Source organism: Pseudophryne corroboree, chromosome 3 (genome assembly GCF_028390025.1).
Source record: "Pseudophryne corroboree isolate aPseCor3 chromosome 3, aPseCor3.hap2, whole genome shotgun sequence".
In the NCBI taxonomy this organism is placed as follows: domain Eukaryota; kingdom Metazoa; phylum Chordata; class Amphibia; order Anura; family Myobatrachidae; genus Pseudophryne; species Pseudophryne corroboree.
This window is the reverse complement of record NC_086446.1, coordinates 611,370,261-612,396,533: the sequence shown is the minus strand read 5'-3', so window position 1 is coordinate 612,396,533 and position 1,026,273 is coordinate 611,370,261. Positions and strand designations below refer to the sequence as shown.

General features: G+C 46.4%; 3 protein-coding genes and 1 non-coding gene across 10 annotated transcripts in view; 1 reads left to right on the top strand and 3 right to left on the bottom strand.

Annotated features, from left to right (window-relative positions):
• The window catches only part of HERC4 (HECT and RLD domain containing E3 ubiquitin protein ligase 4), a 222,644-nt gene extending 24,923 nt beyond the window's left edge, over nt 1-197,721 (bottom strand). Inside the window, exons 1-23 of one of the 2 annotated variants that reach the window (XM_063961615.1) lie at nt 197,434-197,720; nt 149,758-150,061; nt 134,233-134,392; nt 110,597-110,673; nt 110,281-110,502; nt 108,478-108,569; nt 100,764-100,894; nt 85,641-85,801; nt 85,477-85,553; nt 83,868-83,992; nt 82,239-82,298; nt 66,239-66,350; nt 63,687-63,876; nt 62,099-62,271; nt 61,106-61,225; nt 51,901-51,924; nt 51,242-51,340; nt 50,548-50,715; nt 50,305-50,448; nt 46,574-46,740; nt 38,959-39,025; nt 28,681-28,763; nt 10,186-10,369 (exon numbers count right to left, since the gene is read on the bottom strand). In XM_063961615.1, the coding sequence (XP_063817685.1) occupies nt 10,186-10,369; nt 28,681-28,763; nt 38,959-39,025; nt 46,574-46,740; nt 50,305-50,448; nt 50,548-50,715; nt 51,242-51,340; nt 51,901-51,924; nt 61,106-61,225; nt 62,099-62,271; nt 63,687-63,876; nt 66,239-66,350; nt 82,239-82,298; nt 83,868-83,992; nt 85,477-85,553; nt 85,641-85,801; nt 100,764-100,894; nt 108,478-108,569; nt 110,281-110,502; nt 110,597-110,673; nt 134,233-134,392; nt 149,758-149,983 (2,862 nt within the window). In that variant the 5' untranslated portion in view covers nt 149,984-150,061; nt 197,434-197,720. Of the gene's footprint in view, nt 1-10,083; nt 10,370-28,680; nt 28,764-38,958; nt 39,026-46,573; nt 46,741-50,304; nt 50,449-50,547; nt 50,716-51,241; nt 51,341-51,900; nt 51,925-61,105; nt 61,226-62,098; nt 62,272-63,686; nt 63,877-66,238; nt 66,351-82,238; nt 82,299-83,867; nt 83,993-85,476; nt 85,554-85,640; nt 85,802-100,763; nt 100,895-108,477; nt 108,570-110,280; nt 110,503-110,596; nt 110,674-134,232; nt 134,393-149,757; nt 150,062-197,433 lie in introns of those variants that run through there. The other variant, XM_063961614.1, reaches the window with a different exon arrangement.
• Nucleotides 43,249-43,368, bottom strand: LOC134899920 (U5 spliceosomal RNA). Its single transcript, XR_010173463.1, has one exon. It is a non-coding gene; the product is annotated as a U5 spliceosomal RNA (small nuclear RNA).
• A 108,663-nt stretch (nt 197,722-306,384) lies between the features above and the next one.
• On the top strand, nt 306,385-826,250 carry MYPN (myopalladin). Of its 6 annotated transcripts, XM_063961611.1 has the most exons (23): nt 306,385-306,491; nt 423,045-423,154; nt 589,106-589,175; nt 666,702-667,640; nt 697,901-698,076; nt 713,259-713,310; nt 725,669-725,786; nt 731,678-731,743; nt 734,443-734,584; nt 735,777-735,800; nt 735,909-736,025; nt 738,522-738,879; nt 741,604-742,062; nt 751,865-752,015; nt 753,855-754,076; nt 755,090-755,239; nt 770,491-770,573; nt 780,587-780,631; nt 784,794-784,917; nt 786,437-786,644; nt 798,558-798,723; nt 815,154-815,287; nt 825,521-826,250. In XM_063961611.1, exons 4-23 carry the CDS (start codon nt 666,703-666,705, stop codon nt 825,691-825,693), a joined length of 3,906 nt encoding a protein of 1,301 aa, XP_063817681.1. In that variant the 5' UTR covers nt 306,385-306,491; nt 423,045-423,154; nt 589,106-589,175; nt 666,702; the 3' UTR covers nt 825,694-826,250. The 6 variants fall into 6 exon arrangements, with proteins under 6 accessions (XP_063817681.1, XP_063817680.1, XP_063817683.1 ...); XM_063961610.1 differs by lacking the exon at nt 589,106-589,175; XM_063961613.1 differs by lacking the exons at nt 306,385-306,491; nt 423,045-423,154; nt 666,702-667,640 and adding an exon at nt 425,852-425,870.
• A 40,768-nt stretch (nt 826,251-867,018) lies between these two features.
• Nucleotides 867,019-867,345, bottom strand: ATOH7 (atonal bHLH transcription factor 7). Its single transcript, XM_063963242.1, has one exon. The coding sequence runs from the start codon at nt 867,343-867,345 to the stop codon at nt 867,019-867,021; it is 327 nt and encodes a 108-aa protein (XP_063819312.1).
• Between the last annotated feature and the right edge of the window lie 158,928 nt (nt 867,346-1,026,273).

Sequence of the window (1,026,273 nt, the reverse complement as noted above, 5' to 3'; positions counted from 1 at the left end):
GCTGCTGCGTCTGCCTAACAGGCCGGGCACAAAGCATTGCTGTGAATAAACTGAAAATAAACTACAGCTCCCAGCAGCCCTTGCTGCGGGAGCTGTAGTTTACTTTCACTTTCTTCTATGCACTCGCACGTTGTGCCCGCCCCGGCAGAGCTGGATAAAGAGGGGGCACAGGGAACAAGCTAACTCCCCAGCTGCCTTTAATCGTCACAGCAGTGCTGAGCTGAAGAAGAAGATTTAGCCGAAAGGGGGCGGGGCTACATGGCACTGTACACAGCGGCAGTCCAGCCAGCAACATGGGAGACAGAAGCTCACTGTGTAGCAGCAGAAGACCCTAAACAGTGAGTGTGACAAAGGGAAGGGGCACTGTATGTGTGTGTGACTACTATATATGTGTGTCTGTATGAATCTGAGCATGTGTGTGACTGTACATGAATATGTGTGTGTGTACATATATGTGTGCATGTATGTATACATGTGTGACTGTGTATACAGGTGCGTGACTATATGTGAGTGAATGTATGCTTGCGTGTATGTGTTTAGGTATGGGACAGCATGTATGTGTACAGGTGTGTGATTTTACGTATATTTATCAATGTACGGGCTATCTTCTCTTTTTTTCTTTATCCGTAGCCCCACAAAATGTCTACCTACATTCCCCCCCTCACATAAGAAGCCCTTTACCCTTGTGGAGGTTATATATATATATATATATATATATATATATATATATATATATATATTTATTACACACATATATACACTGCTCAAAAAAATAAAGGGAACACTAAAATAACACATCCTAGATCTGAATGAATTAAATATTCTTATTAAATACTTTGTTCTTTACATAGTTGAATGTGCCGACAACAAAATCACACAAAAATTATCAATGGAAATCAAATTTATTAACCCATGGAGGTCTGCATTTGGAGTCACCCTCAAAATTAAAGTGGAAACACACACTACATGCTGATCTAACTTTGATGTAATGTCCTAAAAACAAGTCAAAATGAGGCTCAGTAGTGTGTGTGGAGTGTGTGTGGAGTCTTCTGCCGCCGATTTTGACGTCTTCTTGCTTCAACCCGCCGGCTTCTGTCTTCTGGCTCTGCGAGGGGGACGGCGGCGCGGCTCCGGGAACGGACGACCAAGGTTAAGTTCCTGTGTTCGATCCCTCTGGAGCTAATGGTGTCCAGTAGCCTAAGAAGCGCAACCTAGCCGCAGTTAGTAGGTTTGCTTCTCTCCCCTCAGTCCCACGTAGCAGAGAGTCTGTTGCCAGCAGAAGCTCTCTGAAAATAAAAAACCTAACTAAAATACTTTCTTAATAGCAAGCTCAGGAGAGCTCACTAGAATGCACCCAGCTCCTTCCGGGCACAGATTCTAACTGAGGTCTGGAGGAGGGGCATAGAGGGAGGAGCCAGTGCACACCAGTAGTACTAAATCTTTCTTAGAGTGCCCAGTCTCCTGCGGAGCCCGTCTATTCTCCATGGTCCTTACGGAGTCCCCAGCATCCACTAGTACGTTAGAGAAACAAAGGTTTCACTATCTCAGTCTCACTCAAAAAAGTCTGTATTTCGGGGGGGGGGGGGGGGGGGGGCGGGCGTGGCCTGACGGGATATGGAGTAGGACGTGTTCTCCTAGCTCCCCAGCCGACTACGTCCTGAATATATCCTGCACCCCCTGAGTGACTGCACAAGTGGCCCTGTACGGATACCTCATCATCTGCTGCCCGTTCTGGACCTCGTTTTGGGAGGATACAGTGCCCGGTGTCCCTGCTGAGACCGTTGGAAGGGCTGAGCTGTTCCAGATCTGCATGCAGCCGGCGCCATCTTGAATAGTGCTGCAGGGGAACTTCACCATACGCCTCCCACCCGGCTTGCCTGACATACCCCGCGGCCGGTGAGCGGCTAGCGCGGGGGCCCCGCCACCCGAACAGCGCCTCAGTCTGCTCCTCTTCCCCGCCAGATGACCAGGGCGCTTGTCGCGGCCGTGCTGTAACGAAAAGCCACCGGGCGCCATCTTGCGGTTGGCGGGCGCGCACACGGAGCTCCGCTGCCCGCTCCTGACAGCTCTGGACGTAACTTGGAAAGGCCTGAGCACTGACTGGAGGGCACCTCCCGCTGCCTAATACAGGAGCCCTTGCACCCCTAAGGGTATACTACCAGCTGTGCTGACTGTGGGGTATCCCGGGCGCCATCTTGGGGTTGGCAGCAGGCTCAGTTCTGTTCCTATCCACACCCCCCCTGCTGGAAGTGCCTGGAGACTGGTGCCTGTTACAGTGAAAACCTGCATTGCTTTGCCTCAGGAAAGTGCTGGCTGTTAAGGTGGGAAAGTGCCTGACTCCCTGATCCTGATTACAGCTCCCGAACCCATAGTGCCGACACGCAGCAACACAATCAACAACACTGGTCCTTTTATATATATATATATATATAATTGTCCCGTGCCTCTTGGCCCTCACACGGCGCGCTAGTGCCTGCGTCTCCTCTCTCGGTCTGCATTGCTTTGATACATAATTGGACGTATACGGTGGCATTGTGTTGTCCAAGATGGTGAAAGGCCGCCAACAAAACGCGGCGGCGGGCGCAATGGAGAAGTTTGTCCGTAACCCCAGTCCCCAACAATAGAGGAGGGAAACTACGCAAGCTGAGTCTTCGCCCCCCTCTCCTGCATACAGCTCTGCCTCATCTGAACTGCCTGATGCTGCGTTACAAAGAGTGTTGGATGCCGTGACAGCTAGTGAGGCCCGCTTGGCTGACAAAATTGGGCAGGTGCAGTCTGATCTCTCCATTAACCATCAGGACCTACAACGGGTGAGAGAGAGGGTGGGTGAGGCCGAAACCCGTATCTCCAATGTCGAGGATACTATCACTCCACTGGGACGGCGTACTGATACTTTGGAGTCTCAGATGACTGATGTGCACAAAAAACTGACGGATATGGAGGGACGCTTACGTCGCAATAATGTCCGTTTCATTGGTTTGCCCGAGAAGGAGGAAGGCTCATCTCCTGAGGAATTTCTAGAAACATGGCTTCGGAAGGCATTTGGTCCCGATGAATTCTCGCCTCATTTCACCATAGAACGAGCTCATAGGGTTCCGATGCGCCCATTGCCTCCGGGGGCTCCACCTCGTACCTTCATCGCTAAGTTCCTGCACTTCCGCGACCGGGATACTGTTCTGAAACTTGCTCGTACGAAAGGCCCCCTAAAATGGAACGGGTCGCCAATATCGGTCTTCCCAGACTTTGCGGTGGAGGTGCAGAAAGATAGAGCTCAATTTCTGCCTGTTAAGAGGAGACTCCGGGAACTTGATTTGCCGTACGCCATGCTCTTTCCATCACGATTACGAGTGGTAGCTGATGGCGAGACTAAATTTTTTGCGACTCCTCGAGAGGCGATGGTATGGCTGGATAGACGCTTCCCGGCGAGACGGGCTCTTGCTGATCCGTGATTAATTCCTGTGACTATGGGTGCAAGAGAGTTTATGTACAGGATAAGATTATCTGCATATATACTGTGGGGATGCAGGATGTGAAAAATGTTTAAATATCTCAGTGCTGCTCCCTGAGGGCGTGAGGGTGGTAGGGGGGATAATTGCCTGCCCTATTTTCTATCCTGTTACTCTTCTCACGCAGGCCAATCATTATATGCATATTGCTGGGATGCTGGGGAGGGGAGAGCTGGGGGGAGAGGAGGAATATATTAGTGGCCCGAATATACCCAATCATATTTTGTTCTTAAGTCCCGGGGGGTGACTTTGTATGTTTTGCCCCCTTTTTCTATTGTATGGGGGCAATTTCGTCTAATGGCTGGGGATATTTTGTTTGTGTTTTGTTCTCTCTATCTTAGGGCCATTATATAATTGGCTCCACCCAGAGTATAACTGGTTGTGTGCTCTGGGTCTGAGCCGGTGTTAGGTTAAGGGATCCAAGTATGCTGCAGGTTGGGAGTAGTGTACAGGGTGGGGGGAGGGGGGAAGTTAATAGCTACGGTTGTCTATGGTATGGATACTTAGAATTTGAGTGTGTGTGGCTTACGAATCTATTAATTGAGCGGTGGTGCCCTTTACTTATATTCAAAGAGGGTGGATCTGGCTGGCTGTGGGCTGCAGCCTCTATTATTACCAAAACGACCACTCATGGCTGGGCTTAGGATGTTGTCATGGAATGTACGGGGACTCAATGATAAGATTAAGAGATCTCTGGTGCTTCGACAAATTAAGCAATATGCCGCTGATGTGATATGTCTTATGGAGACTCACCTGGTGGGCAGCAAGACCCTAGCCATTAAAAGGCATTGGGTAGGGTGGGCATTCCATTCTACACACACTTCTGCCTCTCGGGGGGTCTCTATTCTTGTAAAAAGGACTGTTCCCTTTGTACTGGAGTCAGTACAAACGGACCCATGGGGGAGATATGTTTTTTTAAAGTGTAAGATCCACTGTACCCCTTTGCTTTTGCTGTCCGTGTATGTGCCTCCCCCGTACTCCTCCGATGTCCTGAAAAAGGTTGCAGGGTTTACGGCCTTGTCACCGGGAACACCCGTGGTTTGTGTGGGAGATTTTAACAATGTGTTGGATAAAGCGATGGATAGATTCTCAGCTAATCCCTCCGGTCCACACTCCGGTAGAAATGATTTTGCTGATGTCGTGTCGGGGCTGGGCCTGGTTGATCCCTGGAGACTGAGACATCCATCTGTTAAACAATATTCATGTTTCTCACACTCCCACTCCTCGTTCTCTAGGATTGACCTGGCCCTTCTCTCGAGCGATCTGATTCCTAGGGTCCGGGATAGCAAATATGAGACATGGGGTATATCGGATCACTCCCCTTTAACATTGATCCTGGACTTTAATTGCTCTAGAGGCCAGACAGTGTGGAAGTTCAATCCGTTCTGGCTAGTACATATGGGAGATGGCTCCGATCTGGTGGCCGCGTGGCGGGAATTTTTCGAGATAAACAAGGTTGGGCAGCCTATCTCTAATTTATGGGATGCGTTCAAGGCCTTTTTGCGGGGAACCCTAATTAAACGAGTGGCTAATTTAAAAACATTTTTCAGGCACCGGGAGTCCGAACTAGAGACCATAAGTGTTGCTGCAGAGGCACAATATTTACAGGATTGCTTGGATAGTTCCAAATCTGCATGGTTGTCAGCTCAGGGGGAATGGAGGGAATATCTAATGGAAAAGACTCAGCATAGACTTCTCTTCTCCTCTCACGCCTCCGGGGATAGGCCAGGTTCATATTTGGCCTCCCTGGCACGGAGTAAGAGGTCCGCTAATACCGTGGTTGAAATAGAGGCCTCAGACGGTACCACTTTACTGCAGACCCCACAGATTGCGTCGGAATTCGTGTCGTACGATAGGAGGTTATATAGTTCTAAATTAGACTGTACCCCGATGCAATTGGAAGAATATTTACAGACTATACAGCTCCCCTTGCTGACTTGTGAGGCACGTGACTTCCTAGAGGCACCTATTTCACCGGAGGAGATTGCGACTGCGATCAACGCTGCCCCCAATGGGAAGGCTTCGGGGCTCGACGGCATACCGTCTGAGTTATATAAACGCCATTTAGATTTTTTTGTCCCCCAATTACTTGAGTTATATAATCAGATATTTACACAGGAATCCCTCCCATTATCTATGGCGGAGGCATTGATTATTGTCCTTCCGAAGCCCGATAAGGACCATAGGAAAGTTGAGTCTTACAGACCTATCTCCCTTCTTCCGACCGACATTAAAATTCTGGCCAAAATCCTAGCATGTAGATTAAATCAGGTCATTACGCAGCTCATACACCCAGATCAGACGGGATTTATGCCCAATAAATCAACATCCATTAATCTCAGACGATTATTTACCCATCTCCAGGTCTCCCGTGAGGCAACCTCATCCATAGTAGTTTCATTGGACGCCGCTAAGGCCTTTGATTCCGTGGAATGGGAATATTTGTGGAGTATCATGCGCAAGTTTGGTATAGGCCCCAGTTTTATCAAATTTGTCCGTTTGATGTACTCCTCTCCACTGGCTAGGGTGGCGGTTAATGGCTTTGTGTCGCACTCCTTTCCATTAGCTAGAGGTACTCGTCAGGGATGCCCATTGTCCCCTACCCTGTTTGCGATGGCCATTGAACCCCTTGCTTGTCTTCTGCGAGCGAACCCTGAGATTGCTGGCTATACAGTGGGCACCAGAGAGGAGAAAATAGCCTTATATGCCGATGACATCCTGCTATTTGTGGATCGCTATGCTGAGTCTATGCCTAAGATTTTAGATATTATTAATAAGTTCGGAGGTTACTCCGGGCTCCTGATAAATTGGGAGAAATCCTCCATTATACCGCTACAGGGCGAGGTCCCGGCCTCCCCAATGGTTGCTCTTCCTCTAAGGTGGGTGAATTTCTTTAAATATCTGGGCATTTGGGTATCCAATGACCCTCATAAATTTACTTCTCTTAATATTACACCGCAAATATCTTATCTCCGCAATAAAGTGAAAGTCTGGGGGAAACTGCCCCTGACAGTTACAGGGAGGGTTAACTTGGTGAAAATGGTTTTTCAGCCCAAACTCCTGTACATACTACAAGAATCCCCAATATATATCCCCCAGAAAACTTTCAAACAGATAGATGTTTTGATGTCCTCTTTGGTCTGGGCTAGTAAACGGGCACGGTTGAAACTTACTACTCTGACCAGGCCCAAAACGTCAGGGGGGCTGGCTCTTCCCAACTTTCGTTTTTATTACTTTGCAGCACAATTAGCACATCTATGGGAATGGGTTAATGATTCTGACACCTCAAGTCTGCACTCGCAGACGGTGCTGCAGGAGTATCCCGGTGGCTCCCCACTGAGACTACTTCTCTGTGGAGGCGTCAAGGGGTCGGCACTACCACTTATTAAACAATATATCACTATTTGGAGACAGGCACACCGGATATTGCAGGGCAGGGCATTGACCCTGACACTCCGCTGGACAATAAATACGGATTGCCGGAGTTGTGTCAGCTTCAAGTCAGGGAGGTGTGGGAACCGTGGGGAATAACTTCACTGGGACAATTATACACTGGCGGGTTTTTTAAATCCTTTCAGCAGATTCAACAGGAATTCAATGTCCCTTCAGCGTATTTTTTTCGATTCCTTCAATTACGACATGCTATGACTGCCCAATTCCCCGATGGCCCGCCGGCACTCACTGATTCCCCGGTCAAATTGCTGTTGCAGACGGTGGGATCCAGTCATTTAGTCTCCAAAATATATGGCTGTTTACTCCAAATGCACCATATAGACCCCCTTGGCGCCCTCAGGACCAAGTGGGAAACTGATCTAGGTCCAGTATCGGATGATATGTGGGAGGGTGCTTTGGGATCGAGCCGGCTTTCAACATCGTCTGTTAGATATCAACAAATTCAGTTGTTCGTGCTCCACAGAGTATACATGTCACCTCTGAGATTGTCACATATAGGGGGATCCCATAGTTCAAAATGTCCCAAGTGTGGCAGTCTGGGAGCAGACTTTTGGCACATGATATGGGTATGCCCCTTGGTGTCAATCTTTTGGGAGGCGGTTATACGTGCCATAGCGGCTACGGGTATCCCCTCTACCGTACTTACACCTATATCTTGTATATTGGCAACTATAGATGAGGAGGCTCTAGATCCACCCAGTCGACGCTATGTTGTAAACCTCTGTGCTCTGGCCAAGGTTTGCATAGCCAGACTGTGGATGGCTAATGAAGCCCCAGCACCACAATCCTGGATTGCTCTGGTTAATGCCTCTGTTATACATGAAAAATGTGTATATCTGGCCAGGAATGCGGAAAAAAAGTTTATTGCTATATGGGGAAAGTGGTTGAGCTCTCGCTATTTCGCTTCACGGATGAATAATGCTGATCCCTAGATTTATTTAACTAACCGATATGGGTGTTCTCTGTGCAGGATCCCTGGGGTGGGTGGCCCATGGCCAGCCGGATTCAAAGATTCTAAGGCACGATACTGACATGACAAAAGATAATAAGATGTGTGTATAATATTTAGAAAATCCGGGTCATCACTGCTCTGTTGCTATTTATGACTTCGAATGAGGTACATAACACCACGTCACACTATGCTATTGATGAAATACCGTAAGCATGTTGTTTTATTACTTTCTATTTGTATAAGTGTTTAAGTCTAGTGAGCTATGTTTGTTATAGCTGCCCTAGGCATTGTTTAAATGTTAAAGCATTGTAAAAACCAATAAAAACTTATTGAATTTAAAAAAAAAAAAGTCTGTATTTCGGAATATTTGGATATGGGATACTCAACCTGTACCAGTATTCTTATCCATTAGGTTTCATTAATATTTATAGATTTCTAATTTAAAGTTAATATCCACATGAATATTCTAAATATATTTAATAATTTCATTACAGACAACAGAATTACCTTTAGGTGCAGGGAGTGCAGCTGCTATGGGGTCCAGAATGGAGAAGTGTCCACCTTCCCTTTTAAACTTACATGTGTTATATTTAGGTTTACACCACTGGATAGTCGATAGGGGCCCTTACAAACTTTTGCTTGGGTGCCTGCAATATATGTGGGTATGCCACTGGACCTGCTCATTGTAATGTGATTTAAAATGAACTGGAGGATATTATAATGTTACATAATATTAACTGGGGACACTAAATGTAATTTTGTCACATATTATGTGAATTGGGGGTTCGGTGTTGCATAATGTGTACTGGCAGCCATACAATTATTATTATTATTATCCTTTATTTACATGGCGCCACAAGGGTTCCGCAGCACCCAATTACAGAGTACACATGCACATAATCAAAACAGGAAAACAATGACTTACAGTTGAAGACAATATCGGACAAGTAGAGGGTAACTAAGCATAACTACATCAGTAAACGACACTGAGATAAGTATCATGGTGGCCGAGAACTACAGGATTTGGGCAGTTGAGGATTATTAAAGTAAGAAAAGGATAATCACATGAGGGAAGAGGGCCCTACTCGTGAGAGCTTACAATCTAAAGAATGTGACATAACGTGAATTAGGGCACTACTATGGTGCATAAAATAAACTATGGCACTACAATGGTTGAGCAAATAAACTAGGGCACTACTATGGGGCATTACATTAACTAAGGCACTACACTGGTTCAGAAAATAAACTAGGGCACTATTATTGGGCATAACGTTAACTAAGGCACTACTCTCCTGCAGAAAGGTATCTCTATAGAAGCACTGGGACAGGGGCCACATCAATATGTTGTTATGGCGCACACAAAGTTCTGATTACGCCCCTGCCTCAAGATGTCTGCAGTGCCTGATAATAATGTCATCAAAATCATTCAGATCATTATCGGACATGTTATTAAATGTTATCAGATGGCAACTGCTATTAGTCTTGGTTTGAGGCAATTTTCAATCTCATTAATAGGCTTGAGTGATCGAGAAAGTAATCTGGCCACTCACCGGTACGTGTATGAGCAAGTTGGACACTGAATCTTCCATGCAGTTTTGGCCAATGCATGGGCAGTCTAACCAGATTATAATTATTAATGGGCATTACTGATCAGCTATATAAAGAGCTGCTTAAGTGGTCCCATATGAGCCATCGAAAAAGAACACATTGGGGCAGATGTATTAACCTGGAGAAGGCATAAGGAAGTGATAAACCAGTGATAAATGCAAGGTGATAAACGCACCAGGCAATCAACTCCTAACTCTGCATTTACATATTGGAGCTGATTGGCTGGTGCGTTTATCACCTTGCATTTATCACTGGTTTATAACATTCTTATGCCTTCTCCAGGTTAATACATCTGCCCCATTGTGTGAAATGCATCTGCTATGCATGAAAACATGGTGGAATCCAATTGTCACCTCTAGTTAAAGTTTATGATCTTGTGAGTCTGTGATTCACTGCTATTTAATATTTTGTACTGTACAGTAGGTTAGGCATTATTTTAAAGCAGTAAAGCGCTACACAACACGTATAATTCCGGTTTCTCTTCTCCTTCAACTATTATAAGAATATTTGTAACACTAAATTTTTGCTTATTTACAAAAGAACCACATCCATAATACAAATCATAATGTCACACACTCCTCACTCCCTATTGGCCGAAATATGGTGTTCAGTGTCTGGAATCTCCAAAATTACCACGGAACAATGAAAGTATTTGGGTTTGCTCACCTTTTCTAGCTCCTTCCAGTCATAGTTGGTGTTGCCAATAACCATGGCCTGTAGTTCATTTGGCTGGAAGAGCTCTAGAACATTGCCTCCACACACTTTATGGAAGCCTGCATGAAACGCATTAAATAAGGAAGCCACCGAGCGATTGAAGATGTAGTCCACATAGGCATCGACAAACTCATGCCTGAGAATTACAACAGAAATATTTGTAAATAAAGATGCATTTTCCACAACCGAAATCATGAGTAGTCCTGAGCTAGCAAGTATTCTGCACTTTGGATGTTCCCAGGGGTTGGGTATGGGTGACCGTCGTTTTGAATCCCGCCGGTCACCATACCAATGCGGGATCGGTGGCGAGCTGCAATCGTGTGATCTTCAAGCGATGCCCCCACCGCGTCACCAACCTGGCAATAGGACGTTACCAACCTGGCAATATTTACAAAAGAACCACATCCTAAATAAAAATGATAATGTCACACACTCCTCACTCCCTATTGGTGTTACCCCGGGTCACAGCCGGGCAGCACCCATGTCAGGCTCCCAGCTGCGTCCCGGGAATTTTAGTATAAAAGCGGTATTAGTCGGCATGCTGACTGTCTGGATTTTGAAGGGTCGGGATGCAGGCGTCGGTAATGCTGGGAATGGGATGTAGTTATGTGACCGGCGGCATAATTACATCCGTTCTCAGCATTCTCTATATGTCCCTTTATTAAGAATACGCATTTTGTGCTTCTACTAGTTTTATCATATTATATATATATGTATATATATATATATATATATATATATATATATATATATATATATTATAGTACAGTTTATTTAGTCACTTTAGATGCAGCCTGTCAGCGAAAAACAGAAGGGTGAGTAAGACCGACATCAGGCAGTTATCTCATTATTATATGTAACAAAGATGTGAGGAAGCTTTTTCTTTCAGCATTTAGGCTTTTAATGTCATAAGACAATATATTAAAATACTGATCCAACCATAGCTTACTCTGTATCTCACATCATTCACACCTTTTTTTAAACACTAAAGGGGGGTACTCACGGAGCGATATTCTAAGCAATCTGACTAGATTGCTTAGAATATCGGCAGGATCGCTCCGTGTGTAGCCCCCTCGGCGATAGCGATGCGCGGCCCCGCACATCGCTATCGCCGCTGCTAGATTGGCCTGCATGCAGGCCAATCTAGCGGGTCGCTCACTTCACCCGCTGGGTGAAGTGAGCGGCCCCCCCGTCTCCCCCCGCACGCTCAGCACAGATCGCGCTGTGCTGAGCGGCAGGAGAGATGTGTGCTGAGCGGTTCGCTCAGCACGCATCTCTCCTTGATCGGCCCGTGAGTACTGGGCTTAATATGTAGAGATTTAGGCTAATACACAGTCTAGTCTGTCTTTTTAAACTGATTAAAACATTCTTTGTATGAAGATTATGACAGTCAAATCACTTACTGTAAAATAGCAGTCAGCGCCCAATTGATGCAGAATTCGCTTTGTCTAATTTAAAGCATCTGCTCTCAGAGTTCTGTCTAATTTCTCACTACTTAACAGGACAGACAATGGGGCGCCATAAAGTAAGTTTATTATGCTACAACCCCTCTCTAACAAACAACTACGCATTTAAATATAGCTAGTAAAGAAGAGATGTTTGCAGAGATGTTGAATGACTTGGGTATTAATAAATATCAGCTGCAATGGCCCTAACTTTCAGTTGTGTCGGCTGGGTCACTGCCAGCGGTCTGGGAAAAGGGCACAACAGCATGGGCTAAATTCTAGCCCTGCAGGCATTATTCATGTTAAAACACATATTACATACTAACCATTAACCATTAACATAGATAAAACATTCTGAGTAAAAATAACTTCGTAATCTAAGATGAATTGCTGCAGAAAGAAAAGTAGAACGAAAAACCTCTGCATCTCTCCACTGAGAAGTCCTTCAGTTTGGAATCTACTGTACTCTGCATTGGACATCCCAGACAGGGTACAGTGGACTACAACCTCTCTTTGGCTCCATCCATACCCTCACTTAGACATCATTCACCTCTGTTCTCTGAGCAACAAATAACTCTGACTTCTTAATCAACTAATATACAGCATATTCAGGCTCTGAATTACTGAAGGGTCACTGTTCATTTCAGATTGCAGGAGCCATTGCACAGGACACCCCCACAAGAAATCTACTTCAAAGGCCTCTCACACTGAGATCTTTCACACCTAGACAATAGGAATTGGATTCAAACACCTTTCCATGAGCCTGCTTTGTCCTGGAATAACTGACCAAATCAGCAACAGAAAAAGCAAAGTTATTTTATTCATCACTTGTTTCAAATATACCCATTGGATTAAAAAGCAGCAATAGGTTATAGCAACAACGATTATAGCGATTACAATCCAAGATGGCGCTGCAGATGGCTGCCTCGGAGCTACGCAGCTCAGCCAAAATACCTGTTTCCCCTTGTTTTCCCCTGCCTTTGTCTACCCCACCGGTGGCCAAATACAGTAGGGAAGCCCTCCTAAGTTGGAGCGCTCCCGCGGTAGTTACCCCACGTTCAAGCCCGTCAGCGGGTGGAGCAGCGGCCCTTGCAGCCCTCGCTGCCCTGTGTGGCAGGGATGCAGACGTTGTGGACGCCAAAGCGGATGACCGAGCGGCCGCGCCTCCCTCAGCCCGATCGGTGACTGGCAGGTGGATTGCCGGCACCGGAAAGAGAATGACGGAGGCCCTCACGTCGGCCCTAGTAGAAGGACCTGGGCTCAGAGCAGAGGCTGTCACTCAGGCGCCCTAGTGAGGTGGCAGCGGCAAGGGCACCGGTCTGCACTTTCCGCGATCCTGTTTTCAAATGTGCGCTCACTGGCAAACAAGTTCGACGAACTGTCCCTCCTTCTGGATAGCGCAGGGTCAGGCATTACAGGGTCGTCCGTCCTCTGCTTTACAGAGACGTGGCTGGACGACCATATTGCGGACAACCAGATGTCTCTGCCGGGCTTCAGTCTCTTCAGGGCTGATCGCTCCAAGGTTCTCTCAGGAAAAACGAAGGGTGGTGGCATCTGCTTCTACATCAATGACAGATGGTGCACCAATGTCACGATCCTAGGCAAATCAGGTAGCCCTCACCTGGAGATGCTAATTATTAACTATAACCCCTTCTAGTCCCGACGGGAAGTTTGCCTCAATTGTCCTTGTGGGAGTGTACACCCCCCCCCCCCCCTCGCCTGCGCGAACGAAGCCCTGCACCACCTGGCCGTATGCATATCTGACATAGAACAAAAACACCCAGACTCTCTGCTTATAGTGCTGGGTGACTTCAACAGAACTAACCTGGAGCAAGGAGCTACCCAAGTACAAACAACAAGTCACGTGTCCCACTAGGGAAGGGCGCACCCTTGGTCACTGCTACACTACCCTCAAGTCTGCCTTCCGGTCTATCCTGCGTGCTGCACTCGGCCTATCTGAATACTGCCTCGTCCACCTGCTCCCTAGCTATACACAGAAGCTGAGAGCAGTTAATCCCATCATCAAGACTGTTAAAAAATGGACCAACGAGGCTAAGATGAAGCTCCAGGCCTGCTTCGACTGCACGGAATGGGGGGTCTTCGAAGCCTCGGTAACCGACCTGACAGACACTCTCACATCCTACATCAGCTACTGTGAGGACATGTGTGTTCCTACCAAGACTTACCGCATTTACAACAAGCCCTGGTTCAACGCCCAGCTCAGGCAACTTCGTCGGGCCAAAGAGGAGGCCTATAGCAGCGGTGACAGAGCACTATACAACCGAACTCAGAACTCTCTGACTAAAGAAATCAGGATAGCAAAAATAAGAATTTACTTACCGATAATTCTATTTCTCGTAGTCCGTAGTGGATGCTGGGAACTCCGTAAGGACCATGGGGAATAGCGGTTCCGCAGGAGTCTGGGCACAAAAGTAAAGCTTTAGGACTACCTGGTGTGCACTGGCTCCTCCCCCTATGACCCTCCTCCAAGCCTCAGTTAGGATACTGTGCCCGGACGAGCGTACACAATAAGGAAGGATTTTGAATCCCGGGTAAGACTCATACCAGCCACACCAATCACACCGTACAACTTGTGATCTGAACCCAGTTAACAGCATGATAACAGAGGAGCCTCTGAAAAGATGGCTCACAACAACAATAACCCGATTTAGTTAACAATAACTATGTACAAGTATTGCAGACAATCCGCACTTGGGATGGGCGCCCAGCATCCACTACGGACTACGAGAAATAGAATTATCGGTAAGTAAATTCTTATTTTCTCTGACGTCCTAGTGGATGCTGGGAACTCCATAAGGACCATGGGGATTATACCAAAGCTCCCAAACGGGCGGGAGAGTGCGGATGACTCTGCAGCACCGAATGAGAGAACTCCAGGTCCTCCTCAGCCAGGGTATCAAATTTGTAGAATTTAGCAAACGTGTTTGCCCCTGACCAAGTAGCTGCTCGGCAAAGTTGTAAAGCCGAGACCCCTCGGGCAGTCGCCCAAGATGAGCCCACCTTCCTTGTGGAATGGGCTTTTACAGATTTTGGCTGTGGCAGGCCTGCCACAGAATGTGCAAGCTGAATTGTACTACAAATCCAACGAGCAATAGTCTGCTTAGAAGCAGGAGCACCCAGCTTGTTGGGTGCATACAGGATAAACAGCGAGTCAGATTTTCTGACTCCAGCCGTCCTGGAAACATATATTTTCAGGGCCCTGACAACGTCCAGCAACTTGGAGTCTTCCAAGTCCCTAGTAGCCGCAGGCACCACAATAGGCTGGTTCAGGTGAAACGCTGACACCACCTTAGGGAGAAACTGAGGACGAGTCCTCAATTCCGCCCTGTCCGAATGGAAAATCAGATAAGGGCTTTTACAGGATAAAGCCGCCAATTCTGACACGCGCCTGGCCGAAGCCAGGGCCAACAGCATGACCACTTTCCATGTGAGATATTTTAAATCCACAGATTTAAGTGGTTCAAACCAATGTGATTTGAGGAACCCCAAAACTACATTGAGATCCCAAGGTGCCACTGGAGGCACAAAAGGAGGCTGTATATGCAGCACCCCCTTGACAAACGTCTGAACTTCAGGAACTGAAGCCAGTTCTTTCTGGAAGAAACTCGACAGGGCCGAAATTTGAACCTTAATGGACCCCAATTTTAGGCCCATAGACACTCCTGTTTGCAGGAAATGCAGGAATCGCCCCAGTTGAAATTCCTCCGTTGGGGCCTTCCTGGCCTCGCACCACGCAACATATTTCCGCCAAATGCGGTGATAATGCTTTGCGGTCACATCCTTCCTGGCCTTGATCAGGGTAGGGATGACTTCCTCCGGAATGCCTTTTTCCTTCAGGATCCGGCGTTCAACCGCCATGCCGTCAAACGCAGCCGCGGTAAGTCTTGGAACTGACAGGGTCCTTGCTGGAGCAGGTCCCTTCTTAGAGGTAGAGGCCACGGGTCCTCTGGGAGCATCTCTTGAAGTTCCGGGTACCAAGTCCTTCTTGGCCAATCCGGAGCCACGAGTATAGTTCTTACTCCTCTCCGTCTTATAATTCTCAGTACCTTGGGTATGAGAGGCAGAGGAGGGAACACATACACTGACTAGTACACCCACGGTGTTACCAGAGCGTCCACAGCTATTGCCTGAGGGTCCCTTGACCTGGCACAATACCTGTCCAATTTTTTGTTGAGGCGGGACGCCATCATGTCCACCTTTGGTTTTTCCCAACGGATTACAATCATGTGGAAGACTTCTGGGTGAAGTCCCCACTCTCCCGGGTGGAGGTCGTGCCTGCTGAGGAAGTCTGCTTCCCAGTTGTCCACCCCCGGAATGAACACTGCTGACAGTGCTATCACATGATTTTCCGCCCAGCGAAGAATCCTTGCAGCTTCTGCCATTGCCCTCCTGCTTCTTGTGCCGCCCTGTCTGTGTACGTGGGCGACTGCCGTGATGTTGTCTGACTGGATTAGCACCGGCTGACCTTGAAGCAGAGGTCTTGCTAGGCTTAGAGCATTGTAAATGGCCCTTAGCTCCAGGATATTTATGTGAAGTGATGTCTCCAGGCTTGACCACAAGCCCTGGAAATTTCTTCCCTGTGTGACTGCTCCCCAGCCTCGCAGGCTGGCATCCGTGGTCACCAGGACCCAGTCCTGAATGCCGAATCTGCGGCCCTCTAGAAGAAGAGCACTCTGCAACCCACAGGAGAGACACCCTTGTCTTTGGTGACAGGGTTATCCGCTGATGCATCTGAAGATGCGATCCGGACCATTTGTCCAGCAGGTCCCACTGGAAAGTTCTTGCGTGGAATCTGCCGAATGGGATTGCTTCGTAGGAAGCCACCATTTTTCCCAGGACCCTTGTGCATTGATGCACTGACACTTGGCCTGGTTTTAGGAGGTTTCTGACTAGCTCGGATAACTCCCTGGCTTTCTCCTCCGGGAGAAACACCTTTTTCTGGACTGTGTCCAGGATCATCCCTAGGAATAGAAGACGTGTCGTCGGGATCAGCTGCGATTTTGGAATATTGAGAATCCAACCGTGCTGCCGCAACACTACTTGAGATAGTGCTACCCCGACTACCAACTGTTCCCTGGATCTTGCCCTTATCAGAAGATCGTCCAAGTAAGGGATAATTAAAACTCCCTTCCTTCGAAGGAGTATCATCATTTCGGCCATTACTTTGGTAAAGACCCGGGGTGCCGTGGACAATCCAAACGGCAGCGTCTGAAACTGATAGTGACAGTTCTGTACCACAAACCTGAGGTACCCTTGGCGCAATCACCGCTCTGAGTGACTCCATCTTGAATCTGAACCTCTGTATGTAAGTGTTCAAGGATTTCAGATTTAAAATAGGTCTCACCGAGCCGTCCGGCTTCGGTACCACAAACAGCGTGGAATAATACCCCTTTCCCTGTTGCAGGAGGGGTACCTTGATTATCACCTGCTGGGAATACAGCTTGTGAATGGTTTCCAATACCGCCTCCCTGTCGGAGGGAGACGTCGGTAAAGCAGACTTTAGGAAACGGCGAGGGGGAGACGTCTCGAATTCCAATTTGTACCCCTGAGATACCACCTGAAGGATCCAGGGGTCCACTTGTGAGTGAGCCCACTGCGCGCTGAAATTCTTGAGACGGGCCCCCACCGTGCCTGAGTCCGCTTGTAAAGCCCCAGCGTCATGCTGAGGACTTGGCAGAAGCGGGAGAGGGCTTCTGTTCCTGGGAACTGGCTGTTTGCTGTAGCCTTTTTCCTCTCCCTCTGCCACGGGGCAGAAATGAGGAGCCTTTTGCCCGCTTGCCCTTCTGGGGCCGAAAGGACTGCGCCTGATAATACGGCGTCTTCTTATGTTGAGAGGCTACCTGGGGTAAAAATGTGGATTTCCCAGCAGTTGCCGTGGCCACCAGGTCTGATAGACCTACCCCAAATAACTCCTTCCCTTTATAAGGCAATACTTCCATATGCCTTTTGGAGTCCGCATCACCTGACCACTGCCGCGTCCATAACCCTCTTCTGGCAGAGATGGACAGCGCACTTACTCTTGATGCCAGTCGGCAAATATCCCTCTGTGCATCACGCATATATAAAAATGCATCTTTTAAATGCTCTATAGTCAGTAATATACTGTCCCTATCTAGGGTATCAATATTCTCAGTCAGGGAATCTGACCAAGCCATCCCAGCACTGCACATCCAGGCTGAGGCGATTGCTGGTCGCAGTATAACACCCGTGTGAGTGTATATACATTTTAGGATATTCTCCTGCTTTCTGTCAGCAGGTTCCTTAAGGGCGGCCGTATCAGGAGACGGTAGTGCCACCTGTTTTGACAAGCGTGTGAGCGCTTTATCCACCTTAGGGGGTGTTTCCCAACGTGCCCTATCCTCTGGCGGGAAGGGGTATGATGCCAATAACCTTTTAGGAATTATCAGTTTTTTATCGGGGGAAACCCACGCTTCATCACACACTTCATTTAATTCCTCAGATGCAGGAAAAACTACAGGCAGTTTTTTCTCACCAAACATAATACCCTTTTTAGTGGTACTTGTATTATCAGAAATATGTAAAACATTTTTCATTGCCTCAATCATGTAACGTGTGGCCCTACTGGAAGTCACATTCGTCTCTTCATCGTCGACACTGGAGTCAGTATCCGTGTCGGCATCTGTATCTGCCATCTGAGGTAACGGGCGTTTTAGAGCCCCTGATGGCCTTTGAGACGCCTGGACAGGCCTAAGCTGAGTAGCCGGCTGTCTCATGTCATCAACCGTCTTTTGTAAAGAGCTGACACTGTCACGTAATTCCTTCCATAAAGCCCATCCACTCAGGTGTCGACTCCCTAGGGGGTGACATCTCTATTACAGGCAATTGCTCCGCCTCCACATCATTTTCCTCCTCATACATGTCGACACAATCGTACCGACACACTGCACACACACAGGGAATGCTCTGATAGAGGACAGGACCCCACTAGCCCTTTGGGGAGACAGAGGGAGAGTATGCCAGCACACACCAGAGCGCTATATATATACTGGGATAACCCTATAAAGAGTGTTTTTCCCTTATAGCTGCGCCAAATTAGTGCCCCCCCCCCCTCTTGTTTTACCCTTTTCTGTAGTGCAGGACTGCAGGGGAGAGTCAGGGAGACGTCCTTCCAGCGGAGCTGTGAGGGAAAATGGCGCCCGTGTGCTGAGGAGATAGGCTCCGCCCCCTTCTCGGCTGACTTTTCTCCCGCGTTTTGCTGTATTCTGGCAGGGGTTAAAATACATCCATATAGCCCTGGGGGTTATATGTGGTGTATTTTCGCCAGCCAAGGTGTTTTTATTGCTGCTCAGGGCGCCCCCCCCTAGCGCCCTGCACCCTCAGTGACCGGAGTGTGAAGTGTGCCTGAGGAGCAATGGCGCACAGCTGCAGTGCTGTGCGCTACCTTGTTGAAGACTGATGTCTTCTGCCGCCGATTTTCCGGACCTCTTCTTGCTTCTGGCTCTGTAAGGGGGCCGGCGGCGCGGCTCTGGGACCGGACTCCGAGGCTGGGCCTGTGTTCGGTCCCTCTGGAGCTAATGGTGTCCAGTAGCCTAAGAAGCCCAAGCTGGCTGCAAGCAGGCAGGTTCGCTTCTTCTCCCCTTAGTCCCTCGATGCAGTGAGCCTGTTGCCAGCAGGTCTCACTGAAAATAAGAAACCTAAAACTAACTTTTTCTAAGAAGCTCAGGAGAGCCCCCTAGATTGCACCCTGCTCGGTCGGGCACAAAAATCTAACTGAGGCTTGGAAGAGGGTCATAGGGGGAGGAGCCAGTGCACACCAGGTAGTCCTAAAGCTTTACTTTTGTGCCCAGACTCCTGCGGAGCCGCTATTCCCCATGGTCCTTACGGAGTTCCCAGCATCCACTAGGACGTCAGAGAAAAAGCGGTTCTCGGACAAGCTGACAAATGATCTCTCCACCAATGACCCCGTAACTGTATGGAAAGGAATGCAATCCATAACAAACTACAAGAAAACATCGAAGTCCACCACCATGCACCAAGACTTAGCAGACGAGCTGAACCACTTTTATTGCAGGTACGCAAAAGAAGTCCCCTGCGACCCAAACAATCACCTCTACGATGCCCCGAACACCGACGGCCAACTCCAGGCACTGCAAGTCGCCCAAGAAGAGGTGGAGGCATTGTTCAAAAGGGCCAAACCCAGGAAAGCTCCGGGTCCTGACGGAGTGTAACCATCTGCCCTGAGAACATGTGCGGGTTGCTCGCCCTCATGTTCCCCAAGATCTTCAACAAATCGCTGGAGCTACAGAAAGTCCCTTCCTGCCTCAAAAGGTCTACTATCGTCCCGGTCCCCAAGAAACCCTCTATCACGAACATGAACGACTACAGGCCGATAGCACTCACGTTTGTGGACATGAAAACGTTCGAGCGTCTGGTTTTGAATCACCTGAAAACTGTGACTGGCCCCCAACAGTTCGCCTATCGAGGATGCAGTCAACCTGGGCCTGCACTACATTCTACAGCACCAAGACATTCCTGGCACCTACGCGAGGGTCCTGTTTGTCGATATCAGCTCGGCCTTCAATACAATCGTCCCCAGCATCCTCCACCCCAAATTACTTTGCCTAGGGGTCCCAGAAGCTACCTGTTCCTGGATAGTAGACTTCCTGACAGATAGGACACAGGTGGTGAAAGCGGGGGAATTCACCTCTCAAGCGCGGTCCATAAGTACAGGGGCCCCTCAGGGCTGTGTCCTCTCATCCCTGCTCTTCTCCCTGTACACAAATGACTGCACCTCAGAGGCGTAATCAGTAAAGATCATCAAATTCGCCGATGACACCACCGTCATCGGCCTCATCAAGGACGGGGACGAATCGGCCTATAGACAGGAAGTAGACCGGTTGGCCCAGCGGTGCAGCCACAACCACCTTGAGCTTAACCCCCTCAAAACTGTCGAGATGATAATGGACTTCAGGAAGAAGTCAGCTGGTGCACCTCCGCTAACGATTGCTGACAGTGTGGTATCGCTAATGGACTCCTTGAAGTTTCTAGGGACCACAATCTCCCGGGACCATAAATAGGGGTCCAAGTCACAAAAGTTTCTTTCCCCAAGCGGTCCACCTGCTGAACTCCTGTACATTGACTGACTAGACGTACTTGTAACTCACTTGTGTCCCTACGGTATTCCTATCTGTATGATTTACTTGCACACCCCCTCCACCGCCTGCTTATCTGTTGCCTACTTGGCTGTTGTATAGCAAACCGAAGACAAATTCCTAGTATACGCAAGTATACCTGGCCAATAAAGCGGATTCTGAATATAAAAACTCTCTACAGTGTATTTAGCTACACGTAATAACTCAAGTGTCCATTAGGTGGAGCCATACCAAACAGATTTTATAACATGAACATATACTCATTACTACTCATTGTTTATCATTTCTGTCCGTCTAGCTAATTGTTTCGCTGATTTATTAAGCAGTAGGTATGTAATGTCAATCGGTCTCTTCTTCTTAAGGCCCTGCCTAAAAATTCAATTTTCAGCACTCCGACGTGCTAATTAACAAACAAAGGTTACTTGTTCACACTGTTATTTTTAGGTCTGTCATCAGTTCTTTGCATTATGGACCTGAAGAGTTTGCCTGGCTGCCTGAATCTATTTATACCCAGCAGTCATGAGTGGTTAGCATCGCTGGAATATCTGCACGCTGTGACCTCTGTACACTTGACAAGCACCTTCATTTTGTAAGGGTGACTCACTGGTTAGTTTGAGGTCTCTTAGTACAGAGAGACACTGGGATCACACAGCTTTCCTTTCACCACCTACAATTTAAGGGCTTTATAAAAATAAAATAGACCTTCACAGAAGAAGACCTCCCCGATGTTCACATGAATGGAGCACATGAGCTTGTAGCTTAGCAGCAATCTGCTATATACAGGCAAATGAACGACAAACACAAAAACCAAGCTATATGTGTTCTATAACAGACATCACGCATTCCAGACTACATGTGATCTGTAACAGACATACTGTATACCAGGCTACATGTGATCTGTAACAGACATCACGGAGACCAGGCTACATGTGAACTGTAACAGACATCATGGAGATCAGGCTACATGTAATCTGTAACAGACATCACGCATACCAGGCTACATGTGATCTGTAACAGACATCACGGAGACCAGGCTACATGTGATCTGTAACAGACATCACGGAGACCAGGCTACATGTGATCTGTAACAGACATCACGGAGACCAGGCTACATGTGATCTGTAACAGACATCACGCATACCAGGCTACATGTGATATGTAACAGACATCATACATAGCAGGCTACACATGAACTGTGCACACATCCATGTTCTGACCTTTGGACCAATGCATGCATTCCTAATGTCCTTTACACAACTACACAATCTACCATACGTAAGTTTTGGCAATACGTTTGACATGCATCAGCAGGGCAATAAGGATCATATTATTAAGAAATATGGTATTCATGTGTAAGTTTGTGCAAGGAATATGTATAATTATGTATAATTACCAATCTTCCCTCTCTATCTATATATATCTATATATATATATATATATATATATATATATATATATCTCCTATATATTTGCCTTAATCTGTGACTCTGTGCTCGTAACGCTGGGCGGAGTCAACTGCATCTGCTGCAGGGAGCTACTCCGTAACCCAGCGCCAGCAGCAGTCAGGTGCAAGACCCTACCTTACAGTATAGGAGGTGAGGATGGCCACTAGCTGCCGGCTGCTGTGCCTGTCCTCCCCCCCCCAATCACCTGTGACAGCGGGCTGTGTGCTGTGCAGCGCGGGTCCCGAAAAGGGGGCGGAGCTACGGCGTCACGAGGGGGCGGGGCTACACGGAATAGAGGGGCGGAGCTACACGGGACCAGACAGCTGATCAGTGGTGGAATCAGCATTGCAGTGACGGCCAGCCAGACTTGGTAAGTGGAGGGTGAGAGAGAAATGTGTGTGCGTGTGTGTATATAGTGGGTGTGTGTGTGTGTATAGTGTGTGTGTGTGTGTATATAGTGGGGGTGTGTGTGTGTGTGTATATATATGGTGGGGTGTGTGTGTTTGTATATATGTGTGAATTGTGTGTGTGTGAGGTATGTCTGTGTGTGCGCACTTTATGGACGCCACTGCTGGGGGGGCCATTACATGCAAGGACGCTACTAATATAGGGGGGGCATTACGTATAAGGACGCTACTACTATAGGGGGGGCATTACGTATAAGGACGCTACTACTATAGGGGGGGCATTACGTATAAGGACGCTACTACTATAGGGGGGCATTACGTATAAGGATGCTACTACTATAGGGGGGGGCATTACGTATAAGGACGCTACTACTATAGGGGGGGCATTACGTATAAGGACGCTACTACTATAGGGGGGGCATTACGTATAAGGACGCTACTACTATAGGGGGGCATTACGTATAAGGACGCTACTACTATAGGGGGGGCATTACGTATAAGGACGCTACTACTATAGGGGGGCATTACGTATAAGGACGCTACTACTATAGGGGGGGCATTACGTATAAGGACGCTACTACTATGGGGGGGCATTACGTATAAGGACGCTACTACTATAGGGGGGGCATTACGTATAAGGACGCTACTACTATGGGGGGGCATTACGTATAAGGACGCTACTACTATAGGGGGGCATTACGTATAAGGAGGCTACTAATACTGGGGGGCATTACATATAAGGACGCTACTACTGGGGGGGCATTATGTATAAGGACTCTATTACTTCTGGGGGGCATTATGTATAAGGACGGTGCTACTACTACTGGGAGGGCATTACATGTAAGGATGCTACTACTACTGGGGGGGTATTATGTATAAGGACGCTACTACTGGGAGGGCATTACATGTAAGGATGCTACTACTACTGGGGGGGGCATTATGTATAAGGACGGTACTACTACTGGGGGCACATTATGTATAAGGATGCTACTACTACAGGGGTGGCATTACGTATTAGGACGCTACTATTACTGTTGGGGGGCATTACATATAACTGCTACTACTACTGGGGGGCATTACGTGTAAGGACGCTACTACTACGGGTGGGGCATTACGTATAAGGATGCTACTATTACTGTTGTGGTGCATTACATATAACTGCTACTACTACTGGGGGGGCATTATGTATAAGGACACTACTACTATTGGGGGGGCATTATGTATAAGGACGCTGCTACTACTACTGGGGGGGCATTATGTATAAGGATGCTACTACTACTGGGGGGGCATTATGTATAAGGATGCTACTACTACTGGGGGGGCATTATGTATAAGGACGCTACTATTACTGTTGGGGAGCATTACATATAACTGCTACTACTACTGGGGGGGCATTATGTATAAGGACACTACTACTATTGGGGGGGGCATTACGTATATGGACGCTACTACTACGGGTGGGGCATTACGTATAAGGACGCTACTACTACGGGTGGGGCACGCTAGCTCAGGCACCGCTAGATCAGCATCTGCAGCATACACACAAGGGCTGCCATGCTCAGCGGCAAGCGGTGCGGAGCATGTGCAGCGGGACAGCGCCAGGACGGGACACGCACTAATCAACATTGCTGCTGGGCCGGAGCTCCCTCCGTCTGCTGCCTAAGGACGCGCGCCGCACCTCTCCAGGGAAACACCATGCCTGCCCGCCCACAGGGCTCCGGACGCTTACCTATGCTCCGCAATCACAGCAGCTGACGCTGCCAGGCAGGATGGAGGAATGACGCCCGTCAGACGGGGCGGACAGTGTGCGGCGGAACGGGGCCAGGAAGGAATGCTGACCACGACCCATTGCTGCTGGGTCTGAGCTCCCTCCCTCTGCAGTCACCATCTCACAGCACCAGCCTGGAGGTTAGTGGCCACCACGACCCGCACATCCTTACCTCACACATACCTCACATATACCTCACACGAGAGCAAAGGTACACACACTGTGACATCACACCTGTAGCCCACCCCTATATCTGCTAAGTACTCCCCGTCACTATGCCCTGTCACCCTCATCCTGCTCTCTAACTGCCTGTCTGTGTACTGGCCTTCACCCCTCTCACACCATCACCAACCCTCACTAACTACCACAGAGACTATGTGCACTGATATCTGCCCCTCAACCACCTGCAGCGCCCCTGGACCCCTTCCCATCCCCCGCAAACCCCCGCACCTGCCCCTCCACCACCCGTGGCACCCCCACCCACTGCGCCTTCGGACCCCCTACCCCACCCGCAGTGTCTTCCAAACCCCTCCCCCATCTGCAGCAGCCCCTCCCCCACTCCCCCATCCGCTGCACCCCCAAATCCATCCCCTGCACCCCCACCCCTCCAGCAACAGCAACACTTTCGGTCCCACTACCCCACCCGCAGCACTCACCCCACCACCAACCACTCCACCTGCGGACCCCCTACACCACCTGCTCCTCCACCACCTACAGCCCCTCCCGATCCACCGCACCCTCACCCCCCTCCCTCCCTCCCCCACCCGCAGCGCCTCCAGGCCCCCTACCTCACCCGCAACACCTGCACCCTTCTCCACCAGCAGCGCCTCCGGAACCCCTCCCCCATCCGCAACAGCCCCTCCCCCGCCTCCCCCACCCACAGCACCCCCACCCCTCCCGCATCCCCATACCCCCTCCCCATCCGCTGAACCCCCGCATTCACCCCTCCCCCATCCGCTGCACCCACTGAACCATCCCCTACACCCCCACCTCTCCAGCAACCGCAACACCTTCGGACCCACTACCCCACCCTCAGCACCCACCCCTCCACCACCCACTGCACCTCCGGACCTCCTACACCACCCGCTCCTCCACCACCTGCAGCCCCTCCCCATCCACCGCACCCCCACCCGCAGCGCCTCCAGGCCCCCTACCTCACCCGCAACACCTGCACCCTTCCACCCTGCAGCGCCTCCGGAACCCCTCCCTCATCCGCAATAGCCCCTCACCCGCCTCTCCCCCACCCACAGCACCTCACCTCTCCCACACTCCCGGACCACCTCCACCATCCGCTGCACCCCCGCACCCACCCGCGCACACACCCCTCCACCACCTGCAGCACCTCCAGACCCCCTCCCCCATCCACCGCAAATCCACACACCTGTCCCTCCACCACCCGTGGCACCCCCACCCACAGCACCTACGGACCCCACACCTCAACACACACGGACCCTCCCTCCTCCGGACCCCTAACCCCATTCACTGCACCCCCCCCCTCTCCCACCCGCAACGCCTCCACACCTCCTACCCACCCGCCACACCCTTTCCCACCCGCAGGACCTCTGGAACCCCTCCCCCATCCAGCCCAGCATCTGCCCCTCCCCCACCTGCCCCTCCCCCACACACAACGCCCCCCCGGCCCCCTCCCCCGGTACCCACCCGCGGCGCCTCCAGACCCCCTATGCCACCCGCCCCTCCACCACCTACATCACCTCCGGACCCTCTCCCCCATCCGCCACACCCCGCATCTGGCTCTCCCCCGCCCGCTGCACCTTTGGATTCCCTACCCCACCCACGCAGCAGGCCCTTCCCAATCCGCATCGCCTACACCATTCGCAACAGCACCGCACCCGCCACTCCCCCACCCACGTTACCCCCGCATCCACCCCTCCCCCACCCACCGCGCCCCCTGGACACCTCCCCCATCCACTGCACACCCGCACCCACCCCTTCCCCATCTGCAGCGCCTTCGGAACCCCTCCTCCATCCGAAACAGCCCTGCAGCTGCCATCCCCCACCTGCGACACCCCTGCTCCTACCCCACCCACAGCGCCTTCATACCCCCTCCCCCATCCGCGGTCCCCACTCCCCAAACCCCTTACTGTTGCAAGGGACTACGCCCCCTTCATCATCGGACGCCCTTTCATTGTGCAATATTCAAACACTAACAAAACTAGGAATGCAGGTAATACTCCATATATTGAACCCCAGAAAGGCGTGCAGGGGTTAAGGGGGCGTAGCCCCTTCCGACGGTGTGAAGAGCGCCCGTAGGGCGCGATGAAGCACCTAGTATATATATATAAACACACACACAAATTATGTACATGCTTTACCCCATATAGGTTAATAAATATCTAAGCACAAACAGATTTTGCATGCATCAACCCATCTTCAATCTGTTCGAGCACAAACCTGAAAGTGATTCCGATGGGCGATACTACCTTGTTGCATTTGCATTCTGATTTCCCTTCACATAATGTTAACATTAAGGTATTCACCAAAGCTCAAAGAATAATAAAATTGTGAGAGATAAAATACCAGGCAATCAGCTCCTGCCTAACATGTTACAGGCTATGTTTGAAAATGGCAGTTAGGAGCCTGTCTATTAAGGGCCTGATCACGCATATTCAGCTCAAACAGACCACAAAACAAACACTTATGTGTTCAAAGGGTATAAATAAGTGTTCAACATCTGGTGTAAAATAAGCACTGCTGATGATGACCAGTAGACTCTTCTGATTGGCTGAATAAGACTTTATCCCTCCAGACTAAACACACTATGTAATTGGTAACTGATAATTGCACTTAGGCTGTGGCAGGAAAGAAGATTTCCATTTGATTTTGAAACGTGATGTATTTAATTTAACGTAATTAGTATTTTTATTTTGAATTAGCTCCTGTATTTTATTGTGTTTTAGATGGTAAATATGACTATTTATTAATAACGCTCTCCAGGCACAGTATTGGCTTATGTATATACTTCATTAAAGTACAGTATTGTCTACAAATTGGGTACTGTAACTTTAACATTTACTACAGTACCAATGGTTTTAAGCAACATCTCTTAGCGTCAACCTGCAACATGTTTTCCTGGAACTGCTGTTTTCTCCTGGCATAAGACTGGTACGCATGCAACCTTTGCAGTGCTAGACATATCTTGGGAAACATTGACACAACATACTAAACAATATACTTTTTGGGGGAGGGAAGGGGGCACATTTCGCACCTGCGTTTTTAGTGCAAAATACTTCCACCTCCCCCACTGTCTTTTATACTACAGGTTAAGTAGCATATTTGTATGTATATACTGTTAGGTAACATATTTATGTGTATATACTATGTGTTAAGTAGTATATTTATATGTACAGTATATCTGTGTGGTATATATGTGTGTGCATAAGAGTATATAATATCCAGTAAATCCAAAATAGGACAAAGCAGCTCTCAAAACATAGAAAATCAGGAAATCGTTTTATACCCAGATACTTAAGCGCTGATTATATCACCTTCCTTGCATTACCAGGTATGAGGTGCGGTTAATGCTCTGCAACCAAACTAGGGGAGGAATGCAATTCAGTGTGTTGGACACGATGTGCCATTCCACAACAGTACATCTCGTTGGTGCCCCATAGAGGTGCGAGGCAAAACCTGCGATGCAGGCCCTCCTGTATATGGCCGATGTGGCGCAGTTGACACATCGTGTTCAATTGAATTCTCCCCTTTGAGAATTTATCAGCCCGGTTATGATGAAACCATCTGCTTATACTACAAGTTGAAAGTTGCAGCCTACTCCTGAGTACTGTATGTGCTTCCACCCAGTGTTGCCGTTTGCTGGTAAAGTTCTGCTTTTACCTTGTCATCCATGTGGACATCTCCCTAACTGCAGTTCCTTGGTGAAACATAAGCAAGTTGAGCTTTCTTGGTCAGTGAGGTCCCAGCTTGCTACCATAATTCTATGCAACCAGACTTGTTCCAGCATTTTTATACATGAGTTTGACCATAATGAGGTAATTTGCTTTCAATATGCCTGGTGTCTCTTACTCACTTAGATGTTTTCATTATAAAATAACAAATCATTAAGAAATAGGATAGGTAACCCTGAAGTATAATATGCTATTTATGTCGTAACTATTCCATTTCTTTGTACAGTAACATTTATATTACAAGACGACAAGAAATATTAAATGTATATTCTTAATACAGTATCTAGCAGTGATTATACTTTAGAATAAATTGCTATGAACCTACTTGTTTTTCTGGTTCACCAGTGTCTCTTCACCATTTGGAACTAGAGTTCTCACTTCTGTTGTCCCAAAGTTATCCACTGTAATCTGTGAGGACGAACAAAGGCAGTTTTCAAGGTGTTATATGTGCAAAATATAACATTGGATGGGATGACACACTACAATGTGATCAGGTCCATTTATCATCTCTATTTTTTGGAAGGAGAAGGGTTACTGTAATAAGCCTGGTTCCCCTACACTGTGTCAACTAGTCAACATTAGTGGTTTGAGCAGAGTAGACTAAAATGCAATTCGCACACCTTGGTTTATAGTTAATGCAAGGTTTAGGGCACCTTGGCAGGAAACGCTTAGGTAAAGTTAATTGCTAGAGGCACTCTGCTAGCATGCAAACAATTATACAGATGTGTCCTCATACACCAAGCCTCAATGCTCCATATAACACAAGACATCCAGCGCAAGTGACCTACGTTAAGCAGTATAAGGCAGTGCCTTTTTCATTAAATGTGCGTCTTATGCGCACTGCAGACGAAGCAAAATACTACTCAATCTGTACCAGAGACAACAGACTGCGACCAAACAGGAATTACGGTAATTTGAAATATGTACAAAGTCACAGATGAAGCTCAGTGGAACTTGGCGTGAAAAAAGTATTGCATATTAATTTAATCAGTGCAATCTATTTAAGTGGTTTTGTTGCTACTACGAAGCATAGTTGATGGATAAAGATACACCAATAGTATATGAGAACACATCTGTACATAGAATAGGGGTTAAATATAAGTGAATATTGCATTCTTCTATGGCTGGACAAGCAAGAAAAGTGATGTACAGATGTGTCCTCTTACAACTTTGCTCCATGAGCTACAATCCGCGTTACACATAACGCATGAGTGCTATGTGACTCGGTAGCACCAAGCGTCTTTTTTTGCGAAAACGCGCAATGTAGCGCAATAGAACACAGGAGCAGCTTCTGCTGATTAAAAGGATATGCAGCATGACTATATTCTGTGTGTAATAGTGGCTCTACCTGCATCCGAAATGAAACGGTACAGTGTTTTCCAGGAAAACAATGTAGTATAGCATTTTGTATGCAAATACAGTTGCAGTCACACACAGAATATAGGCATGCTGCATATCATTGTAATCAGCTGCTTGTGCGTCCTATTGTATTACATTGCGTCTAAGATGCACTTCCGAGCAAAAGACGCAAAAAAAGACGCTCAGCACTACCAAGTCCGGCTGTTTAGCCTGACTGCAGCAAGAGGACACATCTGTAACTGAGGTCAGGGTTCTGCCACACATTGCTTAACACAGTATATCATTTTTAATAGGATTTTATGTAAGAGTGTGATATCAAAGCTGTGAGTTGGAGTGAGCCTAATAAACTAATGTAGCACCGTGGATGACTGCGGAGGAGTATTGCTCTGCAATGAATAACGCTAGCACCCGGCTGTGATACAGAGCTGCTCTCAGGAACAGCGGCTGCCAACATCATCGTCCCCCCCGACTCAAAGACAACTAACTTATTTCCTCTATACAATCAAACTATTTTATACAGAACAGTGACCATATTGGTATTATTACTCCAATAATATCTATGTGAAAGTATATTTTATTCTAGATTATAATTTTACTAAGTGACATGTATGCATATTTTTGTCTTGTAGAGACTATATGGGAACTGGATAATACATAGTTGACTTCAGCTGCAAGTTATATATTTTTTAGTACTGGTAATTATAAAGAATACATTGCTAAATATATGGTTTATATGTATTTATTAAATAAATGGAATACATTATGGGGCCTATTCGACAAGCAAATAACTCCACTGGAGTTGCACTCATTCCGCATGCAGAGAACTAAATGCGGATATTCTGCCTCTTACAGAACTGCATGCGTCTGTGCAAGCACTACTCCCCTATCAGTACGCTTGTGGAAGCGGCTATCATTATAATCAGCACACAGCTGTACCAGCCCTACACCGGGTGCAAGAGATCAGTCACAACACTGCTAAAGCTATGTACTAACTCGCCTACAAGTGAAGATGTGACTGAGTTGTGTATGGTTTAGTGAATTGTTTCACACACTGTACATGAAGTAGAAAATGTTGTTTCCATATTCTGTGCATTTGAGCTATGGGCTAATGAGTAATTTGCCTGCTAAGAAGAAGACCATTATTCGTTAATTATGTAGAAGGAATGATATCCAAAACATTTGTGTGACATCACTGTTCTTTAATTTTTATGTCTAAAAAAAAGGGTGGCTGGGTGATATGATGCTTTTAGGTGCATTGTTTAGAAGTCAAGAACTGCCCGTTACTACAACCTGGCTCCGTTTGACAATGAGATTCAAACTGAATTAGGGGGGTCATTCTGACCCGATCGCACGCTGCAGTTTATCGCAGCGGTGCGATCGGGTCAGAACTGCGCATGCCAGACGGCCGAAGGCCGTCGGGCCGCTACGTTCGCCTCTGCCTGCCCTCTCGGCGGCCGCTGGGCGGGGGGGCGCGGTACGGCGGTATTTGGCTGCCGTGGGGGCGGCCCGCAGCGGCTGCGTGACATCACATGCAGCCGCTGCAAGCCGGGGCGCGATGAGTAGCTCCCGGCCAGCGCGCTAAAGCTGCGCTGGTCGGGAGCTACTCTTGAAGTGCAAAGGCATTGCCGCTGTGCGATGCCTTTGCACTTCTGCGCGGGGGGGGGGGGGGGCGGCACTGACATAGGGGCGGGATAGCCCTGTGCTGGGCGTCCCCCCGCATGTCAGTGTTAATTGATCGTAGCTGTGCTAAATTTAGCACAGCTACGATCATCTCAGAATGACTCCCCAAATACATTACAGACCTACATTATAGACTACATTCCAAGCAACAGAAGTGCCTTGAAATGCCCAAGATGGAGAAGTAGGCTGACCTGTACACATGAAGCAGCACTGCAGTTCAAAACTGACCCTTACTAAAGGCAAAACCCACTTTGATACAGGAAACAGGACTGATCCTTTGATACTCTTTATGAACTTAGAGTTTCATATTGAGTGTACCGGGGTCGCTTGGCAATCTGTTTCTGATCCGCTATTCAGAAATCAGAGGAAAAGCATCAATCAAAACAGTCCAAAATAGAATACACGAGATCACTACCTGAAGCCTGTAAAACAGTAGTGGCTATTCCTGACTAAAGTCACTCATGTATTCCACCTGTAAATAAACTATTCCTGGATCATTCTTGTAGATGATTATTCTACATATTTATTTATTGCAATAATTTAGCCATACACTACATGGCCAAAAGTATGTGGATGCTAAAACACCACATTGTCATGTTACTATTGAGTTGGTCCCTCCATTGCTGCTAAAACAGCCTCTAGGAAGCCTTTCTACTAGATTTTGGAACATGGCAGAAGGAGCACCCATTCTGCAATATGAGTACAGGTTGAGTATCCCATATCCAAATATTCCGAAATACGGAATATTCCGAAATACGGACTTTTTTGAGTGAGAGTGAGATAGTGAAACCTTTGTTTTTTGATGGCTCAATGTACACACACTTTGTTTAATACACAAAGTTATTAAAAATATTGTATTAAATGACCCCCAGGCTGTGTGTATAAGGTGTATATGAAACATAAATGAATTGTGTGAATATACACACGCTTTGTTTAATGCACAATGTTATAAAAAATATTGGCTAAAATGACCTTCAGGCTGTGTGTATAAGATGTATATGAAACATAAATGAATTCTGTGCTTAGATTTAGGTCCCATCACCATGATATCTCCTTATGGTATGCAATTATTCCAAAATACGGAAAAATCCGATATCCAAAATACCTCTGGTCCCAAGCATTTTGGATAAGGGATACTGAACCTGTATTAGTAAAGTCGGCAGGAAGTCTTGGCTTGTACTTGGAATTCCTGCTTATCCAAAAGGTGCTCGATAGAACTGAAGTCAGGGCTCTGGGCCAGATTCAGACAAGAACGCAAAGCCGATGTTCCATGGAACTTAGCGATTATAGACAGACTGTGCATATGTTGTGTACGCACTGTGCATGCATTAAGGTGCCGCCGTGAAGCCGCACTCATTGATGTTTTCTTTGCAAAGTGATTGACAGGAAGTGACTGTTTGGGAGTGCTAACATGGTGTTAGCGAGGAATGGTTGTTAAAATGCAGCCAATTTGGGAAGGTGAGGGTTGTGTATCGGGACGTCAGCTGCGAGCCCTAACGTACAAAAACATGGTGTCTGCATGACTACTACTGTGTCCACTCTGCGCAGCCACAGGTATACCCTTCAATGCGATGTTCCTTGTTCTTGCAGATAGGCTACGTATGTGTACCATACTTACTGACAATCTGGCTCGGAGCAGCGGGGGGGCCGTGATGCAGCAGCGGGCATTACTAGGCAGGGGGTGGGACCGGGATGACGCAAATCGCGCCATCTGACACCCCGGACTGCCAGTTTTGACAGCGGTGTGGGGGGGTTGCCAGAGGAATGTGGGGGGTTGCGGCCGACTGGTGTTCAACTGTGAGACTTGCCCACTCACCCAGGGGGCCAGGAGCACCACCCGATATTCGGGAGCCTCCCAGCCAAAGTATATTTCAAAGAAAGGGAAAAGAATTGGTCTTTTAGTGGCGTACTATCACGAATAATGATACACTTAAAATATAACTTTTAATTCCAGATAGTTAAAAAGCCGGTAATTGTGAAATATTAAAACTAATAAAGGACAAGTGTAAGACAAAGTGTGACATATAATTATTAAAACCACACACTCCACCTAATGTGCTGTGCAGTGTCTATAGGATCAGTTATCTTATTGTAGGTACTATGACATTAATTGAAATTATCTGTGTTGTCAGAATATATATGGTCCCAAATGAATAAACATCAATTCTGTCTTATCAAACTCATATGATTTGGGCTCCTTGAGTGCGATGTTCTATGGTGTAATTCCAATAACTGTACAATTGTGAGATAACCTTTTTGGTCTTAACATAAATTTAACAGTTTTTGCTTTGTTAAGAATATAAATACACTGCTGGCTAGTGTTCCCCTTTTACTTGCTCCCACTAGATTCACTGTACACCTACTATCATTGGTGCTAGTTGTTCTCTTAATATTAGGGCAAATTGGATGTTCCCATATGTTGATTCCAGTAACAGACACAATGCATATATATAATAATTAAGGCGTATGAATACAATGTTGGCTGCGTTCTCAGTCTCTGCTGTCAACGCTGCCCCATGTGATACACTGTTCTATAGTAAACACAGTATCTACATTTGAATTCTTAATTTATTGCTGTTGGCGATTTGCCTATTCATACAGCATAATTAGGAGTATAATAGATTGTACTGAAGTTCTTTACTTCCTTAGTGGTTAGTTATAAATATCTTTACGTGGATAGTTGTGATTTATATGATCACTGTGGGTTAACAGAATGGGGGGAACACTGCACTATCGATGCAGTCTATATCGAATTCAAGAACTGACTAAAGGCCCATACACACTGGGCGATTTTGAGCTGAAAGAAGCTCACTTTGGGTGTGTTGAGCTGCTTTCAGCTCAAAGCCGCACAGTGTGTATGCCCCAGCGATGAGCGCTGATGTATCACCAGCAGATGAACGGCGGGGTTAACAGCTTTCCATAGCGTGCTGCTATGGAAAGCCATTCACTCCCGCTGACATCGCTGGGCAGGGGGGGAAATAGCTCGATGTGTATGCACTGAGCGATTTTCAGCCCAGTGATGTCAGCGATCATCACTGTGTATACACACCCAGTGTGTATGCACCTTTAGACGTTCAATACTCAGGAGATTAATATAGTGTGACCAGTTTATGATGGTCTAATAAACTTTATATATTGAATAATCCTCCTGTGTTTCTAAATATTAATGGTCATGATGATTCATAGACTCTAGCAGGCATGTATCCACAATGTCTAGTATTAGGATTGATACATTCACTCAGTCTCTGACTGTATCTATAAACAATGTTGCAATCTTAAATGGTTACATTACAATTCACATTCTATTGTGTGTGGCTGCATGCACAGTGTACTGAGAATCCATGTTGCTGCCTTCTGACTCAATATACCGTAATTACAAGTGCAGTGCTTGTCTCATACTATTTGTAGCTGGGTAGCTTGTAATTGCAGCCCACGTGTAGGAAAGCATGATGTGTAAGTAATAGTGAATGAGTTGCAGTCTGTGGGTGTCTCTTTTAATTTTGGGGAGGCAGCTTTATTTGCCGATATCTGCAGTTGTATTGTGTAGAAAATTGCAATTGCAGCTGCATTAGTGCACTTCTCTGAATCAGGCCCTCTGTACGAACCAGTGGAGTTTTTAAACACTGTGCCATGTAAAGAGCCTTCCTTAAACTGTTCCTACAAAGAAGGAGCATATAATTCTTTCGAATATCACTGTACTATGTAGCATTTCCCCTTCACTTATGGGGTCTGGACCAAACCATGAAAGCCACTAGAGATCATCATTTCTCCTCTACCTAACTTTACAGTTGACAGGAAGCATTCTCCTCACAACTGACAAAACTAAACTCATCTATCAGACTGCATGATTCTTCATTTTAGAGAACTGCTCCAGTCCAAAGGTTACATCCTTGACAGTACACCAACTGACGTTTGGCATTGCACATGGTGATCTGAGGCTTGTGTATGGCTGCTTGGGCAATAGAAGAACAATCCGTCAAGCTCCTGACAAACCATTTTTGTGTGCATGTCACCTCCAGAAGCAGTTTGGAACTCAGTAATGATGTGAAACAGAGGGTTTGAGTTTGCCTGCACTGCTATGGTTGATTTCTTTAAATCATGTTGAGCCAACAGTATCAGAATATCATAATTTTTAATATAGTACAACAGAAGATTTCTATATGTGTTGGCGGTGCGACCCCAGAGGTATTAAACATTTATAGAAGCAAAAAAATGGTCCTTCCAAAGAGATGGGGAACCAAGGAGAAAAAGCCTCTTTGTGGGTGCACTCTTTCAAAAACAATTTATGTATTGTTTGTAAATATTTATTGTATAAAAATATAAATTTTATTTCGACAATTAAAAATGATATGTATAGAAAAAAGGGGCAAAAATACCTTTTGGTATACCCTACAGAATAGATAAATAAGGTACGAGGTGATTATATTTCATATACTGTGCTCCTCCAAAATAGCAAATATCTCAAAAGATTCTTTATAGTAGTTTGTAGCACCCCCTGTAAACAGTGGTGTGTTTTAGAGTGAATGAAATAATTCCAAAACTCTTGACACTGGATGCGATTTGATAAAATCTGTAGTGGAGGAGGATTGATTAATTACATGCTAGGCGAAAATTTGTATGCTGATAATTATAGTAGTGTAGGCAAAGAGAATTACATAACAACAACTCTATATGTTACTGTCTATATAGAATATTGCTCACTGATATGCAGATGTTAACTTAATAAATATCAGAGACAACACATCTTACAGTAGGTAGCCGTAACTGATGGTCATTATGCGAATGCTGTATGAGTATCAATATATCTTGCAAATGCGTGCGGCAATTGAAAAGTATTCCACAGTGATAATCAATTGTTACTCAGTAGGAGTCAGAAATAACACATCCCGCAATTGGAAACTGTAACTCATAATAATTAAATTGGATACTCTATTTGTATCAAAAAATCTTGCTGATGTATAAAGCAATTTCTGTCTGCTGTGTCAGCTTATGACAGATGGTAGTTTTCACTGCAGAAAAAAGTAATAGAGGTAATGGAGGTAATAAAGTAAATCTTGGAAAGTACCCGTTCCGTTATTCCACTCACTTCTGCTGCCTTCCCATATGTGAAATAGTTGTCACAGTGAATGGGAGGTGAGAGAGTCAGCGGCCGGAGCGGGTATGAAGAAAGATAGTGGCGTTACTTGCTTTTGCCGGGAGACGGTGAGGGGTTATCCTCAAGGTGAACAAGCCCGGCTAGGGTGAAACGTACGTCCGCTTCGCTTCACAGACACTCTGACGTCATCCTGACGTCTTTCCGGGATTCCCGTGTGACAATCACGGACCCGGACTCGTAGGCAAAACCCCACACACGCTTCTCAAGCAAGGATATCCACGGGGGCTACAACAACAGGATCTTCTCGTATCTGAGGTATTTCGGCGCGCACTCATTGCGGGTCGGGAGTGGGTTTTTCCTGCAATGACAATTGTTATCAGGATAACCCCTCACCGTCTCCCGGCAAAAGCAAGTAACGCCACTATCTTTCTTCATACCCGCTCCGGCCGCTGACTCTCTCACCTCCCATTCACTGTGACAACTATTTCACATATGGGAAGGCAGCAGAAGTGAGTGGAATAACGGAACGGGTACTTTCCAAGATTTACTTTATTACCTCCATTACCTCTATTACTTTTTTCTGCAGTGAAAACTACCATCTGTCATAAGCTGACACAGCAGACAGAAATTGCTTTATACAGCAGTAAGATTTTTTGATACAAATAGAGTATCCAATTTAATTATTATGAGTTACAGTTTCCAATTGCGGGATGTGTTATTTCTGACTCCTACTGAGTAACAATTGATTATCACTGTGGAATACTTTTCAATTGCCGCACGCATTTGCAAGATATATTGATACTCATACAGCATTCGCATAATGACCATCAGTTACGGCTACCTACTGTAAGATGTGTTGTCTCTGATATTTATTAAGTTAACATCTGCATATCAGTGAGCAATATTCTATATAGACAGTAACCTATAGAGTTGTTGTTATGTAATTCTCTTTGCCTACACTACTATAATTATCAGCATACAAATTTTCGCCTAGCATGTAATTAATCAATCCTCCTCCACTACAGATTTTATCAAATCGCATCCAGTGTCAAGAGTTTTGGAATTATTTCCTTCACTCTAAAACACACCACTGTTTACAGGGGGTGCTACAAACTACTATAAAGAATCTTTTGAGATATTTGCTATTTTGGAGGAGCACAGTATATGAAATATAATCACCTCGTACCTTATTTATCTATTCTGTAGGGTATACCAAAAGGTATTTTTGCCCCTTTTTTCTATACATATCATTTTTAATTGTCGAAATAAAATTTATATTTTTATACAATAAATATTTACAAACAATACATAAATTGTTTTTGAAAGAGTGCACCCACAAAGAGGCTTTTTCTCCTTGGTTCCCCATCTCTTTGGAAGGACCATTTTTTTGCTTCTATAAACTCAGTAATGATTGCTGCAACTAAGGACAGACTATTTGTATGTGGAAAGCGCTTCTGCACTTGGTGGTGCCATTCTGTGAGTTTATGCAGCCTATTGCTTTGCAGCTGAGCTGTTAATATTCCTACATGTTTCCTCTTCCCAGTAAAAGCACATACAGCTGAATGGGGCAACTCTAGTAGGGCAGACATTGGACAAACTGGCTGCTAGTAAAAAAAATCCATCTTTTCAGTATTACCCATTCCTCTGCTAATAATGGACTACAGAGTTTGCATCGCTGCATGCTTCATTTTATGAACCTGTTAAGAGATGTGTGTGGGTGAAAAGGTCAAACACTAATTAGAACGGGTGTCAGCATATGTTTGGTCATTTAGTGTATTTTTGTTATCAGTGTATCTGCCAATGTCTACACTGCCAAGGTGTTATATAATTTACCAAATGGTTACACGCCAGGAAAGGTGATATACTCCAACAATTGTTACACTGCTAGTAAAGTGATATAGTGTATACCAGGGTTTCCCAACATGGTCCTCAAGGCAAGCCAGCAGTCCAGGTTTTCTGTATAGCCATACTTGAACATAGGTGACTGAATACCGCAGTTACTTTGATTTAGCCATCCGAGCGCAATCATGGATATTACTAAGACCTGGGCTGTTAATGTGCCCTGCAGACTGAGCTACCAATGGTACCTGAGTATAGCTATCCTATCTACTGTATATCTATTTTCCCACAACCTGTTCTGCAACTGTGTATTTTGTGCCTGATTTTATAATATGATGCAGAAAGCAATGCCAGCAGCAAATCAGATAGCCACAATTAGCAGTGAGAGTGGCTGGTTGTTACAGAAAATATTATACTTGCAATTTTATACTGAATAAGCCATTTTGAGTGTGAAGCTTAAGTATTCCCATATAACTATGTTTAAGGAATGTAAGACAATTGTAACAGGAGAAACCTGAAACTCAGAACAGAGCAATAAGATCCTTTCGTAGTGAGTAGGTCCCTGGCTCCAGTAAGACTTGGAGGCAGCTAAATATGTTGTCAATGACATTTCTGAGAGTAGACACGTACTGTAAAATTGAGACAGAACGTATCTTCAATGTTATCTTCGTCGTAGTCCAACAGCTGCTGCATGCTCCTGAAACACACATACAGAGTTAACAACACATCACTTATTTTTAAATATATGCACTTTTTTCAAATATGTTTATTTCCAGTGATGCCAAATCCTGTCAGTGAGAAACAAAAGCACAAGGTATGAAATAACTTGAGTAGTTTTATAGAAGATATTGCACTTCATCCATCATATGCTGTTAGACAGGAGAGAGCTTATACACTGGGAGATATGGATGCTACGGCAGAGCAGCCGAATGTTAGGCAATTGGACAAATCGGATGTGAATTGGGATCGTAAATTGTTGTGTGTCCACACAGTGGCATAACTAGAACTTTGTGGACCCCATAACAAAATCTTGAAAGGGACCCATCCAATGAAAAAAAAATAGGATTTTGGTACTTACCAGGTAAATCCTTTTCTTTGAATCCATAGGGGGCACTGGAGTACTCTTGGGATATGGACGGGCGCAGCCGAACAAAGGCACTGAATATTTAAATTTAGGACTCTCCACCCCTCCATATCCCCGAGTACCTCAGTGTACGACCTCAGTGTTTTTTACTGAGCGAACAGGAACTATATAGAGAGGTTGACAATGGAGAATTCCTATAACATAACGGACAACAACAAAGTTGACCCATAACTTTACTGTCAACTAAACAGTTGACACCATAACCAACAGAACTTTATCATTTGAACCAATCGGTGAAAATGTGTTACCATAAGCTCCTCTGAGCTTAATACCAACTAGGTAAAACGTGTTACCCTAAGCTCCTTTGAGCTTAAAACAACCCAGGTAAAACTGCTCTGGGTGGGCGTCCAGTGCCCCCTATGGATTCAAAGAAAAGGATTTACCTGGTAAGTACCAAAATCCTATTTTCTTTTTCATCCACTAGGGGTCACTGGAGTACTCTTGGGACGTACCAAAGCTTCCCTCGTGGGCGGGAGAGCTGTTTGATACTTGCAACAGTAGGCAGCCAAAGCTAGATGCTGATGCCGCCACCATTCATAACGTGTAAACGTGCACAAACGTGGTGCACTGAAGGCTATGTAGCCGCGTCGTAGACGCTCCACGACCCGCTGGGTCTGACATTCCCACAGAACCTGTGGGATGAGCTATTACTGACGTAGGCGATTGTAACTTAGCCTTAAAGTAAGCCTGACTTGTAGTCATTATTATCCAACTGGATAATGTCTGCTGAGAAACTGGCTAACTCCAGTTGGCAGCATCATCGAGAACAAACAACGTATCCGTATCACGTACTGTAGACGTTCGGGACATATATAAACGCGTAATGCGTGTACCACATTCAGAATTCTAGAATGTGCTGTCCACACAGGAACCACTATTGGTATATTGATGTGAAGAATACGAAAGCGGAATTCGTCCGAAGATCTGCTTTGTCATGAGAAAACTCAAATACGGTGGCTTGGAATACAAGGCACCCAAATATGAAAACAAAACCCTTGCCGAAGCCAAGGCTAGAAGAAAAATGTTTTCCAAAGTGAGAAACTTAATCCCCATTTGTTGTAAGGGTTCAAAATATGAAAACTGTAAGAAATCTGAACCCAACCTCAAGTCACCTGGCGCTGTAGGTGGGATAAATTGAGTCTGAACCTTGATGACACCTTGTAGAAAGGTGTGTACAGACGCAATAGAGTCAAACGTCTTTGAAATAAGTTTACCACACAGATACCTGCACCCTCAGTGCAGATAAACGCAGTTTTCCATCCCACCCCGTTTAACAGAATACGGGTAACTTGAAGGATGATGTCGGAAACTTCCGAGCTTTACCACCTATGTAAGCACACGAAATTTTGTAATAATGAGCTGCCTTAAGCGGCTTACTAGCTCGTAACATGGTTGGTATAACCAATACTGTAATGCCCTATTTCTTAAGAGGGAGGTCTGAACCCTCACCCCGTCAATCGCAGCTGCGGTACATAGGTAATAGGTACATAGGTAACTATGGGTAACAGAACGTTCCCTGTTGTAACAGGTTGGACGTATTATGAGCGGGCCAAGATCGTGTGCAAGTATTCCTTGGAGATTCGAGAAGCAAGCTCTCCGAAACCCATGAGATATCACTAGTATGACTGTGACAACTGTCTTATGATCCGTTTTGGCAACGGAGAGAGCAGCGGAAAAATGGTGGAGCCAGATACACGATGCTGAATGACCACATGAATGTGAGAGACTCCACCGCCACTGCCCTTGTTACACATACTGAGCTTTTGTAATTGTGGCGAGATGCCATCATGTATACATGAGGGTAACCCCCTTCTGTGGACTCACATATGAAACACCTGTGGATTTAATGTCCAGTTTTCAGGATCTAAATCCTGACGGGTGAGATCATCTGTGTAACAGATGTCCACTCACGGAATGAACCTCGTTGACATTTCCACATAATGGTGTTCTGAGCAATTGAGGATTCGAGTTACCTGCCGCATTGTCATGCGGCTTTTTGGTTCTCCCTGGTTGTTGTGTATGCAACTGCCGTTGCGTTGTCTGACTGCCCCTGGTCAGACTGAAAGCGAAGCATGTAGTGCATTGTAAAATGCACGGAGTTCCAGGACATTTATCGACAGCAATCTGTCGTAATCCGTTTTAGAACCTTTGTCGCTGATCTTTTTTAACTACAACTCCTGAACCTCTGCGACTCTCGTCCAGAGTATATACACCCTCGCCCCTCTGTGGGAAACGCGAGTGAAGGGCGTTGAACTAAATCGCTTTGAAACACATCATTATTCTTAACAGGTGAATACACCAATGTACCGCTAGTGTGCGTGTTTTGCACTAATTACTAGATGTACATTTGTTCTTACTGGTGTAGTAGGTAAATGTCTTTGATTTACCGAATTTATAATCTTACCTAGGAATTGACATCGTTTAAACGGAATTAGATGCGATTGTTTTTGAACTTGATCTGCCACCGCAGTATACATTAGTAGCGCAAGTTAGAGGAACTTTGTTGAGACAGAGTTCTTATGAGCAGATCATCTAAGATAAAGAAACTCTGTTGAGACAGAGTTCTTATGTGAGATGAGCTATCATCACCAACATCACTTTGGTAAATACCCGAGGCGATAAGAAACGGTAGACCTGAAATGGTTAATGGTTGTGGCGATTTGCAAACGCTAGAACCTGTGATGAACAAACCGGAATGGGTAAATACGCATTGTGAAGATCAAGTGCAATTATGCCATTTTGTGGCTCCAATAAGCAAATACTAACATGAGAAAATCCATTTTCCCACTGCAGTAAATGACTTGCTGATTGAGATTGCGACGGAGCTGTCTGGTTTTTTCAAACAGAGAGGAATAAGTAACCCTGACTCTGTTGGTGTACTACTGCCTGGATTATAAAGACAGCTGAAAACCAGCAGAGACTAAATGGCAACCTGCCAAACCGTTCGACAGAGGCAGTCTTGTCTTTTAATCTGTAAATAGCTGAGACATCCATGAGTTGAAGTCTGGAAACCCCGCAAATGTAACATGTAAAGACGCGCTTCCACAATTGGAAAAGAGGTCATCAAACCACTGGCTTGCTGACTGTAGCGTCCTGTCGTTACAAGGCGTGACTGTTTTGTACCACCGTTTTGAAAAAAAAACTGAAGTCTAAAGGGATTAAACGCCGGTACAAGTATTTGCGTTTTGATACTGGATGCGGTAATGGCTGAATATCAAATTTAGGAGCAAACAAGCTCTGGCCTTGTCGCGCTTAAACTAGCGACGATGAAAGTAACCGGCGTTAGCAGAAGCTTTACAGATATACTCTGCAGCTTCTTTTAACAGTGATCGTCATTGTTTCATACATAGAGTCTAGTGACCCAAATGTATCCTGGGTTTTTATAATGTTTGACAGAGACGCATTTACCAATGGCGGATCGCGTCATTTTGGAAACGATTATGTATGGTTGTCAAAAACCCCGCACTATCTGAGCGCTGGACTAATGTACCCTTCTCACTCGTTCGGTGTGAGATTTGACATAGAATCGTGCATTAAATTATAAGACCAGTCAAATAAACACTCTGGTACCCAAAGGGAAATTGGCCCTTTGGAAAGACTGTCTTTTGTTAGAGCTGGCGGAGTAACTTCCGAGACTCCGATGTTACCGCTCCTTTAATTTGAATTGCCAATGTTTAAAATTATTTTTAGTCTGCGCTAGAGCCTTACTCGCTATGTAGACAGACACCACAATAGGCAACAGACAGACACTTGCACGACCTATTGAAGTTATTATGTGTCATATATATATCTTATTGCTGAACAGCATATTGATATGAAACTCATGGTTGTTTCTATCTACGGAAATCTTTAGTAAAAGCGAAAGATTTCTTCGATGTGAAGAGAAACCAGAGTATTCTTTATGTGAAAAGCAGTTCACATGGGCATGTGAAACCCGAACCAAATTCCCACTAACACCCCTGCGCCTCTGGTGGCTTAGAGATGTAGGGCAGGAATGTTCCAGAATTATGTCGAAATACAGTTTACATGGCTAACTTATGTGAAACCTGAACCAAAATTCCCACTAACACCCCTGCGCCTCCTTGTGGAGTAGAGGTGTATGGCCGGAATGTTCTGGAATTATAAACTGGAAGAAACAGTAATGATTAAAATGGCCCCCATGCCATGCTTACACTGAAAATCACAGGACAGGTTACAATACCTGCTGCAGTGTTAATATAGGCTTAATAGCCTATTATACAGTGATAATCACAGGTCTAGTATACAGTAAAATACATGCAGTTTACAATATATGCCTTTAGTTAGCCTTCCAGTTAATATAAACACTGCCTGCAGTGAATTTTGTATTAACATTATATGGCAGCCTTAACAGAAAAACCAGGAAACATGGTTAAAAATGGCTGCCATGCTTACAGTTAGAAACATAGTTTAGGTTATGACACTGATAGCCTATAACTAACTGTCTGTTTAAAAAGCTGAACAGCCTATGACTTCTTACCCCATGCAGCCTTGCTATATGGTGCTGCTGCTATGGGCATTTACTCCCCCTCACCCCCCCTGCAGCTGCGCTGCTTGTGAGGTAGCTTCTCCCCCATGTTACCTGCAGCGGACGGGAGCGGGTGCAGGGAGCCTAGCGGAAGCAGGGGAGCGCTGTGTATAGCGCCGGGGAGCTGCGTCCGGAAGAGCGGGCGGCGCCTCTCCTACAGCAGTGGCCGGGTAATCAGCGGCGGGCTGCGGTGGCCGGGTAATCAGCGCTGGAAGAGCGGCCGGCGTCTCTGAGTGACGTGCGGCCGCTCCGAGCTGTTTCCCCTAGATAGCGACAGCGTAGAGTGGCTGGCTCGGGCGGCCTCGCACAGCGGTGGCTGGATAATCAGCGGCGGCACCTGTAAGCAGCGGCGGGAGTATGCATCAGCGGCGGCCATCGGTAAAGGAGCACTTTCCCCACACAGCAGGGCGGCAGCGTGAGCTGACCGCCCTGACACCCCACCATACCTTGCTCGTCGTGCCGCATGTAGTGAGGGCTATGACAGGGCTTCTTCCTGTAAGCTCCGTCCAGCTTGTTCCTGGCTGTGACGGGGCTTTCTTCCTGGCTGTGACGGGGCTTCTTTCTGTAAGCTCCGTCCAGCTTGTTCCTGGCTGTGACGGGGCTTTTTCTGTAAGCTCCGTCCAGCTCTTTGCAGGAGACAGTGGGCTGCCTGTGGCTGTGAGGGTGCTCTTTGTGAGGACCGACACGCCATGCGCTGCCTTGCAGCGGCACCATCCCGGACCCATGTTTTTCTAGAAACTGGGAAGGGAAGTGTAAAAATAAAAAGTAAAAATGAAAAATTTAATAAAATCTTCCACCAAATGTGGGAATCTTCCCACAAGCCGATGTTAGTGCTGTGAGCACCGAAAAAACACTGGGGTCGTACACTGAGGTACTCGGGGATATGGAGGGGTGGAGAGTCCTAAATTTAAATATTCAGTGCCTTTGTTCGGCTGCGCCCGTCCATATCCCAAGAGTACTCCAGTGACCCCTAGTGGATGAAAAAGAAACATTGCCACCCACAAAAACGCTTTGGCCCAAAGTGTCTCTTGTTCCCGACCATGATTCTATGCACAACATTCATAAGATGAGGAAGACAAGCTATAAGAGGGAAGTAGTGGAAGATGATGTGGGGAAAGATGGGATAATATGACTTGAGGAAGAAAGTGACAGGGTGCAGAGGCATACAGTACATGTGGTGTGGAGGAGGGGCAGAGACACATGGGAAGTAAAGGAAGGGCAGAGACACACATGGTGTGTAGAGTGGGATTAGGAGGCACATATACCAACTACATAGTGTAGCGACAAAGACAGGGGGAGACAGGGGGAAGCATGCAGGGTGGTAGGGAGGAGATATAAAGATGCAGTACAGTAGGATGGCAATATAGAGATCCAGGGCAGTAGGGAGAGGATAGAGACACACAGGGTAGTAGGGAGGGGATAGAGAGACATAGGGCAGTATGGAGGGTATATAGAGATGCAGGGCAGTAGGGAGGGGATAGAGAGATGCATGGCGATAGTTGGGTATAAAGAGATGGAGAGCAGTGGGGAGGGGATAGAGAGACGTAGGGAGGGGAGAGGGAAGACACAAAGCAGTAGGGAGGGTATATACAGATGTAGGGTGGTAGGGAGAGGATGGAGAGAAGCAGGATGGTAGGGAGAAGATATAGAGTTGTAGACACAGGGGCTGAGATCCCTGTACTACTTACTGTGGCGGCAGTATTTTTCTTAGGCTGTGTGACAGACAAAAGTCCCCAGTGAGGAAGCCGAGGGAGGAGGAGAGGAGGGAAAGTAGTGGAGGGAGTGGGCTCCGGGGAGCAGAGACATAGTGAACAATAAAGTACTGTAGAGGCAGTGCGCTGAGCCTGCTCCTAGTCCCTCAGGAACCCTTAAACTAGGAGGGAGGAGAGGGCGGCTGGTGGAAGTGGTGACACCTCATGCACATCACCTGGGTAGGGAGGGGGTCACTGTGTGTGCGCACAACAAGGCCATCTCCTGGCCCCCGGGTCTGAGTGGCAGAGTGGACTTTCCTGTGTTCATCTATTGTAGTTTTGCAGCTGCCATGGTGTACTTGGCACAGTGTCTGACAGGGATCCTGCAGCACCGCAATGATCCTGACAGCATGCTACGCCGTATGCTGCTTTAATATGCATATAATGAGCAATTTATTAAGTATCAATAATTCACTGTTCAGCAAGAAGGAGATGGTCTATACCACCTTACCATTTCACAAAGACTAGGGGGCGAGGAGGTCTATCCAGAGCTGTATTACAATGCAGACCCTCTGTCCTATTCCCTCTCTACAACAGATTTAGAATTGTTATATTGGCAGAAAGTCTAGATTTGTGCTCTTCCCAATATTAAATAATGATGTTTTACTTGGAAGTATGAGGGTTAGACATCACCACCCTATAAAATAACAGTTTCCCGAGATCAACTTTGACCATTGACACACATAGGATGAAACATCTCAACCTATTTCTTCACTTTGCTTGGTAACATAGCTGGACCTCATCGGGAACTACATACAAGCTGGGGAAAAACACTTACACAATGTCACAGCTGCCCTCACTTACCTTCCAACATCTGGTATCAGTTCTTTTAAATCATCCAAGGTCGGCTTCTTTTTCAGAAGCTTCTTGTATAAAACCAAAGGGAAGTGAAGATCGACAATAGTAAAGTTGTAAATTGCTAAACCACAAATAACACCGATGAGGTGGAACAAGTCACTGTCCTCGAAAGTCTAAACAGAAAACAAATAGATGAAAGGTACATATAATGTACAGCAGTACTAGTCCTGATGATGTAGCTTTCAAATAATGAAACACTGCAAAATTCTATTCTACAATTACTGAGAATATGCTGTTTAATAATCATATACAAAGCTTTAACACAGGCATGTCCAAACTGCGGCCCTCCAGCTGTTGAGAAACTACATATCCCAGCATGCCCTGACACAGCTTTAGCATTCTCTGACAGCAAAACTGTGTCAGGTCATGCTGGGATATGTAGTTTCACAACAGCTGGAGTGCCGCAGTTTGGACATGCCTGCTTTAACACATTGATGCTTGTCTGCTTTAGGCTGGGTACACACTTGGCCAACAATCGGCCGTCCGACATGCCAACTGATCTAACGATTGGTAAGGTTTATGCACAAACAATCTTGTGTGCATATACACTTACCAAACGCCTGCCCAGTATGTCTGGCCAGCAGACGCATTTGAATATACACGCCCATTTGTGCTGTTACATTCAACGTGTTCAATGGATCATTCGGTCGGTGGGTCACTCGTACACACAGGCAGATGTACGGCTATATCTGCATTATATATCAGCATCGGCCATGCTCTAGGGTCAACCTCATATGTCTGTGAACTAAACTGTTCACAGACATATTAGCTGTACACACAAACCGATGGGTCACCCAATATATTGTTCGTTGGCTGTAACAAACATCATATCAGCAAGTGTGTACCCAACCTTAAATTTAAAGCTGGCGGAACTGACAGGGATATACCATATTGCTTACCAGCGTGAGCCCCCTGGAGAGGTAGGTACAAGCCTGGGCTCACCAACATGCCATGGATTTCACTATAGTATGAGAACCCAGTGGCGTATCTATAATGGGTACAGTGTGTGTGGTGAACATGGGTCCCTGGGTCCAGAGGGGCCCACACTGCACTCACTTTTTCAATCCTTCCCTTTCTGGAGTCCTGCGGCAACAGCAGTGAATGAGCACTAGGTGGTGCACAGGTCTCAGGGAAAATTGTCAAAATAATAGCCCCTATGCCATTTTCCCGGAGACCTGTACACCACCTAGTGCTCAGAATTACTGTTTGCTAGAGAGGAGGGAGCCCGGATGGAGACTGCGCACGGGCTCCCTTCTCTCTTAATATGCGCTGTGTGAACCCTAGGTGTGTTACTAGAAGTAGAAGACAGCCCAGGGAGTTAGGAAGGGCATTCTGTCCATTTTTCACATTTATTTATTTTTGTTACCGAGATTCCTTATTGGTCACTGAAACGGCATGCAAAGGCACTATAGACTGAGCGTTAGCAGGTACTTTCACGAAACCAAAACACACTGGGTACACCCAGTCCAACATAAGGGCCGTCCAGGCGAAGCCGATGGCTGATATAGCTGCAGATATATCAGGCTATCAGTCTGTGTATGGGCGGTCTGCTGACTGTGGGGGGCTGACATCACAGCTGGACAGGCAAATTCAAATACCCGCCCAGCTGGGTATTCTGACCGACATGTTGAGCGGCCAATCAGTAAGTGTGTACACTTACCTTGATCGGCCGTTCAGTCAGCACGACAGTGGGTCCGCCAACATGTATGTACCCAGCTTAAGACATTACAGAGGTACACTGCCACCCATCAGATGTGTTATGTATTGCAGCTTATCAGATGGGTGACAGCATATTATCGCAATGTTTTATTATTTCTCTCGCACAATGGAGAAGTCTCTATTGAAATTTGAGGATGGATAAAGGGCATATGTTACACATTAGGCGATGTGCTCTATGAGCGACGTCGCCTAGTGTTTCCCCTCCTGGGCCGGTCGTCGGCAGGGTACACACTAAGCGATATGACGACCATATCGCTCAGTGACATCATACTGCGGCCAGGCCGTGCAGGCAGTTCTTGGACGATAGACCAAATTGAGCTGCCTGCACGTCCGACAGCGAGGTTCGTTAAAGACCCGTGGGGCTGTGCATCGCTGGTCGGCATACACACCTGCCGAGAATGTGAGCGATGTCGCTCAGGAAGGGTGAAAATGAGCAACATTATGGTGACTAGTCATTAAGGCCCTATAAATATAATGTGAACAGGACGATTCTCCGTGATGCACGGGAAAGCTACAGAAATTCAAACAACATTCTTCTCCAAAATATCAAGATTTTAGTGGGTCTTAAGTCATAGGGAAAGCCATTGCTACTAAGCAATTAAGTTTTCATATAACAATTTGTTAACCGACCACTTTAAAAGGGAATGACACATGGCTTTAAGATCACTTTCTGGAGTATCATGCAACACAGTTTCGCCTATTGATAAACCCTTGTTGGAGGCTTTGTATTTGGGCAAACCCAGCCTTTACACAAGCCCTTGGTTTAGCACGGATACCTGCTTAGACCAGAAGTTACTATATATCCCCACCCCTAACTACCCACCATATAGCATTCAGGGTTAAGCGCCTGCAGAAATAGGTGTTAAAATGGTTCACTTTTATAAAGAGTTTATGTCTCAGACTGGGAGTGCACTCTGCCAGTCACACTATAAAGATATGATAACAAGCACATGAATAATTCTATTTGACCCTGTACATATCTGCTATAAATAATGCACAGCATAAATACATAAACATTTGATCTTATGGACAGCAATTACACCAGGCATCTTAGAAACACATGCTGTCTTGCTGAATGTGACTGCTGAACTATTGCTGCTGTTTGTGCACAGATTTAGCTGTGCGGTTTATTCTACAATCATACATTTATACAAGATGTCATTTGTCACCTCTTACAAAGAGCTAAACATATGTATATTTCTTTCAGCCTACATCCCAATTTTATCCTAGTCTGGATTTCTACCCCCAGAGCATGTAATGAGCCAATAAATATGGTCTTTTTTTAGCTGAATGTCTTTTGCTCTGTCTTTCACACCCACTTGGCGGCAAGAGAGCAGCACATGTACGAATATGCTTATTAATAAGAGTGTGGCTCATTAGATTGTTGATCCTACTTTAAAAGATCTAAGAATAGACAATAAAATTATCCAATTACATGTCTATAAATACTAATACCTTATACCCATTAATGATGCAGGATTTCCCAGCATTTCATTGTCCCACATATCAAAGGGCATCTTTTAAAAGGAATTCACAACTTCTTATGTGAAATATGAGGCCCCTACCTGTGACTCCCCTGTTGGCATTCCTAATGGAAGCAGGCCTCCACAAACAAAGCCCTGGTTTTTAAATAAGCCAAAGTGCAATAACTATTGGTGTTGGGATATTGACCAGCCTGAAGAGTTAAAGGTAATTTGGCAAAGGCCCTATAGCTACTTCTTTGTAGATTTAATTGGAGATACCCAAATACAAAGAGAAAAGAGGTCCAGTATAGAAAGCTCCAACAATTCAGACCAGGGGACAGGAGGAATGACATTTTTAAAAGGCACCATATTTCTCTCAGTTACAGCAGTAAGTAAAATCATGCTGAACTTCTACGTTATAAGCTCAGCCTTATCACATATGGTCTAGTCAGGTCCAGACAATGCCAATAGTACAACTGCAATAATATTCTGTACCTGATCAGAAAACCAGATGAGTCTTGAATCTTCATAAAAACGAAACATCCCATACTTTGGATCTAATAGTTCTCTCATAATCAGCAGGAAGAACTCCTTACGTACTCCGCCTGCATCAACGGCTTCTTCCCCAACAAAAATGACCTGTAGTGGTCACCAACAGATTCAGTATTTTTAGTGAAAGTTCTAGAACCAAATGTTACTAGAAAAATCATATATATGTTATTATAATATCTACTTTACCTTCAGTGGCTTCTTGTAGTCAATATTTTTTGTTTTCCTTAAAACTTCCATAGCATCTCCCACGATATTGTCTCTGCGCACTATTAAGATGAGACAAGGATCCACTGACTCAACCACTGGGAGAAACATGGATGAAAAATTCTGTCTGTGCGCTTGGTCAACCGCCATCTAACAAAACATGAACTTAGTTAGGCGCTGCCATGTTACATTCAACCCTCAACTTAACAAGACAAACTCAATTGTAAAAGAATAAAAACAAATGAATGTGCACCACGGTGCAGAAATCACCCTCAGCTGCTCCTGAAGATCCATACTGTTCTACGGCTCAAACTCTGGCGTATAAATATCAACAGTTTCAGATACGTATAGGCTGTCTACTAGCTTAGATTTAACCTGGAACATAGGGGACATCACCAGCTGGAACCAGATTTGTCTGCTACAGCGTTGTATCCTTAAATCACTGTTCAATAAGCTCATAATCAATTAAAAATTGCTACATCGAAAAAAAGTGGCTTCTTAGAGTGCTGACAGTTCCCTCTTATTATTTTTATAATAGAACTGTTTGAGAATTACTTAATATTTACAATCACTTCTACATTTGGTAGTGCTAGAATTTAGCATACTAAGTTATAGATTGTTAAGAGGGTGATTTCTATTTCCCATACTACCGGTATATTGTAGCTGTAAGGTGTACCTGCATCTGTATGAAGGCATCCATCTGCAACAGAGTTGTTTTTGCTTGGGCATCAAAGACAAAGGGATAGGTGCAAATCGTGAGAGATCCATCTGCCCCCTGTAACACAGAAGCGAAAGCACAGTGTAGTTTTGCTGTATAAAATCATTGTAGAGAGAGGGTAGAAGAAGAATTGATGTTTTATTGGTTTATTGCTGCTCGGTAATGTCTGAGAAACGCTTCCTTCTAGGCATGCCATGCAAACACGTGCCCATTGTCAGAATATTTAAGCTTCGCTATTCTAATGTTAACAAGGGGGAAGTAGCTGCCTTTATTCCGACAGATCAATATATAAGGTTTTCTTAACAGTGATTAACTAAGAACAACTCATTATTTATACGATACAGATATTCAGAAAAATAAGGGCGACATACATAGTGATCATTGCCTTTAAAGACTATATAAGACCAAAGGGCACAAATAGATTTCCCTTCCCCTACCCATCAAATGATGATGTATCGTAGATGGATCAATGCTGTAAATGTAATGTAATATGTTGGTTATAGCTTTATCAAAATTAGGATGCAATGTGAACTTGGTAGAAGGATGTTGGGAATGTGGCATTTAGGCTGCATGGGTATGGCAGGGAGGAAGAGGACGACACAAAATCCTAGTCTTACCTCGGGCAATCCTTGGTTTATGTCCTGAGAAGAGGCAGTAGGAGGAAAGTGCTTGTTAGTTCCTCAGTTCCCAACACAAGTTACATACAGGTTCAATGGAAGAAAAAATGCTACAGACCTGCTAAAACCAACTTTATGTTTACTTGTTATATTGAAATGATAGCTAGTCCCTAGTACCAGGATCCTGATAATTCCTCTATACCCTTGTGAAATGAAACAGATATATGTGCTGGTCTAGATATGAAGCATTAGAGAATGCTTGCCCTCTGACAACTGTGAGAAATGTAACAAGGGATGTACTGGGCCATGTACGGCCTGTTCGGGCAGACACAGAACAGTCTAAAGAGCTTGTTTGTACGTCTTGCTCATGTTTAAGTGGCACAATCTATTATGCCAGATCTAGATTAGCCAATTTCATGGTCACAAGTGGCTGTAATGTGACAGCACTTCTTTTACCACTTGGGGGGAAGAAAAATAAATCTAGCAATAAAAAAGATTTTATTTTCTTTAATAAACAAATCAATCATTTCAAAAGACAAACATGTTTACAACAGATAACGTATCCGCACATTAATGCAGGTGTATTCACTGGTACCCTTAAGCAACTCAGTAATCCACTGCAAAAGCAGGTTTGTTTGAGATACATTTGACAGACTGTCACTATAATTTATACTTTGTGAACAGCTTTTCCATGGCTCAAACCAGTGTGTAACCAAACTTGCATTCTATAGGTAGGGGTCTATTCATGAAGCAGCCAAAAGAGTGGATAAGTGAGCCAGAGGAGAAGTTGTCTATGGTAACCAATCCGCTGCTCTGTATAATTTTATAGTATGCAAATTGTAAATGTTACTTCAAGGCTGACTGGTTGCCATGGGCAACTTCTCCACTAGCTCACTTCTCCACACTTTTCACTGCTTCAATAGAATAAAATAAACAAATAACCGTTTAGATGAATTGCAGCCAATTGGTCCAAAAGAAAAACACACATGGACCGATTCAATTCCTGTGACCGGTCATTGGCAGCACGCCTTGCACATTTCTCTGCCAATTGTGAGCAGAATTTGCCTTCTAAAGTTAATGCATGGAAGACACTGGGATCCGTTCTGGCAGCCTCCGCGCCTAATTCAATTAGTACCATAATCTCAACTCAGCACAGTCCAATTTGTCTTAAGAGAGGAATAGGATATTGGCAAGAAGACTATCCCCCAGATTAAGACACAATCACGTATGACAAATAATACAAGAAACTAGTTTCTTTTTGCAATTATAGCATCCAATCTTTGCAACGTCTGCTAGAATGCCAGTCACTAAGGAGCACTTTCATAGCAACACTTCTCTTACAGTAAAGCATAAAAGACTTGAATTCAGTTGGGTTTTCCCTCACCAGTTCTAGATCCAAAATTAAACCACATTTTCATAACTCCCTTTTAAATACAAGACAATATTCTACTGGATCCAGATGCCACATCTACCATTGCTTAGCTTGTGATTTATTAAACATTATCCCATTTCTGCTTCTCTGATACAGCCAAGAGAGATGGCGGACAGCTTGGTGGACTTACTTTGCTGTGATGCACTGGGTGCACTGACTGATTCACACACAGACTGAAGTTATGGTGGAGGTGTAAGAATAGACGTTAAGTGCCAAATGCGCCATAGCCAGCGCTGTGTGACACCTACACTGAATGTATGAAAGCAGATAACTTAAAGAAAAATCACTTTTCTCTACATTATCTGCAAACCTCTAATGATTTCGGATGTAATTAAAAAAAGATAAGCACACCTTTAAGGCTCACCATTTCACATATCGTCCGGATTACCTGCCGGTATGTGAGCTAACCTGCGATTGCCGGGTGGCTTCTGCAAGTTTCTCAGGCTGTGTACAAGGGGGTCAGTCCGAGTTGATCGCTCGCTAGCAGTTTTTAGCAGTCGTGTAAACGCTAAGCCGCTGCCCTCTGGGAGTGTATTTTAGCTTAGCAGAAGTACGAATTAAAGGATCGCAGAGCGGCTACAAAAAAAAAAATTGTGCAGTTTCAGAGTAGCTCCAGACCTACTCAGCGCTTGCAATCACTTCAGACTGTTCAGTTCCTGTTTTGACGTCACAAACATGCCCTGCGTTCGGCCAGCCACGCCTGCGTTTTTCCTGGCACGCCTGCATTTTCTCTGGCTGGGTCCACAGGATAACATTGGGATATGGATGAGCGACAGCGGAAATGGCACCAACACGGTCACAAGCTTTCTGGCCTCCCAGGAGGCATCGGGGCCTCACCATATAGTCCCGCCCACTGACTCAGTCAAATCAGTTTTTTGCTTGGTGCGGCAGGAAGCTGCATGGTCACAGGGCTGCTGTGAATAGAGCAGCCTGAAGCTTTTATTTTTATAGACCTACTATGTTTTTTGAGCAACTTTTCTTAACAGTGTCTTAAATGCATACTGGAAAGAGTCGCTCCAACAACTCCCCACCGGGTCGCAACAACGCTTACCTTCGTGGTACAGTGCTGTCTCGACGGGCGTCTGTGTCAGATGTTCTAGCAGGTCCAGCAGACGTAACCAGGCTGTGGCTGGACCATTGGGGGGAAGGTAAGTGTATGGATTTCCTCTTACTAGAGGGGTCCGGACACAGCTATACTGTGTCGGTGGAGACTACGAACAGTGTGTTGATGCGCCGAACATCTCGAGTGCGACAGCGCTACGCTCTAGGGATCATAGGTGCCAGGACTAGGTAGAGGCCGCGATCCTTGGAGTTTAAGTCAACGGGGGGATTCAGACGCTCTCCTGGCCGCCCCTCCTCCGAGTTCATGACCAGTTTCCGCGCGTCTCCCGTCCATGAACTAAATGACCTCACTTCCGTCTCAGACACTACCACGAGGGTACTCGGTCGCAGCTTAGACGTTGCGGTTGTGTACACTGGAGATCCCGCCTAGACCGAGTCGCAGGCCTTAGCGTCTGCATACACGTGGAAGTCGCTAAGCGTCCGTGTCCGTCAGTGAGCGACTGTGTCCGTTATCAGTTATCAGGAGCGGTAGTGTACATCAGTAGCGTCTGAATCCACTAAGCGTCTTACGAGCGCATTTGCTTGGATATGGAAGTGTGGTGAGTTTCCCTGTATCCCGCTCTACAGAGGAAGGGTATACAGTACTAAAAATTCTCTCTACTTGTTAGTATGAATTGTTAATTTTTAGTACATATTGCATATGAAATCTGTATATTACTGTGTTTTCTGCATGTTATGTTGAAAAAGAACCAGTTGAAACATAAGTACAATTTTCCTACTTACTTGTAAGTTGTTATGGGGGTTGTATTCTCATATGACAATGTCTAATGCAGTGGTTCCCAAACTTTTTTGAATCACGGCGCCCTAGAGTATCAGAATTTTTATCACGGCACCCCTAGTCCAAAAGTTTCTAATTGGGAAATTTATAAAAAATATGAAATTAAGTAAATTATGTTTATATGTCATACTTAGGTTCAGTTATGTGGTGAGGGACAAGATTTGCTTCTGTTTGTACACATATTTTATGACTGGCAGCCACAAGTACTAGTTTTTCCTATTACATGGATAATAAATATTTTGAATTGGTTCTGGACCACCAACCCGAGGCACCCCTGCAAGTGTCCCGCGGCACCCCAGGGTGCCACGGCACACAGTTTGGGAACCACTGGTCTAATGCCTTAACATGTGACTGACTGCTAGTATGTGTGCTGACTTTTCTATGTTGTCAGTCCTATTCTGACCCTCAATTCAGGTGCACGGCTGTGGTCAGATTGATCTCACTTCTATATACTCATATATAGGTGATTTTCAGTCACAAATTGTGTAGTCATAAACAGATTATTACCATGTCTGTGAGCGGCAAAAGTGACGAGGAGAATTTATCAAGCACTCCTACATCCCTAGCATGCTTATCTTGTAAGACAGGGTTAATTGGTATGGACCAATTAGTCACTTATGAGGGGTTGTGTGCGAACTGTTTTGCTTTTCAGCAAAGTAAAAGACAGGAGTTGGTTCAACCACCAACAGAGCCACCATGGAATATGTTCGCAAAGACTTTATCCTCAATAGCGGACAGGTTAACTCCGGTAGCACCACCTCAAGGGTTAGGTTACACTATTAACACATACATGCAGCTCCCTTCCTACGGCTTGGTTCCAGTAGCCTCTACGAGCAGCCAAGGGACAGGTAAGACTAAGACAGATGCATCTATATGGCAGACTACACAAGATGATACAACAGATGATGATACAGTATATTCAAATACTCCGTATGATGATCAGTCGCAGAGTTTTAGTTCAGAGGATGTAGCTGAACTTATTGATGCTGTGAAGGCTGTTCTCTCTTTGCAAAAGCCAGCCAAGGCAGTGTTAAAATCTAAAGCACCTGTGTTTAAACGAACAAAACCAGTTAAAACTGAATTCCCAGCGTCAGATGAGCTGACGGAAATGATGGATGAGTCTTGGGCGACGCCCAGTAAGAAATATAAGATTCCGAAAAGATGGAATTCTTATTATCCATTTCCAGCTGCGGATTGTTCGAAAAGAGAAGTTCCTCCAAAAGTAGATGCACATGTACTGCGACTTGTGCATAAATCTGCTTTACCACCGTCATCTACCTCACTAAATGATGTCACAGACAGAAGGGTAGATAGCTTCCTGAAAAATGTATTTTCTCTAGTAGGAGCAGTGGTAAGACCTGCTATGGCTTCTGCCTGGGTAGCAAAGGCAATGGGCGAATGGATAGAGGAACTAGAGAATGACATCTCTTCTCCTAATAGGGAGCAAGAGTATAATGTAAGCCGTTTAAGACAATCTGCCCAATACTTAGAAGAAGCAGCAATTGATATGGGTACAGTTGCTTCTAAAGCTTCAGCCTTGACAGTAGCCGCTCGCAGAGCAGTTTGGCTACGTACCTGGAAAGCAGATGCGGAGTCTAAGAAAGAATTGGAAGCATTGCCTTTCATTGGTAATATGTTGTTTGGGAAACCATTATCTGATATCCTAGAATCAGGGGCTGAATCAAAGAAGGTCAGATTTCCGGCTACTTATAACCCTAAGTCTAAGGGTTCAAAGTTTCGCTCATTTCGTTGGCAAAGCAAAGCGAAAGCTAAAGAGGAGTCTAAGCAACCCCAGTTCAAAATCGGGGTAGGAAGCCGTGTGCTAGCAAAATGCTAGCTTCCAAGCCTGAACAGAAACCATTAGCCTGAAGAGACGGGCCTCCGCCTGGAGGATTCCAGGGTTGGGGGCCGACTCCTTCATTTTGCACACATATGGCAACAGCCAACAACAGATGCTTGGGAACAGAAGGTGGTATCTCAGGGGTATGGGTTCCCATTCAGGAGGCAGCCTCCTCAAAGATTTTTTTGCACCAGCCCGTCTCGTATAGAGTCGAAGGCCAATGCCCTGCAAGAGGCAGTCCAAAAATTACTGCAGTCAGATGTGATTGTCCCAGTACCGCTATCACAGAGGGGACAGGGGTTTTACTCCAATCTATTTCTGATCCAGAAGCCAAATGCGTAATTTCGACCAATTCTCAATCTGAAAACGTTGAACAAACACATTTGGATTCCAAGGTTCCACATGGAGACGTTACGCTCCATAATGTTGGCTATGGAACCGGGAGATTACATGGTATCTCTGGATGTACGGGATGCTTACCTACATGTGCCTATAGCACTGTCTCATCAGTGTTAACTCAGGTTTGCCATCCTCCAGGAACATTTTCAGTTCCAAGCTTTGCCCTTCGGGCTAGCAACAGCACCCAGGGTGTTTACCAAGATCATGGTGGTTATGGCAGCTTGTCTGTGCAAACAGGGGATAAGAATATTCCCATACCTCGAAGACCTGTTAATCTTAGCACATTTGCAAGATTTACTTTTGAGCCATCTTCAACAGACAATAGTTTGTTTACAGAGACACGGGTGGCTCATAAATTGGGAGAAGTCGTCTCTGAATCCGTCACAGCGGATGGTTCATTTGGGGGCCATATTGGATTCAGATCTACAGAAAGTCCTCTTACCAGAGAAAAAGATAGTCAAGGTGCAGGTCATGGCTCAGGAAGCGTTGCATGCCCAGACAATGTCAGTCCATGCAGCAATGCGACTGTTGGGTCTAATGGTTTCAACCTTCGACATGGTGGAATATGCGCAATTCCACTCCAGACCATTGCAGCACCTTATTCTGACCAAATGGAACGTAAATCATCAGACGATAAAAAAGCAGATGATAAAGTTTCCAGTAAATATAAAAAGGTCTCTAGCGTGGTGGCTACAGACAGACCATTTAAACAAGGGGAGTCCCTTTTGGATAAAAGAATGGCAAGTCCTGACAACAGATGCTAGTCTGCAAGGCTGGGGGGCGGTACTCGGAAGCCTTTGGTTCCAGGGAAAATGGACCGTAAGGGAAAGTCGCCTGCCAATAAATCTGTTGGAGATAAGGGCCATTTATATGGCTCTAGTTCAGGCAAAGGACAGTCTGCAAGGAAGACCGGTCCAGATTCGCTCAGACAATGCCACAGCAGTAGCGTACCTCAATCATCAAGGAGGAACTCACAGCAAAAGATTGATGGAGGAAGTAACTCCCATACTAAGATGGGCAGAACTTCATCTCCCAGCATTGTCGGCAGTGTTTGTCCCAGGTGTTCTGAACTGGGAAGCGGATTTTCTCAGTCAACACACCATTCAGGAAACCGAATGGGCATTACACCCAGAAGTGTTTCAGACACTAGTGAACAGATGGGGTCTACCAGAGATAGACCTTATGGCGTCTCGTTTAAACAACAAAGTTCCGAAGTACGGATCGAGAACAAGGGATCCAGGAGCGGTCCTTGTAGACGCACTGTCAGTAGAATGGAAATTTCATCTGGCGTATCTGTTCCCTCCGATATCTCTGTTACCCAGGGTGGTGAGAAAAATAAAGCAAGCAAAGGGAGCGATAATTCTAATAGCTCCAGCTTGGCCAAGAAGGCACTAGTACACAGATCTGCTGAGAATGTCCGTGGAAGCACCAATACTGCTCCCTCAACGTCCAGATCTGCTAATGCAGGGCCCTTGTTGCCACAGTCATCTGGATCGTCTGTCTTTGACGGCGTGGCTGTTGAAACCTCTATCTTAGAAGCTATTGGATTTTCAAAACAAGTAATCCAAACTATGCTTAGAGCAAGAAAGCCTACTTCAGCTCGTGTGTATCATAGAATATGGCAAGCGTATATTAATTGGTGTACTGGAAAAAGTTTGAATCCAAGATCTTTTAAAGTATCCAGGATTTTGGATTTCCTTTAAGCAGGATTGGATAAAGGTTTGAAAGTTGCTTCCTTGAGAGTTCAAGTATCAGCATTAACTGTATGGTTTCAGCGAAAGATTGCTGATTTACAGGATGTACGTACTTTCTTTCAGGGAGTTGTACATTTTCAACCTCCATTTGCTCCTCCTGCAGCTCCCTGGAATTTGAATTTAGTTCTTAAATTCCTCCAGGGTCCTCCGTTTGAACCGCTTAAGAGAGTAGATCTTAAATGGTTAACAACTAAAGTTCTTTTTCTACTGGCAATGGCGTCAGCCAGAAGAGTGTCAGATTTAGGAGCGTTATCGTGTAAGTCTCCTTTCCTAAGTTTTTTTTCCAGACAGAGCAGTTCTCAGAGCGAGATCTGGTTATCTTCCAAAGGTGGTTTCAAAGTTTCACCTGAATGAAGAGATTGTAGTCCCAGCTTTCAGGTATCGTGACTATCTGCGGGAGAAGCGTCGCTGGACATAGTCCGAGCTTTAAGAATCTACATAGATCGTACTAGTGCCATCAGAAAAACAGATTCTCTCTTCATCCTCTAGGATTTCATAGAAGAGGATGGCCTGCTAGTAAACAGACGCTGGCGAGATGGCTCCGAATGGTAATATCAGAAGCTTATTCTCATGCAGATCTCCCTACCCCGGCTAATGTCTCTGCTCATTCTACACGTAAGGTAGGTCCTTCATGGGCAGCACAACAGGGTGCTTCAGCAGAACAGATTTGTAAGGCAGCCACATGGTCTTCCATAAATACATTCATTAGACATTATATGCCTTGGATACTTTTGCCTCTCATGACGCAGACTTCGGGCGAAAGGTCCTCTTGTGTAATCTGGAGCGTCCCCACCACTAAAATTGGCTTTGGGAATCCCAATGTTATCCTGTGGATAATCCTGTGGACCCAGCCAGAGAAATAGATGTTATGGTAAGAACTTACCGTTGATAACGTGATTTCTCTTATGTCCACAGGTATCCACAGGGATCCCACCCTGACGCACCTGATTTGAGGATCTTGACAATCACTAAACCTCTTCCCTCTTGTATGGAAGGGTGTGCATGTGTGTTCTTATCGCCTAAATAGGTTTCTACCTGATGCTCCTGCCTAAATCGCTGTGGAAAGAACTGATTTGAGTCAGTGGGCGGGACTATATGGTGAGGCCCTGATGCATCCTGAGAGGCCAGAAAGCTCGTGACCGTGTTGGTGCCATGTCCGCTGTCGCTCAACCATATCCCAATGTTATCCTGTGGATACCTGTGGACATAAGAGAAATCACGTTATCAACGGTAAGTTCTTACCATAACGTCTATTTTTCGAACACTCCCTGAAAAACGGTCAGTTGACACCCAGACACGCCCACTTCATGTCAATCACTCTGCGACAAGCAGTGCGACTGAAAAGCTTCGCTAGACCTTGTGTAAAACTGCATCGGCCATTGTGAAAGTACGTCGCGCGTGCGCATTGCGCCGCATACGCATGCACAGAAGTGCCTTTTTTTTGCATCATCGCTGCGCTGCGAACATTTTCAGCTAGCGATCAACTCGGAATGACCCCCAAGGTCTTGTGATGTTTGCAAGATCTTGCGCAGTGGAACCAGCCATGAGGTAAGACACAGCGCATCAGGCTGATGCGATGTGACTCTGGCGCAGATCACTGGAGGGGGGAGTTTGCTCTCCTCTACTCTGGCGGGATATATGTTAATATATCTTACCGGTATTGCTTTCTGATGTGCCCCAATAAAAGACGAAGCAGTAAGTGGTATAGCGGCACAATGGGTGCCGCTATAGTACATCTCCCCCCTATGTCACAGTACCCAAAGTGTCATTATCAGAAAATTACATTCACTTACAAATGGAAAACTTGAGACACTGGGGTCTCCAATGTGAAAGACTCGCTTTGCCTATTCTACTCAGATAACAAGTCATACCAAACGTACCATACATAGCGGCCGTTGTTGAATCCAATTCACATAATCATTCCGGATATCTACAAAGTCTTGTATTTCATGGATGTAGAATTTATCATAAGGGATAATCTGTCCAGATTGTTCATTTACCTGTTAAAAGCAATTATATGATGGATTCCAGCCTGCAATATCTGACCTTTCATATATAATGTAGATAAGTGAATATACATTGAATCATACACAGGTATGAGAAGCATTATCTCTATAAATTAAAGTTTACAAATCATACTGTACACATAAAAATAAATCATATGTCCTCTAACTACCTCATTTCACAGTCACTGTGATGAGCACTGTCAAACAAATTATGAAGTGTTGAGGCAGATGGGTAATTTTCAAATGTAGTTCAATACATTCTGGTATGGTACCCCAAATTATAGAAAGACCTATTCTTTGAAGAAGCACCGAGAAGGGTGGTAATATGGCTTGTTTCCTAGATGATAATCTCATGTGACAGAGCTCTGGGTGTTTTAATATGGTGCTAATATGGAAGAGAGAGGATGGTGCCTTATGATGTTGGTACATTCTCAGGTTATAATACGATGTTCTTAAAATAACAAGAGACCAGTACAGTTACACGTTCACGGTGGCATTACTAATGGCAACAAGTTACCCATCATTCGCATCCCATTGTAAAGCTTTACAGATTTTTGGTAGCTGTTATATAGCATTCAGTCAATACACTGACTGAGACCATACTTCTAACATAAACTACATTTTATATTGCTCTGTCAGTGGATGAGAAAACAGAGAAATATTGCATATTTTTATTTAAAAAAAACTAAGCACTGTTAAAAGAACCCAAAAAAAACATTTAATTGGATTTTTACTACTTTACCTCCCAACACATCATTAATATGTAGAGAGGTGAATGTGTTTAATGAGCATTTAAACAGTATAACAATAGCATTACTAATCATCTGAGCATATGCTTCACTGCATATACACAAACTATACACTTACCCTGTGTACGATTTCCAAAACCTTTAGGGCTGTATTAAGGAGGGTGTTGAAAATTCTTCTTTCCGTGAAAGGAATCCCAATTTTTGTGAGTTTCAAGAGATGTAACACAATGTCTTTAAAAAGCTGCACAAGCCGCATGAACTCTGGATGTTCAAGCAGAGACCACCACTTTTCTGTAGGAGGGATGGGGAAATAAAATAAACATTCTAAGACATATACATACAGTGTATGTATATATATATATATATATATATATATAGCACAATATATAGCACAATAAACAGATGGTACTCAAGGAGGGAACAACAGCATGGATAAATATAGGTGGCACAGCCTATCAAGACATGAGTTGGGGCGAATGCCGGACTGATACTGGATGTTTTATTAAAGTTTTACTTTTGACGGTGTGCGAGTCCTGTAGTTATTCTAATATTTATTTTGTTGTGAAACTACAGGTACCAGCGGGCCCTTTAATGCTCTGCATGCTGGCACATGTGGTTCTCCATGTACGAGCATGCAGGGGAGGCTTTTAAATTACACGTAATGGCAATCAGCCCGCCACCCACCACCCAGGGGTGCCGGGGAAAGCCTCGGGCTTCATGCCTGTCCCTTGGGTGCCTGGAGGGGGGGCTTTATTAGGAGGCTCCGCACACCCCCAGGGAACCCCAGCCAGAAATGACTATTTATTATTTATTTATTAGTAGTTTCTTATATAGCGCGGCATATTTCGTTGCGCTTTACAATTACAACAACAGTAATACAACAAAACTGGGTGAAAGCAGACAGACATAGAGGTAGGAAGGCCCTGCTCGCAAGCTTACAATCTATAGGGAAATAGGCATTGATACACAAGGATAGATGCTACCTATTGCATAATGGTCCACCAGATTGCTAGGTTCTTAATGGGTTGTACGATATGATCACCCAGCAATGTTGGCCAAGGGTCAGGAGGGTATGAGAGTAAAGAAAGACAAGATATGTGATGTTATGTGTAGTGTACAGAGAGGATGTAATTAGATAGGGAAGCACTGAAGGTTATGTGGGTGGATCTGGAATTTGATAGGCTTGACTAGTTGAGTTGGTAATGCCACGGCCACAGGGACCTATATAAATGGATCTCACTGATCCGTGCATGATTCTCTGTGGGGGATGTTAGGCGGGCAGAGGGTCCGTGTCATAAATGACTGGGTCACTTTATGTGCCCAAAGGTAGGCTGGCAACAATAGCCTGAGCCCCTGTTGAGTGGCTTGGCATTAGGCCCAGTCCACTGTTTAGTATCAGATAGGTAAGGGGAGCCCTACTGTGTGGCATAATGAGTATAAGGGGCACTACTGTGTTGTGGTATGTAAGGAACCATACTGTATGGGTATAATACGCAACAAGTGGCCATACTGTGTGGGCATATTGTGAATTAGTACTAGTGTGTGACCATGCCCCTTTCTTGTGAGGTCACACCCATTTTTATTTACAAGAAGACTCCCACATGGCTACTCCTTGATGCCACTCGGCTGGCTATATTTTCACATGTACACTTAAAACAGGTAGAGCATCTGCTTTTGACCTCGCTCAGTAGCAATCTCAGACTTACCTAGGACTTTTAGGGGAGCCTTATCAAGCTTAATAATTGCACTTCCAAAAGGGATTGCCAGAGAGGAGAAGTTATTTGGATCGGTCATGAGAGGACACTCTGGTAGCGTCAGGTACAGTCTCAAAGCTTCAATGTCAGGCGGAGAGCTTGGTAGTTTTGGTATAAGATTTTTTTCCAAACTAGCAGCCACCTAGGTGCAACAACATAGAAAGCAAACTGAAAATAATAAAGACATTCTTCTAAAACGGATTTGTAAATTTGCAGGACAGTAAATGGCACATATGATGCAGTGGGAGAAGAAACAAAACAACCCAAAATCCTAGTAATGTTTCAAATCACCTAAAGAGAAAATACTGACTCAAAGTACTGTTTTTAATAATAACACAGCTTGTATGATCTAGCAGAACTCTACAGTACCGGGAAGAGACACAGGGCAAACTTGATTCTACATCACCCTCAGTTTGTTGGTGAGGGGTTTGTACTTGTCCACAGTTCTATCACATAAATTCTGTGTGAATTGGGATATCCTTCCTAGTTAATCCTACATAAGGGGCGGTATTCAATTAAATTCTTTCCACCCCCTTCCACACCCGTTCTGTTTCTGCTGATGGGCATGGTATAATCACTTCAGCTCGCTACTCTCTGAGTAGCGAGGGCGCCCAACCCTTTAGGCATCTAACTCTGATTACTATGGGCGCAATATGCGCGATTGCCGGGATCACTTTAGAAAAGGAGATTAGAAGGGAGATTGGGCATGATATATAATTTGAATACAGCCCAAAGAGTCTTTACAAGTTTGGTGCCAAGCACATTACTCCACTCTGGTAAGTAATGTTTTCGTTACAGGAGGACCACGCCTTTTCCGCATTCTGCTTAATATGGCGCTTTTCACTGTGCACTATGTTAATTTTTTGGTGCATGTTTCGTTCATTCTGTGGTTTTTGTGTGGTTTTTGTGTCCCAATGGAAGGAGGTCAGAGAAGGGTACCACTAGTGTAAAGAACTGTACTGAGTTGTAATGGTACCTAGTAGCAATAAAAGTGACGAGAGAAAAAAGACGCAAGCCACTACTCATGAATTCTAAGGGGTAGATTTACTAAAGCTTCTAAAACATACAAGTGGTGGTGTTGGCCATAGTAACCAATCAGATTCTAGTTATCACTTCTCTATTGCATTCCAGAAAATGATAGACCAAACCTGAATGGTTGCCATGGGCAATTCCAGCACTTGCCAGTTTTAGAAGCTCTAGTAAATCTACCCTTAAGTGTCATTATGTTCTCTGTGTTTACAATTGAAAACTGCCAGGGGAGTGGCAATAAGAACCTAAAGTACCGGATGATGAGGACCCTCCTGTGCTTATGTTGTGGAAAAAGAGATGATCAATTGTGTGTCAATCCAATCGATTGCTTATATTCAATTTTCTGTGATGTTTTTACATTGTGCCAAAAATATTTGTTTAATATGGCCTTATGTTCCACCCTGTCAGGCACTGGGCACATGCTTATATAATACTGACATGGCCTAGTTAGGAATGACTTACAAGCCAGCCCCTGTATAAAGGTTTCCCTCTTTATCTGGGAGATGAGCACATACAGTATAACTGCAATGGAATTATGGGGGTCATTCCGAGTTGTTCGTTCGTTATATTTTTCTCGCAACGGAGCGATTAGTCGCTAATGCGCATGCGCAATGTCCGCAGTGCGACTGCGCCAAGTAAATTTGCTATGCAGTTAGGTATTTTACTCACGGCATTACGAGGTTTTTTCTTCGTTCTGGTGATCGTAATGTGATTGACAGGAAGTGGGTGTTTCTGGGCGGAAACTGGCCGTTTTATGGGTGTGTGCGAAAAAACGCTACCGTTTCTGGGAAAAACGCGGGAGTGGCTGGAGAAACGGAGGAGTGTCTGGGCGAACGCTGGGTGTGTTTGTGACGTCAAACCAGGAACGAAACTGACTGAACTGATCGCAGATGCCGAGTAAGTGTGGAGCTACTCAGAAACTGCTTAGAAGTGTCTATTCGCAATTTTGCTAATCTTTCGTTCGCAATTTTGATAAGCTAAGATTCACTCCCAGTAGGCGGCGGCTTAGCGTGTGCAAAGCTGCTAAAAGCAGCTTGCAAGCAAACAACTCGGAATGAGGGCCTATGTGCTGGGCATTTATGCTAATATAGGGACTTGCATAGAATTGGGGTCCCTTGACGATGGGCTGCAAGTTTAAATGTTTTGATCAAAATATGAAAAAAATCCCACTGGTTTCATTTGCTACATACACAAAGATTTTCAGTATATTATTGTGAGAGCCAATAGCAAAAGTCTTTCTGTGTTGTATAATACTGAAATCCCCTTGGTTTCATTTGCTACATGCACACAGATTTGCAGTATTATATTGTGAGCACCAATAGCAAAAGTCTTTCTGTTTTGTATAATATTTACATGAACAGCAGTGAAGACATTTTATGGGTGCAACCAATATTCCTAATTCACCAGCGACTAGTGAAATAATTGTGTCATGTGTGTACTGTGCACACAATTTTTGACACCTATTGAAAACTAACCAGTTGAACAATTTGTGGCTGTGCAGAATTCAGTAGCTTGTGGAAGTAGAGTCTGGCAACGCTCATGTCTATCCCCGAGAACTTGCTACTCGTCCTGTAGTGATCGTTATTGCTAGGGAAAAATAAACACAATGCATTTTAATGCAACACAGCTAATAATAAGAATTTACTTACCGATAATTCTATTTCTCGGAGTCCGTAGTGGATGCTGGGGTTCCTGAAAGGACCATGGGGAATAGCGGCTCCGCAGGAGACAGGGCACAAAAAAGTAAAGCTTTTACCAGATCAGGTGGTGTGCACTGGCTCCTCCCCCTATGACCCTCCTCCAGACTCCAGTTAGGTACTGTGCCCGGACGAGCGTACACAATAAGGGAGGCAATTTGAATCCCGGGTAAGACTCATACCAGCCACACCAATCACACCGTACAACTTGTGATCTAAACCCAGTTAACAGTATGATAACAGAAAGAGCCTCTTAAAGATGGCTCCTTAACAATATAACCCGAATTTGTTAACAATAACTATGTACAGTATTGCAGATAATCCGCACTTGGGATGGGCGCCCAGCATCCACTACGGACTCCGAGAAATAGAATTATCGGTAAGTAAATTCTTATTTTCTCTATCGTCCTAAGTGGATGCTGGGGTTCCTGAAAGGACCATGGGGATTATACCAAAGCTCCCAAACGGGCGGGAGAGTGCGGATGACTCTGCAGCACCGAATGAGAGAATTCCAAGTCCTCTTTTGCCAGGGTATCAAATTTGTAGAATTTTACAAACGTGTTTTCCCCCGACCACGTAGCTGCTCGGCAGAATTGTAATGCCGAGACCCCTCGGGCAGCCGCCCAAGATGAGCCCACCTTCCTTGTGGAATGGGCCTTAACAGATTTAGGCTGTGGCAGGCCTGCCACAGAATGAGCAAGTTGAATTGTGTTACAAATCCAACGAGCAATCGTCTGCTTAGAAGCAGGGGCACCCAACTTGTTGTGTGCATATAGTATCAACAGCGAGTCAGATTTTCTGACTTCAGCCGTCCTTGAAATGTATATTTTTAAGGCTCTGACAACGTCCAACAACTTGGAGTCCTCCAAGTCGCCAGTGGCCGCAGGCACCACAATAGGTTGGTTCAGGTGAAACGCTGATACCACCTTAGGGAGAAAATGCGGACGAGTCCTCAGTTCTGCCCTATCCGAATGGAAGATTAGATAAGGGCTTTTATAAGATAAAGCCGCCAATTCAGATACTTTCCTGGCGGAAGCCAGGGCCAGTAACATAGTCACTTTCCATGTGAGATATTTAAAATCCACCTTTTTCAATGGTTCAAACCAATGGGATTTGAGGAAATCTAAAACTACATTTAGATCCCACGGTGCCACCGGAGGCACCACAGGAGGCTGTATATGCAGTACTCCTTTAACAAAAGTCTGTACCTCAGGAACTGAGGCCAATTCTTTTTGGAAGAATATTGACAGGGCCGAAATTTGAACCTTAATAGATCTCAATTTGAGACCCATAGACAATCCTGATTGTAGGAAATGTAGGAAACGACCCAGTTGAAATTCCTCCGTCGGAACACTCCGATCCTCGCACCACGCGACATATTTTCGCCAAATGCGGTGATAATGTTTCGCGGTGACTTCCTTCCTTGCCTTAATCAAGGTAGGAATGACTTCTTCTGGAATGCCTTTCCCTTTTAGGATCTGGCGTTCAACCGCCATGCCGTCAAACGCAGCCGCGGTAAGTCTTGAAAGAGACAGGGACCCTGTTGTAGCAGGTCCCTTCTCAGAAGTAGAGGGCACGGGTCGTCCGTGACCAACTCTTGAAGTTCCGGGTACCAAGTCCTTCTTGGCCAATCCGGAGCCACTAGTATTGTTCTTACTCCTCTTCACCGTATAATCTTCAATACCTTTGGTATGAGAGGCAGAGGAGGAAACACATATACTGATTTGTACACCCAAGGTGTTACCAGTGCGTCCACAGCTATTGCCTGTGGATCTCTTGACCTGGCGCAATACTTGTCCAGTTTCTTGTTGAGGCGAGACGCCATCATGTCTACCATTGGTCTTTCCCAACAGTTTATTAGCATGTGGAAGACTTCTGGATGAAGACCCCCCTCTCCCGGGTGAATATCGTGTCTGCTGAGGAAGTCTGCTTCCCAGTTGTCCACGCCCGGGAAGAACACTGCTGACAGTGCTATTACGTGATTCTCCGCCCAGCGAAGAATCTTGGCAGCTTCTGCCATTGCACTCCTGCTTCTTGTGCCGCCCTGTCTGTTTACATGGGCGACCGCCGTGATGTTGTCCGACTGAATCAACACCGGTTTTCCTTGCAGGAGTGGTTCCGCCTGGCTTAGAGCATTTTAGATTGCTCTTAGTACCAGAATGTTTATGTGAAGAGACTTTTCCAGGTTCGTCCATACCCCCTGGAAGTTTCTTCCTTGTGTGACTGCTCCCCAACCTCTCAGGCTGGCGTCCGTGGTCACCAGGATCAAATCCTGTATGCCGAATCTGCGGCCCTCCAATAGATGAGCCTTTTGCAACCACCACAGAAGATATACCCTTGTCCTTGGCGACAGGGTTATTCGCAGGTGCATCTGAGGATGCGACCCTGACCATTTGTCCAACAGATCCCTTTGGAAAATTGTTGCATGGAATCTGCCGAATGGAATTGCTTCGTAAAAAGCCACCATTTTTCCCAGGACTCTTGTGCATTGATGTACAGACACCTTTCCTGGTTTTAGGAGGTTCCTGACAGGTCGGATAACTCCTTGGCTTTTTCCTCGGGAAGAAAAACCTTTTTCTGAACCGTGTCCAGAGTCATCCCTAGGAACAGCAGACGTATCGTCGGAAAACAGCTGCGATTCTTGGAATATTTAGAATCCAGTCGTGCCGTCGAAGAACTACTTTAGATAGTGCTCTTCCGACCTCCAACTGTTCTCTGGAACTTGCCCTTTTTAGGTCGTGCAAGTAAGGGATAATTTAGATGCCTTTTTTCTTTGAAGAAACATCTTTTCGGCCATTACCTTGGTAAAAAGGCCCGGGGTGCCGTGGATAATTCAAACGGCATCGTCTGAAACTGATATTGACAGTTCTGTACCACGAACCAGAGGTACCCTTGATGAGAAGGACAAAATTTGGACATGGAGGTAATCCTTGATGTCCAGGGACACCATATAGTCCCCTTTTTTCCGGTTCGCTATCACTGCTCTGAGTGACTTTATCTCGATTTGAACCTTTTATGTAAGTGTTCAAAACATATTAGATTTAGACTATGTGTCACCAAGCCGTCTGGCTTCAGTACCACAATATAGTGTGGAAAAATAATACCCTTTTCCTTGTCGTAGGAGGGGTACTTTGATTATCACCTGCTGGATATACAGCTTGTGAATTGTTTCCAATGCTGCCTCCCTGTCGGAGGGAGCCGTTGGTAAAGCAGACTTCAGGAACCTGCGAGGAGAAGATGTCTCGACTCTCCAATCTTTACCCCTGGGATAATACTCGTACGATCTAGGGGTCAACTTGCGAGTGATCCCACTGCGCCCTGAGACTCTTGAGACTACCCCCCCACCTTGAGTCCGCTTGCACGGCCCCAGCGTCATGCTGAGGACTTGGCAGACGCGGTGGAGGGCTTCTTTTCCTGGGAAAGGGCTGCCTGCTGCAGTCTACTTCCCTTACCTCTATGTCTGGGCAGATATGACTGGCCTTTTGCCTGCATGCCCTCATGGGAAAGGAAAGATTGAGGCTGAAAAGATGGTGTCTTTTTTAGCTGAGATGTAACTTGGGGTAAAAAAGGTTGGATTTCCCAGCTGTTGCTGTGGTCCCCAGGTCCGATGGACCGACCCCCAAATAACTCCTTCCCTTTATACAGCAATACTTCCATCTGCCGTATGGGATCTGTATCACCTGACCACTGTCGTGTCCCTGACATCTTCTGGGAGATATGGACAACGCACTTATCTTGATGCCAGAGAGCAAATATCCCTCTGTGCATCTCACATACATATATATAGAATGCATCCTATTAAATGCTCTACATGAATAAAATATTTTCAGTCAGGGAAACCGACCAAGCCAACCCAGCACTGCATCTCCAGGCTGATGGCGATCGCTGGTCGCAGTATAACCACCGTATGTGTGTATATACTTTTTAGGATATTTTTCCAGCTTCCTATCAGCTGGCTCCTTGAGGGCGGCCGTATCTGGAGACGGTAACGCCACTTGATAAGCGTGTGAGCGCCTTATCACCCTAAGGGGTGTTTCCCAACGTACCCTAATTTCTGGCGGGAAAGGGTATAACGCCAATATTTGCTATCGGGGTAACCCTACGCATCATCACACACTTCATTTTATTTTATCTGATTCAGGAAAAACTACAGGTAGTTTTTTCACTCCCACATAATACCCTTTCTTGTGGTACTTGTAGTATCAGAAACACGTAACACCTCCTTCATTGCCCTTAACGTGTGGCCCTAATGAGAAATACGTTTGTTTATTCACCGTCGACACTGTATTCAGTGTCCGTGTCTGTGTCTGTGTCGACCGACTGAGGTAAATGGGCGTTTTTAAAACCCCTGACGGTGTTTCTGAGACGCCTGGACCGGTCCTAATAGATTGTCGGCCGTCTCATGTCGTCAACCGACCTTGCAGCGTGTTGACATTCTCACGTAATTCTCTAAATAAGCCATCCATTCCGGTGTCGACTCCCTAGAGAGTGACATCACCATTACAGGCAATTTCTCCGCCTCCTCACCAACATCGTCCTCATACATGTCGACACACACGTACCGACACACAGCACACACACCGGGAATGCTCTGACAGAGGACAGGACCCACTAGCCCTTTGGGGAGACAGAGGGAGAGTCTGCCAGCACACACCAAAAACGCTATAATTATATAGGGACAACCTTATATAAGTGTTTCTCCCTTATAGCATCTTTTATATATATACAATATCGCCAAAATCAGTGCCCCCCCTCTCTGTTTTAACCCTGTATCTGTAGTGCAGTGCAGGGGAGAGCCTGGGAGCCTTCTCTCCAGCTTTTCTGTGAGAGAAAATGGCGCTGTGTGCTGAGGAGATAGGCCCCGCCCCTTTTACGGCGGGCTCGTCTCCCGCTATTTTTGAAGTTAGGCAGGGGTTAAATATCTCCATATAGCCTCTGTGGGCTATATGTGAGGTATTTTTTGCCTCTAATAAGGTTTTTATTTGCCTCTCAGAGCGCCCCCCCCAGCGCTCTGCACCCTCAGTGACTGTTGTGTGAAGTGTGCTGAGAGGAAAATGGCGCACAGCTGCAGTGCTGTGCGCTACCTTTATGAAGACTCAGGAGTCTTCAGCCGCCGATTTTGGACCTCTTCTCTCTTCAGCGTCTGCAAGGGGGCCGGCGGCGCGGCTCCGGTGACCATCCAGGCTGTACCTGTGATCGTCCCTCTGGAGCTAGTGTCCAGTAGCCAAGCAGCAAATCCACTCTGCACGCAGGTGAGTTCACTACTTCTCCCCTAAGTCCCTCGTTGCAGTGATCCTGTTGCCAGCAGGACTCACTGTAAAGTAAAAAACCTAAGCTAAACTTTCTCTAAGCAGCTCCTTAGGAGAGCCACCTAGATTGCACCCTTCTCGTTCGGGCACAAAATCTAACTGGAGTCTGGAGGAGGGTCATAGGGGGAGGAGCCAGTGCACACCACCTGATCTGGTAAAAGCTTTACTTTTTTGTGCCCTGTCTCCTGCGGAGCCGCTATTCCCCATGGTCCTTTCAGGAACCCCAGCATCCACTTAGGACGATAGAGAAAAAAGACAAACCGCAAAATCCATATATTACCCAGCGCACATGCCTCTATCCTGCACATGACGCCATGAACAACCACTGGTCTACCAGTTAAACTGGTGAGTAGCTATTTAGAGGTTAATAAACAGCCATAAGCGAGTAAATGCATCACAATCTAATTCAGTGTTTAAAGCTTGTCTTCACAGAACAGTAAAGCTGGCCCCACTCCTTAAGAATATCTGTCCAACCATCCAACTAGTTGGCGGACTGGAATAAAATCTGGCAATTGACAGTCGACCATTTGCTGCCAAATACTGGAAAACGGACAAAAATGGTAATTCGGACATATTGGTTAAATCTGTTTGGGTTAAACAATTTGCATGAATAAAAAATAAGAATTTACTTACCGATAATTCTATTTCTCGTAGTCCGTAGTGGATGCTGGGGACTCCGTCAGGACCATGGGGAATAGCGGCTCCGCAGGAGACAGGGCACAAAAAGTAAGCTTTTAGGATCACATGGTGTGTACTGGCTCCTCCCCCTATGACCCTCCTCCAAGCTTCAGTTAGGTACTGTGCCCGGACGAGCGTACACAATAAGGAAGGATATTGAACCCCGGGTAAGACTCATACCAGCCACACCAATCACACCGTATAACTTGTGATCTGAACCCAGTTAACAGTATGACAAACGTAGGAGCCTCTGAACAGACGGCTCACAACAAATAACAACCCGATTTTTTTGTAACAATAACTATGTACAAGTATTGCAGACAATCCGCACTTGGGATGGGCGCCCAGCATCCACTACGGACTACGAGAAATAGAATTATCGGTAAGTAAATTCTTATTTTCTCTGACGTCCTAAGTGGATGCTGGGGACTCCGTCAGGACCATGGGGATTATACCAAAGCTCCCAAACGGGCGGGAGAGTGCGGATGACTCTGCAGCACCGAATGAGAGAACTCAAGGTCCTCCTCAGCCAGGGTATCAAATTTGTAGAATTTTGCAAACGTGTTTGCCCCTGACCAAGTAGCAGCTCGGCAGAGTTGTAATGCCGAGACTCCCCGGGCAGCCGCCCAGGATGAGCCCACTTTCCTTGTGGAATGGGCCTTGACAGATTTAGGTTGTGGCAAGCCTGCCACAGAATGTGCAAGTTGAATTGTGCTACAAATCCAACGAGCAATCGTCTGCTTAGAAGCAGGAGCACCCATCTTGTTGGGTGCATACAATATAAGCAGTGAGTCAGACTTTCTGACTCCAGCCGTTCTTGAAATATATATTTTCAATGCCCGGACCACGTCCAACAACTTGGAATCCTCCAACTCGTTAGTAGCCGCAGGCACCACAATAGGCTGGTTCAGGTGAAACGCTGACACCACCTTAGGCAGAAAATGAGGACGCGTCCGCAGTTCTGCCCTGTCCGTATGGAAAATCAGATATGGGCTCTTATATGATAAAGCCGCCAATTCTGATACTCTCCTGGCTGAAGCCAGGGCCAGTAGCATGGTTACTTTCCATGTAAGATACTTCATCTCCACCGATTTGAGCGGCTCAAACCAATGGGATTTTAGAAAATCAAAGACTACGTTAAGATCCCACGGTGCCACTGGGGGCACAACCGGGGGCTGTATATGTAGTACTCCTTTTACAAAAGTCTGGACTTCAGGAACTGAAGCCAATTCTTTCTGGAAGAAAATCGACAGGGCCGAAATTTGAACCTTAATGGACCCCAATTTGAGGCCCATAGACAATCCTGTTTGCAGGAAATGTAGGAATCGACCCAGTTGAAATTCCTCCGTGGGGGCCTTCCTGGCCTCACACCACGCAACATATTTCCTCCAAATGCGGTGATAATGTTGTGCAGTCACCTCCTTCCTGGCCTTTACCAGTGTAGGAATGACCTCTTCCGGAATGCCTTTTTCCTTTAGAATTCGGCGTTCAACCGCCATGCCGTCAAACGCAGCCGCGGTAAGTCTTGGAATAGACACGGTCCCTGCTGAAGCAGGTCCCGTCTTAGAGGTAGAGGCCACGGATCCTCCGTGAGCATCTCTTGAAGTTCCGGGTACCAAGTTCTTCTTGGCCAATCCGGAGCCACTAGTATCGTTCTTACTCCCTTTTGCCGTATAATTCTCAGTACTTTTGGTATGAGAGGCAGAGGAGGGAACACATACACTGACTGGAACACCCACGGTGTTACCAGAGCGTCCACAGCTATTGCCTGAGGATCTCTTGACCTGGCGCAATACCTGTCCAGTTTTTTGTTGAGGCGGGACGCCATCATATCCACCATTGGTTTTTCCCAACGGTTCACAATCATGTGGAAGACTTCTGGATGAAGTCCCCACTCTCCTGGGTGTAGATCGTGTCTGCTGAGGAAGTCTGCTTCCCAGTTGTCCACTCCCGGAATGAATACTGCTGACAGTGCTATCACATGATCTTCCGCCCAGCGAAGAATCCTTGCAGCTTCTGCCATTGCTGTCCTGCTTCTTGTGCCGCCCTGTCTGTTTACGTGGGCGACTGCCGTGATGTTGTCCGACTGGATCAACACCGGCTGACCCTGAAGCAGGGGTTTTGCCAGACTTAGAGCATTGTAAATCGCTCTTAGCTCCAGTATATTTATGTGAAGAGACATCTCCAGGCTTGACCATACTCCCTGGAAGTTTCTTCCTTGTGTGACCGCTCCCCAGCCTCTCAGACTGGCATCCGTGGTCACCAGGACCCAGTCCTGTATGCCGAATCTGCGGCCCTCTAACAGATGAGCACTCTGCAACCACCACAGAAGAGACACCCTTGTCCGTGGCGATAAGGTTATCCGCTGATGCATCTGCAGATGCGATCCGGACCATTTGTCCAGCAGATCCCACTGAAAAGTTCGTGCGTGGAATCTGCCGAATGGAATCGCTTCGTAAGAAGCCACCATCTTTCCCAGGACTCTTGTGCATTGATGCACAGACACTGTCCCTGGTTTTAGGAGGTTCCTGACAAGTTCGGATAGCTCCCTGGCTTTCTCCTCCGGAAGAAACACCTTTTTCTGAACCGTGTCCAGAATCATTCCCAGGAACAGCAGACGTGTCGTCGGGGTCAACTGAGATTTTGGAAAATTCAGAATCCACCCGTGTTGTTGCAGCACTAGTTGGGTTAGTGCTACTCCGTCTTCCAGCTGTTCTCTGGATCTTGCCCTTATCAGGAGATCGTCCAAGTAAGGGATAATTAATACGCCTCTTCTTCGTAGAAGGATCATCATTTCGGCCATTACCTTGGTAAAGACCCGAGGTGCCGTGGACAATCCAAACGGCAGCGTCTGAAACTGATAATGACAGTTTTGCACCACGAACCTGAGGTACCCTTGATGTGAAGGGCAAATTGGGACATGCAGGTAAGCGTCCTTTATGTCCAGGGACACCATAAAGTCCCCTTCTTCCAGATTCGCTATCACTGCTCTGAGTGACTCCATCTTGAACTTGAATTTTTGTATGTACAGGTTCAAAGATTTGAGATTTAGAATAGGTCTTACCGAGCCGTCCGGCTTCGGTACCACAAATAGCGTGGAGTAATACCCCTTTCCCTGTTGTAGGAGGGGTACCTTGACTATCACCTGCTGAGCAAACAGCTTGTGAATGGCTTCCAATACCGTCGCCCTGTCTGAGGGAGACGTTGGCAAAGCAGACTTTAGGAACCGGCGAGGGGGAGACTTCTCGAATTCCAACCTGTAACCCTGAGATACTACCTGTAGAATCCAGGGGTCCACCTGTGAGCAAGCCCACTGTGCGCTGAAATTCTTGAGTCGACCCCCCACCGTTCCTGAGTCCGCTTGTAAGGCCCCAGCGTCATGCTGAGGGCTTTGCAGAACCCTGGGAGGGCTTCTGTTCCTGGGCAGGGGCTGCTTGCTGCCCTCTCTTACCCCTTCCTCTGCCCCGAGGCAGATATGACTGTCCTTTTGTCCGCTTGTTCTTATAGGAACGAAAGGACTGCGGCTGAAAAGACGGTGTCTTTTTCTGTTGGGAGGGGGTCTGAGGTAAAAAAGTGGATTTTCCGGCAGTTGCCGTAGCCACCAGATCCGATAGACCGACGCCAAATAATTCCTCCCCTTTATACGGCAATACTTCCATATGTCGTTTGGAATCCGCATCACCTGACCACTGTCGCGTCCATAAACTCCTTCTGGCAGATATGGACATCGCATTTACTCTCGATGCCAGAGTGCAAATATCTCTCTGCGCATCTCGCATATAAAGGAAAGCATCCTTTAATTGCTCTATAGTCAATAAAATACTGTCCCTATCCAGGGTATCAATATTTTCAGTCAGGGAATCCAACCAGACGACCCCAGCACTGCACATCCAGGCTGAAGCGATGGCTGGTCGCAGTATAACACCAGTATGAGTCAAAAAAAAAAAAAAAATGTGTAACAGTAACTTGCGCCCTAGCTGCAGCTCGGCAAACCACCAAATAAGGAGCACCACTCCTTTCTAGTCACAATATAACATAAAGAGGCGATCTCCCAGCGCTGCTATACACAATTTCCGGTCCGTATAGTTTCTTTTTCCTCAAAGAGAAAACAAATTAGTGAGTCCCCTTATTTTCAATCGATCCTTTCAGTCCCAATTTTTAGGAGACTGACCTTTATGATGGGCCCTATGTGCGTTGAAAGGTATCTTTGGGTCCTTGCTTCTATTCTGGACCTCCCCCAATGCTTGTTATATGGATAACTTCTCAATACACCATATCACATCAACTTTATAATAGGTCGCCCATCTGCACCAGGCTTACCTTTATATCAAGCCCTATGTGCGTTGAAAGGTATCTTTTTGGTCCAGACTTCTGTCCTCGACCTCCGATACCCCCACACTATTGGCTCCCGGGCGATCAATAAAATGGAAAATCCCGCCAGAAAAATGATGATTTTTTTATTACTAAAAAACTTTTTAGAACAATAAAATAGATAAAAATGGAAATAGTCCACAAGACAAAAATCAAAACAACACAGGAGATTCCCTATATGAGAAAAGGTGAGGCCACTTCCACTGGTACCCTTCAGATGGAACAAGGAAAAATAATTTTTAGGTTGCAACAATCCTTGCCAAAAAAATATTAGTACCAACATACGTGGTGTGGTTCAGCCTAGGGTCCTCCTGTGTAATTCACCAACGCGTTTCGGATAACAAATCCTTCCTCAGGGTGCATGGTGGAAGTGACCCCCCTGGTCTCTTTATATCCCTCTGGCTATGTTTCATATCCTCCTCCGCCAATCAGGTTCCACCATCAAAATTAATACATATACAATCCAAATACAACCTAAAAACCTATATTTATATATAGTACACATACACATCAGTTAAATGCAATGTCCATATATTACGTTATTCTAAAATGTATCCATAAAATTACATTCTGTATCTAAATTGGTTACATGCAAAAAAAGGAATGGATCCATAAGGTCAACATTATACATGAGGTTTGCCTCCCATCCTGGGTATTAGCATCCATGATTTACACTTGAGTGTATATACTTTTCAGGGTAGTTTCCAGCCTCCTATCAGCTGGATCCTTGAGGGCGGCCGTATCAGGAGACGGTAACGCCACTTGTTTTGATAAGCGTGTGAGCGCCTTATCCACCCTAGGGGGTGTTTCCCAGCGCGCCCTAACCTCTGGCGGGAAAGGGTATAATGCTAATAACTTTTTTGAAATTAGCATTTTTCTATCTGGGTTAACCCACGCTTCATCACATACATCATTTAATTCCTCTGATTCAGGAAAAACTACAGGTAGTTTTTTCACCCCCCACATAATACCCCTTTTTGTGGTACTTGTAGTATCAGAGATATGCAAAGCCTCCTTCATTGCCGTGATCATATAACGTGTGGCCCTACTTGAAAATACGTTTGTTTCATCACCGTCGACACTAGATTCAGTGTCTGTGTCTGGGTCTGTGTCGACCGACTGAGGTAAAGGGCGCTTTACAGCCCCTGACGGTGTATGAGACGCCTGGGCAGGTACTAACTGGTTTGCCGGCCGTCTCATGTCGTCAACTGATTTTTGTAATGTGCTGACATTATCACGTAATTCCATAAACAAAGCCATCCATTCCGGTGTCGACTCCCTGGGGGGTGACATCACCATTATCGGCAATTGCTCTGCCTCCACGCCAACATCGTCCTCATACATGTCGACACACACGTACCGACACACAGCAGACACACAGGGAATGCTCTTATCGAAGACAGGACCCCACTAGCCCTTTGGGGAGACAGAGGGAGAGTTTGCCAGCACACACCCAAGCGCTATAATATATATGGGAACAACCCTATATAAGTGTTGTTCCTTATAGCCGCTTAAATATATAAAAATATCGCCAAAATATGCCCCCCCTCTCTGTTTTACCCTGTTTCTGTAGTGCAGTGCAGGGGAGAGTCCTGGGAGCCTTCCTCACAGCGGAGCTGAGCAGGAAAATGGCGCTGTGTGCTGAGGAGAATAAGCCCCGCCCCCTATTCCGGCGGGCTTTTCTCCCGGAGTTTTAGACATTTGGCATGGGTTAAATACATACATATAGCCTTAATGGCTATATGTGATGTATTCTTTTGCCATAAAAGGTATTATATATTGCTGCCCAGGGCGCCCCCAGCAGCGCCCTGCACCCTCCGTGACCGTCTGGTGTGAAGTGTGTGACAACAATGGCGCACAGCTGCAGTGCTGTGCGCTACCTTCATGAAGACTGAAGAGCCTTCTGCCGCCTGTTTCCGGACCTTCAATCTTCAGCATCTGTAAGGGATGTCGGCGGCGCGGCTCCGGGACGAACCCCAGGGTGAGACCTGTGTTCCGACTCCCTCTGGAGCTAATGGTGTCCAGTAGCCTAAGAATCCAATCCATCCTGCACGCAGGTGAGTTGAAATTCTCTCCCCTAAGTCCCTCGATGCAGTGAGCCTGTTGCCAGCAGGACTCACTGAAAATAAAAAACCTAAAAAACTTTTTCTAAGCAGCTCTTTAGGAGAGCCACCTAGATTGCACCCTGCTCGGACGGGCACAAAAACCTAACTGAGGCTTGGAGGAGGGTCATAGGGGGAGGAGCCAGTACACACCATGTGATCCTAAAAGCTTACTTTTTGTGCCCTGTCTCCTGCGGAGCCGCTATTCCCCATGGTCCTGACGGAGTCCCCAGCATCCACTTAGGACGTTAGAGAAACAGGCATTACCCCTTGCACTCTGGAAAAATCTAAGCATTCAGGGATGGTGGATTCCATTCCCAAAATCACATGCAAGGATGTGCTTCAAAGGGGGCTCAGTTGTACAATTGCATATGTGAATTTATGACCCTGTAGACTGGCCTATATGTCAATATTACGATTATGTTCAAAATTGTTCTTAGGCCAAAATTTTATGACCACTCCTTGAAGTATGTTGCAAACCTCTTCTCCCCTCCACAAAAAACCCTGTTAATTAAGCAAACTGACTAAAGATGTGTGTGGACAGACCTAATTAGCATTTTCACTGGGGAGGTGGGGCCTAAGAGCACCTTGGATAGGGATAAATGACCGACAGACCTGTATGACAATATTCAATTCATAGGGCATATCATGCTGAATTGATTCAGTGTAACTTCTTGTGACCATCTACATGCAAATTTCAGTTTACCGTCGGTGTAAGGGACATTGTGGTTTTATTATTTTCACCCAATATTTTCATAGAAATTTATTTGCACAAATAATAATCTGTATGTCTAATTGTTTAAATATTTTTGTACTGTAAGCATAGGATTTTTTTTAAATTGAATCTCCTTTAATTTAGCCTGGTCTTTGCAGTTCTTACACAGACTCATAGCCTGGGATCCGTAAGGTACACTCTACATACATGTGTGACATTATTGTTGAATATAACTATATGCAGGTAGAATGCAAGTGCTACTTAACCCTTAATGGTGGCAGCTAAGTGTAAATTAATCGCAAGTGAGCGAGCTGACAGGTCCCGTGCAACTCCGTTAGCTTCGGGCATTATTTTTGCCAAAAACACGTCTTGTTCGCATCGCTATGCTAATAGGACGCACAAGCAGACTGTTTTTAAAAAAAATTAAATGCGGCATGCTTATATTCTCAGTGCGTCTGCAGCTGCAACTGCTCTGAAAAACAGCCATGGCACGCCTGCACAAGCAGATTATGCTGATTAAAATGATATGCAGCATGCCTATATTTTGTGTGCAATCGTGGCTCTGACTGCATATGAAATGCTTTACAGTGTTTTCTTGGAAAACACTAACGTACCATTTCATATGCAGCCATGAATGCACACAAAATATAGGCATGCTGCATATCATTGTAATCAGCATAATCTGCTTGTGCAGGCGTGTCATGGCTGTGTTCAGAGCGTGTATCTGCTGGCGGCTGCAAGCTCTAATGTGCAAAAACATGGCGGCTACGGCTGTGTTCAGTTTGCGTAGGCATAGACCAACGCTTAGTCCCAATGTTACTAATTTTTGCATATAGGTCGCAAATATGAATGCAACAGCAAATGAGTCGGCATCTCTTTTTGTTTCAGGGAGGCAGCTCACTTGCTAATATTAGCAATTCCGTAGCCTAGAAAATTGCATTTGCATAAAAACATGAATTAGACCCACTGTGCTATATCTCCCCCAGAAACATTGAGGCAACCTGCCTTCACAGAGGAGGGTCTCCTCTTTCAAACTGTGTGTCCCCTTAGTAGTTATTCTTTGGTGATCACTAGAAAATAGCACTCTGCAATGCTGTGGAAAACAAGTAACTTTAAGCAATGTGGTGGGGAACTGCAGAGATTTATTGACATAAGGCCTAATTCAGACCTGATCGCTGCTGTGCATTTTCGCACGGCGGACGATCTGGTCTGAACTGCGCATGCGCTGCTGCCACAGTGCACCAGCGCATGCCAGAGATGCAATCGGAATCTCTGCCCAGCGATCGCCTCTGCCTAATTGACAGGCAGAGGCGTTCACTGGGCGGGAGGGGGTGGGCTGGCGGCGTTGGGCCGCCGTTTTCGTGGCGCAGTACGGGCAATGCAGGCGTGCCTGGACCACGCGGGGGGTGGGCCGCAGCGGCTGCATGATGTTACACGCAGCCGCTGCAACCCGGAGAGCGACAGGTAGCTCCCTGCCAGCGTGCAGTAGCTGCGCTGGTAGGGAGCTACTCTTCAGGTACAAAAGCATTGCCGCCGTGCGATGCTTTTGCGGGGGGAGGGCCAGACAAGCGGGGTGGACTAGCCCTGTGCTGGGCATCCCCCCGCTTGTCAGGGGTACGATCAGGTCTGAATTAGTCCCATAGATTAGAACTTTCATTGGATATCGATAAGTATTGCACATACATACATATACACACACAGGGAAAATAAACCACTGTACAAATAAACAAAGAAGAGAGACAGAGACTGAGCAGAAAGGAGGCACATCGGGATAGGACGGACAGAATCTAAGAGTTTTTCCTTCCCCACTGGATGGATCTACTATGTTATGCCAGCGCCGAGATCCCGACCGCCGGCATGCAGGCAGCAGGGTGAGCACAAAAGAGCCCTTTTGCTCGCCATGCTGTGGGCACGGTGGCGGCTGTCGGGATCCCGGCACCGGTATGTTGAGCACCGGGATCCTGACAGCTGGAATATCAAATGCCTCAACCACTGGGCTATACATATCACAGTGGTCCAGCCAGGAACCATGAGTAACAGTTCTCAGTCGCATCACTGGAGTTATCACTGTCTGTTGAGTTACAAGACCTAACAATTGTTTTTGAGTTGTAAAGCCTTGGAATACAAAGGATACATCAGATCACAATATGGATACTGGACAGTTTGTATTCTGTAGCTTGGACATACTGTACCAAGTGCTGGGTATAAATGTGAAATAGGTATTAAAGCTAGGTTTGACTCATCAGCAGGGAAGCAGAGAGGGAACAGCAGTTACTAATTGCCTGGCCATGTCTGAGGGGCCCCGGGCAAGATGTGGGGGATGAGGCTGTAGCTTGCATTTATATTTTGAAATTGATTTTCAGAGCAGGTGTGGTCACACCTCCCATATTTGGCCATGCCCCTCAATCATCCAGGGACACCGTAAGTATGGGTTAATGTTAAACACTTTGATAAAGGAAAAGTTTAAAGACCTTGAAGGACCCACTACTGTAATCTTCACAAAAATCCTAAACAGCTTAGATCGTAGAGATCAGACTTTACCATACTATACAATATTATAAAATAATGGCATAAAGAATAATGAGATGAGCATGAACACGTACCTAGTTGATAGAAAACTTCCATTTAGACAAGCAGCTGATGAGAACACTTTGTCAATTTCACTGTTAAAATAAATAATAAACAGTCTTTGCTTAGAAATAAATTATAGAAGGGAACATGCATGCTTGATCTGTGTTATATTTGTGTTACGTATATGCATTATTCCTCATTTTTTCTCAGAACTCTTTAGCTGTGCAATCTTGGCATGTAGTTTCCTTTAGTGCAACACACTTCAGGAATGCCTTTTATTTATTTTTGAAACACATTGTCACAAATGCATTGTTGCATCCTTTGAAATTAAGTTTGTCCACTTTGGTCAACTACCGTAACATGTCCTGCCCCACCTCATGCAGCAATTACAGTAGGTGTGGCTCTCTCTCCTAGGGGGATATTCAATAGCCGCCGATGAAGCTTCGGGTGATATTTCCCGATGCTTCATCAATGTTTTTTCACCCAAAAACACGCAGGTTCAGCGAAACCTGTGTTTTCGGTAGAAACAGCCCCGTTTTCGGGTGAAAACGGGTCTGTTTTCGGGGATTTTGCTTTGCCTGTCGGAGGCAGGTGAAGCAAATCCCTGTAAAGTCACGGCACGAGCTGGCTTATCAGGGCTAATTAGATAGCCCCTCCAGTCATACTTTTACACTCGCAGTAGGTGCGGGTAATTGAATATCCATTTTTTATTGCAAAGCGGCTGCGGCAGCTTACAGAGCAGGAGCTTTCCATCTGCCTTGTAATGTCTCACAGTTAGGACAGAATGTAAGCACTGCATTAGACCTTAGACCATAGGTCTTTAAATTCGACCCTCCAGCTGCTGTGGAACCACACATCCCAACATGCCCTGCTTCAGTTTTAGCATGCCTTAATAGCAAAACTGTGGCAGGGCATGCTGGGATGTGTAGTTCCACAGCAGCTGGAGGACCACGGTTGACGACCGATGCCTTAGACCCAATCAGCATATCAACTGCTGAATTACTTTCCTCATTCTGTCTCGGCTAAATGAATTGTCACAGATGGCTGGATTCCTGCTCAGAAATCAGCAGTGCCTGGTAACATGCAATGGTCCTGCTCCTGGTTTCAAGTAAAGGCGGCATTTACAGGGGACCTGTCACTACTTACAATCTCAACAAACCAACATGTAGGTAACAGTGAATTCAGTGTTCCTGTATAATTGCGGGATGGGTCTAAGGCCCTCTTTCAGCTTCAGTTGATTAGCAAAACTGCAACTGCCATCACTAGTTTGCTGTGGGCCACCCAGCATGCTAATGGCTGCTAGCGATGCAATCACAATTTAATTGCAATCGCATCGCAGAGTAAGGACAGTCCCCCTGCCTCCGCAGCATGGCTACGAAGGCAGACGGGCTGCTGCCATTTTCCGCATCACAGCAGCCGCATGTGACGTCACACGGTCGTCCCGAAAACGTCCCGGGCCCACCCCCGCAACGCCGCCCCGCGAACGCCTCTGCCTAACTGCCGACCTGCGCATGTGCAGATCGGGCACTGCGCGTGCGCACTCGTTACAAAATCAAGGCCCGAAGTCCTTTATTAAAATACAAGTAAAAAACTTGCTGTTTTGCTGAACTAAGCAGTTGTTCACTTTTGACACTTAAATAAGAATTTAACAAAAATCTTACTTTACTATATCCAATGAAAGTCTGCCTGTTGAGAAAGTCAGCCATCTTTGAATAAGTTCCTCGTTTATGGTCCATATTTGACGGGTATGGTTATGCTTTCTGAAGTCATCTGGAGGGAGGCAGTTCTAGAAATGAAAAACTTTGCAATTTAAAAAATAAAATAAAATGCACAAAATCAAAAAGGTGAATCATGCAATCCTTGAATGGAGGCATCAGATATTTAACACTCTCCGTTATCTTAAAATCTAAAGCTTCCTATGAAAAACAGCTCAGGTAAATAGCTTTATGAGGGCATTTTTTCCCCTGCAGGATGGAATCAATGCAGACTGAAAATTTCAAGTACGACATTTATCAGCATCCACTGAGTTACATGCGTGGTAGTTGCAGTACACATGAACAGGTGCGTCAAGAAGGGGGGGGGGGGAGTTACAAATTACCCTGGTCTCTGTAGGGGCCAGGGAGTAAATGGGAGTGTAATAACACCCCCCATGATGCTGCAACCTTTTAATGGCCACGCCCAGTAGAGTAGCTAAACCCGTCCAAAGTCTTTAGCCATCCTGCACACAAGACCTTGGTGAATCACTGGTCAAGCACTGGTTCTGCCTTCCAAAATTGCGCACAGCTTTTTTTTTTGCAGTGGTCAGTGCCAAAAATATACATGTGTAACCCCATGCTGGCAAGACCCATTCATTATACAGGTTGAGTATCCCTTATCCAAAATGCTTGGGACGAGAGGTATTTTGGATATGGGATTTTTCCGTATTTTGGAATAAGTGCATACCATAGTGAGATATCATGGTGATGGGACCTAAATCTAAGCACATAATGCATTTATGTTACATATACACCTTATACACACAGCCTGAAGGTCATTTTAGCCAATATTTTTTATAACTTTGTGCATTAAACAAAGTGTGTCTACATTCACACAATTCATTTATGTTTCATATACACCTTATACACACAGCCTGAAGGTCATTTAATACAATATTTTTAATAATTTTGTGTATTAAACAAAGTTTCTATACATTGAGCCATCAAAAAACAAAGGTTTCACTATCTCACTCTCACTCCAAAAAGTCCGTATTTCGGAATATTCCGTATTTCGGAATATTTGGATATGGGATACTCAACCTGTATTGTATATACATATAAATTGCACCAGTAGTTCTTGCATTACATTGCCCTAAGGCCCATGTTAAATCCCCTTTATTATTTATGTGCATTTAGGGTTATCCCCACCAAATCAACACAGGTTTCAGAATGACCGTTTAAGATTGTGATGAAATTTGGTATAATAAATGCTGCCATAGATTGTAAAGAAAAACCCCAATTCTTAGGGTGATATGAGCAATGGTTTAATTTTTGCTAATTCATCAAAATTGTATTTAAAAATCGGCATCATTTTTTTTTTTTATTGCACTTGCAGCTCACCTAACTGAGCTAGAGTAGGGCAAGGTCTCATTTGAAACCTCTTTTCATGTGCTACAATATTTTTCCATATTCTTTCTGAAACCTGGGTTGATTTGGTGTGGAATAACCCTTTAGTTGTTGTTGTGCTGTAAACACACTGAAAAGCTGAGGAACTATATGGGATGTTTTATTATACCTGTACATGAAAATAATGGGCAAAGCTTTGGTCTCCACCGGAGAAAATTTTCTTCACGCAGTAATACCCCTCTGTATCTGGTATATGAAACAAAACAATATGTTAGAGCGTTCTGATAAAGCAAAAAACAAAAAGTGAGGAAAGAAAACAAAAAGCACACTTACTGCTGGGAAGCTTGGCGTAATCACTGAAGGATATCCAGTTTCCTCTGACAGTAAAGGGACTCTTTCTATTGCACGTTGACCCAGTTCCTAACTGTCCATTGCCGCCAAGGCCAAATGAGTAGATTCGCCCAGATGAAGGAACAAATGCTAAAGTATGCTGTCTAAGCGATAAAATAAATAATAGTACTTTAGCCAACTGGTCTACTGTTCCACAGACACTGTGTGCCAGTGCATGAAATGGTAGATATAACAGATTTTGTATATACTGTGTGCATATTGTGATAAACTCGTAAAATTCCAACTTTTCAAAGTTATTAGGCAGAATAGAATTTATTGCCTCGGCTGCCACTGTGACATTGGATGTGACAGAAATATTACTGCTAAATGACCCATGGCAGGATTACAGGAATGGGTTGAGACAGTAAACACCTTCAGAAGGTACACTACATGGCCAACAGTTTGTGGCCACCTAAACATTACATTCACCTATATGTGCTTTCTAAAACTTATCATTCCAAATCCATGGGAATTAGTATGAAATCCATCAGTATATTTCCCCTCTTTATTGCTGCTACAACAGCCTGACTGTACTGGGAAAGCTTTCCTCTACATTTCGGAACATTACTGTGGGGATTCGTAACCATTCAGCAAACAACAGTATTTGTGAGGTTGCGGCAATTCATCCCAATGGTTCTCAGTGAACTTGAGGTCGGGGCACTGTGCAGGCCAATCCAGTTCTCCAAAATCATCCAAACCCTTTTTTTGATAGCTTTCACTTTGTGTCACGCTGAAACAGGAAAGGGCCTTATCCAAATCACTGACACAAAGTTGGAAGAACATGGGGGCAGATGTATTAACCTGGAGATGGCATAAGGAAGTGATACACCAGTGATATGTGCAAGGTGTTAAACCCACCAGCCAATCAGCTCCTAACTGTTGATTTACATATTGGAGCTGATTGGCTAGTGTGTTTATCACCTTGCACATATCACTGGTTTATCATTTCCTTATGCCTTCTCCAGGTTTTCAAAGTTATACATCTACATACATACACATACATCTACATACATATACATCAAAGTAATACATCTGCCCCATGAGTCTCTAGAATGTCAATTGATGCATATATGCATGTTGTGGTATTAAGATTAGGAGCCCAGGCTAAACTATGAAAAACAGCCCCAGACCATTAAATCCTACTTTACAGTTGGCAGTAAACATTTGGGCAGGTAGCGTTCTTTTGGCATGTCAAAGCAAGATTTGTGCATATAACCGCCAGATGAAGAAAAATTATTTCTCACTCAACAGAATGTGTTTCCACTGCTTAAGCATCCAATGCATTACTGCATTACATTAGGGATGGCATTGCACATTGTGATCTGAGGCTGCTCAGCCATGGAAACCTAACCCATGAAGCGCCTGCCTCACAGTTTTTGTGCAGCAACTGCATCTAGAAGAGTTTGGAAATTGGTAATGAGTGTTGACACCGAAGACAGATATTATCGCGCTATGTGTTTCAGCACTGGGGCTGTCCCATTTGAGTTGTGCAACGTACTATTTTAAGGCAAAGATGTTGTTGCTCCTAGATTTTCCCACTTCACAATAACAGCCCTTACAGTTGACAGTGGCAGCTCCAGCAGGGCACAAGGTTGACAAACTGACTTGTTGGAAAGATGGCATCCTAGGACCATGCCAAATTGAAAGCTATTGATCTATTCAGTAAGACCCAGTTTACTACTAATGTTTGACTATGAAATCTGCATGGCTGTAAGCTTAGTTCTGTGCACCTGTTAGAAATAGGTATGGTTTAAATGGCCACACACACACACACACACACACACACACTGGGGTAAATATATTAAAGGTTCTAAATATGAAAAGTGGTGATGTTGCCCATAGCAACCAATCAGATTCTATAATTTTTTTGAATGCAGTCAGAATACAGTCCGCGGCATCCTGATGGAGAGAATCCTTACAGGGGCACGGTAAGTATACTTACCCTCCCCACTAACACCCCCCAACCTTAACTCTCCCTTCCCACAGCCTGAACCTAACCCGACCCCTCCCCAGCAGCCTAACCATAACCCACCCGGTGGTGCCTAAACCTAACTCCCCCCCCCCCCCCCTCCCAGCAGCCTAACCCTCCCTTCCCCCCATCCTAACCATTGCCATCCCGGGGGGGGGGGGGGTACCTAAACCTGGCAGAAAACATCCCCAAAACAAATGGAGACTCTGTTTGGTGTGGTGCCTAAATCTGTTGAAAGGGCACAAAATGAATCACAAAAATATTTCCTCTTGGTAATCAGTGGAAGTCAATTGTGTTTCCTTTTGCTGATGATGTAGCAAACCAAGTGATCTCTGCATAGTCTCTAAAACCGCTGCCCACCAGAAACATTGAAGGTTGAGCAGTGAGAGTCATTGAGGGGTCTATGGCCCTAGCCTACCTACCTTGCCTCCGAAGGAATTTATGGGTTATTTAGGAAAACTGGTACCATTCTATTGAGATTACTCTCCTTGGTCGACAGCTACAGGCTTCCCTGAAGTGCTGAAGAGATGAGGAAAGGAAATGTCTTATTCTCTGGTCTTGTGGCAAGTCTTGGGGTTTACCCCCTTTTCTCTTACGTCCTAGAGGATGCTGGAGTCCACATTAGTACCATGGGGATGTACCAAAGCTCCCAGAACGGGAGGGAGAGCGCGGAGGCTCCTGCAGAACTGATTGACTGAACTTCAGATCATCAGAGGCCAAAGTATCGAACTTGTAAAACTTTGCAAACATGTTCGACCCAGACCAAGTTGCAGCTCTGCAAAGCTGCACTGCAGAGACACCCCGGGCAGCCGCCCAGGAAGACCCCACCTTACGAGTAGAGTGGGCCTTAACAGACACGGCAATCCTGCCGTAGAATAAGTGTGCTGGATAGTGAACCTAATCCAGCGAGAAAAAGTCTGCTTGGAAGCAAGACACCCAATTTTCTTGGGATCATATACAGTAGGACAAACAGAGAGTCCGACTTTCTGTGACGAGAAGTTTTCTTCACATATATCTTCAGAGCTCTTACAACATCCAAGGACTTTGATGTAACTGAGGAGTCAGTAGCCACTGGCACCACAATCGGTTGGTTTACATGAAATGCCGACACAACCTTCAGAAGAAACTGCTGACGTGTCCGGAGCTCAGCTCTATCTTCATGGAAGATAAAGTAGGGCTTTTACAGGATAAAGCCCCCAATTCGGACACGTGTCTAGCAGAAGCTAAGGCCAACAACGTGACCGCCTTCCATGTAAGAAATTTAACCTCAACCTCCTGTAGAGGCTCAAACCAATCCGACTGGAGGAACAGCAACACCACGTTAAGCCCCAAGGCGCCGTAGGCGGTACAAAGGGAGGTTGGATGTGCAGAACTCCCTTCAAAAAAGTCTGAACCACAGGGAGGGCAGCCAATTGCTTCTGAAAGAAAATGGATATTGCCTAAATCTGGACCTTCATAGATCCTAACCTCAGGCCCGTATCCACACCTGCTTGCAGGAAGAGGAGAAAACGTCCGAGTTGAAACTCCACCGTAGGAAACTTCTTGGATTCATTAAGAGAATTATTCCTTCCAAATACGATGGTAATGTTTAGACGTTACCCCTTTCCTAGCCTGTATCAGGGCAGGAAGGACCTTCTTCAGAATGCCCTTCCGAGTAAGTATCAGGCACTCAACTTCCATGCCGTCAAACATAGCCGCAGTAATTCTTGATAGGCGAACGGCCCCTGCTGCAGCAGGTCCTCATGAAGGGGAAGAGGCCTCGGTTCTTCTTGCAGTAGATTCAGAAGCTCCACGTACCAAGCCCTTCTTGGCCAGTCTGGGGGCAATGAGGATTGCTTGAACCCTTGTTCTCCTTATGAGCTTTAGGATTCTTGGGATGAGTGGGAGTGGTGTAAACACGTACACTGACTGGAACACACATGGAGACACCAGCGCGTCCACTGCCACTGCCTGTGGGTCCCTCGACCTGGAACAATAACGCCGAAGCTTCTTGATGAGACAAGAGGCCATCATGTCTATTTGGGGTAATCCCCAAACGTCTGTTATTTCCTTGAACACCCCCGGATGGAGACCCCACTCCCCTGGATGGAGATCGTGTCTGCTGAGGAAGTCTGCTTCCCAGTTATCTACTCCTGGAATGAAGATGGCTGACAGCGCCAACGCATGCTTTTCTGTCCAGAGGAGTATTCTTGTCACCTCTGACATTGCCGCTCTGCTCTTCGTTCCACCTTGTCGGTTTATGTAAGCCACTGTTGTTACGTTGTCCGACTGCACTTGAATGGCCCGATTTCTTAGAAGAGGGGCCGCCTGAAGAAGACCGTTGTAGATGGCTCTTAATTCCAGGATGTTGATGGGCAGGCCGGCTTCCAGGCTTGACCACCGTCCTTGGAAGGTTACTCCTTGAGTGACTGCTCCCCAGCCCCGAAGGCTCGCATCCGTGGTTAGAAGGACCCAGTCCTGAATCCCAAACCTGCGACCCTCCAGAAGGTGAGGCAATTTGAGCCACCAGAGGAGTGAAATCCTGGCCTTTGGCGACAGACGAATTCTCTGGTGCATGTGGAGATGAGATCCCGACCACTTGTCCAGGAGATCCAGTTGGAAGATCCGAGCGTGGAACCTCCCGTACTGGAGAGCCTCGTAAGAGGCCACCATCTTTCCCAATAGACGAATGCATTGATGAACAGACACCCGGGCTGGCTCCAGGACATCCCAGACCATAGCTTGTATCACTAACACCTTTTCCTGCGGAAGAAACACCTTTTGCACTTCCGTATCCAGGATCATTCCCAGAAAGGACAACCTCTGGGTTGGTTCCAAATGTGACTTTGGAAGGTTCAGAATCCAACCATGACTCTTGAGGAGGCGTCTTGTGAGAACAATGGACTGCAGCAGCTTCTCCTTGGACGATGCCTTTATCAGCAGATCGTCCAGATATGGAATGATGTTCACATCCTGTTTGCGGAGGTGAACCATCATTTCTGCCAACACCTTGGTAAACACCCTTGGTGCTGTGGAGAGGCCGAATGGCAGGGCCTGGAACTGGAAATGACAGTCCAGCAATGCGAAACGGAGAAAAACCTGATGCGGTAGCCAGCTCTGAATGTGGAGGTACGCATCCTTGATATCAGGAATTCCCCCTCTTCCAGACCTGATATCACCTCCCTGAGAGACTCCATCTTGAACTCCCTTAGAAAGGGGTTCAATGATTTCAGGTTCAGAATGGGCCTGACCGAACCATCCTGTTTCAGTACCACGAAAAGGTTCGAATAGTAACCTTTGTCTGCATGTGAGTTGGTACTGGCAGAATGACCTGTGCCTCCACCAGTTTTTGGACAGCGTCTTGTGGTACAGTGCTGTCTGCCAACAGAGTTGGTAAGCCTGATTTGAAAAAGCGATTAGGAGGGAGACTTTGAAATTCCAGCCTGTATTCCTGGGGCACAATATCTATCACCCAGGGATCCAGGCCGGACGATACCCAGACGTGACTGAAGTGTCTGAGTCTCGCTCCCACTGGCCCCACCTCCAGGCCGCGCAGTCCACCGTCATGCAGAGGACTTTGGCGTACCCGAAGCAGGCTTTTGTTCCTGGGAACCTGCAGCTGCAGGTTTCTTGGACTTAACTCAACCTCCCCTAAAGAAGGTATTGGACGTTCTGGCCTTTCTAGGCTTGTTAGGCCGAAAGGACTGCGTTGCAGATGAAGACAGTGATCGCGCTGAGCAAAAAAAAAAGTGGGTCCCAGGGACCCCATACTTTTAAAAATTGGGGTCCTACCTGTCCTTTTCTGGGTCCCATCGGAATGAATATTCTTATTAATTATTCAAATATAAAAACAAGGACTTGATGTGGACACTACTAAAGTGTTGGAAAGGGGTGACTATGTTGCTGGGCTGTGTAGTATACATGACACTTCCACCAAAAGCTGTAACTAGACATTTTGGTGCCCCGCTACCACACACAAAGAATAGACGGCACGCGCCGAATTTAGGGGTGTGGCCACATAATAGTACCAATTCGCAGTACATCACTCACACTGCGCCAGGTAGAGCACTTATACACAGTGATCGTGGGTGTCAGCGAGGGAAGGGGGTGCCCACAGTCATTGCGTATGTCAGTGGGGGTGCCAAGGGGAGGAGTGACAACGACTGACGTAGTCAGAGCCGCATTAAGGCTAGTGGGGGTTCCAGGCAACAAAGGTGTGGGGGCCCCCACCAATAAAACTGACTGTGAACACTGTTGCTATCATTAGAGAGGGAGAGGGCGAGCGATTAAGACAGTGTCAGAGAGAGAAAGACAGAGAGGTACAAGCGAGTGAGGGAGAGAGATAAAGGGTGTCAGAGAGGGAGAGAGACTGAGATAGAGAAGGGGGAGCAAGAGAGAGGGAGAGAGTCAGGAAGATAGAAATAGGGAGGGGGGGGAACAAGCGAGGAAAAGAAGATGTCAAAGTGGGAGAGAGCCTGGAAGACAGAGGGGGGGGGGGGGGGGGACACACACACACCAAGCGAGAGACAGAGGGTGTCAGTGAGGTAGAGAGAGAGAGAGAGTCAGGGAGAGTCAGGAAGACAGGGGGAGGGGATCCAAGTGGGGGAGGAGTGGGAGAGAGAGTGTCAGTGAGGGGAGAGAGATGAATAAATAAGATTTTACTCACCGGTAAATCTATTTCTCGTAGTCCGTAGTGGATGCTGGGAACTCCGTAAGGACCATGGGGAATAGCGGCTCCGCAGGAGACTGGGCACAACTAAAGAAAGCTTTAGGACTACCTGGTGTGCACTGGCTCCTCCCTCTATGACCCTCCTCCAGACCTCAGTTAGGATACTGTGCCCGGAAGAGCTGACACAATAAGGAAAGGATTTGGAATCCCGGGTAAGACTCATACCAGCCACACCAATCACACCGTATAACTCGTGATACTATACCCAGTTAACAGTATGAAATATAACTGAGCCTCTCAACAGATGGCTCAAAAATAACCCTTTAGTTAACCAATAACTATATACAAGTATTGCAGACAATCCGCACTTGGGACGGGCGCCCAGCATCCACTACGGACTACGTGAAATAGAATTACCGGTGAGTAAAATCTTATTTTCTCTAACGTCCTAAGTGGATGCTGGGAACTCCGTAAGGACCATGGGGATTATACCAAAGCTCCCAAACGGGCGGGAGAGTGCGGATGACTCTGCAGCACCGAATGAGCGAACTCTAGGTCCTCCTCAGCCAGGGTATCAAACTTGTAGAATTTAGCAAATGTGTTTGACCCCGACCAAGTAGCTGCTCGGCAAAGTTGTAAAGCCGAGACCCCTCGGGCAGCCGTCCAAGAAGAGCCCACCTTCCTTGTGGAATGGGCTTTTACAGATTTAGGATGCGGCAGTCCAGCCGCAGAATGTGCAAGTTGAATCGTGCTACAGATCCAGCGAGCAATAGTCTGCTTTGAAGCAGGCGCACCCAACTTGTTGGGTGCATGCAGGATAAATAGCGAGTCAGTCTTTCTGACTCCAGCTGTCCTGGAAACATAGATTTTTTAGGGCCCGGACTACGTCCAGCAACTTGGAATCCTCCAAGTCACGAGTAGCCGCAGGCACCACAATAGGCAGGTTCAAATGAAAAGCTAAAATCACCTTTGGGAGAAATTGGGGACGAGTCCTCAATTCCGCCCTATCCATATGGAAAATCAGATAAGGGCTTTTACATGATAAAGCCGCCAATTCTGACACACGCCTGGCCGAAGCCAAGGCCAACAGCATGACCACTTTCCACGTGAGATAATTTTAAATCCACGGTTTTAAGTGGTTCAAACCAATGTGACTTTAGGAAATTCAACATCACGTTGAGATCCCAAGGTGCAACTGGGGGCACAAAAGGGGGCTGAATATGCAGCACTCCCTTAACAAATGTCTGAACTTCAGGTAGTGAAGCTAGTTCTTTCTGGAAGAAAATCGATAGAGCCGAAATCTGGACCTTAATGGAACCCAATTTTAGGCCCATAGTCACCCCTGACTGTAGGAAGTGCAGAAAACGGCCCAGCTGAAATTCCTCCGTTGGGGCCTTCCTGGCCTCACACCATGCAACATATTTTCGCCATATGCGGTGATAATGGTTTGCGGTCACTTCTTTCCTAGCTTTAATCAGCGTAGGGATGACTTCCTCAGGAATGCCCTTTTCCTTCAGGATCCGGCGTTCAACCGCCATGCCGTCAAACGCAGCCGCGGTAAGTCTTGGAACAGACAGGGCCCCTCTGAGCGGCAGAGGCCATGGGTCCTCTGAGATCATTTCTTGAAGTTCTGGGTACCAAGCTCTTCTTGGCCAATCCGGAACAATGAGTATAGTTCTTACTCCTTTTCGTCTTATTATCCTCAGTACCTTGGGTATGAGAGGAAGAGGAGGGAACACATAAACCGACTGGTACACCCACGGTGTCACTAGAGCGTCCACAGCTATTGCCTGAGGGTCTTTTGACCTGGTGCAATATCTTTCTAGCTTTTTGTTGAGGTGGGACGCCATCATGTCCACCTGTGGCCGTTCGCAGCGATTTACAATCAGCTGAAAGACTTCTGGATGAAGTCCCCACTCTCCCGGGTGGAGGTCGTGCATGGTGAGGAAGTCTGCTTCCCAGTTGTTCACTCCCGGAATGAACACTGCTGACAGTGCTAACACGTGATTTTCCGCCCATCGGAGAATCCTTGTGGCTTCTGCCATCGCCGTCCTGCTTCTCGTGCCTCCCTGTCGGTTTACATGGGCGACCGCCGTGATGTTGTCTGACTGGATCAGTACCGGCTGGTTTTGAAGCAGGGGTCTTGCCTGACTTAGGGCATTGTAGATGGCCCTTAGTTCCAGAATATTTATGTGTAGGGAAATCTCCTGGCTTGACCATAGCCCTTGGAAGTTTCTTCCCTGTGTGACTGCCCCCCATCCTCGAAGGCTGGCATCCGTGGTCACCAGTACCCAGTCCTGTATGCCGAATCTGCGGCCCTCTAGAAGATGAGCACTCTGCAGCCACCACAGCAGAGACAACCCTGTCTCCAAGGACCAGGGTATCAGCCGATGCATCTGAAGAGGGGATCCGGACCACTTGTCCAACAGATCCCACTGAAAGATTCTTGCATGGAACCTGCCGAATGGAATTGCTTCATAGGAAGCTACCATTTTTCCCAGGACTCGCGTGCAGTGATGCACCGAGACCTGTTTTGGTTTCAGGAGATCTCCGACTAGAGACGACAACTCCTTGGCTTTCTCCTCCGAGAGAAACACCCTTTTCTGGTCTGTGTCCAGAACCATCCCCAGAAACAGTAGACGTGTCGTAGGAACCAGCTGTGACTTTGGAATATTCAGAATCCAACCGTGCTGTTGTAGCACCTCCCGAGATAGTGCTACAACTGCTCCCTGGACCTCGCCTTTATAAGGAGATCGTCCAAGTATGGGATAATTAAAACTCCCTTTTTTCGAAGGAGTATCATCATTTCGGCCATTACCTTGGTAAATACCCTCGGTGCCGTGGACAGACCAAACGGCAACGTCTGGAATTGGTAATGACAGTCCTGTACCACAAATCTGAGGTACTCTTGGTGAGGAAGGTAAATGGGGACATGCAGGTAAGCATCCTTGATGTCCAGTGATACCATGCAATCCCCTTCCTCCAGGCTTGAAATAACCGCCCTGAGCAATTCCATCTTGAACTTGAACCTTTTTATATAGGTGTTCAAGGATTTCAAATTTAAAATGGGTCTCACCGAACCGTCCGGTTTCGGTACCACAAACATTGTGGAATAGTAACCCCTTCCTTGTTGAAGGAGGGGTACCTTGACTATCACCTGCTGCGAATACAGCTTGTGAATTGCATCCAGCACTGCCTCCCTGTCCGGGGGAGCTGTTGGCAAGGCAGATTTGAGGAAACGGCGAGGGGGAGACGTCTCGAATTCCAGCTTGTACCCCTGAGATACTACTTGTAGAATCCAGGGATCCACCCGTGAGCGAGCCCACTGGTCGCTGAAGTTCTTGAGACGGGCCCCCACCGTACCTGGCTCCGCCTGTGGAGCCCCAGCGTCATGCGGTGGACTTAGAGGAAGCGGGGGAGGGCTTTTGTTCCTGGGAACTGGCTGTATGCTGCAGCTTTTTTCCTCTACCTCTGCCTCTGGGTAGAAAGGAAGCGCCTTTAACCCGCTTGCCTTTCTGGGGCCGAAAGGACTGTACCTGATAATACGGTGCTTTCTTTGGCTGTGAGGGAACATGGGGTAAAAATGCTGACTTCCCAGCTGTCGCTGTGGAAACGAGGTCCGAGAGACCATCCCCAAACAACTCCTCACCCTTGTAAGGCAAAACTTCCATGTGCCTGTAAGAATCTGCATCCCCTGTCCACTGCCGAGTCCATAAACCCCTCCTGGCAGAAATGGACATTGCACTTATTTTAGATGCCAGCCGGCAAATATCCCTCTGTGCATCTCTCATGTATAAGACTGCGTCTTTAATATGCTCTATGGTTAGCAATATAGTGTCCCTGTCTAAGGTATCAATATTTTCTGACAGGGAGTCTGACCACGCAGATGCAGCACTGCACATCCATGCTGAAGCAATAGCTGGTCTCAGTATAATACCTGAGTGTGTATAAACAGACTTCAGGATAGCCTCCTGCTTCCTATCAGCAGGCTCCTTTAGGGCGGCCTTGTCCGGAGACGGTAGTGCCACCTTCTTTGACAGGCGTGTGAGCGCTTTATCTACCCTAGGGGATGTCTCCCAACGTGACCTATCCTCTGGCGGGAAAGGGTACGCCATTAGTAACTTTTTAGAAATTACTAGTTTCTTATCGGGGGAAGCCCACGCTTCTTCACACACTTCATTTAATTCATCAGAAGGGGGAAAAACCACTGGTAGTTTTTTTCTCCCCAAACATAATACCCTTTTTTTTTGTGGTACCTGGGGTAATATCAGAAATGTGCAACACATTTTTAATTGCCGTAATCATGTAACGTGTGGCTCTATTGGAATGTACACTAGTCTCATCATCGTCGACACTGGAGTCAGAATCTGTGTCTGCCATCTGAGGTAGCGGGCGTTTTAGAGCCCCTGATGGCTTTTGAGACGTCTGGGCAGGCACGGGCTGAGAAGCCGGCTGTCCCACATCTGATATGTCGTCAAACCTTTTATGTAAGGAGTTGACACTGTCGCGTAATTCCTTCCACATATCCATCCACTCAGGTGTCGACCCCGCAGGGGGTGACATCACATTTATCGGCACCTGCTCCGCCTCCACATAAGCCTCCTCATCAAATATGTCGACACAGCCGTACCGACACACCGCACACACACAGGGAATGCTCTGACTGAGGACAGGACCCCACAAAGCCCTTTGGGGAGACAGAGAGAGAGTATGCTAGCACACACCAGAGCGCTATATAAAACAGGGATACACACTACACAGTGATTTTACCCCTTATAGCTGCTTATATATCACAGATTGCGCCTAAATTTAGTGCCCCCCCTCTCTTTTTTACCCTATGTAGTCTGGAACTGCAGGGGAGAGCCTGGGGAGCGATCCTTCCAGCGGAGCGGTGAGGGAAAATGGCGCCAGTGTGCTGAGGGAGATAGCCCCGCCCCTTTTCCGGCGGGCTTCTCCCACTTTTTTTATACAGTTATGGCAGGGGATTTTACACATATATAGTCTTAAAGGCTATATTATGTGTTAATTTGCCAAGTAAGGTACTTATATTGCAGCCCAGGGCGCCCCCCCCCCCCCCAGCACCCTGCACCAATCAGTGACCGGAGTATGTGGTGTGCCTGGGGAGCAATGGCGCACAGCTGCAGTGCTGTGCGCTACCTTAATGAAGACCGAAGTCTTCTGCCGCCGATTTCCAGGAACGTCTTCTTGCTTCTGGCTCTGCTAGGGGGACGGCGGCGCGGCTCCGGGACCGGACGACCGAGGCTGGGCCTGTGTTCGATCCCTCTGGAGCTAATGGTGTCCAGTAGCCTAGAAGCCCAAGCTAGCTGCAAGCAGGTAGGTTCGCTTCTCTCCCCTAGGTCCCTCGTAGCAGTGAGTCTGTTGCCAGCAGATCTCACTGAAAATAAAAAACCTAAATATTACTTTCTTTCTAAGAGCTCAGGAGAGCCCCTAGTGTGCATCCAGCTCGGCCAGGCACAAAATTCTAACGGAGGTCTGGAGGAGGGTCATGGAGGGAGGAGCCAGTGCACACCAGGTAGTCCTAAAGCTTTCTTTAGTTGTGCCCAGTCTCCTGCGGAGCCGCTATTCCCCATGGTCCTTACGGAGTTCCCAGCATCCACTTAGGACGTTAGAGAAAAGCTGGATAAACAATACCTGTTGGGCTACAGCAACAGCAGGTCACTAATATGTGTAAGGCACTTCATGATGTTAGGCTCCGCCCCCTTCCCCATGCACCCGCAAATTGCGGCATTATATCCACGAGGGGGCGGGGCTTACTGTAGAGACGGAGGCAGTCTCCATCTCCGAGACAAAGTCCCTCCTGTGCTGCTGGGACTCATAGCCGGCCAGGGTACAGGGGGGGCCGGACCGGGGTCAGTCCGTCTGAGCCCAGTGTGACACATGTAGGTGGCTGCTCACTTCTAATAACCCCCCACCCCCGCAGCATATACACAGCACCCAGCTCACACCTGTCCCCCCGCACCGCGCACACACAGTCACCGACACTCATCTCCCCCCATCCCCGCGGCACATACCCAGCAACCAGCTCTCACCTCTCCCCCCGCACACACAGTCACCGGCACTCATCTCCCCGCATCCCCGCGGCACATACCCAGCAACCAGCTCTCACCTCTCCCCCCGCACTCACAGTCACCGACACTCACCTCCCCCCATCCCCGCAGCACATACACAGCAACCACATACAGTCACCGGCGCTCACACACGCACCTGCCAGCCGCTGGATCCCCCTGAAATACGGCCATAGCAGAGACACACCGTCTTCGTGACACTGTTCCAGGGAGCCGCGCCATCATGCCGGGACCATGTGAAGGCACTGCACGCAACCAGGAGAGGAGCGGTAAGGCTTCACCTCCTCTATTTAAAAGCACAGGCTCACTGATTTGCTGCTGCGCAGCGCGTCCCCAGGAACCCTCCCATTTTAGATAAGTGAGTCCCCGGACAGCAGAAGCGGGTAAAATACGCGCTATAGCGCGTTTTTGCGATCACTGTGAAGAGAAGGATTTCTTCGGAGAAGGTGCTGCTGAGGGAAGAAACGGAGACTTACCCGCTGTAGCCGTGGATATCCACGCGTCTAGAGCTTCCCCAAAGAGAGACTGACCTGTATAGGGTAGGGACTCCACACTTTTTCTGGATTCCGCATCGGCCGACCACTGGCGCAGCCACAGTCCTCGACGAGCTGAAATAGACATGGAAGATATTCCCGCAGCCATGGAACCCAGGTCTTTCATGGATTCTACCATAAAACCTGCTGAATCGTGAATGTTACGTAAATATAATCCAACGTCATCCCTATCCATCATATCCAAATCCACAAGTAAGGTAGCCGACCACTTTACTATTGCCTTTGCAATCCATGCAGTAGCAATAGTGGGACGTAATATGGCCCCTGAAGCAGTATACATTGATTTAAGCGTGTTATAAATTTTTCTATCAGTCGGCTCCTTTAAGGCGGTAGATCCTGAAACAGGCAAAGCCACCTTCTTTGAGAGTCTGGACACAGATGCGTCAACAATCGCCGGGTTTTCCCATTTTTTCCTATCCTCCTCAGGGAAAGGAAACGCCACCTGGACCCTTTTAGGGACCTGGATTTTTTTCTCAGGGTTTTCCCATGCTTTTTCAAATATAGCATTCAATTCCTTTGATGCAGGGAAGGTTAGCGGTGCTTTTTTATTTTCAGTGATAAAGGCCTCCTCAACCTGCTCAGGTGTGGTATCATTAACATTCAACTCATCCCTGATAGCCTCTATCAACAATTGCACCCCCTTTGCAAGAGATGCGGACCCCAGCAACACATCCCCATCACAGTCTGTGGTGTCAGAAACGGTATCAGTGTCATCTTGTGTGACCTGCACAAGCGCACGTTTGTGGGGGTATATAGCGGAGCGTCCTGAGGTACCAGAAACCGGCCACACTGCCATAGAGCTCTGTAATACTTGGGTTGCAGATTCATTACTTGCAACCCTGTCAGAAATCTGAGAAATCCAAGATTTGATAGAGCACAACAACTCAGGTTCCCTTGCTGGTATCTTTGCTAAACCAGTGCTATCCTGTTTACATGGAATGGGATCATCCTGGGAGGATAAATCCTCTGCAGCATATGACTGTACAGATAGCTGGAGTTGCTGTGGAGGGACCTGTTCTTCCTCTCAGCGCTGTGCAGGCAGGAAACTGGCCTGAGGATTTAGTGCTGGCTGAGATCCGAGGCCCCCGACAGGCTTCTGGACCAGTGGGTAAGCGCTGGCCCAGGGCGCCCCACCATGTACCGCTGAGCCTTCACAGGAGCGCAGTTAATACTGCGCTCCCTCCCTGCTGCCGCCATCTTCACACCGGCCCCCCGCTTGCTAGGGGGGTCGGTGTCTCACTCACCACTTCTTCAGCTCTGTAAGAGGTTGGCGGCATGCTGCTGGGCGAGCGGTCACCTGTGGCGGAGAACGATCAGTGTCCAGTCAGCGGAGACAGAGGCTCAGACCCCGCAGGGCGGACACTGCTCCCCCCCTTAGTCCCTCGCTGCAGGGAGGCTGTTGCCAGCAGCCTCCCTGTAAAATAAAAAAACCCTAAGTTAAATTTTTCTAGAAATGCTCTGTAGAGCTCCCCTAGCTGTGACCGGCTCCTCCGGGCACATTTTATAAACTGAGTCTGGTAGGAGGGGCATAGAGGGAGGAGCCAACCCACACTCTCTAACTCTTAAAGTGCCAATGGCTCCTGGTGGACCCGTCTATACCCCATGGTACTAATGTGGACCCCCAGCATCCTCTAGGACGTAAGATAAATTATAATCTCTATTACCTTAATTTGGAAGACTCGGGTTACATAACTCATTTGCACACAATGCACGTTTGGAGTAGGCTAGAATACAATACCACGCTATTACACAATAATTCAAGTACTGTGTCAGAACAAAACTGGGATATAAATATTTTGGTGCCTTTACCTCCCACAAGCGATTTGTGTGACAATGCTTCCCATGAGCTCAAACACTTTCCTGGGGTTGATTTCATTGTTTGTAGAGTTGTGACCAAGTTGTCCATATCCTCCGGCTCCAAAAGTAAAAACACCACCCTCCTAAATAGGACAGATATAATAATTACAGCCAACTAAGCTGGAAACGTGGCACTGCACATGAGAACTCAAAGAACAACGAAGACAACTAGATGCTTCAGAAGTGAATGCTCCTCAAATATTCAGTCATTTTACTGACTAATAATGGTATTTACTGAATATAAGTTGAATAATACTGTAATCTACTTAAAATTCACACGGTGTAGGATCTAGCTCACAATGTGTGTATGTATGTATGTATATGTATATATATATATATATATATATATATATATATATATATATACACCGTATATACTCGAGTATAAGCAGACTTTTTAAGCACCTTTTTTTGTGCTGAAAAAGCCACTTCGGCTTATACTCGAGTCAGTTGTAGGAGGGACACGGAGGGCACAGCGCGCGGCTCTCTTGTGTCCCTCCTGCGTCTCCGGCGGCAGCGGCGTGTATGTGTTAAAGGAAGTGCACGAACCGACACTTCCTTTAACACACACACGCCGCTGCCGCCGGAGACGCAGGAGGGACACAGGAGAGCCGCGAGCTGTGCCCTCCGCGTCCCTCCTTCAGAAGACAGCGCGGGAGCAACGGGACAGCGCGGGAGCGACGGAGGGTAAGTAACAAACTGGAACTGTGGGGCATATCTGGCAGCATGAGGGCACATCTGGCACTGTGGGGCACATCTGGCAGCATGAGGGCATATCTGGCAGCATGAGGGCATATCTGGCACTGTGGGGCATATCTGGCAGCATGAGGGCATATCTGGCAGCATGAGGGCATATCTGGCACTGTGGGACATATCTGGCAGCATGGGGGCATATCTGGCACTGAGGGCTGTGTACGTCTAGAGCTGCATTTCCCACCCTAGGCTTATGCTCGAGTCAATAATTTTTCCCAGGTTTTTGTGGTAAAATTAGGTGCCTCAGCTTATATTCGGGTCGACTTATACTCGAATATATATATATATATATATATATATATATATATATATATACACACACACAGATAGAGAAAACGCACCAGAGTGCACGGTTTGTTTTTGAGCCGAACCTTGGAACTTTCATGGTGTACTTAGTGCAGTTAGCACAGACACAGTAATGTACTGGCTGAATTTTCTGATAGTTCAAAATACATATTATAGGCATGAGCAGCTGTTGATCAGAAAAAGTGGTCTTTATGGGCCCTTATACAATTTCATTTGCAATCAATTAGATATTAAGGGGGATATTCAAATGTTTGAAAAGTCAGTTGGATGTCTCTTTTTTCTATCTAATAGACAGGAAAAAACAGACACCCAAACGACTTTTCAAAAACATTTGAATTCCACCCTAAATGTTGCAATTGCCCATCAATGCATGTGGGCTTCTTCATACAGGAAGCAACACCAAATTCACTTACAAAGAAAATAGGATTTTAATTACCTACCTGTAAATCCTTTTCTCGTAGTCCGTAGAGGATGCTGGGGTCCACATTAGTACCATGGGGTATAGACGGGTCCACTAGGAGCCACGGGCACTTTAAGAGTTTAATAGTGTGGGCTGGCTCCTCCCTCTTTGCCCCTCCCACCAGACTCAGTCTAGAAACTGCCCGAGGAGACAAACGTCTTCAAGAGAAGGATTTTACACAGATAGTGGCGAGATTCTCCCCAGCTCACACAAACAAGGCAAACTAAGCTAACTAGCTTGAAAACTCAGCAACAGCTGAACAACATTACTGAACCAAGTAATAACGCAGTACTTAAAGAACAACGCAGTACTGAAGTAACCACTGCAGGATAACGAAGCGCTGGGCGGGCACCCAGCATCCTCTACGGACTACGAGAAAAGGATTTACCGGTAGGTAATTAAAATTCTATTATCGCTTACGTCCTAGAGGATGCTGAGGTCCACATTAGTACCATGGGGATGTACCAAAGCTCCCAGATCGGGAGGGAGAGCGCGGAGACTCCTGCAGAACTGATTGACCAAATTTTAGGTCCCCAGAGGCCAAAGTATCGAACTTGTAGAACTTAGCAAACGTGTTCGACCCAGAGCAAGTATCCACTCGGCAAAGCTATAAAGCCGAGGCACCCCAGGCAGCCGCCCAGGAAGAACCCACTTTACGAGTAGAGTGGGCCTAAACAGATTTTGGACACTGCAATCCTGCCGTAGAATATGCATGCTGGATAGTGAACCTGATCCAGCGAGAGATCGCCTGCTTAGAAGCAGGACACCCAATTTTCTTGGGATCATACAGGATAAACAGAGAGTCCGATTTTCTGTGACGAGCAGTCCTATTCACATAAATTTTTAGAGCCTTTACAACATCCAAGGACTTTGATGGAATTGAGGAGTCAGTAGCAACTGGCACCACAATAGGTTGATTGATATGAAAAGCCGACACAACCTTTGGAAGGAACTGCTGACGTGTCCGGAGCTCAGCTCCATCTTCATGGAAGATCAAGTAGGGACTTTTACAAGACAAACCCCCCAAAACCGACACACGTCTAGCAGAAGCTAAGGCCAACAAAGTGACAACCTTCCACGTGAGAAACTTGACCTCAACCTCCTATAGAGGCTCGAACCAATCCGATTGGAGGAACTGCAACACCATGTTAAGATCCCAGGGCGCCATATGCGGCACAAAGGGAGGCTGGATGTGCAGAACCCCTTTCAAGAAAGTCTGAACCTCCGGGAGGGAAGCCAGCTGTTTCTGGAAAAAAATGGATAAGGCCAAAAATCTGGACCTTTACGGATCCCAACCTTAGGCCCATATCCACACCTGCTTGTAGGAAGAGGAGAAACTCCACTGTAGGAAACTTCTTGGATTCACACCAAGATACATATCGTTTCCAAATGCGATGGTAATGTTTAGACGTTACTTCTTTCCTAACCTGTATCAGTGTAGGAATAACCTTGTTCAGAATGCCGTTACGAGCTAGTATCTGGCGTTCAACCTCCATGCCGTCAAACATAGCCGCGGTAAGTCTTGACAGGCGAACGGCCCCTGTTGCAGCAGGTCCTCCTGAAGAGGGAGGCCTTGGGTCTTTCAGCAGTAGACCCAGAAGGTCCGCGTACCAAGCCCTTCCTGGCCAATCCAGAAGAGCGATGAGGATTGCCTGAACTCTTGTTCTCCTTCTGAGCTTTAGGATCCTTGTAATGAGTGGAAGTGGAGGGAACACGCACACCGACTGGAACACCCATGGAGTCACCAGGGCGTCCACAGCCACTGCTTGCGGGTCTCTTGACCTGGAACAATACCTCCGAAGCTTCTTGTTGAGACGGGAGGCCATCATGTCTATTTGAGGCACACCCCAAAGATTTGTCTCCTCTGTGAACACCTCCGGATAGAGGCCCCACTCTCCTGGATGGAGATCGTGTCTGCTGAGGAAGTCTGCTTCCCAGCTGTCCACTCCCAGAATGAAAATTGCTGACAGCGCCAACGCATGTTTTTCTGCCCAGAGGATGATTCTTGTTACCTCCGACCGTCGTTACATTGTCAGACTGCACTTGAATGGCCCGATCTCGCAGAAGATGTGCCACTTGGAGAAGACCATTGTACACGGCTCTTAGCTCCAGAATGTTTATTGGAAGACTGGATTCCAGGCTTGACGACCTTCCTTGGAATGTTTCCCCTTGAGTGACTGCACCCCAGCCCCTGAGACTTGCATCCGTGGTTATAAGGATCCAGTCCTGAATCCCAAACCTGCGGCCCTCGAGAAGGTGAGGCATTTGCAGCCACCAGAGGAGTGAAATCCTTGCTTTTGGTGACAAACGTATCCTCTGGTGCATATGTAGATGAGAACCCGACCACTTGTCTAGGAGATTTAGTTGGAAGAATCGAGCATGAAATCTGCCACACTGTAGAGCCTCGTAGGAGGCAACCATCTTTCCCAGAAGGCGAATGCACTGATGAACCGATACCCGGGTAGGCTTCAAGACATCCCGGAACATCGATTGTATCACCAACGCTTTCTCCACCGGTAGAAACACCCTCTGCACTTCTATGTCGAGGATCATCCCCAGGAAAGACAATCTCCTCGTCGGTTCCAAATGTGACTACGGAAGGTTCAGGATTCAACCATGTTCCCTAAGCAGACAAGTCGTGAGAGCAATGGACTGCAACAACCTCTCCCTGGATGACACCTTTATCAGCAGATCGTCCAGATATGAAATTATGTTCACTCCCTATCTGCAGAGGAGAACCATCATCTCTGCCATCACCTTGGTGAACACCCTTGTGCTGTGGAGAGGCCGAATGGCAGTGTCTGAAACGGATAGTGACTGTTTAACAGTGCAAATCTGAGATAAGCCTGATGCAGCGGCCAAATCGGGATGTGGAGGTACGCATCCTTGATATCCAGGGATACCAGAAACTCTCCCTCCTCCAGACCTGAGATCACCGCTCTCAGAGACTCTATTTTGAATTTGAACTCCCTCAAATAAGGGTTTAATGATTTCAAGTTCAAAGTCGGTCTGACCGAACCATTCGGTTTCAGTACGACGAAAAGGTTTGACTAGTAACCTATGTGGAAATGTAACAATGAAACGCCGACGTGCATGTTTCGCTGTATAGCTTTAACGAGGCCTCGTTAAAGCTATACAGCGAAACGTGCAAGTTGGCGTTTCAGCAGCTTGCCACACTCCTTAATTTATATACAATGGTGTATAATTTACCTAGATAGATAAGTGAATAGACCCTTGCTGACACCTTCCTATATTGACGTTATTAAAATAAAGTTTTAGTGTCAGGGGTGGTCATCATGGAGTAACACAGAGTGATAAGAAAATACATGTGACCCACTCAGACAGGGCTCTTTGAATGATTGATGTCATTAACCAATATGTATGGTGTTGTCACTAGTAACAGCATTGCGCGGCCACTTTGAACTTCATAAGTAAATGCGCTGTACACATGACATTGCTCGGTAATAGAACATTCTATATGTTACATTGACCCAGTATTGTTAGTAGTTGACCAGCGGCAGCTGCAAATGAATGCTGCACTCTGTCTAGTAACTTAATAGATACAAATCCGCAATCCCACATATACTTTTCAGTTTTCAAGTATACGCCAGTGATACATAAGTGAGGTGAACTGTGCAATAGAATATTGATACATTGTATGAATACAAGCACAGGTGTAGCTAGAAGGAGAATATTAATGTAGCAACATTATCTCCATAACTTACTACTGCAAGAACAGGCTGCCACAATTTTTAAGCAGTCCTGTATGAAAAGTCAGCAGTATAGTACTACTGTAAATTAAATATTGGCAACCTCACATGAATTATTGATTTATCATACATGCAATACAAAGGCTGCAAGATAACCATGTGATATATCCCTCCATTACTATTTATCCTTATTGAGTGGGTATTAACTCATGGTTTTTCCAACTAAAATCAATGACATATAATGTGAGGTGAATGTGTAGAATTCAATAAAAGAATAAAAGCTTGTATTATGTATGAATAAAAACACACACTGTATTTACAGGAGCAATTTATTGTGATAAATGATCTCTCATATTATATCTTTATAACATCGGGTTGCCATATATATCTCAATCTTGAAACGATTTCCAAATATAATGCAGGCATAACATTTGAACTGATTCCACTGGCTTTTTGTACATAAGAGCCTAACAAAACCAAGGGAGGTTGGAGGTGGGAGTTATTAGTGGAAGCATCGCTTTTTAAATCTATTCACACCTATATCTAATTCGTTTCACCTGTCTGTATGTGTTCAAGTTTTTAACCTCTGTTTTGCTGTGTAATCCCCAGATAAATGGGGCGTTTTAGAAGGTATAAGCATTAAAAGCTAAGTTTTATATAGTCAATTTGGTTCAAATTATATTTTGTGCGCCCAACTAAGCAACCACTTTTTGGTTCTCCCCTTATTCTCTTTTGAATTAGAGTTGCAACTGGGCTGCACCCCCACACAGTTAGATCTATCAGCAGATTTACAACAATTTTATTGGGGTTCTAATGCAAGATAAAATCCAATCAGTCTATAGATCCTATAAGTGTGCAGATACAATCCTCTTTCCTATCCTTATTGTCTGTGAAGTAAGCCTCCTCATCCTGCTCAGGTGGTGTGCCAGTAATGTTTATTACATCTCTAATGGCCTCAATCATGAACTGCACCCCCTTTGTAAGGGATGCTGCCCCCCTCAGCACATCCCCATCACGTATGCCGTGTCAGAGGCATGTCAGCTTGCATAATCTGGGCAAGCGCCGTTTCTTTGTGAATATGCTAGGGGCTTTAGACGGAATAGGAACAGAACCTGACCAAACTGCCGTAGAATTCTTTAAAACCTGAGTTTCAGACTCAGTATGAGCCACCCCAGTAGCAATCTGAGAGATCATTCCCTTAATTGAAGTCAGCCATTCTGGCTCAGAGATAGAAGCCTGAGACAAGACATTACATTACAAACTTCCTCTGCAGCATAAGACACAGAGTCCCTGGACATTGCTATGTGAGAGAGCATACACCCACACACACACAGGGAAAGTCAGGCACAGTTTTCCCCCTCAAGAACCTTCAGAGAAACACAGAGCTTGGAGCCAGCACACACACATCGCTTTATTAGGCAGTTGTAAACAAAATACCTGGCGCTGACTGTGTACCCTTAATAGACTACACAGTAATTTACAGCCTCCCCCCTTCTACAACCCCCTGGAACCACACAGGATAGTTGGAGTCGTGTGGAGGGACAGCACTACCAGTCAGCGTTTCTGTAGCTGTATCTGTAGGGAGAAAATGGCGCTGGAAGCCGCTGGGTCTGCTCTGAGAAGCTCCGCCCCTTGAAATTGGCGCGTCTTCCCGCACTTTCAATTCTTTATACTGGCCTGAGGTATGGCTGGCAGCGTTACCGGGGTCCCTGACAGCCTTGAGTGAACAGTGTAGGGTGTCTGCGCTGGCTCAGGGCTCCCCTCATAGTGCCGCACTGTGTACCGCTGGGCTCTCTGGAGCGCAATTGTCGGGTTGCCGGTGACTCACTCGCCACCGGAATCTTCTGGCTCTGTTAAGGGGTGGAGGCATGCTGCGGGAGTGAGCGGTCGCCTCGGGCGGCTAACAATCATCACCCTCAGGAGCTCAGTGTCCTGTCAGCGGAGATAGTGGCCATTAACCTCTCAGGGTTGGACACTACTCCCCCCCTAAGTCCCACGAAGCAGGGAGGCTGTTGCCAGCAGCCTCCCTGTGCCTAACTCTAAGAAAAATAATAAAACTAGAAAAACTCCTATGAAGCTCCCCTAGCTGTGACCGGCTCCTCCGGGCACATTTTCTAAACTGAGTCTGGTAGGAGGGGCATAGAGGGAGGAGCCAGCGCGCACTATTAAACTCTTAAAGTGCCAGTGGCTCCTAGTGGACCCGTCTATAGCCCATGGTACTAATGTGGACCCCAGCATCCTCTAGTATGTAAGAGAAACAGAAGATGCTTTAGCTTCTACAGAATGAGCTTCAAAATGAGAAAATTATTGAAATACACACAGAACAATAAAAGAATAATAGAAAAACATAACAAAATGAAAGAAGAAAACTAGAATGTACAGTATAAACTTCCAAAATACATTCGGTATTCTGTATGTCAGTAGTAGTAGACTGTACCTTTGTAAGTGTGGCAGTGTGATCTTCACCACAGCATATATGCACAATTCTCTGAGAACGTAATGACTTGAGAAGACATGGAACGGATCTGTCTGCAGGAAAGAAAGTAAATATTAGAAAATGGTGAACTGACAGAGAACAGACCAAGGTTAGAGAGAAATCACGGGGGTTCAAAATATTTCTAGCTTAAGGAAAAACCATAATTGCTATATTAGTACATGGGCATCTATGGCACATGGTAGGGGGATTGTATCATGTAAATGTGGGTACCATGATCCTGCAGGTTGGAGAAACCATGGCAGTTACCTGCAAAACATCCAGCTATAAAAATATGAAATATAATCTGGATAAGTCAATTTCTGCGTCCCTTATGCAGTATTACTGCAAACTGTAGAACTAAGGAAACCAGCCTGAAATTAGAGTAATGCATTTACTGCATAAAGCAGAATTATGTGTTAACCCAGATTTGAGATGCCCGTCTTTTCTGACTCATGAGTCCAGCATTAGATGAAGCTTCAGGAGGCACGGACTATCAGGGCTGGCCTGAGTCTAACTGTTTTGGTAAGCGAATATAGATTTTGGTGCCCCTCAGTGAAATAAACAATATTAACCACAAATAATGTTAAAGCACTATCTGGCCTATATATAAAGGTGGTTTTTCAGAAAAATATTCAGAAACAATTTCTGCATCATTTTATGTACTAACGCTATGTATGTACTAACAGCCTAATGCAGGAGATTTCTGTGCAATCTCCTGTAAAAAGCTAACTATCGGTGCAGATCAGAGTCCTCATTATTGTCAGTGGGAACTACGATCTGACCCCTATATACTAAACTCTGGAACCAACGGTCACACTTTTTTTACATTCAATGCGTAGTCCTAATACCGGTATACAAAATCAGACACTAGAGGCGTATCCTCTAGTGAGGTAATATTCGGCTCAGATAGTTATAATGTCCACGGTCTGAATAAATTGCCCAACACTGACCCTTGGAGTATGGCGCCAATTCTAAAAAAAGAATGACATGCAAGGACAGTTTTACTCACCCTTATTATCCCCAGTGTGTGGCTGGTGTAAATGGGCACACTGGTGTGAGACCTGTTGGTGGTCTAAACTTCTAATACTCACAGTATCTGTGTTCTATTTACTGCAGTAAGTGTATATCCCTCTACAGGGGCAGGTTAGGAGACTGCCATAGAATTTGTCTCACTGGGATATCTTGTATGATGTCTTCACTGATGATCATGCGTGTGCTGTACCTGTCGTGCTTCCCAAGTCTTCTGGGTTCTCCACACAAGGATAACTGCAGTAAGCTGGGGGTCTGACACGACCGCTAGAAGTAATGGATCTTCTGGGCTCAATTACCTCCGTTAATCCAACTAGCGGACCGGCAGCCAGCAGCCATTGGAGAGACAGTGGCAGCATTTTGAATGTGGTGTCGGCTGAGAGCCAATCACAGCCAGTGGACCAGCAGCCAATCAGGAGCGGCAGTGCGGTCTCTCCATTGATAGTCTGTGAGCTGCACCTCACAACCTGGCGACAAATCCTTACCCCTGACACTGCTGCTCCTCAGTCTAGTGCCGTGACCCATCTCTACAGCAGCGTCATCCTCACTGTGGTGTCTACTTAGCTGCGTACCTGACATAATGGTTTGGGCCAACCCTGCTGACTATGAACAAGTCAGAAAGTGTGGAACCTTCTCACACAATCAGCAGATCATTGCTGGCCAATAAAGTTCATTATTAACAATTTTTACTGTGCAGAACAAAAAGACAAAATTAAATTATTTTTTATTATTTACCATTTTCATCATTAAGACCAAGCTGACCAAATTTGTTCCTTCCCCAACCAAAAATGGCTCCTGAAAGTGTTAATGCAAAACTGTGAGCTCCCCCAGCAGCAATCTGGTAAAAGGGGATCCCCGATAACGACTTAAGGTGTTTGGGTGCTGCCTCTTTCTTCAATTCATATCCCAATCCAAGTTGGCCATATCGGTTATCTCCCCAGACGTAGATGTCACTTTCTGTATTATAAAACAGGAATAAGCAACTGAAATAAATTTCTAAAACACACCACAAAAAAGTGGGACGGAAGAAAAATTCTGTTTAACTCATTACCTTTAGAGAGTGCTAGTGAATGATGATGACCACAGGACACCTGCACAATATGTATATCAGACAAACTCTTTATATTTCTAGGGGAAAAAAAACATGCATTTAGAATAAGGAATGTAACAGGCTTCATATAAAGAGGCTTCATTTGTTGGTGTCATGGTGTTACAGAAACAAGGTACTTACTGTGTATAGGTTTATGTGTGCAGAATTTCAAATACTTAGACAATCAAACAATTACAATGTCCCTTCACCCACAGCATGGCCCTTATGGTCATCCATACACTGTGTGTGTTACTGACATTACTGGTGCAGACACCCCATCTTTCATACAACTAGCAGTCACTCTCGCAGGCGGACGGCACTTAAGACAAGCTAGTTAGCAATCAGAAGCTTGTAAAGGACATTGCCGTTCAGCATGTACTGCCACCATTTGTCCATCCAGTGCCGTTAATGCTCTATATTACTCTTAAAAAAAAATGCACCAGTTTTGAACAGCATGCTTCTTTCTGAGCGGGCTACTAGACGGGAGCTTTCTATGCACTGAGAATGCTGATTTATATACAGGAATGAAAAGCTATACCTTATACACACTTGAAATACACTTTACCATGGAGCCGCTGCGGCCGCTAAACTTAATACACACTCTACGCACCTTTTACGCTGTTATCGTACAAAGTCCCATACCGTGTACGGACTTTGCATACAAACGCCGCGCTGACGGTACAACGTACACACAGCGCGTACACACCCAATGAATACACTTTAAACCTTATGCAGCAATGCAGTGCGATGCTATTACACTTTAAACCTTAGCAGGGAAAGAAAGACACGACACCAGTCTGTAGTTAAACCACTGGGTTCCGACACCACAGCGTATTATTGCTGAAAGGGGGTTACAATATAAACAATACAATACAACAGAATGGCTACATTCAATGGTACATACGTGATTGGATTCGCCGCGCTACCCGGTCCGGTCCTCGGTCATCTAATAGATAACTTTGTGACTCTCGTGTCTGACCAGGCCTGCTGCAGGCTCTCTTTATACAATTCATCCAAAACATAACACAATGGATACTGTAATCTCTTTGTCCATTGGACACAGGGATGGTCATTTACAGTACAGGAGAGGTCATAGGTCGGTTTGAATAGGTAGGCGATGTCTATTCCAACTGCTCTTGTGGGTGGCCTCCTCTGGATTCCCGCCGCATACATAATGTACAGTAAATACAGTTTATATCTATATTCTGCTCCTGCACATAACTATCCGCAGGAACATGCGATCTTTCTCAAACCAAACCGGAATGTTACCCTTCAGCTGGATACCAAACACCACCTTATAACCTTGTTCTGTCCCCTCCTATCCTGTAAAGGTGAATCCCTTTGTTCTGAAACCATTTAAACTGCTGTTACTTTCTGATGTGGTGCAGGGAGACTATGTGTACATTGTGCACTATTTGGATTAAATATGTAATGTGTTTTGATGGCTTTTCCATGCATTCACAAACTGTACCATAAATACTCATACCATGCGCTAATACGCAGGTCCGCGGGAGCGACCATACGCAAATTGCGAATATGCGCACGTACGGCAGAGCAAGTACGTGCACGGAGGCCATCTGTGTGTAGTTTGTACGTAATGTATGTACTGCAATATTTTTCGACTTTGACAGTCCACCCTTTGGCAGTCACCAATAACTGCCACTATCTAATCACTAAACAGAAAAAATATCTATACAATATCTACAGAAGTTTTGGATGGTCGGGGGAGAGTTGTAGGTGGGAAATGTATGACCTAGTGGGATAGTAGAAAGCATGTATGTATGAATCCATGTCTGAGGGGCATGTATCATCGTGCCGTATATGTTCTAAATAAGCTTCGAGGTATTGCGAAGTATACATTAAATCCTTCTCATCCCGTATTAAGGGTCTGTAAATGGGCCAACAAATACTACCAAGCTCTTTTTCGGCTTCTTGTTAAAACAAATGGGGTGCACATTTAATTGATGATACATGGAGGGGGAAACATATGTGAGTGCTAGTATATGTGGATATCACCTGTCGACTATGTGTGCTGTTAACTGGAGGTTGCAGAGATGAAGATAAGACACATATCTAAAATACATACACATAAACATTTTGGGTAGGGCTGATGTCTTTTCCGGATGGATGTATCTGGGCAGAGGGGGAAACAAAAGAAAAACGGGTGAAAGAAACAGGCAATGAAATTAATTTGCAATCCTTATCATAACACTGTCTCTATGGATGGGTCATAAATTAAATCTGCTGCTATAACAGCGCCCTCGCTCCTTAGACTCATCAACTTTGTGCCGTGCTTGCGCCGCGTCAGAATTCGAACACACCTAAATATCGAACCAATAATTATGACGACTCCCAGGATACAAAGGAGAAGCTTCCCTACACTCATAATAACATTTTGAGCCCATTCTCCTAAACCTGAGAACCATTTTCGTGGGTTCAACCATGAGACCCAGCTGGTCAGTTCATTACTCACAGTCGCTAAGGTAAGGTTGTGCTTCCTCCTGAACTCCCACTTCAACTGCAAGATATCGTCCATCTTTTGATCGATGATCTCCGTGGGGTCGTCGTCAGTACTGTTTGTAATATACGTACAGCACTTCACACCATATTGAGTTTCCAGAGTAACACAGTACCCACCTGTCACGGCTGTGATATAATTAAGGACCATCCTGTGCTGAATCAGTTCCTGCTTGTAAGCTTGTAACTCCCTTCCCGTATACCTGAAAGTGTCGTCATACATCTCAGTGATATTATCTATCAAGTTCGCTAGCGCATGGATATACCTATAATTTATAATTCCTCTACAGTACGGGTGATGTCTAATGCAAGAAGGAATTGAATCCCGGTGGATTCGTGGATCAAATGCTCTGTCCCATCTATGAGGTGTCTCTTGATGATGTGTTCATAGTGAGTATGAGTATAAGGAGCCTGAGCACTGTGGTGAACATCTTTCATCTTATCATGGGTTATGGTCATGACCTCTGGCAGTACTCTCCCAATATAACACAATCCCTCTGAGCTCGGGGCAAGCCACTTGTACGCCTTCCTCCCACATATGAAATAGGCATCATCTGGGAGAACATAGGGGACAAAATATAACATCACCATATTACAAACTTTCCAAGTGAAGAAACCAATCCCTAGTTCTCCCATCTGCTCAGTACAAGTATCGGGCTGGATGATATGAGCACAATACCCTGGCGATACTTTTCCAACCCACATGGTCTTGCTTCCACGAGCATACCTATACCGAAAATACCTCCCACGGTTGGCTATTTGGCGTACAAGTTCAGAGTCTATGGGTATCCTATCAGCTCTGTATGAAAAGGTCATTGTCTGGTTATTCCACGTCACTTCCCAATTTCCCGGTTTTCGGTAATTGGAAATATTAAAACACAATAAGGACCTGTCTACATGATACTGGTGGAGCTTCAAACTAGGGGGCCTAGAAATATTGAATTTCTTGTCCACCGGTCTCCCACCCCATAATTCGAGTAACTCATCTATTGCTAAAGGGTACGGTTCTAATCCTGACTTGCTCTGACCTTGAGGTACCTGTGAGCACACCCAGCATTCTGTCTGGTTTAAGACCTTACCCACTAGTGAGTAGTAATCACTCAACGGATGACGGTCCATGTCGATATTAAGGTTGGACTGACATCTCTGGATGCACCCATCCTCAACTATATTCTCACAATTCCTACAAATACAATATTCATCAGACAATAACCCCTCAAAGTGCCTCCGAGCTCCCTGACTACCACAGCGCTTACTGATGCCAGCCTTTACTAAAGTGATGCGCTGATCCGGAGATCCTACAAATTCATACTTTCCATCAGAACCCATTCCAGATCCCTGCTCGACCTCTCTGGGACCCTCACCAAAACATACTGTCCTTATCAAAACCAGAATTACTAACAGAACCCGAAACGCAGTCTCTTGTGATCGATCCATTTCGTTAGGGGAAAGGAGGAAAATAAGAAGGAGAAAAGAAAGGAAAAATGCAGGGGGAGGTGAAAAAAGAAAGTGGTACGACAACCGTTCTAGCTCTTGTTACTCTCTGTGCTCAGATGCCTTTCAACAGTCCTGCCTCTCAACTTTCCCGGAACAGACACTCCAGTGATACGAGATTCTCTACACTCTGCTCTTTGTCACGAGTTCTCTCCGGGTCAGCGACCTTCTTGCAGTGGGACGAGTGGATCCAAGTCTCTCTTTCGGCGACCTTCAATGCTGTTGTGCTGGTTAACAAGACTTGACATGGTCCTTCCCACCTATCTATGAGGCAACCTGAGCGTAAGAAATTTCGAATCATCACATAATCCCCAGGTTCAATGTCATGACAATTACTGTTCGGTAGGTCAGGAATTACCAGCTTTAAATGTCTTTGTTGATTTCTCATCTGCTGGCTCATCCCAACCAAATATTTCACAGTCACTTCATTATTGCATTTCAAATCATCCTGGGGGTCTATCATTACATGAGGATGTCGACCAAAAAGAATTTCAAAGGGTGATAGGTTAAGGGGAGACCTGGGAGTGGTTCTGATGCTGTACAATACTAGTGGCAAAGCTTCTGGCCACGACAATCCAGTTTCAGTGATTAATTTGCTCAGCTTGTTCTTAATAGTGCTATTCACTCTCTCCACCTTTGCACTCGCCTGTGGACGGTACGGAGTATGCAGTTTGCTATTAATTCCCATCAGTTTGCACATGACCTGAAAGACTTCAACTGTAAAATGGGTACCCCTATCACTTTCAATTATTCTAGGGATACCATATCTACACACAAATTCCTGCACAATTTTGTTTGCAGTGAACGTAGCAGTATTAGTGGCAGCAGGGAACACTTCTACCCAGTTGGAAAATACATCAATACAAACTAACACATTTTAAATTCCTACAGGGTGGTAACTGTATGAAATCGATTTGTATTACTTGAAAAGGTCCGTCTGTCGAATGGGATATGGGATGGCTCTGTTGGTATTGACTTTCCAATATTCTTCCTCAAGCAAGTAAAACATGTCATTGCTCTCTTACCTGCATGAGAAGAGAATCCTGGCGCACACCAGTAGGCTATCACCAGCTTACACATACCCTCTTTACCCAGATGAGTCAGACCGTGTGCCGCCTCAGCTAAGCTTGGAAGATATGCTCTGGGGGCCACTGGCTTACCCTGTCCAGAGTCCTGAGGACTCCTGGCCATACCCCTTTGACCTCCAGACCGCCCTTTCCTGTGGAGAACACAAATTTTGCATTTCAATTAATTTTTGTGTGTTGATCGTGTTGAATGTCATCAGTGATGTGATGTTCGTTTGTATGGGGGTGCTGGCTGCTGATTTAGCAGCTTCGTCTGCCCGGCTGTTACCAAGTGAAATTGGGTCTTGGTTGTAAGTATGTGCTTTGCACTTGATAACAGCCACTCTGTCTGGTTCCTGTATCGCTGTTAGAAGCCTTTTTATGTGGAACGCATGCGCTACAGGTGTGCCAGCTGCTGTCATGAAATTTCGGAGGCGCCATAGGGCCTCGAAATCATGCACCACTCCAAAGGCATACCTAGAATCTGTGTATATATTAGCTGACTTACCCTTGGCCAATTCACACGCTCTGGTTAGGGCGACCAACTCAGCAACTTGTGCTGAGTGTGGTGGGCCCAGGGGTTCAGCTTCTATGATACCTCTGTCGTCTACAACTGCATATCCAGTACACAGGTATCCTGAGTCCGTCTGTCTGTGGCAACTACCGTCAGTGTAGAACAGGCTTTTTCAACCAGTGTGCCGTGGCACACTAGTGTGCCGCGACCAGTTGCAAGGTGTGCCGCGGAGCCAGAGCAGCTTCCTGCACCTTCAGAGTGAACTGTTGGACCGGGATCTTCTTAGAGGTTCAGTCGTGCTCCGGCCGTGACGTATGCCTTGAAGACGCGGCGGTGTGATGTCATAGGTCTCACCACCGAGCCAGCTCACCCGCCTGCATACACATCTTCCAGTTCCTGCCTGCATACACAGCTTTCCTTGCCCACCCACTTCCACATCTGCCCGACCACCCGCTTCTCGGTATTCGCAGCACTCCACTATGAATAACCCCCGCCACTGAGGGACAGGGAGGAGTACAGCTGATCGGTAGGGGCTAATATTTCTTATTTTAGTTCTCCTGTGGGAACAATAGAATTAATGTGGGGAGAATAAGGATTTATGGATTTATGGAAGGAACAATGTGAATAATTCATGTGGGAAGCATAAGGATTTATGTGGGGAGCAATGTGATTGTTTTTCCTGTGTAGGCCAATGTATGTGTGGATTTTTTTTTTATTTTACTATGAGGGCCAATGTGTGTTTTTTGTTTTTTTTCTGTGGGGAACGAATGGTGCGCCTTGGCAATTTTAAAATATTGTTCGGTGTGCCGCGAGTTAAAAAAGGTTGAAAATCACTGGTGTAGAAGGTAAAGTCTACTCCTTCCAGTGGGTTGTCACTGATGTCAGGCCTCGCAGTGAAAGTCTGATTCAGGTATTTCATACAATCATGCTTATCAGTGTCTGCACTAAATCCTCCTTCACCATCATTCTCATCCTCCACCCTTGTGCCTGTCCAGGCACACTTGGCAAGTAAGTTGCAGGATTTAGTGAGCTGCATCTCTTAATGGTGATGTTTACAGGGGCCATCAGTGATAATTCCCACTTTGTAAACCGAGCAGATGAGACATGTCTGGTTTGGGCGGAGTTCAGTAAGGCTGATACTGCATGAGGTGTATGGGTGGTCAGGTTGTGTCCTAACACTACGTCCTCGCTTTTACTTACTAGCAAAGCTATCGCTGCAACACTTCGCAAGCATGTGGGGAGAGACCGCGCTACGGTGTCCAACTGTGCACTGTAGTAAGCTACCGGCCTGCTGGCATCACCATGTCTCTGGGTTAAAACTCCTGCCGCGCACCCTGCACTTTCTGTACCGTATAATTCAAAGGGCTTCTCATTATCTGGCATACCTAATGCAGGTGCCTGTGATAGGCACTGTTTGAGTCTCTCAAATGCCAGTTCGGACTCATCTGTGTGCGAGACCCGTTCTGGTTTGTTCGAAGAGACCATTTCTTGCAAAGGTAAAGCCAGTATAGAGAACCCTGGAATCCAGTTTCGACTGTACCCACACATTCCAAGGAAAGTGCGGATCTGTTGCTGCGTTTGTGGCAGAGTCATGTCGCGAATTGCCTGTATTCTATCAGCGGTGAGGTGTCTAAGTCCTTGAGTCAAGCAATGTCCCAAATATTTTACCCTGGTCTAGCACAACTGCAACTTATCCTTTGAAACCTTGTGTCCCATTTGGTAAAGATGAAACAGAAGCTGTTTCGTGTCTTTCAAGGACGATTCGAGTGAGTCAGAACACAACAATAAGTCATCGACATACTGTATTAGCACTGATCCACTCTCAGGTTGAAAGGATTGTAAACAGTCATGCAAGGCCTGGGAGAAAATACTCAGGCTGTCAATGAAACCTTGGGGGAGACGAGTCCAGGTGTACTGTACTCCCCTGTATGTAAAAGCAAAAAGATATTGGCTGTCAGGGTGCAGAGGGACAGAAAAGAAGGCAGAACAGAGGTCGATGACAGTGAAGAATTTTGCAGTAGAGGGAATTTGCATGAGGATGACAGCTGGATTGGGCACTACGGGGAATTGGCTCTCAACTATCTTGTTTATCCCCCTTAGATCCTGCACTAGCCTGTAACCCCTCCCCCCACTCTTTTTCACAGGGAAGATGGGACTATTGGCAGTGCTGGACGTCCTGACTAGGATGCCATGTTGTAGAAACCGCTCTATGACGGGGAACACTCCTAATTCTACCTCTGGCTTCAGAGGATACTGAGGGATTTTTGGAGCTATTCTACCATCTTTTACTTGTACTACTACTGGAGCTACATTCGCCATCAATCCAGTGTCTTGTCCATCTTTGGTCCAAAGGGAACCCGGTATTTGTGAGATCATTTCCTCTACCTTTGATGGACACTTGTCTATAACAGTAGAATGCGACATTAGCCTTTGAGGGGTGTCTAATATATCTTGTACTTCTTGAGCGTGGTCCCCAGGTATATCCAAGAAGACACCCTCAGGAGTACAGTAAATGACACACCGCATTTTACACAATAAATCTCTCCCGAGTAGATTAGTCGGAGCCGATGCAGCCAACAGGAAAAAATGTTTGGTTTGCAAGGGCCCTATCGTAATCTCTGCAGGTCTACTCAAAGTGTATTGTTGCATAGTTCCTGTTACTCCCATTGCCGAAAATGTTTTACCCGTGGTTTTTATGCCTACTGTCGAATTTAACACTGACCTGGCCGCCCCTGTATCTACAAGAAAAGGTAATGGTACACCAGCTACATCACCCGTGACCTCAGGTTCACTACCAAGGCTAGCAATCAACTTCACTGGCTGCAGACTACAGGTGTGGCCCAACCCCTATTGTGTGGTGAGACCCTCCCGCAGCGCATTGGCAGCTACAATATGTGAGGAGGGTAGATGAGAATTTTCGGAGGCCTGCCAGTTTCTCCTTGGTGGGTACCTCCTTGTTTCCCCTGTATGTGGCTCATAATTTCTCCTAGGTGGTCCCTGATCCCAATTATGTGCATTGTAGTGTGGTTCATATCCTGGTCTAGGGGGTCGGTATACATTATGTGTACCTTTATTCCTACAGTCCCTTGCAAAATGTCCTACCTTGTGACAAGTATAGCATGTTACTACACGTGACTTACCATCAGGGTTCTGGGGTTTCGGCTGATATGGCTTTTTTGTAAGTGCGTCTATACTTACTGTCATCAGCCTTTCCCCCTGTAACTCCCTGTGCTTAATGATGTTCCTATCATGCTCGACAGCGGACTCTTTCAATGCAGCCACCGAAATACCTCTCCAGTTTGGTAGAGAGGTCTGTACCCTTGTTCTTAATGCCTCCTTTAACCCGTCCATTAATACAGTAACAGCTACCTCCCTGTGATGCATATTATCTTTTATGTCCTCGATCCCAGTGTATCTAGACATTTCCTGCAGTGCTCAATGGAAATATTCGGATGCCGTTTCACCTTCCTTTTGTCTCATGGAAAAGATTTCATTCCATTTGACAACAGTAGGGAAATATACTCCTAATTGCAGATTGATTTGCTGTACATTCTCCTGATTGTATTCATCAGTGAGAGGTACTTCTGCGTCTAACTTACAATCGGTTATGAATTTTGCGGGGTCAATATTTGAGGGTAAACATACCCGTAGCACTATTCGCCAATCTTTGTTCGTGGGTTCGTTGGCATTACCTAACTCTTTAATGAACCTCTGGCATGCGACTAGATCTTTTCTGGGATCGGGAAATTCTGACATAATTGACCTTAACTCTGCCCGGGACCAAGGACAATGCATGGCAATGTTCCTGATGGGAATGACTCCCTGAGCGTCAGTCTTCCCATTGGGGACTGCAATCACCCTGACAGGATTTAATTCAATTACATCATTCTGGTTTGATTCTACAATGTGAGGTGCTATTGTTTCTGCATAATGTACGGTACCGTACTTACCTGTGGACACGACCTCACTTATCCCTCCGCTAGGGGGCCTGACTACTGCTCTTGTTGGTTGGGCCGTGCCCACCTGAGTGTCCTGTATGGTGGCTGCTAGAGAGAGTGCCGATATCGTGCTGGGCTCATCTTCCTGCTCGCAGTCCTGGGGAAAACTTAAAATGGGATACAACTGGCAAGGGTTAGCATTAGTACATTTATCAATTACTCTCCTATCCTGTACCAATGTACCATTGTCTGTAGCCACTTTCTCCCCACAATATATGGTGGTGGTGGTGCGGTCGCCATTGTTTTCCCGCTAGGTTTGGAACCTGCTGCGCGAGCTAATTCCCTTTGCATACCCCCTCCTGTTGCCATAAATTTAAACAATCTGTATGCCTGATCCTTTGTTTCTTGGATTTTATCAGACATATCCTTATCCTTAAGTTCTGTAATACCTCTGGTTCAAAGCTGCTTGTTAGTCATACATACCCATTCATTGCAAAAAGCCTCCGTGTGTGAACCATACTTTTCACACATAATAAACCTTGCTGACCCTCTCGGTCGCAAATCTGACCTTTTCGGTCCCACTTCTTCAGCCTGAACCCTGGCTACTGAACGCCCACTGCTTGTGCAAATGGATCCCATTGCGGAATTTTTGCCAATAAACGCAATCCCCAATGCACACCGCAGATAAACGGATTAAGACACCTAGCGCTTTCACTCGCTCACGCCCACGTTGGCCAGTACTACCATACACTGTCGATAGCGAAGGCAATGTACCCAACCTAGGGCCCTATCTGGTTTCTATTTACTGGAAGTGTTTAGGAGTGACTTACCTATTCCAGTAAATATACACCGCTGGAGATTTTCCTGAGAGAGACCAGCGAAAACTCCCTATAACCTTATACACAAATCACACTTGCGTATGCTCTATACAGCGCTAATGGTACCGTGTTTTTACGCAAAAGCTCGTAAAGGGGTATCCAGTTGCGCTATATATATTGCACCCACAAATGCGCGGTCCAATCGCACAGCGTATAGGTACTTGTTACCTATCTGCCGTACAGCCACGGGTCGATGTACAAACTGCGACCCTCAGCCCGGAGTGTAATACAAAAAAAACCTTTTTACTTCAATACTTCGCAAGACTTATGCACTATCAAGCTCCTTTGCAAATCACCTCACGATTTGCGTATTTCAATCTATATTAACGTGAGTCAGCCACTTCACGCCACCAAGCCTCCTCTTACTTGATGTACCACGGGACCCGACTTCCGGAGTTCAATACGTTCACTCTTACATTCGCTCACTCAAATATACTTTGTTTTTCTGTACAGAAAATTTGGATTCATTCAGGTTGGCAGCTTTACCCCAAGAGGCAATTTAAATAAAAATTATTTATACAAAATTTTGTTTTTATACTAAATTTTTTAGAAAACGGGTAGTTTTGTGCTATTGTAGCGTGGCTACTGTCCCACCTTTAAACTAAACGGACTATTGTGTAATTTGTACTTAGCGCCTGTACTCTTACGCAATCTGCGTAAACACGCGACCGTGCATGTCTCTTACGCCGCGTGTGCAGTTCCGTACTTTGTCCGAGACACGTGTACAAAACCGTACGTTCGCAATAGCACAAATCATACAATTCTATAAATGTGAGTAATAAAACTACTATTGCCCATTAAACACAGCACAGTTTCTTTCTGTATAAACCTTTACAACTAGGCCAGACTGTGTTTGTGCTTTACGCTTACTTCCTTAAATATTTATTTTAGTTCTAACTATATAGCAACAAATATCTCCGGTTTCACACAGATCTAAATGAATGGTTTCACACAGATCTAAATGAATCTAGCAATCTGAATGTTATGGCAACAATGTGAGGGTATACAAAGAGTATGGGTGCTGTGTACGCTTTTGGCGCCCAAAAAAATTTTCACAGATTTTTAAATAGCTTTTTTTCTGTTTATTTTACGGGTTCTACCAGCATCTCTACAAACCATACAGAGCAGATGCCATCTAATCAGCAAATAAGTAGGGTTTTCAGTGTATCCATCGACCAGGAAAAGGATACGTAGGATACTTTCTGTCCACCCTTTTGCTGATAGATTAAGTCTGCTGTGACCTGTTAGGCTGTGAGTATGTGGAAAACCGGACGGAGCCCCCAATTGAGAATGCTGATTCATATACAGGAATGAAAAGCTATACCTTATACACACTTGAAATACACTTTACCATGGAGCCGCTGCGGCCGCTAAACTTAATACACACTCTACGCACCTTTTACGCTGTTAGCGTACAGAGTCCCATACCGTGTACGGACTTTGCGTACAAACGCCGCTCTGACGGTACAAAGTACACACAGCGCATACACACCCAATGAATACACTTTAAACCTTATGCAGCAATGCAGTGCGATGCTATTACACTTTAAACCTTAGCAGGGACAGAAAGACACAACACCAGTCTGTAGTTAAACCACTGGGTTCCGACACCACAGCATATTATTGCTGAAAGGGGGTTACAATATAAACAATACAATACAACAGAATAATGGCTACATTCAATGGTACATACGTGATTGGATTCGCCGCGCTACCCGGTCCGGTCCTCGGTCATCTAATAGATAACTTTGTGAGTCTTGTGTCTGACCAGGCCTGCTGCAGGCTCTCTTTATACAATTCATCCAAAACATAACACAATGGATACTGTAATCTCTTTGTCCATTGGACACAGGGATGGTCATTTACAGTACAGGAGAGGTCATAGGTCGGTTTGAATAGGTAGGCGATGTCTATTCCAACTGCTCTTGTGGGTGGTCTCCTCTGGATTCCCGCTGCATACATAATGTACAGTAAATACAGTTTATATCTATATTCTGCTCCTGCACATAACTATCCGCAGGAACATGCGATCTTTCTCAAACCAACACCGGAATGTTACTCTTAAAATACCCTTCAGCTGGATACCAAACACCACCTTATAACCTTGTTCTGTCCCCTCCTATCCTGTAAAGGTGAATCCCTTTGTTTTTAAACCATTTTAACTGCTGTTACTTTCTGATGTGGTGCAGGGAGACTATGTGTACATTGTGCACTATTTGGATTAAATATGTAATGTGTTTTGATGGCTTTTCCATGCGTACACAAACTCTACCGTAAATACTCATACCACGCGCTAATACGCAGGTCCGCGGGAGCGACCATACGCAAATTGCGAATATGCGCACGTACGGCAGAGCAAGTACGCGCACGGAGGCCATCTGTGTGTAGTTTGTACGTAATGTATGTACTGCAATATTTTTCGACTTTGACAGCACTATTCCTTTTTAAGTAAGCAGAAGAACCATGAGGAGGTCTGCCCGGGTGTGAGTAGGTCGGTACAGACCATTCTGTCTTTAATACATGAGGCTTTGCTAAAAACTCCAACTTTCCAGGAAATTGGTTCCTGCGATTCAATTTCTTGATCATTTTCCATAATGTATATTTTCCCCTCATCGCCAGTTTATGGCAGGAATGTGCTCTTCGGCCTCTTGTCCTTGCTGTCAATCCCTTGTGGCAGACCTGTATCATTATTTTTGGAATTGCCCTCTCATTCGGGTATTCTGGTTGCGGGTTGGGAAATACACCCTAAAACACTTAGTGAATTTTGTACCACTCACTGATGTTTGGGCGATATTTGGAAGCCTGTTGCAAGGTCAGCATGTGTAGAAAGGTTGCAAGAGGCTTCTGTTAATCAAGTACTGTGGCCCATAAGGCTATATTACAGACATGGATTGATGCAATGGGTGGCACTCATGTGACTGGCGGTCGGAAGACCGATGGTCACATGACCTCCACCAACATTCCGACCCCTCACCGACGGTCGGCATGCCGACCAACGGGGACTATTTCCACTCGTGGGTGTCCACGACACCCATAGAGTGGGAATAGAACCCGGTCGCCACCGAGCCCACAAGGGCCTTGCTGCACTCCCCCCTCCCCGCTGGGATCCCGGCGTCGGTATGCTGCCCAACGGTCTCCTGACCGCCGGTCAGCCATACCACATCCGATGCAACACCCCCCACGCTGCAGTTATTTCACAACAAGCTTTTTCATGTATTTAACATAGGTTGTATTGAAGCCATGCTGGAGAATGAAGCACGTGTTTCTACGTTTTTTAAACCTGGGAGAGTTATATTACATCCTTGACTCCTGATTTCTAGCATAAGAATCTATGGGGCAGATTAATTTGTTTTCTGCGCCTCTTGCTAGGCATCTTTAGCAATGGGTGTCTATAGGGCTATTCAGTTGTTGCTCTAATCAGACACCCATTACTGGTTAAGGAGCCTGTCAGCTTCCGGTTTAGCCACGCTAATCCCATCTAAAATGCTTGGATGTGACTGCGACGGCGCGTCTGATCAGAGCTACAACTGAATAGCACTGATAGAGCCCATTTCTTCAGACGGACAGCAGGTGGTGCACGCCACAATTGAATCAGCCCCTATGAGTCTACGAAGCATACTCAGTGTTACAGTATTTGTGAGATATCGGGTGATACAGTCTGTTTTGATGCTTGTTTTACTTTTACAATTCCCTTTTTTGGTTCCATTGCTGGCTTCCTGGTTCCACCACCTCACTCTCATCTCATTGTCAATGGTAGTGATGACTGGAGGGTAATCATAGTCCTTTCAAAGGCTGAATGGTCTTTGTCAACCTATGGCTGCTGTCAGTGTTTTTCTACATGCAAGAGAAATTGTATCTTCATCTGATAATGTGCCGTTTGTGACTAATACTTGTGATCATTATCTGTGACCAATATTTAAAAATTCACAGTCTTACTATAGGCCATTTTATCTGCCAAAAAAAGACCCGCAATTGTGGGAAAACACATGGGATCCGGAATAAATTCCCGATCCCATGTGTTATCGCGGCTCCAATGGCTGCATATCACAGAGTATGTTTATGAACCATAATCCCTGATAGAGCTGCATATCGGGGCTAACTGGATAGCCCTAGTCGAGTTCACTAGCTGCGATAAATTACCACAGCTAACTGTATACCAGCCTATGTGTAACACTTAAGGGCCCTACACATTAGGCTATATGCCGCCGAGGTGCCCGACAGCGGATACGGACAACGGCGAACCGGCGGCGGCAGTGAAGTTTCTTCACTCCCCCGTCACCCGGCTCCATAGCAGTGCATGCTAATATGGAGGAGATTGTCCATATTGGCCTGCATGTATAAGCGACCTGGCACCAACGATGAACGAGCGCGGGGTCACGCATCGTTCATCGTTGGTGCCCACACACTGAATGATATGAAAGAGTTCATATCGTTCAGTGAAATCGCCTAATGTGTAGAACCTATAATTCTGAAATGGCTTTTGAATTGAAAATAAAGATGAACATTGTGAAATTTGATTTTCTTATGGTGTTTCAATAAATAATTTCTTGAAAAAAATGCACTGAAAAGTAACATATTTCTGCCTATATGCAGAGCCTGAGATACTTTCCGACGACAGTCGGTGCGTTCATTTCTATGAAAAAAATGCCAGTACTCACCCATAGGGGTATATTCAATTGGTGTTGAAACTGCCGTCTTGTCGAAAAGACGGCAGTTTTCAACTTTTTCACCTATCGGAAGGGGTTCCGACCGATTCAGTCTCTGGATTTTTTATCCGACAAGTCAGGGAATTCGACTTGTCGGAAAGCACAGGGATCGGTGAAATAGCTGCTGTGCCGATCCGCGAGCTTCTGTCGGAAACGGGGCCAAATCCAACAGGTTTTGGCCCTGTTTCCGACCATCTCAATCTGACTTTAAAAAAAGTCAGATTGAGATGAGGGTGCTGTGGGAGTGAGCAGTGGGGAGATGGGAGTGAGCAGCAGCTACAGCAGCTTAGCCGGAGGATGGGGCACTGCCGACAGACCTCACGGCAGCGTCCTCTCGGCTCCAGCAAGAGAGGTCCCACTTGCTGGAGCCGGGTGGACGCTGCGGTGAGGTCTGGCGGCAGTGCCCCATCCTCCGGCTAAGCTGCTGATGCTTGTTACATTACTTTCTGAAATTATTTCACAGGTTGCTTACTGTTTCTGTAACTAGTAATAAAAATAAAAAATTAGGCCAAAATGAATGTGCTGGTACAGCGTAGCCCTGTGATTACCATCACACAACAGGCACTGACAGCAGAAGCATATGCATCTGCTTTATGTCACACACATGTCCTGCAAGCATGTTGCCAACTATGGGGCAGATGTATTAAGCCTGGAGAAAGGATAATGCAGTGATAAGTGGAAAGTGATAACGCACCAGTCAATCATTACAGTTTGAAAAATGACAGTTAGGAGCTGATTGGCTGCTGTTATCACCTTCCACTTATCACTGCTTTTATCACTTCTCCAGGCTTAATACATCTGCCCCCAATGTTTTATAAGCAACACACACATTCACTATCAGCCATCAAACTGCAAAAAGCCTCTAATAGTAGTAGAAGCAGCTCCCTGCAAAGTGTTTGTAAGAAACATAACTGCCTAAACAGACTCACAAAAGCATCATCTGTAACTGAGCAAAATAAGAAAGAAGAGTGATTGGCAATCATCATCCACTATATAAACCTGTTCCTGATAACCCACAAATAATACATCTTTCCCTGGCATATATAGGATCTATTTCCCGGCCTGCAACGTTGACCCTACAGTACTCGGCTCACATCAGAACGCCCCTGTCGTGCCCATCCAGCCGCAGGCTTGTGTAAATGGCAGAATCATGAAATCTGCATGGGCGCAGTTCTCTGCAAAAGCAGAGCAAACTCACACAAGCTACGCCATGCCATTTCAAGTAGTACTACTCACTCTATATGGAGACAGAATAGCGACTTGGGTGCTACACTGTTTCTATGGTTAAATACAGTGAACTGGCTAGTACACCATGGAAGAAGAGATGTGGATGGTAACTGGATACCAGGGTGCAGATCATTTGTATTACAGTAAGCCCTATACAGGGTATATTGTTGTTGGTATGTGCTTCACACAGTTCTTTTGAAATCTTTGACTCTTTACATTTAATGGAATTTGCCCTGAATTGACTTAGATATTGCCATCATTTATGATAAGTGCACAACGCAGGTGGTACACAGGGTTTCAAAAACATTGAAAGGCAAACTTCTTTATTTGTACATGTTTTAACAAAGTTCAGTTGTCGTCTGTACACCACCTATACCTTAAGCATCGATTTGGGAGCAGTGCCATAGATCTTTTTCTGTTAGCTGGGTTTTTTTTTTTATTGAAAATGTGTTGAAATACAAGAATGATGCAATAATAACATCAATATTACCAAAATGTCATAAGTGCAACAAGAACAAAGATAAAATCGACAACATTATAAAAAGGACTTTTCAATAAACATGATATGTCAATAAACATATTGCACAACAGGTACAAAATACGAGGATTAAGAGAACATGGGAGAACCGTAGAGATAGGAAAGGCAATTAGGTGCAGGGAATGGGAGAATGAGATTAAAGCCAATGGTGCATTAGGCAGTGCCATAGATCTTAATGTGCTTTGTACCAACCTAGTATATAATCCAAACTATACTGAGGAGTACAAATTCTCAAACACTGTGCAGTGGTCGCTTCTCTGAATCTACCTCCTCTTCTCTACCTCTTTCAGTTGGAGTACCGCAAGGGTCAGTCTTAGGTCCTCTGCTTTTCTCAATCTATACCTCATCTCTTGGTAAATTAAAAAGCTCTTTTGGATTTCAGTATCACCTGTACGCAGATGATACTCAAATCTTCCTATCCTCCCCAGATTTGTCTCTATCTGTACTGGTCCCTGTCACTGAATGCCTTTCTGCCATTTCATCTTGGATGACATCTCTCCACCTCAAACTTAATATTTCAAAAAGAGAGTTAATTATATTTCCACCGGCCAATAGTAGGTACCAACTTGATATCTCTATCACTGTTGAAAACTCGACCATCAACCCTACCCCAAAATATCGCTGCCTAGGTGTCATCCTTGACTCTGATCTGTCCTTTGTTCCCCACATTCAATCTGTCTCAAAATCAATGTACATATACGTCTAAGAAACATATCCAAAATACTAACATACCTTACACAAGATACTGCTGAAACTAACCCATGCTCTCATTATCTCCCGCATTGATTATTGCAATAGTCTCCTAACTGGTATTCCCAAAACGAGAATCTCACCACTACAATCCATTCTAAATGCAGCTGCAAGGCTAATCTTCCTCGCTAGACGTTCATCGTCTGCAGATCCACTCTGTCAGTCCCTCCATTGGTTACCTGTATTCTACCGTATTCAATATAAAATACTTTTACTCACACACAAGGCCATTAACCAAACTACACCAACGTACATCACTTCGCTTATCTCAAAATATCTCCCAACCCGACCTCTTCGCTCTTCACAAGATCTGCGTCTCTCATCCACACTCATAATTCGCTCCCACTCACGATTGCAGGACTTTCTTTGTGCTGCACAGACTCTGTGGAATGCCCTACCACACACAATAAGACTCTCCTCTAGCCTCCAAACCTTCAAGCGTTCCCTGAAAACTCACCTCTTCAGGCAAGCGTATCAAATTCCATAACCGACCACATAACTTTCATAAACTTTCCTATCAAATTGCATCCACTCTGCACAGTCCACACATATCCTCACATGTCTTCTCATTCTTCACTTTCCCTTCCTCCCGACCTCGGTTCATCATGGCTGTGTGACTATATCATACAGCCCACCAAGAACCTTTGCAATCTGGTGGATAACTATGCAATAGATAGCACCTGTCTATTTCCCTATAGATTATAAGCTTGCGAGCAGGGCCTTCCTACCTCTATGACTGTTTGTTATTACCCAGTTTTGTTATATCATTGTTATTTCCAAATGTAAAGTGCAACAGAATTTGCTGCGCTATATAAGAAACTGTTAATAATAATGTGCGTATTTTGACTACGGGGCTGATTCAATTGTTTTGGGCGTCTAAAAATCCAGTCTAAACAGGACTTTTTTAGACACCTAAACAATTGTCACAATTCAATTGTGTTTGGTGCCCATGCACATTACATTTGTCGAGCCCAAGCAGACCGGGTTTAGCCGCCTAAAACAGCTAAACCCGTCTAAACTCCCTGCTTTGGGCATCCAAACTCCCACTTGGATACCCAAAGTGCTGAGTCTGAACACATTTTTATTGCACCTCAGGAGGCTGCGAGAAAAAACAGCCCCATGGCAACTGGGCGTTTAAATGGAGCAACAATTGAATTGCTCTGTTTTGTGCTCCCTGGCTGTAGCCGCAAGGTAAAACAATTTAATTGCCCCCTATGGGCGATATTCAATTGTTTTATCGGTGGCAGCCACTACATGGCGCCCAATGGAGCTATGCAATTGTTCCTTCGTTCGGGCACTTTACGCGGCTAAACCTGACCTCTATGGGCACTATGGGGCTGATTCAGAGATGGGCGCAGCCATGCGTCCATACTCCACAGTCACGGTCATATGGTCTGTGCATGCGCACTGGCCACAGTGCGCAACCCTTCTAGACGGGAGATTGGGTGCGACATACAAATTAAATATCGCCCTATAATTGTTGTTGAAGAAACAATTGTATGTTATGTGCACTAATATTTATGCTGTCCGTACCATAATGTTTCAGTCTAAAGGGCCAATTCAGTATTGAGCGGACATTTCAGAACACATCACCATGAAAAGCGCAAGTTCTGCCTTGTACCCTAACAGAAATGCACACTGAAAACTTGTGAACTTGATCCTTCCATAATTAACAAATACGTGTGCAGTCTGTAATGTGTTGATTTGTGTCACATTGCACAAAACTTAATCTGCCCCTAGTGAATACGTGTACAACTGAAACAAAGGAGTATACTCTTCAGTTACTATACTGCATATAGATTTGCATGTACTGTAATAACCCATTAACATGGAATATACATGTCTCTATTAAAAATTGCTGGCACTTTGGCAGTCAAGAGCTTTAACAGCTTCAAGAGTTGAGAATGGCCACCTTCCTGCTGCTAGTCGACACCAGAATACACTAAATTCCTGTGATGCAAAAATAGCCCCATAGACTGTGGAATCTGTTGCTGGAAGCAGGCACTTCATGATACAGTATGAACTCTGCAGCTAAGTGTCTGCTGAAAAATACCTAACACTATAAAGGATGGATGTTCCATGCTGCAACATTGCATTGAAGTGGTATTTTGTTGAATCAAAAACCCTGGTTTGATACTGTAATATGGTGAACTACATCTCTGATTTCCAAATGGTCAGGTAAAAATATATAGCCACAAGATTTCGACTGGGTACACACCTAAACAATGGATCGGCAGGCTGCCTGCCCGTTGACCTGACCAATCCAACGATTTGGTAAGTGTTCTGCACAAACAAAATTGTGCATACACACTTACCAATCCACCGCACGTCATGACTGGTTACAGAAGTGATAATGAGGTCATTGTAGGCAGTTCTTGCGGCTAGCATGACGCTCATACATACAGATACAGGCAGATGTACCGATATATCTATATCTGCCAATATATGCTATATCGGCTGTACACACGAACCAATGTACTTAGCAATATATCATTCCTCAGCTGTATGAATGATATACTGCATAGTGTTTACCTAGACAAATGGCCCGCATACATCTATAAGGTGACTCCCCTACCCTGCCAGAAATGCAGATCGGTAGCCATCGAAGAACGTGATCAATCTGGGAATCGGGGAAATGAACCATATTAAGGGGATATCCTACTAGCAGCAGTACTTTATCACTGCTAAAAGGTCAGGTTAACTGGTGGCTATACTGATGGCCCTGATTCTGGCGTCCTTACCCCCCCCCCCCCCCCTCCCTACCGGCACTTATCGGGTATTATGCTTCGTGTGCCTCAGGCACGTGAAGCATAATCCCAAATAAGCAGCCACTGGAGCCGCAATAATACATGAGATCGGGAACTTATCCCAGGTTTAGGCTGCAGGCAGGAAAGGTAAGGGTTAGGCTGCAGAGAGGGGGGTTTAGGCTGAGGGTAGGCTGGGAGGGAGGGAATGTTAGGTGTCGGCTGCGGGTAGCAAAGTTTAAGGTTACGCACCACTGGGGAGGGTTAGGGTTAGGCTAGGGTCAGACAGCGAAAAAAGGCGGGTTAGAGAGTTAAGGGATCAGAGATACCTTACTTAATACTACACGTTGGGATCTTAAGCTCTGGGATGCTGCTCTCGGTATTTTGACAGCCAGCCTTCCAAGCACCGGGATCCCGTATCCAACCCATTCTGTGCTTATGTACGGTACTACTCTATGGAGTGCAAGGAAAAAGAAGCAATATAGGGGGTAATTCAGACCTGATCGCTTGCTAGCGTTTTTTGCAGCGCTGCGATCAGGTCAGAACTGCGCATGCGTATGCACCGCAATGCGCAGGCGCGTCGCACGGGTACAAAGCAGATCGTTGCTGTGCGATGGGTTTTACGAAGAATCCATTCACTCAGGCGATCGCAAGGAGATTGACAGGAAGAAGGCGTTTCTGGGTGTCAACTGACCGTTTTCAGGGAGTGGTTGGAAAAATGCAGGAGTGTCAAGCGTTTGCAGGGCGGGTGTCTGATGTAAATTCCGGTCCCGGACAGGCTGAAGTGATCGCAGTGGCCGAGTAAGTCCTGGGCTACTCAGAAACTGCACAAGATCTTTTTGTACCGCTCGGCTGCACATGCGATCGCACACTTGCACAGCTAAAATACACTCCCCTATGGACAGCGACTATGCGAACGCAGGACTGCAAAAAACAGCTAGCGAGCGATCAGGTCTGAATTTCCCCCATAGATGGGACAGCACGCCAAACCTAATTGAATCGCCCCCTTAATGTCATAGTCTTAAACTAGTTAAACACCTGACACATTACAGCAGTGTTTCCCAGCTCCAGTCCCCAGGGAGCCTCAAAGATGGGTACACATTTGATGATATTGTGAGCAATATTGTCTAGTGTTTTCACTTGACTCCCAGACAGCCGATACAGGGGGTAATTCAGATCTGATCGCTGCTGTGCGTTTTCGCACAGTGGGCGATCAGATCTGAACTGCGCATGCGTCAGAGCCACACTGCGCCGGAGTGTTGCACACCAGCAACAGGCATCGGTGCCTAGTGACGGGACTGTGCGAAAAACCTGAACGCTTGGGCGTTCGCAAGGAGACTGACAGGAAGAGGCCGTTTGTGGGTGGCAACTGACCGTTTTCCAGGAGTGTCCGGAAAAACCCAGGTGGGACCAAGCGTCTGAAGCGAGGGTGTCTGACATCCGCTCTGGCTCCGACCAGCAGGATTCCATCGCAGTGGCTGAGGAAGTCCTGGGCTGCGCTGAGACTGCACAAACTGATTTTTGTACAGCTCTGCTACAGAAGCAAACGCACACTTGCGCAGCGATTTAACCCTCCCCCTGTCGGCGGCGACTATCTGATCGCAGGGCAGCAAAAAACGCAGACCAGCATTCAGATCTGAATTACCCCCATAGTGCGTACTCACTGGATGATATCACTGATGATATTGTTCAGCGACGTCACGCCGGGGCCTGCCCGTACATGCAGTTTTGGACGATACGTCCAAATTGAGCTGCATGTACAGACGACAGAGGGAGTCGATAACGACCCACGGGAGCGCGCATCGTCCATCACTCACAAGGCTAAAAATAAGCAATGTCATCTAAAATATCACTTAGTGTCTATGCACCTTAACAGTGCATGTTTTCCAGATCTCCTAGTTGGTGCACAGGTGTAGTCATTACTGGCTGACAAGGGGCCTGATTCAAATCTGATCGCTGGACCAAATTTTTTAGCTACTGGGCAAAACCATGTGCACTGCAGGTGGGGCAGATATAACATTTGCAGAGAGAGTTAGATTTATTCTGACACTGCTATTTAGATTTCAGTTTCAACACACCCCACCCAAATCTAACTCTCTCTGCACGTTATATCTGCCCCTTCCCCCCCTCAAGTGCACATTGTGGGGGGGGGGGGGCACAGTTATAACATGTGCAGAGAGAGTTAGAGTGGGGTGTGTTGAAACTGAAATCTAAATTGCAGTGTAAGAATAAAGCAGCCAGTACTTACCCTGCACAGAAACAATATAACCCATCCAAATCTAACTCTCTGCAAATGTTATATCTGCCCCACCTGCAGTGCACATGGTTTTGCCCATTAGCTAACAAATTTGCTGCTGCGATCAGATCTGAATTAGGCCCAATGTAAAAGATCCACAGGTGGTGCAAATTATTTTACTAGCGATACTGCGGAAATCTGTAAAACATGCACTGTTTGGGGCTCCTGAATACTGGAAACTATGAATTACTGTTGAGATACAATTCATTATTTATATTATTATTTTTCTTTTGTGAGGGGTAGAGGAGAGCTGAACCATTCCTATGAACATCCGATTTCCACTGTAAACAATACTCAATTTACGTTCCAATCTGTACGATAAATGTGCCTTAAGATCGGCTCATCAGGACTGACAAGTGTTGTGCAGCAGTCCAGATGTCGGGAACAGATCCATCTGCTTCTGGACAACAGTCAGCCACGGTGCTCTGTACACAAGTGCAATAGCGGATTGGGCAACCAAGAATTGGCCCGATTACTGCATAGTGTACACCACACTTCATGGCGCTTGTCACAAATCAGAATCTTTTTCATTGCAATACTCCATGAGTCAAATCCACCAAAATATCATTGAGCAATGAGGTAGTCAGATACTATTTTTACATAATTTGTAGTTGTTATTCATTCATTTCTATATCATCACTTTATAGTTTTGCCCTAAGCAGAATTACTATTTTTATATGCATACAATAGCTAGAAACTGTCTATAGAACATTCCTTTTCATATTATACAAATTAATGGGCAACATTTCATAGTTACAGGTACAGAGCTATCACATTCATATGTAGAAATACTATTTGTTTCAAAGAGCATGAAAATTAAATGCAGATCACGGACAGCACAGAAACCCGTCAAATCTTTATACTATACCAATATTTTAGCAAATTCAAACAGACATTTATAGCAATGTAATAATTAAGGTTAGCGCATTACCTTGGTACTCGGACACATTCTTCTATCACATGAATACCTATCTGTCCGTCCTTAGTTAGACCCCAAGAGAACACCTGACCTTTGTCATTTAGTGCCAACGTGTGTGCTTCTCCACAAGAGACAGCGACAATATTCTGAGCATCAAGGGCACCGACTTGCTCTAGAAAAGGTAAAAGTAAAACAATTATTCTAAGTACAGGGAAAAATATGACTTTATATGCAGCTTACTTCACAATTACAACGTAGAAGAGGTAATGGAGAGTAGTTACATCATTGAGCATCCAAATTTAGTTCTGTGCTGTTGGATGAAGGTGCTTGTCCCCCCCACCCCCCCTCAGATTATAACACATGTAGATACAGTATAATATAGCCCATATCATACACAGAGGCAGATGTTTTAAGCCTGGAGAAGTGATAAGTGGAAGGTTATAACGCGGCAGCCAATCAGCTCCAATATGTGAATTTACAGTTAGGAGCTAATTGGCTGTTGCGTTATCACCTTGCACTTATCATTGCTTTATCACTTCTCCGGGCTTAATATATTTGCCCCACAGTCCTGTCCTCACAAACATAACCACAGATCAGACAGGTCGTCCACAAGATCAGCACACACGCCTCTTGAAAAAATGATGCTGCTGCGAGCATCCTGATGGTTACCATAGCTACAGGATATTCCGCCCGTGCACATTTCCCAACAGGGGACACATGTAGGGTTACCACCTCATCCATTTAATTCTGGACACATTAATTACACAGGTTCTGTGGCCGATTAAAACCAGGTGAAACAGAGTCTCGACGTCAGCCAGCCACAGAACCTGTGTAATTAATGTGTCCAGAATTAAATGGATGAGATGGTAAACCTAGACACATGTACAGAAAGGAGATAAAGTTAACAAAATGTAACTCAAATACACTCCAATCAAATACACCTGAAAAGGACAAACTATATACAGGTTGAGTATCCCTTATCCAAAATGCTTGGGACATCGGATTTTTCCGTATTTTGGAATAATTGCATACCATAATGAGATATCATGGTGATGGGACCTAAATCTAAGCACAGAATGCATTTATGTTTTCTATGCACCTTATACACACACCCTGAAGGTAATTTTAGCCAATTTTTTTTATAACTTTGTGCATTAAACAAAGTGTGTACATTCACACAATTCATCTATGTTTCATATACACCTTATATACACAGTCTGAAGGTCATTTAATACAATATTTTTAATAACTGTGTGTATTAAACAAAGTTTGTGTACATTGAGCCATCAGAAAACAAAAGTTTCACTATCTCACTCTCGCTTAAAAAAGTCCGTATTTCGGAATATTCCGTATTTCGGATATTTGGATATGGGATACTCAACCTGTATTATTTTTCTCACTGTAGTAATAAAACCTAAACATTAATGGAAGACTTTATAAATGTATTTGATTTAGAATTTTACTTCAATCCTATGATGGTGCTAACAAATCTGCTCACAGAGCCCAACATATACAACAGATCCATGGTTTACTTTCTATTCCCTGAATCCCTTTATATACTTGCAGAGCAGAGATCGCCTGTGAATTCATGTGTTATTTAATAGGATTTTAATACCTACCGGTAAATCCTTTTCTCCTAGTCCGCAGAGCAGGGGTGGGGAACCTCCGGCCCGTGGGCCGTATAAGGCCCGCAAAGCCGTTTGCTCCGGCCCACCCGCTTCTCTCAGTGAGACACGCCGCCGCTCAGTCCGGCGGCAGCGTGTCTCAGCTGTCAGAACGGGGAGGAGAGCGCGGCTGTCGGGTGGGTGCGGCGGCGTGTAGGACTTGAAACCAGGTGCCGGTTCGTGAGCCAATCAGAGTTCGCGGACCGGCAGCCAATCAGGAGCCGCGGCTGCCGGTCCGCGAGCTCTGATTGGCTCTCGAACCGGCGGCTAGTTTCAAGTCCTACACACCGCCGCCCAACATAGCCGCGCTCTCCTCCATGTCCCGCCGAAAGGAGCGGTAAGCAGCACGGGGGGGGGGCGGCATCTGTATACCTGGCACTGTGGGGACATCTGTATACTTGGCACTGTGGGGACATCTGTATACCTGGCACTGTGAGGGGCATTTGTATACCTGGCACTGTGAGGGGCATCTGTATACCTGGCACTGTGAGGGGCATCTGTATACCTGGCACTGTGGGGGCATCTGTATACCTGGCACTGTGGGGGCATCTGTATACCTGGCACTGTGAGGGGCATTTGTATACCTGGCACTGTGAGGGGCATTTGTATACCTGGCACTGTGGGGACATCTGTATACCTGGCACTGTGAGGACATCTGTATACCTGGCACTGTGATGGGCATTTGTATACCTGGCACTGTGGGGGCATCTGTATACCTGGCACTCTGGGGGCATCTGTATACCTGGCACTGTGGGGACATCTGTATACCTGGCACTGTGAGGGGCATTTATATACCTGGCACTGTGGGGACATCTGTATACCTGGCACTGTGGGGGCATTTGTATACCTGGCACTGTGGGGGCAATTGTGGATCTGGCACTGCACTATTGGGGGCATATGTGTATCACGTCCCATTTTAACTGGCCACACCCATTTTTCTAAGGGGCAGGCCTACTGGGGGGCAGGGTAATTTTTTAAGTTCAGAAATTTGTATGGCCCCCGAAGGATTTTATAAATATCCAAATGGCCCTCGGTAGAAAAAAAGTTACCCACCCCTGCCGTAGAGGATGCTGGGGACTCCAAAAGGACTATGGGGGTATAGACGGGATCCGCAGGAGCTTGGGCACACTAAAAAGACTTTGACTGGGTGTGAACTGGCTCCTCCCTCTATGCCCCTCCCCCAGACCTCAGTTATAGGAACTGTGCCCAGGAGAGACGGACATTTCGAGGAAAGGATTTTTGTTAACTAAGGGCGATAAACATATCAGCCCACACCACAAACAACTGGTACAACTGGAGTAGCATGAAACCAGACAACAGTATGAACTAACAACAGCAACAAGCTTAACATAACTGATACACAAACCACGTGTAACCATAAGTAACCAGTATCAATACAACTGCAAGGAACAGTCCGCACTGGGATGGGCGCCCAGCATCCTCTACGGACTAGGAGAAAAGGATTTACCGGTAGGTATTAAAATCCTATTTTCTCTTACGTCCTAGAGGATGCTGGGGACTCCAAAAGGACCATGGGGTCTATACCAAAGCTCCAGAACGGGTGGGAGAGTGCGGACGACTCTGCAACACCAATTGAGCAAACATCAGCCAGGGTATCAAACTTGCAGAACTTAGCAAAAGTGTTTGAACCCGACCATGTAGCTGCACGGCAAAGTTGAAGTGCCGAGACCCCTCGGGCAGCCGCCCAAGATGAGCCCACCTTCCTGGAAGAATGGGCCTTTACTGACTTCGGCAACGGTAGCCCAGCCGAAGAATGAGCTTGCTGAATCGTATTACAAATCCAGCGTGCAATAGTTTGCTTAGAAGCAGGATTTCCAATCTTGTTGGAAGCATACAGGACAAACAGAGCCACCGTTTTTCTAGTAAGAGCCGTTCTGGCGACATAAATTTTCAAAGCTCTTACAACATCAAGAGATCTTGGGACCGCCACAGCATCCGTAGCCACAGGCACCACAATAGGTTGGTTTATGTGAAACGAAGAAACCACCTTCGGCAGAAATTGTTGACGAGTCCTCAATTCCGCTCTATCCGAATGAAAGATCAAATATGGGCTCTTGTGAGACAAGGCCGCCAACTCGGACACTCGTCTGGCAGACGCCAGAGCCAAAAGCATGACCACTTTCCAAGTGAGAAACTTCAACTCAACCTTACACAAAGGCTCAAACCAGTGAGACATAAGAAACTGCAACACCACTTCAAGATCCCACGGCGCCACGGGTGGCACAAATGGAGGATGGATATGCAGCACTCCCTTCACGAAAGTCTGAACCTCAGGAAGGACGGCCAATTCCTTTTGAAAGAAAATAGATAAAGCCGAAATCTGCACTATGATGGAACCCAATTTCAGGCCCGCATCCACGCCTGCCTGCAAAAAATGGAGGAAACGACCCAAGTGAAACTCCTTCGCAGGAGCTACTTTGGTTTCACACCACGACACATTTTCTCCAAATACGGTGATAATGTTTCGCCGTGACCTCCTTCCTAGCCTTAAGGAGAGTGGGGATGACTTCCCCGGGAATACCCTTCTGAGCTAAAATCTGGCGTTCAACTTCCACGCCGTCAAATGCAGCCGCGGTAAGTCCGGAAACAGGCAGGGCCCCTGCAGTAATAGATCCTCTCTTAGAGGAAGCGGCCAGGGATCTTCCACTAGTAATTCCTGAAGATCCGGATACCAGGCCCTCCGCGGCCAATCTGGAACGACGAGTATTGCCTGAACCCTTGTTCGTCTTATGATCCTCAACACCTTTGGAATGAGAGGAAGCGGAGGGAACACATACACTGACTGAAACACCCACAGAGTTACCAGGGCGTCCACTGCACAGGCTTGGGGGTCCCTTGACCTGGAACAATACCTCGGAAGCTTCTTGTTGAGGCGAGACGCCATCATGTCTATCTGAGGAATTCCCCAACGCCTTGTCACTTCTGCAAATACCTCTTGATGAAGAGCCCACTCTCGTGGATGGAGATCGTGTCTGCTGAGGAAGTCTGCTTCCCAGTTGTCCACGCCCGGGAGGAAGACTGCTGACAGAGCACTCACATGCTGTTCCGCCCAGCGGAGAATTCTTGTGGCTTCCGCCATTGCCGCCCTGCTCCTTGTTCCGCCTTGGCGGTTTACGTACGCCACCGCTGTGACGTTGTCCGACTGGATCAGGACAGGGAGACCCTGAAGAAGATTCTTCGCTTGCAGGAGGCCGTTGTAAATGGCTCTTAACTCGAGAACATTTATGTGGAGAGAAGATTCCTGGCTTGACCATTTCCCCTGGAAACTTCTTCCCTGCGCGATTGCGCTCAAGCCTCGGAGACTTGCATCTGTGGTCAGCAGGACCCAGTCCTGGATTCCGAAACGGCGTCCCTCTAGAAGGTGAGAGCTTTGCAGCCACCACAGGAGAGAGATCCTGGCCCTGGAAGATAGACTTATTTTCCGGTGCATGTGTAGGCGAGACCCGGACCCTTTGTCCAGCAGGTCCCACTGAAACACCCTAGCATGAAACCTGCCAAATGGAATGGCCTCGTAAGCCGCCACCATCTTTCCTAGCACCCGAGTGCATTGATGAATCGACACTCTTGTCGGTCTCAAAAGCTCCTTGACCATGGTCTGTATTTCTAGAGCTTTGTCCTCCGGAAGAAACACTCTCTGAAGCTTCGTGTCTAGGATCATGCCCAGGAAGGGCAGCCGAGTCGTCAGAATTAACTGAGCTTTGGCAAATTTAAAATCCAACCGTGATGTTGCAGAACTGTCAGGGAGAGTTCCACATTCTTTAACAATTGTTCCTTTGACCTAGCCTTTATCAGGAGATCGTCCAAGTACGGGATAATTGTGACCCCTCGCTTGCGAAGGAGTACCATCATTTCTGCCATAACCTTGGTGAAAACCCTCGGGGCCGTGGAAAGCCCAAACGGCAACGTCTGAAATTGGTAATGACAATCCTGCACCGCAAATCTCAGGAAGGCCTGATGCGGAGGATAAATCGGGACGTGTAAGTAGGCATCCTTTATGTCGACTGACGCCATAAAATCCCCCCCCTTCTAGGCTGGAGATTACAGCTTGAAGAGATTCCATCTTGAACTTGAAAGTTTGGATTGAGGGATTTTAGGTTCAGAATCGGTCTGACCGAACCGTCCGGCTTCGGTACGACAAAGAGGCTCGAATAGAACCCTTCCGCCCGTTGGGACGGGGGAACGGGAACAATGACCCTCTGTTTACACAACTTTTGTATCGCAGCATTTACTACTTCTCTTTCTGGAAGAGAAACTGGCAAGGCCGAAATGAAAAAGCGGCGGGGGGGCATCTCCTGAAACACCAGCTTGTACCCTTGGGACACTATGTCTAAGACCCAAGGATCCAGGGCTGATTGAACCCAGACCTGACTGAAGATCCGGAGACAGCCCCCCCACCGGCACGGACTCCCGCAGGGGAGCCCCAGCATCATGCGGTGGACTTTGTAGAGGCGGGGGAGGACTTTTGGTCCTGGGTGCCTGATCCTGCAGGCGACTTCTTTCCCCTTCCTCTACCCTTTGAAGCGAGGAAGGACGAGCCTTTACCTCGTTTGTATTTATTAGGTCGAAAGGACTGCATCTGTTAATGGGGTGCCTTTTTTTGTTGTGTGGGAACATAAGGAAGAAAAGATGACTTACCCGCAGTAGCGGTAGACACCAGGTCAGCCAGGCCGTCACCAAACAAGACACTACCTTTGAAGGGGAGAGCTTCCATTTTTTCTTGGAGTCGGCATCAGCATTTCATTGATGGATCCACAACGCTCTCCTAGCCGAGACCGCCATGGCATTGGCTCTTGATCCCAAGAGGCAAACATCCCTCGCCGCATCCTTTAGGTAATCTGCAGCGTCCTTGATATAACCAAAAGTCAAAAGAATATTATCTTTATCAAGGGTATCCATATCAGAAGCTAAATTATCAGCCCATTTAGCAATAGCACTACTCACCCATACCGACGTCACTGCAGGTCTGAGCAACGCACCCGTATTAACGAAAATGGCCTTCAAAGACGTCTCCAGCTTGCGATCCGCCGGGTCCTTGAGAGCAGCTGTGTCAGGGGACGGCAGCGCCACCTTCTTGGACAAACGGGATAGAGCCTTGTCGACATTCGGAGACGACTCCCATTTTTCCCTGTCATCAGAGGGTAAAGGATACGCCATAAAAATTCTCTTGGGAATCTGCCACCTCTTGTCCGGTGACTCCCAAGCTTTTTCACAAAGAGCATTCATTTCATGAGAAGGGGGAAACTTCACCTCAGGTTTTTTCCCTTTAAATAGGCAAATCCTTGTTTCCTGAACCGCAGGTTCATCAGAAATATGTAAAACCTCTTTAATAGCCACAATCATGTACTGAATACTTTTAACTACCCTTGGGTGTAAAGTAGCTTCATTAAAATCGACATTGGAATCCGAGTCCGTGTCGGCATCTGTATCTACCATGTGGGTAAATGAACGTTTTTGTGACCCTGAGGGAGTCTGCACCTGAGCCAAAGCATCCTCCATGGATTTTCTCCATGTCTGTGTCTGAGAATCAGATTTATCCAACCTCTTAGAAAACAAAGCAACATTAGCATTAAGTGTACTCAACATAGCAACCCAATCAGTATTCGACTGTGTCGACAGAGCCAATTCCAGCTCCTTTTCTGCGCCCCCAGTAACTTCCTCTGGGGAGGAACACTCAGCCTCAGACATGCCGACACGAAGTACCGACACCCAAAACACACACTGGCCAATAAAGGGGATAGCCTACAGGGAAGCCCAGAGAGAGAAACACAGAGGAAGAATGCCAGCTCACACCCCAGCAATATATGTCCAGCGCTGTACTAATAATAATAAAAGCACCAAAACATTTGTGCCCCACCCCCCCCGTTTTGCTCCCCTTTACGTATGAGGAGCTTGGAGGTCCGGGCCAGCGTTCTCTTCAGCGTCTGTGGAGAGAAGAAAATGGCGCTGGTGAGCTGTGTGGCTAAGCCCCGCCCCTTCCCGGTGCGCTTCAGTCCCGCCTGAATTTGAATTTTTTTATACTGGCGGGGGTCCGATATACGGTGCCCGGGCACCGAATAAGTCATTTACCAGTTCAAAATACCTCAGTAACTGCTGCCCAGGGCGCCCCCCCCCAGCGCCCTGCACCCTGTGAGTGCCGTTAGTGGTGTGTGTGGGAGCATGGAGCGCAGCGCTACCGCTGCGCTGTACCTCCGTTACTGAAGTCTTCTGTCGTCTGAAGTCTTCGGTTCTTCTAATACTCACCCGGCTTCTGTCTTCTGTGAGGGGGGTGACGGCGCGGCTCCGGGAACAAGCAGCTAGGCGAACCAAGTGATCTAACCCTCTGGAGCTAATGGTGTCCAGTAGCCTAAGAAGCAGAGCCCTTAACTAAGCAGAAGTAGGTCTGACTTCTCTCCCCTCAGTCCCTCGATGCAGGGAGCCTGTAGCCAGCAGGTCTCCCTGAAAATAAAAAACCTAACAAAAGTCTTTTTCCAGAGAAACTCAGTAGAGCTCCTCTAGTCTGTGTCCAGTCACTCCTGGGCACAAAGTCTAACTGAGGTCTGGGGGAAGGGCAGAGGGAGGAGCCAGTTCACACCCAGTCAAAGTCTTTTTAGTGTGCCCAAGCTCCTGCGGATCCCGTCTATACCCCCATGGTCCTTTTGGAGTCCCCAGAATCCTCTAGGACGTAAGAGAAATTATATTAATAATAATCCAGTGCAGGATCTTCTCCCTCGCTTGACCGCATTTTTACTTTTGTGATGTATATTAAAGTAAGACTAAGCCATGCATAGACCAGTAAAATATATAACTTCTAAAACCGTGTCCCCCACAAGACCCCTGTGGGTGGCAGAAACTTTTATCCCTCAGAGCCCGGCCATAAGACCAGAGCGGAAAGTTTCAAGAACATTAATTATGTTATGAGACGCACTGTAGCCCGCTGTATTATTTGCCACGCGTAGTCCCTATGGCAAGGAATCTCCAATCACTACATGAGATCAAGGCTACAGCTCGTTGCAGTGCATGTTCTTTCAATTATCTAGAATCAGCACATAGATGGATATAGGAACACGACCCGAGCTGGCAGGAACACCACCTGGGCCGGCAGGAATATCTCCCGGCCACTACCACCATTAAACTCTTATAAAATAAACGCTTTGCCAATTATACATTGTTTGTGCTGTTAGTGGTTTCAGGTTATTATATTTCACAGTCAAATTTAATTTTATCTTTATGTACTGTATTCCTGTTATGTAATGTGATCCTTAGCTGGGTACACAGACGATGTGTACCCAGCACCACACTGATGCTGGCAGCGACGGCTGGGAGTAATAGGGGCCATGCTGGTCTGACGGTGAATGCTGCCGACTACATGCGGGAGCGCGCATCATCAGCGACATAGTGCGTACACACTGGACAATTTTTATGATGTGTCGTACCGATCCATCAGAATTGGCCACATCATTAAAACAAATGTCTAGTGTGTACCCAGCGAGAGGTAGTTACGTGACCGGCGGTCACGACACCGACGCCGGAATCCCGCCCCCTTACAGTCGGCACACTGACTAACAGGGCCTATTCCCACTTGTTCCGCTTGCCGGCCATCTAAGAGCCGGGAACCCGGCGTCAAGACCGCCGGTCACGCATACCCAACCCATACCCAGAATTAGACCTCATAATAAAAGTAGGGCAGGATCCTGCAGTAGACTCAAAAAAGGTCAGCTAGGTAAATGTATAGGTAACCAACAATTTTATAAGTAGTAAAGGAAAACGTATATGCATATTTTCCAAAAGTGGGCTGTGCTGGTGGTGCTCCCCAGGTTAACTAGAACTTAATCAGAGCAGGGAGTTTCTGCAAAATATAAGACATTTTAAATCTAACTTTCCAGTTTAACTACTTAACTGCCAAATTTATTTTCCAAAACCCGCTCAGAAATTTAGTTTTTTTTTGTGAATTAGGTGAAGAACATGTATTTAACCTTGTCCAAAATTATTTTATTTCATAAAAAAAACGATATATTTTTTTAATATAAATTTTTTTTTTTTTTAAAGTTTTCTTCAAACATTGGAACACCAGATGGCACTATCGGAACATTAAAAACTTTGTGACCATCGCGACTGATTTTAATAGCCCGGGCAGCCACCAGGTACATGGGGGGGCTTGTGGGGTGTTTGTTAATTTACACTTCCCCAGTGGCTGCTATTATTTGCTGCCGCCAGGTGGGGGGGTCCTGCCGTGCTGACCAATCAGCAGTGATTGGGAGCAGGGAGGAAGAGAGCTGCGGGAAGTTTCTATTTCTTGCATTTGAACACGCTGTCTTATCTGCTGGTCGTATCCTGTGCGACAAGGTCAAATAAAGCAGCTGCTGGTGTGGTCGCATCTGATGCGACCATGCCAGACAAGTGGTTAAAAAGGTCAAGTATACATACACTGGGAGAGAAAAGAGAAGAAACGGATTTCTACTAAAGTGACCTTAACGGTCTCCTCCTAGAACATATAAAACATAAGTAAAAACTGATTAAATGATGGACAATTAGTCCAGTGTGAAAATATTCAGCTGTACACTAATGCTGAATGACTGTGTACAAAGAACAAATATAGTGCAAAATTGCTTCTAAACAAAGCAAGAGTGTAATATATTAATTGAAATAAATATTAAATTCAGTCACTACTGCTACTGGGGGTGATTCAGAGTTGATCGTTGCTGTGCTAAATTTAGCACAGCTATGATCAGGCACACTGATATGCGGGGGGGACGCCTAGCACCGGGCTAGCCTGCCCCACGTCAGTCCCTGCCCCGTCGCAGAAGTACAAAAGCATCGCACAGCGGTGAGGCTTTTGTACTTCAGGAGTAGCTACCGGCCAGCGCAGCTCCTGTGACATCACGCAGCCGTCGCGGCCCACCTGCGTTGGCCGGACTACGCTTCTTAAATGGCGGCCAAACGGCGCCGTCCCGCACCCTCCCACCTTGCTGCCGCCTCTGCCCGTCAATCAGGCAGAGGCGATTGCTAGCTAAAGACAGCCTTCGGCTGTCTTGCATGCGCCGGCACACTGCAGCGCTGGCGCATGCGCAGTTCAGGCCTGATCGCTGCTGAGCGAACATGCACAGCACCAATCAGGTCTGAATTAGCCCCATTGTTCCATATGAAAAACCACACATGAACAATACTGCTATTAATTTGGTCAGGTCAGTAGCAGATATAAAAACTATATATAGAACACTATACTATAGATGTTTTTTTTTCCTTTCTTTTTTACTCATTTAGGGGACAATGCCTTAAAAAGCAAATAGACAGGATGATTGGTCTCAAATTACCTCTTACAAAAGCTTACATTAATTTTATGAGACTACTGGTCTCAACTGTATTTCCATATTACACCTCTATTGTCACTCTCCGAAACCACTCAGGATATACCACAATTGACATAGTAAGTGGCAAATTCAGCGGGCCTAATCAGAATAGTATTTGTACAATTGTTTATGCATGTCGCCATTTAGCAGTATCTCAGTATAAGAACACCTCCTATGCAACTGACTCAGCCGCCCCTCTGGTCAAGGAGGAAAGCCTGCTCCTACAAAGGAACTTTGCGAACCTTTCGACAAGAGCAAGACTGAAAATCTTTGCACTTGCAGGCCGCAATGTCAAACAATTTGCGTGCATTTGCCTTAAAGTCATCAGCATGTTTTTGAAGAGCTGGACTTCTATGCACAATGCACAATTACCTTTTTACTGTCCTGTATTTATTGTGGTACTTTGCAAAAATGTTTACAATGTGTGTGAAAGAGACAGAAGGAATAGAGGCTTTTTCGTAACTTCTAATCACTTTCTTTGCTACGCTGTCAGCAATCACCGAAAACTTTGGTTCCATGTTTATACCACTCTCAATATCCAGACTTCACCTTTCATGGAAACAACATCTAAGGACGTCCTCATAAATGGGAAACTGTTAGCACAATAAGGGCCTAATTCAGCATGGATCAATATTCTGAGAAACTGCAGATGTCTGCGAGTAGAAAGGCGCCACCCTGATAGAAAGAAAAAACTCCCCATGTACTTGTAGCATCGCAGATTGCTATCCATTTGCAGATGCATACGCAAATACCAAAACATCAAAGAGTTTCTGCTGTCTGAGCAAATGTGAGTAAAGGCCCATATAGACGGGCCGATGCACGAGTGATGTGTGCTGAGCGAATCGCTCAGCACACATCTCTCCCGGCGCTCAGCACAGCGCAATCTGTGCTGAGCGTGCGGGGGGAAACGGGGGGCCGCTCATTTCACCCAGCGGGTGAAATGAGCGACCCGCTAGATTGGCCTGCATGCAGGCCAATTTAGCAGCAGCGATAGCGATGTGCGGGGCCGCGCATCGCTATCGCTAAGGGGGCTACACACGGAGCGATCAGTCTAGTCAGATTGCTTAGAATATCGCTCCGTGAGTACCCCCCTTAAGTCTGTGGCTGCCACTGATTTGCGACTGAGACGGCCTGGAAGTGGTCTGTGCTGATGTCAGAGAATTTCCCCAAAAAAGCCACAGTCATTCGATAATCGATCCATTTGCGAATTCTCTAATTAGCAATCCATGCGGAATTAGGCCCTAAATCTTTTGAAGGCAATCAAACATCTGACGTAATGAAAATTTGGACAGATCCATAGTTACTTGCAATTATCACATAAGTACGCAGTAAGCAGTAGTGAGCAGGACAAAACCTCTATAGCTCAAGAACACCTGACTGTTACTGCCACAGCATCGTCAAGCATGAGTCCACAACAGAGAATGACAAAGAGGCTGATGTGTGCTGGCAGTCGCAAGTACAGGTCCCAACATTTCTCTAGCCCGGCCTGAATTTCATCAGCGTCCCCGCAATTGCAATTTTTGTGGGGGGTTTTATGAAAACTATCAAAATTCAGTCCTCGGATTCTGACAGAAGATATTAACCAATCAAGCGTATTGGCCCAAAGAGAAAACTTTTCTGCCCTATTCGGATATTTCCGTATTTTGGAATAATTGCATACCATAATGAGATATCATGGTGATGGGACCTAAATCTAAGCACAGAATGCATTTATGTTTCATATACATCTTATATACACAACCTGAAGGTCATTTTAGCCAATATTTTTATAACTTTGTGCCTTAAACAAAGTGTGTGTACATTCACACAATTCATTTATGTTTCATATACACACAGCCTGAAGGTCATTTAATACAATATTTTAAATAACTTTGTGTATTAAACAAAGTTTGTGTACATTGAGCCATCAGAAAACAAAGGTTTCACTATCTCACTCAAAAAAGTCTGTATTTCGGAATATTCCGTATTTCGGAATATTTGGATATGGGATACCCAACCTGTGTGCAAAAGTTGAGTCTCCCATGCCCAAATTGCTTGGAACCAGAAATATTTCTGATATTTTCGTATATCAGAATACTTGCATACCATTATGAGCTATCTTGGGGATGGGATCCAAGTATAAACATGAAATTCATTTATGTTTCAAATATACATAGCCTGAAGGCAATTTTATACAATATTTATAATCATTTTGTCATGAAATAGTTTGCATACATTGGGCTTGATTCATGTTTATAAGTAAAATATCGAATGGAGAAAAAGACTCTTTTTTGGGGTCACTCTTAAATGTATTATAAAGATCCAGGATCTTCAGTGCCCGAAATTTTCAAACATTATTATTTAACATTTATTTGATATATATAAAAAGTAGCATCGGGGGCTACGATATTGGGGGGAAAAGACAGACACACATATAACTAAAAAGCAGTGAAAATGTGCCCTGATTGTTGGTTAAACTTATGATCAAAGTGTTAATGATCAAAATTGTTAATGTTTATCAGTTTATTGAGGAACTTTAGGACCCAGAATTTTATATGGATAAATCTTCTAATTGCTCCTCAATGTTCAAGGGGTATGTACTGTATGTGTCCATATATATAGATCTATATATATACACCTATGTTTTTTTATCTCATTTGCGATAGTAATATTCAGATATAAATAAGTGCTGGCATATATTGGTCAGTATTTATGATGAGTAACACAAAATCAAAATAAAAAATAAAGTACAAATCATCGGAACCTTAAACACATACATTCTCTGTTTAGGCTGTAGGCTTCTAAATCAAGTTATTAGGCACTCCCTGTGAATAACAAGTGCCCAAGACTGAAATACAAGGGCACAGTGTAGAACAGGGCTAGCCAAACCGGTCCTCGAGATCTACCAACAGTTCATGTTTTCCAGACCTCCTGGAGATCTGTAGAATTGTCAGTTAGGAATGAATGCAGCACATCTTAATTAGTAATGACTACACCTGTGCACTAGCTAGGTGGTCTGGAAAATGTGAACTGTTGGTAGATCTTGAGGACTGGTTTGGCCAGCCCTGTTCTACACTGTGCCCTTGTATTTCAGTCTTGGGCACTTGTTATTCACAGGGAGTGCCTAATAACTTGATTTAGAAGCCTACAGCCTAAACAGAGAATGCATGTGTTTAAGGTTCCGATGATTTGTACTTTATTTTTTATTTTGATTTTGTGTTACTCATCATAAATACTGACCAATATATGCCAGCACTTATTTATATCTGAATATTACTATCGCTTGATACACTTATACACTTATTTATACACTTAATTATACACTTGAGGCCAGCTCTGGTGTAGAGAATATGTATCAAATAGAAATTGCAACATCACTGTGTGTCCAGATAACAGCATACAGAATCGCAATGTATCAATGTAATTTTAATTGTTGTAGCATGTGACTCAGATAGTCAGAATCCTTATTAATACAAGAGATTTTTGATTACCTATTCAACAGCCAAGTGAATCCAATACATTACATGTGTGGCAGTTTGTGTCTCCTTATATCTCCAACTATTATGACAATGCTCATATCATGAACCAGTTATGTAACCTCAAATTGCAAAGCACACATATGCAGATACTGCCAAAATGTAAATGAGTTTAAGAAGTTCATGAAGAGTAGGCCAGCATATCAGGATTCCTGTTACTTCTATTTTCTCACCATCATGATATCTTGGTCGCTGAAAGTGAATCAGCGGACGGCAGATGAGAGTGTGGCCAGGGATGTGTTGGTATAAGAAGAGGATAGATAGCCTTTCTGCTGTCCCAATTAGAGCATACAGTATATGGCACCTTGATATCGGACCAACACTGCAAGGTGTCACTTTGCAATTCAGTAATGAGAACTGGCTGGATAGAAGAATTTTACCTGCATCCACAAACAGCGGTAGGAGAGGCAGGGCAGGACAGGAAAGCAGGGAGACTGACATGAGCGCGATGCTTGCCACCGGACCCACAGTGTGGCAAGCGCAGTGAGCCCACAAGGGGACTCGCTGTCAGTATTCCAGCAGACGAGGTGCCGCTGTCGGTATACTGACAGTCGGTATCGCGTCTTCCGGACCACTCACGTTGTATATAATAATGATGGCAAAGGGCCAACAGCCACTTGTATAGCAGTCTGCCTGTACATAGTATATGTTACTATGCATTCTCTGTACATCAAAACCATTGGACACACAACAGAATTTCACTTTCCTTAGTGTTGATGCTGCCTTTGGATACTAAAGAATCACATAGGAACAATGAAAACGCACAGTTAGTAGTAACTTTGGAGAAATAAATGATACAATCCTGTCTGCTTAGAGAATGTGCCTCTATGACAAGCTGTCTGGCAAAGGGGAGCGAATATATTTAGTATCCACAAAGATCAGCATGTGACCTGTGCTTTGTGGAAAGTTGCCAGTCAGTGAAAGAAGCCATGTCACCATGAATAAACATTTTCTTATCCAATAGAGTACTCTTAGTTACTTTATAATTGGATTCAAGAGAAATGTTCTTACCTGGCTTTTTCCTGCCTCTCTCGTGCCCCAATTGTCCTAGATCATTACATCCACAAGTATAAACTGTCCCATCGTCCAATACAAACACAGTATGTCGGCTTCCGCATCCTACATCACAGACTTTTTTGTTTAGGAAGAAATCACAGCTTCTGGGTTCTAGAACAATCTCTTCATCGATCCCCCCTAGTCCCAGCTGTCCAAATGAAGCGTTTCCCCAACACAACATGATTGGTGGGTTCCAGGTATAAACAATAGTCCAGTTTTGCAGATTGGTGGGGCGCTCTCAGTGATCAGGACTGGAGTGCTGCAATGAGATCAAATATCAAAAATATAAAACTATATAATATTAGTATTTATTCTGGGTTAATTCATTAGAGCAATGAGGAGAGTTGGGAAATCTTAAAAGCTACACTCAGTAGGAACAAATAATCCACCTCAAAAGGAAAACCTTCACATGACAGCTCTCAGGCAATGCCTCATCAAGCCAGTTTTTAGAACATGATAAATGCTTGATCCCACTGATATTATCAGCATCTCAGTCAGGGTTGGGAAAACACAGGTTTAAATAAAAAAAATAAAAAAAGCCCCAAATACACTGGTTTAAAACAATTTTTTTTCATTAATGTTTTAAGAAATAATGAATTGAATCATGTATTAGAAACCTTGATCAGCTATGTTTTAATGCTTTTTTAACATTAATAATGTTATTAGGCTTTATTTTGATTTATTTTACGTTTCAAAAAAAACATTGTTTACAGCTTATTATTCCTATTACATTTGAATATATGTAAAATACTTTGTTTTTTATTTGTTTTACATTCTGTCTCCATTTGTACTTTGCAATCCATTCCGTCTGCCACTCAGGGTGACTGCTTATCATGTGCTGTTCCTGCTCTTACTTATGGGCCCTACACACTCGGCGACCCGCCGCCGAGCTGCCTGGCGGCGGTAGCGGACGGAGGTGACGGGAGGAGTGAAGTTTCTTCACTCCCCCCGTCACCCGGATCCATAGCACTGCATGCTAATATGGACGAGATTGTCCATATTGGCCTGCAGGTATGAACGAGCCGGCACCAACGAAGAACGAGCGTGGGGCCGCGCATCGTTAACCGGTGGTGTCTACACACTGAACGATATGAACGAGTTCTCATTCATTAATGAACGAGATTGTTCATATCATTCAGAAAAATCTTTAAGTGTGTAGGGCCTATAAGACTCTTATACACCATACAATGGCGGTGGGCACCTAGTCCTGGGTTTCACCCACCCTGATGCTTATATCAGTGTCATGTCCATTGATGCAGACATGTTTACATACATTGTACTTGTCCTATATTGGCTTGTACTGTAAGTCACTGTTTTCTTGTTTTGTATATTTGTTTATGTATTTTGTTAGGTGCTGCAGAATTCTTGTGGCTCCATATAAAGGATGATGATCCTTCAGAATGTAAGCTTTCACGAGCAAGCCCTTCTTCCCTCATGTGCTTTTACGTCTCTTACTTAACCTATCTTCTTTTCAATACTCCCTTCGATGGCACCAAATCCCTTTTCTGCCACCCTGATACTTATTTTGGTGCAGTCTGCTGATGCAGCTATGTTTATATACCCTGTACTTGTCCTATATTGTACTGAATTGTAAGTCACTGTCTTCATATTTTGCTTATTTGTTTGCTCTGCAATTGAGCGCTGCGGATCCCATGTGGCACCATATAAATAAAGGATAATAATAATAATACGGGGCAGTGCTGATGGTGTAATGGTTAGCAAGAATCAGATCTCGGCTGTCGTAATACAGACGGCGGGATCCAGCTGCAGAAAAGACCAACAGGGGTGAGTAAGGGGTGTTCTCCCCTCTCCGCTAACCCTCCCTTCCAACAGCCTGACCCTAACCCCACCCCACCGCGGAGGTTCCTAATCCTAACCCCTGTTCCCGCTGCCTAAACCTAACCCTCCCTGCCCCGTAGCCTAACCTTAACCCCCTCGGGGGGTGCTTAACCCTAACCCATCTTCTCCGCAGCATTTACCCTAACCCGCCCTCCCCCGGCCCTAAACCTGTAATGGTCTGGATTCCGTCTGTCAGGATGGGGGCATCGGTCTCCTGGGCTTTTCGATGTTCCGACGGCGGGATTGTGAATGGTTTTAGGATCCCGGCGTCTGTATTTCGATTGCCAGGATCCTAACAGGTGGAATCTTAGCCACATCCTGGTTAGCATTACTGCCTCACAGCACAGAGGTCATGGGTTTGATACCCACCATGTCCCGAACTGTGTGGAGTTTGTATATTCTTTCCATGTTTGAGTGGGTTTCCTCCGGGTATTCCGGTTTCCTCCTACAATCTAAAAACATACTGGTAGGTTAACTGGCTCCCAATAAAATTAATCCTAGCGTGAATGTGTGTGCGTGTACATGTAGTAGGCAATATAGATTGGAAGCTCTATTGGGCCAGGGGCTGATGTGAATGGCCATATGTTCTCTGTAAAGCGCTGCGGAATATGTGTACGCTATATAAATAACTAATAATAATACGTACGTACAAAAATAAAAAATGGAAAACGAAAAAGCACTTTTCAGAGTTAGCACTGGGCATGCCATTGGCATTGAACATTTTGAATAAAAACACTTTTTTTGTATAATAAGCTTTTTTTTTTTTTTTTTTTTTTAAGAAGTCATGGCCACATGCCAGTAGTCACAGCATAATAAAACTAAAAAACAAACAGTGTGGTTTCTTAATTTAAAAAAAAAAAACACACACATTTGGTTTAAACTAGCCAACCTTGATCTCAATACACAGCAGAATAATGTATGCTGTCTCATCCAGACATCTATTCTCTTGGAGAGACTTATAGGCGTTATTTGAGGAACACTGGTGAACATGATAACACATAGCCAGCATACGTGAGCCATGAAGTTGTGTTCACGCTAGGCTGTTTCGCGCTCTGCCCAATCTTTAAAGGGCAAAATGCTGCGTGCACAGCATCTTTTCATGTTCAAGGGAGAGCTTGGGGGAAGCCAGCAGGCACATCCCCACGAGTGACGCGACGGGCTGGGCACTCTATAACTACCGGTAGTGACGTGGAAGAGGGCCCCCAATAAAGACGCCTGGGGGGGGGGGGGGGGGGGCACTAATAAAGCAGCCTCTTGACCTCTCACTGAGGTTTTGCTGTAGGCCTGCATTAATGCTCCATTCTTCATTAGTTCAAAGGTTAATGGCATACCAGTGACCGCAAAAGCGCGCTGTAGCGCGTATTTTACCCCACAATGAGTACTGGGGACTCACTTATTAAGAATGGGCGGGTCCCCGGGGACGCGCTCTGTTGGGATTGGCTGCCTGTTAAATGTATTACGTCTGGTGCAAATGGATGAGGATCATATGGGCGAGTACCACTACTGCTGGAAGTGAGGGTGTGTTGCAGCCAGGGTAGAGTGATGGGCTCGGGGCAGCGCCAGGTTATAGCTCACTGGAGTCCCCAGTACCCGGCGAGATCACCCGTGCAGTGCGGCCGTGCACGTGCCCTCTATGCGGGACCTGGGGAAATCACTTTCAGCCCTCCCCATAGCAGCTATGATCGATCAGCCCAGCTCCGCCTCCTGCATTTTGATTTGTGGGCTGGGCTCGTTCTGGAGTGTGTCACCCGCTCCCTTGCTGAATTAGTCCATGGGAGCGGTGGGGGGTCCGCGGAGCAAGGAGTCAGAAGACACGGGAAGTGTCGGAGCTGTCCGGTGGAGTGATGGAGAGAGCCGGAACCGCCACCGGAGGACAGATCCCCACACAGAGCAGGCACTGCAGGGGTGATCGAGCTGGGGATGGGGAACACCAGAGGATGCTGGTACAATGCAGGGACACTGGGGAAGGGCTACTGAGTGTGCGGGGCCAGACAAACTGAACAGCAACAGGCCAGAACTTCCTTCACAATGTCTACCCGTTCCCCAGCCCAGTGTACCCCAACAGTTTCTTCCATCCTGCCAGCCCAGTGTTTCCCCTTCCCACTCCAACCAGCCCAATGTGCCCATCTCACTGCCCTCCCATCTAGAACCCCACAGTCAGTCCAGACACACTGATACCCCCTCATACCCCTATCTCATGACCGGGTAATACCCCCTTCCCATCCTGCCCAGTGCCTCCCTATTCAGAGTGCCCCCCTCCACCATCTCACTAACTTCCTCGTCCCAGTGTTTACGAACCTGCCTGCCCATTGTCTTCTCTCCCCCTATCCAGCCCCCTGCCCCATTCTCCATGCCCGAGCAAGAACCCATACCCCATCCAGTCCAGTCACAGTACCCCCTCATTCAGTCCAGTGTACCCCGTTCTACAGCCTACTGTTCCCCCCTCCCACCGCCATCTCTCTGCCCCCTTCCCAACCAGAGCAGTGCCCCATATATATATCCCACTGCCTATCCCCGTCACCCTCTCCCTGTCACCCACTGCCTTTCTATCTCACACTATTTCTCTCCCCGTCACTTCTCTCTCCTGTCAGCATCTCCCTGTCACGCACTTTCTCTCCCCGTCATCCTGTGTATCACCCATAACCTCCCCCTGTCACCCATTCCCTGTCATCACCCACTGCCTCATGGATATAGCATTCTCTTTGAGGCCACACCCACTTTTCTGGAGCACGCGCGCTCTGAAGTACACCTCCTCATTTCCGCAGTCATGGTGCCCCATATTACTTTGTTCTGGATCTGCCCCTGGATGCAGCTATCTGGGGTGGTGAAGGGTCTGCACTGAAAGATACTGCTGGGAGCAGGCCTCATTAGAGGAGAGTCCCAGTCACCTATCTGCGTTAGTTCTAGTGAGCGTCAGGGTGTCCGTGCTCATCACTACTTTGAGAAAATTGGTGTCAATTGACTGTAATCTACAATGTTATTCATAAACAGTCAGCACCTTACCCCCTCCCTACCCCCAGCACTGCCTGCCCTTACCCCGACTACCCCAACTGCTGCTTGCACTTAACCCCTCTACCCCATGTGTATGTAGAACATATGGGGGGGGTGGGGGGTAGGCAGGTCTGATTCTTTATAGGGAGCTCAAAAGCATAATATGTGATGGAACCCAAAAACAGAGGAGTAGGACCACAATTTTGTAAAGTGAGGGGTCCCTGGGAACCACAATTTTTTTCGCTGAGCACGATCACTGCATACTGCATTACAGGTGGAACTACACTGCCCATGTACACATAGGGGGAAATAGAATTAGCTGTGCACAGCTGCCAGCGCTATTAAATGTGGCTATATGCTGCACTTATGGTACCGCTGAGCTCAGAGATCGAGGAAATCAGAGATCAGAGCTCAAGGAAAAATATTCAAGTCCAGCACTAGTATGGTATGCAAGGGGGCTGTTTAAGTGCCATCACAATGGCAACTTGCACCCCCTACAAGCTGTTCGCTGCTAATAGGGCTCCCTCACCCATAATCTTCAGAGATGATAAAGCACAATTAACACTTGCTTGTTTTATTAGATTTTAACCTGGAAAAAAAATCACTTTGAAATATTAAGTCTGTTACAAGGAATGTGGAGGACAGCACATATGTTTCTTTATGGTTCTTTAGCCTCCATACATTATTCATAGCAAGGAACCTGACATGTGTGAGAGCCAGGACCCGTGTGACTCTGGTTGCGCCAAGAGTCTTTTTTTACCGGAATTGGCATCTTAGGGCCTAATTCAGACCTGATCACTGGGCTGCTAAAATTGTTGTCCTGAAATCAGATAGTCGCCACCCAAGAGGAGTGTATATTCGCCGTGCAAGGGTGTGATCACGTGTATGACGAGCTGCTAAAAAATCCCTCAGTCAGTGGACAGCTGAAAATCCGTTAACACCTCACTCACCAGCGAATGGTTTTTACCAGTGTGTGCAGCACAGGACTTACTCCTACAGTGTGATCAGAAAGGGCTGATCGGGGCCGAAGCCGACGTCACACACACTCCCTGAAAACACTTGCGGTTTTCCTGACACTCCCAGAAAACGGTCAGTTACCACCCACAAATGGCTGTGCAAATACAATTTTCACACCAGCCTGTCGCTGTTCGGCGATGTCTGTTGTTTGCCGTCGCGCGTGGGCATTGCGGTGCATACACATGTGCAGTTAATCGCTGATCGCCCGCTGTGCACAGTAGCGATCAGGTTTGAATCACCCCCTTAGTCGCAATGTGATGAGACAAAACCACTTCACAAGACTGCATTCATTAATTTGATATGCAACACTTATATATCTATGTCATGGTCTACCAATAACATTATAGACTTATTCCACCCAAAACTTTACAACCCTGGGGCTAGTTCGAACAAAGCAAGAGAGAACGCTGTGCACTAGAGACTATTACATACATGGGAAGGGATCGGTGAGCGGGATCCTGGCCACCCATAGCGGGAGGAAAGCCTGTGGCGGCGGGATTCCGGCCACCCATAGCGGGAGGAAAGCCTGTGGCGGCGGGATTCCGGCATCGGCATTTCACCATCAGCACTGCGACATCCGGGATCTCGACTAGTGGTATGGTGACTGCTTCCCCATTGGAAGACTCAAATTACTAAATCACTGGACAGTATATAGTAGCCCAAAGGAAAATTGCAAAAAGACATTATGAGCCATTTCACTCAAGCCAGGTTTCACAAGCCAGCAAAAAGCCGGCCTTCGTTTTGCCGCGCAGTGTGTTCAGTTATATATGAATACACACTGCTTCTTTCACACAGCACGGACACGGCCCAGTCGTCGCGTTGCAGCTATAAATATCCACGTGCGTCCCTGAAGACGCTGACGTATGTGTGTGTGAATGGGCTCTTTCCCACACAACGTTGTTCTTTTTGCTGCTGCTGCGCATAGCATTAAATGCGGCTCAAAGTTGTTGTGTGTGAAAAAGCAGTGACGGCCAGCAAAAAACTGGATGGGTTTTTCTGGCTTTTTGCCGGCCGGTGAAAACCGGGTAGTGTGATATAGCCCTAAGAAGTTTTGCTATCTCATAACCAGAGGTGATAAAATACATTTACTTGTGTTTTTAACACTATGACAATGAGAGCAAATGTATCTAATAATGACACCTATTCAATGTCCACATACCCACTCACATTTTTACTTGCAGCAGTTTTCAGAAACGTTTTGCTCCATTCACTAACTTGCTTTAGGTCAACAGTGTGTCCTCCAATAACCTCATGACGCTCTTAAGCAACCGCGTGTCAGACGTGTTTGACATACATTTTACAGGTTGAGTATCCCTTATCCAAAATGCTTGGGACCAGAGGTATTTTGGATATGGGATTTTTCCGTAGTTTGGAATAATTGCATACCATAATGAGATATCATGGTGATGTTACCTAAATCTAAGCACAGAATGCATTTATGTTTCATATACACCTGATACACACAGCCTGAAGGTAGTTTTAGACAATATTTTTTATAACTTTGTGCATTAAACAAAGTGTGTGTACATTCACACAATTCATTTATGTTTCACATACACCTTATACACACAGCCTGAAGGTCATTTAATACAATATTTTTAATAACTTTGTGTATTAAACAAAGTTTGTGTACATTGAGCCATCAAAAAACAAAGGTTTCACTATATCACTCTCACTCAAAAAAGTCTGTATTTCGGAATATTCCGTATTTCGGAATATTTGGATATGGGATACTCAACCTGTATTTGCATTTTAAACATAAATAGAACACAAGAGGTTAAAAGGCTTTTACACTAAGCTCCCGGAGTTCATAGGAATCTGGAACAGGTGACATCACTAAAGCACAGATTACATGGGGATTATAACATTTTTTTATTTAAATAAAGAAAGAAATGATATCAACAATCATGTTACATAAAAAGGCTCCAATTTTTAATTTAAAACATGGCAGGTATGCAACCTTACACATGCAGTAATCATAACACACACAGCAAGACCTGGGAGACAGACACACTGGTTGACATTTCACACGAGAGGTTGTTCAAAGTACACCCTGAGAAAAGGGATTTCACAAGCATGCTGTAAACAGGACAGAAATAGTTTTCTAGCATGTTTAGGAATAAACTGTACACAGAGCGGAACGAGGGGCTGCTTGGTAAACGCAGAGGAACGAGGGGCTGCTTGGTAAACGCAGAGGAGCGAGGGGCTGCTTGGTAAACGCAGAGGAGCGAGGGGCTGCTTGGTAAACGCAGAGGAGCGAGGGGCTGCTTGGTAAACGCAGAGGAGCGAGGGGCTGCTTGGTAAACGCAGAGGAGCGAGGGGCTGCTTGGGGTGAGGGTTAGCTTGGTATTACGGATAGGAATGTGGGGGCCCTTGTTACTACAGACAGGAATGTGGGGGCCCTTGTTACCACGGATAGGAATGAGGGGGACCTTGTTACCACGGATAGGAATGAGGGGGCCCTTGGGCACAGGGAGAGGAATGAGGGGGCCCTTGGGCACAGGGAGAGGAATGAGGAGGCCCTTGGGCACAGGGAGAGGAATGAGGAGGCCCTTGGGCACAGGGAGAGGAATGAGGAGGCCCTTGGGCACAGGGAGAGGAATGAGGGGGCCCTTGTTACCACGGATAGGAATGAGGGGGCCCTTGGGCACAGGGAGAGGAATGAGGAGGCCCTTGGGCACAGGGAGAGGAATGAGGGGGCCCTTGGGCACAGGGAGAGGAATGAGGGGGCCCTTGGGCACAGGGAGAGGAATGAGGGGGCCCTTGGGCACAGGGAGAGGAATGAGGGGGCCCTTGGGCACAGGGAGAGGAATGAGGGGGCCCTTGGGCACAGGGAGAGGAATGAGGGGGCCCTTGGGCACAGGGAGCGGAATGAGGGGGCCCTTGGGCACAGGGAGAGGAATGAGGGGGCCCTTGGGCACAGGGAGAGGAATGAAGAGGCCCTTCGCCACAGGGAGAGGAATGAGGGGGCCCTTCGCCACAGGGAGAGGAAAGAGGGGGCCCTTGGGCACAGGGAGAGGAAAGAGGGGGCCCTTGGGCACAGGGAGAGGAAAGAGGGGGCCCTTGGGCACAGGGAGAGGAAAAAGGGGGCCCTTGGGCACAGGGAGAGGAAAGAGGGGGCCCTTGGGCACAGGGAGAGGATTGAGGGGGCCCTTGGGCACAGGGAGAGGAAAGAGGGGGCCCTAGGGCACAGGGAGAGGATTGAGGGGGCCCTTGGTGACAGGGAGAGGATTGAGGGGGCCCTTGGTGACAGGGAGAGGATTGAGGGGGCCCTTGGTGACAGGGAGAGGATTGAGGGGGCCCTTGGGCACAGGGAGAGGAATGAGGGGGCCCTTGGGCACAGGGAGAGGAATGAGGGGGCCCTTGGGCACAGGGAGAGGAATGAGGGGGCCCTTGGGCACAGGGAGAGGAATGAGGGGGCCCTTGGGCACAGGGAGAGGAATGAGGGGGCCCTTGGGCACAGGGAGAGGAATGAGGGGGCCCTTGGGCACAGGGAGAGGAATGAGGGGGCCCTTGGGCACAGGGAGAGGAATGAGAGGGCCCTTGGGCACAAGGAGAGGAATGAGGGGGCCCTTGGGCACAAGGAGAGGAATGAGGGGGCCCTTGGGCACAGAGAAAGGAATGAGGGGGCGCTTGGAAACACGGATAAAAATGCGGGGGGCCTTGGTGACAGGGATAGGAATGAGGGGGCACTTGGAAACAGGGATAGGAATGAGGGGGCACTTGGAAACACGGACAAGAATGAGGGGGCCTTGGTAACAGGAACAGGAATGAGAGGGCACTTGGAAACACGGATAAGACTATGGGGGGCCTTGGGCACAGGGAGAGGAATGAGGGGGCCCATGGTAACAGGGATAGGAATGAGGGGGCGCTTGGAAACACGGATAAGAATGAGGGCACTTGGAAACATGGATAAGAATGAGGGGGCACTTGGAAACAAGGATAAGAATGAGGGGGTGCTTGGTAACAGGGATAGGAATGAGGGGGTGCTTGGTAACGGATAGGAATGAGGGGTCACTTGGTAACAGGGATAAGAATGAGGGGGTGCTTGGTAACAGGGATAGGAATGAGGGAGCGCTTGAAAACAGGGATAGGAATGAGGGAGCGCTTGGAAACAGGGATAGGAATGAGAAGGCGCTTGGAAACAGGGATAGGAATGAGGGGGCGCTTGGAAACATGGATAAGAATGAGGGGGCGCTTGGAAACATGGATAAGAATGAGGGGGTGCTTGGAAACATGTATAAGAATGAGGGGGCGCTTGGTAACAGGGATAGGAATGAGGGGGCGCTTGGTAACAGGGATAGGAATGAGGGGTCACCTGGAAACATGGATAAGAAATGAGGGGGCGCTTGGAAACAGGGATAGGAATGAGTGGGCGCTTGGAAACAGGGATAGGAATGAGGGGGCGCTTGGAAATAGGGATAGGAATGAGGGGGCGCTTGGAAACAGGGATAGGAAAGAAGGGGCGCTTGGAAACTGGTATAGGAATGAGGGGGCGCCTGGAAACAGGGATAGGAATGAGGGGGCGCTTGGTAACAGGGATAGGAATGAGGGGGGCTTTGGTAATAGGAATGAGGGGGCACTTGGAAACATGGAAAAGAATGAGGGGGCGCTTGGTGACAGGGATAGGAATGAGGGGGCGCTTGGTAATAGGGATAGGAATGAGGTGGGCTTGGGCACAGGGAGAGGAATGAGAGGGCCCATGGTAACAGGGATAGGAAAGAGGGGGCGCTTGGAATCAGGGATAGGAATGAGGGGGCGCTTGGGAACTGGGATAGGAAAGAAGGGGCGCTTGGAAACTGGTATAGGAATGAGGGGGCGCTTGGAAACAGGGATAGGAATGAGGGGGCGCTTGGAAACAGGGATAGGAATGAGGGGGCGCTTGGTAACAGGGATAGGAATGAGGGGGGCTTTGGTAATAGGAATGAGGGGGCACTTTGAAACATGGAAAAGAATGAGGGGCGCTTGGTGACAGGGATAGGAAAGAGGGGGCGCTTGGTAATAGGGATAGGAATGAGGGGGCGCTTGGAAACAGGGATAGGAATGAGGGGGCGCATGGAAACAGGGATAGGAAAGATGGGGCGCTTGGAATCAGGGATAGGAATGAGGGGGCGCTTGGGAACTGGGATAGGAAAGAAGGGGCGCTTGGGAACTGGTATAGGAATGAGGGGGCGCTTGGAAACAGGGATAGGAATGAGGGGGCGCTTGGTAACAGGGATAGGAATGAGGGGGGCTTTGGTAATAGGAATGAGGGGGCACTTGGAAACATGGAAAAGAATGAGGGGGCGCTTGGTGACAGGGATAGGAATGAGGGGGCGCTTGGTAATGGGGATAGGAATGAGGGGGCGCTTGGAAACAGGGATAGGAATGAGGGGGCGCATGGAAACAGGGATAGGAAAGAGGGGGCGCTTAGAATCAGGGATAGGAATGAGGGAGCGCTTGGGAACTGGGATAGGAAAGAAGGGGCGCTTGGAAACTGGTATAGGAATGAGGGGGCGCTTGGAAACAGGGATAGGAATGAGGGGGCGCTTGGGAACTGGGATAGGAAAGAAGGGGCGCTTGGAAACTGGTATAGGAATGAGGGGGCGCTTGGAAACAGGGATAGGAATGAGGGGGGCTTTGGTAATAGGAATGAGGGGGCACTTGGAAACATGGAAAAGAATGAGGGGGCGCTTGGTGACAGGGATAGGAATGAGGGGGCGCTTGGTAATAGGGATAGGAATGATAGTGCAATTGGTAACAGGGATAGGAATGAGGGGGGCTTGGTAACAGGGATAGGAATGAGGGGGGCTTGGTAACCGGGATAGGAATGAAGGGGCGTTTGGTAACAGGGATAGGAATGAGGGGGCCCTTGGTGACAGGAAAAGGAATGAGGGGGCGCTTGGTAACAGGGATAGGAATGAGGGGGCATTTGGTAACAGGGATAGGAATGAGGGGGCGTTTGGTAACAGGGATAGGAATGAGGGGGCATTTGGTAACAGGGATAGGAATGAGGGGGGGCGTTTGGTAACAGGGATAGGAATGAGGGGGTGCTTGGAAATATGGATAGGAATGAGGGGGGCGCTTGGAAACAGGGAGAGGAATGAGGGGGCCCTTGGGCACAGGGAGAGGAATTAGGGGGCCCTTGGGCACAGGGAGAGGAATGAGGGGGCCCTTGGGCACAGGGAGAGGAATGAGGGGGCCCTTGGGCACAGGGAGAGGAATGAGGGGGCCCTTGGGCACAGGGAGAGGAATGAGGGGGCCCTTGGGCACAGGGAGAGGAATGAGGGGGCGCTTGGAAACACGGATAAGAATGCGGGGGGCCTTGGTGACAGGGATAGGAATGAGGGGGCACTTGGAAACAGGGATAGGAATGAGGGGGCACTTGGAAATAGGGATAGGAATGAGGGGGCACTTGGAAACACGAACAAGAATGAGGGGGCCTTGGTGCCAGGGATAGGAATGAGGGGGCGCTTGGTGACAGGGATAGGAATGAGGGGGCGCTTGGTGACAGGGATAGGAATGAGGGGGCACTTGGAAACATGGATAAGAATGAGGGTGCACTTGGAAACATGGATAAGAATGAGGGGGTGCTTGGTAACATGGATAGGAATGAGGGGGTGCTTGGTAACAGGGATAGGAATGAGAGGGCACTTGGAAACACGGATAAGACTGTGGGGGGCCTTGGGCACAGGGAGAGGAATGAGGGGGCCCATGGTAACAGGGATTGGAATGAGGGGGCGCTTGGTAACAGGGATAGGAATGAGGGAGCGCTTGGAAACAAGGACAGGAATGAGAAGGCGCTTGGAAACAGGGATAGGAATGAGGGGGCGCTTGGAAACACGGATAAGAATGAGGGGGCACTTGGAAACATGGATAAGAATGAGGGGGTGCTTGGTAACAGGGATAGGAATGAGGGGGTGCTTGGTAACAGGAATAGGAATGAGAGGGCACTTGGAAACACAGATAAGACTGTGGGGGGCCTTGGGCACAGGGAGAGGAATGAGGGGGCCCATGGTAACAGGGATAGGAATGAGGGGGCGCTTGGTAACAGGGATAGGAATGAGGGAGCGCTTGGAAACAAGGATAGGAATGAGAAGGCGCTTGGAAACAGGGATAGGAATGAGGGGGCGCTTGGAAACACGGATAAGAATGAGGGGGCACTTGGAAACATGGATAAGAATGAGGGGGTGCTTGGTAACAGGGATAGGAATGAGGGGGTGCTTGGTAACAGGGATAGGAATGAGGGGTCGCTTGGTAACAGGGATAAGAATGAGGGGGTGCTTGGTAACAGGTATAGGAATGAGGGAGCGCTTGGAAACAGGGATAGGAATGAGAAGGCGCTTGGAAACAGGGATAGGAATGAGGGGACGCTTGGAAACATGGATAAGAATGAGGGGGCGCTTGGAAACATGGATAAGAATGAGGGGGCGCTTGGAAACATGGATAAGAATGAGGGGGCGCTTGGAAACATGGATAAGAATGAGGGGGCGCTTGGAAACATGGATAAGAAAGAGGGGGCGCTTGGTAACAGGGATAGGAATGAGGGGGCGCTTGGAAACAGGGATAGGAATGAGGGGGCGCTTGGAAACAGGGATAGGAATGAGGGGGCGCTTGGAAACAGGGATAGGAATGAGGGGGCGCTTGGAAACAGGGATAGGAATGAGGGGGCGCTTGGAAACAGGGATAGGAATGAGGGGGCGCTTGGAAACAGGGATAGGAATGAGGGGGCGCTTGGAAACAGGGATAGGAATGAGGGGGCGCTTGGAAACAGGGATAGGAAAGAGGGGGCGCTTGGAAACAGGGATAGGAAAGAGGGGGCGCTTGGGAACTGGGATAGGAAAGAAGGGGCGCTTGGAAACTGGTATAGGAATGAGGGGGCGCTTGGGAACTGGGATAGGAAAGAAGGGGCGCTTGGAAACTGGTATAGGAATGAGGGGGCGCTTGGAAACAGGGATAGGAATGAGGGGGCGCTTGGTAACAGGGATAGGAATGAGGGGGGCTTTGGTAATAGGAATGAGGGGGCACTTGGAAACATGGAAAAGAATGAGGGGGCGCTTGGTGACAGGGATAGGAATGAGGTGCGCTTGGGCACAGGGAGAGGAATGAGGGGGCCCATGGTAACAGGGATAGGAATGAGGGGGCGCTTGGAAACACGGATAAGAATGAGGGGGGCCTTGGTGCCAGGGATAGGAATGAGGGGGCGCTTGGTGACAGGGATAAGAATGAGGGGGTGCTTGGTAACAGGGATAGGAATGAGGGGTCACTTGGTAACAGGGATAAGAATGAGGGGGTGCTTGGTAACAGGGATAGGAATGAGGGGGCGCTTGGAAACAGGGATAGGAATGAGGGGGCGCTTGGAAACAGGGATAAGAATGAGGGGGCGCTTGGAAACATGGATAAGAATGAGGGGGCGCTTGGAAACATGGATAAGAATGAGGGGGCGCTTGGAAACATGGATAAGAATGAGGGGGCGCTTGGAAACATGGATAAGAATGAGGGGGCGCTTGGAAACATGGATAAGAATGAGGGGGCGCTTGGTAACAGGGATAGGAATGAGGGGGCGCTTGGTAACAGGGATAGGAATGAGGGGGCGCTTGGTAACAGGGATAGGAATGAGGGGGCGCTTGGTAACAGGGATAGGAATGAGGGGGCGCTTGGTAACAGGGATAGGAATGAGGGGGCGCTTGGTAACAGGGATAGGAATGAGGGGGCGCTTGGTAACAGGGATAGGAATGAGGGGGCGCTTGGTAACAGGGATAGGAATGAGGGGGTGCTTGGAAACAGGGATAGGAATGAGGGGGCGCTTGGAAACAGGGATAGGAATGAGGGGGCGCTTGGAAACAGGGATAGGAAAGAGGGGGCGCTTGGAAATAGGGATAGGAAAGAGGGGGCGCTTGGGAACTGGGATAGGAAAGAAGGGGCGCTTGGGAACTGGTATAGGAATGAGGGGGCGCTTGGGAACAGGGATAGGAAAGAAGGGGCGCTTGGAAACTGGTATAGGAATGAGGGGGCGCTTGGAAACATGGATAAGAATGAGGGGGCGCTTGGAAACATGGATAAGAATGAGGGGGCGCTTGGAAACATGGTTAAGAATGAGGGGGTGCTTGGAAACATAGATAAGAATGAGGGGGCGCTTGGTAACAGGGATAGGAATGAGGGGTCACTTGGTAACAGGGATAAGAATGAGGGGGTGCTTGGTAACAGGGATAGGAATGAGGGAGCGCTTGGAAACAGGGATAGGAATGAGGGGGCGCTTGGAAACAGGGATAGGAATGAGGGGGCGCTTGGAAACATGGATAAGAATGAGGGGGCGCTTGGAAACATGGATAAGAATGAGGGGGCGCTTGGAAACATGGATAAGAATGAGGGGGTGCTTGGAAACATGGATAAGAATGAGGGGGCGCTTGGTAATAGGAATGAGGGGGTACTTGGTAACAGGGATAGGAATGAGGGGTCGCTTGGTAACAGGGATAAGAATGAGGGGGTGCTTGGTAACAGGGATAGGAATGAGGGAGCGCTTGGAAAATAAGATTTTACTCACCGGTAAATCTATTTCTCGTAGTCCGTAGTGGATGCTGGGAACTCCGTAAGGACCATGGGGAATAGACGGGCTCCGCAGGAGACTGGGCACTCTAAAAGAAAGATTAGGTACTATCTGGTGTGCACTGGCTCCTCCCACTATGACCCTCCTCCAGACCTCAGTTAGGATACTGTGCCCGGAAGAGCTGACACAATAAGGAAGGATTTTGAATCCCGGGTAAGACTCATACCAGCCACACCAATCACACCGTATAACTCGTGATACTACACCCAGTTAATAGTATGAAATATAACTGAGCCTCTCAACAGATGGCTCAACAATAACCCTTAGTTAGGCAATAACTACATACAAATATTGCAGACAATCCGCACTTGGGATGGGCGCCCAGCATCCACTACGGACTACGAGAAATAGATTTACCGGTGAGTAAAATCTTATTTTCTCTGACGTCCTAGTGGATGCTGGGAACTCCGTAAGGACCATGGGGATTATACCAAAGCTCCCAAACGGGCGGGAGAGTGCGGATGACTCTGCAGCACCGAATGAGAGAACTCAAGGTCCTCCTCAGCCAGGGTATCAATTTTGTAGAATTTAGCAAACGTGTTTGCCCCTGACCAAGTAGCAGCTCGGCAAAATTGTAAAGCCGAGACCCCTCGGGCAGCCGCCCAAGATGAGCCCACTTTCCTCGTGGAATGGGCTTTTACTGATTTAGGATGCGGCAATCCAGCCGCAGAATGCTCCAGCTGAATTGTGCTACAAATTCAGCGAGCAATATTCTGCTTAGAAGCAGGAGCACCTATTTTGTTGGGTGCCTACAGGATAAAAAGCGAGTCAGTTTTCCTGACTCCAGCCGTCCTGGAAATATAAATTTTTAAGGCCCTGACTACGTCCAGTAACTTGGAATCTTCCAAGTCCCTAGTAGCCGCAGGCACTACAATAGGTTGGTTCAAGTGAAAAGCGGATACCACCTTAGGGAGAAACTGGGGACGAGTCCTCAATTCTGCCCTATCCATATGGAAAATCAGATAAGGGCTTTTACATGACAAAGCCGCCAATTCTGACACACGCCTGGCCGAAGCCAAGGCCAATAACATGACCACTTTCCACGTGAGATATTTCAAATCCACAGTTTTAAGTGGCTCAAACCAATGTGATTTTAAGAAACTCAACACCACGTTGAGATCCCAAGGTGCCACAGGAGGCACAAAAGGGGGCTGAATATGTAGCACTCCCTTTACAAATGTCTGAACTCCAGGCAGTGAAGCCAGTTCTTTCTGGAAGAAAATCGAGAGAGCCGAAATCTGGACCTTAATGGAACCCAATTTTAGGCCCATAGTCACCCCTGACTGTAGGAAGTGCAGAAAACGACCCAGCTGAAATTCCTCTGTTGGGGCCTTCCTGGCCTCACACCACGCAACATATTTTCGCCAAATACGGTGATAATGGTTTGCGGTTACTTCTTTCCTGGCTTTTATCAGCGTAGGAATGACTTCTTCCGGAATGCCCTTTTCCTATAGGATCCGGAATTCAACCGCCATGCAGTCAAACGCAGCCACGGTAAGTCTTGGAACAGACAGGGCCCCTGCTGTAGCAGTTCCTGTCTGAGCGGTAGAGGCCATGGGTCCTCTGATATCATTTCTTGAAGTTCTGGGTACCAAGCTCTTCTTGGCCCATCCGGAACCACGAGTATCGTTCTTACTCCTCGTTTTCTTATTATTCTCAGTACCTTTGGTATGAGAGGCAGAGGAGGGAATACATAAACCGACTGGTACACCCACGGTGTCACTAGAGCGTCCACAGCTATTGCCTGAGGGTCCCTTGACCTGGCGCAATATCTAGTTTTTTGTTTAGGCGGGACGCCATCATGTCCACCTGTGGCCTTTCCCAACGGTTTACCAACAGTTGGAAGACTTCTGGATGAAGTCCCCACTCTCCCGGGTGTAGGTCGTGTCTGCTGAGGAAGTCTGCTTCCCAGTTGTCCACTCCCGGAATGAACACTGCTGACAGTGCTAAGACGTGATTTTCCGCCCATCGGAGAATACTTGTGGCTTCTGCCATCGCCATCCTGCTTCTTGTGCCGCCCTGTCGGTTTACATGGGCGACTGCCGTGATGTTGTCTGATTGGATCAGTACCGGCTGGTTTTGAAGCAGAGGCCTTGCCAGACTTAGGGCATTGTAAATGGCCCTCAGTTCCAGAATATTTATGTGTAGGGACGACTCCTGACTTGACCAAAGTCCTTGGAAATTTCTTCCCTGTGTGACTGCCCCCCAGCCTCGAAGGCTGGCATCCGTGGTTACCAGGACCCAGTCCTGTATGCCGAATCTGCGGCCCTCTTGAAGATGAGCACTCTGCAGCCACCACAGTAGAGATACCCTGGTCCTAGGAGACAGGGTTATCAGCCGATGCATCTGAAGATGCAATCCCGACCACTTGTCCAAGAGGTCCCACTGAAAGGTTCTTGCATGGAACCTGCCGAATGGAATTTTGCTTCGTAAGAAGCTACCATTTTTCCCAGGACTCGTGTGCAGTGATGCACCGATACCTGTTTTGGTTTCAGGAGGTCTCTGACTAGAGATGACAGCTCCTTGGCTTTCTCCTGCGGGAGAAACACTTTTTTCTGTTCTGTGTCCAGAACCATCCCCAGGAACAGTAGGCGTGTGGTAGGAACCAGCTGTGACTTTGGAATGTATAGAATCCATCCGTGCTGTTGTAGCACTTCCCGAGATAGTGCTACTCCGAACAACAACTGCTCCTTGGACCTCGCCTTTATAAGGAGATCGTCCAAGTACGGGATAATTAAAACTCCCTTTTTTCGAAGGAGTATCATCATTTCTGCCATTACCTTGGTAAAGACCCTCGGTGCCGTGGACAGTCCAAACGGCAGTGTTTGGAATTGGTAATGGCAATCCTGTACCACAAATCTGAGGTACTCCTGGTGAGGATGGTAAATGGGGACATATAGGTAAGCATCCTTGATGTCCAGGGATACCATGTAATCCCCCTCCTCCAGGCTTGCAATAACCGCCCTGAGCGATTCCATCTTGAACTTGAATTTTTTTATGTATGTGTTCAAGGATTTCAAATTTAAAATGGGTCTCACCGAACCGTCCGGTTTCGGTACCACAAACAGTGTGGAATAGTAACCCTGTCCTTGTTGAAGTAGGTGCACCTTGACTATCACCTGCTGGGAATACAGCTTGTGAATTGCCTCTAGCACAGCCTCCCTGCCTGAGGGAGTTGTCGGCAAGGCAGATTTGAGGAAACGGCGGGGGGGGGAGACGCCTCGAATTCCAGCTTGTACCCCTGAGATACTACTTGAAGGATCCAGGGATCCACCTGTGAGCGAGCCCACTGATCGCTGAAATTTTTGAGGCGGCCCCCCACCGTACCTGGCTACGCCTGTGGAGCCCCCGCGTCATGCGGTGGACTCAGAGGAAGCGGGGGAAGAATTTGATTCTGGGAACTGGCTGACTGGTGCAGCTTTTTCCCTCTTCCCTCGTCTCTGTGCAGAAAGGAAGCGCCTTTGACCCGCTTGCTTTTCTGAAGCCGAAAGGACTGTACCTGATAATACAGTGCTTTCTTAGGCTGTGAGGAAACCTGAGGTAAAATGTTTTTTTTTTTCTCCAGCTGTTGCTGTGGATACGAGGTCCCAGAGACCATCCCCAAACAATTCCTCACCCTTATAAGGCTCTATGTGCCTTTTAAAGTCAGCATCACCTGTCCAGTGTCGGGTCTCTAATACCCTCCTGACAGAATGGACATTGCATTAATTCTGGATGCCAGCCGGCAAAATATCCCTCTGTGCATCCCTCATATATAAGACGACGTCTTATGTTCGCAAAATAGTATCCCTGTTTGACAGGGTTACAGACCACGCTGCAGCAGCACTATCTGCAGGTCTCAGTCTAGTACCTGAGTGTGTAAATACAGACTTCAGGATAGCCTCCTGCTTTTTATCAGCAGGTACCTTCAAAGTGGCCGTATCCTAAGACGGCAGTGCCACCTTTTTGACAAACGTGTGAGCGCCTCATCCACCCTAGGGGATATCTCCCAGCGTAACTTATCCTCTGGCGGGAAAGGGTACGCCATCAGTAATTTTTTAGAAATTACCAGTTTCTTATCGGGGGAACCCACGCTTTTTCACACTTCATTCACTCATTTGATGGGGGAACAAAACACTGCCTGCCTTTTCTCCCCAAACATAAAACCCTTTTTTAGTGGTACTTGGGTTAATCTCAGAAATGTGTAACACATTTTTTATTGCCGGGATCATGTAACGGATGTTCCTAGTGGATTGTGTATATGTCTCAACCTCGTCGACACTGGAGTCAGACTCCGTGTCGACATCTGTGTCTGCCATCTGAGGGAGCGGGCGTTTTTGAGCCCCTGATGGCCTTTGAGACGTCTGGGCAGGCGCGGGCTGAGAAGCCGGCTGTCCCATAGCTGTTACGTCATCCAGCCTTTTATGTAAGGAGTTGACACTGTCGGTTTATACCTTCCACCTATCCATCCACTCTGGTGTCGGCCCCACAGGGGGCGACATCACATTTATCGGCATGAGGAGGCATAAGCCTCCTCATCAAACGTGTCGACACAGCCGTACCGACACACCGCACACACACCACAGGGAATGCTCTGACTGAGGACAGGACCCAACACAGCCCTTTGGGGAGACAGAGAGAGAGTATGCCAGCACACACCAGAGCGCTATATAATTTTGGGATTAACACTATATTGAGTGAATTTTTCCCAATAGCTGCTTGTATATACAATATTGCGCCTAAATTTTGTGCCCCCCCCCCTCTCTTTTTAACCCTTTGAGCCTGAAAACTACAGGGGAGAGCCTGGGGAGCTGTCTTCCAGCTGCACTGTGAAGAGAAAATGGCTCCAGTGTGCTGAGGGAGAAGCCCCGCCCCTTTTTCAACTGACTTTCTCCCGCTTTTTCTGGAATACTGGCAGGGGTAATTTTACATCTATATAGCCTCTAGGACTATATATGATGTAGATTTGCCAGCCAAGGTGTCATATATTGCCCTCAGGGCGCCCCCCCCAGCGCCCTGCAACCTCAGTGACTGGAGTGTGAAGTGTGCATGAGGAGCAATGGCGCACAGCTGCAGTGCTGTGCGCTACCTTGGTGAAGACCGAAGTCTTCTGCCGCCGATTTTCCGGACCTCTTCTTGCTTCTTGCTCTGTAAGGGGGACGGCGGCGCGGCTCCGGGAACGAACACCAAGGCCAGTTCCATGCGGTCGATCCCTCTGGAGCTAATGGTGTCCAGTAGCCTAAGAAGCCCAAGCTAGCTGCAAGCAGGTAGGTTCGCTTCTTCTCCCCTTAGTCCCTCGATGCAGTGAGCCTGTTGCCAGCAGGTCTCACTGTAAAATAAAAAACCTAAAATAAACTTTCTTTCTAGGAGCTCAGGAGAGCCCCTAGTGTGCATCCAGCTCGGCCGGGCACAGAAATCCAACTGAGGTCTGGAGGAGGGTCATAGTGGGAGGAGCCAGTGCACACCAGATAGTACCTAATCTTTCTTTTAGAGTGCCCAGTCTCCTACGGAGCCCGTCTATTCCCCATGGTCCTTACGGAGTTCCCAGCATCCACTAGGACGTCAGAGAAATAGGGATAAGAATGAGAAGGCGCTTGGAAACAGGGATAGGAATGAGGGGGCGCTTGGAAACATGGATAAGAATGAGGGGGCGCTTGGAAACATGGATAAGAATGAGGGGGCGCTTGGAAACATGGATAAGAATGAGGGGGCGCTTGGAAACATGGATAAGAATGAGGGGGCGCTTGGAAACATGGATAAGAATGAGGGGGCGCTTGGAAACATGGATAAGAATGAGGGGGTGCTTGGAAACATGGATAAGAATGAGGGGGTGCTTGGAAACATGGATAAGAATGAGGGGGTGCTTGGAAACATGGATAGGAATGAGGGGGCGCTTGGTAACAGGGATAGGAATGAGGGGTCACTTGGAAACATGGATAAGAAATAAGGGGGCGCTTGGAAACAGGGATAGGAATGAGGGGGAGCTTGGGAACTGGGATAGGAAAGAAGGGGCGCTTGGAAACTGGTATAGGAATGAGGGGGCGCTTGGAAACTGGTATAGGAATGAGGGGGCGCTTGGTAACAGGGATAGGAATGAGGGGGGCTTTGGTAATAGGAATGAGGGGGCACTTGGAAACATGGAAAAGAATGAGGGGGCGCTTGGTGACAGGGATAGGAATGAGGGGGCGCTTGGAAACAGGGATAGGAATGAGGGGGCGCTTGGAAACAGGGATAGGAATGAGGGGGCGCTTGGAAACATGGATAAGAATGAGGGGGCGCTTGGAAACATGGATAAGAATGAGGGGGCGCTTGGAAACAGGGATAGGAATGAGGGGGCAATTGGTAACAGGGATAGGAATGAAGGGGTGCTTGGAAACATGGATAAGAATGAGGGGGCGCTTGGAAACATGGATAAGAATGAGGGGGCGCTTGGAAACATGGATAAGAATGAGGGGGTGCTTGGAAACATGGATAAGAATGAGGGGGCGCTTGGTAACAGGGATAGGAATGAGGGGGTGCTTGGTAACAGGGATAGGAATGAGGGGTCACTTGGTAACAGGGATAAGAATGAGGGGGTGCTTGGTAACAGGGATAGGAATGAGGGGGCGCTTGGAAACAGGGATAGGAATGAGGGGGCGCTTGGAAACAGGGATAGGAATGAGGGGGCGCTTGGAAACATGGATAAGAATGAGGGGGCGCTTGGAAACATGGATAAGAATGAGGGGGCGCTTGGTAACAGGGATAGGAATGAGGGGGTGCTTGGTAACAGGGATAGGAATGAGGGGGTGCTTGGTAACAGGGATAGGAATGAGGGGTCACGTGGTAACAGGGATAAGAATGAGGGGGTGCTTGGTAACAGGGATAGGAATGAGGGGGCGCTTGGAAACAGGGATAGGAATGAGGGGGCGCTTGGAAACATGGATAAGAATGAGGGGGCGCTTGGAAACATGGATAAGACTGAGGGGGTGCTTGGAAACATGGATAAGAATGAGGGGGCGCTTGGTAACAGGGATAGGAATGAGGGGGTGCTTGGTAACAGGGAAAGGAATGAGGGGTCACTTGGTAACAGGGATAAGAATGAGGGGGTGCTTGGTAACAGGGATAGGAATGAGGGGGCGCTTGGAAACAGGGATAGGAATGAGGGGGCGCTTGGAAACATGGATAAGAATGAGGGGGCGCTTGGAAACATGGATAAGAATGAGGGGGTGCTTGGAAACATGGATAAGAATGAGGGGGCGCTTGGTAACAGGGATAGGAATGAGGGGGTGCTTGGTAACAGGGATAGGAATGAGGGGTCACTTGGTAACAGGGATAAGAATGAGGGGGTGCTTGGTAACAGGGATAAGAATGAGGGGGCGCTTGGAAACAGGGATAGGAATGAGGGGGCGCTTGGAAACATGGATAAGAATGAGGGGGCGCTTGGAAACATGGATAAGAATGAGGGGGCGCTTGGAAACATGGATAAGAATGAGGGGGCGCTTGGAAACATGGATAAGAATGAGGGGGCGCTTGGAAACATGGATTAGAATGAGGGGGTGCTTGGAAACATGGATTAGAATGAGGGGGTGCTTGGAAACATGGATAAGAATGAGGGGGCGCTTGGTAACAGGGATAGGAATGAGGGGGTGCTTGGTAACAGGGATAGGAATGAGGGGTCGCTTGGTAACAGGGATAGGAATGATGGCGTGCTTGGAAACAGGGATAGGAATGAGAAGGCGCTTGGAAACAGGGATAGGAATGAGGGGGCGCTTGGAAACATGGATAAGAATGAGGGGGCGCTTGGAAACATGGATAAGAATGAGGGGGCGCTTGGAAACATGGATAAGAATGAGGGGGTGCTTGGAAACATGGATAAGAATGAGGGGGCGCTTGGTAACAGAGATAGGAATGAGGGGGCGCTTGGTAACAGGGATAGGAATGAGGGGGCGCTTGGAAACAGGGATAGGAATGAGGGGGCGCTTGGAAACTGGTATAGGAATGAGGGGGAGCTTGGAAACATGGATAAGAATGAGGGGGCGCTTGGTAACAGGGATAGGAATGAGGGGGTGCTTGGTAACAGGGATAGGAATGAGGGGTCGCTTGGTAACAGGGATAGGAATGAGGGAGCGCTTGGAAACAGGGATAGGAATGAGAAGGCGCTTGGAAACAGGGATAAGAATGAGGGGGCGCTTGGAAACATGGATAAGAATGAGGGGGTGCTTGGTAACAGGGATAGGAATGAGGGGGCGCTTGGTAACAGGGATAGGAATGAGGGGGCGCTTGGTAACAGGGATAGGAATGAGGGGTCACTTGGAAACATGGATAAGAAATGAGGGGGTGCTTGGAAACAGGGATAGGAATGAGGGGGCGCTTGGAAACAGGGATAGGAAAGAGGGGGCGCTTGGAAACTGGTATAGGAATGAGGGGGAGCTTGGGAACTGCGATAGGAAAGAAGGGGCGCTTGGAAACTGGTATAGGAATGAGGGGGCGCTTGGAAACAGGGATAGGAATGAGGGGGCGCTTGGTAACAGGGATAGGAATGAGGGGGGCTTTGGTAATAGGAATGAGGGGGCACTTGGAAACATGGAAAAGAATGAGGGGGCGCTTGGTGACAGGGATAGGAATGAGGGGGCGCTTGGTAATAGGGATAGGAATGAGGTGGGCTTTGGTAACAGGGATAGGAATGAGGTGGGCTTTGGTAACAGGGATAGGAATGAGGGGGCAATTGGTAACAGGGATAGGAATGAGGGGGTGCTTGGTAACAGGGATAGGAATGAGGGGGTGCTTGGTAACAGGGATAAGAATGAGGGGGTGCTTGGTAACAGGGATAGGAATGAGGGAGCGCTTGGAAACAGGGATAGGAATGAGGGGGCGCTTGGAAACAGGGATAGGAATGAGGGGGCGCTTGGAAACATGGATAAGAATGAGGGGGCGCTTGGAAACATGGATAAGAATGAGGGGGCGCTTGGAAACATGGATAAGAATGAGGGGGCGCTTGGTAACAGGGATAGGAATGAGGGGGGCGCTTGGTAACAGGGATAGGAATGAGGGGTCACTTGGAAACAGGGATAGGAATGATGGGGTGCTTGGAAACAGGGATAGGAATGAGGGGTCACTTGGAAACATAGATAAGAAATGATGGGGTGCTTGGAAACAGGGATAGGAATGAGGGGGCGCATGGAAACAGGGATAGGAAAGAGGGGGCGCTTGGAAACTGGTATAGGAATGAGGGGGCGCTTGGAAACTGGGATAGGAAAGAAGGGGCGCTTGGAAACTGGTATAGGAATGAGGGGGCGCTTGGAAACAGGGATAGGAATGAGGGGGGCTTTGGTAATAGGAATGAGGGGGCACTTGGAAACATGGAAAAGAATGAGGGGGCGCTTGGTGACAGGGATAGGAATGAGGGGGCGCTTGGTAATAGGGATAGGAATGAGGTGGGCTTTGGTAACAGGGATAGGAATGAGGGGGCAATTGGTAACAGGGATAGGAATGAGGGGGGCTTGGTAACAGGGATAGGAATGAGGGGGGCTTGGTAACCGGGATAGGAATGAAGGGGCGTTTGGTAACAGGGATAGGAATGAGGGGGCGCTTGGTAACAGGGATAGGAATGAGGGGGGCGTTTGGTAACAGGGATAGGAATGAGGGGGTGCTTGGAAACAGGGATAGGAATGAGGGGGGCGCTTGTAAACAGGGATAGGAATGAGGGGGGCGCTTGGAAACAGGGATAGGAATGAGGGGGCGCTTGGAAACATGGATAAGAATGAGGGGGCGCTTGGAAACATGGATAAGAATGAGGGGGCGCTTGGAAACATGGATAAGAATGAGGGGGCGCTTGGTAACACGGATAGGAATGAGGGGGCGCTTGGTAACAGGGATAGGAATGAGGGGTCACTTGGAAACATGGATAAGAATTAGGGGGCGCTTGGTAACAGGGATAGGAATGAGGGGGCGCTTGGAAACAGGGATAGGAATGAGGGGGCGCAGGGGGCGCTTGGTAATAGGGATAGGAATGAGGGGGGCTTTGGTAATAGGAATGAGGGGACACTTGGAAACACGGATAAGAATGAGGGGGCGCTTGGTGACAGGGATAGGAATGAGGGGGCGCTTGGTAATAGGGATAGGAATGACGGGCGCTTTGTTAACAGGGATAGGAATGAGGGGGCGCTTGGAAACAGGGATAGGAATGAGGGGGCGCTTGGAAACAGGGATAGGAATAAGGGGGCGCTTGGAAACTGGGATAGGAAAGAGGGGTCACTTGGAAACTGGGATAGGAAAGAGGGGGCGCTTGGTAACAGGGATAGGAATGAGGGGGCGTTTGGTAACAGGGATTGGAATGAGGGGGCGTTTGGTAACAGGGATAGGAATGAGGGGGCGTTTGGTAACAGGGATAGGAATGAGGGGGGCTTTGGTAATAGGAATGAGGGGGCACTTGGAAACATGGAAAAGAATGAGGGGGCGCTTGGTGACAGGGATAGGAATGAGGGGGCGCTTGGTAATAGGGATAGGAATGAGGTGGGCTTTGGTAACAGGGATAGGAATGAGGTGGGCTTTGGTAACAGGGATAGGAATGAGGGGGCAATTGGTAACAGGGATAGGAATGAGGGGGTGCTTGGTAACAGGGATAGGAATGAGGGGTCACTTGGTAACAGGGATAAGAATGAGGGGGTGCTTGGTAACAGGGATAGGAATGAGGGGGCGTTTGGTAACAGGGATAGGAATGAGGGGGCGCTTGGAAACAGGGATAGGAATGAGGGGGCGCTTGGAAACAGGGATAGGAATGAGGGGGCGCTTGGAAACAGGGATAGGAATGAGGGGGCGCTTGGAAACTGGGATAGGAAAGAGGGGGCGCTCGGAAACTGGGATAGGAAAGAGGGGGCGCTTGGAAACAGGGATCGGAATGAGGGGGCGCTTGGAAACAGGGATCGGAATAAGGGGGCGCTTGGTAACAGGGATAGGAATGAGGGGGCGCTTGGAAACAGGGATAGGAATGAGGGGGCGCTTGGAAACAGGGATAGAAATGAGGGGGCGCTTGGTAATAGGGATAGGAATGAGGGGGGCTTTGGTAATAGGAATGAGGGGGCACTTGGAAACACGGATAAGAATGAGGGGGCGCTTGGTGACAGGGATAGGAATGAGGGGGAGCTTGGTAATAGGGATAGGAATGAGGGGGCAATTGGTAACAGGGATAGGAATGAGGGGGCGCTTGGTAACAGGGATAGGAATGAGGGGTCACTTGGAAACATGGATAAGAATGAGGGGGCGCTTGGAAACAGGGATAGGAATGAGGGGGCGCTTGGAAACATGGATAAGAATGAGGGGGCGCTTGGTAACACGGATAGGAATGAGGGGGCGCTTGGTAACAGGGATAGGAATGAGGGGTCACTTGGAAACATGGATAAGAATTAGGGGGCGCTTGGTATCAGGGATAGGAATGAGGGGGCGTTTGGTAACAGGGATAGGAATGAGGGGGCGCTTGGAAACAGGGATAGGAATGAGGGGGCGCAGGGGGCGCTTGGTAATAGGGATAGGAATGAGGGGGGCTTTGGTAATAGGAATGAGGGGACACTTGGAAACACGGATAAGAATGAGGGGGCGCTTGGTGACAGGGATAGGAATGAGGGGGCGCTTGGTAATAGGGATAGGAATGACGGGCGCTTTGTTAACAGGGATAGGAATGAGGGGGCGCTTGGTAACAGGGATAGGAATGAGGGAGCGCTTGGAAACAGGGATAGGAATGAGAAGGCGCTTGGAAACAGGGATAAGAATGAGGGGGCGCTTGGAAACATGGATAAGAATGAGGGGGTGCTTGGTAACAGGGATAGGAATGAGGGGGCGCTTGGTAACAGGGATAGGAATGAGGGGGCGCTTGGTAACAGGGATAGGAATGAGGGGTCACTTGGAAACATGGATAAGAAATGAGGGGGTGCTTGGAAACAGGGATAGGAATGAGGGGGCGCTTGGTAACAGGGATAGGAATGAGGGAGCGCTTGGAAACAGGGATAGGAATGAGGGGGCGCTTGGAAACAGGGATAGGATTGAGGGGGCGCTTGGAAACAGGGATAAGAATGAGGGGGCGCTTGGAAACATGGATAAGAATGAGGGGGCGCTTGGAAACATGGATAAGAATGAGGGGGTGCTTGGAAACATGGATAAGAATGAGGGGGCGCTTGGTAACGGATAGGAATGAGGGGGCGCTTGGTAACGGATAGGAATGAGGGGTCACTTGGAAACATGGATAAGAAATGAGGGGGTGCTTGGAAACAGGGATAGGAATGAGGGGGCGCTTGGAAACAGGGATAGGAATGAGGGGGCGCATGGAAACAGGGATAGGAAAGAGGGGGCGCTTGGAAACTGGTATAGGAATGAGGGGGAGCTTGGGAACTGCGATAGGAAAGAAGGGGCGCTTGGAAACAGGGATAGGAATGAGGGGGCGCTTGGAAACAGGGATAGGAATGAGGGGGCGCTTGGTGACAGGGATAGGAATGAGGGGGCGCTTGGTAATAGGGATAGGAATGAGGTGGGCTTTGGTAACAGGGATAGGAATGAGGTGGGCTTTGGTAACAGGGATAGGAATGAGGGGGCAATTGGTAACAGGGATAGGAATGAGGGGGTGCTTGGTAACAGGGATAGGAATGAGGGGTCACTTGGTAACAGGGATAAGAATGAGGGGGTGCTTGGTAACAGGGATAGGAATGAGGAGGCGTTTGGTAACAGGGATAGGAATGAGGGGGCATTTGGTAACAGGGATAGGAATGAGGGGGCGTTTGGTAACAGGGATAGGAATGAGGGGGGCGTTTGGTAACAGGGATAGGAATGAGGGGGTGCTTGGAAACATGGATAGGAATGAGGGGGGCGCTTGTAAACAGGGATAGGAATGAGGGGGGCACTTGGAAACAGGGATAGGAATGAGGGGGCGCTTGGAAACATGGATAAGAATGAGGGGGCGCTTGGAAACATGGATAAGAATGAAGGGGCGCTTGGAAACATGGATAAGAATGAGGGGGCGCTTGGTAACACGGATAGGAATGAGGGGGCGCTTGGTAACAGGGATAGGAATGAGGGGTCACTTGGAAACATGGATAAGAATTAGGGGGCGCTTGGTAACAGGGATAGGAATGAGGGGGCGTTTGGTAACAGGGATAGGAATGAGGGGGCGCTTGGTAACAGGGATAGGAATGAGGGGGCGCTTGGTAATAGGGAAGGGAATGAGGGGGGCTTTGGTAATAGGAATGAGCGGACACTTGGAAACACGGATAAGAATGAGGGGGCGCTTGGTGACAGGGATAGGAATGAGGGGGCGCTTGGTAATAGGGATAGGAATGACGGGCGCTTTGTTAACAGGGATAGGAATGAGGGGGTGCTTGGAAACAGGGATAGGAATGAGGGGGCGCTTGGAAACAGGGATAGGAATGAGGGGGCGCTTGGAAACAGGGATAGGAATGAGGGGGCGCTTGGAAACAGGGATAGGAATGAGGGGGCGCTTGGAAACAGGGATAGGAATGAGGGGGCGCTTGGAAACAGGGATAGGAATGAGGGGGCGCTTGGAAACAGGGATAGGAATGAGGGGGCGCTTGGAAACTGGGATAGGAAAGAGGGGTCACTTGAAAACTGGGATAGGAAAGAGGGGGCGCTTGGTAACAGGGATAGGAATGAGGGGGCGCTTGGTAACAGGGATAGGAATGAGGGGGCGCTTGGTAACAGGGATAGGAATGAGGGGGCGCTTGGAAACAGGGATAGGAATGAGGGGGCGCTTGGAAACAGGGATAGGAATGAGGGGGCGCTTGGAAACAGGGATAGAAATGAGGGGGCGCTTGGAAACAGGGATAGAAATGAGGGGGCGCTTGGTAATAGGGATAGGAATGAGGGGGGCTTTGGTAATAGGAATGAGGGGGCACTTGGAAACACGGATAAGAATGAGGGGGCGCTTGGTGACAGGGATAGGAATGAGGGGGAGCTTGGTAATAGGGATAGGAATGAGGGGGTGCTTGGTAACAGGGATAGGAATGAGGGGGCGCTTGGTAACAGGGATAGGAATGAGGGGGCGCTTGGTAACAGGGATAGGAATGAGGGGGCGCTTGGTAACAGGGATAGGAATGAGGGGGCGCTTGGTAACAGGGATAGGAATGAGGGGCGCTTGGTAACAGGGATAGGAATGAGGGGGCGCTTAGTAACAGGGATAGGAATGAGGGGGCACTTGGTAACAGGGATAGGAATGAGGGGGCGCGTGGTGACGGATAGGAATGAGGGGGCGCGTGGTGACAGGGATAGGAATGAGGGGGCGCGTGGTGACAGGGATAGGAATGAGGGGGCGCGTGGTGACAGGGATAGGAATGAGGGGGCGCTTGGTAACAGGGATAGGAATGAGGGGGGGTTTGGTAACAGGGATAGGAATGAGGGGGCATTTGGTAACAGGGATCGGAATGAGGGGGCGTTTGGTAACAGGGATAGGAATGAGGGGGCGCTTGGAAACAGGGATAGGAATGAGGGGGCGCTTGGAAACAGGGATAGGAATGAGGGGGCGCTTGGAAACATGGATAAGAATGAGGGGGCGCTTGGAAACATGGATAAGAATGAGGGGGTGCTTGGAAACATGGATAAGAATGAGGGGGCGCTTGGTAATAGGAATGAGGGGGTACTTGGTAACAGGGATAGGAATGAGGGGTCGCTTGGTAACAGGGATAAGAATGAGGGGGTGCTTGGTAACAGGGATAGGAATGAGGGAGCGCTTGGAAAATAAGATTTTACTCACCGGTAAATCTATTTCTCGTAGTCCGTAGTGGATGCTGGGAACTCCGTAAGGACCATGGGGAATAGACGGGCTCCGCAGGAGACTGGGCACTCTAAAAGAAAGATTAGGTACTATCTGGTGTGCACTGGCTCCTCCCACTATGACCCTCCTCCAGACCTCAGTTAGGATACTGTGCCCGGAAGAGCTGACACAATAAGGAAGGATTTTGAATCCCGGGTAAGACTCATACCAGCCACACCAATCACACCGTATAACTCGTGATACTACACCCAGTTAATAGTATGAAATATAACTGAGCCTCTCAACAGATGGCTCAACAATAACCCTTAGTTAGGCAATAACTACATACAAGTATTGCAGACAATCCGCACTTGGGATGGGCGCCCAGCATCCACTACGGACTACGAGAAATAGATTTACCGGTGAGTAAAATCTTATTTTCTCTGACGTCCTAGTGGATGCTGGGAACTCCGTAAGGACCATGGGGATTATACCAAAGCTCCCAAACGGGCGGGAGTGCGCGGATGACTCTGCAGCACCGAATGAGAGAACTCAAGGTCCTCCTCAGCCAGGGTATCAATTTTGTAGAATTTAGCAAACGTGTTTGCCCCTGACCAAGTAGCAGCTCGGCAAAATTGTAAAGCCGAGACCCCTCGGGCAACCGCCCAAGATGAGCCCACTTTCCTCGTGGAATGGGCTTTTACTGATTTAGGATGCGGCAATCCAGCCGCAGAATGCTCCAGCTGAATTGTGCTACAAATTCAGCAAGCAATATTCTGCTTAGAAGCAGGAGCACCTATTTTGTTGGGTGCCTACAGGATAAAAAGCGAGTCAGTTTTCCTGACTCCAGCCGTCCTGGAAATATAAATTTTTAAGGCCCTGACTACGTCCAGTAACTTGGAATCTTCCAAGTCCCTAGTAGCCGCAGGCACTACAATAGGTTGGTTCAAGTGAAAAGCTGATACCACCTTAGGGAGAAACTGGGGACGAGTCCTCAATTCTGCCCTATCCATATGGAAAATCAGATAAGGGCTTTTACATGACAAAGCCGCCAATTCTGACACACGCCTGGCCGAAGCCAAGGCCAATAACATGACCACTTTCCACGTGAGATATTTCAAATCCACAGTTTTAAGTGGCTCAAACCAATGTGATTTTAAGAAACTCAACACCACGTTGAGATCCCAAGGTGCCACAGGAGGCACAAAAGGGGGCTGAATATGTAGCACTCCCTTTACAAATGTCTGAACTCCAGGCAGTGAAGCCAGTTCTTTCTGGAAGAAAATCGAGAGAGCCGAAATCTGGACCTTAATGGAACCCAATTTTAGGCCCATAGTCACCCCTGACTGTAGGAAGTGCAGAAAACGACCCAGCTGAAATTCCTCTGTTGGGGCCTTCCTGGCCTCACACCACGCAACATATTTTCGCCAAATACGGTGATAATGGTTTGCGGTTACTTCTTTCCTGGCTTTTATCAGCGTAGGAATGACTTCTTCCGGAATGCCCTTTTCCTATAGGATCCGGAATTCAACCGCCATGCAGTCAAACGCAGCCACGGTAAGTCTTGGAACAGACAGGGCCCCTGCTGTAGCAGTTCCTGTCTGAGCGGTAGAGGCCATGGGTCCTCTGATATCATTTCTTGAAGTTCTGGGTACCAAGCTCTTCTTGGCCCATCCGGAACCACGAGTATCGTTCTTACTCCTCGTTTTCTTATTATTCTCAGTACCTTTGGTATGAGAGGCAGAGGAGGGAATACATAAACCGACTGGTACACCCACGGTGTCACTAGAGCGTCCACAGCTATTGCCTGAGGGTCCCTTGACCTGGCGCAATATCTAGTTTTTTGTTTAGGCGGGACGCCATCATGTCCACCTGTGGCCTTTCCCAACGGTTTACCAACAGTTGGAAGACTTCTGGATGAAGTCCCCACTCTCCCGGGTGTAGGTCGTGTCTGCTGAGGAAGTCTGCTTCCCAGTTGTCCACTCCCGGAATGAACACTGCTGACAGTGCTAAGACGTGATTTTCCGCCCATCGGAGAATACTTGTGGCTTCTGCCATCGCCATCCTGCTTCTTGTGCCGCCCTGTCGGTTTACATGGGCGACTGCCGTGATGTTGTCTGATTGGATCAGTACCGGCTGGTTTTGAAGCAGAGGCCTTGCCAGACTTAGGGCATTGTAAATGGCCCTCAGTTCCAGAATATTTATGTGTAGGGACGACTCCTGACTTGACCAAAGTCCTTGGAAATTTCTTCCCTGTGTGACTGCCCCCCAGCCTCGAAGGCTGGCATCCGTGGTTACCAGGACCCAGTCCTGTATACCGAATCTGCGGCCCTCTTGAAGATGAGCACTCTGCAGCCACCACAGTAGAGATACCCTGGTCCTAGGAGACAGGGTTATCAGCCGATGCATCTGAAGATGCAATCCCGACCACTTGTCCAAGAGGTCCCACTGAAAGGTTCTTGCATGGAACCTGCCGAATGGAATTTTGCTTCGTAAGAAGCTACCATTTTTCCCAGGACTCGTGTGCAGTGATGCACCGATACCTGTTTTGGTTTCAGGAGGTCTCTGACTAGAGATGACAGCTCCTTGGCTTTCTCCTGCGGGAGAAACACTTTTTTCTGTTCTGTGTCCAGAACCATCCCCAGGAACAGTAGGCGTGTGGTAGGAACCAGCTGTGACTTTGGAATGTATAGAATCCATCCGTGCTGTTGTAGCACTTCCCGAGATAGTGCTACTCCGAACAACAACTGCTCCTTGGACCTCGCCTTTATAAGGAGATCGTCCAAGTACGGGATAATTAAAACTCCCTTTTTTCGAAGGAGTATCATCATTTCTGCCATTACCTTGGTAAAGACCCTCGGTGCCGTGGACAGTCCAAACGGCAGTGTTTGGAATTGGTAATGGCAATCCTGTACCACAAATCTGAGGTACTCCTGGTGAGGATGGTAAATGGGGACATATAGGTAAGCATCCTTGATGTCCAGGGATACCATGTAATCCCCCTCCTCCAGGCTTGCAATAACCGCCCTGAGCGATTCCATCTTGAACTTGAATTTTTTATGTATGTGTTCAAGGATTTCAAATTTAAAATGGGTCTCACCGAACCGTCCGGTTTCGGTACCACAAACAGTGTGGAATAGTAACCCTGTCCTTGTTGAAGTAGGTGCACCTTGACTATCACCTGCTGGGAATACAGCTTGTGAATTGCCTCTAGCACAGCCTCCCTGCCTGAGGGAGTTGTCGGCAAGGCAGATTTGAGGAAACGGCGGGGGGGAGACGCCTCGAATTCCAGCTTGTACCCCTGAGATACTACTTGAAGGATCCAGGGATCCACCTGTGAGCGAGCCCACTGATCGCTGAAATTTTTGAGGCGGCCCCCCACCGTACCTGGCTACGCCTGTGGAGCCCCCGCGTCATGCGGTGGACTCAGAGGAAGCGGGGGAAGAATTTGATTCTGGGAACTGGCTGACTGGTGCAGCTTTTTCCCTCTTCCCTCGTCTCTGTGCAGAAAGGAAGCGCCTTTGACCCGCTTGCTTTTCTGAAGCCGAAAGGACTGTACCTGATAATACAGTGCTTTCTTAGGCTGTGAGGAAACCTGAGGTAAAATGTTTTTTTTTTTTTTTTTTCTCCAGCTGTTGCTGTGGATACGAGGTCCCAGAGACCATCCCCAAACAATTCCTCACCCTTATAAGGCTCTATGTGCCTTTTAAAGTCAGCATCACCTGTCCAGTGTCGGGTCTCTAATACCCTCCTGACAGAATGGACATTGCATTAATTCTGGATGCCAGCCGGCAAAATATCCCTCTGTGCATCCCTCATATATAAGACGACGTCTTATGTTCGCAAAATAGTATCCCTGTTTGACAGGGTTACAGACCACGCTGCAGCAGCACTATCTGCAGGTCTCAGTCTAGTACCTGAGTGTGTAAATACAGACTTCAGGATAGCCTCCTGCTTTTTATCAGCAGGTACCTTCAAAGTGGCCGTATCCTAAGACGGCAGTGGCACCTTTTTGACAAACGTGTGAGCGCCTCATCCACCCTAGGGGATATCTCCCAGCGTAACTTATCCTCTGGCGGGAAAGGGTACGCCATCAGTAACTTTTTAGAAATTACCAGTTTCTTATCGGGGGAACCCACGCTTTTTCACACTTCATTCACTCATTTGATGGGGGAACAAAACACTGCCTGCCTTTTCTCCCCAAACATAAAACCCTTTTTTAGTGGTACTTGGGTTAATCTCAGAAATGTGTAACACATTTTTTATTGCCGGGATCATGTAACGGATGTTCCTAGTGGATTGTGTATATGTCTCAACCTCGTCGACACTGGAGTCAGACTCCGTGTCGACATCTGTGTCTGCCATCTGAGGGAGCGGGCGTTTTTGAGCCCCTGATGGCCTTTGAGACGTCTGGGCAGGCGCGGGCTGAGAAGCCGGCTGTCCCATAGCTGTTACGTCATCCAGCCTTTTATGTAAGGAGTTGACACTGTCGGTTTATACCTTCCACCTATCCATCCACTCTGGTGTCGGCCCCACAGGGGGCGACATCACATTTATCGGCATCTGCTCTGCCATCACATAAGCCTCCTCATCAAACGTGTCGACACAGCCGTACCGACACACCGCACACACACCACAGGGAATGCTCTGACTGAGGACAGGACCCAACACAGCCCTTTGGGGAGACAGAGAGAGAGTATGCCAGCACACACCAGAGCGCTATATAATTTTGGGATTAACACTATATTGAGTGAATTTTTCCCAATAGCTGCTTGTATATACAATATTGCGCCTAAATTTTGTGCGCCCCCCCCCCTCTCTTTTTAACCCTTTGAGCCTGAAAACTACAGGGGAGAGCCTGGGGAGCTGTCTTCCAGCTGCACTGTGAAGAGAAAATGGCTCCAGTGTGCTGAGGGAGAAGCCCCGCCCCTTTTTCAACTGACTTTCTCCCGCTTTTTCTGGAATACTGGCAGGGGTAATTTTACATCTATATAGCCTCTAGGACTATATATGATGTAGATTTGCCAGCCAAGGTGTCATATATTGCCCTCAGGGCGCCCCCCCCAGCGCCCTGCAACCTCAGTGACTGGAGTGTGAAGTGTGCATGAGGAGCAATGGCGCACAGCTGCAGTGCTGTGCGCTACCTTGGTGAAGACCGAAGTCTTCTGCCGCCGATTTTCCGGACCTCTTCTTGCTTCTTGCTCTGTAAGGGGGACGGCGGCGCGGCTCCGGGAATGAACACCAAGGCCAGTTCCATGCGGTCGATCCCTCTGGAGCTAATGGTGTCCAGTAGCCTAAGAAGCCCAAGCTAGCTGCAAGCAGGTAGGTTCGCTTCTTCTCCCCTTAGTCCCTCGATGCAGTGAGCCTGTTGCCAGCAGGTCTCACTGTAAAATAAAAAACCTAAAATAAACTTTCTTTCTAGGAGCTCAGGAGAGCCCCTAGTGTGCATCCAGCTCGGCCGGGCACAGAAATCCAACTGAGGTCTGGAGGAGGGTCATAGTGGGAGGAGCCAGTGCACACCAGATAGTACCTAATCTTTCTTTTAGAGTGCCCAGTCTCCTGCGGAGCCCGTCTATTCCCCATGGTCCTTACGGAGTTCCCAGCATCCACTAGGACGTCAGAGAAATAGGGATAAGAATGAGAAGGCGCTTGGAAACAGGGATAGGAATGAGGGGGCGCTTGGAAACATGGATAAGAATGAGGGGGCGCTTGGAAACATGGATAAGAATGAGGGGGCGCTTGGAAACATGGATAAGAATGAGGGGGCGCTTGGAAACATGGATAAGAATGAGGGGGCGCTTGGAAAATAAGAATTTACTTACCGATAATTCTATTTCTCGGAGTCCGTAGTGGATGCTGGGGTTCCTGAAAGGACCATGGGGAATAGCGGCTCCGCAGGAGACAGGGCACAAAAAGTAAAGCTTTAGGATCAGGTGGTGTGCACTGGCTCCTCCCCCTATGACCCTCCTCCAAGCCAGTTAGGTACTGTGCCCGGACGAGCGTACACAATAAGGGAGGAATTTTGAATCCCGGGTAAGACTCATACCAGCCACACCAATCACACCGTACAACTTGTGATCTAAACCCAGTTAACAGTATGATAACAGCGGAGCCTCTGAAAAGATGGCTCACAACAATAATAACCCGATTTTTGTAACTATGTACAAGTATTGCAGATAATCCGCACTTGGGATGGGCGCCCAGCATCCACTACGGACTCCGAGAAATAGAATTATCGGTAAGTAAATTCTTATTTTCTCTATCGTCCTAGTGGATGCTGGGGTTCCTGAAAGGACCATGGGGATTATACCAAAGCTCCCAAACGGGCGGGAGAGTGCGGATGACTCTGCAGCACCGAATGAGAGAACTCCAGGTCCTCTTTTGCCAGGATATCAAATTTGTAGAATTTTACAAACGTGTTCTCCCCTGACCACGTAGCTGCTCGGCAGAGTTGTAATGCCGAGACCTCTCGGGCAGCCGCCCAAGATGAGCCCACCTTCCTTGTGGAATGGGCCTTAACCGATTTAGACTGTGGCAGGCCTGCCTCAGAATGTGCAAGTTGAATTGTGTTACAAATCCAACGAGCAATCGACTGCTTAGAAGCAGGCGCACCCAACTTGTTGGGTGCATACAGTATAAACAGCGAGTCAGATTTTCTGACTCCAGCTGTCCTGGAATATATTTTCAGGGCCCTGACAACTTCTAGCAACTTGGAGTCCTCCAAGTCCCTAGTAGGTGCAAGGCACCACAATAAGCTGGTTCAGGTGAAACACTGACACCACCTTAGGGAGAGAACTGGGGACGAGTCCGCAGCTCTGCCCTGTCCGAATGGACAAACAGATATGGGCTTTTTTGAGAAAAAACCACCAATTTGACACTCGCCTGGTCCAGGCCAGGGCCAAGAGCATGGTCATTTTTTATGTGAGATGCTGCAAATCCACATATTTGACTGGTTTTAAACCAATGTGATTTGAGAAATCCCAGAACTACGTTGAGATCCCACAGTGCCACTGGAGGCACAAAAAAGGGGTTTGTATATGCAATACTCCCTTGACAAACTTCTGGACTTCAGGAACTGAAGCCAATTCTTTCTGGAAGAAAATTTACAGGGCCGAATTTGAACCTTAATGGACCCCAATTTGAGGCCCATAGACACTCCTGTTTGCAGGAAATGCAGGAAACGACCGAGTTGAAATTTCTTTGTGGGGCCTTCCTGGCCTCACACCACGCAACAAATTTTCGCCACACGTGGTGATAATGTTGTGCGGTCACCTCCTTTCTGGCTTTGACCAGGGTAGGAATGACCTCTTCCGGAATGCCTTTTTTCCCTTAGGATCCGGCTTTCCATCGCCATGCCGACAAACGCAGCTGCGGTAAGTCTTGGAACAGACATGGTACTTGCTGAAGCAAGTCCCTTCTTAGCGGCAGAGGCCATAAGACCTCTGTAAGCATCTCTTGAAGTTCCGGGTACCAAGTCCTTCTTGGCCAATCCGGAGCCATGAGTATAGTTCTTACTCCTCTATGTCTTATAATTCTCAGCACCTTAGGTATGAGAAGCAGAGGAGGGAACACATACACCGACTGGTACACCCACGGTGTTACCAGAACGTCCACATCTATTGCCTGAGGGTCCCTTGACCTGGCGCAATACCTGTCCCGTTTTTTGTTCAGACGGGACGCCATCATGTCCACCTTTGGTATTTCCCAACGGTTTACAATCCTGTGGAAAAAACTTCTCAATGAAGTTTCCACTCTCCCGGGTGGAGGTCGTGCTGAGGAAGTCTGCTTCCCAGTTTCCATTCCCGGGATGAAAAACTGCTGACAGTGTTATCACATGATTTTCCGCCCAGCGAAAAGTCCTTGCAGTTTCTGCCATTGCCCTCCTGCTTCTTGTGTCGCCCTGTCTGTTTACGTGGGCGACTGCCGTGATGTTTTTCCCACTGGATCAATACCGGCTGACCTTGAAGCAGAGGTCTTGCTAAGCTTAGAGCATTATAAATTTACCCTTAGCTCCAGTATATTTATGTGGAGAAAAGTCTCCATACTTGATCACACTCCCTGGAAATTTTTCCCTTGTGTGACTGCTCCCCAGCCTCTCAGGCTGGGCTCCGTGGTTACCAGCATCCAATCCTGAATGCCGAATCTGCGGCCCTCTAGAAGATGAGCACTCTATAACCACCACAGGAGAGACACCCTTGTCCTTGGATATTGGGTTATCCGCTGATGCATCTGAAGATGCGATCCGGACCATTTGTCCAGCAGATCCCACTGAAAAGTTCTTACGTGAAATCTGCCGAATGGAATTGCTTCGTAGGAAGCCACCATTTTTACCAGGACCCTTGTGCAATGATGCACTGTTTTTAGGAGGTTCCTGACTTGCTCGGATAACTCCCTGGCTTTCTCTTCCGGGAGAAACACCTTTTTCTGGACTGTGTCCAGAATCATCCCTAGGCACAGCAGACGTGTCGTCGGGATCAGCTGCGATTTTGGAATATTTAGAATCCACCCGTGCTGATTGTAGCAGTATCCGAGATAGTGCTACTCCGACCTCCAACTGTTCCCTGGACTATGCCCCTATCATGAGATCGTCCAAGTAAGGGATAATTAAGACGCCTTTTCTTCGAAGAAGAATCATCAATTCGGCCATTACCTTGGTAAAGACCCCGGGGTGCCGTGGACAATCCAAACGGCAGCGTCTGAAACTGATAGTGACAGTTCTGCACCACGAACCTGAGGTACCCTTAGTGAGAAGGGCAAATTTGGGACATAGAGGTAAGCATCCCTGATGTCCCGGGACACTATATAGTCCCCTTTTTCCTGGTTCGTTATCACTGCTCTGAGTGACTTCATCTTAATTTGAACCTTTGTAAGTGTTCAAAAAAAAATTTTTTTTTTTTTTTTTTTAGAATAAGTCTCACCTAGCCTTCTGGCTTCAGTACCACAATATAGTGTGGAATAATACCCCTTTTCTGTAGTAGGAGGGGTAATTTAATTGTCACCTGCTGGGAACACAGCTTGTGAATTTTTTCCCATACTACCTCCTTGTCGGAGGGAGACTTGGTAAAGCAGACTTCAGGAGCCTGCGAAGGGGAAACGTCTCGACATTCCCATCTGTACCCCCGGGATACTACTTGTAGGATCCAGGGGTCCTGTACGGTCTCAGCGCCATGCTGAGAACTTGTCAGACGCGGTGGAACACTTCTGTTCCTGGGAATAGGCTGCCTGTTGCAGTCTTCTTCCCTTTCCTCTATCCCTGGGCAGATATGATCTTATAGGGACGAGAGGACTGAGGCTGAAAAGACGGTGTCTTTTTCTGCAGAGATGTGACTTAGGGTAAAAAACGGTGGATTTTCCAGCAGTTGCCGTGACCACCAGGTCCGATGGACCGACCCCAAACAAGTCCTCTTCCTTTATACGGCCATACTGTGCCGTTTGGAATCTGCATCACCTGACCACTGTCGTGTCCATAACATCTTCTGGCAGTTATGGACATCGCGTTTATTCATGATGCCAGAGTGCAAATATCCCTCTGTGCATCTCGCATATATAGAAATGCTCTATAGTCAATAAAATACTGTCCCTGTCAAGGGTATCAATATTTTTAGTCAGGGAATCCGACCAAGCCACCCTAGCTCTGCACATCCAGGCTGAGGCGATCGCTGGCCGCAGTATAACACCAGTATGTGTGTATATACTTTTTATTATATTTTCCAGCCTTGTCAGCTGGTCCTTGAGGACGGCCCTATCTATAGACGGTACCGCCACTTGTTTTGATAAGCGTGTGAGCGCCTTATCCACCTTAAGGGGTGTTTCCCAACGCGCCCTAACTTCTGGCGGGAAAGGGTATACCGCCCATAATTTTCTATCGGGGGGAACCCACGCATCATCACACACTTTATTTAATTTATCTGATTCAGGAAAAACTATGGTAGTTTTTTCACATCCCACATAATACCCTCTTTTGTGGTACTTGTAGTATCAGAAATACGTAACACCTCCTTCATTGCCTTTAACGTGTGGCCCTAATAAGGAATACGTTTGTTTATTCACCGTCGACACTGGATTCAGTGTCCCTGTCTGTGTCTGTGTCGACCGACTAAAGTAAACGGGCGTTTTAAAACCCTTGACGGTGTTTTTGAGACGTCTGGACCGTACTAATTGTTTGTCGGCCGTCTCATGTCGTCAACCGACCTTGCAGCGTGTTGACATTATCACGTAATTTCCTAAATAAGCCATCCATTCCGGTGTCGACTCCCTAGAGAGTGACATCACCATTACAGGCAATTGCTCCGCCTCCTCACCAACATCGTCCTCCTACCTGTCGACACACACGTACCGACACACAGCACACACACAGGGAATGCTCTGATAGAGGACAGGACCCACTAGCCCTTTGGAGAGACAGAGGGAGAGTTTGCCAGCACACACCAAAAAACGCTATAATTATATAGGGACAACCTTATATAAGTGTTTTCCCTTATAGCATCTTAATATATATATAAGCATATCGCCAAATTAGTGCCCCCCCTCTCTGTTTTAACCCTGTTTCTGTAGTGCAGTGCAGGGGAGAGCCTGGGAGCCTTCCCTCCAGCCTTTCTGTGAGGGAAAATGGCGCTGTGTGCTGAGGAGATAGGCCCCGCCCCTTTTTCGGCGGCCTCGTCTCCCGCTCTTAACGGATTCTGGCAGGGGTTAAATATCTCCATATAGCCTCCGGAGGCTATATGTGAGGTATTTTTAGCCAAAATAGGTATTCATTTGCCTCCCAGGGCGCCCCCCTCCCAGCGCCCTGCACCCTCAGTGACTGCCGTGTGAAGTGTGCTGAGAGGAAAATGGCGCACAGCTGCAGTGCTGTGCGCTACCTTTAGAAGACTGAGGAGTCTTCTGCCGCCGATTCTGGACCTCTTCTTACTTCAGCATCTGCAAGGGGGCCGGCGGCAAGGCTCCGGTGACCATCCAGGCTGTACCTGTGATCGTCCCTCTGGAGCTGATGTCCAGTAGCCAAGAAGCCAATCCATCCTGCACGCAGGTGAGTTCACTTCTTCTCCCCTAAGTCCCTCGTTGCAGTGATCCTGTTGCCAGCAGGACTCACTGTAAAATTAAAAACCTAAGCTAAACTTTCCTAAGCAGCTCTTTAGGAGAGCCACCTAGATTGCACCCTTCTCGGCCGGGCACAAAATCTAACTGGCTTGGAGGAGGGTCATAGGGGGAGGAGCCAGTGCACACCACCTGATCCTAAAGCTTTACTTTTTGTGCCCTGTCTCCTGCGGAGCCGCTATTCCCCATGGTCCTTTCAGGAACCCCAGCATCCACTAGGACGATAGAGAAACATGGATAAGAATGAGGGGGCGCTTGGAAACATGGATAAGAATGAGGGGGTGCTTGGAAACATGGATAAGAATGAGGGGGTGCTTGGAAACATGGATAAGAATGAGGGGGTGCTTGGTAACAGGGATAGGAATGAGGGGTCACTTGGAAACATGGATAAGAAATGAGGGGGCGCTTGGAAACAGGGATAGGAATGAAGGGGAGCTTGGGAACTGGGATAGGAAAGAAGGGGCGCTTGGAAACTGGTATAGGAATGAGGGGGCGCTTGGAAACTGGTATAGGAATGAGGGGGCGCTTGGTAACAGGGATAGGAATGAGGGGGGCTTTGGTAATAGGAATGAGGGGGCACTTGGAAACATGGAAAAGAATGAGGGGGCGCTTGGTGACAGGGATAGGAATGAGGGGGTGCTTGGTAACAGGGATAGGAATGAGGGGTCACGTGGTAACAGGGATAAGAATGAGGGGGCGCTTGGAAACAGGGATAGGAATGAGGGGGCGCTTGGAAACAGGGATAGGAATGAGGGGGCGCTTGGAAACTGGGATAGGAAAGAGGGGTCACTTGAAAACTGGGATAGGAAAGAGGGGGCGCTTGGTAACAGGGATAGGAATGAGGGGGCGCTTGGTAACAGGGATAGGAATGAGGGGGCGCTTGGTAACAGGGATAGGAATGAGGGGGCGCTTGGTAACAGGGATAGGAATGAGGGGGCGCTTGGAAACAGGGATAGGAATGAGGGGGCGCTTGGAAACAGGGATAAGAATGAGGGGGCGCTTGGAAACAGGGATAAGAATGAGGGGGCGCTTGGAAACATGGATAAAAATGAGGGGGCGCTTGGAAACAGGGATAGGAATGAGGGGGCAATTGGTAACAGGGATAGGAATGAAGGGGTGCTTGGTAACATGGATAAGAATGAGGGGGCGCTTGGAAACATGGATAAGAATGAGGGGGCGCTTGGAAACATGGATAAGAATGAGGGGGTGCTTGGAAACATGGATAAGAATGAGGGGGCGCTTGGTAACAGGGATAGGAATGAGGGGGTGCTTGGTAACAGGGATAGGAATGAGGGGTCACTTGGTAACAGGGATAAGAATGAGGGGGTGCTTGGTAACAGGGATAGGAATGAGGGGGCGCTTGGAAACAGGGATAGGAATGAGGGGGCGCTTGGAAACAGGGATAGGAATGAGGGGGCGCTTGGAAACATGGATAAGAATGAGGGGGCGCTTGGAAACATGGATAAGAATGAGGGGGCGCTTGGTAACAGGGATAGGAATGAGGGGGTGCTTGGTAACAGGGATAGGAATGAGGGGTCACGTGGTAACAGGGATAAGAATGAGGGGGTGCTTGGTAACAGGGATAGGAATGAGGGGGCGCTTGGAAACAGGGATAGGAATGAGGGGGCGCTTGGAAACATGGATAAGAATGAGGGGGCGCTTGGAAACATGGATAAGAATGAGGGGGTGCTTGGAAACATGGATAAGAATGAGGGGGCGCTTGGTAACAGGGATAGGAATGAGGGGGTGCTTGGTAACAGGGAAAGGAATGAGGGGTCACTTGGTAACAGGGATAAGAATGAGGGGGTGCTTGGTAACAGGGATAGGAATGAGGGGGCGCTTGGAAACAGGGATAGGAATGAGGGGGCGCTTGGAAACATGGATAAGAATGAGGGGGCGCTTGGAAACATGGATAAGAATGAGAGGGTGCTTGGAAACATGGATAAGAATGAGGGGGCGCTTGGTAACAGGGATAGGAATGAGGGGGTGCTTGGTAACAGGGATAGGAATGAGGGGTCACTTGGTAACAGGGATAAGAATGAGGGGGTGCTTGGTAACAGGGATAAGAATGAGGGGGCGCTTGGAAACAGGGATAGGAATGAGGGGGCGCTTGGAAACATGGATAAGAATGAGGGGGCGCTTGGAAACATGGATAAGAATGAGGGGGCGCTTGGAGACATGGATAAGAATGAGGGGGCGCTTGGAAACATGGATAAGAATGAGGGGGCGCTTGGAAACATGGATAAGAATGAGGGTGTGCTTGGAAACATGGATAAGAATGAGGGGGCGCTTGGTAACAGGGATAGGAATGAGGGGGTGCTTGGTAACAGGGATAGGAATGAGGGGTCGCTTGGTAACAGGGATAGGAATGATGGCGTGCTTGGAAACAGGGATAGGAATGAGAAGGCGCTTGGAAACAGGGATAGGAATGAGGGGGCGCTTGGAAACATGGATAAGAATGAGGGGGCGCTTGGAAACATGGATAAGAATGAGGGGGCGCTTGGAAACATGGATAAGAATGAGGGGGTGCTTGGAAACATGGATAAGAATGAGGGGGCGCTTGGTAACAGAGATAGGAATGAGGGGGCGCTTGGTAACAGGGATAGGAATGAGGGGTCACTTGGAAACATGGATAAGAAATGAGGGGGCGCTTGGAAACAGGGATAGGAATGAGGGGGCGCTTGGAAACTGGTATAGGAATGAGGGGGAGCTTGGAAACATGGATAAGAATGAGGGGGCGCTTGGTAACAGGGATAGGAATGAGGGGGTGCTTGGTAACAGGGATAGGAATGAGGGGTCGCTTGGTAACAGGGATAGGAATGAGGGAGCGCTTGGAAACAGGGATAGGAATGAGAAGGCGCTTGGAAACAGGGATAAGAATGAGGGGGCGCTTGGAAACATGGATAAGAATGAGGGGGTGCTTGGTAACAGGGATAGGAATGAGGGGGCGCTTGGTAACAGGGATAGGAATGAGGGGGCGCTTGGTAACAGGGATAGGAATGAGGGGGCGCTTGGTAACAGGGATAGGAATGAGGGGTCACTTGGAAACATGGATAAGAAATGAGGGGGTGCTTGGAAACAGGGATAGGAATGAGGGGGCGCTTGGAAACAGGGATAGGAAAGAGGGGGCGCTTGGAAACTGGTATAGGAATGAGGGGGAGCTTGGGAACTGCGATAGGAAAGAAGGGGCGCTTGGAAACTGGTATAGGAATGAGGGGGCGCTTGGAAACAGGGATAGGAATGAGGGGGCGCTTGGTAACAGGGATAGGAATGAGGGGGGCTTTGGTAATAGGAATGAGGGGGCACTTGGAAACATGGAAAAGAATGAGGGGGCGCTTGGTGACAGGGATAGGAATGAGGGGGCGCTTGGTAATAGGGATAGGAATGAGGTGGGCTTTGGTAACAGGGATAGGAATGAGGTGGGCTTTGGTAACAGGGATAGGAATGAGGGGGCAATTGGTAACAGGGATAGGAATGAGGGGGTGCTTGGTAACAGGGATAGGAATGAGGGGGTGCTTGGTAACAGGGATAAGAATGAGGGGGTGCTTGGTAACAGGGATAGGAATGAGGGAGCGCTTGGAAACAGGGATAGGAATGAGGGGGCGCTTGGAAACAGGGATAGGAATGAGGGGGCGCTTGGAAACAGGGATAGGAATGAGGGGGCGCTTGGAAACATGGATAAGAATGAGGGGGCGCTTGGAAACATGGATAAGAATGAGGGGGCGCTTGGAAACATGGATAAGAATGAGGGGGCGCTTGGTAACAGGGATAGGAATGAGGGGGGCGCTTGGTAACAGGGATAGGAATGAGGGGTCACTTGGAAACAGGGATAGGAATGATGGGGTGCTTGGAAACAGGGATAGGAATGAGGGGTCACTTGGAAACATAGATAAGAAATGATGGGGTGCTTGGAAACAGGGATAGGAATGAGGGGGCGCATGGAAACAGGGATAGGAAAGAGGGGGCGCTTGGAAACTGGTATAGGAATGAGGGGGCGCTTGGAAACTGGGATAGGAAAGAAGGGGCGCTTGGAAACTGGTATAGGAATGAGGGGGCGCTTGGAAACAGGGATAGGAATGAGGGGGGCTTTGGTAATAGGAATGAGGGGGCACTTGGAAACATGGAAAAGAATGAGGGGGCGCTTGGTGACAGGGATAGGAATGAGGGGGCGCTTGGTAATAGGGATAGGAATGAGGTGGGCTTTGGTAACAGGGATAGGAATGAGGGGGCAATTGGTAACAGGGATAGGAATGAGGGGGGCTTGGTAACAGGGATAGGAATGAGGGGGGCTTGGTAACCGGGATAGGAATGAAGGGGCGTTTGGTAACAGGGATAGGAATGAGGGGGGCGTTTGGTAACAGGGATAGGAATGAGGGGGTGCTTGGAAACATGGATAGGAATGAGGGGGGCGCTTGTAAACAGGGATAGGAATGAGGGGGGCGCTTGGAAACAGGGATAGGAATGAGGGGGCGCTTGGAAACATGGATAAGAATGAGGGGGCGCTTGGAAACATGGATAAGAATGAGGGGGCGCTTGGAAACATGGATAAGAATGAGGGGGCGCTTGGTAACACGGATAGGAATGAGGGGGCGCTTGGTAACAGGGATAGGAATGAGGGGTCACTTGGAAACATGGATAAGAATTAGGGGGCGCTTGGTAACAGGGATAGGAATGAGGGGGCGTTTGGTAACAGGGATAGGAATGAGGGGGCGCTTGGTAACAGGGATAGGAATGAGGGGGCGCTTGGTAATAGGGAAGGGAATGAGGGGGGCTTTGGTAATAGGAATGAGCGGACACTTGGAAACACGGATAAGAATGAGGGGGCGCTTGGTGACAGGGATAGGAATGAGGGGGCGCTTGGTAATAGGGATAGGAATGACGGGCGCTTTGTTAACAGGGATAGGAATGAGGGGGTGCTTGGAAACAGGGATAGGAATGAGGGGGCGCTTGGAAACAGGGATAGGAATGAGGGGGCGCTTGGAAACAGGGATAGGAATGAGGGGGCGCTTGGAAACAGGGATAGGAATGAGGGGGCGCTTGGAAACAGGGATAGGAATGAGGGGGCGCTTGGAAACAGGGATAGGAATGAGGGGGCGCTTGGAAACAGGGATAGGAATGAGGGGGCGCTTGGAAACTGGGATAGGAAAGAGGGGTCACTTGAAAACTGGGATAGGAAAGAGGGGGCGCTTGGTAACAGGGATAGGAATGAGGGGGCGCTTGGTAACAGGGATAGGAATGAGGGGGCGCTTGGTAACAGGGATAGGAATGAGGGGGCGCTTGGAAACAGGGATAGGAATGAGGGGGCGCTTGGAAACAGGGATAGGAATGAGGGGGCGCTTGGAAACAGGGATAGAAATGAGGGGGCGCTTGGAAACAGGGATAGAAATGAGGGGGCGCTTGGTAATAGGGATAGGAATGAGGGGGGCTTTGGTAATAGGAATGAGGGGGCACTTGGAAACACGGATAAGAATGAGGGGGCGCTTGGTGACAGGGATAGGAAGAGGGGGAGCTTGGTAATAGGGATAGGAATGAGGGGGTGCTTGGTAACAGGGATAGGAATGAGGGGGCGCTTGGTAACAGGGATAGGAATGAGGGGGCGCTTGGTAACAGGGATAGGAATGAGGGGGCGCTTGGTAACAGGGATAGGAATGAGGGGGCGCTTGGTAACAGGGATAGGAATGAGGGGCGCTTGGTAACAGGGATAGGAATGAGGGGGCGCTTGGTAACAGGGATAGGAATGAGGGGGCACTTGGTAACAGGGATAGGAATGAGGGGGCGCGTGGTGACAGGGATAGGAATGAGGGGGCGCGTGGTGACAGGGATAGGAATGAGGGGGCGCGTGGTGACAGGGATAGGAATGAGGGGGCGCTTGGTAACAGGGATGGGAATGAGGGGGGGTTTGGTAACAGGGATAGGAATGAGGGGGCATTTGGTAACAGGGATCGGAATGAGGGGGCGTTTGGTAACAGGGATAGGAATGAGGGGGCGTTTGGTAACAGGGATAGGAATGAGGGGGCGTTTGGTAACAGGGATAGGAATGAGGGGGCGTTTAGTAACAATAGCACGGAAGCAATATCTGTAAGAACAGCGTGTTACGGTAATAAGACCTTATGTTCTGTACAGATGTGACAGTACTCATAGTGGGAGTGACCAGTGTGACAGCCACACCACACGGACAGTGTGCTGCTGTTATTATACTGGTATATATGATGTAAGCCAGTGGAGCAGTATAACCCATGCTGCAGACAGGCATTGCACACACGCAGGCTGTACACAGGCCAGCAGCGCGCACACACAATCCCTGGGATAACACCGCGCCGTCAGTCACCCAGCTGTCATCTCTTCCATGCACAGCACAGGCCGCTGCACACACACTGACAGGTCCCGCACTACTCACCCGCAACCTCCGACTCCAAGCGCAGCCACAGCAGCTGAGAGCGCAGCGGCGGCGCCGTGACGTGATCCGTGTGCGCGGCGGTGCCCGGGGGAGGGGGTGGAAGATTCCAGGGAGTTCTAGTTACCGGGAGGGGGAGCCTAGCCACCGAGTCCCTGCATCCGTGAGATGATGTCATCTTCCGGTAGATTGTGCTGGAAAGTGCCCGACTCGTGCTGTCCTCCGCCCTGCATGTATGCGGGAGTCACGCAGGAGGCCGGAGAGGGTACTGCTGGGCAGATATTTCCGTGTCATACTCAGTCCCAGCTCTGTGTACCACAGAGAGAAAGAGCCACAAGGTGCGAGACACAGAGAGCACGTTATAACCAGATTTTACTGCGAACTATTGGAAAGAAAATGTACCCTATATACTGCATATTATTTTACATAGTCTTACCAGGCTGTCCATTTAAACCGGGACACTTATGAATTATACAGGTTCTATGGCTGATTAAAACCAGGGGAAATACAGGCTTGAAGTCAGCCAGTCACGGAACATGTGCAATTCATGTGTGTCCAGGTTTAAAGGAATACTCTGATAAGCCTATAGAATAAGTAATTGTCCATTTGCTGTACAGCTGTATTCTCACTCACTGGTGTTCTTTTGTCATGTGGTGGGAGATACTTGGACCTCTACCAGGTCACAAGTGTGGATCATTAGGTTGACCCCCATATGGTCAAAATGTCACAGTGTCATTAAATAGACAATGGAAAAGGTCAACAAGTACAAAAGGCCGACATGGATAATGGTCGACACAACCTTTTTTGTGCATGTCATTTTCACTGTCAAAGTGCAGGAACCCCCAGTTAGTGTACTGTGTCTCCTGGCAACAGATTACTATTCCCATTTATAGTCCACGTGGATGGTAAAGTTTGGAAAGAATGCAAAAAAACCTTAAAAAGTTGTGTCGGGAGGACTTCCGGTGGGCGGACCCTATATCGGCCGCATTTTAAAAGAGCTCTCCGTTCCCTGCCGCCCAAGTAACACTCTACGGGCGAAATACAGAGATCTGAGCCCCATAATTACACCAGGGGCCAGCGGAGATAGTGGTGGGCAAGAAGGGAAAGTATCCCCGGCTCTCCACCGCCTCTCTCCCCGGAGTTCAAGCGCCAGCTGTGACGCACGCTGCCAGTGGCCGCCATATTGGATGCGGCCGGGCGTCCTTACCTCACCGGCCTGGCTCTCTACTCCCTGCTCCCCGCCCGAGACGGACGCCGTTACTGGGCAATCCTGGCCCCCTGCACCTACAAGAGCCGTGACGGCTAACAGCGGAGAAAACAGCGTCGCGAGTGCCCGTCGGAACTGGAGACACGGCCTAGAGACGGGTGAGTGAGCCACACCAGGCCCCCCGCACTGCCACCATTACCAGAGGCCCGCACGCATCAAACATAAACCCCTGCGGCTTGCAACCAGAGGGCACTTGTCAGCAGAGATACTGCACAGACCTCACACAGCCGTCCCGCTCCGCGCCACAGTAGCCATATAAACAACGGGCTACCTGACCCACAAACTAAGTGCACCAGGCTCCAGAGACCCCACAACAGCAGGGGTAGAGGACTGCAGATTAGACAACACTCTGCAGCACAGCAAGCCAGGTTCCACACCACCATTCTGTCCCCTACCCCCCCTGCCAAGAGCCTCACACACAGGCTACATTAAACAGCTCCAGCAGTACTATCTGGACACAGACCACAGTGATCTAACACACCACTCACAGTGGTTACGCACTCACACTTCCTCCCTGCAGGGCAGGTTTTCTGAAACCACATTATTTTTTTGCATCGTGCTACCACCACGCTCTTATAGATAAATACGTAGCCAAACCCCAAAGAGGAGGACGGGGCTCTGCACCGGCAAAAACCAAAGACACTAGAGCATCCGCCTCGGTCTCTATTAACTCACCACCCTCATCCCCTAACACCAACGTCTTGGATGGCATACCAGACCCCGCTAGATACAACACAGACGCAGTAGCCAGGGCACAGGAAATCTCTGACATACTTTCACCGCTACTAGACAAGAAGCTTGCAGGACTGAAAGATTCTATCGATTCCACCATGACGCAGTTAAAAGAACATAGCTCACGACTGGATGAAGTCGAGCAGCGGGTCTCAAACCTGGAAGACGATCTGACTGCCACTCGTTCCGTCATTGACTCACAAACGTCTACCATATCCGCGATACAAGAAAAGCTAGAAGATTTGGAAAATCGCAATCGTCGAAACAATCTTCGTATGATTGGCTTACCGGAATCAGTCAGACCTAAAGAATTGATGGCTTTGGTATCTTCCTGGCTGCCCCTTGAATTGGGCTGCCTGGCGGATGGGGAGTCCTTAGCGATTGAGCGGGCACACCGAATTGGTCCTGACCTTCAGACAGACCGCCGGAGACATAGACCGGTAATATTCAAGTTCCTCAACTATCCGGATAAAGTAAAAGTGATGGACGCATACCGCAAAGCCCGAGAGCTTTCCTTTCATGGAGAAAAGCTGCTTTTGTTTCAAGACTTCTCTTATAACGTGGCCATGAAGAGGAGGGAATTCTCCACCACCTGCAAGATCCTGTTCGACGAGGGCATTCGATTCGCCCTACTCTACCCGGCGAAGCTCCGCGTTCAACATACCGGCAAGACATACCTATTTGATACATCATCAGAAGCAAAGAACTTTGGGGAATCCTTACGACACCACTCCTCGCCTGCCGCCAAAGACAGAGGCTGATATCGAACTTCACCATAGATTTAATATATATACCAACTCCCTTATGGAGATCGTGTTCGGTAATGTATGGCTAACTAATGTTGGGGGTAATTCCAAGTTGATCGCAGCAGGATATTTTTTAGCAGTTGGGCAAAACCATGTGCACTGCAGGGGAGGCAGATATAACATGTGCAGAGAGAGTTAGATTTGGGCGGGTTATTTCATTTCTGTGCAGGGTAAATACTGGCTGCTTTATTTTTACACTGCAATTTAGATTGCAGATTGAACTCACCACACCCAAATCTATCTCTCTCTGCACATGTTATATCTGCCTCCCCTGCTGAGCACATGGTTTTGCCCAACTGCTAAAAATTTCCTGCTGCGATCAACTTGGAATTACCCCCGTTATTCTCTATGTCTTGCTACTCACAGTAATATGTGTTCGAGGCATTGACAAATGTGGGGTCCTTTCGCCCCTTCTCCCCTTTCCCGTATTGTTTATCTTTCTACCCCTACCCCTCCCACTCATCCATCCCCCCCCTTCCCTCTCCCCCTCCCTCTCCCCCCTCATCTAATCGAAATGTTATTACTAGGTTTTACCGGGTCGTTTAGACCACTGTTATGGGTTCAAAAAAAATTGGAAAATGGACTTACTGTATCAAACTGGTTACAGCTATTCTTAAAGTTGTTGTTGTGGCACATTGTTAACACCCCTATTGATGATCAGGTTTCCCCACTGGCTGGGACATGGGGAGCCCTACGGTATATCATATTACTACTTCATATGCCTGACAGGATAGGTATAGGCTAGAACTAGTCTCCCTATGGCGGCCTCTTTAGTAACTAAGACGAAGTTAAAATTCCTTACATGGAACGTGGAGGGTCTCAACACTCCAATTAAACGAAAAAAGATATTACAACACCTTAAACGTTTAAGACCTGATGTAGCAATGTTACAAGAAACTCATTGGAAATCGGGGGACCCCAATGTGCTTAGAGATAATTGGATCCAGAGTTTTCATGCAGCATCCTTTTACCTCTAAGAAAAGAGGAGTAGTAATTATATTCCACAAATCCCTTAGCTATAACATATTAGACAACCTGGAAGATGAAGAGGGTCGATTCTTATTTCTCAAAGTGCGGATAGAAGGGGAATGCTACACCCTAGCGAACATATATGCACCAAACTCAGATCACAACGCCTTCTTCTCAAACATTTATGTCCGACTACAAGAATGGGCCGAGGGTAGTTTGATCATTGGGGGCGATTTTAATTCCACACTACAACCATCCCTGGACAGATCAGGTATTCCTAGTAGACAGAACTACATGATACCAGCCTCTCTGCAATTCTTAATTTCATCCCTACACCTCATAGACCCATGGCGACACCAACACCCGGTTAGTCGGGAATACACATTCTACTCGCATCCACATGCCACATCGACCAGGATAGATTATTGGCTACTCCCGGCGGGATTGTTATCCAGGATATGCGATTCTAAAGTAGAAAATATTGCCATTTCCGATCACGCACCCACATGGTTTACACTTAAACTAGAAGCCCCTAAGCAGACCTCCTTTAACTGGAGATTCCATTCACATTTATATACCTCCCCGACTTTAAATTATATCTGGAAGCTAACTTCCTTAACTATGCCAATGATAATGCACAACACATCGATGACATTAACCTCTTCTGGTCTGCATCCAAGCCGGTGATACGGGGTTACATCATTGCATATATGGCCGCAAAGCGCAAACGACTAAACCAACGGTTCCGTGATCTCGGTCTGGCATTGACAAATTCATATGCGGCGTTATTGACCTCACCGACAGAGGACAATCGCAGAATTTATACTGAAACAAAACATTCTTATGACAACCTCTGTACGGAGAGGGCACAATATGCTATGGACTTTCAAAAACACAAATACTTCAGATGGGGAAATAAAGCAGGCAAGCTCTTAGCAAATGTAGTTCGCAGCCAGCGCCCTACCTCGCACATTCTAACCCTCCAATCTGAAAATCGAATGTCCTCTAACCCAACAACCATTGCTGATTCCTTCCTGAATTATTACAAGGAACTATATACGGCCCCACCAGACGACCCCGTCAACGGCATGAATTTCTTGCGGTCGGCAGGGTCTCCCACACTGTCAGATGAGGACCGGGACTCTCTTATGACCCCTATTACTGAATTAGAATTAATAACGGTCATCAAACAATTGACTAATGGTAAATCCCCAGGCCCAGACGGACTGAGCGCAGAGTATTACAAACTGCTACTACCCCATATCACGCCACACCTCCTTTAACTTAATTCCATTTTGGCTGGAAAGGAGCCCCCCCCCCACTTTCAACCATGCCCGTGTAATAGTATTACCAAAACCCGGGAAAGACCCTACCCTAGTTCAATCATACGTCCAATATCTCTCCTAAATCAAGATTTTAAAATCTTAACAACACTCATGGCACATAGGTTGCAAACAGTATTACCCTTGATTTTGCATCCATCTCAGACAGGTTTTGTGAAGGGGAGAACGTCAGTACACAATATAAGACAAGTAGTCGCGGCCCTGACTATAGCGGCCCAGAAACCAGGTGGAACATCCTTGCTAGTGAGCTGTGACGCTGATAAAGCGTTTGATCGCGTATCATGGTCTCACCTGCTGAGGATACTACACTGGCAACGATTTGGTACCGACTTTATCAAATTCTTTCGTACCATATACGACACACCCTCAGCATTCCTCACAGTAAATGGGCTGAACACAGATACATTTACATTACACAGAGGCACAAGGCAGGGGTGTCCCATGTCCCCACTTCTTTTTGACTTAGCATTAGACCCATTCCTTAGACATTGTCACCTAAGACCAGAATGGCGGGGAATAGGAATAGGTGATAGAGATCTTAAGGTCACAGCTTACGCAGATGACTTATTATTATATTTTTCAAACCCCCAAGATGCGTTTCCAGGTCTGCTGTCAATGTTGACAACTTTTGAGTCGATCTCGGGGTTTAAAATTAACAGATCCAAGACAGAAGCTTTGGCGCTACACCCAAATGCTAAGCACGGCTGGAACTTTCAATTCCCGTTCCGCTGGGCGCACCAAACAATCACATACTTGGGGCTCCAGATACCTGTTCACCCATCTGACCTGTACAGAAGTAATATCCCACGAGTAATCGCACGTACTTTAACCGATTTCCAGGCATGGAAACATCTACCACTTTCATACTTAGGACGCTGCCAGCTGATCAAAATGATATCCTTCCCGAGGTTGCTATACCCCATCCAAATGTTGCCTTTATTGATATCAGACACAGATATAAAAACCATAAATAAAGCTTTTAGTGAATTTATATGGGCACATAAAAAACCCAGGATCTCATTATTTAAACTGAGCCAGTCACAGAAATTGGGGGGCGTTAATCTACCTTGCATTAGGAGCTATATGCTGGCTGCGAACTACCGCTATGCTGTCGATTGGATTCACGAGACTGAGATCTTTGCCAACACCGGCCTGGAACAGGCCTTCTCCCCTGAGCATTCTTTGGTCAGCTTACTGCATACACGTCCGTCGGCTATCCCCCAACTGGTTCAAAACAACATACTATTGACCTCGACTTGCGCGGCTTGGAGGCAGTCACGTTCTAGAATGGGTATCTCCAGCTATATCACGCCTTTTCTACCTTTGACCCATAACCCAGATCTTCAGGGAACTGCTGCACATACCACCTTGACCGCCCTGTCGAACCAAGGTACCAGAATGCTTTATCAGCTGATATGTAAAGATACCCATCAGACCTACACATACTCTAATCTTTGCGAAATTCTACCAAATATCAAAATACCATTTTCTCTAACGTCCTAAGTGGATGCTGGGGACTCCGTCAGGACCATGGGGAATAGCGGCTCCGCAGGAGACAGGGCACAAAAATAAAGCTTTAGGATCAGGTGGTGTGTACTGGCTCCTCCCCCTATGACCCTCCTCCAAGCCTCAGTTAGGTTTTTGTGCCCGTCCGAGCAGGGTGCAATCTAGGTGGCTCTCTTAAAGAGCTGCTTAGAAAAAAATTTTTTGGTTTTTTATTTTCAGTGAGTCCTGCTGGCAACAGGCTCACTGCATCGAGGGACTTAGGGGAGAGAATTTCAACTCACCTGCGTGCAGGATGGATTGGATTCTTAGGCTACTGGACACCATTAGCTCCAGAGGGAGTCGGAACACAGGTCTCGCCCTGGGGTTCGTCCCGGAGCCGCGCCGCCGACCCCCCTTACAGATGCTGAAGATTGAAGGTCCGGAAACAGGCGGCAGAAGGCTTTTCAGTCTTCATGAAGGTAGCGCACAGCACTGCAGCTGTGCGCCATTGTTGTCACACACTTCACACCAAGCGGTCACGGAGGGTGCAGGGCGCTGCTGGGGGCGCCCTGGGCAGCAATATTTTATTACCTTAAGGCAAAAGAATACATCACATATAGCCATTAAGGCTATATGTATGTATTTAACCCATGCCACTTATCTAAATCCACGGGAGGAAAGCCCGCCGAAATAGGGGGCGGGGCTTATTCTCCTCAGCACACAGCGCCATTTTCCTGCTCAGCTCCGCTGTGAGGAAGGCTCCCAGGACTCTCCCCTGCACTGCACTACAGAAACAGGGTAAAACAGAGAGGGGGGGCATTTTTTGGCGATATACTGGATATATTTAAGCTGCTATAAGGAACAACACTTATATAAGGTTGTTCCCATATATATTATAGCGCTTGGGTGTGTGCTGGCAAACTCTCCCTCTGTCTCCCCAAAGGGCTAGTGGGGTCCTGTCTTCGATAAGAGCATTCCCTGTGTGTCTGCTGTGTGTCGGTACGTGTGTGTCAACATGTATGAGGACGATGTTGGCGTGGAGGCAGAGCAATTGCCGATAATGGTGATGTCACCCCCCAGGGAGTCGACACCGGAATGGATGGCTTTGTTTATGGAATTACGTGATAATGTCAGCACATTACAAAAATCAGTTGACGACATGAGACGGCCGGCAAACCAGTTAGTACCTGCCCAGGCGTCTCAGACACCGTCAGGGGCTGTAAAGCGCCCTTTACCTCAGTCGGTCGACACAGACCCAGACACAGACACTGAATCTAGTGTCGACGGTGATGAAACAAACGTATTTTCAAGTAGGGCCACACGTTATATGATCACGGCAATGAAGGAGGCTTTGCATATCTCTGATGCTGCAAGTACCACAAAAAGGGGTATTATGTGGGGGGTGAAAAAACTACCTGTAGTTTTTCCTGAATCAGAGGAATTAAATGATGTATGTGATGAAGCGTGGTTTAACCCAGATAGAAAAATGCTAATTTCAAAAAAGTTATTAGCATTATACCCTTTCCCGCCAGAGGTTAGGGCGCGCTGGGAAACACCCCCTAGGGTGGATAAGGCGCTCACACGCTTATCAAAACAAGTGGCGTTACCGTCTCCGGATACGGCCGCCCTCAAGGATCCAGCAGATAGGAGACTGGAAACTACCCTAAAAAGTATATACACACATACTGGTGTTATACTGCGACCGGCCATCGCCTCAGCCTGGATGTGCAGTGCTGGGGTCGTCTGGTTGGATTCCCTGACTGAAGATATTGATACCCTGGATAGGGACAGTATTTTATTGACTATAGAGCAATTAAAGGATGCTTTCCTTTATATGCGAGATGCGCAGAGAGATATTTGCACTCTGGCATCGAGAGTAAATGCGATGTCCATATCTGCCAGAAGGAGTTTATGGACGCGACAGTGGTCAGGTGATGCGGATTCCAAACGACATATGGAAGTATTGCCGTATAAAGGGGAGGAATTATTTGGCGTCGGTCTACCGGATCTGGTGGCCACGGCAACTGCCGGAAAATCCACCTTTTTACCTCAGACCCCCTCCCAACAGAAAAAGACACCGTCTTTTCAGCCGCAGTCCTTTCGGTCCTATAAGAACAAGCGGACAAAAGGACAGTCATATCTGCCTCGGGGCAGAGGAAGGGGTAAGAGAGGGCAGCAAGCAGCCCCTGCCCAGGAACAGAAGCCCTCCCAGGGTTCTGCAAAGCCCTCAGCATGACGCTGGGGCCTTACAAGCGGACTCAGGAACGGTGGGGGGTCGACTCAAGAATTTCAGCGCACAGTGGGCTTGCTCACAGGTGGACCCCTGGATTCTGCAGGTAGTATCTCAGGGTTACAGGTTGGAATTCGAGAAGTCTCCCCCTCGCCGGTTCCTAAAGTCTGCTTTGCCAACGTCTCCCTCAGACAGGGAGACGGTATTGGAAGCCATTCACAAGCTGTTTGCTCAGCAGGTGATAGTCAAGGTACCCCTCCTACAACAGGGAAAGGGGTATTACTCCACGCTATTTGTGGTACCGAAGCCGGACGGCTCGGTAAGACCTATTCTAAATCTGAAATCTTTGAACCTGTACATACAAAAATTCAAGTTCAAGATGGAGTCACTCAGAGCAGTGATAGCGAATCTGGAAGAAGGGGACTTTATGGTGTCCCTGGACATAAAGGATGCTTACCTGCATGTCCCAATTTGCCCTTCACATCAAGGGTACCTCAGGTTCGTGGTGCAAAACTGTCATTATCAGTTTCAGACGCTGCCGTTTGGATTGTCCACGGCACCTCGGGTCTTTACCAAGGTAATGGCCGAAATGATGATTCTTCTGCGAAGAAGAGGCGTATTAATTATCCCTTACTTGGACGATCTCCTGATAAGGGCAAGGTCCAGAGAACAGCTGGTGGACGGAGTAGCACTAACCCAAGTAGTGCTGCAACAACACGGGTGGATTCTGAATTTTCCAAAATCTCAGTTGACCCCGACAACACGTCTGCTGTTCCTGGGAATGATTCTGGACACGGTTCAGAAAAAGGTGTTTCTTCCGGAGGAGAAAGCCAGGGAGTTATCCGAACTTGTCAGGAACCTCCTAAAACCAGGGACAGTGTCTGTACATCAATGCACAAGAGTCCTGGGAAAGATGGTGGCTTCTTACGAAGCGATTCCATTCGGCAGATTCCACGCACGAACTTTTCAGTGGGATCTGCTGGACAAATGGTCCGGATCGCATCTGCAGATGCATCAGCGGATAACCTTATCGCCACGGACAAGGGTGTCTCTTCTGTGGTGGTTGCAGAGTGCTCATCTGTTAGAGGGCCGCAGATTCGGCATACAGGACTGGGTCCTGGTGACCACGGATGCCAGTCTGAGAGGCTGGGGAGCGGTCACACAAGGAAGAAACTTCCAGGGAGTATGGTCAAGCCTGGAGATGTCTCTTTACATAAATATACTGGAGCTAAGAGCGATTTACAATGCTCTAAGTCTGGCAAAACCCCTGCTTCAGGGTCAGCCGGTGTTGATCCAGTCGGACAACATCACGGCAGTCGCCCACGTAAACAGACAGGGCGGCACAAGAAGCAGGACAGCAATGGCAGAAGCTGCAAGGATTCTTCGCTGGGCGGAAGATCATGTGATAGCACTGTCAGCAGTATTCATTCCGGGAGTGGACAACTGGGAAGCAGACTTCCTCAGCAGACACGATCTACACCCGGGAGAGTGGGGACTTCATCCAGAAGTCTTCCACATGATTGTGAACCATTGGGAAAAACCAATGGTGGATATGATGGCGTCCCGCCTCAACAAAAAACTGGACAGGTATTGCGCCAGGTCAAGAGATCCTCAGGCAATAGCTGTGGACGCTCTGGTAACACCGTGGGTGTTCCAGTCAGTGTATGTGTTCCCTCCTCTGCCTCTCATACCAAAAGTACTGAGAATTATACGGCAGAAGGGAGTAAGAACGATACTAGTGGCTCCGGATTGGCCAAGAAGAACTTGGTACCCGGAACTTCAAGAGATGCTCACGGAGGATCCGTGGCCTCTACCTCTAAGACGGGACCTGCTTCAGCAGGGACCGTGTCTATTCCAAGACTTACCGCGGCTGCGTTTGACGGCATGGCGGTTGAACGCCGAATTCTAAAGGAAAAAGGCATTCCGGAAGAGGTCATTCCTACACTGGTAAAAGCCAGGAAGGAGGTGACTGCACAACATTATCACCGCATTTGGAGAAAATATGTTGCGTGGTGTGAGGCCAGGAAGGCCCCCACGGAGGAATTTCAACTGGGTCGATTCCTACATTTCCTGCAAACAGGATTGTCTATGGGCCTCAAATTGGGGTCCATTAAGGTTCAAATTTCGGCCCTGTCGATTTTCTTCCAGAAAGAATTGGCTTCAGTTCCTGAAGTCCAGACTTTTGTAAAAGGAGTACTACATATACAGCCCCCGGTTGTGCCCCCAGTGGCACCGTGGGATCTTAATGTAGTCTTGGATTTTCTCAAATCCCATTGGTTTGAGCCGCTCAAATCGGTGGAGCTGAAGTATCTCACATGGAAAGTAACCATGCTACTGGCCCTGGCTTCAGCCAGGAGAGTATCAGAATTGGCGGCTTTATCATATAAGAGCCCATATCTGATTTTCCATACGGACAGGGCAGAACTGCGGACGCGTCCTCATTTTCTGCCTAAGGTGGTGTCAGCGTTTCACCTGAACCAGCCTATTGTGGTGCCTGCGGCTACTAACGAGTTGGAGGATTCCAAGTTGTTGGACGTGGTCCGGGCATTGAAAATATATATTTCAAGAACGGCGGGAGTCAGAAAGTCTGACTCACTGCTTATATTGTATGCACCCAACAAGATGGGTGCTCCTGCTTCTAAGCAGACGATTGCTCGTTGGATTTGTAGCACAATTCAACTTGCACATTCTGTGGCAGGCTTGCCACAACCTAAATCTGTCAAGGCCCATTCCACAAGGAAAGTGGGCTCATCCTGGGCGGCTGCCCGGGGAGTCTCGGCATTACAACTCTGCCGAGCTGCTACTTGGTCAGGGGCAAATACGTTTGCAAAATTCTACAAATTTGATACCCTGGCTGAGGAGGACCTTGAGTTCTCTCATTCGGTGCTGCAGAGTCATCCGCACTCTCCCGCCCGTTTGGGAGCTTTGGTATAATCCCCATGGTCCTGACGGAGTCCCCAGCATCCACTTAGGACGTTAGAGAAAATAAGAATTTACTCACCGATAATTCTATTTCTCGTAGTCCGTAGTGGATGCTGGGCGCCCATCCCAAGTGCGGATTGTCTGCACTACTTGTACATAGTTATTGTTACAAAAAAATCGGGTTGTTATTTGTTGTGAGCCGTCTGTTCAGAGGCTCCTACGTTTGTCATACTGTTAACTGGGTTCAGATCACAGGTTATACGGTGTGATTGGTGTGGCTGGTATGAGTCTTACCCGGGGTTCAATATCCTTCCTTATTGTGTACGCTCGTCCGGGCACAGTATCCTAACTGAGGCTTGGAGGAGGGTCATAGGGGGAGGAGCCAGTACACACCACCTGATCCTAAAGCTTTATTTTTGTGCCCTGTCTCCTGCGGAGCCGCTATTCCCCATGGTCCTGACGGAGTCCCCAGCATCCACTACGGACTACGAGAAATAGAATTATCGGTAAGTAAATTCTTATTATTTATATATTTCCAAATACGTAGCTACATCAACAAATCCTTAGCCGTAATGTCCACAGAAGATAGGACCAACACTTTAGACATCACTTTACAATCAATGCCTAGGATACACCCCTCCACAGCATTGCTTTACACGTTTATTAAAAAACCTATAGATTGGGAAGCCACCAAAACGGGATTAGTAAAGTGGAAGCCAGACTTCCCAACCATCTCTATCCCCACTATGCTTAAAGCGTTTAACAGGATCAATAAAATCCTCATCTCAGCATCTTATGCTGAGATGAATTACCAAATTCTACACCGATCCTACATCACACCGAAACTAAGGTACCAAATGGGGGTGGCAACAGATTCTAAATGTTTTAAATGCGGCATGACAGAAGCCGACATATACCATTGTTTGTGGGACTGTCTAGAGGTACGCAAATTCTGGGACATAATACAGACCTTCATTAAAGACAGATTACACCTCACTTTAGACATTACCCCGGAGTGGGTCATTTGGGATATATACCCGATATCACCTGCTTCTAAGATGCCGAATGGCCAACGACTATTATTGACCAAAATAGCAGCAGCGGGCAAGAAAACAATACTATCGCAATGGATAGCTACAGACTCCCTGTCACTAGCTCTATTCCTGCCACGACTATCATACTTATTCCACATGGAGTGGCTGGAAATGATACTTGACAAAGAAAACAAAATAAAGGGATTCTTTGAAATATGGCTCCCATACGTTCAGATGCTAGATACCCCTGTTAAGATCCTATTGCGTCAAGCAGTGATGCACACAACATGGTATAACCTTGAGGTGATAGATCAGGGGCATCCACCCTTTTAATAGGATTCCCACAAGACACACCATAACTCTGTTTACATGATTAACCCTTGCATTTACTTCTCCTTTCTGTAAAACACTGTTTATGCCAACAGAATGACGGCTAGGGTGCCAATGTGTCAGTGCACCATATATTAATGTATATAATTGTTATACAGTTGTCCAATAAAGTATTTAAAAAAAAAAAGTTGTGTCGGCTATTGTCATGTTGACCATTTGACCCTGATGACATTTTTACTGTCAACTTATAGACCGGATACCGACCTCTGTCACAGGCAGCGTTTCCCATACTTTTTTCTGAATTTGCATTTTATTCACATCATATCCTTACACAACGTTGCTTATAGTGTACCATGCAGACTGTACAATTAACGCATAGATGGTGGGCTAAAATGGAAAAAAAAAATGTTTTGAAGACACATTTTAAGGCCTGATTTGTTTATAATGAAGCTTTGGAGGACATTCTAGTGGTTCAGAGCAGCTGTGGAGAAAACCCTGAACGTGAGAAGGTGAAGTAGTGATCATGTAGATGGTGAGGCAGCAGTCACTGATACCTCTTTCACACAGCCCAAAATTTCCCGGGTTATTGCACATGAACGCGCACCAACCCGGGAACCTGGTCTGTGTGAACGTGAGCCGGGTCAATGCGCCCCGGCTCCTGTTCACTTTCTATGTAGCAGGCGGCGCTTGGAGATCATGTGATCTCTTGCGCCGCCCCCGCCGCGTCACCACTGACGTCAGCAACCCGGCAATATGCCGGGCTACTGACTGCGGTATGCAAGGGGTCTTTCCCGGGAATGTCCCTGCATGATCCAGGGACCGTATTCCCGGGTAAGACCCCTGCATATCTGGTGTGAAAGGGGTATGACAGATAATGTCAATAAATGAGGCAGGAGATAAAGTGGGGGATATGTGTGGATGTAGGTGAGAGTTTGAATATGAAACTGAATGGAACAAGGAACCAGAAGAGTGACTGACAGGGGCAACAGGTAGTACTGAAGTGGGAGAGTGCAATAGTAGTTGAGTGCAGTACTTTAAGTGGGAGATGAGGGCCTGCATAAGTTTTAATAGCTTCAGGGTGAGAAAGGTCCTTATCTAGCAAATATTGTAGAGTTGCAATAGGTAGGATTGGCAAAGGAATGAATGGGAAGAAGGAAAAGGCACAGTTAAGGTTGATTACCAGGTATCAGACTTGTGGGAACAAAGAGGGATATGTTATCGACATAGAGGGAACTTTGGCTTGGTAAAAACATAATAAATTCAATATTAGTATTTACATTTCTGAAAGTTTTGAGACATCCTGCAGGAGATTGCCGAGAATTAGGTGACACTGGAGAGGTGAAAGGCAGATAGGTAAGTCTATTTACTGTAGGCATATAGGTGGCATCAGAGGTTAGAAGAATTGATAGGCTCACTTGGAAAAGAGGTGTCGAGAGAAGAAAAGGCATAGGACATAACCTTGAGAAACCCCAATGGGAAGGGGTAGTGAAGGGGGTGTAGAAACCATGACGGAGTGGTTGGATAAGAACCAGGAGAGCTGATTCATGGAGCCAGATGGAGTGAAAGGTTTGCAGGAGGAGGTGGTCAACAGTGTTGTGTTTGTGTTTCAAGGTTGAGTACAAGAATAGAGAAATGATCTTTGGATTTGGCAAGGGCTATTTGGTGGGATGAAGAGACTGTAAGATGGTCTAGGAGGTAGTGGATGGAGTGGAAAGAGGTAAGTCACCTGTACACCTTCTACTCAAAGAGCTTGGAGGGGTAGTGGAGGAGAGAGATGAAGCAGTAATTATAGAGAAGGTTTCTTAAGAATGGGGAAGACCAGGGTATGCTTGAAGGGTAAAGGGAAAGTGGCAGAAGACAAAGATAGGTTAACCAGGTGTGAGGTGTAGGAGCAGCCCTCAGGGGGGGTATCAGTAGATGTGGGAATGGATGGGTCAAGGGGAGAGAAGGGTTGAGAACTAGAGCATGGTCGTCTGTCATGTGGGAGGGTGAGAGGTGGGTGGAGCATGAAGGCAGGAGATGTCTCGGTAGATAGACTCAGTTTTGGTGGCAGAGTCATGCACAATGGGATTTAAGATATTAAAGGGAAGACAAGGGTTTGAGGACTTGGGAGAAATTATGGCCTTGAAGTAGGACTGTTTAGCGAGTGAAAAAGGGGAGCTTTAGGAATAGAGAATGATTTAAAGTGAAAAAAGCCATCAAGAGAGCACATTTGCCTGCAGCGACAGCACTTTCGTAGAAAGCAGGTTTGTCACATGGCAGGATTCTCTGGTCAATTCTGTGTTGAAGATTAGAGTCTAATGAGGCCCCCGGTTTGAGTTGTATGGGTTCCACATACGGGAACCCATGGTCATTACCCTCTAAACCAGAGCTGGCCAAACCAGTCCTCGAGATCTACCAACAGTTCACATTTTCCAGACCACCTAGCTGGTGCACAGGTTGATAAAGTCAGTTATTACCTAAAAACATTAAGCTATATTCTATTATGGCCTAAGTACGCTATTGGCGCACTGTGTACCGTAAGGGTACGCACCTAGCGTAGCAGACGCTAGGCCGTGGGCGCGACGCACGAGCGACACGCACGCTCACGGAATGTTACACAGTAACCCTTAAGTAATGAAACAGTGTAAGGATATGCTTATACTTTAAACCTTAGCAGCAAAGCACTATACCTTTAAACTTTAAGTAGCGCTGGAGATACAAAGTATCAGCAGTGCATACACCTTAACAATGCTTATACACCTTAACAATGCTTAAACAGGTTAAACCACTTTGAAAGCCCTGGCAGGAAAGTGACAACACAGCACTGATTTGTATTTGAAAACCACATGGTTCTAAGGCCACTGTGGATAGATTCTAATAAAAGGTTAAACAATACATATCATACACTACAAACTAACATCAAAATCTAAACAGAATAACAAGGAATAATATGAACAATAGTGAACGATCGCAAACACAAGCAAACAGAATGAGTACACAATGAGAACAAATGGCAAACACAGAGGATAACAAAAATGGCTACAGAGAAACTTACATGGGGATGATTCGCAAGCGCGTCCTGGATTCCAGCCCTCAGCCTTCAATGTGAAAACCTTGCAGAGAGAGTGAGTGACTGGCCCAGCAATGGTGGTCCTTATATACACAGCATACAGTAACAATACAATGATCCCTATAATCTCATGGTTCATTGGACACAGGAATGTGTCTCTGCATTATAACAAAAGGTCATAGGTGAGTTCGAACAGGTGGGCTGTGTCTCTTCCCAACTGCTGTAGTGGGTGGTATCCTCTGGATTCCCCCCGCATGGATAATGAACAGCAAATATAGTAAATGTCTATAAACTACTTTTGTACATAACTATGCGCAGGAGCGAGCATTCTCTTCCTAACCAACACCGAAATGTTACTATTAAAATACTCTACAGCTGGATACTAGACACCACCATTCAACCTTTATCTGACCCTTCCCATCATGCAAAGAGGAATTTATCTGTCCAAGAACCGTTTTAAACTAAACATACTTTCTGACATTAAGGGGAATATTCACTAAAACACACTATGTGGATTAAATATGTTATGATCGAGTCGCACGCTAGACGCTTACAAACTCTACCGTAAATGCGCATACACCGCGCGTGATCGCCGGAGCGATCTTACGCAAATTGCGGATATGTGCACGCACAGCAGAGCGTGCGCACGTGCAGCGGGCATGTGCATGAGGGGTTAGTACAAGGCATATGTATCAGGATATTTTTCGACTTTGACAGTCTACCCTTTGGCAGTCAACAATAACTGCCACTATCTAAACAATTAAGCAGAAAAATATATATTACCATGAAATACCTTATTATGATTGGGAGTAGGGAGGAGAGGAGAAGGTGGGAAATGTATGACCTAGTGAGATAGTAAAAAGCATGTATGTATGAAATCCATGTCTGAGGGGTCATGTATCATCGTGCCGTACATGTTCTAAAAATAAGCTTCGAGGTATTGCGAAGTATACATTGAATCCTTATCCCGTATTAAGGGTCTGTAAGTGGGCTAACAAACTCTACCGAGCTCTTTTCGGCTTTTAGTTCCAACAAATGGGGTGCACATTAGTTGATGATACATGAAGGGAGAAAATATGTGAGTGCTAATATATGTGTCTATATTACCTGTCGACTATGTGTGCCACTACCTGAAGATAGAAGAGATGAAGATAAGAAACATGCGTTATAAATGCATTCGTATGAATATATATGTGTGGTCGTCCTTGGGCATCTGTTGGAGTCTTGTTGAAGTCTTGTCCGGATTGCTGTATCTTTGCTGAGTGGCAAGCAAAGCTCTTCAAGTGTCCATAAAAATTAAAGTCTCTAACAGTTCATCAAATGGCTGTGACAAAGTTCATCAATGGTCTGTATAATGGGTCATCAAAATCTTCTTCCGAGTCGGTGTCTTTTTTACCTTGGAGAAAAACAAAGGAGAAACGGGTGAAAGAGACGGACCGTGGAATCACGTTTTATCACAACATTGTCTCAATTGCTGGGTCATAAATTAAACTAGTTGTTGTTACAATGCCCTCGCTCCTCAAACTCATCAATTTGGTACTACGCTTGCAATTCATTAAAATTCGAACACATCTGAATATCAAACCAATCATTATGACAACTCCTAGGATACATAAGAGAAATTTCCCTACAGCAACAATAACATTTTGAGCCCATTCTCCTAAACCTGAGAACCAATTGCGTGGGTTCCACCATGATACCCAGCCGGTCAGTTCATTACCCACAGAAGCAAGGGTAAGGTTGTGTCTCCTTCGGAACTCCCACTTCAATTGCAAGATATCGTCCATCTTTTGATCTATGACCTCGGTTGGGTCCTCAGTGCTGTTTGTGATATACGTACAACACTTTACACCATACTGAGTTGCTAGGGTGACACAATACCCGCCTGTCACCGCTGTGATGTAATTTAGAACCATCCTGTGTTGGATCAGTTCCGTTTTGTAAGCTTGCAATTGTCTCCCAGTATACCTGAAGGTGTCATCATACATCTCGGTGATATTGTCTATCAGGTATGCTAGCGCGGTAATATACCTAAAATTTATAACTCCTCTGGCGGTACGAGTGATATCTAGCGCGAGCAGGAGTTGAATCCCGGTGGATTCGTGGATCAAATCAGAGGCTGCATGCTCTGTCCTATCTATAAGGTGTCTCTTTACAATGTGTTCGTAATTGGTGTGAGTGTAAGGAGCTTGAGCATTGCGGTGAACGTCTTTCATTCTATCATGGGTAATGGTCATTACTTCCGGTAACACTCTTCCAATGTAACACAATCCCTCTGAGTTTGGGGCAAGCCACTTATACGCCTTCCTCCCACATATGAAATATGCATCATCGGGGAGGACATATGGGACAGAATATGACATCACCATATTACAAACCTTCCAAGTGAAAAATCCTATCCCTAACTCTCTCATCTGACTAGTACACGTATCAGGTTGTATGATATGCGCACAGATTCCTGGTGATACTTCTCCAACTCGCATGGGCCTACTTCCTAGAGTGTACCTATATTGGAAATATCTTCCACTGTTGGCTATTTGGCGTATAAGCTCTGAGTCTACGGGCATTCTATCGGCTCTGTGTGAGAATGTCATGGTTTGGTTGTTCCATGTCACCTCCCAATTTCCCGGCTTTCGGGGATTGGAAATGTTAAAACATATTAGGGACCTATCCACACGGTATTGGTGGAGCTTCAAACTAGGAGGCCTAGAAATATTAAATTTCTTGTCCACCGGTCTCCCACCCCTTAATTCAAGTACCTCATCTATCGTTAAAGAGTATGGCACTAGTCCTGACTTTCTATGACCTTGAGGTACTTGTGAGCACACCCAGCATTCCGTTTGGTTTAAAACCTTACCCACTAATGAGTGATAGTCACTCAATGGATGACGGTCCATATTGATATTAATGCTGGACTGACATCTCTGGATGCACCCGTCCTCAACTATATTGTCACAATTTCTACAGATACAATTCTCTTCAGCTAACAATCCTTTACAATGTCTGTTAGTGTCATGGCTACCAGATAGTTTTCTGATACTCGCCTTTGCTCGGTGATTGTGTTGCTCTTGGAATTCTACGAATCCATCCTGATCATCAGAACCCATTCCAGATCCTTTCTCGACCTCACTGGTACTCTCACCGAAACAGACTGCTCTGGTCAACAACAGGGTCAACAGGAAAACACGGACTGCAGTCTCTTGGGGCGAGTCCATCTTACAGGAGGAGAAAGAGAAAGTTGTAATGGGGGTACCGAAAATAATTGAAGGGAAAGAAAAATGTTACGATAATTGTCCTATAGTCTTGTTCTTCTTGCTCAGATGTCGTCTCAACAGTGCTGTCTCTCAGTCTTCCCAAAACGAACACTCCAGTGATACGATATTCTTTCCGACTCAGCGATCTTTCTGTAAGGAGCATAAATCTTGCATTACCATTTGTCTAACTGTTGTGTGACATACCATCCGTAAAAAATAAAAGAACAAAGAGAGAGAACAATAGAAAAAAAAAAACATTGTCAGATTTCCGTTCACCATCAGTCTGTCACACCAACATGTCCATCGGTATCTCTGCACAGTCTCCCCCACCAGTATTTCCACTCTCCACCCTTTGTGTTTGGCCAGACACAACGATGCCGGTAAGATATACTGGGGTTGGGTAGACCTCTGAAAAGACCAAGTAGACATGTGACGTTTGAGCTGTCTGGTGAACGTCAGAGATGAAAAGGAAATATTTAAAGATAAATCACAGAGTTTACCTGGCCGCCCTTGTGTCTACAAGGAATGAGCTACCAATTACATCGACTGTAACCTCAGGCTTACTATCAAGGCTAATAATCAACTTCACTGGCTGCAAATTACAGGTGCGGCCCAAAATTTTTCCTATATGATCCCTGATTACAATTACGTGCATTATGTCATTGTCTAGGGGGTTTATATACCTTATGTGGGTCTCTAAACATACAATTCCGTGCATAATGCCCTTCCCTCTGGCAGTTATAACATTTTATCACATTTGACTTACCCACAGGGGTCTGGGGCTTAAGCTGATGTGGCTTCGTTGTCAGGGCCTGTCTACTTATTGTCATTTGCTTACCGCCCTGTGACTCCCTGTGTCTTACGATGTTCCGATCATGCTCAATAGCGGTCTCTCTCAAAGCAGCCATCGACATACCTTTCCAATTAGGTTGAGTGGTCTGTACCCTTGTTCTCAACACTTCCTTTAAACCATCCATTAATACAGAAACCGCTACCTCTCTATACTCTACAATGTGAGGTGCAATTGTCTGTGCATAATATACAATACCGTACTTACCTGTGGACGCGACCTCACCTGACCCTCCGTAAGGGGGCTTGACTACTGCCTTTACCGATTGGGCCGTGCCCACCTGGGTGTCTCGTATGATGGCTGCTGGAAAAAGTGCCGACATCGTGCTGGGCTCACTTTCTTGCTTGTGATCCTGAGGGAAGTTTAACATGGGGTGCAACTTGCACGGGTTAGAATTTGTACATTTATCAGTTTTACTTCTATCGTTATTAACACATTTATTACGCTTACTATTATCATCATTAATACATTTATTAAGTGCCCTATTATCATCATATCCCAGTATGCCATTCTCTGTAGCCATTGTTTCTCCAGTTGCCATCAGTTTCCTGCTAAGATGGGAACCAGCTGCTTGAGCTAATCCCCTTTGTATCTCCCCTTCCTGTTGCCATAAATGTAAACAGATTGTGTGTCTGATCCTCTGTTTTTGAGATTTTATCAGACATATCCTTCTTAAATTTTGCAAAACCTCAGGATTAAAACTGCCTACCCTGGGAAACTTCTCCCCATCGTTCACAGTCATACGTTCCCACTCATTGCATAAAACCTCTGCATGTGATCCATATTTTTCACACATTATGTACCTCGCCGACCCGGCTGGCCGCGGAATAATATCAACCTGAACCTTGGTTGATCATCCCTTACTTGAGCAACTGGCCCCCATTCTTTGCAGGTATTGCCTTCTCAGCGAATTCCTACAAAAACCACGTTCCCAGAGGTAAGGCGACGGTGAAAGTCCGACGAGTGCCTTCACCCACTCTCGCCCACATCGACCAATATGCCCACACACTGCTTCAGCGCTGGCGTACTCAACCCAGGGCCCCTATGTGACCTCTATTTACTGGGGCGTGTGGGAGTATGCTACCCTCCCCAGTAAGTATCAGTTGCTGGAGAATTCCTGAGTGAACAGCGAACCTCCCTTAAAATAAAAAAAACCTACACAAATCACGTTAGAATGTACAAAGAGTGTTTATGATCCCGCAAAGCGTATGCAAATTGCGTAATGGGTATCAAGGTAACCAACTAATGCACACAATTACATGCGGTACAGTCGCAATGCGTATAAGTAACTATTACTTATCCGCAGAACGACCAGCGGAATCGGTTGTTTAGGCTGCGAAACCTTCAGCCGGAGCGTATTCTCAAAACGGGCCTATATTGGTACTGCGCCAACCCCCAGGGTTGCGCTCACTACCTCTGACCTTTCTTAAGTCAGGGTCTTCAGAAACTTCGTATAGGTACTTTTAACGGCTTTCTGACTTTCGCGGACCTTCTGGTCTGCTGTAACACTAATTGCTCCTTTTACCTTATTCACTTTTAACGTGAGATGGCCTTCTCCCACGCCACCACGTGTTCACTTCACGGGTATCCTTCTACGAGATCTCGAATTCCAGGGTTCACACCAAAGAAAACTTTACTTGCATACACACGCTCTTTCACTTCATATATGCTTTGATTTTTCTGTACAGAAAATTTCTTTCATTCAGGTAACTCAGGCTAATCCCAGAGGTAATGCAACGAGAGGAGGATCTTTTTAAACTAAATTTTGGAAACTGAACAAATTTGTGCTATTATCTCGTGGCTTCCGTCTCTACTACTAAAACAATGCTATCGTGTGATTTGTATTTAGTAGGCGTATCCGTACGCACGTTGCGTAATGTATGCCATGTGTGTAGGCCTTTGCGTTGCGTACGCTGTCTCGCACTCGGTCAGAGACACGTGTACACAGGCCGGACACGTCCGCAGTAACACAAATAACACGCTTCTATAAATGCAAACGATATTTAACTATAATCGTTTACCAAACACCACACAGTATCTCCTGTATAACCTTTATAACTGGGTCAGGCTGCGTGCGTGTTTTACAATTACTCCCTTAAGTATTACTTTTACTTTTAACTAAATAGCAACAAATTTTCTCAGCACGTGATCAATGCTAATGGCAAACAGAAAGGCAGATATGTGAAAATACACAAAATGCAGGTCTAAATTAATCTACTAATCAATGCTTCCAATAGTATGATTCATATTGGATAGCTATCTTGCAGAACATACATTGATATAAACACACACACATAATTATAATATTATATCTATGTTCTATTCACTGGTCTCCCAAGACCCATTCACTCCTCTAATTTGCATATGAATGTGCCTTTGACTGTCTGTAAAGGTGGCCTTTCACTGCCAGGAAAAAAAGCTGTTGCACAGGTTAATTTGCATTTTAATGGCTTATCTTACAACAAGCAGAGTTTAACAGAATCGTGGAGGTAAAGAAGAAGAAAGAAAAAAAAAACAAATTTGTTTTATATCTGTGTGTCGTTCTTACATCAAATATTCATCTTACTATTAACTTTTTTATTAAACCCCATCTGAATCTATTTGTAATTGTCTATGGCATGGGTTAAATAAATGCATTGGTAACTCATAAATGGTGATTTCTTTTTGACCAAGGACGGCTGATTATTCCTGAGCAGACTGAAAATCAGCTATTTAGAAAAAAAAAATTTGACCTTCCAAAAATGGCCGCTGCTCCTCCCCCTTCCACATCCATGAAGGTTACACAAAATGGAGGACAGACCATGCGGCTTCCTTTGTCACAAAAAAAAATCACCATGCAAGCCCCTGAAGTTATTTTAGGCCTGAGTTAAAAAAACAACAACACTATATCAAGGCTTTTGCAGCAACTTTTAAATGTACTTTTAAACCTACTTAAACAGATCAGCAATCCAATCTGAATCAAACACAATATGACTCATTTGAACCTTGTTTTGCAACAATATGGTCAGATATGCAGAGTACAGGTGTGTGCGTGTGTTACATGTTTTGCGTGCGCAGTTGGCACCAAACAAAAATTAAAACAGATTTAAAAGACAATAGCTTAACGTTCTTACCTTTCGGTTTCCGGATCCCACCAGCATCCCTACAAACCAAGTGGAGCAGACGTTTATCTGATCAGCACTACTGTATCCCCAACCACTAAACGGCTAACAGGGGATACTACCTTCCCGCCCTTTGCTGATGGATAAAGTCTGCCTGGTTCCGCTAGGTTGCGGATATGAGGAGGCCCGGATGAGGCCCCCAATTGATAAAGTCAGTTATTACCTAAAAACATTAAGCTATATTCTATTATGGACTAAGTACGCTATTGGCGCACTGTGTACCGTAAGGGTACGCACCTAGCGTAGCAGACGCTAGGCCGTGGGCGCGACGCACGAGCGACACGCACGCTTACGGAATGTTACACAGTAACCCTTAAGTAATGAAACAGTGTAAGGATATGCTTATACTTTAAACCTTAGCAGCAAAGCACTATACCTGTAAACTTTAAGTAGCGCTGGAGATACAAAGTATCAGCAGTGCATACACCTTAACAATGCTTATACACCTTAAAAATGCTTAAACAGGTTAAACCACTTTGAAAGCCCTGGCAGGAAAGTGACAACACAGCACTGATTTGTATTTGAAAACCACATGGTTCTAAGGCCACTGTGGATAGATTCTAATAAAAGGTTAAACAATACATATCATACACTACAAACTAACATCAAAATCTAAACAGAATAACAGGGAATAATATGAACAATAGCGAACGATCGCAAACACAAGCAAACAGAATGAGTACACAATGAGAACAAATGGCAAACACAGAGGATAACAAAAATGGCTACAGAGAAACTTACATACATGGGGATGATTCGCAAGCGCGTCCTGGATTCCAGCCCTCAGCCTTCAATGTGACAACCTTGCAGAGAGAGTGAGTGACTGGCCCAGCAATGGTGGTCCTTATATACACAGCATACAGTAACAATACAATGATCCCTATAATCTCATGGTTCATTGGACACAGGAATGTGTCTCTGCATTATAACAAAAGGTCATAGGTGGGTTCGAACAGGTGGGCTGTGTCTCTCCCCAACTGTTGTAGTGGGTGGTATCCCCTGGATTCCCCCCGCATGGATAATGAACAGCAAATATAGTAAATGTCTATAAACTACTTTTGTACATAACTATGCGCAGGAGCGAGCATTCTCTTCCTAACCAACACCGAAATGTTACTATTAAAATACTCTACAGCTGGATACTAGACACCACCATTCAACCTTTATCTGACCCTTCCCATCATGCAAAGAGGAATTTCTCTGTCCAAGAACCGTTTTAAACTAAACATACTTTCTGACATTGTTAAGGGGAATATTCACTATAAAACACACTATGTGGATTAAATATGTTATGATGGAGTCGCACGCTAGACGCTTACAAACTCTACCGTAAATGCACATACACCGCGCGTGATCGCCGGAGCGATCTTACGCAAATTGCGGATATGTGCACGCACAGCAGAGCGTGCGCACGTGCAGCGGGCATGTGTTAGGGTCTCCTGCCCTGTGCTGCCACGTCGTCATGGCAACCGGGAGACAAGTGCTAGCGGAGTAACCTGAGCGCAGCTGATACTCCGGTTCGGGTCTTTTGCTGTGCAGTGGTTACAGGCTCTGTGCACGGCAGGGGATCCGGTGCTGGTTTTTGTGCTCACAGTCTGTGAGGTCTGAGTGGGGCGTGGACATCACCTGCTTTATAAACCCTCTTCTCAGGTTAAGCAGATGCTGCTGAATCTTTGTTGGTTAGTTAGTTCCTGAAAGTTAGCCAGTACTGTGTAGCTTTGTATTTGTTGTTGCTTACTGCAAATAGGCCTGGGGATTTGGTACTACACTCTGCCAATCCAGACCTAGCAGTTAGACTGGAGTCAGTCGTTTAACTTGCTGGGGTTCTTTTGCTACTCTGTGAACTTAGCAAGTTTGCGGCTGTATTCTCAGACTTGCCTGCCTAAATCCTTTCTCACTGTGCAAGGTGTTCAGGTGTCAGTTTAGTGGCAGTAACCTGAACCTGTGCACTGCAAGTGAGGATTAGGATTGTGGAGACTCTCCTTGTGTCTATCATTCCATCTCTGACCAAGGAGTTTACTGCCACACCCGTTGGTAACCCTTTAGGGTTTTGCTGTTGCCCTTAGCAACAGCATTTCGGGTTCTCTACGTATTAAAACACAACATCTTGCTTTTTCCATCTGAGCATTCCTAATACTAGGGAGACACCCAGTTTCTTAGCCTCTGGGCTTCTCTGTTCACTTTGTGTTTATTTTGTTACCCTATCACCTTCTGTGTACGTAATGTCATATTCCCCAGTCTGTCTGTGAGTTCATTTGTTTTGCATCCCTATCCGTTCAGACACCAGTACATTCCTGCAGGCACTGGTGTGCATAACAGTTTAGACACCAGTACATTCCTGCAGGCACTGGTGTGCATAACAGTTTAGACACCAGTACATTCCTGCAGGCACTGGTGTGCATAACAGTTCAGACACCAGTACATTCCTGCAGGCACTGGTGTGCATAACATATTCAGCAGCCTAATACTCCTGTTGAAATTTTGTGGGAATATGGAGCATACCCCTCAAAATACGTTGCAACAGGTGGTCGATCAGGTGCAGGTCCTGACTCGACAATTTTATGATTTGTCCATTAAAATGCACACCTCCCAGGCCGCTGGCAGAGCTCCCGCAGCAGCAGCACCTTCAGGGGTTAAGGAGCCGAAAGTAAATCTCCCGGATCGTTTTTCTGGAGATCGCTTGCAGTTCTTTTGTTTCAAGGAGAGCTGCAAGCTATACTTCCGGCTTAGGCCTCAGTCTTCTGGATCGGAGATTCAGCGGGTGGGCATAGTGATTTCCTTGCTACAAGGAGACCCACAGGTCTGGGCATATGGGTTGCAGCCTGACTGACCGTCGCTTAAAAGTGTTGATGCTTTTTTTACGGCACTGGGCATGTTGTATGATGACCCTGACAAGACGGCCTCAGCCGAGGCTCAGATTTCGATCCTTAAGCAAGGGCGAAGGCCAGTTGAGGTTTACTGTACGGAGTTTCGGAGGTTGGCCCATGATACCCAGTGGAATGACCCAGCCCTGAGACACCAGTACCGAAGAGGTCTTTCTAACCAGATAAAAGACCAACTGGTACAATATCCCTTGCCTGATAGCTTGGATCAGCTCATGCAGTTATCCATCCGGGTGGATAGACGGCTGAGAGAGCGTAGGCTTGAAAGGGAGACCGAGGTTTCCTTCTTTCCCAAGGGAACCTCAGACTCTGAGGAATTTTCCGAGGAGCCTATGCAGATTGGGGCTACCCGCCTCTCCTCGCGTGAGAAGACGCGGAGGAGACAGCAGGGGTTGTGTTTGTACTGTGGGAATAAAGGTCATGTGGTAGTATCATGCCCAGAAAAGCCGGAAAACTTCAGGGCCTGAGGGTGATGGGAAATATCCTGTCAGGCCAGAAGTCAGAATTTCCCAAGAAGACTTTTATCATTCCGGTGACCTTGAAGATCCTCGGTCAAACTGTCAAGACTGAGGCCTTTGTGGACAGTGGGGCCGACGGGGTTTTTATGGACCGCCAATTCGCCCTGAAACACTCCGTTCCCTTAGTACCCTTGGCATTGGAAATTGAGATTTGTGGGTTAAACGGGGAACCATTATCCCAAGGTAAAATTACCTCTTGCACTAGCCAGATTTCTTTGTTTATTGGAGCCACACACTCTGAAAAATTGTCCTTTTATGTGACTGTCTGTACTTTTGCCCAATTGGTGTTGGGGTTACCCTGGTTAAGGGCCCACAATCCTTAATTTGACTGGGTCTCTGGGGAGATTCTTAGTTGGGGTACTGATTGTTTCAGGAGTTGCTTGAGCCTTCCAGTCAGGCTCTCCCAGCTAAGTTTGCCAGGATTGCCAGGGTGTTATGCAGATTTTGCGGACGTGTTCTCCAAAAAAGCTGCAGAGGTACTACCTCCCCATCGCCCCTATGACTGTGCCATTGATTTGTTGCCGAATGCTAAGCTTCCCAAGAGCAGGTTGTACTCCCTGTCACGTCCTGAGACTCAGGCTATGGCAGAGTACATTCAGGAGAACTTGGCTAAGGGATTTATCAGACCTTCACAGTCTCCAGTTGGGTCGGGGTTCTTCTTTGTGGGTAAAAAGGACGGTTCGTTGCGACCCTGCATCGACTTCAGGGAATTGAACCGTATCACGATTAAAAACTCATACCCACTGCCTCTCATTTCGGTCTTGTTTGACCAGCTTCGTACTGCCACCATTTTTTCTAAGATTGACCTACGCGGGGCGTACAATCTAATCCGAAGAGAGGGGGATGAATGGAAGACTGCCTTTAATACCCACTCAGGGCATTATGAATATTTGGTGATGCCTTTTGGGCTCTGTAATGCCCCGGCAGTCTTCCAGGATTTCATGAACGATGTACTCAGGGAATATTTGGATAGATTCTTAGTTGTATACTTAGATGACATCCTAATCTTCTCCCATTCCCTGGAGGAACATCGGTAGCATGTACGCTTAGTCCTCCAGAAACTCAGAGACCACCGGCTTGGGGCGAAGCTGGAGAAGTGCGAATTTGAAGTTCAGCAAATCGCATTTCTAGGATATATTATCTCCCCAGAAGGTTTCCAAATGGAGGGTTCCAAGGTACAGGCAGTCCTGGATTGGGTGCAGCCCACTAGTTTGAAGGCGCTTCAGCGTTTCCTGGGCTTTGCAAATTTTTATAGACGATTTATCGCTGGATTTTCGTCTATAGTGGCGCCCTTGGTGGCACTCACTAAGAAAGGGGCGGATGTTGCTCACTGGTCTTGTGAGGCTAAAGCGGCTTTTGCCCGTCTCAAAAGGGCATTTGTCTCAGCCAAGGTGCTGCGACACCCAGATCCAGAGCGTCCTTTTGTGGTGGAGGTGGATGCCTCTGAGATGGGTATTGGGGCAGTGCTCTCTCAGATGGGAGTGTCTGATAATCGCCTTCATCCCTGTGCTTACTTTTCCCGTAAATTTTCGCCTGCCGAGATGAATTATGACGTGGGTAACCGGGAATTGTTGGCTATTAAGGATGCACTCGAGGAGTGGAGACACTGGCTTGAGGGGGCTAAGTTTGTGGTCTCAATTCTCACCGACCATAAGAATCTGGCATATTTAGAGTCAGCGAAGCGTCTCAATGCCAGGCAGGCACGATGGGCTTTGTTTTTTGCTCGCTTTAATTTTTTGATAACATATCGCCCTGGGTCAAAAAACATCAAGGCTGATGCGCTCTCGCTGAGTTTTGCTCCAATCCAGGAGACCACCGAGGAGCCGTTGCCCATTGTGTCCCCATCATGTATTAAAGTGGGCATTACCCAGGACCTCTTGTCATTAGTCCTTAGAGCACAGGAGCAGGCTCCTCCAGACCTTCCGGTAGGTCTTTTGTTTGTGCCTCCTAGGTTAAGACAGCGAGTGTTCCTGGAATTCCATGCCAAGAAGTCGGCAGGTCACCCGGGTATTGCCAGAACTCGGGAGTTGCTATCTAGGGCGGTGTGGAGGCCCTCGGTGGCTAAGGATGTGGATCAGTGGGTTCGGGCATGTGACATCTGTGCCCGAAATAAGTGTCCTAGAGGGTTCCTGTTGGCCCATTACATCCACTCTCTATTCCATCTAAGCCATGGACCCACATTTCAATGGATTTTGTGGTGGACTTGCCCAAATCCTCGGGGATGACAGCCATCTGGGTTGTCGTTGACAGGTTTTCGAAGATGGCGCACTTCGTTCCACTGGTTGGGCTGCCATCGGCCAGACGCCTGTCTGAATTATTTATGCTGCATGTTGCGCGTCTCCACGGGTTGCCACTTGATGTGGTCTCTGACCGCGGATCCCAGTTTGTGGCCAAATTCTGGAGGGCATTTTGTTCCGATCTCCAGATTTCTGTCAGCTTGTCGTCAGGCTACCATCCGCAGTCTAATGGGCAGACTGAAAGGGTGAACCAGTCCTTGGCACAGTTCCTCAGGTGTTATGTCTCCAAGTGTCAGACTGACTGGGTTGCTCATCTGTCCATGGCGGAGTTTGCCTATAACAACGCGGCTCACTCTGCTACAGGGATCTCTCCCTTCCTTTGTGTGTATGGGCATCATCCTAAGGCCAATTCTTTTGACCCCCTGGACTCCACGCCTGGTGGTTCCTCTGTGGTTTCGGTCCTTAGAGGTATTTGGAGGAAAGTGAAGAAAGCCCTTGTGTCTGTGTCATTAGTGACCAAAAGGGTTTTTGATAAGCGGAAAAGACCCTGCAGCTTCAAATTAGGAGACTTCGTCTGGTTGTCTACCAAGAATTTGAAGTTGAGACAGCCATCTCATAAGTTAGGCCCCCGGTTCATCGGCCCTTATAAGATCACCAGGGTTATCAATCCGGTGGCATTTCAGTTAGATCTGCCCCGTTCTTTGGGTATCAATAAAACATTTCATTGTTCCCTTTTAAAACGGGCGATTAGTAATCCTTCTTCCAGTGGAAGACCTTCCCCTCTTCTGATACGTGGCCAGAGGGAGTTTGTTGTTGAAAGGATTCTTGACTCCGAGATGGTGCGGGGTCGGCTGTCATTTTTGGTGCACTGGAAGGGGTATGGCCCGGAGGAGCGGTCGTGGGTGCGCAGTTGTGATCTTCATGCCCCCAGACTGATACGCTCTTTCTTCTCGCAGTTCCCCGATAAACCCGGTGGTAGGGGTTCTTTGACCCCTCGTCAGAGGGGGGGTACTGTTAGGGTCTCCTGCCCTGTGCTGCCATGTCGTCATGGCAACCGGGAGACAAGTGCTAGCGGAGTAACCTGAGCGCAGCTGATACTCCGGTTCGGGTCTTTTGCTGTGCAGTGGTTACAGGCTCTGTGCACGGCAGGGGATCCGGTGCTGGTTTTTGTGCTCACAGTCTGTGAGGTCTGAGTGGGGCGTGGACAGCACCTGCTTTATAAACCCTCTTCTCAGGTTAAGCAGATGCTGCTGAATCTTTGTTGGTTAGTTAGTTCCTGAAAGTTAGCCAGTACTGTGTAGCTTTGTATTTGTTGTTGCTTACTGCAAATAGGCCTGGGGATTTGGTACTACACTCTGCCAATCCAGACCTAGCAGTTAGACTGGAGTCAGTCGTTTAACTTGCTGGGGATCTTTTGCTACTCTGTGATCTTAGCAAGTTTGCGGCTGTATTCTCAGACTTGCCTGCCTAAATCCTTTCTCACTGTGCAAGGTGTTCAGGTGTCAGTTTAGTGGCAGTAAGCTGAACCTGTGCACTGCAAGTGAGGATTAGGATTGTGGAGACTCTCCTTGTGTCTATCATTCCATCTCTGACCAAGGAGTTTACTGCCACACCCGTTGGTAACCCTTTAGGGTTTTGCTGTTGCCCTTAGCAACAGCATTTCGGGTTCTCTACGTATTAAAACACAACATCTTGCTTTTTCCATCTGAGCATTCCTAATACTAGGGAGACACCCAGTTTCTTAGCCTCTGGGCTTCTCTGTTCACTTTGTGTTTATTTTGTTACCCTATCACCTTCTGTGTACGTAATGTCATATTCCCCAGTCTGTCTGTGAGTTCATTTGTTTTGTATCCCTATCCGTTCAGACACCAGTACATTCCTGCAGGCACTGGTGTGCATAACAGTTTAGACACCAGTACATTCCTGCAGGCACTGGTGTGCATAACAGTTTAGACACCAGTACATTCCTGCAGGCACTGGTGTGCATAACAGTTCAGACACCAGTACATTCCTGCAGGCACTGGTGTGCATAACAGCATGTGCATGAGGGGTTAGTACAAGGTATATGTATCAGGATATTTTTTGACTTTGACAAGGTGTAGTCATTACTAATTAAGATGTGCTGCAGTCTGTTACGTTCCTGATGGTCAGAACTAGAAAGATGTTGCGAAGTGAGTCCAGAGCACCAGGACGTGACGCTGAAATAGGGAGGGAATGGGAATAGCCCCTAGCACCCTACCTCCGTTGTTTTACCCGTGTGGTCAATTCACGCCTGAGTGACTATGGTTTCTTGGGCCCACGGCAGCCGCGTTTGAAGGGCGGATTAGGTCTGCCCAACTCCGATGCCCCCAGGTCTTAGAGTGAGACAAAGCGTGAACCGAGACAGGATAATAACAAGGGGACCTCTAACTAAAGCAAACAGAAGCTAGGGGCTACCCTAAAACGAAATATATGTGCGGCACGCCGCCAAAGGAAAAGAACAACAAAAGATATCACTGTCCACTCCCCCACACGGCACCGCCGAGTTCCGGGGAGGACAGTGAAAAGCGGAAACCTCCGCAAAAACCACCAATACAAAAAGTACCAAAAGGACTAAGCGGCCTAGGCCGCAACACGCGGCAGGAGCCGCTACTCACGAAACCGGAAGAGAACCCCAACAAACGAGAACCCCCAGATGACTGCAACAGGTTCCCTTGAACAGGAAGGATTCCCAGGACCGGCTTCAGAACTCCAGGACTCAGGAGCACAGGGAGCAGGATCGACCAGATACAGCTGACCAGGAACAGACGTTACAAGGCAGGAACAGCATACGGGAAGCTATCACCGGCGTCTACCAGGTAGTGAGGGAGAATATAACAGGGAGCCCTCCAACAGCTGCAGCGAAACTTAATTAGTAATGTCGTGCAGCTGCCCTGCTGCACGACCAGAGCTAACAGGTGTATTGATTGATAGGAAGCAACGGGGAACGCGGTTCGTCTCTGTGGCGTCCCCGTTGCTAAGGGTCCGGCGGCTACGAGAGCACGGCGTCCCAGCGTTGCCAGGGATCCGGCGGCTCAGCGCGCACGGCGTCCTGGCGTTGCCAGGGACCCGGCGGCTCAGCGCGCACGGCGTCCTGGCGTTGCTAGGCGCCGGGCGGGCAGGAAGGGAGGTGCGGCGGCCATGAGCGTCGCTCGGAAGCAGACCGAGCGGCTCCGCGGACCGCGGCACCTAACAGTACCCCCCCCCCTTTGAGGAGGGGTTAAAGAACCCCTAAAGCCGGGTTTCTGAGGAAATTCCTGAAAGTATAATCTCTTAACTTTAGGGGCATGTAGATCTTTATCCAGGACCCAAGACCTTTCTTTCGAGCCATAGCCTTTCCAGTGAACCAAAAAATAAAGCCAGCCCCGAGAAACTTTGGAATCTTAAACCTTCTCCACCAAGAACTCTTGTTGCCCCTGAACATCCACCGGAGGTCTACCCTGGGAAGTCTTCCGAGGGAATCTCTTCAGAGGGAATACTGCTTCAGAAGAGAACAGTGAAAAGTATTGCCAATTTTGAGTGATTTAGGCAAGCGTAGCCGAAAAGCAACTGGGTTGACCTTCTTAATGATAAGGAACGGTCCAATAAATTTGGGTCCCAATCTAGCCGAGGGTTGTCGGAGCTTGATGTTGCGGATTGACAACCACACCTTATCTCCCACCTTAAAAGTGCATGGGCGTCGGAACCTATCAGAAAAAAAAAATTCTCGGAAGGCAGCCTTCTTAAGGGCAAGGTGCACCTTTTTCAAAATCATTCTGAGACGGGAAGTTAAGGTCAACGAGGAGACTGGAAAATGAGGGTAAAAAGAATTGGCTCTAGGATGAAAGCCCAAGACCGAAAAGAATGGAGACTCCTTGGTGGAAGAATGCCAAGAGTTATTATAGGCAAACTCGGCCAAAGGAAGAAATTCAGACCAATCATACTGAAGTTTGGCCGAATATAGCCGTAAATACTGTTTTAACGACTGATTAACACGTTCAGTTTGTCCGTTAGACTGTGGATGGTACCCAGATGTTAAAGAGAGTTTCATATTTAATGAGGCACAAAAACGTTTCCAGAAACGGGCGATAATTTGCGGTCCCCGATCAGAGACAATATCCCTGGGTAAACCATGGAGCCTGAACACATGGCCGAGAAATAAAACTGCCAACCCTTGAGCAGAGGGTAATCGGGGGAGAGCAATGAAGTGGGCCATCTTACTAAAACGGTCTACTACCACCCAAATGACTCGAAATCCAGCTGAAAGAGGAAGGTCCACCACGAAATCCATGGATATATGTGACCATGGCCTGAGAGGAATGGCTAAAGGTATGAGCTGCCCGACCGGCAACGATCGAGATACCTTGTACTGAGCACAAACCTGACAGGAACGGACAAATTCCCTTACATCTTTATAAAGATTAGGCCACCACACTGAGCGAGAGATTAACTCCAAGGTCTTAGTGATACCCGGATGACCAGAAACCTTATTATCATGAAACTCAGCTAGAACAGTGCCTCTCAGAAATTCAGGGACGAAGAGACGATCTGCAGGAGTGACTTTGGGAGCCTGCTGCTGAAGCTGGACTAGCTGTGTAAATAAATCCTGTGTGAGGCCAGCCCGGATGACAGACGATGGAACTATGGGGTAGTAGCCGGGTGGTTGTTGTGAACCGGAAGAAAACAACGTGACAGGGCATCTGCTTTTGTATTCTTGGAACCGGGCCTGAAGGTGATAATAAACCTGAAACGAGTAAAAAACAACGCCCAACGTGCCTGTCGAGCATTAAGCCGTTTAGCTGACTCAATATACTGCAGGTTCTTGTGGTCAGTAAACACCGTAATGGTATGCCTAGCTCCTTCCAGCCAATGCCTCCACTCCTCAAAAGCCCATTTAACTGCCAACAATTCTCGATTACCAACATCTTAGTTGGATTCTGCGGAGGAGAATTTCCTGAACATGAAGGCACATGGGTGTAATTCCTGAGACTCCGGGTCTTCCTGAGAAAGGATAGCCCCCACTCCAACCTCTGAGGCATCTACCTCGACAATAAAGGGGAGCTCCGGGTTAGGGTGTCTGAGCACTGGAGCTGAGACAAAGGCCTGCTTTAAGGCCAGAAAGGCAGACTTGGCTTCAGGCGACCAATTGGAAGGGTCCGCTCCTTTTTTAGTCAATGCTACTATAGGAGCAACCAAATCAGAGAAGGTATAAATAAAACGCCTATAGTAATTTGCAAACCCTAAAAAGCGCTGAATTGCTTTTAAGTTCGTGGGTTGTGCCCAATTTAGGATGGCCTGGAGTTTTTTTGGTTCCATGAAAAACCCCTTAGGAAAAATAATATACCCCAGGAAGGACACTTCTGTGATGTGGAAATCACATTTCTCCAGTTTGGCGTATAAATGATTTTCCCGTAACTTCTGAAGGACCAGTCGCACATGGGTAATATGTTGTTCTAAAGACTCGGAGTAAATCAAAATGTCGTCTAAATAAACGACCACAAACTTTCCTAGAAAGTCGCGAAGGACGTCGTTAATGAGATTTTGAAATACAGCAGGAGCATTTGACAGCCCAAACGGCATCACCAGGTATTCATAATGTCTCGACTGTGTGCTGAAAGCTGTCTTCCACTCATCCCCAGATTTAATTTGGATGAGATTGTAAGCCCCTCTAAGATCGATCTTGGAAAAGATAACGGCAGTCCGGAGCTGATCAAATAGTACTGAAATCAGTGGCAAGAGGTAGGTGTTTTTAACAGAGATTTTATTCAAAGCCCGAAAATCAATACATGGTCTGAGCGACCCATCTTTTTTCTCAACAAAAAAGAACCCTGCACTCAATGGAGATTTCGAGGGCCTAATGAAGCCTTTTTTTAGGCTCTCCTGTACATAATCATTCATTGCCGTAGTTTCCGGCCCAGACAGGGCATATAGTCTCCTCTTAGGTAAAGAAGTACCGGGAACTAAGTCAATAGCGCAGTCATAGGACCGATGAGGAGGCAGAATATCCGCATTACCCTTGGAAAAAACGTCGGCAAAGTCCTGATATTCCAAAGGAATAAGTTCTGGGGTGACTGCCGCAACCCGGACTGGACGGGAAATACATTCCTTAACACAAAAGGGATCCCATCTGGAAATCTCCCCAGACTGCCAATCTATGGTGGGATTATGAAAGGCAAGCCAGGGGTGACCCAGAACTACGGGGACAGCCGGACAATGGGTAAGGTAAATTTCGATTTTCTCTGAATGTAGGGCCCCCACTGTCAGTTGTACTGGAGGTGTGCGGTGAGTGATTACCCCGTTAGAAAGCGGACCACCATCCAAGCCGTGCATGGTGATACGTTTATCCATAGGTATCTGTGGAATGCCCAAAGCCTGAGCCCAACCAAGATCCATGAAATTTCCCGCAGCTCCACTGTCGACGAAGGCCGACACCAACGAACTGAGGCTACCAAAGGAAATTTTTACAGGAACTAATAAGGAATCATTAGAGGAGATTAACTGCAGACCCAAGTGAACCCCCTCACTATTCACTTGGTCAGAGCGTTTCCCTGCTTATTCGGGCAATTACGTGCAATATGTCCCTTGCCACCACAATACAAGCAAAGACCAGAATTTAGCCTTCTGGTTCTTTCCTCTAGGGACAGCCGGGAGAGACCCATTTGCATGGGCTCCTCGACGTCCTCAGGGAAAGTATACACACATGGACTAGGCCTGAAACTAGCTCCTCTTTCAGCCCTCCGCTCCCGGAGACGACGATCAATTTTAATAGCAAGCTCCATGAGTTTGTCTAGAGTCTCTGGAGCGGGGTACTGAAGGAGACTGTCTTTAATAACTTTAGACAAACCGATGCGAAACTGACTGCGCAGGGCCGGGTCATTCCAGCCACAGTCGTTCGACCAACGGCGAAACTCGGTACAATACGCCTCTGCTGGATTTTTCCCTTGCTTAAGTGCACGCAGGTGGCTCTCAGCCGACGCTTCTCTATCAGGGTCATCATACAAAAGGCCTAAGGACTTAAAAAAGGCATCTACAGATAGCAAGGCAACATCATTGGCTTTTAGCCCAAAAGCCCAGGTTTGTGGATCGCCTTGTAGTAATGACATCATAATCCCGACCCGTTGAGACTCAGTACCAGAGGATCGGGGCCTTAAACGAAAATAAAGCTTACAAGCTTCCTTGAAATTAAAAAAATCCTTTTGGTTACCCGAAAAACGGTCAGGTAGATGCATCTTTGGTTCTGGAATCATACTCGGGGAGGCTCGCAAAAGATCTTCCTGCGATCTCACCCGAAGAGTAAGATCCTGAACCATCTGAGTTAGTTCCTGAATCTGGTTGGCCAAAAGCTGGCTGGGATTCGGTCCTAATACTGCCGGATTCATAAGGCCGAATTTCAAAGCCCACCAAATACAAATAACTTTTTTTTTTTGTGTGTGTTTTTTGGCCGGTGATAATGTTACGTTCCTGATGCTCAGAACTAGAAAGATGTTGCGAAGTTAGTCCCGAGCACGAGGACGTGACGCTGAAATAGGGAGGGAACGGGAATAGCCCCTAGCACCCTACCTCCGTTGTTTTACCCGTGTGGTCAGTTCACGCCTGAGTGACTATGGTTTCTTGGGCCCACGGCAGCCGCGTTTGAAGGGCGGATTAGGTCTGCCCAACTCCGATGCCCCCAGGTCTTAGAGTGAGACAAAGCGTGAACCGAGACAGGATAATAACAAGGGGACCTCTAACTAAAGCAAACAGAAGCTAGGGGCTACTAACTACCCTAAAACTAAATATATGTGCGGCACACCGCCAAAGGAAAAGAACAACAAAAGATATCACTGTCCACTCCCCCACACGGCACCGCCGAGTTCCGGGGAGGACAGTGAAAAGCGGAAACCTCCGCAAAAACCACCAATACAAAAAGTACCAAAAGGACTAAGCGGCCTAGGCCGCAACACGCGGCAGAAGCCGCTACTCACGAAACCGGAAGAGAACCCCAACAAACGAGAACCCCCAGATGACTGCAACAGGTTCCCTTGAACAGGAAGGATTCCCAGGACCGGCTTCAGAACTCCAGGACTCAGGAGCACAGGGAGCAGGATCGACCAGATACAGCTGACCAGGAACAGACGTTACAAGGCAGGAACAGCATACGGGAAGCTATCACCGGCGTCTGTGCCAGGTAGTGAGGGAGAATATAACAGGGAGCCCTCCAATAGCTGCAGCGAAGCTTAATTAGTAATGTCGTGCAGCTGCCCTGCTGCACGACCAGAGCTAACAGGTGTATTGATTGATAGGAAGCAACGGGGAACGCGGTTCGTCTGTGGCGTCCCCGTTGCTAAGGGTCCGGCGGCTACGCTCGCACGGCGTCCCAGCGTTGCCAGGGGCAGGAAGGGAGGTGCGGCGGCCGTGCACGTTTCGCTCCTTTTACAGAAGCTTTATCCAATAATAGGATTGGATAAAGCTTCTGTAAAAGGAGCGAAACGCGTCAGGGTGTGGATTTTGGACCCATATATTTTCTTTGAACCCATCTGTATTGCTGTTCATCGCCATCAACATTAGCCCATCAGCAATTGAGAGGAGAGAGACCGGGACCTGGGTGCTTGCAAGCAGCACTAGAAAGGTGCGGTCTCGTTGTTCCCCGTGGCTGGACATCCTCGTCATTAGCGGGCGTCATTGAAGACGCTTGATCCCCTGAAACCGGGACCGCTATACTTACCTTTGGGGCTTCATTCTGCGATATACAATACGGACGGTTACTACACGTAAGGCTCCGTCCAGGAGCGCATTTTCATGCTCTATCTCTGTCTTTACTGACGAGCAGTTAAATATGGAACATTGCTTATTCTTAAAAAACATCTAAGGAACTTACATCTTTACATGGGTTATAGAAGCAAATTATTGTGCATTTCAACAAGTATATTATGCGGACTGAAATACAGTTAAAATAATTTGTCCATTTTGAGAACTGTGCACAGATTAGCTTGGCTCCACCTCCTTGTGTTAATTTTATAGTATTTTTTATAATACTGATTATTATTGTTTTATATTGTTATGATATCTTAGACCGGTCTAATCTTTTATGTGTATTAAAACATATGAAATATAGTAAAATTTGCAGTTTGATCATTTGAACATCAGCCATACCATAATAAATAGCGCACAAAGCAACCAATCAGTTAACTGTTGTTTCAAAGACTGTGCTAGATAAATAACAGATGCTGATTAGTTGCCTCTGGCAACTTCCCCGCACTATCTCTCTCCAAGGCTTTATGCATCGCCCCTCCTAATTGTACCATATTACATTACGTAACATGTCGGCTAGTCACATTTGGGGATCAGACATAGCAGAGGTCAGGGTCACACGGGCAGAATAGGTAGAGGTCAGTGGCTTAGATTTGTGCACAAGGGGGCTGATTCTGAGAGGGACGCAGCCGCGCGTCTGCGGCCATCTAGTCTGCATGCGTGCACTGGCTGCAGAGGTGGGGGAATTCATCTTAGCCGCTGCCACCCCCTCCCCTCTCCCATTAGGTGGAGCCAGGGCTGGTGCTAGGGTGTTCAGCGCCGCTCTGCAACCTATAGATGTGTGCCCTATGTCCCATACATGGTAGAGGATCAAGGCTCGTTGCAAAAAAGGGGTGTGGTCTCACAAGGAAGGGGTGTGTCCACACAATAGTACCCCCAATTAAAATTACGCCTCACAGTACCACAATCTTATTCATTGTCCCACCTCTCACATCTCACCCCCCGCGTCTCTCCCCCGTTTCACCCCTGCCCCTCTCACTCCCCCATCTCACCACCCGCGCCTCATATCCCCTGCTCCTCTCACTCCCCCATCTCACCCGCTGCGCTTCTCACTCCCCTCTCTTACCCCCTGCTCCTGTCATTCCCCTCTCTTATTCCCTGTCCTTCTCACTCCTCTCTCTCACCTCCTGCTCCTGTCATTCCCCTCTCTCACCCCCTGCGCTTCTCACTCCCCTCTCTCACCCCCTGCGCTTCTTACTCCCCACTCTCACCCCTTGCTCCTGTCATTCCCCTCTCTCACCCCCTGCTCCTGTCATTCCCCTCTCTCACCCCCTGCGCTTCTCACTCCCCTCTCTCACCTCCTGCGCTTCTTACTCCCCTCTCTCACCCCCTGTTCCTGTCATTCCCCTCTCTCACCCCCTGCACCTGTCATTCCTCTCTCTCACCCCCTGCGCTTCTCACTCGCCTCTCTCACCCCCTGCGCTTCTTACTCCCCTCTCTCACCCCCTGCTCCTGTCGATTCCCTCTCTCACTCCCCATACTTATGTCCCTAGTGTCTGTCGCTAGCATCCTTGTTTTCTCTTACGTCCTAGAGGATGCTGGGGACTCTGTAAGGACCATAGGGTATAGACGGGCTCTGCAGGAGACATGGGCACTCTAAAGACTTTAGAATGGGTGTGCACTGGCTCCTCCCTCTATGCCCCTCCTCCAGACCTCAGTTAGATCCTGTGCCCAGAGGAGACTGGGTGCACTGCAGGGGAGCTCTCCTGAGTTTCTCTGAAAAAGACTTTTGTTAGGTTTTTTTATTTTCAGGGAGCACTGCTGGCAACAGGCTCCCTGCATCGTGGTACTGTGGGGAGAGAAGCAGACCTACTTAAATGATAGGCTCTGCGTCTTAGGCTACTGGACACCATTAGCTCCAGATGGTCGGAACGCAGGTCTCACCCTCACCGTTCGTCCCGGAGCCGCGCCGCCGTCCTCCTCACAGAGCCGGAAGATAGAAGCCGGGTGAGTATTAAGAAGAAAGAAGACTTCAAAGGCGGCAGAAGACTTCAGATCTTCACTGAGGTAACGTACAGCGCCATTGCTCCCACACATACACACACAGCGGGCACTGTAAGGGTGCAGGGCGCAGGGGGGCGCCCTGGGCAGCAGTATTATCCTCAAGGAACACTGGCATATAGATTGGATACTGCAGAGGCGGTATTTTGAAAACCCCCCCCGCCAGTATAAATAATTTGAGCGTGACCGAAGCCCGCCGCTAAGGGGGGCGGAGCTTGATTCTCCAGCACTAACCAGCGCCATTTTCTCCACAGCATACTACAGAGAAGCTGGCTCCCCGGACTCTCCCCTGCTGAACACGGTTACAGAGGGCAAAAAAGAGGAGGGGGGAGGGGCACATTAATTGGCGCAGTGAGTGTAATTATATATTTATATAAAAGCGCTGTACTAACTGGGATTTTATTCCAGTGTCCGGTGGCGCTGGGTGTGTGCTGGCATTCTCTCTCTCTGTCTCTCCAAAGGGCCTTATTGGGGGACTGTCTCCATATAGATATATCCCTGAGTGCGTGGGGGTGTCGGTACGTGTGTGTCGGTATGTCTGAAGCGGAAGGCTCATCTAAGGAGGAGGTGGAGCAGATGATTGTGGTGTCTCCGTCGACGCCGACACCTGATTGGTTGGATATGTGGAATGTTTTAATGCAAATGTGTCTTTATTACATAAGAGATTGGACAAAGCAGAGTCCAGGGATAAAACAGGGAGTCAATCCATGGCTTTGACTGTGTCACAGGGCCCTGCAGGGTCTCAGAAACGTCCACTGTCCCAAGTAGCAGGCACTGATACCGACACGGATTCTGACTCCAGCAGGGCCGAAACTAGGACTTTTGTCACCCGGGGCAAGGTAGTCATTTGACCCCCCCCCCCCCCCCCCCGCAAAAAATAAATAAATATTTTACAATAAATAAATAAAAATAATAAAATAAAATAAAAAAAATAAAAAATTAATGAATAAAAATATTATATATATATCTCTTTCAGAACTTTTTTACCTGAAAAACTGCCTTTTCTAACATAAATTTCATATCAAGGAAAAAGTGTCCCCATTTTACACAGTACGACAGGCAAGTGTCCCCATTCCCCATTTTACACATTGCGGCAGACAGGTGTCCCCATTTTACACATTGCAGCAGGAAAAAGTGTCCCCATTTTACACATTGCGGCAGGAAAAAGTGTCCCCATTTTACACATTGCGGCAGGCACAGGTCCCCATTTTACACAGTACGCTGGCAAGTGTCCCCATTTTACACATAGCGGCAGGCACAGGTCCCCATTTTACACAGTACGCTGGCAAGTGTCCCCATTTTACACATTGCGGCAGACAGGTGTCCCCATTTTACACATTGCGGCAGGAAAAAGTGTCCCCATTTTACACATTGCGGCAGGAAAAAGTGTCCCCATTTTACACATTGCGGCAGGCACAGGTCCCCATTTTACACAGTACGCTGGCAAGTGTCCCCATTTTACACATAGCGGCAGGCACAGGTCCCCATTTTACACAGTACGCTGGCAAGTGTCCCCATTTTACACATTGCGGCAGGCACAGGTCCCCATTTTACACAGTACGCTGGCAAGTGTCCCCATTTTACACATAGCGGCAGGCACAGGTCCCCATTTTACACAGTACGCTGGCAAGTGTCCCCATTTTACACATTGCGGCAGGCACAGGTCCCCATTTTACACAGTACGCTGGCAAGTGTCCCCATTTTACACATTGCGGCAGGCACAGGTCCCCATTTTACACAGTACGCTGGCAAGTGTCCCCATTTTACACATAGCGGCAGGCACAGGTCCCCATTTTACACAGTACGCTGGCAAGTGTCCCCATTTTACACATTGCGGCAGGCACAGGTCCCCATTTTACACATTGCGGCAGGCACAGGTCCCCATTTTACACAGTACGCTGGCAAGTGTCCCCATTTTACACATAGCGGCAGGCACAGGTCCCCATTTTACACAGTACGCTGGCAAGTGTCCCCATTTTACACATTGCGGCAGGCACAGGTCCCCATTTTACACAGTACGCTGGCAAGTGTCCCCATTTTACACATTGCGGCAGGCACAGGTCCCCATTTTACACAGTACGCTGGCAAGTGTCCCCATTTTACACATAGCGGCAGGCACAGGTCCCCATTTTACACAGTACGCTGGCAAGTGTCCCCATTTTACACATAGCGGCAGGCACAGGTCCCCATTTTACACATAGCGGCAGGCACAGGTCCCCATTTTACACATAGCGGCAGGCACAGGTCCCCATTTTACACATTGCGGCAGGTGGTGGAGGGAGAGAGAGAGAGAGGAAGGGAGAGGGGCTGACTTACATTTGAAGCGGTTCTCGCCGCTCTTCAGCCGCCTCTCCCTCCTCGTCTGCGCGGCTCCGGGCTCCCCCTTCTCCCTCCTCCGGCGGGGTTTCGTGGAATGACGCGCTTGCGCCGTGACGTCACGACGCAATCGCGTCATTCCGCGAAACCCCGCCCCCCGAGCTGGGCACTCGGGAGAAGGGGGTTTAAAAGTAAGTGCCGCGGCGGGTGTTAGGGGGTCTCGGCGCCCCCTCCAATCTGGCGCCCAGGTCGCCTGCCCCCCTAGCCCCCCCCCTAGTTTCGGCCCTGACTCCAGTGTCGACTACGATGATGCGAGGTTACACCCAAGGGTGGCCAAAAGTATTCATTATATGATTATTGCAATAAAAGATGTTTTGCATATCACAGATGAATCCTCTGTCCCTGACACGAGGGTATGCATTAAAAGATTAGAATAATAACCGCGCCTTATGGATTATGTTAGCAGCTCAAATAAGTATAAATAAATCAAAAATATATATAAATTAGAGCGCTTAATGATGAACGCATATGTGCGTTCATCATTAAGCGCTCTAATTTATATATATTTACGAGGGTATGCATGTTTAAGGAAAAGAAACCTGAGGTAACCTTTCCCCCATCTCATGAGCTGAACGCGTTATTTGAAAAAGCTTGGGAAACTCCAGACAAGAAACTGCAGATTCCCAAGAGAATTCTTATGGCGTATCCTTTCCTTGCACAGGACAGGTTACGGTAGGAATCCTCACCCAAGGTGGACAAGGCTTTAACGTGCTTGTCCAAAAAGGTGGCGCTACCGTCTCCAGACACGGCAGCCCTCAAAGATCCCGCTGATCGCAGACAGGAGACTACCTTAAAATCAATTTATACACGTACAGGTGCCTTGCTCAGACCTGCAATAGCGTCGGCTTGGGTTTGTAGCGCTGTAGCAGCTTGGGCAGATACCTTGTCAGCTGACATTGATACCCTAGATAGGGATACCATTTTATTGACCTTAGGTCACATTAAAGACGCAGTCTTATATATGAGAGACGCTCAGAGAGACGGTGGGCTGATAGGTTCGAGAGCCAACGCCATGGCGAGTTCTGCTAGGCGAGCCCCGTGGACCCGCCAATGGACGAGTGATGCCGACTCAAAGAGGCATATGGAAGTTTTGCCTTACAAGGGTGAGGTTTTATTTGGGGAAGGTCTCGCGGACCTGGTTTCCACAGCTACCGCGGGTAAATCTACTTTTTTACCTTATGTTCCCCCACAGCAAAAGAAAACACCACAATATCAGATGCAGTCCTTTCGGTCGCATAAGTCCAGAAGAGGTCGGGGCTCTTCCTTCCTCGCCAGAGGTAAGGGTAGAGGGAAAAGAATGCCTGCTACGGCTAGTTCCCAGGAGCAGAAGTCCTACCCGGCTTCTACTTAATCCACCGCATGACGCTGGGGCTCCACTGGGGGAGTCCGCGCCGGTGGGGGCACGTCTTTGACTCTTCAGCCACATCTGGGTTCAGTCAGACGTGGATCCTTGGGCAATGGAAATTGTATCCCAAGGCTACAAGCTGGAATTCAAAGGCGTGCCTCCTCGACGGTTTTTCAAATCGGCTTTACCAGTTTCTTCCCCAGAAAGGGAGATAGTTTTAGCGACAATTCAAAACTGTGTCACCAACAAGTGGTTGTCGAGGTTCCCCTAGTTCAACAGGGGAAGGGGTACTATTCAACCCTATTTGTGGTCCTGAAACTGGATGGCTCGGTCAGACCCATTCTAAATTTAAAATCCCTAAACCTGTACTTGAAAAAGTTCAAATTCAAGATGGAATTGCTCAGGGCAGTTATCCCCATCCTGGAAGGGGGGGATTTTATGGTGTCACTAGACATAAAGGATGCAGTAGCGGATCTTGCCACGGGCAAGCAGTACTTTTGCCCGGGGCGCCGCCTTCCGGAGGGCGCTGGCGCCATCCGGAGGGCGCCGCACCATGGCAAGATCCGCCACTGCTGTGCCCTCCGCTGCCCGCTGTGTCCCCCCGGCTCCTGCGGCTCTGGTCCCGTGAAGGGAACTAGACGCGTAGCGTCTAGTTTCCCTTCGCAAAGAGTACCTTTACTGAGCGGTGCGCGATGACGTCATCGCGCACCGCACAGCAAAGGTCCTCTCCGCGAAGGGAACTAGACACTACGCGTCTAGTTTCCCTTCGCGGAGAGGACCTTTTGCTGTGCAGTGCGCAATGACGTCATCGCGCACCGCTCAGCATTTAAGCGGCGCTTCTGCTGTACAGGGGGCGTGACTGACCACGCCCCCTGTAGTAAGCCACGCCCCCATTCCCTGCCCGGGGCGCCGAGGGCATTCGAACCGGCCCTGAAAGGATGCATACCTTCATGTCCCCATATATCCCCCTCATCAGGCGTACCTGAGATTAGCTGTACAGGACTGTCATTACCAGTTTCAGACGTTGCCGTTTGGGCTTTCCACGGCCCCGAGGATTTTTACCAAGGTAATGGCGGAAATGATGGTGCTCCTGTGCAGACAGGGAGTCACAATTATCCCGTACTTGGACGATCTCCTGATAAAAGCGAGATTGAGAGATCAATTACAGAAAAGCGTGTCGCTCTCCCTGAGAGTGCTGCAGCGGCATGGCTGGATTCTAAATCTACCAAAGTCACAGTTGATTCCAACGACTCGGCTATCTTTCTTAGGCATGATTCTGGACACGGAACTAAAGAGGGTTTTTCTCTTAATGGAAAAAGCCCAGGAACTCCAGAACATGGTCAGAGACCTGTTAAAACCGAAAAGAGTGTCAGTCCATCAATGCACTCGAGTACTGGGAAAAATGGTGGCGACCTACGAGGCCATCCCCTTCGGCAGGTTCCATGCAAGGACGTTTCAGTGGGACCTTCTGGACAAGTGGTCGGGGTCCCATCTACAAATACATCGGAAAATAAGCCTGTCCCCCAGGGCCAGGGTGTCTCTCCTGTGGTGGCTGCAGAGTGCTCACCTTCTCGAGGGTCGCAGGTTCGGCATTCAAGACTGGGTTCTGATGACCATGGACGCGAGCCTCCGAGGATGGGGAGCAGTCACACAAGGAAGAAATTTTCAGGGACTATGGTCAAGCCAGGAGGCTTGTCTACACATCAACGTACTGGAATTGAGGGCCATATACAACGGCCTACGACAAGCGGAGAATATTCTTCGCGACCTACCGGTTCTGATTCAATCAGACAACGTCACAGCTGTGGCTCATGTAAACCGCCAAGGCGGGACAAGGAGCAGAGTGGCAATGGCGGAAGCCGCCAGGATTCTTCGCTGGGCAGAAAATCACGTAAGCGCTCTGTCAGCGGTCTTCATTCCGGGAGTGGACAACTGGGAAGCAGACTTCCTCAGCAGGCACGATCTCCATCCAGGAGAGTGGGGACTTCATCAGGAAGTGTTTGCAGAGATAACATGTCAGTGGGGACTTCCACAAATAGACATGATGGCGTCACGCCTCAACAAGAAGCTTCGGAGGTATTGTGCCAGGTCAAGGGACCCTCAGGCATTGCTCCCACACACACACACAACAGCGGGCACTGTAAGGGTGCAGGGCGCGGGGGGGCGCCCTGGGCAGCAATTAATAGCCTCAAGGGACAGCGGAGGCAGTATATTATTAACCCCGCCAGTTTCTTGATTATTTGAGCGTTGGCCTGCTGGGTTCGAGAGCCAATGCCATGGCGATTTCTGCTAGGCGAGCCCTGTGGACCCGCCAATGGACGGGTGATGCCAACTCAAAGAGGCATATGGAGGTTTTGCCTTACAAAGGTGAGGACTTATTTGGGGAGGGTCTCACGGACCTGGTTTCCACAGCGACAGCAGGTATATCTACTTTTTTACCTTATGTTTCCTCACAGCAAAAGAAAACGCCACAATATCAGATGCTGTCCTTTCGGTCGCATAAGTCCAGAAGAGGTCGGGGCTCTTCCTTCCTCGCCAGAGGTAAGGGTAGAGGGAAAAAACTGCCGGCTACGGCTAGTTCCCAGGAGCAGAAGTCCTCCCCGGCTACTGCTAAATCCACCGCATGACGCTGGGGCTCCGCTGAGGGAGTCCCCCCCCCCCCCGGTGGGGGCACGTCTTCGACTCTTCAGCCACGTCTGGGTTCAATCAGAGGTGGATCCCTGGTCAATGGAAATTGTATCCCAGGGTTACAAGCTGGAATTCAAAGACGTGCCTCCTCGCCGGTTTTTCAAATCGTCCTTACCAGCTTCTTCCCCAGAAAGGGAGATGTTTTAGCTGCAATTCAAAAACTGTGTCATCAACAAGTGGTTGTCAAGGTTCCCCTACTTCAACAGGGGAAGGGGTACTCGGACCATCAATGCACTCGAGTACTGGGAAAAATGGTGGCGTCCTACGAGGCCATCCCCTTCGGCAGGTTCCATGCAAGGACGTTTCAGTGGGACCTTCTGGACAAGTGGTCGGGGTCCCATCTACAAATACATCGGAAAATAAGTCTGTCCCCCAGGGCCAGGGTGTCTCTCCTGTGGTGGCTGCAGAGTGCTCACCTTCTCGAGGGTCGCAGGTTCGGCATTCAAGACTGGGTTCTGATGACCACGGACGCGAGCCTCCGAGGATGGGGAGCAGTCACACAAGGAAGAAATTTTCAGGGACTATGGTCAAGCCAGGAGGCTTGTATACACATCAACATACTGGAATTGAGGGCCATATACAACGGCCTGCGTCAAGCGGAGAATCTTCTTTGCGACCTACCGGTTCTGATTCAGTCAGACAACGTCACAGCTGTGGCTCATGTAAACCGCCAAGGCGGAACAAGGAGTAGAGTGGCGATGGCGGAAGCCACCAGGATTCTTTGCTGGGCGGAAAATCACGTAAGCGCTTTGACAGCAGTCTTCATTCCGGGAGTAGACAACTGGGAAGCAGACTTCCTCAGCAGACACGATCTCCATCCAGGGGAGTGGGGACTTCATCAAGAAGTTTTTGCAGAGATAACAAGTCATTGGGGACTTCCTCAAATAGACATGATGGCGTCACGCCTCAACAAGAAGCTTCGGAGGTATTGTGCCAGGTCAAGGGACCCTCAGGCAGTAGCAGTGGATGCCCTGGTGACACCGTGGGTGTTTCAGTCGGTCTATGTGTTCCCTCCTCTTCCACTCATCTCAAAAATATTGAGAATCATAAGACGAAAAAGAGTGCAAACAATACTCATTGTTCCAGATTGGCCTCGAAGGGCCTGGTATTCAGATCTTCAGGAAATGCTCACAGAAGATCCGTGGCCTCTTCCTCTCAGAGAGGACCTGTTGCAACAGGGGCCCTGTCTGTTCCAAGATTTACCGCGGTTGCGTTTGACGGCATGGCGGTTGAACGCCAAATCCTAGCTGGTAACGGCATTCCGAAAGAAGTCATCCCTACTCTGATAAGGGCTAGGAAGGAGGTGACGGCGAAGCATTATCACCGTGTCTGGAGAAAGTATGTATCTTGGTGTGAAGCCAAGAATGCTCCTGCGGAAGATTTCCATCTGGGCTGTTTTCTCCACTTTCTACAGACAGGAGTGGATATGGACCTAAAGTTAGCCTCCATTAAGGTACAGATTTCGGCCCTATCAATTTTCTTTCAGAAGGAATTGGCTTCTCTCCCAGAAGTCCAGACTTTTGTAAAGGGAGTGCTGCACTTCCAGCCTCCTTTTGTGCCTCCAGTGGCATCATGGGACCTTAACGTGGTGTTACAGTTCCTGAAATCTCACTGGTTTGAGCCTCTTCAAACGGTGGAATTAAAATTCCTCACTTGGAAGGTGGTCATGTTGTTGGCCTTGGAATCTGCAAGGCGGGTGTCTGAATTGGCGGCTTTGTCTCACAAAAGCCCCTATCTGATTTTCCATGTGGATAGAGCAGAATTGCGGACTCGTCCTCAATTTTTGCCTAAGGTGGTTTCATCTTTTCATATGAACCAACCTATTGTGGTGCCTGTGGCTACAGGGGACTTGGAGGATTCAGGGCCTTGAAAATTTATGTAGCCAGGACGGCTCGGGTTAGGAAAACAGAGGCTCTGTTTGTCCTGTATGCAGCCAACAAGGTTGGCGCTCCTGCTTCTAAGCAGACTATTGCTCGCTGGATCTGTAACATGATTCAGCAGGCTCATTCTACGGCTGGATTGCCGTTACCAAATTCGGTAAAGGCCCATTCCACTAGGAAGGTGGGCTCTTCTTGGGCGGCTGCCCGAGGCGTCTCGGCATTACAGCTTTGCCGAGCAGCGACTTGGTCGGGGTCAAACACTTTTGCAAAGTTCTACAAGTTTGATACCCTGGCTGATGAGGACCTACTGTTTGCTCAATCGGTGCTGCAGAGTCATCCGCACTCTCCCGCCCGGTCTGGAGCTTTGATATAATCCCCATGGTCCTTACGGAGTCCCCAGCATCCTCTAGGACGTAAGAGAAAATAAGATTTTAAACCTACTGGTAAATCTTTTTCTCCTAGTCCGTAGAGGATGCTGGGCGCCCGTCCCAGTGCGGACAAATTTCTGCAACACTTGTATATAGTTTATGCTTACATAAGGGTTATGTTACAGTTTGGATCAGTCTCGGGCTGATGCTGTTTTGTTTCATACTGTTAACTGTTCGTATATTCCATGTTATACGGTGTGGATGGTGTGGGCTGGAATGACTCTTGCCCTTAGATTAACAAAATCCTTCCCTCGTACTGTCCGTCTCCTCTGGGCACAGTTTCTCTAACTGAGGTCTGGAGGAGGGGCATAGAGGGAGGAGCCAGTGCACACCCATTCTAAAGTTCTTTATAGTGCCCGTGTCGTCTATACCCCATGGTTCTTACGGAGTCCCCAGCATCCTCTACGGACTAGGAGAAAAAGATTTACCGGTAGGTTTAAAATCTTATTTTTTTACAGGAGGCTGTTGGCTACAGCCTGCCTGCAGCGTGGGACTAAGGGGGGGGCAGTGTCCGCCCTGCGGGGTCTGAGCCACTGACTCCGCTGACTGGACACTGAGCTCCAGAGGTGTCGGATCGTTCTCTGCCACAGGGGACCGCTCGCCCCAGCAGCATGCCGCCAACCCCTTACAGAGCTGAAGAGTGGTGAGTGAGACACCGACCACCCTAGCAAGCGGAGGGCCGGTGTGAAGATGGCGGCAACGGGGAGGGAGCGCAGTATTAACTGCGCTCCTGTGATGGTCCAGAGGCACATGGTGCGGCGCTGTGAGGGCGCCCTGGGCCAGCGCTTACCCCCACACTGGTCAGCAAGTCTGTTGGTGTCCTCGGATCTCAGCCAGTGCATTTCTCCTCAGGCCAGTATAATCTATGAAGAGTGGGAAGACAGCGCCATTTAGGGGGCGGAGCTTCTCAGAGCGGACCCAGCAGCGTTCCAGCGCCATTTTCCTGCCTGCACAGCGCTGGATGGAAGAACAGGTCCCTCCACAGCAACTCCAGCTATCCGTACACGGTACCAGGGGGTTGTAGAAGGGAGGAGAGGCTGTAAAACGACTGTGTCTCCTATTAAGGGACACAGTCTGCGCTGATAAGGGGTCTCCCTTTACTGAAAGCGCTGTGGTGTGGGTTGGCTCCAATCTCTGTGTCACTCTTGCCATTCTTGGGAGGAAACTCTGTCTGCCCCCACGTGTGTGTGTGTGTGTGTGTGTGTGTGTGTGTGTGTGTGTGTGTGTGTGTATGTGGAGTGTTTGGTGGTCTCCTTAGCTATGTCCAGGGACACTGTGTCATATGCTGCAGAGGATTTATCCTCCCAGGATGATCCCATTCCATGTAATCATGATAGCACTGGTTTAGCACAGATACAAGCAAGGGAACCAGAGAGGTTTTCCTCTATCAAATGTTGGATTTCTCAGATTTATGACAGGGTTGCAAGTACTGAATCTGCAAACCAGGTATTACAGAGCTCTATGGCAGTATGGCATGTTTCTGGTACCTCAGGACGCCCCGCTATATACCCCCACAAACGTGCGCTTGTGCATGTCACACAAGACGGCACGGATACCGATTCTGACACTACAGATGGTGGTGGGGATGTTTGTGTTGCGGGGGTCCGCATCTCTTACAAAGGGGGTGCAATTGTTGATAAAGGCTATCAGGGATGTGTTAAATGTTAATGATGCCACACCTGAGCCGGTTGAGGAGGCCTTTTTCACTGAAAATAAAAAAGCCGGGGGGGGGGGGGGGGGGGGCGTGGCTTGCAGCCTGACTGAGCAGAGGTGTCTCTGGAGAGCTCCTACTAAAGGCCTCTTAGTTATCCCATTATAACACAGCCAACAGAGTTTTCTGGGTTGCTAGTGCCCAGTTATTTTGTCCCTGAGCCAGGGCAATCAGAGTGGAGGGGCTGCGGAGCCGGGAGACAGGTTTTTTCCTGCTCCTGCAGGTTGCGGCCTTCCTGCCATACAGAAGCCGGGACCTCGATTTCATACCCCCTCCGGCCGGATGAAACGGACCTGCGGAAGCCACGCGGATCTCAGCGGCCCTAGCTGCCCATACTCTCCCCCCCCCCCCCCCCCCCCCCGTGGACTTTTACCGAGGGCTGTGGATCGTGCACACGGGCCCCTGGAGCCGAGCGCTGAACGAAGCCGCGAGGTGCCCGGGAACGTCCGATGCCGGCGGCCATCTTGGAGGAGGCGAGGAGAGCCGCGCGGCCACAGTGAGCACCCGGGCGGCTCGCACTGACTGGAACTCTCCTGCTGAGCGGAGTGCTTCACTCCAGAAGACTCCTGGGCTGACTTGTTTGCTGTTGGGGACCGGCTGCAGCTCAGTGACGGCGGCCATCCTGGAGTTGGCACTCGGGATCCACACAACTATACTACAACTATTCAACAACCGTTTTTTCAGCTGTCATATACCCCCTGCGCTACCCAGAGCCACAGTATAGCTCCCAGAATTGCATACCACACGTCTGCCAGCTGCACTGGGAGTAATATATAAGCCTCTGGAGCCGTAATATTTCTACCGGTGCCTGGCGCCGCTCGCTGCCTGCCGCCGGACCTGACGGGGGACGGGTTTCGGTGCCACACTGTGGTTGACAGCGTCTGGAGACACTCACACGCGGACGACCAGACACGACTACGGGGCCACTTATCCTTGTCCCTCCTCCCGACACGGCCTGGTCCTTACTCCCCCCGACTCTGATGTCCTGCTGTTGCCCATTCCTATCAAGGCTACCCAATATTTGTCAGCTGCGCTGGGAGGATCGCAATAGGGTCACTGGCCCTCGCCTCTCTCTCTGCAAAGTCTGAGATGCTGACCTAACAACACAACCTGTCCTACCTGGACCTTGATGGTTTTTCTTTATATCTCTCCCTTCTCTACATAACGTACAGCTGACAAATAACGTCTGTGTCTTTTTTTACATTTGTGATATCCCACCTATCCTCTTCACTTCCCCATAATGGCGCAAAGATACAAGAAAACACGCAGGCCCCCACAAATTTTTTGGGGCAAAAATCTAAGGGCCTCCCAACTCCTGCATCGCTCACGGACTCTCCTCCTTCCCCCTGTTCATCGGAGTCGGGTATTGACCCACAGATACAAGCAGTTATGACCAGTCTACTTGAAGGGGTACAGTCCGCTTTTAAGCAAGAACCTTCCACAGCTCTCGCCGAGTTCAAATCTGATCTCACGGCCCTTGGTAATCGTACAGACGCTCTTGAATCAAAGACAGACGACCTTTGCCGCTCTCAACAACGTCTTGATTCTGAGCTCTCTAGGCTCAATGATGAGCTGGAGGACCTCAAAGAACGTCAAGAAGACCAAGAAAATCTCTCCCGTCGCAACAATTTGCGCATCCGCAATGTGGCGGAATCAATCCTTAGCTCAGCACTACCGTCCTTCCTGAAAGACTTCTTTCAGCACGTATTACCTGACCTTTCCGATGCTGATTGTCTGTGTGATAGAACCCATAGAGCGCTCCGAGCGAAGCCTTCCCCGACACAGCCGCCCAGGGACATCATAGTTCGTCTACATTATTTTCGTTCAAAGGAACGTATTCTGATGTCACTACGAGACTCTCCAGTGATCGACTTCCGAGATATGCAACTGCAAGTCTTTCAGGATTTTGCCCCCTCCACTATTCAAAAGCGACAGGATCTCCAGCCTGTTACTCGTATATTATGCCAACAACAAATACGATATAGATGGGGATTTCCCTTCATGTTACAAGTTACAGCGAACAACTCTACCCACTCCGTCAAAACCTTAAATCAAGGTCAAGATCTGTTAGCTACACTTGGCCTCCTCCCTGTACCGTCATCCGATGGTGGGACTGCCTCTTCCTCTGGGCCCCGACGCTCCCAAGCCCCTTCGCCTGAATGGACAAGGGTAACTCGACGTCGCAATGACACCAATGACCCTCCTTGATTTTGACGAACTTTTTACGGATTCACTTGAACAGTTCTCAATACTTCAGGAATGCGTTTCCTGACAGGAGGGGACTCTTGTTATTGTTTTCCATCTTTAAATGAGCTTACCGTGGGCTCTGAGGTTGCTCACCAAGCTTTAGCGTTTATCATCGGTTATGCATAGCCTGGTGCGTTCACGCTAGGCTTATATTGTTTTCCTTGTCACCCCTTGTTCCCCTCTCCTCTCCCCCCACCCCCCTTTTTTATGTTTTTTTATTTTTTTTATTTTTATTGGCTATGACACAGTACGTTTTTGTTTATTGTTTTTCATATGTTGGGTTACATTATTGTATTATTCGGCTCTAGCCGACTCAACCATTGCGGTCCGGAGGGACCCGCTTTTCCTGCATTAACTTGCTGTTCCCACTACCCCCGTGCTCCCTTTATTTGCTACTTCAGAATATGATGTCTTGTATTTGCGTAGCGGTCCCTGATAGGGACCCTATAATTCAGGGTTTTCTCCTGTATGGGTTCTCTATCACTCTCTTTTTTTTTTTCTATATCTCTGATTCTTTTTTCTTGCTGGTTCTCTTCTTTCCTTTTCCTTCTTCCCCGGGACGGGTTTCCACTGCTCCTCTTTTGCTCTTTGGTATCACATGGCGCTTAAATTGTTTTCTATAAATGTTAATGGGCTTAATTCTCCCAGGAAACGTACAGTGATGTTGTCCGCCTGTCGGAGAGAGAAAGCCGATATAGTTTTCCTCCAAGAGACCCACTTCACCGGTACACACTCTCAACTTTCCGGTAAGCAATTTACCCAGACCTTTTTTGCCTCTGCTGACTGTAAGAAAAGGTGGGTGGCTATATTGATCCACCGTAACATCCCATTTGTTCACCCTACAACCAGACGGCGGGTACCTGGTAGTTATTGGTACGCTTCGCACTGATATCCTAACGCTAGTGTCTGTATACGCCCCTAATCAAGATCAATCACATTTTTTTCGCACACTCTTTTTGAAGCTTACTAGAGTGGCGCAGGGCCACATTATTTTAGGCGGGGACTTTAATACCGTGCTTGACCCTTCTTTAGATAAATCCATTCCTCCTAAAACTAAGAAGGATGCACTCCCATCTGACGCTGCCCTCACATTGACATCCTCCCTCACACAGCTTGATTTACGTGACACATGGCGTCTTAAACACTCCAACGCCAGAGATTATACCCACTTCTCTGCACCTCATCAGCTTTACTCTAGAATAGACATGATACATGTATCTAATTCACTCTCGACGCTCATATCTGACTCAGGCATTACTCCCTGTTCATGGACAGATCATGCAGAGGTGTATATTCTGATAGACCTCTACGGATCCCCTAACAAATCCCGTAAATGGCGTCATGATGACACTCTTCTTTCGCACCCCTCCACCCTCTTAGACACTAAATTGAACCTAACACTTTTCTTTGAGGAAAACGCCTCCCCAGAAGTCTCTCCTAGCCTGGTCTGGGAAGCACATAAAGCCACTATTCGCGGCCAGTTTATGTCTAAGGCCTCGGCCATACGTAAGAAAGCAGCACAGGAAATTTCCTCATTAGAATCTAAAATTTCTGCGCTTTTAGCCCAACATAAACTTGCCCCGTGCGACTCCCTACTTTCCCAGATAAATAACCTCAGAGGCCAGCTAAACACCCTTCTATGGTGGAGGGCGGCAGCTATACTACAGAAACTCCGTCAAAAATTTTACGACAAAGCGGATAAAATTGATAGCCTCTTAGCTAATAAGCTGAGAAGTAAGCGAGCTGTAGGACTGATAGAAAAATTACACTCTTCTGCATCAGACACACTTACTTGTGATCCTAAATGGATGGTGGAGGAATTTCGGGACTACTATAGCTCCTTATATAATCTCCCGCCCCCCCTCTTCCCTCTGATGGTTCCCAGGGAGCATGTCCATACTTACTAGATGCCCCCTTGCCGAGTTTGACTGAGCAACAGATTTCTCTTCTGAATGCGGATATATCGCTGGAAGAGACGGTTGCCGCTATCAAATCCATGCGGTCATCAGCTGCCCCTGGTCCAGATGGCTTTACTGCTCAATATTACAAAACATTCCATACAGAATTGGCCACATACCTTACCTCGCTCTTTAATAGTGTTCTAGGGGGAGCATCATTTGCACCAGCAACCGTACAAGCTGACATTATTGTGATTCCGAAACCGGAAAAGGATCCAACACGTTGTTCCAACTATCGCCCGATTTCTTTGCTGAACGTAGATCTTAAGATATATGCAAAAATCTTGGCCAACCGCTTAGCTCCCCTGCTTACGCAACTGATACACCCGGACCAAGTGGGCTTCATTTCTGGCCACCAGGCCTCCGATAATACCAGGAGAGCCATAGATTTGATTCACTCTATCCATAAACAGAAGCTACCCTTGTTGTTACTAGCATTTGATGCCGAAAAGGCTTTTGACAGAATCTCCTGGCCCTTCGCCATCTCAGTACTCCGGATGATGGGTTTTTCTGGCAAGTTCCTTGAAGGTATTTCGGCGCTCTACAGGTCCCCTACTGCCACGGTTTCTGTTAATCGCCTCACCTCTTCCGCGTTTAACATCACTAACGGCACCAGACAGGGATGCCCGCTCTCCCCGTTACTATTTGCCTTGGTTATGGAACCACTGGCAGCACGGATCCGTGCTAATGTAGATATAGCAGGAGTGCGGGTAGGCCCTTCTGAACATAAAATTGCGTTATACGCTGATGATGTCCTAATATCTCTGGGATCGCCATCTCAGTCGATACAGCCGCTCCTCTCCTCTAAATAGTCAGGTTATGAACTCAATACGAGTAAGACTGAGGTATTGAATTTTTATATCCCTGGCCCGACTAAGCTCTCCCTGGAAAATTCCTTTCCATTTCAGTGGCACAAGCAGAAGATCAAATATCTAGGTATTTTTCTAACACATAGCCACCATCAACTTTACCAAGCTAATTTCCCTAGGCTGCTAGATCGCATTAAATCAGATTTGTCTTCTTGGTCCAACCTCTTTGTCTCCTGGATAGGTAGGGTAAACTCGGTGAAGATGAACGTGCTCCCTCGGATACTTTACCTGTTTCAGACCCTCCCGATTTTTGTTCCTCCATCAGTTTTTAAATTCTTACAATTTCACACGTCACAATTCATATGGGCGAATAAACGTCCCCGTGTTCGATTGAAACTCTTACAGCGCCCAACATTTAATGGCGGCCTAGGCATCCCAAACTTCAGGAGATATTATTTAGCCACACAGCTCTCACACTGCGTGCAATGGTGCAACCCCGAATCTGGAAGGGTCTGGGTATCTATAGAAGCCGCCGAAGTGGGTCTCTCTACTCTCTCTTCTCTTCTCTGGCTTTCAAAATCCTGCTGCCCCAGAACTATAGTATCTCATCCCGTAGTTTCCCGCTCACTAATGATTTGGGACTCTGCCAATAGGAAATATGGCTTGGCCCCGGCCCCATCCCCTATCATCCCAATATTACACAACCCTGCATTCCCTCCTGGTACAAATAAATCACTGTTTGCTCCCTGGCAAGATAGAGGTATCTTATATCTGAATGATATTACCAAGGATATTAGTTTTCCACTATTCTCTCAGATTCAGGACAATATTGATATTCCCTCTCGGTATTTCTATCAATTTTTACAACTTAGACATTTTCACTCCTCAATGAGCCGTGTCCTCTCTAGCAGACCCCTAACCACATTTGAGACTACATGTTTCAGACGTCACTCAACCAAAGGCTTAATTTCCTTCATATATACTACTCTCATTGGGAATACTCCCTCTCAGCGTGATCCTCATGAGAGAGCATGGGAAACGGACCTAGGCTCGGCTCTAGATGACGAGGAATGGTCTGAGGCCTGGGGTAACGCAGCATCTAGTTCCATCTGCGTTAGAATCAAGGAGAATGTCTATAAATTGTTATATAGATGGTACTATGTACCATCTCGCTTGAGCAAAATGTACCCGGACACGACGGATAGATGCTGGAGAGGATGTGGCGCAGAGGGCTCTTTCCTACACATATGGTGGTCATGTCCTAAAATAGTGCATATGTGGAGGGAAGTGATTCAATTTATATCTAGTTTGTTGCAGGTCTCTATTCCTTCTGACCCTAAATATATTCTCCTCCCCTTAAACCTACCAACACTAACCAAATCTCAAAATAAATTATTACGTCATATAGTGTCTGCAACAACATGTCAACTAGCTGCAGATTGGAAAAACCCTATCCCGCCTTCCATGCAATCTATTGTTGCCCGTATCTGGTACGTTTACCGCATGGAGTACATGACTAGCATTATTAATTGCTCCCCTGGGTCATTTGAGAAGGTTTGGAGTCCGTGGCTGGCCACCCAGCATGCCCCTTCACCCTTTACTCTGTGATACCCTGCACAAGACTTGAGGGGACCCCCCCGGGGAATCTATTCTATTCTATACTATTCTGTCCATCCCTCTCCTTTTCTCCTTTCTTCTCTGTCTTTCTCTCCTCTGTGTTATGATTCCAGCACTCTGGTCAGAGGAGATCTTATGGCAAGGACCGGAGCACTGGAACGGAATGCTGGGGAAGGGAGCAGGACAGGAAAATAGCCCCTGGCGCCCTAACTCTGTTGTCTCACCCGTGTTGTCAGAAATCCCCTGCGAGACTATGGTTTCTTGAGCCCTTGGCAGCCGCGTTTGAAGGGCGGATTATGTCTGCCCAACTCCGATGCCCCCGGTCTTAATGAGAGACAAAGGGAAATCCGAGACAGGGTGATAACAAGAGGCCCTCTAACTAAACAACCAGGCCAGGGGCTAAGCTAACTCAAAACTATGATATGTGCGGAGAAACCGCCAGGGAAAAGGACAACCAAAATATCCACTTGTCCAATTCTCCTACCCGGCACCGCCGAGTACCAGAGAGGACTTGTGGAAGCGGAACCCTCCGCAAATGCTCCAAAAAACAAAATATAAAAGGTAAAGCGGCTGAGCCGCAACACACGGCAGAGCCGCAACTCACGAACACCACTGGATATAAAACGGTGATCAGTCAGGACTCCAGGGAACCAAACGACCTCCTGGGATGAGATGACAACTCCCGAATACCGGACTTCTGAGGACTGGAATGACCGGATACAGCAGGACTGGAAACAGACTCTCAGCAAACAAAGGCAGCGTGCAGGAAGCTATTACCGGCGTCTGTGAGAAGCCCTGGGAGTGTATTTAACAAGGAGTCCTCCAATCAGCTGCTAAAAGGCTGATTAGAATAAATGCCGTGCAGCTGCCTTGCTGCACAGCCAGAGAGCAGGTGAATATATTAATTCCTAAAGCCTAGCAACAGGGAACGCGGTCCGCCAGTGGCGTCCCCGTTGCTAGGGTCCGTGCGGCTCAGCGCGCCCGGCGTCTAGCGTTGCTAGGGAGCCGGCGGCTGTACGCGCATGGCGTCTCTAGTTGCTAGGCGCCGGGCCGCGCAGACAAGCGGACCCCGGCGCCTAACAGTACCCCCCCCTTGAGGAGGGGTCAAGGAACCCCTAAAGCCAGGTTTCTGAGGAAATTCCCGAAAAAATGCCCTCTAGAGCCTCGGGGCATGAAGATCCTTATCCAGGACCCAAGACCTTTCCTCCGGACCATAGCCTTTCCAGTGAACTAGAAAATACAGCCGACCCCGGGACAATTTGGAATCGAGAACCTTCTCTACCAAGAACTCCTGTTGTCCCTGTACATCCACTGGAGATCTACCCTGAGAGATCTTCCGAGGAAATCTACTGGAAGAAACGTATTGTTTCAACAGAGAACAATGAAACGTATTTCCAATCCTGAGAGATCTTGGTAAACGTAACCGAAAGGCAACTGGGTTGACTCTTTTAATAATAAGAAATGGCCCAATAAATTTGGGTCCCAGTCTAGCCGAGGATTGTCGAAGCCTGATGTTGCGAGTCGACAACCACACCCTATCTCCCACCTTAAAAGTGCAAGGACGTCGGAGCCTGTCAGAAAATTTCTTCTCTCGAAAGGCCGCTTTTCTGAGAGCAAGGTGCACCTTTTTCCAAATGGCTCTGAGATGGGAGGTTAAGGTTAGCGAGGAGACTGAGGAATGATGAAAAAAAGAATTAGCTCTGGGGTGAAAACCAAAAACTGAAAAGAATGGAGACTCTTTAGTGGAGGAATGACAAGAATTATTGTAAGCAAATTCAGCCAACGGAAGAAACTCGGACCAATCATTCTGGAGTTTGGCTGAATACAAGCGCAAATATTGTTTCAATGATTGGTTAACTCGTTCGGTTTGCCCGTTGGATTGTGGGTGGTAACCGGATGTTAACGACAATCTCATCCTCAATGAGGCACAAAAACATTTCCAGAACTGTGCGATGAATTGTGGACCCCGATCAGAAACAAAATCAGTAGGCAACCCATGAAGCCTGAACACATGGCGGAGAAACAAAACTGCCAACCCCTGGGCAGAAGGCAATCGGGGAAGAGCAACAAAATGAGCCATTTTACTAAAACGGTCCACTACCACCCATATGACTCGGAATCCGGCTGAAAGGGGAAGGTCAACCACAAAATCCATGGAAATATGAGACCATGGCCTGAGAGGAACATTTAAGGGCATAAGTTGCCCGATAGGCAAGGAACGGGGAACCTTATGCTGTGCACAAACCTGACATGAATAAACAAATTCCTTGACGTCTTTAGAAAGACCAGGCCACCATACTGAGCGAGAGACTAACTCCAATGTCTTAGAAACTCCTGGATGCCCTGAAACTTTGTTATCATGGAATTCCGTTAAAACAGTAGCTCTCAAAAACTCAGGGACGTAAAGACGACCAGCAGGAGTAATTCTAGGAGCTTGGTGTTGAAGCTGTTTTAACTGGGTAAATAAATCTTGTGTGAGGCCCGCCCAGATGACCGAAGATGGAAGTATGGGGGTAACAGGATTGTTATTGTGAACCGGAAGAAAGCTACGTGACAGGGCATCAGCCTTAGTATTCTTGGAACCAGGCCTGAAAGTGATTATAAATTTGAAACGAGTAAAAAATAATGCCCAACGTGCCTGTCGGGCATTAAGCCGCTTAGCCGATTCAATGTATTGCAGGTTCTTATGGTCAGTCAATACCGAAATAGTATGTTTTGCTCCCTCCAGCCAATGCCTCCACTCCTCGAAAGCCCACTTTACCGCCAGTAACTCCCGATTACCAACGTCATAGTTGGATTCAGCGGAGGAGAATTTCCTGGACATAAAGGCACAAGGATGTAACTCCAGAGACTCCGGATCCTTTTGAGAAAGGATAGCCCCCACTCCAACCTCCGAGGCATCAACCTCCACCACAAAGGGCAATTCCGGATTAGGATGTCTGAGGACTGGAGCCGAGACAAAGGCTTGTTTCAAGGCCCGGAAGGACAACTCAGCTTCACGCGACCAGTTGGTAGGATCCGCTCCTTTCTTTGTCAGAGCTACAATGGGAGCAACCAGGTCAGAAAAAGAATGAATGAACCTCCTATAATAATTCGCAAACCCTAAAAAGCGCTGAATTGCTTTTAAATTGGTGGGTTGCGCCCAACTAAGGATGGCCTGGAGTTTCTTTGGTTCCATGGAAAATCCCTGAGGGGAAATTATGTACCCTAAAAAAGATACTTCCGTGACATGAAAGTCACACTTCTCCAGCTTGGCATATAAATGATTCTCACGTAACTTTTGAAGAACCAGACGCACCTGGGTAACATGTTGTTCTATTGATTCAGAAAAAATCAGGATGTCGTCTAAGTAAACGACCACGAATTTCCCTAGGAAGTCACGGAGCACATCGTTAATGAGGTCCTGAAAAACTGCTGGAGCATTGGACAGACCGAACGGCATCACCAGGTATTCGTAGTGACCCGACTGAGTACTGAAGGCCGTCTTCCACTCATCTCCAGATTTAATTCGGATGAGGTTGTACGCTCCTCTAAGGTCAATTTTAGAAAAAATCACAGCAGAACGTAACTGATCAAAGAGTACAGAAATCAACGGCAAAGGATAGGTGTTTTTAACTGAGATCTTATTCAGGGCTCTAAAATCAATGCAAGGTCTAAGCGAGCCATCCTTTTTCTCCACAAAGAAGAAGCCTGCACTTAAAGGAGATTTTGATGGTCTAATAAATCCTTTCTCAAGGCTCTCCTTAACATAATCATTCATAGCCGCAGTTTCTGGCCCGGATAATGCATATAATCTTCCCTTTGGCAATGCGGGGCCAGGAATTAACTCAATAGCACAATCATAAGGCCGATGGGGAGGCAGAATGTCCGCATTGCCTTTGGAGAAAACATCAGCAAACTCCTGGTATTCCACCGGAATGAGTTCTGGAATGATAGCTGCTACTCTGACTGGAAACGTGATACATTCCTTATCACAAAAAGTACCCCATTGTGAAATCTCCCCCGACCGCCAATCAATGGTGGGATTATGAAAGGCCAGCCAAGGGTGACCCAGAACAACTGGAACTGCTGGGCAATGTGTAAGATAGAACTCAATTTTCTCGGAATGTAGAGCTCCTACTGTAAGTAGTACAGGGGGTGTACGGAGAGAAATAATCCCATTAGACAGCGGACTCCCATCTAAGCCATGCATGGTGACACACCTACCCAAAGGTAACTGAGGAATGCCTAAGGCCTTAGCCCAAGTTAAATCCATAAAGTTTCCTGCAGCTCCACTGTCAACAAAAGCCGACACCGAAGAACTGAGGCTGCCAAAGGAAACTTTAACTGGGACTAAAAGGGAGTTATTCGAGGAGATAAGCTGCAGACCTAGGTGAACCCCCTCACAATTCACCTGGTCAAAGCGTTTCCCGACTTGTTCGGACAATTACGAGCAAAATGTCCCTTACCCCCACAGTACAGACAAAGACCAGAATTTTGCCTTCTGGCTCTTTCCTCAGGAGACAGCCGGGAGAGACCCATCTGCATGGGCTCCTCTACGTCTTCAGGAATGGAATATACACACGGACTTGACCTTACAGGTGCTCCTCTTTCAGCCCTCCGCTCTCTGAGACGACGATCAATCTTAATAGAAAGCTCCATGAGTTTATCGAGAGTCTCAGGAGCGGGGTACTGAAGGAGACTGTCCTTTATAGACTCTGATAAGCCGAGGCGAAACTGACTGCGCAGGGCTGGGTCATTCCAGCCACAGTCGTTCGACCAACGGCGAAACTCCGTACAATAAACCTCTGCAGGATTTCTACCTTGTTTGAGAGCGCGCAGCTGACTTTCAGCAGACGCCTCTCTATCAGGGTCATCATACAAGAGCCCTAAAGACTTAAAAAAAAGCGTCAACTGACAACAATGCAGGATCCTCTGCTCTTAAACCAAATGCCCAGGTCTGAGGATCCCCCTGGAGTAAAGAAATAATAATCCCGACCCGCTGAGATTCTGTACCCGAGGAAGTCGGTCTTAAACGAAAATAAAGTTTACAGGATTCTTTAAAATTAAAAAACTCTTTTCTATCACCAGAAAAACGGTCAGGCAAATGCATCTTTGGTTCAGGGACTACCCTTGGGGAAGCTCGCAAAAGATCTTCCTGCGACTTCACCCGAAGAGAAAGATCCTGAACCATCTGAGTAAGTTCTTGAATCTGGCTGACTAAGAGCTGACCAGGATTTGGCCTTAAACCTGTCGGATTCATGAGGCCGATAAACTCTCACAAAACTGAATGAGAAAAAATTAAACCCCGTTTAATTTTAAGTTTTGGTATGGCCGGTAATAATGTTATGATTCCAGCACTCTGGTCAGAGGAGATCTTATGGCAAGGACCGGAGCACTGGAACGGAATGCTGGGGAAGGGAGCAGGACAGGAAAATAGCCCCTGGCGCCCTAACTCTGTTGTCTCACCCGTGTTGTCAGAAATCCCCTGCGAGACTATGGTTTCTTGAGCCCTTGGCAGCCGCGTTTGAAGGGCGGATTATGTCTGCCCAACTCCGATGCCCCCCGGTCTTAATGAGAGACAAAGGGAAATCCGAGACAGGGTGATAACAAGAGTCCCTCTAACTAAACAACCAGGCCAGGGGCTAAGCTAACTCAAAACTATAATATGTGCGGAGAAACCGCCAGGGAAAAGGACAACCAAAATATCCACTTGTCCAATTCTCCTACCCGGCACCGCCGAGTACCAGAGAGGACTTGTGGAAGCGGAACCCTCCGCAAATGCTCCAAAAAACAAAATATAAAAGGTAAAGCGGCTGAGCCGCAACACACGGCAGAGCCGCAACTCACGAACACCACTGGATATAAAACGGTGATCAGTCAGGACTCCAGGGAACCAAACGACCTCCTGGGATGAGATGACAACTCCCGAATACCGGACTTCTGAGGACTGGAATGACCGGATACAGCAGGACTGGAAACAGACTCTCAGCAAACAAAGGCAGCATGCAGGAAGCTATTACCGGCGTCTGTGAGAAGCCCTGGGAGTGTATTTAACAAGGAGTCCTCCAATCAGCTGCTAAAAGGCTGATTAGAATAAATGCCGTGCAGCTGCCTTGCTGCACGGCCAGAGAGCAGGTGAATATATTAATTCCTAAAGCCTAGCAACGGGGAACGCTGTCCGCCAGTGGCGTCCCCGTTGCTAGGGTCCGTGCGGCTCAGCGCGCCCGGCGTCTAGCGTTGCTAGGGAGCCGGCGGCTGTACGCGCACGGCGTCTCTAGTTGCTAGGCGCCGGGCCGCGCAGACAAGCGGACCCCGGCGCCTAACACTCTGGACCTTTTTCTACTCTTCTTCTTCACTGTTCATCAGTTAGCTACGCTGCTGACTGGCCTTGTTCCTATTTTACACCACAGCTTTCTGGGTCAAAAATGGGTCACTGTTTTTGTTTTTATTTCTTCAGTTGTCTTTATAATTGCCAACGATTATACTATACATATAATGTACTCTGTTGAAATCACTACCTGTTGGTATCGTTTTGTATTTGTGACCCCATGAATAAAAATTATTTACAAAAAAAATAAAAATAAAAAAGCCTTGCTAACCTTCCCTGCGTCAAAGGAATTGAATGCTATTTTTGAAAAAGTATGGGAAAACCCAGAGAAAAAATTCCAGATCCCTAAAAGGGTCCAGGTGGCATTTCCTTTCCCTGAGGAGGATAGGAAAAAATGGGAAAACCTGCCGATTGTTGACGCCTCTGTGTCCAGACTCTCAAAGAAGGTGGTTTTACCTGTTCCAGGATCTACCGCCTTAAAGGAGCCGACTGATAGGAAAATTGATAACACACTTAAATCAATGTATACTGCTTCAGGGGGCATATTACGTCCCACTATTACTACTACATGGATTGCAAAGGCAATAGTAAAGTGGTCGGCTACCTTACTTGAAGATTTGGATATGATGGATAGGGATGACGTTGCATTATATTTACGCAACATACATGATTCTGCAGGTTTTATGGTAGAATCCATGAAAGACCTGGGTTCCATGGCTGCGGGAATTTCTTCCATGTCTGTTTCAGCTCGTCGGGGACTGAGGCTGCGCCAGTGGTCGGCTGACGCGGAATCCAGAAGAAGTGTAAAGTCCCTACCCTATACAGGTCAGGCTCTCTTTGGGGAAGCTCTAGACGCGTCGATATCCAGCGCTACAGCGGTTAAGTTCAGCAGCACCTGCTCCGAAGAAATCTTTCTCTTCATCTGCAGTGCAGTCCTTTCGGCCTAACAAGTCTAGACAGGCCAGAACATCCAATATCTTCTTTAGGGGAGGTCGGGTTAAGTCCAAGAAACCTACTACTGCCGGTTCCCAAGAACAAAAGCCTGCTTCGGGTACGCCAAAGTCCTCCGCATGACGGTGGACCACACGCCCCGGTGGTGGGGCCAGTGGGAGCGAGGCTCAGACACTTCAGTCATGTCTGGGTATCGTCCGGCCTGGATCCCTGGGTGGTAGATATTGTGTCTCAGGGATACAGGCTGGAATTTCAAAGTCTGCCCCCTCATCGCTTTTTCAAGTCAGGCTTACCAACTCTGTTGGAGTACTGCACTGTACTACAAGATGCTGTCCAAAAGCTGGTGGAGGCACAGGTCAAGTGCAAGTACCACCTCACATGCTGAACAAAGGCTACTATTCAAACCTTTTCATGGTACTGAAACCGGATGGTTCGGTCAGGTCCATTCTGAACCTAAAATCATTGAACCCCTTTCTAAAGGAGTTCAAAATGGAGTCTCTCAGGGCGGTGATATCAGGTCTGGAAGAAGGGGAATTCCTGGCATCACTGGATATCAAGGATGCGTACTTCCACATTCCGATCTGGCTGCCGCATCAGGCTTATCACCGCTTCGCATTGCTGGACTGTCATTTTCAGTTCCAGGCCCTGCCATTCGGCCTCTCCACTGCATTGAGGGTGTTTACCAAGGTGATGGCGGAAATGATGATTCTCCTCCGCAAGCAGGGTGTGAACATCATTCCATATCTGGACGATCTGCTGATAAAGGCATCGTCCAAGGAGAAGCTGCTGCAGTCCATTGTTCTCACAACGCGGTTGGATTTTGAACCTTCCAAAGTCACATTTGGAACCAACCCAGAGGTTGTCATTTCTGGGGATGATCCTGGATATGGAAGTGCAGAGGGTGTTTTTTCCGCAGGAAAAGGCGTTGGTGATACAAACTATGGTCCGGGTGTCGGTTCATCAATGCATTCGCTTATTGGGAAAGATGGTGGCCTCTTACGAGGCTCTCCAGTACGGGAGGTTCCACGCTCGGACCTTCCAACTGGATCTCCTGGACAAGTGGTCGGGATCTCACCTCCACATGCACCAGAGAATTTGTCTGTCGCCAAAGGCCAGGATTTCACTCCTCTGGTGGCTCCAATTGCCTCACCTTCTGGATGGACGCAGGTTCGGGATTCAGGACTGGGTCCTTCTAACCACGGATGCGAGCCTTCGGGGCTGGGGAGCAGTCACTCAAGGAGTAACCTTCCAAGGACGGTGGTCAAGCCTGGACGCTGGCCTGCCCATCAACATCCTGGAACTAAGAGCCGTCTACAACGGTCTTCTTCAGGCGGCCCCTCTTCTGAGAAATCGGGCCATTCAAGTGCAGTTGGACAACATAACAACAGTGGCTTACATAAACCGAGAGGGCGGAACGAAGAGCAGAGCGGCAATGTCAGAGGTGACGAGAATACTCCTCTGGACTGAAAGGCACGCGTTAGTGCTGTCAGCCATCTTCATTCCGGGAGTAGACAACTGGGAAGCAGACTTCCTCAGCAGACACGATCTACTTCCTCAGCAGACACGATCTACATCCCGGAGGCGTTCAAGGAAATAACAGATCTTTGGGGTTTACCCCAAATAGACATGATGGCCTCTCGTCTCAACAAGAAGCTTTGGCGATATTGTTCCAGGTCGAGGGACCCACAGGCAGTGGCAGTAGACGCCCTGGTGTCTCCGTGGGTGTTCCAGTCAGTGTACGTGTTTCCACCACTCCCACCCATCCCAAGAATCCTAAAGCTCATAAGGAGAACAAGGGTTCAAGCGATCCTCATTGCCCCAGACTGGCCAAGAAGGGCTTGGTACGCGGACCTTCTGAATCTACTGCAAGAAGAGCCGAGGCCTCTTCCTCTTCGGGAGGACCTGCTGCCGCAGGGGCCATTCGCCTGTCAAGACTTACCGCGGCTACGTTTGACGGCATGGAAGTTGGGCGCCTGATTCTTGCTCGGAAAGGCATTCCGAAGAAGGTTATTCCTACCCTCATACAGGCTAGGAAAGGGGTAACGTCTAAGCATTACCATCGTATTTGGAAGAAATATGTCTCTTGGTGTGAGTCCAAGAAGTTTCATACGGTGGAGTTTCAACTGGGACGTTTCCTCCTCTTCCTGCAAGCAGGAGTGGATATAGGCCTGAGGTGGATCTGTGAAGGTCCAGATTTCGGCCCTATCCATTTTCTTTCAGAAACAATTGGCTGCCCTCCCTGAGGTTCAGACCTTTGTGAATGGAGTTCTGCATATCCAACCTCCCTTTGTACCGCCTACGGCGTCTTGGGACCTTAACGTGGTGTTGCAGTTCCTCCAGTCGGATTGGTTTGAGCCTCTACAGGAGGTAGAGGTCAAATTTCTTACATGGAAGCCGGTCACGTTGTTGGCCTTAGCTTCTGCTAGATGTGTGTCCGAGCTGGGGGCTTTATCCTGTAAATGCCCTTACTTGATCTTCCACGATGATAGAGCTAAGCTCCGGACACGTCAGCAGTTTCTTCCGAAGGTTGTGTCGGCATTTCATATCAACCAACCTATTGTGGTGCCAGTCGCTACTGACTCAATTACATCAAAGTCCTTGGATGTTGTGTAAGGGCTCTGAATATATATGTGAAGAGAACTTCTCGACACAGAAAGTCGTACTCTCTGTTTGTCCTCTATGATCCCAAGAAAATTGGGTGTCCTGCTTCTAAGCAGACGATCTCTCGCTGGATCAGGTTCACTATCCAGCACGCTTATTCTACGGCAGGACTGCCGTGTCCAAAATCTGTTAAGGCCCACTCTACTCATAAGGTGGGGGTCTTCCTGGGTGGCTGCCCGGGGTGTCTCAGCAGTGCAACTTTGTCGAGCTGCAACTTGGTCTGGGCCGAACACGTTTGCAAAGTTTTAAAAGTTCGATACTTTGGCCTCTGATGATCTGAAGTTCAGTCAATCAGTTCTGCAGGAGCCTCCGCGCTCTCCCTCCCATTCTGGGATCTTTGGTACATCCCCATGGTACTAATGTGGACCCCAGCATCCTCTAGGACAGGCCTGGCCAACCTGTGGCTCTCCAGCTGTTGTGGAGCTACAAGCCCTAGCATGCACTGCCACAGTTTTGCTTTTAGAAAATGTTAAAACTGTGGCAGGGCATGCTGGGATGTGTAGTTTCACAACAGCTGGAGAGCCACAGGTTAGCCATGCCTGCTCTAGGACGTAAGAGAAAATAGGATTTTGGTACCTACCGGTAAATCCTTTTCTCGTAGTCCGTAGAGGATGCTGGGCGCCCGCCCAGTGCTTCGTTTTCCTGCGAATGTTATTTGGTTCAGTACCGCTTCGTTTTAGTTGAGTACTGCATTGTTACTTGGTAAGTACTGTTTCAGCAATTGCTGAATGTTCAAGCTACGTTGGCTTGGCTTGCCTTGTATGTGTGAGCTGGTATGAATCTCACCACTATGTCACCACTGTGTATAATCCTTCTCTCAAAGTATGTTGTCCCCTCGGGCACAGCTTCTAGACTGAGTCTGGTAGGAGGGGCATAGAGGGAGGAGCCAGCCCACAGTCTCAAACTCTTAAAGTGCCAATGGTTCCTGGTGGACCCGTCTATACCCAATGGTACTAATGTGGATACCAGCATCCTCTACGGACTACGAGAAAAGGATTTACCGGTAGATACCAAAATCCTATTTTTAAATCACACTGCTGTGCCTCTCGCCCCATCTCCGTACCCTAGAAAGCATACACTTGCCCATATAATGCATATATATGAGGGGTCCAACATATGTTTGAGGCTATTAGGGATGAGGAATATTATTATATGTATATAATGAATGCCTTCCCACTGTGTAGGGCGTTGAATTCCTTATTTGGAAAATTCTGAGTACACCCAGAGTTATAATCCACATCCCTATAGAGAGTCTAAATTGTCAAATATGGTTGTCTTTTACAACCTCCATAAAGGCTGATCACCTATTGAGACTAATCTCTAATATTGTACACTGCTGCAGGTGTGACTCAGAGACCACTTTTGCGTACATCTCTGGGGCTATTGTAACGTGGTCAGGCTTCTTACTTGATGATTTAGATTCTTTATGTGTAGAAGTGACTTGTACTTGTTTCTATGTCACATACAGGATTCTACAGGCTTCACGGCGAGACGCCATGAAGGAGATTGACCTGCATAACGCAGGGACCACTGCTCTGGCAGTTTCGACACAGAGGAGACGGTGGCTACACCAATGGACTGCTGATACAGAGTCCGAGTAAGGTATGACAGGTCCGCCCTTCACAGGTAAGACCCTGTTGGGACGCACGGGATACATGATTATCCATGTCAACTGTGGGTAAGTCGGTATGTCTTCCTTCCGCAACTGCACAGACCACAAAATTATATCCTATACCTACACTGCAATTCCTTCGAACATGATTCCACATATTCCTCCACTTCCTTTAGAGGATGTTGGGGAAATCCAGAAAACCTGAGCCGCCAGGTTCCCAGGGACGGATTTCAAATTCGACCTTTTTCAAACCCTTCAGTTTGTCGGTGGACCTCACTGCCTGGGGATCAGGCAGGTGGGAGCGAGACTAAAGAGATTCAGTAACACATCTGGGCGATATACTGCCTAGACCCCTGGATACAGTTGGGTTTCCCAGGGGTGCAGACTAGAATTTCTTGTATTCCCACCTCACATATTATTCAAATCAGGCACTACTGCTGGAAGCTGTCATATCATTTGTCAAACTAATGTCATTATTCCAGTTCCACCTCATTTACGTAATAGCGGTTACTATTCAAACCTGGGGTCATTGATTCCCTACAGGATGGACTCTGGGAGTGGTGACCTCGGCTTGATATGTTGAGGAATTCCTGGTATCCTGGGATATCAGGGGTGCGTACTTCACATTCCAATCTGGCCGCCTCTCTAGGCCTATCTAGGGTTGCACTACAACTAGTACACTTCCAGTTCCAAACACTGAGCTTGGCTTCTACGCAACACTGGTGGTGTTCATCAGGGCCATGGCAGCCTTTATACTCGGAGTGAACATAATTCCATATCTGGGTGACCTTAACATCCTCCAGGGAGATGTTGTTACGGAGTGTTGCTCTCTCAAATCAACTGTCCTGGGATCTCGGGTGGATCCTGAAGCTTCCAATTTCGCATTTGGAGCCGATAAGGATGGGGATGATTCTCAACACGGAAGTGAAGAGGGTGTTTCTACCGGTGAAGAAAGCGATGGTGATCCACTCAATGGTCCGGGATGTCTTGATGCCAGCCCGGGTATCGGTTCATCAGTGCATTCGCCTTCTAAGGAAGATGGTTGCCTACTAAGAGGCTCGACAGTACGAAAGATTCCTTGCACAGTCTTTCCCACTGGATCTCCTGGTCTTATGGTCAGGATTTCATCTTCACATGCACCAGCGGATACGCCTGTTGCCGAAAGGCAGAATTTCACTCCTCTGGTGGCTGCAAACTTCTCACCTACTCGAGGGCCACAGGTTCAGGATTCATAATTGGATTCATCTAACCACAGATGCAAGTCTCAGTGGTTGGGAAGCAGTCGCTCAGGGGGAAAACTTACAAGGAAAGCGGTCAGTTCAGGTATCTCTCCTTCCTATAAACATTCTGGATCTGAAGGCCGTGTACAACGACCTTCTTCAAGTGGCACATCTTCTGCGAGATCAAGCCATACAGGTTCAGTCGGACAACGTCACAGCGGTATCCTACATAAACAAGCAGGGCGGAACGAAGAGCAGGGATGCAATGTCAGAGATGACAATAACCCTCCTCTGGGCAGAGAAGCATGCGCGGGCGCTGTCAGCAGTCTTCATTCCAGGAGTGGACAACTGGGAAGCAGACTTCCTCAGCAAACACAATCTCCATCCAGAAGAATGGGGCCTCCACCCGGAGGTATTCGCAGAGGTAACAAGCCGATGGGGTGTACCTCAGATAGACATGATGGCCTCTCGCCTCAACGAGAAGCTTCGGAGATACTGTTCCAGGTCACGAGAACCACAAGCAGTGGCAGTGGACGCCCTGGTAACTCCATGGATGTCCCAGTCAGTGTATGTGTTCCCTCCACTTCCACTCATCTCATGGATTCTCAAGCTAATAAAAAGCACAAAAGTTAAGGCGATACTCATTGCTCCGGACTGGCCAAGAAGTGCTTGGTACGCGGATCTTCTGGTGTTACTGCTGGAAGATCCGAGGCCTCTTCCTCTTCGCGAGGACCTTCTGCAACAGGGGCCGTTCGCTTATCAAGACTTACCACAGCTACGTTTGACGGCATGGAGGTTGAACGCCAGATCTTAGCTCGGCAGGGCATTCCGAACAAAGTCATTCCTACCCTGATACAGCCTAGGAAGGGGGTAACGTCTAAACATTACCATCGCATTTGGAAAACGTACATGTCTTGGTGTGAATCTAAGTTTTCCTACGGTGGAGTTTCAACAAGGATGGTTTCTCCTCTTTCTGCAAGCAGGTGTGGTTGTGGGCCTATGCTTGGGCTCCATAAAAGGTCCAGATTTTGGCCTTGTCTATTTTCTTCCAGAAACAATTGGCTGCTCTCCCTGACTTTCTTGATAGGGATTCTGCACACCCAGCCACCCTTTGTGCCTCCTACGGCACCTTGGGATCTTAATGTGGTGCTGCAGTTCCTGCAGTCGGATTGGTTCGAGCCTTTACAGGAGGTGGACGTCAAGTTTCTTACTTGGAAGGTGGTCACACTGTTGGCATTGGCATCTGCTCAACGGGTTTCGAAATTGGGGGCATTGTCATGCAAGAGCCTCTACTTGTTTTTCCATGAAGATGGAGCTGAGCTCAGAACGCGTCAGCAATTTCTTTCAAGGGTTGTGTCGGTTTTTCATATCACCAACCTATTGTGGTGCCAGTGGCTACTGACTCCTCAATTACCTCACAGTCCTTGGATTTTGTGAGGGCTTTGAAAGTTTCTGTGAAGAGGACTTCTCGTCACAGGTAGTCGGACGCTCTGTTTGTCCTTTATGGTCCCTTCTAAGCAGACATTTGCTCGCTGGATCGGGTTTACAATTCAGCATGCTTTTTCTACGGCAGGCCTGCCGTGTCCAAGATCTGTTAAGGCCCACTCCACTCGTACAGTGGGTTGTTCCTGGGCAGCTGCCCAGGGTGTCTCGGCTTTGCAGCTTTGCCGACCGGCTGCTTGGTCGAAGTCGAACACATTTGCTGAACTTCTACAAGTTCGATACTTTGGCCTCTGAGGACCTATAGTTTGGTCCCTCCGTTCTGCAGGATCCTCAGCACTCTCCCTCCCATACTGGGAGCTTTGGTACATCCCCATGGTACTAATTGGAAACCCAGCATCCTCTAGGACGTAAGAGAAAATAGGATTAATTACCTGCCGGTAAATCCTTTTCTCGTAGTCCGTAGAGGATGCTGGGCGCCCGCCCCAGTGCTTCGTTTTCCTGCGTTGCTACTTGGTTAAGTATTGGTTCAGCTGTTGCTGTTCCTCTTTCATGCATGGTTAGCATGGTTTCTTCAGGTTACATGCGGATTGGCATGGTTGCTTCCTGTTTCATGCTAGATAACATGTTTTCTTTGCGTTGCATGATGGTTGGGATGATTTCTTCATGTTTCATCCTGGTTGGCATGATTTCTTCATGTTGCCTGCTGGCTAGCATGGTTTCTTCATGTTGCCTGCTGGTTAGCATGGTTTCTTCATGTTACCTGCTGGTTGACATGGTTTCTTCATGTTTCATGCGGTTTTGCATAGTTTCTTCATGGTGCATGCTGGTTAGCATGGTTTCTCCATATTGAATGCTGGTCAGCATGGTTTTTTCAATTCGGTGTGAGCTGGTGTGAAGCTCACCACTATCTGTATTGCCTTCTCTCGAAGTATGTCCGTCTCCTCGGGCACAGTTTCTAGACTGAGTCTGGTAGGAAGGGCATAGAGGGAGGAGCCAGCCCACACTGTTAAACTCTTAAAGTGCCAGTGGCTCCCAAAGGACCCGTCTATACCCCATGGTACTAAATGGAACCCCAGCATCCTCTACGGACTACGAGAAAAGGATTTACCGACAGGTAATTAAAATCCTATTTATCCTAACGGAGGACGGAACATTGTCGTTTCGTCCTTCATTAATATCGTGACAGTGTGTACTGACAATACCCGCTGACGGGTATTCTTTCTGATGTCGGAACGAATGCCCAATGCTTCAGTGTGTACCCAGCTTTAGATTTGTGTGGGGTGTGTTCAAACTGAAGTCTAAATTGCAATGTAAAAATAAAGCAGCCAGTATTTACCCTGCACAGAAACAATATAACCCACTCAAATCTCACTCTCTCTGCACATGTTACATCTGCCCCACCTGCAGGGCAACATGGTTTTGCCCAATTGCTAACTTTTTGGTTTGCTAACAACTCTTAATAACCCCCATGGGCTGCACTGTGAGATTGATTGGCCATTGAATTGGATTTTGTGGTTTACATAAAAAAAAAAATAGAAAATGGTGGATTTTTACTTATCAGTGTACTCTCGCAGGGACAAACACTCAGGACTGCAGGCGTAGATGTCAGGACCAGTTGCTTCTCCCATGTGCAGCTTTATGTGGCTTGCTTACGAGTTCTTTTTGTGGTAATCCCTGAAGGAAAAACTGCAAATATTGTTTACAAAGACATTTTGTAATCAATGCCTACAATCTAAAATATACATCACAATATTAGTTGCCACTACTGTCTGTAAAATTAGTTCTGCTGAGCAATAAAAGACATCCATGCGTATATAATTATAGAATCAGAATCTAAAATGTTTGTCCTATTTAGTTACATTATTTTCCATTTTACCATTGGATTTTGTAACTATGTAATTGTTGGTCTAGCATTCTGCATTCTTATTTGTACAGTATATTAATAAAATATACACAGCTCTCAGTTCAGGGTTCCATACAATAGGGCATGTTTAAAGGTATCCGGTCATGTGACCAGCGCTCTGGATCCTGTCAGTCACCATGCCGACGCCAGGATCCCGAACAATCAAAAGCAGTACAGTCGCCATGCCGACTAACAGGGACTATTCCCGCCGGTCACCCAGCCCCAACCCGGTTTAAAGTATAGTTGTGTCATGTATGATGAATTTCAGACAATAAAAAAACACTGAGTAGCCAAATGATTGTTTTAGCACACGTGCTCATTGACGTATTTGATGTGAACAAAAAACAAGCTTCTGAAACTTAAAGGTACTTGAGAAAGGTCATTCAAATTTAACTAGTCTCAACTAGAATCCACCTATTTTAATAGTTGCAACATAATCTATGCATTGAGCAATTAAAAAAATAAAACACTGAATATTAGGAAAAAAATCGCTCAAAATATTGCTACATCTGATAACACTGGTAGTACGCTTGTAGCAATAATATTTGTAATAGTAGCACTATCTATATGAATTTTAGAAATTTTGAAAAAAGCCATTTGTTGTTTTGAGCAATACCCTTTAAGCATAATTTATTACATTAATTTATATCAACTTTATATCAAATGGAATCATACCCCTTTTCCACTAGCTCCTTAAAACACGGGCAAATACGCGGGGGCGCGCATTTACCCATGTTTTTCCCTAGTGGAAAAGGGTCCCCCTGCAAATTCCCGGATCAAGTGAACACGTGTTCAACCCGGTAAGCTGTCTAGTGTGAACGGGAGCCGTGTCGAGGCGACACAGCTCCCGTTCACAGTGTATGGGAGGGCGGCGCTGGGAGATCATGTGATCTCCCAGCGCCGCCCCTGACGCGTAATTTTCTTATGAATAGCATTATCAATATACTTTGATTGCACACAATAAAGTATGTTTTTTTACCCCCAAAATTGGTCTCTGCAATAAAGCTTATTTATGTCTCCACCTCAACTAAGTAGTTTTAGCTTATTAATAATCACACTGGAGCTGGGACAAGTGTGCTGCTTCCTGGAAATGGCTAGGAACACTGCTGTTGTATCTAGAATAAAGAGAAAATTCTAATTATAACTTTATTTTCTTTTTTTGTAATTGTTAGCCATGCAGATTTTGCAACACGTAAATTTAGGTATCTGAAAACTCTGTTAAATAAGCATTTAATCAGAATGTCAAAACCCATGCACAGATGTTTTAACCATCCACCCTAGAGTAATAAACTTGTAGCAGATACAATCATAGTATGGGAAATGTGTCACGCTTCTCCAAACACTTAACTGACCTAAAGGTATTACCCAAAATGGTGCTTAACCCTCCATAAAAGTGACCAAATTGCCTGTCATTTTGGAGGCACATCTACAATTTAATGATTTTAGGGGGACATTTACTAAGCAGTGATATGAGCAGAGAAGTGAGCCAGTGGAGAAGTTGCCCATGGCAACCAATCAGCACTGAAGTAACATCTATAATTTGCATACTATAAAATGATACAGAGCTGCTGATTGGTTGATGGAGCAATTTCTCCACTGGCTCACTTCTCCGCTCTTATCACTGCTTAGTAAATGTCCCCCTTAGTGTCTTCTTACAGTTCTGACGGTAGCATTACTTGTCATGTGGGTGTGAAATGACTGGACAGAATTTTTTTTAATGTAGGGTTGTAATAGTCAAGTTTATTGCAACCATTAAAGGTTCTGGATCATACAGACTCTGGACCTTATCCAGCATCAGTTGTAGTTTTGTTAAATTAGCAAAACTGCAACTGCTGGCAATCGCATGCTGGGGGCCGCCCAGCACAGGGCAAGGCTGCCCAGCATGCAAATGGCCACCAGCAATGCGATCGCAATTCAATTGCGAATGCATCGCTGTCCCCGCAAAATAAGGGATGCCCCCTGGCTGCGAAGGCAGGCGCAGAGAGGTCATGTTTCCCGCTGCAGCGGCCGTGTGTGTCGTGACGTGGCATCCCCGAAAAATGGGAAAGACTCACCCCTGTTTTCACCGCCCTGCCCCCGCAATTCCGGGTCACCACCCCCATTACTGAGATCGAGCCCTGTGCGTGCGCTCTCACCCGGGATTCGGGAGTATGCGATCGTGTCTCAAATGCATCACATACTGAATAAGGCCCTCTATTCTGACCTGTACCACTGCTGGTTAATTCATTTACTGGGCCAAAAAAACTCAATATATAGTTAGAATTGTCTCATACCAAGGCCATTCTGACTGGGGAGGAAGCTGCAAGGAATAAACAAACTGGACCTATTTGTTTTGTGGTATAATATGGGCTTGGGATACTACATATAATGTGAATTGGGGATACTGTGTGGCATAAGGTGTACTGGCAGCCCTACAATGTGTCGTAATGTAAACTAGGTAACGAAGATGTTTCATAAAATAAACTAGGGCAATACTATAGGACACAATATTAACTAGGGCACTAATATGGGGCATAAAATTAATAACTGTTGAGAGGTGTCTCTCATAAAGCACTGCGACAGGGGCCCCTTCAATATGTCGGACACTGTATTTTCCATACCGTTTTGGACCAAGTGTGAGCAGTCCAACTAGATAATAATTTTTAAAGGGCATTGCTTATCAGTTGACACATCCTATCCTAGGATTCCCTCCTCTGCCAGCTAATTGGGCGTAGCGAGGGTTAGGAACAAATTGTCCCGGCCAGGGGCTTTCATGGGGGCATAGCAGCGGCAATTATGTTGGTTCGAATAGTGCTCTGGCCCTATATATTCAGCTATGGCCCTATCTAAGGCGGCATTGATTGCTTCTTATTGCTCGGTATGGTCACGACCCTCTAAGTCAGTGTGCTGAAGCTGTGTGCTAAGCTTTAAGGGGTGCGCCTGGCTACATACTGTATAATAGGCTAGACATGCAGCACTGTCTATAGCAAAATTTCCTTAAAATGTCACCTGAAAACTATAAGAAACCCTTAATATCACCTAACCCTTATTAAAGGTTAAACCATACCTCCCATCTTTCCAGCAGCCCGAATTTGGGGGCGTAGCCTCGCTGAAAGGGGGTGCAGCCATTTTTGTCACTGTGGGGGCATGGACAGCGCTCAGAGAGCTGCTGGCCATGCCCCCGTCCCTCTCTGTTGGGGAATAGACGCTGTGCACAGCATCTATTCACCGCTGCTCTGATCAGAGCAGCGAGTGACAGGGGGGATCTCCCAACTGCCCCCCACCGCGGGACACTGCGACCCGCGGGTTGGACAGCGCCAAAATCGGGACAGTTGGGAGGTATTGTTAAACTGATACAATCCATTTTCTCTGACGTCCTAAGTGGATGCTGGGGACTCCGTCAGGACCATGGGGATTAGCGGCTCCGCAGGAGACAGGGCACAAAAATAAAGCTTTAGGATCAGGTGGTGTGCACTGGCTCCTCCCCCTATGACCCTCCTCCAAGCCTCAGTTAGGTTTTTGTGCCCGTCCGAGCAGGGTGCAATCTAGGTGGCTCTCTTAAGGAGCTGCTTAGAAAAAGTTTTTAGGTTTTTTATGTTCAGTGAGTCCTGCTGGCAACAGGCTCACTGCATCGAGGGACTTAGGGGAGAGAAGTTCAACTCACCTGCATGCAGGATGGATTGGCTTCTTAGGCTACTGGACACCATTAGCTCCAGAGGGAGTCGGAACACAGGTCTCACCCTGGGGTTCGTCCCGGAGCCGCGCCGCCGACCCCCCTTGCAGATGCTGAAGATTGAAGGTCCAGAAACCGGCGGCAGAAGGCTTTTCAGTCTTCATGAAGGTAGCGCACAGCACTGCAGCTGTGCGCCATTGTTGTCACACACTTCACACCATAGGTCACGGAGGGTGCAGGGCGCTGCTGGGGGCGCCCTGGGCAGCAATGTATAATACCTTTTATGGCTAAAAAATACATCACATATAGCCCTTGAGGCTATATGGATGTATTAAACCCATGCCAGATATCTCAAACTCCGGGAGAAAAGCCCGCCGGAATAGGGGGCGGGGCTTATTCTCCTCAGCACACAGCGCCATTTTCCTGCTCAGCTCCGTTGTGAGGAAGGCTCCCAGGACTCTCCCCTGCACTGCACTACAGAAACAGGGTAAAACAGAGAGGGGGGGCACTTTTTTTGGCGATATTTTATATATTTAAGCTGCTATAAGGATACAACACTTATATAAGGTTGTTCCCATATATATTATAGCGCTTGGGTGTGTGCTGGCAAACTCTCCCTCTGTCTCCCCAAAGGGCTAGTGGGGTCCTGTCTTCGATAAGAGCATTCCCTGTGTGTCTGCTGTGTGTCGGTACGTGTGTGTCGACATTATGAGGACGATGTTGGTGTGGAGGCAGAGCAATTGCCGATAATGGTGATGTCACCCCCCAGGGAGTCGACACCGGAATGGATGGCTTTGTTTATGGAATTACGTGATAATGTCAGCACATTACAAAAATCAGTTGACGACATGAGACGGCCGGAAAACCAGTTGGTACCTGCCCAGGCGTCTCAGACACCGTCAGGGGCTGTAAAACGCCCTTTACCTCAGTCGGTCGACACAGACCCAGACACGGACACTGAATCTAGTGTCGACGGTGAAGAAACAAACGTATTTTCAAGTAGGGCCACACGTTATATGATCACGGCAATGAAGGAGGCTTTGCATATCTCTGATACTGCAAGTACCACAAAAAGGGGTATTATGTGGGGGGTGAAAAAACTACCTGTAGTTTTTCCTGAATCAGAGGAATTGAATGATGTATGTGATGAAGCGTGGGTTAACCCAGATAGAAAAGTGCTAATTTCAAAAAAGTTATTGGCATTATACCCTTTCCCGCCAGAGGTTAGGGCGCGCTGGGAAACACCCCCTAGGGTGGATAAGGCGCTCACACGCTTATCAAAACAAGTGGCGTTACCGTCTCCTGATACGGCCGCCCTCAAGGATCCAGCTGATAGGAGGCTGGAAACTACCCTAAAAAGTATATACACACATACTGGTGTTATACTGCGACTAGCCATCGCCTCAGCCTGGATGTGCAGTGCTGGGGTGGTCTGGTCGGATTCCCTGACTGAAAATATTGATACCCTTGATAGGGACAGTATTTTATTGACTATAGAGCAATTAAAGGATGCTTTTCTTTATATGCGAGATGCTCAGAGGGATATTTGCACTCTGGCATCGAGAGTAAATGCGATGTCCATATCTGCCAGAAGAAGTTTATGGACGCGACAGTGGTCAGGTGATGTGGATTCTAAACGACATATGGAAGTATTGCCGTATAAAGGGGAGGAATTATTTGGCGTCGGTCTATCGGATCTGGTGGCCACGGCAACTGCCGGAAAATCCACCTTTTTACCTCAGACCCCCTCCCAACAGAAAAAGACACCGTCTTTTCAGCCGCAGTCCTTTCGGTCCTATAAGAACAAGCGGGCAAAAGGACAGTCATATCTGCCCCGGGGCAGAGGAAGGGGTAAGAGAGGACAGCAAGCAGCCCCTGCCCAGGAACAGAAGCCCTCCCAGGGTTCTGCAAAGCCCTCAGCATGACGCTGGGGCTTTACAAGCGGACTCAGGAGCGGTGGGGGGTCGACTCAAGAATTTCAGCGCACAGTGGGCTTGCTCACAGGTGGACCCCTGGATCCTGCAGGTAGTATCGCAGGGTTACAGGTTGGAATTCGAGAAGTCTCCCCCTCGCCGGTTCCTAAAGTCTGCTTTGCCAACGTCTCCCTCAGACAGGGCGACGGTATTGGAAGCCATTCACAAGCTGTTTTCTCAGCAGGTGATAGTCAAGGTACCCCTCCTACAACAAGGAAAAGGGTATTACTCCACGCTATTTGTGGTACCGAAGCCGGACGGCTCGGTAAGACCTATTCTAAATCTGAAATCTTTGAACCTGTACATACAGAAATTCAAGATGGAGTCACTCAGAGCAGTGATAGCGAATCTGGAAGAAGGGGACTTTATGGTGTCCCTGGACATAAAGGATGCTTACCTGCATGTCCCAATTTGCCCTTCACATCAAGGGTACCTCAGGTTCGTGGTGCAAAACTGTCATTATCAGTTTCAGACGCTGCCGTTTGGATTGTCCACGGCACCTCGGGTCTTTACCAAGGTAATGGCCGAAATGATGATTCTTCTTCGAAGAAGAGGCGTATTAATTATCCCTTACTTGGACGATCTCCTGATAAGGGCAAGGTCCAGAGAACAGCTGGAGGACGGAGTAGCACTAACCCAATTAGTGCTGCAACAACACGGGTGGATTCTGAATTTTCCAAAATCTCAGTTGACACCGACAACACGTCTGCTGTTCCTGGGAATGATTCTGGACACGGTTCAGAAAAAGGTGTTTCTTCCGGAGGACAAAGCCAAGGAGTTATCCAAACTTGTCAGGAACCTCCTAAAACCAGGAAAAGTGTCTGTGCATCAATGCACAAGAGTCCTGGGAAAGATGGTGGCTTCTTACGAAGCGATTCCATTCGGCAGATTCCACGCACGAACTTTTCAGTGGGATCTGTTGGACAAATGGTCCGGATCGCATCTGCAGATGCACCAGCGGATAACCTTATCACCACGGACAAGGGTGTCTCTTCTGTGGTGGTTGCAGAGTGCTCATCTGTTAGAGGGCCGCAGATTCGGCATACAGGACTGGGTCCTGGTGACCACGGATGCCAGTCTGAGAGGCTGGGGAGCGGTCACACAGGGAAGAAACTTCCAGGGAGTATGGTCAAGCCTGGAGATGTCTTTTCACATAAATATACTGGAGCTAAGAGCGATTTACAATGCTCTAAGTCTGGCAAAACCCCTGCTTCAGGGTCAGCCGGTGTTGATCCAGTCGGACAACATCACGGCAGTCGCCCACGTAAACAGACAGGGCGGCACAAGAAGCAGGACAGCAATGGCAGAAGCTGCAAGGATTCTTCGCTGGGCGGAAGATCATGTGATAGCACTGTCAGCAGTGTTCATTCCGGGAGTGGACAACTGGGAAGCAGACTTCCTCAGCAGACACGATCTACACCCGGGAGAGTGGGGACTTCATCCAGAAGTCTTCCACATGATTGTGAACCGTTGGGAAAAACCAAAGGTGGATATGATGGCGTCCCGCCTCAACAAAAAACTGGACAGGTATTGCGCCAGGTCAAGAGACCCTCAGGCAATAGCTGTGGACGCTCTGGTAACACCGTGGGTGTTCCAGTCAGTGTATGTGTTCCCTCCTCTGCCTCTCATACCAAAAGTACTGAGAATTATACGGCAAAGGGGAGTAAGAACGATACTCGTGGCTCCGGATTGGCCAAGAAGAACTTGGTACCCGGAACTTCAAGAGATGCTCACGGAGGATCCGTGGCCTCTACCTCTAAGACGGGACCTGCTTCAGCAGGGACCGTGTCTATTCCAAGACTTACCGCGGCTGCGTTTGACGGCATGGCGGTTGAACGCCGAATTCTAAGGGAAAAAGGCATTCCGGAAGAGGTCATTCCTACACTGGTAAAAGCCAGGAAGGAGGTGACTGCACAACATTATCACCGCATTTGGAGAAAATATGTTGCGTGGTGTGAGGCCAGGAAGGCCCCCACGGAGGAATTTCAACTGGGTCGATTCCTATATTTCCTGCAAACAGGATTGTCTATGGGCCTCAAATTGGGGTCCATTAAGGTTCAAATTTCGGCCCTGTCGATTTTCTTCCAGAAAGAATTGGCTTCAGTTCCTGAAGTCCAGACTTTTGTAAAAGGAGTACTACATATACAGCCCCCGTTTGTGCCCCCAGTGGCACCGTGGGATCTTAATGTAGTTTTGGATTTTCTCAAATCCCATTGGTTTGAGCCACTCAAATCGGTGGAGTTGAAATATCTTACATGGAAAGTAACCATGCTACTGGCCCTGGCTTCAGCCAGGAGAGTATCAGAATTAGCGGCTTTATCATATAAGAGCCCATATCTGATTTTCCATTCGGACAGGGCAGAACTGCGGACGCGTCCACATTTTCTGCCTAAGGTGGTGTCAGCGTTTCACCTGAACCAGCCTATTGTGGTGCCTGCGGCTACTAACGATTTGGAGGATTCCAAGTTGTTGGACGTGGTCCGGGCATTAAAAATATATATTTCAAGAACGGCTGGAGTCAGAAAGTCTGACTCGCTGTTTATATTGTATGCACCCAACAAGCTGGGTGCTCCTGCTTCTAAGCAGACGATTGCTCGTTGGATTTGTAGCACAATTCAACTTGCACATTCTGTGGCAGGCTTGCCACAACCAAAATCTGTCAAGGCCCATTCCACAAGGAAAGTGGGCTCATCCTGGGCGGCTGCCCGGGGGGTCTCGGCATTACAACTCTGCCGTGCAGCTACGTGGTCGGGGGAGAACACGTTTGTAAAATTCTACAAATTTGATACCCTGGCTAAAGAGGACCTGGAGTTCTCTCATTCGGTGCTGCAGAGTCATCCGCACTCTCCCGCCCGTTTGGGAGCTTTGGTATAATCCCCATGGTCCTGACGGAGTCCCCAGCATCCACTTAGGACGTCAGAGAAAATAAGATTTTACTTACCGATAAATCTATTTCTCGTAGTCCGTAGTGGATGCTGGGCGCCCATCCCAAGTGCGGATTGTCTGCAATACTTGTACATAGTTATTGTTACAAAAAAATCGGGTTGTTATTGTTGTGAGCCGTCTGTTCAGAGGCTCCTACGTTTGTCATACTGTTAACTGGGTTCAGATCACAAGTTGTACGGTGTGATTGGTGTGGCTGGTATGAGTCTTACCCGGGATTCATTATCCTTCCTTATTGTGTACGCTCGTCCGGGCACAGTATCCTAACTGAGGCTTGGAGGAGGGTCATAGGGGGAGGAGCCAGTGCACACCACCTGATCCTAAAGCTTTATTTTTGTGCCCTGTCTCCTGCGGAGCCGCTACTCCCCATGGTCCTGACGGAGTCCCCAGCATCCACTACGGACTACGAGAAATAGATTTATCGGTAAGTAAAATCTTATTTTATATGATAACTTTAGCACAACTTTTTTGTGATACCAAGTTTGAAAGTGATTCTGACGCTCACACGTACAGTATATATCGTGATGTACCATGAGTACGTAAATGTTTAGTAAAATATATTGCATGTTATCTGATCACCTTTTTCTAGTCTTATGTAATATATATATATATATATATATATATATATATATATATAGTAAAGCAGTCAAGCGGCACTCCTTCCCAAGTAAAACAAGCATTAACAGCCGGTGCCTTCCATAAAGAACCTGCACGGTTCCCCACACATGTATAGGAATAGTCCGGCGGCACTCACGGCAATAAAGACAAAAGGCAGCTCCAATCAGCCAACGTTTCAATGTTATTTGTTCAACATTTTCCTCAGGGCAACAAGGAAAATGTTGAACAAGTAACATTGAAACGTTGGCTGATTGGAGCTGCCTTTTGTCTTTATTGCCGTGAGTGCCGCCGGACTATTCCTATATATATATATATATATATATATATATATATATATACACACATATATATATATATACACACACACACAAATAAATGTATGTATATATAGTAAATGTTATATCTACCTATCTATCTATCTATCTATCTATCTATCTATCTATATATATATATATAATGTTATATTGTAACTACGTACCAGATATTATACTGTTATGTTGAAAAGGAGTGTAGTTGAATGACAGGCAGAGGCACATGTTATCATGACCTCAGCATCTTGAAATATGATATGCAGTTTTGTTAACCTTTTCCATCCAGTTCAGATGTTTTTCTGATTAGTCAGATTGATGGGGCATCATTTTGCTGCGAGCAGTGCATATCGGATACTAACACCTGTTACCAGAAAACGCAAGCACAAGTTGGCACAAACAGAAGCTGGAATGTAGACCTCAGGTTTTATACAAGTGGTGGTGTTTGGCTGGTCCCCTTTCTTCTTTTGTGTGGTTTTCTGTTTATACTGCTATATAACATATTCTTCTGGCAATTGTATGCTGTAGTATTTTATATGGCTTTTTGATAAAATATTAAACTACTTATGTTGTACTGTGTATTGTCATTATCTGATATATAAAGCAGTATTACTGTGCACCAACTGACAGCAGATGGCACTACATAGCCCACACTGTATTTGTTTCCGGTCTTCTCTGTGCATAAAATCACAGTTTAAATTATTTTCATCAATACACAATTTAAATTCCTGCTACATTAGTTTCATATCCTGCAATTCAACCATGAAATCATTTCGTTGTTTTCATTTCCAAAAAACTGTAACTTCCGTGCCTATTATACTGTAGTTATGAACTAGTATTCAAAAACGTCATGTAAACTTTTTGTCAATGTAGAATTTATGTTAGATATGTTCCAGAAGTGCATGAACAACAAATAGGCTGATTAGCCTGCAGCCTAAGGCACATGGAGTTTGGGGCGAACTGTATGCACATATATTTTATGTTGTGCTGTTCCCCAGTATACTGTACATCCAGGGGCTGCTGCGTCCAGTGACAAGGAGTGCTCTGACTGTCCGTCCATCCAGGGGCTCTGCCCAAATTGTTACAGAAATTGAAAGTAATATTAATACTATAAAAAAAAGGAGAGTTATGGTAGACTTGATCCAGAGGTACCAACAGGCTAAAGCTTTAGGCTGTCCCAGGATGCATTGGGGCCCCTCTATAACCTAGCCTCCAGGCACTGAGAGCTCAGTTTCGTTAACCAGTCCAATGCAGGAGCAGGTGAAATATCAAAAAGGGTAGACGGCAGGACAAAGCGCCTAAGTTCGACACCCTTCTTGCAGAGGCAATAGCCAGCAAGAACAGGACCTTGGCCGTGAGCCATTTAAGGTCCACCAATTCCAGAGGTTCAAATGGAGATCGCAGCAGGACATTTAGCACAACAGCCAGATCTCAGGGAGCCACAGGAGGAACATAGGGAGGCTGAATCCGCAGGACACCCTGAGTGAATGTATGAATGTCAGGTATAGATGCAATTTCTCTCTGAAACCATACCGACAAGGCAGATATATGCACCTTGACGGAGGCCAGATGAAGTATATGTACAAATAGTAAGAAAGGCGCTGGTATATGGTAAAATATATAGATTATTTTTATTTTATTTTCAAAAAAGACATATGGGGTATATGCAATTGCGGTCGAATTCCCGAAATAGTCGAATTTCGGGACTTTTTCGCCAAAAAAAAAAAATTTGTCAATGCAATTCAGTACTTTCCGTCAAAAAAACGGACTTTCAAAATTCGACTTTTTGAAATTCGACTTTTGTCAAATTCGACTTTTCTGCAATGATACAAGTGCTGCAATTCGACCAAAGTATATTCAATTGAAGTTTGGAAATTCGACAACAGTGCTTTTAGACAGTAAATTCGACATTTTCAATCCGCCACACTTCGGTGGGTGAAACTAATAAAAATTTAAAACATGGTTTTTTTTGTGTTTTTTTTATTGATAATAGCATATCTATTTATATTAGAAGGGATTAGGTACTTTGTTTGTCTTTTTTGGAGGCACAAGTATTATTTATATATTTTTTTAAATAATATTTATTTATTTTTTTATTTTTTTAGATGGAATGGTAAAATTCAGAAAAAAAAATGGCGTGGGGTCCCCCCTCCAAAGCATAACCAGCCTTGGGCTCTTCGAGCTGGTCCTGGTTCTAAAAATGCGGGGGGAAAATTGACAGGGGATCCCCCGTATTTTTAAAACCAGCACCGGGCTCTGCGCCTGGTGCTGGTGCAAAAAATACGGGGGACAAAAAGAGTAGGGGTCCCCCGTATTTTATACACCAGCATCGGGCTCCACTAGCTGGACAGATAATGCCACAGCCGGGGGTCACTTTTATACAGCGCCCTGCGGCCGTGGCATTAAATATCCAACTAGTCACCCCTTGCCGGGGTACCCTGGGGGAGTGGGGACCCCTTCAATCAAGGGGTCCCCCCCAGCCACCCAAGGGCCAGGGGTGAAGCCCGAGGCTGTCCCCCCCCCCCATCCAAGGGCTGCGGATGGGGGGCTGATAGCCTTGTCAAAATTTAAAGAATATTGTTTTTTTCCAGTAGTACTACAAGTCCCAGCAAGCCTCCCCCGCAAGCTGGTACTTGGAGAACCACAAGTACCAGCATGCGGGGGGGAAACGGGCCCGCTGGTACCTGTAGTACTACTGGGGAAAAAATACCCAAATAAAAACAGGAGACACACACCGTGACAAGTACAACTTTATTACACACTGCCGACACACACATACTTACCTATGTTGACACGAAGCAGTCGGTCCTCTTCTCCAAGTAGAATCCACGGGTACCTAAAAATAAAAGATATTTATACTCACCTGATCCAGGGTCCAGAGATAAATCCACGTACTTAACAAAACGAACACCCATACCAGCGGACTGAAAGGGGTCCCATGTTGACACATGAGACCCCTTTCCACGAATGCAGACACCCCCGTGACAGCTGTCACAGAAGTGTCTCTTCAGCCAATCAGCGAGTGCAACGTCCTTGCACTCTGCTGATTGGCTCTGTGTGCGTCTGAGCTCAGACAGCGCATCGCAAAGCCTCTCCATTATATTCAATGGTGGGAACTTTGCGGTTAGCGGTGAGGTCACCCGCGGTCAGCGGCTGACCGCGGGTAACCCCACCTCTGACGGCAAAGTTCCCACCATTGAAAGTAATGGAGGGAGCTGTGCGATGTGCTGTCTGAGGTCACACGCGCACAGCCAATCAGGTGAGCGCCACGGAAGTAGCGCTTCCTGATTGGCTGAAGGGACCTTAGTGACAGGAGTCACGTGGGGTCCCGGCACATTCGGGGAAAGGGGTCTGATGTGTAAACATGGGACCCCTTTCAGTCCGCTGGTACGGGTGTTCGTTTTCTTTTTTTAACAAGTACGTGGATTATCTCCCGGACACTGGATTGAGGTGAGTCTAATTTTTTTCACAGGTACCCCGGATTGTCGGAGACTGTGGCAGTCGGAGGGTCAACATAGGTAAGTATGTGTGTGTCGGCAGTTGTGTAATAAAGTTTTACTATCAAGGTGTGTGTCTCCTGTTTTTATTTGGATATTTTTTTTCCAGTAGAACTACAGGTACCAGCGGGCCCGTTTTTCTCCCGCATGCTGGTACTTGTGGTTCTCCAAGTACCAGCTTGCGGGGGAGGCTTGCTGGGACTTGTAGTACTACAGGAAAAAACAATATTCTTTACATTTTCTCAAGGCTATCAGCCTCCCATCCGCAGCCCTTGGATGGGGGGGACAGCCTCGGGCTTCACCCCTGGCCCTTGGGTGGCTGGGGGGGGGGGACCCCTTGATTGAAGGGGTCCCCACTCCCCCAGGGTACCCCGGCCAGGGGTGACTAGTTGGATATTTAATGCCACGGCCGCAGGGCGCTGTATAAAAGTGACCCCCGGCTGTGGCATTATCTGTCCAGCTAGTGGAGCCCGATGCTGGTGTATAAAATACGGGGGACCCCTACTCTTTTTGTCCCCCGTATTTTTTGCACCAGCACCAGGCGCAGAGCCCGGTACTGGTTTTAAAAATACGGGGGATCCCTGTCAATTTTCCCCCCACATTTTTAGAACCAGGACCAGCTCGAAGAGCCCAAGGCTGGTTATGCTTTGGAGGGGGGACCCCACGCCATTTTTTTTAGGGTTTTTCCCGTATCTCCCCGTTTTTGAAAATCGCGGCAAAATCCGGCAAATCGTCCGTTTTTCGCCCGCGGGACTGTCTAATCCATTTTCCATTGAATATGGTGAATTTCGGCAACCACTTGCCGAAATTGGACGGTCGAATTGTGTCGAATTAAAAAACGGCGATAATTTGCCGCGATTCGCCGCTAATTGCATATACCCCATAATGTCTACAGAATTTACTCTATTTATATGAAAATGTGCATCAGCCGGCCCGCATACTTTACATACTCACATTAAATATACAAAGACAACAATACAATTAAAAAAGCAACAAATAAAATGCAGCAATAGAAAAGGTGAATTGCTGCTCACAAGTAAGAAGCAATCACTAATAGGTGTGTACTGAATCCAAGATTTTTATCTGGTTCAGTATATAGCAGTGATTTATAGAAAAAATGGTTATTCACCAATATCTGTAGGAAATACTGTTTTTCACAATGTTAGTGATTATCCGAAGTTTACAACATCAAGAGACTTTTCAAATAATATAGTAGTTTAGACGAAATATGCAAGATATGTATTTACCACTTTTATGGAATCATCGAAGATCACTGTCCTCTCGGCCACTGGTGCAAAAATCCTTTCTCATGTGGCCATATCCAGAGGGTTACATAGGTTTCTGCAGCGGAGTACACTGGTATTCCACAAGAAATAACATTGGGGTGTAGAGTTGGATCTTGATCCGAGGCACCAACAGGCTAAAGCTTTGACTGTTCCCAGGATGCATTGCACCGCCTCCTCTATAACCCCGCCTCAAGGCACTGGAGCACAGTTTGTAAGTTGGTGCCCGCAGTGCAGGCAGCTAACAGGTGGGGCTGCGCTAGGCAGCCCAGAAAAGAGATTTTTTTTTTGAAGACTTCAAGGGCCGCAGCACTTTTATGTCAGTCTGACATTCTATGCTGCGGCTTCATCACCTCCCCAGCAGCGCTGCATTCTCCTGCGGCCTGTTTCCCGGGTACTTGCGGCGGAGGCGCACCGGACTTCAGACACACACCGCTGACGCTCTCCTGGATCACGTGGCTGCACTTCAGGGAGGAGTTAAGAGGGTCCCCCAGGTGGGACCCGCCGGTAAATCACGATCTGGTCGCGGTCCCAGGATACGAACCGCAATGCTGACATGGACATTGGACTGTACAGGGACCCCACTGTGGGGGTAATTCCGAGTTGATCGCAGCATCAAATTTTTTAGCAGTTGGGTAAAACCATGTGCACTGCAGGGGGGGGGGCAGATATAACATTTGCAGAGAGAGTTAGATTTGGGTGGGTTATTTTGTTTCTGTGCAGGGTAAATACTGGCTGCTTTATTTTTACACTGCAATTTAGATTTCAGTTTGAACACACCCCACCCAAATCTAACTCTCTCTGCAAATGTTATATCTGCCACACCTGCAGTGCAAATGGTTGTGCCCAACTGCTAACAAACTTGATGCTGCGATCAACTCGGAATTACCCCCTATATCCACCAGGGCAAGGGAACACAGGTCGGATTTACTTAAATCCGTTTGTTATAGGCTCCACAGTACCTGGTGATGAGGACCAGCATAGGGGATAAGGCGCTGACCTGTAGCCCCTCCCTCAGCTCCGGGCGCCATCTACTGCTGGTGTTCCCACCCTGGAGCTGCATTTCACTCTCCCTCACTCCCTGACTGAGATTTTGGCGCCATCTTCACTACTAGCTGGGCTGATATCCGGGACTGCAGGGCTCTGTCTCGTCTGTAAAGCCGCATGCCTCATCAGCGCTGTGCTTTTACAGACACTTAAGTGTTCTACATGTCATTTTAGACAGTGTTAGTTAATAATAAGTGTACTGCTATCTGAATATTTAGTACAAGTATTCTGTGATATACATCCAGTATCTACTGTGCATTGTTATATCTATACTCATACATAGTAATATGCAAATTACTAGTCCAGTGCAGTTTTATTGTTTATATGTAATAGCTCCTGCATTGTACATGTGACTGAGTGTGCCTGTAGCTGTTGTGTGGTATTCCATTCTCCTGTATCACATATCACTATATTCTGTACTCTGAGGGGCTAGGGGGGTCATTCCGACCCGATCGCTTGCTGCAGTTTGTCGCAGCGCAGCGATTGGGTCGGAACCGCGCATGCGCCCAGCGCATGGCAGTCGTCGCTGCCTAGCGATCGCCTCTGAGACAGAGGCGGTCGCTATGCGGGAGGGGGCTGAACGGCGGTGTTAGACCGCAGGCATGGCCGGACCGTTGGGGGGGGGGGGGGGGCGGCGGCGGCGTGATGTCTCACGCAGCCGCTGCAGTTCTCGGCAGCAACTTCAGTTACTCCTGAAATACAAAAGCATCGCCGCTGTGCGATGCTTTTGTATTTGTGTGTGGGGGGTCGGCACTGACATGCAGGGCGGACTAGCCCTGTGCTGGGCATCCGCCCGCATATCAGGGTAGATGATCGTAGCTGTGCTAAATTTAGCACAGCTATGATCAACTCGGAATGACCCCCTAGGTGCGTCAGGGTCCCATACAGTGCCGTAACTAGACATTTTGGCGTGTGTGCAGGCGCACGTGAAAAATATAGAGGCGTGGCTTCATGGAGTGTGGCCACAAAATAATACCAATTCATATTACGGTGCATAGTAGTCTCCATTATTCAAATTACGCCTCTCAGTAGTGCAACTACACCAGGTAGAGCCCCTTTTACACATTACGGCAGACAGCGTCCCCTTTTTACACATTACGGCAGACAGCATCCCCTTTTTTACACATTACTGCAGACAGCATCCCCTTTTTACACATTACGGCAGACAGCGTCCACTTTTTACACATTACGGCAGACAGCGTCCCCTTTTTACACATTACGGCAGCCATTCCCCTTTTTCTCTGACGTCCTAGTGGATGCTGGGAACTCCGTAAGGACCATGGGGATTAGCGGCTCCGCAGGACACTGGGCACAAAAGTAAAAGACTACCTGGTGTGCACTGGCTCCTCCCCCTATGACCCTCCTCCAAGCCTCAGTTAGATTTTTGTGCCCGGCCGAGAAGGGTGCACACTAGGGGCTCTCCTGAGCTTCTTAGTGAAAGTTTTAGTTTTAGGTTTTTTATTTTCAGTGAGACCTGCTGGCAACAGGCTCACTGCATCGAGGGACTAAGGGGAGAAGAAGCGAACTCACCTGAAGTGCAGAGTGGATTGGGCTTCTTAGGCTACTGGACACCATTAGCTCCAGAGGGACCGAACACAGGCCCAGCCTCGGAGCTCGGTCCCAGAGCCGCGCCGCCGGCCCCCTTACAGAGCCAGAAGCAAGAAGAGGTCCGGAAAAATCGGCGGCAGAAGACATCAGTCTTCAACAAGGTAGCGCACAGCACTGCAGCTGTGTGCCATTGTTACTCAGGCACACTTCACACTCCGGTCACTGAGGGTGCAGGGCGCTAGGGGGGGGGCGCCCTGAGCAGCAATGTAAAACACCTTGGCTGGCATAAATACACCACATATAACCCCCAGGGCTATATGGATGTATTTTAACCCCTGCCAGAACTTACAAAAAAGCGGGAGAAAAGGCCGCCGAGAAGGGGGCGGAGCCTATCTCCTCAGCACACAGGCGCCATTTTCCATCACAGCTCCGCTGGAAGGACGTCTCCCTGACTCTCCCCTGCAGTCCTGCACTACAGAAAAGGGTAAAAGAGAGAGGGGGGCACTAATTTGGCACAGTTTTGTTACTAACAGCAGCTATAAAGGGAAAAGCACATTTTATAGTGGTATTCCTGTTTATATATAGCGCTCTGGTGTGTGCTGGCATACTCTCCCTCTGTCTCCCCAAAGGGCTAGTGGGGTCCTGTCCTCTATCAGAGCATTCCCTGTGTGTGTGCGGTGTGTCGGTACGATTGTGTCGACATGTTTGAGGAGGAAAATGAGATGGAGGCGGAGCAATTGCCTATTATACAGTTGTCACCCTCTGGGGAGTCGACACCTGAGTGGATGAGCTTATGGAAGGAATTGCGTGACAGTGTCAGCTCGTTACGACAGACAGTTGACGACATGAGACAGCCGGCTACTCAGCTTGTGCCTGTCCAAGGGTCTCAAACGCCATCAGGGGCTTTAAAACGCCCGTTACCTCAAATGGCAGACACGGATACTGACTCCAGTGTCGACGATGATGAGACAAACGTGACTTCCACTAGGGCCACACGTTACATGATTGAAGCAATTAAAAATGTATTGCATATCTCTGATAATACAGGTACCACTAAAAAGGGTATTATGTTTGGTGAGAAAAAACTGCCTGTAGTTTTTCCTATATCCGAGGAATTAAATGAAGTGTGTGATGAGGCGTGGGTTTCCCCCGATAAAAAACTGATAATTCCTAAAAGGTTATTGGCATCGTACCCTTTCCCGCCAGAGGATAGGGCACGTTGGGAAACACCCCCTAGGGTGGATAAAGCGCTCACACGTTTGTCAAAACAGGTAGCACTACCCTCTCCTGATACGGCCGCCCTAAAGGAACCTGCCGATAGAAAGCTGGAGAATATCCTAAAATGTATATACTCTCACACGGGTGTTATACTGCGACCAGCAATCGCCTCAGCCTGGATGTACAGTGCGGGCCTGGCGTGGTCGGATTCCCTGACTGAAAATATTGATACCCTAGATAGGGACAGTATATTACTGACTATAGAGCATTTGAAGGATGCTTCTCTATATATGTGTGATGCACAGAGGGATATTTGCCGACTGGCATCAAGAGTTAGCGCGCTGTCCATTTCTGCTAGAAGAGGTTTATGGACGCGGCAGTGGTCAGGTGATGCGGATTCTAAAAGGCACATGGAAGTATTGCCTTATAAGGGGGAGGAGTTATTTGGGGTAGGTCTATCAGACCTGGTAGCCACGGCAACTGCTGGAAAATCCACATTTTTACCCCAGGTAGCTTCTCAACCTAAGAAGACGCCGTATTATCAGGCGCAGTCCTTTCGGCTCCATAAGGGCAAGCGGGCAAAAGGCGCCTCATTTATGCCCCGTGGCAGAGGGAGAGGAAAAAGGCTGCAACAAACAGCCAGTTCCCAGGAACAAAAGCCCTCTCCCGCCTCCGCAAAGTCCTCAGCATGACGCTGGGGCTTTACAGGCAGACACGGTGGGGGCCCGTCTCAAGAAGTTCAGTGCGCAGTGGGCCCACTCGCAAGTGGACCCCTGGATCCTTCAAGTGGTATCTCAGGGGTACAAATTGGAATTCGAGACGTCTCCCCCTCGCCGTTTTCTAAAGTCTGCTTTACCGACGTCTCCCTCAGACAGGGAGGCAGTATTGGATGCCATTCACAAGCTGTATTCCCAGCAGGTGATAATCAAGGTACCCCTCCTACAACAGGGAAAGGGGTACTATTCCACACTATTTGTGGTACCGAAGCCGGACGGCTCGGTGAGACCAATTTTAAACCTAAAATCCTTGAACACTTACATACAAAGGTTCAAATTCAAGATGGAGTCACTCCGAGCAGTGATTGCAAACCTGGAAGACGGGGACTATATGGTGTCTCTGGACATCAAAGATGCTTACCTACATGTCCCAATTTACCCTTCTCACCAAGGGTACCTCAGGTTTGTGGTACAGAACTGTCACTATCAGTTTCAGACGCTGCCGTTTGGATTGTCCACGGCACCCCGATTCTTTACCAAGGTAATGGCCGAAATGATGATACTCCTTCGAAGGAAGGGAGTTTTAGTTATCCCTTACTTGGACGATCTCCTGATAAGGGCAAGATCCAGGGAACAGTTGGAAGTCGGGGTAGCACTATCTCAGATAGTGCTGCGCCAGCAAGGTTGGATTCTCAATATTCCAAAATCTCAGCTGATCCCGACTACCCGACTCCTATTCCTAGGGATGATCCTGGACACAGTCCAGAAAAAGGTGTTTCTCCCGGAGGAGAAAGCCAGGGAGTTATCCGAACTAGTCGGAAATCTCCTAAAACCAGGCCAAGTCTCAGTGCATCAATGCACAAGGGTCCTGGGAAAGATGGTGGCTTCTTACGAAGCAATCCCATTCGGCAGATTCCACGCAAGAACCTTCCAGTGGGATCTGCTAGACAAATGGTCCGGGTCGCATCTTCAGATGCATCAGCGGATAATCTTGTCACCAAGGACAAGGGTGTCTCTCCTGTGGTGGTTGCAGAGTGCTCATCTTCTAGAGGGCCGCAGATTCGGCATTCAGGACTGGGTCCTGGTGACCACGGATGCCAGCCTGAGAGGCTGGGGAGCAGTCACACAGGGAAGAAATTTCCAGGGCTTGTGGTCAAGCCTGGAGACATCACTTCACATAAATATCCTGGAGCTAAGGGCCATCTACAATGCTCTAAGCCTAGCAAGACCTCTGCTTCAAGGTCAGCCGGTGCTGATCCAGTCAGACAACTGGGAAGCAGACTTCCTCAGCAGACACGGCCTCCATCCGGGGGAGTGGGGACTTCACCCAGAAGTCTTCCACATGATTGTGAACCGTTGGGAAAAACCAAAGGTGGACATGATGGCGTCCCGCCTCAACAAAAAACTGGACAGGTATTGCGCCAGGTCAAGGGACCCTCAGGCAATAGCTGTGGACGATCTGGTAACACCGTGGGTGTACCAGTCAGTGTATGTGTTCCCTCCTCTGCCTCTCATACCCAAGGTACTGAGGATCATAAGAAGGAGAGGAGTAAGGACTATACTCGTGGCTCCGGATTGGCCAAGAAGGACTTGGTACCCGGAACTTCAAGAGATGCTCACAGAGGACCCGTGGCCTCTACCTCTAAGAAAGGACCTGCTCCAGCAGGGACCCTGTCTGTTCCAAGACTTACCGCGGCTGCGTTTGACGGCATGGCGGTTGAACGCCGGATCCTGAAGAAAAAAGGCATTCCGGATGAAGTCATCCCTACCCTGATCAAAGCCAGGAAGGATGTAACCGTGCAACATTATCACCGGATTTGGCGTAAATATGTTGCGTGGTGCGAGGCCAGGAAGGCCCCTACAGAGGAATTTCAACTGGGTCGTTTCCTACATTTCCTGCAAACAGGACTGTCTATGGGCCTAAAATTAGGGTCCATTAAGGTTCAAATTTCGGCCCTGTCGATTTTCTTCCAAAAAGAACTGGCTTCAGTTCCTGAAGTTCAGACGTTTGTCAAGGGGGTACTGCATATACAGCCTCCTTTTGTGCCTCCAGTGGCACCTTGGGATCTCAATGTAGTTTTGGGGTTCCTAAAATCACATTGGTTTGAACCACTCTCCACTGTGGACTTAAAATATCTCACTTGGAAAGTGGTAATGTTGTTAGCCCTGGCTTCAGCCAGGCGTGTCTCAGAATTGGCGGCTTTATCCTATAAAAGCCCTTACCTAATTTTTCATACGGACAGGGCAGAATTGAGGACTCGTCCTCAATTTCTCCCTAAGGTGGTTTCAGCATTTCACTTGAACCAGCCTATTGTGGTGCCTGCGGCTACTAGGGACTTGGAGGACTCCAAGTTGCTGGACGTAGTCAGGGCCCTGAAAATATATGTTTCCAGGACGGCTGGAGTCAGGAAATCTGACTCGCTGTTTATCCTGTATGCACCCAATAAGCTGGGTGCTCCTGCTTCTAAGCAGACTATTGCTCGTTGGATTTGTAGTACAATTCAGCTTGCACATTCTGTGGCAGGCCTGCCACAGCCAAAATCTGTAAAAGCCCATTCCACAAGGAAGGTGGGCTCATCTTGGGCGGCTGCCCGAGGGGTCTCGGCTTTACAACTTTGCCGAGCTGCTACTTGGTCAGGGGCAAACACGTTTGCAAAATTCTACAAATTTGATACCCTGGCTGAGGAGGACCTTGAGTTCTCTCATTCGGTGCTGCAGAGTCATCCGCACTCTCCCGCCCGTTTGGGAGCTTTGGTATAATCCCCATGGTCCTTACGGAGTTCCCAGCATCCACTAGGACGTCAGAGAAAATAAGAATTTACTTACCGATAATTCTATTTCTCATAGTCCGTAGTGGATGCTGGGCGCCCATCCCAAGTGCGGATTGTCTGCAATACTTGTACATAGTTATTGTTACAAAAATCGGGTTATTATTGTTGTGAGCCATCTTTCAGAGGCTCCTCTGTTATCATGCTGTTAACTGGGTTCAGATCACAGGTTGTACGGTGTGATTGGTGTGACTGGTATGAGTCTTACCCGGGATTCAAAATCCTTCCTTATTGTGTACGCTCGTCCGGGCACAGTATCCTAACTGAGGCTTGGAGGAGGGTCATAGGGGGAGGAGCCAGTGCACACCAGGTAGTCCTAAAGCTTTTACTTTTGTGCCCAGTCTCCTGCGGAGCCGCTAATCCCCATGGTCCTTACGGAGTTCCCAGCATCCACTACGGACTATGAGAAATAGAATTATCGGTAAGTAAATTCTTATTTTACACATTACGGCAGACAGCGTCCCTCTTTTTACACATTACGGCAGACAGCGTCCCCTTTTTACACATTACGGCAGACAGCATCCCCTTTTTACACATTACGGCAGACAGCGTCCCCCTTTATACACATTACGGCAGACAGCGTCCCCTTTTTACACATTATGGCAGACAGTCCCCCTTTTTACACATTATGGCAGGTGGAGCCCCCTTTTACTCATTACGGCAGGCAGAGCACCTTACAGCCCCATTACCCTTAGGCTGTAATGTAGTGTACTGTAGTATAGTGTACTTTAGTGTATTGTACTGTACTGTAGTGTACTTTAGTGTAATGTAGTGTACTTTAGTGTAATGTAGTGTAGTGTGTGGGCAGCCACTTACATGATTTCTCCTTTTTCCTGTGGCTGTGCTGCTGCCGGCACCTGACCCAGCGCTCCCTCGGTACACTGCACTGCAGGCCAAGAGAGGGGGCGGGCCGCAGGAGCGCAGCACAGGGGGACCAAGAGAGGGGGTAGGCCGCGGGAGCACAGCTGAGCACACAGAGGCAAAGAGAGGTGGCGGGCCGCTGGAGCACAGTACACGGGGGCCAAGAGAGGGGGCGGGCCGCGGGAGCGCAGTAGACAGGGACGGGCAGTGGGAGCGCAGGAGGAATATGCGCTCTAACTAGGTGTGCGCTGTGGGCAATGCCTCTTCTGTGCACACCTAGTTACGGCGCTGGTCCCATATATATATATATATATATATATATATTCGTGTCACAAAGAATATACGATTTGGTATTTTTCCTGTGTTTTTCAGTCACCTCATACCGCTTAAATCCTCTGTTCTTTGTCCTGTATTTTCTGTCACATTACATAGGGGGTTATTTGCAGGTATTGTGTTTGTCTGGCTATATTGTACTGTTACGCCCTAGGGCTACATTCCTTATAATGTCTGCCACACAGGGCAGGAAATACGCGGACGCTTCTGCATCCTGCAGTACTGGTGCCATGGATTTACCTGAGGGAGAAGTTTTAGCTGCTGGTTCAGGTGCTGAGTTCCATACACCCAGTCAACCTGAAGCACCTGTGGCCAATCAGGACCCACCTTGGGCAGCGCTCTCAAGTATACTAACTACACTTGTGACACGTCTTACGCCCTCTGTAGGACCTCCTGTGCCATTGCAGCCACATATTGTCCCTGTAGTTAATCCGCCCTGGGCGGATACTCTTTCTACCCAATTACAACAATTAAATCAATCTTTAGATAGACAAAAGTCTACCCCACGCCCCTCTGGGGCCAAGGGGTCATCTAAATGGCCATTTCTTCCTCACAATCCACTAATATTTTGGATGATTCTTCCGATGAGGATGGGAAATAAACTGATCCATCAGACACTGATACAGTTGCTTCTGATAAGGACTCTACAACCCAGGTTGATGTTCCTGACCTAGTGGAGGCCATCAAGCTAACTCTTCAAATAGATGATGACGTTGAACCTACTACTGCGTCTAAGAAACCTGATAAGTTCAAACGTCAGAAGGTTACTAAAGTAGTCTTGCCGCATTCTGACCATTTAATTGACATACGTCAGGAATCCTGGTCATCTCCAGGAAAGAAATTTTCCGTGTCTAAAAAGATGATACAGTAGCTCGTTATCCTATCCCTGCGGAGTTGAGTAACAAGTGGGAAACTCCACCGCCGGTGGACTCTCATGTCGCCCGTCTTGTGGTGTCATCTACTCTGCCTGTCACCACCGTGACCTCCCTGAAGGAATCGACGGATAAGCATGTGGAGGGATGCCTGAAGTCTATTTGCTCACTTACAGGTGCTGTACATAGACCCACTATGGCAGCATCCTGGGCTGCGAAAGGAATTGAAGCATGGGTTCAGGCAATTGAGAATGAGCTGCCTCAGGATTTTTCTGACACTGCCAGACTATATTTGTCTTATATTACCACAGCCTCCCACTATATTCAGGAGGCGGCCTCTGATGCAGGTGTAATGGCGGCCAAGGCAACTGCTACGTCTATCCTGGCTCGTCAAATTATGTGGTTGAGGTCCTGAAAGGTGGACCTGAACTCCAAAATACCTTGGAGGTGCTCCCTTTTAAAGGAGACATCCAATTTGGGGAGGATCTGAACAAGATTGTAACTGACTTGGCTACTGCCAAGACTGCGTTTCTCCCAAATACTAATCCTTCTACTCCGAAGGCTAAGAGTACCACCTTTTGTTCCTTTTGACCTCCAGGGAAGGCAAAGGGTCAAGCGTATCAGCAACAGGCTCTTACTTCCCAAACCGCTAAGCCTAAATTTAAAAAATCCTGGGCCACCCGTCAGCCTGTTTCCAAGCAAGACAAGCCTGCTGCATGATGGGGCGGTCCTCCCCCTGGGGGACCCCATGGTGGGAAGCCAACTTCTGCAGTTCGCCCAGGCCTGGTTACAGACCACTTCGGATGTCTGGGTGCGGGAAGTTGTCTCTCACGGGTACGCAATCTCTTTCAACAGATGTCCCCCTCACCAGTTTTGCACAACAGTCATCCCTGCGGATCCATTAAAAGTGCAAGCTCTACACTTGGTTGTACAATCCCTCCTGGTAGTGTCTGTACCTCTGTTGGTAGATCTCGAGGACCAGTTTGGCCAGCCCTGTTCTAAAGAGACACTTCTCTGCAGCAGTTGTTAATTTTATACCCTATAATAGTGCCCTAGTTTATTCTCTGTACCATAGTAGAGCCTTATTTACTGTTATGCCCCATAGTAGTGCCCTAGTTTCTTTTATGAATCGCAGTAGTGCTTACGTTCACCCTATGTCACATTTCAGAGCTGCCAGTACACATTATGCCACACAGTATCCCCAATTCACATTATGACATACAGCAGGGCTGGCCAAACCGGTCCTCGAGATCTACCAGTAGTTCATGTTTTCCAGGCCTCCTGGAGATCTGTAGAATTGTCAGTTAGGAATGAATGCAGCACATCTTAATTAGTAATGACTACACCTGTGCACCAGCTAGGTGGCCCGGAAACTGTGAACTGTTGGTAGATCTCGAGGACTGGTTTGGCCAGCCCTGATATACAGTATAGTGCTCCCCGTTCATATTGTGCCTCATTACAGTGCCCCGGTTCATATTATATAACATTAAAATGCCCTATAATTCATTTTATACCACACTACAATGAGCAGGTCCAGGAGCATACCTAGATATATTGCAGGCCTAAGGAAAAATTTTGAAAGGACCCCTACGTATCACCCAATGGCGAAAAATGTATATAACACATGTAACTTTGACAGGGAAGGTGGGCCCATCTCAGCTCTGAGCCATATAGCAGCTGCACTTCCTGAACCTATGGTAGCTACGCCCTTGGTTTAAGGAATGTTACGGACCCCAAGATTGTTCCAGTGCCCCCTGTTCTTCTTGCTTGTCGGCGAGTAAAACAAAAACACGGTTCAGTTGAATATTATCTTGTTCAGACATCTGTTGGAAGCTAATAATCTCTTCTTGTTTCCTTTAGAGGGCGTCAACCCTGGTTGCAACGTCAGCTACCTCTGACTGCAGGCCAGAAGCCGCTGTGCGAACCTCATCTTGGATGGCCTGGCGGAACCCTTTTATTTCCGCCAGAATAGCAGCAATGTCGGCTTTAGTAGAGGGAGCTGATGAATCTTCCATGTCAGAGTCCACGTCTGAAGTACCGCCCAGAGGTCGGTTTCTACGGGTCAAACACTTGGTTTGCTTTAAAGTAGGAGACAAGATTCTGAGGGCCAGATTTCTTATATTTAGGCATATTAGAGCCGGGGTCTAAGAAGGACCGAGAGCGATATAGGGGAGTAAGGACTGCTGTAGGGTAGTAACCTGATATGCTTTAAAGTAGAAACAAAGACCACAGATACTGGAATAACAATGGTCATGTAAACCCGAGGAGTTACCAGGTATAGAAGGGAGGGGGGAAAGGTAACTTCTCTAAAGTAAGAAACACCTGGAGCTTATGGAAGGGGAGTTAGCCCATAATTACAGTTGAGCTCCTTTCAGATACGCCATGCTTCATCCAAATCAGGGCAGGACACGTAGAAGACTGGCGTGAGGTTGGGACTGTTGCAGAGCACGGGTGTGTGTGGAGGCTGTAATCGATTGCAGGGATAAGATCCCTGCACAAACAGACAGGGGATACCTGGCAGGAGTACCAGCAACACACCTTGTTGCCGTGGCTTTTCCACCGGAGCAAGCGGGTGGTGTGCACCAGAGTGGGATGTCAGCCATGGACCAGCCAGTGACTCGGGCACCACTATGGGGGACCCACCAAGGATTACACAGACTCTTGCAGAGAGGGGGGGAGAGATATAAATGTGGCAGCAGCAGATGCTGTGTTGTTTGTGGGTGTCCCACACTGACACTCAGGCCCAGAGGTAAGAGGGTAGCCTGGGGGCCACAGGGGGGGGGATTGCTAGGGCGTATGGAGAGCCCCTGAGGGTGGCAGCTGTCCCGGGATGCAGGGGGGTGGGAACTGCAAGATGGCCACCGCTGCACTTGGTAGCAGGGCCGCCAGCCACGGCAGCTACGGGAGGTCACAGGCGCCAGGCAGGTGTAATAGAGCTGCGGCCTCTGCAGAGTGCGCATACCTGGTGGTCCCAGCGGCGGCAGTCTCGGTGGGCGGTGGCAGTCTCTGTACCGCGGCTTCCTCCGGTCCGGAAGTCCGCAGCAAGTGCAGCCAGAAAGCTAGGTCCCAGCTTCAAGTGGACGGGCAGGCCGCAACCCGCGGGATCACCGAGCGTGGTCCCCGGCTCCGCAGCGCTGCCCGAGAGGTGAGGGAGGAGAGCAGGGTGTCCCCAGGGCAGTAACAGCTCCTTTGGAGTGCGGGGGAAAGCTGTGATAATTGCCCTGTGCAGGTGCTTCAGAGGGATACGTCTCTCCCTCAGCAAGGTCAGGCCACGCCCCCACCATTTGTTACTTAACTCTGCAGGTAGAGGATAGCGAGCCAAGGCCCATTTTGGCAGAGGAAATTTCTTCCCTAGATTAGACCAGTGTTCCCATCTGATGTGCACAAGATGATCAGAATGGGGTAATAGAGTTTTAACCACCTTCTGCTGTTTAAACGTATCAGTTTTCTTTGCCACAGTAGTGGAATCCTCATCATCAGTGATTTGAAGGATATGCTTAATAGCAACCACTAAGGCAGGGACATAAATCTGCAAAGGAAAATTCTCATCAGTAACATAGGATTCAGTATCTGACAGGACCATATGCTCCCCCACCTCCTCAGATGAGACATCAGGGAGGTTTGTGGATTGCGAGGAGGAAGCAGCCCGCTTAGAAGACCCAGAGACACGGGAGTGACCTGGTGTAGATTTCTGTCTAACCAGAGACTGATTTAAGTGCTGCAGTTGGTTAGCCAAATTTTCCACCCAAGGCAGATTAACCATAGAGACAGTATGTGGTGGCAGTGGCACCGGTGGTCCCATAGGGGGCGCTAGGCGTTCCACCAGAGTACCCAGTAGATTGGTGAACGCAGCCCAGGGTGTCTCCAGTGTAGATACATGAGCTGCGGACTGACTAGGAGGTGTATTACAATTAGTAAACAGACATCATATAACACTTCCCCCTCTGGTAAATCCTTGAAACATGCTCTGCATGATGCAGGAGCTTCTACTGATTAACTGCCCTTTCTGTTAGACATTATATGAGAATGCAACAACAGAGCGACTTTGAGCCTAATTCAGACCTGATCGCTCGCTTTCTTTCTGTCAATCTCCTTGCGATCGGCTGTGCGAATGGATTCTTTGCACAATCCATCGCACAGCAACGATCCGCTTTGTACCCGTGTGACACGCCTGCACATTGCGGTGCATACGCATGCACAGTTCTGACCTGATCGCAGCGAAAAATCCTAGCCTGCGATCAGGTCTGAATGACTCCCTTAGTACGATAAAGCCAGACAAAGTACAATACCTGCAAGTAAATAGGGTATTATGTGACTGAGAGGCAGATGTATTAACCTGGAGAAGGCATAAGGAAGTGATAAACCAGTGATATGTGCAAGGTGATAAAGGCACCAGCCAATCAGCTCCAATATGTAAATTAACAGTTAGGAGGTGATTGGCTGGTGCGTGTATCACCTTAAATTTATCACTGGTTTATCACTTCCTTATGCCTTCTCCAGGTTAATACATCTACTAGTGAATGCACAGTAGAATATACGTATTGGATAAATACTGTGTAGCACTATAGTATCAGACCCAGACACACCTAGTTCCTTAGCTGGTCATTCCGAGTTGATCGCTAGCTGCATTTGTTTGCAGCGCAGCGATCAGGCTAAAAAAACGGCAGTTCTGCGCATGTGTATGCGGCGCAATTCGCACGCGCAACATACGGGCACAACGAACGATGCCGTTTTGCACAGGGTTTAGCGATGCATTTCAGTCGCACTTGTTGCCACAGAGGGATTGACATGAAGTGGGCGTTTCTGGGTGGAAACTGACCATTTTCCCACTCAAAATTACAGGACTTTACCCGGGCTTCACCCACTCTGTGGAATGCACTCCCACGCACAATAAGACTCTCCTTTAGTCTCCAAACCTTTAAACGTTCTCTGAAAACTCATCTCTTCAGACAAGCCTACCAAATTTCAGACCCACACACATAACCGTAACAGCTTCCCTATCAAGTTACATCCCCTCTGTACAGTCCACATAAACTCACATTTTGTCTTCCAACATTGCTGGGTGATCATATCATATACAACCCATTAAGAACCTAGCAACCTGGGGAACCATTATGTAACTGGTAGCATCTATCCTTGTGTATCAATGCCTATTTCCCTATAGATTGTAAGCTTGCGAGCAGGGCCTTCCTACCTCTGTCTGTCTGTCTGTCTGTCTGTCTGTCTTTGCCCAGTTTTGTTCTATAATTGTTGTTCTAATTGTAAAGCGCAACGGAATATGCTGCGCTATATAAGAAACTGCTAATAAATAAATAAATAAATTTTCAGGGAGTGTTCGGAAAAACGCAGGCGTGCCAGAGAAAACGCAGGCGTGGCTGGGCGGGTGTGTGACGTCAAATCTGGAACTGAATAGTCTGAAGTGATCGCAAGCGCTGAGTAGGTTTTGAGCTACTCTGAAACTACACAAAAATATTTTGCAGGCGCTCTGCGAATAAAACGTTCGTACTTCTGCTAAGCTAAAATACACTCCCATTGGGCAGCGGCATAGCGTTAGCACGGCTGCTAAAAACTGCTAGCAAGCTATCAACTCGAAATGACCCCCCTAGTGACAGCTATAGCTGGGAAACACTGAGAGAGAAGCCACACAGCAGATACAGGCACACAGTCACACGCAATGCAGAAATTATTATTACAATAAAGCTGCACTGGACTAGTATAGGGGGCACCCAGGTACTATCTGTTACTGTTTTATGGAGTGCCGGTCAAAACTGCTGGACTAATATATAAATAAATATATATATATATATATATATATATATATATATCTATCACAGTGCGGTCAATGACCGGAGGATATATTAAAATACTCATACAATATATTCTGTAAATGATACACTCCTACTCAACTAATGTCTGTGACAAGACGTAGGATACTCAAGTGTTTGTGAAGTCTCAGTGCTGTGTACGGGCAGCTTTACAAGGGAGACCTTGCCCTGCAATCCCAGAGACCAGCAGCAGCTATGCTCAGAAGATGACACCCAGCATCTCAGTCAGGGAGATGCTCCTACGGAGGATTTTCACCTGCGGTGTTTGCTCCATTTCCTACAAGCAGGTGTGGATGCGGGCCTAAAGTTAGGCTCTATTAAGGTACAGATTTCGACCTTGTCGATCTTTTTTTAAAAGGAATTGGCCTCTCTTCCAGAGGTTCAGACCTTCGTAAAAGGCGTTCTGCACATCCAATATCCCTTTGTGCCCCCAGTGGCACCATGGGACCTTAATGTGGTGTTGCAATTCTTGCAATCACATTGGTTTGAACCTTTGCGCAAGGTTGAGTTAAAATTCCTTACTTGGAAATTGGTCATGTTGTTGGCCTTGGCATCTGCAAGGCGAGTGTCTGAGTTAGTGGCTTTGTCTCACAAGAGCCCCAACTTGATTTTCCATGCTGATAGAGCGGAGTTGAGAACTCGTCAGCAATTTCTACCAAAAGTGGTTTCATCATATCATGTTAACCAGCTAATTGTGGTGCCAGTGGCTACTGATGCCCTGGCGGAGTCAAAGTCTCTCGATGTGGTTAAAGCTTTGAAGATCTATGTCGCCAGAACGGCGCAGATTAGGAAAACAGAGTCTCTGTTTGTCCTGTGGGCTCCCAACAAGATTGGGGCTCCTGCTTCTAAGCAGACTATTGCGCGTTGGATCTGTAATACGATTCAGCAGGCTCATTCTACGGCAGGATTGCCGTTACCGAAATCGGTGAAGGCCCATTCTACCAGAAAGGTGGGCTCATCTTGGGCGGCTGCCCGAGGGGTCTCGGCATTACAGCTTTGCCGAGTGTCTACTTGGTCGGGATCAAACACCTTTGCGAAGTTTTACAAGTTTGATACCCTGGCTGAGGAGGGCCTCTTGTTTGGTCAATCGGTGCTGCAGAGTCATTCGCACTCTCCCGCCCGTTCTAGAGCTTTGGTATAAACCCCATGGTTCTTGACGCATCCCCAGCATCCTCTAGGACGCATGAGAAAATAGGATTTTAATACCTACCAGTAAATCCTTTTCTCTTAGTCTGTAGAGGATGCTGGGCGCCCGTCCCAGTGCGGGCTGTATCTGCAGTTATTGGTTATAGTTACACACAGGTTGTGTTGAGTTCAGTCACTTTGTGACTGATGTTGATCCTATAACTGGAGTCTGGAGGAGGGGCATAGGCGGAGGAGCCAGTTCACACCCATTCAAAGTTTTATAGTGTGCCCATGTCTCCTGCGGATCCCGTCTATACCCCATGGTTCTTGAAGCATCCCCAGCATCCTCTATGGACTAAGAGAAAAGGATTTACCAGTAGGTATTAAAATCCTATTTTTGTGCTGTACCCCAGTATACTGTACATGCAGGGGTTACTGCGTCCAATGATAAGGGGTGCTCCGTCCATCCATCCATCCATCCATCCATCCATCCATCCATCCATCCAGGGGGTCTGCCCCAGTGTTACAAAAATTTAAAGTAATAATACTATAAAAAATTTGTATTATATTTTGTGCATTACCCCAGTATACTGTACATCCAGGGACTGCTGCGTCCAGTGACAAGGGGTGCGCTGTCTATCTAGGGATGCTCTGTCCGTCCATCCAGTGTTAAAAAAAAATTAAACTAATAAAAAACTGTAGGTGAAAGTAAGCGCAGTTCATTCTTTGTGACTCACAAGTATTGTGTGACACTGTAGGTGGTACATTTTATGTACAAACTGGGGTGTACGCTGTACTCCACTTTGTGTTTGTGGATATATATGGTGGATGAACATTTGAGAGGAGAGCAGGACCTCCTACACGAATTGCTGTACACATTGTAGGGTGGGCAACTAAAGTAAAGCAAAGCCAGTTTGTACCAAATAATAACCATTTTTTGAATGGTGACCATTTAATATGCAGTCACATTAGACATGTCAGTAATTGCAGGCAGTTCCTTCAGTACGGTCCAGATGTCAAAAGTTTTGCTGACCTATCTGCCACTAGGTCTTTTAGGAAAATGTAGTTTTTTCCTGGCATCCACAATTGCCGGAGAAACTGAAGGAGTGGAAGTTGGTAAGTCACGTTCCACTTGAACTGACAATTTTCTCACCAACAGCTCTTTGTATCTCTGCAGATTTGTGTTCATTGGCAAGAAAGACACAACGTACGACTTAAACCTAGGATCAAGTATGGTGACCAAAATATAGTGATCTGATTTCAAGAGATTGAGGACCCCTGAATCCTGGCTTGATCTACAAGTCTGACATACTTAGCGGAATCGCTTCGTTTCAACTCCCCCTTCAATTTCTCAAGCTAACTGCTTTTCCAAGAGCCTTAATCAGGGGAATTACATGACTCAAGATGGCAGTGTCTGACGCAGAACTATCTTTACATGTGGCAACTTCATAGGGTTTGAGAACCTTGCACAACATGCGAAGTATTCTCCACTGTGCTTTACTAAGATGTATTCCCCTTTCTTTCCCTATGTCATAGGTCGTTGTGTAGCCTTGGATGGCCTTTTGATGTTCCTCTTACTGCTGAAGCATATAGAGGGCTGATTTCCAACTCGTTACTACCTCTTGCTTCGTCTGATGTCAGGAAAGGTTCAACAGTGGTGAAAATGTCCCGTAGTTTTCCAGGCCACGGAAAGGATCTCCTGTACTACCCTGTCGTTTTAAAAAATTTTTTGAACCACCAAGTTTATCGTGTGTGCAATACATGGGATGTGTTCAATTCACCTAGTTGTAATGTTCTCACAATGTAAAATGTGTTATCGGAAATTACATATCCGGAGGAGTATCTTAGCAGGGTAAGCCATCTTGCTATGACATCCCTGAATTTTTCTACCACAATGATACTGGTATGCTAACTAATCAATCCTTCTCTTTTTCTTTTTCAGCAGGTAGGGCAGTATGGATAGTGTAATGGTTAGCATTACTGCCTCATAGCTCTGAGGTTATGAGATCGATTCCCACCATGGCCCTAACTATGTGGAGTTTTGTTGGCAGAGTGTTGCGGTGTCAGATAGGGATGTTAGTCCACACAATGGCACTTAACCAGGATATAGAAGATGTTCTGCAGCAGCAGGAACTCACAGTATACATGTGAAGCAGTACAGCGGTAACACAGCGGGGGGTAGACAAGGTCACGTTATACTCAGGAGAGCTGAAGCAGTTGTCCCTCCCAGGAAGAACTCTCTCAGACTGTGCACTAAGCACCTCCTTCTACACTGAGCTGACACTAGGAGGGAAAACACTAGAGCAGGGAAGCTGCCCCTAGTGCTGGAAACGGAGACAGACCACAGAGTGATCCACTGTCTAACAAGTTTGTATATTCTCGCCCTGCTTGCGTGGGTTTCCTCTGGGTGCTCTGGTTTGATTTCATCCCACAATCCAAAAACATACTGGTACTGTTCACAACAACACAAAACAAGTTTATAATATGTGCACTTGATAAGCCAAGTGGTTATTAACTGCTGTCAAATTCTAATCTAATCCATCTTTCTTTCTTTTACAGCAATTCAGAAGAGAAAAGGTGATGAAAGAAGAATGTTTGATCATTTCCGTCTCCAATGCCCTCCTTGATTAATATTATCAGAATTAAAGAACATAATTAAATTAACTTACAAATCTATACTTCCTTTCGATCCAGTTCTTAATTAATGAAAACAATCTTGGTCATTTTATGAAGTCATACAGTTTATTAAACTGCCATCCTGTCTGCTACTGTAGTGTCATTTTATTTCCTAGATGTGTCATGTTTGGTTGAACTGCCACATTTGTGCTGTCCACTGCTGCTACTTCGCTTAGTCAGCCAGCTATAGTAGCTCACTGCAACCTTTAGGCCTAAAGCGAATGAAAGCAATATTTTGAGCTGTGAGGTGTGCAAAATTTACTGGAAATGACTGGAAATTAATGTTATTGAGGTAATAATACAGTAGGAATAAAAACAGGCCAAGATTCTGTGATTGTAGCTGTTTTTATGATTAAAATAAAAAACAAATACAGGTCCCAAACCAAAACCCACAAGGGTGGTTTGGCAAAACCAAATACAGGTCCAAAACATGAAGCGCACATCCCTACCATAAACCCCCTATAGCTGCCAGTGTATGAGGCGGCAGATTCACTGATATGCTGGTCCCTCCTTAGGGATCAGCCATCTTGCTAACTGCAGCTGTGGATCTCACTGACTTAATGGTGATATGAAGGTTAATTTTTTTCAATGAAAGGGTGGGGGGGAAATATTTATTTGTTGGGCTATTTGATGGTGATGGTTATTTAATCTCATAGTGGAGGCACAGTGGTGCCTATATGGTTTCCATGGGATGGCTTGGATACTATTATTTTAATGCTGAACTGAGTTTTGGCTAAGGAGAATCAAATGTGAACATTGATTACCTAATGCTGGAGTTGTTTGGGGGGTGGGGAATACGTTTGTTTGTTTGTTTGTTTGTTTGTTTGTTTGTTTGATTGTTTGCTTTGACCAATACTAATAATTTCATGTTGGGGCAGGTTGAGGAAAAAGTATATTTATTAAATGTGAACTGTAGAAACTGTCAGCAATCCCAGCTGTTGTCTCAATGCGCCGTCAATGAATTTTGCCTACCCTATTACAGCCCAGCTAAGACTTCATCACCTGTACTTACATGTAGGGATAACCTTGGGTTGGTTATCCATTGATGACTGCCATCGATGGTACCATTGATGGCAACATTCAATGGTATAAAACTATCTGCTAAGTATCCTTTGTTGATTTCACCCATTGATGGTTATCTCTGCTTTACCATGAAGTGGACTGTAGGCCATTCAGTGACTGGGGGTGGGGCTTTGCGGGTGTCAGGAGGGTGGAGCTATGCTCCGCGTCCAGACACATTGTAAATGTGGAAAAAAACCTATTTGGTTGGTCTTTACCATTGATGGCAGGAAACCATGTGGTTCTCCAGCATTGGTGACTAAAGTATTAGACATTGACCACAGACCATCGATGATTTTAAATCATCAGTGGTCGATGGCCATCCTTACTTACATGGGCTCAGTTTTGTAGCAAAAAGTGTGAAATATGCTCTGCAAACTGGCATAAATACAGCTCTGCATAAGCCCCTAATTCAGGAATTGATAACTGATTAACAGGGAACACTTGAAGGTTTGGAAGCTTGGGGAAAATCTTGCTGTATAAGGGAAATTTTACTCTTTTTAGGGAATGCACCTAATGAGTATGTACTAGAGTGAGAATGAGAAGTGCTGATCTTGGCCAGTATGAAGGTATTATGAACACTATTCAGCATGAGTTGCGGATTCTGCTAAAAATCAGAATCTGCAACTGCCTGTGATCACATGCTTGGGTCTGCTTAGCACAGGGCAAGGCTGCCCAGCATACCAAGTCCCACCCAGCGCTGTGATTGCAATTAGATTGCGATCGCATCGCTGTCCTGGGAAAAGTAGATGCCCCCCTGCATACGCAGCATGGCTGCGTATGTAGTCGCACCGCCCCCATCTATTTCATGTGATGTCACGCAGCTGCCCCGAAAACGGTCCAGCCACGCATGCGGACCACTCCCCCGCACACTCTATCCCGCCCCATGACCACCGCTGTCAATCATGTTGTGGTCGCATCCTGAAGACTTGCACAAAGACCCGCACAGCCTGCAACTCACCGGCTATTAAATTTCATCCTATGATTCTTAAATATTTGTGATTTGATGCTTTCTGAATTTGGATTGTTGGCATTTTACCATACATACTTTCAAGGACACTATTTCTCAATGTGGCAACCATGTGTTTAGAGTACAAAGTTTTACCATTAAAATGAGCTAAATCATTGCTTATGTTCATGTTGTGCATAAGAATAAGATCTGCTTTGCACAATTTCCAGAGTGCGTGATTATACAGTATAATCTTGAAATGTTGGTTGCACAGTCGGCACTGGATGGTTATATAATAGAGGAATATGACGAGAACTGGTAGACACTAGCAACTATCTATTGCTCTTGTGGTTACACGGATAAATGATTGCATCCCTCTAAAAGAATAAATATTCTGTAGATAAAACCTACTTTATAAAGTTTAATTCATCTTTGTCTAATTCCTAGAGCCTGAAGATTTTAACTAAATGTTAGTAAATCTCACTCTGCAGGCTTTGTACACAGTCGCAACAAGTGGTTTGTACACTTCAGTTCTTGGCATGACATTATGTTTTTTTTCCGTTGCAGGATGAGGAGGGCACCTATATTTAGAATGCTAAAAAGGCAAAAAAGATTGCAGCCATTACCGTCCTGACAGAGGACGGCACGAGACTGAGGACCATGAAAGAGAGAGGAAGTGCAGATGGTGGATAACTAGTGTGTCACTAACTGGTAAGATGTCATTTTCTATTCATTCTATAATAGGGACGTACATGTCAGTTCTGTGGTGCTTACATGTTAATCATGCTTTCCACGCGAGTGACTTTTAGATGAGATTATGGACTATTTTGCAATGGGAGAATTGGAAGAATATGTTCCTAGAGATTTACATCAGACTTTCCTTGTACGTCTCTGCCAAGTTTGTCTCGTGAGGGGTCTGAGCTCCCAATTTTTCAGCCTGTACAATCTGCCATTGGGAGGTGTAAGTTTCACAAGGGACTAACTTTCATAACCTCTATGGAAGCTAGCCTGAAGTCATTGGAAAAATAACTGTATCAGTTTTACATGAACTTTATCATGTGCAGACTAAATGATGTCATCTTGTTTTATCCATGTTCTACATACATAGCTATGCGATTCTAGCGTTTTATTTTCTATACTATGTTCTGCCTTCTCAGCTATTGCTGTTGTGACTCCCATTATACTCTGACAGACTGTTACTGACAGCAGTAGGCAGGAATTGTATATCAACATTAACAGGTTTAATGACTCTGTATTTGTCATCGTATTTGCAGCATCATTTGTGGAAATAGATAGGAATAACATATATACAGGGGTTGGGTATGATATGCCGGCTGCCGGGATCCCAGCGGTCAGCATACCGACACCGGGATTCCGGCCCCTTGCTGCGCTCGCAACTCTATGGGAACAGAGCCTGTGGGTCGGCATTCCGACTGCCGGCATTTTTAGCATTCAGGATCCCAGCATCAGCATGCTGACAGCCAGGATCCTAAGTGCCGGTAACATAACCGCATCCCATATACAGTAACTCTGCATACAAAAAAGGGTTAAGGGGAATTCAATTCTCATCACTGTGTAGCAGCATTGCGGGGACGTAGCTTCCAGGTTAAGAGCCCAGATTGACAATTCAGTTGACTGCATTGCCTTCAGCACTTAACCCAGCAAATGCACTTGTACCGCAACTAATGCACGATGCTTAGTCACAGTACACTGCATCTCCCGGGTTAAGTGTTGTTACAGGGTGACTAGTCCTGAGGCACAAGTTAACGTGGATTTCGGTAATCACGGGTTTATAGTGCGAGCAATTGCATATCTCCAGGCACTTATCCTGGGAGCTATATCCCAGTGATGAGAATTGAATCCCCGTACGCAGTATAAAATAATAATAGTAGCTACTGTACTTGTTGCAAAATGTAATTTTTTATGAATCTGCAATGATCCTTCTTTGTGCTCTTTTACATTTGTTCTGCACATGTGTGTTCATTGAAGGTGGCCGGTTGGTTTCTTTAACAAACTATCAAAAGTACCGAGTTATTTTTATAATCTACAGCGTTCCCACCCCCTCTTGTTGACACCCATGTTTACTGTGATAAAGGCATCCATATGGTACACTTACTAATGTTTCTAGCAGGCCAGTCTGTCAACAGTTTGACTCAGAGGTGCAGTAATTCATCTTATTGCAGGGGATAACATGGTATCAGTCGGTTCACACTTTAGGTTATGGAACTTATCAGCTGCTAAAGAACATCCTTTTATGGGTTTTCAGATGGCTTTCATTTTTCATCTTGTACCTGCTCTCCTTCAGTCTTTACTAAATACACGCGAACGTATCTTTTCCATCATCTATGAGGCTGCTGCAAGTACAGACTAATGATGGTGAATTGTATGCAGAAGCATAGTCATCTCAAAATGCATACAGCCCTTGCTTATGTGAATGAATACAGTATATTTCTATGCACTTTACTTTTCAGTAAAGGGGGTTATTCAGAGTTGTTAGCAATTGGGCAAAACCATGTTGCACTGCAGGGGAGGCAGATGTAACATGTGCAGGGAGATTTAGATTTGGGTGGGTTATATTGTTTCTGTGCAAGGTAAATACTGGCTGCTTTATTTTTACACTGCAATTTAAACTTCCATTTGAACACACCCCACCCAAATCTAACTCTCTCTGCACATGTTATATCTGCCCCTCCTGCAGTGCACATGTGCTATTAGTGTGCTTTTTTGGTTTGCTAGCAACTCTTAATAACCCCCAACGTACGCTCATTCTACTTACAACTCGGCATCTGCCTCATAATGTACAGTCTTCCGGGTTCTGCCTTTTAAATCAGGGTCTTATTTATATTATACAGGATAAGTGTTCTCACTATATATGCCAACTCTTTTAAGAGGTCCAGTAGAGTCACAGATTGGGGGGGGGGGGGGGGGGGGGGTTCTCTCCATGCCTCCTGACAGATGGCCCATCTTCCAACGCTGCCCACTTCTCAACTTAAGTCAGCAGGTTTGGGTGGTTGGTTGGCACAATTTGCATCGAATTGTGTCATCCTAGCCCCGGCCCATATTAAACTGCAAATTGCTGCACCACCCTCTGAAATATGCAGCATATTGTGGCTTTAAACATTGTGGGTCAAGAATGACGAGAATGCGGCACTATGACTATGAATGTGCTGAGAGACCAGGATGTGTTGGGAGGTCATGCTCCCCATGAGGCTTACAGCCCCAATCCATTTCTAGATGTAATGATTATTATATGTTGTCAGTGGGCCCAAGGGAAGAGCCAGTGAATAATGGCATCACTGTGCTGGTGCGTAATGATGTCACAGATTCAAGGAATGGGTTTAGTGCAATAAATTAACCTGATATCCCCCATTCTGGCATCTACATGCTCATGGGAGCTTTTCTTGGAAGAAGTGGCCCCTTAGTACAGATGTGTCTTTCTATATTGTGGCCCCTTAGTACAGATGTGTCCTCATACATGCGTCCTCAATATACCAAGCATCGTGAGAGGCCTGGCAGGAGGCAACTGGCCTAATGCAACTCTTACGCCGAGAGTCTTTTTCATCTGAAAATGTGTTTTAGTTGCAATGTGATGCAGCTAGGACACATCAGGAGACCATGATAATTAATGTGATATGCAGCACTTATACCTGCATGCGACTAAGTCTGTCTGGGAAGCACACTGGAACTTGGCATGGAAAAAAGCCTCTGCCGTTGGATTGCAGCACTTTGTATTCAGATTCAGAGACTCATTCGCACACAGATATAAAGTGTGCAGTCTCCCAGTGCATCCTCGTCATGGGCCAGGTGCGCTGAGAAGGGCTGTTTGCTGTAACTGCAGCAACACTGTATAAGGACACATCTGTAGCTATTATTTGGTGATCACCAGACAATAAGCAGGCCATACACTGCACCCTAATAATGCAAACCAGCTAACAAATGATTATAGCTCAGTGTATAGTCCTGAACGATAATCGTTCACAGCTGGATTGTTCTGTCTGATCCAAGCAACCATTGTTGGGCCAACTTCAGGTTGTGAATTGAGATTACCTTCATACATTATGTAGTGTAGAGCTAGTTTATCAAACTACACTACGCGAAACATTTTGTGGGAGTGGTCTTTTAATGCCTATATTTCCCCCATCCTGGCTAATCTGCAAGACTATTCTTCCTCGCTAGACGTTCATCATCTGTGGAGCCACTCTGTTAGTCCCTTCATTGGTTTCTTTTTTATAGTATTCAGTAGAAAATACTTTTACTCACACACAAGGCTATTAACAATACTACACTGACGTACATCTCTCATCCACACTCAGTATTCGCTCCCATTCATGATTGTAGGACTTTTCTTCTCTGTGGAATGCCCTCCCAAGCACAATAAGACTCTCCTCTAGTCCCCAAACCTTCAAGTGTTCCCTGAAAACTCACCTCTTCAGACAAGCTTATCAGATTCCAGAACAGCCCACATAACCTTCATAAGCTTTCCTATCCGATTACATCCCCACTGTACAGTCCACACATATCCTCCATATTTTCCCGTTCTTCTCTTTTCTATCCCCCTGACCCCAGGCCACATTGCTGTGTGACCACATCATACAGACCACCAAAAACCTTTGCAGTCTGCTGGCCCTTTATGCAATAGATGACACTTATCCTTGTGCATCAATGCCTATTTCAGTATACTGTAGATTGTAAGCTTGTAAGCAGGGCCTTCCTATCTCTATGACTGACTGTTATTACACAGTCTTGATTTCTCTAACGTCCTAGTGGATACTGGGGAACTGTACTTTAGTACCGTGGAGTATAGATCGGGTCCACTGGAGCCTGGCACTTTAAAACCTTTAGTGTGTGTATGTGTGTGCTGACTCCTCCCCTCTATGCCCCTCCTACCAGACTCAGTTTAGAAAAATGTGCCCAAGGAGCCGGGTGCACTTCTCTGGGGCTCCAGAGAGTTCCCTTTATTTTTTTTATTTTTTTTTATTTTTTTCAGGTAGTACTGATTGGCAACCAGTCTACCTGCTTCGTGGGACTTAGAGGGGGGACTGAACTGACCTCCTGAGGGTTAATGGTTCGTAATCCCTGCTGACAGGACACTGAGCTCCTGAGATGCTGTTTCATACACTACACTGTGTGTGTGCACACAACAGCAGCAAGCCGCCACCCTCTAACAGATGCCGAAGAAACGCAGGTGCCGTGAGTGTGAACACCGGGGTCCCAGTTAGCGGGTCCCCGGTGCGGTTTGGCGGCATGTCATGCAGCAGTCACGGGCCGCGAGCTGCGGTGCCCGCCACATACCACACTGGCTCAGAAGAGAGCTATGCTCTGCAAGGTGCTCAGCATCTGTCAGTATACATTATGTTTGGTGTATATACATGTTTCACTCAGTATAATCTAAGAGGGACCGCGCACCATTACGGGGGCAGGGATTCCCGTACAGCGGGACCAGAGGCGTGAAGGCGCCATTTCCTACTGCTGTGGATCACAAGGCTGCATGCACGCTGCTCCTCCACGGATCCAGGCTGTTGCAGACTCTGTACTGGTACCAGGGGGTCATAGTAAGGGGGGAGGACATCAGCGGTAGCGCTGCTGCACATTAGATAGTGTGATCCACATACTCCGCTATACACTGCGTTGCTGTGTTTGTGTGCTGGTCTCATTTTTCTCTATATCACTCCAGAGGCTCTCTGGGGTCTGTGTGGAGGTGTTTTAGTGGGTTTTCGCTGCATTGTCATTGTGTACATCATGTCTGCTGACAAACTGATGTGTACTGCTTGTAATTCTACTCCTTCTTCTGAGGGGTCCCTCATGTGTGAACAGTGTTCATTATCCCCTAGGGAAAACAGCTCCCAAGCACCTGACTGGTTGGATACTTTTAAGAGCATGATTCAGAATGTAAATTCAGAACTGGCTGCAGCTAGGAGAGAAAGACAGGTGTTGAGACAGTCTGTGGACTGTATTGCTAAAGCTGCTGATAACAGAAAGGCTTCTCAGCCTCCTCTGTTGGGCTCTCTTAAACGCTTACTTCCACAGGTGCTCCAGTCTGATTCTGATTTTCATGATTTAGATGAAACAGATGATGTGGATGTGGACAGCTGTCTGTCCCCGGGGGTGGAGGCCCTCATTTATGCTGTAAGGGAAGTTCAGGAGGCAGAACCTGATGAAGAATTGTACTTTAATGTAAAGCCAAAATCCCCAGCCACATTTCCTGTGTAAAAGGAATTAAACTCCCTGGCCAGGGAGGCATGGGTGAACCCTGACAAGAAATTCAAAACTCCTCAGAGATTGTTATCGTCCTTTCCCCTCCCCGCTGAGGACAGGAAGGTATGGGAAAATCCCCCGTCGGTAGATACTTCCGTGTCCAGACTGTCACGAAAATTGGTACTGCCGATGCCGGGGGCAAAATCCCTGAAAGACCCAGCTGACCGTAAAATTGAGACCACTCTCAAAGCAATATATATACGGCAGCGGGCGTAGCACAAGGTCCCACGATAGTTTGTGGTTGGATTTCAAGAGCAATGGTCAAATGGTCTGATTAATGGTTTTGACTCACTGCCCCAGGATGAGATCATTACACTACTGCAACATATACAGGATGCTGCAGACTTTATGAGTGAAGCTGTTAAAGAATTGTGTCAGATAAATGGCTGTACTACTGCTATGGCGGTTTCAGCCCGCAGGGCTCTGTGGTTGCATCAATGGTCAGCGGATGCTGATTCCAAAAGAGGGGTGGAAAATCTTCCCTTTACAGGTGATGCTTTGTTTGGAGACGAGTTGAATAAATGGATTTCTCAGGCAACGGCGGGTAAGTCCTCCTATCTGCCGTCAGCTCCACCTCCTGCTAGACGCTCTTACTCAGGACCCTCCTTGCAGTCCTTTTCTGTGTGGCAAGATTCAGAGGCAGAGGCCGAGGAGCCTCCAATGCTCCTATAGAATCTCGTGGTAAGTCCCGAAAACCTGCAGCTGCAGCTTCCTTGGACCAAACCCCCAGAACCTCTACCACAAAGCCTTCCACGTGACGATTGGCCCCAACAACAGGGCGATTTTCCGGTAGGTGCTCACCTTCAAGACTTCGCCCACGTGTGGGAAAAATCCTGCCGAGATCCTTGGGTGAGGGACCTCATTTCTCAAGTATACCGGCTGGAATTTCAAACACTTCCTCCTCACAGATTTTTGAGGTTAAGCTTGCCAGCTTTACCCGCATCAAAAGTTACCTTGCAAGAAGCCATTCAGAAACTTTTACAGACAGGAGTCGTGGTTCCAGTACCTCCTCTGTTACACAACAGGGGGTTTTACTCCAGTCTTTTTGTCGCGCCAAAATCCGACGGTTCGGTGCGGCCCATTTTAAATCTGAAAGTTTTGAACCCTTATCTGCGAGTTTTCAAATTTAGGATGGAATCCCTGCGGGCAGTGGTGTCCGATCTAGAGGAGGGGGAATTCCTTGTGTCCCTAGATGTCAAGAATGCTTACCTACACATCCCTATGTGGCCTCCTCACCAGTCTTACCTCAGGTTCGCCATCTTGGGCAGCCACTTCCAGTTTCAGGCCTTACCCTTTGGTCTCTCCACAGCACCACGGGTCTTCACAAAGGTCATGGCGGAGATGATGCTGCAACTGCGCAAAGTGGGTGTCAACACTGTCCCTTACTTGGACGATCTCCTGATAAAAGCAATGTCCAGGGACTGTCTGCTGAAAAGCATCGACCTGACAACTCGCCTGCTGATGAATCATGGATGGATTCTGAATTTTCGGAAATCTCACTTGGAGCCGTCCCAACGTCTGCAGTTCCTGGGAATGATACTGGATACAGTGTTTCAGAAGGTGTTCCTTCTTTTGGACAAGGCATTAGCTCTCCAAGCTATGGTGTGCTCAGTGCTCCAACACTGCAAGGTCTCAATACATCTTTGCATACGCTTGCTGGGCAAGATGGTGGGCGCATACGAAGCAGTCCAATACAGCAGGTTTCATGCCTGGCCTTTTCAACTGGATTTGCTGTCCAAATGGTCGGGGTCTCATCTGCACATGCATTGGGTTGTGACCTTATCTCCAAAGACGCGTATTTCTCTGTTATGGTGGCTACAAGTTCCTCACCTGGTGGAAGGCCGGAGTTTCGGTACCCACTCGTGGACTCTACTGACGACAGATGCAAGCTTCTGGGGTTGGGGGGCGGTGACTCAGGGGGCCCAGTTCCAGGGAAGGTGGTCGAGTCAGGAATCGGCACTACCGGTAAACGTCCTGGAACTCAGGGCGATTTACATTGCCCTTATTCAGGCCTCCTATCTCCTCCAGGATCAAGCTATCCAAGTTTAGTCGGACAACGCCACGGCGGTGGCATACATAAACCGACAAGGGGGAACAAGAAGCAAGGCAGCAATGTGAGAGGTGTCAAAAATACTCCTCTGGGCAGAAGCCAACGCAAGGGCCATCTCAGCCATATTCATTCCAGGAGTGGACAACTGGGAGGCGGACTTACTCAGCAGGCACAACTTCCATCCGGGGAAATGGGGCCTTCATCCTCAGGTGTTTCAACAATTGATTCGCCGGTGGGGGTGTCCGCAGATAGATCTGATGGCTTCTCACCTAAACAAAAAGCTATGCCATTACTGTTCCAGAACAAGGGATCCGCAGGAGGTAGCAGTGGACGCGCTGACGTCTTCTTGGAATTACCAGTTGGTTTACCTGTTTCCTCCAATCCTGCTCATTCCAAGGGTTCTGAAAAGACTCAAAAGGGAAGCGTTCAGGCAATTCTAATTGCCCCGGATTGGCCGTGATGGGCCTGGTACGCAGACCTCCTGACCATGTCTCTGGAAGAACCCTGGCCTCTGCTGCTTCAAAAGGATCTTCAGCAAGGGCCGTTCGTCTATCCAGACTTACAGCAGCTATGTTTGACGGCTTTGAAGTTGAGAGAGAAATTCTAGCCAGAAAGGGTGTTCCCTCTAAGGTCATTTCCACTGTGGTACAGGCCCGGAAGACGGTTACATCAAAACACTACCACCATATCTGGAAGAAATATGTTTCTTGGTGTGTGGGCAGAAAGGTTTCTCCTGTGGAATTTCGAATTGGTCATTTTCTGCTTTTCCTGCAAGCAGGTGTGGATATGGGCCTACGAATGGGCTCCATCAAAGTACAGATTTTGTCGCTCTCAATTTTTTTTTACAGAAACAACTTGCGTTGTTGCCGGAGGTGCAGGGTTTCCTGAAAGGGGTTCTTCATACACAACCGCTTTTCGTCCCTCCCACGGCTCCGTGGGATCTCAATGTGGTTTAGTCCTTTCTTTAACTGGATTGGTTTGAACCTTTACAAAAGGTAAAATTGAAGTTTTCTCACTTGGAAGACTGTCATGTTGCCGGCATTGGCGTCTGCAAGGCATGTCTCTGAATTGGGGGCCTTATCCTGTAAGAGCCTGTTCTTGATTTTTCATGAGGACAGGGCTGAACTCAGAACCCGACCTCAATATTTGCCTAAGGTGGTGTCAGCTTTTCATGTGAATCAGCCTATTGTGGTTCCTGTGTTGGCTGACGCTTCTGTGGGCCCAGAGTCCTTGGATGTGGTGAGGGCTCTGAGGATTTATGTAAAGAGGACGACTCGTCATCAGAAATCTGACTCGCTGTTTGTCCTTTATGATGCCACCAAGATTGGTCGTCCGGCTTCTAAGCAATCTATTGCTCGCTGGCTCAGGTTGACTATTCAAGAGGCCTATACTGTACTTCGGCGGCTCTGCCTTTGCCGACATCTATTCAGGCCTACTCGACAAGGTCGTGGGTTCTTCCTGGGTAGCTGCCCAGGGTGTCTCGGCCTTGCAGTTGTGGCGAGCTGCTACTTGGTCTGGATCAAACCCTTTTGTAAAGTTCTATAGGTTGGATACCTTGGCCAAGGATGACCTTCAGTTTGGTAAGGCGGGTTTACAGGGGTCTCAGCACTCTCCCACCCATTTTGGGAGCTTTGGGACTTCCCCACGTTACTAAAGTACAGTTCCCCAGTATCCACTAGGACGTTAGAGAAAATTTTCTCGTAGTCCGTAGTGGATGCTGGGCGCCTGCCTCAGTGCTTCGAATCCTGATTACTTGCTGTAAGTGTTTTGGTTGGTCCGCCATTGTGGTCCCTTGGTTTTGTTGGGTTAGCTTTGCTATCTTTGTTGTTATGGATTTTGCTACCCTCTGTTCCGGTTAGCGCTCCTTTGTTGATTATGGTTGTGTGTTGGCTTGTTGCCTCACCGCTGTAGTATATATTTCTTCTCTCATTGTGTGTCCGTCTCCTCAGGCACAGTTTTCCTAGACTGAGTCTGGTAGGAGGGGCATAGAGGGGAGGAGCCAGCACACACATACACACAACAAAGGTTTTAAATTGCCAGGCTCCAGTGGACCCAATCTATACCCCATAGTACTAAAGTACAGTTCCCCAGTATCCACTACAGACTACGAGAAAAGGAATTACTGGTAGGTATTAAATTCCTATTTTTTCACTGTTGTTTTTAATTGGTTTGTATTATGTTTCCAGTTGTAAAGCGCAGTGGAATTTGCTGTGCTATACTGTATAAGAAGCTGTTAATAAATAAAATAATAAAAATTAGGGGTACCCATAGGATGGTCCTATCTTTCAGTTTTGGTCACAGAGCCTGATTCAGAGATTTACGTAAATCCAATATTTACATAAATCTCTGATTTTGAATTATCTGTGCATGTGCAGGAGTCCCACTGCACATGTGCTGATATGGTCCAGCAAGATCACCCCAAAAGCTGCAGCACGATTGACATTCAGCTGGCTACTGCTGGTAGCAGTGGGCAGTGTTCCAGAATACAGGACATGTGTGCCCTGTTTTCTGGGCACACCAAACCCAGTGCAATTCACAGGCCCAGACAGAGTGATTTTGCCAGACATACTGAGTAACCCAAGGGTTACTCATATGTTTGATGTTCACGGAGTTGATCTGATCTTTGGAAGCAGCAGTGGATCATAGAAGCCGGCAGTGGGTGTCTTTTTACTTAACCCTACTAAACTTTTGCATAAAAGACACAGCGGCTTCACTATTAGAGTCCACCTCAGCCCCACAGACAATAACACCTTTCTCTAAAGATATGAAGAGCCTAGAGATAGGGGATACACTGCCCAGATCTTCCCCATTTTGGCTTCAATGAATGAGCTAAGTCTTTACTTTGCCCACTTCCACTTGTCCACATATCCGTGGTTAAGTGGATAGTGGGTACAATGGCATTTCGGAGGACACTAATAACACTTTCTTTTAATGTCCTTGTACAGGCTGGGAATTGCTTGTGTAGTGAAAAGTAATCTAGATGGGATTTGGTACCGGGGACACAGTACCTCAATCAGCTGTCTAAAAGCCACTGCATTCATGGTGGATACTAGATGCACGTCTTATACCAGCATTTTTATAGCATCAGTACACCGCTGTGCAACTGGGTGACTGCTGTCATACTTGCTCCCCCTTGCAAAGGATTGCTTAACAATCAATTGTTTTGTTAAACTACTAAAAGTAGTCTTCTTGGTCCCCTTCTGGACAGCAGCAGCAACAGATGTAGCACTCAAGGATGCTTCTGAGGAAGTCCAGATAGGAGAGGAGTCAGTCATGCTTATGCAATTGGATGCAGGACTACTTCCGATTATGAGTGAGGATGTTGGTGATGAAGGTGTTGTTGCTGGAAATTGCAGGCCCTTGGATCTACCAGAGAGAAGGGAGCAGCTAGGTGACGTGGACTGGCTGTTAAGTTTTTTTAGCCAAAGTTTCTAAATTTCACAATAACTTTTGATGAGTGATGTAACAGGCATGGATGTTCCTAGGTGGTTAAGGTCCTTACCTCTACTTACTATGACTTTACAAAGGCTACAGATGGCTTGACACATGTTGTCCAGATTTGGGTAGAAATAATTCCACATGGAAGAGGTGGAATTTTTTTTTGTCTTTTGCCCAGGCATGACAATGGGCTTTTTTATATCATGGGCAACAACTGTATAAACTGGTGCCTGATTTACACAAACAACATCCTCATCAACATCCTCATTATCGCTAGCTACACAAATATACTCCACATCCTGGTGCACTTCCATAGAAGCATCCTCAATTTCTATGTCAGCATCTTAACTTGTACTGCTCATCCCCACATTTGCAGAGGGTGCACAAATGGCGGAAGGAGCCTCCTCTTCGAGTACAGTATTGGAAAGCTCAGGCTCACACATGGCACCTGCTGACACACTTGGACTCTCCTGAGAGATTTGTGATTTTTCTGAGCACACAGTTGGTTCCTGTGCCTTAACAAGTTTAATTTTTTTACAATTCTACAGAGAGAAGGGCTTACATCATCATAAGAGGCAGAACCACCACCGCATTAGCCTTTCCTTGCCACTTTGTTTGGTGAATGGCATATTGCCAATTTTATCTTTCTGTGTAGCTATCTTTATTTTTGATGTTTTTTTCTTTGCCACTGTAAAATAATATTGCTTCTTTGATTTTACATGCCCTGACTTAAGCCGTCTATGCCCTTGGGCATCGGCCTTAGTAGATGATGTTGACGGACTTGTATCGTCATGACTGGTGGCAGCACTAGAATGTGATTCCTGCTCTCTCTCAATTGTTCATCTTCCATATCTATCCACAAACCTGAACGAAGTGGGGTACAGCACACACCACCAGTCCCACACCTCACAACCCAGCACTAAGACAGACACGTCCGTTTAGTGCACTCTTCACTGCTGGAGTGAAAATGGCGCTGATCACTGGGACCTTTATAGATTCCAAAACCCCATGAGAATCAGACAGTGGAATGATGACATTTTGCCTAGTTTTGGGATCCAAGTCTTGCGGGAAACCTCGAGCCAGACTTGGATCGGGAAGTTCGGGTGGGTCTGGTTCTCAAAGAACTGGACCCGCTCATCTCTAGTTAAAAGCAGTAGGTTTTTATTCACTGTAACTCAGCAGCCACTGCACAGCAAATATCAAGTCTTCCATATCAGCAATTACAATTATTTTCCTTATAGCAAAGCAATCACAGTAGTGAGGTTTCACATTTGGCCACAGCTTATGTACTCAAGAACGGTGGACCCACCTGGTCCTGGCACCCTGACGCTAAACCCACTTCCACCCATCCTATTGCCAAGCCCACTTGTTCAGCATCAGGATCCCTGAACCTTAATCTTTAAGCCAAGCTCCAAGCCAGACTGCTGATCTCAGCCAGTAACAAAACCTGGACCAGACCTGCCATACATCCTACACCCAGGTAAGCAGGCAGTGAGTATGTCCCAACTCTGCACCTGAAAACCATTCTAGGCTAGCCTACTCAGCTGTGGCCCCTGTGACCCTCTGCCATATACCTTCTCCCAGAGCGTCAACTCCTTTGTTGAAGCTGACAGACTTTAAGGCGAACTCCCCGTTCGTCTACCCAGATGTTACCCCACCTTTGTAATCCACCTCTCCTTTTCTTTGTCTCTCCCACCCCTAGCTTCGCCATGGGGCTCTCCAGAGGAACCTGAGGTGTATACTTTCGGGACAAGTCTTCTTCATTACCTTGCATTTTTCCCGACCTGTGTTGTACCATGAATTGAAATGTTTGCAATGCCGGAAACCAACGGGTTACTCTGGCATTCGTCTCTTTGTTAGTATGCATCCATTGAAGAGGCACATGGTCTGTTACCAACAGAAACTCTCTTCCCAATAAATAGTATTGTAGGGATTCTATAGCCCACTTAATGGTCAGACATTCCTGTTCCACTGTAGCATACCTCTTCTCATACAGTAACGATTTAAGGCAGAAGTACTGGATAGGTCTTTCTTCTCCCTCTACCTCTTGGGACATCACTGCTCCTAAACATGTTTCAGAGGTGGCAGCCTGAAGAATAAACTTATTTTTAAAGTCTGGAGCTCGCAACACTGGAGCAGAAACCAACGCTCCTTTTAAATATTTCCAAGATTCTTTTTCTTTTAACACTCGGATATTGGAGCTGCTTTGGTTGCAAAATCTTGAATGAACTTGCAATAGTAGCCCACCAACCTGAGAAATGTCCTAGGTTGTGTTTTATTTCTGGTATGGGCCATTAGGATGCAGCATCCACTGTATTCACTTTGGGCTTTACCTGTTCAATGCAAACCACATATACAAGGTACTGTACTTAGCCTCTGACATACCAGTGGTGCATTTCTCAGGGTTGGCAGTAAACCCATGGGCCCGGAGGGAGTTACTAACAGATTCCAACTTTGAGAGGTATGACTCCCAGGGCCAAAGGTAATAGAGTAAGAGTTTCAAAAAGTGAGAGATTTGGTAAGGTTTTGCAGGGTTTTTTTTTAAAGTAGCAATCATTTACAAAGCAAGATCGACCTGGTTTTGCAGTGTAAATGATTGCCACTTTAAAAAAAACTGAAAAACTTTACGAAATCTCTCACTTTCTGAAAACCTCACTCTATTACATTTGGCCCCCAGTCTTGACTGAAAATCATAATGTCATCTAAGTACTACACAGTCTTGATGAGTCCTCCACAGCAGCTTATCAATTGCTCTTTGAAAGGTTGCAGAAGCCACATGTAAACCAAAAGGTAACACCTAGTATTGAAACAATCCCTCTGGCATTGAAAATGCCATTCTAGCCTTAGCCGATTCTGTTAATGGAATATGTAAATACTTCTTAGTGAGATGTAGGGAAGTGAAGTACTGACTTTGACTAATTCACCAATTCACCAATTTTTGACTCTCCACCAATTCACCAACTCGTGGCATTTGAACTTTATTCAACTTCCTAAAGCCCTTACAGAATCTCAAAGCTTTGGGCACTAACACAGTGGGACTGTTCCACTCACTATTCGACTTTTCTATTACACCCAGTCGAAGCATATCTGCTACCCCCTGTTTTACGGATCCCCGTTTAGCTTCAGGTATGCGATAAGGTCTTACAACAAACCCCGGAGGAGTAATAATGTCATATTTTATAATTTGGGTTCTGCAGAGAATAGGGTAAAAAATATCTTGATTTTGTTTTACCATATCTATGGTTTGCTGTTTTTGGTTGGAACTTAAACATTCTTCAATTAGCAAAACACATTCTTGAGTTTTTATAGCGAAACTTAAGGCTTGGGTGATACTCTCTAATCAGGGTTTTAACAGGTTAAACTGATAAACGTGTCCTACCTTCATTCAACCTTCCTTGCATACTTTGCAATTCACTGGCCCTACCACTTTAATAACCTCATATTGTTATGATTCCAGTACTTCTGACCAGAGGAGATCTTATGACAGAGGCCAGAGTACTGGAAGGAAATGCTGGTTACGGGAGCGGGAAAGCCTAGTAACCCCTGGCGCCCTAACTCCGTTGTCTCGCCCGTGTAATCAGAAATCCCCTGCGAGACTATGGTTGCTTGAGCCCATGGCAGCCGTGTTTGAAGGGCGGATTATGTCTGCCCAACTCCGATGCCCCCTCAGGTCTTAATGGGAGACAAAGGGAAATCCGAGACAGGGTGATAACAAGGGGCCCTCTGACTAAGCAACCAGGCCAGGGGCTACAAGCTAACTAACTTAAACCAGATGTATGTGCGGACAAACCGCCAGGGAAAAGGACAACCAAAAATCCACTAATCCGTAACTCCTATCCAGCACCGCTGGATACCAGAGTGGATTTGTGGGAGCGGAATCCTCCGCAAAAGCTCCGAAACACAATATAACCAAATAATAAATAGTAAGCGGTCAAGCCGCAACACACGGCTACGCCGCGACTCACGAACACCACAGGATGTTAAAGGTGCTCGGTCTGGACTCCAGGAAAAGATGACAACTTCCGAGTACTGGACCACTGAGGACAGGAACGACCGGATAGAACAGGACTGGAAAACTCTCTGCAACTGACACAGCAAACAGGAAGCTATAACCGGCGTCTGTGAGAAGTCCTGAGAGTGCCTTTAAATGGGAGACCTCCAATCAGGAGCCAGACAGGGCTAATTACAACATGCCGTGCAGCTGCATGCTGCACGGCCAGGAACCAGTGAGGTGATTAACTTAGACCCAGCAACGGGGAACGCGGTCCGACAGTGGCGTCCCCGTTGCTAGGGTCTGTGCGGCTCCGTGCGCCCGGCGTCTAGCGTTGCTAGGGAGCCGGCGGCTGTCCGCATGCGGCGTCCCTAGTTGCTAGGCGCCGGGCCGCACTGACGAGCGGACCCTCGGCGCCTAACAGTACCCCCCCCTTGAGGAGGGGTCAAGGAACCCCTAAAGCCAGGTTTCTGAGGAAATTCTCGAAAAAATGCCCTCTTGAGCCTCGGGGCATGGAGATCCTTATCCAGGACCCAAGACCTTTCTTCTGGACCATAACCTCTCCAATGTACCAGAAAATAAAGCCGACCCCGGGACAACTTGGAATCGAGAACCTTCTCCACCAAGAACTCCTGCTGACCCTGTACATCTACTGGTGATTTCCCCTGAGAGACCTTTCGAGGAAATCTACTGGAAGAAACGTATGGTTTCAACAAGGAGCAATGGAACGTATTTCCGATCCGGAGAGTTCTTGGTAAACGTAACCGGAAAGCAACTGGATTGATCTTTTTTATAATATGAAATGGTCCAATAAATTTGGGGCCCAATCTGGCTGAGGTTTGTCGAAGTTTAATGTTGCGAGTCGACAACCATACCCTATCTCCTACTTTAAAAGTGCAAGGCCGCCGGAGCCTGTCAGAAAATTTTTTCTCCCGAAATGCCGCTTTTCTGAGAGCAAGGTGCACTTTTCTCCAAATGAGTCTGAGATGAGAGGTCAAGGTCAGCGAGGAGACAGAGGAATGTTGAAAAAAGGAATTAGCCCTGGGATGAAAACCGAAAACTGTAAAAAATGGAGACACGTTGGTGGAGGAATGACAGGCATTGTTGTAAGCAAACTCCGCCAAAGGAAGAAACTCGGACCAATCATTTTGGAGTTTGGCCGAGTACAAACGCAAATACTGTTTTAATGATTGATTAACTCGCTCAGTCTGCCCGTTGGATTGGGGATGGTAGCCGGACGTTAAAGACAATTTCATCTTTAATGAGACACAAAAAGACTTCCAAAATTGTGCAATGAATTGTGGACCCCGATCAGAAACAATATCAGTGGGTAATCCATGGAGTCTGAAAACATGGCGGAGGAACAAAACTGCCAATCCCTGGGCAGATGGCAGTCGGGGAAGAGCAATGAAATGGGCCATCTTGCTAAAACGGTCCACTACTACCCATATGACTCGGCATCCAGCTGACAGAGGGAGGTCTACCACAAAATCCATGGAAATATGAGACCATGGCCTGAGAGGAACATTTAAGGGCATAAGTTGACCGATAGGCAAGGAACGGGGAACTTTATGCTGTGCACAGACTTGACAAGAAAAAACAAACTCCTTAATGTCTTTGGAAAGACCAGGCCACCATACTGAGCGGGAGACTAATTCCAAAGTCTTAGAGATCCCCGGATGCCCGGCAACTTTGCTATCATGAAACTCAGTCAAAACAGTTGCTCTCAAAAACTCAGGGACATAAAGACGACCAGCAGGAGTATTTCCAGGAGCTTGATGTTGAAGCTGCTTTAACTGGGTGAATAAATCTTGTGTAAGACCTGCCCGAATGACTGAAGACGGAAGTATGGGAGTAACAGGACTGTTATCATGAACTGGAAGAAAACTGCGTGACAGGGCATCCGCCTTGGTATTCTTGGAACCTGGCCTGAAGGTGATAAAAAACTTGAAACGAGTAAAAAATAAAGCCCAACGAGCCTGCCGGGCATTCAGCCGTTTAGCTGATTCGATGTACTGAAGATTTTTGTGATCAGTCAAAACTGAAATGGTATGTGTTGCTCCCTCAAGCCAATGCCTCCACTCCTCGAAAGCCCATTTAATAGCCAGTAATTCCCGGTTACCAACATCGTAGTTGGATTCAGCAGAAGAGAATTTCCTGGACATAAAGGCACAAGGATGTAATTCTAGAGAGTCCGGATCCTTCTGAGACAGGATAGCCCCTACTCCAACCTCCGAGGCATCAACCTCAACAATGAAAGGCAATTCTGGGTTGGGATGTCTGAGGACTGGGGCTGAGATGAAGGCTTGTTTCAAGGCCTGAAAAGATACTTCAGCTTCACGTGACCAGTTGGTTGGATCCGCTCCCTTCTTAGTCAGTGCCACAATGGGAGCAACCAGGTCGGAAAAAGAATGAATAAATCTTCTATAATAATTCGCAAACCCTAAAAAGCGCTGAATTGCTTTTAAGTTGGTGGGTTGCGCCCAACTAAGGATGGCTTGGAGCTTCTTTGGTTCCATACAGAATCCCCGAGGGGAAATAATGTACCCTAAAAAGGATACCTCCGTGACATGAAATTCACACTTCTCCAGCTTGGCATATAGGTGATTTTCACGTAATTTTTGAAGAACCTGACGCACCTGGGTAACATGTAGTTCAATAGAGTCAGAATAGATCAAGATATCGTCTAAGTAGACGACTACGAATCTTCCAAGAAAATCACGGAGCACATCGTTAATGAGATCCTGGAAAACTGCCGTAGCGTTAGACAGGCCGAATGGCATAACCAGATACTCGTAGTGACCCGATTGAGTACTGAATGCCGTTTTCCACTCATCTCCTGACTTGATTCGGATGAGGTTATACGCTCCTCTCAGGTCAATCTTAGAAAAAATCACAGCCGAACGTAGCTGATCAAAGAGGACAGAAATCAGCGGCAAAGGGTAAGTATTCTTTACTGAGATCTTATTCAAGGCTCTAAAGTCAATGCAGGGTCTGAGTGATCCATCTTTCTTCTCCACAAAGAAGAAGCCTGCACTTAAAGGGGATTTAGATGGCCTGATAAATCCTTTCCCTAAGCTCTCTTTAACATACTCATTCATGGCCACAGTTTCTGGTCCGGACAATGCATATAACCTTCCCTTTGGCAATGTGGCACCAGGAATTAGCTCAATAGCACAATCATAAGGCCGATGGGGAGGCAGAATGTCCGCATTGCCCTTGGAAAATACATCAACAAAATCCTGGTATTCCACAGGAATGGGTGCGGGAATGACAGCAGCAATTCTGAGGGGAAGCGTAATACATTCCTTATTACAGATGGTACCCCATTGTGAGATCTCCCCCAACTGCCAATCAATGATGGGATTATGAAAGGCCAGCCAAGGGTGACCTAGAACCACCGGAACTGCTGGGCAATGGGTAAGGAAAAATTCAATCTTTTCGGAGTGAAGAGCTCCTACCGAAAGTAGAACAGGGGGTGTACAGAGGGAAATAACCCCATTGGACAAGGGACTCCCATCTAAACCATGCATGGTGATACGCCTACCCAAGATTAACTGAGGAATACCTAAGGCCTTGGCCCACGTTAAGTCCATAAAGTTCCCTGCAGCTCCACTGTCAACAAACGCCGACACCGAAGAACAGAGGCTGCCAAAGGAAACTTTAGCTGGGACTAACAGGGAATTATTCGAGGAGATAAGCTGCAGACCAAAGTGAACCCCCTCACAATTCACTTGGTCGAGGCGTTTCCCGACTTGTTCGGACAGTTACGGGCAAAATGTCCCTTACCCCCACAGTACAAACAAAGACCAGAATTTTGCCTTCTGGTTCTTTCTTCAGGAGACAGCTTGGAGAGACCCATCTGCATGGGTTCCTCTATGTCCACAGGAATGGAAAAAACACAAGGAGTAGATCCGACAGGTGCTCCTTTTTCAGCCCTCCGCTCTCTGAGGCGACGATCAATCTTAATAGAAAGCTCCATGAGTTTATCGAGAGTCTCAGGAGCGGGATACTGAAGGAGACTGTCTTTTATAGACTCAGATAAGCCGAGGCGAAACTGACTGCGCAGGGCTGGGTCATTCCAGCCACAGTCGTTCGACCAACGGCGAAACTCCGTACAATAAATCTCTGCGGGATTCCTACCCTGTCTGAGAGCACGTAACTGACTCTCGGCGGATGCCTCTCTATCAGGGTCATCATACAAAAGCCCTAACGACCCCAGAAAGGCGTCTACCGACAACAATGCCGGATCCTCTGTTCTTAAACCAAAAGCCCAGGTCTGGGGATCCCCCTGAAGTAAAGAAATAATAATTCCGACCCGCTGAGCTTCAGTACCTGAGGAGATTGGTCTTAAACGAAAATAAAGTTTACAAGACTCTTTAAAATTAAAAAACTGCTTCCTATCACCAGAAAAACGATCAGGCAAATGCATTTTCGGTTCAGGGACGACCCTTGGGGAAGTCCGTAAAAGATCTTCCTGCGACTTCACCCGAAGGGAAAGATCCTGAACCATCTGAGTAAGTTCTTGAATCTGGCTAACTAGAAGCTGGCCAGGATTTGGCCCTAAACCAGTGGGATTCATGAGGCCGACAAATCTTCTAAACTGAATAAGGGAAAAAATCAAACCCTGTTTAATTTTAAGTTTTGGTCTGGCCGGTTATAATGTTATGATTCCAGTACTTCTGACCAGAGGAGATCTTATGACAGAGGCCAGAGTACTGGAAGGAAATGCTGGTTACGGGAGCGGGAAAGCCTAGTAACCCCTGGCGCCCTAACTCCGTTGTCTCGCCCGTGTAATCAGAAATCCCCTGCGAGACTATGGTTGCTTGAGCCCATGGCAGCCGCGTTTGAAGGGCGGATTATGTCTGCCCAACTCCGATGCCCCCTCAGGTCTTAATGGGAGACAAAGGGAAATCCGAGACAGGGTGATAACAAGGGGCCCTCTGACTAAGCAACCAGGCCAGGGGCTACAAGCTAACTAACTTAAACCAGAAGTATGTGCGGACAAACCGCCAGGGAAAAGGACAACCAAAAATCCACTAATCCGTAACTCCTATCCAGCACCGCTGGATACCAGAGTGGATTTGTGGGAGCGGAATCCTCCGCAAAAGCTCCGAAACACAATATAACCAAATAATAAATAGTAAGCGGTCAAGCCGCAACACACGGCTACGCCGCAACTCCCGAACACCACAGGATGTTAAAGGTGCTCGGTCTGGACTCCAGGAAAAGATGACAACTTCCGAGTACTGGACCACTGAGGACAGGAACGACCGGATAGAACAGGACTGGAAAACTCTCTGCAACTGACACAGCAAACAGGAAGCTATAACCGGCGTCTGTGAGAAGTCCTGAGAGTGCCTTTAAATGGGAGACCTCCAATCAGGAGCCAGACAGGGCTAATTACAACATGCCGTGCAGCTGCATGCTGCACGGCCAGGAACCAGTGAGGGGATTAACTTAGACCCAGCAACGGGGAACGCGGTCCGACAGTGGCGTCCCCGTTGCTAGGGTCTGTGCGGCTCCGTGCGCCCGGCGTCTAGCGTTGCTAGGGAGCCGGCGGCTGTCCGCATGCGGCGTCCCTAGTTGCTAGGCGCCGGGCCGCACTGACGAGCGGACCCTCGGCGCCTAACACATATGGACCCTGCCAATGGACATACACGTTACTTTCTGCAGTGAGAACAAGAATTAACACCTTGTCCCCTGGTTTAAAGGACCAAACTACCACAGTTGTGTCATACATTAGTTGCATTTTTGTCGCTGCAGGGCTTGGTCAATATGCTGTTTTACCAAGGGGCTTATTTGTCTTGAACAGTTATACATCTAGGGCACAAACTGTTCAACGTTTGGTCCCTTGGATGGTTGTTGTTCCCATTGCTCTTTAAACAGGTCTAGAACTCGCTGAAAAAAACTGGATTGAAAGCGCTGTCCACAATAAAAGGATAAATAAAAAATGTTTTTATTTACTAGGAATATAGACCATTGATATAAACACTTAAAAATCTAAAACCTAATTAGCATAACTGCAAAGCCTATTCCTTCAGTGATCATTATCACAGCTACCTTATAATTACACTGACAATGAGTGTTAGGATGTTAATTAGAACAATATGGCATAAAATAGGTAGTATAATTAGCTCCGCAGTGAACACTTCTCAGTATTACATTTGTATTCATCAGCCCCCTAAATACTTAGGTATACTTGTATACAACACTTATTTTCACAGCCCAAACATATCTAGAGGAAATGCATACAGTTGATAAATGCTTTTTCACCTCCCGCTGGGACAGCGTTGTGATATAAAGTGTCCAAAGTGTCTCTGATGTATAATCAGGCTGAATGTATAACAAAGAATCAAATCTCCTACTTAGACTTTCCAGCTAATTAGCTTCTGACGGGCGTCCCCATCTGAGCATGCAATGATTGTGGATAAGGATTCTTAAAGAATAAACCTGATTTCACCGTAACTTGAATGTCCACTGCAGCTAGAATATGGAGATAGCTTATCTCACCGGTTTATGCAGCTACCACATCTCTCACCAGGCTCCGTCTCTGCCGCACACAGCACTCAGCGGCTCCACCGCTGACGTCGGCGCTGTGTTCCTCCCGTTGGTGTGGGTTAGATGCAGGCGGCTTATAGCACAGGGATCTTCCGGCCAGTGATTCAGAGCTCTATCGGCTGTTATGCGCTTAGCCCGTAATGACAGGGTGGCACAAGTTCTCACCGGCACCCGGCACTGGGAGGAGTGATGGCGGCTTTGCAGAGGCTTAAGTCCATATACAGGGGTATAAACTTAACGCGTTTCTCAGCCTATTACCAGTGGCTGTTTCCTCAGAACCCAATAATTTGAGAGCGGCAGTCCTTAATAAGGAGAGGAGTATTAATGAATTAATAAATTAAATTAGCATATTGAGTTGGGACAGCTGACACTTTTTAGCTTAGCGCTTTTTGTTGTTTGGAGTCTAGAACTCGCTGAGGCTGTCTCCCATACAAGAGTTCAAATGTGCTCAAACCTGTAGAAGATTGTGGTACTTCCCATTCTGTAAACATTAGATAGGGCAGCAACAGATCCTAATCCCAACTGTCTTGATTTACAGCCCATCTAATAATTTGATGAAGAGTGCGTTTGAACCGCTCTACCAAATCATCAGTTTGCGGGTGGTACATCAAAGTCATTTTCCTTTCTACCCCTAATAACTGACACAGGTCTTTCATCAGTTTGGAAATAAAGAGGGTTCCCTGATCAGTAAAAACTTCCTTAGGTATGCCCGTACGGGTGTAAATTATTAACAATTCCGAGCAATGGTACTAGATGTAATATTTTTCAATGTGGTATTGCTTACGGGATATCTAGTAGGATAGTCTAATGTCACAAGTATATACTGGTGACCTCCAGTTGACTTCTCAACCGGACCAACCAGATCTATCCCAGTCCATTTGAATGGAACTGAAATGACCGGCAAGGGTACCTTGGGAGCTCTAAACTGTGGTCTGGGGATGTCCTCTGACAAATTGGACATTTTTTACCGCTGCATATATGACAGGCCACAGAAAACCTGCATTGTATTCCATGAAGTGTTTTCTCTTCCCCCTGCTTAGCTGTGGCCCCGTGACCATCCTGCCACTTTTAGTTGGTTGTAAAGATTAATATGTGACTATACACCTACAACTGTTTCATGGCAAACTTAGTAGTACAATAAGGGACTTAGGAGATTATTCAGGTTTGTTGGCAAACCAGAAAAGTTAGCAATTGGGCAAAACCTTGTTGCACTGCAGGTGGGGCAGATGTACTGTAACATGTGCACAGAGATTTAGTTTTGGGTGGGTTATATTGTTTCTGTGCAGGGTAAATAATGGCTGCTTAATTTCTACACTGCAATTTAGATTTCAGTTTGAACATAACCCACCCAAATTTAACTCTCTCTGCACATGTTACATCTACCCACCCGCAGTGCAGCATAGTTTTGACCAATTGCTAACTTTTCTGGTTTGCTAACAACTCTGAATAACCCCCTTATTCTGAGTAGAATGCAGATGCGTGTTTTGCTGTAGCCACGTCTGCCTCTTTATGCTAATGTCTTGGGTTGGGAACAATATGTTGACAGTTTTCATATTGACATTCATCATGTTGACATGAGAATGCCGACCAGGTCATGATGTAGACATTGACCATTTCGACGTCAATTTTATCATCATGTAGACAGGGCTGAAATGTCAGCATGTAAGAATGTCGACATATCATTCCTAGTGGCCCAGCGGTGACTTACCTTCTCCTTATGGCTACAACAGCTCCAGCTGGGTCTTCTGGGTCAGACCTCCAACCCGCCACCATTTTGGTGAGAATGTCTCTGCTACCCCTAACCCTATTCCCTAACTCCTAACACTTCCTCCTCTGTCCATCCTGACAAATTTTGGCATTTTACATGTTGATATTCTGAGAATTTCGACACCTTACTGTTGACATTGTCAACATCATAACTGTTGATATTATTAATGTTGACATTGTTATTGTCCACCATTTGACTACATCCCAATGCCTAGACCGATTCTGTTCAATCTGAGACGCCCACTTGCAAACCCGTCTCTGTGCATCCTTAGACACAGCATGCCTCTGACATCCCTTCCCCTCTCAATGTGTGTCTCTGGCCACTCCCTCCATTTGTGTTTCTCTGACCCCCTCTCCACATGCTCCTTTGAACCCCTTTCCCATTGTGTTCATCTAACCTCTTCTCCCTATCTCTAATCCTGCCTCAGTTACCATCCCCTACTTAACCTTTGCCCACTCCTCAAGACTGGTTGCTGTAGATCAGAAGTAGCATGGATGAAAAGAGACAAGATCATGTTCAGCGTCACATAATTGAACCTAAAGATAGCAGGAAAGCATCATTTTGCTTTTAATAAATAATTTAAGGATGATGTAGTAGGTTCTGATTTTAAGGAGCTGTGTGTTTACAGGAAATGTTCTGCTAAATTTAAACAGAAGCACTGGGGTTTCTTCATATTTTGCTATGGGTCCCACTTAGACCCCTTTCAGACCGCCAGCTATGAACACAGGTTATTGGCACATGAGCGCACATAACCCATGTTCATGTGCAGTCTGAAAGGTGCCAGGGGTAAAATACCGGGTTGAGTATTTCAACCCTGGTAGCTAGCAGGGTTGAACTCGTATGTGCAGTGTGAATGGGAGCCGGATCGATGCGACCCGTTTCCTTTCGCTGTGTGTGTACGGGCAGCGCTTAAAGATCATACCATGTAGTATGTTATGCTGCCGGTCGGGCTCCCGGCGACCAGTATACCGGCGCCGGAATCCCGACCGCCGGCATACTGACAGCTGGGCGAGCGCAAATGAGCCCCTTGTGCGCCACGCTATCTATTCTCCCTCCAGGGGGGTCGTGGACCCCCAAGAGGGAGAAGAACTGTCGGTATGCAGGCGGTCGGGATTCCGGCACCGGTATGCTGGTCGCCAGGAGCCCGACCGCCGGCAAAGTGAAGACCACCCTTTTAAAACCATAGATATGGTACTGAGAAGCAAAAGTTTGTATATAACTGCCCAAATAGTAGTTCCACAGTTGTATCCCGGACAAATGGCATATACTCCCAATAGGGCACCAAATAATTCAGCTGGTATTACCCGTGGTGATGATTATCCAAGCACACTTTGAATCCTCAGCAAGCAAGCTGTCTGTGTGTCGTCCACTGGGGTTTCCAAATAGTTCTGTCAGCAATGTGGTCCCAATTGGCAATTTAGAAGTCAGGAGAGTTCTTTGAAAGTCCAAAGTCCATATCTGGATCCATAAATGCAGGTGGAAATATACAGCGGCAGCTTCTCGTTCTTAACACGTTTCCCTAGGCGCGGTCACCCAGCTTCATCAGAAGTAGTTCTCAGTATCCAAACTGGGTCTATTTAAACCCCCTTAAGGAGCTGACGATTGTCAGATGTATGTATAATAATTATGTTATTTATCCATAATAAGACAATAAAAAACACTTTTGGTTTGTATATAATTAATCTAGATTGATACAGAGGCAATCCTACATAGATAGTCTTAAAATCAGCACATTGTTCAATCAAATATAATATTCAAATATTCATGGTCACATGACAGGAGTGGTGATCGCTCACCTGAGTGATTATAATTGTGCCCCAGGTGTGCCGCCCACACCCCTGCACTGCTACCCAGCGTGTGCGCACTGACGCGCAGGGTCCTGTCAGACTCACCCGGAAGTATGTGGTGGAGCGCATTCACGTGACGCAGAGATGTCATGGGATCGGCGCACATGGAGCACAACCAATAGTGAAATTCCTAGTCAGATACAATAACTGGTTACTAGGCAACCTGTCTAGGTTTGTTGGTGATAGTGCTAACACATATTAGTCCGTCCCACCCATGTGCGCACTGACGCGGAGGTTCCGTCAGGCGCACCCGGAAGGACGTGGAACGCATCCAGAACCGTGTGAAGCGCAATCATGTGACGTGGAGTTGTCACGTGATCGGCACACACAGAGCACAGCCAATAGTGGGATTCCTAGTTAGATACAATAACTGGTTACTAGGCAACCTATCTAGGTTTGTTGGATGTGGATGGAGTTGCTATCGCTGCTGCTTCCTTTGAGGGTCATAACCCACTGTAAAGTCTAAGCAATAATTATCACTTTACTGCAGACCACTTCAATTTATTTATGGCCTTTGTGACCAGAGACCATTCCATATGACCGTGATGGCGGTGGCTGTAGAGCTGAAGAGGTTAAACCTTGTGCTACTGCACATTTTTTTAATGGACTAATCAGAGCTGAGGTGGCAGTTGTAAATGTAATAGCCCTTGGCAAGGAGCATGATGCAGCCAGAGGCACTAAGGGGCCTATTTACTAAGCCTTTGGATGGAGATAAAGTGGCTGGAGATAAAGTACTAGCCAATCTGCTCCTAACTGACATTTTTCAAACCCAGCCTTTAACATGGCGGTTAGGAGCTGATTGGCTGGGACTTTACCTCCGTCCACTTTATCTCCATCCAGGGCTTAGTAAATAGACCCCTTTGTCCCAGGCTGCAGTGTAAAGCTGTCCTCTGTGTGATGCTGGGACATGGCATAAGCAAGTTCCAGTGCTGGGAGCTGGGACTAGTATTAACAATAATGCCCACATACATAAAATATACTGAATTAAAAATATATGCACTAAAACACTGCAGAAAATCGATATATAAAGCAGAGTATAATATGTTTAATAGGCTAACATGTTTACATTTATTTATATTTAAGATTGTCTAAATGTATTAGTTAAAGTAAAATGCACTACTATCAGTTGCCATCTGTGTGACACAGGAAAGTGATGGTAATTGACAAGGCTAGCAGGGTTGAGGTGTTGATTGACCATGCCTTTTGCTTAAACCATTTTCTTTGAAATGCACAAAAGGGAGTCTTCTGTGTGTCTCTATTACCCCTTTCAGACTGATATTGCTGAGTCGCACCTGGGATTTGAGCACTGACTCCCCGACCCGGCAATTTGCCAGATTGGTGACGTCACTGCCAACGTGTGCAGAGGTGGCATTTGGAGATGAGATGATCTTTAAGCGCCACCTCTTCCTATGGTGTCGCATCAACCCGGCTTACCCGTTTACCCCGAACCATGAGCCGGATTGAACACATGTTCATCCCTGCTCGCTACCCGAGTTGAAATACCGGGGCGCTTGACCCAGATTATTTCAACTGGCCACTTTCAGACTGCGCCACAACCCAAATTGCTGCGCGCTCACGTGCAATAACCCGGCAGTCTGAAAGGGGTATATGTAAAGTGAGCAGCAGTTTGGGAGAAAACAGTTTGTTTTTAATGATTTCCGCTACATATGGCATACCTCTCAACTTTTGTGATGAAGATTCTGGGACAAATGTGAGCGCCCAATCAGGGAGTGTGGCCCCGTGGGAATGCAGCACCTGTTTTCATCATGCTGGGGGCTTGCCCAGCACTCCGGGAGCTGCTGGACAGCCCCCAGCATCTTACAAAGTTGGCACAGTGTCTGTAGATGATGGGCTGCTGCAGTTGGGAGGAATAATATGAGGAAGTCAAATGCTAATACTAATGCTGCTTACACTACATAGATATGTTGACTCTGTGATTGTGTGATAAATATATCAAATGAGAATGCAAATGACCAGTACCTGTGAAATATAAGCTGTACTTATTTAGAATTTGTGAGATAGTTTGATTTGTTAAGGGAACCCAGGGTGGATTTACCCTTGTGGTATTGTGTGTAAGAATGGGATATGAAGAGGGTATGTGAGACATGAGTTTGTATATCTTCTGTGACATCAAGAAGGATTGTACTGCTACTGAACATCTGTATGCTGTGATATCCCCAAGCAGTATCTGCAAGGTTTGTTTATGTTTTTTTAAGCAATAAACATCTTGCCTTTAAGACAAATATATCTGTATCCTGTGACCAACAGAATTGCGCCAAATGCTATTCCGTTCTTTGGCTGTTCCTAAATGAGCACAGTGTCTCCAAGCTCCACCCTCTGCTAGCTACCGAGCAGGGACTGGTCTATGGTGGCAGTGCGAATCAGCCGACACCAATCAGGAGATGTGGCAGCAGTGTGTCCATGCATACACAGCAGGAATCGGTTCCCGTGTGCCCATCCTGGTGGTGGCAGTGGTTTACCCGCTCTGTGCGCAGTAGGTTGCAGCAGAGAGTGGCTTAGTACGATGAAGCCAGACAGAGTACAATACCTGCAAATAAATCCGTTAGCATGTGACTGAGTACCCAGTACACAACACCTGCGAATAAATCCGGTATTATGTGACTGAGTAACGAGGGACTATTTCTTTCAGGTGTACCAATTGTTTGTTTGGATCTTTTTATTGCATTTCTTGCTGTGCACCAAGAAATGCACTTAGGGGGTAATTCCAAGTTGATCGCAGCAGGAAATTTTTTAGCAGTTGGGCAAAACCATGTGCACTGCAGGGGCAGATAACATTTGCAGAGAGAGTTAGATTTGGGTGGGTTATTTTGTTTCTGTGCAGGGTAAATACTGGCTGCTTTATTTTTACACCGCATTTTAGATTGCAGATTGAACTCACCACACCCAAATCTATCTCTTTCTGCACATGTTATATCTGCCCCCCCTGCAGTGCACATGGTTTTGCCCACTGCTAAAAAATTTCCTGCTGCGATCAACTTGGAATTACCCCCTTAGTGTATCTCCAAAATGAGTCCCAATAGCAGTATAGTCCTGAAGACTGCCAAATGGTGCAAAATTCAAATCCTTTTGTAGTTCATTTCCTGACAATGTGATCTGGGGTAATTAGCTTGGTAGAGGGATGTATTGGTGCTAAATGCTTAATCAGGATCCAAACACAATTTTTCTTCTAAATAAATGAAAATGAAGCATTACTGGCAGCATTCAATATAAACAGAAAATAAGTAACAGCCTAACTCTGGCTACCCAGGCTGCTTGACCGCCTCGGCCCCACCTGAGTTCTGTACAAAGGACAGCCCCTAAGTGTGGTCACACACCCCTTTTATTCCCTGTGTGGGTCGATCCTTCCAGCCCAACAATGAATCGCATGCTCTCATCAGCACCATCTTTGATGATACTGCCACAGTGCTCTCTCATCCACTTTCTTATTTCATTCACAGTCCACAAAATAAAATTCTCATGTCAGTACTTTGCTTACCCCTTCAGTGGAGGGTTTTATTAAAAAGTACACACTTCCCATGGCATGTTTTTACATTTTGGGAGTGCAGTGGTCAAAGTACGGGGGGGGGGGGGGGGGGGGGGGATGTGCAGAGGGGCGATTACCCGTGGGGAAACACCATCGGGCATCTCCAGCGTGAGTTCTCATGCAAAAAAAACCTAATACAGTGGATTTATAATCTAAAAAAGTACACACCTACCATGGTATTTTTAATTCCTGGGATGCAGGGGTTAAAGTGCTAGGCTGTTGAGCAAGTGCAAGGGGGGGGTGAGCAATCGGAGATCGCCTGCGTCAGCGCGCTGATTCCCGGCCGCATAGCGGCGCCCGGGAATCAGCATAAGCCATTACACTGTTAAGCACGCCCCGCAGCCAATAGGAGTCCAGGGAGTGGGCTTAACTCCATAATTGCTTATGCTGATTCCCGGGCACCGTCACGCTGCACGGCTGTCTCCGGGAATCAGTCAGTAGCATGCCGACTGAAGAGGTTAAGACACCCTTCCAACACCCAACTCCCCCCCATGGCATTTACAGACTTCTGTTCCTTTACAAATGTGGTCGTCTTGCTCCATCGGCTGTAGCTATAGCATCCATCTCTGAATCTGGACCTGTGTCTACTCCATCATATACATGTAATGGGTGTGGTATAGAAGAGCTACACTTTCTAGATAGACAGTGAATAGATCAACACCATATTGTCGACATGCATTAGGTTGACAGGTACAAAAGGTTGACAGTGGTTAAAGTTGACAGGGTCAAAAGGTTGACATGACAATGGTCAATGAATGAAAAAATGGTCGGCACGTTTTTTGTGGGTTTTTGCCCACATCTTGTATATTTCATGTTCTGTGACCACCATCAGTAGAAACAAAGACGCTCGCCACACTTCGGGACAAGATGGCTTGCTCCGCTACCACTGTGATCACTGCAGGTTACTATTCCCAAATGTAGTCCACGTGGACTAAGCAAATGTTGGTAAAACGTGAAGAAAAAACCCAAGTATTGATCATTTGTGTTGACCACTGACATGTCGACCTTTTGACCCTGTAGACCTTTTGTACCTGTCGACCTTAAGCACTGTCTGCCTTTCATCTGTTGACGTTTTGTGCCTGTCGACCTAATGCATGTCGTCCATATGGTGTCAACATATTGACTATCTTACTAGACAGTATAGATCTATCATCCGGGTACCCATGGATCTCCTACCTTTTGCATTTGACATACTTCTTCCCTTAGTCCCTGCAACTTCCGCTTACATCTGACTCTATAAAGTTGCACAACTTACACACACAGGTCCAAAGCTGTTTTTCTCTGTGATGCCGCATTATTTGCACTTACAAATGACCTTACTTGATAGGTATAAGGCAATTAACCTATCAAGTAGAAGCTATGGTTCTGGTGCTGAGCTTGTCCTACCTGCAGCCACTTTTCCATTTGATCCTGGAAGCATGCGTCTTAGTTTTGTTAATGCGAGAATCTGCCTTTGTACACTATAAATTCTAATGACTGCATGAGGAAGCCCACTGTTCTTACATCATTAGTATCTGGACTTACACTAGCCCCATGCTGGGTACAACAAACATGGCAGAAATAGACATCCCATCTTCACTCACTAACTTGGAGCAATAAAGCAGTCCTACACACCCGCAACCTCCCCTGAGATAGAAGAGTTCAGCGCAATGGCCTGGTCATTTCACAGATAGTGCGGTTCCATCGACGGACAGATCAGTCTGTATGCACTAGTGATCTTCGTCCATGTGCTAATACTTGTTCCAGCACTAAAGTGGATTTCTTTCTGTGTCACATGTGCAGTATTCTGTGATTCTGTGCACATTGCTACTTGCGTGAGCCTTGGATTCAGCCCCTATATTTGTCATATTTTCTGTATGCACAACAAAACATATGAGCCTGATGAGTTTGGATCAGAAAGCATTTACTCTAATTTCCATTTAAAATAAAATGTTCTCAGCAGACATTCCCTGCTGTGTCTAGGTTATGCTTGCCTTGTCACTGACATTGAGACAGCCACCTTGTCCAGTACTGCATTTATAGTCACATTCACTGCAATGCAGTGGTGGGATTCAGCCGGTTCGCAACGGTTCTTCAGAACCAATACCTAATGTTAGGTATGGTTCTGAGAACCGTTTGCTAGTGAGAGCCGCCAGCATAGGCGCCGATTCCGTTACCCCAGTAGAGCTTGCCGCCGCTGCCCCAGCAGTAGATTGAGACACGCTGTGGGCTGCAGAAGCGCTTCTGTACCATAGCAATGAAAAAAAAAAAAAAAATGGCCGCCACCAAGGAGGAGACAGACGCTAGAGGTCACATTTGACCTCTAGCGCCTGTCTCCTCGGCGGCGGGCATTTTAAGAGGGTGTTTTTTTTACACTACTATGGTACAGAATCGCTTCCACAGCCCCCAGCGTGTCTCAATCTACTGCGAGGGCTAGCAGTAACCACTGATGCCCGCACCCACCCTCCCTACTTTACTGATGCAGCGGCCAGGAGATACCTGGCAATACACAGGAAAGCCCTGGCAACGCACAGGAGACCCCCTAGCAACACGTATGAAACCCCTGGCAACGCACAGGAGACACCCTAGCAACACATATGAAACCCCTGGCAACGCACAGGAGACCCCTAGCAATGTAAGTGGCATTATTGTGTGTGGGCATAAAATGGTGTCAGGGCCATAACTGTGTGTATCATAATATGTAATTGGCGTTACAGTGTGTGGCATAACGCAAAATGGGTGTTATTTGAGTATTAAATGCATGAATTATTAAACTACCTTTCGGTATACTTAAAATGGTCATTAGGACATAGGGGGTAATTCCAAGTTGATCGCAGCAGGACATTTTTTAGCAGTTGGGCAAAACCATGTGCACTGCAGGGGGGGCAGATATAAATACTGGCTGCTTTATTTTTACACTGCAATTTAGATTGAACTCACCACACCCAAATCTCTCTCTCTCTGCACATGTTATATCTGCCGCCCCTGCAGTGCACATGGGGGGTAATTCCAAGTTGATCGCAGCAGGATTTTTGTAGCAATTGGGCAAAACCATGTGCACTGCAGGGGAGGCAGATATAACATGTGCAGAGAGAGTTAGATTTGGGTGGGTTATTTTATTTCTGTGCAGGGTTAATACAGGCTGCTTTATTTTTACACTGCAAATTAGAACACACCCCACCCAAATCTAACTCTCTCTGCACATGTTATATCTGCCTCCCCTGCAGTGCACATGATTTTGCCCAATTGCTAACAAAAATCCTGCTGCGATCAACTTGGAATTACCCCCATGGTTTTACCCAATTGCTATCAAAAATCCTGCTGTGATCAACTTGGAATTACCCCCATGGTTTTGCCCAGTTGCTAACAAAGTTCCTGCTGCGATCAACTCAGAATTACCCCCATAGAACCTGTTGTTAATTTATTTGAATCCCACCACTGCTGCAATGGTAACTATGGCCCTCATTCCGAGTTGTTCGCTCGCAAGCTGCTTTTAGCAGCATTGCACACGCTAAGCCGCCGCCTACTGGGAGTGAATCTTAGCTTCTTAAAATTGCGAACGAAAGATTCTCAAAATTGCGACCACACACCTCTTAGCAGTTTCTGAGTAGCTCCAGACTTACTCGGCATCTGCGATCAGTTCAGTGCTTGTCGTTCCTGGTTTGACGTCATAAACACACCCAGCGTTCGCCCAGACACTCCTCCGTTTCTCCAGCCACTCCCGCGTTTTCCCCAGAAACGGTAGCGTTTTTTCGCACACACCCATAAAACGGCCAGTTTCCGCCCAGAAACACCCACTTCCTGTCAATCACATTACGATCAGCAGAACGAAGAAAAAAACGTGAGTAAAAATTAGAGATGAGCGCCTGAAATTTTTCGGGTTTTGTGTTTTGGTTTTGGGTTCGGTTCCGCGGCCGTGTTTTGGGTTCGAACGCGTTTTGGCAAAACCTCACCGAATTTTTTTTGTCGGATTCGGGTGTGTTTTGGATTCGGGTGTTTTTTTCAAAAAACACTAAAAAACAGCTTAAATCATAGAATTTGGGGGTCATTTTGATCCCAAAGTATTATTAACCTCAAAAACCATAATTTACACTCATTTTCAGTCTATTCTGAATACCTCACACCTCACAATATTATTTTTAGTCCTAAAATTTGCACCGAGGTCGCTGTGTGAGTAAGATAAGCGACCCTAGTGGCCGACACAAACACCGGGCCCATCTAGGAGTGGCACTGCAGTGTCACGCAGGATGTCCCTTCCAAAAAACCCTCCCCAAACAGCACATGACGCAAAGAAAAAAAGAGGCGCAATGAGGTAGCTGTGTGAGTAAGATTAGCGACCCTAGTGGCCGACACAAACACCGGGCCCATCTAGGAGTGGCACTGCAGTGTCACGCAGGATGGCCCTTCCAAAAAACCCTCCCCAAACAGCACATGACGCAAAGAAAAAAAGAGGCGCAATGAGGTAGCTGTGTGAGTAAGATTAGCGACCCTAGTGGCCGACACAAACACCGGGCCCATCTAGGAGTGGCACTGCAGTGTCACGCAGGATGTCCCTTCCAAAAAACCCTCCCCAAACAGCACATGACGCAAAGAAAAAAAGAGGTGCAATGAGGTAGCTGTGTGAGTAAGATTAGCGACCCTAGTGGCCGACACAAACACCGGGCCCATCTAGGAGTGGCACTGCAGTGTCACGCAGGATGTCCCTTCCAAAAAACCCTCCCCAAACAGCACATGACGCAAAGAAAAAAAGAGGCGCAATGAGGTAGCTGACTGTGTGAGTAAGATTAGCGACCCTAGTGGCCGACACAAACACCGGGCCCATTTAGGAGTGGCACTGCAGTGTCACGCAGGATGTCCCTTCCAAAAAACCCTCCCCAATCAGCACATGATGCAAAGAAAAAGAAAAGAAAAAAGAGGTGCAAGATGGAATTGTCCTTGGGCCCTCCCACCCACCCTTATGTTGTATAAACAAAACAGGACATGCACACTTTAACCAACCCATCATTTCAGTGACAGGGTCTGCCACACGACTGTGACTGATATGACGGGTTGGTTTGGACCCCCCCCAAAAAAGAAGCAATTAATCTCTCCTTGCACAAACTGGCTCTACAGAGGCAAGATGTCCACCTCATCATCACCCTCCGATATATCACCGTGTACATCCCCCTCCTCACATATTATCAATTCGTCCCCACTGGAATCCACCATCTCAGCTCCCTGTGTACTTTGTGGAGGCAATTGCTGCTGGTCAATGTCTCCGCGGAGGAATTGATTATAATTCATTTTAATGAACATCATCTTCTCCACATTTTCTGGATGTAACCTCGTACGCCGATTGCTGACAAGGTGAGCGGCGGCACTAAACACTCTTTCGGAGTACACACTTGTGGGAGGGCAACTTAGGTAGAATAAAGCCAGTTTGAGCAAGGGCCTCCAAATTGCCTCTTTTTCCTGCCAGTATAAGTACGGACTGTGTGACGTGCCTACTTGGATGCGGTCACTCATATAATCCTCCACCATTCTATCAATGTTGAGAGAATCATATGCAGTGACAGTAGACGACATGTCCGTAATCGTTGTCAGGTCCTTCAGTCCGGACCAGATGTCAGCATCAGCAGTCGCTCCAGACTGCCCTGCATCACCGCCAGCGGGTGGGCTCGGAATTCTGAGCCTTTTCCTCGCACCCCCAGTTGCGGGAGAATGTGAAGGAGGAGATGTTGACAGGTCGCGTTCCGCTTGACTTGACAATTTTGTCACCAGCAGGTCTTTCAACCCCAGCAGACTTGTGTCTGCCGGAAAGAGAGATCCAAGGTAGGCTTTAAATCTAGGATCGAGCACGGTGGCCAAAATGTAGTGCTCTGATTTCAACAGATTGACCACCCGTGAATCCTTGTTAAGCGAATTAAGGGCTCCATCCACAAGTCCCACATGCCTAGCGGAATCGCTCCGTGTTAGCTCCTCCTTCAATGTCTCCAGCTTCTTCTGCAAAAGCCTGATGAGGGGAATGACCTGACTCAGGCTGGCAGTGTCTGAACTGACTTCACGTGTGGCAAGTTCAAAGGGCATCAGAACCTTGCACAACGTTGAAATCATTCTCCACTGCGCTTGAGACAGGTGCATTCCACCTACTATATCGTGCTCAATTGTATAGGCTTGAATGGCCTTTTGCTGCTCCTCCAACCTCTGAAGCATATAGAGGGTTGAATTCCACCTCGTTACCACTTCTTGCTTCAGATGATGGCAGGGCAGGTTCAGTAGTTTTTGGTGGTGCTCCAGTCTTCTGTACGTGGTGCCTGTACGCCGAAAGTGTCCCGCAATTCTTCTGGCCACCGACAGCATCTCTTGCACGCCCCTGTCGTTTTTTAAAAAATTCTGCACCACCAAATTCAAGGTATGTGCAAAACATGGGACGTGCTGGAATTTGCCCATATTTAATGCACACACAATATTGCTGGCGTTGTCCGATGCCACAAATCCACAGGAGAGTCCAATTGGGGTAAGCCATTCCGCGATGATCTTCCTCAGTTGCCGTAAGAGGTTTTCAGCTGTGTGCGTATTCTGGAAACCGGTGATACAAAGCGTAGCCTGCCTAGGAAAGAGTTGGCGTTTGCGAGATGCTGCTACTGGTGCCGCCGCTGCTGTTCTTGCGGCGGGAGTCCATACATCTACTCAGTGGGCTGTCACAGTCATATAGTCCTGACCCTGCCCTGCTCCACTTGTCCACATGTCCGTGGTTAAGTGGACATTGGGTACAGCTGCATTTTTTAGGACACTGGTGACTCTTTTTCTGAGGTCTGTGTACATTTTCGGTATCGCCTGCCTAGAGAAATGGAACCTAGATGGTATTTGGTACCGGGGACACAGTACCTCCAACAAGTCTCTAGTTGGCTCTGCAGTAATGATGGATACCGGAACCACGTTTCTCACCACCCAGGATGCCAAGGCCTCAGTTATCCGCTTTGCAATAGGATGACTGCTGTGATATTTCATCTTCCTCGCAAAGGACTGTTGAACAGTCAATTGCTTACTGGAAGTAGTACAAGTGGGCTTACGACTTCCCCTCTGGGATGACCATCGACTCCCAGCGGCAACAACAGCAGCGCCAGCAGCAGTAGGCGTTACACGCAAGGATGCATCGGAGGAATCCCAGGCAGGAGAGGACTCGTCAGAATTGCCAGTGACATGGCCTGCAGGACTATTGGCATTCCTGGGGAAGGAGGAAATTGACACTGAGGGAGTTGGTGGGGTGGTTTGCGTGAGCTTGGTTACAAGAGGAAGGGATTTACTGGTCAGTGGACTGCTTCCGCTGTCACCCAAAGTTTTTGAACTTGTCACTGACTTATTATGAATGCGCTGCAGGTGACGTATAAGGGAGGATGTTCCGAGGTGGTTAACGTCCTTACCCCTACTTATTACAGCTTGACAAAGGGAACACACGGCTTGACACCTGTTGTCCGCATTTCTGGTGAAATACCTCCACACCGAAGAGCTGATTTTTTTGGTATTTTCACCTGGCATGTCAACGGCCATATTCCTCCCACGGACAACAGGTGTCTCCCCGGGTGCCTGACTTAAACAAACCACCTCACCATCAGAATCCTCCTGGTCAATTTCCTCCCCAGCGCCAGCAACACCCATATCCTCCTCATCCTGGTGTACTTCAACACTGACATCTTCAATCTGACTATCAGGAACTGGACTGCGGGTGCTCCTTCCAGCACTTGCAGGGGGCGTGCAAATGGTGGAAGGCGCATGCTCTTCACGTCCAGTGTTGGGAAGGTCAGGCATCGCAACCGACACAATTGGACTCTCCTTGTGGATTTGGGATTTCGAAGAATGCACAGTTCTTTGCTGTGCTGCTTTTGCCAGCTTGAGTCTTTTCATTTTTCTAGTGAGAGGCTGAGTGCTTCCATCCTCATGTGAAGCTGAACCACTAGCCATGAACATAGGCCAGGGCCTCAGCCGTTCCTTGCCACTCCGTGTCGTAAATGGCATATTGGCAAGTTTACGCTTCTCCTCCGACAATTTTATTTTAGGTTTTGGAGTCCTTTTTTTTCTGATATTTGGTGTTTTGGATTTGACATGCTCTGTACTATGACATTGGGCATCGGCCTTGGCAGACGACGTTGCTGGCATTTCATCGTCTCGGCCATGACTAGTGGCAGCAGCTTCAGCACGAGGTGGAAGTGGATCTTGATCTTTCCCTAATTTTGGAACCTCAACATTTTTGTTCTCCATATTTTAATAGGCACAACTAAAAGGCACCTCAGGTAAACAATGGAGATGGATACTAGTATACAATTATGGACTGCCTGCCGAGTGCAGACACAGAGGTAGCCACAGCCGTGAACTACCGTACTGTACTGTGTCTGCTGCTAATATAGACTGGTTGATAAAGAGATGTCTATGTAACTATGTATGTATAAAGAAGAAAGAAAAAAAAACCACGGTTAGGTGGTATACAATTATGGACGGACTGCCTGCCGAGTGCCGACACAGAGGTAGCCACAGCCGTGAACTACCGCACTGTACTGTGTCTGCTGCTAATATATAGACTGGTTGATAAAGAGATAGTATACTCGTAACTAGTATGTATGTATAAAGAAAGAAAAAAAAACCACGGTTAGGTGGTATATACAATTATGGACGGGCTGCCGAGTGCCGACACAGAGGTAGCCACAGCCGTGAACTACCGCACTGTACTGTGTCTGCTGCTAATATAGACTGGTTGATAAAGAGATAGTATACTCGTAACTAATATGACTATAAAGAAAGAAAAAAAAACCACGGTTAGGTGGTATATACAATTATGGACGGGCTGCCGAGTGCCGACACAGAGGTAGCCACAGCCGTGAACTACCGCACTGTACTGTGTCTGCTGCTAATATAGACTGGTTGATAAAGAGATGGTATACTCGTAACTAGTATGACTATAAAGAAAGAAAAAAAAACCACGGTTAGGTGGTATATACAATTATGGACGGGCTGCCGAGTGCCGACACAGAGGTAGCCACAGCCGTGAACTACCGCACTGTACTGTGTCTGCTGCTAATATATAGACTGGTTGATAAAGAGATAGTATACTCGTAACTAGTATGTATGTATAAAGAAAGAAAAAAAAACCACGGTTAGGTGGTATATACAATTATGGACGGGCTGCCGAGTGCCGACACAGAGGTAGCCACAGCCGTGAACTACCGCACTGTACTGTGTCTGCTGCTAATATATAGACTGGTTGATAAAGAGATAGTATACTCGTAACTAGTATGTATGTATAAAGAAAGAAAAAAAAACCACGGTTAGGTGGTATATACAATTATGGACGGGCTGCCGAGTGCCGACACAGAGGTAGCCACAGCCGTGAACTACCGCACTGTACTGTGTCTGCTGCTAATATAGACTGGTTGATAAAGAGATAGTATACTCGTAACTAGTATGTATGTATAAAGAAAGAAAAAAAAACCACGGTTAGGTGGTATATACAATTATGGACGGGCTGCCGAGTGCCGACACAGAGGTAGCCACAGCCGTGAACTACCGCACTGTACTGTGTCTGCTGCTAATATATAGACTGGTTGATAAAGAGATAGTATACTCGTAACTAGTATGTATGTATAAAGAAAGAAAAAAAAACCACGGTTAGGTGGTATATACAATTATGGACGGGCTGCCGAGTGCCGACACAGAGGTAGCCACAGCCGTGAACTACCGCACTGTACTGTGTCTGCTGCTAATATATAGACTGGTTGATAAAGAGATAGTATACTCGTAACTAGTATGTATGTATAAAGAAAGAAAAAAAAACCACGGTTAGGTGGTATATACAATTATGGACGGGCTGCCGAGTGCCGACACAGAGGTAGCCACAGCCGTGAACTACCGCACTGTACTGTGTCTGCTGCTAATATACTGGTTGATAAAGAGATAGTATACTACTAATATTATATATACTGGTGGTCAGGTCACTGGTCACTAGTCACACTGGCAGTGGCACTCCTGCAGCAAAAGTGTGCACTGTTTAATTTTAATATAATATTATGTACTCCTGGCTCCTGCTATAACCTATAACTGGCACTGCAGTGCTCCCCAGTCTCCCCCACAATTATAAGCTGTGTGAGCTGAGCACAGTCAGATATATATATACATTGATGCAGCACACTGGGCTGAGCAGTGCACACAGATATGGTATGTGACTGAGTCACTGTGTGTATCGTTTTTTTCAGGCAGAGAACGGATATATTAAATAAAACAAACAACTGCACTGTCTGGTGGTCACTGTGGTCGTCAGTCACTAAACTCTGCACTCTCTTCTACAGTATCACAGCCTCAGGTCAATCTCTCTCTCTCTCTCTCAACCCTAATCTAAATGGAGAGGACGCCAGCCACGTCCTCTCCCTATCAATCTCAATGCACGTGTGAAAATGGCGGCGACGCGCGGCTCCTTATATAGAATCCGAGTCTCGCGATAGAATCCGAGCCTCGCGAGAATCCGACAGCGTCATGATGACGTTCGGGCGCGCTCGGGTTAACCGAGCAAGGCGGGAAGATCCGAGTCGCTCGGACCCGTGAAAAAAAACATGAAGTTCGGGCGGGTTCGGATTCAGAGAAACCGAACCCGCTCATCTCTAGTAAAAATCCTAACTGCATAGCAAATTTACTTGACGCAGTCGCAGTGCGAACATTGCGCATGCGCACTTAGCGAAAAATCGCTGCGATGCGAAGAAATTTACAGAGCGAACAACTCGGAATGACCCCCTATAGCCATTTCCCAGCAGTGTGTGAGGTTCCCTGGTAAATGTACTCCATATCAGTATCACATTTATAGAGTAAATTCCCTTTGAGTAAGACTTATTTCATAGAGGTAAGCCCACGAATGACTGCAGCATCCAAAAATATTTATCTGCATATATAATGTGACAAAATAAGAATGTGCAGCTGCTCATATTAACACTATGGGCCTCCATCTCCAAATGACACATACAGAAGGTTTTTGGGATTAGTGCAAGTGATATTTATGTTAGACAGTGGATCACTCTACTGTCTGTCTCCGTTCCCAGCACAAGAGGAAGCTTCCTGCTCTAGTGTTTTCCGTCCTAGGCCAGTATTTACTAAAAATCCGAGTTTGGCCGATTTGTGTGTTTTTTTCTAAGTCCCAATCCGGGAATTCACTAAGCAGAAAACTCGGCAGTGTCTGGTCTATTCGTAATGTTTTGATTGGCAAAGTTCTGAAATACGAATGAATAGACCATCGGTCAAACACGGCTGTTATTTCATACAATACGGGCATTCACTATTCATTCGTATTTGGGTGTTAGTCTCTGAGTGCTCAAGTGCGGGTCTATTTTTTTCCGATTCGTTAAAAAAAAGCACCAAAAAAATAGACCTGCTTTTTCCAGTCGAGTTTGGATAACCATGCACGGATCAGTGAGATCTGTGCATGGTTATCTATGGGAAAGGGTCTGTTTAGTGTAAAAACAGAAAAAAAAATTGCGTGGGGTCCCCCCTCCTAAGCACAACCAGCCTCGGGCTCTTTGAGCCGGTCCTGGTTGAAAAAATATGGGGAATAAAAATGACAGGGGTTCCCCCATATTTAATCAACCAGCACCGGGCTCTGCGCCTGGTCCTGGTTCCAAAAATACGGGGGACAAAAAGCGTAGGGGTCCCCCATATTTTTGAAACCAGCACCGGGCTCCACTAGCCAGGTACATAATGCCACAGCCGGGGGACACTTTTATAGTGGTCCCTGCGGCCCTGGCATTTCATACCCAACTAGTCACCCCTGACCAGGGTACCCTGGAGGAGTGGGAACCCCTTAAATCAAGGGGTCCCCCCTTCCAGCCACCCAAGGGCCAGGGGCGAAGCTTGAGGCTGTCCCCCCCCATCCAAGGGCGGCCGGTGCTGGTTCAAAAAATACGGGGGACCCCTACGCTTTTTTCCCCCTGTATTTTTTGCACCAGGACCAGGCGCAGAGCCCGGTGCTGGTTGATCAAATATGGGGGAACCCCTGTCAATTTTTTCCCCATATTTTTTCAACCAGGACCAGCTCAAAGAGCCCGAGGCTGGTTATGCTTAGAATTTTTTTCAGATTTATAAACACTTTAAAAACCTTTTTAAGGTATACAATGAAGCCCTGCACGGATCTCACAGATCCGGCCGGGATTCCTTGTGTTTTGTCAGGCAGTGTTTTACTCATCACTCCCGTAAAACACTGCCTGATATTACGAATCACATCGACATCGGAAAATACCAATTGTGAAAAGTCGGCAGCTTAGTGAATGACCGTATCAGGATTCAAAAAGTTGCAGTAAAATGCACCCGATACCATTCGAGTTCAAACACCCTTCAAAACGGCCAAAACACGAATCTTTGTAAATATACCCCCTAGTGTTAGCTCAGTGCAGGAGGAGGGGCTTAGTGAACAGTCTGAGAGAGTTCTTCCTGGGAGAGACAACTGCACTGACGTGCAGCTTCTACTCTCCTCAGTGTGTGACCTTGTCTACCCCGCAGCCGTACCCTGCGTGTATTTAGCAGCATCCTGTGTGTACTGAATCGCTTTGTCACCGCTGTACTGCATCACATGTATACTGTGATTTCCTGCTGCTGCAGAACATCTTCTATATACTACAAGCTGTTATCTCTGTTATCTGAATAAACCAATCATCCTGGTTAAGTGCTGTTGTGTGGACTAACATCCCTATCCGACACCGCAAAACTCTGCCAACTATTTAACAGATTCCAGGTTCACTGACAAACTGTACCTGGCGACTGGTGCATGCTGGGAGTTCTAATTAATTTACAACATGGGTATTACTAAATAGTTCTTCCTTACTTTATATAATACATTTTTATTAATATAATCGTTAAGCAATATTACCTTGTTTTAAAAGTACAGGCAAAAATAACGTGCTCATTATTTCCGCAGTCACATTAAAAGGATCCATTTATATTCTTTACACCAGTCTTTTCAGATACTAATGTATGTAATAATCAGAGGCGGAACTACCGCCAGTGCAACCAGTGCGTTGCACTGGGGCCCGCCTCTGTCCAGGGGCCCAAAGCATGTAATGAGTCAAACTAACTCATTACATGCCGCTGTGTGCTGCGGGCAACCGCTGCCCGCAGCACACAGCCGCCCGGACAGAGAGGAGAGGAGCGCAGCAGTACGGGGGAGAAGGAGGAGGAGGGAGCCGCAGCAGCGCTTTGTTACTGGTGGAGGCGCTGATGCTGCTGTCCCTCTGCTTCACTGTCTTCCGAGAACAGCCTATAGTGAAGCAGAGGGACAGCAGCAGCAGCGTCTCCACCAATAACACAGCACTGCTGTGGCTCCCTCCTCCACCTCCCTCCTCCTCCATCTCTCCTGCCCGGGAATCGTGACCAGAAGCTGCACAGAGGAGCCTGAGCCAGCGGAGAGGGTAAGTATATTTCTGTCTTTCTTTCTGTCTTTCTTAGGACTGTCTGCCGTAATTTGTAAAAAGGGGGAATCTGCCTGCCGCAATGTGTAAAAAGGGGGAATCTGCCTGCCGCAATGTGTAAAAAGGGGGAATCTGCCTGCCGCAATGTGTAAAAAGGGGGAATCTGCCTGCCGCAATGTGTAAAAAGGGGGAATCTGCCTGCCGTAATGTGTAAAAAGGGGGACGCTGTCTGCCGTAATGTGTAACAAGGGCACGCTGTCTGCCGTAATGTGTAACAAGGGCACGCTGTCTGCCGTAATGTGTAACAAGGGCACGCTGTCTGCCATTATGTGTAAAAAGGGGACGCTGTCTGCCGTTATGTGTAAAAAGTGCACGCTGTCTGCCGTTATGTGTAAAAAGGAGGACGCTGTCTGCCGTAATGTGTAAAAAGGGGATGCTGTCTGCCGTAATGTGTAAAAAGAGGAATCTGTCCGCCGTAAGGTGTAAAAGGGTCTCTACCTGGTGTAGTGGTGCTACTGTGCGGCGTAATTTGAATAATGGAGACTACTGTGCACCGTTTTATGAATTGGTATTATTTTGTGGCCACACCCCTTCCCCACGAAGCCACGCCACTATGTATTTTTGCGCGCCTACGGCGTGCACTGCCCCTGTTTTGCATGCAGGGGTGGGGGTCTGATGCCGTTTCTTGCACACAGTGCTAAAATGTCTAGTTACGGCACTGTTGCTAGGTATCCATTTCTCTGGCCCTGAGCAGGTCCCCCTCACCAGATCCTCTCCAGGGGTGAGGGGGTGGACTTGGACGGGATGGGGAAGGGGGGGGGGGGCAAAGCATTTTGTTGCACCTGGGCCCACCGCTCGCTAGTTCCGCCACTGGTAATAATTATATAAAATATATCATTCACATTATACTGACCTTTAAATATCAGGAAAGCAAATGGTTTAAAATATTCCTTAGTTTTATTATCTGTTCTGCTTCACATTATGTACCTTGGCTTGAACAGAGCTGACGGTCTCTTACAGGTTGCTGAAAACAGAGCTAAACTCATACCCCTTTTCCACTAGCTCTAAAAACACGGGTAAATGCGCGGGGGCGCGCATTTACCCGTGTTTTTTCCTAGTGGAAAAGGGTCCCACTCAGTGCCAGATTAAGGTCCACATAGGCCTGGAGCTGAAATTTACAAAGGGCCTATTATATGGGGCCACCAAGGGTGTGACTAGTGATGTGGGGGGGGGGCAAGACCAGTAGCACCCATTACTGTACTCACAGCAGCACCCATTACTATACTCCCACAGCTGCACCTGTTACTCATATAGTGGATAATCCTGGGATCGGGATCGGCAGTATCCTGGGAATTTGGCCTAAAATGGGGCTTACAATCCCGGTATTTGGGCCAACGCTTTTTTTTTTTAATGCCAGGCAGCGTCTGAGCCAATTCAGCACACGGCTCAGATGCTGCTCGGCTCCCCCTGCCCCTGGCAGTGCGGCTGTGTGCACTGCGCAGCGTGACATGGTGTTAGAGGTCACGCTGTGCCGCACAGCATAAACCTCGCCGCCGGCCTGGAATACCCGTACCCGCCCATACTCACCGCCTGCTGGAGCCGCCGCCTGCTGCCCGGACCTGCCGATAGCGCAGCTGCCTGCCACATGGACCTGCCAACAGCACCGCCGACATCTGGACCTGAGGAGGGTATTTTTAAAAATTTTTTTTTAACCCTTGTTAGTCCCGAGTATTAGGACCATCAGCATTATATAAACCATATAAACTGTAAATAATATTGTGTTTTTAATTTTTATGCTTGCTAACCTAATAAATTGGAGTATACCAGAATTTAAAAGTAAACTGCATATGTGATATTATTTGTTTAGGAGTGAGCGCTGACAGTTAAATACGCTAAGCATCCAATTTCTATGGGCTGGTGGAACCCCTTCCCTCCTCAGCTGCTATTCATATAACAAATAGGTGTTAGCGTAGCCCTCCCAAACATAGCATATACACACAGACCCCCATCATATAAAGTACACACACCCCCACATATACACACATAGTACACACTACACACACAAAGTACACACCCCCCACATATAAACACATAAAGTACACACACACACACCACCACGTATACACAAACACACACAGTACACACCAGTGGTCGAAGTGGAAATTTTGAAGTGGGGATATGGAAAAGTCAAGGATGCAATTATGCGCGCGCCTTCGCTCCAGAAAAGGGGGCGTGGTCACCCAAAAGGGGGCATGTCCAGTGTAGTAGAACCCCTTATACTATCTAGTACTGGTGCCCCTTTCACCTTATAGCACACGGTACGAGCCAAAACTCACATTATAGCACATGGTACGAGCCGAAATTCACATTACAGCACACGGTACGAGCCGAAATTCACATTATAGCACACGGTACGTGACGAAATTCACATTGCAGCACACGGTACGAGCCGAAATTCACATTATAGCACACTGAATAAGCCGAAATTCACATTATACCACAATGAATAAGCCGAAATTCACATTATAGCACACGGTACGAGCCAAAATTCACATTATAGCACACGGTACGAGACGAAATTCACATTACAGCACACGGTACGAGCCGAAATTCACATTACAGCACACGGTATGAGCCGAAATTCACATTATAGCACATGTTACGAGCCAAAATTCACATTATAGCACAATGAATAAGCCGAAATTCACATTATAGCACACGGTACGAGCCGAAATTCACATTATAGAACACTGAATAAGCCGAAATTCACATTATAGCACACGGTACGAGCAGAAATTCACATTATAGAACACTGAATAAGCCGAAATTCACATTATAGCACACAGTAGTGCACCTAATACACATTGCAAAAGGTAGAACCTCCTATACACACTGCGACAGGTAGAGCACGTTATACATATTGCGCCAGATAGAGCACGTTATACACACTGCACCAGGCAGAGCACTGAGACACACTGCACCAGGTAGAGAGCACTGAGGCACATTGCACCAGGTAGAGAGCACTGAGGCACACTGCACCAGGTAGAGAGCACTGAGGCACACTGCACCAGGTAGAGAGCACTGAGGCACACTGCACCAGGTAGAGAGCACTGAGGCACACTGCACCATGTAGAGAGCACTGAGGCACACTGCACCAGGTAGAGAGCACTGAGGCACATTGCACCAGGTAGAGAGCACTGAGGCACACTGCACCAGGTAGAGAGCACTGGGAGGAAGGGGAGGACAGGCACAGGGCAGATGCAGAGCAGCACTCACCGTTGCGGAGGAGGGCACTGTGCCGGATCAGCAGGGCCAGTCTCTTGATGCTGACGGCGGAGCCCAGGTCAGCGCGCAGCGCCGTGGTGAGGCAGAATCAAACCATGCCGGAGGACTGGCAGGAGACACCGCAGGATCTGATTGGCTGCTCCTCCCCGCTGCATGCTGACCCTGTCTCCGCCTTCAGCTGAGAGCTATCAGCGCGGCGGGGGGAGGAGTAACAGTGCTGCGGGGGGAGAAGTGACAGCGCGGCGGGTGGAGAAGGCAGTCCTTTGGTGATTAGCAGGGCGCATTCTGTCACTCAGAAAAGGGGTAGGGCGCAGCTCCCTGCGAAAGAAGCTCAACATGAACACTTTCATTTAATTAAAAAATATACCACTCCATTTCGACCACTGGTACACACTATATACACACCCACCACCACCACATATACACAAACACACCCACCCACCACCACATATACACATACAGTACACACTACAGACACACAAAGTACACCCACCACCACCACATATACACAAACACACCCACCCACCACCACATATACACATACAGTACACACTACAGACACACAAAGTACACCCACCACCACCACATATACACAAACACACCCACCCACCACCACATATACACATACATTACACACTACAGACACACAAAGTACACCCACCACCACCACATATACACAAACACACACACCCACCACAACATATACACATACAGTACACACTACAGTCACACAAAGTACACCCACCACCACCACATATACACAAACACACCCACCCACCACCACATATACACATACAGTACACACTACAGACACACAAAGTACACCCACCACCACCACCACATATACACAAACACACCCACCCACCACCACATATACACATACAGTACACACTACAGACACACAAAGTGCACCCACCACCACCACATATACACAAACACACCCACCCACCACCACATATACACATACAGTACACACTACAGACACACAAAGTACACCCACCACCACCACATATACACAAACACACACACCCACCACAACATATACACATACAGTACTCACTACAGTCACACAAAGTACACCCACCCACCACCACATTTACACACTACACACACCCACACAGAAAGTACACACACACCTCCACCACCATATATACACACTAAACACACACACACAGAACCCACTACAGTGACTACACACTTCACATATAAAGTACACCCCCATCACTATATATATATATATATATATATATATATATACATACACACACACATAGTACACACACATAGTACACACTACACACACACAAAGTACACACACACACACACACCACCACCACATATACACACAGTACACACTATACACACCCACCCACCACCACATATACACACACACATTCACTACACACATCACACAAACTGTATACACATATTAATAAAGAAGCCATCACTGCACTTGCCAGGCTTCCTGTAGCAGCAGCTCCCCTTGGCCCGTGCAGTCTGGGGGCGGAGCTTGGGCCTGTGAGTGACAGCAGGACCCCGGAGAAGGAGAGACTGAAGAGGGAGGGGCGGCCAGCACACTGCCTGCACGGCTCCGTGGCAGGTGAGATCGATGGAGCCGTAGAAGGGGGCATGGGAGAGAGGAGGCCGCTGGCAGTATGTGACAGGAAAAAGCAGAGCAGCGATTGACAGAGCCTCCCAACTGACCCCCCCCACCGCGGGACACTGCAGCCCGCGGGTGGGACAGCGGGACAGTCCCCAAAAAATGGGACTGTCCCGCGAAAATCGGGACAGTTGGGAGGTATGGTATTTCCCATGGGTTTTCACCTTATCTGAAGAGAATCTAGCCACTACCAAGACATACTGTATGGGGGCAAAGAGGCTGAAAGAGGGAGGGGAGGTTGGAGAGAGAAATGAGGTAACCGATAGTGAGTAGGAGAAGAGAAGGGGAGGCAGAGGAGAAAGTAGACAGACTTTGCACTCTTTTCCAGAGGGCGCTGTACACCGCATCGGCGTGACTCTCCTTTGCTGCTATATATCATCTGGCGGCTTCCAGGAGTTTGCTGCTACTGTAGGTGCTGTGGTGCAGGAGAGATCCATAGGGTAGGGTCCTGCTGGAGTTTGAGCAGGACGGGTCTCTCTACATTACCAGGTCTATTTAGATTAGTTAAATTAGAAGCATGGGCAGCCAAATGGAGAATGCGCTTCAATACAGACAACTGTAAGGTAATGCAGTGTGGTAGCAAAAATAAAAATTACACCTACCTACTAAATGGGGTAACATTAGGGGATTCTGTACTGGAAAAGGACTTAGGTGTTCACATGAATAGCAAACTAAGCAGCAGTACCCAAAGTAGGATTGCAGCTAAGAACTTAGGCTAATAAGATATTAGCATGCATAAAATGGGGAATTGATGCAAGGGACGAGAGTGTTATACATCCATTATGTAAATCACTAGTGAGGCCACATCTTCAAAACTGTGTGCAATTTTGGGCACCATACTACAAAAAGGATATTCTGGAGCTAGAAAAGGTTCAGAGGTGGCCAACTAAACTAATTAAGGGCATGGAGACGCTGGAATAAGAGGAAAGGCTTGCAAGGGTAGGCATGTTTACACTGGAAAAGAGGAGACTAAGAGGGGACATGATCAACATCTACAAATATATAAGGGGACAATACACAGAGCTTGCGCGGGACCTGTTTTTGGTAAGATCAGCACAGAGGAGACGTGGACACTCGCTTAGGTTAGAGGAGAGGAGATTCCGCACAATGCAGCGAAATGGTTTTTCCTCTTACGTCCTAGAGGATGCTGGGGTCCACATTAGTACCATGGGGTATAGACGGGTCCACCAGGAGCCATTGGCACTTTAAGAGTTTGAGAGTGTGGGCTGGCTTCTCCCTCTATGCCCCTCCTACCAGACTCAGTTTCGAAAATGTGCCCGGAGGAGCCGGTCACAGCTAGGGGAGCTCTACAGAGTAACTCTAGTAAAGTTTAGTTTAGAGTTTATTATTTTACAGGGAGGCTGCTGGCAACAGCCTCCCTGCTTCGTGGGACTAAGGAGGGGAGTTGTGTCCGCCCTGCGGGGTCTGAGCCACTATCTCCACTGACAGGACACTGAGCTCCTGAGGGGATAGATCATCCCCGCCACAGGGGATCGCTCACCCCGGCAGCATGCCGCCACCCCCTTATAGAGCCTAAGATTTGTGGTGAGTGAGTCACCGACCCCCCTAGCAAGCGGGGGGCCGGTGTGAAGATGGTGGCATAAGGGTAGGAGCGCAGTATTAACTGCGCTCTGGAGGCTCAGCGGTACATAGTGCGGCGCTGTGAGAGGCGCTCTAAGCCAGCGCCTACACCCTACACTGATCACACAGCCTGTCGGGGTCCCCGGATCTCAGACAGCACAAATCCTCAGGCCAGTATAATCCTATGAAGAGCGAGAAGACAGCGCCATTTTGGGGGCGGAGCTTCTCCTCAGAGCGGACTCAGCAGCATTCAGCGCCCTTTTCCTGCCTGCACAACACTGTCAGTGAAGAGCACGTCCCTCCACAGCAACTCCAGCTATCTATCACGGTACCAGGGGGTTATAGAAGGGGGGGTGGGGGAAGCTGCAAAACGACTGTGTAACCTATTAAGGTGCACTGTCAGCGCTGATAGGGGATCTCCCTTTATATTAAAAGTGCTGTGTGTGGGTTGGCTCCAATCTCTGTGTCTCTCTTGCCATTCTTGGGGGTTAAACTCTGTCTGTCCTCCCCTGTGTGTGGGTGGAGTGTCTGTGGTCTCCAATAAGCAATGTCCAGGGACTCTGTGTCATATGCTGCAGAGGATATGTCCTCTCAGGATGATCCCATTCCATGTAATCAGGATTGCACTGGTTTAGCACAGATTCCAGCAAGGGAGCCTGAGTGGTTATCCTCTATCAGATCTATGATTTCTCAGATTTCAAATAGGGTTGCACAAAATGAATCTGCAACTTAGGCTTTACAGAACTTTATGGCAGTCTGGCCCAGTTCTGGTACATCAGGGCTCCCCGCTGTATATTCACATAAACGTGCTCTTGCTCAGATCATGCAGGATGATACTGAAACCGATTCTGATACGGTAGACGGTGAAGGGGATGTGTTGCGGGGGGCTGCTCTTGCAAAAAGGGTGCAGTTGATGATAGAGGCTATTAGGGATGTGTTGAATATTGCTGATACAACACGAGCAGGTTGAGGAGGCTTACTTCACTGAAAATAAGAAAGCCTCGCTAACCTTCCCTGCGTCAAAGGAATTAAATGCTATATTTGAAAAGGCTTGGGAAAACCCAGATAAAAAATTCCAGATACCTAAAAGGGTTCTGGTAGCGTTTCCTCTCCCGATAGAGGATAGGAAAAAATGGGAAAACCCGCCTATTGTTGACGCGTCAGTATCCAGACTCTCAAAAAAGGTGGTTTTACCTTTTCCAGGATCTACTGCCTTGAAAGAGCCGGCTGATCGTAAAATTGATAATACACTGAAATCCATGTACACAGCTTCTGGGGCGATCCTACGTCCCACTATCACCAGTGCTTGGATTGCCAAAGCTATAGTAAAGTGGTCAGGCATGTTACTTGAGGACTTGGATACTATGGAGAAATGTGATGTTGAATTGTTTTTACGTAACATTCAGGATTCGGCAGGATTTCTGGTAGAATCCATGAAAGACCTGGGTTCCATGGCTGCGGGGATTTCCTCCATGTCAGTATCAGCTCGTCGAGGACTGTGGTTGCGCCCAGAGCCGGCCATAGGCATAGGCAAACTAGGCAATTGCCTAGGGCATTTGATATGCCTAGGGGCATCAGCAGCTTCTGCTGATTAAAATGATATGCAGCATGCCTATTTTCTGTATGTAGCATTTCATATGCAGATACAGCCACAGTCTCACACAGTATATAGGCATGCCGCATATCATTTTAATCAGTAGAAGCTGCTTGTGCATCCTAGCCACATAGCAATGCAAATAAGATGCATTTTCATTAAAAAAAGGTGCTCGACGTTAGCATTGAGACAAGATTTATGAGGACACATCTGTGTCCAAGCAGAGGCAGAGGTCACAATGTTAGTGGAAGTGTGAGTGCTGTGTGCATGTGAGTGGGTTGGCTGTGCAGTAGTGTTCGGAATATGTGTAAGGAGCATTATGTGTGTCATGTAAAAATGCATTAATAATGTGCAACATATGTGTAAGGGGCACTATGCATGTCATTATGTGTATAAGGGCATTAATAATGTGCGACATATGTGTAAAAAGGTACTACTGTATGTGTGTCATTATGTGTATAAGGGCATTAATAAAGTGTGGCATATGTGTAAGGGACATTATGTGTAAAAGGACATTAATAAAGGTTGTCATAATGTGTAAGGCGCATTATGTTTATAAGGACATTAATAATGTGTCTCATATGTGTATGGGCATTACTGTGTGGAATTATGTGTATAAATACATTACTAATGTGTGGCATTATGTGTATAAGGTGCTCTACTATGTGGCGCTGCGTATAGAAAGGGCACTACTGTGTCGTCTGACAATGCTAAATTCCCTTGTCGTATAAACAACCCTTTATGAAGTCTAAGAACACTGTACGCTGTTTATTTAAGAAGTACCGTAATGGTACGCTAGTTGCGTAACGATCGCTCAGCCGTAGGCGAGACGCTCAAGCGTCACGTTCGCTCACGGCCCAGTGATCACAGGACACGTTATTGGCTATGACTAGAGTAATGATTCACTATGGCGTAGCGGACGCTCGAGACCACGAGGAGATCACCAGCGGCGCAGACGCTCACAACGCTATACCTTTATGTCTAAACCGTATACCAAAGAAATACACGGAATACCTTAATGTGAATACAGGGTGTAAGTGCAACCTTGTGTAACCTGACTAACTACAAAGCTGCTTGAGCGTCACCGACGCTCAAGTGAACACTTAACACTATAGGAAATACACAGATACTGGTTTAGGGTCCAAAGCCTATTAACTGTATTATATCTAGTATACTTGTAAAAAGGGGATAACAGTACAAATGATACACTACAATATAACAAAGACTTCCTAACCAAAATACAATACTATCTAATACAATACAATACTAGTCTAGGGGAGATACGAGAGAAAGAGAAGGGAAAGAGAGAGAGAGACGGAGAGAGATGAGAGAAATTGGCTCACAGAAAGACAATGATTACGGAGAGAAACTTACGCACAAGGGTAAACGATCGCATGCGCCTGGACATCCAGCACCCGATTTTCAGCAATGAGAACCGTTGAAGAGTGAGAGCTGGATGTGGTCGGCCTGCCTATTTATGCCCCACACACAATGCAATCTCATAGTCCCTACAATCCCATTGTCCATTGGATGAAGGAATTCGACCCTGTATCACAACAAAAGGTCATAGGTTGATTCATACAGGTGGGCTGTGACGATTTCAAACAGCTCAGGTGGGTGGGGAACTAGGTTTCCCGCCGCATACCTGAGTATGAGTAAATAGTAGAAATGGACATAAACTTCTTATGTCCATAACTATTCGCACGAGCGATTAATACGCTCCAAACCAACACCGGAATATTGCTAATTAAATACTCTTCCGATGGGTACCAAACACTGCTGTATGATTCCTGTTAGACCCTTCGTACGATACAAAGAGGGATTCCTTAGCTCAGGGACCTTCTATATTAACCAAACTTTCAGAAACTATCAAAGGGACCATGATCTATAAACTACATTAATTGTGAAAATATGTAACGAATGAGTCGCACGCTACAACTACATAAACTCTACCGTAAATACGCATACCGCGCCTGCGAGTGCCCGCTATTGCGGGTATGCGCCTTCACGGGAGAGCGTACGCATGCGCAGCGCGGACCAGTGTGCGGTGCAAATATGGCAACGTGCATAGAGACATTTTTCTGACTTTGACAGTCCACCCTTTGGCAGTCAATAATAACTGCCACAAAACATTTAAGGAGAAAAATGCAAGTCAGGGGTTAATTGATTTCCATGGTGGGGTAAGGGAGGAGAGAGGAGTAGGTGTGAAGAGGGTATGACCTAGTGTGATAGCAGAAGCATGTGTGTATGAGTCCATGTTTGGAGGGTCATGTATCATCGTGCCGTACGTGTTGTAAATCAAGCTTCGAGTTATTGCGAAGTATACATTTGAATTCCTTCTTATCCTGTGGTACAGGTCTGTGGATGGGCTGTCAAACTTTACCGAGCTCTTTTCGGATTTTGAACAAAATGGGGAGCACATTTTAGTTGATGATACATGAATGGGGGAGGTATGTGGTTGCTGATATCTGTGCCTGTATTCCCTATCGTCTATGTGTGTCATTACCTGAGGGTTGTAGAGATGAAGATAAAGAACACTTATGGAAAATGCAATGATATTCTATGTCAGGGAAATGTACATCTGTCGTCGAAGTTGTGTTCGGTATCTGTTGAGAGTCGTCTTCTTTGCGCTGTATTGCTCCTTGGGCATGAGCAAATAGCTTTGTCTGAGCCATCAGATTTACAAAAAATGTTGGGCTAGCGTGAGTTTAAAAGTACTAGGGAAACTGGGGATCCATGGCAAAGTTCATCAAGTGTCCATATCATAGGTTGTCAAAACTTCATCTTTGGTGCTTGTCTGTTGTCTGTATAGCGTCTCGTCAACTTCCTCGTCCAAGGGGGTCTTTGTATCTTGGAGAAAAGCAGAAAAACAGGTGAAAGAAACGGACCGTATAATCGCATTTTCATCACATCCTGGTTTCTATCATTGGGTCATAAATCAAATCCAGGTTAATTACAGTTTCCTCACTCCTCACGCTCATCACTTTTGTACTTTGTTTGCACCTCATTAAAGCCTGCCCGCATCTAAATATCAATCCAATCGATATAACGACACCCAAGATACATAGTAGAAACTTTCCAACATCTATTATGACTCCTTGAGCCCAGTCTCCTAAACCGGAGAACCAATTTCGCGGGTTCAACCATGACACCCAACCAGTCAGCTCATTACCTACAGCAGCAAGGGTGAGATTGTGTTTTCGACGAAATTCCCACTTCAATTGGAGAATATCGTCCATCTTTTGGTCTATGACCTCTACCGGATCCTCGGTGCTATTCGTGATATAAGTGCAACACTTTATGCCGTACTGTGTTGCCAATGTAACACAATATCCGCCTGTTACTGCTGTAAGATAATTAAGAACCATCCTATGCTGAACTAGTTCTGTTTTGTAAGCTTGAAGTTCTCTTCCAGTGTATCTAAACGTGTCATCATACATTTCAGTGATATTATCTAACAAATTGGCGAGTGCGGAAATGTATCTATAATTCATCACTCCTCGAGCGGTGCGAGTGAAATCTAACGCTACCAGAACCTGAATCCCGGTGGATTCATGGATAAGATCGGAGGCCGGATGCTCTAACCTTTCTGACAGTTGTCTTTTAACTCGGTGCTCGTAATGAGTGTGAGTATAAGGAGCTTGGGCACCACGGTGTATGTCCTTCATTTTGTCATGTGTAACAGTCATCACTTCAGGCAATACTTTTCCAATATAACACAATCCTTCAGAGTTTGGGGCAAGCCACTTGTACGCCTTTCTCCCGCATATGAAATATGCATCATCGGGGAGAACATATGGGACGGAGAAGGACATGACCATGTTACAAACCTTCCAGGTGAAATCTCCTGACCCTAATTCTGCTTAATGCACGTATCAGTTTGTACGATATGTGCACAGTATCCTGGTGATACCTCTCCAACTCTAGTAATCCTATTTCCTAAGGTATATCGATACCGGAAAGATTTTCCTCTACTGGCTATGTGGCGTACAAGCTCTGTATCTGTAGGCATTCTATCTGCTCTGTGTGAAAAGGTCATGGTAAGGTTGCTCCATGACACTTCCCAATTTCCCGGCTTACGGGGGTTGGAGATATTAAAACATAAGAGGGACCTATCCACATGGTATTGGTGGAGCTTCAAACTAGGAGGGCTGGAGATGTTAAATCTCCGGTCCACCGGTTTCCCACCACTTAGCTCAAGTACCTCCCCTAACGTTAAAGGAAACGGTACTAGCCCTGATTTGCTATGACCCTGAGGTACTTGAGAGCATACCCAACAATCTGTTTGGTTTAACACATTACCCACTAAAGAGTGATAGTCACTCAATGGATGCCGGTCCATATGGATATTAAAACTGGATTGGCATTTCTTTATGCATCCATCTTCAACCAGATTATCACAGAGCCTACAGATACAATTTTCTTTTTGAGCTAACAATCCTTCAAAGAGAATGTTTACAGATAACATGGTTGTTAGATCGTGCCCGGTACTCGCCTTTGCTTGGTGATTGGGTTGCTATTGGAAATTTACACCTCCGTCTCAGTCATTAGAACCTTTCTGGATCCTTTCTCGACCTCACTGGTACTCTCACCGAAACAGACTGCTCTGGTCAACATCCTGGTTAACGGGAAAATCCATATTGCAGTCTCTTGGGGCAAGTCCATCTTACAGGAGGAGAAAAGAAGAAATTTGTAAAGGGGGTATAGGAAAACAGTTTGAGGGGGGGGGGAGAGAACTTGTTACGATAATAAGTTCTCTCGTCTTGTTGTTCTTCTTGTTCTGCTGTCTTCTCAAAGGTGCTGTCTCTCAGTCTTCCAAACGAACATTCTGGTGATGCAATATTCCTTCCCAACCGACGATCTTTCTGTAAGGAGCAAAAATCTGGCATTACCATTGGTCCAACTGAGGGGTGACATACCATCTTTAAACCATGGAAACATGAGTGGGAAGAGAGAGAAAGCACAAAAAGAAACAAAAGAGATAGAGAACAATTCATGTGCATATATACATTACCTAACTCGACAATAACCATCAATAAGAAAAGAGAAACAAAGCATTTTTTAACATTGTCAACATTAAGAAAACATTGTTAGCATTAGAAAATCATTGTCAGACTTATTAGGCTGTCATATCTATGTGTCTAATGGTCTCCTTGAGCAGTCCCTCCCCACCAGCACCTGCATTACTCCACTGTCTGTATCTGGCCAGAAATACATTGTGGCGGAGGTCATGCTGGGGTTTGGTAGACTTCTGCAAGGACCAAGTGGATATGCAATGTGTGAATTCTTACCAATACTAGTCAGAGATGGGGATAGAGAGAGAGAGAAAAAAAAAACATTTTTCACAAATACATTTACAACTTTTCACCTGGTCATTCCTGTGTCTTCAGTGAATGACCTCCCACTTCATTAACCGTTACCTCAGGCTTGCCTCTATTCCTAATAATCGCCTTTCCTGCCTATGTGATCCCTGATTATAATGGTGTGTATTGTAATTTTGCTCATTTCTTGGTCTAGGGGGTCTAACTTTATGTGGGTTATTACAGTTGCTAGCATAATGCCCTTCTCTCCTACAATGATAACAAATCCTGGGCTTCCTCCACGTGTCAATGACCTGAGGTTTTGGTTGATTTGATGCCTCCTCAAACGCTCGGATGCTCATCATCATCAATCGTTTCCCCTGTACTTCCCTGATTCCTTGGGTTTTATGATTATGGTGTTGTCTTTCTCTTGATCTACAATCTCTTGCAAAGTGTCCCTTTTTATGACAATTGTAACAGACTTCCATATCTGGATTTCTCACAGGGGTGTGGGGCTTTTGTTGGGGTGGTCTTGTGTTTTGGGCCTGTATATTTGCTGCCATTAACTCATCTCTTTGTGACTCTCTGTATCTGGTGATATTCTGATCATGATTGATGACGGCCTCTCTTAGTGCGGTCACCGAGATATCTCTCCAGTTTGGGTTGGTGGTCTGTACCCTTGTTTTTAATTCATCTTTTAAACCATTCATTAATACCTTAACCGCTATTCCTTTATGTTGTGCATTTGTCTTGATGTCTGCGATCCCAGTGTTTCTAGCCATTATTTGCAGTGCTCGATTGAAATAATTAGAAACATTTTCCCTTTCGTTTTGCCTTATGGAGAAAATGTCATTCCACTTGACAGCGGCTGGGAAATATATTCCCAACTGTCGGTTAATCTGCCTAATACATTCCTGATTGTGTTCTTCCATACAAGGTACCTCCGTGTTTAATTTACAATCAGCAATGAATTTTTCAGGGTCAACACTGGAGGGCAAACATGCCCTCAGCACTGTCCGCCATTCTTTGTTGGTGGGTTCTGTGGCGTTTCCTAGTTCTTTAATAAACTTTTGACATTTGACTAGATTTTTCCTAGGATCAGGAAATTCAGACACAATTGATCTCAATTCGGTCCGGGACCAGAGACAGCGCATTGCACTGTCCTTGACGGGAATGATTCCCTGATCGTCAGTCTTCCCATTGGGGACTGAGATCACCCTGGCCAGATCGAGCTCAGTTACATCATCTTGTGTTGGTCTTATATTTTGGGGTACATCTGTTTGTGCGTGATATAAAACATTGTACGTACCTGTGGACACGACCTCACCTGACCCTCCGTTAGGGGGTTTGATTATTGCCTTTACCAATTTGGTCGCGTCCACCTGGATGGCTTTTGTGATGGTTGCTGGAAGAGGTGCTGACATCGTTCTGGGCTCACTTTCTTGTTTGTATTCCTGAGGGAAGTTTGACATGGGGTGCAACTTGCATAGGTTAATAGTTGTACATTCAACAGTATTACAATAATCATTGTTACAGTTATTACACTTATTCTTATAATCTATACTACAGTTGCTAAGAGCGTTTTTATTGTTCAACCTTGTGCTTTTCTCCGCAACCATAATCCTCCCCGATGCCATGTCTCTCCTCTCAAGATAAGATTCAGAAAAGTCAATTGAATCTCTTTGTAATTCACCTTCCTGTTGCCCTAACTGCACATAATCATAATGTTTACTTCGTCTCTTTGTTGGTTCAATGAGACATATCCTCCTCCTTAAATTTTGTAACACGTCTGGACTGAAGCTACCTATTCTTGGGACTTTGTCCCTGTCTTGTACAGTCATTCTCTCCCATTCATCACATAAAGATTCTGTGTGACTTCCGTATTTTTCACACATGATGTACCTTGCCGACCCAACGGGTCGGTTCTCTGAATCAACCCGAACCGAGGTTGATCGCCCCCTACCTGAACAACTGGCCCCCATAATTCTGCAGGTGTTGCTTATTCCTCCTTGGATCTTTATATCAAGGTTTTCAGCGAACCCTTACAAACAAACCAAGATGTCCTGGGCAGGCCGGCGGTGGCGGTTTACCAAGTACCCCACTTACTTCTCGCCCACGTTGGCCAGTACTGCAATCACTGTAACCAGAGCTGCTGTACCCAACCCAGGGCCCCTGTGAACCTTCTGTTTACTGGAACATATGAGGGTTACCCGAAGGACACTTACTCTTTCCAGTAAAGTTGGGGTTGTTAGATAGTTCCTGAGTGACCAGCGAACTTCCCTTTAAAAATAAAAAATTACACAAATCACGTCAGAATGTACAGATAGCGTTTGTGACCACATTACTCTAATGGTATTAGGTCAGATTACTAACTACTGCACACAATTACGTGCGGTCCAATCGTTCAGTACATAAGCACTACTTGTCATGTACTGAAAGATCAATGGAATCGATGTTTCCGGCCGCGATTCCTTCAGCAAGAGCTTGTGGCCTATATGGGTTCTGCACCAACGCCCCCAGGGGTTGTGCCACTGGACTTTTATAGCGGACCTCTTTGTCTATTTTACCTGTTACCTTATGACCTCCTGGTCTGTTACCGTCTGTTAATGACCTCCTGGTCTGTTACCTTATGACCTCCTGGTCTGTTACCTTATGGTCCGCTATACTCTAATGCTCAAATATTATTTAACCAAGGATGCCTCCCTAGCCACCGTATATGTCACTTACACGTGTGTCCCTTGACGAGTACCCGACTTTCCTTTTGGTTCAACCTCTTAAGTTATATAAACTTATGTAATAAAAACACACTCACTCAACACATGTACACTTTGTTTCTATATCTATTTCTGCGCAGAAATTGTCTTCAGTCCAACTGTGTTACCAATTAGGAGCAGGATCTGTTAAACTAAATTTCAGATTTTTCCAAAAATAGATTTGCGTTATTTACCGCGTCGCGTTATTTACCGCTGTGCGTTACTTATCGCCTTTGCGCTAATTATCGCTTTGCGCTAATTCAACTTTTCGTGACTTGAGCTACGTTGCGTAACCAGACGCTACGTTGCGTAATGTACGCTGCGTGCGTCTGCCGTTTGGATTGCGTACGCAAGTCTTTTGTTAGGGACACGTGTACGCAAAACAAAGATCCACCGTAACACAATTTCTACCTTTATCAATGTAGATGATCCCTGATCATCTACCGCTCCCCACACTGACTGCCTTATCTCCCAGACAAGCCGTGTGTTGGTCTATACTTTAACTATTACCTCTACTATGAAATAACAGCAAATCTCTTTTTGCACTTTCTATCAACTATAAAACTTGGCAAACAGGAATAGTGATATACGAAATTTGAAAAAGAAATGCAGATAAAATGTATGCGTGCGTGTATACGCAAGACAGAAGAGAAATAAAACAGTTTTAAAAGACACAAGCGTTTTGTTCTTACTTCCGGTTCCCGGATTCCTTCAGCACTCTTTATCTAAGCGAAGCAGACGCTTATCCCGTCAGCACTGCGAGACAACCTCCCACCCTTTGCTGGGGGGATAATGTCTGCTGATCTACCTAGTGCAGATATGAGAAGGATAGGACGAGTCCCCAATTGACAATGCTAAATTCCCTTGTCGTATAAACAACCCTTTATGAAGTCTAAGAACACTGTACGCTGTTTATTTAAGAAGTACCGTAATGGTACGCTAGTTGCGTAACGATCGCTCAGCCGTAGGCGAGACGCTCAAGCGTCACGTTCGCTCACGGCCCAGTGATCACAGGACACGTTATTGGCTATGACTAGAGTAATGATTCGCTATGGCGTAGCGGACGCTCGAGACCACGAGGAGATCACCAGCGGCGCAGACGCTCACAACGCTATACCTTTATGTCTAAACCGTATACCAAAGAAATACACGGAATACCTTAATGTGAATACAGGGTGTAAGTGCAACCTTGTGTAACCTGACTAACTACAAAGCTGCTTGAGCGTCACCGACGCTCAAGTGAACACTTAACACTATAGGAAATACACAGATACTGGTTTAGGGTCTAAAGCCTATTAACTGTATTATATCTAGTATACTTGTAAAAAGGGGATAACAGTACAAATGATACACTACAATATAACAAAGACTTCCTAACCAAAATACATTACTCTCTAATACAATACAATACTAGTCTAGGGGAGATACGAGAGAAAGAGAAGGGAAAGAGAGAGAGAGACGGAGAGAGATGAGAGAAATTGGCTCACAGAAAGACAATGATTACGGAGAGAAACTTACGCACAAGGGTAAACGATCGCATGCGCCTGGACATCCAGCACCCGATTTTCAGCAATGAGAACCGTTGAAGAGTGAGAGCTGGATGTGGTCGGCCTGCCTATTTATGCCCCACACACAATGCAATCTCATAGTCCCTACAATCCCATTGTCCATTGGATGAAGGAATTCGACCCTGTATCACAACAAAAGGTCATAGGTTGATTCATACAGGTGGGCTGTGACGATTTCAAACAGCTCAGGTGGGTGGGGAACTAGGTTTCCCGCCGCATACCTGAGTATGAGTAAATAGTAGAAATGGACATAAACTTCTTATGTCCATAACTATTCGCACGAGCGATTAATACGCTCCAAACCAACACCGGAATATTGCTAATTAAATACTCTTCCGATGGGTACCAAACACTGCTGTATGATTCCTGTTAGACCCTTCGTACGATACAAAGAGGGATTCCTTAGCTCAGGGACCTTCTATATTAACCAAACTTTCAGAAACTATCAAAGGGACCATGATCTATAAACTACATTAATTGTGAAAATATGTAACGAATGAGTCGCACGCTACGACTACATAAACTCTACCGTAAATACGCATACCGCGCCTGCGAGTGCCCGCTATTGCGGGTATGCGCCTTCACGGGAGAGCGTACGCATGCGCAGCGCGGACCAGTGTGCGGTGCAAATATGGCAACGTGCATAGAGACATTTTTCTGACTTTGACACGTCTAATGTGAATAAAGAGCAATAAGGTCTGGTATAATGTGAATAAGGAGCAATTCAGTGTGATATAATGTGAATAAGGAGCTCTACTGTGAGTAGCAACGTTTATAAGGTAAAGTGATACTACTGTGGGATGTAATATGAATTATGAACACTATCGCATGATCAAATGTGAATGAAGTTGCAGTACTGTGTGGCATAATTGGAATTGGGGTTACTATTGTGTGGCCATGCCCCTTGCCAGCAAAAACACACCCTTTTTTGGGCTGTGCACCAAATGTGCAAACTGTTCCTATTTAAAATATAGGGGGTACAAACACCAAAATAAGGACTGCTATGGGTTAGGGGTGATGGTGCTGGGATAGAGGTGCAAGGTCAGAGGCGGAACCAGCGGTGGTGCTAGGGGGCACCAGCCAAAATCTTGCCTAGGGCATCATATTGGTTAGGGCCGGCTCTGGTTGCGCCAGTGGTCTGCCGATGCTGAATCCAGGAGGAGTGTGGAGACCCTACCCTACACACGTCAGGCTCTCTTTGGGGAAGCGTTAGATGCGTGGCTCTCCACGGCTACGGCTGGTAAGTCACCCTTTCTTCCCTCAGCTACACCTGCTCCGAAGAAACCCTTTTCTTCAGTTACATCACAGCCTATCTAACAAGCCCAGAAAGGCCAAGCCATCCAACACCTTTCGGGGAGGTCGGCCCAAGTTCAAGAAACCTGAGGCTTCAGGTTCCCAGGAACAGAAGCCTGATTCAGGTACACCGAAGTCCTCCGCATGACGGTGGACTACACGCCCCGGAATTAGGGCCGGTGGGAGTAAGACTCAAACATTTCAGTCATGTCTGGAGTCCTCCGGCCTGGACCCCTGGGTGCAAGATATTGTGTCCCAGGGGTACAGGCTGGAATTTCAAAATCTCCCTCCTCACCGATTTTTCAGATCAGGCTTGCCAGCTGTCCAGAAGTTGGTGGAGGCACAGGTTATTGTACCAGCACTTCCTCATATACATAACAAAGGTTACTATTCAAACCTTTTCGTGGTACCGAAAACCGGATGGTTCGGTCAGGCCCATTCTGAACTTAAAATCACTAAACCCCTTTCTGAGAGAGTTCAAGTTCAAAATGGAGTTTCTAAGGGCAGTGATATCAGGTCTGGAGGAGAGGCAATTCCTAGTATCCCTGGATATCAAGGATGCGTACCTCCACATTCCGATTTGGCTGCCACATCAAGCTTATCTTCGATTCGCATTGTTGGACTGTCACTTTCAGTTCCAGGCCCTCCCATTCGGGCTCTCCACAGCACCGAGGGTATTCACCAAGGTGATGGCGGAAATGATGATTCTCCTCTGCAGACAGGGGTTGAACATAATTCCGATCTGTTGATGAAGGCATCGTCCAAGGAGAAGCTGTTATGGTCCATAACACTCATGACACAACTTCTCAGGGAACATGCTTGGATCCAGAATCTTCCAAAATCACAATTGGAACCAACCATTCTGGGAATGATCCTCGACACGGAGGTGCAGAGGGTGTTTCTCCCAGAAGAAAAAGCATTGGTGATTCAAACGATGGTCCGGGATGTCCTGAAGCAGCCCGGGTGTCAGTTCATCAGTGCATTCACCTTCTGGGGAAGATGGTGGCCTCTTACGAGGCTCTACAGTATGGAAGGTTTCACGCTCGGTCCTTCCAACTGTATCTCCTGGACAAGTGGTCGGGATCCCATCTACACATGCACCAGAGAATACGCCTGTCGCCAAAGGCCAGGATTTCACTCCTCTGGTGGCTGCAATTACCTCACCTTCTGGAGGGCCGCATGTTCAGGATTCAGGACTGGATCCTTCTAACCACAGATGCAAGTCCCCGGGGCTGGGGCGCAGTCACTCAAGGGGAAAACTTCCAAGGAAGGTGGTCAAGTCTGGAAGCCGGCCTGCAGATAAACATTCTGGAACTAGGAGCCGTCTACAACGGTCTTCTCCAAACGGCCCATCTTCTGAAAAATCGGGCCATTCAAGTGCAGTCGGACAATGTGACAACGGTGGCTTACATAAACCGACAGGGCGGAATGAAGAGCAGAGCTGCAATGGCAGAGGTAACAAGAATCATCCTCTGGGCAGAAAAGCACGCGTTGGCGCTGTTGGCAATCTTCATTCCGGGTGTTGGCAACTGGTAAGCGGCTTTCCTCAGCAGACACGATGTCCATCCAGGGTAGTGGAGCCTCCATCCGAAGGTGTTCAAGGAAGTAACAGATCTTTTGGGCGTACCCCAGATCAACATGATGGCCTCTCGTCTAAACAAGAAGCTTTGGCGGTATTGTTCCAGCTCGAGGGACCCGCAAGCAGTGGCAGTGGACACCCTAGTGACTCCGTGGATGTTCCAGTTGCTGTACGTGTTTCCTCCACTTCCATTCATCCCAGGAGTCCTAAAGCTCATAAGGAGAACAAGGGTTCAAGCGATCCTCTGTCACGATCCGGGTATCTGGACGCCATTTCTTACCCATCAGATGCCTCCTAAGGCTGGCTCAGCGCTCCAGGACCGGATCCCATCTGTTATCCTGATGTGTACATTCCTGTATCCTCTCCTGTCACTCTGGGACGCTGTCACAGTAAACGCCATATTACACCTGGCATGGCGTCTCCCGCGGCCTCCGCCGCCGTCCCTGAACTTCTGCATGCAGAGTGTCTGAGTGGCGATTACGTCAGCCGCGGCCTCCGCTGTGTCCGCGTGGTTGGATGTGCATCTGTCAGCCTGGCGCCTCCTGTCTCCAGTGGCCGGCGTCGCCATTACTGTTTTCATTACCACATGGATTACAAACCAAACTTCCCTCCAAGTGTCTGCATGGGCGCAGCCATCTTGGATTCTGTCAGCTGATCATTTACTCCAATCTGTTGTCAGTATTGTTAATCTGCATAATTGCCTAGCCAATCCCTTCCTTGCTGCAGGTATAAATACACTGTGCCTGAGCAAGGAAGGCGTCAGTGCTTTGGTTGTCAAACCTAGTTCCTGTTTGTCTCTCTCCTGTGATTGTCTTCCAGGTTCCAGCTCCTGTCTCAAGACTTCCACCATAGAGACCCGCACCAGCATTCCACCTGCGGTGTAGCCTGACTCTCCGATCCATTGTGGATTCATCTGTTTCCAGCTACAACATTACCTGCTTCCAGCCCAGCTTCCAGCAGAGTACAGCTTCTCTTAAAGGGCCGGTGTCCTTTCTACACTTTACCACTCTCCACCGGTATTATTATTTCTCCGCTCTCAAGTTCTACATTTCATTCATATTGCATCGCTCTCAAGCTTCATTTATTATTTAACTGGTTCCAGCCAGTATCCACTCCGTGCTAACAACAGTCTGGTTCCAGCCAGTATCCACAGCAGCCGTTTTATCTTCAGCAACCCAGCTTTTCCTGGAACACCAGCTGGTACAATCCTGGATTATCTCCATTGCTACAGTCGGGCCTGGTAAGGACTTTCCATCTAGAAGATTATAAGAACTATCTCACACTACCAGTGCCCTGTGGCTCCTGCCACCCTGTAGTACCCAGGAACTGTATTTATTCTTTGCTGACTTTTATGTTTTCTTTTACTGCTGCTGTGTTGCGGAGTTGTCATAATAAACATCATTGACTTTTAACCAAGTTGTCGTGGTCACGCCTTCGGGCAGTTATTATTCATGTTACTTACATGTCCAGGGGTCTGATACAACCTCCCAGGTTCCGGTACATCTCAGCCCCTACAACTGAGGCTGCCTCCCGTCAGCTCAGGCCCTCAGTTGTGACAGTAAGCACTGACCTAATGAATCCAGCCGGAGACCAGGATCAAGCGGCCAGGCCGATGCAAGAACTGGCAGCCCGACTAGAACATCAGGAGGCTGCACAGGGCCACATCATCCGCTGTCTCCAGGATTTCTCTACTCGGCTGGATGGGATTCAGACAACTCTCCGTGGATCAGGCGCGTCTGGTGCGTCAACCACAGTGACTCCAGTTATAACCCCACCCACCTTACCCATTTCTGCTCCACGTCTTCATCTTCCAACGCCAGCAAAATTTGACGGATCTCCAAGATTCTGCAGGGGATTTCTCAACCAGTGTGAGATTCAGTTTGAGCTACAACCTGGCAATTTTCCTAGTGACCGTACAAAAATTGCCTACATTATTTCTCTTCTCAGTGGCTCAGCCCTTGATTGGGCATCACCGTTATGGGAGAGGTCCGACACCCTGCTATCTTCTTACACTGCATTCGTCTCAACATTCAGGCGCATCTTCGACGAGCCAGGCCGGGTAACCTCAGCTTCATCCGAGATTCTCCGTTTACGCCAGGGGTCATGTACTGTAGGACAATATCTGATACAGTTCCAGATCCTGGCATCCGAACTGGCATGGAACGACGAGGCCCTGTATGCTGCATTCTGGCATGGCTTATCTGAGCGTATTAAAGATGAGTTAGCTACCAGAGACTTACCTTCCAAGTTAGATGAGCTAATCTCACTCTGCACGAAAGTTGATTTACGTTTCAGAGAGAGAGCAACTGAGCGTGGAAGATCATCTGCTCCAAAATCTTCTGCTCCTCCTCCTCGCCAACTGTCACCATCTAAAGACGAGCCCATGCAAATTGGCCGTTCCCGTTTAACTTCTGCTGAGCGCCGAAGACGTCTCTCTGAGTCTCTTTGTCTTTACTGTGCAGCTCCGTCTCACACCATCAATGCCTGTCCCGAACGTCCGGGAAAACTCCAAACCCTAGCTCGCCCAGGAGAGGGCCGGCTAGGAGTAATGATTTCCTCTCCATCTCCTCATGATTGTAATCTCCCAGTGTCGCTCCAAATTGCTCAACGTTATCGGAACGTCATTGCCCTCCTTGATTCCGGAGCAGCTGGGAACTTTATTACCGAAGCCTATGTTAAACGGTGGTCCCTACCCACCGAGAGACTTCCTTCGTCCATCTCCTTAACTGCCGTGGATGGCAGCAAGATTTTTGATGCAGTTATTTCCCTAAGGACTCTACCAGTTCGTCTGAGAGTGGGAGTTCTTCATTCCGAATTTATTTCTTTTTTAGTGATTCCAAGAGCCACACATCCTGTGGTCCTGGGCCTTCCATGGCTCCGTCTTCACAATCCATCTATTGATTGGACGACTACGCAGATTCTGGCATGGGGTCCCTCCTGTGCTGAGACATGTTTGTTTAAAGTATTGCCTGTCTGTTCTTCCTCCCCCAGGTCGTCTGATGTTCAACCTCCTCCATATCAAGATTTCACGGATGTGTTCAGTAAAGCTTCTGCTGATATCCTTCCTCCTCATAGAGAATGGGACTGCCCGATTGATCTCGTTCCAGGGAAGGTTCCACCTCGAGGCCGAACTCATCCGTTGTCTCTGCCTGAGACGCATTCTATGGAGGAATACATTAAAGAGAACCTAGCAAAGGGGTTCATTCGACCTTCTTCTTCTCCAGCCGGCGCAGGCTTCTTTTTTGTAAAAAAAAAAGATGGTGGTCTGCGGCCGTGCATCGACTACAGAGGTTTGAACGACATTACCATCAAAAACCGTTATCCTTTACCCCTGATTATTGAGCTCTTTGACAGAGTTAGCGGAGCTACCATCTTTACAAAGCTGGACTTGAGAGGTGCATACAATCTCATCCGGATCCGTGAGGGTGACGAGTGGAAGACCGCCTTTAACACCCGTGACGGACATTATGAGTACCTCGTCATGCCCTTCGGATTGAGCAATGCTCCAGCTGTCTTCCAGCATTTTGTCAATGAGATCTTCAGAGACATTCTATACCGTCATGTCGTGGTCTATCTAGATGATATCCTCATTTTTGCCAACGATTTAGAGGAACATCGTTTTTGGGTTAAAGAGGTTCTGTCCCGTCTCCGTGTCAATCATCTCTATTGCAAATTAGAGAAATGCGTCTTTGAAGTCAAGTCCATTCCGTTTCTAGGGTACATTGTGTCCGGTTCCGGACTAGAGATGGATCCTGAGAAACTACAAGCAATCCAAAATTGGCCGGTACCCTTAACCCTCAAAGGGGTCCAGAGGTTCTTAGGGTTCGCCAACTATTACCGAAAGTTTATACGAGACTTTTCCACCATTGTGGCGCCTATTACTGCTTTCACTAAGAAGGGTGCTAACCCGTCCAAGTGGTCTGAAGAAGCCATGCAAGCATTTCATCTTTTAAAACAAAGGTTCATCTCTGCGCCTGTTCTGAAACAGCCTGACATCGACTCTCCTTTCATCTTAGAGGTGGATGCCTCCTCCGTTGGAGTAGGAGCGGTGTTATCTCAGAGGGCTAAAGATGGCCATTTACACCCTTGCAGTTTCTTCTCCCGGAAGTTCTCTCCAGCTGAGCGCAACTATGCCATTGGCGACCAGGAGTTGCTAGCCATCAAGCTCGCTCTAGAAGAGTGGAGGTATCTGTTGGAGGGAGCTTCTCATTCAATCACCATACTTACAGACCACAAGAACCTTTTATATCTGAAAGGCGCACAATGTCTCAACCCTCGTCAGGCCAGATGGGCACTTTTCTTTTCCAGGTTCGACTTTAAACTCCAGTTCTGTCCGGGCTCTCAGAATCGCAAGGCCGATGCCCTTTCCCGCTCATGGGAGCAAGAAAATGAGTCAGAGTCTTCAGACAAGCATCCTGTTATAAATCCGTTGGCATTCTCCACGGTAGGGATGGACTCTACGCCCCCATCAGGGAAAAGTTTTGTGAAACCGATGCTAAGGAAGAAGCTCATGCATTGGGCCCATGCTTCCCGTTTTGCCGGACATACAGGTATCCAAAAAACCCTGGAGTTTATCTCTAGGTCCTATTGGTGGCCAACTCTGAAAAAGGACGTCTTGGAGTTTATTGCATCTTGTCCAAAGTGTGCTCAACATAAGGTATCCCGCCAGTCGCCTGCGGGGCAACTGGTTCCACTATCTGTTCCCCGTCGACCTTGGACCCATTTGTCGATGGATTTTATTACAGATTTACCCATGTGCAACAAGTTCAATACCATCTGGGTGGTAGTTGACCGGTTCACCAAGATGGCACACTTCATTCCTCTCACCGGTCTTCCGTCAGCTTCCAAGTTGGCTCAAGTATTCATACAAGAGATCTTCCGACTCCACGGTCTTCCTGAAGAAATTATCTCAGATCGAGGAGTCCAATTCACAGCCAAATTCTGGCGAAGTTTATGTCAAGTCCTCCAAGTCAAGCTAAAGTTTTCCACGGCTTACCATCCTCAGACCAATGGTCAAACCGAGAGGGTGAATCAGGACTTGGAGGCCTTCCTCCGCATCTATGTGTCCTCCTCTCAAGATGACTGGGTTCAATTACTTCCCTGGGCCGAGTTCTGTCATAACAACCAGTATCATTCTTCATCTGCTTCAACACCATTCTTCACTAACTTTGGATTCCACCCTAAAGTCCCTGAGTTCCAACCGCTTCCAGCAACTTCTGTTCCCGCAGTGGATATCACCTTGCATCAGTTTGCCAATATCTGGAAGAGCGTACGATCAGCTCTGCTCAAGGCATCGTTCAGGTACAAGAAGTTTGCGGATAAGAAGCGTCGAGCAGTTCCTGCTCTCAAGGTGGGTGATCGGGTATGGTTATCCACGAAGAATTTGAGGTTAAGAGTTCCCAGTATGAAGTTTGCACCTCGCTATATCGGTCCTTTCAAGATTGAACAAGTCATCAATCCTGTTGCTTACAGACTCCAGTTGCCTCCCTTCTTAAAAATACCCAGGACATTCCATGTTTCCCTGTTGAAACCGCTGATCTTGAATCGGTTTCATTCCTCACTTCCTCCAACTCCGAAAGTCCAAACTCAACGAGGCGTTGAGTATGAAGTGGCCAAGATCCTGGACTCACGTCACCGTTACGGTCAACTACAATATCTTATTGACTGGAAGGGTTATGGTCCTGAGGAACGTTCATGGACCAATGCTTCTGATGTCCATGCTCCTGCCTTGGTCCGGAGATTCCATTCCAAGTTTCCTCAAAAGCCAAAGAAGTGTCCTGGGGCCTCTCCTAAAGGGGGGGGTGCTGTCACGATCCGGGTATCTGGACGCCATTTCTTACCCATCAGATGCCTCCTAAGGCTGGCTCAGCGCTCCAGGACCGGATCCCATCTGTTATCCTGATGTGTACATTCCTGTATCCTCTCCTGTCACTCTGGGACGCTGTCACAGTAAACGCCATATTACACCTGGCATGGCGTCTCCCGCGGCCTCCGCCGCCGTCCCTGAACTTCTGCATGCAGAGTGTCTGAGTGGCGATTACGTCAGCCGCGGCCTCCGCTGTGTCCGCGTGGTTGGATGTGCATCTGTCAGCCTGGCGCCTCCTGTCTCCAGTGGCCGGCGTCGCCATTACTGTTTTCATTACCACATGGATTACAAACCAAACTTCCCTCCAAGTGTCTGCATGGGCGCAGCCATCTTGGATTCTGTCAGCTGATCATTTACTCCAATCTGTTGTCAGTATTGTTAATCTGCATAATTGCCTAGCCAATCCCTTCCTTGCTGCAGGTATAAATACACTGTGCCTGAGCAAGGAAGGCGTCAGTGCTTTGGTTGTCAAACCTAGTTCCTGTTTGTCTCTCTCCTGTGATTGTCTTCCAGGTTCCAGCTCCTGTCTCAAGACTTCCACCATAGAGACCCACACCAGCATTCCACCTGCGGTGTAGCCTGACTCTCCGATCCATTGTGGATTCATCTGTTTCCAGCTACAACATTACCTGCTTCCAGCCCAGCTTCCAGCAGAGTACAGCTTCTCTTAAAGGGCCGGTGTCCTTTCTACACTTTACCACTCTCCACCGGTATTATTATTTCTCCGCTCTCAAGTTCTACATTTCATTCATATTGCATCGCTCTCAAGCTTCATTTATTATTTAACTGGTTCCAGCCAGTATCCACTCCGTGCTAACAACAGTCTGGTTCCAGCCAGTATCCACAGCAGCCGTTTTATCTTCAGCAACCCAGCTTTTCCTGGAACACCAGCTGGTACAATCCTGGGTTATCTCCATTGCTACAGTCGGGCCTGGTAAGGACTTTCCATCTAGAAGATTATAAGAACTATCTCACACTACCAGTGCCCTGTGGCTCCTGCCACCCTGTAGTACCCAGGAACTGTATTTATTCTTTGCTGACTTTTATGTTTTCTTTTACTGCTGCTGTGTTGCGGAGTTGTCATAATAAACATCATTGACTTTTATCCAAGTTGTCGTGGTCACGCCTTCGGGCAGTTATTATTCATGTTACTTACATGTCCAGGGGTCTGATACAACCTCCCAGGTTCCGGTACATCTCAGCCCCTACAACTGAGGCTGCCTCCCGTCAGCTCAGGCCCTCAGTTGTGACATCCTCATTGCTCCGACTGGCCAAGAAGGGCTTGGTACATGGATCTTCTGGATCTACTGCAAGAAGAGCCGAGGCCTCTTCCTCTTCAGGAGGATCTGCTTACCGTGGCTACGTTTGATGGCATGGAGGTTGAACTCCTGATACTAGCTCGGAAGGGCATTCCGAACAAGGTTATTCCTACCCTCATACAGGCTAGGAAAGGCGTAACATCTAAACATTACCATCGCATTTGGAAAAAATATGTATCTTGGTGTGAGTCCAAAAAAATTTCCTGCGGTGGAGTTTCAACTGGGACGGTTTCTCCTCTTCCTACAAACAGGTGTGGATATGGGCCTGAGGTTGGGATCTGTAAAGGTCCAGATTTCGGCCCTATTAATTTTCTTCCAAAAACCATTGGCTGCCCTCCCTGTGGTTAAGACCTTTTTGAACGGAGTTCTGCACATCCAACCTCCCTTTGTACCACCTATGGCACCTTGGGACCTTGACGTGGTGTTGCAGTTCCTCCAATCGGACTGGTTTGAGCCTCTACAGGAGGTTGAGGTCAAATTTCTCATGTGGAAGGCTTTCACGTTGTTGGCTTTAGCTTCTGCTAGACGTGTGTCAGAGTTGGTGGCTTTGTCCTGTAAAAGCCCATACTTGATGTCACTGGCCTAGACTGAGGGTGTTGTGAACTCAGGGATTCTTCCGATGGTTGGGAAGAGGAACCACAACTGAGCCGGAAAAGGGGAGGCCTAATATAGGATTTCCTCATACAGGACGCTGACAGTGGAGTTTGATGAAGTATTGAAGAGCTTTATTGCAGGGAAAAACAACTTAAAGTCAAATGTCAAAAAGGGATAAATGAGGGAAATGTCCAGACCCACTGAAGGGTTTTGTGAGCAGTATTAGAGATGCTGGTAACTGAAGAAACTGTGGGTGATGTTTAAAAGTCACTGATAACTTGAGGAACTTATAAATGATGATTAAAGGCACAGATGGATAAAGAACTTGTGAGCGGTGACAGAGACGCTGATAATGTGAAGAACTGAAGTGCAGGGGTTTAAGACGCTGTTGATTTGTAGAACTTGTGAACGGTGACTGAGACGCTGATGATGTGAAGAACTGAAGTGCAGGGGTTTTAGACGCTGTTGATTTGCAGAACTTGAGAACGGTGACTGAGACGCTGACGATGTGAGGAGCTGAAGTGCAGGGGTTTAAGACGCTGTTGATTCGCAGAACTTGAGAACGGTGATTTAGGCCCGCAGCCACGCTGATTCCTAGGAGCACTGGTGACTGGACCGCAGAGAGATATACCGGCCGCTGAATACACTGGAACCGGTGCAGCGAACTGGCAGCTGGAAATGCCGGAGACACTGGAGTACAACTGCAGAAATCCTTGCCGGGTACAAGAGCGCTGGCATCTACGTCAGGGAAAGACAATACTCAGGCACTGAGGCTCTGTCCGGCGTCTGACTTTGAATTCCCCACCACCGCTGGATTGGCGGAGCAGTCTGATGACGTCACCTGCCCCCCGTCCACGTGATGCCGGCTGTCATGGCGGCGCCCATGCCCCAGAGAACCGCCGGGAGCCGCGCCAGCCAGACGCCGGAGCCCGTGGCCCACCGAAGGCAGAGGCCGCAACACCGACCAGCAGACACGCAGGGGTAAGCGCGGCGAACGCCGCCTCTGGTGTGTGACACTTAATCTTCCACGAAGATAGAGCTGAGCTCCGGACACGTCAGCAGTTTCTTCTGAAGGTTGTGTCGGCATTTCATATCAACCACCCTATTGTGGTGCCAGTGGCTACTGACTCCTCAATTTCATCAAAGTTCTTGGATGTTGTAAGGGCTCCGAAAATCTATGTGAAGAGGACTGTTTGTCACAGGAAGTCGGACTCTCTGTTTGTCCTGTATGAGCCCAAGAAAATTGGGTGTCCTGCTTCTAAGCAGACGATCTCTCGCTGGATCAGGTTCACTATCCAGCACGCTTATTCTACGGCAGGCTTGCCGTGTCCTATGTCTGTCAAGGCCCACTCTACTCGTAAGGTGGGGTCTTCCTGGGTGGCTGCCCGGGGTGTCTCTGCGTTGCAACTTTGCCGAGCTGCAACTTGGTCTGGGTCGAACACGTTTGCAAAGTACTACAAGTTGATACTTTGGCCTCTGATGATCTGAAGTTCAGTCAATCAGTTCTGCAGGAGCCTCCGCGCTTTCCTTCCCATTCTGGGAGCTTTGGTACATCCCCATGGTACTAATGTGGACCCCATCATCCTCTAGGGCGTAAGAGAAAATAGGATTTTGGTTACCTACCGGTAAATCCTTTTCTCGTAGTCCATAGAGGATGCTGGGCGCCCGCCCAGCGCTTCGTTTTCCTGCAATTGTTATCTGGTTCAGTACAACTTTGTTTTTAGTTAAGTACTGCATTGTTACTTGGTAAGTAATGTTTTCAGCGTTTGCTGAGTTTTCAAGGTACGTTAGCTCGATGTGCCTTGTATGTGTGAGCTGGTATGAACCTCGCCACTATCTGTGTTTTTAATCCTTCTCTCGAAGATGACAAAACAGATAGGAACCGCGCTTAGTATCCAATATAATTTTTTTTAATTTCTAATACAGTTTAATATAATTTAAACAATTACCGGCCGGATTTCATAAAAAAATATATATAGTCTAGCATATATATACTTATACAGATTCCTAACACTATTATAGTGCTGAATTGATATATAATACAAAACACAAATTTAAGAACTGAATGCACACATGGTATAATTATCCGTATTGCTGATTATGACACTGCTTCAAATAACTCATATCACATTGCAGGCGTCCCTGCAATGCGAAAATTGATTGGAGAATATATATCGATGAGGGATTCAAATATTCTTATAGTCCCTTATGTCTATATGTTTATGTTATATATTCATCATTAATTATAACAGTCCCATAAGTCAGCAAATGTGGTATTGATTTGTGGTTTTAGCAAGCTAGTAAATTAGCCGTCTCCTCCACCATACGATCCCAAGGCTATCTCTGGATGTAATATAGGCTGCAATATAATTCAGGTCTGGGAGCACACTCCCTATTCCCCCTTAGCACTGGGGTCCGGATGTCCGGGTATCGAGCTGATTATTGAACTATTAAGCCTTGATACAGAGTATGCCTGATGATCGGTTATTAATTTGCTTTAGCCGGCCGGCTGGTAAAGAACTCACTCGCTTTTCTTCTCCACCACATACGCGTTTCTCCGCCTCAATGTGCCGTCGGCGGCTTCCTCAGTGTGTCTGACTTATGGGACTGTTATAATTAATGATGAATATATAACATAAACATATAGACATAAGGGACTATAGGAATATTTGAATCCCTCATCGATATATATTCTCCAATCAATTTACGCATTGCAGGGACGCCTGCAATGTGATATGAGTTATTTGAAGCAGTGTCATAATCAGCAATACGGATAATTATACCATGTGTGCATTCAGTTCTTAAATTTGTGTTTTGCATTATATATCAATTCAGCACTATAATAGTGTTAGGAATCTGTATAAGTATATATATGCTAGACTATATATATTTTTTTATGAAATCCGGCCGGTAATTGTTTAAATTATATTAAACTGTATTAGAAATTAAAAAAAATTATATTGGATACTAAGCGCGGTTCCTATCTGTTTTGTCTTGTTCTATTTAAGTGGTGGTAGAGAAACCAAGCCCCAGGAGCGTGCGGCTAATATCCAATTTAAACATCAGTGCCCCATTTTTTGCTTTTCTCTCGAAGATGTCCGTCTCCTCAGGCACAGTTTCTAGACTGAGTCTGGTAGGAGGGGCATAGAGGGAGGAGCCAGCCCACACTCTCAAACTCTTAAAGTGCCAATGGCGCCTGGTGGACCGTCTATACCCCATGGTACTAATGTGGACCCCAGTATCCTCTACGGACTACAAGAAAAGGATTCACGGGTAGGTAACCAAAATCCTATTTTCACAGTAAGGACAATACATGTTTGGAATTCCCTGCCTGAGGGAGTTGTAATGGCGGACGCAGTCAACACCTTTAAGAATGGGTTAGATAAATTCCTATTGGATAAGGATATCCAGGGTTATGGTGCGTAGTCGTGCACTATAGTTACTATGAAAAGAGGAATAAAACACAACGGCTGACATCAGCATCAGACAAAATTTAGACCAAAATAATCCTGCATAGGAGACCACAAATAGGTTGAATTTGATGGACAAATTGTCTTTTTTCAACCTTAGATACTAGGTTACTATAAATTTCATCCCGGGGATACATTGGATAGAACTATCTTTATGACCATTTGGATTGCAAAAATTAAGAAGTTGTGCACAAAATTATGGGGCTAATTCAGGCTGGATCGCAAATCGCAATCCAAACGGAATTATTGCGATCGCCCCATGGCGCATACGCAGCACCCATCCTGCGCGTGTGCCTGCACTTTCTGCACTTTCCAGCGCGAAGATGGAGAATTGCGGGGGTGAAGCCAGCCAAAGAGGGGGCTGTGCGGCGTGAATGGGGGTGTGGTCGGGTCATGATCGGGGCAGCTGCGTGACATCACACACAGCGATCAGGAACATGGCGACGGGCCTCCTACCAGGAGGCATCCCTAATTCCTGCGTGCGATTGCAATTTCTCCTTCATCAATGGGGTGAGGCAGCGGTCAGAATGCTGGGCGGCCTTGCCCTGCGATGGGCGGCCCCCAGTATGCTAGCAAAAGGATTGCAAATTCTGATAATTAGCAGAATTTGCAATCCTTACTGAATTAGGCCCTATATTCGGTGCATTGTTTCCATTGTGTTTGGGAGAAGTAAAGGGTATATTGCAACTATAATTTATAATGGGTGTAGTAGTGTATGCCGGCGGCCGGGCTCCCGGCGGCCAGCATACCGGTGCCGGAATCCCAACCGCCGGCATACTGACAGCTGGGCGAGCGCAAATGAGCCTCTTGCAGGCTAGCTGCGTTCGCCACACTGCAGGCACAGTGGTGCGCTCTACACGCGCCACGCTATTTATTCTCCCTCCAGGGGGGTTGTGGACCCCCAAGAGGGAGAAAAAGTGTCGGTATGCCGGCTGTCGGGATCCCGGTGTCAGTATACTGTGCGCCGGGATCCCGACAGCCGGAAAACTGAAGACCACCCTTTATAATTTGTTTAGTAAAGTGCCCTTGTGTCCTTCAGTATGTAAAAACAGCTTAAAAACGAGAATTTCTGAGCATATTTTAGATATTGAGAAATGATTGCTAACACATAGTAACCATGGAAAAAAAAATGATCAGCGCTAGGATAACTTATTGTTAAGAAATTGGCCTATATAGATTAAATAAAAGTTTTGTTATTACATCACAGTTTATATACTTAAATTTTTTCCCTATAAAAGACATAATTTATGTAGAGAAGATGGTCTGCAATTAAGATATTAGGGATGAAAATCGATTAGAGTAAAAAAATGCTAGTCTTTCTGTCAGTAGAGTGAATCTAATAAGTTACACTTCAATCTATCCAGGCTGTGTAAATTAGGTAGATGTCATAAATATTCAGATAAGATTCTAAGAGGTCTATTTACTAAGCCTTAGATGGAGATAAAGTGGGCGGAGATAGATGACCAGCCAATTAGCTCCTAACTGCCATGTTACAGGCTGGGTTTGAAAAATGACAGTTGGGAGTTGATTGGCTGATACTTTATCTCCGTCCAATTTATCTCCATCCAAGGCTTAGTAAATAGACCCCTAAGTCCCAAATAAATATAAAGTTCAATTTCCTGACTATATCAAGGCCATGAGCTTTTTTTAATCCAGTTGAATTAGCGGCCATCTTAAAAAGTTTCTCCAGTTAAATACACCCACAACATACACCATGAGCTGCTCAAAACAGATCATTGGACTGCAGCATCAAGACATGGTCTCCCAGCTGCCAATCTGATTACACCTTACTAAATAGTGTTGTCCACTGTACAGACTTTCACACGGACATTGTTCTTCTAGAATCTTTGATGAAACACACAATACATGGATCTAAAAATGGTCCAAAAGAGAGAAAACTTTCATAAAGAGAGACTTACTGGAGCTAAAAACTCTTTATTTCCATTAAACCTGTAGCTCGATACAGATCTAGCTGCCCTCAGAGAACATAGCTAAATAATCTATAATGGCTCACTGATAAGGCCCACATACATCTGGCCACCGTTTCCCTCACCCATCCATTAATGATCAGCGATTACTCAGGGAAATTCTTCATATTAAAAATTCTCAATGTGCCGATCCCAACCATTTTCGGTTGTGATTGGAGAATTGACATTTGTAAACCTGTTGAATATTCCTGATCCCCAGTGTCGGAAACCAGCATCGGAAACCATGAGATCTGTATAAAGGACAAAAGTGAATTAGTGGAAAGATCTTTGCTGAAATAATGACAATCCAATTAAAAAGTTAATGTATGACTATTTTAGAATAAATTACCTCTTCAGTAAATAGAAGTTGCTGTATGCATGAATATGTTCTACTTTGTATTTTTATCATCTGCATGAATTAACGCCATCTTCAGATGGCATTAGAGGAACTTCCCTTTGTTCTTCAGCTGGGAGAGAGGGATATTTGGATATTCCTCCCCAGTTCTCATGCTCTGCTGTTCCTCACAAATCACTGACACAACGGGTACGGGTCGCTGGGTCGACTCAACTTAGGTCGACAGTCATTATGTTGACCACTGAAGGTCGACATGGGCATTAGGTCGACATGCACTAGGGCGACAGGTGAAAAGGTCAACATGAGTTTTGGACTTTTTTTGGTGTCGTTTTCTTCGTAAAGTGACGGGGAACCTCAATTAGTGCACAGTGTCCCCTCGCATGACTCGCTTCACTCGCCATGCTTCAGGCAAGATGCCTCGCTCCAGTACCGCTACGCTCGGCACAGGTTACCGTTCCCAATTGTAGTCCACGTGGATCATCAAGTAGGAATAAGTCCAAAAAAATGGAAAAAGAATGTGAAAAATTAGTGTCGACCTTTTGACCTAGTACATGTCGACCTAATGACCATGTCAACATATTGACAATGTCGACATAATGCATATCGACCTTCAGTGGTCGACCTAATGGCTGTCGACCTAAGCTGTTTCGACCTAACAACCGTATCCCGACACAACTGAACCAACATCCGTGGTAAGCCATTCATCACAGAGGTCACTAGAGCACAGCAGAGCAGGGGAACTTTAGATTAAAAAAATATATATTAAATTGTATGTAAAAGAAAGAAATATCTGTTTATAATAGAAAAAAAATAGAAATAAACTTACATTCACCCAGGGATAAGTAATCAGTGGGCTGCTTCAGTGGCCTGATCAGCTGATCTGTGTAATTAGCTAGGTGCAGTTAAAGTCCCGGCCGATGCCTCAGCTGACTGGGTCACAGAAGGAGACCACCAATCACTGTTTCCTGGGCCGTGCAGGTAAGTTTATTTTATTTTTTGTATTTTCTATTAAAACATCTGTTTTCTTTATGCATGCAGCCAGTGTCGTCTCCACACTCTTGACTGCCTTACTGGACATGTGCAGAGTGTATCCCTGCTAGTGCAGGCTTTCACTTTTGTGAAAGCCTGATACGAACACATCTCTGGAACAGAGCTTTCATGCAAGCACTGTCCCGGCATGTGAACATTAACAAAATCATGTGATGTTTTCTAATATTAAAATGCGAATTTAGGTGAATTTATCACATCACAACCGCATGTGTTTTTTTTTTTTTTTTTTAAACATTACTTTTTATTCAACGTTTTTCACACATAATGAAGATACAGAAAAAGAGAAAGGGAAAACAAACAATATAAAAACAAACATTGGGGAGCCAGAAATACGTCATACAACATAATTAATACCCTGTTGACCTGTACTGATATATTAACCTTTTTTTTTCTTCTATACTTACAACTGCATCTGTATTTTAAGTTTGTTTTTGTTTTTTTTGTTTTTTGCTGATACATTCGTATTGGGAAGGAATATTACATCTACTGTTAGAGAAGGTTTTTGTATTTATTAAAACATAATTTGCACCAAATTATACAACCTCAGAGCACCAGTGTCTCCTGACCTATTGGCTTCTTCTCAGGAACTCATGGCCCAGTACCTCTGCAAAGTTGTTCTGCCCACATAGTCAGAGGATGATTGTACGTAGTTGGACTACCCTTTCTCCCTTTCAGAACTCGAGGCAGCCATTAAGTATATGCCTTTGGTGAAAACCCAGGTCCAGTTAGTTTTACCATTGCGTATACAAACTCTTTAAGGTCCCGCTATTACCCAAAATGCTTGCGGCCGTTAATGCGATTATAGGTGACTGTGTTTTCTTCCCCTCAATCAGAATGGCCGGGAGGCACCCGAAAATCGGCTCACCCTCCCGCCCCCCCGGAAAGGTGGGCAAGCCTCCCGTTTTCCCTGTCAAGCCCTCCGCACCCCGCCTCGGCCGCCCACAGCAGGAATAGGTGGGTGGTCTGAGGGGATCTGATGACGCAATTCAGGTTGATTTGCGTCATCATAGCTCCGCCCCACGATATACAGCACCAATTTTCTCGCCACTGTATAGCGGGGGGCGGAGCCATAATGATGCGATCGTGATACCACGCCCCCCGGGCTGCCCACTTACCAGTAATCTTGCCCCCAGGCAGCCACATTGACTGACCACGCCCCCGGACAGCCCATCATGTCACCGGCCACACCCCCATGCACCTACAACACTGCCTCCTCCCAGAGGAGGGGGCAGCAAAGTAGGCAAGTATGCCGTTAAAAAAGAAAAAAGACTAGCCAACGTTTATGCCCCTAACCAACGTCAGGAATGATTTTTTACAAAACTAGATAACCTCCTCACTCGAGTCCGACAGGGCGACCTCATACTTGCTGGGGACTTTAACTCCGTTCTAAACCCCCAAATAGACCGCTCCCCTCCTCCCTCTACTGCCTCCTCGTCGGACTCCCTCCGCTCCAGATCCCTCCTCAGTCTCATGCGATCCCAGCTTCTCTATGACTCCTGGAGCATAAAAGACTCCTCCGTCCGTGACTATACCTTTTACTCTGCCCCTCATAATTCCTACTCCCGCATTGACATGATCCTGCTCAGCCATGACCTCGCCTTAAACCTCCGCGAAGCTCACATACACCCACTAATCTGGTCCGATCATGCCCCTATCTCCTGTGACCTTTTAGGTCTGGCCTCACGCCCTCGCCCCATGACATGGCGCCTTAACGACTCTCTCCTCCACAACCCGGAGATGTGTTCCCACCTTCGGGATACGATCTCCGACTACTTTTCCCTGAATGATACCCCTGATATTTCTAGATCCACTCTTTGGCTGGCACACAAGGCAGTTCTTCGTGAGCGTGTTATCAGCCTGGCTTCCAAAGCCAAAAAACAATCTCTCACCCATTTTAACAAACTCTCTATTAAACTCCACGCACTTGAAACCCAGCATAAGGCGTCCTCCGACCCGGCTGTCTTGTCCGAACTTCGTACTGTTCAGGCGGAACTTGATCTCCTTCTCTCTGCCCGGGTGGCCAGGCGTCTTAAATGGCTCCGCCAGTCCTTTTATGAGAAGGGGGACAAGGCGGACAAGATCCTGGCGGCACGACTCCGTTCCACGAGAGCCAAAACTAACATTGTCTCTATCAGAAACTCCCTTAACCAACTCGTCCAAGACCCCGCAGCCATTAGAGCTTCCTTCCATTCCTACTATGCGGACCTATACAACCTCCCGCCCCCCTCACCTGGTTCCTCCCCTCTGGCCCACTCTGATCTAGTCTCACACTTCCTTACAGCTTCTAACCTACCCAGATTGCCCCAGGACGCCATGGACCATCTTAACAGTGAGATCTCGGTGGAAGAAATTGCTCAGACTATACTTATCCAAAAAATTGGTAAATCCCCGGGCCCGGACGAGTTTACAGCTCTTTACTATAAAAAATTCTCTGCTCTTCTTGCCCCCCACCTGCAGTCACTGTTCAATGGGATTGTCCATGGCGACCCCTTCCCCCCTGAGATGTTGGAGGCCAGAATTGTAGTAATCCCTAAAGAGGGCAAGGATACCCTTAACTGCGCTAGCTACCGCCCTATATCTCTCTTGAATCTGGATCTGAAAATCTTCGCCAAGATCCTGGCCAACCGTCTTTACCCCTACCTCCCCTCTCTTGTTCATTACGACCAGGTGGGGTTTATCCCGGGCCGTCAGGCGAGAGACAACACCAGACGTGCTGTCGATCTTATACACATCTCGAACTCCAGGAGATCCCCCACCATCATGCTCTCTTTAGACGCTGAAAAGGCATTTGACCGGATCTCCTGGAGTTTTCTGAAAGCCGCTCTGGAGGCCTATGGCTTGTCTGGTAGCTTCCTCACTGGCGTCCTGGCACTATACTCTGCTCCCTCTGCCACGGTCTTAATCAATGGTGTCCCGTCAGCCCCACTTAGCATATCGAATGGTACACGTCAGGGTTGCCCCCTATCACCATTAATATTTGCCCTTATTATTGAACCCCTCGCATCCCAAATTAGGAATACAAGTAGGCCACACCGACCCTAAAATCTCCCTCTTTGCTGACGACATCTTACTCTCCCTGACCCAACCCCTTATCTCACTCCCAAACTTATTCTCAGTCCTGCAATCTTATAGCCTTATATCAGGATATAAGATCAACTGCTCCAAATGCGAGGCCATGTTACTTCATGTCCCTCACCGGGAAGCTGAGTCTCTCCGCGCTACCTTTAATTTTAAATGGCAGCCCACAAAGATTAAATACTTGGGGATTAACCTGACCTCTCGCTATGATTCTCTCTTCCGGGAAAACTTCCCATCCCTTCTCACCTACACACTCGCTGCCCTGACCTCCTGGAACAGTCTTTTTATTTCATGGCTGGGCAGGATTATAGCGGTTAAAATGACCATAGTCCCTAAATGGCTTTACCTTTTCCAGACCCTCCCAGTGGCAGTCCCGGCTTCCTTTCTTCGCACTATCCAACGAGCCCTTATACGTTTTATTTGGAACCACAGACCCCCCCGCATCGCCGCCAATACCCTGAAAAGGCCAACCCTCGCGGGAGGTAGGGGCCTTCCTGACATCACACTTTACTATCTTGCCTCCCACTTATCCCATATTGTCACCTCCTATGCTCCTCCGGGATCTATATCTTGGCTGGATATTGAGGCGGCCTTCATCGGCCTCCCGGACCTGACCCCCTTATGGGGTCTGCCCCCCACCTCTCGCCCCCCAACCTCTAAACTTCTCCCCACTATTAAATTTAACCTTAAAACTTGGGACTCCCTCTCCCTGAAGAAGGGTCTCACCACTACTCCCTCGCCCTTGACCCCTGTCTGGCAGAACCCTATGTTTCCTCCTGGACTCTCGACTGTGAGGTTCCGTCTGTGGATAACGCTGGGCTTCAAATTTCCGATCAATTTTGCCGATCGGGGCCAATGGCTGTCCCTACCAGACCTTCAACAAAAGACCCCTTCACACCCACTTAATCCCTTCCAATTTTTACAAATACGCCACTTCCTAGCCTCTCTCCCCTCCTCTGCCGTGCTCCGTGCTCTCACCCCCTTTGAAATCCTATGCACCAACTCCCATCTATCCAAAGGCCTAATCTCCCAACTCTACTCCCTATTACTAGAGGCCTCTCTTCCCCCCTCCCGGCCCCACGAGCTCGCATGGGAATGCGATCTTGGACCCCCACCGGAGAGTGAGGACTGGGAGGACATGAGACTGGGGATTGCTAAATCCTCTATCGCTACTGTCTTTAAAGAAACAGCCTACAAAGTTTACTACCGCTGGTACTACACCCCTGACCGAATTAATAAATTCTTTCCATCTTCTTCCCCTAATTGCTGGAGGAATTGCGGGGCCAGGGGCACTATGCTCCACATATGGTGGACCTGCCCATCCATCGCTCCCTTTTGGGATTTAGTCCACTCCCTCCTCAATTCGCTTTTAGATTATCCTGTGCTGAAAGATCCTTGGATCTTTTTACTATGTCTCCCTCCTCAATTACTCAATAAATTTTCCCAGAAACTGACCTCACACATCCTGGCGGCGGCAAAGTCGCTGATAGCTCTTAATTGGAAGAACCCCTCACCACCCTCTCTCCAGTCCCTTAAAACCAAAATTTGGCACATTGCCTCAATGGAAAAGATCACATACTATCTCCACGACCGGGGCCACATCTTTGAGCAGGTCTGGGCCCCGTGGCTCGCTGCTGAACGTGGAGGCCCGCCCCCCCACCCTTGCCCCTAGCTTACTCCGTAGACCCATGGGCACTGCCTGCTGCTTTCCCCCTATGTTTTTCTCCCCCATCTCTTCCTCCCTCTCACTCTCTTCTCCTTTTCCCTTTTTCTACTCTTCTTCTGTCTCCCCCTTGATCCCCCTTCTCACTCTTTTACTTAATCCTACCATTTCCAGGATATGCACTGAGCACAGATGACACCGTGGTCCCTCCCCCCCCTTTTTTTTCCCCTTCCTCCACCCCCCCCCCCTGACCTCCATATTGGAACGTTACTGTTCTGTCCTTTTAGACTAACTCTGTTGTTTATCTGAAGATTTGTGGTTTATGCTGGACGTGGGCTCTGTTGGCCTCCGGTCCCTTTGTTCATGCAATGTTTTTATACCATGTTTAACCACGTATAAATAAAGAATAAAAAAAAAAAAAGAGAACTAAGCGCTCTGGTGAGTAGCACTGCAATGTGATTGTCAGCAGCCTCTTGTAAAAGGGAATTGCCAGTCCCTTAAAACGCAAAAATACCAAACAAATAACAAGTGGCGCTTGACAGTCAGAAAGTTGAAAACATTTATTTTAAAAATGTATATAAATTACAACAACCTCCCGGGGGTATATAACAATGTTAAAACATCACAATGATATTAGTGTACAATGTATTATAACTGAGTGTTCAAACTATAATTAAAACACCAATTGTAGATGATCTCATATACATTCAATTACTAATAGCACCTGGAAGGTCATGGAACGTGCAGGGTTCAGTATATGCACAAAAGTATATGGCTATCAAGTACTTATCAGAATAAAGGATCACTCACGGCTGTGTGCTTATGAAGAATTGCATATAACACAGATGAATGGCAGTAAGCGGCTGGTGCAGGATTATTGAGATGAAAAAGAATTTATGTGCACCTATAACGCTGGGCAGGAGCTTCTTCGGTCCCTGCTCCCTGGTGCTGTCCCGTTGACCAGGCGGAAACACACACCAGAGCCTCAGCGATGGATGGAATTGCTGCCGCGCCGTGCGGGGAGTCCCGATTGTCCGTCCTTACCAGATCAGCGCCACCTCCGGTACCTCCGTGCTTTCCAAACGGAGACAAATAGCTGGTGAAGCCGGAGCTGTTGTGGTGGTCGGTCCGGGTGTATTGGCCGGCAGTCGGCCTGTCTTAAATGGAACAGACACCCGGTATGGTTTCCGTGCGCCGGTCCGCACCGGACCTATTGGGAGCGGCACCTGTTGCTTCTACCGCCCCAACATGAGATGAACGGCTGGGGCTGTAGGAATGAAAGGCTGCAGACCGAATGCTCCTGGCTGCAGTGGTCAGAACCGGGCTCCTATGCACGGCTCTGAAATTCGATTTGAAGCACACAGCAGTATTGATCCTTAAGGTGCAAAGCCTGTATCCTTAACGCGTTTCAACGCCAGCAGGGCGGCTGGGGGGGGCGGGGGTGCAGGCCAGCTGGTGGACAACAGGGGTGTATCTTCCTTTCCTGTTTTACAGGCCAAGTGGGAGATACCTACCTCTGAGATTACTCTGTGTTACTTACAACTGAAGCACTTCATACAAGGAGGAGAACTTTGCATGGCCCGTCTTGATTTAGGTGACGATCATTAGGTCACAATTTTTAAAAATATATTTATCAGTTCTGTACGTTGTTGAGTGAAACACAATTTAAGGTTTTGTAACATTGGTATAGATGCTCTATCACCCTTGCTAAATGTTTAATGATTTTCCCTGGCAGTAGGCTCACAATTACATATTTGGTGGAATGCAGTCTCCTCCACCCCTTCTGAGGTAAAGTGATATCTATCTCCAAGTTGGTAGTGGGCGGAGAGATCCCCTCTAGCCCCTCCTTCTGGCTTCTCAACCTATACCCTGGTCCTTTGGCAACCAACAAAAAGTCTTTGTTAAAGTTTCCCAATAGTGATCCTTGTTCATTGACAGTCTATCACCACCCCCCGAAACACCCAAGAACAGGTTCGCCAGAATAAAGTTGTACATGTATATGAAGGACCACCGCATAGGTCTGAAGAGGAATCAGGAGTACTACTGCATTTGGCACCCGTGGTTGGGATACAAGTCCTCAAGGTCTTACTCTACAATCGCTGGTTGAGACCTGGTATCTCCCCCTATTAGTGTTAGTTTATTTCCTTTGCAAACGACCACCCTCCTCTTATTAATTATTAGCATTGTTGGGCTGTCAACTCCCCATCCCCTCTTCCTCCCCTATACTCCACCACCTCTCTCCCCCAGTCCTATGCACAGATTTCTAATTGTTCCCATTGCCTGGTTTGTACTGTTCTGGAATTTTTTAGAGCTTTGTTGATTTATTATGTTTGTATTTCTGCGTTTGGCATATTTTGTATGTTGTCTGTATTCCATATTAGCTGAAAATTTCATACAATGTCTCTGGCCATAATATTGTTTCATGGAATGTCTTTATATCTAATGTGCTGTAATGTAGCTTCAGCTCCTTTGTGGCCAATATCTCATGTGTTGAGCATGCTAGCACCATCAGTGCTTCCTCATCTGGTTTTCTTTGTACACTGCGTACACTACATAGTTAGGTTATCTGCTTGATTATTATTACCAGCGTGTGTATTAACATGTCCTGCAATGATCTTCCCATTCTTGGCAGCAGTCCCTGTCTTCTTACACACATCAACTCCTGTACCAAATTGTTTTTATTAATTGTCCAGTTGTCATGTTTCCAGGAGGACATCCAAACAGTCATTCCTTTAAACAAGGCCCAACTATTAGAATAGAGAGCTAGAGAACCAGCAGTCTCTTCAGTGACTTGGGAAAGAGCCATAAGTTCAGCAGAATGGCTGGATCCTCGCTCTGCTGTCTGCTCTTACTTTGACTGGGCTATGAGTAAAACAACACCGATCTCTTTCATCAGATGATAAGTCTTTACTCAATGGAGCTTAGCTCAATTGACACTCAGGTACAAACAGTATCTTTGGTAGTATTGCTTAAAATAGATATCTTGTAAGCTATGGAGATGGTTATTGGTATCGTCCTTTTTGTGTAAGTACCACTTGTATTCTATCAGTACATTTTTGTGCCACTGGTACACGCAGCTAGTCCCTTGTGTCTGGCCCACTTGGCAAATGCAGGTCATTTACCACTGTCACTTGTTGCTCTGTGGTTATGTTTTCTTACTGCTGCAGGCTAAATTGCTGAGAATATGGCATTATGTAACCTGGGCCATTTTGCATTACCACCCCCAAGAGACTTTTCTGCCAAGGCAAAGAAAGTTTTTACATCAATATGGACTTTGCCTGATCTGGGTTTATCTTTTGTTCCCTCTAATTCCGTAGTTCACAAACTAGTGTGTCATTGATTATATCCCATTTTCCCATAGCTGTCTGTACTATATATCCTAATGTAAGGAACTAACCCAACCCTTTTACTTGAGTTAACAATTGTAAACTAGTATTAGCGAATGACAAATTAGCATGTAGAATACCTGTTTCCGTAACGGTAATTAATATAGGGCCTTTCCACTGTCACCTATGGGACATTTACACAAGTTTTAATATATACATTTTTGTTAAAACTCAATACGAGGAAGTTTAAAAAAAAAAGATGTGTGTAATAGCAAAGTGTCTAAGAAGGCTTATTTATTATGTAAAAAGGAAAATTTCTTCCTTATACCCAACAAATATTGGGCGGGATTCAATTCTTTTCACCCCTTTAGACACTCGTTCTGTTTCTGCCCTCAGGGACATTGTATCATTATTTCAGCTCGCTACCCCCAAAGTAGTGAGGCACCCAACCCTTTACACAGTAAACCTGATTACTATGGGCGCAATATGTGCGATAACGGAGATCATTTTAGAAAGGAAATTGGGCGTGATATATCATTTGAATCTCACCCATTGTATCACAAAATGTAGTTGTCAAGTACGGGACAAGCCAAGTACAACACCATTTTGCAACGGAAAATTCTACTTGAAAATTCCCCTCAACTCCAAATTAAGAGCTTGTATTTTTTTATTTTTTTTATGAAAACCTATGAAAAAGATGTAATTTATAGAGATGTGTGGTTCAGATTTACTCGGTTTTACACAGATCTCAAAAATGCCATTTTATGGCTATCCAGCTGTCACGTGTTTTGAAAAGCCAAAATAAAAATCAGGATAAATCTGAATTTACGCAAGTTTAGCGTTAAGTACTAAGTAAATACGAACCCGCTCATCTCTAATAATTTAACTTGTCAACCTGTGTTCCAAACTCAAAAGATTCACAGCTAATAATACAACAAAAAAAATTGTGAGAGAATACAATGAGAATTGAAAACTAAAAATTTGCATTGCACAATTTTTTTCATGATGAATATGCCCTTGAACTTTAGCTGGAGATATGCCTCTTTTCCCTGCAATAGTTCCTGGTACCTCTCTTTTCTGACCATATGTGAGTTGGGCTGGATCATAGAAAGAGAAGAAGGCGTTACCTCTTCCTCAGCATCATGTAGTACCACCCTTTCCCTTCAATGTTTGCATCAATTCTTTTTACATCTCTCTCTTATCAACGACCTGGAAATAGGCCTGGAAAGCACAGTGTCAATCTTTGCAGAGGATACTAAATTGTGTAAGGTAATTAATTCGGAAATAGATGTGGAGTCTCTACAGAATGACTTTTCTAAACTTGAAATCTGGGCGTCTAAATGGAAAATTGGATTCAATATAGAAAAATGCAAAGTTATGCACTTTGGGACTAAAAACAAACTTGCAACCTACATATTAAATGGGGAAAATCTAGGTGTAACAGTATTGGAAAAAGATTTGGGGGAACTCACTGATAAGAGGCTAAACAATGTCAAAGTGCAGCAAAGAAGGCAAGTAAGGTGCTAGCGTGTATAAAACGGGGAATTGAGACAAGGGACAAGAGTGTAATCCTGCCGCTGCACAAATCATTGGTACGTCCGCACTTGGAATATTGTGTTCAATTTTGGGTACCACATTATAAAAAAGATATCTGTGAACTAAAAGGGTTCAAAGGCGTGCTACTAAATTGATTAAAGGTAACATAGTAACATACATAGTAACATAGTATCTGAGGTGGAAAAAAGACAATTGTCCATCGAGTTCAACCTATTTGTGGTGTCCTATGCATGATGATTTGACTAAAATTTCTGACTGATGCTGCTGTCAGCCATTGCATTTTATCCCTATTTATAGTAACTATAATGCATGACTATGCACCATACCCCTGGATATCCTTATCCAATAGGAATTTATCTAACCCATTCTTAAAGGTGTTGACAGATTCCGCCATTACAACTCCCTCGGGCAGGGAATTCCAAACACGTATTGTCCTTACCATGAAAAAGCCTTTACGCCGTATTGTGCGGAATCTCCTTTCCTCTAACCTGAGCGAGTGTCCACGAGTCCTCTGTGTTGATCTAACCAAAAACAGGTCCCGCGCAAGCTCTGTGTATTGTCCCCTTATATATTTGTAGATGTTGATCATATCCCCTCTTAGTCTCCGCTTTTCCAATGTAAACATGCCTAGTCTTTCAAGCCTTTCCTTGTATTCCATCGTCTCCATGCCCTTAATTAGTTTGGTCGCCCTCCTCTGTACCTTTTCAAGCTCCAGGATATCCTTTTTGTAGTACGGTGCCCAGAACTGTACACAGTATTCAAGGTGTGGCCTCACTAGTGATTTATATAACGGGAGTATAATACTCTCGTCCCTAGCATCAATACCCCGTTTTATGCATGCTAATATCTTATTAGCCTTCTTTGCTGCAGTCCTACTTTGGGTACTACTGCTTAGCTTGCTATCTATGAGGACACCTAAGTCCTTTATCAGTACAGAATCCCCTAATTTTACCCCATTTAGTAGGTAGGTGTAATTTTTGTTCTTGTTACCACAGTGCATTACCTTACACTTGTCTGTGTTGAAGCGCATTCTCCATTTGGCTGCCCATGCTTCTAATTTAACTAAGTCGTTCTGAAGAGACTCGGCATCCTCCTCTGTATTTATAGCCTTACACAATTTGGTATCATCTGCAAAAATTGACACCATGCTCTCTAGACCTTCTGTTAGGTCGTTAATGAAAATATTGAACAATAGCGGTCCTAATACTGAGCCTTGCGGCACACCACTTAGCACTTCAGTCCAAGTTGAAAAAGATCCATTAACCACAACGCGCTGCTTCCTATTATCTAACCAGTTTTTGACCCAAGTGCATATTGTGCTTCCTAGCCCTGATTCTTGTAGCTTGTATATAAGTCTCATGTGTGGTACAGTATCGAACGCTTTGGCAAAGTCTAAAAAGATTACATCCACGTCTTTACCCTGATCTAGGTTTGCGCTTACTGTTTCATAAAAGCCAAGTAAGTTGGTTTGACAGGATCTGTCCTTCATAAACCCATGTTGATTCCTTTTAATGACCTTATTGGTTTCAAGGAACTTCTGAATACTATCTCTTAGAATACCTTCCAATACTTTCCCCACTATAGATGTAAGACTAACTGGTCTATAATTACCTGGTTCAGCTTTACTTCCCTTTTTGAATATAGGCACTACTTACGCTATACGCCAGTCTTTGGGAACCATACCTGATATAACTGAATCCTCAAAGATCAAAGATAGCGGTTTTGCCAGTTCAGAGTGAAGCTCCATTAGAACCCTTGGATGAATACCATCGGGCCCTGGTGATTTATTAATCTTTAAATGTTTTAATCGGTCACAGACTACTTCCTCGCTTAAATAAGTACCTATCAGTGTGATATTGTCATTATTGAGATTGTGTGTCAGTCCCTGAATTGGGTCCTCTCTAGTGAATACTGTTGAAAAAAACTCATTTAGTGTGTCCGCTATGTCATTATCATTTTTGCTTAAGACTCCCAACTTGTCTTTCAAAGGGCCTATACTCTCATTTTTTAATCTCTTGCTATTAATGTATTTAAAGATTTTTTTGGGATTCGCTTTGCTTTCCTTTGCTACTAGTTTTTCAGTTTCTACTTTAGCCGCTCTTATTTCCTTTTTGCAATTTTTGTTACATTCCTTATAGTGCTGAAATGACTCTGCTTCCCCGTCAGATTTGTATTTTTTAAATGCTCGCCTTTTCTTGCCCATAAGTTCCTTAATCTTTTTGTTAAGCCACATCGGTTTATGATTTTTATTCCCTTTTTTGCTACTCATAGGAATATATTTGAGTGTATTTTTAGCTAGCAGGAATTTTAGTACCTCCCATTTCTCCGTAGTATTTTTTCCTAAAAACAAACCTTCCCATTCAATATCCCTGAAAAATACCCTCATCTTTTCAAAATTTGCTTTGCTAAAGTTTAAAGTCCTAGTTGAGCCAGTATAGGGCTGTTTGTAGAAACTGATATTGAATGTGACCATATTGTGGTCGCTGTTTCCTATGGGTTCCCCTACTATAATACCCGATACCAAATCCTGATTGTTTGTTAATACCAGGTATAAGATTGCATTGTACCTAGTTGGTTCCTCAATTAGTTGGACTAGGTAGTTATCATTTAGTGTGTTTAAAAACATACTGCCCCTAGCAGTATCACATGAATCGTTTTTCCAGTTTATCTCTGGATAGTTAAAATCTCCCATCACTACTATGTCTCCTACTCCTGCTGCTTTTTCAATTTGCTTTAGTAACAATTCATCATCAGATGCGTTGATACCAGGCGGCCTATAGCATACACCCAATACTAACTTTTTTGTTCCTTTTTCCCCGCATGCAATTTCTACCCATAATGTCTCAACAGTGTCTACAGTCCCCTCCTGAATATCTTCCCATATATTAGGTTTTAAAAACGGCTTTACGTACAGACACACCCCTCCACCCTTTTTATTTAGTCTGTCTCTCCTAAACAGTGTATAGCCCTCTAGATTGACTGTCCAATCATGAGATTCATCCCACCAAGTTTCAGTAATGCCTATAATATCATACTGTTTGCTTGCTGCAAGTATTTCTAGTTCACCCTTTTTACCAGTAATGCTTCTGGCGTTTACATACATACAACTAAGATAAGTATTTTCCCTTGCGTTAGGGACATCTTTCACCTTATGTGGCAAGGATGACCTGTAATCGTCATTGGTTAGTGCTTTGGTAAAATCCCTTTTAGTACCCATGTTAGTAACCTTACTGCCTGCTCTTACCCTCCCCCCAACTTCTCCCCCATTTCGTTTACTACCGCCATCCCCACTATTCTCACTGCATGACCCGTAGTTTCTAGCTAAACCCTCCCCCCAGGCTCCTAGTTTAAAATCTCCTCCAACCTTCTAACCATCCTTCCCCCCAGCACCGCTGCCCCCTCCTCAGTCAGGTGCAATCCGTCACGACAAAAGAGATGGCGCCTGACTGAGAAGTCCACCCAGTGTTCCAGGAACACAAACCCCTCTTTCCTGCACCAATCCCTAAGCCACACATTTACCTCCCTAATCTTCCTCTGCCTCTCTGGACTAGCGCGTGGCACGGGTAATAATTCCGAGAATATTACCTTAGATGTCCTTGCCTTCAGTTTCTTTCCTAAGTCCCTATAGTCTTTCTTAAGGACATCCCACCTTCCGCTAACTTTGTCATTGGTGCCAACGTGCACCAAGACCGCCGGGTCTTTGCCAGCCCCTCCCAACAATCTATCTACCCGGTCCGCGATGTGCCGTACCCGAGCACCCGGGAGACAACAGACTGTACGGCGATCACGGTCCCGGTAGCAGATTGCCCTATCTGCCTTCCTGATGATAGAATCCCCTACCACCACCATTTGACTAGGTACCTCTCTATCTTTTATCCCAACTGCGCCAGAGGGACCGCACCTCTGGATGCTAGAGGGAGCAGTCTCCTCCGGCACCGTCATTTCTTCACTATCATCCTCCGATTCCTCGTCCAATCGGGCAAATTTGTTCGGGTTTGATAGTTCGGAGATGTCGTGCCTCCCCCTCTTTTTCTTCCTTCTAACTGTGACCCAACTGGCTACCTGATCATCATCCTCTTCTACCAGTGACCCCTCCCGCAACTCCTCCACCGTTCTGTCTAAACTACGCTCGAGATTGTGAATCTCCCTCAGTCGCGTAACGGTTTGCTCTAGATCAGTTACCTGGGCTTCCAGGGCAACCGTTCGCACACACCTCGTGCAGATGTATTCACACTGGGCCGGTAGCTCCAGGTGTGCATACATCTTGCATGACATGCACTGAGTGAGGTCCTCAATCACAGCCCCTCCCATATTGTTTGCAAGGTCTAACTCCCTGTTACACTCAAAGAAAAAGCAGCAAAAATAAAAAATAGAAGACAAGCAATATCACTTATACAATAATTAAGCTGGCTTATACTTATCTATCTTTGTGCGGTTCTTGGTCCTTCACTTTTATGCAGCCGTAGTACTCTCTCCTGCGGCACCTATACTCCACTTAGCAGTTGCAGTTGTTCCAGCTCACTGCTCCTCCTTTTCACTCGGCTTCCAGCTCCTGCTAAGAAGAAAATAAATAAATAAATAAATGCCCCTCACACCCGCACAATCACAGCCCCTCTGCTACTCCAAGTAAGAGACCCTCTCACTCACTCACAAGGTCAGCCCCTTGCAGCCTCACCAGAAGTTTAATGGTACTTTAAATGTGTGTTCCTGATTGTGTATTATAAAACTCACCTTTTTCTGTATTCTAACTCACCTTTTTACTGTTTCCAACTCACACTTAGAAATCCCAGCAGCACTTGGAAGAGACCAGCCCCACAGAGCCCCACAAGGTCTAGAGGGACTTGAGTATGAGGAAAGGCTCACTAGGTTGAATTTGTATACACTAGAAAAGAGGCGTCTAAGAGGAGACATTATCAATATCTTCAAATATATAAAGGGAAATTACAAAGTGTTATCAGAGGAATTGTTTATTAAAAGAACTCTGTATAAGACACGAGGTCAACTCGCTGATGCTAGAGGAGAGAAAATTCCATACGCAACGTAGGAAAGGGTTCTTCACTGTTAGGGCAATAAGGATCTGGAATTCCCTGCAAGAGCAGGTGGTAATGGCGGACTCTATATGTGCATTTAAAAACGGATTGGATACATTTCTGACTGAAAAAGATATCCAAGGTTATAGCATTTAAAATACTGACATTGTTAATCTGGGAGGAACTTGATTTACAGTTGATACATAAACATAAAACATTATTTCAATTGGGACATTATAAAGAACTCGCCTTAAAACAGATTACAGGTTGAACCCGATGGGCATTTTGCCTCTTTTCAACCTCATTAACTATGTAACTATGGTAACAGGGCCGTTTCTAGACAATTTGGCTCCCAGTGCGAGATTTCAAAATGCGCCCCCCCCCCCCCCTATTGCTCTAAAAAAAAAATGTGTGGCCCCCCCCCATATAGCCATAAAAAGAAAAAGCATGCGCGCGCCGTAGGCGCGCGCGCTCCCGACCAGGGTGTGTGGCCAATTAAAATGGGCGTGGTCTCATTAAAGTGGGCATGGCCTTATCTGATATCATCACACCCACCACAGGGGGGAAAAAATAAAAATAAAAAAGTCCCTTTTTACACATTACAGCAGGCAAGTGTCCCCATATTACACAGCGCGGCAGGCAGGTGTCCCCATTTTACACAGCGCGGCAGGCAGGTGTCCCCATTTTACACAGTACGGAAGGCAGGTATCCCCATTTTACACAGCGCGGCAGGCAGATATCCCCATTTTACACAGTACGCAGGCAGATGCCCCCATATTACACAGTACGCAGGCAGATGCCCCCATATTACACAGTACGCAGGCAGATATCCCCATTTTACACAGTACGCAGGCAGATGCCCCCATATTACACAGTACGCAGGCAGATGCCCCCATATTACACAGTACGCAGGCAGATATCCCCACTTTACACAGTACGCATGCAGGTGCCCCCATATTACACAGTACGCATGCAGGTGCCCCCATATTACACAGTACGCAGGCAGATGCCCCCATATTACACAGTACGCATGCAGGTGCCCCCATATTACACAGTACGCAGGCAGGTGCCCCCATTTTACACAGTGCGGCAGGCAGGTATCCCCATAGGCAGGTGTCCCCATTTTACACAGTGCGGCAGGCAGGTTCAAGTTGAGGGGAAGGAAGGGGGGGAGAGAGAGAAAGAGAATACTTACGTCTTCCCGCTCTTCGGTCCCGCCGCCTCACGTCCCTCGCGCCGGCCGCCTCCTCCTTCATGCTTATCTCCTTCTCGCCTCTCCCGAGCGCTCCTGCTCGGGGGGCGGGGCTTCGCGGAATGACGCGTTTGCGTCGTGACGTCATGACGCAACGCGTCATTCCGCGAAACTCCGCACCCCGAGCAGGAGCGCTCGGGAGAGGCGAGAAGGAGTAACAAAGTGCCGCGGCGGGCGCCCCGTGCGGTTGCACGGCGCGCCCGCCGCTAGAAACGGCACTGTATGTTAAGCAGTTGGTAACCCATGTAATTTTTCTTCTTCTAATGAGTGAGGGGCATATTCATTATTCCTTAAAGGTCACAATTTCTACATTCGCCAGGGAATGTAGAAATTGTGACATTCATCAAACTCCGGAAAAAGCATTTTTTCTGGAGTTTGATAGTGAAACTGTTCGCCATTCTGGTATGGCGAACAGCTCCTAAATCTCTTCACATGCTGCCGTTTGCACGGTAGCTTGTGCAGCAGAGATGGGGGGGGGGGCAGGGGGCCACAGCTGCAACGCGATCTCTGCAGCTGGGCACCACAGTTAATAAAGTGGCGGCGGCAGGGAGTGAGTGGGAGACACTGGACAAGTGGCGGCGCACACAGGGGGGGTGTTGAGTGGCGCCCGCGGCTGCAGCAGATCAAGTCCGGCAGCGGGGGGTGAGCGGGAGCCGCTTTACAAGTGCCGGCAGCGAGGGGTGAGTGGGGGCTTCGGTCACTGCGGGTGCAGCGGGTCAAGAGCCGGCGGCTGGGGATGAGCGGGGGCCGCGGGTGCAGTGGGATAAGTGCTGCAGGTGATGAAGTGCTGGCAGCAGGGGGTGAGCGGGGGCCATGGGTGATGAAGTGCCGGTAGGGGGGCCGCGGCTGCAGCCAGAGGAAATAATTATCACTTTTAGAAAAACTGTCTTCTCAAAAAGGCCAGTTTTTCAAGAGTGATACTTTTCTCATGCTGGCATGATAAACCATGAAAACACTGTGAGAGAATGCAATGAGAATTGAAAACTAAAAATTCTCATTGCACAATTTTTTCATGCTGAGTATGCCCCTGAGTGCATATTTAATAATAAATTCCCATATTTTATTGTATCCCGAATGACTTCATCAATTAAACGCAATGGGTTTATGTCCATGAGTTTAGTAGGATTGGTGTAAACTTCAGGCCAGTACAAAATGTGATTTCCTTGCAGTCTCATTTTTCTTACATGTTAATTTACGGTACCATAGTGCAGGGGTATTCAACATGCAGCCTTCGCGTTGCTGTGGAACTACACATTTTATTATTTATTTATAAACAGTTTTTTATATAGCGCAGCAAATTCTGTTGCACTTTACAAGTGGAAACAACATTGATAAAACAAAACTGGGTAATACTAATGACAGACAGTCATTGAGGTAGGAAGGCCCTGCTAGCAAGCCTCCCAGCCCACCTTGCCACAGTTTTACCATGCCCAAATAGCAAAACTTTGGCAGGGGCAACTGGGATGCGTGTTGAATACCCCTACAATAGGGATTGTGGTGATACATTTTAACCAGTTGCCATGAAAATACAATTTACATCCTAAAACACATATACAAATATCGTGATAGTAAATTCTTGCTTTGTTCGTGTATTTTATTACTAAATTGCTTAACGCTAATACCATGTAATTTGTGTTCATTGTGTAATTTCTTGTGACAGTGGTTGTGCATGATAACAAAAGGGCTGTTTGATTTGTTATGACAATCTGGTTATGCATAACTTCCTGCTAGTTTGAGCTGTCTTTACTACATTCTTTCTAACAAATCCATTGATATGTGGTGGAGCAAATAATAAAGGTGGTCATTCTCATCTGGGTCTGTCTGTACTTCTGAATCATTATACTTATCTACAGCTTATGTCGTGTGACCCGCCACTAAATTGCGTTCCTGTCGCAGTCTAGGGAGACGAACTGCGATGCTGGCATGGACACTGTTACCAAACAGAGACCCCACTATATAAGCCAAGGCATAGTAGTACAGGTTGGGTGTACTACCACTCTATTGGTAAGGCTCCGTAGTACCGGTGGTGAGGCCAGCATAGGGGAGTCAGCACTTGACCTGTAGCCCCTCCCCCGGCCTAGGGTGCCATCTCCTCGCACATTTCCCACCCTGGAGCTGCCTCACACTCTCCCTCAGTTCCTGACAGAGATTCTGGGCGCCATCTTCTGAGCATAGCTGCTACTGGTCCCTGGGATTGCAGGGCAAGGTCTCCCCTGTAAAGCCGCCTGTCCACAGCGCTGAGACTTTACAGACACTTGAGTATTCTAAATTTCTTATTACAAACAGCGTTAGTTAAGAAAGAGTGTACCTATTCCAGAATATATTGTACAAGTATTCTGATATATACCTCCGATCTAGTACCGCGCTGTGTTTTTTTTATATACAGTATATATTAGTCCAGTGTAGTTTTATTGTGCTTATAATAATTTCTGCATTGCCTGTGACTGTGTGTGCCTGTATCTGTTGTATGGTTTCACTCTCATGTGTATCCCATCTAAGGTAGCTGTCACTATATTCTGTACTCGAAGAGACTAGATGCGTCAGGGTCCTCTAATATAGTGTACTTACCGCTTTATGGATATTTTACTGTGTTACAGTCACGTACACCAGGATTTAGTTCACAAGTTTCACAAGTTCACAAGTTTGTGTATTCTGACACTGTTTGTGTACTTTGTCCGCAAGTTGGGTACTCTGTCTGGCTTCATTGTACTAATAGCCTAATTGTTGCTTTATGTAATGCTCCTGTAATTTGCAAGGTATGCTACAGATATTTACCTGAGGGGGAAGTATTGTCAGCCTGCAGCTCCTGTAACTACAATGGAGCCACCCTGGGCTATGTTCACCACCCTCCTGGGGACTCTGGTGGACCGTTTAGCCCTACCTATGGGACCTCCGGTATCACTGCAACCACAAGTTGTCCCTATAGTAAATCCGCCTTGGGCGGAAAATTTGTCAACCCAGCTGCAACAGTTGAATCAGTTTTTGGTTAGAAAGAAATCTGATCCAGGTCACTCCCGTGTCCCTGGGTCCTCTAAGCGGCCTGCTTCCTCCTCACAATCCACTAAACTCTCTGATGTTTCATCTCACGAAGACGGGGAGAACACGGTCCTGTCAGAGTCTGAATCGTGTTACTGATGAGGATTCTACCTTACATGTTGATGTCCCTGGCCTGGTGGATGCTAATAAACAGATCCTTCAAATCACTGAGGATGAGGATTCCACTAGAGTGGCCAAGAAAACTGATATGTTTAAAAAACAGAAGGTGGTTAAAACTGTAATATCCCATTCTGATCATCTTGTGGACATCAGGAAGAAACCCTGGTCTACCCCAGGTAAGAAATTCCCGCTCCCTGAACCGGCTTTGGCTTGCTATTCTCTCCCTGCAGAGTTATGTAGTAAATGGGAAAACCCACCTCTGGTGGATTCTCACGTCATCCATTTCGTGGTGTCGTCTACTCTGCCTGTCACCAGTGTCACCTCCCTGAAGGAACCGACAGATAAACGTGTGGAGAGATGCCTGAAGTCTATATATTCCCTCACAAGGGCCATCCATCCCACCATAGCTGCCTCTTGGGCCGCAAAGGGTATCGAGGTGTGGGTTCAGGTGTTAGAACGGAAGATGAGCAGCCTGAGGATATTTCAGACAAAGCCAGACAATACCTGTCTCACATATGCACCGCCACCTATTACATTCAGGAGGCGTCCTCTGAGGCAAGGGTACTGGCAGCCAAAGCGTCATCCACGTCTCTCCTGGCTCACCGCATACTGTGGTTAAGGTCATGGAAAGTGGATTTGGACTCCAAGAAGACCTTAGAGTTAATCCCCTTTACTGGGGACATTTTATTTGGAGAGGACCTGAATAAAATAGTGTCTGAATTAGCAGCTGCTAAGACGGGTGGTCTTCAGTATGCCGAATGTCAGGATCCCGGCGCACAGTATACCGGCGCCGGGATCCCAACACCCAGCATACCGACAGCTATTCTCCCTCATGGGGGTCCACGACCCCCCTGGAGGAAGAATAAAATACCGTGCCCGCAAGGGCTCCTTTGCGCTCGCCACATTGTCAGTATGCCGGCGCCGGTATGCTGGTCGCCGGGAGCCCGGCAGCAGGCATTCCATACTACACCCGAGAAGACTGCTTTTCTTCCTCCTACTAATCCTTCTGCTCAGAAGGCGAAGACAATCACTTTTCGTTCCTTTCGACCTCAAGGGAAAGCCAGGGGTAAGTTTTACCTCAGACAATCTCGTACTCCCAAGACAACCAAGCCCAAGATGAAGCAGTCCTGGGCAGCCAGTCAGCCTGCTTCAAAACAAGACAAGCCTGCCGCATGACGGGGCGGGCCTCCCCCTGGGGGACTCCAGGGTGGGAGGCCAACTTATACAGTTCGCTCAGGTCTGGTTAAAGACCACTTCAGATGCTTGGGTACTGGAAGTTGTCTCTTACAGGTACGCTGTCTCCTTCAAGAGACGTTCCCCTCACCAGTTCTGCACTACGGTACTCCCTTCAGATCCATTGAAGGCGCAGGCTCTGCAAACGGTGGTAGGTTTTCTCCTGAGTACAGGCATGGTTGTGCTGGTACCTCAGTCCCAGCCTGACCGAGGCTATTATTTGACCCTGTTTCTTGTGCAGAAACCCAATGGGTCTTTTCGGCCTATTCTCAACCTCAAGTCATTGAACAAATTTGTGGGGGTCACTAAGTTTCGTATGGAATCATTGCACTCTATTGTGCCGGAATCCGGAGATTACATGGTATCCCTGGATATACAGGATGCTTATCTGCATATTCCTGTTGCCATATCGCATCAGCAGTTCCTGTAGTTTACTATTGGTGACAGTAACTATCAATTCCAGGCTCTGCCGTTCGGACTGGCCACGGCTCCTTGGATCTTCACCAAGGTTATGGCCGTGATGACGGTGCACCTTCATCGCCAGGGAGTCAGAATCCTGCCGTACTTGGACGACCTGCTGATTCTGGAGAGTTCCCACAATGTCCTCCTCAGTCATCTACAATTGACAGTGAGTTGCTTACAAGCCCACGGAGGCTCATCAACTGGAAGAAGTCCTCGCTGGTCCCAGCTCAGAGCATGGTGCACCTAGGGGCGCTTCTGTACACACACAGTCAGAGACTGTTCCTGTCTCCAGACAAGATCCTGAAAATCCAGGACAGGATAAGACACTTTATCCGTCACCCTGGAGTGTCGATTTACTCGGCAATGCAAGTACTTGGCCTGATGGTGTCCACATTCGACATGGTGGAGTACGCTCAATTTCATTCCTGCTCTCTGCAATGATTAATTCTTGCCAAGTGGGTTGGCCTGCCTCATTGGATCAGATCCCAAAGGATCTTGTTGACTCCAGAGGTCCGTTTGTCGTTGACCTGGTGGCTCCAGGACCAGCAATTGAGCAGGGGCTGTCCCTTCTGGATCCCCGACTGGGTCCTCCTGACAACGGATGCCAGTCTCAGGGGATGGGGAGCGGTGTTGGAGCAACACTCTTTTCAGGGTCGGTGGACCAAGGAAGAATCACTCCTCCCGATAAACATCCTATAGCTGAGGGCGGTGTTCAATGCATAATATCTTGCCCTGCCTCTGGTACAGAACAGACCGGTTCAGGTACGGTCAGACAATGCCACAACAGTGGCATAGATAAACCATCAAGGCGGCACTCGAAGCAGCATGGCTATAAAGGAAGTGTCAAAAATCCTTTGTTGGGCAGAACGCCATCTGCCAAGTATATCGGCATTGTTCATTCTGGGTGTCCTTTACTGGGAAGCGGACTACCTCAGTCGCCAGGACGTACACGTTGGAGAGTGGAGTCTTCATCCAGAAGTCTTTCAACTCCTAGTGGACAGCTGGGTTCTACCGGACGTAGACCTAATGGCGTCTCCGCACAATCACAAGGTTCCAATCTTTAGATCAAGGACAAGGAATCTCACGCAGCGTTCGTGGACGCACTGGCAATACCATGGAACTTTTCGCTGCCTTACGTGTTCCCTCCAGTGTCAATCCTGCCCAGGGTTCTATGGAAGTTCAAACAGGAAGGAGGAATGCTGCTTCTAATTGCTCCAGCGTGGCACAGACGGCATTGATTCTCAGACCTGCAGAGTGTATCGATGGGGCATCCCCTTCTACTTCAACGAACAGACCTCCTCGTACAGGGCCCTTGTCTCTACCCAGACCTTGTCAGACTGGCTTTGACGGTGTTGCTCTTGAACCATCACTCCTGAGAGCCAAAGGATTTTCAGAGGCGATTATTTAAACTACACTGCTCAAAAAAATAAAGGGAACACTAAAATAACACATCCTAGAGCTGAATGAATGAAATATTCTTATTAAATACTTTGTTCTTTACATAGTTGAATGTGCTGACAACAAAATCACACAAAAATTATCAATGGAAATCAAATTTATTAACCCATGGAGGTCTGGATTTGGAGTCACCCTCAAAATGAAAGTGGAAAAACACACTACAGGCTGATCCAACTTTGATGTAATGTCCTTAAAACAAGTCAAAATGAGGCTCAGTAGTGTGTGTGGCCTCCACGTGCCTGCATGACCTCCCTACAATGCCTGGGCATGCTCCTGATGAGGTGGCGGATGGTCTCCTGAGGGATCTCCTGCCAGACCTGGACTAAAGCATCCGCCAACTCCTGGACAGTCTGTGGTGCAACGTGGCGTTAGTGGATGGAGCGAGACATGATGTCCCAGATGTGCTCAATTGGATTCAGGTCTGGGGAACGGGCGGGCCAGTCCATAGCATCAATGCCTTCGTCTTGCAGGAACTGCTGACACACTCCAGCCACATGAGGTCTAGCATTGTCTTGCATTAGGAGGAACCCAGGGCCAACCGCACCAGCATATGGTCTCACAAGGGGTCTGAGGATCTCATCTTGGTACCTAATGGCAGTCAGGCTACCTCTGGCGAGCACATGGAGGGCTGTGCGGCCCCCCAAAGAAATGCCACCCTACACCATTACTGACCCACTGCCAAACCGGTCATGCTGGAGGATGTTGCAGGCAGCAGAACATTCTCCTTGGCGTCTCCAGACTCTGGCACGTCTGTCACATGTGCTCAGTGAGAACCTGCTTTCATCTGTGAAGCGCACAGGGCGCCAGTGGCGAATTTGCCAATCTTGGTGTTCTCTGGCAAATGCCAAACGTCCTGCACGGTGTTGGGCTGTAAGCACAAACCCCACCTGTGGACATCGGGCCCTCATACCACCCTCATGGAGTCTGTTTCTGATCGTTTGAGTAGACACATGCACGTTTGTGGCTTGCTGGAGGTAATTTTGCAGGGCTCCTTGCACAAAGGTGGAGGTAGCGGTCCTGCTGCTGGGTTGTTGCCCTCCTCCGGCCTCCTCCACGTCTCCTGATGTACTGGCCTGTCTCCTGGTAGCGCCTCCATGCTCTGGACACTAAGCTGACAGACACAGCAAACCTTCTTGCCACAGCTCGCATTGATGTGCCATCCTGGATGAGCTGCACTACCTGAGCCACTTGTGTTGGTTGTAGGGAGGTCATACAGGCACGTGGAGGCCACACACACTACTGAGCCTTATTTTGACCTGTTTTAAGGACATTACATCAAAGTTGGATCAGCCTGTAGTCTGTTTTTTCACTTTCATTTTGAGGGTGACTCCAAATCCAGACCTCCATGGGTTAATAAATTTGATTTCCATTGATAATTTTTGTGTGATTTTGTTGTCAGCACATTCAACTATGTAAAGAACAAAGTATTTAATAAGAATATTTCATTCATTCAGATCTAGGATGTGTTATTTTAGTGTTCCCTTTATTTTTTTGAGCAGTGTATATTGAAAGCCTGCAAACCGGCCTCTCCCCGGATTTATTACAGGGTTTGAAATTCTTACTTCACCTGGTGTGCGGAGAAGAATTACGATGTACATAGATTCAGACCTTCCAGGATACTGGCTTTTCTGCAAAGAGGCCTGGACTTAGGTTTTCGTCTGGCCTCCCTCAAGGTTCATACTGTATATCTGCCTTGTCGGTTTGCTTTCAGAGAAAAATTGCCTCTATACCTGATGTTCAGACGTTCATTCAGGGCATTATTTGGATTCAGCCTCCCTATGTCCCTCCTGTGGCTCCATGGGATTTGTCTGTTGTGCTGAATGCGCTGCAAGAGTCTCCATTTGAACCTCTTCAATCGGTGGTCCTTAAATGGCTCACAGCCAAGGTCCTGTTCTTTCTGGCTATTGCCTCTTCAAGATGGGTGTCGGACTTGGGCGCCTTGTCCTGTCGTCCACCCTTTCTCATATTCCACCGGGACTGGGCAGTTCAACGAACTCGCCCTGGTTATTTGCCTAAATGGGTGTCATCTTTTCACCTTAACCAAGAGATTGTGGTTTCCGGCCTTTGTCTCTTCGGATTTGTCTCCCAAAGAACGTTCTTTGTATGTTGTTAGGTGTCTCCGTATCCATGTGGCTGTATCAGCAGGTCAGATTCCCTTTTTTTTTATCCGGTTTTCACAAACGTTGCTGGCCTGCGAATAAGCAAGCTTTGGCCAGATGGATTAGAATGGTGATTGCACAAGCCTATGCGCAGGCTGGACTCCCAGCTCCTGCAGCAGTTAAAGCCCATTCTACTCGGTTTGTTGGACCTTCTTGGGTGGCCCACCTGTCTTGTCCGCTGAACAATTGTGCAAGGCGGCTACCGTGGTCCTCAGTGAACACGTTCATTAGGTTCTCTGCCTTTGATCTTCCGCCTCCCAGGATGCTTCCTTTGGATGCCGGGTTCTCTTACCCAATAAGGTGCATCCCCTCCCTTAAGGAACTGCTTTAGGACATCCCCGATGTATTCCCTGTGGAACACAGTGTACCCCGCTGCAGAAAAGGAGAGTTATGGTAGACCAACCATGGTTACCTATCTTTCTGCATGGTACACTGGGTTCCACAGGGCGCCCACCCTGACGCACCTATCTTCTTTTGGTTGTATTGCATTAGCCGCTGGTACCTTCTCCTGTCGTGAGATTGTGGTTCTATGTGACTAACATCTGCCTTCTCTTTTACCTGCTCCTGCATTGGACTGGTTAACAAAACTGAGATCTCAGTGCCTGGCGGTGGGGTTATAGAGGAGGCCCCAATGCATCCTGGGACAGTCAAAGCTTTACCTGATTGTGCCTCTGGATCCAAGATCCCGCTCTATACCCCAATGTATTCCCTGTAGAACCCAGTGTTCCTTACAGAAATAGAGTTAACCATGGTAAGTCTACCGTAACATTCCTTTTCTCCCTGTTCTGTACATTGGGGGTCATTCCGAGTTGATCGTAGCTGTGCTAAATTTAGCACAGCTACGATCTTTCACACTGACATGCAGGGGGATGCCCAGCACAGGGATAGTCCGCCCTGTATGTTAGTGCCGCACCCTCAGGCTGCAGAGCCCCGGACAGCCGCCTGGCTTGTCCGCACCTAGAACCACTCCAGACAACATCCACTGCTTATTTTGTATATGCTATTTCTACTGTAGCTCAGTTTAAACTGCTACCTACTGTATGACTGGGTAAGCTCCCATTGTCGCCACTTTGTTCCCTAATGTGGTACCTGCTTAAATCTAAGTCCTGTGCTTGTTTAAGAAGTAAGAAATTTAGATTATAAAGTTGAGTTTGCTGCGTAACTGATTTGTGTGCCCTACTGGGCCATGGTCTATCTCTGATCCACGTAGGCAACCCTACCCCTACATCTCATGCTAAATATTGATACCCACAAATTGTACCAACTGACATAACAATAGTTCTAGTGAATTAATAAATTTGAATTTTATAAAGAGCTTTGTAGTGCAATGAAGTGGACTGAATCTCGCAATATTATGTCTATGGTTAGCACACAACATAATTTAAGGAGGAATACATGTTTCACCAACATTACCTGTGTGAGTATCACATTACTAAAAATAGTTTTGTAGTTACTACATAACACAGAGAGAAGGACGTCACCTACAAACTGCAATATTTATAGAATCAGTCCAAAAACACTGCAACAATTCAGTATGATACCTAAAATACACAGTTTTTTTAACATTCTCCTTTGAGCAGATCTATCAAGATTTTATTAAACGTGTAGCATGTTAAATGCTGTACAGAAAATCACTGTTACACACATGAGCTATCATTTTAACCATAAACTATTGTGTTTTTTTATTTATTAGATTTTTTCTGCCACAACCAACAAATAAAAATAGACTCCATGCAGGGCTGGTGCTAGGGTGTTTGCGGCTCTCTGAAAATTATACATTTGTGCCCTCCTACAAATATGTCCTCTTGACATGCCTCTTTACAGTGGTTTATATGTTTAAATGTAACATGCAAGGATGACAGAAGGGTGCTTCCTGAGAGACATAAGAAAGCAGCATTGATAGCAACTGCAACCACATATGAATGACCCTCATAATGCATAGCCTCGGCATAACAAAAATCAGTGTCTAGGTCGACACACATTAGGTCGACAGTGACTAGGTCAACACAGGAAATTGGTCGACACGGGCATTAGGTCGACATGAACAAGGTTGACACGAGTTTATTATGGGTTTTTTTGGGGTGTTGTTTTCTTCGTAAAGTGACGGAGAACTCCAAATAGTGCACTGTGTCGCTCCGCTCACCATGCTTCAGGCAAGGTGCCTCACTCCGCTACCGCTGTGCTTGGCACAGGTTACCGTTCCCAATTGTAAAGTATGAAGAAGTTAAAAAAAATGATACAAGAAAGTGAAATACGCATGTAGACCTTGTTCATCTTCAAGGTGCCGCAAGTGCAAGTAAGGTCTAATTCTAATTGCAGATGTAAGTTTTGACTTCATTTTAAACAAACTCTAAACTAGGCCCACAATGCAAAAACAATACCCCTTAAAAAGAAAATAAAGCTGTGCCAGAAAGACCACACAGGAGAACACATGGGTGTTCATTGATCAAAATACTTTTATTCTTTACTAGGTACAGTCAGAGCCGGCACCACCATTAGGCAGCTGCCTATAAGTGCCGGCCACTGGTGGGCGCTGCGCCGCACTCTACTGATGAATGGTAAAACACAAATGAGTGCTCTTTCAATAGCAGCTGGTATGGGGATTGGTTAACTCCCCTACTAGTGTAAATACAAAGAATAATATTATATACCAGCGCTGGCTGTTTAAAATTAATCACATTAAAATAATAGAAAACTATTCACAAGACGGTAGGTGTTAAAATTTGAATGAGAAATGTAATATACAAAACAAATATAACAAATATTGTCATAGTGCTAATAAGCATATTAAAATAAGAATTTACTCACCGGTAATTCTATTTCTCGTAGTCCGTAGTGGATGCTGGGTACTCCGTAAGGACCATGGGGAATAGACGGGCTCCGCAGGAGACTGGGCACTCTTTAAAGAAAGATTAGGTACTACATCTGGTGTGCACTGGCTCCTCCCTCTATGCCCCTCCTCCAGACCTCAGTTAGGGAAACTGTGCCTGGAAGAGCTGACATTACTAGGAAAGGATTTGGAATCCAGGGTAAGACTCATACCAGCCACACCAATCACACCGTACAACTTGTGATAACTATACCCAGTTAACAATATGAATAACAGCTGAGCCTCATTCAACAGATGGCTCAGAACAATAACCCTATAGTTAAGCAATAACTATATACAAGTATTGCAGAAGTCCGCACTTGGGACGGGCTCCCAGCATCCACTACGGACTACGAGAAATAGAATTACCGGTGAGTAAATTCTTATTTTCTTTGACGTCCTAGTGGATGCTGGGTACTCCGTAAGGACCATGGGGATTATACCAAAGCTCCCAAACGGGCGGGAGAGTGCGGATGACTCTGCAGCACCGAATGAGCAAACTCAAGGTCCTCCTCAGCCATGGTATCAAACTTGTAGAATTTTGCAAACGTGTTTGATCCCGACCAGGTAGCAGCTCGGCAAAGTTGTAAAGCCGAGACCCCTCGGGCAGCCGCCCAAGAAGAGCCCACCTTCCTCGTGGAATGGGCTTTTACTGATTTAGGATGCGGCAGTCCAGCCGCAGAATGAGCCTGCTGAATCATGCTACAGATCCAGCGAGCAATAGTCTGCTTAGAAGCAGGAGCACCCAGCTTGTTGGGTGCATGCAGGATAAACAGCGAGTTTTTCTGACCCTAGTCGTCCTGGAAACATAGATTTTCAGGGCCCGGACTACGTCCAGCAACTTGGAATCCTCCAAGTCCCGAGTAGCCGCAGGCACCACAATAGGTTGGTTCAAATGAAACGCTGATACCACCTTAGGGAGAAATTGGGGACGAGTCCTCAATTCTGCCCTGTCCATATGGAAGATCAGATAGGGGCTTTTACATGACAAAGCCGCCAATTCTGACACACGCTTAGCCGAAGCTAAGGCCAATAGCATGACCACTTTCCACGTGAGATATTTTAGCTCCACGGTTTGAAGTGGCTCAAACCAATGTGATTTCAGGAAATCCAACACAACGTTGAGATCCCAAGGTGCCACTGGAGGCACAAAAGGGGGCTGAATATGCAGCACTCCCTTGACAAACTTCTGAACTTCAGGCAGTGAAGCCAGTTCTTTTTGAAAGAAAATAGACAGGGCCGAAATCTGGACTTTTATGGATCCCAATTTTAGGCCCATAGTCACTCCTGACTGTAGGAAGTGCAGAAATCGACCCAGCTGAAATTCCTCTGTTGGGGCCTTCATAGCCTCACACCAAGCAACATATTTTCGCCATATGCGGTGATAATGTTTTGCTGTCACATCCTTCCTAGCTTTTATCAGCGTAGGAATGACTTCAACCGGAATGCCCTTTTCCATCAGGATCCGGCGTTCAACCGCCATGCCGTCAAACGCAGCCGCGGTAAGTCTTGGAACAGACAGGGCCCCTGCTGCAGCAGGCCCTGTCGGAGCGGCAGAGGCCAAGGGTCCTCTGAGATCATTTCTTGTAGTTCCGGGTACCAAGTTCTTCTTGGCCAATCCGGAACGATGAGTATAGTTCTTACTCCTCTCTTTCTTATTATCCTCAGTACCTTTGGTATGAGAGGAAGAGGAGGGAACACATAAACCGATTGGTACACCCACGGTGTCACTAGAGCGTCCACAGCTATCGCCTGAGGGTCCCTTGACCTGGCGCAATATCTTTTTAGCTTTTTGTTGAGGCGGGACGCCATCATGTCCACCTGTGGCCTTTTCCAACGATTTACAATCAGCGTGAAGACATCTGGATGAAGTCCCCACTCTCCCGGGTGGAGGTCGTGCCTGCTGAGGAAGTCTGCTTCCCAGTTGTCCACTCCCGGAATGAACACTGCTGACAGTGCTAGCACGTGATTCTCCGCCCATCGGAGAATCCTTGTGGCTTCTGCCATTGCCATCCTGCTTCTTGTGCCGCCCTGTCGGTTTACATGGGCGACCGCCGTGATGTTGTCTGACTGAATCAGCACCGGCTGGTTTTGAAGCAGGGGTTTTGCTTGACTTAGGGCATTGTAAATGGCCCCTAGTTCCAGAATATTTATGTGTAGGGAAGTCTCCTGACTCGACCATTGTCCTTGGAAGTTTCTTCCCTGAGTGACTGCCCCCCAACCTCGGAGGCTTGCATCCGTAATCACCAGGACCCAGTCCTGTATGCCGAATCTGCGGCCCTCGAGAAGATGAGCACTCTGCAGCCACCACAGCAGAGACACCCTGGCCCTCGGGGACAGGGTGATCAGCCGATGCATCTGAAGATGCGATCCGGACCACTTGTCTAACCGATCCCACTGAAAGATCCTTGCATGGAACCTGCCGAAGGGAATTGCTTCGTAAGAAGCTACCATCTTTCCCAGGACTCGCGTACAGTGATGCACCGACACCTGTTTTGGTTTTAGGAGGTCTCTGACCAGAGATGACAACTCCTTGGCCTTCTCCTCCGGGACAAACACCTTCTTCTGTTCTGTGTCCAGAATCATACCCAAGAACAGCAGACGCGTCGTAGGAACCAGCTGCGACTTTGGGATATTCAGAATCCAGCCGTGCTGTTGTAGCACTTCCTGAGATAGTCTACTCCGACCAACAACTGCTCCATTGACCTCGCCTTTATAAGGAGATCGTCCAAGTACGGGATAATTATAACTCCCTTCTTTCGAAGGAGTATCATCATTTCGGCCATTACCTTGGTAAATACCCTCGGTGCCGTGGACAGACCAAACGGCAACGTCTGGAATTGGTAATGGCAGTCCTGTACCACAAATCGGAGGTACTCCTGGTGAGGTGGGTAAATGGGGACATGTAGGTAAGCATCCTTGATGTCCAGTAATACCATATAATCCCCCTCTTCCAGGCTTGCAATAACCGCCCTGAGCGATTCCATTTTGAACTTGAACTTCCTTATATAAGTGTTCAAGGATTTCAAATTTAGAATGGGTCTCACCGAACCGTCTGGTTACGGTACCACAAACATTGTGGAATAGTAACCCCGTCCCTGTTGAAGGAGGGTAACTTTGATTATCACCTGCTGGAGGTACAGCTTGTGAATTGCCGCCAGTACTACCTCCCTGTCCTTGGGAGTAGCTGGCAAGGCTGATTTGAGGTAACGGTGAGGGGGAGACGTCTCGAACTCCAGCTTGTATCCCTGAGATACCACTTGCAGAACCCAGGGATCCACCTGTGAGCGAACCCACTGGTCGCTGCAGTTCCGGAGATGGGCCCCCACCGCACCTGGCTCCACCTGAGGAGCCCCAGCGTCATGCAGTGGACTTAGTGGAAGCAGGGGAGGATTTTTGTTCCTGGGAACTGGCTGTCTGGTGCAGCTTTTTCCCTCTACCCCTGCCTCTGGGCAGAAAGGACGCGCCTCTGACCCGCTTGCCTTTCTGATGCTGTGGATACGAGGTCCGAGAGACCGTCCCCAAACAATTCCTCACCCTTATAAGGCAAAACCTCCATGTGCCTTTTAGACTCAGCATCACCTGTCCACTGCCGAGTCCATAATACTCTCCTGGCAGAAATGTACATTGCATTAATTCTAGATGCCAGCCGGCAAATGTCCCTCTGTGCATCCCTCATATATAAGACTACGTCTTTAATATGCTCTATGGTTAGCAAAATAGTGTCCCTGTCAAGGGAATCAATGTTATCAGACAGGGAATCAGACCATGCTGCTGCAGCACTACACATCCATGCTGAAGCAATAGCAGGTCTCAGTATAGTACCTGAGTGTGTATACACAGACTTCAGGATAGCCTCCTGCTTTCTATCTGCAGGCTCCTTTAAGGCGGCCGTATCCTGAGACGGCAGTGCCACCTTTTTTGATAAGCGTGTGAGCGCCTTGTCCACCCTAGGGGATGTCTCCCAGCGTAACCTATCCGTTGGCGGGAAAGGGTACGCCATTAGTAACCGCTTAGAAATCACTAGTTTCTTATCTGGGGAACCCCACGCTTCTTCACATAATTCATTTAACTCATCAGATGGGGGAAAAGTCACTGGCTGCTTTTTCTCCCCAAACATAATACCCTTTTTTGTGGTAACCGGGTTAATGTCAGAAATGTGCAACACATTTTTCATTGCCGTAATCATGCATCGGATGGCCCTTGTGGATTGTACATTTGTCTCATTCTCGTCGACACTGGAGTCAGACTCCGTGTCGACATCTGTGTCTGCCATCTGAGGTAGCGGGCGTTTTTGAGCCCCTGATGGCCTCTGAGATGCCTGGGCAGGCGCGGGCTGAGATGTCGGCTGTCCCAAAGCTGCGTCATCGAACCTTTTATGCAAGGAGTTGACACTGTCGGTTAATACCTTCCACATATCCATCCACACTGGTGTCGGCCCCGCAGGGGGCGACATCACACTTATCGGCACCTGCTCCGCCTCCACGTAAGCGTCCTCATCAAACATGTCGACACAGCCGTACCGACACACCGCACACACACACACACACACACACAGGACAGGACCCCACAAAGTCCTTTGGGGAGACAGAGAGAGAGTATGCCAGCACACACCAGAGCGCTATATAACAGAGGGATTTACACAATACACAAAGTGAATTTTCCCCCAATAGCTGCTTATATCACAATTTGCGCCTAAATTTATGTGCCCCCCCTCTCTTTTTTACCCTTTCCGTAGTGTATACTGCAGGGGAGAGCCTGGGGAGCGTCCTTCCAGCGGAGCTGTGAAGAGAAAATGGCGCTGGCTGTGCTGAGGAAGATAGGAAGATAGCCCCGCCCCTTCAGCGGCGGGCTTCTCCCGTTTTTTTAATAATTATAATTTTTTAATAATAATAATTATGGCGGGGATTAGGCACATATACAGTTTAGAACTGTATTATGTGCATTTTGCCACTTAAGGTATACTAATTGCAGCCCAGGGCGCCCCCCCCAGCGCCCTGCACCCACCAGTGACCGGAGCGTGTGGTGTGCTATGGGAGCAATGGCGCACAGCTGCAGTGCTGTGCGCTACCTTATTGAAGACCGGAGTCTTCAGCCGCCGATTTTCTCCGGAATCTTCCGTCTTCTGGCTCTGCAAGGGGGACGGCGGCGCGGCTCCGGGAACGGACGATCAAGGTCGGGCTCTGTGTTCGATCCCTCTGGAGCTAATGGTGTCCAGTAGCCTTAGAAGCACAAGCTAGCTGCAAGCAGGTAGGTTTTCTTCTCTCCCCTAAGTCCCACGTAGCAGTGAGTCTGTTGCCAGCAGATCTCACTGAAAATAAAAACCTAACAAATACTTTCTTTTTAGTGAACTCAGGAGAGCCCACTAAGTGCATCCAGCTCTGGCAGGGCACAGATTCTAACTGAGGTCTGGAGGAGGGGCATAGAGGGAGGAGCCAGTGCACACCAGATGTAGTACCTAGTCTTTCTTTAAAGAGTGCCCAGTCTCCTGCGGAGCCCGTCTATTCCCCATGGTCCTTACGGAGTACCCAGCATCCACTAGGACGTCAGAGAAAGGATGATACATTCATTTGACTCTTTTTAGAGCAATATCATACCCTGGCTAGGAAATTCTCTGGAATCCTATCCACATGAAGTTATCAGCGGTACTGAGGTGTAACTGATCGGAACCACATGAAGTCCCCAATTTTATCCAGCAGTGTGCAGTAGCTTGGTTTAGGAGGCAGAGTTGGTTCCTCTGAGATAGTTGATTAGTCCAAAGAATATGGCAGTCCAATAAATACCAGGGTAGAAGGATAATGAGAGTCCAAATTGTAATGTCTGTGTCGTCCAGGCTCAACGCGTTTCACTGGTTCAAACAACCCAGCTTCCTCAGGAGCATATGATGAGGTGTAACTTTGAGCTTGTATTTATACCCCACTGTAATGGTATCAGCTATTGCACCTGGGACTTACAGAATATTCATTAACCTAACCGTCATGAGAATAAACATAAAATTAAAAAGACAGCAGTTTTACTGTATCCCACATCAAAACGCATTTAGAATGAATCAAATTAATTTTCTGTAAGTCACAGGTGCTATAGCTCATACCATTACAGTGATTACAACTCCCACTCTGCATATTCTCCCCCCCTCCACTACCCTTCGTGATCGCAACATGTAGATCCTCGCTGTGATCACTGTAAAAGAGTCACCTGCGCAAGGGGTTGGTCCCCCCCTGCTACACCATCAGGCAGATTGATTGGTGGTGTGAGCTCAGGAACCTGCAGCCAGTGGTGTAATGATAACGGTTCAGGTAGGGCAAGTGTCCTCAGCGACAATGCGAGGGAGGAGACTGTGCGAACTGCAGAGGCATGGTGAGGCATCTATAGGATGGGGATCAGGACATAAGACTGACTGTCTACCTTATCAGGAGCCACGGCTGCCTCAGTGTGTGACAGCTGACCTTGGGCTACTTCAGTGAGAGAGTAATCTGAACTCTCCCTGTCTGTCAAATCTCATGCTGGTAGTGAAGGACAGTCTGAAAACTACTTGCCATTTTACAAGTATATTCAAACACTTTTAAATACACTTGTGACAAGTAGTTTGCAGACTGTTCCTTACTCCCTGCATGAGTGTGAGACCTCGCAGACAGGGAAAAAGGGGTAAGGAGACAAGTGTAATGCAATGTACATCTACCCCCCATGACTGTTGAATACTTTAAGGGAGGAATCTAATTAATGGTGCGAGTTGTCGTCGCAGTGGCGTTGAAATGCTGGTAGCAGCACTGCATCTCGCACCTCTAATGGCCCGTTCTCAGCCCGCATCAGCACAGTTATGCAGGGGCAGTATTGTGTAGCTTTGCCTAGGGTGCCTACACTGCCTAGAAACCTTTCACCGGCCCTGGGTACAATAATTCCATCAGTGAGAGAAACATATACACGACATTGAATAATTACAGTAAGGAAATGCCTGTCATCATTAAAAGATTCAATTACAGAAGTGAGAAATTGATATGTGGTAATACAATATTTTAGTAAGTTATGACTGTCATTTAAAAAGCATTATGTAAAAAAATTAAAAAAAATTAAAACAATACAAATCCATCACCTACAGTATAATTCAAGAAAATAGAAAATAATTTGTCTACAGATCCATGGAGGTTATTCAGGTTTATTAGCAAACCAAAAAAGTTAGCAATTGGGCAAAACCATGTTGCAGTCCAGGTGGGGCAGATGTAACATGCAGAGTTTTCTGTTCATGGTAAATACTGGCTGCTTAATTTCTACACTGTAATTTAGATTTCAGTTTAAACACATCTCATCCAAATCTAACTCTCTGCACTTGTTACATTCTGCCCACCTGCAGTGCAACATGGTTTTGCCCAATTTTTGGTTGTTACCAAACCTAAATAAGGCCCTATGTCCAGTAATTATCCATTTTCAGTTATTACAAAATATAAAGTGGATGGAGTTAAAGTACCAACCAATCAGCTTCTAACTGATTGGTTGGTACTTTATCTCCGTCCACTTTATCTCCAGCCAAGGCTTAGTAAATAGACCCCATAGTTACTGATGGTCACAGGCCTGTAAGAATAATTCTGTGGTACGTAATTGAAATGTAGATGTGGCCGGAGACCCGACCCATGTGTAGAAAATGGCCGCCACAGCACTGAAGGTGTTAACCCTCATGCTGTAGCACCATTTTCAAAAGGAACAAGGGGGGTCATTCCGAGTTGTTCGCTCATTATTTTTTTCTCACAACAGAGCGATTAGTCGCTAATGCGCATGCGCAATGCCCGCAGTGCGACTGCGCCAAGTAAATTTGCTATGCAGTTAGGAATTTTACTCACGGCATTACGAGGTTTTTTCTTCGTTCTGGTGATCGTAATGTGATTGACAGGAAGTGGGTGTTTCTGGGCGGAAACTGGCCGTTTTATGGGTGTGTGTGAAAAAACGCTGCCGTTTCTGGGAAAAACGCGGGAGTGGCTGGAGAAACGGAGGAGTGTCTGGGCGAACGCTGGGTGTGTTTGTGACGTCAAACCAGGAACGACAAGCACTGAACTGATCGCACTGGAAGAGTAAGTCTGGAGCTACTCAGAAACTGCACAGAGAAGTCTTTTCGCAATATTGCGAATCTTTCGTTCGCAATTTTGATAAGCTAAGATTCACTCCCAGTAGGCGGCGGCTTAGCGTGTGCAAAGCTGCTAAAAGCAGCTTGCGAGCGAACAACTCGGAATGACCCCCAATAGGTGTTAGGCGCTCTGTTCAAATGTAGTAATGGCGTTGAGTGTTTAACAATGTATTAATATGTTATATCACTGCGCTGTGCGCAGTTGGAGAATTATGGACTGCGCGGTTATAGAACTGCATGGCCAAAGCACTTATGAGAAAAGTATGGTGTATTTTGTTTCCAAAAGGCCTTGACAATTGCTCTTGAGACACTTTTACATAGAATGTGATATGTTAATTGTCTTAGCTCCAGCATGGGATAGGTGTCGATTAGCAGGTCTTTTGGAAGGCGAACACTTTCTTTGAAATACAGTCTAAGGTTTGGAGAACAGACTCTTGGTGATTCTCAAAATCTCCTATTATGTGATAAGCCAAAATTGGTTTTACATGGAGACATGAAAGACCGAAGTGGATGCTAAATCAAATTGTGTTTTACGAATGCAAACTAGCGTATCTGCCCAGTTGGTCTGTGTAATAATAATTTGGTTGAATATTTCCTAGACTGCATTATTTATTTATTCAACGGAATATGCTGCGATATATAAGAAACTGTTAATAAATAAATAAATAGTTAGGATGAAGATTTATGTTTAAACGACAAGAACTTTGTCTATGTGTGAGAGGATGAATGCAATTGAAATTCAAGTTATACTTACATTTGTGAAAGACAGGAACATGTTAATCAGATTTTTTTTGGGGGGAAAGCGCACCAGTTTGGTTTATATATGAAAAAGAGCAGAAAATGGCTTTATCTAATTCTTTAATCTTTTGAAACGTAACGTGTATTTATTTATATTCTGATTGGTTAAAAAGACTCAGGGTGGGACTACCTCCCTGTGGTACTATGTGTTGGTTTGAGATAAAAAAGGGAGGCCTGCAAGCCTCACAGTGTATATCATCTTACTTCATTCTGCTTTGAACACCTTATTGTATGCTGTTTCCTCTAGCAACAGGGAAGAGTCTTTTTTAAGGATGAGAGCAATTAACATCATTTGCCTCATGACGACGATTGCCTTCCACCTTGCGACACCCAGGAATGGCCAATAGCAGTCCCGTTCTCTGGCTGTCCAAGGTAAACCTAGCGTCTAAAAGTTCAGCCCTCTGCCAGGCTACCAAATTGGATCTGGTCTAGGTCTACAACCAGTGGGGGTCAACTGACACCAGACAGGATGTGTGCCAAAAGCGTGTTGATGCATACACAGCAATGAGCGGTCATTCAGGTGTCGGCGGTAGGAACCTGAGCAGAAACGTGGCTCCAGGTGCCACGGAAATAAGGAGCCTGGTGGTGGCAGCATTGTACCCACCCACTGCGCAGTGGGTGGAATCAGTAACAGGAGGTTACCGACAGTAAGTAGGAATCCCCTAATTGGCCAGGTCCTATGTGTCCTAAACCCATTCTGTGAGCGCTGGATGCAACCAGTGAGGGCGATGAAGGCAGTCCGGTCACAGTAGAGCTAGCATTGCAAACAACCGTTGAATGGTAGAAATGTTTTGCATCAGCCTGTAAAGTAAGGAACACTCAAGTGTTTCCATTCCCTACCCATTGTAGCACATTTCTATACAGTAGCTCAGATTTACACACAAAATCTTATATTTGCACTTTTAGGGGGATATTTACTAATGGTCAATTTTGATCTATTCAAAATTGATCAAAATCGATGCTGTACTTCAAGGGACACACATTTATTCATATTTAAAACTCAATATAAATTTAACAAATGTGTTTTCAGCTGCTGAAACCCAAGATCAACTGAGATTGATTTTCGTTTGTTTTATTGTTTGTTTTTTTTAATTATTTAAATCAAATAAAATCAACCTTAAGTAAATTCCTCCCCCCCCCCCCCCCCCCCCCTAGACTGCACCTGGCATGTATTAGGACAAGATCATTACGTATGTATCCATAGCATTGTAATCCACTCATCATCATATCCACAGATATTGTATGTAATTATGACTTACAAATCCCCGCTCAGTGGTGCAAATCCAGTGTTTAATGCACAGCTTCCTTTTAAATGACCTGAATAGTTTTTAAACTGGGTATACTCTTACAGTATTTAAGATCAAGTTGCCTGCAGCTTATTTGTGGTTTATAACATGCTTTCTCCACCTGTGTTTTAGTACTCAAAGATGTACTTTAGTCAGATTCAAGGAATATGTCATTTATAGATTTAACTCTGCAAATAATCTTAGTTAGCAATACAGTCAGAGCAGAGCTGGATTAAGGTTCCCCGAAGGCTAGAGAGCCAGGGGTCCCTATGGACTAAAATACGAGTATATATTCTCCATGAGGGAGAAAATGCTCTGTTCCTGGACTTTCCTGGTAATGTATGATTGCCATCACCTGTGGTGAGCTAGTTAATTGATAAGAAAGGTGTTTCACCACAGGTGATGGCAATCATACATTACCAGGAAAGTCCAGGAACGGAGTATTTTCTCCCTCATGGAAAGGGTCAGGTAGGCAAGTATGATATATATATATATATATATATATATATGCCCTCTGGATACAAGAAATATGCAGCAGGCATTGGCACTCAGATACTTTTTCAAAGTGCGAGTTTATTAAAGCGTCATATCTAAAACTGACGCTGGCTGTATATATGATGCTTTAATACACTTGCACGTTGAAAAAGTCTCTGAGTGCCGCTGTGCAAGCCCGCCCAGCAGAGGAGGCGCAGGACCAGCATGCATGCAAACGGCCTGCAATGGACGGAAGGGATGGGGTGCCTGGGGTAATATATCCCCCTAATCCGGTTCTGAGTCAGACCCTGCTCTGAAGGTTAGGAAGCTGCAATCACCCCACCTACGCTCTAGATCACAGGTTCTCAAACTCGGTCCTCAGGATCCCACACGGTGCATGTTTTTCAGGTCTCACAGAATCACAAGTGAAATAATTAGTTTCACCTGTGGACCTTTTAAAATGTGTCAGTAAGTAATTAATGCACCTGTGCACCTGCTGGGTTACCTGCAAAACATGCACTGTGTGGGGTCCTGAGGACCGAGTTTGAGAACCTATGCTCTAGATTTTCTTTTACATGTCTGTGCATCTTGTCTATTGCTGTATCTTTTGCATGTGTGCATTGTTTTTAATATGTAAAGCACCTTGAGTCCTGTTGGAGAAAGAGCCCTGTATAAATAAAATTACCATTATTATTATTATCATCATTATTCTAACTTTTCCACATGCCAGAAAGGCTGATGGTCTGGTAGGCAGGTCCCACAGAGAGGCGGGAAGGCTGCTCGCAGCCCATATTCTGGCTATCTGGTTTGGCCGCCCCCCCCCCTGACTCGTCACACACCCCCATGAGCCATGTCCATGTGCCCCAACCCCGTGTGTGCATTAACAAATGCCAGGGCCGATTAGTAGTCCCAGTCCATCCCTGCTAGGGACACACTTTGAGAACCACTGTTCTATCGTAATTTCTGCAATACCTGTTTGACTTGCTCCCTATGGACCCCCAGAGAAGAGAGAAGATGCATTTTGAGACAAGATGATTTTAATAGTTTTCTTAATGAAAATAAGTTGTGTTTTGCAGAGGAACAATGGAAAGTGATGTTTCGCATCTCAGTAGGGACAGTAGAACTACCAGAAAGTTGCTATGGTTTGTGCAGTGTATATTTATCAAGGGTTAAAGAGTAACAGGGCGGGATACTTTTCCTCAAAAAATGTTACTTCATTTGACAAGATAAATGATGATGTCTGACAAGTTTGCTTGTTTTTTCCTCAGCAGATGGTAACAAGCTGAACAAAATTATTTCAACTAGCAACTGGTTGCCATCTCTTTCTGTAGACAGAGCGACATAACAGAGGCAACTACATCATCTGTACACCGTCTCCATGGTAGATTTTATTTATTAACATCTTAAAATGTTACTATGAATAATACTATGTTAATAGGGAACATTTAATGATTTTAAAATATTATGTTTTGCCTTTTACACGTTTGGTATTATATGTCTCGTGTTTAGTATAGGTAATTATGTTATACCTACAGTTTGCATTTCTATTGGTCACATTCCGTGAGAGAGATGTTTTTTTTTACTATGCTTTTATTCCAGTAAAAAGATGGATCACACTTTAAAAGTGAGTTAATAATAGATTATGAACCAATGAAGAAGACAGAGCACCTACTAATGTGTAAAATAAGAGTAATAAGTGATCAGGCTCATCCCAGGTGACACCAATGATATATTTGGGATAAAAGAAGGAGAAATACAACTTATCTCATTCGGACCATCTCCAGTCTCATGAACGATAGTGATAAGGTTATGAAAAATAAAACATAAAACATAGTGTGTACCATTTAGACCAGTGATTTTGCCACACTATGTTTTATATTTTTGTTTTATTTTTCATAACCTTATCACTATCGTTCATGAGACTGAAGATGGGGGGTAATTCCAAGTTGATCGCAGCAGGATTTTTGTTAGCAATTGGGCAAAACCACCCAAATCTAACTCTCTCTGCAAATGTTATATCTGCCCCACCTGCAGTGCACATGGTTTTGCCCAATTGCTAAAAAATGTCCTGCTGCGATCAACTTGGAATTACCCCCATGGTCAGAATGAGATAAGATGTATTTCTCCTTCTTTTATCCCAAATCTTTGGCCTCCCCTGGGATGAGCCCGATCACCTATTACACTTGTTTTACATATTGGTAGGCGCTCTGTCTTCTTCATTGGTTCATCATTTCTAATCTGTGTTTCATAGAATATTGGAACAGAGCTGCCACTCACCATTTGAGGAGTGTTCATAAAATATATATAAGAAATTCTTTTAAGGGTTTAATCGCTACACTTTTCACGTTGTCACTTTGTGAATTACTGGTATATCCATGCACTTTTCTATATTGTTTGCATTATAATAGAGTATGTTTATATATATGAATCTGACTTCTTTTTTCAAGGACTTGGATCAGGGTAACTACTGTATAGTGTTAGTCATTCACACTAAAATCTACGATTCCACTACAAATGTCTGTGGGCTTAATTCAGTAAGGATTGCAAATTCTGCTAATTTGCAATCCTTCTATTCGCATGCTGGGGGCTGCCCATCGCAGGGCATGCTGACCGCCGCCTCCCCCCTTCATCAAGTAGAAATTGCGATCGCACTGCAATTTGTGCTTGTTAGCAGAAATTAAGGTGGCCTAAGCTGCGCCGGCAGCAGGCCCACCATCATGTTTCCGATCGCGGCGGCTGCGTGTGACGTCGCGCAGCTGCTGCAATTATGCCACCGCTACGCCCCATTCGTGCCTCCGCTCCCGCAACGCTCCGTCCCCACCGCCTCTCTCTGACAGGCAGAGGCGATCGGCATTTTCTGCGTACCCCCTGTAGAAAATAGCCCGCATCTTTTTCTGATTTTTTGCGGTTGAATCGCAGATCGTGGTCCAACTGCAAAAAAACAGAAAAAGATCCAACCTGAATTAGGCCCTGTGTTTGTAAGTTGCCGCAAATTAATGTGAGATATTTTATTAATACAACTATCAAGAAGAAGCTCAAAATAGATACAGTATATGTTGTATTTTCAGCTTACAGTCATTAGGTCGACAAGACTCAGGTCGACGGTCATTAGGTCGACCACTATTGGTCGACATGCACTAGGGCGACATGGTCATTAGGTCGACATTTTCACTAGGTCAGCATGAGTTTTTCACTTTTATTATTTTTTAACTTTTTCCTACTTTACAATCCACGTGGACTACAAATGGGAACGGTAACATATGCCAAGTGCAGCGGTAGCGGAGCGAGGCACCTTGCCCGAAGCATGGTGAGCGAAGCGAGCCATGCGAGGGGACACGGTGCACTAATTGTGGTTCCCCGTCACTTTTCGAAGAAAACGACACCAAAAAAAGTAAAAAACGAATTTCAACCTTTTTCCATGTCGACCTTGTCAACCTAATGACCATGTCGACCTAGTTACCCTGTCAACCTAGTGCATGTCGACCAATAGTGGTCGACCTAATGACTGTCATCCTAAATCTTGTCGACCTAATGACCCATACCCTAATTTTCACAACAGATTACCTTTAATAGATGTTTATTGCTGAGTACTCGTTCTACAGGGGTCTCCTGCTGGAGAGTCAAAGGAAAAGTGTGAACTAATACACTGAAATGACAATTACTGCAGGGGTTTGAGTCTGTGCATGAGGTCTACTATTTACTTTCCAGCACCAGTCCCAACATCTCTCCCGTAGGCATACCTAGTATAAATGAGGATTCCGGGAAGCTGGGCAGCTGCTAGAATGTCAGATGTCTTACAAGAGCTACTCACACTGATGTGTTGTTGTTTTTTCTGGGGAAAGGTGAAGGTGAAGATGCAGTAGCCTTTACTCCCCCAAAGTCCAAAATGATTGCCTACATCTACAATGGTTGGTAATACCAATGCAGTGAGTTGGGTTTGGCCATTACACGGGCACTCACCAGGCACCAATTGGCATGTAGCTTATGTGCCTCACTTCAAGAATGGCCCTAAACAAGGGTATAAATCATATGACAAGTAATATCTGTTTTTTTATTTAGGGTCAGGAAATTTCTCATCAAGGGGAGGCTAGAGATGAGTGAGTGTATTTTCTTAATTTATTTAACAGTAACACATGTCCCCTGTGGGGCGAAAGCATGACAATTTGTCACTGTTCAAACAATAATATTAATATATTAATACTTAACGTTTGAAAGAGAAGTATCCCTTGTGTTCAGAATTCATACATGTAACAGGCATCATGACCATGCCCAATGGACACTGTGTTATATTCCAGAGATGTTTGTATAGTTACTCTCTCATGGGTAGCATACCACCTGCGCTCTGTCAGTCTCTGAGTATGGTGAAAGGAGCACACGCTGGTTTATAGAAGTAATTGATACTTTGTAGAATGTAAAGTGCATACTCATTATTTGTAATTAAGTGCATGATGGAATATGGAGCATTGTTGGTCTGTTTATAGGACTATGAGCATGTACCCTGAGTTGTTCATTGGTCTTACTGTTCTTCAGTCATCACAGAATTCCGAATTCCTAATTCCTTATGCAGGAGTAGAGGAGGTGGCTTCACCTGGTTACTGAGGCCAAGCAATCAACATGCTGAGAAATAATATACATTTAGCTAATGATGTAAATCAGTATCAACGGACATAGATTTCCCTCTTTGTTGCTAGCCTTGGATGTGGGAAATGCTTTTGGTAGGGTCATGGCAGTTTGAAGCGTTGGCACTCGAACAGTTTGGTTTTGGAGGAATTTTCTAACAGCATTAGCTTGTTATACAATAACACTTTATCTATCTTTCCTACTAATGTCCTTACATCACACCCCTTCAGTTTGGCTAATAACACCAGACAAGGATTCCCCCTTATGCCCATTCATTGTTGCCTTGGTTATTGAACCCCTGGCCAGCATTAACACAATAAAGATGAATGTCTTATCATACTTATTGAAGGCTTTGCTTCAATCCAAATGACCTGCAACAAATATATCTGGAACTATAAAAAAAAATCATAAAAGAGATCTGCTGGCCAGGGATTCGGTTTCAAGAGGCCGGAACTATCCATATATCTCAAGTTTATAAAGCAACACGGTTAAGTCATCTTATGGCATGGCATGTCGCACCGGGCAAGGTTGACCGTGAAAATGAACTGATGGTGAGCACTCACTAGAATTTATACTATTCCTGCATTAAAATTACAGGTCGTACTCTGTCCTAATTGTCACTTCATGAAACTGGCGCTCACTAGATGAGATTGTTTCAATAGGAATCTATATTTATATCTATATAATCTTTCTTCCATATGATACAGTAGGACATTTTGCTCCCCATTTTTTTTATGTAAATACAGAAATTGTATCACTTTTTTTAAATTTTTTTTTATAAATTCTCTCAATTTCCTACGATTAACCATTTTGTATGGACCTATTTTAGAGAGGCCTCGATGAGATAGTTCATCCACACAGAGCATACAGTACATTTCACCTCATCAGTGTGACCCTGACACTCACATGTTGGACTTTGGAAGCGGACATAGGAGAATCCATTGGGGAGGAGACCTGGAATAAGATTCACACTGGGGTCTCTAAATGTTCTATCAGATATCATGTGAAATTCTTATTAAATTCTTACCAGTTGGTATCTATTCCCTTAGCGCTTCTTTATGATTTACCTTTCCACATCCAATCTATGCTGGAGGGAATGTCGCCAGGTTGGTAGATTTAAATGCATTAGGTGGTCTTGTCCAGGATTGTTTCCCTTTGGTAACATACATAGTAACATACATAGTAACATAGTATCTAAGGTTGAAAAAAGACAATTGTCCATCGAGTTCAACCTATTTGTGGTCTCCTATGCACGATTATTTTGTATAAAATTTGGACTGAAGTTGATGACTGCCGTTACGTTTTCCCCTCTTTTTTATAATAACCATAGTGCGTGACTATGCCCAGTAACCCTGGATATCCTTATCCATTAGGAATTTATCTAACCCATTCTTAAAGGTGTTGACTGAGTCGGCCATTACAACTCCCTCAGGCAGGGAATTCCAAACACGTATCGTCCTTACCGTAAAAAAGCCTTTACGCTGTATTGTGTGGAATCTCCTCTCCTCTAACCTGAGCGAGTGTCCACGAGTTCTCTGTGTTGATCTAACCAAAAACAGGTCCTGCTCAAGATCTGTATATTGTCCCCTTATATATTTGTAAATGTTGATCATGTCCCCTCTTAATCTCCTCTTTTCCTTTGTAAACATGCCTAGTCTTGCAAGCCTTTCCTCGTATTCCAGCGTCTCCATACCCTTAATTAGTTTGGTCGCCCGCCTTTGAACCTTTTCTAGCTCCAGGATATCCTTTTTGTAGTAAGGTGCCAGAATTGTACACAGTATTCAAGGTGTGGCCTCACAAGTGATTTATATAACGGGAGTATAATACTCTCGTCCCTAGCATCAATTCCCCGTTTTATGCATGCTAATATCTTATTAGCCTTCTTTGCTGCAGTCCTACTTTGGGTACTACTGCTTAGTTTGCTATCTATGAGGATACCTAAGTCCTTTTCCAGTACAGAATCCCCTAATTTTACCCCATTTAGTAGGTAGGTGTTATTTCTCTTACGTCGTAGAGGATGCTGGGGACTCCGTAAGGACCATGGGGATAGACGGGCTCCGCAGGAGACATGGGCACTTTAAGAAAGACTTTAGGTATGGGTGTGCACTGGCTCCTCCCTCTATGCCCCTCCTCCAGACCTCAGTTTACTACTGTGCCCAGAGGAGACTGGGTGCATTACAGGGAGCTCTCCTGAGTTTCCTGTCAGAAAGTATATTTGTTAGGTTTTTTATTTTCAGTGAGCCTGCTGACAACAGACTCCCTGCATCGAGGGACTGAGGAGAGAGAAGCAGACCTACTTTTGTGAGTTTCAAGGCTCTGCTTCTTAGGCTAATGGACACCATTAGCTTCAGAGGGATCGGTACGCAGGTCTCACCCTCGCCGTCCTTCCCAGAGCCGCGCCGCCGTCCTCACAGAGCCGGAAGGTAGAAGCCGGGTGAGTATGAGAAGAAAAGGAGACTTCAGAGGCGGCAGAAGATTTCATGATCTTCACTGAGGTAACGCACCGCGGTGAAGCTGTGCGCCATTGCTCCCATACACCTCACACACGGCAGTCACTGTAAGGGTGCAGGGGGGGCGCCCTGGGCAGCATATAAACCTCTGGCAAAAATATATATATATATACACAGCTGGGCACTGTATATATAAAGAGCCCATGCCAGTTTTTAGTATATTTGAGCGGGACAGAAGCCCGCCGCTGAGGGGGCGGGGCTTCTCCCTCAGCACTCACCAGCGCCATTTCTCCACAGCACAGCTCTGAGAGGAAGCTCCCCGGACTCTCCCCTGCTTATTCCACGGTGAAAGAGGGTTTTGAAGAAGGGGGGGGGCACATAATTTGGCGCATATATATATACCGGTATATGTACAAACAGCGCTACTGGGTAAACATATATTTATATAGTGTTTTTTCCTGGGTCATATAGCGCTGGGTGTGTGCTAGCATACTCTCTCTCTGTCTCTCCAAAGGGCCTTGTGGGGGAACTGTCTTCAGATAAGAGGATTCCCTGAGTGTGTGGTGTGTCGGTACGCGTGTCGACATGTCTGAGGTAGAAGGCTTTCAGGGGGAGGAGGAGGAGAAAATGAATGTGGTGTCTCCGTCGACAACGCCGACACCTGACTGGATGGATATGTGGAATGCAGAGCCGTAACTACGTGTGTGCCAAGCTGCCTGTGCTGTGTGCGCTGCGCTGGAGAGGAGGAGAGGAGCAGCTTCAAATGTAGAGGAGGAGGAGGAGGGAGGGGGACTGGAGCTGCAGCAGCGCTATGTAATTGGTAGTGGCGCCACTGCAGCTGTCCCTCTCCTTCGGCATTGGCTGGCTGGCGCTGCTGTGAATGCTGGGATGCGCTTCCCTCATCCCAGCATTAACAGCAGCAGCTGCCAGCCAATCCGGAACGAGAGGGACAGATGCAGTGGCGCCACCACCAATTACACTGCGCTGCTGCAGCTCCGGAGTTCCCCTTTCTCCTCCTCCTTCTCCCCTGCCCAGGATCTGCCTGACTGCATGTACCGAGGAGCCTGAGCCAGCGGGGAGAGATGGTATGTATCTATCTATCTCTCTATCTATTCTATCTACCGTAATGTGTAAAAAGGGGGAAGCTGTCTGCCGTAATGTTTAAAAGGTGGACTCTGTCTGCCGTAATGTGTAAAAAGGGGATGCAGTCTGCCGTAATGTGTAAAAATGGGGACTGGCTGCCGTAATGTGTAAAAATGGGGACTGGCTGCCAAAATGTGTAAAAAGGGGGACTGACTGCCGTAATGTGTAAAAGGGGCTCTACCTAGTCTAGCGGCGCTACTGTGCGGCGTAATTTGAATAATGGTGACTACTGTGCACCGTAGTATGAATTGGTATTATTTTGTGACCACACCCCTTCCCATGAAGCCACGCCCCCATATTTTTTGTGCACACCTATGGCGCGCACTGCCCCTATGGCGCGCACTGCCCCTTTTACATAAGGTGGAGGGAGCGCCAATGCCGTTTCTTGCACATAAGGCTAAACTGCCTAGTTACGGCACTGGTGGAATGTTTTAAGTGCTAATGTAAATTTATTGCACAAAAGATTAGACAAAGCTGAAGCTAGGGAATAGCCAGGGAATCAACCCATGTCTGTCCCTATGTCGCAGGGACCTTCAGGTTCTCAAAAGCGCCCACTATCCCAAATAGTAGACACAGATACCGACACGGATTCTGACTCCAGTGTCGACTACGATGATGCAAAGTTACAGCCAAAATTGGCTAAATGTATTCGATATATGATTATTGCAATAAAAGATGTTTTGCATATCACAGAGGAACCCCCTGTCCCTGACACGAGGGTACACATGTATAAGGAAAAGAAACCTGAGGTAACTTTTCCTCCCTCACATGAGCTGAACGAGTTATGTGAAAAAGCTTGGGAATCTCCAGACAAAAAACTGCAGATTCCCAAAAGGATTCTTATGGCGTATCCTTTTCCGCCAACGGACAGGATACGGTGGGAATCTTCCCCTAGGGTGGACAAAGCGTTGACACGCTTATCCAAGAAGATATCGCTGCCATCCCAAGATACGGCTACCCTCAGGGATCCTGCTGATTGCAAGCAGGAGGTTACCTTGAAGTTGTCACAACTGAGGGCCTGAGCTGACGGGAGGCAGCCTCAGTTGTAGGGGCTGAGATGTACCGGAACCTGGGAGGTTGTATCAGACCCCTGGACATGTAAGTAACATGAATAATAACTGCCCGAAGGCGTGACCACGACAACTTAGATAAAAGTCAATGATGTTTATTATGACAACTCCGCATCACAGCAGCAATAAAAGAAAACGTAAAAGTCAGCAAAGAATAAATACAGTTCCTGAGTACTACAGCATGGCAGGAGCCACAGGGCACTGGTAGTGTGAGATAGTTCTTATGATCTTCTAGATGGAAAGTCCTTACCAGGCCCGGCTGTAGCAATGGAGATAACCCAGGATTGTACCAGCTGGTGTTCCAGGAAGAGCTGGGTTGCTGAAGGTAAAACAGCTGCTGTGGATACTGGCTGGAACCAGACTATTGTTAGCACGGAGTGGATACTGGCTGGAACCAGTTAAATAATAAATGAACTTTGGGAGCGATGAAATGTGAACTGAAATGTAGAACTTGAGAGCGGAGAAATAATAATTCCGGTGGAGAGTGGTAAAGTGTAGAAAGGACACCGGCCCTTTAAGGGAAGCTGTACTCTGCTGGAAGCTGAGGCTGGAAGCAGGTAGTGTTGTAGCTGGAAACAGATGAATCCACAATGGATTGGAGAGTCAGGCTACACCGCAGGTGGAATGCTGGTGCGGGTCTCTATGGTGGAAGTCTTGAGACAGGAGCTGGAACCTGGAAGACAATCATAGAAGAGAGACAAACAGGAACTAGGTTTGACAACCAAAGCACTGACGTCTTCCTTGCTCAGGTACAGCTTACTTATACCTGCAGCAAGGAAGGGGTTGGCTAGGCAATTATGCAAATCAACAACACAGACAGCAGATTGGTGGAAATGATCAGATGACAGAATCCAAGATGGCTGCGCCCATGCAGACACTTGGAGGGAAGTTTGGTTTGTAATCCATGTGGTCTGGGAAACAGTAATGGCGGCGCCGGCCACCGGAGACAGGAGACGCCAGGCTGATAGATGCACATTTAACCACGCGGGCACAGCGGAGGCCGCGGCTGATGAAAAGACCACTCTGCATGTGGAAACTCAGGAACAGCGGAATCCGGTCCTGGAACGCTGAGCCCGCCTTAGGAGGCATCTGAAGGGTAAGTAATGGCGTCCAGATACCCGGATCGTGACAGCACCCCCCCCTTTAGGAGTGGCCCCAGGACACTTCTTAGGCTTTAAAGGAAACTTTGCGTGGAAATTTCGGACCAAGGCAGGAGCATGGACGTCAGAGGCATTGGTCCAAGAGCGTTCTTCAGGACCATAGCCCTTCCAGTCAATGAGATACTGAAGTTGACCGTAACGGTGACGTGAGTCCAGGATCTTGGCCACTTCATACTCAACGCCTCGTTGAGTTTGGACTTTCGGAGTTGGTGGAAGTGAGGAATGAAACCGATTCAAGATTAGCGGTTTCAACAGGGAAACATGGAATGTCCTGGGTATTTTTAAGAAGGGAGGTAACTGGAGTCTGTAAGCAACAGGATTGATGACTTGATCAATTTTAAAAGGACCGATGTAGCGAGGTGCAAACTTCATACTGGGAACTCTTAACCTCAAATTCTTCGTGGATAACCATACCCGATCACCCACCTTGAGAGCAGGAACTGCTCGACGCTTCTTATCCGCAAACTTCTTGTACCTGAACGATGCCTTGAGCAGAGCTGATCGTACGCTCTTCCAGATATTGGCAAACTGATGCAAGGTGATATCCACTGCGGGAACAGAAGTTGCTGGAAGCGGTTGGAACTCAGGGACTTTAGGGTGGAATCCAAAGTTGGTGAAGAATGGTGTTGAGGAAGATGAAGAATGATACTGGTTGTTATGACAGAACTCGGCCCAGGGAAGTAATTGAACCCAGTCATCTTGAGAGGAGGACACATAGATGCGGAGGAAGGCCTCCAAGTCCTGATTCACCCTCTCAGTTTGACCATTGGTCTGAGGATGGTAAGCCGTGGAAAACTTTAACTTGACTTGGAGGACTTGACATAAACTTCGCCAGAATTTGGCTGTGAATTGAACTCCTCGATCTGAGATAATTTCTTCTGGAAGACCGTGGAGTCGGAAGATCTCTTGTATGAATACTTGAGCCAACTTGGAAGCTGACGGAAGACCGGTGAGAGGAATGAAGTGTGCCATCTTGGTGAACCGGTCAACTACCACCCAGATGGTATTGAACTTGTTGCACATGGGCAAATCTGTAATAAAATCCATCGACAAATGGGTCCATGGTCGACGGGGAACAGATAGTGGAACCAGTTGCCCCGCAGGCGACTGGCGGGATACTTTATGTTGAGCACACTTTGGGCAAGATGCAATAAACTCCAAAACGTCCTTTTTCAGAGTTGGCCACCAATAGGACCTAGAGATAAACTCCAGGGTTTTTTGGATACCTGTATGTCCGGCAAAACGGGAAGCATGGGCCCAATGCATGAGCTTCTTCCTTAGTGTCGGCTTCACAAAACTTTTCCCTGATGGGGGCGTAGAGTCCATCCCTACCGTGGAGAATGCCAACGGATTTATAATAGGATGCTTGTCTGAAGACTCTGACTCATTTTCTTGCTCCCATGAGCGGGAAAGGGCATCGGCCTTGCGATTCTGAGAGCCCGGACAGAACTGGAGTTTAAAGTCGAACCTGGAAAAGAAAAGTGCCCATCTGGCCTGACGAGGGTTGAGACATTGTGCGCCTTTTAGATATAGAAGGTTCTTGTGGTCTGTAAGGATGGTGATTGAATGAGAAGCTCCCTCCAACAGATATCTCCACTCCTCTAGAGCGAGCTTGATGGCTAGCAACTCCTGGTCGCCAATGGCATAGTTGCGCTCCGCTGGGGAGAACTTCCGTGAGAAGAAACTGCAAGGATGTAAATGACCATCTTTAGCCCTCTGAGATAACACCGCTCCTACTCCAACGGAGGAGGCATCCACCTCTAAGATGAAAGGAGAGTCGATGTCAGGCTGTTTCAGGACAGGTGCAGAGATGAACCTCTGTTTTAAAAGATGAAAAGCTTGCATGGCTTCTTCAGACCACTTGGACGGGTTAGCACCCTTCTTGGTGAAAGCAGTAATAGGCGCCACAATGGTGGAAAAGTCTCGTATAAACTTTCGGTAATAATTGGCGAACCCTAAGAACCTCTGGACCCCTTTGAGGGTTAAGGGTACCGGCCAATTCTGGATTGCTTGTAGTTTCTCAGGATCCATCTCTAGTCCGGAACCGGACACAATGTACCCTAGAAACGGAATGGACTTGACTTCAAAGACGCATTTCTCTAATTTGCAGTAGAGATGATTGACACGGAGACGGGACAGAACCTCCTTTACCCAGAAACGATGTTCCTCTAAATCGTTGGCAAAAATGAGGATATCATCTAGATAGACCACGACATGACGGTATAGAATGTCTCTGAAGATCTCATTGACGAAATGCTGGAAGACAGCTGGAGCATTGCTCAATCCGAAGGGCATGACGAGGTACTCATAATGTCCGTCACGGGTGTTAAATGCGGTCTTCCACTCGTCACCCTCACGGATCCGGATGAGATTGTATGCACCTCTCAGGTCCAGCTTTGTAAAGATGGTAGCTCCGCTAACTCTGTCAAAGAGCTCAGTAATCAGGGGTAAAGGATAGCGGTTCTTGATGGTAATGTCGTTCAAACCTCTGTAGTCGATGCACGGCCGCAGACCACCATCTTTCTTCTTTACAAAAAAGAAGCCTGCGCCGGCTGGAGAAGAAGAAGGTCGAATGAACCCCTTTGCTAGGTTCTCTTTAATGTATTCCTCCATAGAATGTGTCTCGGGGAGAGACAACGGATAAGTTCGGCCTCGAGGTGGAACCTTCCCTGGAACGAGATCAATCGGGCAGTCCCATTCTCTATGAGGAGGAAGGATATCAGCAGAAGCTTTACTGAACACATCCGTGAAATCTTGATATGGAGGAGGTGGAACATCAGACGACCTGGGGGAGGAAGAACAGACAGGCAACACTTTAAACAAACATGTCTTAGTACAGGAGGAACCCCATGCCAGGATTTGCGTAGTCGTCCAATCAATTGTAGGATTGTGAAGACGGAGCCATGGAAGGCCCAGGACCACAGGATGTGTGGCTCTTGGAATCACTAAAAATGAAATAAGTTCGGAATGAAGAACTCCCACTCTCAGACGAACTGGTAGAGTCCTTAGAGAAATAACTGTATCAAAAATTTTACTGCCATCCACAGCAGTTAAGGAAAAGGACGAAGGAAGTCTCTCGGTGGGTAGGGACCACCGTTTAACATAGGCTTCAGTAATAAAGTTCCCAGCTGCTCCGGAATCCAGGAGGGCAATGACGTTCTGATAACGTTGAGCAACTTGAAGCGAGACTGGGAGGTTACAATCTTGAGGAGATGGAGAGGAGATCATTACTCCTAGCCGGCCCTCTCCTTGGCGAGCTAGGATTTGGAGTTTCCCGGACGTTTGGGACAGGCATTAATGGTGTGAGACGGAGCTGCACAATACAGACAGAGAAACTCGGAGAGACGTCTTCGGCGCTCAGCAGGAGTTAAACGGGAACGGCCAATTTGCATGGGTTCATCTGTAGTTGGTGACAGTTGGCGAGGAGGAGGAGTAGAAGATTTTGGAGCAGATGATCTTCCACGCTCAGTTGCTCTCTCTCTGAAACGTAAGTCAACTTTCGTACAAAGTGAGATTAGCTCATCTAACTTGGAGGGTAAGTCTCTGGTAGCCAACTCATCTTTAATACGCTCGGATAAACCATGCCAGAATGCAGCATACAGGGCCTCGTCGTTCCATGCCAGTTCGGATGCCAGGATCTGGAACTGTATAAGATATTGTCCTACAGTACGTGATTCCTGGCGTAAACGGAGAATCTCAGACGAAGCTGAAGTTACCCTGCCTGGCTCGTCGAAGATGCGCCTGAATGTTGACACAAATGCAGTGTAAGAAGATAGCAGGGTGTCGGACCTCTCCCATAACGGTGATGCCCAATCAAGGGCTGAGCCACTGAGAAGAGAAATAATGTAGGCAATTTTTGTACGGTCACTGGGAAAATTGCCAGGTTGTAGCTCAAACTGAATCTCACACTGGTTGAGAAATCCCCTGCAGAATCTTGGAGATCCGTCAAATTTTGCTGGCGTTGGAAGATGAAGACGTGGAGCAGAAATGGGTAAGGTGGGTGGGGTTATAGCTGGAGTCACTGTGGTTGACGCACCAGACGCGCCTGATCCACGGAGAGTTGTCTGAATCCCATCCAGCCGAGTAGAGAGATCCTGGAGACAGCGGATGATGTGGCCCTGTGCAGCCTCCTGATGTTCTAGTCGGGCTGCCAGTTCTTGCATCGGCCTGGCCGCTTGATCCTGGTCTCCGGCTGGATTCATTAGGTCAGTGCTTACTGTCACAACTGAGGGCCTGAGCTGACGGGAGGCAGCCTCAGTTGTAGGGGCTGAGATGTACCGGAACCTGGGAGGTTGTATCAGACCCCTGGACATGTAAGTAACATGAATAATAACTGCCCGAAGGCGTGACCACGACAACTTAGATAAAAGTCAATGATGTTTATTATGACAACTCCGCATCACAGCAGCAATAAAAGAAAACGTAAAAGTCAGCAAAGAATAAATACAGTTCCTGAGTACTACAGCATGGCAGGAGCCACAGGGCACTGGTAGTGTGAGATAGTTCTTATGATCTTCTAGATGGAAAGTCCTTACCAGGCCCGGCTGTAGCAATGGAGATAACCCAGGATTGTACCAGCTGGTGTTCCAGGAAGAGCTGGGTTGCTGAAGGTAAAACAGCTGCTGTGGATACTGGCTGGAACCAGACTGTTGTTAGCACGGAGTGGATACTGGCTGGAACCAGTTAAATAATAAATGAACTTTGGGAGCGATGAAATGTGAACTGAAATGTAGAACTTGAGAGCGGTGAAATAATAATTCCGGTGGAGAGTGGAAAAGTGTAGAAAGGACACCGGCCCTTTAAGGGAAGCTGTACTCTGCTGGAAGCTGAGGCTGGAAGCAGGTAGTGTTGTAGCTGGAAACAGATGAATCCACAATGGATTGGAGAGTCAGGCTACACCGCAGGTGGAATGCTGGTGCGGGTCTCTATGGTGGAAGTCTTGAGACAGGAGCTGGAACCTGGAAGACAATCATAGAAGAGAGACAAACAGGAACTAGGTTTGACAACCAAAGCACTGACGTCTTCCTTGCTCAGGTACAGCTTACTTATACCTGCAGCAAGGAAGGGGTTGGCTAGGCAATTATGCAAATCAACAACACAGACAGCAGATTGGTGGAAATGATCAGATGACAGAATCCAAGATGGCTGCGCCCATGCAGACACTTGGAGGGAAGTTTGGTTTGTAATCCATGTGGTCTGGGAAACAGTAATGGCGGCGCCGGCCACCGGAGACAGGAGACGCCAGGCTGATAGATGCACATTTAACCACGCGGGCACAGCGGAGGCCGCGGCTGATGAAAAGACCACTCTGCATGTGGAAACTCAGGAACAGCGGAATCCGGTCCTGGAACGCTGAGCCCGCCTTAGGAGGCATCTGAAGGGTAAGTAATGGCGTCCAGATACCCGGATCGTGACAGAAGTCCATTTACACGCATTTGGGTACCTTACTCAGAATGGCTATTGCGTCGGCCTGGGTGTGTAGCGCTGTAGCGGCATGGACGGATACCTTATCAGCGGAAATTGAAACCCTAGATAAGGATACCATCTTATTGACCCTAGGACATATAAAGGATGCTGTCTTATATATGAGAGATGCTCAAAGAGACATTGGTCTATTGGGTTCTAGAATCAACGCTATGTCGATTTCTGCTAGACGAGTCCTATGGACCCGGCAATGGACAGGTGATGCCGACTCAAAGAGGCATATGGAGGTTTTACCTTACAAGGGTGAGGAATTGTTTGGAGAAGGTCTCTCGGACCTGGTCTCCACAGCTACAGCTGGTAAATCCAATTCTTTTTTATATATTTCCTCACAGCCTAAGAAAGCGCCTCATTATCAGATGCAGTCCTTTCGGTCACAGAAAAACAAGAAAGTACGAGGTGCGTCCTTTCTTGCCAGAGGTAAGGGAAGAGGAAAGAAGCTGCACAACACAGCTAGTTCTCAGGAACAGAAATCCTCCCCGGCCTCTACAAAATCCACCGCATGACGCTGAGGCTCCGCTAAGGGAGTCCGCCCCAGTAGGGGCACGTCTTCGGGTTTTCAGCCACATCTGGGTTCACTCACAGGTGGATCCCTGGGCAATAGAAATTGTTTCTCAGGGTTACAAGCTGGAATTCGAAGAGGTGCCTCCGCGCCGGTTTTTAAAATCGGCCCTGCCGACTTCTCCCCCAGAAAGGGAGGTAGTGTTAAATGCAATTCACAAATTGTATCTTCAACAGGTGGTGGTCAAGGTTCCCCTACTTCAACAAGGGAGGGGATATTATTCAACCCTGTTTGTAGTCCCGAAACCGGACGGTTCGGTCAGACCCATTTTAAATTTAAAATCCCTCAACCTATACTTAAAAAGGTTCAAGTTTAAGATGGAATCGCTCAGGGCGGTCATCGCCAACCTGGAAGGAGGGGATTTTATGGTATCTCTGGACATAAAGGATGCGTACCTTCATGTTCCCATATATCCACCTCATCAGGCATACCTGAGATTTGCGGTACAGGATTGTCATTACCAATTTCAGACGTTGCCGTTTGGTCTTTCCACGGCCCGAGGATTTTCACCAAGGTAATGGCGGAAATGATGGTGCTCCTGCGGAAGCAAGGTGTCACAATTATCCCGTACTTGGACGATCTCCTCATAAAAGCGAGATCAAGAGAGCAGTTACTGAACAGCGTGTCGCTTTCACTGAAGGTGTTACAGCAACACGGCTGGATTCTCAATATCCCGAAGTCGCAGCTGGTTCCTACGACTCGTCTGACCTTCTTGGGCATGATTCTGGATACGGACCAGAAAAAGGTTTTTCTTTCGACGGAAAAGGCTCAGGAACTCATGACTCTGGTCAGGAACCTATTAAAACCAAAACAGGTGTCAGTGCATCACTGCACTCGAGTCCTGGGAAAGATGGTGGCATCTTACGAGGCCATTCCGTTCGGCAGGTTCCATGCGAGGACCTTCCAATGGGACCTATTGGACAAGTGGTCCGGGTCACATCTACAGATTCATCAGTTGATCACACTGTCCCCCAGGGCCAGGGTATCTCTCATGTGGTGGCTGCAGTGTGCTCATCTTCTAGAGGGCCGCAGGTTCAGCATTCAGGACTGGGTTCTGGTGACCACGGACGCGAGCCTCCGAGGTTGGGGAGCAGTCACACAAGGAAGAAACTTCCAGGGTCTTTGGTCAAGTCAAGAGACTTAGCTCCAGGACGTTGATGTGAAGACGAGGGCCATATACAACGCCCTTCGTCAAGCGGAGACCTTGCTTCGCGACTTACCAGTTCTGATCCAGTCAGACAACATCACCGCAGTGGCTCATGTAAACCGCCAGGGCGGCACAAGGAGCAGAGTGGCAATGGCGGAAGCCACCAGGATTCTTCGCTGGGCGGAAAATCATGTAAGCGCACTGTCAGCAGTGTTCACTCCGGGAGTGGACAACTGGGAAGCAGACTTCCTCAGCAGACACGACCTGCATCCAGGAGAGTGGGGACTTCATCAGGAAGTCTTCGCACAGATTGCAAGTCAGTGGGGACTGCCCCAGATAGACATGATGGCGTCCCGCCTCAACAAAAAGCTGCAGAGGTATTGCGCCAGGTCAAGAGACCCTCAGGCGGTAGCTGTGGATGCCCTAGTGACACCATGGGTGTTCCAGTCGGTCTATGTACTTCCTCCTCTTCCTCTCATCCCAAAGGTGTTGAGAATAATAAGAAAAAGAGGAATACGGACAATTCTAATTGTTCCAGATTGGCCACGAAGGGCCTGGTATCCGGATCTGCAGGAGATGCTCACAGAAGATCCGTGGCCTCTTCCTCTAAGACAGGACCTGTTGCAACAGGGGCCCTGCTGTTACAAGACTTACCGTGACTGCGTTTGACGGCATGGCGGTTGAACGCCGGATCCTAGCGGAAAAGGGCATTCCGGATGAGGTCATTCCTACTCTGATAAAGGCTAGGAAAGACGTGACAGCTAAACATTATCACCGTATATGGCGAAAATATGTTTCTTGGTGTGAAGCCAGGAATGCTCCTACGGAATAATTCCATCTGGGCCGTTTCCTTCACTTCTTACAAAACGGAGTGAATTTGGGCCTAAAATTAGGCTCCATTAAGGTTCAGATTTCGGCCTTATCCATTTTCTTTCAAAAGGAATTGGCTTCTCTCCTAGAAGTACAGACTTTTGTGAAAGGAGTGCTGCATATTCAGCCTCCTTTTGTACCCCCGGTGGCGCCTTGGGACCTTAACGTGGTGTTGAGTTTCCTTAAGTCACACTGGTTTGAACCACTTAAAACGGTGGAGTTAAAATATCTCACTTGGAAAGTGGTCATGTTGTTAGCCTTGGCTTTGGCTAGGCGAGTGTCGGAATTAGCGGCTTTATCACATAAAAGCCCCTATCTGGTTTTCCATATGGATAGAGCGGAATTGCGGACACGTCCTCAGTTTCTGCCAAAAGTGGTTTCATCCTTTCATATGAACCAACCTATTGTGGTGCCGGTGGCTACGCGAGACTTGGAGGATTCTGAGTCCCTTGATGTGGTCAGGGCTTTGAAAATTTACGTGGCCAGAACAGCTAGAGTCAGAAAAACAGAAGCACTGTTTGTCCTGTATGCAGCCAACAAGGTTGGCGCTCCTGCTTCAAAGCAGACTATTGCTCGCTGGATCTGTAACACGATTCAGCAGGCACATGCGACGGCTGGATTGCCGTTACCAAAATCGGTCAAGGCCCATTCCACTAGGAAGGTGGGCTCGTCTTGGGCGGCTGCCCGAGGGGTCTCGGCACTACAGCTGTGCCGAGCTGCTACTTGGTCGGGTTCAAACACCTTTGCAAAGTTCTATAAGTTTGATACCCTGGCTGAGGAGGACCTCCTGTTTGCTCAATCGGTGCTGCAGAGTCATCCGCACTCTCCCGCTCGTTTGGGAGCTTTGGTATAATCCCCATGGTCCTTACGGAGTCCCCAGCATCCTCTAGGACGTAAGAGAAAATAAGATTTTAAACCTACCGGTAAATCTTTTTCTCGTAGTCCGTAGAGGATGCTGGGCGCCCGTCCCAAGTGCGGACTACTTCTGCAAGACTTGTATATAGTTTTGCTTACATAAGGGTTATGTTATAGTTTTCATCGGTCTCCGACTGATGCTATGTTGGTTTTCATACTGTTAACTGGTTAGTTTATCACAAGTTATACGGTGTGAATGGTGTGGGCTGGTATGAATCTTGCCATTGGTTTAACAAAAATCCTTTCCTCGTACTGTCCGTCTCCTCTGGGCACAGTTTCTTTAACTGAGGTCTGGAGGAGGGGCATAGAGGGAGGAGCCAGTGCACACCCATACTTAAAGTCTTTCTTAAAGTGCCCATGTCTCCTGCGGAGCCCGTCTATCCCCATGGTCCTTACAGAGTCCCCAGCATCCTCTACGGACTACGAGAAAAAGATTTACCGGTAGGTTTAAAATCTTATTTTTTGTTCTTGTTACCACAGTGCATTACCTTACACTTGTCTGTATTGAAGCGCATTCTCCATTTCGCTGCCCAAGCTTCTAATTTAACTAAGTCGTTCTGAAGCGACTCATCATCCCCCTCCGCATTTCTAACTTTACACAATTTGGTATCATCTGCAAAAATTGACACCATGCTCTCTAGACCTTCTGTTAGGTTGTTAATGTAAATATTGAACAATAGCGGTCCTAATTACTGAGCCTTGCGGCACACCACTTAGCACTTCAGTCCAAGTTGAAAAAGATCCATTACCCACAACGCGCTGCTCCCTATTATCTAACCAGTTTTTGACCCAAGTGCATATTGTGCTTCCTAGTCCTGATTCCTGTAGCTTGTAGATAAGTCTCATGTGTGGTACAGTGTCGAATGCTTTGGCAAAATCTAAAAAGATTACATCCACCTCTTTACCCTGATCTAGGTTTGCGCTTACTGTTTCATAAAAGCCAAGTAAGTTGGTTTGGCAGGATCTGTCCTTCATAAACCCATGCTGATTCCTTTTAATGACCTTATTGACTTCAAGGAACTTCTGAATACTATCTCTTAGAATACCTTCCAATACTTTCCCCACTATAGATGTAAGACTAACTGGTCTATAATTACCTGGTTCAGCTTTACTTCCTTTTTTGAATATAGGCACTACTACCGCTATACGCCAGTCTTTGGGAACCGTACCTGATATTAATGAATCCTTAAAGATCAAAAATAGCGGTTTTGCAAGTTCAGAGTGAAGCTCCATTAGAACCCTTGGGTGAATACTAGAGATGAGCGGGTTCGGTTCCTCGGAATCCGAACCCGCCCGAACTTCAGGTTTTTTTACACGGGGCCGAGCGACTCTGATCTTCCCGCCTTGCTCGGTTAACCCGAGCGCGCCCGAACGTCATCATCCCGCTGTCGGATTCTCGCGAGGCTCGTATTCTATCGCGAGACTCGGATTCTATATAAGGAGCCGCGCGTCGCCGCCATTTTCACACGTGCATTGAGATTGATAGGGAGAGGACGTGGCTGGCGTCCTCTCCGTTTAGACTAGAGTACTAGAGAGAGACACAAATTTTGGGGAGCATATTATTAGGAGGAGTACTACTTGCTGCTGATAGTGTGACCAGTGACCACCAGTTTAATTAATCCGTTCTCTGCCTGAAAAAAAACGATACACAGTGTGACACAGTCACATACCATATCTGTGCTCAGCCCAGTGTGCTGCATCATATGTAATACTGTATATCATTATCTGACTGTGCTGAGTGCTCACTGCTCACACAGCTTAATTGTGGGGGAGACTGGGGAGCAGTTATAGCAGGAGTACATATTTTAAGTACAGTGCACACTTTTGCTGCCAGAGTGCCACTGCCAGTGTGACTGACCAGTGACCACTGACCACCAGTATTGTGATTGTCTGCTGACCACCAGTATATTGTGATTGTCTGCCTGAAAAAGTTAAACACTCGTCGTGTGGTGTTTTTATAAACGCATTCTGCAGACAGTGTCCAGCAGGTCCGTCATTACATAATATATACCTGTCCGGCTGCAGTACTAGTGTGATATATATATATTTTAATTTTATCTCATTATCATCCAGTCTATATTAGCAGCAGACACAGTACGGTAGTCCACGGCTGTAGCTACCTCTGTGTCGGCAGTCGCTCGTCCATCCATAATTGTATACCACCTACCCGTGGTTTTTTTTTTCTATCTTCTTGATACTAGTAGCTTACTTTAGGAGTCTGCAGTGCTGAGTCTGACAGACAGTGTCCAGCAGGTCCGTCATTACATAATATATACCTGTCCGGCTGCAGTACTAGTGTGATATATATATATATTTTAATTTTATCTCATTATCATCCAGTCTATATTAGCAGCAGACACAGTACGGTAGTCCACGGCTGTAGCTACCTCTGTGTCGGTAGTCGCTCGTCCATCCATAATTGTATACCACCTACCCGTGGTTTTTTTTTTTCTTCTATCTTCTTGATACTAGTAGCTTACTTTAGGAGTCTGCAGTGCTGACAGACAGTGTCCAGCAGGTCCGTCATTACATAATATATACCTGTCCGGCTGCAGTACTAGTGTGATATATATATATATTTTAATTTTATCTCATTATCATCCAGTCTATATTAGCAGCAGACACAGTACGGTAGTCCACGGCTGTAGCTACCTCTGTGTCGGCAGTCGCTCGTCCATCCATAATTGTATACCACCTACCCGTGGTTTTTTTTTTTTCTATCTTCTTGATACTATTAGCTTACTTTAGGAGTCTGCAGTGCTGACAGACAGTGTCCAGCAGGTCCGTCATTACATAATATATACCTGTCCGGCTGCAGTACTAGTGTGATATATATATATATTTTAATTTTATCTCATTATCATCCAGTCTATATTAGCAGCAGACACAGTACGGTAGTCCACGGCTGTAGCTACCTCTGTGTCGGCAGTCGCTCGTCCATCCATAATTGTAAACCACCTACCCGTGGTTTTTTTTTTTTCTATCTTCTTGATACTAGTAGCTTACTTTAGGAGTCTGCAGTGCTGACAGACAGTGTCCAGCAGGTCCGTCATTACATAATATATACCTGTCCGGCTGCAGTACTAGTGTGATATATATATATATATTTTAATTTTATCTCATTATCATCCAGTCTATATTAGCAGCAGACACAGTACGGTAGTCCACGGCTGTAGCTACCTCTGTGTCGGCAGTCGCTCGTCATCCATAAGTATACTAGTATCCATCCATCTCCATTGTTTACCTGAGGTGCCTTTTAGTTGTGCCTATTAAAATATGGAGAACAAAAATGTTGAGGTTCCAAAAATAGGGAAAGATCAAGATCGACTTCCACCTCGTGCTGAAGCTGCTGCCACTAGTCATGGCCGAGACGATGAAATGCCAGCAACGTCGTCTGCCAAGGCCGATGCCCAATGTCATAGTACAGAGCATGTAAAATCCAAAACACCAAATATCAGTAAAAAAAGGACTCAAAAATCTAAAATAAAATTGTCGGAGGAGAAGCGTAAACTTGCCAATATGCCATTTACCACACGGAGTGGCAAGGAACGGCTGAGGCCCTGGCCTATGTTCATGGCTAGTGGTTCAGCTTCACATGAGGATGGAAGCACTCAGCCTCTCGCTAGAAAAATGAAAAGACTCAAGCTGGCAAAAGCACAGCAAAGAACTGTGCGTTCTTCGAAATCCCAAATCCACAAGGAGAGTCCAATTGTGTCGGTTGCGATGCCTGACCTTCCCAACACTGGACGTGAAGAGCATGCGCCTTCCACCATTTGCACGCCCCCTGCAAGTGCTGGAAGGAGCACCCGCAGTCCAGTTCCTGATAGTCAGATTGAAGATGTCAGTGTTGAAGTACACCAGGATGAGGAGGATATGGGTGTTGCTGGCGCTGGGGAGGAAATTGACAAGGAGGATTCTGATGGTGAGGTGGTTTGTTTAAGTCAGGCACCCGTGGAGACACCTGTTGTCCGTGGGAGGAATATGGCCATTGACATGCCTGGTGAAAATACAAAAAAAATCAGCTCTTCGGTGTGGAAGTATTTCAACAGAAATGCGGACAACATTTGTCAAGCCGTGTGTTGCCTTTGTCAAGCTGTAATAAGTAGGGGTAAGGACGTTAACCATAGTGATGAGCGCCTGAAATTTTTTGGGTTTTGTGTTTTGGTTTTGGGTTCGGTTCCGCGGCCGTGTTTTGGGTTCGACCGCGTTTTGGCAAAACCTCACCGAATTTTTTTTGTCGGATTCGGGTGTGTTTTGGATTCGGGTGTTTTTTTCAAAAAACCCTAAAAAACAGCTTAAATCATAGAATTTGGGGGTCATTTTGATCCCATATTATTATTAACCTCAAAAACCATAATTTCCACTCATTTTCAGTCTATTCTGAATACCTCACACCTCACAATATTATTTTTAGTCCTAAAATTTGCACCGAGGTCGCAGGATGACTAAGCTAAGCGACCCTAGTGGCCGACACAAACACCTGGCCCATCTAGGAGTGGCACTGCAGTGTCACGCAGGATGTCCCTTCCAAAAAACCCTCCCCAAACAGCACATGACGCAAAGAAAAAAAGAGGCGCAATGAGGTAGCTGTGTGAGTAAGATTAGCGACCCTAGTGGCCGACACAAACACCGGGCCCATTTAGGAGTGGCACTGCAGTGTCACGCAGGATGTCCCTTCCAAAAAACCCTCCCCAAACAGCACATGACGCAAAGAAAAAAAGAGGCGCAATGAGGTAGCTGTGTGAGTAAGATTAGCGACCCTAGTGGCCGACACAAACACCGGGCCCATCTAGGAGTGGCACTGCAGTGTCATGTAGGATGTCCCTTCCAAAAAACCCTCCCCAAACAGCACATGACGCAAAGAAAAAAAGAGGCGCAATGAGGTAGCTGTGTGAGTAAGATTAGCGACCGTAGTGGCCGACACAAACACCGGGCCCATTTAGGAGTGGCACTGCAGTGTCACGCAGGATGTCCCTTCCAAAAAACCCTCCCCAAACAGCACATGACGCAAAGAAAAAAAGAGGCGCAATGAGGTAGCTGTGTGAGTAAGATTAGCGACCCTAGTGGCCGACACAAACACCGGGCCCATCTAGGAGTGGCACTGCAGTGTCACGCAGGATGTCCCTTCCAAAAAACCCTCCCCAAACAGCACATGACGCAAAGAAAAAAAGAGGCGCAATGAGGTAGCTGTGTGAGTAAGATTAGCGACCGTAGTGGCCGACACAAACACCGGGCCCATTTAGGAGTGGCACTGCAGTGTCACGCAGGATGTCCCTTCCAAAAAACCCTCCCCAAACAGCACATGACGCAAAGAAAAAATGAGGCGCAATGAGGTAGCTGTGTGAGTAAGATTAGCGACCCTAGTGGCCGACACAAACACCGGGCCCATCTAGGAGTGGCACTGCAGTGTCACGCAGGATGGCCCTTCCAAAAAACACTCCCCAAACAGCACATGACGCAAAGAAAAAAAGAGGCGCAATGAGGTAGCTGACTGTGTGAGTAAGATAAGCGACCCTAGTGGCCGACACAAACACCGGGCCCATTTAGGAGTGGCACTGCAGTGTCACGCAGGATGTCCCTTCCAAAAAACCCTCCCCAAACAGCACATGACGCAAAGAAAAATAAAAGAAAAAAGAGGTGCAAGATGGAATTGTCCTTGGGCCCTCCCACCCACCCTTATGTTGTATAAACAAAACAGGACATGCACACTTTAACCAACCCATCATTTCAGTGACAGGGTCTGCCACACGACTGTGACTGATATGACGGGTTGGTTTGGACCCCCCCCAAAAAAGAAGCAATTAATCTCTCCTTGCACAAACTGGCTCTACAGAGGCAAGATGTCCACCTCATCATCATCCTCCGATATATCACCGTGTACATCCCCCTCCTCACAGATTATCAATTCGTCCCCACTGGAATCCACCATCTCAGCTCCCTGTGTACTTTGTGGAGGCAATTGCTGCTGGTCAATGTCTCCGCGGAGGAATTGATTATAATTCATTTTAATGAACATCATCTTCTCCACATTTTCTGGATGTAACCTCGTACGCCGATTGCTGACAAGGTGAGCGGCGGCACTAAACACTCTTTCGGAGTACACACTTGTGGGAGGGCAACTTAGGTAGAATAAAGCCAGTTTGTGCAAGGGCCTCCAAATTGCCTCTTTTTCCTGCCAGTATAAGTATGGACTGTGTGACGTGCCTACTTGGATGCGGTCACTCATATAATCCTCCACCATTCTTTCAATGGTGAGAGAATCATATGCAGTGACAGTAGACGACATGTCCGTAATCGTTGTCAGGTCCTTCAGTCCGGACCAGATGTCAGCATCAGCAGTCGCTCCAGACTGCCCTGCATCACCGCCAGCGGGTGGGCTCGGAATTCTGAGCCTTTTCCTCGCACCCCCAGTTGCGGGAGAATGTGAAGGAGGAGATGTTGACAGGTCGCGTTCCGCTTGACTTGACAATTTTCTCACCAGCAGGTCTTTCAACCCCAGCAGACTTGTGTCTGCCGGAAAGAGAGATCCAAGGTAGGCTTTAAATCTAGGATCGAGCATGGTGGCCAAAATGTAGTGCTCTGATTTCAACAGATTGACCACCCGTGAATCCTTGTTAAGCGAATTAAGGGCTCCATCCACAAGTCCCACATGCCTAGCGGAATCGCTCCGTGTTAGCTCCTCCTTCAATGTCTCCAGCTTCTTCTGCAAAAGCCTGATGAGGGGAATGACCTGACTCAGGCTGGCAGTGTCTGAACTGACTTCACGTGTGGCAAGTTCAAAGGGCAGCAGAACCTTGCACAACGTTGAAATCATTCTCCACTGCGCTTGAGACAGGTGCATTCCACCTCCTATATCGTGCTCAATTGTATAGGCTTGAATGGCCTTTTGCTGCTCCTCCAACCTCTGAAGCATATAGAGGGTTGAATTCCACCTCGTTACCACTTCTTGCTTCAGATGATGGCAGGGCAGGTTCAGTAGTTTTTGGTGGTGCTCCAGTCTTCTGTACGTGGTGCCTGTACGCCGAAAGTGTCCCGCAATTCTTCTGGCCACCGACAGCATCTCTTGCACGCCCCTGTCATTTTTTAAATAATTCTGCACCACCAAATTCAAGGTATGTGCAAAACATGGGACGTGCTGGAATTTGCCCATATTTAATGCACACACAATATTGCTGGCGTTGTCCGATGCCACAAATCCACAGGAGAGTCCAATTGGGGTAAGCCATTCCGCGATGATCTTCCTCAGTTGCCGTAAGAGGTTTTCAGCTGTGTGCGTATTCTGGAAACCGGTGATACAAAGCGTAGCCTGCCTAGGAAAGAGTTGGCGTTTGCGAGATGCTGCTACTGGTGCCGCCGCTGCTGTTCTTGCGGCGGGAGTCCATACATCTACCCAGTGGGCTGTCACAGTCATATAGTCCTGACCCTGCCCTGCTCCACTTGTCCACATGTCCGTGGTTAAGTGGACATTGGGTACAGCTGCATTTTTTAGGACACTGGTGACTCTTTTTCTGAGGTCTGTGTACATTTTCGGTATCGCCTGCCTAGAGAAATGGAACCTAGATGGTATTTGGTACCGGGGACACAGTACCTCCAACAAGTCTCTAGTTGGCTCTGCAGTAATGATGGATACCGGAACCACGTTTCTCACCACCCAGGATGCCAAGGCCTCAGTTATCCGCTTTGCAGTAGGATGACTGCTGTGATATTTCATCTTCCTCGCAAAGGACTGTTGGACAGTCAATTGCTTGGTGGAAGTAGTAAAAGTGGTCTTACGACTTCCCCTCTGGGATGACCATCGACTCCCAGCAGCAACAACAGCAGCGCCAGCAGCAGTAGGCGTTACACGCAAGGATGCATCGGAGGAATCCCAGGCAGGAGAGGAATCATCAGAATTGCCAGTGACATGGCCTGCAGGACTATTGGCATTCCTGGGGAAGGAGGAAATTGACACTGAGGGAGTTGGTGGGGTGGTTTGCGTGAGCTTGGTTACAAGAGGAAGGGATTTACTGGTCAGTGGACTGCTTCCGCTGTCACCCAAAGTTTTTGAACTTGTCACTGACTTATTATGAATGCGCTGCAGGTGACGTATAAGGGAGGATGTTCCGAGGTGGTTAACGTCCTTACCCCTACTTATTACAGCTTGACAAAGGGAACACACGGCTTGACACCTGTTGTCCGCATTTCTGTTGAAATACCTCCACACCGAAGAGCTGATTTTTTTGGTATTTTCACCAGGCATGTCAACGGCCATATTCCTCCCACGGACAACAGGTGTCTCCCCGGGTGCCTGACTTAAACAAACCACCTCACCATCAGAATCCTCCTGGTCAATTTCCTCCCCAGCAACACCCATATCCTCCTCATCCTGGTGTACTTCAACACTGACATCTTCAATCTGACTATCAGGAACTGGACTGCGGGTGCTCCTTCCAGCACTTGCAGGGGGCGTGCAAATGGTGGAAGGCGCATGCTCTTCACGTCCAGTGTTGGGAAGGTCAGGCATCGCAACCGACACAATTGGACTCTCCTTGTGGATTTGGGATTTCGAAGAACGCACAGTTCTTTGCGGTGCTACTGCTTTTGCCAGCTTGAGTCTTTTCATTTTTCTAGCGAGAGGCTGAGTGCCTCCATCCTCATGTGAAGCTGAACCACTAGCCATGAACATAGGCCAGGGCCTCAGCCGTTCCTTGCCACTCCGTGTGGTAAATGGCATATTGGCAAGTTTACGCTTCTCCTCCGACAATTTTATTTTAGGTTTTGGAGTCCTTTTTTTACTGATATTTGGTGTTTTGGATTTGACATGCTCTGTACTATGACATTGGGCATCGGCCTTGGCAGACGATGTTGCTGGCATTTCATCGTCTCGGCCATGACTAGTGGCAGCAGCTTCAGCACGAGGTGGAAGTGGATCTTGATCTTTCCCTAATTTTGGAACCTCAACATTTTTGTTCTCCATATTTTAATAGGCACAACTAAAAGGCACCTCAGGTAAACAATGGAGATGGATGGATACTAGTATACAATTATGGACGGACTGCCGAGTGCCGACACAGAGGTAGCTACAGCCGTGGACTACCGTACTGTACTGTGTCTGCTGCTAATATAGACTGGTTGATAAAGAGATGTAGTAGTATGTATGTATAAAGAAGAAAGAAAAAAAAACCACGGGTAGGTGGTATACAATTATGGACGGACTGCCGAGTGCCGACACAGAGGTAGCTACAGCCGTGAACTACCGTACTGTACTGTGTCTGCTGCTAATATAGACTGGTTGATAAAGAGATGTAGTAGTATGTATGTATAAAGAAGAAAGAAAAAAAAACCACGGGTAGGTGGTATACAATTATGGACGGACTGCCGAGTGCCAACACAGAGGTAGCTACAGCCGTGGACTACCGTACTGTACTGTGTCTGCTGCTAATATAGACTGGTTGATAAAGAGATGTAGTAGTATGTATGTATAAAGAAGAAAGAAAAAAAAACCACGGGTAGGTGGTATACAATTATGGACGGACTGCCGAGTGCCGACACAGAGGTAGCTACAGCCGTGAACTACCGTACTGTACTGTGTCTGCTGCTAATATAGACTGGTTGATAAAGAGATGTAGTAGTATGTATGTATAAAGAAGAAAGAAAAAAAAACCACGGGTAGGTGGTATACAATTATGGACGGACTGCCGAGTGCCGACACAGAGGTAGCTACAGCCGTGGACTACCGTACTGTACTGTGTCTGCTGCTAATATAGACTGGTTGATAAAGAGATGTAGTAGTATGTATGTATAAAGAAGAAAGAAAAAAAAACCTCGGGTAGGTGGTATACAATTATGGACGGACTGCCGAGTGCCGACACAGAGGTAGCTACAGCCGTGGACTACCGTACTGTACTGTGTCTGCTGCTAATATAGACTGGTTGATAAAGAGATGTAGTAGTATGTATGTATAAAGAAGAAAGAAAAAAAAACCACGGGTAGGTGGTATACAATTATGGATGGACTGCCGAGTGCCGACACAGAGGTAGCTACAGCCGTGAACTACCGTACTGTGTCTGCTGCGACTGGATGATAAATAATGATATAAAAAATATATATATATCACTACTGCAGCCAGACAGGTATATATTATATAATGACGGACCTGCTGGACACTGTCTGTCAGCAGAATGAGTTTTTTAAAGAATAAAAAAAAAAACACCACACAAGTGAAGTCACACGACGAGTGTTTAACTTTTTCAGGCAATCACAATATAGTATACTACTAACTATACTGGTGGTCAGTGTGGTCAGGTCACTGGTCAGTCACACTGGCAGTGGCACTCCTGCAGCAAAAGTGTGCACTGTTTAATTTTAATATAATATGTACTCCTGGCTCCTGCTATAACCTATAACTGGCACTGCAGTGCTCCCCAGTCTCCCCCACAATTATAAGCTGTGTGAGCTGAGCACAGTCAGATATATATACATAGATGATGCAGCACACTGGGCTGAGCAGTGCACACAGATATGGTATGTGACTGAGTCACTGTGTGTATCGTTTTTTTCAGGCAGAGAACGGATATATTAAATAAAACTGCACTGTCTGGTGGTCACTGTGGTCAGTCACTAGTAAACTCTGCACTCTCTACACTTCTACAGTACTCCTAAGCTCCAGTAAATCAGGTCAATCTCTCTCTCTCTCTCTCTCTCTTCTAATCTAAATGGAGAGGACGCCAGCCACGTCCTCTCCCTATCAATCTCAATGCACGTGTGAAAATGGCGGCGACGCGCGGCTCCTTATATAGAATCCGAGTCTCGCGAGAATCCGACAGCGTCATGATGACGTTCGGGCGCGCTCGGGTTAACCGAGCAAGGCGGGAGGATCCGAGTCTGCTCGGACCCGTGAAAAAAACCATGAAGTTCGGGCGGGTTCGGATTCAGAGAAACCGAACCCGCTCATCTCTAGTTAACCACCTCGGAACATCCTCCCTTATACGTCACCTGCAGCGCATTCATAATAAGTCAGTGACAAGTTCAAAAACTTTGGGCGACAGCGGAAGCAGTCCACTGACCAGTAAATCCCTTCCTCTTGTAACCAAGCTCACGCAAACCACCCCACCAACTCCCTCAGTGTCAATTTCCTCCTTCCCCAGGAATGCCAATAGTCCTGCAGGCCATGTCACTGGCAATTCTGACGAGTCCTCTCCTGCCTGGGATTCCTCCGATGCATCCTTGCGTGTAACGCCTACTGCTGCTGGCGCTGCTGTTGTTGCTGCTGGGAGTCGATGGTCATCCCAGAGGGGAAGTCGTAAGCCCACTTTTACTACTTCCACCAAGCAATTGACTGTCCAACAGTCCTTTGCGAGGAAGATGAAATATCACAGCAGTCATCCTGTTGCAAAGCGGATAACTGAGGCCTTGACAACTATGTTGGTGTTAGACGTGCGTCCGGTATCCGCCATTAGTTCACAGGGAACTAGACAATTTCTTGAGGTAGTGTGCCCCCGTTACCAAATACCATCTAGGTTCCACTTCTCTAGGCAGGCGATACCGAGAATGTACACGGACGTCAGAAAAAGACTCACCAGTGTCCTAAAAAATGCAGTTGTACCCAATGTCCACTTAACCACGGACATGTGGACAAGTGGAGCAGGGCAGGGTCAGGACTATATGACTGTGACAGCCCACTGGGTAGATGTATGGACTCCTGCCGCAAGAACAGCAGCGGCGGCACCAGTAGCAGCATCTCGCAAACGCCAACTCTTTCCTAGGCAGGCTACGCTTTGTATCACCGGTTTCCAGAATACGCACACAGCTGAAAACCTCTTACGGCAACTGAGGAAGATCATCGCGGAATGGCTTACCCCAATTGGACTCTCCTGTGGATTTGTGGCATCGGACAACGCCAGCAATATTGTGTGTGCATTAAATATGGGCAAATTCCAGCACGTCCCATGTTTTGCACATACCTTGAATTTGGTGGTGCAGAATTATTTAAAAAACGAGAGGGGCGTGCAAGAGATGCTGTCGGTGGCCAGAAGAATTGCGGGACACTTTCGGCGTACAGGCACCACGTACAGAAGACTGGAGCACCACCAAAAACGCCTGAACCTGCCCTGCCATCATCTGAAGCAAGAAGTGGTAACGAGGTGGAATTCAACCCTATATATGCTTCAGAGGTTGGAGGAGCAGCAAAAGGCCATTCAAGCCTATACAATTGAGCACGATATAGGAGGTGGAATGCACCTGTCTCAAGCGCAGTGGAGAATGATTTCAACGTTGTGCAAGGTTCTGCTGCCCTTTGAACTTGCCACACGTGAAGTCAGTTCAGACACTGCCAGCCTGAGTCAGGTCATTCTCCTCATCAGGCTTTTGCAGAAGAAGCTGGAGACATTGAAGGAGGAGCTAACACAGAGCGATTCCGCTAGGCATGTGGGACTTGTGGATGGAGCCCTTAATTCGCTTAACAAGGATTCACGGGTGGTCAATCTGTTGAAATCAGAGCACTACATTTTGGCCACCGTGCTCGATCCTAGATTTAAAACCTACCTTGGATCTCTCTTTCCGGCACACACAAGTCTGCTGGGGTTCAAAGACCTGCTGGTGAGAAAATTGTCAAGTCAAGCGGAACGCGACCTGTCAACATCTCCTCCTTCACATTCTCCCGCAACTGGGGGTGCGAGGAAAAGGCTCAGAATTCCGAGCCCACCCGCTGGCGGTGATGCAGGGCAGTCTGGAGCGACTGCTGATGCTGACATCTGGTCCGGACTGAAGGACCTGCCAACGATTACGGACATGTCGTCTACTGTCACTGCATATGATTCTCTCCCCATTGAAAGAATGGTGGAGGATTATATGAGTGACCGCATCCAAGTAGGCACGTCAGACAGTCCGTACTTATACTGGCAGGGAAAAGAGGCAATTTGGAGGCCCTTGCACAAACTGGCTTTATTCTACCTAAGTTGCCCTCCCACAAGTGTGTACTCCGAAAGAGTGTTTAGTGCCGCCGCTCACCTTGTCAGCAATCGGCGTACGAGGTTACTTCCAGAAAATGTGGAGAAGATGATGTTCATTAAAATGAATTATAATCAATTCCTCCGTGGAGACATTGACCAGCAGCAATTGCCTCCACAAAGTACACAGGGAGCTGAGATGGTGGATTCCAGTGGGGACGAATTGATAATCTGTGAGGAGGGGGATGTACACGGTGATATATCGGAGGATGATGATGAGGTGGACATCTTGCCTCTGTAGAGCCAGTTTGTGCAAGGAGAGATTAATTGCTTCTTTTTTGGTGGGGGTCCAAACCAACCCGTCATTTCAGTCACAGTCGTGTGGCAGACCCTGTCACTGAAATGAAGGGTTGGTTAAAGTGTGCATGTCCTGTTTATACAACATAAGGGTGGGTGGGAGGGCCCAAGGACAATTCCATCTTGCACCTCTTTTTTCTTTAATTTTTCTTTGCGTCATGTGCTGTTTGGGGAGTATTTTTTTGAAGGGCCATCCTGCGTGACACTGCAGTGCCACTCCTAGATGGGCCAGGTGTTTGTGTCGGCCACTAGGGTCGCTTATCTTACTCACACAGCTACCTCATTGCGCCTCTTTTTTTCTTTGCGTCATGTGCTGTTTGGGGAGTGTTTTTTGGAAGGGCCATCCTGCGTGACACTGTAGTGCCACTCCTAGATGGGCCAGGTGTTTGTGTTGGCCACTAGGGTCGCTTATCTTACTCACACAGCTACCTCATTGCGCCTCTTTTTTTCTTTGCGTCATGTGCTGTTTGGGGAGTGTTTTTTGGAAGGGCCATCCTGCGTGACACTGCAGTGCCACTCCTAGATGGGCCAGGTGTTTGTGTCGGCCACTAGGGTCGCTTATCTTACTCACACAGCTACCTCATTGCGCCTCTTTTTTTCTTTGCGTCATGTGCTGTTTGGGGAGTGTTTTTTGGAAGGGCCATCCTGCGTGACACTGCAGTGCCACTCCTAGATGGGCCAGGTGTTTGTGTCGGCCACTAGGGTCGCTTAGCTTACTCACACAGCTACCTCATTGCGCCTCTTTTTTTCTTTGCGTCATGTGCTGTTTGGGGAGTGTTTTTTGGAAGGGCCATCCTGCGTGACACTGCAGTGCCACTCCTAGATGGGCCAGGTGTTTGTGTCGGCCACTAGGGTCGCTTAGCTTAGTCATCCAGCGACCTCGGTGCAAATTTTAGGACTAAAAATAATATTGTGAGGTGTGAGGTGTTCAGAATAGACTGAAAATGAGTGGAAATTATGGTTTTTGAGGTTAATAATACTTTGGGATCAAAATGACCCCCAAATTCTATGATTTAAGCTGTTTTTTAGTGTTTTTTGAAAAAAACACCCGAATCCAAAACACACCCGAATCCGACAAAAAAAATTCGGTGAGGTTTTGCCAAAACGCGGTCGAACCCAAAACACGGCCGCGGAACCGAACCCAAAACCAAAACACAAAACCCGAAAAATTTCAAGTGCACATCTCTAGTGAATACCATCGGGACCTGCTGACTTATTAATCTTTAAATGTTTTAATCGGCCACAGACTACTTCCTCGCTTAAATAAATACCTATCAGTGGGATATTCTCATTACTGAGATTATGTGTTAGTCCCTGAATTGGGTCCTCTCTAGTAAATACTGTTGAAAAAAACTAATTTAGTGTGTCCGCTATGTCATTATCATTTTTGCTTAAGACTCCCAACTTGTCTTTTAAAGGGCCTATACTCTCCTTCTTTAATCTCTTGCTACTAATGTATTTAAAAAAAATTTTGGGATTCGCTTTGCTTTCCTATGTTACTAGTTTTTCAGTTTCTACTTTAGCCGCTCTTATTTCCTTTTTGCAAATTTTGTTACATTCCTTATAGTGCTGAAATAACTCTGCTTCCCCGTCAGATTTGTATTTTTTAAATGCTCGCCTTTTCTTGCCCATAAGTTCCTTTATCTTTTTGTTAAGCCACATCGGTTTATGATTTATATTCCTTTTTTTTGCTGCTCGTAGGAATAAATTTGAGTGTATTTTTAGCTAGCAGGAATTTTAGTACCTCCCATTTCTCCGTAGTATTTTTTCCTAAAAACAAACCTTCCCATTCAATATCCCTCATCTTTTCAAAATTCGCTTTGCTAAAGTTTAGAGTCCTAGTTGAGCCAGTATAGGGCTGTTTATGAAAACTGATATTGAATGTGACCATATTGTGGTCGCTGTTTCCTATGGGTTCCCCTACTATAATACCTGATACCAAATCCCCATTGTTTGTTAATACCAGGTCTAAGATTGTATTGTACCTAGTTGGTTCCTCAATTAGTTGAACTAAGTAGTTATCATTAAGTGTGTTTAAAAACATATTGCCCCTAGCAGTATCACACATGAATCGTTTTTCCATTTTATCTCCGGATAGTTAAAATCTCCCATCACTACCATGTCTCCTACTCCTGCTGCTCTTTCAATTTGCTTTAGTAACAATTCCTCATCAGATACGTTGATACCAGGCGGCCTATAGCATACACCCAATACTAACTTTTTTATTCCTTATTCCCCGCATGCAATTTCTACCCATAATGTCTCGACAGTGTCTACAGTCCCCTCCTGAATATCTTCCCGTATATCAGGTTTTAAAAACGGCTTTACATAAAGACACACCCCTCCACCCTTTTTATTTAGTCTGTCTCTCCTAAACAGTGTATAGCCCTCTAGATTGACTGTCCAATCATGAGATTCGTCCCACCAAGTTTCAGTAATGCCTATAATATCATACTGTTTGCTTGCTGCAAGTATTTCTAGTTCACCCTTTTTACCAGTAATGCTTCTACATTCCATGACCATGGAAGGTCAACATGCATTAAGTCAACAGGGACAATAGGTCGACATGGTCATTAGGTCGACACGTACTAGGTCGACAGGTCAAAAGGTCGATATGCTTTTTAAAAACTTTTTCTGGCGTCGTTTTCTTCGTAAAGTGATGGGGAACCCCAATTAGTGCACCGTGTCCCCTCGCTTCGCTACCGCTTCCCTTTGCACAGGTTACCGCTCCAGTCGTAGTTCACGTGGATCATTAAGTATAAAAAAAAATCCCAAAAATGGGGGGGGGGATTGGAAAAACGCATGTCGACCTTTTGACCTGTCGACCTAGTACATGTCGACCTAATGACCATGTCAACCTATTGACCACGTCGACCTAATGCATGTCAACCTTGAGTGGTCTACCTAATGACTGTTGTCCTAAGCTGTGTCGACCTGACGACAGTATCCCATAAATACAATAGGGGCAGAATCTCAGGAATAAACATACCTTTCATTTTAAGTTATTGTAATCAAATCACAGACTTTAAAACAACTGAGCTATTACTATAAGAAGCAATTATATGAAAGAAATTCATTAAGCCCCATAGGGGCTATAATGTTAAGCCGATCAGTCCAACGTGCCTCCCACTGCAAAAGCTGTCTAGACCTATCACCCCTTCTCCTACCCTCCGGGACAAAATCGATCATTTTGTACCTCAAAGTGGAGAGGGGGTGTGCACGTAACTTAAAATGTTTAGCCACCGGCTACCTTTCTCTCCAGAGCTGAGTTGATAGCACTCCTGTGTTAGGCCATGCGTACTTTAAAAGTACATGTAGTCTTACTGATGTAATATAATCCGCATGGACATATGATACAATACACCACGTAATGTACATGAAAAACAATGTTGTAATTTTCCCCCGTCTCCAGGTAGACACAAGTGGTGCATCCCAGGCATTTATAATTACCCATTTTTTTACTTAGAAAATGTCTGGATACTTGTGGTTCAAAATCAGATACATCACTATGTACCAGCATATCCCTAATATTGGGTCCTCTTTGGTAACAGGGCATTATACGTTTCCTAGATAATGATGGCAAATCTGGATCAGCTTGAATGATGGGCCAAATTCCTTTGGCCCTAGACATTAAACTGTTACTGGCAGTGGTGTACTGATTAACATAAATTGTGGAATCATCAAAATTATTGCGATTGCCATCCTTTTGAATCTTTACTTTAGGCTCTGCTAAGGCTTTTACTCTAGCCTTTGATAGATCTCTGCTTTAATAGCCCCTCTCCAAGAATTTAGATGTCATTTTATCCGTCATTACCGCATATCTGATGTACTCCTAAACAATTGAGAATACTGCAGACCTCTTTTGAGGGATTCTGGGTGATGGCTAGATGCAAGTAATAAATTATTCCAATCAGTGAGTTTAGAGCATAATGAGGTCTTAAACCCTAACTCATCCCTACTGACACGAACATTCAAGAAATTAATATAATCTCTCTGGATGTCAAAAGTTAATTTAATATTCACATCCTGTCTGTTCACTTCCAACATCATATCAAGAAAACTCTGCTTAGTACCCCCCATAAGAGGAACACATCATCTGTATAGCGTGTAAAAAAGATTAAGTTCTTACTGTACTCGGCTTTACAAATAAATAGATCCTGCTCATTTCCAAACATAAAGGCATTGGCATATGCCGGTGCTACCAGCGAGCCCATTGCACAGCCAAGGGTTTGCACATAGTACTCTTTATTAAATAGAAAGCAATTATGAGTAAGGACCAGCTCTAATAATGTGTTGCCGCTGATCAAATTTTTTACTGCTGCAATGTCCCTATTATGTGGAATGTTTGTATAAAGGCTAACTACATCGGCTGTGCATAGCCAAACTTCCATAGTGGTGTGGTGGTAGAGTTGGATCTTGATCCGAGGCACCAACAGGCTAAAGCTTTGACTGTTCCCAGGATGCATTGCACCACCTACTCTATAACCACGCTCCGGACACTGGAGCTCAGTTTCGTTAACCAGTCCAATGCAGTAGCAGGTAAGAGAGACGACAGATGTTAGTCATATAGAACCACATTCTCACGACAGGAGAAGGGACCAGCGGCCAATGCCGTACAAACCCAAAGAAGCTAAGTGCGTCAGGGTGAGCGCCTTCTGGAACCCAGTGTACCTCGCAGAAAGAGATTTAACTATGGTAAGTCTACCATAAATCTCCTTTTCTGCAGCGGGGTACACTGTGTTCCACAGGGAATACATCGGGGATGTCCTAAAGCAATGCCTCATGGGAGGGGATGCACCGTAGCGGGCACAAGAACCCAGCGTCCAAAGGAAGCATCCTGGGAGGTGGAAGTATCAAAGGCATAAAACCTAATGAATGTGTTCACTGAGGACCACGTAGCCACCTTGCACAATTGATCAGCAGACGAGCCTCGGCGGGCCGCCCAAGAAGGTCCAACAGACCGAATAGAATGTCCTTTGATAGCAGCAGAAGCTGGAAGACCAGCCTATGCATAAGCTTGTGCAATCACCATTCTAATCCATCTGGCCAAGGTTTGCTTATTCGCAGGCCAGCCACGTTTTTGAAAACCATAAAGTACAAAAAGGGTATCGGACCTCCTAAAAGAGGCAGTCCTCTCCACATAAATACAGGGAGCCCATACCACATCCAAAGACTGCTCTTAGGAGGACAAACCACCAGAAGGGATAAAGGCCAGAACGATGATCTCTTGGTTAAGGTGAAAAGATGACACCACCTTAGGTAGATAACCGGGACAAGTTTGAAGAGCTGCCCGGTCACGGTGAAAAATTAGAAAGGGTGGACGACAGGACAAAGTGCCTAAGTCCGACACCCTCCTAGCAGAGGCAATAGCCAGCAGAAACACAACCTTAAGAGTAAGATATTTAAGGTCCACAGACTCAAGAGGTTCAAATGGAGACTCTTGTAGGGCATTCAAGACAACAGACAGATCCCATGGAGCCACAGGAGGGACATAGGGAGGCTGAATCCATAAAATACCCTGAGTGAAAGTATGAACGTCCGGAATAGATGCAATTTTCCTCTGAAACCACACTGACGAGGCAGATATATGAACCCTGAGGGAGGCCAGACGAAGGCCTAAGTCCAGGTCTTGTTGTAGAAAAGCCAAAAGTCTGGCAGTGCTAAACTTGTTTGTGTCGTAATTCATAGTAGCACACCAGGTGAAGTAAGAATTCCAGACCCTGTAATAAATCCTTGCAGAAGCCGGTTTGCGGGCCTTCAGCATAATTTGGATAACTGCCTCAGAGAATCCTTTGGCTCTCAGGAGTGAAGCTTCAAGAGCCACGCCGTCAAAGCCAGCCTGGCCAGGTCTGGGTAGACACAAGGGCCCTGAACGAGGAGGTCTGGGCATTGAGGAAGTAGAAGAGGAGGTCTGAGAACAAATGCTGTCTGGGCCACGGTGGAGCAACTAGAAGTAGTATTTCTCCTTCTTGCTTGAACTTCCGTAGCACCCTGGGCAGGAGCGACACTGGAGGGAATATGAATGCCAGCCGAAAGTTCCATGGAATTGCCAGTGCATCCATGAATGCTGCTTGTGGATCCCTTGTTCTTGATCCGAAGACTGGAACTTTGTGATTGTGTCGAGACGCCATCAGATCTACATCTGGTAGACCCCACTTGTCTACTAGGAGTTGAAAGACTTCCTGATGAAGACTCCACTCTCCAGCATGCACGTCCTGATGACTGAGTAAATCTGCTTCCCAGTTGAGGACTCCTGGAATGAACACTGCCGATATTGCTGGCAGATGACGTTCCGCCCAACAAAGGATTTTGGACACTTCCATCATTGCCATGCGGCTTTGGGTGCCACCTTGATGATTTATGTATGCCATCATGGTGGCATTGTCTGATTGTAGTTGAACAGACCTGTTCTGTATCAGAGGCAGGGCAAAGGTCAAAGCACTGAACACTGCCCGCAATTCCAGAATGTTTTTCGGGAGGAGAGACTGCTCCGCGGTCCACCGACCCTGGAGAGAGTGGTGCTCCAGCACCACGCCCCAACCCCGCAGACTGGCATCCGTTGTCAGTAGGACCGAGTTGGAGATCCAGAAGAGACGGCCCCTGCTCAACTGTTGGTCCTTTAGCCGCCAGGTCAGTGACAGACGAACCTCCGGAGTCAAGGAGATCATGTGAGACCTGATCCGATGAGGCAGGCCATCCCACTTGGAAAGGATTAACCTCGGCAGAGGGCGGGAATGAAATTGAGCATACTCTACCATGTTGAAAGCCGACACCATGAGGCCTAGTACCTGCATCGCCGAGTGTATTGACATTCTTGGGCGAGATAGGAGGTATCTCATCCTGTCCTGAAGTTTCAGGACTTTCTCTGGAGACAGAAACAGTCTCTGGCTGTGTGTCCAGCAGTGCCCCCCAGGTGCACCATGCTCCGAGCAGGGACCAGCGAGGACTTTTTCCAGTTGATGAGCCATCTGTGGGCTTGTAGGAATTGGACCGTCATGTCCAGATGACTGAGGAGAACATCTTGGGAGTTCGCCAGAATCAGCAAGTCATCTAGATATGGCAGGATCCTGATTCCCTGACAACGGAGAAGAGCCGTCATAACGGCCATGACATGGTGAAAATCCGAGGGCCCGTGGCCAGTCCAAATGGCAGAGCCTGGAATTGATAATGTAGGTTGCCAATAGCAAACAGCAGATATTGCTGATGCGAAATGGCAATAGGAATGTGCAGGTAAGCATCCTGTATGTCCAGGGATACCATATAGTCCTCCAGTTCCATGGCCAGTACAATAGAACTCAGGGTTTCCATACGAAATTTGGATACTCTCACAAATTTGTTCAATAATTTGAGGATGAGTATAGGCCGGATGACCCATTTGGTTTTGGGACTAGAAACAGGGTCAAATAGTATCCCCTACCTCTCTGGGACAGTGGTACCGGCACTACCACTCCTGTGTCCAGGAGGGATTGCACAACCAAGTGTAGAGCTTGCGCTTTTAATGGATCCGAAGGGATTACCATTGAGCAGAACTGGCGAGGGGGACGTCTCTTGAAAGAGATTGCGTACCCGTGAGAGTCAACTTCCCGCACCCAGGCGTCCGAAGTGGTCTGTAACCAGGCCTGGGCGAACTGCAGAAATCGGCCTCCCACCCTGGGGTCCCCCAGGGGGAGACCTGCCCCGTCATGCAGCAGGCTTGTCTTGTTTGGAAGCAGGCTGACGAGCGGCCCAGGATTGTTTAGGTTTGGCCTTAGTGGATTTGGAAGTACGAGTCTGTCTCGGGTGCGCATGACCCTTTGCTTTCCCTAGAGGTTGAAAAGGAATGAAAAGTGGTACTCTTTGCCTTCTGTGCAGAAGGATTAGTACTTGGGAGAATCGCAGTCTTAGCAGTCGCCAAATCCGTCACAATCTTATTCAGATCCTGTATATGAGACCCCGACGCACCTAGCCCCCCAGGGGACAGAATATAGTGATAGCAATATGTGTGATACACGAGAATGAAATCCACACAGCAGCTACAGGCACACTCAGTCACAGATACAATGCAGAAGTTGTTACAGATAAACAATAAAACTGCACTGTACAAGTAAAACTACATAAAGAAATATGGAGTATATAGATGTAACAATGCACAGTAGATACTGGATGTCTATCTCAGAATACTTGTACTAAATATTCAGGTAGAAGTACACTTGTTCTTAACTAACACTGTCTAAAATGACATGAAGAATACTTAAATGCCTGATGCACAGCGCTGATGAGACAGGTGGATTTACAGAGGAGATAATGCCCTGCAGTCCCGGAGACCAGCCGCAGTTACTTGTAAAGATGGCGCCAAAATCTCTGTCAGGGAGTGAGGGGAAGTGAAATGCAGCTCCAGGGCGGGAACACCAGCAGTAGGTGGCGCCCGGAGCTGGGGAAGGGGCTACATGTCAGCGCCTTATCCCCTATGCTGGTCCTCACCACCGGGTACTGTGAAGCCTATGTAAAAGGATCTATTTTAAATCCGACCTGTGCTCCCTGCCCTGGTGGATATAGTGTGGTCCCTGTGCAGTACAGTGTCCACGCCAGCGGCACGGTCCATCTCCTGGGACCGCGACCGGACCGCGATTTATCGGCGGGTCCCACCTGAGGACCTGTGCGCCTCTGCTGCAAGTACCCGGGAACCCGGCCGCGAGAGTATGCAGCGCTGCTGGGCAGGTGATGGAGCCACAGCACAGTATGTCAGAATGACATTAACAATGCTGCAGCCCTTGAAGTCTTCTTAAAAAGCTCTTTTCAGTGACCAAACAGAGCTCCAGTGTCCGGAGGCAGGGTTATAGAGGAGGCGGTGCAATGCATCCTGGGTACAGTCAAAGCTTCAACCTGTTGGTGCCTCAGACCAAGATCCAACTCTACCCCCCCCCCCCCCCCCCTCCCGCCCTGTACCCCGCTGCAGAAAGGTATGAATTGTAGTATTAGTAGAAACTGGGTCAAAACTAGATTTGGCCCAAACGTGAGGAATATTTTGATTAAAAAAAAAAAAATCCCAGAACTGACAGATTTAACAAGAAATACCTGTCCCGTTCAGGCCAAATCTAATTTTGCCCCAGTTTCTACTACTACTACAGTTTGTACCTTTTTCCTCATTTATTTTGATTTAACCATCTGTGCTAAAGCTTGGATATCACCAAAACCTGCACTGTTAGTGTGCATTGAGGACCGAGGTTGGGAATGCCTGACTTAGAGCATGACTGCGTTGGTCAGTGTGAGACAAGAGTGGTCAAGCTAAGGCAGGATTCCACACATAGGGGTTGATTATTTAAGCTGTAAGCCCCAACTGCCTGGAAACTCCAGCAAAGGCACATCAACTCACCCTCTTTATGCTGAACCTTGCCCCAAAATCTGCAGTCTTGGGGCTACTGTAAGCAGGGCTGGCTCCAGGTATGTTGGAGCCTGGAGCCGGCCCTGTCCTGTAGCCTGCAGCAGCTGTCCGTCCCAGCCCGGCTCCTGTCTGTTAGGGGGAGTGCTGTAGGCGGTCCTATGCTAAAGTGATCTGTGCACGCTGTGCAAGCTGTGCGGCGTCGGTGTCTGACGTCAGGCGCCGCACAGCGTGCACAGATCACTTTAGCATAGGACCGCCTACAGCAGCACAAACCCTCCCTCATCGCCAGCACTGCAGGTACTCTGGTGGCATATCAGGCACTGTGGGAACATTTATGTATGTGGCACTGTGGGGGCATTTATGTACGTGGCACTGTGGGGGCATTTATGGTTAACTTATGCCTCTTGAAGCTTCACTCCTGGGGGCCAAAGGATTCTCTGAGGCGGTTATTCAAACTATGCTGAAGGCCCGCAAACCAGCTTCTGCACGGATTTATTATAGGGTCTGAAATTCTTACTTCACCTGGTGTGCTGCTAAGAATGACGATGCTTACAAGTTTAGTACTTCAAGACTTCTAGCTTTTTTGCAACAAGGCCTGGATTTAGGTCTTCGTCTGGCCTCCCTCAAGGTTCACATATCTGCCTTGTCGGTGTGGTTTCAGAGAAAAATTACATCTATACCTTATGTTCATACATTCACTCAGGGCGTACTGTGGATTCAGCCTCCCCATGTCCCTCCTGTGGATCCATGGGATCTGTCTGTTGTCCTGAATGCCCTGCAAGAGTCTCCATTTGAATCTCTTGAGTCAGTGGACCTTAAATGGCTCATGGTCAAGGTCCTATTCCTACTGGCTTTTGCCTCTGCTAAGAGGGTGTCCGACCTAGGCACTCTGTCCTGTCGTCCACCCTTTCTGATATTTCATCGTGAACGGGCAGTTCTTAGAACTCGCCCTGGTTATTTGCCTAAGGTGGTGTCATCTTTTTACCTTAACCAAGAGATTGTGGGTCCGGCCTTTATCTCTTCAGATTTGTCCCCCAAAGACCAGTGTTTAGATGTGGTAAGGGCTCTCCGTATTTATATGGAGAGGACTGCCTCTATCAGGAGGCCAGATACCCTTTTTGTACTGTTTGGTTTTCACAAACATGGCTGGCCTGCGAATAAGCAAACCTTGGCCAGATGGATAACAATGGTGATTGCACAAGCCTATGCACAGGCAGGACTTCCAGCTTCTGCTGCTATCAAAGCCCATTCTACTTGGTCTGTTGGACATTCTTGGGCGGCCCGCCGAAGCGCGTCCGCTGAACATTTGTGCAAGGCGGCTACATGGCCCTCAGTGAACACGTTCATTAGGTTCTATGCCTTTGATACTTCCACCTCCCAGGATGCTTCCTTTGGACGCTGGGTTCTCATACTCGCTATGGCGCGTCCCCTCCTATGAGGAATTGCTTCAGGACATCCCTGATGTTTCCCTGTGGAAACCAATGTACCCCACTGCAGAAAAGGAGATTTATGGTAGACTTACTGTGGTTAAATCTCTTTCTGCGAGGTACATTGGTTCCACAGGACACCCACCCTGACGCACCTAGCTTCTATGGGTTTGTATGGCATTAGCCGCTGGTCCCTTCTCCTGTCGTGATAACGTGGTTCTATGTGACTAACATCTACCTTCTCTTTTACCTGCTCCGGCATTGGACTGGTTAATGAAACTGAGCTCACAGTGCCTGGAGGCGGGGTTATATAGGAGGCCCCAATGTATCCTTGGACAGTCTAAAGCTTTAGCCTGTTGGTGCCTGGATCAAGATTCATCTCTACACCCCGATGTTTCCCTATGGAACCAATGTACCTCGCAGAGTGAGATTTAACCATGGCAAGTCTACCATAAATCTCCTTATTCTTGTCCTCCTTTCCTCATGGCATCATTTAACATTACTGACCAACTATTGTTTCTGCAAATCATCTAGTCTAACAATCTCAACAACAAAGTTATCTAGTGGCTCATTGCTTCTCTTTCTCGACACCTGCATCCACTGCTTTTACCCTACTCTCCTCTTTACCATCAGCGTCTTCCTACTCTTCTCCCTCTGCACTTCCTCCCTCAGTGGGTTTATCATGTCGTTCAGTGTAAAATTTTACCTGTTTGCCTATGACACTGAAATGTACTTCTCTTTCTCTGACCTCTCCCTTTCCATTGTTGCCTGTGTCAACATTGCCTGTCTCAACACTCTGTCTTGGTTTACATGGTACTTCCTCAACTCAACATCTCTGAAAATGAAGTCATTCTGCTAGATTTATCAAAGCTTGGAGAGAGATAAATTACCAACCAATCAGCTCTTGTCATTTTTCAAACACAGCATGTAAAATGACAAAAGCTGATTGGTAGATACTTTATCTCTCTCCACTTGTATCTCTTTTCAAGCCTTGAAAAATCTAGCCCACTGTCTTTAACCCTCCCTCCTTCTTCACTGACAGCACCTCCCAGTGGCAAACGCAGGATTTTTACAAGAGGGTTTATATATATACAGTACTGTGCAAGTGTGGAAAAAATGTTGCAAAGTAAGAATACTTTCAAAAATCAAAGTGTTTATAATTTGATCGACTAACAAAATGCAAAGTGAATGAACAGAAGATAAATCTAAAACAAATCAATATTTGGCGTGACCGCCCTTTGCCTTTTATTTGGGCACTAAATTCGCCCCTAGTTTTGCCAATCCGTATATGGGCCTCTTCGAAAAGGAGGACCATATGGGGTGAACTTAGTACTTTATAAGTGTTATATTGATGATTTGTTTTTCATTTCTAGACATGTTTTTGCTTGTGATGATGGGCAGGTATCTGCCCTAAGAATCCAAGGTATTGAATTTATCAGACCAACCCCAAGAGGGGATGATAAATATATCCTATTATGTAGAAGAAAAGCCTTCTGGATCTTCTCTCTGGGAACAATGACACCCAATGGCTTAAATGAGAACTTGGAATTTGATAGCTTTTAGAGCTATTAAAGACATCACTGTGGAAATGATTGGGCAAATTAAGCGGTAGGTGGGTTAACCCAGAGAAAGGAGTTGTAGGTTGCAAGGATGTATGCCAAAATCTCCATCATTCCACAGTTGTGAGGTATAACTGTAAGTTAGTGTTAGCGATGTGTTACCAAGGGGTATATCTAGGAATATTGAAAATGTGATCTGAAACCTTTTCTCTCAATTAAATTGAAAACCATAAAAATTGGTTTTAATGTAAATGTAATAAAGTCCCTCTTAAGGTAATTTAGATAGATTGTTATTACAGGTTGAGTATCCCATATCCAAATATTCCGAAATACGGAATATTCCGAAATACGGACTTTTTTGCGTGAGAGTGAGATAGTGAAACCTTTGTTTTTTGATGGCTCAATCTACACAAACTTTTTTTAATACACAAAGTTATTAAAAATATTGTATTAAATTACCTTTAGGCTGTGTGTATAAGGTGTATATGAAACATAAATGAATTGTGAGAATGTAGACACACTTTGTTTAATGCACAAAGTTATAAAAAATATTGTCTAAAATGACCTTCAGGCTGTGTGTATAAGGTGTATATGAAACATAAATGTATTCTGTGCTTATATTTAGGTCCCATCACCATGATATCTCATTATGGTATGCAATTATTCCAAAATACGTAAAAATCCGATATCCAAAATACCTCTGGTCCCAAGCATTTTGGATAAGGGAGACTCAACCTGTATCAATAATAATTATATAGGAATATTTATAATCTATGTCTTATTAATATTTATAAAGATAAAAAGTTCTTCGGGCCTCGAACTGAGGAATCTGTTCATTCTAAACTAAGACATTAATCCACTACCCTATTGGTTTCTTATCTGTACATGCAGTAGAAGATAATGTTAATTTCTATACTGATTGAATGCTTCTTTGGATCAAACGGACTCTAGAAAGATTGTTATTACTTCATGGATTGTTTATAATTTGCGCCCTCCCCGATACACAGCAGAAAGAGAGAGAGAAAAAAACTAAGGGGTATATGCAATTGCGGTCGAATTCCCGAAAATGTCGAAAAACGGGACATTTTCGCCAAAAAAAAAAAATTTGACAATGCAATTCAGTACTTTTCGTCAAAAACACGGACTTTCCAAATTCGACTTTTTGAAATTCGACATTTGTCAAATTCGACATTTCTGCAATGGTACAAATGCGGCAATTCGACAAAAGTATATCCAATTAAGTTTGGAAATTCGACAACAGTGCTTTTAGACAGTAAATTCGTCATTTTCAATCCGCCACACTTTGGTGGCGGAATCTAATAAAAATTTTTAAAAACATGTTTTTTTGGTGTTTTTTTTTTTATTGGTAATAGCATATCTATTTATATTAGAAGGGATTAGGTACTTGGTTTTTCTATTTTGGAGGCACAAGTATTATTTATATATTTTTTAAAATATAATAATAATTATTATTATTATTATTATTATTATTATTTTTTAAATGGAATGGTAAAAATCAGAAAAAAATTCTAAAAATCCGGGGGAAAAACTGACAGGGGATCCTCCGTATTTTTAAAACCAGCACCGGGCTCTGCGCCTGGTGCTGGTGCAAAAAATACGGGGGACAAAAAGCGTAGGGGTCCCCCGTATTTTTTACACCAGCATCGGGCTCCACTAGCTGGACAGATAATGCCACAGCCGGGGGTCACTTTTATACAGCGCCCTGCGGCCGTGGCATTAAATATCCAACTAGTCATCCCTGGCCGGGGTACCCTGGGGGAGTGGGGACCCCTTCAATCAAGGGGTCCCCCCCAGCCACCCAAGGGCCAGGGGTGAAGCCTGAGTCTGTCCCCCCCATCCAAGGGCTGCGGATGGGGGGCTGATAGCCTTGAGAAAATTGAAAGAATATTGTTTTTTCCAGTAGTACTACAAGTCCCATCAAGCCTCCCCTGCAAGCTGGTACTTGGAGAACCACAAGTACCAGCATGCGGGAGAAAAATGGGCCCGCTGGTACCTGTAGTTCTACTGGGAAAAAATACCCAAATAAAAACAGGAGACACACACCGTGAAAGTAAAACTTTATTTCACACATGTCGACACACACACACACACATACTTACCTATGTTCACACGCCGACCTCTGTCCACTTGTCCAAGTAGAATCCACGTGTACTTGTGAATAAAATTATACTCACCTGATCCAGTGTCCAGATTATAATCCACGTACTTGGCACAAAAAAAAAACGAACACCCGGACCAGGCGGACTGAAAGGGGTCCCATGTTTACACATGGGACCCCTTTCCCCGAATACAGAGACCCCCCCGTGACTCCTGTCACAGAAAGGTCTCTTCAGCCAATCAGGAAGCGCCACTTCGTGGCACTCTCCTGATTGGCTGTATGCGCGTCTGAACTCAGACAGCGCATCGCACAGCTCCCTCCATTAGTTTCAATGGTGGGAACTTTGCGGTCAGCGGTGGGGTTACCCACGGTCAGCGGCTGACCGCGGGTGACCCCACCGCTGACCGCAAAGTTCCCACCATTGAAAGAGGGAGCTGTGCAATGCGCGTCTGAGCTTAGAAGTGGCGCTTCCTGATTGGCTGAAGAGACCTTTCTGTGACAGGAGTCACGGGGGGAGTCTCTGTATTCGGGGAAAGGGGTCCCATGTGTAAACATGGGACCCCTTTCAGTCCGCCTGGTCCGGGTGTTCGTTTTTTTTTGTGCCAAGTACGTGGATTATAATCTGGACACTGGATCAGGTGAGTATAATTTTTTTCACAGGTACCCCGGATTCTTCAGTGATGAGGGGGGCGTGGCAGTCGGCGGGTCAACATAGGTAAGTATGTGTGTGTCGGCAGGTGTGAAATAAAGTTTTACTTTCACGGTGTGCGTATCCTGTTTTTATTTGGGTATTTTTTTCCAGTAGAACTACAGGTACCAGCGGGCCCGTTTTTCTCCCGCATGCTGGTACTTGTGGTTCTCCAAGTACCAGCTTGTGGGGGAGGCTTGCTAGGACTTGTAGTACTACTGGAAAAAACAATATTCTTTCAATTTTCTCAAGGCTATCAGCCCCCCATCCGCAGCCCTTGGATGGGGGGACAGCCTCGGGCTTCACCCCTGGCCCTTGGGTGGCTGGGGGGGGACCCCTTGATTGAAGGGGTCCCCACTCCCCCAGGGTACCCCGGCCAGGGGTGACTAGTTGGATATTTAATGCCACTGCCGCAGGGCGCTGTATAAAAGTGACTTCCGGCTGTGGCATTATCTGTCCAGCTAGTGGAGCCCGATGCTGGTGTAAAAAATACGGCTCGAAGAGCCCGAGGCTGGTTATGCTTTGGAGGGGGGACCCCACGCAATTTTTTTTCGGGTTTTTAAAATCGGATCAAAATCCGTCAAATCGGCCGTTTTTCGACAGCGGGACTGTCGAATCCGTTTTTTATTGAATATGTTGAATTCTGGCACCCACTTGCCGGAATTCGACGGTCGAATTGTGTCGAATTAAAAAACGGGCGAAAAATTGCCGCGATTCGCCGGCAATTGCATATACCCCTAAGTACAGTACATTTAAAATTAAAGGCATCAACCATTGAAATATGGATATGCTCTATAGAGGACATTACTATTGGTACTCCCTGGAGATTTGCGCTCCAAATTGTCCAACAACATAGATTATCCTCAATGTGATGATTACACAATGCAGTCAAAGGATGTGTTATCCGATGATGATCACATGGAAAGAAATAAACATACGTTAGTGTAATACTGTGTATAGACACAGTTCCACCAACTGATGTTTTTAGGAAAAAGATGAATGTGAGGATAGTCCCAATCCAATTCTAAGGTTCTCCGTCCTTTACGTTGACACCCAAAGTGGTGATATATGTGAAACTTGAGCAGGTTCTTACTGTACATGTATGTTTACTTGTAACAAAAGGATGCAAAGCACATACAGGTTTCTTTGGACTTCTAATGGGTCCTCACTGGGCGTAAGTGGAAGCTGAAGTCTTAAATACTGATATCCACTAAACCTGGAGGGATGCCACTTTCAGCATGTAGCCAGGTGTCTTATGTTGATGAAGGCACCGTGAGGCATCTGGGTAGTTATGGCAATTGGGAAGCCAGGAGAGCGGAGCCTGCTCCTGCGCTGCTCCTGGTCCCTGTCTCTCCCGTCTTCTCTGGCTGTGCTCCTCCTGCCGGCGCTGTAGGTTCCGCTCTCCTGGCTTCCTGGTGACGTCCCCTCACTCCATGGGCACTCGCCACCAGTGGTCTGTTCACAGGCCGGGGAGACCAAAGTTCCAGCATCTGCCTGGTTGCCATAGCTACGCAGACGCGTATATGCAATACCCTAAGGGAGGCGTCAGATTTGCTCCAAATTTACTCTGCAGCAGGACAATGACTCCAATCAAACAGCCAATTTCCTTAAAAACTATCTTCAGCATAAAGAAGAACAAGGAGTCCTGGAAGTGATAATATGGCCCCAGAGGGCCCTGATCTCAACATCATCGAGTCTGACTGGGATTACATGAAGAGACAAAGATTTGAGCAACCCTACATCCACAGAAGATCTGTTGGTAGTTCTGAAAGTTGTTTGTAACAACTTCCCTGCCAAGTTCCTTCAAAAATGGTGTGCACGTGTACCTAGAAGAATTGATGCTGTTATGCCGTTTTGAAGGCAAAGGGCAGTCACACCAAATAGTCATTTGATTTAGACACATATATGTACATACTTAAAGATGTGTTCTCTAGGTTTGTAACTACATTATTTGCTGCCGCAATATGCTGTGGATGGAAGTGATCTGTCTCTCATGCTGTTCTCCAATACTAAGCATATGATAGCAGGTGTGTGCTTACATGCACACACTGTACCCTGCGACCCACATGCATTGCATCAACACTGTACTATGTATGGTCACATCTGTACGGGATGTAGTCAGGTGACTGGCAGTCGAGATCCCGGTGGTCAGCATACAGACGCCAGGATTCTGGCCGCCAGGGGGCCCAAGGCTATTCCCACTCGTGGGTGCCCCCGCAAGGGGCTTAGTTGCATTTGCCCCCTGACCATCATTCTGGCGGCCAGGACCCCAGCGTCAGGAACCCAACCGCCGATCACCCAACCCATCTGTACGCACACACACACACACACACACACACACACACACACACACACACACACACACACACACACACACATCACATATGCAGGGGGGTTTCTGGGTACTCAAACCTCCCCCCTGCATGACTCCCTCTCCTTTATCCTACAAGTCTTTTGTTTGGGTGTCACCCTCAACTCTGTCCTGTCTTTGTCTCTGTGCATTCAGTCCCTTTACCAATCTTTCACTTCCACCTCCAAAACATTTCCTGGATAGGGAATGTTTTCACGGTGGAAGTGACTAAAACACTAATTCCCACCATTTTCTTCTCTCACCGTAATTACTGAGTTCCTGCCTATCCTCACTTATACCTGCATCATTTTCCTCTCTCTTCGCTCTAACTGTGGTACACCTCTGGCTACATGTGTCATACAGAATCTTCTGATCTTTTTTTTTTTTTATAAATTCTTTATTTTCAATTTTAAATCCGTAAGGAAAATACAATGTATATAAAATACATGCCTTACAAAACATTCACATACAAATTCTTGGTGTTATTTCGATGCAATATAAAAGGACAAAAAAAATATTAATCAAACATTGTAGTAAAAATAATCAAACTATTTGAGGTAACGAAAGTAAAAAAGAAAAAGGAAACAGTGGTCTTGTGCATTTAGGATTAAAGGAAATGAGAGAGTAACAAGTAGTTGGAATAGGAAAAAGAAGACAGAGGAGGAAAGAGGAGGAGCAGTTATCCGGCGACAAAAATACTATAGCTGCAGCTTTCTAATGAAAGAGAGAGAAAGGTGTCGATATAAGGGCTAGATATGTCCATGTAAATTGTATCCACACCCAATACATGAAACAGCAAGTTAGTTCAAGAATGGTCCACAGGTGCCAAGGCCCTATAGGAGGGGGTCAATTTAACCTCCATCCAATCATGCCAGGTAGCTACAAATGTGCTGCGCTTCTCGGGCGACGAAAAGTAAATTTGGTCCATTGACATGTAGAAGTCCATGCATTGACACCAATCCCACAGAGTAGGTGGCATCAAGGAGCGCCAGTGGGTTGGCACTGTAGCTCTCGATGCGTTATTAATATATCTCAGTAAGGACTTTTTATATTTGGAGATGGGTATCTTTGAGTGGGACAATAACCGAAAGTCTGGACCCAGAGGGATAGGCTAGCCCAAGATTTCCGACGCTAATTGTTTAATTCCGTCCCAAAAGGGAATAAACCTGGGGTAGTCCCACCAGATATGAATCAAGGTCCCCTGCTACAAATTACATCTCCTACACAAGGGAGATACTCCAGGGCAATACTTGTGTACTATGGTAGGACAGCGATACCACCTTGATAGTAATTTAAATTGAGTCTCCACTATATCCATACTAGAAGAGCATGCACTAGCGGCCTGGTAGGTTTTATCCCAATCTATATCAATTCCCTTAAGAGAGAAGCCTCTATCTCATTGAACTTGATAAGTTGGACTGGAGGGTAGTGATGCGGAAATGAGAATTTGATAGATATTAGAGAGGACATGGGTGGGAGAGAGCGGTTGTACACAAAGCTTTTCAAACTTATTTGCATCTACCCCCCATCTATGAGGCACCTTTAAAGCGGAAATGAAATGCTGTACTTGGATATAGAACCAAAACTTCCGACTCAGGGAGACCGGAATCAACCATTAAGCTCTCAAAGATTTAAACAGTGGCGGAACTAGCGAGCGGTGGGCCCAGGTGCGACAAAATGCTTTGCCCCCCCCCCCCCTCTCTCATCCCATCCAAGTCCACCCCCTCACCCCTGGAGAGGATCTGGTGAGGGGGACCTACTCAGGGCCAGAGAAATGGATACCTAGCAACAGTCCCGTAACTAGACATTTTAACACCGTGTGCAAGAAACGGCATCGGAGCCCCACCCCTGCATGCAAAACAGGGGCAGTGCGCGCCGTAGGCGCGCGCAAAAATACATAGTGGCGTGGCTTCGTGGGGAAGGGGTGTGGCCACAAAATAATACCAATTCATAAAACTGTGCACAGTAATCTCCATTCTTCAAATTACGCCGCACAGTAGCACCACTACACCAGGTAGAGACCCTTTTACACCTTACAGCGGACAGATTCCTCTTTTTACACATTACGGCAGACAGCGTCCCCTTTTTACACATTACGGCAGACAGCGTCCCCCTTTTTACACATTACGGCAGACAGCGTCCCCCTTTTTACACATTACGGCAGACAGCGTGCACTTTTTACACATAACGGCAGACAGCGTCCCCTTTTTACACATAACGGCAGACAGCGTGCCCTTGTTACACATAGCGGCAGACAGCGTACACTTTTTACACATAACGGCAGACAGCGTGCCCTTGTTAAACATAGCGGCAGACAGCGTACACTTTTTACACATAACGGCAGACAGCGTCCCCCTTTTTACACATTACGGCAGACAGCGTGCACTTTTTACACATAACGGCAGACAGCGTCCCCTTTTTACACATTACGGCAGGCAGATTCCCCCTTTTTACACATAGTGGCAGGCAGATTCCCCCTTTTTACACATAGCGGCAGGCAGTCCCCAATTTTACACATAGCGGCAGGCAGTCCCCCATTTTTACACATTGCGGCAGGCAGTCCCCCATTTTTACACATAGCGGCAGGCAGTCCCAAGAAAGAAAGAAAGAAAGAATTATACTTACCCTCTCCGGCGTCTCCGCTGGCTCAGGCTCCTCGGTGCAGCGTCAGACGATTCCCGGGCTGGAGAGGAGGAGGGAGGTGGAGGAGGGAGCCGCAGCAGCGCTGTGTCATTGGTGGAGGCACTGCTGCTGCTGCCCTTCTGCTTCACTATAGGCTGTTCTCGGAAGACAGCCTATAGTGAAGCAGAGGGGCAGCAGCAGCAGCGCCTCCACCAGTAGTAAAGCGCTGCTGCGGCTCCCTCCTTCGGCTCCCTCCTCCTCCTTCTCCCCCGTACCGCTGCTCCTCTCCTCTCTCCGGGCGGCTGTGCGCTGCGGGCAGCGGTTGCCCGCAGCGCACAGCGGCATGTAATGAGTCAGTTTGACTCATTACATGCTTTGGGCCCCTGGACAGAGGCGGGTCCCAGTGCAACGCACTGGTTGCACTGGCGGTAGTTCCACCTCTGGATTTAAAGGAACCCTCTAGAATTAAATTACCTATCCTAGTAATTCCAGCCGCTTTCCAGGGTGCTGCAGCCGTGTTTGAGATGCCTGGATCGAAGGCCGGATTATGTACAATAGGGGTCAACAGGGACACCGTTGATGAGATATTCAACTTACTCCGTAACCTCCTCCACATCATCAAAGTGGGACCTACTGTAGGGTGGACAATTCGAGTTACCTTTCGAACGCCAGGGGATATAATTTAAATGTGATTTGGTGGAGACTGATTCTATCGTCACCCATTGTTTATCCCTTAGGTCTCTCGTCCAGGCCAATATTCTACTCAATAAGGACGCTTGATAATAGGCTAAGACCATGGGTAGTTGTCTGCCACCCTGAGACTTGAGTCTAAAAAGATTTTGATGTTTCAATCGTGGTTTTCTCCCCCCACACACACACACAAAGTCACGCAGAGTATTTTGTAATAATGAAATAAATCGTGGCTGGAGATAAATGGGGATAGTCAGGAATAAATAGAGAAGTCTGGGGAGGACATTCATTTTTATAACATTAATACGTCCTAACCAAGAAATATTTTGCGGTAGCCAACGAGAGAGATCCATTTTTATCTTTTTAACCATTGCGGTGAAGTTCAGTGCAAACAAATTATCTAGGTTATTCGGGATCTGAATCCTGAGATATCAAATATGTGAGGAGCTCCACTTAAAGGAGAATGGGGTGGAAAGTAAATCTACCGTGTCACTCCCGCCACTAACATCAAGAGCCGCGAAGTTGGCATAGTTTATCTTAAAATTGTATAGGTTATTAAAATAGCTCAGTTCCCCCATCAAGTAGAGATGAGCGCCTGAAATTTTTCGGGTTTTGTGTTTTGGTTTTGGGTTCGGTTCCGCGGCCGTGTTTTGGGTTCGACCGCGTTTTGGCAAAACCTCACCGAATTTTTTTTGTCGGATTCGGGTGTGTTTTGGATTCGGGTGTTTTTTTAAAAAAACACTAAAAAACAGCTTAAATCATAGAATTTGGGGGTCATTTTGATCCCATATTATTATTAACCTCAAAAACCATAATTTCCACTCATTTTCAGTCTATTCTGAATACCTCACACCTCACAATATTATTTTTAGTCCTAAAATTTGCACCAAGGTCGCTGGATGACTAAGCTAAGCGACACTAGTGGCCGACACAAACACCTGGCCCATCTAGGAGTGGCACTGCAGTGTCACGCAGGATGTCCCTTCCAAAAAACCCTCCCCAATCAGCACATGACGCAAAGAAAAAAAGAGGCGCAATGAGGTAGCTGACTGTGTGAGTAAGATAAGCGACCCTAGTGGCCGACACAAACACCGGGCCCATTTAGGAGTGGCACTGCAGTGTCACGCAGGATGTCCCTTCCAAAAAACCCTCCCCAATCAGCACATGACGCAAAGAAAAAAAGAGGCGCAATGAGGTAGATGACTGTGTGAGTAAGATTAGCGACCCTAGTGGCCGACACAAACACCGGGCCCATTTAGGAGTGGCACTGCAGTGTCACGCAGGATGTCCCTTCCAAAAAACCCTCCCCAATCAGCACATGACGCAAAGAAAAAAAGAGGCGCAATGAGGTAGCTGACTGTGTGAGTAAGATTAGCGACCCTAGTGGCCGACACAAACACCGGGCCCATTTAGGAGTGGCACTGCAGTGTCACGCAGGATGTCCCTTCCAAAAAACCCTCCCCAATCAGCACATGACGCAAAGAAAAAAAGAGGCGCAATGAGGTAGCTGACTGTGTGAGTAAGATTAGCGACCCTAGTGGCCGACACAAACACCGGGCCCATTTAGGAGTGGCACTGCAGTGTCACGCAGGATGTCCCTTCCAAAAAACCCTCCCCAATCAGCACATGACGCAAAGAAAAAAAGAGGCGCAATGAGGTAGCTGACTGTGTGAGTAAGATTAGCGACCCTAGTGGCCGACACAAACACCGGGCCCATTTAGGAGTGGCACTGCAGTGTCACGCAGGATGTCCCTTCCAAAAAACCCTCCCCAATCAGCACATGACGCAAAGAAAAAAAGAGGCGCAATGAGGTAGCTGACTGTGTGAGTAAGATTAGCGACCCTAGTGGCCGACACAAACACCGGGCCCATTTAGGAGTGGCACTGCAGTGTCACGCAGGATGTCCCTTCCAAAAAACCCTCCCCAATCAGCACATGACGCAAAGAAAAAAAGAGGCGCAATGAGGTAGCTGACTGTGTGAGTAAGATTAGCGACCCTAGTGGCCGACACAAACACCGGGCCCATTTAGGAGTGGCACTGCAGTGTCACGCAGGATGTCCCTTCCAAAAAACCCTCCCCAATCAGCACATGACGCAAAGAAAAAAAGAGGCGCAATGAGGTAGCTGACTGTGTGAGTAAGATTAGCGACCCTAGTGGCCGACACAAACACCGGGCCCATTTAGGAGTGGCACTGCAGTGTCACGCAGGATGTCCCTTCCAAAAAACCCTCCCCAATCAGCACATGACGCAAAGAAAAAAAGAGGCGCAATGAGGTAGCTGACTGTGTGAGTAAGATTAGCGACCCTAGTGGCCGACACAAACACCGGGCCCATTTAGGAGTGGCACTGCAGTGTCACGCAGGATGTCCCTTCCAAAAAACCCTCCCCAAACAGCACATGACGCAAAGAAAAATAAAAGAAAAAAGAGGTGCAAGATGGAATTGTCCTTGGGCCCTCCCACCCACCCTTATGTTGTATAAACAAAACAGGACATGCACACTTTAACCAACCCATCATTTCAGTGACAGCGTCTGCCACACGACTGTGACTGATATGACGGGTTGGTTTGGACCCCCCCCAAAAAAGAAGCAATTAATCTCTCCTTGCACAAACTGGCTCTACAGAGGCAAGATGTCCACCTCATCATCACCCTCCGATATATCACCGTGTACATCCCCCTCCTCACAGATTATCAATTCGTCCCCACTGGAATCCACCATCTCAGCTCCCTGTGTACTTTGTGGAGGCAATTGCTGCTGGTCAATGTCTCCGCGGAGGAATTGATTATAATTCATTTTAATGAACATCATCTTCTCCACATTTTCTGGATGTAACCTCGTACGCCGATTGCTGACAAGGTGAGCGGCGGCACTAAACACTCTTTCGGAGTACACACTTGTGGGAGGGCAACTTAGGTAGAATAAAGCCAGTTTGTGCAATGGCCTCCAAATTGCCTCTTTTTCCTGCCAGTATAAGTATGGACTGTGTGACGTGCCTACTTGGATGCGGTCACTCATATAATCCTCCACCATTCTTTCAATGGTGAGAGAATCATATGCAGTGACAGTAGACGACATGTCCGTAATCGTTGTCAGGTCCTTCAGTCCGGACCAGATGTCAGCATCAGCAGTCGCTCCAGACTGCCCTGCATCACCGCCAGCGGGTGGGCTCGGAATTCTGAGCCTTTTCCTCGCACCCCCAGTTGCGGGAGAATGTGAAGGAGGAGATGTTGACAGGTCGCGTTCCGCTTGACTTGACAATTTTCTCACCAGCAGGTCTTTCAACCCCAGCAGACTTGTGTCTGCCGGAAAGAGAGATCCAAGGTAGGCTTTAAATCTAGGATCGAGCACGGTGGCCAAAATGTAGTGCTCTGATTTCAACAGATTGACCACCCGTGAATCCTTGTTAAGCGAATTAAGGGCTCCATCCACAAGTCCCACATGCCTAGCGGAATCGCTCCGTGTTAGCTCCTCCTTCAATGTCTCCAGCTTCTTCTGCAAAAGCCTGATGAGGGGAATGACCTGACTCAGGCTGGCAGTGTCTGAACTGACTTCACGTGTGGCAAGTTCAAAGGGCATCAGAACCTTGCACAACGTTGAAATCATTCTCCACTGCGCTTGAGACAGGTGCATTCCACCTCCTATATCGTGCTCAATTGTATAGGCTTGAATGGCCTTTTGCTGCTCCTCCAACCTCTGAAGCATATAGAGGGTTGAATTCCACCTCGTTACCACTTCTTGCTTCAGATGATGGCAGGGCAGGTTCAGTAGTTTTTGGTGGTGCTCCAGTCTTCTGTACGTGGTGCCTGTACGCCGAAAGTGTCCCGCAATTTTTCTGGCCACCGACAGCATCTCTTGCACGCCCCTGTCGTTTTTTAAATAATTCTGCACCACCAAATTCAAGGTATGTGCAAAACATGGGACGTGCTGGAATTTGCCCATATTTAATGCACACACAATATTGCTGGCGTTGTCCGATGCCACAAATCCACAGGAGAGTCCAATTGGGGTAAGCCATTCCGCGATGATCTTCCTCAGTTGCCGTAAGAGGTTTTCAGCTGTGTGCGTATTCTGGAAACCGGTGATACAAAGCGTAGCCTGCCTAGGAAAGAGTTGGCGTTTGCGAGATGCTGCTACTGGTGCCGCCGCTGCTGTTCTTGCGGCGGGAGTCCATACATCTACCCAGTGGGCTGTCACAGTCATATAGTCCTGACCCTGCCCTGCTCCACTTGTCCACATGTCCGTGGTTAAGTGGACATTGGGTACAACTGCATTTTTTAGGACACTGGTGAGTCTTTTTCTGACGTCCGTGTACATTCTCGGTATCGCCTGCCTAGAGAAGTGGAACCTAGATGGTATTTGGTAACGGGGGCACACTGCCTCAATAAATTGTCTAGTTCCCTGTGAACTAACGGCGGATACCGGACGCACGTCTAACACCAACATAGTTGTCAAGGCCTCAGTTATCCACTTTGCAGCAGGATGACTGCTGTGATATTTCATCTTCCTCGCAAAGGACTGTTGAACAGTCAATTGCTTACTGGAAGTAGTACAAGTGGGCTTACGACTTCCCCTCTGGGATGACCATCGACTCCCAGCAGCAACAACAGCAGCGCCAGCAGCAGTAGGCGTTACACGCAAGGATGCATCGGAGGAATCCCAGGCAGGAGAGGACTCGTCAGAATTGCCAGTGACATTGCCTGCAGGACTATTGGCATTCCTGGGGAAGGAGGAAATTGACACTGAGGGAGTTGGTGGGGTGGTTTGCGTGAGCTTGGTTACAAGAGGAAGGGATTTACTGGTCAGTGGACTGCTTCCGCTGTCACCCAAAGTTTTTGAACTTGTCACTGACTTATTATGAATGCGCTGCAGGTGACGTATAAGGGAGGATGTTCCGAGGTGGTTAACGTCCTTACCCCTACTTATTACAGCTTGACAAAGGGAACACACGGCTTGACACCTGTTGTCCGCATTTCTGTTGAAATAGTTCCACACCGAAGAGCTGATTTTTTTGGTATTTTCACCAGGCATGTCAACGGCCATATTCCTCCCACGGACAACAGGTGTCTCCCCGGGTGCCTGACTTAAACAAACCACCTCACCATCAGAATCCTCCTGGTCAATTTCCTCCCCAGCGCCAGCAACACCCATATCCTCCTCATCCTGGTGTACTTCAACACTGACATCTTCAATCTGACTATCAGGAACTGGACTGCGGGTGCTCCTTCCAGCACTTGCAGGGGGCGTGCAAATGGTGGAAGGCGCATGCTCTTCACGTCCAGTGTTGGGAAGGTCAGGCATCGCAACCGACACAATTGGACTCTCCTTGTGGATTTGGGATTTCGAAGAACGCACAGTTCTTTGCGGTGCTACTGCTTTTGCCAGCTTGAGTCTTTTCATTTTTCTAGCGAGAGGCTGAGTGCCTCCATCCTCATGTGAAGCTGAACCACTAGCCATGAACATAGGCCAGGGCCTCAGCCGTTCCTTGCCACTCCATGTGGTAAATGGCATATTGGCAAGTTTACGCTTCTCCTCCGACAATTTTATTTTAGGTTTTGGAGTCCTTTTTTTACTGATATTTGGTGTTTTGGATTTGACATGCTCTGTACTATGACATTGGGCATCGGCCTTGGCAGACGACGTTGCTGGCATTTCATCGTCTCGGCCATGACTAGTGGCAGCAGCTTCAGCACGAGGTGGAAGTGGATCTTGATCTTTCCCTAATTTTGGAACCTCAACATTTTTGTTCTCCATATTTTAATAGGCACAACTAAAAGGCACCTCAGGTAAACAATGGAGATGGATGGATACTAGTATACAATTATGGACGGACTGCCGAGTGCCGACACAGAGGTAGCTACAGCCGTGAACTACCGTACTGTGTCTGCTGCTAATATAGACTGGTTGATAAAGAGATGTCGTAGTATGTATGTATGAAGAAGAAAGAAAAAAACCCACGGTTAGGTGGTATACAATTATGGACGGACTGCCGAGTGCCGACACAGAGGTAGCCACAGCCGTGAACTACCGTACTGTACTGTGTCTGCTGCTAATATAGACTGGTTGATAAAGAGATGTCGTAGTATGTATGAAGAAGAAAGAAAAAAAAAACACGGGTAGGTGGTATACAATTATGGACGGACTGCCGAGTGCCGACACAGAGGTAGCCACAGCTGTGAACTACCGTACTGTACTGTGTCTGCTGCTACTATAGACTGGTTGATAAAGAGATGTAGTAGTATGTATGTATAAAGAAGAAAGAAAAAAAAACCACGGGTAGGTGGTATACAATTATGGACGGACTGCCGAGTGCCGACACAGAGGTAGCCACAGCCGTGAACTACCGTACTGTACTGTGTCTGCTGCTAATATAGACTGGTTGATAAAGAGATGTCGTAGTATGTATGTATGAAGAAGAAAGAAAAAAAAACCACGGTTAGGTGGTATACAATTATGGACGGACTGCCGAGTGCCGACACAGAGGTAGCCACAGCCGTGAACTACCGTACTGTACTGTGTCTGCTGCTAATATAGACTGGTTGATAAAGAGATGTCGTAGTATGTATGTATAAAGAAGAAAGAAAAAAAAACCACGGTTAGGTGGTATACAATTATGGACGGACTGCCGAGTGCCGACACAGAGGTAGCCACAGCCGTGAACTACCGTACTGTACTGTGTCTGCTGCTAATATAGACTGGTTGATAAAGAGATGTCGTAGTATGTATGTATGAAGAAGAAAGAAAAAAAAACCACGGTTAGGTGGTATACAATTATGGACGGACTGCCGAGTGCCGACACAGAGGTAGCCACAGCCGTGAACTACCGTACTGTACTGTGTCTGCTGCTAATATAGACTGGTTGATAAAGAGATGTAGTAGTATGTATGTATAAAGAAGAAAGAAAAAAAACCACGGGTAGGTGGTATACAATTATGGACGGACTGCCGAGTGCCGACACAGAGGTAGCCACAGCCGTGAACTACCGTACTGTACTGTGTCTGCTGCTAATATAGACTGGTTGATAAAGAGATGTCGTAGTATGTATGTATGAAGAAGAAAGAAAAAAAAACCACGGTTAGGTGGTATACAATTATGGACGGACTGCCGAGTGCCGACACAGAGGTAGCCACAGCCGTGAACTACCGTACTGTACTGTGTCTGCTGCTAATATAGACTGGTTGATAAAGAGATGTCGTAGTATGTATGTATAAAGAAGAAAGAAAAAAAAAACACGGTTAGGTGGTATACAATTATGGACGGACTGCCGAGTGCCGACACAGAGGTAGCCACAGCCGTGAACTACCGTACTGTACTGTGTCTGCTGCTAATATAGACTGGTTGATAAAGAGATGTAGTAGTATGTATGTATGAAGAAGAAAGAAAAAAAAACCACGGTTAGGTGGTATACAATTATGGACGGACTGCCGAGTGCCGACACAGAGGTAGCCACAGCCGTGAACTACCGTACTGTACTGTGTCTGCTGCTAATATAGACTGGTTGATAAAGAGATGTCGTAGTATGTATGTATAAAGAAGAAAGAAAAAAAACCCACGGTTAGGTGGTATACAATTATGGACGGACTGCCGAGTGCCGACACAGAGGTAGCCACAGCCGTGAACTACCGTACTGTACTGTGTCTGCTGCTAATATAGACTGGTTGATAAAGAGATGTAGTAGTATGTATGTATAAAGAAGAAAGAAAAAAAAACCACGGGTAGGTGGTATACAATTATGGATGGACTGCCGAGTGCCGACACAGAGGTAGCTACAGCCGTGAACTACCGTACTGTGTCTGCTGCGACTGGATGATAAATAATGATATAAAAAATATATATATATCACTACTGCAGCCGGACAGGTATATATATTATATAATGACGGACCTGCTGGACACTGTCTGTCAGCAGAATGAGTTTTTTATAGAATAAAAAAAAAAACACCACACAAGTGAAGTCACACGACGAGTGTTTAACTTTTTCAGGCAATCACAATATAGTATACTACTAACTATACTGGTGGTCAGTGTGGTCAGGTCACTGGTCAGTCACACTGGCAGTGGCACTCCTGCAGCAAAAGTGTGCACTGTTTAATTTTAATATAATATGTACTCCTGGCTCCTGCTATAACCTATAACTGGCACTGCAGTGCTCCCCAGTCTCCCCCACAATTATAAGCTGTGTGAGCTGAGCACAGTCAGATATATAATATATATACATAGATGATGCAGCACACTGGGCTGAGCAGTGCACACAGATATGGTATGTGACTGTCTTGTACTCCTGGCTCCTGCTATAACCTATAACTGGCACTGCAGTGCTCCCCAGTCTCCCCCACAATTATAAGCTGTGTGAGCTGAGCACAGTCAGATATATAATATATACATAGATGATGCAGGCATGCAGCACACTGGGCTGAGCAGTGCACACAGATATGGTATGTGACTGAGTCACTGTGTGTACCGTTTTTTTCAGGCAGAGAACGGATATATTAAATAAAACAACTGCACTGCTGGTGGTCACTGTGGTCAGTCACTAAACTCTGCACTCTCTTCTACAGTATCAGCCTCAGGTCAATCTCTCTCTCTCTCTCCTAATCTAAATGGAGAGGACGCCAGCCACGTCCTCTCCCTATCAATCTCAATGCACGTGTGAAAATGGCGGCGACGCGCGGCTCCTTATATAGAATCCGAGTCTCGCGAGAATCCGACAGCGTCATGATGACGTTCGGGCGCGCTCGGGTTAACCGAGCAAGGCGGGAAGATCCGAGTCGCTCGGACCCGTGAAAAAAAACATGAAGTTCGTGCGGGTTCGGATTCAGAGAAACCGAACCCGCTCATCTCTACCATCAAGTTTGGGAGAGATATAAATGGGTTGGTGATAGTGGCTAGCAAATCATCAGCAAAGAGAAATGCAGACAGAAATAGAAATTACCCTAGGGTAATTGGCTCCTGACGCTAGACGAGGAGATTCAACACAGCAGCTATACAAAATAGAGGTTAGTCAGACCTCAAGGCAGAGATACACAAAAAACAAAACATGAAGCGCTTAGTAATCATGCATGAAATGAGTGGGTCGCTACAATCCACATATTAAATAAATAAGAATTTAATACAACAAAAAATGGTTAAAAAGACAAAATACTATACATTTAAAATGCTACAATGAAGTTGCTGCTTGAGGTCCTGCTCCCGAATGGAAATAGTAATATAAATCAAATAAAGTTCAAACGACCTGTTCCTTTTAAGTAGCCCCTTCTGATCCCATATGGACCTATATATTGATAAGCAACCGTGAATATTTACCACAGATGTATTGAATACATCCAACATGCATACATGCTTCCAACAATGTATCGAAACAGGAATGTCCAATGCAAAAATAATATATACGCAAATATGTATTGTGTGGGGGGGAGAAAAAGGTATAGTCCCTGTCTGCAGGGTGCAACAGCCTCCATGAGTCGACAAGTTGAAATTCATGTAAAATCATTCTAAATTGCCTAGTCTCCTTAAAACAATATTGTGGTGAACCCGTAGAAGTGTCCAGGAGTGGTTCTAAGGCCCAGTTAAAATCACCCCCACAATCAGACTCCCCTCAATATGGGATTCTATTGATGCTAAAGCCCTATGGAGGAATTGAGTCTGGCCCTCATTGGGCATATATAAGTTAACAAAAGTGTAACGCTGAGACACAATAGTCGCCTTCGCTAGGAGGCCCCTACCATCGCCGATAGGGACTTCTTGTATGTCGGATAGATGGAAATGGTTTGCAAATAAAATAGCTACCCCTTTAGCCTTGGCACCTGTGAAATAACTGAAGTAGCCTGTCGGGAAATATCGGGTCAACAAATGTGGAGCAGAACCCCTTTTAAAATTAGTCTCCTGTAGGAAAGAAATATCAGTCATGTACATATGTAGGGTGTGCAATAGGTGAGAGTGTTTTTCGGGGATGTTGAGACCCTTAACATTATTTGACGAAAGATTAGCCATTAGACAGATAGTGGGTATGCATAAAAAAAAACCCACTGGGCTCTCCTGTAAAAGAAGGGGAAAGAAGAGAAAAAGTAAGGAAGGAAAAAAAGAAAAGAGAATATTTAGAAAGAGCGTGCAAAGATAAAAGAAAGGGATTAAACCATCCTGAAAGTAGTGTATCAGTGATGGCAAACTATAGGTAACTAAAAAAAAAGTCTCAGGGTCAGACAGAAGTGACCCTGAAGCCAGATATCCTCTGTCAAAGATGCTATGGAAATCTCAAATGGATCCATAGTCAGCATATTTATAATAGAGAAAATGGGGTGCCTAAGGGGGTAAAGGTGATGTGGTACACCTAGAAATTTTGACCTACGAACAATCGAAATAGAAACAGAAGAGGTAAGGAATAGAGGTCAAAAAACAAGTACTTCTGTTTCTATGATATATATAGTATGCATAAGATCACATGTAAGGTCAGCAGCCCAGTAACATATATAACGATTCTTACTGCTGGTAGCATAACGCATTAACCATGTGTACTGATGAGCAAATTACTATATGGCAGAGCGGAGAACACAAAGTGGTCTAAACCGATAAACTGTCTAATACTTCAGAAATGCTAAAAAAACAACCCTCCCGGCAAGTATTATCAAAGAACCCTCAAAGAGTATGAAGACGCCCCTCACCCCATGACTACTCCATGAGGAACATGGGAATGGGAGGAACCGCCCACTAACACAAGGGGTAGACAAACCTACAAAGTAAGAATACAAACACATGAAATACTCATCAAGGCACTGCGTTTCCGTCTCCTGGAGTAACGAGGGGTCTGCCATCATTCCCGTCTGGGTAGAGATGTTGGCAGCAAGGGAATCCAATTCGGCAATTCCACTGATGGAAGACCCAGAGCAGAACAAAACTTCTGGACATCCTCCGGCTTATGAACTGTATGGGTAGATCCGTAAAGTGTGACCTGAATACTAAGGGGATAGCCCCAGCGGAATTTCAAATTCTTTTGCGGAGTTCCTCCGTAAATGGGCGCAATAAACTCTGTTGTTGCAGAGTATGTCAGGAGGTCCTGGTATATTTGGATGGAATTGCCGTTATAATCGATTTCCGGAGCACGGCATGCGTGTTGTAGAATGTTTGGAAGGTAACCCTTGGGACGTAATGCCCTATGGGCACGATCAAACAGGTGTGTGCCTTTCCAAATCATGTCCAATCAACTGAATTTACCACAGGTGGACTCCAATTAAGCTATAGGAACATCTCAAGGATGATCAGTGGAAACAGGATACACCTGAGCTCAATTTTGAGCTTCATTGCAAAGGCTCTGAATACTTATGTATATGGGATTTCTTAGATTTGTATTTTTAATAAATTTGCAAAAATCTAAAAAAAACTTTTTTCATATTGTCATTATGGGGTATTGTGTGCAGAATTTTGAGGGGAAAAATGAATTTATTCCAGTTTGGAATAAGGCTGTAACATAACAAAACGTGGAAAAAGTGAAGTGCTGTGAATACTTTCTGGATGCACTGTATATCTAATATATATATATATATATATATATATATATATATAAACCAAACAGAAACACCCCGGCACTCCACTCCAAAATATAGCAACTGCTGCGGTGCCCTCCCGGTCGGGTATACAAAATCCCGGATAAACAGGCAGGGTGGTGTGGGCGGCACTCAATGCAGGCTTCACAGCGTCACAAGAAAATACTTTATTAGGCCAACATGTTTCGGGGACCAAACCCCGTCCTCAGGGCCAGAGGACGGGGTTTGGTCCCCGAAACATGTTGCCGCCCACACCACCCTGCCTAAATATATATATATATATATATATATATATATAATAAAAATCTGCTGTCAAAAAGAACAATACATAATCACATTAGTCACAGTTAAAGACTAACTTTGGTATAGCATATTATAACATTACATGCAATATGAATCCACATAAATAAAATGTAATTGATTAGCTTATTAACTCCCCCCCAAAAATGTAGTTGTTTATTTAATCCAAATGGGTGGACCATCTGCAGTTGATGGATCCACATGGCTTCTTTACGTAGTAGCAATTTAGCCCTATCCCCTCCTCCCATGTGGGGGGGGGGGGGGGGGGGGGGGGGGGCACCCAGTCAATTATTTTGTATTTCAAGCTTGCAATATTATGTCTTAGACATCTTAAAGTGCCCTAACACGGGTTGGTCCTCATTTTTCCCTTCCAGGACTTGGCATATAGCCAACCTGTAAAAGGCCATACATTCTTTGAATTGCTGTGTGATCTTCCACACATAGAGGAAACTACACAGACATTTCATGTAATAAACAACATATCCTAAGGTGAAGGTTAATGGAAACTGAATTTTACTTTTATTGCCAGAGCAAGGATGGGTAAACAAAGCACCAGTATCCAAATAACTACATTATAACTACATGTAAAACAGTATCTAAAGTTCCCCAGTTTTTTTTATTAAAAAATTAGAAGGCTGATCCAGTTTAGATTTGTGACATCATTATGTACCACAAAGTTCTTTATATTCCTCCTTGTCCTGTGTCCAATCATAAGGGATTTTTTGGATAAGGCAGGTAATTCTGTATCAGAATTTAGAGGATTTTGGTTGATGAATCTATAGTCTTAAACTGGCCATACACCAATATTTTTTGTCCAATCTGGCTGGTTGAAATTAAATCCTGGTAATGTCTGGAAGCAAATGACAAATGACCATTTGCTCCGAAATGCCAGAAAACTGACAAAAACGGTAGTTCAGACAAATTGGTTAAATTAAATGGATTTAACTAATTTGTCTGATGAACATTTTGTCTGATTATTAGTGTTTTGGAGCAAATGGTCAATTGTCATTTGCTCTCATACATTACCAGATTTCCGTTCCAACCACCCAGATTTGACAATCAATATTTAGGTGTATGGCCAGCTTTACTTTCTGTAGTAAAATCCATAATCCATGCTATATTATCCACCGATTTTTCTTTGATGGTTTTCTTTAAGGTAGATTCTCTGGACATTGCAAGTAACTTTTTTTTCACCTGTTTTAAAGTCCTAGGTTCTAACCTCTAGCAATGAATTTTGATCTTAATGCCCATTTGGAGTTTAGCATCCTGTCTGTCACTGTAAATTCTGAGTACACAGAGGAACTGATAGTATAAAAATCCTCTTCAGAGAATATGGATGGTTACTTCTGAAAGAATGTTTTTTCTATTCTCAATTACAACAGCTACATCCAGAAATTACTGTTGGTATATGTGAATTTAATATTTTCATTTGCCACAGTTATTCTCTCCATTATTGAATTTTTGTTTGGAGCCTGACCATAAAAAACATCTAGAGGAAATAGCTACATCAGTAAAAAAATAAACCTTTTTCAAGTTGGAGCATGAAAGCATTAGTGAAACTCAGCGCTACACATGAGCCCATGGCACAACCGAGTTTCTAGATGTAGAATTTGCCATCAAACAAAAAATAGTTGCTTGTCCATGTCAAATGTCTAGTGGAAGTTACTTGTATATTGACTAACAATGTCTGTTGTAGCCATCCAGTGATCCAGTACTACCGCTGACTGAAGTTTCAGATTGAAAGAAGTGGTATCTTTAAGAAATGTTTTCTCTCATTGTATTACCGATTGCAGAAAAAAGTCAAGGTATTGGAAACATAGTAGTATAATGAGTCTCTAGCTGAGATAATTGGCCTACCAGGAGATAGGGTTAGTGTACAAGAGGGGAGTGACCAGGAACTCTGTGGATAATGAATCTAACACTTTTTGTGTAATATTATTCTGCAGACGATAACAAGTCATCACGTTATTTCTTAAAGATCAATGATGGATCTTGTAAAAGATCATAAACTTTTCTATCTGCCAATTGTATATATGCCTCATATTTATACATATAGACATCCTGTATCACCGTGCCCCCACCTTTGGTTTGAAGAGTACATCCTTGTAACTACTTAATTTTTCAGTGCTGTTATTTCTTTCTTGGATGGTTTGTGTACAATAAAGGCAGCAGCTGCAATCTGGTGAGATGTGCTTTATCTGTTGCCATGCTGCTGTGCCTCTTGAGGAAGGTCTGCTTATGACCGAAACATTGAGATGACTTCAAGCATGACTTGTAAGAAACAAATACATTATTTTATGAGCATGGAAATTAGTTTATTGGACCTCAGTGTTCAACCTCCCTCTCTGTCCCACCCTGCTCTGTCAGCACTCACAGCCTGCTTACCTCTGACCTGTTATTGCCTCTGCCCCTACTGTTGGATACCTGTGACCTGTCTAGGACTGAACCTAAACTTCTGTGGGCAGGTACTTTCAGTTTCAGATTAATATTTATGGTTTATCTGCATAAGTCCTGGAGTGGTTGCCCAGATGCCGTCTAACAGATGAGCTGCATATTTATATATAATCTAAATTGGTCCTTGTTGTTGAATCCAGACTTTGATGCTCTGCATTTGGAATTCAACTTACAAAGTTAGAGCTTAATTCTACTATCCCTGTGAAAAATATACTGTGACTAAATAGCCTTGCCGAACATAACAAAAGTTGGAACATCTTTTAATATGCTTCATTGTTTCTTGATCATTTACATATTGAAATGGTGCAATCAATGACATTAATGGGATGGAACAGCTGGTCTGCTGTTCCATCTCACTAGCGTCATTGATCGATATTACCGTTTTCTCTGTTTCCATAACCCTATGGTAGGGTGGAACCAGACACAATTAGACAATTTGTGCCAGAAGCACTCCAAGGTCTTCATCCTCTTTCTCACCATTTAAATATTCTGCTAAACAAAAATTATTTGGGCTGACTCATTTCACATCTTTTTCTCACATGGATATGAGGACTTTTCCCGGTGCAAAATATGACCAAACTGAGCTTTTCCATGCAAAGCCATGCACTTTCAGAGTGGCACATGTGGGAATGTGCCTCTGTTTTCAGTAACTTCCATGAAATGAGATATGAATACAGTACACTGAGTTCTTAAATACACTGCCTGAAGAATATAGATACAGACAGACGCCTCATCTGCTTCTTCTGTATCAATTTTCACTCTGTCCTTGCCAGTATGCACCATGGAAGGCAAATTTCAACATAAACTGCCAATCAAATCTAATCTGTCAGTTACCCCATGAACTGCATGTCCATAGCCCCTCAGATACAGTAGTTAATTGGGTTATACGGATACTTTATGGCACTTATTAGTGTACATGGAAGTACTCTAGAGCTGTCTGTTATAATCTGTTATATACCATAATATTGAGTTTTCTTTCCTATTTCTACGTTTTTACCTTTTTTTTTAAATATTTTTTTGATGCACCACTGTCATTACTGAATAATGTTTCTGAGAATCTTTGTACAGTACATGATGTTTATAGTAACAGTCTAGCTTGATGTTTACATGTGCGCTTAACAGAGCTATTGTGGTTTGCGGGGGTTATTCAGAGTTGGTAGCAGTTGTTGCTGAAATAGCAAAAACTGCTGCTGATAAAATCTTATGTTGGGGGCCGTCCAGCACAGGGCAAGGCCGTCCAGCATGTGTATTCAATTGCAATTGCATCGCAAAAAGCGGCAAATAGAGGTAGATTCTTGTATACGGAGCCAGGCTACATATACAGGTGCACTGCCGCCATGTTTCCCATCACAGGAAACACAGGCGACTTCATCTGGTCTCCCTGGAAATGGCCATGACACTCCTGCGTTTCCTGCACCACTCCCCCCCCAATGCCGTCGCTTGTCAATCACTATGCGCTTTTGTCCATTCCGGGGTATTGAAAGTCCAAACATGCGCAGTGCGGCTACAGCGCATGCGCAGACAGACGATACTCAGCCATTTGCGATTTTCTCATAATTGCGTTCTCCTCTGAATAGGCTCCAGTATTGCTTAAAAGAACGTAACGTGTACAAAACAGTTTTTTGTTCGTTTTTTTTGTGTGGAAAGATTAACAATTACCAAACTACTTAGGATAGCTTATTTGTTGTAGTTCCACAGTTCTGAGAATCTGAGAATGTTTTTGTGGAAGCAACTTATTTTTTGTTTGTTTTTATACATTAACCAGCAGGTCTATGTATTTCTGTTAAGGGTGGATGAGTTTAATAGGGAACTATGGACTTACTGTCATTTAAAGTTTTTTTTTTCACGTTCCTTCTGTAAAACTGTTCTCATTGGCATTACATGTGTGCCACCTGCTGGTGTCATATGCACTCATAGTGCATATTAAATGTACAGCAGTTATTTCACAGTAGGAACTTCTGTGATTCCCTTTCACTGTCTCATCCGTCATCCTTACCAGCAAACACACATTATCTGTGTTATGCTGGGTATACATTATACAATGATCTAGGCGATCTGTCTAATTAATTGTATTGCGTATGCACTGTTGCAGGCCTGTAGCTGACTGACGGACACATGGGATTCACTGTTGATTCACATAGGAGGAACAGGGAAATGTCTTCTCCCCTGTGTAGCAACTAGGGTTGCCACCTCTCCAGGATTTCCTGGATTCTCCAGGATTTGGTGGCAATCCTCCATGAGACTTTTCCTCTCTCCCAGATTCCGGGATTCTCCCAGAATAAGGGGACTCCGCCTTCACTAGCCCACAAACCAATGGGACTGCTGGGGGCAGTGCTGGGTCAGTGCTGGCGGCGGTGCGTGCGGAGCGCACATAGGGGACGTGGATGGCTGCGACGTGTCACGTGATTGAAGGGAAGCAGGGGAGGGCTGAGGGAGACATCGAGACGAGTAGCAGCAGGGCGGACTGGCGGCGGACGGTGACTCAGAGAGCTCTGAGCTGGAATTAGGTTTTGGCTGCTTGGGCTGGTAGTGTGGGAGAGAGTGAGAGCAGACTAGCGGCCAGCCAGCAGTGACAGCAGGGCAAGGGAGCTGGATCCTCCTGGACTGGCCAGTACACTCTGATGTTGGATTGTCTGGTCCCAGTTCACTAGCGCACGCAGGGGGGGGGGTTTCTGAGTACCCGGAACAGTCCTCGAAGTGGGCATATGGCGTATTGGCACTTCGAGCACTACTGAAGACCCGTGCCGCCGCATCTTTTCAAATGCAGCTCTATTCACGCGCCAATTGGAGCACTTTAACCGGCTGCAAATCAGTTGCAGCAGCATGGCCGCTCCCGATTGTCCGCCAGACCACAGCAGAGTTGAAATAGTGGTGGTCATAGGAGCCAATGACCCCAGCCTTCCGCAACGCCGCAGCCACCTCCTCTTCCGCACCACCGCTGTCGCGCACAGCCTACTCTGCACCGCTGACGTGAAACACATATATATATGGAACCCTTCCCCCCAACAAATCCTGCGTTTGCCCCTACAGTGGGGCTGTGGATTGCAGCAGCAGTTGCAGTGGGGACTCTGGGTAAGCACAGTACACTGAGTTAGTGGTATTATGTTACTTTGCTAGGATGTCACACCATTATGTCATGTGTTCCCTGGTGGTGATATTATTATTATTATTATTATTCATGTATTCTGTTGATCTGAAACTTCAATGCATTATAGCTAGTTCTTTTTATTGCAGTTATTAGTGTATGTCAGTGGTTGCATAGGGCTGTTCTAGGGCATTGAGCTGTATCTATAGTCATATTGTTGCTGTTATTTGTGGCATGACGGATGTCATTGTATGTGTCCAGTACCATAGCAGGGACCGGTCACCTGCAGTGTCTCTGGTGGGCATGACGTACAGCTCTGCGGATGGTTTATTGATGTTAAAATCCAATATCTGCTGTTCAGTGGGAACCATTAATTTATCACAAGGATCACATAATTTATTTACATGAACATTGCTTGGTGTCGGGGTGAGGGGGGGTTACAGACTGTGAGATAACATGTCTGTTGCCATTTTTGCTCAGTTGAGGACATACACAGCAGGCGGCAGTTGTCCAGATATAGTGCAGGAGGATGTGGCAAGAATGCGTTAAGTCGAGAACCCAACACCAGAAACCCGGCATACAGCCATAATGAGACCCCGGAACTCTGACGCCGGATGAAACACCAATGCATTATCCTGACCACACAAGTATGCTGGGTATTCTTAGGTTTAGGAAATGAAGGAAGGGGGGGTTTAGGTTTAGGCTGCGGGAGGGGGGGGGGGGGTTAGGGTTAGGCACCATTTGTTAGGGTTAGGCTACGGGGAGGGGGTAGGGTTAGGGTTAGGCTGCAGGAAAGGGAGGGTAAGTGGGGAATCAGAGGTGGGGAAGTATACTTACCTATCCCCTATCGGGATTGCCTTCATTGGGATGTCGCGGTTTGTCTTTTGACCGCCAGCATCCTGACCGCCCAGATATCACATCACACCCACCCCCTGAACCGGTGGCGTAACTCCTGGAGACAATTTAAGCACTGGTCCCTGGGCTCCAGCTGCCAGCTGAACTAGGGCAGATCTCTCTCCAGTCATTTCATAGTGATTTTCTACAGTCACTCATGCCTGCTGTGCTTGCGCATAAACCACATTTCTAGCCTTCTTGAGCTGAAGAGTCTTGGAATGTGTAATAGCAGCAGCAGAGTGAGGTAAATCAAAGTGTGTATATAGTGAGCTACAGCTCTGCTGTTGTGTCTTATATTATGAAAGAAAGGAGAGCAGAAGTTATTTTAAGGAAGTATACTAATTGTTAAAATAAAACTTCTAGAGCTCTATTTATTATCCTTTGCTGCCAGCACTCAAAAATAAAGATTTAATTTCGCCGCACTTAGCTGCAATAAAGAATCTTTATGCTCTCAGATGTACACTGAGCTATGCTACTGCGGATGTGCCAACGGACGTCAGGCGTGCAGGCCGGAGCCACTGGGGCTTCTGGAGCCTGGTATGAACTTACACCCCTGCCCTGAACGGTGCTTAAGCCATAATAAATAAATGTCCCAGGAGGTGCTGCTCTGAGCATCTTACATATGCTCCAAGTGACAGAACAGCTCACACGGCACTAGCAGAGAAGACATAGCTTCTCTCCCTGCACAGCGCAGGAGATGCAGTGGAAGATAAGTACTGCTGGTACCGCCCCTAGTAAATCCCATCATGTGTGACGGCACCAGCCGCACCCCCCCTCCTGAAGCTTTGCATTCGCCGCTACCACCTGAAATAGTAAAAAGTAGTACATTAATGTTCATAGAGATTGATTCATTGAAATTAATGGAAAGCTTTTGCATTGGCAAAAAAAAGAATGTACCCAATAGTTGTGAGTATAGGGCCTGATTTGGATTTGTATGCAAACTCAATGGTTTACGCACAAATCTGATTGTTGGGGGTCCCATATATTCGCACTCGCAATGCATACACATAGCATGGACTTAGTCGCTGGTGTGAATAGGCGCAGCCAGTCGCGGTTAGTCGTTGCCGCGATATGTATGCATGTGTGTACGCATCATGGCATCAATGAGCCTGGCTACATCTGTAGTTAACAGTAAAAAATATACAAACTGAAAAGACAATGGCGTTGTTGTAATATAAGCAACCTAGGTTCTTCTTGATGTAACCCAAGGACCAGAAACAGTAGACAACAGTATACAATTTAGAAACCCCTTTGGCGCTACCACCTTACAGATTTAACGATGTAGAATACAATGTCGCCTTAGTATAAAGCATTCTTTTTAAAGTCCCAAAAGAGGCAATATTGTCCTTTGAATGGGTGTGGTATGGCTGACCGGTGGTCAGCGTACCGACGCCGGGATCCCATCGGGGAGGGGCAAGTGCAGCAAGCCCCTTGCGGGTTCGCTGCACTTGCCACACTGCGTACTCGGTGGCGACCTGCGGTCGCCACAGGTTCTGTTCCCACTCTACGGGTGTCGTGGACACCCACGAGTGGAAATAGTCCCTGTTGGACGGCATGCCAACCGTCGGGATAGTGAGGGGTCGGGATGTTGGTGGAGGTCATGTGACCATCGGTCTCCCGACCGCCGGTCACATGAATACCACCCCTTTGAATCACTGTACTTGTATTTTGGGGATGATTTCCTTTAGCATCAGTAGTGTTCACTAGAATCCGGGCAGGGCAGGGCGCCGGCCCTAGAGGGGCACAAGCCGCACGTGCCGAGAAGGGGGCGTGGTCATGCAAAATAGGGGCGGGTCATTGCAGGTAATAAAAGTGGGTGGTTCAGCCCGCAGACGTATAAAAAGGGGGCGTGGGCAGCCGGCGGCGTCACTGTTGGGGGCGTGCCCAGCACCTACGGAGGTGCTGGGCTTCCCCCAAGCACTCTCTCAGCGTGAATGGATGCCGCGCGCATGCGCGCGGCATCTTTACACGCTGTGAGGTCAGGAAGCGGGCGGCTGTTTTAGCAGGGCGCCGCAGAAAGGACAGGGCGGGTTTTGCCCTTAAAAAAGCGGGCAGGGCGCGGCGCCCTGCTAAAACTGCCTAGTGTGAACACTACATCAGGTATAGTATACTGTAGTTGCTCAAAGCAATTCAGTGCAGAATATATGGAAAAAATTTAAAATAGAAGAATAGTGCAATACAGTTCACAATGATGTAATTTATTCCATAAAAAGGGTTATCTTTATATCAAATTCTTCATAAAATATTGTTATTTAAAAAATCTTTCCTTCACCACAAGGTTGGTCTAAACTTTGAATCGTACTGTGCTTAGCTCCTGGCAAGCAGGAAAGGAGTGAGTGAATAATGGGAGGTTCCGGTGCCTTCTTTCCTCCCTCCAAGATTATCACCAACGACAAAGCACGGATATACTGCCTCGAGGAAGAGTTGGGAGCAACTCAAAACGTGTTGGGTGCGATTCCTGGCTAACTTACCTGCATCCAAAGAGTCTGCCATGCTTTGTCGCTGGTGATAAGCTTTGAGGTGCCTGTAGAGGGAGCAGCAGCAGCACGCAGCTGAGCTCCTCTCAGGTTGTTCCCATATTGAGGGAGCCGGATGAGCCGGTGCAGGGAATCAGTGGAGGGGAAAAGCAGTGACTGACTGTCACCGGCGCTCCCTCAGACTCTGCAGCAGCCAGGTGCCTCATAAATCCGGGAGAATCAGTAGAGGGGAGGTAGTGAGTGTGTGTGTGTGTGTGTGTGTGTGTGTGTGTGTGTGTGTGTGTTAGATATGTGTATGTGTGTGTGTTTGTGTTGTGTACGTATGTGCTATGTGTATATGTATGCTGTATGTATGCCTATGTACAGTATATATACAGATGTATATATACATTACAGGTGAATCACTGGATGGCACGTAAGGATTTTTAAATGCTGACTGTACTTTCTCAACATTACAGGGCCAACCATGCCCCATTTTCAGGCTAAATATACAAACCAAAATACCTTTGTAAATTTGTCCTAATGACGGGGCACAGTTGACACAGTTGGCATAGGGCAAGGCTGTCCAGCATGTGATGCACCGCCCAGTGATGCGATTGCAATTCAATTGTGATCGCATTGCAGCAGAGGCATTTCTAGAGAGGAGGGGACCCGTGTGCAGACTCCGTGTGTGGGCCCCCTCCTCTCCTGCAGCCATCACAGCCGATGTTAGCGCTTTCAGCACTGAAACTATGGCACCGCCAGAGCTGCAACATTTTTTCAGAGTCCAGCGCATGCACTGTACAGTGCCAGAGTCTCTAGTGCTCAGTGCGCTAGCAGCGGTGGTGAGGGCTACGGGAGAGGAGGGGCCCCACACACAGTCACCAATGAATGCCGGAAAGGTGAGTATAGAAGTAATGGCTGCAGTGTGTGCGGTGTGGGCCCTATCTGGGCCCAGGGGCCTGTGTGCATCGCACACACTGCACCCATTATAGATACACCACTGCATTGCAGAAATCGGCAATAGTGGTAATCCTCTGCATACACACAGCCAGGCTGCATATGCACCCGCATTGCTGCCATGTTTCCTGTCGCAGGAAAACACAGGCGACGTCATTGGGCCGCCTGATGACGGCCATGATGCACCTGCATTTCCTGCTCCACTCCCCCCAATCCTGCATCGCCGCCCCCGAACATGCACTGCCTTTCAATCACTTTGCAATCGCATCCTTCCAGGTAGAGCGTGTTCTACAAACTGCACCATTGCACAAGGTAGCCCCTTATACACATTTGCACCAGGTAGCCCATTATACCCATTGCACCAGGTATCCCATTATACACATTACGCCAGGTAGCCCATTATACACATTGCGCCAGGTAGCCCCTTATACACATTGCGCCAGGTAGCCCCTTATACACATTGCGCCAGGTAGCTCCTTATACACATTGTGCCATGTAGTCCATTATACACATTGCGCCAGGTAGCACATTATACACATTGCACCAGGTAGCCCATTATACACAGTGCACCAGGTAGCCCATTATACACAGTGCACCAGGTAGCCCATTATACACAGTGCACCAAATAGCCCATTATACACAGTGCGCCAGGTAGCCCATTATACACATTGCGCCAGGTAGCACATTATACACATTGCACCAGGTAGCCCATTATACACAGTGCACCAAATAGCCCATTATACACAGTGCGCCAAATAGCCCATTATACACATCGCGCCAGATAACCCCTTATACACATTGTGTCAGGTAGTGCCTTATACAAATTGCACCAGCTAGCCGTCACTCACAATTGAGCGCCTGTGGTCCTCCGGCTCTATGTTCGTGTCATACTTCTATGGTGGGGTGCAGGCAGCGTGAAGTGGCCAGGATGGGGGGCGGCCGGCTGGAGCAGGAAGCGGTGGGTGGCATTGTGATGCAGGCAGCAGATGGGTGCTGATGGTGCTGGTGCAATGACTGTGACACGGGCGCCCGCCCTGCTAGCCCGCACCTAAAACCACCACTGGCAGGATCCCCTTAGCTGGACGAACAGCGACCCTCCACACCCTCACCCCCGCAGTCAACACTCCAATGCTACCAACAAAGCCCCTCCCAGTGCACATAGTGCAGCCGAATGCACAAGGACCGAGCGTCCACAGACATGCAGGTCACCCGCCTGAGCATAGCCTCCAATGTGAGCAACCCGGAGCATACCTCCCAACATGACCCTCTCCAGGAGGGACAGAATGCTCGGGATCAGTACTAAATGCCGCCGGACGGAATCCTGGTGGTCGAAATACCGACGCCGGAATCCCGACTACACAGTCCCGACAGGGGTGGCGAGCGGAACGCAGCCCCTTGCGGGCTCGCTTCGCTCGCCACGCTGCGGGCATGGTGCCTCGCTACGCTCGGCACACTATTATATTCTCCCTCTATGGGTGTCGTGGACATCCACGGAGGGAGAATATGTCGGGATTGTGGCGGTCGGGATTCCGGCGTCGGTATTTCGACCGCCGGGATTCCGGCCAGCGGCATCTTGACCGCATCCCGAATGCTCTACTTCTGACCTTCCTTCTTACTGTATGATTGCCATCACCTGTGGTGAAACACCTTTCTTATCCATTAACCTGTTCAACACAGGTGCCGGCAATCATACATTAAGAGAAAAATCCAGAAGCAGAGCATTGTGTCCCTCCTGGAGCGGGTCATGTTGGGAGGTATGCCAGAGTCTGTGCACGCAACTAATCCCAGCAACATGCCCATGCCACTGCACACACACAAAGCCTGCCCCCCCCCCCCCCCCACACTCCCTACACACACACACACACACACACACACACACACACAGCCTGTTTCCCCAGTCCTTACACACACGCATACACAGTACACCCACAAAGCCTTTTTCACCCAACCCCGCCCCCCCCACACACACACAGCCTGCCCTCCAGTCACCATACACACACACTCACCTTGTTCCCTACGCACACCTGTCTGTACCTTTCAACACACATACACCTGTTCCCTACAGCCCTCTCATTCTCCCCTGTTTCCCCCAGTCACTTTGCCTTGCGGACGCAGCAGGAGCAGACAGGCCGACCAGGAAAAGTTGGGGGCGTTGCCTAATCACGGACCATGGCCACACCCCCTTTGGAGGAAAAAAAACCCTACCATTAAGCAGGTGCAACACCCACAAACATTTACGATGCCGAAAACTTAAACTAAATTGTGGGGTGCTAATGTGAATCAGGTTCGGGTGATCAGAGCGGCAGACCTGCTTTACCTCTCAGACACAATGACAAAACACACATATACAGGATCCAACTCCATTTTATTATCCTAACAAAATTAACAAGTGGCAGATAAGCAGAAAACAGATGCACAGTTGAAGCAGGCTGGTTATGGCTTCTATACTACAGTCTCAGGTAACCAGCGTTAGCAATACAAGTGGCAGGTAAGCAGAAAACAGATGCACAGTTGAAGCAGGCTGGTTATGTCTTCTATACTACAGTCTCAGGTAACCAGCGTTAGCAATACAAGTGGCAGGTAAGCAGGAAAACAGGTGCACAGTGAAACAGGCTGGTTATGTCTTCTATACTACAGTCTCAGGTAACCAGCGTTCGCAATACAAGTGGCAGGTAAGCAGGAAAACAGGTGTTCAGTTGAAGCAGGCTGGTAATGGCTTCTATACCACAGTCTCAGGTAACCAGCGTTAGCAATACAAGTGGCAGGTAAGCAGGAAACAGGTACACCAGGGAGCAAGCTGGTTATGGCTTCTACACTACAGTCTCAGGTAACCAGCGTTAGCAATACAAGTGGCAGGTAAGCAGGAAAACAGGTGTTCAGTTGAAGCAGGCTGGTTATGGCTTCTATACCACAGTCTCAGGTAACCAGCGTTAGCAATACAAGTGGCAGGTAAGCAGGAAAACAGGTGTTCAGTTGAAGCAGGCTGGTTATGGCTTCTATACCACAGTCTCAGGTAACCAGCGTTAGCAATACAAGTGGCAGGTAAGCAGGAAACAGGTACACCGGGGAGCAAGCTGGTTATGGCTTCTACACTACAGTCTCAGGTAACCAGCGTTCGCAATACAAGTGGCAGGTAAGCAGGAAAACAGGTGTTCAGTTGAAGCAGGCTGGTTATGGCTTCTATACCACAGTCTCAGGTAACCAGCGTTAGCAATACAAGTGGCAGGTAAGCAGGAAACAGGTACACCGGGGAGCAAGCTGGTTATGGCTTCTACACTACAGTCTCAGGTAACCAGCGTTCGCAATACAAGTGGCAGGTAAGCAGGAAAACAGGTGTTCAGTTGAAGCAGGCTGGTTATGGCTTCTATACCACAGTCTCAGGTAACCAGCGTTAGCAATACAAGTGGCAGGTAAGCAGGAAACAGGTACACCGGGGAGCAGGCTGGTTATGGCTTCTACACTACAGTCTCAGGTAACCAGCGTTAGCAATACAAGTGGCAGGTAAGCAGGAAACAGGTACACCGGGGAGCAAGCTGGTTATGGCTTCTACACTACAGTCTCAGGTAACCGGCGTTCGCAATACAAGTGGCAGGTAAGCAGGAAAACAGGTGTTCAGTTGAAGCAGGCTGGTTATGGCTTCTATACCACAGTCTCAGGTAACCAGCATTAGCAATACAAGTGGCAGGTAAGCAGGAAACAGGTACACCGGGGAGCAAGCTGGTTATGGCTTCTACACTACAGTCTCAGGTAACCAGCGTTAGCAATACAAGTGGCAGGTAAGCAGGAAAACAGGTGTTCAGTTGAAGCAGGCTGGTTATGGCTTCTATACCACAGTCTCAGGTAACCAGCGTTAGCAATACAAGTGGCAGGAAACAGGTACACCGGGGAGCAGGCTGGTTATGGCTTCTACACTACAGTCTCAGGTAACCAGCGTTAGCAATACAAGTGGCAGGTAAGCAGGAAAACAGGTACACAGTGGAAGCAGGCTGTTTATGGCTTCTATACTACAGTCACAGGTAACCAGCATAACTCAATTGCAGATAAGCACATTCACATTGACTTTTAAACTGCTGGGCGGAGCTTGCATGAAAGAACTATAGATACCAGCATAACTCAATTGCAGATAAGCACATTCACATTGACTTTTAAACTGCTGGGCGGAGCTTGCATGAAAGAACTATAGATACCAGCAAAACTCAGTTGCAGATAAGCACATTGGATATAGGCACATATTGGCTCAATAGCTCCAACGGAGTGGACCCCTGTCGCTAACAAAAAGGGCGACTACCCTCTATTTATAGAACAAAAAGTCAGGGCCCTGAGAACTTAAGGGGAGCCTACCCCCTAAATAATATCCCCAAATGCAGAGTTACGCAGCGGAGGGCACAACAGGGGCAGAGTATGACAGCGGAAGGGCGATCAGGGTCTCACCACCTGCTGCGGCGCTTCTGCCACCTCCGATGCTCCGCTTCTTCATTCCTTCTGCCGGCGATGTCCTATTCTGCTCCGGTCCCCGCCGTCCTCTCACTGGTCTCCAGCCGCAGGTCCGCGCCGTCCTCTCACTGGTCTCCAGCCACAGGTCGCTCCTCCTGTGCAGCAGGCTCCGGTCCGCGCCGTCATCTCCCAGCCACCAGGGGTCCTCGCCGGGGGTCTTCTTTCCAGGGTCGTCTTCTGCGATGCCTGCGCTCCCCGTCACTGGCCTCTGCCAGGTCCCGCGTCTGTACAATGCAGCAGCCTGGAAAATCCTCCTGGGGCCGTTCCTCCACCTGCTCCTCTTCGGTAGCGATCCGCGCCGGGCACCTCCAGTCGTCTCCACGATCCTCTTCACCGGCAGGCAGCGGCGTGGACGGCTCATCCTCACCAGGGGTCCTCACTTTCGACCAGGTCTCCAGCTCTGCTCCTCGGTTCACTGCGGTCACCGGATCTTCCCCGTCGCTTCTCACAGCGCGGATGGACACACGACCCGACAGGCGGCTCCACTCTACAGGCTGGTCATAGCTCCTGGTCCTGGCGGCGGCTCGGCTGGGCAACAGACAGGCTTCAGCGGGGGACTCCGCACTTCAGGCTCCCGGCGGTTATATGCTGACAACTCCTCCAGGTAATCTTCCCATACCAGGGCTCCCTCTTCCCGCCCTGGGGAGCTCCTTATATCAGGATGTCCCTCTGTACCTCCCCTGTCCTGGGTCCCCACTGGCTCTCTAGCCCCAGCAACAGCCCGCCCCAGGTGTCTTTTGCCCTGCAACCTGGGGGGGCCAATCAGTGTGGGGGCCATCTTCCCGGGCTCTGTGTTGCTGAGGAGGGGAAACTAATTATAGAAGGCAGTGGCGCCAAATCCCCCTACCTAGGCTGACAGGGACAGAAAAGTTTAGCCCATATTCTATCCTGGGCTTTGTAGTCCCACAATGCAAAAAAAAACAAAAAAACAAGGGGGTCCCCATTCTTGTAATAACTTCAGGGTATTACACAAGCAGCACTAGCCGGCCCGGCGGAAAGGTCACGGGACTGAAACAGCGGCAAAGTCACTGTCACCATGCATCTCAGGAGGCAAGTACACTGCTGGCTGCTGCTGTGGTGCACGGGAGAGGGGAGGCGCCTGTGGTATGTCTCACAAAGTGTGAGATCACGGCGCAGGGGAGGAAAAAAACAAATCTATCGGCGCAGGGAGGGCTTCTATTTATTTATTTATTATCAGTTATTTATATAGCGCACACATATTCCGCAGTGCTGTACAGAGAATATTTGCCCATTCACATCAGTCCCTGCCCCAGTGGAGCTTACAATCTATATTCCCTACCACATGTACACAGACACATTCATACTAGTGTTAATTTTGTTGGGAGCCACCAGTATATTTTTGGATTGTGGGAGAAAACCGGAGTACCCGGAGGAAACCCGCGCAAGTACAGGGAGAATATACAAACTCCACACAGTTAGGGCCATGGTGGGAATCGAACCCATGACCTCAGTGCTGTGAGGCAGTAATGCTAACCATCACACCATCCGTACTTCCCCTGTAAGCTTCTGAGGCTTTTCTGGTGCTGCTGACTTGCTGTAATAGGAAAATCATTTTTTTCCCTGTTTCCAGCAGCAGGGGATCTGTGGGCCTATTTTGATGGGGCAGGGGGGGGGGGGGGGGGGGGGCCTGGAGCTGCAGCTCTATCAGCCCCATTGTTAATCCGGCCCTGGATTGGCGGCAACTGCAGTAAGAGCAGCCAGTGCTGGGCTCTTCCACACAGTTCAGGAGTGGCTTGAGCCTTGACCTTTGGCAACTCGATGTCGTGATACCATATGTCTCGCAGTCGCATGCCGTCCTGCCTGCACAGTGAAATGCATCACTGAGGCTGCACTGCTGCAACAGCTGGTGGTGCCGGTGCCACCCGAGTATAAGGCCGAGGGAAGGACTGGGAGCACCTCTCCTCTGCAGTGCTACAGGTCAGTTTTCTGTGGGAGTTGGGGCAATTAGTGTTTGTTTTATTTTTGTTCTTTGAGGCCAAAGTAACACGTTCACATATTTTTGCCAAACGTGTTATCTATACAAAATGAATATTCACAGACTCACCATGAATTAAACTCCTGAAAGCTCCAATATGTCCAGAACGCTTTCATGCAAATATAAAGCAGTCTCCTTTGTAGTTAAGTGGTTGCGGCTTAGGCACATGTCTCCTCTCTCCTCCACAATTTATCTGTAAATAGTGCCCAGCCTTTCTCATGCACTTTGCAGTAGCATTAGTTAGGGGAGACACAAGAAGAGAAGAATAGTACAAAATATATTGGGGGTCATTCTGAGTTAATTGCTAGCTGCCGTTGTTCGCAGCACAGCGATCAGGCTAAAAATTGGCATTTCTGCGTATGCGTATCGCCCACAATGCGCACGCGCATCGTACGGGTACAGAGTCCTTTGTGGTTGTGCACAGGTTCTAGCGAAGTTTTTCTTCGCACTGACGGCCGCAAGAAGATTGACAGGAAGGGGGCGTTTCTGGGTGTCAACTGACCGTTTTCAGGGAGTGTTTGCAAAAACGCAGGTGTGTCTGAAAAAACGCAGGCGTGGCTGGGCGTGTGTATGACGTCAAATCCGGACACGAATAGGCTGAAGTGATCGCAAGCGCTGAGTAGGTTCAGAGCTACTCAGAAACTGCACAAATTGTTTTTGCAGAGCTCAGCTGCACATGCGTTCGCAGTTCTGCTAAGCTAAAATACACTCCCCAGTGGGCGGCGGCATAGTGTTTGCATGGCTGCTAAAAACTGCTAGCGATCGATCAACTCGGAATGACCTCCATAATACATTGTACTTACAATTTAAAGAATACATAAAGTGTGTAATAAAACTCCTCAGTGGCACACAGCAAACAGCAAAGATGGTTCTATACGTCCCAGATGTAATAAGGGATAAATGGACACTGGATCGGGATACACCAATGTCAGTAAGGTCATTGAGAGTCCATAGCAAGAGGGCCACAGCTTAATGTGTTTTCAATCTATTGGTCCTTCCTAAGAAGCATCTAGTTTTTTTCACTGTGGGGGCCATTGTGTTGTATTTGCTTTATTGTGGGAGCCAATGTGTGTTTTGTTTCCTATCGGGGCCTGTGTGTTTTATTTTTATGATAGGGGCCACTGTTTATTTATTTTCTAACAGAGCCAATGTGTTAGTTTTATTCTCCTGTACATGCCAATGTGTTTGTTTGTTTGTTTGTTTGTTTGTTTGTTTGTTTGTTTAATCTGTCGGTGCCAATGTGTTTGTTTTTGTCTGTGGGGCCAATTGTTATGAAACTCCTGCATTATTACCTAAGACCCCTAGAGCCACTTCTGCCTATAACAACCGACCATTGTTCCCTTAGTGTTTTATACACACAACGGTACTTAGGATGCCGCCAGATCTTAAATCCCAAGGCAGTAGGGGCTTATATAACTGTCAGGATATAGCTGGCGTAGTAATGCAGGTTAATTCCACCATGGCAGAGATATTTATTTATTAATATTATCTTACAAAGCGCAGGTTAAGTGGGTGGTACTGGAATTTGATAAGCTTGCCTTAAGAGATGATTTTTCATAGAACGCTTGAAGGTTTGTAGACTAAAGGAGAGTCTTATGGTGCATGAGAAGGCATTCCACAGAGTGGATGCAGCCAGAAGAAAGTCCTGCAGTCGTGAATGGAAGCGAATAATGATTGTGGATGAGACACGTAGATCTTGCAAAGAAGTCAGGTGGGGAAATATTTTGAGATAAGCGAAGAGGTGTACATTGGTGTAGTTTGGTTAATGGTCTTGTGTGTGAGTAAATGTTTTTTATATTGAATACAGTAGAATACAGGTAACGAATGAAGGGACTGACAAGCGGATCTGGAGATGAACGTCTAGCAAGGAAGAGTAGCCTCACAGTCGCATTCAGAATGGATAGTAGTGGTGAAAGTCTTTTTTTGGTAAGACCACTATTGCAATAATCAATGCAGGAGATAATGAGAGCATGGATTCGAGTTTTTGCAGGACAGTTCAGAGTCGAGGATGACTCCTAGGCAGCAAGCTTGTGTGGTACTATTGATTATTGAGTACTCAAACAGTGATAGAGATATTAGGTTGGTAACTACTATTGGTCGGTGGAAAGATAATTAATTCTGTTTTGGAAATATTACATTTGAGGTGGCGAGATGACATCCAGGATGAAATGGCAGAAAGGCATTCAGTGACTTGGACCAATACAGATTGTGACAAATCTGGGGAGAATAGGTACCTATGGTACTGAAATCCAAAGGAGCTGATTAGTTTGCCAAGAGACGTGGTATAGATTGAGAAAAGCAAAGACTGAGACTTGCGGTACTCCAACTGAAAGGTAGAGAAGAGGAGGTGGATTCAGAGAAGCGGACACTAAAAGAGTGATTAGATAGCTAGGATGAGAACTAGGAAAAGGCTGTATCCTGACCTAGGGATTGTAGTGTTTGTATGAGAGGAGAGTGGTCAACAGTTTCAAAAGCAGTATAGAGATCATTCACTACTTAAGTCGGTGCTGTCTCAGTGGAGTGTTGGGAACAAAAGCCTGACTGAAGTGGTTTCAATAAGATGTGTGAATTAAGAAAGTGTGTGAGGCAAGTGTAGGGAAGACTCTCAAGTAGCTTGGAGGGGTATTGGAGCTGAGAGATAGGGCGGTAGTTTGAGATAGAGTTTGGGTCAGAACTTTGTTTTCATAATGGGAGTAATCAGTGTGTGCATGAACATACCTGTAGAGAGAACGAGAGAGAGATTACACATTTTAGTTACTGTTGGGATGAGCACAGGAGACAGAGCTTTACTTATTTGTGATGGAATAGGATCAACAGGAGATACCTCTCCTGTTGATCCTAGAGTAGGAGGATAAGAAGAGTGTTGATATTTCATCTTCATTTGTGGGGTCAAATGAAGAGACGGTACCAGAGGGTTCAGGTAGGGAATTGAGCAGGTCACTGGCTGAGGAAGATCATGCAATTTCAACTCAGATTTTATCTTGAAAGTAGGAAGCAAGATCCTACACATTGATAGTGACTGGTGGGTTCGGTAAGGGAGGGTTTAGAAGTGAGTTAAAAATATAAAAAAGCTATTTGGGGTTAGAGGCTTGAGCAGAGATGAGAGTTTGGATATATGTTTATAGCGTGATGTTTGTATAGACTCAACAAACAAGGAGCGCTTATAAAATAACATATAATGCAATTTATTAAGAATACATATAAAATAGCAATAATTACTACATAAACATTTGTAACCAAAAATAAAAAACAATAAAAACAATCTAAGGGTGTGTACACACGGTGAGATTCGGACTTATCCGATTCTCACTGTGCGACGGGGGGCCGGGTCGGCACTTAGCCAGTATCGCAAGCACATAATGAGTGTGCTTGCGATCCTGGTTCTGTGCGATTTTGGCTAAGTGTCAATCCTGACTATCTCTTCTATAGAGATAGTCAGGATTGACTTGCCTGCACAGCCTATTTTTTCGGCCGATGCCGGGGCCGCGCATCGGATCGGGATCGCAAGGTGACTGTCACCTTGCGATCTGCACTATCTTTTCTTCCGATTCTGACTATATAGTCAGAATCGGAAGAAAAGATCTTACCGTGTGTACACGGCCTAAGATGGCAGTGAATGAAGCATAGCAGTTTAGATGTAATATAAAATGAAGCTTAAATGAAATTAGCAGAGTTGAGGTCCATATATTGATGGTATAAAGCTGGTAAATCCAGAATCAGTGGGAAGGATTTTTTTCCTCAACTCTAATTTCATTTAAGCTTCATTTTATATTACATCTATACTTGCTATTTTATATGTATTCTTAATAAATTGCATTTTATGTTATTTTATAAGCGCTCCTTGTTTGTTGAGTCTATACAAACATCACGCTATTTCTATGTTTAGGCATCCAGTTTGCCATATAGGGGCAGCTATAAAATAAAATAGATTACACAAAGGTGCTTTTTTGATTGCTAAATTATTTGTAAGTGTTTATGGCGCCCGATTCCTCAATGGACTCTATTTCCCTGTGATACTATTGGACATATGTTTGTTTGGCGCTGTGCAGGGCATTAAGATAGGAAATAGTAGATAGTCTTATACATGATTAAGATGCTTGGAGTAGGAGGTTTACACCAATGACGTTCAACTTTACGTGTTTTTGTAGGTGTCTTGTTAATTTATAGTGCAATGGTTGATGGAGCCACTTCATCAAGGGCTATTTCTAGAGTTTGGTTCAGGTGTGATACACCTGCCTCATGAGAAGTGCATGCAGAAATAAGCAGTTGTTGTAGAGAGGTGGAAAATTCTTGAAAATGTATATTTCTGCAGGTTTGAGGAGGATTGGAGGACTTCAGTGACATTGAGTATGAAGTAATGGAGGAGAGCATGCAGGTAAAAGGTTGTGATCTGAGAGACGTAGAGGAGTGTTAGCCTTAGGGGATTCAGAAACTTAACATAGCCTGACGAATACAAGATCAAGGCAGTGACCCTTCTGATAAGTAGAGGAGTCAGTCCATTGGGAGAGGCGAGGGAGGAGGTTAGACAGAGTAGTGTAGGCATGAGCAGCAGATTTCAGACTATCAATAACAATATTGAAATCACCCATGACAATAGTGGAGAGGTCAGAGGATAGGAATTGAGGGAGCCAGGCAGAAAAACCTTCCAAAATTTGTTTGGGTTGCCCAGGTAGGCAATAGATAGCTGCAATACGCAGAGAGAAAGCAGTGCAAATCCTTCTAGAATGTACTTCAAATGATATGAATGTAAGTGATGAAACCTGAGGTACTGTAGAACTGTGTATGTTCAAATGAACAAAAATGAGGCCATGCATGTGAGCCAATTATGTCGGTAGTTCAGTTAAAAAAATATTTTAATAAGCACAATGCACCAAATCACATAAAAATGTGCACAATATATCCACTCAATAAAAATAGATATTATATAGAACATAATAGCTCTGTTACGTCCTCAAAATCGTAGTCAGTGCAACAGTATAAGCTAGCTCCCGGAGATAAAACAGCACAGCATTGATATTGAATAGCAGTGTACATCACTTTCAGTTTTGACAATATAAGCAGTTGTTACTAATTATCTGTTTGTATCTTTGTAGATTGAATTAGTTACAATAGCAAAGCTGGCAATCCTTCAGAGCTTGAAACACGATAGTGAGGAATGATTGGCCAAAGATTATTTATGAATGAATATTCGGTATTCCATTTGGGATAAATAAACGGATCACTGGGAACCCAAGTTACATGTTAAATTGAAGTTAGTTATAGTTGTTCCACCATTAATGTCACTCCTTGATACTCACTCACTTGGTCCATATCACTGTTATGCTTGTGTCCACATATACTGTGGCAGTAGACTCCCCCTTTCAGCTGCATGCACTTTAGTAATGCCATATAGGTAGGGGTTATTTCACCAAGCGTCCTCAGGTGCCGGAGCTGAAACTACACTTGCAGCCAGTCACTATAGCGCAGCAGTTCAGTGTTCGCTGGACTAATGCCGAATGGTGCAGGAGCAGAGATCCCCAGACGTGGTGCTAAAGTTGTTTTGTCATGTCCTATGACTTTTTGAAGAACTGTGTATGTGAAAAATTGGGATAGTAATGTTCCAACCCCACCTCCTTTACTGTTACAAGGCCTGTAGGTGTTTGTGAAGTGGGGTCCACCGTGTGACAGTGCTGCAGGGGAAGCTGTCTCTGATTGCGTGAGCCATGTTTCTGTTATTGCCAGCAGGTTGAAGTTATGATTTGAAGATATGAAGAGGTCATGAATGGATGTTAATTTGTTACAAACAGAGTGTGCATTCCATAAGGTGATTCCATTAGTGATTTGAAGGGTGACGGGTGACTTGTGTTGTTTATGAGGTTAGCTGGGTTTCTATACTGCTGCAAATCAGGTGAAGGTGAGCGGGGCAAGTGGTTGGGTCCCAGATTTGGTGAAATTTCACCAATAGAAGCAGGAGAGAGATAAATATACTCATAGGAGGTTTGTGAATGTTTTTTCTTTTACGTCCTATAGGATGCTTGGGTCCACATTAGTACCATGGGGTATAGACAGGTCCACTAGGAGCCACTGGCACTTTAAGAATTTAATAGTGTGGGCTGGCTCCTCCCTCTATGCCCCTCTTACCAGACTCAGTTTACAAAATGTGCCCGGAGGAGCCAGTCATAGCTAGGGGAGCTCCATAGGAGTTTTTCTAGTTTTGTTGTTTTTATTAGAGTTGGGCACAGGGAGGCTGCTGGCAACAGCCTCCCTGCTTCGTGGGACTTAGGGGGGAGTAGTGTCCAACCCTGAGAGGTTAATGGCCACTATCTCCGCTGACAGGACACTGAGCTCCTGAGGGTGATGATCGTTAGCCACCCAAGGCGACCGCTCACTCCTGCAGCATGCCTCCACCCCCTAACAGAGCCAGAAGATTTCAGTGGCGAGAGAGTCACCAGTCCCCACAGCAAGTGGGGAGCCGGTGTGAAGATCGCGGCAACAGGGTGGGAGCGCAGTACTAACTGCACTCCATAGGCTCAGCGGTACATGGTGCGCCACTGTGAGGGGTGCCCTGAGCCAGCGCCTTTACCCTACACTGATCACCAAGGCTGTCAGGGACCTCGGTAACTCTGCCAGCACATTTCCTCAGGCCAGTATAAAGAAGTGAAGAGCGGGAAGCAGCGCCATGTTCAGGGGGCGGAGCTTCTCCTCAGAGCGGACCCAGCATCGTTCAGCGCCATTTTCCTGCCTGCAGATCCAGTACAGAGACGCTGACAGGGAGAGCTGTCCCTCCAAGCAACTCCAGCTATCCTGTGCGGTACCAGGGGGTTTTAGAAAGGGGGGTGCTGTAAAATTACTGTGTAGTCTATTAAGTTACACAGTCAGCGCCAGGTAGTTGTATATATCTACCTTGGAAGCGCTGTGTGTGTGCTGGCTCCAAGCTCTGTGTTTCTCTGTGGCGTACTTGGGGGGAAACTTTGACTGACATTTTCCTGTGTGTGTGTGTGGGGGGGGGGGGGGGTGTTTGTTTCTCACATAGCCATGTCTAGGGATTCCGTGTCTTATGCTGCAGAGGACATTTCCTCTCAGGAGGAATCCATTCAATGTACACAGGAATGTAATGTTTTGTCTCGGATCCCTATTACTGAGCCTGAGTGGTTGACCTCTATTAAGGGAATGATCTCTCACATCTCTACTAGGGTAGCTCACACTGAGACTGAAACTCAGGTATTAAAGAAGTCTATGGCAGTTTGGGGGGTCATTCCGAGTTGATCGTAGCCCTGCAAAATTTTGCAGGGCTACGATCATGACAATAGACATGCGGGGGGGACGCCCAGCACAGGGCTATCCCGCCCCGCATGTCGGTGCCAGCCCCCCCCCTACAGAAGTGCAAAAGCATCGCACAGAGGTGATGCTTTTGCCATTTAGGAGTAGCTTCCGGCCAGCGCAGCTTTAGCGTGCTTGCCGGGAGCTACTCGTCGCTCCCCGGCCCGCAGCGGCTGCGTGTGACGTCATGCAGCCGCTGCGGCCCGTCCCACGCACGGTCCGGCCATGCCTGCATTGGCCGGACCATGCCTTTATAACGGCGGCCAAACGCCGCCGTGCCACCCCCTGCCACCCAGCGACCGCCTCTGCCTATCAATCAGGCAGAGGCGATCGCAGGGAAACGACGCGCAATTCCAAACCGATCTCTGCACTGCGATAAACTGCAGCGAGCGATCGGGTCAGAATGACCCCCTTAGTCAGGTTCTGTCCCTATTCCTTCAAAATCCCCTAGCATATACCCACAAAAACGTGCACTTACCCAGATTATGCCAGATGACACGGATACCAACTATGACCCGGCTGACGGTGATGGGGATGTGCTGATGGGGGCAGCATCCCTGGCTAAGGGGGTGCAGCTCATGATTGAGGCTATTAGAGATGTAGTAAACATTTCTGACAACACCTGAGCAGGTTGAGGAGGCTTACTTCACAGATAATAAGAAAGCCTCGCTAACCTTCCCTGCGTCTAAAGAATTAAACTCTTTATTTGAAAAATCCTTGGAGAACCCGGAGAAAAAAGGGTTCTGGTTGCTTTTCCCTTCCCTGAAGAGAATAGAAAAAGATGGGAAAATCCACCCATAGTTGACGCATCTGTTTCCAAACTGTCAAAGTAGGTGGTTTTACCTGTCCATGGGTCTACCGCGTTAAAAGAACTGGCTGATCGTAAGATTGACACTACACTCAAATCCATATACACTGCTTCAGGGGTGGCGGTGAGGCCTACTATTGCCTGTGTATGGATCTCTAAAGCTACAGTAAAGTGGTCAGGCATATTACTAGAGGACTTAAATACAATGGACCGAAGTGACATTGAACTGTTTTTACGTAACATACAGGATTCTGTGGGGTTCATGGTGGAATCCATGAAGGACCTGGGTACACTGACTGCAAGGATATCTTCCAGCTCGCAGGGGACTCTGGCTACGCCAATGGTCTGCAGACGCAGAATCCAGGAGAGGTGTGGAGAACCTACCCTTCACAGGTCAGGCTCTATTTGGGGAAGCATTGGATGTATAGATTTCTTAACGTGGTGTTGCAGTTCCTCCAATCGGATTGGTTTGAACCTCTACAGGAGGTTGAGGTCAAGTTTCTCACGTGGAAGGCTGTCACTCTGTTGGCCTTAGCTCCTGCTAGATGTGTGTCGGAGCTGGGGGCTTTGTCTTGTAGATAGAGCTGAGGTCCGGACATGTCAGCAGCTCCTTCCAAAGGTTGTGTCGGCTTTTCATATCAACCAACCTATTGTAGTGCCAGTTGCTACTGACTCCTCAATTCCATCAAAGTCCTTGGATGTTGTAAGGGCGCTTAAAATATATGTGAAGAGACTGCTCTTCACAGAAAATCGGACTCTCTCTGTTTGTCCTGTATGATCCCAAGAAACTTGGGTGTCCTGCTTCTAAGCATACGATCTCTCGCTGGATCAGGTTCACTTTCCAGCATGCGTACTCTATGGCAGGATTGCTGTGTCCAAAAGCTGTTAAGGCCCACTCTACTCGTAAGGTGGGTTCTTCCTGAGCGGCTGCCCGGGGTGTATCGGCTTTACAGCTTTGCCGAGCGGCTACTTGGTCTGGGTCGGACATGTTTGCAAAATTCTACAGGTTCAATACTTTGGCCTCTGAGGACCTTAAGTTTGGTCAATCGGTTCTGCAGGAGCCTCTGCGCTCTCCCTCACGTTCTGGGAGCTTTGTTACATACCCATGGTACCAGTGGCGTAAGTTCGTCACAGTTGCCCGGGGGCAAGATAAATATTGGTGACCCCCTATTTCCTATATTAAGATAAATATATGTATGTATATGTATGTGTGTGTGTGTGTGTGTGTGTGTGTGTGTGTGTGTGTGTGTGTGTGTGTGTGTGTGTGTATGGAGTGTTCTGGAAAAAAATTATATACTGTATTTATACATTTAATTGTCTTTTATTTTAAATCGCACATTTCTTAGCAGTCATACCCAGGTTTAGAACCCATGACCTGTTACACTGACTGCAGACATTTTATTGATGGAGCTATTTGCTCCTGTAGAGGAAGTATGAGAATTCTAACTATATGAAGTTACGTGTAATTGTCAGAGAAGTATCTTCATATAGTTAAAATTCTCATATTTCCTATACAGGAGCAAATAGCTTCATCAGTAAGGTGCCGCTTCCAGTGTAATAGGTTGTGGTGTCTAATCCTGGGTGTGATACTTGTAAAATGTGTATATTCAGTATAATAAAGAGGGTGTGACATGTAAGGTGCAGGGACCAGTGAGGAAGTCAGCCACTGAAAAGACAGCGACAGCTATCAATTAACTTAATTCAATGGTGTCACAGAATGGGAGGAGAGGTTCCCCCCTTCAGAGCAGGAGGCCGGCGGCAGATGACTCCGATGCCTCCCAGAGTTCTGCCTCTGCATGGTACTAATGTGGACCCCAGCATCCTCTAGGACGTAAGAGAAAATAGGATTTTAATTACCTACCGATAAATCCTTTTCTCGTAGTCTGTAGAGGATGCTGGGCGCCCGCCCAGCGCTTCGTTATCCTGCAGTGGTTACTTGATGCAGTACTGCTTTGTTCTTAGTTAAGTACTGCGTTATTACTTGGTTCAGTACTGTTATTCAGCTGTTGCTGAGTTTTCAAGCTAGTAAGCTTGGTTTGCCTTGTTTATGTGAGCTGGTGTGAATCTCGCCACTATCTGTGTAAAATCCTTCTCTCGAAGTTGTCCGTCTCCTCGGGCACAATTTCTAGACTGAGTCTGGTAGGAGGGGCATAGAGGGAGGAGCCAGCCCACACTATTAAATTCTTAAAGTGCCAGTGGCTCCTAGTGGACCCGTCTATACCCCATGGTACTAATGTGGACCCCAGCATCCTCTACGGACTACGAGAAAAGGATTTACCGGTAGGTAATTAAAATCCAATTTTTATGGTCATACCTTGTGGATACATTTGTCAATGTATAAAAATAAGTAAAAAGCTCATGAGTGTTAATAAGAGGAGAGTGGATAATTGAGGCGGCAATGTGTACAGATGGGTGAGTTGCAGGGAGAATGATGGAGTGAAATGAATAAAAGCAATTTGTGATACATGGTATGTTTAAAATAAAACTAAAGTTAATTAGGATTAGAGCATAATAAAGTTGTAATTGTTACTACTGCACATTAAATAATAACAGGATTCTCCAAAGACCATGAAACAAATGATAATAAGAATACTTCCAGCAGGGCCGGTGCTAGGGTGTTCGGCGCCCTCCTGCAAACTATAAATTTGCGCCCTCCCATATTCCTTTGGCGCGCGCCGGGAAAAGGGGGTGTGGTCTCACAAGTAGAGGGCATAGCCACACGATAGTACCCCCATTCAAAATTAAGCCACAATGTAGCACAATCTTATTCATCTTATATGTAATGCCCCACCCGTAGTAGTAGTGTCCTTATATGTAATGCACCCCAATAGTAATAGCATCCTTATGCATATTGCCCCCCCAGTAGTAGTAGCGTCCTTATACATAGTGCACCCTCAGTAGTAGTAGCGTCCTTATATGTAGTGCACCCCCAGTAGTAGTAGCATCCTTATACATAATGCCCCCCCCCCAGTAGTAGTAGCGTCCTTATAGGTAATTCCCCCCTAGTAGAAGACGCATCCTTATACATAATGCCCCTCCAGTAGTAGTAGCATCCTTATGCATAATGCACCTGCAGTAGTAGTAGCATCCTTATACGTAATGCCCCCCCAGTAGTAGTAGCATCCTTATGCATAATACCCCCCCAGTAGTCGTAGCATCCTTATATATAATGCACCCACAGTAGTAGTAGCGTCCTTTCATGTAATGGCCCCCCAGTAGTAGTACCGTCCTTATACATAATGCCCCCCCCCCCACCCCCGGTAGTAGCAGCCTTATACGTAATGCCCTCCCCCCAGTAGTAGTAGCATTGTTATACGTAATGCCTGTGAGGATACGGATTCTCAGATCTCTCAGGTAAACAGTTTAGTAAAGTGGCAACTGCCCTTTTTTGTAAATATACACACACTGGGGGTGATTCCGAGTTGTTCGCTCACTAGCTGCTTTTAGCAGCATTGCACACGCTAAGCCGCCGCCCTCTGGGAGTGTATCTTAGCTTAGCAGAAGTGCGAACGAAAGATTAGCAGAATTGCGAATTTAAATTTCTTAGCAGTTTCTGAGTAGCTCCAGACCTACTCAGCCATTGCGACCAGCTCAGTCCTTTTCGTTCCTGGTTTGACGTCACAAACACACCCAGCGTTTGCCCAACCACTCCTCCGTTTCTCCAGCCACTCCTGCGTTTTGCAACTGGAACGCCTGCGTTTTTCCGCACACTCCCATAAAACGGCCAGTTTCTGCCCAGAAACACCCACTTCCTGTCAATCACACTACGATCAGCACAGCGATGAAAAAGCTTCGTTATGCCGTGAGTAAAATACCTAACTTTTGTGTAAAATAACTAAGTACATGCGCTCTGCGAACCTTGCGCATGCGCAGTAAGCGACTAATCGCAGTATAGCGAAAATCGGCAACGAGCGACCAACTCGGAATGACCCCCACAGTACACAATAACATTAACAATTGTAAGCCAGGATGGGGTCTTACTTACTAAGTCCCCACAGTGGTTTAGAATTACAGTCTCCTGAGGTTACCTGCCAGCAGTAGTTCTGTGTCTCCTGGCCTGGAATACCAGCTCACACAGCGTGCTGCGCCACAGATTCTCACCACTGACGGCACCGCAATGCCTAGTCAGTGTCTGCACTCCAGAGGTACATCCACTCTCTCTGACCTTCTGTGTAGATCTCTCCCCCTCACCAGAAGAGCTCACTCTTGTTATACCCTCCCCTGTCTATTCCTCACACAAGCTGGTCAGTCAGGAGGTCACAGAGGACTGGAGACGAGGTGTCTGGGATCCTGTACACAATGGGGTGTATAGGATCAGATTACCTGCAGCTCCATACATAACCTGTTTACTACATAACCTCCTCATCCTAATCACATCTGATTGTACAGCTAGGGACTTACATTACACAATGAACTGATGTAACTATGTTACTAACACTCTGGCATACAATTACACACATGGAACACAGTATAACCAAATAAACTACATATTCCTAGTATAACAGATAAAACATAACTGTACAATATAATAACAACATCATTCAATACAATATTGCCTAGCATATAACTAATAACATATCGGCAATTAGTGGATTCCATGGGTAGGACCAGGGCTAGGAAAGTAACCTCATGTATTTTACGACTGTGCGACACGACGTGCCGGCTGCCCTCCCCCCAGTAGCAGTAGCATTGTTATACGTAATGCCCTCCCCCCAGTAGTAGTAGCATTGTTATACGTAATGCCCTCCCCCCAGTAGTAGTAGCATTGTTATACATAATGCCCCCCCAGTAATAGTAGCGTCCTATACATAATGCACCCAAATAGTAGTATCGTTCTTATAGGTAATGACCCCCCCAGTAGTAGCGTCGTTACACGTAATGGCCCCCCCATTGGTAGCATCGTTACACATAATGCCCCCCCTATATTAGTAGCATCCTTATATGTACTGCCTCCCCAGTAGTAGTAGCGTCCTTACATGTAATGCCCCCCCAGTAGTAGCGTCATTATACGAAATGCTCCCCCCAGTAGTAGCATCCATAAAGCACACGCACACAGACATACCTCACACACACACACACACACACACACACACACACACACACACTTCTCTCTCACCCTTCACTTACCTAAGCCAGTCTCCGTCTGTACAGCAGCCTGGTCCGTGTAGCTCCGCCCCCTTCTGTCCCATTTAGCCCTGCCCCTTCCGTCCCATACACAGCGCTGGCTTTTTATGTTGCAGGGCCAATGTGTTTTATTTTGTTACTGTGGGGGCCATTGCATTTTTCTTTCTTTTTTACTGTTGCAGTCAGCATGTTTTAGTTTTTCTTACTGTTCTGGCATTGTGTTTTATTTCTTTACTGTGGGGGCCATTGCGTTTTTCTTTTTCTTTTTTACTGTTGCAGTCAGCATGTTTTAGTTTTTCTTACTGTTCTGGCATTGTGTTTTATTTCTTTACTGTGGGTGCCAATTTGTGTTTGCTTTATTTTCCTATTGAGGCCTGTGTGTTTGTTTGCTTTTCCTGTGAGGGCCAAAGTGTTTGTTTTTTCCTATCAAAGCCAATGTGTATTTTTTCCTGTTAGGGTCAGTGTATTTTATTTTTTACTGTTGCAGCCAATGTGCATGTTTTTTTCCTGTGGTGGAAAATGTGTACATGTTCTTTCCTGTGGGGCCCTATGTGTGTGTTTCTTTTAATAATAAAAGTATTACAATAAAAGTATTCATTATGGATACAATGGTGGTGCTCCAAAACTCTGCACACAGGGTTCTAGACCATCTGGGGCAGCTCTGCCACCTTGGCCTTCCTGACAGAGGCCCGATCAAGCAGGTCCTCCTTCCTGTGCTCTGCTTGGTAGGCAGAATACAGTAAAAAGTTGCATCATGACATTATGATGTCCTGTTGTACAGCCACGCTTTTTTTGTTAAACTTTTTGTGAAAGCATTATATCAATTTATATGGTTTCGATTTTGAACAATGAATTGAAAAACATCACTTCCACAACAGCTTATCAAAGCATCAAAAACAGTAATACAACCATTTTCAGTATAGCATGTCCAGTGATCGCGATGAGCAAAAAAATTGTGGGTCCCAGGGACCCCTTACTTTACAAAATTAGGGTCCTACTCCACTATTTCTGTATCCAATCACATATTATGAAGTGTGGGGGCAGGCAACAAGGGGGTTAGGGGCAGGCAGTACTGGGGGGTTGGAGGGGGTAAGGGTAGATAAGTTTGAGCAGTACTCGGGAAAAGAAGGGGGTTTGAGGCAGGCAATACTGGGTGAAGTTTTGGTGGTAGGAAGGGTATAAGCAGTAGGGGCAGAGCTGTGGGCAAGGAGGAGGTTAGGCACAGGCAATAGGTTCTGTAGTGACAGTACACAGGGTGTATATATATATATATATATATATACACACACACACAACAGTCCTCACCATGAGGCTCCAGCCGGGGCTATGGTTAGGAAGAACCAGTACTCCATGCAGCAAATTGAGGTAGCTTTTAATGTCCTTATTCTTTAGACAAGTCACATATGAGCAAACATGAAATATGTACAACTACTTATCAGCCTTGAAGCTCGACATAACCTGGGGAATGCAATCCTGACCAGGGGTGACTCCCAACAGCCGTTTCAGGCAACGCCGTCATCAGGGGAGAAACGGCTGTTGGGAGTCTGCAGGACCCGCTCATTTTTATAAATTGAGCTTCCGCTCCCTGTATCGCGTAAAAGTGCGCCATAGCGTGTATTTTGTAAACACTGCATGTCACATTTACACATGGCAGAATCAAATCAGTATGCAAATCAAATTATAAACCCAATATCTCCTTTTTCTCTAACGTCCTAGTGGATGCTGGGGACTCCGTAAGGACCATGGGGAATAGACGGGCTCCGCAGGAGATATGGGCACTTCAAGAAAGAATTTAGATTCTGGTGTGCTCTGGCTCCTCCCTCTATGTCCCTCCTCCAGACCTCAGTTTGAATCTGTGCCCGGACGAGCTGGGTGCTGTAAAGTGAGCTCTCCTGAGCTTGCTATAAGAAAGTATTTTGTTAGGTTTTTTTATTTTCAGGGAGCTCTGCTGGCAACAGACTCCCTGCATCGTGGGACTGAGGGGAGAGAAGCAGCCCTACTCTCTGAAGATAGGTCCTGCTTCTTAGGCTACTGGACACCATTAGCTCCAGAGGGATCGTACACAGGATCTCACCCTTTGTCGTCCGATCCCAGAGCCGCACCGCCGTCCCCCTCGCAGAGCCGGAAGACAGAAGCCGGGTGAAAGAAGCAAGAAGACTTCGAAATCGGCGGCAGAAGACTCCAGTCTTCACATGAGGTAGCGCACAGCTGCAATGCTCCCACACTACACCCACATACTCCGGTCACTGTAAGGGTGCAGGGCGCAGGGGGGGGGGGGGGGGGCGCCCTGGGCAGCAATTAGAGACCTCTTTGGCAAAAGTTTGCATATAAACAGTTGGGCACTGTATATATGTATGAGCCCCCGCCAAAATTGTACATGAAAGCGGGACAGAAGCCCGCCGTCGAGGGGGCGGGGCTTCTTCCTCAGCACTCACCAGCGCCATGTTTTTTCTCCACAGCACCGCTGAGAGGAAGCTCCCCGGTCTCTCCCCTGCAGATACACGGTAGAAGAGGGTAAAAAGAGAGGGGGGGGGGGGGGGCACATAATAATTAGGCGCAAAAACCAATATAAACAGCAGCTACTGGGTTAACATTAAATTACTGTGTTATTCCTGGGTTAATAGCGCTGGTGTGTGTGCTGGCATACTCTCTCTCTGTCTCTCCAAAGGGCCTTGTGGGGGAACTGTCTTCAGATGAGCATTCCCTGAGTGTGTGGTGTGTCGGTACGTGTGTGTCGACATGTCTGAGGTAAAAGGCTCCCCTAAGAATGAGATGGAGCAAATATGTGTGTGAGAGGGTGTCTCCGTCGACAACGCCGACACCTGTTTGGATAAGTGTAATTAAGTGCTAAGGTGAATTTATTGCACAAAAGATTAGAGAACAGACAGGGAATCTACCCATGTCTGTCCCTATGTCGCAGAGACCTTCAGAGTCTCTCAATGCTCACTATCCAAAATAATAGACACTGATATCGACACGTAGTCTGACTCCAGTGTCGACTACGATAATGCAAAGTTACAGCCAAAATGGCAGAAAAGTATTCAATATATGATTATTGTAATAAAAGATGATTTGCATATCACTGATGACTCATCTGTCCCTGACACAAGGGTACACATGTTTAAGGGGAAGAAAGCTGAGGTAAATTTCCCTCCTCTCATGATGAAAAAGAGCGGGAATTTCCAGACAAGAGACTGCAGTTTCCCACAAAGAATTCTCAGGGAGTATCCTTTCCCCACTAGGGCCAGGATACGATGGGAATCTTCCCCTAGGGTGTCACGTTTGCCCAAAAGGTAGCCCTGACGTAACAGCTATTCTCAGGGATCCTGCAGATAGCGTGCACATTCTGGTACACTACTAAGACCGGCGATTGTGTCGGCATGGGTTTATAGCGCTGTGGCAGCATGGACAGGTACCTTATCAGCAGAGATTGAGACCCTAGTTTGTATATATTTATGTATATATAGAGATATATATATCAAAGATGCTGTCTTAAGAGATATATATTTATATAAAACATGCCCAAAGAGGCATGAGTCTACTGGGTCCTAGAGTCAAAGCTATGTCGATTTCTGCTTGACGTGTCCTGTAGAATATGCAATGGACAGATGATGCCGACTTAAGAGGCATATGGAAGGCTAAGGATTGTGTGGAGAAGGGTTCTCGGACCTGGTCTCCACAGCTATAGCTGGTAATTCTGATATTTTGCCGTATATTCCTGCACAGCCTAGGAAAGCATGACATTATCAAATGCAGCCTTTCGAACAAAGCAACAAGAAAGTCCGAGGTGCGTCCTTTCTTACCAGAGGCGGGGAAAGAGGAAAGAAGCTGCACAACACAGCTAGTTCCCAGGAACAAAAGTCCTCCCCGGCCTCTACAAAATCCACCGCATGTCGCTGGGGCTCCACAGGCGGAGCTAGGCCCGGTGGGGGCACGCCTTCGTAAGTTCAGCCACAAGTGGGTTCACTCCCTGTTAGATCCCTGGGCAATAGATATTGTGTCTCAGGGATACAAGCTGGACTTTGAGGAGATGCCCTCTCACCGACGGCCCTGCCGGCTTCCCCCCACGAGAGGGAAACAGTGTTAACTGCAATTCACAAATTGTATCTTCAACAGGTGGTGGTCAAGGTTCCCCTCCTTCAACAACGAGGGGGTTATTATTCGACCATGTTGTAGTCCCGAAACCAGACGGTTCGGTCAGACCCATATTGAATTTAAAATCCCTGAACATATACCTGAAAAGGTTCAAGTTCAAGATGGAATCGCTAAGAGCGGTCATTGCAAGCCTGAAAGGGGGAGATTTTATGGTGACTCTGGACATAAAGGATGCATACCTTCATGTCCCAATTTATCCACCTCATCAGGCGTACCTCAGAATTGCGGTACGGGATTGTCATTACCAATTTCAGACGTTGCCGTTTGGTCTCTCCACGGCCCCGAGAATATTCACCAAGGTAATGGCGGAAATGATGGTGCTCCTGCGGAAGCAAGGTGTCACTATTATCACGTACTTGGACGATCTCCTCATAAAAGCAAGATCAAGGAGCAGTTGCTGAACAGCGTATCACTTTCTCTGGAAGTGTAACGGCAACACGGCTGGATTCTATATATTTCAAAGTCGCAGTTTGTTCCTACAGCTCATCTGCCTCTCCTAGGCATGATCCTAGACACAGACCAGAAAAGGGTTTATCTCCCGATAGAGAGAGCTCAGGAGCTCATTACACTGGTCAGGAATCTATTAAAACCAAAACAGGTGTCAGTGCATGGTGGCTTCATACGAGGCCATTCCCTTCAGCAGGTTCCATGCGAGGACCTTCCAATGGGACTTACTGGACAAGTGGTCCGGATCACATTTTCAGATGCATCGGTTAATCACCCTATCCCCCAGGGCCAGGGTGTCTCTCCTGTGGTGGCTGCAGAGTGCTCACCTTCTCGAAGGTCGCAGATTCGGCATTGAGGACTGGGTCCTGGTGACCACAGATGCAAGCCTCAGAGGGTGGGGGGCAGTCACACAGGGAAGAAATTTCCAACAACATCCTGGAACTAAGGGCCATATACAACGCCCTACGTCAAGCGGAGTCCCTGCTTCGCGACCAACCGGTTCTGATTCAGTCAGACAACATCACCGCAGTGGCTCATGTAAACCGCCAAGGCGGCACAAGGAGCAGGGTGGCGATGGTAGAAGCCACCAGAATTGTTCGCTGGGCGGAGAATCACGTAAGCGCACTGTCAGCAGTGTTCATTCCGGGAGTGGACAACTGGGAATCAGACTTCCTCAGCAGGCACGACCTCCACCCGGGAGAGTGGGGACTTCATCAAGAAGTCTTCACGCAGATTGCAAGTCGGTGGGAACTGCCATAGGTGGACATGATGGCATCCCGCCTCAACAAAAAGCTGCAGAGATATTGCGCCAGGTCAAGAGACCCTCAGGTAATAGCTGTGGACGCACTGGTGACACCGTGGGTGTTCCAGCCGGTCTATGTATTTCCTCCTCTTCCTCTCATACCCAAGGTGTTGAGAATCATAAGAAAAAGAGGAGTGAGAACAATACTCATTGTTCCGGATTGGCCAAGAAGGACTTTGTGAGCATTTCTTGCAGATCTGGATACCGAGGACCCATGGCCTCTGCCTCTAAGACAGGACTTGTGCAACAGGGGCCCTGTCTGTTCCAAGACTTACCGCGGCTGCGTTTGACGGCATGGCGGTTGAATGCCGGATCCTAGCAGAAAAAGGCATTCCGGATGAGGTCATTCCTACGCTGATAGAGGCTAGGAAGGATGTGACGGCTCAACATTATCACCGTATATGGCGAAAATATGTGGCTTGGTGTGAGGTCAGGAATGCCCCTACGGAGGAATTCCAGCTGGGCCGTTTCCTTCACTTCCTGCAGTCGGGAGTGACTTTAGGCCTTAAATTGGGTTCCATTAAGGTTCAGATTTCGGCCTTATCCATTTTCTTTCAAAAAGAACTGGCTTCTCTGCCTGAAGTTCAGACGTTTGTAAAGGGAGTGCTGCATATTCAGCCCCCTTTTGTGCCTCCAGTGGCACCTTGGGATCTTAACGTGGTGTTGAGTTTCCTGAAATCACACTGGTTTGAACCACTAAAAACGGTGGAAGTAAAATATCTCACGTGGAAGGTGGTCATGCTATTAGCCTTGGCTTCGGCTAGGCGTGTGTCAGAATTGGCGGCTTTGTCACATAAAAGCCCTTATCTGGTTTTCCATGCGGATAGAGCAGAATTGCGGACCCGCCCACAATTTCTGTCGAAAGTGGTTTCATCCTTTCATATACCTATTGTGCTGCCTGTGGCTACTACTGACTTGGAGGATTCTGAGTCACTGGATGTGGTCGGGGCTTTGAAGGTTTATCTAACCAGAATGGCTAAGGTCAGGAAAACAGATCTTTGTTTATCCTGTATGCTTCCAACAAGCTTGGGGCGCCTGCTTCAAAGCAAACTATTGCTCGCTGGATCTGTAACACGATTCAGCAGGCTTATTCTGCGGCTGGGTTGCCGCTGCCTAAATCAGTTAAGGCCCATTCCTCAAGGAAGGTGGGCTCTTCTTGGGCGTCTGCCCGAGGGGTCTCGGCATTACAGCTTTGCCGAGCGGCTACTTGGTCAGGTTCAAACACCTTTGCAAAGTTCTACAAGTTTGATACCCTGGCTGAGGAGGACCTTGTGTTTGCTCATTCGGTGCTGCAGAGTCATCCGCACTCTCCCGCCCGTTTGGGAGGTTTGGTATAATCCCCATGGTCCTTACGGAGTCCCCAGCATCCACTAGGACGTTAGAGAAAATAAGATTTTACTTACCGGTAAATCTATTTCTCGTAGTCCGTAGTGGATGCTTGGCGCCCGTCCCAAGTGCGGACTTCTTCTGCAATGCTTGTATATAGTTATTGCTTAAATAAGGGTTATGTTATAGTTGCATCAGAGTTTATCTGATGCTCTGTGATTGTTCATACTGTTAACTGGGTAAAGTTATCACAAGTTATACGGTGTGATTGGTGTGGCTGGTATGAGTCTTACCCTGGATTCCCAAAATCCTTTCCTTGTACTGTCAGCTCTTCCGGGCACAGTTTCTCTAACTGAGGTCTGGAGGAGGGACATAGAGGGAGGAGCCAGAGCACACCAGAATCTAAATTCTTTCTTGAAGTGCCCATGTCTCCTGCGCAGCCCGTCTATTCCCCATGGTCCTTACGGAGTCCCCAGCATCCACTACGGACTACGAGAAATAGATTTACCGGTAAGTAAAATCTTATTATCAGGGACATGGGGAGTGTAGAGTCAGAAGGAACTGTGGTATCCCAGAAAATATTAAGTGTCAAACACTATAGGAGGATCCCCCAAAAAGCAATCTAGTTTCATACCGTTCAGTATTATTTAGGGAATTTCTAATCCTTATTTGGAAATCTGCTGGCAGAGTAACAATTTAGCTTTCCCAAGAATCAAAAAATGGAGACATTTGTTTTACTTTATCTAAAGTCGTCTCCAACTAATCCATTTGAAATATATTATACAATTTCCATTTAATCAATTAGAAGATAACTGTTTCCTCAGAGAAAAAGACCTACAGTGTCACACAATACGTGTATGAGTCAGAAATAATAATCTAACATTGCGGTTTACTTTTACCTACAGCAGACATTCCCAACCTCAGTCCTCAAGGAACACTAACAGTGCATGTTTTAGTGATATCCAGGCTTCAGCACAGATGGTCAGCTCAAAATAACTGAGGTACTAATTAAGTAATCTGTGCTTAAGCATGGGTATCACTAAAATCTGTATTGTTAGTGTGCCTTGAGGGCCGAGGTTGGGAATACCTGACCTACAGTGTCACACAATACATGTATCAGTCAGAAATAACAATCTAACACTGCGGTTTACTTTCACCTACAGTGTCACACAATACGTGTATGAGTCAGAAATAATAATTAACACTGTAGTTTACTTTCACTACAGTGTCACAGAATACGTGTATGAGTCAGAATATATAACACTTTCATTTCACTTCCACCCACAGTGTCACACAATACATTTATAATACACTGCCGTCTGACTTGCATTGTCACAGAAAAATAATAATATAGTACACTGGGGTACGTAAAAAAAATATATATATATATATACTTGGACAGAGGCTCTGCACTCCCAGAGACACATAGAGCTTGGTCCGGTGCCCTCAAACCTGCATAGCAGCAGTGTATAGAAGTCCTCCAAAGCGGCATTCAGGACACAATCACACTAACAGCAAAGTGGATATCAACGTTTCAAACCTTTAATGGTTTGTCATCAGGATACATCATGAAATAACAACAAGTGACTTACCTAAATACCCGCCACCACAACGTGTGGAGCCCGCTCATCTGCGCCGCATGCAGCTTCCGGAGCTCGGCACCCACCTATGACGTCATCACACGTCCGTGTGATCATTGCCATGGCAATGTAAACACCCAAGTGTGTGCTGTATTTAGGCAAGTCACTTGTTGTTATTTCATTATGTATCCTGATGACAAACCATTAAAGGTTTGAAACGTGTTACGCACACCAGTGCTAACAGGAGTATACCGGTGTATGAACAGAGAGGGAAGCGAAGCAAACGAAGTCACAGACAGTATAACAACATACACAGGAGGTGATGGAATAACTAATAAACACAAAGTGAACGGAGAAGCCCAAAGGCTCACGAATTGGGTGTCTCCCTACTGTCAGGAATGCTCAGATGGAATAGAGCGGACAATGAAGCGATGTGTAGTGATTTAACATGTGGAGCACCTGAAATGATGTTGCTAAGAGCAACAGAAAAAACCCCAAAGGGTTACCAACGGGTGTGGGAATAAACTCCTTGGTCAGAGATAGAAATATAGACACAAGGAGAGCATCCACAATCCTAACCCCCACTTGCAGGGCACAGGTTCAGCTTACTGCCACTAAACTGACACCTGGACGCCCTGCACAGTGAGGGAGGATTAAGCAAGCAGGTCTGAGAGTACAGCCGCAAACCTGCTGGGTTCACAGAATAGCAAAAGAACCCCAGCAGGTCAAACAACTGACTCCAGTCTTACTGCTAGGTCCGGATTGGCAGAATGAAGTACCGAATCCCAAGGCCTATTCGCAGTAAGCAACAAGTAAACACAAAGTCACACAGTACTAGCTAACTCTCTGGAACTAACTAACAAACAAAGATTCAGCAGCATTTGCCTAGCCTGAGAGGATGGTTTATATAGCAGGTGCTGTCCACGCCCCACTCAGACCTCACAGACTGTGAGCACAAAACCAGCGCCGGATTCCCTGCCGTGCACAGAGCCTGTAACCACTACACAGTAAAAACCCGGACCGGAGTATCAGCTGCGCTCAGGTTACTTCGCTAACACTTGCCTCCCGGTTGCCATGGCGACGTGGCAGCACAGAGCAGGAGATCCTAACAGTACCCCCCCTCTGACGAGGGGTCAAAGAACCCCTACCACCGGGTTTATCGGGGAACTGCGAGAAGAAAGAGCGTATCAGTCTGGGGGCATGAAGATCACAACTGCGCACCCACGACCGCTCCTCCGGGCCATACCCCTTCCAGTGCACCAAAAATGACAGCCGACCCCGAACCATCTTGGAGTCAAGAACCCTTTCAACCACAAACTCCCTCTGACCCCGTATCAGAAGAGGAGAAGGTCTTCCACTGGAAGAAGGATTACTAACCGCCAGTTTTAAAAGGGAACAATGAAATGTTTTATTGATACCCAATGAACGGGGCAGATCTAACTGAAATGCCACCGGATTGATAACCCTGGTGATCTTATAAGGGCCGATGAACCGGGGGCCTAACTTATGAGATGGCTGTCTCAACTTCAAATTCTTGGTGGACAACCAGACGAAGTCTCCTAATTTGAAACTGCAGGGTCTTCTCCGCTTATCAAAAACCCTTTTGGTCACTAATGACACAGACACAAGGGCTTTCTTCACTTTCCTCCAAATACCCCTAAGGACCGAAACAACAGAGGAACCACCAGGCGTGGAATCCAGGGGGTCAAAAGAATTGGCCTTAGGATGATGCCCATACACACAAAGGAAGGGAGAGATCCCTGTAGCAGAGTGAGCCGCATTGTTATAGGCAAACTCCGCCATGGACAGATGAGCAACCCAGTCAGTATGACACTTGGAGACATAACACCTGAGGAACTGCTCCAAGGACTGGTTCACCCTCTCAGTCTGCCCATTAGACTGTGGATGGTAGCCTGACGACAAGCTCACAGAAATCTGGAGATCAGAACAAAATGCCCTCCAGAATTTGGCCACAAACTGGGATCCACGGTCAGAGACCACATCAAGTGGCAACCCGTGGAGGCGCACAACATGCTGCATAAATAACTCAGACAGGCGTCTGGCCGATGGCAACCCAACCAGTGGAACGAAATGCGCCATCTTCGAAAACCTGTCAACGACAACCCAAATGGCTGTCATCCCCGAGGATTTGGGCAAATCCACCACAAAATCCATGGAAATGTGGGTCCATGGCTTAGACGGAATAGAGAGTGGATGTAATGGGCCGACAGGAACCCCTCTAGGAGTTTTATTTCAGGCACAAACGTCACATGCCCGAACCCACTGATCCACATCCCTAGCCACCGAGGGACACCACACCGCCCTAGACAGCAACTCCCGAGTTCTGGCAATACCCGGATGCCCTGCCGACCTCTTGGCATGGAATTCCAGGAACACTCGCTGTCTTAACCTAGGAGGCACAAACAAGAGACCTACCGGAAGGTCTGGAGGAGCCTGCTCCTGTGCTCTAAGGACTAATGACAAGAGGTCCTGGGTAATGCCCACTTTAATACATGATGGGGACACAATGGGCAATGGCTCCTCGGTGGTCTCTTGAACTGGAGCAAAACTCCGCGAGAGCGCATCAGCCTTGATGTTTTTTGACCCAGGGCGATATGTTATCAAAAAATTAAAGCGAGCAAAAAACAAAGCCCATCGTGCCTGCCTGGCATTGAGCCGCTTCGCTGACTCTAAATATGCCAGATTCTTATGGTCGGTGAGAATTGAGACCACAAACTTAGCCCCCTCAAGCCAGTGTCTCCACTCCCCGAGTGCATCCTTTATAGCCAACAATTCCCGGTTACCCACATCATAATTCATCTCGGCAGACGAAAATTTACGGGAAAAGTAAGCACAGGGATGAAGGCGATTATCAGACACCCCCATCTGAGAGAGCACTGCCCCAATACCTATCTCAGAGGCATCCACTTCTACCACAAAAGGACGCTCTGGATCTGGGTGTCGCAGCACCTTGGCCGAGACAAATGCCCTTTTGAGACGGGCAAAGGCCGCTTTGGCCTCACAAGACCAGTGAGCAACATCCGCCCCTTTCTTAGTGAGTGCCACCAAGGGGGCCACTATAGACAAAAATCCAGCGATAAACCATCTATAAAAATTCGCAAAGCCCAGAAAACGCTGAAGCGCCTTCAAACTAGTGGGCTGCACCCAATCCAGGACTGCCTGTACCTTAGGACCCTCCATTTGGAAACCTTCTGAGGAGATAATATACCCTAGAAATGCGATTTGCTGGACTTCAAACTCGCACTTCTCCAGCTTCGCCCCAAGCTGGTGGTCTCGGAGTTTCTGGAGGGCTAAGCGTACATGCTTTCCGATGTTCCTCCAGGGAATGAGAGAAGATTAAGATGTCATCTAGATAAACAACTAAGAATCTATCCAAATATTCCCTGAGCACATCGTTCATGAAGTCCTGGAAGACTGCCGGGGCATTAGAGAGCCCAAAAGGCATCACCAAATATTCATAATGCCCTGAGTGGGTATTAAAGGCAGTCTTCCATTCATCCCCCTCTCTTATTCGGATTAGATTGTAAGCACCGCGTAGGTCAATCTTAGAAAAAATGGTGGCAGTACGAAGCTGGTCAAACAAAACCGAAATGAGAGGCAGTGGGTACGAGTTTTTAATCGTGATACGGTTCAATTCCCTGAAGTCGATGCAGGGTCGCAACGAACCGTCCTTTTTACCCACGAAAAAGAACCCCGACCCAACTGGGGACTGTGAGGGTCTGATAAATCCCTTAGCCAAGTTCTCCTGAATGTACTCTGCCATAGCCTGAGTCTCAGGACGTGACAGGGAGTACAACCTGCTCTTGGGAAGCTTAGCATCCGGCAACAAATCAATGGCACAGTCATAGGGGCGATGGGGAGGTAGTACCTCCGCAACTTTTTTGGAGAACACATCCGCAAAATCTTCATAACATCCTGGCAATCCTGGCAAACTTAGCTGCGAGAGCCTGACTAGAAGGCTCAAGCAACTCCTGAAACAATCACTACCCCAACTAAGAATCTCCCCAGAGACCCAGTCAAATTGAGGGTTATGGGCCCTTAACCAGGGTAACCCCAAAACCAATGGGGCAAAAGAACAGACAGTCACATAAAAAGACAATTTTTCAGAGTGTGTGGCTCCAATAAACAAAGGAATTTGGCTGGTGCATGAGGTAATTTTACCCTGGGACAATGGTTCCCCGTTTAACCCACAGATCTCAATCTCTGATGTCAAAGGTACTGAGGGAACAGAGTGTTCCAGGGCGAATTGACGGTCCATGAAAACCCCATCGGCCCCACTGTCAACAAAGGCCTCAGTCTTGACAGTTTGACCGAGGATCTCCAAAGTCACCGGAATGAGAAAAGTCTTTTTGGGAAATTCTGACTTCTGGCCTGACAGGATATTTCCCATCACCCTCAGGCCCTGAAGTTTTCCGGTTTTTCTGGGCATGATACTACAACATGACCTTTATTCCCACAGTACAAACACAAACCCTGCTGTCTCCTCCGCGTCTTCTCACGCGAGGAGAGGCTGGTAGCCCCAATCTGCATAGGCTCCTCGGAATATTCCTCAGAGTCTGAGGTTCCCTTGGGAAAAAAGGAAACTGCAGTCTCCCTTTCAAGCCTACGCTCTCTCAGCCGTCTATCCACCCGGATGGATAACTGCATGAGCTGATCTAAGCTATCAGGCGAGGGATATTGTACCAGTTGGTCCTTTATCTGGTCAGAAAGGCCCCTTCGGTACTGGTTTCTCAGGGCTGGGTCATTCCACTGGGTATCATGAGCCAACCTCCGAAACTCCGTACTATAAACCTCAGCTGGCCGTCGCCCTTGCTTAAGAACCGTAATCTGAGCCTCGGCTGAAGCCATCTTGTCAGGGTCATCATACAAAATGCCCAGTGCCGTAAAAAAAGCATCAACACTTTTAAGCGACGGACAGTCAGGCTGTAACCCATATGCCCAGACCTGTGGGTCTCCTTGTAGCAAGGAAATCACCATGCCCACCCGCTGAATCTCCGACCCAGAAGACTGGGGCCTAAGCCTGAAATATAGCTTACAGCTCTCCTTGAAACAAAAGAACTGCGAGCGATCTCCAGAAAAACGATCCGGGAGATTTACTTTCGGCTCCTTAACCCCTGAACTTGCCGCTGCTGCTGCGGGAGCTCCGCTAGCGGCCTGCGGGGTGTTCATTTTAATGGACATCTCATTAAATTGTCGAGTCAGGACCTGCACCTGATCGACCACCTGTTGCAAAGTATTTTGAGGGGTATGCTCCATATTCCCACAAAATTTCAACAGGAGTAGGGCTGCTGAATATGTTACGCACACCAGTGCTATTAGGAGTATACCGGTGTATGAACAGAGAGGGAAGCGAAGCAAACGAACTCACAGACAGTATAACATAACATACACAGGAGGTGATGGAATAACTAATAAACACAAAGTGAACGGAGAAGCCCAAAGGCTCACGAATTGGGTGTCTCCCTAGTGTCAGGAATGCTCAGATGGAATAGAGCGGACAATGAAGCGATGTGTAGTGATTTAACATGTGGAGCACCTGAAATGATGTTGCTAAGAGCAACAGAAAAAACCCCAAAGGGTTACCAACGGGTGTGGGAATAAACTCCTTGGTCAGAGATAGAAATATAGACACAAGGAGAGCATCCACAATCCTAACCCCCACTTGCAGGGCACAGGTTCAGCTTACTGCCACTAAACTGACACCTGGACGCCCTGCACAGTGAGGGAGGATTAAGCAAGCAGGTCTGAGAGTACAGCCGCAAACCTGCTGGGTTCACAGAATAGCAAAAGAACCCCAGCAGGTCAAACAACTGACTCCAGTCTTACTGCTAGGTCCGGATTGGCAGAATGAAGTACCGAATCCCAAGGCCTATTCGCAGTAAGCAACAAGTAAATACAAAGTCACACAGTACTAGCTAACTCTCTGGAACTGACTAACAAACAAAGATTCAGCAGCATTTGCCTAGCCTGAGAGGATGGTTTATATAGCAGGTGCTGTCCACGCCCCACTCAGACCTCACAGACTGTGAGCACAAAACCAGCGCCGGATTCCCTGCCGTGCACAGAGCCTGTAACCACTACACAGTAAAAACCCAGACCGGAGTATTAGCTGCGCTCAGGTTACTTCGCTAACACTTGCCTCCCGGTTGCCATGGCGACGTGGCAGCACATAGCAGGAGATCCTAACAAAACGTTGATATCCACTTTGCTGTTAGTGTGATTGTGTCCTGAGTGCCGCTTTGGAGGACTTCTGTGTGTGTGTGTGTGTGTGTGTGTGTGTGTGTGTGTGTGTGTGTGTGTGTGTTTATTATTTATTTATTTTCCAATTGTATTATTTACTTCATTTCCATTGTACACTGAGGTCGCAGCCCTAGTTTGACAGAGCACCCCTGGATAAACACACCAGTCCCTTGTCCAAACAGCACCCCTTTATTTACAACAAAGCATGCGGCGGCCCACCTACAGTGTCACAATATGTGTATGATACACTGTGGACTGACCAGCAGTGTCACAGAAAAATAATGGTATAGTACACTGGGGCATAGCTCAAAGATAATATATATATATATATATATATATATATATATATATACACCTCTCCAGCGGCGGCACTCCGGACTTGAAAGAAATACTCAGAGTCAGCTATTCAAAGCTTTGAATAGCTGACTCTGAGTATTTCTTTCGAGTCCGGAGTGTCGCCGCTGGAGAGGTATTTAATGCACTTAGCCTGGATGACTAAGTGTTGGAGGGCACCCGGCAAAGTATCCTTGATTCACCCGGGGAGTGCCGGAGCTGGGAGTACTATATATATATATATATATATATATATATGAGAAACAGTTACCTAACCAACATACGGGATCCTGGAGGTCAATATACAGACATCGGGCTCCCAAGTGAGAATGAAATGCGGCGCCAGGATACGACACTACTCGGCTTGCCGGCGTCACATTACCGGTAGCCGTCATCCTGAACGTTCTTACAGTGGTACGCACAGCTGCCCTGCTGCGGGGGAGAGAGTTTAGGTTTAGGCTGCAGAAGAAGGGTTAGGGTTAGGCTGCAGCACAGGGAAGGTTAGGGTTAAGGACCGGAGAGGGAGGGTTAGGGTTAGGCACATAGAAGGGGAGGTTAGGCATCAAGTGGGGAGGGTTAGGTATAAGCAGCAGGAAAGGGAGGGTTAGGGTCAGGGCTTAAAGTGGTCCTGGAGAGGTGATGGAACTCATTTACCGCACCTCCTACCCCTTAACCCCACCCCCACCCCACACACACACACTCGGAGCCAGGGCCAGTGCTAGTGTTTTTGGCACCCCCTCCAAACGAAATATGAGTGCCCTGCTTCCCATACTTTATAACGGGACATTGATCTCACAAAGAAGCTCCGTGGTCACATAATAGTACCCCCTGATTCATATTACACCACATAGTAATGCCCTTTGTTCAGGTTACATCACTCAGTAGTTCCGTTTATTCACATTGCACTACACAATCGTACCCTCTATACATGTTATGCCACACAGTAGTGCCCCTTAGATACAATACCCACAGTAGTGCCCCTTATACACAATTCCCACAGTAGTAGTGCCCTTTACACATAATTCCTACAGTTGTATTGCCCCTTACACACAATACCCACAATAGTAGTGCCCCTTACACACAATGCCCACAATAGTAGTGCCCCTAACACATAATAACCACAGTAGTGCCACTTATACACATAATGCCCACAGAAGTGTCGCTTATACACAGAATGCCCACAATAGTAGTGCCCCTTACACACAATGCCCACAATAGTAGTGCCCCTTACACACAATGCCCACAATGGTAGTGCCCCTTACACATAATGACCACAGTAGTGCTGCTTATACACATAATGCCCAGTGTGCCACTTATTTACATCTCTGCCTCTGTCACTCCAGCAGCTCACCACCTGTGTCCCTCAGCGGCTCCATGCCCTGTATTCCTCCAGCAGCTTCCCCACCTCTCTTGTCCCTCCATCTGCCTCTCATCTTGTCTTCAAGATGCACAGAGCCTGCTCCTCTTCATGGCTCATCTTCACTTGAACAGTGGTGACAGCATGACATTGCATACGCTTTGCCGGAAAATAATCCACTGGGACCTGAGGAGGGGATGAATGCTGTCCAACAAACACAGTGTGTATGAGTACCAGGAAGGGTGGGCTGCAGATGTAGGAGGACCATGGAGCCACCAGGACCTGAGGAAGGGAGAGGTGGCTGCAGCTCATCAATAACACTAGTGCCGCCTGCATCTATTTATATAGGTGATGGGGCAGGTTTTTCTGTTGGAATTACTGTATAGGGAAACGGAGGTTATGGAACTAGTTCCCCCTACCATTACAGGTGGTGGAACTCGGTTTCACCTTGTTCACCCCAACTTTAACTCCTGGTTATGGTTAGACACCATCGGGAAGGGTTACAGTAGGTTTAGGCACCCAACAGGGAGGGGTAGGGTAGAGGGAAGATTAGGGGGATTACTGGGGGCTTGTCGGTATTGTGATGTACGGGATGTATTCTAACCTCCGGCATCCCGTTCATCTGCAAATTATACTGATCTAATAGATAGATAGATAGATAGATAGATAGATAGATAGATAGATAGATAGATAGATAGATAGATAGATAGATAGGTATAGATATATTGTAAATGAGTAAAGCAGTGCGCTTGTCCAAATTATGCGAAGTTTCTTACTGTAAAAGTGCAATCTAAAGTCACAAATAAATTTGGTAAAATGACCAGTCCAATAAATGAGTTCTTCCAAAACTTGTGTTTGGTTTAATTGCCAAACAGTCCACACTTTCCCCGTTTTAACAGGTGGCTGCTCAGTTCTTCAAAAAGTGCCACTTGGTATGCGTAGCCCAAAGGGGAATCTGAAAATAGAGGAAGAAACAACAGAGCGCCTATAGTGTAGTATCCTTTAAATTAGTTTTTGTCACACGCAAGAATAATATTGCGTACCGGATTACGGCTTGACTCAATGCCTATCGATCCCCTGGTCTTTTAGTCCACGTCTCTGTCGAAATCAGATAAAGTAATAATTTGTGCATATCAGTATAGGTACTTGTATCCTGGTCCTCATCAGAGGGTGGTGGTCATATGGAAACCTTTGGATAATATAGCAATGCTCCAATCAATAATTCATATAAAAAAGTTCAAATTTATTAAGTATACAAAAAATATATATAAAAATATATGGCTTAGCTTAAATGACATAAATGTCGGCAAAGGTAGGTCGGCAAGTCGGAAACTGAACTACCGACTTGCCGACCTACCTTTGCCGACATTTATGTCATTTAAGCTAAGCCATATATTTTTATATATATTTTTTGGTTTCCATATGACCACCACCCTCTGATGAGGACCAGGATACAAGTACCTATACTGATATGCACAAATTATTACTTTATCTGATTTCGACAGAGACGTGGACTAAAAGACCAGGGGATCGATAGGCATTGAGTCAAGCCGTAATCCGGTACGCAATATTATTCTTGCGTGTGACAAAAACTAATTTAAAAAACTAATAAAAAATACTATAGGCGCTCTGTTGTTTCTTCCTCTATTTTCAGGTATAGATATATATTATCATTATTATTTTTTTCCAATTGTACTTTTGGCTTTTTTTATATATATATATATATATATATATATACTATGGTCACACCGCTAGTTTAAAAGAGTACCCCTGGATGAACACCGCAGTCCCATGTCCAACACAGCACCCCTTTATGTACAACAAAGCACGCCTGGGGGCGGGCCACATTCAGTGTCTCAATATATGTATGATATTGTGACACTGTCAGACCGGCAGTGTCACAGAAAAATAATAGTATAGTACAGTGAGGTATAACACAAAAAAAAAAAATGACATTATTTTTTATTAAACTGGGGCAGAACACCCCTAGATTGACAGAGCACCCCTGGAGGACACAGCAGCCTCTTTATGGATGGAGAAAGTACCCCTGGAGGACACAACAGCCCCAGTACCTTGAGGGACAACACAGCAGTTCCCCTGAATGGACGACACAGCACCCCTGGAGGAAACAGCAACCCCTTTATGGATGGAAAAGGCACCCCTATAGGACACAGCAGCCCAAGATGCTTGATGGACAACAGAGCAGCACTCCTGGATGTACAACACAGCACCACTGGATGGACACCGCACAGACACGATTGTTCAATACAAGCTCCACATCCAGAGTGAAGATGGAGCGATCACCGGGGACTTTTATAGAATTCAAAGCTCGCGAGAATCCAACAGCATGAGGATAATGTTTTACCTTCTTTTGGGAACAGAGTCCGGAGGGAAAACCTGAGCCGGACTCGGATCCCGGCTTGGAACGCGAAGTTCGGGTGGGTCCGGTTCCTGGAGATCCGGACCTGCTCATCTCTACCATGGACAAGGCATTTTGTTTTGCTTTGTTCCAGGTGTCAGTAATGAAATTGTCTACCTTATTGGACAGGGAAACCTTGTACCTTGCTGCAGTTTTACCACTGACCTCAACAATTTAGTTTTGTCTTGCAGCATAAAACGCCTTCATAGTTATTTTGCTGGTCCTCCTCACATGCACTTGCAACTTCTTACTATAAACTCTGTTTTGATTTTAAAGTGTTTTCCCAAAAGTTAGTGGAAAAATGTAATATCGATTTGATTAAAATACCATCTAATATATAAGAACTTTTATTAATTTCCAGAAAATCTAATTAGTCAGTCCATTGCCATAAATAGGGAATGCGAGTGGTGCTGTTGCACAGGGGCTGCATGTGGGTGCTGTAACGCTACTACAGAGCTCCTGGATGGCACCCTGCAGTCTGTAGAGCTGCTTTGCCATTAGGATGCTCCGGGCAGAGCTCTACTTCCCAGAGCCGGCATCCCCACCCCCTAGCGGTGACATCATGACATCACAGGTTTAGGGGGCAGGACAGGCACAGGGCATAATGTCATCCTGTTACTCCACTGAGTCAATCCTTAGGAAAAATTCTGAAACAAAGAAAAACCTAGTCATTGGGACCCTTTTGAAGTCAGGGACCAAATTCAAATGCATGCTTTGCCCATACTTAAAGCTTGTAACAATTTCCTTTATTATACTCGTATTCTGAGTATGTAACTAAGATTTCTATTTCTTGCATTCTCGTCTCTTGTATCTTCAAAGTATTGCAGCTCCAAATCCCATCAGATTTTCTGTAAGATAGTATCTCACCCTGTCACGCATTAAGGTAACTTGAGTGTATGTTCCTCCTTTGCAATCTGTTTCTTTATTCCAGGCTGTTTACTGAGAACATGACAACTTCAACATAAATAGCTTACTTATGAGGGGCGTGGCTTGGACTGCAAGTTGGGTAGACTAATCTGGTGAGAGCTCTGAAGGACATTGGGGAATACCATCCTTTCCCCCCCTGCTCTCCCCACCACAGCGCCCCATACCTGCTGCCCTAACCCGCTCCAGCCATCCTGTATCAGCGGGGCTGAGTTGCAGAAGCGGGGGAAGATTACTTCCATCCCTGCGGGTTGCGGACACCCTGCCCCAGTGAAGCCGGGACCTCGAGTTTCCCAGCTGCAGCGACGGCCCTACGGGGGTCCGTGGACGGACTTGCGCTTCTCGCAGCTTGCCTCCGTTTGGGCCAACTGTACTCCCCCAGCTCCACTGCCCACCCAGGGGATGGCTGATGCTGGTGTAATACCGGCAGCCCTCACATGCCGCAAGTAGCAGATAACCCAGTAGGAGATTGCGGGCGGTGGTCATTTTGGATTGGAGACGGCTGGTTGAAATGGTCTCTCTGACTCCTGCTTCCTGGCTCCATACCCTGAGCAGAGGACCTGGGCCGTAGCCCCAACTGACTCAGGTGACTCTGACACTGCACCTTGCAGTTCCCCTGCACACTCTAAAGTTGCCCAGGCACGCTGTCTGCTCATCTGCAGCACAGACTGCATCCTGTTCCACATTATCAGTGTGAGAGTGCTGAGACCCTGGAGAGCGCCCCTGAACAGCTTCTGATAGCCTGCAGGGTGGACAACCCGTTATTTGAGCTACCATATTGCAGCCATATTCACTGCTCGGATTTCTCTTTATATCATTGGCTGGTTCTAAGTTTGGACACTATCCCTGGTGGTGGTGCTGCTGCTACCTGCTCCTTTCAGTTTAATAGTGTTCCAACTAACACATCTACATGTGCTGGCAGGTTCACTTTTTGCCTCGCTTTAATACAACTATTTTGACTATGGACATGGATGTCCGCCCAGTCATCAACGTCGACATGCTACATGTGATGTAATGTTGTGACCAAACCACGTAGAGGGATTGATGTGTTACAATTCTTATAAAGATATGCTTCTGTCATTTTAACACTTTATCACACTAGACCCTGTCCTGGAGTTTTGTTCTTCCTGCCCTGACCAATGACAAGACAACGTGGCTCCGGTAAATCTAAAAAAGATCCAGCCGCTGCCTCACACTCTGCTGCCTTTCATATACTGTTCAGTACCTCTGTTACTGATCCTACTGTACCTGCTCTCGTTTTGCCATCTATAGCCTCGAATCTACAAGAGGGGGACAGAGCCCTGAGCTCTCCCTCCAAATGCCAGCATTCATCTGTCGCTGTAGAGAATTTGCATGAACGCATTGCTACCATTCAATCTGATCTCACGCACGTGGCAAACAGAGTTGTTGATTTGGAAGACAATAGAGATGTGATGGACTCAAAGTTATCTGACCTTCATGACCTTGTGTCTCTGTACTCGCGTACAGCGACCGACATGAGGCGTTGACTATATGACATCGATAACAGAGGTCTTCGTAACAACCTGAGAGTTAAGAGCCTCCCAGAAAATGTACCACCTCAAGGTCTTGTCGATGCTTTAACCAAGATATTTAATGAACTTCTGGATGCGGACCCAAATGCTGAAATTGTGTTTGATAGAGCACATTGTGCATTGCGTCCTAAAGTAGCACCTACAGAACAGCTGAGAGGTGTCATCTGTCATCTCCATTACTTCCAAGTGAAAGAAAATATCCTACAAAAATCCAGGCTGGTCTCAGATATTAACTTCAATGGACATCGAATACAGATCTTCCAAGATCTCTCCTGGGCGACGTTGCAACAGAGACACCTATTACGCTCTCTGACAGAGGCACTTCAGAAGAAAGACATTCGATTTAGCTGGGGCTTTCCCCTCGGCATACAAGTGGTGCGAGATGAGACCCGATACATACTCCAGGACTATGAAGAGCTGCCCTCATTTTGTTCTGCACTGGGACTTCCGACACTAGCCTTGCCCAACTGGCTGGACCCTTTGCAGTTGCCTGCAACGTCTCTGCCTCATGGAGAACGATGGATGAAAGTTAATAACTCTAGACGTCGCAGACGGGCTGACTTTGCTGTCACATGACCGATAGTTCTATGATGCTGCGATATATCCTTTTTTAGATTCAGCTGGGTGCCTTATTGTAGGCTTTACTTATTGTTCATATTGTTGAGACTCTGTTTTTGTTTTTCACGTCTCTTGTCTCCATTTTACTTCTCAAATATGTCCGTTGTGTTCTATTGCCGCTTTGTGTTAATTTGTTGCTAAAGTTAATCGTAACCATTATTACCCTCCCTCCCCCACTCTCTGTTGTATATCTCCAAGACCATGGGATATGTAGTTGTTCTCATGGCTTTTCATGCAGAGATTTTTCTAGTTTACTATACTCTGTCTTGTTTTTCTGTGTTACTCTTTTTGTCTCCCCACTGCTACCCTCGTGTGTTTCCCTGTGTGTTCCTTCCTTCCACAAATCTCAGCAAGTTCAGGAAGTCTCCGGATTTGTAATGTTGATTGAGATGACTTTCAGGTGCTTCTTATATGATTTGTTACAGCGCTTTCACCTCTTCCTATGGCTACTATTAAGGTAACCTCTTACAATTTGAAAGGGTTAAATATCCCAGAAAAGAGGTCGGGCCTCCTACGGGAATTATATAACAATAGGGCAGACGTGATTTTCCTGCATGAAACGCACTTTTAAAAAGGGGCGTCTCCTGGCCTTCGCTCACGTCATTTCCCTCATGGTTACTTTAATGACTACTCTGGCGCGAAGGCTAGGGGTGTTATTATTATTCATTAAACATCTGATATTGATTTATATTTCTGAAACGTTAATAGGGGATGGCAGAGGGATATTAGTCAAAGCTCAACAGAAATTCACATTTGTTAACCTCTATCTGCCCAATCAGGGTCAAACTAGGTTTCTAAGAGTCTCCCTAGAATTGATAGAACAGTCTCTGGAAGCTACACTGGTAGTTGGGGGTGATTTTAATTGGACCCTGGAACCACATTTGGACTCCAGTTCTGGATCTCCTAGATCCACCCTACAGGAGACCAAACGGTTTAGAAAAGTGTTACAAAACTTTCAATTAATAGATGCCTCTTACACCCAGCTGAGCGTGACTATACGTTCTACTCGTCTACCCACAATTCATACTCTCGCATAGACTACCTCTGCGTAAGCCATGCTCATCTCGATGTATTGGTTGATGCCACAGTTGGTCAAATAGTAACCTCAGATCATGCCTCTATTACATTGACTCTCCTTCTCCGCCATGCCCAACCGAGACAATGGCATTGGAGACTTAATGAGCAACTTCTTAGAGACCCTGATTGCCATGCACAGATTGAAAAGGCTATAGATGACTGCATCTTACTGAATGTCTCTGATGATATCTCCCCTGTGACTTTTGGGAAGCACACAAGTGTGTAGTGAAAGGAAAATGCATACAATTAGGTACATACCTAAAGAAAAAATGGTTGAATGTAGGACTGCCTTGTTAGAAAAAATTAGACAGCTAGAAATAATTAACAAATCTACATTTGTTCCTGATACATTTATTGAGCTCCAGGAAGCGAGACAAGTGCTCAATAGCTTTCTAAGCGACGGAACAAGGCAGGTGTTCTGCACATGCCGTCACAAGTTCCATAGATGGGGTAACAAACCCAGTAAGCTTTTAGCTCGGGCATTTAGAGCCCAAAGGTCTTTGACCTACATCGCTAAGATTAAGGATGTTACAGGAACACTCCATGCCACTGACAGTGACATGGCTAAAATCTTTCACGCCTATTATTCTGACCTGTACAACTTGAACTCTGGTCGTTCGACTTCTAGCCATGTTAGACATACAGTAAACCTGACATACTGCAATTTGTAGGGTAAATTACATTTCCGACCTTACCTGGTGAGGTGACAGGCTCTAGAAGCTCCCTTCACTGAGTTGGAATTAGGAACTGTGCTCCCCTAATGGTAAAAGCCCGGGCCCGGATGGCTTCCCTATAACCTATTATAAAGCCTTTCATGATAAACTTTTTCCATTATTGTTGAAGGCCTGTAATGCTGTTTCATCAGAGGTCCCTTTTCGCTGGCCAGTCCCAGCTCATATTACAGTTATACCGAAGGAAGGGAAAGACCCGACACTTCCATCCAGCTAAAGACCCATTTCACTTTTGAACATGGATATTAAATTGTATGTAAAGCTGATGGCTAACTGACTTGGCCCATTGTTGCCAGACATAGTCCACCCTGATCAGGTCAGATTCATTCCGGGCAGAGAGGCAAGGGATAACACTATTAAAGTTATTGATTTGATAACTAATGCACAAACAACAAAAGTTTCCTTAATGCTTCTCTCCATGGACGCGGAGAAGGCCTTCGATCGGGTGCACTGGGACTTTATTGAAGCGATCCTTCGACGGTTGGGTTTAGGTCATACCTTTCTACAAAAAATTCTTTCATTGTATAGAGCTGCTTCTGCACAGGTCAGAGTTAAGAGACTTTTCTCGGCACCCATACGAATCTCTAATGGCACGCGCCAGGGTTGCCCACTTTTGCTCCTGATCTTTGTGTTGTGTATGGAGGCTCTGTCGCAAGAAATCCAGAATAACACCAACATCATGGGTTTGAAGGTGGGAAATGTCAACCATCATCTAGCTCTTTTTGCAGATAACCTATTGGCAGTCATCACTGATCCCGTGGTCTCATTGCCCAATCTCATGGAGGAATTTACACGTTTTGATAGGCTAACTAATCTTAAAATTATTTTTTCTAAATCTATGGTATTAAATATCACTTTCCCGGCCTCTTTGGTTCCCTTGCGTTCTACGTCCTTCCCATTTAAGAGGCAGACTTCTCACATTAAATATTTAGGGATTTTAATTCCTTCGGCTCTTAATACAATACTCACGATTAATCACGTCCCCTTCCTTCGTAAATGAAGACAAGAGATGACGCAGGCTGTTATTCCTCTTCCAAACTATCCCAATGAAACTCCCCCCTCAATTTCTTTCAGAAGCTCATACAGTGATAAGCCATTTTGTGTGTGGTGGGCGAAAAACAGATTTAAGCATAACAATCTGTGTAGGCGTAAATCACAGGGGGGACAGCAGCGGCTGATGGTCTCAGTCTATTACCATGCCACGGTCCTCCATCGTATTTTGGACTGGTCTCGCCCCAACCCAATTAGGAAACAGTGGGTTGACCTTGAAGCCACCTCAACAAAGCTTAATTTGTATGCCTTACCATGGTCTTCCAAATTTGGCCGACTGTCACATCCCACCGTAGATTCCACCTAGCGATTTGGAAAACTCTTAGATTCAGGCTGGGAATATCATCGAAGAACATGTCTCTTATGTCAGTATTTGATAATCCACTGTTTTCCATGGGAATCGTGAGTGGAGTGACGTCTAGATGGAGGAAGGCCAATGTAACGAGACTACACCACTTGTTCACAGATGGCAATCTAAAAGTTTTCTCATAGTTGCGGGAAAATGAGAATAACCTTTCGAAGGATTTCTGATTTTACTTGCAATTTCGCCATTGCATTACTTCACGAAGGGGTGTGATCGACCTTCATAGAGACCTCACTACCTTCGAATCCATGTGTACCCACACAATAGCTCCCACGCATATAGTATCGGGAATTTATAAGATCCTGATTCACGGCTCTTTTCCTGATCTTCCTTCCTACTGTGGTTCCTGGGATAAAGACTTATGTCATGGGGGAATTGCCATTAACTGGGACAAACATTGCGCAGTCTTGGCACACTGTTTTACTAGCTTAGAGGTTGTAGAAACTCGGCATAAACAACTGACGCGATGGCATAGATGCTCGGCTCTATTGCATGAATTTTATTCCTCAGTGTCTCCCTTGTGCTGGCTCTGTGACAGGGAGAGGGGTACACTAATCCAAATTTGGTGGGATTGCTCGTCTATTGTCCCTTATTTGTCCAAAATTATAGAGCTCACTTCTAGAATTCTGGGATTCCAGATGCCAACCGGCCCAGACTTCTGGCTGCTATCACATTCCACCATCCCCTTAGCGAAATATAAAAACTCATTACGCAAGCATTTAAACAATGCGGCAAGAGCAGTTGTGCCAGTTCGCTGGCGTTCTACCGAACCGCCGACTATCTGGGAATGGTTCCAGCGTATAGATTTCTACATGCAAATGGAGTACATTTACATTACGACTTTAAAGAAATACACAGATATAATTGGATTGGGGTTTAAGAAAACTAAGGTTTATGCCGCTTTTGTACCTCATAAGTTACCCTAAAGCAAAGGATCTCAAACTCGGTCCTCAGGACCCCACACAGTGCATGTTTTGCAGGTAACCCAGCAGGAGCACAGGTGTATTAATTACTCGCTGACACATTTTAAAAGGTTCACAGGTGGAACTAATTATTTCACTTGTGATTCTATGAGCAGACCTGCAAAACATGCACTGTGTGGGGTCCTGAGGACCGAGTTTGAGAACCTGTGCCCTAAAGTATATTATTGTGGACCTGATACTTTCAAGGATCCATGAGAAGGGGCGCAGGGCATACTGTACCCCGGGCCCCCTGTGTCAGGCCTTCCCCCAGCCAGAGCACACTGACATCACTAGCTCTCTCTTTTGTGCAGCAGCAGAACCACAAAGCCAGAATGTGAGCAAGACAGTATGCAGTACAGGCAGATACAGGAGTATCATGTTTCATGATATACTGACAGAGCTTCCCGACCAGAGGAGAGACAGGACAGGGGAGAGAGTTGTAAGCGACTCAGGGACAGTGCCGTAACTAGACATTTTAGCGCTGTGTGCAAGAAGCAGCATCATCCCCCTATATTTAAAACAGGGCCGGTGCGCGCAGAAAATTTAGGGGAGAGGCTTCACGGGGAAGGGGCATGGCCACAAAATAATACCAATACTTATTACGCAGCACAGTAGTCTCCATTATTAAAATTATGGCGCACAGTAGTGCCACTTACACACATTACACCAGGTAGGGCCACTTTTACACACTGTGCTAGGTAGAGCCCCTGTCACACATTACTGCAGGTAGAGTTCCCTTTTACGCATTGCGGCAGGCAGAGCCCCCTTTTACACATTGCGGCAGGTAAAGTCCTCCTTTTTACACATCACGGAAGCAGAGTCCCCCTTTTTACACGTTACAGCAGCAGAGTCCCCTTTTTAAACATTAGTTATGTCAGCACAGTCCCCTCTTTACCCATTACAGCAGCATGGTCCCCTTTTCTTTTTCATCCACTAGGGGTCACTGGAGTACTCTTGGGATATGGACTGGGCGTAGCCGGGAATGGCACATTTAAATATTTAAATTAGCAACTGGTTACCCCCTCCATACTCCCACAGAGACTTCAGTATTTTTCTATGCCTCAGTCGGGAAGGTACTAGTGGATGTCAGCTCCACAGAAAACTTCAAGGTTTTTATATATATTTTTTTTTCCCCCCAACATTTATCCACATCCATCCCCCCCTTCCAAAAAGGCGTGGGTCCGGGATAGTGGAAGCTGCTATACGCAGCTACTGGCGTGTCGGTCCTCTCTAAAATGAGCACCCTCTCAGCCACGTGCGGACTACCTGCAGAATTTTTATTTTTTCAAAAAGCTGACTGCAGCCTCCGTCGGCACATGGAAGCAGGACGGTGCTTAGCAAATATGCCCCGTCATGGCCTCCACGGGTGGTGCAGGTACTGAGCGGTAGGCAGCTCTCACTGCCGCCGCTCACTCATTTATTTATTATAAGTGACTATTTATTTATTAATGTGTTTTTAACTGTGCTGCCTGTCACACTCTCCCTACAACCAAAGCAGAGCCTCCTTTCTTTATTGGATAGCAGGGAGGTAGTGGGCAGGTGACCGGATACGCACTGAGCTCTCCGGTCACAGCCGCCAGCACTGTGGTAATATCACGGGAGGGGAGAGCCAGTACCGCTGGGCGCTTACAGGGGGAGCCAGCGGGCATTCCCCGACACTACCGCAGGGACGCTCGCTGCTACCCGCATCTCCAATGCCGTCCTCCTCACTTCCGGATTCACAGCGGCTCGGGAGGGAGAGCGGACAAGCTGACCGCGGACAGCTACTGCCGCGGCCCGCTCTTTACTCCGCTCCCCAATCTCCGACAGATCCGCTCCGGCCACCAGCTGCTCCAGTCCCGCCGCTCCCCGGTCCCTACTACCGCCGCTTCCCGGCTCCTGTCCACTCAATACACGGAGCTCAAGGGGAGGCAGCAGGGAGGGGTTAAGTCTGCAATGACCACGGACAGCTCTCATAGCTGCCGTGGTCCGACGCTGCAGGAGGAAGGGGGGGAGGAATGCCCGCAGGGAGGCCCCAATAACTAAGCTGTGTTTAGGCAGCAAACAGCTCAGACTATTAAGCCTGTGAGGGGGCCACAATTATATATATATATATATATATATCTGGTGGTGTGCATGTGGGTATATATGAATATATATATTTACAGAGGTCTGTTTGTGTGATATATTGTACATGTATGTGTATATCGAGTGTGGTGTATCAGATAACATTACTATTCTTGCAATAAGCAAGCACATGGCTGGACACCATTTTAAACATTACTTCCTGGTTCTTCCCAGGCAGTTGCTGCCCTACTACACTCAGCCTCTGGAGGACCCGAGGTGTTGTTAGGAATTTTAATTGTTTTGTACAAGCACACGTGCACTGTAATGCAGATTTATACACACTTTACTTACGTGGTGCTAAGTCCCGGTACGGGTCTGTCCTTCTGTACTTGCTGCTCGGTGTACATAATCAGTCAGTCTAATGCAAAGTCAAACAAGCAGCTTCGCTGCAAAGTTGGTCAAACTGTATGTCGGACAAATTCGGGCACGGGCGGACCTTTGCCAATCCTCTTTGGAGGAATGCGGGCGCATGTACTGCCTGAGGGGACATAGTGTGCTTATTTGTCTTATAAATTGACTGTTTCAGCTAGATTAGTTGCGGTCAATTCACCGCCAGCCCAATAGGCCAGTACGTCAGGTTCTCAAACTGTTATCCCTTGTCAGTTTCAGCCTACGACATTTTATTACCCGTCGGAGCATGCCTTACAGTATACAGCAGTAGGGGTGTGGTTGTGCTCTGCTTTGGGGGGAGTTTGGGTTAACAAGGCTGTAGTGGCATGGCACTCCAGTTCACGTTGCCCTACAAAGAAGAACACCTTACACTTATCGCTGATTACAGCTTCTGTGGCCGTCGGCCGGTTTTGTACTCGCTTTTCAGCTTCACTAGTTGTGGCACGAGCTAGGGGTTTGGTCCTGTCTTAGACACTTGTTTTTAGCAGAGGATAATCTGTTTTCCTATCATTGTATACGCAATTCCTAAAGGGAACTACTCAGGATATTGTCTTTACGCCTCAGTTCATTCGGCGCCCTGCTACAGGAGCAGCCATACACAGAACATGTGGTGGACTACGGTTATGGTACTGCCACCGGCTTCCAGATCTCTCTAACCAGGTTTTCAGTGGCTTTTACACCTAAGTCACTGACAAGACAGTGCCATAATGGGGTTCCAGCTTCTCCAATCGTCAGTTGTGGACATCCACAGTTGGGTGGATCCGCAGAGTTGGATTCACAGATTGGTAAAATCCAGTCAACAGTTTCCCATTATTGCCATTGGCAAGACAGGTCTGCCTAGGTCAGAGGACAAGTAGGTGGTCCTGCAGAGGACACAGGCTCTAGTAGTCTCAGTAGTTTGATACCGCAGTCAACACCCAAGTCGCGGTTATATTTCGGTTTGGGGTAGTTCCAAAAATGGATGACTGTCAGTCCGATACTGACCCTGCAGACAGTGCGTCGTTTGCTAGAGAGTCGTCATGGAATACTTGCAGTCGGTGACTACAGGTTGGATCCGCAGTAGTACCGGATTACGATGGATCTCGTATTTAGACGAATCAGGCCTACTTATGGTTTGCTGTAAAAACTTTCTTGCTTTCAAACGCTACCGTTTGGCTTCTTATCGGCGCCTCGGGTAGTCACAAGTAAAGGCTGTTATGATAGTTCTTCTCAGATCCCGGAGAGGGATAACAGTTCCGTACTTTGGAGAGCTGCTCATCAACGCTCCGTCTCAATGCTTATTCCTGCAACGTGCCTTACTAGCGTACAATGGCGTCGGTCAGCGCGGTTGAATTGTCAACCTCAGGAGATCAACCCTCATTCCGTCACAAGGATTTTTTGCATAGGAATGATTCTGGGATACACGGTTTTCCCTGACTGAACACAACACAAAGTGTTCGTCATCATGTACGGTTAGTACGCAATTCCACGGACTGACTCTGTGGATTTGTGCCATTCCACTTTTTGGAAGGAGAGTGGCGGTTTTCCACGCACTCCAGTTCGCAGGAGTTCACTCAGGTCGTTTTCACCTGGATGTCATTGCACGCATCTACTGCCAAGTGCAGTCAGACAACGCAACGGCGGTCACATACACATTCATCAGGAAGTGCGGTTGTCTCCAAGGGCCAGAGTATCACTACTCTGGTGGCTACAAGTACACAATCTCACCGCACGGAGAAAGTTCGGCGTCTGCAATTGGATAATTCTTGCAACGGACGCGAGTCTCAAAGGTTGGGGGACCTGTGGTCCAAACTGGTCAACTTCAGAGTCTCTGGTCAGATCACGGAAGATTGCTGTCAATTAACTGACCTAGTACTCAGGCCAATTTCCAACGCACTGCACCAAGCGGTGCACATGCTCCGATCTCAGAGACAAGGAGAAATTTGAGGTCGCATGGCCATGCGGGAGGTGGCTCGAATCCTCAATTGGGTCGACCGTCACCAGGTGATATTGTCGCCAGTGTTTGTTCTTGAAGGACAACTGGAAGGCAGCTTACCTGGCTGTCAAAATGTTCATCCAGGCTACTGGGATTTGGCTTTTCAAGCGTTCCAGATGATGGTCCAGCAGTGGAATTACCCAGGGATCTAATGGCATGTCGCCAACAGTCATCAAACATTCCAGTTTGTGGCCACAACAAGAGCTCCAGAGGCTGTGGCAGTGGATGCTCTCACAATGGTGTGGCCGTACAGTTTTGTGCATCTGTTTCCACCGTTTCCGCTGTTTCCACGGTTGCTAAAGCGGACCACACAAGAGTCCACGACGGTCAGACTAGTGGTGCCGCATTTGCCTGGAAGAGCATGGTTTTTGGATCTCCGCGACCTACTCGCAGCCGAGCTTTGACCGCTTCCGCCACGTGAATACCTGTTACAACAAGGTTTGTTCTTTTACCCCGATTTAACGTGGCTGCGTTTGACGGGGTAGTTCTTATAACCGTCCTCTTCAGCAGAGAGAACATTCTGTAATTTGTTTTACCAACCATGTTACAGGCTAAGAAGCCAGTTACGGCAGCTCAGTAGCGTGTCTATATAGGTTGGTGTGAAGCTCGGAAGGTTCCGACATAATCTTTCAGGTTAACAGTCTTTTTGTTTTAATTTTTTTTACAGACTGGGTTAGGTGGAGGACTAAAAGCCAAAGTGCAGGTCTTTGCTTTGTCAATTACCTTTAAAGGTGTTTCGCTCTTTTGCCGATTGTACACACCTTCCTGCAAGGTGTCTTCAGAGGACGGCCTTTGAGTTAGATTTGGTACAATGTTCATATTTTGAACCCTTGCATCAAGTGGAGGTTAAGTCATTTGGAAAACAAGTTGTCTTAGCCGTGGCATCAGCAAGACGTGTTTTAACATTGGGTGCTTTGTCAGCCAACCCACCGTATCTGGTGTTTTATCATCATAGAGCGGAACTTCGTACAAATTCCGTTGTTCTGACCAAAGATGTTACACATCACTAAATCAATCGTAGTTCCTGTGTTATCAGACGGTTCAGGAATTTCAGTTACTTTAGATGTGATACGCGCAATATGCGTTGATGTAGTCCAAACCTCAAGTGTACGTAAAACAGACACATGGTTTGGTCTCTATTATGTAGTAAGATGGCTTGGCCAGCTTCCAAGCAGACCTTATGCCATACGTCAGATTTAGCTTCATCATAGGCTAAGTTCTTCGTAACGTCATGGGCAGACTACAACCGCCTACATCAGGGTCAGACCATTTCACACGTTCTTAGGAACGTCATGGTCAGGCTACAACCGCCTACGTCAGTGTCAGACCATTCCACACGTTCTTTGGGAACATCAGGGGCAGCAGGTCATGGAGCGTCTACAACGCATCTTAAACGAGCTGCGACATGGTCATCTGTGCATGACCATCAGTACGCTTTTTGGTGCGCTTTTCCAAGTTGGATACGTTTACGGCATCAGCATCTAGCTTTGGCCGTATAGTGTTACAGGTGCCAAACAGCTCTCCCGCCCACGGGGGAACCTTTAGTACGTCCCAAGAGTACTCCAGTGACCCCTGGTGGATGAAAAAGAAAATAGGATTTTGGTACTTACCAGGTAAATCCTTTTCTTTGAATCCATAGGGGGCACTGGACGCCCACCCAGAGCAGTTTTACCTGTCTTGTGGTAAGTTCAGTGGATCTTATGGTAACACAGTATCACCAATGGTCACGATGTTAGGGTGATATCTATTATGGTGTCATCTGATAGTTATCAGTTACGTTATGTGTCAACTTTAGTGTTGACCATTATATTATAATGTTATGTGTAATTCTCTAGGGTTCATATAATGTTATATGTAATTCTCTATGGTTCATCCTCTCTATCGCTCCTGTTCGGCTCAGTAAAAATACTGAAGTCTCTCTGGGAGTATGGAGGGGGTAACCAGTTGCTAATTTAAATATTTAAATGTGCCATTCCCGGCTATGCCCAGTCTATATCCCAAGAGTACTCCAGTGCCCCCTATGGATTCAAAGAAAAGGATTTACCTGGTAAGTACCAAAATCCTATTTTTACACATTATGACAGCAGAGTCCCCCTTCTTAAACATTACGACAGGCAGAGTCCCCCTTTTTACATATTACAGCAGCAGAGTCCCCCTTTTTACACATTACACCAGCAGAGTCCCCTTTTCACACATTATGGCAGCAGAGTCCTCTTTTTACACATTACGGCAGCATGGTCCCCTTTTTATACATTACAGCAGCAGAGTCCCCATTTTTTCACATTATGGCAGCATGGTCCCTTTTTACACATTACTGTAACAGAGTCCCTGGCGGGGAGCAGGCTGTGACATCAACTCTGAGCGCTCAGAGTTGATGTCACAGCCTGCTCCCCACCGTGGATATGACACCGCGATCTCTCGTCCCCGACGGCTGCTGCAGGTCTCAGGAGGAGCCAGGGGTGGGGAGGTGCGGGGAGGAGAGGATCCCCCCTCCTCCTCTCATGCTGACAAATTGTCTCTGTTCTGGCCAGAGGATGAGTGGCATACTTTGAGAAGCTGGCAGCGGCAGTTTTTCCTTGCAGAGCGGTGGCCAGCGGGAGTGTCAGTGTACCAGCGGCCGTGCGGGTGTGCTGGCAGATGGTGCGCCTTCAGTGCGTTTGCGTTGTGGACAAGGCACCATCGGCACACACCTAGTTATGGTCCTGCTCAGCGATCCCAGCTTCTCCTTTTATCTGCCTGGGTGTCTGGGTCCTGTGTAACCTGAGAGCATTTGGGTCTAGAGATAGACACATACACAGAGTCCTTCTGAGTCCTCTCCCATTGTGTAAGTAGCACAGAGGCTGCTGTTACATTCTTGCAATATACTGTAAATTATAGATTTTATTTTTCTAGGTGTATTTTAAAGTTGTTTAAGTTGTCTTTGTTCCACTGCAGGACAACTTTATAAAATAGTCTCTCCACTAGGTGGAGATATAGACAGTACCCAGGCATTATTAAACTATTAGTTTAATACACGCAATCTATAACTCCTAACATGACCCATTCCAGGAGCGATAAAGTGCTCTCTACCTGGACCTCCCTCTTAATTTATGATTGCAATCACCTATGTTGAAATACCTTTCTTATGAATTAAATAGTTCAACACAGGTGACGCCAATCATATATTAAGAGGGAAGTCCAGGTAGAGAGCATTTTGTCCCACCTGAAATGGGTCATGTTGTGAGGTATGTACAATCTACTGTACACCCCCTTCCCCCTGGGCCCCCTGTCTTAAGTGCCCCAGTCTGCCCAAGGCTTAATCTATCCCTGCTCAACCCAATGTCTACTTCCTTGTGCTGTTTGTTCCCCTACTGTTTGTTTAATCACTTCAGCACATGCGTTATGTTCTCTTGACCCTGTTAATGGGTGGTTTACATTTATTTTTCACTGGATAGAGATAGTTCAGCATTTTGAGATACTAGATATGCACACTTGTTGAGCTGGGGCGGTGATCAGTAACACTGCACTTCTCCAGACCCCATTGAAACTTGAGTACATTCTAGCTCCATCCATGGCAATCTGGCCCCTTCTGGCAGTCAGTACCATTACCTGGGTTCAGCTTCCTCATGCTGATCTCAGCTTCTTAGATGTGTCTTTCTCACAGTTCTTGAAGAGAAACATTTGTTTTCAGTAGGGAACGATCATGTAAGTAAGGCTCTTATGATCTGTTATCCTTTTATATATAAACTATAGTTTTATGTATCTATATAGATATGTTTTATCACCTAGTTGAGAAGTATGGCTTACTGAGCCCCTGGGTACGCACTGTCAGAAACAACAGTTGCTTGTACACTTGGCTGTGATGGTGATCAGTAACACTGCGCTTCTCCAACCCTTGTTGAAACTTGAGCACATTCCTGCTCCATGGCAGGCAGGGAACTTCTGTCAGTCAGCAAAATTCTAGAGTACCATTACCTGGATTCAGTTGGATTCAGTTTGCTCATGCTTCTTAAAGACGTGGGTGTCTCACTCTCACTCATATGTGTGATTCTAGAAGAGATGCTTCATGTATAGTTTTTAGAGGGGAGCAATCACCTAAGCAGCAGCTTCATGCTCTGTCATTCCTTTGGATAGGATCTGTCATTTTCTGTATGTCTAGATAGTAGAGAAGTATGGCATTTTGAGCCTCTGGGCAGAGCTGGATGAAGAGGGGGGGTGGTGGTCCCGGGTATACATACCCCAGGCCCCCCTTTCCAAAAGAGCCTCCTGTCACACCACAGATCGGCTCTCTCTTCCGATCCGATCTGTGGTGCTGCACTCTCGTCCGCACTGCAGCCGTACAGACAGGACAGCTGAGCGATGGCTCAGATGTCCAATAATGTATGACTGAAGTAGTCTGCCACAATGGCTGAGCGGCAGGCTGCTTCACTCATACATGATTGGAGAGCTGAGCCGTCGCTCAGCTGTCTGTGCGGTTGGCGGGGACAGGAGCGCAGTGTGATCGTGCTGTGGCAGGTATGTGACACCCGCCCCCCCACACACCCCTTCCCCTTCTCTTGAATAGGGGCCCCTCTGTCTTAAGTGCCCCGGGCCCCCCATGCTCTTAATCCGACTCTGCCTCTGGGTACGCACTGTCAGCAAGTATTCTTGGCTGAAATATATCTTAAATTCTCTCTGCGTGCCTCAGTAATGATAGACTCTGATTCAGTTTCTGAACATAGGCGATGATCAAGGCAGAGTGTCTCATTCTTTACTTAATCCAAGATCTTTACATTACAAAATGACCTTCTCAGGTTATATTGGAAGAATAGAAAGGTGTGATACAAAAAAGCTATAAATGCAAAACACACTGATCCATACGGTGGCTGGTAAACTGGCCGGACCTAGCCACTGTCTTCATATGACAAACCTATTAAAATTCCTCATTCATTTTATACCCAACAAATGAGCATGGCCTGGATACTGGGGGCGTGGCCTAATCCAGGAGGATGTAATGAAGTACAAGTTCAGCAGCCGTGTGGGATGCCGTCCGAACTTGGACTTTTTTTTAAAGAGGCAATCATTTACAAGGCATGGTTTAGCCTTGTAAATGATTGCGCCTTTAAGAAAATGTCTGCATTCGGAAAGCATCCCACATGGCCGCCAAATTTGGATTTCATTACATCCCGCCCTATGTGCAGTACCTCTTCGCGATAGTCCCCCTCAGCAGCACTACAGAGGGGGACATTTGTCCCTCTCAACAGCTGACCCAGGCCCATCCAACAAGACCAGGTCTGGGTAATCAGTACCTGCCCCCCTCTAGGCATACCTGCATGCAAGACTCTGACTCTCAATATATAAATATAGGTTGGTTGCAAAACAACATTTTCCTCTAATGGGCAAAACCATGTGCACTGCAGGCAGGGCAGATATAACATGTGCAGAGAGAGTTAGATTTGGGTGGGGTGTGTTCAAACTGAAATCTAAATTGCAGCATATAAATAAAGCAGCCAGTATTTACCCTGACAGACACAAAATAACCCACCCAAATGTAACTCTCTGCAAATGTTATATCTATCCCACCTGCAGTGCACATGGTTTTGCCCATTAGAGGAAATGTTGTTTTGCAATCAACCTTGAATTAGGCCAATAGTGTAGTAATAAACAAGCACAAAATTGAAATGTAAAATGTAGACATGTACGTAACATAAAATTAACAGAAAAGTTCATACATACAGCAGCGTTATTAGTTTCTATGTTTTATACAAGTTAAAAATATTCTATCATTAACAACTAAACAGTGCTGTGTATTAAGCGATTTGCAACATCAGTTTTACAGCTCTTAATCCATCTAATTGGATTATGAGGTTGAAAAGTACTGAAAATGTTTTATACTGGCAAAGTTTCTTTGTTTGGACCTTACGTGAAACATACCATACAGGATGTGTGGCCTGGCTATCAAGGAGGACAGACACGTAGGCTTGAAGCTCCCACCGACCAAGGCTACTTACCTGCCTATTTATCCTCCTGCCTGTCCCTATGGACCACTGAACAGCTCCTGCACCTTGCCGGGTCGCCCTTAGTGGAGAGGCATCGGTCACAGATCCAGGGGTTGCCTCTGGAAGCCCCTGCGGGTTGCGGCCTCCCCTCTGTACCAGAGCCGCGGTCTTGGATGCCAGTTACTTTCGCTGGTGCAGCGAGGGGAAATCGTTGCAGGACGCTCACAACAGCTGCAGCCACAAAGTTCCCGCTAATGTAGATCTGCTCTCTGGCTCCCTCCCGGATGGCTACCTCCTGCTTTCCCCGCGGTCAGCACCTGCTGCTTGCGGGTTCCTGCGGGGTCTGTGGGTGTTAGGGTCTCCTGCCCTGTGCTGCCACGTCGTCATGGCAACCGGGAGACAAGTGCTAGCGGAGTAACCTGAGCGCAGCTGATACTCCGGTTCGGGTCTTTTGCTGTGCAGTGGTTACAGGCAGGGGATCCGGTGCTGGTTTTTGTGCTCACAGTCTGTGAGGTCTGAGGGGGGCGTGGACAGCACCTGCTTTATAAGGCCTCTTCTCAGGTTAAGCAGATGCTGCTGAATCTTTGTTGGTTAGTCAGTTCCTGAAAGTTAGCCAGTACTGTGTAGCTTTGTATTTGTTGTTGCTTACTGCAAATAGGCCTGGGGATTTGGTACTACACTCTGCCAATCCAGACCTAGCAGTAAGACTGGAGTCAGTCGTTTAGCCTGCTGAGGTTCTTTTGATATTCTGTGAACCCAGCAGGTTTGTGGCTGTACTTTCAGACCTGCCTGCTTAATCCTCTCTCACTGTGCAGGGTGTCCATGTGTCAGTTTAGTGGCAGTAAGCTGTACCTGGGCCCTGCAAGTGAGAATTAGGATTGTGGAGACTCTCCTTGTGTCTATTATTCCATCTCTGACCAAGGAGTTTACTGCCACACCCGTTGGTAACCCTTTAGGGTTTTGCTGTTGCCCTTAGCAACAGCATTTCGGGTTCTCTACGTATTAAAACACAACATCTTGCTTTTTCCATCTGAGCATTTCTAATACTAGGGAGACACCCAGTTTCTTAGCCTCTGGGCTTCTCTGTTCACTCTGTGTTGGTTTTGTTACCCTATCACCTTCTGTGTACGTTATGTCATATTTCCCAGTCTGTCTGTGAGTTCATTTGTTTTGCATCCCTCTCTGTTCAGACACCAGTACATTCCTGCAGGCACTGGTGTGCATAACAGTTCAAACACCAGTACATTCCTGCAGGCACTGGTGTGGTTAACATATTCAGCAGCCCAATACTCCTGTTGAAATTTTGTGGGAATATGGAGCATACCCCTCAAAATACGTTGCAACAGGTGGTCGATCAGGTGCAGGTCCTGACTCGTCAATTTAATGATTTGTCCATTAAAATGCACACCTCCCAGGCCGCTGGCGGAGCTCCCGCAGCAGCAGCATCTTCAGGGGTTAAGGAGCCGAAAGTAAATCTTCCGGATCGTTTTTCTGGAGATCGCTCGCAGTTCTTTTGTTTCAAGGAGAGCTGCAAGTTATATTTCCAGCTTAGGCCTCAGTCTTCTGGGTCAGAGATTCAGCGGGTGGGCATAGTGATTTCCTTGCTACAAGGAGACCCACAGGTCTGGGCATATGGGTTGCAGCCTGACTGTTCGTCGCTTAAAAGTGTTGATGCTTTTTTTACGGCACTGGGCATGTTGTATGATGACCCTGACAAGACGGCCTCAGCCGAGGCTCAGATTTCGATCCTTAAGCAAGGGCGAAGGCCAGTTGAGGTTTACTGTACGGAGTTTCGGAGGTTGGCCCATGATACCCAGTGGAATGACCCAGCCCTGAGACACCAGTACCGAAGAGGTCTTTCTAACCAGATAAAAGACCAACTGGTACAATATCCCTTGCCTGATAGCTTGGATCAGCTCATGCAGTTATCCATCCGGGTGGATAGACGGCTGAGAGAGCGTAGGCTTGAAAGGGAGACCGAGGTTTCCTTCTTTCCCAAGGGAACCTCAGACTCTGAGGAATTTTCCGAGGAGCCTATGCAGATTGGGGCTACCCGCCTCTCCTCGCGTGAGAAGACGCGGAGGAGACAGCAGGGGTTGTGTTTGTACTGTGGGAATAAGGGTCATGTGGTAGTATCATGCCCAGAAAAGCCGGAAAACTTCATGGCCTGAGGGTGATGGGAAATATCCTGTCAGGCCAGAAGTCAGAATTTCCCAAGAAGACTTTTATCATTCCGGTGACCTTGAAGATCCTCGGTCAAACTGTCAAGACTGGGGCCTTTGTGGACAGTGGGGCCGACGGGGTTTTTATGGACCGCCAATTCGCCCTGAAACACTCTGTTTCCTTAGTACCCTTGGCGTCGGAAATTGAGATTTGTGGGTTAAACGGGGAACCATTATCCCAGGGTAAAATTACCTCTTGCACTAGCCAGATTTCTTTGTTTATTGGAGCCACACACTCTGAAAAATTGTCCTTTTATGTGACTGTCTGTACTTTTGCCCCATTGGTGTTGGGGTTACCCTGGTTAAGGGCCCACAATCCTCAATTTGACTGGGTCTCTGGGGAGATTCTTAGTTGGGGTACTGATTGTTTCAGGAGTTGCTTGAGCCTTCCAGTCAGGCTCTCGCAGCTAAGTTTGCCAGGATTGCCAGGGTGTTATGCAGATTTTGCGGACGTGTTCTCCAAAAAAGTTGCAGAGGTACTACCTCCCCATCGCCCCTATGACTGTGCCATTGATTTGTTGCCGAATGCTAAGCTTCCCAAGAGCAGGTTGTACTCCCTGTCACGTCCTGAGACTCAGGCTATGGCAGAGTACATTCAGGAGAACTTGGCTAAAGGATTTATCAGACCTCCACAGTCTCCAGTTGGGTCGGGGTTCTTCTTCGTGGGTAAAAAGGACGGTTCATTGCGACCCTGCATCGACTTCAGGGAATTGAACCGTATCACGATTAAAAACTCATACCCACTGCCTCTCATTTCGGTCTTGTTTGACCAGCTTCGTACTGCCACCATTTTTTCTAAGATTGACCTACGCGGTGCGTACAATCTAATCCGAATAAGAGAGGGGGATGAATGGAAGACTGCCTTTAATACCCACTCAGGGCATTATGAATATTTGGTGATGCCTTTTGGGCTCTGTAATGCCCCGGCAGTCTTCCAGGATTTCATGAACGATGTGCTCAGGGAATATTTGGATAGATTCTTAGTTGTATACTTAGATGACATCCTAATCTTCTCCCATTCCCTGGAGGAACATCGGAAGCATGTACGCTTAGTCCTCCAGAAACTCAGAGACCACCGGCTTGGGGCGAAGCTGGAGAAGTGCGAATTTGAAGTTCAGCAAATCGCATTTCTAGGATATATTATCTCCCCAGAAGGTTTCCAAATGGAGGGTTCCAAGGTACAGGCAGTCCTGGATTGGGTGCAGCCCACTAGTTTGAAGGCGCTTCAGCGTTTCCTGGGCTTTGCAAATTTTTATAGACGATTTATCGCTGGATTTTCGTCTATAGTGGCGCCTTTGGTGGCACTCACTAAGAAAGGGGCGGATGTTGCTCACTGGTCTCGTGAGGCCAAAGCGGCTTTTGCCCGTCTCAAAAGGGCATTTGTCTCGGCCAAGGTGCTGCGACACCCAGATCCAGAGCGTCCTTTTGTGGTGGAGGTGGATGCCTCTGAGATGGGTATTGGGGCAGTGCTCTCTCAGATGGGAGTGTCTGATAATCGCCTTCATCCCTGTGCTTACTTTTCCCGTAAATTTTCGCCTGCCGAGATGAATTATGACGTGGGTAACCGGGAATTGTTGGCTATTAAGGATGCACTCGAGGAGTGGAGACACTGGCTTGAGGGGGCTAAGTTTGTGGTCTCAATTCTCACCGACCATAAGAATTTGGCATATTTAGAGTCAGCGAAGCGTCTCAATGCCAGGCAGGCACGATGGGCTTTGTTTTTTGCTCGCTTTAATTTTTTGATAACATATCGCCCTGGGTCAAAAAACATCAAGGCTGATGCGCTCTTGCGGAGTTTTGCTCCAATCCAGGAGACCACCGAGGAGCCGTTGCCCATTGTGTCCCCATCATGTATTAAAGTGGGCATTACCCAGGACCTCTTGTCATTAGTCCTTAGAGCACAGGAGCAGGCTCCTCCAGACCTTCCGGTAGGTCTTTTGTTTGTGCCTCCTAGGTTAAGACAGCGAGTGTTCCTGGAATTCCATGCCAAGAAATCGGCAGGTCACCCGGGTATTGCCAGAACTCGGGAGTTGCTATCTAGGGCGGTGTGGTGGCCCTCGGTGGCTAAGGATGTGGATCAGTGGGTTCGGGCATGTGACATCTGTGCCCGAAATAGGACTCCTAGAGGGGTTCCTGTTGGCCCATTACATCCACTCTCTATTCCATCTAAGCCATGGACCCACATTTCAATGGATTTTGTTGTGGACTTGCCCAAATCCTCGGGGATGACAGCCATCTGGGTTGTCGTTGACAGGTTTTCGAAGATGGCGCACTTCGTTCCACTGGTTGGGCTGCCATCGGCCAGACGCCTGTCTGAATTATTTATGCTGCATGTTGTGCGTCTCCACGGGTTGCCACTTGATGTGGTCTCTGACCTCCGATCCCAGTTTGTGGCCAAATTCGGGAGGGCATTTTGTTCCGATCTCCAGATTTCTGTCAGCTTGTCGTCAGGCTACCATCCGCAGTCTAATGGGCAAACTGAAAGGGTGAACCAGTCCTTGGAGCAGTTCCTCAGGTGTTATGTCTCCAAGTGTCAGACTGACTGGGTTGCACATCTGTCAATGGCGGAGTTTGCCTATAACAACGCGGCTCACTCTGCTACAGGGATCTCTCCCTTCCTTTGTGTGTATGGGCATCATCCTAAGGCCAATTCTTTTGACCCCCTGGACTCCACGCCTGGTGGTTCCTCTGTCGTTTCGGTCCTTAGAGGTATTTGGAGGAAAGTGAAGAAAGCCCTTGTGTCTGTGTCATTAGTGACCAAAAGGGTTTTTGATAAGCGGAAAAGACCCTGCAGCTTCAAATTAGGAGACTTCGTCTGGTTGTCTACCAAGAATTTGAAGTTGAGACAGCCATCTTATAAGTTAGGCCCCCGGTTCATCGGCCCTTATAAGATCACCAGGGTTATCAATCCGGTGGCATTTCAGTTAGATCTGCCCCGTTCTTTGGGTATCAATAAAACATTTCATTGTTCCCTTTTAAAACGGGCGATTAGTAATCCTTCTTCCAGAGGAAGACCTTCCCCTCTTCTGATACGTGGTCAGAGGGAGTTTGTTGTTGAAAGGATTCTTGACTCCAAGATGGTTCGGGGTCGGCTGTCATTTTTGGTGCACTGGAAGGGGTATGGCCCGGAGGAGCGGTCGTGGGTGCGCAGTTGTGATCTTCATGCCCCCAGACTGATACGCTCTTTCTTCTCGCAGTTCCCCGATAAACCCGGTGGTAGGGGTTCTTTGACCCCTCGTCAGAGGGGGGGTACTGTTAGGGTCTCCTGCCCTGTGCTGCCACGTCGTCATGGCAACCGGGAGACAAGTGCTAGCGGAGTAACCTGAGCGCAGCTGATACTCCGGTTCGGGTCTTTTGCTGTGCAGTGGTTACAGGCAGGGGATCCGGTGCTGGTTTTTGTGCTCACAGTCTGTGAGGTCTGAGGGGGGCGTGGACAGCACCTGCTTTATAAGGCCTCTTCTCAGGTTAAGCAGATGCTGCTGAATCTTTGTTGGTTAGTCAGTTCCTGAAAGTTAGCCAGTACTGTGTAGCTTTGTATTTGTTGTTGCTTACTGCAAATAGGCCTGGGGATTTGGTACTACACTCTGCCAATCCAGACCTAGCAGTAAGACTGGAGTCAGTCGTTTAGCCTGCTGAGGTTCTTTTGATATTCTGTGAACCCAGCAGGTTTGTGGCTGTACTTTCAGACCTGCCTGCTTAATCCTCTCTCACTGTGCAGGGTGTCCATGTGTCAGTTTAGTGGCAGTAAGCTGTACCTGGGCCCTGCAAGTGAGAATTAGGATTGTGGAGACTCTCCTTGTGTCTATTATTCCATCTCTGACCAAGGAGTTTACTGCCACACCCGTTGGTAACCCTTTAGGGTTTTGCTGTTGCCCTTAGCAACAGCATTTCGGGTTCTCTACGTATTAAAACACAACATCTTGCTTTTTCCATCTGAGCATTTCTAATACTAGGGAGACACCCAGTTTCTTATCCTCTGGGCTTCTCTGTTCACTCTGTGTTGGTTTTGTTACCCTATCACCTTCTGTGTACGTTATGTCATATTTCCCAGTCTGTCTGTGAGTTCATTTGTTTTGCATCCCTCTCTGTTCAGACACCAGTACATTCCTGCAGGCACTGGTGTGCATAACAGTTCAAACACCAGTACATTCCTGCAGGCACTGGTGTGCATAACAGTGGGGGCTGACTATAACTCTGCGATACTGCGGCCATCATCCCAGCGGCCGTGCTGTAACCTCTTACAGGCTGCGGGAGTGCCCTTTACACCCCTGTTGACGGCTGTTGGACTCAGACTGCACCCGCCCTGCACCTTCCCTCCTCAAGTGATCCACTTCTATACAAGGGACAGTAAGTATCATAGCAGCCAAAGAGCTTCACTTATTGTTTATTTTTGCACTCCCCCAACCCTTGTTCTTAGCCACTTCTAAGTGTGATCTCCGTGTCCCTCCAGCTGCTCCCCTCAACCTGGGTACGCTGGGCTGCTCTGCCCAATTACGGATACTCCTCAGTGGAGCCTCCAGTGTAGAAGGACTCAGTGGTGTCCTGTGCTGACACGGTCACTGCTTTCCTCTATAGTCTGTGGCTTTTCCCAATGTACCTCCGTTGTGACTGTAACACGTATCACTCAATATAGCCTAGCTCCTTCTTTCTCATGTCTCCTCCACATTGCATTATGATTTAACACACTCAACCACTGGGGAATTGAGAGGTTTCTTTTGTATGTGTAACGGAGACTCTCCCTACTATCGCTGTGCTTCCCGACACTACCTGCACAACCTTTTGCCTCTGTTAGCTGTCTCACGAAGTATTTGAATTCTCACTCACACACCTACTCCACTGACTCTTATGTTTCAAAGAAACTGTAAGAATTCTGTGACCCCTAAACCGAATATTCTACGTGCGTGGGAGAAAACGGGCACCCTCCCTAAATGCCTTTCCGCTGCGGACCAGGTGTCTGATTCAGAGGATGTCACTGCGTCTACTGAGACTCTTTCTCCTGCAGCTATTGTTGCTGTTGTTACTAAGATCATCCAATCGGAGATGAGAACTATCCTGACTGAGCTTCAATCCGAGCTGGATGACTTGGGTTCCCGCTCTGATGCCATTGAACATAAAATGGACGAAGTGTGTCAGTACCAGACGGTAGTAGAACAGGAACTTGCCGACGTCAGGCTCGAAATGGAGACTTATAAAGACCAACTTAAAGATCTTGAAAATCGGAATAGGCTTAACAACCTGCGTGTCCGCAATATTCCTGAATCGGTGACTCCTGATGCCCTTCCTGAGTGTTTGGAAGGTCTCTTTCTACATGTGGTTCCGGATATTTCCAAGTCTTCTCCCCTCCTGGATCGATTTCACCGAGCCCTTCAAGCGAAACCTCCTCCTTCACAACCACCGCTTGATGTCATTCTTCGATTTCACTACTTCCGATCTAAGGAACAAATCATGTCCACAGTTAGAGGCACTCCGACTGTTGCTTATGCAGGGTCCCCACTTCAGTTGTTCCAGGACCTGTCTCAATCGACACTCCGGAAGAGGCAAGATCTTGTCAACATCACTAAAACCCTGAGAAACCACTCTATTAAATACAGATGGGGCTTCCTGTTCCAACTTGTTGTTTCCAAAGATGGGAACACACACGTTGTTAAGACGCCTCTTCAAGGCTATGAACTGCTTCAAAAGTTTGGTCTTATTGCTGATCTTCCGGAATTCTTACACCAGGCATCGAGCACCCCTCGGGGTAGCCCACCAGCTCCTGCCCCAGACTGGTCTGTTGCTTGACCGTGTCAACATATTGTGTTTCTTTCTCTATTTTACTATTTGATTGTTCGCATGGCTTTATTACTCCTATCTTTTTCACAGTAATTTTTTTACCTGTTTTTGTCTCTTTTTTAGAATTTTTTTTTTCTTTACTGCTTTTGCTTTCTGATAGGTTTGCAAATACACCTTTGTTTGTTACTGTTGTAATTGCCGCATTTCTGTCATTGCTACATGCCTTGCGGCTTTCAGTCTCGGTTGGACCAGCGTCTCCTTGGGTTGCTCCACCTAATTCACTCTGCTTACTATTATTGATCACTGTGCTGACACTACACGGCTCTGTGCAACAACACCTGGGGTACTTTAACTGTGTTCTTTTTGTTGTTGTGATTTTTCCCTACTTCCTATTACTATCCTTCCTAATTCTCACGGTTGCTCTCTCATTTAGCTTCTTGTTCTGTTCTGTATGTCGATACTCCCTTTTCCCTCCCACCTTGGCTCTGTCTCTATGCCTTATTGTGTATTCCTGTCATTCCCTAGTGAATTGCCTACATGTGTGAAAATGCTCTCTTGTTAATTCTCACCCTTGTCCACGCTTCCCAACTTAGGGTAGGTCTCTATGTCTTTTGCCCTTATTTGATTGAACTCCTCCTATTCCTAAGAGGGGTTCCTCCTGTTCTCTTCTTGGTTTTCACATTCATCTGTCTTCTTTTCTGTTCTTCGCTTTCTTTCTCTCTTCTTTCTCTTGATGTGGTCGGTGTCTGCATTCCTTATCACTCTATCCCCTTGATTGATGATTCCCCATGACACTGAACGTGATCTCACTTAATGTTAACGGCCTTAACTCCCCGACAAAACGTGCCATGGCTATTAAGTATTTTACTAGATGCAATCCTGACATTGTTATGTTGCAAGAAACGCATCTTAAACCTCCCCATCTGTCCCTATCTTGCAAAAAATATTCACATGTTTATTATTCATCTATGTCTTCCAAACGGCGTGGCACCACCATATTGTTACACCGTAACTTTCCCATTACAATTGACAACACTATTTCAGATGATAAAGGTAGATTCATTCTCCTAATTGGCTCTTATAATCAGTCACCAATTATGCTGGCCTCACTTTATGCTCCAAACAGGCAGCAATGCTCCCTTTAATCCGCCTTTTTTGGCCGTCTTGCACAACTACCCAGATGTCTAACCATCATCGGAGGCGATTTCAATGCTACATTAAAGCCTCTTCTAGATAGATCTTGCATAAATTTAGCTCTCCCCTCTTATGCTAGACTCTCGAAACATCTCCTTTCCCACTTATCCCACTGGGATCTTTATGATGCCTGGCGGGTGCTATATCCCTCGGCTACAGGCTGTATGCACTATTCTCCATCTCACGATATTTACACGCACATAGATTATCTATTCGTTTATCGGTCGACCTCTCAAAATCTTCTCGGCACTCGGATCTCTCCAGTCTCGTGATGGGATCACCTCGCTGTAGAATTAGATATCAACATTTCGCACTCGATTCCTGTCATGCGTCATTGGCGTCTTAATGATGCCTTGCTCCTCAAACCCGAAATTGTAGCTGATCTTAATTCAACCATAACTAACTTTTACACACTAAATAACACTCCTGATATCCCTCCTCCAACGATTTGGGAAACCCATAAGGCTACCCTCTGTGGTTCCTTAATTAGTCTGTCTGTTGCACAAAAAAAGCCACCCTGACACGCATACGAGAGTTGGAATCTACCTTAACTTCTCTAACTCTCTTACATCAATGCTTTCCTAAATGACACACGTATCTTAAAATCCTCTCCATCAAGGTCCAATTAGATCAGATTCTGTCCACTAAGGCTTCCCATGCCCTCTTATGGGCCCGGCAAAGATTTTACGAAAAATCCAACAAAGCAGATTCTTTGCTAGCTCGCCAACTTCGTGCTAAATGTACCCGTAACCGTATTCATAGCCTAACTTGCTCTAACGGCTCCACTACGTATGATCCCCAATTAATGGCTGACCAATTTCACTCGTTCTACAAATCTCTTTATAACCTTACTTCAACTGATGGTGCCCCCCGTTACAACCTAGATGCGACTTGCCAGTACTTGGAATCCTGTGGCCTCCCCAAACTCTCCCTAACTCAGGCTTCTACCCTTAATTCTCCAATTACTGATGTGGAAATTCTCGCCGCTATCAAGACACTGCGATGTTCCGCGGCGCCTGGTCCAGACGGCTTTATTGCCCTCTACTATAAGAAATTTTCTCTCTATTATCTCTCTATTACCTATGCTTACGCTCTTCTTTAATTCTCTCTTACAGGGCGCCACACTCGACTTAGCCACTACCAGGGCCAATATTATTGAAATCCCTAAGCCTAATAGAGATCCGTTGGCGATGGGTAACTATAGACCCATATCCCTATTGAATATGGATTTAAAGCTATTTGCCAAGATTCTAGCCAACCGTCTAGCCCCTCTTTTACCTAGTCTGATGCACCCTGATCAAGTGGGATTTTATTCCAAATAGGCAAGCCTCTGATAATACCAGACGGCTTATTGACCTGATTTATCTTTAGCCCTGGTGGTGGCTTTAGATGCCGAAAAAGCTTTCGACAGAGTGGCCTGGTCTTTTATACAGCACACCCTTCTTTCTATGGGTTTCGGGGGGCCATTTCTCACTGGTATTCTTTCTCTGTATTGTAAGGTAACCCATCAGCGTCTGTTTTAGTTAATGGCCTTGTATCCGATCCTTTTCATATTGACAATGGCACTAGGCAGGGTTGTCCCCTTTCACACCTATTATTTGCTATAGTCATGGAACCCCTAGCCGCTAGGATTCGACTTAATAGAGATATCACTGGTATTAAAGTGGGCTCTATTGGCCACAAAATCGCCTTGTACGCTGATGACTTAATCCTAACCCTGACTAATCCTGCTCACTCCCTTTCCGCTCTATTCACGGAACTTGACCTCTACAGTCAATTTTCCAATTATAGAATAAATACCACCAAATCTGAAGCTTTAATATTACTGCACCGGAACTCGCTGCATTACAAGGCGCGTTTCCGCTTCGCTGGCAGGATCACAAAAATTAAGTATTTGGGTACATATCTTACTAAAGCACCCTCTGAACTTTATTCTGCTATTTTTCCCAGGCTGTTTGCCTCCATTAAATCAGATCTCTCCTCTTGGGATAAACAGTTTATTTAATGGCTGGGTCGTACGGCATCTGCGAAAATGTCAGTCCTTCCTCGTTTACTTTATATGTGGCAAACTCTCCCCATATCTGTCCCTATGAAAGCCTTGAAACAATTACAAGGAGCTATCAACACTTTTATATGGGCCGGAAAAAACCTAGAGTTCGGAAATGCCTTTTACAGAAACATCACACTATGGGGGGGGGATCTTGGTCTTCCGGTTTTTGTCAAATATTACCGCGCAGTTAACTTGGCACCCTGTATTCTGTGGCATGCCCCGCCCTCCCAAAGAGTGTGGACAGCTGTAGAAGCTGACTGTGTAACATACTACTTTCTTAGTACTCTCTTATGGTCTCCCTCTTCGAGCCGTCCAGCCTCATATACTCTTTTACCAGCTACTCGTCATACTCTGCGTACGTGGGATTTCTGTGTCAAATTTTATAATTTACGCGCTCTGCATCCTCTATTAACCACTCTCTGGAATAATCCTGCTTTTACTCCTGGCCTAGATCACAAGGCCTTCCACCGCTGGACCCGACACAATCTTCTCTTTCCACTTGACATTACCCCTTTGACTTCCTTTCCTGATTTTTCCTTCCTTCAATCTTGATTTTCGCTCCCTCACTCTTTCTTTTATCAATATTTACAGATCTGTCACTTCTATAACTCTCGTCCACGTCTGACCACCTCCCTTTCTTGTTCCCCGTTAAAATCTCTATGCCGCCATTCACATATAACTACAAAACTCATCTGTACCATCTATCAAATACTCGTATCCTATCCGCAACCCTTCAAGGACACCCATGAATTATCATGGGAGAAAGACACGGGCGAGGTTCTAGATCCTGCTGACTGGGTTAAAATTAGACTGGCGACTACTAAATGCTCTATTTCTGCTCGTATCAAATAAAATGCGTATAAAGTCTATTATTGCTGGTATATGGTCCCTGCCAGGCTTCACACTATCTACCCTACTATCAGTGATTTGTGCTGGAGACTCTGTGTCCAAAAGGGAGTTTTCCTGCATGTTTGGTGGCACAGCCCCCTTGTTCGTTCCTTCTGGCGGGAGATTCACGACCTGATTAAACATGTTACTAATATTCAAATGCCTTCCTCCCCACTTTATTCCCTATTGTTTAGACCTCTCCCGCATTCACCACCCTCAACTCAAAAATTGATTAATCACATTCTCAGTGCAACTAAATGTCATATAGCTGCTCAATGGAAGCAACCTTTATCACCCTCCTTAACAGCCACGATTAATGCAGTCTGGTCTACTTATAGAGTTGAAAAAATTACCTCAGTTCTACACGACACTCCCTTAACGTGGTATGGTCACCGAGGACTAGCTACTTTCAGGCCGAAACTCCGTTAACTACCTTATAGTCCTTCTTTAATCTGCTATCTGGATTTTGCAGACACCGACCGCCTCGCATTCTTTTCCTACTTTACCACTTCTTACTCTTACTATTTCCTTTCTATCACTTCTCTCTTTTCTTCTCCACTCCTCTTGCTTGATTTCTATTTGTCTCATTTTTTGCATTCTTGGTTTCATAGCGATTTCTTCTCCCTATTGCATAACCTGCTTGATATATTTCACTCAGCGCTCATCCTCATCCTCTGTTTTCTGTGCTTGTATTTCTGGGATGTTGTAATTCTACTGTCTGTTACCTCTGTTATGCATTAATAATACAATTAACAGATTTTCTCAAAAAAAGAAACATACCGTACAGGACATTATGACTACTATACAAAAAAAGACAAAACACATATCAAAACTGGATGAGAAAAATCTGGCTGTACCCCTTGTATTATATTTCCTTATATTATTTTCCTGCCCAGGCATCTCAGGATTAGAACCGGTCCTCCATAACCCTTCAAATAGACTTACTGTAATTACATATTTTTGTATTGAATCGGCTAATTGGGGAACCGGGCACTCATCTTATGGACAGATTTACTGGGCATTTATACTGTGCAGGCAAGGGTTAGTTCTTCTGCTACTGTAAATAGACAATATGAACATCACACTCCTACTCACAATCTCTTTGACTATCAGGTCAGGAGCCAGTTCCTCAATTAGCTTATTCATTACCTAGTAGGGTGGTTACCCCCTTAACCAGACAGCTCCCATCACACTAGCAGGGCTTCAGATTTAGGTAGTGCACCAACACACCACAAGCTTTATTATTAATGTATTGTGCTCATTATGATGCTCCATCCCATCTTCAACAATAAACTTTGAGACTCTCCTTACATATGTCCTTTTTTGAGTAGCCTCATCCTTCTTTACTCCCTCCTATTCTTATCGTGGGGCTGGTGAAGTCCCAATGGTGCTTTTGATGGTTGCAACTGAAGCAGCACCATCCTAGCCCTTGGACATTCAGATGCATGGTATTACACCAGGAGAAGAGCTTATACTAGCATTAGCATTCAGTTCCAGACATGCCTAAGCCAAAAGACGGTAATGTGGTTGAAGCAGTGTGTGTGACTCAGTGTCAGCCACAGTGAGTGTAAATAGATCCATTTACAGTAGCTTAATATCCCCTCAATTCTGATATGCACCCAGCACTGTATAGAACCATCCCTTGCAGAATACAGCAATATGTTTTTCACAATTAATACTTCGGCAGAGTGGATCCCAAAAGACCAGGGGGAACTGTATCCCATAAACAGTCCTATCAGTATAGCACTCCCAGCAGCCCCACTATCACTGTTTTTATTCAGAAGTGTAAAAAGCAGGTCCTGATTGGGTTATCACCAGTAGACGATGTATGTACCCGACGATATCGTCAGCACCGGCAAGTCCATACACACTTGCCGACAGCAGGGGCGATTGGAGGCCATGCTGCATTTCAGCACTGCATACTACATGAATAAACTCCAAGGTTTGTTATTTCTAAGTTGTGTGAATGGAAACTATTGGATGGAAATTAGGCGTTTCTTCCATTTATTGGCTCTTTTTCACAAATGGTCCCCTTCCATTCATTGTTGTACCTCATAAAACACTGTGTCATCACTATTGTATGACTTGTGTGGGTTTCAAAAATAGTCCACAACATGTTTTGGAGAAGTCTTTTTAAATTTTGTACATAAACACAATCAGAAGCACCAGGTTTTATAACCCGACACACTTCGTATAGAAACCCATTGGGACTCCTTTCCAAAAGTAATATGTAAATCTAGCCCATAGGCTACATGGCTAACGCCATCTTGCGCATGTCAGGACCCAGCCCAGAAAAGCTAAGTTTTTGTAATTTGGGGATTTATCACATTTGCCATTAGAAAGTTATGGGGACTGCTTTTGTGATCATTTAGAGAGGGACCACAGCACCCACTTCTTAACATGGTCATATAGTTATACAGCAGCCTACATACTGTACTAATGCCCAGATTTATAAAGCCTTGGAGAGTGATAAATAGCACAGTGATAAAGTACTAGCCAATCAGCTCCTAACTGTCATTTATCAAACATAGCCTGTAATATGGCGGTTAGGAGGTGGTTGGCAGCTACTATATCATTGTGCTATGTATCACTCCTGAAGGCTTGATAAATCTGGGCATTATTGTCTTCAGCTCTAGCCTCACTGACCCCGATCATGCATCTACTTCCTGCTCAGGTACAATCACCTCTGAATACAATAGCTGGTACTGAAGCCTATACACAAGCAACCCTGGGCAAACTAAGTACAGCTTCTTATTGGTATGACTTCTATTGTATCTTGGGGACTGGTTCTGAGTCAGTCTCATCCACATTCGTATCTGCGTCCTTTGGCAGTCGTCCATCTGCAACTTTATGCAGATGCAGCTACAAATCCCTTCCCTGGTTGCACCATAGAAACAGGTCAGTACACCATACTTCCTCTACTTGATTTATCTACAGCCTTTTAGTTCTCTTTGCTAGTTTAAACTCACTTATTTTGGGAATGCAAGGGCTTTCTATCTTAAAACTTCTTTCATCTATCTGTCAGGAACTGTAGAGTCTTCCATAACAGCGATCTGTTCCACTCATCTTTTCTCTTTTCATGAACCACAAAGCTCTGTTCTGTTTTTTTGGACTTTTCCTCTTTTTCATCTATACATCTTTGTGGCATATTCAATTCAAGTAGGAACTGCCGTCTTGTCAGAAAGACAGCAGTTTCCGACTTTTTTAGGTCGTATAGTGTTCCGACATATTCAATTGGGCTGTCGTTTTTCCGACAGATTAGCCGCAACATTGTCGAGAACTGCTAAATCCTACAGGCTCATTGAATACTGAAATGTCGGATCCCTTTCCGTCGGAAAGGATCCGACATCAGTTGAATACCCCCCTTAGCCAAGTTCCATTATTATTTATAGTTTAAGCTTATGGTACTTTTTTTTACATCTATCAGCTCTTGATCTTTCATTCCTACTGAATTGTGTTCTTCACATCCTTGTTTTCTCTTTCACATCCTCTTGCTGCTAACCACCTGCATTACATGTCCACTGTTAATGGTGCTTTTCCATCCAGCAACACCATCACGCAACACAAATAAAACATTCAACAAAAGGACAGGTGAGTGGGAAACTTCTGTGCATAGGAATCCAAAATTAATTGCACAGTAAGCATCCACTTATCTCACCTCATTCCCATTAGGTCTTGCTTTTTCCATGTTAACACTGGCGAATCTATAATGGGTGCAAGGTGTACGGTGCACCAGGGCCCCTGGGTCCAGGGGGGCCCACACACCACAAGCCAGGCACCCATTTTTACTTACTGCTCCATCAACCTGGCACTGGCTGCAGAGATGCTAAAATCACTGGGAAAATGGCTGCCTCAGCCATGTTCAGGTGATTTGTGCCAGAGGCGTAGCTAGGGTTTTCGGAGCCCAGGGGCAAGATGGAAAATGGCGCCCCCCCCCCCCCCAAACAAAAACAATCCACACAAAAAGAAGCACGTGCGCGCGCCAAAAATGGGTGTGGCCACGCTCCCGAAGGGGTGTGGCCTTGCTCCAGAAGGGGTGTGGTCACGCTCCAGAAGGGGTGTGGCCACTGAAAATGGCCCACAGTGCCAGTTACATTGCCCCACAGTGCCAGATACAATGCCCCACAGTGCCAGATACATTGCCCCACAGTGCCGGATACAATGCCCCACAGTGCCGGATACAATGCCCCACAGTGCCGGATACATTGCCCCACAGTGCCGGATACATTGCCCCACAGTGCCAAATACATGCCCCACAGTGCCAGTTACATTGCCCCACAGTGCCAGTTACATTGCCCCACAGTGCCAGTTACATTGCCCCACAGTGTCAGATACATTGCCCCACTGTGCCAGTTACATTGCCCCACAGTGCCAGTTACAGTGCCAGTTACTTTGCTCCACAGTGCCAGTTACTTTACCCCACAGTGCCAGTTACATTGCCCCACTGTGCCAGTTACATTGCCCCACAGTGCCAGATACATTGCCCCACTGTGCCAGATACATTGCCCCACAGTGCCAGTTACTTTGCCCCACAGTGCCAGTTACTTTACCCCACAGTGCACTGCCCCACAGTGCCGGATACATTGCCCCACAGTGCCAGTTACATTGCCCACAGTGCCAGTTACATTGCCCCACAGTGCCAGTTACATTGCCCCACAGTGCCAGATACATTGCCCCACTGTGCCAGATACATTGCCCCACAGTGCCAGTTACAGTGCCAGTTACTTTGCCCCACAGTGCCAGTTACTTTGCCCCACAGTGCCAGTTACATTGCCCCACTGTGCCAGTTACATTGCCCCACTGTGCCAGATACATGCCCCACAGTGCCAGTTACATGCTCCACAGTGCCAGCTACATGCCCCATTTGGTGCCAGTTACATGCCCCACTGTGCTGCCGCCACCCCCCCCCCCCCCCAGTCACTCACTGGCCGCTTGTTGTTATGTGAGGGGAGGAGAGCGCAGCGCAGCACCTCTCCTTCCCCTCACCGCTCCAGGTCTTCGGCGGCTGTCTGGCGCCGGTTCGCTAGCCAATCAGAGCTCGCGGACCGGCAGCCAATCAGGAGCCAGTCCGCAAGCTCTGATTGGCTAACGCCGGAGACCGGACACAGCGCTGCTAGTGCTGGCAGCGGCGGTGAGGGGAGGGAGAGACGCTGCGCTCTCCTCCCCTCACATTTCGGGTTGACGGGGGCGAGTGGGACATGATGCCCTGGCCGCTGGCGGCGCCCCCCTCTCCTGGGCCTGCCAAGGCGCCCAGGGCACGTGCCCCACTCGCCCTACCCTAGATACGCCTCTGATTTGTGCATTCGCAATATCGATGTCCCCGGTAACGCGACACGGGCATCCCAGAGACCTGTGCATGTGCAGTAGATTGGCACCATGCCAGTGTCTCCTGCACCGCCTGAGCCTGCACACGGGCCCCCTCCTCTCTTAAAGCACCTCTGCATGTTAAATCACTCACATCCTTAACCCTTTCACACCCTAACAAATTAACCAATCGCTCTGCCTTTCACCTACAACCCAGGCCAATCCACAGAATTCCAAATAACGGCAGTTATCTTAAACACCTAAAAGCTTTCCATCTTTTTAATACACAGTATACTTCAGTTCTCTTATCAGTACATATTTATTTATTCTTTCTAATTCCACAAGCCTCTTATCTCAGGAGTCAGAATTTAACCATCTTGAATATTTGGGCCTGTTGTCTATTTTCTACACGCCATCACATGTATTTCTCTAACGTCCTAGTGGATGCTGGGAACTCCGTAAGGACCATGGGGAATAGCGGGCTCCGAAGGAGGCTGGGCACTCTAGAAAGATCTTAGACTACCTGGTGTGCACTGGCCCCTCCCACTATGACCCTCCTCCAAGCCTCAGTTAGATTTCGTGCCCGGCCGAGGTTGGATGCACACTAGGGGCTCTCCTGAGCTCTTAGAAAGTTATAGTCTTAGAATTTGTTATTTTCAGTGAGACCTGCTGGCAACAGGCTCACTGCAGCGAGGGACTAAGGGGAGAAGAAGCGAACTCGCCTGCTTGCAGCTGGATTGGGCTTCTTAGGCTACTGGACACCATTAGCTCCAGAGGGATCGACCGCAGGCCCAGCCTTGATGTTCGGTCCCGGAGCCGCGCCGCCGTCCCCCTTACAGAGCCAGAAGCAAGAAGATGGTCCGGAAAATCGGCGGCATGAAGACTCTGTCTTCACCAAGGTAGCGCACAGCACTGCAGCTGTGCGCCATTGCTCCTCTCACACACTTCACACTCCGGTCACTGAGGGTGCAGGGCGCTGGGGGGGGGCGCCCTGAGGCAGCAATAGAAACACCTTGGCTGGCTAAAATACCTCAATATATGGCCCCAGGGGCTATATATGAGGTAAATACCCCTGCCAGAATTCCATAAAAAACGGGAGAATAGGCCGCGAAAAAGGGGCGGAGCCTATCTCCTCAGCACACTGGCGCCATTTTTCCCTCACAGCTCGGCTGGAGGGAAGCTCCCTGGCTCTTCCCTGCAATTCTACAGTACAGTAAGAGGGAAAAGAGAGGGGGGGCATTAAAATTGGCACTGTATACAGTATATTATATAAAAGCTATTAGGGACATAACTCAGTTAGTCCCTGTATATATATAGCGCTCTGGTGTGTGCTGGCATACTCTTACTCTGTCCCCCCAAATGGCTTTTGTGGGTCCTGTCCTCGTTTAGAGCATTCCCTGTGTGTCTGCGGTGTGTCGGTACGGCTGTGTCGACATGTTGAATGAGGAGGCTTATATGGTGACAGAACAGAGGCCGATATATGTGATGTCGCCCCCTGTGGGGCCGACACCAGAGTGGATGGATAGGTGAAAGGTATTAACCGACAGTGTCAACTCCTTACATAAAAGGGTGGATGACGTAACAGCTGTGGGACAGCCGGCTTCGCAGCCCGCGCCTGCCCAGGCGTCTCAAAGGCCATCAGGGGCTCAAAAACGCCCGCTCTCTCAGATGGCAGACACAGATGTCGACACGGAGTCTGACTCCAGTGTCGACAAGGTGGAGACATATACACAATCCACTAGGAACATCCGTGACGTGATCCCGGCAATAAAAAATGTGTTATACATTTCTGACTTTAACCCAAGCACCTCTAAAAATGGGTTTTAGGTTTGGGGAGAAAAAACAGGCAGTGTTTTGTTCCCCCATCAGATGAATAAATGAAGTGTGTGAAAGCGTGGGTTCCCCCGTTAAGAAACTGGTAATTTATAAAAAGTTACTGATGGCGTACCCTTTCCCGCCAGGTGGATAAGTTACGCTGGGAGATATCCCCTAGGGTGGATAAGGCGCTCACACGTTTGTCAAAAAAGGTGGCACTGCCGTCTTAGGATACGGCCACTTTAATAGGTACCTGTTGATAAAAAACAGGAGGCTATCCTGAAGTCTGTATTTACACACTCAGGTACTAGACTGAGACCTGCAGATAGTGCTGCTGCAGCGTGGTCGGTGACCCTGTCAAACAGGGATACTAGTTGGCAAACATAAAAACATATTAAAGACGTCGTCTTATATATGGGGGATGCACAGAGGGATATTTTGCCGGCTGGCATCCAAAATAAATGTAATGTCCATTCTGTCAGGAGGGTATTAGAGACCTGTCACTGGACAGGTGATGCTGACTTAAAAAGCGCATAGAGAGCCTTATAAGGGTGAGGAATTATTTGGGGATGGTCTCTGGGACCTCGTATCCACAGCAACTGCTGGGAAGAAATAATTTTACCTCAGGTTTCCTCACAGACAAAGGTACAGTCCTTTCGGCTTCAGAAAAGCAAGCGGGTCAAATGGCGCTTCCTTTCTGTACAGAGACAAGGGTAGAGGGAAAAAAGCTGCACCAGTCAGCCTGTTCCCAGAATCAAGATTCTTCCCCCGCCTCCTGTGAGGCCACACCATGACGCGGGTGCTCCACAGGTGTAGCCAGGTACGGTGGGGGGCCGTCTCAAAAATTTCAGCAATTAGTGGGCTCGCTCACAGGTGGATCCCTGTTTCTTTCAAGTAGTATTTCAGGGGTACAAGCTGGAATTCGAGATGTCTCCCCCCAGCCGTTTCCTAAAATATGCCTTGCTGACAACTCCCTCAGGCAGGGAGGCTGTGCTAGAGGCAATTAATAAGCGGTATTCCCAGCAGGTAATACTCAAGGTGCCCCTACTTCAACAAGGACGGGGTTACTATTCCACACGGGTTGGGGTACCGAAACCGCATGGTTCGGTGTGACCCATTTTATATTTAAAATCCTTGAACACAAAAATTCAAGTTCAAGATGGAATCGCTCAGGGCGGTTATTCCAAGCCTGGACGAGGGGGATTACATGGTATCCTGGGACATCAAGGATGCTTACCTGCATGTCCCCATTTACCATCCTCGCCAGGAGTACCTCAGATTTGTGGTACAGGATTACCATTACCAAGTCCAGACACTGCCGTTTGGACTGTACATGGCACCGAGGGTGTTTTATCAAGGTAATGGCCGAAATGTTGATACTCCTTCAAAAAAAGGGAGTTGTAATTATCCCGTACTTGGACAATCTCGTTTTAAGGGCGAGGTCCAAGGAGCAGTTGGTAATCGGGGTAGCACTATTTTGGAAAGTGCTACAACAGCATGGTTGGATTCTAAACAGTCCAAAGTCACAGCTGGTTCCTATGACACGTCTACTGTTCCTGGGGATGGTTCTGGACATAAACCAGAAATAGTGTTTCTCCCGAGGAGAAAGCCAAGGAGTTGTCATCTCTAGTCAGAGACCTCCTGAAGCCAAAATAGGTAGCGGTGCATCATTGCACGCGAGTCCTGGGAAAAATGGTAGCTTCCTACGAAGCAATCCCATTAGGCAGGTTCCATACAAGAACTTTTCAGAGGGACCTGTTGGACAAGTGGTCCGGATCGCATCTTCCGATGCATAGGCTGATAACCCTGTCTCCAAGGACCAGGGTATCTCTACTGTGGTGGCTGCAGAGTGCCCATCTTCAAGAGGGCCGCAGGTTCGGCATACAGGACTAGGTCCTAGTGACCATGGATTCCAGCCTTTGAGGCTGGGAGGCAGTCACACAGGGAAGAAATTTCCAGGGACTTTGGTCAAGTCAGGTTATTTCCCTACACATAAATATTCTGGACCTGAGGGCCATTTACAATGCCCTGAGGCCGGCAAGGCCTCTGCTTGAAAACCAGCCGGTACTGATCCAATCAGACAACATCACGGCAGTCGCCCATGTAAACCAACAGGGCGGCACAAGAAGCAGGATGGCGATGGCAGAAGCCACAAGGATTCTCCGATAGGCGGAAAATCATGTATTAGCACTGTCAGCAGTGTTCATTCCCGGAGTGGACAACTGGGAAGCAGATCTTCTCAACAGACACGACCTCCACCCGGGAGAATGGGGACTTCCTCCAGAAGTCTTCCAATAGGATTGTACACCATTGGGAAAGGCCACAGGTGGACATGATGGCGTCCCGCCTCAACAAAAAGCTATAAAAGATATTGCACCGGGTCAAGGGACCCTCAGGCGATAGCTATGGACGCTCTGGTAACACCGTGGGTGTACCAGTCGGTTTATGTGTTCTCCCCTCTGCCTCTCATACCAAAGGTACTGAGAATAATAAGAAGGCGAGGAGTAAGAACGATACTCGTGGATGGCCAAGAAGAGCTTGGTACCCAGAACTTCAAGAATTTATATCAGAGGACCCATGGCCTCTGCCACTCAGACAGGACCTGCGGCAGCAGGGGCCCTGTCTGTTCCAAGACTTACCGCGGCTGCGTTTGTCGGCATGGCGGTTGAACGCCGGATCCTAAAGGAAAAGGGCATTCCGGAGGAAGTCATTCCTACGCTTACTAAAGCCAGGAAAGAGGTTACAGCAACTCATTATCACCGCATATGGCGAAAATATGTTGCATGGTGTGAGGCCGAAAGGGCCCCAACAGAGGAATTTCAACTAGGTCGATTTCTGCATTTCCTGCAAGCAGGAGTGACTATGGGCCTTAAATTGGGTTCCATTAAGGTACAGATCTCGGCTCTGTCGATTTTCTTTCAAAAAGAACTAGCTTCAGTACCTGAAGTTCAGACATTTATAAAAGGAGTGCTGCAGAGTCAGCCCCGTTTGTGCCTCCTGTGGCACCTTGGGATCTCAACGTGGTGTTGAGTTTCTTAAAATCACATTGGTTTGAACCACTAAAAACCGTGGATCTGAAATATCTCAAGTGGAAGGTGGTTATGTTATTGGCCTTGGCTTCTGCCAGGCGAGTATCAAAGTTGGCGGCTTTGTCTTGTAAAAGCCCTTATTTGATTTTCCATATGGATAGGGCAGAATTGAGGACTCGTCCCCAGTTTCTCCCAAAGGTGGTGTCAGCGTTTCACCTGAACCAGCCTATTGTGGTGCCTAGGCTACTAGGGACTTGGAGGACTCCAAGTTGCTAGACGTTGTCAGGGCACTGAAAATATATGTTTCCAGAACGGCTAGAGTCAGAAAATCTGACTCGCTGTTTATCCTATATGCACCTAACAAGCTGGGTGCTCCTGCTTCTAAGCAGACTATTGCTCGTTGGATTTGTAGTACAATTCAGCTTGCACATACTGTGGCAGGCCTGCCACAGCCAAAATCTGTCAATGCCCATTCCACAAGGAAGGTGGGCTCATCTTGGGCGGCTGCCCGAGAGGTCTCGGCTTTACAACTTTGCCGAGCAGCTACTTGGTCAGGGGCAAACACGTTTGCAAAATTCTACAAATTTGATACCCTGGCTGAGGAGGACCTGGAGTTCTCTCATTCAGTGCTGCAGAGTCATCCGCACTCTCCCGCCCGTTTGGGAGCTTTGGTATAATCCCCATGGTCCTTACGGAGTTCCCAGCATCCACTAGGACGTTAGAGAAAATAAGAATTTACTCACCGGTAATTCTATTTCTCGTAGTCCGTAGTGGATGCTGGGCGCCCATCCCAAATGCGGTTTATCTGCAATACTTGTACATAGTTATTGTTAACTAAATCGGGTTATTGTTGAGCCATCTGTTGAGAGGCTCTATTGTTTCATACTGTTAACTGTGTTTCATATCACGAGTTGTACGGTGTGATTGGTGTGGCTGGTATGAGTCTTACCCGGGATTCAAAATCCTTCCTTATTGTGTACGCTCGTCCGGGCACAGTACCTAACTGAGGCTTGGAGGAGGGTCATAGTGGGAGGGGCCAGTGCACACCAGGTAGTCTAAGATCTTTCTAGAGTGCCCAGCCTCCTTCGGAGCCCGCTATTCCCCATGGTCCTTACGGAGTTCCCAGCATCCACTACGGACTACGAGAAATAGAATTACCGGTGAGTAAATTCTTATTTTATGTATTTACAGTACGTGCATTCCCTTAGCATATACATAATTTCTTACAGAAACAAGGACATCTGTCTCACTACTGAGGACAGGGCTATAACAGGTCTTACTAGTGCCCTGTACCAGCCACACACCCCTGAGCACATGTAGCTATGCGAATGAGGCAGGTCCGCCAGCGCTGTTTCACGTTGCAGCTTGCATATCTGGAGCTACCTACAGAAATCTGCACTTTGGGCCTTATTCATGCTTGTAAATAAAGCAAAAAAGCAAGTAACCTTTGTGTCTGGAACAAACCATGTTGCCATGCAAGGGGAGCAAATATATTTACTGTATATTTTTTCTGTGTATGGTAAATACTGCCTGCTTCTGCGTGTAGCCAACAAATGTTAGACAGCTTTTTTTTTACTCTACAATTTAGATTTCAGTTTGAACACAGCCACCACAATCTAAATCTCTGCACGTTACATCTGCCCCACCTGAAGTGCATCATGGTTTGCCCTGGTGCTTGCTTTTTTTCATTACTTAAAACATGAATCAGGCCTTCTGTGGCACCGATTGCACACTCCTAGTTATGGCCTTGACTAAGGACTCCCTTCACAAAAGAAATAGAATAGCCATGTGTTAGGGAGCTGTGAATCACTGTTAAATGTTCTTGTTTAAAGCGTGGGTTGAGGTAAGTCAGTGCGCTTCACTGAATGTAAGCAGGCCTGAAGTGGCAACAGGGTTCCCCTACTGAACTCCAATTTGATAGCGTGAAGGAAAAAGCAGACTTGCCTACATACTGGCTGCTCCGTCCGGGAGGGAGCAGTCAGGTCGCACAGGAGGGGGGGTTCTGGAGGCGTAGAGGAGGCGGTCTGGGGCGTGAAGGAGGTAGTCCGGGGGTGTGGAGATGCAATTGCATCATCGTGGCCATGCCCACTTCTTTACAATACCCACATTACCAGCATTGTAAAGCGGGGGCGGGACTATGATGACGCAATTTAGCGCAAATAGCGTAATCGTTCCGGGGTCAGCTGAAGTAACCGGGGGTGCAAGCGGTGGGGAGACTCCCGCCCATTTCGGGAGAGTAGGCAAGTATGGGAAAAAGGTGTTGTGTGCCCACCAATGGCGCTACTCGGATATATCAGGGAAGATGGTACTACAGATAAGTTATCTGTTATTCCCAAATGAGACTATATGAATGTTTATATGATTAATAAAAATGACATTATTAAAAATACATTTAGACAAATAAAATACAATGTAGATATAGGGGAGTATTTAATAACGGTCGGGAGTTCGGACAGGGTGGAAAGACGGCACTTTCCGTGGATATTCTGAACTTTCCGACATTTCAATATTCAGTTGAAGTGCTGTTATTCTGCCCTGTTGGTAATTCCAACAAGTCGAAAAACACATGGATGAGTGGAATCTCTGCTCATCCATGTGTTTCGACCCCGCCGCTGTCGAAAATGGCACATTTTCGCCCATTCATTTTTGCCCATAAGAGAGGGCGGAAATGAATTGTCGGAATGAGAGGGGAAATGGGCAGATGCTACTGAGTAGTCACGTGTTGTATCCTCTCCGTCAGAGAGTGTCCGACTTCAATTGAATATAGCCAATAGGAGTATAAAAAGCAGATATATAGGCTATGAATCAATATCCTTTAGTTATTAAGTAGGAGCAAACAACCAGAGTAAAACAAGTTGTAAGCAGACAGAAGTATTAAAATCACAATAAAACAGTCATGTCAAATAATAATAAAAAAAATACTGAAATATAACAAAATGATGAGACTAAGACCTAGATCCAATGTCCTTTTAATAGTGGCTATGGCTTTTAGTAGTGGCTATTGCTAGCATTGCAGAGTATTAAATCACATATGGTGGTGATATAAATGGTGATAGATCCTACCAAGTCTAGTGAAGAGGAGCATCAGGTGGTGTATGCTCTGTACACAGTATTCCAGATATACCCTGCTCAGGATCCTATACTTGAATCCAGAAATGGTCACCATCCAAAAGTCCAGAACACCATAGACACAAAGTTGGTAACGCTGACATGTTTCGAGACTCTCTGGTCTGGATACCAGCCTTCAAAAAGAGCTCTAAAGCTTGGAGATGTGAATCACTGCTAAATGTTACTTGCACTAAAGCTAAAGAGATATGAATTACTTTTAAATGTTACTTGCTCTATAGCTAAAGAGATATGAATTACTGCTAAATGTTACTTGCTCTATAGCTAAAGAGATATGAATTACTGCTAAATGTTACTTGCTCTATAGCTAAAGAGATATGAATTACTGCTAAATGTTACTTGCTCTACAGCTTGTGAGATGTGAATCACTGCTAAATGTTACTTGCTCTATAGCTAAAGAGATATGAATTACTGCTAAATGTTACTTGCTCTACAGCTTGTGAGATGTGAATCACTGCTAAATGTTACTTGCTCTATAGCTAGGGAGATGTGAATTACTGCTAAATGTTACTTGCTGTAAAGCTTGTGAGATGTCAATCACTCCTAGATTTGGCCTACCTGCAGGCCAATCTAGAGTCAGCAATAGCGACGCCCTGGCCCGCGCATTGCTATTGCTATGGGGCATACACACGGATAGATGTGTGCTTTATTTCTAAGTTATCTAGTAAGATTGCTTAGAATTTAAGCACACATCACTACATGTGTACCCCACTACTTGCTGTAAAGATAGGGAGACGTAAATCACTGCTAAATGTTACTTGCTGTAAAGCTTGTGAGATGCTCGTCACTGCTAAATGTTACTTGTTGTAAAGCTAGGTAGATGTGAATCACTGCTAAATATTACTTGCTGTAAAGCTAGGAAGATGTGAATCACCGCTAAATGTTACTTGCTGCAAAGCTAGGGAGTAGTAAATCGCTTCTAAATGTTACTTGCTGTAAAGCTTGTGAGATGCACGTCACTGCTAAATGTTACTTGTTGTAAAGCTAGGTAGATGTGAATCACTGCTAAATATTACTTGTTCTAAAGCTAGGGAATTGTGAATCACTGCTAACCTGTCGAAAAAGTCACAGGAAGTGAGGGAAATGTGAATCACTGCTAACCTATCGAAAAAGTCACAGGAAGTGATGCGTCTAGGACTCCCTGTACAACCGGAGAGTACTGGGGAATCTGTCCCAAGCAATCCGACTACAAATCACCACAGCTGCTGAACCCTTGTGTGCCTATCACAGCCATTGCCAGCAGATGCCAGCATCCAGCCGCATCACCCGAGGATGCTCGGGAGAGACTCCTCCTCTTACCTTCAAACAGGTCCCGCCTCACAGGGATAGAGTGAGTAGCGGTATCGATAACGGCTCGCCATCATATGGCTCAAATTAGCATTTTCTGGGTGATCACCTGTGAGCTAATTAACAAATTTCATAGCTTGGATACACACACCTTAAACAACTTTATTTCTTTAACGGACCCCAGTCTCTAGCTGGTTTTGTAACATCTGGCTCAATTTAGATACTTTAATTTGTATGCATCTGGACTGCAACATTTATTACCACGTAATTCCCACTGAGGAATTAAGATACATGCATGATTTGAATTGTAACATAAGTAGCCACTACATCCTCGATTGCTACATACATCCTTGATTGGTACATGCATATCTATCTTCTGGTGCTGTCTGTATTTTAGCATTTCTATCTTTCAAAGTGATTTATATGTGTGTAATTTTAATAAATTGTTATTAACCTTTAACCACTGGCACGTATTAGGGTTAAATTGGTAGCGTGACCCGTTACATCTATCTAGTCTGTTCCTCTATCTGAAATTTGTGCAGATAAGTTTCTGGGGTCTGTTGCAATTGAACCAATTAAAGAATTGTTTATTTTACTAATGATAGATCCACCCACCTATATATCTAGGTCTGATAGAGGGGCCCAGTGAGGGCCCAGGCACCCTCCCTCTTAACTGGCAGCAGCAGCTGCAGCTCTTATCCTCAGCCCAGCACACAATGCTGTTTGCTGGGCTGCAGTGTGGCCATGGATACATTAAAATACCATTTTTTTTTCAGTATTCTTTCTGAGGGTGCATCAGCACGCCTCCTATGATTAGGCCACACCTCTGAAAAGTACCTGGACCCAGACAGGCTCTCTACTGCCCTGGGTGCATATAATATTTAGCATTATTTACCAACAACTTTGGGCCTTGGGTTCTAAACTGACCAGAACGATAACTTAAGTTTGTATGTGTACATTAGTTTCTCTGACGTCCTAGTGGATGCTGGGAACTCTGTAAGGACCATGGGGAATAGCGGCTCCGCAGGAGACTGGGCACAACTAAAGAAAGCTTTAGGACTACCTGGTGTGCACTGGCTCCTCCCTCTATGACCCTCCTCCAGACCTCAGTTAGAATCTTGTGCCCGGCCGAGCTGGATGCACACTAGGGGCTCTCCTGAGCTCTTAGAAAAGAAAGTTGTATTTAGGTTTTTTATTTTCAGTGAGATCTGCTGGCAACAGACTCACTGCTACAAGGGACTTAGGGGAGAGAAGCGGACCTACCTGCTTGCAGCTAGCTTGGGCTTCTTAGGCTACTGGACACCATTAGCTCCAGAGGGATCGAACACAGGCCCAGCCTCGGTCGTCCGGTCCAGGAGCCGCGCCGCCGTCCCCCTTGCAAAGCCAGAAGCAAGAAGATGTTCCTTAAAATCGGCGGCAGAAGACTTCGGTCTTCATTAAGGTAGCGCACAGCACTGCAGCTGTGCGCCATTGCTCCCCATGCATACCACACACTCCGGTCACTGAAGGGTGCAGGGCGCTGGGGGGGGGGGGGGGGGGCGCCCTGGGGCTGCAATAAGAGTACCTTACTGGCAAAATAACACATAATATAGTCATTAAGACTATATATGTGTAAAATCCCCTGCCATATATTCCATAAAAAAGCGGGAGAAGTCCGCCGGAAAAGGGGTGGGGCTATCTCCCTCAGCACACTGGCGCCATTTTCCCTCACAGCTCCGCTGGAAGGACGCTCCCCAGGCTCTCCCCTGCAGTTTCCAGACTACATAGGGTAAAAAAAGAGAGGGGGGGCACTAAATTTAGGCGCAATCTGTGTAATATCAGCAGCTATAGGGGAAAAATCACTGTGGGTAGTGTGAATCCCTATATATATAGCGCTCTGGTGTGTGCTGGCATACTCTCTCTCTGTCTCCCCAAAGGACTTTGTGGGGTCCTGTCCTCAGTCAGAGCATTCCCTGTGTGTGTGCGGTGTGTCGGTACGGCTGTGTCGACATGTTTGATGAGGAGGCTTATGTGGAGGCGGAGCAGGTGCCGCTAAATGTGATGTCACCCCCTGCGGGGTCGACACCTGAGTGGATGGTTATGTGGAAGGAATTACGCGACAGTGTCAACTCCTTACATAAAAGGTTTGACGACCTTATAGCAGATGTGGGACAGCCGGCTTCTCAGCCCGTGCCTGCCCAGACGTCTCAAAAGCCATCAGGGGCTCTGAAACGCCCGCTACCTCAGATGGCAGACACAGATGTCGACACGGATACCGACTCCAGTGTCGACGATGATGAGACTAGTGTACATTCCAATAGAGCCACCCGTTACATGATTACGGCAATGAAAAATGTGTTGCATATTTCTGATATTACCCCAGGTACCACAAAAAAGGGTATTATGTTTGGGGAGAAAAAACTACCAGTGTTTTTTCCCCCTTCTGATGAATTAAATGAAGTGTGTGAAGAAGCGTGGGCTTCCCCCGATAAGAAACTGGTAATTTCTAAAAAGTTACTAATGGCGTACCCTTTCCCGCCAGAGGACAGGTCACGTTGGGTGACATCCCCTAGGGTGGATAAAGCGCTCACACGTCTGTCAAAGAAGGTGGCACTACCGTCTCCGGACACGGCCGCCTTAAAGGAACCTGCAGATAGAAGGCAGGAGGCTATCCTGAAGTCTGTATATACACACTCAGGCATTATACTGAGACCAGCTATTGCTTCTGCATGGATGTGCAGTGCTGCAGCTGCGTGGTCAGATTCCCTGTCAGAAAACATTGATACCTTAGACAGGGACTCTATTTTGCTAACCGTAGAGCACATTAAAGACGCAGTCTTATACATGAGAGATGCACAGAGGGATATTTGCCGGCTGGCATCTAAAATAAACGCAATGTCAATTTCTGCCAGGAGAGGATTGTGGACTCGGCAGTGGACAGGTGATGCTGATTCTAAAAGGCACATGGAAGTTTTGCCTTACAAGGGTGAGGAGTTGTTTGGGGATGGTCTCTCGGACCTCGTTTCCACAGCTACAGCTGGGAAATCAGCATTTTTACCCCATGTTCCCTCACAGCCAAAGAAAGCACCGTATTATCAGGTACAGTCCTTTCGGCCCCAGAAAGGTAAGCGGATTAAAGGCGCGTCCTTTCTGCCCAGAGGCAGAGGTAGGGGGAAAAAGCTGCAGCATACAGCCAGTTCCCAGGAACAAAAGTCCTCCCCCGCTTCCTCTAAGTCCACCGCATGACGCTGGGGCTCCACAGGCGGAGCCAGGTACGGTGGGGGCCCGTCTCAAGAACTTCAGCGACCAGTGGGCTCGCTCACGGGTGGATCCCTGGATTCTACAGGTAGTATCTCAGGGGTACAAGCTGGAATTCGAGACGTCTCCCCCTCGCCGTTTCCTCAAATCTGCCTTGCCGACAGCTCCCTCGGACAGGGAGGCAGTGCTGGAGGCAATTCACAAGCTGTATTCGCAGCAGGTGATAGTCAAGGTACCCCTCCTTCAACAGGGACGGGGTTACTATTCCACAATAGACATATAGATTGGTAAATGCTCAATTAGCTTAGTGATATCATTCAGGTGCTCGAAAGGAAGGGGTATTTCTGAGCAAGAAAAAAGGAATTGGATTCCCCAGCACCCTGGATGATAACAGTAACCAGATATAAATCCCACATGATAATAGTCATGGTGCCTCTGGACTGGCTGAGCTGGATGGCTTTAGTGTGGCATACCTTTACATTCTATTAACACTTTTCACTTATTAATTTTCTAACACTATTTCTCTATTTTAATTACATTTCATGTTTGTATCACCCTCTCTATAGCCTCGGCTTCCTAAATACTAATTTATTAACACTATAGTTTTTTACACTGGTATGCCACGCTGGGCTTTCTGGCTCATTCTGGTGTTTTGGGGTGCCACACCCTGCACCTAGATATAGCGCTAGGGACCCCAAATATACAGAGAGGCCTTGATGCGGCTTTGGGGCTTTGCGCAAATATGTGTAACGAAGATCTCTGAATTCTATTATCATGTGGGATTTATATCTGGTTACTGTTATCATCCAGGGTGCTGGGGAATCCAATTCCTTTTTTCTTACTATTCCACAATGTTTGTGGTACCGAAACCGGACGGTTCGGTGAGACCCATCTTAAATTTAAAATCCTTGAACACTTATATACGAAGGTTCAAGTTCAAAATGGAATCGCTCAGGGCGGTTATTGCAAGCCTGGACGAAGGGGATTTCATGGAATCACTGGACATCAAGGATGCTTACCTGCATGTCCCCATTTACCCCCCTCACCAGGAGTACCTCAGATTTGTGGTACAGGACTGTCATTACCAATTCCAGATGTTGCCGTTTGGTCTGTCCACGGCACCGAGGGTATTTACCAAGGTAATGGCAGAGATGATGATACTCCTTCGAAAAAAGGGAGTTATAATTATCCCGTACTTGGACGATCTCCTTATAAAGGCGAGGTCCAGGGAACAGTTGTTGATCGGAGTAGCACTAGCTCGGGCAGTGCTACAACAGCACGGCTGGATCCTGAACATTCCGAAGTCGCAGCTGGTTCCTACAACGCGTCTACTGTTCCTGGGGATGGTTCTCGACACAGAACAGAAAAAAGTGTTTCTCCCGGAGGAGAAGGCCAAGGAGTTGTCATCTCTAGTCAGAGACCTCCTAAAACCAAAACAGGTGTCGGTGCACCACTGCACGCGAGACCTGGGAAAGATGGTGGCTTCTTACGAAGCAATTCCATTCGGAAGGTTCCATGCAAGGATCTTTCAGTGGGATCTGTTGGACAAGTGGTCCGGATCGCATCTTCAGATGCATCGGCTGAAATTTCCAAGGACGATGGTCAAGTCAGGAGACTTCCCTACACATAAATATTCTGGAACTAAGGGCCATTTACAATGCCCAAAGTCAGGCAAGACCCCTGCTTCAACACCAGCCGGTGCTGATCCAGTCAGACAACATCACGGCGGTTGCCCATGTAAACCGACAGGGCGGCACAAGAAGCAGGATGGCGATGGCAGAAGCCACAAGGATTCTCCGATGGGCGGAAAATCATGTGTTAGCACTGTCAGCAGTGTTCATTCCCGGAGTGGACAACTGGGAAGCAGACTTTCTCAGCAGACACGACCTCCACCCGGGAGAGTGGGGACTTCATCCAGAAGTCTTCCAAATGATTGTACAACATTGGGAAAGGCCACTTGTGGACATGATGGCGTCCCGCCTCAACAAAAAGCTAAAAAGTTATTGCGCCAGGTCAAGGGACCCTCAGGCGATAGCTGTGGACGCTCTGGTAACACCGTGGGTGTACCAGTCGGTGTATGTGTTCCCTCCTCTGCCTCTCATACCCAAGGTACTGAGAATAATAAGAAGGAGAGGAGTAAGAACAATACTCATTGTTCCGGATTGGCCAAGAAGAGCTTGGTACCCAGAACTTCAAGAAATGATCTCAGAGGACCCATGGCCTCTGCCGCTCAGACAGGACCTGCTGCAGCAGGGGCCCTGTCTGTTCCAAGACTTACCGCGGCTGCGTTTGACGGCATGGCGGTTGAACGCCGGATCCTGAAGGAAAAGGGCATTCCGGAGGAAGTTATCCCTACGCTAATTAAAGCTAGGAAAGAAGTGACCGCAAACCATTATCACCACATATGGCGGAAATATGTTGCGTGGTGTGAGGCCAGGAAGGCCCCAACGGAGGAATTTCAGCTAGGTCGATTTCTGCACTTCCTACAGTCAGGGGTGACTATGGGCCTAAAATTGGGTTCCATTAAGGTCCAGATTTCGGCTCTATCGATTTTCTTCCAAAAAGAACTGGCTTCACTACCTGAAGGTCAGACATGTGTTAAGGGAGTGCTGCATATTCAGCCCCCTTTTGTGCCCCCAGTGGCACCTTGGGATCTCAACGTGGTGTTGGATTTCCTAAAGTCGCATTGGTTTGAACCACTTAAAACCGTGGAACTAAAATATCTCACGTGGAAAGTGGTCATGCTGTTGGCCTTGGCTTCGGCCAGGCGTGTGTCAGAATTGGCGGCTTTGTCATGTAAAAGCCCTTATCTGATTTTCCATATGGATAGGGCGGAATTGAGGAATTTCTCCCAAAGGTGGTTTCAGCCTTTCATTTGAACCAGCCTATTGTGGTGCCTGCGGCTACTCGTGACTTGGAGGACTCCAAGTTGCTGGACGTAGTCCGGGCCCTAAAAATCTATGTTTCCAGGACAGCTGGAGTCAGAAAGACTGACTCGCTATTTATCCTGCATGCGCCCAACAAGTTGGGTGTACCTGCTTCAAAGCAGACTATTGCTCGCTGGATCTGTAGCACGATTCAACTTGCACATTCTGCGGCTGGACTGCCGCATCCTAAATCTGTGAAAGCCCATTCCACGAGGAAGGTGGGCTCTTCTTGCCCGAGGGGTCTTGGCTTTACAACTTTGCCGAGCAGCTACTTGGTCGGGGTCAAACACATTTGCTAAATTCTACAAGTTTGATACCCTGGCTGAGGAGGACCTAGAGTTCGCTCATTCGGTGCTGCAGAGTCATCCGCACTCTCCCGCCTGTTTGGGAGCTTTGGTATAATCCCCATGGTCCTTACGGAGTTCCCAGCATCCACTAGGACGTCAGAGAAAATAAGATTTTACTCACCAGTAAATCTATTTCTCGTAGTCCGTGGTGGATGCTGGGCGCCCGTCCCAAGTGCGGATTGTCTGCAATACTTGTATATAGTTATTGTTTAACTAAAGGGTTATTGTTGAGCCATCTGTTGAGAGGCTCAGTTCTATTTCATACTGTTAACTGGGTATAGTATCATGAGTTATACGGTGTGATTGGTGTGGCTGGTATGAGTCTTACCTGGGATTCAAAATCCTTCCTTATTGTGTCAGCTCTTCCGGGTACAGTATCCTAACTGAGGTCTGGAGGAGGGTCATAGAGGGAGGAGCCAGTGCACACCAGGTAGTCCTAAAGCTTTCTTTAGTTGTGCCCAGTCTCCTGCGGAGCCGCTATTCCCATGGTCCTTACGGAGTTCCCAGCATCCACTACGGACTACGAGAAATAGATTTACCGGTGAGTAAAATCTTATTTTCAATAGGTGACCCAGTTTATTCCCACAGTTTAAAAACATATGGTACTGATAGTCAGGCCCGGCGCTACCCGCTCAGCAAACGGATGCAGTGCAGGTAAGCTCCAGGCAGGAGAGGCGCTCTACCTGCTCTGCATCCCCGCTGCTTCGCCTGTGCCCCCTGCTGCTGCTGCAGCTGCTGTGCCTGTCACTGCATGACATGCAGCGGCGCTGGCAGCTGAAAGCCTCCTCTCCCCCTCCCCTCCTGTGACAGTGACTGATCAGATGGAGGGGGCAGAGCTACACGGATGGAGGGGACGGAGCTAAATGGGTTGAGGGGGCAGAGCTACACAGGCCCATCACACTGCAGTGGCACAGAGGAGGACATGCTGCTCCAGATCCTTCCAGCCACAGCCAGGGAGAGTGAGAAAGTGTGTGTGTGTGTGTGTGTGTGTGTGTGTGTGTGTGTGTGTGTGTGTGTGTGTGTGTGTGTGTTTGTGTGTGTGTGTGTGTGTGTGTGTATTTGTGTGGGGGAGTGGGGGATGTGAATAAATTGCACTTCTGTGGGCATTACATGTAAGCTGCGCTACTGCTGGGGTGTTACTACTGGTGCATTTCATGTGAGCTACGCTACTACTGGGGCGTTATTACTAGGGTGTTACTTGTAAGCTGTGCTACTACTGGGGCATTACGTGTAAGCTGCGCTAATACTGGGGCGTTACGTGTAAGCTGCGCTAATACTGGGGCGTTACGTGTAAGCTGCACTACTACTGGGGTGCTACGTGTAAGCTGCACTACTACTGGGTCATTACGTTAAGCTGCGCTACTACTGGGGCATTACGTGTAAGCTGTGCTACTACTGGGGCATTACATGTAAGCTGTGCTACTACTGGGGCATTACATGTAAGCTGCGCTACTACTGGGGCGTTACGTGTAAGCTGCGCTACTACTGGGGCATTATGTGTAAGCTGCGCTACTACTGGGGTGTTACGTGTAAGCTGTTCTACTACTGGGGCATTACGTGTAAGCTGCGCTACTACTGGGGCATTACATTAAGCTGCGCTACTACTGGTGCGTTACGTGTAAGCTGCACTACTACTGGGGCCATTATGTGTAAGCTGCGCTACTACTGGGGTCGTTATGTGTAAGCGGCGCTACTACTGAGGTTATGTGTAAGCAGTGCTACTACTGTGGCGTTATGTGTAAGCTGTGCTACAACTGGGTATGGGTAGTAGTATGTTATACCAGCGGTTGGGACCCTGGCGCCCAGCATACCGGCGCCAGGATCCCTACCGCGGGGCATGTGCAAAAGATCACTTTGCGGGCTCACAGCGCTTACCACGCTGCGGGTGTGGTGGCATATTTATTTATTTATTCTCCCTCCGCGGGGTCGTAGACACCACAAGAGGAAGAATAGTTGTCGGTATGCTGGCTGTCAGGATTCCGGCGCCGGTATACTGAGCGCCGGGATCCCAACAGCCGGTATATCAAATACCACCCCTACAACTGTAAGTTATGTGTAAGCAGCGCCACTACTGGCGGCATTTTAAATGGAAGTACAATTGTGTGGCGATTGCCCCTTCCTTGTGAGACCACATCCCTTTTTCGATGTGCGCTGTCCCTTTGTAAAGTATGGGAGGGGAAAATTTATAGTTTGCAGGGGGCGCCAAACACCCTAGCACCAGCCCTGCTGATAGTATAATTGTCTTATGTCAAAAAATGTGGTACTTATGTGTACTCTCTTTACCTGTGGTAACTGGTTGATTGGTTGGTTGTGGTAGATTGTACTGGACAGGAACTGATGTTAGTAAATAAAATAATGTTATTTTAGTGCGTTGCAGATACATAATATGTTTGGGTTTTCTAACTAAATGATGATAATCATACAGTAGTCTCCAACCATTGAATTACAGATTCAATTGTTCTCTACTGCATGACGGTTACCTTATACCAGTGCACTTTGGAAGTAATGAATTTGATTATTTGTGGAGGAAACTGTTTAGGAAAGGAAGTAGTCCAACAGTTTATTTCCCATGTAATGTACAAGCTATTGCAGGAATGATGGGCACTTGCCTGAAGTCTTCCTGTCCAATGAGGTGAATTGCTTTGTAGGCACATGGTGTGGAGGGCTCAAAATAACACAGGACCTGCCACTGACAAATGCTGCTTCTTCAGTGGTGACAGGTTGACTCAGCTTCATACAATCATTTGCCTGAAATTTCAGGATAACACATCCAGGATTGTTCTCTTGGATAAGCACTTCGGTTTAATCAGGATTGTTTCATTTCAGCCTCTTTTCCCCTTGGACAATATCCATTAAGAGGAGACAGCCAGGGCTGGACACTCACACAGATTTCTAGGTAATTATTGAAAAGTATATACTTGTGAACCTTAGCTACAGCTTCTTGTAGATGAATCAGAAATGCATACAAGATCCTGCTAACATGTTGCTCCTGAACAGTCTGACTGTCCAGTGCGTAATACTGCAAGTTTACTAAGTACTAAGCACTGTATTATGTTTGGAGCTTTTTCTTGTGAATTAACCCGACTAGCAGTGCTACATTTGCTGCTGGTTAGCAATGCTATTTAATGTGATTATCCATTAAAATAGACCTTGGCTTCTGGGTTGTTGTTTCTTTTATTGCATTTTAATAAAGACTTACTTTATACTGGGCTGTGTAAAATGACCCTGCTGATTATATTTAGCCCAATGTGATTTGCACTGTAGATTAGAGTACACAACAGCTGCAGTAGTCGTATAGGAAAGGGCAGAGCTCCTGGGGACTCAGTCCCCTTCCATCTCCGACAGAGCCATGATTAGCAGCAGCAGATGTTTAGCCTAGGTAATGCAACCCTCATTAAAATAGCAGCACTCCCATCATTGTACAATGCTGTGCGAGAAAAGGATTCAAGCTCAGTTCCACATAATGTGAGAGGTGCTGTTTGCATACTGCTTGTAAATTTGTGTACATTTGCTAAACACGACTATATATGAATTAATCACTTGCATATTTGCCAAAATTAATCAAGTACTTAGAAAAGTAGCCAATGTGAGTCCAACATGATATTAGCACTCCCTCCCCACAACTCTATACAGGTTGAGTATCTCTTATCCAAAATGCTTGGGACCAGAGGTATCTTGGATATGGGATTTTTCCGTATTTTGGAATAATTGCATACCATAATGAGATATCGTGGCGATGGGACCTAAATCTAAGCACATAATGCATTTATGTTTCATATACACCTTATACACACAGCCTGAAGGTAATTTTAGCCAATAATTTTTATAACTTTGTGCATTAAACAAAGTGTGTCTACATTCACACAATACATTTACGTTTCATATTCACCTTATACACACAGCCTGAAGGTCATTTAATACAATATTTTTAATAACTTTGTGTATTAAACAAAGTTTGTGTACATTGAGCCATCAAAAAACAAAGGTTTCACTATCTCAGTCTCACTCAAAAAAGTCCGTATTTCGGAATATTCCGTATTTCGGAATATTTGGATATGGGATACTCAACCTGTATTTACCTTTTCTATAGCATCTCTTGCAGAAGTGCATACAGACAGTTATTTGAGAAGGGGATGGAGCAACATGTATAAGGAGTTAGTCTCTGAGGTGGCGGAGGATCCACATTTGTACATTGTTATTATTGACATTACCTGCAGTTGATTAAAAAAAATTTTGATAAAATCCCAGATGCATAATGCGCCAAATTCTCTTTCGCGTGTTGTCGCTTTAAGGGAATACATTATATTACATCAAGTGTATTTCTCAAAGTGTAAAACATTGAAATTCCTTGTATTACCTGTTCTGCTTTAGGAAGTAATGCAATATATCACGAGATGAGTAACAAATATGCAGTGCATGTTTTGCTGGGCTTTCCGAAGCATTATTATGTTTGCGCCTCTCACTGTAGCATAAGCACGCACTAAGCAAGGGGAACTGCAAGTGATTTGAGAGTTACCCCCTCTCAGAGTACAGTGTATTTATACAAACAAATGATGAGAAAATGGGCAACTTGGTCTTCATGCTGCGATTAGAGAGAATGCACAACACAGTGCCCCTTCTCCTCACAGAAACACTGGAGGGCTGACACACTGGCACATACTGCTGATGTTGGATTGTGATTAAGACATACTGGAGACGCATGGTGTCACAAACGTTTTGAAAATGCATTGGGAATTCCTGGGTGGTGACAGGGATATGGCTAAGTAGAAGTATGTAGCCAGCCCACCTTATGGGCGTCACGAAAGTGTGAAGGGCGTATCGCTGATATTGGTTACGAACAATCAGTGGCATATCTCTAACGAGTGCAGGGTGTGCGGTGGGAGCAGGGGGGCCCACCCCACACACCCTGCACCCATTTGTTCAATACTTACCCCTCCAGAGGTCTGCACATGCAGCAGCAGCGCAGCAGAAGTCACCAGGAAAATGGTCACCAAGAAAAAGCGGTGGCCATTTTTCCAGAGACCTGCGCATGTGCACTAAACTTGGGCACTGCGTTACAGTCTACTAGTGACCCCAGTGCTCAGAGTCTACTCCTTGCTGACTACAGAGGAGTAGGGACGGACGGAGGCTGCACACAGACCCCCTCCTCATTTCAATGCCCCTGCGTACACACATTCACAAGGAGGCTATATCCAGGCGGGTAATCTGCATCTGCCACAGGTGCGTCCGATGGTTCATCTAAAGATTCATCTAGTGGTATTTCAGTTTCTGAAGGTGCTCAAGGAGGATGCCTTAGTCTTTGCAGATTGGCTTGCACACCAGTGATGGGATTGTAGCACTGAAGTGCTTTATTTGCACAAAGTTGAAGAAACAATACTGGAAAAAGACACAGACATGGACACTGCGGCATTCATCTCAAAATCAGCCCCTACTAGTTCCAGTTCCCATTGGCTGTATAAAATAAATAAGTAACTAAAATAAAATTAAATTAAAAAGTCACAATAAACATGACTTACCAACTTACTACACAGCTCTGAAGCGGAATGGCTGCACACACACAGGACTAACCAGCGCTGCCCCTTGCCTCCAGTACATAGTTGCCTACCCTCCCTCATTCTGCAGGAGACTCCCTGAAATAGTAGCAATCTCCCTCACTCCCTGAATGGTCCCTCAATCTCCCTGAAAAAAAAGAAATCATAGATACATACATTTAAATGGGATCATCAGTGCCATTTACCTGTATTGGTTATAATGATCCCTATGGCTACATGCATTTTAAAGGTTTCTTGTGGCCACTTACAGTATATGGAACCTCTTGTAAAACATAATACACAAACAAATCCTGCAAAATATAAGAGTATTTTCTTCAACAAGTAGATCTTACTAACTTTGGGGCTCATTTACATTTGGATGTAAGTCATTTTGTGACACACCTCTCAGATGTAGCAGTACACGTCCGCGCTGATAGGTGTTACTTTCACAATCTCCCTGAAATGCTTTTTCAAAAGTAGGCAAGTATGCTCCAGTAACCATCATTTTCACACGTTGACTACTTGTAATTTGTTGGCAATGAATTGGGACTGTCATACAGATTAGCAGGTGGGTCTGACTATTTTTTCCTGATCTGTGCTATGAGATAGCAAGCAAAAAGAACATACCATGATCTATCCTATAAGGATAGGACATATTGAGGAAACAAGAAAATGTTGTTTTATAGTTAACAAATTGCTGGATGAGGGTTTGGAAGGTCTTTTGTTTGATTAAACTTTATTTTAAATTGTGTCATACTTTTTTACTGTTTGTGTTTACAAGCAGGTCTCAAAGGGAGGGTCATTACTAGGTGTTAGGCGCCGGGGTCCGCTCGTCGGTGCGGCCCGGCGCCTAGCAACCAGGGACGCCGTGCGCGTACAGCCGCCGGCTCCCTGGCAACGCTAGACGCCGGGCGCACGGAGCCGCTCTGACCTTAGCAACGGGGACGCCACGTTCGGCCGCGTTCCCCGTTGCTGGGTCTGTTCTAATTACATTGTGGTGTGCTGGCCGTGCAGCATGCAAGCTGCATGGCATTACCTGAGATTACCTTGTCTGGGTCCTGATTGGAGGGTTCCTGAATAAAGGCACTCTCAGGACTTCTTACAGACGCCGGTGATAGCTTCCTGTTTGCCTGTGTCAGCTACAGAGAGTTTCCAGTCCTGCTCAATCCGGTTGTTCCTGTCCTCAGTGATCCTGTACTCGGAAGTTTGTCATCTTTTCCTGGAGTCTGACCGAGCACCTTTAACATCCTGTGGTGTTCGTGAGTCGCGGCGCAGCCGTGTGTTGCGGCTTGTCCGCTTACTGTTTATTATTTAGTTTATTGGTGTTCTGGAGCTTTTGCGGAGGATTCCGCTCCCACAGATCCACTCTGGTATCCAGCGGTGCTGGATAGGAGTAACGGATCAGTGGATCCTTGGTTGTCCTTTTCCCTGGCGGCTAGTCCGCACATACCTTTGGTTTAAGTTAGTTAGCTTGTAACCCCTGGCCTGGTTGCTTAGTCAGAGGGCCCCTTGTTATCACCCTGTCTCGGATTTCCCTTTGTCTCCCATTAAGACCTGCGGGGGCATCGGGGTTGGGCAGACATAATCCGCCCTTCGAACGCGGCTGCCATGGGCTCAAGCAACCATAGTCTCGCAGGGGATTTCTGATAACACGGGCGAGACAACGGAGTTAGGGCTCTCCTGTTCCCACAACCAGCATATCTTCCCAGTACTCAGACCTCTGCCATAAGATCTCCTCTGGTCTGGAGTACGGGAATCATAACATTATCACCGGCCAGACAAAAGAAAAAATTTAAATTAACAGGAGTTAATTTTTTTTCACTTATTCAGTTGGGAGATTTTGTCGGCCTCATGAATCCCGCCGGTGTTGGGCCAAATCCTGGCCAGCTTCTAGTTAGTCAGATTCAAGAACTTACTCAGATGGTTCAGGATCTGTCCCTCCGGGTGAGGTCACAGGAAGATCTGTTACGGACTTCCCCAAGGGTCATCCCTGAACCAAAAATGCATCTGCCTGACCGTTTTTCTGGGGATAGAAAACAGTTTTTTAATTTTAAAGAGTCTTGTAAACTTTATTTTCGGTTAAGACCAGTCTCCTCAGGTACGGAGGCTCAGCGGGTTGGAATTATTATTTCTCTGCTTCAGGGGGATCCTCAGACCTGGGCTTTTGGTTTAAAGACAGACGATCCGGCCTTATCGTCTGTAGACGCCTTTTTAAAATCTTTAGGGCTATTGTATGATGACCCTGATAGAGAGGCGTCCGCTGAGAGTCAGTTGCGTGCTCTTAGACAGGGTAGGAATCCCGCAGAGAATTATTGTACGGAGTTTCGCCGTTGGTCGAACGACTGTGGATGGAATGACCCAGCCCTACGCAGTCAGTTTCGCCTCGGCTTATCTGAATCTATAAAAGACAGTCTCCTTCAGTATCCCGCTCCTGAGACTCTCGATAAACTCATGGAGCTCTCTATTAAAATAGATCGTCGGCTCAGAGAGCGGAGGGCTGAAAAAGGGGCATCTGTCGGGTCTACTCCTTGTGTTCTTTCCATTCCTGTAGAAATGGAGGAGCCTATGCAGATAGGTCTCTCCAAATTGTCTCCTGAAGAAAGAACCAGGAGGCAAAATTCTGGTCTTTGTTTATACTGTGGAGGTAAGGGACATTTTGCCCGTAGTTGTCCGAACAAGTCGGGAAACTTCCTGACCAAGTGAGTTGTGAGGGGGTTCACTTTGGTCTGCAGCTTATCTCCTCAAATAATTCACTGTTGGTTCCACGCTAAAGTTTCCTTTGGCAGCCTCTGTTCCTCGGTCTCTGCTTTTGTGGACAGTGGAGCTGCAGGGAACTTTATGGATTTAACATGGGCCAAGGCCTTAGGTATTCCTCAGTTAACCTTGGGTAGGTGTGTCACCATGCATGGTTTAGATGGGAGTCCCTTGTCCAATGGGGTTATTTCTCTATGTACACCTCCTGTTTTACTCTCGGTAGGAGCTCTGCATTCTGAAAAGATTGAGTTTTTCCTTACCCATTGTCCAGCAGTTCCTGTGGTTCTGGGTCACCCTTGGCTGGCCTTTCATAATCCCATCATTGATTGGCAGTCGGGGGAGATCTTACAATGGGGTACCATCTGTAATAAAGAATGTATTACGCTTCCTATCCGAGTAGCTGCCGCCGTTCCCGCACCCATTCCTGGGGAATACCAGGATTTTGTTGATGTATTTTCCAAGGGCAATGCGGATATTCTGCCTCCCCATAGGCCTTATGATTGTGCCATTGAGCTAATTCCTGGTGCCACGTTGCCTAAAGGAAGGTTATATGCATTGTCTGGTCCTGAAACTGTGGCCATGAATGAGTATGTGAAAGAAAGTCTTGGGAAAGGATTTATCAGGCCATCTAAATCCCCTTTAAGTGCAGGTTTCTTCTTCGTAGAGAAGAAGGATGGTTCACTCAGACCCTGCATTGACTTTAGAGCTTTGAATAAAATCTCGGTAAAGAATACTTACCCTCTGCCGCTGATCTCTGTCCTCTTTGATCAGCTACGTTCGGCTGTGATTTTTTCTAAGATTGACCTGAGAGGAGCATATAACCTCATCAGAATCAAGTCAGGGGATGAGTGGAAAACGGCATTCAGTACTCAGTCAGGCCACTATGAGTATCTGGTTATGCCATTCGGCCTGTCTAACGCTCTGGCAGTTTTCCAGGATCTCATTAACGATGTGCTCCGTGAATTTCTTGGAAGATTCGTTGTAGTCTACTTAGACGATATTTTGATATATTCTGACTCTGTAGAACAACATGTTACCCAGGTGCGTCAGGTTCTAAAGAAATTACGTGAAAATCACCTATATGCCAAGCTGGAGAAGTGTGAATTTCATGTCACGGAGGTATCCTTTTTAGGGTACATTATTTCCCCTCGGGGATTCCGTATGGAACCAAAGAAGCTCCAAGCCATCCTTAGTTGGGCGCAACCCACCAACTTAAAAGCAATTCAGCGCTTTTTAGGGTTTGCGAACTACTACAGAAGATTTATTCACTCTTTCTCTGACCTAGTTGCTCCCATTGTGGCACTGACTAAGAAGGGAGCAGATCCTACCAATTGGTCACGTGAAGCTGAGTTATCTTTTCAGGCCTTGAAACAAGCCTTTGTCTCAGCCCCTGTCCTTAGACATCCCAACCCAGAATTGCCTTTCATTGTTGAGGTTGATGCCTCGGAGGTTGGAGTAGGGGCTATCCTTTCTCAGAAGGATCCGGATTCCCTTGAATTACATCCTTGTGCCTTTATGTCCAGGAAATTCTCATCTGCAGAATCCAACTACGATGTTGGTAACCGGGAATTGCTGGCTATTAAATGGGCTTTCGAGGAGTGGAGGCATTGGCTTGAAGGAGCGACTCATACCATTTCAGTTTTGACTGATCACAAAAATCTTCAATATATTGAATCAGCTAAACGACTGAATGCCCGGCAGGCTCGTTGGGCTTTATTTTTTACTCGTTTCAAATTCATTATCACCTTTAGGCCAGGTTCCAAGAATACTAAGGCAGATGCCCTGTCACGTAGTTTTCTTCCAGTTCAAGACAACAGTCCTGTTACTCCCATACTTCCGTCTTCAGTCATTCGGGCAGGCCTCACACAGGATGTATTTACCCAGTTAAAGCTGCTTCAACATCAAGCTCCTGGAAATACTCCTGCTGGTCGCCTTTTTGTCCCTGAGTTTTTGAGAGCAACTGTTTTGACGGAGTTTCATGATAGCAAAGTTGCCGGGCATCCGGGAATCGCTAAGACTTTGGAATTAGTCTCCCGCTCAGTATGGTGGCCTGGTCTTTCCAAAGACATTAAAGAGTTTGTTTTTTCGTGTCAGGTCTGTGCACAGCATAAAGTTCCCCGTTCTTTGCCTATAGGTCAACTTATGCCCTTGAATGTTCCTCTTAGGCCATGGTCGCATATCTCCATGGATTTTGTGGTGGACCTTCCTCTGTCAGCCGGATGCCGAGTCATATGGGTGGTAGTGGACCGTTTTAGCAAAATGGCCCATTTCATTGCTCTTCCCCGATTGCCATCTGCCCAGGGATTGGCAGTCTTGTTCCTCCGCCATGTTTTCAGACTCCATGGCTTACCCACTGATATTGTTTCTGATCGGGGTCCACAATTCATTGCACAATTTTGGAAGTCTTTTTGTGCTTCGTTAAAGATGAAATTATCTTTAACGTCCGGCTATCATCCCCAATCCAATGGGCAGACTGAGCGAGTTAACCAATCTCTAAAACAATATTTGCGTTTGTACTCGGCCAAACTCCAAAATGACTGGTCTGAGTTTCTTCCATTGGCGGAGTTTGCTTATAATAATGCCTGTCATTCCTCCACCAATGTGTCTCCATTTTTTGCAGTTTTTGGTTTTCACCCCAGAGCTAATTCATTTTTTCAACATTCCTCTGTCTCCTCTCTGGCCCTGACCTCTCATCTTAAACTTATTTGGAGAAAAGTGCACCTGGCTCTCAGAAAAGCAGCATTCCGGGAAAAGAAATTTTCTGACAGGCCGTGCACTTTTAAAGTAGGAGACAGGGTGTGGTTGTCGACTCGCAACATTAAACTTCGACAAACCTCAGCCAGATTGGGTCCTAGATATATTGGACCATTTCACATTATCAAAAAAGTCAATCCAGTTGCTTTCCGGTTACGTTTACCAAAAACTTTACGGATCGGAAATACCTTCCATTGCTCATTGCTGAAACCATATGTTTCGTCTAGTAGATTTCCTCGTAAAATATCTCAGGGGAGATCACCAATAAATGTACAGGGTCAGCAGGAGTTCTTGGTGGAGAAGGTTCTCGATTCCAAGTTGTCCCGGGGTCGGCTTTATTTTTTGGTACATTGGAGAGGTTATGGGCCAGAGGAAAGGTCTTGGGTCCTGGATGAGGATCTTCATGCCCCGAGGCTCAAAAGGGCATTTTTTCGAGAATTTCCTCAGAAACCTGGTTTTAGGGGTTCCTTGACCCCTCCTCAAGGGGGGGGTACTGTTAGGCGCCGGGGTCCGCTCGTCGGTGCGGCCCGGCGCCTAGCAACCAGGGACACCGTGCGCGTACAGCCGCCGGCTCCCTGGCAACGCTAGACGCCGGGCGCACGGAGCCGCTCTGACCTTAGCAACGGGGACGCCACGTTCGGCCGCGTTCCCCGTTGCTGGGTCTGTTCTAATTACATTGTGGTGTGCTGGCCGTGCAGCATGCAAGCTGCACGGCATTACCTGAGATTACCTTGTCTGGGTCCTGATTGGAGGGTTCCTGAATAAAGGCACTCTCAGGACTTCTTACAGACGCCGGTGATAGCTTCCTGTTTTCCTGTGTCAGCTACAGAGAGTTTCCAGTCCTGCTCAATCCGGTTGTTCCTGTCCTCAGTGATCCTGTACTCGGAAGTTTGTCATCTTTTCCTGGAGTCTGACCGAGCACCTTTAACATCCTGTGGTGTTCGTGAGTCGCGGCGCAGCCGTGTGTTGCGGCTTGTCCGCTTACTGTTTATTATTTAGTTTATTGGTGTTCTGGAGCTTTTGCGGAGGATTCCGCTCCCACAGATCCACTCTGGTATCCAGCGGTGCTGGATAGGAGTAACGGATCAGTGGATCCTTGGTTGTCCTTTTCCCTGGCGGCTAGTCCGCACATACCTTTGGTTTAAGTTAGTTAGCTTGTAACCCCTGGCCTGGTTGCTTAGTCAGAGGGCCCCTTGTTATCACCCTGTCTCGGATTTCCCTTTGTCTCCCATTAAGACCTGCGGGGGCATCGGGGTTGGGCAGACATAATCCGCCCTTCGAACGCGGCTGCCATGGGCTCAAGCAACCATAGTCTCGCAGGGGATTTCTGATAACACGGGCGAGACAACGGAGTTAGGGCGCCAGGGGTTACTAGGCTCTCCTGCTCCCACAACCAGCATATCTTCCCAGTACTCAGACCTCTGCCATAAGATCTCCTCTGGTCTGGAGTACGGGAATCATAACACTAGGGTTATCCTGAACCGACACCCTGCAACCACTAGCGCTACTGCAGAACTGCCCGCGGTGTGCTTAGTATGCTGCAGACAGTGCTCTACTTATCAAAGCTGGCTGTGATGTCAGCAGCCCCACCCCGTACCTAGTGGCGGGTTTCAGCGGTCATGCTCCTAGGCATGAAGTAATGAGGTCACAGGTATAGGGGGCAGTGCCAGCACAGGCAGCAGTGCTTCCTTGTTACAGCACTGGTCAAAGAGACCAATCTCCTTTATACTAGAACTACTAGGATAGCAACATCACATCTCCAGGAGTCCTAATTTTGTTGATTGACCCCCGAAGTGCTTTTGAGCTGGGGATGGAAGCCTTTCGGAGGGGTATGCTGTTTTTGCATATCATGTTAGATGCACAAGCACCATACTGGCCATGCTAATGGTCTCCCTCTTATAATAAAAAACAACTCCTCTAGCAGATTGGGATTGAAGGGGATTCTTATCCCAACACCATCCATCTCTCAGTGCAAACTTCCCTGTTCCTTACTATTATTTTATTATTTCATTTATAAAGTGCTATCCTTTTCATGCAACGCTGTAAAATCTCTGGTATCTCCAGATCATTGCCAGTCTAATGCTGGGTACACACTTGTAGATATATCTGCAGATCAATGGATCTGCAGATATATCTACAGACGGCACACTGCCCGATCAGTCGGGACTGGCATCACAAACTGCGCCCGCCCAGTTGTGCTGTCAATCACTGCCGGCGTCTGCAGCTAGTGTACAATCGGTTGGTTGACCGCCCATACACACAGCACGATGCGCCAGTATATCGTTAGATATATTGGCTGTTGGCTGTGCTGCAGGGCAGACGCGATATGTCCATGAACGACAGCATTCACAGACATATCGCTCGTACACACTGGCTGACGGGCAAGCAATATATCAGCAATCAATAGAGCGGCAGTATATCAGCCAGTGTGTACCCGTCATAACAGTAACAAATATACTGTATTTTAGAGGAAGTTTCAGTGACATACTTGGTTCCATCAGAACCTCCTACACACAGGTAATCCAGGCAGGAAAATGTAGCTTATTTCTGCAAGCAAAAAATAAAGGAGAGTTCTTTCTTGTAATTAAATGACCTGCTATGTGTGCATCAAATATCGCTGAAACTCACACTTAATTAAAGTGTTGCATATTCTATAACTTCAATTATGTAACAATCCCCAAATACCAAGTTTAGTATTACTTATATAGGATAAGCTGTCATCAGCAGCAAGAGTTTTCTACAAGTCTATTGTAAGTTTATTTCAGTTTATACAGTATGCTTCCTTTAAGGTCTGCCGCAGTCACGTCACTGACTTCATCCACCAAAGATTGTTGTAGACAGAAATTAATATCTCAGCCACTTGGTTACGATCATCATCAACAAATGACAACTATCAGTGAGGAATTTATCCTTCCCATTGCCCTTCAGCGGCCTAATGTTGATTTTATACTACTAATTGTTAAGATACATAGGCCGAATTCAGTTAGCCCCGAAATGCCGTTTTCGTGGTACAAACCATGAATTTACAGCGAACTGCGAAAAGTGCCTATTCAATTGTCCACAAAAACAGATTTGCAGTAGTTTTACAGCAAAATGTCAGTTTACCATCTTTGAGCAGGTGATAAACTTGGGGAAAATTCCTATTTTAAGTTAAAATGTTGGGATTTGGTTCAGAACCCCTGGGACCCTAAATTTTAGGCACTTAGAAGTTTTTAATTATTTTTAACTGCCCAATAATGATGTAATTTTTTGGATGAAAAAGTGCAAAATGGTGGAAATTGGGGTACAAGGTATGGCACAGGTATATTGGGGTGCTTTATGAGTGGGACAAGTCTTTTTAGGCTTGCAGGTGGGAGTAATAATTTCTTTATTTTTTTTTTACTTTTTTCAAAGTGGTGTAAAATGTACCCCCAGTTTAATTTTAGCACTTATTTTTATGAAAAACACTTGCTTTCTATAATTTTTTAACTTTTTTAAAAAAAATGCATATAACAGCCATTTCACCCAATTCAATATCCAAAATACTTTTATTATAACCAATAATAAACTTCTGTACTGTTATCTGATTTACCTGTTTTCGCAAATTTGTAATTGAATAGGTGAATTGCGGGAGCGCGCAATCCTGCAAAACACCCGGCTTTGTTGTACAAACTCAGTGAAAGCAGCAAAAACATTTTTGCAGTAAATTACAATGATTTCGCATCTAATTGAATTCTGCCATGGGTGACGGCACCATCCACACACCTTTAATTACGGCCCTGCCAGCGAGATTCTGGCAAGTTTGTCCACTTTTTTTTAACAGCAGTAGTTTAAAAGGCAAAAACAGATGATTTAACAACATTTAAAATTATTTGTACATAAGCACACTTGCGACAAACTTCCCCTGTTCTACTTCCCTCCTCGCCAGCAGTGAGTCATGAGCAATCCTTACGGATGCTCTTATTGTAAGACTGTGAAGTTCTGCTTGAAGTTTAGGTCAAATATATCTATTAATATAAAATGTGTTTTATATAGCAAAAAAAAAAGTTTAATGTGTGTATATATCACCGTCAGGTTTTTTTTACTTTATGAAAGTATTTGTCCAAAAATGTCCCCAAAATGTGGTGATTTTTTTTAAATGATAAAATGATGTAAAAAAGAACTATTCAACCCTTATTCAGTATAATTTTAATAACAAATCTGCATATTTGTTAATAAATAGATGTAATGTAAAAAAAAAAAACAATTTTGGGGTCTTTTTTTTAAAAAGTGGTTAAAGAAATGTAGTTCTACACAAGGGCGTAGCTACCAGAGGTGCAGGGAGTGCAGCTGCTATGGGACACAGAGCTGAGAGGGGCCCACCTTCCCTGTCACAGTTACATGTGTTGTATACATTTCCCACCTTTGGGTGGTACTTAGGGACCCTTACAAACTTTTGCCGTCCGTACTACTATATATAGTTATACCCCTGGACCTACTCATTGTACTGTGGTATTAAATGAACTGGAGTGCATTATAATGTTACATACAGTAATATGTGTAATGTTACATACAGTAATATGAACTGGGGCACTGTACTGTAATGTGGCACAATATGAAGTGGAGGCACTATAGTGTGGCATAATATAAACTGGGGGCACTTTAATGTGGCATAATATGAACTAGGGACACTGTATATAGTAATGTGAATTAGTAGTATTGTATTGCATAATGTGCACTGTCAGCCCTACAATGTGACATACTATGGTATATAAAATAAACAAAGGCTGTACTATGGAGGATGACATTAATTAAGGCACTACTATAATTCAGTAAATAAACTTGGGCACTATTATGGGGCATACAATGAACAACTGCTCGAGAGAAGTATTTCTCTAGAAGCATTGGGAAAGGGGCCCCTTCAAAATGTTGCTATGGGGCCCACAAAGTTCTGGCTATGCCCCTGGTTCTACAGTACTTTTGAGGGTAGTGAATTTAAGTGTAGCCTTACTCTGGAATAGCAGAATAGTGTTGCGAGCTTTAATGTTGCCTTCCTCTGGAATAGTGGACTACCTGAGCATTTTTGATTGGTTTGCTATTATGTAAAAAATACATTGCGCACACTGCATACTGGTATATACTGTAAGTGCATTGCCAGTGATATCACAGTGAACATCATAGACATTATAAACTATTGAATTATTTTGTTCTGAATTAAGTTTAAATCTCTAACCAGAGTTATGGAGGTGTGGTATAGTTTGCTGACATTGACCACGTCGACATTCATCATGAAATGTTGACATGATTAGAATGTCAACAAAACATCCCTGGTGGACTAGTGGTGACTTACCTGACATGGCGGGTATGGCGGTTTCACTTGTGTCTTCTGAGTTCGGCAGTAATGTCCTGATGATTTCCAACAGCAAATATTAAACTCTCCCCCTAGTGCTAACCCTAACCCTCCCCTCCTGTATCCTAACCCTAATGTCGGCATTTCACATGTAGTCATTTTGAACATGCCGACATTCTGTAGATGCTGACATGTTCAAAGTCAACATTTCTTCAGTGTGATTTTTGGACTAAGGACTTCTCTACACATGTCTGCTTTCCTCTAATTGTTTTACCTGTAATCACTTTGGAGCTGATTTACAATTGGGTGTTATTACATCACATTATGTATTTATGTTAGAAACTTGCTATTTGTTCTTAAAATGCTTGTGTTAGTTAAGTATCACATTAAAGGGTCAGCAGTATGTTTTTATCCTCTACTGTCAACATTGTGGTTTCTTTATTTTAGAGATGACTGTATAATGCTGCATTGATATATGCACTTAAGACCATACCATTCACTAAAAAGTGCTTGGTAAAATCAGATGCACATACTGTAGCTTTTCCATCAAAGCTTAATAGTTTCATGAGCCACTGCTAAAGTGGTATTTCCTGGTGAGATTGGTGGCTTTCTGTGCTATGAGCTGTGCTTTGGGTCAGAGTCCTGCTTACATCATCCACACACTAATAATCCTCTTTCTTCAGCATATCATTGTAAATGAACCAGTCTATTTTGTCCTCACAAACAAGGTAAAATGATGTGACCCAAGATGCATCCACTAAAGTTGACCTTACTGCTGTGTTTCATACCTGGTAGCTGACATTGACAATCATTTATGAAACTGAAATAATGAGGCCCTGTGTCATTATACAGAAATGTGCCCACTTGCCCCAACTCCTACATAGGGGCACGTACACAGCTCCATCTTAGGGACTGAGAATGTTCATTTTGTAAAAACTTCGGGGGTAATTCAGACCTGATCGTTAGGCTGCGTTTTCGTACAACGGGCGAATCAGGTCTAAACTGCGCATGCGTATGCACCGCAATGCGCAGTCATGTCGCACGGGTACAAAGCGGATCGCCGTTCAGCAATGGGTTTGTGCGAAGGATCCATTTGCACGGGCGTCCGCAAGGAGATTGACAGGAAGAAGCCATTTCTGAGTGTCAACTGACTGTTTTCAGGGAGGGGTCCGGTCTCTAGGTCGACACTATCTAGGTCGACCACTATTGGTCGACAGTAACTAGGTCGACAGGGTTTCTAGGTCAACAGGGTCTCTAGGTCGACATGTTCTAGGTCGACAGGTCAAAAGGTCGACATGAATTTGTCACGATTTTTTATTTTTATTAACCTTTTCATACTTAATGATCCACGTGGACTACGATTGGAACGGTAATCTGTTCCGAGCGAAGCGAGGCACCTTGCCCAAAGCTTGCGAGCCATGCGAGGGGACACGGTGTACTAATTGGGGTTCCCAGTCACTCTACAAAGAAAACGACACCAAAAAAGCATTAAAAACTCATGTCGACCTTTTGACCTGTTGACCTAGACCCTGTCGACCTAAAGACCCTGTCGACCTAGAGACCCTGTCGACCTAGTTACTGTCTACCAATAGTGGTCGACCTAGACACTATCGACCTAGTTACTATCTACCCTCCATACCACACCCTTTCAAGGAGTGGTTGGAAAAAACGCAGGCGTGTCCAATCGTTTGTAGGGAGGGTTCCTGACATCATTTCCAGTCTCAGAATGGCTGATGTGATCGCAGCGGCTGAGTAAATCCTGGGCTGCACAGAGACTGCACAATATCTGTTTATACAGCTCTGCTACACATGCGTTTGCACACTTGCACAGCTAAAATACACTCCCCCTGTAGGCGGCGACTATCTGATCGCAGCAGTGCAAAAATCACCTGCTAGCGATCAGGTCTGAATTACCCCCTTCATCTGGAATTTCTGCTCTTGCTTTAAGATCATCTTTATTAACTTAAGCTTTTACATTTTCTCCTAAAATATTGCTCAAGCAGGACACAAATCTTTTCAGGATAAATCATAATATTGAGAGGATATCTGATGTGTTCTTTTTACATGTGTCACTATTATACATTTTTATGTTTGGATCACATTGGTAGACTGTGCCTACTGTATAAGTGCATATAAAAGTGCACTTTCCTGTTCATAGTGGACCTCTTTAGATGTAGTTGTTCTTACAATTGCTATCTTTTGCCGTACTCAATTGTGATTATATGCTAGTATGGGCAGAAACTAACCTGAGCATAAGGACTCCCACTGCTGCCAACCAATCCCCGTTCCCACCCCCAAATGCTGTCACTCACTTTACAACTAATTCCTGTGTGTGTCCACCATCACAATTTAATGGCTGTGCATACGCACTGAGGCTTAGCTGCATGCACAGTAAGAAAACGTTGACCGACTGGCGTACAATAGCCGCTTTGCGACCGCATCTGCAATAAACCCAGTGTGTTTAGAAGGTGCAAATATTGTCCATTTGAAAGTAAAGGCTGACGCGCCCTAAAATAATCAGTTATTTTTCTGGAAAACATAAGGCTCTGGGCAGGATACATTAATAGAAAAATGTAGTCAGACCCCAGAAAATGCAGTTTTCACATATGCACCATGCTCCAAAAAGCAAAACTTTCCAGAGTTTGGACCCAACAGGCAACGCTAACTATAGATGTCATTGTCAATAGAAGCCAACAGGGGCAGATTGGTCCACCAGGACACCATGACAGATTCTGATGGGCCAGTCCCATATCCCCCTCAGCCAGGCCGATTCACAGTCAGGCTGGGCTGGCTCACACTGCTTCCAGTACTTGCGGTTCATTGGAAAGCAATCCGGAAGTTAGGCTAGAAAGGACTTCCAGGTGCCGCTAGCCGTGAAAAGTGGTGAAGCTGTTCTACCAACAGGGGACCTGGAGAAAGTTAACCAGCCCAGCAGCATTCTCTCTCTGGCCCCGGCCAAAGGTCTCTTCAACGAGCCCGGCCCGGGATCAGCAGCATAGCGATGGTCGGAGCCGGGTTCACTACACCCGCCGCCACCCTAGCTCCCACACTCTCACTGAACTGGCCAGAGCGGCGACTGAGCACTGAAGGGGACCCGGCAGAGAGGTTATTTTTAATTACATTATTTGCATTATCATGATAGTCTAAGGGTTTGGGCGTCCCCGGTCACAGTGTATGGTTTGGGGACTGGACAGGAGCAGGATGTACCTTGTTCTCAGGATGCCAGCTGATCAGGCAGCACTCACAGCCAGCCCTGGGACAATCTCTAATGCAAAGTCCTTCAGCCCTATATATGCGGTGGGTACGTATGTAATGCGGTGGGTACGTATGTAATGCGGTGGCTACGTATGTAATGCAGTGGCTACTTATGTAATGCGGTGGCTACGTATGTAATGTGGTGGCTATATATGTAATGTGCTGCTATTTATGTAATGAGGTGCTATATGTGTAATGTGCTATTCGTATAATGCGGCGCTATACGTGTAGGGGGTCATTCCGAGTTGATCGCTCGTTAGCAGTTTTTAGAAGCCGTGCAAACACTATGCCGCCGCCCACTAGGAGTGTATTTTAGCTTAGCAGAAGTGCAAACGTTTTTATCGCAGAGCGCCTGCAAAAAAAATTTGTGTAGTTTCAGAGTAGCTCAAAAGCTACTCAGCGCTTGCGATCACTTCAGACTATTCAGTGTGTGCTCCCTCCCTGTACTGTGCTGTATGTAGTGTGTGCTCCCTCCCTGTACTGTGCTGAATGTAGTGTGTGCTCCCCCTCCCTGTACTGTGCTGTATATAGTGTGTGCTCCCCCTCCCTGTACTGTGCTGTATGTAGTGTGTGCTCCCTCCCTGTACTGTGCTGTATGTAGTGTGTGCTCCCTCCCTGTACTGTGCTGTATGTAGTGTGTGCTCCCCCTCCCTGTACTGTGCTGTATGTAGTGTGTGCTCCCCCTCCCTGTACTGTGCTGTATGTAGTGTGTGCTCCCTCCCTATACTGTGCTGTATGTAGTGTGTGCACCCCCTCCCTGTACTGTGCTGTATGTAGTGTGTGCTCCCTCCCTGTACTGTGCTGTATGTAGTGTGTGCTCCCTCCCTGTACTGTGCTGTATGTAGTGTGTGCTCCCTCCCTGTACTGTGCTGTATGTAGTATGTTGTGCTTCCCCTCCCTGTACTGTGCTGTATGTAGTGTGTGCTCCCTCCCTGTACTGTGCTGTATGTAGTGTGTGCTCCCTCCCTGTACTGTGCTGTATGTAGTGTGTGCTCCCCCTCCCTGTACTGTTCTGTATGTAGTGTGTGCTCCCCCTCCCTGTACTGTTCTGTATGTAGTGTGTGCTCCCCCTCCCTGTACTGTGCTGTATGTAGTGTGTGCTCCCTCCCTGTACTGTGCTGTATGTAGTGTGTGCTCCCTCCCTGTACTGTGCTGTATGTAGTGTGTGCTCCCCCTCCCTGTACTGTACTGTATGTAGTGTGTGCTCCCCCTCCCTGTACTGTGCTGTATGTAGTGTGTGCTCCCCCTCCCTGTACTGTGCTGTATGTAGTGTGTGCTCCCCCTCCCTGTACTGTGCTGTATGTAGTGTGTGCTCCCTCCCTGTACTGTGCTGTATGTAGTGTGTGCTCCCCCTCCCTGTACTGTGATGTATGTAGTGTGTGCTCCCTCCCTATACTGTGCTGTATGTAGTGTGTGCTCCCCCTCCCTGTACTGTGCTGTATGTAGTGTGTGCTCCCTCCCTGTACTGTATGTAGTGTGTGCTCCCTCCCTATACTGTGCTGTATGTAGTGTGTGCTCCCCCTCCCTGTACTGTGCTGTATGTAGTGTGTGCTCCCCCTCCCTGTACTGTGCTGTATGTAGTGTGTGCTCCCTCCCTGTACTGTGCTGTATGTAGTGTGTGCTCCCCCTCCCTGTACTGTGCTGTATGTAGTGTGTGCTCCCTCCCTGTACTGTGCTGTATGTAGTGTGTGCTCCCTCCCTGTACTGTGCTGTATGTAGTGTGTGCTCCCTCCCTGTACTGTGCTGAATGTAGTGTGTGCTCCCCCTCCCTGTACTGTGCTGTATATAGTGTGTGCTCCCCCTCCCTGTACTGTGCTGTATGTAGTGTGTGCTCCCTCCCTGTACTGTGCTGTATGTAGTGTGTGCTCCCTCCCTGTACTGTGCTGTATGTAGTGTGTGCTCCCCCTCCCTGTACTGTGCTGTATGTAGTGTGTGCTCCCCCTCCCTGTACTGTGCTGTATGTAGTGTGTGCTCCCTCCCTATACTGTGCTGTATGTAGTGTGTGCTCCCCCTCCCTGTACTGTGCTGTATGTAGTGTGTGCTCCCTCCCTGTACTGTGCTGTATGTAGTGTGTGCTCCCTCCCTGTACTGTGCTGTATGTAGTGTGTGCTCCCTCCCTGTACTGTGCTGTATGTAGTATGTGCTTCCCCTCCCTGTACTGTGCTGTATGTAGTGTGTGCTCCCTCCCTGTACTGTGCTGTATGTAGTGTGTGCTCCCTCCCTGTACTGTGCTGTATGTAGTGTGTGCTCCCCCTCCCTGTACTGTTCTGTATGTAGTGTGTGCTCCCCCTCCCTGTACTGTTCTGTATGTAGTGTGTGCTCCCCCTCCCTGTACTGTGCTGTATGTAGTGTGTGCTCCCTCCCTGTACTGTGCTGTATGTAGTGTGTGCTCCCTCCCTGTACTGTGCTGTATGTAGTGTGTGCTCCCCCTCCCTGTACTGTACTGTATGTAGTGTGTGCTCCCCCTCCCTGTACTGTGCTGTATGTAGTGTGTGCTCCCCCTCCCTGTACTGTGCTGTATGTAGTGTGTGCTCCCCCTCCCTGTACTGTGCTGTATGTAGTGTGTGCTCCCTCCCTGTACTGTGCTGTATGTAGTGTGTGCTCCCCCTCCCTGTACTGTACTGTATGTAGTGTGTGCTCCCCCTCCCTGTACTGTGCTGTATGTAGTGTGTGCTCCCCCTCCCTGTACTGTGCTGTATGTAGTGTGTGCTCCCCCTCCCTGTACTGTGCTGTATGTAGTGTGTGCTCCCTCCCTGTACTGTGCTGTATGTAGTGTGTACTCCCCCTCCCTGTACTGTGCTGTATGTAGTGTGTGCTCCCCCTCCCTGTACTGTGCTGTATGTAGTGTGTACTCCCCCTCCCTGTACTTTGAAACATATAAGGTTAAAAAAAAAGGGGTTGTAGAATGAAAAAGCAATAAAATCAGAAGTAGATTAAAGGCATGACAGCAGTGTCAGTAGACACTGAAAGTGGGATATCAGTCCTTGTATATTCAGACGTACAGATGTACATCAGGGAAGCGCATTGTAGCAGCATATGCATAAAGTCGCAGGTAAACATTAGCATAACATAAAGCAAAGCAGGCCCCAACTGTGTCTATCTCAGAATCAAGACCTCTGAGGAGTGACCCCACCCTCTTGAGAGGCCCCTCTCCCTCAACAGGCTCCGCCCCCACTAGGGCTGCTTCCATAAATTTCCCAGGCTGGTGTTCGATCCCAATCCGCCCCTGGAACCAATGAGCTTCATTCCGCATTGTTCCCTGAGAGGGCTACAAACAGATCCCTTCCATATGGTAAAAGCATATGGTGTTACTAAACGCCACTATTCTTGCGAACAGTAGCAGGATGTATAGTATGCAAAATGCAATGCTTAATGCATCCTGCCTTCTGTGACCCCACTATAAGGATATACAGGTTGAGTATCCCTTATCCAAAATGCTTGGGACCAGAGGTATTTTGGATATCGGATTTTTCCGTATTTTGGAATAATTGCATACCATGATGAGATATCATGGTGATGGGACCTAAATCTAAGCACAGAATGCATTTATGTTACATATACTCCTTATACACACAGCCTGAAGGTAATTATAGCCAATATTTTTTATAACTTTGTGCATTAAACAAAGTGTGTCTACATTCACACAATTCATTTATGTTTCATATACACCTAGGCCCTCATTCCGAGTTGATCGCTCGCAAGGCGATTTTAGCAGAGTTACACACGCTAAGCCGCCGCCTACTGGGAGTGAATCTTAGCTTCTTAAAATTGCGACCGATGTATTCGCAATATTGCGATTACAAACTACTTTGCAGTTTCAGAGTAGCTTCAGACTTACTCGGCATCTGCGATCAGTTCAGTGCTTGTCGTTCCTGGTTTGACGTCATAAACACACCCAGCGTTCGCCCAGACACTCCTCCGTTTCTCCGGCCACTCCTGCGTTTTTTCCGGAAACGGTAGCGTTTTTAACCACACGCCCCTGAAACGCCGTGTTTCCGCCCAGTAACACCCATTTCCTGTCAATCACATTACGATCGCCGGAGCGAAGAAAAAGCCGTGAGTAAAAATACTATCTTCATTGTTAAATTACTTGGCGCAGTCGCAGTGCGAATATTGCGCATGCGTACTAAGCGGAATTTCACTGCGATGCGATGAAATATACAGAGCGAACGACTCGGAATGAGGGCCCTAATACACACAGCCTAAAGGCCATTTAATACAATATTTTTAATAACTTTGTGTATTAAACAAAGTTTGTGCACATTGAGCCATCAAAAAACAAAGGTTTCACTATCTCACTCTCACTCAAAAAAGTCCGTATTTCGGAATATTCCGTATTTCGGAATATTTGGATAAGGGATACTTAACCTGTACTCCACAAGTGAACCTACCCAAATCTGCCTCCATCAGGAGATGCTAAATGATGCACTACAGTACCAACCATGTAAACGTGCTTTGCACAAGCATAGGCAATTACAATGACAAAATGCTCTACGCTTCCATTATGCAGTATTGTGAACAAAACCGTGTCTCTTGTTTATGGGGTGACTGACGTTGTTGATGGTTTAAAAAATAAATGGTTTAAATTACTCTGAACACCTGAGTATTATTTCGGACCTTTTCCATGATGTTAAGCTTATCTGTATTTGACTTGGGTAGGCGTTACCGATGCTGGAGATCCCTGTGGTCAGCATACCGACCGTGGAATCCCGGGAGCAGAATGGGGGGCGGGAAAGGGGGGGGGCGAGCGCAACGAAGCCCCTTGCGGGCTCGGGCTCACTGCGCTCGCCACAGGTTCTATTCCCACTCTGTGGGTGTTGTGGCACCAACGTGTGGGAATAGTCCCTGCTAGTCAATATGCTGACTGTCGGGATTTAGAGGGGGGCGGGGTGTAGCCATCGATATTGTGATCACCGGTCACATAATTACATCCCATGTATTTAGTTGATTTACAGTCAATACCACATATTCTTCTTGCATCTTTGTTGTCATTGCTGATTTTTGCCCAGATACTGTACCATTCAGTGATTGATCATTCATACCCTGGTCCTACAGGCAATATTTCACAATGCAATCACTTATACCCCTTTCAGACTTAAATCCTGGGCCGGGATAATGAACACGGTTTCACCTGTGTTGTTACCACTTACCCCCAATTTTTAAAAGGTAATAAATAAGGATATAAAAGAATACACTCAACTATAATATATCAGAACACTGGCTCCTAAGGCAAGAAGTTTATGGGGGTACACACGTAGAGATATGTGCTGAGCGATCTATCACAGACCGCTCAGCACACATATCCCCCCCCCCCCCCCCTCAGCTCTTAGCGATGTGTGCTGAGTGGAGAGGGGGGGTCAGGGAGGGACGGGGGCTCACTTCACACAGCAGTGAAGTGAGCGACCTGACCAGATTGTGAACCGGTGATAGTGACGCGCGGGGGCCGCGCATCGCTATCGCTATGGGCAAACCCATGGAGATATACGTGCTTAATTTCTAAGCAATCTGGTCAGATTGTTTAGAAATTAAGCATGGATTTCTCCGTGTGTACCCCCCTTTAGAGATCAGGACTTTTTTTTGTTAGTCTATTTAAACATCCAGATTTGAGCAGCAAGGTATTACCAGATAAGTGGAATGAGTCCTTGACAGTGCTTTTAGCAATGTATTGCAATGTAGCATGCTGTAGCAGGTATCCACTGGACATCCAGGGACTGCAAGTGTCTGGAGACAATGGAAATGAAGCTCAGCCATGAGATTTTCAGCTCAGTCCAAGTTTTGGAATTCCAGTGTGACTGGAGTCAGAGTGGGAAAGTAGCTTAATGCGTTTCTCAGGGCCGGACCACCCAGCTTCATCAGAAAAAAATTACTTCACCCTCATATGACTTTTACCACATATTCAGTCTGAAACCAGAATAATGTACAGTATAGCCTTATTATTATTATTATTATTATTATGACGATGATGATGATTATTACTATTATTATCTTATTTTTAAAGGGCACAAAATTTCCACAGTGTCTAACAAGGATTATGCGTAGTGTAACAATACATATCATAAGTACAATACATACCTGGTGTAATGGTTAGCATTACCACCTCACAGCACTGAGGTCATGGGTTTGATTCCCACCACAGCCTTAACTGTGTGAGCCTTAAATGTGTGGAGTTTGTATTTCCTCCCACAATCTAAAAATAAACTGGTATGTTAATTGGCTCCCAACAAAATAAATTAACTCTAATGTGTAAGTGTTTCTATGTTACCTGTATATAGGTATAGCCAGTAGCGTAAGTTTATCCCAGTTGCCCGGAGACAAGAAAAATATTGGTGCCCCCCTCTCCCAATATATCATCCGTGGGCCAATAAGATGCCGTTTTGAGATCCGAGTAACAGAGTAAAACCGAACCAGCTCATCTCTAATTCTAACTATAGTAAGCTACTACAAAACCGTTGCAACTAGGCAGATCTATGTAGGGGTCCAACCACACACTACATAGATCTGCTCAGTCCCTCACAATGCTGATTATTTCTCTGACAATTAATTTGCAAGTGTCATATCCAGGATTAGAACCCACAACCTTTTACACTGGTAGCATGTACCTTACTGATGGAGATATCTGCTCTTGCATAGGAAGCATGAGAATTCTAACTATATGAAGTTACATGTACTTGTCAGAGAAATAACTTAATATAGTTAGAATTCTCATGCTTCCAGTATATCTATAATAAAGAGGGTGTGATTTGTAAGGTGTAGTGACTAGTGGGGAAGTCGGCTACGGAAGAGATACCGGCTGCCGTTAATTAACTTAATTGATTAATGTCGCTGAACACACGGAACAGGAGGAGCGGTGCCCCCCTACAAAGCAGGAGCCCGGCGGCAGCTGACTCCGTTGCCTCCCAGAGTTCTGCCTCTGGGTATAGCATAGAGCAATACAATTACAGACTAGATAAGTCATGTACACAGGGTGAAGGTATTGCAACTAAGCATCTAGAAGGGCAAGCAGTAATGTCACAAGGAGGGGAGGCAGTTCACCAGTCACTGATCCTGTACCCAACGGTGAGCATACAGTATTAGAATTGCTTAACGGACTTGGAGACAATAGACAAGGAGCACAGGTGTCATGGGTAGTACTAAGGGTGGGTACACACTTGTATGATGGGCAATCGGACCGATGGTTGGGCCAAATTCCCATTGATCTGGACATTGCCAGATTGTCCATACATATCAGAACATCTCGTTCCGTCCTTCATTACAATGTACCGGGTCACACACGATGTCGCATACAATTCACGGGAGCCCGCAGTCGTACCACATTATGTGGGTAAACATTAGACAATCGGCATGATCTGTTGTTCCAATATGGCAAATTGTGCCGATATCGTTCTAAAGGTGGATCGAGGGAAAATAGGTTGGTAAACTGGTAAGAAGGTAGGTCAAGGGCTGAGAGATTAGTGGAGATTTAGATGGAGGGTTGGTAGAGTTTAATGAAAAGGTAAGTTTTGAGTGCACATTTGACGCTGGGAAGACTGTTAGTGACGGAATGATTTCTAGAAGAGGGGAAGGGGATAAAGCATTAGTATTCACTGGAATCAGGTGTTATAGGAGGTAATCAAGTGGATGCAGGACAACAATCAGTAGAAGGATGGAGTGGAGGGGAGAGGATGTGGGCAGAAATGAATCTGGAGATATAGGAGGTGGGGGAGTGATTAAGGTCTTCATATGTGAGGGTGAGGAATTTGCAGTGGACTCTAAGGGAGATAGGGGGCCAGTGAAACAGGTTGCAGAGGTGAAAGCTGGCACAGAGTGTTGATAGGGAAAAATTAGATTACAAAATAGTCCCATTTTGGCATATGATTGCGGACCTTTTGCGTGCTATATTAAATTCCCCTATAATAGCTAATGTGTAGTCATTTCGGGTCTTTCCTTTGACTCTTTAGTCAAATATGAGGACAAACTGGCTACCCATATCCTTAAGGCAGAAAGATGTCTTGTTGCCTCCCATTGGAACTCCTTCTCCCTTCTCTGCAGTTATCAATAAAACTTAGCTGGGATGGAGAAGATTACAGTTTACACAGTCACCCCCAGGTTTGGGATCCTTACTACACCTTTACTAGACCCTTCTCCACCCATCGCTCCTCATGTGGCCTTTCAAATTTTTTGTTTTGTTCTCTTATTTTGTTTCTCTGAGTTTCTAGCAATCTAACTTCAGGTAACTCCCACCCCCAAACCCTCTTTCTTTTATTTTTATTTTTTCTATATTCTGCTATACTAGTTATTTAAAATGACTTAAACGTTAATAATTTGGGTTGCTTTGTCTATGCCTTTACCAATGTGTTGGTTTGCTCCTTTAATATTAGTTGTTTTTATCTATGAAATAGTGAGTAAAAAAAAAAAAAGTCAAAGTCAGAAGTCAAAGCGAGAAATGAGTGGATGAGAGAGTCTTTGTAGCACTGGGGATGAGAAAGGTTGCCAAGGTGGAAATGGCAAGAGAGCGAATGTAATGCATGAAGAACAGGAAGGCAGATGTTATCAACGTAAAGAGATATTGGGGGCAATGAAGGAGCCCTGCGAGCCGAGGAAAAATTAGTTTGGTTGTGGTCACGTTTAGTTTGAGAAAGCACTGGTACATCCAGGAAGATGGTAGAGAGGCAGGAAGAGGCACAAGATAGGATGAAGGGAGAGAGGTCAGGTAAGGAATGGTATATTTCAATGCTAGTAGAAACCAAAGGAGCGGAAAAGGTTTCCAAAGGAGGAGGTTAAAGGTGAAAAACGAGTGAGTGAAGGATGGACATTTGGGAGAAACAGACAGGTAGAGGGGACAGAGTTGGAACCAGAGGAACCAGAGGTAGAGACAGAAGAGGAATGGATATTGAGGTAGAAAGTGAACCTTGACACCCACAGGGACCAATGGAATGGAAGGTTTGATGGAAAAGTGAGTGTTAATCAGTTTCAATGGCAACAGACAGATCTAAGAAGTTAGGATGTGACCATTGGCAATGCTGGTGAGATGGTTACCTTGGTGAAGGCACTTTTTGTGGAGTGGAGATGAAGATCAGAGTGATAAGTCAGAGATAACTGATCCTATTTAGGAGCTTGGAGACATTGGTGAGGAGAGCAATATGGTGGTAGTTAAAGAAAGAATCAACGTCAAGTGAGAGTTTCTTAATGATAGGTGAGACAATGACATGATTATTAAAGAATGAGTGGAGAGTGCAAGAAGAAAAGTACAGGTTGTAGAGATTGGTACCAAGTTTAGGGAAAAACGAGCAAAGGAGATGGGAGGGAATGATGTCCAGGGGGCAAGTGGAGGATGGAGATAATGAGAGAAGGATGTGGATATTGATTTTACCTGGCTACCATCATTCCAGAAAGTCATCTTAATTAACAATTTAAGAGAAAAGGAAGAATAAAAAGAAATTGAAATAAGAAATAAATTGTAAAAACAGCATATTCAGTTACTTACAAGAAATCCCTAATGGTAATCTTGAAATAGTTTTGTCACTTCACAACATATTTCCAATAAATGGCTGTTGTCACTGCCTGTGCATAAAGCTTAAATGTAATGTTACCATGTGTAAACCATCTATAGTGCAATGTGTATAAACAATAACTGCATGATGTACAGTATGAGGCTCTATTTATCAAAGGGTAAAAAGCTCTATTTCTCTGACGTCCTAGTGGATGCTGGGTACTCTGTAAGGACCATGGGGAATAGACGGGCTCCGCAGGAGACTGGGCACTCTTAAAAGAAAGATTAGGTACTATATCTGGTGTGCACTGGCTCCTCCCTCTATGCCCCTCCTCCAGACCTCAGTTAGAATCTGTGCCCGACCAGAGCTGGATGCACCTAGTGGGCTCTCCTGAGCTTACTAGAAAAGAAAGTATTTGTTAGGTTTTTTATTTTCAGTGAGATCTGCTGGCAACAGACTCACTGCTACGAGGGACTGAGGGGAGAGAAGCAAACCTACCTGCTTGCAGCTAGCTTGTGCTTCTAAGGCTACTGGACACCATTAGCTCCAGAGGGATCGAACACAGGGCCCGACCTCGATCGTCCGTTCCCGGAGCCGCGCCGCCGTCCCCCTTGCAGAGCCAGAAGACGGAAGATTCCAGGAGAAAATCGGCGGCTGAAGACTCCGGTCTTCAATAAGTTAGCGCACAGCACTGCAGCTGTGCGCCATTGCTCCCACAGCACACCACACGCTCCGGTCACTGGTGGGTGCAGGGCGCTGGGGGGGGGGGGGGGCGCCCTGGGCTGCAATATGTATACCTTTGTTGGCAAAATGCACATAATACAGTTATAAACTGTATATGTGCCTAATCCCCCGCCATAAATATTATTAAAAAAGCGGGTGAAGCCCGCCGCTGAAGGGGCGGGGCTATCTTCAGCACAGCCAGCGCCATTTACTCTTCACAGCTCCGCTGGAAGGACGCTCCCCTGGCTCTCCCCTGTAGTATACACTACGAGAAGGGTAAAAGAGGGGGGGCACATAAATGTAGGCGCAAAAGGTGATATAAGCAGCTATTGGGGGAATATTCACTTTGTATTAGTGTAAATCCCTCTGTTATATAGCGCTCTGGTGTGTGCTGGCATACTCTCTCTCTGTCTCCCCAAAGGACTTTGTGGGGTCCTGTCCTCAGTCAGAGCATTCCCTGTGTGTGTGTGTGCGGTGTGTCGGTACAGCTGTGTCGACATGTTTGATGAGGACGCTTACGTGGAGGCGGAGCAGGAGCCGATAAATGTGATGTCGCCCCCTGCGGGGCTGACACCAGAGTGGATGGATATGTGGAAGGTATTAACCGACAGTGTCAACTCCTTGCATAAAAGGTTCGATGACGTAACAGCTTTGGGACAGCCGGCATCTCAGCCCGCGCCTGCCCAAGCGTCTCAGAGGCCATCAGTGGCTCAAAAACGCCCGCTGCCTCAGATGGCAGACACAGATGTCGACACGGAGTCTGACTCCAGTGTCGACGAGGATGAGACAAATGTACAATCCACAAGGGCCATCCGATGCATGATTACGGCAATGAAAAATGTGTTGCACATTTCTGACATTAACCCGGTTACCACTAAAAAGGGTATTATGTTTGGGGAGAAAAAGCAGCCAGTGACTTTTCCCCCATCTGATGAGTTAAATGAATTGTGTGAAGAAGCGTGGTGTTCCCCAGATAAGAAATTAGTGATTTCTAAGAGGTTACTAATGGCGTACCCTTTCCCGCCAATGGACAGGTTGCGTTGGGAAACATCCCCTAGGGTGGACAAGGCGCTCACACGCTTATCAAAAAAGGTGGCACTGCCGTCTCAGGATACGGCCGCCTTAAAGGAGCCTGCAGATATAAAGCAGGAGGCTATCCTGAAGTCTGTGTATACACACTCAGGTACTATACTGAGACCTGCTATTGCTTCAGCATGGATGTGTAGTGCTGCAGCAGCATGGTCTGATTCCCTGTCAGATAACATTGATTCCCTTGACAGGGATACTATTTTGCTAACCATAGAGCATATTAAAGACGTAGTCCTATATATGAGGGATGCACAGAGGGACATTTGCCGGCTGGCATCTAGAAATAATGCAATGTCCATTTCTGCCAGGAGAGTATTATGGACTTGGCAGTGGACAGGTGATGCTGATTCTAAAAGGCACATGGAAGTTTTGCCTTATAAGGGTGAGGAATTGTTTGGGGACGGTCTCTCGGACCTCGTATCCACAGCAACAGCCGGGAAGTCGACTTTTTTACCTCAGGTTCCCTCACAGCCTAAGAAAGCACCGTATTATCAAGTACAGTCCTTTCGGCCTCAGAAAGGCAAGCGGGTCAGAGGCGCGTCCTTTCTGCCCAGAGGCAGGGGTAGAGGGAAAAAGCTGCACCAGACAGCCAGTTCCCAGGAACAAAAATCCTCCCCTGCTTCCACTAAGTCCACCGCATGACGCTGGGGCTCCACAGGTGGAGCCAGGTGCGGTGGGGGCCGTCTCCGGAACTTCAGCGACCAGTGGGTTTGCTCACAGGTGGATCTCTTGGTTCTACAAGTGGTATCTCAGGGATACAAGCTGGAGTTCGAGACGTCTCCCCCTCGCCGTTACCTCAAATCAGCCTTGCCAGCTACTCCCATGGAAAGGGAGGTAGTACTGGCGGCAATTCACAAGCTGTACCTTCAGCAGGTGATAATCAAAGTTCCCCTCCTTCAACAGGGACGGGGTTACTATTCCACAATGTTTGTGGTACCGAAACCAGACGGTTCGGTAAGACCCATTCTAAATTTGAAATCCTTGAACACTTATATAAGGAAGTTCAAGTTCAAAATGGAATCGCTCAGGGCGGTTATTGCAAGCCTGGAAGAGGGGGATTTTATGGTGTCACTGGACATCAAGGATGCTTACCTACATGTCCCCATTTACCCACCTCACCAGGAGTACCTCAGGTTTGTGGTACAGGACTGCCATTACCAATTCCAGACGTTGCCGTTTGGTCTATCCACGGCACCGAGGGTATTTACCAAGGTAATGGCCGAAATGATGATACTCCTTCGAAAGAAGGGAGTTATAATTATCCCGTACTTGGACGATCTCCTTATAAAGGCAAGGTCCAAGGAGCAGTTGTTGGTCGGAGTAGCACTATCTCAGGAAGTGCTGCAACAGCACGGCTGGATTCTGAATATCCCAAAGTCGCAGCTGGTTCCTACGACGCGTCTGCTGTTCTTGGGCATGATTCTGGACACAGAACAGAAGAAGGTGTTTCTCCCGGAGGAGAAGGCCAAGGAGTTGTCATCTCTGGTCAGAGACCTCCTGAAACCAAAACAGGTGTCGGTGCATCACTGCACGCAAGTCCTGGGAAAGATGGTAGCTTCTTACGAAGCAATTCCCTTCGGCAGGTTCCATGCAAGGATCTTTCAGTGGGATTTGTTAGACAAGTGGTCCGGATCGCATCTTCAGATGCATCGGCTGATCACCCTGTCCCCGAGGGCCAGGGTGTCTCTGCTGTGGTGGCTGCAGAGTGCTCATCTTCTCGAGGGCCGCAGATTCGGCATTCAGGACTGGGTCCTGGTGACCACGGATGCAAGCCTCCGAGGTTGGGAGGCAGTCACTCAGGGAAGAAACTTCCAAGGACAATGGTCGAGTCAGGAGACTTCCCTACACATAAATATTCTGGAACTAAGGGCCATTTACAATGCCCTAAGTCAAGCAGAACCCCTGCTTCAAAACCAGCCAGTGCTAATTCAGTCAGACAACATCACGGCTGTCGCCCATGTAAACCGACAGGGCGGCACAAGAAGCAGGATGGCGATGGCAGAAGCCACAAGGATTCTCCGATGGGCTGAGAATCACGTGCTAGCACTGTCAGCAGTGTTCATTCCGGGAGTGGACAACTGGGAAGCAGACTTCCTCAGCAGGCACGACCTCCACCCGGGAGAGTGGGGACTTCATCCAGAAGTCTTCCAGCTGATTGTAAATAGTTGGGAAAGGCCACAGGTGGACATGATGGCGTCCCGCCTCAACAAAAAGCTAAAAAGATATTGCGCCAAGTCAAGGGACCCTCAGGCGATAGCTGTGGACGCTCTAGTGACACCGTGGGTGTACCAGTCGGTTTGTGTTCCCTCCTCTTCCTCTCATACCAAAGGTACTGAGGATAATAAGAAAGAGAGGAGTAAGAACTATACTCATCGTTCCGGATTGGCCAAGAAGGACTTGGTACCCGGAACTACAAGAAATGATCTCAGAGGACCCGTGGCCTCTGCCGCTCAGACAGGACCTGCTACAGCAGGGGCCCTGTCTGTTCCAAGACTTACCGCGGCTGCGTTTGACGGCATGGCGGTTGAACGCCGGATCCTAATGGAAAAGGGCATTCCGGTTGAAGTCATTCCTACGCTGATAAAAGCTAGGAAGGATGTGACAGCAAAACATTATCACTGCATATGGCGAAAATATGTTGCTTGGTGTGAGGCCATGAAGGCCCCAACAGAGGAATTTCAGCTGGGTCGATTTCTGCACTTCCTACAGTCAGGAGTGACTATGGGCCTAAAATTGGGATCCATTAAAGTCCAGATTTCGGCCCTGTCTATTTTCTTTCAAAAAGAACTGGCTTCACTGCCTGAAGTTCAGACGTTTGTTAAGGGAGTGCTGCATATTCAGCCCCCTTTTGTGCCTCCAGTGGCACCTTGGGATCTCAACGTAGTGTTGGATTTCCTAAAATCACATTGGTTTGAGCCACTTCAGACCGTGGAGTTGAAGTATCTCACGTGGAAGGTAGTCATGCTGTTGGCCTTGGCCTCAGCTAGGCGTGTGTCAGAATTGGCGGCTTTGTCCTGTAAAAGCCCATATCAGATTTTCCATATGGACAGGGCAGAATTGAGGACTCGTCCCCAATTTCTCCCAAAGGTGGTATCAGCGTTTCATTTAAACCAACCTATTGTGGTGCCTGCGGCTACTCGAGACTTGGAGGATTCCAAGTTGCTGCACGTAGTCAGGGCCCTGAAAATCTATGTTTCCAGGACGGCTAGAGTCAGAAAAACTGACTTGCTGTTTATCCTGCATGCACCCAACAAGCTGGGTGCTCCTGCTTCAAAGCAGACTATTGCTCGCTGGATCTGTAGCACGATTCAACTTGCACATTCTGCGGCTGGACTGCCGCATCCTAAATCAGTAAAAGCCCATTCCACGAGGAAGGTGGGCTCTTCTTGGGCGGCTTCCCGAGGGGTCTCGGCTTTACAACTTTGCCGAGCTGCTACTTGGTCGGGATCAAACACTTTTGCAAAATTCTACAAGTTTGATACCCTGGCTGAGGAGGACCTTGAGTTTGCTCATTCGGTGCTGCAGAGTCATCCGCACTCTCCCGCCCGTTTGGGAGCTTTGGTATAATCCCCATGGTCCTTACGGAGTACCCAGCATCCACTAGGACGTCGGGAGAAAATAAGAATTTACTCACCGGTAATTCTATTTCTCGTAGTCCGTAGTGGATGCTGGGAGCCCGTCCCAAGTGCGGACTTTCTGCAATACTTGTATATAGTTATTGCTTAACTATAGGGTTATTGTTCTGAGCCATCTGTTGAATGAGGCTCAGTTGTTGTTCATACTGTTAACTGGGTATAGTTATCACAAGTTGTACGGTGTGATTGGTGTGGCTGGTATGAGTCTTACCCTGGATTCCAAATCCTTTCCTAGTAATGTCAGCTCTTCCGGGCACAGTTTCCCTAACTGAGGTCTGGAGGAGGGGCATAGAGGGAGGAGCCAGTGCACACCAGATATAGTACCTAATCTTTCTTTTAAGAGTGCCCAGTCTCCTGCGGAGCCAGTCTATTCCCCATGGTCCTTACGGAGTACCCAGCATCCACTACGGACTACGAGAAATAGAATTACCGGTGAGTAAATTCTTATTTTACCTATTTACCAGAAGATTCATGGCTATTGTTCTCTTTTAAAAAAACATTTTTATGGAAGCAGACATACCTCAGTTGAAGGCTCAGTAAAGAGTTCTACCCCTTTCACACCAGCCTAGATTCCCGGGATTATTCCCGGGTTAACCCGGGTCTAGTGCTGGTGTGAAAGGGTCCCGGCCAAAATCCCAGGATTTCTGTCTAGGGATTTCAACCCTGCAAAGTAGCAGGGTTGTTCCAGGTATCATTCCGGGTTACTGGCCGGCAGGGCCGGATCTAGACCTTGCGACGCATAAGGCGAAAAAATAGGGGCGTGGCTTCATGGAGAAGGGGTGTGGTCAGTTATGCCCCCTGTAGCTGTGCCCTCAGTAGTTGTGCCCCCAGTACTGTGCCCCCTGTAGCTGTGCCCACAGTAGTATTGCCCCCAGTACTGTGCCCCCTGTAGAGTTGTGCCCCCTAGTTTCGCCGCTTACAAAAAAAAAATTAATACTTACCATCCCCACTCCTGCTTCCCGACTGCTGCTACCCTCCATCTCCGGCCGCCGGTGCCGCTCCTTGGATCTATGGGACAGACGTTGCGACGTTTCTCCCATAGCACCGTATAGACACTAGAGGTCAATTATGACCTCTAGCGCCTATGTGCCGCTCCCACAAAGCAGTGCGGTGCGCGATGACTTAATCGCGCACAGCACCGCATCTACACAGCACCGGGCGGCACAAGTAGCGGATCTTGCCACGGCGGCGCCCTCCGGAAGGCGGCACCCGGGGTAAAAACCCTGCTTGCCCGTAGCAAGATCCGCTACTGCTGGCCGGTGTAAACGGTAAACATGTCTCTCCTTCCCAGGTTGCCTCTGCTCATGCTGATTGGATATGCTGGGGAGCTTCCTGGTGATGTCATTTTGCAGAGCCATCACACAGCGCAGAGGCAAATACATATTGCAGCTCTGTGGAACAACAAACCCGAGCAGTTTCCTGATATCATTTTGCAGAGACCCGCAGAGCCATCACACAGCGCAGAGGCAGATACACATTGCAGCTATGTGTCACAACAAATCCCAGCAGCATTATTAACCCCTGCAATGTCTTGGTCCAATGAGCAGGTGAGGGAGCTGTTAAGTATTAGAGGAGAAGAGGAGATCCGGTGCCAGATCACGGGCACTGTCAAGGATGCCCAGTTCTACCACAACATAGCAAAGATCCTGGCCTCGCGGGGCATCATCCGGAGTCAGCAGCAAGTGGTCAATAAGCTGAAAGGTCTCAAAAAGCTATTTATCAGGGTCCACAGCCACAACCGTAACAAGAATGGGGCTGCAAGGTGCGACTGGATCTTTTACGGCCAATGCGCATCAGTGTTTGGTAACACTGCGCTCATTGACCCGATCAGCCTCTCATCCTCCAGCTCTACCACTCCATCCCCCATTGTGGTTGCTTCTGAGAGTCAGTCCAGCATGGCCAACATCTCCAATCCCATATGACCCCATCGATCCTGATCTGGACTCTTCCAACATCCCAATTGATGACAGCATAGCCGACACCAGTACGGATGCTGTGTCTGGCCAGAACACAGATGTGGGCGTGGCACTCCAGTCTGATTCCCCAGTCCTACGCACCAATAGTAAGTATTTGTTCTTGTTTTGTATAATTTCTGCCCAAAGCACCCGCATTCCAATACACATGAATAATTGCCTGTCGCAGAGTGTATCAAGTGCAGGTGGTAGGAGGCCACAAACACATACGATCACACCCCTACTAGTACGCTCAGGTGTACCACAATAATTACAAGTTCCCTATCCCCAAAATCTATTGCTCTGCAACCATTCTGCCCTATACGCCACCAGTACCACCCCGCCATAACGTTTACTGTCGCAGAGTGTATCAAGTGCAGGTGGGAGGAGGTCACAAACACGTACGATTACACCAATACTTTTTCTTATGCCCTTTTTTACTTCTTACTCCCCTTGCAGTATATTCAGTTCCCAAGAAAAAACGCAAAGTAACCAAACTGGAGCAAGGTGCACGGGCAATGACCAGGGTGCTGGTTGAAGATCTGTGCGTGATGGATGCCAACATGCAGCAACAGGAGGATGCCCGCCAACTACAGTTCATAGAGGTGGAAAGAGAGCTGCAGCAATCCTTTATAACATAGATAATGGACCATCAAGAGCGCATCTTGCGCGAGTACCATGCCAGGCAATTTCGGTTCCTGGAACACATCTTGCCCCGCATTCAGGGTAGCCACATGCACCCAGCTATCCAAGCCCCTCCTGTCCCTGAGCACAGTTACCCACAGTATTCCAGAGGTCCCTACTATGACCCCCTAACCCTAATCCACAGTCTTCTGAATACCCAGTATATAGCCAATTGCCATAGACAGTGTTTTATTTTGACTGTGTTTTCAGTTTTGCTTGTTTTTGGACTGTTATTAGGTCCCAATTTTAAACTTGAGGGAAGGGGGGGGGGGGGGGGGGGGGTCGGGATTTTTGTGTTGTTTATAGAAATGTTTGCTCATGGGTTGTTCACATGTTACAATTTAAGGCCTACACATAAAGCCAAGTTTGGCTTGTTTAAATGCCTGTGCATTATTCTGGTTCGATTTATGCCAAGAATAAAAAAAAGATTAAGACACTCCAAACTGGTGTATTTATTAATAAATGACTTAAAATGGGGAGCATTATTTATCGGGTAACATTTCTGTAAGGTGGATTGCAATGGTTTCCCTTATGATTTCTACACTTGAGGAATGTTGCCCCTCAAAGGACGCCAAATCAAGAGTAGAGTGTGCCATCTCAGGTTCCTGCACAGTCCACTCCTGTAGAAACTGTTCCTTCTGTATCTCACATATGTTGTGAAGGATACAGCAGGCCGCTACCACATGAGGCATAAATTGAAGGTCCATATCATTTCTCTTCATGAGGCAGCGCCAGTGTCCTTTCAGGTGGCCAAAGGCTTTCTCCACCACCATTCTTGCCAAACTGAGAGTGTGGGTGTATGCCACTTGGATGGTAGACAGCTGCACGTGCTTGGTGTATCGCTTCATTAGCCAGTGCCACAAAGGGTAGGCTGCTTCCCAGATAATGGGGACTGGGATGTCCACCCCATTCACAGTCTTGGATTTCTGAAAGGAAATACAAGAGTATCACTATATTTCATTGATGAAACAGGTATGGGGGTGAAGCAGGTGGCAGCAATCTACACTGACATAGAGTATCTAAATAAACCTTTTAAAAAGAGAAACACTGTAGTCCACACTAGAGATGAGCGCCGGAAATTTTTCGGGTTTTGTGTTTTGGTTTTGGGTTCGGTTCCGCGGCCGTGTTTTGGGTTCGACCGCGTTTTGGCAAAACCTCACCGAATTTTTTTTGTCGGATTCGGGTGTGTTTTGGATTCGGGTGTTTTTTTCAAAAAACCCTAAAAAACAGCTTAAATCATAGAATTTGGGGGTAATTTTGATCCCAAAGTATTATTAACCTCAAAAAACATAATTTACACTCATTTTCAGCCTATTCTGAACACATCACACCTCACAATATTATTTTTAGTCCTAAAATTTGCACCGAGGTCGCTGTGTGAGTAAGATAAGCGACCCTAGTGGCCGACACAAACACCGGGCCCATCTAGGAGTGGCACTGCAGTGTCACGCAGGATGTCCCTTCCAAAAAACCCTCCCCAAACAGCACATGACGCAAAGAAAAAAAGAGGCGCAATGAGGTAGCTGTGTGAGTAAGATTAGCGACCCTAGTGGCCGACACAAACACCGGGCCCATCTAGGAGTGGCACTGCAGTGTCACGCAGGATGGCCCTTCCAAAAAACCCTCCCCAAACAGCACATGACGCAAAGAAAAAAAGAGGCGCAATGAGGTAGCTGACTGTGTGAGAAAGATAAGCGACCCTAGTGGCCGACACAAACACCGGGCCCATCTAGGAGTGGCACTGCAGTGTCACGCAGGATGTCCCTTCCAAAAAACCCTCCCCAAACAGCACATGACGCAAAGAAAAAAAGAGGCGCAATGAGGTAGCTGACTGTGTGAGAAAGATAAGCGACCCTAGTGGCCGACACAAACACCGGGCCCATCTAGGAGTGGCACTGCAGTGTCACGCAGGATGTCCCTTCCAAAAAACCCTCCCCAAACAGCACATGACGCAAAGAAAAAAAGAGGCGCAATGAGGTAGCTGACTGTGTGAGAAAGATAAGCGACCCTAGTGGCCGACACAAACACCGGGCCCATCTAGGAGTGGCACTGCAGTGTCACGCAGGATGTCCCTTCCAAAAAACCCTCCCCAAACAGCACATGACGCAAAGAAAAAAAGAGGCGCAATGAGGTAGCTGTGTGAGAAAGATAAGCGACCCTAGTGGCCGACACAAACACCGGGCCCATCTAGGAGTGGCACTGCAGTGTCACGCAGGATGTCCCTTCCAAAAAACCCTCCCCAAACAGCACACGACGCAAAGAAAAAAAGAGGCGCAATGAGGTAGCTGTGTGAGTAAGATTAGCGACCCTAGTGGCCGACACAAACACCGGGCCCATCTAGGAGTGGCACTGCAGTGTCACGCAGGATGGCCCTTCCAAAAAACCCTCCCCAAACAGCACATGACGCAAAGAAAAAAAGAGGCGCAATGAGGTAGCTGACTGTGTGAGTAAGATTAGCGACCCTAGTGGCCGACACAAACACCGGGCCCATCTAGGAGTGGCACTGCAGTGTCACGCAGGATGTCCCTTCCAAAAAACCCTCCCCAAACAGCACATGACGCAAAGAAAAAAAGAGGCGCAATGAGGTAGCTGTGTGAGTAAGATTATCGACCCTAGTGGCCGACACAAACACCGGGCCCATCTAGGAGTGGCACTGCAGTGTCACGCAGGATGTCCCTTCCAAAAAACCCTCCCCAATCAGCACATGATGCAAAGAAAAAGAAAAGAAAAAAGAGGTGCAAGATGGAATTATCCTTGGGCCCTCCCACCCACCCTTATGTTGTATAAACAAAACAGGACATGCACACTTTAACCAACCCATCATTTCAGTGACAGGGTCTGCCACACGACTGTGACTGATATGACGGGTTGGTTTGGACCCCCCCCCCAAAAAAGAAGCAATTAATCTCTCCTTGCACAAACTGGCTCTACAGAGGCAAGATGTCCACCTCATCTTCACCCTCCGATATATCACCGTGTACATCCCCCTCCTCACAGATTATCAATTCGTCCCCACTGGAATCCACCATCTCAGCTCCCTGTGTACTTTGTGGAGGCAATTGCTGCTGGTCAATGTCTCCGCGGAGGAATTGATTATAATTCATTTTAATGAACATCATCTTCTCCACATTTTCTGGATGTAACCTCGTACGCCGATTGCTGACAAGGTGAGCGGCGGCACTAAACACTCTTTCGGAGTACACACTTGTGGGAGGGCAACTTAGGTAGAATAAAGCCAGTTTGTGCAAGGGCCTCCAAATTGCCTCTTTTTCCTGCCAGTATAAGTACGGACTGTGTGACGTGCCTACTTGGATGCGGTCACTCATATAATCCTCCACCATTCTATCAATGTTGAGAGAATCATATGCAGTGACAGTAGACGACATGTCCGTAATCGTTGTCAGGTCCTTCAGTCCGGACCAGATGTCAGCATCAGCAGTCGCTCCAGACTGCCCTGCATCACCGCCAGCGGGTGGGCTCGGAATTCTGAGCCTTTTCCTCGCACCCCCAGTTGCGGGAGAATGTGAAGGAGGAGATGTTGACAGGTCGCGTTCCGCTTGACTTGACAATTTTGTCACCAGCAGGTCTTTCAACCCCAGCAGACCTGTGTCTGCCGGAAAGAGAGATCCAAGGTAGGCTTTAAATCTAGGATCGAGCACGGTGGCCAAAATGTAGTGCTCTGATTTCAACAGATTGACCACCCGTGAATCCTTGTTAAGCGAATTAAGGGCTGCATCCACAAGTCCCACATGCCTAGCGGAATCGCTCCGTGTTAGCTCCTCCTTCAATGCCTCCAGCTTCTTCTGCAAAAGCCTGATGAGGGGAATGACCTGACTCAGGCTGGCAGTGTCTGAACTGACTTCACGTGTGGCAAGTTCAAAGGGCATCAGAACCTTGCACAACGTTGAAATCATTCTCCACTGCACTTGAGACAGGTGCATTCCATCTCCTATATCGTGCTCAATTGTATAGGCTTGAATGGCCTTTTGCTGCTCCTCCAACCTCTGAAGCATATAGAGGGTTGAATTCCACCTCGTTACCACTTCTTGCTTCAGATGATGGCAGGGCAGGTTCAGTAGTTTTTGGTGGTGCTCCAGTCTTCTGTACGTGGTGCCTGTACGCCGAAAGTGTCCCGCAATTTTTCTGGCCACCGACAGCATCTCTTGCACGCCCCTGTCGTTTTTTAAAAAATTCTGCACCACCAAATTCAAGGTATGTGCAAAACATGGGACGTGCTGGAATTTGCCCATATTTAATGCACACACAATATTGCTGGCGTTGTCCGATGCCACAAATCCACAGGAGAGTCCAATTGGGGTAAGCCATTCCGCGATGATCTTCCTCAGTTGCCGTAAGAGGTTTTCAGCTGTGTGCGTATTCTGGAAAGCGGTGATACAAAGCGTAGCCTGCCTAGGAAAGAGTTGGCGTTTGCGAGATGCTGCTACTGGTGCCGCCGCTGCTGTTCTTGCGGCGGGAGTCCATACATCTACCCAGTGGGCTGTCACAGTCATATAGTCCTGACCCTGCCCTGCTCCACTTGTCCACATGTCCGTGGTTAAGTGGACATTGGGTACAACTGCATTTTTTAGGACACTGGTGAGTCTTTTTCTGACGTCCGTGTACATTCTCGGTATCGCCTGCCTAGAGAAGTGGAACCTAGATGGTATTTGGTAACGGGGGCACACTGCCTCAATAAATTGTCTAGTTCCCTGTGAACTAACGGCGGATACCGGACGCACGTCTAACACCAACATAGTTGTCAAGGACTCAGTTATCCGCTTTGCAGTAGGATGACTGCTGTGATATTTCATCTTCCTCGCAAAGGACTGTTGAACAGTCAATTGCTTACTGGAAGTAGTACAAGTGGGCTTACGACTTCCCCTCTGGGATGACCATCGACTCCCAGCGGCAACAACAGCAGCGCCAGCAGCAGTAGGCGTTACACGCAAGGATGCATCGGAGGAATCCCAGGCAGGAGAGGACTCGTCAGACTTGCCAGTGACATGGCCTGCAGGACTATTGGCATTCCTGGGGAAGGAGGAAATTGACACTGAGGGAGTTGGTGGGGTGGTTTGCGTGAGCTTGGTTACAAGAGGAAGGGATTTACTGGTCAGTGGACTGCTTCCGCTGTCACCCAAAGTTTTTGAACTTATCACTGACTTATTATGAATGCGCTGCAGGTGACGTATAAGGGAGGATGTTCCGAGGTGGTTAACGTCCTTACCCCTACTTATTACAGCTTGACAAAGGGAACACACGGCTTGACACCTGTTGTCCGCATTTCTGGTGAAATACCTCCACACCGAAGAGCTGATTTTTTTGGTATTTTCACCTGGCATGTCAACGGCCATATTCCTCCCACGGACAACAGGTGTCTCCCCGGGTGCCTGACTTAAACAAACCACCTCACCATCAGAATCCTCCTGGTCAATTTCCTCCCCAGCGCCAGCAACACCCATATCCTCCTCATCCTGGTGTACTTCAACACTGACATCTTCAATCTGACTATCAGGAACTGGACTGCGGGTGCTCCTTCCAGCACTTGCAGGGGGCATGCAAATAGTGGAAGGCGCATGCTCTTCACGTCCAGTGTTGGGAAGGTCAGGCATCGCAAACGACACAATTGGACTCTCCTTGTGGATTTGGGATTTCAAAGAACGCACAGTTCTTTGCGGTGCTTTTGCCAGCTTGAGTCTTTTCAGTTTTCTAGCGAGAGGCTGAGTGCTTCCATCCTCATGTGAAGCTGAACCACTAGCCATGAACATAGGCCAGGGCCTCAGCCGTTCCTTGCCACTCCGTGTGGTAAATGGCATATTGGCAAGTTTACGCTTCTCCTCCGACAATTTTATTTTAGGTTTTGGAGTCCTTTTTTTTCTGATATTCGGTGTTTTGGATTTGACATGCTCTGTACTATGACATTGGGCATCGGCCTTGGCAGACGACGTTGCTGGCATTTCATCGTCTCGGCCATGACTAGTGGCAGCAGCTTCAGCACGAGGTGGAAGTGGATCTTGATCTTTCCCTAATTTTGGAACCTCAACTTTTTTGTTCTCCATATTTTATAGGCAGAACTAAAAGGCACCTCAGGTAAACAATGGAGATGGATGGATTGGATACTAGTATACAATTATGGACGGACTGCCACGGTTAGGTGGTATAAAAAAACCACGGTTAGGTGGTATATATTATAATAATAATACAATTATGGATGGACGGACTGCCTGCCGACTGCCGACACAGAGGTAGCCACAGCCGTGAACTACCGCACTGTACACTGGTTGATAAAGAGATAGTAGTATACTCGTAACAACTAGTATGACACTATGACGACGGTATAAAGAATGAAAAAAAAACCACGGTTAGGTGGTATATATTATAATAATAATACAATTATGGATGGACGGACTGCCTGCCGACTGCCGACACAGAGGTAGCCACAGCCGTGAACTACCGCACTGTACACTGGTTGATAAAGAGATAGTAGTATACTCGTAACAACTAGTATGACACTATGACGACGGTATAAAGAATGAAAAAAAAACCACGGTTAGGTGGTATATATTATAATAATAATACAATTATGGATGGACGGACTGCCTGCCGACTGCCGACACAGAGGTAGCCACAGCCGTGAACTACCGCACTGTACACTGGTTGATAAAGAGATAGTAGTATACTCGTAACAACTAGTATGACACTATGACGACGGTATAAAGAATGAAAAAAAAACCACGGTTAGGTGGTATATATTATAATAATAATACAATTATGGATGGACGGACTGCCTGCCGACTGCCGACACAGAGGTAGCCACAGCCGTGAACTACCGCACTGTACACTGGTTGATAAAGAGATAGTAGTATACTCGTAACAACTAGTATGACACTATGACGACGGTATAAAGAAAGAAAAAAAAATACCACAGTTAGGTGGTATATATTATAATAATAATACAATTATGGATGGACGGACTGCCTGCCGACTGCCGACACAGAGGTAGCCACAGCCGTGAACTACCGCACTGTACACTGGTTGATAAAGAGATAGTAGTATACTCGTAACAACTAGTATGACACTATGACGACGGTATAAAGAATGGAAAAAAAACCACGGTTAGGTGGTATATATTATAATAATAATACAATTATGGATGGACGGACTGCCTGCCGACTGCCGACACAGAGGTAGCCACAGCCGTGAACTACCGCACTGTACACTGGTTGATAAAGAGATAGTAGTATACTCGTAACAACTAGTATGACACTATGACGACGGTATAAAGAATGAAAAAAAAACCACGGTTAGGTGGTATATATTATAATAATAATACAATTATGGATGGACGGACTGCCTGCCGACTGCCGACACAGAGGTAGCCACAGCCGTGAACTACCGCACTGTACACTGGTTGATAAAGAGATAGTAGTATACTCGTAACAACTAGTATGACACTATGACGACGGTATAAAGAATGAAAAAAAAACCACGGTTAGGTGGTATATATTATAATAATAATACAATTATGGATGGACGGACTGCCTGCCGACTGCCGACACAGAGGTAGCCACAGCCGTGAACTACCGCACTGTACACTGGTTGATAAAGAGATAGTAGTATACTCGTAACAACTAGTATGACACTATGACGGTATAAAGAATGAAAAAAAAACCACGGTTAGGTGGTATATATTATAATAATAATACAATTATGGATGGACGGACTGCCTGCCGACTGCCGACACAGAGGTAGCCACAGCCGTGAACTACCGCACTGTACACTGGTTGATAAAGAGATAGTAGTATACTCGTAACAACTAGTATGACACTATGACGACGGTATAAAGAAAGAAAAAAAAATACCACGGTTAGGTGGTATATATTGTAATACAATTATGGATGGACGGACTGCCTGCCGAGTTCCGACTGCCGACACAGAGGTAGCCACAGCCGTGAACTACCGCACTGTACTGTGTCTGCTGCTAATATAGACTGGTTGATAAAGAGATAGTATACAATACATACAACAATATACTACTATACTGGTGGTCAGGCACTGGTCACCACTAGTCACACTGGCAGTGGCACTCCTGCAGCAAAAGTGTGCACTGTTTAATTTTAAATTAATATAATATTATGTACTCCTGGGGGCTCCTGCTATAACAACCTGCAGTGCTCCCCAGTCTCCCCCACAATTATTATAAGCTTTGCCTTTTATACATTGATGTGCAGCACACTGGGCTGAGCTGAGTGCACACAGACTGAGTCACACTGTGTGACTGGCTGCTGCTGTGTATCGTTTTTTTTCAGGCAGAGAACGGATATAGCAGAGAACGGATATATTATATTAAAATAAATAAAAGTTAACTAACAACAACTGCACTGGTCACTGTGGTAAACTCTGTCTGACTCTGCACAATCTCTCTCTCTCTTCTAATCTAATTTCTAATGGAGAGGACGCCAGCCACGTCCTCTCCCTATCAATCTCAATGCACGTGTGAAAATGGCGGCGACGCGCGGCTCCTTATATAGAATCCGAGTCTCGCGAGAATCCGACAGCGTCATGATGACGTTCGGGCGCGCTCGGGTTAACCGAGCAAGGCGGGAGGATCCGAGTCTGCTCGGACCCGTGAAAAAAACATGAAGTTCGTGCGGGTTCGGTTTCAGAGAAACCGAACCCGCTCATCTCTAGTCCACACATATTACACCACAATTTTCCACCCAAAAGTGAAATCAGGAAAACCATTTAAAACACCGTTATGAAATAAAAAATATATTATTATTATTTTTTTTACCTCTTTAGGTAAAAGCTATCCGCCCTGCTTGTCCTCCGCAATCTTGCACAAATCGGAGTTTGCAAGGCCGCGAGTGTCATGTGCTCGCCCAGGCCAGCCAATAAATACTCAGTGAAGCTAAAAGAAAGGTTTGAAAAGTTTTTAGAACAATGTAAGGTACACTGCATTTAAAAACACACACTGTGAAAAATATTCTTACCAGTACTTATGGTCGACCACAGCCTGTAAGATGATGGAATGCCATCCTTTCTGATTATAATAATCCGGCGGGTTGTCACGGGGGGCAATGAAGGGGATACGGGTTCTTTCGATGGCATCGTCACACTGGAGATACCCACGCCACAGGGAACCTTGGATGGTGTCATCTAGGCACTGCCCTTGCGGTAAGCAGATGAACCATCAGTATCGGTTATCCAGAATAGCCTTCGTCACTTAGTGTATAACTATGTATAACTATGCAGACAGTGGAGATCCCAACACCGAACAAGCAGGAGATTGTGCGGTACTCTCCTGGCGTAGCATACCACCACAGCACAATCGCCAGTCTCCTCATTGGCTGGATGGGTGTCCGGTAGTGGGTGGTCTGCTTAGTAAGTGCAGGGGTAAGTAAGTCCAGCAGGTATTGGAACGTAGCACGCAACATGCGAAAGTGGGACATCCACTGCTCATCTTGAAAAGCCTCCACAGTCTCCATGAAGACATCTCCATGAGGGCGGGCTCTGACCCAGATTCTTCACTCAGTCACGGTACTCATTTAGATAGCCCCACCCTCCCTCTAATGACCTCATCTTTGTGGGCCTAAAAAGGCCATTTCTAATGACTTTCTAATATAAATGCAGAGACATCCCGGGATCAGTATGAAAGGTGCCAACCCGGGTCAAAAGACTGATGTAAACGGGGGCCAACCCGGGAATGCCCCAGCATGATCCTGGGAACGAGTTCCCGGGTAAGTCCCTGCATTTCTGTTGTGACAGGGGTATAAGAGGGTTATTCTACACTCTTATTAATATTTTTCAGAAAATTCACACTGCACTTATTTATCCAACTTTAAATGTTGCATACACCATCTATTTTCTATAACCGCATGTTTATAATCCTGGCCCCTTTTCCTTGGCATTTTTTTTAGTGTGTTGGAAATTAAGGTATCTGCGTTTGCGGATGACCTCCTTTTATATGTCTGTGACCCAGCACAGAATTTGTGCCCAATTATTTTTAAATAGAGGGACTTTTGTAAACTATCTTTTAAGATTTTAAGAATGTCTATTTACAAAAATAAATGTAAATATTAAACACACAGTATAAATAACATTCTAGATAGCTGAATACCCGTGCTTCCATGAGGGATGAGGATGGTAAATTAGAATGATAGTTGTTCGTTAATTTAAGTTGGTTGGAGATCTAGTATATAGTAGTGATGAGCGGGTTCGGTTTCCGAGAAACCGAACCCACCCGAGCTTTACCTTTTTTACACGGGTCCGAGCAGACTCGGATCCTCCCGCCTTGCTCTGCTAACCCGAGCGCGCCCGAACGTCATCATCCCGCTGTCGGATTCTCGCGAGATTCGGATTCTATATAAGCAGCCGCGCGTCGCCGCCATTTTCCACACGTGCATTGAGATTGATAGGGAGAGGACGTGGCTGGCGTCCTCTCCGTTTATATACTAGTTATATACTACACAGTTGATCTGATTGCTTAGATTATTGTGGGGAGGATTGGAGAGCAGCTGTTAGGAGGAGTACAGTGCAGAGTTTTGCTAATAGTGACCACCAGTTTTTTATCCGTTCTCTGCCTGAAAAAAACGCTCCATACCATATCTGTGCTCAGTGTGCAGTGCTGCATGATATATCTGTGCTGAGTGCTCACACTGCTTAATTGTGGGGACTGGGGAGCAGCTATAGCAGGAGTACAGTGCACAGTTTTGCTGACAGTGACCACCAGTATACGTTTGTCTGCCTGAAAAACACTCCTGTGGTGTCTTTTTTTTTATACTATAAACGCAGTCTGCTGACAGTGTCCACCAGGTCCATTATACTGTATATAGCAGTACGGTAGGCCACTGCTGTACCTACCTCTGTGTCGTCACTCGTCGTCCATAAGTATACTAAGTATCCATCCATCTACATTGTATACCTGTGGTGTCTTTTTTTCTTTATACTAAGTATAAACGCAGTCTGCTGACAGTGTCCACCAGGTCCATTATACTGTATATAGCAGTACGGTAGGCCACTGCTGTACCTACCTCTGTGTCGTCACTCGTCGTCCATAAGTATACTAAGTATCCATCCATCTACATTGTATACCTGTGGTGTCTTTTTTTCTTTATACTAAGTATAAACGCAGTCTGCTGACAGTGTCCACCAGGTCCATTATACTGTATATAGCAGTACGGTAGGCCACTGCTGTACCTACCTCTGTGTCGTCACTCGTCGTCCATAAGTATACTAAGTATCCATCCATCTACATTGTATACCTGTGGTGTCTTTTTTTCTTTATACTAAGTATAAATGCAGTCTGCTGATAGTGTCCACCAGGTCCATTATACTGTATATAGCAGTACGGTAGGCCACTGCTGTACCTACCTCTGTGTCGTCACTCGTCGTCCATAAGTATACTAAGTATCCATCCATCTACATTGTATACCTGTGGTGTCTTTTTTTCTTTATACTATAAACGCAGTCTGCTGACAGTGTCCACTAGGTCCATTATACTGTATATAGCAGTACGCTAGGCCACTGCTGTACCTACCTCTGTGTCGTCACTCGTCGTCCATAAGTATACTAAGTATCCATCCATCTACATTGTATACCTGTGGTGTCTTTTTTTCTTTATACTATAAACGCAGTCTGCTGACAGTGTCCACCAGGTCCATTATACTGTATATAGCAGTACGGTAGGCCACTGCTGTACCTACCTCTGTGTCGTCACTCGTCGTCCATAAGTATACTAAGTATCCATCCATCTACATTGTATACCTGTGGTGTCTTTTTTTCTTTATACTAAGTATAAACGCAGTCTGCTGACAGTGTCCACCAGGTCCATTATACTGTATATAGCAGTACGGTAGGCCACTGCTGTACCTACCTCTGTGTCGTCACTCGTCGTCCATAAGTATACTAGTATCCATCCATCTACATTGTATACCTGTGGTGCCTTTTAGTTGTGCGCATTAAAATATGGAGAACAAAAATGTGGAGGTTAAAAAAATAGGGAAAGATCAAGATCCACTTCCACCTCGTGCTGAAGCTGTTGCCACTAGTCATGGCCGAGACGATGAAATGCCATCAACGTCGTCTGCCAAGGCCGATGCCCAATGTCATAGTACAGAGCATGTAAAATCCAAAACACAAAAGATCAGTAAAATGACCCAAAAATCAAAATTAAAAGCGTCTGAGGAGAAGCGTAAACTTGCCAATATGCCATTTACGACACGGAGTGGCAAGGAACGGCTGAGGCCCTGGCCTATGTTCATGGCTAGTGGTTCAGCTTCACATGAGGATGGAAGCACTCATCCTCTCGCTAGAAAAAAGAAAAGACTTAAGCTGGTAAAAGCACTGCAAAGAACTGTGAGTTCTTCGAAATCACAAATCCCCAAGGAGAGTCCAATTGTGTCGGTTGCGATGCCTGACCTTCCCAACACTGGACGGGAAGAGCTTGTGCCTTCCACCATTTGCACGCCCCCTGCAAGTGCTGGAAGGAGCACCCGCAGTCCAGTTCCTGATAGTCAAATTGAAGATGTCAGTGTTGAAGTACACCAGGATGAGGATATGGGTGTTGCTGGCGCTGGGGAGGAAATTGACAAGGAGGATTCTGATGGTGAGGTGGTTTGTTTAAGTCAGGCACCCAGGGAGACGCCTGTTGTCCGTGGGAGGAATATGGCCATTGACATGCCTGGTCAAAATACAAAAAAAATCAGCTCTTCGGTGTGGAATTATTTCAACACAAATGCGGACAACAGGTGTCAAGCCGTGTGTTGCCTTTGTCAAGCTGTAATAAGTAGGGGTAAGGACGTTAACCACCTCGGAACATCGTCCCTTATACGTCACCTGCAGCGCATTCATCATAAGTCAGTGACAAGTTCAAAAACTTTGGGCGACAGCGGAAGCAGTCCACTGACCAGTAAATCCCTTCCTCTTGTAACCAAGCTCCTGCAAACCACACCACCACCCCCTTAGTGTCAATTTCCTCCTTACCCAGGAAAGCCAATAGTCCTGCAGGCCATGTCACTGGCAAGTCTGACGAGTCCTCTCCTGCCTGGGATTCCTCCGATGCATCCTTGAGTGTAATGCCTACTGCTGCTGGCGCTGCTGTTGTTGCTGCTGGGAGTCGATCGTCATCCCAGAGGGGAAGTCGGAAGACCACTTGTACTACTTCCAGTAAGCAATTGACTGTCCAACAGTCCTTTGCGAGGAAGATGAAATATCACAGCAGTCATCCTGCTGCAAAGCGGATAACTGAGGCCTTGGCAGCCTGGGCGGTGAGAAATGTGGTTCCGGTATCCATCGTTAATTCAGAGCCAACTATAGACTTGATTGAGGTACTGTGTCCCCGGTACCAAATACCATCTAGGTTCCATTTCTCTAGGCAGGCGATACCGAAAATGTACACAGACCTCAGAAAAAGACTCACCAGTGTCCTAAAAAATGCAGTTGTACCCAATGTCCACTTAACCACGGACATGTGGACAAGTGGAGCAGGGCAGACTCAGGACTATATGACTGTGACAGCCCACTGGGTAGATGTATTGCCTCCCGCTGCAAGAACAGCAGCGGCGGCACCAGTAGCAGCATCTCGCAAACGCCAAATCGTTCCTAGGCAGGCTACGCTTTGTATCACCGCTTTCCAGAATACGCACACAGCTGAAAACCTCTTACGGCAACTGAGGAAGATCATCGCAGAATGGCTTACCCCAATTGGACTCTCCTGGGGATTTGTGACATCGGACAACGCCAGCAATATTGTGCGTGCATTACATCTGGGCAAATTCCAGCACGTCCCATGTTTTGCACATACCTTGAATTTGGTGGTGCAGAATTATTTAAAAAACGACAGGGGCGTGCAAGAGATGCTGTCGGTGGCCCGAAGAATTGCGGGCCACTTTCGGCGTTCAGGCACCGCGTACAGAAGACTGGAGCACCACCAAACACACCTGAACCTGCCCTGCCATCATCTGAAGCAGGAGGTGGTAACGAGGTGGAATTCAACCCTCTATATGCTTCAGAGGATGGAGGAGCAGCAAAAGGCCATTCAAGCCTATACATCTGGCCACGATATAGGCAAAGGAGGTGGAATGCACCTGTCTCAAGCGCAGTGGAGAATGATTTCAACGTTGTGCAAGGTTCTGCAACCCTTTGAACTTGCCACACGTGAAGTCAGTTCAGACACTGCCAGCCTGAGTCAGGTCATTCCCCTCATCAGGCTTTTGCAGAAGAAGCTGGAGACATTGAAGGAGGAGCTAAAACAGAGCGATTCCGCTAGGCATGTGGGACTTGTGGATGGAGCCCTTCATTCGCTTAACCAGGATTCACGGGTGGTCAATCTGTTGAAATCAGAGCACTACATTTTGGCCACCGTGCTCGATCCTATATTTAAAACCTACGTTGTATCTCTCTTTCCAGCAGACACAAGTCTGCTGGGGTTCAAAGACCTGCTGGTGAGAAAATTGTCAAGTCAAGCGGAACGTGACCCGTCAACAGCTCCTCCTTCACATTCTCCCGCAACTGATGGTGCGAGGAAAAGGCTAAGAATTCCGAGCCCACCCGCTGGCGGTGATGCAGGGCAGTCTGGAGCGACTGCTGACATCTGGTCCGGACTGAAGGACCTGCCAACGATTACTGACATGTCGTCTACTGTCACTGCATATGATTCTCTCACCATTGAAAGAATGGTGGAGGATTATATGAGTGACCGCATCCAAGTAGGCACGTCAGACAGTCCGTACGTATACTGGCAGGAAAAAGAGGCAATTTGGAGGCCCTTGCAGAAACTGGCTTTATTCTACCTAAGTTGCCCTCCCTCCAGTGTGTACTCCGAAAGAGTGTTTAGTGCAGCCGCTCACCTTGTCAGCAATCGGCGTACGAGATTACTTCCAGAAAATGTGGAGAAGATGATGTTCATTAAAATGAATTATAATCAATTCCTCCGTGGAGACATTCACCAGCAGCAATTGCCTCCAGAAAGTACACTGGGACCTGAGATGGTGGATTCCAGTGGGGACGAATTAATAATCTGTGAGGAGGGGGATGTACACAGTGAAAGGGGTGATGAATCGGACGATGAGGAGGAGGTGGACATCTTGCCTCTGTAGAGCCAGTGTTGCAAGGAGAGATTGATTGCTTCTTTTTTGGTGGGGGCCCAAACCAACCAGTCATTTCAGTAACAGTCATGTGGCAGACCCTGTCACTGAAATGATGGGTTCGTTAAAGTGTGCATGTCCTGTTTATACAACATAAGGGTGGGTGGGAGGGCCCAAGGACAATTCCATCTTGCACCTCTTTTTTCTTTCATTTTTCTTTGCATCATGTGCTGTTTGGGGAGTATTTTTTTGAAGGGCCATCCTGTCTGACACTGCAGTGCCACACCTAGATGGGCCAGATGTTTGTGTCGGCCACTTGGGTCGCTTATCTTAGTCACACAGCTACCTCATTGCGCCTCTTTTTTTCTTTGCATCATGTGCTGTTTGGGGAGTATTTTTTTGAAGGGCCATCCTGCGTGACACTGCAGTGCCACTCCTAGATGGGCCAGATGTTTGTGTCGGCCACTTGGGTCGCTTATCTTAGTCACACAGCTACCTCATTGCGCCTCTTTTTTTCTTTGCATCATGTGCTGTTTGGGGAGTATTTTTTGAAGGGCCATCCTGCGTGACACTCCAGTGCCACTCCTAGATGGGCCAGATGTTTGTGTCGGCCACTTGGGTCGCTTATCTTAGTCACACAGCTACCTCATTGCGCCTCTTTTTTTCTTTGCATCATGTGCTGTTTGGGGAGTATTTTTTTGAAGGGCCATCCTGCGTGACACTGCAGTGCCACTCCTAGATGGGCCAGGAGTTTGTGTCGGCCACTTGTGTCGCTTAGCTTAGTCACACAGCGACCTTGGTGCGCCTCTTTTTTTCTTTGCATCATGTGCTGTTTGGGGAGTATTTTTTTTGAAGTGCCATCCTGTCTGACACTGCAGTGCCACTCCTAGATGGGCCAGATGTTTGTGTCGGCCACTTGGGTCGCTTATCTTAGTCACACAGCTACCTCATTGCGCCTCTTTTTTTCTTTGCATCATGTGCTGTTTGGGGAGTATTTTTTTGAAGGGCCATCCTGCGTGACACTGCAGTGCCACTCCTAGATGGGCCAGATGTTTGTGTCGGCCACTTGTGTCGCTTAGCTTAGTCACACAGCGACCTTGGTGCGCCTCTTTTTTTTCTTTGCATCATTTGCTGTTTGGGGAGTATTTTTTTGAAGTGCCATCCTGTCTGACACTGCAGTGCCACTCCTAGATGGGCCAGGTGTTTGTGTCGGCCACTTGGGTCGCTTAGCTTAGTCACACAGCTACCTCATTGCGCCTCTTTTTTTCTTTGCATCATGTGCTGTTTGTGGACAATTTTTTTGAAGGGCCATCCTGTCTGACACTGCAGTGCCACTCCTAGATGGGCCAGGTGTTTGTGTCGGCCACTTGGGTCGCTTAGCTTTGTCACACAGCTACCTCATTGCGCCTCTTTTTTTCTTTGCATCATGTGCTGTTTGGGAACAATTTTTTTGAAGGGCCATCCTGTCTGACACTGCAGTGCCACTCCTAGATGGGCCAGGTGTTTGTGTCGGCCACTTGGGTCGCTTTGCTTAGCCATCCAGCGATCTCTGTGCAAATTTTAGGACTAAAAATAATATTGTGAGATGTGAGGTGTTCAGAATAGACTGAAAATGAGTGGAAATTATGGTTATTGAGGTTAATAATACTATGGGATCAAAATGACCCCCAAATTCTATGATTTAAGCTGTTTTTTAGGGTTTTTTGAAAAAAACACCCGAATCCAAAACACACCCGAATCCGACAAAAAAATTTCGGTGAGGTTTTGCCAAAACGCGTCCGAACCCAAAACACGGCCGCGGAACCGAACCCAAAACCAAAACACAAAACCCGAAAATTTTCCGGTGCACATCACTAGTATATAGGCATATCTTGCTTCCCTGACGCACTTTGTGTAGTGGCCGGGGCCCGTTTGTGGTCCCTGCTCTTCCCACTATACAGCTTTCAGTCTGTGGCTTCCTGCTGCCTTCATTCCCCTCCTCACATCACGTCAGTGCCCCTGTGAAATTATTGTTTTTTTTTACAGTTTCTTATATAGCGCAGCACATTATGTATCTCCTGATATACTCTGTGCTGCTGGGGGACCATGCTACTTCCACTATATAACTCTCAGTGTGTGGGTTTGTGCTACCTGCATTCCCCTGCTCACATCATGTCACTGGCCCTGTCACATGCAGCCCTGTCATCACTGACATATCATGCATGTCCTGATATAGTCTGTGCTGCTGACGCACCCCTAGGAGTGCTAGTGGTGTGTTACCCCCACAGTGTTTGTTCCCAGACTGTAAGTCATTTGTGTAGCAATTTTGGTGTAAATTGTTCCAGGCATTCCAGAGTTATGCTGTCTGCTGAAAAACTCTGTGCTGCTGCCTCACCCCTAGGGGTGCTAGGGGTGTCTTACCTCCACAGTGTTTGTTCCCAGCTTGTAAGACATATGTGTGTCAAGATTGTTGTAAATAGGTCCAGGCATTCTGGAGTTATGTTGTGTCCTGAAATACTCTGTGCTGCTGTCCCACTGCCAGGGGTGTGTAACCCCCACAGAGTTTGTTCCCAGATTGTAAGTCAGATGTGTACCAAATTTGGTGTACATTGCTCCAGTCCTTCCACAGTTATGCTATCTGCTGACATACTCTGTGCTGCTGTCCGACCCCTAGGGGTGCTAGGGGTGTCTGACCCCCACGGTGTTTGTTTCAAGAGTGAAAGTCATATGTGTACCAAGTTAGTTGTAAATTGCTGCAGGCATTCCAGAGTTATGCTGTCTGCTGAAATACTCAGTGCTGCTGCCTCACCCCTGGGTGTGGTATGGAAAGTAGATAGTAATTAGGTCGACAGTGTCTAGGTCGACCACTATTGGTCGACAGGGTCTCTATGTCAACAGGGTCTTTAGGTTGACATGGTCTATGTCGACATGTCAAAATGTCGACATGATTTTTTTATGGGGGGTTTGTGTCGTTTCTTCATAGAGTGACTGGAAATCCCAATTAGTGCACCGTGTCCCCTCGCATGGTTCGCTTCACTCGTCATGCTTCGGGCAAGGTGGATCGTTAAGTATGAAAAGGTTCAAAACAAGAAAAAAATTGTGAAAAACTCATGTCGACCTTTTGACCTGTCGACCTAGAGACCCTGTCGACCTAGTGGTCGACCTAGATAGTGTCGACCTAGTTACTGTCGACCTAAAGACCGGATCCCCTCACCCCTAGGGGTACTAGGGGTATCTCTCCCCCACAGTGTTTGTTTCCAGATTGTAAGGCATGTGTGTACCAATTTTTGAGTACATTGCTCCAGCAATTCCGGAGTTATGCTGTCTCCTGATATACTCTGTGTTTCTGTCTGCCCCCCCCCCCCCCCTCCAGGGGTGCTAGGGATTTCTAATTGTTTTAGTTGTCTCTGCCATGTTTTAATACGCTTGTATGTAAAATTTCACAATCTTCGCTTGTAAACTGTGAATTTGTATAGAAAGACAGAAGGACAAACTCGCTTTTATATAGTAGATAAAGATTTGAAAGACCTTAACAATTGACAACATTTATTTGGGGTGGTCCAACCTAATTAATTACTTTCCAGAAAATACTCTACATCTGAACAACATGATTTACCACCATACATTATTGATAATTCTCTTTTGATGTTGACAGGGCCTAATTCAAGTATATGCAAATGCAATTGCGATTTTCTAGGCTACGGAACTGCTAATGTTAGCAAGTGACGCTGCCACCCAGCAGTGATAAGAGACGCCCACAGGAACCATCACAGACTCAATCGCAGTTGCATACACATCGTAACCCACGCGCAAAAATGAGGAACATCGGACCTAAAGATTGCCCTATGGCTGCGCAGACTGGATGCAGCAGTAGTGGCACAGCCGCCATGTTTTAGTCAGTACAAGCTCGCATGTGACACCAGATACATGCCCCGAAAACGTCTTTGACACGCCTGCATTTTTCCAACAACTCCCCGAAAAACTCCAAGTTAACACCTCCAAACGGTCACTTTCTGTCAATCACTTTGCGATGCCATCTTCAGTGCAAGTGAGATCGCATCGGCCCTCGGCGCACATGCATTGCGATCGCAGCACGTGCGCAGTCTATCTTCGTTGCATGGTAATTGTCATTGCATACAAACATTAATTAGGCCCAAAGTCCACATGGCACAGTACACAATAAATGGGGTCTTCCACACTATGATAGGTAATGTCAAAATGGCTTCGCTTCCTCTCCATATACACGTTGGGCTCATCAGGGTCTCGGAATGGTCTGTCAATTTACAGAGTTATCATAACAGTGTTCTTTTACTTTTCCCAACTTCAATCGTGCTTTAACCTTTGGACTACTTGTAAACTTGTTTTTATACAAGCACAACATTATGTATTACAATCCAACCCGTGTATAACACTGCTTTTATACCGGGTTGAAATGCAGGGTTACTTAACCCGGGATATTAAAAAGTGGTGCTTTTAGACTGCACCTCGACCCGAGTCTAGCAATATCCCGGGATATATTTGCGGTGTGAAATGGGTCACAGAGTCATGACCCGGGTTAACCCAGCAATAACCCAGGTTATTGCAGCAGTAGAAAAGGGGTATAAGAGGTATCTGTTGCTGAAATTGCGACTATACCGGACCTTGGATTCATGTGCATTTTGTAACCAGCCAGAGACTGCATGAATGAAGTATGGTACTCACTGCTATTAGATCTCTTAGGGCTGGATACACTATCTCTGCAAGAAGGAGCATTGCTCCAGAATCCGGGACACTAATTAGTATTTATTTCTACTGATCAACAACTCTGTCATGCCTTCAGTATTATATTCCATTACAGTGTGACGTTTAATCATCTGCAGCAAGGTGTTTATTGATTGCTGATCGCAGGTGCAGACCTAATTCCCATTTGGAACTTATATTTGCTGTTATGGACTACACTCCCCACTATGCAGTCTGCTAGGAGTGATTAGTCTAATTGCTCATTTGATTGTTCATCAGCTGATTTCTACTTTGCCATTTTTCCATATGTAATTTCATGATGATTGTTTTTATCAGCGTTACTGTTGCTTTGCTAGACTCTTTGTTAATGTGTGGGGATTTGATTTGTTCAGGATTAGGCATAATAATTTTGATGCTGTAATAGGCCCTACACACTGGGCGATCTGACTGCAAGATATGAATGATCTCGTTCATTAATGAACGAGATAACGTTCATATCGTGCAGTGTGGAGGCTCCAGCGATGAACGATTCGCGGCCCCGCGCTCGTTCATCGCTGGTGCCCTGTCAGCTGTGCATGCAGGCCAATATGGACGATCTCGTCCATATTTGCCTGCACTTCTATGGAGCCGGGTGACGGGGGGAGTGAAGAAACTTCACTCCCCCCGTCACTGATCCCCCGCCGCCGGGTCGCCCGCCGGCCGTATCCGCCGTCGGGCAGCTCGGCGGTGGATCATTAAATGTCTAGGTCCCTTAATTCTACATAGTCAGACTATTTATTAATTAATTTATTTATTTATGTATTATTATTATGATTTGAATTGCCACTAATCTAACAGGACCACCAGGAGTTTAGTTATTTTTGTTATGTATCTAACGATTATTTTTTCGGTCACCTTTGTATTTGGTTAACCAATTGTATACTGCCTTTTTATTTTCTGTATGAGGTGGAAGGACTATCTCCTTTTTTTACAAGATACTGTCATTTGGATTCCGTATTACGATAGCCATTATGTCACTGGCATTACTCAATGGCAAAAAACATTTTCCCACCCTGAGTGATTCAGTAATTTTACAGACACTCCTCTTTTCTACTGCATTCTCCCAGTGACTACTTACAAATAAATGTTTTATAGGATTTTCTATAGAGTATATACAGTATATCAACTTGTCGTTCTCACCTCATAGGTATCACATCTTCTTCAGAATGTCCATTATGTGCTAGGCCATAAGCATCTTTATTTCATTGCTTCTAGGATTGCTCATTTATTAAGAAATCTGAGATTCAATTAAACAATTTGAACTTTCAGAATTGGTTAACTATGTGCCAGCAGCTCCCAAATGGGCAATATTTGGTATAATTATCAACAGACTCCAAGGTATCTCCTGGCTGTCAATAACTCCTTTTGATAATCTTATCCGTGGCAACAAACTGTATCAACAATGAATACACCCTTTCTTTACAAATGCTTTTAAGGACAAATTATTTTATGCATTCAAGATGGATTCTTCCTTCTCCCTTTAATTTCTTTTTTTTTTTAGTTTACCCATAATTATATATTTTTGTTGATATTTTTGGATTACTGAATGCTTCCATAATTCTTATTCAATGTATATTATTTTGAGTTTTCCACTTCTAATGGTTTATAATTTGTATTCCTCAATATACATATTTTATTAGAGTTAATTAAATGCATATTATTTATATTTTTATTTTCCAGTCAAAACTTTTGCTAAAAATTTTTTAAAAATAAAAATATCTAACATGCGCTCATCCCTAACCATAAGGTGCTAGAGCCTGAAGTACAGTAGTCCCAGTCAGAGAAAAGATTTGGCAAACTTGGTGAAACTTTCTCTATGGTACGGAGCATACATACATCGGCTAGCCTAATTATGCACACACATATCTCTGGAGAGTGACCCACTGAAGTGGCAAGCTAACTCTCATGGTTATTGGCCAGTATTGCCGACGCAGCACAATATATTTGATTAATAAATTAAGGCAATATTAGGTTTTCTATTGCTGCGATGATACATTTATAAATAGACCTTTACTTATGAACTCTGCTGTAACTCCTCTCCCAGAATCCTGGGCTCAGTACATTCTAGAGCTATGGGTCAACGTTAAAGGCAGAAGAGACAGTGGCAGCAAATGTTATAGAAGCAGGAGACGTTGATATGGAAAGCCATTTTATGAATATTAACTTGTTATATTTTGCATATTATTGACCAGACACATTTTATAATGTGGTTTTAGATTTTATTTATTCTTTATTTATTTTTGTATTCATGTATTGTATGTGTTTGTTAAATCGTGAACACTGAACATTTGATTTTAGCAGAATACTGGAATAAATGGTATTGGGATAATATAGCATAAACAGTAACAGAGACATTAGCACTATACCCCAACTCAATACTTACATTAACGAGTTACTTTATAAAATGTTACTAGCAGTAAAAAATCCCTTTCTAAAATGCTACTGTAACATGTTATAGAGCGGGTGGTTATAGCAACAGCAGACACACAATATTGGCCTCTTTTTAACAAGATGTTTTTATTTTATACGTGTGTGTGTTTATTATTATTATTTTTTATTATTATTATTAATAATTTATTTATTTATTTATTTATTTATTTTGTGTGAATTTAATAGGTGTAGATGTCAGGGAGTGACCCATGAACAAATTCCCATCAATATGAACCTTGAAAGCCAGGCTCTAATCTCTAAATACTACATGTATCTCTGCAATAAAGGTTCCAAGCAGCCTCTTATATATTTTACTGTACTAGGCTATATGATACTGCCATACATTTATACAAAATGCACAAGTGACTGATGGTTTCCCTTTAATAGACAGCAACGTGATGCCAGGAGCTGCTGTCATTTCAAATATGTTGCTGTTCCTGCCATTATCAGTGCCAGGACTGCAAATGTCAATGAGTGACAGTAACAAAAGAGAGATGGCACCTGTTATATGTGAACTAATTAAAGATTTTGTGTTGGAAGGAAAGACGTGGGATAGCTCGGGCTTGGTGACAGTGGCTGTGCCCTAAGTACGACATTGTGTTAGCACATTGAAATGTAAACATTTGCTTTCTCTCGTCTTGCAGTCTGTTCCATTTGAATCTAAAAAGCCACTTTAATGATGAAAAACCTACTGAAGTAGAAGACAGGTTTTTTTTACTAATTCTACTAATTAAAATGTTGCGATAAGTAGAGTGTTAACGTTTCAAAATTATTATTGTTAATTTAGACAGCTCCAGCATATTCCCTGATACTGTAAGATAATTAGATGGATTTCACATGTTAATTAATGATAGCCACTTATAGGGCCTGATTCTCAATCACACACAAAAGTGCACGCAGCAGCATCTAATGGCGGTCGCCCGTCTTTCAGTTTATGAAAATGCTGCTACAAACCTCTTTTCCTTGTGTACATCCAGAGGTGCAAAGACTGAGACGCACACTGTTAGCATTCCTGCACACTGTAAAACGAACTGATGCCTCCTTATTCGCCACCATCGGTCACACCATTGGAAATTGCAGCAGCCAAATGGCAGATGTAGTTTCTCCATCTGACCATGGCCTACTATGCTTACGGCTGTGAGACTCCATATCAGGCCCATACTGTGACATGGTCAGTGAGATGTTTAAATTGTCCCAACATCACTGCACGAAAGCCATATACTATTATTATTATTATCCTTTATTTTTATGGCAACACAAGGGTTCCGCAGCACCTAACAAAGTACATAAATCAGCAAAACAACAAACAGTGACTTACAGTACAAGACAATGAAGGACAAGTACAGGGTATATAAACATAGCTGCGTCAGCGGACATAACGCTGATATAAGCATCAGGGTGGCAGAAACCGAGGGTTAGGTGCCGCCGCAGGGAGTATGAAGTAGGAGATAGTCGAAGGGAAGGAAAAGCACATGAGGGAAGAGGGCCCTGCTTGTGAGAACTTACATTCGAAAGGGGAGGGGCAGACAGACAGGGGTGACACAGATGCGGTAGACAGTGAGTGTGGAACAGAGGGTTAGGATGAGAGACGGCTGAGTTTGGTGAAGAAGTGTGTCTTGTGAGCCTGTTTGAAGTTTTGTAGAGAGGTGGAGAGTCTGAGGGGGAGAGGGCAGAATTCCAGAAATAGGGAGCAGCACATGCAAAATCTTGGAGGTCAGAGTGGGAGGAAGTAATCAGTAGGCAGGAGAGGCGGCATGCAATTGTGGAGTGAAGAGGAGCAGCAGGAGTGAAAAGGGAGAAAAGGTCAGAGAGGTATGAGAGAGGATTGGATGAGGGCTTTATGAGAATAATCCAACCAAGGCATAATATGGGCTTCTGGCATACTGTGCAAACACCGATTAAGGTCTATGGCCACTCTGCCCCTACAGAGAGCATCTATTGTGACCACTAGGACCCAGTGGTTATATGCAGATTCAAAGATCTATTGTGACAATGCAATACAGTCACCAAATTTTTGGTGGCAACAGGCTGTAAAGGGTTTAACACCAGTGGAGCCCAGTTCCAAGAGTGGAAGCAGTCAGAACAAGTCAAGGTCAGCGCAGCATTTCCCCCAGGAATGATGCTGCTTATAGTCTGTTTTCTCTCTGTAATAAATATTAGTTTGAGATGCCAAAATATAAACCCGTGTGCTGATCTTTTATTTTAATGTCAAAACAGCTCTGTAAACTCAGACTATCACTTAGAATTCGCTCAGTGGACGCTGTCTACTGCAGTGACGTGTGGTGAGGTGAGGCAGAACTTTCCTGTCATACTAATGTATAAGCCGGAGTTTTGACTATATAAAGTATATGAAAAATACAAAGAATATACACTGCTCAAAAAAATAAAGGGAACACTTAAACAACACATCCTAGATCTGAATCAATGAAATATTCTTATTAAATACTTTGTTCTTTACATAGTTGAATGTGCTGACAACAAAATCACAATGGAAATCATATTTATTAACCCATGGAGGTCTGGATTTGGAGTCACACTCAAAATTAAAGTGGAAAAACACACTACAGGCTGATCCAACTTTGATGTAATGTCCTTAAAACAAGTCAAAATGAGGCTCAGTAGTGTGTGGCCTCCACGTGCCTGTATGACCTCCCTACAACGCCTGGGCATGCTCCTGATGAGGTGGCGGATTGTCTCCTGAGGGATCTCCTCCCAGACCTGGACTAAAGCATCCGCCAACTCCTGGACAGTCTGTGGTGCAACGTGGCGTTGGTGGATGGAGCGAGACATGATGTCCCAGATGTGCTCAATTGATTCAGGTCTGGGGAACGGGCGGGCCAGTCCATAGCATCAATGCCTTCATCTTGCAGGAACTGCTGACACACTCCAGCCACATGAGGTCTAGCATTGTCTTGCATTAGGAGGAACCCAGGGCCAACTGCACCAGCATATGGTCTTACAAGGGGTCTGAGGATCTCATCTCGGTACCTAATGGCAGTCAGGCTACCTCTGGCGAGCACATGGAGGGCTGTGCGGCCCTCCAAAGAAATGCCACCCCACACCATTACTGGCCCACTGCCAAACCAGTCATGCTGGAGGATGTTGCAGGGAGCAGAACATTCTCCTTGGCGTCTCCAGACTCTGTCACGTCTGTCACATGTGCTCAGTGAGAACCTGCTTTCATCTGTGAAGAGCACAGGGCGCCAGTGGCGAATTTGCCAATCTTGGTATTCTCTGGCAAATGCCAAACGTCCTGCACGGTGTTGGGCTGTAAGCACAACCCCCACCTGTGGACATCGGGCCCTCATACCACCCTCATGGAGTCTGTTTCTGATCGTTTGAGTAGACACATGCACATTTGTGGCTTGCTGGAGGTCATTTTGCAGGGCTCTGGCAGTGCTCCTCCTGTTCCTCCTTGCACAAAGTCAGAGGTAGTGGTCCTGCTGCTGGGTTGTTGCCCTCCTACGGCCTCCTCCATGTCTCCTGATGTACTGGCCTGTCTCCTGGTAGCGCCTCCATGCTCTGGACACTACGCTGATAGACACAGCAAACCTTCTTGCCACAGCTCGCATTGATGTGCCATCCTGGATGAGCTGCACTAACTGAGCCACTTGTGTGGGTTGTATACTCCGTCTCATGCTACCACTAGAGTGAAAGCACCGCCAGCTTTCAAAAGTGACCAAAACATCAGCCAGAAAGCATAGGAGCTGAGAAGTGGTCTGTGGTCACCACCTGCAGAACAACTCCTTTATTGGGGGTGTCTTGCTAATTGCCTATAATTTCCACCTGTTGTCTATTCCATTTGCACAACAGCATGTGAAATTGATTGTCAATCAGTGTTGCTTCCTAAGTGGACAGTTTGATTTCACAGAAGTGTGATTGACTTGGAGTTACATTGTGTTGTTTAAGTGTTCCCTTTATTTTTTTGAGCAGTTTATTATAATATATTATCTGTATTATTCTAGTCATTTTTCTAATCAAAACTCTGGAGTAAAAAGTCTATGGCAGAGGAGGCAGTGCCTACCTAGTCTGCACATCTCTGACCAAAACTCACCAAATCTCCCAAATCTCCAGCAGTATACTGCTGCACCTGTGTATAATGCTCACATGAACCCTTGGGCTCATATACAGGCCCGCGCTAACCACTCAGCAAAGTCCTTCAAAGCAGGGAGACACCGACCTGGAGAGGCGCTCTCCCTGCTCTGCCACTCTGCTGCGGTACATGACTGCTGTCGCTGGCTGCCGCTGCATCTGTCATACTGTATTAGAGGCAGCGGTGTCTGCAGCATAAAACGCAGCTCCTCGGCATTGACTGGGGAGGCCCGCCCACTGATGCTTCCAGCAAACAGCAGCAGGGGGCAGCATCTCTAGAACCACTGACACTGCAGGTTGAGCAGAGGGTACACACTGCCCAGACGCCGCGCTCACAGAGACCCCAGTCCGTGCTGCAGCTTTGGCTTACAGACTGTGCTCAGTAAGTGTGCGGTATACTGTGTGTGAGAGTACGTCCTGATGTCAGTCACACTGTCTGTCTTACCTAGGCCACGCCCCTTCTCCTGTGAGACCCCGCCCCTTCTCCCACGAGGCTCCACCCCTTCTCTCAGTTAACCTATCGCTAGCCTCCTCTCCTGGAGGCTCTACTCCCTTCCCTTCTATTCCATGTCACTATCACTAATCCCTCTCCTCCCCAAGTCCTTTCCTCCTCCTCTACTCCACCCATGGGCTGCTCCCATCCTTGTGAGTGTGCAGACTCAGAAACCAAAGAGCCTTCTTCTTCCAGCTGAGTAAGTATATGGTGTGGCGGGGTGGGGTGTTTGTCTATTAATATAACTTGTAGTTGGATTGGGGGTGTATGGGTATAATGATGGTATTTTACTATTATCACTGATGTGTACATTACATTTTTGGTTTTTAGGTTTTAGGGTGTAGTTGGTGCCAACACTACCCACTCAGCAGAGTATTCAAAGCGGGGAGGCTCTGGGCTGGAGATGCGCTCTATCCACTCTGCTACTCTGCTGTTGCTTCCGGCTGCCGCTGCGCCTGTCAAATTGTATAATAGCAGTGGCGCCAGCAGTGTGAAGTAGCTCTTCTAGCATCCGCTCCCTCCCTCCTCCCCTCATTCCTGCTACCTGCTCCTGACTAATGGCAGCCATGCCAGCAGCATGTAGCATCAGCTATTCCCTCCCTCCTCTCTCCCCCAACCCCTCCCCGCTGCCTACACCTGTATGATGGCAGCCGCATCGGTAGCGTCAGCTCCTTCCCTCCTCTCTCCCCCTCCTTACCACTGCCTGCACCTGTATGATGGCAGCCGCACCGAAAGCGTGTAGCGTCAGCTCCCGTCCTCTCTCCTCCCCTTTTTCCGCGCTGCCTGCACCTGTATGATGGCAGCCACGCCAGCAGCGTGAAACGTCAGCTACTTCCCTCCTCTCTCTCTTCCACTCTTCCCCGCTGCCTGCACCTGTATGATGGAAGCTGTGCCAGCAGCGTGAAGCAGCTCTTCAGTCACCAGACTACCTGACACTGCTCTCCCGTGTAATGATGGGCATACACACTACAATTATTAGATAATCCAGCATGTCCCTCTGATGCAATATTTTTTAAGTGTCTGGTCGGCCGTATCGGGCAGTGTATGCCCTACTGCGGCCGACCGGCTGACATTTCCCCTGTTCCTTCAGATGGGAAGGATCTGGAAATTTCTCCTCCCTGGGGAATGGAGCACAGATATCACATGACATCCACTGTGAGAATTCTCACAGTGTATGTTCTGGATATCAGCAGGGTCAGATAAAATGCCTGTCGGTTTGACAATCATTTTATCTGCCTGTGTATGCCCAGCATAAGTACCGCACTCCCCCTCTCTCTCCTCGCCTCCCCTCCTGTGGATATATATGTAAGGGGCACTAATGCTGTGGACATTATGTGTGGCAATACTACTGTGGGCGTTGTGTGAGGGGCATTACTACTGTGGGCATTATGTATGGCACTACTACTGTGGGTGTTATGTGTAAGTGACACTACTACTATGGGCATTATGTGTGGCACTACTACTGTGGGTGTTATGTGTAAGTGACACTACTACTATGGGCATTATGTATGACACTACTACTGTGTGACTTATGTGTAAGGGGCACTACTTTTGTGGGCATTGTGAATAAGGGACATTACTATGTGGTGTAATATGAATCAGGAGCACTATGGCCCTCATTCCGAGTTGTTCGCTCGGTATTTTTCATCGCATCGCAATGAAAATCCGCTTAGTACGCATGCGCAATGTTCGCACTGCGACTGCGCCAAGTAACTTTGCTATGTAGAAAGTAATTTTACTCACGGCTTTTTCATCGCTCCGGCGATCGTAATGTGATTGACAGGAAATGGGTGTTACTGGGCGGAAACACGGCGTTTCAGGGGCGTGTGGCTGAAAACGCTACCGTTTCCGGAAAAAACGCAGGAGTGGCCGGAGAAACGGTGGGAGTGCCTGGGCGAACGCTGGGTGTGTTTGTGACGTCAACCAGGAACGACAAGCACTGAACTGATCGCACAGGCAGAGTAAGTCTGAAGCTACTCCAAAACTGCTACGAGGTTTGTGATCGCAATATTGCGAATACTTCGGTCGCACTTTTAAGAAGCTAAGATACACTCCCAGTAGGCGGCGGCTTAGCGTGTGTAACTCTGCTACATTCGCATTGCGACCGATCAACTCGGAATGAGGGCCTATGTGCGGTGTAATGTGAATAAGATTGTGTTACTGAGTGGAGTAATTGGAATTGGGGGTTCTGTTGTGTGGCCAAATCTCCCTTCCTTGTGAGATCATACTCCTTTTCTGCGGCGCGGGCCTTCGGCGTGCGCGGTCCCTTTATTATGTATGGGTGGGAGGGTGCAAATTTATTGCTTGCAGGGGGGCGCCGAACACCCTTACACCGGCCCTGCTCATATTTTATCTGAAAATCTGGCCCTGGTACTAGCCAGGGCCTCCTGAGACATTTATCTCACCGCACGTCCCTGGTCTACTGTCTTCGTTAAAGGATAGTCCCAGATTTACTAAACATTTTATTAAATTATTTACTGAGACCCTGTTCTACCTTGCTGTGGGATTTTGGGTGGTTTAGTAATATTGCAAATGTCCTACATAACATATGGCTGAGCCGCAACTCCAGCAACAGATAATCCTAACATCTATGTGCATAAAAAAAGCATCAGCCCTATAACCTATATCCCAAATGATGTATATTTGGCTCAAAATCTTTAACCCTATGACCAATGAGCCTATTTTGCATTTTGTGGGCTGGAATCTGTATCAATAATTCATTTATGTAGTCGCAACTCAGATTATAGCATGATTTTCTTTTTCCAGAAGACTGAATTTTCAGAATATAGCATTATTACACAGCAGACATTTTACTCAAAGAGGGCAACACAATGCTTTTATATTGAAATTGCAAAAAAATAAAACAAATGTGTGTATTACAATATTTTAGCGAGCAAAGGGAATTCTGTTATGAGCAGTAAGAAAAGGTTCTGTAACTACGTCAAATCATTGTAGTCTCAGCTTTTTGACCTGTATCGTAGCCCATCAATACTCGTATTGTCCTAAAATACAAGATGGGCTTCAGTTGTCTGTGGTAGAGTTGGAAGGTAATAATTTAGAGCCTTATACAGATCTGATTGCAGCAGCAAATTTGTTAGCTAATGGCCAAAACCATGGGCCTAATTCAGAGTTCGATTGCAGCAGCAAATTTGTTAGCAATTGGGCAAAACTATGGGGGTCATTCTGAGTTGATCCATAGCTGCATTTGTTCGCAGCACAGCGTTCAGGCTAACAAATGGCAGTTCTGCGCATGCGTATGCGGCGCAATGCGCACGCGCGATGTGCGGGCACAACGAATAATGTAGTTTTGCACAGGATCTAGCGATGCATTTTAGTCGCACTGGTTGCCGCAGAGTGATTGACGTGAAGTGGGCGTTTCTGGGTGGCAACTGACCGTTTTCAGGGAGTGTTCAGGAAAATGCAGGCGTGCCAGAAAAAACGCAGGCGTGGCTGAGTGAACGCTGGGCGGGTGTGTGACGTCAAATCCGGAACTGAATAGGCTGAAGTGATCGCAAGCGCTGAGTAGGTTTTGAGCTACTCTGAAACGGCAAAAAAATTTTTTGCATGCGCTCTGCGATACAACCGTTCACACTACTGCTAAGCTAAAATGCACTCCCAGTGGGCGGCAGCATAGCGTTTGCATGGCTGCTAAAAACTGCTAGCGAGCGATCAACTCGGAATGACCGCCTATGTGCACTGCAGGGGAAGGGGAAGATATAACATAGGCAGAGAGAGTCAGATTTGGGTGGGGTGTGTTCAAGCTGAAATCTAAATTGCAGTGTAACAATGGATTTGTACACAAGTCCTCTTTATACCACATTCATGTACTTATCTTGAGAGCTTGTTGTAATTCAGTTACAATACCCTTTATTAAATAACATATTTCAATATACTGCCATACCCAGGATTCAAACCTATAACCTGTTGAATTCTAATCAAACACCCTACTTATTGAGATATTTGATCCTGCATAAAAACTATGAGAACGATATGAAGCTACTGGTACTTTAAAAAAATAAAATAATCAACATTGCAATTGAGCAGATCTATGTAGTGTGCAGCCACACACTACATAGACCTGCTCAGCCGCAATGCTGATAATTTTTTCCACAAAGTACAAGTTAAACTTCAAATAGTTAGAATCTCTAGTATAGAATTCTCTAGCTTTCTATGCAAGGGCAGATAGCTCAATAGAGTGTCTGACTGCAATGCCACAGGAAATGGGTTTGAATCCGGGGTATGTCCGCATGTTGAAATGTAATAAAGACAGTGTCACTGAATAACAAAGAAATCTCAAGTTGAGTTCAAATGAATGTTTATTGGGTATTAGCGACAGAAGGGGTCAGGGTAGAAGACAGGGGCGGTCAGGAGATGCTAGGCTTTAAAAAGGGGGGAAGATGCAGTGAAAGTAATTAAAACAGATAATTGGCAAGTGCTGACAACAGCATCCCCTACCCTGAAGAGCTATGAGCGGTGCCCCCTCTGCACACACCTAGGTACGGCCCTTCTTACTGTAGGTGTGTGAGAAAGTTTTTATTAAACTGTTACCAGGGGCGCTTTAAGAGAGGAGGAGGCCCGTGTGCTGCCTCCTCCGTACGGGCCCCCTCCTCTCTGCAGGAGCGCTGTAGAGGGCTCAGACTCTAGAGGGCTCAGACTCTACTGCGCATGTGCAGATCTCCGGGAAAATGGTGCGGCAGCCATTTTCACAGATATTTCACTACTGTGCATGCGCAAAACTCCATGGAAATGGTTGCTGCGCCATTTTCACAGGGTTTTAACAGCACCAGTGACGTCGGCGCGGGACTCTGGACGGGTGAGTATTTAAAAAAACTGGTGCGGTGTGGGCCCCCTCTGGACTCAGGGGCCCGCGTACACGCACACACTGCACCCATTATAGAAATGCCAGTGACTGTTACATACTTCCCACTGATGATAGTAAGCTGATGGTGGGAGTAGAGAAGTGTTACATTGAGGCATGGACGGACTGGGGCTGCTTTTCAGCCCTGGCATTTGATTGTGCCGCAAACGCGCATTCACGTTACAGGGGGCGCAGCTACTGCTCATGGCACATGCTACATGTCAGGGGTACCTGGCCTTGAGGCATGCCCTCATCTTTCTGACACAGGCATGTTGGGCAGGTGGGCTGGCAAATAGTGATCTACAGCGCAGCCTTCCTGGCACTCTATGTGACCAGACTGGCCCAACAGGCCATCGGCCCTTCTGGCATTTGTTGCATACACCAATGGCAACAGGCCGAGATGGACTGAGGCTTAATATACTGTAGCCCCCGGCATCCCTTGCGCATGCACGGGGAAAAGAGGACATCCCTACATGTCCATGGGGCATGGTCAGATGTCACGGACATGAGGCCTCGCGGTTCCCCCTGTTTAGGCATGGAAGCCAAGAAAAGTGCTGTCAGACAGATCTGCTCAGCCAGGCATCCCCATTGAAAGGAGTGCCAGATGACCAATGCGACCGTGCAGCAGGCCCAAGTTAACTAATAGCCCTGACTTTAATGATGGTAGGACAGTTCCCACAAACCAGAACTATCCTGTGTAAGGAGAGATGGTAAACATATCTGACTATGTTTATTCATACAACAGAGTGCATTGTAAGTATGTAAAAGTCAGCATGTGACGTCACAACAGCGATCTGCACTGTTTCATGTTTGTAAGTCATACTTATTGAGTTATTTGATAGTGGATAGTTATCTTGAGTGATGAAATCTAAAAACTGCTCTATAGACCCAGCAGGCAGGACATACTGCACTCAGACTGTTTGACTAAAAAATGGACAAGTAGTAATCCAAATGTGAGCTGGACTAGAAACACAAGCAAATGAATATTCCTTTATACACATGTTGAAGTGTACCTATCATTTATGCTCTGTGGGTGTAGTGATTGTTTGAGCAAAATCAATATTTATATTTAGTCTACGATAGACTAGTCAATAATTAGTGCATATTTGCTGAGACTCCCTGAATGTCCAATAGACAGTATGACAACCATATTGATGGCAATCCATAAGGATTGGTGGTGGAGCCAAGCATGATGATGTTTGTGTCATCCATTTCCGCCAAACATGGCAAGATGACACAATTCACAACATCCCTTCATGGTGGCAGGCCAGGTTCTGCCATTGCAACACACAAGTAAAGCAAATCAAAATTTGTAAAAGCAAATTCTAGCTAACAGCATGTCAAGTTCTAGTATGGCCTTATTATTTACCTTAGAAATTAAAATTGCATTCTTCATGTTTTTACAGTAGCAAATACATGAACATTATCAAATGAACTTACATGAAATTTCTATCTAATTCCCGCTCTCTACTTTCTGTTTTCCCTCTACTGGCCCTTAATAATGAATGGGCCCATTACTTAGAATGTGAAAACTAGCATTTCCGCATGTGTAACGTGCCCATTAGTGACAATGAATCGGTCTCTGTGTGTATTTGAATAGTGCATTTTTAGCACCGATCACGTACTATAGAGCAGTATACAATCTTGCCGGTTTGTAAATGTACCATTTAGGTTTTGTTTTGAATTTGTGCAGTGAAAGAAAGTGAATGTGCTGTGTATACAGTAACCTATAGATTGTAGTTACATCTCCTGCCTCGTCACTAGTTACAGAAGAGTTGCATGCTGATCGTAGCTGCACACAGACTGCCAAGCAAAATATGTCATCTAAAGTTCATACTTGCAGCTGAACCCTAAATATATAGCAGATGTCTTCATATAGAAAGTGAAAGAGAAGTTGCTCAGTTGGGTGGATATCTTTACGTTGTAGCTGGGTCTCAGCAGGGAATTACTGTGTTTTTTTTATGGCTCTACATTATGTTGACAGATGTACAAAGGCAGAGCTTTGTGGACATTTGGTTTCTTGTATAACTGAATGTCATCAGCCCCTAAGATCTGTTTTGAAAATATGCCATCCTGATCACCGACCATTTGCTACAGAACAAGTGCCCGGACCATACTGGACGTTCAGATTCAACACTTTGGTGGACACAACAGGCTTATCAGGGACCCTTTCCGCAAGCAAAGCTCCGCACACTGGTGAGGATTGAGATTATGCTACTAAGCTCCTAATTGAAGAACTTTCATATGGGACTTTCTCCCTCCAGCGGTTTAAGAAGCGGTAACAATTTCTTATTGGGACTGTGCAATCAGCTCCTAAGCCTTATAAGTCTGCCTAAACTGTTGTCCAGTTATTACTAAAAAGGAACGGACATTTCTCTGACGTCCTAGTGGATGCTGGGTACTCCGTAAGGACCATGGGGTATAGACGGGCTCCGCAGGAGACTGGGCACTCTTAAAAGAAAGATTAGGTACTATATCTGGTGTGCACTGGCTCCTCCCTCTATGCCCCTCCTCCAGACCTCAGTTAGTATCTGTGCCCGGCCAGAGCTGGATACACCCTAGGGGCTCTCCTGAGCTTCCTAGAAAAGAAAGTATTTGTTAGGTTTTTTATTTTCAGTGAGATCTGCTGGCAACAGACTCACTGCTACGTGGGACTGAGGGGAGAGAAGCGAACCTACCTGCTTGCAGCTAGCTTGGGCTTCTAAGGCTACTGGACACCATTAGCTCCAGAGGGATCGAACACAGGCCCAGTCCTCGGTCGTCCGGAGCCGCGCCGCCGTCCCCCTTGCAGAGCCAGAAGAACGAAGAGAAGTTGAAAATCGGCGGCTGAAGACTCCGGTCTTCATTAAGGTAGCGCACAGCACTGCAGCTGTGCGCCATTGCTCCCTTAGCACACCACACACTCCGGTCACTGATGGGTGCAGGGCGCTGGGGGGGGGGGGCGCCCTGGGCAGCAATTAGATTACCTTACTTGGCGAAAAGCACATAATACAGTCTGATAAACTGTATATGTGCATTAACCCCCACCATTAAAGTACATAAAAGGACAGAAGCCCGCCGCTGAGGGGGCCGGGCCTTCTTCCTCAGCACACCGGCGCCATTTTCTCTTCACAGCTCAGCTGGAAGGAAGCTCCCCAGGCTCTCCCCTGCAGTATCCTGGTACACAAAGGGTAAAAAAGAGAGGGGGGGCACATAAATTTAGGCGCAAAACTGTGTATATAAGCTGCTATAGGGGAAAAATCACTCAGTATAGTGTACATCCCTGTATTATATAGCGCTGTGGTGTGTGCTGGCATACTCTCTCTCTGTCTCTCCAAAGGGCCTGGTGGGGGAACTGTCTTCAAATAGAGCATCCCCTGTGTGTGTGGTGTGTCGGTACGCGTGTGTCGACATGTCTGAGGTAAAAGGCTCCTCTAAGGAGGTGATAGAGCGGATAAGTGTGTGGGAGGGTGTCTCCGTCAACAACGCCGACACCTGTTTGGATATGTGTAAGTGCTGAGGTAAAATTATTGCACAAAAGGTTAGGGAACAGAAAGGAAATCTACCCTGGTCTGTCCCTATGTCACAGAGTCCTTCAGAGTCTCTCTATGTTCACTATCCAAAATAACAAAGTATCGACACAGAGTTTAACTCCACTGTCGACTACGATAATGCAAAGTTACAGCCAAGAGGGCTAAAAGATATTCAATATATGATTATTGGAATAAAAGATGATTTGCATATCACTGATGACTCATCTGTCCCTGACACGAGAGTACACATGTTAAGGGGAAGAATGCTGAGGTAAATTTTCCTCCTCTCATGAGGGAAAAGAGCGGGAATCTCCAGACAAGAGACGGCAGCTTCCCACAAGAGAATTCTCAGGCTGTATCCTTTCCCCACTAGGGCCAGGATGTGTTGAGAATCTTCCCCTTGGGTGTCCTGTTTGCACTAGCTATTCTCAGGGATCCTGCAGATAGCGTGCACATTCTAGTATACTACCCAGACCGGCGATTGTGTCGGCATGGGTTTATAGCGCTGTGGCAGCGTGGACAGGTACCTTATCAGCAGAGATTGAGACCCTAATATGCATATAAATATTTTAAGATGCTGTCTTAAGTGATAGATATATAATTATAAAGCATGCCCAAAGGGACATGAGTATACTGGGTCCTAGAGACAAAAGTTATGTCGATTTCTGCTTGACGTGTCCTGTAGAATATACATTGGACAGATGATGCCGACTTAAGAGGCATATGGAAGGCTGAGGATTGTGTGGAGAAAGGTTCTCGGGCCTGGTCTCCACAGTTATAGCTGGTAATTCTGATATTTTGCCTTATATTCCTGCACAGCCTAGGAAAGCACGACATTATTAAATGCAGCTTTTCGAATAAAGAAACAAGAAAGTCTGAGGTGCGTCCTTTCTTGTCAGAGCCGGGGGCAGAGGAAAGAAGCTGTACAACACAGCCAGTCCCCAGGAACAGAAGTCCTCCCCGGCCTCTACAAAAATCCACCGCATGTCGCTGGGGCTCCACAGGCGGAGCTAGGCCCGGTGGGGACACGCCTTCGTAAGTTCAGCCACAAGTGGGTTCACTCCCTGTTAGATCCCTGGGCAATATAAATTGTATCGCAGGGATACAGGCTGGACTGTGAGAAGATGCCCCCTCACCGAGGACCCGGCGGGCTTCCCCCCAAGAGAGGGAGCCAGTGTTAACTGCAATTCGTAAATTGTATCTTCAACAGGTGGTGGTCAAGGGTCCCCTCCTTCAACAAGAGGGTGTTATTATTCGACCATGTTATAATCCCGAAACCAGACGGTTCGGTTAGACCCATATTGAATTAAAATCCCTGAACATATACCTGAAAAGGTTCAGGTTCAATGATGGAATCGCTAAGAGCGGTCATTGCATGCCTGAAATGAATCGGGACATAAGGGATGCATACCTTCGTGTCCCCATTTATCCACCTCATCAGGCGTACCTCAGAATTGCGGTACGGTATTGTCATTACCAATTTCACCAAGGTAATGGCGGATATGATGGTGCTCCTGCGGAAGCAAGGTGTCACTATTATCACATACTTGGATGATCTCCTCATAAAAGCGAGATCAAGAGAGCAGTTGCTGGACAGCGTATCACCTTCTCTGGAAGTGAAACGGCAACACGACTGGATTCTATATATTCCAAAGTCGCAGTTGGTTCCTACAGCTCATCTGCCTCGCCTAGGCATGATCCTAGACACAGACCAGAAGAGGGTTTATCTCCCGATAGAGAGAGCTCAGGAGCTCATGACACTGGTCAGGAATCCATTGAAAACCAAAACAGGTGTCAGTGCATCACTGCACTCGAGTCCTGGGAAGGATGATGGCATCATACGAGGCCATCCCCTTCGGCTGGTTCCATGCAAGGACAATGGAACTTACTGGACAAGTGGTCCGGATCACATCTTCAGATGCATCGGTTAATCACCCTATCCCCCAGGGCCAGGGTGTCTCTCCTGTGGTGGCTGCGGAGTGCTCACCTTCTCGAGGGCCGCAGATTCGGCATTCAGGACTGGTCCTGGTGACCACGGATGCAAGCCTCCGAGGGTGGGGGGCAGTTACACAGGGAAGAAAATTCCAAGGTTTGTGGTCAAGCCAACAGACTTGCCTTCACATCAATATCTTGGAACTAAGGGCCATATACAACGCCCTAAGTCAAGCGGAGTTCCTGCTTCGCGACCAACCGGTTCTGATCCAGTCAGACCGCAGGGGCTCATGTAAACCGCCAGGGCGGCACAAGGAGCAGGGTGGCGAGGGTAGAAGCCACCAGAATTCTTCGCTGGGCGGAGAATCAAGTAAGCGCACTGTCAGCAGTGTTCATTCCGGAAGTGGACACGACCTCCACCCGGGAAAGTGGTGACTTCATCAGGAAGTCTTCACGCAGTTTTGCAAATTGATGGAAACTGCCTCAGGTGGACTACATGGCGTCCCACCTCAATAAAAAGATAAAAAAGGTTTTACGCTGGGTCAAGGGACTCTCAGGCGATAGCTGTGGTCGCACTAGTAACACTGTGGGTGTTCCAGTCGGTCTATATATTCCCTCCTCTTCCTCTCAGACCCAAGGGCTGAGAATTGTAATAAACGGAGGAGTGTGAACAATATTCTTTGCTCCGGATTGGCCAAGAAGGACTCGGTACCCGGAACTGCAAGAAATGCTCTCAGAGGACCCATGGCCTCTGCCTCTCAGTCAGGACATGTTGCAACAGGGACCCTGTCTGATCCAAGACTTACCGTGACTGTGTTGGACGGCATGGCGGTTGAACGCCGGATCCTAGCGGAAAAGGGCATTCCGGATGCAGTTATTCCTACGCTGATAAAGGCTAGGAAAGACGTGACAGCAAGACTTTTTCACTGTATATGGCGAAAATAGGTTGCTTGGTGTGTGGCCGGGAAGGCCCTACAGAGGAATTCCAGGGGGGTCGATTCCTGCACTTCCTACAGTCAGGAGTGACTATGGGCCTAAAATTAGGATCCATAAAGGCCAAGATTTCGGCCCTATCCCTTTTTCTCTCAAAAAGAACTGGCTTCACTGCCTGAAGTTCGGACGTTGTTACAGGGGTGCTGCATATTCAGCCCCTTTTGTGCCTCCAGTGGCACCTTGGGATCTTAACGTGTGTTGGATTCCTAAAATCCCACTGGTTTGAGCCACTTAAGACCGTGGAGCTAAAATATCTCACGTGGAAAGTGGTCATGCTTTTGGCCTTAGCTTGGACTAGGCGTGTGTCAGAATTGGCGGCTTTGTCATGTAAAAGCCCATATCTGATCTTCCATATGGAAAGGGCAGAATGGAGGACAATTTCTCCCTAAGGTGGTATCATCGTTTGATTTGAACCAACCTATTGTGGTGCCTGCGGCTACTAGGGACTTGGAGGATTCCAAGTTGCTGGACGTAGTCCGGGCCCTGAAACTTTATGTTTCCAGGACGGCTAGAGTCAGAAAAACTGACTCGCTATTTATCCTGCATGCACCCAACAAGCTGGGTGCTCTTGCTTCAAAGCAGACTATTGCTCACTGGATCTGTAGCACCATTCAGCTTGCACATTCTGCGGCTGGACTGCCGCATCCTAAATCAGTAAAAGCCCATTCCACGAGGAAGGTGGGCTCTTCTTGGGCGGCTGCCCGAGGGGTCTCGGCTTTACAACTTTGCCGAGCTGCTACTTGGTCGGGTTCAAACACTTTTGCAAAATTCTACAAGTTTGATACCCTGGCTGAGGAGGACCTTGAGTTTGCTCATTCGGTGCTGCAGAGTCATCCGCACTCTCCCGCCCGTTTGGGAGCTTTGGTATAATCCCCATGGTCCTTACGGAGTACCCAGCATCCACTAGGACGTCAGAGAAAATAAGAATTTACTCACCGGTAATTCTATTTCTCGTAGTCCGTAGTGGATGCTGGGAGCCCGTCCCAAGTGCGGACTCTCTGCAATACATGTATATAGTTATTGCTTAACTAAAGGGTTATTGTATGAGCCATCTGTTGAGAGAGGCTCAGTTATTGTTCATACTGTTAACTGGGTATAGTAATCACGAGTTGTACAGTGTGATTGGTGTGGCTGGTATGAGTCTTACCCTGGATTCCAAATCCTTTCCTAGTAATGTCAGCTCTTCCGGGCACAGTTTCCCTAACTGAGGTCTGGAGGAGGGGCATAGAGGGAGGAGCCAGTGCACACCAGATATAGTACCTAATCTTTCTTTTAAGAGTGCCCAGTCTCCTGCGGAGCCCGTCTATACCCCCATGGTCCTTACGGAGTACCCAGCATCCACTACGGACTACGAGAAATAGAATTACCGGTGAGTAAATTCTTATTTTCTGTTTTCACTAATTCTGCCGGTGATCATATTGACTTTTAATTGGTATTTTATCAGAGTTTTAAATAAATGTTTGAACCTGTTTTCATCCAATCCATTTCACTTTGTTAGTAACTGAATTTAGCGCTGCTATTTTTTCTTTATTGTTTCCTGTTTTGAAAATATAACTGTCTACCTGCCTTAAACCTTTAGTTAGATACATTCTCAGGTTCCCTAATTTAACCCCCAGTCAAGTGCAGCTGGCCTGACATGTGCCGCAAAGCTATTCTCACTCCCCTCCTAGTACCTTCCTATCTCTAGGTGCTGTTCGAAACCCCCCTAGTCAGTTTTCCCGCTGCCTGCGTGGAGTGCAGTAGTGACCCTCCTGGCCTCTCAAGCACACTGCGCCCAAACTCCTCCGACTTTTGAAGGTTCGTTTTTCCTTTTATTTTCATCTATTGTTTATTTTGTTCATTTTATGAATGAAAATTACAAAGGTTGTGGATATTTTGCGGAAATATGTAGGTTTGTCCAGGGTGGCCTCTCAGGCACACTGCGTCCAAACTTATACTCATAGAAACATAGAAACATAGAATTTGACGGCAGATAAGAACCACTTGGCCCATCTAGTCTGCCCATTTTTTTTTTTCATGTTCATGTTTTCTCTTTTTTGCTTCAGATTTTCTGCTGAAATGGCCCGTAAAAATCTACTATTTCTCTCTTTGTACGTCCTAATGATGGTCACTGATCACTTTAAGGCCCTCATTCCGAGTTGATCGCATGGTAGCAGTTTTTTGCAGCCGTGCGATCAGATAGTCGCTGCCTATGGGGGAGTATATTTTATCTTAACAAGTGTACGAACGCTTGTGCAGGGAAACTGTGCAAAAAGTTTTTGTGCAGTTTCTGAGTAGCTCTGAACTTTCTCAGCCACTGCGATCACTTCAGCCTGTCAGGTCCAGGAATTGACGTCAGACGCCCGCCCTGCAAACGCCCTGGACACGCCTTTTCCACTAAACTCCCAGAAAACGGTCAGTTGCCACCCAGAAATGCCTTCCTGCTGTCAATCACCTTGTGAACGTCTCTGCGATCACTTTCTTCGTAAGGTCCCACGCTGTCCAGCATTTCCCGTCGCTGGGCAGTGACGCACCTGCGCATTGTGGTCACAGCGCATGCGCAGTTCAGATCCGATCGCACCGCTGCGAACAACTGCAATGTGCGATCAGGTCGGAATGACCCCCTAAGAGCGTTAGAATTTAGTTAATTAGGTGCTAATTACGATTTTCTAAAAGGCGCTTGTCAGGTGCACTGCACCTGAACCCAGGAGTCCTAGAGGTGCGCCTGACGGAGGGTTAAAAAGATCAGCGACCTCTCTATTCATGGTGCAGCATAGTTGCTGGCCTTTAGTCAGATAGATATCTGTGCATGTGTAGCAAACGGCAAGTTTTTGCATAGGGTGCATCCGCAAATGCAAATGTATGCATATATGTCCGTCTGTATGTCCGAGTCGGATGGAACACGGAAGGATTTATCTTACCATGAAATACGGCGTTTTGAGGAAGGAACTGGGTGCTGATGGCACATAACTGCCCTGTCTTGTGTGTGTGTTATGTATCTAAAGCTTTGATGATGGTTTTGGCGGATGACATAACATCAGTGGGAGGCACAGGTTTGCGCTTGTACAGTAGATGCCCGAACCCCTGCATTAGACCTACGGACTCTCGCATTACTATAAGGTGGTAAATCTGGCTTTCACAGCTACCAGCTACTACAGTCGCTTTGGATGTGACTTAGAAACCATGGTACAGTATGCAAATATACTTGTATACTCACCTCCACAGCTGTCTTCTATGCTACAATAAGGTATTTTAATTGCACAACACCAAAACCCGAATAGCTTGGGGTTTTTTCTTACTAAAAGATGTTGAGTTACAGCCAAAGTCATACCTTGTGTTACAAAATTACAGCAACAGTAGAAAGCAGTAAGACAGAGACTACAGAGTTGGTTTAAATGAGTATTGTCAGGTTATTCACTGGAAAACAAATGAACAAGAGAGGAGGGGATAAGAGGAGGGAAAAGCAAGAAATGGAGGGAGCGAGAGGGAGCCGGGAGGGAGGAGGGAGCCCGACCAGTCTGATCACAAGTAAGAATATATCCAGTATTAGCTGGGGTAGGGGAATGTTGTGAACGGCAATCCAGGATAAGCCACTGTAAATCGGGTCAGATGCCCTGCGCATGTACTACGATGTATTTACAGCATAATGGAATAGGAGCCAATGATGACATGTTTCAAGCACCTTGGAGGCGTTATTTTTGATACTCACTGTGTTCCATCTTATAGATACACTAGACATACAGTAGGTTATTGCTATCTTAATTATTGGGTAGCTTGGGGTTTGTTTTTTCCAATAGCTGTCTACAAAGTAATATAGGGGGTCATTCAGACCTGATCACTGATGTGCGTTTTCGCATAGCGGTGGCGTCGCAGTGTGCTAGAGCATGGCAGGCAGCCGACGGCTGTTTTAGGCTAGCGATCGCCGGCGTGGTCCGGGCAACGCAGGCATGCCCAAACCGTTGGGGGGGTGGGCCGCGGCGGCTGCATGACGTCACACCCGGGCAGCGATGAGTAACTCCTGCCAGCGCGCAGTAGCTGCACTGGCTGGGAGTTACTCCTACAGTACAGAAGCATCACCGCTGTGATACTTTTGTACTTCTGCAACGGGGTAGGGCCTGACATGTGGGGCGGACTAGCCCTGTGCTGGGCGTCTCCCTGCATGTAAGTGTGCCTGATCGTAGCTGTGCTAAATTGAATGACCCCCATCGGAAAGGACCCGACAGGTATTGAATACACCCCTTAATGGACAACACATGCTGCTGAAGACAGTAGTAACTGGGTAATGATAGCTGTAAATTATAGTGAAGGTCAGTACTGAGTACTGTGATTCGTGCTAATTAGGGTGCATAGCTGTCCACGTGAATGTTTCCTATACTGTATTCCTTCCTATAATAGCATTTTATTGTGAGTGATAGCTCAGTTTCCTGTGCTACTTATTTGTTCTTACCTTATCTGACTACATGTCCCTGGAGGTACGTCAAAATAATGCAGAATAATACAAATTAAGACTATAGCTTGTTAATATACTAGACATGCACTCAGACATGTACATTTTTACAGCAGGTATCAGTATACTATGAACAGTTTCCTAGGTAATATATACTCTTGAAGGTAGTAGTAACAATCATTAGAGTACCCTTATGGAGCATCATAGTATGCTGTTGTTCGTTTACCCATTCTTATATCTCATCCCCGCCCCATGGGTGCAGTAAACTGCATGATTTATAGTTTCATCTTAAACTATGTAACAGTTACCTATTTATTGGCTATAAAGTTTTTATTTTGTGACGTGCTTTAACTAGTCAAAACAAAAAAACAAAAAACAAAAAAAAGATTAGGGTTTTTATTTGGCACTTGTAGAACCCAAAATATGTATTTTTAGCTTCAGTGTGTTCTTGAGTATATCAGAAATATAATGAGATAAAAGGAAAACAAAAGAGAGATGGCCCGGACATTGTAACACCGGTAAGAAGGAGAATAAGACTATATATATGCACATACTGGAGATCATTTGGGACAGTGCCACCAGATTTTATTTATTAGAAGTTAGAAAGACACAGTGACCTGATTGTTATGTTGTATACTTTAAAGTACTAATTAATAGAGAATAAGCCACCATTATATTGACATGGTTGGTCCTTGTTCTTTTTATCAACAGCATGCAAGACGATAATATAGAAGGTTCTACGTCTATTTCGCAGCTTCTCAGAGAGAGCTACTTAAGTGAATCTATAACACATCACGAGAACAGTGAACAAAGCACAGCTATCTCCTCCTCCCACTCATATCATCATAACCTCTCCTCTGCCAAGGTTGATGAGTTAGGAGGAACAGATGACTTTTCTGATCTTTCTGCCTTTCTGAGCCAGGAGGAATTAGACCAAAGTGTACACTTGGCACAGCAATCAATTGACCAGGATGGAAAGCAGAAAGAGGTCCAGGTTGTTAAATGCCCACCACGAGAACTGAGAAAACAAATAAAATCTGCTGTAAGATCAACGTTAAGCACTCCGAGCCAGCCACCCATCCCTGACCAAGAAGAGCAGTCAAACTTTCGTCAAGACCATGTCATAAAGAGTACAAGAAACTCTTCGGAAGACACTAAGGATACGAAAAGGCAACAGAGAATCAATCCTTATGGAAATGAGTCAGAGTCTAAGAAAGAGTTTCTAAATAAAGCAGCAGATTTCATAGAGGAGCTTTCTTCACTATTTAAAGCCAACAGTTCCAAGCGGATCAGGCCCAAGACATTAAAAAATCGAAGGAGCAAACGTGACTTAAAAAGTGCAACTCTTGAAGAAGACGCCTCTAATTACACCAGTGAGTCGGGAAACCGAGAGAGGCCTCTCTGTCTTCCAGCAGAGACAGAAATAGATGCCACTGTCTCTGAAAAACCTGAGAGTTTGGAAGCAGAAGGACCAGAAATTAATCAGGATGCTCTGCAAGTTGAACCAGACACAGCCTCCTCTTTTTATTTAGAAGAGACTATTGGGCAGCCTCCAAATTTTATACAGAAATTAAAAAGTCGGGAAGTTACAGAAGGAAATAGAGTACAGTTGGATTGCATTGTGGTTGGAATCCCAGCACCTGAAGTAAGGTATATACTTTGTTGCTTTTATTTAATACTTCTATTAACACTATCTTTAGGACACTGAACAGTCAGATTCAGTCCATCACTGTAGGCCTCTTATACAGGTATTAGGTATGCATAACAATGATGAAATGTAAAATGTATTAAGGCAAGGCTCATTATATAGCCAGCGTGTTGTCATTTAACATTCATATATTTAAGTGCAAGTACGATTTGGAGCATACATACTGGACGATTTTAATGAACGATATGAATGATCTGCCATTGCATACAAAAATATTGTCCAAATTGGCTTGCAGTGATAAACGATGATAGACTAATGATGAACGACTGCGGGGACACGAATTGTTCATCGTTGATGCCTCCACACTAAACAACATGAATGATTTATCATTCATTTTTTATCAATATCGTTCTATAAAATCAGTGTGCAGGGCCCTTAAATAAGAATGTTTTCAGACAGATCTTCTGCATCAAGTATAGGCTGGGGGTGCACCCAATAATGACCAATCGGGTGCATAGGAATAGTTAGGAGTACCACAGAAATGAATGCACATCTGCATACAGGCGCATATACCCAATTTATTTTCCTGTGCATGCAGAGTGCCTTGGTAATGTATCCTCTCTATGATGGTCACATCTCTTGGGAGGTGAGCACAGATGTTCGACTAGGCAGAAGCATTCCCAGTAGTGCACTGTGAAAAACTGTAACTGTCACACCAAAGTGCAACCTCTTCTGACTTTAAAGGTGTGTACACACAGTGAGATCCTTGCTATGCCCGATTTTGACTATACGATTTCCCTTGAACTCCCCCAGAGCCCAGAAGCACAAATTTTGACTATTTGTACTTTCGATCTTGTCTATGTACGATTATGCCAATTATGACTATAGTTTGTACTATATAGTACACTAGATAGTCAAGATTGACTTGCCTGCACAGTCTATCTAGCCTTGCTATACCGACCCCACAGGAGCGAGCATCGGGATCGAATCTGTGTCGCAAGCTGCCTAACCCCATGAGATGTGCACTAACTTTTCTTAAGATTTTGACTATATAGTCAAAATCTTACAAATTTATCTCACCGTGTGTACACACCTTTATAGTAACCCTTAGAATAAATTAAAATGTAAATTTTCCCGTAAAATGCGGCTCACTTCAGCCTCAGCGGATAAATGAGTTGTGAAAACGAAGTGACGTGTTAACTGTTTTTATCATGTGTGGCAGTTTTGTGTTTATAGAGCTTTTGAATACGTTGCACAAGTTCACCTGGGAATGCACTTACACACTAACTGTAACATCTACTGTATATATATTTGTGAATTATAATGACTCTTTTGTAGAAAGCAATGTGTATTTTAGGTTTAAATGTCCTTTTTTGTTTTATGTTGATCAGGTGAATTTACAGTAATAGTAAAGGATGAAATAAATCATGTAAAATTGCCTTCAGTGTTCCAGTTATCATAGAATATCTCAAAATATAATACTTATATAAAATCTCAACAGCAGTATCACACATAACCACAAAATGTATAAATACAATAATGTACAGTATAGTACATTTACAATCTATAGTCAGCTGACTTCTCATAGACAAGCAGAGGTTTTGCTCTACAGCACCACCTGGTGGCCACAAGCGATACCAGAGAACTGGGTATAGATAAACCACAAATATAGAAGTACAGAAAAACAATATTTGCTGCTCACGCTACATGACACTATACTAGCATGTAACCAAAGATAACAAAACCACTGCAGATATCTAATAACTTTGAAATGGGTACATGATGATTGACACATAAGACCACAACAGAGTTCTTATCTACAGCACCTGTCAGGCAGTGAAACCTCGGTGTCATCATTTCATATGTACTGTAAGCTGGACTTAGGTTTATTGCGAAACTGTATACCAATCAAATATGTTTTCTTTTATTAGATTAGGAATAAGATAAACATGGTGATCATGTTTTACTGTGTATAACTTCAGTCACTCAGGGCACAGTACTGTATCTTCTTCAATCCTAAATTAAAGTTACTTGGTTACTATCTTAGAAACTGTTTCGTGCAGGGGATGTGACACCTTTGATGCCAAATATGTAAACATATAAAAGGCGATTCAAGTAGTGGCGAGGTCCAAATTTACAAAGCACATGGGATACAACACATAAAATGCTATGGATATCTTGGGCCCTATTCAGGCTTAGTAGCAAATTCTGCTAAAATGAAGAACCTGTTACTGCTATCACCTGCATGCTAATGGCCACCAGCGATGTGCGCAGCCTGGCCTTGAAGGCAGGGGTCACCGCCATTTTCCTCATTGCAGCGGCCATGTTTGACATCACGTGGTGGCCCCGAAAATGGCGCCGGGCCACCCCCACAAATCCACCATATGACTCAGGGAAATCAGGGCTGCCTTTATTGCATGTGGTACATTTATGTATTTGATCATTTGTGACAAAATGCTGCACTCACATCACACTGTTATTGGTAAATGATCACTTTTATGTTTTGAATATTTTTCTGTACTCACTACTCTAGTGTTTCCCAACCAGGGGCCATTCGGCATACTAACAGTCCAGGTTTTAAGCTCAGGCATACTTGAGCACAGATAGATTAATTACAGCCTCAGTTATTTTAATTTTAACATCTGTGCCTAAGCATGAACAGCCTTAAAACCTGGACTGTTAGTGTGACTTGAGGACTGAGGTTGGGAACCACTGCTCTACTCCAGAAATGTCTGTGGTACTCGTAACATTATAGTAATCACTTGTTTCCACTAGTACAGGAATACATGCTAGACTGAAGTACAAATTGCAGTGCTGTAGTTGGTAGTAAGCCAGTAGTTAATTGTGCATTATTATGGCTGATGTTGCCCAACAACAACTGAATTGCTGCAGGAAGCTTTCTAGAGGTAAAACTTGGATTTAAATTGCCATGTTGGTGGTCAGTGTAGTTTTAGGCAGTGGTGCAAGTAGAAAAATGAAGGCACGCGCGTCAAAAAATGGGTGTGAACACATGGCACACGGGATGTGGCCAGTGAAAATGGGGGCGTGATACACATGGGGGACCAGATACACCTATGACCCCAATAGTGCCAGATACACATATACCCCCAATAGTGCAGTGCCAGATACACATATGCCCCCAACAGTGCTGTCAGATACACATATGCCCTCACAGTGCCAGATACACATATGCCCTCACAGTGTCAGATACACATATGCCCCCAACAGTGCAGTGCCATATCCACACACATATGCACCCGATGGTGCAGTGCCAGATACACATATGCCCCTAATAGTGCAGTGCAAGATACACATGCCTCCAATAGTGTCAGATACACATATGCCCCCAATAGTGCCAGATACACATATGCCCTCAATAGTGCAGTGCCAGATAGACATACCGTCAGATACGCATATGCCCCCAATAGTGCAGTGCCAGATACACATATGCCCCCAGTGCCAAATACACATATGCCCCCAATAGTGCAGTACCAGATACACATATGCCTCCAGTAGTGCAGTGACAGATACACATATGCCCCCACAGTGCCAGATATGCCCCCACAGTGCCATATACATACATGCCCCCACAGTGCCAGATACACATATACCCCCACAATGCCAGATACACATATGCCCCAGCAGTGCCAGATATGCCCCCACCATGTCAGATACACATAAACCCCCACAGTGCCAGATGTGCCCCCACAGTGCCAGATACACATATGCCCCAACAGTACCAGATATGCCCCCCCATGCCAGATATGCCCCCACAGTGCCAGATGCACATATGCCTCCACAGTGCCAGATATGCCCCACAGTGCCAGGTACACACATGCCTCCACAGTGCCAGGTACAAACATGCCCCCACAGTGCTGCTTCGGTTGCTGCTGCTTTGTGTGTCTGAGGGGAGGAGAGCGCAGCACATGCCTCTCCTGCCCCTCAGTCCGGTCTCCGGTGGCGGCATGTATCCTAAAATAACAGAGTAAATATTTTACTTGGACAGTATGATATCATTGATTACCTGGTGATTACATGCTCCAAATTTAAAATGTAAGGAACTGTCCAATATATTGTGATATTTTATCATAAAATGCAAATATTGTAAAACCTGGCCTGTTTGTGGTTGCAGAGGATCATTAGCTAAGCTGGGAAACAGTGACATAATACGTGTTATCCCTGTTCGGTAGCATAACTGTCACCGGATCTGCTGGCATGTTATGGTTGGCCGATGGGATGGTGCTCATAAGTAATAGAGCCCATATATCAATAAGCCCGATTTCCCAATCCCCAAACTCTGATTTTCCATTAAATGGCAAAATCTAACATGTTAGAAATCCTTGACTCAACGATTCGGCAATCAGCAAATTGAGGATTTCCAAGATGTTGAATTGACGATTTTTTACTCAATCATCTGCCCAATGCAGAATTGTGCCGATTGATTGATTATATACGGACTACTGAAGTTCAATACTGGATGCCCTCACTCTTGATCTAAAACTGTTGCATGCACGGTGTAGCCACATTTGATCCTTTATGGAACTAAAAGCTCAGTGGATGGAATGCGTCACTGGATCAAACAACCCCCCCCCCCCCACCCCTTCCCTCAAAGTTTGCTATGGGTCCCACAATTGTGTGTTACACTCCTCCACTCATTGTTATATCAATATGTGAAGTTTTATAAACATCAAGATGGAGGATAAATGTGCCAGTTCACACCCTACTGGTGTTAGCAGGAGCTGGTTGGACTATAGTGTTCCAGTATGTGACATCTGATCTGCTAAATGGAATTGTCTTCATGCTGTGCCGATGGTACTGTCTTTGTGTCTTGCCAAAGAGTCCTTGGGGGTCGAAACATCGGCCTGATCTTACGCTGTGATGATTGAATAAACTTATGTTTTACTTTCAATGGTGAGTGTCCAATAATGGCCTTATTGCCTTATTGGTCATAATTGGGGGAAAAAAATATATATCGACAATATATATATATATATATATTTAATTTTTTTTACTGTGTACTCTGTGTGTGTGTGTGTGTGTGTGTGTGTGTGTGTGTGTGTGTGTGTGTGTGTGTATGTATATATATATATATATACACATACATATATATATATAAATAGGATAGGTGTATCTGCAGGGGCACCTATTAAATAGTTTCAACTTAGCTGGTAATAGATAACATTAGGTACAGATCAGTATTCTTGAGTACAACCAAATATCATTAAATTACAGAACTTAAATTTATTTAATACATGTTTCTTTAAAACCATTCAACTTTAAAAACAATAAAATTTACAATCAGTATGTTCTATTAATACATAGCTTTTCCTTAATTAATGATTTGTGTTCCAATATGAGCAAAGCTCTTTGTTAGCTTTTGTAATCCCAAATTCAATGTCATCCAACGCATTTCGTCGATAGCGACTTCATCAGGGGTGTTTTAAAAAGTTAGGAATCAGTCAGTTCCTGCTGTTTCCTCTAGTAGAGGCAGCTTTTGGGAACCAATGTCCATAGTTTATTTGGCTTTAAAAGAGCCTTTAGCTATTAGAGCATCAATTGGGAGTCCACTTGGAAATTCCCTTCTGGGGTACTGATATATTGTATAACTGATATTGTTGGTAGGTGTAATGTTCTTTTTGATGTTCCAAACCCTTCTGGGGTATATGGCCAGACAGACGGACTGACATCTGTACCGGGTATTATGAAATTCGTAGTGTTCCAAATGATGTAGTTCAATCCCAGATGAAAAAGCTCCTTTAAACTGGAGTTTCTCTCTTTATCCTTCTAGTCCTGTGGTCCATAGACAATAAATAAATATATATATATATATATATATATATATATATAGAGAGAGAGAGAGAGAGAGAGAGAGAGAGAGAATTATATATATATACACATATATACAAGGGGTGATTGATAAGTACCCATGTTTGAAGACTCCATTTCAAACTTATGCTCTCATCCTTCAGTGCTGCCCTTTCTCTTGCTAAACAGTCATACTTCAAGAACCTCATCTCCTCCCAGTCTTCCAACCCCCGGCGCCTCTTTGCCACTCTCAACTTACTCCTCTGCCCACCTCCACCTCGCCTCCCTTCCTCACTCTCTGCTCTTGACTTTGCCACTTACTTCACATCCAAAATTGACTCCATACGTCAGGACATCACATCACACCAGACCATCAGTAACCAGCTTTCTCCCATCCCTTACCAACCCTCCCCATCCCTCGCACCTACTCTGACAACTTTCTCCCATGCATCTGGAGAGGAAGTCATGGCCCTCATTTGTTCCTGTCCCCTCACCACCTCCCCACTTAACCCTATCCCCTCCCGCCTCCTCCGCTACCTCTCTCCTTCTGCTTGTTCCCATCTTTCCCACCTTCTCAATCTATCCATCTCATCAGGCACTGTCCCCTCTGCCTTCAAGCATGCACTCATCTCTCCTATTCTTAAAAAACCTACACTTGATTCAAACACTCTCTCAAACTACCGACCCATCTCTCTCCTCCCTTTTGCCTCCAAACTCCTTGAGCGTATTGTCTACAACCGCCTTACTTCCTTTCTTTCCTCACACTCACTGCTTGACCCATTCCAGTCTGGCTTCCGTCCTCTCCACTCCACTGAAACTGCCCTTACAAAAGTATGCAATGACCTCCATGCTGCTAAATCTAAGGGACACTATACTTATTCTACTTGATCTCTCTGCTGCTTTTGACACTGTGGACCATCCTCTCCTACTGCAAATTCTTCACTCCATTGGTCTGCGTGACACTGCCCTCTCTTGGCTGTCCTCCTACCTTTCTGACCGTTCTTTCTCTGTCTCCTCTCATGACTCCACCTCCCCCTCACTTCCACTAACTGTAGGGGTACCCCAAGGTTCTGTCTTTGGTCCTCTTCTCTTCTCTCTCTATACGTCCTCACTAGGTAAGCTCATTAGTTCTTATGGTTTCCAATATCATCTCTATGCTGATGAGACCCAAATCTATCTTTCCTCTCCAGACCTCTCCCCTGCTCTCCTCACTCGTATCTCCAACTGTCTCTCTGCTACCTCTTCCTGGATGTCCCAGCGCTTTCTTAAACTTAACATGTCTAAGACCGAGCTGATCATCTTCCCTCCCTCCCGCATAACCTCACCTCCTACAATCTCATTATCTATTGATGGCTCTACTATCTCCTCTAGCCCCCAAGTGCGCTGTCTTGGAGTAATCCTTGACTCCTCCCTCTCCTTCAAACCTCACATTCAGCACCTCTCACAAACCTGCCATTTTCATCTAAAAAATATTTCCAGGATCAGACCCTTTCTGACCCAGGATGCTACTAAGACTCTTATCCACTCACTGGTCATCTCCAGACTGGACTACTGTAATCTGCTCCTGACTGGCATTCCTGACAAATACCTCTCTCCACTCCAATCTATCCTCAATGCTGCTGCCCGGCTCATCTTCCTCACCAAACGCACTACGTCCACCTCTCCTCTCTTACTAGACCTTCACTGGCTCCCCTTCCCTTTCAGAATCCATTTCAAGCTTCTCACACTCGCTTACAAAGACCTCACCCACTCCTCTCCCATCTACATCTCTGACCTTATCTCCCTTTACACTCCCTCCCGTCCTCTTCGCTCTGCTAATGCACGCCGACTCTCCTGCCTACGGATTACTTCCTCCCACTCCTACCTCCAAGATTTTTCACGTGCTGCACCACTTCTTTGGAATTCCCTACCTCTCCCCCTCAGACTCTCCACCTCTCTACAAAACTTCAAACGGGCTCTCAAGACCCACTTCTTCACCAAACTCATCCAAATCTCATCCTAACCCTCAGTTCTACGCTCTCTATGTACCCCATCTGTGTCACCCCTGTCTGTCTACCCCTCCCCTTTAGAATGTAAGCTCTCACGAGCAGGGCCCTCTTCCCTCATGTGTTTATCCTTTCTTACTTTAATAATCTTCAACTGCACCAAATCCATCAGTCTTCTGCCACCTGATACTTATTCCAGTGTCATCTGCTGATGTAACTATGTTTATTTACCCTGTACTTGTCCTATACTGTCATCAACTGTAAGTTGCTGTTTTCCTGTTTGATTATTTGTTTATGTACTTTGTAATTGGGCGCTGCAGAACCCTTGTGGCGCCATATAAATAAAGGATAATAATAATAATAACAGATGGCGCTACTGACGTCAAACCTGTATGTCATCGTTTAGTGTCATCTTTCAAACAATGACTGTCAGAATGTCAGATAAATTCATTGTGTACTTTTGTTTCGGTAGCTGTATATACAGTGCATTCGGAAAGTATTCACAGCGCTTCACTTTTTCCATATTTTGTTATGTTACAGCCTTATTCCAAACTGGAATAAATTAATTTTTTCCCTCAAAATTCTACACACAATCACCCATAATGACAACGTGAAATAAAGTGTTTTTGAGATTTTTGCAAATTTATTAAAAATAAAAAACTAAGAAAGCACATGTACATAAGTATTCACAGCCTTTGCTCAGTACTTTGTTGATGCACCTTTGGCAGCAATTACAGCCTCAAGTCTTTTTGAATATGATGCCACAAGCTTGGCACACCTATCTTTGGGCAGTTTCGCCCATTCCTCTTTGCAGCACCTCTCAAGCTCCATCAGGAGATGTTCAATCGGATTCAAGTTTGGACTCTGGCTGGGCCACTCAAGGACATTCACAGGGTTGTCCTGAAGCCACTCCTTTGATATCTTGGTTGTGTTCTCAGGGTCGTTGTGCTGCTGATGAACTGTCGCCCCAGTCTGAGGTCAAGAGCGTTCTGGAGCAGGTTTTTATTCAGGATGTCTCTGTACATTGCTGCATTCATCTTTCCCTCTATCCTGACTAGTCTCTTGTTCCTGCCGCTGAAGAATAACCCCACAGCATGATGCTGCCACCACCATGCTTCACTATAGGGATGGTATTGGCCTTGTGATGAGCGGTGCCTGGTTTCCTCCAAACATGATGCCTGCCATTCACGCCAGAGTTCAATCTTTGTCTCATCAGACCAGAGAATTTTGTTTCTCATGGTCTGAGAGTCCTTCAGGTGCATTTTGGTAAATTCCAGATGGGCTACCATGTGCTTTTTGGTAAGGAGTGGTTTCCAGCTGGCCACTCTACCATACAGGCCTGATTGGTGAATTGCTGCAGAGATGGTTGTCCTTCTGGAAGGTTTTCCTCTCTCCACAGAGGAATGCAGTTGCTCTGACCACCGGTTCTTGGCCACATCCCTGACTAGGGCCCTTCTCCCCCGATCGCACAGTTTAGACAGCTGGCCAGGTCTAAGAAGAGTCCTGGTGGTTCCAAACTTCTTCCATTTATAGATGATGGAGGCCACTGTGCTCATTGGGATCTTCAAAGCAGCAGATATTTTTCTGTACCCTTCCCCAGATTTGTGCCTTGAGTCAATCCTGTCTCTGAGATCTACAGACAATTCCTTTAACTTCATGCTTGGTTTGTGCTCAGACATGCACTGTCATGTGTGGGACCTTATATAGACAGGTGTGTGCCTTTCCAAATCATGTCCAATCAACTGAATTTACCACAGGTGGACTCCAATTAAGCTGTAGGATCATTGCAAGGTTGATCAGTGGGAACAGGATGCAACTGAATTTACCACAGGTGGACTCCAATTAAGCTGTAGGATCATTGCAAGGTTGATCAGTGGGAACAGGATGCACCCGAGCTCAATTTTGAGCTTCATGGCAAAGGCTGTGAATACTTATGTACATGTGATTTCTTAGTTTTTTTATTTGTAATAAATTAGCAAAAATCTCAAAATAACTTTTTTCACGTTGTCATTATGGGATTTTGTCTTCTGAATTTTGAGGGAAAAAATAAATTTATTCCAGTTTGGAATAAGGCTGTAACATAACAAAATGTGGAAAAAGTTAAGCGCTTTGAATACCTTCCGGATACACTGTCTATCTAACTGTCTATCTATCTATCTATCTATCTATCTATCTATACAGTACTGTACAAAAATTTTAGGCAGGTGTGGAAAAAAGGTTGCAAAGTAAGAATGCTTTCAAAAACAGAAGTGTTAATAGCTTATATTTATCAATTAACAAAATGCAAAGTGAATGAACAGAAGATAAATCTAAATCAAATCAATGTTTGATGTGACCACCCTTGCCTTCAAAATAGTATCAATTCTTCTAGGTATACTTGCACATAGTTTTTGACAGAGCTCAGCAGGGATGTTGTTCCAAACATCTTGTAGAACTAACCACAGATCTTCTGTGGATGTAGGCTTGCTCGGGATGCAGTCAGGATTCCGCTTTTTCAGGGTCCTGGCAGTCAGATTACTGACACCGGAATCCCAACAGTATTCAGAATGCCGACACCAGCATCCCTAATAGGTAGACATCCCAGCGCCGGAATCGCGACAGTCGGGATGCCGAACATCCTGACACTGTGCTGCTGAAGAGGTGAGCCGCTGGGGGGAGGTTAGGTGTAGGCTGTTGGGGAGGGTTAGAGTTAGGCAGCTCCCGGGTAGGGTTAGGCTGCTGGGACGGAGTGTTAGGGTTGGGCACTCTCTCGGAGGGTTAGTTTTAAGCAGTGGGGATGGGAGGTTAGGTTTAGGCACCTATGGGAGGAAGGTTAGGGTTAGGCACTAAGGGGGAGCTTAGGGTTAGGCAGCAGGTAGAGAGGGTTAGGGGGGCAGGGGAGAGGGTGTAACACCCCTTACTCACCCCTGTTGGCTTCTTCGCAATCAGGATCCCAACGTCAGTATTTCGAACGTCGGGATCTCGGCCGCCGGCTTTCCCTTCTGAACCCGCTTGCTCAAATCCTTTTGTCTCTTCATGAGATCCCAGACAGACTCAATGATGTTGAGATCAGGCCTCTGTGGGAGCCTAATAATCACTTACAGAAATCTTTGTTCTGGTATTGAATGATGGTTAAGTACCTGTCTGTTTTTCTTAGCATTCAGGACACCATTAATCCTGACCAAATCCCCAACTTCATTTGCTGAAATGCAGCCCCAAACTTGCAACGAACCTCCACCATGCTTCATTGTTGCCTGCAGACACTCCTTACTGTACCGCTCTCCAGCCCTTTGGCGGGCAAACTGCCTTCTGTTACAGTCATATATTTAAAATTTTGTCTCATCAGTCCAGAGCACCTGCTGACATTTTTCTGCTCACCAGTTCCTATGTTTTCGTGCATAATTTAGTCGCTTGGCCTTGTTTCCATGTTGAAGGTATGGCAGGTTGTTTGCCAAAGGGTTGGAAAGCGGTGCAATAATGAGTGTCTTCAGACAACAGGAAAGCACGGTGGAGGTTCCTTGCAAGTTTGGGGCTGCATTTGAGCAAATGGAGATGAGGATTTGGTCAGCATTAATGGTGTCCTCAATGATGAGAAATACAGGCAGGTACTTACTATCTTGATCTTGAATAACCACTGCTGGGATGCTAAATAGTCAGGGCAGTCCTGGTTTACCAGGCAGCTCGTATGTAATTGCAAAAGACAAGATCACTTATCAGACATGCTTGAAGAGATGAGTGTTTTATAATATTCCAACAGGAAAATGGTGCATATATATCTCATTAAACAATTTACTTTTGATTTTCCAACTAAAGAACTCCATCAAAACTGTGTAGTCCTTCATTTATTTAAATTGTGCATGTAGCTTTTCTTTAAGTTTTACATTATGTGTAAGGCAGCCAAACTATAATATTTTATATTTTTTTATACCATACTTCTCAACTGGCCAGATTTCAATGGGAGTCCCAAATTGCAGATTTTGTTACTGTGGTACTTTCTACAAAAGTGGGTATTTGGCGAGTATATGTGCTGTGTTTAGGTGGGTCAAAGGTAGGGTTAATTTTGCCAGTTCATGGATATATAGGAAGGAAGTGTGCTAGGTGATAAAGCAAGATGCACAAATAAGAATAGAAAAATATAGAGTCAGTGTAGTGGCCCAATAGTTACGTTAATTATATTATAAACATTAAAATGGCATAAATCACTGTGGATTTGTAGTCTCTGTAATCAAGAAAACGGTTCACACAATTCAAGAAATGTTACTGTACATCCTGACAAAGACCCTGAGCATTGAAACGCGTAGGAATTAGGATCTGGATGCTGATTACTATTCCTACGGTGTGTATAACTATCCATTAGGCCCCAAGGAAACTACAACACCTGATTTCTGACTTGCACCTTGACTTCTGCAATTGGGAAAGAGGGATCACGTTTGCCCGGCTGAACATCCTGGCTAAATTTGGAGTGAGAGAGAGGTTGATGAATACCAGAGACGGTCCGTCGCAACCCTGGATTCCACACAGCAGGAGAACTATCCATACCAAGGATTTCTATTTGATGTGTGCAGACACATCAGTTGTCTAGTGAGTGCTTGATGTCATTCATATGAAGACATCACACTTAGAAGAACTACATAGTGTTTCTTGGTCTGATTTCAGAGACTACAATCCCACAGTGATTGGTGTAGTTTAGCTGAACTATAGTAATGGGCACATTTAGCAGCATCTCTGCGCTTACTTCTATATCTGCTCTGTTACAATCCCCGTGTGGTGGTGCTGTTAGTTAGTGATCTGCAGCAAGTTTTTGCATGTTTAGAAGTGTCTCAAAAGAATACCTTTACGTCTATGCAGATGAAAATAATTTGAGTACATTAAGTCAGTATTTGACATTATTATATTTTTAAAGCTGCTTATTACTGAAATTAATGATATTTCTAACATAGCTGAAAAGTTTACACTTTATTCCGTTCTCTCTAAAAATTATTCAGATTACCAGTGTCATGGATTGCATCCTTTTCAAGGCTTGCTGTTAGATAGAATCTCTCACACGTACCTCACTTATGCAAGGTGCTATTCCTCAGCCAGAGGGCGCTCTGTACAGGTCACACAGATAGTGGGATGGCTCTACTAGGGGTGTTGGAACTCTATGGTGTGATTGGGAGGCAAGCACTGTGGTCTGGCAGGTATTGGCACCACCAGGGCCATTGTTTTTGGTAATTTCCATAATGCAATTTTCCAGAGTTAAAGTACTAAAGAGACACATGATGACCAGATGAAGATACTTTATAAGGAAGCTTCTCTGGAATTTAGAAAAGAGGTAGTGAGGTATCAGTGTGTAGAGATAGCCAGTACAAGATAATCAATTATTTTGAAGTCTACAGGTTGTGACAAGTTGTTACAGCCATTCCAGAGGAAGTAGGGATGGTCATTGGAAACCACTGGTTGCCAACCATCAGTGTTTCTGATCTGCTGGCAATGCTTTCTCCATTCACTGTGAGGGTTACATGGTTGCCACCATTGCATGATTGTGTGTGATAGCTGCTCTGATGGCTGACACCAGGATAGAGACACTCAAGGGCTGGTTCATATTCACACACAATGCCAAAATTCATGCAAATGGACAATTTCTTTCTGCGCAAGCGTCTAAGCTGCTAAAAAGTAGCCCAGCACTTGCCTCCCGCGGTTTTAGTGTACAGAGTCACAGTAGCAATAGAGAGTGGGTGTAAAATGTATTGGGGTTCCTGGGTGGCATCTGTGAGGTGGCTATTCAGTCGCACACAGATGTAACACCTTATGGGTGTGTTACAGGAGTACTAGTGACGTACCGCAGAACTGGTTGTGTACTCAGACTACGTTGGAAGCCATACTGTGATGGTGCAAGTTTTCATTGTGTGTCCAATGTCTGTGTCTTTCGATTTACCAAGCAGGATTGCAGCCATTAAAGACACACAAAGTGGGCGTCTCAGTCCTTGCACATTCAGACAGATGTACAGCAAGGAGGGGCTTACACTAGTCTTTAGCATGAAGTTGTAGACGTGACCGTGAATGCATACCATACATGCAATGGTTACATGCCACCACAAGGAACGTTGTTGTGGCGGCAATGCTTTCACTATTCAATGGATTTATTCTAATGGCCATCTCAAAATTAAAGTGGCACTGTATAATTAATTTAAGCTAATTAAGTACATAACTTACTCTGGTATACTCTAAAGCAATAATAAACCATATACTGTAGTATCGGAGGGCCCTGTTTTCCATCACTTCTGAAGATGGATATCACAAATCTATTTGCAGGAAATAAAATGCTTTGTGGCCAGACACAAACCAGGATGTGGTCCAGTACATGCGGGGCATAGCATCTCATTTACATATCCCATCAAGGTAATTGCAAGGGATCCTCCCATATTGGAAGCTGAACAGTAGAGGTCCCCATTAATAGTACCACCCAAACTTCTAAGTGGAACCTCTGTGTGCTATTATTATTGTTATTATTATTATTATTATACAAGTACTAATCTGCTGTTATTCTCCAACAGGCAATAAATACTATTTGTTTCCCACTCATTTAAGTCCCAGCAGACAGGCTCCACCCACCTGCAGGCATACTTCCCACTGTACTGTGACCAAATTATTTAAAGGAAATCAAACATGGGTGTGGGGGCATAACATATAAACACATTGTCAATATGGGAATACTCTTTAAATGTATAAATGTTTGCATCTATTGCATAAATATTTCTATCACTATTATTTAACTATATGCTTCCTTTCTGCAAAGCCCACAATGTTTCGGCTTGATGGATTGGCACAGCAGTATTATAGTATGCAGAGATGTTATTTGAAGACTTCATGCTTTTCATATTTCAATTAGGATCTAATTGCAGCAGAGTTTGATTTATTAGTTTTCGGTCTCCTGATGATGCAGCAGTCTGTCAGACAGTGATATTTCAGCACACTTATCACCATAATCACTTTTACATATAGACACTTGCTTTGCTGATATTTGGAAACCTGCAGTCCCCCTATATTAGAGACTAGCTGTTCTACCCGTTGTTCGCACGGGAGTTTCTGATTATCACTGTAGTAAATATAAGTTAGTGTAAAAAATTTGGTAAATCCATAGAGATGTAAATTTGAGACGGAAATTAAGTTCTTGGCATTACCCGAGGAGCACCCATTTCGGATACAGTAAACAGTGACAGGACCATTATTGTCCACTGTAACCCTTCTCCCCCCCCCCCCACCCCCTGTTTTGTGCCTGGCATGAGGGCTCATGGCACCCCCCTGTCCAGTATTCAGTGCCGCAAAAACAGTTTTTCTATTTTTGTTCCCGAAGGGGATGTGCCACGCCTCCCACATTTAGGCCACACCCCAAAAAGTACCCTAGTCTGCCATACAGATGTGTCCACTATTACCTTTCTGAAAAAAGTATCATGGCCTGCCGTTCATGGCACGAGATAAGCTTTCCTCTTAAGATATACACGGCTAGCCATGTGTATCTCCTCTGAAATATAGTGCAGTACCACTTTTCAGACAGCAGGTGGCATTTTCAGAAACTGAGCAAGCAGAAAGTCTGATAAAGAGATTCTAGAGGGAGTAGTTCAGACCTGATTCTAGCAGCATTTTATTTGCAAATGGGCAAAACCATGGGGGTCATTCCGAAATGATCGCACGCTAGGTTGTTTTGCAGTGGTGCGATCAGGTCGAAACTGCACATGCGTATGCACCTCAATGCGCATGTGCGTCGTATGGGTACAAAGCGGATCATTGCTGAGCAATGGATTTAACGAAGAATCGATTCGCACAGCAGATCGCAAGGAGATTGACAGGAAGAGGGCATTTGTGGGTGGCAACTGAACGCTTTCTGGGAGTGTTTGGAAAAACGCAGGCGTGTCCAAGCGTTTGCAGGGCAGGTGTCTGACGTCAATTCCGGACACGAACAGGCTAGAGTGTTTGCCCCGAATTTACATCAGACACCCACCCTGCAAACGCATTGACACACCTGCGTTTTTCCAAACACTCCCAGAAAATGGTCAGTTGACATCCACAAATGTTTTCTTCCAGTCAATCTCCTTGCGATTGTCTGTGTGAATGGATTCTTCATTAAATCCATTGCTCAGCAACGATCCGCTTTGTACGTGTGCGACGCGCCTGCGTATTGCGGGGCACACACATGCGCAGTTATGTCCTGATCGCAGCTCAGCAAAACAACCTAGCGTGCGATCAGGTCTGCATGACCCCCATGGTTTTGCCCATCTGCTAACAAAATTGCAGCTATGGGGTGTCATTCCGAGTTGATCGTAGCCCTGCAAAATTTTGCAGGGCTACGATCAGGAACAGAGACATGCGGGGGATGCCCAGCACAGGGCTAGTCCGCCCCGCAGGTCAATTCCGTCCCCGCCCCCCCCCCCCCCCCGCAGAAGTACAAAAGCATTGCACAGCGGCGATGCTTTTGTACTTCAGGAGTAGCTCCCGGCCAGCGCAGCTTTAGCGTGCTGGCCGGGAGCTAATCATCGCTACACGCCCCGTAGCGGCTGGTCAGCAGCAGCGATCGGGTCAGAATGACCCCCATGAGCCGTGTGTGCAGGGCAATTTATCGATCATGCACACGGGAATATCAGCTGCAGCAGCTAATTGTGAAGTATTAATATTTTTCCAATACATATCTCATACTTACTTCCAACATGTACCTGGCTCAATGTTACCTATATGTTTAAAAAAATCTTTTTCCTTGTGATTGATAATGTGCTGATGAAGAGTTCATACAAACTCCACACAGAGATTCAATATAGAAATTATGATACTAACTAAAAGGCACTATTGATACTTGTCATTTTTTGCAATTGTTTGGTGGTTAAGGTGTGAGTAGAGAGAATTTTTTGGTATTTCAATACCACATATATTTCACTGGGATCCGGTCTGAAGATCGACAGTGTCTGCCATACAAGTGGGTGCTGTGCCTGTCTGCCACAAATCAGTCCAGTGCTGGGGCTGGCTGTGCTCCATAATAAGTCATTCAGTGCTCTGTCTGCCATACAAGCGGGTGAAGAAACATGAGACCCGGGGCCTGAGCAGCCATAAGGCTGCAGCCTGGATGGCTGAGTCCTGGGGGGGGCAGCACCGGTCCAATAGACGCTTAGGCTCTACCTACTACTGGAAGCTGCAGATTCAATGCAGACAGCATGGAGGACGGCCCTTTAAAAATGGCAGCTGCCTTCTAGGAGACAGATGCTAGAGGTATTACTAGACCATTACCCAGCGCTACCCAGAATGAGCATGTAACCCCCTGGCACTGAGCATGTAACCCCCTGGCACTAAACATGTAACCCCTATGGCAACAAGCATATGTAACCCCTGGCAACGAGCATATAACCCCTGGCAACGAGCATGTGACCGGGTCCAACTTCCGGTCAGCAGAATCATGGATGCTGGTGGCTTCTCCTCCCACCTCTAGCCACCAACAGCACCGTGGGCAGCAACATGGACATCTGTATGTGCAGGGCAATTTATCCATCAGGCACACAGGAATATTAGCAGCGGCAGCTAATTGTGTAGTATTAATATATCTCCAATACATCTCTCATATTACAGTAACTTCCATATAGGTACCTGGCTCTCTCATCCCAGCAGCCGGGCAAACTTCACACAGATATTTGATATGGAAATTATTATACTAACTAAAAGGCACTATTGATACTTGTCATTTTTTGCAATTGTTTGGTGGTTAAGGTGTGAGTATAGAGAAGCCAATTCTCTCAAAGTATTGTAACGAGGTAATACACCTCTGAGAGATTTTTGGGTATTTCAATACCGCATACTGCATATTTCACTATAATAATACATTGGATTACTGTATCAAAAAGTTTATGATTACAATTTTTACATGTCGCCATGTCGCTTTGTGAGATGATCTTTTTTAATTGTGAATATTAAAAGTTATATTTTATTAATCATTTTTGACAAGTGTGCCCCAGGACAGACTTAAAGTCTCTTTTTGTCTTTACCTCCTATGTAAAGATTTTCCATTTATACAGTTTATTGTACTATTTTTTCTGGGAGCACCACCCACCAAGTGCCAGGAGTAATTGACCCTTTACAGTGCATGTGCTACTTTGTGAGTAAGAGAATGAACAAAAGTCTCAATACAACATCAATTAGCATTAACATAAGGCAGGGGGGAGGGCAAATGGAAACCTAATTTGTTGTCTGTCTTGGGACGGTGCACTGGGCCTGATGTACTAAGCTTAAAGTTTATTGAGCTATTTTTTCTGGGAGCATCACCAACCAAGTGCCAGGAGTATTTGATCCTTTATTGCCTTTATGTTGGTTTTTGAATTTCTAACTAATCATAGTGTGAACCAAACACAGGTCCTGTGCGGTTTTAAAAACCTCTCTTTTTAACTGTCTAATTAATATGCATGTGACCTGAGCATTGTGTCGCAATAAAGAACACTACAAATACACCATTGTACACTCATTATAATGTGTGGAGTTTGTATATTCTCCCCGTACTTGAGTGGGCTTCCTCCGGGTACTCCGGTTTCCTCCCACAATCCCAAAATATAGTGATAGGTTAATTGGTTCCTAACAAAATTAACCCTTGTGCAAATGTGTGTGTGTACGTGTGGTAGGGAATATAGAGTGTAAGCTCCACTGGGGCAGGGACTGATGTGAATGGCTGAATATTCTCTGTAAAGCGCTGTGGAATATGTGTGCGCTATATAAATTACTGGTAATAATGTAAGACACATACACCTAGACGTCAGGTGAGCGCAGATATCACCACTCCTGAAACTACATAATACTACCATGTGCCTGGACAGCTCATTATATACCGGCTGCTCCCAAATCAGGAAACAACTACTCACAGCATCAAATGGTTGACATGGAAATGGTCAACACACACACATATGGTCAACACAAGGTTTTTGGAACTTTTTCATATTTTTTTACTTTTTCCATCCTTGTCTATCCATGTCACAAATCATAACCTTTAGTATCCATGCACGTCTGAGCACCAAGCATTGGGGGTCTTTCTAAGTTGATCACTCGCTGGCCAATTGTAGCAGCTGTGCAAATGCTATGCCGCCGCCCACTGGGGAGTGTATTTTAGCTTAGCAGAAGTGCGAACGCATGTGCAGCAGAGCTCTGCAAAAACAGTTTGTGCAGTTTCTGAGTAGCTCTAAACCTACTCAGTGCTTGCGATCACTTCAGCCTATTCGTGTCCAGATTTGACATCACACATCCACCCAGCGAATGCCCGGCCACGCCTGCATTTTTTCAGACACGCCTGCGTTTTTCCAAACATTCCCTGAAAACGGTCAGTTGACACTCAGAAACGCCCCCTTCCTGTCAATCTTCTAGCGGGCGCCAGTGTGAAGGAAAACTTTGCTAGAATCTGTGCAAAACCACAAAGGGCTATGTACCCGTACGTCGCGCATGCGCATTGCGGGACATATGCATGCACAGAAATGCAGATTTTAAGCCTGATCGCTGTGCTGCGAACAACGGCAGCTAGCGATCAACTTGGAATGACCCCCTTTATGCAGCTCTGTGTGTTCTCCCCTCCCCCAACAGAATGACAACAATCAGGCACAGTGCACACAGCTCAAGCAATTCCCATCCCCCTCCCTCCCCGATCAAAGCAGTGGCAGCTCTGTGTGATAGCAATTACTTTACACAGTCACAGTGCACACAAAATAACTAATATTTTTTAAATGGACGAATGGGAAAGAATTATGCTGCGCTATGTAAGAAACTGTAAATAAATAGTTATGATGCTATATTTCTTAAACTGGAACCAGACTTCAACAGTGATTATGTGGGTGATAGGTACTGTATATCCCAAGTACATAGATGTTCAGTTGTCGCAATGGTGCAGCGATTAAGATCCTGCATGCATGATAAATCTAGTCAGATCGCCTCTCAGGGCCAGTGTTCACTGGCCCTGACAGATCGCTCAGCACACATCGTTGACACATTGTTGTGCAGCGCTGTGTGCTGAGCAATCTTGCTGAGTGATCTAGCATCGCTCAGATCGCTCAGCACAGTCACCCCATGTGTACTGTGTAGGCCCTTTTATACAGTAGATGCTGTGATGCCCACTCCCTACTCTCCTCTAAGGAATGGCACAGGCTCCCCTCACAGCCAAGAGTGCATTTCCTGAGCATTTTACATTATTTGACCAGTTATGAAGGAAGTTGAATCAATTATATTTTTAAATACCATATTTGTTTATTGCAAGGAACAAGAAATGTATAAAAAAAACTTTTGATATTGTAGCTGCATAGACTAAAGTTAGAAGCTGAAAACACTTAAATTGGAATTGAATTATTCATTTCAAATCCCAGGCCATCCCCCAGACAGGATATATGCTATCTATACTCTCCAAGGAATCTACTACAAAGGCCTCACACACTGAGATTTTCACACCTACTGTACACAATTAGGAATTGGACTCTAATGCTATGGCATGATTGCTACTTTCCTGTGTTCAATTGGCCACTCACTGTAGTCTGTAAACAGATCTTTATTAATATGGGGTAATATGCTCTTTATTGTACAGCTCCTTTATGGAGAATGTTTTTTAGCTTGTGTTTTTCTGTGTGGCTGCTAACATTACAATAAACTATAGTCAGATGGAGAGAGAAAGTGAGACAGTCATGTGAGAGAGATAAAGTCTAGGAGAAAGAAAATCAGAGAGTGGGAGACACAGAGACAGCAGATCGCAAGGAGATTGACAGGAAGAGGGCATTTGTGGGTGGCAACTGAACGTTTTCTGTGAGTGTTTGGAAAAACGCAGGCGTGTCCAGGCGTTTGCAGGGCAGGTGTCTGACATAAATTCCGGACACGAACAGCCTAAAGTGATTGCCCCGAATTTACGTCAGACACCCACCCTGCAAATGCATGGACACACCTGCGTTTTACCAAACACTCCCAGAAAACGTTCAGTTGACATCCACAAATGTTTTCTTCCAGTCAATCTCCTTGCAATTGTCTGTGCGAATGGATTCTTCATTAAATCCATTGCTCAGCAACGATCCACTTTGTACCCGTGCGACGCGCCTGCGTATTGCGGTGCACACGCACGCGCAGTTATGACCTGATCGCAGCGCAGCGAAAAAACCTAGCGTGCGATCAGGTCTGCATGACCCCCATGGTTTTGCCCATCTGCTAACAAAATTGCGGCTATGGGGGGGGTCATTCTAAGTTTTTAGAATTTTTGGTATTTCAATACCGCATATATTTCACTGGGATCCGGTCTGAAGATCGACAGTGTCTGCCATACAAGTGGGTGCTGCATCTGTCTGCCACAAATCAGTCCAGTGCTTGGGCTGTGCTCCATAATAAGTCACTGGGTGCTCTGCCTGCCAAACAAGTAGGTGAAGAAACATGAGACCCAGGGCCTGATCAGCCATAAGGCTGCAGCCTGGATGGCTGAGTCCTGGGGCTGGGAGGGGCGCAGCAGCGGCACAATAGATGCTTAGGATCTACCTACTACTGGAAGCTGCAGATTCCATGCAGACAGCATGGAAGACGGCCCTTCTAGGAGACAGATGCCAGGGGTATTACTAGACCAGAGGTTCTCAAACTCGGTCATCAGGACCCCACACAGTGCATGTTTTGCAGGTAACCCAGCAGGTGCACAGGTGTATTAATTACTCACCGACACATTTTACAAAGTCCACAGGTGGAGCTAATTATTTCACTTGTGATTCTGTGAGGAGACCTGCAAAACATGCACCGTGTGGGGTACTGAGGACCGAGTTTGAGAACCTGTGTACTAAACCATTACCCAGCGCTACCCAGAATGAGCATGTAACCTCCTGGTACTAAGCATGTAACCCCTATGGCAACAAGCATATGTAACCCCTGGCAACGAGCATGTAACCCCTGGCAACGAGCAAGTGACCGGGTCCGACTTCCGGTCAGCAGAATCACAGATGCCGGTGGCTTCTCCTCCCACCTCTAGCCACCAACAGCACCGTGGGCAGCAACATGGACATCCATATGTGCAGGGCAATTTATCCATCAGGCACACGGGAGTATCAGCAGCGGCAGCTAATTGTGAAGTATTAATATATCTCCAATACATGTGGGAGTGCCAGTAGTGTCTTCGGTCCAGAGGTGCAGGTGGTGTAATCAGTGCAGGAGTGCTGACAGTATCCCCAGCGCAGCGGTGCCAGCAGTGTCAGCAGTCAGGGGTGCCGGCAGTGTGGGAGTGCCGGAAGTGTCCTCGGTGCAGAAGTGCTGGCAGTGTCGGCAGTGTAGGAGGTGTCCTCAGTGCAGGAGTGCTGGCAGTATCCCCAGTGCAGTTGTGCCGGCAGTGTCCTCAGTGCAGGAGTGTCGGCAGTGTGGGAGTGCCAGAAGTGTCCTCGGTGCAGGGGTGTCGGCAGTGCCAGCAGTATGCTCAGTGCAGGGGTGCCGGTGACTTACTTACCTGCTGCAATGTTTTCAACCTGTTCGGTCCTAGCTCTGACGTCAAACACTCGCCCTGGACACACTTGCGTTTCTCTCACCATGCCTGCGTTTTTCTTACCACTCCCCGAAAACGGCTGCAAACGGTGAGTTGCCCAGGAACGCCCTCCGCCTGTCAATCTTCGTGCGATTGGTGCTGCGATCGCTTTTTTCGGTCCCAGCGTCGATGGCCATGCGTGCACATAGCAGCCGCCGCACATGCGCAGCACGGACCCGATTGCAGCTGTGCAAACGACGACATGCTGCGATCGAGTCGTAATGACCCCCTAAGTCCAGACCTACTTAGAAACTGCACAACATTTTTTACCATAGCAGGCCTGCACAAGCGATTGCAGCTTTGCTATGGGAAAAAACCAACCCTCATAGGTGGAGATTAGATGATTGCACGGGCTGCAAAAAGCAGCTTCGTGCGATCAACTCGTAATGAGGCCCTTTATTTGGAAATATTTTATCATTGCAAAATCTTATATGTTCTTTTACTCTCTAGCACTAAGGTTTTTCTTAACTTATTATTTAATTTCACTTTAGACTTCATTCACCCCTGTGCTATGAGCAACATATAGTAACATCCCCCAGCCAGGATAAAATCTGTACCCCCCAAGGAGTCTACTTCAAAGGCCTCTCACACTGTGATTTTCACACCTACACAATTAGCAATTACACTCTAAAGCTGGCCATACATCACAACGACCTGATTACAGTGTCTATTTAACAGCAATGTTGGTGGAAAGCTACGTTACGTGATGCACTGGACACCCAGTGGTGAAACTATGAATTGTCATGAATTGTCACAGCACAACATGATGGCCCAACAACAAAAGGAATTCATGTCATGCCAAATTTACTGCCATGGCACTCTATTCAGAAAGGTAATAGTGGACACATCTGTAGCTCTGTACAGCCCTCCCTGCCATATTCAAAGATGTGTCCAAAGATGCAGCATCGGATCATATACATGACCATCAGACCAGTGGCGGAACTAGCGAGCGGTGGGCCCATGTGCGACAAAATGCTTTGGGCCCCCCCCCCCATCTAAGTCCACCGCCTCACCCCTGGAGAGGATCTGGTGAGGGGGACCTGTTCAGGGCCAGGGAAATGGATACCTAGCAACAGTGCCGTAATTAGTCATTTTAGTGCTGTGTGCAAGAAACGGCATCGAAGCCCCGCCCCTCTATGTAAAACAGGGGCAGTGCGCGCCGCAGGCGTGCAAAAAAAATAGGGGCGTGGCTTCATGGGGAAGGGGCGTGGCCACAAAATAATACCAATTCATATAATGGTGCACAGTAGTCTCCATTATTCAAATTACGCCGCACGGTACTACCACTACACCAGGCAGAGACCCTTTTACACATTATGGCGGACAGCTTCCCCTTTTTTACACATTACGGCAGACAGCGTCCCCCTTTTTACACATTACGGCAGACAGTGTCCCCTTTTTACACATTACGGCAGACATTGTCCCCTTTTTACACATTACGACAGACAGCGTCCCCTTTTTTACACATTACGGCAGACAGCGTCCCCTTTTAACACATTACGGCAGACAGCGTCCCATTTTTTGCACATTACAGCAGACAGCGTCCCTTTTATTACACATTACGGCAGACAGCGTCCCATTTTTTGCACATTACGGCAGACAGCGTCCCATTTATTACACATTACGGCAGACAGCGTCCCATTTATTACACATTACGGCAGACAGCGTCCCATTTTTTGCACATTACGGCAGACAGCGTCCCATTTTTTGCACATTACGGCAGACAACGTCCCATTTATTACACATTACGGCAGACAGCGTCCCATTTTTTGCACATTACGGCAGACAGCGTCCCATTTTTTGCACATTACGGCAGACAGCGTCCCATTTTTTGCACATTACGGCAGACAACGTCCCATTTATTACACATTACGGCAGACAGCGTCCCATTTTTTGCACATTACGGCAAACAACGTCCCATTTATTACACATTACGGCAGACAGCGTCCCATTTTTTGCACATTACAGCAGACAGCGTCCCATTTTTTGCACATTATGGCAGACAGCGTCCCATTTTTTACACATTATGGCAGACAGCGTCCCATTTTTGCACATTACGGCAGACAGCGTCCCATTTTTTGCACATTACGGCAGACAGCGTCCCAGTTTTTGCACATTATGGCAGACAACGTCCCATTTAGTACACATTACGGCAGACAGCGTCCCATTTTTTGCACATTACAGCAGACAACGTCCCATTTATTACACATTAAGGCAGACAGCGTCCCATTTTTTGCACATTACGGCAGACAACGTCCCATTTATTACACATTACGGCAGACAGCGTCCCATTTTTTGCACATTACGGCAGACAGCGTCCCATTTTTTACACATTATGGCAAACAGGATAGACAGACAGACAGACAGACAGATAGATAGTTAGATAGATAGATAGATAGATAGATAGATAGATAGATAGATAGATAGATAGATAGATAGATAGAATAGGTATACTTACCGTTTCCGCTGGCTCAGGCTCCTCGGTTGTATCTATGTTGCCTTCGTGCAAAGGACCTGGACGTACGCAACCCAGGCTCCTCTTGCAGTTTCTGGCAGGGGAGAAGGAGGAGGAGGGGGGTGGAGGAGGGAGCCGCAGCAGCGCTGTGTCATCGGTAGAAGCGCTGCTGCTGCTGGCCCTCTCCTTTACCATAGGCTGCCCTCCGCCGCTGTGAATGCTGGGATGCGATGCGCATCCCAGCATTCACAGCGGCGGAGGGCAGCCTTTGGTAAAGGAGAGGGCCAGCAGCAGCAGCGCTTCTACCAATGACACAGCGCTGCTGCGGCTCCCTCCTCCACCCTCCCTCCTCCTCCTCACCCTCCGTAGCCGGTGCGCATCCTCTCCTCGGCGGCGGCACACAGCGGCAGCCAGGCGGCATGTAATGAGTCAGTTTGACTCATTACATGCCGCTCTGGCTTTGGGCCCCTTGACAGAGGCGGGCCCCAGTGCAAGGCACTGCCTGCACTGGCGCTAGTTCCGCCTCTGCATCAGACATCTGAGTAACCTTTAATTTACTCAAGATGTATGGAAAAATCACACTGCTGGGACCATCCATCTGAGAATACAGCCACTGGCTTTGGCACTCCCAGAAAGCAGGGCCGGCATGCACATGTATCCTGTAATGCTCCCCGTTGCCACCCCCAACTACCAACAGAAGGTTAATCATGCTGCAGCTTTTGAGGTACATGTTACGACCAAGGTATCTTCTTTCCAAAGTGACTGAGGCTTCCAGAGATCTTCTGGGCAGTGACCCTTGTACATGCCAGGTTGACCAGTAGAACTCAACAGCAGGTTTTCTTGTTTATAATAGCCACTTTTCCCAAAAGGCGAGATGTGCCTACCAGTACTGGGATGCCACCAGGAATTACGCCAGTGGTGGTAGTACGAACTTAACCCTCAGTGACCCAAATCAAAGCTAGTAGGAAGGAAGATCCAAAAGAAGAGAGGAGTAACACAAAGTTATTAAGACAAGAGAAATAGAATGACCCTACAGAGTCACAGAAACTCAGGAGAGCGGTAGACGGTATACAGGAGCGTCCCAGACAAGGACAGGACAGAAGCAATGTAGGCTGGAATAAAAGAAGAAACGAGAACATGGAAACACTGAAAGCTCTGAACCCACAGGAGGAGCTACAAGCAGTGGGAATACGAAAAATATACAGGAGGATTAGATTACAGAGAGAACACGAAACTGTACAGTAACTAGGCAAGGAGCAATATCAGCAGGAATAAGACCGAGCTGGGCACAGGAACTCTGCAGAGGGATGATGGTACAGTAGCCAGGAAGAGTTATCCACAGGCTAGAGCTAGAACCTAGAGACAAGGGCTCACACTGCAGCCAGGAGCTATGACCAGCAAGGCATGAAAGGCAGACTCAGGATATAAAGGGAGCATGAGCCAATCACATACTGAGAACAGCAAAACCTCCCACAATTGAGAACTCAGAGCAGCTGCCCCGATGCACATTCCCAGGTACCCCTGCTGCACTAGCCTATCCTAGGTTGCCTAGAAGCAGGGGCTGGCTGGGCAGGGGGGCAGGGTGCCACCTGGGCCACTGCAATTTAGGTGTTCCAGGGCCACATAACTGCATATTCCCTGAGAAAAAACTGGGCCACTTGCTTGAGTCTGCCCCCCAGGCTGAAAGTTGCCAGCCAGCCCTTGCCTAGAAGCCAGCGGCCGGGGAGTGGAAGTTCACCAGTGTCCGTTCGCTTACCAAAAACCAGATGCAGCGGAAGTCACAGGCTGCAACGGCTCATGACACTGTGACTGACATCACAGAAACAGATCTGCACATATGCTCCTGCACATACACAAACCTGCAAACATTGGAGATCAGGGTCAATGTGTACTTTGCTACATTTAAAATCTCCTCTCCAGGAGAAGCTCACAGAGGAGATGTTGCCTGCCACTGCAAGGGGAGGCCCGTCCTCAAAATGTTGTGATTTGTGGGTCTGCAGAAAAGAGGGAGGGCTAAATGATACAAATTCACATCATTTAGTCCCGCCTCCTCCATACGGCACATCAATTCCCTGTATGATCTCCTCATCCTGCCCCATTCATTATGGATCTTGCAGGATGTGGGAGTTCTGTCCTCTCACCGTGGGTGTGGGGAACTACCTAGAAAACGTGGAATTTCCAGCAACTTGATGGAGAGTAGGCAAGTATGTGTCACTGTCAAGAAAAACAAATGTGCAGTTTTAAAAATGTTAAGTTTTTAAGAATTCAAGCAGTTTCTTAGCTGACTTTAGTAAATTAATCTTTTTGCAATATATGGGTCACGAGCACTAAGTATTGTGTTATGGCTCTTTGGGGACGAGTCTGATGTTTTCTTGGCAGCTACTTTATTACTAATGGTACCCACACGAAGCAATACAATTGTTCGGGAGAACACATCTCTGCTTACTGCGTAATGAGGTGGTGAGCAGAATTGTGCCAAAACCCTGTGGTTATAGCCAGATAAAGGGATGGGGGGGATGCAGGGCATTCTGTACCCCGGGCCCCCCTTTGTCAGGGGGCCCCCCGACCAGAGCACACTGACATCACTAGCTTTCCAACTTAAGCAGCAGCAGAACCAGCAGCCAGAATGCAAGCAAGAGAGTATGCAGTGCATGTAGCGACACAGGAATATCATGTTTCATGAGCTACTGACAGAGCTTTCTGACCAGAGGAAAGATAGGAGGGTGGAGAGAGCTGTAAGTGACACAGGGATCCCAGCTTCTTCTCCTCCTTGCCTAGGTGTCTGAGTCCTGTGTAAACTGTTACGCAACTAAACCATTTGGGTCTAGAGATAGAGAGAGACCCACAGAGTCTTCCGGAGTCCTGTCCCAGTGTGTAAGTAGTGCAGAGGCTGCTGCTATTATTGCATGTGACAAGATAAATTATTATATTTTTCTTTGTATATTGTAAGGTTAAGTTGTCTTTGTTACACTACAAGAAAAGTTTATAAAATAGTTGTCTTTCAATTAGGTGGAGCTATAAACAGTACCCAGGCATTATTAAACTATTAGTTAAAACTAATATACACCATTGGTTTAAATTTAATATACACAATTCAAACCTCCCAACATGACCCATTCCATGACGGATAAAATGCTCTTTACCTGAACTTCCTTCTTAATTTATGATTGTAATCACCTGTGTAAAAGTACCTTTCTTATCTATTAAATAGTTCAACACAGGTAACGCCAATCGTATATTAAGTGAGAATCCAGGTAGACAGCATTTTGTCCCTCCTGGAATGAGACATGTTGGAAGGTATGCACAATTTAATATAAATACCCCTCCTTCCATCGGGGCCCCCTGTTTTACGTGCCCCGGGCACCCCCTAAGCTTAATCCGGCCCTGTCTGTGGTTTAGTTTGGGCGCCCAAATAAGGACTATTGAATTTCTACGTTGAGTGCCCATTAATTAGCACAGCTCATAAAACAATTGAATTGTCCCTTTGAGTATTTATTTGTTTGTTCTTTCTTTATAAATGTGTTTGTGTACCACTATGACAAGTATTAGGATTTATTTATTTATTTATTTTGGACAGTACGGATGGTGTAATGGTTAGCATTACTGCCTCACAGCACTGAGGTCATGGGTTCGATTCACACCATGGCCCTATCTGTGCGGCGTTTGTATATTCTCCTCGTACTTGCGTGGATTTCCTCTGGGTACTCCAGTTTCCTCCCACAATCCAAACATAAACTGGTAGGTTAATTGGCTTCCAACAATATTAACCCTAGTGTGAATGTGTGTGCGTGTACATGTGATAGGGGGCAGGGACTGATGTGAATGAGCAAATATTCTCTCTGAAAAGCGCTGCGGAATATGTGTGCGCTATATAAATAACTGGCAATAAATAAATAATAAATAATTTTGCCATCTGTTTTTTATTAATTTTGAAAAAGAACATTGACCTATCAGTTTAAAATGTCCTTTAGTCTGTTAACACGACATTCACAGTGCTAATATCTGAATGCTACTGTAGGTACTGGTATGTTATTTTATGTTTTTGGAAATTGAGGGCCTATATCATGGCTAAATCATGCTGGGGAGTATAATGCATTTAATTGCCACACACAATAGAGGCTCTTTCTTCATAGCACATCGAACCTTGAAGTTGATGGATTCCAGCAGCAGGAGATTACACTTTGTTTTACTCCGATTAGCTAAGAACAGGGAATTCAGGTTACAGTGGACACAAGCTCATCAAAGCTGAACTGTTGGCACTTCTCTCACACCCATAGTCATACCTCCCAACTGTCCTGATTTTCGTGGGACAGTCCAGTGTTTTAGGACTGTCCCACTTGCAGGCCGCAGTGTCCCGCGGGGGTGAGGAGGAGGAGGGCAGTTGGGAGGCTCTGAATAGATGCTGTGCACATGCGCACAGAGTCTATTCATGGAGGGAGAATGCCAGCAGCTCACAGAGTACTGGGCATGCCCCCATAGTGACGAGAAGTGGGGGTGTGGCTCGCGATCGTGGCTTTGCCGCGAGGCCACACTCCCTTTTCTGAGGTTATGCCCCTTTTCCGGGTGGGCGCAGCTGCGTCGCACAGGAGTCCCTCTTTCTATCTCCCACAAGTTGGGAGGTATGCCTATTGTTATGACACTGCTATCCAGTACTATGAGAGATGTACCTTATAATATGGCCACTGAGTGTATCTTGGTCTATTCAGCAGTTTTGTCCTATTTGCTATTGTAATTCATTTACATTTTTATTTACCAATCTGTTTCCTATAATCAAATTGGAATTGCGCCACTGCAACATTGACAGGAAATAGACAAATACTGCGATTAAAACACTTCCTGAATGTAACTGGGATGTGACATAGGGGGAAATGTACCAAGCGGTTGTAAAAGTGAAGAAGTGTGCCAGTGAGTGCAGCTGCTCTGAATACTTTTATAGTATGCAAATTATAAATGTTATGTCAATGCTGATTGGTTGCCATGGGCAACTTCTCCACTGGCTCACTTCTCCACTTTATCACTGCTTAGTACATCTCCTCCATAAACTGTATCTTGGCATCTATTCATGAAGCAGTGAAAAGAGTGGAGAAGTGAGCCAGTGGAGAAGTTGCCCATGGCAACCAATCAGTGTTGAGGTAGCATTTAAAAAGTGCATTCTATAAAATTATACGTAGCAGCTGATTGGCTGCCATGGCCAACTTCTCCACTGACTCACTTCTCCACATATTTCACTGCTTCATGAATAGACCTCAATTGATGACATCTGCAAGGTCTCATAAAACCATCTACGGGTCATCTGTGATCACATTACTTCACCCAAATCAGTGGGTAGAGTACCCCAGCTGCCAGCAAGCTCACAACTTTTATTATTCTTAGATACACAAGCTCTTTTAGCACTTTTGTACATTACCGTATATTACCCATATGGTAAATATCTATAGTACTTTGCGTGCCAGTCATGTGGATTATTCATACATGTACTCAGCCTAACCAGGAACCACGGTTTTGCTTGTTTCCCTGTTGCAGGTGGTACTGTGAAGGAAAAGAACTTGAAAATTCTCCATACATTCAAATACAGACAAGTGGCGATCTGAACACATTAGTAATCACTGAAGCTTTTGAGGAAGACACAGGACGTTACTCTTGTTTTGCTTCCAATATCTATGGAACAGATTCTACATCTGCTGAGATCTATGTAGAAGGTAATGTATAGAAGAAATATAAAATGTGCTGATCTATGAAACATGATATCTTCCATACATGGTGGTCGTACATTATTCCATATATATTTCTCAGAACAGGTTAAATGTAGACAATGGGTAAACACTCGGCATATGGGACGTGATTCAGAGATGTACACTATTGTACAGCCACTGTGACTTTGTACTCCACAGCTATGCAATAATATGCTAGTGCCTCAGGTCAGGGGGCATCTTGTGCAAATAGACGCCTCTTGTTGGCTTCTGTCATAAGATGGGGCATTGGATCACTATGCGTGAACATTGGCCATCTGTGTAATCCTCAGTGAAGTTGGCCTTGGCACAACCATAAAACGAGGCTGACACACCACTGTATTCTGAAACACTGGCCATTGCTGCCCCTTCCTGCCCCCAAACTGCTGCAACTTGTCAGTCATGCTGCGGCTTAGGGGGCAATGCAACCATTGCTGCACAAACAGATCTGCCCGTGCACAGTACACATGCTGCATATGTGCAGATCTACTGACATTGGAGATGTAGCTAAACCATCGGGTCTGCCTACATCACTGAATGAGGCCCATGATTCAGATAAATATTACTAGCTGGGAAAGTGTACTGGGAGCGTATCACAGCTAGGGGCGCTATACTCAGGAAGATCTCATTTCACCTTCCACAGAATAATCTAACAAGGACGTTGTAACTATAACCAGAATACTGCTCTCTGTTGTGTTCATTATTTCTGTGGCTGTCCTTTCAAAAGATAAAGTGTAGGGTACAAAGGAGAAGAACCTCTTTTAGTCAAAGGAAACACATAAAAGAAATACAGTAAAAGACACCATCCATACCCCAATATGTATGGCACATGGCTGATCTAAATGTACCACATACATACATATAAGATCATAGCCAGATTAAGGGGTGTGTGGTCCGGACAATGGAGGCGTGTCCGGACCGTGTGTGTGTGGGGGGGGCGGGCTGTGGCGGCTGCGTGACATCACACGCAGCTGCTGCGACCCGGGACGGCGGTTAGGAGCTGTGCAGTTGTGCTGGAAGGGAGCTACTTGTCAGGTGCAAAAGCATCCCAGCCGTGCAATTCTTTTGTACCTGTGCAGGGGGGCAGGGCCTGACATGTGGGGTGGACTAGCCCTGTGCTGGGCGTCCTCCCACATGTCAGAGCAGAGCTGGCGCTACCCGCTCAGCAGCTCCTGCAAAGCAGGGAGGCGCTGGTCGGAAGAGGCGCTCTCCCCGCTCTGCTTTTGCTGCTGGCTCCCGGCTGCCGCTGCGTCTGTCACACTGCATGACAGACGCAGGCAGCGTGTAGCGTGGCTCCGGCTCTGTCCCTCCGGCTCCCACCCTCCTGTTTCAACCCCTCCTCCCCAATGTAGTTTAGGCAGCACTCTCCCGCACGGCACCGGCCAGAGCCAGATTTCCAAAGGGGACTCCTGCCGCCCACGCAGATCCGATCTGATCTGCGGTGCTGCACTGCTGCGGTCCCTGCTCTCCGCTGGTACAGACAGAGCCGCATACTCTTAGCACTACAGGACAGCTGAGCGACGGCTCAGCTGTCCAATGGCGTGTAAAACAGCAGCCTGCGGCTCAGTCATTGGCTGAGCGCGCAGGCTGCACAGAATAGAAAAGAGGGAGGAGGGCTGATCCCGGCATGTGGAGCCCTGTGTCACAGCAGCCTGTCTGAAAAAAAGTAAGGCTGCCTCTTTATGAGATTGTTCTTCCCCTGCTGCTAACATTACAATTTACATCTTAGGCTGTGGGTCACACACACACACACACACACACACACACACACACACACACACACACACACACACACACACACACACACACATATTATATATTTATATATATCTATGTATCTCTATATATATATATATATCTATATACCTATATATATATATATATATATATACACACACACACACACACACATATATGTGTATATATAGATATATATATAGACACACACACATATATATATATATATATATATATAGACACACTGGCGAGCACTGTCCCTTTATTACATATGGGAGGGAGGGCGCAAATTTATTGTTTGCAGGGGGGCGCCGGACCCCCTAGCACCGGCCCTGTGTCAGAGTAACTGATCATATATGTGCTAAATTTAGCACATTTACGAACAGCTCTGAATTACCCACTATGTTGCAATGCTAAGGGCGAGAGAGATAGATAGATAGATAGATAGATAGATAGATAGATAGATAGATAGATAGATAGATAGATAGATTGTATTTTTTTTTTCCTTGCATGCAGGATAAATACTGGCTGCTTTTGCATGAAGCCCACAAATACTTGACAGCTTTATTTTTACACTGCAATTTAGATTTGAGTTTGGATATGCCCCTCTAACTACTACCGCTGTCCCTGTGAATTACATTTAGTACATAGTGGGGATAATAATGTAAAAAAAATATCCTGCAGCTGTGTACAATTAAAAACTTGCACCACTTCCACAATCTTTAGTACATATGCCCTTAAAATTCTCTGCACATTTTACATATGACCCAACTGCAGTGCAACACGGTTTTGCCAATGTGCAAAATAACTTGCTTTCTTTTGCTCTGATCCCAAATAAGTATCAGCCCCTTAGTGCACTATTGTGGTTTTATATAAGGAGACAAAAGTGAAAGGTATTGAAAATATTTATATATTTGATCCTGTGCAAATGAGCTTCCAGTCTGAGAGATTTGAGGAATGCTTGATACCGAAGGCAGGGAATAACAATTGTAGCTGCTGGAGAGGAGAGTGTGACTGACAGCTATCAGACAGAGTTAATGTAAGAACCATGAAGACATGAGACTCCAGATACTTTTTAAAGCTGTTGAAAGATGAGTAGAGTCTGTTTTGGTGGGTAGAATGTTCTATAAAAGTGGAGCTTGGCACAGAAGCTTTTCAGCCATGAGTTTATGAGAGGTGAAGGCATTCATAGGTCACTGATGAAGCACAGGGGGTATCTGAGCAGGGCCTGATTAAGCCTTTGAGATGCCTGGGGCACTTGAGCAGGGGGGCCCCGGTGGAAGGTGTATATTATATTGTGCATACCTCTCAATATGTCCCATTCCAGGAGGGACAAAATGCTCTCTACCTGGACTTCCCACTTAATATATGATTGGCATCACCTGTGTTGAACTATTTAATTGATAAGAAGGGTATTTCAACACAGCATGTTGTCCCTACTTGATTGGGTTATGGTGGGAGGTATAGATTGTGTTTATTAATTTTAAACCAATGCTGTATATTAGTGTTAAACTAATAGTTTAATAATGGCTGGGTACTGTTTATAGCTCCACCCAATTAAAAGACAACTCTTTCTTGTAGTGTAACAAAGACAACTTATCTTTAAAATAAACATAGAAAAATAAAATAATTTATCTTGTCACATGCAAGAATAGCAGCAGCCTCTGTACTACTTACACACTGGGACAGGACTCAGGAGGACTCTCTGTGTGTGTCTCTATCTCTAGACCCAAATGGTTTAGTTGCATAACAGTTTACACAAGACTCAGACACCCAAGCATGGAGGAGGAGAAGCTGGGATCCCTGTGTCACTTACAGCTCACTCCACCCTCCTATCTCTCCTCTGGTCAGAAAGCTCTATCGGAAGCTCATGAAACATGATATTCCTGTGTATCTGCCTGCACTGCTTACTGTCCTGCTCGCATTCTGGCTGCTGGTTCTGCTCCTTCTTAAGAGGGAAAGCTATGGATGTCAGTGTGCTCTGGCCAGGGGTGGAGGTGGGTCCCCGACAAAGGGGGGCCCAGGGTACAGTATGCCCTGCATCCCCCCTTAATCTGGCTATGTATCTGAGAGAGTATATTTTTGTGAGTTCAGATAGCACAGGATTTATGGAAAGACTTGTAGGCAAGGCTCAGAACTTTATGCTGAAGTTTCTTGGAAACTAATGAAGTCAGATTGGGGAAACATATCAGGAAGGATAGGACTATGGGGCAGATGTATTAAGCCTGGAGAAGTGATAAAGCAGTGATAAATGCAAGGTGATAACTCACCAGCCAATCAACTCCAATATGTAATTTGGCAGTTAGGAGCTGATTGGCTGGTGCGTTATCACCTTGCATTTATCACTGCTTTAACACTTCTCCAGGCTTAGACAAGAAACTATTATTGAACCTGTATAACACACAGTGCGCTAAATAAAAAGAAACTAATACGTCCCTTATTAGGAGAAGTGTAGGAGATTTTTCATACTGTGGATCCTTCTTCTGACGTTATATGTCCAGAGCATATGTCCCAATATAGAAAAAATGACAACAAATAATACAATGGCCCTCATTCCGAGTTGTTCGCTCGTTCTTTTTCATCGCATCGCAGTGAAAATCCGCTTAGTACGCATGCGCAAAGTTCGCACTGCGACTGCGCCAAGTAACTTTACTATGAAGAAAGTATTTTTACTCACGGCTTTTTCTTCGCTCCGGTGATCGTAATGTGATTGACAGGAAATGGGTGTTACTGGGCGGAAACACGGCGTTTCAGGGGCGTGTGGCTGAAAACGCTACCGTTTCCGGAAAAAACGCAGGAGTGGCCGGAGAAACGGTGGGAGTGGTTGGGCGAACGCTGGGTGTGTTTGTGACGTCAACCAGGAACGACAAGCACTGAAATGATCGCACAGGCAGAGTAAGTCTGGAGCTACTCTGAAACTGCTAAGTAGTTAGTAATCGCAATATTGCGAATACATCGGTCGCAATTTTAAGAAGCTAAGATTCACTCCCAGTAGGCGGCGGCTTAGCGTGTGTAACTCTGCTAAATTCGCCTTGCGACCGATCAACTCGGAATGAGGGCCAATGTGTAGTATGTTCTTATTACAGTAATCAATAAGCATGAGAACTTCTGAAAGCTGTTCACGGGCGTACCCCACTCACACAAAGGATAGAGGAGATATACATATCAAGGTATCTTTCACCGATGGTGCCCTTGATCCCTTTTGGAGTCTGACCCGGTGTCTTTCACTCTCTGGGTGCAAACCAATCTGGTGATATTCCCACAGAATAAACAGTTTACAATATTAGGAGAGCGTACCGCAACACTCACAGCAAGAGGAATGGAAACAAGCACATCAAGGTTTCTTTTTATGAGGCGTTGTTCTCATTCCCTCCACTCATGGTGTATATCCGGGACGTATACCCCAATATGGAAAAAAAATAATAATGTAATGTGTAGTATATCCTTAATGATCAAGGGTATATACTATAGATATTTAAAAAGGGTTGTTCAAAGGCGTACCCCACTCACACAGAAGATGAGGGGAGTACACTCATCAAGGTATCTTTTAACCAAATAGTGCCCTGCTCCCTTTAGAGTCCAATCTGGTGTCTTTCGTTCTCTGAAGTGCAAACCCGTCTAGTGATGTTTACCAAAGAGTGTATAGCTTACATTATCAGGAAAGCGTACCCAGCACTCACAGCAAGAGAAAGGAGAAGACGCACATCAAGGTATGATGGTATGGAAAAAAATAATAAACAATGCAAGATGTCTTGATAAAGGTTATTCACCAAAACGCGTTGACACAGGAGTGTGAGTAGCTTCATACCATCCAACAGATGTTCTTTATTTTTCTTAGATGTGTTTTTGTTTGGATGATGGTCCAACTTTTTATCTTTACCTTTGTATGTAAATTTGGTATTATAACTCTTTTTATTGAGATTTTTGTGGATTTTTTAATCCAATAAATATTGTCTTTTCTCTTACGTCCTAGAGGATGCTGGGGACTCCGTAAGGACCATGGGGTATAGACGGGCTCCGCAGGAGATAGGGCACCTAAAAAGAACTTTGAATATGGGTGTGCACTGGCTCCTCCCTCTATGCCCCTCCTCCAGACCTCAGTTAGATTCTGTGCCCAGAGGAGAAACGGTACACTGCAGAGAGCTCTCCAGAGTTTTCTGTTTTAAAAGAATTTTGTTAGGTTTTTTATTTTCAGGGAGGCCTTTTGGCAACAGGCTCCCTGCATTGTGGGACTAAGGAGAGAGAAGCAGCGCTGGCTTTATGGTTGGGCTCTGTTTCTAGGCTACTGGACACCATTAGCTCCAGAGGGTGTCGGAACACAGGTCTCACCTGGCATTCGTCCCGGAGCCGCGCCGCCGTCCTCCTCACAGATGCCGAAGATAGAAGCCGGGTGAGTATGAGAAGGCAGAAGACATCAGGCGGCAGAAGACATCAGATCTTCATGAGGTAAGGCGCGCAGCGGTAAGCTGCGCGCCATTGCTCCCACTATACACACACACAGAGCAGCACTGAAGGGTGCAGGGCATTGGGGGGGGGGCGCCCTGGGCAGCAATATTCCTCACTTCTGGGCATGTTAAGATGGATTAGGCTGCGGAGGCAGTAAATCCAAGAATCCCCCGCCATTTTAATAAAATAAGCACTGGGACCGAAGCCCACCATCGGGTGGGCGGGGCTTGATGCTCAGCACTAACCAGCGCCATTTTCTCCACAGAGGCTGCATGCTGAACGCTGGCTCCCTGGTCTCTCCCCTGCTGAACTTCACAGGCTGGAAAAAAGAGGAGGGGGGCACATTGGCGACGCAGTGAGTGGGAATTGGAATATTAATATATAAAAAAGCGCTATCTGGTCATATTTTTCCACAGTGTTTTTAAGCGCTGGGTGTGTGCTGGCATACTCTCTCTCTGTCTCTCCTAAGGGCCTGGTTGGGGTTTTGTCCCCTTGTAGGTTAATCCCTGTGTGTGGGGGGTGTCGGTACGTGGTGTCGACATGTCTGAAGCGGAAGGCTTCTCCAAGGAGGAGGTGGAGCAAATGAGTGGTGTGTCCCCGTCGGTTGTGCCGACTCCGGAATGGATGGACATGAGGCATATGTTGAATGCAAGTGTGGCATCTTTACATAAAAGCCTTGATAAGGCTGAATTAAGGGGGACATCAGGGGGTCAATCCTCGGATTGGACCGACTCACAGGGCCCGTCGGGGTCTCAAAAGGTCCCTTAACACAAGACAAGACTACCGACACGGATTCTGATTCCAGTGTCGACTATGACGAAGTAAAATTGCACCCTAGGGTGAGTAAAACCATTCAGTATATGATTGTGGCAATAAGGGATGTGTTGCATATTGAGGATGAACCCTCGGTCCCTGACACAAGGGTACACATGTTTATGGAAAAGAAACAGATTATTAATTTTCCCACATCTCATGAATTAAATGATTTCTTTGGAAAAGCTTGGGAGACTCCGGAAAAGAGACCGCAGATCCCCAAAAGAATTTATATGGCATACCCCTTCCCTAAGCAGGACAGGGAGAATTGGGAATCACCCCCCACTGTGGACAAGGCCCTGACGCGCTTGTCCAAGAAAGTGGCGCTACCGTCTCCAGACACAGCGGCCCTTAAGGACCCTGCAGATCGCAGGCAAGAAACTACCTTAAAGTGTATTTATTCTCATACGGGTGCTGTGCTAAGACCGACAATTGCGTCGGCATGGTTGTGTAGCGCAATTGCAGCTTGGACAGATGAGCTGACAGATCAATTTGATAATATGGATAAGGATACTATATTCTTAACTCTAGCCCATATTAAAGACGCAGTCTTATTTATGAGGGATGCTCAAAGGGACATTGGACTGCTAGCTACTAGGGCCAATGCCATGTCTATCTCGGCGAGAAGATCCTTATGGACTCGCCAATGGACGGGTGATGCGGATTCCAAAAAACATATGGAAGTACTACCCTATAAGGGTGAGGTATTGTTTGGGGATGGGCTGACGGACCTGGTTTCCACAGCTACAGCAGGTAAATCAAATTTTTTACCATATATTCCCCAACAGCAAAAGAAAGTAACACCCTATCAGATGCAGTCCTTTCGGTCGCCCAAGTCCAGAAGAGGTCGGGGATCCTCTTTCCTCGCCAGAGGTAAGGGCAGAGGCAAAAGAGCACCTGCTTCGGCAAGGTGCCCAGGACCAAAAGTCCTCCCCGGCTGCTCCAAAACACACAGCATGACGCTGGGGCTCCCCTGAGGGAGTCCGCACCGGTGGGGGCACGTCTTTGACTTTTCAGTCAGACCTGAGTCAGATCAGACCTGAATCCCTGGGTGTTGGAAATAGTTTCCCAGGGTTACAAACTGGAATTCGAGGAGGTGCCCCCGCGCCGATTTTTCAAATCGGCCCTACCAGCTTCCACATCGGAAAGGGATGTAGTGTTAGCTGCAATTCAAACGCTGTGTATACAGCAAGTGATAATCAAGGTTCCCCTGCACCAGCAGGGAAGAGGTTACTACTCAACCCTATTTGTGGTCCCGAAACCGGACGGTTCGGTCAGATCTATTTTGAATCTGAAATCCCTAAACCTAAACATAAAAAGATTCAAATTCAAAATGGAATCACTCAGAGCGATAATAGCCAACATGGAGGAGGGGGAGTTTATGGTGTCTCTGGACATAAAGGATGCGTACCTTCATGTCCCCATATATGCCCCCCATCAGGAATACCTGAGATTCGCTGTACAGGATTGTCATTACCAATTTCAGACGTTGCCGTTTGGACTTTCCACGGCCCCGAGGATTTTCACCAAGATGATGGCGGAAATGATGGTGGTCCTGCGCAAGCTGGAGTCACAATTATCCCATACTTGGACAATCTCCTGATAAAAGCGAGATCAAGGGAGAAATTGCTGAGCAGTGTGGCGCTCTCTCTGAGAGTGCTCCAGCAACACGGTTGGATTTTAAATCTACCGAAGTCACAGTTGATTCCGACAACTCGACTGCAGTTTCTAGGTATGATACTGGATACGGAACAAATGAAGGTCTTCCTCCCAATAGAGAAAGCCCAAGACATCCAGAACATGGTCAGAGACCTGCTAAAACCGAAAAGGGTGTCAGTTCACCAATGCACTCGAGTTCTGGGAAAAATGGTGGCGGCCTACGAGGCCATTCCCTTCGGAAGGTTCCATGCAAGGACTTTTCAATGGGACCTTCTGGACAAGTGGTCCGGGTCCCATCTGCACTTACATCGGAAAATAACTCTGTCCCCAGGGGCCAGAGTGTCTCTCCTGTGGTGGTTGCAAAGTGCTCACCTGCTGGAGGGTCGCCGGTTCGGAATTCAGGACTGGATCCTGGTTACCACGGACGCGAGCCTCCGAGGATGGGGAGCGGTCACACAGGGAAAAAATTTTCAGGGACTTTATCAGACCAGGAGTCCTGTCTACACATCAATGTGTTGGAACTCAGGGCCATTTACAACGGCCTTCGACAAGCGGAGAGTCTTCTTCGAAACCTACCGATTCTGATTCAATCAGACAGTGTCACAGCAGTGGCTCATGTGAACCGCCAAGGCAGGACAAGAAGCAGAGTCGCGATGGTGGAAGCCACCAAGATTCTTCGCTGGGCGGAAAATCATGTAAGCGCTCTGTCGGCTGTCTTCATTCTGGGAGTGGACAACTGGGAAGCAGACTTCCTCAGCAGACACGATCTCCATCCAGGAGAGTGGGGACTTCATCAAGAAGTCTTTACAGACATAACACGTCTTTGGGGAACTCCTCAAATAGACATGATGGCGTCACGCCTGAACAAAAAGCTTCGGAGGTATTGTGCCAGGTCTCGGGACCCTCAGGCAGTGGCAGTAGACGCTCTGATAACACCGTGGGTGTTCAAATCGGTCTACGTGTTTCCTCCTCTTCCTCTCATCACAAAAGTGTTGAGGATCATAAGGCAAAGAAGAGTACAGAGGATACTCGTTGTCCCAGACTGGCCTCGAAGGGCATGGTACTCAGATCTACAAGAGATGCTCACAGGAGATCCCTGGCCCCTTCCTCTGAGGGAAGACCTGTTGCAACAGGGGCCCTGTGTATTTCGGGACTTACCGCGGTTACGTTTGACGGCATGGCGGTTGAACGCCGAATCCTAGCGAAAAAGGGGATTCCAGAAGAGGTCATCCCTACTTTAATAAAGGCTAGGAAGGAGGTGACGGTTAAGCATTATCACCGTATCTGGCGAAAGTATGTGTCTTGGTGTGAGACCAAGAATGCACCTACGGAAGATTTTCATCTGGCTCGTTTTCTCCACTTCCTACAGACAGGAGTGGATATGGGCCTGAAATTAGGCTTTGTTAAGGTTCAGATTTCGGCCCTCTCAATTTTCTTTCAGAAGAAATTGGCTTCTCTTCCAGAAGTCCAGACGTTTGTAAAGGGAGTGCTACACAACCAGCCTCCTTTTGTGCCTCCACTGGCACCGTGGGACCTCAACGTGGTGTTGCAGTTCCTAAAATCACACTGGTTTGAACCGCTTAACAAGGTTGAGTTGAAATTTCTTACTTGGAAGGTGGTCATGTTGTTGGCCTTGGCATCAGCAAGGCGAGTATCAGAATTGGCGGCTTTGTCACACAAAAGCCCCTACTTGATTTTTTATGTGGATCGAGCTGAATTGAGGACACGTCCGCAATTTTTGCCTAAGGTGGTTTCTTCATTCCATGTGAATCAACCTATTGTGGTGCCTGTGGCTACAAGTGACCTGGAGGATTCCAGATCCCTGGACGTAGTCAGGGCCTTAAAGATTTATGTAGCCAGGACGGCTAGAATTAGGAAAACAGAGGCTCTGTTTGTCCTGTATGCGGCCATTAAGATTGGCGCACCTGCTTCGAAGCAGACTATTGCTCGCTGGATCTGTAATACGATTCAGCAGGCTCACTCTACGGCTGGATTGCCGGTACCAAATTCGGTTAAGGCCCATTCCACTAGGAAGGTGGGCTCTTCTTGGGCGGCTGCCCGAGGCGTCTCCGCATTACAACTTTGCCGAGCGGCGACTTGGTCGGGGTTAAACACTTTTGCTAAATTCTACAAGTTTGATACCCTGGCTGATGAGGACCTAGCGTTTGCTCAGTCAATGCTGCAGAGTCATACGCACTCTCCCGCCCGATTGGATGATTGTATAAACCCCATGGTCCTTACAGAGTCCCCAGCATCCTCTAGGACGTAAGAGAAAATAAGGTTTTAAACCTACCGGTAAATCTATTTCTCCTAGTCTGTAGAGGATGCTGGGCGCCCGTCCCAGTGCGGAAACTCTGCAAGACTTGTATATAGTTGTTGCTTACATAAGGGTTATGTTACAGTTTAAAACGGTCTTGGACCGTTACTGTTGTTGTTCATACGGTTAACTGGTTATGTATGATCCAGGTTACATGGTATGATTGGTGTGGGCTGGTATGAATCTTGCCCTTGGATTTTAGAATCCTGCCTTGTATTGTCCATCTCCTCTGGGCACAGTTCTCTAACTGAGGTCTGGAGGAGGGGCATAGAGGGAGGAGCCAGTGCACACCCATAGTCAAAGTTCTTTTCAGGTGCCCTATCTCCTGCGGAGCCCGTCTATACCCCATGGTCCTTACGGAGTCCCCAGCATCCTCTACGGACTAGGAGAAATAGATTTACCGGTAGGTTTAAAATCTTATTTTTTCACTGCTACTACGGTTTTTGAGTGCTTTGGCCCATTTGTGAAAAGAAATTCCTCCAGCTATATAAAGATACCATTATGGGAACAACAACACACCACAAACTGTCAGGGCCGGTGCAAGGTTTCTCGACACCCTAGGCAAAACTTCTGCCTTCTGCCCCTTCCCCACCCTTCAGATGAAAGGCATGCTGCTCTCACCCCCTCCCCCCTACTCTGTTAAATGTCTGCTGTTCTATCCCCCCCAAAAAAAATCTGTGTTCATGCTGCTGCTCATCCCCCCAGACTGTGTGCATGCCTGCTCCTTATCCCCCCCCCCCCACCACCCACCCCCTCACCACACCGCTGCTCTCGCTCTCTTTCCTCATCAATGCAGAGAATGCACTGTGCAGTCACCTTACCTGCAGGCTGCAGTGCACAGTTGGAACTGAGTAGTCTGTGAAAGAGCCTGGAATGAAGAGCAGTGCTCCATGTCACCCCCAGCCAGGACTCCAGGAGCTGTCAAAGTTACTGCCTGTGCCGGGTGGAGCTGGAAGCTGCAATACGGGAGCTTAGCAGTCACGGCTACTGTAAAATACGCATTCTGGGGGATTGCAGTGGCTGTGAAAGGTAGGACTATGCTACTGTAGCAGGCCGCCCCCTCAAGTCCCGGAGCCCCTAGGCAGCTGCCTAAAGCTGCCTAGTGGAAGCTCCGGCCCTGCAAACTGTGAGTTCGGGTACGCTATATATTGGACAGAACACCTTTTATAAAAGATACCTTGATGTGCGTCTTCTCCCTTCTCTTGCTGTGAGTGCTGGGTACGCTTTCCTGATAATGTAAGCTATACACTCTTTGGTAAACATCACTAGACGGGTTTGCACTTCAGAGAACGAAAGACACCAGATTGGACTCTAATAGGAGCAGGGCACTATTTGGTTAAAAGATACCTTGATGAGTGTACTCCCCTCATCTTCTGTGTGAGTGGGGTACGCCTTTGAACAACCCTTTTTAAATATCTATAGTATATACCCTTGATCATTAAGGATATACTACACATTACATTATTATTTTTTTTCCATATTGGGGTATACGTCCCGGATATACACCATGAGTGGAGGGAATGAGAACAACGCCTCATAAAAAGAAACCTTGATGTGCTTGTTTCCATTCCTCTTGCTGTGAGTGTTGCGGTACGCTCTCCTAATATTGTAAGCTGTTTATTCTGTGGGAATATCACCAGATTGGTTTGCACCCAGAGAGTGAAAGACACCGGTTTAGACTCCAAAAGGGATCAAGGGCACCATCGGTGAAAGATACCTTGATATGTATATCTCCTCTATCCCTTGTGTGAGTGGGATACGCCCGTGAACAGCTTTCAGAAGTTCTCATGCTTATTCATTACTGTCATAAGAACATACTACACATTGTATTATTTGTTGTCATTTTTTCTATATTGGGACATATGCTCTGGACATATAACGTCAGAAGAAGGATCCACAGTATGAAAAATCTCCTACACTTCTCCTAATAAGGGACGTATTAGTTTCTTTTTCTTTAGCGCACTGTGTGTTATACAGGTTCAATAATTGTTTCTTGTCTATGATTGTGTTATAAATGTGGTGACATTTATTTTTTGGACCTGAACACCTGAGCTGCTTTGCGCCGTATTGACACGCCCTCCCCCAAAAAATCTTTTTACTTCTCCAGGCTTAATACATCTGCCCCTATATCTGAATGATAGACAGTGTCTAGTTTAGACAGTCAGTAGATAGACACCATATGTTAGACAGACATTATGTCGACATGGTCAAAAGGTCGACATGAAAAAAGGTCGAAAAGGTCGACATGAAAATGGTTTACATACAAAAGGTAGACACAGGTGTTTTTTTTTACATTTTACATGTTTTTGGACTTTTTCATACTTGCTCTATCCATGTTGGCATAGAGTTGGTTAAAACCTTTTGGCGAGCGGATGCCTTTCTACAATTGGAGGTCCCGGATCACAAAGCTATCCACACAAACCCCAAAAATAAAAAATAAAAAATAATAATGGTGTCTACCTTTTATATGTCGACCATTTTCATGTCAAACTTTTTACCTTGTCTACCTTTTCACCCTGTCAACCTTTTATACTGTCTACTTTTTCATGTTTCCCTCTTGACCCTGTCAACCTTTTGACTGTCTAACATGTGTTGTCTATCTATTGGCTGTCTAACTCGACACTATTATACCACACACTCGGATAGGACGTGTAGATCAGGTTTACAGCAACATTCATGTTTGATTATAAAGGGGAACAGTGTTATCATTGGTAGGCCAGACAAAAGGAGGCTGCAATATTCAATACTGGAAATTGTAAGATCATGAACTTGGAGGCATCTTGTGCTATAAAAGGACATATAAAGCTAGTACAGATATAAGCCACATGACATATAAGGGGAGATTCAATTGTTTGAAAAGTCAGTTGGGTGTTTGTTTTTTCCTATCTAATAGACAGGACAAAACAGACACCGAACCGACTTTTCAAACATTTGAATTCCCGCATATTGTCAGAATGTGAAGGATAAATGATACAGCAAACTGTGGTAGTAGTCAGAATGATTATACCATTACCTGTTAAATAGATATCAGGAAGAGATTTGCAAAATTGAGAGAATAACACAGTACATTTGTGTTTTTCTATGTTTACCTTTAGTTTCAGGGGTGACAAATAAATCTGGTTGTTGTCTGTATAGAAGTATTACTAAAGCCCTTATGCAGAACCTAGTTCACCAAAAGGGGTGTAAACTAATACCAAGAGCTATTCCTCGTGGTGCTGCAGAAGAAAGATGGGTGGAAAAGCATGAAGTTTCCCTGTAAGAAACTGGGGCGGGGGGGGGGGGGGAATTCAGAACTTATCGCTGCTGTGCGTTTTCAAACAGCGGCCGATCAGATCCGAACTGCACATGCTCAGGCGCGACGGACGGTGCAAAGGGGATTGACGAGTTTGTGCAAAGGATCCATTCACACGGATGTTCGCAAGGAAATTGACAGGAAGTGGGTATTTGTGGGTGGCTTGCCGGTATGGTGCCCCAGTTGGGATCTTGGCGTCGGTATTGTGGATCCCGTCGAGCGGTATACTGACCTCATACCATCTACTGTGTATACACTATGTCACTGACGATTCGCATTGACCAAATTACCTTTTCAATGATTTGTTTTTCTTTTGTGTATGTGGATTTATTTGCTCTTTTGTTAATCAAATTATTTTTTAACTAATATTTTAGATGCTTTATTTTATGGTATGCTTTTCTTCAAGTTGAATATATTAGGTGGTATCCAACTAGCCGCGGTAAAACGTTTTTTTCCTGATGTTTCACCGTTTTGTTTTTTTTACAGATTATCCTATTAGATCACCCGTAAAAAAAATGCCATTTCTCCTGAACACACAGGTTCAGTGAAACGTGTGTGTTTTCGTGAGAAACACCTCTGTTATCGCCTGAAAACAGGGCTGTTTCCAGGGATTTGGTTTCTCCTGCCTGCTACTAGGATAGCCCCACGCAAGACCTTTAGCCTCGGTAACTTACCTCTGCTAATAGGATACCGCCCATAGTTATACAAAAAATTAAAATCTGATTCTTTATTAGATTTTTTATGTATTACATTAATTTTGCAGCAGAGGTACAATTGCAGCAACCATTGAAGCCCCAGTGTTTGGACTCAGATGTATATGTAGATATATGTTCATACAGCTATGTATGTGTGAAAATGTGTTTTACATAATTTTTCTCCTCTTCTCAGGAGCGTCGTCATCTGAGTCTGACAGTGACACAAGCAAGACTGACATGGATCAGTACGTATGTGTTGTTCAAAGTTATTTTGCAATACAATGTTTTTTGAAGATGGTTTGCATATTATGTTAAAGTTCTCTCTATGTAACTGTATAATATGGACCCAATGAAAAGCCCCAGCCCTTCATTTTGCTGAGAGTCACAGAGTGTGATGGAAATGTTGTGAATCTCCTGGACATACTTGTGAGCTCATGAGAGTAGGCAAGCTTGATATATATTAGAATAAAATCGTAGTTATTTATTCATACTAGTTAATTTTGATTATGAAACATAGTACTTGCAGGATATTTCTGGGAACGCTTGTCTGGATTACACTCAGTACAAATAAGTCATCGATATGTTGTTAAACCATACACCGGGTAAATGCATGCCAGTGAAATCAGTCCCACGTTAATTTGTGTTACTGCATAAATGCAAAATAAATTTGTCAATGGTTTGGAAGCACCAAGAAAGGCTTTGTTATAAATTATGTAACCGAAAATGAAATTTTAATTTAACTTATTAAAAATTCAATCCAGAATACCATTCAATGGGCTTACTTATTCACCTCAAAGCGCCTTGAGTCCTGTGTGAGAAAGAGCGCTATATAAATAAAATTAAGTAATTAAGTATATTGGAATGATCATCATTGCAAAATGATATGGGTTTAAAGCCACTGGCATATTGAATATGTTGTTCTTTAATAGCATTATATTAGGAAGGACATCATTATGTCAATGAAAAGGACATGTAAAACTTCACATTATTTTCTATTCAGCAGTTTGATAAAAAAAAAACATTGTGTGCTCATATTTATATAGATATAAACATTTGCTTTCAACATTTCTCTATTTATGTACATTTCATTTAAACTTGTTTTTCTATGAATTTTATATTGAACTGTCTTTTTTTGTCATCTAATAAAATGAATAAATACATAAAAATATAATCCAAAACACCTTTACTAAAAAAAACAGTATGGGGGGTATTCAATCACCTGCGGTCAATGACTGTGGGTAATTGTATCAGCGGGGGCTATCCTATTAGCCCCGATGCGGCGCTCTCCTCCCCTCAATGCTGGCACTTATCACGGATTATGCTTCAGGTACCTCAGGCACACGAAGCATAGTCCATGATAAGCGGCTGCCGGAGCCACATTAACACATGGGATCAGAGATTTATCTCCTATCCCATCTGTTTTCGCATGATCACGGGTCCGTTTTCGGCTGATGAAAACGGCCTGCAATAAGATACCTTGAAAATGACCATCGGTCATGGGGCCTAATTCAGATCTGATAGCAGCAGACAATTTGCTAGCTAATGGGCAAAACCATGTACACTGCAGGGGAGGCAGATAGAACATGTGCAGAGAGAGTTAGATTTGTGTGGGGTATGTTCAAACTGAAATCTAAATTGCTTTGTAAAAATAAAGCAGCCAGTATTTACCCTGCACAGAAACAATATAACCCACCCAAATCTAACTCTCTCTGCAAATGTTATATCTGCCACACCTGCAGTGCACATGGTTTTGCCTGTTAGCTAACAAATTTGCTGCTGCGATCAGATCTGAATTAGCCCCATTAATCGAGATATCCTTCTGTTTTCAACCACCGAAAATGAATAGGCTGTAATTGGATACCCCCCTATATGTTTATAAACCAAGAAACAACCGTAGCAACAAGTAACCAATTAAATAAACCAAAAAGCTGATAAAAAATGTAGCTAATTGTTTATGCTCACAAATTCTGTATTTTTATTAATTCCTTTATACCTAATTTACAGTGCTGGAATCCAAATGTACTCATAAAATAGCATAGCAAAAAACGTACTTACATATGCACCCATATCATATTTCTACGTCATGTATACAGTACAAATACATAAACTTAAGCCAGGTGCACACTGGGCAATGTAGAAATGCCGGCGATGACTGACTATGCGTACACACTGAACATTATCGTTCAACGATAACGTTCAGTGACGTCACCGCCGGCATTCCCAACCATGCAGCTCAGCCTGACATTGACGAGTTGAGCTGCATGTCAGCTCAATATTGGTAATCGCTGAACGACGAGCGGGAGCGTGCATTGTTCATTGTTAATATTGTTGTATATTACCAGGGACGTGCAGTCAGGGGAGGCAGGGAAGGCAGTGCCTCCCCTGTCATTAATGATTAAAATAATACAAAGAAGATACTTATGACACATATTCTGTGTAATAAGTATTTCTCTAACGTCCTAGTGGATGCTGGGGACTCCGTAAGGACCATGGGGAATAGACAGGCTCCGCAGGAGACAGGGCACTTTAAGAAAGAATTAGGAATACTGGTGTGCACTGGCTCCTCCCTCTATGTCCCTCCTCCAGACCTCAGTTAGAATCTGTGCCCGGACAGAGCTGGTTGCACTTTAGTGAGCTCTCCTGAGCTTGCTAATAAGAAAGTATTTTGTTAGGATTTTTTATTTTCAGAGAGATCTGCTGGCAACAGACTCTCTGCTACGTGGGACTGAGGGGAGAGAAGCAGACCTACTAACTGCGGATAGGTCATGCTTCTTAGGCTACTGGACACCATTAGCTCCAGAGGGATCGAACACAGGAGCCGCGCCGCCCCAGAGCCGCGCCGCCGTCCCCCTCGCAAAGCCAGAAGCCGGCGTGAGAAGCAAGAAGACGTCAAAAGCGGCGGCAGAAGACTCCAGTCTTCATATGAGGTAGCGCACAGCACTGCAGCTGTGCGCCATTGCTCCCACATTAAACCCACACACTCCGGTCACTGTAGGGTGCAGGGCGCAGAGGGGGGGGCGCCCTGGGCAGCAATTAGGTACCTCTTGGCAAAAGCAGCATATCTACAGTTGGGCACTGTATATATGCATGAGCCTCCGCCATTATTTTACACAAAATCGCGGGACAGAAGCCCGCCGCTGAGGGGGCGGGGCTTCTTCCTCAGCACTCACCAGCGCCATTTTCTCTCCACAGCTCCACTGAGAGGAAGCTCCCCAGGCTCTCCCCTGCAGAAGCATGATAGAAGAGGGTGAAAAGAGAGGGGGGGCACATAAATTTGGCGTAAAAACAATATATACAGCATCTACTGGGTTACCATTACGTTACTGTGTGATTCCTGGGTCATATTGTGCTGGGGTGTGTGCTGGCATACTCTCTCTCTGTCTCTCCAAGGGGCCTTGTGGGGGAACTGTCTTCAAATAGAGCATCCCCTGTGTGTGTGGTGTGTCGGTACGTGTGTGTCGACATGTCTGAGGTAAAAGGCTCCCCTAAGGAGGAGATAGAGCAAATATGTGTGTGAGGGTGTCTCCGTCGACAACGCCGACACCTGTTGGATATGTGTAATTAAGTGCTAAGGTGAATTTATTGCACAAAAGATTAGAGAACAGACAGGAAATCTACCCATGTCTGTCCCTCTGTCGCAGAGATCTTCAGTGTCTCTCAGTGCTCACTATCCAAAATAATAAACACTGATGTCGACACGGAGATTGACTCCAGTGTCGACTACGATAATGCAAAGTTACAGCCAAAATGGCAGAAAAGTATTCAATATATGATTATTGTAATAAAAGATGATTTGCATATCACTGATGACTCATCTGTCCCTGACACAAGGGTACACATGTTTAAGGGGAAGAAAGCTGAGGTAAATTTCCCTCCTCTCATGAGGAAAAAGAGCGGGAATCTCCAGACAAGAGACTGCAGTTTCCCACAAAGAATTCTCAGGCAGTATCCTTTCCCCACTAGGGCCAGGATACGATGGGAATCATCCCCTAGGGTGTCACGTTTGCCCAAAAGGTAACCTGTCGTAACAGCTATTCTCAGGGATCCTGCACAGACCGGCGATTGTGTCGGCATGGGTTTATAGCGCTGGGGCAGCGTGGACAGGTACCTTATCAGCAGAGATTGAGACCCTAGTATGTAGATATATATAGATATATGTATATATAGAGATTTATATATATATTAAAGATGCTGTCTTAAGAGATATATATATATATATATATATAAATAAAACATGCCCAAAGAGACATGAGTATACTGGGTCCTAGAGACAAAGCTATGTCGATTTCTGCTTGACGTGTCCTGTAGAATATGCAATGGACAGATGATGCCGACTTAAGAGGCATATGGAAGGCTGAGGATTGTGTGGAGACGGGTTCTCGGACCTGGTCTCCACAGCTATAGCTGGTAATTCTGATATTTTGCCTTATATTCCTGCACAGCCTAGGAAAGCACGACATTATCAAATGCAGCCTTTAGAACAAAGAAACAAGAAAGTCCGAGGTGCGTCCTTTCTTGCCAGAGGCGGGGGCAGAGGAAAGAAGCTGCACAACACAGCTAGATCCCAGGAACAGAAGTCCTCCCCGGCCTCTACAAAAATCCACCGCATGTCGCTGGGGCTTCACAGGCGGAGCTAGGCCCGGTGGGGGCACGCCTGCGTAAGTTCAGCCACAAGTGGGTTCACTCCCTGTTAGATCCCTGGGCAATAGATATTGTGTCTCAGGGATGCAAGCTAGACTTTGAGAAGATGCCCCCTCACCGACGGCCCTGCCGGCTTCCCCCCACGAGAGGGAAACAGTGTTAACTGCAATTCACAAATTGTATCTTCAGCAGGTGGTGGTCAAGGTTCCCCTCCTTCAACAAGGAAAGGGTTATTATTCGACCATGTTTGTAGTACCGAAACCGGACGGTTCGGTCAGACCCATATTGAATTTAAAATCCCTGAACATATACCTGAAAAGGTTCAAGTTCAAGATGGAATCGCTCAGAGCGGTCATCGCAAGCCTGGAAGGGGGGGGATTTTATGGTGTTTCTGGACATAAAGGATGCATACCTTCATGTCCCCATTTATCCACCTCATCAGGCGTACCTCAGATTTGTGGTACAGGATTGTCATTACCCATTCCAGACGTTGCCGTTTGGTCTGTCCACGGCACCGAGAATATTTACCAAGGTAATGGCAGAAATGATGGTGCTTCTGCGAAAGCAAGGAGTCACAATTATCCCATACTTGGACGATCGCCTCATAAAGGCGAGGTCCAGAGAGCAGTTGCTGATCAGCGTAGCACACTCTCGGGAAGTGTTGCAACAGCACGGCTGGATTCTGAATATTCCAAAGTCGCAGCTGATTCCTACGACGCGTCTGCCCTTCCTGGGCATGATTCTGGACACAGACCAGAAGAAGGTTTTTCTCCCGGCGGAGAAGGCTCAGAAGCTCGTGACTCTGGTCAGAGGCCTCTTAAAACCAAAACAGGTGTCGGTGCATCAATGCACGCGAGTCCTGGGAAAGATGGTGGCGTCATACGAAGCCATTCCCTTCTGCAGTTTCCATGCGAGGACCTTTCAGTGGGATCTGTTGGACAGGTGGTCCGAATCGCATCTTCAGATGCAGCGGCTGATCACCCTATCCCCCAGGGCCAGGGTGTCTCTTCTGTGGTGGCTGCAGAGTGCTCACCTTATCGAGGGTCGCAGGTTCGGCATTCAGGACTGGGTCCTGGTGACCACGGATGCAAGCCTCCGAGGGTGGGGGGCAGTCACACAGGGAAGAAATTTCCAGGGTCTGTGGTCAAGTCAGGAGACTTGTCTGCACATCAATATCCTGGAACTAAGGGCCATATACAACGCCCTAAGTCAAGCGGAGCCTCTGCTTCGCAACCAACCGGTGCTGATTCAGGCAGACAACATCACCGCAGTGGCTCATGTAAACCGCCAAGGCGGCACAAGGAGCAGGGTGGCGATAGCGGAAGCCACCAGAATTCTTCGCGGGGCGGAGAATCACGTAAAAGCACTGTCAGCAGTGTTCATTCTGGGAGTGGACAACTGGGAAGCAGACTTCCTCAGCAGGCACAACCTCCACCCGGGAGAGTGGGGACTTCATCAAGAAGTCTTCACACAGATTACAAGTCGTTGAGAACTGCCACAGGTGGACATGATGGCATCCTGCCTCAACAAAAAGCTACAAATGTATTGCGCCAGGTCAAGAGACCCTCAGGCGATAGCTGTGGATGCACTAGTGACACCGTGGGTGTTCCAGTCGGTTTATGTGTTTCCTCCTCTTCCTCTCATACCCAAGGTGCTGAGAATCGTAAGAAAAAGAGGAGTGAGAACAATACTCATTGTTCCGGATTGGCCAAGAAGGACTTGGTATCCGGAACTGCAAGAAATGCTCACAGAGGACCCATGGCCTCTGCCTCTCAGACAAGATCTGTTGCAACAGGGGCCCTGTCTGTTCCAAGACTTACCGCGGCTGCGTTTGACGGCATGGCGGTTGAACGCCGGATCCTAGCACAAAAAGGCATTCCGGATGAGGTTATTCCTACGCTAATAAAGGCTAGGAAGGATGTGACGGCTAAGCATTATCACCGTATATGGCAAAAATATGTTGCTTGGTGTGAGGCCAGGAATGCCCCTACAGAGGAATTCCAGCTGGGCCGTTTCCTTCACTTCCTACAGTCGGGAGTGACTTTGGGCTTAAAATTGGGGTCCATTAAGGTCCAGATTTCAGCCCTATCCATTTTCTTTCAAAAGGAACTGGCTTCTCTTCCTGAAGTTCAGACGTTTGTAAAGGGAGTGCTGCATATTTAGCCCCCTTTGTGCCACCAGTGGCACCTCGGGATCTTAACGTGGTGTTGAGTTTCCTGAAATCACACTGGTTTGAGCCACTTAAAACCGTGGAGTTAAAATATCTCACGTGGAAGGTGGTCATGCTGTTGGCCTTAGCTTTGGCTAGGCGTGTGTCAGAATTGGCGGCTTTGTCACATAAAAGCCCCTATCTGGTTTTCCATATGGACAGGGCAGAATTACGGACTCGTCCACAATTTCTGCCAAAAGTGGTGTCATCTTTTCATTTGAACCAACCTATTGTGGTGCCTGCGGCTACTCGTGACTTGGAGGATGCCAAGTTACTAGAGGTAGTCAGGGCTTTGAAGGTTTATGTAGCCAGAACGGCTGGAGTCAGGAAAACTGAGTCGCTGTTTATCCTGTATGCATCCAACAAGCTGGGTGCTCCTGCTTCAAAGCAAACTATTGCTCGCTGGATCTGTAAAACGATTCAGCAGGCTCATTCTGCGGCTGGATTGCCGCCTCCAAAATCAGTAAAAGCCCATTCCACAAGGAAGGTGGGCTCTTCTTGGGCGGCTGCCCGAGGGGTCTCGGCATTACAGCTTTGCCGAGCAGCTACTTGGTCGGGTTCAAACACTTTTGCAAAATTCTACAAGTTTGATACCCTGGCTGAGGAGGACCTTGTGTTTGCTCATTCGGTGCTGCAGAGTCATCCGCACTCTCCCGCCCGTTTGGGAGCTTTGGTATAATCCCCATGGTCCTTACGGAGTCCCCAGCATCCACTAGGACGTTAGAGAAAATAAGATTTTACTTACCGGTAAATCTATTTCTCGTAGTCCGTAGTGGATGCTGGGCGCCCGTCCCAAGTGCGGACTTCTTCTGCAATGCTTGTATATAGTTATTGCTTACATAAGGGTTATGTTATGGTTGCATCAGGTTGGTCTGATGCTCTGTTGTTGTTCATACTGTTAACTGGGTAAGTTTATCACGAGTTATACGGTGTGATTGGTGTGGCTGGTATGAGTCTTACCCTGGATTCCAAAATCCTTTCCTTGTACTGTCAGCTCTTCCGGGCACAGTTTCCTTAACTGAGGTCTGGAGGAGGGGCATAGAGGGAGGAGCCAGTGCACACCAGTATTCCTAATTCTTTCTTAAAGTGCCCTGTCTCCTGCGGTGCCGCTTTCATACAGGGACGTGCTTTCAACCCATGAAAGCACGCCCCTGTGAGTGAGGCCACAGTGATTGGCCAGTGGATCCGTCACTGGATCCGCTGTCGTCATTTGGTGGGCTCGGCGGCGGGATGCGGCGGTGGTGTGGGCGGCAGGATGCCATAGTATTACCTGGATTCTGCAGAGTTTTGCAGCGGAGCCACGAGCCAATTACGGCTCGCCACGTCATCGGCCCAAACCCCCCCCCCCCCCCGCTGACTTATATAAGTCAGCACGAGGCTGCGGCGTCAGACCGACGGCGGAAGAGGAGCAGTGAATAGCTTCTGAAGAAAAAAGATGCCGTGAAAGTCATGGATGGGCGGCGGCTATGTAAAAGAGCTTAATAGCTTAAAGGCCGCCGCCTCCCAGGTGAAGAAGCCGGAGTAAGACGCCGGAAGCCCTGGGGAGGTGGTGCCCCCCCAGGTGAAGACGCCGGAGGGCCTGGGGAGGCGGGGCCCCCCAGGTGAAGACGCCGGAAGCCCTGGGGAGGCGGCGCCCCCCCAGGTGAAGACGCCGAAGCCCTGGGAAGGCGGCAGCCACGCAAAAGAGCTTAAAGGCCGCCGCCTCCAGGTGAAGAACCTGAGTAATAAAACTTTTTTTAAAGACAGTGGTTTTTTTTTTTATATTTTATTTACAGGTGGACTACAGGTGCCAGCGGGCCCATTATGTCCGGGCATGCTGGCACTTGTGGATCTCCAAGTGGCAGCATTCTGGGGCAGGCTTGCTGGGACCTGTAGACCACCTGTAAAGAACAATATTAACATACAATGAACCCCGTACCCACCGCCACCAGGGGTGCGGGTCATATCACTGAGTGTCTCCCCTACTATGGCATTATCCCCCCTGGCCGGTTCTGCCTGGTGCTGGTTTTAGTGGTGTGTGGGGGGGCCTGCACTTTTTTTTTCTTCATGAATGGGGGGGGGGGGTTAGCTGCCGGTGCCTTCCCAGCCAGTAAGCTCGCCGCACGTCACTGAATATTACCTCCATACACACTAGACGATATAAGCCTAAAAATAAACGATATGTTCTTATTGTAAACGATATGTTCTTATTGTTTATTTTTTAGGCCAAAATGGCCCAGTGTGTACCCTTTACTGTCAGTAGTCACTAACAACTTGCATTACCCTTCGTAACCAAAATGCCATGCATTGTCCTATACTCATGAGAGAATAGTGGCATGACAGTGATATTATAAATGCAAAATCACATTTTCCATATAAAATGTATAAGCACAAACAACCGCACGTCTGTCATTAAACTCTTTGTGAGTGGGGAATTATGTTCAGTGCAGTGTGCATAGTGTGCCTCAGGAACGGTTTGGCGAAGGCAGTCTGCGACCAATATCTTTCCACTCCAAGAAGTGTGCAGTACAATGAGCAAAGATTACCAACGATAAACCTTAGTAACATGCAAATGTACATTGTGCTGAATTGAATTCCCTAGCAAAAATCTAATGGGAGTCATGTTTCCTGTAGCAGTCCAAATGGAAATGACAAATAAGTTGCAAATATAAGGCTTCAACTTGATATAATATAGCTGTGATACAGACCAGTTACAATAAGTACTATCCATTGGAGTGCTCAATATGTAAGCTGCCAATTACAAACAGGTAGATAGAGTTATTTGTTTAATTATCATGATCTTTATATCAACTTTTCTTTGCAAAATATACATATTCTACAAAGCATATCTAGGGACATGCACATTTATTGGCAAGCTGCTTAATCAGATTGTGATGTCACTCAGGTGCTAAAAGGGAGGGGTAATTCTGTGTAAGAAAACACATTTTGCTATCCCTAATGCACACTTAGTGAAAAATAACACTACATAATAATCAGATAATACAGAGAGCTTAGTTGCGTATATCTGCAAATATAGGGTTAAGTTCCCAGGCCGAATGGCAAGGCGTCTCTGTCACTGGGGGTCCCTAATACTAGGTATCGGTCTGGGGTGTAGGACCCCACCACGTCGGCACAGGTCGGCTACCCCAGGTCAGCACACAGGTGAAATTAGGGGTTAATAAGAAGCACATAAGTGCTATGTAAGTGAAGTGTGATTAAAATAATACAAACATGTATACAAAGTGATTGTGATAGCAAAAATCACAAGTGTTAATAAAGTGTTAGGGTGTGCCAACCTGAAGCAGTCCAGCCACACCAACATATGGGCCACCGCACCCCACAAATAATTACACATATGTCTGGGTCTAATTGCCTAGTGGTTCTCCAAGTGCCAGCATTCTGGGGCAGGCTTGCTGGGACCTGTAGGCCACCTGTAAAGAACAATATTAACATACAATGAACCCCACACCCAACGCCACCAGGGGTGTGGGGCATAGCACTGGGCTATCAGCCCAGTTCTGGTTGTTGCTCGGGAGGGGGGACCCCATTTTAATTTTTTGGGGGGCCCGCTTTCTGAGGAATTCCAGCCCTGGGCTGACTGGCTTGGGGGCACTTTAATGGCATGGCAGGGGGAACCCCACAATGAGTATCTCCCCTGCTATGGCATTATCCTACGATAACGGCATTTATGTTCTTATTGTTTATTTTTTAGGCCAAAATCGCCCAGTGTGTACCCTTTACTGTCAAGTAGTCACTGACAACTTGCATTACCCTTCGTAACCAAAATGCCATGCATTGTCCTATACTCATGAGAGAATAGTGTCATGACAGTGATATTATAAATGCAAAATCACATTTTCCATATAAAATGTATAAGCACAAACAACCGCACGTCTGTCATTAAACTCTTTGTGAGTGGGCAATTATGTTCAGTGCAGTGTGCATAGCGTGCCTCGGGAACGGTTTGGCGAAGGCAGTCTGCAACCAATATCTTTCCACTTCACAGAAGTGTGCAGGACAATGGGGGTAATTCCAAGTTGATCGCAGCAGGAAAATTTTTAGCAGTTGGGCAAAACCATGTGCACTGCAGGGGAGGCAAATATAACATGTGCAGGGAGAGTTAGATTTGGGTGGGTTATTTTGTTTCTGTGCAGGGTAAATACTGGCTGCTTTATTTTTACACTGCAATTTAGATTGCAGATTGAACACACCACACCCAAATCTCTCTCTCTCTGCACATGTTATATCTGTCCCCCCTGCAGTGCACATGGTTTTGCCCAACTGCTAACAAAAATCCTGCTGCGATCAACTCAGAATTACCCCCAATGAGCAAAGATTACCTACGATAAACCTTAGTAACATGCAAATGTACATTGGGGTAATTCCAAGTTGATCGCAGCAGGAAATTTTTTTAGCAGTTGGGCAAAACCATGTGCACTGCAGGGGGGGGGGGGGTGGCAGATATAAGATTTGCAGAGAGAGTTAGATTTGGGTGGGTTATTTTGTTTCTGTGCAGGGTAAATACTGGCTGCTTTATTTTTACACTGCAATTTAGATTGCAGATTGAACTCACCACACCCAAATCTAACTCTCTCTGCAAATGTTATATCTGCCCCCCCCCCCCCCCCCTGCAGTGCACATGGTTTTGCCCAACTGCTAAAAAATTTCCTGCTGCGATCAACTTGGAATTACCCCCATTGTGCTGAATTGAATTCCCTAGCAAAAATCTAATGGGAGTCATGTTTCCTGTAGCAGTCCAAATGGAAATGACAAATAAGTTGCAAATATATGGCTTCAACTTGATATAATATAGCTGTGATACAGACCAGTTACAATAAGTACTATCCATTGGAGGGCTCAATATGTAAGCTGCCAATTACAAACAGGTAGTAGAGTAATTTGTTTAATTATCATGATCTTTGTATCAACTTTCCTTTGCAAAACATACATATTCTACAAAGCATATCTAGTGACATGTCTAAGGGGCCAATTCAATTAATCCCGAGCTGCCATAATTATGGTCAGCTGATCTCTGCTTGCCCTTCCATAGACTGTGAGCAAAAATCAGTTGTGGGTAATTGAATTGGGTATTTGAATAGGGTAATTGAATCATTAGGACCCATCTTCAGCGGGCATGCTACACTTACGGGGATACAATGTTACTGTACTAAACTTTCTCTTGTCCATTCAGTGTTCTACCTCCCCAGGTATACAGTTAGCCTAGCTAAAATATAGAAATGCATGCATTAGGGTTCACATGCAAAATATGGAATTTTAATATTTATGCACCTCTCAGTGATGCCAGTAGGGGCTTAAAAGGCAAATATCTTTTTCTTAACCTTTTGCATAGTTTGTTTAATGTCATCTTATTATTCACAATGAAAGCATTACAACTGCAGGAAAACAAGGGTAAGGCGTGTGTGGGAGGGGAACACCAGGTCAGTCTTCTTGCCCAGAACTATGTAATCATCCTGTATAACGTATCACTTCTCTTTACAGATTTATGTTGTGATATCTAGGGCATGAAAAGAGGAGTGGAGGCAGGTTGATATTCTTGCTTAAATTTAAGTACACAGAATATGAACTAAAGTCTATACATGTGGTCGGTTAGTATAATTTGTCATTTTATTCACACATTTTTATTATTTGCATCTTATTAATTAGATTAATGTTTATTATTTACTACACAATTCTGAGCCCAACTGTTTGCCTAGGGGAAGCTGCATTAATGTGTAATACAAACTTGTCATTGACTTTGTGGTATTGTTGTGAAGGTCACAGACTGAAAGTCTGGCAGCAGTTACCCCAGAAGTGACTAAACCTGCTATTCGTGAAGAAATAAATGTTCCAATCACTGTTGTACAGAATGTACAACCAACAATAGCGCAGCAGGTGAGAAAGTCCACTTTTATATACAGCCCGTCATTTTTTCATGACAAGGATATACCATATATTACAGCCCACTTATCCAGTGTTAATTATTTTGTTTGCCGGAATATCGTCATGGGAGTTTCGCTTCTCGAAAAAACAAAAAAGGTTTCTTACATATGGCTTTGGTTTTTTTTTTTACTATGGAGTCCTATAGCTGAAGTCAGTTGGGAGGTGGTAGCCAAGGGGGGCTTGTCTTCTCAAGACTCAAACTTTTATTTATATGTCATTGCAAATAACATGATCATATAATGTGAGTCTTGACTCCACTGTAAGTGTGTTTCCTCCACTGATCTGGATGTTGATTCTTCTGTGGACTGTTTCAGTTGTATATATTGAGTTCCTGTAGACACATGGGCCAGTATTTACTAAAAATTCGAGTTTGTCCGATTTGTGTGTTTTTTTCTAAGTCCCAATCCGGGAATTCACTAAGCACCAATCTCGGCAGTGTTTGGACTATTCGTAATGGTTTGAATGACAACGTTCAGAAATACGAATGAATAGACCATCGGTCAAACGCGGCTGTTATTTCATAGAATACGGGAATTCACTATTCATTCGTATTTGGGTGTTAGTTTCTGAGTGCTCAATTGCGGTCGTATTTTTTTGCGATTCGGTAAAAAAAGCGGCAAAAAAATAGACCTGCTTTTTTCATCCGTGTTTACATGTGTTGACACTTACAAATCATTCTAACCTGAATTAGGATGCTTATAAAAGGGACACAAACTTCTCTCATGCAAAATAATTTATTTCCTTATGTTTGCAGCCCAAAACTTGTAGATTTGTAAGGCAATACACATTTTTCAACATATATCAATTATTACACACATTTGTGTTCAACTTTCAAATATTTCAAATGTTGTTGTTTCTGCATCATGTTTTTAAATCTGATTACTTATTTTTAACACACACAAACATGGCACAACAATAATGTCAGTCATTTTCGGACTGAATTATCTAAATATTATCCCCAACATATAAGGACACTTTTAGCCAACTCAGTTGTGTTTTTATTGTCAGTTCATCTAGAGAAGAAATGTTAAACAGTTACAATTCACATTGTTAATTGTATTGGTCATGGATGAATCTGCCTGGCTGCCAATTAGTGTGTCTGCTGGCTCAAAGAATGATTAGAATCTAGAAAGAGTAATGATTAGAAAAAAATCAAGTGGTCTGCTTTCTGCCTGCTTAAGACAATCTGCCTGGCTGCCAATTAGTGTGTCTGCTGGCTCAAAGAATGATTATAATCTAGAAAGAGTAATGATTAGAAAAAAATCAAGTGGTCTGCTTTCTGCCTGCTTAAGAAAATCTGCCTGGCTGCCAATTAGTGTATCTGCTGGCTCAAAGAATGATTATAATCTAGAAAGAGTAATGATTTGAAAAAAATCAAGTGGTCTGCTTTCTGCATGCTAACATCTATGTGCAGCTCAAACAACAGTTTCCTGCTAACAAAAAATACAAAGATGATAAAGAAGAAATTTGCAAACAAAATTCCTGTTGTTGTTTGTACCAGTTATAATTAATGATGTTGTACAAATTGTCAAGGAGCTAAGTGTTATACAGGTTGAGTATCCCTTATCCAAAATGCTTGGGACCAGAGGTATTTTGGATATCGGATTTTTCCGTATTTTGGAATAATTGCATACCATAATGAGATATCATGGTGATGGGACCTAAATCTAAGCACAGAATGCAATTATGTTACATATACACATTATACACACAGCCTGAAGGTAATTTTAACCAATATTTTTTATAACTTTGTGCATTAAACAAAGTGTGTCTACATTCACACAATTCATTTATGTTTCATATACACCTTATATACACAGCCTGAAGGTCATTTAATACAGTATTTTTAATAACTTTGTGTATTAAACAAAGTTTGTGTACATTGAGCCATCAGAAAACAAAGGTTTCACTATCTCACTCTCACTCAAAAAAGTCTGTATTTCGGAATATTCCGTATTTCGGAATATATGGATATGGGATACTCAACCTGTATATATTCTGTTAACCATACACTTGGTAAGTGTTTTGTTTCTCTTCTCTTTAAAGAAATGGGTGTGTTTTTTTTTTAAATGTTTATTTGGGTGGTTGCTTGTCCTGGCCTTTGCCTTTACCACTGTCGTGTTGGCGTGCTCTGGTGGAGCGCCTTGGTGGTGATGACACTGGCGTTCCATTTGGAGTAGTTGTACCAGAACTGCTGCTTGTTTGCTGTTGCTGCAGGGATCTGAGTGTTTCATTGAGGTTAGTGAGGGTGGCATTGAGTTCACGTGTTGCAGCATTTTGATTGTCTACAATTCTGGACATGGATTCATTGATCATTTGATTGCTTTCTAAAATGTTGATATAGCTTTGCTGTTGTCTGTGCTGTTCTTCCATTATGCACTGTAAGTTGCCCATGACATGTGTAATGTCTGCACGCATGATTTCCATGGTATTTGCAATTCTTGTGTTTGTTTCATTTTGTCTACTCAGATTTCTGCTGATTCGTCTGAGGTGAGATGGTAGGCTTGCAAACATTTGGATCTGCCTACGCAGGCAATCTTCATTAGTGGCCTGCTGTCTAGCCCAAATGGTCCAGAACACTTGATCAGGGCCTTGTGTTACTGGTGTTGTTGGGCTGTGTTGGGGTGGTGGTGTGCTTTGCTGTGGTGGAGTACTCACAGGTGCTGGGAGTCTGATTCCTTCGATTACTGGATGCATTTCTAACATGATTGTGTCATCCATGTCACTGTGTTGCTGTTGTTGCGGAGGGATGCTGGTACCAGGACTAGAAGCTGAAATTAAAAACATTTATCCGTTACTTATCCATATGTTTAATACATTGGTACAAAGCACTAAACATGGAACACATGTAATGGACTGGTGCTTTCAGATATCCGGCCTAGCAACATCATCACTCATTACTTAAATACATACATACTGTATGCCTGTTTGTGGCAAATGTGTCTGGTTACTTCATTCTGAAAGCAAACACATGAGTTGTATGGTACATCAGACATACTCCTGACTAAAAACACATTGTAATCCATAATGTGTTGTCTTATAGTGTCTCCAACCAAAACATAGTAATGTTTTTGTATGCAGTTGGCAATGTTAGGACAAACACACATGTGTCAATGATTCTAACAACCTTACTATTTGCAAAGCTTACTCACAATCAAGATGTGGGGAGTGTTGTTGGCGTCTTGGAGGTGTGTCCAAAATTTGGAGTGGGGGCACCGAACAAACAGTAGATAATCTTTGTTGCGCGGTAGCCTGCTGTGGTTGGCCCTGGACATCAGATCTTGCTTTCTTTGCTGGCAGATGTTTTTTGTGGTGTGTTCCAGAAGTGCGCCTTCTGCTGCTTAAGACTTCTTTGGATGGACCTAGTATTGAAAGTGACATTTTGTCATGGCCATTCATTTACAAACCTAACCTATACTACAATGGACACTTTACCTGCTTCCGCAGCGTCATCATCATCAGATGTGATGGGAGTGACTGTAGGACGACCAGTACTGCTTTTTTTCAACACTGTAAAACCAAAAAAAATAAATAAAAAAAAAATATTCATGCTATTGTTAATACATCCACCCATTATGCTTATAAACATTACATCTTTAAAAAATGGATGTTTTATTATGATTTTAAAAATAAGAACATTAAACACAAAAAGCACAACATCAAACCCAAAACAACGTCCAATAGCCATATGCACTATGGAAAGTGCAACACAGGGAATCATATACAGGACACAGACATAGGACACAATTCCAAAAACATACACTAACAAGTCAAAACACACACAGCTTCATTTTCTAATAAAAGGAAAAAAATTACAGATGCAATATAGAAATAGGTCTGTGATGTGGCACTCCAAACACACATTACCACAATATTAAAAAAAAAACAAAAAAAAAAAACAGTAAGGTAACTAAGTCTGCAGTTGTTGTGTCAGTGTACAAATACAGACTCAAAATGAACCAGCAAATAGTGGCCTTGACTTAAACAATATTACATTGAGTACTAATGAAATTACACATGTAACTGCCTTCAAAGACACTTTGCACTACTCCAGCCTCTAACATATCAACCACTGATTTGGAAACATTGCACATGGATAACTGAAATAAAAAACATATTCCAACTTTCAAAATGTACAATGTGCAAAAGGAAAACATTATTGCGGGACAATTCAATGACACACCAAGTCCAAACTACACATGGAAAATGTACTGTCCAAAAACCACATGACATACAAGCAAGTAAGACGTTACATTGACTTTTGTATAAAACATGACCCAAAACAATGTATTTGATGACGCACACTTGAAGATGGGAGTAATATGCAACGTCACATGACACACATTTAAAACATACCGTAAGCCAGAAGTAATGTCATAGAATGTTAAGGCAAATACACATGCTCACCATCCTTCCTGGGGCGATCGGAATCCCGGACATGGGTTGCAGACACTACTTCTGGAGGGATTATAGTCCGCATGGGCTCCTCATAGTCCAGATATGTGGCAATAAAGGGCGGACCACCACCGGTTTTGCGAGCCGACTTCGCCTCCTTGGCCATTTTGGACTTGACACGTCGCTTTATGTCATAGTACCGTTTGCGGCACGTGTCCTCTGTCCGCTTCACCACCCCCTCACTATTTACAGCAGCAACTACTTTCGCCCACAACACCGTCTTCCTCCGTGTTGGCACCTTGGCTGACTCAGGCCCAAATAGCTGGCGCTGATACTTCATCAGCTCCTGCACCAATGCCACATTTTCTGCATAACTAAACTTTACATTCCGCCCAGTCTTAGTAGTGGTGCGTGGCTGCGGAGCTCTCTAACTGTCACTATCACTGTCACTTGAGGCTGCTGCAGCAACCTCACCCACCTCCTCCACCTCACTCACACTCACCTCCTCCACCTGACCGACCTCCTCCTTCTCACTCACACCCTCCACCTCACCCACCTCTGAGTCACACATAATTGTGTGTCTAAACACTTAACACAGAAAAAGAAAAAGACAAACAACACACTCCTCCACTACCACTGCACAAATCACACACACACACACACACACACACACACACACACACACACACACACACTGACAAGGGACTATAAAAAAAATTACTTGGACCAAAAATTACACAAAACCACAAAATACAAGAATGACAAGACTACTTTCAAACACAATACTACACTCAGAAATCGCTCAAAAAACTCCTCACCAAACCAACTACTCACCAACCTCCACAGCACAACCTCCCTCCTCACCACTAACTAAACCCACGAGGTGCGGACGGTTTGGGGCGTATTTATATGGTTACGCACAGACACTCCTACCATCTGAAACACAACCAATCACGAACGGGGATGAAAATCGAAACTAAAAGTGAAAATGCGGCCGCGGGGAAAAAAAACCCTGCCGCGTTTAACTTAGCAAAGAACCCAGCAAAAACAACAAAAACACGGACGCAAACGACAATGACGGCCACAAATGTGCCAAAAAAAACGACTGGCATCGACATCAGAAAACACGAAAACAATAAAATCGAATGCTTAGTAACTTGGCGTATATGGATTCAAAAAGTTGCATGAAAATGCACCCGATACAAAACGAGTTTAAACACTACACAAACCGACTCAAACACGAATATTAGTAAATATTGGCCATGGATGGGAAAAATGAAATAGGCATTTTTTGTCAAGAAAATCCAAATTAAAAAATGTCACAGTAGCTGATGAATAATTTTTGTCTGCCTAGAACACTGACTGCCGGCATGGTAACAGAACTGATATCTGGTTTTATCTTGGTGGGATTAAATATGACTTTTCTAATTGATCCATAAATCTTTCAGAGTCCTACCACATACCTGCAAGGACTGGATGGAAGACCACTAATGGCTGCTCCGGTTTTCACTAAGGTGAACTATTTCTATCTGCTGTAGTGTAGGGAACTCTGCATATAAATGTAAGACCCATTGGGAGCGACTCAGTTTAATGCAATGACCATGATTACCACTACAGAATGACATACCATGGCCAGCACCGTTGCTAAATATATATGTGCAGCGGAGCATCGCAATGACATTTGGCGGCATATCCCCTTGAAATGTACCAGCCCCATTGTATATATCAACATATGACTAAATTTACTAAATTGTCTCTTGGCATGAACATTTATATTTATTATCACCTGTGATTGAATTTTGCGACAGATTGACAAATTATTGGAATTGTTCAACACCAAACTACATATAATTTCATTGTAGTTTGTGTCATCTTAAACATGTTATTAAGCAGTGCATGTATAGTCCCTTAGAGTGTATTACCCATACGGTGGTTATCAGTGGCTCTCAGGTGCAACACCCAAAATGCACGGTGCTAAACCACAACAGCAGTTTTAAAATAAATAACAAGTTATAAGGTATATTCTTAAAGCTATATTTTAATATATGACCTGATTCACAGATAAACACTCTATAGCTTGATAGGGAGACCATCTACACCCGGAGCCATACCATTAGGACAGGGGTGCTTCAAGAGAGGGGGAGGCTCGTGTGCACATTCCATCTGGGCCCCTTCCTCTCTAGCAGGCAGAGCAATAGACTCTGGGCACGAGGGTCACTAGGGGACCCTAGCGCTGTCCCAGAGTCTAGTGCACATGCACAGGTCTCCGGGAAAATGGTGCGGCTGCCATTTTCCCAGTGATTTTCTTACTTTGCATGCGTGAAACGCTGGGATAATGGCCACTGTGCCATTTTCTTGGTTATTTTTGCAGTGCTGCTGCCGACGTGGGACTCCAAAGGGTAAGTATTATTAAAAAAATGGGTGCAGGGTGTGCAGTGTGAGTCCCCTGGACCCGGGGACCTGTGTGCACCCCACACACTGCACCCATTATAAATATGCCAGTGCATCAGAAAAGGACTTAATAGTATCCTCCATCTCTTCAAGGGAGATGGAGGAATCCAAATATTCCAAGCTATCAGGAGTAAGTGTAGGTAGCAAAATGTGGTCCAAGTAGGTGTTTGGTACACTAAGTATATAATGTGCCTGATTTCACACAATGATCACTCAAGAGACTTGCTTTTCTTAAAAAACATTAGTATTTTACTTTCTTTCTGTTTAAAATAAGAATACACAAATAAGTATCAAGTAATAGCAACAAGTGTTCATTCATCTGATACAAATATAACCACAGCATATGCAGACCCTCCAACATGACCCGCCCCACTAGGTACAAAATGCTCTGTTTCTGGACTTCCCTCTTAATTTATTATTTCCATCACCTGTGTTGAACTAGTTAAATGATAAGAAAGCTGTTTCTTCACAGGTGATGGCAATAATAAATTAAGAGGGAACTCCAGAAACAGAGCATTTTGTACCTAGTGGGACGGGTCATGTTGGAGGGTATGCATATGCACCTTTAAAATGTATCAACTAATTTGTACCTAACAGCATGAATGAGAAATCACATAAGAGGTTTTTAAAATAATGAGCTGATTGTTCTGCAATTGAAAATCACTGGTGTTCATTATTTAAAAAAACCCTCTTATGTGATTTCTCATTCATGCTGTTAGGTACAAATTTGTTGATACATTTTAAAGCTGCACATTATATACTTAGTGTACCAAGCACAATAATCCTTCCCTTTCTGTGTATTTTTTTCAATTGTTGCAGGCTTTTGCAAGGCCTGGTTTATTTACAGCTGGTATTACTTCGATTATAGAAATGTAATTACTTTGACTATATAAATACTATTCATTTGCGTCAGGAGTTGGGTGTCTAAATCAACCAGGGAACAATTGCCTTGCCATTTCTACCTCCATATACAACAGCGCATCTGAGCGTACACTCAGGTAATGCTTGCGCCATGGGGTTTTCAGAATTCATGCATACGCAAATGCAAATAATCACTCAGCTGCATAAACATTAACATTGCCACCTCAGAATCAGGCTCTTAACCTAATCCTACCTGTAATCATTTGCTACAAACCCTCTCTAGCAGATCATAGGTTCATTATTCAGTAATGCGCAGACCTATGTCTAAGCTTAGCTCCTAGCACCCAGATATCATTCTCACATCAGCACTTGCCTCACACCACAGCTATTGGCGCTAGTCAGTGTATATGCAGTGCCATTGTTATTGTGATGCACCTGTGAATCCTGGTTGTAAAGAGGGATCTACTACATTATGCCGGCTGTCAGGATCCCGGTGCCCAGCATACCGGCACCAGGATCCCGACCGCTGGCATGCCGGCAGCGTGGCGAGCACAAAAGAGCCCTTTGCAGGCACGGTGGCGCACTATGTGCGCCATTACATTTATTCTCCCTCCAGGGGTGTTGTGGACCCCCCCAAGAGGGAGAATAGTTGTCGATATGCAGGCTGTCGGGATCCCGGTGCTGGTATGCTGAGCAACAGGATCCCAACAGCCACCATAGCAAATGCCTCCCGTAAAGAGGATGGTGTATGCCTGGCACACGCAAGATGGAATTTCAAGATAATACTGTACAAAAAGGTCTATATATCCGCAAGACAGGATCGTTTGGGTTTATTTAGCGCTTATAGCAAAAAGGTGTTCAGAAGGTGGTGTTTTATCTCATGCCTTTTCCCTATGTACAGACACTGCAGGACTTGACGTCCTCTGAGGGTCAATTAGTCGTATTTGAAAGCAGAGTAAAGGGATCCCCTTCCCCGAAGGTGGAATGGTACAGGGAAGGGACACTGATCGAAGATTCCCCAGATTTTCGGATTTTACAAAAGAGTAAGTTATTTTTATTACCATGATGTTTCCTCTCTTTTGCGGCCACCACACAACCACAGCATCACAATTACACCTTCTTACTTGTGTTATGAGCTGTAGCCTGTGAAATGCAGGTCACATATTGTTAAATGGTGTGGTAAACATCTCTAATGATATGAACACATATCGTTATATAAATCAAAGCAATTGCACAATCAGTAGAAGTAAAATGCTGCGTTTATTATAAAATTATATATCAATGCACAATAATAAAAAATAGCTTCTACAGTGGTGCTGGAAAGTTTGTGAACCCTTCAGAATTTTCTATATTTCTCCTGAGATATGGCCTAAAACTACCTCAGATTTTCACACAAGTACTAAAAGAAGATAAAGAAAATGATCCAATATCACATGTCTATGAGTGACAACAGTTTTCTTTAGCAGAAGCAGGATTTAGGTCCTACATGCAGAAGCAGTCAGTATTTACCCTGCATGCCCAGACTATAAATGTATTTGCTCCTCTCGCATTGCAACATGAATTGCACAGGTGCAAAGTGACTCCTGATTTTTTTTTTTGCCTTGCTCCCAACTCTAAATCAGACCCATAATATTACTGCTAGGGGAGTATCCAATTACAAGCGCTCATTTTTTGGCTGATAAAAACAGGCTGATTTTTGACAAATGGTCATTTTCGGCCTACCCAATTATAGCCCATATTTGTCGTTATGTTATCATGGATCATGTTTCATGTGCCTGAGGCACGCAAAGCATAATCATGCATAAGTGCCGTATCGGGGGCTAATTGCATAGCTCTCGGCAAATCCATAATCTCCTGCAAATTGACGCTGATAATTGGAGACTTCCTTTAATGTATATTTTCAGTTTCATATCATCATATTAATAATGTATGTTTTTTTTTCATCTGAGGATATTATGTCATGAAATCACATCTTAAGTGGTTTATGGTACAGATGTAATAACCAACATATCAGTCTGTTGAGCTACCAAAAGTAACAGGCAGGAAATGTTATGGTTGATACCATATACTGACTTATATAAATGCTTTACACACAAACATATTGCAAATACTCAAGCCATACACCGCTACCACTGATAACATTCATTGTTTTACAATTTCATCATGTTACAATTTTATTGCTAACATTCTGAGAATGTATCTGTTAACTGCATTCTTACTTTTGTCTCCCTGAAGAGCCTCGATCTATGGCGGAACCAGGTAAGTGCTAAAGATCACAACTTGCAGCTTTCTTCAGTAGCATTATGGAATGAATGTAGTATTGGTGTGAGTGATCTGAGACATAGCGGGCTGCGTTTTCCTCCACAGAAGAGATATGCACCTTAGTTATTGCAGAAGTCTTTTCTGAGGATTCCGGCATGTTTACCTGTACAGCCAGCAACAAGTACGGCACCACCTCCAGTACTTCCTTTCTAACTGTAAAAGGTAAGAAACACGCTCAGTTCTGCTGAAAAGGAAAAAAGGATAAAAGTATTATGATTTGTTATAGTATACTAGTTCCAACAAAACAGTAATGTCAGCGCTTGTGGCTATGCGCGCCTGAACAGAGCATCAATTGAATTGATCTGTGGAGCGCCATCTACTGGCCGCCGGCTTGCACAACACTTCAATTCCCCCTTAGAGGTGAGGAGCAGTGTTAGCCTTTTAGTATATAGTATGCTATGTGAGAACTATCCACTACCAATTTTACAACAGTCCACATGTTGAACTTAACTGGAAAGACTCTGGTGCATTAATCAACCTGTTAGGCAGCTTGATTGCTGACCCAGTCTTATGTCATTACACTTTTACTGGTGAAACTAATTGGAGCATTACTTACAGTACTGTACATCTTTCTGTGGGTCCCTCCTCATTCTTTACTGTATATCTAAATAAATGTGGACTGATAGGTCCACATACCTGTAAGTGTACAATATTGTTTATTTAAATATTGTTTCCTGTATGCAACCAAAATATACCCTATCCATCCTCACCTGTCTATACTTGAAAAAATAAAATACAGTATCTGGGTATGTTAAGAAATAATCCACACATCGCCAGACTATGTAAAAAATGTGAGTACAATTTAATTAAGATCATAAAAACGACCAGTGTTGGAGAAACTATTCTAGTAACTTACTGATGGCGAAGTCATTTAAATTATAATTACATTTCTGTGTTATATCGCTGACTCCAGGTGTGTACCCAATGCATTGCCCCTTCTGCTGCTTACTGGTATTAGCTGACACCAGCGACGGACTGGGGCTCTAAATCGGTCCGCTAGTCATGGGGGCGTGGACTCGTGGCATGCCCCCGTTACCGTGGCAATGCTTGCTGGGGGGGTGTCCGGGGGCATGGACTCGAGGCATGCCCCCATTTCCATGGAGACCAGTGGGGGCAGCTGAAGCAGAGAGCCGGAGGCTGGGCTGCGCGCGGCCTTCCCAGCTCCCTGAGGGGCCGGATCTGCCCATCGGCCCTTCTGGCATGTGCCAGAAGTGCCAGATTGCCAGTCCGGCCCTGGCTGGCACAGCCCTCATGTATCTGCTACCACTGCTGTGTGTAGAGGAAATTATTGCCTAACCAGTCTCCTCCTACAACCCCAACAGCACAATTTACATTGCTATAAGCATCACTATTCTTTATCTAACAACAAGAGTATGCATCGCCATCATGATGTTATTAATGTTGGTTTTATCTCATTTGATAATTGAATATTGACATTCATGTTCTCTCCAGTATACTGCGAAGATAACGTTCCAGTATTTTATAGTACATTCGGACTCTGGATAAAACCATTGTATGAAATGTATAGTCACTGGAGACATACATTAAACAGTCAACAACTCACATGTCACTGTCCCTTATATTCATTTGGGAGGCAATCACGTTACCGCCTGTCGGGATCCCGGCGGTCACAATGCCGGTGCCAGAATACCGACAGGTGGTGAAATGCCGCCGCCGGAATACTGGCGCCACAGGCTTTTCTCCCTCTGTGGGTGTCCACAACTCCCATAGAGGGAGAATAGAGCCTGTGGTAAGCGCAGCGAGATACCATGCCCGCAGCATGGCGAGCACAGCCTGCAAAGGGCTTTCTAGCACTCGACCCGCTGCCGGCATACTGGTGGCCAGGATCCCATTGTCGGGAACATAACAGCCGGGATCCCGGCCGCCGGTAAAAGGTATATACAGTATTCCATTCATTCTAACAGTATAAAGGCCCCTGCAACTTTCCTTAAAGTTAATCTCCATGGTAATTAATTTAAATTAGGAGACCACCTTTTAAGATGGGCCACTATGGTTAATTTATTTTGCAATATGTGTACTACTGTAGCTACTACCGAACTAGTTATTATTCAATGTAAGTCTAATACTTATTTTATTTAGTCAGTGTAATTAGTATTGTATTTAACCTTCCTAATTTTATATATTCTAGCTGTAATTAGGTCAAAATACAATTTAAATTTAAATAAAATATTCAAAAGTGAACTTACTCCCAGGGGCAGGAGAAACAAAATTCACGATAAGTGCTGTATTTTTTCGTGGCCGTGATCGAGAAAACACATGGATCCTGGAATTTAACCCAGACCCTGTGTTTTTCACATGATAGCGGCTACATTTTACTGTGAAAGAAAAGGGGCATTCATTGAATTGCCATATAAAAACATTGGGCCAAAAAATCACGATAAAACCTGGGGGGGTTTTGCAGTAAAATGACTGCAATCATTTGAATTCCCCCCTTAATCTACATCTTGATGAAAAAGGATAAGATCAGCTACAAAATCTTTTACGTATAGTTATTCAATTATGAAACAGGTTCTTTATTATTATTATTATTATTATTATTATTATTATTATTATTATTAATTTAACAACATTTATTTTATTATTGAAGCATTTTAACTTTCTGGAAAGCAAATAAACTATCCTCTCTTTCTGTCATAGGTTCCAATGAAAATACTAATAAATCTCAAATAACTATTAGCACAATCAACATAGATGCTTTTAAACCTGAACCTTTGCCGGTTACTCCGCCACCAGTTTCTGAAGAACCACCACCTAAGCCCAAATTAGAAGGCGTTCTAGTTAACCATAATGAACCAAGACCAAGTTCTAAAATTGGCCTGAGAGTTCATTTCAACCTTCCTGAGGATGACAAAGGAAGTGAGACATCATCTGAAGACAACGTCCTTGTGGGAAATAACTTTGGAATGTACAACCAGAATATGTTAAATGGCCAATCATATGCCGCTTTTGTTGCATCTATGAAAGAGCCTCCACCGGTTTTTGCCAAACCTAAACTGTGAGTGGCTTTATACTGTATCTGCTTATGCTAGTATACAGTATTACATTAACCTCAATTTCATGTATAGTTTTGCAACCTGACATTACTTATAAAGTAAATTTACATGTTTAGGTTGGAATTTTGTATTTGTTCCAATCCAACCACCAGTACTAAATTTCCCTTAAATTGTTGATGGCCAACAGTGGATGGAGTGATCTCTAGACTACAAATGTTGTAATTTAGAGATGCATCACTCCATCCACTGTTGACCCTACCAGACTCCAAATTTCTCTAATGTTCTTGTGTAAAGAAGGTGACATTTTTATATATATTTGTTATAATTTAGGGTTAAGTTTAGAGTTGGACTAACTTTACCATTACACTACCTCTAAGTGATATCCTGACAATGGGCTGTAATTGTACTCAAAGTTACAGGTGTAAAATACATTCACTAAAGAGGCTAGGAGGGCAGAGGGCCAAGGAGGAAGGATACATTTGGATATCATCAACACAGAGGTGAACCTAAAGGCAGACATGCTGAATTAGTTCATCATATATAGAGGGATATAGTGAGAAAAGCAAAGGGCCAAGTACACAGTCTTGTGGGACTGTAACAGATGGTGAGAGTGAAGGGTCAGAGGTAAGATGTGTCAGAGGTAAGAGTGATTGGATATATTGGAAGTGGACCAGAGATGGACTGTGTCATAGAGGTCAATTGATTGAAAAGTGTGAAAAAGAAGAAGGCACTAAACATTTTCAAAAGTGTCAGATAGCTCCAGGAGGATGGGTATGGAGAAGTGATGCTTACTTTTTGCAGTAATTAGATCATTGATGACTTCTGTGAGGGCAGTCTCAGAGGAATGCTGATGGTAGAAGCCCGATTGTAAAGAGTAGAGTAAAGTGATGAGTAGAGTGATAGTCAGATACTGTGGGGTAAATTTACTAAGGTGGGAGATTTTTAGAACTGGTGATGTTGCCCATGGCAACCAATCAGATTCTACTTACCATTTATCTAGCTGCTTCTAGCAGATAATAGATATAATCTGATTGGTTGCTATAGGCAACATCACCAGTTCTAAAAATCTCCCACCTTAGTAAATTTACCCCTGTGAGTGCTTTTATGTTAGCCACTCAAGTAGCTTGGAGACACAGCGGAGGAGGTTAATTGTGTGGTACATGGGCCCGCATTCCGAGTTGATCGTTAGCTGCTTTCGGTCGCAGCGTGGCGATTAGGTGAAAAAGCAGCATTTCTGCGCATGTGTATGGGCCACAGTATGCACGTGCTAAGTATTTTCACACAAAACTATGCAGTTTTACACAAGGGCGAGCAACGCTTTTCTGACGCTGTGTTGATCGGTGAGTGATTGACAGGAAGTGGGTGTTTCTGGGTGGTAACTGCCCGTTTTCAGGGAGTGTGCTAAAAAACGCAGGAGTGACAGGTAAAAACGCAGGAGTGCCTGGGGAAACGGGGGAGTGGCTGGCCAAACGCAGGGCGTGTTTGTGACGTCAAAGCAGGAACTAAACTGAGTGAAATGATCGCAAGGAAGGAGTAGGTTTTGAGCTGCTCAGAAACTGCATGAAAATTTTTCGCACTTCTGCTAAGCTAAGATACACTCCCAGAGGGCGGCGGCCTAGCGTGTGCACTGCTGCTAAAAGCAGCTAGCGAGTGAGCAACTCGGAATGAGGGCCATGGAGAGAGAGTCTGGGTCAGAAGATGGTTTCTTTAGTTGGGCATATTTAAAGGAGGGTGGAAATGTGCCACTTGAGGGAGACAATTTGAAGAAGTGAGCAAGGGACACACATGCAATGTTTATGCAGTGGAGAAGTTAAGAGGGGATACTGTCATTGGGGAAGGTTGAAGTGCGAGACAATGAATGAGGAGGCTTTATTTTTAGTTATGAGGATGAACTTGGGAGTGGTGGATGGGATGTACAGTGTCTGTCATGAGGAGGTATCCTATTGTCAGTTATGCCTTTGAAGTAGGTTGGCAGAGACATGGGCTGTGAAGGAGCAAGGTGAAAGTGGTGTAGGAGAAAAAAGAAGCAAGGCATTGAGGTTAGCAGACATGGATGTTAGAGAAATGAAGTATGTCTGTTGGCATGTAGTAAGGCAGTGTTGTGAGTGGAAAGGAATAATATATAATGAAGGCAGTCAGTTCTGAAGCAAGATTTCACTGAATGGAGCACTGTCGCTGATAGCGTGTCTGTTTGATTTGCCATGTGTGAGGTTTGAATCAGTATAATCTGTTATTGGCTGCTGTAGCTGCTTTGTCAAGGGCTGGACTGAATGTGCTGTTGTAGAAAGAGGCAACCAGATCATCACCGGATATTGTAAGACAAAGGAATGGTTTAAGTGAAAATCATAAGCGGATTCGGTTCAGAGCATTTAGGTATTTCTGTGTGTATGTGATTTGGATGTGAGGGTAGGGAGAGTAAAATGAGGCTGAAGGAAAGAAGATTGTGGTCAGAGAGTGGGGAGACTGAGTTAGAGAAACAAAAGAGAAATAGAGACCAAAAGCTGAACAAGACAAGGTTCATCATGGGTGGTAGATGAGGTCCTCTGCGTGAGACCAGAGCAGCAAATAAGTGAAAGAAGTATTGTGGCAGAAGAGACTGGAGTTGTTAATGGATGATTATTGAAATCTCTGTTTATGAGCCTATGTAGGTCATAGCAAAGGAACTAGCACTTCATCAAGTCATAACAGGCATAAAAGAATCATGCATTACTTTTTTCCATATGCAGTGACCCGGGGAAACTACAACAGCTACATAACCAAGTTATGAGTGAGCAGCAATTTCAGCCTTCATCTCCAAATTCAACGGCAAAAGAAGCACCAAATTCATCTACCCAACCTTACATGTTTTCTCGGCAAGATCCACTGAACACAAACCCAGTATCTACAACTAACACTGTTCCTCACATAAGACCATGGACAGTAGGCACGCAAAATACTTACACTGATGTCACGTTTCCTTCACCCACTAGTGGACAAACCCCATATAGTACTACAGTATCTGCATTACCTTCAGCACCTTCTACACTGCCTGGCAGGAGCCAGTTCCAAGCCCAGACTGTGTATACATCTCCCATGTCTCCTCCACGGATACAGAACCCTGTTGCATTTCTTAGTTCTGTGCTTCCTTCATTGCCTTCCACTCCTACACCAACAAATGCAATGGGCCTACCAAAAAGTGCTTCCTCGTAAGTAATCACATACCTTTCTCATTTATTGTTTGTGTTCATAAATATCTACTTCCTATCTACAGAGAAATATGCCATTGCATGCTGAGACACTGCAACATTTACCTGAATCTAAGCATCATAATTAGAAAGTAGAAAGTAATAGCAGGATTAACTCAGCCATTAGCATATGGAAATGTGTGGTGTTCTCTGTATGTTTGTGATAGTGTTTCTTATGGTGTTTTTATGCACAGGGCTGCAATTGCATGAGTGTGTTAAGTGTATGTGTTCCAATCTATGTACACAGGGTGATTCAAAAGTCGCAGTACACACTTGTCAAAGTCGCAGTACACCCTTTTGTTTCAAAAACTGTGCAGGAAATGGGAAAACGGACTTAGATTCAAGATGACCAATTTCAAGATGACGCCCATGTTCGGTACATACTCTAAAAGATAGCCCACCTCACTCATACCTTACTGGAGTATTCAGTTTTCATGTTTCCTGCACAGTTTTTGAAACAAAAGGGTGTACTGCGACTTTTGAATCACCCTCTATAGCCATTGTACAATGTTATAGAAAATATCACATTGCCTGCCCCATTGCAAAGACCCTCCTGCACGGATCCCTTTGGTCCGTAACAAGTTGTTGGCACCAGTATGAGGATGAACTGCCACAGAAAGCAATAGGGCTAGTAGTAGCCCGGCTACTGGGCAGAGAGTGAAAATCAGCATCACACGGGAGAATGGAGATTTACAGTAGAGTAAGAGATAGCCTGTGAGACGTTTAGTAAATATGGTGCTGTACGGCAGGTGAGCAAGTGTAGGGAGTGTCCTGAATGAAGGTGTAAACCTATGGCTGCAGAATTGCTGATGTACGTGCGTATATTATGTTGTACATAAGTTATTTGCAAGTCACAGATGAGACAGTTATTATCATCAGCTTGACGATGATTGCAACCATATTTTGACTGTATTAAAAAAAATTAAATCCTTGTAGCCCCACAACATTACCAGTGTTGGTGCAGTTTCTGGGGTTGGTTGCTGCTGACGATGTGCATTATTTTTTTTATTATTATTATTATTATCATTATCCTTTATTTACATGGCGCTACAAGCGATCCGCAGCGCCCAATTACAGAGTACATAAACGACCTAATCAAAACAGGAAAATAGTGACTTACAGTTGAAGATAATATAGGACAAGTACAGGGTACAAAAACATCGATACATCAGACAACACTGATATAAGTATGAGGGTGGCAGAAAACTGCAGGATTTGGTGCCGTCGAAGAAGGTTTAAGTAAGGGAAGTATAAGCACATGAGGGTTGAGGGTCCTGCTCGTAAGAGCTTACATTCTAAAAGAGAGAGTGCATGGAGTACCCCTGGACCAGAAGCAACAAACAGCACCAGGCTGGTCCCACTATAACAGGGAGCACCATCCCAGTCATCATAGGTAGGTGGATTTCTGTTGGTTTTCTAGGTTTCTCTCTCACCCATCCTCATCCAGCCTTGTGCTGAAACTGAAGTCCCCCAGTATGCATGTGGCTTCCATAGCATGCTAGGGCATGTTGAACTACAAGTGTCAGCACGTCTCTGCAGCCAATGGCAGTTGGAAAATGTTGTTCCACAACAGGACCTGATATTTTAAAATAAAAACATGCACACACCATTTAAGAATTTTAATTCACATAAACACCAGGCAAATGTCCTTCTTTACCTATTCACTAGTCTCCTAAACCCATAGGGAGTCCAACTGAAAAACAAATAAACCCCAGCAACAAAGCTTGAACCATGGGAGCTGATTCTGAGTCGGACGCAAAAGCGGATGCAGCTGCTTTTGACACAATCGTGTCTGCGCCTTTATGCAAATTCCACTACAGAGTCCTACGCTGGTGTAAATCCATGCGTCTGACAAGCCCACTGTCAGTGTCCATACACACTGCCACTTTGTACATCTTTAGACGCCACCATCAGTCGCAACATCGAAAATGACACCAGACCTATGCAGGTGCAGTTTATCCGAGTATGGGCTCCTATGTGAGCGGCTGAGTCACTGTCCAGGAACGCCCCTTCAATTATTGATCCCGTGCATCCATGTCTGTACTGCGACTTTGTACATACAAAATCAGCAAAAGAGCACTGTGACGCATAAACATATGTCAGGCCTATGATGTGAAAGTTTGATTGAATTATTGAATTAATTGACCTTGATGATTTAGCCTGCAAACTTCCAATAAGAGTGGTTTTCCTATGTGATATTTCCTATTTCTCTAACGTCCTAAGTGGATGCTGGGACTCCGTAAGGACCATGGGGGAATAGCGGCTCCGCAGGAGACTGGGCACAAAAGTAAAAGCTTGAACTAGCTGGTGTGCACTGGCTCCTCCCCCTATGACCCTCCTCCAAGCCTCAGTTAGATTTTTGTGCCCGAACGAGAAGGGTGCATGCTAGGTGGCTCTCCTGAGCTGCTTAGAGTAAAAGTTTATTTTAGGTTTTTTATTTTCAGTGAGTCCTGCTGGCAACAGGCTCACTGCATCGTGGGACTAAGGGGAGAAGAAACGAACTCACCTGCGTGCAGAGTGGATTGGGTTTCTTAGGCTACTGGACATTAGCTCCAGAGGGACGATCACAGGTTCAGCCTGGATGGGTCCCGGAGCCGCGCCGCCGGCCCCCTTACAGAGCCAGAAGAACGAAGAGGTCCAGTGAAATCGGCGGCAGAAGACGTTCCTGTCTTCAACTAAGGTAGCGCACAGCACTGCAGCTGTGCGCCATTGCTCTCAGCACACTTCACACTCCGGTCACTGAGGGTGCAGGGCGCTGGGGGGGAGCGCCCTGAGACGCAATAAAAACAGAAATACCTTAGGATGGCAAAAGAAATACATCACATATAGCTCCTGGGCTATATGGATGTATTTAACCCCTGCCAGTTTTCCAGAAAAAAGCGGGAGATAAGGCCGTCGTGAAGGGGCGGAGCCTATCTCCTCAGCACACAAGCGCCATTTTCCCTCACAGTTCCGCTGGAAGGACGGCTCCCTGACTCTCCCCTGCAGTCCCTACAGAATCAGGGTAAAAACAAAAGAGGGGGGGCACTATTGGCAGCTAAATTATAAACAGCAGCTATAAAAGGGAGTAACACTTATATAAGGTTATCCCTATATATATATATAGCGCTCTGGTGTGTGCTGGCAAACTCTCCCTCTGTCTCCCCAAAGGGCTAGTGGGGTCCTGTCCTCTATCAGAGCATTCCCTGTGTGTGTGCTGGGTGTCGGTACGATTGTGTCGACATGTATGAGGAGGAAAATGATGTGGAAGCAGAGCAATTGCCTGTATTAGTGATGTCACCCCCTAGGGAGTCGACACCTGACTGGATGGTTGTATTTAAAGAACTACGTGACAATGTCAGCACTTTACAAAAAACTGTTGACGACATGAGACAGCCGACAAATCAATTAGTGCCTGTCCAGGCGTCTCAGACACCGTCAGGGGCGATAAAACGCCCGTTACCTCAGTGGGTCGACCCAGACACGGATACTGAGTCCAGTGTCGACGGTGAGGAGACAAACGTAATGTCCAGTAGGGCCACACGTTACATGATCACGGCAATGAAGGAGGCATTGAACATTTCTGACACTACAAGTACCACAAAGAAGGGTATTATGTGGGGAGTGAAAAAACTACCAGTAGCTTTTCCTGAGTCAGATGAATTAAATGAGGTGTGTGATAAAGCGTGGGTTTCCCCCGATAAAAAAGTGCTAATTTCTAATAAATTATTGGCACTATACCCTTTCCCGCCAGAGGTTAGGGCGCGTTGGGAAACACCCCCTAGAGTAGATAAAGCGCTCACACGTTTATCTAAACAAGTAGCGTTACCGTCTCCTGATACGGCCGCCCTCAAAGAACCAGCGGATAGAAGGCTGGAAAATATCCTGAAGGGTATATACACACATACTGGTGTTATACTGCGACCAGCAATCGCATCAGCCTGGATGTGCAGTGCTGGAGTTGCGTGGTCGGATTCCCTGACTGAAAATATTGATACCCTGGATAGGGACAGTATATTACTAACTATAGAGCATTTGAAGGATGCATTACTATATATGCGTGATGCACAGAGGGATATTTGCACCCTGGCATCAAGAGTGAGTGCTATGTCCATTTCTGCCAGAAGAGCGTTATGGACGCGACAGTGGTCAGGGGATGCGGATTCCAAACGACATATGGAAGTATTGCCGTTTAAAGGGGAGGAGTTATTTGGGGCCGGTCTATCGGACCTGGTGGCCACGGCAACGGCCGGAAAGTCCACCTTTTTACCCCAGGTCACCTCTCAGCAGAAAAAGACACCGTCTTTTCAAACTCAGTCCTTTCGTTCCCATAAGTACAGACGGGCAAAAGGCCACTCATTTCTGCCCCGGGGCAGAGGAAGAGGAAAAAGACTGCACCAGGCAGCCTCTTCCCAGGAGCAGAAGCCCTCCTCTGCTTCTGCCAAGTCTTCAGCATGACGCTGGGGCTTTACAAGCGGACTCGGACACGGTGGGGGCCCGTCTCAAAAATTTCAACGCGCAGTGGGCTCACTCGCAAGTGGACCCCTGGATTCTGCAGGTAGTATCACAGGGGTACAAACTGGAATTCGAGACGTCTCCCCCTCGCCGGTTCCTGAAGTCTGCTCTACCAAAGTCTCCCTCCGACAGGGAGGCAGTTTTGGAAGCCATTCACAAGCTGTATTCCCAGCAGGTGATAATCAAGGTACCTCTCCTACAACAGGGAAAGGGGTATTATTCCACGCTGTTTGTGGTACCGAAGCCGGACGGCTCGGTGAGACCAATTTTAAATCTAAAATCCTTGAACACTTACATAAAGAGGTTCAAATTCAAGATGGAGTCACTCAGAGCAGTGATAGCAAACCTGGAAGAAGGGGACTATATGGTGTCTCTGGACATCAAAGATGCTTATCTCCACGTCCCAATCTACCCTTCTCACCAAGGGTACCTCAGGTTTGTAGTACAAAACTGTCATTATCAGTTTCAGACGCTGCCGTTTGGATTGTCCACGGCACCTCGGGTCTTTACCAAGGTAATGGCCGAAATGATGATTCTTCTTCGAAGAAAAGGCGTTTTAATTATCCCTTACTTGGACGATCTCCTGATAAGGGCAAGGTCCAGGGAACAGTTAGAAGTCGGAGTAGCACTATCTCAGTTAGTGTTACGTCAGCACGGGTGGATTCTAAATATTCCAAAATCGCAGCTGATTCCAACGACACGTCTCCTGTTCCTAGGAATGATTCTGGACACAGTCCAGAAAAAGGTGTTTCTCCCAGAGGAGAAGGCCAGGGAGTTATCCGAGCTAGTCAGGAATCTCCTAAAACCAGGCCAGGTGTCAGTGCATCAGTGCACGAGGGTCCTGGGAAAAATGGTGGCTTCTTACGAAGCGATTCCATTCGGAAGATTCCATGCAAGAACGTTTCAGTGGGATCTTCTGGACAAATGCTCCGGATCGCATCTTCAGATGCATCAGCGGATAACCCTGTCGCCAAGGACAAGGGTGTCTCTTCTGTGGTGGCTGCAGAGTGCTCATCTACTAGAGGGCCGCAGATTCGGCATTCAGGATTGGATCCTGGTGACCACAGATGCCAGCCTGAGAGGCTGGGGAGCAGTCACACAGGGACAAAATTTCCAGGGCTTGTGGTCAAGCATGGAAACATCTCTTCATATAAACATTCTGGAACTAAGGGCCATTTACAATGCCCTAAGTCAAGCAAAACCCCTGCTTCAGGGTCAGGCGGTATTGATCCAATCGGACAACATCACGTCAGTCGCCCACGTAAACAGACAGGGCGGCACGAGAAGCAGGAGGGCGATGGCAGAAGCTGCAAGGATTCTTCGCTGGGCGGAGAATCATGTGATAGCACTGTCAGCAGTGTTCATTCCGGGAGTGGACAACTGGGAAGCGGACTTCCTCAGCAGACACGACCTTCACCCGGGGGAGTGGGGACTTCATCCAGAAGTCTTCCAAGAGATGGTAAACCGTTGGGAAAAACCAAAGGTGGACATGATGGCGTCCCGTCTCAACAAAAAACTAGACAGATATTGCGCCAGGTCAAGGGACCCTCAGGCAATAGCGGTGGACGCTCTGGTAACACCATGGGTGTACCAGTCAGTGTATGTGTTCCCTCCTCTGCCTCTCATACCAAAAGTACCGAGAATCATAAAAAGGAGAGGAGTAAGAACTATACTCGTGGTTCCGGATTGGCCAAGAAGGACTTGGTACCCGGAACTTCAAGAGATGCTCACGGAGGACCCGTGGCCTCTACCTCTAAGAAAGGACCTGCTCCAGCAGGGACCTTGTCTGTTCCAAGACTTACCGCGGCTGCGTTTGACGGCATGGCGGTTGAACGCCGGATCCTGAAGGAAAAAGGCATTCCAGAAGAAGTCATCCCTACCCTGATAAAGGCCAGGAAGGATGTAACCGCGAAACATTATCACCGCATTTGGCGAAAATATGTTGCGTGGTGTGAGGCCAAAGAGGCCCCTACAGAGGAATTTCAACTGGGTCGCTTCCTACATTTCCTGCAAACAGGACTGTCTATGGGCCTAAAATTAGGGTCCATTAAGGTTCAAATTTCGGCCCTGTCGATTTTCTTCCAAAAAGAACTGGCTTCAGTGCCTGAAGTCCAGACGTTTGTCAAAGGGGTACTGCATATACAGCCTCCTTTTGTGCCCCCGGTGGCACCTTGGGATCTCAATGTGGTTTTGGGGTTCCTAAAATCACATTGGTTTGAACCACTCACCACTGTGGAATTAAAATATCTCACATGGAAGGTGGTAATGCTGTTAGCCCTGGCTTCAGCCAGGCGTGTCTCAGAATTGGCGGCTTTATCTTATAAAAGCCCTTACCTGATTTTTCACACGGATAGGGCAGAATTGAGGACTCGTCCTCAATTTCTCCCAAAGGTGGTTTCAGCGTTTCACGTGAACCAGCCTATTGTGGTGCCTGCGGCTACTAGGGACTTGGAGGACTCCAAGTTACTGGACGTAGTCAGGGCCCTGAAAATATATATTTCCAGGACGGCTGGAGTCAGGAAATCTGACTCGCTGTTTATCCTGTATGCACCCAACAAGCTGGGTGCTCCTGCTTCTAAGCAGACGATTGCTCGTTGGATTTGTAGTACAATTCAGCTTGCACATTCTGTGGCAGGCCTGCCACAGCCAAAATCTGTAAAAGCCCATTCCACAAGGAAGGTGGGCTCATCTTGGGCGGCTGCCCGAGGGGTCTCGGCTTTACAACTTTGCCGAGCAGCTACTTGGTCAGGGGCAAACACGTTTGCTAAATTCTACAAATTTGATACCCTGGCTGAGGAGGACCTGGAGTTCTCTCATTCGGTGCTGCAGAGTCATCCGCACTCTCCCGCCCGTTTGGGAGCTTTGGTATAATCCCCATGGTCCTTACGGAGTCCCAGCATCCACTTAGGACGTTAGAGAAAATAAGAATTTACTTACCGATAATTCTATTTCTCATAGTCCGTAGTGGATGCTGGGCGCCCATCCCAAGTGCGGATTGTCTGCAATACTTGTATATAGTTATTGTTACAAAATTCGGGTTATTATTGTTGTGAGCCATCTTTTCAGAGGCTCCTTCGTTTATCATACTGTTAACTGGGTTCAGATCACAGGTTGTACGGTGTGATTGGTGTGGCTGGTATGAGTCTTACCCGGGATTCAATATCCTTCCTTATTATGTACGCTCGTCCGGGCACAGTATCCTAACTGAGGCTTGGAGGAGGGTCATAGGGGGAGGAGCCAGTGCACACCAGCTAGTTCAAGCTTTTACTTTTGTGCCCAGTCTCCTGCGGAGCCGCTATTCCCCCATGGTCCTTACGGAGTCCCAGCATCCACTACGGACTATGAGAAATAGAATTATCGGTAAGTAAATTCTTATTTTATTTATTAACAGTTTCTTATATAGCGCAGCATATTCTGTTGCACTTTACAATTGGACAGTGATAGAACAAACTGGGTAATAACAGACAGACATAGGGGGGTAACCAATTACCCCGGGATAGTGCCGCAGGCGCTGAAAACTGCTGTTTTTCACAATTTTTCTATCCCTTTATCCAATTAGGTGTTTTTACACTCGAAAATACTTAGACCCCTCGAAAATGCCACAAACGTATGTATTTTCGCAGCACTCATCGCAGGTCTAAGGGCCACTTACCGTGGATTATGCTTCGCGTGCCTTACACAAGTTTACAATGTATAGATAGCCACTCAGACGGTTGTGATACAGAAGACTGACATTAAAAAAATAGACAGTCAAAAGGTCGACAGGGTCAAAAGGTCGACAGTCAAAGGTTGACAGGGTGAAAAGGTTGACAGTCAAAAGGCCAACGGGGTGAAAAGGTTGACAGTCAAAAAGTCGACAGTCAAAAAGTCATCAGGGTCAAAAGGTCGACACACAAAAATAAATTTTGGGTGTTGTTTTGTGTTTTTAAACATTTTTTACTCCAACTGTTAAAATGTGTCCTCTCACGGGCTCGCTTCAATCGCCGCACTTCGGGTGTGGTGGCTCGCTCCGTTCTGCTCGCCACAAGGTTACTAATGGTGATAGTTTGTGACATGGATAGTCAATATGATGAAATGCGGACCCTCTCAGGCTCGGTGGCTCGCTACGATCGCCACAAGGTTACTAAAGGTAATAGTTTGTGACCTGGATAATAAATGCAGTTGTAAAAATGAAAAAAGAACCCTAAAAAAAAAAGTGTTGACCTTTTGACTATCAACCTTTTGACCCTGTCGACCTAATGCATGTCAACCATTAGTGGTTGACCTATTGACTGTAGACCTTTTTAGTGTAGCTCTATAGACCAGATACCCACTCAGAAACAAGCAGCACTGAACGGCTTATCGCATATTGACCACATCTTTCATTTAAAACGCAGCGCAGCTAGGAGCACGTTTCTTTTGTTTTGTTTATTATTATTTTTTATTTTTGTACTCCAATTGCTGTCTTTATGCCAGGCCTTCAAGAGCCTAAAAGATGGAGATGTGGTCTAGTGCAAGTGGCATCTCCTGGAATCATTGGTATATCTATAATAGGTACAGGGTGTGCAGTACATACAGGCACCTGGGTGCAGATGGGCCCACACCACACCCCCTGCATCCACACATTTATACTTACCTCTGTGGAATCCCACGTCGGCCGGTGTTGCAGACTGAAATTGCACACAGCACCAAGATGAGAGTCGCCACGTGTGTACAATCATTAAACTATACATCCTTCATTCAGTTTGTAATCACTACTCCATTCTTCTATGCTTCTAATTAATAGAACATTTGTGTATAATTATACAGGTTGAGTATCCCTTATCCAAAATGCTTGGGACCAGAGGTATTTTGGATATCGGATTTTTCCGTATTTTGGAATAATTGCATCCCATAATGAGATATCATGGTGATGGGACCTAAATCTAAGCACAGAATTCATTTATGTTGCATATACACCTTATACACACAGCCTGAAGGTCATTTTAGCCAATATTTTTTATAACTTTGTGCATTAAACAAAGTGTGTCTACATTCACACAATTCATTTATGTTTCATATACACCTTATACACACAGCCTGAAGGTCATTTAATACAATATTTTTAATAACTTTGTGTATTAAACAAAGTTTGTGTACATTGAGCCATCAAAAAACAAAGGTTTCACTATCTCACTCTCACTCAAAAAAGTCCGTATTTCGGAATATTCCGTATTTCGGAATATTTGGATATGGGATACTCAACCTGTAGTATATTTTGATAGCTTCACCAAATCATATTTGTTTTCAGGTCTTTTCAAGCAACTCCAAAGAAAACGTCAAATGTGGTGCGATTTAGCTCACAGGATCAAATACAGGAGAGTAAGAATCAAGTTGTGCGAGAGTTAGAAAATAAGCTCTCATTTAGAGATGATGCTCCCTCGCAGATCCAATGGCAGCAGGTATACAGTGACGCTTACCTGATTTGTTATTAGCAATGGACGTCTGTTATGTACATTATGGACCTAATTTAGTCAATTATAAAATTGCTTATTTTGCATATACGCACAAATGCATCCACACGCTTACATTTCTGCAGCTGTATTTGAACTTATGCCTGTCTAAAATATGTGTAACCAGTGCCTGCTCAGTTATTAGGCTGCAGCCTTAGGGTTCCAGGACTGGGAATTGGGAAGTGGGGCAGTTGGTAACCAGGTGGGGCTAGTTGCATCATTAGGCCCCACGCCGTGCAGGAAAATTGCAATTATATTGCATAGGTGGCAGTGCCAAAATGACGCATTTTCATAGAAACGCATTACTAGGTCCTGCCCCCTCTATTTATCTCCCCGTTCTGCCCACTTCACTAGGAAGTGGGCGGGATGCGGGAGATGTGCCCTATCATCCTGGACTGCTTGGAACTTCACCTAAAAATCGTGTGTCTTCCGCAGGATTCAGGAGAGTAGGCATGTATGGACTACCAGATGGCTGTGGCAATGTCACCTTGTATCTTACAGCCAAAACCTTTACTTTATGTTCATTCACTGCAGAACAATATGGGGGGGCGGGGGAGGGTCGGCTCCACTATGGGGATCGTGAGGTCACATGTGCAGCACATAAGATGCGACCTATTTGTCCCGACTGTTGCAGGAGCGTTATAAGCTGTTTATCGTCTAACGCTTCTGCATCAGCGCTGCATACACACCTATACAATCGTCGGCCCGTTCATCCAATATTGGGGGAACGGGCCGACGATTGTATAGGTATGTACCCAGCTTTAGACAGTCAATAGGACGACCCCATATGTTGGACATGCAATAGTTAGACATTGCCAAAAGGTTGACAGGTTCAAAAGGTAAATATACAAATGGGCGACACAAATTTTTTTGAATTTTTTTTTCTAACTTTTGCTTCATTTACCATCCACATGGACTACGATTTTGAGTCGTAACCTGTGGCAAACGCATCAGTTGCGGAGCAATCCACCTTATCGGAAGCATTGCGAGCATACACGTTTAAACTAATCGAGGTCACAGACTGTGAAATGGATAAATTTTGGTCAAAACGAAAAACTTATGTCGACCTTTTTTGTGTCAAGCATTTACATGTTAAACTTTTAACCCTGTCGACTTTTTGTACCTATTGACCTTGGTCACAGTGAATCTTTTAACTGTCGACCTTTTGTATATTGATCATATGGGGTCAACCTATTGACTGTCTATCTATTTTCTGTAGTTCTGTTATACCACATCCCTTAAAGATACATGTAAATCAGAATCAGACTCATCTGTTAGTGTAGTCTGGACTTGAGTCTCCTTGCACTAATGTACTAAACTTATATGTGAAAGCTCAAGTGTAAGTATAAGTTACACTCAACTGAGAATAAGGGGGACATGTACTAAGCAGTGATAAAAGTGGAGAAGTGAACCAGTGGAGAAGTTGCCCATGGCAACCAATCAGCATTGACGTAACATTTATAATTTGCATACTTTAAAAGTATACAGAGCAGCTGATTGGTTGCCGTGGGCCACTTCTCCACTTTTATCACTGCTTAGTACATGTCCCCTAAGGGTACAAGCTGCGTGCTGGTGCCATGTTCAAGTAGCACAAATAGATTTCCATCCAATCAGGCAATAAGACCATATAATATAGGTTTATTTATTTGTGTGCACATTTACAGTTTTGCTCCAATTAGCTGCATTTAATTTGAATGATCCATTTGCAGTTGAGTTTTAAGGTATTTTTAACCAGTATATATAAAAAACTGTGAATTATATATAGTGACAGAATTTCCATACTTGTAGGAATATAAGATATCCAGTTTTGAGCAGAGACTGATGAATGAGATAGAGTTCCGCTTGGAGCGCACCCCGGTGGATGAATCAGATGATGAAGTGCAGCATGATGAGATTCCTACAGGAAAGTGCATTGCGCCAATATTTGACAGGAGACTCAAACATTTCCGTGTTGTAGAAGGAACGTCGGTTACATTTACATGTAAAGTTGTAGGAATCCCCATACCTAAGGTATGTGACCTGTCTGCGTTGTGTGAGGTAAAAGGCTCCTGTCACCTACCTATATTACAGACAGACATTTTGGAAAACAAATGCAGACTATTTGTGTACTGGAAATGGGCAATATCACCGGGGCACTCTGTGAGACAACATCATGGCATCGCTGAAGCACCTCATAGTGAATTCAGTTTGGCTTCTCATGAATATTGGTTCAGCAGATGAAATAGTTGCCTCCGCTGTATATAGAAAACAGGGTCTTTTTACCGGTGGTTATGTTATCTACATATGTTTATGTTAATTACATTCCTATGTATCATAGCTTACGTTTTCATTAAACCAAGTTGAAAATAGAAAAAGCAAATCCAACTATGAGCAATTACTTATTAACAAAGCAGAACCTACAGTATGCATTTCTGATTTCTATCTTATAACATCATATTAGATATTAACCAGTGAAGGCTGAGTCAAGAATACAGTATATATTACATTGCTACTGACTAAGAGCCAGATTTAGAGGCAGACGCAAGTGGTGTCGGTGCTGCGTCTTTGGTAGCAGTAGATCTGAGAAGTTATGTAAATGCAGCAGGTGCCACCTTTTTGAAATGAGGCGCCCACCTCTGACTTCTCAGATCCTCTGCATTGGAACACCATCGGCAACATCGCGCCGGCCATTAGGCATCTGAGCAGCTCAGAATGCCCACCACAACTAAGCTGCCGAGGCCAGGGATTCTGCAACTGAAGATGCAGCCACTGGCTTCGGAATGCCTCAAAAATGGTGCTGACCTTTCCTCAAACGCTTCCCCTCCCTGCCTCCAGACAGGTGCAGACTGTCAATCATCTGATGTCTGCAGCCGCAATGCATCCGATGATGCAGGATCAGATTTGCACATGTGCATTGCAGCTCCGGCGCAGATCTAAAATTATTGGACAATTGTGAATGAATTAGCGTCCATCTCTGAATTTGCTCCTGAGTGAGGAACAACAACTGATGACTGATTACTGCTGCATTATGTTAACTATTTTAGGTGTATTGGTTTAAAGATGGTAAGCAGATTTCAAAGAAAAATGAACATTGCAAAATGAAGAGAGAAGCAGATGGAACGTGTTCTTTAAATATAGAAGCTGCCACTAATGATGATGATGGAAACTATACAATTATGGCTGCAAATCCTCAGGTAACTGTGTGGTTTGTGTGTTCACTTACCCACAATTTGAATGTTTTTCAATATCTAAATAGCACATTTTCAAAAGTGCTTCATTCTTACTATGTTCACATTCTGGCCAAGCTAAATTATTAATCTCATGAGCAAGTGTTTCCTAGATTACCGAGAAGTATCTTTCAACCTGGTTTTACCTTGCAGATGATTGCTGCTTTAAAAAAACAGGTAGACTCGCACAAAATTCCCGCACCTCCAGAACTCGGAGGATATTACACTTAGCCGTATATATTGTCTTTTTAAAATCTTTTTGTCTAGAGTTATTATCCTTTATGTGGCACCACAAGGGTTTTGTCACGCCTTACAAAGTACATAAAGCTGGAGGGGAAAATAAAGATGCAGAAGACCTAAGGGCCCCATACACTACAGCGACATGTTGGAGGCTAAAGTCGGATGCGATTTCCCTTGAACCGCCCGGGAAGCTGGATTGTATACGATGTATCGTATGCGATCTCAACCATGCCTGCGGGATCCGACATATCACGAGTGCAGCACTAACGACCTAGGGGCTCCGATCCGATGCTCACGGGAGCGCTCATCGGATCGGATGTAAAACACATCCGATTTGCCACATTTCATCCGATTTATCGTCCCGAAAGGTCGAAATCGGATGAAATCGGGCATTATCGTTCTAGTATATGGGGCCCTTAACAGTACAAAGCATTGCAGAAGATGGGATACAAGCTATATAGACATTATTTCATATGCAGCTACATTACCCACAGAAGTAGGGCTGCCTGCTGGGATGAAATATTTTGTGCCAATGTGGTGTGGGAGGAACACTAGAGGGAAGAGAGCTTAGGGAGGAAAGGCAGACAGACAGAGGTGACCCCAAGGAGAGAGACAGGGAAGAGCATGGAGGGGTGAGCTAGGATGAGAGGTGGCTCTAATAAAGAAATGGGTTTCGAGAGCTCCTTTGAAGGTTTGGAGAGTATTGGATAATTAACCTTTACTCAATGGCAAATCTAAAATTGTTGTGAGCACTGAGCATAAGATAAGAGTAACAGCAGGGGGTGCTTCAAGAGAGGAGGAGGCCAAGGGGGTCATTCCGAGTTGATCGCTCGCTGACGTTTTTCGCAGCATAGCGATCAGGCTAAAAAGGAGCTGTTCTGCGCATGCGTATGGGCCGCAGGGCGCACGCACCAAGTAATTTCACACAAAACTAAGCAATTTTACACTGGGGCGAGCAATGCTTTTCAGTCGCTCTGCTGATCGGTGAGTGATTGAAAGGAAGTGGGTGTTTCTGGGCGGAAACTGACCGTTTTCCGAGAGTGTGATAAAAAACGCAGGCGTGTCAGGCTAAAACGCAGGAGTGGCTGGAGAAACGGGGGAGTGGCTGGCCGAACGCAGGGCGTGTTTGTGACGTCAAACCAGGAACTAAACAGTCTGCAGTGATCGCAATCTAGGAGTAGGTCTGGAACTACTCAGAAACTGCAGGAAAAGATTTTCGAGCAATTCTGCTAATCTTTCGTTCGCACTTCTGCTAAGCTAAGATACACTCCCAGAGGGCGGCGGCTTAGCAGGCAGCTGGCGAGCGATCAACTCGGAATGAGGGCCCATGTGCAGACTCCTCTGGGCCCCCTCCTCTCTTGCAGGCTGCGCTATTGACTCTAATTGTAAAACCCCACTGGTACTATGCATGCAAAATCTGCAGTCACTGTGTATAGTGCATCACACTTACTCTGCCCCGGCTAGTCATGGGTTCAGGCACAGATACCAGAGGGTCCCCTGAATAATAAGGTGTTTAATTACAGGTGCATTGTGGGAGTGGACTACAGGTGTCGGTGCAGCGCATAAAGAATTGGGTGCCAGGCCATCTCATAAACAGCATAAAGTTTATTTTAACATCAAAGCAGGGACATAGCAGGGATAACTTCTTAACACTCGTCCAGCACAAAGCATAACGGTTACATTAGATCACATATCAGTGCACCTCCTCCAGCCCATCACTTAATTGCAGCGGCATGAACATGGCGAACAGCATTACGTACCAGGGCATTCTGTGACCAGTAGTGCTACACATACCAGGTTACCATCTCTCTCTCTGTTATAGCGAGGACTCTTGTCCATGGGGGGCTTCTAATCATGCTGCGTGGCTTCAGACCACTCCCCAGATACCTCTTCTCATGAGACTCACACCTGTGGCACATTCTTCTCACTGTATCACCCTCTCACTGGATTCTACATACTGCTGCTCTCACACTGCGGTATCTCCCTCTGTCAGGTCACTTGCTGTGGCTGGCATCTCTCCCCAGATAAACATGTGAGAAGCCCTCACTAAGACATCTTTCCAGCTCACACACCACGCTTCTCTCCTAGCTAACACTCCAGGCTTCTGGCTGCAAAGACACCAGGCTGCAAAGACCATGCTACTGCTGCATGACAGCCTTTTATAACCTTTTATTCCCAGGGAGACATTCTATCTGGGATTTCCCGCCCTGAGCTCATCTGGGATTTCCCGCCCTGAGCTGCAACTTGGTGAGTCCTGCATTTGCTTTTTGCAGGCTGATCTGTTGTGCTGTGAGCTGGGCTGTTAACCCCTTCTGTGCTGCAAGCTGTAGGCTGCTGGCTCAGTTCTATACAGCTCCAACAACCCTTTTACTTTTATTACAGTCATGCTGGCACCTGTAGTGCCACAGAAACTTTGTGCTTGCAGTTCCAGGGTATTACATAGGCACTAGGCAACCCTAGCACTGTCACAGAGTCTAGCGCGCATGCGCAGGTCTCCGGGAAAATGGAACTGTGCCCATTTCCCAGTGATTTTGTCACGACACATGCACTGCACACACTGCACTCATTATAAATACACCAGTGGTAACACCAGTCTGAAACCATAACAATCCAAGTCATAAACAGACAGGACAGGATGTACCAAAGCAAAAATGTGTATTTTCAAATGTACTAAGCCGTGTCCACCAGGGCTCCGACGCAGAAGTATTACCCTATAGAAGCCTATGGGCTTCTTTCTGCATTACGCTGTGTGTGGGATCCGACTGGATTCCTCCCAGCATGCCACGTGGCTGCAGCATCCCTCTGTGCATGCGCAAACGGACTGCCGAGGCTGATACCCATAAGTCCAGGGACAGAGATGCATCGCGAAGGATAGCTCTGACTGCAAGAGCTGTCTTATTCAACACTTATCGCGTATGTTAGTACATATGTGGATAGTGTCGGCGCGATGTGTGGCGGGATGTACCGCAACAGGTTGGTACATCCTGCCCATAGTAACAATATTTCAATAAAAAATATCATGATTAAAAACATTAAAGAGAATGTAGTTTCGGGGAGAATGGAGAACTGGGTGTCTGTTAATAAAAGTGGCAATTCCTTAACAGGAGTGTGAGGGGAGGATAGTAATCCATCTGGTAAATGAGGCTGACATATTGGTAGAGGAGGGGGAAAAATAGAGTGGGAGCTATGAAGAGCATAAGCTGAGCAAGCCAAGGGTCTGACTGGCAAAATTAAGTCCATGCTAGTTGTAGGAAACAGGGAGCCGGGCTAGAGATGAACCTGGTGTAGTGAGGATTTTGAAGGGGTTTTCTTTTAAAGGCTACACTTATTGAACATTGGAAGATGCTGAAGTGAATAATATCCCAAGTTTCAGTACGCAAAGTGAATTTAAAGTCAGCTTTTACGCTAATCCATTTACAAATTTTGTGGGAAGTTTCCGTAGCCAGTATGGTGTAGTACAAAATGGAAATACAGCCTTTGTTATTAGGATGGTGTATGCACTAGTGGCGAGGAGTGAGCAAAATGTCAGGTTTGGAGGTATTGATAAAAATTGGTAAATTGGTGTGCGGGATATGAGGCTTTTCACGTCTGTAAATACATTTGTCAAAGGGCCTAATTCATATCTGATGGCAGCAGCAAATTTGTTGGCTAATGGGCAAAACAATGTGCACTGCAGGTGGGGGGGAGGGGGGCAGATATAACATGTGCAGAGAGAGTTAGATTTGGGTGGGTTATTTTGTTTCTGTGCAGGGTAAATACTGACTGCTTTATTTTTACACTGCAATTTAGATTTCACTTTGAACACACCCCACCCAAATCTCTCTCTGCACATGTTACATCTGCCCCCCCCCCCCCTGCAGTGCACATGGTTTTGCCCATTAGCTGACAAATTTGCTGCTGCGATCAGATCTGAATTAGGCCCATTGATGTGCCAAAAGTGCGTGATGTCTACCAAACTGCATGTGGTTGTTATTTTATGGCATGGGCCTAATGAAGTCAGAAGGAAAGGGTCTTCGAACAAATGGAGAGTCCGATTGACTCTATTCCATGTTGAGAGTGTGAGCACAATTGTGGGGACTAAGGTGATAGTGGCAGGTGTATATGAGGGGTTTGGACAAGGTGAGGAGGACGTTGTTAGTAAAGTGGAAAATTTTGGAAATGGAAATTCTTCACATTGAGACCAAAGATGCTGGGATTGGATCCCATTTTGCCAACGGTTAAATACCAAGGGTAAAAATGAGAGGTGAGTGCAACCCTGTGGTCAGTGTGTGGCAATGTGCATGGTGATTAGTAGTCCCGGATTCCGAGGGGAGTGGTGGGTGAATCTGTAACAGTAGGTGTCTGTTTGTGAATGGTGCAGAAGTGTTTATATAGGCCCTCATTCCGAGTCGTTCGCTCGGTATATTTCATCGCATCGCAGTAAAATTCCGCTTAGTACGCATGCGCAATATTCGCACTGCGACTGCGCCAAGTAATTTAACAATGAAGATAGTATTTTTACTCACGGCTTTTTCTTCGCTCCGGCGATCGTAATGTGATTGACAGGAAATGGGTGTTACTGGGCGGAAACACGGCGTTTCAGGGGCGTGTGGCTGAAAACGCTACCGTTTCCGGGAAAAACGCAGGAGTGGCCGGAGAAACGGTGGGAGTGCCTGGGCGAACGCTGGGTGTGTTTGTGACGTCAACCAGGAACGACAAGCACTGAAATGATCGCACAGGCAGAGTAAGTCTGGAGCTACTCTGAAACTGCTAAGTAGTTAGTAATCGCATTATTGCGAATACATCGGTCGCAATTTTAAGAAGCTAAGATTCACTCCCAGTAGGCGGCGGCTTAGCGTGTGTAACTCTGCTAAAATCGCCTTGCGAGCGATCAACTCGGAATGAGGGCCATAGTTCACTTAATATTTTATAACACATATTGTGTTTAAATCACAAGCATTATTTAGGAAGATAAAATTATTAAGTTATAATTTCAAAAGCGCAGGTTGCAAAACTGTTAAAATGTAATTCTGAAACCAACATTAATCAAAACTAATCATCAATCAGCACAAGAAAGGGCCATACAGTATATGCAACATAACAATGCAATCTAGGAGCCATCTATCCATACATACAGTTATTTTAGACTGCTTCATATTGGTTGTACATTGTCTTATATTGTTAAACTGAGGTTGCAGTGATGGTGTGTTTTAGAATGGGTTGTACTACTGTACTAAGGGCCTAATTCAGACCTGATCGTAGCAGTAAATTTGTTAGCAGATGGGCAAAACCATGGGGGTCATTCCGAGTTGATTGCACGTAGCAACTTTTTCCTGCCCGTGCGATCTATGGGGGAGGGTTTTTTTGCATAGCAAGGCTGTGAACGCTTGTGCACTCGAGCTATGCAAAAACATTTTGTGCAGTTTCGGAGTAGCTCTTGAGTTATTCACCCGCTGCGATGTCTTCAGCCTGTCAGGTCCCGGAACTGACGTCAGAAACCCGCCCTGCAAAAGCCTGGACACGCCTGCGTTCACCGCACCACTATCAGAAAACGTTCCTCTTGTCATTGTCGTCGGCTCAGCGCAGCATTGCGGCCGCTGCGCAGAGCCGACCCGTTCGCACCGCTGCAAAAAACAGCAGCGTGCATACGGTTCAGAATGACCCCCTATGTGCACTGCAGGTGTGGCAGATGTAACATGTGCAGAGAGTTAGATTTGGGTGTGGTGTGTTCAAACTGAAATCTAAACTGCAGTGCAAAAATAAAGCAGCCAGTATTTACTAGTAATGTGCACCGGAAATTTTTCGGGTTTTGTGTTTTGGTTTTGGGTTCGGTTCCGCGGCCGTGTTTTGGGTTCGAACGCGTTTTGGCAAAACCTCACCGAATTTTTTTGTCGGATTCGGGTGTGTTTTGGATTTGGGTGTTTTTTTCAAAAAACCCTAAAAAACTGCTTAAATCATAGAATATGGGGGTCATTTTGATCCCATAGTATTATTAACCTCAATAACCATAATTTACACTCATTCTGAACACCTCACACCTCACAATATTATTTTTAGTCCTAAAATTTGCACCGAGGTCGCTGGATGGCTAAGCTAAGCGACACAAGTGGCCGACACAAACACCTGGCCCATCTAGGAGTGGCACTGCAGTGTCACGCAGGATGGCCCTTCAAAAAAATACTCCCCAAACAGCACATGACGCAAAGAAAAAAAGAGGCGCAATGAGGTAGCTGTGTGACGACTAAGCTAAGCGACCCTAGTGGCCGACACAAACACCTGGCCCATCTAGGAGTGGCACTGCAGTGTCAGGCAGGATGGCCCTTCCAAAAAATACTCCCCAAACAGCACATGACGCAAAGAAAAAAAGAGGCGCAATGAGGTAGCTGTGTGACGACTAAGCTAAGCGACCCTAGTGGCCGACACAAACACCTGGCCCATCTAGGAGTGGCACTGCAGTGTCAGGCAGGATGGCCCTTCCAAAAAATACTCCCCAAACAGCACATGACGCAAAGAAAAAAAGAGGCGCAATGAGGTAGCTGTGTGACGACTAAGCTAAGCGACCCTAGTGGCAGACACAAACACCTGGCCCATCTAGGAGTGGCACTGCAGTGTCACGCAGGATGGCCCTTCAAAAAAATACTCCCCAAACAGCACATGACGCAAAGAAAAATGAAAGAAAAAAGAGGTGCAAGATGGAATTGTCCTTGGGCCCTCCCAAAAACCCTTATGTTGTAAAAACAGGACATGCACACTTTAACGAACCCATCATTTCAGCGACAGGATCTGCCACACGACTGTGACTGAAATGACTGGTTGGTTTGGGCCCCCACCAAAAAAGAAGCAATCAATCTCTCCTTGCACAAACTGGCTCTACAGAGGCAAGATGTCCACCTCATCATCATCGTCCGATTCATCACCCCTTTCACTGTGTACATCCCCCTCCTCACAGATTATTAATTCGTCCCCACTGGAATCCACCATCTCAGGTCCCCGTGTACTTTCTGGAGGCAATTGCTGCTGGTGAATGTCTCCATGGAGGAATTGATTATAATTCATTTTAATGAACATCATCTTCTCCACATTTTCTGGATGTAACCTCGTACGCCGATTGCTGACAAGGTGAGCGGCGGCACTAAACACTCTTTCGGAGTACACACTGGAGGGAGGGCAACTTAGGTAGAATAAAGCCAGTTTGTGCAAGGGCCTCCAAATTGCCTCTTTTTCCTGCCAGTATACGTACGGACTGTCTGACGTGCCTACTTGGATGCGGTCACTCATATAATCCTCCACCATTCTTTCAATGGTGAGAGAATCATATGCAGTGACAGTAGACGACATGTCAGTAATCGTTGGCAGGTCCTTCAGTCCGGACCAGATGTCAGCATCAGCAGTCGCTCCAGACTGCCCTGCATCACCGCCAGCGGGTGGGCTCGGAATTCGTAGCCTTTTCCTCGCACCCCCAGTTGCGGGAGAATGTGAAGGAGGAGATGTTGACGGGTCGCGTTCCGCTTGACTTGACAATTTTCTCTCCAGCAGTTCTTTGAACCTCTGCAGACTTGTGTCTGCCAGAAAGAGAGATCCAACGTAGGTTTTAAATCTAGGATCGAGCACGGTGGCCAAAATGTAGTGCTCTGATTTCAACAGATTGACCACACGTGAATCCTGGTTAAGCGAATGAAGGGCTCCATCCACAAGTCCCACATGCCTAGCGGAATCGCTCTGTTTTAGCTCCTCCTTCAATGCCTCCAGCTTCTTTTGCAAAAGCCTGATGAGGGGAATGACCTGACTCAGGCTGGCAGTGTCTGAACTGACTTCACGTGTGGCAAGTTCAAAAGGTTGCAGAACCTTGCACAACGTTGAAATCATTCTCCACTGCGCTTGAGACAGGTGCATTCCACCTCCTTTGCCTATATCGTGGCCAGATGTATAGGCTTGAATGGCCTTTTGCTGCTCCTCCATCCTCTGAAGCATATAGAGGGTTGAATTCCACCTCGTTACCACCTCTTGCTTCAGATGATGGCAGGGCAGGTTCAGGTGTTTTTGGTGGTGCTCCAGCCTTCTGTACGCGGTGCCTGTACGCCGAAAGTGGCCCGAATTCTTCTGGCCACCGACAGCATCTCTTGCACGCCCCTGTCGTTTTTTAAATAATTCTGCACCACCAAATTCAAGGTATGTGCAAAACATGGGACGTGCTGGAATTTGCCCAGATGTAATGCACGCACAATATTGCTGGCGTTGTCCGATGCCACAAATCCCCAGGAGAGTCCAATTGGGGTAAGCCATTCTGCGATGATCTTCCTCAGTTGCCGTAAGAGGTTTTCAGCTGTGTACGTATTCTGGAAAGCGGTGATACAAAGGGTAGCCTGCCTAGGAACGAGTTGGCGTTTGCGAGATGCTGCTACTGGTGCCGCCGCTGCTGTTCTTGCAGCAGGAGGCAATACATCTACCCAGTGGGCTGTCACAGTCATGTAGTCCTGAGTCTGCCCTGCTCCACTTGTCCACATGCCCGTGGTTAAGTGGACATTGGGTACAACTGCATTTTTTAGGACACTGGTGAGTCTTTTTCTGACGTCCGTGTACATTCTCGGTATCGCCTGCCTAGAGAAGTGGAACCTAGATGGTATTTGGTAACGGGGGCACACTACCTCAAGCAATTGTCTAGTTCCCTGTGAACTAACGGCGGATACTGGATGCACGTCTAATACCAACATAGTTGTCAAGGCCTCAGTTATCCGCTTTGCAACAGGATGACTGCTGTGATATTTCATCTTCCTCGCAAAGGACTGTTGGACAGTCAATTGCTTACTGGAAGTAGTACAAGTGGTCTTCCGACTTCCCCTCTGGGATGCCGATCGACTCCCAGCAGCAACAACAGCAGCGCCAGCAGCAGTAGGCGTTACACTCAAGGATGCATCGGAGGAATCCCAGGCAGGAGAGGACTCGTCAGACTTGCCAGTGACATGGCCTGCAGGACTATTGGCTTTCCTGGGTAAGGAGGAAATTGACACTGAGGGAGTTGGTGGTGTGGTTTGCGCGAGCTTGGTTACAAGAGGAAGGGATTTACTGGTCAGTGGACTGCTTCCTTTGTCGCCCAAAGTTTTTGAACTTGTCACTGACTTATTATGAAATCGCTGCAGGTGACGTATAAGGGAGGATGTTCCGAGGTGGTTAACGTCCTTACCCCTACTTATTACAGCTTGACAAAGCAACACACGGCTTGACACCAGTTGTCCGCATTTCTGTTGAAATAATTCCACACTGAAGAGCTGATTTTTTTTGTATTTTGACCAGGCATGTCAATGGCCATATTCCTCCCACGGACAACAGGTGTCTCCCCGGGTGCCTGACTTAAACAAACCACCTCACCATCAGAATCCTCCTTGTCAATTTCCTCCCCAGCGCCAGCAACACCCATATCCTCATCCTGGTGTACTTCAACAGTGACATCTTCAATTTCACTATCAGGAACTGGACTGCGGGTGCTCCTTCCAGCACTTGCAGGGGGCGTGCAAATGGTGGAAGGCGCAAGCTCTTCCCGTCCAGTGTTGGGAAGGTCAGGCATCGCAACCGACACAATTGGACTCTCCTTTGGGATTTGGGATTTCGAAGAACGCACAGTTCTTTGCTGTGCTTTTGCCGCAAGTCTTTTCTTTTTTCTAGCGAGAGGATGAGTGCTTCCATCCTCATGTGAAGCTGAACCACTAGCCATGAACATAGGCCAGGGCCTCAGCCGTTCCTTGCCACTCCGTGTCGTAAATGGCATATTGGCAAGTTTACGCTTCTCCTCAGACGCTTTTAATTTTGATTTTTGGGTCATTTTTTTACTGATCTTTTGTGTTTTGGATTTTACATGCTCTGTACTATGACATTGGGCATCGGCCTTGGCAGACGACGTTGATGGCATTTCATCGTCTCGGCCATGACTAGTGGCAGCAGCTTCAGCACGAGGTGGAAGTGGATCTTGATCTTTCCCTATTTTTTTAACCTCCACATTTTTGTTCTCCATATTTTGCGCACAACTAAAAGCCACCACAGGTATACAATGTAGATGGATGGATAGTATAGTATTATATTACTTATGGACGACGAGTGCACTGACGACACAGAGGTAGGTACAGCCGTGGCCTACCGTACTGCTTATATATATAATATACTGTATATAACGGACCTGGTGGACACTGTCAGCAGACTGCTAAACTAGTATGAAGAAAAAAAAACCCACCACAGGTATACAATGTAGATGGATGGATAGTATAGTATTATATTACTTATGGACGACGAGTGCACTGACGACACAGAGGTAGGTACAGCCGTGGCCTACCGTACTGTTTATATATATAATAATATACTGTATATAACGGACCTGGTGGACACTGTCAGCAGACTGCTAAACTAGTATGAAGGAAAAAAAAAGCCACCACAGGTATACAATGTAGATGGATGGATAGTATAGTATTATATTACTTATGGACGAAGAGTGCACTGACGACACAGAGGTAGGTACAGCCGTGGCCTACCGTACTGCTTATATATATAATATACTGTATATAACGGACCTGGTGGACACTGTCAGCAGACTGCTAAACTAGTATGAAGAAAAAAAACCCACCACAGGTATACAATGTAGATGGATGGATAGTATAGTATTATATTACTTATGGACGACGAGTGCACTGACGACACAGAGGTAGGTACAGCCGTGGCCTACCGTACTGCTTATATATATAATATACTGTATATAACGGACCTGGTGGACACTGTCAGCAGACTGCTAAACTAGTATGAAGGAAAAAAAAGCCACCACAGGTATACAATGTAGATGGATGGATAGTATAGTATTATATTACTTATGGACGACGAGTGCACTGATGACACAGAGGTGGGTACAGCCGTGGCCTACCGTACTGCTTATATATATAATATACTGTATATAACGGACCTGGTGGACACTGTCAGCAGACTGCTAAACTAGTATGAAGAAAAAAAAAACCACCACAGGTATACAATGTAGATGGATGGATAGTATAGTATTATATTACTTATGGACGACGAGTGCACTGACGACACAGAGGTAGGTACAGCCGTGGCCTACCGTACTGCTTATATAAATAATATACTGTATATAACGGACCTGGTGGACACTGTCAGCAGACTGCTAAACTAGTATGAAGAAAAAAAAACCCACCACAGGTATACAATGTAGATGGATGGATAGTATAGTATTATATTACTTATGGACGACGAGTGCAATGACGACACAGAGGTAGGTACAGCCGTGGCCTACCGTACTGCTTATATATATAATATACTGTATATAACGGACCTGGTGGACACTGTCAGCAGACTGCTAAACTAGTATGAAGAAAAAAAAAAAACACCACAGGTATACAATGTAGATGGATGGATAGTATAGTATTATATTACGTATGGACGACAAGTGCACTGACGACACAGAGGTAGGTACAGCCGTGGCCTACCGTACTGCTTATATATATAATAATATACTGTATATAACGGACCTGGTGGACACTGTCAGCAGACTGCTAAACTAGTATGAAGAAAAAAAAAAACACCACAGGAGTGTTTTTCAGGCAGACAAACGTATACTGGACTGGTGGTCACTGTCAGCAAAACTGTGCACTGTACTCCTGCTATAACTGCTCCCCAGTCCCCACAATTAGGCAGATTGAGCAGTGCACTCAGCACAGATATATCATGCAGCAGTGCAGCACACTGAGCACAGATATGGTCGAGCGTTTTTTTCATGTAGAGAAACAAAGGATTAAACTCACTGGTGGTAAACCCTGCACTGTACTCCCTAACAGCTGCTCCCCGTCCCCAATCATCCCCACAATTATAACTAAGTCACTCAGTTTACTCTTTTCTTTTCTAATATAACGGAGAGGACGCCAGCCACGTCCTCTCCCTATCAATCTCAATGCACGTGTGAAAATGGCGGCGACGCGCGGCTCCTTATATACAATCCGAATCTCGCGAGAATCCGACAGCGGGATGATGACGTTCGGGCGCGCTCGGGTTAACCGAGCAAGGCGGGAGGATCCGAGTCGCTCGGATCCGTGTAAAAAAAGGTGAAGTTCGGGCGGGTTCGGATCCCGAGGATCCGAACCCGCTCATCACTAGTATTTACCCTGCATAGAAACAATGTAACCCACCCAAATCTAACTCTCTCTGTACATGTTATATCTGCCCCACCTGCACTGCACATGGTTTTACCCATCTGCTAACAAATTTGCTTCTACGATCAGGTCTGAATTAGGCCCTAAGAACAGAAAACTGACTACAGAAGTGATCATACGTTTAAAATTCTTATTAAACAAGTAAAGAGAATAAAAGAATGTTTACTGTAGCACACATAGCTGCTAACAGGGCAGTTTATTAATCTTAGTGAGTTACAATGCGGTGAGGACACACAAGTATGGCAGCAATCGGGAAGCAACTTCTGGATATTTAGCTGAATACACAGAAATGCTTTCCATTCTTACCCAATTAGTTCAGTTCATCAACTTCTACACACATCAATACATTTGTTTTGGGATCAGTTTGAGTGAAAAAAAAAGAAAAATGGAAATCATATTGAAAAAATTTGGCGTTTCCATTTGCTTATTTGCACTTTTCACTGAATAGATTTCTGGGAAATAACATTACAAAAACATTTCCTATGGCAAATTCAGATATAATATTACATATGGCCAGAAGGTGGTGCTGTTGTTACTTGAAATGGCAAGTTCATCTTTTATGTATAACTGTACCATGATCAATAGACATGTTTTAGGTTAGGAGCTGTACAGTATTTTGTCTATTCCTCTATACAGTTGAATAATTGTGTAACTTATATAAAAAAACATTTTTATAAGAATTCCAACTGCTTTTGCCTTTTGAAAAATGACTGCATTAAATATAGGGGCTGCATTGCTGAAATCTCGCAGCTGCTGCAACTCTACAGGGGAGGCAATCATGAGACTGCCAGTCTGGATCCTGGCGGTCACAATGCCGACGCTGGAATCCCGACAGACGGAGAAATGTTGCCGCCAGAATACCTGCGCCACAGGATTTTCTCCCTTTGTGGGTGTCAACGACACCCAAAGAGGGAGAATATAACCTGTGGCGAGAGCAACGAGCCACCATGCCCCCAGCGTAGCGAGCCCGCAAAGGTACTTTTTTGTGCTCGCCCAACTGCTGGCATACTGTTGGCCGGGATGCTGCTGTCGGTATCTTGACAGACGGTATCCCGGCTGCTGGTAAAAAGTATGTATTCTCTCTACAGCATGTGTGCTTTTCCAGATCTTGCATGCAGCCTTTCAGCTACTGTACTTTGATACACTCTTTAGCCTCTATACTGTGACATGGGCATACAGTTACAAAATAATCTGGTGTTTCTCTGCTGATTTGACCTCAAAATTTATAGCAGGACTAATATTAAGTGCAGCACACACTGGGCTACACATTTAATATTAGTGCCACTTAACATTTTGAGGTCAAAACCCTGCAGCAGCTGCTTTGTAAATCTACCCACTTGTCTCTAAACAGAATATTGTCTATTAAAGGTGGAAGAAAGCCTATCAACAGGCCATTCATACAATGAACAGAATCATAAACAGTATATACTTTCTGTTTAATCCTGTGTATAGACTTTGCTGTGCGGTTTACTCAATTGAACTGAGACAAATGAAAAAGCAATGCTGTAAACTTTACTAATCACCGGGAGCCCGGCCGTCAGCATACCATACTACACCCCACTAAAGAGCTCCACCCAAAAAGTTTTTGGTAGTGATGAAGGAGCTAAATAAAACACCAAAGCATACTCATCTTGTAGGTGTCATTCCCCGAGTTTCTAGAGGCAGAGCTTGGGGTTCCCAATCACGTCCCTCAAGGCTCACTAACAAACCAGGTTTTACAGATAGCCATACTTGAGTACCTCTGTTATTTTAATCTATCTGTGCTCAAGCATGGATATCACTAAAACCTGGTCTGTTAGTATGCCTTGAGGACGAGGTTGAGAGCACCTGCCCTAGAGGATGTAAGGCTGTACACCTCCCAATCAGGGCCGGTTCTTGGCCTTGTGGCGCCACGGGCAAAGTATAGGGGGCGTGACGTCATCGCGCACCGCACAACAAAGGTCCTCTCCATGAAGGGAAACTAGAAGCTACGCGTCTGGTTCCCTTCAAAGCGGGGGGCACAGCAAGCACTGCGGGGGGCACAGGGGCGGATCTTGCCATGGTGCGGCGCCCTCCGGATGGCGCCGGCGCCCTCCGGATGGCGCCGGCGCCCTCCGGAAGGCAGTGCCCCGGGCAAAAGTCCTGCTTGCCCGTGGCAAGATCCGCTACTGCTCCCAATGCTTACTGATACAGCCACTTTGAACCCCAGCAGATAAATGGCGCATGTAAGATGAGGATATTTTGCCATAGTTTTAGTTTTGGGTTGAGCTGTCCTCTAGTTTGATACTCTAGTTTGAAGGATACTCCCACCAACCCCTTACTTGGTAGGATGGGTTATGGTATAATAGGTCGACAGTCAAAAGTTCGACACTGTCTAGGTTGACACCATATGGTCGACATGGTCAACAGATCAACAGATTCAAATGGTTGACGCATGAAAAGGTCGACGTGGGTTTTTTAATGTGTTTTTGGTGTCAAATTTTACCTTGCAGCACGTGGACCCCCAATTAGTGCACCACGTCCCCACTCATGGCTGGCTTTGCTCGCCATGCTTCGGGCAAGGTGCCCCGCTCCGCTGTGCCCAACACAGGTTACTATTCTCAATCGTAGTCCACGTGGATGATAAAGTATGAAAAAGTTGATTTAAAAAAAACACCTCATGTCGTCCATATGCTTTGTCGACTATTTGAACCTGTCGACCTTTTGACCATGTCGACCTTTTAGCTGTCCTATCATCCAGATACTGGTAAGAAGGTATTACAGATGTGATCAGTGTGTGATTTCTTTGCGGTTTCTCAGTCTTGTATCACTGGTCTCTTGCAGGGAAGAATCAGCTGCTCCGGACATTTACTTGTGCAGACAGCACCGCTGCGTCCTCGCTCTATTCCTACTGTCCTCTCTCATAGGTACTCTCATTGTTTGGTGTCTGTGACCCTGTTTATTTGTGATTGTGACTGATGGTTTGGAACACAAATACAATTAACACCGAAAGTGTTTTGGGGTATTATAATAGTCACCAAAGAAGTACACTGGGCTAGTTCAATATCAACGGAGTTATGGACTACCTACTGTGACGTATAACTGTAATAGGGGTCACCGAAGAGTTCTGTAACCGTATAAGGTTACATGCTTTTATGTAGGTCATAGAACTCAAAGGTGACTTCTTATAATGCAGACGTAGTAGGTTTATGATACAGGGGTTGAAACATTTTAATATTTTATATTAGATTGAGTTGTAATATTGCCAGTGTATTAAATTATATTGTGGTATGCCCTATTATTTGTTTAATTATGTATTTGTTTTTGTTTTGTGTTTTAATGAGAAAGGAAACCTGTCAGTCTTACACATAGCTGTGTCTTTTGAAAGGATTATGTGACAGGTTGTTGCATGGGTGAGGGGATTGGGTGGAGCTGATTCTGGGACTATTGGACCAGTGTAATGTCTAGCTAAGGTATTTTTGATAAAGGAAACACTGATACCCCTTTCAGACATAATCACCTGTTTTCAATCTGGCTCGGACCCGGGTTGAAGTCAGGGCCACCCCTTTCACACATGGGTGACAACCCTGGTTATTCCCGGGTCGTAATCCCTTCAGACCCAGGTCTTCCAGCATTCAGTGGGTACTTGGGGATGATTTCATCTCCAAACGCTGCTGTCTCCGGCCATTCAGTTTCTTTTAGGCTAGACCCAGGTCATCAAGACGTGGGTCACATCTTTCATACCTTAGGAGGGTCGTCTACCCATGTTGCAAGTCCCATAAAAAGCCCTGAAAGCGAGCAGGGTTGTGGAACCAGAACTGTCAACCCGGGTAGACCTTTTCAGACATAAGACGGCCCCAGGTCAATGCGCATTCACGTGCAAAAACCCAGGCTTATGTCTAAAAGGGGTATGAATAAAGCAGATAAACTTGGTGTATAGTTGAAATGCAGTGAAGCGTATTACATTTGCTACTCTTTGACATTCATGAAGCATGTTTTATCTGGACACCGTAATGAAGTATATTATCACTAATATATCAGACCTGGCATAGGCCACCTGGAGATAGAGGAACCTATGCTCAATCCTGCCATTGCTATGTCCCCCCCTCCCCACACACACACACTTTATCCTGCCCCCTTCCCACCCTATTCTATTACGCCCCCTTCCCACTCCTTCCCAGCTGTATGCAATGTGGTCCCTTGTCCAGGTCTGTCCCTTCTCTTGCTGCAGTAGGAGCCATTGGACATGCTGCCACCGTACATGCATGCTGGAGATGGGATAGACAATAGTGGATTAATATATAGATTTTTGATAACTAGTTATGTCAGAGGTCAAAGAGATATTTTATATTAATGTATGCCTTTATTCAGATCATTCATGCTTTATGTTCACTATACTTATACCACAACTGCACAAAAAATAGGATTTTAATTACCTACCTGTAAATCCTTTTCTCGTAGTCCGTAGAGGATACTGGGGTCCATTTACTACCATGGGGTATAGACGGGTCCACTAGGAGCCATGGGCACTTTAAGAATTTGATAGTGTGGGCTGGCTCCTCCCTCTATGCCCCTCCTACCAGACTCAGTCTAGGAAACTGTGCCCGAGGAGACTGACATACTTAGAGAGAAGGATTTATCTGAACAGTGGTGAGATTCGAACCAGCACACACAAACAAGAGGAAAGCCAAGCTAACCCAACTTGAATAGGAACAGCAACGGCTGAACCAATAACAATACTTAACCAAGTAACAGTGCATTTACCGGTAGGTAATGAAAGGTTTATTTAGTACCATGGTGATGTACCAAAGCTCCCAAACCGGGTGGGAGAGTGCTGAGGTTCCTGCAGAACTGGTTGACCAAACTGAAGGTCCTCAGAGGCCAAAGTATCAAACTGGTAGTACTTAGCAAACAATTTCGAACCTGACCAAGTAGCTGCTCAGCAGAGCTGTAAAGCCGAGACACCCCGGGCAGCCGCCCAGGAAGAACCCACCAACCTAGTAGCGTGGGCCTATAGAGATTTTGGACACGGCAAACTTGATGTGGAATAAGCATGCTGGATAGTAAGTCCGATCCAGCGTGCAATTGTCTGCTTTGAAGCAGAACACCCAATCTTATTGGGATCACAAAGAACAAACGGCGAGTCCTTTTTTTTTCTGTGACGAGCTGTTCTCTTCACATACACCTTCAAAGCCCTCACAACATCCAAAGACTTTGAAATAGCAGAAGTGTCGGTGACAACCGGAGCCACGATAGGTTGGTTGATGTGAAATGCGGACACCACTTTAGGAAGAAATTGCTGGCGAGTTCTGAATTCAGCTCTGTCCTCATGGAAAGTAAAATAGGGACTTTTGTGAGACAAAACCCCCAGCTCTGACACACGTCTTGCTGAAAGGCCAACAGTGTGACGGTATTCCACGTTAGATATTTCACGTCCACCTCCTGTAAAGGCTCAAACCAGTCCGACTGGAGGAACTGCAGCACCACATTGAGATCCCAAGGTGCCGTAGGAGGCACAAAGGGAGGTTGGATGTGCAGAACACCTTTCAAGAATGTCTGGACCTCAAGGAGAGAAGCCAATTGTTTCTGAAAGAAAATGGATAAGACCGAAATCTGGACTTTATGGAGCCCAGACGCAGGCCCACATCCACGCCTGCCTGCAGAAAAAGCAGGAAATGTCCCAGATGAAACTCCACTGCAGAATAATTTCTGCTCTCATGCCAAAAATCGGAGGAGAGGTAGCAATGTATGTAAAAAAAAAAGCATAAATACTATATTAATACAAAGTATTGAAGAAAAAACTGAGGCCCTTTGGGTGACCATAGAAACAGGGGAAAAGTCGATTATTCGTATTGGAGTGATATACAGGCCACCAGGTCAGGAAGAGGAACTCGACAAGAACATATTGCAGGACATAACTAAAATGGCATCAAAAGGAGAGGCAATAATCATGAGACTTTAATCTTCCTGATGTAAACTGGGAGGTGTCTGTTGCTAGTTCCACTAGAAGTAGGGACATTTTAAATTCCCTTCAGGGAGCATCCCTCCACCAATTGGTGAGGGAGCCCACTCGGAAAGACGCAATATTAGACTTAATACTTACAAATGGAGACAGAATATCGGACGTAAAAGTGGGTGAAAACCTGGGATCCAGTGATCATCAAGCAGTATGGTTCAGTATAAAGACAGAGACTGACTCATCCCATACAAAAACAAAGGTGTTGTATTTTAGGAAGGCTGATTTTGTAGGGATGGGAAAATGTGTAAGCGATTCATTGGCAGAGTGGACGAACTTGGAATCCGTGCAGGAGAGGTGGGAAACATTAAAATGTGCAATATTAAAGGCAACAGACCTTTGTATCACCAAAGGTGTTAGGAAAAACACAAGGAAAAGGAAGCCAGTGTGGTTTGCAAAAGAAGTAGCAAATATTGTGAAAGCAAAAAAGATGGCTTTTAGGAAATATAAGCAGACACAAAATAATGAAGACAAAGAGATATATCTTGTTAGACAGAAGGAGACTAAGAAGGTAATCAGATCTGCAAAGGCACAAGCTGAGGAGAAAATGGCCCAGTCAGTGGGTAAAGGATGCAAAACTTTTTTTAGGTATATAAGCGAAAGGAGAAAAACAAAAGGCAGAATAATAAAACTAAAGACAGACACTGGGAGTCATGTTGAGGGAGACAATTTAATAGCAGATCATCTTAATAATTATTTTTGCTCAGTATTTACTACTGAAAGAGAGGGGAAGGGGCCACAGTTAAGTTGCAGGGATATTCAGGAAAATGACACAAGTACATTTATAGAGGAGGTCCTAACAGAACTCTCAAAGCTGAAAGTGGATAAATCTATGGGGCCAGATGGGATACATCCAAGGATACTAAAAGAACTTACAGAGGTGCTGGTAGCACATTTGACAGAATTATTCAACCAGTCATTAGCTACAGGAGTAATTCCAGAGGACTGGAAAAGAGCAAACATAGTCCCACTGCACAAAAGTGGAAGCAAGGAAGAGGCAAACAACTACAGACCAGTGAGTCTTACATCAATAGTAGGGAAATTGATGGAAACACTCTTAAAAGAAAGAGTTGTAGATTATCTCAAATCCGGCAATTTACAGGATCCCAAACGGCATGGATTCACTGGGGGGAGATCATGTCAAACAAATCTTATTGACTTTTTTGACTGTGTGACTAAAGTGATGGATAAAGGTGGAGCCATGGATATAGCTTATCTAGACTTTAGTAAGGCTTTTGACACTGTTCCATAGCAGACTGCTAAATAAACTTGAAAGTTTGGGATTGGATATTAGGATTATTGAATGGATAGGATCTTGGTTGAAGGATAGAAAACAGAGAGTTGTGGTAAATGGAGTGCATTCACAGGAGGGAAATGTTACCAGTGGAGTACCCCAGGGATCTGTACTTGGACCAGTGCTTTTTAATATCTTTATTGGTGACATTGCAAATGGCATTAAAGGGAAAGTATGCCTTTTTGCAGATGACACAAAGGTATGCAACAGGGTAGACACACCAGGTGGGGTAAAACAAATGATTGAGGATCTAGGTAGACTAGAGGAATGGTCAAGAGTGTGGCAATTACAGTTTAATACCAAAAAATGCAAAATCATGCACTTGGGTCTCAAAAATCCAATGGCTAAATATAGTATTAATGGCACTATACTGGAAACTACTGAGGAGGAAAGGGATCTAGGAGTCACTATTTCAGATGACTTAAAGGCAGGTAAGCAATGTAACAAAGCAATGAGGAAGGCTAGTCAGATGATTGGCTGCATTGGGAGAGGAATCAGCAGCAGAAAGAAAGAAGTAATAATGCCACTGTATAGGTCATTGGTACGGCCTCATCTAGAATACTGTGTTCAATTCTGGAGGCCATATCTTCAAAAGGATATTAATACATTAGAAACTGTGCAAAGAAGGGCAACTAAAATGGTGCATGGCCTACATCACAAAACATACGCAGAAAGACTAAAGAAATCTCAATATGTATAGTTTGGAGCAGAGAAGGGAAAGGGGGGACATGATAGAAGCTTTCAAATATATCAAGGGTTTTAACAAAGTCCATGAGGGAAACATTCTCCAAATGAAGAGAAGCAATAGGACACGAGGACATGCACTGAGACTTGAGGAGGGGAGGTTCAGGGGAAATTTGCAGAAAAATTACTTCACAGAAAGAGTACTGGACAAGTGGAATAGTTTCCCATCAGAGGTGGTAGAGGCTAAGACAGTAGAGCAATTTAAACATGCATGGGATAGACATAAGGATATCCTTACAAAGAAATAAGGATCAAATGAGGTTAGAGATAAAAATAATGTAAAAAAAGGGGCAGACTAGATGGGCCAAGTGGTTCTTATCTGCCGACAAATTCTATGTTTCTATGTTTCTAAGAGACGTATTTCTTCCAAAAACGATGGTAATGCTTAGACGTTACCCCCTTCCTGGCTTGGATCATAATCGGGATAACCTTGTTAGGGATCCCTCTCCTGGCTAGAATCAGCCGTTCAACTTCCATGCCGTCAAACATAGCTGTGGTAAGTCCTGACAGACAAATAGCCCTGTTGCAGAAGATCCTTGCGAAGTGGTAGAGGCCACAGATCTTCGAGGAGCATCTCCAGAAGGTCCGCGTACCAGTCTCTTCTTGGCCAGTCCAGAGCAATGAGTATTGCTTGAACCTTTTTCCTTTTTATTTGTTTTAGAATTCTTGGGATCAGAGGAAGTGAAGGAAACACGTACACCATCTGATAGACCCATGGAGTTGTCATGGCGTCTATCGCCACTTCCAGATGGTTGATTGGAAGGATGACTTCTTGACTTGACCATCTTCCCTGGAACTGCACCCTTTGAGTGACTGCTCCCCAACCTCTGAGGCTTGCGTCTGTGGTTAACAGAATCCAGTTCTGAATTCCGAACCTCCGTCCTGCAATGAGTTGCGAAAACTGTAGCCACCACAGAAGGTAGATCCTGGCCTTTGGCGACAGACGGATCCTCAGGTGCATGTGAAGATGCGACTTGGACCATTTGTCCAACAGATCGAGCTGGAAGGGCCTTGCATGAAACCTTCCATATTGAAGTGCCTCGTAAGAGGCCACCGTTTTCCCAAGAAGGCGAATGCACAGATGCACCGACACCCGGGTTGGCTTCAGGGCATCCCGAACCATAGACTGGATTACCAGTGCCTTTTCCAACGGAAGGAACACCTTTTGTGACTCCGTGTCCAGTATCATTCCCAGGAATGGGAGCCTCCGTGTTGGCTCTAGGTAAGATTTCGGAAGGTTCAGAATCCACCCGCGATCCTGAAGAAGTTTGGTTGAGGGAGCAATGCTGTCCAGCAACCTTTCCCTGGACGGCGCCTTTATCAGGAGATCGTCAAGGTACGGAATTATGTTCACTCCCTGTTTGCGGAGTAGAAACATCATCTCTGCCATCACCTTGGTGAAGACCCTCGGTGCCGCGGAGAGACCAATTGGCAAGGCCTGGAACTGGTAGTGACAGTCCTGCAGTGCAAACCGGAGATAAGCCTGATGAGGTGGCCAGATCGGAATATGAAGGTACGCATCTTTGATGTCCAGAGACACTAGGAATTCCTCCTCCTCCAGACCTGAGATCACCGCTCTCAGAGACTCCATCTTGAATTTGCACACTCGTACGTATGGGTTCAAAGACTGTAGATTCAGAATTGGTCTTACTGAACCATCCGGTTTCGGTACTACGAACAAGTTGGAATAGCACCCCTTGTTTAGTAGATGAGGTGAAACTGGAACAATGACCTGAGTCTAGTCTGTACCAGTTTTTGGATGGCATGCTGTAAAGTTATACTTGCCTCTTGTGAAACTGGCAAGCCTGATTTGAAAAATCTGTGAGGTGGGAGCTTTTGGAACTTCAGTCTGTAGCCCTGGGAAATAAGATCTATGACCCAGGGATCCTGGCACGAATTTGACCAGATCTGACTGAAGACTTGTAGTCGGGCTCCCACCTGACAGCCTTCCAGGCATTGCGGTCCACCGTCATGCTGAAGACTTTGAGGAAGCAGAGCCTGAGCTCTGTTCCTGAGCACCTGCTGTTGCTGGTTTGCGTGGTTTACCTCTTGCGCCGCTGGAGGATGTAGAAGCACCTCTGGATTTGCCCTTGAACTTATCCGTCCGAAAGGACTGTAACTTAGAAACTGAATAAGTCTTCCTGGTTGGGGGAGCTGCAGAAGGAAGATACACAGACTTACCCGCAGTAGCTGTGGAGAACCATTTGTCTAATTCATCTCCAAACAAGGCCTCTCCTGTGAATGGTAGGCCTTCCACGCCTTTGCTGGAGTCCGCGTCAGCAGTCCACTGGCGTAGCCACAAGCCCCTGTGTGCCGACACTGCCATAGCGGTGGTTCATGCGTTAAGCACGCCTATTACCTTTATGGCTTCCACCATAAAGTTCGCAGAGTCCTGTTTATGCTGCAGGAGTAAGACAACATCCCCCTAGATAAGGAATCTAACCCCTCAATTAGGTTACCTGACCATTTAGCAATGGCTTTAGTGATCCACACACATGCAATAGTGGGTCTTTGGGCCACCCCAGCAGCTGTGTACAATGATTTGAGTGTAGTCAGAGGAAAAGGAAAAGATGAGAGCAACCTTTTAGGGATCTGAAACTTCTTATCAGGATTGACCCATGGTTTTTCAAACAGAGTATTCAGTTCCTTTGACACAGGAAAAGTAACTGAGGACTTCTTTTTCACATTAAAATAAGATTCCTCACACTCCTCTGACACCTTATCAGGAATATGCAGAATAGCTCTGATATCCTCTATAAGAGCCTCTATTCCCTGTGACAGAGCTGCATCCTCCCCCCCCCCCCCCCCTCCCTTCCCTGAGTGCACCTCCCCCTCCTCTATGTCTGACCTGTCAGAGTCAGACTGCAGGTTATGGGCCAGAGATCGCTTTTGCGGCCAAATGGGAGGGGATTGAAACGCTGTCCTGGGGACTGAGTCTCTGGTCATAAACTCATCCACAGTCTGTTTTAAGTATTGCGTCTCTTTCTCATTGCGGGACAATTTTGTAGAAAAAGTGGAGATCATTCCTTTAAGAGAATTAACCCACTCCGGTTCAGCCCCGCTATTCTGTGAACGCTGAGTACCCAGTAGTGAGCCCCCTGGTGAAGAGGAACACTCCGCTGTACAAGAAACACACTCTGCCTGACATAATGTAAATGTAACAGCACACACACACACACACAGAAAAAGGGTAAGCACAAGAAACCCACAAAGAGCCCTTCAGGGAGACACAGAGTTGTTTGTAGCCAGCCCTCACCGCGCCCTTACCGCTAATGCCAAGCTTAGCCAGGTCGCAGACTAAGTACCCTGATAGAGGACTTAGTACACTAGTAAATCGTTCCCCTCCCCCCTGCTATGACCCCTTGGTACCGCTGAGGTAATCTGGAGTCACACTGGAGGTGCTGTGCGTCCCTGTCCTATCAGCGTCTGTGTCCACTGCAGAGGGAAAATGGCGCTGGTGAGCTGCTGGATCCTCTCATAGTGAAGCCCCGCCTTTTCAATGGCACGCGGTCTTCCCGCTTTTTTTATACTGGCTGAGGAATCTGGTGCTTAAAATGGAGAAAACCGTTTTTAGGCTGTTGTGCCAGTATGGGTATGTGTACAGTGTACGGGGACGCAGTTGTGCACTGTGTCCGCAGACGCATTTTGCCCCGTGTAGAAGCCGTGCGTCTCCGTACCCTCATACCGCCATAATGGTCAGCGCCCCGCTAGCCTGCCGGCCCAGTACTCACCACTCTTCATTCTTCTTGCTCTGTTAGGGGTGGCAGCGTGCTGCGGGACTGTACGCTTGCCGTGATGGGCTTGCGAATGGGTCCCTCAGGAGCTCAGTGTCCTGTCAGCAAGGAACGAGACCATTAACCCTTCAAGAGGTTGGGCCGTTCCCCCCCCCTAAGTACCGCGAAGCAGACAGGCTGGTGCCAACAAGCCCTGCCTGAAAATAACAAACATAGAGTCTGGTAGGAGGGGCATAGAGGGAGGAGCCAACCCACACTATCAAATCCTTAAAGTGCCCATGGCTTTTAGTGGACCCGTCTATACCCCATGGTACTAAATGGACCCCAGTATCCTCTAGGACGGAAGAGAAATCCAAAATATTAACTTATTTGATCATTTGTTTTCATATTGGAAAGCAATAAAGTAACTTTTCCATTGTTTTTTTCTTATTTGAAACATGCCCCCTTCCGCTTTGGGCCACTGGAAGTTTCACTGGTAACTTTGTAAACTAGTCATCTGTCCATCGCCAGATTTAGGAAGCTAGAAATTACTGGTTCAAATGAGTCATAAACAGTAAAACATCATCACAGTTAGTAAAGAAATTATACCTGCAATGTTTATGTAGGTTTTTTTTTATTATTCTGGGTATTTGCAATGACGAAAGAGAGTATGAGAAATACAATAGGATTAGAGATGATGATTTATAGGCATGCTAAGGGACTACTACCAATGTACATGACTCACAGGGTTCGTGTAGAGTTGGACATACTTCTGTCTCTGAATAAAATACATACCAAAACTAAAGTGTGCATACTGTACATCTGCGCCTACACTTCTGCCTTATATTACTCTTTACACACCTTTTGCTTGGAGAACAGAACAGAGGAGAGAAGGGGTGGACTAAGTGCAGGCCGAGTATAATAAGAGCACATTCATGTAATAGATACTCATGGCCATCATTAATTCATAAAACATAATTGACACTTCTTTTTGAACTCACGCGGGAAAGAAAATTCCCATTGGGCTTTTTAATTAAGTGAAACAATGGGAAAAAAAGATAGATTTGCCTGTATTTTATTAAACTTTTTATATGGAACATACAATTTCGCATTTATTAATAACTGTGAAGATTTCTGTCAGCTTACTTACCATTTCCGTTTGGACTACTGCAGGAAAGAAGATTCCCACTGGATTGGCGTTAAACGGCAGATGTGGGGGTGTTTGTATTTTATTACTCTTTATATGGAAAATGCGACTTTTGCATTTATTGATAACTCTTTCATGACACTATTGTCTCTTGTCCATTCACTTCATTACATTATTTTATGGGGTGCACATAGGGTAATGTGAATTTCACATTTACTACTAACACTGTACATTGTGTCTAAGCTATTGTGCTGGGAACGTATAACTCATGACATAAACCTGGCACTCTGCTAGTGATGTACAACTTGGCGCATCGTGACCTGTGTCTGATTGCAAAAATACGCTTCTTGTTTCTTGCATCGTTTCCTGGGTGTGGTCGGGCACAAATATGTACAACTCTACATGAGCCCCATAATGAGCACACAGACACAGGGTCTAATTTAGGAAGTATGCAATACAAAAATCTCCTTGGTGGTACTGTGCGCAAGGTGAGCCTAGATTTTCCAGGCCTTACGCATCATCTCTCAGCTAGCGGAGATTGCTCTTGTCCGTCCTATACATTTGGCACCTTCTAGCCAAAGACACATTTTACTCAACACAGAAAGCATCAAACACAAAAGTGCCACATGTAATAATTGCAGTCCTGGGGGTATATTTACAAAGATTCGTGTTTTTGCCGTTTTTATAGGTGTTTGTACTCGAATGGTATCGGGTGCATTTTACTGCAACTTTTTGAATTCTGATACGATCATTCACTAAGCTGCCGATTTTTCCAAATTCGTATTTTCCGATGTCGATGTGATTCGTAATGTCAGGCAGTGTTTTACGGGAGTGATGAGTAAAACACTGCCTGACAAAACACAAGGAATCCCAGCCGGATCTGTGAGATCCGTGCAGGGCTTCATTGTGTACCTTAAGAAGGTGTTTAAAGTGTTAAAAAAATCTGAAAAAAATTGCGTGGGGTCCCCCCTCCTAAGCACAGCCAGCCTCGGGCTCTTTGAGCCGGTCCTGGTTGACAAAATATGGGGGGGGAAATTACAGGGGTTCCCCCATATTTCATCAACCAGCACCGGGCTCTGCACCTGGTCCTGGTTCAAAAAATACGGGGGACAAAAAGCGTAGGGGTCCCCCGTATTTCTTAAACCAGCACCGGGCTCCACTAGCCAGGTACATAATGCCACACCTGGGGGACACTTTTATTGTGGTCCCGGCGGACCTGGCATTACATACCCAACTAGTCACCCCTGGCCGGGGTACCCTGGAGGAGTGGGAACCCCTTAAATCAAGGGGTCCCCCCCCCTCCAGCCACCCAAGGGCCAGGGGTGAAACCCGAGGCTGTCCCCCCCCCATCCAAGGGCGGCGGATGGGGTGCTGATAGCCTTGTGTAAAAAATGAGAATATTGTTTTTAGTAGCAGTACTACAAGTCCCAGCAAGCCTCCCCGCAAGCTGGTACTTGGAGAACCACAAGTACCAGCATACGGTGGAAAACCGGGCCCGCTGGTACCTGTAGAACTACTACTAAAACAATACCCAACAAAAAACAGGACACACACACCGTGACAGTATACGTTTATTACATACATGCACACCTCCAAACATACATACTTACCTATGTTCACACGAGGCTCGGTTCTCTTCTCCATGAAGAATCCTCGGAGTACCTGTGAAAAAAATTATACTCACATAATCCAGTGTTGCTTGTCTTCTTTGTATAATCCACATACTTGGCAAAACAAAAAAACGGAAACCCGACCACGCACTGAAAGGGGTCCCATGTTTACACATGGGACCCCTTTCCCCGACTGCCAGGACCCCCCCTGACTCCTGTCAAAGAGGATCCCTTCAGCCAATCAGGGAGCGCCACGTCGTGGCACTCTCCTGATTGGCTGTGTGCTCCTGTAGTGTCTGTGAGGCTGCACACGGCAGAGATACAATGTAGGGCCTATGTGCTCCATTGTATCCAATGGTGGGAACTTTGCGGTCAGCGGTGAGGTTACTTTCGGTCAACCACTGACCGCAAAGTTCCCACCATTGGATACAACGGAGCGCATAGGCGCTACATTGTATCTCTGCCGTGTGCAGCCTCACAGACACTACAGGAGCACACAGCCAATCAGGAGAGTGCCACGACGTGGCGCTCCCTGATTGGCTGAAGGGACCCTCTTTGACAGGAGTCAGGGGGGGTCCTGGCAGTCGGGGAAAGGGGTCCCATGTGTAAACATGGGACCCCTTTCAGTGCGTGGTCGGGTTTCCGTTTTTTTGTTTTGCCAAGTACGTGGATTATACAAAGAAGACAAGCAACACTGGATTATGTGAGTATAATTTTTTTCACAGGTACCCTGAGGATTCTACATGGAGAAGAGGACCGAGCCTCGTGTGAACATAGGTAAGTATGTATGTTTGGAGGTGTGCATGTATGTAATAAACTTATACTGTCACGGTGTGTGTGTCCTGTTTTTTGTTGGGTATTGTTTTAGTAGTAGTACTACAGGTACCAGCGGGCCCGGTTTTCCACCGCATGCTGGTACTTGTGGTTCTCCAAGTACCAGCTTACAGGGGAGGCTTGCTGGGACTTGTAGTACTGCTACTAAAAACAATATTCTCATTTTTTACACAAGGCTATCAGCCCCCCATCCGCCGCCCTTGGATGGAGGGGACAGCCTCGGGCTTCACCCCTGGCCCTTGGGTGGCTGGAGGGGGGGACCCCTTGATTTAAGGGGTTCCCACTCCTCCAGGGTACCCCGGCCAGGGGTGACTAGTTGGGTATGTAATGCCAGGGCCGCCGGGACCACAATAAAAGTGTCCCCCGGCTGTGGCATTATGTACCTGGCTAGTGGAACCGGTGCTGGTTTAAGAAATACGGGGGACCCCTACGCTTTTTGTCCCCCGTATTTTTGGAACCAGGACCAGGCGCAGAGCCCGGTGCTGGTTGATGAAATATGGAGGAACCCCTGTCATTTCCCCCCCCCATATTTTGTCAACCAGGACCAGCTCAAAGAGCCTGAGGCTGGTTATGCTTAGGAGGGGGGACCCCACGCATTTTGTTTTCCTGTTTTTACACTAAACACACCCTTTCCCATAGATAACCATGCACAGATCTCACTGATCCGTGCATGGTTATCCAAACTTGACTGGAAAAAGCAGGTCTATTTTTTTGCTGCTTTTTTTAACGATTCGCAAAAAAATAGACCCGCTCTTGAGCACTCAGAGACTAACACCCAAATACGAATGAATAGTGAATACCCGTATGAAATAACAGCCGCGTTTGACCGATGGTCTATTCATTCGTATTTCAGAACTTTGCCGTTAAATCCATTACGAATAGATCAGACACTGCCGAGATTTGTGCTTAGTGAATTCCCGGATTGGGACTTTGAAAAAAAAAAAAAAAATCGGACAAACTCGATTTTTTAGTAAATATTGGCCCTGGTTTTCCCAATTGTGGTTAAACTGAGCAGCAATTTAGGAAAATAGTGATTTGATTAAATGGAAAGGGTGGTTATAATGTGGCAGCAGGTAAGAATTATGTGGTGGCAGTAACACGTCTGTGCTCAGCACACCATTAAGGCACACAGGCGCAAGCCCAAGGCTTTTCCCATCATACTTTAAGTGAGGTCCCATTCTATACTATGGGGGTCATTCCGAGTTGATCGTAGCTGTGCTACGTTTAGCACAGCTACGATCATTAACTCAGACATGCGGGGGGACGCCCAGCACAGGCGATGCCTTTGTATTTGAGGAGTAACTTCCGGCCAGCGCAGCTCCTGCGGCTGGCCGGGAGTTGCTCGTCGCTCCCGCTGGCCGCAACGGTCCGGCCACGCCTGCATTGGCCGGACCGCTTCCCCTAAACGGCGGCTTAACACCGCCGTTCAGCCCCCTCTCGCCTAGCGACCGCCTCTGTTTCAGAAGCGATCGCTAGGTAACAAAAGCTGCCATTGCAGCACTGGCACATGCGCAGTTCCGACCCGATAGCTGCACTGCGACAAACTGCAGCGAGCGATTGGGTCGGAATGACCCCCTATATCCTGGCCAATCATTGCACGGCCTGATCATCCTGTGCACTTTGCTGTCTTATACATAGTCCATGCCATAGCCCTCTGGTGATCTGTAGTGATAATGAGGTCTCCTGTACTTCTGACATTTATCTTCATACAGCATGAATCAAATGCATGTATACAGTAGTCATGTTATCTATTCCACTGATAATAAATTCATCCCTCTCTATTTGCCAGAGTGAGGCCACGGCTGGCGGAAGTAGAGAGTGAAGTACAGGAAAGATTCTTCCGGCCGTACTTTCTTCAAGCGCCTGGAGATATGGTGGCACATGAAGGGCGCCTGTGCAGACTAGACTGTAAGGTATGATAGCAGGTGGAATAGTACTGTATAACAGTAGTCTGTAGTATTTGACTAGGTTGTTGAAACTGTAGACATTAACCAACGGGTTAGAAGATAATTTTATAGGAACAGAAAATCCAATAAAAAGGATTTTTGTTATTAAATTGAACTACTGTAAATGGTAGTAAGTTAAATACTGTACATAAGTGGGATTAGTGGGAATGGGGGCTAAAACTGGCTTAAGCATTTCTCTGCATCCAAAAGAAAATGTGGTAGCTCTCATACTGTCATTGTTATTATTAAACTCTGAGCTGTAAGTAGTCCTGTGATACTGCCATCGCTAGGATTTAGGATGGATTATAAGGCTACACGGAGGTCTTGTTGGATTGTGGAAAAGGGTGAACCTCCCAGACCTTCTGATTCTCATTGAAATACTATAGTTTCTAATTTCTGACAACATGCATTTTATTGGATGGCTTCTGTGAACATATAAGTGTAACAGCATTCAGGATCTAGTAAAGAGGGGACAGGTGGGATGGGGGAGTGCTGTGTAGTTACTTCTTGAGAAAAAAGGGGGTGTATATTGGTAGTGATGCTGGGGAAGAAACAACTAGACCAGGCCTGGCCAACCTGTGGCTCTCCAGATGTTGTAAAACTACACATCCCAGCATGCCCTGCCAGAGTTTTAGCATTCCCTAATAGAAAAACTGTGGCAAAGCATGATGAGATTTGTAGTTTTACAACTGCTGGAGAGCCACAGGTTAGCCAGGCCTGAACTAGACTGTGAGAGGGACTGTAGGCCTAATTCAGACCTGATCGTAGCAGCAATTTTGTTAGCAGATGGGCAAAACCATGTGCAATGCAAGGGGGGCAGATATAACATTTGCAGAAAGAGTTAGATTTGGGTGGGTTATTTTGTTTCTGTGCAGGGTAAATACTGTCTGCTTTATTTTTACACTGCAATTTAGATTTCAGTTTGAACACACCCCACCCAAATCTAACTCTGTCTGCACATGTTATATCTCCCCCCCCCCCCCCCCCTCCTGCAGTGCACATGGTTTTGCTCAACTGCTAACAAAATTGCGGCTACGATCAGGTCTGAATTACCCCCTGTATGTGAAGGGTGAAGCAGAGGGCACAGTGAAGGATGACACCGATGGGGAAAGAACAAAGTTGTCGTCTGTGAGGAAGATATGGGATGCAGTAGTGGCAAAATGAAGTGGCCATGATGAGTTTGAGAAAGCAGGAGGTCATATAGGCGGAAATGGCAGAGATACAATTGCACACAGGGTATAGAAAAGGTGTTGAAAGGTCAGGGAGGATATAAATGAATAAGGGGGTTTCTCTTTCATCTAGCAGAAAATAAGATGATATTGTTAAAGTAATCAGAATAAAGGGTTGGGTTAAGCAAGTTGAACAATACACATGTAATGCTTAGCATGACATATGACGAAGCAAAACATATATTGTATATTGAAGTTACGTTCAATTTTATTTCATTTATGTATGTCACATATTCCTTAATTACTTGTACTACCAGGTGAGTGGTCTGCCAACACCAGACATCATGTGGCTTCTCAATGGAAAACCCGTTACTCCAGATCTCACCCACAAAATGCTGATCAGGGAGAATGGAATTCACTCGCTCCTGATTGACCCTCTCTCTCAAGCTGACGCTGGGACCTACACTTGCATTGCTATGAATAAGACAGGGCAAAATTCATTCAGCCTGGAGCTCAGTGTTATGGGTAAGTATAATTGTCATGTGATGTAGATAGTGTTTGGTACATAGGAAGTGAGGTTCCCCTGTGTACCTCCCCTGGAATCCTTGTTGATGTCACCATCTGGAGTTCTGCAGCTGAGAAGGAGTTCCGGCATTCTGAAAGAGTCACCTATGCTAATGTATTTCATGCAAGCACGTCCTGATGCTATTACAAGATAGCAAACTTTAAAAAAAAAAAAAAAACTCCCCACAAGGAATATAAATATAAAAAAACTTAAAAGCATACATAAAGAAAAAACAAAAACACACACATTATCTATATATAGCATAACATTCAGTAAGTATAATCTGTAACAAAGCAAACATTACGTATGTGACCCTGCTATGAGAGTAAATGCTGCAATATGCCATTGGCGCAGGGTTGCACTGACTGTACTAAAATCAAGGATAGTTCTATTTCCCCTTTATTTGCTCATTTTTCTCTGTAATATACACAGTTTTTTAAGAAAAAAAAAATGATTTTAGTGCCAGAAGGAATTACAGTTTTCCAGGAAAGAAAAAAAAAACATTATTGCTGGTGAAAGGGACGTACAGAGGAGATGGGAAAAATGTTCTAGTAATATTGGGCAAAACATGTGTCGGCCTAAAGGGGTTAAACTATGTTATATTCTATACATGTTACAATATTAAAATTGGCTAAATCATTGCTAGGTTATTATGAGAACATAAGAAAAACACATGGATGCCACTTAATGAAGTACGTTGATAATTAGTAGTAGGGAGTGGGGACAGACCACCCTGCCCTCACTTGGTTACCACAATTTACCAGGGAGTAATTGTTTTATTGGATAACGTTACAGAGGTAACTGTCATTGTCTCAGTAGTGGGCCCAAAAATTGGGGATTTTGAATTTTGGATAAGGGATACTCAATATATATATTGTAACGCTGTAAGGGAAAAAAAAAAAACTGTGTTCCCTAATGCACACCGAGTGAATAATATTACTATATAATAATGGTCAGATAATACGGAGATCTTAGTTGCGTATATCTGCAGATATAGGGTTAAGCCCCCAGGCCGATCGACAAGGCTTCTCCGTCACTGGGGGTCCCTAATACTAGGTATGGGCCTGGGGTGCAGGACCCCACAATGTCGGCACAGGTCGGCCACCCCAGGTCAGCACACAGGTGAAAATTAATAGGGGTTAATAAGAAGCACAGAAGTGCTATGTGAGTGGTGTGATTAAAATAATATATACAAAGTGATAGGAAAAATAATAAGTGTTAATAAAGTGTTAGGGTGTGCCGACCTGCAGCAGCCCACCCATACCGACACAGGGGCCACTGCACCCCACACCCACCCCATAAATAATTACATATATATATATCTGGGTTAAATTCCCAGTGTAAGGCCACATGGTAATGGCACCTACAGCATCTGAGAGCCAGCTTACCTGGGGATACCCCTGGCTTCCCCTATGGCACTACTAGAGTCAGCAATCCCTCCTAATGCTGACCCATTTGTGCCTCTCTATATACAATACACAAGGTGGAAAGCTGCTCAATCAGATTGTAATGTCACTCAGGTGCTAAAAGGGGAGGGGTAATTCTGTGTAGGAAAAAAAAAACTGTGTTCCCTAATGCACACCGAGTGAATAATATTACTATATAATAATGGTCAGATAATACGCTGTAAGGGAACAAGGTGCCGTTTCCTGGGGTAAATGGCACCAAGCGGCAGCTGAGGAATCACACAAGTCCAGTGTGTGGTGCAACTGGCCACGCCAGTTTTATTAAGCAGAAAATAAAACAAACATCAAAAGAAGATACCTTGCCTGTCCGGCACTAACTAAACAGAGGACGTTCCAAACTATCACTAAACAAAAACACAGAGTTCTCCAGTAAACCGTGTATGGCTCACTTGCATAAAGAAGCGTGTTTCTCTCTTCAGAGATCCTCCAGTCTCCACAGGCAGTCTGCCCACACTAATCAGACTAGCAGCTCTAAAAGGCTCTTGCACAGCAGAAAGCCCTGATTAGCCCTCTGTGAGGCCAAAGACCCGAACTGGGCCCAATGTCTGGAATTTGCCCTATATCTCTTTCAGGGCCCTTATCCAGCTTTTCCAATAAACTGAAAAGGTTCTGACAAAACAAAACATTTTTCTAGAAGTTTCCATTTTTCTAATACATGTAAGACAAGAACATTGGACAAACATACCTGCCCTCAAACACTATTCCAGTGTTCTTGTCACATATCCCCCTCCCCTGTTTCGACCTAGGGTCCGGAACACTTGTAGCCCCCAAACAGAAGATGCGGGACAATGCATCTGCGTTGGCCAACTGTATACCCGGTCTATGTTCAACAGTAAACTTAAAATCCTGCAATGCTAGAAACCATCTAGTTACACGAGCATTCTGACCTCTATTTACATACATCCATTTTAAAGGGGCGTGATCTGTCACTAGTCTGAATTGTCTACCCAAGAGGTAATATCTCAAGGTATCTAGTGCCCACTTAATGGCCAAAGCCTCCTTTTCCACAATGGCATACCTTTTTTCATGCTCATTGAGTTTCCTACTCAAATAAATTATAGGGTGTTCGTCCCCATCTCTGGTTTGGGACAGCACAGCCCCTATCCCTACCTCTGCAACATCTGTCTGTACAACAAATTCTTTTGAAAAAGCTGGTGTTATCAATACCGATTGTGAACACAAAGCCACTTTTAATGTTTGGAACGCTTTTTCTGCATCAGGGTTCCATTTCACCATATTTGACTGCTTCCCTTTGGTAAGGTCTGACAACGGCACTGCTGTGGTCGCAAAATTGGGAATAAACCATCTATAGTACCCAGTTATTCCCAAAAAAGCCCTTACCTGTTTTTTATTCACTGGACGAGGCCAGTTTTGAATAGCATCAATTTTATTCAATTGGGGCCTAATCAGACCTCTGCCTATGGTGAAGCCCAAGTATTTGACCTCCTCCATTGTGAGGTAGCACTTCTTTGGGTTAGCAGTTAACCCTGCCTCTCTGATTGAGTCCACTACTGCTTGTACTTTAACCAAATGGGACCCCCAGTCTGTACTGTGAATTACCACATCATCCAAATAGGCAGCTGCATCTTTTCTATGGGGCCTCAAAATTTTATCCATCGCCCATTGAAAGGTTGCTGGAGCCCCATGCAACCCAAAGGGTAACATCTTATACTGGTATAGCCCCTCCGGAACCGAAAAGGCGATTTTTTTCTTTTGCGCTATCAGTTAAAGGTATTTGCCAGTAACCTTTGGTCAGGTCCAACGCGGTGAGAAACCTGGCTGTTCCCAGCCTTTCTATAAGCTCATCCACACGGGGCATGGGGTATGCGTCAAATTTGGACACCTCATTTAACTTACGAAAGTCATTACAGAAGCGTATGCTACCGTCTGGCTTCGGGATGAGAACTATGGGACTGGACCACTCACTGTTAGATTCCTCTATGACTCCAAGTTCTAACATGGTTTTAACTTCTTTAGAAACAGCTTCTCGCTGAGCTTCAGGAATCCTATATGGCTTTAAATGGACCCTGACCCCTGGTTCTGTGACAATGTCATGTTTTATTATGGTCGTTTGGCCAGGCAGCTCTGAAAATATCTCCCTATTTTGGATGATAAATTCTTTAACCTGATTGTTCTGATCAGCTGATAATGTCTTTGACACCTTTACTGCGGGAAGCAACCGAGGTGAAAACACCGAAGGGCAAGGCTCCGCTGACAGAGACAACCTATCTTTCCAGGGTTTGATTAAGTTAACATGGTAGATTTGTTCGGGTTTTCTCTTTCCCGGTTGGTATACTTTGTAATTAACCTCATTAACTTTTTCCCTAATCTCAAATGGACCCTGCCATTTAGCTAGGAACTTGCTTTCCACAGTGGGTACCAAAACAAGAACTCTATCTCCGGGAGCAAATTCCCGTATCTTGGCACTCCGGTTATATACTCTCTGTTGAGCACTTTGGGCCTGTTCCATGTGCTCTCTGACAATGGGTACCACAGCTGCAATCCTATCCTGCATTTGTGTTACATGTTCAATAACGCTTCTATAAGGAGTGGGCTGTCCTTCCCACGTCTCTTTGGCAATATCCAACAGCCCTCTGTGGTGTTTACCATACAACAAATCAAATGGAGAAAACCCCGTAGAGGACTGAGGAACTTCTCTGATGGCCATTAACAAGTAGGGCAACAAACAATCCCAGTTTTTCCCATCTCTATCAACAACCTTTTTTAACATACTTTTTAATGTTTTATTAAACCTTCCCTCCAACCCATCAGTTTGGGGATGGTAGATGGACGTCCTGAGGTGAGTGACCTTAAATAATTTGCACAATTCTTTCATGATCTTTGACATAAATGGAGTACCTTGGTCAGTCAAAATTTCTTTTGGTATTCCCACTCTACTAAAAACCTGCACCAGCTCCCTAGCTATCGCCTTGGTTGTGATAGTGCGTAAAGGGACAGCCCCAGGATATCGAGTGGCTTAGTCCATAATTACCAGGATATACTGATGGCCTCGAGCGGACTTTAACAAGGGCGCCACGAGATCCATGGCTATTCTGTCAAACGGGACTTCTATAACAGGCATGGGAACTAGTGGGCTCCTGAAATGGGGTGTAGGGGCATGATACTGGCATTCAGGACAGGAAAAACAATATTCAGACACTTCTTTATAAACCCCTGGCCAAAAGAACCTTTGTAAAACTCTTTCAGTGGTTTTTTCTGCCCCAAATGTCCTGCTGTAACGTGACTATGAGCTAAATCTAGTACCGTTCTCCGATAAGGCTGGGGAATTACCAGCTGTTCCACCAAATCCTCACCCTTTTTTTTTGACAATGTGGTACAAGAGCTCATTACAGATGGCCATGTGGGGATACGTAACCCTGTCACCTGGTACCACAGGTTCCCCATTAACAACCTTAACATTCTTTCTAGCCTTTATCAAGGTAGGATCCTTTAACTGTTCAGACGCAAACAGATCCTTCTTTACCTCCAGGTCAGGCATGCTTTCAGTTCTAACTACTATGTCTCTGTTCCCAGCAAGAGGGTCCTCACTGGACTCCCCATCTGTCACTTCCCCAGCCAAACTAGCAAAAGGCAAATGGTCAGAAAGTTCCGAAGACACACGTACATCCATAAAATCACCGGTATTATCAACTGGCTCTTTACTTCTCACATTTGTTGATAAACGTGATTCCCAGTTTCCAAAAATGAGGAAAATCCCTCCCTATTATGGCCTCATGCACCAAGGTGGAGACCAGTCCTATTTTAACAATTGCTGACCCACAACAAGTTTCTATATTCACTTCAGCAGTGACATAATGTTGGGTATCCCCATGTATGCAAGTTACCCCAATAGGTATTTGCTGGACCTTTAAGGGGTTCACTAACCCAGCTTTCACAAGGGTAACTAAACTTCCTGAATCTAGCAAGGCCTCTACCCGGTTACCCTCTAAGAACACATCACACATTTGTTTTTCCAGCTCAGGTGAAGGTACCATTGTACAGGCTAACCGAGCAAAGAAAGACATTCTGCGACATTCAAAGGCAGCATCACATTGCATGGGTTCTTGCGTGACTGGGCAATTGGCAATAACATGACCTGGCATACCACACCTAAAACATTTAACCACACGATTATCAACCTGTTTGGGCAGCATAGACCGTTCTAGCCCCATTGGCTTGTCTCCAGGGCCAGTGTTTACAGTCTCTCCAGCCTTGCGTTCTCTTAACCGCCCAGCAACGTTTTCCCACTGAACAGTCTTACCAGTTTTTACTGAAGGGCGCTGTCGAGGATCTATGGGTTGCTGGGTGGTCATCAGTAGTTCCTCTGCCGCCAAATACCTCTCTACCATGTCCACTAATTGGTCAGCAGTATCCGGGTTTCCATGGCTCACCCACTTACGCAGGACCACGGGCAAAGATCTCAAATAGCGGTCCATGACGACTCTTTCAACCATCTGGGGACCAGTTAATGTCTCTGGCTGTAACCATTTTTTTGTTAGCTGAATAAGGTCGTGCATCTGGGAGCGAGGAGGCTTCTCCATGGCGTACACCCAACGGTGCACCCGTTGTGCTCGTACTGACAGCGTGACTCCCAGGCGGGTCAGGATCTCAGTCTTTAGTTTATCATAGTCCCGAGCCTCAGCAGGGCTTAAATCAAAGTATGCTTTTTGGGGCTCACCTGACAGAAAAGGTGCCAGCAGACTGGCCCACTGTGCTTTCAGCCAGTTCTCACGCTTGTCCGTCCTTTCAAACGTGGTCAGGTAAGCCTCCACATCATCAGCCTCTGTCATTTTCTGCAGGAAGTGACTGGCCCGTATAGAACTAGAGCTGGTCGGAGCACTGACGGCCACATCTCCAATCCGGGCTGCAAGGATCTGCACCACTTCTGTTAAGGCTTCTCTATCCTGACGCTGTTGCCTGTAAAGTTCGTCAATAGCCACCTGCTGATGTCTCCTATTTTCCTCCATTGCCACCTGTTGCTGTCTGTTGGCCTCCTGCTGTAGTCTCCAATTTTCCTCCATTGCCACCTGCTGCTGTCTCCTATTTTCCTCCATTGCCACCTGCTGCTGTCTGTTGGCCTCCTGCTGAGCCGCTGTAGCTTGCAGCAAGGCTTTGAGCAGTTCCTCCATGTCGACAGATTTTTCAGGCGGCTTTATAGCTGCTTTCACCCAGGACATATATCAAATCCTCAGGGCGAGTCTCAGCAACTTCACACTGGGCTGTATCTGCACAAACCACCGTTTTCCGCAGGCCTCATAAAGCTGCTGCTTTCACTTATGCGCAGAACGGCATGCTCGCATTCTCCACCAAGTTGTAACGCTGTAAGGGAACAAGTGGCCGTTTCCTGGGGTAAATGGCACCAAGCAGCAGCTGAGGAATCACACAAGTCCAGTGTGTGGTGCAACTGGCCACGACCAGTTTTATTAAGCAGAAAATAAAACAAACATCAAAAGAAAATACCTTGCCTGTCCGGCACTAACTAAACAGAGGACGTTCCTAACTATCACTAAACAAAAACACAGAGCTCTCCAGTAAACCTTGTATGGCTCACTTGCATAAAGAAGCGTGTTTCTCTCTTCAGAGATCCTCCAGTCTCCTCAGGCAGTCTGCCCACACTAATCAGGCTAGCAGCCCTAAAAGGCTCTTGCACAGCAGAAAGCCCTGATTAGCCTTCTGTGAGGCCAAAGACCCGAACTGGGCCCAATGTCTGGAACTTGCCCTATCTCTCTTTCAGGGCCCTTATCCAGCTTTTCTAATAAACTGAAAAGGTTCTGACAAAACAAAACATTTTCCTAGAAGTTTCCATTTTTCTAATACATGTAAGACAAGAACCTGGGACAAACATACCTGCCCTCAAACACTATTCCAGTGTTCTTGTCACAATATATATATATATATATATATATATATATATATACATACATACATACAGTATATAGATGCAGAAGTGCGTCGCCACTTGAGGGTGTTGGGAATCAGCTATTTGTGTTAATACTGTATAGCTTAATAATCTGCTGCTTTGAAGGTCCCAATGAGCACAGTGGCCTCCATCATCCGTAAATGGAATAAGTTCGGAACCACCGGGACTCTTTTTAGAGCTGGTCGGCCATCTAAACTGAGTGATCGGGGGGAGAAGGGCCCTAGTCAAGGAGGTGACCAAGAACCCGATGGTCACTCTGTCAGAGCTACAGCATTCCTCTGTGGAGAGAAGAGAACTTTCCAGAAGGACAACCATCTCTGCAGCAATTCACCAATCAGGCTTGTATGGTAGAGTGGCCAGACGGAAGCAACGCCTTAGTAAAAAGCACATGGCAGCCCGTCTGGAGTTTGTCAAAATGCACCTGAAGGACTTTCAGACCATGATAAAATTCTCTTGTCTGATGAGACAAAGATTGAACTCTTTGGCAGGAATGCCCGGCGTCATGCTTGGAGGAAACCAGGCACCGCCCATCACCAGGCCAATACCATCCCTACAGTGAAGCATGGTGGTGGCAGCATCATGCTGTGGGGATGTTTTTAGCGGCAGGAACTGGGAGACCTATCAGGATAGAGGGAAAGATGAATGCAGCAATGTACAGAGACATGGATGAAAAACTGCTCCAGAGCGCTCTTGACCTTAGACTTGAGCGACGGTTCATCTTTCAGCAGGACAACGACCCTAAGCACACAGCCAAGATAGCAAAGGAGTGACTTCAGGACAACTCTGTGATTGTCCTTGAGTGGTCCAGCCAGAGCCCATACTTGAATCCGATTGAACGTCTCTGGATAGATCTGAAAAAATGGCTGTGCACCGACGCTTCCCATCCAACCTGATGGAGTTTGAGAGGTGCTGCAAAGAGGAATGGGCAAAATAAGCCCAAAGATAGGTGTGCCAAGCTTGTGGCATCATATTCAAAAAGACTTAGGCTGTAATTGCTGCCAAAGGTGCATCAACAAAGTATTGAGCAAAGGCTGTGAATACTTATGTACATGTGATTTCTTAGTTTTTTATTTTTAATAAATTTGCAAAAATTGCAAAAAAATACTTTTTTCACATTCTCATTGTGGGGTATTGTGTGTAGAATTTAGAGGGAAAACAATTAATTTATTCCAGTTTGGAATAAGGCTGTAAAATAACAAAATGCGGAAAAAGTGAAGTGCTGTGAATACTTTATATACTTTCACTTATGTGTTAAAAACAGTCCGACACTTTCCTGTATTGATTTAAATGACGAAAAAAAGCATTTTGTTTCCCCCAGCACCCTGAATGACAACAGTAACCAGATTTAAATCCTACACAATATTAGAATTCAGAGATCTTGTTTACGTATATTTGCGCAAATTTATGAATAAGCCCCCAAGCCGCATCAAAGCCTCTCTGTATATTGGGGGTCCCTAGCGCTATATCTAGGTGCAGGGTGCGGCACCCCAAAAATTAGCATAAGCCAGAAAGCCCAGGGCGGCATACCAGTAAAAAACTATAGTGTTAATAAATAGTGTTAGGAAGCCAAAGCTAGATACAGAAAGTAATACAAAAATAATGAGATGTAATTAAAATAAAGAAATAGTGTTAGCGAAAAAATTAGTAAGTGATAAGTGTTAATAGAATGTAAAGGTATGCCACACTAGAGCCATCCAGCCCAGCCAATCCAGGGGCACTGCACCCCACACCTCGATTACTCCAATCTGGGTCTATGATTAAACAGCAAGGGGCCACATGATAATGGCTCCTTACTTAATATATCTAAGCTAAGAGCTACCTACCTCAGAGCAACCCCATGGTGCTCCATATGGCATATCAGGACCTGCACCTCCTCCTAATGCAGGATCCTATCTGCCTCTTACAACAGACATACAGTATATAGTGGTAGATGCTCAATTAGCTTAGTGATATCACTCAGGTGCTTGCAAGGGAGGGATATTTCTAAGGAAGAAAAAAAGCATTTTGTTTCCCCCAGCACCCTGATGGATACCAGTAACCAGATTTAAATCCTACACAATATTAGAATTCAGAGATCTTGGTTACGGGTCTGGGACTCCAGGTCGACAACAAAAAGGTCGACACACCTTAGGTCGACGCCAATTGGTCGTCACACCTTAGGTCGACATGGACAAAAGGTCGACATGGACAAAAGGTTGACAGAAACAAGGTCGACATGGGTTTTCAATGTTTTTTTGGGTGTCGTTTTCTTCGTAGAGTGACCGGGAACCCCAATTAGTGCACCGCGTCCCCTCGCATGGCTCGCTTCGCTCGCCATGCTTCGGGCATGGTGCCTTCACTCGGCACAGATTACCATTCCAATCGTAGTCCACGTGGATCGTTAATTATGAAAAGGTTCCAAAAAAGAAAAAAATTGTGAAAAACTCATGTCGACCTTTTTCCATGTCGACCTTGTTCCTGTCAACCTTTTGTCCATTTCGACCATTTGTCCATGTCGACCTAAGGTGTGTCGACCAATTGGCATCGACCTAAGGTGTGTCGACCTTTTTGTTGTCGACCTGGAGTCCGGATACCCCTTGGTTACATATTTTTGCGCAAATGTATGAATAAGGCCTCAAGCCGCGTCAAGGCCTCTCTGTATATTGGGGGTCCCTAGCGCTATATCTAGGTGCAGTGTGTGGCACCCCAAAAATCAGCAAAAGCCAGAAAGCCCAGGGTAGCATACCAGTAAAAACTATAGTGTTAATAAATAGTGTTAGGAAGCCAAAGCTATATACAGAAGGTAATACAAAAATAATGAGATGTAATTAAAATAAATAAATAGTGTTAGCTAAAAAATTAGTGACAAGTGTTAATAGAATGTAAAGGTATGCCACACTAGAGCCATCCAGACCAGCCAATCCAGGGGCACCGCACCCCACACCTCCATTACTCCAATCTGGGTCTATGAAGCTTTGGCTTCCTAACACTACTTTATTAACACTATAGTTTTTCACTGGTATGCTGCCCTGGGCTTTCTGGCTTATGCTGATTTTTGGGGTGCCGCACCCTGCACCTATATATAGCGCAAGAGTCCCCAAATTTACAGAGAGGCCTTGACGCGGCTTGGATGCTTATTCATACATTTGTGCAAATATATGTAACCAAGATCTCTGAATTCTAATATTGTGTAGGATTTAAATCTGGTTACTGTTATCATTCGGGGTGCTGGGGGAAACAAAATACAATTTTTCTTGCTTAGAAATACCCCTCCCTTGCTGGCACCTGAGTGATATCACTAAGCTAATTGAGCATCTACCACTATATACTTGATTTAAATGACACCCAGTGCCCTTTGTAAGCTGGATGCACTAATAAACAAAGGCTGCGGCACTCAGTGATTTTTTTTAAGAAAAAAAAACTGTATTAAAGCATATTTCTATGCAACAGAAAGCAACATTTCAGGGTCTTAGTGCCCCTTTTTTCAAGGTTAAAAAAAGGGGCTCTAAGGCCCCAAAACGTTGGTTTCTGTTGCATAGAACTATGCTTTCATACAGCTTTTTTTCTACAAAAAAATTCCTGAGTGCCGATGCCTTTGTTTATTATTATATATATATATATATATAGATATATATAGATATAGATAGATAGATAGATAGATATAGATACACACACACACACACACACACACACACACACACACACACACACACACACTCACACATTCTGTATATCTGTAATGTGCAGGCTATAATGATGCTATACTGTATACACCAGTACTGGCATGTCCAAGCATACTAGTGCCCACACATCTCCGGGACAGTTTGGGGGTTGAGAGGGCCAGTAGCCACCAGCAGCTGTCCAGTGAGGTCTGGACTTGGCCTGTGTATATAAAGCAGCTGAGCTGATTATCTGCCTCCTTCTCAACTGCATCATCTGCAGCACCTGCACAGACCCCTGCTCCTCCGGGTCAGCACACTGCTCACCTGATACAGGGTCTCACCCTTTCCTGCCAGACTGATTCACCTTCTGTTTATGTAGCTTATATGTATAGATAAAGATACTATATTTTGACAGGAGATCAGCTCTTGTAGATATTGAGAAAGGGGTGCTATCATTTAATGCTATTTCTCATCTATAGCTCACACTAAACAAGAAACCATGTGTTTACCGCTAGATCTTCCAAGACCTAACTTGCTGGTGGGTTCCAGGGACTACTTCCTGTGATGCAGGTCAGGTTCATATACCTTGCTGCAATTGTCACATTTAAAAATAGAGGATGTATTGCTGGCACTGAGCTCCCCTGCCTCCCTCTCATTTCTTACAGTATATTCCCTATAGTAAATAACATAATGGCCTTTAAGGAACCACAACTATTGTAGGGCATATGGGCTGGGCTAAAAACATATGTGACAGGCATTGCAGGACATTTCTAACAGACATTACATAATTTGGGTACGTTCACAGCTGCTCACTGTTGTTAATATGTATTTTCTTTACTTTTTCAGCAAAGGAGGTGAAGAAACCACCCATATTTTTGGAGAAACTGCAGAACTGTGGTGTGCCAGAGGGCCACCCAGTCAGGTTGGAGAGTCGAGTTGTTGGGATGCCTCCCCCAGTGTTCTACTGGAAGAAAGACAATGAAACCATTCCAGCCCACAGACAAAGGATAAGGTGCTGTACTAATTGTGTTTCTAGTAATGAGGTGCTGCTTTGTGAGGAGAGATGAATACCTCAGCTCAAGTGCCATACTGTAAGGGGTGGCGGTAGGGGGTGGCCATGACACAGTAAATACATTTTCAGCCCTCTCACAGTTCTCTTGCTGTGTGACACTTCCCGCTTTACATGTAAGAGGAGTGTGGTGAAGGTGTTTTGTCATAACATTGGGGAATGTGCTTGTGAGGTTGGAAAATTAGGTACCACCAGGGACGTGCGCTTAGGTAAATGGCTGACGAGGCCAGATTTACACACAATATATGAGCCAAAGGGTTGATGTGGACATTATACACAGGTGCAGCAGTATATACTCGTGGAAATTTGGTGAGTTTTGATCAGAGATGTGCTGAAAAGATAGACAGGTGAAGCACTGCCTCCCCACCATAGACGTTTTACTCCAGAGTTTTGACTATAAAAATGATTACAATAATACAAAGAAGATATTTATAACATATTCTTTGTATTTTTCATATACTTGATACAGTCAATACTCTGGCACAAACGTTACTATTTCAGGCAAGGTTCTGCCTCACCCCACGCATGTAACTGGGTACCACTCAATCATACAGTATGTAAGAGGTGAGTGATTCTCCAGCTGACACCACATGGCTCCTACACCTGAACAGCTAACAGGTACCAGGTAGAAGCAGGGGCGGATCCAGAAGAAAATGATAGGGGGGGCACCATGGAAGGGGCAAGCACATTTGCGTGCGGCTTCGGTGCATGTGAGGTGGCGCTTCTTATACAATGCCCACAGTTGTAGCGCTCATTATGCAATGTCCACTGTACTGGTAGTGCCCCATATATAGACCCCATAGTAGTGGTGCCCCTTATGCAATGCTCGTATAGCCCCCTGTAGTAATGTTGCCTGTAGTAATGCCCCCAGTCATTTAGCGCCCTAGTAGTTATGCCCCCAGTGGCAATGCCCCTGCAGTTATGACCCCAGTAGTTTACCCCCGCCCCCTTTAGTTTAGCCCCTTTAGTTTAGCCTCCCAGTGGTAATGCCCCCAGTAGTTTGCCTGCTTGTAGTTTAGCCACCAGTAGTAATGCCCCCCTGTAGTTTGCCCCATTGTAGTTTAGCCCCTGTAGTTATGCCCCCCTTGTAGTTTAGCCCCCAGTAGTAATGCCCCCAGTAGTTTGGCCCCTGTAGTTATCCCCCAGTAGTTTGGCCCCTGTAGTTATGCCCCCAGTAGTTTGGCCCCCCTGTAGTTTAGCCCCCAAGCAGTAATGCCCCTGTAGTTAAGCCGCCAGTAGTAATGCCCCTGTAGTTACGCCGCCAGTAGTAATGCCCTCCTGTAGTATGCCCCCAGTAGTTAGCCCCTTTGTAGTTGACCCCCAGCAATAATATACCCCAGTAGTTTGCCCCCAGTAGATGCCCCCCAGTAATAATGTCCCCCAGTAGTTTGCCCCCAGTAGATGTCCCCCAGTCAGTGCCGTAACTAGGTAGGTGCGCTGTGTGCCTTGCACACAGCGCAGGATGACCTGGGGCGCAATCAGCCGGCCTCACAATCTACTCTCATGAGCTGTACTGCTAGCTCCGCCTCCCCCCGCCCCAAAGCCGGAGCTAGCAGTACAGCTCATGAAGCCGCGAGTAATGCCCGCCCCCGCCTCCGCGATGATCTCCGCCTCCTCCCCCAGACAAGCCCAGTAGAGCTGGAACGCTCAAGCAGCGGCGGATTGCAGGTATGCTGAGGCTGAGCTCTGATATCTCCATGGTGGCTGTGCTATCCCTCCCCCACCTCCCCCTCAATGCTGGCCTGATTCTTCTATGTACCGCTGCCACACTGGAGCCGCGGCTATTAGAAGTTGCTGGATGCCATAACCCATACGCAGCCAGTGCAGTGAGAGGCTGCCAGCCCGGATATGTGTGATACCGGGCCTCTCACTGCGCTGGCTGCGTATGGGTTATGGCATCCAGCAACTTCTCATAGCCATGGCTCCAGCGAGTATCAGCTGCGGAAATGATGGCCGAGGACCAGCAGCTGTATACCTGCTGCTGACCTCTGCTCGTCCGGACGCAAGCAGGATCCTTGTAAGCGGGAGGGGGACTGGCCGCCATTGCTGGTGGGAGGATGCCCCTCTATTACTACCCTAGCTCTCTCCAACCCCACACTGACACACAGTCCCTATACACACACAGACAGACACACACACTGACAGACACACAGCCCCCTATATACACACTGACACACACTAACGCACAGTCCCTATACACACACTGACACACACACACACACACACACTAACACACAGTCCCTATACACACAGTGACACACTCACACTGACACACAGTCCCTATACACACACTGAGAGACACACACACACTGACACCCAGCCCCCTGCACCCAGCCTCTCACTAGCATCTCACCCACTGCCCCCTATACCCAGCACCACACCCACTGCCCCCTGTACCCTGCACCTCACACTCACTGCCCCCTGTATCCAGCACCACACGCACTGCTCCATTTACCCTGCACCTCCCACACATTGCCCCCCTGTACCCTGCACCAGTGCCGTAACTAGATAGGTGCGCTGCCTGCCGTAACGTGTAAAAGGGGGACTCTGCCTGCCGTAACGTGTAAAAGGTGGATGCTGTCTGCCGTAATGTGTAAAAAGGGGACGCTATCTGCCGTAATGTGTAAAAAAGGGGACGCTGTCTGCCGTAATGTGTAAAAAAGGGGACTCTGTCTGTCGTAATGTGTAAAAAAGGTGACGCTGTCTGCCGTAATGTGTAAAAAGGGGACGCTGTCTGCCATAATGTGTGAAAAGGGGACGCTGTCTGTAGTAATGTGTAAAAAGGGGAATCTGTCCACTGTAATGTGAAAAAGGGGCACTACCTGGTGTAGTGGCGCTACTGTGCGGCGTAATTTGAATAATGGAGACTACTGTGCACCATTGTATGAATTGGTATTATTTTGTGGCCACACCACTTTCCCGTGAAGCCACGCCCCTATATATTTTTGGGCGCGCCTACACTGCCGCCGGTCTACGTTAAGGGGGGGGGGCGCCAATGCCATTTCTTGCACACAGCGCTAAAATGTCTAGTTACGGCACTGCCCCCAGTAATAATGTCCTCCAGTAGTTTACCCCCAGTAGTAATGCCCCCTAGGAGTTTGCCCCCAATAGATGACCTCCCAGTAGTAATGCCCCCAGTAGATGCCCCCAGAAGGCTGTGTACAGGCAAGCTCACATAGATTAACCCCAAGCAAAATTGATTTTTATATCAAAATGTTTAAATAAAATTTAATTCTGACCACTCCAAACAGGATGGGGCCATATTAACCACTTTTCTGATGAATTTTTTCCCACAAAAAAACCCAAACACTCAGAAATTGACGTTTTTAAATGTATTATTTAATAAAGTTTATACTGTATTTTAGAGATGAGCGGATTCGGTTTTACTCGGTTTTACTCGGTTCTCAAAACGGCATCTTATTGGCTATCCAAAACACGTGACATCCGTGAGCCAATAAGATGCCGTTTTGAGAACCGAGTAAAACCGAGTAAAACCGAATCCGCTCATCTCTACTGTATTTTAATATGTTTTATTTTAAAAAGATATATATCTAGGTGGAGTTTTGCATACACCCCCACCTCCCCCCTGTGTCCATAGGCCCACATTATAAAATAACGTCCAATCCACTATTGGGTAATAGACCCCCAGTGGTCTTAAATCCTAATAATAGTACCCTTCAGACTTCTTTAGTAGTAACCCTCCCCCATATTTCTAAACCCCCCCCACCCCCTATTAAAAGCCCCTTTTTTGCATCCCTCTCCTCCTCCTCTTACCCTGCGACAAATGTGTTTTCTTATTCCCCCACCCCCTCTAGTGTCACATTTCTTTATATTACACCGCCCACCCCCCCACTGGTGATAGATTCCCCCTGGGGTTACTCCCACACACCCATGAGCATATACCCCACTCCTCCCATGCATGCACAGCACAGCTTAGCAAGTGTCATCAGTCCCCTCTGCTGCAGCTGATCCCTACACTTGCAGAGATCAGCCAAATAGTGCTTGGAAGGGAACCTCGAACTTTGATCCTCGGCACATGCATCCCCGACCGCCTGTTGCATGGCATTGTGGGGCACAATCTCGGGAGTGGCGACGGCGGTCACAGACAACAACGTCACTTCTAGGGAGCCGCAGCAGCAGGAGGAAGTCAGTTAAAGACGGGGGGGGGGGGGGGGGTACAGTGGGGCATCCCGACATACGCATACTGCTCAACATTTCTGATGGGGCATTCGGGACTGTTGCCCGATTTTGAAAAGGGGATGTGACCTATGGACAAGGGGGCATGGCTTCTAGTGAGAGCCGCGACCACAAGCCATGCCCCCACTTTTGTCATTGAGGGGGCATGCCCAGCGCTCTGTGAGCTGCTGGCATGCCCCCTCTTCCTCTGTCTCCATTGAATAGACACTGTACGCATGCGCACAATGTCTGTTCACTGCTGCAGTGAGTGACAGGAGCTACCCACACTGTGGCCCGTGAGTGGGACAGCGGGACAGTCCCCCGAAAATCAGGACAGTTGGGAGGTATGCTTGCATGATACATCCTGGCCAGGTAACGCACACCTGGCAGCGGCTGCATCACATACATTGTTCAGCTTCTCATTAAGCTACAGTACTTTAAGCGAATTCAAAGCCTACAGTATAACCGCCTTTTACTTTTAAATAATCCTTTCAGAAGCGATGTCTGAAGAACGGTGTTTATTATTTAGTAAAAGGAATCATAAATGTATGTGATAAACAATGAGATGATGTAATACAATTGAGATGATAGTGATAAAACTGTAAATAAAACAATAAGATTCAATTACAATATGCATGTGAAAAGAGCAGACAGGCATATACAATACATGTGACATGGGTATACAAACATACAGGGGCGGAACTCCCGGAGACAGCGGAGTCTGTTGCCACCGGGCTCCTGGCCATGAAGGGGGCACGGCGCCTACAGCTGCTCCGTTGTCCCCCGTTCCGTTCACACGATACGTTTCTGTAGTGCAGCAGGAGCTGCTAGAGGAGCAGCAGCTGACGAACGAGCGAGCGCAGCGCTATCAGCATCAGCGGCGCTCGCTCCTCCTCCTCTCTGTGCTCTCTGCTGCTGTGTGCTCTGGCCTGGGTCGCAGATGTCACGTGACATCCTCCCGCGACCCAGAGCAGCTGCCCGCCAGGACACATAAGAAAAGAGCCGCCTAGCCGCCAGGAGAGAGTGGTAGTGCGGGATAGCGGAGCTGTCACAGTCAGGAGCGTGGACTCCTGTAAAGTACCCTACACTCAGTATGTAAAAATGCAAGCACTTTCGGAAAGAGAGGGGGTGGGGGGGGGGGGTTTGACACATACACATAAAATAGCAGCAGGTTCGGCACTCATAGTGACTCACACACAGGTACACTGATGGCCATTAACCCTGCCACCAGTGTACCTGTGTGTGAGTCACTATGAGTGCTGAACCTGCTGCTATTTTGTGTAATCCTTCTGTTTGGGCACCTGCTGCAGCAACCAGCTTAAAGGGAGAGCCGGACAAAGTGGATTTATATATATATATGAGTGACAGAATGCCGCCCTGCCCGTTTGTGCCCGCCCTGCTAAGGACTGCTCTTCTCCCCCCGCCGCGCTGTCACTTCTCCCCCCGCCGCGCTGATATCTCTCAGCTGAAGGCGGAGACAGGGTCAGCGTGCAGTGGGGAGGAGCAGCCAATCAGAGCCTGTGGTGTCTCCCGCCAGTCCTCCGGCATGGTTTGATTCCCCCTCACCATGGCGCTGCGCGCTGACCTGGGCTCCGCCGTCAGCATCAAGAGACCGGCCCCGCTGACCCGGCACAGCGCTCTCCTCTGCAACGGTGAGTGCCGCTCTGCATCTGCCCTGTGCCCGTCCTCCCCTTCCTCCTAGCGCTCTCTCCCTGTTGCAGTGTGCCTCAGTGTTCTCTCCCTGTTGCAGTGTGCCTCAGTGTTCTCTCCCTGTTGCAGTGTGCCTCAGTGTTCTCTCCCTGTTGCAGTGTGCCTCAGTGTTCTCTCCCTGGTGCAATGTGCCTCAGTGTTCTCTCCCTGGTGCAATGTGCCTCAGTGTTCTCTCCCTGGTGCAATGTGCATCAGTGTTCTCTCCCTGGTGCAATGTGCCTCAGTGTTCTCTCCCTGGTGCAGTGTGCCTCAGTGTTCTCTTCCTGGTGCAATGTGCCTCAGTGCTCTATCCCTGGTGCAGTGTGCCTCAGTGCTCTATCCCTGGTGCAATGTGCCTCAGTGTTCTCTCCCTGGTGCAATGTGCCTCAGTGTTCTCTCCCTGGTGCAATGTGCCTCAGTGTTCTCTCCCTGGTGCAATGTGCCTCAGTGTTCTCTCCCTGGTGCAGTGTGCCTCAGTGTTCTCTCCCTGGTGCAATGTGCCTCAGTGTTCTCTCCCTGGTGCAGTGTGCCTCAGTGTTCTCTCCCTGGTGCAGTGTGCCTCAGTGTTTTCTTCCTGGTGCAGTGTGCCTCAGTGCTCTATCCCTGGTGCAATGTGCCTCAGTGTTCGCTCCCTGGTGCAATGTGCCTCAGTGTTCTCTCCCTGGTGCAGTGTGTCTCAGTGCTCTGCCTGGTGCAATATGTATAACGTGCTCTACCTGGCGCAGTGTGTATAGGAGGTTCTACCTGGTGCAATGTGTATAACGTGCTCTATCTGGCGCAATATGTATAACGTGCTCTACCTGGCACAGTGTGTGTAGGAGGTTCTACCTGGTGCAATGTGTATAACGTGCTCTATCTGGCGCAATATGTATAACGTGCTCTACCTGGCGCAGTGTGTATAGGAGGTTCTACCTGGTGCAATGTGTATAAGCGGCACTGTTGTGTGGTATAATGTGATTTGGTACTATTATGTGGTCACGCCCCTTCCCCACGAAACAACGCCCCTAAATTTTTGCTTCGGCGCGCACTGTCCATGCTTTCACCTATAGGAATGGGAGCACCAAGCATTATAGTATGTACCTAATTTTGCCCTTCTAACTTAAAAATGTGCCCTCACGAATGAAAAATGTGCCCTCCCCGTGATCAGCACCCTGCCCTAAAAAAATCCCAGAGTGAACACTATATATATACACACACACACACACACACACACACACACACACACACACACACACACACACACACACACACACACACACAGAGCGGTGTGGCACTCAAGGCAATAATTACAGAACTCCAATAATGCTGGTAGTCTACCAGCATTATTGGAGTTCTGTCATTATTGCCTTGAGTGCCGCACAGCTGTTCGCTGTATCAGGGCCGAAACTAGGACTAACGGCACCCGGGGCAAGACAGAAATTTAGCGCCCCCCCCCCCAAAAAACAAAAAAAATTCTATATAATAAAATAGAAAAAGAAAATAAAAATAAAAAAAAATAATTAAGAAACAAACAACTAAACACAAAACAGATATCCCTCAGACCAGCAGACCCCCGTAATACACACATGGTGTATATATATATATATATATATATCAGTGATCGCGCTGAGCCGGAAAAAAAGAGGGTCCCAGGGACCCCTCACTTTTAAAAATTGGGGTCCTACCGGTCCTTTTCTGAGTCCCATTGGAGTAAAGGTTCATATTAATCTCATTACCGATTCAAACATAAAAACACAGACTTGATTTGGACACTACAAAAGTGTAGCAGGAGGGGGGGGAAGTGAGAAAGCTGCTGGGCTGTGAAGCATACAGACACTGCACCAGAGCTGTAACTAGACATTTTGGTGCCCTTGTGACAGAAAGTGAATTGGTGCTCCCCACCCTACACTGCAAAGAACAGACAATGCGCGCCGAAGGCGCGCCGCTAAAATTTAGGGGCGTGGCCACATAATAGTGCCAATTCACATTACACCACACAGTAGTGCCGCTTATGCACATTGCATCGGGGTAGAGCACGTTACACACTTTGCACTGGGTAGAGTACGTTATACACTTTGCACCGGGTAGAGCACGTTACACACTTTGCACCGGGTAGAGCACGTTACACACTTTGCAGCGGGTAGAGCACGTTATACACTTTGCAGCGGGTAGAGCACGTTACACACTTTGCAGCGGGTAGAGCACGTTATACACTTTGCAGCGGGTAGAGCACGTTATACACTTTGCACCGGGTAGAGCACGTTATACACTTTGCAACGGGCACAGCACGTTACACACTTTGCACCGGGTAGAGCACGTTACACACTTTGCAGCGGGTAGAGCACGTTATACACTTTGCAACGGGCACAGCACGTTACACACTTTGCACCGGGTAGAGCACGTTACACACTTTGCAGCGGGTAGAGCACGTTATACACTTTGCAGCGGGTAGAGCACGTTACACACTTTGCAGCGGGTAGAGCACGTTATACACTTTGCACCGGGTAGAGCACGTTATACACTTTGCAACGGGCACAGCACGTTACACACTTTGCACCGGGTAGAGCACGTTACACACTTTGCACCGGGTAGAGCACGTTATACACTTTGCACCGGGTAGAGCACGTTACACACTTTGCACCGGGTAGAGCACGTTACACATTGCTGTCACCCGGAGCCCAAGGAGGAGGATTCAGACTGCAGAGCGGGAAGAAAAGTCAGGACGGAGGCTGCCGCGGTGATTGGATGACAGGAAACGCTGCCAGCAGTGATTGGTTGGGGACACTGCTGGCTATGCCGCGGTAATTGGTAGAGGAGTCACAGCGCGTCCCGCAGGACCCCCTCGTTTTTAAAAACTGAGTCCACCACTGCCTATAACGCGTAAAATACGCGTTATAGCGCGTTTTTGCGATCACTGATATATATATATATATGTATATCCATACATATATACACATACGTGTGTGTATATATGTACGCAGCCACATACATATATATATATATATATATATATATATAAACATTTGTAGCTGTCACAGTGGTGAAGATGAGCAGTCTCAGCATTATAGATTAGGGCAATATACTATTTAAGTAAACTAGTTTAAATGAGCTGCAGGGGTTAACACCAGTCACAGTGAGTATGTATGTGTGTGTGTATGTGTTTTACCTCGATTCTCTCACGTCCTGCTTCCATCCATCACTGTGCTATCACTGTGCTGAAACGCTGAATGCAGTTCTGTGTGGGGCCAGAGAAAGGTCAGCAGCATGACCACATTCATAGCTAGGGCGGGCGGGCGGCTGGAATACTTTTTCGGCTTGCAGCTGAGGAAGGGAAACTAGACGTTTCCCTGACTCCCTAGCTCGAGCGGCGGCCATCTTCTGCAGGGTGCAATGCATCATGGGATTTGTAGTCTCTATGCTACTGCATAAAGTGTAAGCAGTAGCACACATGACTACAAATCCCATTTTTCTTCACTAGATTCTCTGCTGTGTCAGACGCAGCTGATCCCAGCGCCCTATCCAATCCCGCGCCCGGGTCACATGCCCCCCTAGCCCCTCCCTAGTTTCGGCTCTGGCTGTATACACATTACTCTTTTGGAGGCACCGGGTGTCTAAAGCTCTGGTATACGGGAGTGCTGGGTCATTTGCTGTGTATCTATCTATCTATCTATCTATCTATCTATCTATCTATATATATATATATATATATATATCATAGATGAATGCGGCTCCCAGACAGTAAACACAGCTTAGACCATGGCTAGCGTATGAACATTTCACACTGTCCCCAATTCTCAGTCCCCTTCCATTGCACATTGCTCTTTGTGTTGATCTCCTATTTGCTTGACCTCTCAATGCCAGACTGGCCACTTATTTGTATATCTTCAAGTCCATTCTACTTGCCTGTAGGCAGAGCGCTGGCTGGGTGTTACTGTGATGTAATTTGTCTATATGGAACTTCCACTTTAAAAACGTAAGTTACAGGCAGTATGGATGTTGTAATGGGCAGTATGGACGGTGTAATGGATAACATTACTCCCTTGCAGCACTGATGTCATGGGTTTTACTCTCATCATGGGCCTAACTGTGTGGAGTTTGTATATTCTCCCCATGCTTGTGTGGGTTTTCTCCCACAATCAAAAAATATACTGGTAGGTTCATTGTCACTCAACAAAAATGAACCCAAGTGTGTGTGTACATGGGCAGGCTAGATGGGCCAAGTGGTTATCTGCCATCAAAATTTGTGTTACTGAAAACTATCATATACTGCTATAGCACCATGAGCCAGGAATTAAGTGGGACATTTATATTCTTTCTGTGCTACTGTACATGCATAATTTGGAAAAATCCGGTGTGGATCATTAGATCGACAGTGTCTAGGTCGACAATGTTTAGGTCGACCACTACAGGTCGACAGGGTTGGAAGGTCGATAGGGTTTCTAGGTCAACATGTGCTAGGTCAACAGGTCAAAAGGTCGACATGAGTTTCACATTTTATTTTATTTTGAACTTTTTCATACTTAACGATCCACGTGGACTACGATAGGAACGGTAATCTGTGCCTTCATGGTGATCTATGCTTACTTGCATTTTTGTTGCCTGTATAACCGTAAATCAGGTTCAAATTTGTTTTACAAAGAGTCGGCATGGGAAGGGGGGGCACCAACATTTATCTTGCCTCCGGGCACCTGGGACGAACTTACGCCACTGCAAACATAACTGGTATTACTGTACATGTACAAACATAAATTGCAGTGCTACCAATATAGCTAACATGCCTAACTGACTAAACAAGCCTATGATGACACAATTAAACCATTAACTCACCATCTAATACGATAGCCAGCTGGACGATATGAGTGTAACCAGAGCCGGCGCTACCCGCTCAGCCAGGGTATGCAGTGCAGGGAGGCGCCATGAATGAAGAGGCGCTCTCCCTGCTCTGCTACCCTGCTGCTGCCAGCTGCAGCTACGCCTGTCAAACTGCAAGGCAGGTAGCAGCGCTGGCAGCGTGTAGCACGGCTCCCGGTGCAAGGTCCCTCTGGCCTGGCTCCCTCCCCGCTGCTCCTGAGTTCCTGACATCCAATGCTGGTGACGGTGAGAGAGAGTTCTGCCGTGCCGCCCGGATAACATTTGGGGACGTGGCCTAATCGCGAGAGGCGCGGCCACGCCCCCTTGTGGAAAAATTACAAAAATCTTTGTGTGGAGTTGGGGGGCTCCTTGAGCCCCTCAGCCAGAGGCAATTTGAGTGGGGAGCGTGATCAGTGTGATCACTTCCCCCCTACCTGTACATGAACAGGCAGAGGTCCAGCAGCAGCAGCCTGTCTCTATGCCTCTGGCACTGCAGCACAGCACACGCTGCCAGGTCTGAGAGCTTATGCTATTGCTGGGGTGGTCTTCAGTTTGCCGGCAGCCGGGCTCCCGACGACCAGCATACCGGCACCGGAATCCCGACCGACGGCATACCGACAGCTTTTCTCCCTCTTGGGGGTCCACGACCCCCCTGGAGGGAGAATAGATAGCGTCGCGCCACCGTGCCCGCAGCGTGGCGAGTGCAGTGTGGCAAGCGCAGCGAGCCTGCATGGGGCTCATTTGCGCTCTCAGCCAGCTGTCGGTATGCCGGCGGTCGGGATTCCGGCGCCGGTATGCTGGTCGCCGGGAGCCCAACCGCCAGCATAACATACTACACCCCTGTTGCTGCAGTCCAGTAAGGAGGGAGGGAAGAAGTGCAGAGGACCAGGCCCCCCACGGGCCCCTCCAGCAGTCCCGGGCTCGAGTAAGTAGTACCCGTTCTCCCCTCTCTGCGTCACTTCCAACATCTTCCAGAGCTGCTGTTGCTGGAGTAATAGAGTCTGCAAGAGGGAGGAGGAGGAGGAGAAGGCAGAGAAGGAGCAGCGCCGGAGCCATGACCTCCTGTAGGTCCCGGGGTCGCACTGTGGAGACATGTGTAAGGGGCACACAATACTGTGGGCATTATTTGTGACACTACTGTGGGCATTATATGAAAGGGGCACTTTTACTGTGGGCATTATATGTGGCACTATGACTGGGCATTATGTGTAAGGGGCAGTGTGAGTGGTGAAGCAGAAGGTACTACATTTACAGTAGCAGGGTGGGTTTGAGGTGATAGGTATGGGGTGGTTCGACTGTACCTGGCATAATGTGTTTAATGTTCTGTACCTGATATAGTGTGTATAATGGGCTCTACCTGGCATAGCGTGTATAATGTTCTGTACCTGGCATAGTGTGTATAATGGGCTGTACCTGGCATAACGTGTATAATGGGCTTTACCTGGCATAATGTGTATAATGGGCTCTACCTGGCATAACGTGTATAATGGACTCTATCTGGCATAATGTGTATAAGCCACTCTACCTGGCATAACATGTACTAGGTGCTATACTGTGCTGTAACGTGTATAAGCTGCTTTTCTGTGTGGCGTAACATGTATAAGGATACTACTGTGCAGTGTAATGTGACTAACGTACACTACTGTGCAGTGTAATGTGACTAACGGACACTACTGTGCAGTGTAATGTGACTAACGGACACTACTGTGAGGTGTAATGTGAATTGGTACTATTCTGTGGCCATGGCCCTATATTTTTGGTGCGCGGCTTCGTTGCGTACTGTCCCTGTCTTGAGCATGGTGGGCACCAAAGGAAACTTTCGCCCTGAGCTCCTCAAGGTCTAGAACAAGCCCTGTCACTGATTTTAAAATATATTTTTATTTTCAAATGTAACATGCCCCCAATTCAATAAAGGGAAAGGGGCGATGAAACATACCCTTGCTCCGGGCACCGTGGCACCTAGCTACACCTCTGGTAAGGGGCACTACTGTGGGCCTTGTGTAAAAGGGGAAGTACTGTGTGGTGTAATGTGTACAAGAAGGGGCACTACTGTGTGATGTAATGTGAATAAGGGGCACAACTATCCAGAGATAAACTGGAAAAATGATTCATGTGATACTGCTAGGGGCAGTATGTTTTTAAACACACTAAATGATAACTACCTAGTCCAACTAATTGAGGAACCAACTAGGTACAATGCAATCTTAGACCTGTTATTAACAAACAATCAGGATTTGGTATCGGGTATTATAGTAGGGGAACCCATAGGAAACAGCGACCACAATATGGTCACATTCAATATCAGTTTCTACAAACAGCCTTATACTGGCTCAACTAGGACTTTAAACTTTAGAAAAGCAAATTTTGAAAAGATGAGGGTATTTTTCAGGGATATTGAATGGGAAGGTTTGTTTTTAGGAAAAAATACTACGGAGAAATGGGAGGTACTAAAATTCCTGCTAGCTAAAAATACACTCAAATATATTCCTATGAGTAGCAAAAAAGGGAATAAAAATCATAAACCGATGTGGCTTAACAAAAAGATTAAGGAACTTATGGGCAAGAAAAGGCGAGCATTTAAAAAATACAAATCTGACGGGGAAGCAGAGTCATTTCAGCACTATAAGGAATGTAACAAAAATTGCAAAAAGGAAATAAGAGCGGCTAAAGTAGAAACTGAAAAACTAGTAGCAAAGGAAAGCAAAGCGAATCCCAAAAAATTCTTTAAATACATTAATAGCAAGAGATTAAAAAAGGAGAGTATAGGCCCTTTGAAAGACAAGTTGGGAGTCTTAAGCAAAAATGATAATGACATAGCGGACACACTAAATGAGTTTTTTTCAACAGTATTCACTAGAGAGGACCCAATTCAGGGACTGACACACAATCTCAATAATGACAATATCACACTGATAGGTACTTATTTAAGCAAGGAAGTAGTCTGTGACCGATTAAAACATTTAAAGATTAATAAATCACCAGGGCCCGATGGTATTCATCCAAGGGTTCTAATGGAGCTTCACTCTGAACTGGCAAAACCGCTATCTTTGATCTTTGAGGATTCAGTTATATCAGGTATGGTTCCCAAAGACTGACGTATAGCGGAAGTAGTGCCTATATTCAAAAAGGGAAGTAAAGCTGAACCAGGTAATTATAGACCAGTTAGTCTTACATCTATAGTGGGGAAAGTATTGGAAGGTATTCTAAGAGATAGTATTCAGAAGTTCCTTGAAACCAATAAGGTAATTAAAAGGAATCAACATGGGTTTATGAAGGACAGATCCTGTCAAACCAACTTACTTGGCTTTTATGAAACAGTAAGCGCAAACCTAGATCAGGGTAAAGACGTGGATGTAATCTTTTTAGACTTTGCCAAAGCGTTCGATACTGTACCACACATGAGACTTATATACAAGCTACAAGAATCAGGGCTAGGAAGCACAATATGCACTTGGGTCAAAAACTGGTTAGATAATAGAGCAGCGCGTTGTGGTTAATGGATCTTTTTCAACTTGGACTGAAGTGCTAAGTGGTGTCCCGCAAGGCTCAGTATTAGGACCGCTATTGTTCAATATTTTCATTAACGACCTAACAGAAGGTCTAGAGAGCATGGTGTCAATTTTTGCAGATGATACCAAATTGTGTAAGGCTATAAATACAGAGGAGGATGCCGAGTCTCTTCAGAACGACTTAGTTAAATTAGAAGCATGGGCAGCCAAATGGAGAATGCGCTTCAACACAGACAAGTGTAAGGTAATGCACTGTGGTAACAAGAACAAAAATTACACCTACCTACTAAATGGGGTAAAATTAGGGGATTCTGTACTGGAAAAGGACTTAGGTGTCCTCATAGATAGCAAGCTAAGCAGTAGTAACCAAAGTAGGACTGCAGCAAAGAAGGCTAATAAGATATTAGCATGCATAAAACGGGGTATTGATGCTAGGGACGAGAGTATTATACTCCCGTTATATAAATCACTAGTGAGGCCACACCTCGAATACTGTGTACAGTTCTGGGCACCGTACTACAAAAAGGATATACTGGAGCTTGAAAAGGTACAGAGGAGGGCGACCAAACTAATTAAGGGCACGGAGACGATGGAATACAAGGAAAGGCTTGAAAGACTAGGCATGTTTACATTGGAAAAGCGGAGACTAAGAGGGGATATGATCAACATCTACAAATATATAAGGGGACAATACACAGAGCTTGCGCGGGACCTGTTTTTGGTTAGATCAACACAGAGGACTCGTGGACACTCGCTCAGGTTAGAGGAGAGGAGATTCCGCACAATACGGCGTAAAGGCTTTTTCACGGTAAGGACAATACGTGTTTGGAATTCCCTGCCCGAGGGAGTTGTAATGGCGGAATCTGTCAACACCTTTAAAAATGGGTTAGATAAATTCCTATTGGATAAGGATATCCAGGGGTATGGTGCATAGTCATGCATTATAGTTACTATTAATAGGGATAAAATGCAATGGCTGACAGCAGCATCAGTCAGAAATTTTAGTCAAATCATCATGTATAGGACACAAATAGGTTGAACTCGATGGACAATTGTCTTTTTTCAACCTCAGATACTATGTAACTATGTGGTGTAATATGAATCAGGGGCACTACGTTTGGGGTATTGTGAATAAGACTGTAATACTGTGTGGTGTAATTTGAATTGTGGGTACCATTGTGGCCACGCCCTTTCCTTGTGTGACCACACCCCTTTTTGCGGCATGCGCTGTTCTTTTTTTTTATGGGAGGGCGCAAATTTATCATTTGCAGGGGGGCACCAAATACTCTAGCACCGGCCCTGAGTGTAACTATTCTGTCTATGTCCATGTGTGAAGAGAAAATGGCTACTCACAGCTTCCTTGACCCAACATGCATTGCTAAGCTAACTACAACAAGTTAGGAGGGACAAAAGAGAATAGACAATTTTGAGATATTTCTGTGCTGACCACTGGAGAGAGTTGATTATACAGGTTACTGTGACACAGAAACAAAAGGAGTCTAATGGTGTGTACACACGGTGAGATCCTTGCTATGCCCGATTTTCACTTTGCAATTTCCCCTGAACTCCCCGGAGCCCAGCACCACTGATTTTTACTAACTTTTCTTGAGATATGGACTATGTGTGCCTACGATTTTGGCTTCTGTGAGATTTTGGCTTATGTGAGATTTAATTGACATGTGAGATGAACTAGATAGTACACTGATCTAGCAGGGATTGACTTGCCTGCAACGTCTATCTTTTCTTGCGATACCGACCTGGCTGGACGACTCATCGGGATCGCAAGTGGCATAACACTTTGAGATTTGCACTAACTTTTCTTGCGATTTTGACTATATAGTCAAAATCAAAAGAAAAAATCTCACCGTGTGTACACACCATAACAACTATGCTGGAAGGCATGACATACATTATTGCCAGGTAAAGAGATAAAGAGCTTGGCCTTGTGAATTCCATGTGCTGTTGATCATGGGGTGTATAATAATATGAGTAGGACTGTCTCACAGGCTGTGACATTTACCCCAAGTGTTTTTCATTCATAGCAGTAAATTATTTTATTTTTTTGCACAGTTTCATAAACGACCCACTTTGTGTTTTACATCCTTTGTGTTATGTTTTTCCTAATAGTTTGTGACAGATAGTTGTGTTGTTTTTATTTACATCTTGCAGTATGCATCAGGATACCACTGGGTACGTGTGTCTCCTCATCCAACCGGCCAGGAAAGAGGATGCCGGATGGTACACATTGTCTGCAAAGAATGAGGCAGGAATTGTATCCTGCACTGCCAGGCTGGACATATATGGTAGGTTTCTATAGCTAATAGACGCACAATCTAGAATGTGAAAAATATGTCTACATAATAAACAGCGCAAAATAGTGGTATGCTAATTGTTACATAATCCAAGTGTTCTGTATCTGACATTCAGATGTAGCGGCAAATACTGGTGCTCTTCTAACAGTGTGGAGATTTACAGAGTTAAATTTAAAAGTTAAAAGTAAATTAGGAAAATGTATTAATTAGTTGTAGATTGTGATGCGATGGGCGCTTGTCTGTCTCTCTGCACTTTATTGGCTATCAGAGCTTATAAATTCTAAAGACTTTGTTAAAAAAAGATGTAGGCAAGTCATTCAAGATAACATTATCACATGTATTATGGTATTGTGCCAAGTAACTGTCACATTGTCATTTTAATACTCTCAGTAGATGAGGAATAAATATTGGTTGAGTGGAGGAGAGGCGCGCATTGCTTACATCTAGAGGTTGTTATATTGGTTGCGTGGAGGAGAGGCGCGCATTGCTTACATCCAGAGGCTGTTATATTGGTTGTGTGGAGGAGAGGCGCGCATTGCTTACATCCAGAGGCTGTTATATTGGTTGTGTGGAGGAGAGGCGCGCATTGCTTACATCCAGAGGCTGTTATATTGGTTGTGTGGAGGAGAGGCGCGCATTGCTTACATCCAGAGGCTGTTATATTGGTTGCGTGGAGGAGAGGTGCGCATTGCTTACATCCAGAGGCTGTTATATTGGTTGTGTGGAGGAGAGGTGCGCATTGCTTATATCCAGAGGCTGTTATATTGGTTGCGTGGAGGAGAGGCAGGCATTGCTTACATCCAGAGGCTGTTATATTGGTTGCGTGGAGGAGAGGCGTGCATTGCTTACATCTAGAGGTTGTTATATTGGTTGCGTGGAGGAGAGGCAGGCATTGCTTACATCTAGAGGTTGTTATATTGGTTGCGTGGAGGAGAGGCGGGCATTGCTTACATCTAGAGGTTGTTATATTGGTTGCGTGGAGGAGAGGTGCGCATTGCTTATATCCAGAGGCTGTTATATTGGTTGTGTGGAGGAGAGGTGTGCATTGCTTATATCCAGAGGCTGTTATATTGGTTGCGTGGAGGAGAGGTGCGCATTGCTTATATCCAGAGGCTGTTATATTGGTTGCGTGGAGGAGAGGTGCGCATTGCTTATATCCAGAGGCTGTTATATTGGTTGTGTGGGGGAGAGGTGCGCATTGCTTATATCCAGAGGCTGTTGTATTGGTTGCGTGGAGGAGAGGTGCGCATTGCTTATATCCAGAGGCTGTTGTATTGGTTGCGTGGAGGAGAGGCGCGCATTGCTTATATTCAGAGGTTGTTATATTGGTTGCGTGGAGGAGAGGCGTGCATTGCTTACATCTAGAGGTTGTTATATTGGTTGCGTGGAGGAGAGGTGCGCATTGCTTATATCCAGAGGCTGTTGTGTTGGTTGCGTGGGGGAGAGGCGCGCATTGCTTACATCTAGAGGTTGTTATATTGGTTGCGTGGAGGAGAGGCAGGCATTGCTTACATCCAGAGGCTGTTATATTGGTTGCGTGGAGGAGAGGCGCGCATTGCTTACATCCAGAGGCTGTTATATTGGTTGCGTGGAGGAGAGGCGCGCATTGCTTACATCTAGAGGTTGTTATATTGGTTGCGTGGAGGAGAGGCGTGCATTGCTTACATCTAGAGGTTGTTATATTGGTTGCGTGGAGGAGAGGTGCGCATTGCTTATATCCAGAGGCTGTTATATTGGTTGTGTGGAGGAGAGGTGCGCATTGCTTATATCCAGAGGCTGTTATATTGGTTGCGTGGAGGAGAGGTGCGCATTGCTTATATCCAGAGGCTGTTGTATTGGTTGCGTGGAGGAGAGGCGCGCATTGCTTATATTCAGAGGTTGTTATATTGGTTGCGTGGAGGAGAGGCGTGCATTGCTTACATCTAGAGGTTGTTATATTGGTTGCGTGGAGGAGAGGTGCGCATTGCTTATATCCAGAGGCTGTTGTGTTGGTTGCGTGGGGGAGAGGCGCGCATTGCTTACATCTAGAGGTTGTTATATTGGTTGCGTGGAGGAGAGGCAGGCATTGCTTACATCCAGAGGCTGTTATATTGGTTGCGTGGAGGAGAGGCGCGCATTGCTTACATCCAGAGGCTGTTATATTGGTTGCGTGGAGGAGAGGCGCGCATTGCTTACATCTAGAGGTTGTTATATTGGTTGCGTGGAGGAGAGGCGTGCATTGCTTACATCTAGAGGTTGTTATATTGGTTGCGTGGAGGAGAGGTGCGCATTGCTTATATCCAGAGGCTGTTATATTGGTTGTGTGGAGGAAAGGTGTGCATTGCTTATATCCAGAGGCTGTTATATTGGTTGCGTGGAGGAGAGGTGCGCATTGCTTATATCCAGAGGCTGTTGTATTGGTTGCGTGGAGGAGAGGCGTGCATTGCTTATATTCAGAGGTTGTTATATTGGTTGCGTGGAGGAGAGGCGTGCATTGCTTACATCTAGAGGTTGTTATATTGGTTGCGTGGAGGAGAGGTGCGCATTGCTTATATCCAGAGGCTGTTGTGTTGGTTGCGTGGGGGAGAGGCGCGCATTGCTTACATCTAGAGGTTGTTATATTGGTTGCGTGGAGGAGAGGCAGGCATTGCTTACATCCAGAGGCTGTTATATTGGTTGCGTGGAGGAGAGGCGCGCATTGCTTACATCCAGAGGCTGTTATATTGGTTGCGTGGAGGAGAGGCGCGCATTGCTTACATCTAGAGGTTGTTATATTGGTTGCGTGGAGGAGAGGCAGGCATTGCTTACATCTAGAGGTTGTTATATTGGTTGCGTGGAGGAGAGGTGCGCATTGCTTATATCCAGAGGCTGTTATATTGGTTGCGTGGAGGAGAGGCGCGCATTGCTTACATCCAGAGGCTGTTATATTGGTTGCGTGGAGGAGAGGTGCGCATTGCTTACATCCAGAGGCTGTTATATTGGTTGCGTGGAGGAGAGGCAGGCATTGCTTACATCCAGAGGCTGTTATATTGGTTGCGTGGAGGAGAGGCAGGCATTGCTTACATCCAGAGGCTGTTATATTGGTTGCATGGAGGAGAGGCGCGCATTGCTTACATCTAGAGGTTGTTATATTGGTTGCGTGGAGGAGAGGCGCGCATTGCTTACATCCAGAGGCTGTTATATTGGTTGTGTGGAGGAGAGGTGCGCATTGCTTATATCCAGAGGCTGTTATATTGGTTGCGTGGAGGAGAGGCGCGCATTGCTTACATCCAGAGGCTGTTATATTGGTTGCGTGGAGTAGAGGCGCGCATTGCTTACATCTAGAGGTTGTTATATTGGTTGTGTGGAGGAGAGGCGCGCATTGCTTACATCTAGAGGTTGTTATATTGGTTGCGTGGAGGAGAGGCATGCATTGCTTACATCTAGAGGTTGTTATATTGGTTGCGTGGAGGAGAGGCGCGCATTGCTTACATCTAGAGGTTGTTATATTGGTTGCGTGAAGGAGATGCGCGCATTGCTTACATCTAGAGGTTGTTATATTAGTCGCGTGGAGGAGAGGCGCGCATTGCTTACATCTAGAGGTTGTTATATTGGTTGCGTGGAGGAGAGGCGCGCATTGCTTACATCCAGAGGCTGTTATATTGGTTGCGTGGAGTAGAGGCGCGCATTGCTTACATCTAGAGGTTGTTATATTGGTTGTGTGGAGGAGAGGCGCGCATTGCTTACATCTAGAGGTTGTTATATTGGTAGCGTGGAGGAGAGGCGCGCATTGCTTACATCTAGAGGTTCTTATATTGGTTGCGTGAAGGAGAGGCGCGCATTGCTTACATCTAGAGGTTGTTATATTAGTTGCGTGGAGGAGAGGCGCGCATTGCTTACATCCAGAAGCTGTTATATTGGTTGTGTGGAGGAGAGGCAGGCATTGCTTACATACGGAAGGCTGTTATGTTGGTTGCGTGGAGGAGAGGCGCGCATTGCTTACATCCAGAGGCTGTTATATTGGTTGTGTGGAGGAGAGGCGCGCATTGCTTACATCCCGAGGCTGTTATATTGGTTGCGTGGAGGAGAGGCGCGCATTGCTTACATTCAGAGGCTGTTATATTGGTTGTGTGGAGGAGAGGCAGGCATTGCTTACATCCAGAGGCTGTTATATTGGTTGTGTGGAGGAGAGGCAGGCATTGCTTACATCCAGAGGCTGTTATATTGGTTGTGTGGAAAAGAGGCACGCATTGCTTACATCCAGAGGCTGTTATATTGGTTGTGTGGAGGAGAGGCGCGCATTGCTCACATCCAGAGGCTGTTATATTGGTTGCGTGGAGGAGAGGCAGGCATTGCTTACATTCAGAGGCTGTTATGTTGGTTGCGTGGAGGAGAGGCAGGCATTGCTTACATTCAGAGGCTGTTATGTTGGTTGCGTGGAGGAGAGGCGTGCATTGCTTACACCCAGAGGCTGTTATGTTGGTTGCGTGGAGGAGAGGCGTGCATTGCTTACACCCAGAGGCTGTTATATTGGTTGCGTGGAGGAGAGGCGTGCATTGCTTACACCCAGAGGCTGTTATATTGGTTGCGTGGAGGAGAGGCAGGCATTGCTTACATTCAGAGGCTGTTATATTGGTTGTGTGGAGGAGAGGCGCATATTGCTTACAATTAGAAACTCTGCAGTTATTAGACGATAGATGGGATCTTGGCATACATGATTTCTATCTATACTTTCTTGCCATATAGCCAGTCTATGCATGGTGTCCAGCCACCATAATGGAAGCCATGGTTATGGGCTCCTACAATGGCTCCTCTCCCTCTGGCATTGCAATTACAGCACTTATTGATGAAGTCCTTTGGGCTTGGCAAGGGTGTTCCCAGGGTTACCGGGGCACTTCCACTACTTCCTGTCACTCTGTATGACTTTTACCTATAGCTGCGCAAAAGATCATCAGCTTATAGGATGCACCCTCTATAAGTGTAGAGTGGATATCCCAGCCATCCAGAGAGATGACAGGGAGCATATTCTGGAGTATCTAATTGGCAGTACTCAGTGTCGGACTGGGGCATGAAGGGCCCACCGGGGGAATGCAGTTATAGGGGCCCATACTTAGGGGTGTTGCCAGCCTACAAAGGGGGTGTGCACAGCCTCCACAGAGGCTTGAAATACACAATAGTTTAGTGCAGTGTAATGCCACATATCTACCATGTATAATACAAGTGCACAGTCTGGAACCTGATCCTTAGAGGAAGGAGTGGGCCCTCAGGCAGTGGGGCCTACCGGTGGTTTCCCTGGTACCCCTGTGGGCCAGTCCGACCCTGGCAGTACTAAACAAACTAATGCAGTTACAGTTTTCACATATTATACATCTGATGGACTGCTTCATATGAAGTATAAAAAGCTTCCCACAATGATAGGTTAAGGACAGGACCTATCTCCATATGTTATGGTCCTGCCTAGGGATAACTCACTCAAAAGAGGAAGATTCCCTGTAATGGGCACACGCGGACAAGTGTACTTTCTTAAAGTCAAATATCTGTTACGATAGATGACCACAGATTCTAAAATATAACTTTTAATATTATTACTAAAACATGAGCGAAATATAGTGTATGTGAATTGTGAATATTTGTGAACGAATTAAATAAAGTGAATTAAAAAGCTTAGCCACTGTAATGATGTATTTCTTCACTGTCTCCAATGTTTTAAACAGTGTTTCAGTATTAGTAACAACTTAAGTTGCCAAATGTCTTGCAATGATACATTTGTATCTGGGAGTAAACAACTCCTTCATGTAATTTAGTGATACCACCACTATTCTAATTTTGACTTCGTGTTTTCAGTGTGCGCATCACTGACTACAATACACTGTATTTAAATGGTGGGCCATGATATAATGTTGCCTCCTCTAAATAATGTATTAATGAATTTGCTGCTTGGGGGATTGATGTCCCTGTGCTACTGTCCTAAATGATTAGCTATATGGTGCCTTATGTGTGTTAATTCTCTCCTTGAACTGCCCTTATTACTGTCTAACAGAAAATTCTCAGACAGTTGGGGCTTGATCTCATTCTCTACACATATGTATCATTGATAATACTCTTTACTATATGGCTGTGAATCAAGTTTATAAATCCTATATCTACATCAATTGCACATAATATGTTGTGGAATTTTTGTGCGTATACCATACAGCCACTGTTTATTATCAGGTTCTACTTAACATCTATTATGCACGTGTGTGGTATATTGTAGAGTTTTGCCAAATAGTATTTCCTCAATACTGGAGCAATTATTTCTTTAATATCGCAACCAATGTGCTCATTAGGCAATCACCCATATATATTATAGTATTTCCTTATGTCACATTTACCAAACAGCATTAATTCATAATAGGATAATTGATTATTCAGTATTATATACAGCACATATATTTTCTTTATTTGTAATAGCGTATAATGCATGCAAGTTCATCCACACTGTAGCTGGGACCACTATAAATCCCCTCAATGTTTAGCCGCTATTACATTAGACGTTATAGGGCCGGCACACTGGGATCTTATACTTAGAAACCCCAGTGCAGCAATGTCATCGGCTCCCTCCCGCAGCGTGTATCAGCAGGAACAAGCTACAATGTAGCAGGGACCACACTGTGTCCCTTCAATGTTTAGCCGCTATTATATTACAGGGCCGGCACACTGGGATCTTATACTTGAAAGTCCCAGTTCAGCAGTACCCTCGGTTCCCTCCCGCAGCGTGTGTCAGCGGGAAGCCGCTGACCGCGGCTCCCGTGTAAGACCACCCGCGTGGCTGGGTGTGCTATATAGCGTCTATCTCCCGTGCGATGTGCACACAGGAGGACCCGCGGCGGCAGCAAATACTCTTGAGGCACAGCTATTTATATAAACAAGCTAGGCAACATAAATTGTACAGTGGCTAAGCTAAGTTTTAAAAAAAGGACACATAGTAAGTGCGTCCGATCCCTAACGATCGTTTCGCATTTGCTAAATCATAGGATTAAGGTTTTTTTCCTATGATTAAGCAAATGCGAAACCATCGTTAGGGATCGGACGCACTAAGGGGTCTATTCATGTAAGAATGCAATGTTTATGTTTAACTTATTACTAAACATCGCATTCTTATTTCAGGGGTTTTTTCAGATTTTTAACGCAATTCATTAATACTTACCAGTTCCCTGATGCGATGAGGTATCCGGCTGTTCCGCGATCCCGGCTTCCCCAGTCTTCTCTCTTCATACCGCGGCTGGGATCTTCTGCACATGCGCAGTGTCCCCCCCCTGCCTCCAGGTGTCATCTGCGCATGCGCCGGGGAAACGAGACCTCCAGCGGCGGGCAAGGGCAGCAAGGAGGAGGTGACCCGGCATATGCAAATGCATATGACCTGGGCTCCTCTGATTGGCTCTTGTCACGGAAGGGGGCGGGGAGAAGGCAGGAGATGGACGTCTTCACTGCTCTTCTCCTGTACAAGCCTCCACATCGCCTGTCTGAGATGGCGATGGGGTTTTGCGAAGGGTAACGGAAAGCTGGGCTTTCCGTTCCTACATGAATTGCAGTCACCATACAAACGTATGGTGATGCGATTCAGTCACAGAGCGGGGGTGCCGCTGGGGAAGTCAGGGACTTCTCCACGGTAACCCGCTCTGTGAATTGCGGTAAGCAGAGAAAAGCCCTGTTTACCGCAAAACAGGGCTTTTCTCTGCTGCATGAATAGACCCCTTACTATGTGTCCTTTTTTTAAAACTTAGCTTAGCCACTGTACAATTTATGTTGCCTAGCTTGTTTATATAAATAGCTGTGCCTCAAGAGTATTTGCTGCCGCCGCGGGTCCTCCTGTGTACACATCGCACGGGAGATAGACGCTATATAGCACACCCAGCCACGCGGGTGGTCTTACACGGGAGAGCCACGGTCAGCGGCTTCCCGCTGACACACGCTGCGGGAGGGAACCGAGGGTACTGCTGCACTGGGACTTTCAAGTATAAGATCCCAGTGTGCCGGCCCTGTAATATAATAGCGGCTAAACATTGAAGGGACACAGTGTGGTCCCTGCTACATTGTAGCTTGTTCCTGCTGATACACGCTGCGGGAGGGAGCTGATGATATTGCTGCACTGGGGTTTCTAAGTATAAGATCCCAGTGTGCCGGCCCTATAACGTCTAATGTAATAGCGGCTAAACATTGAGGGGATTTATAGTGGTCCCAGCTACAGTGTGGATGAACTTGCATGCATTATACGCTATTACAAATAAAGAAAATATATGTGCTGTATATAATACTGAATAATCAATTATCTTATTATGAATTAATGCTGTTTGGTAAATGTGACATAAGGAAATACTATAATATATATGGGTGATTGCCTAATGAGCACATTGGTTGCGATATTAAAGAAATAATTGCTCCAGTATTGAGGATAAATATTAGCTATTTGGCAAAACTCTACAATATACCACACACGTGCATAATAGATGTTAAGTAGAACCTGATAATAAACAGTGGCTGTATGGTATACGCACAAAAATTCCACAACATATTATGTGCAATTGATGTAGATATAGGATTTATAAACTTGATTCACAGCCATATAGTAAAGAGTATTATCAATGATACATATGTGTAGAGAATGAGATCAAGCCCCAACTGTCTGAGAATTTTCTGTTAGACAGTAATAAGGGCAGTTCAAGGAGAGAATTAACACACATAAGGCACCATATAGCTAATCATTTAGGACAGTAGCACAGGGACATCAATCCCCCAAGCAGCAAATTCATTAATACATTATTTAGAGGAGGCAACATTATATCATGGCCCACCATTTAAATACAGTGTATTGTAGTCAATGATGCGCACACTCAAAACACGAAGTCAAAATTAGAATAGTGGTGGTATCACTAAATTACATGAAGGAGTTGTTCACTCCAAGATACAAATGTATCATTGCAAGACATTTGGCAACTTAAGTTGTTACTAATACTGAAACACTGTTTAAAACATTGGAGACAGTGAAGAAATACATCATTACAGTGGCTAAGCTTTTTAATTCACTTTATTTAATTCGTTCACAAATATTCACAATTCACATACACTATATTTCGCTCATGTTTTAGTAATAATATTAAAAGTTATATTTTAGAATCTGTGGTCATCTATCGTAACAGATATTTGACTTTAAGAAAGTACACTTGTCCGCGTGTGCCCATTACAGGGAATCTTCCTCTTTTGAATCTCTATACTTACGCTATTCCTTGGAGCACCTCCCAATAGATAAAAGGTACATACCTAGATCATTGAACATAAGGGAAAGGACATATATCACATATATAAAAAATATTAAACGCAAATAAGCGTCTGTGCGACTCTTCCTTTACCTAGTAGGGATAACTCACTGTTAGGGGGAAGTCTTGGAAGAGATATTTGAGCTTGCCAAGGTCCCGGAATGTGTCTGCTCTGTTGAGTGACAAGGTAATCATTAAACCTCTACCAGCATTACTGCTCAGTTCTGCCTATTGGAAAGCATCCAAAGAGGATCAGTTTCAGCACAGGCATAAAATAACTCTCATTGTAAACATACAGGGGCTGTTTCTGAATCGGTCACACTTCTGTGACTTTAAGCAAATGCAACTGCAAAGCTCTTCCTTGGTGTACGTCCGTGTGTCCAAATATGCAAGGACTGAGACCCCAACTGTCTGCGTCCATACGCACTGTACCATCTGCCCTATGGCAGGTGCAGATTCTGTGTTTGTATATGGCGTCCTATGTGAATGATTCTGCATCTCTGTACACTGCCACTATCCATGATACGCCCATAAAATGGACCATCTACATTGCATCTCCTAAGCCCCTCCCTGTCACCGGCCAGGAATGCCCAATTTGGGTCCGAGACTCCGGCCGAACTCGTACATTTTTTTTAAAGCAGCAAACATTTACAAGGCAAAACCAGGTTGGTTTTGCCTTGTAAATGTGTGCTGCTTTAAAAAAAAAGGCATCAAAGCATTTCTGATACAGTGCATCTCCTGTGTGGCTCATTGGCAACTCCGTAGCTCATTGTGCACACGCTGTCTAGATGCATGTGCCGTGCAACTTTGATGCATACACAGAAGAGATAAAAATCCCCCCACTGCTTCCAACTCAGTTTTGTCCCTAAATAAAGGAACAAAATCAAATGCAGATACTATTGTAAATTCATATTCATCCAGTATGACAATAAACATTATATAATGTGTATAATTTCATATCTTTTTGTAGCGCAATGGCACCAGCAAATTCCTCAACCAATTAAAAAGATTCGACCTACTTCTTCTCGCTACTCAACATTCTCTGCTCCAAGCCTGGATATCCTGATCCCTTTCCCCTCTGCAGAAATGCCACTAAGTTTTATGTCTCATACCCGCGATGTGGTGGAAAGCGAGGAGCTTTGAATTCAGCTGGCTACAGTATCACGAAAACTGTGAAGAAAATGACACCGGAAAGTTTACAAACTTTTTTTTTTTTTTTTTCGTTTTTCTTTTCTATATAACCTATTATTTTTTTTTTTTTCCCCCCAAGCATAATACATGGAAAGCAGAATATTTTAACTGTTTAATGCTATGTGGTCCTTCTAGGCATCATTGCACATCCAGATAGTGAAAGGGTTAAGACACTTTTGTCATTTCTATAAGTTGGGCGCACCAGTAATATGCACAGATTTCTGTAGCTGTGTCACTGACCGTGTGATCTGTTTGATCATGATAATGCTGTGTATTTACCCTATTTAATTATTTATGTTCTTAGGCAGTATAAAGATCAATAGATGTTCTATTAATATTAAAATGTGTACGTATCATTTGTATTTAACGATTCATTGTTATGTAGTGAGGCTGACACTGTCACTGTAGATGCTTTAAGTTAAAGGCCATCTCCTGGTAATACCTTGATAGCTTGTCTATATTAAGAGGAAATATAGATATATTATGGAATAAAATGGCAACAAACTGTGTGTTTTTAGACTCTTTCTGAGATTATTTGTTTTCTTTTTAACCATAATTTTACAATTTTGTTATTTTACCTTATTTTATTTTTTTGCAGCTGTTCAATTGAAGATACAATATATAATACTATGTCATATTTCTTTAAACAAACTTTACTGGGGTATAATGATGGTTTCAAATTTGGTTACTGAACAGGGATTTCACCAACTGGATGGGAATCTTTATATTTGGGTGACTTTAGTATACAGATAAGGCACACTTTAGTTTCCATGAGCAATAGAGAAAACACACCCATTGCAGAAATTGCGAATGCATCGCAATATGCGGGCTGATCGCAAAATCATACACAATACCGGAACATCAAAGATTTTTCCCATCTGCGCCAGGCAAGGTCGTCTACAATTCTTGCGACACAAGAGGCTTGAAGTGGGCATCGCTGATGTCAGGGGCCCTCCATAAAAATGCCTGGGCACGCTTGCGTTTTGTCAGGCACACCCAGAAAACGTCAGGTTTCCGCCTAGAAACGCCGGCTTCCTGTAAGTCAAACAGCTGCTGCATTGCGATCACGATGTGTATGCAATTTCTGTTGCTATTTTTACTCGCACATGCGCAGCCGTTCGATAATTGTCCAGATTGCGATTAGCAAATTTTGGTAATCCTTACTGAATGAGGTCCAAAATCCTTAGATCCTGCAGATTTCTAAAGTTTTATGCATTAATAAAATTTCCCCTGAATGTATTAAGATGATATTGCAGTAGATATCTGGCCTACATGCTTTGGTTCCTGCCAGTGGCGTAAGTTCGTCCCAGTTGCCCGGAGGCAAGATAAATGTTGGTGCCCCCCTATTTCCTATATTAAGATAAATGTGTGTATGTATGTGTGTGCGTGTGTGTGTGTGTGTGTGTGTGTGTGTGTGTGTGGTGTTCTGCAAAAAAATGTATATACTGTATTTATACTTTTAATTGTCTTATTTTAAATCACACATTTCTTAGCAGTCATACCCAGGATTAGAAGCCATGACCTGTTACACTGACAGCAGACACTTTACTGATGAAGCTATTTGCTCCTGTACAGGAAGCATGAGAATTCTAACTATATGAAGTTACGTGTAATTGTCAGAGAAGTATCTTCATATAGTTAAAATTCTCATATTTCCTGTACAGGAGCAAATCACTTAATCAGTAAGGTGTCTGCTTCCAGTGTAATAGATTGTGGTTTCTAATCCTGGCTATGACACTTGTAAAATGTGTATATTCAGTATAATAAAGAGGGTGTGATTTGTAAGGTGCAGAAACCAGTGAGGAAGTCTGCCACTGAAAAGATAGCGGCAGCTACTGTATCAATTCACTTAATTCAATGAAGTCACAGAATGGGAGGAGAGGTGCCCTCCTTCAGAGAAGGAGCCCGGCGGCAGATGACTCCGTTGCCTCCCAGAGTTCTGCCTCTGGTTCCTGCAATGATCACAAGGACACCCTGCATTACTTCTATGGGGACTGCAAAACTGACAAATCTATCAGGTTTATAGAAACAGCTTTTTGCCACTGCGCCCCTGTTAGCTCACAATGGGGGTTATTCAGTGTTGTTAGCAAACCAAAAAAGTTAGCAATTGGGCAAAACCATGATGCACTGCAGGTGGGGCATATGTAACATGTGCAGATAGAGTTAGATTTGGGTGGGTTATATTGTTTCTGTTCAGGGTAAATACTGGCTGCTTTATTTTTTACACTGCAATTTAGATTTCAGTTTGAACACACCACACCCAAATCTAACTCTCTCTGCACACGTTACATCTGCCCTCCCCCCAGCACTGCACATGGTTTTGCGCAACTGCTAACTTTTTTGGTTTGCTAACTACTCTGAATTACCCCCAATATCTTTAGCCATTACAGCCTATAGGTTACATTAGCTGAGAGAGAGAACCAAACTAACACTATCACATGCGAGGCCCGCACAGAGCTACCGCACATGTCGGTGCATGTACAGTAGATCTGCCAGTCCTTACCTGGAATGAGATTATATCTCTGCCCATGATTCTGTAATACAATATTGAAAAACTGTAACGAAAATAATTTCTTATTGTTGCGATAAGAAATTCTACTTATCAGGGGAAACGTGAGGTTTGATAAGTAACTCCTTGGTCTTTCATGTCCCTCCTGCATAATTGTGTTATCTGAATTAAGGTTTGAATTTGCATCATGATGGATTTAGGGCTTAATTCAGCGTGGATCACTATTCAGAGAAATAGCAAATCGAGTGCTTATCGAACAACTGCGCATGTGTATTTTTTGCATTGCGCACGTGCGAGGGGTAATAGCAATAGAAATTGCGTATAGATAGTAATTGCAATGTAGCCGCTGTATGACTGGCAGGAAGCTGGCGTTTCTGGGTGGAAATCTGCCATATTTTGGGTATGTTCGAAAAAACGCAGGCGTGCCCAGACGTTTTTGGGGAGGGTCTCTGATTTCAGCACAGACCACTTCCAGGCCTTCTCGGTGGGAGATTAGTGGTAGCCTCAGACTTACTACAGTTGCTCAGACAGAAAAGATTCTTTGATGTCCTGGGGAATTGTGTATGCATCTGTGAATGGATAGCGAACTGCAATGCATTCACAATTTTGCACAAGGCGGTTTTTCTTCCTGTCAGGGTGGCGCCTTTCTACTCGCAGACAACTGCAATTTCTCTGAATAGCGATCCATGCTGAATTAGGCCCTTAGACTTTGAACATATCCTATTATTGGCATTACTTAGATGTTCACATCAGTGCAGTTCCAAGAAAACTGCATAGAAGAAATACAGACAGGCCCAAATAGAGAAGAAAAATCATATAAGAGCTAATTTAAAAGAAACCAAAAAACAATACAACAAATTGCAGTCAATAAATAATTTTGATAATGCATTATTTAAGTATATTAGTGGAATTTAAAGAATGAATAATGAGGCTAAAAACTGAAGGATGTGGATATGTGGATGGAGGAGGGGTTCAGTGGATCTGCAGGAATAATGGTAATAATGGGTATTTTTAGTGCTGTACAGGTCAACTCCCTAAAGGCAAATCAACCTACAAATCATCCACTTATAATATATCCCCCTCCCACCCCTTACATACACACAAACAAAAAACATTAAACACAGAAATTGCAAATTAACTGAAATCACCTGATCTACAATGATAAGTAAATATCATGAGAATGTGTGAAAGACTGAATTAGCAAATTGATTGTGGAAATAATAAAAAATAAACATAAAAATACTTCACATGATTGGGCCCATTCATTTCAATTGTGTTTCCAAAGGTGTGCCATTATCTCTACTGAAATGATGGATGCACTAAAACAATAGTGAAAACATCCTGTAAATGTATGCTGTATGCGGATGGCAGAAGTTATCGCCATCCATCATACACAAAGTTCCTGTGCAGCGATTGTTCAGCTTGACTGCAGCAGGTAAACATACACTTCTGCAGCTCTCCAGAGTCCTGTGGTGATTTGCCCACAGACATGGTATCAGGATTATGGCTGTAATGGCACAAGGTCTCCAATGCATAGATCTGCCCATTTTTTATGAAGCCATTAAAGACCTTTGTTTCAAGTTTAAGAAGGAATGGTGCGTATACTTCTATAGATGATGCTGAGGCGGTTGACAAAGCAGACACATTTGTCTGGTTGGAAGAGAAGAATCAGACACACTAATAAAAAAGTTTGATGAGATATGCATACCAGTGAAAAATGATAACACTGTGCAGAGCCCCCTGAGAGTATCCAGTCATATGCTGCCAGATTGAAACTACTAGCAAATAAATATTATGGTAGGGACAGGATTGTTTGGGTGACTTATAATTATGTTACTCATGCACATTACCTACATGAGAAGGAATTAAAACTGGACACTGCTATACACATATGCATGCTGCATAAGCAGTCCAATAAAAGTGCAATGGATTTCAAAAGAGAATCTGATATATGTGAACTCTGGAAGCATGTGTAGTAATAAACACACTGGGCCTGATTCAGAAGTGGTTGGAGTTGCTATCACTGCTGCTTCTGTGGAAGCAGTAGTGATAGCGCTCTATGGTGATGCAGCAGGAGGCATCTATTATAAGCAGACGCCATCTGCTCCAGTAGTGATCCAACCTGCATACTAGGATGCAGCATCGGATCAGTCACTCACCATCGGATGGCTTGCGGCACCCATAGTGACCCGTAAGATGCCCATGACAATGCTGATTTATATACAGGAATGAAAAGCTATACCTAAAACACACTTGAAAAACACTTTACCATGGAGCCGCTGCGGCCGCTATACTTAATCCGCAACCTACGGACTTTTTACACCGTTAGCGTACACAGTCCCGTACCGAGTACGGACTTTGCGTACAAACGCCGCGCTGGCTGTACAAAGTACACACAGCGCGTATGTTATGCACACCAGTGCTAACAGGAGTATACCGGTGTATGAACAGAGAGGGAAGCGAAGCAAACAAACTCACAGACAGTATAACATAACATACACAGGAGGTGATGGAATAACTAATAAACAAAGTGAACGGAGAAGCCCAAAGGCTCAGGAATTGGGTGTCTCCCTAGTGTCAGGAATGCTCAGATGGAATAGAGCGGACAATGAAGCGATGTGTAGTGATTTAACATGTGGAGCACCTGAAATGATGTTGCTAAGAGCAACAGAAAAACCCCGAAAGGGTTACCAACGGGTGTGGGAATAAACTCCTTGGTCAGAGATAGAAATATAGACACAAGGAGAGTATCCACAATCCTAACCCCCACTTGCAGGGCACAGGTTCATCTTACTGCCACTAAACTGACACCTGGGCGCCCTGCACAGTGAGGGAGGATTAAGCAAACAGGTCTGAGAGTACAGCCGCAAACCTGCTGGCTTCACAGAATAGCAAAAGAACCCCAGCAGGTCAAACAACTGACTCCAGTCTTACTGCTAGGTCCGGATTGGCAGAATGAAGTACCGAATCCCAAGGCCTATTCGCAGTAAGCAACAAGTAAATACAAAGTCACACAGTACTAGCTAACTCTCTGGAACTGACTAACAAACAAAGATTCAGCAGCATTTGCCTAGCCTGAGAGGATGGTTTATATAGCAGGTGCTGTCCACGCCCCACTCAGACCTCACAGACTGTGAGCACAAAACCAGCGTCGGATTCCCTGCCGTGCACAGAGCCTGTAACCACTACACAGTAAAAACCCGGACCGGAGTATCAGCTGCGCTCAGGTTACTTCGCTAACACTTGCCTCCTGGTTGCCATGGCGACGTGGCAGCACAGAGCAGGAGATCCTAACAGCGTACACACCCAATGATACACCGTGAACCCTTAACAGCTATGCAATGCGATAGTAATACACTTTAAACCTTAGCAGGGAAAGGATGACACAACACCAGATTGTAATTTAAACTGCTGGGTTCCGACACCACAGCATATTATTACTGAAAGGGGGTTACAATATATACAATACAATATAATACAACAGAATAATGGCTACAGTAAATGATACATACTTGTTTGGATTTCGCCGCGCTACCCAGTCTGGTCCTCGGTCATCTAGATAGATAACTTTGTGAGTCTTGTGTCTGACCAGGACTGCAGCAGGCTCTCTTTATACAATTCTTCCAAAACCTAACACAATGGATACTGTAATCTCTTTGTCCATTGGACACAGGGATGGTCATTTACAGTACATGAGAGGTCATAGGTCGGTTTGAATAGGTGGGCGATGTCTGTTCCCACTGCTCTTGTGGGTGGTCTCCTCTGGCTTCCCGCCGCATACATAATGTACAGTAAATACAGTTTATATCTATATTCTGCTCCTGCACATAACTATCCGCAGGAACATGCGATCTGCTGCAGACCAACACCGGAATGTTACCCTTAAAATACCCTACAGCTGGATATCAAACACCACCTTATAACCTTAGTCTGTCCCCTCCTATCCTGTAAAGGTGAATCCCTTTGTTCTGAAACCATTTAAACTGCTGTAACTTACTGATGTGGTGCAGGGAGACTATGTGTACATTGTGCACTATTTGGATTAAATATGTAATGTATTTTGATAGCTTTCCATGCGTTCACAAACTCTACCGTAAATACTCATACCACGCGCTAATGCGCAGGACCGCGGGAGCGACCATACGCAAATTGCGGATATGTGCACGCACGGCAGAACAAGTACACGCACGGAGGCCATCTGTGTGTAGTTTGTACGTGATGTGTGTACTGCAATATTTTTCGACTTTGACAGTCCACCCTTTTGCAGTCACCAATAACTGCCACTATCTAATCGATATACAGAAAAAATATCTAATCAATATCTACAGAAGTTTGGATGGTCGGGGGAGAGTTGTAGGTGGGAAATATATGACCTAGTGGGATAGTAAAAAGCATGTATGTATGAATCCATGTCTGAGGGGCATGTATCATCATGCCGTATATGTAATAAGCTTCGAGGTATTGCAAAGTATACATTAAATCCTTCTCATCCCGTATTAAGGGTCTGTAAATGGGCCAACAAACACTACCGAGCTCTTTTCGGCTTCTTGTTCCAACAAATGGGGTGCCCATTTAGTTGATGATACATGGAGGGGGAAACATATGTGAGTGCTAGTATATGTGGATATCACCTGTCGACTATGTGTGTCATTAACTGGAGGTTGCAGAGATGAAGATAAGACACATATATGAAAATACATTCACATAAACATTTTGGGTAGGGCTGACGTCTTTTTCCGGATGGATGTATCTGGGCAGAGGGGGAAACAAAAGAAAAACGGGTGAAAGAAACAGGCCATGGAATTCATTTGCAATCCTTATCATAACACTGTCTCTATGGATGGGTCATAAATTAAATCTGCTGCTATAACAGTGCCCTCGCTCCTTAGACTCATCAGATTTGTGCCGTGCTTGCGCCGCATTAGAATTCGAACACACCTAAATATCGAACCAATAATTATGACGACTCCCAGGATACAAAGGAGAAACTTCCCAACACCCATAATGACATTCTGAGCCCACTCTCCTAAACCTGAGAACCATTTGCGTGGGTTCAACCATGAGACCCAGCCGGTCAGTTCATTACTCACAGTCGCTAAGGTAAGGTTGTGCTTCCTCCTGAACTCCCACTTCAACTGCAAGATATCGTCCATCTTTTGATCGATGATCTCCGTGGGGTCGTCAGTGCTGTTCGTAATATACGAACAGCACTTCACACCATATTGAGTTGCCAGAGTAACAAAGTACCCACCTGTCACGGCTGTGACATAATTAAGGACCATTCTGTGCTGAATCAGTTCCTGCTTGTAACTCCCTTCCCATATACCTGAAGGTGTCGTCATACATCTCAGTGATATTATCTATCAAGTTCGCTAGCGCATGGATATACCTATAATTTATAATTCCTCTGGCAGTACGGGTGATGTCTAATGCGAGAAGGAATTGAAACACGGTGGATTCGTGGATCAAATCAGAGGCTGCGTGCTCTGCACTATCTGAGGTGTCTCTTGATGATGTGTTCATAGTGAGTATGAGTATAAGGAGCCTGAGCACTGCGGTGAACATCTTTCATCTTATCATGGGTTATGGTCATGACCTCTGGCAGTACTCTCCCAATATAGCACAATCCCTCTGAGCTCGGGGCAAGCCACTTGTACGCCTTCCTCCCACATATGAAATAGGCATCATCTGGGAGAACATAGGGGACAAAATATAACATCACCATATTACAAATTTTCCAAGTAAAGAAACCAATCCCTAGTTCTCCCATCTGCTCAGTACAAGTATCGGGCTGGATGATATGAGCACAATACCCTGGTGATACTTTTCCAACCCACACGGTCTTGCTTCCACGAGTATACCTATACCGGAAATACCTTCCACTGTTGGCTATTTGGCGTACAAGTTCAGAGTCTATGGGTATCCTATCAGCTCTGTGTGAAAAGGTCATTGGTTATTCCACGTCACTTCCCAATTTCCCGGTTTTCGGTAATTGGAAATATTAAAACATAATAAGGACCTGTCTACATGATACTGGTGGAGCTTCAAGCTAGGGGGCCTAGAGATATTGAATTTCTTGTCCACCGGTCTCCCACCCCGTAATTCGAGTACCTCATCTATTGCTAAAGGGTACGGTACTAATCCTGACTTGCTCTGACCTTGAGGTACCTGTGAGCACACCCAGCATTCTGTCTGGTTTAAGACCTTACCCACTAGTGCAGTGTTTCCCAACCTCGGTCCTCAAGGCACACTAACAGTCCTGGTTTTAGTGATATCCAGGCTTGAACACAGGTGACTTAATTAGTACCTCAGTAATTTTGATTTAACCATCTGTGCTGAAGCCTGGATATCACTAAAACCTGCACTGTTGGTGTGCCTTGAGGACCGCGGTTGGGAATGCCTGCACTAGTGAGTGGTAATCACTCAACGGATGACGGTCCATGTCGATATTAAGGTTGGACTGACATCTCTGGATGCACCCATCCTCAACTATATTCTCACAATTCCTACAAATACAATATTCATCAGACAATAACCCCTCACAGTGCCTCCGAGCTCCCTGACTACCAGAGCGCTTACTGATGCCAGCCTTTACTAAAGTGATGTGCTGATCCTGAGATCCTACAAATTCATACTTGCCATCAGAACCCATTCCAGATCCCTGCTCGACCTCTCTGGGACCCTCACCAAAACAAACTGTCCTTATCAAAACCAGAATTACTAACAGAACCCGAAATGCAGTCTCTTGTGATCGATCCATTTCGTTAGGGGAAAGGAGGAAAATAAGGAGAAAAGAAAGGAAAATGCAGGGGGAGGTGAAAAAAGAAAATGGTACGACAACCGTTCTAGGTCTTGTTACTCTCTGTGCTCAGATGCCCTTCAACAGTCCTGCCTCTCAACTTTCCCGGAACAGACACTCCAGTGATACGAGGTTCTCTACACTCTGCTCTTTGTCACGAGTTCTCTCCGGGTCAGCGACCTTCTTGCAATGGGACGAGTGGATCAAAGTCTCTCTTTCGGCGACCTTCGATGCTGTTGTGCTGGTTAACAAGACTTGATATGGTCCTTCCCACCTGTCTATGAGGCAACCTGAGCGTAAGAAATTTCGAATCATCACATAATCCCCAGGCTCAATGTCATGACAATTACTGTTCGGTAGGTCAGGAATCACCAGCTTTAAATTTCTTTGTTGATTTCTCAGCTGCTGGCTCATCCCAACCAAATATTTCACAGTCACTTCATTATTACATTTCAAATCATCCTGGGGGTCTATCATTACATGAGGTTGTCGACCAAAAAGAATTTCCAAGGGTGATAGGTTAAGGGGAGACCTGGGAGTGGTTCTGATGCTGTACAACACTAGTGGCAAAGCTTCTGGCCACGACAATCCAGTTTCAGCCATTAATTTGCTCAGCTTGTTCTTAATAGTGCTGTTCATTCTCTCCACCTTTGCACTCGCCTGTGGACGGTACGGAGTATGCAGTTTGCTATTAATTCCCATCAGTTTGCACATGACCTGAAAGACTTCACCTGTAAAATGGGTACCCCTATCACTTTCAATTATTCTAGGGATACCATATCTACACACAAATTCCTGCACAATTTTCTTTACAGTGAACGTAGCAGTATTTGTGGCAGCAGGGAACGCTTCTACCCAGTTGGAAAATACATCAATACAAACTAACACATATTTTAAATTCCTACAGGGTGGTAACTGTATAAAATCGATTTGTATTACCTGAAAAGGTCGTCTGTCGGAGGGATATGGGATGGCTCTGTTGGTATTGACTTTACAATATTCTTCCTCAAGCAAGTAAAACATGTCATTGCTCTCTTACCTGCATGAGAAGAGAATCCTGGCGCACACCAGTAGGCTCTTACCAGCTTGCAAATACCCTCTTTGCCCAGATGAGTCAGACCGTGTGCCGCCTCAGCTAAGCTTGGAAGATATGCTCTGGGGGCCACCGGCTTACCTTGTCCACCTGTCCACAGTCCTGAGGATTCCTGGCCATACCCCTTTGACCTCCAGACCGCCTCTTCCTGTAATGAACACAAATCTTGCATTTCAATTAATTTTGGTGTATTGATTGTGTTGAATGTCGTCAGTGATGTGATGTTCGTTTGTATGGGGGAGCTGGCTGCTGATTTAGCAGCTTCGTCTGCCCGGCTGTTACCAAGTGAAATTGGGTCTTGGTTGTAAGTATGTGCTTTGCACTTGATAACAGCCACTCTGTCTGGTTCCTGTATCGCTGTTAGAAGTCTTTTTATGTGGGACGCATGCGCTACAGGTGTGCCAGCTGCCGTCATGAAATTTCTTAGGCGCCATAGGGCCCCGAAATCATGCACCACTCCAAAGGTATACCTAGAATCTGTGTATATATTAGCTGACTAACCCTTGGCCAATTCACACGCTCTGGTTAGGGCGACCAACTCAGCAACTTGTGCTGAGTGCGGTGGGCCCAGGGGTTCAGCTTCTATGATACCTCTGTCGTTTACAACTGCATATTCAGTACACAAGTCTCCCGATTCTGTCTGTCTGTGGCAACTACCGTCAGTGTAGAAGGTAAAGTCTACTCCTTCCAGTGGGTTGTCACTGATGTCAGGTCTCGCAGTGAAAGTCTGATTCAGGTATTCCATACAATCATGCGTATCAGTATCTGCACTAAATCCTCCTTCACCATTATTCTCATCCTCCACCCTTTGTGCCTGTCCAGGCACACTTGGCAAGTAAGTTGCAGGATTTAGTGAGCTGCATCTCTTAATGGTGATGTTTACCGGGGCCATCAGTGATAATTCCCACTTTGTAAACCAAGCAGATGAGACATGTCTGGTTGGGGCTGAGTTCAGTAAGGCTGATACTGCATGAGGTGTATGAATGGTCAGGTCATGTCCTAATACTACGTCCTAACTTTTACTTACTAGCAAAGCTATCGCTGCAACACTTCGCAAGCAAGTGGGGAGACACCGCGCTACAGTGTCCAACTGTGCACTGTAGTATGCTACCGGTCTGCTGGCATCACCATGTCTCTGAGTTAAAACGCCTGCCACGCACCCTGCACTTTCTGTACCGTACAATTCAAAGGGCTTCTCATAATCTGGCATACCTAATGCAGGTGCCTGTGATAGGCACTGTTTGAGTCTCTCAAATGCCAGTTCGGACTCATCTGTGTGCGAGACCCGTTCTGGTTTGTTTGAAGAGACCATTTCTTGCAAAGGTAAAGCCAGTATAGAGAACCCTGGAATCCAGTTTCGACAGTACCCACACATTCCAAGGAAAGTGCGGATCTGTTGTTGCGTTTGTGGTAAAGTCATGTCGCGAATCGCTTGTAATCTATCAGCGGTGAGGTGTCTAAGTCCTTGGGTCAAGCAATGTCCCAAATATTTTACCCTGGTCTGGCACAACTGCAACTTATCCTTTGAAACCTTGTGTCCCGTTTGGGAAAGATGAAACAGAAGCTGTTTCGTGTCTTTCAAGGACGATTCGAGTGAGTCAGAACACAACAATAAGTCATCGACATACTGTATTAGCACTGATCCACTCTCAGGTTGAAAGGATTGTAAACAGTCATGCAAGGCCTGGGAGAAAATACTCGGGCTGTCAATGAAACCTTGGGGGAGACGAGTCCAGGTGTACTGTACTCCCCTGTATGTAAAAGCAAAAAGGTATTGGCTGTCAGGGTGAAGAGGGACAGAAAAGAAAGCAGAACAGAGGTCAATGACAGTGAAAAATTTAGCAGTAGAGGGAATTTGCATGAGGATGACAGCTGGATTTGGCACTACGGGGAATTGGCTCTCAACTATCTTGTTTATCCCCTTAGATCCTGCACTAGCCTATAAACCCTTCCCCCACTCTTTTTCACAGGGAAGATGGGACTATTGGCGGTGCTGGACGTCCTGACTAGGATGCCCTGCTGTAGCAGCCGCTCTATGACAGGGTACTCTCCTAATTCTACCTCTGGCTTCAGAGGATACTGAGGGATTTTTGGAGCTATCCTACCATCTTTTACTTGTACTACTACTGGAGCTACATTCGCCATCAATCCAGTGTCTTGTCCATCTTTGGTCCAAAGGGAACCCGGTATTTGTGAGATCATTTCCTCTACCTTTGATGGACACTTGTCTATAACAGTAGAATGCGACATTAGCCTTTGAGGGGTGTCTAATATATCTTGTACTTCTTGAGCGTGGTTCCCAGGTATATCCAAGAAGACACCCTCAGGAGTACAGTATATGACACACCGCATTTTACACAATAAATCTCTGCCGAGTAGATTAGTCGGAGCCGATGCAGCCAGCAGAAAAGAATGTTTGGTTTGCAAAGGCCCTATCGTAATCTCTGCTGGTCTACTCAAAGGGTATTGTTGCACAGTTCCTGTTACTCCCATTGCCGAAATTGTTTTACCCGTGGTTTTTATACCTATCGTTGAATTTAACACTGACCTGGCTGCCCCTGTATCTACGAGAAAAGGTAATGGTACACCAGCTACATCAACCGTGACCTCAGGTTCACTACCAAGGCTAGCAATCAATTTCACTGGCTGCAGACTACAGGTGTGGCCCAACCCCTATTGTGTGGTGAGACCCTCCCACAGTGCATTGGCAGCTACAATGTGTGAAGGGGGTAGCTGAGAATTTTCGGAGGTCTGCCAGTCTCTCCTTGGTGGGTACCTCCTTGTTTCCCCTGTGTGTGGCTCGTAATTTCTCCTAAGTGGTCCCTGATCCCAAGTATGTGCCTTGTAGTGTGGTTCATATCCTGGTCTACGGGTCTGTATACATTATGTGCATTTTTACTCCTACAGTCCCTTGCAAAATGTCCTTCCTTTTTACAATAGAAACATATTATTGACCGTGACTTACCACCAGGGGTCTGGGGTTTCGGCTGATGTGGCTCTGTTGTAAGTGCGTCTATACTTACTGTCATCAGCCTTTCCCCGTGTAACTCCCTGTGTTTAATGATGTTCCTATCATGCTCGACAGCAGACTCTCTCAATGCAGCCACCGAGATACCTCTCCAGTTTGGTAGAGAGGTCTGTACCCTAGTTCTCAGTGCCTCCTTCAACCCGTCCATTAATACTCAAACAGCTACCTCCCTGTGATGTACATTGTCCTTAATGTCCTCGATCCCAGTGTATATAGCCATTTCCTGCAGTGCTCGATGGAAATAGTCGGATGCCGTTTCACCTTCCTTTTGTCTTATGGAAAATATTTTATTCCATTTGACAACAGTAGGGAAATATACTCCTAATTGCAGATTGATTTGCCGTACATTCTCCTGATTGTATTCATCAGTGAGAGGTACTTCTGCGTCTAACTTACAATCAGTTATGAATTTTGCGGGGTCAATATTTGAGGGTAAACATACCCGTAGCACTGTTCACCAATCTTTGTTCGTGGGTTCGTTGGCGTTACCTAACTCTTTAATGAACCTCTGGCATGCGACTAGATCTTTTCTGGGATCGGGAAATTCTGACATAATTGACCTTAACTCTGCTCGGGACCAGGGACAGTGCATGGCAATGTTCCTGGTGGGAGTGACTCCCTGAGCGTCAGTCTTCCCATTGGGGACTGCAATCACCCTGACTGGATTTAATTCAATTACATCATTCTGGTTTGATTCTACAATGTGGGGAGCTATTGTCTCTGCATAATGTATGGTACCGTACTTACCTGTGGACACGACCTCACTTATCCCTCCGCTAGGGGGCCTGACTACTGCTCTTGTTGGTTGGGCCATGCCCACCTGAGTGTCCTGTATGGTGGCTGCTAGAGAGAGTGCCGATATCGTGCTGGGCTCATCTTCCTGCTCGCAGTCCTGGGGAAAATTTAAAATGGGATACAACTGGCAAGGGTTAGCGTTAGTACATTTATCAATTACTCTCCTATCCTGTACTAATGTACCATTGTCTGTAGCCACTTTCTCCCCCACAATATATGGTGGTGGTGGTGGTGCGGTCGCCATTGTTTTCCCGCTAGGTTTGGAACCTGCTGCGCGAGATAATTCCTGTTGCACATCCCCCTCCTGTTGCCATAAATTTAAACAATCTGTATGTCTAATCCTTTGTTTTCTGGATTTTATTAGACATATCCTTATCCTTAAGTTCTGCAATACCTCTGGTTCAAAGCTGCCCACTTTAGGGAATGGTACCCTATCTTTGTCAGTCATACATACCCATTCATTGCAAAAAGCCTCCATGTGTGACCCATACTTTTCACACATAATAAACCTCGCTGACCCCCTGGGCCGCGGCACCTCAACCTAAACCCTAGTTACCAAATGCCCACTGCTTGTGCAATTGGATCCCATCGCAGACTTTTTGCCAATAAACGCAATCCCCAATGCACACCGCAGATAGACGGTGAAAGACACCTAGCGCTTTCACTCGCTCACACCCACGTTGGCCAGTACTACCATACACTGTCGATAGCGAAGGCAATGTACCCAACCTAGGGCCCTATCTGACCTATATTTACTGGAAGTTTTTAGGAATAACTTACCCTTTCCAGTAAAGTATCGGTCGTTGGAGATTTTCCTGACAGAGACCAGCGAAAACTCCCTATGCACTTTATTATACACAAATCACGCTTGCGTATGTTCTATACAGCGCTAATGATACCGTGATTTTACGCAAAAACTTGTAAAAAGGATATCACGTTGCGCTATCTATCGCACCCACAAACGCGCGGTCCAATCGCACAGCATATAGGTACTTGTTACTTATCTGCCGTACGACCACTGGAATCGAATCACAAGCTGCGAAACCTCAGCCGGAGCGTAACAAAAAACCCTTTTACTTCAATACTACACAATTCACAATTCCCTATTACGCTCCTCTGCAAATCTCCTCACGATTTGCGCATTTCAATCTATATTAACGTGAACCAGCCACTTCACGCCACCAAGCCTCCGCTTACTTGGTGTACCACGGGCCCCGACTTCCGGGGTTCAGTTCCACTCACTCCTACGCTCGCTCTCTCAAGTACACTTTGTCTTTTTTGTACAGAAAATTTTGATTCATTCAGATAAGCAGCTTTACCCCCAGAGGCAATACAGTTTAAACAAAAAGTTTTATACTAATCTGCTTTAGAAACCGGGCAGTTTTGGGCTATTGTAGCGTGGCTACTGTCCCACCTTTTAACTAAACGATACTATTGTGTAATTTGTACTTAGCGCCCGTACTCTTACGCACTTTGCGTAAACACGCGACCGTGCGTGTCTTTTACGCTGCGTGCACAGTCCTGTACTTTGTCTGAGACACGTGTACAAAACCGTAGGTCCGCAATTAAACAAATCCCACAACTTCTATAAATGTGAGCAATATTAACTATAATCGATCACTTAACACAACACAGTTTCTTTCTGTATAAACCTGTACAACCAGGCCAGACTGCGTTTGTGCTTTACACTTACTTCCTTAAACATTTATTTTAGTTTTAACTATATAGCAACAAATGTATCCGGTTTCACAGAGATCTAAATGAATCTAGCAATCTGAGTGTTATGGCAACAATGTGAGAGGGTATACAAAGGGTATGGGTGCCTTTTGTTGTGTACGCTTTTGGCGCCAAAAAAATTCACAGATTTTTAAATAGCTTTTTCCCTGTTTACTTTACGGGTTCTACCAGCATCTCTACAAACCATACAGAGCAGACGTCATCTAATCAGCAAACAAGTAGGGTTTTCAGTGTATCCACCGACCAAGAAAAGGTTACGTAGGATACTTTCTATCCACCCTTTTGCTGATAGATTAAGTCTGCTGTGACCTGTTAGGCTGTGAGTATGTGGAAAACCGTACGGAGCCCCCAATTGACAATGCTGATTTATATACAGGAATGAAAAGCTATACCTTAAACACACTTTAAATACACTTTACCATGGAGCCGCTGCGGCTGCTATACTTAATCCGCAACCTACTGACTTTTTAGACCGTTAGCGTACAGAGTCCCGTACTGAGTACGGACTTTGTGTACAAACGCCGCGTTGGCTGTACAAAGTACACACAGCGCATACACACCCAATGATACACCGTGAACCCTTAACAGCTATGCAATGCGATAGTAATACACTTTAAACCTTAGCAGGGAAAGGAAGTCACAACACCAGATTGTAATTTAAACTGCTGGGTTCCGACACCACAGCATATTATTACTGATAGGGGGTTACAATATATACAATACAATATAATACAACAGAATAATGGCTACAGTCAATGATACATACTTGTTTGGATTTCGCCGCGCTACCCAGTCTGGTCCTCGGTCATCTAGATAGATAACTTTGTGAGTCTTGTGTCTGACCAGGACTGCAGCAGGCTCTCTTTATACAATTCTTCCAAAACCTAACACAATGGATACTGTAATCTCTTTGTCCATTGGACACAGGGATGGTCATTTACAGTACAGGAGAGGTCATAGGTTGGTTTGAATAGGTGGGCGATGTCTGTTCCAACTGCTCTTGTGGGTGGTCTCCTCTGGCTTCCCGCCGCATACATAATGTGCAGTAAATACAGTTTATATCTATATTCTGCTCCTGCACATAACTATCCGCAGGAACATGCGATCTGCTGCAGACCAACACCGGAATGTTACCCTTAAAATACCCTACAGCTGGATACCAAACACCACCCTATAACCTTAGTCTGTCCCCTCCTATCCTGTAAAGGTGAATCCCTTTGTTCTGAAACCATTTAAACAGCTGTAACTTACTGATGTGGTGCAAGGAGACTATGTGTACATTGTGCACTATTTGGATTAAATATGTAATGTGTTTTGATAGCTTTCCATGCGTTCACAAACTCTACCATAAATACTCATACCACGCGCTAATGCGCAGGACCGCGGGAGCGACCATACGCAAATTGTGGATTTGTGCACACACGGCAGAACAAGTACACGCACGGAGGCCATCTGTGTGTAGTTTGTACGTGATGTGTGTACTGCAATATTTTTTGACTTTGACACCCATTGCAAAGGCCAGGAAATCTCCATGCAACAACGGAGTTCCCTAGCCTCTTCCCACCCCCTAAATGGCAGTGAAACGCCTCAGTTTGTAGAAATGGAGGATGTCGCCATCCCCTCCCCGCCCCCAAATGGCATCAGACTGCATGCTACATGGCAGGACCTGTCTATGTATGCCTCAGACTGGGTCCTGCGCATGCGCAAAGTACCAATAATCAATACTCTGTGCATCACATTGCAGATCCTTCGGGATCTGAATAACCTCCACTGTGTGAATTGTTGCTGTCAGTATTCCCATGTATGCCACAAATGTCCTGCTTTCAATAAACACTGCATTGCTTGTGGCAAACAAAACCACTTCACTCTGAACCTCAAGCTGATGACAGAAAACCTAATACCACTTTCAGACCACAATTGCTGGGTTGCACCCTAGATTTGTATACGGGTACATCCTGGGTCCGACCCGGCTGAGACCCCTTTCAGACTGGTGGCCCGACCTGGCTTATTGCTGGGTCGATGACATCACTGCATCATGTGCGGAAGCGGCTTTTGGAGATGACATCATCACCAAGCACCGCCTCTTCTGATAGTGTGTAAGGGTTCAGGATTGCATTAACCCGGCTTCCCCATTCACACTGCACTATGCAAAAAAGGGGGGTTGAGGCTGCGCTATATTTGATCAATATGACAACAATAGTATTATAGTTAATAAAAACACATTTTATTCCTAAAAACAATAATATGTATTTCAATTCGAAAATGAATACATAGTAAAAGATGCATGCATATCAGAAACAGATGATTGATAATATATGTTTCATAAAAACAATTAAATGGGATTACCCTATTCGCCAGGATATAGGATGTTAGAATAATAAAGTGGCCGTTCCAAATTTTTCCCCTATAAAGCTAGAGTCCAGCATTAGCAAAGTCTCAGAGATAAGCAATATCCAATGGATAGGCAAGTTACCGTTAGAGCATAGTGTGCTCCAGGGTCTTTCGGTATAGAGCTCCTCATGCAATACGGTTGATGCAGTTCCTTCGTGCAATACATATTATTGTTTTTAGGAATAAAATGTGTTTTTATTAACTATAATACTATTGTTGTCATATTGATCAAATATAGCGTAGCCTCAACCCCCCTTTTTTGCAATATAAACGGCAGTGACTTCCCTTTCTTTAGAGGCTGCTGCTTGGTGAAACATCTCCTATCCAAAGCGCCCGAGCACCCTTGGGTAACCTATTCTTTTGCACGAACACACTGCACTATGGCCTGATTTAAGCCGTGTTCAACCCTGGTTGCTACCTGAGTTGAAATATTGTCTCAACCCGGGTTATTTCAACTGGGCCCTTTCAGACTGTGCTGCAACTCGGGTTGCTGCGCGTTCACATGCTATAACCCAGGCATTTGCTGGCGGTATGAAAGAGGTATTACACTGCACGTTCCAGCAGCCCACCTCACTAAGTTTACACTTTGAGCGTAATTCATGGAAGCTGCTGTACGTTTCCGTGTAAGTCAAATTCAAATGCAGCAGGAGGCATCTGTAGGATGTGTCCTGCATATATTTGTGTGATCCAAGTGCTGCATCTGAGGAAGCCATTGCGACCATCAAGATTCACGTTTCCAGGCAGCGGTCAGCCTACTCAGGCTGGCCATCGGATCCAGTCACTCAGGTCCAGTAAGTCTACCCTGTACCAGGGACGTGCAGTCAGAGGAGGCAGGGGAGGCAGTGCCTCCCCTGTCATTATTGAGTAATATAATACAAGGAAGATACTTATGACATATTCTGTGTCATAAGTAACTTCGTAATATTATTTTAACCATTGTAAGTTATGGAAGTAGCAGGTTAGGAGGCACTGATAACAGTGCCTCCCGTTGTGAATGGGACGGAGGAGAAAGCGGGGGGCGTGGCCAAGCACTGGGCTGTAAAAGCCCATTGAAAATAGACGAGGAAGCGGCACTAATGGAAGTGCTGCGACGATAGGGCCAGATGTGATTGGACAGCGGATCCAGGGCTGGATCCGCTGGTCCAATCACCTATAAACTGAAAAATGAGTGCTCACTTTCCTGTGTGTGTCCGCTTCCTTGTCAGGCACAGTCCCCCTCCTGCCGCATGTTTGGGCGCCGCTAAGAAGAGACGCTGTCGCCGCTGAGCAGAGCCGCTGTCAGACCTGCTCAGCAGGAGCAGTTGGAGGCCGGAAATCAGTGAGCCGAGGTTCGTCCTGCCGCATGTTCCCCCTCCCTGTCTGTCTACGCCGGGAGCTGCTGACAAGAGCCGCTGTCAGAGCTGCTCCCTCCGCCCCACACCTGGCGCATGTCCCCCTCCAGCGTTTGTATGTCCACGCCGGGCGTCGCTGAGAAGAGCCGCTGTCAGTGGCAGGTCCGCTGAGAAGAGGCGCTTCAGTGTTAGAGCTGCTCCCTCCGCCGGCAAGAGCAGCTGGAGGACGCAAACAGATTCACTCCAGGTTCGCGTGTGTCTCTCTCTCTCTCTCTCCCCCCCCCCCCCCCCCGAGTGTATAGGTAAGTAAGTCTGCCAAAGAACAAATTGTTTGCCCTCTCTCCTCTACAGGTACCCCTACCCTATTGGATTCTACTGGACAAGTGGACGTGACCGGCGTGGGATGTAGGTAAGTAATCTCTCTCTCATTTTTACAGGTACCGGTATTGGATTCTACTGGACAAGTGGACGTGACCGGCGTGGGATATAGGTAAGTATGTGTGAGTGTGTAAGTGTGTTTTAATACATTTTTACTGTCACGGTGTGTGTTGTGTTTTTATTTGGGTATTTTTTGTTGTTGTAGAAGTACAGGTACCAGCGGGCCCGTTATTTCCCCGCATGCTGGTACTTGAGGTTCTCCAAGTACCAGCAAGCGGGGGAGGCTTGCTGGGCCTTGTAGTTCCACAACAAAAAACAATATTCTTTTTTTTTACACACATGGCTATCAGCCTCCCATCCACCGCCCACGGATGGGGGGGACAGCCTCGGGCTTCACCCCTGGCCCTTGGGTGGATGGAGGGGGGGACCCCTTGATTAAAGGGGTCCCCACTCCTCCAGGGAACCCCGGCCAGTGGTGACTAGTTGGGGGGGTAATGCCACGGCCGCAGGGACCAATATAAAAGTGTCCCCCGGCTGTGGCATTATGTCCCTGGCTAGTGGAGCCCGGTGCTGGTTTTAAAAATACGGGGGACCCCTACGTCTTTTGTCCCCCGTATTTTTGGAACCAGGACCGGACTAAGAGCCCAGTGCTGGTTGTCTAAATACGGGGAACCCCTGTCCAATTTTTTTCCCAGTATTTAAACAACCAGGACCGGCTCAAAGAGCCCGAAGCTGGTTATACTTAGGAGGGGGGACCTCACGCATTTCTTTTTTAAAATTTTAACCAATTAATTTCCTTTTCCACAGATAAGCATGCACGGATCTTGCTGATCCGTGCATGACTATCACAACAAGCCAGCAAAAAGCAGGTCTATTTGAAAACTCCATTTTTTTAACAAATTCTATGCTTTCGCGGCAGTGTTTGTCTTCTATTAACTTAATAACGCCGCATCCACGGTGCTATTAAGTTAATGGAAGCCCTGGACAACATAATTGCATTCATGTCCTCCTCCCACTCCCTTCCCAGTCCCAAACACTAATTTTTATATATCACAAGTATAATGAGCAGGCAGGCAGCGGGCATTGGCGGCAGTGGTGGTAGGGGTCATCAGCAGGATTCGGCGGACATTATGGCTGCAGTGCCTCACCAGCCACTGACCTCACCGCACGCCACTGCCCTGGACCTGTCACACCTTCAAATCAGAGGCAACATGTCTCCATTTTGAAGAACGGTGCCAGTTGCTGCCCCTGCTTCAACCCCCAAATGCTGCAGCATGAATTAATCATGTTGTGACTGACAGGTGACTGCGAGGGATAGCGCAAGACTTGTTCTGCACATGCGCGGAAAAGGTCTTGTAACTGAGCAGACCCCACACCATCAGATTTGTATTTAATTTACATACAAATCTGAATTATGCCCTGTGTACGCTCCACCAGAAAACACCCCAGACACTGGTCTCTACTATAAGAGTATTGACCTGAAGGCCAAAAAGGTTGAAATATTTACCACCATGACAGATAAGGAGACAAGAAATGGCATCAAAATAAAAATGTATATTGTGTAACGTCATGTCACGTGAACTCCTCCAGCACAAATCCCAAAACACCTATTGACTGCTCTCACACTGCGAAGCTAATAGCTTACAGTGGCCTGGTAATCAAGACCATGGGCGTGGCCATCTACAAATTTCCCGCTACAGTTTCATATAGTGGGCAGCAGGGGCGGATTGGGAACAAAAAGCGGCCCTGGAAAAATTTGTAATAGTGGCCCCACATGGGCAGCACCAGAGGTGTAAGGTCTAGCCACGGGCCATGGCAGCAGCACCCTCCCCCCAAAACTTTCCAGATAGTGGGGATGTCCAGCATCAAGGGGAAGTTAAAAGGAAATAAAATTAAATGTTATGAGCACATTATATGATACACCTTTAGAATTTAGGAAACTATATAATTCTTTAGAAAGATATATTTTCTTGCTTATTACACCAACCATATCCCAATCACTATTCACTCAATCTTATATGTCAGCCAAGCAGGCAGTCAGAGCATACACTAGATCATCTGCAATCACAAGCTAAGTGGCAAAGTCATTTTCATATATGCAAATTGTTTGGCATCTTATTCATTATGTCTATAAAAAGGACCACATGTCCTCAAACAAAACAGGCCCCACTGGTGCGTCAGCCCACCGGGAATCTTCCCTGTAGACCCTATGGCCAATCTGCCTTTGGTGGGCAGTAATGTCAAAGCACTCCTAGGTTTGCTGGACAGCATAAAACTAGGGTTAATACCTTTGAATGCTGATGTGTCTGTCATTCAACATGATGTTCCATAACTACAAGACTGATCTGTTCAATTGTAATACCACTGAGTATGTACTCCCAGACGTGTGTATCTGGCCATGAAGTGATAGCGGAGTTAAATCACATGACGGCATTGGGCGTCATTGCTCCAGTGGTAGAAACACCTCGTGGGTGTCAACTATGGTTGTTGCACTAGTAGACACACATGGTTCAGTGCCTCATCATCCCCTCAGGACTAGTAATAGCTGATATGCCAAATGCAAAAATATTTGCCACTCTGGATGCCATATGTGGATTTTGGCAAATCACATTGAACAAGGAATCAACCATGCTCATCACATTTATGACACCTGTGGGTAGGTACAGGGCCAGCTACAGAATATATATAATAAAGCGCAACCAGGGCCGGTGCAAGGTTTCTCAGCACCCTAGGCAAATCGTTAGCACCCCCCCCCCCATTCCCCCAAACAGCGAGCCCCTCAGGTGAAAAGGGCAGACACAGCATCATGTAAATTGCACAGCTACTGCGTGATGTTTTAGTGGTTAGGGTATTAGGGTTACTTTGGGGGATAGGGTAAGGGTATTAGGGATAGGATATTGGGGTTGATTTACCAGTTTGTGTTGAGGATAAGGGTTATGATTAGGGAAAGGTATGAGTGTGTGTCTATACATTGTGTGTATATATAGCCATTTGGTCCCATCCTACACTGCTTTCCCCAAGCCCCACTGTGCATAATACGATGCATAGACTATAAAGAGTTTTACATGCACACACTAGGGTTATTTTATTTATTTATTTTTTATTGTTGGGAGCCAATTACCCTACCAGTATATTTTTGGATTGAGGAAGGAAACCAGTGTAGCTGGAGGAAACACATTCAAGCATGGAGAGAATATACAAACTCCACATAGTTAGGGCCATGGTGATAACGGAACCCATGACATCAGTGTTGTACGGCAGTAATGTTAACCATTACACCATCTGTGCTGCCCCATAGTGCAAACAAATACAGTACAACAAAGCCAATGTGTGCAACACATATTGGAGATGTATATGATGTTTGCATGGGTGATAAATTAGCATGTATGTCTTTCTCTCACCCCCATATTGCCTATGCCCCTTGCACACAACATACTGTATGTGCAGGAACCAGGGGGCTTTCAATGCACCTGACAGAAGTGTGCTATTACTTTCCGAATCCAATCATGATGATTCGTTTCTGCTCCTTTGCCAAAGGAGCTGGGAGAGACTTGGCAAAGGAGCTGAGAGAGACAACAGTAATGTGTGTAATGATAATTTTTTTTAACATGCTGATGACATTGGTTCTGAGCCTCACACTTCACACTGCTCCCAACCTCCCCTCCCCAACCACATAGAAGCCCCCTGTGTGACCACAGCTCCGGTGGCAGGGGCAGATTGTCGGGATAACAGTCCCACACAGCGGTCAGTGTGGGAGCGGCTCACTCCCGGCTGCACAGAGAGCACAGGGAGAGCAGACTGTGGCCGCTGATCGAAAAGCATTTACGGCTGTGATACTCACCTCTTCTTCTCCGTGCTGAGCAGAATGAGGGCTGTGAGTTAAATGGTGGGGATATGCACAGGGGTGGGGGGTGCGGATGGGGTAGCAGTGAAGGCTTCCAGCGAAGGCGAATTTGGGGCATCAATTTCACATCCCCTTGTCTGTTTAAAAAAAATATGTCAGAAATGACAGGGGCGGACGGGCCACCAGTGAGGGAAATGGATCAGTCAAGGGCTGGGGAAGCCCATTCCGCCCTGGTTAAAAGTGCTGCTCCCGGCCTCCTCCTCGGGCTGCAGCAGTTCTGTGGCCTCCTAACGCAGTTTGTGGCCCCGGCGGAGAGAGCAGATCTTCTGTATAGCTGTCGGGCGGGCGGAGCGACACAGGACGGAGAAGTAGGAACAGCTTTGGACATGAAACTCCGATCCGACACCAGGTGAGCAGGAAACGGGTGCCTCACATCCCTCATGGCATGTGCACGCCGTACAGCACAGTTACTTCCTTAATTTTTTTATTTTTTTTTTAGCTGCACCCAGCGCCGCCCTTCAAGTGCTGCTGCCCGTAGGCAGCTGCCTAAAGCTGCCTAATGGTGGCGCCGGCCCTGAGCGCAACAGAATTTGCTGCGCTGTATAAGAAATTGTTGATAAATAAATATATTTATGTGTATATATATCTCCTATATAATAGCCCAGCTCTGTGACTTTGTGCCTGTGTGTATAACGCATCTCTCATTGGGTTAGTGGCAGGTCTATCACACCCAGTCCACAGCTGATTGGGCGAGAAACGCCCTCCCACACAGGTTACATCCAATGGGAGGCTCTGCCCTTTGCCTGCTGTGTTTTCACAGAGCAGGATTAGCAATGGGAGTGATGGAGCTGCAGCTCCAGCCTCACACCCCAAAATAGGCCCCCTGCATCTGCAGCAACATACCCTCCAACACTTTACACATAAAATTTGATACAAATTCGAAAAGGGGGCGTGGCCACGCGAACAGCCACGTGGCCACGCCCCTTTCCCTATACTTTCAATGGAAGCTTGGAGAGTCAATAATCGGTACAGACCATAAAAAAAGGGACTGTACCTGCCAAAAAGGTGCTGCTGGAGGGTATACCACTGCATTTGCAGCAAGTCTCTGTGCTGCAGATAGGGGGGGGGGGGGGGGGGAATCCTTTTACTGCAGCATCCTATTGTCCTGCTGCCAGTCCGTCTGCCCCCTCCCGCATCAACAATCCCCACTCCCTAGCTGCAGAGCAGGTGGAACAAAAGCTGCTGTGGCCACTTGCATAGATGTGTATGAAAGCGGCGCAGCAGAAGGCTTTCATAGCCCTCCCTGCGTCGCATACTCTCTGAGCCCCAGAGCCTCCTCTGCGTGTGATGTCACAGAAGTGCCTCCCCGCCACAGCCACTCCCAGATCCCCAGAGGCCCTGACTCCGCAACACAGCACCTGGGCTGCCGGCCTGGAAGCCCCGAGATGGCTAATGTAATGGATAGAGTGGGTGATATCGCGGAGGGTAATGTCTGGACGCTGAATCAATGTAAAAGGTGACAGTGCTGTGTAGTGCCGTGGGTGTGCAGTGTGGGCCGGTGCTAGGGTGTTCGGCGCCCCCTGCAAACTAGCAAACTATAAATTGGCAACCTCACATACTTTACAAAGGCACAGCGCATATAATACCCCCTGTAGTAGAGACACTTACACATGTAACGCCCCCTGTACCAGTGACGCTTACACATGTAACGCCCCCTGTACCAGTGATGCTTACACACGTAACGCCCCCTGTACCAGTGACGCTTTCACACGTAACGCCCCTGTACCAGTGACGCTTACACACGTAACGCCCATTGTACCAGTGACGCTTACACATGTAACGCCCCCCCTGTACCAGTGATGCTTACACACGTAACGCCCCCTGTACCAGTGACGCTTACACATGTAACGCCCCTGTACCAGAGATGCTTACACACGTAACGCCCATTGTACCAGTGACGCTTACACATGTAACGCCCCTGTATCTGTGCCGCTTAAACACGTAATGGCCCCTGTAGCAGTGACACTTACACACGTAACGCCCTCTGTACCAGTGCCGCTTAGACACGTAAGGCCCTCTGTACCAGTGACGCTTAGACACATAACGCCCCTGTATCTGTGCCGCTTAGACACGTAACGGCCCTGTACCAGTGATGCTTACACACGTAACGCCCCCCTGTACCAGTGATGCTTACACACGTAACGCCCCCTGTAGCAGTGACGCTTACACAAGTAACGCCCCCTGTACCAGTGACGCTTACACACGTAACGCCCACTATACCAATGATGCTTACACACGTAATGCCCCCTGTACCAGTGACTCTTACACACGTAACGCCCCCTGTACCAGTGATGCTTACACACGTAACGCCCCCCGTACCAGTGATGCTTACACACGTAACGCCTCCTGTAGCAGTGACGCTTACACACGTAACGGCCCCCGTAGCAGTGACGCTTACACATGTAACGCCCTCTCTACCAGTGCCGCTTAGACACGTAATGCCCTATTTACCAGTGACGCTTAGACACGTAACGCCCCCTGTACCAGTGCCACTTAGACACGTAATGCCCCCTGTACCAGTGATGCTTACACACGTAATGCCCCCCTGTACCAGTGATGCGTACACACGTAATGCCCCCTTAACTACAGCTCCCAGCAGCCTTAGCGCCGAAGCATTCCGGCCCTTAGGGCTGTTGGGAGCTGTAGTTTATTGAGTGCATCTTCTTCCCTGTAATGCGGCGCGTTGGGACACCGGCGCTAACAATAGTGACTGGCTGCTGTGCGAGTCTCCGGGAGAGCCACTGCCAAAGGGAGGACAGCAGCTTAGCTGCTAACAGGAGGAGAAGCAGGAGAAGCATTACCCGCCCCTCCCTCACTCACAGTACCTCCGGGCCCCATCCGCGGCACCCCCACACACACCCTCCAGCACCCGTGGTAGCTCTGGACCCCCTCCCCCACCCGCAGCAACCCTCACTACCGCATTTGCCTCTCCCCCACCGGGGCATCCCCGCAACTGCTCCTCCCCCACCCGCGGTGGCTCCGGACCCCCACCTGCGGCACCACTGCACCAGCCCCTCCCCCACCTGCAGCACCACCGCAACTGCCCCTCCCCCTCCCGCGGCACCCCCGGATCCCTTCCACGTCTTCCCCGCACCCGCCACTCCCCCAACCAAAGCACCTACATGGTGATTCATCAGGCCCTGCGTGCGCTGTTCACCCCATTGCAAGGGGCTTCGACCCCTTAACCATTGCATGCCCTTTGTCCATGCAATATTTAACCACTCATACAATTATGATTGGATGTAATACCAGAGGCGTCACCAGGTGTGGTGACACCCGGTGCGCACCCCTGATGTACTGCCGCGATCGCGGCAAAAAGGGGGCGTGGCCTTACAGCTAGGGGGCGTGGCTTCGCGGGGATACCGGGATCGTCACTCTGGGGGCGTGCCCAGCATCTCCGGAGATGCTGGGCTTCCCCCAGAGACGGTCTCAGTGTGCTGTCGGCTCCTCTGCTATGACAGGAGCCGGGTGCTGTAACGGAATTTCACACTGCAGCACCTGGCTCCTGTCACTGCGGAGGAGCTGACATTTGGTGTCACCCCCTCCAGGTGTCACACCCGGGTGCGGGCCGCACCCCCCGCACCCGCCTTGTGACGCCACTGTGTAATACTCCATATAATAAAAATATTGCACGCCACAAGGGTGTGCAAGGGTTAAGGGGGCATAGCCCCTTACGACGGTGTGAAGAGCGCCCGTAGGGCGTGATGAATCACCTAGTATATATATATATATATATATATTTATACACATATATAAATATGTATATCTGTCCTTCCTCCCACATACACCCCACAGTCTGTCTCTCCCTAATGATTCCATGCTGCATTCCCAAGCCACTCTTACCCCGGGTAGAGACTCACCAGTACCCAGACCCGAACACCGCACAGCAGACCCCACCAGAAGAGGCAGGCGCAGGGCACGGGAATCTGGCCAGCGGAGCCACTGCCATGTCCTGTAACTGCCTGCGGCAGTGCTGGACCCAGAAGAGTGGGCGCACACTCACGCTGCACAGTCACTGTGTGTGAGGCTCCTGTCACTCTGAGGCTGCGCCCAAACTGCTTACAGCTCGCTGCCCTATTTGGACATGACAACTCACATCCCTGTCGGGCACTAAATGGCGTAGCCTTAACCATAGAAACAGAATTTGACGGCAGATAAGAACCACTTGGCCCATCTAGTCTGCCCCCCCCACCCTCTTTTTTTTTTTACCATCATTTTATCTCAATCCTTATTCCTTATTTCTTTGTAAGGATATCCTTATGTCTATCCCATGCATGTGTAAATTGCTCTGCTGTCTTAGCCTCTACCACCTCTGATGGGAGGCTATTCCACTTGTCCACTACCCTTTCTGTAAAGTAATTTTTCCTCAAATTTCCCCTGAACCTCCCCATCCTCCAGTGTCAATGCATGTCCTCGTGTTCTATTGCTTCTCTTCATTTGGAGAATGTTTCCCTCTTGGACTTTGTTAAAACCCTTGATATATTTGAAAGTTTCTATCCTGTCCCCCCTTTCCCTTCTCTGCTCCAAACTATACATATTGAGATTTCTTAGTCTTTCTGGGTATGTTTTGTAATGTAGGCCATGCACCATTTTAGTTGCCCTTCTTTGTACAGTTTCTAATGTATTAATATCCTTTTGAAGATATGGCCTCCAGAATTGAACACAGTATTCTAGATGAGGCCGTGCCAATGACCTATACAGTGGCATTATTACTTCTTTCTGCTGCTGATTCCTCTCTCAATGCAGCCAAGCACCTGACTAGCCTTCCTCATTGCTTTGTTACATTGCTTACCTGCCTTTAAGTCACCTGAAATAGTGACTCCTATATCTCTTTCCTCCTCAGTAGTTTCCAGTATAGTGCCAATATACTATATTTAGCCTTTGGATTTTTGAGACCCAAGTGCATGATTTTGCAATTTTTGGCATTAAACTGTAATTGCCACACTCTTGACCATTCCTCTAGTCTACCTAGATCCTCAATCATTTGTTTTACCCCACCTGGTGTGTCTACCCTTTGCGTCATCTACAAAAAGGCATACTTTCCCTTTAATGTCATATGCAATATTACCAATAAAGATATTAAAAAGCACTGGTCCAAGTACAGATCCCTCAGGTACTCCACTGGTAACATTTCCCTCCTGCGAATGCACTCCATTTACCACAACTCTCTGTTTTCTATCCTGCAACCAAGATCTTATCCATTCAATAATCCTAGTATCCAATCCCAAACTTTCAAGTTTATTTAGCAGTCTGCAATGTGGAACAGTGTCAAAAGCTATACTAAAGTCTAGATACGCTATATCCACGGCTCCACCTTTATCCATCACTTTAGTCACAGAGTCAAAAAAGTCAATAAGATTTGTTTGACATGATCTTTCCCCCAGTGAATCCATGCTGTTTGGGATCCTGTAAATTGCTGGATTTGAGAAAGTCTACAACTCTTTCCTTTAAGAGTGTTTCCATCAATTTCCCTCTCACTGATCCTTGGGGCCCAGTACAAGTGTCCCCTTTGACCCTTCCCCCCTGTCACCGACCCTGGGTAGGTACGCCTTTCTTCAAATGCCCTACAGCATATGCACTGGCAGTGACAACTTTGCATGGAATATATCTTGAGGGATACCCTTTTAAGATCATTGCAGATGACATACTAATTTGGGGCAGCAAGATGGAAAACGTGGCATACTCCTCCCCAATATCCCCCAAAGAATCTGTGAAATCAACAAGTATCATTTCAGAGTCACTGAGGTCCTGTATGTTGGCCATCTCAATGACGTTGAATATTGTTGGATGGACAGCTATGCTGCTGCTATTTCTCACCTCAAGCCTATGCGCACTTTCAGCCCAGTGCTCCAATTTTTTGAAGTTCCTGTTCTAATCTCTGCTGATGCCTCCCAGAATGGTCTTGGTGCTCTCTGCCTGTAGCATAACAAACCCATCATTCATGCTTCCAAGGCCCTTACTGAGACTGAGTTATGAAAAAAGCTTTGCAGTTGTTGTCAGCTCAATTCCAAATGATCCTGAATTTTTTGTTGTGTCTCATTGTCCCCAGCATTACTTGTTTTCCCTCCACATTGCTAGACTGATGGGAAGATGATATGTTTTGTAAACAGTGTTGATACACCAAAAAGGGTAAAACAAATACATGGCAAATTTGAGTAAAGCTAGGCACACGCTATACAATTATCTGGCAGATCATCTGACAGATCTACAGTAGCTGGTTGGAATGAAAATCTGGTAATGGATGAGCACAAATGACAATCGATCATTTGCTCCCAAACAATGCAAAACAGACAAAAACATTTGTTTATACAAGTTGGTTACATTTGTGTTTAACCAATCTGTATGAACGACAGGTTTTGTTTGTTTCCAGTGTTTAGTAGCAAATGGTCGATTGTCATTACCTCTCATCCATTACCAGATTTTCATTCCAACCAGCTAGATCTGTCAGATAGTCTGCCAGATAATTGTATAGCATGTGCCTAGCTTTACACGAATGGTATCTGGACTCTTGGTCGACACCAATTAGGTCAACAACCAATAGGTCGACACCCATTGGTCAACAGCAGATAGGTCGACACTAGTAATAGGTCAACATGGCCATTCGATCGACATGAACAAGGTCGACATGCAAAAAGGACGACATGAGTTTTTCATATTTTTTTTGGGGGGGGGGACTTTTTCATAGTTTACGATCCACGTGGACTACGATTGGGAATGGTAACCTGTGCAGAGCGCAGCGGTAGTGGAGCGAGGCACCTTGCCCACAGCATGGTGAGTAAAGTGAGCCATGCAAGAAGATGCAGTGCACTAATTGGGGTTCCCGGTCACGTGACGGAGAAAACGACACAAAAACCCCATAAAAAACTCATGTTGACCTTTTTTTTCATGTCGACCTTGGTCATGTCGAACTAATGGCCATGTCGACCTATTTCTAGTGTCGCCCTAGCCACCGTCGACCAATGTGTGTCGACCTAATAGGTGTTGACCCAAATGGTGTTGACCCTGCGTCCCATACCCACTCGAATATAGATAAATAAGACAGGGCCACCAACCTGGTGGTGTTTTATTTATTTCTCATCCTCATAAAGATTTTTCTATACCATTTTTTTTCTGTACCTGTCACTGGGGAAAGGGGTAGAAATTACTTATCGGGGTGGGATTCAACAGGTACATGACAGGCTGTGACACTGGCAGCCTGGAGGCCAATTAAATAAGTTGCCATCATCTATCTTTACAGAGAAGTGGTCGCAGAGTCTCAGTCTTGATGGTGTAATCATTATATTGTGAGATTAAAAATAAGGGGGGTAATTCAGACCTGATTGTAGCAGCAAATTTGTTAGCAGTTGGGCAAAACCATGTGCACTGCCGGTGTGGCAGATATAACATTTGCAGAGAGAGTTAGATTTGGGTGGGTTATTTTGTTTCTGTGCAGCGTAAATACTGCCTGTTTTATTTTTACACTAAAATTTAGATTTCAGTTTGAACACACCACACCCAAATCTAAAGCTAGGTACACACTATACAATTATAATCTGCCAGATCTAGCTGGTTGGAATGAAAATCTGGTAATGGATGAGAGCAAATTACAATCTATGATTTGTTCCCGAACACTGGAAAACGAACAAAACCTGTTGTTCATATAAATTGGTTAAACACAAATTTAACCAACTTGGATGAATGACTGCTTTTGACAGTTCTGCAAATGATAGATTGCCATTTGCTCTCATCCATTACCAGATTTTCATTCCAACCAGCTAGATCTGGCAGACAATCTACCAGATAATTGTATAGTGTGTACCTATCTTAACTCTCTCTGCACATGTTATATCACTGCATGATGTGTGTCCACATTCTTACAGATTAAAGATGTTATCTAGTTGGACTGGAGTTGATCTGTCATGATATGATGATCTCACAGAATAATATAGCACCATTACTCAGGATTCCAAAACTCTGTCCTCAAAGCACCCTAACTGTCCACATTTTAGGGATATCAATTCTTGTACACAAATGGTATAATAAAACCAAGGGCCTAATTCAGATCTGATCGCAGCAGCAAATTTGTTAGCAGTTGGGCAAAACCATGTGCACTGCAGGGGGGGGGGGTTGGGGGGGGGGCAGATATAACATGTGCATAGAGGTTAGGGCCCTACACATTTAAAGATCTGCCGCCGAGCTGCCCAACGGCGGATACGGTTGACGGTCGACCAGGCGGCGGGGGTGGGGCAGTGACGGGGGGAGTAAAGTTTCTTCACTCCCCCCGTCACACGGCTCCATAGGAGTGCAGGCAGAGCCGGCCCTAGCCAATATGATGCCCTAGGCAAGATTTTGGCTGGTGCCCGCTAGCACTACAGCTGGTTCCGCCTCTGACCTTGCACCTCTTTCCCAGTACCATCACTCCTCACCCATAGCAGTCCTTATTTTGGTGTTTGTACCCCCTATATTTGAAATAGGAACAGTTTGCACATTTGACGCAAAACCCAAAAAGGGGCGTGTTTGCTGGCAAGGGGCATGGCCACACAATAACCCCAATTCCAATTACGCCACACAGTACTGCAACTTTATTCACATTTGATCATGTGATAGTGTCCATAATTTATATTACATCCCACATTAGTATCACTTTACCTTATAAACGTTACTCCTCACAGTAGAGCCCCTTATTCACATTACATCACACTGAATTGCTCCTTATATTCACATTACACCACACCCTATTGCTCTTTTTTCACATTAGACGACACAGTAGTGCCCTTTCTATACGCAACGCTACATAGTAGAGCACCTGAGCACCTTATACACATAATGCCACACATTAGTAATACATTTATACACATTTCTCACAGTAATGCCCCTTACACATATGAGACACCTTATTACTGTCCTTATAAACATAATGCGCCTTACACATTATAACAACCTTTATTAATACCCTTTTACACATAATGTCCCTTACACATATGCGCACATTAATGCCCTTATACACATAATGACACACAGTGCCCCTACACATTTGATGCACATTATTAGTGCCCCTATACACATAATGACACACATACAGTAGTACCCTGTTACACATATGCCGCACATTATTAATGCCCTTATACACATAATGACACACATACAGTAGTACTCTGTTACACATATGCTGCACATTATTAATGCCCTTATACACATAATGACACACATAGTGCCCCTTACGCATATGTTGCACATTATTAATGCATTTTTACATAACACACATAATGCTCCTTACACATATTCTGAACACTACTGCACAACCTACCCACTCACATGCACACAGCACTCACACTGCCACTAACACTGTGACCTCTGCCTCTGCTTGGATACAGATGTGTCCTCATAAATCTTGCCTCAATGCTAATGTCAGGCACACCTTTTTTATTTTATTTTTATGAAAATGCATCTTATTTGCATTGCTATGTGGCTAGGATGCACAAGCAGCTTCTGCTGATTAAAATGATATGCAGCATGCCTATATACTGTGTGAGACTGTGGCTGTATCTGCATATGAAATGCTACACACAGAATATAGGCATGCCGCATATCATTTTAATCAGCAGAAGCTGCTGATGCCCCTAGGCATATCAAATGTCCTAGGCACTTGCCTAGTTTGCCTATGCCTATGGCCGGCTCTGAGTGCAGGCAAATATGGAGGAGATCGTCCATATTGGCCTGCATGCACAGCCGACAGGGCACCAGCGATGAACGAGCGCAGGGCCGCGCATCATTCATCGCTGGAGCCTCCACACTGCACGATATGTACGGTATCTCGTTCATTAATGAACGAGATCGTTCATATCTTGCAGTCAGATCGCCCAGTGTGTAGGGCCTATTAGATTTGGGTGTGGTGTGTTCAATCTGAAATCTAAATTGCAATGTAAAAATAAAGCAGCCAGTATTTACCCTGCACAGAAACAATATAACCAACCCAATTCTAACTCTCTCTGCACGTGTTATATCTGCCCCCCCCCCCCCCTGCACTGCACATGGTTTTGCCCAACTACTAACAAATTTGCTGCTGCAATCAGATCTGAATTACCCCCAAATTGAGGTCACTTGTGCATAAGCATGGATATCCTGACCCGGACCTTGAGGACCAAATTTGGGAACTGTTGCAATACTGTAATTGTCACTCATACAGACAAATTGGTGCAATGTATCAGCTGACTTCTAGCGGGTATGGGTCGTTAAGTCGACCCAACTTAGGTCGACACTCATTAGGTCAACTACTGAAGGTCGACATTGCCATTAGGTCGACATGGGCGTTAGGTCGACAGGTACTAGGTCAACAGGTCAAAAGGTCGACATGAGGTTTTTTACTGTTTTTGGTTTCGGTTTCTCAGTAAAGTGATGGGGAAGCCAAATTAGTGCACGGTGTCCCCTCGCATGGCTCGCTCCACTCGCCATGCTTCGGGCAAGGTGCCTCGCTCCACTACCGCTTCGCTCGGCACAGGTTACTGTTCCAATCATAGTCCACATGGATCGTTAAGTATGAAAAAATCCATAAAATGGAAAAAAAATGTGAAAAGCTCATTTCGACCTTTTGACCTGTCGACCTAGTACATGTGGACCTAGCGGCCATGTCGTCCTAATGCATGTTGACCTAATGGCATTGTCGACCTTCAGTGGTCAATCTAATGAGTGTTGACCTAAGTTGTGTCGACCTAACGACCGTAACCCCTTCTAGCACCAAATTGCCTACAGATCTGATCAGTAAACAGGGCTGGTTCTAGCCCTTGTGGGGCCCCGAGTGAAAATAGGGGCGTGGCTTTATAAATGTGTGGTCAGTTATGCCCCCTGTAGAGTTGTTCCCCGTTTGTGCTCCCAGTAAAGTTGTGCCCCCGTTTGTGCCCCCAGTAGAGTTGTGCCGCTTACAAAAAAATAAAAATAAATTAATAATCACCATCCCCGCTCCTGATTCCCGACCGCTGCTGCCCTCCGTCTCCGGCCGCCGGTGCCGCTCCTCTGATCTATGGGAGAGACGTCATGACGTCTCTCCCATAGCACCGCATAGACACTAGAGGTCAATCATGACCCCTAGTGTCTATGTGCCGCTCCCACAATGCCATGCGGTACGCGATGACTTTATTGTGCACCACACTGCACTGCATCTACCGAGGACCGGGGGGGGGGCACCAGTAGCGGATCTTGCGGTGGCACCCTCCGAACAGCGGCAGCGCCCTCCGGAAAGCGGCGCCCTGGGCAAAGATCCTGCATGCCCGTAGCAAGATCCGCTACTGTCAGTAAGTGTATATATATATATAGCAATTTTAAGACCGGCACTCCACGGAAAATCCAAATAGCTGCGCCGGTGCCTCCACATATACACATGTACAAATATAGTCCCGCAATGGTGTGGCACTCGGCTTGTAGAATAAGCAATAAACCAGTCAGGTCTTACAACGTTTCAGTGCTTTATTGCACTATCGTCAGGATACAATGCACATAAATGACATTACATACCTTTATAATCATGCACCCAGAGTGAATTCACGCCAGGAGGTCCGTTTGAACTTCCCCCTAGCGTCAAACACGTAATACATCATCACGTTAGTGACTCCCATCACCATGACAACAAACAACAAATCATCACATCTGTGGCTCTGAAAAAAAGTATCCGTATACTTCAAAGGAGTAGTTTCTAAAAGCAACTAAAGCTCAGATATTCATTTAACCCTCTGGGTGATAATACCCCCAGACGGTAAATCCATTCTGTCTCACGTTGTAGTAATAATCGATTACAATCGCCACCCCTTAAAGGCTTCTTAACAAAATCGATCATCCTATATTTAATACTAGCAACACTGTGGTTAAATTCGTCAAAATGCCGAGCTACCGGCTGGTCCGATTTGCTCTTACTAACCAAAGCCGCTCTAATGGCCGATCGGTGCACCGACATGCGATCTTTAAATCTGCCCTGGGTCTTACCTATATAGGAAAGACCACAGGGACAGATAATCTGATACACCACATAGGTTGAATTGCAGGTTAGATGGTGTCTAATACGATACTCTTTTCCTGTATGGGGGTGACAAAAGGTGTCACCGGGAATAAGATAACCACAGGTGGTACAACCACATTTAAAACAGCCTAAGCTTTTAATAGACAAAAAATGTGATGGTTTATCCTTATTAGTAACACTAATGTCGGCGTGCACCAACAGATCTCTTAAATTACGACCTCTTGTAAAACATGGCATGGGATTCATATTCTGAAAGGGCAATTGACGATCCGTTTTAATAACATGCCAATGCTTTTTAACTACCGCATTGACATTTCTAGATTGAGTATTAAATTGATTAATTACTGGGAATCGTGTCTTCTCATTCTTTTTTGTCTCCGATTTTTCTAATAATAGCATTCTATCTATTGTCATTACTCTGTCCCTAGTTTTCATCAAATCTTGTCTACGATAACCTCTTATGACAAGTTTCTCAATTAAAGACTCCATCTGTGCTCTAGCTAAGACGCTGTCAGAATTGATTCTCCAAATTCTCAGCATCTGTGAATAAGGTAGTGATTTCTTTAAACTAGGCGGATGACAACTAGTGTATTGAAGAAGTGTGTTACGATCAGTTAATTTTGTGTGTACTGATGTCACGAATTTTTGAGCCTCAATCTTAAGATCCACATCAAGAAAATCAATCTTTTCTTGACTCATTCTGATGGTAAATTTAATGGGACAATGACTGCTATTATTAATTTCTATTAATTCCATAAAAGATGTCTCAGTACCACTCCAAACAATAAATAAATCATCTATAAACCGTTTGTATAATACAATATTAGATGAAATATCTGGATTAGAAAAAAAGATTTTCTGTTCTATGTTAAACATAAAAATATTGGCTATCATCGGAGCAACAGCAGAACCCATTGAGCATCCGCTCAATTGAATATAATACTTATTATCAAATAAAAAGTAATTTTTTTTCAAAACAAATTCCAATAAACTAATACAAAATTCCACAAAACCCTCAGCATATACACCACTGGTAACCAAAAACTCCTTAACCATCTGTAAGCATGCCTCCTGTGGTATCACTGTGTATAAACTTACAACATCTGCACAGATCATCCATGCCCCTTCAGGAATCTCCCGCAGAGTAATAAGTTCATTCAAGAACATGGTTGTGTCCAACAAAAAGTTCTTATGTTTTTTAACCAAAGGTTGAAGTAATGCGTCCAGGTATACCGAGGCTGGTTGTGACAACGAGCCCCGTGCCGACACAGTCGGCCGTCCTGGAGGGGGGGTTAACCCCTTATGCACCTTTGGGAGGGTGTAGAGGAGGGGAGTCAATGGAAACTTAGGAAACAATGAATCTGCTAGTTTCTGATTAATTATGTTATTATCAACCGCTCTTTTGAGGATAAGTCCCAATTCTTTTTGGAAAGTGTTCACCGGATCAAATGGTAATTCTCTGTAAGTGTTGGTATCACTTAATTGGCGTAAAATTTCTTTACGATAGTCTTGCACATCTTGTAATACAATTGACCCACCCTTATCGGCGGGTCTAATGATCAAATCTGTATTGCCAGATAAGGTTTTAATAGCTAACTTTTCACCAGGAGATAAATTAGGATGAACACCACTAATGCCAGAGGTTACCATACCAATTTCTTTATCCACCATTCGCATATATGTTTTCAGGCTAGGGTTATTTGTATTAGGGTCAAAATTAGATTTGGGTAATTTTGACCCTAATACAAATAACCCTAGCCTGAAAACATATATGCGACTGGTGGATAAAGAAATTGGTATGGTAACCTCTGGCATTAGTGGTGTTCATCCTAATTTATCTCCTGGTGAAAAGTTAGCTATTAAAACCTTATCTGGCAATACAGATTTGATCATTAGACCCGCCGATAAGGGTGGGTCAATTGTATTACAAGATGTGCAAGACTATCGTAAAGAAATTTTACGCCAATTAAGTGATACCAACACTTACAGAGAATTACCATTTGATCCGGTGAACACTTTCCAAAAAGAATTGGGACTTATCCTCAAAAGAGCGGTTGATAATAACATAATTAATCAGAAACTAGCAGATTCATTGTTTCCTAAGTTTCCATTGACTCCCCTCCTCTACACCCTCCCAAAGGTGCATAAGGGGTTAACCCCCCCTCCAGGACGGCCGATTGTGTCGGCACGGGGCTCGTTGTCACAACCAGCCTCGGTATACCTGGACGCATTACTTCAACCTTTGGTTAAAAAACATAAGAACTTTTTGTTGGACACAACCATGTTCTTGAATGAACTTATTACTCTGCGGGAGATTCCTGAAGGGGCATGGATGATCTGTGCAGATGTTGTAAGCTTATACACAGTGATACCACAGGAGGCATGCTTACAGATGGTTAAGGAGTTTTTGGTTACCAGTGGTGTATATGCTGAGGGTTTTGTGGAATTTTGTATTAGTTTATTGGAATTTGTTTTGAAAAAAAATTACTTTTTATTTGATAATAAGTATTATATTCAATTGAGCGGATGCTCAATGGGTTCTGCTGTTGCTCCGATGATAGCCAATATTTTTATGTTTAACATAGAACAGAAAATCTTTTTTTCTAATCCAGATATTTCATCTAATATTGTATTATACAAACGGTTTATAGATGATTTATTTATTGTTTGGAGTGGTACTGAGACATCTTTTATGGAATTAATAGAAATTAATAATAGCAGTCATTGTCCCATTAAATTTACCATCAGAATGAGTCAAGAAAAGATTGATTTTCTTGATGTGGATCTTAAGATTGAGGCTCAAAAATTCGTGACATCAGTACACACAAAATTAACTGATCGTAACACACTTCTTCAATACACTAGTTGTCATCCGCCTAGTTTAAAGAAATCACTACCTTATTCACAGATGCTGAGAATTTGGAGAATCAATTCTGACAGCGTCTTAGCTAGAGCACAGATGGAGTCTTTAATTGAGAAACTTGTCATAAGAGGTTATCGTAGACAAGATTTGATGAAAACTAGGGACAGAGTAATGACAATAGATAGAATGCTATTATTAGAAAAATCGGAGACAAAAAAGAATGAGAAGACACGATTCCCAGTAATTAATCAATTTAATACTCAATCTAGAAATGTCAATGCGGTAGTTAAAAAGCATTGGCATGTTATTAAAACGGATCGTCAATTGCCCTTTCAGAATATGAATCCCATGCCATGTTTTACAAGAGGTCGTAATTTAAGAGATCTGTTGGTGCACGCCGACATTAGTGTTACTAATAAGGATAAACCATCACATTTTTTGTCTATTAAAAGCTTAGGCTGTTTTAAATGTGGTTGTACCACCTGTGGTTATCTTATTCCCGGTGACACCTTTTGTCACCCCCATACAGGAAAAGAGTATCGTATTAGACACCATCTAACCTGCAATTCAACCTATGTGGTGTATCAGATTATCTGTCCCTGTGGTCTTTCCTATATAGGTAAGACCCAGGGCAGATTTAAAGATCGCATGTCGGTGCACCGATCGGCCATTAGAGCGGCTTTGGTTAGTAAGAGCAAATCTGACCAGCCGGTAGCTCGGCATTTTGCCGAATTTAACCACAGTGTTGCTAGTATTAAATATAGGATGATCGATTTTGTTAAGAAGCCTTTAAGGGGTGGCGATTGTAATCGATTATTACTACAACGTGAGACAGAATGGATTTACCGTCTGGGGGTATTATCACCCAGAGGGTTAAATGAATATCTGAGCTTTAGTTGCTTTTAGAAACTACTCCTTTGAAGTATACGGATACTTTTTTTCAGAGCCACAGATGTGATGATTTGTTGTTTGTTGTCATGGTGATGGGAGTCACTAACGTGATGATGTATTACGTGTTTGACGCTAGGGGGAAGTTCAAACGGACCTCCTGGCGCGAATTCACTCTGGGTGCATGATTTTAAAGGTATGTAATGTCATTTATGTGCATTGTATCCTGACGATAGTGCAATAAAGCACTGAAACGTTGTAAGACCTGACTGGTTTATTGCTTATTCTACAAGCCGAGTGCCACACCATTGCGGGACTATATATATATATATATATATATATATACACACAAAATCAGTTCAGTCTGTCACCCAAAAGTGTACTGGTGTACTTTCTCAGCATTTCTTAATTCCAGCATCCTGTACCTAATTGTCTGATGAAATTGATCACTTATACCCCTTTCACATCGCAAACTTGGATGTAACCTTTCTTTTAACCAGGGTTGAAATACCAGGTCGGTCGACCCAGGTTTTTGACTTTAGTGCTTTCACACCGCACCACGCCCCGGGTCGACATGGCAATAACCCAGGTTCTTTTGGTGATGTGAAAGGGGTACAGGTATACATTCTGTCAAATGGTTTTAAAGGACAATCAGCATTTAATCTGTAGAAATTTAGATATAATTGATGTTGCTTAATTCATTAGAACAAGCTAGTTAAACAAATACAGTTGAACTTTAAATCACAAAATAAAACGAACTGAGAATATAAAATCATCACAAAAATACTTATATAATGAAAGATATGCATTTATTCCATTAAGGTAAATAGCACGGTTCAGTCATAACAAATTTGATAAAACATCTGACACTATTTCCCAATGAGTGCAGCAACGCATACTGTATGAGAGACCACGTGACCCCACTAGGCAGACATCGTGCAATTCAGTTCTACGCCTCCAGCATAATGCTTGCAAATACTGTATTTTCTCTTTATTTATAATGAGAGCAGAAACGGCTATCTGCTAAACATTCAGTCCCCTTGCATTTGCAATGGTGGTGGTTTTTCAACAAAGAAAAAGAGAAAACCAAAGAAAAACTTCTACACAGTAAAAACAATGCAAAATGTTATTGTTTTATTCCATAATTGTAGCTTTGGGGCATTTCTTATCTGTAGCTACAGTATTGATGCAGGCAGTAAGAAGCGACACACAAATATAGAGCCAAGCATATTTACATTTAACTGTATCACATTGTATCAGGTGTGTCATGTAACCTATCTCTGTGTCCTCATTATATATGTTACATTGTAACTTACTCGGAATAGCTTGGAAAGTTCTACAGAGATCCAATTCTTTAGCACTAACTTAGTAACAAATAGACGCCTAAAGAAACGCAGTCTGCAAGCTATGCGTCCACCCCTCCAATGTATGTATATGCCTCATCCTCAAACATAGACGATGGATTATTGCTCTGTGTCCGACAGTTCAGTGATTTCCCAGCGCTGTAGCTTTGGATGTCTCCTGATGTCCTAGGCTGGCTGCATTGCTCCAGTCCATGTGCTCTGTCACTGGTCCCTAGTGGGAAAACGTGGGTGCAATGAAGTGATCACAGGAGTGCGGGGAGCCCAGGGCCAGGTAGCCCTGACATTGGTCCTCATAAGGATCATAGTGATGAATAGGGGACCAGTTCCCTTCTGCCTGTGAGAGGATCCTGCTCAGAGCCATGATGTAGCTCAGGGCCATCTGCAGGGTCTCATACTTGGAGAGCTTCTTGTCCTCTCCCCACTGGGGTACCACCTTCCGCAGGCTATCAAATGCCGTGTTCAGCCCTTGCATCCTCCTGCGCTCCCGGGCGTTGGCAGCGAGCCGCCTCTTGGTTGTACCTTGCACCCTGGCTGGCATGCACCTGAGAGGGCATCCTGTGCACTGCGCCTGGCAGCCGGGAGTGACCCCTCCCTGGGCTGGGGTGTCAGACTTCATACCTGCAGCAGAGATGTCAGGGGAACCAGAGCAGCTTCAGAACAGGTCCATGTGCCGGAGATACCTCTGAATGAGTAGCACTACCTCGCTGGCATGGATACATTGCAGGATCACCTCCATGAGTTAGTGTCAGCATTGTGTCTGGGAAGGGCCAGCATTTATATACTATATGTAGGGGGCTAAGCAGATGGTAGCAGGTGGGCAGGCGTCCCTAAGCCCCCATACCAGCTCATTACCACCCTGGGAACTATATGCTAGAATTCTGGGAAATATATCAAATCTGTAAGTATACAGCATGTATCTGCTGGAAGGTCTACGGGATGCTGCCCAGGCAGGACTCAGCCATCTGTACTGATGCTCCTAGCAGTCAGGGAGATCTCATTAATAATCAGCACCAATTGTCCTGTACTACACCCGCTGCTGCTGTATGTTACCAGCCACTGCAAGCTCCTCTCTGGCTGTAATATGGGACGATGGAGAGATTGCTTAAAACGCTAAAACATTGTTGTGCGACATTATATATCCATGGGTATATAGATCTACACAATTATATTTAAATGTTGCACCAAAAAAAATAAATATATATATATGGTTGTGTGACATTATATGTCCATGGACATATATGTATATCCAAATGAGATCTAGCTATCTACCTATCTATCTATATCTATCTGCAGATATCTCTATATCTATATATAGATATATCTCTATCTATATCTATATATATCTACATCTATATATATATATATAGATATATATATATATATATCCATCTCTCTCTCTCTCTTTATGTCTATATATATATATATATATATATATATATATATATAAAAAACCCTCAGAGCGCTAGTAAGATATACACATACATATCATCTATCTATCTATCTATCTATCTATCTATCTATCTATCTATCTATCTATCTATCTATCTATATATATATATATATATATATATATATATATATATATTGCGGTTATTCTCACTTAATCATTCCAGGTCTAATTGCGACATCAGGACATTTGTTGCTGGTCTGACTCCCGAATGCTGCAGTTTAGTAAACAGATCATTAGCCTTCAGAGAAGCTGTAACATGTGAAATGAGGCTGAATAATCCTTAAACAATAGGATGCACTTGAGACATAATTGACTCCAACATAACAGATGTTGAATTGAGGTCATTATTCACATGCTGGGGTCCTATAGTAGGCTACATGTAGCAGTCCAGATCATTTATTGTTCTATGTTCAAATACAGTCAATTACTAATATCACAGCACATCCTTATTTGAGTCTGTTAATACCAGGAATAGTCATGTTACTGCATTTGAGCCTATTGTTTGAATTGTAACACATTTTATTGGATTGTGAAGACAGTATTTGGCACATTGGCAGGAGCTACTGTACACATAAATCAGCTTTTATTTTATTTTTTAAGATAACAAGGACATTTAACAAGTTTCCTAGTATGGGAACGTCTTTGAACTGAAATAACATTGCTAATTTCTCCCAAAGGAAATTGCTTCTGTTTTATTCACTAATTTTCAGTCTGCAGTAAACTAGACTTACATTTAAATGACATTCAAAGATAACCATTTACAAAGTACTAAGGAAAAGGGTTATATGGTCGTCATTCTTTATTTTCCTTGATTGCTAGACCAGTTCTGTACAGTCAGAAGATTTTTCAGAAGTTTTCCACTGCAAACTGTCATATTTCTTTGGTAGTTCATCTCACCTAATAATAACTGCGTGTAATCCATAAATCTCAGTAAAGCTCAGTGGAAAAGAGTTAACTCGGGTCCAATAACCTGGGAATCCACCCCGGCTAGCTTGCAGGGTTGGTGAAGAGATGGACCTGGATTGCGGTGCAGTGTAAATGGGTAAGCCGGGTCGATGTGAACCGGCACCCACTTACAGAATAGGGAGAGCCGGCGCTAGGAGATGATTTGATCTCCAAGTATCAGCACTGGTCACCTGTGCGGTGACATCACCGACCTGACAATAAGCTGGATCACTGCACATGTTACATCTGCCCCACCTAGAGTGCAACATGGTTTTACCGAGTTGCTTACTTCTTTGCTTTACTTACAAGCATGAATCAGGCCCAAGGTTCTGGATTGCAAAGAGGGATCCCATTAGATACCCTCCTCCGCCACTGCACTGTGTGCCCTGGAAGTCAGGCATGCGCAGTCGGTTGGATCGATAGGTGTAAGTATTACTGCTACTTCTGATCAAGCCAGAGGTTTCATAAATCAACACCACTAGCTTCCCTCCTCCGCCAGAAGTAATCTGAATCGGCATCTCCCACAGCCTATCCCCTGCCCGACAACTGGCCCCTCATATCGACATTCCCCTTACACCCTCCCACCTGCCAGAGGTCCTGTAATTTGGCACCTTCCACACACACACACCCTCGCTGGATTGCCTGCAAACTACTGACCTGCATCTATTCACCTGCTGTTCCTCCCAAAGTGAGACAGTTGGGAGGCATGCTCTGGGCCCCATATCAATGGCATCCCCTGCACCCACTATAGTTACACCCATGTTTATGGGCAGGGTCATAACAAGAATTTTGTGGACCCCACAGCAAGATCTTGAAAGCCCCTCCTACCCACCCCCACTACCCTGCCATTGTCATTACAATGCCCCTTGTGGGAGCAGGAGAGAGAGAGAGAGAGGGGAGTAGTGAGATAGAGACACGGGGGTGTCAGGAGGAGAGAGAGATCAGGGAGGAGGAAGAGAGAGAGGGAGGGGAGCAAGCGAAAGTGAGACAGTGTCAGAGAGGGAGGGAGAAAGAAAGAGAGGGGAGCAAAAGAGAGTGAGAGCGACGAGAGAGAGAGAGAGAGAGAGAGGGAAAGACAGCGTGTCATGGAGGGAGAGATGGAGACAGTGTCAAAAAGAAGGAGAGGGACAGTATCAGGGAAAGGGCAGACAGTGTCAGGGAGAAAGGAGGAGAGAGACAGTGTCAGGGAGAGAGAAATAAAGTATTAGAGAGAGAGATACAGTGTCAGAGAGAGAAACAGTGTCAGGGAGAGAGAGAGGCAGTGTCAGGGAGAAAGGGGGAGAGAGATAGTGTTGGAGTGAGAGTGTATTAGGAAGAGAGAGAGGGAGAGACAGTGTCAGAGAGAGAGAGAGAGAGAGAGAGATAGTATAAGGGGTGGTCTTCTGTTTGCCGGCGGTCGGGCTCCCGGCGCTCAGTATACCGGCGCCGGGAGCCCGACAGCGGGCATACCGACAATTATTTTCCCTCGTGGGGGTCCACGACCCCCATAGAGGGAGAATAAAATAGTGTGGCGCGCGTAGCGCGCCACCGTGCCCGTAGCGTGGCGAGCGCAGCGAGCCCGCAAGGGGCTCATTTGCGCTCGCCAAGCTGTCGGTAAGCCGGCGGTCGGGCTCCCGGCGCCGGGATGCTGGTCGCCGGGAGCCCGACCGCCGGCCACCCGTAGTGAACCCAATATAAGTGTTAGGGAGAGGGGGAGATAGACAGTGCCAGGGAGAGAGTGTCAGGGAGGAAGGACAAGAGAGACAGTGTCAGGGAGAGAGAGAAAGAGAGAGAGAGTGTATCAGGAAGAGATAGATAGGCAGCATCAGGGAGAGAGAGGGGGAGAGACAGTGTCAGGGAGAGAGTGTCAGGGAGGAAGGAGAAGAGAGACAGTGTCAGGGAGAGACTCGAGAGTGTGTATCAGGAAGAGATAGATAGGCAGCATCAGGGAGAGAGAGGGGGAGAGACAGTGTCAGGGAGAGAGAGAGTACTAGTGGGAGAGACAGTGTCAGAGAGAAAGATGGAGACAGTGTCAGGGAGAGAGAAAAGCAGAGAGGGTGGACAGTATTAGAGAGAGAGGGAGAGAGTGGGCAGTATCAGAGAGAGAGGAAGAGAGTGTCAAAAAGAGAGCGAGACAGTGTCAGGGAGGGAGAGAGATGGGGACAGTATCAGGGAGAGAGAGAGATGGAAACAGTGCCAGGGAGGGAGGGAGGGAGAGTGCCAGGGAGAGAAAGAGAGAGTGTCAGAGAGAGAGTCAGTATCTAGAGCAGCGTTTTTCAACCGCTGTGCCGCGGCACACTAGTGTGCCGCCAGCGGTTGTCAGGTGTGCCGCAGCCCGCCGCCCACCAGAGATGTCCTACATAGTGCTCCGGCGCCCGCCGACAGTGCTCCGCTGCCGCCCTTCTCCTGTCAGAGATACTTGGGTCCATCTGCCGTCGGGCTCAGCCAGTGTATTCAGCTTTTTCGCTGCCCGTCCCGTGACCTTAGGTGACGTGCTGTGACACATAGGTCATGCACGCCACGTCACATTCCCGCCAGCCTGCTAGTGTGAGCTGCTGTCTGCGGACTGCTCTGCTCTGCTGTCTGCTCATCCTGCCCGGAATAAACAGGACTGCAGGTTGGCATTATTGTGAGTGCAGTGTGTACAATTTCAGGGAAGGAGACAGTGTGGAATTACTAGGGGGGAGGCAGTGTGGAGTTACTGTGGGGGGGGGGGGGGGCAGTGTGGAATTACAGTGGGGGCCAGTGTGTTTGACTTATAACTCTGGGGGCCAATGTGTTTTATTCCGTGGGGGCCAATGTGAGTTATACCGCGGGGGCCAATGTGTTTTATACCGTGGGGGCCAATGTGTTTTATTCCGTGGGGGCCAATGTGTTTTATACCGCGGGGGCCAATGTGTTTTATACCGTGGGGGCCAATGTGTTTTATACCGTGGGGGCCAATGTGTTTTATACCATGGGGGCCAATGTTTTTGATAACTGTGGGGTACAATATGTTTAACAAATGTGGGGTCCAATGGGCTTGATACTGTGGGGGCAGGAGGGTGCTATAAGCAGCCATACTCACCATGGGCGGGCCTTTGAGGCAGCTCATGACCGGGTGCAGTAAGCCCTTGAAGCAGCTCGGACCCATAGCAGCTGCACCCCCTGCACCCTCGGTAATTATGCCACTGTTTATGGGGGTGCTCTGCCGAGAATTGTTCTGTATCATACTTGCCTACTCTCCCAGAATGGCTGTGATGCTCCTGAAAATCGGATGGCCCTCCCGGCCCCCCGGAAGAACAGGCACGTCTCCTGATTTTCTAGATTCCCCCCTGCCAGGCCGCACACTTATTGAGTACAGTGAGCTGTCCGGGCAGTCAGTGATGCAATTCTCGCTGAATCACGTCAGCATAGCCATTCCCCCTGCAGTATAATGCTGGTATTATAGAATTGGGGACGTAGTTACAATGATGCAATAGCGGTAACCATGCCCCCCTTCTGCCCTCTTGATGTGTCATAGCTCCGCCCCGCCCCCTGCTGAGCCGACCTGGCTGCTCTCTCCTGGAGAGAGCAGCCAGGATGTCGGCAACTATACCTGTATCCCTGGAGTCTTCACAAGTCTGCGTGTTTAATCCTGCTAAGGCAGTCATGACTACCTGTGTGCAGAAGCTGTAAGGGGGAGCGATATTGCAGTTTCTATAATTTGGCTGCACAGTTTTTCTTACAAGCATTTCAGGTGTTGAGATAAATCATTTATAGAGTACACAGTGTTTATTTGTACCTACTGTACAAGGTGGGTGTCCCCGATAGAATACTCAATAAAAACCTCTCACTTCAAAGAGTTTTCAGAAGACTGCATGAGAGCTGCCATCGATTACCTCCTGTTCTATAGCAATTAAATGTACCATATATATTATAGAACTGTTGGAAACTGAATAGATTTTTGTACCACAAGGGTACACGCAACTTGTACAAAAAGACAAAGTGAATGTGCAAGTCATTAATAATTCAAATGGTTTAACCAGCTAGCTCATAGCGAAGTATACTATAATAAACAGCGGAGGCAGCAGTGGCGACCACACAGTGTATGGGGCAGAGGGGCGTTTAGCACATATAAACATACATGTTATGCTGTATGTAACATGCGTGCTGGCTGTTTATCCATGGGGTAAGCAGCACTGTGTGTTTTAAGCCATCATGCGGCACATGGGATGTACCTAGTGCTGACGATCCGCGGGATGGACAGCCGACACACATATTACATGCAGCCTCACATATATCTTTAAATGTGATAAGCAACTCCCCCTGCATTGTGTTATCAGCACGGATAATAAATAAGTTCTTATTACAACGGGTGGTCTTCAGGTTGCCGACTGTCGGGATCCCGGCGCACAGTATACCGGCGCCGGAATCCCGACAGCTGGCATACCGACAAATTTTCTCCCTCGTGGGGGTCCACGACCCCCCTGGAGGGAGAATAAATAGCGTGGCGCACTTAGCGCGCCACCGTAACTGCAGCGTGGCGAGCACAGCGAGCCCGCAAGGGGCTCATTTGCACTCGCCACTCTGTCGGTATGCCGGCGGTTGGGCTCCCGGCGTCGGTATGCTGGTCGTCGGGAGCCCGGCTGCCGGCATACCATACTACACCCATTACAACTGTATGACCGGTTCCTGCCACCTCTCCTCTCAGGATGTTATCAGTCATTTGTAGCAGGTAAATACAATGGGGTATACTAAAGTGTGACTTTTTTTAGAAGTGCAGATGTTGCCCATACCAATCAGATTTCACTTAACATTTATCTAGCTGCTTCTAGAAGATAATACACAGAGGGGGTCATTCCGAGTTGTTCGCTCGGTAAATTTCTTCGCATCGCAGCGTTTTTCCGCTTAGTTCGCATGCGCAATGTTCGCACTGCGACTGCGCCAAGTAAATTTGCTATGCAGTTAGGAATTTTACTCACAGCTTTTTCATCGTTCTGGTGATCGTAATGTGATTGACAGGAAGTGGGTGTTTCTGGGCGGAAACTGACCGTTTTATGGGAGTGTGTGAAAAAACGCTACAGTTTCTGGGAAAAACGCGGGAGTGGCCGGAGAAACGGAGGAGTGTCTGGGCGAACGCTGGGTGTGTTTGTGACGTCAAACCAGGAACGACCAGCACTGAACTGATCGCAGATGCCGAGTAAGTCTCGAGTTACTCAGAAACTGCACAGAGATGTCTTATCGCAATATTGCGAATCTTTCGTTCGCAATTTTACTATGCTAAGATTCACTCCCAGTAGGCGGCGGCTTAGCGTGTGCAAAGCTGCTAAAAGCAGCTTGCGAGCGAACAACTCGGAATGAGGGCCAGGATCCCATTGGTTGCTATGGGCAACATCTCCACATCTAAAACACTCACACCTTAGTAAATATACCCCAATGAGAACAGCACAGGCCATAATCTGTGAGGGGCCTGTGCTGTTCTCATTGGGGTATTAGGGTGCCTTGAGGACGTGTTTGGAAACCTCTATAGCATATTGTTTTTATATCATAGAGGACGTTACTTAACTTTCACAGATTCATACTGTATATAGGGGGTAATTCCAAGTTGATCGCAGCAGGATTTTTGATAGCAATTGGGCAAAACCATGTGCATTGCAGGGGAGGCAGATATAACATGTGCAGAAAGAGTTAGATTTGGGTGGGTTATTTTGTTTCTGTGCAGGGTAAATACTGGCTGCTTTATGTTTACACTGCAAATTAGATTGCAGATTGAACACACCCCACCCAAATCTAACTCTCTCTGCACATGTTATATCTGCCTCCCCTGCAGTGCACATGGTTTAGCCCAATTGCTAACAAAAATCCTGCTGCGATCAACTTGGAATTACCCCCATAATATGTAAACATAATAAACTTACCATAATTCATATGTACCATGTAAGCCTTGTGTGTGTAATATGTAAACATGATGGGGGTCATTCCGAGTTGATCGTAGCTGTGCTAAATTAGAACAGCTACAATCATCTTCCCTGACATGCGGGGGGACACCCAGCACAGTGCTAGTCCACCCCGCATGTCAGTGCCGCTCCCCCGCCCAAATACAAAAGCATTGCGCTTTTGTATTTCAGGAGTAACTCCCGGCCAGCGCAGCTCCTGCGGCTGGCCCGGGAGTTGTTTGTCGCTGCCGCTGGTCGCAGCGGCTGCGTGAGATGTCACACAGCCGCCGCGGCACACCCCTTAACGGTCCGGCCAAGCCTGAGTTGGCCAGACCGCGCCGCCGTTCAGCCCCATCCCGCCCAGCGACCGCCTCTCTCTCAGCGCCAGCGCATGTGCAGTTCCAACCCGATCGCTGCTCTGCGACAAACTTCAGCCAGCGATCGGGTCGGAATGACCCCCCGATATCCTTTACAGATTTATATGTAAGTAGTGAACTGCCCCAGCTTTGAATGGGAGCAATTATGAATTTACATGTGCTACATCCTATATGCACTTTCTTTCTCGGCATAATGGTAATACAATATTTAAATTTTAATTAAATAGCTCCTCAAAAAGAGATGTTTTGATGCCACAACAGACGCATTTACCATGTGTATACTCTCCTACCGGCCGTCCACGTATGCGCCTTCAATCGTCCCTGTGCTCAGTCAGCTGTCTTTTTCTTTTACTTGCTTCACTAAAATTGTCACTGCTCGGCTCTCTTTTGTCATAGTTTAATCTTCATGCTACTTCTGCTCAGCAGCCACCAGCCTTGGGGAGGGCGCAAAGGCACAGTAGCGATGGTGGCCGAACCAGAGTTACAGATAGGGAGAGGGGGGTCACAATTGGGGAGGCAGTTGTCAGGGACATTCATGGAGATGGGGGCAGAGGTACATATGGGAAGGGGAAATTATAGTTTTACATAGGGAGAGGCACTCATGGGGAGGGGATTCAGAGGCACGCTTGATGAGGCAAGGGACAGAGGTATATATGGGGAGGGAGATGATAGGTGCATATTTGTAGGCAGGGGCAGAGGCACTCATGGCTAGGGGGGACAGAAGCAGTGGCGTCACAAGGCTTTCTTCTTTCAAGGATCAACACTGCTAGTGGCTGTTTATTCATTTCCAAACCGTGCATAGGAGCCCGGTTCTAACTACCGCAAATAGGAACATTTAATTGCAGCTCATACCCCTACAACCACAGCCGTCCATCCCAACTTGGGGAGGTAGAAGCCACAGGTGCCGTTCCCTCCCAGCCCGGCGCAGACCGGTGTACTCCGGAACATCAGCTTACAGCCTCCGTTGTGAAAGTGCGGAGGTACCGGAGGTAGCGTGGACCATCGGGGACGACTTGTCGGGACTCCCTGCACGGTGCGGTATCAGTTGTACCCGCTGAGGCTCTGGTGTGTGTCTCTGGTGGGACGGCGGGACGACACCAGGGAGCAAGGACTGAATAGGCTCCTGCCCAGCGGAGGTTGTATCCTTCAAATTATCTTCTTTGCACCAGCTGCTTATTGTTATGGATTTGTGCTACACGCAATCCCTTCAAAACATACAGCCGTGAGTGACTCTTGTTTAGATCAAGCATATAACAGCTATACATTGTATATATTGCCGTTTGTGTGCACATAGTGAACCCAGCACGGTCCAAAACCTTCTAGGTGTTACTAATGAATAGTCACGTGCAAGCAAGATTATTTATCACTCATGTTTTTTATTAATTGATAATGAAGCTATAATATAGTGCACATTCATATTATTGTGACATTCTCAATATTGTTTTTTACTCCCGGGAGGTTGTTGTTACTTACATACATTTTATATAAATAAATGTTTTTTAATTGTCTGATTGTCAAGTGCCACTTGTTATTTATTTGTTCGGCCCGCACCCGGGTGTGACACCTGGAGGAAGGTGACACCAAATGTCAGCTCCACCGCAGTGTCAGGAGCCAGGTGCTGCAGTTAGAAAGTCTCCTACAGCACCCGGCTCCTGTCATAGAAGAGGAGCTGACAGCACACGGAGACTGGCTCTGGGGGAAGCCCAGCATCTCCGGAGATGCTAGGCATGCCCCCAGAGTGAAGAATCCAGGATCCCTGCGAAGCCACGCCCCTATGTGTAAGACCACGCCCCTTTTTGACACGAGCGCGACAGGAGATCAGGGGTGCGCACCGGGTGTCACCACACCCGGTGACACCTCTGGCCAAAGGCACGCCTGGTGGGGCAGGGTGCAGAGGTACATATGGGGAAGGGAGATGATAGGCGCACATTTTTCCCCACATGCTGTATAAGGCTTGCACATGTGGCCATTTTCTTTATATGCTTACTGATTTTGCTCTGAATGTGAACGCATCTTAACTGGCACTTCACATAGCATTTATTAAACCTTTATGTCCAGCCCCTGACACACATGACACCATGACAAGCATCATAGGAGCACTGGGAGAAGGAAAATGGCACAATGTGCAAAGAGTGACAGGCCTTCTCTTCTGGGCAGGGCCAGATTAACAATGGGGCAGATGGAGCAGCAGCTCCAGGCCCCACATTGAAAATAAGCCCACAGGATGCACTTCTTTTCAGCCAATGTTGACAGGACAAAACATATCCTCTCAACAGCAACTGCTCACTCACCTCCCAGCTGCCCAGTGTACCCCACCCTGAATCGGCCAGTGGAAGTCTTTAGCACAGCACAGCCTGTCTAAAATGGCCTGTCCCTCCCTGAATCTAACCGAGGCTCTGCCCCCAAACCCGTCCAAGCTCCGCCTCCATACTACCCAAAGCTCTAACTCCAGCATCCGTTATTATGGCTTATTCTTGCCATTTCCACCCTTTCCCCTGATGATTAAATACAGGATGAAAGAGGGGAAGGATCTGGGGGAAGAGGCTGCTGTTTGTGAGGATTTTCTGTACCCTCCATGGATGTCAGAGCAGAACTGGCGTGCAAACCCGGCGAGTTGCAGAACACACCAGGCCCACGGGTCTCGTCTCCCATATTTAACTGGTGTCTGTATCCATAAGTTGATCTATGTTTTATAAGTGTGTTTCGGTCTGTCAGTAAGTGGTAGCTTCTGTCAGTAAACGTGTGTGTGTCAGTAAGTTTATCTGTGTTGTGTGTGTCAGTAAGTGGTGTCTGAGTCAGTAAGTGTGTAAGTCAGTAAGTAGTGTCTGAAGCAGTAAGTGTGTGTGTCAATAAGTAGTAGTGATGAGCGGGTTCGTTTCCTCGGAATCCGAACCCCCCCGAACTTCACCCATTTTACACGGTCCGAGGCAGACTCGGATCCTCCCGCCTTGCTCGGTTAACCCGAGCGCGCCCGAACGTCATCATCCCGCTGTCGTATTCTCGCGAGATTCGTATTCTATATAAGGAGCCGCACGTCGCCGCCATTTTCACTCGTGCATTGGAGATGATAGGGAGAGGACGTGCAGCGTTCTCTCAGTTGTGTTCAGTGTGCTGCAAATATCTGTGCTCAGTGTGCTGCAAATATCTGTGCTCAGTGTGCTTGCAAATATCTACGTTCTCTGCCTGAAAAACGCTCCATATCTGTGCTGCATTGTAGTATATATAGTAGGAAGACAGTGCAGAATTTTGCTGACCAGCGACCACCAGTATTATATCAGTACGGTACAGTAGTCCACTGCTCTACCTACCTCTGTGTCGTCAAGTATACTATCCATCCATACCTGTGGTGCATTTTAGTTGTGCACAGTATATATAGTAGGAGGACAGTGCATCATTTTGTTGACCACCAGTATATAATATATAGCAGTACGGTACAGTAGTCCACTGCTCTACCTACCTCTGTGTCGTCAAGTATACTATCCATCCATACCTGTGGTGCATTTTAGTTGTTGTGCGCAGTATATATAGTAGGAGGACAGTGCAGAATTTTGCTGACCACCAGTATATAAAATATAGCAGTACGGTACAGTAGGCCACTGCTCTACCTACCTCTGTGTCGTCAAGTATACTATCCATCCATACCTGTGGTGCATTTTAGTTGTGCGCAGTATATATAGTAGGAGTACAGTGCAGAATTTTGCTGACCACCAGTATATAATATATAGCAGTACGGTAAAGTAGTCCACTGCTCTACCTACCTCTGTGTCGTCAAGTATACTATCCATCCATACCTGTGGTGCATTTTAGTTGTGCGCAGTATATATAGTAGGAGGACAGTGCAGAATTTTGCTGACCACCAGTATATAATATATAGCAGTACGGGTCAGTAGGCCACTGCTCTACCTACCTCTGTGTCATCAAGTATACTATCCATCCATACCTGCGGTGCATTTTAGTTGTGCGCAGTATATATAGTAGGAGGACAGTGCATAATTTTGCTGACCACCAGTATATAATATATAGCAGTACGGTACAGTAATCCACTGCTCTACCTACCTCTGTGTCATCAAGTATACTATCCATCCATTCCTGTGGTGCATTTTAGTTGTGCGCAGTATATATAGTAGGAGGACAGTGCATAATTTTGCTGACCACCAGTATATAATATATAGCAGTACGGTACAGTAATCCACTGCTCTACCTACCTCTGTGTCATCAAGTATACTATCCATCCATACCTGTGGTGCATTTTAGTTGTTGTGCGCAGTATATATAGTAGGAGGACAGTGCATAATTTTGCTGACCACCAGTATATAATATATAGCAGTATGGTACAGTAGGCCACTGCTCTACCTACCTCTGTGTCGTCAAGTATACTATCCATCCATACCTGTGGTGCATTTTAGTTGTGCACAGTATATATAATAGGAGTATAGTGCAGAATTTTGCTGACCACCAGTATATAATATATAGCAGTACGGTACAGTAGGCCACTGCTCTACCTACCTCTGTGTCGTCAAGTATACTATCCATCCATACCTGTGGTGCATTTTAGTTGTGCGCAGTATATATAATAGGAGTACAGTGCATAATTTTGCTGACCACCAGTATATAATATATAGCAGTACGGTACAGTAGGCCATTGCTATTGATATATTACTGGCATATAATTCCACACATTAAAAAATGGAGAACAAAAATGTGGAGGGTAAAATAGGGAAAGCTCAAGATCTACTTCCACCTGGTGCTGAAGCTGCTGCCACTAGTCATGGCCGAGACGATGAAATGCCATCAACGTCGTCTGTCAAAGCCGATGCCCAATGTCATAGTAAGAGCATGTAAAATCCAAAATACAAAAGTTCAGTAAAATGACCCAAAAATCAAAATTAAAAGCGTCTGATGAGAAGCGTAAACTTGCCAATATGCCATTTACGACACGGAGTGGCAAGGAACGGCTGAGGCCCTGGCCTATGTTCATGGCTAGTGGTTCAGATTCACATGAGGATGGAAGCACTCATCCTCTCGCTAGAAAACTGCAGTGCCACTCCTAGATGGGCCAGGTGTTTGTCTCGGCCACTTGGGTCACTTAGCTTAGTCACACAGCTACCTTGGTGCACCTCTTTTTTTCTTTGCAACATGTGCTGTTTGGGGACTATTTTTTAAATCTGCCATCCTGTCTGACACTGCAGTGCCACTCCTGGATGGGCCAGGTGTTTGTGTCGGCCACTTGGGTCGCTTAGCTTAGTCACACAGCGACCTTGGTGCACCTCTTTTTTTCTTTGCATCATGTGCTGTTTGGGGACTATTTTTTAAATCTGCCATCCTGTCTGACACTGCAGTGCCACTCCTAGATGGGCCAGGTGTTTGTGTCGGCTACTTGGGTCGCTTAGCTTAGTCATACAGCGACCTCGGTGCAAATTTTAGGACTAAAAATAATATTGTGAGGTGTTCAGAATAGACTGGAAATGAGTGGAAATTATGGTTATTGAGGTTAATAATACTATGGGATCAAAATGACCCCCACATTCTATGATTTAAGCTGTTTTTGAGGGTTTTTTGTAAAAAAAACACCCGAATCCAAAACACACCCGAATCCGACAAAAAATTTTCAGGGAGGTTTTGCCAAAACGCGTCCGAATCCAAAACACGGCCGCGGAACCGAATCCAAAACCAAAACACAAAACCCGAAAAATGTCCGGTGCACATCACTAATAAGTAGTACTGTAAGTGTGTGTGTCAGTAAGGGATATCGATCATTAAGTGATGTATATTGTGTGTGTGTCAGTAAGTTGTATCTGTGTCAGTAAGGGGTACCTGTGTCAATAAATGTGTTTGCCAGTGTGTCAGTGTCAGTAAGGGGAATCTGTGTCCGTAAGGGGTGTACTATCAGTAAGTAGTATCTTTTGGTAAAGGGTGTCCATGTCAGTAAGTGTGTTTGTGTCAGTAAGTTGTATCTGTGTCAGGAAGGAGTGTCTGTCATTAAGTATGTATGTGCCATTAAGTGATGTCTGTGTCAGTTAGAGATGTGCACTTGAAATTTTTCGGGTTTTGTGTTTTGGTTTTGGGTTCGGTTCCGCGGCCGTGTTTTGGGTTCGACCGCGTTTTGGCAAAACCTCACCTAATTTTTTTTGTCGGATTCGGGTGTGTTTTGGATTCGGGTGTTTTTTTCAAAAAACACTAAAAAACAGCTTAAATCATAGAATTTGGGGGTCATTTTGATCCCAAAGTATTATTAACCTCAAAAACCATAATTTCCACTCATTTTCAGTCTATTCTGAATACCTCACACCTCCCAATATTAATTTTAGTCCTAAAATTTGCACCGAGGTCGCTGGATGACTAAGCTAAGCGACCCTAGTGGCCGACACAAACACCTGGCCCATCTAGGAGTGGCACTGCAGTGTCACGCAGGATGGCCCTTCCAAAAAACCATCCCCAAACAGCACATGACGCAAAGAAAAAAAGAGGCGCAATGAGGTAGCTGTGTGAGTAAGATAAGCGACCCTAGTGGCCGACACAAACACCTGGCCCATCTAGGAGTGGCACTGCAGTGTCACGCAGGATGGCCCTTCCAAAAAACCCTCCCCAAACAGCACATGACGCAAAGAAAAAAAGAGGCGCAATGAGGTAGCTGTGTGAGTAAGATAAGCGACCCTAGTTGCCGACACAAACACCAGGCCCATCTAGGAGTGGCACTGCAGTGTCACGCAGGATGGCCCTTCCTAAAAACCCTCCCCAAACAGCACATGACGCAAAGAAAAAAAGAGGCGCGATGAGGTAGCTGTGTGAGTAAGATAAGCGACCCTAGTGGCCGACACAAACACCGGGCCCATCTAGGAGTGGCACTGCAGTGTCACGCAGGATGTCCCTTCCAAAAAACCCTCCCCAAACAGCACATGACGCAAAGAAAAAAAGAGGCGCAATGAGGTAGCTGTGTGAGTAAGATAAGCGACCCTAGTGGCCGACACAAACACCGGGCCCATCTAGGAGTGGCACTGCAGTGTCACGCAGGATGTCCCTTCCAAAAAACCCTCCCCAAACAGCACATGACGCAAAGAAAAAAAGAGGCGCAATGAGGTAGCTGTGTGAGTAAGATAAGCGACCCTAGTGGCCGACACAAACACCGGGCCCATTTAGGAGTGGCACTGCAGTGTCACGCAGGATGTCCCTTCCAAAAAAACCTCCCCAAACAGCACATGACGCAAAGAAAAAAAGAGGCGCAATGAGGTAGCTGTGTGAGTAAGATAAGCGACCCTAGTGGCCGACACAAACACCGGGCCCATCTAGGAGTGGCACTGCAGTGTCACGCAGGATGTCCCTTCCAAAAAACCCTCCCCAAACAGCACATGACGCAAAGAAAAAAAGAGGCACAATGAGGTAGCTGTGTGAGTAAGATAAGCGACCCTAGTGGCCGACACAAACACCGGGTCCATCTAGGAGTGGCACTGCAGTGTCACGCAGGATGTCCCTTCCAAAAAACCCTCCCCAAACAGCACATGACGCAAAGAAAAAAAGAGGCGCAATGAGGTAGCTGTGTGAGTAAGATAAGCGACCCTAGTGGCCGACACAAACACCGGGCCCATCTAGGAGTGGCACTGCAGTGTCACGCAGGATGTCCCTTCCAAAAAACCCTCCCCAAACAGCACATGACGCAAAGAAAAAAAGAGGCGCAATGAGGTAGCTGTGTGAGTAAAATAAGCGACCCTAGTGGCCGACACAAACACCGGGCCCATCTAGGAGTGGCACTGCAGTGTCACGCAGGATGGCCCTTCCAAAAAATACTCCCCAAACAGCACATGACGCAAAGAAAAATTAAAGAAAAAAGAGGTGCAAGATGGAATTGTCCTTGGGCCCTCCCACCCACCCTTATGTTGTATAAACAGGACATGCACACTTTAACCAACCCATCATTTCAGTGACAGGGTCTGCCACACGACTGTGACTGAAATGACGGGTTGGTTTGGACCCCCACCAAAAAAGAAGCAATTAATCTCTCCTTGCACAAACTGGCTCTACAGAGGCAAGATGTCCACCTCATCATCATCCTCCGATATATCACCGTGTACATCCCCCTCCTCACAGATTATCAATTCGTCCCCACTGGAATCCACCATCTCAGCTCCCTGTGTACTTTGTGGAGGCAATTGCTGCTGGTCAATGTCTCCACGGAGGAATTGATTATAATTCATTTTAATGAACATCATCTTCTCCACATTTTCTGGATGTAACCTCGTACGCCGATTGCTGACAAGGTGAGCGGCGGCACTAAACACTCTTTCGGAGTACACACTTGTGGGAGGGCAACTTAGGTAGAATAAAGCCAGTTTGTGCAAGGGCCTCCAAATTGCCTCTTTTTCCTGCCAGTATAAGTACGGACTGTGTGACGTGCCTACTTGGATGCGGTCACTCATATAATCCTCCACCATTCTTTCAATGGTGAGAGAATCATATGCAGTGACAGTAGACGACATGTCCGTAATCGTTGTCAGGTCCTTCAGTCCGGACCAGATGTCAGCATCAGCAGTCGCTCCAGACTGCCCTGCATCACCGCCAGCGGGTGGGCTCGGAATTCTGAGCCTTTTCCTCGCACCCCCAGTTGCGGGAGAATGTGAAGGAGGAGATGTTGACAGGTCGCGTTCCGCTTGACTTGACAATTTTGTCACCAGCAGGTCTTTGAACCCCAGCAGACTTGTGTCTGCCGGAAAGAGAGATCCAAGGTAGGCTTTAAATCTAGGATCGAGCATGGTGGCCAAAATGTAGTGCTCTGATTTCAACAGATTGACCACCCGTGAATCCTTGTTAAGCGAATTAAGGGCTCCATCCACAAGTCCCACATGCCTAGCGGAATCGCTCTGTGTTAGCTCCTCCTTCAATGTCTCCAGCTTTTTCTGCAAAAGCCTGATGAGGGGAATGACCTGACTCAGGCTGGCAGTGTCTGAACTGATTTCACGTGTGGCAAGTTCAAAGGGCATCAGAACCTTGCACAATGTTGAAATCATTCTCCACTGCGCTTGAGACAGGTGCATTCCACCTCCTATATCGTGCTGAATTGTATAGGCTTGAATGGCCTTTTGCTGCTCCTCCAACCTCTGAAGCATATAGAGGGTTGAATTCCACCTCGTTACCACTTCTTGCTTCAGATGATGGCAGGGCAGGTTCAGTTGTTTTTGGTGGTGCTCCAGTCTTCTGTACGTGGTGCCTGTACGCCGAAAGTGTCCCGCAATTCTTCTGGCCACCGACAGCATCTCTTGCACACCCCTGTCATTTTTTAAAAAATTCTGCACCACCAAATTCAAGGTATGTGCAAAACATGGGACGTGCTGGAATTTGCCCAGATTTATTGCACACACAATATTGCTGGCGTTGTCCGATGCCACAAATCCACAGGAGAGTCCAATTGGGGTAAGCCATTCCGCGATGATCTTCCTCAGTTGCCGTAAGAGGTTTTCAGCTGTGTGCGTATTCTGGAAAGCGGTGATACAAAGCGTAGCCTGCCTAGGAAAGAGTTGGCGTTTGCGAGATGCTGCTACTGGTGCCGCCGCTGCTGTTCTTGCGGCGGGAGTCCATACATCTACCCAGTGGGCTGTCACAGTCATATAGTCCTGACCCTGCCCTGCTCCACTTGTCCACATGTCCGTGGTTAAGTGGACATTGGGTACAACTGCATTTTTTAGGACACTGGTGAGTCTTTTTCTGACGTCCGTGTACATTCTCGGTATCGCCTGCCTAGAGAAGTGGAACCTAGATGGTATTTGGTAACGGGGGCACACTACCTCAAGAAATTGTCTAGTTCCCTGTGAACTAACGGCGGATACCGGACGCACGTCTAACACCAACATAGTTGTCAAGGCCTCAGTTATCCGCTTTGCAGCAGGATGACTGCTGTGATATTTCATCTTACTCGCAAAGGACTGTTGGACAGTCAATTGCTTACTGGAAGTAGTATAAGTGGGCTTACGACTTCCCCTCTGGGATGACGATCGACTCCCAGCAGCAACAACAGCAGCGCCAGCAGCAGTAGGCATTACACTCAAGGATGCATCGGAGGAATCCCAGGCAGGAGAGGACTGTCAGAATTGCCAGTGACATGGCCTGCAGGACTATTGGCATTCCTGGGTAAGGAGGAAATTGACACTGAGGGAGTTGGTGGGGTGGTTTGCGTGAGCTTGGTTACAAGAGGAAGGGATTTACTGGTCAGTGGACTGCTTCCGCTGTCACCCAAAGTTTTTGAACTTGTCACTGACTTATTATGAATGCGCTGCAGGTGACGTATAAGGGAGGATGTTCCGAGGTGGTTAACGTCCTTACCCCTACTTATTACAGCTTGACAAAGGCAACACACGGCTTGACACCTGTTGTCCGCATTTCTGTTGAAATACTTCCACACCGAAGAGCTTATTTTTTTGGTATTTTCACCAGGCATGTCAATGGCCATATTCCTCCCACGGACAACAGGTGTCTCCCCGGGTGCCTGACTTAAACAAACCACCTCACCATCAGAATCCTCCTGGTCAATTTCCTCCCCAGCGCCAGCAACACCCATATCCTCCTCATCCTGGTGTACTTCAACACTGACATCTTCAATCTGACTATCAGGAACTGGACTGCGGGTGCTCCTTCCAGCACTTGCAGGGGGCGTGCAAATGGTGGAAGGCGCATGCTCTTCACGTCCAGTGTTGGGAAGGTCAGGCATCGCAACCGACACAATTGGACTCTCCTTGTGGATTTGGGATTTCGAAGAACGCACAGTTCTTTGCGGTGCTTTTGCCAGCTTGAGTCTTTTCATTTTTCTAGCGAGAGGCTGAGTGCTTCCATCCTCATGTGAAGCTGAACCACTAGCCATGAACATAGGCCAGGGCCTCAGCCGTTCCTTGCCACTCCGTGTGGTAAATGGCATATTGGCAAGTTTACGCTTCTCCTCCGACAATTTTACTTTAGGTTTTGGAGTCCTTTTTTTACTGATATTTGGTGTTTTGGATTTTACATGCTCTGTACTATGACATTGGGCATCGGCCTTGGCAGACGACGTTGCTGGCATTTCATCGTCTCGGCCATGACTAGTGGCAGCAGCTTCAGCACAAGGTGGAAGTGGATCTTGATCTTTCCCTAATTTTGGAACCTCAACATTTTTGTTCTCCATATTTTAATAGGCACAACTAAAAGGCACCTCAGGTAAACAATGGAGATGGATGGATACTAGTATACTTATGGATGGACTGCCGAGTGCCGACACAGAGGTAGCTACAGCCGTGGACTACCGTACTGTGTCTGCTGATAATATAGACTGGATGATAATGAGATGAAATCAATATATATGTATATATAATATCACTAGTACTGCAGCCGGACAGGTATATATATTTATTATGTAATGACTGATGACGGACCTGCTGGACACTGTCAGCTCAGCAGCACCGCAGACTGCTACAGTAAGCTACTATAGTAGTATGTATAAAGAAGAAAGAAAAAAAAAACCACGGGTAGGTGGTATACAATTATGGATGGACTGCCGAGTGCCGACACAGAGGTAGCTACAGCCGTGGACTACCGTACTGTGTCTGCTGATAATATAGACTGGATGATAATGAGATGAAATCAATATATATGTATATATAATATCACTAGTACTGCAGCCGGACAGGTATATATATTTATTATGTAATGACTGATGACGGACCTGCTGGACACTGTCAGCTCAGCAGCACCGCAGACTGCTACAGTAAGCTACTATAGTAGTATGTATAAAGAAGAAAGAAAGAAAAAAAACCACGGGTAGGTGGTATACAATTATGGATGGACTGCCGAGTGCCGACACAGAGGTAGCTACAGCCGTGGACTACCGTACTGTGTCTGCTGATAATATAGACTGGATGATAATGAGATAAAATCAATATATATGTATATATAATATCACTAGTACTGCAGCCGGACAGGTATATATATTTATTATGTAAAGACTGATGACGGACCTGCTGGACACTGTCAGCTCAGCAGCACCGCAGACTGCTACAGTAAGCTACTATAGTAGTATGTATAAAGAAGAAAGAAAAAAAAAAAAACCACGGGTAGGTGGTATACAATTATGGATGGACTGCCGAGTGCCGACACAGAGGTAGCTACAGCCGTGGACTACCGTACTGTGTCTGCTGATAATATAGACTGGATGATAATGAGATGAAATCAATATATATGTATATATAATATCACTAGTACTGCAGCCGGACAGGTATATATATTTATTATGTAATGACTGATGACGGACCTGCTGGACACTGTCAGCTCAGCAGCACCGCAGACTGCTACAGTAAGCTACTATAGTAGTATGTATAAAGAAGAATGAAAAAAAAAACCACGGGTAGGTGGTATACAATTATGGATGGACTGCCGAGTGCCGACACAGAGGTAGCTACAGCCGTGGACTACCGTACTGTGTCTGCTGATAATATAGACTGGATGATAATGAGATGAAATCAATATATATGTATATATAATATCACTAGTACTGCAGCCGGACAGGTATATATTATATATTTATTATGTAATGACTGATGACGGACCTGCTGGACACTGTCAGCTCAGCAGCACCGCAGACTGCTACAGTAAGCTACTATAGTAGTATGTATAAAGAAGAAAGAAAAAAAAAAACAACCACGGGTAGGTGGTATACAATTATGGATGGACTGCCGAGTGCCGACACAGAGGTAGCTACAGCCGTGGACTAACGTACTGTGTCTGCTGATAATATAGACTGGATGATAATGAGATGAAATCAATATATATGTATATATAATAATATCACTAGTACTGCAGCCGGACAGGTATATATATTTATTATGTAATGACTGATGACGGACCTGCTGGACACTGTCAGCTCAGCAGCACCGCAGACTGCTACAGTAAGCTACTATAGTAGTATGTCTAAAGAAGAAAGAAAAGAAAAAACACGGGTAGGTGCTAGGTGGTATACAATATTATATATATATTATATACAATTATATATATATATATATATATATATATATTAAACTCATAAACTGGTGGTGATTATTAAACTGGTGGTCAGGTCACTGGTCACACTATCAGCAACTTGCAAGTAGTACTCCTGAGTCCTAAGCAGACAATCACAATATATATTATACTGGTGGTCAGTGTGGTCACAAACAATGGCAGTGTGGCTGGCACTCTGGCAGCAAAAGTGTGCACTGTACGTTATATGTACTCCTGAGTCCTGAGTCCTGCTCTCAGACTCTAACTGCTCCCCACTGTCAGTGTCTCCCCCACAAGTCAGATAATACAGTCACACTATCTCTATCACTTCAGCAAGTACTAGTAGTAGTAGTACTCCTCCTAATGCTCCCCAAAATTACTACTGTGTCTCTCTCTGTCTCACTCTCTTCTCGAATCTCTATAAACGGAGAGGACGCCAGCCACGTCCTCTCCCTATGAATCTCAATGCACGTGTGAAAATGGCGGCGACGCGCGGCTCCTTATATAGAATCCGAGTCTCGCGATAGAATTCGAGCCTCGCGAGAATCCGACAGCGTGATGATGACGTTCGGGCGCGCTCGGGTTAACCGAGCAAGGCGGGAAGATCCGAGTCGCTCGGACCCGTGTAAAAAAAACTGAAGTTCGGGCGGGTTCGGATTCCCAGGAACCGAACCCGCTCATCTCTAGTGTCAGTAAGCGGTGTGTGTCCTGGTGTTTATGTCAGTAAGTGTGACAGTGTCAGTATGTTTGTCAGTAAGTGGGATCTGTGTCAGTAGGGGTTTCTGTGTTTGTAAGTGGTATCTGTCAGTAAGGTGTGTTTGCGTCAGTAAATGTGTTTGTGCCAGTAAGTGTGTTTGTGTCAGTGTGTCAGTAAGGAGTATCTGTCAGTAAGGGCTGTTTGTGTCAGTAAATGTAGTTGTGTCAGTGTGTTTGTATCAGTAAGTTTGTCTGTGTAAGTAAGGGGTGTCAGTAAGTTTGTCTGTATCAGTGTATTTGTATCAGTGTTTGTTCCTGCGTATTTGTGTCAGTAAGGAGTGTCTGTCATTAGGTATGTCTGTGCCAATAAGTGATGTCTGTGTCTGTAAGAGGTATCTGTCAGTAAGTGGTGTCTGTGTCAATAAATGTGTGTATCAGTCATACCGTTTTCAGATCGCAAAGCCGGGGTCCCATCAGGGTATTGGAAAAGGGTCCTTCCTGGGTGGGACCCGGCATTGGACCTTTCACACTGCCCTCCCGAACCAGCAATATGCTGGATCAGGTTGCCATAGCGGGCAGAGCCAGCATCGGGGGCGTAGCCAGCTCCGCCCCCGATGCTGGCTCTGCCCCTTCGCTGGTAGAAGAGCTCATCTCCACGTTGCCTCTCCCTATGTAGTGAACAGGTCCTGGGCCACATCAACCCGGCAACCCATTCACACTTCCCCTGACCCAGTATTCAACCTGGTATTCAATCCGGGAATAACCCTTGTTATAACCCGGGTTGAATTACCGGGTCAGGCAATACAGGATTTCTGAAGGGACCCTTTCACACCACACAGTGACCCGTGTTGACTCGGAAATATACTGGGTCGATACTGGGTTATTTGTGTGATGTGAAAGGGGTATAAGTGTCAGTGAGGTGTGTCAGTAAGACTGTCAGTGGTGTGTTTGTCAGTAAGTGATGTTTGTGTGTCTGTATTAGTAGTGTGTTTGTGTCAGTAAGTGGTGTCTGTCAGTAAGTGTGTCTGTCTGCCTGTCAGTAAGTGTGGTCTGTGTTGTCCAGGAGCTCAGTTCCCTGTCTGCTCTGTATTGTCTCCATCTTTATTTATCTTTTCAAAGCTGCTCTGTTTTGCCCCATCATTGCTCCCCTTTCAACCTTTTTTGCATGTTGATACAGCTCTCTGTATTATATGTCAGTCACTGCAGTGCTCCCGGTCTCATATGGTGGTCACGGATGCCCTGTATTATATTGTGGTCACAAACTTTTTCTTGTTATAATTAACAATTAAGTGGTTGAAGGTAGGCACTAGACATGACGCCCATGGCGATAGCCACACTCCTGGCACAGGCCACACCCCTTATTTAGACCACACTCACCTTACACGAGTCACACCTTCTTCTGAGGCATACAACAGGCCCTTTATAAATTTCAACTCCAATCCCATGTGGACCTTTACCTGACACTGTTCCTGGGTACTTACTACTTAACCCTTGGCGTTGCACCCTTGGTAGCTGCACTAGTCGTGCCCCTCTCATCACAGCCCTGTGCTGCCTATGAAGAACGCACCAGCAGTACACACCCTGGGGGGAATGTAATAGGGTGTGAGAATAAGGAAGTGAGAGATTTTGTGAGAGTTCTTCTGTTTTTCTCTGACGTCCTAGTGGATGCTGGGTACTCCGTAAGGACCATGGGGTATAGACGGGCTCCGCAGGAGACTGGGCACTCTTAAAAGAAAGATTAGGTACTATATCTGGTGTGCACTGGCTCCTCCCTCTATGCCCCTCCTCCAGACCTCAGTTAGTATCTGTGCCCGGCCAGAGCTGGATGCACCCTAGGGGCTCTCCTGAGCTTCCTAGAAAATAAAGTATTTGTTAGGTTTTTTATTTTCAGTGAGATCTGCTGGCAACAGACTCACTGCTACGTGGGACTGAGGGGAGAGAAGCGAACCTACCTGCTTGCAGCTAGCTTGGGCTTCTAAGGCTACTGGGCACCATTAGCTCCAGAGGGATCGAACACTGGCCCAGTCCTCGGTCGTCCGGTCCCGGAGCAGCGCCGCCGTCCCCCTTGCAGAGCCAGAAGAACGAAGAGAAGTTGAAAATCGGCGACTGAAGACTCCGGTCTTCATTAAGGTAGCGCACAGCACTGCAGCTGTGCGCCATTGCTCCCTTAGCACACCACCCACTCCGGTCACTGATGGGTGCAGGGCGCTGGGGGGGGGGGGGTGCCCTGGGCAGCAATTAGATTACCTTACTTGGCGAAAAGCACATAATACAGTCTGATAAACTGTATATGTGCATTAACCCCCGCCATTAAAGTACATAAAAGGACAGAAGCCCGCCGCTGAGGGGGCCGGGCCTTTTTCCTCAGCACACCGGCGCCATTTTCTCTTCACAGCTCAGCTGGAAGGAAGCTCCCCAGGCTCTCCCCTGCAGTATCCTGGTACACAAAGGGTAAAAAAGAGAGGGGGGGGGCACATAAATTTAGGCGCAAAACTGTGTATATAAGCTGCTATAGGGGAAAAATCACTCAGTATAGTGTACATCCCTGTATTATATAGCGCTGTGGTGTGTGCTGGCATACTCTCTCTCTGTCTCTCCAAAGGGCCTGGTGGGGGAACTGTCTTCAAATAGAGCATCCCCTGTGTGTGTGGTGTGTCGGTACGCGTGTGTCGACATGTCTGAGGTAATAGGCTCCTCTAAGGAGGTGATAGAGCGGATATGTGTGTGGGAGGGTGTCTCCGTCGACAACGACGACACCTGTTTGGATATGTGTAAGTGCTGAGGTAAAATTATTGCACAAAAGGTTAGGGAACAGAAAGGAAATCTACCCTGGTCTGTCCCTATGTCACAGAGACCTTCAGAGTCTCTCTATGTTCACTATCCAAAATAACAAAGTATCGACACGGAGTTTAACTCCACTGTCGACTACGATAATGCAAAGTTACAGCCAAGAGGGCTAAAAGATATTCAATATATGATTATTGGAATAAAAGATGATTTGCATATCATTGATGACTCATCTGTCCCTGACACGAGAGTACACATGTTAAGGGGAAGAATGCTGAGGTAAATTTCCCTCCTCTCATGAGGAAAAAGAGCGGGAATCTCCAGACAAGAGACGGCAGCTTCCCACAAGAGAATTCTCAGGCTGTATCCTTTCCCCACTAGGGCCAGGATGTGTTGAGAATCTTCCCCTTGGGTGTCCTGTTTGCACTAGCTATTCTCAGGGATCCTGCAGATAGTGTGCAGATTCTAGTATACTACCCAGACCGGCGATTGTGTCGGCATGGGTTTATAGCGCTGTGGCAGCGTGGACGGGTACTTTATCAGCAGAGATTGAGACCCTAGTATGCATATAAATATTTTAAGATGCTGTCTTAAGTGATAGATATATAATTATAAAGCATGCCCAAAGGGACATGAGTATACTGGGTCCTAGAGACAAAAGCTATGTCGATTTCTACTTGACGTGTCCTGTAGAATATACATTGGACAGATGATGCCGACTTAGGAGGCATATGGAAGGCTGAGGATTGTGTGGAGAAAGGTTCTCGGGCCTGGTCTCCACAGCTATAGCTGGTAATTCTGATATTTTGCCTTATATTCCTGCACAGCCTAGGAAAGCACGACATTATTAAATGCAGCTTTTCGAATAAAGAAACAAGAAAGTCTGAGGTGCGTCCTTTCTTGTCAGAGCCGGGGGCAGAGGAAAGAAGCTATACAACACAGCTAGTCCCCAGGAACAGAAGTCCTCCCCGGCCTCTACAAAAATCCACTGCATGTCGCTGAAGCTCCACAGGCGGAGCTAGGCCCGGTGGGGACACGCCTTCGTAAGTTCAGCCACAAGTGGGTTCACTCCCTGTTAGATCCCTGGGCAATAGAAATTGTATCGCAGGGATACAGGCTGGACTGTGAGAAGATGCCCCCTCACCGAGGACCCGGCGGGCTTCCCCCCAAGAGAGGGAGCCAGTGTGAACTGCAATTCGTAAATTGTATCTTCAACAGGTGGTGGTCAAGGGTCCCCTCCTTCAACAAGAGGGTGTTATTATTCGACCATGTTATAATCCCGAAACCAGACGGTTCGGTTAGACCCATATTGTATTAAAATCCCTGAACATATACCTGAAAAGGTTCAGGTTCAAGATGGAATCGCTAAGAGCGGTCATTGCAAGCCTGAAATGAATCGGGACATAAGGGATGCATACCTTCGTGTCCCCATTTATCCACCTCATCAGGCGTACCTCAGAATTGCGGTACGGGATTGTCATTACCAATTTCACCAAGGTAATGGCGGATATGATGGTGCTCCTGTGGAAGCAAGGTGTCACTATTATCACATACTTGGATGATCTCCTCATAAAAGCGAGATCAAGAGTGCAGTTGCTGGACAGCGTATCACCTTCTCTGGAAGTGAAACGGCAACACGACTGGATTCTATATATTCCGAAGTCGCAGTTGGTTCCTACAGCTCATCTGCCTCGCCTAGGCATGATCCTAGACACAGACCAGAAGAGGGTTTATCTCCCGATAGAGAGAGCTCAGGAGCTCATGACACTGGTCAGGAATCCATTGAAAACCAAAACAGGTGTCAGTGCATCACTGCACTCGAGTCCTGGGAAGGATGATGGCATCATACGAGGCCATCCCCTTCGGCTGGTTCCATGCAAGGACAATGGAACTTACTGGACAAGTGGTCCGGATCACATCTTCAGATGCATCGGTTAATCACCCTATCCCCCAGGGCCAGGGTGTCTCTCCTGTGGTGGCTGCGGAGTGCTCACCTTCTCGAGGGCCGCAGATTCAGCATTCAGGACTGGGTCCTGGTGACCACGGATGCAAGCCTCCGAGGGTGGGGGGCAGTTACACAGGGAAGAAAATTCCAAGGTTTGTGGTCAAGCCAACAGACTTGCCTTCACATCAATATCCTGGAACTAAGGGCAATGTACAACGCCCTAAGTCAAGCGGAGTTCCTGCTTCGCGACCAACCGGTTCTGATCCAGTCAGACTGCAGGGGCTCATGTAAACCGCCAGGGCGGCACAAGGAGCAGGGTGGCGAGGGTAGAAGCCACCAGAATTCTTCGCTGGGCGGAGAATCAAGTAAGCGCACTGTCAGCAGTGTTCATTCCGGGAGTGGACACGACCTCCACCCGGGAAGGTGGTGACTTCATCAGGAAGTCTTCACGCAGTTTTGCAAATTGATGGAAACTGCCTCAGGTCGACTACATGGCGTCCCACCTCAATAAAAAGATAAAAAAGGTTTTACGCTGGGTCAAGGGACTCTCAGGCGATAGCTGTGGTCGCTCTAGTAACACCGTGGGTGTTCCAGACGGTCTATATATTCCCTCCTCTTCCTCTCAGACCCAAGGGCTGAGAATTGTAATAAACGGAGGAGTGTGAACAATATTCTTTGCTCCGGATTGGCCAAGAAGGACTCGGTACCCGGAACTGAAAGAAATGCTCTCAGAGGACCCATGGCCTCTGCCTCTCAGTCAGGACATGTTGCAACAGGGACCCTGTCTGATCCAAGACTTACCGCGGCTGCGTTGGACGGCATGGCGGTTGAATGCCGGATCCTAGAGGAAAAGGGCATTCCGGATGCAGTTATTCCTACGCTGATAAAGGCTAGGAAAGACGTGACAGCAAGACTTTTTCACTGTCATGTGATACCCTGAAACTGCAGCCCAAATCAACTGTGGCACTACAGGTGCCAGCATGACTTCAATAAAAGTAAAATGTTTGCTGGAGTTGCATAAGCACTGTGCCAGCAGCCTACAGCTTGCAGCACAGAAGGAGTTAACAGCACAGCTCATAGCTATACAGATTAGTCTGCAAAATGCAAAGTGCATGACTCACTCATTTGCAGACTCAGAGCGGGAAACTGAGAGCGGGAAAGACAGAGCGGGAAATCCCAGATTTAGAATGTGACCCTGGGAATGCAAGGTTATAAAAAGGTTGTCCTGCAGTGAGACACAACTCAGCTACAACAGAATGAGAGCAGCAGCAGCAGAGCAGAGAGCAGACAGACAGTGAGGAGAAGCACATGTTTTAGCTAGCTGAAGTGTGGTGGATTAACCAGAAAGATGTAGCCCCAGTGGGGGCTCCCCACATGTTTAGGTGGGGAGTGATGCCAGCCACAGCAAAGCATTTGACAGAGGGAGACATCGCAGTGTGAGAGCAGCAGTATGCAGAATCCAGTGAAAGGGTGATGCCAGGAGAAAAGTGTACTCAAGGTGTGAGCCTCAAGAGGTATCTGGGTGAAGTGGTCGGAAGCCACGTGGCGTGAGTAAGCGCCCCCCCATGGAAAAGTATCTCGAGAGGTATCTGGGTGAATTGGTCGGAAAGCCACGCGGCGTGAGTAAGCGCCCCCAAGGAAAAGAATCCTCGCTAAGTAAGAGAGAGAGAGAGAGAGACGGCAACCTGATGTGTAGCACTACTGGTCACAGAATGCCCTGGTATGTACTGATGTTCGCTATAAATATGCCGCTGCGACTAAGCGATGCGCTGGAGGAGGTGCCCTGATATGGGATCCACTGTAACTGATATGCTTTGTGCTGGAGGAGTGTTCACAAGTTATCCCTGAAATATCCGTTTGATGTTGAAATAAACTTTATGCTGTTTTTCTGAGATGGCCTGGCGCCCAATTCTTTATGCGCTGCACCGACACCTGTAGTCCACACCCACAATGTACTTGTAGTTAAAGACCTGATTCTTCAGGGGACCCTCTGGTAACTGTGCCTGAACCCATGACCAGCCGGGGCAAGGTAAGGGTGATGCACTATACACAGTGACTGCAGATTTTGCATACCAGATACCAGCTGGGTATCACATATATGGCGAAAAGAGGTTGCTTGGTGTGTGGCCGGGAAGGCCCTACAGAGGAATTCCAGGGGCGTCGATTCCTGCACTTCCTACAGTCAGGAGTGACTATGGGCCTAAAATTAGGATCCATAAAGGCCAAGATTTCGGCCCTATCCCTTTTTCTCTCAAAAAGAACTGGCTTCACTGCCTGAAGTTCGGACGTTGTTACAGGGGTGCTGCATATTCAGTCCCTTTTGTGCCTCCAGTGGCACCTTGGGATCTTAACGTGTGTTGGATTCCTAAAATCCCACTGGTTTGAGCCACTTAAGACCGTGGAGCTAAAATATCTCACGTGGAAAGTGGTCATGCTTTTGGCCTTAGCTTGGACTAGGCGTGTGTCAGAATTGGCGGCTTTGTCATGTAAAAGCCCATATCTGATCTTCCATATGGAAAGGGCAGAATGGAGGACTCGTCCCCAATTTCTCCCTAAGGTGGTATCATCGTTTCATTTGAACCAACCTATTGTGGTGCCTGCGGCTACTAGGGACTTGGAGGATTCCAAGTTGCTGGACGTAGTCCGGGCCCTGAAGCTTTATGTTTCCAGGACGGCTAGAGTCAGAAAAACTGACTCGCTATTTATCCTGCATGCACTCAACAAGCTGGGTGCTCCTGCTTCAAAGCAGACTATTGCTCGCTGGATCTGTAGCACGATTCAGCTTGCACATTCTGCGGCTGGACTGCCGCATCCTAAATTAGTAAAAGCCCATTCCACGAGGAAGGTGGGCTCTTCTTGGGCGGCTGCCCAAGGGGTCTCGGCTTTACAACTTTGCCGAGCTGCTACTTGGTCGGGTTCAAACACTTTTGCAAAATTCTACAAGTTTGATACCCTGGCTGAGGAGGACCTTGAGTTTACTCATTTGGTGCTGCAGAGTCATCCGCACTCTCCCGCCCGTTTGGGAGCTTTAGTATAATCCCCATGGTCCTTACGGAGTACCCAGCATCCACTAGGACGTCAGAGAAAATAAGAATTTACTCACCGGTAATTCTATTTCTCGTAGTCCGTAGTGGATGCTGGGAGCCCGTCCCAAGTGCGGACTCTCTGCAATACATGTATATAGTTATTGCTTAACTAAAGGGTTATTGTATGAGCCATCTGTTGAGAGAGGCTCAGTTATTGTTCATACTGTTAACTGGGTATAGTTATCACGAGTTGTACGGTGTGATTGGTGTGGCTGGTATGAGTCTTACCCTGGATTCCAAATCCTTTCCTAGTAATGTCAGCTCTTCCGGGCACAGTTTCCCTAACTGAGGTCTGGAGGAGGGGCATAGAGGGAGGAGCCAGTGCACACCAGATATAGTACCTAATCTTTCTTTTAAGAGTGCCCAGTCTCCTGCGGAGCCCGTCTATACCCCATGGTCCTTACGGAGTACCCAGCATCCACTACGGACTACGAGAAATAGAATTACCGGTGAGTAAATTCTTATTTTTTTAAAGTGCCAATCATTTACATGTCAAAAATCAACCTGGTTTTGCAATGTAAAATATGGGAGTGGGTAAATGCAGCCTGGCCAAGGAGAGTATGGATTTCATAAGGAAGCAGGAGGTAGCCACCGCCCGGCCACTAGGAGCAGGATGGGGCAGGGATTTGGGATGCAGCTGGAGATAGCGCCTTTGGGTGGGGTGTCATAAAGCAGTCGTAGGTTTCCAAACAGAATCTGTATAGTGTGCAGGTTTGGTGTCAGAGTGGGGCTGATGGGCAGCGTGAGAAGCACGGTAAACTGTGGGCCACAGTTAGGAGGACTAAGAAGACTAAGGGGGACATTTGCTAAGCAGTGATAAGAGCGGAGAAGTGAGCCAGTGGAGAAGTTGCCCCATCAACCAATCAGCAGCTCTGTATAATTTTATAGTATGCAAATTATAGATGTTACGTCAGTGCTGATTGGTTGCCATGCACACTTCTCCACTGGCTCACTTCTCCGCTCTTATCACTGCTTAGTAAGTGTCCCCCTAAGGACTGTATGTCATAATGTGTGTTATGGCCACTACTACTATGTGGCATAATGTCTATATGGGGTACCAGTATGGCGTGGTGTAATGTGTATATGGGTTACTACTACTGTGTATAAGGGGATAAGGGGTACTACTGTGTGGCGTAATGTGTGTATGGGGTACTATTACCACGTGCATGATGTGTATTTTGGGTACTACTACTGTGTGATATGATGTGAATAATGGGTACTACTACTGTGTGGTATAATGGGTACTACTACTATGTGGCATAATGTCTATATGGGGTACCAGTATGGCGTGGTGTAATGTGTATATGGGTTACTACTACTGTGTATAAGGGGATAAGGGGTACTACTGTGTGGCGTAATGTGTGTATGGGGTACTATTACCACGTGCATGATGTGTATTTTGGGTACTACTACTGTGTGATATGATGTGAATAATGGGTACTACTACTGTGTGGTATAATGGGTACTACTACTATGTGGCATAATGTCTATATGGGGTACCAGTATGGCGTGGTGTAATGTGTATATGGGTTACTACTACTGTGTATAAGGGGATAAGGGGTACTACTGTGTGGCGTAATGTGTGTATGGGGTACTATTACCACGTGCATGATGTGTATTTTGGGTACTACTACTGTGTGATATGATGTGAATAATGGGTACTACTACTGTGTGATATGATGTGAATAATGGGTACTACTACTGTGTGGTATAATGGGTACTACTACGATGTGGCATAATGATTATGATGCGTACTACTACCATGTGGCATAATGTGTATATTTGGCATCACTACTGTGTGACTTAATGTATATTTGTGGTACCACTACCATGTGGCGTAACGTGTACTTTACTACAGTGTGGCAAGTTTATAATTTATAATAAGCACACTGGGGCCGTACCTGGCTTAAATTGTTTTTTTTTTAAAAAGCCCCAGGCTTTGCTTATTTATTTATTTAAAAAAATGTCCCAGGCAGCAATAAAAGTTTAATACTTGTAAATTTCTTCTTTTTTTATTGTATTACATAAGCAGTTTTATAGCAATTAACCACATTATGTATCTCTATAAAATTGCTATTGTGCTTTTATAGATTTAGGTTGTTTTGGGGGTTTTTTTTGGTGGTGTTTTTTTTTTTGGGGGGGGGAGTACCAGCTCTGCCGCAAACTCTAGCCAAGGTCTCAGGGGCCTGATTCATGTTTGTAAGTAAAACAAAAAAGCACACAAATGGGCAAAACCATGTTGCACTGCAGGTGGGGCAGATGCAACATGTGTAGAGATCTTTAGATTTGGATGGTTGGATGGGGTGTGTCCAAACTGAAATCTAAATTGCATGTAATAATAAAGTTGTCTAATATTTGCAGGCTACATGCAAAAGCACCCAGTATTTAAAGAAAAAACAGCTCAAAGGAACTGCTGCGCCTTGAGGCTGCAGTGGCAACATACATGGGCGTCACTCCCACCCCCACATGAAACAAAAATAAATAGAAAGATGGTGTGTCACATATAGCTGCATTGTGCTCTCAGTGTGTCAGTGTGTGTGTGTGTATGCACTGCGTGTACTTTGTAAGTTCGTCGCGGCGTGTGTACGCAAAGTGCGTACATGGTACGGGCCTTTGTACGCTAACTGAGTAAAAAGTACGTAGGTTAAGGATTACATACAGCGGCCGCAGCGGCTCGAAATGTAAGTGTATTGAGTGTATTAAGGTATTGCTTTTAGTCCTGTAAGTAAATCAGCATTTACAATTGGGGGCTCGATCTGGTTTTTCACACGCTTGCGGGCTTGCAAATCATAGCAGACTTTAATCTATCAGCAAAGGGTGGAGATACATCTTTAAGTAAAACCTTTTCCTGGTTGCTTGGATGTTTTACAACCCTATTTTGTGCTGTTAGATTGAGTCTGCTCTGTCTAGTCTGCAGAGGTGCTGATAGAATCCAGAGGAAACAGGAAAAAAGCTATTTAAAAATCTGTGTAATTTTTTTGACGCCAAAAGCGTACCGATACTTTGCATACCCTCTCACATACCACTGCCATAGGTCCATAGGTTATTACAGTCATCATAGACCTATGTGAAATCGGATACATCTGTTTGCTATATAGATACATTTGAAATAAGTATTAAGGGTGTAATCATAAAACATAAAATGCAGTACTGGCCTAGTCATTAAAGGTTTATACAGAACAAGTGTGGGTTGTGTTAGTAAGCGATAATAGTTTGTATTGCTCTCATTTATAGAGATTGTGTGATTTGTTGAATTGCGGACGTACGTTTGTACACGTGGGACGGACAAAGTACAGGGTCGCACACGTGGCGTAAAAGGCATGCACGGTTGCGTGTTTACACAAGGTTGAGTAGGATTGCAGACGCTAAGTACAAATCACACGATAGTTGTTCAAGTAAAGGTGGGGTAGTATACATTTAACACAATAGCACATAACTATCCGATTTCAAAAGCAGGTTACCTTAAATATTTTGTTTAAAACTGTAAGTACCTCTGGGATAAAGTAACCAACCTAAGGGAGTGGTATTTTCTGTACAGAAAAGAAAAACAAGGTGTATCTGAGTGAGTGAAAGCAGGAGTGAGTGGAGCTGAACCCCGGAAATTCGGGTCCCGTGGGAACACTGGGTTAGTAGAGGCCCGGTGGTGTAAGGTTCGCTACCTTACGTGAACATAAAGAGAGAAATACGCAAGTTGTGAGGAGACTTGCACACAAGCGTAATTAAGAATTATGAAATTGAAGTAAAAGTGAATCCCAAACAGATAAAGGTTTTTTTTTGTTACGCTCCGGCTGAGGAGCGCAGTTTGTGAATTCGACTCCCGGGATCGTAGGGCATATAGATAACTAGTATCTATAGGCTGTGCGATTGAACCGCACGTCCGTGTGTATTAAACAGCACAAAGTGATATTGTTGTATCATAGGCGCTGTGGGGAGCATACGCAGACGTGATTGTGTAACAGGAAAAAGAAAGGGGTTTTTCTTTGATAACGTCGGGAAATCTCCCTGGTGGGCTTCCACTGGAAAGGGTGAGCAATAGTTATTAGGCAACTGTTTTTTTCACCCTACAAAAATTCCAGTGGGAAGATACCGAAAAGGAATTTTTCGCTGCCTCTCTCAGGAAAATATTCCAACAGAACCTCCACCGAAAGAAATTACTGTGCTGTAAGGTCTTATAGGAGCCCTAGGTTGGGTACATTGCGATCCACTATCGACAGTGTATCATTGTACTGGCCAACGTGGGCGAGAGCGGGTGAAGAGCGCTCGGCGAACTTTCACCGTCTGCTTGCATTGAGTATTTTGGTGTTTGTGGGAAAAGGCCCACAAATATGGGAGCCAGTAGCTCAATTGAGAGACGTTCAGTATGCATGGTTCAGGCTAGAGAATTGTGGCCTAGGGGGTCAGCAAGGTTTATTATGTGTGGGAAATATGGTCCACACGCAGAGGCTTATTGCAATGAATGGGTACGTATGACTGCTGAAGATAGGGCATCATTCCACAGGGTGGACAGCTTTGAATCAGAGGTACTGCAGAACGTAAAGATTAGAATATGTCTTATCAAATCTAGAAAACAAAGGATCAGACATAACGACTGTTTAAATCTGTGGCAGCAGGAGGGGACAGTACAAAGGGAACTGACTCGCACAGCAGGTTCCATACCTGGCAGGAATGTGAGTACGAACACACCATTACCGACACAGGTTGAAGGGGAGAAAATGGCTACAATCAATGGTGCATTGGAAAACGATAGAGACATTCATGAAAAGTTTGTTAACCCTACCCCTTGCAAGTTGTATCCTGTTTTGAATTCTCTCCAAGGTTATAGGTCACAGGAAGATGAAGGATCCAGCCTAATCTCAGCTATCATTCAGGCAGTCGCCTTACAGGAAACTCAGGTGGGCCCTGCCCAACCAGTAAGAGCAGTGATGGTGTACCCTACTGAAAGGACTGGTGAGATCACAGACATCGGTAAGTGTGAGACTGTTCATTACACAGAGACAATAACACCTCACAGTGAGCAGATTATGAATGGAATAGTTGGGTTACATCCTGTCTTGGAAATAGTAACTCCTAAAAGGAGGACCGATAGTCAGGAATAATGCAATGTATTGCCCGTGGTCCAGATCAGAGCTGCGGTCAATCATTTCAGAATTCCCCGATACCCATAAGCATTTAGCCAGATGTCAGAAGTTTATCAGGGATCTGGGTAATACCCATGAACCGGCAAACAAAGATTGGCGGACATTCTTGAAAGCGTGCCTACCCCCTAATATTGACACCCAAAAATGTATTATGGATTGTAAATTAGAGTCAGATGGTCCTATAACTGATGAACACAATCAGGAGATTGTGGAATGAATTAACATACAACTAGAATTGTATTTCCCCACTGCTGTTAAGTGGAGCAAAATTTTCTCCATAAGACAGAAGGACAGTGAAATGACATCTGAATATTTCCATAGGGCTTTGCAAATAATGGCTAGATACACTGGGGTATCGGATATAGGGAACGATGCGAATTACAGGGAGGTAGCTGTCTCTGTGCTAATGGACGGGCTCAATAAGGCATTGAGGGACAGGGTGCAAACATCTTTGCCTAATTTAAGAGAGGGGTCACAGTAGCTAATCTTAGAGAGTGCGCTATTGAACATCACAAGAATATCTCTAGATGCAAAGAACAACAGGAGGAGAGGTTGAGGACGGTAAGTATACAGGCACATACAGGAAAGTCCCATCTGCCTAAACCCCAGAACCTTGATGTTTGGAGAAGACCAAGACTATGTTACATTTGTAGGAAGGAAGGGCATTTTGCCAGAGACTGTAGCAGTAGTAGGACACACAGTCAATATAGACCCCCTAGACAGAAAACACGAGCCACATTATTAAACACATAGACGGGACCAAGGGACATATAGTAAGGAATCACAAGCCATATAGAAAACATAGCTTCGGTTAATGGGAAGAACAAAATAAAGGCAACATTACCCTTTGACAAAACTTGCTGGGGTTAATATGGGGCCTCTAAACTTTTGCTTCTTTTTCTAGCAGAAATGGCCCCTGATTAACTTAACAGGAGCTTTGTTAGATATGATATACATATTATGTGCTCCCACTCAGGAATTACAAAGTATGTTATACACCCATGAAGACTAATGTTACATTTCACTGTTCTAGATTCATGTCCATCACAGATAGAGGAAATTATCTCAGAGATACCGGGTTCCCTATGAACTTAGGATGGACAGGACACTGGATTGATGGTTGGGATAGTCCCAATAGCGATACAACAAACACAGAATTATTTTTTTTAAGGGGAGTAGACCAAGTAGATAATCACTTCCCCGTAGTGCCCAATCCAGTTGTCATTTTTATTAAATCTTCTTTATCTCTACAAACTTATCTGTCACCAACTTCTATTCTGTTTCTCTACAATTTCCTCTTCATCTTTTGCATTCACACAGGGTAGTCCAATACATGGACCAGATTACAGTTCAAACACCTCGGTCCTTCAGAGTTCTGCCCAAACCCAGTATATCTCACCAGCAGGATGACACCAGTATTACTGCAGTGTGCCTTGTCATGCACAAAGGGTGGAGAATGGGAATACTGGTGAAGGGAGATTGTGTACAGACACTGATATGCATGATGGTGTGACGGCCTGTTGGTGAATGGCAAACTTGACATTTTCTTTTTCATTTTCCCTCTTTTCTCTCATCCAGAGATGTTTTTATTTCACACAACTGATAACATGAAATAATTAAATTTAAATTCAAAATTTGTGTTCCCTACAGGAAAAGGCGGTCTGGAAGGCGAAGGGATATGGTCAGGAGTCCTCAGGACTTTGGACAGATGGACACGGTAAGCCAGTGGCCCCCAGAGCATATCTTTCAAGTCTAGCTGAGGCGGCACGCGGTCTGACTCATCTGGGCAAGGAGGATACGTGCAGGCTGGTAAGAGCCTACTGGAGTGCACCAGGATTCTCTTCTCATGCAGGTAAGAAAGCAATGACATGTCTTGCTTGCTTGAGGAAGAATATTGGTAAGGCAATACCAACGGAGCCATCCCATATCCCTCCTACAGACGGACCTTTTCAGGTAATACAAATCGACTTCATACAGTTACCACCCTGTAGGAATTTGAAATATGTGTTAGTATGTACTGATGTGTTTTCCAACTGGGTAGAAGCATTCCCTGCGGCCACAAATACTGCTGTGTTCACTGTAAAGAAAATCGTGCAGGAATTTGTGTGCAGATATGGTATCCCTAGAATGATTGAAAGTGATAGGGGTATCCATTTTACAGGTGAAGTCTTTCAGGTCATGTGCAAACTGATCGGAATTAATAGCAAGCTGCATACTCCGTACCGGCCACAGGCGAGTGCGAAGGTGGAGAGAATGAACAGCACTATTAAGAATAAGCAGAGCAAAGTGATGGCTGAAACTGGATTGCTGTGGCCAGAAGTTTTGCCACTAGTGTTGTACAGCATCAGAACAACTCCCATGTCACCGCTTAACTTATCACCCTTTGAAATTCTTTTTGGTCGACAACCACATGTAATGATAGACCCCCAGGATGATTTGAAAAGGAATAACGAAATAACTGTGAAATATTTGGTTAGGATGAGCCGGCAGCTGAGAAATCAACAAGAAATCTAAAGCTGGTGACTCCTGACCTACCGAACAGTAATTGTCATGACATTGAGCGTAGGGATTATGTGATGATTCAAAAAAATTTACGCTCAGGTTGCCTCATAGACAGGTGGGAAGGACTGTATCAAGTCTTGTTAACCAGCACAACAGCACTAAAGGTCACCGAAAGAGATACTTGGGTCCACTTGTCCCACTGCAAGAAGGTCGCTGACCCGGAGAAAACTCGTGGCAAAGAGCAAGGTGAAGAGAACCTCGTATCACTAGAGTGTTTGTTCCAGGAAAGCTGAGAGGCAGGACTGTTGAAACGGCACCTGAGCACGGAGAACAACAAGATCAAAGACGGTTGTCGTACCATTTTTTTTTTCACCTCCCACTGCATTCTTCTTTCTCTCCCCCTTCTTATTTAACTTCTCTTTCCCTAACGAGATGGAGCTACCTCAAGAGACTGCGTTTCGGGTTTTTCTGGTAATTCTGTTTTTGACCAGGACAATTTGTTTTGGCGAGGGTCCCAGAGAAGTCGAGCAAGGATCTGGAATGGGTTCTGATGGCAAGTACGGATTTGTAGGATCTCAGGAGCAGCACATCACTCGAGTAAAGGCTGGTATCAGTAAGCGCTCTGGTAGTCATGGAGCTCGGAGGCACTGTGAGGGGTTATTGTCTGATAAATATTGTATTTGTAGAAATTGTGAGAACATAGTCGAAGATGGGTGCATCCAAAGATGTCAGTCCAACATTAATGCTGACATGGACCGACATCCGTTGAGAGATTACCACTCATTAGTGGGTAAGGTCTTAAACCAGACATAATGTTGGGTGTGCTCACAAGTATCTCAAGGACAGAGTAAATCAGGATTAGTGCTGTACCCTTTAGCAATAGATGAGGTACTCGAATTACGGGGTGGGAGACCGGTGGACAAGAAATTCAATATATCTAGGCCCCCTAGCTTGAAGCTCCACCAGTACAACGTAGATAGGTCCCTGTTATGTTTTAATATTTCCAATTTCCGAAAACCAGGAAATTGGGAAGTGACGTGGAATAACCAGAAAATGACCTTTTCGCACAGAGCTGATAGGATACCTATCGACTATGAACTTGTACGCAAGATATCCAACAGTGGGAAGTATTTTCGGTACCGGTATAGACGTGGAAGCAAAACCATGTGGGTTGGAAAGGTATCGCAGGGTTAATGTGCCCATATCAACCAGCCCGATACTTGTACTGAGCAAATGAGAGAACTAGGGATTGGTTTCTTTACCTGGAAGATTTGCAATATGGTGATGTTACATTTTGTCCCCTATATTATCCCAGATGATGTCTATTTCATATGTGGGAGGAAAGCATACAAGTGGCTTACTCCGAGCTCTGAGGGATTGTGTTATATTGGAAGAGTACTACCAGAGGTCATGACCATAACCCACAATAAAATGAAGGACGTTCACTGCAGCGCTCAGACTCCTTATATTCATACCCATTATGAACACATCATCAAGAGACACCTCATAGATAGGACAGAGCACGCAACCTCTGATTTGATCTACGAATCCACCAGGATTCAGTTCCTTCTCGCATTAGATATCACCCGTACTGCCAGAGGAACTATAAATTATAGATACATCCATGCGCTGGCGAACATGATAGATAATATCACGAGATGTATGATGACACCTTCAGGTATACAGGAAGGGAGTTACAAGCCTACAAGAAGGAGCTGATCCAGCACAGGATGGTCCTCAATTACGTTACAGCTGTGACAGGTGGGTACTGTGTTACCCTGGCAACTCAATATGGTGTGAAGTGCTGTAGTATATTACGAATAGCACTGATGACCCCACGGAGATCATTGATCAAAAGATGTACGAGATCTTGCAGTTAAAGTGGGAGTTCAGGAGGAAGCACAACCTTACCTTGACGGCTGTGGGTAATGAACTGACTGGCTGGGTCTCATGGTTGAACCCACGCAAATGATTCTCAGGGTTAGGAGACTGGGCACAGAATGTTATTATGAGTGTGGGAAAGTTTCTCCTTTATATCCTGGGTGTCGTCATAATTATTGGCTTGATATTCAGGTGTGTTCGAATTCTAATGCGGCGCAAGCACGGCACAAATTTGATGAGTCTAAGGAGCGAGGGCGTTGTCACAGCAGCAGATTTGGTTTACGACCCATCAATAGAAACAGTGTTATGATAAGAATTGCAAATTAATTTCATGGCCTGTTTCTTTCACCATTTTTCTCTGTCTCCCCCTTTACCCAGGAACATCCAACCGGAAAAGACGTCAGCCCTACCCAAAATGTTTATGTGAATGTATTTTTATATATGCGTCTTATCTTCATCTCTGCAACCCTCAGTTAATGGCACACATAGTCGACAGGCACACATATAGTAGCATTCACATATGTTCCCCCTCCATGTATCATCAACTAAATGTGCTCCCCATTTGTTGGTATTAGAAGCCAAAGAGGTGAGGGTCAAAAGCCCTTGCCCGAAAGGAGCTCGGTAGTGTTTGTTTGCCCATTTACAGACCCTTAATACGGGATGAGAAGGATTTAATGTATACTTCGCAATACCTCGAAGCTTACTTAGAACATATACGGCACGATGATACATGCCCCTCAGACATTGATTCATACATACATGCTTTTACTATCCCACTAGGCTATACATTTCCCACCTACAACTCTCCCCCGATCATCCAAGCTTTGTATATATTGTATAGGTAATATTTTTAGTTTATTAGTTAAGAGTGGCAGTTATTGATGACTGCCAAAGGGTGGACTGTCGAAGTCGGAAAATATTACAGTACACACATAACGTACAAACTCCACACAGATGGCCTCCGTGCGCATACTTGTTCTGTCGTGCGTGCGCATATTCGCAAGTTGCGTATAACCGCTCATGCGGTCCTGCGTATTAGCGCATGGTATGCGTAATTACGGTAGCATTTGTATTTGCATGGAAAAGCCACAAAGACATATCTCATATTTCTCTAACGTCCTAAGTGGATGCTGGGGACTCCGTAAGGACCATGGGGAATAGCGGCTCCGCAGGAGACTGGGCACATCTAAAGAAAGCTTTAGGACTAACTGGTGTGCACTGGCTCCTCCCCCTATGACCCTCCTCCAAGCCTCAGTTAGATTTTTGTGCCCGAACGAGAAGGGTGCAGTCTAGGTGGCTCTGCACGGTGTAGGGTAAGTTAAGAACTCAGTTAAGAACTGTAGGGTATTTTAAGGGCAACATTCTGGTAGCAGTTTGCAGAAGATAACACGCTCCTGCGCATAATTATGCACAGGAACAGGATATTAATATTATACTGTGTTTACTGTACTCTGATATTCGTCAGGAACCCAGTGGAGACCAACTGCAAGCACACCTGGACCAGACATCGCCCACCTATTCAAACCAACCCCTCCTGTACTGTAAATGACCAGCCCTTTGTCCTATAGATGAAGAGGTTACAGTTTCTATTGTATTGTGTTTTGACCAACTGAATAAAAGCCATGCTGCCTAGCCGGTCATTCATCTCTCTCTGAAGGTCATCTTGCTAGATTGACTGAGCACCGGACCGTGTGGCACTGGAGAAACCAAACGTATGTACCATTGATTGTAGCCTCTTTTCTGTTATTGTAATTGTATATCTGTTGTAACCCCCTTTCAGCAATTATATGTTGGTGGGTCGGATCCCAACATCTTAAAGACAATTGGTGTCGTGTCTACTTCCTGCTAAGGTTTAAAGTGTATTTCAGTCACACGTGTAGCTGCACTGTGCTCTCAGTGTGTCGGGGTGTGTGTGTGTATGCACTGCGTGTACTTTGTACGTCCGTCGCGGCGTGTGTACGCAAAGTGCGTACACGGTACGGGCCTTTGTACGCTAACTGAGTAAAAAGTACGTAGGTTAAGGATTACATACAGCGGCCGCAGCGGCTCGAAACTTAAGTGTATTGAGTGTATTAAGGTATTGCTTTTAGTCCTGTAAGTAAATCAGCATTTACAGTCCCCAGTAGTGATGCCCCTTATGAAGTGCCCCCTTTACAATGCCCTCATTAGTAGTGCCCCCATTAGCAATGGCCTTAATGGTAATGGCCCTGTGTAGTATTGCCCCCAGTAGTAATGTTGCCTGTAGTAATGCCCCCAGTCGTTTAGCCCCAGTAGTTATGTCCCCAGTAGAAATGCCCCCAATAGTAATGCCCCTGCAGTTATGACCCCAGTAGTTTACCCCCACTTTAGTTTAGCCTCCCAGTGGTAATGCCCCTAGTAGTTTAGCCCCTGTAGTTTAGTCCTCATGTAGTTTGCCCCATGTAGTTTAGCCCCCAGCAGTAATGCCTCCTGTAGTTTAGCCCCTGCAGTTATGCCCCCAGTTGATTAGCCCCCCAGTAGTAATGCCCCCAGTAGTTTAGCCCCATGTAGTTTGCCCCAAGTAGGAATGCCCCCAGTAGTTTAGCCCCTGTAGTTATGCCCCCCTGTAGTTTCCCCCTTGTAGTTTAGCCCCCCTGTAGTTATGCCGCCAGTAGTAATGTGCCCCTGTAGTTATGCCCTCAGTAGTAATGCACCCCTGTAGTTTGCCCCCTTGTAGTTTGCCCCCAGTAGTTAGCCCCATGTAGCTTGCCCCCAGTAGTTAGCCCCCTGTAGCTTGCCCCAAGTAGTAATGCCCCCTTGTAGTTTAGCCCCACTGTAGTAATGCCCCTGTAGTTTGCCCCCAGTTGTAATGCCCCTGTAGTTATGCCCCCAGTAGTAATACACCCCTGTACTTAGCCGCATGTAGCTTGCCCAAAGTAGTAATGCCCATGGTAGTAATGCCCTCTGTAGTTTGCCCTCTTGTAGTTTAGCCTCCCTTTAGTAATGCCCATTGTAGTTTAGCCCCCTGTAGTAATGCCCCCTGTAGTTTTAGCCCCCAAATAGTAATGCCCCCAGTAGTTTAGCCCCTGTAGTTATGCCCCCAGTAGTGTGCCCCAAGTAGTAATGCCCCAGTAGTAATGCACCCCTGTAGTTTGCCCCCAGTAGTTTACCCCTTGTAGTTTGCCCCCTGTAGCTTGTCCCCAGTAGACGTGCCTTAAAAAAAATCCAAAAAGCACCATACTTACCAAGCCCCGCTACCACGTCCGACCGCTGTGATCCTCCCGGCGTCCGGCTCCCTGCACTATGACGTCATGACGTCTCTCTCATAGCGCACAATAGAGCCGGGAGCAAGAGCTCAGTACTGAGCTCCTGCCGCCGGGCTTCCACTGTGCCAGGTGTGCCGGGCGCCGCTGACAACAGCGGGTGCTCGGCATCTCCCTGCGGCGCCGGCACACATCGGGTGAGGTGAGCCGGAGGAGGCGGAACTGCGTTCCGTCTTCAAGTGGAACTGACGGAACGCAGTTCCGCCCCGTTCCAGCCCACTTTAACCCCTGGCTAACAATCATATGCAGGCATAAAGGAGCCTGTCCCTTTGATGCCACACATTTGTAGCAGCCATTGCCAAGGAGGGTTCTAGAGGAACCCTCTCCCAGTAATTTGTTGAAACAGTAGCCAATGAGCTATTATAGGGTTATGTTATCATAAGGGCATCCCTATGCTTAGTGACTGATGGTGCAGTGGAAATACCTGATAAGTGCCGGCAAAAAGGGGGAATGGCATTGCGTGAAGGGGCATGGCCTTGCGGGCCGACCCCCATTTTCATCACCATTGCAGTCCCGGAGATGCTGGGCTTCCTTTGGAGACTGTCTGTCTGCGCTGCTGGTTCCTACACTGTGACATGAGCTGAGTGCTGCACGTAATGTTACAGTGCAGCTTCTGTCACCCCTCAGCAGGTGACACCCCAGTGCATCTCAAAACCCCCTCACCGCCATAGTGACACCACATGGTAAGTCCAGCAGCATGGTAGCCACATAGAAACCTATGGGGGCTGCATTTGCAGATGAGATATCTAATATCTGCTGTGATTGTTCCATAGTACATCTGGAGGATTCTTATTATTAGCAGGTGCCCCACAGAAATGTCTGTTTTCAAAGAATATCCTGCAAATGCTTAATGATAAATAGGCCCCTAAGTGCAGTGCTGGGGATGGGGAGTGCCTATAACAAGACAGATAGGAAGTAGCCTTTAGTATAACCCAGGTAGTAGGAATTGTAGCTGCAGCGATTTCTACACATCACTGGCTCATTGATCTTCGCTGTTTACTGCTTGCCATATGCTGTCTGCCCTAATACTGGCCCACTTTGATTGCTGTCTGTGCTGTATTCATCTTGGGTATAAATGGGGACAATACAGCATAATAGGCAAGACTCTTAATCCATTAATGGACTGAAGCAGTCACTTTCTGTTAATTAATCTATGTAATTACTGTACGAGGAATGGGTACATTCATTATTTAAAAGGTTGTCCTCCAACATGATGTCAGTGACTTGTTTGACAGGTTGTTTAAACTAGAATCTGTATCAAGATTTTGATTATTAAACACTAGCATGCCTCCCGTTTATTACAATACCTTCAGAAAGTAGGAAAATAAGTGATTAGATAATGACAGTAATGCTTTTCTCTGTATGTGTTCAGTGTGTAATTTTCTTATTACAATTATTTCCTCATTTCATACATTAATTATATATTTTTTCCTCAACAGAGTCCCAGACGGCAATGTCAATTTGTTTTTTGCTTGCCAGGAAGGCCTTACGTGACCTGCACACAATACGGTTCAGTGGGGTGCAGGAGCATTAACCAGATCTTACACTTAGAGGGGTAAGAAAATAACGCTGGCAGATGTGAATGATCCGATATCTTTAAAGCATCAGAAATGTGTGACTGCCTGGGTCACTAACTTGGGCGTTTGCACTGGGCTTAACTCAGAAGAGGGGTCCTCACACTTCAATGCCTGCGGGTCGGCTATGACCTAGCCACAATGTCTCTCTTTAATTGCTGCCCCCTACTAATGTACTGGCAATGCTGGCAGTTAAAAGTGTTTGGCATAATAGAGTTAATGGGAAGGGGAGCAGAGGGTTAACTGCCTCAGGGACTTGGCTGGACTCCTACAGTCCAGATCAGAGTCAGTGGTGGTGCAGTGTAGGGGTAATCTCCTTTCCAGCTCCTGGTGGGTTAGCAGCGGTGTCCGCATTCAAGGCCCCGGTACTGCAGCGGCTGGCGGCTCAGTCTTGCGGTGCTGTAGTGGCCGGCTGCGCAGGGCTCCCCTTCAGTGTGGCGGCTCATGACTCTCCCCAGCGGCTGGCAGGCGGGTGACAGCCGGCGGATCCCGGCTCTCTCCCCGCAGGCTGATGGGCGGGTTGCGGCTGGTGGGTCCCGGCTCTCTCCCTCGGCAAGCTGACAGGCGGGTTTCGGCTGGCGGGTCCCGGCTCTCTCTGCAGACTAGCGGGTGGGTTACGGCTGGCGGGTCCGGGCTCTCTCTATCCCCGCAGGCTGACTCCTTCCTCCTCACGCGCAGCCCAGCACACACTCGGTGGCGGTGGTCAGTGATCCTCCTCCCTGGCTGCGCGGCAACTCTCCCTTTTAACACGGGTCCTCTCTCTTCTTTTCCGTGCCCAATGCAACCAATCAAATGGGATTCCAGGGCTTCCTGCTTTCTGGTATCCGGCAGGCGGTCCTTGGTGCCAGCTGTTACAGGTACCAGGTAAGGGGTTTAAACCCTAACAGTGCCTACTACTAAAAAGTCTCTCAGGCAGCACTGGCTGCCATTAGAGCTGCAATGACATGCATCAGGGATACTCAGACGTGGATATCACACATGTCCTCACAATGCCCCTCCCCCCTTCCCCTGCTGCTTACCGAGCTGCTGCTGTCCTGTGTGTGAGTGGAGGAGAGCGCAGCGTGCGCCTCTCCTGCCCCTCAATCTCCGGCGGCGGTGCAGGTGTCTACCTTCAATTAGGCGCCAATCCGTGAGCCAATCAAAAGCTTGCGGTCTGGCAGCCAATCAGGAGCCTTGGCTGCCGGTTCGCAAGCTCTGATTGGCTCACTGGCCGGCGCCAAATTGAAGGTAGACACTGAGGGGCAGGAGAGGCGCATGCTGCACTCTCCTCCCCTCACAGCAGCAGCACGGTGAGCAGCAGCAGAGGGAGGGAGGGAGCAGTGGCCGGGAGGCGATCGAGCCGCATGTGGAGTTTGAAAGAGCCATATGCGGGTTGGCCACCGCTGGTCTAGTTGGTGAGTGCAATGAGCGGCGGCGCGGCGGCGGTGGGTACCGCTGTGCACAGATCACTTACTCCTTCCTGCACTGCTGATACAGATGCTGTAATCAGGATTTGTGCCTCTTTAGACACCACCATCAGTCACACTATTGAAATGTTCACCAGCCCTATACTACGTGCAGATTATTATGATCATCAGTACGGCCTCCAATGTGAGCAACTCATCGACTCTGTATGCAACCACTATCAGCAAAATGCCCATACTACATTACATCTGCGTCTGATTAGGCAGCCCCCTGTAACCACATAGAAACAGCTAACACATTTTGAATACACTTATTGGTGCGTGTATCTGAATCTGTATTGCAAATATATATATAAACACCATCGGGGCACATACACGGTGCAACTCAGATGCATGTGCAGATGAAAAACATGGCACAAGAAAACAAAATAAAACACATTGGCCCCACAGGATAAAAACACATTGTCCTCCACAAGAAAAAATAAAATACATAAGCTCCTATAGAACAATAAAAACACATTAGCCCCTAACAGGAAAAAAGCATTATCTAGAGACGGGAGAAAAACACATTGGGGGTCATTCTGAGTTGATCGCTCGCTAGCAGTTTTTAGGAGCCGTGCAAACGCATAGTCGCCGCCCACGGGGGAGTGTATTTTCGCTTTGCAGAAGTGCGAACGCCTGTGCAGCAGAGCGCCTGCAAACACATTTTGTGCAAAACAAGACCAGCCCTGTAGTTACTTATCCTGTGCGATGATTGCTGCGTCGAGTGACATGGTAATGACATCAGATACCCACACAGAAAACGCCTGGCCACGCCTGCATTTTTCCAAACACTCCCAGAAAAAGGTCAGTTGACACCCAGAAACGCCCTCATCCTGTCAATCTCCTTGCGATCAGCTGTGTGTTTGTAATCGTCGCAAGAACCAGTGCAAAACCACAAAGGACTTTGTACCCGTACAACATGCGTGCGCATTGCGGTGCATACGCATGTGCAGATTAGACCTTTTTTTCACTGATCGCTACGCAGCGAACAACGGCAGCTAGCGATCAACTCGGAATGACCCCCATTGGTCCCAGGCAGGGAGAAAAAACCTACAATGGCCCCCAGAGGGAAATAAAACTACATTGGCCCCCAGAGGAAACATGAAACACATTAGCCCCCGACAGGAAAAATCAAACACATAAACCCCCAACAGGAAAAAAACTAATTCCCCCCCCCCCCCCATAGAAAAACACAAACTTATTGGACTTAACAGCACAAAAATCAAATCAAATAAAAACACATTGATCCCTGACAGAGAAAAATAAAATCACATTAGCCCCCACAGGAAATAAAAAAAAACACATTGGCCAGATGGGTAGTATATGTCCCTGACCTGAGGGGGGTGTACTGTATTTCTAGGGATTCGAGGGGGTGAAGGTGGTAGGGTATCTTCTAGAGGACAGGGGTAGGATGAGTTATGAGTATATTCTGGAGGTAGGGGGTGGTGGTTAGGGTGAGCACTATACTGTACTGTGAGGCCTGGAGCAGGAGCTTTATACACTCTGCTGCTGGGGGCAGGATGGGAGTAGTAGTGGGAAACAGGTGGCAGGATGGGAGTAGTAGTGGGAAGCAGGGCCAGTATGGGAGTAGTAGTAGTGGGGTGCAGGATGGGAGTAGTAGTAGGGGGAGCAGGGGGCAGGATGGGAGTAATAGTAGTGTGGGGCAGGGGGGCAGGCTGGGTGTAATAGCAGTGCGGAGCAGGGAAGCAGACTGGGTGTACTAGCAGTGTGGAGCAAGGGGGCAGGTTGGGAGTAGTACTGCAGAGCAGGGGGCAGGAAGGGGGCAGTGTCAGACTGGAGCATGAAGGGCCCACCGGGGGGATGCTGCTGTAGGGGCCCATGCTTAAAGGTGTAACCAGGTTCCAGTGGGGGTGTGGCCAGTCACCACAGAGGTTTGGCTAACCATTACATGTTCTGTGTCCCTTGGTAAATATATAATAAACCAAATTATTGTGAAGTATAATGTAACATATGTATTATGCAAAAAATCCAGTGCTCTAGGATAGTCTGGAACTTTTTACCTAGAGGAGGAGGAGGGCCCACAGGCAGTAGGGCCCACTGGTGGTTTCCCCTGTTCCCCTGTGGGCCAGTCCGACCCTGGATGGGGGTAGTGGTGGAAAGAAGTTGGCAGGATGGTAGTAGAAGGGACTGCCTGGGAAAAAGTCCGAATAAGTTGAACGAAGAATAAGAACCTCCTCTCGCAATTCCCGGGTCCCAGCCAACATTGCTGCCTGTGCAGTACTGACAGAAGACTCACACAGAACGGGCAGCCAGAGGGAGTGTGACAGGAAGCCATTTCCTGTTCCTCCAGCTCCTATACACAGCAGCCTCTCTCCTCACTGGTTCAGGCATTCAGCACTCCAACTCCATCAGCCGGCATTGGAGGCTGCGAAAGAGGATACCGCACGCCCGTACTGCACTGAATGAAATGATGTGGAGGTGGGAGCTTTGCAAATCCCAGAAGCATGGCACTGGCAGTCATGAATCAGCCCGGACCAGCAGGCAGTGTCGGCCTGGGCTGGGCCAGAATGCAGTGTTAAACACACTGTAGTGCCCCCAGTTCATATTACGCCTCCAGTTCACATTATGCCATACAGAAACTAGAGATGAGCGGGTTCGGTTCCTCGGAATCCGAACCCGCCCGAACTTCAGTTTTTTTTACACGGGGCCGAGCGACTCGGATGTTCCCGCCTTGCTCGGTTAACCCGAGCGCGCCCGAACGTCATCATCCCGCTGTCGGATTCTCGCGAGGCTCGGATTCTATCGCGAGACTCGGATTCTATATAAGGAGCCGCGCGTCGCCGCCATTTTCACACGTGCATTGAGATTCATAGGGAGAGGACGTGGCTGACGTCCTCTCCGTTTATAGAGAAGAGAGTGAGACTAGAGAAGAGAGAGACACAGTAGTAATTTTGGGGAGCATTAGGAGGAGTACTTTAGGAGGAGTACTACTACTTGCTGAAGTGATAGATAGATAGTGTGACTGTATAATGTATATCTGACTTGTGGGGGTGACACTGACAGTGGGGAGCAGTTAGAGTCTGAGAGCAGGACTTGCTGCCAGAGTGCCACACTGCCATTGTGACCACACTGACCACCAGTATAATATATATTGTGATTGTCTGCTTAGGAGTACTACTTGCAAGTTGCTGATAGTGTGACCAGTGACCTGACCACCAGTTTAATAATCACCAACAGTTTAATATATATAATATATATATATAATTGTATATAATATATATATAATATTGTATACCACCTACCCGTTTTTTTTTTTCTTTCTTCTTCTTTATACATACTACTATAGTAGCTTACTGTAGCAGTCTGCGGTGCTGCTGAGCTGACAGTGTCCAGCAGGTCCGTCATCAGTCATTACATAATAAATATATATTATATACCTGTCCGGCTGCAGTACTAGTGATATTATATATATATATATTGATTTCATCTCATTATCATCCAGTCTATATTAGCAGCAGACACAGTACGGTAGTCCACGGCTGTAGCTACCTCTGTGTCGGCAGTCGCTGGTCCATCCATAATTGTATACCACCTACCCGTGTTTTTTTTTTTTTCTTCTTTATACATACTACTATAGTAGCTTACTGTAGCAGTCTGCGGTGCTGCTGAGCTGACAGTGTCCAGCAGGTCCGTCATCAGTCATTACATAATAAATATATCTACCTGTCCGGCTGCAGTACTAGTGTGATATTATATATATATATATTGATTTCATCTCATTATCATCCAGTCTATATTAGCAGCAGACACAGTACGGTAGTCCACGGCTGTAGCTACCTCTGTGTCGGCAGTCGCTGGTCCATCCATAATTGTATACCACCTACCCGTGTTTTTTTTTTTCTTTCTTCTTTATACATACTACTATAGTAGCTTACTGTAGCAGTCTGCGGTGCTGCTGAGCTGACAGTGTCCAGCAGGTCCGTCATCAGTCATTACATAATAAATATATATTATATACCTGTCCGGCTGCAGTACTAGTGATATTATATATATATATATATATATATTGATTTCATCTCATTATCATCCAGTCTATATTAGCAGCAGACACAGTACGGTAGTCCACGGCTGTAGCTACCTCTGTGTCGGCAGTCGCTGGTCCATCCATAATTGTATACCACCTACCCGTGGTTTTTTTTTTCTTTCTTCTTTATACATACTACTATAGTAGCTTACTGTAGCAGTCTGCGGTGCTGCTGAGCTGACAGTGTCCAGCAGGTCTGTCATCAGTCATTACATAATAAATATATCTACCTGTCCGGCTGCAGTACTAGTGTGATATTATATATATATATATATATTGATTTCATCTCATTATCATCCAGTCTATATTAGCAGCAGACACAGTACGGTAGTCCACGGCTGTAGCTACCTCTGTGTCGGCAGTCGCTGGTCCATCCATAATTGTATACCACCTACCCGTGGTTTTTTTCTTTCTTTCTTCTTTATACATACTACTATAGTAGCTTACTGTAGCAGTCTGCGGTGCTGCTGAGCTGACAGTGTCCAGCAGGTCCGTCATCAGTCATTACATAATAAATATATATTATATACCTGTCCGGCTGCAGTACTAGTGATATTATATATATATATATATTGATTTCATCTCATTATCATCCAGTCTATATTAGCAGCAGACACAGTACGGTAGTCCACGGCTGTAGCTACCTCTGTGTCGGCAGTCGCTCGTCCATCCATAAGTATACTAGTATCCATCCATCTCCATTGTTTACCTGAGGTGCCTTTTAGTTGTGCCTATTAAAATATGGAGAACAAAAATGTTGAGGTTCCAAAATTAGGGAAAGATCAAGATCCACTTCCACCTCGTGCTGAAGCTGCTGCCACTAGTCATGGCCGAGACGATGAAATGCCAGCAACGTCGTCTGCCAAGGCCGATGCCCAATGTCATAGTACAGAGCATGTAAAATCCAAAACACCAAATATCAGTAAAAAAAGGACTCCAAAATCTAAAATAAAATTGTCGGAGGAGAAGCGTAAACTTGCCAATATGCCATTTACCACACGGAGTGGCAAGGAACGGCTGAGGCCCTGGCCTATGTTCATGGCTAGTGGTTCAGCTTCACATGAGGATGGAAGCACTCAGCCTCTTGCTAGAAAAATGAAAAGACTCAAGCTGGCAAAAGCACCGCAAAGAACTGTGCGTTCTTCGAAATCCCAAATCCACAAGGAGAGTTCAATTGTGTCGGTTGCGATGCCTGACCTTCCCAACACTGGACGTGAAGAGCATGCGCCTTCCACCATTTGCACGCCCCCTGCAAGTGCTGGAAGGAGCACCCGCAGTCCAGTTCCTGATAGTCAGATTGAAGATGTCAGTGTTGAAGTACACCAGGATGAGGAGGATATGGGTGTTGCTGGCGCTGGGGAGGAAATTGACAAGGAGGATTCTGATGGTGAGGTGGTTTGTTTAAGTCAGGCACCCGGGGAGACACCTGTTGTCCGTGGGAGGAATATGGCCGTTGACATGCCTGGTGAAAATACCAAAAAAATCAGCTCTTCGGTGTGGAAGTATTTCAACAGAAATGCGGACAACATTTGTCAAGCCGTGTGTTGCCTTTGTCAAGCTGTAATAAGTAGGGGTAAGGACGTTAACCACCTCGGAACATCCTCCCTTATACGTCACCTGCAGCGCATTCATAATAAGTCAGTGACAAGTTCAAAAACTTTGGGCGACAGCGGAAGCAGTCCACTGACCAGTAAATCCCTTCCTCTTGTAACCAAGCTCACGCAAACCACCCCACCAACTCCCTCAGTGTCAATTTCCTCCTTCCCCAGGAATGCCAATAGTCCTGCAGGCCATGTCACTGGCAATTCTGACGAGTCCTCTCCTGCCTGGGATTCCTCCGATGCATCCTTGCGTGTAACGCCTACTGCTGCTGGCGCTGCTGTTGTTGCTGCTGGGAGTCGATGGTCATCCCAGAGGGGAAGTCGTACTCGTAAGCCCACTTTTACTACTTCCACCAAGCAATTGACTGTCCAACAGTCCTTTGCGAGGAAGATGAAATATCACAGCAGTCATCCTGCTGCAAAGCGGATAACTGAGGCCTTGGCATCCTGGGTGGTGAGAAACGTGGTTCCGGTATCCATCATTACTGCAGAGCCAACTAGAGACTTGTTGGAGGTACTGTGTCCCCGGTACCAAATACCATCTAGGTTCCATTTCTCTAGGCAGGCGATACCGAAAATGTACACAGACCTCAGAAAAAGAGTCACCAGTGTCCTAAAAAATGCAGCTGTACCCAATGTCCACTTAACCACGGACATGTGGACAAGTGGAGCAGGGCAAGGTCAGGACTATATGACTGTGACAGCCCACTGGGTAGATGTATGGACTCCCGCCGCAAGAACAGCAGCGGCGGCACCAGTAGCAGCATCTCGCAAATGCCAACTCTTTCCTAGGCAGGCTACGCTTTGTATCACCGGTTTCCAGAATACGCACACAGCTGAAAACCTCTTACGGCAACTGAGGAAGATCATCGCGGAATGGCTTACCCCAATTGGACTCTCCTGTGGATTTGTGGCATCGGACAACGCCAGCAATATTGTGTGCGCATTAAATCTGGGCAAATTCCAGCACGTCCCATGTTTTGCACATACCTTGAATTTGGTGGTGCAGAATTTTTTAAAAAACGACAGGGGCGTGCAAGAGATGCTGTCGGTGGCCAGAAGAATTGCGGGACACTTTCGGCGTACAGGCACCACGTACAGAAGACTGGAGCAACACCAAAAACGCCTGAACCTGCCCTGCCATCATCTGAAGCAAGAAGTGGTAACGAGGTGGAATTCAACCCTATATATGCTTCAGAGGTTGGAGGAGCAGCAAAAGGCCATTCAAGCCTATACAATTCAGCACGATATAGGAGGTGGAATGCACCTGTCTCAAGCGCAGTGGAGAATGATTTCAACGTTGTGCAAGGTTCTGCTGCCCTTTGAACTTGCCACACGTGAAGTCAGTTCAGACACTGCCAGCCTGAGTCAGGTCATTCCCCTCATCAGGCTTTTGCAGAAGAAGCTGGAGACATTGAAGGAGGAGCTAACACGGAGCGATTCCGCTAGGCATGTGGGACTTGTGGATGGAGCCCTTAATTCGCTTAACAAGGATTCACGGGTGGTCAATCTGTTGAAATCAGAGCACTACATTTTGGCCACCGTGCTCGATCCTAGATTTAAAACCTACCTTGGATCTCTCTTTCCGGCAGACACAAGTCTGCTGGGGTTCAAAGACCTGCTGGTGAGAAAATTGTCAAGTCAAGCAGAACGCGACCTGTCAACATCTCCTCCTTCACATTCTCCCGCAACTGGGGGTGCGAGGAAAAGGCTCAGAATTCCGAGCCCACCCGCTGGCGGTGATGCAGGGCAGTCTGGAGCGACTGCTGATGCTGACATCTGGTCCGGACTGAAGGACCTGTCAACGATTACGGACATGTCGTCTACTGTCACTGCATATGATTCTCTCCCCATTGAAAGAATGGTGGAGGATTATATGAGTGACCGCATCCAAGTAGGCACATCACACAGTCCGTACTTATACTGGCAGGAAAAAGAGGCAATTTGGAGGCCCTTGCACAAACTGGCTTTATTCTACCTAAGTTGCCCTCCCACAAGTGTGTACTCCGAAAGAGTGTTTAGTGCCGCCGCTCACCTTGTCAGCAATCGGCGTACGAGGTTACTTCCAGAAAATGTGGAGAAGATGATGTTCATTAAAATGAATTATAATCAATTCCTCCGTGGAGACATTGACCAGCAGCAATTGCCTCCACAAAGTACACAGGGAGCTGAGATGGTGGATTCCAGTGGGGACGAATTGATAATCTGTGAGGAGGGGGATGTACACGGTGATATATCGGAGGATGATGATGAGGTGGACATCTTGCCTCTGTAGAGCCAGTTTGTGCAAGGAGAGATTAATTGCTTCTTTTTTGGGGGGGGTCCAAACCAACCCGTCATTTCAGTCACAGTCGTGTGGCAGACCCTGTCACTGAAATGATGGGTTGGTTAAAGTGTGCATGTCCTGTTTATACAACATAAGGGTGGGTGGGAGGGCCCAAGGACAATTCCATCTTGCACCTCTTTTTTCTTTAATTTTTCTTTGCGTCATGTGCTGTTTGGGGAGTGTTTTTTGGAAGGGCCATCCTGCGTGACACTGCAGTGCCACTCCTAGATGGGCCCGGTGTTTGTGTCGGCCACTAGGGTCGCTTATCTTACTCACACAGCTACCTCATTGCGCCTCTTTTTTTCTTTGCGTCATGTGCTGTTTGGGGAGTGTTTTTTGGAAGGGCCATCCTGCGTGACACTGCAGTGCCACTCCTAGATGGGCCCGGTGTTTGTGTCGGCCACTAGGGTCGCTTATCTTACTCACACAGCTACCTCATTGCGCCTCTTTTTTTCTTTGCGTCATGTGCTGTTTGGGGAGTGTTTTTTGGAAGGGCCATCCTGCGTGACACTGCAGTGCCACTCCTAGATGGGCATCGGTGTTTGTGTCGGCCACTAGGGTCGCTTAGCTTAGTCATCCAGCGACCTCGGTGCAAATTTTAGGACTAAAAATAATATTGTGAGGTGTGAGGTATTCAGAATAGACTGAAATTGAGTGGAACTAATGGTTATTGAGGTTAATAATACTTTGGGATCAAAATGACCCCCAAATTCTATGATTTAAGCTGTTTTTTAGGGTTTTTTGAAAAAAACACCCGAATCCAAAACACACCCGAATCCGACAAAAAAAATTCGGTGAGGTTTTGCCAAAACGCGGTCGAACCCAAAACACGGCCGCGGAACCGAACCCAAAACCAAAACACAAAACCCGAAAAATTTCAAGTGCACATCTCTAAAGAAACCCCTGTTCACATATGCCACAATGTTCTATACATTGATGCTGTAACTACTGTATGTGTGGGAAACCCCCAGTTTGTGGGTCCCCTGGGCGACCCACATATCAAGATTAATGGGGAAATGCAGGGCATACTGTACCCCAGCCTTTTGTCAGTGGGCCCCCCAGCCAGAGCACACTGACATCACTAGCTTTTCCTCTTAAGCAGCAGCAGAACCAGCAGCCAGGATGTGAGCAAGACAGTAAGCAGTGCAGATAACATGATACAGGAATATCATGTTTCATGAGCTACTGACAGAGCTTTCTGACCAGATAAGAGATAGTAGGAAGGTGGAGAGAGCTGTAAGTGACACATGGATCCCAGCTTCTCTTACTCCTTGCCTAGTTGTCTAAGTCCTGTGTAAACTGTTATGTAACTAAACCATTTGGGTCTAGAGATAGAGACACACAGAGTCTTCATGAGTCCTGTCCCAGTGTGTAAGTAGTACAGAGGCTGCTGCTATTCTTGCATGTGACAAGACAAATTATTTTTATTTTTATTTGTATAGGTTAAGGTTGTCTTTGTTCCACTACAAGAAAGTTTATAAAATAGTTGTCTTTCAATTAGGTGGAGCTATAAACAGTACCCAGGCAATATTAAACTATTAGTTAAAACTAAGATACACCATTGGTTTAAATTTAATATACACAATCTATACCTCCCACCATGACCCATTCCAGGAGGGATAAAATGCTCTCTACCTGAATTTCCTTCTTAATTTAATCACCTGTGTTAAAGTACCTTTCTTATCAATGAAATAGTTCAACACAGGTGACGCCAATCGTATATTAAGTGTGAATCCAGGTAGAGAGCGTTTTGTCCCTCCTGGAATGGGACATGTTGGAAGGTACGCACAATTTAATATACATCCCCCACCTTCCATCGGGTCCCCCCCCCCTCCTGTTTTACGTGCCCCGGGCATCCCCAAGGCTTAATCCGGCCCTGGCGACCCACCTGCCCTATTGTTAACCCAGCACTTTCAATACCAGAAGGCAGCTGCACTTTATGATACTGCAAAAACACAGGCTGATGGCAGCTCCAGGGCACAATGGAGACTGATTTTTTATTACAGAAGCAGCTGGGGTTGGGGAGTACTTGCAGGGTCATAGAGAACAGTGCCAGGCCTGGGTACAGTGGGGGGCATGCTTCACCGTGCAGGTGTGGCCACACCTCCTACAAAAATAATGTGAACAAATTATTAATTGTGGCACCACAAAACAGAGCTGCCGGCCACACAGGGGGGAGAAGGGGCCATGCACCCCTGAACCAGGGCAGATACAAGGGGGGTATGATCAGTATCATCGCTTCCGCCCCGCAGGCAGAGGAGACAGCCACTGCACTCCGCAGTAGCAGTCTCCCTGAGCTCAGCACAGCCCAGCACACAGCTGTAAGTGCTGTGCTGGGTAGAAAGGATGCTACCTGCAACAAGCCCATGTCTGGGTAATTAGTACTTAGGGGGTCATTCCGAGTTGATCGCAGCCGTGCTAAATTTAGCACAGCTACGATCATCCTCCCCGCACAGGGCTAGTCCGCCCCGCATGTCAGTCCCTCCACCCAACCCCCCCACCCCCCACCCCGCACAAGTACTAAAGCACCGCACAGTGGCAATGCTGTTGTACTTGAAGAGTAACTACCGGCCAGTGCAGTTCCTGCGGCTGGCCGGGTGTTGCTTGTTGCTGCCCCGGGTCACAGCAACTGCGTGTGACGTCATGCAGCCGCTGCAGCCCGCCCCCGCACGGTCCAGCCACGCCTGCATTGGCCTAACTGCGCACCGAAAATGGCAGCTAAACGCCGCCATGCCGCCCCCTCCCACCCAGCGACCACCTCTGCCTGTCAATCAGGCAGAGGCGATCGCTAGGCATTGCATGCGCCATGTTTATCATCTATAAACTTCTTAGGGATGCGGTTAAGATGCCGACTGTTGGGATCCTGGTAGTCAGAATACTGACGGTGGAATTTATTATTATTATTATCCTTGATTTATATGGCACCACAAGGGTTCCGCAGCGCCCAATTACAGAGTACATATGCACATAATCAAAACAGGAAAACAGTGACTTACAGTTGAAGACAATATAGGACAAGTACAGGACAACTAAGCATAACTACACCAGTAAACATAGAGATAAGTTCCAGGTGGCCAAAAAACTGCGGGATCTGGGCAGTTGAGGATTATTAAAGTAAGAAACGTATAAGCACATGAGGGAAGAGGGCCCTACTCGTGAGAGCTTACATTCTAAGGGGAGGGGTAGACAGAAAGGGGTGACACAGATGGGGTACATAGAGAGCGTGGAACAGAGGGTTAGGTTGAGATTTGGCTAGGTTTGGTAAAGAAATGGGTCTTAAGAGCCCGTTTGAAGTTTTGTAGAGAGGTGGAGAGTCTGAGGGGGAGAGGTAAAGAATTCCAGAGAAAGGGAGCAGCACGTGAAAAATCTTGGAGATAGGAGTGGGAGGAAGTAATCAGAAGACAGGAGAGTCGGCGTGAATTAGCAGAGCGAAGAGGACGGGTGGGAGAGTAAAGGGAGATAAGGACAGAGATGTAGAAGGGAGAGGAGTGGGTGAGAGCTTTGTAAGTGAGTGTGAGAAGTTTGAATTGGATTCTGAAAGGGAAGGGAAGCCAGTGGAGGGCCTGTAGGAGAGGGGAGGTAGACGTAGTGCGTTTGGTGTGGAAGATGAGCCGGGCAGCAGCATTGAGGATAGATTGGAGTGGAGAGAGGGAATCCCAAAACCCCTTCAGCGTGTCGACGCCTGAATCCTGACAAGGTCACCGACACTGGAATCCTCCCAGCCGGCATTACGACTGAAGTTTAGCGGCTGGGTTAGGGCCTAGGTATTCAGATGGTAGGTCGACAGTACTTAGGTTGACAGTCAATAGGTCGACCACTATTGGTCGACATGGACAAGGTAGACATAGGAAAAATGTAGACACTGGACAAGGTTGACACGTGAAAATGTCGACATGACTTTTTTACAATCTTTTAATTTTAAACTTTTTCATACTTTACCATCCTCGTGGACTACTATTGGGAACAGTAGTAGTGGTATCGAAGCAAGGCACCATGCCCGCATGCAAGGGGTGGGGTGCACTAATTGGGGTGCCTGGTCATGTTACGCAAAAAAAACACCAAAAACCGCTTTCAAAATTCTGTTGACCTTTTTATGTGTCGACCTGACCCTGGTTGATCATATTACTGTGTTTACCCTTTTTCCTATGTCGACCATGCTCATGTTGCCAATAGTGGTTGACCTTTTGACTGTCAGCCTTATCGAGGTCAACCCATTGATCCATAACCTAGGGCGGAATGGAGGTTAGGTTTAACTGCCACCTGGGGGGATTAGGCTGCAGGGTGGTGGTGAGGGGGGGTGGGGTTAGGCTGTAGGGAGGGGGCGAGTTAGGCACCACCAGGGGGGGGTTAGGTTTAGATGCTAAGGGGGGAGGGTTAGGGTTAGGCTGCGGGGGGAAGAGGGGATTAGGACTAGGCACCACAGGGGGGAGGTTAGGGTTGAGCACTAAGGGGGAGATTAGGGTAAGGCTGCAGGAAGGAAGGATTAGGATTAGGTGGTAGGGGAGAGGGAGTACCATACTTACCTTGCCCCTGTCTGTATTTCAAACATCGGCATGGCATCCTGTCTGGCGATAAAACATACAGATCCACTTCATCCACTGATATTTTAACGTATACCTGAAATATCATCCCGTGGTAAAATAATTGTTTGAAAAACCTGTTGTAATATAATTTACTACACATTGTGGGCTCCCTTTTGACTGTGTCCCTTATGTGTTGTCAACCTTCGGTCAGAGAATTTTGAAATTAAAGAAAAGGAACAGACAATCATTTATAAGACACCTGATATATCAACAGTATTAACATACAGTCTAAGTACTTTAATAATTTATATCTTCCTATTGTGGTTGACACCCAAGTAGCGCCGTCCTATGATACCACCATGCTAATCCTTTCTGTCTAGTTCTTTAGGGATCAAGGGGATAGATCCTAGGTGGAGTAGGGGCTTCCTCCTAGGTTGGAGCGCCCAGAATTAATTGTCAATCCATTTTTCCGAAGAATAAGGACTGTTACAGATTAATCAAAAGTATAGCTCATTCAGGGGGATCAGTATGATTTTCCAGCGGCCAGGATGCTAGCCGTCAGTGTACCGACAACGGCATCCCGACCGCCAATATGCCGGCAGCAGGACAAGCGCAAAGAGTCCCCTTGCGGGCTCGCTGTGGGCTTGGTGACTCGCTGCGCTTGTCACCGGTTCTGTTCCCATTCTGTGGGTGTTGTGGACACCCACGTGTGAAAGTAGACCCTGCGCGCCGGGATTCTGACTGTCGGCATTGCCAGCTGTCGCCTGACTGCCGGGATCCCGACAGCCGGCAAATTTACTGCAACCCCATTCAGGACATGTTAACACTTTTTAGTCCAGTGCAAACATTTTCTTAGCTTTTAACATGTGTTTTTTCTGCATTGAAAATGTGGTTTGAGTCCATTATATGGATACATGTTGATATGATATCTCCTACATTAGCTGCTTGTCACCAGGGCTAGAAAGGAGACAAAGGCAGCTGCTGGATTTGGCGTGCCCTGACTGGAGATTTTCCAAATGGGTCATCCAACCCTATTAGTTCTTATCTTCATACTAATTTTGTTAAGGAGAAGAGCCTGCAGGAGGTGGCAGTATGTGGGCGTCTTTTCATAATGCAGGGAAAAGCCCTGTTTTGTGGAAAAAACTGAGGTCACCGGCTCTCCCTCTTGTGGGGAGCGGAAGGAAGTCCTGTCTCAGTGTGTAAGTACAGAGGCTGCTGCTACAGTATTCTTGCATGTGACAAGACAGATAATAGATTTTATATTTTTATATGTGTTTTTAATGTTGTTTAAGTTGTCTTTGTTCCACCGCAAGAAAACATTATAAAATAGTTGTCTCTCAGATATGGGCTATAAACAGTTCCCAGGCATTATTAAACCATCAGATTTAAATTGAATATACAACAGTGGTTTAAATCTAATACACACCATTGGTTTAAATGTAATATACATAATCTAATATACCCCACTTGCACTGTGAAGTCCCATAGTGTGGGTGGGCAGGATGGAAGTGGGAGCAGTTCTGGCAAGATGTGGCAGGCCAGAGGAGTGGGGGCGGGTCCAGGGGTGTATCTAGGGGTCCAAGCACCCCTGGCAAAACAAGGGACTGGCGCCCCCCCCCCCCCCATATTTGATATAGGGAAAGTGCGTGTAACTATGTGTATATATATATATATATATATATACACTCATGCATATACATACACACATACATATATATATATATACACTATATATATATATATATATATATATTATTAGTTGTAGAGGCAGCACCTCTGTTCCCCCTTCCCCTGGCAGTTCCTCACCCACCCCGGCAACAGCCACGACAGGCAGCAGCTGGAGCCGCTGTAAGGCGCTGTGGTCCGGCTCCCAGAGCCGAATTAAGGTTATGGGGGGCCCGGGGCACGGGTGCAGATTTACACTAATTTAAAAGCCGGTTGAGTGCCTCCTATTGATTGTACTAATCTCGGAGGACATCCTGGCATTATATATATATATATATATATATATATATATAGAGAGAGAGTAAAATCACAGCAGTATTGCCAGGTGCCTTCCAAATCGCAGGTATATTTATAGAATAAACAAAAGAGCCCACGGACCTCACAAGAAGATACAAGACCACAAGAAGCCGTTCAACAGTTTCGGTTTACAGTATACAGGAACAGTAAAATAAACCAAAATTGTTGAACGGCTTCTTGTAGTCTTCTTGATCCTTCTTGTGATGTCCGCAAGTGCCGCTGCCTGTGTGTGTGTGTGTGTGTGTGTGTGTGTGTGTTTGTATATATATATATATATATATATATACACATACATACATACATATACACACATATAGGACAAAGTGCCTTTAAATAATTCAAGATTATTTGATAATAAAAAATAAAAAAAATGAAAGTTGAATTACTTACAGCATCCACAGTCTTCATCCTCCCTCCTCCGGGTGTGGCTACACCCAGTGCATTATGTCCTCGCTTACTCCTCCTCTTCTTCTCCCTCCCCCCCCTACAGCCTGCGTGCCGTTCCAGTCAGACAGTGAGAGCTGCAGGCTGTAACTAAAGAGTCTACTGGACAGCCGCCGGCAGGAAGTCAAGCACTGCTATGCGGGCGGCAGCAGCGGTGGCTGTCAATGACGGCTGTCAGCGCAGTGGCTGCTGGTGCAGGGTGCAATGCTGCGGTTCGGATCGGTAATAAAGATCTGATCCGCTGCGGGTGGCGGGGGGCCCTATCAGCTGGGGGGTCCAGGGTTACTTGACCCCAGTGTCCCCCTTAATCCAGCTCTGCCGGCACCGCGCTGCATTACAATAAAGAAACACTGCATAAACTAAAGCTCCGAGCAGCCGTTGCTTCTGTGAGCTCCGGCAGCAAGGGCTGCTGGGAGCTGTAGTTTATGCAGTGTTTCTTTATTGAAATGCGATGCGGCGCCGGACCCCAGCGCCTTACAGTGGCTCCATCTGTTGCCTACCGTGGCTGATGCTGGGACGGGTGAGGAAAGGCCAGGGAAAGGGGGAACAAAGGTGCAAAGCGTATCCACCTCCTGGCCGCGGATGGCACCGTCGGGTGGCGCCCCTCCTAGGCTGGCGCCCCTGGCGAGTGCCATCCTGGCCAATAGGTAGATACGCCTCTGGGCGGGTCCCCCTATCTTAAATGCACTGGGCCTCTGCAAGGGTTAATCCGGCCCTTCCTCCAATGCTGCAGTGGACCTGGCAGTAAGTATTTCTAATTTATCCTTAAACCTAATACCTGACCTCCCTCGAGTTACTAATACCCCTTTCAGACCGCGTATGGTGGGTTGCACCCGGTAGCCTGACACGGGAGCTGCCTCTGGCACCCTGTTTCTGCTGCACGCAACTCGGGCATATTGCCTTATTGGTGACATTGCCCGTGACACGGCGGGGGTGGCACTTGGAGATCACATGATTTCCAAGCGCTGCCTGTACACAGAGAGGGAACAGGAAATGGGTCGCATCGACCCCCAGCCTGCAGCCTAACCCTAACCTAACCCTAATACTAATCCTCATCCTGCAGCCTAACCCTAACCTTCACCGCAACCTAACCCTAATGTTGGCATTCTGACAATGTTGACATTTCACCTGTCACCATTCTGAGTGATACCAAATTATGTATAACAAATTACAAGAAATATAATTAAATGCCACAAAGCTAAGCAAATAAAATTCCTATACACATTTTTATATGTTGTTACTATCAGCAACTTCCCCTAATTAGGAGTTTAGGTACCTACAGTTTACTTTAAAGCTCCAAAGTGGTTATTCATTCACTGACACACTTTCAAATAACTGTTAACTAGTCTATGCGCATGGCCATGCTACAGTTGTGCACAGAGACGTAAACTGTTCTGTAGATCAGAGCCGGCCTTAGCCATAGGCAGGCTAGGCATTTGCCTAGGGCATCCAAGCATGTCTAGGGGCATCCAAGCATGTCCCTGCAGTATCTCATGCTGGGAGGGACAGTATGCAAACTATCTGATACTTTCTAAAGGTATTCAATCAGTACTTGTATACACTGCTGTTTACATTTGTCAAATAGAATGCACACTGTCCCTTGAACTCCCTCCGAAATGCTTGAATGCCCCTGACTTGTGAGATCTTAGACAGCAGAAGCCCAGTAACTGCAATTCCTGGACCTGTGACATTTTCACTGACTATATAAGGTTAATACTGCATGACGCCTTATGATACCACATGTGTATTGGATACCCTCCAACATTTTACACATAAAAATCGGTACAAATTAAGAAAGGGGGCATGGCCGTGGGTGAAGTGGGCGTGGCCATGCCCCTTTTCTTATACTTTTAATGGAAGTTTGGAGAGCCAAAAATCGGTACAGACCATAAAAAATAGGTACTGTACCTGCTAAAAAGGTACAGTTGGAGGGTGTGGTATTGTGGAAGACTTCTCCACATAAATCTGACATCACCTATACTGCTTGTGCAAATCAGGGACGGGGGACCCTGCTATCCTGTGTCCCTTATCCCTGTGCAAACCCCAGGTGTCTGCAGGGACATAACATGGGCAGTGTTCTCCCCACACTTTATTTCTGAGTCAGTTCATGCGGCGGTGCTAGGGGGCACCAGGCAAAATTTTGCCTAGGGCATCAAATTGGCTAGGGCCGGCTCTGCTGTAGATGGTAAGATGGTTGTAATACTACCATCTCAGTTGAACGCTATCCTGAGCAGAATCTACATGCTGTCCCTTTTGGAAAAAAAAACAATGGCGCAAAGGCAACTTTAGAGTCTAACATCACGAATGTATAATACAAAACAATTTATTAACATAACACAACAGAAACTATTTTATCTCCGGAGATACTTAGACATATTATAGATTGTATAAAAAATGTAATGCTTCTCTTGTAACCATTTAAATGTTACGTTATAAAAATATAACAGATAAAATGTGTCAATACAAAAAAGCACAATGTTGCCACCATTATCCTCATATATCTTTGTAAGAGATATTAGTTATATAATGTTCACACAATGATGGTATTATACTTGCATAGTAAATAGTCCCAAAGGATCAGTACACATGTGGCGGTTTAGCGAAAAGACCGGGTAGGCTGCAAGGCATTGTTGGATCCCCCGACTTGCTCAGTCCCACAGGCCCCTTTACTCACAGTTTATATTGCAGACAGCAGCAAATAAGTAGGAGAGAGAGAGATCGAGTACGTCCATTGTAGATGTGTAGCAGCCCGTGGTAACAATAATCTGCTCGCAGCTGCTGGTGCACTCCTTGTGGTTTTCTTAATCAGATGCTAGTGAGCCGAAAATACACAAATTACTTCACAATCCTATAATTTTGGGTATAGATGGTCTCACTTCTAATTTACCTTTTTATATAGATTGTCATTTGCAACCGTTGTCTTCCTCTCTGAGATCGTATATTAGAGACACCACCGAATTTATTAGAATGGTGGAAGGTCTTGAGTGGAAATCGTCACTTGTGATGTACAGGCACTGTATACAAATATACCCCATGACAAAGGAGTGAATGCTGTGAAACGAAGCCTGGCCTCAGGCACAGCGGTCTCAGAGAGGAAACAGGAATTTATAGTATCGGCTATACATTTTATTTTATCTCACAATTATTTTTTATTTAATCACTAGCACTATCAACAGGTCGTTGGCACTGTGATGGGGAGCAGATTCGCGCCGAGTTTTGCTAAAATCTTTATGGGCGACCTCGAACAGACTATGATCTGGGAGGGCCCATTCAGCGCGAATTTGGTCCTCTACGGTCGCTACACCGACGACCTGTTTTCATTTGGGATGGGGATGTTTCTTCAGTCACGGAATTTGTTAATTTTCTTAATAGTAACACTTATGAATTAACCTTCACTTGCATTCACCATCCTGCACATATTAATTTTTAAACGTGGTTAATAACAGGGTTACTGTTTCCTCTTATAAAAAGTTTGTAGATGCTTGTAAAAATATCCCTTACTCCAGTAACCATAAAAAAAGTTGGTTAAAAAATGTCCCGAAAAGCCAACCCCATAGATTAAAGCGAAACTGTACTTTTGATGCGGATTCGCAGAAACTCATTGAAGAAATGTTACAATCGTTTGAAAATCGGGGCTATCTACAAGAAGTACTAAATGAGGCTTTAGAGTACTCAAATAATTTAAATAGAATAGACATCAAGGCCAAACAGACAGGAGAACTAAATAATGTATGTCCCAATACCAGTAGAAATGATAAATCTATTAAACATAAGAAATATAAAATGGCTTTTACTTCTCGCCGTTATATAGCAGCCAGAAAAAACACTACTATAATAAATAAAAATTCTAGAATTCTTTTTAAAGACCCAATTTTAGCCAAAGCGCTTGATAAAAAACCTAGTATTATCTTTAGAAAGGACCATAATATTAGAAATATTATAGCACTGAGTTTCTTTAAAGGGAATTCCGGTTCTACAACAGGCTACAACAAACTTTAATAGGTCCAGCAATAAAGGGTTCCTTCAGATGTAATAAAAATAGATGTATTACATGTTCATTTGTGGCGAACAAAGTTAATACTATCCAATTGCCAGGTGACAAGACACACCAAATAACTTCTGTTATAAACTGTGACTCACGTTATGTGGTATATTTACTGCAATGTGTTTGTTCCATGAAAAATGTGGGACGCACCATTCGTCCCCTTAAAGGATGTTTTCTTGAACATAGACGTAATATTCTGAATAGATTTATGAAACACACAGTAGCATTTCTAGACACTTTGCAGAGTGTCATGCGAGAGACCTACTAGTTTAGTGTTAACAGGTTTGGAACAAATATCTATTACCAGCAGAAGAGGTGACCGCTTTAAGGCACTTTGCAGATGTGAAGTTAAGTGGATCTTAACATTATAGATACTATGGGGGTAATTCAGAGTTGATCGTAGCAGCAAATTTGTTAGCAGTTGGGAAAAACCATGGCCCTCATTCCGAGTTGTTCGCTCGCAAGCTACTTTTAGCAGCATTGCACATGCTAAGCCGCCGCCTACTGGGAGTGAATTTTAGCTTAGCAAAATTGCGAACGAAAGATTCTCAAAATTGCGAATAGAAATTTCTAAGCAGTTTCTGAGTAGCTCGACACTTACTCTGCCACTGCGATCAGTTCAGTCAGTTTCGTTCCTGGTTTGACGTCACAAACACACCCAGCGTTCGCCCAGACACTCCCCCGTTTCTCCAGCCACTCCCGTGTTTTTCCCAGAAATGGCAGCGTTTTTTCACACACTCCCATAAAACGGCCAGTTTCCACCCAGAAACACCCACTTCCTGTCAATCACACACCGATCACCAGAACAAAGAAAAAACCTCGTAATGCCGTGAGTAAAATACCAAACTTCTTAGCAAATTTAATTGGCGCAGTCGCAGTGCGAACATTGCGCATGCGCAGTTTGCTGAAAATCGCTGCGATGCGATGAAAAAGAACGAGCGAACAACTCGGAATGAGGGCCCATGTGCACTGCAGGGGGGCCAGATATAACATTTGCAGAGAGAGTTAGATTTGGGTGAGTTATTTTGTTTCTGTGCAGGGTAAATACTGGCTGCTTAATTTTTACACTGCAATTTAGATTTCAGTTTGAACACACCCCACCCTAATCTAACTCTCTCTGCACATGTTATATCTGCCCCCCTGCAGTGCGCATGGTTTTGCCCAACTGCTAACAAATTTGCTGCTGCGATCAACTCTGAATTACCCCCTATACCCGTTGGGCTTGAATGACAACATCATACCTCCCAACATGACCCTCTCCAGGAGGGACACAATGCTCTGCTTCTGGACTTTTCTCTTAATGTATGATTGCCAGCACCTGTTTTGAACAGGTTAATGGATAAGAAAGGTGTTCAGCACAGGTGATGGCAATCATACAGCAAGAGGGAAGCCCAGGAGCAGAGCATTCTGTTCCTCCTGGAGAGGGTCATATTGGGAGGTATGCAACCTGGAATTTATCTAGATCTCTCTAAATTAGTGCTTCTTGCTTGTGTTGTTCTTGGTTTTTTCCCCTCCATATCCAGCAAGTTTCCCTGTCCTGTTCCTCCCTTTCGCTCTCCATTTAAATATTGCATTTGATGTTTATACACTGTATGTTAATAATAATAAAAAAAAAGTTTAGAATTAGATCTGCAACAAGTTCTTTTTGCCTCCTTAGTAAGGTGTACAGACACATCTGTACATGTATGTATATGTGTATGTGCATGTACATCATACTTGCCTACTTGACCCTCTCCATGAGGGAGAAAATGCTCTGTTCCTGGACTTTCCTGGTAATGTATGATTGCCATCACCTGTGGTGAGCTAGTTAATTGATAAGAAAGGTGTTTCACCACAGGTGATGGCAATCATACATTACCAGCAAAGTCCAGGAACCGAGCATTTTCTCCCTCATGGAGAGGGTCAGGTAGGCAAGTATGATGTACATATATCATACCTCCCAACACGACCCTCTCCAGGAGGGACACAATGCTCTGCTTCTGGACTTTTCTCTTAATTTGTGATTGCTGGCACCTGTTTTGAACAGGTTTATGGATAAGAAAGGTGTTCCAGCACAGGTAATGGCAATCATAGATTAAGAGGTAAGTCCAGGAGCAGAGCATTCTGTCCCTCCTGGGGAGGGTCATGTTGGGAGGTATGATATATCATACTTGCCTACCTGACCCTCTCCATGAGGGAGAAAATGCTGTGTTCCTGGACTTTCCTGGTAATGTATGATTGCCATCACCTGTGGTGAGACACCTTTCTTATCAATTAACTAGCTCACCACAGGTGATGGCAATCAGGGCCAGTTCTGGCGCTCTGTGCGCCCCGGGCGGCAATAGGGGGCGTGGCTTCGTACAGGGGGCGGTCATTTACGCCCCCTGTACAGACTGAAATGATGTGCGGTGCGCGATGACGTCATCGCGCACCGCACAGCAAAGGTCCTCTCACGAAGGGAAACTAGATGCGTACGCGTCTAGTTTCCCTTCACAGCGGCAGCGGGGGGCAGCGGCCAGCGGCAGCAGGGGGGCAGCGGGGGGCACACAGCAGCAGCGGATCTTGCCCTCGTGCGGTGCCCTCCGGAGGGCGCCCTGCGCCCTCCGGAAGGCGGCGCCCCGGGCAAAAGTCCTGCTTGCCCATGGCAAGATCCGCTACTGATGGCAATCATACATTACCAGGAAAGTCCAGGAACAGAGCATTTTCTCCCTCATGGAGAGGGTCAGGTAGGCAAGTATGACATACATGTGTATATGCATGTATATGAACTGCTAGACAGTAACAGAAGTATAGTCAGTACAGGTTATCCATGGCAAGTCACGTTCTTAAAGGGATACTGTATTAGAAAATGTGATTGATAGACATGAATGCCAAAAGTTTTTTATATATTTTTTATCATTATTTTCATGTTTATTTTTATTACTTATTTGTTTGTAAATCTATTTATATTTATATGCAAATACATTTACTGCCTGTATGTGAAAAACAATTGTAATGCTTTGTGCATGTTAATCACAACCCTAATTGCAGGGCCGTAACTAGTAGAGATGAGCGGGTTCGGTTTCTCTGAATCCGAACCCGCACGAACTTCATGTTTTTTTCACGGGTCCGAGCAGACTCGGATCCTCCCGCCTTGCTCGGTTAACCCGAGCGCGCCCGAACGTCATCATGACGCTGTCGGATTCTCGCGAGACTCGGATTCTATATAAGGAGCCGCGCGTCGCCGCCATTTTCACACGTGCATTGAGATTGATAGGGAGAGGACGTGGCTGGCGTCCTCTCCATTTAGATTAGGGTTGAGAGAGAGAGAGAGAGATTGACCTGAGGCTGTGATACTGTAGAAGAGAGTGCAGAGTTTAGTGACTGACGACCACAGTGACCACCAGACAGTGCAGTTGTTTGTTTTATTTAATATATCCGTTCTCTGCCTGAAAAAAACGATACACACAGTGACTCAGTCACATACCATATCTGTGTGCACTGCTCAGCCCAGTGTGCTGCATCAATGTATATATATATCTGACTGTGCTCAGCTCACACAGCTTATAATTGTGGGGGAGACTGGGGAGCACTGCAGTGCCAGTTATAGGTTATAGCAGGAGCCAGGAGTACATAATATTATATTAAAATTAAACAGTGCACACTTTTGCTGCAGGAGTGCCACTGCCAGTGTGACTAGTGACCAGTGACCTGACCACCAGTATATATAATATTAGTAGTATACTATCTCTTTATCAACCAGTCTATATTAGCAGCAGACACAGTACAGTGCGGTAGTTCACGGCTGTGGCTACCTCTGTGTCGGCACTCGGCAGCCCGTCCATAATTGTATATACCACCTAACCGTGGTTTTTTTTTCTTTCTTTATAGTCATACTAGTTACGAGTATACTATCTCTTTATCAACCAGTCTATATTAGCAGCAGACACAGTACAGTGCGGTAGTTCACGGCTGTGGCTACCTCTGTGTCGGCACTCGGCAGCCCGTCCATAATTGTATATACCACCTAACCGTGGTTTTTTTTTTCTTTCTTTATACATACATACTAGTTACGAGTATACTATCTCTTTATCAACCAGTCTATATTAGCAGCAGACACAGTACAGTGCGGTAGTTCACGGCTGTGGCTACCTCTGTGTCGGCACTCGGCAGCCCGTCCATAATTGTATATACCACCTAACCATGGTTTTTTTTTTCTTTCTTTATACATACATACTAGTTACGAGTATACTATCTCTTTATCAACCAGTCTATATTAGCAGCAGACACAGTACAGTGCGGTAGTTCACGGCTGTGGCTACCTCTGTGTCGGCACTCAGCAGCCCGTCCATAATTGTATATACCACCTAACCGTGGTTTTTCTTTCTTTCTTTATACATACATACTAGTTACGAGTATACTATCTCTTTATCAACCAGTCTATATATTAGCAGCAGACACAGTACAGTGCGGTAGTTCACGGCTGTGGCTACCTCTGTGTCGGCACTCGGCAGCCCGTCCATAATTGTATATACCACCTAACCGTGGTTTTTTTTTCTTTCTTTATACATACATACTAGTTACGAGTATACTATCTCTTTATCAACCAGTCTATATATTAGCAGCAGACACAGTACAGTGCGGTAGTTCACGGCTGTGGCTACCTCTGTGTCGGCACTCGGCAGCCCGTCCATAATTGTATATACCACCTAACCGTGGTTTTTTTTTCTTTCTTTATACATACATACTAGTTACGAGTATACTATCTCTTTATCAACCAGTCTATATTAGCAGCAGACACAGTACAGTGCGGTAGTTCACGGCTGTGGCTACCTCTGTGTCGGCACTCGGCAGCCCGTCCATAATTGTATATACCACCTAACCGTGTTTTTTTTTTCTTTCTTTATACATACATACTAGTTACGAGTATACTATCTCTTTATCAACCAGTCTATATATTAGCAGCAGACACAGTACAGTGCGGTAGTTCACGGCTGTGGCTACCTCTGTGTCGGCACTCGGCAGCCCGTCCATAATTGTATATACCACCTAACCGTGGTTTTTTTTTCTTTCTTTATAGTCATACTAGTTACGAGTATACTATCTCTTTATCAACCAGTCTATATTAGCAGCAGACACAGTACAGTGCGGTAGTTCACGGCTGTGGCTACCTCTGTGTCGGCACTCGGCAGCCCGTCCATAATTGTATATACCACCTAACCGTGGTTTTTTTTTCTTTCTTTATACATACATACTAGTTACGAGTATACTATCTCTTTATCAACCAGTCTATATTAGCAGCAGACACAGTACAGTGCGGTAGTTCACGGCTGTGGCTACCTCTGTGTCGGCACTCGGCAGCCCGTCCATAATTGTATATACCACCTAACCGTGGTTTTTTTTTCTTTCTTTATACATACATACTAGTTACGAGTATACTATCTCTTTATCAACCAGTCTATATATTAGCAGTAGACACAGTACAGTGCGGTAGTTCACGGCTGTGGCTACCTCTGTGTCGGCACTCGGCAGCCCGTCCATAATTGTATATACCACCTAACCGTGGTTTTTTTTTCTTTCTTTATACATACATACTAGTTACGAGTATACTATCTCTTTATCAACCAGTCTATATATTAGCAGCAGACACAGTACAGTGCGGTAGTTCACGGCTGTGGCTACCTCTGTGTCGGCACTCGGCAGCCCGTCCATAATTGTATATACCACCTAACCGTGGTTTTTCTTTCTTTCTTTATACATACATACTAGTTACGAGTATACTATCTCTTTATCAACCAGTCTATATTAGCAGCAGACACAGTACAGTACGGTAGTTCACGGCTGTGGCTACCTCTGTGTCTGCACTCGGCAGGCAGTCCATAATTGTATACTAGTATCCATCTCCATTGTTTACCTGAGGTGCCTTTTAGTTGTGCCTATTAAAATATGGAGAACAAAAATGTTGAGGTTCCAAAATTAGGGAAAGATCAAGATCCACTTCCACCTCGTGCTGAAGCTGCTGCCACTAGTCATGGCCGAGACGATGAAATGCCAGCAACGTCGTCTGCCAAGGCCGATGCCCAATGTCATAGTACAGAGCATGTCAAATCCAAAACACCAAATATCAGAAAAAAAAGGACTCCAAAACCTAAAATAAAATTGTCGGAGGAGAAGCGTAAACTTGCCAATATGCCATTTACGACACGGAGTGGCAAGGAACGGCTGAGGCCCTGGCCTATGTTCATGGCTAGTGGTTCAGCTTCACATGAGGATGGAAGCACTCAGCCTCTCGCTAGAAAAATGAAAAGACTCAAGCTGGCAAAAGCAGCACAGCAAAGAACTGTGCATTCTTCGAAATCCCAAATCCACAAGGAGAGTCCAATTGTGTCGGTTGCGATGCCTGACCTTCCCAACACTGGACGTGAAGAGCATGCGCCTTCCACCATTTGCACGCCCCCTGCAAGTGCTGGAAGGAGCACCCGCAGTCCAGTTCCTGATAGTCAGATTGAAGATGTCAGTGTTGAAGTACACCAGGATGAGGAGGATATGGGTGTTGCTGGCGCTGGGGAGGAAATTGACCAGGAGGATTCTGATGGTAAGGTGGTTTGTTTAAGTCAGGCACCCGGGGAGACACCTGTTGTCCGTGGGAGGAATATGGCCGTTGACATGCCAGGTGAAAATACCAAAAAAATCAGCTCTTCGGTGTGGAGGTATTTCACCAGAAATGCGGACAACAGGTGTCAAGCCGTGTGTTCCCTTTGTCAAGCTGTAATAAGTAGGGGTAAGGACGTTAACCACCTCGGAACATCCTCCCTTATACGTCACCTGCAGCGCATTCATAATAAGTCAGTGACAAGTTCAAAAACTTTGGGTGACAGCGGAAGCAGTCCACTGACCAGTAAATCCCTTCCTCTTGTAACCAAGCTCACGCAAACCACCCCACCAACTCCCTCAGTGTCAATTTCCTCCTTCCCCAGGAATGCCAATAGTCCTGCAGGCCATGTCACTGGCAATTCTGACGAGTCCTCTCCTGCCTGGGATTCCTCCGATGCATCCTTGCGTGTAACGCCTACTGCTGCTGGCGCTGCTGTTGTTGCCGCTGGGAGTCGATGGTCATCCCAGAGGGGAAGTCGTAAGCCCACTTGTACTACTTCCAGTAAGCAATTGACTGTTCAACAGTCCTTTGCGAGGAAGATGAAATATCACAGCAGTCATCCTACTGCAAAGCGGATAACTGAGGCCTTGACAACTATGTTGGTGTTAGACGTGCGTCCGGTATCCGCCGTTAGTTCACAGGGAACTAGACAATTTATTGAGGCAGTGTGCCCCCGTTACCAAATACCATCTAGGTTCCACTTCTCTAGGCAGGCGATACCGAGAATGTACACGGACGTCAGAAAAAGACTCACCAGTGTCCTAAAAAATGCAGTTGTACCCAATGTCCACTTAACCACGGACATGTGGACAAGTGGAGCAGGGCAGGCTCAGGACTATATGACTGTGACAGCCCACTGGGTAGATGTATGGACTCCCGCCGCAAGAACAGCAGCGGCGGCACCAGTAGCAGCATCTCGCAAACGCCAACTCTTTCCTAGGCAGGCTACGCTTTGTATCACCGCTTTCCAGAGTACGCACACAGCTGAAAACCTCTTACGGCAACTGAGGAAGATCATCGCGGAATGGCTTACCCCAATTGGACTCTCCTGTGGATTTGTGGCATCGGACAACGCCAGCAATATTGTGTGTGCATTAAATATGGGCAAATTCCAGCACGTCCCATGTTTTGCACATACCTTGAATTTGGTGGTGCAGAATTTTGTAAAAAACGACAGGGGCGTGCAAGAGATGCTGTCGGTGGCCAGAAGAATTGCGGGACACTTTCGGCGTACAGGCACCACGTACAGAAGACTGGAGCACCACCAAAAACTACTGAACCTGCCCTGCCATCATCTGAAGCAAGAAGTGGTAACGAGGTGGAATTCAACCCTCTATATGCTTCAGAGGTTGGAGGAGCAGCAAAAGGCCATTCAAGCCTATACAATTGAGCACGATATAGTAGGTGGAATGCACCTGTCTCAAGCGCAGTGGAGAATGATTTCAACGTTGTGCAAGGTTCTGATGCCCTTTGAACTTGCCACACGTGAAGTCAGTTCAGACACTGCCAGCCTGAGTCAGGTCATTCCCCTCATCAGGCTTTTGCAGAAGAAGCTGGAGACATTGAAGGAGGAGCTAACACGGAGCGATTCCGCTAGGCATGTGGGACTTGTGGATGGAGCCCTTAATTCGCTTAACAAGGATTCACGGGTGGTCAATCTGTTGAAATCAGAGCACTACATTTTGGCCACCGTGCTCGATCCTAGATTTAAAGCCTACCTTGGATCTCTCTTTCCGGCAGACACAAGTCTGCTGGGGTTGAAAGACCTGCTGGTGACAAAATTGTCAAGTCAAGCGGAACGCGACCTGTCAACATCTCCTCCTTCACATTCTCCCGCAACTGGGGGTGCGAGGAAAAGGCTCAGAATTCCGAGCCCACCCGCTGGCGGTGATGCAGGGCAGTCTGGAGCGACTGCTGATGCTGACATCTGGTCCGGACTGAAGGACCTGACAACGATTACGGACATGTCGTCTACTGTCACTGCATATGATTCTCTCAACATTGATAGAATGGTGGAGGATTATATGAGTGACCGCATCCAAGTAGGCACGTCACACAGTCCGTACTTATACTGGCAGGAAAAAGAGGCAATTTGGAGGCCCTTGCACAAACTGGCTTTATTCTACCTAAGTTGCCCTCCCACAAGTGTGTACTCCAAAAGAGTGTTTAGTGCCGCCGCTCACCTTGTCAGCAATCGGCGTACGAGGTTACATCCAGAAAATGTGGAGAAGATGATGTTCATTAAAATGAATTATAATCAATTCCTCCGCGGAGACATTGACCAGCAGCAATTGCCTCCACAAAGTACACAGGGAGCTGAGATGGTGGATTCCAGTGGGGACGAATTGATAATCTGTGAGGAGGGGGATGTACACGGTGATATATCGGAGGGTGATGATGAGGTGGACATCTTGCCTCTGTAGAGCCAGTTTGTGCAAGGAGAGATTAATTGCTTCTTTTTTGGGGGGGTCCAAACCAACCCATCATATCAGTCACAGTCGTGTGGCAGACCCTGTCACTGAAATGATGGGTTGGTTAAAGTGTGCATGTCCTGTTTTGTTTATACAACATAAGGGTGGGTGGGAGGGCCCAAGGACAATTCCATCTTGCACCTCTTTTTTCTTTTCTTTTTCTTTGCATCATGTGCTGATTGGGGAGGGTTTTTTGGAAGGGACATCCTGCGTGACACTGCAGTGCCACTCCTAAATGGGCCCGGTGTTTGTGTCGGCCACTAGGGTCGCTAATCTTACTCACACAGTCAGCTACCTCATTGCGCCTCTTTTTTTCTTTGCGTCATGTGCTGTTTGGGGAGGGTTTTTTGGAAGGGACATCCTGCGTGACACTGCAGTGCCACTCCTAGATGGGCCCGGTGTTTGTGTCGGCCACTAGGGTCGCTAATCTTACTCACACAGCTACCTCATTGCGCCTCTTTTTTTCTTTGCGTCATGTGCTGTTTGGGGAGGGTTTTTTGGAAGGGACATCCTGCGTGACACTGCAGTGCCACTCCTAGATGGGCCCGGTGTTTGTGTCGGCCACTAGGGTCGCTAATCTTACTCACACAGCGACCTCATTGCGCCTCTTTTTTTCTTTGCGTCATGTGCTGTTTGGGGAGGGTTTTTTGGAAGGGACATCCTGCGTGACACTGCAGTGCCACTCCTAGATGGGCCCGGTGTTTGTGTCGGCCACTAGGGTCGCTTATCTTACTCACACAGCGACCTCGGTGCAAATTTTAGGACTAAAAATAATATTGTGAGGTGTGAGGTATTCAGAATAGACTGAAAATGAGTGTAAATTATGGTTTTTGAGGTTAATAATACTTTGGGATCAAAATGACCCCCAAATTCTATGATTTAAGCTGTTTTTTTAGTGTTTTTTGAAAAAAACACCCGAATCCAAAACACACCCGAATCCGACAAAAAAAATTCGGTGAGGTTTTGCCAAAACGCATTCGAACCCAAAACACGGCCGCGGAACCGAACCCAAAACCAAAACACAAAACCCGAAAAATTTCAGGCGCTCATCTCTAGTAACTAGGGGGGGCTAAGAGGGCATGTGCCCCGGGTGCAGGATTTGAGGGAGCGCCAAGGAGTTACAGAGGAGCAGAGGTTTCTTTGTTTAGTTCTTTTACTGGCAGTGCTATGCTGCTCCAGTGAGACAGCAGACAGCTCCCAGGGCAATGTATCTGACTCACCTGTCTGCCCGCAGCTGGCTCCGACGCTGTGCGGGTGAGCTCCAGTACCTGGGATCTCTCCCATGTTTGCTACTGTCTTAAACTCTCTTCTTTGCCATGCAATGCTGCGACTAGCATGCGGTGCACCATACAAGCTACTATAGAAGCGCACTGTGCACCCAGTTAGCAGTATCAACCTACGCTTTGCCTCCCAGATGGGGGGATTTGGTGTAGTGCAGTGATGTAGTGTACCATATAGGGTATGTAGTGTGGTCATGTATTGCAGTATATATGGGCATGTAGTGCACCAATGTGGTGTAGCATATAAGGGGATGTAGTGTAGTGATGTAGTGTAGCATATAGGGTACTATGTAGTGCAGTGCATAGGGGCATGTAGTGTAGTGATGTAGTTCAGCGTGTAGGGGATGTAGTATAGTGATGTAGTGCAGTAGATATGGGAATGTAGTGCAGTGATAAAGTGTTATGATATAGTGCAATGTATGGGGACACACAGAGGAGTATGTAATTAAACACGCTGGTGGAGCATGTGACGCATAGGGCATTTGAGGCACAAAGGGGAATATTGTCAAGTAGTATCCCCCTTTTTCAAAATGTTTGATAATCTGATTATTTTAGTCTGATAGGGATTGGGGGTTTTTTGGTGGTGGTGGGGGGGCCCCTCCAAATTACTGCCTTGCCCCGGGTGACGAAAATCCTAGTTTCGGCCCTGCTAATTGCACTAAGAACTAACACCTTAGACATACTTGCCTACCTGACCCTCTCCATGAGGGAGAAAATGCTCTGTTCCTGGACTTTCCTTGTAATGTATGATTGCCATCACCTGTGGTGAGCTAGGTAATTGATAAGAAAGGTGTTTCACCACAGGTGATGGCAATCATACATTACCAGGAAAGTCCAGGAACAGAGCATTTTCTCCCTCATGGAGAGAGTCAGGTAGGCAAGTATGACCTTAGAGTCAGGTATTTAATTAGCTCACAGGTTCTCAAACTCGGTCCTCAGGACCTCAAACAGTGCATGTTTTGCAGGTCTCCTCACAGAATCACAAGTGAAATAATTAGCTCCACATGTGGATCTTTAAATATGTGTTAGTGAGTAATTAGTACACCTGTGCACCTGCTGGGTTACCTGCAAAACATGCACTGTGTGGGGTCCTGAGGACCAAGTTTGAGAACCTGTGAATTAGCTCACAGGAGCTGACAGGGATCCTTGCTTCTTGAGAAAGCCACCCTTCAGTGTGGAGAAACCGGTTGAAGAGATAGGATTCCTTGGTTGTTTGCCACCATTTGGTTACCTTCATTTTGCCACACACACTGTGCCAGCTGTTTATTATTTCCAGCCCTTTATAATCAGCATCAAGTCCGGGATCATATATTGCCCATGCTCACTAGCATCTGATGTGGAAAACCACAATGAGTGCACCAGCAGCTGCAAGCAGATTATTGTACCAACATTTACCATCCTGCTGTCAGTGAGGAGATTCTGAGTCAGCCGGGCCGCCACATATCTACAGTGGATGGGACAGTTATGTTTGAAGGAATTCTTTGGAAAGAACCAAGAGGTGGTACCAGCTGAACAGACGGCAACTATGACATGCCCGGTTAGGGCGAAATCCAACTTTGAGCCCATCTCAAATAACATTTCAATTAAAACCTTTACCAGGACTGTTTCAAATTGCATTGAGTGTTGTGATAAAGAAAATAGGCTTGTTACCAAAAATGTATCCACTAATGAATGGAGAGCGCTGCGGGATCTGTCCAGCTATAGAGACATTACCATACGCCCTGCCGACAAGGGTGGGGGAATTGTGGTGCAGGACGTTGAGGCATATAAGACTGAAGCTTATCGACAGTTACGGGATGAATCTGTCTATACGCTCCTACAGAAGAACCCGACTGATTAATTTTATGTGGAATTAAGGGACACTTTACGATTGGCACTGGCTGAGGGAATCATTACTTAATCAGTGATGAATGCCCTCTTAAAAGACTGTCCAGGGGTCCCGATTTTTAATATGTTGCCTAAAATTCATAAAGATGCATGCAATCCGCCAGGGAGACCCATTGTCTCTGCAAGAGATTCCTTATTTTTTCAGGTCTCTAAATTTTTGGATTTTTATTTACAACCAGTGGTGCAGAATAGACCTACGTATCTTAAGGACACTGCCATGTTTTTGCAGAAACTCAGGGATTTTGAATTGGTTCCTGACAATTGTTGGTTATGTACGGCCGATGTGGTGAACTTATACACCAATATTCCCCACAACAGGGGTATAGAAGCGGTGCGGCAGCTCATAACCAACAATCCTTTATATAAGGGTCCTGATATTGACTTTTTTTTTTAAATTGCTTGGTTTGGTGCTTGAAAGGAATTATTTTATTTTTAATGAAGAATTCTTCTTACCTGAAGCAAGGGTGTGCGATGGGTGCATGTGTCGCACCGACGTACGCCAATGCATTCGTGTTTACTGTGGAAGACAAATTGTTCTTTGATAAGAACTATGTTGATTTCATTCCCCTATATACCAGATTCATAGATGACGTCTTCTTTCTGTGGACAGGAACTTATGATATGCTTCACAGTATGATGAAGGGTATCAATTCCTCAGATCAAAATATTAAATTCACGTATGACATACAAAAAGAGGCAATACATTTTCAGGATGTAGAAGTGAGGATTAAGAATTCCAGATTTGCAACCACAATCTATCAGAAGCCCACTGATTGCAACAATTTATTGCAAGCAGCCAGTCATCACCCTGACTCTCTTAAGAGGGGGCTCCCCTATTCCCAGTATCTTCGGGTGCACCGCATTTGTAGTGACACTGCTGATGAAGCTGTAAAAATGGAAGCCATGACTAAAAAATTCCTAGAGAGGGGTTACCATAATAAAGACCTACAATTAGCTAGATCTAAAGCACTAGCGACCCCCAAATTTACCACTGATACGCATATAGCTGAGAATAAAATAGACACTTCGATTGTTTGGGTAAATAATTATACAGTTGCCACTAAAAAACTGGTTTCAACTGCCAAGGGGATTTGGCCGATCATTCAATCAGATCCTGACTCCCCAGACTTATCTAGACGTAAGCTACTCCCTTGTTATACCAGAGGTAAAAATATTAGGGATTATGTGGTTCATGCTGATATTTCAGATGGATCCAAGAAAGGCACTGAGCACTTTATGACGAGAAAACCAGGTAATTACAAGTGCTTAGGATGCACAACTTGCTCCTATCTGGAGACAGGGGACTACATTGTACATCCCCACACAGGTAGAAGAATTAAATTAAGACATGCACTGACCTGCTCTAGTAAATACGTTGTATACTGCATAAAATGCCCGTGCCGTTTGTATTATGTCGGGAAGACGATTTGCCAGTTTAAGGAACGTATAGCGCAGCACCGCAGTGCCATCAAACAATCTCTGGAGGGCAAGAATGTTGACCAGCCGGTCGCTAAACATTTTAAGGCTAGGGGACACTCACTATCTTCTTTGCGATATAAAATACTTGACCATGTCATTGAGGACAGGAGAGGTGGTGATAGGGCCAGAGCGCTCTTGCAATGTGAGGCAAGGTGGATTCACCTCTTAGATACAATTGCCCCTAAAGGTCTAAATGAGATGCTCTCCTTAAATTGTTTTTTATGACGATGACTGTTTACGATCTTTGATGACATGCCACTGCACATTATGAAATGTCTTTTATCCCTGATGCTCTGGGTATGTAAACTACTGTGATGTCCTTTGTGTACAGTTTCTATGGTGACGGACTCTGTGATACTGATTTCCCTGTCTTCCGCCCGGCGCCGTCTGACAGTGATGACGTCAGTGGAAGTACAGAGGGGGAGCCGGGCACCGCTCACACTCGCACATGCACGCTAACTGTTTGGTATAAAGGTAAGCTTTTCTATATTGTATGTATTGTTACCTGACGAAGGAAATTAAATTCCGAAACGTTGTAAGCAGACTTGGGGTTCCCAGTCGTTTTCTGAGTGAGTCTGTGAGTGCCGCCTGTAACTCTGTGATATCTCCCATTAACAAGAGGAGGCCACCCGGCATTGTGCTTTGCTGATTGATTGGAGTGCCGGATACTGTTTGCTATATATATATATATATTATTTTTTTTGGGAGGGGGGGGGGGGCGCGCTACATTACCGCCTTGCCCCGGGTGCCGAAAATCCTAGTTTTGGCCCTGTTCCTCATTAATAAATCCCACTCCCATGGGTGTAATTCATAGGGTCATCCACACTTAGGTTAACAGTCATTAGGTCGACAGTGATTAAATCGACACATGATATAGGTCGACACAGGCATGAGGTCAACATGAACAAGGTCGACATGACAAAAGGTCGCCATGAGTTTTTGTTTGTTTTTTGTGCCGTTTTCTTCGTAAAGTGACCGGGAACCCCAATTAGTGCACCGTGTCCCCTCGCATGGCTCGCTTCACTCACCATGTTTCAGGTTAACGTTCCCATTCGTAGTCCACGTGGATCGTAAAGTATGAAAAACTTCAAAAATGAAAAAATTGTGAAAAACTCATGTCAATCTTTTGTCATGTTGACCTAGCACATGTCGACCTAGAAACCATGTCGACCAATAGTGGTTGTCCTAATGACTGTCGACCTAAGTGTAGTCGACCTAAAGACCGGATACCTCTCCCACAGCCAAATTATTTTTTTCAGCGGAAAGTTTTAGCAGACAAAGATTTATGTAGGGAGTATTGGCTGCAAAATCTGTGCGCAGGTCTGCTGTAGGATTGTATAAACTGATCTGCGGTCTGATCTGCCGAGGATTGGACAAGTGTGTACCCAGCTTTAGACTTGTCATCTATTTTTGATGGCTGTGATAACAAACTTCATTTATTTGTAACTTTTGATTTCTGTACTATCAGTAGAAATGTAAAGTTAGTAAAACAAAAATTAAAAAAATAGCACAATTATTCTGCATATCTCAGCAGCTCCATCTAGTTTGCATAGGCTTGCATATGTAATTAGTGTTCCTTCTGTACATGTCTACAATTAGCACAGCAGTGATAATACAATTACTCATCAAGCTTTTTAGAACTGCAAAATAAGGTATAATTAATTTGTCATTAATAAATCATGGCTTAATTAAGTAAACTGTTGATTACTGCAATATTTTCTACACCGTATCCCACCTGAGCTCTTGTAATTTGTCTGTGCTTAGTAGAATATCACGGTACATTTAGGTACTGAAAAAAAATTAACAAAAGAACTGTTTATGAAGATAGTTAACTGGCTAAATAGTATTCATTAGAAAGCAGCTCTATAAATTAGTTGTCATTGAATTCCAGCCTTGATTTCTGGAGCTTTGTACAGTGGCCCTCATTCTGAGTTGTTCGCTTGCTAGCTGCTTTTAGCAGCATTGCAAACGCTAGGCCGCCGCCCTCTGGGAGTGTATATTAGCTTAGCAGAATTGCGAACGAAAGGTTAGCAGAATTGCTAATAAATATTTTCTTGCAGTTTCTGAATAGCTCCAGACCTACTCCTAGATTGCGATCAGCTCAGTCCGTTTAGTTCCTGGTTTGACGTCACAAACATGCCCTGCGTTCGGCCAGCCACTCCCCTGTTTCTCCAGACACTCCCGCGTTTTTCCCTGACACGCCTGCGTTTTTTTAGCACACTCCCGGAAAACGCTTAGTTACCACCAGAAACTCCCCTTTCCTGTCAATCATTCACCGATCAGCAGTGCGACTGAAAAGCGCCGCACGAACACCAGCAAATCTACTAAATTTTGTGTAAAATAACTTAGCGCATGTGCTCTGCGTACCATGCGCATGCGCATTTAGCAACAAATCGCAGCATAGTGAAAATCGGCAACGAGCGAACAACTCGGAATGACCACCAGGGTGTAGTATGGTTTGTTGGCTGTCGGGGTCCCGGCGCACAGCATACCGGCGCCGGAATCCCGACCGCCGGCATACTAACAGCTGGGCGAGTGCAAATGAGCCCCTTGGAGGCTCGCTGCGCTTGCCGCGGGCACGGTGGCACGATACGCGCACCACGCTATCTATTCTCCCTCCAGGGGGGTTCGTGGACCCCCAAGAGGGAGAAAAGGTGTTGTTATGCTGGCTGTCGGTATTCCAGCACCGGTAAACTGTGCGCCGGGACCCCGACAGCTGGCAAACTGAAGACCACCCCTTTATACATAACAAAGCACTACTGTAGGTACTGGACCATCATGTACTGGTACTGGTGCATTATAATATGCACTGCTTAATACGGATACAGGTTGAACCCGATGGGCATTTTGCCTCTTTTCAACCTCACTAACCATGTAACTATCATCCCTACAGCCCTGAGCAACAGGTGATTTCTATCTCTTTGGACCATTGAAGAAGCACCTGGGTGGAAAGCCATTTGCAACTGACAGTGAAATTTAGCAAGCCATCATGTCCTGGCTTCAGGTGATTGACAAAGATTTATTCTATGCCGGGATAGATGCCTTGATGTACCGCTGGAACAAATGCTTAGACAAATATGGGGACTAGGTGGAAAAAATAGGATTTTAATACCTACCGGTAAATCCTTTTCTCTTAGTCCGTAGAGGATGCTGGGGTAACTCCAAGAACCATGGGGTATAGATGGGATCCGAAGGAGACATGGGCACTTTAAGACTTTCAAAGGGGTGTGAACTGGCCCCTCCCTCTATGCCCCTCCTCCAGACTCCAGTTATAGGAACTGTGCCCAGGGAGATGGACATTTCGAGGAAAAGGATTTATTGTTAAACTAAGGTGAGATACAGACCAGCTCACACCTCAAGTACGCCGTACAACATGGCATTCAACACAACGCAAGTCAATGGCATGAACAACATCAGCAACAGGCTGACTATAAACGTAACACAACATGTGTGTAACCACAACTAATAACTGCAGATACAGTACGCACTGGGATGGGCGCCCAGCATCCTCTACGGACTAAGAGAAAAGGATTTACCGGTAGGTATTAAAATCCTATTTTCTCATACGTCCTAGAGGATGCTGGGGTCACTCCAAGAACCATGGGGTTTATACCAAAGCTCTGGAACGGGCGGGAGAGTGCGGATGACTCTGCAGCACCGATTGACCAAACATGAGGTCCTCATCAGCCAGGGTATCAAAGTTGTAGAACTTCGCAAAGGTGTTTGAACCCGACCAAGTAGCCGTTCGGCAAAGTTGTAATGCCGAGACCCCCCGAGCAGCCGCCCAGGATGAGCCCACCTTTCTGGTAGAATGGGCCTTCACCGATTCGGTAACGGCAATCTAGCCGTAGAATGAGCCTGCTGAATCGTATGACAGATCCAGTGCGCAATAGTCTGTTTGGAAGCAGGAGCCCCAATTTTGTTGTAAGCATACAGGACAAACAGAGCCTCCGTTTTCCTAAACTGAGCCGTTCTGGCCACATACATTTTCAAAGCTCTGACTACGTCGAGAAACTTCGATTCCAGCAAGGCGTCAGTAGCCACTGGTACCACAATAGGTTGGTTTAAGTGGAACGACGAAACCACTTTCGGCAGAAACTGCTGACGAGTCCTCAACTCTGCTCTATCTTCATGGAAGATCAAATAAGGGCTCTTGTGAGACAAGGCCGCCAATTCAGACACCCGCCTGGCGGATGTCAAGGCCAACAGCGTGACCACTTTCCAAGTGAGGAATTTCAACTCCACCTTTTGTAAAGGTTCAAACCAATGAGATTGAAGGAATTGCAACACCACGTTAAGATCCCACGGTGCCACAGGGGGCACAAAGAGAGGTTGGATGTGCAACACGCCTTTCACAAAAGTCTGAACTTCTGGAAGGGAGGCCAATTGTTTTTGGAAGAAAACCGATAAGGCTGAAATTTGTACTTTAATGGAGCCCAACTTTAGGGCCGCATCCACACCGGCTTGTAGAAAATGGAGAAAACGTCCTAACTGAAATTCTTCCGTAGGAGCCTTCTTGGATTCACACCAAGACACGTATTTTCTCTAAATACGGTGGTAATGTTTAGACGTTACTGCTTTCCTGGCCTGAACAAGAGTGGGGATGACTTCCTTGGGAATACCCTTTCTGGCTAGGATCCGGCGTTCAACCTCCAAGCCGTCAAACGCAGTCGCGGCAAGTATTGGAACATGCATGGTCCCTGCTGTAACAGATCCTCCTTCAGAGGAAGAGGCCAGGGATCTCCTATGAGTAATTCCTGAAGATCCGGATACCAAGCCCTCCTTGGCCAATCTGGAACAATGAGGAATGCTTGAACCTTTGTTCTTCTTATGATCTTTATCACTTTTGGAATGAGTGGAAGCGGAGGAAACACGTACACAGACTGAAACACCCACGGTGTCACTAGGGCGTCCACTGCTATTGCTTGAGGGTCTCTCGACCTGGAACAATATCTCTGAAGTTTCTTGTTGAGGCGAGATGCCATCATGTCTATTTGAGGAATTCCCCAAAGACTTGTCACTTCTGCAAAGACATCTTGATGAAGACCCCACTCTCCTGGATGGAGATCGTTTCTGCTGAGGAAGTCTGCTTCCCAGTTGTCCACTCCTGGAATGAAGATCACTGACAGAGCGCTTGTATGCCTTTCCGCCCAATGGAGCACCTTTGTGGCCTCTGCCATTGCCGCTCTGCTTTTTGTTCCGCCTTGGCGGTTTATGTACGCTACTGCTGTTATGTTGTCCGACTGAATCAAGACGGGCCGATTGCGAAGAAGATGTTCCGCTTGCAGAAGGCCATTGTAAATGGCCCTTAGCTCCAGAACGTTGATGTGTAGACAAATTTCCTGGCTTGACCATCTTCCCTGGAAGCTTTCCCCCTGTGTGACTGCTCCCCAGCCTCGGAGACTCGCATCCGCCGTGGTAACTAAGATCCAGTCCTGGATCCCGAACCTGAGTCCCTCTAGGAGATGAGAGGTGTGCAGTCACCACAGGAGTGAGATTATGGTCTTGGAAGACAGGATTATCCTTCGGTGCATGTGCAGATGGGACCCGGACCACTTGTCCAACAGGTTCCACTGAAACACTCTGGCATGGAATCTGCCAAACTGAATGGCCTCGTAGGCCGCCACCATCTTCCCCAGCAACTGAGTGCATTGATGGATCGATACTTTTGCTGGTTTCAGAATTTGTTTGACCAGGTTCTGAATTTCCAGCGCCTTTTCTACTGGAAGAAAAACTCTCTGTAATTCTGTGTCCAGAATCATTCCCAAAAACGACAGCCGTCTCGTCGGAACCAACTGTGATTTTGGCAAGTTTAGGAGCCAACCATGTTGCTGCAGATTTGTCATGGAGAGCGTAATGTTCTGCAGTAATTGGTCCTTGGATCTTGCCTTTATCAGGAGATCGTCCAAGTACGGGATAATTGTGACCCCTTGCTTGCGCAGGAGAACCATCATTTCGGCCATTACTTTGGTGACAATCCTCTGAGCTGTGGACAGACCAAACGGCAACGTCTGAAATTGGTAATGACAATCCTGAACTGCAAGTCTCAGGTAAGCCTGATGTGGAGGATAAATGGGAACATGTAAGTAGGCATCCTTTATGTCTACCGACACCATAAAATCCCCCTCCTCCAGACTGGAGATCACTGTCCGGAGAGATTCCATCTTGAATTTGAATTTTCTTAGGTAGAAATTTAGGGATTTGAGGTTCAGGATTGGTCTGACTGATCCGTCTGGCTTCGGGATTACAAACAGGCTCGAGTAAAAGCCTTCTCCCTGTTGCAACGGGGGAACCCTGACAATGACTTGATTGTGACACAATTTTAGTATTGCGGCGCATACCACCTCCCTGTCCGGAAGAGAAGCTGGTAAGGCCGATTTGAAAAATCGATGAGGGGGAACGTCTTGAAACTCCAGTTTGTACCCCTAGGACACAGTTTCTAAAACCCATGGGTCCAGGGCCGAACAAGCCCAGAACTGACTGAAGAGCTTGAGACGTGGCCCCACTGGTGCGGACTCCCGCAGAAGAGCCCCAGCATCATGCGGTGGATTTGGCAGAAGCCGGGGAGAACTTCTGCTCCTGGGAACCGGCCACGGCTGGTGATCGTTTACCTTTTCCCTTTCCTCTAGTAGCAAGGAAGGAAGACCCTTAGCCTTTTCTGTATTTATTGGGCCGAAAGGACTGCATTTGATAGTGGTGTGCTTTCTTTTGTGGTGCAGGCAAATAAGGTAAAAATGATGACTTACTCGCGGTAGCCGTAGATACCAATTCAGCAAGGCCGTCACCAAACAATACACCACCTTTACATGGTAGAGACTCCATAGCTTTCTTAGAGTCAGCATCAGCATTCCATTGATGAATCCACAATGCTCTCCTAGCTGAGACTGCCATGGCATTGGCCCTCGATCCCAAGAGGCCAATATCCCTCGCAGCTTCCTTTAGGTAAACTGCAGCATCCTTGATATAACCTAGTGTCAAAAGAATGCTATCCCTATCCAGGGTATCTATTTCAGATGACAAGTTATCTGCCCATTTTTCGATAGCGCTACTCACCCACGCAGATGCAATGGCTGGTCTGAGTAGCGTACCCGTGGTTACATAAATGGATTTCAATGGATTTTCCTGCCTATGATCCGCAGGATCCTTTAGGGCTGCCGTGTCAGGGGACGGAAGAGCCACCTTTTTGGACAGCCGAGATAGAGCTTTGTCCACAATGGGGGGTGACTCCCATTTTTCCCTATCCCCAGAGGGAAACGGATACGCCACTGGAATCCTTTTGGGAATCTGAAACTTTTTGACAGGATTTTCCCAAACCTTTTCACAAATCGTATTCAGTTCATGAGAGGGAGGAAACGTTACCTCAGGTTTCTTTCCTTTATACATACAGACCCTAGTATCAGGAACAACAGGGTCCTCAGTGATATGTAATACGTCTTTTATTGCCACAATCATGTACTGAATGCTTTTTGCCAGTTTTGTATCTAATCTGGCATCACTATAGTCGACACTTGAGTCAGTGTCCGTGTCGGTATCCGTGTCAGCCAGCTGGGCAAATGAACGTTTTTGTGACCCCGAGGGGGTCTGGACTTGAAACAACACATCCTCTACGGATTTCTTCCATGCCTGGTTCCGATACTCAGATTTATCCAATCTCTTATTTATCAGAACCACATTAGCATTCAAAGCACTCAACACATTCACCCAATCAGGTGTCGGCAGTGCCGACAGGGTCACTCCCACAGCTGTTTGTGTCCCTAACATAGTCTCCTCCTGGGAAGAGCACTCCGCCTCAGACATGCCGACACACATGCACCCAACGCATGCAGACATGCTGGGCCTATAGGGGACAGACCCACAGTAAAGCCTGTCAGAGAGACACAGAGGGAGTTATTGCCAGCCCACACTCCAGCGCCCAATCCCGGTCTGAAAACACCACAGAAAATGCCCCAGACCTGCAGTGCTTTTATAATTTACATATAATGCACCAAAATAACTGTGCCCCCCCCCCCCCCCATACGCACACGCAAGGGGGGGGTTCCGAGTACCTAGAAACCCCCCCTGGCCGCCGGTCTATAGCGCAGCAGTTTACCGATTTTTTTATTTATTTTATTTTTGTTTAATACATTTCATTTTCCGGAGCGCGGAGTCTCAGGCAGTGTAATGAGACCCCGCGCGGCTGCAGCAGCTCCCTTACAAACGCGCTGAGAGGCTGACTGCTGGAATGTAGGGGCGCACTGCAGCTCCTCTCACGCCGATCACGCAGTGGGGCTCGAGACTGCAAGAGGCACATGGTGCGCACAGTCTTCTGTGTCTTCACTCCCGGCCGCGGCACTGACTCCAGAGGTGATGTGGGTGTCATTATTTCATATTAACTGATGCTCTCCTTGGTGTGTGGGACCGGGAGAGGGATGGTTGTGGTGCCTGTCTTCTGTCTATCTGAAGGGGGGGGGGGGGGGGAGTGTAGGAGATGTTCATGGTGCCTGTGTACTGTCTATCTGGAGGGTGGGGATGGTCGTGGTTCCTGTGTGCTATCCATGTGGGGGAGGGGGTGTATGTGGTTCCTGTGTGCTATCTATGTGGGGGTGGGTGGGTTCCTGTGTGCTATCTATGTGGGGGAGGGGGGTGGTGGTGGTTCCTGTGTGCTATCTATGTGGGGGAGGGTGGGTTCCTGTGTGCTATCTATGTTGGGGAGGGGGGGGGGGTTTCCTGTGTGCTATCTATGTGGGGGAGGGGGGGGGGGTGGTTACTGTGTGATATCTATGTGGGGGAGGGGGGGAGGGTGGTGGTTACTGTGTGCTATCTATGTGGGGGAGGGGGCGAGGGTTCCTGTGTGCTATCTATGTGGGGGAGGGGGGGTGGTGGTGGTTCCTGTGTGCTATCTATGTGGGGGAGGGGGGGGGGGGGTTCCTGTGTGCTATCTATGTGGGGGAGGGGGGGTTCCTGTGTGCTATGTGGGGGAGGGGGTGGTGGTTCCTGTGTGCTATCTATGTGGGGGACGGGGTTGTGGTTCCTGTGTGCTATCTATGGGAGGGGGGGGGGGATCCTGTGTGCTATCTATTTGGGGGAGGGGGTGGGGGTTGTGGTTCCTGTGTGCTGACTGTCTATGTAGGTTCGTGGTGCCTGTGCTGTCTTATCTATGTGTGGGGGGAGGGTGGGTTGTGGTGCCTGTGTGCTGGCTGTCTATCCATGTGGGGGGGTGGTCATGGTGCTTATTTGCTGTCTATCTATGTGGGGGGGGGGGTCGTCACGGTGTCTGTGCGCTGGCTGTCTATCTATGTGAGGTAGGGGGGCCGTGGTGCTTGTGTGCTGTCTATCTTTGTGTGTGTGGGGGGGGGGGGTGGTCGTGATGTCTGAGCGCTGGCTATCTATGTAAGGGGGGGAGGCATGGTGCCTGTGTGCTGTCCATCTTTGTGGGGGGGGGGGGGGGGTGGTCGTAGTTCCTGTGCTGTCAGTCTATGGTGGGGGGTGGTCGTGGTGTCTGTGTGCTGGCTGTCTATCTGTGTAGGGGGAGGGGGCGTGGTGCCTGTGCGCTGTCTGTCTTTGTGTGTGTGTGGGGGGGATGGTCATGGTTCCTGTGCTGTCAGTCTATGGAGGAGGGGGGGGGGGGTCATGGGGTGGGGGTAGCGGTCTTGGTGCCTGTGTGCTGTCTATCTATGATTTTTTTATTTCATAGATCTGTAATCAGTTATTTGGAAACCCCCCTTTCAAAATTCTGCGTTTGCCACTGCCCTCCCCCCCCCCCCCCCGTTTTGCACCCTGTTACTTGTACAGCAGTGTGAGGAAGGACCAGCGTCTCTGCAGCCTTGTGTGGAGAAAATGGCGCCGGGCTGTGAGGGCTAAGCTCCGCCCCCGTAATGGCACGCTTCACACCCGCTCTTTTTAAAAAAAAATTATACTGGCGGGGTCCGGAGAGTGCCCTGGCACTTAGTCCGCTCTTGCCAGGTAGTTATTGAGGCTAGATATGCTGCCCAGGGCACCCCCCGCGCCCTGCACCCTGTAGTGCCGCAGTGTAGTGGGAGCATGGTGCGCAGCGTGCGATCGGTGCGCGGTACCTCAAAGCCGTCACTGAAGTCTTCTGATCTTCTTCTACTCACCTGTCTTCTGACTTCTGGCTCTGCAAGGGGTGTGACGGCAGGCTCTGAGAACGAGCATCTAGGCATACCTAGCGATCAGACCCTCAGGAGCTAATGGTGTCCGGTAGCCAAAGAAGCAGAGCCTTTAAACTCACAGAAGTAGGTCTGACTTCTCTCCCCTAAGTCCCACGAAGCAGAGAGACTGTTGCCAGCAGTTCTCCCTGAACATAACAAACCTAACATAAAGTCTTTTCAGAGAAACTCAGTAGAGCTCCTCAGAGTGCATCCACTCTGCCTGGGCACAGATTCTAAACTGGAGTCTAGAGGAGGGGCATAGAGGGAGGAGCCAGTTCACACCCCTTTGAAAGTCTTAAAGTGTCCATGTCTCCTGCGGATCCCGTCTATACCCCATGGTTCTTGGAGTGACCCCAGCATCCTCTAGGACGTATGAGAAATAATCAGTACCATGGCTATACTATTGATTATACGTACACAGATGTAGCCACATGCATTGTGGCTTCATCTGCACCTGCCTGCGCCCCAGCAAAATTGCAGGGTGCTGGCACGTCCGGGGCACCCACACGTCACAGACGTGCCCATACCCCATTCGCATAAATGGGAGCGTCTTTGTGCACTGCCATGGCACGGTAGTGAGCGTGGCCTTATCTGTATGTATGAGCTGAATAAATATATTCAATGAGAGGTCTTGTTACCTTATTTATTGAATCATAAAAAAGCATCTAGATGGTGCAGGGTCCATAAATAGAGATACTAATTACACTTACCTCCTCCACATAGGACAAAAGTGCAGGGCCAACATTCAGTTTCAAAAGTAGAAGTGTTTATTTAAAAATCCGTCACAGTACAGCAACATGGTAAAAGACGGCAGCTGGCTCTACTGCAGTTTTTGTAAGGGGCTATACAGTTTTCATCAGGTATAGCCGCTGACAAAAACTGCCTGTGGTATTATGTAAAACCCCACTGGTACTAGGTATGCAAAACTGCAATCACATCACACTTACTCTGCCCCGGATGGTCATGGGTTCAGGCACAGATACCAGAGGGTCCCCTGAATAATCAGGTGTTTAGTTACAGATGCATTGTGGGAGTGGACTACAGGTGTCGGTGCAGCGCATAAAGAATTGGGTGCCAGGCCATCTCATAAAACAGCATAAAGTTTATTTAACATCAAAGCAGGGATATAGCAGGGATAACTTCTTAACACTCCTCCAGCACAAAGCATAATGGTTACATTTGATCACACATCAGGGCACCTCCTCCAGCGCATCACTTAATTGCAGCGGCATGAATATGGCGAACAGCATTACGTACCAGGGCATTCTGTGACCAGTAGTGCTACAAATACCAGGTTACCATCTCTCTCTCTGTCATAGCGAGGACTCTTGTCTATGGGGGCTTCTAATCATGTCGCGTGGCTTCTGACCACTCACCCAGATACATCCTCTCCCGAGACTCACACCTGTAACACACTCTTCTCCTGGCATCACCCTTTCAATGGATTCTGAGTACTGCTGCTCTCACACTGCGGTCTCTCCCTCTGTCAGGTGCCTTGCTGTGTCTGGCTGGGTCTGGCTGCTCTCCCCACATAAACATGTGAGGAGCTCTCACTTGGGCTACATCTTTCCAGCTCACACACGTGCTTCTGCTAGCTAACACTCCAGGCTTCTGGGTTGCAAAGACCATGCTGCTGCTGCATGGCAGCCTTTTGTAACCTTTTATTCCCAGGGAGACATTCCATCTGGGATTTCCCGCCCTGAGCTGCAAATTGGTGAGTCATGCCTTTGCTTTTTCCAGACTGACCTGTCTTGCTGTGAGCTGGGCTGTTAACCCCTTCTGTGCTGCAAGCTGTAGGCTGCTGGCTCAGTTCTAAGCAGCTCCAGCAAACCTTTTACTTTTATTACACAGTCATGCTGGCACCTGTAGTGCCACAGTTGCTTTGTGCTTGCAGTTCCAGGGTATTACATTTATCATACCTTCTGAAACGGTCTTAGCTGTAGGCAGGCTAGGATTTGCCTAGGGCATCCAAGCATGTCTAGGAGCATCCAAGCATGTCCCTGCAGTATCTCATGCTGGGAGGGACAGTCTGCAAACTATCTGTTACTTTCTAAAGGTATTCAATCAGTACTTGTATACACTGCTGTTTACATTTGTCAAATAAAATGCACACTGTCCCTTGAACTCCCTCCAACATGCTTGAATGCCCCTGACTTGTGAGACCTTAGATAGCAGAAGCCCAGTAACTGCAATTCATGGACCTGTGACATTTTCACTGACTATATAAGGTTATTACTGGATGACGCCTTATGATACCACATGTGTATTGTGGAAGACTGCTCCACATAAATCTGACATCATCTATACTGCTTGTGCACATGGGGAATATGGGGGACCCTGCTATCCTGTGTCCCTTATCCCTGTGCAAAACCCAGGTGTCTGCAGGGATATAACATGGGCAGTGTTCTCCACACACTTTATTTCTCAGTCCATGCCGTAAAATTCCCTTGCCGTCCAGCACTGTAATGTGGTCAGTAAGTTGCGTTGCGCTATTTCTATATGAAACGTCAGTGCAGCGTGACTTTCAGATGCGTCAGACTGGAGAGCAGAGCATATTGCTCCCGCAGTATAAAATAAAGGGCATGCAGTTGCCGGGAGTAACAGACACCGGAAAACACACTGAACAGTGAAGACAATGGACAGTTGCTACATGTTTGATACTGGTCTTTATGTATAACCAGCAAGTATGGCAGTATCTGGACTTTGCTGCTATCTGTGTCCAACCAGCAAGTTAAAATAAAAAAATGAGGCTGGCAAAGGATGGCATACCCTGTGAGGTCACATCCCTTGTACGGGTGCCCCTTTAAGTGGTGCGAGCACAAGCACTCACCCATCCTGCTACCCCCACCTCACAAAACGCAGTCACGGATCTAGGGAGCTGCATGGGTGTGCACACTGACTGCAAGCACGCCAGCAAGCAAAAGTACATTTTATTAAAAAAAGCTACTAGTATTACTAATGTGGTCCATATGTGTAAGGTGAATTGCTGTGTGGAATTATGTGTATTATGCCATTACTAATGTGGTTCATATGTGTAAGGTGCATTATTGTGTGGAATTTTGTGTATTATGGGCATTACTAATGTGGGGCATATGTGTAAGGTGCATCACTGTGTGAAATTATGGGCATTACTGTGGGGCATTATGCAGGGTTGAACTGGCCCACAGGGGCACAGGGTAACCCCCCGGTGGGCCCCACTGCCTGAGTGTTGCTAGGTCAGATGCAGAACTAGTGGCAGTGCTAGGTGTCATGACTGAGGTTTTGTGAACCCGGTGTTAGTGAAGTCTGTTCGGGCGACTGGAGGACTATGTGAATACTTTCACTGACCTGGTTTGGAGGTGTTGTGGGCTCGGGGTTTCTTCCGGTGACCAGGAAGAGGGACCGCAGCAGAGATGACTGAATCTAGGTTTTCCTCATGCAGGATTTGGTCGGCAGACAGGAAGCAGGTATGGATGCTGGAGGTCTCCTGAAAGACAGAACTTGAAAAAGGTGCTGAGGAAAGAATTAAGGATTACCGGATGCTGGAGACACCAACTACGCTTGTGAGCACTGGGTTTCTGGAGGCACTGAGGTGCTTGGAGGCACTGAGGTGCTTGGAGGCACTGAGGTGCAGAAGTGCCTAGAGGCACTGAGGTGCTTGGAGGCACTGAGGTGCTTGGAGGCACAGAGGTGCAGAGGTGCTTGGAGGCACTGAGGTGCAGAAGTGCCTGGAGGCACTGAGGTGCTTGGAGGCACTGAGGTGCAGAAGTGCCTGGAGGCACGGAGGTGCCTGGAGGCACGGAGGTGCAGAGGTGCTTGGAGGCATGGAGGTGCAGAGGTGCTTGGAGGCACTGAGGTGCTTGGAGGCACTGAGGTGCAGAGGTGCTTGGAGGCACTGAGGTGCAGAGGTGCTTGGAGGCACTGAGGTGCAGAGGTGCTTGGAGGCACTGAGGTGCTTGGAGGCACTGAGGTGCAGAGGTGCTTGGAGGTGCAGAGGTGCTTGGAGGCACTGAGGTGCTTGGAGGCATGGAGGTGCTTGGAGGCACGGAGGTGCAGAGGTGCTTGGAGGCACTGAGGTGCAGAGGTGCTTGGAGGCACTGAGGTGCTTGGAGGCACTGAGGTGCAGAGGTGCTTGGAGGTGCAGAGGTGCTTGGAGGCACTGAGGTGCAGAGGTGCTTGGAGGCACAGGTGCAGAAGTGCCTGGAGGCACCGAGGTGCTTGGAGGCACTGAGGTGCTTGGAGGCACTGAGGTGCAGAAGTGCCTGGAGGCACGGAGGTGCTTGGAGGCACTGAGGTGCAGAGGTGCTTGGAGGCACTGAGGTGCAGAGGTGCTTGGAGGCACTGAGGTGCAGAGGTGCTTGGAGGCACTGAGGTGCAGAGGTGCTTGGAGGCACTGAGGTGCTTGGAGGCACTGAGGTGCAGAGGTGCTTGGAGGTGCAGAGGTGCTTGGAGGTGCAGAGGTGCTTGGAGGCACGGAGGTGCAGAGGTGCTTGGAGGCACTGAGGTGCAGAGGTGCTTGGAGGCACTGAGGTGCTGAGGCACGGAGGTTCTTGGAGGCACGGAAGCCACAGGGATACGGGAGCTCTGGAGATCACAACTACAACAGCAGTAAAACTGAAACACGGCAGCTGTGGTTTTCAATGGAGACTATGGAATACAGTACTGTGCCTTTAAGATAAACCACTACAGCTGTGCCTTTACATTGAGACTCATGGAAACAGTGAAATCAGTGGCAACACAAAAGTAAACCAAACAGGGTAACAAGGGAACAGTTTCCACAGGAACTTAGGTACAAAGGTTACCTTTAGTGAGCTCAGCTTTAAGACTCACACAGAGCTGTGTGTGACACGAGGAACTGGCCCAGTTTCTAACTCAGCCTCCTGACTTATACTTCCTGGTCCTTGGTGATTGGTGAGCAGGATTAGGTGATGCAGAGAGTCTCAGGCTGGCAGAGGATTGGACAACTCTGGGTCAGGTGAACAGTCACTGTCATGTGACTACTCTAGCCTAGGCTGTGATGTAGAATGAGGCCTAGCAGGCTGAGAGAACACTGAATCCTGAACTTCTGCAAAACATAAGATGCTGGCTTTTAGGCCTAAACTACAGATTACTGAATTCAGCTTCACACAGGAGCTCACCACAGGTGGAGCTAATTAACTATCACCTTTCAGGCAGAGAACTCAGGAAAACTCAGTGCTGAAAAGCTGTTTAACTCAGTGAGTAAAAAGACACAGGATCCGGGACAGATGGTAGGGGTAAGTCACCAAATATGAAACCTACAGTCAGGATTGTGACAGTATCCCCCTCTTCAAGGGTGGACTCCGGACACCCATCTTGAATCTTAGAGGAACTTGAGAAATTCATACAGAAAAATTTAGGACCTTCGTTGATGCCTTTTCTTCTTCTTACGGGAACATTTGGTTTTGACCAAGGACAGCGGAATCTCCTGTAAAGAAAAACCTTCCTTAGAAAACATGGGGCCTCCCATGAAAGGAGTAGCATCATGAACTGGATCAAATTCAGAGTCTGAGTCCAAGTCTAATGGAAAATATGAATCTCCCTTAGATACACAGTTTGCAGATGAAAAGGAGGTGCACTGGAGTTTTAAATTCCCTGGGCTAGGAGAGACTCCTACATGAGCAATTTTAATGGTCGGATTCTTACCGAAGGAGATTCTTAGATTATCCCTGGGAGGACAGCACAAACTTCCTTCTGCATTCCCTTTAGAGCATGATTTTTTTACCGAGTCAGATTACAAAGGTTTAGGACCAAATTCTTTAACCACAGCATTACTAAAAGTCTGTAAGTCATGGAACACAGGATCATTACTCTCAAAAAGCATGTTGGCCCACTCCAAAGCTCTTCCTCTGAATGCCAGGAACAGATATCGAGTAACGTTGGAAGGAGTTACTGCACCTGAAGGATCAGACTCCATCCGAGAGAGAAATTGTTCAACCAGAGCGGCATATTGCAATAAATCTCCATCAAAGTAAATAGGTGGTAAACCATCAGACGAAAGCTTAGAGGCTGAAACTGGAGAAAACTTTGGCTGGACGAGCAGGACTGGATTGGATCTGAGGATACTCGAATTGGCTGGAGCCAACGGAGACTGACCAGGCTGGTTCTGGAGTATTGCTGGACCGGCAGGAGCCCCCTCTTCACGGGGCTGGGCTGAGACAAGAGGCCCCACTTCACGGGGCTGGACTGCACTCTGTAGACTCTCTGGCTGGGCAGCACTCTGTAGACTCTCTGGCTGGGCAGCACTCTTAGACTCTCTGGCTGGGCAGCACTCTGTAGACTCTCTGGCTGGGCAGCGCTCTGTAGACTCTCTGGCTGGGCAGCACTCTGTAGACTCTCTGGCTGGGCAGCGCTCTGTAGACTCTCTGGCTGGGCAGTGCTCTGTAGACTCTCTGGCTGGACAGCGCTCTGTAGACTCTCTGGCTGGGCAGCGCTCTGTAGACTCTCTGGCTGGGCAGCGCTCTGTAGACTCTCTGGCTGGGCAGCGCTCTGTAGACTCTCTGGCTGGGCAGCGCTCTGTAGACTCTCTGGCTGGGCAGTGCTCTGTAGTCTCTCTGGCTGGGCAGCACTCTGTAGTCTCTCTGGCTGGGCAGCGCTCTGTAGTCTCTCTGGCTGGGCAGCGCTCTGTAGTCTCTCTGGCTGGGCAGCGCTCTGTAGTCTCTCTGGCTGGGCAGCGCTCTGTAGTCTCTCTGGCTGGGCAGCGCTCTGTAGTCTCTCTGGCTGGGCAGCGCTCTGTAGTCTCCCTGGGGCTGGACCCTCTGAACCCCTCACTGGGGCTGGACGCTCTGAACCCCTCACTGGGGCTGAAGACACGGACGCCCCTCCTTGGGCTGTAGACACGGACGCCCCTCCTTGGGCTGTGGACACGGACGCCCCTCCTTGGGCTGAAGACACGGACGCCCCTCCTTGGGCTGAAGACACGGACGCCCCTCCTTGGGCTGAAGACACGGACGCCCCTCCTTGGGCTGAAGACACGGACGCCCCTCCTTGGGCTGAAGACACGGACTCCTCTGTGACTCCAAATGGCTTGAACATTCTACAGATTACTGAATTCAGCTTCACACAGGAGCTCACCACAGGTGGAGCTAATTAACTATCACCTTTCAGGCAGAGAACTCAGGAAAACTCAGTGCTGACAAGCTGTTTAACTCAGTGAGTAAAAAGACACAGGATCCGGGACAGATGGTAGGGGTAAGTCACCAAATATGAAACCTACAGTCAGGATTGTGACACTAGGGGGCACCAGCCAAAATTTTGCCTAGGGCATCAAATTGGCTAGGGCTGGCTCTGCCCTCTGACTGTCCCAGGTGGTGTCAGGGAGCATCCCTGAGATAATGGTGATCACAGTGACTCCCTTGAGAGTCTATCAATCTCCTTAATGCCGTCCAGGTGGGTGCAACAAATTGATTACATCATCTTTGCTTCAAAGCACAACCTCCTATCACATCTGCACCTTACCCCCATTATCTAGCTGTAAGACAATAAACATCAAAGCTGTATGTATATAGAAATACTAGTATTTTGAGCCCGTCAGTGCCTGACACTAGATAATTTCTCTCCCTCTCTCACCCTCTTGATGACCAGCGATTTTGATTGTGTGCTAATGTAGGTGCACAGTCTGGCTCCCACTGCTCATGGAGGAGATGAGGACAACATTTAGAATGATATATATGTATAGGGAATGTTTGTCCATTTATTGCCATATTGGGGAATTTGGAGTTACGGCCTGGTAAGTTAGCTATTAGTTCAGAAACACATGAATTTATGCCCCAATATACTGTAGGAGATATCATTGTACATTTCTATTTTTCAAATGCAGGCAAGCATGTCATACTGCACAAAATAGTTGTGATCCCCATGACTCACTGAAGAGTGTAGCAAACTCCCTGAGGCCAGTATTTGGGTGCTCAACATACAGTAGTAATTATGTTCTCATTTGATGTTACTATGAAGGGAACACTGGGAGAAGTAGTAGAAAGACATCTGCTACAAGAAAATAGTGCCGTTCTACTGTACACTGATGTCTACATGACTGTGCCCAACTATGTGTGATGGATTACAGGTGATTTGTGTAGGGATGGTCAATGGGTTAACCATTGATGATGGTGCACTGCCATCAGTGCTTAGCATACATGGTATCAGTGGTGCAAGTAGAAAAAAATTCTTAGTGGTAGTGTGTGCGCTCGCCAAAAATTACTGTGGTCACATGCCACATGGGGTGTGACCAATGAAAATGGGGGTGTGATACACATATGGGGGGCCAGATACACATATGACCCTAATAGTGAAGTGCCAGATACACATATGCCCCCAGTAGTGGAGTGCCAGATACACATATGCCCCCAGTAGTGCAGTGCCAGATACACATATGCCCCACAGTGCCAGATATGCCCCCCACAGTGCCATATACATATATGCCCCCGTGGTGCCAGATATACCCCCCCAGTACCAGATGCAAATAGGCCCCTGCAGTGCCAGTTACACATATGCCCCCAGTGCCAGATATGCCCCCATAGTGTGAGATATTCCCCCACAATGCCAGATACACATATGCCCCAGTGCAAGATATGCCCCCATAGTGCCAGATAAACATGTCCCCAGTGCCAGATACACATATGCCCCCACAGTGCCAGCTACACACCCAGTGCCACACACACACACACACACACACACACACACCCTTCCCCGTTGCTGTGCTGTGTGTGTGAGGAGGAGATCGCACAGCACGCCTCTCCTGCCTCTACTGCCCCTCAGTGCTCATCCGGTCTCTGGCTGCGGCGTGTCTCTCGAATGAGGTGCCGGTTCATGAGCCAATCAGAGCTTGCGGACCAGCAGCCAATCAGGAGCCGCAGCTGCTGGTCCGCGAGCTCTGATTTGCTCACGAACCGATGCCTCATTTGAGAGACATGCCGCCACCGGAGACCGGATGAGCACTGAGGGGCAGGAGAGGTGCGCTATGCGCTCTCCTCCCCTCACACACAGCACATCAGCGACTGCAAGCATGGCGGTCGGGTCGGGAGTATTGCATACTGGCTGGCAATTTCTTACCGGTATGCAGTACCGCATGGCATAAAACCATCCCTTTTGTGCGGAATGGCAGGGGGTGGGGCTTAGTGCCATATCCCCTGCTGCTTCTCAGCCATTGATGGCAAATCCAATGACCAGCGATGTAACATCAATGATTGTTGTTAACCACCCTGGTAGTTGTGGGGTGTTAATTTACTTTCATTATTTATTTTTTCATTAACATTTTTTATATAACACCCCCATTTTCCTTTGCACAATACAATTATGAACAACAGTAAAATGAAACTCAGTAATAACAGACTGACACAGAAGTAAAAGAGCCCTGCACACAAGCTTACCTGTACAATCCATAGTGAAATAGGAATTTGATAAGTGATGATAAGTGTTACATACTTCCGCAAGCAAATTTACTTTTTTACATTCCTGGCCAATGAAAGCTGATATAGAACCATTGGTTGCGACCTCCATGCCTGTCACCTAGGCACCACAAGGAGCAGTTCAGTATCACTTGTTTTTTGTTTGTTTTTTTACATTGGATTACCAGGAAGAAAGAAGAGGATCTCTTTTTGGATTTAGGCATTTAATTAAGTCTTTCTGCAGTGCATGTTTATTTTTCTTTTACATTATTTTTCTGTGCAGTTCTGTAGGTCCCAGGGGGCTGGATGACAGGGGTATCCGTTCACATGGTCGACCATGTTATGGTCGACAGTCATTAGGTCGACCACTATTGGTCGACATTGACATGGTCGACATGGACACATGGTCAACACATGAAATTGGTCGACACATGAAAGGTCGACACATGAAAAGGTCGACATGAGTTTTTTTAACTTTTTTTTCTTTTGGGGAACTTTTCCATACTTTACGATCCACGTGGACTACGATTGGAACGGTAATCTGTGCCGAGCGAAGCGGTAGCGGAGCGAAGGCACCATGCCCGAAGCATGGCGAGCGAAGCGACGCGGTGCACTAATTGGGGTTCCCAGTCACTTTACGCTAAAAACAACACCAAAAAAAGTTAAAAAACTCATGTCGACCTTTTCATGTGGCGACCATTTTCATGTGGCGACCATGTCAATGTCGACCAATAGTGGTCGACCTAATGACTGTCGACCATAACATGGTCGACCATTCATACCGGAACCGATGACAGGGCATACCCTGGTTCTTGTAGTTCTAAAAGTACCAGTATTTTCAATCACTTGTAATTCTACCAGAAAAATACACAAGAAGCTAATGGGTGTGAAAGCTAGCTGGGACCAGTAGTGCCATATATATATATTTTTTTTAACAGTTAATTTGTTTTATTTTCACCTTTGCTGTTCATATCACTGAGATTTATAGTCACTGTTTTAACCATATTAATGAAAGCTATCTTTTCTATATCCCACTGTTATAAGTGTGTTCCCCGTTATAAGAATACTTATGGGTCCATTTATCAAGCCTTGGAGAGTGATAAATAGCACAGTGATAAAGTAAGATCCAATCAGCTCCTAACTGCCATGTTACAGGCTTTGAAAAATGACAGTTAGGAGCTGATTGTCTGGTGCTTTGTCACCGTGCTATTTATCACTCTCCAAGGCTTGATAAATCTGGGCATTACTTTTCTATAATCTGGAGCCAGATGCAATATAGGGGTTGACTCATAGGGGTAAATTTACTAAGATGGGAGTTCTATTTAAGATGGGATGTTGCCCATAGCAACCAAACAGAATCTAGTTCTCATTTATGTAGCACCTTCTAGAACATAATACCTGGAATCTGATTTGTTGCTATGGGCAACATCACATCTTAAATTGAACTCTCATCTTAGTAAATTTACCCCATAGAAGGACGCTGGACATATTTGGTGGCAGATCTATCTGATGTTCTTTTTACTATGCATGCACAAGCCAGAGTGTGCAAGTGCTGCAATACTGCTGTGGCTCCAGATTTGGGGGAAGTCACAGCCTGATCGACAGGCAGTAGCCATTTGGTGGAAGAGACCATTACACAAAACAGAGGCCAGTGACTGCGTCTTCCAACACAGAATCACTGACCGCACTTCAGTAAATATATCCACGAAGATTGAGGTCAAAATAGTGACTCCTAGGTGATCTGGGGAATTTGTGGGTAGGGCCAGGGCCGTAACTAGGTGTGTGCCAATGATGCCTTGCCCACAGCACTAAAGCACTGAAGGCGCACCATCTGGCAGCACCCCCCCGTTCGGCCGTTCTTGCCAGTCAGTGACTATTTAAGGTCGCGCTGCCACCACTTGTCTCCCACCTCCACAAGGGAGTGGGAGCACTGCCGTAGGCACCATGTGGCATTACACATCTTCCCGTTGTCCCGCTGCCCCTGAGTGTCGATGTGCTTGTAAGGGAGTGATGTGCAGCAGTCATCCCCCCCTCCGCTCGTGCCAGCGGCTGTGTATTGCAACTTCAGTATAGGACTGTGGCGCGTCTGCGCAGCTGGCAGGTCACGGACCCGAGGAGAGGCTGTGAGATGCATGGATGCTGGATTGCGCATGCCCCAGGTGACTGAGACACAGACAGACAGACACACACACACACACACCTCCCCCCCCCCCAATGTGTAAAGAAAGGTTGACTGCTGATGTAATGTGCAAAAAGAGGCTCTGCCTACTTACTGTGTAAAAAGAGAGCCTCTGTTACTGTAATGTGTAAAAAGGGGGCCTCTGTTACTGTAATGTGTTAAAAATGGGGACTCTACTGCCATAATGTGTAAAAAAGGGGAACCCTGCCTAATGTGTACAAAGGGGGACTCTGCCTGCCTAATGTGTAAAAAAGGGGCACTCTGCTGCCGTAATGTGTAAAAAAGGAGACTCTGCTGCCGTAATGTGTAAAAGGGAGCTTTGTGACCATGCCCTTTCCTCATGAAGACACGCCCCTATATTTTTGGCACGTGCATTGACCCTGTTTTGTATATGGGGGGGGGGGCTCCGATGCTGTTTCTTGCACACGCGCTATAATGTCTAGTTACAGCACTGGGTAGGGCACATAAGTGTGGCACCCCTGGAATTATGTGCGCGTGTCCCTTTAAGAAGCCTTTATTAGGGCTCCGCAGGAGAAGTGCTGGGGCAGGAGGAGTTAACTGCAGCCCTGAGTCTGGGCATGTGGCCTCTGGAGAACAAGCTGATTGGCAAGAAGCTGCTGGGAGAAGCAAGGAGTGCTGGGAAGAAGAATGTGGAGAGCGTGGCGTGTGCTGGCAGACGTAGGAACACAGAGCAGAGCGGGATCTGTAAACCGGAGAAAGACAAAGGACGCTGGACAGGGAGAGCAGCGCTGTTGAGGAGAGCAACAGAGTGTTGCCGGAGAGACAGTGTTGAGATGCCACAGCCAGAGGACCAGACACAAGCCGGCCTGGTGATAGGCGTGGACACCGTTGCCATCTTGAGAGAGAGAGTGAGGAGCCATTACACGGGAACAGCCAGCTTGAAATTCCATTCCCTGGGTCTGAGTGAATACTGCTTGAAACTGACCGCCAACCACATACCAGTGTACCTTTCAGCCTCCACTACCTGTGTTACAAACTAGCCAGTGATTAGGGTTCTATTTACTAAGCTTTGAATGGAGATGAAGTGGACGGAGATAAAGTACCAGCCAATCAGCTCCTAACTGCCATGTCACAGGCTGGGTTTGAAAAATGACTGGAGCTGATTGGCTGGTACTTTATCTCCGTCCCCTTTTATTTCCTTCCAAGGCTTAGTAAATAGACCCCTAAGAAGGGTGCAGCCAGCAGTGCCATATTTTACCACCTAAGTCCCATAGAAGAAGGGTTAAACCAGGACTGAGTTTATTACACGTTCAATAGAAATGTTTGTGTTCCAGAGCAGAGTTTAAGCACAAGGGTAAGAGACATATCTGTGCTAAAGGACTGAGTTTGTGCAATGCAGACACATAGGTGGTCATTCTGAGTTGATCGCAGCCAGCAACTTTTTGCTGTTGCTGCAATCAACTAGCCCATGCCTATGGGGGAGTGTATTTTAGCTTAGCAGGGGTGCGATCGCTTGTGCAGTCCTGCTAAGCAAAAAAAAAATTCACACAAAACAAGACCAGCCCTATACCTACTTACCCTGTGCAATGGATCCAGCTATGATGGGCTCGGCTTTGACGTCACTCCTCCGCCCTCCATTCTCCTGGGCACGCCTGTGTTTTACTCACCACTCCCCGAAAACGGCTCCAAACGGTCCGGATCCGTCCTGCACCGCCCTCTTCCTGTCAATCTTCTTTGAGGTCCGTCCTGCGACCGCTTTCTTCTTAAGCCGCGACGTAACCCAGCGACCCCTGTCGCTGGGCAACGTCGTGCATGCGATAAACCGCTGTGTGCGAATGGGCCGGTATGACCCCCATAGTTATTGCTGGAAGGACTGTGCTAAATATACAAGTGTTGGTCAAGCCCTGCAACTGATAAAGACTGAATTTGTTCCATACAAAAGTCCCCTTAATGTAACATAAGTGCCATTGGCAAGAGACATTGCTATTCCTTTGCTATGTACATCCTCTTTGAAATAAAGAACTGATTTATATTTACATTTTCTGTCCCAGGATACCCCCTCCGTAGCTGTGTGCCCTTTTCCCCCATTGGCACAGTGTGGCACAGCAGACTTTAAAAAGAGCTCCAACGATAATTGCTGTGAAGATATTTACCTTGGCTAGGAAAAGTTAGAAAGTCATTATTTAGGATTACCGAAATATGCTGTCATTATTCTTCTTGTGATCACACTATACAGTAGAATGTAATGCAGAGTGTCTCATTTGATTTTCCTGATTCCAATGATTTTATATTAATTTTGTGATTCCAATTGATTCTCATTCTGATTCTAATTATTCTTCTCAGATCACTCTTGCATTTGACCTCAGGCCTTTCTGACCTAATTGGGGGCCACTCCTTGGTGACCTGGGCCTAGTGCCCAGAGTCACCTTATATCCCTGATAGATTTAAACTAGAGCCTAGCTCCCTCTATTGTGCCCACAGGCCTAATGCCTGTTTACACCCACAGGCCTAGTGCACGCATACCACACCATTGGCCGTAGCCTGATTACACCCACGGGCCTAGGATTATATGTAGGTGCTGGTGGCCCAAGGCCGCCTACCCATACAGGAGGGAGGGGCTGCAGTGGGGAGCTTCATCAGCTCTTTTACTTCCTACACACTGCAGCTCCCTCCAGTCCTCAGGTTCTGTTCTTCCCACTGTCGGCCACCATTTTCTGGACTCTGCCAGGTCTTCTTCCGTCGCCAGTCTTCCTCTTCCGCCGCCGGGTCGTCTTCCCTCTACTGGAGCTCTTCTCTGCTCCATCTCTGATGCCCGAAAGAGCTCTCCTGCTCTGAAGTGTCTCATATAAGACATTGGGGGGCGGAGCCATGACTCGGCAAGCTCCGATTGGCTCACCGCAGCCGCCCCTGATTGGTACCCATTTTGAATGCCGCAAACGGATTGGTTGACTCTGAATCCTTGCGGGTTCTGGTTCATCTACATCAGCGCAGCTCCGCTGTCAGGCACCCAACTACACTTCTATAAACCCACACTTTAGTAACTATACCCTGAACATCTTAAATCAGATTACTGGAACCCATGTATTATCATCAACATTTCAGAACAGTTGATTATGCTTTCTTCAGGATACTTGTTACCTTACTTATTGAACCACTGTGTGTGTGTGTGTGTGTGTGTGTGTGTGTGTGTGTGTGTGTGTGTGTGTGTATATACACACACACACACACACACACACACACACACACACACACCACCAACGTTTCGGGGTTTCTAACCCCTTTGTCAAGATGTGAGAGTGTGTGTATAGAAGAAAAGACTTACCTATATAGAAACAAAGCCCGCCAACCTGAGAGAGGACTACGCTTCAAGGAGCAGCTCTCCTTTACAGATCGGCAACTAGGCCCAGACGAGCTGTATCAACAACTGTTCAAACTCAAACAGAGGGAGATCGATTTTCTGCTACATGGTATCTCCCTCTCGGAATATCATAGAGAACGCATGATTCCCAGAGGTTTCAGGGTTAGAAACTCCCCTACCATCGGGAGATATAACCCTGACTTCTGTAAAAAAATGGATCGGTATTACCAACAAATGCAGTCTAGATCTGATGCTGCTGGTAATAGAGGAGGCCGGCAGAGAATTGTAGGTGGTTAAAGAGAAAATAGCTGCCTTGGAAGTAGACCACTTGACTGCTTTACATCAGGATGAGTCGCATGACTGGCTTTCAAAATTACGTTCCCAATGTGACAATTATCGCAGGGACCTTATTAAGTTTAAGAAAAATAAGCTTAATATAGTCCAAGATGACTATGACAACAACAGAGTGTACAGGTGGCTAATGGGAGGAGGCTCAGGTAATCCCCAAGCATCCCGTCCAAGGCCAAAACAGGGCTGGCGTTGTCGCAGGGAAAACGTATCCAAATCTACAATGTCATCCAACAGTGACAGCGAATTCGCTGTAGCCGACTCTGATGGCTCACAAGAAACATATGCTGTCCCTTTAGGTCAGGCAGCTCCACCAGACCCCAAAGCAAGAGGGCGTCCACCCGTCGGGGCGGGCAGAACACGAGACTTAAGAGAGCGAGCTGCAAAATACAAGACATGATTTACAATCTCTCTAAACGGACCCTTACTCCTGCGGAACTGGACGTTCTCAATCTCGGTCTTTCCTTTGTCCCTACCAATCAACATAAAGAGCTTGACTGGAAAATTAATCTTTATCAGTTCGCGAGGAAATTAAGGAGACAAGAATACTTCGCTCAACATCCGGTGCACGACCTCACGCCCACTTCCAGTTTTCAACCATTTTTGAATAAGAGGAGTCAATCCTCTTTTGATCCTCAATCTACTAATCCATCAATTAAATCTTACATACGCCTGGTTGATGAAGCCGCTAGCAAGTACTCCAGAGCAAAGCAGCAGACCCACCACAATTTATCAAAACAAGAATGGACAGCCCTTAAGAATCTGGGATCCTACTCTGATATAGTTATCCGCCCCGCAGATAAAGGGGGCGGAGTGGTGGTTCTAGATATGTCGTATTACCGTTCTGAGATTTTAGCTCAATTGGCAGATACCAACACTTACAGTCTACTGGAGCGTGACCCTACTGCAATGTATAAGCAGGAACTAGATACCATTCTGGCAGCAGCACACTCACGGGACTTAATCTCAGATAAGCTTCACAAGGCACTTACGCAGAAATTTCCAGTGGTTCCAGTTTTTTCCACCATGCCTAAGATTCACAAGAATCTGCAGACACCCCCTGGTAGCCCGATCATTTCTGCGCATCAGTCATTATATCAACCAGTCTCCCAGTTTTTAGATTGCATTCTACAGCCTCTGGTTTTGAAACAGCCAACTTGCCTAAAGGACACCACCTCCTTCCTTCGTCTGCTGGAAGTTTTTGGTACGGTTCCGGAAGGGTCAATTCTATGCATGATAGACATCTGTAGCCGGTATACAAGTATCCCGCATGCAGGCGGTCTGGAGGCAATGAGATCCTTTCTGCTTACGGAGAATATGACAGATGTGGATATGAACTTGTTCATGACCCTGTTGGAACTGACTCTAACCAGGAATTACTTCCTATTCGATGGCTGGTTCTACCAGCAGAGAATCGGCTGTGCGATGAGAAGTAATGTGGCCCCAGCCTATGCCAACATTTATATGCTTATGGAAGAGGCACAGATGTTCTTTCAAGTACCACAGCACAGTCCATCGCACTGTTTACAAGATACATTGACGACTTATTCCTAATCTGGACAGGAGGTGAAGTAGCCTTACAGGTACTGCTGGAATCTATCAACTCTAGACCCTCTCAAATCCGTATTATTTACCAATGGTCCTTCTCCACCATTCATTATCTGGATGTCCAGGTTGCAGTCTGTAATGGAAGATTACAGACAAGTGTTTATAGTAAACCTACGGACAGAAATACCCTTTTGCAGGCAAATAGCCATCATCCACGACCATTGAAACTTGGGCTCCCAAGGTCACAAATGATCAGAGTCGCTCAGATCAATAGCCAGCCTGAGTACCTAGAGAGGGAACTAGACAGTATGATACTTAAGTTTATAGCCAGAGGATATGATTGCACCTCCCTGGAAGCAACCAAACGTGAGGTGCTTCAGTTACCACGGAGTAGCCTTATGCAAGCGAAAAGAAAAGTAGATCAACTGAAAATAGGATTACATGGACTACAACGTTTGACACCTCTAGCCCAGTGCTGACCAGAGCAAATAGAGCCTTATGGCCCATTATCTCTTCGGATCCACTTCTTCCTTTTAAGCATAAGACTCCGATGATGTGTTACAGGAGAGGACGTAACATCAAGGACATGATAGTCCACACAGATGTATCTAACATCTACAGTGATCCCTCAAAGTTGCAGAGTGACACGTTCCTGAGAAAAAAGCCGGGCTGCTACCGTTGTCTAGGCTGTACAACGTGCAGCCATATGATGACGGGATCCATTTATAAGCCACCTTTAGCGGACAAGGAAATCTCTATTCACCATACTGTAGCCTGCACGTCCACATATATTATTTATTTAATAGTTTACCCATGTGGTAAGTGCTACGTAGGCAAAACCATCAGAACCCTGCGTGAACGTATGGCTTTGCACCGGTCAGCGATAAAGGCGGCTATTGCTGGGAACTTTTCCGACCAACCAGTAGCCAGACATTTCCAAGAAGCTCGACACCGGCTCTCCGATCTCAAGCATATTATTATAGATCATGTACCCAAATCCCTGCGGGGAGGAGACCGGGAGGGCCTCCTCCTTCGGAAAGAAGCTTCTTGGATATACAAGCTTAATAGCATATACCCAGCTGGCCTTAATGAAAGACTAACTTGGAGCATTTTTGGATAACTTAGAATACTCTATATTATTTAATCTATAGACTGTTAGTCAGTATCAATCTGGAGCATGGTTAAACAGTCTTCTTGTAGGCATATTGCTCTTTCTGTGACCATTTGGATACATTATTGTTTTCACATGGTCTACATATGGGCTCTATGTTTAAACATTGTTACTGCTGTATGGATAATATTGTAACGATTTTTTGCCAGTTTTTGTTTTGTTGCTTCCCCTTATTCTCTCTCCATTTCCAAGCTTTTCTACACTCTTGTCTAGTTATTTAACTTGGGCTTCTCCTGCATTCTTTTTATGTGGATTTATTGCTATATCTCTGGAGTATCAGTATTACTTATTGGTCACGGTGCGCATGGGGTTATTTGTCCTAGTGACTGCCCTATTGCCTGTACTATTCTCTGTGTGCACACTACGATTTTTACTCTATCCAGCTGTTATGTATATGTTCCCTCTGTGGACTTTCTTACACGGTATTTAATTTAGTAGTGTTACTTTATCATCTGTTTGTTTACACAGCCGCACGGCATCCGGCCTTCCAGCACTTCAGCCGTCGCTTAGCAACGGTCTGACACAGGTTTCCTTTTGACGCACTTACTCGTCATCACATAGCGCCGCACAGTACACACGCCAGAGTCGTGGGCGGCTTTCCTCTCTCAGGTTGGCGGGCTTTGTTTCTATATAGGTAAGTCTTTTCTTTTATACACACACTCTCACATCTTGACAAAGGGGTTAGATACCCCAAAACGTTGGTGGTATACGTTGTGATGTAACAATACAACTCGACTTTTTCACAAGACCCTGAGTGCCGCAGTTGTTTTTTCAATAATGGTACTATCTTCACTGAAGGCACCGGGGCAAGCGCCATTTTTGGAGGAGTGCCGGACTTCCTACGCTAATATATATATATATATATATATATGTGTGTGTAGCGAGAAATGATACAGCGCCACTTGTGAGGTGGGTTCTCAGTAAAACATGAAAAATAAAAATAAAATTGCTAAAAGAAAAACACACGAAGCCTTGTTAAAAGGTGTCTGCCAACCCTTAAGAGTGCACTACTGGTACAGTACTGCTAGGAAAAGTATAGAATGGGGGGATAAGGGTACCGGCGACTTGTGTTGTTTAAAATGCAATTGCTAAAATTTTTAGATTTAAAAGCCAAAAAATATATAATAATCCAAACGAGCTTTAATATCACATAAAAGTGGATCACAACATAAAAAGTACTTCAATGTATTGATAAAAATATATAAACATAAAGGTCTTTGTAAAAGGTAAGCAGTTCTGACTTATCTTTAAAAATAGGCAAGGGGGTCACTACAGGGAAATCAATGCGTTTCGTCACACCAGACTTCCTCAAGGGGTAAGGACAGAATGAGATAACATGCCTATTTATACCCCTGGTATACTAGCTCAGGGTTGGTGATGTCATAATTGATCATGTGATCTAATGGGGTAATTTTTTCATTAGATCACATGATCAATGTCTATCCCATGCATGTTTAAATTGCTCTACTGTCTTAGCCTCTACCACCTCCGATGGGAGGCTATTCCACTTGTCCACTACCCTTTCTGTGAAGTAATTTTTCAGCAAATTTACCCTGAACCTCCCCCCCTCCAGTCTCAGTGCATGTCCTCGTGTCCTATTGCTTCTCTTCATTTGGAGAATGTTTCCCTCCTGGACTTTGTTAAAACCCTTGATATATTTGAAAGTTTCTATCATGTCCCCCCTTTCCCTTCTCTGCTCCAAACTATACATATTGAGATTTCTTAGTCTTTCTGGGTATGTTTTGTGATGTAGGCCATGCACCATTTTAGTTGCCCTTCTTTGTACAGTTTCTAATGTATTAATATCCTTTTGAAGATATGGCCTCCAGAATTGAACACAGTATTCTAGATGAGGCCGTACCAATGACCTATACAGTGGCATTATTACTTCTTTCTTTCTGCTGCTGATTCCTCTCCCAATGCAGCCAAGCATCTGACTAGCCTTCCTCATTGCTTTGTTACATTGCTTACCTGCCTTTAAGTCATCTGAAATAATGACTCCTAGATCCCTTTCCTCCTCAGTAGTTTCCAGTATAGTGCCATTAATACTATATTTAGCCTTTGGATTTTTGAGACCCAAGTGCATGATTTTGCATTTTTTGGCATTAAACTGTAATTGCCACACTCTTGACCATTCCTGTAGTCTACCTAGATCCTCAATCATTTGTTTTACCCCACCTGGTGTGTCTACCCTGTTGCATACCTTTGTGTCATCTGCAAAAAGGCATACTTTCCCTTTAATGCCATTTGCAATGTCACCAATAAAGATATTAAAAAGCACTGGTCCAAGTACAGATCCCTGGGGTACTCGATTGAGCGGAGAGGACGTGGCTACGTTCTCTGCCTGAAGAGCTCAATATCTGTGCTCAGTGTGCTGCATTGTGGTGACCACCAGTATATAGTTGTACAGTACAGTAGGCCATTGCTGTATCTTGCAGCTCCGTGTCAGACTCTTTTGTAGTCTCCTGATCAGTGCTCAATATCTGCTGCATTGTTGTGACCAGTATATAGTAGTACAGTGCTGCATTGTGGTGACCACCAGTATATAGTAGTACAGTACAGTAGGCCATTGCTGTATCTTGCAGCTCCGTGTCAGACTCATTTCTAGTCTCCTGATCAGTGCTCAATATCTGCTGCATTGTTGTGACCAGTATATAGTAGTACAGTGCTGCATTGTGGTGACCACCAGTATTTAGTAGTACAGTACAGTAGGCCATTGCTGTATCTTGCAGCTCCGTGTCACTTCTAGTATCCAGAACAGTGCTTAATATCTGTGCTCAGTGTCAGTGCTGCATTGTGGTGACTAAAAGTCCAGTGTCTTGTGCTGCATCTTGCTGCTGTAGGGTGCTGTGGTAGTGTCCTGTCACTGTGCATAGGTCGTCATCATTCCAGTCACAGTGATATCTGGTATCTATCTAGTGGTATCTAATTCCAGACATTACTGCCGTCTAATTCCAGATATATTACTGGCATATAATTCCACACAATAAAAAATGGAGAACAAAAATGTGGAGGGTAAAATAGGGAAAGATCAAGATCCACTTCCACCTAGTGCTGAAGCTGCTGCCACTAGTCATGGCAGAGATGATGAAATGCCATCAACATCGTCTGCCAAGGCCGATGCCCAATGTCATAGTAGAGAGCATGTAAAATCCAAAAAACTAATGTTCAGTAAAATGACCCAAAAATCTAAATTAAAAGCATCTGAGGAGAAGCGTAAACTTGCCAATATGCCATTTATGACACAGAGTGGCAAGGAACGGCTAAGGCCCTCTCCTATGTTCCTCATGACTAGTGGGTCAGCTTCACATGAGGATGGAAGCACTCATCCTTCCACTAGAAAAATGAAAAGAGTTAAGCTGGCAAAAGCACAGCAAAGAACTGTGCGTTCTTCTAAATCACAAATCCCCAAGGAGAGTCCAATTGTGTCGGTTGCGATGCCTGACCTTCCCAACACTGGAAGGGAAGAGGTGGCTCCTTCCACCATTTGCACGCCCCCTGCAAGTGCTGTAAAGGAGCACCCACAGTACAGTTCCTGATATTCAAATTGAAGATGTCACTGTTGAAGTACACCAGGATGAGGATATGGGTGTTGCTGGCGCTGAGGGGGAAATTGACCAGGAGGATTCTGATGGAGAGGTGGTTTGTTTAAGTCAGGCACCCGGGGAGACACCTGTTGTCCATGGGATGAATAAGGCCATTGACATGCCTGGTCAAAATACAAAAAAAAAATCACCTCTTCGGTGTGGAATTATTTCAACAGAAATGCGGACAACTGGTGTCAAGCCGTATGTTGCCTTTGTCAAGCTGTAATAAGTAGGGGTAAGGACGTTAACCACCTAGGAACATCCTCCCTTATACGTCACCTGGAGCGCATTCATCAGAAGTCATTGACAAGTTCAAAAACTTTGGGTGACAGCGGAAGCAGTCCACTGACAACTAAATCCCTTCTTCCTCTTGTACCGAAGCTCCTGCAAACAACACCACCAACTCCCTCAGTGTCAATTTCCTCCTTAGACAGGAACGCCAATAGTCCTGCAGGCCATGTCACTGGCAAGTCTGATGAGTCCTCTCCTGACTGGGATTCCTCCCATGGATCCTTGAGTGTAACGCCTACTGCTGCTCACGCTGCTGTTGTTGCTGCTGAGAGTCGATCATCATCCCAGAGGGGAAGTCGGAAGACCACTTGTACTACTTCCAGTAAGCAATTGACTGTCCAACAGTCCTTTGCGAGGAAGATGAAATATCACAGCAGTCATCCTGTTGCAAAGCGGATAACTCAGGCCTTGACAGCTGTGTTGGTGTTAGACGTGCGTCCAGTATCCGCCGTTAGTTCACAGGGACTTAGAGAATTTCTTGAGGTAGTGTGTCCCCGGTACCAAATACCATCTAGGTTCCACTTCTCTAGGCTGGTGATACCGAGAATGTACACAGACGTCAGAAAAAGAGTCACCAGTGTCCTAAAAAATGCAGTTGTACCCAATGTCCACTTAACCACGGACATGTGGACAAGTGGAGCAGGGCAGACTAAGGACTATATGACTGTGACAGCCCACTGGGTAGATGTAGTGCCTCCCGCAGCAACAACAGCAGTGGCGGCACCAGTAGCAGCATCTCGCAAAAGCCAACTCGTTCCTAGGCAGGCTACGCTTTGTATCACCGCTTTCCATAAGAGGCACACAGCTGACAACCTCTTACAGAAACTGAGGAACATCATCGCAGATTGGCTTACCCCAATTGGACTCTCCTGGGGATTTGTGACATCGGACAATGCCACCAATATTGTGCGTGCATTACATGTGGGCAAATTCCAGCACGTCCCATGTTTTGCACATACAATTAATTTGGTGGTGCAGAATGTTTAAAAAAATGACAGGGGCGTGCAGGAGATGCTGTCGGTGGCCCAAAGAATTGCGGGCCACTTTCGGCATTCAGCCACCGCGTGCTGAAGACTGGAGCACCAGCAAACACTCCTGAACATTCCCCGCCATCAGCTGAAGCAAGAGGTGGTAACGAGGTGGAATTCAACCCTCTATATGCTTCAGAGGATGGAGGAGCAGCAAAAGGCCATTCAAGCCTATACATTTGCCTATGATATAGGCAAAGGAGGGGGAATGCACCTGACTCAAGTGCAGTGGAGAATGATTTCAACGTTGTGCAAGGTTCTGGAACCCTTTGAACTTGCCACACGTGAAGTCAGTTCAGACACTGCCAGCCTGAGTCAGGTCATTCCCCTCATCAGGCTTTTGCAGAAGCAGCTGGAGAGATTGAAGGAGGAGCTAAAACGGAGCGATTCCGCTAGGCATGTGGGACTTGTGTATGGAGCCCTTCATTCGCTTAACCAGGATTCACGGGAGGTCAATCTGTTGAAATCAGAGCACTACATTTTGGCCACCGTGCTCGATCCTAGCTTTACAGCCTACGTTGTTTCTCTCTTTTTCCGGCAGACACAATTGTGCAGATGTTAAAAGACCTGCTGGTGAGACACTTGTCAAGTCAAGCGGAACGTGACCCGCCAACAGCTCCTCCTTCATTTTCTACCGCCACTGGAGCTGCCAGGAAAAGGATCAAATTTCTAAAACCACCCGCTGGTGATGCTGGGCAGTCAGGAGCGAAAACTGAAATCTGGTCCGGACTGAAGGCCCTGCCAACGATTACTGACATGTCGTCTACTGTCACTGCATATGATTCTGTCACCCAGTGCCGTAACTAGGTAGGTGCGCTGTGTGCCTTGCACACAGCGCAGGATGACCTGGGGCGCAATCAGTCGGCCTCACAATTTACTCTCATGAGCTGTACTGCTAGCTCCGCCTCCCCCCGCCCCAAAGCCGGAGCTAGCAGTACAGCTCATGAAGCCGCGAGTAATGCCCGCCCCCCGCCTCCGTGATGATCTCCGCCTCCTCCCCCAGCCAAGCCCAGTGCAGCTGGAACTCTCTAGCAGCGGCGGATTGCTACGCCGGGATGCTTTGCAGGTATGCTCAGGCTGAGCACTGATGGTGGCTGTGCTATCCCTCCCCCACCTCCCCCTCAACGCTGGCCCGATTCTTCCATGTACCGCTGCCACACTGGAGCCGCGGCTATGAGAAGTTGCTGGATGCCATAACCCATACGCAGCCAGCGCAGTGAGAGGCCGCCAGCCCGGATATGTGTGATACCGGGCCTCTCACTGCGCTGGCTGCGTATGGGTTATGGCATCCAGCAACTTCTCATAGCCATGGCTCCAGCGAGTACCTGCTGCTGACCTCAGCTCTCCCGGACACAAGCAGGATCATTGTAAGCGGGAGGGGGGCTGTCCGCCATTGCTGGTGGGAGTATGCCCCTCTATTACTACCCTAGCTCTCTCCAACCCCACACTGACACTCAGTCCCTATACATACACAGACACACACACACACACTGACAGACACACAGCCCCCTATACACACACTGACACACACTAACACACAGTCCCTATATACACACTGACACACACACACTAACACACAGTCCCTATACACACACTGACACACACACACTAACACACAGTCCCTATACACACACTGACAGACACACACTAACACACAGTCCCTATACACACACTGACAGACACACACTAACACACAGCCCCCTATACACACACTGACACACACTAACACACAGTCCCTATATACACACTGACACACACACACTAACACACAGTCCCTATATACACACTAACACACAGTCCCTATACACACACACACACTAACACACAGTCCCTATACACACACTGACACACACACACACACACACACAGTCCCTATACACACACTGACAGACACACACACTGACACACAGCCCCCTGCACCCAGCCTCTCACTAGCATCTCACACACTGCCCCCTATACCCAGCACCACACCCACTGCCCCCTGCACCTCGCACACACTGCCCCCTGTACCCTGCACCTCGCACACACTGCCCCCTGTACCCTGCACCTCACACCCATACTGCCCCCTGTACCCAGCACCACACATACTGCCCCCTGTACCCAGCACCACACACACTTCCCCCTGTACCCAGCACCACACACACTGCTCCATTTACCCTGCACCTCCCACACATTGCCCCCTGTACCCTGCACCAGTGCCGTAACTAGGTAGGTGCGCTGCCTGCCGTAACGTGTAAAAGGGGGACTCTGCCTGCCGTAACGTGTAAAAGGTGGACGCTATCTGCCTTAATGTGTAAAAAGGGGACGCTGTCTGCCGTAATGTGTAAAAATGGGGACGCTGTCTGCCGTAATGTGTAAAAAAGGTGACGCTGTCTGCCGTAATGTGTGAAAAGGGGACGCTGTCTGCCGTAATGTGTGAAAAGGGGACGCTGTCTGCCGTAATGTTTGAAAAGGGGACGCTGTCTGCAGTAATGTGTAAAAAGGGGAATCTGTCCGCCGTAATGTGAAAAAGGAGCACTACCTGGTGTAGTGGCGCTACTGTGCGGCATAATTTGAATAATGGAGACTACTGTGCACCATTGTATGAATTGGTATTATTTTGTGGCCACACCCCTTTCCCGCGAAGCCATGCCCCTATATATTTTTGCGCATGCCTACGGCGCGCACTGCCGCCGGTCTACGTTAAGGGGGGGGGGGCGCCGATGCCATTTCTTGCACACAGCGCTAAAATGTCTAGTTACGGCACTGCTGTCACCATTGAAAGAATGGTGGAGGATTATATGAGTGACAGCATCACTGTAGGCACGTCAGACAGTCCGTACGTATACTGGCAGGAAAAAGAGGCAATTTGGAGGCCCTTGCACAAAGTGGCTTTATTTTACTTAAGTTGCCCCCCCCCCCCCCCTACAGTATGTACTCCGAAAGAGTGTTTAGTGCAGCCGGTCACCTTGTCAGCAATCGGCGTACGAGGTTACTTCCACAAAATGTGGAGAAGATGATGTTCATCAAAATTAATTATAATCCATTCCTCCGTGGAGACATTTACCAGCAATTGCCTCCAGAAAGTACACAGGGACCTGTGATGGTGGATTCCAGTGGGGACGAATTAATACTCTGTGAGGAGGGGGGATGTACACAGTGAAAGGGGTGAGGAATCGGAGGATGATGATGAGGTCGACATCTTGCCTCTGTATAGCCAGTTTGTGCAAAGAGAGATTGATTGCTTCTTTTTTGGTGGGGGCCCAAACCAACCAGTCATTTCAGCCACAGTCGTGTGGCAGACCCTGTCGGTGAAATGATGGGTTTGTTAAAGTGTGCATGTCCTGTTTATACAACATAAGAGTGGGTGGGAGGGCCGAAGGACAATTCCATCTTGCACCTCTTTTTTTATATTTATTTATCTTTGCATCATGTGATGTTTGGGGACTATTTTTTTAAGTGCCATCCTGTCTGACACTGCAGTGCCACTCCTAGATGGGCCAGGCATTTGTGCCGGCCACTTGGGTCGCTTAGCTTAGTCATCCAGCGACCTCGGTGCAAAATTTAGGACTAAAAATAATATTGTGAGGTGTGAGGTGTTCAGAATAGACTGGAAATTAGTGGAAATTATGGTTATTGAGGTTAATAATACTATGGGATCAAAATTACCCCCAAATTCTATGATTTAAGCTGTTTTTGAGTGGTCTTTGAAAAAAAAAACCACCCAAATCCAAAACACACCCGAATCCGACAAAAATTTTTAAGGGAGGTTTTGCCAAAATGCGTCCGAATCCAAAACACGGCCACGGAACCGAATCCAAAACCAAAACCCGAAAAATTTCCGGAGCACATCACTAACATATATATATATATATATATATATATATATAATATACTAGCTGGAGTACCCAGCGTTGCCCGGGATTTTAAGAATGTTTGTTTAAAAAATAAATGTAAATATCAAACACACAGTATAAGTAACATAGTATAAAAAAGCATGTAAAATGTTATACACATCAATAAAATGAAAACCCAATGTGCTGCTGGGGAACCGTGCTACTTCCACTATATAACTCTCAGTGTGTGGGTTCGTGTTACCTCCATTCCCCTCCTCACATCATGTCACTGCCCCTGTCACATGCAGCCCTGTCATCACTGACATATCATGCATGTCCTGATATAGTCTGTGCTGCTGCCTCAACCCTAGGGGTGCTAGGGGTGTCTTACCCCCACAGTGTTTGTTCCCAGCTTGTAAGTCATATGTGTACCAAGTTTGTTGTAAATTGGTCTAGGCATTCTGGAGTTATGCTGTCTCCTGAAATTCTCTGTATTGCTGTCCCACCCCTAGGGGCGCTAGCGGTGCCTAACCACCGCAAAGTTTGTTCCAAGATTTTAAGTCAGATGTTTACCAAATTTGGTGTAAATTGCTCCAGGCCTTCCACAGTTTTGCTGGCTGTTGACATACAATGTGCTGCTGTCCCACCCCTAGGGGTGCTAGGGGTGTCTAACCCCCACAGAGTTTGTTCCAAGATTTTAAGTCAGATGTGTACCAAGTTTGGTGTGAATTGCTCCAGGCCTTATACAGTTTTGCTGGCTGCTGACATACTCTGTGCTGCTGTCACACCCCTAAGGGTGCTAGGGGTGTCTGCATACTTGCCGATATTTTAACTCTCCTCTCCGGGAGATGACCGGAGAGGAGAAGCAGGTGGGCGGTGATGAGGGAGGAGCCAAGCTGATTACATCAGCAGGCCCCGCCCACCCACCGGGAAAAGACGGTAGTTGGATGAAATTTGGTTAGGGGCGGGGCTAAAATGACGCGATTAGCATCTGATCGCGTCATTAGGCTCCGCCCCCCGCCGGGTCCGTGATTTTATGGTGTTATTCTCCCTATTATGCCCACTTCACTAGGAAGTGGGCAGAATGCGGGAGGGGTGCCCACTCTTCCGGGGGCTGCGGGGGACTACCCGAAAACCGGGTGTCTCCCGCAGAATCCAGGAGAGTAGGTAAGTATGGTGTCTGTCCCCAACATTGTTTGTTTCCCGAGTGTAAATCATATGTGTACCCAGTTTGCTGTAAATTGGTCTTGCCATTCGGGAGTTATGCTGTCACCTGAAATACTCTGTGCCACTGTCCCACCCGTAGGGGTGGCAGGGGTGTTTTCGAGATTGTAAGTCAGATGTGCACCAAGTTTGGTGTAAATTGCTCCATGCTTTCCACAGTTATGCTGTCTGCTGACATACTCTGTGCTGCTGTCCCACCCCCTAGGGGTGTGAGGGGTGTCTGACCCCCACATTGTTTGTTTCCCGAGTATAAGTCATATGTGTACCCAGTTTGTTGTAAATTGGTCTAGCCATTCGGGATTTATGCAGTCTCCTGAAATACTCTGTGCTGATGTCCCACCCCTAGGGGTGCTAGGGGTGTCTAACCCCCACAGAGTTTGTTCCAAGGCCTTCCACAGTTTTGCTGGCTGCTGACATACTCTGTGCTGCTGTTCCACACCTAGGGGTGCTCGGGGGTGTCTGACCCCCATAGTGTTTGTTCCCAGAGTGTAAGTCATATGTGTACCAAGTTTGTTGTAAATTGCTGCAGGCATTCCAGAGTTATGCTGTCTGCTGAAATACTCAGTGCTGCTGCCTCACCCCTCGTCCCCCTACAGTGTTTGTTCCCAGATTGTAAGGCATATGTGTACCAATTTTTTAGTACATTGCTCCAGCAATTCCAGAGTTATGCTATCTCCTGATATACTCTGTGCTGCTGTCTGCCCCCTAAGGGTGCTAGGCATTTCAAATTGTTTTAGTTGCTTCCGCCATGTTTTAATACGGTTATATGTGAAATTTCACGATCTTCGCTTGTAAACTCTGGATTTGTATAGAAAAACAGACAGACGGCTCCGCAGGAGACTGGGCACATCTAAAGAAAGATTTAGGTCTATCTGGTGTGCACTGGCTCCTCCCCCTATGACCCTCCTCCAAGCCTCAGTTAGATTTCTGTGCCCGGCCGAGCTGGATGCACACTAGGGGCTCTCCTGAGCTCCTAGAAAGAAAGTATAGTTTAGGTTTTTTATTTTACAGTGAGACCTGCTGGCAACAGGCTCACTGCAGCGAGGGACTAAGGGGAGAAGAAGCGAACCTACCTAAGTGGTGGTAGCTTGGGCTTCTTAGGCTACTGGACACCATTAGCTCCAGAGGGATCGAACACAGGACCCGACCTCGTCGTCCGTTCCCGGAGCCGCGCCGCCGTCCCCCTTACAGAGCCAGAAGCAAGAAGGTCCGGAAAATCGGCGGCTGAAGACTTCTGTCTTCTCCAAGGTAGCGCACAGCACTGCAGCTGTGCGCCACTGCTCCTCATGCACACCACACACTTCGGTCACTGATGGGTGCAGGGCGCTGGGGGGGGGCGCCCTGAGCAGCAATATTAACACCTTGGCTGGCAAAACTGACACCATATATAGCCCCAGAGGCTATATAGGTGTAAATTACCCCTGCCAGAATAACACAAAAAGCGGGAGAAAGCCCGCCGAAAAAGGGGCGGAGCCATCTCCCTCAGCACACTGGCGCCATTTTCCCTCACAGCTCCGCTGGAGGGATCGCTCCCTGGCTCTCCCCTGCAGTCCTGCACTACAGAAAGGGTAAAAAAGAGAGGGGGGGTACAAATTTAGGCGCAGTATAATATATATATATGCAGCTATAAGGGAAAACACTCTTTATAGGTGATATCCCTGTGGTATATAGCGCTCTGGTGTGTGCTGGCATACTCTCCCTCTGTCTCCCCAAAGGGCTTTGTGGGGTCCTGTCCTCTGTCAGAGCATTCCCTGTGTGTGTGCTGTGTGTCGGTACAGCTGTGTCGACATGTATGATGAGGAAAATGATGTGGAGGCAGAGCAAATGCCTGTAAATGTGTTGTCACCCCGCGGGGTCGACACCTGTGTGGATGGACTTATGGAAGGAATTACGTGACAGTGTCAGCTCCTTACATAAAAGGTTTGACGACATAGGACAGCCGGCTACTCAGCTTGTGACTGTTCCAGCGTCTCAAATGTCATCAGGGGCTTTAAAACGCCCGCTACCTCAGATGATAGACACAGATGTCGACACGGATACCGACTCCAGTGTCGACGACGATGAGACTAGTGTACCCTCCAATAGGTCCACCCGTTACATGATTGAGGCAATGAAAAATGTATTGCACATTTCTGATAGTACCCCAGGTACCACAAAAAAGGGTATTATGTTCGGTGAGAAAAAACTACCAGTAGTTTTTCCTGCATCTGAGGAATTAAATGAGGTGTGTGAGGAAGCCTGGATTCCCCCGATGAGAAATTGATAATTTCTAAACGGTTATTGGCAGCGCACCCTTTCCCGCCAGAGGATAGGTCACGTTGGGAAACATCCCCTAGGGTAGATAAAGCGCTTACACGTTTATCAAAACAGGTGGCACTACCGTCTCCGGATACGGCCGCCCTAAAGGATCCTGCTGATAGAAAGCAGGAGGCTACCCTAAAAGCTATATATACACACACGGGCATTATATTGCGACCAGCGATTGCATCAGCATGGATGTGCAGTGCTGCTGCTGCGTGGTCAGATTCCCTGTCGGATAATATTGATACCCTGGATAGGGACACTATATTGCTGACAGTAGAGCATATAAAAGACGCTGTCTTATACATGCGTGATGCACAGAGGGACATTTGCCGGCTGGCATCAAAAATAAGCGCAATGTCCATTGCCGCCAGAAGGGGGTTATGGACTCGGCAGTGGTCAGGTGATGCCGATTCAAAAAGGCACATGGAAGTTTTGCCTTATAAGGGGGTGGAACTGTTTGGGGATGGTCTTTCAGACCTCGTTTCCACAGCTACGGCTGGGAAATCGACATTTTTGCCACAGGCTACCCCACAGCAAAAGAAGGCACCGTATTATCAAGTACAGTCCTTTCGGCCCCATAAACACAAGAGGGCTCGAGGCGCATCCTTTCTGCCGAGAGGCAAAGGTAGAGGGAAAAAGCTGCAACATACAGCCAGTTCCCAAGAGCAAAAGTCCTCCCCCGCGTCCGGTAAGTCCACAGCATGACGCTGGGGCTTCACAGGCGGATCCGGGTACGGTGGGGGCCCGTCTCAGAAATTTCAGCACACAGTGGGCTCTCTCACAGGTGGATCCCTGGACCCTTCAAGTAGTATCTCAGGGGTACAGGCTGGAATTCGAGACGTCCCCCCCCCCCCCCCCCCCCCGCCGTTTTCTAAAAATCTGCCTTACCAGCAACTCCCTCTGCCAGGGAGGCAGTGTTGGTGGCTATCCAAAAACTGTATTCACAGCAAGTGATTGTCAGGGTACCCCTCCTTCAGCAAGGGAAGGGTTACTATTCCACAATGTTGTGGTACCGAAACCGGACGGTTCGGTGAGACCCATCTTAAATTTAAAATCCTTGAACACTTATATCAAAAGGTTCAAGTTCAAGATGGAATCGCTCAGGGTGGTTATTGCGAGCCTGGACGAGGGGGATTACATGGTCTCCCTGGACATCAAGGATGCGTACCTGCATGTCCCCATTTACCCTCCTCACCAGGAGTACCTCAGATTTGTGGTACAGGACTGTCACTATCAGTTCCAGACGCTGCCGTTTGGGTTATCCACGGCACCGAGGGTCTTTACCAAGGTAATGGCCGAAATGATGATACTCCTTCGCAAGAAGGGAATTTTAAATATCCCGTACTTGGACGATCTCCTGATAAAGGCGGGGTCCAAGGAACAGTTGGTAGTGGGGATAGCACTTTCTCGGGAAGTGCTACAACAGCACGGCTGGATTCTCAATATTCCAAAGTCACAGCTGGTCCCGACGACACGTCTTCTGTTCCTGGGAATGATTCTGGACACAGACCAGAAAAAAGTGTTTCTTCCAGTGGAAAAAGCCGAGGAGTTGTCATCTCTAGTCAGAGACCTCCTAAAACCGGGACAGGTGTCGGTACATCAATGCACACGAGTCCTGGGAAAAATGGTAGCTTCGTACGAAGCAATTCCATTCGGAAGGTTCCACGCAAGGACTTTCCAGTGGGACCTGTTGGACAAATGGTCCGGGTCCCATCTCCAGATGCAACAGCGGATAACCCTGTCGGCAAGGACCAGGGTGTCGCTGCTGTGGTGGCTGCAGAGGGCTCATCTACTAGAGGGCCGCAGATTCGGAATACAGGACTGGGTCCTGGTGACCACGGATGCCAGCCTTCGGGGCTGGGGCGCAGTCACACAGGGAAGAAATTTCCAAGGACTGTGGTCAAATCAGGAGATTTCGCTTCACATAAATATTCTAGAGCTAAGGGCCATTTACAATGCCCTAAGCCAAGCAAGGCCCCTGCTTCAGAACCAGCCGGTACTGATCCAATCAGACAACATCACGGCGGTCGCCCATGTAAACAGACAGGGCGGCACAAGAAGCAGGAGGGCAATGGCAGAAGCCACAGATATTGCGCCAGGTCAAGGGACCCTCAGGCGATCGCTGTGGACGCTCTGGTAGCACCGTGGGTGTACCAGTCGGTTTATGTGTTTCCTCCTCTGCCTCTCATTCCCAAGGTACTGAGAATAATACGAAGGCGAGGAGTGAAAACTATACTCGTGGTTCCGGATTGGCCAAGAAGAGCTTGGTACCCGGAACTTCAAGAGATGCTTTCAGAGGACCCTTGGCCTCTGCCGCTCAGACAGGACCTGCTGCAGCAGGGGCCCTGTCTGTTCCAAGACTTACCGCGGCTACGTTTGACGGCATGGCGGTTGAACACCGGATCCTGAAGGAAAAGGGCATTCCGGAGGAAGTCATCCCTACCCTGATCAAAGCCAGGAAGGATGTCACCGCAAAACATTATCACCGCATTTGGCGGAAATATGTTGCTTGGTGTGAGGCCAGGAAGGAGGAGGAATTTCAACTGGGTCGATTCCTGCATTTCCTGTAAGCAGGGGTGACGTTGGGCCTCAAATTGGGGTCCATTAAGGTCCAGATTTTCTTCCAGAAAGAACTGGCTTCACTGCCTGAAGTTCAGACTTTTGTCAAAGGAGTTCTGCGTATTCAGCCTCCTTTTGTGCCCCCAGTGGCACCTTGGGATCTCAATGTGGTTTTGGAGTTCCTGAAATCACATTGGTTTGAACCACTTAAGACTGTGCATTTGAAATATCTCACGTGGAAAGTGGTCATGCTGTTGGCCCTTGCTTCGGCCAGGTGTGTGTCAGAATTGGCGACTTTGTCCTATAAAAGCCCTTATCTGATTTTCCATATGGATAGGGCAGAGTTGAGGACTCGTCCTCAGTTTCTCCCGAAGGTGGTATCAGCGTTTCACTTGAACCAGCCTATTGTGGTGCCTTCGGCTACTAGGAACTTGGAGGATTCCAAGTTACTGGACGTAGTCAGGGCCCTGAAAATTTATGTTTCCAGGACGGCTGGAGTCAGGAAAACTGACTCGCTGTTTATCCTGTATGCACCCAACAAACTGGGTGCTCCTGCTTCTAAGCAGACTATCGCGCGCTGGATTTGTAGCACTATTCAGCTGGCGCATTCTGCGGTGGGACTACCGCAGCCTAAATCTGTAAAAGCCCATTCCACAAGGAAGGTGGGCTCATCTTGGGCGGCTGCCCGAGGGGTCTCGGCTTTACAACTTTGCCGAGCTGCTACTTGGTCAGGGGCAAACACGTTTGCAAAATTCTACAAATTTGATACCCTGGCTGAGGAGGACCTGGAGTTCTCTCATTCGGTGTTGCAGAGTCATCCGCACTCTCCCGCCCGTTTGGGAGCTTTGGTATTATCCCCATGGTCCTTACGGAGTCCCCAGCATCCACTAGGACGTCAGAGAAAATAAGAATTTACTCACCGTTAATTCTATTTCTCGTAGTCCGTAGTGGATGCTGGGCGCCCATCCCAAGTGCGGATTGTCTGCAATACTTGTAAATAGTTATTGTTACACAAATCGGGTTGTTATTGCGAGCCATCTGTTCAGAGGCTCCGTTGTTATCATACTGTTAACCGGGGTTCCTATCACGAGTTATACGGTGTGATTGGTGTGGCTGGTATGAGTCTTACCCGGGATTCAAAATCCTTCCTTATTATGTCAGCTCTTCCGGGCACAGTGTCCTAACTGAGGCTTGGAGGAGGGTCATAGGGGGAGGAGCCAGTGCACACCAGATAAACCTAAATCTTTCTTTAGATGTGCCCAGTCTCCTGCGGAGCCGTCTGTTCCCCATGGTCCTTACGGAGTCCCCAGCATCCACTAGGACGTCAGAGAAATGAAAATCTGTCATTTTGTCCTTCTGTCTGTTCCCCATGGTCCTTACGGAGTCCCCAGCATCCACTACGGACTACGAGAAATAGAATTACCGGTGAGTAATTTCTTATTTTTTATATATTACATATATATATATATATGCAACAAATAGCCGGCACTCTCTCCTAGGGGTAAATTTACTAAGGTGGGAGATTTTTAGAACTGGTGATGTTGCCCATAGCAACCAATCAGATTATATGTATTATCTGCTAGAAGCAGCTAGATAAATGGTAAGTAGAATCTGATTGGTTGCCATGGGCAACATCACCAGTTCTAAAAATCTCCCACCTTAGTAAATTTACCCCCTAGAGTGTATTAATGCCTTGGTGCCTCCCAGCTTGGTTATGCAACCAAATACAAAGTCACAAATGGTGGCACTCGTAGGGCTTGTAGCAATAATAAATGACACAGCGGTCAAAGATAAGCAGTCAACGTTTCGTTAATTTAATAACGTCATCAGGATACAAACATAACATAAAACAAACAATATATAGCCACTCACCCCACCTCGTGTATCCCTGCCATCGCCGTCAGCGCCGGGTCCTCCGACAACACCCTCCGGCGCTACGCACTTCCTGTGCGCCCGGCCGCGTCTGGCGGTTGCTAGGGAGCAAAACAACAATAATAGTGACAGCATGAGTGAATACCGTGCGTCAGAGCTCTCGCCTACTCCTCTCCCCTCCCCTCCACTGAAATCGCTACATGAATATTGTCTAAATACTCAGACAGGGAAAAATGAACGTCCCCACACTACAAAATAACACTATAGCAATAAAAAAAAATATACAGTAATGGCACAGTAATGAACATATAATAAACAGGGGCATCGCAGGTAAACTGAGCTATACCAAAGTGCAGCAATGAATGGATAATTTGAAATGTATTAAAGACAAGGACACACGTCCTTACAAAAAGCAATTCAAGGGGAGATGCTCATTGAGACCTTTTGGAGTGATTGTACTCAATCGATAGATCCACCGGGCCTCTTTTTGCAGCAGAGCCTTACCCCTGTCACCCCCCCGGAGATTTTTGGGGACAGTATCTATGATCTTGTATCTCAGGGTGGCGAGACCATGATTAAATGCCTTAAAATGTCTCGCTACAGGCTGGTTCATGCCACTCTTACCACCCTCTAAAGCAAGTCGTATGGCGGACCTCTGTAATGCCATACGTTCTTTAAATTGTCTCGTTGTTTTGCCCACGTAAAGGAGACCACACGGGCACCGAATGATGTATATAACATGAGTACTACTACAGGACTAGATATGGCGTATGGCGATACGTTCCCCCGAATGTGGGTGGGCGAACGAATCCCCATACTCCATAAAACTGCAGGTAGTACAGCCTGTGCAGCGATAGCACCCTGGCTTTCTGGACAAAAAAGTGTGCGGTCCACCTGTAGGTATAGAAGAAACAACATTTTTCACTAGCCAATCCTTGAGGTTTCTATTCCTAGTGAAACTCGGCAGTAATCTAGATTTACTAAGCATCTTTAAATCTGGATCCGAGGTCACAATTGGCCACAGGTTTTTAGCAACCTTCGTGATCATCGGACTGGCACTGTTGTACTGCTGGACAAATGGAATAATGTCCGTACTGCTCGCTTTCTTCTTGGACTTAGTGGAAATAAGGGTGTTTGATCGTGGGATTTCCAGAACCCTCCTCTTGGCCTCCAATAAATCGTCTAATTTGTATCCCCTGGTCAAAAATTGGCGTGTCATCATATCTATCTCCTTAACGGTGTTTACTGGATCATCTGAGATCCTGTGTATCCGCAAAAACTGCGAGAATGGGAGTCCCTTCTTTGTGAAGGCCGGGTGTTGACTACTCGCATGCAGAATAGTATTGCGGTCTGTGCTCTTCTTAAATATTGAGGTATGTATTTGACCTTCTTTTACAGAGATCTGTACATCTAGATAATTGACTTGTTGAGTACTGGTACAGTAAGTGAATTTGATCGTATTGTCCATCGAGTTGACCCTAAGCATCAGGTCACTGAACTCAGATTCTGTTCCTAGCCAAATCAGAAACAGGTCGTCGATGTAGCGGACAAAGAACAAAATCTTTTCCGCAACCTCTGTGTCGTCAAAAAATGCTTGTTGTTCCACTTCAAACATATAGCTATTTGCGAATGCCGGGGCTACGCAGGACCCCATCGCACAGCCTTGTTGCTGGACATACCAGCGGGAGTCAAACAGAAAGTAGTTTCTTTTCATGGTTAGTTCCAGCAATTTAATAAAGAATGACAGTTCAGGTCCAGTGTATATAGGACTGGCGGACAACAATGTCGCTACAGCTGTGAGACCACCCGTATGCGGTATGTTAGTATATAGACTCACTATATCAAGAGTACAGAGAAGCGCATTGGGAGGGAGGGCAGGTAGGTTCTGTAACCGTGTTAACAATGAGGTAGTATCTTTCAAATAGGTTCTTTGCGATTGGACTACAGGTTGGAGGTAAAAATCAAGATATTGGGACACTTTGTAATAAATTGATTCTCTGGCTGCTATGATCGGGCGGCCATGGGGAACAGTAGGATTTTTATGTATTTTTGGCAACGTGTACAGCACCAGTGCCACCGGGTGCTGCTGTATCAGGGTCTTCATTGTAGCAGCTGTGATAATGCCATTGACCGTAGCTTCCTCCAATACTGTTTTTAGCTCGGTTTCAAACCTAGATGTAGGATCGGTCGATAATTCTAGATAAACTTGGGGGTCTTCCAATTGTCGGTAAATCTCTTGTTTGTATTGAGATAAGTCCTGTATGACAATGCCGCCCCCCTTATCGGCGGGGCGTATGACAATACTCCTGTCCTGACTGAGGGTTTTCAGTGTATCCCACTCCAATTTGGACATATTGGAGTTGCTCGACTTCAAAGACTGAATAGAACCCATAACCTGTTTATCTAGTGACCGGTTAAAACATCTAAGGGAAGTATTCATGCTGACTGGATCAAAGCTCGATGTACCTTTGATCTTCCTCAATGGGTTAACAGTATTCAAGTCAGATGATTCAGATTCCCCAAAGTGTTCCCGTAACCTCAGTTTTCTATTGAACCTGAATGCATCGAGTTTCCACTGGAATTCATTAAACTGACAGGACGGTACAAAGGAAAGTCCTTTAGTAAGTAATTTTTTCTCGTCCGGAGATAAAGTTCTGCTAGAGAGATTGAAGACTATTTCTTCTTTGCAGCCTTGTTCTTTCGCTTTGAGGATCCTTTGCCACTGTCCTCCTCTGCGGGTAAACGATCTCCTCTTGTTTCTCGCTGAGCGCGAGTACTGACCCCTAAAGGGGGTTTACCTGTGGTGGATCTGCTGCTGCTTGCCTCAGTGTCACTTTGTGAAGACTGACCGCCACTCGATGTTTCAGTATCTCCTGCAAATCTCCTAAAATTCCTTTGTCGTGGATTATACGCCCGTTTATTGCTGGGATTTAATGCCCAAGGGTAGACTCTCCCTTCAGCGTAATCCTTCTGCACTAAGCTCAGCTTATTCCGTTTGAACTTCACCAGGTCTCTGCGGTAATTTTCTACTTGTGTGGCTAGTTTGCCCAACCAGTCTGAACTCTGATCCAATTGTATGGTAGGAAGATGTTTGCTCTCAAATTCTTCCTTCTTCTTCTTAATTTCTTTAAGCTCTCTTGCTGATTCTGCAATTACCAGTAAGATCAGATCCAGGCTGCACTTGTTCAGAATAGCTGCCCACTTACGGCAGAACTCTGCGTTGTATTTCCCTATCAAGGGGGAATTTTTGATTCGAAATCCCCTAGGAATCTGACCACTGCGGTGATAGTCCGAGAGTGTTACCCCGTGTAAGAAGAAATCAACTTCCTTTTTTGACAGCCTCAGTAGTTGCACATACATTTGTTCCGCTGATTCTCCCCCTTCTGATTGCTCAAAGTGTTCCTTGAACCGAATCGTGTCCGCATCCACATCAGAAAAGCTCAAGGTTTCCCCCACGGGCAGAGCAATATTTCTGATGCCAGAATTCTCTTGCATGCTCAAAACACAAAAATTAAAAACAAAACCAGAATCAGGTCTTAAGGTAAAAGCAGCTGATGATGTATACTTGAAATAGTAATGGATGATGCCTTGCCAAAAAGGTGTAGGAAACACACCGTCAGTCCCAAAGAACGTTCCGTGGTAATCCCATACCAGATATCTATGCAACAAATAGCCGGCACTCTCTCCTAGAGTGTATTAATTAGAGATGAGCGGGTTCGGTTTCTCTGAATCCGAACCCGCACGAACTTCATGTTTTTTTTCACGGGTCCGAGCGACTCGGATCTTCCCGCCTTGCTCGGTTAACCCGAGCGCGCCCGAACGTCATCATGACGCTGTCGGATTCTCGCGAGACTCGGATTCTATATAAGGAGCCGCGCGTCGCCGCCATTTTCACACGTGCATTGAGATTGATAGGGAGAGGACGTGGCTGGCGTCCTCTCCGTTTAGAATAGATTAGAGAGACACTTGATTTACTAATTTTGGGGAGCATTAGGAGTACTCAGTACAGTGCAGAGTTTTGCTGATAGTGACCACCAGTTTTATTTATAATCCGTTCTCTGCCTGAAAAAAGCGATACACAGCACACAGTGACTCAGTCACATACCATATCTGTGTGCACTGCTCAGGCTCAGGCCAGTGTGCTGCATCATCTATTATCTATATATAATATTATATATATCTGATTATCTGTCTGACTGCTCAGCTCACACAGCTTATAATTGTGGGGGAGACTGGGGAGCACTACTGCAGTGCCAGTTATAGGTTATAGCAGGAGCCAGGAGTACATAATATATTATATAGTGAGTGACCACCAGACACACAGTGCAGTTTATTTAATATATCCGTTCTCTGCCTGAAAAAAGCGATACACACAGTGACTCAGTCAGTCACATACCATATCTGTGTGCACTGCTCAGGCTCAGGCCAGTGTGCTGCATCATCTATATATATTATATATCTGTCTGACTGCTCAGCTCACACAGCTTATAATTGTGGGGGAGACTGGGGAGCACTACTGCAGTGCCAGTTATAGGTTATAGCAGGAGCCAGGAGTACATAATATTATATTAAAACAGTGCACACTTTTGCTGCAGGAGTGCCACTGCCAGTGTGACTAGTGACCAGTGACCTGACCACCAGTATATATAATATTAGTAGTATACTATCTCTTTATCAACCAGTCTATATTAGCAGCAGACACAGTACAGTGCGGTAGTTCACGGCTGTGGCTACCTCTGTGTCGGCACTCGGCAGCCCGTCCATAATTGTATATACCACCTAACCGTGGTTTTTTTTTCTTTCTTTATACATACATACTAGTTACGAGTATACTATCTCTTTATCAACCAGTCTATATATTAGCAGCAGACACAGTACAGTGCGGTAGTTCACGGCTGTGGCTACCTCTGTGTCGGCACTCGGCAGCCCGTCCATAATTGTATATACCACCTAACCGTGGTTTTTTTTTCTTTCTTTATACATACATACTAGTTACGAGTATACTATCTCTTTATCAACCAGTCTATATATTAGCAGCAGACACAGTACAGTGCGGTAGTTCACGGCTGTGGCTACCTCTGTGTCGGCACTCGGCAGCCCGTCCATAATTGTATATACCACCTAACCGTGGTTTTTTTTTTCTTTCTTTATACATACATACTAGTTACGAGTATACTATCTCTTTATCAACCAGTCTATATATTAGCAGCAGACACAGTACAGTGCGGTAGTTCACGGCTGTGGCTACCTCTGTGTCGGCACTCGGCAGCCCGTCCATAATTGTATATACCACCTAACCGTGGTTTTTTTTTCTTTCTTTATACATACATACTAGTTACGAGTATACTATCTCTTTATCAACCAGTCTATATATTAGCAGCAGACACAGTACAGTGCGGTAGTTCACGGCTGTGGCTACCTCTGTGTCGGCACTCGGCAGCCCGTCCATAATTGTATATACCACCTAACCGTGGTTTTTTTTTCTTTCTTTATACATACATACTAGTTACGAGTATACTATCTCTTTATCAACCAGTCTATATATTAGCAGCAGACACAGTACAGTGCGGTAGTTCACGGCTGTGGCTACCTCTGTGTCGGCACTCGGCAGCCCGTCCATAATTGTATATACCACCTAACCGTGGTTTTTTTTTCTTTCTTTATACATACATACTAGTTACGAGTATACTATCTCTTTATCAACCAGTCTATATATTAGCAGCAGACACAGTACAGTGCGGTAGTTCACGGCTGTGGCTACCTCTGTGTCGGCACTCGGCAGCCCGTCCATAATTGTATATACCACCTAACCGTGGTTTTTTTTTCTTTCTTTATACATACATACTAGTTACGAGTATACTATCTCTTTATCAACCAGTCTATATATTAGCAGCAGACACAGTACAGTGCGGTAGTTCACGGCTGTGGCTACCTCTGTGTCGGCACTCGGCAGCCCGTCCATAATTGTATATACCACCTAACCGTGGTTTTTTTTTCTTTCTTTATACATACATACTAGTTACGAGTATACTATCTCTTTATCAACCAGTCTATATATTAGCAGCAGACACAGTACAGTGCGGTAGTTCACGGCTGTGGCTACCTCTGTGTCGGCACTCGGCAGCCCGTCCATAATTGTATATACCACCTAACCGTGGTTTTTTTTTCTTTCTTTATACATACATACTAGTCACGAGTATACTATCTCTTTATCAACCAGTCTATATATTAGCAGCAGACACAGTACAGTGCGGTAGTTCACGGCTGTGGCTACCTCTGTGTCGGCACTCGGCAGCCCGTCCATAATTGTATATACCACCTAACCGTGGTTTTTTTTTCTTTCTTTATACATACATACTAGTTACGAGTATACTATCTCTTTATCAACCAGTCTATATATTAGCAGCAGACACAGTACAGTGCGGTAGTTCACGGCTGTGGCTACCTCTGTGTCGGCACTCGGCAGCCCGTCCATAATTGTATATACCACCTAACCGTGGTTTTTTTTTCTTTCTTTATACATACATACTAGTTACGAGTATACTATCTCTTTATCAACCAGTCTATATATTAGCAGCAGACACAGTACAGTGCGGTAGTTCACGGCTGTGGCTACCTCTGTGTCGGCACTCGGCAGCCCGTCCATAATTGTATACTAGTATCCAATCCATCCATCTCCATTGTTTACCTGAGGTGCCTTTTAGTTGTGCCTATTAAAATATGGAGAACAAAAATGTTGAGGTTCCAAAATTAGGGAAAGATCAAGATCCACTTCCACCTCGTGCTGAAGCTGCTGCCACTAGTCATGGCCGAGACGATGAAATGCCAGCAACGTCGTCTGCCAAGGCCGATGCCCAATGGCATAGTACAGAGCATGTCAAAACCAAAACACCAAATATCAGTAAAAAAAGGACTCCAAAACCTAAAATAAAATTGTCGGAGGAGAAGCGTAAACTTGCCAATATGCCATTTACCACACGGAGTGGCAAGGAACGGCTGAGGCCCTGGCCTATGTTCATGGCTAGTGGTTTAGCTTCACATGAGGATGGAAGCACTCAGCCTCTCGCTAGAAAACTGAAAAGACTCAAGCTGGCAAAAGCACCGCAAAGAACTGTGCGTTCTTTGAAATCCCAAATCCACAAGGAGAGTCCAATTGTGTCGGTTGCGATGCCTGACCTTCCCAACACTGGACGTGAAGAGCATGCACCTTCCACCATTTGCACGCCCCCTGCAAGTGCTGGAAGGAGCACCCGCAGTCCAGTTCCTGATAGTCAGATTGAAGATGTCAGTGTTGAAGTACACCAGGATGAGGAGGATATGGGTGTTGCTGGCGCTGGGGAGGAAATTGACCAGGAGGATTCTGATGGTGAGGTGGTTTGTTTAAGTCAGGCACCCGGGGAGACACCTGTTGTCCGTGGGAGGAATATGGCCGTTGACATGCCAGGTGAAAATACCAAAAAAATCAGCTCTTCGGTGTGAAGGTATTTCACCAGAAATGCGGACAACGGGTGTCAAGCCGTGTGTTCCCTTTGTCAAGCTGTAATAAGTAGGGGTAAGGACGTTAACCACCTCGGAACATCCTCCCTTATACGTCACCTGCAGCGCATTCATAATAAGTCAGTGACAAGTTCAAAAACTTTGGGTGACAGCGGAAGCAGTCCACTGACCAGTAAATCCCTTCCTCTTGTAACCAAGCTCACGCAAACCACCCCACCAACTCCCTCAGTGTCAATTTCCTCCTTCCCCAGGAATGCCAATGTCCTGCAGGCCATGTCACTGGCAATTCTGACGAGTCCTCTCCTGCCTGGGATTCCTCCGATGCATCCTTGCGTGTAACGCCTACTGCTGCTGGCGCTGCTGTTGTTGCCGCTGGGAGTCGATGGTCATCCCAGAGGGGAAGTCGTAAGCCCACTTGTACTACTTCCAGTAAGCAATTGACTGTTCAACAGTCCTTTGCGAGGAAGATGAAATATCACAGCAGTCATCCTACTGCAAAGCGGATAACTGAGTCCTTGACAACTATGTTGGTGTTAGACGTGCGTCCGGTATCCGCCGTTAGTTCACAGGGAACTAGACAATTTATTGAGGCAGTGTGCCCCCGTTACCAAATACCATCTAGGTTCCACTTCTCTAGGCAGGCGATACCGAGAATGTACACGGACGTCAGAAAAAGACTCACCAGTGTCCTAAAAAATGCAGTTGTACCCAATGTCCACTTAACCACGGACATGTGGACAAGTGGAGCAGGGCAGGGTCAGGACTATATGACTGTGACAGCCCACTGGGTAGATGTATGGACTCCCGCCGCAAGAACAGCAGCGGCGGCACCAGTAGCAGCATCTCGCAAACGCCAACTCTTTCCTAGGCAGGCTACGCTTTGTATCACCGCTTTCCAGAATACGCACACAGCTGAAAACCTCTTACGGCAACTGAGGAAGATCATCGCGGAATGGCTTACCCCAATTGGACTCTCCTGTGGATTTGTGGCATCGGACAACGCCAGCAATATTGTGTGTGCATTAAATATGGGCAAATTCCAGCACGTCCCATGTTTTGCACATACCTTGAATTTGGTGGTGCAGAATTTTTTAAAAAACGACAGGGGCGTGCAAGAGATGCTGTCGGTGGCCAGAAAAATTGCGGGACACTTTCGGCGTACAGGCACCACGTACAGAAGACTGGAGCACCACCAAAAACTACTGAACCTGCCCTGCCATCATCTGAAGCAAGAAGTGGTAACGAGGTGGAATTCAACCCTCTATATGCTTCAGAGGTTGGAGGAGCAGCAAAAGGCCATTCAAGCCTATACAATTGAGCACGATATAGTAGGTGGAATGCACCTGTCTCAAGTGCAGTGGAGAATGATTTCAACGTTGTGCAAGGTTCTGATGCCCTTTGAACTTGCCACACGTGAAGTCAGTTCAGACACTGCCAGCCTGAGTCAGGTCATTCCCCTCATCAGGCTTTTGCAGAAGAAGCTGGAGGCATTGAAGAAGGAGCTAAAAGGGAGCGATTCCGCTAGGCATGTGGGACTTGTGGATGCAGCCCTTAATTCGCTTAACAAGGATTCACGGGTGGTCAATCTGTTGAAATCAGAGCACTACATTTTGGCCACCGTGCTCGATCCTAGATTTAAAGCCTACCTTGGATCTCTCGTTCCGGCAGACACAGGTCTGCTGGGGTTGAAAGACCTGCTGGTGACAAAATTGTCAAGTCAAGCGGAACGCGACCTGTCAACATCTCCTCCTTCACATTCTCCCGCAACTGGGGGTGCGAGGAAAAGGCTCAGAATTCCGAGCCCACCCGCTGGCGGTGATGCAGGGCAGTCTGGAGCGACTGCTGATGCTGACATCTGGTCCGGACTGAAGGACCTGACAACGATTACGGACATGTCGTCTACTGTCACTGCATATGATTCTCTCAACATTGATAGAATGGTGGAGGATTATATGAGTGACCGCATCCAAGTAGGCACGTCACACAGTCCGTACTTATACTGGCAGGAAAAAGAGGCAATTTGGAGGCCCTTGCACAAACTGGCTTTATTCTACCTAAGTTGCCCTCCCACAAGTGTGTACTCCGAAAGAGTGTTTAGTGCCGCCGCTCACCTTGTCAGCAATCGGCGTACGAGGTTACATCCAGAAAATGTGGAGAAGATGATGTTCATTAAAATGAATTATAATCAATTCCTCCGCGGAGACATTGACCAGCAGCAATTGCCTCCACAAAGTACACAGGGAGCTGAGATGGTGGATTCCAGTGGGGACGAATTGATAATCTGTGAGGAGGGGGATGTACACGGTGATATATCGGAGGGTGAAGATGAGGTGGACATCTTGCCTCTGTAGAGCCAGTTTGTGCAAGGAGAGATTAATTGCTTCTTTTTTGGGGGGGGTCCAAACCAACCCGTCATATCAGTCACAGTCGTGTGGCAGACCCTGTCACTGAAATGATGGGTTGGTTAAAGTGTGCATGTCCTGTTTTGTTTATACAACATAAGGGTGGGTGGGAGGGCCCAAGGACAATTCCATCTTGCACCTCTTTTTTCTTTTCTTTTTCTTTGCATCATGTGCTGATTGGGGAGGGTTTTTTGGAAGGGACATCCTGCGTGACACTGCAGTGCCACTCCTAGATGGGCCCGGTGTTTGTGTCGGCCACTAGGGTCGCTAATCTTACTCACACAGTCAGCTACCTCATTGCGCCTCTTTTTTTCTTTGCGTCATGTGCTGTTTGGGGAGGGTTTTTTGGAAGGGACATCCTGCGTGACACTGCAGTGCCACTCCTAGATGGGCCCGGTGTTTGTGTCGGCCACTAGGGTCGCTAATCTTACTCACACAGCTACCTCATTGCGCCTCTTTTTTTCTTTGCGTCATGTGCTGTTTGGGGAGGGTTTTTTGGAAGGGACATCCTGCGTGACACTGCAGTGCCACTCCTAGATGGGCCCGGTGTTTGTGTCGGCCACTAGGGTCGCTAATCTTACTCACACAGCTACCTCATTGCGCCTCTTTTTTTCTTTGCGTCATGTGCTGTTTGGGGAGGGTTTTTTGGAAGGGCCATCCTGCGTGACACTGCAGTGCCACTCCTAGATGGGCCCGGTGTTTGTGTCGGCCACTAGGGTCGCTAATCTTACTCACACAGCTACCTCATTGCGCCTCTTTTTTTCTTTGCGTCATGTGCTGTTTGGGGAGGGTTTTTTGGAAGGGACATCCTGCGTGACACTGCAGTGCCACTCCTAGATGGGCCCGGTGTTTGTGTCGGCCACTAGGGTCGCTTATCTTACTCACACAGCGACCTCGGTGCAAATTTTAGGACTAAAAATAATATTGTGAGGTGTGAGGTATTCAGAATAGACTGAAAATGAGTGTAAATTATGGTTTTTGAGGTTAATAATACTTTGGGATCAAAATGACCCCCAAATTCTATGATTTAAGCTGTTTTTTAGTGTTTTTTGAAAAAAACACCCGAATCCAAAACACACCCGAATCCGAGAAAAAAAATTCGGTGAGGTTTTGCCAAAACGCGTTCGAACCCAAAACACGGCCGCGGAACCGAACCCAAAACCAAAACACAAAACCCGAAAAATTTCAGGCGCTCATCTCTAGTATTAATGCCTTGGTGCCTCCCAGCTTGGTTATGCAACCAAATACAAAGTCACAAATGGTGGCACTCGTAGGGCTTGTAGCAATAATAAATGACACAGCGGTCAAAGATAAGCAGTCAACGTTTCGTTAATTTAATAACGTCATCAGGATACAAACATAACATAAAACAAACAATATATAGCCACTCACCCCACCTCGTGTATCCCTGCCATCGCCGTCAGCGCCGGGTCCTCCGACAACACCCTCCGGCGCTACGCACTACCTGTGCGCCCGGCCGCGTCTGGCGGTTGCTAGGGAGCAGAACAACAATAATAGTGACAGCATGAGTGAATACCGTGCGTCAGAGCTCTCGCCTACTCCTCTCCCCTCCACTGAAATCGCTACATGAATATTGTCTAAATACTCAGACAGGGAAAAATGAACGTCCCCACACTACAAAATAACACTATATCAATAAAAAAATATATATAGTAATGGCACAGTAATGAACATATAATAAACAGGGGCATCGCAGGTAAACTGAGCTATACCAAAGTGCAGCAATGAATGGATAATTTGAAATGTATTAAAGACAAGGACACACGTCCTTACAAAAAGCAATTCAAGGGGAGATGCTCATTGAGACCTTTTGGAGTGATTGTACTCAATCGATAGATCCACCGGGCCTCTTTTTGCAGCAGAGCCTTACCCCTGTCACCCCCCCGGAGATTTTTGGGGACAGTATCTATGATCTTGTATCTCAGGGTGGCGAGACCATGATTAAATGCCTTAAAATGTCTCGCTACAGGCTGGTTCATGCCACTCTTACCACCCTCTAAAGCACGGGCACCGAATGATGTATATAACATGAGTACTACTACAGGACATACGCCATATCTTGTCCTGTAGTAGTACTCATGTTATATACATCATTCGGTGCCCGTGTGGTCTCCTTTACGTGGGCAAAACAACGAGACAATTTAAAGAACGTATGGCATTACATAGGTCCGCCATACGACTTGCTTTAGAGGGTGGTAAGAGTGGCATGAACCAGCCTGTAGCGAGACATTTTAAGGCATTTAATCATGGTCTCGCCACCCTGAGATACAAGATCATAGATACTGTCCCCAAAAATCTCCGGGGGGGTGACAGGGGTAAGGCTCTGCTGCAAAAAGAGGCCCGGTGGATCTATCGATTGAGTACAATCACTCCAAAAGGTCTCAATGAGCATCTCCCCTTGAATTGCTTTTTGTAAGGACGTGTGTCCTTGTCTTTAATACATTTCAAATTATCCATTCATTGCTGCACTTTGGTATAGCTCAGTTTACCTGCGATGCCCCTGTTTATTATATGTTCATTACTGTGCCATTACTGTATATTTTTTTTTATTGATATAGTGTTATTTTGTAGTGTGGGGACGTTCACTTTTCCCTGTCTGAGTATTTAGACAATATTCATGTAGCGATTTCAGTGGAGGGGAGAGGAGTAGGCGAGAGCTCTGACGCACGGTATTCACTCATGCTGTCACTATTATTGTTGTTCTGCTCCCTAGCAACCGCCAGACGCGGCCGGGCGCACAGGAAGTGCGTAGCGCCGGAGGGTGTTGTCGGAGGACCCGGCGCTGACGGCGATGGCAGGGATACACGAGGTGGGGTTAGTGGCTATATATTGTTTGTTTTATGTTATGTTTGTATTCTGATGACGTTATTAAATTAACGAAACGTTGACTGCTTATCTTTGACCGCTGTGTCATTTATTATTGCTACAAGCCCTACGAGTGCCACCATTTGTGACTTTGTATTTGGTTGCATAACCAAGCTGGGAGGCACCAAGGCATTAATACACTCTAGGAGAGAGTGCCGGCTATTTGTTGCATAGATATCTGGTATGGGATTACCACGGAACGTTCTTTGGGACTGACAGTGTGTTTCCTACACCTTTTTGGCAAGGCATCATCCATTACTATTTCAAGTATACATCATCAGCTGCTTTTACCTTAAGACCTGATTCTGGTTTTGTTTTTAATTTTTGTGTTTTGAGCATGCAAGAGAATTCTGGCATCAGAAATATTGCTCTGCCCGTGGGGGAAACCTTGAGCTTTTCTGATGTGGATGCGGACACGATTCGGTTCAAGGAACACTTTGAGCAATCAGAAGGGGGAGAATCAGCGGAACAACTGTATGTGCAACTACTGAGGCTGTCAAAAAAGGAAGTTGATTTCTTCTTACACGGGGTAACACTCTCGGACTATCACCGCAGTGGTCAGATTCTTAGGGGATTTCGAATCAAAAATTCCCCCACGATAGGGAAATACAACGCGGAGTTCTGCCGTAAGTGGGCAGCTATTCTGAACAAGTGCAGCCTGGATCTGATCTTACTGGTAATTGCAGAATCAGCAAGAGAGCTTAAAGAAATTAAGAAGAAGAAGGAAGAATTTGAGAGCAAACATCTTCCTACCATACAATTGGATCAGAGTTCAGACTGGTTGGGCAAACTAGCCACACAAGTAGAAAATTACCGCAGAGACCTGGTGAAGTTCAAACGGAATAAGCTGAGCTTAGTGCAGAAGGATTACGCTGAAGGGAGAGTCTACCCTTGGGCATTAAATCCCAGCTATAAACGGGCGTATAATCCACGACAAAGGAATTTTAGGAGATTTGCAGGAGATACTGAAACATCGAGTGGCGGTCAGTCTTCACAAAGTGACACTGAGGCAAGCAGCAGCAGATCCACCACAGGTAAACCCCCTTTAGGGGTCAGTACTCGCGCTCAGCGAGAAACAAGAGGAGATCGTTTACCCGCAGAGGAGGACAGTGGCAAAGGATCCTCAAAGCGAAAGAACAAGGCTGCAAAGAAGAAATAGTCTTCAATCTCTCTAGCAGAACTTTATCTCCGGACGAGAAAAAATTACTTACTAAAGGACTTTCCTTTGTACCGTCCTGTCAGTTTAATGAATTCCAGTGGAAACTCGATGCATTCAGGTTCAATAGAAAACTGAGGTTACGGGAACACTTTGGGGAATCTGAATCATCTGACTTGAATACTGTTAACCCATTGAGGAAGATCAAAGGTACATCGAGCTTTGATCCAGTCAGCATGAATACTTCCCTTAGATGTTTTAACCGGTCACTTGATAAACAGGTTATGGGATCTATTCAGTCTTTGAAGTCGAGCAACTCCAATATGTCCAAATTGGAGTGGGATACACTGAAAACCCTCAGTCAGGACAGGAGTATTGTCATACGCCCCGCCGATAAGGGGGGCGGCATTGTCATACAGGACTTATCTCAATACAAACAAGAGATTTACCAACAATTGGAAGACCCCCAAGTTTATCTAGAATTATCGACCGATCCTACATCTAGGTTTGAAACCGAGCTAAAAACAGTATTGGAGGAAGCTATGGTCAATGGCATTATCACAGCTGCTACAATGAAGACCCTGATACAGCAGCACCCGGTGGCACCGGTGCTGTACACGTTGCCAAAAATACATAAAAATCCTACTGTTCCCCCTGGCCGCCCGATCATAGCAGCCAGAGAATCAATTTATTACAAAGTGTCCCAATATCTTGATTTTTACCTCCAACCTGTAGTCCAATCGCAAAGAACCTATTTGAAAGATACTACCTCATTGTTAACACGGTTACAGAACCTACCTGCCCTCCCTCCCAATGCGCTTCTCTGTACTCTTGATATAGTGAGTCTATATACTAACATACCGCATACGGGTGGTCTCACAGCTGTAGCAACATTGTTGTCCGCCAGTCCTATATACACTGGACCTGAACTGTCATTCTTTATTAAATTGCTGGAACTAACCCTGAAAAGAAACTACTTTCTGTTTGACTCCCGCTGGTATGTCCAGCAACAAGGCTGTGCGATGGGGTCCTGCGTAGCCCCGGCATTCGCAAATAGCTATATGTTTGAAGTGGAACAACAAGCATTTTTTGACGACACAGAGGTTGCGGAAAAGATTTTGTTCTTTGTCTGCTACATCGACGACCTGTTTCTGATTTGGCTAGGAACAGAATCTGAGTTCAGTGACCTGATGCTTAGGGTCAACTCGATGGACAATACGATCAAATTCACTTACTGTACCAGTACTCAACAAGTCAATTATCTAGATGTACAGATCTCTGTAAAAGAAGGTCAAATACATACCTCATTATTTAAGAAGAGCACAGACCGCAATACTATTCTGCATGCGAGTAGTCAACACCCGGCCTCCACGAAGAAGGGACTCCCATTCTCGCAGTTTTTGCGGATACACAGGATCTCAGATGATCCAGTAAACACCGTTAAGGAGATAGATATGATGACACGCCAATTTTTGACCAGGGGATACAAATTAGACGATTTATTGGAGGCCAAGAGGAGGGTTCTGGAAATCCCACGATCAAGCACCCTTATTTCCTCTAAGTCCAAGAAGAAAGCGAGCAGTACGGACATTATTCCATTTGTCCAGCAGTACAACAGTGCCAGTCCGATGATCACGAAGGTTGCTAAAAACCTGTGGCCAATTGTGACCTCGGATCCGGATTTAAAGATGCTTAGTAAATCTAGATTACTGCCGAGTTTCACTAGGAATAGAAACCTCAAGGATTGGCTAGTGAAAAATGATGTTTCTTCTATACCTACAGGTGGACCGCACACTTTTTTGTCCAGAAAGCCAGGGTGCTATCGCTGCACAGGCTGTACTACCTGCAGTTTTATGGAGTATGGGGATTCGTTCGCCCACCCACATTCGGGGGAACGTATCGCCATACGCCATATCTTGTCCTGTAGTAGTACTCATGTTATATACATAATTCGGTGCCCGTGTGGTCTCCTTTACGTGGGCAAAACAACGAGACAATTTAAAGAACGTATGGCATTACATAGGTCCGCCATACGACTTGCTTTAGAGGGTGGTAAGAGTGGCATGAACCAGCCTGTAGCGAGACATTTTAAGGCATTTAATCTAGAGATGAGCGCCTTGAAATTTTTCGGGTTTTGTGTTTTGGTTTTGGGTTCGGTTCCGCGGCCGTGTTTTGGGTTCGACCGCGTTTTGGCAAAACCTCACCGAATTTTTTTTGTCGGATTCGGGTGTGTTTTGGATTCGGGTGTTTTTTTTAAAAAACACTAAAAAACTGCTTAAATCATAGAATTTGGGGGTCATTTTGATCCCATATTATTATTAACCTCAAAAACCATAATTTCCACTCATTTTCAGTCTATTCTGAATACCTCACACCTCACAATATTATTTTTAGTCCTAAAATTTGCACCAAGGTCGCTGGATGACTAAGCTAAGCGACACTAGTGGCCGACACAAACACCTGGCCCATCTAGGAGTGGCACTGCAGTGTCACGCAGGATGTCCCTTCCAAAAAACCCTCCCCAATCAGCACATGACGCAAAGAAAAAAAGAGGCGCAATGAGGTAGCTGACTGTGTGAGTAAGATAAGCGACCCTAGTGGCCGACACAAACACCGGGCCCATTTAGGAGTGGCACTGCAGTGTCACGCAGGATGTCCCTTCCAAAAAACCCTCCCCAATCAGCACATGACGCAAAGAAAAAAAGAGGCGCAATGAGGTAGCTGACTGTGTGAGTAAGATTAGCGACCCTAGTGGCCGACACAAACACCGGGCCCATTTAGGAGTGGCACTGCAGTGTCACGCAGGATGTCCCTTCCAAAAAACCCTCCCCAATCAGCACATGACGCAAAGAAAAAAAGAGGCGCAATGAGGTAGCTGACTGTGTGAGTAAGATTAGCGACCCTAGTGGCCGACACAAACACCGGGCCCATTTAGGAGTGGCACTGCAGTGTCACGCAGGATGTCCCTTCCAAAAACCCCTCCCCAATAAGCACATGACGCAAAGAAAAAAAGAGGCGCAATGAGGTAGCTGACTGTGTGAGTAAGATTAGCGACCCTAGTGGCCGACACAAACACCGGGCCCATTTAGGAGTGGCACTGCAGTGTCACGCAGGATGTCCCTTCCAAAAAACCCTCCCCAATCAGCACATGACGCAAAGAAAAAAAGAGGCGCAATGAGGTAGCTGACTGTGTGAGTAAGATTAGCGACCCTAGTGGCCGACACAAACACCGGGCCCATTTAGGAGTGGCACTGCAGTGTCACGCAGGATGTCCCTTCCAAAAAACCCTCCCCAATCAGCACATGACGCAAAGAAAAAAAGAGGCGCAATGAGGTAGCTGACTGTGTGAGTAAGATTAGCGACCCTAGTGGCCGACACAAACACCGGGCCCATTTAGGAGTGGCACTGCAGTGTCACGCAGGATGTCCCTTCCAAAAAACCCTCCCCAATCAGCACATGACGCAAAGAAAAAAAGAGGCGCAATGAGGTAGCTGACTGTGTGAGTAAGATTAGCGACCCTAGTGGCCGACACAAACACCGGGCCCATTTAGGAGTGGCACTGCAGTGTCACGCAGGATGTCCCTTCCAAAAAACCCTCCCCAATCAGCACATGACGCAAAGAAAAAAAGAGGCGCAATGAGGTAGCTGTGTGAGTAAGATAAGCGACCCTAGTGGCCGACACAAACACCGGGCCCATCTAGGAGTGGCACTGCAGTGTCACGCAGGATGTCCCTTCCAAAAAACCCTCCCCAAACAGCACATGACGCAAAGAAAAAAAGAGGCGCAATGAGGTAGCTGTGTGAGTAAGATAAGCGACCCTAGTGGCCGACACAAACACCGGGCCCATCTAGGAGTGGCACTGCAGTGTCACGCAGGATGGCCCTTCCAAAAAACACTCCCCAAACAGCACATGACGCAAAGAAAAATTAAAGAAAAAAGAGGTGCAAGATGGAATTGTCCTTGGGCCCTCCCACCCACCCTTATGTTGTATAAACAGGACATGCACACTTTAACCAACCCATCATTTCAGTGACAGGGTCTGCCACACGACTGTGACTGATATGACGGGTTGGTTTGGACCCCCACCAAAAAAGAAGCAATTAATCTCTCCTTGCACAAACTGGCTCTACAGAGGCAAGATGTCCACCTCATCATCATCCTCCGATATATCACCGTGTACATCCCCCTCCTCACAGATTATCAATTCGTCCCCACTGGAATCCACCATCTCAGCTCCCTGTGTACTTTGTGGAGGCAATTGCTGCTGGTCAATGTCTCCGCGGAGGAATTGATTATAATTCGTTTTAATGAACATCATCTTCTCCACATTTTCTGGATGTAACCTCGTACGCCGATTGCTGACAAGGTGAGCGGCGGCACTAAACACTCTTTCGGAGTACACACTTGTGGGAGGGCAACTTAGGTAGAATAAAGCCAGTTTGTGCAAGGGCCTCCAAATTGCCTCTTTTTCCTGCCAGTATAAGTACGGACTGTGTGACGTGCCTACTTGGATGCGGTCACTCATATAATCCTCCACCATTCTTTCAATGGGGAGAGAATCATATGCAGTGACAGTAGACGACATGTCCGTAATCGTTGTCAGGTCCTTCAGTCCGGACCAGATGTCAGCATCAGCAGTCGCTCCAGACTGCCCTGCATCACCGCCAGCGGGTGGGCTCGGAATTCTGAGCCTTTTCCTCGCACCCCCAGTTGCGGGAGAATGTGAAGGAGGAGATGTTGACAGGTCGCGTTCCGCTTGACTTGACAATTTTCTCACCAGCAGGTCTTTCAACCCCAGCAGACTTGTGTCTGCCGGAAAGAGAGATCCAAGGTAGGCTTTAAATCTAGGATCGAGCACGGTGGCCAAAATGTAGTGCTCTGATTTCAACAGATTGACCACCCGTGAATCCTTGTTAAGCGAATTAAGGGCTCCATCCACAAGTCCCACATGCCTAGCGGAATCGCTCCGTGTTAGCTCCTCCTTCAATGTCTCCAGCTTCTTCTGCAAAAGCCTGATGAGGGGAATGACCTGACTCAGGCTGGCAGTGTCTGAACTGACTTCACGTGTGGCAAGTTCAAAGGGCATCAGAACCTTGCACAACGTTGAAATCATTCTCCACTGCGCTTGAGACAGGTGCATTCCACCTCCTATATCGTGCTCAATTGTATAGGCTTGAATGGCCTTTTGCTGCTCCTCCAACCTCTGAAGCATATAGAGGGTTGAATTCCACCTCGTTACCACTTCTTGCTTCAGATGATGGCAGGGCAGGTTCAGTAGTTTTTGGTGGTGCTCCAGTCTTCTGTACGTGGTGCCTGTACGCCGAAAGTGTCCCGCAATTTTTCTGGCCACCAACAGCATCTCTTGCACGCCCCTGTCGTTTTTTAAATAATTCTGCACCACCAAATTCAAGGTATGTGCAAAACATGGGACGTGCTGGAATTTGCCCATATTTAATGCACACACAATATTGCTGGCGTTGTCCGATGCCACAAATCCACAGGAGAGTCCAATTGGGGTAAGCCATTCCGCGATGATCTTCCTCAGTTGCCGTAAGAGGTTTTCAGCTGTGTGCGTATTCTGGAAACCGGTGATACAAAGCGTAGCCTGCCTAGGAAAGAGTTGGCGTTTGCGAGATGCTGCTACTGGTGCCGCCGCTGCTGTTCTTGCGGCGGGAGTCCATACATCTACCCAGTGGGCTGTCACAGTCATATAGTCCTGACCCTGCCCTGCTCCACTTGTCCACATGTCCGTGGTTAAGTGGACATTGGGTACAACTGCATTTTTTAGGACACTGGTGAGTCTTTTTCTGACGTCCGTGTACATTCTCGGTATCGCCTGCCTAGAGAAGTGGAACCTAGATGGTATTTGGTAACGGGGGCACACTGCCTCAATAAATTGTCTAGTTCCCTGTGAACTAACGGCGGATACCGGACGCACGTCTAACACCAACATAGTTGTCAAGGCCTCAGTTATCCGCTTTGCAGCAGGATGACTGCTGTGATATTTCATCTTCCTCGCAAAGGACTGTTGAACAGTCAATTGCTTACTGGAAGTAGTACAAGTGGGCTTACGACTTCCCCTCTGGGATGACCATCGACTCCCAGCAGCAACAACAGCAGCGCCAGCAGCAGTAGGCGTTACACGCAAGGATGCATCGGAGGAATCCCAGGCAGGAGAGGACTCGTCAGAATTGCCAGTGACATTGCCTGCAGGACTATTGGCATTCCTGGGGAAGGAGGAAATTGACACTGAGGGAGTTGGTGGGGTGGTTTGCGTGAGCTTGGTTACAAGAGGAAGGGATTTACTGGTCAGTGGACTGCTTCCGCTGTCACCCAAAGTTTTTGAACTTGTCACTGACTTATTATGAATGCGCTGCAGGTGACGTATAAGGGAGGATGTTCCGAGGTGGTTAACGTCCTTACCCCTACTTATTACAGCTTGACAAAGGGAACACACGGCTTGACACCTGTTGTCCGCATTTCTGTTGAAATAGTTCCACACCGAAGAGCTGATTTTTTTGGTATTTTCACCAGGCATGTCAACGGCTTTATTCCTCCCACGGACAACAGGTGTCTCCCCGGGTGCCTGACTTAAACAAACCACCTCACCATCAGAATCCTCCTGGTCAATTTCCTCCCCAGCGCCAGCAACACCCATATCCTCCTCATCCTGGTGTACTTCAACACTGACATCTTCAATCTGACTATCAGGAACTGGACTGCGGGTGCTCCTTCCAGCACTTGCAGGGGGCGTGCAAATGGCGGAAGGCGCATGCTCTTCACGTCCAGTGTTGGGAAGGTCAGGCATCGCAACCGACACAATTGGACTCTCCTTGTGGATTTGGGATTTCGAAGAACGCACAGTTCTTTGCGGTGCTACTGCTTTTGCCAGCTTGAGTCTTTTCATTTTTCTAGCGAGAGGCTGAGTGCCTCCATCCTCATGTGAAGCTGAACCACTAGCCATGAACATAGGCCAGGGCCTCAGCCGTTCCTTGCCACTCCGTGTGGTAAATGGCATATTGGCAAGTTTACGCTTCTCCTCCGACAATTTTATTTTAGGTTTTGGAGTCTTTTTTTTACTGATATTTGGTGTTTTGGATTTGACATGCTCTGTACTATGACATTGGGCATCGGCCTTGGCAGACGACGTTGCTGGCATTTCATCGTCTCGGCCATGACTAGTGGCAGCAGCTTCAGCACGAGGTGGAAGTGGATCTTGATCTTTCCCTAATTTTGGAACCTCAACATTTTTGTTCTCCATATTTTAATAGGCACAACTAAAAGGCACCTCAGGTAAACAATGGAGATGGATGGATACTAGTATACAATTATGGACGGACTGCCGAGTGCCGACACAGAGGTAGCTACAGCCGTGAACTACCGTACTGTGTCTGCTGCTAATATAGACTGGTTGATAAAGAGATGTCGTAGTATGTATGTATGAAGAAGAAAGAAAAAAAAACCACGGTTAGGTGGTATACAATTATGGACGGACTGCCGAGTGCCGACACAGAGGTAGCCACAGCCGTGAACTACCGTACTGTACTGTGTCTGCTGCTAATATAGACTGGTTGATAAAGAGATGTCGTAGTATGTATGTATGAAGAAGAAAGAAAAAAAAAACACGGGTAGGTGGTATACAATTATGGACGGACTGCCGAGTGCCGACACAGAGGTAGCCACAGCCGTGAACTACCGTACTGTACTGTGTCTGCTGCTAATATAGACTGGTTGATAAAGAGATGTAGTAGTATGTATGTATAAAGAAGAAAGAAAAAAAAACCACGGGTAGGTGGTATACAATTATGGACGGACTGCCGAGTGCCGACACAGAGGTAGCCACAGCCGTGAACTACCGTACTGTACTGTGTCTGCTGCTAATATAGACTGGTTGATAAAGAGATGTCGTAGTATGTATGTATGAAGAAGAAAGAAAAAAAAACCACGGTTAGGTGGTATACAATTATGGACGGACTGCCGAGTGCCGACACAGAGGTAGCCACAGCCGTTAACTACCGTACTGTACTGTGTCTGCTGCTAATATAGACTGGTTGATAAAGAGATGTCGTAGTATGTATGTATAAAGAAGAAAGAAAAAAAAACCACGGTTAGGTGGTATACAATTATGGACGGACTGCCCAGTGCCGACACAGAGGTAGCCACAGCCGTGAACTACCGTACTGTACTGTGTCTGCTGCTAATATAGACTGGTTGATAAAGAGATGTCGTAGTATGTATGTATGAAGAAGAAAGAAAAAAAAACCACGGTTAGGTGGTATACAATTATGGACGGACTGCCGAGTGCCGACACAGAGGTAGCCACAGCCGTGAACTACCGTACTGTACTGTGTCTGCTGCTAATATAGACTGGTTGATAAAGAGATGTCGTAGTATGTATGTATAAAGAAGAAAGAAAAAAAAACCACGGTTAGGTGGTATACAATTATGGACGGACTGCCGAGTGCCGACACAGAGGTAGCCACAGCCGTGAACTACCGTACTGTACTGTGTCTGCTGCTAATATAGACTGGTTGATAAAGAGATGTAGTAGTATGTATGTATAAAGAAGAAAGAAAAAAAAACCACGGGTAGGTGGTATACAATTATGGATGGACTGCCGAGTGCCGACACAGAGGTAGCTACAGCCGTGAACTACCGTACTGTGTCTGCTGCGACTGGATGATAAATAATGATATAAAAAATATATATATATCACTACTGCAGCCGGACAGGTATATATATTATATAATGACGGACCTGCTGGACACTGTCTGTCAGCAGAATGAGTTTTTTATAGAATAAAAAAAAAAACACCACACAAGTGAAGTCACACGACGAGTGTTTAACTTTTTCAGGCAATCACAATATAGTATACTACTAACTATACTGGTGGTCAGTGTGGTCAGGTCACTGGTCAGTCACACTGGCAGTGGCACTCCTGCAGCAAAAGTGTGCACTGTTTAATTTTAATATAATATGTACTCCTGGCTCCTGCTATAACCTATAACTGGCACTGCAGTGCTCCCCAGTCTCCCCCACAATTATAAGCTGTGTGAGCTGAGCACAGTCAGATATATAATATATATACATAGATGATGCAGCACACTGGGCTGAGCAGTGCACACAGATATGGTATGTGACTGTCTTGTACTCCTGGCTCCTGCTATAACCTATAACTGGCACTGCAGTGCTCCCCAGTCTCCCCCACAATTATAAGCTGTGTGAGCTGAGCACAGTCAGATATATAATATATACATAGATGATGCAGGCATGCAGCACACTGGGCTGAGCAGTGCACACAGATATGGTATGTGACTGAGTCACTGTGTGTACCGTTTTTTTCAGGCAGAGAACGGATATATTAAATAAAACAACTGCACTGCTGGTGGTCACTGTGGTCAGTCACTAAACTCTGCACTCTCTTCTACAGTATCAGCCTCAGGTCAATCTCTCTCTCTCTCTCCTAATCTAAATGGAGAGGACGCCAGCCACGTCCTCTCCCTATCAATCTCAATGCACGTGTGAAAATGGCGGCGACGCGCGGCTCCTTATATAGAATCCGAGTCTCGCGAGAATCCGACAGCGTCATGATGACGTTCGGGCGCGCTCGGGTTAACCGAGCAAGGCGGGAAGATCCGAGTCGCTCGGACCCGTGAAAAAAAACATGAAGTTCGTGCGGGTTCGGATTCAGAGAAACCGAACCCGCTCATCTCTAATTTAATCATGGTCTCGCCACCCTGAGATACAAGATCATAGATACTGTCCCCAAAAATCTCCGGGGGGGTGACAGGGGTAAGGCTCTGCTGCAAAAAGAGGCCCGGTGGATCTATCGATTGAGTACAATCACTCCAAAAGGTCTCAATGAGCATCTCCCCTTGAATTGCTTTTTGTAAGGACGTGTGTCCTTGTCTTTAATACATTTCAAATTATCCATTCATTGCTGCACTTTGGTATAGCTCAGTTTACCTGCGATGCCCCTGTTTATTATATGTTCATTACTGTGCCATTACTGTATTTTTTTTTTTATTGATATAGTGTTATTTTGTAGTGTGGGGACGTTCATTTTTCCCTGTCTGAGTATTTAGACAATATTCATGTAGCGATTTCAGTGGAGGGGAGAGGAGTAGGCGAGAGCTCTGACGCACGGTATTCACTCATGCTGTCACTATTATTGTTGTTCTGCTCCCTAGCAACCGCCAGACGCGGCCGGGCGAACAGGAAGTGCGTAGCGCCGGAGGGTGTTGTCGGAGGACCCGGCGCTGACGGCGATGGCAGGGATACACGAGGTGGGGTTAGTGGCTATATATTGTTTGTTTTATGTTATGTTTGTATCCTGATGACGTTATTAAATTAACGAAACGTTGACTGCTTATCTTTGACCGCTGTGTCATTTATTATTGCTACAAGCCCTACGAGTGCCACCATTTGTGACTTTATATATATATATATATATATATATATATATTAGAGAAAAAAAGATCTTAATCCATAGAATCATAGCAGCAGCCTCTGTGTCACGTGGCCACTACACGAGGTTATTTATGTAAATGTGACTCCAGCTTAGTGATGAGCGGGTTCGGTTCCTCGGAATCCGAACCCCCACGAACTTCAGCCTTTTTACACGGGTCCGAGGCAGACTCGGATCTTCCCGCCTTGCTCGGTTAACCCGAGCGCGCCCGAACGTCATCATCCCGCTGTCGGATTCTCGCGAGGCTCGGATTCTATCGCGAGACTCGGATTCTATATAAGGAGCCGCGCGTCGCCGCCATTTTCACACGTGCATTGAGATTGATAGGGAGAGGACGTGGCAGGCGTCCTCTCCGTTTAGAATAGAAATAGATAGAGAGTGAGAGTGAGACACTTGATTTACTGGAGCTTAGGAGTACTCAGAGAGTGCAGAGTTTACTAGTGACTGACCAGTGACCACCAGTGCAGTTTTATTATTATTTAATATAATCCGTTCTCTGCCTGAAAAAAAACGATACACAGTGACACAGTATACCATATCTGTGCTCAGCCTCAGTGTGCTGCATCATCTATGTATATCTGACTGTGCTGAGTGCTCACTGCTCACACAGCTTAATTGTGGGGGAGACTGGGGAGCAGTTATAGCAGGAGTACATTAACAGTGCACACTTTTGCTGCCAGAGTGCCACTGCCAGTGTGACTGACCAGTGACCACTGACCACCAGTATATTGTGATTGTCTGCCTGAAAAAGTTAAACACTCGTCGTGTGGTGTTTTTATTCTATAAACGCATTCTGCTGACAGTGTCCAGCAGGTCCGTCATTATATAATATATACCTGTCCGGCTGCAGTAGTGATATATATATATTTTTTATATCATTATCATCCAGTCTATATTAGCAGCAGACGCAGTACGGTAGTCCACGGCTGTAGCTACCTCTGTGTCGGCAGTCGCTCGTCCATCCATAATTGTATACCACCTACCTGTGGTGTTTTTTTTTCTTTTCTATCTTCTTGATACTAGTAGCTTACTTTAGGAGTCTGCAGTGCTGATAGTGTCCAGCAGGTCCGTCATTATATAATATATACCTGTCCGGCTGCAGTAGTGATATATATATATTTTTTATATCATTATCATCCAGTCTATATTAGCAGCAGACGCAGTACGGTAGTCCACGGCTGTAGCTACCTCTGTGTCGGCAGTCGCTCGTCCATCCATAATTGTATACCACCTACCTGTGGTGTTTTTTTTTTTTTCTATCTTCTTGATACTAGTAGCTTACTTTAGGAGTCTGCAGTGCTGACAGTGTCCAGCAGGTCCGTCATTATATAATATATACCTGTCCGGCTGCAGTAGTGATATATATATATATATTTTATATCATTATCATCCAGTCTATATTAGCAGCAGATGCAGTACGGTAGTCCACGGCTGTAGCTACCTCTGTGTCGGCAGTCGCTCGTCCATCCATAATTGTATACCACCTACCTGTGGTGTTTTTCTTTTTTTCTATCTTCTTGATACTAGTAGCTTACTTTAGGAGTCTGCAGTGCTGACAGTGTCCAGCAGGTCCGTCATTATATAATATATACCTGTCCGGCTGCAGTAGTGATATATATATATTTTTTATATCATTATCATCCAGTCTATATTAGCAGCAGACGCAGTACGGTAGTCCACGGCTGTAGCTACCTCTGTGTCGGCAGTCGCTCGTCCATCCATAAGTATACTAGTATCCATCCATCTCCATTGTTTACCTGAGGTGCCTTTTAGTTGTGCCTATTAAAATATGGAGAACAAAAATGTTGAGGTTCCAAAAATAGGGAAAGATCAAGATCGACTTCCACCTCGTGCTGAAGCTGCTGCCACTAGTCATGGCCGAGACGATGAAATGCCATCAACGTCGTCTGCCAAGGCCGATGCCCAATGTCATAGTACAGAGCATGTAAAATCCAAAACACCAAATATCAGTAAAAAAAGGACTCAAAAATCTAAAATAAAATTGTCGGAGGAGAAGCGTAAACTTGCCAATATGCCATTTACCACACGGAGTGGCAAGGAACGGCTGAGGCCCTGGCCTATGTTCATGGCTAGTAGTTCAGCTTCACATGAGGATGGAAGCACTCAGCCTCTCGCTAGAAAAATGAAAAGACTCAAGCTGGCAAAAGCACAGCAAAGAACTGTGCGTTCTTCGAAATCACAAATCCACAAGGAGAGTCCAATTGTGTCGTTTGCGATGCCTGACCTTCCCAACACTGGACGTGAAGAGCATGCGCCTTCCACCATTTGCACGCCCCCTGCAAGTGCTGGAAGGAGCACCCGCAGTCCAGTTCCTGATAGTCAGATTGAAGATGTCAGTGTTGAAGTACACCAGGATGAGGAGGATATGGGTGTTGCTGGCGCTGGGGAGGAAATTGACCAGGAGGATTCTGATGGTGAGGTGGTTTGTTTAAGTCAGGCACCCGGGGAGACACCTGTTGTCCGTGGGAGGAATAGGGCCATTGACATGCCTGGTGAAAATACAAAAAAAATCAGCTCTTCGGTGTGGAAGTATTTCAACAGAAATGCGGACAACGTTTGTCAAGCCGTGTGTTGCCTTTGTCAAGCTGTAATAAGTAGGGGTAAGGACGTTAACCACCTCGGAACATCCTCCCTTATACGTCACCTGCAGCGCATTCATCATAAGTCAGTGACAAGTTCAAAAACTTTGGGCGACAGCGGAAGCAGTCCACTGACCAGTAAATCCCTTCCTCTTGTAACCAAGCTCACGCAAACCACCCCACCAACTCCCTCAGTGTCAATTTCCTCCTTCCCCAGGAATGCCAATAGTCCTGCAGGCCATGTCACTGGCAATTCTGACGAGTCCTCTCCTGCCTGGGATTCCTCCGATGCATCCTTGCGTGTAACGCCTACTGCTGCTGGTGCTGCTGTTGTTGCTGCTGGGAGTCGATGGTCATCCCAGAGGGGAAGTCGTAAGACCACTTTTACTACTTCCACCAAGCAATTGACTGTCCAACAGTCCTTTGCGAGGAAGATGAAATATCACAGCAGTCATCCTGCTGCAAAGCGGATAACTGAGGCCTTGGCATCCTGGGCGGTGAGAAACGTGGTTCCGGTATCCATCATTACTGCAGAGGCAACTAGAGACTTGTTGGAGGTACTGTGTCCCCGGTACCAAATACCATCTAGGTTCCATTTCTCTAGGCAGGCGATACCGAAAATGTACACAGACCTCAGAAAAAGACTCACCAGTGTCCTAAAAAATGCAGTTGTACCCAATGTCCACTTAACCACGGACATGTGGACAAGTGGAGCAGGGCAGGCTCAGGACTATATGACTGTGACAGCCCACTGGGTAGATGTATGGACTCCCGCCGCAAGAACAGCAGCGGCGGCACCAGTAGCAGCATCTCGCAAACGCCAACTCTTTCCTAGGCAGGCTACGCTTTGTATCACCGCTTTCCAGAATACGCACACAGCTGAAAACCTCTTACGGCAACTGAGGAAGATCATCGCGGAATGGCTTACCCCAATTGGACTCTCCTGTGGATTTGTGGCATCGGACAACGTCAGCAATATTGTGTGTGCATTAAATCTGGGCAAATTCCAGCACGTCCCATGTTTTGCACATACCTTGAATTTGGTGGTGCAGAATTATTTAAAAACCGAGAGGGGCGTGCAAGAGATGCTGTCGGTGGCCAGAAGAATTGCGGGACACTTTCGGCGTACAGGCACCACGTACAGAAGACTGGAGCACCACCAAAAACGCCTGAACCTGCCCTGCCATCATCTGAAGCAAGAAGTGGTAACGAGGTGGAATTCAACCCTCTATATGCTTCAGAGGTTGGAGGAGCAGCAAAAGGCCATTCAAGCCTATACAACTGAGCACGATATAGGAGGTGGAATGCACCTGTCTCAAGCGCAGTGGAGAATGATTTCAACGTTGTGCAAGGTTCTGCAACCTTTTGAACTTGCCACACGTGAAGTCAGTTCAGACACTGCCAGCCTGAGTCAGGTCATTCCCCTCATCAGGCTTTTGCAGAAGAAGCTGGAGACATTGAAGGAGGAGCTAACACAGAGCGATTCCGCTAGGCATGTGGGACTTGTGGATGGAGCCCTTAATTCGCTTAACAAGGATTCACGGGTGGTCAATCTGTTGAAATCAGAGCACTACATTTTGGCCACCGTGCTCGATCCTAGATTTAAAACCTACCTTGGATCTCTCTTTCCGGCAGACACAAGTCTGCTGGGGTTCAAAGAACTGCTGGTGACAAAATTGTCAAGTCAAGCGGAACGCGACCTGTCAACATCTCCTCCTTCACATTCTCCCGCAACTGGGGGTGCGAGGAAAAGGCTCAGAATTCCGAGCCCACCCACTGGCGGTGATGCAGGGCAGTCTGGAGCGACTGCTGATGCTGACATCTGGTCCGGACTGAAGGACCTGACAACGATTACGGACATGTCGTCTACTGTCACTGCATATGATTCTCTCCCCATTGAAAGAATGGTGGAGGATTATATGAGTGACCGCATCCAAGTAGGCACGTCAGACAGTCCGTACTTATACTGGCAGGAAAAAGAGGCAATTTGGAGGCCCTTGCACAAACTGGCTTTATTCTACCTAAGTTGCCCTCCCACAAGTGTGTACTCCGAAAGAGTGTTTAGTGCCGCCGCTCACCTTGTCAGCAATCGGCGTACGAGGTTACATCCAGAAAATGTGGAGAAGATGATGTTCATTAAAATGAATTATAATCAATTCCTCCGTGGAGACATTCACCAGCAGCAATTGCCTCCACAAAGTACACAGGGAGCTGAGATGGTGGATTCCAGTGGGGACGAATTGATAATCTGTGAGGAGGGGGATGTACACGGTGATATATCGGAGGATGATGATGAGGTGGACATCTTGCCTCTGTAGAGCCAGTTTGTGCAAGGAGAGATTAATTGCTTCTTTTTTGGTGGGGGTCCAAACCAACCCGTCATTTCAGTCACAGTCGTGTGGCAGACCCTGTCACTGAAATGATGGGTTGGTTAAAGTGTGCATGTCCTGTTTATACAACATAAGGGTGGGTGGGAGGGCCCAAGGACAATTCCATCTTGCACCTCTTTTTTCTTTCATTTTTCTTTGCGTCATGTGCTGTTTGGGGAGTAGTTTTTGGAAGGGCCATCCTGCGTGACACTGCAGTGCCACTCCTAGATGGGCCAGGTGTTTGTGTCGGCCACTTGGGTCGCTTATCTTAGTCACACAGCTACCTCATTGCGCATCTTTTTTTTCTTCTTTGCGTCATGTGCTGTTTGGGGAGTAGTTTTTTGAAGGGCCATCCTGCGTGACACTGCAGTGCCACTCCTAGATGGGCCAGGTGTTTGTGTCGGCCACTAGGGTCGCTTAGCTTAGTCACACAGCTACCTCATTGCGCCTCTTTTTTTCTTTGCGTCATGTGTTTTTTGGAAGGGCCATCCTGCGTGACACTGCAGTGCCACTCCTAGATGGGCCAGGTGTTTGTGTCGGCCACTAGGGTCGCTTATCTTAGTCACACAGCTACCTCATTGCGCATCTTTTTTTTCTTCTTTGCGTCATGTGCTGTTTGGGGAGTAGTTTTTTGAAGGGCCATCCTGCGTGACACTGCAGTGCCACTCCTAGATGGGCCAGGTGTTTGTGTCGGCCACTAGGGTCGCTTAGCTTAGTCACACAGCTACCTCATTGCGCCTCTTTTTTTCTTTGCGTCATGTGCTGTTTGGGGGGTGTTTTTTGGAAGGGCCATCCTGCGTGACACTGCAGTGCCACTTCTAGATGGGCCAGGTGTTTGTGTCGGCCACTAGGGTCGCTTAGCTTAGTCACACAGCTACCTCATTGCGCCTCTTTTTTTCTTTGCGTCATGTGCTGTTTGGGGGGTGTTTTTTGGAAGGGCCATCCTGCGTGACACTGCAGTGACACTCCTAGATGGGCCAGCTGTTTGTGTCGGCCACTTGGGTCGCTTATCTTAGTCACACAGCTACCTCATTGCGCATCTTTTTTTCTTTGCGTCATGTGCTGTTTGGGGGGTGTTTTTTGGAAGGGCCATCCTGCGTGACACTGCAGTGCCACTCCTAGATGGGCCAGGTGTTTGTGTCGGCCACTTGGGTCGCTTATCTTAGTCACACAGCTACCTCATTGCGCCTCTTTTTTTCTTTGCGTCATGTGCTGTTTGGGGGGTGTTTTTTGGAAGGGCCATCCTGCGTGACACTGCAGTGCCACTCCTAGATGGGCCAGGTGTTTGTGTCGGCCACTAGGGTCGCTTATCTTAGTCACACAGCTACCTCATTGCGCATCTTTTTTTTCTTCTTTGCGTCAAGTGCTGTTTGGGGAGTAGTTTTTTGAAGGGCCATCCTGCGTGACACTGCAGTGCCACTCCTAGATGGGCCAGGTGTTTGTGTCGGCCACTAGGGTCGCTTAGCTTAGTCACACAGCTACCTCATTGCGCCTCTTTTTTTCTTTGCGTCATGTGCTGTTTGGGGGGTGTTTTTTGGAAGGGCCATCCTGCGTGACACTGCAGTGCCACTCCTGGATGGGCCAGGTGTTTGTGTCGGCCACTTGGGTCGCTTAGCTTAGCCACACAGCTACCTCATTGCACCTCTTTTTTTCTTTGCGTCATGTGCTGTTTGGGGAGTAGTTTTTTGAAGGGCCATCCTGCGTGACACTGCAGTGACACTCCTAGATGGGCCAGGTGTTTGTGTCGGCCACTTGGGTCGCTGAGCTTAGTCATCCAGCGACCTCGGTGCAAATTTTAGGACTAAAAATAATATTGTGAGGTGTGAGGTGTTCAGAATAGACTGAAAATGAGTGGAAATTATGGTTATTGAGGTTAATAATACTTTGGGATCAAAATGACCCCCAAATTCTATGATTTAAGCTGTTTTTTAGGGTTTTTTGAAAAAAACACCCGAATCCAAAACACACCCGAATCCGACAAAAAAAATTCGGTGAGGTTTTGCCAAAACGCGTTCGAACCCAAAACACGGCCGCGGAACCGAACCCAAAACCAAAACACAAAACCCGAAAAATTTCCGGTGCTCATCACTACTCCAGCTCTTGCATTATTTTGGTGAACCCAGCTCTGCTGTTGTCTAGATAAAGACCATTATTCTCCACATACAGTTGATGCTTTTTAGAGAAGTCCTGTTACTGAATGATAACAATTCAACAAAGGAAAGCTTTAGAACAGGGCAATGAATGCAGGTTTTGTTTTCAGACCATGCCCTTAACGTGTTGTTTGTTGATACACGTTGTACACACGCATTATGTGCGTATGGTGTTTGATAAAGGACTAATGAATGGGCTGTAAAGCTGTAATTTGTACTAGAGGAGGGATTTATGTTGCTGATAACATAATGCATTCTGACTTTTATTTGGTACAGAGACCACAAATTACAGAAAACAACTTTGCTTAAAAAAAGAGGTTTATCAGCGTAAGTGAATTGTGACAAAGCCTTCCATATGTTACTAACTGAAATGTAGCATGTACTTACTACAGATGACCTTCAGCTGAAACTAGTTGTGGATTCTTACAAACCGATGCATTTTGTCTTAACTGATTGTATTAGAATCACAGGCATTCAGGTCCATGTATAGGGTCTGATTCAGATTAGTACGTAAACCCAAACCCGATGGTTTACAAATCCTGCGATCACGCTTGCATTACCCGACAATCATAGCCTGATTGACAATCTGTGGCTTTTTGGGGTAGGGGAGTGTTGCTGGGCAACATTTCCAAAAACAGGAGTGTCACCTTTGTTTTCAGGGAGTGCCGAGGCCAGAGACTGCATCTGCCAACGCAGATTCCCAGGCCTCGTTTGTGGACCTGCAGCAGCTGGTCTGTGTAGCCTGAAAGTTACTAAGCCAGCCAATGGTCTCGCAGAGTAATCTGATGCTGCATTGTAAGACGCAGCGGCAGATAACACATGCGTGCAGGAGGTGTCTATTTACGCCAGACTCCTCCTGCTGCATTAGCATATGTTAACATTGTGAAGGCCTAACAGCATCCAAAACAGAATCAGGCCCAGAGGGTGGCGTGAGCGGTGGCACCGGGGCACAAGACTGAGAGGGCAGCACAGTTTCTTGCCTCCAGTTTGTAGGGTGCCTGGAAGGGCACCCCACTCCATGGAGAAATGTGAGGTATGTCCATGGCTAGGTCACATTGTACAAGTGCCCTGGTTCAGCCGTGACATATATCAAATGTATTCTAACACAACCAATAATAGGTGGGAGATGGGTGTTATTAGGGTCCAAGTAGACGGTTAGTTCTTAAAACTTCTTATTTTACCATAAGAAGATAGAAAGTAGAACAGACCTTTTACTAATAATGCAAGAACTCATCATTTTCATGCAGACTGTTCAAATTTGTGTGGGAACAAATGCCATAGGAGTGCATATGCTTGCAGCAGAAACAATGACTACGTTGCTAAATTAGTAAGAGTAACAGCTGTATTTGTATTAGGGCCTTTCTCATGTTCACTTTAAGAAATCATTATTATGAAAATAATCTGCAGATTCATGTGCTGCGGAGAGCAGAGAACAGGTTTGCTTGTTTAACACAACTACTTACAGGTGCACACACATTACTCCTATACCTTGCAACATGATATTTCACAAGGAACCACTGATTGTATATACATACACCAGATACATACGCCAGAAGAGACAGAATTCTTTGTAGCATGGATTCTTCAAGGTGCTGGAAACGTTCATTAGAGACTCTGGTCCATGTTTGATAATAGAATCATGCTGTTGTTCTGTTGGATTGAGACTGGTGACTGTAGACACCTTTGAGATACAATAAAAATTCATTGGGACCGATTCAGTTGTGGTGCGCGCCACCTGGTGTCTGTCTGAAGGAATGGGCGTCTATCAGAACTATTCAGTTTTTGCTTTGACAGATTCCTATTAGCCGCGGCAGTCCTATTTTGGAGGTGCGAGAAATACAGTAATGTGTTAAAAGGTCCATAGTTTGAGCGCCAAAACCCCAACTTTGTCTGCGAGGGGACATGCTGCGCTCACCACCGGTATTTTGGCTGTCGGAATGCTGGCGTCGGTCTCCTGACCGCTGGGATCCTGACAGCCAGCATGTCATACTGAATCCATCCCTACCATGCCTGTACTAGCAACTACAGGAACACCCTTGTTTTACAGAGAAAAGTCCCCTCTTATCTTATGTGTCCCCTGAGACCATGGCAACATACACTACAAAATAACAAACAGGAAAACAATGAGATTGGGGGGTCTATAACAGCTAGATCTTCCCTATCCTGGGTCACATAAAAACTGGAGTCCCCTCATTTGATATGGTAATTTTCATAATTTGAAAAATGATCTCCTATTGGAGTACCATTATATTAATACACATTGGGGTCAATCCAATTATGTGTAAGTTGCAAGTTTGTTTCATAATTTTGCATGAATGTGCGCACCCGGGAATTCTACAATTCAATTAAAGATGCCAGCTCGCGGTACTTGCAGTGGGGGGTTGCAAATTGTCTGCAAATGCGATGTGAGAGAAGTGCATGAAAAAGTGCGGAGCCCTTCCTAGATCCCCAAATAGTGACAATTTCATTTGCAGAATCATACAGAAGGATGGTAATGTGCATAAGGAACGTACTGGAGGTTTTTAACAGCTTGCCTGGCATGGTCGCAGCAGATACACAGCGTGTGCAGGTGCAGGGAAGAGAAACTTTCCGCTGTTGCGGCTCTCAGGGGGACCAAAAGGTCCCTCTGCCTCCCTGTACTCTCCCCCAGTGTTTGCAGTACTGCCAATCACTGCTTATGATCGGTCAGAGCAGCAGAAACCCCCACCCGGTGGCTACATACAACAACAGCCACTGGGAAAGGGTAAATTAAACACCCCCAAGCCCCTCCTGTGTACCTGGTGGCTGTCACGGCTGTTAAAATGAAAGTCGCGATGGTCACAATGTTTCCAATGTTCCGATGGTGGTGACAGATGTTCCAATGTTTGAAAGAAAAAAACTATTTTTTACAAATATAAAAAAATATTTTTTTTTTAAATAAAATCATATGGATAAGTTGAAATACATGTTCTTCACCTAATTCGCTCATTTGAAAAAAAATGACAATTTCTGAGCATTTTTTTGGAAAAAAAATGTCAGTTAAGTGGTTAAACAGTCTTAAATGGGTGGTTTGTACAAATAAACATGCTAAAAAGCTAAATATTTTGTTTACTTTCATACAAAAAAGAAAATGCAAAAAAAAAAGAGGGAAAAAAAGGTGTTTGGGGTACTTTGGGGTGACTTTAAGAAAATGTAAAAAAAAATGATAACAAGCAATTATTTTAAAAAATACTCTAATTACATTTGGGGTGCATAGGTGGTCATTCCGAGTTTATCGCTCGCTAGCAGTTTTTAGCAGCTGTGCAAACGCTATACCGCCTCCCACTGGGAGTGTATTTTAGCTTAGCAGAAGTGCGAACGAAAGGATCGTAGATCGGCGGCAATCTTTTTTTGTGCAGTTTTAGAGTAGCTCAATACCTATTCAGCGCTTGCGATCACTTCAGACTGTTCAGTTCCTGTTTTGAGGTCACAAACACGCCCTGCGTTCGCCCAGCCACGCCTGCGTTTTTCTGGCACGCCTGCATTTTTCCAAACACTCCCTGAAAACAGTCAGTTGACACCCAGAAACGCCCTCTTCCTGTCAATCACTCTGCGGCCAGCAGTGCGACTGAAAAGCTTCGCTAGACCTTGTGTGAAACTAAATTGTTCGTTGCAATTGTACGACGCACGTGCGCATTGCACCACATATGTATGCGCAGAAGTGCCTTTTTTTGCTTCATCGCAGCACAGCGAACGAATGCAGCTAGCGATCAAACGGAATAACCCCCATAAAGCATGAAAAATTTAATTTTGGGGCCATATTGTTTTAAACCCCAAAAAAATTCTGTAATTATTGGGCAAATTAAGCTAATTGAAAACTTCCAATTGCCTAATTAGTGACTAGATGGGGTGTCCCGACATTTTAACCTTACATTAAAGATTTTCCCTACCATCTCTTTCCCAACAGAAAAATGTGAGTTTACTCTGACTGGTTCAATGCGAGTTTCTAATTGGACTGCAAAATGAGTTCTCAATGCGAATTTGCAGTGAAAATGGCAACTTGCAAATCACATTCTGCAACGCGCACTTAGTTAGATTTGTACATTTAGATGGCGAAAACTAGCAACATTTTTATTTTTCACTCTTACATTTTGAAGTGAAACTTTTATTACCTGCCATCATCAATAAGGATAGGGGGTCCCTTAATTTAATGTAGAAGATTGTCTACCTTTTAAAATGGTATGCATCATTAGGTTACCATAATATTCTTACACATTTTATGCGTTTCAGTCAGACTTGTAAAAAAAAATAAAAAATGCAGTATTATTTCTGAATGCAGATTTTATTATGAAAACCTTGTATGGTGGATTGATGCTGAAGCTAGTACCAAAAAGTATTTCTTATTGGTGGTTAAGACAAAACATGAACATGTTTGCTATTAGTACGCTGTCTTGATAATAATAATAATACATTTATAAAAACAAAACACCATTTTGTCCAT

Excerpts from the sequence above, each read along its gene's own strand:
- MYPN (XM_063961610.1), top strand. The coding sequence starts at position 666,703 with ATGCAAGACGATAATATAGAAGGTTCTACGTCTATTTCGCAGCTTCTC. Across the intron at positions 725,787-731,677 it reads AACCAACAATAGCGCAGCAG|AGTCCTACCACATACCTGCA; the intron begins GTGAGAAAGTCC and ends TAAATCTTTCAG. Across the intron at positions 754,077-755,089 it reads TAGGAATCCCCATACCTAAG|GTGTATTGGTTTAAAGATGG; the intron begins GTATGTGACCTG and ends TAACTATTTTAG.
- ATOH7 (XM_063963242.1), bottom strand. The coding sequence starts at position 867,345 with ATGCCAGCCAGGGTGCAAGGTACAACCAAGAGGCGGCTCGCTGCCAAC.